The sequence below is a fragment of the Ambystoma mexicanum genome, chromosome 13, assembly GCF_040938575.1.
Source record: "Ambystoma mexicanum isolate Mex_15411 chromosome 13, UKY_AmexF1_1, whole genome shotgun sequence".
NCBI classification, from domain to species: domain Eukaryota; kingdom Metazoa; phylum Chordata; class Amphibia; order Caudata; family Ambystomatidae; genus Ambystoma; species Ambystoma mexicanum.
In genome coordinates this window covers 356,350,853-357,312,821 of record NC_090938.1, presented here as the reverse complement: position 1 = coordinate 357,312,821, position 961,969 = coordinate 356,350,853, and the positions used below count along the sequence as shown (strand labels likewise).

The 961,969-nt window shown below is 44.1% G+C and overlaps 846 non-coding genes across 846 annotated transcripts; 654 read left to right on the top strand and 192 right to left on the bottom strand.

Annotated features, from left to right (window-relative positions):
* Positions 1 to 55,191: 55,191 nt before the first annotated feature.
* On the bottom strand, positions 55,192 to 55,286 carry TRNAI-UAU (transfer RNA isoleucine (anticodon UAU)). The gene is made up of 2 exons: positions 55,249 to 55,286; positions 55,192 to 55,227 (listed from the first exon to the last, which is right to left on the bottom strand). It is a non-coding gene; the product is annotated as a tRNA-Ile (tRNA).
* Positions 55,287 to 56,308: 1,022 nt separating this feature from the next.
* On the top strand, positions 56,309 to 56,380 carry TRNAT-UGU (transfer RNA threonine (anticodon UGU)). The gene has a single exon. It is a non-coding gene; the product is annotated as a tRNA-Thr (tRNA).
* Positions 56,381 to 57,067: 687 nt separating this feature from the next.
* Positions 57,068 to 57,149, top strand: TRNAS-GCU (transfer RNA serine (anticodon GCU)). The gene has a single exon. It is a non-coding gene; the product is annotated as a tRNA-Ser (tRNA).
* A 1,931-nt stretch (positions 57,150 to 59,080) lies between these two features.
* TRNAT-CGU (transfer RNA threonine (anticodon CGU)) lies at positions 59,081 to 59,152 on the top strand. Its single transcript has one exon. It is a non-coding gene; the product is annotated as a tRNA-Thr (tRNA).
* A 1,516-nt stretch (positions 59,153 to 60,668) lies between these two features.
* TRNAI-UAU (transfer RNA isoleucine (anticodon UAU)) lies at positions 60,669 to 60,763 on the bottom strand. Its single transcript has 2 exons — positions 60,726 to 60,763; positions 60,669 to 60,704 (listed from the first exon to the last, which is right to left on the bottom strand). It is a non-coding gene; the product is annotated as a tRNA-Ile (tRNA).
* Positions 60,764 to 61,243: 480 nt separating this feature from the next.
* TRNAS-GCU (transfer RNA serine (anticodon GCU)) lies at positions 61,244 to 61,320 on the top strand. Its single transcript has one exon. It is a non-coding gene; the product is annotated as a tRNA-Ser (tRNA).
* A 465-nt stretch (positions 61,321 to 61,785) lies between these two features.
* On the top strand, positions 61,786 to 61,857 carry TRNAT-UGU (transfer RNA threonine (anticodon UGU)). The gene has a single exon. It is a non-coding gene; the product is annotated as a tRNA-Thr (tRNA).
* A 687-nt stretch (positions 61,858 to 62,544) lies between these two features.
* TRNAS-GCU (transfer RNA serine (anticodon GCU)) lies at positions 62,545 to 62,626 on the top strand. Its single transcript has one exon. It is a non-coding gene; the product is annotated as a tRNA-Ser (tRNA).
* Positions 62,627 to 63,172: 546 nt separating this feature from the next.
* TRNAT-CGU (transfer RNA threonine (anticodon CGU)) lies at positions 63,173 to 63,244 on the top strand. The gene has a single exon. It is a non-coding gene; the product is annotated as a tRNA-Thr (tRNA).
* Positions 63,245 to 64,732: 1,488 nt separating this feature from the next.
* Positions 64,733 to 64,827, bottom strand: TRNAI-UAU (transfer RNA isoleucine (anticodon UAU)). Its single transcript has 2 exons — positions 64,790 to 64,827; positions 64,733 to 64,768 (listed from the first exon to the last, which is right to left on the bottom strand). It is a non-coding gene; the product is annotated as a tRNA-Ile (tRNA).
* A 480-nt stretch (positions 64,828 to 65,307) lies between these two features.
* On the top strand, positions 65,308 to 65,384 carry TRNAS-GCU (transfer RNA serine (anticodon GCU)). Its single transcript has one exon. It is a non-coding gene; the product is annotated as a tRNA-Ser (tRNA).
* A 465-nt stretch (positions 65,385 to 65,849) lies between these two features.
* Positions 65,850 to 65,921, top strand: TRNAT-UGU (transfer RNA threonine (anticodon UGU)). The gene has a single exon. It is a non-coding gene; the product is annotated as a tRNA-Thr (tRNA).
* Positions 65,922 to 66,608: 687 nt separating this feature from the next.
* Positions 66,609 to 66,690, top strand: TRNAS-GCU (transfer RNA serine (anticodon GCU)). Its single transcript has one exon. It is a non-coding gene; the product is annotated as a tRNA-Ser (tRNA).
* Positions 66,691 to 68,621: 1,931 nt separating this feature from the next.
* TRNAT-CGU (transfer RNA threonine (anticodon CGU)) lies at positions 68,622 to 68,693 on the top strand. The gene has a single exon. It is a non-coding gene; the product is annotated as a tRNA-Thr (tRNA).
* Positions 68,694 to 70,209: 1,516 nt separating this feature from the next.
* On the bottom strand, positions 70,210 to 70,304 carry TRNAI-UAU (transfer RNA isoleucine (anticodon UAU)). Its single transcript has 2 exons — positions 70,267 to 70,304; positions 70,210 to 70,245 (listed from the first exon to the last, which is right to left on the bottom strand). It is a non-coding gene; the product is annotated as a tRNA-Ile (tRNA).
* A 480-nt stretch (positions 70,305 to 70,784) lies between these two features.
* On the top strand, positions 70,785 to 70,861 carry TRNAS-GCU (transfer RNA serine (anticodon GCU)). The gene has a single exon. It is a non-coding gene; the product is annotated as a tRNA-Ser (tRNA).
* A 465-nt stretch (positions 70,862 to 71,326) lies between these two features.
* On the top strand, positions 71,327 to 71,398 carry TRNAT-UGU (transfer RNA threonine (anticodon UGU)). Its single transcript has one exon. It is a non-coding gene; the product is annotated as a tRNA-Thr (tRNA).
* A 687-nt stretch (positions 71,399 to 72,085) lies between these two features.
* On the top strand, positions 72,086 to 72,167 carry TRNAS-GCU (transfer RNA serine (anticodon GCU)). The gene has a single exon. It is a non-coding gene; the product is annotated as a tRNA-Ser (tRNA).
* A 546-nt stretch (positions 72,168 to 72,713) lies between these two features.
* Positions 72,714 to 72,785, top strand: TRNAT-CGU (transfer RNA threonine (anticodon CGU)). Its single transcript has one exon. It is a non-coding gene; the product is annotated as a tRNA-Thr (tRNA).
* Positions 72,786 to 74,273: 1,488 nt separating this feature from the next.
* On the bottom strand, positions 74,274 to 74,368 carry TRNAI-UAU (transfer RNA isoleucine (anticodon UAU)). The gene is made up of 2 exons: positions 74,331 to 74,368; positions 74,274 to 74,309 (listed from the first exon to the last, which is right to left on the bottom strand). It is a non-coding gene; the product is annotated as a tRNA-Ile (tRNA).
* A 480-nt stretch (positions 74,369 to 74,848) lies between these two features.
* Positions 74,849 to 74,925, top strand: TRNAS-GCU (transfer RNA serine (anticodon GCU)). Its single transcript has one exon. It is a non-coding gene; the product is annotated as a tRNA-Ser (tRNA).
* A 465-nt stretch (positions 74,926 to 75,390) lies between these two features.
* On the top strand, positions 75,391 to 75,462 carry TRNAT-UGU (transfer RNA threonine (anticodon UGU)). The gene has a single exon. It is a non-coding gene; the product is annotated as a tRNA-Thr (tRNA).
* Positions 75,463 to 76,691: 1,229 nt separating this feature from the next.
* TRNAT-UGU (transfer RNA threonine (anticodon UGU)) lies at positions 76,692 to 76,763 on the top strand. The gene has a single exon. It is a non-coding gene; the product is annotated as a tRNA-Thr (tRNA).
* Positions 76,764 to 77,450: 687 nt separating this feature from the next.
* TRNAS-GCU (transfer RNA serine (anticodon GCU)) lies at positions 77,451 to 77,532 on the top strand. Its single transcript has one exon. It is a non-coding gene; the product is annotated as a tRNA-Ser (tRNA).
* Positions 77,533 to 79,463: 1,931 nt separating this feature from the next.
* Positions 79,464 to 79,535, top strand: TRNAT-CGU (transfer RNA threonine (anticodon CGU)). The gene has a single exon. It is a non-coding gene; the product is annotated as a tRNA-Thr (tRNA).
* Positions 79,536 to 81,003: 1,468 nt separating this feature from the next.
* On the bottom strand, positions 81,004 to 81,098 carry TRNAI-UAU (transfer RNA isoleucine (anticodon UAU)). Its single transcript has 2 exons — positions 81,061 to 81,098; positions 81,004 to 81,039 (listed from the first exon to the last, which is right to left on the bottom strand). It is a non-coding gene; the product is annotated as a tRNA-Ile (tRNA).
* Positions 81,099 to 82,120: 1,022 nt separating this feature from the next.
* On the top strand, positions 82,121 to 82,192 carry TRNAT-UGU (transfer RNA threonine (anticodon UGU)). The gene has a single exon. It is a non-coding gene; the product is annotated as a tRNA-Thr (tRNA).
* A 687-nt stretch (positions 82,193 to 82,879) lies between these two features.
* TRNAS-GCU (transfer RNA serine (anticodon GCU)) lies at positions 82,880 to 82,961 on the top strand. The gene has a single exon. It is a non-coding gene; the product is annotated as a tRNA-Ser (tRNA).
* A 546-nt stretch (positions 82,962 to 83,507) lies between these two features.
* TRNAT-CGU (transfer RNA threonine (anticodon CGU)) lies at positions 83,508 to 83,579 on the top strand. Its single transcript has one exon. It is a non-coding gene; the product is annotated as a tRNA-Thr (tRNA).
* A 1,490-nt stretch (positions 83,580 to 85,069) lies between these two features.
* TRNAI-UAU (transfer RNA isoleucine (anticodon UAU)) lies at positions 85,070 to 85,164 on the bottom strand. Its single transcript has 2 exons — positions 85,127 to 85,164; positions 85,070 to 85,105 (listed from the first exon to the last, which is right to left on the bottom strand). It is a non-coding gene; the product is annotated as a tRNA-Ile (tRNA).
* A 1,022-nt stretch (positions 85,165 to 86,186) lies between these two features.
* On the top strand, positions 86,187 to 86,258 carry TRNAT-UGU (transfer RNA threonine (anticodon UGU)). Its single transcript has one exon. It is a non-coding gene; the product is annotated as a tRNA-Thr (tRNA).
* A 687-nt stretch (positions 86,259 to 86,945) lies between these two features.
* On the top strand, positions 86,946 to 87,027 carry TRNAS-GCU (transfer RNA serine (anticodon GCU)). The gene has a single exon. It is a non-coding gene; the product is annotated as a tRNA-Ser (tRNA).
* A 546-nt stretch (positions 87,028 to 87,573) lies between these two features.
* On the top strand, positions 87,574 to 87,645 carry TRNAT-CGU (transfer RNA threonine (anticodon CGU)). The gene has a single exon. It is a non-coding gene; the product is annotated as a tRNA-Thr (tRNA).
* A 1,490-nt stretch (positions 87,646 to 89,135) lies between these two features.
* Positions 89,136 to 89,230, bottom strand: TRNAI-UAU (transfer RNA isoleucine (anticodon UAU)). The gene is made up of 2 exons: positions 89,193 to 89,230; positions 89,136 to 89,171 (listed from the first exon to the last, which is right to left on the bottom strand). It is a non-coding gene; the product is annotated as a tRNA-Ile (tRNA).
* Positions 89,231 to 90,252: 1,022 nt separating this feature from the next.
* Positions 90,253 to 90,324, top strand: TRNAT-UGU (transfer RNA threonine (anticodon UGU)). Its single transcript has one exon. It is a non-coding gene; the product is annotated as a tRNA-Thr (tRNA).
* A 687-nt stretch (positions 90,325 to 91,011) lies between these two features.
* Positions 91,012 to 91,093, top strand: TRNAS-GCU (transfer RNA serine (anticodon GCU)). The gene has a single exon. It is a non-coding gene; the product is annotated as a tRNA-Ser (tRNA).
* Positions 91,094 to 91,639: 546 nt separating this feature from the next.
* On the top strand, positions 91,640 to 91,711 carry TRNAT-CGU (transfer RNA threonine (anticodon CGU)). Its single transcript has one exon. It is a non-coding gene; the product is annotated as a tRNA-Thr (tRNA).
* Positions 91,712 to 93,199: 1,488 nt separating this feature from the next.
* Positions 93,200 to 93,294, bottom strand: TRNAI-UAU (transfer RNA isoleucine (anticodon UAU)). Its single transcript has 2 exons — positions 93,257 to 93,294; positions 93,200 to 93,235 (listed from the first exon to the last, which is right to left on the bottom strand). It is a non-coding gene; the product is annotated as a tRNA-Ile (tRNA).
* A 480-nt stretch (positions 93,295 to 93,774) lies between these two features.
* TRNAS-GCU (transfer RNA serine (anticodon GCU)) lies at positions 93,775 to 93,851 on the top strand. The gene has a single exon. It is a non-coding gene; the product is annotated as a tRNA-Ser (tRNA).
* Positions 93,852 to 94,316: 465 nt separating this feature from the next.
* On the top strand, positions 94,317 to 94,388 carry TRNAT-UGU (transfer RNA threonine (anticodon UGU)). The gene has a single exon. It is a non-coding gene; the product is annotated as a tRNA-Thr (tRNA).
* A 688-nt stretch (positions 94,389 to 95,076) lies between these two features.
* On the top strand, positions 95,077 to 95,158 carry TRNAS-GCU (transfer RNA serine (anticodon GCU)). Its single transcript has one exon. It is a non-coding gene; the product is annotated as a tRNA-Ser (tRNA).
* Positions 95,159 to 95,704: 546 nt separating this feature from the next.
* On the top strand, positions 95,705 to 95,776 carry TRNAT-CGU (transfer RNA threonine (anticodon CGU)). Its single transcript has one exon. It is a non-coding gene; the product is annotated as a tRNA-Thr (tRNA).
* Positions 95,777 to 97,266: 1,490 nt separating this feature from the next.
* On the bottom strand, positions 97,267 to 97,361 carry TRNAI-UAU (transfer RNA isoleucine (anticodon UAU)). Its single transcript has 2 exons — positions 97,324 to 97,361; positions 97,267 to 97,302 (listed from the first exon to the last, which is right to left on the bottom strand). It is a non-coding gene; the product is annotated as a tRNA-Ile (tRNA).
* A 1,022-nt stretch (positions 97,362 to 98,383) lies between these two features.
* TRNAT-UGU (transfer RNA threonine (anticodon UGU)) lies at positions 98,384 to 98,455 on the top strand. The gene has a single exon. It is a non-coding gene; the product is annotated as a tRNA-Thr (tRNA).
* A 687-nt stretch (positions 98,456 to 99,142) lies between these two features.
* TRNAS-GCU (transfer RNA serine (anticodon GCU)) lies at positions 99,143 to 99,224 on the top strand. Its single transcript has one exon. It is a non-coding gene; the product is annotated as a tRNA-Ser (tRNA).
* A 546-nt stretch (positions 99,225 to 99,770) lies between these two features.
* Positions 99,771 to 99,842, top strand: TRNAT-CGU (transfer RNA threonine (anticodon CGU)). Its single transcript has one exon. It is a non-coding gene; the product is annotated as a tRNA-Thr (tRNA).
* A 1,488-nt stretch (positions 99,843 to 101,330) lies between these two features.
* Positions 101,331 to 101,425, bottom strand: TRNAI-UAU (transfer RNA isoleucine (anticodon UAU)). Its single transcript has 2 exons — positions 101,388 to 101,425; positions 101,331 to 101,366 (listed from the first exon to the last, which is right to left on the bottom strand). It is a non-coding gene; the product is annotated as a tRNA-Ile (tRNA).
* A 1,022-nt stretch (positions 101,426 to 102,447) lies between these two features.
* Positions 102,448 to 102,519, top strand: TRNAT-UGU (transfer RNA threonine (anticodon UGU)). The gene has a single exon. It is a non-coding gene; the product is annotated as a tRNA-Thr (tRNA).
* Positions 102,520 to 103,207: 688 nt separating this feature from the next.
* On the top strand, positions 103,208 to 103,289 carry TRNAS-GCU (transfer RNA serine (anticodon GCU)). The gene has a single exon. It is a non-coding gene; the product is annotated as a tRNA-Ser (tRNA).
* Positions 103,290 to 103,835: 546 nt separating this feature from the next.
* TRNAT-CGU (transfer RNA threonine (anticodon CGU)) lies at positions 103,836 to 103,907 on the top strand. Its single transcript has one exon. It is a non-coding gene; the product is annotated as a tRNA-Thr (tRNA).
* A 1,488-nt stretch (positions 103,908 to 105,395) lies between these two features.
* TRNAI-UAU (transfer RNA isoleucine (anticodon UAU)) lies at positions 105,396 to 105,490 on the bottom strand. Its single transcript has 2 exons — positions 105,453 to 105,490; positions 105,396 to 105,431 (listed from the first exon to the last, which is right to left on the bottom strand). It is a non-coding gene; the product is annotated as a tRNA-Ile (tRNA).
* Positions 105,491 to 105,970: 480 nt separating this feature from the next.
* On the top strand, positions 105,971 to 106,047 carry TRNAS-GCU (transfer RNA serine (anticodon GCU)). Its single transcript has one exon. It is a non-coding gene; the product is annotated as a tRNA-Ser (tRNA).
* A 465-nt stretch (positions 106,048 to 106,512) lies between these two features.
* TRNAT-UGU (transfer RNA threonine (anticodon UGU)) lies at positions 106,513 to 106,584 on the top strand. Its single transcript has one exon. It is a non-coding gene; the product is annotated as a tRNA-Thr (tRNA).
* A 687-nt stretch (positions 106,585 to 107,271) lies between these two features.
* On the top strand, positions 107,272 to 107,353 carry TRNAS-GCU (transfer RNA serine (anticodon GCU)). Its single transcript has one exon. It is a non-coding gene; the product is annotated as a tRNA-Ser (tRNA).
* Positions 107,354 to 107,899: 546 nt separating this feature from the next.
* Positions 107,900 to 107,971, top strand: TRNAT-CGU (transfer RNA threonine (anticodon CGU)). The gene has a single exon. It is a non-coding gene; the product is annotated as a tRNA-Thr (tRNA).
* Positions 107,972 to 109,459: 1,488 nt separating this feature from the next.
* TRNAI-UAU (transfer RNA isoleucine (anticodon UAU)) lies at positions 109,460 to 109,554 on the bottom strand. Its single transcript has 2 exons — positions 109,517 to 109,554; positions 109,460 to 109,495 (listed from the first exon to the last, which is right to left on the bottom strand). It is a non-coding gene; the product is annotated as a tRNA-Ile (tRNA).
* Positions 109,555 to 110,576: 1,022 nt separating this feature from the next.
* Positions 110,577 to 110,648, top strand: TRNAT-UGU (transfer RNA threonine (anticodon UGU)). Its single transcript has one exon. It is a non-coding gene; the product is annotated as a tRNA-Thr (tRNA).
* A 687-nt stretch (positions 110,649 to 111,335) lies between these two features.
* On the top strand, positions 111,336 to 111,417 carry TRNAS-GCU (transfer RNA serine (anticodon GCU)). Its single transcript has one exon. It is a non-coding gene; the product is annotated as a tRNA-Ser (tRNA).
* Positions 111,418 to 111,963: 546 nt separating this feature from the next.
* TRNAT-CGU (transfer RNA threonine (anticodon CGU)) lies at positions 111,964 to 112,035 on the top strand. The gene has a single exon. It is a non-coding gene; the product is annotated as a tRNA-Thr (tRNA).
* Positions 112,036 to 113,522: 1,487 nt separating this feature from the next.
* TRNAI-UAU (transfer RNA isoleucine (anticodon UAU)) lies at positions 113,523 to 113,617 on the bottom strand. The gene is made up of 2 exons: positions 113,580 to 113,617; positions 113,523 to 113,558 (listed from the first exon to the last, which is right to left on the bottom strand). It is a non-coding gene; the product is annotated as a tRNA-Ile (tRNA).
* Positions 113,618 to 114,639: 1,022 nt separating this feature from the next.
* On the top strand, positions 114,640 to 114,711 carry TRNAT-UGU (transfer RNA threonine (anticodon UGU)). Its single transcript has one exon. It is a non-coding gene; the product is annotated as a tRNA-Thr (tRNA).
* A 687-nt stretch (positions 114,712 to 115,398) lies between these two features.
* Positions 115,399 to 115,480, top strand: TRNAS-GCU (transfer RNA serine (anticodon GCU)). The gene has a single exon. It is a non-coding gene; the product is annotated as a tRNA-Ser (tRNA).
* A 546-nt stretch (positions 115,481 to 116,026) lies between these two features.
* TRNAT-CGU (transfer RNA threonine (anticodon CGU)) lies at positions 116,027 to 116,098 on the top strand. The gene has a single exon. It is a non-coding gene; the product is annotated as a tRNA-Thr (tRNA).
* Positions 116,099 to 117,586: 1,488 nt separating this feature from the next.
* On the bottom strand, positions 117,587 to 117,681 carry TRNAI-UAU (transfer RNA isoleucine (anticodon UAU)). The gene is made up of 2 exons: positions 117,644 to 117,681; positions 117,587 to 117,622 (listed from the first exon to the last, which is right to left on the bottom strand). It is a non-coding gene; the product is annotated as a tRNA-Ile (tRNA).
* Positions 117,682 to 118,161: 480 nt separating this feature from the next.
* Positions 118,162 to 118,238, top strand: TRNAS-GCU (transfer RNA serine (anticodon GCU)). The gene has a single exon. It is a non-coding gene; the product is annotated as a tRNA-Ser (tRNA).
* Positions 118,239 to 118,703: 465 nt separating this feature from the next.
* Positions 118,704 to 118,775, top strand: TRNAT-UGU (transfer RNA threonine (anticodon UGU)). The gene has a single exon. It is a non-coding gene; the product is annotated as a tRNA-Thr (tRNA).
* A 687-nt stretch (positions 118,776 to 119,462) lies between these two features.
* On the top strand, positions 119,463 to 119,544 carry TRNAS-GCU (transfer RNA serine (anticodon GCU)). The gene has a single exon. It is a non-coding gene; the product is annotated as a tRNA-Ser (tRNA).
* A 546-nt stretch (positions 119,545 to 120,090) lies between these two features.
* On the top strand, positions 120,091 to 120,162 carry TRNAT-CGU (transfer RNA threonine (anticodon CGU)). The gene has a single exon. It is a non-coding gene; the product is annotated as a tRNA-Thr (tRNA).
* Positions 120,163 to 121,650: 1,488 nt separating this feature from the next.
* TRNAI-UAU (transfer RNA isoleucine (anticodon UAU)) lies at positions 121,651 to 121,745 on the bottom strand. Its single transcript has 2 exons — positions 121,708 to 121,745; positions 121,651 to 121,686 (listed from the first exon to the last, which is right to left on the bottom strand). It is a non-coding gene; the product is annotated as a tRNA-Ile (tRNA).
* Positions 121,746 to 122,767: 1,022 nt separating this feature from the next.
* Positions 122,768 to 122,839, top strand: TRNAT-UGU (transfer RNA threonine (anticodon UGU)). Its single transcript has one exon. It is a non-coding gene; the product is annotated as a tRNA-Thr (tRNA).
* A 687-nt stretch (positions 122,840 to 123,526) lies between these two features.
* On the top strand, positions 123,527 to 123,608 carry TRNAS-GCU (transfer RNA serine (anticodon GCU)). Its single transcript has one exon. It is a non-coding gene; the product is annotated as a tRNA-Ser (tRNA).
* Positions 123,609 to 124,154: 546 nt separating this feature from the next.
* Positions 124,155 to 124,226, top strand: TRNAT-CGU (transfer RNA threonine (anticodon CGU)). The gene has a single exon. It is a non-coding gene; the product is annotated as a tRNA-Thr (tRNA).
* Positions 124,227 to 125,714: 1,488 nt separating this feature from the next.
* On the bottom strand, positions 125,715 to 125,809 carry TRNAI-UAU (transfer RNA isoleucine (anticodon UAU)). Its single transcript has 2 exons — positions 125,772 to 125,809; positions 125,715 to 125,750 (listed from the first exon to the last, which is right to left on the bottom strand). It is a non-coding gene; the product is annotated as a tRNA-Ile (tRNA).
* Positions 125,810 to 126,831: 1,022 nt separating this feature from the next.
* TRNAT-UGU (transfer RNA threonine (anticodon UGU)) lies at positions 126,832 to 126,903 on the top strand. The gene has a single exon. It is a non-coding gene; the product is annotated as a tRNA-Thr (tRNA).
* A 687-nt stretch (positions 126,904 to 127,590) lies between these two features.
* Positions 127,591 to 127,672, top strand: TRNAS-GCU (transfer RNA serine (anticodon GCU)). Its single transcript has one exon. It is a non-coding gene; the product is annotated as a tRNA-Ser (tRNA).
* Positions 127,673 to 128,218: 546 nt separating this feature from the next.
* TRNAT-CGU (transfer RNA threonine (anticodon CGU)) lies at positions 128,219 to 128,290 on the top strand. The gene has a single exon. It is a non-coding gene; the product is annotated as a tRNA-Thr (tRNA).
* Positions 128,291 to 129,778: 1,488 nt separating this feature from the next.
* Positions 129,779 to 129,873, bottom strand: TRNAI-UAU (transfer RNA isoleucine (anticodon UAU)). Its single transcript has 2 exons — positions 129,836 to 129,873; positions 129,779 to 129,814 (listed from the first exon to the last, which is right to left on the bottom strand). It is a non-coding gene; the product is annotated as a tRNA-Ile (tRNA).
* A 480-nt stretch (positions 129,874 to 130,353) lies between these two features.
* TRNAS-GCU (transfer RNA serine (anticodon GCU)) lies at positions 130,354 to 130,430 on the top strand. The gene has a single exon. It is a non-coding gene; the product is annotated as a tRNA-Ser (tRNA).
* Positions 130,431 to 130,895: 465 nt separating this feature from the next.
* Positions 130,896 to 130,967, top strand: TRNAT-UGU (transfer RNA threonine (anticodon UGU)). The gene has a single exon. It is a non-coding gene; the product is annotated as a tRNA-Thr (tRNA).
* A 687-nt stretch (positions 130,968 to 131,654) lies between these two features.
* TRNAS-GCU (transfer RNA serine (anticodon GCU)) lies at positions 131,655 to 131,736 on the top strand. Its single transcript has one exon. It is a non-coding gene; the product is annotated as a tRNA-Ser (tRNA).
* Positions 131,737 to 132,282: 546 nt separating this feature from the next.
* On the top strand, positions 132,283 to 132,354 carry TRNAT-CGU (transfer RNA threonine (anticodon CGU)). Its single transcript has one exon. It is a non-coding gene; the product is annotated as a tRNA-Thr (tRNA).
* Positions 132,355 to 133,842: 1,488 nt separating this feature from the next.
* Positions 133,843 to 133,937, bottom strand: TRNAI-UAU (transfer RNA isoleucine (anticodon UAU)). The gene is made up of 2 exons: positions 133,900 to 133,937; positions 133,843 to 133,878 (listed from the first exon to the last, which is right to left on the bottom strand). It is a non-coding gene; the product is annotated as a tRNA-Ile (tRNA).
* Positions 133,938 to 134,959: 1,022 nt separating this feature from the next.
* Positions 134,960 to 135,031, top strand: TRNAT-UGU (transfer RNA threonine (anticodon UGU)). The gene has a single exon. It is a non-coding gene; the product is annotated as a tRNA-Thr (tRNA).
* Positions 135,032 to 135,718: 687 nt separating this feature from the next.
* TRNAS-GCU (transfer RNA serine (anticodon GCU)) lies at positions 135,719 to 135,800 on the top strand. Its single transcript has one exon. It is a non-coding gene; the product is annotated as a tRNA-Ser (tRNA).
* Positions 135,801 to 136,346: 546 nt separating this feature from the next.
* Positions 136,347 to 136,418, top strand: TRNAT-CGU (transfer RNA threonine (anticodon CGU)). The gene has a single exon. It is a non-coding gene; the product is annotated as a tRNA-Thr (tRNA).
* Positions 136,419 to 137,906: 1,488 nt separating this feature from the next.
* Positions 137,907 to 138,001, bottom strand: TRNAI-UAU (transfer RNA isoleucine (anticodon UAU)). Its single transcript has 2 exons — positions 137,964 to 138,001; positions 137,907 to 137,942 (listed from the first exon to the last, which is right to left on the bottom strand). It is a non-coding gene; the product is annotated as a tRNA-Ile (tRNA).
* Positions 138,002 to 139,023: 1,022 nt separating this feature from the next.
* TRNAT-UGU (transfer RNA threonine (anticodon UGU)) lies at positions 139,024 to 139,095 on the top strand. Its single transcript has one exon. It is a non-coding gene; the product is annotated as a tRNA-Thr (tRNA).
* Positions 139,096 to 139,782: 687 nt separating this feature from the next.
* Positions 139,783 to 139,864, top strand: TRNAS-GCU (transfer RNA serine (anticodon GCU)). The gene has a single exon. It is a non-coding gene; the product is annotated as a tRNA-Ser (tRNA).
* A 546-nt stretch (positions 139,865 to 140,410) lies between these two features.
* Positions 140,411 to 140,482, top strand: TRNAT-CGU (transfer RNA threonine (anticodon CGU)). Its single transcript has one exon. It is a non-coding gene; the product is annotated as a tRNA-Thr (tRNA).
* Positions 140,483 to 141,970: 1,488 nt separating this feature from the next.
* Positions 141,971 to 142,065, bottom strand: TRNAI-UAU (transfer RNA isoleucine (anticodon UAU)). Its single transcript has 2 exons — positions 142,028 to 142,065; positions 141,971 to 142,006 (listed from the first exon to the last, which is right to left on the bottom strand). It is a non-coding gene; the product is annotated as a tRNA-Ile (tRNA).
* A 1,022-nt stretch (positions 142,066 to 143,087) lies between these two features.
* TRNAT-UGU (transfer RNA threonine (anticodon UGU)) lies at positions 143,088 to 143,159 on the top strand. The gene has a single exon. It is a non-coding gene; the product is annotated as a tRNA-Thr (tRNA).
* A 687-nt stretch (positions 143,160 to 143,846) lies between these two features.
* On the top strand, positions 143,847 to 143,928 carry TRNAS-GCU (transfer RNA serine (anticodon GCU)). The gene has a single exon. It is a non-coding gene; the product is annotated as a tRNA-Ser (tRNA).
* Positions 143,929 to 144,474: 546 nt separating this feature from the next.
* Positions 144,475 to 144,546, top strand: TRNAT-CGU (transfer RNA threonine (anticodon CGU)). Its single transcript has one exon. It is a non-coding gene; the product is annotated as a tRNA-Thr (tRNA).
* A 1,477-nt stretch (positions 144,547 to 146,023) lies between these two features.
* Positions 146,024 to 146,118, bottom strand: TRNAI-UAU (transfer RNA isoleucine (anticodon UAU)). The gene is made up of 2 exons: positions 146,081 to 146,118; positions 146,024 to 146,059 (listed from the first exon to the last, which is right to left on the bottom strand). It is a non-coding gene; the product is annotated as a tRNA-Ile (tRNA).
* A 1,022-nt stretch (positions 146,119 to 147,140) lies between these two features.
* TRNAT-UGU (transfer RNA threonine (anticodon UGU)) lies at positions 147,141 to 147,212 on the top strand. The gene has a single exon. It is a non-coding gene; the product is annotated as a tRNA-Thr (tRNA).
* A 687-nt stretch (positions 147,213 to 147,899) lies between these two features.
* Positions 147,900 to 147,981, top strand: TRNAS-GCU (transfer RNA serine (anticodon GCU)). Its single transcript has one exon. It is a non-coding gene; the product is annotated as a tRNA-Ser (tRNA).
* Positions 147,982 to 148,527: 546 nt separating this feature from the next.
* TRNAT-CGU (transfer RNA threonine (anticodon CGU)) lies at positions 148,528 to 148,599 on the top strand. The gene has a single exon. It is a non-coding gene; the product is annotated as a tRNA-Thr (tRNA).
* Positions 148,600 to 150,087: 1,488 nt separating this feature from the next.
* Positions 150,088 to 150,182, bottom strand: TRNAI-UAU (transfer RNA isoleucine (anticodon UAU)). The gene is made up of 2 exons: positions 150,145 to 150,182; positions 150,088 to 150,123 (listed from the first exon to the last, which is right to left on the bottom strand). It is a non-coding gene; the product is annotated as a tRNA-Ile (tRNA).
* Positions 150,183 to 151,204: 1,022 nt separating this feature from the next.
* TRNAT-UGU (transfer RNA threonine (anticodon UGU)) lies at positions 151,205 to 151,276 on the top strand. The gene has a single exon. It is a non-coding gene; the product is annotated as a tRNA-Thr (tRNA).
* A 687-nt stretch (positions 151,277 to 151,963) lies between these two features.
* Positions 151,964 to 152,045, top strand: TRNAS-GCU (transfer RNA serine (anticodon GCU)). Its single transcript has one exon. It is a non-coding gene; the product is annotated as a tRNA-Ser (tRNA).
* A 546-nt stretch (positions 152,046 to 152,591) lies between these two features.
* Positions 152,592 to 152,663, top strand: TRNAT-CGU (transfer RNA threonine (anticodon CGU)). Its single transcript has one exon. It is a non-coding gene; the product is annotated as a tRNA-Thr (tRNA).
* A 1,488-nt stretch (positions 152,664 to 154,151) lies between these two features.
* On the bottom strand, positions 154,152 to 154,244 carry TRNAI-UAU (transfer RNA isoleucine (anticodon UAU)). The gene is made up of 2 exons: positions 154,209 to 154,244; positions 154,152 to 154,187 (listed from the first exon to the last, which is right to left on the bottom strand). It is a non-coding gene; the product is annotated as a tRNA-Ile (tRNA).
* Positions 154,245 to 155,266: 1,022 nt separating this feature from the next.
* On the top strand, positions 155,267 to 155,338 carry TRNAT-UGU (transfer RNA threonine (anticodon UGU)). The gene has a single exon. It is a non-coding gene; the product is annotated as a tRNA-Thr (tRNA).
* A 688-nt stretch (positions 155,339 to 156,026) lies between these two features.
* On the top strand, positions 156,027 to 156,108 carry TRNAS-GCU (transfer RNA serine (anticodon GCU)). Its single transcript has one exon. It is a non-coding gene; the product is annotated as a tRNA-Ser (tRNA).
* A 546-nt stretch (positions 156,109 to 156,654) lies between these two features.
* On the top strand, positions 156,655 to 156,726 carry TRNAT-CGU (transfer RNA threonine (anticodon CGU)). Its single transcript has one exon. It is a non-coding gene; the product is annotated as a tRNA-Thr (tRNA).
* Positions 156,727 to 158,214: 1,488 nt separating this feature from the next.
* Positions 158,215 to 158,309, bottom strand: TRNAI-UAU (transfer RNA isoleucine (anticodon UAU)). Its single transcript has 2 exons — positions 158,272 to 158,309; positions 158,215 to 158,250 (listed from the first exon to the last, which is right to left on the bottom strand). It is a non-coding gene; the product is annotated as a tRNA-Ile (tRNA).
* Positions 158,310 to 158,789: 480 nt separating this feature from the next.
* TRNAS-GCU (transfer RNA serine (anticodon GCU)) lies at positions 158,790 to 158,866 on the top strand. The gene has a single exon. It is a non-coding gene; the product is annotated as a tRNA-Ser (tRNA).
* Positions 158,867 to 159,331: 465 nt separating this feature from the next.
* Positions 159,332 to 159,403, top strand: TRNAT-UGU (transfer RNA threonine (anticodon UGU)). Its single transcript has one exon. It is a non-coding gene; the product is annotated as a tRNA-Thr (tRNA).
* A 687-nt stretch (positions 159,404 to 160,090) lies between these two features.
* Positions 160,091 to 160,172, top strand: TRNAS-GCU (transfer RNA serine (anticodon GCU)). Its single transcript has one exon. It is a non-coding gene; the product is annotated as a tRNA-Ser (tRNA).
* A 546-nt stretch (positions 160,173 to 160,718) lies between these two features.
* Positions 160,719 to 160,790, top strand: TRNAT-CGU (transfer RNA threonine (anticodon CGU)). The gene has a single exon. It is a non-coding gene; the product is annotated as a tRNA-Thr (tRNA).
* A 1,488-nt stretch (positions 160,791 to 162,278) lies between these two features.
* On the bottom strand, positions 162,279 to 162,373 carry TRNAI-UAU (transfer RNA isoleucine (anticodon UAU)). Its single transcript has 2 exons — positions 162,336 to 162,373; positions 162,279 to 162,314 (listed from the first exon to the last, which is right to left on the bottom strand). It is a non-coding gene; the product is annotated as a tRNA-Ile (tRNA).
* Positions 162,374 to 163,395: 1,022 nt separating this feature from the next.
* Positions 163,396 to 163,467, top strand: TRNAT-UGU (transfer RNA threonine (anticodon UGU)). The gene has a single exon. It is a non-coding gene; the product is annotated as a tRNA-Thr (tRNA).
* A 687-nt stretch (positions 163,468 to 164,154) lies between these two features.
* Positions 164,155 to 164,236, top strand: TRNAS-GCU (transfer RNA serine (anticodon GCU)). Its single transcript has one exon. It is a non-coding gene; the product is annotated as a tRNA-Ser (tRNA).
* A 546-nt stretch (positions 164,237 to 164,782) lies between these two features.
* TRNAT-CGU (transfer RNA threonine (anticodon CGU)) lies at positions 164,783 to 164,854 on the top strand. Its single transcript has one exon. It is a non-coding gene; the product is annotated as a tRNA-Thr (tRNA).
* Positions 164,855 to 166,342: 1,488 nt separating this feature from the next.
* Positions 166,343 to 166,437, bottom strand: TRNAI-UAU (transfer RNA isoleucine (anticodon UAU)). Its single transcript has 2 exons — positions 166,400 to 166,437; positions 166,343 to 166,378 (listed from the first exon to the last, which is right to left on the bottom strand). It is a non-coding gene; the product is annotated as a tRNA-Ile (tRNA).
* Positions 166,438 to 167,459: 1,022 nt separating this feature from the next.
* Positions 167,460 to 167,531, top strand: TRNAT-UGU (transfer RNA threonine (anticodon UGU)). The gene has a single exon. It is a non-coding gene; the product is annotated as a tRNA-Thr (tRNA).
* Positions 167,532 to 168,218: 687 nt separating this feature from the next.
* Positions 168,219 to 168,300, top strand: TRNAS-GCU (transfer RNA serine (anticodon GCU)). The gene has a single exon. It is a non-coding gene; the product is annotated as a tRNA-Ser (tRNA).
* Positions 168,301 to 168,846: 546 nt separating this feature from the next.
* Positions 168,847 to 168,918, top strand: TRNAT-CGU (transfer RNA threonine (anticodon CGU)). Its single transcript has one exon. It is a non-coding gene; the product is annotated as a tRNA-Thr (tRNA).
* A 1,488-nt stretch (positions 168,919 to 170,406) lies between these two features.
* Positions 170,407 to 170,501, bottom strand: TRNAI-UAU (transfer RNA isoleucine (anticodon UAU)). The gene is made up of 2 exons: positions 170,464 to 170,501; positions 170,407 to 170,442 (listed from the first exon to the last, which is right to left on the bottom strand). It is a non-coding gene; the product is annotated as a tRNA-Ile (tRNA).
* Positions 170,502 to 170,981: 480 nt separating this feature from the next.
* Positions 170,982 to 171,058, top strand: TRNAS-GCU (transfer RNA serine (anticodon GCU)). The gene has a single exon. It is a non-coding gene; the product is annotated as a tRNA-Ser (tRNA).
* A 465-nt stretch (positions 171,059 to 171,523) lies between these two features.
* On the top strand, positions 171,524 to 171,595 carry TRNAT-UGU (transfer RNA threonine (anticodon UGU)). The gene has a single exon. It is a non-coding gene; the product is annotated as a tRNA-Thr (tRNA).
* Positions 171,596 to 172,156: 561 nt separating this feature from the next.
* On the top strand, positions 172,157 to 172,239 carry TRNAS-GCU (transfer RNA serine (anticodon GCU)). The gene has a single exon. It is a non-coding gene; the product is annotated as a tRNA-Ser (tRNA).
* Positions 172,240 to 172,803: 564 nt separating this feature from the next.
* TRNAT-CGU (transfer RNA threonine (anticodon CGU)) lies at positions 172,804 to 172,875 on the top strand. The gene has a single exon. It is a non-coding gene; the product is annotated as a tRNA-Thr (tRNA).
* A 1,488-nt stretch (positions 172,876 to 174,363) lies between these two features.
* TRNAI-UAU (transfer RNA isoleucine (anticodon UAU)) lies at positions 174,364 to 174,458 on the bottom strand. Its single transcript has 2 exons — positions 174,421 to 174,458; positions 174,364 to 174,399 (listed from the first exon to the last, which is right to left on the bottom strand). It is a non-coding gene; the product is annotated as a tRNA-Ile (tRNA).
* Positions 174,459 to 175,480: 1,022 nt separating this feature from the next.
* On the top strand, positions 175,481 to 175,552 carry TRNAT-UGU (transfer RNA threonine (anticodon UGU)). The gene has a single exon. It is a non-coding gene; the product is annotated as a tRNA-Thr (tRNA).
* Positions 175,553 to 176,239: 687 nt separating this feature from the next.
* Positions 176,240 to 176,321, top strand: TRNAS-GCU (transfer RNA serine (anticodon GCU)). Its single transcript has one exon. It is a non-coding gene; the product is annotated as a tRNA-Ser (tRNA).
* A 546-nt stretch (positions 176,322 to 176,867) lies between these two features.
* Positions 176,868 to 176,939, top strand: TRNAT-CGU (transfer RNA threonine (anticodon CGU)). Its single transcript has one exon. It is a non-coding gene; the product is annotated as a tRNA-Thr (tRNA).
* Positions 176,940 to 178,427: 1,488 nt separating this feature from the next.
* TRNAI-UAU (transfer RNA isoleucine (anticodon UAU)) lies at positions 178,428 to 178,522 on the bottom strand. The gene is made up of 2 exons: positions 178,485 to 178,522; positions 178,428 to 178,463 (listed from the first exon to the last, which is right to left on the bottom strand). It is a non-coding gene; the product is annotated as a tRNA-Ile (tRNA).
* A 1,022-nt stretch (positions 178,523 to 179,544) lies between these two features.
* Positions 179,545 to 179,616, top strand: TRNAT-UGU (transfer RNA threonine (anticodon UGU)). The gene has a single exon. It is a non-coding gene; the product is annotated as a tRNA-Thr (tRNA).
* A 687-nt stretch (positions 179,617 to 180,303) lies between these two features.
* Positions 180,304 to 180,385, top strand: TRNAS-GCU (transfer RNA serine (anticodon GCU)). The gene has a single exon. It is a non-coding gene; the product is annotated as a tRNA-Ser (tRNA).
* Positions 180,386 to 180,931: 546 nt separating this feature from the next.
* TRNAT-CGU (transfer RNA threonine (anticodon CGU)) lies at positions 180,932 to 181,003 on the top strand. Its single transcript has one exon. It is a non-coding gene; the product is annotated as a tRNA-Thr (tRNA).
* A 1,477-nt stretch (positions 181,004 to 182,480) lies between these two features.
* TRNAI-UAU (transfer RNA isoleucine (anticodon UAU)) lies at positions 182,481 to 182,575 on the bottom strand. Its single transcript has 2 exons — positions 182,538 to 182,575; positions 182,481 to 182,516 (listed from the first exon to the last, which is right to left on the bottom strand). It is a non-coding gene; the product is annotated as a tRNA-Ile (tRNA).
* Positions 182,576 to 183,597: 1,022 nt separating this feature from the next.
* Positions 183,598 to 183,669, top strand: TRNAT-UGU (transfer RNA threonine (anticodon UGU)). The gene has a single exon. It is a non-coding gene; the product is annotated as a tRNA-Thr (tRNA).
* A 687-nt stretch (positions 183,670 to 184,356) lies between these two features.
* On the top strand, positions 184,357 to 184,438 carry TRNAS-GCU (transfer RNA serine (anticodon GCU)). Its single transcript has one exon. It is a non-coding gene; the product is annotated as a tRNA-Ser (tRNA).
* Positions 184,439 to 184,984: 546 nt separating this feature from the next.
* TRNAT-CGU (transfer RNA threonine (anticodon CGU)) lies at positions 184,985 to 185,056 on the top strand. The gene has a single exon. It is a non-coding gene; the product is annotated as a tRNA-Thr (tRNA).
* A 1,488-nt stretch (positions 185,057 to 186,544) lies between these two features.
* TRNAI-UAU (transfer RNA isoleucine (anticodon UAU)) lies at positions 186,545 to 186,639 on the bottom strand. The gene is made up of 2 exons: positions 186,602 to 186,639; positions 186,545 to 186,580 (listed from the first exon to the last, which is right to left on the bottom strand). It is a non-coding gene; the product is annotated as a tRNA-Ile (tRNA).
* Positions 186,640 to 187,661: 1,022 nt separating this feature from the next.
* TRNAT-UGU (transfer RNA threonine (anticodon UGU)) lies at positions 187,662 to 187,733 on the top strand. The gene has a single exon. It is a non-coding gene; the product is annotated as a tRNA-Thr (tRNA).
* A 687-nt stretch (positions 187,734 to 188,420) lies between these two features.
* TRNAS-GCU (transfer RNA serine (anticodon GCU)) lies at positions 188,421 to 188,502 on the top strand. Its single transcript has one exon. It is a non-coding gene; the product is annotated as a tRNA-Ser (tRNA).
* Positions 188,503 to 189,048: 546 nt separating this feature from the next.
* TRNAT-CGU (transfer RNA threonine (anticodon CGU)) lies at positions 189,049 to 189,120 on the top strand. The gene has a single exon. It is a non-coding gene; the product is annotated as a tRNA-Thr (tRNA).
* A 1,488-nt stretch (positions 189,121 to 190,608) lies between these two features.
* TRNAI-UAU (transfer RNA isoleucine (anticodon UAU)) lies at positions 190,609 to 190,703 on the bottom strand. The gene is made up of 2 exons: positions 190,666 to 190,703; positions 190,609 to 190,644 (listed from the first exon to the last, which is right to left on the bottom strand). It is a non-coding gene; the product is annotated as a tRNA-Ile (tRNA).
* A 1,022-nt stretch (positions 190,704 to 191,725) lies between these two features.
* Positions 191,726 to 191,797, top strand: TRNAT-UGU (transfer RNA threonine (anticodon UGU)). Its single transcript has one exon. It is a non-coding gene; the product is annotated as a tRNA-Thr (tRNA).
* Positions 191,798 to 192,484: 687 nt separating this feature from the next.
* Positions 192,485 to 192,566, top strand: TRNAS-GCU (transfer RNA serine (anticodon GCU)). Its single transcript has one exon. It is a non-coding gene; the product is annotated as a tRNA-Ser (tRNA).
* A 546-nt stretch (positions 192,567 to 193,112) lies between these two features.
* On the top strand, positions 193,113 to 193,184 carry TRNAT-CGU (transfer RNA threonine (anticodon CGU)). The gene has a single exon. It is a non-coding gene; the product is annotated as a tRNA-Thr (tRNA).
* A 1,488-nt stretch (positions 193,185 to 194,672) lies between these two features.
* Positions 194,673 to 194,767, bottom strand: TRNAI-UAU (transfer RNA isoleucine (anticodon UAU)). The gene is made up of 2 exons: positions 194,730 to 194,767; positions 194,673 to 194,708 (listed from the first exon to the last, which is right to left on the bottom strand). It is a non-coding gene; the product is annotated as a tRNA-Ile (tRNA).
* A 1,022-nt stretch (positions 194,768 to 195,789) lies between these two features.
* TRNAT-UGU (transfer RNA threonine (anticodon UGU)) lies at positions 195,790 to 195,861 on the top strand. Its single transcript has one exon. It is a non-coding gene; the product is annotated as a tRNA-Thr (tRNA).
* A 687-nt stretch (positions 195,862 to 196,548) lies between these two features.
* TRNAS-GCU (transfer RNA serine (anticodon GCU)) lies at positions 196,549 to 196,630 on the top strand. Its single transcript has one exon. It is a non-coding gene; the product is annotated as a tRNA-Ser (tRNA).
* Positions 196,631 to 197,176: 546 nt separating this feature from the next.
* TRNAT-CGU (transfer RNA threonine (anticodon CGU)) lies at positions 197,177 to 197,248 on the top strand. Its single transcript has one exon. It is a non-coding gene; the product is annotated as a tRNA-Thr (tRNA).
* A 1,488-nt stretch (positions 197,249 to 198,736) lies between these two features.
* Positions 198,737 to 198,831, bottom strand: TRNAI-UAU (transfer RNA isoleucine (anticodon UAU)). Its single transcript has 2 exons — positions 198,794 to 198,831; positions 198,737 to 198,772 (listed from the first exon to the last, which is right to left on the bottom strand). It is a non-coding gene; the product is annotated as a tRNA-Ile (tRNA).
* A 1,022-nt stretch (positions 198,832 to 199,853) lies between these two features.
* On the top strand, positions 199,854 to 199,925 carry TRNAT-UGU (transfer RNA threonine (anticodon UGU)). Its single transcript has one exon. It is a non-coding gene; the product is annotated as a tRNA-Thr (tRNA).
* Positions 199,926 to 200,612: 687 nt separating this feature from the next.
* On the top strand, positions 200,613 to 200,694 carry TRNAS-GCU (transfer RNA serine (anticodon GCU)). The gene has a single exon. It is a non-coding gene; the product is annotated as a tRNA-Ser (tRNA).
* Positions 200,695 to 201,240: 546 nt separating this feature from the next.
* TRNAT-CGU (transfer RNA threonine (anticodon CGU)) lies at positions 201,241 to 201,312 on the top strand. Its single transcript has one exon. It is a non-coding gene; the product is annotated as a tRNA-Thr (tRNA).
* Positions 201,313 to 202,800: 1,488 nt separating this feature from the next.
* On the bottom strand, positions 202,801 to 202,895 carry TRNAI-UAU (transfer RNA isoleucine (anticodon UAU)). The gene is made up of 2 exons: positions 202,858 to 202,895; positions 202,801 to 202,836 (listed from the first exon to the last, which is right to left on the bottom strand). It is a non-coding gene; the product is annotated as a tRNA-Ile (tRNA).
* A 1,022-nt stretch (positions 202,896 to 203,917) lies between these two features.
* Positions 203,918 to 203,989, top strand: TRNAT-UGU (transfer RNA threonine (anticodon UGU)). Its single transcript has one exon. It is a non-coding gene; the product is annotated as a tRNA-Thr (tRNA).
* A 687-nt stretch (positions 203,990 to 204,676) lies between these two features.
* On the top strand, positions 204,677 to 204,758 carry TRNAS-GCU (transfer RNA serine (anticodon GCU)). The gene has a single exon. It is a non-coding gene; the product is annotated as a tRNA-Ser (tRNA).
* A 546-nt stretch (positions 204,759 to 205,304) lies between these two features.
* On the top strand, positions 205,305 to 205,376 carry TRNAT-CGU (transfer RNA threonine (anticodon CGU)). Its single transcript has one exon. It is a non-coding gene; the product is annotated as a tRNA-Thr (tRNA).
* Positions 205,377 to 206,864: 1,488 nt separating this feature from the next.
* TRNAI-UAU (transfer RNA isoleucine (anticodon UAU)) lies at positions 206,865 to 206,959 on the bottom strand. The gene is made up of 2 exons: positions 206,922 to 206,959; positions 206,865 to 206,900 (listed from the first exon to the last, which is right to left on the bottom strand). It is a non-coding gene; the product is annotated as a tRNA-Ile (tRNA).
* Positions 206,960 to 207,981: 1,022 nt separating this feature from the next.
* Positions 207,982 to 208,053, top strand: TRNAT-UGU (transfer RNA threonine (anticodon UGU)). Its single transcript has one exon. It is a non-coding gene; the product is annotated as a tRNA-Thr (tRNA).
* Positions 208,054 to 208,740: 687 nt separating this feature from the next.
* Positions 208,741 to 208,822, top strand: TRNAS-GCU (transfer RNA serine (anticodon GCU)). The gene has a single exon. It is a non-coding gene; the product is annotated as a tRNA-Ser (tRNA).
* Positions 208,823 to 209,368: 546 nt separating this feature from the next.
* TRNAT-CGU (transfer RNA threonine (anticodon CGU)) lies at positions 209,369 to 209,440 on the top strand. Its single transcript has one exon. It is a non-coding gene; the product is annotated as a tRNA-Thr (tRNA).
* Positions 209,441 to 210,928: 1,488 nt separating this feature from the next.
* Positions 210,929 to 211,023, bottom strand: TRNAI-UAU (transfer RNA isoleucine (anticodon UAU)). Its single transcript has 2 exons — positions 210,986 to 211,023; positions 210,929 to 210,964 (listed from the first exon to the last, which is right to left on the bottom strand). It is a non-coding gene; the product is annotated as a tRNA-Ile (tRNA).
* A 1,022-nt stretch (positions 211,024 to 212,045) lies between these two features.
* Positions 212,046 to 212,117, top strand: TRNAT-UGU (transfer RNA threonine (anticodon UGU)). Its single transcript has one exon. It is a non-coding gene; the product is annotated as a tRNA-Thr (tRNA).
* A 687-nt stretch (positions 212,118 to 212,804) lies between these two features.
* Positions 212,805 to 212,886, top strand: TRNAS-GCU (transfer RNA serine (anticodon GCU)). The gene has a single exon. It is a non-coding gene; the product is annotated as a tRNA-Ser (tRNA).
* Positions 212,887 to 213,432: 546 nt separating this feature from the next.
* Positions 213,433 to 213,504, top strand: TRNAT-CGU (transfer RNA threonine (anticodon CGU)). The gene has a single exon. It is a non-coding gene; the product is annotated as a tRNA-Thr (tRNA).
* A 1,488-nt stretch (positions 213,505 to 214,992) lies between these two features.
* TRNAI-UAU (transfer RNA isoleucine (anticodon UAU)) lies at positions 214,993 to 215,087 on the bottom strand. Its single transcript has 2 exons — positions 215,050 to 215,087; positions 214,993 to 215,028 (listed from the first exon to the last, which is right to left on the bottom strand). It is a non-coding gene; the product is annotated as a tRNA-Ile (tRNA).
* Positions 215,088 to 216,109: 1,022 nt separating this feature from the next.
* On the top strand, positions 216,110 to 216,181 carry TRNAT-UGU (transfer RNA threonine (anticodon UGU)). Its single transcript has one exon. It is a non-coding gene; the product is annotated as a tRNA-Thr (tRNA).
* A 687-nt stretch (positions 216,182 to 216,868) lies between these two features.
* TRNAS-GCU (transfer RNA serine (anticodon GCU)) lies at positions 216,869 to 216,950 on the top strand. Its single transcript has one exon. It is a non-coding gene; the product is annotated as a tRNA-Ser (tRNA).
* Positions 216,951 to 217,496: 546 nt separating this feature from the next.
* On the top strand, positions 217,497 to 217,568 carry TRNAT-CGU (transfer RNA threonine (anticodon CGU)). Its single transcript has one exon. It is a non-coding gene; the product is annotated as a tRNA-Thr (tRNA).
* Positions 217,569 to 219,056: 1,488 nt separating this feature from the next.
* On the bottom strand, positions 219,057 to 219,151 carry TRNAI-UAU (transfer RNA isoleucine (anticodon UAU)). Its single transcript has 2 exons — positions 219,114 to 219,151; positions 219,057 to 219,092 (listed from the first exon to the last, which is right to left on the bottom strand). It is a non-coding gene; the product is annotated as a tRNA-Ile (tRNA).
* A 1,022-nt stretch (positions 219,152 to 220,173) lies between these two features.
* On the top strand, positions 220,174 to 220,245 carry TRNAT-UGU (transfer RNA threonine (anticodon UGU)). The gene has a single exon. It is a non-coding gene; the product is annotated as a tRNA-Thr (tRNA).
* A 687-nt stretch (positions 220,246 to 220,932) lies between these two features.
* TRNAS-GCU (transfer RNA serine (anticodon GCU)) lies at positions 220,933 to 221,014 on the top strand. Its single transcript has one exon. It is a non-coding gene; the product is annotated as a tRNA-Ser (tRNA).
* Positions 221,015 to 221,560: 546 nt separating this feature from the next.
* Positions 221,561 to 221,632, top strand: TRNAT-CGU (transfer RNA threonine (anticodon CGU)). Its single transcript has one exon. It is a non-coding gene; the product is annotated as a tRNA-Thr (tRNA).
* Positions 221,633 to 223,120: 1,488 nt separating this feature from the next.
* Positions 223,121 to 223,215, bottom strand: TRNAI-UAU (transfer RNA isoleucine (anticodon UAU)). The gene is made up of 2 exons: positions 223,178 to 223,215; positions 223,121 to 223,156 (listed from the first exon to the last, which is right to left on the bottom strand). It is a non-coding gene; the product is annotated as a tRNA-Ile (tRNA).
* Positions 223,216 to 224,237: 1,022 nt separating this feature from the next.
* TRNAT-UGU (transfer RNA threonine (anticodon UGU)) lies at positions 224,238 to 224,309 on the top strand. Its single transcript has one exon. It is a non-coding gene; the product is annotated as a tRNA-Thr (tRNA).
* Positions 224,310 to 224,996: 687 nt separating this feature from the next.
* Positions 224,997 to 225,078, top strand: TRNAS-GCU (transfer RNA serine (anticodon GCU)). Its single transcript has one exon. It is a non-coding gene; the product is annotated as a tRNA-Ser (tRNA).
* Positions 225,079 to 225,624: 546 nt separating this feature from the next.
* TRNAT-CGU (transfer RNA threonine (anticodon CGU)) lies at positions 225,625 to 225,696 on the top strand. The gene has a single exon. It is a non-coding gene; the product is annotated as a tRNA-Thr (tRNA).
* Positions 225,697 to 227,184: 1,488 nt separating this feature from the next.
* On the bottom strand, positions 227,185 to 227,279 carry TRNAI-UAU (transfer RNA isoleucine (anticodon UAU)). The gene is made up of 2 exons: positions 227,242 to 227,279; positions 227,185 to 227,220 (listed from the first exon to the last, which is right to left on the bottom strand). It is a non-coding gene; the product is annotated as a tRNA-Ile (tRNA).
* Positions 227,280 to 228,301: 1,022 nt separating this feature from the next.
* Positions 228,302 to 228,373, top strand: TRNAT-UGU (transfer RNA threonine (anticodon UGU)). The gene has a single exon. It is a non-coding gene; the product is annotated as a tRNA-Thr (tRNA).
* Positions 228,374 to 229,060: 687 nt separating this feature from the next.
* Positions 229,061 to 229,142, top strand: TRNAS-GCU (transfer RNA serine (anticodon GCU)). The gene has a single exon. It is a non-coding gene; the product is annotated as a tRNA-Ser (tRNA).
* Positions 229,143 to 229,688: 546 nt separating this feature from the next.
* On the top strand, positions 229,689 to 229,760 carry TRNAT-CGU (transfer RNA threonine (anticodon CGU)). Its single transcript has one exon. It is a non-coding gene; the product is annotated as a tRNA-Thr (tRNA).
* Positions 229,761 to 231,250: 1,490 nt separating this feature from the next.
* TRNAI-UAU (transfer RNA isoleucine (anticodon UAU)) lies at positions 231,251 to 231,345 on the bottom strand. The gene is made up of 2 exons: positions 231,308 to 231,345; positions 231,251 to 231,286 (listed from the first exon to the last, which is right to left on the bottom strand). It is a non-coding gene; the product is annotated as a tRNA-Ile (tRNA).
* Positions 231,346 to 232,367: 1,022 nt separating this feature from the next.
* On the top strand, positions 232,368 to 232,439 carry TRNAT-UGU (transfer RNA threonine (anticodon UGU)). Its single transcript has one exon. It is a non-coding gene; the product is annotated as a tRNA-Thr (tRNA).
* Positions 232,440 to 233,126: 687 nt separating this feature from the next.
* Positions 233,127 to 233,208, top strand: TRNAS-GCU (transfer RNA serine (anticodon GCU)). Its single transcript has one exon. It is a non-coding gene; the product is annotated as a tRNA-Ser (tRNA).
* Positions 233,209 to 233,755: 547 nt separating this feature from the next.
* TRNAT-CGU (transfer RNA threonine (anticodon CGU)) lies at positions 233,756 to 233,827 on the top strand. Its single transcript has one exon. It is a non-coding gene; the product is annotated as a tRNA-Thr (tRNA).
* Positions 233,828 to 235,289: 1,462 nt separating this feature from the next.
* Positions 235,290 to 235,384, bottom strand: TRNAI-UAU (transfer RNA isoleucine (anticodon UAU)). Its single transcript has 2 exons — positions 235,347 to 235,384; positions 235,290 to 235,325 (listed from the first exon to the last, which is right to left on the bottom strand). It is a non-coding gene; the product is annotated as a tRNA-Ile (tRNA).
* A 1,021-nt stretch (positions 235,385 to 236,405) lies between these two features.
* On the top strand, positions 236,406 to 236,477 carry TRNAT-UGU (transfer RNA threonine (anticodon UGU)). Its single transcript has one exon. It is a non-coding gene; the product is annotated as a tRNA-Thr (tRNA).
* Positions 236,478 to 237,164: 687 nt separating this feature from the next.
* On the top strand, positions 237,165 to 237,246 carry TRNAS-GCU (transfer RNA serine (anticodon GCU)). The gene has a single exon. It is a non-coding gene; the product is annotated as a tRNA-Ser (tRNA).
* Positions 237,247 to 237,792: 546 nt separating this feature from the next.
* TRNAT-CGU (transfer RNA threonine (anticodon CGU)) lies at positions 237,793 to 237,864 on the top strand. Its single transcript has one exon. It is a non-coding gene; the product is annotated as a tRNA-Thr (tRNA).
* A 1,488-nt stretch (positions 237,865 to 239,352) lies between these two features.
* On the bottom strand, positions 239,353 to 239,447 carry TRNAI-UAU (transfer RNA isoleucine (anticodon UAU)). The gene is made up of 2 exons: positions 239,410 to 239,447; positions 239,353 to 239,388 (listed from the first exon to the last, which is right to left on the bottom strand). It is a non-coding gene; the product is annotated as a tRNA-Ile (tRNA).
* A 1,022-nt stretch (positions 239,448 to 240,469) lies between these two features.
* Positions 240,470 to 240,541, top strand: TRNAT-UGU (transfer RNA threonine (anticodon UGU)). Its single transcript has one exon. It is a non-coding gene; the product is annotated as a tRNA-Thr (tRNA).
* Positions 240,542 to 241,228: 687 nt separating this feature from the next.
* Positions 241,229 to 241,310, top strand: TRNAS-GCU (transfer RNA serine (anticodon GCU)). The gene has a single exon. It is a non-coding gene; the product is annotated as a tRNA-Ser (tRNA).
* A 546-nt stretch (positions 241,311 to 241,856) lies between these two features.
* TRNAT-CGU (transfer RNA threonine (anticodon CGU)) lies at positions 241,857 to 241,928 on the top strand. Its single transcript has one exon. It is a non-coding gene; the product is annotated as a tRNA-Thr (tRNA).
* A 1,488-nt stretch (positions 241,929 to 243,416) lies between these two features.
* On the bottom strand, positions 243,417 to 243,511 carry TRNAI-UAU (transfer RNA isoleucine (anticodon UAU)). The gene is made up of 2 exons: positions 243,474 to 243,511; positions 243,417 to 243,452 (listed from the first exon to the last, which is right to left on the bottom strand). It is a non-coding gene; the product is annotated as a tRNA-Ile (tRNA).
* Positions 243,512 to 244,533: 1,022 nt separating this feature from the next.
* On the top strand, positions 244,534 to 244,605 carry TRNAT-UGU (transfer RNA threonine (anticodon UGU)). Its single transcript has one exon. It is a non-coding gene; the product is annotated as a tRNA-Thr (tRNA).
* A 687-nt stretch (positions 244,606 to 245,292) lies between these two features.
* On the top strand, positions 245,293 to 245,374 carry TRNAS-GCU (transfer RNA serine (anticodon GCU)). The gene has a single exon. It is a non-coding gene; the product is annotated as a tRNA-Ser (tRNA).
* A 546-nt stretch (positions 245,375 to 245,920) lies between these two features.
* On the top strand, positions 245,921 to 245,992 carry TRNAT-CGU (transfer RNA threonine (anticodon CGU)). Its single transcript has one exon. It is a non-coding gene; the product is annotated as a tRNA-Thr (tRNA).
* Positions 245,993 to 247,480: 1,488 nt separating this feature from the next.
* Positions 247,481 to 247,575, bottom strand: TRNAI-UAU (transfer RNA isoleucine (anticodon UAU)). Its single transcript has 2 exons — positions 247,538 to 247,575; positions 247,481 to 247,516 (listed from the first exon to the last, which is right to left on the bottom strand). It is a non-coding gene; the product is annotated as a tRNA-Ile (tRNA).
* A 1,022-nt stretch (positions 247,576 to 248,597) lies between these two features.
* Positions 248,598 to 248,669, top strand: TRNAT-UGU (transfer RNA threonine (anticodon UGU)). Its single transcript has one exon. It is a non-coding gene; the product is annotated as a tRNA-Thr (tRNA).
* A 687-nt stretch (positions 248,670 to 249,356) lies between these two features.
* TRNAS-GCU (transfer RNA serine (anticodon GCU)) lies at positions 249,357 to 249,438 on the top strand. Its single transcript has one exon. It is a non-coding gene; the product is annotated as a tRNA-Ser (tRNA).
* Positions 249,439 to 249,984: 546 nt separating this feature from the next.
* On the top strand, positions 249,985 to 250,056 carry TRNAT-CGU (transfer RNA threonine (anticodon CGU)). Its single transcript has one exon. It is a non-coding gene; the product is annotated as a tRNA-Thr (tRNA).
* Positions 250,057 to 251,544: 1,488 nt separating this feature from the next.
* On the bottom strand, positions 251,545 to 251,639 carry TRNAI-UAU (transfer RNA isoleucine (anticodon UAU)). The gene is made up of 2 exons: positions 251,602 to 251,639; positions 251,545 to 251,580 (listed from the first exon to the last, which is right to left on the bottom strand). It is a non-coding gene; the product is annotated as a tRNA-Ile (tRNA).
* Positions 251,640 to 252,661: 1,022 nt separating this feature from the next.
* TRNAT-UGU (transfer RNA threonine (anticodon UGU)) lies at positions 252,662 to 252,733 on the top strand. The gene has a single exon. It is a non-coding gene; the product is annotated as a tRNA-Thr (tRNA).
* A 687-nt stretch (positions 252,734 to 253,420) lies between these two features.
* Positions 253,421 to 253,502, top strand: TRNAS-GCU (transfer RNA serine (anticodon GCU)). Its single transcript has one exon. It is a non-coding gene; the product is annotated as a tRNA-Ser (tRNA).
* Positions 253,503 to 254,048: 546 nt separating this feature from the next.
* TRNAT-CGU (transfer RNA threonine (anticodon CGU)) lies at positions 254,049 to 254,120 on the top strand. The gene has a single exon. It is a non-coding gene; the product is annotated as a tRNA-Thr (tRNA).
* A 1,488-nt stretch (positions 254,121 to 255,608) lies between these two features.
* TRNAI-UAU (transfer RNA isoleucine (anticodon UAU)) lies at positions 255,609 to 255,703 on the bottom strand. The gene is made up of 2 exons: positions 255,666 to 255,703; positions 255,609 to 255,644 (listed from the first exon to the last, which is right to left on the bottom strand). It is a non-coding gene; the product is annotated as a tRNA-Ile (tRNA).
* A 1,022-nt stretch (positions 255,704 to 256,725) lies between these two features.
* TRNAT-UGU (transfer RNA threonine (anticodon UGU)) lies at positions 256,726 to 256,797 on the top strand. Its single transcript has one exon. It is a non-coding gene; the product is annotated as a tRNA-Thr (tRNA).
* Positions 256,798 to 257,484: 687 nt separating this feature from the next.
* On the top strand, positions 257,485 to 257,566 carry TRNAS-GCU (transfer RNA serine (anticodon GCU)). Its single transcript has one exon. It is a non-coding gene; the product is annotated as a tRNA-Ser (tRNA).
* Positions 257,567 to 258,112: 546 nt separating this feature from the next.
* On the top strand, positions 258,113 to 258,184 carry TRNAT-CGU (transfer RNA threonine (anticodon CGU)). The gene has a single exon. It is a non-coding gene; the product is annotated as a tRNA-Thr (tRNA).
* Positions 258,185 to 259,672: 1,488 nt separating this feature from the next.
* On the bottom strand, positions 259,673 to 259,767 carry TRNAI-UAU (transfer RNA isoleucine (anticodon UAU)). The gene is made up of 2 exons: positions 259,730 to 259,767; positions 259,673 to 259,708 (listed from the first exon to the last, which is right to left on the bottom strand). It is a non-coding gene; the product is annotated as a tRNA-Ile (tRNA).
* A 1,022-nt stretch (positions 259,768 to 260,789) lies between these two features.
* Positions 260,790 to 260,861, top strand: TRNAT-UGU (transfer RNA threonine (anticodon UGU)). Its single transcript has one exon. It is a non-coding gene; the product is annotated as a tRNA-Thr (tRNA).
* A 687-nt stretch (positions 260,862 to 261,548) lies between these two features.
* TRNAS-GCU (transfer RNA serine (anticodon GCU)) lies at positions 261,549 to 261,630 on the top strand. The gene has a single exon. It is a non-coding gene; the product is annotated as a tRNA-Ser (tRNA).
* A 546-nt stretch (positions 261,631 to 262,176) lies between these two features.
* On the top strand, positions 262,177 to 262,248 carry TRNAT-CGU (transfer RNA threonine (anticodon CGU)). The gene has a single exon. It is a non-coding gene; the product is annotated as a tRNA-Thr (tRNA).
* Positions 262,249 to 263,736: 1,488 nt separating this feature from the next.
* TRNAI-UAU (transfer RNA isoleucine (anticodon UAU)) lies at positions 263,737 to 263,831 on the bottom strand. The gene is made up of 2 exons: positions 263,794 to 263,831; positions 263,737 to 263,772 (listed from the first exon to the last, which is right to left on the bottom strand). It is a non-coding gene; the product is annotated as a tRNA-Ile (tRNA).
* Positions 263,832 to 264,853: 1,022 nt separating this feature from the next.
* Positions 264,854 to 264,925, top strand: TRNAT-UGU (transfer RNA threonine (anticodon UGU)). The gene has a single exon. It is a non-coding gene; the product is annotated as a tRNA-Thr (tRNA).
* Positions 264,926 to 265,612: 687 nt separating this feature from the next.
* On the top strand, positions 265,613 to 265,694 carry TRNAS-GCU (transfer RNA serine (anticodon GCU)). The gene has a single exon. It is a non-coding gene; the product is annotated as a tRNA-Ser (tRNA).
* Positions 265,695 to 266,240: 546 nt separating this feature from the next.
* Positions 266,241 to 266,312, top strand: TRNAT-CGU (transfer RNA threonine (anticodon CGU)). Its single transcript has one exon. It is a non-coding gene; the product is annotated as a tRNA-Thr (tRNA).
* Positions 266,313 to 267,800: 1,488 nt separating this feature from the next.
* TRNAI-UAU (transfer RNA isoleucine (anticodon UAU)) lies at positions 267,801 to 267,895 on the bottom strand. Its single transcript has 2 exons — positions 267,858 to 267,895; positions 267,801 to 267,836 (listed from the first exon to the last, which is right to left on the bottom strand). It is a non-coding gene; the product is annotated as a tRNA-Ile (tRNA).
* Positions 267,896 to 268,917: 1,022 nt separating this feature from the next.
* On the top strand, positions 268,918 to 268,989 carry TRNAT-UGU (transfer RNA threonine (anticodon UGU)). The gene has a single exon. It is a non-coding gene; the product is annotated as a tRNA-Thr (tRNA).
* Positions 268,990 to 269,676: 687 nt separating this feature from the next.
* TRNAS-GCU (transfer RNA serine (anticodon GCU)) lies at positions 269,677 to 269,758 on the top strand. The gene has a single exon. It is a non-coding gene; the product is annotated as a tRNA-Ser (tRNA).
* A 546-nt stretch (positions 269,759 to 270,304) lies between these two features.
* Positions 270,305 to 270,376, top strand: TRNAT-CGU (transfer RNA threonine (anticodon CGU)). Its single transcript has one exon. It is a non-coding gene; the product is annotated as a tRNA-Thr (tRNA).
* Positions 270,377 to 271,864: 1,488 nt separating this feature from the next.
* TRNAI-UAU (transfer RNA isoleucine (anticodon UAU)) lies at positions 271,865 to 271,959 on the bottom strand. The gene is made up of 2 exons: positions 271,922 to 271,959; positions 271,865 to 271,900 (listed from the first exon to the last, which is right to left on the bottom strand). It is a non-coding gene; the product is annotated as a tRNA-Ile (tRNA).
* Positions 271,960 to 272,981: 1,022 nt separating this feature from the next.
* Positions 272,982 to 273,053, top strand: TRNAT-UGU (transfer RNA threonine (anticodon UGU)). The gene has a single exon. It is a non-coding gene; the product is annotated as a tRNA-Thr (tRNA).
* Positions 273,054 to 273,740: 687 nt separating this feature from the next.
* Positions 273,741 to 273,822, top strand: TRNAS-GCU (transfer RNA serine (anticodon GCU)). Its single transcript has one exon. It is a non-coding gene; the product is annotated as a tRNA-Ser (tRNA).
* A 546-nt stretch (positions 273,823 to 274,368) lies between these two features.
* On the top strand, positions 274,369 to 274,440 carry TRNAT-CGU (transfer RNA threonine (anticodon CGU)). Its single transcript has one exon. It is a non-coding gene; the product is annotated as a tRNA-Thr (tRNA).
* A 1,488-nt stretch (positions 274,441 to 275,928) lies between these two features.
* TRNAI-UAU (transfer RNA isoleucine (anticodon UAU)) lies at positions 275,929 to 276,023 on the bottom strand. The gene is made up of 2 exons: positions 275,986 to 276,023; positions 275,929 to 275,964 (listed from the first exon to the last, which is right to left on the bottom strand). It is a non-coding gene; the product is annotated as a tRNA-Ile (tRNA).
* Positions 276,024 to 277,045: 1,022 nt separating this feature from the next.
* TRNAT-UGU (transfer RNA threonine (anticodon UGU)) lies at positions 277,046 to 277,117 on the top strand. Its single transcript has one exon. It is a non-coding gene; the product is annotated as a tRNA-Thr (tRNA).
* A 687-nt stretch (positions 277,118 to 277,804) lies between these two features.
* TRNAS-GCU (transfer RNA serine (anticodon GCU)) lies at positions 277,805 to 277,885 on the top strand. Its single transcript has one exon. It is a non-coding gene; the product is annotated as a tRNA-Ser (tRNA).
* Positions 277,886 to 278,431: 546 nt separating this feature from the next.
* Positions 278,432 to 278,503, top strand: TRNAT-CGU (transfer RNA threonine (anticodon CGU)). The gene has a single exon. It is a non-coding gene; the product is annotated as a tRNA-Thr (tRNA).
* A 1,488-nt stretch (positions 278,504 to 279,991) lies between these two features.
* On the bottom strand, positions 279,992 to 280,086 carry TRNAI-UAU (transfer RNA isoleucine (anticodon UAU)). Its single transcript has 2 exons — positions 280,049 to 280,086; positions 279,992 to 280,027 (listed from the first exon to the last, which is right to left on the bottom strand). It is a non-coding gene; the product is annotated as a tRNA-Ile (tRNA).
* A 1,022-nt stretch (positions 280,087 to 281,108) lies between these two features.
* Positions 281,109 to 281,180, top strand: TRNAT-UGU (transfer RNA threonine (anticodon UGU)). The gene has a single exon. It is a non-coding gene; the product is annotated as a tRNA-Thr (tRNA).
* Positions 281,181 to 281,867: 687 nt separating this feature from the next.
* On the top strand, positions 281,868 to 281,949 carry TRNAS-GCU (transfer RNA serine (anticodon GCU)). The gene has a single exon. It is a non-coding gene; the product is annotated as a tRNA-Ser (tRNA).
* Positions 281,950 to 282,495: 546 nt separating this feature from the next.
* Positions 282,496 to 282,567, top strand: TRNAT-CGU (transfer RNA threonine (anticodon CGU)). Its single transcript has one exon. It is a non-coding gene; the product is annotated as a tRNA-Thr (tRNA).
* Positions 282,568 to 284,055: 1,488 nt separating this feature from the next.
* Positions 284,056 to 284,150, bottom strand: TRNAI-UAU (transfer RNA isoleucine (anticodon UAU)). Its single transcript has 2 exons — positions 284,113 to 284,150; positions 284,056 to 284,091 (listed from the first exon to the last, which is right to left on the bottom strand). It is a non-coding gene; the product is annotated as a tRNA-Ile (tRNA).
* Positions 284,151 to 285,172: 1,022 nt separating this feature from the next.
* TRNAT-UGU (transfer RNA threonine (anticodon UGU)) lies at positions 285,173 to 285,244 on the top strand. Its single transcript has one exon. It is a non-coding gene; the product is annotated as a tRNA-Thr (tRNA).
* Positions 285,245 to 285,931: 687 nt separating this feature from the next.
* On the top strand, positions 285,932 to 286,013 carry TRNAS-GCU (transfer RNA serine (anticodon GCU)). The gene has a single exon. It is a non-coding gene; the product is annotated as a tRNA-Ser (tRNA).
* Positions 286,014 to 286,559: 546 nt separating this feature from the next.
* TRNAT-CGU (transfer RNA threonine (anticodon CGU)) lies at positions 286,560 to 286,631 on the top strand. The gene has a single exon. It is a non-coding gene; the product is annotated as a tRNA-Thr (tRNA).
* Positions 286,632 to 288,119: 1,488 nt separating this feature from the next.
* Positions 288,120 to 288,214, bottom strand: TRNAI-UAU (transfer RNA isoleucine (anticodon UAU)). Its single transcript has 2 exons — positions 288,177 to 288,214; positions 288,120 to 288,155 (listed from the first exon to the last, which is right to left on the bottom strand). It is a non-coding gene; the product is annotated as a tRNA-Ile (tRNA).
* Positions 288,215 to 289,236: 1,022 nt separating this feature from the next.
* TRNAT-UGU (transfer RNA threonine (anticodon UGU)) lies at positions 289,237 to 289,308 on the top strand. The gene has a single exon. It is a non-coding gene; the product is annotated as a tRNA-Thr (tRNA).
* Positions 289,309 to 289,995: 687 nt separating this feature from the next.
* Positions 289,996 to 290,076, top strand: TRNAS-GCU (transfer RNA serine (anticodon GCU)). Its single transcript has one exon. It is a non-coding gene; the product is annotated as a tRNA-Ser (tRNA).
* Positions 290,077 to 290,622: 546 nt separating this feature from the next.
* TRNAT-CGU (transfer RNA threonine (anticodon CGU)) lies at positions 290,623 to 290,694 on the top strand. The gene has a single exon. It is a non-coding gene; the product is annotated as a tRNA-Thr (tRNA).
* Positions 290,695 to 292,182: 1,488 nt separating this feature from the next.
* On the bottom strand, positions 292,183 to 292,277 carry TRNAI-UAU (transfer RNA isoleucine (anticodon UAU)). The gene is made up of 2 exons: positions 292,240 to 292,277; positions 292,183 to 292,218 (listed from the first exon to the last, which is right to left on the bottom strand). It is a non-coding gene; the product is annotated as a tRNA-Ile (tRNA).
* A 1,022-nt stretch (positions 292,278 to 293,299) lies between these two features.
* TRNAT-UGU (transfer RNA threonine (anticodon UGU)) lies at positions 293,300 to 293,371 on the top strand. Its single transcript has one exon. It is a non-coding gene; the product is annotated as a tRNA-Thr (tRNA).
* Positions 293,372 to 294,058: 687 nt separating this feature from the next.
* Positions 294,059 to 294,139, top strand: TRNAS-GCU (transfer RNA serine (anticodon GCU)). The gene has a single exon. It is a non-coding gene; the product is annotated as a tRNA-Ser (tRNA).
* Positions 294,140 to 294,685: 546 nt separating this feature from the next.
* Positions 294,686 to 294,757, top strand: TRNAT-CGU (transfer RNA threonine (anticodon CGU)). The gene has a single exon. It is a non-coding gene; the product is annotated as a tRNA-Thr (tRNA).
* Positions 294,758 to 296,245: 1,488 nt separating this feature from the next.
* On the bottom strand, positions 296,246 to 296,340 carry TRNAI-UAU (transfer RNA isoleucine (anticodon UAU)). The gene is made up of 2 exons: positions 296,303 to 296,340; positions 296,246 to 296,281 (listed from the first exon to the last, which is right to left on the bottom strand). It is a non-coding gene; the product is annotated as a tRNA-Ile (tRNA).
* A 1,022-nt stretch (positions 296,341 to 297,362) lies between these two features.
* TRNAT-UGU (transfer RNA threonine (anticodon UGU)) lies at positions 297,363 to 297,434 on the top strand. Its single transcript has one exon. It is a non-coding gene; the product is annotated as a tRNA-Thr (tRNA).
* A 1,702-nt stretch (positions 297,435 to 299,136) lies between these two features.
* On the top strand, positions 299,137 to 299,208 carry TRNAT-UGU (transfer RNA threonine (anticodon UGU)). The gene has a single exon. It is a non-coding gene; the product is annotated as a tRNA-Thr (tRNA).
* Positions 299,209 to 299,895: 687 nt separating this feature from the next.
* TRNAS-GCU (transfer RNA serine (anticodon GCU)) lies at positions 299,896 to 299,977 on the top strand. Its single transcript has one exon. It is a non-coding gene; the product is annotated as a tRNA-Ser (tRNA).
* A 546-nt stretch (positions 299,978 to 300,523) lies between these two features.
* Positions 300,524 to 300,595, top strand: TRNAT-CGU (transfer RNA threonine (anticodon CGU)). The gene has a single exon. It is a non-coding gene; the product is annotated as a tRNA-Thr (tRNA).
* A 1,499-nt stretch (positions 300,596 to 302,094) lies between these two features.
* TRNAI-UAU (transfer RNA isoleucine (anticodon UAU)) lies at positions 302,095 to 302,189 on the bottom strand. The gene is made up of 2 exons: positions 302,152 to 302,189; positions 302,095 to 302,130 (listed from the first exon to the last, which is right to left on the bottom strand). It is a non-coding gene; the product is annotated as a tRNA-Ile (tRNA).
* Positions 302,190 to 302,669: 480 nt separating this feature from the next.
* TRNAS-GCU (transfer RNA serine (anticodon GCU)) lies at positions 302,670 to 302,746 on the top strand. The gene has a single exon. It is a non-coding gene; the product is annotated as a tRNA-Ser (tRNA).
* A 465-nt stretch (positions 302,747 to 303,211) lies between these two features.
* TRNAT-UGU (transfer RNA threonine (anticodon UGU)) lies at positions 303,212 to 303,283 on the top strand. The gene has a single exon. It is a non-coding gene; the product is annotated as a tRNA-Thr (tRNA).
* A 687-nt stretch (positions 303,284 to 303,970) lies between these two features.
* Positions 303,971 to 304,052, top strand: TRNAS-GCU (transfer RNA serine (anticodon GCU)). The gene has a single exon. It is a non-coding gene; the product is annotated as a tRNA-Ser (tRNA).
* A 546-nt stretch (positions 304,053 to 304,598) lies between these two features.
* Positions 304,599 to 304,670, top strand: TRNAT-CGU (transfer RNA threonine (anticodon CGU)). Its single transcript has one exon. It is a non-coding gene; the product is annotated as a tRNA-Thr (tRNA).
* A 1,389-nt stretch (positions 304,671 to 306,059) lies between these two features.
* Positions 306,060 to 306,141, top strand: TRNAS-GCU (transfer RNA serine (anticodon GCU)). The gene has a single exon. It is a non-coding gene; the product is annotated as a tRNA-Ser (tRNA).
* A 731-nt stretch (positions 306,142 to 306,872) lies between these two features.
* On the bottom strand, positions 306,873 to 306,967 carry TRNAI-UAU (transfer RNA isoleucine (anticodon UAU)). Its single transcript has 2 exons — positions 306,930 to 306,967; positions 306,873 to 306,908 (listed from the first exon to the last, which is right to left on the bottom strand). It is a non-coding gene; the product is annotated as a tRNA-Ile (tRNA).
* Positions 306,968 to 307,989: 1,022 nt separating this feature from the next.
* TRNAT-UGU (transfer RNA threonine (anticodon UGU)) lies at positions 307,990 to 308,061 on the top strand. Its single transcript has one exon. It is a non-coding gene; the product is annotated as a tRNA-Thr (tRNA).
* Positions 308,062 to 308,748: 687 nt separating this feature from the next.
* On the top strand, positions 308,749 to 308,830 carry TRNAS-GCU (transfer RNA serine (anticodon GCU)). Its single transcript has one exon. It is a non-coding gene; the product is annotated as a tRNA-Ser (tRNA).
* Positions 308,831 to 309,376: 546 nt separating this feature from the next.
* On the top strand, positions 309,377 to 309,448 carry TRNAT-CGU (transfer RNA threonine (anticodon CGU)). The gene has a single exon. It is a non-coding gene; the product is annotated as a tRNA-Thr (tRNA).
* Positions 309,449 to 310,837: 1,389 nt separating this feature from the next.
* On the top strand, positions 310,838 to 310,919 carry TRNAS-GCU (transfer RNA serine (anticodon GCU)). Its single transcript has one exon. It is a non-coding gene; the product is annotated as a tRNA-Ser (tRNA).
* Positions 310,920 to 311,650: 731 nt separating this feature from the next.
* Positions 311,651 to 311,745, bottom strand: TRNAI-UAU (transfer RNA isoleucine (anticodon UAU)). Its single transcript has 2 exons — positions 311,708 to 311,745; positions 311,651 to 311,686 (listed from the first exon to the last, which is right to left on the bottom strand). It is a non-coding gene; the product is annotated as a tRNA-Ile (tRNA).
* A 1,022-nt stretch (positions 311,746 to 312,767) lies between these two features.
* On the top strand, positions 312,768 to 312,839 carry TRNAT-UGU (transfer RNA threonine (anticodon UGU)). Its single transcript has one exon. It is a non-coding gene; the product is annotated as a tRNA-Thr (tRNA).
* Positions 312,840 to 313,526: 687 nt separating this feature from the next.
* Positions 313,527 to 313,608, top strand: TRNAS-GCU (transfer RNA serine (anticodon GCU)). Its single transcript has one exon. It is a non-coding gene; the product is annotated as a tRNA-Ser (tRNA).
* Positions 313,609 to 314,154: 546 nt separating this feature from the next.
* TRNAT-CGU (transfer RNA threonine (anticodon CGU)) lies at positions 314,155 to 314,226 on the top strand. The gene has a single exon. It is a non-coding gene; the product is annotated as a tRNA-Thr (tRNA).
* A 1,479-nt stretch (positions 314,227 to 315,705) lies between these two features.
* TRNAI-UAU (transfer RNA isoleucine (anticodon UAU)) lies at positions 315,706 to 315,800 on the bottom strand. Its single transcript has 2 exons — positions 315,763 to 315,800; positions 315,706 to 315,741 (listed from the first exon to the last, which is right to left on the bottom strand). It is a non-coding gene; the product is annotated as a tRNA-Ile (tRNA).
* A 1,022-nt stretch (positions 315,801 to 316,822) lies between these two features.
* TRNAT-UGU (transfer RNA threonine (anticodon UGU)) lies at positions 316,823 to 316,894 on the top strand. The gene has a single exon. It is a non-coding gene; the product is annotated as a tRNA-Thr (tRNA).
* A 687-nt stretch (positions 316,895 to 317,581) lies between these two features.
* On the top strand, positions 317,582 to 317,663 carry TRNAS-GCU (transfer RNA serine (anticodon GCU)). The gene has a single exon. It is a non-coding gene; the product is annotated as a tRNA-Ser (tRNA).
* Positions 317,664 to 318,209: 546 nt separating this feature from the next.
* TRNAT-CGU (transfer RNA threonine (anticodon CGU)) lies at positions 318,210 to 318,281 on the top strand. The gene has a single exon. It is a non-coding gene; the product is annotated as a tRNA-Thr (tRNA).
* Positions 318,282 to 319,760: 1,479 nt separating this feature from the next.
* TRNAI-UAU (transfer RNA isoleucine (anticodon UAU)) lies at positions 319,761 to 319,855 on the bottom strand. Its single transcript has 2 exons — positions 319,818 to 319,855; positions 319,761 to 319,796 (listed from the first exon to the last, which is right to left on the bottom strand). It is a non-coding gene; the product is annotated as a tRNA-Ile (tRNA).
* A 480-nt stretch (positions 319,856 to 320,335) lies between these two features.
* Positions 320,336 to 320,412, top strand: TRNAS-GCU (transfer RNA serine (anticodon GCU)). Its single transcript has one exon. It is a non-coding gene; the product is annotated as a tRNA-Ser (tRNA).
* Positions 320,413 to 320,877: 465 nt separating this feature from the next.
* Positions 320,878 to 320,949, top strand: TRNAT-UGU (transfer RNA threonine (anticodon UGU)). Its single transcript has one exon. It is a non-coding gene; the product is annotated as a tRNA-Thr (tRNA).
* A 687-nt stretch (positions 320,950 to 321,636) lies between these two features.
* On the top strand, positions 321,637 to 321,718 carry TRNAS-GCU (transfer RNA serine (anticodon GCU)). Its single transcript has one exon. It is a non-coding gene; the product is annotated as a tRNA-Ser (tRNA).
* Positions 321,719 to 322,264: 546 nt separating this feature from the next.
* TRNAT-CGU (transfer RNA threonine (anticodon CGU)) lies at positions 322,265 to 322,336 on the top strand. Its single transcript has one exon. It is a non-coding gene; the product is annotated as a tRNA-Thr (tRNA).
* Positions 322,337 to 323,815: 1,479 nt separating this feature from the next.
* Positions 323,816 to 323,910, bottom strand: TRNAI-UAU (transfer RNA isoleucine (anticodon UAU)). The gene is made up of 2 exons: positions 323,873 to 323,910; positions 323,816 to 323,851 (listed from the first exon to the last, which is right to left on the bottom strand). It is a non-coding gene; the product is annotated as a tRNA-Ile (tRNA).
* A 1,022-nt stretch (positions 323,911 to 324,932) lies between these two features.
* On the top strand, positions 324,933 to 325,004 carry TRNAT-UGU (transfer RNA threonine (anticodon UGU)). Its single transcript has one exon. It is a non-coding gene; the product is annotated as a tRNA-Thr (tRNA).
* Positions 325,005 to 325,691: 687 nt separating this feature from the next.
* Positions 325,692 to 325,773, top strand: TRNAS-GCU (transfer RNA serine (anticodon GCU)). The gene has a single exon. It is a non-coding gene; the product is annotated as a tRNA-Ser (tRNA).
* Positions 325,774 to 326,319: 546 nt separating this feature from the next.
* Positions 326,320 to 326,391, top strand: TRNAT-CGU (transfer RNA threonine (anticodon CGU)). The gene has a single exon. It is a non-coding gene; the product is annotated as a tRNA-Thr (tRNA).
* A 1,499-nt stretch (positions 326,392 to 327,890) lies between these two features.
* TRNAI-UAU (transfer RNA isoleucine (anticodon UAU)) lies at positions 327,891 to 327,985 on the bottom strand. The gene is made up of 2 exons: positions 327,948 to 327,985; positions 327,891 to 327,926 (listed from the first exon to the last, which is right to left on the bottom strand). It is a non-coding gene; the product is annotated as a tRNA-Ile (tRNA).
* A 1,022-nt stretch (positions 327,986 to 329,007) lies between these two features.
* TRNAT-UGU (transfer RNA threonine (anticodon UGU)) lies at positions 329,008 to 329,079 on the top strand. The gene has a single exon. It is a non-coding gene; the product is annotated as a tRNA-Thr (tRNA).
* A 687-nt stretch (positions 329,080 to 329,766) lies between these two features.
* Positions 329,767 to 329,848, top strand: TRNAS-GCU (transfer RNA serine (anticodon GCU)). Its single transcript has one exon. It is a non-coding gene; the product is annotated as a tRNA-Ser (tRNA).
* A 546-nt stretch (positions 329,849 to 330,394) lies between these two features.
* On the top strand, positions 330,395 to 330,466 carry TRNAT-CGU (transfer RNA threonine (anticodon CGU)). Its single transcript has one exon. It is a non-coding gene; the product is annotated as a tRNA-Thr (tRNA).
* Positions 330,467 to 331,965: 1,499 nt separating this feature from the next.
* On the bottom strand, positions 331,966 to 332,060 carry TRNAI-UAU (transfer RNA isoleucine (anticodon UAU)). The gene is made up of 2 exons: positions 332,023 to 332,060; positions 331,966 to 332,001 (listed from the first exon to the last, which is right to left on the bottom strand). It is a non-coding gene; the product is annotated as a tRNA-Ile (tRNA).
* Positions 332,061 to 333,082: 1,022 nt separating this feature from the next.
* On the top strand, positions 333,083 to 333,154 carry TRNAT-UGU (transfer RNA threonine (anticodon UGU)). The gene has a single exon. It is a non-coding gene; the product is annotated as a tRNA-Thr (tRNA).
* A 687-nt stretch (positions 333,155 to 333,841) lies between these two features.
* On the top strand, positions 333,842 to 333,923 carry TRNAS-GCU (transfer RNA serine (anticodon GCU)). Its single transcript has one exon. It is a non-coding gene; the product is annotated as a tRNA-Ser (tRNA).
* Positions 333,924 to 334,469: 546 nt separating this feature from the next.
* Positions 334,470 to 334,541, top strand: TRNAT-CGU (transfer RNA threonine (anticodon CGU)). Its single transcript has one exon. It is a non-coding gene; the product is annotated as a tRNA-Thr (tRNA).
* Positions 334,542 to 336,033: 1,492 nt separating this feature from the next.
* Positions 336,034 to 336,128, bottom strand: TRNAI-UAU (transfer RNA isoleucine (anticodon UAU)). The gene is made up of 2 exons: positions 336,091 to 336,128; positions 336,034 to 336,069 (listed from the first exon to the last, which is right to left on the bottom strand). It is a non-coding gene; the product is annotated as a tRNA-Ile (tRNA).
* Positions 336,129 to 337,150: 1,022 nt separating this feature from the next.
* Positions 337,151 to 337,222, top strand: TRNAT-UGU (transfer RNA threonine (anticodon UGU)). Its single transcript has one exon. It is a non-coding gene; the product is annotated as a tRNA-Thr (tRNA).
* Positions 337,223 to 337,909: 687 nt separating this feature from the next.
* Positions 337,910 to 337,991, top strand: TRNAS-GCU (transfer RNA serine (anticodon GCU)). The gene has a single exon. It is a non-coding gene; the product is annotated as a tRNA-Ser (tRNA).
* Positions 337,992 to 338,537: 546 nt separating this feature from the next.
* Positions 338,538 to 338,609, top strand: TRNAT-CGU (transfer RNA threonine (anticodon CGU)). The gene has a single exon. It is a non-coding gene; the product is annotated as a tRNA-Thr (tRNA).
* A 1,499-nt stretch (positions 338,610 to 340,108) lies between these two features.
* Positions 340,109 to 340,203, bottom strand: TRNAI-UAU (transfer RNA isoleucine (anticodon UAU)). Its single transcript has 2 exons — positions 340,166 to 340,203; positions 340,109 to 340,144 (listed from the first exon to the last, which is right to left on the bottom strand). It is a non-coding gene; the product is annotated as a tRNA-Ile (tRNA).
* Positions 340,204 to 341,225: 1,022 nt separating this feature from the next.
* TRNAT-UGU (transfer RNA threonine (anticodon UGU)) lies at positions 341,226 to 341,297 on the top strand. Its single transcript has one exon. It is a non-coding gene; the product is annotated as a tRNA-Thr (tRNA).
* Positions 341,298 to 341,984: 687 nt separating this feature from the next.
* On the top strand, positions 341,985 to 342,066 carry TRNAS-GCU (transfer RNA serine (anticodon GCU)). The gene has a single exon. It is a non-coding gene; the product is annotated as a tRNA-Ser (tRNA).
* A 546-nt stretch (positions 342,067 to 342,612) lies between these two features.
* On the top strand, positions 342,613 to 342,684 carry TRNAT-CGU (transfer RNA threonine (anticodon CGU)). The gene has a single exon. It is a non-coding gene; the product is annotated as a tRNA-Thr (tRNA).
* Positions 342,685 to 344,181: 1,497 nt separating this feature from the next.
* Positions 344,182 to 344,276, bottom strand: TRNAI-UAU (transfer RNA isoleucine (anticodon UAU)). The gene is made up of 2 exons: positions 344,239 to 344,276; positions 344,182 to 344,217 (listed from the first exon to the last, which is right to left on the bottom strand). It is a non-coding gene; the product is annotated as a tRNA-Ile (tRNA).
* Positions 344,277 to 345,298: 1,022 nt separating this feature from the next.
* TRNAT-UGU (transfer RNA threonine (anticodon UGU)) lies at positions 345,299 to 345,370 on the top strand. The gene has a single exon. It is a non-coding gene; the product is annotated as a tRNA-Thr (tRNA).
* Positions 345,371 to 346,057: 687 nt separating this feature from the next.
* On the top strand, positions 346,058 to 346,139 carry TRNAS-GCU (transfer RNA serine (anticodon GCU)). Its single transcript has one exon. It is a non-coding gene; the product is annotated as a tRNA-Ser (tRNA).
* Positions 346,140 to 346,685: 546 nt separating this feature from the next.
* Positions 346,686 to 346,757, top strand: TRNAT-CGU (transfer RNA threonine (anticodon CGU)). The gene has a single exon. It is a non-coding gene; the product is annotated as a tRNA-Thr (tRNA).
* A 1,490-nt stretch (positions 346,758 to 348,247) lies between these two features.
* On the bottom strand, positions 348,248 to 348,342 carry TRNAI-UAU (transfer RNA isoleucine (anticodon UAU)). Its single transcript has 2 exons — positions 348,305 to 348,342; positions 348,248 to 348,283 (listed from the first exon to the last, which is right to left on the bottom strand). It is a non-coding gene; the product is annotated as a tRNA-Ile (tRNA).
* Positions 348,343 to 349,359: 1,017 nt separating this feature from the next.
* On the top strand, positions 349,360 to 349,431 carry TRNAT-UGU (transfer RNA threonine (anticodon UGU)). Its single transcript has one exon. It is a non-coding gene; the product is annotated as a tRNA-Thr (tRNA).
* Positions 349,432 to 350,118: 687 nt separating this feature from the next.
* Positions 350,119 to 350,200, top strand: TRNAS-GCU (transfer RNA serine (anticodon GCU)). The gene has a single exon. It is a non-coding gene; the product is annotated as a tRNA-Ser (tRNA).
* Positions 350,201 to 350,746: 546 nt separating this feature from the next.
* Positions 350,747 to 350,818, top strand: TRNAT-CGU (transfer RNA threonine (anticodon CGU)). Its single transcript has one exon. It is a non-coding gene; the product is annotated as a tRNA-Thr (tRNA).
* A 1,488-nt stretch (positions 350,819 to 352,306) lies between these two features.
* Positions 352,307 to 352,401, bottom strand: TRNAI-UAU (transfer RNA isoleucine (anticodon UAU)). The gene is made up of 2 exons: positions 352,364 to 352,401; positions 352,307 to 352,342 (listed from the first exon to the last, which is right to left on the bottom strand). It is a non-coding gene; the product is annotated as a tRNA-Ile (tRNA).
* A 1,022-nt stretch (positions 352,402 to 353,423) lies between these two features.
* On the top strand, positions 353,424 to 353,495 carry TRNAT-UGU (transfer RNA threonine (anticodon UGU)). Its single transcript has one exon. It is a non-coding gene; the product is annotated as a tRNA-Thr (tRNA).
* Positions 353,496 to 354,182: 687 nt separating this feature from the next.
* Positions 354,183 to 354,264, top strand: TRNAS-GCU (transfer RNA serine (anticodon GCU)). Its single transcript has one exon. It is a non-coding gene; the product is annotated as a tRNA-Ser (tRNA).
* Positions 354,265 to 354,809: 545 nt separating this feature from the next.
* Positions 354,810 to 354,881, top strand: TRNAT-CGU (transfer RNA threonine (anticodon CGU)). Its single transcript has one exon. It is a non-coding gene; the product is annotated as a tRNA-Thr (tRNA).
* A 1,488-nt stretch (positions 354,882 to 356,369) lies between these two features.
* On the bottom strand, positions 356,370 to 356,464 carry TRNAI-UAU (transfer RNA isoleucine (anticodon UAU)). Its single transcript has 2 exons — positions 356,427 to 356,464; positions 356,370 to 356,405 (listed from the first exon to the last, which is right to left on the bottom strand). It is a non-coding gene; the product is annotated as a tRNA-Ile (tRNA).
* A 1,012-nt stretch (positions 356,465 to 357,476) lies between these two features.
* Positions 357,477 to 357,548, top strand: TRNAT-UGU (transfer RNA threonine (anticodon UGU)). Its single transcript has one exon. It is a non-coding gene; the product is annotated as a tRNA-Thr (tRNA).
* A 680-nt stretch (positions 357,549 to 358,228) lies between these two features.
* On the top strand, positions 358,229 to 358,310 carry TRNAS-GCU (transfer RNA serine (anticodon GCU)). The gene has a single exon. It is a non-coding gene; the product is annotated as a tRNA-Ser (tRNA).
* A 546-nt stretch (positions 358,311 to 358,856) lies between these two features.
* TRNAT-CGU (transfer RNA threonine (anticodon CGU)) lies at positions 358,857 to 358,928 on the top strand. Its single transcript has one exon. It is a non-coding gene; the product is annotated as a tRNA-Thr (tRNA).
* A 1,499-nt stretch (positions 358,929 to 360,427) lies between these two features.
* On the bottom strand, positions 360,428 to 360,522 carry TRNAI-UAU (transfer RNA isoleucine (anticodon UAU)). The gene is made up of 2 exons: positions 360,485 to 360,522; positions 360,428 to 360,463 (listed from the first exon to the last, which is right to left on the bottom strand). It is a non-coding gene; the product is annotated as a tRNA-Ile (tRNA).
* A 1,022-nt stretch (positions 360,523 to 361,544) lies between these two features.
* TRNAT-UGU (transfer RNA threonine (anticodon UGU)) lies at positions 361,545 to 361,616 on the top strand. Its single transcript has one exon. It is a non-coding gene; the product is annotated as a tRNA-Thr (tRNA).
* Positions 361,617 to 362,303: 687 nt separating this feature from the next.
* TRNAS-GCU (transfer RNA serine (anticodon GCU)) lies at positions 362,304 to 362,385 on the top strand. The gene has a single exon. It is a non-coding gene; the product is annotated as a tRNA-Ser (tRNA).
* A 546-nt stretch (positions 362,386 to 362,931) lies between these two features.
* Positions 362,932 to 363,003, top strand: TRNAT-CGU (transfer RNA threonine (anticodon CGU)). The gene has a single exon. It is a non-coding gene; the product is annotated as a tRNA-Thr (tRNA).
* A 1,499-nt stretch (positions 363,004 to 364,502) lies between these two features.
* TRNAI-UAU (transfer RNA isoleucine (anticodon UAU)) lies at positions 364,503 to 364,597 on the bottom strand. Its single transcript has 2 exons — positions 364,560 to 364,597; positions 364,503 to 364,538 (listed from the first exon to the last, which is right to left on the bottom strand). It is a non-coding gene; the product is annotated as a tRNA-Ile (tRNA).
* A 1,022-nt stretch (positions 364,598 to 365,619) lies between these two features.
* On the top strand, positions 365,620 to 365,691 carry TRNAT-UGU (transfer RNA threonine (anticodon UGU)). The gene has a single exon. It is a non-coding gene; the product is annotated as a tRNA-Thr (tRNA).
* A 677-nt stretch (positions 365,692 to 366,368) lies between these two features.
* On the top strand, positions 366,369 to 366,450 carry TRNAS-GCU (transfer RNA serine (anticodon GCU)). Its single transcript has one exon. It is a non-coding gene; the product is annotated as a tRNA-Ser (tRNA).
* Positions 366,451 to 366,996: 546 nt separating this feature from the next.
* TRNAT-CGU (transfer RNA threonine (anticodon CGU)) lies at positions 366,997 to 367,068 on the top strand. Its single transcript has one exon. It is a non-coding gene; the product is annotated as a tRNA-Thr (tRNA).
* A 1,499-nt stretch (positions 367,069 to 368,567) lies between these two features.
* On the bottom strand, positions 368,568 to 368,662 carry TRNAI-UAU (transfer RNA isoleucine (anticodon UAU)). The gene is made up of 2 exons: positions 368,625 to 368,662; positions 368,568 to 368,603 (listed from the first exon to the last, which is right to left on the bottom strand). It is a non-coding gene; the product is annotated as a tRNA-Ile (tRNA).
* A 1,023-nt stretch (positions 368,663 to 369,685) lies between these two features.
* Positions 369,686 to 369,757, top strand: TRNAT-UGU (transfer RNA threonine (anticodon UGU)). The gene has a single exon. It is a non-coding gene; the product is annotated as a tRNA-Thr (tRNA).
* Positions 369,758 to 370,444: 687 nt separating this feature from the next.
* TRNAS-GCU (transfer RNA serine (anticodon GCU)) lies at positions 370,445 to 370,526 on the top strand. The gene has a single exon. It is a non-coding gene; the product is annotated as a tRNA-Ser (tRNA).
* Positions 370,527 to 371,072: 546 nt separating this feature from the next.
* On the top strand, positions 371,073 to 371,144 carry TRNAT-CGU (transfer RNA threonine (anticodon CGU)). The gene has a single exon. It is a non-coding gene; the product is annotated as a tRNA-Thr (tRNA).
* Positions 371,145 to 372,643: 1,499 nt separating this feature from the next.
* Positions 372,644 to 372,738, bottom strand: TRNAI-UAU (transfer RNA isoleucine (anticodon UAU)). Its single transcript has 2 exons — positions 372,701 to 372,738; positions 372,644 to 372,679 (listed from the first exon to the last, which is right to left on the bottom strand). It is a non-coding gene; the product is annotated as a tRNA-Ile (tRNA).
* A 1,022-nt stretch (positions 372,739 to 373,760) lies between these two features.
* Positions 373,761 to 373,832, top strand: TRNAT-UGU (transfer RNA threonine (anticodon UGU)). Its single transcript has one exon. It is a non-coding gene; the product is annotated as a tRNA-Thr (tRNA).
* A 687-nt stretch (positions 373,833 to 374,519) lies between these two features.
* On the top strand, positions 374,520 to 374,601 carry TRNAS-ACU (transfer RNA serine (anticodon ACU)). Its single transcript has one exon. It is a non-coding gene; the product is annotated as a tRNA-Ser (tRNA).
* A 546-nt stretch (positions 374,602 to 375,147) lies between these two features.
* Positions 375,148 to 375,219, top strand: TRNAT-CGU (transfer RNA threonine (anticodon CGU)). Its single transcript has one exon. It is a non-coding gene; the product is annotated as a tRNA-Thr (tRNA).
* A 1,499-nt stretch (positions 375,220 to 376,718) lies between these two features.
* TRNAI-UAU (transfer RNA isoleucine (anticodon UAU)) lies at positions 376,719 to 376,813 on the bottom strand. The gene is made up of 2 exons: positions 376,776 to 376,813; positions 376,719 to 376,754 (listed from the first exon to the last, which is right to left on the bottom strand). It is a non-coding gene; the product is annotated as a tRNA-Ile (tRNA).
* Positions 376,814 to 377,293: 480 nt separating this feature from the next.
* On the top strand, positions 377,294 to 377,370 carry TRNAS-GCU (transfer RNA serine (anticodon GCU)). Its single transcript has one exon. It is a non-coding gene; the product is annotated as a tRNA-Ser (tRNA).
* A 465-nt stretch (positions 377,371 to 377,835) lies between these two features.
* TRNAT-UGU (transfer RNA threonine (anticodon UGU)) lies at positions 377,836 to 377,907 on the top strand. The gene has a single exon. It is a non-coding gene; the product is annotated as a tRNA-Thr (tRNA).
* A 687-nt stretch (positions 377,908 to 378,594) lies between these two features.
* On the top strand, positions 378,595 to 378,676 carry TRNAS-GCU (transfer RNA serine (anticodon GCU)). Its single transcript has one exon. It is a non-coding gene; the product is annotated as a tRNA-Ser (tRNA).
* Positions 378,677 to 379,222: 546 nt separating this feature from the next.
* TRNAT-CGU (transfer RNA threonine (anticodon CGU)) lies at positions 379,223 to 379,294 on the top strand. Its single transcript has one exon. It is a non-coding gene; the product is annotated as a tRNA-Thr (tRNA).
* A 1,484-nt stretch (positions 379,295 to 380,778) lies between these two features.
* On the bottom strand, positions 380,779 to 380,873 carry TRNAI-UAU (transfer RNA isoleucine (anticodon UAU)). Its single transcript has 2 exons — positions 380,836 to 380,873; positions 380,779 to 380,814 (listed from the first exon to the last, which is right to left on the bottom strand). It is a non-coding gene; the product is annotated as a tRNA-Ile (tRNA).
* Positions 380,874 to 381,895: 1,022 nt separating this feature from the next.
* Positions 381,896 to 381,967, top strand: TRNAT-UGU (transfer RNA threonine (anticodon UGU)). The gene has a single exon. It is a non-coding gene; the product is annotated as a tRNA-Thr (tRNA).
* Positions 381,968 to 382,654: 687 nt separating this feature from the next.
* On the top strand, positions 382,655 to 382,736 carry TRNAS-GCU (transfer RNA serine (anticodon GCU)). The gene has a single exon. It is a non-coding gene; the product is annotated as a tRNA-Ser (tRNA).
* Positions 382,737 to 383,282: 546 nt separating this feature from the next.
* On the top strand, positions 383,283 to 383,354 carry TRNAT-CGU (transfer RNA threonine (anticodon CGU)). Its single transcript has one exon. It is a non-coding gene; the product is annotated as a tRNA-Thr (tRNA).
* A 1,499-nt stretch (positions 383,355 to 384,853) lies between these two features.
* TRNAI-UAU (transfer RNA isoleucine (anticodon UAU)) lies at positions 384,854 to 384,948 on the bottom strand. Its single transcript has 2 exons — positions 384,911 to 384,948; positions 384,854 to 384,889 (listed from the first exon to the last, which is right to left on the bottom strand). It is a non-coding gene; the product is annotated as a tRNA-Ile (tRNA).
* A 480-nt stretch (positions 384,949 to 385,428) lies between these two features.
* On the top strand, positions 385,429 to 385,505 carry TRNAS-GCU (transfer RNA serine (anticodon GCU)). The gene has a single exon. It is a non-coding gene; the product is annotated as a tRNA-Ser (tRNA).
* A 465-nt stretch (positions 385,506 to 385,970) lies between these two features.
* On the top strand, positions 385,971 to 386,042 carry TRNAT-UGU (transfer RNA threonine (anticodon UGU)). Its single transcript has one exon. It is a non-coding gene; the product is annotated as a tRNA-Thr (tRNA).
* Positions 386,043 to 386,729: 687 nt separating this feature from the next.
* Positions 386,730 to 386,811, top strand: TRNAS-GCU (transfer RNA serine (anticodon GCU)). The gene has a single exon. It is a non-coding gene; the product is annotated as a tRNA-Ser (tRNA).
* Positions 386,812 to 387,357: 546 nt separating this feature from the next.
* TRNAT-CGU (transfer RNA threonine (anticodon CGU)) lies at positions 387,358 to 387,429 on the top strand. The gene has a single exon. It is a non-coding gene; the product is annotated as a tRNA-Thr (tRNA).
* Positions 387,430 to 388,932: 1,503 nt separating this feature from the next.
* TRNAI-UAU (transfer RNA isoleucine (anticodon UAU)) lies at positions 388,933 to 389,027 on the bottom strand. Its single transcript has 2 exons — positions 388,990 to 389,027; positions 388,933 to 388,968 (listed from the first exon to the last, which is right to left on the bottom strand). It is a non-coding gene; the product is annotated as a tRNA-Ile (tRNA).
* Positions 389,028 to 390,049: 1,022 nt separating this feature from the next.
* Positions 390,050 to 390,121, top strand: TRNAT-UGU (transfer RNA threonine (anticodon UGU)). Its single transcript has one exon. It is a non-coding gene; the product is annotated as a tRNA-Thr (tRNA).
* Positions 390,122 to 390,808: 687 nt separating this feature from the next.
* On the top strand, positions 390,809 to 390,890 carry TRNAS-GCU (transfer RNA serine (anticodon GCU)). Its single transcript has one exon. It is a non-coding gene; the product is annotated as a tRNA-Ser (tRNA).
* A 546-nt stretch (positions 390,891 to 391,436) lies between these two features.
* Positions 391,437 to 391,508, top strand: TRNAT-CGU (transfer RNA threonine (anticodon CGU)). The gene has a single exon. It is a non-coding gene; the product is annotated as a tRNA-Thr (tRNA).
* A 1,499-nt stretch (positions 391,509 to 393,007) lies between these two features.
* TRNAI-UAU (transfer RNA isoleucine (anticodon UAU)) lies at positions 393,008 to 393,102 on the bottom strand. The gene is made up of 2 exons: positions 393,065 to 393,102; positions 393,008 to 393,043 (listed from the first exon to the last, which is right to left on the bottom strand). It is a non-coding gene; the product is annotated as a tRNA-Ile (tRNA).
* A 480-nt stretch (positions 393,103 to 393,582) lies between these two features.
* On the top strand, positions 393,583 to 393,659 carry TRNAS-GCU (transfer RNA serine (anticodon GCU)). The gene has a single exon. It is a non-coding gene; the product is annotated as a tRNA-Ser (tRNA).
* Positions 393,660 to 394,124: 465 nt separating this feature from the next.
* Positions 394,125 to 394,196, top strand: TRNAT-UGU (transfer RNA threonine (anticodon UGU)). Its single transcript has one exon. It is a non-coding gene; the product is annotated as a tRNA-Thr (tRNA).
* Positions 394,197 to 394,883: 687 nt separating this feature from the next.
* On the top strand, positions 394,884 to 394,965 carry TRNAS-GCU (transfer RNA serine (anticodon GCU)). The gene has a single exon. It is a non-coding gene; the product is annotated as a tRNA-Ser (tRNA).
* Positions 394,966 to 395,511: 546 nt separating this feature from the next.
* Positions 395,512 to 395,583, top strand: TRNAT-CGU (transfer RNA threonine (anticodon CGU)). The gene has a single exon. It is a non-coding gene; the product is annotated as a tRNA-Thr (tRNA).
* Positions 395,584 to 397,071: 1,488 nt separating this feature from the next.
* Positions 397,072 to 397,166, bottom strand: TRNAI-UAU (transfer RNA isoleucine (anticodon UAU)). The gene is made up of 2 exons: positions 397,129 to 397,166; positions 397,072 to 397,107 (listed from the first exon to the last, which is right to left on the bottom strand). It is a non-coding gene; the product is annotated as a tRNA-Ile (tRNA).
* A 480-nt stretch (positions 397,167 to 397,646) lies between these two features.
* On the top strand, positions 397,647 to 397,723 carry TRNAS-GCU (transfer RNA serine (anticodon GCU)). The gene has a single exon. It is a non-coding gene; the product is annotated as a tRNA-Ser (tRNA).
* Positions 397,724 to 398,188: 465 nt separating this feature from the next.
* Positions 398,189 to 398,260, top strand: TRNAT-UGU (transfer RNA threonine (anticodon UGU)). Its single transcript has one exon. It is a non-coding gene; the product is annotated as a tRNA-Thr (tRNA).
* A 687-nt stretch (positions 398,261 to 398,947) lies between these two features.
* Positions 398,948 to 399,029, top strand: TRNAS-GCU (transfer RNA serine (anticodon GCU)). The gene has a single exon. It is a non-coding gene; the product is annotated as a tRNA-Ser (tRNA).
* A 546-nt stretch (positions 399,030 to 399,575) lies between these two features.
* TRNAT-CGU (transfer RNA threonine (anticodon CGU)) lies at positions 399,576 to 399,647 on the top strand. Its single transcript has one exon. It is a non-coding gene; the product is annotated as a tRNA-Thr (tRNA).
* Positions 399,648 to 401,135: 1,488 nt separating this feature from the next.
* TRNAI-UAU (transfer RNA isoleucine (anticodon UAU)) lies at positions 401,136 to 401,230 on the bottom strand. The gene is made up of 2 exons: positions 401,193 to 401,230; positions 401,136 to 401,171 (listed from the first exon to the last, which is right to left on the bottom strand). It is a non-coding gene; the product is annotated as a tRNA-Ile (tRNA).
* A 1,022-nt stretch (positions 401,231 to 402,252) lies between these two features.
* TRNAT-UGU (transfer RNA threonine (anticodon UGU)) lies at positions 402,253 to 402,324 on the top strand. Its single transcript has one exon. It is a non-coding gene; the product is annotated as a tRNA-Thr (tRNA).
* A 687-nt stretch (positions 402,325 to 403,011) lies between these two features.
* Positions 403,012 to 403,093, top strand: TRNAS-GCU (transfer RNA serine (anticodon GCU)). Its single transcript has one exon. It is a non-coding gene; the product is annotated as a tRNA-Ser (tRNA).
* A 546-nt stretch (positions 403,094 to 403,639) lies between these two features.
* On the top strand, positions 403,640 to 403,711 carry TRNAT-CGU (transfer RNA threonine (anticodon CGU)). The gene has a single exon. It is a non-coding gene; the product is annotated as a tRNA-Thr (tRNA).
* Positions 403,712 to 405,210: 1,499 nt separating this feature from the next.
* TRNAI-UAU (transfer RNA isoleucine (anticodon UAU)) lies at positions 405,211 to 405,305 on the bottom strand. The gene is made up of 2 exons: positions 405,268 to 405,305; positions 405,211 to 405,246 (listed from the first exon to the last, which is right to left on the bottom strand). It is a non-coding gene; the product is annotated as a tRNA-Ile (tRNA).
* A 1,022-nt stretch (positions 405,306 to 406,327) lies between these two features.
* On the top strand, positions 406,328 to 406,400 carry TRNAT-UGU (transfer RNA threonine (anticodon UGU)). Its single transcript has one exon. It is a non-coding gene; the product is annotated as a tRNA-Thr (tRNA).
* Positions 406,401 to 407,087: 687 nt separating this feature from the next.
* On the top strand, positions 407,088 to 407,169 carry TRNAS-GCU (transfer RNA serine (anticodon GCU)). Its single transcript has one exon. It is a non-coding gene; the product is annotated as a tRNA-Ser (tRNA).
* A 546-nt stretch (positions 407,170 to 407,715) lies between these two features.
* On the top strand, positions 407,716 to 407,787 carry TRNAT-CGU (transfer RNA threonine (anticodon CGU)). Its single transcript has one exon. It is a non-coding gene; the product is annotated as a tRNA-Thr (tRNA).
* Positions 407,788 to 409,275: 1,488 nt separating this feature from the next.
* Positions 409,276 to 409,370, bottom strand: TRNAI-UAU (transfer RNA isoleucine (anticodon UAU)). Its single transcript has 2 exons — positions 409,333 to 409,370; positions 409,276 to 409,311 (listed from the first exon to the last, which is right to left on the bottom strand). It is a non-coding gene; the product is annotated as a tRNA-Ile (tRNA).
* A 1,022-nt stretch (positions 409,371 to 410,392) lies between these two features.
* On the top strand, positions 410,393 to 410,464 carry TRNAT-UGU (transfer RNA threonine (anticodon UGU)). The gene has a single exon. It is a non-coding gene; the product is annotated as a tRNA-Thr (tRNA).
* A 687-nt stretch (positions 410,465 to 411,151) lies between these two features.
* On the top strand, positions 411,152 to 411,233 carry TRNAS-GCU (transfer RNA serine (anticodon GCU)). The gene has a single exon. It is a non-coding gene; the product is annotated as a tRNA-Ser (tRNA).
* A 546-nt stretch (positions 411,234 to 411,779) lies between these two features.
* On the top strand, positions 411,780 to 411,851 carry TRNAT-CGU (transfer RNA threonine (anticodon CGU)). The gene has a single exon. It is a non-coding gene; the product is annotated as a tRNA-Thr (tRNA).
* A 1,488-nt stretch (positions 411,852 to 413,339) lies between these two features.
* Positions 413,340 to 413,434, bottom strand: TRNAI-UAU (transfer RNA isoleucine (anticodon UAU)). The gene is made up of 2 exons: positions 413,397 to 413,434; positions 413,340 to 413,375 (listed from the first exon to the last, which is right to left on the bottom strand). It is a non-coding gene; the product is annotated as a tRNA-Ile (tRNA).
* Positions 413,435 to 414,456: 1,022 nt separating this feature from the next.
* Positions 414,457 to 414,528, top strand: TRNAT-UGU (transfer RNA threonine (anticodon UGU)). Its single transcript has one exon. It is a non-coding gene; the product is annotated as a tRNA-Thr (tRNA).
* A 687-nt stretch (positions 414,529 to 415,215) lies between these two features.
* Positions 415,216 to 415,297, top strand: TRNAS-GCU (transfer RNA serine (anticodon GCU)). The gene has a single exon. It is a non-coding gene; the product is annotated as a tRNA-Ser (tRNA).
* A 546-nt stretch (positions 415,298 to 415,843) lies between these two features.
* TRNAT-CGU (transfer RNA threonine (anticodon CGU)) lies at positions 415,844 to 415,916 on the top strand. The gene has a single exon. It is a non-coding gene; the product is annotated as a tRNA-Thr (tRNA).
* Positions 415,917 to 417,404: 1,488 nt separating this feature from the next.
* TRNAI-UAU (transfer RNA isoleucine (anticodon UAU)) lies at positions 417,405 to 417,499 on the bottom strand. The gene is made up of 2 exons: positions 417,462 to 417,499; positions 417,405 to 417,440 (listed from the first exon to the last, which is right to left on the bottom strand). It is a non-coding gene; the product is annotated as a tRNA-Ile (tRNA).
* A 1,022-nt stretch (positions 417,500 to 418,521) lies between these two features.
* TRNAT-UGU (transfer RNA threonine (anticodon UGU)) lies at positions 418,522 to 418,593 on the top strand. The gene has a single exon. It is a non-coding gene; the product is annotated as a tRNA-Thr (tRNA).
* A 687-nt stretch (positions 418,594 to 419,280) lies between these two features.
* TRNAS-GCU (transfer RNA serine (anticodon GCU)) lies at positions 419,281 to 419,362 on the top strand. Its single transcript has one exon. It is a non-coding gene; the product is annotated as a tRNA-Ser (tRNA).
* Positions 419,363 to 419,908: 546 nt separating this feature from the next.
* Positions 419,909 to 419,980, top strand: TRNAT-CGU (transfer RNA threonine (anticodon CGU)). The gene has a single exon. It is a non-coding gene; the product is annotated as a tRNA-Thr (tRNA).
* Positions 419,981 to 421,468: 1,488 nt separating this feature from the next.
* TRNAI-UAU (transfer RNA isoleucine (anticodon UAU)) lies at positions 421,469 to 421,563 on the bottom strand. The gene is made up of 2 exons: positions 421,526 to 421,563; positions 421,469 to 421,504 (listed from the first exon to the last, which is right to left on the bottom strand). It is a non-coding gene; the product is annotated as a tRNA-Ile (tRNA).
* A 1,012-nt stretch (positions 421,564 to 422,575) lies between these two features.
* TRNAT-UGU (transfer RNA threonine (anticodon UGU)) lies at positions 422,576 to 422,647 on the top strand. Its single transcript has one exon. It is a non-coding gene; the product is annotated as a tRNA-Thr (tRNA).
* A 687-nt stretch (positions 422,648 to 423,334) lies between these two features.
* Positions 423,335 to 423,416, top strand: TRNAS-GCU (transfer RNA serine (anticodon GCU)). The gene has a single exon. It is a non-coding gene; the product is annotated as a tRNA-Ser (tRNA).
* A 546-nt stretch (positions 423,417 to 423,962) lies between these two features.
* Positions 423,963 to 424,034, top strand: TRNAT-UGU (transfer RNA threonine (anticodon UGU)). The gene has a single exon. It is a non-coding gene; the product is annotated as a tRNA-Thr (tRNA).
* A 1,488-nt stretch (positions 424,035 to 425,522) lies between these two features.
* Positions 425,523 to 425,617, bottom strand: TRNAI-UAU (transfer RNA isoleucine (anticodon UAU)). Its single transcript has 2 exons — positions 425,580 to 425,617; positions 425,523 to 425,558 (listed from the first exon to the last, which is right to left on the bottom strand). It is a non-coding gene; the product is annotated as a tRNA-Ile (tRNA).
* A 1,022-nt stretch (positions 425,618 to 426,639) lies between these two features.
* TRNAT-UGU (transfer RNA threonine (anticodon UGU)) lies at positions 426,640 to 426,711 on the top strand. The gene has a single exon. It is a non-coding gene; the product is annotated as a tRNA-Thr (tRNA).
* Positions 426,712 to 427,398: 687 nt separating this feature from the next.
* On the top strand, positions 427,399 to 427,480 carry TRNAS-GCU (transfer RNA serine (anticodon GCU)). The gene has a single exon. It is a non-coding gene; the product is annotated as a tRNA-Ser (tRNA).
* Positions 427,481 to 428,026: 546 nt separating this feature from the next.
* Positions 428,027 to 428,098, top strand: TRNAT-CGU (transfer RNA threonine (anticodon CGU)). The gene has a single exon. It is a non-coding gene; the product is annotated as a tRNA-Thr (tRNA).
* Positions 428,099 to 429,586: 1,488 nt separating this feature from the next.
* TRNAI-UAU (transfer RNA isoleucine (anticodon UAU)) lies at positions 429,587 to 429,681 on the bottom strand. The gene is made up of 2 exons: positions 429,644 to 429,681; positions 429,587 to 429,622 (listed from the first exon to the last, which is right to left on the bottom strand). It is a non-coding gene; the product is annotated as a tRNA-Ile (tRNA).
* A 1,022-nt stretch (positions 429,682 to 430,703) lies between these two features.
* TRNAT-UGU (transfer RNA threonine (anticodon UGU)) lies at positions 430,704 to 430,775 on the top strand. Its single transcript has one exon. It is a non-coding gene; the product is annotated as a tRNA-Thr (tRNA).
* A 687-nt stretch (positions 430,776 to 431,462) lies between these two features.
* TRNAS-GCU (transfer RNA serine (anticodon GCU)) lies at positions 431,463 to 431,544 on the top strand. Its single transcript has one exon. It is a non-coding gene; the product is annotated as a tRNA-Ser (tRNA).
* A 546-nt stretch (positions 431,545 to 432,090) lies between these two features.
* TRNAT-CGU (transfer RNA threonine (anticodon CGU)) lies at positions 432,091 to 432,162 on the top strand. Its single transcript has one exon. It is a non-coding gene; the product is annotated as a tRNA-Thr (tRNA).
* A 1,488-nt stretch (positions 432,163 to 433,650) lies between these two features.
* Positions 433,651 to 433,745, bottom strand: TRNAI-UAU (transfer RNA isoleucine (anticodon UAU)). Its single transcript has 2 exons — positions 433,708 to 433,745; positions 433,651 to 433,686 (listed from the first exon to the last, which is right to left on the bottom strand). It is a non-coding gene; the product is annotated as a tRNA-Ile (tRNA).
* Positions 433,746 to 434,767: 1,022 nt separating this feature from the next.
* TRNAT-UGU (transfer RNA threonine (anticodon UGU)) lies at positions 434,768 to 434,839 on the top strand. Its single transcript has one exon. It is a non-coding gene; the product is annotated as a tRNA-Thr (tRNA).
* Positions 434,840 to 435,526: 687 nt separating this feature from the next.
* On the top strand, positions 435,527 to 435,608 carry TRNAS-GCU (transfer RNA serine (anticodon GCU)). Its single transcript has one exon. It is a non-coding gene; the product is annotated as a tRNA-Ser (tRNA).
* Positions 435,609 to 436,154: 546 nt separating this feature from the next.
* On the top strand, positions 436,155 to 436,226 carry TRNAT-CGU (transfer RNA threonine (anticodon CGU)). Its single transcript has one exon. It is a non-coding gene; the product is annotated as a tRNA-Thr (tRNA).
* A 1,488-nt stretch (positions 436,227 to 437,714) lies between these two features.
* On the bottom strand, positions 437,715 to 437,809 carry TRNAI-UAU (transfer RNA isoleucine (anticodon UAU)). The gene is made up of 2 exons: positions 437,772 to 437,809; positions 437,715 to 437,750 (listed from the first exon to the last, which is right to left on the bottom strand). It is a non-coding gene; the product is annotated as a tRNA-Ile (tRNA).
* Positions 437,810 to 438,830: 1,021 nt separating this feature from the next.
* On the top strand, positions 438,831 to 438,902 carry TRNAT-UGU (transfer RNA threonine (anticodon UGU)). Its single transcript has one exon. It is a non-coding gene; the product is annotated as a tRNA-Thr (tRNA).
* Positions 438,903 to 439,589: 687 nt separating this feature from the next.
* On the top strand, positions 439,590 to 439,671 carry TRNAS-GCU (transfer RNA serine (anticodon GCU)). The gene has a single exon. It is a non-coding gene; the product is annotated as a tRNA-Ser (tRNA).
* A 2,104-nt stretch (positions 439,672 to 441,775) lies between these two features.
* On the bottom strand, positions 441,776 to 441,870 carry TRNAI-UAU (transfer RNA isoleucine (anticodon UAU)). The gene is made up of 2 exons: positions 441,833 to 441,870; positions 441,776 to 441,811 (listed from the first exon to the last, which is right to left on the bottom strand). It is a non-coding gene; the product is annotated as a tRNA-Ile (tRNA).
* Positions 441,871 to 442,892: 1,022 nt separating this feature from the next.
* TRNAT-UGU (transfer RNA threonine (anticodon UGU)) lies at positions 442,893 to 442,964 on the top strand. The gene has a single exon. It is a non-coding gene; the product is annotated as a tRNA-Thr (tRNA).
* A 687-nt stretch (positions 442,965 to 443,651) lies between these two features.
* TRNAS-GCU (transfer RNA serine (anticodon GCU)) lies at positions 443,652 to 443,733 on the top strand. Its single transcript has one exon. It is a non-coding gene; the product is annotated as a tRNA-Ser (tRNA).
* A 2,100-nt stretch (positions 443,734 to 445,833) lies between these two features.
* Positions 445,834 to 445,928, bottom strand: TRNAI-UAU (transfer RNA isoleucine (anticodon UAU)). The gene is made up of 2 exons: positions 445,891 to 445,928; positions 445,834 to 445,869 (listed from the first exon to the last, which is right to left on the bottom strand). It is a non-coding gene; the product is annotated as a tRNA-Ile (tRNA).
* A 1,022-nt stretch (positions 445,929 to 446,950) lies between these two features.
* Positions 446,951 to 447,022, top strand: TRNAT-UGU (transfer RNA threonine (anticodon UGU)). The gene has a single exon. It is a non-coding gene; the product is annotated as a tRNA-Thr (tRNA).
* A 686-nt stretch (positions 447,023 to 447,708) lies between these two features.
* TRNAS-GCU (transfer RNA serine (anticodon GCU)) lies at positions 447,709 to 447,790 on the top strand. Its single transcript has one exon. It is a non-coding gene; the product is annotated as a tRNA-Ser (tRNA).
* A 2,104-nt stretch (positions 447,791 to 449,894) lies between these two features.
* On the bottom strand, positions 449,895 to 449,989 carry TRNAI-UAU (transfer RNA isoleucine (anticodon UAU)). Its single transcript has 2 exons — positions 449,952 to 449,989; positions 449,895 to 449,930 (listed from the first exon to the last, which is right to left on the bottom strand). It is a non-coding gene; the product is annotated as a tRNA-Ile (tRNA).
* Positions 449,990 to 451,011: 1,022 nt separating this feature from the next.
* TRNAT-UGU (transfer RNA threonine (anticodon UGU)) lies at positions 451,012 to 451,083 on the top strand. The gene has a single exon. It is a non-coding gene; the product is annotated as a tRNA-Thr (tRNA).
* Positions 451,084 to 451,770: 687 nt separating this feature from the next.
* Positions 451,771 to 451,852, top strand: TRNAS-GCU (transfer RNA serine (anticodon GCU)). Its single transcript has one exon. It is a non-coding gene; the product is annotated as a tRNA-Ser (tRNA).
* Positions 451,853 to 452,398: 546 nt separating this feature from the next.
* On the top strand, positions 452,399 to 452,470 carry TRNAT-CGU (transfer RNA threonine (anticodon CGU)). Its single transcript has one exon. It is a non-coding gene; the product is annotated as a tRNA-Thr (tRNA).
* A 1,487-nt stretch (positions 452,471 to 453,957) lies between these two features.
* On the bottom strand, positions 453,958 to 454,052 carry TRNAI-UAU (transfer RNA isoleucine (anticodon UAU)). Its single transcript has 2 exons — positions 454,015 to 454,052; positions 453,958 to 453,993 (listed from the first exon to the last, which is right to left on the bottom strand). It is a non-coding gene; the product is annotated as a tRNA-Ile (tRNA).
* A 1,022-nt stretch (positions 454,053 to 455,074) lies between these two features.
* On the top strand, positions 455,075 to 455,146 carry TRNAT-UGU (transfer RNA threonine (anticodon UGU)). The gene has a single exon. It is a non-coding gene; the product is annotated as a tRNA-Thr (tRNA).
* A 687-nt stretch (positions 455,147 to 455,833) lies between these two features.
* Positions 455,834 to 455,915, top strand: TRNAS-GCU (transfer RNA serine (anticodon GCU)). The gene has a single exon. It is a non-coding gene; the product is annotated as a tRNA-Ser (tRNA).
* A 2,087-nt stretch (positions 455,916 to 458,002) lies between these two features.
* TRNAI-UAU (transfer RNA isoleucine (anticodon UAU)) lies at positions 458,003 to 458,097 on the bottom strand. The gene is made up of 2 exons: positions 458,060 to 458,097; positions 458,003 to 458,038 (listed from the first exon to the last, which is right to left on the bottom strand). It is a non-coding gene; the product is annotated as a tRNA-Ile (tRNA).
* Positions 458,098 to 459,119: 1,022 nt separating this feature from the next.
* On the top strand, positions 459,120 to 459,191 carry TRNAT-UGU (transfer RNA threonine (anticodon UGU)). The gene has a single exon. It is a non-coding gene; the product is annotated as a tRNA-Thr (tRNA).
* Positions 459,192 to 459,878: 687 nt separating this feature from the next.
* TRNAS-GCU (transfer RNA serine (anticodon GCU)) lies at positions 459,879 to 459,960 on the top strand. The gene has a single exon. It is a non-coding gene; the product is annotated as a tRNA-Ser (tRNA).
* A 546-nt stretch (positions 459,961 to 460,506) lies between these two features.
* On the top strand, positions 460,507 to 460,578 carry TRNAT-CGU (transfer RNA threonine (anticodon CGU)). The gene has a single exon. It is a non-coding gene; the product is annotated as a tRNA-Thr (tRNA).
* A 1,487-nt stretch (positions 460,579 to 462,065) lies between these two features.
* TRNAI-UAU (transfer RNA isoleucine (anticodon UAU)) lies at positions 462,066 to 462,160 on the bottom strand. Its single transcript has 2 exons — positions 462,123 to 462,160; positions 462,066 to 462,101 (listed from the first exon to the last, which is right to left on the bottom strand). It is a non-coding gene; the product is annotated as a tRNA-Ile (tRNA).
* A 1,022-nt stretch (positions 462,161 to 463,182) lies between these two features.
* Positions 463,183 to 463,254, top strand: TRNAT-UGU (transfer RNA threonine (anticodon UGU)). The gene has a single exon. It is a non-coding gene; the product is annotated as a tRNA-Thr (tRNA).
* A 687-nt stretch (positions 463,255 to 463,941) lies between these two features.
* TRNAS-GCU (transfer RNA serine (anticodon GCU)) lies at positions 463,942 to 464,023 on the top strand. Its single transcript has one exon. It is a non-coding gene; the product is annotated as a tRNA-Ser (tRNA).
* A 546-nt stretch (positions 464,024 to 464,569) lies between these two features.
* On the top strand, positions 464,570 to 464,641 carry TRNAT-CGU (transfer RNA threonine (anticodon CGU)). The gene has a single exon. It is a non-coding gene; the product is annotated as a tRNA-Thr (tRNA).
* A 1,488-nt stretch (positions 464,642 to 466,129) lies between these two features.
* Positions 466,130 to 466,224, bottom strand: TRNAI-UAU (transfer RNA isoleucine (anticodon UAU)). The gene is made up of 2 exons: positions 466,187 to 466,224; positions 466,130 to 466,165 (listed from the first exon to the last, which is right to left on the bottom strand). It is a non-coding gene; the product is annotated as a tRNA-Ile (tRNA).
* Positions 466,225 to 467,246: 1,022 nt separating this feature from the next.
* On the top strand, positions 467,247 to 467,318 carry TRNAT-UGU (transfer RNA threonine (anticodon UGU)). The gene has a single exon. It is a non-coding gene; the product is annotated as a tRNA-Thr (tRNA).
* Positions 467,319 to 468,005: 687 nt separating this feature from the next.
* On the top strand, positions 468,006 to 468,087 carry TRNAS-GCU (transfer RNA serine (anticodon GCU)). The gene has a single exon. It is a non-coding gene; the product is annotated as a tRNA-Ser (tRNA).
* Positions 468,088 to 468,633: 546 nt separating this feature from the next.
* TRNAT-CGU (transfer RNA threonine (anticodon CGU)) lies at positions 468,634 to 468,705 on the top strand. Its single transcript has one exon. It is a non-coding gene; the product is annotated as a tRNA-Thr (tRNA).
* Positions 468,706 to 470,187: 1,482 nt separating this feature from the next.
* On the bottom strand, positions 470,188 to 470,282 carry TRNAI-UAU (transfer RNA isoleucine (anticodon UAU)). The gene is made up of 2 exons: positions 470,245 to 470,282; positions 470,188 to 470,223 (listed from the first exon to the last, which is right to left on the bottom strand). It is a non-coding gene; the product is annotated as a tRNA-Ile (tRNA).
* Positions 470,283 to 471,304: 1,022 nt separating this feature from the next.
* Positions 471,305 to 471,376, top strand: TRNAT-UGU (transfer RNA threonine (anticodon UGU)). Its single transcript has one exon. It is a non-coding gene; the product is annotated as a tRNA-Thr (tRNA).
* A 687-nt stretch (positions 471,377 to 472,063) lies between these two features.
* Positions 472,064 to 472,145, top strand: TRNAS-GCU (transfer RNA serine (anticodon GCU)). Its single transcript has one exon. It is a non-coding gene; the product is annotated as a tRNA-Ser (tRNA).
* Positions 472,146 to 472,691: 546 nt separating this feature from the next.
* On the top strand, positions 472,692 to 472,763 carry TRNAT-CGU (transfer RNA threonine (anticodon CGU)). Its single transcript has one exon. It is a non-coding gene; the product is annotated as a tRNA-Thr (tRNA).
* Positions 472,764 to 474,251: 1,488 nt separating this feature from the next.
* On the bottom strand, positions 474,252 to 474,346 carry TRNAI-UAU (transfer RNA isoleucine (anticodon UAU)). Its single transcript has 2 exons — positions 474,309 to 474,346; positions 474,252 to 474,287 (listed from the first exon to the last, which is right to left on the bottom strand). It is a non-coding gene; the product is annotated as a tRNA-Ile (tRNA).
* Positions 474,347 to 475,368: 1,022 nt separating this feature from the next.
* On the top strand, positions 475,369 to 475,440 carry TRNAT-UGU (transfer RNA threonine (anticodon UGU)). Its single transcript has one exon. It is a non-coding gene; the product is annotated as a tRNA-Thr (tRNA).
* Positions 475,441 to 482,649: 7,209 nt separating this feature from the next.
* On the top strand, positions 482,650 to 482,721 carry TRNAT-UGU (transfer RNA threonine (anticodon UGU)). Its single transcript has one exon. It is a non-coding gene; the product is annotated as a tRNA-Thr (tRNA).
* A 687-nt stretch (positions 482,722 to 483,408) lies between these two features.
* Positions 483,409 to 483,505, top strand: TRNAS-GCU (transfer RNA serine (anticodon GCU)). Its single transcript is given in 2 exon segments — positions 483,409 to 483,445; positions 483,461 to 483,505. It is a non-coding gene; the product is annotated as a tRNA-Ser (tRNA).
* Positions 483,506 to 484,048: 543 nt separating this feature from the next.
* Positions 484,049 to 484,123, top strand: TRNAT-CGU (transfer RNA threonine (anticodon CGU)). Its single transcript has one exon. It is a non-coding gene; the product is annotated as a tRNA-Thr (tRNA).
* Positions 484,124 to 485,611: 1,488 nt separating this feature from the next.
* TRNAI-UAU (transfer RNA isoleucine (anticodon UAU)) lies at positions 485,612 to 485,706 on the bottom strand. Its single transcript has 2 exons — positions 485,669 to 485,706; positions 485,612 to 485,647 (listed from the first exon to the last, which is right to left on the bottom strand). It is a non-coding gene; the product is annotated as a tRNA-Ile (tRNA).
* A 1,022-nt stretch (positions 485,707 to 486,728) lies between these two features.
* Positions 486,729 to 486,800, top strand: TRNAT-UGU (transfer RNA threonine (anticodon UGU)). The gene has a single exon. It is a non-coding gene; the product is annotated as a tRNA-Thr (tRNA).
* A 687-nt stretch (positions 486,801 to 487,487) lies between these two features.
* Positions 487,488 to 487,569, top strand: TRNAS-ACU (transfer RNA serine (anticodon ACU)). The gene has a single exon. It is a non-coding gene; the product is annotated as a tRNA-Ser (tRNA).
* A 546-nt stretch (positions 487,570 to 488,115) lies between these two features.
* On the top strand, positions 488,116 to 488,187 carry TRNAT-CGU (transfer RNA threonine (anticodon CGU)). Its single transcript has one exon. It is a non-coding gene; the product is annotated as a tRNA-Thr (tRNA).
* Positions 488,188 to 489,653: 1,466 nt separating this feature from the next.
* TRNAI-UAU (transfer RNA isoleucine (anticodon UAU)) lies at positions 489,654 to 489,748 on the bottom strand. The gene is made up of 2 exons: positions 489,711 to 489,748; positions 489,654 to 489,689 (listed from the first exon to the last, which is right to left on the bottom strand). It is a non-coding gene; the product is annotated as a tRNA-Ile (tRNA).
* Positions 489,749 to 490,770: 1,022 nt separating this feature from the next.
* TRNAT-UGU (transfer RNA threonine (anticodon UGU)) lies at positions 490,771 to 490,842 on the top strand. Its single transcript has one exon. It is a non-coding gene; the product is annotated as a tRNA-Thr (tRNA).
* A 687-nt stretch (positions 490,843 to 491,529) lies between these two features.
* Positions 491,530 to 491,610, top strand: TRNAS-ACU (transfer RNA serine (anticodon ACU)). Its single transcript has one exon. It is a non-coding gene; the product is annotated as a tRNA-Ser (tRNA).
* Positions 491,611 to 492,156: 546 nt separating this feature from the next.
* Positions 492,157 to 492,228, top strand: TRNAT-CGU (transfer RNA threonine (anticodon CGU)). Its single transcript has one exon. It is a non-coding gene; the product is annotated as a tRNA-Thr (tRNA).
* Positions 492,229 to 493,716: 1,488 nt separating this feature from the next.
* On the bottom strand, positions 493,717 to 493,811 carry TRNAI-UAU (transfer RNA isoleucine (anticodon UAU)). The gene is made up of 2 exons: positions 493,774 to 493,811; positions 493,717 to 493,752 (listed from the first exon to the last, which is right to left on the bottom strand). It is a non-coding gene; the product is annotated as a tRNA-Ile (tRNA).
* A 1,022-nt stretch (positions 493,812 to 494,833) lies between these two features.
* Positions 494,834 to 494,905, top strand: TRNAT-UGU (transfer RNA threonine (anticodon UGU)). The gene has a single exon. It is a non-coding gene; the product is annotated as a tRNA-Thr (tRNA).
* Positions 494,906 to 495,592: 687 nt separating this feature from the next.
* On the top strand, positions 495,593 to 495,674 carry TRNAS-ACU (transfer RNA serine (anticodon ACU)). Its single transcript has one exon. It is a non-coding gene; the product is annotated as a tRNA-Ser (tRNA).
* Positions 495,675 to 496,220: 546 nt separating this feature from the next.
* TRNAT-CGU (transfer RNA threonine (anticodon CGU)) lies at positions 496,221 to 496,292 on the top strand. The gene has a single exon. It is a non-coding gene; the product is annotated as a tRNA-Thr (tRNA).
* A 1,466-nt stretch (positions 496,293 to 497,758) lies between these two features.
* TRNAI-UAU (transfer RNA isoleucine (anticodon UAU)) lies at positions 497,759 to 497,853 on the bottom strand. Its single transcript has 2 exons — positions 497,816 to 497,853; positions 497,759 to 497,794 (listed from the first exon to the last, which is right to left on the bottom strand). It is a non-coding gene; the product is annotated as a tRNA-Ile (tRNA).
* A 1,022-nt stretch (positions 497,854 to 498,875) lies between these two features.
* Positions 498,876 to 498,947, top strand: TRNAT-UGU (transfer RNA threonine (anticodon UGU)). Its single transcript has one exon. It is a non-coding gene; the product is annotated as a tRNA-Thr (tRNA).
* A 687-nt stretch (positions 498,948 to 499,634) lies between these two features.
* On the top strand, positions 499,635 to 499,715 carry TRNAS-ACU (transfer RNA serine (anticodon ACU)). The gene has a single exon. It is a non-coding gene; the product is annotated as a tRNA-Ser (tRNA).
* A 546-nt stretch (positions 499,716 to 500,261) lies between these two features.
* On the top strand, positions 500,262 to 500,333 carry TRNAT-CGU (transfer RNA threonine (anticodon CGU)). The gene has a single exon. It is a non-coding gene; the product is annotated as a tRNA-Thr (tRNA).
* Positions 500,334 to 501,821: 1,488 nt separating this feature from the next.
* TRNAI-UAU (transfer RNA isoleucine (anticodon UAU)) lies at positions 501,822 to 501,916 on the bottom strand. The gene is made up of 2 exons: positions 501,879 to 501,916; positions 501,822 to 501,857 (listed from the first exon to the last, which is right to left on the bottom strand). It is a non-coding gene; the product is annotated as a tRNA-Ile (tRNA).
* A 1,773-nt stretch (positions 501,917 to 503,689) lies between these two features.
* Positions 503,690 to 503,771, top strand: TRNAS-GCU (transfer RNA serine (anticodon GCU)). The gene has a single exon. It is a non-coding gene; the product is annotated as a tRNA-Ser (tRNA).
* Positions 503,772 to 505,040: 1,269 nt separating this feature from the next.
* On the top strand, positions 505,041 to 505,122 carry TRNAS-ACU (transfer RNA serine (anticodon ACU)). Its single transcript has one exon. It is a non-coding gene; the product is annotated as a tRNA-Ser (tRNA).
* A 546-nt stretch (positions 505,123 to 505,668) lies between these two features.
* Positions 505,669 to 505,740, top strand: TRNAT-CGU (transfer RNA threonine (anticodon CGU)). Its single transcript has one exon. It is a non-coding gene; the product is annotated as a tRNA-Thr (tRNA).
* Positions 505,741 to 507,228: 1,488 nt separating this feature from the next.
* On the bottom strand, positions 507,229 to 507,323 carry TRNAI-UAU (transfer RNA isoleucine (anticodon UAU)). The gene is made up of 2 exons: positions 507,286 to 507,323; positions 507,229 to 507,264 (listed from the first exon to the last, which is right to left on the bottom strand). It is a non-coding gene; the product is annotated as a tRNA-Ile (tRNA).
* A 1,773-nt stretch (positions 507,324 to 509,096) lies between these two features.
* Positions 509,097 to 509,178, top strand: TRNAS-GCU (transfer RNA serine (anticodon GCU)). The gene has a single exon. It is a non-coding gene; the product is annotated as a tRNA-Ser (tRNA).
* Positions 509,179 to 510,450: 1,272 nt separating this feature from the next.
* On the top strand, positions 510,451 to 510,532 carry TRNAS-GCU (transfer RNA serine (anticodon GCU)). Its single transcript has one exon. It is a non-coding gene; the product is annotated as a tRNA-Ser (tRNA).
* A 546-nt stretch (positions 510,533 to 511,078) lies between these two features.
* Positions 511,079 to 511,150, top strand: TRNAT-CGU (transfer RNA threonine (anticodon CGU)). Its single transcript has one exon. It is a non-coding gene; the product is annotated as a tRNA-Thr (tRNA).
* A 1,488-nt stretch (positions 511,151 to 512,638) lies between these two features.
* Positions 512,639 to 512,733, bottom strand: TRNAI-UAU (transfer RNA isoleucine (anticodon UAU)). Its single transcript has 2 exons — positions 512,696 to 512,733; positions 512,639 to 512,674 (listed from the first exon to the last, which is right to left on the bottom strand). It is a non-coding gene; the product is annotated as a tRNA-Ile (tRNA).
* Positions 512,734 to 513,755: 1,022 nt separating this feature from the next.
* TRNAT-UGU (transfer RNA threonine (anticodon UGU)) lies at positions 513,756 to 513,827 on the top strand. The gene has a single exon. It is a non-coding gene; the product is annotated as a tRNA-Thr (tRNA).
* A 687-nt stretch (positions 513,828 to 514,514) lies between these two features.
* On the top strand, positions 514,515 to 514,596 carry TRNAS-GCU (transfer RNA serine (anticodon GCU)). The gene has a single exon. It is a non-coding gene; the product is annotated as a tRNA-Ser (tRNA).
* Positions 514,597 to 515,142: 546 nt separating this feature from the next.
* Positions 515,143 to 515,214, top strand: TRNAT-CGU (transfer RNA threonine (anticodon CGU)). The gene has a single exon. It is a non-coding gene; the product is annotated as a tRNA-Thr (tRNA).
* Positions 515,215 to 516,702: 1,488 nt separating this feature from the next.
* TRNAI-UAU (transfer RNA isoleucine (anticodon UAU)) lies at positions 516,703 to 516,797 on the bottom strand. The gene is made up of 2 exons: positions 516,760 to 516,797; positions 516,703 to 516,738 (listed from the first exon to the last, which is right to left on the bottom strand). It is a non-coding gene; the product is annotated as a tRNA-Ile (tRNA).
* Positions 516,798 to 517,819: 1,022 nt separating this feature from the next.
* On the top strand, positions 517,820 to 517,891 carry TRNAT-UGU (transfer RNA threonine (anticodon UGU)). The gene has a single exon. It is a non-coding gene; the product is annotated as a tRNA-Thr (tRNA).
* Positions 517,892 to 518,571: 680 nt separating this feature from the next.
* Positions 518,572 to 518,653, top strand: TRNAS-GCU (transfer RNA serine (anticodon GCU)). Its single transcript has one exon. It is a non-coding gene; the product is annotated as a tRNA-Ser (tRNA).
* A 546-nt stretch (positions 518,654 to 519,199) lies between these two features.
* TRNAT-CGU (transfer RNA threonine (anticodon CGU)) lies at positions 519,200 to 519,271 on the top strand. The gene has a single exon. It is a non-coding gene; the product is annotated as a tRNA-Thr (tRNA).
* A 1,490-nt stretch (positions 519,272 to 520,761) lies between these two features.
* On the bottom strand, positions 520,762 to 520,856 carry TRNAI-UAU (transfer RNA isoleucine (anticodon UAU)). The gene is made up of 2 exons: positions 520,819 to 520,856; positions 520,762 to 520,797 (listed from the first exon to the last, which is right to left on the bottom strand). It is a non-coding gene; the product is annotated as a tRNA-Ile (tRNA).
* A 480-nt stretch (positions 520,857 to 521,336) lies between these two features.
* Positions 521,337 to 521,413, top strand: TRNAS-GCU (transfer RNA serine (anticodon GCU)). Its single transcript has one exon. It is a non-coding gene; the product is annotated as a tRNA-Ser (tRNA).
* A 465-nt stretch (positions 521,414 to 521,878) lies between these two features.
* TRNAT-UGU (transfer RNA threonine (anticodon UGU)) lies at positions 521,879 to 521,950 on the top strand. Its single transcript has one exon. It is a non-coding gene; the product is annotated as a tRNA-Thr (tRNA).
* A 687-nt stretch (positions 521,951 to 522,637) lies between these two features.
* Positions 522,638 to 522,719, top strand: TRNAS-GCU (transfer RNA serine (anticodon GCU)). The gene has a single exon. It is a non-coding gene; the product is annotated as a tRNA-Ser (tRNA).
* A 546-nt stretch (positions 522,720 to 523,265) lies between these two features.
* Positions 523,266 to 523,337, top strand: TRNAT-CGU (transfer RNA threonine (anticodon CGU)). The gene has a single exon. It is a non-coding gene; the product is annotated as a tRNA-Thr (tRNA).
* Positions 523,338 to 524,825: 1,488 nt separating this feature from the next.
* Positions 524,826 to 524,920, bottom strand: TRNAI-UAU (transfer RNA isoleucine (anticodon UAU)). The gene is made up of 2 exons: positions 524,883 to 524,920; positions 524,826 to 524,861 (listed from the first exon to the last, which is right to left on the bottom strand). It is a non-coding gene; the product is annotated as a tRNA-Ile (tRNA).
* A 1,022-nt stretch (positions 524,921 to 525,942) lies between these two features.
* TRNAT-UGU (transfer RNA threonine (anticodon UGU)) lies at positions 525,943 to 526,014 on the top strand. Its single transcript has one exon. It is a non-coding gene; the product is annotated as a tRNA-Thr (tRNA).
* Positions 526,015 to 526,701: 687 nt separating this feature from the next.
* TRNAS-GCU (transfer RNA serine (anticodon GCU)) lies at positions 526,702 to 526,783 on the top strand. Its single transcript has one exon. It is a non-coding gene; the product is annotated as a tRNA-Ser (tRNA).
* Positions 526,784 to 527,329: 546 nt separating this feature from the next.
* Positions 527,330 to 527,401, top strand: TRNAT-CGU (transfer RNA threonine (anticodon CGU)). Its single transcript has one exon. It is a non-coding gene; the product is annotated as a tRNA-Thr (tRNA).
* A 1,490-nt stretch (positions 527,402 to 528,891) lies between these two features.
* TRNAI-UAU (transfer RNA isoleucine (anticodon UAU)) lies at positions 528,892 to 528,986 on the bottom strand. Its single transcript has 2 exons — positions 528,949 to 528,986; positions 528,892 to 528,927 (listed from the first exon to the last, which is right to left on the bottom strand). It is a non-coding gene; the product is annotated as a tRNA-Ile (tRNA).
* Positions 528,987 to 530,008: 1,022 nt separating this feature from the next.
* TRNAT-UGU (transfer RNA threonine (anticodon UGU)) lies at positions 530,009 to 530,080 on the top strand. Its single transcript has one exon. It is a non-coding gene; the product is annotated as a tRNA-Thr (tRNA).
* Positions 530,081 to 530,767: 687 nt separating this feature from the next.
* On the top strand, positions 530,768 to 530,848 carry TRNAS-GCU (transfer RNA serine (anticodon GCU)). Its single transcript has one exon. It is a non-coding gene; the product is annotated as a tRNA-Ser (tRNA).
* A 546-nt stretch (positions 530,849 to 531,394) lies between these two features.
* On the top strand, positions 531,395 to 531,466 carry TRNAT-CGU (transfer RNA threonine (anticodon CGU)). Its single transcript has one exon. It is a non-coding gene; the product is annotated as a tRNA-Thr (tRNA).
* A 1,490-nt stretch (positions 531,467 to 532,956) lies between these two features.
* TRNAI-UAU (transfer RNA isoleucine (anticodon UAU)) lies at positions 532,957 to 533,051 on the bottom strand. Its single transcript has 2 exons — positions 533,014 to 533,051; positions 532,957 to 532,992 (listed from the first exon to the last, which is right to left on the bottom strand). It is a non-coding gene; the product is annotated as a tRNA-Ile (tRNA).
* Positions 533,052 to 533,531: 480 nt separating this feature from the next.
* TRNAS-GCU (transfer RNA serine (anticodon GCU)) lies at positions 533,532 to 533,608 on the top strand. The gene has a single exon. It is a non-coding gene; the product is annotated as a tRNA-Ser (tRNA).
* A 465-nt stretch (positions 533,609 to 534,073) lies between these two features.
* TRNAT-UGU (transfer RNA threonine (anticodon UGU)) lies at positions 534,074 to 534,145 on the top strand. The gene has a single exon. It is a non-coding gene; the product is annotated as a tRNA-Thr (tRNA).
* A 687-nt stretch (positions 534,146 to 534,832) lies between these two features.
* On the top strand, positions 534,833 to 534,914 carry TRNAS-GCU (transfer RNA serine (anticodon GCU)). The gene has a single exon. It is a non-coding gene; the product is annotated as a tRNA-Ser (tRNA).
* A 546-nt stretch (positions 534,915 to 535,460) lies between these two features.
* On the top strand, positions 535,461 to 535,532 carry TRNAT-CGU (transfer RNA threonine (anticodon CGU)). The gene has a single exon. It is a non-coding gene; the product is annotated as a tRNA-Thr (tRNA).
* Positions 535,533 to 537,020: 1,488 nt separating this feature from the next.
* TRNAI-UAU (transfer RNA isoleucine (anticodon UAU)) lies at positions 537,021 to 537,115 on the bottom strand. The gene is made up of 2 exons: positions 537,078 to 537,115; positions 537,021 to 537,056 (listed from the first exon to the last, which is right to left on the bottom strand). It is a non-coding gene; the product is annotated as a tRNA-Ile (tRNA).
* A 480-nt stretch (positions 537,116 to 537,595) lies between these two features.
* On the top strand, positions 537,596 to 537,672 carry TRNAS-GCU (transfer RNA serine (anticodon GCU)). Its single transcript has one exon. It is a non-coding gene; the product is annotated as a tRNA-Ser (tRNA).
* A 465-nt stretch (positions 537,673 to 538,137) lies between these two features.
* Positions 538,138 to 538,209, top strand: TRNAT-UGU (transfer RNA threonine (anticodon UGU)). The gene has a single exon. It is a non-coding gene; the product is annotated as a tRNA-Thr (tRNA).
* A 687-nt stretch (positions 538,210 to 538,896) lies between these two features.
* On the top strand, positions 538,897 to 538,978 carry TRNAS-GCU (transfer RNA serine (anticodon GCU)). The gene has a single exon. It is a non-coding gene; the product is annotated as a tRNA-Ser (tRNA).
* A 546-nt stretch (positions 538,979 to 539,524) lies between these two features.
* On the top strand, positions 539,525 to 539,596 carry TRNAT-CGU (transfer RNA threonine (anticodon CGU)). Its single transcript has one exon. It is a non-coding gene; the product is annotated as a tRNA-Thr (tRNA).
* Positions 539,597 to 542,197: 2,601 nt separating this feature from the next.
* On the top strand, positions 542,198 to 542,269 carry TRNAT-UGU (transfer RNA threonine (anticodon UGU)). Its single transcript has one exon. It is a non-coding gene; the product is annotated as a tRNA-Thr (tRNA).
* A 1,304-nt stretch (positions 542,270 to 543,573) lies between these two features.
* On the top strand, positions 543,574 to 543,645 carry TRNAT-CGU (transfer RNA threonine (anticodon CGU)). The gene has a single exon. It is a non-coding gene; the product is annotated as a tRNA-Thr (tRNA).
* A 2,058-nt stretch (positions 543,646 to 545,703) lies between these two features.
* On the top strand, positions 545,704 to 545,780 carry TRNAS-GCU (transfer RNA serine (anticodon GCU)). The gene has a single exon. It is a non-coding gene; the product is annotated as a tRNA-Ser (tRNA).
* A 465-nt stretch (positions 545,781 to 546,245) lies between these two features.
* On the top strand, positions 546,246 to 546,317 carry TRNAT-UGU (transfer RNA threonine (anticodon UGU)). Its single transcript has one exon. It is a non-coding gene; the product is annotated as a tRNA-Thr (tRNA).
* Positions 546,318 to 547,004: 687 nt separating this feature from the next.
* TRNAS-GCU (transfer RNA serine (anticodon GCU)) lies at positions 547,005 to 547,086 on the top strand. Its single transcript has one exon. It is a non-coding gene; the product is annotated as a tRNA-Ser (tRNA).
* Positions 547,087 to 547,632: 546 nt separating this feature from the next.
* TRNAT-CGU (transfer RNA threonine (anticodon CGU)) lies at positions 547,633 to 547,704 on the top strand. The gene has a single exon. It is a non-coding gene; the product is annotated as a tRNA-Thr (tRNA).
* A 2,058-nt stretch (positions 547,705 to 549,762) lies between these two features.
* On the top strand, positions 549,763 to 549,839 carry TRNAS-GCU (transfer RNA serine (anticodon GCU)). Its single transcript has one exon. It is a non-coding gene; the product is annotated as a tRNA-Ser (tRNA).
* A 465-nt stretch (positions 549,840 to 550,304) lies between these two features.
* On the top strand, positions 550,305 to 550,376 carry TRNAT-UGU (transfer RNA threonine (anticodon UGU)). The gene has a single exon. It is a non-coding gene; the product is annotated as a tRNA-Thr (tRNA).
* Positions 550,377 to 551,063: 687 nt separating this feature from the next.
* On the top strand, positions 551,064 to 551,145 carry TRNAS-GCU (transfer RNA serine (anticodon GCU)). The gene has a single exon. It is a non-coding gene; the product is annotated as a tRNA-Ser (tRNA).
* A 546-nt stretch (positions 551,146 to 551,691) lies between these two features.
* Positions 551,692 to 551,763, top strand: TRNAT-CGU (transfer RNA threonine (anticodon CGU)). The gene has a single exon. It is a non-coding gene; the product is annotated as a tRNA-Thr (tRNA).
* Positions 551,764 to 554,363: 2,600 nt separating this feature from the next.
* On the top strand, positions 554,364 to 554,435 carry TRNAT-UGU (transfer RNA threonine (anticodon UGU)). The gene has a single exon. It is a non-coding gene; the product is annotated as a tRNA-Thr (tRNA).
* A 687-nt stretch (positions 554,436 to 555,122) lies between these two features.
* On the top strand, positions 555,123 to 555,204 carry TRNAS-GCU (transfer RNA serine (anticodon GCU)). Its single transcript has one exon. It is a non-coding gene; the product is annotated as a tRNA-Ser (tRNA).
* Positions 555,205 to 555,750: 546 nt separating this feature from the next.
* On the top strand, positions 555,751 to 555,823 carry TRNAT-CGU (transfer RNA threonine (anticodon CGU)). Its single transcript has one exon. It is a non-coding gene; the product is annotated as a tRNA-Thr (tRNA).
* Positions 555,824 to 557,312: 1,489 nt separating this feature from the next.
* On the bottom strand, positions 557,313 to 557,407 carry TRNAI-UAU (transfer RNA isoleucine (anticodon UAU)). Its single transcript has 2 exons — positions 557,370 to 557,407; positions 557,313 to 557,348 (listed from the first exon to the last, which is right to left on the bottom strand). It is a non-coding gene; the product is annotated as a tRNA-Ile (tRNA).
* Positions 557,408 to 558,429: 1,022 nt separating this feature from the next.
* TRNAT-UGU (transfer RNA threonine (anticodon UGU)) lies at positions 558,430 to 558,501 on the top strand. The gene has a single exon. It is a non-coding gene; the product is annotated as a tRNA-Thr (tRNA).
* Positions 558,502 to 559,188: 687 nt separating this feature from the next.
* On the top strand, positions 559,189 to 559,270 carry TRNAS-ACU (transfer RNA serine (anticodon ACU)). Its single transcript has one exon. It is a non-coding gene; the product is annotated as a tRNA-Ser (tRNA).
* Positions 559,271 to 559,816: 546 nt separating this feature from the next.
* Positions 559,817 to 559,888, top strand: TRNAT-CGU (transfer RNA threonine (anticodon CGU)). Its single transcript has one exon. It is a non-coding gene; the product is annotated as a tRNA-Thr (tRNA).
* Positions 559,889 to 561,370: 1,482 nt separating this feature from the next.
* TRNAI-UAU (transfer RNA isoleucine (anticodon UAU)) lies at positions 561,371 to 561,466 on the bottom strand. Its single transcript has 2 exons — positions 561,428 to 561,466; positions 561,371 to 561,406 (listed from the first exon to the last, which is right to left on the bottom strand). It is a non-coding gene; the product is annotated as a tRNA-Ile (tRNA).
* Positions 561,467 to 562,488: 1,022 nt separating this feature from the next.
* TRNAT-UGU (transfer RNA threonine (anticodon UGU)) lies at positions 562,489 to 562,560 on the top strand. Its single transcript has one exon. It is a non-coding gene; the product is annotated as a tRNA-Thr (tRNA).
* A 687-nt stretch (positions 562,561 to 563,247) lies between these two features.
* On the top strand, positions 563,248 to 563,329 carry TRNAS-GCU (transfer RNA serine (anticodon GCU)). The gene has a single exon. It is a non-coding gene; the product is annotated as a tRNA-Ser (tRNA).
* Positions 563,330 to 563,875: 546 nt separating this feature from the next.
* TRNAT-CGU (transfer RNA threonine (anticodon CGU)) lies at positions 563,876 to 563,947 on the top strand. The gene has a single exon. It is a non-coding gene; the product is annotated as a tRNA-Thr (tRNA).
* A 1,488-nt stretch (positions 563,948 to 565,435) lies between these two features.
* On the bottom strand, positions 565,436 to 565,530 carry TRNAI-UAU (transfer RNA isoleucine (anticodon UAU)). Its single transcript has 2 exons — positions 565,493 to 565,530; positions 565,436 to 565,471 (listed from the first exon to the last, which is right to left on the bottom strand). It is a non-coding gene; the product is annotated as a tRNA-Ile (tRNA).
* Positions 565,531 to 566,552: 1,022 nt separating this feature from the next.
* On the top strand, positions 566,553 to 566,624 carry TRNAT-UGU (transfer RNA threonine (anticodon UGU)). Its single transcript has one exon. It is a non-coding gene; the product is annotated as a tRNA-Thr (tRNA).
* A 687-nt stretch (positions 566,625 to 567,311) lies between these two features.
* On the top strand, positions 567,312 to 567,393 carry TRNAS-GCU (transfer RNA serine (anticodon GCU)). Its single transcript has one exon. It is a non-coding gene; the product is annotated as a tRNA-Ser (tRNA).
* A 546-nt stretch (positions 567,394 to 567,939) lies between these two features.
* TRNAT-CGU (transfer RNA threonine (anticodon CGU)) lies at positions 567,940 to 568,011 on the top strand. Its single transcript has one exon. It is a non-coding gene; the product is annotated as a tRNA-Thr (tRNA).
* Positions 568,012 to 569,497: 1,486 nt separating this feature from the next.
* Positions 569,498 to 569,592, bottom strand: TRNAI-UAU (transfer RNA isoleucine (anticodon UAU)). The gene is made up of 2 exons: positions 569,555 to 569,592; positions 569,498 to 569,533 (listed from the first exon to the last, which is right to left on the bottom strand). It is a non-coding gene; the product is annotated as a tRNA-Ile (tRNA).
* A 1,022-nt stretch (positions 569,593 to 570,614) lies between these two features.
* TRNAT-UGU (transfer RNA threonine (anticodon UGU)) lies at positions 570,615 to 570,686 on the top strand. Its single transcript has one exon. It is a non-coding gene; the product is annotated as a tRNA-Thr (tRNA).
* A 687-nt stretch (positions 570,687 to 571,373) lies between these two features.
* Positions 571,374 to 571,455, top strand: TRNAS-GCU (transfer RNA serine (anticodon GCU)). Its single transcript has one exon. It is a non-coding gene; the product is annotated as a tRNA-Ser (tRNA).
* Positions 571,456 to 572,001: 546 nt separating this feature from the next.
* TRNAT-UGU (transfer RNA threonine (anticodon UGU)) lies at positions 572,002 to 572,073 on the top strand. The gene has a single exon. It is a non-coding gene; the product is annotated as a tRNA-Thr (tRNA).
* Positions 572,074 to 573,557: 1,484 nt separating this feature from the next.
* TRNAI-UAU (transfer RNA isoleucine (anticodon UAU)) lies at positions 573,558 to 573,652 on the bottom strand. The gene is made up of 2 exons: positions 573,615 to 573,652; positions 573,558 to 573,593 (listed from the first exon to the last, which is right to left on the bottom strand). It is a non-coding gene; the product is annotated as a tRNA-Ile (tRNA).
* A 1,022-nt stretch (positions 573,653 to 574,674) lies between these two features.
* Positions 574,675 to 574,746, top strand: TRNAT-UGU (transfer RNA threonine (anticodon UGU)). Its single transcript has one exon. It is a non-coding gene; the product is annotated as a tRNA-Thr (tRNA).
* A 687-nt stretch (positions 574,747 to 575,433) lies between these two features.
* On the top strand, positions 575,434 to 575,515 carry TRNAS-GCU (transfer RNA serine (anticodon GCU)). The gene has a single exon. It is a non-coding gene; the product is annotated as a tRNA-Ser (tRNA).
* A 546-nt stretch (positions 575,516 to 576,061) lies between these two features.
* TRNAT-CGU (transfer RNA threonine (anticodon CGU)) lies at positions 576,062 to 576,133 on the top strand. The gene has a single exon. It is a non-coding gene; the product is annotated as a tRNA-Thr (tRNA).
* A 1,484-nt stretch (positions 576,134 to 577,617) lies between these two features.
* Positions 577,618 to 577,712, bottom strand: TRNAI-UAU (transfer RNA isoleucine (anticodon UAU)). Its single transcript has 2 exons — positions 577,675 to 577,712; positions 577,618 to 577,653 (listed from the first exon to the last, which is right to left on the bottom strand). It is a non-coding gene; the product is annotated as a tRNA-Ile (tRNA).
* Positions 577,713 to 578,735: 1,023 nt separating this feature from the next.
* TRNAT-UGU (transfer RNA threonine (anticodon UGU)) lies at positions 578,736 to 578,807 on the top strand. The gene has a single exon. It is a non-coding gene; the product is annotated as a tRNA-Thr (tRNA).
* A 687-nt stretch (positions 578,808 to 579,494) lies between these two features.
* Positions 579,495 to 579,576, top strand: TRNAS-GCU (transfer RNA serine (anticodon GCU)). Its single transcript has one exon. It is a non-coding gene; the product is annotated as a tRNA-Ser (tRNA).
* Positions 579,577 to 580,122: 546 nt separating this feature from the next.
* On the top strand, positions 580,123 to 580,194 carry TRNAT-CGU (transfer RNA threonine (anticodon CGU)). Its single transcript has one exon. It is a non-coding gene; the product is annotated as a tRNA-Thr (tRNA).
* Positions 580,195 to 581,682: 1,488 nt separating this feature from the next.
* Positions 581,683 to 581,777, bottom strand: TRNAI-UAU (transfer RNA isoleucine (anticodon UAU)). Its single transcript has 2 exons — positions 581,740 to 581,777; positions 581,683 to 581,718 (listed from the first exon to the last, which is right to left on the bottom strand). It is a non-coding gene; the product is annotated as a tRNA-Ile (tRNA).
* A 480-nt stretch (positions 581,778 to 582,257) lies between these two features.
* TRNAS-GCU (transfer RNA serine (anticodon GCU)) lies at positions 582,258 to 582,334 on the top strand. The gene has a single exon. It is a non-coding gene; the product is annotated as a tRNA-Ser (tRNA).
* Positions 582,335 to 582,799: 465 nt separating this feature from the next.
* On the top strand, positions 582,800 to 582,871 carry TRNAT-UGU (transfer RNA threonine (anticodon UGU)). Its single transcript has one exon. It is a non-coding gene; the product is annotated as a tRNA-Thr (tRNA).
* A 687-nt stretch (positions 582,872 to 583,558) lies between these two features.
* TRNAS-GCU (transfer RNA serine (anticodon GCU)) lies at positions 583,559 to 583,640 on the top strand. The gene has a single exon. It is a non-coding gene; the product is annotated as a tRNA-Ser (tRNA).
* A 546-nt stretch (positions 583,641 to 584,186) lies between these two features.
* Positions 584,187 to 584,258, top strand: TRNAT-CGU (transfer RNA threonine (anticodon CGU)). Its single transcript has one exon. It is a non-coding gene; the product is annotated as a tRNA-Thr (tRNA).
* Positions 584,259 to 585,746: 1,488 nt separating this feature from the next.
* TRNAI-UAU (transfer RNA isoleucine (anticodon UAU)) lies at positions 585,747 to 585,841 on the bottom strand. The gene is made up of 2 exons: positions 585,804 to 585,841; positions 585,747 to 585,782 (listed from the first exon to the last, which is right to left on the bottom strand). It is a non-coding gene; the product is annotated as a tRNA-Ile (tRNA).
* A 1,022-nt stretch (positions 585,842 to 586,863) lies between these two features.
* TRNAT-UGU (transfer RNA threonine (anticodon UGU)) lies at positions 586,864 to 586,935 on the top strand. Its single transcript has one exon. It is a non-coding gene; the product is annotated as a tRNA-Thr (tRNA).
* Positions 586,936 to 587,622: 687 nt separating this feature from the next.
* On the top strand, positions 587,623 to 587,704 carry TRNAS-GCU (transfer RNA serine (anticodon GCU)). Its single transcript has one exon. It is a non-coding gene; the product is annotated as a tRNA-Ser (tRNA).
* Positions 587,705 to 588,250: 546 nt separating this feature from the next.
* On the top strand, positions 588,251 to 588,322 carry TRNAT-CGU (transfer RNA threonine (anticodon CGU)). The gene has a single exon. It is a non-coding gene; the product is annotated as a tRNA-Thr (tRNA).
* Positions 588,323 to 589,788: 1,466 nt separating this feature from the next.
* On the bottom strand, positions 589,789 to 589,883 carry TRNAI-UAU (transfer RNA isoleucine (anticodon UAU)). Its single transcript has 2 exons — positions 589,846 to 589,883; positions 589,789 to 589,824 (listed from the first exon to the last, which is right to left on the bottom strand). It is a non-coding gene; the product is annotated as a tRNA-Ile (tRNA).
* A 1,021-nt stretch (positions 589,884 to 590,904) lies between these two features.
* TRNAT-UGU (transfer RNA threonine (anticodon UGU)) lies at positions 590,905 to 590,976 on the top strand. Its single transcript has one exon. It is a non-coding gene; the product is annotated as a tRNA-Thr (tRNA).
* A 687-nt stretch (positions 590,977 to 591,663) lies between these two features.
* Positions 591,664 to 591,745, top strand: TRNAS-GCU (transfer RNA serine (anticodon GCU)). The gene has a single exon. It is a non-coding gene; the product is annotated as a tRNA-Ser (tRNA).
* A 546-nt stretch (positions 591,746 to 592,291) lies between these two features.
* On the top strand, positions 592,292 to 592,363 carry TRNAT-CGU (transfer RNA threonine (anticodon CGU)). The gene has a single exon. It is a non-coding gene; the product is annotated as a tRNA-Thr (tRNA).
* Positions 592,364 to 593,853: 1,490 nt separating this feature from the next.
* TRNAI-UAU (transfer RNA isoleucine (anticodon UAU)) lies at positions 593,854 to 593,948 on the bottom strand. The gene is made up of 2 exons: positions 593,911 to 593,948; positions 593,854 to 593,889 (listed from the first exon to the last, which is right to left on the bottom strand). It is a non-coding gene; the product is annotated as a tRNA-Ile (tRNA).
* A 1,022-nt stretch (positions 593,949 to 594,970) lies between these two features.
* On the top strand, positions 594,971 to 595,042 carry TRNAT-UGU (transfer RNA threonine (anticodon UGU)). Its single transcript has one exon. It is a non-coding gene; the product is annotated as a tRNA-Thr (tRNA).
* A 686-nt stretch (positions 595,043 to 595,728) lies between these two features.
* TRNAS-GCU (transfer RNA serine (anticodon GCU)) lies at positions 595,729 to 595,810 on the top strand. The gene has a single exon. It is a non-coding gene; the product is annotated as a tRNA-Ser (tRNA).
* Positions 595,811 to 596,356: 546 nt separating this feature from the next.
* Positions 596,357 to 596,428, top strand: TRNAT-CGU (transfer RNA threonine (anticodon CGU)). Its single transcript has one exon. It is a non-coding gene; the product is annotated as a tRNA-Thr (tRNA).
* A 1,488-nt stretch (positions 596,429 to 597,916) lies between these two features.
* Positions 597,917 to 598,011, bottom strand: TRNAI-UAU (transfer RNA isoleucine (anticodon UAU)). Its single transcript has 2 exons — positions 597,974 to 598,011; positions 597,917 to 597,952 (listed from the first exon to the last, which is right to left on the bottom strand). It is a non-coding gene; the product is annotated as a tRNA-Ile (tRNA).
* Positions 598,012 to 599,033: 1,022 nt separating this feature from the next.
* Positions 599,034 to 599,105, top strand: TRNAT-UGU (transfer RNA threonine (anticodon UGU)). The gene has a single exon. It is a non-coding gene; the product is annotated as a tRNA-Thr (tRNA).
* Positions 599,106 to 599,792: 687 nt separating this feature from the next.
* Positions 599,793 to 599,874, top strand: TRNAS-GCU (transfer RNA serine (anticodon GCU)). Its single transcript has one exon. It is a non-coding gene; the product is annotated as a tRNA-Ser (tRNA).
* Positions 599,875 to 600,420: 546 nt separating this feature from the next.
* On the top strand, positions 600,421 to 600,492 carry TRNAT-CGU (transfer RNA threonine (anticodon CGU)). The gene has a single exon. It is a non-coding gene; the product is annotated as a tRNA-Thr (tRNA).
* A 1,488-nt stretch (positions 600,493 to 601,980) lies between these two features.
* TRNAI-UAU (transfer RNA isoleucine (anticodon UAU)) lies at positions 601,981 to 602,075 on the bottom strand. The gene is made up of 2 exons: positions 602,038 to 602,075; positions 601,981 to 602,016 (listed from the first exon to the last, which is right to left on the bottom strand). It is a non-coding gene; the product is annotated as a tRNA-Ile (tRNA).
* A 1,022-nt stretch (positions 602,076 to 603,097) lies between these two features.
* Positions 603,098 to 603,169, top strand: TRNAT-UGU (transfer RNA threonine (anticodon UGU)). The gene has a single exon. It is a non-coding gene; the product is annotated as a tRNA-Thr (tRNA).
* Positions 603,170 to 603,856: 687 nt separating this feature from the next.
* Positions 603,857 to 603,938, top strand: TRNAS-GCU (transfer RNA serine (anticodon GCU)). The gene has a single exon. It is a non-coding gene; the product is annotated as a tRNA-Ser (tRNA).
* A 546-nt stretch (positions 603,939 to 604,484) lies between these two features.
* Positions 604,485 to 604,556, top strand: TRNAT-CGU (transfer RNA threonine (anticodon CGU)). Its single transcript has one exon. It is a non-coding gene; the product is annotated as a tRNA-Thr (tRNA).
* A 1,466-nt stretch (positions 604,557 to 606,022) lies between these two features.
* On the bottom strand, positions 606,023 to 606,117 carry TRNAI-UAU (transfer RNA isoleucine (anticodon UAU)). The gene is made up of 2 exons: positions 606,080 to 606,117; positions 606,023 to 606,058 (listed from the first exon to the last, which is right to left on the bottom strand). It is a non-coding gene; the product is annotated as a tRNA-Ile (tRNA).
* Positions 606,118 to 607,138: 1,021 nt separating this feature from the next.
* On the top strand, positions 607,139 to 607,210 carry TRNAT-UGU (transfer RNA threonine (anticodon UGU)). The gene has a single exon. It is a non-coding gene; the product is annotated as a tRNA-Thr (tRNA).
* Positions 607,211 to 607,897: 687 nt separating this feature from the next.
* On the top strand, positions 607,898 to 607,979 carry TRNAS-GCU (transfer RNA serine (anticodon GCU)). Its single transcript has one exon. It is a non-coding gene; the product is annotated as a tRNA-Ser (tRNA).
* A 546-nt stretch (positions 607,980 to 608,525) lies between these two features.
* On the top strand, positions 608,526 to 608,597 carry TRNAT-CGU (transfer RNA threonine (anticodon CGU)). The gene has a single exon. It is a non-coding gene; the product is annotated as a tRNA-Thr (tRNA).
* Positions 608,598 to 610,087: 1,490 nt separating this feature from the next.
* TRNAI-UAU (transfer RNA isoleucine (anticodon UAU)) lies at positions 610,088 to 610,182 on the bottom strand. The gene is made up of 2 exons: positions 610,145 to 610,182; positions 610,088 to 610,123 (listed from the first exon to the last, which is right to left on the bottom strand). It is a non-coding gene; the product is annotated as a tRNA-Ile (tRNA).
* A 1,022-nt stretch (positions 610,183 to 611,204) lies between these two features.
* On the top strand, positions 611,205 to 611,276 carry TRNAT-UGU (transfer RNA threonine (anticodon UGU)). The gene has a single exon. It is a non-coding gene; the product is annotated as a tRNA-Thr (tRNA).
* Positions 611,277 to 611,962: 686 nt separating this feature from the next.
* On the top strand, positions 611,963 to 612,044 carry TRNAS-GCU (transfer RNA serine (anticodon GCU)). Its single transcript has one exon. It is a non-coding gene; the product is annotated as a tRNA-Ser (tRNA).
* Positions 612,045 to 612,590: 546 nt separating this feature from the next.
* Positions 612,591 to 612,662, top strand: TRNAT-CGU (transfer RNA threonine (anticodon CGU)). The gene has a single exon. It is a non-coding gene; the product is annotated as a tRNA-Thr (tRNA).
* Positions 612,663 to 614,150: 1,488 nt separating this feature from the next.
* TRNAI-UAU (transfer RNA isoleucine (anticodon UAU)) lies at positions 614,151 to 614,245 on the bottom strand. Its single transcript has 2 exons — positions 614,208 to 614,245; positions 614,151 to 614,186 (listed from the first exon to the last, which is right to left on the bottom strand). It is a non-coding gene; the product is annotated as a tRNA-Ile (tRNA).
* Positions 614,246 to 615,267: 1,022 nt separating this feature from the next.
* TRNAT-UGU (transfer RNA threonine (anticodon UGU)) lies at positions 615,268 to 615,339 on the top strand. Its single transcript has one exon. It is a non-coding gene; the product is annotated as a tRNA-Thr (tRNA).
* A 687-nt stretch (positions 615,340 to 616,026) lies between these two features.
* Positions 616,027 to 616,108, top strand: TRNAS-GCU (transfer RNA serine (anticodon GCU)). Its single transcript has one exon. It is a non-coding gene; the product is annotated as a tRNA-Ser (tRNA).
* A 546-nt stretch (positions 616,109 to 616,654) lies between these two features.
* Positions 616,655 to 616,726, top strand: TRNAT-CGU (transfer RNA threonine (anticodon CGU)). The gene has a single exon. It is a non-coding gene; the product is annotated as a tRNA-Thr (tRNA).
* Positions 616,727 to 618,214: 1,488 nt separating this feature from the next.
* Positions 618,215 to 618,309, bottom strand: TRNAI-UAU (transfer RNA isoleucine (anticodon UAU)). The gene is made up of 2 exons: positions 618,272 to 618,309; positions 618,215 to 618,250 (listed from the first exon to the last, which is right to left on the bottom strand). It is a non-coding gene; the product is annotated as a tRNA-Ile (tRNA).
* Positions 618,310 to 619,331: 1,022 nt separating this feature from the next.
* TRNAT-UGU (transfer RNA threonine (anticodon UGU)) lies at positions 619,332 to 619,403 on the top strand. Its single transcript has one exon. It is a non-coding gene; the product is annotated as a tRNA-Thr (tRNA).
* A 687-nt stretch (positions 619,404 to 620,090) lies between these two features.
* On the top strand, positions 620,091 to 620,172 carry TRNAS-GCU (transfer RNA serine (anticodon GCU)). The gene has a single exon. It is a non-coding gene; the product is annotated as a tRNA-Ser (tRNA).
* A 546-nt stretch (positions 620,173 to 620,718) lies between these two features.
* On the top strand, positions 620,719 to 620,790 carry TRNAT-CGU (transfer RNA threonine (anticodon CGU)). Its single transcript has one exon. It is a non-coding gene; the product is annotated as a tRNA-Thr (tRNA).
* A 1,488-nt stretch (positions 620,791 to 622,278) lies between these two features.
* Positions 622,279 to 622,373, bottom strand: TRNAI-UAU (transfer RNA isoleucine (anticodon UAU)). Its single transcript has 2 exons — positions 622,336 to 622,373; positions 622,279 to 622,314 (listed from the first exon to the last, which is right to left on the bottom strand). It is a non-coding gene; the product is annotated as a tRNA-Ile (tRNA).
* Positions 622,374 to 622,853: 480 nt separating this feature from the next.
* TRNAS-GCU (transfer RNA serine (anticodon GCU)) lies at positions 622,854 to 622,930 on the top strand. The gene has a single exon. It is a non-coding gene; the product is annotated as a tRNA-Ser (tRNA).
* Positions 622,931 to 623,395: 465 nt separating this feature from the next.
* On the top strand, positions 623,396 to 623,467 carry TRNAT-UGU (transfer RNA threonine (anticodon UGU)). The gene has a single exon. It is a non-coding gene; the product is annotated as a tRNA-Thr (tRNA).
* Positions 623,468 to 624,154: 687 nt separating this feature from the next.
* On the top strand, positions 624,155 to 624,236 carry TRNAS-GCU (transfer RNA serine (anticodon GCU)). The gene has a single exon. It is a non-coding gene; the product is annotated as a tRNA-Ser (tRNA).
* A 2,098-nt stretch (positions 624,237 to 626,334) lies between these two features.
* Positions 626,335 to 626,429, bottom strand: TRNAI-UAU (transfer RNA isoleucine (anticodon UAU)). Its single transcript has 2 exons — positions 626,392 to 626,429; positions 626,335 to 626,370 (listed from the first exon to the last, which is right to left on the bottom strand). It is a non-coding gene; the product is annotated as a tRNA-Ile (tRNA).
* Positions 626,430 to 627,451: 1,022 nt separating this feature from the next.
* Positions 627,452 to 627,523, top strand: TRNAT-UGU (transfer RNA threonine (anticodon UGU)). Its single transcript has one exon. It is a non-coding gene; the product is annotated as a tRNA-Thr (tRNA).
* A 687-nt stretch (positions 627,524 to 628,210) lies between these two features.
* Positions 628,211 to 628,292, top strand: TRNAS-GCU (transfer RNA serine (anticodon GCU)). Its single transcript has one exon. It is a non-coding gene; the product is annotated as a tRNA-Ser (tRNA).
* A 546-nt stretch (positions 628,293 to 628,838) lies between these two features.
* Positions 628,839 to 628,910, top strand: TRNAT-CGU (transfer RNA threonine (anticodon CGU)). The gene has a single exon. It is a non-coding gene; the product is annotated as a tRNA-Thr (tRNA).
* Positions 628,911 to 630,398: 1,488 nt separating this feature from the next.
* Positions 630,399 to 630,493, bottom strand: TRNAI-UAU (transfer RNA isoleucine (anticodon UAU)). The gene is made up of 2 exons: positions 630,456 to 630,493; positions 630,399 to 630,434 (listed from the first exon to the last, which is right to left on the bottom strand). It is a non-coding gene; the product is annotated as a tRNA-Ile (tRNA).
* A 480-nt stretch (positions 630,494 to 630,973) lies between these two features.
* On the top strand, positions 630,974 to 631,050 carry TRNAS-GCU (transfer RNA serine (anticodon GCU)). Its single transcript has one exon. It is a non-coding gene; the product is annotated as a tRNA-Ser (tRNA).
* A 465-nt stretch (positions 631,051 to 631,515) lies between these two features.
* Positions 631,516 to 631,587, top strand: TRNAT-UGU (transfer RNA threonine (anticodon UGU)). The gene has a single exon. It is a non-coding gene; the product is annotated as a tRNA-Thr (tRNA).
* A 687-nt stretch (positions 631,588 to 632,274) lies between these two features.
* On the top strand, positions 632,275 to 632,356 carry TRNAS-GCU (transfer RNA serine (anticodon GCU)). The gene has a single exon. It is a non-coding gene; the product is annotated as a tRNA-Ser (tRNA).
* Positions 632,357 to 632,902: 546 nt separating this feature from the next.
* Positions 632,903 to 632,974, top strand: TRNAT-CGU (transfer RNA threonine (anticodon CGU)). The gene has a single exon. It is a non-coding gene; the product is annotated as a tRNA-Thr (tRNA).
* Positions 632,975 to 634,462: 1,488 nt separating this feature from the next.
* TRNAI-UAU (transfer RNA isoleucine (anticodon UAU)) lies at positions 634,463 to 634,557 on the bottom strand. The gene is made up of 2 exons: positions 634,520 to 634,557; positions 634,463 to 634,498 (listed from the first exon to the last, which is right to left on the bottom strand). It is a non-coding gene; the product is annotated as a tRNA-Ile (tRNA).
* Positions 634,558 to 635,579: 1,022 nt separating this feature from the next.
* On the top strand, positions 635,580 to 635,651 carry TRNAT-UGU (transfer RNA threonine (anticodon UGU)). The gene has a single exon. It is a non-coding gene; the product is annotated as a tRNA-Thr (tRNA).
* A 687-nt stretch (positions 635,652 to 636,338) lies between these two features.
* TRNAS-GCU (transfer RNA serine (anticodon GCU)) lies at positions 636,339 to 636,420 on the top strand. The gene has a single exon. It is a non-coding gene; the product is annotated as a tRNA-Ser (tRNA).
* Positions 636,421 to 636,966: 546 nt separating this feature from the next.
* Positions 636,967 to 637,038, top strand: TRNAT-CGU (transfer RNA threonine (anticodon CGU)). Its single transcript has one exon. It is a non-coding gene; the product is annotated as a tRNA-Thr (tRNA).
* A 1,488-nt stretch (positions 637,039 to 638,526) lies between these two features.
* On the bottom strand, positions 638,527 to 638,621 carry TRNAI-UAU (transfer RNA isoleucine (anticodon UAU)). The gene is made up of 2 exons: positions 638,584 to 638,621; positions 638,527 to 638,562 (listed from the first exon to the last, which is right to left on the bottom strand). It is a non-coding gene; the product is annotated as a tRNA-Ile (tRNA).
* Positions 638,622 to 639,101: 480 nt separating this feature from the next.
* TRNAS-GCU (transfer RNA serine (anticodon GCU)) lies at positions 639,102 to 639,178 on the top strand. The gene has a single exon. It is a non-coding gene; the product is annotated as a tRNA-Ser (tRNA).
* Positions 639,179 to 639,643: 465 nt separating this feature from the next.
* TRNAT-UGU (transfer RNA threonine (anticodon UGU)) lies at positions 639,644 to 639,715 on the top strand. Its single transcript has one exon. It is a non-coding gene; the product is annotated as a tRNA-Thr (tRNA).
* Positions 639,716 to 640,402: 687 nt separating this feature from the next.
* On the top strand, positions 640,403 to 640,484 carry TRNAS-GCU (transfer RNA serine (anticodon GCU)). The gene has a single exon. It is a non-coding gene; the product is annotated as a tRNA-Ser (tRNA).
* A 2,098-nt stretch (positions 640,485 to 642,582) lies between these two features.
* On the bottom strand, positions 642,583 to 642,677 carry TRNAI-UAU (transfer RNA isoleucine (anticodon UAU)). Its single transcript has 2 exons — positions 642,640 to 642,677; positions 642,583 to 642,618 (listed from the first exon to the last, which is right to left on the bottom strand). It is a non-coding gene; the product is annotated as a tRNA-Ile (tRNA).
* Positions 642,678 to 643,157: 480 nt separating this feature from the next.
* Positions 643,158 to 643,234, top strand: TRNAS-GCU (transfer RNA serine (anticodon GCU)). The gene has a single exon. It is a non-coding gene; the product is annotated as a tRNA-Ser (tRNA).
* Positions 643,235 to 643,699: 465 nt separating this feature from the next.
* TRNAT-UGU (transfer RNA threonine (anticodon UGU)) lies at positions 643,700 to 643,771 on the top strand. The gene has a single exon. It is a non-coding gene; the product is annotated as a tRNA-Thr (tRNA).
* A 687-nt stretch (positions 643,772 to 644,458) lies between these two features.
* TRNAS-GCU (transfer RNA serine (anticodon GCU)) lies at positions 644,459 to 644,540 on the top strand. The gene has a single exon. It is a non-coding gene; the product is annotated as a tRNA-Ser (tRNA).
* A 546-nt stretch (positions 644,541 to 645,086) lies between these two features.
* On the top strand, positions 645,087 to 645,158 carry TRNAT-CGU (transfer RNA threonine (anticodon CGU)). The gene has a single exon. It is a non-coding gene; the product is annotated as a tRNA-Thr (tRNA).
* Positions 645,159 to 646,646: 1,488 nt separating this feature from the next.
* Positions 646,647 to 646,741, bottom strand: TRNAI-UAU (transfer RNA isoleucine (anticodon UAU)). Its single transcript has 2 exons — positions 646,704 to 646,741; positions 646,647 to 646,682 (listed from the first exon to the last, which is right to left on the bottom strand). It is a non-coding gene; the product is annotated as a tRNA-Ile (tRNA).
* A 480-nt stretch (positions 646,742 to 647,221) lies between these two features.
* TRNAS-GCU (transfer RNA serine (anticodon GCU)) lies at positions 647,222 to 647,298 on the top strand. Its single transcript has one exon. It is a non-coding gene; the product is annotated as a tRNA-Ser (tRNA).
* Positions 647,299 to 647,763: 465 nt separating this feature from the next.
* Positions 647,764 to 647,835, top strand: TRNAT-UGU (transfer RNA threonine (anticodon UGU)). The gene has a single exon. It is a non-coding gene; the product is annotated as a tRNA-Thr (tRNA).
* A 687-nt stretch (positions 647,836 to 648,522) lies between these two features.
* TRNAS-GCU (transfer RNA serine (anticodon GCU)) lies at positions 648,523 to 648,604 on the top strand. The gene has a single exon. It is a non-coding gene; the product is annotated as a tRNA-Ser (tRNA).
* A 2,098-nt stretch (positions 648,605 to 650,702) lies between these two features.
* Positions 650,703 to 650,797, bottom strand: TRNAI-UAU (transfer RNA isoleucine (anticodon UAU)). Its single transcript has 2 exons — positions 650,760 to 650,797; positions 650,703 to 650,738 (listed from the first exon to the last, which is right to left on the bottom strand). It is a non-coding gene; the product is annotated as a tRNA-Ile (tRNA).
* A 480-nt stretch (positions 650,798 to 651,277) lies between these two features.
* TRNAS-GCU (transfer RNA serine (anticodon GCU)) lies at positions 651,278 to 651,354 on the top strand. The gene has a single exon. It is a non-coding gene; the product is annotated as a tRNA-Ser (tRNA).
* A 465-nt stretch (positions 651,355 to 651,819) lies between these two features.
* Positions 651,820 to 651,891, top strand: TRNAT-UGU (transfer RNA threonine (anticodon UGU)). The gene has a single exon. It is a non-coding gene; the product is annotated as a tRNA-Thr (tRNA).
* Positions 651,892 to 652,578: 687 nt separating this feature from the next.
* TRNAS-GCU (transfer RNA serine (anticodon GCU)) lies at positions 652,579 to 652,660 on the top strand. Its single transcript has one exon. It is a non-coding gene; the product is annotated as a tRNA-Ser (tRNA).
* A 546-nt stretch (positions 652,661 to 653,206) lies between these two features.
* TRNAT-CGU (transfer RNA threonine (anticodon CGU)) lies at positions 653,207 to 653,278 on the top strand. Its single transcript has one exon. It is a non-coding gene; the product is annotated as a tRNA-Thr (tRNA).
* A 1,488-nt stretch (positions 653,279 to 654,766) lies between these two features.
* Positions 654,767 to 654,861, bottom strand: TRNAI-UAU (transfer RNA isoleucine (anticodon UAU)). Its single transcript has 2 exons — positions 654,824 to 654,861; positions 654,767 to 654,802 (listed from the first exon to the last, which is right to left on the bottom strand). It is a non-coding gene; the product is annotated as a tRNA-Ile (tRNA).
* Positions 654,862 to 655,883: 1,022 nt separating this feature from the next.
* TRNAT-UGU (transfer RNA threonine (anticodon UGU)) lies at positions 655,884 to 655,955 on the top strand. The gene has a single exon. It is a non-coding gene; the product is annotated as a tRNA-Thr (tRNA).
* A 687-nt stretch (positions 655,956 to 656,642) lies between these two features.
* Positions 656,643 to 656,724, top strand: TRNAS-GCU (transfer RNA serine (anticodon GCU)). Its single transcript has one exon. It is a non-coding gene; the product is annotated as a tRNA-Ser (tRNA).
* A 546-nt stretch (positions 656,725 to 657,270) lies between these two features.
* Positions 657,271 to 657,342, top strand: TRNAT-CGU (transfer RNA threonine (anticodon CGU)). The gene has a single exon. It is a non-coding gene; the product is annotated as a tRNA-Thr (tRNA).
* Positions 657,343 to 658,830: 1,488 nt separating this feature from the next.
* Positions 658,831 to 658,925, bottom strand: TRNAI-UAU (transfer RNA isoleucine (anticodon UAU)). Its single transcript has 2 exons — positions 658,888 to 658,925; positions 658,831 to 658,866 (listed from the first exon to the last, which is right to left on the bottom strand). It is a non-coding gene; the product is annotated as a tRNA-Ile (tRNA).
* Positions 658,926 to 660,695: 1,770 nt separating this feature from the next.
* On the top strand, positions 660,696 to 660,777 carry TRNAS-GCU (transfer RNA serine (anticodon GCU)). The gene has a single exon. It is a non-coding gene; the product is annotated as a tRNA-Ser (tRNA).
* Positions 660,778 to 661,323: 546 nt separating this feature from the next.
* Positions 661,324 to 661,395, top strand: TRNAT-CGU (transfer RNA threonine (anticodon CGU)). Its single transcript has one exon. It is a non-coding gene; the product is annotated as a tRNA-Thr (tRNA).
* A 1,488-nt stretch (positions 661,396 to 662,883) lies between these two features.
* On the bottom strand, positions 662,884 to 662,978 carry TRNAI-UAU (transfer RNA isoleucine (anticodon UAU)). Its single transcript has 2 exons — positions 662,941 to 662,978; positions 662,884 to 662,919 (listed from the first exon to the last, which is right to left on the bottom strand). It is a non-coding gene; the product is annotated as a tRNA-Ile (tRNA).
* A 1,022-nt stretch (positions 662,979 to 664,000) lies between these two features.
* TRNAT-UGU (transfer RNA threonine (anticodon UGU)) lies at positions 664,001 to 664,072 on the top strand. Its single transcript has one exon. It is a non-coding gene; the product is annotated as a tRNA-Thr (tRNA).
* Positions 664,073 to 664,759: 687 nt separating this feature from the next.
* Positions 664,760 to 664,841, top strand: TRNAS-GCU (transfer RNA serine (anticodon GCU)). Its single transcript has one exon. It is a non-coding gene; the product is annotated as a tRNA-Ser (tRNA).
* A 546-nt stretch (positions 664,842 to 665,387) lies between these two features.
* On the top strand, positions 665,388 to 665,459 carry TRNAT-CGU (transfer RNA threonine (anticodon CGU)). Its single transcript has one exon. It is a non-coding gene; the product is annotated as a tRNA-Thr (tRNA).
* Positions 665,460 to 666,947: 1,488 nt separating this feature from the next.
* Positions 666,948 to 667,042, bottom strand: TRNAI-UAU (transfer RNA isoleucine (anticodon UAU)). Its single transcript has 2 exons — positions 667,005 to 667,042; positions 666,948 to 666,983 (listed from the first exon to the last, which is right to left on the bottom strand). It is a non-coding gene; the product is annotated as a tRNA-Ile (tRNA).
* Positions 667,043 to 668,064: 1,022 nt separating this feature from the next.
* TRNAT-UGU (transfer RNA threonine (anticodon UGU)) lies at positions 668,065 to 668,136 on the top strand. The gene has a single exon. It is a non-coding gene; the product is annotated as a tRNA-Thr (tRNA).
* A 687-nt stretch (positions 668,137 to 668,823) lies between these two features.
* Positions 668,824 to 668,905, top strand: TRNAS-GCU (transfer RNA serine (anticodon GCU)). The gene has a single exon. It is a non-coding gene; the product is annotated as a tRNA-Ser (tRNA).
* Positions 668,906 to 669,451: 546 nt separating this feature from the next.
* TRNAT-CGU (transfer RNA threonine (anticodon CGU)) lies at positions 669,452 to 669,523 on the top strand. The gene has a single exon. It is a non-coding gene; the product is annotated as a tRNA-Thr (tRNA).
* A 1,488-nt stretch (positions 669,524 to 671,011) lies between these two features.
* On the bottom strand, positions 671,012 to 671,106 carry TRNAI-UAU (transfer RNA isoleucine (anticodon UAU)). Its single transcript has 2 exons — positions 671,069 to 671,106; positions 671,012 to 671,047 (listed from the first exon to the last, which is right to left on the bottom strand). It is a non-coding gene; the product is annotated as a tRNA-Ile (tRNA).
* A 1,022-nt stretch (positions 671,107 to 672,128) lies between these two features.
* On the top strand, positions 672,129 to 672,200 carry TRNAT-UGU (transfer RNA threonine (anticodon UGU)). Its single transcript has one exon. It is a non-coding gene; the product is annotated as a tRNA-Thr (tRNA).
* A 687-nt stretch (positions 672,201 to 672,887) lies between these two features.
* On the top strand, positions 672,888 to 672,969 carry TRNAS-GCU (transfer RNA serine (anticodon GCU)). Its single transcript has one exon. It is a non-coding gene; the product is annotated as a tRNA-Ser (tRNA).
* A 546-nt stretch (positions 672,970 to 673,515) lies between these two features.
* On the top strand, positions 673,516 to 673,587 carry TRNAT-CGU (transfer RNA threonine (anticodon CGU)). The gene has a single exon. It is a non-coding gene; the product is annotated as a tRNA-Thr (tRNA).
* Positions 673,588 to 675,075: 1,488 nt separating this feature from the next.
* Positions 675,076 to 675,170, bottom strand: TRNAI-UAU (transfer RNA isoleucine (anticodon UAU)). Its single transcript has 2 exons — positions 675,133 to 675,170; positions 675,076 to 675,111 (listed from the first exon to the last, which is right to left on the bottom strand). It is a non-coding gene; the product is annotated as a tRNA-Ile (tRNA).
* A 1,022-nt stretch (positions 675,171 to 676,192) lies between these two features.
* TRNAT-UGU (transfer RNA threonine (anticodon UGU)) lies at positions 676,193 to 676,264 on the top strand. The gene has a single exon. It is a non-coding gene; the product is annotated as a tRNA-Thr (tRNA).
* Positions 676,265 to 676,951: 687 nt separating this feature from the next.
* On the top strand, positions 676,952 to 677,032 carry TRNAS-GCU (transfer RNA serine (anticodon GCU)). The gene has a single exon. It is a non-coding gene; the product is annotated as a tRNA-Ser (tRNA).
* Positions 677,033 to 677,578: 546 nt separating this feature from the next.
* Positions 677,579 to 677,650, top strand: TRNAT-CGU (transfer RNA threonine (anticodon CGU)). Its single transcript has one exon. It is a non-coding gene; the product is annotated as a tRNA-Thr (tRNA).
* A 1,474-nt stretch (positions 677,651 to 679,124) lies between these two features.
* TRNAI-UAU (transfer RNA isoleucine (anticodon UAU)) lies at positions 679,125 to 679,219 on the bottom strand. The gene is made up of 2 exons: positions 679,182 to 679,219; positions 679,125 to 679,160 (listed from the first exon to the last, which is right to left on the bottom strand). It is a non-coding gene; the product is annotated as a tRNA-Ile (tRNA).
* A 480-nt stretch (positions 679,220 to 679,699) lies between these two features.
* Positions 679,700 to 679,776, top strand: TRNAS-GCU (transfer RNA serine (anticodon GCU)). The gene has a single exon. It is a non-coding gene; the product is annotated as a tRNA-Ser (tRNA).
* Positions 679,777 to 680,241: 465 nt separating this feature from the next.
* Positions 680,242 to 680,313, top strand: TRNAT-UGU (transfer RNA threonine (anticodon UGU)). The gene has a single exon. It is a non-coding gene; the product is annotated as a tRNA-Thr (tRNA).
* Positions 680,314 to 681,000: 687 nt separating this feature from the next.
* On the top strand, positions 681,001 to 681,081 carry TRNAS-GCU (transfer RNA serine (anticodon GCU)). Its single transcript has one exon. It is a non-coding gene; the product is annotated as a tRNA-Ser (tRNA).
* Positions 681,082 to 681,627: 546 nt separating this feature from the next.
* On the top strand, positions 681,628 to 681,699 carry TRNAT-CGU (transfer RNA threonine (anticodon CGU)). The gene has a single exon. It is a non-coding gene; the product is annotated as a tRNA-Thr (tRNA).
* A 1,485-nt stretch (positions 681,700 to 683,184) lies between these two features.
* On the bottom strand, positions 683,185 to 683,279 carry TRNAI-UAU (transfer RNA isoleucine (anticodon UAU)). Its single transcript has 2 exons — positions 683,242 to 683,279; positions 683,185 to 683,220 (listed from the first exon to the last, which is right to left on the bottom strand). It is a non-coding gene; the product is annotated as a tRNA-Ile (tRNA).
* A 1,022-nt stretch (positions 683,280 to 684,301) lies between these two features.
* TRNAT-UGU (transfer RNA threonine (anticodon UGU)) lies at positions 684,302 to 684,373 on the top strand. Its single transcript has one exon. It is a non-coding gene; the product is annotated as a tRNA-Thr (tRNA).
* Positions 684,374 to 685,060: 687 nt separating this feature from the next.
* Positions 685,061 to 685,142, top strand: TRNAS-GCU (transfer RNA serine (anticodon GCU)). The gene has a single exon. It is a non-coding gene; the product is annotated as a tRNA-Ser (tRNA).
* Positions 685,143 to 685,688: 546 nt separating this feature from the next.
* TRNAT-CGU (transfer RNA threonine (anticodon CGU)) lies at positions 685,689 to 685,760 on the top strand. Its single transcript has one exon. It is a non-coding gene; the product is annotated as a tRNA-Thr (tRNA).
* A 2,058-nt stretch (positions 685,761 to 687,818) lies between these two features.
* TRNAS-GCU (transfer RNA serine (anticodon GCU)) lies at positions 687,819 to 687,895 on the top strand. Its single transcript has one exon. It is a non-coding gene; the product is annotated as a tRNA-Ser (tRNA).
* A 465-nt stretch (positions 687,896 to 688,360) lies between these two features.
* On the top strand, positions 688,361 to 688,432 carry TRNAT-UGU (transfer RNA threonine (anticodon UGU)). The gene has a single exon. It is a non-coding gene; the product is annotated as a tRNA-Thr (tRNA).
* Positions 688,433 to 691,010: 2,578 nt separating this feature from the next.
* TRNAI-UAU (transfer RNA isoleucine (anticodon UAU)) lies at positions 691,011 to 691,105 on the bottom strand. Its single transcript has 2 exons — positions 691,068 to 691,105; positions 691,011 to 691,046 (listed from the first exon to the last, which is right to left on the bottom strand). It is a non-coding gene; the product is annotated as a tRNA-Ile (tRNA).
* Positions 691,106 to 692,126: 1,021 nt separating this feature from the next.
* On the top strand, positions 692,127 to 692,198 carry TRNAT-UGU (transfer RNA threonine (anticodon UGU)). The gene has a single exon. It is a non-coding gene; the product is annotated as a tRNA-Thr (tRNA).
* Positions 692,199 to 692,885: 687 nt separating this feature from the next.
* On the top strand, positions 692,886 to 692,967 carry TRNAS-GCU (transfer RNA serine (anticodon GCU)). Its single transcript has one exon. It is a non-coding gene; the product is annotated as a tRNA-Ser (tRNA).
* A 546-nt stretch (positions 692,968 to 693,513) lies between these two features.
* Positions 693,514 to 693,585, top strand: TRNAT-CGU (transfer RNA threonine (anticodon CGU)). Its single transcript has one exon. It is a non-coding gene; the product is annotated as a tRNA-Thr (tRNA).
* A 2,045-nt stretch (positions 693,586 to 695,630) lies between these two features.
* TRNAS-GCU (transfer RNA serine (anticodon GCU)) lies at positions 695,631 to 695,707 on the top strand. Its single transcript has one exon. It is a non-coding gene; the product is annotated as a tRNA-Ser (tRNA).
* A 465-nt stretch (positions 695,708 to 696,172) lies between these two features.
* TRNAT-UGU (transfer RNA threonine (anticodon UGU)) lies at positions 696,173 to 696,244 on the top strand. Its single transcript has one exon. It is a non-coding gene; the product is annotated as a tRNA-Thr (tRNA).
* A 688-nt stretch (positions 696,245 to 696,932) lies between these two features.
* TRNAS-GCU (transfer RNA serine (anticodon GCU)) lies at positions 696,933 to 697,014 on the top strand. Its single transcript has one exon. It is a non-coding gene; the product is annotated as a tRNA-Ser (tRNA).
* Positions 697,015 to 697,560: 546 nt separating this feature from the next.
* TRNAT-CGU (transfer RNA threonine (anticodon CGU)) lies at positions 697,561 to 697,632 on the top strand. Its single transcript has one exon. It is a non-coding gene; the product is annotated as a tRNA-Thr (tRNA).
* Positions 697,633 to 699,117: 1,485 nt separating this feature from the next.
* TRNAI-UAU (transfer RNA isoleucine (anticodon UAU)) lies at positions 699,118 to 699,212 on the bottom strand. The gene is made up of 2 exons: positions 699,175 to 699,212; positions 699,118 to 699,153 (listed from the first exon to the last, which is right to left on the bottom strand). It is a non-coding gene; the product is annotated as a tRNA-Ile (tRNA).
* Positions 699,213 to 700,234: 1,022 nt separating this feature from the next.
* Positions 700,235 to 700,306, top strand: TRNAT-UGU (transfer RNA threonine (anticodon UGU)). The gene has a single exon. It is a non-coding gene; the product is annotated as a tRNA-Thr (tRNA).
* Positions 700,307 to 700,993: 687 nt separating this feature from the next.
* TRNAS-GCU (transfer RNA serine (anticodon GCU)) lies at positions 700,994 to 701,075 on the top strand. The gene has a single exon. It is a non-coding gene; the product is annotated as a tRNA-Ser (tRNA).
* A 3,216-nt stretch (positions 701,076 to 704,291) lies between these two features.
* On the top strand, positions 704,292 to 704,363 carry TRNAT-UGU (transfer RNA threonine (anticodon UGU)). The gene has a single exon. It is a non-coding gene; the product is annotated as a tRNA-Thr (tRNA).
* Positions 704,364 to 705,050: 687 nt separating this feature from the next.
* On the top strand, positions 705,051 to 705,132 carry TRNAS-GCU (transfer RNA serine (anticodon GCU)). Its single transcript has one exon. It is a non-coding gene; the product is annotated as a tRNA-Ser (tRNA).
* A 546-nt stretch (positions 705,133 to 705,678) lies between these two features.
* TRNAT-CGU (transfer RNA threonine (anticodon CGU)) lies at positions 705,679 to 705,750 on the top strand. The gene has a single exon. It is a non-coding gene; the product is annotated as a tRNA-Thr (tRNA).
* A 1,488-nt stretch (positions 705,751 to 707,238) lies between these two features.
* On the bottom strand, positions 707,239 to 707,333 carry TRNAI-UAU (transfer RNA isoleucine (anticodon UAU)). Its single transcript has 2 exons — positions 707,296 to 707,333; positions 707,239 to 707,274 (listed from the first exon to the last, which is right to left on the bottom strand). It is a non-coding gene; the product is annotated as a tRNA-Ile (tRNA).
* Positions 707,334 to 708,346: 1,013 nt separating this feature from the next.
* On the top strand, positions 708,347 to 708,418 carry TRNAT-UGU (transfer RNA threonine (anticodon UGU)). Its single transcript has one exon. It is a non-coding gene; the product is annotated as a tRNA-Thr (tRNA).
* Positions 708,419 to 709,105: 687 nt separating this feature from the next.
* TRNAS-GCU (transfer RNA serine (anticodon GCU)) lies at positions 709,106 to 709,187 on the top strand. The gene has a single exon. It is a non-coding gene; the product is annotated as a tRNA-Ser (tRNA).
* A 547-nt stretch (positions 709,188 to 709,734) lies between these two features.
* Positions 709,735 to 709,806, top strand: TRNAT-UGU (transfer RNA threonine (anticodon UGU)). The gene has a single exon. It is a non-coding gene; the product is annotated as a tRNA-Thr (tRNA).
* Positions 709,807 to 711,298: 1,492 nt separating this feature from the next.
* Positions 711,299 to 711,393, bottom strand: TRNAI-UAU (transfer RNA isoleucine (anticodon UAU)). Its single transcript has 2 exons — positions 711,356 to 711,393; positions 711,299 to 711,334 (listed from the first exon to the last, which is right to left on the bottom strand). It is a non-coding gene; the product is annotated as a tRNA-Ile (tRNA).
* Positions 711,394 to 711,873: 480 nt separating this feature from the next.
* On the top strand, positions 711,874 to 711,950 carry TRNAS-GCU (transfer RNA serine (anticodon GCU)). Its single transcript has one exon. It is a non-coding gene; the product is annotated as a tRNA-Ser (tRNA).
* Positions 711,951 to 712,415: 465 nt separating this feature from the next.
* Positions 712,416 to 712,487, top strand: TRNAT-UGU (transfer RNA threonine (anticodon UGU)). Its single transcript has one exon. It is a non-coding gene; the product is annotated as a tRNA-Thr (tRNA).
* A 687-nt stretch (positions 712,488 to 713,174) lies between these two features.
* On the top strand, positions 713,175 to 713,256 carry TRNAS-GCU (transfer RNA serine (anticodon GCU)). Its single transcript has one exon. It is a non-coding gene; the product is annotated as a tRNA-Ser (tRNA).
* Positions 713,257 to 713,802: 546 nt separating this feature from the next.
* TRNAT-CGU (transfer RNA threonine (anticodon CGU)) lies at positions 713,803 to 713,874 on the top strand. Its single transcript has one exon. It is a non-coding gene; the product is annotated as a tRNA-Thr (tRNA).
* Positions 713,875 to 715,368: 1,494 nt separating this feature from the next.
* On the bottom strand, positions 715,369 to 715,463 carry TRNAI-UAU (transfer RNA isoleucine (anticodon UAU)). Its single transcript has 2 exons — positions 715,426 to 715,463; positions 715,369 to 715,404 (listed from the first exon to the last, which is right to left on the bottom strand). It is a non-coding gene; the product is annotated as a tRNA-Ile (tRNA).
* Positions 715,464 to 715,943: 480 nt separating this feature from the next.
* Positions 715,944 to 716,020, top strand: TRNAS-GCU (transfer RNA serine (anticodon GCU)). The gene has a single exon. It is a non-coding gene; the product is annotated as a tRNA-Ser (tRNA).
* A 465-nt stretch (positions 716,021 to 716,485) lies between these two features.
* TRNAT-UGU (transfer RNA threonine (anticodon UGU)) lies at positions 716,486 to 716,557 on the top strand. Its single transcript has one exon. It is a non-coding gene; the product is annotated as a tRNA-Thr (tRNA).
* A 674-nt stretch (positions 716,558 to 717,231) lies between these two features.
* TRNAS-GCU (transfer RNA serine (anticodon GCU)) lies at positions 717,232 to 717,313 on the top strand. Its single transcript has one exon. It is a non-coding gene; the product is annotated as a tRNA-Ser (tRNA).
* Positions 717,314 to 717,859: 546 nt separating this feature from the next.
* Positions 717,860 to 717,931, top strand: TRNAT-CGU (transfer RNA threonine (anticodon CGU)). Its single transcript has one exon. It is a non-coding gene; the product is annotated as a tRNA-Thr (tRNA).
* Positions 717,932 to 719,419: 1,488 nt separating this feature from the next.
* On the bottom strand, positions 719,420 to 719,514 carry TRNAI-UAU (transfer RNA isoleucine (anticodon UAU)). The gene is made up of 2 exons: positions 719,477 to 719,514; positions 719,420 to 719,455 (listed from the first exon to the last, which is right to left on the bottom strand). It is a non-coding gene; the product is annotated as a tRNA-Ile (tRNA).
* Positions 719,515 to 719,994: 480 nt separating this feature from the next.
* On the top strand, positions 719,995 to 720,071 carry TRNAS-GCU (transfer RNA serine (anticodon GCU)). The gene has a single exon. It is a non-coding gene; the product is annotated as a tRNA-Ser (tRNA).
* A 465-nt stretch (positions 720,072 to 720,536) lies between these two features.
* TRNAT-UGU (transfer RNA threonine (anticodon UGU)) lies at positions 720,537 to 720,608 on the top strand. The gene has a single exon. It is a non-coding gene; the product is annotated as a tRNA-Thr (tRNA).
* A 687-nt stretch (positions 720,609 to 721,295) lies between these two features.
* TRNAS-GCU (transfer RNA serine (anticodon GCU)) lies at positions 721,296 to 721,377 on the top strand. Its single transcript has one exon. It is a non-coding gene; the product is annotated as a tRNA-Ser (tRNA).
* Positions 721,378 to 721,923: 546 nt separating this feature from the next.
* Positions 721,924 to 721,995, top strand: TRNAT-UGU (transfer RNA threonine (anticodon UGU)). The gene has a single exon. It is a non-coding gene; the product is annotated as a tRNA-Thr (tRNA).
* A 1,492-nt stretch (positions 721,996 to 723,487) lies between these two features.
* On the bottom strand, positions 723,488 to 723,582 carry TRNAI-UAU (transfer RNA isoleucine (anticodon UAU)). Its single transcript has 2 exons — positions 723,545 to 723,582; positions 723,488 to 723,523 (listed from the first exon to the last, which is right to left on the bottom strand). It is a non-coding gene; the product is annotated as a tRNA-Ile (tRNA).
* Positions 723,583 to 724,594: 1,012 nt separating this feature from the next.
* On the top strand, positions 724,595 to 724,666 carry TRNAT-UGU (transfer RNA threonine (anticodon UGU)). The gene has a single exon. It is a non-coding gene; the product is annotated as a tRNA-Thr (tRNA).
* A 687-nt stretch (positions 724,667 to 725,353) lies between these two features.
* Positions 725,354 to 725,435, top strand: TRNAS-GCU (transfer RNA serine (anticodon GCU)). The gene has a single exon. It is a non-coding gene; the product is annotated as a tRNA-Ser (tRNA).
* Positions 725,436 to 725,982: 547 nt separating this feature from the next.
* Positions 725,983 to 726,054, top strand: TRNAT-UGU (transfer RNA threonine (anticodon UGU)). Its single transcript has one exon. It is a non-coding gene; the product is annotated as a tRNA-Thr (tRNA).
* A 1,492-nt stretch (positions 726,055 to 727,546) lies between these two features.
* On the bottom strand, positions 727,547 to 727,641 carry TRNAI-UAU (transfer RNA isoleucine (anticodon UAU)). The gene is made up of 2 exons: positions 727,604 to 727,641; positions 727,547 to 727,582 (listed from the first exon to the last, which is right to left on the bottom strand). It is a non-coding gene; the product is annotated as a tRNA-Ile (tRNA).
* A 480-nt stretch (positions 727,642 to 728,121) lies between these two features.
* Positions 728,122 to 728,198, top strand: TRNAS-GCU (transfer RNA serine (anticodon GCU)). Its single transcript has one exon. It is a non-coding gene; the product is annotated as a tRNA-Ser (tRNA).
* A 465-nt stretch (positions 728,199 to 728,663) lies between these two features.
* On the top strand, positions 728,664 to 728,735 carry TRNAT-UGU (transfer RNA threonine (anticodon UGU)). Its single transcript has one exon. It is a non-coding gene; the product is annotated as a tRNA-Thr (tRNA).
* Positions 728,736 to 729,422: 687 nt separating this feature from the next.
* TRNAS-GCU (transfer RNA serine (anticodon GCU)) lies at positions 729,423 to 729,504 on the top strand. Its single transcript has one exon. It is a non-coding gene; the product is annotated as a tRNA-Ser (tRNA).
* Positions 729,505 to 730,050: 546 nt separating this feature from the next.
* TRNAT-CGU (transfer RNA threonine (anticodon CGU)) lies at positions 730,051 to 730,122 on the top strand. Its single transcript has one exon. It is a non-coding gene; the product is annotated as a tRNA-Thr (tRNA).
* A 1,492-nt stretch (positions 730,123 to 731,614) lies between these two features.
* Positions 731,615 to 731,709, bottom strand: TRNAI-UAU (transfer RNA isoleucine (anticodon UAU)). The gene is made up of 2 exons: positions 731,672 to 731,709; positions 731,615 to 731,650 (listed from the first exon to the last, which is right to left on the bottom strand). It is a non-coding gene; the product is annotated as a tRNA-Ile (tRNA).
* A 480-nt stretch (positions 731,710 to 732,189) lies between these two features.
* Positions 732,190 to 732,266, top strand: TRNAS-GCU (transfer RNA serine (anticodon GCU)). The gene has a single exon. It is a non-coding gene; the product is annotated as a tRNA-Ser (tRNA).
* A 465-nt stretch (positions 732,267 to 732,731) lies between these two features.
* Positions 732,732 to 732,803, top strand: TRNAT-UGU (transfer RNA threonine (anticodon UGU)). Its single transcript has one exon. It is a non-coding gene; the product is annotated as a tRNA-Thr (tRNA).
* Positions 732,804 to 733,477: 674 nt separating this feature from the next.
* On the top strand, positions 733,478 to 733,559 carry TRNAS-GCU (transfer RNA serine (anticodon GCU)). The gene has a single exon. It is a non-coding gene; the product is annotated as a tRNA-Ser (tRNA).
* Positions 733,560 to 734,105: 546 nt separating this feature from the next.
* TRNAT-UGU (transfer RNA threonine (anticodon UGU)) lies at positions 734,106 to 734,177 on the top strand. Its single transcript has one exon. It is a non-coding gene; the product is annotated as a tRNA-Thr (tRNA).
* A 1,492-nt stretch (positions 734,178 to 735,669) lies between these two features.
* Positions 735,670 to 735,764, bottom strand: TRNAI-UAU (transfer RNA isoleucine (anticodon UAU)). Its single transcript has 2 exons — positions 735,727 to 735,764; positions 735,670 to 735,705 (listed from the first exon to the last, which is right to left on the bottom strand). It is a non-coding gene; the product is annotated as a tRNA-Ile (tRNA).
* Positions 735,765 to 736,244: 480 nt separating this feature from the next.
* Positions 736,245 to 736,321, top strand: TRNAS-GCU (transfer RNA serine (anticodon GCU)). Its single transcript has one exon. It is a non-coding gene; the product is annotated as a tRNA-Ser (tRNA).
* A 463-nt stretch (positions 736,322 to 736,784) lies between these two features.
* TRNAT-UGU (transfer RNA threonine (anticodon UGU)) lies at positions 736,785 to 736,856 on the top strand. The gene has a single exon. It is a non-coding gene; the product is annotated as a tRNA-Thr (tRNA).
* Positions 736,857 to 737,543: 687 nt separating this feature from the next.
* On the top strand, positions 737,544 to 737,625 carry TRNAS-GCU (transfer RNA serine (anticodon GCU)). Its single transcript has one exon. It is a non-coding gene; the product is annotated as a tRNA-Ser (tRNA).
* Positions 737,626 to 738,171: 546 nt separating this feature from the next.
* Positions 738,172 to 738,243, top strand: TRNAT-CGU (transfer RNA threonine (anticodon CGU)). Its single transcript has one exon. It is a non-coding gene; the product is annotated as a tRNA-Thr (tRNA).
* A 2,588-nt stretch (positions 738,244 to 740,831) lies between these two features.
* TRNAT-UGU (transfer RNA threonine (anticodon UGU)) lies at positions 740,832 to 740,903 on the top strand. Its single transcript has one exon. It is a non-coding gene; the product is annotated as a tRNA-Thr (tRNA).
* A 681-nt stretch (positions 740,904 to 741,584) lies between these two features.
* TRNAS-GCU (transfer RNA serine (anticodon GCU)) lies at positions 741,585 to 741,666 on the top strand. The gene has a single exon. It is a non-coding gene; the product is annotated as a tRNA-Ser (tRNA).
* Positions 741,667 to 742,212: 546 nt separating this feature from the next.
* TRNAT-CGU (transfer RNA threonine (anticodon CGU)) lies at positions 742,213 to 742,284 on the top strand. Its single transcript has one exon. It is a non-coding gene; the product is annotated as a tRNA-Thr (tRNA).
* Positions 742,285 to 743,776: 1,492 nt separating this feature from the next.
* Positions 743,777 to 743,871, bottom strand: TRNAI-UAU (transfer RNA isoleucine (anticodon UAU)). Its single transcript has 2 exons — positions 743,834 to 743,871; positions 743,777 to 743,812 (listed from the first exon to the last, which is right to left on the bottom strand). It is a non-coding gene; the product is annotated as a tRNA-Ile (tRNA).
* A 480-nt stretch (positions 743,872 to 744,351) lies between these two features.
* Positions 744,352 to 744,428, top strand: TRNAS-GCU (transfer RNA serine (anticodon GCU)). The gene has a single exon. It is a non-coding gene; the product is annotated as a tRNA-Ser (tRNA).
* Positions 744,429 to 744,893: 465 nt separating this feature from the next.
* On the top strand, positions 744,894 to 744,965 carry TRNAT-UGU (transfer RNA threonine (anticodon UGU)). Its single transcript has one exon. It is a non-coding gene; the product is annotated as a tRNA-Thr (tRNA).
* A 687-nt stretch (positions 744,966 to 745,652) lies between these two features.
* On the top strand, positions 745,653 to 745,734 carry TRNAS-GCU (transfer RNA serine (anticodon GCU)). The gene has a single exon. It is a non-coding gene; the product is annotated as a tRNA-Ser (tRNA).
* Positions 745,735 to 746,280: 546 nt separating this feature from the next.
* On the top strand, positions 746,281 to 746,352 carry TRNAT-CGU (transfer RNA threonine (anticodon CGU)). Its single transcript has one exon. It is a non-coding gene; the product is annotated as a tRNA-Thr (tRNA).
* A 1,490-nt stretch (positions 746,353 to 747,842) lies between these two features.
* On the bottom strand, positions 747,843 to 747,937 carry TRNAI-UAU (transfer RNA isoleucine (anticodon UAU)). Its single transcript has 2 exons — positions 747,900 to 747,937; positions 747,843 to 747,878 (listed from the first exon to the last, which is right to left on the bottom strand). It is a non-coding gene; the product is annotated as a tRNA-Ile (tRNA).
* A 480-nt stretch (positions 747,938 to 748,417) lies between these two features.
* Positions 748,418 to 748,494, top strand: TRNAS-GCU (transfer RNA serine (anticodon GCU)). The gene has a single exon. It is a non-coding gene; the product is annotated as a tRNA-Ser (tRNA).
* A 465-nt stretch (positions 748,495 to 748,959) lies between these two features.
* TRNAT-UGU (transfer RNA threonine (anticodon UGU)) lies at positions 748,960 to 749,031 on the top strand. The gene has a single exon. It is a non-coding gene; the product is annotated as a tRNA-Thr (tRNA).
* A 687-nt stretch (positions 749,032 to 749,718) lies between these two features.
* Positions 749,719 to 749,800, top strand: TRNAS-GCU (transfer RNA serine (anticodon GCU)). Its single transcript has one exon. It is a non-coding gene; the product is annotated as a tRNA-Ser (tRNA).
* Positions 749,801 to 750,347: 547 nt separating this feature from the next.
* Positions 750,348 to 750,419, top strand: TRNAT-CGU (transfer RNA threonine (anticodon CGU)). Its single transcript has one exon. It is a non-coding gene; the product is annotated as a tRNA-Thr (tRNA).
* Positions 750,420 to 751,907: 1,488 nt separating this feature from the next.
* On the bottom strand, positions 751,908 to 752,002 carry TRNAI-UAU (transfer RNA isoleucine (anticodon UAU)). Its single transcript has 2 exons — positions 751,965 to 752,002; positions 751,908 to 751,943 (listed from the first exon to the last, which is right to left on the bottom strand). It is a non-coding gene; the product is annotated as a tRNA-Ile (tRNA).
* Positions 752,003 to 752,482: 480 nt separating this feature from the next.
* TRNAS-GCU (transfer RNA serine (anticodon GCU)) lies at positions 752,483 to 752,559 on the top strand. The gene has a single exon. It is a non-coding gene; the product is annotated as a tRNA-Ser (tRNA).
* A 465-nt stretch (positions 752,560 to 753,024) lies between these two features.
* TRNAT-UGU (transfer RNA threonine (anticodon UGU)) lies at positions 753,025 to 753,096 on the top strand. Its single transcript has one exon. It is a non-coding gene; the product is annotated as a tRNA-Thr (tRNA).
* Positions 753,097 to 753,783: 687 nt separating this feature from the next.
* On the top strand, positions 753,784 to 753,865 carry TRNAS-GCU (transfer RNA serine (anticodon GCU)). The gene has a single exon. It is a non-coding gene; the product is annotated as a tRNA-Ser (tRNA).
* Positions 753,866 to 754,411: 546 nt separating this feature from the next.
* On the top strand, positions 754,412 to 754,483 carry TRNAT-CGU (transfer RNA threonine (anticodon CGU)). Its single transcript has one exon. It is a non-coding gene; the product is annotated as a tRNA-Thr (tRNA).
* Positions 754,484 to 755,969: 1,486 nt separating this feature from the next.
* On the bottom strand, positions 755,970 to 756,064 carry TRNAI-UAU (transfer RNA isoleucine (anticodon UAU)). The gene is made up of 2 exons: positions 756,027 to 756,064; positions 755,970 to 756,005 (listed from the first exon to the last, which is right to left on the bottom strand). It is a non-coding gene; the product is annotated as a tRNA-Ile (tRNA).
* Positions 756,065 to 756,544: 480 nt separating this feature from the next.
* TRNAS-GCU (transfer RNA serine (anticodon GCU)) lies at positions 756,545 to 756,621 on the top strand. Its single transcript has one exon. It is a non-coding gene; the product is annotated as a tRNA-Ser (tRNA).
* A 465-nt stretch (positions 756,622 to 757,086) lies between these two features.
* Positions 757,087 to 757,158, top strand: TRNAT-UGU (transfer RNA threonine (anticodon UGU)). The gene has a single exon. It is a non-coding gene; the product is annotated as a tRNA-Thr (tRNA).
* A 687-nt stretch (positions 757,159 to 757,845) lies between these two features.
* Positions 757,846 to 757,927, top strand: TRNAS-GCU (transfer RNA serine (anticodon GCU)). The gene has a single exon. It is a non-coding gene; the product is annotated as a tRNA-Ser (tRNA).
* Positions 757,928 to 758,473: 546 nt separating this feature from the next.
* TRNAT-CGU (transfer RNA threonine (anticodon CGU)) lies at positions 758,474 to 758,545 on the top strand. The gene has a single exon. It is a non-coding gene; the product is annotated as a tRNA-Thr (tRNA).
* Positions 758,546 to 760,030: 1,485 nt separating this feature from the next.
* On the bottom strand, positions 760,031 to 760,125 carry TRNAI-UAU (transfer RNA isoleucine (anticodon UAU)). Its single transcript has 2 exons — positions 760,088 to 760,125; positions 760,031 to 760,066 (listed from the first exon to the last, which is right to left on the bottom strand). It is a non-coding gene; the product is annotated as a tRNA-Ile (tRNA).
* A 480-nt stretch (positions 760,126 to 760,605) lies between these two features.
* On the top strand, positions 760,606 to 760,682 carry TRNAS-GCU (transfer RNA serine (anticodon GCU)). The gene has a single exon. It is a non-coding gene; the product is annotated as a tRNA-Ser (tRNA).
* Positions 760,683 to 761,147: 465 nt separating this feature from the next.
* Positions 761,148 to 761,219, top strand: TRNAT-UGU (transfer RNA threonine (anticodon UGU)). The gene has a single exon. It is a non-coding gene; the product is annotated as a tRNA-Thr (tRNA).
* Positions 761,220 to 761,906: 687 nt separating this feature from the next.
* TRNAS-GCU (transfer RNA serine (anticodon GCU)) lies at positions 761,907 to 761,988 on the top strand. Its single transcript has one exon. It is a non-coding gene; the product is annotated as a tRNA-Ser (tRNA).
* A 546-nt stretch (positions 761,989 to 762,534) lies between these two features.
* On the top strand, positions 762,535 to 762,606 carry TRNAT-CGU (transfer RNA threonine (anticodon CGU)). The gene has a single exon. It is a non-coding gene; the product is annotated as a tRNA-Thr (tRNA).
* A 1,486-nt stretch (positions 762,607 to 764,092) lies between these two features.
* On the bottom strand, positions 764,093 to 764,187 carry TRNAI-UAU (transfer RNA isoleucine (anticodon UAU)). Its single transcript has 2 exons — positions 764,150 to 764,187; positions 764,093 to 764,128 (listed from the first exon to the last, which is right to left on the bottom strand). It is a non-coding gene; the product is annotated as a tRNA-Ile (tRNA).
* Positions 764,188 to 764,667: 480 nt separating this feature from the next.
* TRNAS-GCU (transfer RNA serine (anticodon GCU)) lies at positions 764,668 to 764,744 on the top strand. The gene has a single exon. It is a non-coding gene; the product is annotated as a tRNA-Ser (tRNA).
* Positions 764,745 to 765,209: 465 nt separating this feature from the next.
* Positions 765,210 to 765,281, top strand: TRNAT-UGU (transfer RNA threonine (anticodon UGU)). The gene has a single exon. It is a non-coding gene; the product is annotated as a tRNA-Thr (tRNA).
* Positions 765,282 to 765,968: 687 nt separating this feature from the next.
* TRNAS-GCU (transfer RNA serine (anticodon GCU)) lies at positions 765,969 to 766,050 on the top strand. Its single transcript has one exon. It is a non-coding gene; the product is annotated as a tRNA-Ser (tRNA).
* Positions 766,051 to 766,596: 546 nt separating this feature from the next.
* Positions 766,597 to 766,668, top strand: TRNAT-CGU (transfer RNA threonine (anticodon CGU)). Its single transcript has one exon. It is a non-coding gene; the product is annotated as a tRNA-Thr (tRNA).
* Positions 766,669 to 768,162: 1,494 nt separating this feature from the next.
* Positions 768,163 to 768,257, bottom strand: TRNAI-UAU (transfer RNA isoleucine (anticodon UAU)). The gene is made up of 2 exons: positions 768,220 to 768,257; positions 768,163 to 768,198 (listed from the first exon to the last, which is right to left on the bottom strand). It is a non-coding gene; the product is annotated as a tRNA-Ile (tRNA).
* A 480-nt stretch (positions 768,258 to 768,737) lies between these two features.
* Positions 768,738 to 768,814, top strand: TRNAS-GCU (transfer RNA serine (anticodon GCU)). The gene has a single exon. It is a non-coding gene; the product is annotated as a tRNA-Ser (tRNA).
* A 465-nt stretch (positions 768,815 to 769,279) lies between these two features.
* On the top strand, positions 769,280 to 769,351 carry TRNAT-UGU (transfer RNA threonine (anticodon UGU)). Its single transcript has one exon. It is a non-coding gene; the product is annotated as a tRNA-Thr (tRNA).
* Positions 769,352 to 770,038: 687 nt separating this feature from the next.
* Positions 770,039 to 770,120, top strand: TRNAS-GCU (transfer RNA serine (anticodon GCU)). Its single transcript has one exon. It is a non-coding gene; the product is annotated as a tRNA-Ser (tRNA).
* Positions 770,121 to 770,666: 546 nt separating this feature from the next.
* On the top strand, positions 770,667 to 770,738 carry TRNAT-CGU (transfer RNA threonine (anticodon CGU)). The gene has a single exon. It is a non-coding gene; the product is annotated as a tRNA-Thr (tRNA).
* Positions 770,739 to 772,236: 1,498 nt separating this feature from the next.
* On the bottom strand, positions 772,237 to 772,331 carry TRNAI-UAU (transfer RNA isoleucine (anticodon UAU)). Its single transcript has 2 exons — positions 772,294 to 772,331; positions 772,237 to 772,272 (listed from the first exon to the last, which is right to left on the bottom strand). It is a non-coding gene; the product is annotated as a tRNA-Ile (tRNA).
* A 998-nt stretch (positions 772,332 to 773,329) lies between these two features.
* TRNAT-UGU (transfer RNA threonine (anticodon UGU)) lies at positions 773,330 to 773,401 on the top strand. Its single transcript has one exon. It is a non-coding gene; the product is annotated as a tRNA-Thr (tRNA).
* A 687-nt stretch (positions 773,402 to 774,088) lies between these two features.
* On the top strand, positions 774,089 to 774,170 carry TRNAS-GCU (transfer RNA serine (anticodon GCU)). Its single transcript has one exon. It is a non-coding gene; the product is annotated as a tRNA-Ser (tRNA).
* A 546-nt stretch (positions 774,171 to 774,716) lies between these two features.
* TRNAT-CGU (transfer RNA threonine (anticodon CGU)) lies at positions 774,717 to 774,788 on the top strand. Its single transcript has one exon. It is a non-coding gene; the product is annotated as a tRNA-Thr (tRNA).
* Positions 774,789 to 776,286: 1,498 nt separating this feature from the next.
* TRNAI-UAU (transfer RNA isoleucine (anticodon UAU)) lies at positions 776,287 to 776,381 on the bottom strand. Its single transcript has 2 exons — positions 776,344 to 776,381; positions 776,287 to 776,322 (listed from the first exon to the last, which is right to left on the bottom strand). It is a non-coding gene; the product is annotated as a tRNA-Ile (tRNA).
* Positions 776,382 to 776,861: 480 nt separating this feature from the next.
* Positions 776,862 to 776,938, top strand: TRNAS-GCU (transfer RNA serine (anticodon GCU)). The gene has a single exon. It is a non-coding gene; the product is annotated as a tRNA-Ser (tRNA).
* Positions 776,939 to 777,403: 465 nt separating this feature from the next.
* Positions 777,404 to 777,475, top strand: TRNAT-UGU (transfer RNA threonine (anticodon UGU)). The gene has a single exon. It is a non-coding gene; the product is annotated as a tRNA-Thr (tRNA).
* Positions 777,476 to 778,162: 687 nt separating this feature from the next.
* On the top strand, positions 778,163 to 778,244 carry TRNAS-GCU (transfer RNA serine (anticodon GCU)). Its single transcript has one exon. It is a non-coding gene; the product is annotated as a tRNA-Ser (tRNA).
* A 533-nt stretch (positions 778,245 to 778,777) lies between these two features.
* Positions 778,778 to 778,849, top strand: TRNAT-CGU (transfer RNA threonine (anticodon CGU)). The gene has a single exon. It is a non-coding gene; the product is annotated as a tRNA-Thr (tRNA).
* Positions 778,850 to 780,330: 1,481 nt separating this feature from the next.
* TRNAI-UAU (transfer RNA isoleucine (anticodon UAU)) lies at positions 780,331 to 780,425 on the bottom strand. Its single transcript has 2 exons — positions 780,388 to 780,425; positions 780,331 to 780,366 (listed from the first exon to the last, which is right to left on the bottom strand). It is a non-coding gene; the product is annotated as a tRNA-Ile (tRNA).
* Positions 780,426 to 780,906: 481 nt separating this feature from the next.
* On the top strand, positions 780,907 to 780,983 carry TRNAS-GCU (transfer RNA serine (anticodon GCU)). The gene has a single exon. It is a non-coding gene; the product is annotated as a tRNA-Ser (tRNA).
* A 465-nt stretch (positions 780,984 to 781,448) lies between these two features.
* Positions 781,449 to 781,520, top strand: TRNAT-UGU (transfer RNA threonine (anticodon UGU)). The gene has a single exon. It is a non-coding gene; the product is annotated as a tRNA-Thr (tRNA).
* Positions 781,521 to 782,207: 687 nt separating this feature from the next.
* On the top strand, positions 782,208 to 782,289 carry TRNAS-GCU (transfer RNA serine (anticodon GCU)). The gene has a single exon. It is a non-coding gene; the product is annotated as a tRNA-Ser (tRNA).
* A 546-nt stretch (positions 782,290 to 782,835) lies between these two features.
* Positions 782,836 to 782,907, top strand: TRNAT-CGU (transfer RNA threonine (anticodon CGU)). The gene has a single exon. It is a non-coding gene; the product is annotated as a tRNA-Thr (tRNA).
* Positions 782,908 to 784,399: 1,492 nt separating this feature from the next.
* TRNAI-UAU (transfer RNA isoleucine (anticodon UAU)) lies at positions 784,400 to 784,494 on the bottom strand. The gene is made up of 2 exons: positions 784,457 to 784,494; positions 784,400 to 784,435 (listed from the first exon to the last, which is right to left on the bottom strand). It is a non-coding gene; the product is annotated as a tRNA-Ile (tRNA).
* A 480-nt stretch (positions 784,495 to 784,974) lies between these two features.
* TRNAS-GCU (transfer RNA serine (anticodon GCU)) lies at positions 784,975 to 785,051 on the top strand. Its single transcript has one exon. It is a non-coding gene; the product is annotated as a tRNA-Ser (tRNA).
* A 465-nt stretch (positions 785,052 to 785,516) lies between these two features.
* TRNAT-UGU (transfer RNA threonine (anticodon UGU)) lies at positions 785,517 to 785,588 on the top strand. Its single transcript has one exon. It is a non-coding gene; the product is annotated as a tRNA-Thr (tRNA).
* A 687-nt stretch (positions 785,589 to 786,275) lies between these two features.
* TRNAS-GCU (transfer RNA serine (anticodon GCU)) lies at positions 786,276 to 786,357 on the top strand. Its single transcript has one exon. It is a non-coding gene; the product is annotated as a tRNA-Ser (tRNA).
* A 546-nt stretch (positions 786,358 to 786,903) lies between these two features.
* Positions 786,904 to 786,975, top strand: TRNAT-CGU (transfer RNA threonine (anticodon CGU)). Its single transcript has one exon. It is a non-coding gene; the product is annotated as a tRNA-Thr (tRNA).
* A 1,484-nt stretch (positions 786,976 to 788,459) lies between these two features.
* On the bottom strand, positions 788,460 to 788,554 carry TRNAI-UAU (transfer RNA isoleucine (anticodon UAU)). The gene is made up of 2 exons: positions 788,517 to 788,554; positions 788,460 to 788,495 (listed from the first exon to the last, which is right to left on the bottom strand). It is a non-coding gene; the product is annotated as a tRNA-Ile (tRNA).
* A 480-nt stretch (positions 788,555 to 789,034) lies between these two features.
* Positions 789,035 to 789,111, top strand: TRNAS-GCU (transfer RNA serine (anticodon GCU)). The gene has a single exon. It is a non-coding gene; the product is annotated as a tRNA-Ser (tRNA).
* Positions 789,112 to 789,576: 465 nt separating this feature from the next.
* On the top strand, positions 789,577 to 789,648 carry TRNAT-UGU (transfer RNA threonine (anticodon UGU)). The gene has a single exon. It is a non-coding gene; the product is annotated as a tRNA-Thr (tRNA).
* A 1,302-nt stretch (positions 789,649 to 790,950) lies between these two features.
* Positions 790,951 to 791,022, top strand: TRNAT-CGU (transfer RNA threonine (anticodon CGU)). Its single transcript has one exon. It is a non-coding gene; the product is annotated as a tRNA-Thr (tRNA).
* Positions 791,023 to 792,514: 1,492 nt separating this feature from the next.
* TRNAI-UAU (transfer RNA isoleucine (anticodon UAU)) lies at positions 792,515 to 792,609 on the bottom strand. Its single transcript has 2 exons — positions 792,572 to 792,609; positions 792,515 to 792,550 (listed from the first exon to the last, which is right to left on the bottom strand). It is a non-coding gene; the product is annotated as a tRNA-Ile (tRNA).
* Positions 792,610 to 793,089: 480 nt separating this feature from the next.
* On the top strand, positions 793,090 to 793,166 carry TRNAS-GCU (transfer RNA serine (anticodon GCU)). Its single transcript has one exon. It is a non-coding gene; the product is annotated as a tRNA-Ser (tRNA).
* A 465-nt stretch (positions 793,167 to 793,631) lies between these two features.
* Positions 793,632 to 793,703, top strand: TRNAT-UGU (transfer RNA threonine (anticodon UGU)). Its single transcript has one exon. It is a non-coding gene; the product is annotated as a tRNA-Thr (tRNA).
* A 687-nt stretch (positions 793,704 to 794,390) lies between these two features.
* TRNAS-GCU (transfer RNA serine (anticodon GCU)) lies at positions 794,391 to 794,472 on the top strand. Its single transcript has one exon. It is a non-coding gene; the product is annotated as a tRNA-Ser (tRNA).
* Positions 794,473 to 795,018: 546 nt separating this feature from the next.
* On the top strand, positions 795,019 to 795,090 carry TRNAT-CGU (transfer RNA threonine (anticodon CGU)). The gene has a single exon. It is a non-coding gene; the product is annotated as a tRNA-Thr (tRNA).
* A 1,478-nt stretch (positions 795,091 to 796,568) lies between these two features.
* Positions 796,569 to 796,663, bottom strand: TRNAI-UAU (transfer RNA isoleucine (anticodon UAU)). The gene is made up of 2 exons: positions 796,626 to 796,663; positions 796,569 to 796,604 (listed from the first exon to the last, which is right to left on the bottom strand). It is a non-coding gene; the product is annotated as a tRNA-Ile (tRNA).
* Positions 796,664 to 797,143: 480 nt separating this feature from the next.
* On the top strand, positions 797,144 to 797,220 carry TRNAS-GCU (transfer RNA serine (anticodon GCU)). The gene has a single exon. It is a non-coding gene; the product is annotated as a tRNA-Ser (tRNA).
* A 465-nt stretch (positions 797,221 to 797,685) lies between these two features.
* Positions 797,686 to 797,757, top strand: TRNAT-UGU (transfer RNA threonine (anticodon UGU)). The gene has a single exon. It is a non-coding gene; the product is annotated as a tRNA-Thr (tRNA).
* Positions 797,758 to 798,437: 680 nt separating this feature from the next.
* Positions 798,438 to 798,519, top strand: TRNAS-GCU (transfer RNA serine (anticodon GCU)). The gene has a single exon. It is a non-coding gene; the product is annotated as a tRNA-Ser (tRNA).
* Positions 798,520 to 799,065: 546 nt separating this feature from the next.
* Positions 799,066 to 799,137, top strand: TRNAT-CGU (transfer RNA threonine (anticodon CGU)). The gene has a single exon. It is a non-coding gene; the product is annotated as a tRNA-Thr (tRNA).
* Positions 799,138 to 800,623: 1,486 nt separating this feature from the next.
* On the bottom strand, positions 800,624 to 800,718 carry TRNAI-UAU (transfer RNA isoleucine (anticodon UAU)). Its single transcript has 2 exons — positions 800,681 to 800,718; positions 800,624 to 800,659 (listed from the first exon to the last, which is right to left on the bottom strand). It is a non-coding gene; the product is annotated as a tRNA-Ile (tRNA).
* Positions 800,719 to 801,198: 480 nt separating this feature from the next.
* Positions 801,199 to 801,275, top strand: TRNAS-GCU (transfer RNA serine (anticodon GCU)). The gene has a single exon. It is a non-coding gene; the product is annotated as a tRNA-Ser (tRNA).
* Positions 801,276 to 801,740: 465 nt separating this feature from the next.
* TRNAT-UGU (transfer RNA threonine (anticodon UGU)) lies at positions 801,741 to 801,812 on the top strand. The gene has a single exon. It is a non-coding gene; the product is annotated as a tRNA-Thr (tRNA).
* Positions 801,813 to 802,499: 687 nt separating this feature from the next.
* On the top strand, positions 802,500 to 802,581 carry TRNAS-GCU (transfer RNA serine (anticodon GCU)). The gene has a single exon. It is a non-coding gene; the product is annotated as a tRNA-Ser (tRNA).
* A 546-nt stretch (positions 802,582 to 803,127) lies between these two features.
* Positions 803,128 to 803,199, top strand: TRNAT-CGU (transfer RNA threonine (anticodon CGU)). Its single transcript has one exon. It is a non-coding gene; the product is annotated as a tRNA-Thr (tRNA).
* A 1,486-nt stretch (positions 803,200 to 804,685) lies between these two features.
* Positions 804,686 to 804,780, bottom strand: TRNAI-UAU (transfer RNA isoleucine (anticodon UAU)). The gene is made up of 2 exons: positions 804,743 to 804,780; positions 804,686 to 804,721 (listed from the first exon to the last, which is right to left on the bottom strand). It is a non-coding gene; the product is annotated as a tRNA-Ile (tRNA).
* A 480-nt stretch (positions 804,781 to 805,260) lies between these two features.
* TRNAS-GCU (transfer RNA serine (anticodon GCU)) lies at positions 805,261 to 805,337 on the top strand. Its single transcript has one exon. It is a non-coding gene; the product is annotated as a tRNA-Ser (tRNA).
* Positions 805,338 to 805,802: 465 nt separating this feature from the next.
* On the top strand, positions 805,803 to 805,874 carry TRNAT-UGU (transfer RNA threonine (anticodon UGU)). Its single transcript has one exon. It is a non-coding gene; the product is annotated as a tRNA-Thr (tRNA).
* A 687-nt stretch (positions 805,875 to 806,561) lies between these two features.
* On the top strand, positions 806,562 to 806,643 carry TRNAS-GCU (transfer RNA serine (anticodon GCU)). The gene has a single exon. It is a non-coding gene; the product is annotated as a tRNA-Ser (tRNA).
* A 546-nt stretch (positions 806,644 to 807,189) lies between these two features.
* TRNAT-CGU (transfer RNA threonine (anticodon CGU)) lies at positions 807,190 to 807,261 on the top strand. Its single transcript has one exon. It is a non-coding gene; the product is annotated as a tRNA-Thr (tRNA).
* Positions 807,262 to 808,747: 1,486 nt separating this feature from the next.
* Positions 808,748 to 808,842, bottom strand: TRNAI-UAU (transfer RNA isoleucine (anticodon UAU)). The gene is made up of 2 exons: positions 808,805 to 808,842; positions 808,748 to 808,783 (listed from the first exon to the last, which is right to left on the bottom strand). It is a non-coding gene; the product is annotated as a tRNA-Ile (tRNA).
* Positions 808,843 to 809,322: 480 nt separating this feature from the next.
* Positions 809,323 to 809,399, top strand: TRNAS-GCU (transfer RNA serine (anticodon GCU)). Its single transcript has one exon. It is a non-coding gene; the product is annotated as a tRNA-Ser (tRNA).
* Positions 809,400 to 809,864: 465 nt separating this feature from the next.
* Positions 809,865 to 809,936, top strand: TRNAT-UGU (transfer RNA threonine (anticodon UGU)). Its single transcript has one exon. It is a non-coding gene; the product is annotated as a tRNA-Thr (tRNA).
* A 687-nt stretch (positions 809,937 to 810,623) lies between these two features.
* Positions 810,624 to 810,705, top strand: TRNAS-GCU (transfer RNA serine (anticodon GCU)). The gene has a single exon. It is a non-coding gene; the product is annotated as a tRNA-Ser (tRNA).
* Positions 810,706 to 811,251: 546 nt separating this feature from the next.
* TRNAT-CGU (transfer RNA threonine (anticodon CGU)) lies at positions 811,252 to 811,323 on the top strand. Its single transcript has one exon. It is a non-coding gene; the product is annotated as a tRNA-Thr (tRNA).
* A 1,488-nt stretch (positions 811,324 to 812,811) lies between these two features.
* TRNAI-UAU (transfer RNA isoleucine (anticodon UAU)) lies at positions 812,812 to 812,906 on the bottom strand. The gene is made up of 2 exons: positions 812,869 to 812,906; positions 812,812 to 812,847 (listed from the first exon to the last, which is right to left on the bottom strand). It is a non-coding gene; the product is annotated as a tRNA-Ile (tRNA).
* Positions 812,907 to 813,386: 480 nt separating this feature from the next.
* Positions 813,387 to 813,463, top strand: TRNAS-GCU (transfer RNA serine (anticodon GCU)). The gene has a single exon. It is a non-coding gene; the product is annotated as a tRNA-Ser (tRNA).
* Positions 813,464 to 813,928: 465 nt separating this feature from the next.
* Positions 813,929 to 814,000, top strand: TRNAT-UGU (transfer RNA threonine (anticodon UGU)). The gene has a single exon. It is a non-coding gene; the product is annotated as a tRNA-Thr (tRNA).
* Positions 814,001 to 814,687: 687 nt separating this feature from the next.
* On the top strand, positions 814,688 to 814,769 carry TRNAS-GCU (transfer RNA serine (anticodon GCU)). Its single transcript has one exon. It is a non-coding gene; the product is annotated as a tRNA-Ser (tRNA).
* Positions 814,770 to 815,315: 546 nt separating this feature from the next.
* Positions 815,316 to 815,387, top strand: TRNAT-CGU (transfer RNA threonine (anticodon CGU)). The gene has a single exon. It is a non-coding gene; the product is annotated as a tRNA-Thr (tRNA).
* Positions 815,388 to 816,873: 1,486 nt separating this feature from the next.
* On the bottom strand, positions 816,874 to 816,968 carry TRNAI-UAU (transfer RNA isoleucine (anticodon UAU)). The gene is made up of 2 exons: positions 816,931 to 816,968; positions 816,874 to 816,909 (listed from the first exon to the last, which is right to left on the bottom strand). It is a non-coding gene; the product is annotated as a tRNA-Ile (tRNA).
* Positions 816,969 to 817,448: 480 nt separating this feature from the next.
* TRNAS-GCU (transfer RNA serine (anticodon GCU)) lies at positions 817,449 to 817,525 on the top strand. Its single transcript has one exon. It is a non-coding gene; the product is annotated as a tRNA-Ser (tRNA).
* Positions 817,526 to 817,990: 465 nt separating this feature from the next.
* Positions 817,991 to 818,062, top strand: TRNAT-UGU (transfer RNA threonine (anticodon UGU)). Its single transcript has one exon. It is a non-coding gene; the product is annotated as a tRNA-Thr (tRNA).
* A 687-nt stretch (positions 818,063 to 818,749) lies between these two features.
* On the top strand, positions 818,750 to 818,831 carry TRNAS-GCU (transfer RNA serine (anticodon GCU)). Its single transcript has one exon. It is a non-coding gene; the product is annotated as a tRNA-Ser (tRNA).
* A 546-nt stretch (positions 818,832 to 819,377) lies between these two features.
* TRNAT-CGU (transfer RNA threonine (anticodon CGU)) lies at positions 819,378 to 819,449 on the top strand. Its single transcript has one exon. It is a non-coding gene; the product is annotated as a tRNA-Thr (tRNA).
* A 1,486-nt stretch (positions 819,450 to 820,935) lies between these two features.
* Positions 820,936 to 821,030, bottom strand: TRNAI-UAU (transfer RNA isoleucine (anticodon UAU)). The gene is made up of 2 exons: positions 820,993 to 821,030; positions 820,936 to 820,971 (listed from the first exon to the last, which is right to left on the bottom strand). It is a non-coding gene; the product is annotated as a tRNA-Ile (tRNA).
* Positions 821,031 to 821,510: 480 nt separating this feature from the next.
* On the top strand, positions 821,511 to 821,587 carry TRNAS-GCU (transfer RNA serine (anticodon GCU)). Its single transcript has one exon. It is a non-coding gene; the product is annotated as a tRNA-Ser (tRNA).
* Positions 821,588 to 822,052: 465 nt separating this feature from the next.
* Positions 822,053 to 822,124, top strand: TRNAT-UGU (transfer RNA threonine (anticodon UGU)). Its single transcript has one exon. It is a non-coding gene; the product is annotated as a tRNA-Thr (tRNA).
* A 687-nt stretch (positions 822,125 to 822,811) lies between these two features.
* Positions 822,812 to 822,893, top strand: TRNAS-GCU (transfer RNA serine (anticodon GCU)). The gene has a single exon. It is a non-coding gene; the product is annotated as a tRNA-Ser (tRNA).
* Positions 822,894 to 823,439: 546 nt separating this feature from the next.
* TRNAT-CGU (transfer RNA threonine (anticodon CGU)) lies at positions 823,440 to 823,511 on the top strand. Its single transcript has one exon. It is a non-coding gene; the product is annotated as a tRNA-Thr (tRNA).
* A 1,486-nt stretch (positions 823,512 to 824,997) lies between these two features.
* TRNAI-UAU (transfer RNA isoleucine (anticodon UAU)) lies at positions 824,998 to 825,092 on the bottom strand. The gene is made up of 2 exons: positions 825,055 to 825,092; positions 824,998 to 825,033 (listed from the first exon to the last, which is right to left on the bottom strand). It is a non-coding gene; the product is annotated as a tRNA-Ile (tRNA).
* Positions 825,093 to 825,572: 480 nt separating this feature from the next.
* TRNAS-GCU (transfer RNA serine (anticodon GCU)) lies at positions 825,573 to 825,649 on the top strand. Its single transcript has one exon. It is a non-coding gene; the product is annotated as a tRNA-Ser (tRNA).
* Positions 825,650 to 826,114: 465 nt separating this feature from the next.
* On the top strand, positions 826,115 to 826,186 carry TRNAT-UGU (transfer RNA threonine (anticodon UGU)). Its single transcript has one exon. It is a non-coding gene; the product is annotated as a tRNA-Thr (tRNA).
* A 687-nt stretch (positions 826,187 to 826,873) lies between these two features.
* TRNAS-GCU (transfer RNA serine (anticodon GCU)) lies at positions 826,874 to 826,955 on the top strand. The gene has a single exon. It is a non-coding gene; the product is annotated as a tRNA-Ser (tRNA).
* Positions 826,956 to 827,501: 546 nt separating this feature from the next.
* Positions 827,502 to 827,573, top strand: TRNAT-CGU (transfer RNA threonine (anticodon CGU)). The gene has a single exon. It is a non-coding gene; the product is annotated as a tRNA-Thr (tRNA).
* A 1,486-nt stretch (positions 827,574 to 829,059) lies between these two features.
* TRNAI-UAU (transfer RNA isoleucine (anticodon UAU)) lies at positions 829,060 to 829,154 on the bottom strand. The gene is made up of 2 exons: positions 829,117 to 829,154; positions 829,060 to 829,095 (listed from the first exon to the last, which is right to left on the bottom strand). It is a non-coding gene; the product is annotated as a tRNA-Ile (tRNA).
* Positions 829,155 to 829,634: 480 nt separating this feature from the next.
* TRNAS-GCU (transfer RNA serine (anticodon GCU)) lies at positions 829,635 to 829,711 on the top strand. Its single transcript has one exon. It is a non-coding gene; the product is annotated as a tRNA-Ser (tRNA).
* A 465-nt stretch (positions 829,712 to 830,176) lies between these two features.
* TRNAT-UGU (transfer RNA threonine (anticodon UGU)) lies at positions 830,177 to 830,248 on the top strand. The gene has a single exon. It is a non-coding gene; the product is annotated as a tRNA-Thr (tRNA).
* Positions 830,249 to 830,935: 687 nt separating this feature from the next.
* On the top strand, positions 830,936 to 831,017 carry TRNAS-GCU (transfer RNA serine (anticodon GCU)). The gene has a single exon. It is a non-coding gene; the product is annotated as a tRNA-Ser (tRNA).
* Positions 831,018 to 831,563: 546 nt separating this feature from the next.
* Positions 831,564 to 831,635, top strand: TRNAT-CGU (transfer RNA threonine (anticodon CGU)). Its single transcript has one exon. It is a non-coding gene; the product is annotated as a tRNA-Thr (tRNA).
* A 1,486-nt stretch (positions 831,636 to 833,121) lies between these two features.
* Positions 833,122 to 833,216, bottom strand: TRNAI-UAU (transfer RNA isoleucine (anticodon UAU)). The gene is made up of 2 exons: positions 833,179 to 833,216; positions 833,122 to 833,157 (listed from the first exon to the last, which is right to left on the bottom strand). It is a non-coding gene; the product is annotated as a tRNA-Ile (tRNA).
* A 480-nt stretch (positions 833,217 to 833,696) lies between these two features.
* Positions 833,697 to 833,773, top strand: TRNAS-GCU (transfer RNA serine (anticodon GCU)). The gene has a single exon. It is a non-coding gene; the product is annotated as a tRNA-Ser (tRNA).
* Positions 833,774 to 834,238: 465 nt separating this feature from the next.
* On the top strand, positions 834,239 to 834,310 carry TRNAT-UGU (transfer RNA threonine (anticodon UGU)). Its single transcript has one exon. It is a non-coding gene; the product is annotated as a tRNA-Thr (tRNA).
* A 687-nt stretch (positions 834,311 to 834,997) lies between these two features.
* TRNAS-GCU (transfer RNA serine (anticodon GCU)) lies at positions 834,998 to 835,079 on the top strand. Its single transcript has one exon. It is a non-coding gene; the product is annotated as a tRNA-Ser (tRNA).
* Positions 835,080 to 835,625: 546 nt separating this feature from the next.
* TRNAT-CGU (transfer RNA threonine (anticodon CGU)) lies at positions 835,626 to 835,697 on the top strand. Its single transcript has one exon. It is a non-coding gene; the product is annotated as a tRNA-Thr (tRNA).
* A 1,486-nt stretch (positions 835,698 to 837,183) lies between these two features.
* Positions 837,184 to 837,278, bottom strand: TRNAI-UAU (transfer RNA isoleucine (anticodon UAU)). The gene is made up of 2 exons: positions 837,241 to 837,278; positions 837,184 to 837,219 (listed from the first exon to the last, which is right to left on the bottom strand). It is a non-coding gene; the product is annotated as a tRNA-Ile (tRNA).
* Positions 837,279 to 837,758: 480 nt separating this feature from the next.
* Positions 837,759 to 837,835, top strand: TRNAS-GCU (transfer RNA serine (anticodon GCU)). The gene has a single exon. It is a non-coding gene; the product is annotated as a tRNA-Ser (tRNA).
* A 465-nt stretch (positions 837,836 to 838,300) lies between these two features.
* Positions 838,301 to 838,372, top strand: TRNAT-UGU (transfer RNA threonine (anticodon UGU)). The gene has a single exon. It is a non-coding gene; the product is annotated as a tRNA-Thr (tRNA).
* A 687-nt stretch (positions 838,373 to 839,059) lies between these two features.
* Positions 839,060 to 839,141, top strand: TRNAS-GCU (transfer RNA serine (anticodon GCU)). Its single transcript has one exon. It is a non-coding gene; the product is annotated as a tRNA-Ser (tRNA).
* Positions 839,142 to 839,687: 546 nt separating this feature from the next.
* Positions 839,688 to 839,759, top strand: TRNAT-CGU (transfer RNA threonine (anticodon CGU)). The gene has a single exon. It is a non-coding gene; the product is annotated as a tRNA-Thr (tRNA).
* Positions 839,760 to 841,245: 1,486 nt separating this feature from the next.
* TRNAI-UAU (transfer RNA isoleucine (anticodon UAU)) lies at positions 841,246 to 841,340 on the bottom strand. Its single transcript has 2 exons — positions 841,303 to 841,340; positions 841,246 to 841,281 (listed from the first exon to the last, which is right to left on the bottom strand). It is a non-coding gene; the product is annotated as a tRNA-Ile (tRNA).
* A 480-nt stretch (positions 841,341 to 841,820) lies between these two features.
* On the top strand, positions 841,821 to 841,897 carry TRNAS-GCU (transfer RNA serine (anticodon GCU)). Its single transcript has one exon. It is a non-coding gene; the product is annotated as a tRNA-Ser (tRNA).
* A 465-nt stretch (positions 841,898 to 842,362) lies between these two features.
* On the top strand, positions 842,363 to 842,434 carry TRNAT-UGU (transfer RNA threonine (anticodon UGU)). Its single transcript has one exon. It is a non-coding gene; the product is annotated as a tRNA-Thr (tRNA).
* A 1,293-nt stretch (positions 842,435 to 843,727) lies between these two features.
* TRNAT-CGU (transfer RNA threonine (anticodon CGU)) lies at positions 843,728 to 843,799 on the top strand. The gene has a single exon. It is a non-coding gene; the product is annotated as a tRNA-Thr (tRNA).
* Positions 843,800 to 845,285: 1,486 nt separating this feature from the next.
* Positions 845,286 to 845,380, bottom strand: TRNAI-UAU (transfer RNA isoleucine (anticodon UAU)). The gene is made up of 2 exons: positions 845,343 to 845,380; positions 845,286 to 845,321 (listed from the first exon to the last, which is right to left on the bottom strand). It is a non-coding gene; the product is annotated as a tRNA-Ile (tRNA).
* A 480-nt stretch (positions 845,381 to 845,860) lies between these two features.
* TRNAS-GCU (transfer RNA serine (anticodon GCU)) lies at positions 845,861 to 845,937 on the top strand. The gene has a single exon. It is a non-coding gene; the product is annotated as a tRNA-Ser (tRNA).
* Positions 845,938 to 846,402: 465 nt separating this feature from the next.
* On the top strand, positions 846,403 to 846,474 carry TRNAT-UGU (transfer RNA threonine (anticodon UGU)). Its single transcript has one exon. It is a non-coding gene; the product is annotated as a tRNA-Thr (tRNA).
* A 1,293-nt stretch (positions 846,475 to 847,767) lies between these two features.
* Positions 847,768 to 847,839, top strand: TRNAT-CGU (transfer RNA threonine (anticodon CGU)). Its single transcript has one exon. It is a non-coding gene; the product is annotated as a tRNA-Thr (tRNA).
* Positions 847,840 to 849,325: 1,486 nt separating this feature from the next.
* On the bottom strand, positions 849,326 to 849,420 carry TRNAI-UAU (transfer RNA isoleucine (anticodon UAU)). Its single transcript has 2 exons — positions 849,383 to 849,420; positions 849,326 to 849,361 (listed from the first exon to the last, which is right to left on the bottom strand). It is a non-coding gene; the product is annotated as a tRNA-Ile (tRNA).
* A 480-nt stretch (positions 849,421 to 849,900) lies between these two features.
* TRNAS-GCU (transfer RNA serine (anticodon GCU)) lies at positions 849,901 to 849,977 on the top strand. The gene has a single exon. It is a non-coding gene; the product is annotated as a tRNA-Ser (tRNA).
* A 465-nt stretch (positions 849,978 to 850,442) lies between these two features.
* On the top strand, positions 850,443 to 850,514 carry TRNAT-UGU (transfer RNA threonine (anticodon UGU)). Its single transcript has one exon. It is a non-coding gene; the product is annotated as a tRNA-Thr (tRNA).
* A 687-nt stretch (positions 850,515 to 851,201) lies between these two features.
* Positions 851,202 to 851,283, top strand: TRNAS-GCU (transfer RNA serine (anticodon GCU)). Its single transcript has one exon. It is a non-coding gene; the product is annotated as a tRNA-Ser (tRNA).
* Positions 851,284 to 851,829: 546 nt separating this feature from the next.
* On the top strand, positions 851,830 to 851,901 carry TRNAT-CGU (transfer RNA threonine (anticodon CGU)). The gene has a single exon. It is a non-coding gene; the product is annotated as a tRNA-Thr (tRNA).
* A 1,496-nt stretch (positions 851,902 to 853,397) lies between these two features.
* Positions 853,398 to 853,492, bottom strand: TRNAI-UAU (transfer RNA isoleucine (anticodon UAU)). Its single transcript has 2 exons — positions 853,455 to 853,492; positions 853,398 to 853,433 (listed from the first exon to the last, which is right to left on the bottom strand). It is a non-coding gene; the product is annotated as a tRNA-Ile (tRNA).
* Positions 853,493 to 854,069: 577 nt separating this feature from the next.
* TRNAT-UGU (transfer RNA threonine (anticodon UGU)) lies at positions 854,070 to 854,141 on the top strand. The gene has a single exon. It is a non-coding gene; the product is annotated as a tRNA-Thr (tRNA).
* A 1,305-nt stretch (positions 854,142 to 855,446) lies between these two features.
* On the top strand, positions 855,447 to 855,518 carry TRNAT-CGU (transfer RNA threonine (anticodon CGU)). Its single transcript has one exon. It is a non-coding gene; the product is annotated as a tRNA-Thr (tRNA).
* Positions 855,519 to 858,424: 2,906 nt separating this feature from the next.
* Positions 858,425 to 858,519, bottom strand: TRNAI-UAU (transfer RNA isoleucine (anticodon UAU)). Its single transcript has 2 exons — positions 858,482 to 858,519; positions 858,425 to 858,460 (listed from the first exon to the last, which is right to left on the bottom strand). It is a non-coding gene; the product is annotated as a tRNA-Ile (tRNA).
* A 577-nt stretch (positions 858,520 to 859,096) lies between these two features.
* On the top strand, positions 859,097 to 859,168 carry TRNAT-UGU (transfer RNA threonine (anticodon UGU)). Its single transcript has one exon. It is a non-coding gene; the product is annotated as a tRNA-Thr (tRNA).
* Positions 859,169 to 860,473: 1,305 nt separating this feature from the next.
* On the top strand, positions 860,474 to 860,545 carry TRNAT-CGU (transfer RNA threonine (anticodon CGU)). Its single transcript has one exon. It is a non-coding gene; the product is annotated as a tRNA-Thr (tRNA).
* Positions 860,546 to 863,451: 2,906 nt separating this feature from the next.
* Positions 863,452 to 863,546, bottom strand: TRNAI-UAU (transfer RNA isoleucine (anticodon UAU)). The gene is made up of 2 exons: positions 863,509 to 863,546; positions 863,452 to 863,487 (listed from the first exon to the last, which is right to left on the bottom strand). It is a non-coding gene; the product is annotated as a tRNA-Ile (tRNA).
* A 480-nt stretch (positions 863,547 to 864,026) lies between these two features.
* TRNAS-GCU (transfer RNA serine (anticodon GCU)) lies at positions 864,027 to 864,103 on the top strand. Its single transcript has one exon. It is a non-coding gene; the product is annotated as a tRNA-Ser (tRNA).
* Positions 864,104 to 864,568: 465 nt separating this feature from the next.
* TRNAT-UGU (transfer RNA threonine (anticodon UGU)) lies at positions 864,569 to 864,640 on the top strand. The gene has a single exon. It is a non-coding gene; the product is annotated as a tRNA-Thr (tRNA).
* Positions 864,641 to 865,327: 687 nt separating this feature from the next.
* On the top strand, positions 865,328 to 865,409 carry TRNAS-GCU (transfer RNA serine (anticodon GCU)). Its single transcript has one exon. It is a non-coding gene; the product is annotated as a tRNA-Ser (tRNA).
* Positions 865,410 to 865,955: 546 nt separating this feature from the next.
* Positions 865,956 to 866,027, top strand: TRNAT-CGU (transfer RNA threonine (anticodon CGU)). The gene has a single exon. It is a non-coding gene; the product is annotated as a tRNA-Thr (tRNA).
* Positions 866,028 to 867,513: 1,486 nt separating this feature from the next.
* On the bottom strand, positions 867,514 to 867,608 carry TRNAI-UAU (transfer RNA isoleucine (anticodon UAU)). The gene is made up of 2 exons: positions 867,571 to 867,608; positions 867,514 to 867,549 (listed from the first exon to the last, which is right to left on the bottom strand). It is a non-coding gene; the product is annotated as a tRNA-Ile (tRNA).
* A 1,023-nt stretch (positions 867,609 to 868,631) lies between these two features.
* On the top strand, positions 868,632 to 868,703 carry TRNAT-UGU (transfer RNA threonine (anticodon UGU)). Its single transcript has one exon. It is a non-coding gene; the product is annotated as a tRNA-Thr (tRNA).
* Positions 868,704 to 869,390: 687 nt separating this feature from the next.
* On the top strand, positions 869,391 to 869,472 carry TRNAS-GCU (transfer RNA serine (anticodon GCU)). Its single transcript has one exon. It is a non-coding gene; the product is annotated as a tRNA-Ser (tRNA).
* A 546-nt stretch (positions 869,473 to 870,018) lies between these two features.
* TRNAT-CGU (transfer RNA threonine (anticodon CGU)) lies at positions 870,019 to 870,090 on the top strand. The gene has a single exon. It is a non-coding gene; the product is annotated as a tRNA-Thr (tRNA).
* Positions 870,091 to 871,576: 1,486 nt separating this feature from the next.
* Positions 871,577 to 871,671, bottom strand: TRNAI-UAU (transfer RNA isoleucine (anticodon UAU)). Its single transcript has 2 exons — positions 871,634 to 871,671; positions 871,577 to 871,612 (listed from the first exon to the last, which is right to left on the bottom strand). It is a non-coding gene; the product is annotated as a tRNA-Ile (tRNA).
* A 1,023-nt stretch (positions 871,672 to 872,694) lies between these two features.
* Positions 872,695 to 872,766, top strand: TRNAT-UGU (transfer RNA threonine (anticodon UGU)). Its single transcript has one exon. It is a non-coding gene; the product is annotated as a tRNA-Thr (tRNA).
* A 687-nt stretch (positions 872,767 to 873,453) lies between these two features.
* On the top strand, positions 873,454 to 873,535 carry TRNAS-GCU (transfer RNA serine (anticodon GCU)). The gene has a single exon. It is a non-coding gene; the product is annotated as a tRNA-Ser (tRNA).
* Positions 873,536 to 874,081: 546 nt separating this feature from the next.
* TRNAT-CGU (transfer RNA threonine (anticodon CGU)) lies at positions 874,082 to 874,153 on the top strand. Its single transcript has one exon. It is a non-coding gene; the product is annotated as a tRNA-Thr (tRNA).
* Positions 874,154 to 875,639: 1,486 nt separating this feature from the next.
* TRNAI-UAU (transfer RNA isoleucine (anticodon UAU)) lies at positions 875,640 to 875,734 on the bottom strand. Its single transcript has 2 exons — positions 875,697 to 875,734; positions 875,640 to 875,675 (listed from the first exon to the last, which is right to left on the bottom strand). It is a non-coding gene; the product is annotated as a tRNA-Ile (tRNA).
* A 1,023-nt stretch (positions 875,735 to 876,757) lies between these two features.
* Positions 876,758 to 876,829, top strand: TRNAT-UGU (transfer RNA threonine (anticodon UGU)). Its single transcript has one exon. It is a non-coding gene; the product is annotated as a tRNA-Thr (tRNA).
* A 687-nt stretch (positions 876,830 to 877,516) lies between these two features.
* TRNAS-GCU (transfer RNA serine (anticodon GCU)) lies at positions 877,517 to 877,598 on the top strand. Its single transcript has one exon. It is a non-coding gene; the product is annotated as a tRNA-Ser (tRNA).
* A 546-nt stretch (positions 877,599 to 878,144) lies between these two features.
* On the top strand, positions 878,145 to 878,216 carry TRNAT-CGU (transfer RNA threonine (anticodon CGU)). The gene has a single exon. It is a non-coding gene; the product is annotated as a tRNA-Thr (tRNA).
* A 1,486-nt stretch (positions 878,217 to 879,702) lies between these two features.
* TRNAI-UAU (transfer RNA isoleucine (anticodon UAU)) lies at positions 879,703 to 879,797 on the bottom strand. The gene is made up of 2 exons: positions 879,760 to 879,797; positions 879,703 to 879,738 (listed from the first exon to the last, which is right to left on the bottom strand). It is a non-coding gene; the product is annotated as a tRNA-Ile (tRNA).
* A 482-nt stretch (positions 879,798 to 880,279) lies between these two features.
* On the top strand, positions 880,280 to 880,356 carry TRNAS-GCU (transfer RNA serine (anticodon GCU)). Its single transcript has one exon. It is a non-coding gene; the product is annotated as a tRNA-Ser (tRNA).
* A 465-nt stretch (positions 880,357 to 880,821) lies between these two features.
* Positions 880,822 to 880,893, top strand: TRNAT-UGU (transfer RNA threonine (anticodon UGU)). Its single transcript has one exon. It is a non-coding gene; the product is annotated as a tRNA-Thr (tRNA).
* A 687-nt stretch (positions 880,894 to 881,580) lies between these two features.
* TRNAS-GCU (transfer RNA serine (anticodon GCU)) lies at positions 881,581 to 881,662 on the top strand. The gene has a single exon. It is a non-coding gene; the product is annotated as a tRNA-Ser (tRNA).
* Positions 881,663 to 882,208: 546 nt separating this feature from the next.
* On the top strand, positions 882,209 to 882,280 carry TRNAT-CGU (transfer RNA threonine (anticodon CGU)). Its single transcript has one exon. It is a non-coding gene; the product is annotated as a tRNA-Thr (tRNA).
* A 1,486-nt stretch (positions 882,281 to 883,766) lies between these two features.
* TRNAI-UAU (transfer RNA isoleucine (anticodon UAU)) lies at positions 883,767 to 883,861 on the bottom strand. The gene is made up of 2 exons: positions 883,824 to 883,861; positions 883,767 to 883,802 (listed from the first exon to the last, which is right to left on the bottom strand). It is a non-coding gene; the product is annotated as a tRNA-Ile (tRNA).
* Positions 883,862 to 884,341: 480 nt separating this feature from the next.
* TRNAS-GCU (transfer RNA serine (anticodon GCU)) lies at positions 884,342 to 884,418 on the top strand. Its single transcript has one exon. It is a non-coding gene; the product is annotated as a tRNA-Ser (tRNA).
* A 465-nt stretch (positions 884,419 to 884,883) lies between these two features.
* TRNAT-UGU (transfer RNA threonine (anticodon UGU)) lies at positions 884,884 to 884,955 on the top strand. Its single transcript has one exon. It is a non-coding gene; the product is annotated as a tRNA-Thr (tRNA).
* Positions 884,956 to 885,642: 687 nt separating this feature from the next.
* Positions 885,643 to 885,724, top strand: TRNAS-GCU (transfer RNA serine (anticodon GCU)). Its single transcript has one exon. It is a non-coding gene; the product is annotated as a tRNA-Ser (tRNA).
* A 546-nt stretch (positions 885,725 to 886,270) lies between these two features.
* TRNAM-CAU (transfer RNA methionine (anticodon CAU)) lies at positions 886,271 to 886,342 on the top strand. Its single transcript has one exon. It is a non-coding gene; the product is annotated as a tRNA-Met (tRNA).
* Positions 886,343 to 961,969: the final 75,627 nt, after the last annotated feature.

The following is a 961,969-nucleotide window of genomic DNA, read 5'->3' as shown; positions in this document are numbered from 1 at the left end:
GATTCGGCCTCAGCCTCGGAGGAGGAGCTGGTCGAGGTCTTAAGCCACGGCCTCGGCGTGGAAGAAGACCAGCCCGTCGGGATGGATCCCGACGCAGGTGACGACGACATCGTCGAGGGTACCGACGGGGCCCCTGATCGCCCGTCGGATTCCCCTCTGCCAGCGCCGCGAGACAACTCGGCGGCCATTTTGTTGGCTATACAGTCCTTATGCTCAGAGATAAGGACGAGACTACCGTTGCCGACGGAACCTCTCCCGTCGGGGGACCCAGAACCGGGACCTTCTCGTGTTCCCCCTACCAAGAAAAGAAGGATCCACCCTCCGCCTCCTTTTCAGCCGTCGCGCCCCTTCCAGCCCTCCTCCCCGTCCACCCGAGGGGATGATACGGGGACTGACACGGCAGCGACGGGTACGGACGACGAGGTATACGACGAGGATGTACCGTCGTCGCCTCCCACCAGGGCTTCTCCGCCCGACGAGATTGGATCGTTCCACTCCATGATCACCAGGGCATCCGAGCTTTTCCAACTCTGCCCTGAGGAGAAGAAGAAGGAAGGTTTCCTTTATCAGCGGCGCGAGGCCAAGAGGAAGACGGTCCTCGCAGTGCCTCTATTGGACGACATTTGGGATGAGGGCCTCACCCTCCTCAAGAACCCTTCCACGACGCCAGCTAGAAGAGACCGGTACGAGAAGAAGTACCGGGTCCCGGACACGGCCCCCCTGTGCCTCCGGGCGCAGCCTACCCCGGACTCCGTCGTCTCCGCGGCGGCCAGGAAAAAAGCGGGGGGGGTGCGGCCTCCACATCGACTTCCCCACCGGACGGCGAGGGAAAGAAATTGGACGCTATGGGACGCAGAGTCATCTCGTCTGCGGCGACGACGATTAAAGCGGCCAACGCCTTGGCTATCGTGGCCCGCTACGACAGGGAGCTCTGGTACAAACTGGCTCCCCTGCTGGGCTTCTTGCCGGACGACAAGAGGGCAGAGGCCCTGGACATCCTGCAGGAAGGTGAGGTGGCTTCGGACCACGCCATTACCGTTGCGACGGACATCGCCGACATTGGGTTCCGCCAGTTGGGCAACGGCGTTTGCCTTAGGCGGCGTGGATGGCTCAAGGCTACGGACTTCCGTCAAGACGTTCAGACCAGAGTCCTGGACATGCCCTTTGATGGGAACAACCTGTTTGGGAAAACAGAATACGATTCCCTTCAGGCCATTAAAGCGGACACCGAGACGGCCCGGGCCCTTGGAGTTCTGCAACGACGACGGACGCCCTTTCGGAGCAGCGGAGGCAAGGGCGCCTCCAAAAGTTCCGGCGGCGGTTTCTCCACCTACCGTCAAGCGGCCCGCTCGTCGGCTCAGGAGGCCTACAGAGGACGAGGCAAGTCTGGCGGACCCCGCCGTCGTCGCCAAGGAGGTCAAGGCGGCAAAGCCTCGTCGAAGCAGGATTGAACCGGCCGTGGGGTCGGGCCCCCACCGAAGCACCCCGGTGGGAGGCCGGCTGGCGAGCTTCGTCAGCGTGTGGGAGTCCATCTCCACCGACCGTTGGGTGCTGGACGCCTTGGCCCGGGGCCACGCGCTCGAGTTTCAAAGAAGGTGTCCGCGCGTCCCCCCCGTGGCCAGGAAAGAACTTCACGTCCCTCAACTTCTCCTGGAGGTAAAGGCGATGCTCAGGAAGGGCGCCATCGAACTCGTCCCAAAGAGGCTTCGGGGCTCCGGAGTGTACTCGAGATACTTCCTCGTGAAGAAGAAGACGGGGGGATGGCGCCCCATCCTGGACCTGCGACGTCTGAACAAGTTCATCAAGGCGCAAAAGTTCCGGATGGTCACCCTCCAGCACGTCCTGGGTCAGCTGGAGGAAGGAGACTTCCTGTCGTCGTTGGATTTGGAGGATGCCTACTTCCATATTCCCATCCTAAAGGGGCACCGAAAATTCCTCAGGTTTGTGGTCCAAGGGCGTCATTACCAGTTCAAAGCCCTCCCCTTCGGTCTACGGTCGGCACCCAGGGTGTTCACCAAGTGCCTCGCACCGGTGGCGGCGCAGCTGCGCCGCGAGGGGATCCACGTCTACCCCTACCTGGACGACTGGCTCATCCGAGCCAAGACGAGGGAGCTCGCCGTGGTTCACACGGCAAGGACCGTCCAACTTCTCACGGACCTGGGATTCTCCGTGAACTACGCCAAATCCCACCTGATACCCGCGCAAGACGCTCTGTTTCTGGGAGCGAGGCTCAACACAGTGTCCCTTCTGGCCTCCCCGTCGGAGGAGAGGACCAGGACCATCCTGGGCAAGGTGCAGCGGATGTTGGTGGCCGACGCGGCCAAGGTGAGGTCCATCAAGTCCCTCCTCGGAATGATGTCTTCCTGCATCTACCTCATTCCCATGTGCAGGCTCCGGATGCGCCCGTTGCAGGAGTTCCTGGACGCGCGCTGGATCCAAACGACAGGCAGTTTCGAGGAAAGGATCACACTCGACGAGAGTTTCCGACGAGCGATCCGGTGGTGGGGCACCCGCGCGCATCTGACGGCGGGCATGGACTTCCAGACCCCAGCCCACCAGGAGACAGTGACCACGGATGCCTCCCTGGAAGGGTGGGGAGCGTACACTGGAAATCTGCACGCAAGAGGCCTTTGGCTCCCGACGGAGAAATCCCTACATATCAACGTCCTGGAGCTCCGTGCAGTGTTTTGGGCCCTCAGGTCCTTTCTTCCGTCCCTCAAGGGCAAGGTGGTGAGGATCTTCACCGACAACACCACCACCATGTTTTACATCAGGAAACAGGGCGGAACCAGGTCCCCAGCACTGTCCAAGGAGGCGCAGGACCTGTGGCATTGGGCCGTCGCCCAAAGGATATTTCTGGTGCCGTTTCATCTGGCAGGGATAAAAAACACCATCGCCGACTCACTCAGCAGGGAGCTGCGCTCGTGCCACGAGTGGGAGCTACGGCAGGATCTAGTGGATCGCCTCTTCCGACGGTGGGGCACACCCCAGATCAACCTGTTCGCGACGGCGACGAACTCCAAGTGCCTGAGGTTCGCCAGCAGGTTTCCCCAGGCGAGGAGCATGGGCGATGCTTTCTCGTTCCCCTGGGAGGGCCTGTTCCTCTACGCGTTCCCTCCTTTGCCACTGCTAATCCGGCTCGTCAACCAGCTCAAGAGGTCACGGTGCAGGATGATCCTCGTCGCACCTGCGTGGCCGAGGCAGATATGGTTCCCGGACCTTCTGGACTTGTCAGCGTCCCCGCCAATCAAGCTGCCGGTGGACGCAGATCTACTCTCCAGGGAAGGAGGCGCCATCCTCCACCACGACCCGAAGTCGCTGAACTTGCAATACATCTGGAGTGTCCTAGGCACTTCTCCTGTGCCTGGGACAGGGTCTGTTTCCTCAGACCCTCGAGAGAACGGCACTCTCTCTGTCCCTTACAGAAGTCTGCCCGTGAGGGTCCCCCTTCAGCTAGCAAGCATTGAAGGTCGGGTGGTCCTTCGGGTTGAGTACCTCTCCCACAGGAAAGTCTTCTGGCTCGTCTCCCACTGGAGCCTGGATCCCAATGGGTGCTGTCGGAACAGCAGGAAGGAAGAGCTGCACCGCCAGGATTCCACAATGAACTCCTGTGCGGAAAACACGACAGAACACAGCATAAAAAGCAGTAAAGGACAAGGATACGGAGGCCATGTCCCTCCGATGCATTTCCAGCATCACAGAGGGAAGCCCTCGATGGGACCAGTGACAATGGCCTTGTGAGGACGGGGTATTCACAACTTTCATCTCTGTCCCCAGTATCCTTCCAACCCACTCAGTTTCCTGTGGCCCCTCACACCTCTATCTATTTCTGTAGAGTAGAGGATTCCATGCACAAAGATCATATTTGAATGAGGAAGAGGGAGGCTTAGCCACGAGGAGTGCATACCAGTACTGACAGGAAGAAGATCAGGCAAGAAGGCATAAGCCCACTGCGGAACCGACATACGCAGTACAGTCGCTAAAACTCACACCGGTCATAAAAAGGGAAGAAATACTGTGTACATTGTCAAGCCTGCCCTCGAGGAGCGAGGAACCAGACACTGCTTTCATGGCGAGAGACCGAGGGAAAGATAGCAAGATGCTGCCAGGAAGGGACAGATGTCTCCAGCAGTTCCGAGGAGAAGCAACTTGTCCGGAAACATGGAGAGAGGAAACTTGACCGGTGAAAGCAACATCAGAGAAAAAAGCACAGCCGAGGACGCTAGTGAGAGCGTGTCACTGCAAAGCCGTCGAGAGCAGATCACTGAACGCCAAAGCAGCACAGAAGCCACACTCCATTCCCAGGATGGACCAGAGACCGCAACAGCATTTCGCCATGGTAACAAAAGGGTCGGGCCGTCTGGTGGGACGTGAAGGCTACCCATAAGATAGAAAAGAACTTTGCAATACGCAAAGGTCAAGAAAAAAGGGATATACAAACAAGTGAGGAAACAAAAGCCAACTTTACAAAGTATCCTAAATTGAACAGTACCTGGCAGGAGAGTACACCAGGTCTGTTCAATGGGACATTGAGAAAAGCAGGGGTAATGAACCCACAAACGAATAACAAACAACTTGTAGAAATAAGAAGTGTTGTAAAGTAGCCTATGTGGGACAGTACCTGGCACGAGAGTACACCAAGTATGTTGAATTGGATATTGGGTGAAAAATGGAGAGAACCTCAAACATAACACAGCAGGGTCTGGGACCCATGTGAGGGCAGGTGACCTCTACAGAAGTGGAATCCTGGGGTCAAGGACCCATACAAGATCGAAGGAACGCACAGGCAAGGGCTTAGGGCCCCGAAAAAATTGAGTAGACCCTGAGGCAAACCAGGAGAACCTGGGGCGAAAGAAAGAAAGAAAGAAAGAAAGAAAGAAAGAAAGAAAGAAAGAAAGAAAGAAAGAAAGAAAGAAAGAAAGAAAGAAAGAAAGAAAGAAAGAAAGAAAGAAAGAAAGGTGCAAGAAGTTGTATCAAGGGGTCAGGTACCCACTAACAAAGGAAGAGACATTTTTTGGAACTCCAAGATATTTATTCAAGTCTGGCAGATAGTGCACCAGACTTAACGCAACAATCTTTGAGCTGGAGAAAGAAGAATACTAAGGGACTTACCTCCTTGAAACTTGGAAAATACGTTTTATTGATCAAAAGGGTCTAGAGTGAAGTCTGGCAGGATAATGAACCAAACTTCATACTCCATTTATGTATGGAGGAGAAGAATAAGAAGCAGAGACTCCCCCTTGAAACTTGGGAACTTTGTTTATACTCACTGTGTTTACTCATTAAGAATGGAAATCCAGAAAGTGAGAATCTCCCTCTGGATCATGAAGACACCCAGTTTTTCCTTAGTTAGTTGGCATAAGGGACAGAAATACGTTTTGACACAGGATGGTGGTCATCTTGCTTTTCACCACATCCTGAGTCCTTAATGTTTTGTTTGAGCCATGGCAACCCCTCATAGAACTGGGCAAGGTAGATTTTTCCTTTTTGTTTTATAATAAAAGTCTTTGCCAACAAGCAAGCCACCACTGTGTCAGACTCGTACTTCTGCTCCCTTACATTGGTGTGTCACGATGTGAAATTCCCACTGAAGATTTGTCATGGTGTGGATGCAGACCATGATGTGTGATGATGTTCAAGTTTACAAAGAGATATGTGATGTTATTAATATCCTCACAGTAATGATACATGATGTTTGTACATCACAGCAGGGATGGTTTTTAATGATATTGGAGTCTACGCAAGGATTTAGTGTGATGATACAGATTGACCTAAAGAATGCTATGGGCCCGATTCATGAATATTTGCCCAGCTCAAAATGAATTTGCACTGTGGAAAAGTGACTTTGCGCTTCCAACACAACCCCTGATTCATGGAACTGTGCAAAAATGACTAAGCGCTGACTTTGCCCAGCAAAAATACACTTTGCACAGTTGCATGAATCAGGGTTTGTGTCGGCAGTGCAAAGTCACTTTTCAGAAGTGCGCATTCACTTTGAACCAGGCAAATATTCCATGACTCGGGCCCTTCATTATTATACTGCAATCCTTACACGGTCTAAAATAATATTAAAGATGGCACAAGATTGATGTTCATTTGTGTTAACCATACCAAATGGATATTTTGTTATGATGTTTGGATCCCCAAAAGAGGTAGTATTTCATTATATTGAAGTTCCCAAACGAACGATATCTCAAAATGGATGTTGCTTGGTGATAGTAAAAGCATTAGTGGTTTCTAGTCACCTGGCCACGAGGGTCTCCTCCCCAGCAGGGAGAGCTTCCTAGTTCCTGGCATGCACAGTGGAGATGTGCTCAAAGGCGCCTCCATCTCTGCTGCAAAAGAAATAATGATTTCCTTTGTGGCTCGGGGCGGAGGAGCTCTGGGGCCAGGCAAATGGAAACCAGTGATGTTTTTACTGTCACCACATCCATGGGGCCTCCATCTCCTGCTGCAAAACAAATAGTTATGTATTTCCTTTGCAGTGCGAGCTGGAGGAGCGAGGGTGCCTCCATCTCGCGCCACAAAAGAAATCATTTCTTTCTGAAGTCCTAGATGCATGCACTTGAACATCAGAAAGAAGTGATTTCTTTCTGAAGTCCTGCTCTCCCCCCCAGAACATGGTGTGGCAAGGTCCCTCCCCCACAACATGGGAACTGCCGGGTCCCCCACTATGGCAATGACACCGCAGGTTAATAGGATTACATGTTAGGGGGCAAAGTAGTTCTGTGTTATGTGAAGGCATCATGAATTAAGAAACAGATAACTTTTCTAAAATCAATGTTTTGGGAGTAAGCTGCAGCGTAAGCTTCAGTTCTTGGCGTTGCATTCTGTGATGGTGTGCCCACTGGAGCAGTCTCCCTTCTGTGTTCGTTGGAAGAGGGTTTTGTTTTGTTTTTTTACAAATACTAACCCCTAGCGCATAGCCAGCGGAGTAAGCTGCAGTTTGTGGCTTAGTGGCTCAACACTGGGTCAAGTAACTGTGAGTTAGGGGGAGCAGCCTTGTTGTACTGGAAGTTGCTAATGTTATGCGCCATAATTGCCTGCTGCCTTCTTTGATCTCCTTGGTTTCACCCTTTGGATATGAACATTTATGATCTGCGGTCACGTTTGAGCCCCCGGCTGAAGCATTTCTCTGCTCTCTCTACTACTCGTGAGAGGATTCTACCTTCCAAAAAGGCCCTGGTTGTGACACAGCAATTGAAGCAGTTGTCTGTTTCCCCAGTGACAGCAGTGAGTGATTCACGCTCCATGCGGAACAACATGAGCGTGAGATCTTTGAGGTCAAAGAGGTCTTTGCTCCTGTTAGAGGCTGCCACGATAGTAAACAGCTTTGACCCGATAATTAAATCTCTGGCGTGGAGAGATTTGATGTTGGTGAGAGCTCCAGGTTAAGGGTTTTTGTGATGTGACACCGTTTCTCTAGGGATCTGATTGAGAATTTGTTGGAGGTGAGCTCAGGGGTGTAACAAGGGACGGATGGTTTGGTCTTAGCGTGGTTGATTTTTAAGGGGGCATGAGTGTCCAACGGCTTTATAGCAGAATTGTTGAATAATTCTAGGATGGCTCATGTATTCCCTGTGGTGGGGAAGTCTGCAGTTTCCTTCTAGCTTATTTTACCGGGAAGGTTTTAGAATGGGTGGTGCTAGGTGAGTGAGCATTTAGCCTGAACTTTGTGGGCCATAGTCGAATGAGTGATCGATTGTGGGATGTCAGCATTGTCAGATCAGTGAGATAGGGTCTGTGCAGGTTATGACAATGGATGATGTAAAGACCAAAGGTGTCATTACGAGGTTGAAGGTAAGTAACTGTCTTTACCGGCATGGAGCAAATATTGTGTCCATGTAGGTAAGAGCCGCTAATAGAGGGCTATTACGACTTTGCAGGCATGAGCTATGCGCCATGCCGGTAAAGACATTACTGGCATGCCGCTAAAGTCCCGAAAATGGACCTTAGCAGCATCATGTATAGCGCAGATTGCACTACCGGCATGAAGCAAGACGGCATTAGCGGTCACCACTAATAGCGGTGACCGCTATCAGCGGTGAAGCGGAACCGGAAGTAGCGTCATTGCACAGGAACAGGAAAGAGCACGGCGGCCATCTTTAAAAACTCAATCCATTGCCGTCCTCAGCAGCCAGGACCTGTAGTATACTGCTGTGTGGCAAAATCAATCCACAACAACAATACTATACCCAAAGCTGTGAAAAAGGATGTGTTTGCCCAGAGCCTCAAGAGGGAGGCTGTCATCAGAAAGAAGCAGATCTGGGCACTAGTGGCAGAAAAAGTCAGCGTGGTTGGCAACAACCCCCGCACAACTAAGGACTGCAGGAAGAGGTGGAATGACTTGCGCCTGCGAGGCTGCCACATCCTCTTGGCAAACAGGAGCCAGGCCATGGCAACTGGCAGAGCAGAAAGCTCTTCCATTAAGCTGTCCCGGTGGGTGGAGATATGTACAATCCTCATTGGCATGGAGGCCATTTAAGGCGTTGGTGATATGGAGTGTGGCGCAACATCATCGGCGGAAGTAGGTGAGTGTCCTAAGAAAACACTATGATGCATAGTCTGATGATAGTCCACCAATGTGTCTGTCTGAAGAGGTAAGCCATGCCCTAATACACACACATTCCAAGCCTACTTGTTGTCCGCAGTACAGACACATGCAGATGCCTGCAGCAAGACAATGCCATACCTTACACAAACCACACCAAGTTGTTAATGGCATAAGTCACAATGCATGCAGCCCACACAAATATGCATGTCACATAGCATACGTCTGCCCCAACATGAGTGACACCCATATAGCAAGCAACGTGATCATCCAAACTCCACTGCCTATTACCCTCTATTGTGTAGATGAGCTATTATACAAATGTATGCATGATGCTTCTCAAAACATCACTCATGCCGTCCCTCTCTTCAACCCACACAGGCTCAGATCATGACAGCGAGGCCCGGGACTAACCTCTACAGCCGACCACACCCCGTAAGAGGGCCTGGGATGAAGACAACAGGCCTTCCACCTCAAAAGCCCAAGACAAGCCTCAGCATGCACCGCAGAGGAAACCACCTCCGGATGCCATGGCACCGGTGCCGCCAAGGGCCGTTGACACTGAGTCCACAACTCCAGTCACACTGCCACAGGACACTGTAGAATCTGCACTCTCAGCAGAGAGCAGTTCTGTCGGGGAGGCAGCAACAGCACCCCTGGCTGAGGACGAGGCACAGGAACAGGTGTGGATGCCCCTGGAGGATGACTCCTCCGAATTGCCTGGCACACCAAGTCCGGCACCATTCCTGCAGCTCACATCCATAGACTCGACACATGCACCACCCAGGAACAGTATGGGGGGGGGAGTACAACCTGAGTCCCATAGGGGACCCAATAGAAATTGTGCATGATCCACAAGCACCCTCCACCTCCACAGGTGTACCAGCGGGGGTGCAGCGGCAGGAGGAGTTGACCTTCCTGGTGCGACAATTCGTAACTGACAATGCCCAAGCAAGACAGGAGTGGCGCAAAAACACCACCTCTCTGGGCACGATCATTGCCAGTAGCACAACTAGACAGTGCAAGGAGGTATCAGCCCTGTGGCGGTCCTCAGCCGCATTGCTGATGCATTGGAGGCTGAGCGTCCGGCACCCCAAGTGGAGCAGGCAGCCACCCCATCGTCCTCGAGCTCAACACAGACTATCCCACTACGCAGGTCAGCGTGCACCCTGCGCTGCCCGGAAATGCTGCCACCAGGTGCAGTGATTGGCAGGAAGTAGATGGGCCAGCCTGATGAAGGCAATAGACACTTGTTTAGATATGTGTGGGGGAGTTGTGGGGCGAGACGGAGGGGGGTGAGGGTGCGTTGGGGAGTTGTGGGGGGAGGTGGAGGGGGGTGAGGGTTGTGGGGGAGTTTTGGGGGGAGGGGGTGAGGGAGATGAGGGGTTAGTGCACTTTCATCTTCATTGTACATTTCAATACACCCGTTGTGTGAAAGAAAATTCTTGAGTGGACATTCCTTATTGCATATGTGACATTTATTCATATACAGTGCATAGTGTACATGTACTCCCACACCCAGTGCCCTCTGTCCAACTATCATGTCACCTTCTGCAGCCATGTGTGTCAGAAATATTGTGCAATTACTGACTGACGCACAACACATCCCTCCTGTGCATCGGCACCGGGATGATGTGCAGCCACATCTTCTTCATCCCCTTCATCATCACCAGGTGGTTGCAGTTCAATGTCAGCAGGCAGGGGCACGTTCCGTCGGATACACATATTGTGCAGCATGACACATGCCATGATGATCTTGGCCACCTTCTCATGCCTGTAGAGGAGTGCCCCACCCGACCGGCTAAGACAGCAAAACCGTGCCTTCAACAGCCCAAAGGTCTGCTCAATGACCACACGGGTGTGGGAATGATTGTAGTCCTCCTCGTGCCTGTTCTGTGGATTTCGGACAGGGGTGAGGAGCCACGGCTTCAAGGGATAGCCACTGTCACCTGCATGGGAGGCAAAAAAGGTATATGTCAGTCGATTCATGATGAACAGCTGTACTAGTCACACATGCCTGCAGATTATCGTTGGTCACATGCACATGTCCCTGGTTGTATGCACGCCATTTTTAGGCCCTCAATGTGTCCTGTGCCATGGACTAATGGTGTGGGTTGCATCTTCAAGATGATACACGGTGTGCACTGCTGTCATGTTTCTCATGCATTGTGTACGCATACAGCTGTGTTCGTGCCTAATTTGTGATGTGTTCTGTGGGATTTTCTGACTGGGAGCGTTGGCAGTAGGCTCTGCAATGTTAGGCATTCAGCGCTGATTTTTCCCATGGTGGCATGCTGCATTCCTGTGGTTGTGGTGGCCCTGTGACAGACAGTGGATTCCCTTGGTGGTTTTGTTCAATGCACTCCCATGGATGCTTGTCCTGTGTGGTGATTTGCTGGAGACAGCAACATAGTGCATATTCACTGCATGTTGCCAGATGGTGTTACGGAGTGTGAGGTCCGCTGATGAGTGGTGCTCGTGTTGTGGGATGTGGGGTGGTTTACTTTTTGACATGTTGTGATAGGTGTCAACCTTACTTCATTCCTATGGGATTTGGGTGTCATGTTCTGTTTGGGATGCTTTGGGGCACTGTGTTTATTGATGTGAACATCATGCTATCACATCAACATTGACACCATGGTGGTGTGTGCATCTCTCTCCCCATTTCAGTGCCATGTGCCTGTCATGCAACTTACCAAGCTGCCAGGCACGTCATCCAGCATGTAGCGTGGAGTTCCGCAGGACCATTGAGTCATGAGTTGATCCGGGAAATCGGGTACAACAATGTGTGATGATCTGGCTGGTGTCACATACCATCTGCACATTGATGGAGTGGTATTGCTTGTGGTTACGGTACACCACCTCCATGGCATGCGGAACCACCAACTCCATGTGGGTGCAGTCGAGGGCACCTATACAATTTGGCATGTCTGCCAGTGCATGGAAGCCAATTTTTGTATCAAAAATCTCCTGGGGAGTCCGTGGTAGGGATATGTAGTCCCTTGTGTGCTTGAGGAGGGCATCCAGCACTTGGTTCAGAATGCGAGAATATAAGGGTTGTGATATGCCATGCATGTGCCCCACTGTGTGCTGGTAGGTGCCTGTGGCAAGGAAGTGGAGCACCAACACTATCTTGAGTAGAGGGGGGATGGCGGGGCGTATTTCAACGAGGCTGACAATGTCGCCGTGTATCGTGTCCACGATAGTGGTGATGGTATCCCGGTCCAGACGGTACAGGGTGTGGATCTGCTCAGGGGTTAGGGTGAATGCACTGGCACTGATGCGAGGAATTGGTAGAAGAAATGTTGTTTCCGCAGAAATGCATTTTCATACATACAATACAATAGTCTCAAAAGCCTAATGCCACAACTGTATTTAATACACCATTACATGGGGACACCCAAGTTAGCCCCCTTGCACTAATATAAAGTCCAGTTAAATGAAGATGTTTTGAACTGGTTTCAGTCACTCACAAATGGTTGTTTCTACAGCTTTCAAATTGCTGCTATGAATGTCACCGGGAGGATATTTTAGAAGGTACATTCATTTTAAATCTGCCAAAAATCCCCCTGGGGTACTATGGGCTCCATAACTGGGGAATTATACTACCCTACCACCACATGTAATCCCATGGGAAACACAGGGGACCAAGTGGCACTAACAGTAAAAAGATCATGGTGGTAATTACGCAGATTTCCTTCCATCCTCAAACCTCTTTTCCTGGCTACACATCACCCCTTTTAGTCACTCCACATTACCCTTTCTCCCTTGCCACATCTCCTTTCCTTGCCCCTCATCACCCCTCCTTCAGTCATTCCACGCAGATTCAATGTTCAAAGCATATATTAAAGCCAAAGCAGTTGGCTTTGCCAATGCTTGTTTTTAGTTTGATTTGGACGTGCTTTCCTCTTCTTTCTACTCTTGTTGCCACTGCCACATAAAGTTAAGAAAACAACCTGCTTGAGACCTTCTGTGTCTGACAGATGCACTAATGCTAATAACACCACCTGACCAGAATGCAGCAATTTACAAACTGCTGTTCTGTACACACGGAACACAATTGTAAGACATGTTTTCAAGTGTAACTGCTCCAGCATTTTAGCTTTCTGTTTCACAGGCAGTGTAATTTACACTCAGCGCGTGCTGATCAGGAATATTATTTTAAGTAAAACCTTTAAATAATGAACAAGTAAATAAAAAAAAAAGGTTTCTAATGCTCATTTGAATATTGCAGTCCTATTGACTACTTGCCGGCCCTCATCACAGAGTATCTGTCCTGCAGCTCAGTCCCACACGTGCAGTTCAAGATCACAACACAGAACTTGCCCATTGACAGTAAAAAAAAAAACTGTCTTTGAATTAACTTTTTTCTGCCTGCAAACAGAGCCAATAATCGGCAATACTCCTACAAAACAAGTACACATATAATAAAACCAGCTCCAAGTTACGTTTTCATTTGTGAGAACTAGAGGGAAAGTTTAAATGTCAAGCTCCCTGTGATTTGAGTGGTTTTGGGGTTACAATAGGTGAATCCTGTAGCCGTGTAAAGTGCAAGGCTGAGTCATTCAGGCAGGGCCTTTGTCATTGAGAATCACTAATTGGCTGCATTGACACCTCGCCCTCTTTCCAGATGCATTACAATGCGCGTTCCATGGCAATGTGGAAGAGGCTGCCCAGCACACCAACAGAGGACTGGGGGAGGGGGCTGCTTTGCAGGAAGATTCCTGGCTCTTCATTTCAGTTTGAGTGAAAAAAAAGCAGTTTAATTTTAAAAAGTGAATGCCCGCCATATGTTGTACTCTCATGTGTGTGTATTTTCTTATACAAGCAAACTTTTAAACATTTGCATTTTATTTTTTAGAGTCTTCAAAAGTCGTTACAATTATTAAGTATTTGCTTCTTGACAAATGCTACTGCTGCCCCATAAGTGCAGGCATGGCAAATTAAAATATACATTTCACAAAGTGTTAGCACCTTCACAAGAAAGGAAATCTAATTTGTTAAGACGGGTTAGTGCTGTTTATTTTCTTATTTTCAGTTTTGCATGCCTATTATCTGGATGAAGGAGTAATGTCCTTGCAGCTGAATATGGCAAGCCCCTTGATTTGAAGCAACTCTAGATAATACAAGGGAATTAAGAGACACAGCGGAACTATCAACTGTGCGTTTGACACAGAGGTAAACCACTACTGATCAAGTAGGACACACTGGGCCTCATCGCGAGTTGGGCGGTATCCCGGTGGAATTACCGCCGGGATACCGTCGGGGCTAATAGTGTTATCGCAACCCCCACCCCGGTGTTATTAGCAGCACTGGATCACATGTTTGGCAGAACAGTAATTCCCCATTGGGCCCATTCAGTAAATTTCAGCGCAACTACCGTCGGCGGTATTACCACACTGTAATTGCGCTGAAAATAAGCACATTTACCCCCAGATGCAGGCAAACGCGTGGTTTGCCAGACCCTTAAATGTGACTGTAATAGCGTTACTGCCACATTTAAGGGTTACACGATGTGTACAGTTGGACCAAATTCATCGTCGGGCTCAGCTGCATATTATGGGACGTTGTAACTTTACCTCCAAAAAGCAAAACATATGCAGCGGGCCCATGATAAATCTGATAAATCCCCTTGGAGTCCTATGGACTCCTACAATGCAGATTAAAACTCCCTTCCTCCACTGCTGTGGTTGAGGCTGGGGGGTGCCAGTTGAGGGATAGGCATCCCATGAGCGAACCGCTAGGACGGTGGTAGCACAGATGCATGCAGACTCCTGAGTGCTGAATGCCCTACTCCGTCAGCAGATCCGTTGCACACACGACATTGAGGTCACTGGCCTGTGAGGTAGCCCCATTTGGAGAAAAATGTATTTTTCTTTTTGATTTCACTTTGCATTCATAAAAAAAATATTTCTGTAACAGAAATAATGTCTTTATGAAGGCAGAGTGACTACAAAAAGAAACTTTCTTTTTGAAGTCCGAGGGATCCCTCCACCCCATGCAATGGAAGACCCTAGGCTGGAGGCCTCCATGTCATGGGTTGGGGAAGCCCTATGACTTCAAAAAGAAACAGTGGGCCTCATTATGAGTTTGCCGGTCTGTAAACAATGGAACCAGTAAGCTTGCCGGTTCTGTTGTTTCTGGACCGGCAAACTAAGAGTTCTGCAAGCGGGTGCCTTTCAGCCCACCAGGTCTGACCTGGCGGTCAGAACGCACCGGCGCGCACAACTCGACGGATGCACCGGCACCATTCATGAATTGTGCGGTGCATCCGGCCTCCCCATTCAATTGAGTACAATGAGACTCGAATGGGAATGGGGAGTAATATTTTCCTGCACCTAGGAATGGGCAATTACTGGGTTCGCCGGGGCTGTAATGCACTGGTAAATGCCCATTCCCGAGCACCAGAAAATTCATGACCCCCGTGGCGGTATTTGCCGGCACGGATACCGCCAGGGTCATAATGACCCCCAGTATCTCTTTGAAGTCACTCTGCATTCATAAAGAAATTATTTCCGTTATGGTTCAGTCCTTAAAGGAAATCATTTCTTTATGAAGTCAATGTGACTTCAAAAAGAAACAATTTCTATTTGAAGTAATAGGGCTCCCCTTAACCCCATGACGGGTGCGTGTGTGAGTGTATGGTGAAAGCGTGCACACTTAAATGTTTAGGTGGCTGCCTGTGTGAGTGGATGGTGAAAGGGTGCACACTTAAATGTATAGATGGCTGGGTGTGCATGTGTGTATATGTAATGGTGTGTGTGCTTGTGTCCTGTGGTGCAACAAAACCTACATTTCGGCGGGGCTAACCCTTCAAATGTTGGGAGAGGCGCTAACTTCACGGGCGGTGGGGGAGGGCCGTATTTATTTGTGTGGGGGAATCCTATTTCTTCTTTATGCATTTTAATGGGACTATTCTAGTGCAGCTTCAATGTTACAAGCAGTTAACTCTCTCCTTTAAGGTTTAAAGTTCCCACTTATGGACTGCTGCGAGAATTGAGTGCTCAAATGTTCCCTCTCTACCCTTCCAATCACTCCCCTGGCATAAATGTACTAAACCCACATCACGATTTCAATTGGCTAAATAATTTGGCATTTGAATGCAGGTACTAACGTGAAATGATTTATGTTAGTAATTCCTAGGCTCTTGTTGACAGCAAAATCCAGGTGCCGTTTAACATCTTTGTCCTGTTCTGTCCGGCAACTGCTCTGAAGGTCAGCCAGGTCGAGTCAACATAGCCCAACATTTCGGGGGGGGAGGAGTGCTGAATCCCAGTCAACTCAATGGTGTTGCACCACTACTTGTGTTTAATGTCATGATTATCTATTAGTAATATTCGTTACTCCTAGCCCTATTCTTCCTCGTCCCACTATTTGTGTATGAGGCAGTCTGCCTCATACACAAGTGCTGGGATGAGGTAGAGGTACATGGAGGTAATGCCTCACTTAGCTACCTGTAATCTTCATTACTCCTAGTCCGACTCTTCCTCATCCCAGTAATTACCAAAGAGTGAAGGAGCCTCATATGTATGCCCTGGGACAAGGAAGAGGGACGTGGAGGTAATTCTGGGCCAAGGATCTGATTTTGGAGGTTGGGGAAGGGGTGGGAGGGAGAGGGAATGTTTGTGGGCGGGGCGGGATAGTGTGACATATCATAATGGTTGTCCATGTCCAGTCTAAGCAGGCATGATATGTGGTATTAGTGGCTAGAGAGGCATTTTGGTTCTGCCAGTGTCGGAATTCCTCAGTTTGGAATGACTTTTTTTTGTAACTGGGCATTTCTGATAAAGCAGTCCTGCTAGGTGTAATTACCTGGCTAGACTGGAATTTGGGTGCTGCCAGATAAGTCGTTTCTTACTCGGGCATTGTATATTTGTCTGGGCACCTGTGATAAAATGATAAGATACAAGTCATTAATAACGCCCCTGTACACAAGTGTTTCTAGGCGCGACAAGACACGGGAGGGAAGATAGAGGGAGGACAAGACAAACTATCTTACTCGGCCTTGTGTCATTCAGATTGAGCAGGTGTGAGATCGAGAAGTGAAAGGGGAAAGGAAGGGGGGAAGTGCAAGGGAGAGTGGAGGGAAAAACAGGGCAGTGCAGCTCTGGGTAGTGCAAGGAGAACAAGGGACTGTAGGGTTACAGTTACATCTCCTGAGTGCGTGTTAGGCCCAGAGGCAGTGCAGGGGTGACTGATCAAGAAACAGTCTGGACATAGTGAGACTCTGACGGTAGCCCAGCAACAAGTCGGTACAGCAGACAGGTAGGTCAGGTAGGCCAGGAGGGGAGAGAGAGAGAGAAAGCAGAGGAGAAGATGAACGTTTTGAGCTGCTTCCGGATCTTCACGTGGTTCAGCTCAAGTTTGATTGGGGCAGGGAGGCTTTTCCAGAGGGAAGCACCTGCATTGGAGAGAGATCTACCCCCACCCACTCTCTGCCTCAGGAAGTGTGTAACCCTGGATGTCCTGAGTTTTAGCAGAGCGGTGAGAGAACAGAGCCATACAGAGGGCCTGGGAGGGAACAGGAGCGGTAAAGACCGCAACAGGATTGACCAGTTACTTACAGATTTTAAAGAGTTTGGCCGTGTTGTTAGAGGCCACAGAGACACAGGCTTGAATGTGTTTTCTCTTCTTGATGAGTGTGATTGCTTCAACTGGCATTTTGGTGCAACCAGTCTAGGCATGTCTAAATGTGGCCTGGCATGCTTTACTATAATGTTATTACACTAGTCTACATTGTGCAGCCAGTTGGACATGTTTTCATTGTGGTTTGGCATTTTTAATAGCAAAGCATTAATGTTCCTGTGCACTGTTGGTGAGTTGCATGTATTGGATTGGTTTTACCCTACAAAACCATTGCAAACACTCTGGCTTTTTAGACAGTTATTCTCAGAAAGTGTGCTGTATATTGCATTAAAACACATTTGTATCTTTCTCCTAGTGTAGTATGTGGCATACCCCTTCAACAGCAGATTTGTGCGTATTGCGCAAGCGTGATAATCTAGGCAACCCAGAGTGTGTCGCGACCCGTGATTTGTTGCTGAGTTGGGGGAGTGGGCCCTCAGCATGGCTCAAAGGGGGGCCCCCACATTTTGTGTTACGCCACTGATTGAGGTGGCACACATAGCATGCATGGCACAGCAGGCCTACATTCACGGCAAGTATGCAATGGCCTGCAGGGTTTGAGGAACCCCTGGGGATAATGAGTGCCTAAATCCGAACAGTGTTCTACCCAATGGCCCATGAACCTGGGCTTAACAACTCTGCACTGACTTATGACTCTATCCTGCTGCACCCAGAGTTGCTGCATCACCATTGGAGACTGGAAAACAAAGAAGCTACAACAATGTCCAAGCCAGCTCGCAAAACAAAAGACACCAAACATACAGCCCTTTATATACATGCCTTTATGATTGCCTCAAAACAAATGCAAATCCAAGACAGACACACTGGGGATGAAGACGCTATAGAGGAAACCTCATCCACTGGAACCCCACTTACCTCTGACTTTCTGCTGCTGTCCTTAGAATCCTTGAAACAGGACATTAGAGAGACATTTGAACCCGAAATGGTGGTTCTACGGAAAGACATGCTGGAATCCATCGGAGAGCATAAGAGAGACCTAGATAGTCTAGTGGAGCGGGTGGACCAGAATGAGATAAGCATTGCCCAGCTCAAATCAGATCTGCCTTAAAGTGATTGAAAACTTTGCAGCCCTAAAAGAAACCAAAGCCCTACAACTGAAGTTATAGCCCATATAACTAACTAACCCCCAAGATTCCATTCCACAGCACCAGGTGCCCTTTCACCACCAACCCCAAAGTAACAAGTCCTGAAATGTTCAAAGAGGACAGCAATTGCATGTCTTTGAGCTATAATCATATGATTTTTATCGCGAGGTGCTGGGAGGGATACTTTATAGTTCAAAACGAGGGTGGAGACCTTGGAGCCGGATGGCGCAGAAGGGAGTGAGGGAAATGTGTGTGTCAATGTTAGAGTACCCCAGAACCTTCTGTGTGCCAGTCTTAAGGCCTGGCAGGTGCACAGTACAATGATAAAGTAGCATTGTGTTAGGAGCATAGTTAATTCATTCTTTGACCTTCATCAGTGAGAAGAACATGATCTCCACGGCAGCCACATTGTGGAAGACGGACGGACTGGGCTGAAACCAATGATCTGGCATCCCCTATGGGGCAGGCGGATCTTGTATAGATGCACACCAACCAGCCGCGCAGGTTTTTACTGTATGTATTTCATCACTATGACAATGTGTCTCTTCTTAAGACTCTGCTTGTACCCTCTCTTGGCAAAACGTTCTTAGCAGCAGAGTTCTATGTGTTGCTCGGATCTGGGTGTGAGATTAAAACTTGTTATCCTTACAAAATCTATTTGGGCCTTCCTTCCCTAGTATTCTCTCTGGTGTGAGCGGTCAAGGACTTACCTTCACATGGTTACCGTAAAGTCAAATAGTTAAAAGAGTGACTAAGATCATGTGGTCATTTGTTTATCTGGCCTTACTTATTCTTTTGCGCAAAAATAGAGGGGCGGAAACTAAATGTGGATTATATGCCTATTACTCAGATATTGTTACCATGGAGGTACATTTGCGAAGTATGAGTGGTGGTTTGGCAGATTTAGACCCAATCATAGAGTGCATTGGACTACATTGTTATGTTATGTTATTTTGCATTTGTATAGTGCCTTATGTACCATTGGTATGATCTCAAGGCACTGGTAGGTTGAACGTCCTCAGGAACCACAGTTCGAGTCAGTTGAGAGAGATAGAGTCGTAAAGTGCATGGGCGCACCAGGTATGTGTGCAGCTGGTGTGGTTGTTGCATGATAGCTGCTTCTTAACGGTAGGTGTGGAGCAGAGGAGATCAATTGAATGTGTTCAGTCTGGAGGGTGGACATTCAGACTGAGTTCTGGCTGCGTTAGGCCTGAGGAGACACCTAAGCTAGCCGGTGGGTGCTAGTTATCTGTTTTATAAGGATGATGGGTAGTTTGATGGGTAATGTTAGTATGAGAACAGCTTTACCGAATGTGTCATAGTACTGCTGTGTTCTAATTGAATGCTGGTGTATAGGAGAGAGTAAGCATAGTAGTGGGATATTGTGGTAATCAGTAAAGTGTATGCGACCAGGTACACTCAGTGAAAGTTGGGAATACCTAATAAATTCATTTCTATTACAGTGACACTATTAGTGCATACTTCGGAATTCAACTTTAACACAGTGACGCTATTGGGCACACTTCATCCGCTCGACGCACTTCATGCATTCCATCTGTTCCATGATCTCCCTCCGTTGTATGCACTCCAGCAGTTCTATCCGTAACATCTACTCCATCTGTTCTATCCGCTCCATCCGTTCTATCCACACCATTTGTTCTATGCGCTCCATCTGCGCCATGCATTCGATCAGTTCCATGGACTCCATCCATTCCATGGACTCATTTCTTTCATGTACTTTATCGAATGCAGTCATCTCTTCCATGTACTCCATCTGTTTCATGTACTCGGTCTGATTCATGTACTCTGTCTGTTCCATATACTCCATCTGTTCCATGCACTCAGTCTGTTTCATGTACTCGGTCTGATTCATGCATGGTCTGATTCATGCACTCCATCTGTTCCATATACTCCATCTGATCCATATACTCCATATGATCCATCCACCCGTTCCATCCACTTCATCTGTTTCACCCATTTCATCTGTTCCACCCACTTTATCCGTTCCACCCGCTTCATCCGTTCACCCGCTTCATCCGTTCCACCCACATCATCCATTCTATCAACATCATCCGTTCTATCAACCTCATCCCAACCACCCACATCATCCATTCCACCTGCTTCACCCATTCCATCCACTTCATCTGTTTCACCCATTTCTTCTGTTCCACCCACATCATCCATTCTATCAACATCATCCGTTCTATCAACATCATCCGTTCCACCCACATCATCCGTTCCACCCGTTTCATCCGTTCCATCCACTTCACCCGTTCCATCCACCTCATCCGTTCCACCCGCTTCATCTGTTCCACCCGCTTCGTCCATTCCACCCACTTCATCCGTTCTATCAACATCATCCGTTCCACCTGCTTCATCCGTTCCATCAGCTTCATCCGTTCCACCCACTACATCCGTTCCACCCACTACATCCGTTCCACCCACTTCATCCATTCCGCCCATTTCAACTGTTCTATTGGCGTCTTCCGTTCACACACTTCATCCCTTCCACACGCTTCGTCCTTTCCTCACAAGTCATCTGCTCCACGCGCTTCATCAACTCCACATGCTCCATCCGCTCCGCGCGCTCCACCCACTCCACACACTCTTCGTCCTTTCCATACACTTCATCCTTTTCGCACATGTCATCCTTTCCGCGCACGTCATGCTTTCCGCGCACGTCATCCTTTCCGCGCACGTCATCCGCTCCACACTCTTCATCCGCTCCGCGCACGTCATCCGCTCCACACTCTTCATCCGCTCCACACTCTTCATCCGCTCCACACTCTTCATCCGCTCCACACTCTTCATCCGCTCCACACTCTTCATCGGCTCCACAATCTTCATCGGCTCCACAATCTTCATCCGCTCTATACTTATCCTCCATTCTTTCTAAGTTCAACTACACCACTGATATGCTATAATGCAGTCTTTCTAACTACACCACAGGTATGCCATTGGGCAGACCTCCTAGATGCAATTATAGCACATATAAGCTATTAGGCAGACTATCTAGATGCAAATATACCACGGATATGTTATTAGGCAGACTTTCTAGATGCAATTGTACCACAGATATGCTATTAGGCAGACTTTCTAACTACACCATAGATATGCTAGTAGGAAGACTTTGTAAATACAGCACAGATGTGGTGTTAGGCAGACATTCAAGATGCAATTATACCTCAGATATGCTATTAGGCAGACTTTCTAAATGGAACTACACCACAGATATGCTATTAGGCAGACTTTCTAAATGTGACTACACCACAGATATGCTATTAGGCGCACTTTCTAGATGCAATCAGATATGCTATTAGGCAGACTTTCTAAATGGAACTACACCACAGATATGCTATTGGGCAGACTTTCTAAGTGTGACTACACCACAGATATGCTATTAGGCAGACTTTCTAGATGCAATTACACCACAGATATGCTATTAGGCAGACTTTCAAAGTGTGACTACACCACAGATATGCTATTAGACAGACTTTCAAAGTGTGACTACACCACAGATATGCTATTAGGCAGACTTTCTAGATGCAATTACACCACAGATATGCTATTAGGCAGACTTTCTAAATGTGACTACACCACAGATATGCTATTAGGCGCACTTTCTAGATGCAATTATACCACAGATATGCTATTGGGCAGACTTTTTAAGTGTGACTACACCACAGATATGCTATTAGGCAGACTTTCTAGATGCAATTACACCACAGATATGCTATTAGGCAGACTTTCTAAGTGTGACTACACCACAGATATGCTATTAGGCAGACTTTCTAGATGCAATTACACCACAGATATGCTATTAGGCAGACTTTCTAAGTGTGACTACACCACAGATATGCTATTAGGCAGACTTTCTAAATGTGACTACACCACAGATATGTTATTAGGCAGACTTGCTAGATGCAATTGTACCACAGATGGAAGAGATTGGACAAGTTTTAGAATTAGGGTTGAGTGGTAGGGTAGTATGGTGTGAAGTAATTGGGGTTTTGAAGTATTTACTGTGGGCGTTAATTTCAGGAAATGCAGGAAATATTGAAATGTGGAAAGTTTTCCTCCACATTATTACCAAACTCAATATGGTTGTGTGGTAAAAGAGGCAGTAATTCTGTTACTGCCACATCCTTACCACATAACCATGTATATGAGCCTCATTAGTTCGGCGGTGCGGTAATCATGTGGCAGGAATGCCTACAACCAAAAGTTTGGGAGTAAGGTGGAGGAAAAACCTCCAGAAATAAGCTGGGAGGTATTTCTTCCACCCAAAATCGACCAATTCAGCGGTATTACTGCCGGCAGAAATACCACTGTAATCCCCCATGGAGTCCTAGGGACTCCAAATAATGGGGACTAACACCGCCTACAACCACTTGTAATCCGGCAGTACTACCTCCGGACCAAGGGGTGGTAATGGTAATACAGTTTTGTGGTATCTCAGATAATGTAGCACTGAGATATAACCAAATTTCGATAATGGGGCCATATGTAGTACTATTTTCAGCTCTGAGGAAGAATGCAGCTATCATTTTGTGTTCCTCTTACCACAAAATCGGACCAATCCTATGGCGTTTAGCAAGAGTTTACAATGCGAAATGTCAAATAACGCAAATATCACTAAGCAATCCGTGCAGTTCTGTGAGTAAACAAGCGCATTAAAAAAATGTGGTCAAATAACATAACATGGGCAGATTACAATAGGTCTGTGAGAACTTTCTGATTCTGTTGAGAGAGCTGTCAGCTTTGTTGTATAAACCTATTTGCTGTCACTAACAGATGAATGCTCAAAGTTCACTTTCAAGATAAATCCATATTTTTTGGCTAGTAAATAGGTTTGCCGTATAACCCCACGGTCTGAGCAGTTGCGTTCACTGTGAAGTATTACCCTCACAACACCAACAGGCAAACATCATTTTCGTTTTCACTTTCTTTAAAATTACTTGTGTTGCAAAATGCAAAAACGCTTGTCAGCACAAAACAAGACTTCTTTTATGCTGGCAAACGTGTGTGTTTTTCCCTGTGTAATAGTAAAATACAGATGTGTTAGTGTGTCACCATTGCAAATAGTACATATACAGCATAATAATAAAAATACATCTTGGAAATGGTACATATTTTATACAACAAAATAATAATAATCATTAGTTAAAAAAATAATCCATCACGTCTTTTAATTTAATTCCAAAACTGTGCTCCGTGTTTGCTATTTCAAACTGAAACACTTTACTTGCTTAGTTTTAAAACAATAGTCTTTTGAAAGTGTTTGCTTGTAAGGAGTGAAACTATCTGGGCTTGGGCTGGCATTCCAGCCAGGTCACGGCTTTTGTTATTCACAGGCTGTTTGGCATGAGGTGTTTAACACCTGATCACTGCAAGAGCCGGGTTTCCCTAGTGATGTCGGTGGAGGAGGGAAAACGCAGGACTGAGCACTAGGAAGTTTAAAACATTCTGTTGTTCTCAAATACACATTTGTTACCTACTCCAAACACAAATGCAGACTTGGTCAATGTGTATACTTTCGATTTTTAAACCTGGTCTTCGTTCATCATAATGCAACAGAAAAGCATCTTTAAATTCGTTTTAACAGATGAAGCATAGATTGTATTACAGGGTTACATCAATGTGGGTCATTTTAAACCAGATTGCTGTGTATCTTCACCCATAACCTACTTCATGTTGTTTCATGTGATGTATTTAAATAATAATGTGTAAGGGGTTTGGACCCCGCCAGCCCTAAACTGATTCTTAATTAACAAAACAATATTTTAAGTGATTACATTTAAATAGCCCCGTTATTTCAGGTGCCCTTTCAATAATTTAATATAACATTATCTTGCAGAGCACAGCTTCTGTCATTTGGTCAGACTCTTGCTGCTAGTTTCTGTGAGGGATGCAGAGGTTCATGAGAGGAGAAGTAGAAGGGACCAAAGGGGACTCAAAGACAATGATGTCTAGAGCTACAATAGGTGACAAGCCCAAAGCTTCAAGTCCTGGCAGGGGCGATTTAGCCCTTTTGCCTGCATTGTGCAAACTTCATACTTTTCCAGCATGCATTATGGTATGGTATTCTTTATTTATATAGCGCATATACACAGGCAGTGTTTCAAAGAGCTCAAGGAGGGTGGCAACATGGAGAAAAAAAAACAGACGCTCAGAGCCCTGGAAATTCTGAGATAATAGTCTGCACAGGCAGAGTAAGTGCATAAAAAATACATTTAATAGTTTGGGAGACAGCAAATAGGCCTGACAGCGATTCTGCAGTTTTAACAGTGCAATTAAGGGGTGAAGACAGGGGAGACAGACAGATGACCTTCAGGCGCGGTGCATACGATCGCGCAAGTGCACAGAGGGTGACAGGGACGCAGAGGATCAAGTGAACCCGGTCGGTTGAGACTGGGGTAAGTGCAGAGAGCCACTCTCTTGGGTTAATTTACCAAATGCATTGAGTCTTGGTGGGGTGTAGGGCCCTGAGGCAAGTGTAAGAGAGGACTGGTAGGGGTGCCAGGGACCAGTGAGACTGGGGTACACCCGCTGGCCAGTCAGCATGCTGTAAGGAAGAGGAGGGAGGGAGGGAGAGAAAAAAACAGAACTGGATTAGCAGGGTAGAGGGAGAGAGAAGGAAGAGGAGAAGAGGAGATCCCGCTCAAGACGGAAGGTGGCAGATAGGCTATTCCAGAGGGAGGCACCTGCTGAGGATAAGGATCTCCCTCCAAATCTCTGCTTGGAGACTGGCTCACTCGCAGAAGGTTGGAGGTAGATGAGTGCAGGGCTCGTGAGGGACAGTATTTAGGTAGACAGAGTTGCAGGTAGGTAGGTGCCAGGCCCCAGAAAGCCTTGTGAACAATGCAAAGGATCTTGAATTTGATCCTTGCAGCCACAAGGAGCCATGAAGGGATTTCAGCAACAGAGATATGTGGTACCTGGGCTTGATGCCAAGGATAAGACTTGTGGTTGTGTTCTGGATGAGTTGCATAGGGTGCAGGGCAGAAGAAGGGAGGTTGAGGAAAAGGCTGTTGCAATAGTCCTGTCTGGAGAGAACCAGGGTTCTGGAGACAGTGAGCCTCTGGGGGAAAGTGGAAAAAGTTGAGTACCTATGAGTAGGTGAAGCTTATAGTTAGACTTTTTAGAGATGTCTGAATTGTGAGAGGAGAAGGAGACAGTGGAGTCAAAGGTGACCCCCAAGGTTTCTAGCTTCGCAGGTGGGTGCGCATGCAGGGCCAAGGGAGGCCGGCCAGAGTGACAGTGGGAAAGCGAGAGAAGGGGTCCCAATGCAAACGATCTCCGTCTTAGTGGCGTTAAGGCAGCGGTCTTTTGCAGCACACCAAGACTGAATATAGCGGACAGACAGATATGAGTGAGGAGGAGGAGGTGGCCGAGGGTAGCCTGTAAGATAGTTGCATGTCGTCCACGTAGCACTGCAAGTTACAGGTGCTGCCACCTTCTCCCCCCCCACCTCTGGCTGTCTCACATCCTGACATAGCCCTGTCTCTGCTCTACTCTTCAATTTCTGATATTCTTGATGCTCTTGCCCCTGTCATGAGGATCATTTTGAAGTCCAAAACCAATTGCAATTCCTGATATGACTCCGACCTAGCTACACTCAAACGCAAGTTTAGGGCAGTTGAGAGGAAATGGAGGGCTTCTTGTTCATCCTCGGACAAACTGGCCTGTCGCCTGCTCCAAAAGTAATACCAACTCTCTGTCCTCACCAAGAAGAGAGTCCACATTCAAGCCTGTGTCACTACGGCATCTAACAACTCGGCCAAACTCTTTAAAATCTGCAAGGAGCTGGCCAACCCTGCTGCAGTCTACCCCTCCTGTTACCTCCCAGGCTCTGTGCAATGTCCTTGACTTTCACTTTATCTCAAAAGCCCAGGACATCCTGTCCACCATCTCCTCCTCTCCTCTCTCTGCCTGTGCTTGCTGACCCTCCATCAGCCACCCCCCACCCTCCTCCTCGTCCTTTCATCTTTTCTCCCCTGATGAGGGCGCTAGACAAGTCCAATCTACGCAAGCCTCATCAAAACAGGATCATGCCTGTTCCTCTAAAACCATCAAGGACCACATAGACAATCTCACTCCGGCCCTTGCTTATTTTTGCAAGCACTCCTTTTCCTCAGGACTCTTGCCCTCCCCTCTGAAGCACTCCCTTGTGCACCCTCTTCTCAAGAAACCCACAGCAGATTCTTCTTGTCTGGCTATCACCCAATTTCCATTACTCCCTTTCTGAGCAAATTCCTGGAAAACCTGGCCATTTCTCAGCGTAACCTTCAGTCCGATTCTGTTGTCTGTCTCAATGACCACCAGTCTGATCTGCTCTAAAACCTTGACTCTAACATTCCCTCTGTCCTTATCCTACTCAAGTTCTCTTCTGCCTTTTGACACGGTCAACCATACCATCCTGCCCAACCGTCTCTGTGATAACCTGGGTATCACTGATCATGCTCTGGCCTGGCTGACCTCTTTCCTCTCTGATCAACCCTTCCAGGTCCAACTTGGGTCCTTCCTATCACCTATCTTCCCCAGGGTTCTAACCCCTCACCCTGGCTTTTCAACCAATACCTGGGTATTTCCGCCCACTGCATTGCCATTTTCTGCTAAAATTTCCACTGCTACGCTGATGACAATCAACTAATTTTCAGGCTGCCCTCAGCCACCTCCTCTCTCATCTCTGATTGCCTAACTGTCATTCAAGATTTGTGTACGCCAATGATCTTTATCTGAATAGCAGTAAAACGGAGATCCTCCTCATCGGCACACCTTCGCCATCCTTTCCCCTCACTCTCTGGCTGGTCTCCCTTGGCCCTCCTCCTACCCCCACCTGCGAGGCTAAGAACCTCTGGGTCTTCTTTGACTCCACACTTTCATTCTCCGCCCACATCTCTGATGTCTCTAAAAAGTCAAACTTCCTGCTGCACCTCGTCAGAGGTACTCTGCCTTTCCTCTCCTTCCCCCAGAAGCTCACAGTCCCCCAAGCTTTGGTTCTCTCTAGGTTGGACTATTGTAACAGCCTCTTTCTAAATCTACTTGCCTCTACTCTCCGCCCTCTGCAACTAATCCAGAACAGGACTGCGAGACTTGTCCTTGGCCTCAAGCCCTGGAATCATACCTCTCCAGCTCTGAAATCTCTCCATTGGCTCCCAGTGGATACAAGGATTAAATTCAAAACCCTCTGCATTGTACCCAAGGATTTCTGGGGCCTGGGTCCAAAATACCTTCAGCTATGCCTCCACAAATACCTCCTCCTCTACCTCTAACTCCCTCAGAGTCAGTCGTTTTTCAAAGAAACAAGCTGGGGTAGATCTCTGTCTTCGGCTGGGGCCTCCCTCTGGAACAGTCTCACTGCCACTCTAAAACTTGAGGAGAATCATCTCCGGTTCCGTAAGCACCTCAAGACCTTCCTCTTTGCTTGTGCCTTCTTTCCCCCTCTCCCCTGCCGATCTGTTCTCTCTTGGCACTGTGCACCTGGCCACCATCTGTCCTCTGGGCCCAGGTACCTGCTCACCCTGCCACCCTTCCGCACTGCATCCGGGCCACCCCTTGCACTGCAGTCTGTATCTGTACCCATACAGCTCCCCCCCTTTTTCTTCCTGCACTTATCAGACCTAGTCTGTCTGCTGCCTTAAGCCCAGCACTTGCCACTTGCTGGCTGCACTACCACTGTTTGTTGCCTTTATTATTCATTTATTTATTATTATTTATCTGTTTCTCCTTCCTCCGCTCTTTCCACATCTTCCCCCTTGCATGCACTTTTTCCCACCCCCTCTACCATGCACTTGCGCGTTCTCAATGTCACTGGGCCTAGTAAGATCATTGTTTTGTTCTCCCCTAATCTCCTCCTCTCCCTTGCCTTGTCGCACTCTGAAACACTTGTGTATGAGCGTGATAGAAATCAAATCTCAATTCAATTCAAAAGTGGCAATCAGACGTGCCAGGGCAGCTATATAGACGTTGAAGAACCAGGGGGATAGGTTAGGTCCCTGGGGAACACCACAGGTTGAGAAAGTGATAATCGCGTGAAAGGCTCAGAGTTCCACCTGGGATGGGCGGTCGGAGAGGAAGCAGGTTAACCACGCCAGAGCCTGATCTGTGATTCCTAGGGTGTCACGGAGACATGCAATCAGGATGTCGTGGTCAACTGTGTCGAAGGCACAGGAGAGGTCAAGGAGAATGAGGATAGAGGGGGTGTTAGTGTCAAGATTTGATAGCAGGTCTAGACAGGTGTTCAGAAGAGCAGTTTCCGTGCCTCTGGGTGCTCTAAAGCCAGATTGACACATATCTCCTTAGGCCTTGAACACCTCCATCATCACACATCATCTGTGTCGTAACCTTAACATCCCTATTATTTGCATTTGTATTAATTTGAAGAACAGAGATGTCAATTACGATCAGAAATCGCTTGCAATAACACATTTACAGATGGTGGAGGGATTTCCCCCAGGGGTGCCTGCTGTGAGAAACCTGAGGGTATTTTCCAAGCAGACCTTGAGATTCCCTTATTCAGGTGGCCAGGGAAGGGCTGGCGCTCTCAGATCACAACCCTGGAGGCGGACGAGCGAGGGAGGATCACCTGGTTTAGGGGAACCCGGGGTTATGCTCAGTGAAATGCCCCAGGTTAGATGTGGCATTGCATCAGGGAGGAGGACGAAGTCCTTATGGCCTTTATAGGCTATTCCATTTAAACCCCTTTTCCCACTGTCATTCTCCCTTATCAAAATCCAACGATTTTACATCTCCCAGTGTCCCAATTTTCCAGTTACCTACCCGATTATCCCAGTCATTCTTCTCGCCATCTCTTTGATTGTAATTTTCCAAACTCCCAGTCGACTGTGACAAAAAACTATAGTTCCCACAATCCCTCCTACTCATTTCACCCACCCTATAAAAACCCACCCTTCCAAACGCACCACAAACCCTAGGATGAGAAATATACTTTCGAAAGGATTTTGTCCTCCGACGAAATTTCTTATCTTAGATAATTCGTCTCCAGCTTGCCGGCCTCGGAAATTTTTTCTCTGTAGAGCGTGCTGCGCGTTGACGTCCGCCGAGTTGGTGTCCCTCGATAGCAACCGTGTCGGCGCCGACGTCACCATGCCCATAAATAGCCACGCTCGGTGTCCGTTGCTCAGTTCCATTTTTGCGCGCTTCATTGGGCCTCAGAATATCGTTGCTCAGTTCAGTCATATAAACCTCCTATATTTCCTCGATAAAACCAACTCGTACTCGATGGCTTCCTCATCCAAACCGACGACTCTGCGGTCCCGCTTCAAAAAATGTCGAGACTGCGGAAAGAAAATGTCGATAACGGATCCTCGCATGATCTGTTTGTGGTGCTTGGGAGTCGAGCACCATTGTTCGGAATGTGAGGACTGCATGTCCATGACGGCAAAAGCCTTGAAGGAGCGCAAGGGGAAGCTCGAGAGAGGTAAGTCAGTCAAAACCTCCTTGATTTCTTCGGCCGAGTCGAGGCATTCGTCTCCTCGCCGTCGAAAGCATTCCCATTCTAGGTCTCGAAGTAGCTCCCACCACTCGTCGAGATCTAGACACTCAAAAAAGAGACATCGAAGATCCCCTTCCTCGTCATCTTCTGTTTCCCCAGAAAGGGTCTCCTGCCCCACAAAACACAGCTCTCAGGCTGAGTGGGAGGAATTCAGGAAAAAGATGCTAAGCATCTTCGAGAAAGCGGCCTCGACCCCCTCGAAGACAGCTGAGGGTGATACCCTGGGTGGAAAACCCAAAAAATCGAAACGCCGCGAGTCGTTGCACCCGGCGAAAGAGTCCACCCGAGAGCGCCACGGGCCATCAGGAAGGCACCATCTTCGACGCCGTTGTCGAAAATCCCTTCGACTCATGGATCAGCGCCATCAACGCCGTTATCCAAGGGTTCTTCGACGCATCGGTCGATCGAATCGACGCCATCGTCGACGCCGACATCGACGCCGATAAAAGAAAAAACCACGGCTACTTCACAGCCAACGGTTATACCCAGAGCCTCCAGCACGACGCTGAGAACGTCGACGACATCCTCGAGCAGGATCCCGATCCTCTCGAGTTCCTCGAGGCCTCTTCCAGTTTTCTCAACGCCTTTCTCTGCGCTTTCGAAGCCTTTCACATCGGCGTCGACGACATCGACGTTTTCTCGGCCAATAATGACAAGTTTGGCTCCTTCTGCTTTATAAATGGGTTTTACACCATTTTCAAGGTCAGAGTACCCCATATTATCTTCAATCTATGAAGAAGGGGAGGATTCTGACCAAGAAAGACCCTTCGGGCTGCAGAGGACCACACAACCTGTTTCAGAGGATTTTACCTCTGAGGAAAGAAGGCTGAAAGACCTATAGGAATCCTTACATGAGGCAAGTGGATTGGACACTTCCCCAGAAGTGGAATTTGTCAAACCAGACCCAGGGGAACATGCTGAAACCCCCTATAGAACCCTGATGGCAAGAAATATTGAATTCATGGGTTGGTCTGCGCCTTCACCTGTTTTTCAACAGGATGACCTTACAGACATACTAGATAAAGGTCCACTAGAGGATCCTGTGGTCCCTTTCCATACAGCTTTACAAAGGAAAATTTCATCAAATTGGGAAACTCCTGAGGTTATCCCTGCAGTCAATAAAAAATTGTCAGCCAAGTATAGGGTAGCTGCGGCTGACCCTGAATATTTATCAAAACACCCGACTCCAGAGATCCTGGTGGTTCAAGCGGCAACTTCATCAAGCAGCAGATCCGCTTATACTACTGTTCCACAGGACAGGGATGACAAAAGGTACGATTCTATGGCAAAAAAAAGTCTTTTCTGCTTGTAATATGGCGTTGAAATCCATCAACGCCACTTGTATGCTCGCCAGGTTCAGTCACACACTGTGGGAGTGTGCTTCATCAGCGGCTGACTGCATACCGGAAGGAGATGAAAGGGAAGCCTTCCTTAACATCATTAAAGATGGCAAAGATGCCATATGCGAATCTCTTCAAACTGGCATCGATTCCGCTGACAGTATCAGCAGGGCCATGGCGGCAAGTACTACAATCCTCAGGCAGACGTGGTTATGAAAGTCTGGCTTTGCTCCAGATGTACAGGCCAGACTTTTGAATATGCCCTTTGACGGCTCTTCTTTATTCGGTAAAAAGGCTGATGACAGTCTGGAAAAGTTGCAAACATCTAAAGCAGCAGCAAAATCTTTAGGAGCTGCAATCTGCCAAACTCCTTTTTGCCCTTCAGGAACCTCTGGGAGAGGAAAGTCCTTTCGCTATTATTCCACATTCGGGAAAGGCACAGGACAGCCGGCTCAAAGAGGCCAAAGGAGATCCACCCGAGGTGGACGGGTCAAAAGTACTAAGGCCGCAGCAGCAGGTGCCTCTTTACCCTCGGCATCTGCATCAGCCGCCCCCAAACCACTCTGAGGTCTTTCCACACAAAACACCTGTAGGGGGCAGGTTAACTCACCATCTGACGGAATGGCAGGCTATTACGTCAGATGCTTGGGCATTGGAGACAGTTACCCAAGGTTACTGCCTACCCTTTCTACGCATCCCTCAGAGTCATCCACCGGAGCACAGATCTCTAAAAGTTCCAGATCCGCTCCTCCTGCAGGAAATTGTAGACCTGTTAGAGAAAGGTGCCATAGAACCGGTACCTGTTGCGGAGAGGAACAAGGGCTGGTACTCCCCCTACTTTCTCATACCGAAGAAGGACGGAGAACTGAGACCTATCTTGGACTTACGAGAATTGAACAAGTTCCTCAGGAAGGACAAGTTCAAGATGGTCTCTCAGATCCTTCAGGCCCTCCAGATCCAGGACTGGCTGGTATCTCTGGACCTCCAGGATGGTTATTTCCATGTGCCAATCCATCTCAAACACAGGAAATACCTGAGGTTCGCAATTGGCAGCTCTCATTATCAATTTCGAGTTCTGCCATTTGGGCTGACCTCCGCCCCGAGGGTCTTCACCAAGCTAATGTCGGTAGTGGCTGCAAGTCTAAGGAGGGAAGGGATCCACGTCTACCCCTACCTGGATGATTGGCTGATCAGAGCTGTATCTTCGGAACAAGCTCAGATCCAGCTAGATTATGTCTGCCACTTCCTTCACAAACTGGTCTTTTCCCTCAATTTAAAGAAGTCACAGATGATACCATCACAGAGACTCCAGTTCATCGGAGCGGTCCTGGACACTTCCCTGGGAAAAGCCTTGCCACCAGAGGTGAGGGCTCAAGATATTCTGCAGATGGTCAACAAGTTTCAAAATGCCCAACATCTCCCAGTCTTTGACTTTTTGAGATTGCTAGGCCTCATGGCATCCTGCATCTTCCTTGTGCCAGAGGCTCGCCTGAGAATGAGATCTCTCCAGTGGGAACTAAGAACCCACTGGTCACAATACTAAGGAAGAATGGCAGATCTCCTCCGGATTCCGGACAAGGTAGCCCACGACCTTCAATGGTGGGCCTATCCAGAGAACATCTTGAAAGGAGAACTGTTTTGGCAACCATGGCCGGAGATAACAGTAGTCACAGACGCCTCACTCACGGGGTGGGGAGCCCATGCCAATGACTTGACCATCAGCGGTCGTTGGTCTCCATCGGAGTCCAGACTACACATCAACCTGTTAGAGCTGAGAGCGATCAGACTAGCGATGAAAGCTTTCCTGCCATCAGTACAGGGGAGAAATGTCCTGATAATGACGGACAACACGGTGGCCATGCACTACCTCAACAAAAGAGGAGGCGTAGGGTCACTGCCACTGTGCAGAGAGGCAATGCAGCTCTGGTTTTGGGCAATTCAGGAAGGAATCTTTCTATCGGCAGTTCACCTAGCCGGAGAGAAGAACTGGACAGCGGACGCTCTGAGCAGGCAGAGCACAGTCTCCCACAAGTGGGAGCTAGCTCAGGAAGTCCTTCAAGAGATCTTCGCCCTTCCAACAGGAAGTGCGATCTGTTCTGTTCAAGGGAATTTCCCCCGAGAGGAGCTCTAGGGGACGCATTCGTAGTGGACTGGGAGTTTCCACTCCTTTACGCATTTCCACAAGTCCCTGTTATTCCTCAAATGATCAGGAGGTTGAGAAGATTCCGGAAAACCATGATCCTAATTGCCCCGGTCTGGGCCAGGAGGATGTGGTACCCGGACCTTCTGGATATGTCCTGTGCCCTCCAATCTGTCTTCCACTCAAAGAGAATCTTCTCTCGCAGAAGGGAGGTCAGGTTCTCCATCCAGACATGAGAACCCTCAACCTTCACGCTTGGCTTCTGTAAGGTTGAGGTACAAGGATTGGGACCTCCCTGATGACGTCATGGAGGTGTTGCTTTCGGCCAGAAGGCCAGCAACAAAGTCTTGATACCGCTGCCATTGGAACAAATTTTGCAGCTGGTGTAGAGAGAACAATATCGACCCTTTTTCATGCGGTTCACCAACAGTGTTATCGTTTCTACTCTACTTGGCAAACTCAATCTTCAAGCGCACTGCGGAGGAACCATTGTATTTCAAACTACCCTTAGAAATACAAGTTCTCAGGGGATTAACTAATGTCTATCCTCCAAGACCATTCCAAGTTCCCTTATGGGACTTAAATTTAGTCTTAATTTTCCTAATGGGTACTCCCTTCGAACCACTCCACTCTTGTTCACTGAGATTTCTCACTCTTGAAACTGTCCTATTAGTAGCACTAACATCTGCTAGGAGGGTTAGCGAATTACAAGCTCTATCTTGTAAACCCCTCCATACTATTTTCAATAAGGACAAAGTTGTCCTACAGGTGAAGCCTAATTTCCTCCCAAAGGTGGTTTCTGATTTTCACATCACTCAGAAAATTACCTTACCTTCGTTCTACGCTCCTCCCCATCCGGGGAAAGAGGAAGAAAGGCTACATAGGCTGGACCCAAGGTGAGCTCTAAGCTTTTACATCAGCAGACTGGCTAGGATTAGGCAAGCAGACCAACTGTTTGTAGGCTACTCAGATCACAAGTTGGGACTACCCATAACAAAACAGACCATTTCCAGGTGGATTATTTTGGCCATTCTGGAATGTTACAAACTGGCAGGGAAAGAACCCCCTCAGAATCTTAGGGCTCATTCAACCAGGGGTATCGCAGCCTCTTCGGTCCTCCAAAGAGGGGTACCGGTCCGAGACATATGTGCGGCTGCCAAATGGTCGTCCGCACATACATTCACAAGATTTTACAACCTGGATTCCTCCGCTAGTCAAGAGATCAGATTTGGGAAAGCTGTATTACATTCGGCCCATTCCTAAAAGGGATACATGACATTCTTACTTCCGCCTCCAATTACATGCCACTGCTATGGGAGTCTATCTAAGATAAGGAATACGTCGGAGGACACAAGCCCTTCCAAGAACAATTTACTTCTTACCTGGTAACGGTCTATCGATGGGATGTTCCTCCGACGTATTCCTTATCGCCCCTCCCTGCAGTAACAATTCCCTTGTGGTTGCAGCTCACGCTCCTTCAAGGTCAATAGCCAATTCATGCAAGACTTATCTTATGCTACAAAACGGAACTGAGCAACGGACGCCGCACGTGGCTATTTATGGGCATGGTGACGTCAGCGCCGATACGGTGGCTGTCGAGGGACACCAACTCGGCGGACGTCGACGCGCAGCGCCCTCTACAGAGAAAACATTTCTGAGGCCAGCAAGCTGGAGACGAATTATCTAAGATAAGGAATACGTCGGAGGAACATCCCATCGAAAGAACGTTACCAGGTAAGAAATAACTTGTTCTTCTGATGAAACTTTTCCCCATCCCGGTCAGCAGGATATTTAGAACCTCTACCACCCCTTTTCCAACATTAACACTTTCACATACCGTGAAAAACAACACTAACAGAACGATTTACCTGACATGTCCTAACACAAGGGTCAGGCAGAGTCAGGCAAATAATTACCCATACCTGACAACCCTTTCCTTTTCCCACATGGATAAAAGGCAGAGCACGAGAGCACACTATGACTAAGGCAAACCGCACGATGAGACAGCTATCCTAGTACGGCAATCCAAGAGGAGGAGAAAGGAAGCGAGAACCGAAGAAGCAACAAGGAGAAAAGCAACCTTGCCATTTCCAACGCAGACACGCAAAGTCTCTGTGAAAGGAATTGTAAGACTGCAAACAATAGCCAGCGTGTTTTGCAACAGATGTCAATGGTACACAAACCCCTCCTATACTAATAATCAGGACAGGGAGAGGCCCCTGCTACTGTTGTACCATCCTAGATTCCAGAGACAAGAAAAGCCAAGCGGTTCATCACAGCCTGTGAGTCGAAGGGAGAACCGATAAGAAACTGAACTGTGTTGAACGAAAGTTGCAAATGGCGAATTGAGGGGAAATCAAAGATCTGTTAACTCCTACTGGGAAAACCAGCTGCAGAGGGGTCCAGCACCACATAGGTGCTCACTCGAGAGACTCTGGTTAAATTCCCCACGGTTGAAACTGCCAATACCAGAAGGCCTTGGGAAAGTTGAAAGCCACAAGGAAGAGGTTAAAGTGGTCATGCAGGGGTCTAGCAAAATCCTCTGTACAGTCGAAAGTCTTTGACCGGCACGTAATTAGAAAGCTAAGGAAGATGAATCCGCATAGTGAGAAAGGAGAATGAACATTGTGTTGTCAAAATTGTTCTCCAGCATGGGGTCTGGCATGGATTCACATGCTCATGAATATTCCCCGTCGTCAGGCTGGGAATCCTCGGTAAAGAAAAATCAGTATCAGTTTCGTTTCTGATCTGTCTTTCGTAGTAGTAACCAATCACTGATCTCTGCGTCATACTGACCACAGCCAATGACTGCCATCTCCCTAAGCCCCACCTCTGGCAGCCATCTTCAGATTTTTACCGCACGTTCAAGTGTTGGGATCCTCGTGCTATTGCTCTCGAGCTTTAGTGCGTTTTTTCGCGCTTTTCATAGGAAAATTTCTCTTTTTTCGGTCAAAAGAGCCTCAAGCTCCACCGTTTCTTTATCCGATTAACGGGGACCCGTGTCGGATTCTTCTACGCCCCTCAAGGGTGAAGATTTCGTCGAGCCACGCTTTTGGAGGACTCCAGAAGTTTCTCAGGCCCATTTCGGACATGGCCCAGGAGAAGGGAAGCTCGACGCCCGGAAAGCTGTTCAGGGTCTGCCCTGGATGCCAGCTTCTTTAAGGAGGACGAACACTCCCTTTGCCTCTACTGCCTGCATGAGGACAAGACGCACGTGGACAAGGACTGTGCGTTTTGCGGCAATATGTCGGAGCGGACCATGAAGGACCGCCATCTGCGTCTCGCCAACTGGCTGGAAGGGAAGAGCCCGTCAGGCGAGAAAAAGAAGAAGAAGAAGTCCGAGCGGTCTTCTAAGACCTTTGAGGGCGCCCCAGCGATGGGGGCCCAACAGAAGGCCAAGCACCGCGAGTCCGCTGGCACCGGGAGCGCCGAACGGTCGGGCTCTACGGTTGCCAGGCAGGACGTATCCTCTATGGCGCCATCGACCATGAGCAAACGCTCTGGCTCGGGTAAGAGGAAGGCCGAGCACCCGGCGAAGCTCCTGGAGAGACCCCGGTCGAGCTCGAAGGCCCCATCGGAGGGGGAGCGAGGCGGTGACTCTCCCCCCAAGGAGAAGGCGGTGAGCGCACCTAAGGTGGTGAAAGCCTTGATCCACCCTGCCAAGGCCTCTATCGAGACAGTTGCAGCGGCCCTGGCTCAGCTTGTGGAGGCTACACCAGTGGAGGCGACCTCGGGGCCCAGAGTCTCCCTGCCACCGCTGAGGGAGTCCTCTTTCATGCCCATCGACAGGACCCCCGTGAAACCTCCGACGGAGACGAAAAAGGGGGGCAGGAGGTCGTCGTGGATTCGGCCTCAACCTCTGAAGAGGAGCTGATCGAAGTCTTAAGCCACAGCATTGGCGTGGAAGAAGACCAGCCCGTCGGGAGGGACCCCAACGTCGGAGACGACGATAACGTCGAGGGTGCCGACGAGGCTCCTGACCGCCCGTCGGAATCCCCTCAACCAGTGCCGCAAGACAAATCGGCGGCCATTTTGTTGGCTATACAGTCCTTATGCTCGGAGATAAGGACGAGATTGCCGTTACCACCAACGGAGGAACCGCTCCCAACGGGGGACCCGGAGCCAGGCCCTTCTGGGAGCCCTCCTCCTAAGAGAAGAAGGATTCATCCTCGACCTCCTTTTCAACCATCGTGCCCTGCTCAGCCCTCCTCCCCATCCACGACCCGTGGGGATGACACGGGGACGGACACGGCCGCGACGGGTACAGACGATGAGGTTTACGACGAGGATCTTCCATCGTCACCTCCTCCCCGGGCTTCCCTGCCCGACGAGATTGGATCGTTTCATGCCATGATCGCCAGGGCATCCAAGCTTTTCTAGCTCTGCCCGGAAGAAAAGAAGAAGGAAGGTTTCCTTTATCAACGGCGCGAGGCCAAGAGGAAGTACCTCTACTGGATGATATCTGGGGTGAGGGTCTCACCCTCCTCAAGAACCCATCCACAACGCCTGCGAGAAGGGATTGGTACGAGAAGAAGTACCGGGTCCCGGACGCGGCCCCCTTGTACCCCCAGGCACAGCCGACCCCGGACTCGGTCGTCTCCGTGGCGGCCAGGAAGAAAGCGGGGGGGGCTTCGGCCTCTACGTCAACCTCCCCCCGACAGCGAGGGAAAGAATTTGGACACAATGGGGCGCAGAGTCATTTCATCGGCAGCGACGACGATTAAGGCTGCCAACGCCTTGGCTATCGTAGCCCGCTACGACAGGGAGTTGTGGTAAAAAATCGCCCCCCTGCTGGACTTCCTGCGGAGGAAAGGACGAGAGCCATCTTGGGCAAGGTGCCGCGGATGCTGGTTGCGGACGCGGCCAGGGTGAGGTCCATCAAATCCCTCCTCGGAATGATGTCTTCTTGCATTTATCTCATCCCCCTGTGCAGGCTTCGGATGCGCCCGTTACAGGAGTTCCTGGACGCTCGCTGGATCCAGACGACGGGCAGCTTCGAGGACAGGATCACACTTGACGAGAGCTTCCGACGAGCGATCCGGTGGTGGGGCACCCGCGCGCATCTGACGGCGGGCATGGACTTCCAGACACCGGGCCTCCAGAAGACAGTGACCAGGGATGCCTCCCTGGAAGGGTGGGGAGCGCACACCGAAAATCTGCACGCGAGAGGCCTTTGGCTTCCGACGGAGAAGTCCCTCCATATCAACGTCCTGGAGCTCCGGGCAGTGTTTTGGGCCCTCAGGTCCTTTCTTCCGTCCCTCAAGGGCAAGGTGGTGAGGATCTTCACCGACAACACCACCACCATGTTCTACATCAGGAAGCAGGGCGGTACTAGATCCCCAGCCCTGTCCAAGGAGGCGCAGGATCTGTGGCATTGGGCCGTCACCCAAGGGATGTTTCTGGTGCTGTTTCATCTGGCAGGAATAAAAAACACCATCGCCGACTCGCTCAGCAGAGAGCTGCGCTCGTGCCACGAGTGGGAACTACGACAGGATCTAGTGGACCGCCTCTTCCGACGGTGGGGCACACCCCAGATCGATCTGTTCGCGATGGCGACAAACTCCAAGTGCCGGAGGTTCGCCAGCAGGTTTCCCCAGCCGAGGAGCATGGGTGATGCTTTCTCGTTCCCCTGGGAGGGCCTGTTTCTATACGCGTTCCCTCCATTGCCGTTGCTAATTCGGCTCATCAACCAGCTCAAGAGGTCACGGTGCAGGATGATCCTCGTCGCACCTGCGTGGCCGAGGCAGATATGGTTCCCGGACCTTCTGGACTTGTCAGCGTCCCCGTCAATCAAGCTGCCAGTGGACGTGGATCTTCTCTCCAGGGAAGGAGGCGGCATCCTCCATCACGACCCGAAGTCGCTGAACTTGCAGGCCTGGCTCCTGCAGCGTTAGAGTTTGGAGGTTACGACATACCGGCCGACTGCAGAGAGGTTCTTGCAAAGGCCAGGGCATCCTCAACTCTTAAATGCTATGGACACAAATGGAAGAGGTTCTCTGTCTGGTGCCACGCACAGAAGATTAACCCTCTACGGATTACGGCTCCTCAAGTACTGCCGTACCTACTGACGCTGGCTAAGGCTGGACTGGCGTACGCTTCCATCAAGATTCATCTTGCTGCGATCTCCCGATACACCAGAACCACGGGACGCACGTCTTTGTGGCCTCATCGTCTGGTGAAAGAATTCATGAAGGGACTGTTCAGATCGTTCCCGCCGGTGAAGGCTCCGGCCCCGGCGTGGGAGCTCAACGTGGTGCTGACCAAGCTCATGGGACCTCCGTTCGAGCCTCTGCACTCAGCTCCGTTGAAGTTCTTGTCGTGGAAAACAGCGTTTCTTGTGGCCATCACCTCCGCACGACGGGTGGGAGAGATCCAGGCCCTTTCCTGCAAACCCCCGTACTTGACTTTTCACGACACGAGGGTAGTGCTCAGGACGCACCCCTCCTTCATGCCCAAGGTGCCATCGGACTTCCACCTCAACGAACCCTTGGTGTTGCCTGTTTTCTTCCCGTCGCCTTCGTTGCCGGCTGCGAGGTCTTTGCACTCGCTGGACGTGGCTAGAGCGCTGAAGTTCTACGTGGACCGCACGAAGAGTTTTCGGAAGACGTCACAACTTTTTGTGAACTTTGGACCTGTCAATCAGGGGAAGGCTCTCTCGAAGGCTTCCATTTCCAGGTGGCTCTCCGGCTATATCATGTACTGTCATCGGTTGGCAAACCGACCGCTGCCCGGCCGTCCGAGAGCCCATTCCACCAGAGCGATCGCAGCTACCACAGCGTTCCTATCTGGTGTGCCCCTGCTGGACATCTGCAGGGCTGCTACGTGGAGGTCGACGCACACCTTCACGAAATTCTACTGCGTCGACCGGGATTCCAGGGAGGAGTCCAGGGTCAGCCAAGCAGTGCTGCCCAACCTGTTCGTCTAAGGTGAGCCTGGTGAGAAGGTAAGAGATGCTTAATGTTGAGTTGTTGTATTGCTTAATGTTGAGCCTGTTGCCACCTCCCGTGGTTGTGCATGTGTGTACTGCTATGTATTCTTTTATTCATGAGCATGTGAATCCATGCCAGACCCCATGTTGGAGAAGGAACAAGTTACTTACCTGTAACTGTTGTTCTCCAGCATGGGTCTGGCATGGATTCACATGCGAACCCTCCCGCCTACCCCTCTGCGGCTCTTCACTTGGTCATACTGCCACTTCACGTGCTACCAAATCTGAAGATGGCTGCCAGAGGCAGGGCTTAGGGAGATGGCAGTCATTGGCGGTGGTCAGTATGACGCAGAGATCAGTGATTGGTTACTACTACGAAAGACAGATCAGAAACGAAACTGATACTGATTTTTCTTTACCGAGGATTACCAGCCTGACAACGGGGAATATTCATGAGCATGTGAATCCATGCCAGACCCATGCTGGAGAACAACAGTTACAGGTAAGTAACTTGTTCCAACCTGACAAAGTGATGCCGACAGAAAGGGGCGAAACATGGGGCCCTAAAGAACATTGTGGTGACAAGCGTGAACCCAACGGAGGGATGTCTACAGTGGATTGTTTAAAAAGACATTAAGGCTTGTGAATGCAAAATGTGAAATTGTTTTGGACACCAAGCCGTAGTGAACCCGACAGAGGGAGCCAACTTTATAGAATGGTCTGAGTCCGGAAGAGGGGCATCTAGGGGTGAAAAGCCATCAGCCAACGACACGTGATTGTAGCAGATGTTATCTTTTTTTTAATGAAGCCATAATGAAACCAACGGAGGGAGGCTGACAATCGAGATGAGTCAATGCCCAGAAGAGGGAGACGCAGGGGTGAAGAACCATCACCTTAGTACAATCAGACAGGAACTTTTGTTTATTACTTTGAATCTATCAGACCTTCGGAAGCAAGAAACCTAACCACTGAAGGTCCCGATAGAGCTAGGAATCTTTGAGGATCTGAGCCTGGAAGAGGGGGTCTAGGGTTCAAAAGTCATCACCCAGCGTACATACGGAAAGGAACTTTTTGTTTATTATTTTGAACACAGCAGAACCTCGGAGGCAAGAGACTTTTTGTAGAAAAGAGACTTAACCAAAGAATGTCCTGATAGCTGAGAGCAGAACTGTCGTTCCATGCTGGGAAAGCTCGAGAGTGTGCTGTGCTCAGGAATCCCGCCTTGTCCCATGCTCAAAATGTCGAGATGGGAGACCCCAGGCTACCACACCCTGATTTATCATTTGTGAACACTTCTTTCTTTCTTCTCAATCCTGTCCCAAACTCTTTTTGTATTTAGTTGTAAGGATTGGCAATCGTTAGTATAGGCCCTTTTATTTGACAAGACGCCACTAGGACAGCCTTATTATTATTTGATGGTCGTAGCTTGCTCCCATCTTAGATTTAGGTTTAGATTAGGCGTTTTTCCAACCTCCCTATACAGTTTAATAAAGACCCCTGAACTGTGATTACGTGTGTCTGTCTTTACTGTTGCCACCACAAGTACCTTACCCTGCACAGTAGCACAAAGATATGGACAATAGGTGTGCCAGTTTATGAAGGTGTACAAAAGTGGAAGAAATACCAGTGACAAAACAAAACAAACAGAAACAAATATATATCAGAAAACACTTACAAGGGTAGCATTAACCTAAGGGGGAAAGCTCTTCAAACTAAAGAGTACTATATAACTCTTCAATATTACATTATTACGTGTCGCTGGAGGGAGTGGTGGGGTCACGTAGGGATAATGAGGGGCAGGGCAGGAGCAGCTTTCTCATTAGCCAGTAAGTTCAGTTTATGCCAAGCTTTGAAGAAATCCACAGTTGGGCTGGCTTTCATTGTTATGGGCAGCAGCTTCCAGTGGAGCAAGTAGGGAGAAAGAGTGGAAAAGAGAGGAGGAAAGGTGTTGCATGGGACAGTGAGTTTGAGTACAGAGGAGGACCAGAGGGAACAGGTTTGTGAGTAGCAGATATACAATTAGACAGATACAGAGGAGGACTACCATTGATAGCATTGTAGACAAGGAGAATGAACTTGAATAGGGAGTGGTTGTGCATGGAGAGCCACCAGCATATTGTCTGTAGGTAGAAGTGGATGAGGATATCGGTAGGATTTATTATATGTGGGTAGAAAAGTTGAGGACTTTGTCTGGAGGGTTGAAGGAATAGTACGGAAGGCTTAGGAGTAGGCTTGACCAGTAGTCAAGTTAGTAATAAAAGGAGAAATTTTACAAATGTTGAAGAGGTTAATATGAGCAGCAGAGGTAGTGGTGGTGATGAATTGTTGCATTTGGAGGTCGCTATCAAAGAGGACCCCCAAGGTTGCAAGCCTCATTCAAGAGAGAAAGAAGGAGATGCGGAAAGGGGAAGGTAGGGTTAGCAATGGAAGCCATGAGAGAACAAGTTACTTTCTTACCTGGTAACGTTCTTTCGAGGAGATGTTCCAAAGACGTATTCAACATCTGACAGGTAATCACCACAGCTGTGCTGCTTCGGAACATTTTAGGCTCCTGCGTCGATGACGTCGATGCGCTGTCCTCGAGGGCCTCCGTCGAGCCGACGTCACCGGATGTTATAAGTAGGACGCACGACGCACACAGCCTCAGTTGTAGTTTTTTCCCAGAACGTGTGGCACCAATCTTCTGCCAGTATGACTACAGAAAGCCTTGCGGAAACAGAAGCTGCAATCGCATAAGAAATTCTGTAGAGGGGCAGGCTGGGAGGGAACGATGTGGAATACGTCGTCGGAAAATCCCACCGAAAGAACGTTACCAGGTAAGAAAGTAACTTGTTCTTCGAAGGGATTGGTTCCTCTGATGTATTCCACATCTATGACAGACTCCCAAAGCAGGACCAACGTAAGGAGGTGGGAAAAGAATTTAGAATTTTAGAATGCCCAATTAAATTGCAGAATAGAGGACTGCCTTGCCAAAGGCCAAATCTTGCACATGGATATAATCCAGGGAGTAGTGTTTTACAAAAGTATGGACAGAGGCCCATGTGGCTGCTTCACAAATGTTATGAATGGGAACACCCCTCTGCAGGGCAGTAGAGGCAGCCACACCCCTAGTAGAATGGACCAGCAAGCCTACCGGAGGGTCCTTACCCACCAAGCAGTAACATTCAGAAATTGTCAAGATAATCCATCTAGACAAAGTCTGTTTAGTAACAGCTTGTCTCAAACGCCTTCCAGAGTATATTACAAAGAGCTGATCGTCCACTCTGACCCGGGACATGCGCGAGATGTAGAAACTTAAATCTCTCCTAGGATCCAACCTATGGAGCCTCCCCTCTTCCTTACCAGGATGCGGAGGAGGATAGAACGCCGGAAGAACAACCTTCTGGCTTAAATTAAATTCCGACACAACTTTCAGAAGAAAAGAAGGATGAACCCTAAGTACAACCCTGTCCTTATGGAACACCATGAAGGGTGGCTTAATGGAAAGTGCCTGCAACTCACTCACTCTGCGAGCGAAAGTGACCGCAACTAAAAAGACAGTTTTCAAGGTCAACAGTCTCAAAGGGCAAGAACGTAAAGGCTCAAACGGAGCTCCCATGAGGAATTTTAGAACCAGGTTCAAATCCCAACCGGGCACCTGGAAAGGTGACGGTGGAAACACATTAGTGAGCCCTTTGAGAAACTGGGAAATCAGAGGAATCTTAAAATAGGAACACTCCTCAGACGAGCACTTAAATATGGACAGCGCCTCAAGGTAACCCTTAATGGTACCCACTTGCAGGCACTTGTGGGCTAAAGAAAGCAAAAAAGACAGAACCACAGGAATGGCACATGAAAAAGGATCCACATTCTGAACCCTGCACCAGTCAGAGAACTTTCTCCAATGGCAACGGTACAGGGACTTTGTTGCTGGCGTTCTTGCGGAAAGCAACACCTCCATCACATCTTCAGGAAGGTCCCAATCCTTATACCTCAACCTTTCAGAAGCCAAGCATGAAGGTTGAGGGACTTGACCTCTGGATGGAGAACCTGACCCCCCTCCCATGAGAGCAGATCGTCTCGGTAGGGAAGACGGCGTGGAGGGCAGATGGACATGTCGAGAAGTTCCGGGTACAATGTTCTCCGGGCCCATGCCGGAGCAACGAGGATCATCCGGGAACCGAACCTCCGTAACCTCTGCATCACTTGCGGAATGACGGGGACTGGAGGAAACGCGTACAGCAGTGGGAAGGACCACTCCACTACAAACGCGTCTGCTAAGGCTCCTCTTGGAGGAAATTCCCTCAAGCAGAATCTTTCGCACTTCTGGTTGGTACTGGTGGCGAAGAAATCCACTTGTGGGGTCCCCCAAAGGGCAGAGATCTCCAGGAGAATCTCCTGAGCCAGTTCCCACTCAGAGACCGTGCTCTGCCTGCTCAGAGTGTCCACCACCACGTTTTCGTCTCCGGCCAGATGAACTGCCGAGATCGACATTTCCTGCTGGATGGCCCAGAACCAGAGCTGCATCGCCTCTCTGCACAGAGGTAGAGACCCTGCGCCCCCCTTTTTGTTGAGGTAGTGCATGGCCACTGTGTTGTCTGTCAGAATCAGGACAGTCTTCCCCCGTACAGAAGGCAGAAAAGCCTTCAGGGGTATGCCTGATGGCCCTCAGCTCAACAGATTGATATGGAGTCTGGACCCCGTGAGGGACGCATCCGTCACGATCGTTAACTCCAGCCAGGCTAGCCAAAATGGAGCCCACTTCATCAGATTGCCTTTGACGGCCCACCACAGAAGATCCTGGGCGACCGAGGGCGGCACCTGAAAGGGATCCGACATCCTGCCGGAGGACTGCGACCACTGGAGCTTGAGAGCCCATTGCAGAGATCTCATCCGCAACCTGGCCTATGGCACCGGAAGAATGCAGGATGCCATGAGGCCGAGCAACCTCAAGAACTCGAACGCCAGGAGACTCTGGGCAAGTTAAACTTATGCACCATCTGCAGAATGTGATGAGCCCTCCCCTGGGGAGGGAAACACTGCCCCAGGGATGTGTTGAGCACTGCTCCGATGTACTGGAGCCACTGGGTAGGTGTCAAGTGGGACTTCTTTAAGTTGAGGGAGAAGCCCAGCCTGTGAAGGGAGTGACAGGTGACTGACAGATGATCCAGGACTTGCTCGGGAGAGCGCGCCCTGATCAACCAATCGTCCAGGTAGGGGTAGACGTGAATCCCCCCTTTCCTGAGATACGCTGCCACCAGCACCATGAGCTTGGTGAAGACCCTCGGGGGGAGGTCAATCCGAACGGCAGGACCCGAAACTGAAAGTGCGAGTCGCCAACCGCGAACCTCAGGTACTTCGTGTGCTTGGGATGAATCGGCACATGAAAATAAGCATCCTTGAGGTCGAGAGACACCAACCAGTCCTGAAGTTGAAGGGCCTGGAGGACGTGAGAAAGAGTAACCATCTTGAACTTGTCCTTCCTGAGGAGCTTGTTCAAACCACGCAAGTCCATGATGGGCCTCAATCCCCTGTCTTTTTTCGGAATCAAAAAATATGGGGAATACCATCCCTTGTTTCTCTCCGCTACAGGCACCAGTTCTATGGCGCCTTTCTCCAGCAGGGATGAATTTCCTGCGCAAGGAGCGGATCCGGACACTTCAAAGAGATATTCCCTGGTGGATTGTCGTGAGGCCTCTGCCGGAAAGGAAGACAGTAGCCGTGGGCTATGATCTCCAGAACCCACACATCTGAAGTAATGGCATGCCACTCTACAAGATACTGCGCCAGCCTTCCCCCAACCGGCGAACCATGGGACCTGGCCTCATGACTGAGCTGAAGCGGCTGCGGCAGTGCCTGAGGGCAAAGAGGCAACTGCCCGAGCGGCCTTGGCACCTCGAGTACCCTGTTTTCCACCTCTGGCACTCCTATGGTGACTCCTTTGACTTGCAGCTCCCCTCGATCTACTAAAGGAAGAGTAGTATCGAAAGGAACATCACCTCCATTTCTGTCCCCTAGGACGAAAAGGCGGAGGTTGGTGAACTGCAACGCTCAACGACTTTGCTGCAGCTTTGGAGGTCTGAAACCTCTCAAGGCTCTCGTCAGCCTTGCTGCCAAAAAGATGTTCACCATCAAAGGGCATGTTGAGAAGCGGGCTTGTACGTCAGGAGCAAACCCCGACTTCCGCAACCACACAAATCTGCGCATTACGGTGCTCGCCGCCATGGACCGGCTGACACAATCTGCCACGTCCAGACCCGACTGAACTCATTCACACATGGCATCTTTGCCATCCTGAACGAGAGCAAGAAAACCATCCCGTTCCTCCCACTCGGGAATATGTTCAGCCGCCAAAGACACACAATTCCACAGAGTGTGAGTGAATCGTGCTAAGGCACACACAGAGTTGGCTGCCTGTAAAGCCATAGCCCCTGAAGAAAACACTTTCTTCACCCAGCCATTAAAACGCTTGTCGTCCCTATCAGGAGGGATGGTAGGGTACGACACCTGCTTTGCTGGGGCCTTAGCCTCCTGCACCACCAAACTCTCCGGAGTGGGGTGCGTAGTCAAGTAGCTGGGGTCGCTACTAGCTGGACTGTATTTCTTCGGCAAAGACTTGCTCACTGCCGGGAGACTCTCCGGAGCAGTCCAAGCCGCTGCCACCCTTCTCTGTAAAGCCAAATGAAAATGCAGCATCGGGTCAATGGATGGACCTTGGTCAAGGATATCCGTCAGGTCATCCTGCAGAAAATCCACTGGTGGCGCAGACCACCCGAAGTACTCCGTCACCCTCGACATGAGTCGCCTGTACAAAGATTCAGCATACGTACCAGGCTCAGGCCTGCCAAATTCAACCTCTGGGGCGGTATCAAGACCACTGGCATCAAAGACTGACGCAGGCCTTCCAACTGGCTATGACCAGATAACAGGTCATCAGGAACCTCCTCAGGAACCAAACCTTCCCCAGACCCTTCCTCCACCTCAGAAATATAATCCAGAGGCTGGAACAAATCCCTGGAAGAGGGCACAGAAAATGGCTCAAGTACAGGCCTTACCGACTTCTTCAGGGCCTTCCTCAGAGTTTCCACCGATGCACGGGTACCTCCGGTAAAGCATCCACAAATGGCGTGAAGGCCGTCGACGGATTCGGCGTCGATGTCAAGCGAGGCGCCGATGGCTTCGACACAGGCCTCGAGGATGGAGCCCCGAGCGTGTCCTTCGACGGCCCCGGCGCCGATGGTGTCAATGACTTCCTCGGAGGCGGAGTCTCGAGAGAGTCCCTCGACGGACATGGCGCCGATGGCGTTGACGTCTTCTTAGAAGACCTCATAGACTCAACCGGTCTCAAGGGCTTCGAGGACCGGGACCTGGAGCGGGCATGGCTAGAGCAATCTACCTTGTCCGATCGGAACCTCGAAGGCTCCCGATGATTGCCCGAGCCCGAAGGCGTGCGAGCAGTGGCCCTTGCACGTTCCCTGACGGCTTCTTTGGAAGGCGCGGATGGAACGGAGCCCTGCGACTGGAAAATCGCCATCATCTCCGTAAGAAATGCCTCCCATTCCACAGGAGAAGAATGCTTGTTGGGACAAGCAACCTGCCGACTCGGACGAGGACGGGGAAGGCGACCGTTGACAGTGCTTCTGCGAGTGCCTGGAAGAGGCAGAGGAATGGCAAGACCCACTGCGAGACCCATACCCCCTGGAGTTACACTGACGATGTGGAGAGTCGCCCCTCGAATCATTGGTCAAAAACCCAGCGGATTTTGACTTTCAGGGCTTGGACACCCTCCCGACAAAGCTTCTTCTTCCGCTCCCGCAAGGCCTCCGATGTTAACGACTGGCAATCGTCACAATCATCCGTAGCGTGGTCCTCACCGAGGCACCAGAGGCAGACGTCGTGCGGGTCTGTCAGCGACATCTTGGAACTCCAGTTCCGACACTTCTTGAAACCCGACCGCAGGACAGAAGAAGACGAAGACATGATATCCTCACAAACAAACAGGTTCAAAGAACCAAAAGAAGTACTCAGAAGAACCGAGGTGCACTGAGATCTCCAAAGCGAACACGTTCGCGGAAGAAACGGAACTGAGGCTACGGGGGTCGTGCGTCCTACTTATAACATCCTGTGACATCGGCTCGACGGAGGCCCTCGAGGACAGCGTATCGACGTCATCCACGCAGGACGCAGACGCCGAAGATTTTCCAAAGCAGCACAGCTGTGGTGATTACCTGTCATAGATGTGGAATACGTCGGAGGAACCAATCCCTTCGAAAGAGGATTTCCATTTTTGTGGAGTTCAGCATGAGGCAGCTGAGTGTGATCTAGTAATGAATTGCAGTGAGACAGTTGGTAATCCATTCCAAGATGGCTGGGGTGAAGTAGATACATGTTTTGAGTGTCGTCAGCAAAAAAGTGATGGTGAAAGGCAAAGGATGAAATAAGTTTTCCTTATACAAAGTTATAGAGGGTGAAGAGGAGAGGCCATCTACCATGTTTGTTGCTTTTTTACCATAATTTACAGTTTATACTAATGGAAACTTTGGCATCACAACAGTCACAAACCTTTACAGGAGCGTACCTAAAAGTACAGTTTCCCACATGGGTAGAGGCATAGTCCTCACAGACCATCCTTGTGGGTGCTTTAAAATCACCACAATACTAGACCCTGTGCCTCTTTACAAGTATGGCAGTGCAGTAAAATACAATGGGCCTCAGCACGAGTCCGCCGCATTTAAGGGTCCGCCAGATCATGGCTTTGGCGGATTTCCCCCCAGCTCTGAGCTGTGAGCTCTGAGCTGGGGGGAAATCTGCGGCAAAATTGCCGATTTTTGGTGCAATTACCGCCGGCAGGAAATCCGCCGGTGGTAATAGCGCGAATGTTCCCTATTGGGCCCAATGGGGAATGAGGAATTCCTGAATGGGCCCCATGGGGAATGGGCAATAACCCTTCCGCCAAACCCGTGATCCGGCGCTAATAGCGCCGGGGGGTTTGGCGGTAGGGCTATTAGCGTCGGCGGTAATACCGCCAGCGTTACCACCCAACTCGTGATGAGGCCCAATGTGTGTAACAGATCTACTACCAATTTTAACACACAGCCATTTATCGATTTTGGAGTTTAGTTGGAGGAAAAAAACTCCAGCATTTGACTGGCGGTTTTTCGTCCACAAAATGGAGAAGTTACCACCTGAAAAATGACGGTCCTTTGTTAATCCTCCATACTCGATTTTAGTTTAATAGGACAGAATAATGGGGATTTGCACCACCTCAGAATCTGTAAGATGTATCCCCAGGTCTGATGTGGTAGTGCTATTACAACAAAATGACAATACAGTAATTGGACAGAATTATCAAAGAGAATTCCATTCAACTCATAATCAAGCTTTTATCTTTGGAGACATTAAACTAGGGCTCAGCATTCACAATGCAATGTAGATGAAAGCACAACAATCAAACAATTGCTGTGGAGAAGCCATCTATTGGCTTGAGGAGATGTGGTCTACATGCTCATTTGGTGACTATTGATCACTGACACCTGACTTCTAATTTAGCTTCCTCAGTTTCCTGTCATCACACAACACCTTGCTGGGAGCAAATAAATCACCATTATGTCACAATTGGTCTATGCGATGTGTAACACAACCATCATCACACACTAACAATGAGGGAAAAATATAGCATTAAACATTTCCATCTTAGAAAAAAATGTTCACATCATCAACTACAGTCTCTGCAGGGGTTTTAACCCCAACATCACACAACATCTCTGTGGGGCCTTTAAAATCTTTATTGTGATGTTATTGGCCTTCATGCTCCCTTATTCATCTTACACTACAACCAACTAAAACTCCCCTCACAGTGGCATGGCCACTCAAACACCCATAAGGGAAAACACCCTAATCTGTTCTGTGATCTCCCATGTTGCATTGTCACACCTACCCATGTTCGTAAGATGAATCCCGTTAGTATTTCATGGAACACCACACCTGGGGCCCATGTATCAACACAAAACCTACATGTCCAACTCACTCGGTATCTCACCAGCTCACAGAAAGCAAAGCACGTACATCTACATCTGTACTAATCAACACTTCAGGATTTGCAGCTCACATTTGATCTGCTCCCACCAGTCCCTACCTTACCTCTATTGCAGAACATATCGCCAAAAAGCCACCAAAATTGTAGAAGTCATATCATATAAGATCCATTTATCAAACATTGTTACATACCATCTCTGACTCTAACATTGATAAACATCATCTCTGTGTGGACAGTAACATCATTATTATCCCACTTCACCTATGAAATTATCCCACTTCACCTGTGAAAACTTTAATAGTACCCTTATCAAACATCATCTCTGTGAGAACTTAAGCATCAATATAATCAAACGCCATCTCTGTGGGGTCTTCAATCTCATTTTTATCACACACCATCTCTGTAGGGACTTTAATACCATTATAAACACACCATTGCTGTGGGAACTTTAACATCACTATATTCAAACACAATCTCTTTGGGGTTCCGACACCATTTTTATCACACACCATGTCTAAGGGGAGTTTAACTGCATTATGATCACACACTATCTATGTGGGGACTTCATTGTCACCATTATCACACGCAATCTCTGTGAGGACCTTAAAGTCACGATAATTACACAGCATCTCTGAGGGCTTTTGAACATCATAATAATCGCATATCATCTCCTCAGGGACTTCAGCATCATTATCATACTCAATACATTAACTGAAAGGTGGTCTTCTATAGTGAACCTTTGGCATTTTGGTGGTTTTATTGCATGAGACTTTACTAGGTTAGTGGGGGATTCATATGCAAAACCCGACTCCTCAATGCCAGTATGGTTCTGTGTGGTTTGTGACAGTGGCACTTCGATTTCTCTCTTTTAAAAGGGGAGAGCCCAAAATCTATTAAATGACAGCGCTGTGATACCTGATTAGCCACTGCTTTGGGGGTGATTGAAATAAATAGAGATGAGAGCTTTGGCAAGGCTCCCTCAGGTTAATTTGGTATTAATAGGCATAAGGCTGCCATGTGTGTAGAGGAATACGTGTGTGTAGTGTACGATAGTAGGAGAAGGAGCGGTAAGTGATTTTTAATGGGGAAGGGGAGATGCTTAATGAGGACAACCATTGAGGAGTTCAATACTAGACTCAAATGTTCAGTTCAAGTTTTTGTTGACCTCTGTGTGACCTCTGGGTGGACTTTAAAAATATTCCTATTACACACCATCTCTGTGGGGAACTAAACATCATTGAAATTAGACACCATCTCTGCGGGGACTTTAGTGTTATCATAATCACATACCATCTCTGTGGGGACCTAAACATCATTGAAATTACACACCATCTCTGCGGGGACTTTAGGGTTAACATAATCACATACCATCTCTGTGGGGACCTAAACATCATTGAAATTACACACCATCTCTGTGGGGACTTTAGGGTTAACATAATCACATACCATCTCTGTGGGGACCTAAACATCATTGAAATTACACACCATCTCTGTGGGGACTTTAGGGTTAACATAATCACATACCATCTCTGTGGGAACCTAAACATCATTGAAATTACACAGCATCTCTATGGGGACTTTATCGTTATCATAATCACGTACCATATCTGTGGTAACCTTATTTTCTCTACCGTATACATATGTGTTTCATATTTTTTGCATTTTTCTGTATTTTGGTCGCAATTAAATGTACCACTTTGACATTTTCTACGGTAAAATGACTGGTTACCGCGACTAAGCCTACGTGTTTAACATCATCATAATTTCACACTAACATAATCACATACCATCTCTGTGGGGACCTAAAGATCACTGAAATTACACAACATCTCTGTGGGGATTTTAGCATTATCATAATCACATACCATATCTGTGTGGACGTTTTTTGTAATTGTATTTTGTATTTTATCTAGATTTATATAGCTGCTTATGGCGAAGCGCTTATTACACACTGTCTCTGTGGGGACTGGAGTGTAGTCATAATCACACACCATCTCTGTGGGGAACTTAACATCATTGTAATCACACACCATCTCCGTTGGGACCTTAACTTGATTACAAGCGCACACCATCTCTGTGGGGACTTTATCATGATTATCGTACCGATCTCTGTGGAGAATGTAACTTTTCCATAATCATACATGACCCCTATGGGAAAGTTAACTCCACTATTATTATACACATTCCAAAAGAAGAAAGCAACACCATTTCCATTCCACCATTTCTAAAGAGGATATATGAGTGAGCAGGGAAGATGATGTCTGTGAAAGAACGAAATCTGAATCTAAATTCATGATTCCTTTTTTGCCAGAGTGTGTGAGCCTGGGTCAATCAAGTCATCTCTTGTGTCACAGTTCTCTTTTTCTGGAACATTTTTAACGTTTATAATAGTCTTTAATGCCAGAGACCAAGTGCTTTTTTAAGTTTCAAATGCAAATTAACATCTTATGGGAAATGCAAAACCAACTGAATCCATCTGTTGTGATACCCATAATGCAGGCAGATACTCACATGTAGATATAAAATGGTATAATGTATACTTAGTACTATAAAGTGAGCATGTTTACATTTGCTTATGATGCCCTCCATCCCAAATGAGAATAATGAAGTAAGCCCCCACAAAGATGGTAACACACGTTAAAGTCCCCGCAAAGATGGTGCATAAATGTGAGAAAAAATAAGCATTTTTGCAAATATGAATTTCCTGTGTTATGAATTTTTTCTGAACATAATTCTGCTATTAGCCCATTTGTATAACATTGGGAAGGGTTAGCTCCCACAAGGTAGGTTTCCGCACATAGTCCTCACAAGGTAGGTAAAATGTGTGTGTGTGTAGCAGCTAATGCCCAAGCACTTAACATCCTCCTAATTACACACTGTCTCTGTGGGGACTTGAGTATAGTCCTTATCACACACCATCTCTATGGGGACCTTATCATCATTGTAATCACACACCATCTCTGTGGGGACTTTAGGGTTATCATAATCACTTACCATATCTGTGGGGACCATATTTGGTATTTGTATTTCTTGTATTATATTTAGATTTATAGAGCGGCTAATGCCCAAGTGCTTAACATCATCATAATTACACACCGTCTCTGTGGGGACTTGAGTATAGTCCTAATCACACACCATCTCTATGGGGACCTTATCATTATTGTAATCACACACCATCTCTGTGGGGACCTCAACATGATTGCAAGTACACACTCTCTCTGTGGGGACATTATCATGATTATCGCACCCGATCTCTGTGGAAAATGTAACTTTTCCATAATCAAACATGACCCCTATATGAAAGTTAACTCCACTATTATTATACACATTCCAAAAGAAGAAAGCAACACCATTTCCATTCCACCATTTCTAAAGAGCAGATATGAGTTAGCAGGGAAGATCATGTCTGTGAAAGAATTAAATTTAAATTTGAATTCTTTATTCCTTGTTGGCCACAGTGTGTCAGCCTGGGTCAATCAAGTCATCTCCTCTGTTGCAGTTTTCTTTTCGGAAACCTTTTGAGTGTTTATTATAGTGTTTAATGGCAGAAACTAAGTGCCTTTTTAAGTTTCACATGCACATTAAACATCTTATGGGAAATGCCAAACCATCAAAATCCATATGTTGTCATAGCTATAATGCTCACATGTAGAAATACAATTGTATAATGTATATGGAGTACTATAAAGTAAGCATTGTCCATTTGCTTATGGTGCAATCCATCCCAAATAGGAATAATAAAGTAAGTCCCCACAAGGATGGTAACACGCGTTCAAGTCCCCACAAAGATGGTACCGTACACGCGAGTAAAAAATAAGCATTTTTGCAAATATGAAGTTAGATCCTGTATTATGAATTTTTTCTGAACATAGTTCTGCTATTAGCCCATTTCTAGAACTTTGGGAAGGTTTAGTCCCCACAAGGTAGGTATCCACACATAGTCCCCACAAGGTAGGTAAAACGTGTATGTATGTGCCCGTGTGTGTAGGGGAAGGGGTCGGTAGATGTGTTCACGCAGAGCAAGTTGCATACATCGCCAACAGCCATTCTCTCCTGCTCCTGTGCATCCAGTTCGGAAGCGAACCCACCCAATTGTTCTATATGTCTGCTACCCTGACCGCATTCACACATCATTGGCTATTAGTATGCAGCTTGTGGGCGCTGTCAATGGGATATAAGCACCATTCCCCATGTCTGCAATAGCTAGACCAGATTCTGAGGTATGATGAGCAGGGGTCCAGGCACTTCGCCTGACGAACGCCTGACAAACGCCAGGCTTAGCCCTGCCGGGCCTAGCCCTGCGGGGCCTAGCCCTGAGGGGCCTAACTGGGCATGGCCCTGTGTAAGGTAGGGTGAGCAGGGGACCACTTGCAACTAACCTTCGGCACCAATCAGGCATGGAGAGGTCTGTGCAAATGCCCAGCCCTTTAGCAATCTCGATCTGCAAAACCTTCAACTCCTAATTCTCATGGCTCCCAGAAGCCCTAGCCCATATGCAAATGAGGCGAGTTCCTATCAGCATCCTTGTTCTGCTTGATTTTATCAAAGTGACTGCCTGATTAGTGAAAGGGTATTTATTCTCAGAGGTTTGCTTCAAAGGCGATAATGCAGTAAATAGACAACATTATTCTTTGTAAGTTGATATTGTCTCCTGGATCCTACTCCAGTAACCCTTTTTCTACCTTTACAAATGTCTTCCGTAAGTGGTGCTCAGCAGAAAATGGAGTATAATAACAGTTGACATTTTTTATTTTCTGTTCTATTTTCAAAAACCCTCCGTAGCTGTATTTAAAGCGCAAACACCCCATAAATAACTTGCAATGAGTATTCCATGTCTAAAAGGCAGAGGAGCTGTCATACAACATTAACTGACAATCAAGGAAACCTTGAGGTGAACCAAAAAATGTCCAGAACATTTATTGGTTCAATAATTCAGTTTTGAGGTGAATTAGTAAAAAGTTCCAAATTTGCTCCAGGTGAGGCTTGAACTCACAACCTCGGCATTGCTCACTGCATGTACTGCTGTATAAGTACCGCGCGCTAACCGATTGCGCCACTGGAGCTGCTGTGTTTTGGTTTTCGACATGAAACTACACCCACAAACACACACACAAGTGTACAAAAGCACCCACAAGCTCTGGCATTGTCTTTTTAGCTGACACCAAATTATGGGTGCCTTGTAGTGCCCATATTGTGCCACTGGAGCTTACCTTTTAGCCTGATATACACTTTGCCACTGATGTTCAGCCAATGGTGCAGTCAAATGTCCCTTCTACATTTTTGTCATGCTGCAGGCAGTGCCACTGGAGCCAGCATGATGCTCTTCCTCATATTCAACACGTGTCAATTGAAACACCTCCCAATGTCATCTTGGCGATGCCTATAAACACCCCAGGACTTTGATGAATTTTTCTCAACAGCAAGTGAGGCAGTTTTCCTGCAAACGGCTGGATGTACCTCAACAAGGAACGCATTGTGGTTCTATTTTGAAGATGTTTGTGTTATTACCTGTAAAGACTTGAATGCCTAACATAATCCCTGTAGACGAGGTGGCCGAGTGGTTAAGGCGATGGACTGCTAATCTACTGTACACGTGTGGTTTCGAATCCCACCTTTGTCGATTTTAACTTTTGAAATCTTTTTTAAACATCTGCATTGCTCTAAGCACCATTGCCATTGGCTTTCAAAGAACATACAGACACAAGTGAAAATATGCATGTTAGTTGATTAAGAAGGACACAAACAAGGTTGTCGTGTTACTGGCAGGAATGCAATCTGCTGTGCTTGACTACCCTTTGAGCCAGAATCCGGATAGAAATTTAAAAAAGCAAAGGTAATATCCATATTGTCTCTCTGCTGCCATGTACATGTTTTTTTCAACTTTCACGCATCACATCTCCTCATTAGTCACCCTAAAATGGCACGGAATACGCACAAATTAGCTGCTCCTCAAAAAATCGGCCAGAAAAAAACAGGTCAAATCACAATCATATACATACATTCTCACACACCCTTCAAATATGTCTACCCAGTAAACATCATGTTGTGTGCTCGTTGTGTTGCTGTTATGCGTCGTAACCAGAGGGGCTCTGTAGCTCAGTGGCAGAGCACTGGTCTTGTAAACCAGGGGTCGTGAGTTCGATCCTCATCAGGGCCTCCAAATGGTAATTTTCTTGAACATTGTTGAATAGGAACTGATATTGCACATTGTACCTGTGCAACCTTTTACCAATGGATTCGGGCCTATAACAAAGCCACAAGCGCAAGGTGTCTGAATAGTCTGTGGGGAAGGTCGGCTTTCTGGACCTAATTTCTTCAAGAAAAAGACCTTGATAATCTTGTGATGACAGATGCAGATGATCACGGTGAAGCCCTTACTCTATTGAACAGTACAGCGGTTCTGGGTTGCACGCCTTTCTCTATTTTCAGGGACGTTGATGTGGCAAAATTTAATTGGAAAAGGGTTATTGCCATCACTCACTATTTAAATTCAATGACATCACAGGAAGCAGCAGCATCTGAACTTTGATCTTGGCTGGAAACGTTGAATGATGCCAAACACTGGGAAACTGGAGCTTGCGTTATGCTGGTTTTACTACTAATGGTGTGCCATACGGAAGCTCAAGCACCTTCCTCTGGATTAGTGTTGTGAACCCTCCAGGAGCTCTTGTTATATTTTTCTGAACTTCAACTTGATGTGTTTATCTATCAATGGCCGGGTAAGGAAGAACGAGTCAACGATCTTGTTTCTATTATGACAAACATGATCTATTTTTCACTGACTTTGCACCACCATTGTTTTATATCTTCTTTAAGCATGGGATTCGAGCACCGTTCCCAAACAGACGAGGTGGCCGAGTGGTTAAGGCGATGGACTGCTAATCCATTGTGCTCTGCACGCGTGGGTTCGAATCCCACCTTCGTCGTATTTTTTCTTTATAGTCTGCATTTAAACATAGACCAAAGTCTTTCAACCTCCCTGTGAAAGACAGGAATGAGTACAGATATGGAAATAGAGATGTAAAAATAAGTTCATTGGTGCAGGCGGAGAATGAAATTAGTCAAAGACTTTCCTCGTAGGTTTCCATTCTTTACTATTATAGGAGCCAAAATCAGCGCAGTTAGTAAACTCCCAAGCTTACATCCCAAATTCTTTTTTCTTTTAGTTGTCTGCCTTTTACATGTTCATTTTGCCATCATTCTGACCTGCTATCTAAACTCATGAACCTGTTCAGCATCCTACTCAATACATACATACCCGTAAAAGTACATACTCAAACGCATACCGACAATGTATCACCAACATAAGCACACACGCTTTCGCAAATCAGATGTATGATGACGTACTGAACACATGCAGAGAGTTGCACCATCTACAGAGAACCTTTTATGACGGGATGCATCCTCATAATTGAAGTCTTCCACAGAAGGAGTGAAATAGAGTTCGAGAGGAAGGCCTAATGTTTTCATGCAAAGACTGACAAAAACCTTGCAATGTCGCATGTAGCTGCTTTGGTGAAAAGACTGTTCAAGTTCACAATGCAACGGAGGGGTGTTCCCCATCTCCATACAATCATCTCTTTGATAATGTAAACGTGCCAGGCGTGTTGAAAGACAAAGACAGACACAACCGCACATACCAGTTGAAGAAAGACAGCCAGCAAACACATTTGTATAGAGGTAAGCAAGCCTCAATTAGAGATGTGAGTCCCTCCGTTTCTGCGGGAGTCCACAAGTTTAATAAAAAATGAACACATATCTTTCATGTGAGGCTTGAACTCACAACCTCGGCATTGCTCACTGCATGTACTGCTGTATAAGTACCGCGCGCTAACCGATTGCGCCACTGGAGCTGCTGTGTTTTGGTTTTCGACATGAAACTACACCCACAAACACACACACAAGTGTACAAAAGCACCCACAAGCTCTGGCATTGTCTTTTTAGCTGACACCAAATTATGGGTGCCTTGTAGTGCCCATATTGTGCCACTGGAGCTTACCTTTTAGCCTGATATACACTTTGCCACTGATGTTCAGCCAATGGTGCAGTCAAATGTCCCTTCTACATTTTTGTCATGCTGCAGGCAGTGCCACTGGAGCCAGCATGATGCTCTTCCTCATATTCAACACGTGTCAATTGAAACACCTCCCAATGTCATCTTGGCGATGCCTATAAACACCCCAGGACTTTGATGAATTTTTCTCAACAGCAAGTGAGGCAGTTTTCCTGCAAACGGCTGGATGTACCTCAACAAGGAACGCATTGTGGTTCTATTTTGAAGATGTTTGGGTTCGAATCCCACCTTCGTCGTATTTTTTCTTTATAGTCTGCATTTAAACATAGACCAAAGTCTTTCAACCTCCCTGTGAAAGACAGGAATGAGTACAGATATGGAAATAGAGATGTAAAAATAAGTTCATTGGTGCAGGCGGAGAATGAAATTAGTCAAAGACTTTCCTCGTAGGTTTCCATTCTTTACTATTATAGGAGCCAAAATCAGCGCAGTTAGTAAACTCCCAAGCTTACATCCCAAATTCTTTTTTCTTTTAGTTGTCTGCCTTTTACATGTTCCTTTTGCCATCATTCTGACCTGCTATCTAAACTCATGAACCTGTTCAGCATCCTACTCAATACATACATACCCATAAAAGTACATACTCAAACGCATACCGACAATGTATCACCAACATAAGCACACACGCTTTCGCAAATCAGATGTATGATGACGTACTGAACACATGCAGAGATATACAGCCATTTTTACACAACCAGAAATTCATATACCTGGAGATCTACCTAGGTAAAAACCATGGTTTCTTTGCACTTTCTGTTGTTGGCTGTGAGCAAGCAGCAGGTGGCCTTGTAGCTCAGTGGCAGAGCACTGGTCTCGTAAACCAGGGGTCATGAGTTCAAACCTCATCAGGGCCTCGGGCGGATTATTTTCAAAAAGCATGGGGAAGAGAAGCCAGAGTTGCACCATCTACAGAGAACCTTTTATGACGGGATGCATCCTCATAATTGAAGTCTTCCACAGAAGGAGTGAAATAGAGTTCGAGAGGAAGGCCTAATGTTTTCAGGCAAAGACTGACAAAAACCTTGCAATGTCGCATGTAGCTGCTTTGGTGAAAAGACTGTTCAAGTTCACAATGCAACGGAGGGGTGTTCCCCATCTCCATACAATCATCTCTTTGATAATGTAAACGTGCCAGGCGTGTTGAAAGACAAAGACAGACACAACCGCACATACCAGTTGAAGAAAGACAGCCAGCAAACACATTTGTATAGAGGTAAGCAAGCCTCAATTAGAGATGTGAGTCCCTCCGTTTCTGCGGGAGTCCACAAGTTTAATAAAAAATGAACACATATCTTTCATGTTCTAATGATTACCAATCTTTCTGATTAGCTCTGCATAGCTCCAATGGCTATGTGTGTGTGTGTGTGTGTGTATGTGCCCGTGTGTGTAGGGGAAGGGGTCGGTAGATGTGTTCACGCAGAGCAAGTTGCATACATCGCCAACAGCCATTCTCTCCTGCTCCTGTGCATCCAGTTCGGAAGCAAACCCACCCAATTGTTCTATATGTCTGCTACCCTGACCGCATTCACACATCATTGGCTATTAGTATGCAGCTTGTGGGCGCTGTCAATGGGATATAAGCACCATTCCCCATGTCTGCAATAGCTAGACCAGATTCTGAGGTATGATGAGCAGGGGTCCAGGCACTTCGCCTGACGAACGCCTGACAAACGCCGGGCTTAGCCCTGCCGGGCCTAGCCCTGAGGGGCCTAGCCCTGAGGGGCCTAACTGGGCATGGCCCTGTGTAAGGTAGGGTGAGCAGGGGACCACTTGCAACTAACCTTCGGCACCAATCAGGCATGGAGAGGTCTGTGCAAATGCCCAGCCCTTTAGCAATCTCGATCTGCAAAACCTTCAACTCCTAATTCTCATGGCTCCCAGAAGCCCTAGCCCATATGCAAATGAGGCGAGTTCCTATCAGCATCCTTGTTCTGCTTGATTTTATCAAAGTGACTGCCTGATTAGTGAAAGGGTATTTATTCTCAGAGGTTTGCTTCAAAGGCGATAATGCAGTAAATAGACAACATTATTCTTTGTAAGTTGATATTGTCTCCTGGATCCTACTCCAGTAACCCTTTTTCTACCTTTACAAATGTCTTCCGTAAGTGGTGCTCAGCAGAAAATGGAGTATAATAACAGTTGACATTTTTTATTTTCTGTTCTATTTTCAAAAACCCTCCGTAGCTGTATTTAAAGCGCAAACACCCCATAAATAACTTGCAATGAGTATTCCATGTCTAAAAGGCAGAGGAGCTGTCATACAACATTAACTGACAATCAAGGAAACCTTGAGGTGAACCAAAAAATGTCCAGAACATTTATTGGTTCAATAATTCAGTTTTGAGGTGAATTAGTAAAAAGTTCCAAAGTTGCTCCAGGTGAGGCTTGAACTCACAACCTCGGCATTGCTCACTGCATGTACTGCTGTATAAGTACCGCGCGCTAACCGATTGCGCCACTGGAGCTGCTGTGTTTTGGTTTTCGACATGAAACTACACCCACAAACACACACACAAGTGTACAAAAGCACCCACAAGCTCTGGCATTGTCTTTTTAGCTGACACCAAATTATGGGTGCCTTGTAGTGCCCATATTGTGCCACTGGAGCTTACCTTTTAGCCTGATATACACTTTGCCACTGATGTTCAGCCAATGGTGCAGTCAAATGTCCCTTCTACATTTTTGTCATGCTGCAGGCAGTGCCACTGGAGCCAGCATGATGCTCTTCCTCATATTCAACACGTGTCAATTGAAACACCTCCCAATGTCATCTTGGCGATGCCTATAAACACCCCAGGACTTTGATGAATTTTTCTCAACAGCAAGTGAGGCAGTTTTCCTGCAAACGGCTGGATGTACCTCAACAAGGAACGCATTGTGGTTCTATTTTGAAGATGTTTGTGTTATTACCTGTAAAGACTTGAATGCCTAACATAATCCCTGTAGACGAGGTGGCCGAGTGGTTAAGGCGATGGACTGCTAATCTACTGTACACGCGTGGTTTCGAATCCCACCTTTGTCGATTTTAACTTTTGAAATCTTTTTTAAACATCTGCATTGCTCTAAGCACCATTGCCATTGGCTTTCAAAGAACATACAGACAAAAGTGAAAATATGCATGTTAGTTGATTAAGAAGGACACAAACAAGGTTGTCGTGTTACTGGCAGGAATGCAATCTGCTGTGCTTGACTACCCTTTGAGCCAGAATCCAGATAGAAATTTAAAAAAGCAAAGGTAATATCCATATTGTCTCTCTGCTGCCATGTACATGTTTTTTTCAACTTTCACGCATCACATCTCCTCATTAGTCACCCTAAAATTGCACGGAATACGCACAAATTAGCTGCTCCTCAAAAAATCGGCCAGAAAAAAACAGGTCAAATCACAATCATATACATACATTCTCACACACCCTTCAAATATGTCTACCCAGTAAACATCATGTTGTGTGCTCGTTGTGTTGCTGTTATGCGTCGTAACCTGAGGGGCTCTGTAGCTCAGTGGCAGAGCACTGGTCTTGTAAACCAGGGGTCGTGAGTTCGATCCTCATCAGGGCCTCCAAATGGTAATTTTCTTGAACATTGTTGAATAGGAAGTGATATTGCACATTGTACCTGTGCAACCTTTTACCAATGGATTCGGGCCTATAACAAAGCCACAAGCGCAAGGTGTCTGAATAGTCTGTGGGGAAGGTCGGCTTTCTGGACCTAATTTCTTCAAGAAAAAGACCTTGATAATCTTGTGATGACAGATGCAGATGATCACGGTGAAGCCCTTACTCTATTGAACAGTACAGCGGTTCTGGGTTGCACGCCTTTCTCTATTTTCAGGGACATTGATGTGGCAAAATTTAATTGGAAAAGGGTTATTGCCATCACTCACTATTTAAATTCAATGACATCACAGGAAGCAGCAGCATCTGAACTTTGATCTTGGCTGGAAACGTTGAATGATGCCAAACACTGGGAAACTGGAGCTTGCGTTATGCTGGTTTTACTACTAATGGTGTGCCATACGGAAGCTCAAGCACCTTCCTCTGGATTAGTGTTGTGAACCCTCCAGGAGCTCTTGTTATATTTTTCTGAACTTCAACTTGATGTGTTTATCTATCAATGGCCGGGTAAGGAAGAACGAGTCAACGATCTTGTTTCTATTATGACAAACATGATCTATTTTTCACTGACTTTGCACCACCATTGTTTTATCTCTTCTTTAAGCATGGGACTCGAGCACCGTTCCCAAACAGACGAGGTGGCCGAGTGGTTAAGGCGATGGACTGCTAATCCATTGTGCTCTGCACGCGTGGGTTCGAATCCCACCTTCGTCGTATTTTTTCTTTATAGTCTGCATTTAAACATAGACCAAAGTCTTTCAACCTCCCTGTGAAAGACAGGAATGAGTACAGATATGGAAATAGAGATGTAAAAATAAGTTCATTGGTGCAGGCGGAGAATGAAATTAGTCAAAGACTTTCCTCGTAGGTTTCCATTCTTTACTATTATAGGAGCCAAAATCAGCGCAGTTAGTAAACTCCCAAGCTTACATCCCAAATTCTTTTTTCTTTTAGTTGTCTGCCTTTTACATGTTCCTTTTGCCATCATTCTGACCTGCTATCTAAACTCATGAACCTGTTCAGCATTGTACTCAATACATACATACCCGTAAAAGTACATACTCAAACGCATACCGACAATGTATCACCAACATAAGCACACACGCTTTCGCAAATCAGATGTATGATGACGTACTGAACACATGCAGAGATATACAGCCATTTTTACACAACCAGAAATTCATATACCTGGAGATCTACCTAGGTAAAACCCATGGTTTCTTTGCACTTTCTGTTGTTGGCTGTGAGCAAGCAGCAGGTGGCCTTGTAGCTCAGTGGCAGAGCACTGGTCTCGTAAACCAGGGGTCATGAGTTCAAACCTCATCAGGGCCTCGGGCGGATTATTTTCAAAAAGCACGGGGAAGAGAAGCCAGAGTTGCACCATCTACAGAGAACCTTTTATGACGGGATGCATCCTCATAATTGAAGTCTTCCACAGAAGGAGTGAAATAGAGTTCGAGAGGAAGGCCTAATGTTTTCAGGCAAAGACTGACAAAAACCTTGCAATGTCGCATGTAGCTGCTTTGGTGAAAAGACTGTTCAAGTTCACAATGCAACGGAGGGGTGTTCCCCATCTCCATACAATCATCTCTTTGATAATGTAAACGTGCCAGGCGTGTTGAAAGACAAAGACAGACACAACCGCACATACCAGTTGAAGAAAGACAGCCAGCAAACACATTTGTATAGAGGTAAGCAAGCCTCAATTAGAGATGTGAGTCCCTCCGTTTCTGCGGGAGTCCACAAGTTTAATAAAAAATGAACACATATCTTTCATGTTCTAATGATTACCAATCTTTCTGATTAGCTCTGCATAGCTCCAATGGCTATGTGTGTGTGTGTGTGTGTATGTGCCCGTGTGTGTAGGGGAAGGGGTCGGTAGATGTGTTCACGCAGAGCAAGTTGCATACATCGCCAACAGCCATTCTCTCCTGTTCCTGTGCATCCAGTTCGGAAGCGAACCCACCCAATTGTTCTATATGTCTGCTACCCTGACCGCATTCACACATCATTGGCTATTAGTATGCAGCTTGTGGGCGCTGTCAATGGGATATAAGCACCATTCCCCATGTCTGCAATAGCTAGACCAGATTCTGAGGTATGATGAGCAGGGGTCCAGGCACTTCGCCTGACGAACGCCGGGCTTAGCCCTGCCGGGCCTAGCCCTGAGGGGCCTAACTGGGCATGGCCCTGTGTAAGGTAGGGTGAGCAGGGGACCACTTGCAACTAACCTTCGGCACCAATCAGGCATGGAGAGGTCTGTGCAAATGCCCAGCCCTTTAGCAATCTCGATCTGCAAAACCTTCAACTCCTAATTCTCATGGCTCCCAGAAGCCCTAGCCCATATGCAAATGAGGCGAGTTCCTATCAGCATCCTTGTTCTGCTTGATTTTATCAAAGTGACTGCCTGATTAGTGAAAGGGTATTTATTCTCAGAGGTTTGCTTCAAAGGCGATAATGCAGTAAATAGACAACATTATTCTTTGTAAGTTGATATTGTCTCCTGGATCCTACTCCAGTAACCCTTTTTCTACCTTTACAAATGTCTTCCGTAAGTGGTGCTCAGCAGAAAATGGAGTATAATAACAGTTGACATTTTTTATTTTCTGTTCTATTTTCAAAAACCCTCCGTAGCTGTATTTAAAGCGCAAACACCCCATAAATAACTTGCAATGAGTATTCCATGTCTAAAAGGCAGAGGAGCTGTCATACAACATTAACTGACAATCAAGGAAACCTTGAGGTGAACCAAAAAATGTCCAGAACATTTATTGGTTCAATAATTCAGTTTTGAGGTGAATTAGTAAAAAGTTCCAAAGTTGCTCCAGGTGAGGCTTGAACTCACAACCTCGGCATTGCTCACTGCATGTACTGCTGTATAAGTACCGCGCGCTAACCGATTGCGCCACTGGAGCTGCTGTGTTTTGGTTTTCGACATGAAACTACACCCACAAACACACACACAAGTGTACAAAAGCACCCACAAGCTCTGGCATTGTCTTTTTAGCTGACACCAAATTATGGGTGCCTTGTAGTGCCCATATTGTGCCACTGGAGCTTACCTTTTAGCCTGATATACACTTTGCCACTGATGTTCAGCCAATGGTGCAGTCAAATGTCCCTTCTACATTTTTGTCATGCTGCAGGCAGTGCCACTGGAGCCAGCATGATGCTCTTCCTCATATTCAACACGTGTCAATTGAAACACCTCCCAATGTCATCTTGGCGATGCCTATAAACACCCCAGGACTTTGATGAATTTTTCTCAACAGCAAGTGAGGCAGTTTTCCTGCAAACGGCTGGATGTACCTCAACAAGGAACGCATTGTGGTTCTATTTTGAAGATGTTTGTGTTATTACCTGTAAAGACTTGAATGCCTAACATAATCCCTGTAGACGAGGTGGCCGAGTGGTTAAGGCGATGGACTGCTAATCTACTGTACACGCGTGGTTTCGAATCCCACCTTTGTCGATTTTAACTTTTGAAATCTTTTTTAAACATCTGCATTGCTCTAAGCACCATTGCCATTGGCTTTCAAAGAACATACAGACACAAGTGAAAATATGCATGTTAGTTGATTAAGAAGGACACAAACAAGGTTGTCGTGTTACTGGCAGGAATGCAATCTGCTGTGCTTGACTACCCTTTGAGCCAGAATCCGGATAGAAATTTAAAAAAGCAAAGGTAATATCCATATTGTCTCTCTGCTGCCATGTACATGTTTTTTTCAACTTTCACGCATCACATCTCCTCATTAGTCACCCTAAAATTGCACGGAATACGCACAAATTAGCTGCTCCTCAAAAAATCGGCCAGAAAAAAACAGGTCAAATCACAATCATATACATACATTCTCACACACCCTTCAAATATGTCTACCCAGTAAACATCATGTTGTGTGCTCGTTGTGTTGCTGTTATGCGTCGTAACCAGAGGGGCTCTGTAGCTCAGTGGCAGAGCACTGGTCTTGTAAACCAGGGGTCGTGAGTTCGATCCTCATCAGGGCCTCCAAATGGTAATTTTCTTGAACATTGTTGAATAGGAACTGATATTGCACATTGTACCTGTGCAACCTTTTACCAATGGATTCGGGCCTATAACAAAGCCACAAGCGCAAGGTGTCTGAATAGTCTGTGGGGAAGGTCGGCTTTCTGGACCTAATTTCTTCAAGAAAAAGACCTTGATAATCTTGTGATGACAGATGCAGATGATCACGGTGAAGCCCTTACTCTATTGAACAGTACAGCGGTTCTGGGTTGCACGCCTTTCTCTATTTTCAGGGACGTTGATGTGGCAAAATTTAATTGGAAAAGGGTTATTGCCATCACTCACTATTTAAATTCAATGACATCACAGGAAGCAGCAGCATCTGAACTTTGATCTTGGCTGGAAACGTTGAATGATGCCAAACACTGGGAAACTGGAGCTTGCGTTATGCTGGTTTTACTACTAATGGTGTGCCATACGGAAGCTCAAGCACCTTCCTCTGGATTAGTGTTGTGAACCCTCCAGGAGCTCTTGTTATATTTTTCTGAACTTCAACTTGATGTGTTTATCTATCAATGGCCGGGTAAGGAAGAACGAGTCAACGATCTTGTTTCTATTATGACAAACATGATCTATTTTTCACTGACTTTGCACCACCATTGTTTTATATCTTCTTTAAGCATGGGATTCGAGCACCGTTCCCAAACAGACGAGGTGGCCGAGTGGTTAAGGCGATGGACTGCTAATCCATTGTGCTCTGCACGCGTGGGTTCGAATCCCACCTTCGTCGTATTTTTTCTTTATAGTCTGCATTTAAACATAGACCAAAGTCTTTCAACCTCCCTGTGAAAGACAGGAATGAGTACAGATATGGAAATAGAGATGTAAAAATAAGTTCATTGGTGCAGGCGGAGAATGAAATTAGTCAAAGACTTTCCTCGTAGGTTTCCATTCTTTACTATTATAGGAGCCAAAATCAGCGCAGTTAGTAAACTCCCAAGCTTACATCCCAAATTCTTTTTTCTTTTAGTTGTCTGCCTTTTACATGTTCATTTTGCCATCATTCTGACCTGCTATCTAAACTCATGAACCTGTTCAGCATCCTACTCAATACATACATACCCGTAAAAGTACATACTCAAACGCATACCGACAATGTATCACCAACATAAGCACACACGCTTTCGCAAATCAGATGTATGATGACGTACTGAACACATGCAGAGAGTTGCACCATCTACAGAGAACCTTTTATGACGGGATGCATCCTCATAATTGAAGTCTTCCACAGAAGGAGTGAAATAGAGTTCGAGAGGAAGGCCTAATGTTTTCAGGCAAAGACTGACAAAAACCTTGCAATGTCGCATGTAGCTGCTTTGGTGAAAAGACTGTTCAAGTTCACAATGCAACGGAGGGGTGTTCCCCATCTCCATACAATCATCTCTTTGATAATGTAAACGTGCCAGGCGTGTTGAAAGACAAAGACAGACACAACCGCACATACCAGTTGAAGAAAGACAGCCAGCAAACACATTTGTATAGAGGTAAGCAAGCCTCAATTAGAGATGTGAGTCCCTCCGTTTCTGCGGGAGTCCACAAGTTTAATAAAAAATGAACACATATCTTTCATGTGAGGCTTGAACTCACAACCTCAGCATTGCTCACTGCATGTACTGCTGTATAAGTACCGCGCGCTAACCGATTGCGCCACTGGAGCTGCTGTGTTTTGGTTTTCGACATGAAACTACACCCACAAACACACACACAAGTGTACAAAAGCACCCACAAGCTCTGGCATTGTCTTTTTAGCTGACACCAAATTATGGGTGCCTTGTAGTGCCCATATTGTGCCACTGGAGCTTACCTTTTAGCCTGATATACACTTTGCCACTGATGTTCAGCCAATGGTGCAGTCAAATGTCCCTTCTACATTTTTGTCATGCTGCAGGCAGTGCCACTGGAGCCAGCATGATGCTCTTCCTCATATTCAACACGTGTCAATTGAAACACCTCCCAATGTCATCTTGGCGATGCCTATAAACACCCCAGGACTTTGATGAATTTTTCTCAACAGCAAGTGAGGCAGTTTTCCTGCAAACGGCTGGATGTACCTCAACAAGGAACGCATTGTGGTTCTATTTTGAAGATGTTTGGGTTCGAATCCCACCTTCGTCGTATTTTTTCTTTATAGTCTGCATTTAAACATAGACCAAAGTCTTTCAACCTCCCTGTGAAAGACAGGAATGAGTACAGATATGGAAATAGAGATGTAAAAATAAGTTCATTGGTGCAGGCGGAGAATGAAATTAGTCAAAGACTTTCCTCGTAGGTTTCCATTCTTTACTATTATAGGAGCCAAAATCAGCGCAGTTAGTAAACTCCCAAGCTTACATCCCAAATTCTTTTTTCTTTTAGTTGTCTGCCTTTTACATGTTCCTTTTGCCATCATTCTGACCTGCTATCTAAACTCATGAACCTGTTCAGCATCCTACTCAATACATACATACCCATAAAAGTACATACTCAAACGCATACCGACAATGTATCACCAACATAAGCACACACGCTTTCGCAAATCAGATGTATGATGACGTACTGAACACATGCAGAGATATACAGCCATTTTTACACAACCAGAAATTCATATACCTGGAGATCTACCTAGGTAAAAACCATGGTTTCTTTGCACTTTCTGTTGTTGGCTGTGAGCAAGCAGCAGGTGGCCTTGTAGCTCAGTGGCAGAGCACTGGTCTCGTAAACCAGGGGTCATGAGTTCAAACCTCATCAGGGCCTCGGGCGGATTATTTTCAAAAAGCACGGGGAAGAGAAGCCAGAGTTGCACCATCTACAGAGAACCTTTTATGACGGGATGCATCCTCATAATTGAAGTCTTCCACAGAAGGAGTGAAATAGAGTTCGAGAGGAAGGCCTAATGTTTTCAGGCAAAGACTGACAAAAACCTTGCAATGTCGCATGTAGCTGCTTTGGTGAAAAGACTGTTCAAGTTCACAATGCAACGGAGGGGTGTTCCCCATCTCCATACAATCATCTCTTTGATAATGTAAACGTGCCAGGCGTGTTGAAAGACAAAGACAGACACAACCGCACATACCAGTTGAAGAAAGACAGCCAGCAAACACATTTGTATAGAGGTAAGCAAGCCTCAATTAGAGATGTGAGTCCCTCCGTTTCTGCGGGAGTCCACAAGTTTAATAAAAAATGAACACATATCTTTCATGTTCTAATGATTACCAATCTTTCTGATTAGCTCTGCATAGCTCCAATGGCTATGTGTGTGTGTGTGTGTGTGTATGTGCCCGTGTGTGTAGGGGAAGGGGTCGGTAGATGTGTTCACGCAGAGCAAGTTGCATACATCGCCAACAGCCATTCTCTCCTGCTCCTGTGCATCCAGTTCGGAAGCAAACCCACCCAATTGTTCTATATGTCTGCTACCCTGACCGCATTCACACATCATTGGCTATTAGTATGCAGCTTGTGGGCGCTGTCAATGGGATATAAGCACCATTCCCCATGTCTGCAATAGCTAGACCAGATTCTGAGGTATGATGAGCAGGGGTCCAGGCACTTCGCCTGACGAACGCCTGACAAACGCCGGGCTTAGCCCTGCCGGGCCTAGCCCTGCGGGGCCTAGCCCTGAGGGGCCTAACTGGGCATGGCCCTGTGTAAGGTAGGGTGAGCAGGGGACCACTTGCAACTAACCTTCGGCACCAATCAGGCATGGAGAGGTCTGTGCAAATGCCCAGCCCTTTAGCAATCTCGATCTGCAAAACCTTCAACTCCTAATTCTCATGGCTCCCAGAAGCCCTAGCCCATATGCAAATGAGGCGAGTTCCTATCAGCATCCTTGTTCTGCTTGATTTTATCAAAGTGACTGCCTGATTAGTGAAAGGGTATTTATTCTCAGAGGTTTGCTTCAAAGGCGATAATGCAGTAAATAGACAACATTATTCTTTGTAAGTTGATATTGTCTCCTGGATCCTACTCCAGTAACCCTTTTTCTACCTTTACAAATGTCTTCCGTAAGTGGTGCTCAGCAGAAAATGGAGTATAATAACAGTTGACATTTTTTATTTTCTGTTCTATTTTCAAAAACCCTCCGTAGCTGTATTTAAAGCGCAAACACCCCATAAATAACTTGCAATGAGTATTCCATGTCTAAAAGGCAGAGGAGCTGTCATACAACATTAACTGACAATCAAGGAAACCTTGAGGTGAACCAAAAAATGTCCAGAACATTTATTGGTTCAATAATTCAGTTTTGAGGTGAATTAGTAAAAAGTTCCAAAGTTGCTCCAGGTGAGGCTTGAACTCACAACCTCGGCATTGCTCACTGCATGTACTGCTGTATAAGTACCGCGCGCTAACCGATTGCGCCACTGGAGCTGCTGTGTTTTGGTTTTCGACATGAAACTACACCCACAAACACACACACAAGTGTACAAAAGCACCCACAAGCTCTGGCATTGTCTTTTTAGCTGACACCAAATTATGGGTGCCTTGTAGTGCCCATATTGTGCCACTGGAGCTTACCTTTTAGCCTGATATACACTTTGCCACTGATGTTCAGCCAATGGTGCAGTCAAATGTCCCTTCTACATTTTTGTCATGCTGCAGGCAGTGCCACTGGAGCCAGCATGATGCTCTTCCTCATATTCAACACGTGTCAATTGAAACACCTCCCAATGTCATCTTGGCGATGCCTATAAACACCCCAGGACTTTGATGAATTTTTCTCAACAGCAAGTGAGGCAGTTTTCCTGCAAACGGCTGGATGTACCTCAACAAGGAACGCATTGTGGTTCTATTTTGAAGATGTTTGTGTTATTACCTGTAAAGACTTGAATGCCTAACATAATCCCTGTAGACGAGGTGGCCGAGTGGTTAAGGCGATGGACTGCTAATCTACTGTACACGCGTGGTTTCGAATCCCACCTTTGTCGATTTTAACTTTTGAAATCTTTTTTAAACATCTGCATTGCTCTAAGCACCATTGCCATTGGCTTTCAAAGAACATACAGACAAAAGTGAAAATATGCATGTTAGTTGATTAAGAAGGACACAAACAAGGTTGTCGTGTTACTGGCAGGAATGCAATCTGCTGTGCTTGACTACCCTTTGAGCCAGAATCCAGATAGAAATTTAAAAAAGCAAAGGTAATATCCATATTGTCTCTCTGCTGCCATGTACATGTTTTTTTCAACTTTCACGCATCACATCTCCTCATTAGTCACCCTAAAATTGCACGGAATACGCACAAATTAGCTGCTCCTCAAAAAATCAGCCAGAAAAAAACAGGTCAAATCACAATCATATACATACATTCTCACACACCCTTCAAATATGTCTACCCAGTAAACATCATGTTGTGTGCTCGTTGTGTTGCTGTTATGCTTCGTAACCTGAGGGGCTCTGTAGCTCAGTGGCAGAGCACTGGTCTTGTAAACCAGGGGTCGTGAGTTCGATCCTCATCAGGGCCTCCAAATGGTAATTTTCTTGAACATTGTTGAATAGGAACTGATATTGCACATTGTACCTGTGCAACCTTTTACCAATGGATTCGGGCCTATAACAAAGCCACAAGCGCAAGGTGTCTGAATAGTCTGTGGGGAAGGTCGGCTTTCTGGACCTAATTTCTTCAAGAAAAAGACCTTGATAATCTTGTGATGACAGATGCAGATGATCACGGTGAAGCCCTTACTCTATTGAACAGTACAGCGGTTCTGGGTTGCACGCCTTTCTCTATTTTCAGGGACGTTGATGTGGCAAAATTTAATTGGAAAAGGGTTATTGCCATCACTCACTATTTAAATTCAATGACATCACAGGAAGCAGCAGCATCTGAACTTTGATCTTGGCTGGAAACGTTGAATGATGCCAAACACTGGGAAACTGGAGCTTGCGTTATGCTGGTTTTACTACTAATGGTGTGCCATACGGAAGCTCAAGCACCTTCCTCTGGATTAGTGTTGTGAACCCTCCAGGAGCTCTTGTTATATTTTTCTGAACTTCAACTTGATGTGTTTATCTATCAATGGCCGGGTAAGGAAGAACGAGTCAACGATCTTGTTTCTATTATGACAAACATGATCTATTTTTCACTGACTTTGCACCACCATTGTTTTATCTCTTCTTTAAGCATGGGACTCGAGCACCGTTCCCAAACAGACCAGGTGGCCGAGTGGTTAAGGCGATGGACTGCTAATCCATTGTGCTCTGCACGCGTGGGTTCGAATCCCACCTTTGTCGTATTTTTTCTTTATAGTCTGCATTTAAACATAGACCAAAGTCTTTCAACCTCCCTGTGAAAGACAGGAATGAGTACAGATATGGAAATAGAGATGTAAAAATAAGTTCATTGGTGCAGGCGGAGAATGAAATTAGTCAAAGACTTTCCTCGTAGGTTTCCATTCTTTACTATTATAGGAGCCAAAATCAGCGCAGTTAGTAAACTCCCAAGCTTACATCCCAAATTCTTTTTTCTTTTAGTTGTCTGCCTTTTACATGTTCCTTTTGCCATCATTCTGACCTGCTATCTAAACTCATGAACCTGTTCAGCATTGTACTCAATACATACATACCCGTAAAAGTACATACTCAAACGCATACCGACAATGTATCACCAACATAAGCACACACGCTTTCGCAAATCAGATGTATGATGACGTACTGAACACATGCAGAGATATACAGCCATTTTTACACAACCAGTAATTCATATACCTGGAGATCTACCTAGGTAAAACCCATGGTTTCTTTGCACTTTCTGTTGTTGGCTGTGAGCAAGCAGCAGGTGGCCTTGTAGCTCAGTGGCAGAGCACTGGTCTCGTAAACCAGGGGTCATGAGTTCAAACCTCATCAGGGCCTCGGGCGGATTATTTTCAAAAAGCACGGGGAAGAGAAGCCAGAGTTGCACCATCTACAGAGAACCTTTTATGACGGGATGCATCCTCATAATTGAAGTCTTCCACAGAAGGAGTGAAATAGAGTTCGAGAGGAAGGCCTAATGTTTTCAGGCAAAGACTGACAAAAACCTTGCAATGTCGCATGTAGCTGCTTTGGTGAAAAGACTGTTCAAGTTCACAATGCAACGGAGGGGTGTTCCCCATCTCCATACAATCATCTCTTTGATAATGTAAACGTGCCAGGCGTGTTGAAAGACAAAGACAGACACAACCGCACATACCAGTTGAAGAAAGACAGCCAGCAAACACATTTGTATAGAGGTAAGCAAGCCTCAATTAGAGATGTGAGTCCCTCCGTTTCTGCGGGAGTCCACAAGTTTAATAAAAAATGAACACATATCTTTCATGTTCTAATGATTACCAATCTTTCTGATTAGCTCTGCATAGCTCCAATGGCTATGTGTGTGTGTGTGTGTGTATGTGCCCGTGTGTGTAGGGGAAGGGGTCGGTAGATGTGTTCACGCAGAGCAAGTTGCATACATCGCCAACAGCCATTCTCTCCTGCTCCTGTGCATCCAGTTCGGAAGCGAACCCACCCAATTGTTCTATATGTCTGCTACCCTGACCGCATTCACACATCATTGGCTATTAGTATGCAGCTTGTGGGCGCTGTCAATGGGATATAAGCACCATTCCCCATGTCTGCAATAGCTAGACCAGATTCTGAGGTATGATGAGCAGGGGTCCAGGCACTTCGCCTGACGAACGCCGGGCTTAGCCCTGCCGGGCCTAGCCCTGAGGGGCCTAACTGGGCATGGCCCTGTGTAAGGTAGGGTGAGCAGGGGACCACTTGCAACTAACCTTCGGCACCAATCAGGCATGGAGAGGTCTGTGCAAATGCCCAGCCCTTTAGCAATCTCGATCTGCAAAACCTTCAACTCCTAATTCTCATGGCTCCCAGAAGCCCTAGCCCATATGCAAATGAGGCGAGTTCCTATCAGCATCCTTGTTCTGCTTGATTTTATCAAAGTGACTGCCTGATTAGTGAAAGGGTATTTATTCTCAGAGGTTTGCTTCAAAGGCGATAATGCAGTAAATAGACAACATTATTCTTTGTAAGTTGATATTGTCTCCTGGATCCTACTCCAGTAACCCTTTTTCTACCTTTACAAATGTCTTCCGTAAGTGGTGCTCAGCAGAAAATGGAGTATAATAACAGTTGACATTTTTTATTTTCTGTTCTATTTTCAAAAACCCTCCGTAGCTGTATTTAAAGCGCAAACACCCCATAAATAACTTGCAATGAGTATTCCATGTCTAAAAGGCAGAGGAGCTGTCATACAACATTAACTGACAATCAAGGAAACCTTGAGGTGAACCAAAAAATGTCCAGAACATTTATTGGTTCAATAATTCAGTTTTGAGGTGAATTAGTAAAAAGTTCCAAAGTTGCTCCAGGTGAGGCTTGAACTCACAACCTCGGCATTGCTCACTGCATGTACTGCTGTATAAGTACCGCGCGCTAACCGATTGCGCCACTGGAGCTGCTGTGTTTTGGTTTTCGACATGAAACTACACCCACAAACACACACACAAGTGTACAAAAGCACCCACAAGCTCTGGCATTGTCTTTTTAGCTGACACCAAATTATGGGTGCCTTGTAGTGCCCATATTGTGCCACTGGAGCTTACCTTTTAGCCTGATATACACTTTGCCACTGATGTTCAGCCAATGGTGCAGTCAAATGTCCCTTCTACATTTTTGTCATGCTGCAGGCAGTGCCACTGGAGCCAGCATGATGCTCTTCCTCATATTCAACACGTGTCAATTGAAACACCTCCCAATGTCATCTTGGCGATGCCTATAAACACCCCAGGACTTTGATGAATTTTTCTCAACAGCAAGTGAGGCAGTTTTCCTGCAAACGGCTGGATGTACCTCAACAAGGAACGCATTGTGGTTCTATTTTGAAGATGTTTGTGTTATTACCTGTAAAGACTTGAATGCCTAACATAATCCCTGTAGACGAGGTGGCCGAGTGGTTAAGGCGATAGACTGCTAATCTACTGTACACGCGTGGTTTCGAATCCCACCTTTGTCGATTTTAACTTTTGAAATCTTTTTTAAACATCTGCATTGCTCTAAGCACCATTGCCATTGGCTTTCAAAGAACATACAGACAAAAGTGAAAATATGCATGTTAGTTGATTAAGAAGGACACAAACAAGGTTGTCGTGTTACTGGCAGGAATGCAATCTGCTGTGCTTGACTACCCTTTGAGCCAGAATCCGGATAGAAATTTAAAAAAGCAAAGGTAATATCCATATTGTCTCTCTGCTGCCATGTACATGTTTTTTTCAACTTTCACGCATCACATCTCCTCATTAGTCACCCTAAAATAGCACGGAATACGCACAAATTAGCTGCTCCTCAAAAAATCGGCCAGAAAAAAACAGGTCAAATCACAATCATATACATACATTCTCACACACCCTTCAAATATGTCTACCCAGTAAACATCATGTTGTGTGCTCGTTGTGTTGCTGTTATGCGTCGTAACCTGAGGGGCTCTGTAGCTCAGTGGCAGAGCACTGGTCTTGTAAACCAGGGGTCGTGAGTTCGATCCTCATCAGGGCCTCCAAATGGTAATTTTCTTGAACATTGTTGAATAGGAACTGATATTGCACATTGTACCTGTGCAACCTTTTACCAATGGATTCGGGCCTATAACAAAGCCACAAGCGCAAGGTGTCTGAATAGTCTGTGGGGAAGGTCGGCTTTCTGGACCTAATTTCTTCAAGAAAAAGACCTTGATAATCTTGTGATGACAGATGCAGATGATCACGGTGAAGCCCTTACTCTATTGAACAGTACAGCGGTTCTGGGTTGCACGCCTTTCTCTATTTTCAGGGACGTTGATGTGGCAAAATTTAATTGGAAAAGGGTTATTGCCATCACTCACTATTTAAATTCAATGACATCACAGGAAGCAGCAGCATCTGAACTTTGATCTTGGCTGGAAACGTTGAATGATGCCAAACACTGGGAAACTGGAGCTTGCGTTATGCTGGTTTTACTACTAATGGTGTGCCATACGGAAGCTCAAGCACCTTCCTCTGGATTAGTGTTGTGAACCCTCCAGGAGCTCTTGTTATATTTTTCTGAACTTCAACTTGATGTGTTTATCTATCAATGGCCGGGTAAGGAAGAACGAGTCAACGATCTTGTTTCTATTATGACAAACATGATCTATTTTTCACTGACTTTGCACCACCATTGTTTTATCTCTTCTTTAAGCATGGGACTCGAGCACCGTTCCCAAACAGACGAGGTGGCCGAGTGGTTAAGGCGATGGACTGCTAATCTACTGTACACGCGTGATTTCGAATCCCACCTTTGTCGATTTTAACTTTTGAAATCTTTTTTAAACATCTGCATTGCTCTAAGCACCATTGCCATTGGCTTTCAAAGAACATACAGACACAAGTGAAAATATGCATGTTAGTTGATTAAGAAGGACACAAACAAGGTTGTCGTGTTACTGGCAGGAATGCAATCTGCTGTGCTTGACTACCCTTTGAGCCAGAATCCGGATAGAAATTTAAAAAAGCAAAGGTAATATCCATATTGTCTCTCTGCTGCCATGTACATGTTTTTTTCAACTTTCACGCATCACATCTCCTCATTAGTCACCCTAAAATTGCACGGAATACGCACAAATTAGCTGCTCCTCAAAAAATCGGCCAGAAAAAAACAGGTCAAATCACAATCATATACATACATTCTCACACACCCTTCAAATATGTCTACCCAGTAAACATCATGTTGTGTGCTCGTTGTGTTGCTGTTATGCGTCGTAACCAGAGGGGCTCTGTAGCTCAGTGGCAGAGCACTGGTCTTGTAAACCAGGGGTCGTGAGTTCGATCCTCATCAGGGCCTCCAAATGGTAATTTTCTTGAACATTGTTGAATAGGAACTGATATTGCACATTGTACCTGTGCAACCTTTTACCAATGGATTCGGGCCTATAACAAAGCCACAAGCGCAAGGTGTCTGAATAGTCTGTGGGGAAGGTCGGCTTTCTGGACCTAATTTCTTCAAGAAAAAGACCTTGATAATCTTGTGATGACAGATGCAGATGATCACGGTGAAGCCCTTACTCTATTGAACAGTACAGCGGTTCTGGGTTGCACGCCTTTCTCTATTTTCAGGGACGTTGATGTGGCAAAATTTAATTGGAAAAGGGTTATTGCCATCACTCACTATTTAAATTCAATGACATCACAGGAAGCAGCAGCATCTGAACTTTGATCTTGGCTGGAAACGTTGAATGATGCCAAACACTGGGAAACTGGAGCTTGCGTTATGCTGGTTTTACTACTAATGGTGTGCCATACGGAAGCTCAAGCACCTTCCTCTGGATTAGTGTTGTGAACCCTCCAGGAGCTCTTGTTATATTTTTCTGAACTTCAACTTGATGTGTTTATCTATCAATGGCCGGGTAAGGAAGAACGAGTCAACGATCTTGTTTCTATTATGACAAACATGATCTATTTTTCACTGACTTTGCACCACCATTGTTTTATCTCTTCTTTAAGCATGGGATTCGAGCACCGTTCCCAAACAGACGAGGTGGCCGAGTGGTTAAGGCGATGGACTGCTAATCCATTGTGCTCTGCACGCGTGGGTTCGAATCCCACCTTCGTCGTATTTTTTCTTTATAGTCTGCATTTAAACATAGACCAAAGTCTTTCAACCTCCCTGTGAAAGACAGGAATGAGTACAGATATGGAAATAGAGATGTAAAAATAAGTTCATTGGTGCAGGCGGAGAATGAAATTAGTCAAAGACTTTCCTCGTAGGTTTCCATTCTTTACTATTATAGGAGCCAAAATCAGCGCAGTTAGTAAACTCCCAAGCTTACATCCCAAATTCTTTTTTCTTTTAGTTGTCTGCCTTTTACATGTTCATTTTGCCATCATTCTGACCTGCTATCTAAACTCATGAACCTGTTCAGCATCCTACTCAATACATACATACCCGTAAAAGTACATACTCAAACGCATACCGACAATGTATCACCAACATAAGCACACACGCTTTCGCAAATCAGATGTATGATGACGTACTGAACACATGCAGAGAGTTGCACCATCTACAGAGAACCTTTTATGACGGGATGCATCCTCATAATTGAAGTCTTCCACAGAAGGAGTGAAATAGAGTTCGAGAGGAAGGCCTAATGTTTTCAGGCAAAGACTGACAAAAACCTTGCAATGTCGCATGTAGCTGCTTTGGTGAAAAGACTGTTCAAGTTCACAATGCAACGGAGGGGTGTTCCCCATCTCCATACAATCATCTCTTTGATAATGTAAACGTGCCAGGCGTGTTGAAAGACAAAGACAGACACAACCGCACATACCAGTTGAAGAAAGACAGCCAGCAAACACATTTGTATAGAGGTAAGCAAGCCTCAATTAGAGATGTGAGTCCCTCCGTTTCTGCGGGAGTCCACAAGTTTAATAAAAAATGAACACATATCTTTCATGTGAGGCTTGAACTCACAACCTCGGCATTGCTCACTGCATGTACTGCTGTATAAGTACCGCGCGCTAACCGATTGCGCCACTGGAGCTGCTGTGTTTTGGTTTTCGACATGAAACTACACCCACAAACACACACACAAGTGTACAAAAGCACCCACAAGCTCTGGCATTGTCTTTTTAGCTGACACCAAATTATGGGTGCCTTGTAGTGCCCATATTGTGCCACTGGAGCTTACCTTTTAGCCTGATATACACTTTGCCACTGATGTTCAGCCAATGGTGCAGTCAAATGTCCCTTCTACATTTTTGTCATGCTGCAGGCAGTGCCACTGGAGCCAGCATGATGCTCTTCCTCATATTCAACACGTGTCAATTGAAACACCTCCCAATGTCATCTTGGCGATGCCTATAAACACCCCAGGACTTTGATGAATTTTTCTCAACAGCAAGTGAGGCAGTTTTCCTGCAAACGGCTGGATGTACCTCAACAAGGAACGCATTGTGGTTCTATTTTGAAGATGTTTGGGTTCGAATCCCACCTTCGTCGTATTTTTTCTTTATAGTCTGCATTTAAACATAGACCAAAGTCTTTCAACCTCCCTGTGAAAGACAGGAATGAGTACAGATATGGAAATAGAGATGTAAAAATAAGTTCATTGGTGCAGGCGGAGAATGAAATTAGTCAAAGACTTTCCTCGTAGGTTTCCATTCTTTACTATTATAGGAGCCAAAATCAGCGCAGTTAGTAAACTCCCAAGCTTACATCCCAAATTCTTTTTTCTTTTAGTTGTCTGCCTTTTACATGTTCCTTTTGCCATCATTCTGACCTGCTATCTAAACTCATGAACCTGTTCAGCATCCTACTCAATACATACATACCCATAAAAGTACATACTCAAACGCATACCGACAATGTATCACCAACATAAGCACACACGCTTTCGCAAATCAGATGTATGATGACGTACTGAACACATGCAGAGATATACAGCCATTTTTACACAACCAGAAATTCATATACCTGGAGATCTACCTAGGTAAAAAACATGGTTTCTTTGCACTTTCTGTTGTTGGCTGTGAGCAAGCAGCAGGTGGCCTTGTAGCTCAGTGGCAGAGCACTGGTCTCGTAAACCAGGGGTCATGAGTTCAAACCTCATCAGGGCCTCGGGCGGATTATTTTCAAAAAGCACGGGGAAGAGAAGCCAGAGTTGCACCATCTACAGAGAACCTTTTATGACGGGATGCATCCTCATAATTGAAGTCTTCCACAGAAGGAGTGAAATAGAGTTCGAGAGGAAGGCCTAATGTTTTCAGGCAAAGACTGACAAAAACCTTGCAATGTCGCATGTAGCTGCTTTGGTGAAAAGACTGTTCAAGTTCACAATGCAACGGAGGGGTGTTCCCCATCTCCATACAATCATCTCTTTGATAATGTAAACGTGCCAGGCGTGTTGAAAGACAAAGACAGACACAACCGCACATACCAGTTGAAGAAAGACAGCCAGCAAACACATTTGTATAGAGGTAAGCAAGCCTCAATTAGAGATGTGAGTCCCTCCGTTTCTGCGGGAGTCCACAAGTTTAATAAAAAATGAACACATATCTTTCATGTTCTAATGATTACCAATCTTTCTGATTAGCTCTGCATAGCTCCAATGGCTATGTGCCCGTGTGTGTAGGGGAAGGGGTCGGTAGATGTGTTCACGCAGAGCAAGTTGCATACATCGCCAACAGCCATTCTCTCCTGCTCCTGTGCATCCAGTTCGGAAGCGAACCCACCCAATTGTTCTATATGTCTGCTACCCTGACCGCATTCACACATCATTGGCTATTAGTATGCAGCTTGTGGGCGCTGTCAATGGGATATAAGCACCATTCCCCATGTCTGCAATAGCTAGACCAGATTCTGAGGTATAATGAGCAGGGGTCCAGGCACTTCGCCTGACAAACGCCGGGCTTAGCCCTGCCGGGCCTAGCCCTGAGGGGCCTAACTGGGCATGGCCCTGTGTAAGGTAGGGTGAGCAGGGGACCACTTGCAACTAACCTTCGGCACCAATCAGGCATGGAGAGGTCTGTGCAAATGCCCAGCCCTTTAGCAATCTCGATCTGCAAAACCTTCAACTCCTAATTCTCATGGCTCCCAGAAGCCCTAGCCCATATGCAAATGAGGCGAGTTCCTATCAGCATCCTTGTTCTGCTTGATTTTATCAAAGTGACTGCCTGATTAGTGGAAGGGTATTTATTCTCAGAGGTTTGCTTCAAAGGCGATAATGCAGTAAATAGACAACATTATTCTTTGTAAGTTGATATTGTCTCCTGGATCCTACTCCAGTAACCCTTTTTCTACCTTTACAAATGTCTTCCGTAAGTGGTGCTCAGCAGAAAATGGAGTATAATAACAGTTGACATTTTTTATTTTCTGTTCTATTTTCAAAAACCCTCCGTAGCTGTATTTAAAGCGCAAACACCCCATAAATAACTTGCAATGAGTATTCCATGTCTAAAAGGCAGAGGAGCTGTCATACAACATTAACTGACAATCAAGGAAACCTTGAGGTGAACCAAAAAATGTCCAGAACATTTATTGGTTCAATAATTCAGTTTTGAGGTGAATTAGTAAAAAGTTCCAAAGTTGCTCCAGGTGAGGCTTGAACTCACAACCTCGGCATTGCTCACTGCATGTACTGCTGTATAAGTACCGCGCGCTAACCGATTGCGCCACTGGAGCTGCTGTGTTTTGGTTTTCGACATGAAACTACACCCACAAACACACACACAAGTGTACAAAAGCACCCACAAGCTCTGGCATTGTCTTTTTAGCTGACACCAAATTATGGGTGCCTTGTAGTGCCCATATTGTGCCACTGGAGCTTACCTTTTAGCCTGATATACACTTTGCCACTGATGTTCAGCCAATGGTGCAGTCAAATGTCCCTTCTACATTTTTGTCATGCTGCAGGCAGTGCCACTGGAGCCAGCATGATGCTCTTCCTCATATTCAACACGTGTCAATTGAAACACCTCCCAATGTCATCTTGGCGATGCCTATAAACACCCCAGGACTTTGATGAATTTTTCTCAACAGCAAGTGAGGCAGTTTTCCTGCAAACGGCTGGATGTACCTCAACAAGGAACGCATTGTGGTTCTATTTTGAAGATGTTTGTGTTATTACCTGTAAAGACTTGAATGCCTAACATAATCCCTGTAGACGAGGTGGCCGAGTGGTTAAGGCGATGGACTGCTAATCTACTGTACACGCGTGGTTTCGAATTCCACCTTTGTCGATTTTAACTTTTGAAATCTTTTTTAAACATCTGCATTGCTCTAAGCACCATTGCCATTGGCTTTCAAAGAACATACAGACAAAAGTGAAAATATGCATGTTAGTTGATTAAGAAGGACACAAACAAGGTTGTCGTGTTACTGGCAGGAATGCAATCTGCTGTGCTTGACTACCCTTTGAGCCAGAATCCGGATAGAAATTTAAAAAAGCAAAGGTAATATCCATATTGTCTCTCTGCTGCCATGTACATGTTTTTTTCAACTTTCACGCATCGCATCTCCTCATTAGTCACCCTAAAATTGCACGGAATACGCACAAATTAGCTGCTCCTCAAAAAATCGGCCAGAAAAAAACAGGTCAAATCACAATCATATACATACATTCTCACACACCCTTCAAATATGTCTACCCAGTAAACATCATGTTGTGTGCTCGTTGTGTTGCTGTTATGCGTCGTAACCTGAGGGGCTCTGTAGCTCAGTGGCAGAGCACTGGTCTTGTAAACCAGGGGTCGTGAGTTCGATCCTCATCAGGGCCTCCAAATGGTAATTTTCTTGAACATTGTTGAATAGGAACTGATATTGCACATTGTACCTGTGCAACCTTTTACCAATGGATTCGGGCCTATAACAAAGCCACAAGCGCAAGGTGTCTGAATAGTCTGTGGGGAAGGTCGGCTTTCTGGACCTAATTTCTTCAAGAAAAAGACCTTGATAATCTTGTGATGACAGATGCAGATGATCACGGTGAAGCCCTTACTCTATTGAACAGTACAGCGGTTCTGGGTTGCACGCCTTTCTCTATTTTCAGGGACGTTGATGTGGCAAAATTTAATTGGAAAAGGGTTATTGCCATCACTCACTATTTAAATTCAATGACATCACAGGAAGCAGCAGCATCTGAACTTTGATCTTGGCTGGAAACGTTGAATGATGCCAAACACTGGGAAACTGGAGCTTGCGTTATGCTGGTTTTACTACTAATGGTGTGCCATACGGAAGCTCAAGCACCTTCCTCTGGATTAGTGTTGTGAACCCTCCAGGAGCTCTTGTTATATTTTTCTGAACTTCAACTTGATGTGTTTATCTATCAATGGCCGGGTAAGGAAGAACGAGTCAACGATCTTGTTTCTACTATGACAAACATGATCTATTTTTCACTGACTTTGCACCACCATTGTTTTATCTCTTCTTTAAGCATGGGACTCGAGCACCCTTCCCAAACAGACGAGGTGGCCGAGTGGTTAAGGCGATGGACTGCTAATCCATTGTGCTCTGCACGCGTGGGTTCGAATCCCACCTTCGTCGTATTTTTTCTTTATAGTCTGCATTTAAACATAGACCAAAGTCTTTCAACCTCCCTGTGAAAGACAGGAATGAGTACAGATATGGAAATAGAGATGTAAAAATAAGTTCATTGGTGCAGGCGGAGAATGAAATTAGTCAAAGACTTTCCTCGTAGGTTTCCATTCTTTACTATTATAGGAGCCAAAATCAGCGCAGTTAGTAAACTCCCAAGCTTACATCCCAAATTCTTTTTTCTTTTAGTTGTCTGCCTTTTACATGTTCCTTTTGCCATCATTCTGACCTGCTATCTAAACTCATGAACCTGTTCAGCATCCTACTCAATACATACATACCCGTAAAAGTACATACTCAAACGCATACCGACAATGTATCACCAACATAAGCACACACGCTTTCGCAAATCAGATGTATGATGACGTACTGAACACATGCAGAGACATACAGCCATTTTTACACAACCAGAAATTCATATACCTGGAGATCTACCTAGGTAAAACCCATGGTTTCTTTGCACTTTCTGTTGTTGGCTGTGAGCAAGCAGCAGGTGGCCTTGTAGCTCAGTGGCAGAGCACTGGTCTCGTAAACCAGGGGTCATGAGTTCAAACCTCATCAGGGCCTCGGGCGGATTATTTTCAAAAAGCACGGGGAAGAGAAGCCAGAGTTGCACCATCTACAGAGAACCTTTTATGACGGGATGCATCCTCATAATTGAAGTCTTCCACAGAAGGAGTGAAATAGAGTTCGAGAGGAAGGCCTAATGTTTTCAGGCAAAGACTGACAAAAACCTTGCAATGTCGCATGTAGCTGCTTTGGTGAAAAGACTGTTCAAGTTCACAATGCAACGGAGGGGTGTTCCCCATCTCCATACAATCATCTCTTTGATAATGTAAACGTGCCAGGCGTGTTGAAAGACAAAGACAGACACAACCGCACATACCAGTTGAAGAAAGACAGCCAGCAAACACATTTGTATAGAGGTAAGCAAGCCTCAATTAGAGATGTGAGTCCCTCCGTTTCTGCGGGAGTCCACAAGTTTAATAAAAAATGAACACATATCTTTCATGTTCTAATGATTACCAATCTTTCTGATTAGCTCTGCATAGCTCCAATGGCTATGTGTGTGTGTGTGTGTGTGTATGTGCCCGTGTGTGTAGGGGAAGGGGTCGGTAGATGTGTTCACGCAGAGCAAGTTGCATACATCGCCAACAGCCATTCTCTCCTGCTCCTGTGCATCCAGTTCGGAAGCGAACCCACCCAATTGTTCTATATGTCTGCTACCCTGACCGCATTCACACATCATTGGCTATTAGTATGCAGCTTGTGGGCGCTGTCAATGGGATATAAGCACCATTCCCCATGTCTGCAATAGCTAGACCAGATTCTGAGGTATGATGAGCAGGGGTCCAGGCACTTCGCCTGACGAACGCCGGGCTTAGCCCTGCCGGGCCTAGCCCTGAGGGGCCTAACTGGGCATGGCCCTGTGTAAGGTAGGGTGAGCAGGGGACCACTTGCAACTAACCTTCGGCACCAATCAGGCATGGAGAGGTCTGTGCAAATGCCCAGCCCTTTAGCAATCTCGATCTGCAAAACCTTCAACTCCTAATTCTCATGGCTCCCAGAAGCCCTAGCCCATATGCAAATGAGGCGAGTTCCTATCAGCATCCTTGTTCTGCTTGATTTTATCAAAGTGACTGCCTGATTAGTGAAAGGGTATTTATTCTCAGAGGTTTGCTTCAAAGGCGATAATGCAGTAAATAGACAACATTATTCTTTGTAAGTTGATATTGTCTCCTGGATCCTACTCCAGTAACCCTTTTTCTACCTTTACAAATGTCTTCCGTAAGTGGTGCTCAGCAGAAAATGGAGTATAATAACAGTTGACATTTTTTATTTTCTGTTCTATTTTCAAAAACCCTCCGTAGCTGTATTTAAAGCGCAAACACCCCATAAATAACTTGCAATGAGTATTCCATGTCTAAAAGGCAGAGGAGCTGTCATACAACATTAACTGACAATCAAGGAAACCTTGAGGTGAACCAAAAAATGTCCAGAACATTTATTGGTTCAATAATTCAGTTTTGAGGTGAATTAGTAAAAAGTTCCAAAGTTGCTCCAGGTGAGGCTTGAACTCACAACCTCGGCATTGCTCACTGCATGTACTGCTGTATAAGTACCGCGCGCTAACCGATTGCGCCACTGGAGCTGCTGTGTTTTGGTTTTCGACATGAAACTACACCCACAAACACACACACAAGTGTACAAAAGCACCCACAAGCTCTGGCATTGTCTTTTTAGCTGACACCAAATTATGGGTGCCTTGTAGTGCCCATATTGTGCCACTGGAGCTTACCTTTTAGCCTGATATACACTTTGCCACTGATGTTCAGCCAATGGTGCAGTCAAATGTCCCTTCTACATTTTTGTCATGCTGCAGGCAGTGCCACTGGAGCCAGCATGATGCTCTTCCTCATATTCAACACGTGTCAATTGAAACACCTCCCAATGTCATCTTGGCGATGCCTATAAACACCCCAGGACTTTGATGAATTTTTCTCAACAGCAAGTGAGGCAGTTTTCCTGCAAACGGCTGGATGTACCTCAACAAGCAGCGCATTGTGGTTCTATTTTGAAGATGTTTGTGTTATTACCTGTAAAGACTTGAATGCCTAACATAATCCCTGTAGACGAGGTGGCCGAGTGGTTAAGGCGATGGACTGCTAATCTGCTGTACACGCGTGGTTTCGAATCCCACCTTTGTCGATTTTAACTTTTGAAATCTTTTTTAAACATCTGCATTGCTCTAAGCACCATTGCCATTGGCTTTCAAAGAACATACAGACAAAAGTGAAAATATGCATGTTAGTTGATTAAGAAGGACACAAACAAGGTTGTCGTGTTACTGGCAGGAATGCAATCTGCTGTGCTTGACTACCCTTTGAGCCAGAATCCGGATAGAAATTTAAAAAAGCAAAGGTAATATCCATATTGTCTCTCTGCTGCCATGTACATGTTTTTTTCAACTTTCACGCATCACATCTCCTCATTAGTCACCCTAAAATTGCACGGAATACGCACAAATTAGCTGCTCCTCAAAAAATCGGCCAGAAAAAAACAGGTCAAATCACAATCATATACATACATTCTCACACACCCTTCAAATATGTCTACCCAGTAAACATCATGTTGTGTGCTCGTTGTGTTGCTGTTATGCGTCGTAACCTGAGGGGCTCTGTAGCTCAGTGGCAGAGCACTGGTCTTGTAAACCAGGAGTCGTGAGTTCGATCCTCATCAGGGCCTCCAAATGGTAATTTTCTTGAACATTGTTGAATAGGAACTGATATTGCACATTGTACCTGTGCAACCTTTTACCAATGGATTCGGGCCTATAACAAAGCCACAAGCGCAAGGTGTCTGAATAGTCTGTGGGGAAGGTCGGCTTTCTGGACCTAATTTCTTCAAGAAAAAGACCTTGATAATTTTGTGATGACAGATGCAGATGATCACGGTGAAGCCCTTACTCTATTGAACAGTACAGCGGTTCTGGGTTGCACGCCTTTCTCTATTTTCAGGGACGTTGATGTGGCAAAATTTAATTGGAAAAGGGTTATTGCCATCACTCACTATTTAAATTCAATGACATCACAGGAAGCAGCAGCATCTGAACTTTGATCTTGGCTGGAAACGTTGAATGATGCCAAACACTGGGAAACTGGAGCTTGCGTTATGCTGGTTTTACTACTAATGGTGTGCCATATGGAAGCTCAAGCACCTTCCTCTGGATTAGTGTTGTGAACCCTCCAGGAGCTCTTGTTATATTTTTCTGAACTTCAACTTGATGTGTTTATCTATCAATGGCCGGGTAAGGAAGAACGAGTCAACGATCTTGTTTCTATTATGACAAACATGATCTATTTTTCACTGACTTTGCACCACCATTGTTTTATCTCTTCTTTAAGCATGGGATTCGAGCACCGTTCCCAAACAGACGAGGTGGCCGAGTGGTTAAGGCGATGGACTGCTAATCCATTGTGCTCTGCACGCGTGGGTTCGAATCCCACCTTCGTCGTATTTTTTCTTTATAGTCTGCATTTAAACATAGACCAAAGTCTTTCAACCTCCCTGTGAAAGACAGGAATGAGTACAGATATGGAAATAGAGATGTAAAAATAAGTTCATTGGTGCAGGCGGAGAATGAAATTAGTCAAAGACTTTCCTCGTAGGTTTCCATTCTTTACTATTATAGGAGCCAAAATCAGCGCAGTTAGTAAACTCCCAAGCTTACATCCCAAATTCTTTTTTCTTTTAGTTGTCTGCCTTTTACATGTTCCTTTTGCCATCATTCTGACCTGCTATCTAAACTCATGAACCTGTTCAGCATCCTACTCAATACATACATACCCGTAAAAGTACATACTCAAACGCATACCGACAATGTATCACCAACATAAGCACACACGCTTTCGCAAATCAGATGTATGATGACGTACTGAACACATGCAGAGATATACAGCCATTTTTACACAACCAGAAATTCATATACCTGGAGATCTACCTAGGTAAAACCCATGGTTTCTTTGCACTTTCTGTTGTTGGCTGTGAGCAAGCAGCAGGTGGCCTTGTAGCTCAGTGGCAGAGCACTGGTCTCGTAAACCAGGGGTCATGAGTTCAAACCTCATCAGGGCCTCGGGCGGATTATTTTCAAAAAGCACGGGGAAGAGAAGCCAGAGTTGCACCATCTACAGAGAACCTTTTATGACGGGATGCATCCTCATAATTGAAGTCTTCCACAGAAGGAGTGAAATAGAGTTCGAGAGGAAGGCCTAATGTTTTCAGGCAAAGACTGACAAAAACCTTGCAATGTCGCATGTAGCTGCTTTGGTGAAAAGACTGTTCAAGTTCACAATGCAACGGAGGGGTGTTCCCCATCTCCATACAATCATCTCTTTGATAATGTAAACGTGCCAGGCGTGTTGAAAGACAAAGACAGACACAACCGCACATACCAGTTGAAGAAAGACAGCCAGCAAACACATTTGTATAGAGGTAAGCAAGCCTCAATTAGAGATGTGAGTCCCTCCGTTTCTGCGGGAGTCCACAAGTTTAATAAAAAATGAACACATATCTTTCATGTTCTAATGATTACCAATCTTTCTGATTAGCTCTGCATAGCTCCAATGGCTATGTGTGTGTGTGTGTGTGTGTATGTGCCCGTGTGTGTAGGGGAAGGGGTCGGTAGATGTGTTCACGCAGAGCAAGTTGCATACATCGCCAACAGCCATTCTCTCCTGCTCCTGTGCATCCAGTTCGGAAGCGAACCCACCCAATTGTTCTATATGTCTGCTACCCTGACCGCATTCACACATAATTGGCTATTAGTATGCAGCTTGTGGGCGCTGTCAATGGGATATAAGCACCATTCCCCATGTCTGCAATAGCTAGACCAGATTCTGAGGTATGATGAGCAGGGGTCCAGGCACTTCGCCTGACGAACGCCGGGCTTAGCCCTGCCGGGCCTAGCCCTGAGGGGCCTAACTGGGCATGGCCCTGTGTAAGGTAGGGTGAGCAGGGGACCACTTGCAACTAACCTTCGGCACCAATCAGGCATGGAGAGGTCTGTGCAAATGCCCAGCCCTTTAGCAATCTCGATCTGCAAAACCTTCAACTCCTAATTCTCATGGCTCCCAGAAGCCCTAGCCCATATGCAAATGAGGCGAGTTCCTATCAGCATCCTTGTTCTGCTTGATTTTATCAAAGTGACTGCCTGATTAGTGAAAGGGTATTTATTCTCAGAGGTTTGCTTCAAAGGCGATAATGCAGTAAATAGACAACATTATTCTTTGTAAGTTGATATTGTCTCCTGGATCCTACTCCAGTAACCCTTTTTCTACCTTTACAAATGTCTTCCGTAAGTGGTGCTCAGCAGAAAATGGAGTATAATAACAGTTGACATTTTTTATTTTCTGTTCTATTTTCAAAAACCCTCCGTAGCTGTATTTAAAGCGCAAACACCCCATAAATAACTTGCAATGAGTATTCCATGTCTAAAAGGCAGAGGAGCTGTCATACAACATTAACTGACAATCAAGGAAACCTTGAGGTGAACCAAAAAATGTCCAGAACATTTATTGGTTCAATAATTCAGTTTTGAGGTGAATTAGTAAAAAGTTCCAAAGTTGCTCCAGGTGAGGCTTGAACTCACAACCTCGGCATTGCTCACTGCATGTACTGCTGTATAAGTACCGCGCGCTAACCGATTGCGCCACTGGAGCTGCTGTGTTTTGGTTTTCGACATGAAACTACACCCACAAACACACACACAAGTGTACAAAAGCACCCACAAGCTCTGGCATTGTCTTTTTAGCTGACACCAAATTATGGGTGCCTTGTAGTGCCCATATTGTGCCACTGGAGCTTACCTTTTAGCCTGATATACACTTTGCCACTGATGTTCAGCCAATGGTGCAGTCAAATGTCCCTTCTACATTTTTGTCATGCTGCAGGCAGTGCCACTGGAGCCAGCATGATGCTCTTCCTCATATTCAACACGTGTCAATTGAAACACCTCCCAATGTCATCTTGGCGATGCCTATAAACACCCCAGGACTTTGATGAATTTTTCTCAACAGCAAGTGAGGCAGTTTTCCTGCAAACGGCTGGATGTACCTCAACAAGCAGCGCATTGTGGTTCTATTTTGAAGATGTTTGTGTTATTACCTGTAAAGACTTGAATGCCTAACATAATCCCTGTAGACGAGGTGGCCGAGTGGTTAAGGCGATGGACTGCTAATCTGCTGTACACGCGTGGTTTCGAATCCCACCTTTGTCGATTTTAACTTTTGAAATCTTTTTTAAACATCTGCATTGCTCTAAGCACCATTGCCATTGGCTTTCAAAGAACATACAGACAAAAGTGAAAATATGCATGTTAGTTGATTAAGAAGGACACAAACAAGGTTGTCGTGTTACTGGCAGGAATGCAATCTGCTGTGCTTGACTACCCTTTGAGCCAGAATCCGGATAGAAATTTAAAAAAGCAAAGGTAATATCCATATTGTCTCTCTGCTGCCATGTACATGTTTTTTTCAACTTTCACGCATCACATCTCCTCATTAGTCACCCTAAAATTGCACGGAATACGCACAAATTAGCTGCTCCTCAAAAAATCGGCCAGAAAAAAACAGGTCAAATCACAATCATATACATACATTCTCACACACCCTTCAAATATGTCTACCCAGTAAACATCATGTTGTGTGCTCGTTGTGTTGCTGTTATGCGTCGTAACCTGAGGGGCTCTGTAGCTCAGTGGCAGAGCACTGGTCTTGTAAACCAGGAGTCGTGAGTTCGATCCTCATCAGGGCCTCCAAATGGTAATTTTCTTGAACATTGTTGAATAGGAACTGATATTGCACATTGTACCTGTGCAACCTTTTACCAATGGATTCGGGCCTATAACAAAGCCACAAGCGCAAGGTGTCTGAATAGTCTGTGGGGAAGGTCGGCTTTCTGGACCTAATTTCTTCAAGAAAAAGACCTTGATAATTTTGTGATGACAGATGCAGATGATCACGGTGAAGCCCTTACTCTATTGAACAGTACAGCGGTTCTGGGTTGCACGCCTTTCTCTATTTTCAGGGACGTTGATGTGGCAAAATTTAATTGGAAAAGGGTTATTGCCATCACTCACTATTTAAATTCAATGACATCACAGGAAGCAGCAGCATCTGAACTTTGATCTTGGCTGGAAACGTTGAATGATGCCAAACACTGGGAAACTGGAGCTTGCGTTATGCTGGTTTTACTACTAATGGTGTGCCATATGGAAGCTCAAGCACCTTCCTCTGGATTAGTGTTGTGAACCCTCCAGGAGCTCTTGTTATATTTTTCTGAACTTCAACTTGATGTGTTTATCTATCAATGGCCGGGTAAGGAAGAACGAGTCAACGATCTTGTTTCTATTATGACAAACATGATCTATTTTTCACTGACTTTGCACCACCATTGTTTTATCTCTTCTTTAAGCATGGGATTCGAGCACCGTTCCCAAACAGACGAGGTGGCCGAGTGGTTAAGGCGATGGACTGCTAATCCATTGTGCTCTGCACGCGTGGGTTCGAATCCCACCTTCGTCGTATTTTTTCTTTATAGTCTGCATTTAAACATAGACCAAAGTCTTTCAACCTCCCTGTGAAAGACAGGAATGAGTACAGATATGGAAATAGAGATGTAAAAATAAGTTCATTGGTGCAGGCGGAGAATGAAATTAGTCAAAGACTTTCCTCGTAGGTTTCCATTCTTTACTATTATAGGAGCCAAAATCAGCGCAGTTAGTAAACTCCCAAGCTTACATCCCAAATTCTTTTTTCTTTTAGTTGTCTGCCTTTTACATGTTCCTTTTGCCATCATTCTGACCTGCTATCTAAACTCATGAACTTGTTCAGCATCCTACTCAATACATACATACCCGTAAAAGTACATACTCAAACGCATACCGACAATGTATCACCAACATAAGCACACACGCTTTCGCAAATCAGATGTATGATGACGTACTGAACACATGCAGAGATATACAGCCATTTTTACACAACCAGAAATTCATATACCTGGAGATCTACCTAGGTAAAACCCATGGTTTCTTTGCACTTTCTGTTGTTGGCTGTGAGCAAGCAGCAGGTGGCCTTGTAGCTCAGTGGCAGAGCACTGGTCTCGTAAACCAGGGGTCATGAGTTCAAACCTCATCAGGGCCTCGGGCGGATTATTTTCAAAAAGCACGGGGAAGAGAAGCCAGAGTTGCACCATCTACAGAGAACCTTTTATGACGGGATGCATCCTCATAATTGAAGTCTTCCACAGAAGGAGTGAAATAGAGTTCGAGAGGAAGGCCTAATGTTTTCAGGCAAAGACTGACAAAAACCTTGCAATGTCGCATGTAGCTGCTTTGGTGAAAAGACTGTTCAAGTTCACAATGCAACGGAGGGGTGTTCCCCATCTCCATACAATCATCTCTTTGATAATGTAAACGTGCCAGGCGTGTTGAAAGACAAAGACAGACACAACCGCACATACCAGTTGAAGAAAGACAGCCAGCAAACACATTTGTATAGAGGTAAGCAAGCCTCAATTAGAGATGTGAGTCCCTCCGTTTCTGCGGGAGTCCACAAGTTTAATAAAAAATGAACACATATCTTTCATGTTCTAATGATTACCAATCTTTCTGATTAGCTCTGCATAGCTCCAATGGCTATGTGTGTGTGTGTGTGTGTATGTGCCCGTGTGTGTAGGGGAAGGGGTCGGTAGATGTGTTCACGCAGAGCAAGTTGCATACATCGCCAACAGCCATTCTCTCCTGCTCCTGTGCATCCAGTTCGGAAGCGAACCCACCCAATTGTTCTATATGTCTGCTACCCTGACCGCATTCACACATCATTGGCTATTAGTATGCAGCTTGTGGGCGCTGTCAATGGGATATAAGCACCATTCCCCATGTCTGCAATAGCTAGACCAGATTCTGAGGTATGATGAGCAGGGGTCCAGGCACTTCGCCTGACAAACGCCGGGCTTAGCCCTGCCGGGCCTAGCCCTGAGGGGCCTAACTGGGCATGGCCCTGTGTAAGGTAGGGTGAGCAGGGGACCACTTGCAACTAACCTTCGGCACCAATCAGGCATGGAGAGGTCTGTGCAAATGCCCAGCCCTTTAGCAATCTCGATCTGCAAAACCTTCAACTCCTAATTCTCATGGCTCCCAGAAGCCCTAGCCCATATGCAAATGAGGCGAGTTCCTATCAGCATCCTTGTTCTGCTTGATTTTATCAAAGTGACTGCCTGATTAGTGAAAGGGTATTTATTCTCAGAGGTTTGCTTCAAAGGCGATAATGCAGTAAATAGACAACATTATTCTTTGTAAGTTGATATTGTCTCCTGGATCCTACTCCAGTAACCCTTTTTCTACCTTTACAAATGTCTTCCGTAAGTGGTGCTCAGCAGAAAATGGAGTATAATAACAGTTGACATTTTTTATTTTCTGTTCTATTTTCAAAAACCCTCCGTAGCTGTATTTAAAGCGCAAACACCCCATAAATAACTTGCAATGAGTATTCCATGTCTAAAAGGCAGAGGAGCTGTCATACAACATTAACTGACAATCAAGGAAACCTTGAGGTGAACCAAAAAATGTCCAGAACATTTATTGGTTCAATAATTCAGTTTTGAGGTGAATTAGTAAAAAGTTCCAAAGTTGCTCCAGGTGAGGCTTGAACTCACAACCTCGGCATTGCTCACTGCATGTACTGCTGTATAAGTACCGCGCGCTAACCGATTGCGCCACTGGAGCTGCTGTGTTTTGGTTTTCAACATGAAACTACACCCACAAACACACACACAAGTGTACAAAAGCACCCACAAGCTCTGGCATTGTCTTTTTAGCTGACACCAAATTATGGGTGCCTTGTAGTGCCCATATTGTGCCACTGGAGCTTACCTTTTAGCCTGATATACACTTTGCCACTGATGTTCAGCCAATGGTGCAGTCAAATGTCCCTTCTACATTTTTGTCATGCTGCAGGCAGTGCCACTGGAGCCAGCATGATGCTCTTCCTCATATTCAACACGTGTCAATTGAAACACCTCCCAATGTCATCTTGGCGATGCCTATAAACACCCCAGGACTTTGATGAATTTTTCTCAACAGCAAGTGAGGCAGTTTTCCTGCAAACGGCTGGATGTACCTCAACAAGGAACGCATTGTGGTTCTATTTTGAAGATGTTTGTGTTATTACCTGTAAAGACTTGAATGCCTAACATAATCCCTGTAGACGAGGTGGCCGAGTGGTTAAGGCGATGGACTGCTAATCTACTGTACACGCGTGGTTTCGAATCCCACCTTTGTCGATTTTAACTTTTGAAATCTTTTTTAAACATCTGCATTGCTCTAAGCACCATTGCCATTGGCTTTCAAAGAACATACAGACAAAAGTGAAAATATGCATGTTAGTTGATTAAGAAGGACACAAACAAGGTTGTCGTGTTACTGGCAGGAATGCAATCTGCTGTGCTTGACTACCCTTTGAGCCAGAATCCGGATAGAAATTTAAAAAAGCAAAGGTAATATCCATATTGTCTCTCTGCTGCCATGTACATGTTTTTTTCAACTTTCACGCATCACATCTCCTCATTAGTCACCCTAAAATTGCACGGAATACGCACAAATTAGCTGCTCCTCAAAAAATCGGCCAGAAAAAAACAGGTCAAATCACAATCATATACATACATTCTCACACACCCTTCAAATATGTCTACCCAGTAAACATCATGTTGTGTGCTCGTTGTGTTGCTGTTATGCGTCGTAACCTGAGGGGCTCTGTGGCTCAGTGGCAGAGCACTGGTCTTGTAAACCAGGGGTCGTGAGTTCGATCCTCATTAGGGCCTCCAAATGGTAATTTTCTTGAACATTGTTGAACAGGAACTGATATTGCACATTGTACCTGTGCAACCTTTTACCAATGGATTCGGGCCTATAACAAAGCCACAAGCGCAAGGTGTCTGAATAGTCTGTGGGGAAGGTCGGCTTCCTGGACCTAATTTCTTCAAGAAAAAGACCTTGATAATCTTGTGATGACAGATGCAGATGATCACGGTGAAGCCCTTACTCTATTGAACAGTACAGCGGTTCTGGGTTGCACGCCTTTCTCTATTTTCAGGGACGTTGATGTGGCAAAATTTAATTGGAAAAGGGTTATTGCCATCACTCACTATTTAAATTCAATGACATCACAGGAAGCAGCAGCATCTGAACTTTGATCTTGGCTGGAAACGTTGAATGATGCCAAACACTGGGAAACTGGAGCTTGCGTTATGCTGGTTTTACTACTAATGGTGTGCCATACGGAAGCTCAAGCACCTTCCTCTGGATTAGTGTTGTGAACCCTCCAGGAGCTCTTGTTATATTTTTCTGAACTTCAACTTGATGTGTTTATCTATCAATGGCCGGGTAAGGAAGAACGAGTCAACGATCTTGTTTCTACTATGACAAACATGATCTATTTTTTCACTGACTTTGCACCACCATTGTTTTATCTCTTCTTTAAGCATGGGACTCGAGCACCGTTCCCAAACAGACGAGGTGGCCGAGTGGTTAAGGCGATGGACTGCTAATCCATTGTGCTCTGCACGCGTGGGTTCGAATCCCACCTTCGTCGTATTTTTTCTTTATAGTCTGCATTTAAACATAGACCAAAGTCTTTCAACCTCCCTGTGAAAGACAGGAATGAGTACAGATATGGAAATAGAGATGTAAAAATAAGTTCATTGGTGCAGGCGGAGAATGAAATTAGTCAAAGACTTTCCTCGTAGGTTTCCATTCTTTACTATTATAGGAGCCAAAATCAGCGCAGTTAGTAAACTCCCAAGCTTACATCCCAAATTCTTTTTTCTTTTAGTTGTCTGCCTTTTACATGTTCCTTTTGCCATCATTCTGACCTGCTATCTAAACTCATGAACCTGTTCAGCATCCTACTCAATACATACATACCCGTAAAAGTACATACTCAAACGCATACCGACAATGTATCACCAACATAAGCACACACGCTTTCGCAAATCAGATGTATGATGACGTACTGAACACATGCAGAGATATACAGCCATTTTTACACAACCAGAAATTCATATACCTGGAGATCTACCTAGGTAAAACCCATGGTTTCTTTGCACTTTCTGTTGTTGGCTGTGAGCAAGCAGCAGGTGGCCTTGTAGCTCAGTGGCAGAGCACTGGTCTCGTAAACCAGGGGTCATGAGTTCAAACCTCATCAGGGCCTCGGGCGGATTATTTTCAAAAAGCACGGGGAAGAGAAGCCAGAGTTGCACCATCTACAGAGAACCTTTTATGACGGGATGCATCCTCATAATTGAAGTCTTCCACAGAAGGAGTGAAATAGAGTTCGAGAGGAAGGCCTAATGTTTTCAGGCAAAGACTGACAAAAACCTTGCAATGTCGCATGTAGCTGCTTTGGTGAAAAGACTGTTCAAGTTCACAATGCAACGGAGGGGTGTTCCCCATCTCCATACAATCATCTCTTTGATAATGTAAACGTGCCAGGCGTGTTGAAAGACAAAGACAGACACAACCGCACATACCAGTTGAAGAAAGACAGCCAGCAAACACATTTGTATAGAGGTAAGCAAGCCTCAATTAGAGATGTGAGTCCCTCCGTTTCTGCGGGAGTCCACAAGTTTAATAAAAAATGAACACATATCTTTCATGTTCTAATGATTACCAATCTTTCTGATTAGCTCTGCATAGCTCCAATGGCTATGTGTGTGTGTGTGTGTGTGTATGTGCCCGTGTGTGTAGGGGAAGGGGTCGGTAGATGTGTTCACGCAGAGCAAGTTGCATACATCGCCAACAGCCATTCTCTCCTGCTCCTGTGCATCCAGTTCGGAAGCGAACCCACCCAATTGTTCTATATGTCTGCTACCCTGACCGCATTCACACATAATTGGCTATTAGTATGCAGCTTGTGGGCGCTGTCAATGGGATATAAGCACCATTCCCCATGTCTGCAATAGCTAGACCAGATTCTGAGGTATGATGAGCAGGGGTCCAGGCACTTCGCCTGACGAACGCCGGGCTTAGCCCTGCCGGGCCTAGCCCTGAGGGGCCTAACTGGGCATGGCCCTGTGTAAGGTAGGGTGAGCAGGGGACCACTTGCAACTAACCTTCGGCACCAATCAGGCATGGAGAGGTCTGTGCAAATGCCCAGCCCTTTAGCAATCTCGATCTGCAAAACCTTCAACTCCTAATTCTCATGGCTCCCAGAAGCCCTAGCCCATATGCAAATGAGGCGAGTTCCTATCAGCATCCTTGTTCTGCTTGATTTTATCAAAGTGACTGCCTGATTAGTGAAAGGGTATTTATTCTCAGAGGTTTGCTTCAAAGGCGATAATGCAGTAAATAGACAACATTATTCTTTGTAAGTTGATATTGTCTCCTGGATCCTACTCCAGTAACCCTTTTTCTACCTTTACAAATGTCTTCCGTAAGTGGTGCTCAGCAGAAAATGGAGTATAATAACAGTTGACATTTTTTATTTTCTGTTCTATTTTCAAAAACCCTCCGTAGCTGTATTTAAAGCGCAAACACCCCATAAATAAGTTGCAATGAGTATTCCATGTCTAAAAGGCAGAGGAGCTGTCATACAACATTAACTGACAATCAAGGAAACCTTGAGGTGAACCAAAAAATGTCCAGAACATTTATTGGTTCAATAATTCAGTTTTGAGGTGAATTAGTAAAAAGTTCCAAAGTTGCTCCAGGTGAGGCTTGAACTCACAACCTCGGCATTGCTCACTGCATGTACTGCTGTATAAGTGCCGCGCGCTAACCGATTGCGCCACTGGAGCTGCTGTGTTTTGGTTTTCGACATGAAACTACACCCACAAACACACACACAAGTGTACAAAAGCACCCACAAGCTCTGGCATTGTCTTTTTAGCTGACACCAAATTATGGGTGCCTTGTAGTGCCCATATTGTGCCACTGGAGCTTACCTTTTAGCCTGATATACACTTTGCCACTGATGTTCAGCCAATGGTGCAGTCAAATGTCCCTTCTACATTTTTGTCATGCTGCAGGCAGTGCCACTGGAGCCAGCATGATGCTCTTCCTCATATTCAACACGTGTCAATTGAAACACCTCCCAATGTCATCTTGGCGATGCCTATAAACACCCCAGGACTTTGATGAATTTTTCTCAACAGCAAGTGAGGCAGTTTTCCTGCAAACGGCTGGATGTACCTCAACAAGCAGCGCATTGTGGTTCTATTTTGAAGATGTTTGTGTTATTACCTGTAAAGACTTGAATGCCTAACATAATCCCTGTAGACGAGGTGGCCGAGTGGTTAAGGCGATGGAATGCTAATCTGCTGTACACGCGTGGTTTCGAATCCCACCTTTGTCGATTTTAACTTTTGAAATCTTTTTTAAACATCTGCATTGCTCTAAGCACCATTGCCATTGGCTTTCAAAGAACATACAGACAAAAGTGAAAATATGCATGTTAGTTGATTAAGAAGGACACAAACAAGGTTGTCGTGTTACTGGCAGGAATGCAATCTGCTGTGCTTGACTACCCTTTGAGCCAGAATCCGGATAGAAATTTAAAAAAGCAAAGGTAATATCCATATTGTCTCTCTGCTGCCATGTACATGTTTTTTTCAACTTTCACGCATCACATCTCCTCATTAGTCACCCTAAAATTGCACGGAATACGCACAAATTAGCTGCTCCTCAAAAAATCGGCCAGAAAAAAACAGGTCAAATCACAATCATATACATACATTCTCACACACCCTTCAAATATGTCTACCCAGTAAACATCATGTTGTGTGCTCGTTGTGTTGCTGTTATGCGTCGTAACCTGAGGGGCTCTGTAGCTCAGTGGCAGAGCACTGGTCTTGTAAACCAGGAGTTGTGAGTTCGATCCTCATCAGGGCCTCCAAATGGTAATTTTCTTGAACATTGTTGAATAGGAACTGATATTGCACATTGTACCTGTGCAACCTTTTACCAATGGATTCGGGCCTATAACAAAGCCACAAGCGCAAGGTGTCTGAATAGTCTGTGGGGAAGGTCGGCTTTCTGGACCTAATTTCTTCAAGAAAAAGACCTTGATAATTTTGTGATGACAGATGCAGATGATCACGGTGAAGCCCTTACTCTATTGAACAGTACAGCGGTTCTGGGTTGCACGCCTTTCTCTATTTTCAGGGACGTTGATGTGGCAAAATTTAATTGGAAAAGGGTTATTGCCATCACTCACTATTTAAATTCAATGACATCACAGGAAGCAGCAGCATCTGAACTTTGATCTTGGCTGGAAACGTTGAATGATGCCAAACACTGGGAAACTGGAGCTTGCGTTATGCTGGTTTTACTACTAATGGTGTGCCATACGGAAGCTCAAGCACCTTCCTCTGGATTAGTGTTGTGAACCCTCCAGGAGCTCTTGTTATATTTTTCTGAACTTCAACTTGATGTGTTTATCTATCAATGGCCGGGTAAGGAAGAACGAGTCAACGATCTTGTTTCTATTATGACAAACATGATCTATTTTTCACTGACTTTGCACCACCATTGTTTTATCTCTTCTTTAAGCATGGGATTCGAGCACCGTTCCCAAACAGACGAGGTGGCCGAGTGGTTAAGGCGATGGACTGCTAATCCATTGTGCTCTGCACGCGTGGGTTCGAATCCCACCTTCGTCGTATTTTTTCTTTATAGTCTGCATTTAAACATAGACCAAAGTCTTTCAACCTCCCTGTGAAAGACAGGAATGAGTACAGATATGGAAATAGAGATGTAAAAATAAGTTCATTGGTGCAGGCGGAGAATGAAATTAGTCAAAGACTTTCCTCGTAGGTTTCCATTCTTTACTATTATAGGAGCCAAAATCAGCGCAGTTAGTAAACTCCCAAGCTTACATCCCAAATTCTTTTTTCTTTTAGTTGTCTGCCTTTTACATGTTCCTTTTGCCATCATTCTGACCTGCTATCTAAACTCATGAACCTGTTCAGCATCCTACTCAATACATACATACCCGTAAAAGTACATACTCAAACGCATACCGACAATGTATCACCAACATAAGCACACACGCTTTCGCAAATCAGATGTATGATGACGTACTGAACACATGCAGAGATATACAGCCATTTTTACACAACCAGAAATTCATATACCTGGAGATCTACCTAGGTAAAACCCATGGTTTCTTTGCACTTTCTGTTGTTGGCTGTGAGCAAGCAGCAGGTGGCCTTGTAGCTCAGTGGCAGAGCACTGGTCTCGTAAACCAGGGGTCATGAGTTCAAACCTCATCAGGGCCTCGGGCGGATTATTTTCAAAAAGCACGGGGAAGAGAAGCCAGAGTTGCACCATCTACAGAGAACCTTTTATGACGGGATGCATCCTCATAATTGAAGTCTTCCACAGAAGGAGTGAAATAGAGTTCGAGAGGAAGGCCTAATGTTTTCAGGCAAAGACTGACAAAAACCTTGCAATGTCGCATGTAGCTGCTTTGGTGAAAAGACTGTTCAAGTTCACAATGCAACGGAGGGGTGTTCCCCATCTCCATACAATCATCTCTTTGATAATGTAAACGTGCCAGGCGTGTTGAAAGACAAAGACAGACACAACCGCACATACCAGTTGAAGAAAGACAGCCAGCAAACACATTTGTATAGAGGTAAGCAAGCCTCAATTAGAGATGTGAGTCCCTCCGTTTCTGCGGGAGTCCACAAGTTTAATAAAAAATGAACACATATCTTTCATGTTCTAATGATTACCAATCTTTCTGATTAGCTCTGCATAGCTCCAATGGCTATGTGTGTGTGTGTGTGTGTATGTGCCCGTGTGTGTAGGGGAAGGGGTCGGTAGATGTGTTCACGCAGAGCAAGTTGCATACATCGCCAACAGCCATTCTCTCCTGCTCCTGTGCATCCAGTTCGGAAGCGAACCCACCCAATTGTTCTATATGTCTGCTACCCTGACCGCATTCACACATCATTGGCTATTAGTATGCAGCTTGTGGGCGCTGTCAATGGGATATAAGCACCATTCCCCATGTCTGCAATAGCTAGACCAGATTCTGAGGTATGATGAGCAGGGGTCCAGGCACTTCGCCTGACAAACGCCGGGCTTAGCCCTGCCGGGCCTAGCCCTGAGGGGCCTAACTGGGCATGGCCCTGTGTAAGGTAGGGTGAGCAGGGGACCACTTGCAACTAACCTTCGGCACCAATCAGGCATGGAGAGGTCTGTGCAAATGCCCAGCCCTTTAGCAATCTCGATCTGCAAAACCTTCAACTCCTAATTCTCATGGCTCCCAGAAGCCCTAGCCCATATGCAAATGAGGCGAGTTCCTATCAGCATCCTTGTTCTGCTTGATTTTATCAAAGTGACTGCCTGATTAGTGAAAGGGTATTTATTCTCAGAGGTTTGCTTCAAAGGCGATAATGCAGTAAATAGACAACATTATTCTTTGTAAGTTGATATTGTCTCCTGGATCCTACTCCAGTAACCCTTTTTCTACCTTTACAAATGTCTTCCGTAAGTGGTGCTCAGCAGAAAATGGAGTATAATAACAGTTGACATTTTTTATTTTCTGTTCTATTTTCAAAAACCCTCCGTAGCTGTATTTAAAGCGCAAACACCCCATAAATAACTTGCAATGAGTATTCCATGTCTAAAAGGCAGAGGAGCTGTCATACAACATTAACTGACAATCAAGGAAACCTTGAGGTGAACCAAAAAATGTCCAGAACATTTATTGGTTCAATAATTCAGTTTTGAGGTGAATTAGTAAAAAGTTCCAAAGTTGCTCCAGGTGAGGCTTGAACTCACAACCTCGGCATTGCTCACTGCATGTACTGCTGTATAAGTACCGCGCGCTAACCGATTGCGCCACTGGAGCTGCTGTGTTCTGGTTTTCAACATGAAACTACACCCACAAACACACACACAAGTGTACAAAAGCACCCACAAGCTCTGGCATTGTCTTTTTAGCTGACACCAAATTATGGGTGCCTTGTAGTGCCCATATTGTGCCACTGGAGCTTACCTTTTAGCCTGATATACACTTTGCCACTGATGTTCAGCCAATGGTGCAGTCAAATGTCCCTTCTACATTTTTGTCATGCTGCAGGCAGTGCCACTGGAGCCAGCATGATGCTCTTCCTCATATTCAACACGTGTCAATTGAAACACCTCCCAATGTCATCTTGGCGATGCCTATAAACACCCCAGGACTTTGATGAATTTTTCTCAACAGCAAGTGAGGCAGTTTTCCTGCAAACGGCTGGATGTACCTCAACAAGGAACGCATTGTGGTTCTATTTTGAAGATGTTTGTGTTATTACCTGTAAAGACTTGAATGCCTAACATAATCCCTGTAGACGAGGTGGCCGAGTGGTTAAGGCGATGGACTGCTAATCTACTGTACACGTGTGGTTTCGAATCCCACCTTTGTCGATTTTAACTTTTGAAATCTTTTTTAAACATCTGCATTGCTCTAAGCACCATTGCCATTGGCTTTCAAAGAACATACAGACAAAAGTGAAAATATGCATGTTAGTTGATTAAGAAGGACACAAACAAGGTTGTCGTGTTACTGGCAGGAATGCAATCTGCTGTGCTTGACTACCCTTTGAGCCAGAATCCGGATAGAAATTTAAAAAAGCAAAGGTAATATCCATATTGTCTCTCTGCTGCCATGTACATGTTTTTTTCAACTTTCACGCATCACATCTCCTCATTAGTCACCCTAAAATTGCACGGAATACGCACAAATTAGCTGCTCCTCAAAAAATCGGCCAGAAAAAAACAGGTCAAATCACAATCATATACATACATTCTCACACACCCTTCAAATATGTCTACCCAGTAAACATCATGTTGTGTGCTCGTTGTGTTGCTGTTATGCGTCGTAACCTGAGGGGCTCTGTAGCTCAGTGGCAGAGCACTGGTCTTGTAAACCAGGGGTCCTGAGTTCGATCCTCATTAGGGCCTCCAAATGGTAATTTTCTTGAACATTGTTGAACAGGAACTGATATTGCACATTGTACCTGTGCAACCTTTTACCAATGGATTCGGGCCTATAACAAAGCCACAAGCGCAAGGTGTCTGAATAGTCTGTGGGGAAGGTCGGCTTTCTGGACCTAATTTCTTCAAGAAAAAGACCTTGATAATCTTGTGATGACAGATGCAGATGATCACGGTGAAGCCCTTACTCTATTGAACAGTACAGCGGTTCTGGGTTGCACGCCTTTCTCTATTTTCAGGGACGTTGATGTGGCAAAATTTAATTGGAAAAGGGTTATTGCCATCACTCACTATTTAAATTCAATGACATCACAGGAAGCAGCAGCATCTGAACTTTGATCTTGGCTGGAAACGTTGAATGATGCCAAACACTGGGAAACTGGAGCTTGCGTTATGCTGGTTTTACTACTAATGGTGTGCCATACGGAAGCTCAAGCACCTTCCTCTGGATTAGTGTTGTGAACCCTCCAGGAGCTCTTGTTATATTTTTCTGAACTTCAACTTGATGTGTTTATCTATCAATGGCCGGGTAAGGAAGAACGAGTCAACGATCTTGTTTCTACTATGACAAACATGATCTATTTTTTCACTGACTTTGCACCACCATTGTTTTATCTCTTCTTTAAGCATGGGACTCGAGCACCGTTCCCAAACAGACGAGGTGGCCGAGTGGTTAAGGCAATGGACTGCTAATCCATTGTGCTCTGCACGCGTGGGTTCGAATCCCACCTTCGTCGTATTTTTTCTTTATAGTCTGCATTTAAACATAGACCAAAGTCTTTCAACCTCCCTGTGAAAGACAGGAATGAGTACAGATATGGAAATAGAGATGTAAAAATAAGTTCATTGGTGCAGGCGGAGAATGAAATTAGTCAAAGACTTTCCTCGTAGGTTTCCATTCTTTACTATTATAGGAGCCAAAATCAGCGCAGTTAGTAAACTCCCAAGCTTACATCCCAAATTCTTTTTTCTTTTAGTTGTCTGCCTTTTACATGTTCCTTTTGCCATCATTCTGACCTGCTATCTAAACTCATGAACCTGTTCAGCATCCTACTCAATACATACATACCCGTAAAAGTACATACTCAAACGCATACCGACAATGTATCACCAACATAAGCACACACGCTTTCGCAAATCAGATGTATGATGACGTACTGAACACATGCAGAGATATACAGCCATTTTTACACAACCAGAAATTCATATACCTGGAGATCTACCTAGGTAAAACCCATGGTTTCTTTGCACTTTCTGTTGTTGGCTGTGAGCAAGCAGCAGGTGGCCTTGTAGCTCAGTGGCAGAGCACTGGTCTCGTAAACCAGGGGTCATGAGTTCAAACCTCATCAGGTCCTCGGGCGGATTATTTTCAAAAAGCACGGGGAAGAGAAGCCAGAGTTGCACCATCTACAGAGAACCTTTTATGACGGGATGCATCCTCATAATTGAAGTCTTCCACAGAAGGAGTGAAATAGAGTTCGAGAGGAAGGCCTAATGTTTTCAGGCAAAGACTGACAAAAACCTTGCAATGTCGCATGTAGCTGCTTTGGTGAAAAGACTGTTCAAGTTCACAATGCAACGGAGGGGTGTTCCCCATCTCCATACAATCATCTCTTTGATAATGTAAACGTGCCAGGCGTGTTGAAAGACAAAGACAGACACAACCGCACATACCAGTTGAAGAAAGACAGCCAGCAAACACATTTGTATAGAGGTAAGCAAGCCTCAATTAGAGATGTGAGTCCCTCCGTTTCTGCGGGAGTCCACAAGTTTAATAAAAAATGAACACATATCTTTCATGTTCTAATGATTACCAATCTTTCTGATTAGCTCTGCATAGCTCCAATGGCTATGTGTGTGTGTGTGTGTGTATGTGCCCGTGTGTGTAGGGGAAGGGGTCGGTAGATGTGTTCACGCAGAGCAAGTTGCATACATCGCCAACAGCCATTCTCTCCTGCTCCTGTGCATCCAGTTCGGAAGCGAACCCACCCAATTGTTCTATATGTCTGCTACCCTGACCGCATTCACACATCATTGGCTATTAGTATGCAGCTTGTGGGCGCTGTCAATGGGATATAAGCACCATTCCCCATGTCTGCAATAGCTAGACCAGATTCTGAGGTATGATGAGCAGGGGTCCAGGCACTTCGCCTGACGAACGCCGGGCTTAGCCCTGCCGGGCCTAGCCCTGAGGGGCCTAACTGGGCATGGCCCTGTGTAAGGTAGGGTGAGCAGGGGACCACTTGCAACTAACCTTCGGCACCAATCAGGCATGGAGAGGTCTGTGCAAATGCCCAGCCCTTTAGCAATCTCGATCTGCAAAACCTTCAACTCCTAATTCTCATGGCTCCCAGAAGCCCTAGCCCATATGCAAATGAGGCGAGTTCCTATCAGCATCCTTGTTCTGCTTGATTTTATCAAAGTGACTGCCTGATTAGTGAAAGGGTATTTATTCTCAGAGGTTTGCTTCAAAGGCGATAATGCAGTAAATAGACAACATTATTCTTTGTAAGTTGATATTGTCTCCTGGATCCTACTCCAGTAACCCTTTTTCTACCTTTACAAATGTCTTCCGTAAGTGGTGCTCAGCAGAAAATGGAGTATAATAACAGTTGACATTTTTTATTTTCTGTTCTATTTTCAAAAACCCTCCGTAGCTGTATTTAAAGCGCAAACACCCCATAAATAACTTGCAATGAGTATTCCATGTCTAAAAGGCAGAGGAGCTGTCATACAACATTAACTGACAATCAAGGAAACCTTGAGGTGAACCAAAAAATGTCCAGAACATTTATTGGTTCAATAATTCAGTTTTGAGGTGAATTAGTAAAAAGTTCCAAAGTTGCTCCAGGTGAGGCTTGAACTCACAACCTCGGCATTGCTCACTGCATGTACTGCTGTATAAGTACCGCGCGCTAACCGATTGCGCCACTGGAGCTGCTGTGTTTTGGTTTTCAACATGAAACTACACCCACAAACACACACACAAGTGTACAAAAGCACCCACAAGCTCTGGCATTGTCTTTTTAGCTGACACCAAATTATGGGTGCCTTGTAGTGCCCATATTGTGCCACTGGAGCTTACCTTTTAGCCTGATATACACTTTGCCACTGATGTTCAGCCAATGGTGCAGTCAAATGTCCCTTCTACATTTTTGTCATGCTGCAGGCAGTGCCACTGGAGCCAGCATGATGCTCTTCCTCATATTCAACACGTGTCAATTGAAACACCTCCCAATGTCATCTTGGCGATGCCTATAAACACCCCAGGACTTTGATGAATTTTTCTCAACAGCAAGTGAGGCAGTTTTCCTGCAAACGGCTGGATGTACCTCAACAAGGAACGCATTGTGGTTCTATTTTGAAGATGTTTGTGTTATTACCTGTAAAGACTTGAATGCCTAACATAATCCCTGTAGACGAGGTGGCCGAGTGGTTAAGGCGATGGACTGCTAATCTACTGTACACGCGTGGTTTCGAATCCCACCTTTGTCGATTTTAACTTTTGAAATCTTTTTTAAACATCTGCATTGCTCTAAGCACCATTGCCATTGGCTTTCAAAGAACATACAGACAAAAGTGAAAATATGCATGTTAGTTGATTAAGAAGGACACAAACAAGGTTGTCGTGTTACTGGCAGGAATGCAATCTGCTGTGCTTGACTACCCTTTGAGCCAGAATCCGGATAGAAATTTAAAAAAGCAAAGGTAATATCCATATTGTCTCTCTGCTGCCATGTACATGTTTTTTTCAACTTTCACGCATCACATCTCCTCATTAGTCACCCTAAAATTGCACGGAATACGCACAAATTAGCTGCTCCTCAAAAAATCGGCCAGAAAAAAACAGGTCAAATCACAATCATATACATACATTCTCACACACCCTTCAAATATGTCTACCCAGTAAACATCATGTTGTGTGCTCGTTGTGTTGCTGTTATGCGTCGTAACCTGAGGGGCTCTGTAGCTCAGTGGCAGAGCACTGGTCTTGTAAACCAGGGGTCGTGAGTTCGATCCTCATCAGGGCCTCCAAATGGTAATTTTCTTGAACATTGTTGAATAGGAACTGATATTGCACATTGTACCTGTGCAACCTTTTACCAATGGATTCGGGCCTATAACAAAGCCACAAGCGCAAGGTGTCTGAATAGTCTGTGGGGAAGGTCGGCTTTCTGGACCTAATTTCTTCAAGAAAAAGACCTTGATAATCTTGTGATGACAGATGCAGATTATCACGGTGAAGCCCTTACTCTATTGAACAGTACAGCGGTTCTGGGTTGCACGCCTTTCTCTATTTTCAGGGACGTTGATGTGGCAAAATTTAATTGGAAAAGGGTTATTGCCATCACTCACTATTTAAATTCAATGACATCACAGGAAGCAGCAGCATCTGAACTTTGATCTTGGCTGGAAACGTTGAATGATGCCAAACACTGGGAAACTGGAGCTTGCGTTATGCTGGTTTTACTACTAATGGTGTGCCATACGGAAGCTCAAGCACCTTCCTCTGGATTAGTGTTGTGAACCCTCCAGGAGCTCTTGTTATATTTTTCTGAACTTCAACTTGATGTGTTTATCTATCAATGGCCGGGTAAGGAAGAACGAGTCAACGATCTTGTTTCTACTATGACAAACATGATCTATTTTTCACTGACTTTGCACCACCATTGTTTTATCTCTTCTTTAAGCATGGGACTCGAGCACCGTTCCCAAACAGACGAGGTGGCCGAGTGGTTAAGGCGATGGACTGCTAATCCATTGTGCTCTGCACGCGTGGGTTCGAATCCCACCTTCGTCGTATTTTTTCTTTATAGTCTGCATTTAAACATAGACCAAAGTCTTTCAACCTCCCTGTGAAAGACAGGAATGAGTACAGATATGGAAATAGAGATGTAAAAATAAGTTCATTGGTGCAGGCGGAGAATGAAATTAGTCAAAGACTTTCCTCGTAGGTTTCCATTCTTTACTATTATAGGAGCCAAAATCAGCGCAGTTAGTAAACTCCCAAGCTTACATCCCAAATTCTTTTTTCTTTTAGTTGTCTGCCTTTTACATGTTCCTTTTGCCATCATTCTGACCTGCTATCTAAACTCATGAACCTGTTCAGCATCCTACTCAATACATACATACCCGTAAAAGTACATACTCAAACGCATACCGACAATGTATCACCAACATAAGCACACACGCTTTCGCAAATCAGATGTATGATGACGTACTGAACACATGCAGAGATATACAGCCATTTTTACACAACCAGAAATTCATATACCTGGAGATCTACCTAGGTAAAACCCATGGTTTCTTTGCACTTTCTGTTGTTGGCTGTGAGCAAGCAGCAGGTGGCCTTGTAGCTCAGTGGCAGAGCACTGGTCTCGTAAACCAGGGGTCATGAGTTCAAACCTCATCAGGGCCTCGGGCGGATTATTTTCAAAAAGCACGGGGAAGAGAAGCCAGAGTTGCACCATCTACAGAGAACCTTTTATGACGGGATGCATCCTCATAATTGAAGTCTTCCACAGAAGGAGTGAAATAGAGTTCGAGAGGAAGGCCTAATGTTTTCAGGCAAAGGCTGACAAAAACCTTGCAATGTCGCATGTAGCTGCTTTGGTGAAAAGACTGTTCAAGTTCACAATGCAACGGAGGGGTGTTCCCCATCTCCATACAATCATCTCTTTGATAATGTAAACGTGCCAGGCGTGTTGAAAGACAAAGACAGACACAACCGCACATACCAGTTGAAGAAAGACAGCCAGCAAATACATTTGTATAGAGGTAAGCAAGCCTCAATTAGAGATGTGAGTCCCTCCGTTTCTGCGGGAGTCCACAAGTTTAATAAAAAATGAACACATATCTTTCATGTTCTAATGATTACCAATCTTTCTGATTAGCTCTGCATAGCTCCAATGGCTATGTGTGTGTGTGTGTGTGTATGTGCCCGTGTGTGTAGGGGAAGGGGTCGGTAGATGTGTTCACGCAGAGCAAGTTGCATACATCGCCAACAGCCATTCTCTCCTGCTCCTGTGCATCCAGTTCGGAAGCGAACCCACCCAATTGTTCTATATGTCTGCTACCCTGACCGCATTCACACATCATTGGCTATTAGTATGCAGCTTGTGGGCGCTGTCAATGGGATATAAGCACCATTCCCCATGTCTGCAATAGCTAGACCAGATTCTGAGGTATGATGAGCAGGGGTCCAGGCACTTCGCCTGACGAACGCCGGGCTTAGCCCTGCCGGGCCTAGCCCTGAGGGGCCTAACTGGGCATGGCCCTGTGTAAGGTAGGGTGAGCAGGGGACCACTTGCAACTAACCTTCGGCACCAATCAGGCATGGAGAGGTCTGTGCAAATGCCCAGCCCTTTAGCAATCTCGATCTGCAAAACCTTCAACTCCTAATTCTCATGGCTCCCAGAAGCCCTAGCCCATATGCAAATGAGGCGAGTTCCTATCAGCATCCTTGTTCTGCTTGATTTTATCAAAGTGACTGCCTGATTAGTGAAAGGGTATTTATTCTCAGAGGTTTGCTTCAAAGGCGATAATGCAGTAAATAGACAACATTATTCTTTGTAAGTTGATATTGTCTCCTGGATCCTACTCCAGTAACCCTTTTTCTACCTTTACAAATGTCTTCCGTAAGTGGTGCTCAGCAGAAAATGGAGTATAATAACAGTTGACATTTTTTATTTTCTGTTCTATTTTCAAAAACCCTCCGTAGCTGTATTTAAAGCGCAAACACCCCATAAATAACTTGCAATGAGTATTCCATGTCTAAAAGGCAGAGGAGCTGTCATACAACATTAACTGACAATCAAGGAAACCTTGAGGTGAACCAAAAAATGTCCAGAACATTTATTGGTTCAATAATTCAGTTTTGAGGTGAATTAGTAAAAAGTTCCAAAGTTGCTCCAGGTGAGGCTTGAACTCACAACCTCGGCATTGCTCACTGCATGTACTGCTGTATAAGTACCGCGCGCTAACCGATTGCGCCACTGGAGCTGCTGTGTTTTGGTTTTCGACATGAAACTACACCCACAAACACACACACAAGTGTACAAAAGCACCCACAAGCTCTGGCATTGTCTTTTTAGCTGACACCAAATTATGGGTGCCTTGTAGTGCCCATATTGTGCCACTGGAGCTTACCTTTTAGCCTGATATACACTTTGCCACTGATGTTCAGCCAATGGTGCAGTCAAATGTCCCTTCTACATTTTTGTCATGCTGCAGGCAGTGCCACTGGAGCCAGCATGATGCTCTTCCTCATATTCAACACGTGTCAATTGAAACACCTCCCAATGTCATCTTGGCGATGCCTATAAACACCCCAGGACTTTGATGAATTTTTCTCAACAGCAAGTGAGGCAGTTTTCCTGCAAACGGCTGGATGTACCTCAACAAGCAGCGCATTGTGGTTCTATTTTGAAGATGTTTGTGTTATTACCTGTAAAGACTTGAATGCCTAACATAATCCCTGTAGACGAGGTGGCCGAGTGGTTAAGGCGATGGACTGCTAATCTGCTGTACACGCGTGGTTTCGAATCCCACCTTTGTCGATTTTAACTTTTGAAATCTTTTTTAAACATCTGCATTGCTCTAAGCACCATTGCCATTGGCTTTCAAAGAACATACAGACAAAAGTGAAAATATGCATGTTAGTTGATTAAGAAGGACACAAACAAGGTTGTCGTGTTACTGGCAGGAATGCAATCTGCTGTGCTTGACTACCCTTTGAGCCAGAATCCGGATAGAAATTTAAAAAAGCAAAGGTAATATCCATATTGTCTCTCTGCTGCCATGTACATGTTTTTTTCAACTTTCACGCATCACATCTCCTCATTAGTCACCCTAAAATTGCACGGAATACGCACAAATTAGCTGCTCCTCAAAAAATCGGCCAGAAAAAAACAGGTCAAATCACAATCATATACATACATTCTCACACACCCTTCAAATATGTCTACCCAGTAAACATCATGTTGTGTGCTCGTTGTGTTGCTGTTATGCGTCGTAACCTGAGGGGCTCTGTAGCTCAGTGGCAGAGCACTGGTCTTGTAAACCAGGGGTCGTGAGTTCGATCCTCATCAGGGCCTCCAAATGGTAATTTTCTTGAACATTGTTGAATAGGAACTGATATTGCACATTGTACCTGTGCAACCTTTTACCAATGGATTCGGGCCTATAACAAAGCCACAAGCGCAAGGTGTCTGAATAGTCTGTGGGGAAGGTCGGCTTTCTGGACCTAATTTCTTCAAGAAAAAGACCTTGATAATTTTGTGATGACAGATGCAGATGATCACGGTGAAGCCCTTACTCTATTGAACAGTACAGCGGTTCTGGGTTGCACGCCTTTCTCTATTTTCAGGGACGTTGATGTGGCAAAATTTAATTGGAAAAGGGTTATTGCCATCACTCACTATTTAAATTCAATGACATCACAGGAAGCAGCAGCATCTGAACTTTGATCTTGGCTGGAAACGTTGAATGATGCCAAACACTGGGAAACTGGAGCTTGCGTTATGCTGGTTTTACTACTAATGGTGTGCCATACGGAAGCTCAAGCACCTTCCTCTGGATTAGTGTTGTGAACCCTCCAGGAGCTCTTGTTATATTTTTCTGAACTTCAACTTGATGTGTTTATCTATCAATGGCCGGGTAAGGAAGAACGAGTCAACGATCTTGTTTCTATTATGACAAACATGATCTATTTTTCACTGACTTTGCACCACCATTGTTTTATCTCTTCTTTAAGCATGGGATTCGAGCACCGTTCCCAAACAGACGAGGTGGCCGAGTGGTTAAGGCGATGGACTGCTAATCCATTGTGCTCTGCACGCGTGGGTTCGAATCCCACCTTCGTCGTATTTTTTCTTTATAGTTTGCATTTAAACATAGACCAAAGTCTTTCAACCTCCCTGTGAAAGACAGGAATGAGTACAGATATGGAAATAGAGATGTAAAAATAAGTTCATTGGTGCAGGCGGAGAATGAAATTAGTCAAAGACTTTCCTCGTAGGTTTCCATTCTTTACTATTATAGGAGCCAAAATCAGCGCAGTTAGTAAACTCCCAAGCTTACATCCCAAATTCTTTTTTCTTTTAGTTGTCTGCCTTTTACATGTTCCTTTTGCCATCATTCTGACCTGCTATCTAAACTCATGAACCTGTTCAGCATCCTACTCAATACATACATACCCGTAAAAGTACATACTCAAACGCATACCGACAATGTATCACCAACATAAGCACACACGCTTTCGCAAATCAGATGTATGATGACGTACTGAACACATGCAGAGATATACAGCCATTTTTACACAACCAGAAATTCATATACCTGGAGATCTACCTAGGTAAAAACCATGGTTTCTTTGCACTTTCTGTTGTTGGCTGTGAGCAAGCAGCAGGTGGCCTTGTAGCTCAGTGGCAGAGCACTGGTCTCGTAAACCAGGGGTCATGAGTTCAAACCTCATCAGGGCCTCGGGCGGATTATTTTCAAAAAGCACGGGGAAGAGAAGCCAGAGTTGCACCATCTACAGAGAACCTTTTATGACGGGATGCATCCTCATAATTGAAGTCTTCCACAGAAGGAGTGAAATAGAGTTCGAGAGGAAGGCCTAATGTTTTCAGGCAAAGACTGACAAAAACCTTGCAATGTCGCATGTAGCTGCTTTGGTGAAAAGACTGTTCAAGTTCACAATGCAACGGAGGGGTGTTCCCCATCTCCATACAATCATCTCTTTGATAATGTAAACGTGCCAGGCGTGTTGAAAGACAAAGACAGACACAACCGCACATACCAGTTGAAGAAAGACAGCCAGCAAACACATTTGTATAGAGGTAAGCAAGCCTCAATTAGAGATGTGAGTCCCTCCGTTTCTGCGGGAGTCCACAAGTTTAATAAAAAATGAACACATATCTTTCATGTTCTAATGATTACCAATCTTTCTGATTAGCTCTGCATAGCTCCAATGGCTATGTGTGTGTGTGTGTGTGTATGTGCCCGTGTGTGTAGGGGAAGGGGTCGGTAGATGTGTTCACGCAGAGCAAGTTGCATACATCGCCAACAGCCATTCTCTCCTGCTCCTGTGCATCCAGTTCGGAAGCGAACCCACCCAATTGTTCTATATGTCTGCTACCCTGACCGCATTCACACATCATTGGCTATTAGTATGCAGCTTGTGGGCGCTGTCAATGGGATATAAGCACCATCCCCATGTCTGCAATAGCTAGACCAGATTCTGAGGTATGATGAGCAGAGGTCCAGGCACTTCGCCTGACGAACGCCGGGCTTAGCCCTGCCGGGCCTAGCCCTGAGGGGCCTAACTGGGCATGGCCCTGTGTAAGGTAGGGTGAGCAGGGGACCACTTGCAACTAACCTTCGGCACCAATCAGGCATGGAGAGGTCTGTGCAAATGCCCAGCCCTTTAGCAATCTCGATCTGCAAAACCTTCAACTCCTAATTCTCATGGCTCCCAGAAGCCCTAGCCCATATGCAAATGAGGCGAGTTCCTATCAGCATCCTTGTTCTGCTTGATTTTATCAAAGTGACTGCCTGATTAGTGAAAGGGTATTTATTCTCAGAGGTTTGCTTCAAAGGCGATAATGCAGTAAATAGACAACATTATTCTTTGTAAGTTGATATTGTCTCCTGGATCCTACTCCAGTAACCCTTTTTCTACCTTTACAAATGTCTTCCGTAAGTGGTGCTCAGCAGAAAATGGAGTATAATAACAGTTGACATTTTTTATTTTCTGTTCTATTTTCAAAAACCCTCCGTAGCTGTATTTAAAGCGCAAACACCCCATAAATAACTTGCAATGAGTATTCCATGTCTAAAAGGCAGAGGAGCTGTCATACAACATTAACTGACAATCAAGGAAACCTTGAGGTGAACCAAAAAATGTCCAGAACATTTATTGGTTCAATAATTCAGTTTTGAGGTGAATTAGTAAAAAGTTCCAAAGTTGCTCCAGGTGAGGCTTGAACTCACAACCTCGGCATTGCTCACTGCATGTACTGCTGTATAAGTACCGCGCGCTAACCGATTGCGCCACTGGAGCTGCTGTGTTTTGGTTTTCGACATGAAACTACACCCACAAACACACACACAAGTGTACAAAAGCACCCACAAGCTCTGGCATTGTCTTTTTAGCTGACACCAAATTATGGGTGCCTTGTAGTGCCCATATTGTGCCACTGGAGCTTACCTTTTAGCCTGATATACACTTTGCCACTGATGTTCAGCCAATGGTGCAGTCAAATGTCCCTTCTACATTTTTGTCATGCTGCAGGCAGTGCCACTGGAGCCAGCATGATGCTCTTCCTCATATTCAACACGTGTCAATTGAAACACCTCCCAATGTCATCTTGGCGATGCCTATAAACACCCCAGGACTTTGATGAATTTTTCTCAACAGCAAGTGAGGCAGTTTTCCTGCAAACGGCTGGATGTACCTCAACAAGCAGCGCATTGTGGTTCTATTTTGAAGATGTTTGTGTTATTACCTGTAAAGACTTGAATGCCTAACATAATCCCTGTAGACGAGGTGGCCGAGTGGTTAAGGCGATGGACTGCTAATCTGCTGTACACGCGTGGTTTCGAATCCCACCTTTGTCGATTTTAACTTTTGAAATCTTTTTTAAACATCTGCATTGCTCTAAGCACCATTGCCATTGGCTTTCAAAGAACATACAGACAAAAGTGAAAATATGCATGTTAGTTGATTAAGAAGGACACAAACAAGGTTGTCGTGTTACTGGCAGGAATGCAATCTGCTGTGCTTGACTACCCTTTGAGCCAGAATCCGGATAGAAATTTAAAAAAGCAAAGGTAATATCCATATTGTCTCTCTGCTGCCATGTACATGTTTTTTTCAACTTTCACGCATCACATCTCCTCATTAGTCACCCTAAAATTGCACGGAATACGCACAAATTAGCTGCTCCTCAAAAAATCGGCCAGAAAAAAACAGGTCAAATCACAATCATATACATACATTCTCACACACCCTTCAAATATGTCTACCCAGTAAACATCATGTTGTGTGCTCGTTGTGTTGCTGTTATGCGTCGTAACCTGAGGGGCTCTGTAGCTCAGTGGCAGAGCACTGGTCTTGTAAACCAGGGGTCGTGAGTTCGATCCTCATCAGGGCCTCCAAATGGTAATTTTCTTGAACATTGTTGAATAGGAACTGATATTGCACATTGTACCTGTGCAACCTTTTACCAATGGATTCGGGCCTATAACAAAGCCACAAGCGCAAGGTGTCTGAATAGTCTGTGGGGAAGGTCGGCTTTCTGGACCTAATTTCTTCAAGAAAAAGACCTTGATAATTTTGTGATGACAGATGCAGATGATCACGGTGAAGCCCTTACTCTATTGAACAGTACAGCGGTTCTGGGTTGCACGCCTTTCTCTATTTTCAGGGACGTTGATGTGGCAAAATTTAATTGGAAAAGGGTTATTGCCATCACTCACTATTTAAATTCAATGACATCACAGGAAGCAGCAGCATCTGAACTTTGATCTTGGCTGGAAACGTTGAATGATGCCAAACACTGGGAAACTGGAGCTTGCGTTATGCTGGTTTTACTACTAATGGTGTGCCATACGGAAGCTCAAGCACCTTCCTCTGGATTAGTGTTGTGAACCCTCCAGGAGCTCTTGTTATATTTTTCTGAACTTCAACTTGATGTGTTTATCTATCAATGGCCGGGTAAGGAAGAACGAGTCAACGATCTTGTTTCTATTATGACAAACATGATCTATTTTTCACTGACTTTGCACCACCATTGTTTTATCTCTTCTTTAAGCATGGGATTCGAGCACCGTTCCCAAACAGACGAGGTGGCCGAGTGGTTAAGGCGATGGACTGCTAATCCATTGTGCTCTGCACGCGTGGGTTCGAATCCCACCTTCGTCGTATTTTTTCTTTATAGTCTGCATTTAAACATAGACCAAAGTCTTTCAACCTCCCTGTGAAAGACAGGAATGAGTACAGATATGGAAATAGAGATGTAAAAATAAGTTCATTGGTGCAGTCGGAGAATGAAATTAGTCAAAGACTTTCCTCGTAGGTTTCCATTCTTTACTATTATAGGAGCCAAAATCAGCGCAGTTAGTAAACTCCCAAGCTTACATCCCAAATTCTTTTTTCTTTTAGTTGTCTGCCTTTTACATGTTCCTTTTGCCATCATTCTGACCTGCTATCTAAACTCATGAACCTGTTCAGCATCCTACTCAATACATACATACCCGTAAAAGTACATACTCAAACGCATACCGACAATGTATCACCAACATAAGCACACACGCTTTCGCAAATCAGATGTATGATGACGTACTGAACACATGCAGAGATATACAGCCATTTTTACACAACCAGAAATTCATATACCTGGAGATCTACCTAGGTAAAAACCATGGTTTCTTTGCACTTTCTGTTGTTGGCTGTGAGCAAGCAGCAGGTGGCCTTGTAGCTCAGTGGCAGAGCACTGGTCTCGTAAACCAGGGGTCATGAGTTCAAACCTCATCAGGGCCTCGGGCGGATTATTTTCAAAAAGCACGGGGAAGAGAAGCCAGAGTTGCACCATCTACAGAGAACCTTTTATGACGGGATGCATCCTCATAATTGAAGTCTTCCACAGAAGGAGTGAAATAGAGTTCGAGAGGAAGGCCTAATGTTTTCAGGCAAAGACTGACAAAAACCTTGCAATGTCGCATGTAGCTGCTTTGGTGAAAAGACTGTTCAAGTTCACAATGCAACGGAGGGGTGTTCCCCATCTCCATACAATCATCTCTTTGATAATGTAAACGTGCCAGGCGTGTTGAAAGACAAAGACAGACACAACCGCACATACCAGTTGAAGAAAGACAGCCAGCAAACACATTTGTATAGAGGTAAGCAAGCCTCAATTAGAGATGTGAGTCCCTCCGTTTCTGCGGGAGTCCACAAGTTTAATAAAAAATGAACACATATCTTTCATGTTCTAATGATTACCAATCTTTCTGATTAGCTCTGCATAGCTCCAATGGCTATGTGTGTGTGTGTGTGTGTATGTGCCCGTGTGTGTAGGGGAAGGGGTCGGTAGATGTGTTCACGCAGAGCAAGTTGCATACATCGCCAACAGCCATTCTCTCCTGCTCCTGTGCATCCAGTTCGGAAGCGAACCCACCCAATTGTTCTATATGTCTGCTACCCTGACCGCATTCACACATCATTGGCTATTAGTATGCAGCTTGTGGGCGCTGTCAATGGGATATAAGCACCATTCCCCATGTCTGCAATAGCTAGACCAGATTCTGAGGTATGATGAGCAGGGGTCCAGGCATTTCGCCTGACAAACGCCGGGCTTAGCCCTGCCGGGCCTAGCCCTGAGGGGCCTAACTGGGCATGGCCCTGTGTAAGGTAGGGTGAGCAGGGGACCACTTGCAACTAACCTTCGGCACCAATCAGGCATGGAGAGGTCTGTGCAAATGCCCAGCCCTTTAGCAATCTCGATCTGCAAAACCTTCAACTCCTAATTCTCATGGCTCCCAGAAGCCCTAGCCCATATGCAAATGAGGCGAGTTCCTATCAGCATCCTTGTTCTGCTTGATTTTATCAAAGTGACTGCCTGATTAGTGAAAGGGTATTTATTCTCAGAGGTTTGCTTCAAAGGCGATAATGCAGTAAATAGACAACATTATTCTTTGTAAGTTGATATTGTCTCCTGGATCCTACTCCAGTAACCCTTTTTCTACCTTTACAAATGTCTTCCGTAAGTGGTGCTCAGCAGAAAATGGAGTATAATAACAGTTGACATTTTTTATTTTCTGTTCTATTTTCAAAAACCCTCCGTAGCTGTATTTAAAGCGCAAACACCCCATAAATAACTTGCAATGAGTATTCCATGTCTAAAAGGCAGAGGAGCTGTCATACAACATTAACTGACAATCAAGGAAACCTTGAGGTGAACCAAAAAATGTCCAGAACATTTATTGGTTCAATAATTCAGTTTTGAGGTGAATTAGTAAAAAGTTCCAAAGTTGCTCCAGGTGAGGCTTGAACTCACAACCTCGGCATTGCTCACTGCATGTACTGCTGTATAAGTACCGCGCGCTAACCGATTGCGCCACTGGAGCTGCTGTGTTTTGGTTTTCAACATGAAACTACACCCACAAACACACACACAAGTGTACAAAAGCACCCACAAGCTCTGGCATTGTCTTTTTAGCTGACACCAAATTATGGGTGCCTTGTAGTGCCCATATTGTGCCACTGGAGCTTACCTTTTAGCCTGATATACACTTTGCCACTGATGTTCAGCCAATGGTGCAGTCAAATGTCCCTTCTACATTTTTGTCATGCTGCAGGCAGTGCCACTGGAGCCAGCATGATGCTCTTCCTCATATTCAACACGTGTCAATTGAAACACCTCCCAATGTCATCTTGGCGATGCCTATAAACACCCCAGGACTTTGATGAATTTTTCTCAACAGCAAGTGAGGCAGTTTTCCTGCAAACGGCTGGATGTACCTCAACAAGGAACGCATTGTGGTTCTATTTTGAAGATGTTTGTGTTATTACCTGTAAAGACTTGAATGCCTAACATAATCCCTGTAGACGAGGTGGCCGAGTGGTTAAGGCGATGGACTGCTAATCTACTGTACACGCGTGGTTTCGAATCCCACCTTTGTCGATTTTAACTTTTGAAATCTTTTTTAAACATCTGCATTGCTCTAAGCACCATTGCCATTGGCTTTCAAAGAACATACAGACAAAAGTGAAAATATGCATGTTAGTTGATTAAGAAGGACACAAACAAGGTTGTCGTGTTACTGGCAGGAATGCAATCTGCTGTGCTTGACTACCCTTTGAGCCAGAATCCGGATAGAAATTTAAAAAAGCAAAGGTAATATCCATATTGTCTCTCTGCTGCCATGTACATGTTTTTTTCAACTTTCACGCATCACATCTCCTCATTAGTCACCCTAAAATTGCACGGAATACGCACAAATTAGCTGCTCCTCAAAAAATCGGCCAGAAAAAAACAGGTCAAATCACAATCATATACATACATTCTCACACACCCTTCAAATATGTCTACCCAGTAAACATCATGTTGTGTGCTCGTTGTGTTGCTGTTATGCGTCGTAACCTGAGGGGCTCTGTAGCTCAGTGGCAGAGCACTGGTCTTGTAAACCAGGGGTCGTGAGTTCGATCCTCATCAGGGCCTCCAAATGGTAATTTTCTTGAACATTGTTGAATAGGAACTGATATTGCACATTGTACCTGTGCAACCTTTTACCAATGGATTCGGGCCTATAACAAAGCCACAAGCGCAAGGTGTCTGAATAGTCTGTGGGGAAGGTCGGCTTTCTGGACCTAATTTCTTCAAGAAAAAGACCTTGATAATCTTGTGATGACAGATGCAGATTATCACGGTGAAGCCCTTACTCTATTGAACAGTACAGCGGTTCTGGGTTGCACGCCTTTCTCTATTTTCAGGGACGTTGATGTGGCAAAATTTAATTGGAAAAGGGTTATTGCCATCACTCACTATTTAAATTCAATGACATCACAGGAAGCAGCAGCATCTGAACTTTGATCTTGGCTGGAAACGTTGAATGATGCCAAACACTGGGAAACTGGAGCTTGCGTTATGCTGGTTTTACTACTAATGGTGTGCCATACGGAAGCTCAAGCACCTTCCTCTGGATTAGTGTTGTGAACCCTCCAGGAGCTCTTGTTATATTTTTCTGAACTTCAACTTGATGTGTTTATCTATCAATGGCCGGGTAAGGAAGAACGAGTCAACGATCTTGTTTCTACTATGACAAACATGATCTATTTTTCACTGACTTTGCACCACCATTGTTTTATCTCTTCTTTAAGCATGGGACTCGAGCACCGTTCCCAAACAGACGAGGTGGCCGAGTGGTTAAGGCGATGGACTGCTAATCCATTGTGCTCTGCACGCGTGGGTTCGAATCCCACCTTCGTCGTATTTTTTCTTTATAGTCTGCATTTAAACATAGACCAAAGTCTTTCAACCTCCCTGTGAAAGACAGGAATGAGTACAGATATGGAAATAGAGATGTAAAAATAAGTTCATTGGTGCAGGCGGAGAATGAAATTAGTCAAAGACTTTCCTCGTAGGTTTCCATTCTTTACTATTATAGGAGCCAAAATCAGCGCAGTTAGTAAACTCCCAAGCTTACATCCCAAATTCTTTTTTCTTTTAGTTGTCTGCCTTTTACATGTTCCTTTTGCCATCATTCTGACCTGCTATCTAAACTCATGAACCTGTTCAGCATCCTACTCAATACATACATACCCGTAAAAGTACATACTCAAACGCATACCGACAATGTATCACCAACATAAGCACACACGCTTTCGCAAATCAGATGTATGATGACGTACTGAACACATGCAGAGATATACAGCCATTTTTACACAACCAGAAATTCATATACCTGGAGATCTACCTAGGTAAAACCCATGGTTTCTTTGCACTTTCTGTTGTTGGCTGTGAGCAAGCAGCAGGTGGCCTTGTAGCTCAGTGGCAGAGCACTGGTCTCGTAAACCAGGGGTCATGAGTTCAAACCTCATCAGGGCCTCGGGCGGATTATTTTCAAAAAGCACGGGGAAGAGAAGCCAGAGTTGCACCATCTACAGAGAACCTTTTATGACGGGATGCATCCTCATAATTGAAGTCTTCCACAGAAGGAGTGAAATAGAGTTCGAGAGGAAGGCCTAATGTTTTCAGGCAAAGGCTGACAAAAACCTTGCAATGTCGCATGTAGCTGCTTTGGTGAAAAGACTGTTCAAGTTCACAATGCAACGGAGGGGTGTTCCCCATCTCCATACAATCATCTCTTTGATAATGTAAACGTGCCAGGCGTGTTGAAAGACAAAGACAGACACAACCGCACATACCAGTTGAAGAAAGACAGCCAGCAAATACATTTGTATAGAGGTAAGCAAGCCTCAATTAGAGATGTGAGTCCCTCCGTTTCTGCGGGAGTCCACAAGTTTAATAAAAAATGAACACATATCTTTCATGTTCTAATGATTACCAATCTTTCTGATTAGCTCTGCATAGCTCCAATGGCTATGTGTGTGTGTGTGTGTGTATGTGCCCGTGTGTGTAGGGGAAGGGGTCGGTAGATGTGTTCACGCAGAGCAAGTTGCATACATCGCCAACAGCCATTCTCTCCTGCTCCTGTGCATCCAGTTCGGAAGCGAACCCACCCAATTGTTCTATATGTCTGCTACCCTGACCGCATTCACACATCATTGGCTATTAGTATGCAGCTTGTGGGCGCTGTCAATGGGATATAAGCACCATTCCCCATGTCTGCAATAGCTAGACCAGATTCTGAGGTATGATGAGCAGGGGTCCAGGCACTTCGCCTGACGAACGCCGGGCTTAGCCCTGCCGGGCCTAGCCCTGAGGGGCCTAACTGGGCATGGCCCTGTGTAAGGTAGGGTGAGCAGGGGACCACTTGCAACTAACCTTCGGCACCAATCAGGCATGGAGAGGTCTGTGCAAATGCCCAGCCCTTTAGCAATCTCGATCTGCAAAACCTTCAACTCCTAATTCTCATGGCTCCCAGAAGCCCTAGCCCATATGCAAATGAGGCGAGTTCCTATCAGCATCCTTGTTCTGCTTGATTTTATCAAAGTGACTGCCTGATTAGTGAAAGGGTATTTATTCTCAGAGGTTTGCTTCAAAGGCGATAATGCAGTAAATAGACAACATTATTCTTTGTAAGTTGATATTGTCTCCTGGATCCTACTCCAGTAACCCTTTTTCTACCTTTACAAATGTCTTCCGTAAGTGGTGCTCAGCAGAAAATGGAGTATAATAACAGTTGACATTTTTTATTTTCTGTTCTATTTTCAAAAACCCTCCGTAGCTGTATTTAAAGCGCAAACACCCCATAAATAACTTGCAATGAGTATTCCATGTCTAAAAGGCAGAGGAGCTGTCATACAACATTAACTGACAATCAAGGAAACCTTGAGGTGAACCAAAAAATGTCCAGAACATTTATTGGTTCAATAATTCAGTTTTGAGGTGAATTAGTAAAAAGTTCCAAAGTTGCTCCAGGTGAGGCTTGAACTCACAACCTCGGCATTGCTCACTGCATGTACTGCTGTATAAGTACCGCGCGCTAACCGATTGCGCCACTGGAGCTGCTGTGTTTTGGTTTTCGACATGAAACTACACCCACAAACACACACACAAGTGTACAAAAGCACCCACAAGCTCTGGCATTGTCTTTTTAGCTGACACCAAATTATGGGTGCCTTGTAGTGCCCATATTGTGCCACTGGAGCTTACCTTTTAGCCTGATATACACTTTGCCACTGATGTTCAGCCAATGGTGCAGTCACATGTCCCTTCTACATTTTTGTCATGCTGCAGGCAGTGCCACTGGAGCCAGCATGATGCTCTTCCTCATATTCAACACGTGTCAATTGAAACACCTCCCAATGTCATCTTGGCGATGCCTATAAACACCCCAGGACTTTGATGAATTTTTCTCAACAGCAAGTGAGGCAGTTTTCCTGCAAACGGCTGGATGTACCTCAACAAGCAGCGCATTGTGGTTCTATTTTGAAGATGTTTGTGTTATTACCTGTAAAGACTTGAATGCCTAACATAATCCCTGTAGACGAGGTGGCCGAGTGGTTAAGGCGATGGACTGCTAATCTGCTGTACACGCGTGGTTTCGAATCCCACCTTTGTCGATTTTAACTTTTGAAATCTTTTTTAAACATCTGCATTGCTCTAAGCACCATTGCCATTGGCTTTCAAAGAACATACAGACAAAAGTGAAAATATGCATGTTAGTTGATTAAGAAGGACACAAACAAGGTTGTCGTGTTACTGGCAGGAATGCAATCTGCTGTGCTTGACTACCCTTTGAGCCAGAATCCGGATAGAAATTTAAAAAAGCAAAGGTAATATCCATATTGTCTCTCTGCTGCCATGTACATGTTTTTTTCAACTTTCACGCATCACATCTCCTCATTAGTCACCCTAAAATTGCACGGAATACGCACAAATTAGCTGCTCCTCAAAAAATCGGCCAGAAAAAAACAGGTCAAATCACAATCATATACATACATTCTCACACACCCTTCAAATATGTCTACCCAGTAAACATCATGTTGTGTGCTCGTTGTGTTGCTGTTATGCGTCGTAACCTGAGGGGCTCTGTAGCTCAGTGGCAGAGCACTGGTCTTGTAAACCAGGGGTCGTGAGTTCGATCCTCATCAGGGCCTCCAAATGGTAATTTTCTTGAACATTGTTGAATAGGAACTGATATTGCACATTGTACCTGTGCAACCTTTTACCAATGGATTCGGGCCTATAACAAAGCCACAAGCGCAAGGTGTCTGAATAGTCTGTGGGGAAGGTCGGCTTTCTGGACCTAATTTCTTCAAGAAAAAGACCTTGATAATTTTGTGATGACAGATGCAGATGATCACGGTGAAGCCCTTACTCTATTGAACAGTACAGCGGTTCTGGGTTGCACGCCTTTCTCTATTTTCAGGGACGTTGATGTGGCAAAATTTAATTGGAAAAGGGTTATTGCCATCACTCACTATTTAAATTCAATGACATCACAGGAAGCAGCAGCATCTGAACTTTGATCTTGGCTGGAAACGTTGAATGATGCCAAACACTGGGAAACTGGAGCTTGCGTTATGCTGGTTTTACTACTAATGGTGTGCCATACGGAAGCTCAAGCACCTTCCTCTGGATTAGTGTTGTGAACCCTCCAGGAGCTCTTGTTATATTTTTCTGAACTTCAACTTGATGTGTTTATCTATCAATGGCCGGGTAAGGAAGAACGAGTCAACGATCTTGTTTCTATTATGACAAACATGATCTATTTTTCACTGACTTTGCACCACCATTGTTTTATCTCTTCTTTAAGCATGGGATTCGAGCACCGTTCCCAAACAGACGAGGTGGCCGAGTGGTTAAGGCGATGGACTGCTAATCCATTGTGCTCTGCACGCGTGGGTTCGAATCCCACCTTCGTCGTATTTTTTCTTTATAGTTTGCATTTAAACATAGACCAAAGTCTTTCAACCTCCCTGTGAAAGACAGGAATGAGTACAGATATGGAAATAGAGATGTAAAAATAAGTTCATTGGTGCAGGCGGAGAATGAAATTAGTCAAAGACTTTCCTCGTAGGTTTCCATTCTTTACTATTATAGGAGCCAAAATCAGCGCAGTTAGTAAACTCCCAAGCTTACATCCCAAATTCTTTTTTCTTTTAGTTGTCTGCCTTTTACATGTTCCTTTTGCCATCATTCTGACCTGCTATCTAAACTCATGAACCTGTTCAGCATCCTACTCAATACATACATACCCGTAAAAGTACATACTCAAACGCATACCGACAATGTATCACCAACATAAGCACACACGCTTTCGCAAATCAGATGTATGATGACGTACTGAACACATGCAGAGATATACAGCCATTTTTACACAACCAGAAATTCATATACCTGGAGATCTACCTAGGTAAAAACCATGGTTTCTTTGCACTTTCTGTTGTTGGCTGTGAGCAAGCAGCAGGTGGCCTTGTAGCTCAGTGGCAGAGCACTGGTCTCGTAAACCAGGGGTCATGAGTTCAAACCTCATCAGGGCCTCGGGCGGATTATTTTCAAAAAGCACGGGGAAGAGAAGCCAGAGTTGCACCATCTACAGAGAACCTTTTATGACGGGATGCATCCTCATAATTGAAGTCTTCCACAGAAGGAGTGAAATAGAGTTCGAGAGGAAGGCCTAATGTTTTCAGGCAAAGACTGACAAAAACCTTGCAATGTCGCATGTAGCTGCTTTGGTGAAAAGACTGTTCAAGTTCACAATGCAACGGAGGGGTGTTCCCCATCTCCATACAATCATCTCTTTGATAATGTAAACGTGCCAGGCGTGTTGAAAGACAAAGACAGACACAACCGCACATACCAGTTGAAGAAAGACAGCCAGCAAACACATTTGTATAGAGGTAAGCAAGCCTCAATTAGAGATGTGAGTCCCTCCGTTTCTGCGGGAGTCCACAAGTTTAATAAAAAATGAACACATATCTTTCATGTTCTAATGATTACCAATCTTTCTGATTAGCTCTGCATAGCTCCAATGGCTATGTGTGTGTGTGTGTGTGTATGTGCCCGTGTGTGTAGGGGAAGGGGTCGGTAGATGTGTTCACGCAGAGCAAGTTGCATACATCGCCAACAGCCATTCTCTCCTGCTCCTGTGCATCCAGTTCGGAAGCGAACCCACCCAATTGTTCTATATGTCTGCTACCCTGACCGCATTCACACATCATTGGCTATTAGTATGCAGCTTGTGGGCGCTGTCAATGGGATATAAGCACCATTCCCCATGTCTGCAATAGCTAGACCAGATTCTGAGGTATGATGAGCAGAGGTCCAGGCACTTCGCCTGACGAACGCCGGGCTTAGCCCTGCCGGGCCTAGCCCTGAGGGGCCTAACTGGGCATGGCCCTGTGTAAGGTAGGGTGAGCAGGGGACCACTTGCAACTAACCTTCGGCACCAATCAGGCATGGAGAGGTCTGTGCAAATGCCCAGCCCTTTAGCAATCTCGATCTGCAAAACCTTCAACTCCTAATTCTCATGGCTCCCAGAAGCCCTAGCCCATATGCAAATGAGGCGAGTTCCTATCAGCATCCTTGTTCTGCTTGATTTTATCAAAGTGACTGCCTGATTAGTGAAAGGGTATTTATTCTCAGAGGTTTGCTTCAAAGGCGATAATGCAGTAAATAGACAACATTATTCTTTGTAAGTTGATATTGTCTCCTGGATCCTACTCCAGTAACCCTTTTTCTACCTTTACAAATGTCTTCCGTAAGTGGTGCTCAGCAGAAAATGGAGTATAATAACAGTTGACATTTTTTATTTTCTGTTCTATTTTCAAAAACCCTCCGTAGCTGTATTTAAAGCGCAAACACCCCATAAATAACTTGCAATGAGTATTCCATGTCTAAAAGGCAGAGGAGCTGTCATACAACATTAACTGACAATCAAGGAAACCTTGAGGTGAACCAAAAAATGTCCAGAACATTTATTGGTTCAATAATTCAGTTTTGAGGTGAATTAGTAAAAAGTTCCAAAGTTGCTCCAGGTGAGGCTTGAACTCACAACCTCGGCATTGCTCACTGCATGTACTGCTGTATAAGTACCGCGCGCTAACCGATTGCGCCACTGGAGCTGCTGTGTTTTGGTTTTCGACATGAAACTACACCCACAAACACACACACAAGTGTACAAAAGCACCCACAAGCTCTGGCATTGTCTTTTTAGCTGACACCAAATTATGGGTGCCTTGTAGTGCCCATATTGTGCCACTGGAGCTTACCTTTTAGCCTGATATACACTTTGCCACTGATGTTCAGCCAATGGTGCAGTCAAATGTCCCTTCTACATTTTTGTCATGCTGCAGGCAGTGCCACTGGAGCCAGCATGATGCTCTTCCTCATATTCAACACGTGTCAATTGAAACACCTCCCAATGTCATCTTGGCGATGCCTATAAACACCCCAGGACTTTGATGAATTTTTCTCAACAGCAAGTGAGGCAGTTTTCCTGCAAACGGCTGGATGTACCTCAACAAGCAGCGCATTGTGGTTCTATTTTGAAGATGTTTGTGTTATTACCTGTAAAGACTTGAATGCCTAACATAATCCCTGTAGACGAGGTGGCCGAGTGGTTAAGGCGATGGACTGCTAATCTGCTGTACACGCGTGGTTTCGAATCCCACCTTTGTCGATTTTAACTTTTGAAATCTTTTTTAAACATCTGCATTGCTCTAAGCACCATTGCCATTGGCTTTCAAAGAACATACAGACAAAAGTGAAAATATGCATGTTAGTTGATTAAGAAGGACACAAACAAGGTTGTCGTGTTACTGGCAGGAATGCAATCTGCTGTGCTTGACTACCCTTTGAGCCAGAATCCGGATAGAAATTTAAAAAAGCAAAGGTAATATCCATATTGTCTCTCTGCTGCCATGTACATGTTTTTTTCAACTTTCACGCATCACATCTCCTCATTAGTCACCCTAAAATTGCACGGAATACGCACAAATTAGCTGCTCCTCAAAAAATCGGCCAGAAAAAAACAGGTCAAATCACAATCATATACATACATTCTCACACACCCTTCAAATATGTCTACCCAGTAAACATCATGTTGTGTGCTCGTTGTGTTGCTGTTATGCGTCGTAACCTGAGGGGCTCTGTAGCTCAGTGGCAGAGCACTGGTCTTGTAAACCAGGGGTCGTGAGTTCGATCCTCATCAGGGCCTCCAAATGGTAATTTTCTTGAACATTGTTGAATAGGAACTGATATTGCACATTGTACCTGTGCAACCTTTTACCAATGGATTCGGGCCTATAACAAAGCCACAAGCGCAAGGTGTCTGAATAGTCTGTGGGGAAGGTCGGCTTTCTGGACCTAATTTCTTCAAGAAAAAGACCTTGATAATTTTGTGATGACAGATGCAGATGATCACGGTGAAGCCCTTACTCTATTGAACAGTACAGCGGTTCTGGGTTGCACGCCTTTCTCTATTTTCAGGGACGTTGATGTGGCAAAATTTAATTGGAAAAGGGTTATTGCCATCACTCACTATTTAAATTCAATGACATCACAGGAAGCAGCAGCATCTGAACTTTGATCTTGGCTGGAAACGTTGAATGATGCCAAACACTGGGAAACTGGAGCTTGCGTTATGCTGGTTTTACTACTAATGGTGTGCCATACGGAAGCTCAAGCACCTTCCTCTGGATTAGTGTTGTGAACCCTCCAGGAGCTCTTGTTATATTTTTCTGAACTTCAACTTGATGTGTTTATCTATCAATGGCCGGGTAAGGAAGAACGAGTCAACGATCTTGTTTCTATTATGACAAACATGATCTATTTTTCACTGACTTTGCACCACCATTGTTTTATCTCTTCTTTAAGCATGGGATTCGAGCACCGTTCCCAAACAGACGAGGTGGCCGAGTGGTTAAGGCGATGGACTGCTAATCCATTGTGCTCTGCACGCGTGGGTTCGAATCCCACCTTCGTCGTATTTTTTCTTTATAGTCTGCATTTAAACATAGACCAAAGTCTTTCAACCTCCCTGTGAAAGACAGGAATGAGTACAGATATGGAAATAGAGATGTAAAAATAAGTTCATTGGTGCAGTCGGAGAATGAAATTAGTCAAAGACTTTCCTCGTAGGTTTCCATTCTTTACTATTATAGGAGCCAAAATCAGCGCAGTTAGTAAACTCCCAAGCTTACATCCCAAATTCTTTTTTCTTTTAGTTGTCTGCCTTTTACATGTTCCTTTTGCCATCATTCTGACCTGCTATCTAAACTCATGAACCTGTTCAGCATCCTACTCAATACATACATACCCGTAAAAGTACATACTCAAACGCATACCGACAATGTATCACCAACATAAGCACACACGCTTTCGCAAATCAGATGTATGATGACGTACTGAACACATGCAGAGATATACAGCCATTTTTACACAACCAGAAATTCATATACCTGGAGATCTACCTAGGTAAAAACCATGGTTTCTTTGCACTTTCTGTTGTTGGCTGTGAGCAAGCAGCAGGTGGCCTTGTAGCTCAGTGGCAGAGCACTGGTCTCGTAAACCAGGGGTCATGAGTTCAAACCTCATCAGGGCCTCGGGCGGATTATTTTCAAAAAGCACGGGGAAGAGAAGCCAGAGTTGCACCATCTACAGAGAACCTTTTATGACGGGATGCATCCTCATAATTGAAGTCTTCCACAGAAGGAGTGAAATAGAGTTCGAGAGGAAGGCCTAATGTTTTCAGGCAAAGACTGACAAAAACCTTGCAATGTCGCATGTAGCTGCTTTGGTGAAAAGACTGTTCAAGTTCACAATGCAACGGAGGGGTGTTCCCCATCTCCATACAATCATCTCTTTGATAATGTAAACGTGCCAGGCGTGTTGAAAGACAAAGACAGACACAACCGCACATACCAGTTGAAGAAAGACAGCCAGCAAACACATTTGTATAGAGGTAAGCAAGCCTCAATTAGAGATGTGAGTCCCTCCGTTTCTGCGGGAGTCCACAAGTTTAATAAAAAATGAACACATATCTTTCATGTTCTAATGATTACCAATCTTTCTGATTAGCTCTGCATAGCTCCAATGGCTATGTGTGTGTGTGTGTGTGTATGTGCCCGTGTGTGTAGGGGAAGGGGTCGGTAGATGTGTTCACGCAGAGCAAGTTGCATACATCGCCAACAGCCATTCTCTCCTGCTCCTGTGCATCCAGTTCGGAAGCGAACCCACCCAATTGTTCTATATGTCTGCTACCCTGACCGCATTCACACATCATTGGCTATTAGTATGCAGCTTGTGGGCGCTGTCAATGGGATATAAGCACCATTCCCCATGTCTGCAATAGCTAGACCAGATTCTGAGGTATGATGAGCAGGGGTCCAGGCATTTCGCCTGACAAACGCCGGGCTTAGCCCTGCCGGGCCTAGCCCTGAGGGGCCTAACTGGGCATGGCCCTGTGTAAGGTAGGGTGAGCAGGGGACCACTTGCAACTAACCTTCGGCACCAATCAGGCATGGAGAGGTCTGTGCAAATGCCCAGCCCTTTAGCAATCTCGATCTGCAAAACCTTCAACTCCTAATTCTCATGGCTCCCAGAAGCCCTAGCCCATATGCAAATGAGGCGAGTTCCTATCAGCATCCTTGTTCTGCTTGATTTTATCAAAGTGACTGCCTGATTAGTGAAAGGGTATTTATTCTCAGAGGTTTGCTTCAAAGGCGATAATGCAGTAAATAGACAACATTATTCTTTGTAAGTTGATATTGTCTCCTGGATCCTACTCCAGTAACCCTTTTTCTACCTTTACAAATGTCTTCCGTAAGTGGTGCTCAGCAGAAAATGGAGTATAATAACAGTTGACATTTTTTATTTTCTGTTCTATTTTCAAAAACCCTCCGTAGCTGTATTTAAAGCGCAAACACCCCATAAATAACTTGCAATGAGTATTCCATGTCTAAAAGGCAGAGGAGCTGTCATACAACATTAACTGACAATCAAGGAAACCTTGAGGTGAACCAAAAAATGTCCAGAACATTTATTGGTTCAATAATTCAGTTTTGAGGTGAATTAGTAAAAAGTTCCAAAGTTGCTCCAGGTGAGGCTTGAACTCACAACCTCGGCATTGCTCACTGCATGTACTGCTGTATAAGTACCGCGCGCTAACCGATTGCGCCACTGGAGCTGCTGTGTTTTGGTTTTCAACATGAAACTACACCCACAAACACACACACAAGTGTACAAAAGCACCCACAAGCTCTGGCATTGTCTTTTTAGCTGACACCAAATTATGGGTGCCTTGTAGTGCCCATATTGTGCCACTGGAGCTTACCTTTTAGCCTGATATACACTTTGCCACTGATGTTCAGCCAATGGTGCAGTCAAATGTCCCTTCTACATTTTTGTCATGCTGCAGGCAGTGCCACTGGAGCCAGCATGATGCTCTTCCTCATATTCAACACGTGTCAATTGAAACACCTCCCAATGTCATCTTGGCGATGCCTATAAACACCCCAGGACTTTGATGAATTTTTCTCAACAGCAAGTGAGGCAGTTTTCCTGCAAACGGCTGGATGTACCTCAACAAGGAACGCATTGTGGTTCTATTTTGAAGATGTTTGTGTTATTACCTGTAAAGACTTGAATGCCTAACATAATCCCTGTAGACGAGGTGGCCGAGTGGTTAAGGCGATGGACTGCTAATCTACTGTACACGCGTGGTTTCGAATCCCACCTTTGTCGATTTTAACTTTTGAAATCTTTTTTAAACATCTGCATTGCTCTAAGCACCATTGCCATTGGCTTTCAAAGAACATACAGACAAAAGTGAAAATATGCATGTTAGTTGATTAAGAAGGACACAAACAAGGTTGTCGTGTTACTGGCAGGAATGCAATCTGCTGTGCTTGACTACCCTTTGAGCCAGAATCCGGATAGAAATTTAAAAAAGCAAAGGTAATATCCATATTGTCTCTCTGCTGCCATGTACATGTTTTTTTCAACTTTCACGCATCACATCTCCTCATTAGTCACCCTAAAATTGCACGGAATACGCACAAATTAGCTGCTCCTCAAAAAATCGGCCAGAAAAAAACAGGTCAAATCACAATCATATACATACATTCTCACACACCCTTCAAATATGTCTACCCAGTAAACATCATGTTGTGTGCTCGTTGTGTTGCTGTTATGCGTCGTAACCTGAGGGGCTCTGTAGCTCAGTGGCAGAGCACTGGTCTTGTAAACCAGGGGTCGTGAGTTCGATCCTCATCAGGGCCTCCAAATGGTAATTTTCTTGAACATTGTTGAATAGGAACTGATATTGCACATTGTACCTGTGCAACCTTTTACCAATGGATTCGGGCCTATAACAAAGCCACAAGCGCAAGGTGTCTGAATAGTCTGTGGGGAAGGTCGGCTTTCTGGACCTAATTTCTTCAAGAAAAAGACCTTGATAATCTTGTGATGACAGATGCAGATTATCACGGTGAAGCCCTTACTCTATTGAACAGTACAGCGGTTCTGGGTTGCACGCCTTTCTCTATTTTCAGGGACGTTGATGTGGCAAAATTTAATTGGAAAAGGGTTATTGCCATCACTCACTATTTAAATTCAATGACATCACAGGAAGCAGCAGCATCTGAACTTTGATCTTGGCTGGAAACGTTGAATGATGCCAAACACTGGGAAACTGGAGCTTGCGTTATGCTGGTTTTACTACTAATGGTGTGCCATACGGAAGCTCAAGCACCTTCCTCTGGATTAGTGTTGTGAACCCTCCAGGAGCTCTTGTTATATTTTTCTGAACTTCAACTTGATGTGTTTATCTATCAATGGCCGGGTAAGGAAGAACGAGTCAACGATCTTGTTTCTACTATGACAAACATGATCTATTTTTCACTGACTTTGCACCACCATTGTTTTATCTCTTCTTTAAGCATGGGACTCGAGCACCGTTCCCAAACAGACGAGGTGGCCGAGTGGTTAAGGCGATGGACTGCTAATCCATTGTGCTCTGCACGCGTGGGTTCGAATCCCACCTTCGTCGTATTTTTTCTTTATAGTCTGCATTTAAACATAGACCAAAGTCTTTCAACCTCCCTGTGAAAGACAGGAATGAGTACAGATATGGAAATAGAGATGTAAAAATAAGTTCATTGGTGCAGGCGGAGAATGAAATTAGTCAAAGACTTTCCTCGTAGGTTTCCATTCTTTACTATTATAGGAGCCAAAATCAGCGCAGTTAGTAAACTCCCAAGCTTACATCCCAAATTCTTTTTTCTTTTAGTTGTCTGCCTTTTACATGTTCCTTTTGCCATCATTCTGACCTGCTATCTAAACTCATGAACCTGTTCAGCATCCTACTCAATACATACATACCCGTAAAAGTACATACTCAAACGCATACCGACAATGTATCACCAACATAAGCACACACGCTTTCGCAAATCAGATGTATGATGACGTACTGAACACATGCAGAGATATACAGCCATTTTTACACAACCAGAAATTCATATACCTGGAGATCTACCTAGGTAAAACCCATGGTTTCTTTGCACTTTCTGTTGTTGGCTGTGAGCAAGCAGCAGGTGGCCTTGTAGCTCAGTGGCAGAGCACTGGTCTCGTAAACCAGGGGTCATGAGTTCAAACCTCATCAGGGCCTCGGGCGGATTATTTTCAAAAAGCACGGGGAAGAGAAGCCAGAGTTGCACCATCTACAGAGAACCTTTTATGACGGGATGCATCCTCATAATTGAAGTCTTCCACAGAAGGAGTGAAATAGAGTTCGAGAGGAAGGCCTAATGTTTTCAGGCAAAGGCTGACAAAAACCTTGCAATGTCGCATGTAGCTGCTTTGGTGAAAAGACTGTTCAAGTTCACAATGCAACGGAGGGGTGTTCCCCATCTCCATACAATCATCTCTTTGATAATGTAAACGTGCCAGGCGTGTTGAAAGACAAAGACAGACACAACCGCACATACCAGTTGAAGAAAGACAGCCAGCAAACACATTTGTATAGAGGTAAGCAAGCCTCAATTAGAGATGTGAGTCCCTCCGTTTCTGCGGGAGTCCACAAGTTTAATAAAAAATGAACACATATCTTTCATGTTCTAATGATTACCAATCTTTCTGATTAGCTCTGCATAGCTCCAATGGCTATGTGTGTGTGTGTGTGTGTATGTGCCCGTGTGTGTAGGGGAAGGGGTCGGTAGATGTGTTCACGCAGAGCAAGTTGCATACATCGCCAACAGCCATTCTCTCCTGCTCCTGTGCATCCAGTTCGGAAGCGAACCCACCCAATTGTTCTATATGTCTGCTACCCTGACCGCATTCACACATCATTGGCTATTAGTATGCAGCTTGTGGGCGCTGTCAATGGGATATAAGCACCATTCCCCATGTCTGCAATAGCTAGACCAGATTCTGAGGTATGATGAGCAGGGGTCCAGGCACTTCGCCTGACGAACGCCGGGCTTAGCCCTGCCGGGCCTAGCCCTGAGGGGCCTAACTGGGCATGGCCCTGTGTAAGGTAGGGTGAGCAGGGGACCACTTGCAACTAACCTTCGGCACCAATCAGGCATGGAGAGGTCTGTGCAAATGCCCAGCCCTTTAGCAATCTCGATCTGCAAAACCTTCAACTCCTAATTCTCATGGCTCCCAGAAGCCCTAGCCCATATGCAAATGAGGCGAGTTCCTATCAGCATCCTTGTTCTGCTTGATTTTATCAAAGTGACTGCCTGATTAGTGAAAGGGTATTTATTCTCAGAGGTTTGCTTCAAAGGCGATAATGCAGTAAATAGACAACATTATTCTTTGTAAGTTGATATTGTCTCCTGGATCCTACTCCAGTAACCCTTTTTCTACCTTTACAAATGTCTTCCGTAAGTGGTGCTCAGCAGAAAATGGAGTATAATAACAGTTGACATTTTTTATTTTCTGTTCTATTTTCAAAAACCCTCCGTAGCTGTATTTAAAGCGCAAACACCCCATAAATAACTTGCAATGAGTATTCCATGTCTAAAAGGCAGAGGAGCTGTCATACAACATTAACTGACAATCAAGGAAACCTTGAGGTGAACCAAAAAATGTCCAGAACATTTATTGGTTCAATAATTCCGTTTTGAGGTGAATTAGTAAAAAGTTCCAAAGTTGCTCCAGGTGAGGCTTGAACTCACAACCTCGGCATTGCTCACTGCATGTACTGCTGTATAAGTACCGCGCGCTAACCGATTGCGCCACTGGAGCTGCTGTGTTTTGGTTTTCGACATGAAACTACACCCACAAACACACACACAAGTGTACAAAAGCACCCACAAGCTCTGGCATTGTCTTTTTAGCTGACACCAAATTATGGGTGCCTTGTAGTGCCCATATTGTGCCACTGGAGCTTACCTTTTAGCCTGATATACACTTTGCCACTGATGTTCAGCCAATGGTGCAGTCAAATGTCCCTTCTACATTTTTGTCATGCTGCAGGCAGTGCCACTGGAGCCAGCATGATGCTCTTCCTCATATTCAACACGTGTCAATTGAAACACCTCCCAATGTCATCTTGGCGATGCCTATAAACACCCCAGGACTTTGATGAATTTTTCTCAACAGCAAGTGAGGCAGTTTTCCTGCAAACGGCTGGATGTACCTCAACAAGCAGCGCATTGTGGTTCTATTTTGAAGATGTTTGTGTTATTACCTGTAAAGACTTGAATGCCTAACATAATCCCTGTAGACGAGGTGGCCGAGTGGTTAAGGCGATGGACTGCTAATCTGCTGTACACGCGTGGTTTCGAATCCCACCTTTGTCGATTTTAACTTTTGAAATCTTTTTTAAACATCTGCATTGCTCTAAGCACCATTGCCATTGGCTTTCAAAGAACATACAGACAAAAGTGAAAATATGCATGTTAGTTGATTAAGAAGGACACAAACAAGGTTGTCGTGTTACTGGCAGGAATGCAATCTGCTGTGCTTGACTACCCTTTGAGCCAGAATCCGGATAGAAATTTAAAAAAGCAAAGGTAATATCCATATTGTCTCTCTGCTGCCATGTACATGTTTTTTTCAACTTTCACGCATCACATCTCCTCATTAGTCACCCTAAAATTGCACGGAATACGCACAAATTAGCTGCTCCTCAAAAAATCGGCCAGAAAAAAACAGGTCAAATCACAATCATATACATACATTCTCACACACCCTTCAAATATGTCTACCCAGTAAACATCATGTTGTGTGCTCGTTGTGTTGCTGTTATGCGTCGTAACCTGAGGGGCTCTGTAGCTCAGTGGCAGAGCACTGGTCTTGTAAACCAGGGGTCGTGAGTTCGATCCTCATCAGGGCCTCCAAATGGTAATTTTCTTGAACATTGTTGAATAGGAACTGATATTGCACATTGTACCTGTGCAACCTTTTACCAATGGATTCGGGCCTATAACAAAGCCACAAGCGCAAGGTGTCTGAATAGTCTGTGGGGAAGGTCGGCTTTCTGGACCTAATTTCTTCAAGAAAAAGACCTTGATAATTTTGTGATGACAGATGCAGATGATCACGGTGAAGCCCTTACTCTATTGAACAGTACAGCGGTTCTGGGTTGCACGCCTTTCTCTATTTTCAGGGACGTTGATGTGGCAAAATTTAATTGGAAAAGGGTTATTGCCATCACTCACTATTTAAATTCAATGACATCAAAGGAAGCAGCAGCATCTGAACTTTGATCTTGGCTGGAAACGTTGAATGATGCCAAACACTGGGAAACTGGAGCTTGCGTTATGCTGGTTTTACTACTAATGGTGTGCCATACGGAAGCTCAAGCACCTTCCTCTGGATTAGTGTTGTGAACCCTCCAGGAGCTCTAGTTATATTTTTCTGAACTTCAACTTGATGTGTTTATCTATCAATGGCCGGGTAAGGAAGAACGAGTCAACGATCTTGTTTCTATTATGACAAACATGATCTATTTTTCACTGACTTTGCACCACCATTGTTTTATCTCTTCTTTAAGCATGGGATTCGAGCACCGTTCCCAAACAGACGAGGTGGCCGAGTGGTTAAGGCGATGGACTGCTAATCCATTGTGCTCTGCACGCGTGGGTTCGAATCCCACCTTCGTCGTATTTTTTCTTTATAGTCTGCATTTAAACATAGACCAAAGTCTTTCAACCTCCCTGTGAAAGACAGGAATGAGTACAGATATGGAAATAGAGATGTAAAAATAAGTTCATTGGTGCAGGCGGAGAATGAAATTAGTCAAAGACTTTCCTCGTAGGTTTCCATTCTTTACTATTATAGGAGCCAAAATCAGCGCAGTTAGTAAACTCCCAAGCTTACATCCCAAATTCTTTTTTCTTTTAGTTGTCTGCCTTTTACATGTTCCTTTTGCCATCATTCTGACCTGCTATCTAAACTCATGAACCTGTTCAGCATCCTACTCAATACATACATACCCGTAAAAGTACATACTCAAACGCATACCGACAATGTATCACCAACATAAGCACACACGCTTTCGCAAATCAGATGTATGATGACGTACTGAACACATGCAGAGATATACAGCCATTTTTACACAACCAGAAATTCATATACCTGGAGATCTACCTAGGTAAAAACCATGGTTTCTTTGCACTTTCTGTTGTTGGCTGTGAGCAAGCAGCAGGTGGCCTTGTAGCTCAGTGGCAGAGCACTGGTCTCGTAAACCAGGGGTCATGAGTTCAAACCTCATCAGGGCCTCGGGCGGATTATTTTCAAAAAGCACGGGGAAGAGAAGCCAGAGTTGCACCATCTACAGAGAACCTTTTATGACGGGATGCATCCTCATAATTGAAGTCTTCCACAGAAGGAGTGAAATAGAGTTCGAGAGGAAGGCCTAATGTTTTCAGGCAAAGACTGACAAAAACCTTGCAATGTCGCATGTAGCTGCTTTGGTGAAAAGACTGTTCAAGTTCACAATGCAACGGAGGGGTGTTCCCCATCTCCATACAATCATCTCTTTGATAATGTAAACGTGCCAGGCGTGTTGAAAGACAAAGACAGACACAACCGCACATACCAGTTGAAGAAAGACAGCCAGCAAACACATTTGTATAGAGGTAAGCAAGCCTCAATTAGAGATGTGAGTCCCTCCGTTTCTGCGGGAGTCCACAAGTTTAATAAAAAATGAACACATATCTTTCATGTTCTAATGATTACCAATCTTTCTGATTAGCTCTGCATAGCTCCAATGGCTATGTGTGTGTGTGTGTGTGTATGTGCCCGTGTGTGTAGGGGAAGGGGTCGGTAGATGTGTTCACGCAGAGCAAGTTGCATACATCGCCAACAGCCATTCTCTCCTGCTCCTGTGCATCCAGTTCGGAAGCGAACCCACCCAATTGTTCTATATGTCTGCTACCCTGACCGCATTCACACATCATTGGCTATTAGTATGCAGCTTGTGGGCGCTGTCAATGGGATATAAGCACCATTCCCCATGTCTGCAATAGCTAGACCAGATTCTGAGGTATGATGAGCAGGGGTCCAGGCACTTCGCCTGACGAACGCCGGGCTTAGCCCTGCCGGGCCTAGCCCTGAGGGGCCTAACTGGGCATGGCCCTGTGTAAGGTAGGGTGAGCAGGGGACCACTTGCAACTAACCTTCGGCACCAATCAGGCATGGAGAGGTCTGTGCAAATGCCCAGCCCTTTAGCAATCTCGATCTGCAAAACCTTCAACTCCTAATTCTCATGGCTCCCAGAAGCCCTAGCCCATATGCAAATGAGGCGAGTTCCTATCAGCATCCTTGTTCTGCTTGATTTTATCAAAGTGACTGCCTGATTAGTGAAAGGGTATTTATTCTCAGAGGTTTGCTTCAAAGGCGATAATGCAGTAAATAGACAACATTATTCTTTGTAAGTTGATATTGTCTCCTGGATCCTACTCCAGTAACCCTTTTTCTACCTTTACAAATGTCTTCCGTAAGTGGTGCTCAGCAGAAAATGGAGTATAATAACAGTTGACATTTTTTATTTTCTGTTCTATTTTCAAAAACCCTCCGTAGCTGTATTTAAAGCGCAAACACCCCATAAATAACTTGCAATGAGTATTCCATGTCTAAAAGGCAGAGGAGCTGTCATACAACATTAACTGACAATCAAGGAAACCTTGAGGTGAACCAAAAAATGTCCAGAACATTTATTGGTTCAATAATTCAGTTTTGAGGTGAATTAGTAAAAAGTTCCAAAGTTGCTCCAGGTGAGGCTTGAACTCACAACCTCGGCATTGCTCACTGCATGTACTGCTGTATAAGTACCGCGCGCTAACCGATTGCGCCACTGGAGCTGCTGTGTTTTGGTTTTCGACATGAAACTACACCCACAAACACACACACAAGTGTACAAAAGCACCCACAAGCTCTGGCATTGTCTTTTTAGCTGACACCAAATTATGGGTGCCTTGTAGTGCCCATATTGTGCCACTGGAGCTTACCTTTTAGCCTGATATACACTTTGCCACTGATGTTCAGCCAATGGTGCAGTCAAATGTCCCTTCTACATTTTTGTCATGCTGCAGGCAGTGCCACTGGAGCCAGCATGATGCTCTTCCTCATATTCAACACGTGTCAATTGAAACACCTCCCAATGTCATCTTGGCGATGCCTATAAACACCCCAGGACTTTGATGAATTTTTCTCAACAGCAAGTGAGGCAGTTTTCCTGCAAACGGCTGGATGTACCTCAACAAGCAGCGCATTGTGGTTCTATTTTGAAGATGTTTGTGTTATTACCTGTAAAGACTTGAATGCCTAACATAATCCCTGTAGACGAGGTGGCCGAGTGGTTAAGGCGATGGACTGCTAATCTGCTGTACACGCGTGGTTTCGAATCCCACCTTTGTCGATTTTAACTTTTGAAATCTTTTTTAAACATCTGCATTGCTCTAAGCACCATTGCCATTGGCTTTCAAAGAACATACAGACAAAAGTGAAAATATGCATGTTAGTTGATTAAGAAGGACACAAACAAGGTTGTCGTGTTACTGGCAGGAATGCAATCTGCTGTGCTTGACTACCCTTTGAGCCAGAATCCGGATAGAAATTTAAAAAAGCAAAGGTAATATCCATATTGTCTCTCTGCTGCCATGTACATGTTTTTTTCAACTTTCACGCATCACATCTCCTCATTAGTCACCCTAAAATTGCACGGAATACGCACAAATTAGCTGCTCCTCAAAAAATCGGCCAGAAAAAAACAGGTCAAATCACAATCATATACATACATTCTCACACACCCTTCAAATATGTCTACCCAGTAAACATCATGTTGTGTGCTCGTTGTGTTGCTGTTATGCGTCGTAACCTGAGGGGCTCTGTAGCTCAGTGGCAGAGCACTGGTCTTGTAAACCAGGGGTCGTGAGTTCGATCCTCATCAGGGCCTCCAAATGGTAATTTTCTTGAACATTGTTGAATAGGAACTGATATTGCACATTGTACCTGTGCAACCTTTTACCAATGGATTCGGGCCTATAACAAAGCCACAAGCGCAAGGTGTCTGAATAGTCTGTGGGGAAGGTCGGCTTTCTGGACCTAATTTCTTCAAGAAAAAGACCTTGATAATTTTGTGATGACAGATGCAGATGATCACGGTGAAGCCCTTACTCTATTGAACAGTACAGCGGTTCTGGGTTGCACGCCTTTCTCTATTTTCAGGGACGTTGATGTGGCAAAATTTAATTGGAAAAGGGTTATTGCCATCACTCACTATTTAAATTCAATGACATCACAGGAAGCAGCAGCATCTGAACTTTGATCTTGGCTGGAAACGTTGAATGATGCCAAACACTGGGAAACTGGAGCTTGCGTTATGCTGGTTTTACTACTAATGGTGTGCCATACGGAAGCTCAAGCACCTTCCTCTGGATTAGTGTTGTGAACCCTCCAGGAGCTCTTGTTATATTTTTCTGAACTTCAACTTGATGTGTTTATCTATCAATGGCCGGGTAAGGAAGAACGAGTCAACGATCTTGTTTCTATTATGACAAACATGATCTATTTTTCACTGACTTTGCACCACCATTGTTTTATCTCTTCTTTAAGCATGGGATTCGAGCACCGTTCCCAAACAGACGAGGTGGCCGAGTGGTTAAGGCGATGGACTGCTAATCCATTGTGCTCTGCACGCGTGGGTTCGAATCCCACCTTCGTCGTATTTTTTCTTTATAGTCTGCATTTAAACATAGACCAAAGTCTTTCAACCTCCCTGTGAAAGACAGGAATGAGTACAGATATGGAAATAGAGATGTAAAAATAAGTTCATTGGTGCAGGCGGAGAATGAAATTAGTCAAAGACTTTCCTCGTAGGTTTCCATTCTTTACTATTATAGGAGCCAAAATCAGCGCAGTTAGTAAACTCCCAAGCTTACATCCCAAATTCTTTTTTCTTTTAGTTGTCTGCCTTTTACATGTTCCTTTTGCCATCATTCTGACCTGCTATCTAAACTCATGAACCTGTTCAGCATCCTACTCAATACATACATACCCGTAAAAGTACATACTCAAACGCATACCGACAATGTATCACCAACATAAGCACACACGCTTTCGCAAATCAGATGTATGATGACGTACTGAACACATGCAGAGATATACAGCCATTTTTACACAACCAGAAATTCATATACCTGGAGATCTACCTAGGTAAAAACCATGGTTTCTTTGCACTTTCTGTTGTTGGCTGTGAGCAAGCAGCAGGTGGCCTTGTAGCTCAGTGGCAGAGCACTGGTCTCGTAAACCAGGGGTCATGAGTTCAAACCTCATCAGGGCCTCGGGCGGATTATTTTCAAAAAGCACGGGGAAGAGAAGCCAGAGTTGCACCATCTACAGAGAACCTTTTATGACGGGATGCATCCTCATAATTGAAGTCTTCCACAGAAGGAGTGAAATAGAGTTCGAGAGGAAGGCCTAATGTTTTCAGGCAAAGACTGACAAAAACCTTGCAATGTCGCATGTAGCTGCTTTGGTGAAAAGACTGTTCAAGTTCACAATGCAACGGAGGGGTGTTCCCCATCTCCATACAATCATCTCTTTGATAATGTAAACGTGCCAGGCGTGTTGAAAGACAAAGACAGACACAACCGCACATACCAGTTGAAGAAAGACAGCCAGCAAACACATTTGTATAGAGGTAAGCAAGCCTCAATTAGAGATGTGAGTCCCTCCGTTTCTGCGGGAGTCCACAAGTTTAATAAAAAATGAACACATATCTTTCATGTTCTAATGATTACCAATCTTTCTGATTAGCTCTGCATAGCTCCAATGGCTATGTGTGTGTGTGTGTGTGTATGTGCCCGTGTGTGTAGGGGAAGGGGTCGGTAGATGTGTTCACGCAGAGCAAGTTGCATACATCGCCAACAGCCATTCTCTCCTGCTCCTGTGCATCCAGTTCGGAAGCGAACCCACCCAATTGTTCTATATGTCTGCTACCCTGACCGCATTCACACATCATTGGCTATTAGTATGCAGCTTGTGGGCGCTGTCAATGGGATATAAGCACCATTCCCCATGTCTGCAATAGCTAGACCAGATTCTGAGGTATGATGAGCAGGGGTCCAGGCATTTCGCCTGACAAACGCCGGGCTTAGCCCTGCCGGGCCTAGCCCTGAGGGGCCTAACTGGGCATGGCCCTGTGTAAGGTAGGGTGAGCAGGGGACCACTTGCAACTAACCTTCGGCACCAATCAGGCATGGAGAGGTCTGTGCAAATGCCCAGCCCTTTAGCAATCTCGATCTGCAAAACCTTCAACTCCTAATTCTCATGGCTCCCAGAAGCCCTAGCCCATATGCAAATGAGGCGAGTTCCTATCAGCATCCTTGTTCTGCTTGATTTTATCAAAGTGACTGCCTGATTAGTGAAAGGGTATTTATTCTCAGAGGTTTGCTTCAAAGGCGATAATGCAGTAAATAGACAACATTATTCTTTGTAAGTTGATATTGTCTCCTGGATCCTACTCCAGTAACCCTTTTTCTACCTTTACAAATGTCTTCCGTAAGTGGTGCTCAGCAGAAAATGGAGTATAATAACAGTTGACATTTTTTATTTTCTGTTCTATTTTCAAAAACCCTCCGTAGCTGTATTTAAAGCGCAAACACCCCATAAATAACTTGCAATGAGTATTCCATGTCTAAAAGGCAGAGGAGCTGTCATACAACATTAACTGACAATCAAGGAAACCTTGAGGTGAACCAAAAAATGTCCAGAACATTTATTGGTTCAATAATTCAGTTTTGAGGTGAATTAGTAAAAAGTTCCAAAGTTGCTCCAGGTGAGGCTTGAACTCACAACCTCGGCATTGCTCACTGCATGTACTGCTGTATAAGTACCGCGCGCTAACCGATTGCGCCACTGGAGCTGCTGTGTTTTGGTTTTCAACATGAAACTACACCCACAAACACACACACAAGTGTACAAAAGCACCCACAAGCTCTGGCATTGTCTTTTTAGCTGACACCAAATTATGGGTGCCTTGTAGTGCCCATATTGTGCCACTGGAGCTTACCTTTTAGCCTGATATACACTTTGCCACTGATGTTCAGCCAATGGTGCAGTCAAATGTCCCTTCTACATTTTTGTCATGCTGCAGGCAGTGCCACTGGAGCCAGCATGATGCTCTTCCTCATATTCAACACGTGTCAATTGAAACACCTCCCAATGTCATCTTGGCGATGCCTATAAACACCCCAGGACTTTGATGAATTTTTCTCAACAGCAAGTGAGGCAGTTTTCCTGCAAACGGCTGGATGTACCTCAACAAGGAACGCATTGTGGTTCTATTTTGAAGATGTTTGTGTTATTACCTGTAAAGACTTGAATGCCTAACATAATCCCTGTAGACGAGGTGGCCGAGTGGTTAAGGCGATGGACTGCTAATCTACTGTACACGTGTGGTTTCGAATCCCACCTTTGTCGATTTTAACTTTTGAAATCTTTTTTAAACATCTGCATTGCTCTAAGCACCATTGCCATTGGCTTTCAAAGAACATACAGACAAAAGTGAAAATATGCATGTTAGTTGATTAAGAAGGACACAAACAAGGTTGTCGTGTTACTGGCAGGAATGCAATCTGCTGTGCTTGACTACCCTTTGAGCCAGAATCCGGATAGAAATTTAAAAAAGCAAAGGTAATATCCATATTGTCTCTCTGCTGCCATGTACATGTTTTTTTCAACTTTCACGCATCACATCTCCTCATTAGTCACCCTAAAATTGCACGGAATACGCACAAATTAGCTGCTCCTCAAAAAATCGGCCAGAAAAAAACAGGTCAAATCACAATCATATACATACATTCTCACACACCCTTCAAATATGTCTACCCAGTAAACATCATGTTGTGTGCTCGTTGTGTTGCTGTTATGCGTCGTAACCTGAGGGGCTCTGTAGCTCAGTGGCAGAGCACTGGTCTTGTAAACCAGGGGTCGTGAGTTCGATCCTCATCAGGGCCTCCAAATGGTAATTTTCTTGAACATTGTTGAATAGGAACTGATATTGCACATTGTACCTGTGCAACCTTTTACCAATGGATTCGGGCCTATAACAAAGCCACAAGCGCAAGGTGTCTGAATAGTCTGTGGGGAAGGTCGGCTTTCTGGACCTAATTTCTTCAAGAAAAAGACCTTGATAATCTTGTGATGACAGATGCAGATGATCACGGTGAAGCCCTTACTCTATTGAACAGTACAGCGGTTCTGGGTTGCACGCCTTTCTCTATTTTCAGGGACGTTGATGTGGCAAAATTTAATTGGAAAAGGGTTATTGCCATCACTCACTATTTAAATTCAATGACATCACAGGAAGCAGCAGCATCTGAACTTTGATCTTGGCTGGAAACGTTGAATGATGCCAAACACTGGGAAACTGGAGCTTGCGTTATGCTGGTTTTACTACTAATGGTGTGCCATACGGAAGCTCAAGCACCTTCCTCTGGATTAGTGTTGTGAACCCTCCAGGAGCTCTTGTTATATTTTTCTGAACTTCAACTTGATGTGTTTATCTATCAATGGCCGGGTAAGGAAGAACGAGTCAACGATCTTGTTTCTACTATGACAAACATGATCTATTTTTCACTGACTTTGCACCACCATTGTTTTATCTCTTCTTTAAGCATGGGACTCGAGCACCGTTCCCAAACAGACGAGGTGGCCGAGTGGTTAAGGCGATGGACTGCTAATCCATTGTGCTCTGCACGCGTGGGTTCGAATCCCACCTTCGTCGTATTTTTTCTTTATAGTCTGCATTTAAACATAGACCAAAGTCTTTCAACCTCCCTGTGAAAGACAGGAATGAGTACAGATATGGAAATAGAGATGTAAAAATAAGTTCATTGGTGCAGGCGGAGAATGAAATTAGTCAAAGACTTTCCTCGTAGGTTTCCATTCTTTACTATTATAGGAGCCAAAATCAGCGCAGTTAGTAAACTCCCAAGCTTACATCCCAAATTCTTTTTTCTTTTAGTTGTCTGCCTTTTACATGTTCCTTTTGCCATCATTCTGACCTGCTATCTAAACTCATGAACCTGTTCAGCATCCTACTCAATACATACATACCCGTAAAAGTACATACTCAAACGCATACCGACAATGTATCACCAACATAAGCACACACGCTTTCGCAAATCAGATGTATGATGACGTACTGAACACATGCAGAGATATACAGCCATTTTTACACAACCAGAAATTCATATACCTGGAGATCTACCTAGGTAAAACCCATGGTTTCTTTGCACTTTCTGTTGTTGGCTGTGAGCAAGCAGCAGGTGGCCTTGTAGCTCAGTGGCAGAGCACTGGTCTCGTAAACCAGGGGTCATGAGTTCAAACCTCATCAGGGCCTCGGGCGGATTATTTTCAAAAAGCACGGGGAAGAGAAGCCAGAGTTGCACCATCTACAGAGAACCTTTTATGACGGGATGCATCCTCATAATTGAAGTCTTCCACAGAAGGAGTGAAATAGAGTTCGAGAGGAAGGCCTAATGTTTTCAGGCAAAGACTGACAAAAACCTTGCAATGTCGCATGTAGCTGCTTTGGTGAAAAGACTGTTCAAGTTCACAATGCAACGGAGGGGTGTTCCCCATCTCCATACAATCATCTCTTTGATAATGTAAACGTGCCAGGCGTGTTGAAAGACAAAGACAGACACAACCGCACATACCAGTTGAAGAAAGACAGCCAGCAAACACATTTGTATAGAGGTATGCAAGCCTCAATTAGAGATGTGAGTCCCTCCGTTTCTGCGGGAGTCCACAAGTTTAATAAAAAATGAACACATATCTTTCATGTTCTAATGATTACCAATCTTTCTGATAGCTCCAATGGCTATGTGTGTGTGTGTGTGTGTATGTGCCCGTGTGTGTAGGGGAAGGGGTCGGTAGATGTGTTCACGCAGAGCAAGTTGCATACATCGCCAACAGCCATTCTCTCCTGCTCCTGTGCATCCAGTTCGGAAGCGAACCCACCCAATTGTTCTATATGTCTGCTACCCTGACCGCATTCACACATCATTGGCTATTAGTATGCAGCTTGTGGGCGCTGTCAATGGGATATAAGCACCATTCCCCATGTCTGCAATAGCTAGACCAGATTCTGAGGTATGATGAGCAGGGGTCCAGGCACTTCGCCTGACGAACGCCGGGCTTAGCCCTGCCGGGCCTAGCCCTGAGGGGCCTAACTGGGCATGGCCCTGTGTAAGGTAGGGTGAGCAGGGGACCACTTGCAACTAACCTTCGGCACCAATCAGGCATGGAGAGGTCTGTGCAAATGCCCAGCCCTTTAGCAATCTCGATCTGCAAAACCTTCAACTCCTAATTCTCATGGCTCCCAGAAGCCCTAGCCCATATGCAAATGAGGCGAGTTCCTATCAGCATCCTTGTTCTGCTTGATTTTATCAAAGTGACTGCCTGATTAGTGAAAGGGTATTTATTCTCAGAGGTTTGCTTCAAAGGCGATAATGCAGTAAATAGACAACATTATTCTTTGTAAATTGATATTGTCTCCTGGATCCTACTCCAGTAACCCTTTTTCTACCTTTACAAATGTCTTCCGTAAGTGGTGCTCAGCAGAAAATGGAGTATAATAACAGTTGACATTTTTTATTTTCTGTTCTATTTTCAAAAACCCTCCGTAGCTGTATTTAAAGCGCAAACACCCCATAAATAACTTGCAATGAGTATTCCATGTCTAAAAGGCAGAGGAGCTGTCATACAACATTAACTGACAATCAAGGAAACCTTGAGGTGAACCAAAAAATGTCCAGAACATTTATTGGTTCAATAATTCAGTTTTGAGGTGAATTAGTAAAAAGTTCCAAAGTTGCTCCAGGTGAGGCTTGAACTCACAACCTCGGCATTGCTCACTGCATGTACTGCTGTATAAGTACCGCGCGCTAACCGATTGCGCCACTGGAGCTGCTGTGTTTTGGTTTTCGACATGAAACTACACCCACAAACACACACACAAGTGTACAAAAGCACCCACAAGCTCTGGCATTGTCTTTTTAGCTGACACCAAATTATGGGTGCCTTGTAGTGCCCATATTGTGCCACTGGAGCTTACCTTTTAGCCTGATATACACTTTGCCACTGATGTTCAGCCAATGGTGCAGTCAAATGTCCCTTCTACATTTTTGTCATGCTGCAGGCAGTGCCACTGGAGCCAGCATGATGCTCTTCCTCATATTCAACACGTGTCAATTGAAACACCTCCCAATGTCATCTTGGCGATGCCTATAAACACCCCAGGACTTTGATGAATTTTTCTCAACAGCAAGTGAGGCAGTTTTCCTGCAAACGGCTGGATGTACCTCAACAAGGAACGCATTGTGGTTCTATTTTGAAGATGTTTGTGTTATTACCTGTAAAGACTTGAATGCCTAACATAATCCCTGTAGACGAGGTGGCCGAGTGGTTAAGGCGATGGACTGCTAATCTGCTGTACACGCGTGGTTTCGAATCCCACCTTTGTCGATTTTAACTTTTGAAATCTTTTTTAAACATCTGCATTGCTCTAAGCACCATTGCCATTGGCTTTCAAAGAACATACAGACAAAAGTGAAAATATGCATGTTAGTTGATTAAGAAGGACACAAACAAGGTTGTCGTGTTACTGGCAGGAATGCAATCTGCTGTGCTTGACTACCCTTTGAGCCAGAATCCGGATAGAAATTTAAAAAAGCAAAGGTAATATCCATATTGTCTCTCTGCTGCCATGTACATGTTTTTTTCAACTTTCACGCATCACATCTCCTCATTAGTCACCCTAAAATTGCACGGAATACGCACAAATTAGCTGCTCCTCAAAAAATCGGCCAGAAAAAAACAGGTCAAATCACAATCATATACATACATTCTCACACACCCTTCAAATATGTCTACCCAGTAAACATCATGTTGTGTGCTCGTTGTGTTGCTGTTATGCGTCGTAACCTGAGGGGCTCTGTAGCTCAGTGGCAGAGCACTGGTCTTGTAAACCAGGGGTCGTGAGTTCGATCCTCATCAGGGCCTCCAAATGGTAATTTTCTTGAACATTGTTGAATAGGAACTGATATTGCACATTGTACCTGTGCAACCTTTTACCAATGGATTCGGGCCTATAACAAAGCCACAAGCGCAAGGTGTCTGAATAGTCTGTGGGGAAGGTCGGCTTTCTGGACCTAATTTCTTCAAGAAAAAGACCTTGATAATTTTGTGATGACAGATGCAGATGATCACGGTGAAGCCCTTACTCTATTGAACAGTACAGCGGTTCTGGGTTGCACGCCTTTCTCTATTTTCAGGGACGTTGATGTGGCAAAATTTAATTGGAAAAGGGTTATTGCCATCACTCACTATTTAAATTCAATGACATCACAGGAAGCAGCAGCATCTGAACTTTGATCTTGGCTGGAAACGTTGAATGATGCCAAACACTGGGAAACTGGAGCTTGCGTTATGCTGGTTTTACTACTAATGGTGTGCCATACGGAAGCTCAAGCACCTTCCTCTGGATTAGTGTTGTGAACCCTCCAGGAGCTCTTGTTATATTTTTCTGAACTTCAACTTGATGTGTTTATCTATCAATGGCCGGGTAAGGAAGAACGAGTCAACGATCTTGTTTCTATTATGACAAACATGATCTATTTTTCACTGACTTTGCACCACCATTGTTTTATCTCTTCTTTAAGCATGGGATTCGAGCACCGTTCCCAAACAGACGAGGTGGCCGAGTGGTTAAGGCGATGGACTGCTAATCCATTGTGCTCTGCACGCGTGGGTTCGAATCCCACCTTCGTCGTATTTTTTCTTTATAGTCTGCATTTAAACATAGACCAAAGTCTTTCAACCTCCCTGTGAAAGACAGGAATGAGTACAGATATGGAAATAGAGATGTAAAAATAAGTTCATTGGTGCAGGCGGAGAATGAAATTAGTCAAAGACTTTCCTCGTAGGTTTCCATTCTTTACTATTATAGGAGCCAAAATCAGCGCAGTTAGTAAACTCCCAAGCTTACATCCCAAATTCTTTTTTCTTTTAGTTGTCTGCCTTTTACATGTTCCTTTTGCCATCATTCTGACCTGCTATCTAAACTCATGAACCTGTTCAGCATCCTACTCAATACATACATACCCGTAAAAGTACATACTCAAACGCATACCGACAATGTATCACCAACATAAGCACACACGCTTTCGCAAATCAGATGTATGATGACGTACTGAACACATGCAGAGATATACAGCCATTTTTACACAACCAGAAATTCATATACCTGGAGATCTACCTAGGTAAAAACCATGGTTTCTTTGCACTTTCTGTTGTTGGCTGTGAGCAAGCAGCAGGTGTCCTTGTAGCTCAGTGGCAGAGCACTGGTCTCGTAAACCAGGGGTCATGAGTTCAAACCTCATCAGGGCCTCGGGCGGATTATTTTCAAAAAGCACGGGGAAGAGAAGCCAGAGTTGCACCATCTACAGAGAACCTTTTATGACGGGATGCATCCTCATAATTGAAGTCTTCCACAGAAGGAGTGAAATAGAGTTCGAGAGGAAGGCCTAATGTTTTCAGGCAAAGACTGACAAAAACCTTGCAATGTCGCATGTAGCTGCTTTGGTGAAAAGACTGTTCAAGTTCACAATGCAACGGAGGGGTGTTCCCCATCTCCATACAATCATCTCTTTGATAATGTAAACGTGCCAGGCGTGTTGAAAGACAAAGACAGACACAACCGCACATACCAGTTGAAGAAAGACAGCCAGCAAACACATTTGTATAGAGGTAAGCAAGCCTCAATTAGAGATGTGAGTCCCTCCGTTTCTGCGGGAGTCCACAAGTTTAATAAAAAATGAACACATATCTTTCATGTTCTAATGATTACCAATCTTTCTGATTAGCTCTGCATAGCTCCAATGGCTATGTGTGTGTGTGTGTGTGTATGTGCCCGTGTGTGTAGGGGAAGGGGTCGGTAGATGTGTTCACGCAGAGCAAGTTGCATACATCGCCAACAGCCATTCTCTCCTGCTCCTGTGCATCCAGTTCGGAAGCGAACCCACCCAATTGTTCTATATGTCTGCTACCCTGACCGCATTCACACATCATTGGCTATTAGTATGCAGCTTGTGGGCGCTGTCAATGGGATATAAGCACCATTCCCCATGTCTGCAATAGCTAGACCAGATTCTGAGGTATGATGAGCAGGGGTCCAGGCACTTCGCCTGACGAACGCCGGGCTTAGCCCTGCCGGGCCTAGCCCTGAGGGGCCTAACTGGGCATGGCCCTGTGTAAGGTAGGGTGAGCAGGGGACCACTTGCAACTAACCTTTGGCACCAATCAGGCATGGAGAGGTCTGTGCAAATGCCCAGCCCTTTAGCAATCTCGATCTGCAAAACCTTCAACTCCTAATTCTCATGGCTCCCAGAAGCCCTAGCCCATATGCAAATGAGGCGAGTTCCTATCAGCATCCTTGTTCTGCTTGATTTTATCAAAGTGACTGCCTGATTAGTGAAAGGGTATTTATTCTCAGAGGTTTGCTTCAAAGGCGATAATGCAGTAAATAGACAACATTATTCTTTGTAAGTTGATATTGTCTCCTGGATCCTACTCCAGTAACCCTTTTTCTACCTTTACAAATGTCTTCCGTAAGTGGTGCTCAGCAGAAAATGGAGTATAATAACAGTTGACATTTTTTATTTTCTGTTCTATTTTCAAAAACCCTCCGTAGCTGTATTTAAAGCGCAAACACCCCATAAATAACTTGCAATGAGTATTCCATGTCTAAAAGGCAGAGGAGCTGTCATACAACATTAACTGACAATCAAGGAAACCTTGAGGTGAACCAAAAAATGTCCAGAACATTTATTGGTTCAATAATTCAGTTTTGAGGTGAATTAGTAAAAAGTTCCAAAGTTGCTCCAGGTGAGGCTTGAACTCACAACCTCGGCATTGCTCACTGCATGTACTGCTGTATAAGTACCGCGCGCTAACCGATTGCGCCACTGGAGCTGCTGTGTTTTGGTTTTCGACATGAAACTACACCCACAAACACACACACAAGTGTACAAAAGCACCCACAAGCTCTGGCATTGTCTTTTTAGCTGACACCAAATTATGGGTGCCTTGTAGTGCCCATATTGTGCCACTGGAGCTTACCTTTTAGCCTGATATACACTTTGCCACTGATGTTCAGCCAATGGTGCAGTCAAATGTCCCTTCTACATTTTTGTCATGCTGCAGGCAGTGCCACTGGAGCCAGCATGATGCTCTTCCTCATATTCAACACGTGTCAATTGAAACACCTCCCAATGTCATCTTGGCGATGCCTATAAACACCCCAGGACTTTGATGAATTTTTCTCAACAGCAAGTGAGGCAGTTTTCCTGCAAACGGCTGGATGTACCTCAACAAGGAACGCATTGTGGTTCTATTTTGAAGATGTTTGTGTTATTACCTGTAAAGACTTGAATGCCTAACATAATCCCTGTAGACGAGGTGGCCGAGTGGTTAAGGCGATGGACTGCTAATCTGCTGTACACGCGTGGTTTCGAATCCCACCTTTGTCGATTTTAACTTTTGAAATCTTTTTTAAACATCTGCATTGCTCTAAGCACCATTGCCATTGGCTTTCAAAGAACATACAGACAAAAGTGAAAATATGCATGTTAGTTGATTAAGAAGGACACAAACAAGGTTGTCGTGTTACTGGCAGGAATGCAATCTGCTGTGCTTGACTACCCTTTGAGCCAGAATCCGGATAGAAATTTAAAAAAGCAAAGGTAATATCCATATTGTCTCTCTGCTGCCATGTACATGTTTTTTTCAACTTTCACGCATCACATCTCCTCATTAGTCACCCTAAAATTGCACGGAATACGCACAAATTAGCTGCTCCTCAAAAAATCGGCCAGAAAAAAACAGGTCAAATCACAATCATATACATACATTCTCACACACCCTTCAAATATGTCTACCCAGTAAACATCATGTTGTGTGCTCGTTGTGTTGCTGTTATGCGTCGTAACCTGAGGGGCTCTGTAGCTCAGTGGCAGAGCACTGGTCTTGTAAACCAGGGGTCGTGAGTTCGATCCTCATCAGGGCCTCCAAATGGTAATTTTCTTGAACATTGTTGAATAGGAACTGATATTGCACATTGTACCTGTGCAACCTTTTACCAATGGATTCGGGCCTATAACAAAGCCACAAGCGCAAGGTGTCTGAATAGTCTGTGGGGAAGGTCGGCTTTCTGGACCTAATTTCTTCAAGAAAAAGACCTTGATAATTTTGTGATGACAGATGCAGATGATCACGGTGAAGCCCTTACTCTATTGAACAGTACAGCGGTTCTGGGTTGCACGCCTTTCTCTATTTTCAGGGACGTTGATGTGGCAAAATTTAATTGGAAAAGGGTTATTGCCATCACTCACTATTTAAATTCAATGACATCACAGGAAGCAGCAGCATCTGAACTTTGATCTTGGCTGGAAACGTTGAATGATGCCAAACACTGGGAAACTGGAGCTTGCGTTATGCTGGTTTTACTACTAATGGTGTGCCATACGGAAGCTCAAGCACCTTCCTCTGGATTAGTGTTGTGAACCCTCCAGGAGCTCTAGTTATATTTTTCTGAACTTCAACTTGATGTGTTTATCTATCAATGGCCGGGTAAGGAAGAACGAGTCAACGATCTTGTTTCTATTATGACAAACATGATCTATTTTTCACTGACTTTGCACCACCATTGTTTTATCTCTTCTTTAAGCATGGGATTCGAGCACCGTTCCCAAACAGACGAGGTGGCCGAGTGGTTAAGGCGATGGACTGCTAATCCATTGTGCTCTGCACGCGTGGGTTCGAATCCCACCTTTGTCGTATTTTTTCTTTATAGTCTGCATTTAAACATAGACCAAAGTCTTTCAACCTCCCTGTGAAAGACAGGAATGAGTACAGATATGGAAATAGAGATGTAAAAATAAGTTCATTGGTGCAGGCGGAGAATGAAATTAGTCAAAGACTTTCCTCGTAGGTTTCCATTCTTTACTATTATAGGAGCCAAAATCAGCGCAGTTAGTAAACTCCCAAGCTTACATCCCAAATTCTTTTTTCTTTTAGTTGTCTGCCTTTTACATGTTCCTTTTGCCATCATTCTGACCTGCTATCTAAACTCATGAACCTGTTCAGCATCCTACTCAATACATACATACCCGTAAAAGTACATACTCAAACGCATACCGACAATGTATCACCAACATAAGCACACACGCTTTCGCAAATCAGATGTATGATGACGTACTGAACACATGCAGAGATATACAGCCATTTTTACACAACCAGAAATTCATATACCTGGAGATCTACCTAGGTAAAAACCATGGTTTCTTTGCACTTTCTGTTGTTGGCTGTGAGCAAGCAGCAGGTGGCCTTGTAGCTCAGTGGCAGAGCACTGGTCTCGTAAACCAGGGGTCATGAGTTCAAACCTCATCAGGGCCTTGGGCGGATTATTTTCAAAAAGCACGGGGAAGAGAAGCCAGAGTTGCACCATCTACAGAGAACCTTTTATGACGGGATGCATCCTCATAATTGAAGTCTTCCACAGAAGGAGTGAAATAGAGTTCGAGAGGAAGGCCTAATGTTTTCAGGCAAAGACTGACAAAAACCTTGCAATGTCGCATGTAGCTGCTTTGGTGAAAAGACTGTTCAAGTTCACAATGCAACGGAGGGGTGTTCCCCATCTCCATACAATCATCTCTTTGATAATGTAAACGTGCCAGGCGTGTTGAAAGACAAAGACAGACACAACCGCACATACCAGTTGAAGAAAGACAGCCAGCAAACACATTTGTATAGAGGTAAGCAAGCCTCAATTAGAGATGTGAGTCCCTCCGTTTCTGCGGGAGTCCACAAGTTTAATAAAAAATGAACACATATCTTTCATGTTCTAATGATTACCAATCTTTCTGATTAGCTCTGCATAGCTCCAATGGCTATGTGTGTGTGTGTGTGTGTATGTGCCCGTGTGTGTAGGGGAAGGGGTCGGTAGATGTGTTCACGCAGAGCAAGTTGCATACATCGCCAACAGCCATTCTCTCCTGCTCCTGTGCATCCAGTTCGGAAGCGAACCCACCCAATTGTTCTATATGTCTGCTACCCTGACCGCATTCACACATCATTGGCTATTAGTATGCAGCTTGTGGGCGCTGTCAATGGGATATAAGCACCATTCCCCATGTCTGCAATAGCTAGACCAGATTCTGAGGTATGATGAGCAGGGGTCCAGGCACTTCGCCTGACGAACGCCGGGCTTAGCCCTGCCGGGCCTAGCCCTGAGGGGCCTAACTGGGCATGGCCCTGTGTAAGGTAGGGTGAGCAGGGGACCACTTGCAACTAACCTTCGGCACCAATCAGGCATGGAGAGGTCTGTGCAAATGCCCAGCCCTTTAGCAATCTCGATCTGCAAAACCTTCAACTCCTAATTCTCATGGCTCCCAGAAGCCCTAGCCCATATGCAAATGAGGCGAGTTCCTATCAGCATCCTTGTTCTGCTTGATTTTATCAAAGTGACTGCCTGATTAGTGAAAGGGTATTTATTCTCAGAGGTTTGCTTCAAAGGCGATAATGCAGTAAATAGACAACATTATTCTTTGTAAGTTGATATTGTCTCCTGGATCCTACTCCAGTAACCCTTTTTCTACCTTTACAAATGTCTTCCGTAAGTGGTGCTCAGCAGAAAATGGAGTATAATAACAGTTGACATTTTTTATTTTCTGTTCTATTTTCAAAAACCCTCCGTAGCTGTATTTAAAGCGCAAACACCCCATAAATAACTTGCAATGAGTATTCCATGTCTAAAAGGCAGAGGAGCTGTCATACAACATTAACTGACAATCAAGGAAACCTTGAGGTGAACCAAAAAATGTCCAGAACATTTATTGGTTCAATAATTCAGTTTTGAGGTGAATTAGTAAAAAGTTCCAAAGTTGCTCCAGGTGAGGCTTGAACTCACAACCTCGGCATTGCTCACTGCATGTACTGCTGTATAAGTACCGCGCTAACCGATTGCGCCACTGGAGCTGCTGTGTTTTGGTTTTCGACATGAAACTACACCCACAAACACACACACAAGTGTACAAAAGCACCCACAAGCTCTGGCATTGTCTTTTTAGCTGACACCAAATTATGGGTGCCTTGTAGTGCCCATATTGTGCCACTGGAGCTTACCTTTTAGCCTGATATACACTTTGCCACTGATGTTCAGCCAATGGTGCAGTCAAATGTCCCTTCTACATTTTTGTCATGCTGCAGGCAGTGCCACTGGAGCCAGCATGATGCTCTTCCTCATATTCAACACGTGTCAATTGAAACACCTCCCAATGTCATCTTGGCGATGCCTATAAACACCCCAGGACTTTGATGAATTTTTCTCAACAGCAAGTGAGGCAGTTTTCCTGCAAACGGCTGGATGTACCTCAACAAGGAACGCATTGTGGTTCTATTTTGAAGATGTTTGTGTTATTACCTGTAAAGACTTGAATGCCTAACATAATCCCTGTAGACGAGGTGGCCGAGTGGTTAAGGCGATGGACTGCTAATCTGCTGTACACGCGTGGTTTCGAATCCCACCTTTGTCGATTTTAACTTTTGAAATCTTTTTTAAACATCTGCATTGCTCTAAGCACCATTGCCATTGGCTTTCAAAGAACATACAGACAAAAGTGAAAATATGCATGTTAGTTGATTAAGAAGGACACAAACAAGGTTGTCGTGTTACTGGCAGGAATGCAATCTGCTGTGCTTGACTACCCTTTGAGCCAGAATCCGGATAGAAATTTAAAAAAGCAAAGGTAATATCCATATTGTCTCTCTGCTGCCATGTACATGTTTTTTTCAACTTTCACGCATCACATCTCCTCATTAGTCACCCTAAAATTGCACGGAATACGCACAAATTAGCTGCTCCTCAAAAAATCGGCCAGAAAAAAACAGGTCAAATCACAATCATATACATACATTCTCACACACCCTTCAAATATGTCTACCCAGTAAACATCATGTTGTGTGCTCGTTGTGTTGCTGTTATGCGTCGTAACCTGAGGGGCTCTGTAGCTCAGTGGCAGAGCACTGGTCTTGTAAACCAGGGGTCCTGAGTTCGATCCTCATTAGGGCCTCCAAATGGTAATTTTCTTGAACATTGTTGAACAGGAACTGATATTGCACATTGTACCTGTGCAACCTTTTACCAATGGATTCGGGCCTATAACAAAGCCACAAGCGCAAGGTGTCTGAATAGTCTGTGGGGAAGGTCGGCTTTCTGGACCTAATTTCTTCAAGAAAAAGACCTTGATAATCTTGTGATGACAGATGCAGATGATCACGGTGAAGCCCTTACTCTATTGAACAGTACAGCGGTTCTGGGTTGCACGCCTTTCTCTATTTTCAGGGACGTTGATGTGGCAAAATTTAATTGGAAAAGGGTTATTGCCATCACTCACTATTTAAATTCAATGACATCACAGGAAGCAGCAGCATCTGAACTTTGATCTTGGCTGGAAACGTTGAATGATGCCAAACACTGGGAAACTGGAGCTTGCGTTATGCTGGTTTTACTACTAATGGTGTGCCATACGGAAGCTCAAGCACCTTCCTCTGGATTAGTGTTGTGAACCCTCCAGGAGCTCTTGTTATATTTTTCTGAACTTCAACTTGATGTGTTTATCTATCAATGGCCGGGTAAGGAAGAACGAGTCAACGATCTTGTTTCTACTATGACAAACATGATCTATTTTTTCACTGACTTTGCACCACCATTGTTTTATCTCTTCTTTAAGCATGGGACTCGAGCACCGTTCCCAAACAGACGAGGTGGCCGAGTGGTTAAGGCAATGGACTGCTAATTCATTGTGCTCTGCAAGCGTGGGTTCGAATCCCACCTTCGTCGTATTTTTTCTTTATAGTCTGCATTTAAACATAGACCAAAGTCTTTCAACCTCCCTGTGAAAGACAGGAATGAGTACAGATATGGAAATAGAGATGTAAAAATAAGTTCATTGGTGCAGGCGGAGAATGAAATTAGTCAAAGACTTTCCTCGTAGGTTTCCATTCTTTACTATTATAGGAGCCAAAATCAGCGCAGTTAGTAAACTCCCAAGCTTACATCCCAAATTCTTTTTTCTTTTAGTTGTCTGCCTTTTACATGTTCCTTTTGCCATCATTCTGACCTGCTATCTAAACTCATGAACCTGTTCAGCATCCTACTCAATACATACATACCCGTAAAAGTACATACTCAAACGCATACCGACAATGTATCACCAACATAAGCACACACGCTTTCGCAAATCAGATGTATGATGACGTACTGAACACATGCAGAGATATACAGCCATTTTTACACAACCAGAAATTCATATACCTGGAGATCTACCTAGGTAAAACCCATGGTTTCTTTGCACTTTCTGTTGTTGGCTGTGAGCAAGCAGCAGGTGGCCTTGTAGCTCAGTGGCAGAGCACTGGTCTCGTAAACCAGGGGTCATGAGTTCAAACCTCATCAGGTCCTCGGGCGGATTATTTTCAAAAAGCACGGGGAAGAGAAGCCAGAGTTGCACCATCTACAGAGAACCTTTTATGACGGGATGCATCCTCATAATTGAAGTCTTCCACAGAAGGAGTGAAATAGAGTTCGAGAGGAAGGCCTAATGTTTTCAGGCAAAGACTGACAAAAACCTTGCAATGTCGCATGTAGCTGCTTTGGTGAAAAGACTGTTCAAGTTCACAATGCAACGGAGGGGTGTTCCCCATCTCCATACAATCATCTCTTTGATAATGTAAACGTGCCAGGCGTGTTGAAAGACAAAGACAGACACAACCGCACATACCAGTTGAAGAAAGACAGCCAGCAAACACATTTGTATAGAGGTAAGCAAGCCTCAATTAGAGATGTGAGTCCCTCCGTTTCTGCGGGAGTCCACAAGTTTAATAAAAAATGAACACATATCTTTCATGTTCTAATGATTACCAATCTTTCTGATTAGCTCTGCATAGCTCCAATGGCTATGTGTGTGTGTGTGTGTGTATGTGCCCGTGTGTGTAGGGGAAGGGGTCGGTAGATGTGTTCACGCAGAGCAAGTTGCATACATCGCCAACAGCCATTCTCTCCTGCTCCTGTGCATCCAGTTCGGAAGCGAACCCACCCAATTGTTCTATATGTCTGCTACCCTGACCGCATTCACACATCATTGGCTATTAGTATGCAGCTTGTGGGCGCTGTCAATGGGATATAAGCACCATTCCCCATGTCTGCAATAGCTAGACCAGATTCTGAGGTATGATGAGCAGGGGTCCAGGCACTTCGCCTGACGAACGCCGGGCTTAGCCCTGCCGGGCCTAGCCCTGAGGGGCCTAACTGGGCATGGCCCTGTGTAAGGTAGGGTGAGCAGGGGACCACTTGCAACTAACCTTCGGCACCAATCAGGCATGGAGAGGTCTGTGCAAATGCCCAGCCCTTTAGCAATCTCGATCTGCAAAACCTTCAACTCCTAATTCTCATGGCTCCCAGAAGCCCTAGCCCATATGCAAATGAGGCGAGTTCCTATCAGCATCCTTGTTCTGCTTGATTTTATCAAAGTGACTGCCTGATTAGTGAAAGGGTATTTATTCTCAGAGGTTTGCTTCAAAGGCGATAATGCAGTAAATAGACAACATTATTCTTTGTAAGTTGATATTGTCTCCTGGATCCTACTCCAGTAACCCTTTTTCTACCTTTACAAATGTCTTCCGTAAGTGGTGCTCAGCAGAAAATGGAGTATAATAACAGTTGACATTTTTTATTTTCTGTTCTATTTTCAAAAACCCTCCGTAGCTGTATTTAAAGCGCAAACACCCCATAAATAACTTGCAATGAGTATTCCATGTCTAAAAGGCAGAGGAGCTGTCATACAACATTAACTGACAATCAAGGAAACCTTGAGGTGAACCAAAAAATGTCCAGAACATTTATTGGTTCAATAATTCAGTTTTGAGGTGAATTAGTAAAAAGTTCCAAAGTTGCTCCAGGTGAGGCTTGAACTCACAACCTCGGCATTGCTCACTGCATGTACTGCTGTATAAGTACCGCGCGCTAACCGATTGCGCCACTGGAGCTGCTGTGTTTTGGTTTTCAACATGAAACTACACCCACAAACACACACACAAGTGTACAAAAGCACCCACAAGCTCTGGCATTGTCTTTTTAGCTGACACCAAATTATGGGTGCCTTGTAGTGCCCATATTGTGCCACTGGAGCTTACCTTTTAGCCTGATATACACTTTGCCACTGATGTTCAGCCAATGGTGCAGTCAAATGTCCCTTCTACATTTTTGTCATGCTGCAGGCAGTGCCACTGGAGCCAGCATGATGCTCTTCCTCATATTCAACACGTGTCAATTGAAACACCTCCCAATGTCATCTTGGCGATGCCTATAAACACCCCAGGACTTTGATGAATTTTTCTCAACAGCAAGTGAGGCAGTTTTCCTGCAAACGGCTGGATGTACCTCAACAAGGAACGCATTGTGGTTCTATTTTGAAGATGTTTGTGTTATTACCTGTAAAGACTTGAATGCCTAACATAATCCCTGTAGACGAGGTGGCCGAGTGGTTAAGGCGATGGACTGCTAATCTACTGTACACGCGTGGTTTCGAATCCCACCTTTGTCGATTTTAACTTTTGAAATCTTTTTTAAACATCTGCATTGCTCTAAGCACCATTGCCATTGGCTTTCAAAGAACATACAGACAAAAGTGAAAATATGCATGTTAGTTGATTAAGAAGGACACAAACAAGGTTGTCGTGTTACTGGCAGGAATGCAATCTGCTGTGCTTGACTACCCTTTGAGCCAGAATCCGGATAGAAATTTAAAAAAGCAAAGGTAATATCCATATTGTCTCTCTGCTGCCATGTACATGTTTTTTTCAACTTTCACGCATCACATCTCCTCATTAGTCACCCTAAAATTGCACGGAATACGCACAAATTAGCTGCTCCTCAAAAAATCGGCCAGAAAAAAACAGGTCAAATCACAATCATATACATACATTCTCACACACCCTTCAAATATGTCTACCCAGTAAACATCATGTTGTGTGCTCGTTGTGTTGCTGTTATGCGTCGTAACCTGAGGGGCTCTGTAGCTCAGTGGCAGAGCACTGGTCTTGTAAACCAGGGGTCGTGAGTTCGATCCTCATCAGGGCCTCCAAATGGTAATTTTCTTGAACATTGTTGAATAGGAACTGATATTGCACATTGTACCTGTGCAACCTTTTACCAATGGATTCGGGCCTATAACAAAGCCACAAGCGCAAGGTGTCTGAATAGTCTGTGGGGAAGGTCGGCTTTCTGGACCTAATTTCTTCAAGAAAAAGACCTTGATAATCTTGTGATGACAGATGCAGATTATCACGGTGAAGCCCTTACTCTATTGAACAGTACAGCGGTTCTGGGTTGCACGCCTTTCTCTATTTTCAGGGACGTTGATGTGGCAAAATTTAATTGGAAAAGGGTTATTGCCATCACTCACTATTTAAATTCAATGACATCACAGGAAGCAGCAGCATCTGAACTTTGATCTTGGCTGGAAACGTTGAATGATGCCAAACACTGGGAAACTGGAGCTTGCGTTATGCTGGTTTTACTACTAATGGTGTGCCATACGGAAGCTCAAGCACCTTCCTCTGGATTAGTGTTGTGAACCCTCCAGGAGCTCTTGTTATATTTTTCTGAACTTCAACTTGATGTGTTTATCTATCAATGGCCGGGTAAGGAAGAACGAGTCAACGATCTTGTTTCTACTATGACAAACATGATCTATTTTTCACTGACTTTGCACCACCATTGTTTTATCTCTTCTTTAAGCATGGGACTCGAGCACCGTTCCCAAACAGACGAGGTGGCCGAGTGGTTAAGGCGATGGACTGCTAATCCATTGTGCTCTGCACGCGTGGGTTCGAATCCCACCTTCGTCGTATTTTTTCTTTATAGTCTGCATTTAAACATAGACCAAAGTCTTTCAACCTCCCTGTGAAAGACAGGAATGAGTACAGATATGGAAATAGAGATGTAAAAATAAGTTCATTGGTGCAGGCGGAGAATGAAATTAGTCAAAGACTTTCCTCGTAGGTTTCCATTCTTTACTATTATAGGAGCCAAAATCAGCGCAGTTAGTAAACTCCCAAGCTTACATCCCAAATTCTTTTTTCTTTTAGTTGTCTGCCTTTTACATGTTCCTTTTGCCATCATTCTGACCTGCTATCTAAACTCATGAACCTGTTCAGCATCCTACTCAATACATACATACCCGTAAAAGTACATACTCAAACGCATACCGACAATGTATCACCAACATAAGCACACACGCTTTCGCAAATCAGATGTATGATGACGTACTGAACACATGCAGAGATATACAGCCATTTTTACACAACCAGAAATTCATATACCTGGAGATCTACCTAGGTAAAACCCATGGTTTCTTTGCACTTTCTGTTGTTGGCTGTGAGCAAGCAGCAGGTGGCCTTGTAGCTCAGTGGCAGAGCACTGGTCTCGTAAACCAGGGGTCATGAGTTCAAACCTCATCAGGGCCTCGGGCGGATTATTTTCAAAAAGCACGGGGAAGAGAAGCCAGAGTTGCACCATCTACAGAGAACCTTTTATGACGGGATGCATCCTCATAATTGAAGTCTTCCACAGAAGGAGTGAAATAGAGTTCGAGAGGAAGGCCTAATGTTTTCAGGCAAAGGCTGACAAAAACCTTGCTATGTCGCATGTAGCTGCTTTGGTGAAAAGACTGTTCAAGTTCACAATGCAACGGAGGGGTGTTCCCCATCTCCATACAATCATCTCTTTGATAATGTAAACGTGCCAGGCGTGTTGAAAGACAAAGACAGACACAACCGCACATACCAGTTGAAGAAAGACAGCCAGCAAATACATTTGTATAGAGGTAAGCAAGCCTCAATTAGAGATGTGAGTCCCTCCGTTTCTGCGGGAGTCCACAAGTTTAATAAAAAATGAACACATATCTTTCATGTTCTAATGATTACCAATCTTTCTGATTAGCTCTGCATAGCTCCAATGGCTATGTGTGTGTGTGTGTGTGTATGTGCCCGTGTGTGTAGGGGAAGGGGTCGGTAGATGTGTTCACGCAGAGCAAGTTGCATACATCGCCAACAGCCATTCTCTCCTGCTCCTGTGCATCCAGTTCGGAAGCGAACCCACCCAATTGTTCTATATGTCTGCTACCCTGACCGCATTCACACATCATTGGCTATTAGTATGCAGCTTGTGGGCGCTGTCAATGGGATATAAGCACCATTCCCCATGTCTGCAATAGCTAGACCAGATTCTGAGGTATGATGAGCAGGGGTCCAGGCACTTCGCCTGACGAACGCCGGGCTTAGCCCTGCCGGGCCTAGCCCTGAGGGGCCTAACTGGGCATGGCCCTGTGTAAGGTAGGGTGAGCAGGGGACCACTTGCAACTAACCTTCGGCACCAATCAGGCATGGAGAGGTCTGTGCAAATGCCCAGCCCTTTAGCAATCTCGATCTGCAAAACCTTCAACTCCTAATTCTCATGGCTCCCAGAAGCCCTAGCCCATATGCAAATGAGGCGAGTTCCTATCAGCATCCTTGTTCTGCTTGATTTTATCAAAGTGACTGCCTGATTAGTGAAAGGGTATTTATTCTCAGAGGTTTGCTTCAAAGGCGATAATGCAGTAAATAGACAACATTATTCTTTGTAAGTTGATATTGTCTCCTGGATCCTACTCCAGTAACCCTTTTTCTACCTTTACAAATGTCTTCCGTAAGTGGTGCTCAGCAGAAAATGGAGTATAATAACAGTTGACATTTTTTATTTTCTGTTCTATTTTCAAAAACCCTCCGTAGCTGTATTTAAAGCGCAAACACCCCATAAATAACTTGCAATGAGTATTCCATGTCTAAAAGGCAGAGGAGCTGTCATACAACATTAACTGACAATCAAGGAAACCTTGAGGTGAACCAAAAAATGTCCAGAACATTTATTGGTTCAATAATTCAGTTTTGAGGTGAATTAGTAAAAAGTTCCAAAGTTGCTCCAGGTGAGGCTTGAACTCACAACCTCGGCATTGCTCACTGCATGTACTGCTGTATAAGTACCGCGCGCTAACCGATTGCGCCACTGGAGCTGCTGTGTTTTGGTTTTCGACATGAAACTACACCCACAAACACACACACAAGTGTACAAAAGCACCCACAAGCTCTGGCATTGTCTTTTTAGCTGACACCAAATTATGGGTGCCTTGTAGTGCCCATATTGTGCCACTGGAGCTTACCTTTTAGCCTGATATACACTTTGCCACTGATGTTCAGCCAATGGTGCAGTCAAATGTCCCTTCTACATTTTTGTCATGCTGCAGGCAGTGCCACTGGAGCCAGCATGATGCTCTTCCTCATATTCAACACGTGTCAATTGAAACACCTCCCAATGTCATCTTGGCGATGCCTATAAACACCCCAGGACTTTGATGAATTTTTCTCAACAGCAAGTGAGGCAGTTTTCCTGCAAACGGCTGGATGTACCTCAACAAGCAGCGCATTGTGGTTCTATTTTGAAGATGTTTGTGTTATTACCTGTAAAGACTTGAATGCCTAACATAATCCCTGTAGACGAGGTGGCCGAGTGGTTAAGGCGATGGACTGCTAATCTGCTGTACACGCGTGGTTTCGAATCCCACCTTTGTCGATTTTAACTTTTGAAATCTTTTTTAAACATCTGCATTGCTCTAAGCACCATTGCCATTGGCTTTCAAAGAACATACAGACAAAAGTGAAAATATGCATGTTAGTTGATTAAGAAGGACACAAACAAGGTTGTCGTGTTACTGGCAGGAATGCAATCTGCTGTGCTTGACTACCCTTTGAGCCAGAATCCGGATAGAAATTTAAAAAAGCAAAGGTAATATCCATATTGTCTCTCTGCTGCCATGTACATGTTTTTTTCAACTTTCACGCATCACATCTCCTCATTAGTCACCCTAAAATTGCACGGAATACGCACAAATTAGCTGCTCCTCAAAAAATCGGCCAGAAAAAAACAGGTCAAATCACAATCATATACATACATTCTCACACACCCTTCAAATATGTCTACCCAGTAAACATCATGTTGTGTGCTCGTTGTGTTGCTGTTATGCGTCGTAACCTGAGGGGCTCTGTAGCTCAGTGGCAGAGCACTGGTCTTGTAAACCAGGGGTCGTGAGTTCGATCCTCATCAGGGCCTCCAAATGGTAATTTTCTTGAACATTGTTGAATAGGAACTGATATTGCACATTGTACCTGTGCAACCTTTTACCAATGGATTCGGGCCTATAACAAAGCCACAAGCGCAAGGTGTCTGAATAGTCTGTGGGGAAGGTCGGCTTTCTGGACCTAATTTCTTCAAGAAAAAGACCTTGATAATTTTGTGATGACAGATGCAGATGATCACGGTGAAGCCCTTACTCTATTGAACAGTACAGCGGTTCTGGGTTGCACGCCTTTCTCTATTTTCAGGGACGTTGATGTGGCAAAATTTAATTGGAAAAGGGTTATTGCCATCACTCACTATTTAAATTCAATGACATCACAGGAAGCAGCAGCATCTGAACTTTGATCTTGGCTGGAAACGTTGAATGATGCCAAACACTGGGAAACTGGAGCTTGCGTTATGCTGGTTTTACTACTAATGGTGTGCCATACGGAAGCTCAAGCACCTTCCTCTGGATTAGTGTTGTGAACCCTCCAGGAGCTCTTGTTATATTTTTCTGAACTTCAACTTGATGTGTTTATCTATCAATGGCCGGGTAAGGAAGAACGAGTCAACGATCTTGTTTCTATTATGACAAACATGATCTATTTTTCACTGACTTTGCACCACCATTGTTTTATCTCTTCTTTAAGCATGGGATTCGAGCACCGTTCCCAAACAGACGAGGTGGCCGAGTGGTTAAGGCGATGGACTGCTAATCCATTGTGCTCTGCACGCGTGGGTTCGAATCCCACCTTCGTCGTATTTTTTCTTTATAGTTTGCATTTAAACATAGACCAAAGTCTTTCAACCTCCCTGTGAAAGACAGGAATGAGTACAGATATGGAAATAGAGATGTAAAAATAAGTTCATTGGTGCAGGCGGAGAATGAAATTAGTCAAAGACTTTCCTCGTAGGTTTCCATTCTTTACTATTATAGGAGCCAAAATCAGCGCAGTTAGTAAACTCCCAAGCTTACATCCCAAATTCTTTTTTCTTTTAGTTGTCTGCCTTTTACATGTTCCTTTTGCCATCATTCTGACCTGCTATCTAAACTCATGAACCTGTTCAGCATCCTACTCAATACATACATACCCGTAAAAGTACATACTCAAACGCATACCGACAATGTATCACCAACATAAGCACACACGCTTTCGCAAATCAGATGTATGATGACGTACTGAACACATGCAGAGATATACAGCCATTTTTACACAACCAGAAATTCATATACCTGGAGATCTACCTAGGTAAAAACCATGGTTTCTTTGCACTTTCTGTTGTTGGCTGTGAGCAAGCAGCAGGTGGCCTTGTAGCTCAGTGGCAGAGCACTGGTCTCGTAAACCAGGGGTCATGAGTTCAAACCTCATCAGGGCCTCGGGCGGATTATTTTCAAAAAGCACGGGGAAGAGAAGCCAGAGTTGCACCATCTACAGAGAACCTTTTATGACGGGATGCATCCTCATAATTGAAGTCTTCCACAGAAGGAGTGAAATAGAGTTCGAGAGGAAGGCCTAATGTTTTCAGGCAAAGACTGACAAAAACCTTGCAATGTCGCATGTAGCTGCTTTGGTGAAAAGACTGTTCAAGTTCACAATGCAACGGAGGGGTGTTCCCCATCTCCATACAATCATCTCTTTGATAATGTAAACGTGCCAGGCGTGTTGAAAGACAAAGACAGACACAACCGCACATACCAGTTGAAGAAAGACAGCCAGCAAACACATTTGTATAGAGGTAAGCAAGCCTCAATTAGAGATGTGAGTCCCTCCGTTTCTGCGGGAGTCCACAAGTTTAATAAAAAATGAACACATATCTTTCATGTTCTAATGATTACCAATCTTTCTGATTAGCTCTGCATAGCTCCAATGGCTATGTGTGTGTGTGTGTGTGTATGTGCCCGTGTGTGTAGGGGAAGGGGTCGGTAGATGTGTTCACGCAGAGCAAGTTGCATACATCGCCAACAGCCATTCTCTCCTGCTCCTGTGCATCCAGTTCGGAAGCGAACCCACCCAATTGTTCTATATGTCTGCTACCCTGACCGCATTCACACATCATTGGCTATTAGTATGCAGCTTGTGGGCGCTGTCAATGGGATATAAGCACCATTCCCCATGTCTGCAATAGCTAGACCAGATTCTGAGGTATGATGAGCAGAGGTCCAGGCACTTCGCCTGACGAACGCCGGGCTTAGCCCTGCCGGGCCTAGCCCTGAGGGGCCTAACTGGGCATGGCCCTGTGTAAGGTAGGGTGAGCAGGGGACCACTTGCAACTAACCTTCGGCACCAATCAGGCATGGAGAGGTCTGTGCAAATGCCCAGCCCTTTAGCAATCTCGATCTGCAAAACCTTCAACTCCTAATTCTCATGGCTCCCAGAAGCCCTAGCCCATATGCAAATGAGGCGAGTTCCTATCAGCATCCTTGTTCTGCTTGATTTTATCAAAGTGACTGCCTGATTAGTGAAAGGGTATTTATTCTCAGAGGTTTGCTTCAAAGGCGATAATGCAGTAAATAGACAACATTATTCTTTGTAAGTTGATATTGTCTCCTGGATCCTACTCCAGTAACCCTTTTTCTACCTTTACAAATGTCTTCCGTAAGTGGTGCTCAGCAGAAAATGGAGTATAATAACAGTTGACATTTTTTATTTTCTGTTCTATTTTCAAAAACCCTCCGTAGCTGTATTTAAAGCGCAAACACCCCATAAATAACTTGCAATGAGTATTCCATGTCTAAAAGGCAGAGGAGCTGTCATACAACATTAACTGACAATCAAGGAAACCTTGAGGTGAACCAAAAAATGTCCAGAACATTTATTGGTTCAATAATTCAGTTTTGAGGTGAATTAGTAAAAAGTTCCAAAGTTGCTCCAGGTGAGGCTTGAACTCACAACCTCGGCATTGCTCACTGCATGTACTGCTGTATAAGTACCGCGCGCTAACCGATTGCGCCACTGGAGCTGCTGTGTTTTGGTTTTCGACATGAAACTACACCCACAAACACACACACAAGTGTACAAAAGCACCCACAAGCTCTGGCATTGTCTTTTTAGCTGACACCAAATTATGGGTGCCTTGTAGTGCCCATATTGTGCCACTGGAGCTTACCTTTTAGCCTGATATACACTTTGCCACTGATGTTCAGCCAATGGTGCAGTCAAATGTCCCTTCTACATTTTTGTCATGCTGCAGGCAGTGCCACTGGAGCCAGCATGATGCTCTTCCTCATATTCAACACGTGTCAATTGAAACACCTCCCAATGTCATCTTGGCGATGCCTATAAACACCCCAGGACTTTGATGAATTTTTCTCAACAGCAAGTGAGGCAGTTTTCCTGCAAACGGCTGGATGTACCTCAACAAGCAGCGCATTGTGGTTCTATTTTGAAGATGTTTGTGTTATTACCTGTAAAGACTTGAATGCCTAACATAATCCCTGTAGACGAGGTGGCCGAGTGGTTAAGGCGATGGACTGCTAATCTGCTGTACACGCGTGGTTTCGAATCCCACCTTTGTCGATTTTAACTTTTGAAATCTTTTTTAAACATCTGCATTGCTCTAAGCACCATTGCCATTGGCTTTCAAAGAACATACAGACAAAAGTGAAAATATGCATGTTAGTTGATTAAGAAGGACACAAACAAGGTTGTCGTGTTACTGGCAGGAATGCAATCTGCTGTGCTTGACTACCCTTTGAGCCAGAATCCGGATAGAAATTTAAAAAAGCAAAGGTAATATCCATATTGTCTCTCTGCTGCCATGTACATGTTTTTTTCAACTTTCACGCATCACATCTCCTCATTAGTCACCCTAAAATTGCACGGAATACGCACAAATTAGCTGCTCCTCAAAAAATCGGCCAGAAAAAAACAGGTCAAATCACAATCATATACATACATTCTCACACACCCTTCAAATATGTCTACCCAGTAAACATCATGTTGTGTGCTCGTTGTGTTGCTGTTATGCGTCGTAACCTGAGGGGCTCTGTAGCTCAGTGGCAGAGCACTGGTCTTGTAAACCAGGGGTCGTGAGTTCGATCCTCATCAGGGCCTCCAAATGGTAATTTTCTTGAACATTGTTGAATAGGAACTGATATTGCACATTGTACCTGTGCAACCTTTTACCAATGGATTCGGGCCTATAACAAAGCCACAAGCGCAAGGTGTCTGAATAGTCTGTGGGGAAGGTCGGCTTTCTGGACCTAATTTCTTCAAGAAAAAGACCTTGATAATTTTGTGATGACAGATGCAGATGATCACGGTGAAGCCCTTACTCTATTGAACAGTACAGCGGTTCTGGGTTGCACGCCTTTCTCTATTTTCAGGGACGTTGATGTGGCAAAATTTAATTGGAAAAGGGTTATTGCCATCACTCACTATTTAAATTCAATGACATCACAGGAAGCAGCAGCATCTGAACTTTGATCTTGGCTGGAAACGTTGAATGATGCCAAACACTGGGAAACTGGAGCTTGCGTTATGCTGGTTTTACTACTAATGGTGTGCCATACGGAAGCTCAAGCACCTTCCTCTGGATTAGTGTTGTGAACCCTCCAGGAGCTCTTGTTATATTTTTCTGAACTTCAACTTGATGTGTTTATCTATCAATGGCCGGGTAAGGAAGAACGAGTCAACGATCTTGTTTCTATTATGACAAACATGATCTATTTTTCACTGACTTTGCACCACCATTGTTTTATCTCTTCTTTAAGCATGGGATTCGAGCACCGTTCCCAAACAGACGAGGTGGCCGAGTGGTTAAGGCGATGGACTGCTAATCCATTGTGCTCTGCACGCGTGGGTTCGAATCCCACCTTCGTCGTATTTTTTCTTTATAGTCTGCATTTAAACATAGACCAAAGTCTTTCAACCTCCCTGTGAAAGACAGGAATGAGTACAGATATGGAAATAGAGATGTAAAAATAAGTTCATTGGTGCAGTCGGAGAATGAAATTAGTCAAAGACTTTCCTCGTAGGTTTCCATTCTTTACTATTATAGGAGCCAAAATCAGCGCAGTTAGTAAACTCCCAAGCTTACATCCCAAATTCTTTTTTCTTTTAGTTGTCTGCCTTTTACATGTTCCTTTTGCCATCATTCTGACCTGCTATCTAAACTCATGAACCTGTTCAGCATCCTACTCAATACATACATACCCGTAAAAGTACATACTCAAACGCATACCGACAATGTATCACCAACATAAGCACACACGCTTTCGCAAATCAGATGTATGATGACGTACTGAACACATGCAGAGATATACAGCCATTTTTACACAACCAGAAATTCATATACCTGGAGATCTACCTAGGTAAAAACCATGGTTTCTTTGCACTTTCTGTTGTTGGCTGTGAGCAAGCAGCAGGTGGCCTTGTAGCTCAGTGGCAGAGCACTGGTCTCGTAAACCAGGGGTCATGAGTTCAAACCTCATCAGGGCCTCGGGCGGATTATTTTCAAAAAGCACGGGGAAGAGAAGCCAGAGTTGCACCATCTACAGAGAACCTTTTATGACGGGATGCATCCTCATAATTGAAGTCTTCCACAGAAGGAGTGAAATAGAGTTCGAGAGGAAGGCCTAATGTTTTCAGGCAAAGACTGACAAAAACCTTGCAATGTCGCATGTAGCTGCTTTGGTGAAAAGACTGTTCAAGTTCACAATGCAACGGAGGGGTGTTCCCCATCTCCATACAATCATCTCTTTGATAATGTAAACGTGCCAGGCGTGTTGAAAGACAAAGACAGACACAACCGCACATACCAGTTGAAGAAAGACAGCCAGCAAACACATTTGTATAGAGGTAAGCAAGCCTCAATTAGAGATGTGAGTCCCTCCGTTTCTGCGGGAGTCCACAAGTTTAATAAAAAATGAACACATATCTTTCATGTTCTAATGATTACCAATCTTTCTGATTAGCTCTGCATAGCTCCAATGGCTATGTGTGTGTGTGTGTGTGTATGTGCCCGTGTGTGTAGGGGAAGGGGTCGGTAGATGTGTTCACGCAGAGCAAGTTGCATACATCGCCAACAGCCATTCTCTCCTGCTCCTGTGCATCCAGTTCGGAAGCGAACCCACCCAATTGTTCTATATGTCTGCTACCCTGACCGCATTCACACATCATTGGCTATTAGTATGCAGCTTGTGGGCGCTGTCAATGGGATATAAGCACCATTCCCCATGTCTGCAATAGCTAGACCAGATTCTGAGGTATGATGAGCAGGGGTCCAGGCATTTCGCCTGACAAACGCCGGGCTTAGCCCTGCCGGGCCTAGCCCTGAGGGGCCTAACTGGGCATGGCCCTGTGTAAGGTAGGGTGAGCAGGGGACCACTTGCAACTAACCTTCGGCACCAATCAGGCATGGAGAGGTCTGTGCAAATGCCCAGCCCTTTAGCAATCTCGATCTGCAAAACCTTCAACTCCTAATTCTCATGGCTCCCAGAAGCCCTAGCCCATATGCAAATGAGGCGAGTTCCTATCAGCATCCTTGTTCTGCTTGATTTTATCAAAGTGACTGCCTGATTAGTGAAAGGGTATTTATTCTCAGAGGTTTGCTTCAAAGGCGATAATGCAGTAAATAGACAACATTATTCTTTGTAAGTTGATATTGTCTCCTGGATCCTACTCCAGTAACCCTTTTTCTACCTTTACAAATGTCTTCCGTAAGTGGTGCTCAGCAGAAAATGGAGTATAATAACAGTTGACATTTTTTATTTTCTGTTCTATTTTCAAAAACCCTCCGTAGCTGTATTTAAAGCGCAAACACCCCATAAATAACTTGCAATGAGTATTCCATGTCTAAAAGGCAGAGGAGCTGTCATACAACATTAACTGACAATCAAGGAAACCTTGAGGTGAACCAAAAAATGTCCAGAACATTTATTGGTTCAATAATTCAGTTTTGAGGTGAATTAGTAAAAAGTTCCAAAGTTGCTCCAGGTGAGGCTTGAACTCACAACCTCGGCATTGCTCACTGCATGTACTGCTGTATAAGTACCGCGCGCTAACCGATTGCGCCACTGGAGCTGCTGTGTTTTGGTTTTCAACATGAAACTACACCCACAAACACACACACAAGTGTACAAAAGCACCCACAAGCTCTGGCATTGTCTTTTTAGCTGACACCAAATTATGGGTGCCTTGTAGTGCCCATATTGTGCCACTGGAGCTTACCTTTTAGCCTGATATACACTTTGCCACTGATGTTCAGCCAATGGTGCAGTCAAATGTCCCTTCTACATTTTTGTCATGCTGCAGGCAGTGCCACTGGAGCCAGCATGATGCTCTTCCTCATATTCAACACGTGTCAATTGAAACACCTCCCAATGTCATCTTGGCGATGCCTATAAACACCCCAGGACTTTGATGAATTTTTCTCAACAGCAAGTGAGGCAGTTTTCCTGCAAACGGCTGGATGTACCTCAACAAGGAACGCATTGTGGTTCTATTTTGAAGATGTTTGTGTTATTACCTGTAAAGACTTGAATGCCTAACATAATCCCTGTAGACGAGGTGGCCGAGTGGTTAAGGCGATGGACTGCTAATCTACTGTACACGCGTGGTTTCGAATCCCACCTTTGTCGATTTTAACTTTTGAAATCTTTTTTAAACATCTGCATTGCTCTAAGCACCATTGCCATTGGCTTTCAAAGAACATACAGACAAAAGTGAAAATATGCATGTTAGTTGATTAAGAAGGACACAAACAAGGTTGTCGTGTTACTGGCAGGAATGCAATCTGCTGTGCTTGACTACCCTTTGAGCCAGAATCCGGATAGAAATTTAAAAAAGCAAAGGTAATATCCATATTGTCTCTCTGCTGCCATGTACATGTTTTTTTCAACTTTCACGCATCACATCTCCTCATTAGTCACCCTAAAATTGCACGGAATACGCACAAATTAGCTGCTCCTCAAAAAATCGGCCAGAAAAAAACAGGTCAAATCACAATCATATACATACATTCTCACACACCCTTCAAATATGTCTACCCAGTAAACATCATGTTGTGTGCTCGTTGTGTTGCTGTTATGCGTCGTAACCTGAGGGGCTCTGTAGCTCAGTGGCAGAGCACTGGTCTTGTAAACCAGGGGTCGTGAGTTCGATCCTCATCAGGGCCTCCAAATGGTAATTTTCTTGAACATTGTTGAATAGGAACTGATATTGCACATTGTACCTGTGCAACCTTTTACCAATGGATTCGGGCCTATAACAAAGCCACAAGCGCAAGGTGTCTGAATAGTCTGTGGGGAAGGTCGGCTTTCTGGACCTAATTTCTTCAAGAAAAAGACCTTGATAATCTTGTGATGACAGATGCAGATTATCACGGTGAAGCCCTTACTCTATTGAACAGTACAGCGGTTCTGGGTTGCACGCCTTTCTCTATTTTCAGGGACGTTGATGTGGCAAAATTTAATTGGAAAAGGGTTATTGCCATCACTCACTATTTAAATTCAATGACATCACAGGAAGCAGCAGCATCTGAACTTTGATCTTGGCTGGAAACGTTGAATGATGCCAAACACTGGGAAACTGGAGCTTGCGTTATGCTGGTTTTACTACTAATGGTGTGCCATACGGAAGCTCAAGCACCTTCCTCTGGATTAGTGTTGTGAACCCTCCAGGAGCTCTTGTTATATTTTTCTGAACTTCAACTTGATGTGTTTATCTATCAATGGCCGGGTAAGGAAGGCCGAGTGGTTAAGGCGATGGACTGCTAATCCATTGTGCTCTGCACGCGTGGGTTCGAATCCCACCTTCGTCGTATTTTTTCTTTATAGTCTGCATTTAAACATAGACCAAAGTCTTTCAACCTCCCTGTGAAAGACAGGAAAGACAGGAATGACAGGAATGAGTACAGATATGGAAATAGAGATGTAAAAATAAGTTCATTGGTGCAGGCGGAGAATGAAATTAGTCAAAGACTTTCCTCGTAGGTTTCCATTCTTTACTATTATAGGAGCCAAAATCAGCGCAGTTAGTAAACTCCCAAGCTTACATCCCAAATTCTTTTTTCTTTTAGTTGTCTGCCTTTTACATGTTCCTTTTGCCATCATTCTGACCTGCTATCTAAACTCATGAACCTGTTCAGCATCCTACTCAATACATACATACCCGTAAAAGTACATACTCAAACGCATACCGACAATGTATCACCAACATAAGCACACACGCTTTCGCAAATCAGATGTATGATGACGTACTGAACACATGCAGAGATATACAGCCATTTTTACACAACCAGAAATTCATATACCTGGAGATCTACCTAGGTAAAAACCATGGTTTCTTTGCACTTTCTGTTGTTGGCTGTGAGCAAGCAGCAGGTGGCCTTGTAGCTCAGTGGCAGAGCACTGGTCTCGTAAACCAGGGGTCATGAGTTCAAACCTCATCAGGGCCTCGGGCGGATTATTTTCAAAAAGCACGGGGAAGAGAAGCCAGAGTTGCACCATCTACAGAGAACCTTTTATGACGGGATGCATCCTCATAATTGAAGTCTTCCACAGAAGGAGTGAAATAGAGTTCGAGAGGAAGGCCTAATGTTTTCAGGCAAAGACTGACAAAAACCTTGCAATGTCGCATGTAGCTGCTTTGGTGAAAAGACTGTTCAAGTTCACAATGCAACGGAGGGGTGTTCCCCATCTCCATACAATCATCTCTTTGATAATGTAAACGTGCCAGGCGTGTTGAAAGACAAAGACAGACACAACCGCACATACCAGTTGAAGAAAGACAGCCAGCAAACACATTTGTATAGAGGTAAGCAAGCCTCAATTAGAGATGTGAGTCCCTCCGTTTCTGCGGGAGTCCACAAGTTTAATAAAAAATGAACACATATCTTTCATGTTCTAATGATTACCAATCTTTCTGATTAGCTCTGCATAGCTCCAATGGCTATGTGTGTGTGTGTGTGTGTATGTGCCCGTGTGTGTAGGGGAAGGGGTCGGTAGATGTGTTCACGCAGAGCAAGTTGCATACATCGCCAACAGCCATTCTCTCCTGCTCCTGTGCATCCAGTTCGGAAGCGAACCCACCCAATTGTTCTATATGTCTGCTACCCTGACCGCATTCACACATCATTGGCTATTAGTATGCAGCTTGTGGGCGCTGTCAATGGGATATAAGCACCATTCCCCATGTCTGCAATAGCTAGACCAGATTCTGAGGTATGATGAGCAGGGGTCCAGGCACTTCGCCTGACGAACGCCGGGCTTAGCCCTGCCGGGCCTAGCCCTGAGGGGCCTAACTGGGCATGGCCCTGTGTAAGGTAGGGTGAGCAGGGGACCACTTGCAACTAACCTTCGGCACCAATCAGGCATGGAGAGGTCTGTGCAAATGCCCAGCCCTTTAGCAATCTCGATCTGCAAAACCTTCAACTCCTAATTCTCATGGCTCCCAGAAGCCCTAGCCCATATGCAAATGAGGCGAGTTCCTATCAGCATCCTTGTTCTGCTTGATTTTATCAAAGTGACTGCCTGATTAGTGAAAGGGTATTTATTCTCAGAGGTTTGCTTCAAAGGCGATAATGCAGTAAATAGACAACATTATTCTTTGTAAGTTGATATTGTCTCCTGGATCCTACTCCAGTAACCCTTTTTCTACCTTTACAAATGTCTTCCGTAAGTGGTGCTCAGCAGAAAATGGAGTATAATAACAGTTGACATTTTTTATTTTCTGTTCTATTTTCAAAAACCCTCCGTAGCTGTATTTAAAGCGCAAACACCCCATAAATAACTTGCAATGAGTATTCCATGTCTAAAAGGCAGAGGAGCTGTCATACAACATTAACTGACAATCAAGGAAACCTTGAGGTGAACCAAAAAATGTCCAGAACATTTATTGGTTCAATAATTCAGTTTTGAGGTGAATTAGTAAAAAGTTCCAAAGTTGCTCCAGGTGAGGCTTGAACTCACAACCTCGGCATTGCTCACTGCATGTACTGCTGTATAAGTACCGCGCGCTAACCGATTGCGCCACTGGAGCTGCTGTGTTTTGGTTTTCGACATGAAACTACACCCACAAACACACACACAAGTGTACAAAAGCACCCACAAGCTCTGGCATTGTCTTTTTAGCTGACACCAAATTATGGGTGCCTTGTAGTGCCCATATTGTGCCACTGGAGCTTACCTTTTAGCCTGATATACACTTTGCCACTGATGTTCAGCCAATGGTGCAGTCAAATGTCCCTTCTACATTTTTGTCATGCTGCAGGCAGTGCCACTGGAGCCAGCATGATGCTCTTCCTCATATTCAACACGTGTCAATTGAAACACCTCCCAATGTCATCTTGGCGATGCCTATAAACACCCCAGGACTTTGATGAATTTTTCTCAACAGCAAGTGAGGCAGTTTTCCTGCAAACGGCTGGATGTACCTCAACAAGCAGCGCATTGTGGTTCTATTTTGAAGATGTTTGTGTTATTACCTGTAAAGACTTGAATGCCTAACATAATCCCTGTAGACGAGGTGGCCGAGTGGTTAAGGCGATGGACTGCTAATCTGCTGTACACACGTGGTTTCGAATCCCACCTTTGTCGATTTTAACTTTTGAAATCTTTTTTAAACATCTGCATTGCTCTAAGCACCATTGCCATTGGCTTTCAAAGAACATACAGACAAAAGTGAAAATATGCATGTTAGTTGATTAAGAAGGACACAAACAAGGTTGTCGTGTTACTGGCAGGAATGCAATCTGCTGTGCTTGACTACCCTTTGAGCCAGAATCCGGATAGAAATTTAAAAAAGCAAAGGTAATATCCATATTGTCTCTCTGCTGCCATGTACATGTTTTTTTCAACTTTCACGCATCACATCTCCTCATTAGTCACCCTAAAATTGCACGGAATACGCACAAATTAGCTGCTCCTCAAAAAATCGGCCAGAAAAAAACAGGTCAAATCACAATCATATACATACATTCTCACACACCCTTCAAATATGTCTACCCAGTAAACATCATGTTGTGTGCTCGTTGTGTTGCTGTTATGCGTCGTAACCTGAGGGGCTCTGTAGCTCAGTGGCAGAGCACTGGTCTTGTAAACCAGGGGTCGTGAGTTCGATCCTCATCAGGGACTCCAAATGGTAATTTTCTTGAACATTGTTGAATAGGAACTGATATTGCACATTGTACCTGTGCAACCTTTTACCAATGGATTCGGGCCTATAACAAAGCCACAAGCGCAAGGTGTCTGAATAGTCTGTGGGGAAGGTCGGCTTTCTGGACCTAATTTCTTCAAGAAAAAGACCTTGATAATTTTGTGATGACAGATGCAGATGATCACGGTGAAGCCCTTACTCTATTGAACAGTACAGCGGTTCTGGGTTGCACGCCTTTCTCTATTTTCAGGGACGTTGATGTGGCAAAATTTAATTGGAAAAGGGTTATTGCCATCACTCACTATTTAAATTCAATGACATCACAGGAAGCAGCAGCATCTGAACTTTGATCTTGGCTGGAAACGTTGAATGATGCCAAACACTGGGAAACTGGAGCTTGCGTTATGCTGGTTTTACTACTAATGGTGTGCCATACGGAAGCTCAAGCACCTTCCTCTGGATTAGTGTTGTGAACCCTCCAGGAGCTCTTGTTATATTTTTCTGAACTTCAACTTGATGTGTTTATCTATCAATGGCCGGGTAAGGAAGAACGAGTCAACGATCTTGTTTCTATTATGACAAACATGATCTATTTTTCACTGACTTTGCACCACCATTGTTTTATCTCTTCTTTAAGCATGGGATTCGAGCACCGTTCCCAAACAGACGAGGTGGCCGAGTGGTTAAGGCGATGGACTGCTAATCCATTGTGCTCTGCACGCGTGGGTTCGAATCCCACCTTCGTCGTATTTTTTCTTTATAGTCTGCATTTAAACATAGACCAAAGTCTTTCAACCTCCCTGTGAAAGACAGGAATGAGTACAGATATGGAAATAGAGATGTAAAAATAAGTTCATTGGTGCAGGCGGAGAATGAAATTAGTCAAAGACTTTCCTCGTAGGTTTCCATTCTTTACTATTATAGGAGCCAAAATCAGCGCAGTTAGTAAACTCCCAAGCTTACATCCCAAATTCTTTTTTCTTTTAGTTGTCTGCCTTTTACATGTTCCTTTTGCCATCATTCTGACCTGCTATCTAAACTCATGAACCTGTTCAGCATCCTACTCAATACATACATACCCGTAAAAGTACATACTCAAACGCATACCGACAATGTATCACCAACATAAGCACACACGCTTTCGCAAATCAGATGTATGATGACGTACTGAACACATGCAGAGATATACAGCCATTTTTACACAACCAGAAATTCATATACCTGGAGATCTACCTAGGTAAAAACCATGGTTTCTTTGCACTTTCTGTTGTTGGCTGTGAGCAAGCAGCAGGTGGCCTTGTAGCTCAGTGGCAGAGCACTGGTCTCGTAAACCAGGGGTCATGAGTTCAAACCTCATCAGGGCCTCGGGCGGATTATTTTCAAAAAGCACGGGGAAGAGAAGCCAGAGTTGCACCATCTACAGAGAACCTTTTATGACGGGATGCATCCTCATAATTGAAGTCTTCCACAGAAGGAGTGAAATAGAGTTCGAGAGGAAGGCCTAATGTTTTCAGGCAAAGACTGACAAAAACCTTGCAATGTCGCATGTAGCTGCTTTGGTGAAAAGACTGTTCAAGTTCACAATGCAACGGAGGGGTGTTCCCCATCTCCATACAATCATCTCTTTGATAATGTAAACGTGCCAGGCGTGTTGAAAGACAAAGACAGACACAACCGCACATACCAGTTGAAGAAAGACAGCCAGCAAACACATTTGTATAGAGGTAAGCAAGCCTCAATTAGAGATGTGAGTCCCTCCGTTTCTGCGGGAGTCCACAAGTTTAATAAAAAATGAACACATATCTTTCATGTTCTAATGATTACCAATCTTTCTGATTAGCTCTGCATAGCTCCAATGGCTATGTGTGTGTGTGTGTGTGTATGTGCCCGTGTGTGTAGGGGAAGGGGTCGGTAGATGTGTTCACGCAGAGCAAGTTGCATACATCGCCAACAGCCATTCTCTCCTGCTCCTGTGCATCCAGTTCGGAAGCGAACCCACCCAATTGTTCTATATGTCTGCTACCCTGACCGCATTCACACATCATTGGCTATTAGTATGCAGCTTGTGGGCGCTGTCAATGGGATATAAGCACCATTCCCCATGTCTGCAATAGCTAGACCAGATTCTGAGGTATGATGAGCAGGGGTCCAGGCATTTCGCCTGACAAACGCCGGGCTTAGCCCTGCCGGGCCTAGCCCTGAGGGGCCTAACTGGGCATGGCCCTGTGTAAGGTAGGGTGAGCAGGGGACCACTTGCAACTAACCTTCGGCACCAATCAGGCATGGAGAGGTCTGTGCAAATGCCCAGCCCTTTAGCAATCTCGATCTGCAAAACCTTCAACTCCTAATTCTCATGGCTCCCAGAAGCCCTAGCTCATATGCAAATGAGGCGAGTTCCTATCAGCATCCTTGTTCTGCTTGATTTTATCAAAGTGACTGCCTGATTAGTGAAAGGGTATTTATTCTCAGAGGTTTGCTTCAAAGGCGATAATGCAGTAAATAGACAACATTATTCTTTGTAAGTTGATATTGTCTCCTGGATCCTACTCCAGTAACCCTTTTTCTACCTTTACAAATGTCTTCCGTAAGTGGTGCTCAGCAGAAAATGGAGTATAATAACAGTTGACATTTTTTATTTTCTGTTCTATTTTCAAAAACCCTCCGTAGCTGTATTTAAAGCGCAAACACCCCATAAATAACTTGCAATGAGTATTCCATGTCTAAAAGGCAGAGGAGCTGTCATACAACATTAACTGACAATCAAGGAAACCTTGAGGTGAACCAAAAAATGTCCAGAACATTTATTGGTTCAATAATTCAGTTTTGAGGTGAATTAGTAAAAAGTTCCAAAGTTGCTCCAGGTGAGGCTTGAACTCACAACCTCGGCATTGCTCACTGCATGTACTGCTGTATAAGTACCGCGCGCTAACCGATTGCGCCACTGGAGCTGCTGTGTTTTGGTTTTCAACATGAAACTACACCCACAAACACACACACAAGTGTACAAAAGCACCCACAAGCTCTGGCATTGTCTTTTTAGCTGACACCAAATTATGGGTGCCTTGTAGTGCCCATATTGTGCCACTGGAGCTTACCTTTTAGCCTGATATACACTTTGCCACTGATGTTCAGCCAATGGTGCAGTCAAATGTCCCTTCTACATTTTTGTCATGCTGCAGGCAGTGCCACTGGAGCCAGCATGATGCTCTTCCTCATATTCAACACGTGTCAATTGAAACACCTCCCAATGTCATCTTGGCGATGCCTATAAACACCCCAGGACTTTGATGAATTTTTCTCAACAGCAAGTGAGGCAGTTTTCCTGCAAACGGCTGGATGTACCTCAACAAGGAACGCATTGTGGTTCTATTTTGAAGATGTTTGTGTTATTACCTGTAAAGACTTGAATGCCTAACATAATCCCTGTAGACGAGGTGGCCGAGTGGTTAAGGCGATGGACTGCTAATCTACTGTACACGTGTGGTTTCGAATCCCACCTTTGTCGATTTTAACTTTTGAAATCTTTTTTAAACATCTGCATTGCTCTAAGCACCATTGCCATTGGCTTTCAAAGAACATACAGACAAAAGTGAAAATATGCATGTTAGTTGATTAAGAAGGACACAAACAAGGTTGTCGTGTTACTGGCAGGAATGCAATCTGCTGTGCTTGACTACCCTTTGAGCCAGAATCCGGATAGAAATTTAAAAAAGCAAAGGTAATATCCATATTGTCTCTCTGCTGCCATGTACATGTTTTTTTCAACTTTCACGCATCACATCTCCTCATTAGTCACCCTAAAATTGCACGGAATACGCACAAATTAGCTGCTCCTCAAAAAATCGGCCAGAAAAAAACAGGTCAAATCACAATCATATACATACATTCTCACACACCCTTCAAATATGTCTACCCAGTAAACATCATGTTGTGTGCTCGTTGTGTTGCTGTTATGCGTTGTAACCTGAGGGGCTCTGTAGCTCAGTGGCAGAGCACTGGTCTTGTAAACCAGGGGTCGTGAGTTCGATCCTCATCAGGGCCTCCAAATGGTAATTTTCTTGAACATTGTTGAATAGGAACTGATATTGCACATTGTACCTGTGCAACCTTTTACCAATGGATTCGGGCCTATAACAAAGCCACAAGCGCAAGGTGTCTGAATAGTCTGTGGGGAAGGTCGGCTTTCTGGACCTAATTTCTTCAAGAAAAAGACCTTGATAATCTTGTGATGACAGATGCAGATGATCACGGTGAAGCCCTTACTCTATTGAACAGTACAGCGGTTCTGGGTTGCACGCCTTTCTCTATTTTCAGGGACGTTGATGTGGCAAAATTTAATTGGAAAAGGGTTATTGCCATCACTCACTATTTAAATTCAATGACATCACAGGAAGCAGCAGCATCTGAACTTTGATCTTGGCTGGAAACGTTGAATGATGCCAAACACTGGGAAACTGGAGCTTGCGTTATGCTGGTTTTACTACTAATGGTGTGCCATACGGAAGCTCAAGCACCTTCCTCTGGATTAGTGTTGTGAACCCTCCAGGAGCTCTTGTTATATTTTTCTGAACTTCAACTTGATGTGTTTATCTATCAATGGCCGGGTAAGGAAGAACGAGTCAACGATCTTGTTTCTACTATGACAAACATGATCTATTTTTCACTGACTTTGCACCACCATTGTTTTATCTCTTCTTTAAGCATGGGACTCGAGCACCGTTCCCAAACAGACGAGGTGGCCGAGTGGTTAAGGCGATGGACTGCTAATCCATTGTGCTCTGCACGCGTGGGTTCGAATCCCACCTTCGTCGTATTTTTTCTTTATAGTCTGCATTTAAACATAGACCAAAGTCTTTCAACCTCCCTGTGAAAGACAGGAATGAGTACAGATATGGAAATAGAGATGTAAAAATAAGTTCATTGGTGCAGGCGGAGAATGAAATTAGTCAAAGACTTTCCTCGTAGGTTTCCATTCTTTACTATTATAGGAGCCAAAATCAGCGCAGTTAGTAAACTCCCAAGCTTACATCCCAAATTCTTTTTTCTTTTAGTTGTCTGCCTTTTACATGTTCCTTTTGCCATCATTCTGACCTGCTATCTAAACTCATGAACCTGTTCAGCATCCTACTCAATACATACATACCCGTAAAAGTACATACTCAAACGCATACCGACAATGTATCACCAACATAAGCACACACGCTTTCGCAAATCAGATGTATGATGACGTACTGAACACATGCAGAGATATACAGCCATTTTTACACAACCAGAAATTCATATACCTGGAGATCTACCTAGGTAAAACCCATGGTTTCTTTGCACTTTCTGTTGTTGGCTGTGAGCAAGCAGCAGGTGGCCTTGTAGCTCAGTGGCAGAGCACTGGTCTCGTAAACCAGGGGTCATGAGTTCAAACCTCATCAGGGCCTCGGGCGGATTATTTTCAAAAAGCACGGGGAAGAGAAGCCAGAGTTGCACCATCTACAGAGAACCTTTTATGACGGGATGCATCCTCATAATTGAAGTCTTCCACAGAAGGAGTGAAATAGAGTTCGAGAGGAAGGCCTAATGTTTTCAGGCAAAGACTGACAAAAACCTTGCAATGTCGCATGTAGCTGCTTTGGTGAAAAGACTGTTCAAGTTCACAATGCAACGGAGGGGTGTTCCCCATCTCCATACAATCATCTCTTTGATAATGTAAACGTGCCAGGCGTGTTGAAAGACAAAGACAGACACAACCGCACATACCAGTTGAAGAAAGACAGCCAGCAAACACATTTGTATAGAGGTAAGCAAGCCTCAATTAGAGATGTGAGTCCCTCCGTTTCTGCGGGAGTCCACAAGTTTAATAAAAAATGAACACATATCTTTCATGTTCTAATGATTACCAATCTTTCTGATAGCTCCAATGGCTATGTGTGTGTGTGTGTGTGTATGTGCCCGTGTGTGTAGGGGAAGGGGTCGGTAGATGTGTTCACGCAGAGCAAGTTGCATACATCGCCAACAGCCATTCTCTCCTGCTCCTGTGCATCCAGTTCGGAAGCGAACCCACCCAATTGTTCTATATGTCTGCTACCCTGACCGCATTCACACATCATTGGCTATTAGTATGCAGCTTGTGGGCGCTGTCAATGGGATATAAGCACCATTCCCCATGTCTGCAATAGCTAGACCAGATTCTGAGGTATGATGAGCAGGGGTCCAGGCACTTCGCCTGACGAACGCCGGGCTTAGCCCTGCCGGGCCTAGCCCTGAGGGGCCTAACTGGGCATGGCCCTGTGTAAGGTAGGGTGAGCAGGGGACCACTTGCAACTAACCTTCGGCACCAATCAGGCATGGAGAGGTCTGTGCAAATGCCCAGCCCTTTAGCAATCTCGATCTGCAAAACCTTCAACTCCTAATTCTCATGGCTCCCAGAAGCCCTAGCCCATATGCAAATGAGGCGAGTTCCTATCAGCATCCTTGTTCTGCTTGATTTTATCAAAGTGACTGCCTGATTAGTGAAAGGGTATTTATTCTCAGAGGTTTGCTTCAAAGGCGATAATGCAGTAAATAGACAACATTATTCTTTGTAAATTGATATTGTCTCCTGGATCCTACTCCAGTAACCCTTTTTCTACCTTTACAAATGTCTTCCGTAAGTGGTGCTCAGCAGAAAATGGAGTATAATAACAGTTGACATTTTTTATTTTCTGTTCTATTTTCAAAAACCCTCCGTAGCTGTATTTAAAGCGCAAACACCCCATAAATAACTTGCAATGAGTATTCCATGTCTAAAAGGCAGAGGAGCTGTCATACAACATTAACTGACAATCAAGGAAACCTTGAGGTGAACCAAAAAATGTCCAGAACATTTATTGGTTCAATAATTCAGTTTTGAGGTGAATTAGTAAAAAGTTCCAAAGTTGCTCCAGGTGAGGCTTGAACTCACAACCTCGGCATTGCTCACTGCATGTACTGCTGTATAAGTACCGCGCGCTAACCGATTGCGCCACTGGAGCTGCTGTGTTTTGGTTTTCGACATGAAACTACACCCACAAACACACACACAAGTGTACAAAAGCACCCACAAGCTCTGGCATTGTCTTTTTAGCTGACACCAAATTATGGGTGCCTTGTAGTGCCCATATTGTGCCACTGGAGCTTACCTTTTAGCCTGATATACACTTTGCCACTGATGTTCAGCCAATGGTGCAGTCAAATGTCCCTTCTACATTTTTGTCATGCTGCAGGCAGTGCCACTGGAGCCAGCATGATGCTCTTCCTCATATTCAACACGTGTCAATTGAAACACCTCCCAATGTCATCTTGGCGATGCCTATAAACACCCCAGGACTTTGATGAATTTTTCTCAACAGCAAGTGAGGCAGTTTTCCTGCAAACGGCTGGATGTACCTCAACAAGGAACGCATTGTGGTTCTATTTTGAAGATGTTTGTGTTATTACCTGTAAAGACTTGAATGCCTAACATAATCCCTGTAGACGAGGTGGCCGAGTGGTTAAGGCGATGGACTGCTAATCTGCTGTACACGCGTGGTTTCGAATCCCACCTTTGTCGATTTTAACTTTTGAAATCTTTTTTAAACATCTGCATTGCTCTAAGCACCATTGCCATTGGCTTTCAAAGAACATACAGACAAAAGTGAAAATATGCATGTTAGTTGATTAAGAAGGACACAAACAAGGTTGTCGTGTTACTGGCAGGAATGCAATCTGCTGTGCTTGACTACCCTTTGAGCCAGAATCCGGATAGAAATTTAAAAAAGCAAAGGTAATATCCATATTGTCTCTCTGCTGCCATGTACATGTTTTTTTCAACTTTCACGCATCACATCTCCTCATTAGTCACCCTAAAATTGCACGGAATACGCACAAATTAGCTGCTCCTCAAAAAATCGGCCAGAAAAAAACAGGTCAAATCACAATCATATACATACATTCTCACACACCCTTCAAATATGTCTACCCAGTAAACATCATGTTGTGTGCTCGTTGTGTTGCTGTTATGCGTCGTAACCTGAGGGGCTCTGTAGCTCAGTGGCAGAGCACTGGTCTTGTAAACCAGGGGTCGTGAGTTCGATCCTCATCAGGGCCTCCAAATGGTAATTTTCTTGAACATTGTTGAATAGGAACTGATATTGCACATTGTACCTGTGCAACCTTTTACCAATGGATTCGGGCCTATAACAAAGCCACAAGCGCAAGGTGTCTGAATAGTCTGTGGGGAAGGTCGGCTTTCTGGACCTAATTTCTTCAAGAAAAAGACCTTGATAATTTTGTGATGACAGATGCAGATGATCACGGTGAAGCCCTTACTCTATTGAACAGTACAGCGGTTCTGGGTTGCACGCCTTTCTCTATTTTCAGGGACGTTGATGTGGCAAAATTTAATTGGAAAAGGGTTATTGCCATCACTCACTATTTAAATTCAATGACATCACAGGAAGCAGCAGCATCTGAACTTTGATCTTGGCTGGAAACGTTGAATGATGCCAAACACTGGGAAACTGGAGCTTGCGTTATGCTGGTTTTACTACTAATGGTGTGCCATACGGAAGCTCAAGCACCTTCCTCTGGATTAGTGTTGTGAACCCTCCAGGAGCTCTTGTTATATTTTTCTGAACTTCAACTTGATGTGTTTATCTATCAATGGCCGGGTAAGGAAGAACGAGTCAACGATCTTGTTTCTATTATGACAAACATGATCTATTTTTCACTGACTTTGCACCACCATTGTTTTATCTCTTCTTTAAGCATGGGATTCGAGCACCGTTCCCAAACAGACGAGGTGGCCGAGTGGTTAAGGCGATGGACTGCTAATCCATTGTGCTCTGCACGCGTGGGTTCGAATCCCACCTTCGTCGTATTTTTTCTTTATAGTCTGCATTTAAACATAGACCAAAGTCTTTCAACCTCCCTGTGAAAGACAGGAATGAGTACAGATATGGAAATAGAGATGTAAAAATAAGTTCATTGGTGCAGGCGGAGAATGAAATTAGTCAAAGACTTTCCTCGTAGGTTTCCATTCTTTACTATTATAGGAGCCAAAATCAGCGCAGTTAGTAAACTCCCAAGCTTACATCCCAAATTCTTTTTTCTTTTAGTTGTCTGCCTTTTACATGTTCCTTTTGCCATCATTCTGACCTGCTATCTAAACTCATGAACCTGTTCAGCATCCTACTCAATACATACATACCCGTAAAAGTACATACTCAAACGCATACCGACAATGTATCACCAACATAAGCACACACGCTTTCGCAAATCAGATGTATGATGACGTACTGAACACATGCAGAGATATACAGCCATTTTTACACAACCAGAAATTCATATACCTGGAGATCTACCTAGGTAAAAACCATGGTTTCTTTGCACTTTCTGTTGTTGGCTGTGAGCAAGCAGCAGGTGTCCTTGTAGCTCAGTGGCAGAGCACTGGTCTCGTAAACCAGGGGTCATGAGTTCAAACCTCATCAGGGCCTCGGGCGGATTATTTTCAAAAAGCACGGGGAAGAGAAGCCAGAGTTGCACCATCTACAGAGAACCTTTTATGACGGGATGCATCCTCATAATTGAAGTCTTCCACAGAAGGAGTGAAATAGAGTTCGAGAGGAAGGCCTAATGTTTTCAGGCAAAGACTGACAAAAACCTTGCAATGTCGCATGTAGCTGCTTTGGTGAAAAGACTGTTCAAGTTCACAATGCAACGGAGGGGTGTTCCCCATCTCCATACAATCATCTCTTTGATAATGTAAACGTGCCAGGCGTGTTGAAAGACAAAGACAGACACAACCGCACATACCAGTTGAAGAAAGACAGCCAGCAAACACATTTGTATAGAGGTAAGCAAGCCTCAATTAGAGATGTGAGTCCCTCCGTTTCTGCGGGAGTCCACAAGTTTAATAAAAAATGAACACATATCTTTCATGTTCTAATGATTACCAATCTTTCTGATTAGCTCTGCATAGCTCCAATGGCTATGTGTGTGTGTGTGTGTGTATGTGCCCGTGTGTGTAGGGGAAGGGGTCGGTAGATGTGTTCACGCAGAGCAAGTTGCATACATCGCCAACAGCCATTCTCTCCTGCTCCTGTGCATCCAGTTCGGAAGCGAACCCACCCAATTGTTCTATATGTCTGCTACCCTGACCGCATTCACACATCATTGGCTATTAGTATGCAGCTTGTGGGCGCTGTCAATGGGATATAAGCACCATTCCCCATGTCTGCAATAGCTAGACCAGATTCTGAGGTATGATGAGCAGGGGTCCAGGCACTTCGCCTGACGAACGCCGGGCTTAGCCCTGCCGGGCCTAGCCCTGAGGGGCCTAACTGGGCATGGCCCTGTGTAAGGTAGGGTGAGCAGGGGACCACTTGCAACTAACCTTTGGCACCAATCAGGCATGGAGAGGTCTGTGCAAATGCCCAGCCCTTTAGCAATCTCGATCTGCAAAACCTTCAACTCCTAATTCTCATGGCTCCCAGAAGCCCTAGCCCATATGCAAATGAGGCGAGTTCCTATCAGCATCCTTGTTCTGCTTGATTTTATCAAAGTGACTGCCTGATTAGTGAAAGGGTATTTATTCTCAGAGGTTTGCTTCAAAGGCGATAATGCAGTAAATAGACAACATTATTCTTTGTAAGTTGATATTGTCTCCTGGATCCTACTCCAGTAACCCTTTTTCTACCTTTACAAATGTCTTCCGTAAGTGGTGCTCAGCAGAAAATGGAGTATAATAACAGTTGACATTTTTTATTTTCTGTTCTATTTTCAAAAACCCTCCGTAGCTGTATTTAAAGCGCAAACACCCCATAAATAACTTGCAATGAGTATTCCATGTCTAAAAGGCAGAGGAGCTGTCATACAACATTAACTGACAATCAAGGAAACCTTGAGGTGAACCAAAAAATGTCCAGAACATTTATTGGTTCAATAATTCAGTTTTGAGGTGAATTAGTAAAAAGTTCCAAAGTTGCTCCAGGTGAGGCTTGAACTCACAACCTCGGCATTGCTCACTGCATGTACTGCTGTATAAGTACCGCGCGCTAACCGATTGCGCCACTGGAGCTGCTGTGTTTTGGTTTTCGACATGAAACTACACCCACAAACACACACACAAGTGTACAAAAGCACCCACAAGCTCTGGCATTGTCTTTTTAGCTGACACCAAATTATGGGTGCCTTGTAGTGCCCATATTGTGCCACTGGAGCTTACCTTTTAGCCTGATATACACTTTGCCACTGATGTTCAGCCAATGGTGCAGTCAAATGTCCCTTCTACATTTTTGTCATGCTGCAGGCAGTGCCACTGGAGCCAGCATGATGCTCTTCCTCATATTCAACACGTGTCAATTGAAACACCTCCCAATGTCATCTTGGCGATGCCTATAAACACCCCAGGACTTTGATGAATTTTTCTCAACAGCAAGTGAGGCAGTTTTCCTGCAAACGGCTGGATGTACCTCAACAAGGAACGCATTGTGGTTCTATTTTGAAGATGTTTGTGTTATTACCTGTAAAGACTTGAATGCCTAACATAATCCCTGTAGACGAGGTGGCCGAGTGGTTAAGGCGATGGACTGCTAATCTGCTGTACACGCGTGGTTTCGAATCCCACCTTTGTCGATTTTAACTTTTGAAATCTTTTTTAAACATCTGCATTGCTCTAAGCACCATTGCCATTGGCTTTCAAAGAACATACAGACAAAAGTGAAAATATGCATGTTAGTTGATTAAGAAGGACACAAACAAGGTTGTCGTGTTACTGGCAGGAATGCAATCTGCTGTGCTTGACTACCCTTTGAGCCAGAATCCGGATAGAAATTTAAAAAAGCAAAGGTAATATCCATATTGTCTCTCTGCTGCCATGTACATGTTTTTTTCAACTTTCACGCATCACATCTCCTCATTAGTCACCCTAAAATTGCACGGAATACGCACAAATTAGCTGCTCCTCAAAAAATCGGCCAGAAAAAAACAGGTCAAATCACAATCATATACATACATTCTCACACACCCTTCAAATATGTCTACCCAGTAAACATCATGTTGTGTGCTCGTTGTGTTGCTGTTATGCGTCGTAACCTGAGGGGCTCTGTAGCTCAGTGGCAGAGCACTGGTCTTGTAAACCAGGGGTCGTGAGTTCGATCCTCATCAGGGCCTCCAAATGGTAATTTTCTTGAACATTGTTGAATAGGAACTGATATTGCACATTGTACCTGTGCAACCTTTTACCAATGGATTCGGGCCTATAACAAAGCCACAAGCGCAAGGTGTCTGAATAGTCTGTGGGGAAGGTCGGCTTTCTGGACCTAATTTCTTCAAGAAAAAGACCTTGATAATTTTGTGATGACAGATGCAGATGATCACGGTGAAGCCCTTACTCTATTGAACAGTACAGCGGTTCTGGGTTGCACGCCTTTCTCTATTTTCAGGGACGTTGATGTGGCAAAATTTAATTGGAAAAGGGTTATTGCCATCACTCACTATTTAAATTCAATGACATCACAGGAAGCAGCAGCATCTGAACTTTGATCTTGGCTGGAAACGTTGAATGATGCCAAACACTGGGAAACTGGAGCTTGCGTTATGCTGGTTTTACTACTAATGGTGTGCCATACGGAAGCTCAAGCACCTTCCTCTGGATTAGTGTTGTGAACCCTCCAGGAGCTCTAGTTATATTTTTCTGAACTTCAACTTGATGTGTTTATCTATCAATGGCCGGGTAAGGAAGAACGAGTCAACGATCTTGTTTCTATTATGACAAACATGATCTATTTTTCACTGACTTTGCACCACCATTGTTTTATCTCTTCTTTAAGCATGGGATTCGAGCACCGTTCCCAAACAGACGAGGTGGCCGAGTGGTTAAGGCGATGGACTGCTAATCCATTGTGCTCTGCACGCGTGGGTTCGAATCCCACCTTCGTCGTATTTTTTCTTTATAGTCTGCATTTAAACATAGACCAAAGTCTTTCAACCTCCCTGTGAAAGACAGGAATGAGTACAGATATGGAAATAGAGATGTAAAAATAAGTTCATTGGTGCAGGCGGAGAATGAAATTAGTCAAAGACTTTCCTCGTAGGTTTCCATTCTTTACTATTATAGGAGCCAAAATCAGCGCAGTTAGTAAACTCCCAAGCTTACATCCCAAATTCTTTTTTCTTTTAGTTGTCTGCCTTTTACATGTTCCTTTTGCCATCATTCTGACCTGCTATCTAAACTCATGAACCTGTTCAGCATCCTACTCAATACATACATACCCGTAAAAGTACATACTCAAACGCATACCGACAATGTATCACCAACATAAGCACACACGCTTTCGCAAATCAGATGTATGATGACGTACTGAACACATGCAGAGATATACAGCCATTTTTACACAACCAGAAATTCATATACCTGGAGATCTACCTAGGTAAAAACCATGGTTTCTTTGCACTTTCTGTTGTTGGCTGTGAGCAAGCAGCAGGTGGCCTTGTAGCTCAGTGGCAGAGCACTGGTCTCGTAAACCAGGGGTCATGAGTTCAAACCTCATCAGGGCCTTGGGCGGATTATTTTCAAAAAGCACGGGGAAGAGAAGCCAGAGTTGCACCATCTACAGAGAACCTTTTATGACGGGATGCATCCTCATAATTGAAGTCTTCCACAGAAGGAGTGAAATAGAGTTCGAGAGGAAGGCCTAATGTTTTCAGGCAAAGACTGACAAAAACCTTGCAATGTCGCATGTAGCTGCTTTGGTGAAAAGACTGTTCAAGTTCACAATGCAACGGAGGGGTGTTCCCCATCTCCATACAATCATCTCTTTGATAATGTAAACGTGCCAGGCGTGTTGAAAGACAAAGACAGACACAACCGCACATACCAGTTGAAGAAAGACAGCCAGCAAACACATTTGTATAGAGGTAAGCAAGCCTCAATTAGAGATGTGAGTCCCTCCGTTTCTGCGGGAGTCCACAAGTTTAATAAAAAATGAACACATATCTTTCATGTTCTAATGATTACCAATCTTTCTGATTAGCTCTGCATAGCTCCAATGGCTATGTGTGTGTGTGTGTGTGTATGTGCCCGTGTGTGTAGGGGAAGGGGTCGGTAGATGTGTTCACGCAGAGCAAGTTGCATACATCGCCAACAGCCATTCTCTCCTGCTCCTGTGCATCCAGTTCGGAAGCGAACCCACCCAATTGTTCTATATGTCTGCTACCCTGACCGCATTCACACATCATTGGCTATTAGTATGCAGCTTGTGGGCGCTGTCAATGGGATATAAGCACCATTCCCCATGTCTGCAATAGCTAGACCAGATTCTGAGGTATGATGAGCAGGGGTCCAGGCACTTCGCCTGACGAACGCCGGGCTTAGCCCTGCCGGGCCTAGCCCTGAGGGGCCTAACTGGGCATGGCCCTGTGTAAGGTAGGATGAGCAGGGGACCACTTGCAACTAACCTTCGGCACCAATCAGGCATGGAGAGGTCTGTGCAAATGCCCAGCCCTTTAGCAATCTCGATCTGCAAAACCTTCAACTCCTAATTCTCATGGCTCCCAGAAGCCCTAGCCCATATGCAAATGAGGCGAGTTCCTATCAGCATCCTTGTTCTGCTTGATTTTATCAAAGTGACTGCCTGATTAGTGAAAGGGTATTTATTCTCAGAGGTTTGCTTCAAAGGCGATAATGCAGTAAATAGACAACATTATTCTTTGTAAGTTGATATTGTCTCCTGGATCCTACTCCAGTAACCCTTTTTCTACCTTTACAAATGTCTTCCGTAAGTGGTGCTCAGCAGAAAATGGAGTATAATAACAGTTGACATTTTTTATTTTCTGTTCTATTTTCAAAAACCCTCCGTAGCTGTATTTAAAGCGCAAACACCCCATAAATAACTTGCAATGAGTATTCCATGTCTAAAAGGCAGAGGAGCTGTCATACAACATTAACTGACAATCAAGGAAACCTTGAGGTGAACCAAAAAATGTCCAGAACATTTATTGGTTCAATAATTCAGTTTTGAGGTGAATTAGTAAAAAGTTCCAAAGTTGCTCCAGGTGAGGCTTGAACTCACAACCTCGGCATTGCTCACTGCATGTACTGCTGTATAAGTACCGCGCGCTAACCGATTGCGCCACTGGAGCTGCTGTGTTTTGGTTTTCGACATGAAACTACACCCACAAACACACACACAAGTGTACAAAAGCACCCACAAGCTCTGGCATTGTCTTTTTAGCTGACACCAAATTATGGGTGCCTTGTAGTGCCCATATTGTGCCACTGGAGCTTACCTTTTAGCCTGATATACACTTTGCCACTGATGTTCAGCCAATGGTGCAGTCAAATGTCCCTTCTACATTTTTGTCATGCTGCAGGCAGTGCCACTGGAGCCAGCATGATGCTCTTCCTCATATTCAACACGTGTCAATTGAAACACCTCCCAATGTCATCTTGGCGATGCCTATAAACACCCCAGGACTTTGATGAATTTTTCTCAACAGCAAGTGAGGCAGTTTTCCTGCAAACGGCTGGATGTACCTCAACAAGGAACGCATTGTGGTTCTATTTTGAAGATGTTTGTGTTATTACCTGTAAAGACTTGAATGCCTAACATAATCCCTGTAGACGAGGTGGCCGAGTGGTTAAGGCGATGGACTGCTAATCTGCTGTACACGCGTGGTTTCGAATCCCACCTTTGTCGATTTTAACTTTTGAAATCTTTTTTAAACATCTGCATTGCTCTAAGCACCATTGCCATTGGCTTTCAAAGAACATACAGACAAAAGTGAAAATATGCATGTTAGTTGATTAAGAAGGACACAAACAAGGTTGTCGTGTTACTGGCAGGAATGCAATCTGCTGTGCTTGACTACCCTTTGAGCCAGAATCCGGATAGAAATTTAAAAAAGCAAAGGTAATATCCATATTGTCTCTCTGCTGCCATGTACATGTTTTTTTCAACTTTCACGCATCACATCTCCTCATTAGTCACCCTAAAATTGCACGGAATACGCACAAATTAGCTGCTCCTCAAAAAATCGGCCAGAAAAAAACAGGTCAAATCACAATCATATACATACATTCTCACACACCCTTCAAATATGTCTACCCAGTAAACATCATGTTGTGTGCTCGTTGTGTTGCTGTTATGCGTCGTAACCTGAGGGGCTCTGTAGCTCAGTGGCAGAGCACTGGTCTTGTAAACCAGGGGTCGTGAGTTCGATCCTCATCAGGGCCTCCAAATGGTAATTTTCTTGAACATTGTTGAATAGGAACTGATATTGCACATTGTACCTGTGCAACCTTTTACCAATGGATTCGGGCCTATAACAAAGCCACAAGCGCAAGGTGTCTGAATAGTCTGTGGGGAAGGTCGGCTTTCTGGACCTAATTTCTTCAAGAAAAAGACCTTGATAATTTTGTGATGACAGATGCAGATGATCACGGTGAAGCCCTTACTCTATTGAACAGTACAGCGGTTCTGGGTTGCACGCCTTTCTCTATTTTCAGGGACGTTGATGTGGCAAAATTTAATTGGAAAAGGGTTATTGCCATCACTCACTATTTAAATTCAATGACATCACAGGAAGCAGCAGCATCTGAACTTTGATCTTGGCTGGAAACGTTGAATGATGCCAAACACTGGGAAACTGGAGCTTGCGTTATGCTGGTTTTACTACTAATGGTGTGCCATACGGAAGCTCAAGCACCTTCCTCTGGATTAGTGTTGTGAACCCTCCAGGAGCTCTAGTTATATTTTTCTGAACTTCAACTTGATGTGTTTATCTATCAATGGCCGGGTAAGGAAGAACGAGTCAACGATCTTGTTTCTATTATGACAAACATGATCTATTTTTCACTGACTTTGCACCACCATTGTTTTATCTCTTCTTTAAGCATGGGATTCGAGCACCGTTCCCAAACAGACGAGGTGGCCGAGTGGTTAAGGCGATGGACTGCTAATCCATTGTGCTCTGCACGCGTGGGTTCGAATCCCACCTTCGTCGTATTTTTTCTTTATAGTCTGCATTTAAACATAGACCAAAGTCTTTCAACCTCCCTGTGAAAGACAGGAATGAGTACAGATATGGAAATAGAGATGTAAAAATAAGTTCATTGGTGCAGGCGGAGAATGAAATTAGTCAAAGACTTTCCTCGTAGGTTTCCATTCTTTACTATTATAGGAGCCAAAATCAGCGCAGTTAGTAAACTCCCAAGCTTACATCCCAAATTCTTTTTTCTTTTAGTTGTCTGCCTTTTACATGTTCCTTTTGCCATCATTCTGACCTGCTATCTAAACTCATGAACCTGTTCAGCATCCTACTCAATACATACATACCCGTAAAAGTACATACTCAAACGCATACCGACAATGTATCACCAACATAAGCACACACGCTTTCGCAAATCAGATGTATGATGACGTACTGAACACATGCAGAGATATACAGCCATTTTTACACAACCAGAAATTCATATACCTGGAGATCTACCTAGGTAAAAACCATGGTTTCTTTGCACTTTCTGTTGTTGGCTGTGAGCAAGCAGCAGGTGGCCTTGTAGCTCAGTGGCAGAGCACTGGTCTCGTAAACCAGGGGTCATGAGTTCAAACCTCATCAGGGCCTTGGGCGGATTATTTTCAAAAAGCACGGGGAAGAGAAGCCAGAGTTGCACCATCTACAGAGAACCTTTTATGACGGGATGCATCCTCATAATTGAAGTCTTCCACAGAAGGAGTGAAATAGAGTTCGAGAGGAAGGCCTAATGTTTTCAGGCAAAGACTGACAAAAACCTTGCAATGTCGCATGTAGCTGCTTTGGTGAAAAGACTGTTCAAGTTCACAATGCAACGGAGGGGTGTTCCCCATCTCCATACAATCATCTCTTTGATAATGTAAACGTGCCAGGCGTGTTGAAAGACAAAGACAGACACAACCGCACATACCAGTTGAAGAAAGACAGCCAGCAAACACATTTGTATAGAGGTAAGCAAGCCTCAATTAGAGATGTGAGTCCCTCCGTTTCTGCGGGAGTCCACAAGTTTAATAAAAAATGAACACATATCTTTCATGTTCTAATGATTACCAATCTTTCTGATTAGCTCTGCATAGCTCCAATGGCTATGTGTGTGTGTGTGTGTGTATGTGCCCGTGTGTGTAGGGGAAGGGGTCGGTAGATGTGTTCACGCAGAGCAAGTTGCATACATCGCCAACAGCCATTCTCTCCTGCTCCTGTGCATCCAGTTCGGAAGCGAACCCACCCAATTGTTCTATATGTCTGCTACCCTGACCGCATTCACACATCATTGGCTATTAGTATGCAGCTTGTGGGCGCTGTCAATGGGATATAAGCACCATTCCCCATGTCTGCAATAGCTAGACCAGATTCTGAGGTATGATGAGCAGGGGTCCAGGCACTTCGCCTGACGAACGCCGGGCTTAGCCCTGCCGGGCCTAGCCCTGAGGGGCCTAACTGGGCATGGCCCTGTGTAAGGTAGGATGAGCAGGGGACCACTTGCAACTAACCTTCGGCACCAATCAGGCATGGAGAGGTCTGTGCAAATGCCCAGCCCTTTAGCAATCTCGATCTGCAAAACCTTCAACTCCTAATTCTCATGGCTCCCAGAAGCCCTAGCCCATATGCAAATGAGGCGAGTTCCTATCAGCATCCTTGTTCTGCTTGATTTTATCAAAGTGACTGCCTGATTAGTGAAAGGGTATTTATTCTCAGAGGTTTGCTTCAAAGGCGATAATGCAGTAAATAGACAACATTATTCTTTGTAAGTTGATATTGTCTCCTGGATCCTACTCCAGTAACCCTTTTTCTACCTTTACAAATGTCTTCCGTAAGTGGTGCTCAGCAGAAAATGGAGTATAATAACAGTTGACATTTTTTATTTTCTGTTCTATTTTCAAAAACCCTCCGTAGCTGTATTTAAAGCGCAAACACCCCATAAATAACTTGCAATGAGTATTCCATGTCTAAAAGGCAGAGGAGCTGTCATACAACATTAACTGACAATCAAGGAAACCTTGAGGTGAACCAAAAAATGTCCAGAACATTTATTGGTTCAATAATTCAGTTTTGAGGTGAATTAGTAAAAAGTTCCAAAGTTGCTCCAGGTGAGGCTTGAACTCACAACCTCGGCATTGCTCACTGCATGTACTGCTGTATAAGTACCGCGCGCTAACCGATTGCGCCACTGGAGCTGCTGTGTTTTGGTTTTCGACATGAAACTACACCCACAAACACACACACAAGTGTACAAAAGCACCCACAAGCTCTGGCATTGTCTTTTTAGCTGACACCAAATTATGGGTGCCTTGTAGTGCCCATATTGTGCCACTGGAGCTTACCTTTTAGCCTGATATACACTTTGCCACTGATGTTCAGCCAATGGTGCAGTCAAATGTCCCTTCTACATTTTTGTCATGCTGCAGGCAGTGCCACTGGAGCCAGCATGATGCTCTTCCTCATATTCAACACGTGTCAATTGAAACACCTCCCAATGTCATCTTGGCGATGCCTATAAACACCCCAGGACTTTGATGAATTTTTCTCAACAGCAAGTGAGGCAGTTTTCCTGCAAACGGCTGGATGTACCTCAACAAGGAACGCATTGTGGTTCTATTTTGAAGATGTTTGTGTTATTACCTGTAAAGACTTGAATGCCTAACATAATCCCTGTAGACGAGGTGGCCGAGTGGTTAAGGCGATGGACTGCTAATCTGCTGTACACGCGTGGTTTCGAATCCCACCTTTGTCGATTTTAACTTTTGAAATCTTTTTTAAACATCTGCATTGCTCTAAGCACCATTGCCATTGGCTTTCAAAGAACATACAGACAAAAGTGAAAATATGCATGTTAGTTGATTAAGAAGGACACAAACAAGGTTGTCGTGTTACTGGCAGGAATGCAATCTGCTGTGCTTGACTACCCTTTGAGCCAGAATCCGGATAGAAATTTAAAAAAGCAAAGGTAATATCCATATTGTCTCTCTGCTGCCATGTACATGTTTTTTTCAACTTTCACGCATCACATCTCCTCATTAGTCACCCTAAAATTGCACGGAATACGCACAAATTAGCTGCTCCTCAAAAAATCGGCCAGAAAAAAACAGGTCAAATCACAATCATATACATACATTCTCACACACCCTTCAAATATGTCTACCCAGTAAACATCATGTTGTGTGCTCGTTGTGTTGCTGTTATGCGTCGTAACCTGAGGGGCTCTGTAGCTCAGTGGCAGAGCACTGGTCTTGTAAACCAGGGGTCGTGAGTTCGATCCTCATCAGGGCCTCCAAATGGTAATTTTCTTGAACATTGTTGAATAGGAACTGATATTGCACATTGTACCTGTGCAACCTTTTACCAATGGATTCGGGCCTATAACAAAGCCACAAGCGCAAGGTGTCTGAATAGTCTGTGGGGAAGGTCGGCTTTCTGGACCTAATTTCTTCAAGAAAAAGACCTTGATAATTTTGTGATGACAGATGCAGATGATCACGGTGAAGCCCTTACTCTATTGAACAGTACAGCGGTTCTGGGTTGCACGCCTTTCTCTATTTTCAGGGACGTTGATGTGGCAAAATTTAATTGGAAAAGGGTTATTGCCATCACTCACTATTTAAATTCAATGACATCACAGGAAGCAGCAGCATCTGAACTTTGATCTTGGCTGGAAACGTTGAATGATGCCAAACACTGGGAAACTGGAGCTTGCGTTATGCTGGTTTTACTACTAATGGTGTGCCATACGGAAGCTCAAGCACCTTCCTCTGGATTAGTGTTGTGAACCCTCCAGGAGCTCTAGTTATATTTTTCTGAACTTCAACTTGATGTGTTTATCTATCAATGGCCGGGTAAGGAAGAACGAGTCAACGATCTTGTTTCTATTATGACAAACATGATCTATTTTTCACTGACTTTGCACCACCATTGTTTTATCTCTTCTTTAAGCATGGGATTCGAGCACCGTTCCCAAACAGACGAGGTGGCCGAGTGGTTAAGGCGATGGACTGCTAATCCATTGTGCTCTGCACGCGTGGGTTCGAATCCCACCTTCGTCGTATTTTTTCTTTATAGTCTGCATTTAAACATAGACCAAAGTCTTTCAACCTCCCTGTGAAAGACAGGAATGAGTACAGATATGGAAATAGAGATGTAAAAATAAGTTCATTGGTGCAGGCGGAGAATGAAATTAGTCAAAGACTTTCCTCGTAGGTTTCCATTCTTTACTATTATAGGAGCCAAAATCAGCGCAGTTAGTAAACTCCCAAGCTTACATCCCAAATTCTTTTTTCTTTTAGTTGTCTGCCTTTTACATGTTCCTTTTGCCATCATTCTGACCTGCTATCTAAACTCATGAACCTGTTCAGCATCCTACTCAATACATACATACCCGTAAAAGTACATACTCAAACGCATACCGACAATGTATCACCAACATAAGCACACACGCTTTCGCAAATCAGATGTATGATGACGTACTGAACACATGCAGAGATATACAGCCATTTTTACACAACCAGAAATTCATATACCTGGAGATCTACCTAGGTAAAAACCATGGTTTCTTTGCACTTTCTGTTGTTGGCTGTGAGCAAGCAGCAGGTGGCCTTGTAGCTCAGTGGCAGAGCACTGGTCTCGTAAACCAGGGGTCATGAGTTCAAACCTCATCAGGGCCTTGGGCGGATTATTTTCAAAAAGCACGGGGAAGAGAAGCCAGAGTTGCACCATCTACAGAGAACCTTTTATGACGGGATGCATCCTCATAATTGAAGTCTTCCACAGAAGGAGTGAAATAGAGTTCGAGAGGAAGGCCTAATGTTTTCAGGCAAAGACTGACAAAAACCTTGCAATGTCGCATGTAGCTGCTTTGGTGAAAAGACTGTTCAAGTTCACAATGCAACGGAGGGGTGTTCCCCATCTCCATACAATCATCTCTTTGATAATGTAAACGTGCCAGGCGTGTTGAAAGACAAAGACAGACACAACCGCACATACCAGTTGAAGAAAGACAGCCAGCAAACACATTTGTATAGAGGTAAGCAAGCCTCAATTAGAGATGTGAGTCCCTCCGTTTCTGCGGGAGTCCACAAGTTTAATAAAAAATGAACACATATCTTTCATGTTCTAATGATTACCAATCTTTCTGATTAGCTCTGCATAGCTCCAATGGCTATGTGTGTGTGTGTGTGTGTATGTGCCCGTGTGTGTAGGGGAAGGGGTCGGTAGATGTGTTCACGCAGAGCAAGTTGCATACATCGCCAACAGCCATTCTCTCCTGCTCCTGTGCATCCAGTTCGGAAGCGAACCCACCCAATTGTTCTATATGTCTGCTACCCTGACCGCATTCACACATCATTGGCTATTAGTATGCAGCTTGTGGGCGCTGTCAATGGGATATAAGCACCATTCCCCATGTCTGCAATAGCTAGACCAGATTCTGAGGTATGATGAGCAGGGGTCCAGGCACTTCGCCTGACGAACGCCGGGCTTAGCCCTGCCGGGCCTAGCCCTGAGGGGCCTAACTGGGCATGGCCCTGTGTAAGGTAGGATGAGCAGGGGACCACTTGCAACTAACCTTCGGCACCAATCAGGCATGGAGAGGTCTGTGCAAATGCCCAGCCCTTTAGCAATCTCGATCTGCAAAACCTTCAACTCCTAATTCTCATGGCTCCCAGAAGCCCTAGCCCATATGCAAATGAGGCGAGTTCCTATCAGCATCCTTGTTCTGCTTGATTTTATCAAAGTGACTGCCTGATTAGTGAAAGGGTATTTATTCTCAGAGGTTTGCTTCAAAGGCGATAATGCAGTAAATAGACAACATTATTCTTTGTAAGTTGATATTGTCTCCTGGATCCTACTCCAGTAACCCTTTTTCTACCTTTACAAATGTCTTCCGTAAGTGGTGCTCAGCAGAAAATGGAGTATAATAACAGTTGACATTTTTTATTTTCTGTTCTATTTTCAAAAACCCTCCGTAGCTGTATTTAAAGCGCAAACACCCCATAAATAACTTGCAATGAGTATTCCATGTCTAAAAGGCAGAGGAGCTGTCATACAACATTAACTGACAATCAAGGAAACCTTGAGGTGAACCAAAAAATGTCCAGAACATTTATTGGTTCAATAATTCAGTTTTGAGGTGAATTAGTAAAAAGTTCCAAAGTTGCTCCAGGTGAGGCTTGAACTCACAACCTCGGCATTGCTCACTGCATGTACTGCTGTATAAGTACCGCGCGCTAACCGATTGCGCCACTGGAGCTGCTGTGTTTTGGTTTTCGACATGAAACTACACCCACAAACACACACACAAGTGTACAAAAGCACCCACAAGCTCTGGCATTGTCTTTTTAGCTGACACCAAATTATGGGTGCCTTGTAGTGCCCATATTGTGCCACTGGAGCTTACCTTTTAGCCTGATATACACTTTGCCACTGATGTTCAGCCAATGGTGCAGTCAAATGTCCCTTCTACATTTTTGTCATGCTGCAGGCAGTGCCACTGGAGCCAGCATGATGCTCTTCCTCATATTCAACACGTGTCAATTGAAACACCTCCCAATGTCATCTTGGCGATGCCTATAAACACCCCAGGACTTTGATGAATTTTTCTCAACAGCAAGTGAGGCAGTTTTCCTGCAAACGGCTGTATGTACCTCAACAAGGAACGCATTGTGGTTCTATTTTGAAGATGTTTGTGTTATTACCTGTAAAGACTTGAATGCCTAACATAATCCCTGTAGACGAGGTGGCCGAGTGGTTAAGGCGATGGACTGCTAATCTGCTGTACACGCGTGGTTTCGAATCCCACCTTTGTCGATTTTAACTTTTGAAATCTTTTTTAAACATCTGCATTGCTCTAAGCACCATTGCCATTGGCTTTCAAAGAACATACAGACAAAAGTGAAAATATGCATGTTAGTTGATTAAGAAGGACACAAACAAGGTTGTCGTGTTACTGGCAGGAATGCAATCTGCTGTGCTTGACTACCCTTTGAGCCAGAATCCGGATAGAAATTTAAAAAAGCAAAGGTAATATCCATATTGTCTCTCTGCTGCCATGTACATGTTTTTTTCAACTTTCACGCATCACATCTCCTCATTAGTCACCCTAAAATTGCACGGAATACGCACAAATTAGCTGCTCCTCAAAAAATCGGCCAGAAAAAAACAGGTCAAATCACAATCATATACATACATTCTCACACACCCTTCAAATATGTCTACCCAGTAAACATCATGTTGTGTGCTCGTTGTGTTGCTGTTATGCGTCGTAACCTGAGGGGCTCTGTAGCTCAGTGGCAGAGCACTGGTCTTGTAAACCAGGGGTCGTGAGTTCGATCCTCATCAGGGCCTCCAAATGGTAATTTTCTTGAACATTGTTGAATAGGAACTGATATTGCACATTGTACCTGTGCAACCTTTTACCAATGGATTCGGGCCTATAACAAAGCCACAAGCGCAAGGTGTCTGAATAGTCTGTGGGGAAGGTCGGCTTTCTGGACCTAATTTCTTCAAGAAAAAGACCTTGATAATTTTGTGATGACAGATGCAGATGATCACGGTGAAGCCCTTACTCTATTGAACAGTACAGCGGTTCTGGGTTGCACGCCTTTCTCTATTTTCAGGGACGTTGATGTGGCAAAATTTAATTGGAAAAGGGTTATTGCCATCACTCACTATTTAAATTCAATGACATCACAGGAAGCAGCAGCATCTGAACTTTGATCTTGGCTGGAAACGTTGAATGATGCCAAACACTGGGAAACTGGAGCTTGCGTTATGCTGGTTTTACTACTAATGGTGTGCCATACGGAAGCTCAAGCACCTTCCTCTGGATTAGTGTTGTGAACCCTCCAGGAGCTCTTGTTATATTTTTCTGAACTTCAACTTGATGTGTTTATCTATCAATGGCCGGGTAAGGAAGAACGAGTCAACGATCTTGTTTCTATTATGACAAACATGATCTATTTTTCACTGACTTTGCACCACCATTGTTTTATCTCTTCTTTAAGCATGGGATTCGAGCACCGTTCCCAAACAGACGAGGTGGCCGAGTGGTTAAGGCGATGGACTGCTAATCCATTGTGCTCTGCACGCGTGGGTTCGAATCCCACCTTCGTCGTATTTTTTCTTTATAGTCTGCATTTAAACATAGACCAAAGTCTTTCAACCTCCCTGTGAAAGACAGGAATGAGTACAGATATGGAAATAGAGATGTAAAAATAAGTTCATTGGTGCAGGCGGAGAATGAAATTAGTCAAAGACTTTCCTCGTAGGTTTCCATTCTTTACTATTATAGGAGCCAAAATCAGCGCAGTTAGTAAACTCCCAAGCTTACATCCCAAATTCTTTTTTCTTTTAGTTGTCTGCCTTTTACATGTTCCTTTTGCCATCATTCTGACCTGCTATCTAAACTCATGAACCTGTTCAGCATCCTACTCAATACATACATACCCGTAAAAGTACATACTCAAACGCATACCGACAATGTATCACCAACATAAGCACACACGCTTTCGCAAATCAGATGTATGATGACGTACTGAACACATGCAGAGATATACAGCCATTTTTACACAACCAGAAATTCATATACCTGGAGATCTACCTAGGTAAAAACCATGGTTTCTTTGCACTTTCTGTTGTTGGCTGTGAGCAAGCAGCAGGTGGCCTTGTAGCTCAGTGGCAGAACACTGGTCTCGTAAACCAGGGGTCATGAGTTCAAACCTCATCAGGGCCTCGGGCGGATTATTTTCAAAAAGCACGGGGAAGAGAAGCCAGAGTTGCACCATCTACAGAGAACCTTTTATGACGGGATGCATCCTCATAATTGAAGTCTTCCACAGAAGGAGTGAAATAGAGTTCGAGAGGAAGGCCTAATGTTTTCAGGCAAAGACTGACAAAAACCTTGCAATGTCGCATGTAGCTGCTTTGGTGAAAAGACTGTTCAAGTTCACAATGCAACGGAGGGGTGTTCCCCATCTCCATACAATCATCTCTTTGATAATGTAAACGTGCCAGGCGTGTTGAAAGACAAAGACAGACACAACCGCACATACCAGTTGAAGAAAGACAGCCAGCAAACACATTTGTATAGAGGTAAGCAAGCCTCAATTAGAGATGTGAGTCCCTCCGTTTCTGCGGGAGTCCACAAGTTTAATAAAAAATGAACACATATCTTTCATGTTCTAATGATTACCAATCTTTCTGATTAGCTCTGCATAGCTCCAATGGCTATGTGTGTGTGTGTGTGTGTATGTGCCCGTGTGTGTAGGGGAAGGGGTCGGTAGATGTGTTCACGCAGAGCAAGTTGCATACATCGCCAACAGCCATTCTCTCCTGCTCCTGTGCATCCAGTTCGGAAGCGAACCCACCCAATTGTTCTATATGTCTGCTACCCTGACCGCATTCACACATCATTGGCTATTAGTATGCAGCTTGTGGGCGCTGTCAATGGGATATAAGCACCATTCCCCATGTCTGCAATAGCTAGACCAGATTCTGAGGTATGATGAGCAGGGGTCCAGGCACTTCGCCTGACGAACGCCGGGCTTAGCCCTGCCGGGCCTAGCCCTGAGGGGCCTAACTGGGCATGGCCTTGTGTAAGGTAGGGTGAGCAGGGGACCACTTGCAACTAACCTTCGGCACCAATCAGGCATGGAGAGGTCTGTGCAAATGCCCAGCCCTTTAGCAATCTCGATCTGCAAAACCTTCAACTCCTAATTCTCATGGCTCCCAGAAGCCCTAGCCCATATGCAAATGAGGCTAATTCCTATCAGCATCCTTGTTCTGCTTGATTTTATCAAAGTGACTGCCTGATTAGTGAAAGGGTATTTATTCTCAGAGGTTTGCTTCAAAGGCGATAATGCAGTAAATAGACAACATTATTCTTTGTAAGTTGATATTGTCTCCTGGATCCTACTCCAGTAACCCTTTTTCTACCTTTACAAATGTCTTCCGTAAGTGGTGCTCAGCAGAAAATGGAGTATAATAACAGTTGACATTTTTTATTTTCTGTTCTATTTTCAAAAACCCTCCGTAGCTGTATTTAAAGCGCAAACACCCCATAAATAACTTGCAATGAGTATTCCATGTCTAAAAGGCAGAGGAGCTGTCATACAACATTAACTGACAATCAAGGAAACCTTGAGGTGAACCAAAAAATGTCCAGAACATTTATTGGTTCAATAATTCAGTTTTGAGGTGAATTAGTAAAAAGTTCCAAAGTTGCTCCAGGTGAGGCTTGAACTCACAACCTCGGCATTGCTCACTGCATGTACTGCTGTATAAGTACCGCGCGCTAACCGATTGCGCCACTGGAGCTGCTGTGTTTTGGTTTTCGACATGAAACTACACCCACAAACACACACACAAGTGTACAAAAGCACCCACAAGCTCTGGCATTGTCTTTTTAGCTGACACCAAATTATGGGTGCCTTGTAGTGCCCATATTGTGCCACTGGAGCTTACCTTTTAGCCTGATATACACTTTGCCACTGATGTTCAGCCAATGGTGCAGTCAAATGTCCCTTCTACATTTTTGTCATGCTGCAGGCAGTGCCACTGGAGCCAGCATGATGCTCTTCCTCATATTCAACACGTGTCAATTGAAACACCTCCCAATGTCATCTTGGCGATGCCTATAAACACCCCAGGACTTTGATGAATTTTTCTCAACAGCAAGTGAGGCAGTTTTCCTGCAAACGGCTGGATGTACCTCAACAAGGAACGCATTGTGGTTCTATTTTGAAGATGTTTGTGTTATTACCTGTAAAGACTTGAATGCCTAACATAATCCCTGTAGACGAGGTGGCCGAGTGGTTAAGGCGATGGACTGCTAATCTGCTGTACACGCGTGGTTTCGAATCCCACCTTTGTCGATTTTAACTTTTGAAATCTTTTTTAAACATCTGCATTGCTCTAAGCACCATTGCCATTGGCTTTCAAAGAACATACAGACAAAAGTGAAAATATGCATGTTAGTTGATTAAGAAGGACACAAACAAGGTTGTCGTGTTACTGGCAGGAATGCAATCTGCTGTGCTTGACTACCCTTTGAGCCAGAATCCGGATAGAAATTTAAAAAAGCAAAGGTAATATCCATATTGTCTCTCTGCTGCCATGTACATGTTTTTTTCAACTTTCACGCATCACATCTCCTCATTAGTCACCCTAAAATTGCACGGAATACGCACAAATTAGCTGCTCCTCAAAAAATCGGCCAGAAAAAAACAGGTCAAATCACAATCATATACATACATTCTCACACACCCTTCAAATATGTCTACCCAGTAAACATCATGTTGTGTGCTCGTTGTGTTGCTGTTATGCGTCGTAACCTGAGGGGCTCTGTAGCTCAGTGGCAGAGCACTGGTCTTGTAAACCAGGGGTCGTGAGTTCGATCCTCATCAGGGCCTCCAAATGGTAATTTTCTTGAACATTGTTGAATAGGAACTGATATTGCACATTGTACCTGTGCAACCTTTTACCAATGGATTCGGGCCTATAACAAAGCCACAAGCGCAAGGTGTCTGAATAGTCTGTGGGGAAGGTCGGCTTTCTGGACCTAATTTCTTCAAGAAAAAGACCTTGATAATTTTGTGATGACAGATGCAGATGATCACGGTGAAGCCCTTACTCTATTGAACAGTACAGCGGTTCTGGGTTGCACGCCTTTCTCTATTTTCAGGGACGTTGATGTGGCAAAATTTAATTGGAAAAGGGTTATTGCCATCACTCACTATTTAAATTCAATGACATCACAGGAAGCAGCAGCATCTGAACTTTGATCTTGGCTGGAAACGTTGAATGATGCCAAACACTGGGAAACTGGAGCTTGCGTTATGCTGGTTTTACTACTAATGGTGTGCCATACGGAAGCTCAAGCACCTTCCTCTGGATTAGTGTTGTGAACCCTCCAGGAGCTCTTGTTATATTTTTCTGAACTTCAACTTGATGTGTTTATCTATCAATGGCCGGGTAAGGAAGAACGAGTCAACGATCTTGTTTCTATTATGACAAACATGATCTATTTTTCACTGACTTTGCACCACCATTGTTTTATCTCTTCTTTAAGCATGGGATTCGAGCACCGTTCCCAAACAGACGAGGTGGCCGAGTGGTTAAGGCGATGGACTGCTAATCCATTGTGCTCTGCACGCGTGGGTTCGAATCCCACCTTCGTCGTATTTTTTCTTTATAGTCTGCATTTAAACATAGACCAAAGTCTTTCAACCTCCCTGTGAAAGACAGGAATGAGTACAGATATGGAAATAGAGATGTAAAAATAAGTTCATTGGTGCAGGCGGAGAATGAAATTAGTCAAAGACTTTCCTCGTAGGTTTCCATTCTTTACTATTATAGGAGCCAAAATCAGCGCAGTTAGTAAACTCCCAAGCTTACATCCCAAATTCTTTTTTCTTTTAGTTGTCTGCCTTTTACATGTTCCTTTTGCCATCATTCTGACCTGCTATCTAAACTCATGAACCTGTTCAGCATCCTACTCAATACATACATACCCGTAAAAGTACATACTCAAACGCATACCGACAATGTATCACCAACATAAGCACACACGCTTTCGCAAATCAGATGTATGATGACGTACTGAACACATGCAGAGATATACAGCCATTTTTACACAACCAGAAATTCATATACCTGGAGATCTACCTAGGTAAAAACCATGGTTTCTTTGCACTTTCTGTTGTTGGCTGTGAGCAAGCAGCAGGTGGCCTTGTAGCTCAGTGGCAGAGCACTGGTCTCGTAAACCATGGGTCATGAGTTCAAACCTCATCAGGGCCTCGGGCGGATTATTTTCAAAAAGCACGGGGAAGAGAAGCCAGAGTTGCACCATCTACAGAGAACCTTTTATGACGGGATGCATCCTCATAATTGAAGTCTTCCACAGAAGGAGTGAAATAGAGTTCGAGAGGAAGGCCTAATGTTTTCAGGCAAAGACTGACAAAAACCTTGCAATGTCGCATGTAGCTGCTTTGGTGAAAAGACTGTTCAAGTTCACAATGCAACGGAGGGGTGTTCCCCATCTCCATACAATCATCTCTTTGATAATGTAAACGTGCCAGGCGTGTTGAAAGACAAAGACAGACACAACCGCACATACCAGTTGAAGAAAGACAGCCAGCAAACACATTTGTATAGAGGTAAGCAAGCCTCAATTAGAGATGTGAGTCCCTCCGTTTCTGCGGGAGTCCACAAGTTTAATAAAAAATGAACACATATCTTTCATGTTCTAATGATTACCAATCTTTCTGATTAGCTCTGCATAGCTCCAATGGCTATGTGTGTGTGTGTGTGTGTGTGTGCCCGTGTGTGTAGGGGAAGGGGTCGGTAGATGTGTTCACGCAGAGCAAGTTGCATACATCGCCAACAGCCATTCTCTCCTGCTCCTGTGCATCCAGTTCGGAAGCGAACCCACCCAATTGTTCTATATGTCTGCTACCCTGACCGCATTCACACATCATTGGCTATTAGTATGCAGCTTGTGGGCGCTGTCAATGGGATATAAGCACCATTCCCCATGTCTGCAATAGCTAGACCAGATTCTGAGGTATGATGAGCAGGGGTCCAGGCACTTCGCCTGACGAACGCCGGGCTTAGCCCTGCCGGGCCTAGCCCTGAGGGGCCTAACTGGGCATGGCCCTGTGTAAGGTAGGGTGAGCAGGGGACCACTTGCAACTAACCTTCGGCACCAATCAGGCATGGAGAGGTCTGTGCAAATGCCCAGCCCTTTAGCAATCTCGATCTGCAAAACCTTCAACTCCTAATTCTCATGGCTCCCAGAAGCCCTAGCCCATATGCAAATGAGGCGAGTTCCTATCAGCATCCTTGTTCTGCTTGATTTTATCAAAGTGACTGCCTGATTAGTGAAAGGGTATTTATTCTCAGAGGTTTGCTTCAAAGGCGATAATGCAGTAAATAGACAACATTATTCTTTGTAAGTTGATATTGTCTCCTGGATCCTACTCCAGTAACCCTTTTTCTACCTTTACAAATGTCTTCCGTAAGTGGTGCTCAGCAGAAAATGGAGTATAATAACAGTTGACATTTTTTATTTTCTGTTCTATTTTCAAAAACCCTCCGTAGCTGTATTTAAAGCGCAAACACCCCATAAATAACTTGCAATGAGTATTCCATGTCTAAAAGGCAGAGGAGCTGTCATACAACATTAACTGACAATCAAGGAAACCTTGAGGTGAACCAAAAAATGTCCAGAACATTTATTGGTTCAATAATTCAGTTTTGAGGTGAATTAGTAAAAAGTTCCAAAGTTGCTCCAGGTGAGGCTTGAACTCACAACCTCGGCATTGCTCACTGCATGTACTGCTGTATAAGTACCGCGCGCTAACCGATTGCGCCACTGGAGCTGCTGTGTTTTGGTTTTCGACATGAAACTACACCCACAAACACACACACAAGTGTACAAAAGCACCCACAAGCTCTGGCATTGTCTTTTTAGCTGACACCAAATTATGGGTGCCTTGTAGTGCCCATATTGTGCCACTGGAGCTTACCTTTTAGCCTGATATACACTTTGCCACTGATGTTCAGCCAATGGTGCAGTCAAATGTCCCTTCTACATTTTTGTCATGCTGCAGGCAGTGCCACTGGAGCCAGCATGATGCTCTTCCTCATATTCAACACGTGTCAATTGAAACACCTCCCAATGTCATCTTGGCGATGCCTATAAACACCCCAGGACTTTGATGAATTTTTCTCAACAGCAAGTGAGGCAGTTTTCCTGCAAACGGCTGGATGTACCTCAACAAGGAACGCATTGTGGTTCTATTTTGAAGATGTTTGTGTTATTACCTGTAAAGACTTGAATGCCTAACATAATCCCTGTAGACGAGGTGGCCGAGTGGTTAAGGCGATGGACTGCTAATCTGCTGTACACGCGTGGTTTCGAATCCCACCTTTGTCGATTTTAACTTTTGAAATCTTTTTTAAACATCTGCATTGCTCTAAGCACCATTGCCATTGGCTTTCAAAGAACATACAGACAAAAGTGAAAATATGCATGTTAGTTGATTAAGAAGGACACAAACAAGGTTGTCGTGTTACTGGCAGGAATGCAATCTGCTGTGCTTGACTACCCTTTGAGCCAGAATCCGGATAGAAATTTAAAAAAGCAAAGGTAATATCCATATTGTCTCTCTGCTGCCATGTACATGTTTTTTTCAACTTTCACGCATCACATCTCCTCATTAGTCACCCTAAAATTGCACGGAATACGCACAAATTAGCTGCTCCTCAAAAAATCGGCCAGAAAAAAACAGGTCAAATCACAATCATATACATACATTCTCACACACCCTTCAAATATGTCTACCCAGTAAACATCATGTTGTGTGCTCGTTGTGTTGCTGTTATGCGTCGTAACCTGAGGGGCTCTGTAGCTCAGTGGCAGAGCACTGGTCTTGTAAACCAGGGGTCGTGAGTTCGATCCTCATCAGGGCCTCCAAATGGTAATTTTCTTGAACATTGTTGAATAGGAACTGATATTGCACATTGTACCTGTGCAACCTTTTACCAATGGATTCGGGCCTATAACAAAGCCACAAGCGCAAGGTGTCTGAATAGTCTGTGGGGAAGGTCGGCTTTCTGGACCTAATTTCTTCAAGAAAAAGACCTTGATAATTTTGTGATGACAGATGCAGATGATCACGGTGAAGCCCTTACTCTATTGAACAGTACAGCGGTTCTGGGTTGCACGCCTTTCTCTATTTTCAGGGACGTTGATGTGGCAAAATTTAATTGGAAAAGGGTTATTGCCATCACTCACTATTTAAATTCAATGACATCACAGGAAGCAGCAGCATCTGAACTTTGATCTTGGCTGGAAACGTTGAATGATGCCAAACACTGGGAAACTGGAGCTTGCGTTATGCTGGTTTTACTACTAATGGTGTGCCATACGGAAGCTCAAGCACCTTCCTCTGGATTAGTGTTGTGAACCCTCCAGGAGCTCTTGTTATATTTTTCTGAACTTCAACTTGATGTGTTTATCTATCAATGGCCGGGTAAGGAAGAACGAGTCAACGATCTTGTTTCTATTATGACAAACATGATCTATTTTTCACTGACTTTGCACCACCATTGTTTTATCTCTTCTTTAAGCATGGGATTCGAGCACCGTTCCCAAACAGACGAGGTGGCCGAGTGGTTAAGGCGATGGACTGCTAATCCATTGTGCTCTGCACGCGTGGGTTCGAATCCCACCTTCGTCGTATTTTTTCTTTATAGTCTGCATTTAAACATAGACCAAAGTCTTTCAACCTCCCTGTGAAAGACAGGAATGAGTACAGATATGGAAATAGAGATGTAAAAATAAGTTCATTGGTGCAGGCGGAGAATGAAATTAGTCAAAGACTTTCCTCGTAGGTTTCCATTCTTTACTATTATAGGAGCCAAAATCAGCGCAGTTAGTAAACTCCCAAGCTTACATCCCAAATTCTTTTTTCTTTTAGTTGTCTGCCTTTTACATGTTCCTTTTGCCATCATTCTGACCTGCTATCTAAACTCATGAACCTGTTCAGCATCCTACTCAATACATACATACCCGTAAAAGTACATACTCAAACGCATACCGACAATGTATCACCAACATAAGCACACACGCTTTCGCAAATCAGATGTATGATGACGTACTGAACACATGCAGAGATATACAGCCATTTTTACACAACCAGAAATTCATATACCTGGAGATCTACCTAGGTAAAAACCATGGTTTCTTTGCACTTTCTGTTGTTGGCTGTGAGCAAGCAGCAGGTGTCCTTGTAGCTCAGTGGCAGAGCACTGGTCTCGTAAACCAGGGGTCATGAGTTCAAACCTCATCAGGGCCTCGGGCGGATTATTTTCAAAAAGCACGGGGAAGAGAAGCCAGAGTTGCACCATCTACAGAGAACCTTTTATGACGGGATGCATCCTCATAATTGAAGTCTTCCACAGAAGGAGTGAAATAGAGTTCGAGAGGAAGGCCTAATGTTTTCAGGCAAAGACTGACAAAAACCTTGCAATGTCGCATGTAGCTGCTTTGGTGAAAAGACTGTTCAAGTTCACAATGCAACGGAGGGGTGTTCCCCATCTCCATACAATCATCTCTTTGATAATGTAAACGTGCCAGGCGTGTTGAAAGACAAAGACAGACACAACCGCACATACCAGTTGAAGAAAGACAGCCAGCAAACACATTTGTATAGAGGTAAGCAAGCCTCAATTAGAGATGTGAGTCCCTCCGTTTCTGCGGGAGTCCACAAGTTTAATAAAAAATGAACACATATCTTTCATGTTCTAATGATTACCAATCTTTCTGATTAGCTCTGCATAGCTCCAATGGCTATGTGTGTGTGTGTGTGTGTATGTGCCCGTGTGTGTAGGGGAAGGGGTCGGTAGATGTGTTCACGCAGAGCAAGTTGCATACATCGCCAACAGCCATTCTCTCCTGCTCCTGTGCATCCAGTTCGGAAGCGAACCCACCCAATTGTTCTATATGTCTGCTACCCTGACCGCATTCACACATCATTGGCTATTAGTATGCAGCTTGTGGGCGCTGTCAATGGGATATAAGCACCATTCCCCATGTCTGCAATAGCTAGACCAGATTCTGAGGTATGATGAGCAGGGGTCCAGGCACTTCGCCTGACGAACGCCGGGCTTAGCCCTGCCGGGCCTAGCCCTGAGGGGCCTAACTGGGCATGGCCCTGTGTAAGGTAGGGTGAGCAGGGGACCACTTGCAACTAACCTTCGGCACCAATCAGGCATGGAGAGGTCTGTGCAAATGCCCAGCCCTTTAGCAATCTCGATCTGCAAAACCTTCAACTCCTAATTCTCATGGCTCCCAGAAGCCCTAGCCCATATGCAAATGAGGCGAGTTCCTATCAGCATCCTTGTTCTGCTTGATTTTATCAAAGTGACTGCCTGATTAGTGAAAGGGTATTTATTCTCAGAGGTTTGCTTCAAAGGCGATAATGCAGTAAATAGACAACATTATTCTTTGTAAGTTGATATTGTCTCCTGGATCCTACTCCAGTAACCCTTTTTCTACCTTTACAAATGTCTTCCGTAAGTGGTGCTCAGCAGAAAATGGAGTATAATAACAGTTGACATTTTTTATTTTCTGTTCTATTTTCAAAAACCCTCCGTAGCTGTATTTAAAGCGCAAACACCCCATAAATAACTTGCAATGAGTATTCCATGTCTAAAAGGCAGAGGAGCTGTCATCCAACATTAACTGACAATCAAGGAAACCTTGAGGTGAACCAAAAAATGTCCAGAACATTTATTGGTTCAATAATTCAGTTTTGAGGTGAATTAGTAAAAAGTTCCAAAGTTGCTCCAGGTGAGGCTTGAACTCACAACCTCGGCATTGCTCACTGCATGTACTGCTGTATAAGTACCGCGCGCTAACCGATTGCGCCACTGGAGCTGCTGTGTTTTGGTTTTCGACATGAAACTACACCCACAAACACACACACAAGTGTACAAAAGCACCCACAAGCTCTGGCATTGTCTTTTTAGCTGACACCAAATTATGGGTGCCTTGTAGTGCCCATATTGTGCCACTGGAGCTTACCTTTTAGCCTGATATACACTTTGCCACTGATGTTCAGCCAATGGTGCAGTCAAATGTCCCTTCTACATTTTTGTCATGCTGCAGGCAGTGCCACTGGAGCCAGCATGATGCTCTTCCTCATATTCAACACGTGTCAATTGAAACACCTCCCAATGTCATCTTGGCGATGCCTATAAACACCCCAGGACTTTGATGAATTTTTCTCAACAGCAAGTGAGGCAGTTTTCCTGCAAACGGCTGGATGTACCTCAACAAGGAACGCATTGTGGTTCTATTTTGAAGATGTTTGTGTTATTACCTGTAAAGACTTGAATGCCTAACATAATCCCTGTAGACGAGGTGGCCGAGTGGTTAAGGCGATGGACTGCTAATCTGCTGTACACGCGTGGTTTCGAATCCCACCTTTGTCGATTTTAACTTTTGAAATCTTTTTTAAACATCTGCATTGCTCTAAGCACCATTGCCATTGGCTTTCAAAGAACATACAGACAAAAGTGAAAATATGCATGTTAGTTGATTAAGAAGGACACAAACAAGGTTGTCGTGTTACTGGCAGGAATGCAATCTGCTGTGCTTGACTACCCTTTGAGCCAGAATCCGGATAGAAATTTAAAAAAGCAAAGGTAATATCCATATTGTCTCTCTGCTGCCATGTACATGTTTTTTTCAACTTTCACGCATCACATCTCCTCATTAGTCACCCTAAAATTGCACGGAATACGCACAAATTAGCTGCTCCTCAAAAAATCGGCCAGAAAAAAACAGGTCAAATCACAATCATATACATACATTCTCACACACCCTTCAAATATGTCTACCCAGTAAACATCATGTTGTGTGCTCGTTGTGTTGCTGTTATGCGTCGTAACCTGAGGGGCTCTGTAGCTCAGTGGCAGAGCACTGGTCTTGTAAACCAGGGGTCGTGAGTTCGATCCTCATCAGGGCCTCCAAATGGTAATTTTCTTGAACATTGTTGAATAGGAACTGATATTGCACATTGTACCTGTGCAACCTTTTACCAATGGATTCGGGCCTATAACAAAGCCACAAGCGCAAGGTGTCTGAATAGTCTGTGGGGAAGGTCGGCTTTCTGGACCTAATTTCTTCAAGAAAAAGACCTTGATAATTTTGTGATGACAGATGCAGATGATCACGGTGAAGCCCTTACTCTATTGAACAGTACAGCGGTTCTGGGTTGCACGCCTTTCTCTATTTTCAGGGACGTTGATGTGGCAAAATTTAATTGGAAAAGGGTTATTGCCATCACTCACTATTTAAATTCAATGACATCACAGGAAGCAGCAGCATCTGAACTTTGATCTTGGCTGGAAACGTTGAATGATGCCAAACACTGGGAAACTGGAGCTTGCGTTATGCTGGTTTTACTACTAATGGTGTGCCATACGGAAGCTCAAGCACCTTCCTCTGGATTAGTGTTGTGAACCCTCCAGGAGCTCTAGTTATATTTTTCTGAACTTCAACTTGATGTGTTTATCTATCAATGGCCGGGTAAGGAAGAACGAGTCAACGATCTTGTTTCTATTATGACAAACATGATCTATTTTTCACTGACTTTGCACCACCATTGTTTTATCTCTTCTTTAAGCATGGGATTCGAGCACCGTTCCCAAACAGACGAGGTGGCCGAGTGGTTAAGGCGATGGACTGCTAATCCATTGTGCTCTGCACGCGTGGGTTCGAATCCCACCTTCGTCGTATTTTTTCTTTATAGTCTGCATTTAAACATAGACCAAAGTCTTTCAACCTCCCTGTGAAAGACAGGAATGAGTACAGATATGGAAATAGAGATGTAAAAATAAGTTCATTGGTGCAGGCGGAGAATGAAATTAGTCAAAGACTTTCCTCGTAGGTTTCCATTCTTTACTATTATAGGAGCCAAAATCAGCGCAGTTAGTAAACTCCCAAGCTTACATCCCAAATTCTTTTTTCTTTTAGTTGTCTGCCTTTTACATGTTCCTTTTGCCATCATTCTGACCTGCTATCTAAACTCATGAACCTGTTCAGCATCCTACTCAATACATACATACCCGTAAAAGTACATACTCAAACGCATACCGACAATGTATCACCAACATAAGCACACACGCTTTCGCAAATCAGATGTATGATGACGTACTGAACACATGCAGAGATATACAGCCATTTTTACACAACCAGAAATTCATATACCTGGAGATCTACCTAGGTAAAAACCATGGTTTCTTTGCACTTTCTGTTGTTGGCTGTGAGCAAGCAGCAGGTGGCCTTGTAGCTCAGTGGCAGAGCACTGGTCTCGTAAACCAGGGGTCATGAGTTCAAACCTCATCAGGGCCTTGGGCGGATTATTTTCAAAAAGCACGGGGAAGAGAAGCCAGAGTTGCACCATCTACAGAGAACCTTTTATGACGGGATGCATCCTCATAATTGAAGTCTTCCACAGAAGGAGTGAAATAGAGTTCGAGAGGAAGGCCTAATGTTTTCAGGCAAAGACTGACAAAAACCTTGCAATGTCGCATGTAGCTGCTTTGGTGAAAAGACTGTTCAAGTTCACAATGCAACGGAGGGGTGTTCCCCATCTCCATACAATCATCTCTTTGATAATGTAAACGTGCCAGGCGTGTTGAAAGACAAAGACAGACACAACCGCACATACCAGTTGAAGAAAGACAGCCAGCAAACACATTTGTATAGAGGTAAGCAAGCCTCAATTAGAGATGTGAGTCCCTCCGTTTATGCGGGAGTCCACAAGTTTAATAAAAAATGAACACATATCTTTCATGTTCTAATGATTACCAATCTTTCTGATTAGCTCTGCATAGCTCCAATGGCTATGTGTGTGTGTGTGTGTGTATGTGCCCGTGTGTGTAGGGGAAGGGGTCGGTAGATGTGTTCACGCAGAGCAAGTTGCATACATCGCCAACAGCCATTCTCTCCTGCTCCTGTGCATCCAGTTCGGAAGCGAACCCACCCAATTGTTCTATATGTCTGCTACCCTGACCGCATTCACACATCATTGGCTATTAGTATGCAGCTTGTGGGCGCTGTCAATGGGATATAAGCACCATTCCCCATGTCTGCAATAGCTAGACCAGATTCTGAGGTATGATGAGCAGGGGTCCAGGCACTTCGCCTGACGAACGCCGGGCTTAGCCCTGCCGGGCCTAGCCCTGAGGGGCCTAACTGGGCATGGCCCTGTGTAAGGTAGGGTGAGCAGGGGACCACTTGCAACTAACCTTCGGCACCAATCAGGCATGGAGAGGTCTGTGCAAATGCCCAGCCCTTTAGCAATCTCGATCTGCAAAACCTTCAACTCCTAATTCTCATGGCTCCCAGAAGCCCTAGCCCATATGCAAATGAGGCGAGTTCCTATCAGCATCCTTGTTCTGCTTGATTTTATCAAAGTGACTGCCTGATTAGTGAAAGGGTATTTATTCTCAGAGGTTTGCTTCAAAGGCGATAATGCAGTAAATAGACAACATTATTCTTTGTAAGTTGATATTGTCTCCTGGATCCTACTCCAGTAACCCTTTTTCTACCTTTACAAATGTCTTCCGTAAGTGGTGCTCAGCAGAAAATGGAGTATAATAACAGTTGACATTTTTTATTTTCTGTTCTATTTTCAAAAACCCTCCGTAGCTGTATTTAAAGCGCAAACACCCCATAAATAACTTGCAATGAGTATTCCATGTCTAAAAGGCAGAGGAGCTGTCATACAACATTAACTGACAATCAAGGAAACCTTGAGGTGAACCAAAAAATGTCCAGAACATTTATTGGTTCAATAATTCAGTTTTGAGGTGAATTAGTAAAAAGTTCCAAAGTTGCTCCAGGTGAGGCTTGAACTCACAACCTCGGCATTGCTCACTGCATGTACTGCTGTATAAGTACCGCGCGCTAACCGATTGCGCCACTGGAGCTGCTGTGTTTTGGTTTTCGACATGAAACTACACCCACAAACACACACACAAGTGTACAAAAGCACCCACAAGCTCTGGCATTGTCTTTTTAGCTGACACCAAATTATGGGTGCCTTGTAGTGCCCATATTGTGCCACTGGAGCTTACCTTTTAGCCTGATATACACTTTGCCACTGATGTTCAGCCAATGGTGCAGTCAAATGTCCCTTCTACATTTTTGTCATGCTGCAGGCAGTGCCACTGGAGCCAGCATGATGCTCTTCCTCATATTCAACACGTGTCAATTGAAACACCTCCCAATGTCATCTTGGCGATGCCTATAAACACCCCAGGACTTTGATGAATTTTTCTCAACAGCAAGTGAGGCAGTTTTCCTGCAAACGGCTGGATGTACCTCAACAAGGAACGCATTGTGGTTCTATTTTGAAGATGTTTGTGTTATTACCTGTAAAGACTTGAATGCCTAACATAATCCCTGTAGACGAGGTGGCCGAGTGGTTAAGGCGATGGACTGCTAATCTGCTGTACACGCGTGGTTTCGAATCCCACCTTTGTCGATTTTAACTTTTGAAATCTTTTTTAAACATCTGCATTGCTCTAAGCACCATTGCCATTGGCTTTCAAAGAACATACAGACAAAAGTGAAAATATGCATGTTAGTTGATTAAGAAGGACACAAACAAGGTTGTCGTGTTACTGGCAGGAATGCAATCTGCTGTGCTTGACTACCCTTTGAGCCAGAATCCGGATAGAAATTTAAAAAAGCAAAGGTAATATCCATATTGTCTCTCTGCTGCCATGTACATGTTTTTTTCAACTTTCACGCATCACATCTCCTCATTAGTCACCCTAAAATTGCACGGAATACGCACAAATTAGCTGCTCCTCAAAAAATCGGCCAGAAAAAAACAGGTCAAATCACAATCATATACATACATTCTCACACACCCTTCAAATATGTCTACCCAGTAAACATCATGTTGTGTGCTCGTTGTGTTGCTGTTATGCGTCGTAACCTGAGGGGCTCTGTAGCTCAGTGGCAGAGCACTGGTCTTGTAAACCAGGGGTCGTGAGTTCGATCCTCATCAGGGCCTCCAAATGGTAATTTTCTTGAACATTGTTGAATAGGAACTGATATTGCACATTGTACCTGTGCAACCTTTTACCAATGGATTCGGGCCTATAACAAAGCCACAAGCGCAAGGTGTCTGAATAGTCTGTGGGGAAGGTCGGCTTTCTGGACCTAATTTCTTCAAGAAAAAGACCTTGATAATTTTGTGATGACAGATGCAGATGATCACGGTGAAGCCCTTACTCTATTGAACAGTACAGCGGTTCTGGGTTGCACGCCTTTCTCTATTTTCAGGGACGTTGATGTGGCAAAATTTAATTGGAAAAGGGTTATTGCCATCACTCACTATTTAAATTCAATGACACCACAGGAAGCAGCAGCATCTGAACTTTGATCTTGGCTGGAAACGTTGAATGATGCCAAACACTGGGAAACTGGAGCTTGCGTTATGCTGGTTTTACTACTAATGGTGTGCCATACGGAAGCTCAAGCACCTTCCTCTGGATTAGTGTTGTGAACCCTCCAGGAGCTCTTGTTATATTTTTCTGAACTTCAACTTGATGTGTTTATCTATCAATGGCCGGGTAAGGAAGAACGAGTCAACGATCTTGTTTCTTTTATGACAAACATGATCTATTTTTCACTGACTTTGCACCACCATTGTTTTATCTCTTCTTTAAGCATGGGATTCGAGCACCGTTCCCAAACAGACGAGGTGGCCGAGTGGTTAAGGCGATGGACTGCTAATCCATTGTGCTCTGCACGCGTGGGTTCGAATCCCACCTTCGTCGTATTTTTTCTTTATAGTCTGCATTTAAACATAGACCAAAGTCTTTCAACCTCCCTGTGAAAGACAGGAATGAGTACAGATATGGAAATAGAGATGTAAAAATAAGTTCATTGGTGCAGGCGGAGAATGAAATTAGTCAAAGACTTTCCTCGTAGGTTTCCATTCTTTACTATTATAGGAGCCAAAATCAGCGCAGTTAGTAAACTCCCAAGCTTACATCCCAAATTCTTTTTTCTTTTAGTTGTCTGCCTTTTACATGTTCCTTTTGCCATCATTCTGACCTGCTATCTAAACTCATGAACCTGTTCAGCATCCTACTCAATACATACATACCCGTAAAAGTACATACTCAAACGCATACCGACAATGTATCACCAACATAAGCACACACGCTTTCGCAAATCAGATGTATGATGACGTACTGAACACATGCAGAGATATACAGCCATTTTTACACAACCAGAAATTCATATACCTGGAGATCTACCTAGGTAAAAACCATGGTTTCTTTGCACTTTCTGTTGTTGGCTGTGAGCAAGCAGCAGGTGTCCTTGTAGCTCAGTGGCAGAGCACTGGTCTCGTAAACCAGGGGTCATGAGTTCAAACCTCATCAGGGCCTCGGGCGGATTATTTTCAAAAAGCACGGGGAAGAGAAGCCAGAGTTGCACCATCTACAGAGAGCCTTTTATGACGGGATGCATCCTCATAATTGAAGTCTTCCACAGAAGGAGTGAAATAGAGTTCGAGAGGAAGGCCTAATGTTTTCAGGCAAAGACTGACAAAAACCTTGCAATGTCGCATGTAGCTGCTTTGGTGAAAAGACTGTTCAAGTTCACAATGCAACGGAGGGGTGTTCCCCATCTCCATACAATCATCTCTTTGATAATGTAAACGTGCCAGGCGTGTTGAAAGACAAAGACAGACACAACCGCACATACCAGTTGAAGAAAGACAGCCAGCAAACACATTTGTATAGAGGTAAGCAAGCCTCAATTAGAGATGTGAGTCCCTCCGTTTCTGCGGGAGTCCACAAGTTTAATAAAAAATGAACACATATCTTTCATGTTCTAATGATTACCAATCTTTCTGATTAGCTCTGCATAGCTCCAATGGCTATGTGTGTGTGTGTGTGTGTATGTGCCCGTGTGTGTAGGGGAAGGGGTCGGTAGATGTGTTCACGCAGAGCAAGTTGCATACATCGCCAACAGCCATTCTCTCCTGCTCCTGTGCATCCAGTTCGGAAGCGAACCCACCCAATTGTTCTATATGTCTGCTACCCTGACCGCATTCACACATCATTGGCTATTAGTATGCAGCTTGTGGGCGCTGTCAATGGGATATAAGCACCATTCCCCATGTCTGCAATAGCTAGACCAGATTCTGAGGTATGATGAGCAGGGGTCCAGGCACTTCGCCTGACGAACGCCGGGCTTAGCCCTGCCGGGCCTAGCCCTGAGGGGCCTAACTGGGCATGGCCCTGTGTAAGGTAGGGTGAGCAGGGGACCACTTGCAACTAACCTTCGGCACCAATCAGGCATGGAGAGGTCTGTGCAAATGCCCAGCCCTTTAGCAATCTCGATCTGCAAAACCTTCAACTCCTAATTCTCATGGCTCCCAGAAGCCCTAGCCCATATGCAAATGAGGCTAATTCCTATCAGCATCCTTGTTCTGCTTGATTTTATCAAAGTGACTGCCTGATTAGTGAAAGGGTATTTATTCTCAGAGGTTTGCTTCAAAGGCGATAATGCAGTAAATAGACAACATTATTCTTTGTAAGTTGATATTGTCTCCTGGATCCTACTCCAGTAACCCTTTTTCTACCTTTACAAATGTCTTCCGTAAGTGGTGCTCAGCAGAAAATGGAGTATAATAACAGTTGACATTTTTTATTTTCTGTTCTATTTTCAAAAACCCTCCGTAGCTGTATTTAAAGCGCAAACACCCCATAAATAACTTGCAATGAGTATTCCATGTCTAAAAGGCAGAGGAGCTGTCATACAACATTAACTGACAATCAAGGAAACCTTGAGGTGAACCAAAAAATGTCCAGAACATTTATTGGTTCAATAATTCAGTTTTGAGGTGAATTAGTAAAAAGTTCCAAAGTTGCTCCAGGTGAGGCTTGAACTCACAACCTCGGCATTGCTCACTGCATGTACTGCTGTATAAGTACCGCGCGCTAACCGATTGCGCCACTGGAGCTGCTGTGTTTTGGTTTTCGACATGAAACTACACCCACAAACACACACACAAGTGTACAAAAGCACCCACAAGCTCTGGCATTGTCTTTTTAGCTGACACCAAATTATGGGTGCCTTGTAGTGCCCATATTGTGCCACTGGAGCTTACCTTTTAGCCTGATATACACTTTGCCACTGATGTTCAGCCAATGGTGCAGTCAAATGTCCCTTCTACATTTTTGTCATGCTGCAGGCAGTGCCACTGGAGCCAGCATGATGCTCTTCCTCATATTCAACACGTGTCAATTGAAACACCTCCCAATGTCATCTTGGCGATGCCTATAAACACCCCAGGACTTTGATGAATTTTTCTCAACAGCAAGTGAGGCAGTTTTCCTGCAAACGGCTGGATGTACCTCAACAAGGAACGCATTGTGGTTCTATTTTGAAGATGTTTGTGTTATTACCTGTAAAGACTTGAATGCCTAACATAATCCCTGTAGACGAGGTGGCCGAGTGGTTAAGGCGATGGACTGCTAATCTGCTGTACACGCGTGGTTTCGAATCCCACCTTTGTCGATTTTAACTTTTGAAATCTTTTTTAAACATCTGCATTGCTCTAAGCACCATTGCCATTGGCTTTCAAAGAACATACAGACAAAAGTGAAAATATGCATGTTAGTTGATTAAGAAGGACACAAACAAGGTTGTCGTGTTACTGGCAGGAATGCAATCTGCTGTGCTTGACTACCCTTTGAGCCAGAATCCGGATAGAAATTTAAAAAAGCAAAGGTAATATCCATATTGTCTCTCTGCTGCCATGTACATGTTTTTTTCAACTTTCACGCATCACATCTCCTCATTAGTCACCCTAAAATTGCACGGAATACGCACAAATTAGCTGCTCCTCAAAAAATCGGCCAGAAAAAAACAGGTCAAATCACAATCATATACATACATTCTCACACACCCTTCAAATATGTCTACCCAGTAAACATCATGTTGTGTGCTCGTTGTGTTGCTGTTATGCGTCGTAACCTGAGGGGCTCTGTAGCTCAGTGGCAGAGCACTGGTCTTGTAAACCAGGGGTCGTGAGTTCGATCCTCATCAGGGCCTCCAAATGGTAATTTTCTTGAACATTGTTGAATAGGAACTGATATTGCACATTGTACCTGTGCAACCTTTTACCAATGGATTCGGGCCTATAACAAAGCCACAAGCGCAAGGTGTCTGAATAGTCTGTGGGGAAGGTCGGCTTTCTGGACCTAATTTCTTCAAGAAAAAGACCTTGATAATTTTGTGATGACAGATGCAGATGATCACGGTGAAGCCCTTACTCTATTGAACAGTACAGCGGTTCTGGGTTGCACGCCTTTCTCTATTTTCAGGGACGTTGATGTGGCAAAATTTAATTGGAAAAGGGTTATTGCCATCACTCACTATTTAAATTCAATGACATCACAGGAAGCAGCAGCATCTGAACTTTGATCTTGGCTGGAAACGTTGAATGATGCCAAACACTGGGAAACTGGAGCTTGCGTTATGCTGGTTTTACTACTAATGGTGTGCCATACGGAAGCTCAAGCACCTTCCTCTGGATTAGTGTTGTGAACCCTCCAGGAGCTCTTGTTATATTTTTCTGAACTTCAACTTGATGTGTTTATCTATCAATGGCCGGGTAAGGAAGAACGAGTCAACGATCTTGTTTCTATTATGACAAACATGATCTATTTTTCACTGACTTTGCACCACCATTGTTTTATCTCTTCTTTAAGCATGGGATTCGAGCACCGTTCCCAAACAGACGAGGTGGCCGAGTGGTTAAGGCGATGGACTGCTAATCCATTGTGCTCTGCACGCGTGGGTTCGAATCCCACCTTCGTCGTATTTTTTCTTTATAGTCTGCATTTAAACATAGACCAAAGTCTTTCAACCTCCCTTTGAAAGACAGGAATGAGTACAGATATGGAAATAGAGATGTAAAAATAAGTTCATTGGTGCAGGCGGAGAATGAAATTAGTCAAAGACTTTCCTCGTAGGTTTCCATTCTTTACTATTATAGGAGCCAAAATCAGCGCAGTTAGTAAACTCCCAAGCTTACATCCCAAATTCTTTTTTCTTTTAGTTGTCTGCCTTTTACATGTTCCTTTTGCCATCATTCTGACCTGCTATCTAAACTCATGAACCTGTTCAGCATCCTACTCAATACATACATACCCGTAAAAGTACATACTCAAACGCATACCGACAATGTATCACCAACATAAGCACACACGCTTTCGCAAATCAGATGTATGATGACGTACTGAACACATGCAGAGATATACAGCCATTTTTACACAACCAGAAATTCATATACCTGGAGATCTACCTAGGTAAAAACCATGGTTTCTTTGCACTTTCTGTTGTTGGCTGTGAGCAAGCAGCAGGTGGCCTTGTAGCTCAGTGGCAGAGCACTGGTCTCGTAAACCATGGGTCATGAGTTCAAACCTCATCAGGGCCTCGGGCGGATTATTTTCAAAAAGCACGGGGAAGAGAAGCCAGAGTTGCACCATCTACAGAGAACCTTTTATGACGGGATGCATCCTCATAATTGAAGTCTTCCACAGAAGGAGTGAAATAGAGTTCGAGAGGAAGGCCTAATGTTTTCAGGCAAAGACTGACAAAAACCTTGCAATGTCGCATGTAGCTGCTTTGGTGAAAAGACTGTTCAAGTTCACAATGCAACGGAGGGGTGTTCCCCATCTCCATACAATCATCTCTTTGATAATGTAAACGTGCCAGGCGTGTTGAAAGACAAAGACAGACACAACCGCACATACCAGTTGAAGAAAGACAGCCAGCAAACACATTTGTATAGAGGTAAGCAAGCCTCAATTAGAGATGTGAGTCCCTCCGTTTCTGCGGGAGTCCACAAGTTTAATAAAAAATGAACACATATCTTTCATGTTCTAATGATTACCAATCTTTCTGATTAGCTCTGCATAGCTCCAATGGCTATGTGTGTGTGTGTGTGTGTGTGTGCCCGTGTGTGTAGGGGAAGGGGTCGGTAGATGTGTTCACGCAGAGCAAGTTGCATACATCGCCAACAGCCATTCTCTCCTGCTCCTGTGCATCCAGTTCGGAAGCGAACCCACCCAATTGTTCTATATGTCTGCTACCCTGACCGCATTCACACATCATTGGCTATTAGTATGCAGCTTGTGGGCGCTGTCAATGGGATATAAGCACCATTCCCCATGTCTGCAATAGCTAGACCAGATTCTGAGGTATGATGAGCAGGGGTCCAGGCACTTCGCCTGACGAACGCCGGGCTTAGCCCTGCCGGGCCTAGCCCTGAGGGGCCTAACTGGGCATGGCCCTGTGTAAGGTAGGGTGAGCAGGGGACCACTTGCAACTAACCTTCGGCACCAATCAGGCATGGAGAGGTCTGTGCAAATGCCCAGCCCTTTAGCAATCTCGATCTGCAAAACCTTCAACTCCTAATTCTCATGGCTCCCAGAAGCCCTAGCCCATATGCAAATGAGGCGAGTTCCTATCAGCATCCTTGTTCTGCTTGATTTTATCAAAGTGACTGCCTGATTAGTGAAAGGGTATTTATTCTCAGAGGTTTGCTTCAAAGGCGATAATGCAGTAAATAGACAACATTATTCTTTGTAAGTTGATATTGTCTCCTGGATCCTACTCCAGTAACCCTTTTTCTACCTTTACAAATGTCTTCCGTAAGTGGTGCTCAGCAGAAAATGGAGTATAATAACAGTTGACATTTTTTATTTTCTGTTCTATTTTCAAAAACCCTCCGTAGCTGTATTTAAAGCGCAAACACCCCATAAATAACTTGCAATGAGTATTCCATGTCTAAAAGGCAGAGGAGCTGTCATACAACATTAACTGACAATCAAGGAAACCTTGAGGTGAACCAAAAAATGTCCAGAACATTTATTGGTTCAATAATTCAGTTTTGAGGTGAATTAGTAAAAAGTTCCAAAGTTGCTCCAGGTGAGGCTTGAACTCACAACCTCGGCATTGCTCACTGCATGTACTGCTGTATAAGTACCGCGCGCTAACCGATTGCGCCACTGGAGCTGCTGTGTTTTGGTTTTCGACATGAAACTACACCCACAAACACACACACAAGTGTACAAAAGCACCCACAAGCTCTGGCATTGTCTTTTTAGCTGACACCAAATTATGGGTGCCTTGTAGTGCCCATATTGTGCCACTGGAGCTTACCTTTTAGCCTGATATACACTTTGCCACTGATGTTCAGCCAATGGTGCAGTCAAATGTCCCTTCTACATTTTTGTCATGCTGCAGGCAGTGCCACTGGAGCCAGCATGATGCTCTTCCTCATATTCAACACGTGTCAATTGAAACACCTCCCAATGTCATCTTGGCGATGCCTATAAACACCCCAGGACTTTGATGAATTTTTCTCAACAGCAAGTGAGGCAGTTTTCCTGCAAACGGCTGGATGTACCTCAACAAGGAACGCATTGTGGTTCTATTTTGAAGATGTTTGTGTTATTACCTGTAAAGACTTGAATGCCTAACCTAATCCCTGTAGACGAGGTGGCCGAGTGGTTAAGGCGATGGACTGCTAATCTGCTGTACACGCGTGGTTTCGAATCCCACCTTTGTCGATTTTAACTTTTGAAATCTTTTTTAAACATCTGCATTGCTCTAAGCACCATTGCCATTGGCTTTCAAAGAACATACAGACAAAAGTGAAAATATGCATGTTAGTTGATTAAGAAGGACACAAACAAGGTTGTCGTGTTACTGGCAGGAATGCAATCTGCTGTGCTTGACTACCCTTTGAGCCAGAATCCGGATAGAAATTTAAAAAAGCAAAGGTAATATCCATATTGTCTCTCTGCTGCCATGTACATGTTTTTTTCAACTTTCACGCATCACATCTCCTCATTAGTCACCCTAAAATTGCACGGAATACGCACAAATTAGCTGCTCCTCAAAAAATCGGCCAGAAAAAAACAGGTCAAATCACAATCATATACATACATTCTCACACACCCTTCAAATATGTCTACCCAGTAAACATCATGTTGTGTGCTCGTTGTGTTGCTGTTATGCGTCGTAACCTGAGGGGCTCTGTAGCTCAGTGGCAGAGCACTGGTCTTGTAAACCAGGGGTCGTGAGTTCGATCCTCATCAGGGCCTCCAAATGGTAATTTTCTTGAACATTGTTGAATAGGAACTGATATTGCACATTGTACCTGTGCAACCTTTTACCAATGGATTCGGGCCTATAACAAAGCCACAAGCGCAAGGTGTCTGAATAGTCTGTGGGGAAGGTCGGCTTTCTGGACCTAATTTCTTCAAGAAAAAGACCTTGATAATTTTGTGATGACAGATGCAGATGATCACGGTGAAGCCCTTACTCTATTGAACAGTACAGCGGTTCTGGGTTGCACGCCTTTCTCTATTTTCAGGGACGTTGATGTGGCAAAATTTAATTGGAAAAGGGTTATTGCCATCACTCACTATTTAAATTCAATGACATCACAGGAAGCAGCAGCATCTGAACTTTGATCTTGGCTGGAAACGTTGAATGATGCCAAACACTGGGAAACTGGAGCTTGCGTTATGCTGGTTTTACTACTAATGGTGTGCCATACGGAAGCTCAAGCACCTTCCTCTGGATTAGTGTTGTGAACCCTCCAGGAGCTCTTGTTATATTTTTCTGAACTTCAACTTGATGTGTTTATCTATCAATGGCCGGGTAAGGAAGAACGAGTCAACGATCTTGTTTCTATTATGACAAACATGATCTATTTTTCACTGACTTTGCACCACCATTGTTTTATCTCTTCTTTAAGCATGGGATTCGAGCACCGTTCCCAAACAGACGAGGTGGCCGAGTGGTTAAGGCGATGGACTGCTAATCCATTGTGCTCTGCACGCGTGGGTTCGAATCCCACCTTCGTCGTATTTTTTCTTTATAGTCTGCATTTAAACATAGACCAAAGTCTTTCAACCTCCCTTTGAAAGACAGGAATGAGTACAGATATGGAAATAGAGATGTAAAAATAAGTTCATTGGTGCAGGCGGAGAATGAAATTAGTCAAAGACCTTCCTCGTAGGTTTCCATTCTTTACTATTATAGGAGCCAAAATCAGCGCAGTTAGTAAACTCCCAAGCTTACATCCCAAATTCTTTTTTCTTTTAGTTGTCTGCCTTTTACATGTTCCTTTTGCCATCATTCTGACCTGCTATCTAAACTCATGAACCTGTTCAGCATCCTACTCAATACATACATACCCGTAAAAGTACATACTCAAACGCATACCGACAATGTATCACCAACATAAGCACACACGCTTTCGCAAATCAGATGTATGATGACGTACTGAACACATGCAGAGATATACAGCCATTTTTACACAACCAGAAATTCATATACCTGGAGATCTACCTAGGTAAAAACCATGGTTTCTTTGCACTTTCTGTTGTTGGCTGTGAGCAAGCAGCAGGTGGCCTTGTAGCTCAGTGGCAGAGCACTGGTCTCGTAAACCATGGGTCATGAGTTCAAACCTCATCAGGGCCTCGGGCGGATTATTTTCAAAAAGCACGGGGAAGAGAAGCCAGAGTTGCACCATCTACAGAGAACCTTTTATGACGGGATGCATCCTCATAATTGAAGTCTTCCACAGAAGGAGTGAAATAGAGTTCGAGAGGAAGGCCTAATGTTTTCAGGCAAAGACTGACAAAAACCTTGCAATGTCGCATGTAGCTGCTTTGGTGAAAAGACTGTTCAAGTTCACAATGCAACGGAGGGGTGTTCCCCATCTCCATACAATCATCTCTTTGATAATGTAAACGTGCCAGGCGTGTTGAAAGACAAAGACAGACACAACCGCACATACCAGTTGAAGAAAGACAGCCAGCAAACACATTTGTATAGAGGTAAGCAAGCCTCAATTAGAGATGTGAGTCCCTCCGTTTCTGCGGGAGTCCACAAGTTTAATAAAAAATGAACACATATCTTTCATGTTCTAATGATTACCAATCTTTCTGATTAGCTCTGCATAGCTCCAATGGCTATGTGTGTGTGTGTGTGTGTGTGTGCCCGTGTGTGTAGGGGAAGGGGTCGGTAGATGTGTTCACGCAGAGCAAGTTGCATACATCGCCAACAGCCATTCTCTCCTGCTCCTGTGCATCCAGTTCGGAAGCGAACCCACCCAATTGTTCTATATGTCTGCTACCCTGACCGCATTCACACATCATTGGCTATTAGTATGCAGCTTGTGGGCGCTGTCAATGGGATATAAGCACCATTCCCCATGTCTGCAATAGCTAGACCAGATTCTGAGGTATGATGAGCAGGGGTCCAGGCACTTCGCCTGACGAACGCCGGGCTTAGCCCTGCCGGGCCTAGCCCTGAGGGGCCTAACTGGGCATGGCCCTGTGTAAGGTAGGGTGAGCAGGGGACCACTTGCAACTAACCTTCGGCACCAATCAGGCATGGAGAGGTCTGTGCAAATGCCCAGCCCTTTAGCAATCTCGATCTGCAAAACCTTCAACTCCTAATTCTCATGGCTCCCAGAAGCCCTAGCCCATATGCAAATGAGGCGAGTTCCTATCAGCATCCTTGTTCTGCTTGATTTTATCAAAGTGACTGCCTGATTAGTGAAAGGGTATTTATTCTCAGAGGTTTGCTTCAAAGGCGATAATGCAGTAAATAGACAACATTATTCTTTGTAAGTTGATATTGTCTCCTGGATCCTACTCCAGTAACCCTTTTTCTACCTTTACAAATGTCTTCCGTAAGTGGTGCTCAGCAGAAAATGGAGTATAATAACAGTTGACATTTTTTATTTTCTGTTCTATTTTCAAAAACCCTCCGTAGCTGTATTTAAAGCGCAAACACCCCATAAATAACTTGCAATGAGTATTCCATGTCTAAAAGGCAGAGGAGCTGTCATACAACATTAACTGACAATCAAGGAAACCTTGAGGTGAACCAAAAAATGTCCAGAACATTTATTGGTTCAATAATTCAGTTTTGAGGTGAATTAGTAAAAAGTTCCAAAGTTGCTCCAGGTGAGGCTTGAACTCACAACCTCGGCATTGCTCACTGCATGTACTGCTGTATAAGTACCGCGCGCTAACCGATTGCGCCACTGGAGCTGCTGTGTTTTGGTTTTCGACATGAAACTACACCCACAAACACACACACAAGTGTACAAAAGCACCCACAAGCTCTGGCATTGTCTTTTTAGCTGACACCAAATTATGGGTGCCTTGTAGTGCCCATATTGTGCCACTGGAGCTTACCTTTTAGCCTGATATACACTTTGCCACTGATGTTCAGCCAATGGTGCAGTCAAATGTCCCTTCTACATTTTTGTCATGCTGCAGGCAGTGCCACTGGAGCCAGCATGATGCTCTTCCTCATATTCAACACGTGTCAATTGAAACACCTCCCAATGTCATCTTGGCGATGCCTATAAACACCCCAGGACTTTGATGAATTTTTCTCAACAGCAAGTGAGGCAGTTTTCCTGCAAACGGCTGGATGTACCTCAACAAGGAACGCATTGTGGTTCTATTTTGAAGATGTTTGTGTTATTACCTGTAAAGACTTGAATGCCTAACCTAATCCCTGTAGACGAGGTGGCCGAGTGGTTAAGGCGATGGACTGCTAATCTGCTGTACACGCGTGGTTTCGAATCCCACCTTTGTCGATTTTAACTTTTGAAATCTTTTTTAAACATCTGCATTGCTCTAAGCACCATTGCCATTGGCTTTCAAAGAACATACAGACAAAAGTGAAAATATGCATGTTAGTTGATTAAGAAGGACACAAACAAGGTTGTCGTGTTACTGGCAGGAATGCAATCTGCTGTGCTTGACTACCCTTTGAGCCAGAATCCGGATAGAAATTTAAAAAAGCAAAGGTAATATCCATATTGTCTCTCTGCTGCCATGTACATGTTTTTTTCAACTTTCACGCATCACATCTCCTCATTAGTCACCCTAAAATTGCACGGAATACGCACAAATTAGCTGCTCCTCAAAAAATCGGCCAGAAAAAAACAGGTCAAATCACAATCATATACATACATTCTCACACACCCTTCAAATATGTCTACCCAGTAAACATCATGTTGTGTGCTCGTTGTGTTGCTGTTATGCGTCGTAACCTGAGGGGCTCTGTAGCTCAGTGGCAGAGCACTGGTCTTGTAAACCAGGGGTCGTGAGTTCGATCCTCATCAGGGCCTCCAAATGGTAATTTTCTTGAACATTGTTGAATAGGAACTGATATTGCACATTGTACCTGTGCAACCTTTTACCAATGGATTCGGGCCTATAACAAAGCCACAAGCGCAAGGTGTCTGAATAGTCTGTGGGGAAGGTCGGCTTTCTGGACCTAATTTCTTCAAGAAAAAGACCTTGATAATTTTGTGATGACAGATGCAGATGATCACGGTGAAGCCCTTACTCTATTGAACAGTACAGCGGTTCTGGGTTGCACGCCTTTCTCTATTTTCAGGGACGTTGATGTGGCAAAATTTAATTGGAAAAGGGTTATTGCCATCACTCACTATTTAAATTCAATGACATCACAGGAAGCAGCAGCATCTGAACTTTGATCTTGGCTGGAAACGTTGAATGATGCCAAACACTGGGAAACTGGAGCTTGCGTTATGCTGGTTTTACTACTAATGGTGTGCCATACGGAAGCTCAAGCACCTTCCTCTGGATTAGTGTTGTGAACCCTCCAGGAGCTCTAGTTATATTTTTCTGAACTTCAACTTGATGTGTTTATCTATCAATGGCCGGGTAAGGAAGAACGAGTCAACGATCTTGTTTCTATTATGACAAACATGATCTATTTTTCACTGACTTTGCACCACCATTGTTTTATCTCTTCTTTAAGCATGGGATTCGAGCACCGTTCCCAAACAGACGAGGTGGCCGAGTGGTTAAGGCGATGGACTGCTAATCCATTGTGCTCTGCACGCGTGGGTTCGAATCCCACCTTCGTCGTATTTTTTCTTTATAGTCTGCATTTAAACATAGACCAAAGTCTTTCAACCTCCCTGTGAAAGACAGGAATGAGTACAGATATGGAAATAGAGATGTAAAAATAAGTTCATTGGTGCAGGCGGAGAATGAAATTAGTCAAAGACTTTCCTCGTAGGTTTCCATTCTTTACTATTATAGGAGCCAAAATCAGCGCAGTTAGTAAACTCCCAAGCTTACATCCCAAATTCTTTTTTCTTTTAGTTGTCTGCCTTTTACATGTTCCTTTTGCCATCATTCTGACCTGCTATCTAAACTCATGAACCTGTTCAGCATCCTACTCAATACATACATACCCGTAAAAGTACATACTCAAACGCATACCGACAATGTATCACCAACATAAGCACACACGCTTTCGCAAATCAGATGTATGATGACGTACTGAACACATGCAGAGATATACAGCCATTTTTACACAACCAGAAATTCATATACCTGGAGATCTACCTAGGTAAAAACCATGGTTTCTTTGCACTTTCTGTTGTTGGCTGTGAGCAAGCAGCAGGTGGCCTTGTAGCTCAGTGGCAGAGCACTGGTCTCGTAAACCAGGGGTCATGAGTTCAAACCTCATCAGGGCCTTGGGCGGATTATTTTCAAAAAGCACGGGGAAGAGAAGCCAGAGTTGCACCATCTACAGAGAACCTTTTATGACGGGATGCATCCTCATAATTGAAGTCTTCCACAGAAGGAGTGAAATAGAGTTCGAGAGGAAGGCCTAATGTTTTCAGGCAAAGACTGACAAAAACCTTGCAATGTCGCATGTAGCTGCTTTGGTGAAAAGACTGTTCAAGTTCACAATGCAACGGAGGGGTGTTCCCCATCTCCATACAATCATCTCTTTGATAATGTAAACGTGCCAGGCGTGTTGAAAGACAAAGACAGACACAACCGCACATACCAGTTGAAGAAAGACAGCCAGCAAACACATTTGTATAGAGGTAAGCAAGCCTCAATTAGAGATGTGAGTCCCTCCGTTTCTGCGGGAGTCCACAAGTTTAATAAAAAATGAACACATATCTTTCATGTTCTAATGATTACCAATCTTTCTGATTAGCTCTGCATAGCTCCAATGGCTATGTGTGTGTGTGTGTGTGTGTATGTGCCCGTGTGTGTAGGGGAAGGGGTCGGTAGATGTGTTCACGCAGAGCAAGTTGCATACATCGCCAACAGCCATTCTCTCCTGCTCCTGTGCATCCAGTTCGGAAGCGAACCCACCCAATTGTTCTATATGTCTGCTACCCTGACCGCATTCACACATCATTGGCTATTAGTATGCAGCTTGTGGGCGCTGTCAATGGGATATAAGCACCATTCCCCATGTCTGCAATAGCTAGACCAGATTCTGAGGTATGATGAGCAGGGGTCCAGGCACTTCGCCTGACGAACGCCGGGCTTAGCCCTGCCGGGCCTAGCCCTGAGGGGCCTAACTGGGCATGGCCCTGTGTAAGGTAGGGTGAGCAGGGGACCACTTGCAACTAACCTTCGGCACCAATCAGGCATGGAGAGGTCTGTGCAAATGCCCAGCCCTTTAGCAATCTCGATCTGCAAAACCTTCAACTCCTAATTCTCATGGCTCCCAGAAGCCCTAGCCCATATGCAAATGAGGCGAGTTCCTATCAGCATCCTTGTTCTGCTTGATTTTATCAAAGTGACTGCCTGATTAGTGAAAGGGTATTTATTCTCAGAGGTTTGCTTCAAAGGCGATAATGCAGTAAATAGACAACATTATTCTTTGTAAGTTGATATTGTCTCCTGGATCCTACTCCAGTAACCCTTTTTCTACCTTTACAAATGTCTTCCGTAAGTGGTGCTCAGCAGAAAATGGAGTATAATAACAGTTGACATTTTTTATTTTCTGTTCTATTTTCAAAAACCCTCCGTAGCTGTATTTAAAGCGCAAACACCCCATAAATAACTTGCAATGAGTATTCCATGTCTAAAAGGCAGAGGAGCTGTCATACAACATTAACTGACAATCAAGGAAACCTTGAGGTGAACCAAAAAATGTCCAGAACATTTATTGGTTCAATAATTCAGTTTTGAGGTGAATTAGTAAAAAGTTCCAAAGTTGCTCCAGGTGAGGCTTGAACTCACAACCTCGGCATTGCTCACTGCATGTACTGCTGTATAAGTACCGCGCGCTAACCGATTGCGCCACTGGAGCTGCTGTGTTTTGGTTTTCGACATGAAACTACACCCACAAACACACACACAAGTGTACAAAAGCACCCACAAGCTCTGGCATTGTCTTTTTAGCTGACACCAAATTATGGGTGCCTTGTAGTGCCCATATTGTGCCACTGGAGCTTACCTTTTAGCCTGATATACACTTTGCCACTGATGTTCAGCCAATGGTGCAGTCAAATGTCCCTTCTACATTTTTGTCATGCTGCAGGCAGTGCCACTGGAGCCAGCATGATGCTCTTCCTCATATTCAACACGTGTCAATTGAAACACCTCCCAATGTCATCTTGGCGATGCCTATAAACACCCCAGGACTTTGATGAATTTTTCTCAACAGCAAGTGAGGCAGTTTTCCTGCAAACGGCTGGATGTACCTCAACAAGGAACGCATTGTGGTTCTATTTTGAAGATGTTTGTGTTATTACCTGTAAAGACTTGAATGCCTAACATAATCCCTGTAGACGAGGTGGCCGAGTGGTTAAGGCGATGGACTGCTAATCTGCTGTACACGCGTGGTTTCGAATCCCACCTTTGTCGATTTTAACTTTTGAAATCTTTTTTAAACATCTGCATTGCTCTAAGCACCATTGCCATTGGCTTTCAAAGAACATACAGACAAAAGTGAAAATATGCATGTTAGTTGATTAAGAAGGACACAAACAAGGTTGTCGTGTTACTGGCAGGAATGCAATCTGCTGTGCTTGACTACCCTTTGAGCCAGAATCCGGATAGAAATTTAAAAAAGCAAAGGTAATATCCATATTGTCTCTCTGCTGCCATGTACATGTTTTTTTCAACTTTCACGCATCACATCTCCTCATTAGTCACCCTAAAATTGCACGGAATACGCACAAATTAGCTGCTCCTCAAAAAATCGGCCAGAAAAAAACAGGTCAAATCACAATCATATACATACATTCTCACACACCCTTCAAATATGTCTACCCAGTAAACATCATGTTGTGTGCTCGTTGTGTTGCTGTTATGCGTCGTAACCTGAGGGGCTCTGTAGCTCAGTGGCAGAGCACTGGTCTTGTAAACCAGGGGTCGTGAGTTCGATCCTCATCAGGGCCTCCAAATGGTAATTTTCTTGAACATTGTTGAATAGGAACTGATATTGCACATTGTACCTGTGCAACCTTTTACCAATGGATTCGGGCCTATAACAAAGCCACAAGCGCAAGGTGTCTGAATAGTCTGTGGGGAAGGTCGGCTTTCTGGACCTAATTTCTTCAAGAAAAAGACCTTGATAATTTTGTGATGACAGATGCAGATGATCACGGTGAAGCCCTTACTCTATTGAACAGTACAGCGGTTCTGGGTTGCACGCCTTTCTCTATTTTCAGGGACGTTGATGTGGCAAAATTTAATTGGAAAAGGGTTATTGCCATCACTCACTATTTAAATTCAATGACATCACAGGAAGCAGCAGCATCTGAACTTTGATCTTGGCTGGAAACGTTGAATGATGCCAAACACTGGGAAACTGGAGCTTGCGTTATGCTGGTTTTACTACTAATGGTGTGCCATACGGAAGCTCAAGCACCTTCCTCTGGATTAGTGTTGTGAACCCTCCAGGAGCTCTTGTTATATTTTTCTGAACTTCAACTTGATGTGTTTATCTATCAATGGCCGGGTAAGGAAGAACGAGTCAACGATCTTGTTTCTATTATGACAAACATGATCTATTTTTCACTGACTTTGCACCACCATTGTTTTATCTCTTCTTTAAGCATGGGATTCGAGCACCGTTCCCAAACAGACGAGGTGGCCGAGTGGTTAAGGCGATGGACTGCTAATCCATTGTGCTCTGCACGCGTGGGTTCGAATCCCACCTTCGTCGTATTTTTTTCTTTATAGTCTGCATTTAAACATAGACCAAAGTCTTTCAACCTCCCTGTGAAAGACAGGAATGAGTACAGATATGGAAATAGAGATGTAAAAATAAGTTCATTGGTGCAGGCGGAGAATGAAATTAGTCAAAGACTTTCCTCGTAGGTTTCCATTCTTTACTATTATAGGAGCCAAAATCAGCGCAGTTAGTAAACTCCCAAGCTTACATCCCAAATTCTTTTTTCTTTTAGTTGTCTGCCTTTTACATGTTCCTTTTGCCATCATTCTGACCTGCTATCTAAACTCATGAACCTGTTCAGCATCCTACTCAATACATACATACCCGTAAAAGTACATACTCAAACGCATACCGACAATGTATCACCAACATAAGCACACACGCTTTCGCAAATCAGATGTATGATGACGTACTGAACACATGCAGAGATATACAGCCATTTTTACACAACCAGAAATTCATATACCTGGAGATCTACCTAGGTAAAAACCATGGTTTCTTTGCACTTTCTGTTGTTGGCTGTGAGCAAGCAGCAGGTGGCCTTGTAGCTCAGTGGCAGAACACTGGTCTCGTAAACCAGGGGTCATGAGTTCAAACCTCATCAGGGCCTCGGGCGGATTATTTTCAAAAAGCACGGGGAAGAGAAGCCAGAGTTGCACCATCTACAGAGAACCTTTTATGACGGGATGCATCCTCATAATTGAAGTCTTCCACAGAAGGAGTGAAATAGAGTTCGAGAGGAAGGCCTAATGTTTTCAGGCAAAGACTGACAAAAACCTTGCAATGTCGCATGTAGCTGCTTTGGTGAAAAGACTGTTCAAGTTCACAATGCAACGGAGGGGGGTTCCCCATCTCCATACAATCATCTCTTTGATAATGTAAACGTGCCAGGCGTGTTGAAAGACAAAGACAGACACAACCGCACATACCAGTTGAAGAAAGACAGCCAGCAAACACATTTGTATAGAGGTAAGCAAGCCTCAATTAGAGATGTGAGTCCCTCCGTTTCTGCGGGAGTCCACAAGTTTAATAAAAAATGAACACATATCTTTCATGTTCTAATGATTACCAATCTTTCTGATTAGCTCTGCATAGCTCCAATGGCTATGTGTGTGTAGGGGAAGGGGTCGGTAGATGTGTTCACGCAGAGCAAGTTGCATACATCGCCAACAGCCATTCTCTCCTGCTCCTGTGCATCCAGTTCGGAAGCGAACCCACCCAATTGTTCTATATGTCTGCTACCCTGACCGCATTCACACATCATTGGCTATTAGTATGCAGCTTGTGGGCGCTGTCAATGGGATATAAGCACCATTCCCCATGTCTGCAATAGCTAGACCAGATTCTGAGGTATGATGAGCAGGGGTCCAGGCACTTCGCCTGACGAACGCCGGGCTTAGCCCTGCCGGGCCTAGCCCTGAGGGGCCTAACTGGGCATGGCCCTGTGTAAGGTAGGGTGAGCAGGGGACCACTTGCAACTAACCTTCGGCACCAATCAGGCATGGAGAGGTCTGTGCAAATGCCCAGCCCTTTAGCAATCTCGATCTGCAAAACCTTCAACTCCTAATTCTCATGGCTCCCAGAAGCCCTAGCCCATATGCAAATGAGGCTAATTCCTATCAGCATCCTTGTTCTGCTTGATTTTATCAAAGTGACTGCCTGATTAGTGAAAGGGTATTTATTCTCAGAGGTTTGCTTCAAAGGCGATAATGCAGTAAATAGACAACATTATTCTTTGTAAGTTGATATTGTCTCCTGGATCCTACTCCAGTAAACCTTTTTCTACCTTTACAAATGTCTTCCGTAAGTGGTGCTCAGCAGAAAATGGAGTATAATAACAGTTGACATTTTTTATTTTCTGTTCTATTTTCAAAAACCCTCCGTAGCTGTATTTAAAGCGCAAACACCCCATAAATAACTTGCAATGAGTATTCCATGTCTAAAAGGCAGAGGAGCTGTCATACAACATTAACTGACAATCAAGGAAACCTTGAGGTGAACCAAAAAATGTCCAGAACATTTATTGGTTCAATAATTCAGTTTTGAGGTGAATTAGTAAAAAGTTCCAAAGTTGCTCCAGGTGAGGCTTGAACTCACAACCTCGGCATTGCTCACTGCATGTACTGCTGTATAAGTACCGCGCGCTAACCGATTGCGCCACTGGAGCTGCTGTGTTTTGGTTTTCGACATGAAACTACACCCACAAACACACACACAAGTGTACAAAAGCACCCACAAGCTCTGGCATTGTCTTTTTAGCTGACACCAAATTATGGGTGCCTTGTAGTGCCCATATTGTGCCACTGGAGCTTACCTTTTAGCCTGATATACACTTTGCCACTGATGTTCAGCCAATGGTGCAGTCAAATGTCCCTTCTACATTTTTGTCATGCTGCAGGCAGTGCCACTGGAGCCAGCATGATGCTCTTCCTCATATTCAACACGTGTCAATTGAAACACCTCCCAATGTCATCTTGGCGATGCCTATAAACACCCCAGGACTTTGATGAATTTTTCTCAACAGCAAGTGAGGCAGTTTTCCTGCAAACGGCTGGATGTACCTCAACAAGGAACGCATTGTGGTTCTATTTTGAAGATGTTTGTGTTATTACCTGTAAAGACTTGAATGCCTAACATAATCCCTGTAGACGAGGTGGCCGAGTGGTTAAGGCGATGGACTGCTAATCTGCTGTACACGCGTGGTTTCGAATCCCACCTTTGTCGATTTTAACTTTTGAAATCTTTTTTAAACATCTGCATTGCTCTAAGCACCATTGCCATTGGCTTTCAAAGAACATACAGACAAAAGTGAAAATATGCATGTTAGTTGATTAAGAAGGACACAAACAAGGTTGTCGTGTTACTGGCAGGAATGCAATCTGCTGTGCTTGACTACCCTTTGAGCCAGAATCCGGATAGAAATTTAAAAAAGCAAAGGTAATATCCATATTGTCTCTCTGCTGCCATGTACATGTTTTTTCAACTTTCACGCATCACATCTCCTCATTAGTCACCCTAAAATTGCACGGAATACGCACAAATTAGCTGCTCCTCAAAAAATCGGCCAGAAAAAAACAGGTCAAATCACAATCATATACATACATTCTCACACACCCTTCAAATATGTCTACCCAGTAAACATCATGTTGTGTGCTCGTTGTGTTGCTGTTATGCGTCGTAACCTGAGGGGCTCTGTAGCTCAGTGGCAGAGCACTGGTCTTGTAAACCAGGGGTCGTGAGTTCGATCCTCATCAGGGCCTCCAAATGGTAATTTTCTTGAACATTGTTGAATAGGAACTGATATTGCACATTGTACCTGTGCAACCTTTTACCAATGGATTCGGGCCTATAACAAAGCCACAAGCGCAAGGTGTCTGAATAGTCTGTGGGGAAGGTCGGCTTTCTGGACCTAATTTCTTCAAGAAAAAGACCTTGATAATTTTGTGATGACAGATGCAGATGATCACGGTGAAGCCCTTACTCTATTGAACAGTACAGCGGTTCTGGGTTGCACGCCTTTCTCTATTTTCAGGGACGTTGATGTGGCAAAATTTAATTGGAAAAGGGTTATTGCCATCACTCACTATTTAAATTCAATGACATCACAGGAAGCAGCAGCATCTGAACTTTGATCTTGGCTGGAAACGTTGAATGATGCCAAACACTGGGAAACTGGAGCTTGCGTTATGCTGGTTTTACTACTAATGGTGTGCCATACGGAAGCTCAAGCACCTTCCTCTGGATTAGTGTTGTGAACCCTCCAGGAGCTCTTGTTATATTTTTCTGAACTTCAACTTGATGTGTTTATCTATCAATGGCCGGGTAAGGAAGAACGAGTCAACGATCTTGTTTCTATTATGACAAACATGATCTATTTTTCACTGACTTTGCACCACCATTGTTTTATCTCTTCTTTAAGCATGGGATTCGAGCACCGTTCCCAAACAGACGAGGTGGCCGAGTGGTTAAGGGGATGGACTGCTAATCCATTGTGCTCTGCACGCGTGGGTTCGAATCCCACCTTCGTCGTATTTTTTCTTTATAGTCTGCATTTAAACATAGACCAAAGTCTTTCAACCTCCCTGTGAAAGACAGGAATGAGTACAGATATGGAAATAGAGATGTAAAAATAAGTTCATTGGTGCAGGCGGAGAATGAAATTAGTCAAAGACTTTCCTCGTAGGTTTCCATTCTTTACTATTATAGGAGCCAAAATCAGCGCAGTTAGTAAACTCCCAAGCTTACATCCCAAATTCTTTTTTCTTTTAGTTGTCTGCCTTTTACATGTTCCTTTTGCCATCATTCTGACCTGCTATCTAAACTCATGAACCTGTTCAGCATCCTACTCAATACATACATACCCGTAAAAGTACATACTCAAACGCATACCGACAATGTATCACCAACATAAGCACACACGCTTTCGCAAATCAGATGTATGATGACGTACTGAACACATGCAGAGATATACAGCCATTTTTACACAACCAGAAATTCATATACCTGGAGATCTACCTAGGTAAAAACCATGGTTTCTTTGCACTTTCTGTTGTTGGCTGTGAGCAAGCAGCAGGTGGCCTTGTAGCTCAGTGGCAGAGCACTGGTCTCGTAAACCATGGGTCATGAGTTCAAACCTCATCAGGGCCTCGGGCGGATTATTTTCAAAAAGCACGGGGAAGAGAAGCCAGAGTTGCACCATCTACAGAGAACCTTTTATGACGGGATGCATCCTCATAATTGAAGTCTTCCACAGAAGGAGTGAAATAGAGTTCGAGAGGAAGGCCTAATGTTTTCAGGCAAAGACTGACAAAAACCTTGCAATGTCGCATGTAGCTGCTTTGGTGAAAAGACTGTTCAAGTTCACAATGCAACGGAGGGGTGTTCCCCATCTCCATACAATCATCTCTTTGATAATGTAAACGTGCCAGGCGTGTTGAAAGACAAAGACAGACACAACCGCACATACCAGTTGAAGAAAGACAGCCAGCAAACACATTTGTATAGAGGTAAGCAAGCCTCAATTAGAGATGTGAGTCCCTCCGTTTCTGCGGGAGTCCACAAGTTTAATAAAAAATGAACACATATCTTTCATGTTCTAATGATTACCAATCTTTCTGATTAGCTCTGCATAGCTCCAATGGCTATGTGTGTGTGTGTGTGTGTGTGTGCCCGTGTGTGTAGGGGAAGGGGTCGGTAGATGTGTTCACGCAGAGCAAGTTGCATACATCGCCAACAGCCATTCTCTCCTGCTCCTGTGCATCCAGTTCGGAAGCGAACCCACCCAATTGTTCTATATGTCTGCTACCCTGACCGCATTCACACATCATTGGCTATTAGTATGCAGCTTGTGGGCGCTGTCAATGGGATATAAGCACCATTCCCCATGTCTGCAATAGCTAGACCAGATTCTGAGGTATGATGAGCAGGGGTCCAGGCACTTCGCCTGACGAACGCCGGGCTTAGCCCTGCCGGGCCTAGCCCTGAGGGGCCTAACTGGGCATGGCCTTGTGTAAGGTAGGGTGAGCAGGGGACCACTTGCAACTAACCTTCGGCACCAATCAGGCATGGAGAGGTCTGTGCAAATGCCCAGCCCTTTAGCAATCTCGATCTGCAAAACCTTCAACTCCTAATTCTCATGGCTCCCAGAAGCCCTAGCCCATATGCAAATGAGGCGAGTTCCTATCAGCATCCTTGTTCTGCTTGATTTTATCAAAGTGACTGCCTGATTAGTGAAAGGGTATTTATTCTCAGAGGTTTGCTTCAAAGGCGATAATGCAGTAAATAGACAACATTATTCTTTGTAAGTTGATATTGTCTCCTGGATCCTACTCCAGTAACCCTTTTTCTACCTTTACAAATGTCTTCCGTAAGTGGTGCTCAGCAGAAAATGGAGTATAATAACAGTTGACATTTTTTATTTTCTGTTCTATTTTCAAAAACCCTCCATAGCTGTATTTAAAGCGCAAACACCCCATAAATAACTTGCAATGAGTATTCCATGTCTAAAAGGCAGAGGAGCTGTCATACAACATTAACTGACAATCAAGGAAACCTTGAGGTGAACCAAAAAATGTCCAGAACATTTATTGGTTCAATAATTCAGTTTTGAGGTGAATTAGTAAAAAGTTCCAAAGTTGCTCCAGGTGAGGCTTGAACTCACAACCTCGGCATTGCTCACTGCATGTACTGCTGTATAAGTACCGCGCGCTAACCGATTGCGCCACTGGAGCTGCTGTGTTTTGGTTTTCGACATGAAACTACACCCACAAACACACACACAAGTGTACAAAAGCACCCACAAGCTCTGGCATTGTCTTTTTAGCTGACACCAAATTATGGGTGCCTTGTAGTGCCCATATTGTGCCACTGGAGCTTACCTTTTAGCCTGATATACACGTTGCCACTGATGTTCAGCCAATGGTGCAGTCAAATGTCCCTTCTACATTTTTGTCATGCTGCAGGCAGTGCCACTGGAGCCAGCATGATGCTCTTCCTCATATTCAACATGTGTCAATTGAAACACCTCCCAATGTCATCTTGGCGATGCCTATAAACACCCCAGGACTTTGATGAATTTTTCTCAACAGCAAGTGAGGCAGTTTTCCTGCAAACGGCTGGATGTACCTCAACAAGGAACGCATTGTGGTTCTATTTTGAAGATGTTTGTGTTATTACCTGTAAAGACTTGAATGCCTAACATAATCCCTGTAGACGAGGTGGCCGAGTGGTTAAGGCGATGGACTGCTAATCTGCTGTACACGCGTGGTTTCGAATCCCACCTTTGTCGATTTTAACTTTTGAAATCTTTTTTAAACATCTGCATTGCTCTAAGCACCATTGCCATTGGCTTTCAAAGAACATACAGACAAAAGTGAAAATATGCATGTTAGTTGATTAAGAAGGACACAAACAAGGTTGTCGTGTTACTGGCAGGAATGCAATCTGCTGTGCTTGACTACCCTTTGAGCCAGAATCCGGATAGAAATTTAAAAAAGCAAAGGTAATATCCATATTGTCTCTCTGCTGCCATGTACATGTTTTTTTCAACTTTCACGCATCACATCTCCTCATTAGTCACCCTAAAATTGCACGGAATACGCACAAATTAGCTGCTCCTCAAAAAATCGGCCAGAAAAAAACAGGTCAAATCACAATCATATACATACATTCTCACACACCCTTCAAATATGTCTACCCAGTAAACATCATGTTGTGTGCTCGTTGTGTTGCTGTTATGCGTCGTAACCTGAGGGGCTCTGTAGCTCAGTGGCAGAGCACTGGTCTTGTAAACCAGGGGTCGTGAGTTCGATCCTCATCAGGGCCTCCAAATGGTAATTTTCTTGAACATTGTTGAATAGGAACTGATATTGCACATTGTACCTGTGCAACCTTTTACCAATGGATTCGGGCCTATAACAAAGCCACAAGCGCAAGGTGTCTGAATAGTCTGTGGGGAAGGTCGGCTTTCTGGACCTAATTTCTTCAAGAAAAAGACCTTGATAATTTTGTGATGACAGATGCAGATGATCACGGTGAAGCCCTTACTCTATTGAACAGTACAGCGGTTCTGGGTTGCACGCCTTTCTCTATTTTCAGGGACGTTGATGTGGCAAAATTTAATTGGAAAAGGGTTATTGCCATCACTCACTATTTAAATTCAATGACATCACAGGAAGCAGCAGCATCTGAACTTTGATCTTGGCTGGAAACGTTGAATGATGCCAAACACTGGGAAACTGGAGCTTGCGTTATGCTGGTTTTACTACTAATGGTGTGCCATACGGAAGCTCAAGCACCTTCCTCTGGATTAGTGTTGTGAACCCTCCAGGAGCTCTAGTTATATTTTTCTGAACTTCAACTTGATGTGTTTATCTATCAATGGCCGGGTAAGGAAGAACGAGTCAACGATCTTGTTTCTATTATGACAAACATGATCTATTTTTCACTGACTTTGCACCACCATTGTTTTATCTCTTCTTTAAGCATGGGATTCGAGCACCGTTCCCAAACAGACGAGGTGGCCGAGTGGTTAAGGCGATGGACTGCTAATCCATTGTGCTCTGCACGCGTGGGTTCGAATCCCACCTTCGTCGTATTTTTTCTTTATAGTCTGCATTTAAACATAGACCAAAGTCTTTCAACCTCCCTGTGAAAGACAGGAATGAGTACAGATATGGAAATAGAGATGTAAAAATAAGTTCATTGGTGCAGGCGGAGAATGAAATTAGTCAAAGACTTTCCTCGTAGGTTTCCATTCTTTACTATTATAGGAGCCAAAATCAGCGCAGTTAGTAAACTCCCAAGCTTACATCCCAAATTCTTTTTTCTTTTAGTTGTCTGCCTTTTACATGTTCCTTTTGCCATCATTCTGACCTGCTATCTAAACTCATGAACCTGTTCAGCATCCTACTCAATACATACATACCCGTAAAAGTACATACTCAAACGCATACCGACAATGTATCACCAACATAAGCACACACGCTTTCGCAAATCAGATGTATGATGACGTACTGAACACATGCAGAGATATACAGCCATTTTTACACAACCAGAAATTCATATACCTGGAGATCTACCTAGGTAAAAACCATGGTTTCTTTGCACTTTCTGTTGTTGGCTGTGAGCAAGCAGCAGGTGTCCTTGTAGCTCAGTGGCAGAGCACTGGTCTCGTAAACCAGGGGTCATGAGTTCAAACCTCATCAGGGCCTCGGGCGGATTATTTTCAAAAAGCACGGGGAAGAGAAGCCAGAGTTGCACCATCTACAGAGAACCTTTTATGACGGGATGCATCCTCATAATTGAAGTCTTCCACAGAAGGAGTGAAATAGAGTTCGAGAGGAAGGCCTAATGTTTTCAGGCAAAGACTGACAAAAACCTTGCAATGTCGCATGTAGCTGCTTTGGTGAAAAGACTGTTCAAGTTCACAATGCAACGGAGGGGTGTTCCCCATCTCCATACAATCATCTCTTTGATAATGTAAACGTGCCAGGCGTGTTGAAAGACAAAGACAGACACAACCGCACATACCAGTTGAAGAAAGACAGCCAGCAAACACATTTGTATAGAGGTAAGCAAGCCTCAATTAGAGATGTGAGTCCCTCCGTTTCTGCGGGAGTCCACAAGTTTAATAAAAAATGAACACATATCTTTCATGTTCTAATGATTACCAATCTTTCTGATTAGCTCTGCATAGCTCCAATGGCTATGTGTGTGTGTGTGTGTGTATGTGCCCGTGTGTGTAGGGGAAGGGGTCGGTAGATGTGTTCACGCAGAGCAAGTTGCATACATCGCCAACAGCCATTCTCTCCTGCTCCTGTGCATCCAGTTCGGAAGCGAACCCACCCAATTGTTCTATATGTCTGCTACCCTGACCGCATTCACACATCATTGGCTATTAGTATGCAGCTTGTGGGCGCTGTCAATGGGATATAAGCACCATTCCCCATGTCTGCAATAGCTAGACCAGATTCTGAGGTATGATGAGCAGGGGTCCAGGCACTTCGCCTGACGAACGCCGGGCTTAGCCCTGCCGGGCCTAGCCCTGAGGGGCCTAACTGGGCATGGCCCTGTGTAAGGTAGGGTGAGCAGGGGACCACTTGCAACTAACCTTCGGCACCAATCAGGCATGGAGAGGTCTGTGCAAATGCCCAGCCCTTTAGCAATCTCGATCTGCAAAACCTTCAACTCCTAATTCTCATGGCTCCCAGAAGCCCTAGCCCATATGCAAATGAGGCGAGTTCCTATCAGCATCCTTGTTCTGCTTGATTTTATCAAAGTGACTGCCTGATTAGTGAAAGGGTATTTATTCTCAGAGGTTTGCTTCAAAGGCGATAATGCAGTAAATAGACAACATTATTCTTTGTAAGTTGATATTGTCTCCTGGATCCTACTCCAGTAACCCTTTTTCTACCTTTACAAATGTCTTCCGTAAGTGGTGCTCAGCAGAAAATGGAGTATAATAACAGTTGACATTTTTTATTTTCTGTTCTATTTTCAAAAACCCTCCGTAGCTGTATTTAAAGCGCAAACACCCCATAAATAACTTGCAATGAGTATTCCATGTCTAAAAGGCAGAGGAGCTGTCATACAACATTAACTGACAATCAAGGAAACCTTGAGGTGAACCAAAAAATGTCCAGAACATTTATTGGTTCAATAATTCAGTTTTGAGGTGAATTAGTAAAAAGTTCCAAAGTTGCTCCAGGTGAGGCTTGAACTCACAACCTCGGCATTGCTCACTGCATGTACTGCTGTATAAGTACCGCGCGCTAACCGATTGCGCCACTGGAGCTGCTGTGTTTTGGTTTTCGACATGAAACTACACCCACAAACACACACACAAGTGTACAAAAGCACCCACAAGCTCTGGCATTGTCTTTTTAGCTGACACCAAATTATGGGTGCCTTGTAGTGCCCATATTGTGCCACTGGAGCTTACCTTTTAGCCTGATATACACTTTGCCACTGATGTTCAGCCAATGGTGCAGTCAAATGTCCCTTCTACATTTTTGTCATGCTGCAGGCAGTGCCACTGGAGCCAGCATGATGCTCTTCCTCATATTCAACACGTGTCAATTGAAACACCTCCCAATGTCATCTTGGCGATGCCTATAAACACCCCAGGACTTTGATGAATTTTTCTCAACAGCAAGTGAGGCAGTTTTCCTGCAAACGGCTGGATGTACCTCAACAAGGAACGCATTGTGGTTCTATTTTGAAGATGTTTGTGTTATTACCTGTAAAGACTTGAATGCCTAACATAATCCCTGTAGACGAGGTGGCCGAGTGGTTAAGGCGATGGACTGCTAATCTGCTGTACACGCGTGGTTTCGAATCCCACCTTTGTCGATTTTAACTTTTGAAATCTTTTTTAAACATCTGCATTGCTCTAAGCACCATTGCCATTGGCTTTCAAAGAACATACAGACAAAAGTGAAAATATGCATGTTAGTTGATTAAGAAGGACACAAACAAGGTTGTCGTGTTACTGGCAGGAATGCAATCTGCTGTGCTTGACTACCCTTTGAGCCAGAATCCGGATAGAAATTTAAAAAAGCAAAGGTAATATCCATATTGTCTCTCTGCTGCCATGTACATGTTTTTTTCAACTTTCACGCATCACATCTCCTCATTAGTCACCCTAAAATTGCACGGAATACGCACAAATTAGCTGCTCCTCAAAAAATCGGCCAGAAAAAAACAGGTCAAATCACAATCATATACATACATTCTCACACACCCTTCAAATATGTCTACCCAGTAAACATCATGTTGTGTGCTCGTTGTGTTGCTGTTATGCATAGTAACCTGAGGGGCTCTGTAGCTCAGTGGCAGAGCACTGGTCTTGTAAACCAGGGGTCGTGAGTTCGATCCTCATCAGGGCCTCCAAATGGTAATTTTCTTGAACATTGTTGAATAGGAACTGATATTGCACATTGTACCTGTGCAACCTTTTACCAATGGATTCGGGCCTATAACAAAGCCACAAGCGCAAGGTGTCTGAATAGTCTGTGGGGAAGGTCGGCTTTCTGGACCTAATTTCTTCAAGAAAAAGACCTTGATAATTTTGTGATGACAGATGCAGATGATCACGGTGAAGCCCTTACTCTATTGAACAGTACAGCGGTTCTGGGTTGCACGCCTTTCTCTATTTTCAGGGACGTTGATGTGGCAAAATTTAATTGGAAAAGGGTTATTGCCATCACTCACTATTTAAATTCAATGACATCACAGGAAGCAGCAGCATCTGAACTTTGATCTTGGCTGGAAACGTTGAATGATGCCAAACACTGGGAAACTGGAGCTTGCGTTATGCTGGTTTTACTACTAATGGTGTGCCATACGGAAGCTCAAGCACCTTCCTCTGGATTAGTGTTGTGAACCCTCCAGGAGCTCTAGTTATATTTTTCTGAACTTCAACTTGATGTGTTTATCTATCAATGGCCGGGTAAGGAAGAACGAGTCAACGATCTTGTTTCTATTATGACAAACATGATCTATTTTTCACTGACTTTGCACCACCATTGTTTTATCTCTTCTTTAAGCATGGGATTCGAGCACCGCTCCCAAACAGACGAGGTGGCCGAGTGGTTAAGGCGATGGACTGCTAATCCATTGTGCTCTGCACGCGTGGGTTCGAATCCCACCTTCGTCGTATTTTTTCTTTATAGTCTGCATTTAAACATAGACCAAAGTCTTTCAACCTCCCTGTGAAAGACAGGAATGAGTACAGATATGGAAATAGAGATGTAAAAATAAGTTCATTGGTGCAGGCGGAGAATGAAATTAGTCAAAGACTTTCCTCGTAGGTTTCCATTCTTTACTATTATAGGAGCCAAAATCAGCGCAGTTAGTAAACTCCCAAGCTTACATCCCAAATTCTTTTTTCTTTTAGTTGTCTGCCTTTTACATGTTCCTTTTGCCATCATTCTGACCTGCTATCTAAACTCATGAACCTGTTCAGCATCCTACTCAATACATACATACCCGTAAAAGTACATACTCAAACGCATACCGACAATGTATCACCAACATAAGCACACACGCTTTCGCAAATCAGATGTATGATGACGTACTGAACACATGCAGAGATATACAGCCATTTTTACACAACCAGAAATTCATATACCTGGAGATCTACCTAGGTAAAAACCATGGTTTCTTTGCACTTTCTGTTGTTGGCTGTGAGCAAGCAGCAGGTGGCCTTGTAGCTCAGTGGCAGAGCACTGGTCTCGTAAACCAGGGGTCATGAGTTCAAACCTCATCAGGGCCTTGGGCGGATTATTTTCAAAAAGCACGGGGAAGAGAAGCCAGAGTTGCACCATCTACAGAGAACCTTTTATGACGGGATGCATCCTCATAATTGAAGTCTTCCACAGAAGGAGTGAAATAGAGTTCGAGAGGAAGGCCTAATGTTTTCAGGCAAAGACTGACAAAAACCTTGCAATGTCGCATGTAGCTGCTTTGGTGAAAAGACTGTTCAAGTTCACAATGCAACGGAGGGGTGTTCCCCATCTCCATACAATCATCTCTTTGATAATGTAAACGTGCCAGGCGTGTTGAAAGACAAAGACAGACACAACCGCACATACCAGTTGAAGAAAGACAGCCAGCAAACACATTTGTATAGAGGTAAGCAAGCCTCAATTAGAGATGTGAGTCCCTCCGTTTCTGCGGGAGTCCACAAGTTTAATAAAAAATGAACACATATCTTTCATGTTCTAATGATTACCAATCTTTCTGATTAGCTCTGCATAGCTCCAATGGCTATGTGTGTGTGTGTGTGTGTATGTGCCCGTGTGTGTAGGGGAAGGGGTCGGTAGATGTGTTCACGCAGAGCAAGTTGCATACATCGCCAACAGCCATTCTCTCCTGCTCCTGTGCATCCAGTTCGGAAGCGAACCCACCCAATTGTTCTATATGTCTGCTACCCTGACCGCATTCACACATCATTGGCTATTAGTATGCAGCTTGTGGGCGCTGTCAATGGGATATAAGCACCATTCCCCATGTCTGCAATAGCTAGACCAGATTCTGAGGTATGATGAGCAGGGGTCCAGGCACTTCGCCTGACGAACGCCGGGCTTAGCCCTGCCGGGCCTAGCCCTGAGGGGCCTAACTGGGCATGGCCCTGTGTAAGGTAGGGTGAGCAGGGGACCACTTGCAACTAACCTTCGGCACCAATCAGGCATGGAGAGGTCTGTGCAAATGCCCAGCCCTTTAGCAATCTCGATCTGCAAAACCTTCAACTCCTAATTCTCATGGCTCCCAGAAGCCCTAGCCCATATGCAAATGAGGCGAGTTCCTATCAGCATCCTTGTTCTGCTTGATTTTATCAAAGTGACTGCCTGATTAGTGAAAGGGTATTTATTCTCAGAGGTTTGCTTCAAAGGCGATAATGCAGTAAATAGACAACATTATTCTTTGTAAGTTGATATTGTCTCCTGGATCCTACTCCAGTAACCCTTTTTCTACCTTTACAAATGTCTTCCGTAAGTGGTGCTCAGCAGAAAATGGAGTATAATAACAGTTGACATTTTTTATTTTCTGTTCTATTTTCAAAAACCCTCCGTAGCTGTATTTAAAGCGCAAACACCCCATAAATAACTTGCAATGAGTATTCCATGTCTAAAAGGCAGAGGAGCTGTCATACAACATTAACTGACAATCAAGGAAACCTTGAGGTGAACCAAAAAATGTCCAGAACATTTATTGGTTCAATAATTCAGTTTTGAGGTGAATTAGTAAAAAGTTCCAAAGTTGCTCCAGGTGAGGCTTGAACTCACAACCTCAGCATTGCTCACTGCATGTACTGCTGTATAAGTACCGCGCGCTAACCGATTGCGCCACTGGAGCTGCTGTGTTTTGGTTTTCGACATGAAACTACACCCACAAACACACACACAGGTGTACAAAAGCACCCACAAGCTCTGGCATTGTCTTTTTAGCTGACACCAAATTATGGGTGCCTTGTAGTGCCCATATTGTGCCACTGGAGCTTACCTTTTAGCCTGATATACACTTTGCCACTGATGTTCAGCCAATGGTGCAGTCAAATGTCCCTTCTACATTTTTGTCATGCTGCAGGCAGTGCCACTGGAGCCAGCATGATGCTCTTCCTCATATTCAACACGTGTCAATTGAAACACCTCCCAATGTCATCTTGGCGATGCCTATAAACACCCCAGGACTTTGATGAATTTTTCTCAACAGCAAGTGAGGCAGTTTTCCTGCAAACGGCTGGATGTACCTCAACAAGGAACGCATTGTGGTTCTATTTTGAAGATGTTTGTGTTATTACCTGTAAAGACTTGAATGCCTAACATAATCCCTGTAGACGAGGTGGCCGAGTGGTTAAGGCGATGGACTGCTAATCTGCTGTACACGCGTGGTTTCGAATCCCACCTTTGTCGATTTTAACTTTTGAAATCTTTTTTAAACATCTGCATTGCTCTAAGCACCATTGCCATTGGCTTTCAAAGAACATACAGACAAAAGTGAAAATATGCATGTTAGTTGATTAAGAAGGACACAAACAAGGTTGTCGTGTTACTGGCAGGAATGCAATCTGCTGTGCTTGACTACCCTTTGAGCCAGAATCCGGATAGAAATTTAAAAAAGCAAAGGTAATATCCATATTGTCTCTCTGCTGCCATGTACATGTTTTTTTCAACTTTCACGCATCACATCTCCTCATTAGTCACCCTAAAATTGCACGGAATACGCACAAATTAGCTGCTCCTCAAAAAATCGGCCAGAAAAAAACAGGTCAAATCACAATCATATACATACATTCTCACACACCCTTCAAATATGTCTACCCAGTAAACATCATGTTGTGTGCTCGTTGTGTTGCTGTTATGCGTCGTAACCTGAGGGGCTCTGTAGCTCAGTGGCAGAGCACTGGTCTTGTAAACCAGGGGTCGTGAGTTCGATCCTCATCAGGGCCTCCAAATGGTAATTTTCTTGAACATTGTTGAATAGGAACTGATATTGCACATTGTACCTGTGCAACCTTTTACCAATGGATTCGGGCCTATAACAAAGCCACAAGCGCAAGGTGTCTGAATAGTCTGTGGGGAAGGTCGGCTTTCTGGACCTAATTTCTTCAAGAAAAAGACCTTGATAATTTTGTGATGACAGATGCAGATGATCACGGTGAAGCCCTTACTCTATTGAACAGTACAGCGGTTCTGGGTTGCACGCCTTTCTCTATTTTCAGGGACGTTGATGTGGCAAAATTTAATTGGAAAAGGGTTATTGCCATCACTCACTATTTAAATTCAATGACATCACAGGAAGCAGCAGCATCTGAACTTTGATCTTGGCTGGAAACGTTGAATGATGCCAAACACTGGGAAACTGGAGCTTGCGTTATGCTGGTTTTACTACTAATGGTGTGCCATACGGAAGCTCAAGCACCTTCCTCTGGATTAGTGTTGTGAACCCTCCAGGAGCTCTTGTTATATTTTTCTGAACTTCAACTTGATGTGTTTATCTATCAATGGCCGGGTAAGGAAGAACGAGTCAACGATCTTGTTTCTATTATGACAAACATGATCTATTTTTCACTGACTTTGCACCACCATTGTTTTATCTCTTCTTTAAGCATGGGATTCGAGCACCGTTCCCAAACAGACGAGGTGGCCGAGTGGTTAAGGCGATGGACTGCTAATCCATTGTGCTCTGCACGCGTGGGTTCGAATCCCACCTTCGTCGTATTTTTTCTTTATAGTCTGCATTTAAACATAGACCAAAGTCTTTCAACCTCCCTGTGAAAGACAGGAATGAGTACAGATATGGAAATAGAGATGTAAAAATAAGTTCATTGGTGCAGGCGGAGAATGAAATTAGTCAAAGACTTTCCTCGTAGGTTTCCATTCTTTACTATTATAGGAGCCAAAATCAGCGCAGTTAGTAAACTCCCAAGCTTACATCCCAAATTCTTTTTTCTTTTAGTTGTCTGCCTTTTACATGTTCCTTTTGCCATCATTCTGACCTGCTATCTAAACTCATGAACCTGTTCAGCATCCTACTCAATACATACATACCCGTAAAAGTACATACTCAAACGCATACCGACAATGTATCACCAACATAAGCACACACGCTTTCGCAAATCAGATGTATGATGACGTACTGAACACATGCAGAGATATACAGCCATTTTTACACAACCAGAAATTCATATACCTGGAGATCTACCTAGGTAAAAACCATGGTTTCTTTGCACTTTCTGTTGTTGGCTGTGAGCAAGCAGCAGGTGGCCTTGTAGCTCAGTGGCAGAACACTGGTCTCGTAAACCAGGGGTCATGAGTTCAAACCTCATCAGGGCCTCGGGCGGATTATTTTCAAAAAGCACGGGGAAGAGAAGCCAGAGTTGCACCATCTACAGAGAACCTTTTATGACGGGATGCATCCTCATAATTGAAGTCTTCCACAGAAGGAGTGAAATAGAGTTCGAGAGGAAGGCCTAATGTTTTCAGGCAAAGACTGACAAAAACCTTGCAATGTCGCATGTAGCTGCTTTGGTGAAAAGACTGTTCAAGTTCACAATGCAACGGAGGGGTGTTCCCCATCTCCATACAATCATCTCTTTGATAATGTAAACGTGCCAGGCGTATTGAAAGACAAAGACAGACACAACCGCACATACCAGTTGAAGAAAGACAGCCAGCAAACACATTTGTATAGAGGTAAGCAAGCCTCAATTAGAGATGTGAGTCCCTCCGTTTCTGCGGGAGTCCACAAGTTTAATAAAAAATGAACACATATCTTTCATGTTCTAATGATTACCAATCTTTCTGATTAGCTCTGCATAGCTCCAATGGCTATGTGTGTGTGTGTGTGTGTATGTGCCCGTGTGTGTAGGGGAAGGGGTCGGTAGATGTGTTCACGCAGAGCAAGTTGCATACATCGCCAACAGCCATTCTCTCCTGCTCCTGTGCATCCAGTTCGGAAGCGAACCCACCCAATTGTTCTATATGTCTGCTACCCTGACCGCATTCACACATCATTGGCTATTAGTATGCAGCTTGTGGGCGCTGTCAATGGGATATAAGCACCATTCCCCATGTCTGCAATAGCTAGACCAGATTCTGAGGTATGATGAGCAGGGGTCCAGGCACTTCGCCTGACGAACGCCGGGCTTAGCCCTGCCGGGCCTAGCCCTGAGGGGCCTAACTGGGCATGGCCCTGTGTAAGGTAGGGTGAGCAGGGGACCACTTGCAACTAACCTTCGGCACCAATCAGGCATGGAGAGGTCTGTGCAAATGCCCAGCCCTTTAGCAATCTCGATCTGCAAAACCTTCAACTCCTAATTCTCATGGCTCCCAGAAGCCCTAGCCCATATGCAAATGAGGCGAGTTCCTATCAGCATCCTTGTTCTGCTTGATTTTATCAAAGTGACTGCCTGATTAGTGAAAGGGTATTTATTCTCAGAGGTTTGCTTCAAAGGCGATAATGCAGTAAATAGACAACATTATTCTTTGTAAGTTGATATTGTCTCCTGGATCCTACTCCAGTAACCCTTTTTCTACCTTTACAAATGTCTTCCGTAAGTGGTGCTCAGCAGAAAATGGAGTATAATAACAGTTGACATTTTTTATTTTCTGTTCTATTTTCAAAAACCCTCCGTAGCTGTATTTAAAGCGCAAACACCCCATAAATAACTTGCAATGAGTATTCCATGTCTAAAAGGCAGAGGAGCTGTCATACAACATTAACTGACAATCAAGGAAACCTTGAGGTGAACCAAAAAATGTCCAGAACATTTATTGGTTCAATAATTCAGTTTTGAGGTGAATTAGTAAAAAGTTCCAAAGTTGCTCCAGGTGAGGCTTGAACTCACAACCTCGGCATTGCTCACTGCATGTACTGCTGTATAAGTACCGCGCGCTAACCGATTGCGCCACTGGAGCTGCTGTGTTTTGGTTTTCGACATGAAACTACACCCACAAACACACACACAAGTGTACAAAAGCACCCACAAGCTCTGGCATTGTCTTTTTAGCTGACACCAAATTATGGGTGCCTTGTAGTGCCCATATTGTGCCACTGGAGCTTACCTTTTAGCCTGATATACACTTTGCCACTGATGTTCAGCCAATGGTGCAGTCAAATGTCCCTTCTACATTTTTGTCATGCTGCAGGCAGTGCCACTGGAGCCAGCATGATGCTCTTCCTCATATTCAACACGTGTCAATTGAAACACCTCCCAATGTCATCTTGGCGATGCCTATAAACACCCCAGGACTTTGATGAATTTTTCTCAACAGCAAGTGAGGCAGTTTTCCTGCAAACGGCTGGATGTACCTCAACAAGGAACGCATTGTGGTTCTATTTTGAAGATGTTTGTGTTATTACCTGTAAAGACTTGAATGCCTAACATAATCCCTGTAGACGAGGTGGCCGAGTGGTTAAGGCGATGGACTGCTAATTTGCTGTACACGCGTGGTTTCGAATCCCACCTTTGTCGATTTTAACTTTTGAAATCTTTTTTAAACATCTGCATTGCTCTAAGCACCATTGCCATTGGCTTTCAAAGAACATACAGACAAAAGTGAAAATATGCATGTTAGTTGATTAAGAAGGACACAAACAAGGTTGTCGTGTTACTGGCAGGAATGCAATCTGCTGTGCTTGACTACCCTTTGAGCCAGAATCCGGATAGAAATTTAAAAAAGCAAAGGTAATATCCATATTGTCTCTCTGCTGCCATGTACATGTTTTTTTCAACTTTCACGCATCACATCTCCTCATTAGTCACCCTAAAATTGCACGGAATACGCACAAATTAGCTGCTCCTCAAAAAATCGGCCAGAAAAAAACAGGTCAAATCACAATCATATACATACATTCTCACACACCCTTCAAATATGTCTACCCAGTAAACATCATGTTGTGTGCTCGTTGTGTTGCTGTTATGCGTCGTAACCTGAGGGGCTCTGTAGCTCAGTGGCAGAGCACTGGTCTTGTAAACCAGGGGTCGTGAGTTCGATCCTCATCAGGGCCTCCAAATGGTAATTTTCTTGAACATTGTTGAATAGGAACTGATATTGCACATTGTACCTGTGCAACCTTTTACCAATGGATTCGGGCCTATAACAAAGCCACAAGCGCAAGGTGTCTGAATAGTCTGTGGGGAAGGTCGGCTTTCTGGACCTAATTTCTTCAAGAAAAAGACCTTGATAATTTTGTGATGACAGATGCAGATGATCACGGTGAAGCCCTTACTCTATTGAACAGTACAGCGGTTCTGGGTTGCACGCCTTTCTCTATTTTCAGGGACGTTGATGTGGCAAAATTTAATTGGAAAAGGGTTATTGCCATCACTCACTATTTAAATTCAATGACATCACAGGAAGCAGCAGCATCTGAACTTTGATCTTGGCTGGAAACGTTGAATGATGCCAAACACTGGGAAACTGGAGCTTGCGTTATGCTGGTTTTACTACTAATGGTGTGCCATACGGAAGCTCAAGCACCTTCCTCTGGATTAGTGTTGTGAACCCTCCAGGAGCTTTTGTTATATTTTTCTGAACTTCAACTTGATGTGTTTATCTATCAATGGCCGGGTAAGGAAGAACGAGTCAACGATCTTGTTTCTATTATGACAAACATGATCTATTTTTCACTGACTTTGCACCACCATTGTTTTATCTCTTCTTTAAGCATGGGATTCGAGCACCGTTCCCAAACAGACGAGGTGGCCGAGTGGTTAAGGCGATGGACTGCTAATCCATTGTGCTCTGCACGCGTGGGTTCGAATCCCACCTTCGTCGTATTTTTTCTTTATAGTCTGCATTTAAACATAGACCAAAGTCTTTCAACCTCCCTGTGAAAGACAGGAATGAGTACAGATATGGAAATAGAGATGTAAAAATAAGTTCATTGGTGCAGGCGGAGAATGAAATTAGTCAAAGACTTTCCTCGTAGGTTTCCATTCTTTACTATTATAGGAGCCAAAATCAGCGCAGTTAGTAAACTCCCAAGCTTACATCCCAAATTCTTTTTTCTTTTAGTTGTCTGCCTTTTACATGTTCCTTTTGCCATCATTCTGACCTGCTATCTAAACTCATGAACCTGTTCAGCATCCTACTCAATACATACATACCCGTAAAAGTACATACTCAAACGCATACCGACAATGTATCACCAACATAAGCACACACGCTTTCGCAAATCAGATGTATGATGACGTACTGAACACATGCAGAGATATACAGCCATTTTTACACAACCAGAAATTCATATACCTGGAGATCTACCTAGGTAAAAACCATGGTTTCTTTGCACTTTCTGTTGTTGGCTGTGAGCAAGCAGCAGGTGGCCTTGTAGCTCAGTGGCAGAACACTGGTCTCGTAAACCAGGGGTCATGAGTTCAAACCTCATCAGGGCCTCGGGCGGATTATTTTCAAAAAGCACGGGGAAGAGAAGCCAGAGTTGCACCATCTACAGAGAACCTTTTATGACGGGATGCATCCTCATAATTGAAGTCTTCCACAGAAGGAGTGAAATAGAGTTCGAGAGGAAGGCCTAATGTTTTCAGGCAAAGACTGACAAAAACCTTGCAATGTCGCATGTAGCTGCTTTGGTGAAAAGACTGTTCAAGTTCACAATGCAACGGAGGGGTGTTCCCCATCTCCATACAATCATCTCTTTGATAATGTAAACGTGCCAGGCGTGTTGAAAGACAAAGACAGACACAACCGCACATACCAGTTGAAGAAAGACAGCCAGCAAACACATTTGTATAGAGGTAAGCAAGCCTCAATTAGAGATGTGAGTCCCTCCGTTTCTGCGGGAGTCCACAAGTTTAATAAAAAATGAACACATATCTTTCATGTTCTAATGATTACCAATCTTTCTGATTAGCTCTGCATAGCTCCAATGGCTATGTGTGTGTGTGTGTGTGTATGTGCCCGTGTGTGTAGGGGAAGGGGTCGGTAGATGTGTTCACGCAGAGCAAGTTGCATACATCGCCAACAGCCATTCTCTCCTGCTCCTGTGCATCCAGTTCGGAAGCGAACCCACCCAATTGTTCTATATGTCTGCTACCCTGACCGCATTCACACATCATTGGCTATTAGTATGCAGCTTGTGGGCGCTGTCAATGGGATATAAGCACCATTCCCCATGTCTGCAATAGCTAGACCAGATTCTGAGGTATGATGAGCAGGGGTCCAGGCACTTCGCCTGACGAACGCCGGGCTTAGCCCTGCCGGGCCTAGCCCTGAGGGGCCTAACTGGGCATGGCCCTGTGTAAGGTAGGGTGAGCAGGGGACCACTTGCAACTAACCTTCGGCACCAATCAGGCATGGAGAGGTCTGTGCAAATGCCCAGCCCTTTAGCAATCTCGATCTGCAAAACCTTCAACTCCTAATTCTCATGGCTCCCAGAAGCCCTAGCCCATATGCAAATGAGGCTAATTCCTATCAGCATCCTTGTTCTGCTTGATTTTATCAAAGTGACTGCCTGATTAGTGAAAGGGTATTTATTCTCAGAGGTTTGCTTCAAAGGCGATAATGCAGTAAATAGACAACATTATTCTTTGTAAGTTGATATTGTCTCCTGGATCCTACTCCAGTAACCCTTTTTCTACCTTTACAAATGTCTTCCGTAAGTGGTGCTCAGCAGAAAATGGAGTATAATAACAGTTGACATTTTTTATTTTCTGTTCTATTTTCAAAAACCCTCCGTAGCTGTATTTAAAGCGCAAACACCCCATAAATAACTTGCAATGAGTATTCCATGTCTAAAAGGCAGAGGAGCTGTCATACAACATTAACTGACAATCAAGGAAACCTTGAGGTGAACCAAAAAATGTCCAGAACATTTATTGGTTCAATAATTCAGTTTTGAGGTGAATTAGTAAAAAGTTCCAAAGTTGCTCCAGGTGAGGCTTGAACTCACAACCTCGGCATTGCTCACTGCATGTACTGCTGTATAAGTACCGCGCGCTAACCGATTGCGCCACTGGAGCTGCTGTGTTTTGGTTTTCGACATGAAACTACACCCACAAACACACACACAAGTGTACAAAAGCACCCACAAGCTCTGGCATTGTCTTTTTAGCTGACACCAAATTATGGGTGCCTTGTAGTGCCCATATTGTGCCACTGGAGCTTACCTTTTAGCCTGATATACACTTTGCCACTGATGTTCAGCCAATGGTGCAGTCAAATGTCCCTTCTACATTTTTGTCATGCTGCAGGCAGTGCCACTGGAGCCAGCATGATGCTCTTCCTCATATTCAACACGTGTCAATTGAAACACCTCCCAATGTCATCTTGGCGATGCCTATAAACACCCCAGGACTTTGATGAATTTTTCTCAACAGCAAGTGAGGCAGTTTTCCTGCAAACGGCTGGATGTACCTCAACAAGGAACGCATTGTGGTTCTATTTTGAAGATGTTTGTGTTATTACCTGTAAAGACTTGAATGCCTAACATAATCCCTGTAGACGAGGTGGCCGAGTGGTTAAGGCGATGGACTGCTAATCTGCTGTACACGCGTGGTTTCGAATCCCACCTTTGTCGATTTTAACTTTTGAAATCTTTTTTAAACATCTGCATTGCTCTAAGCACCATTGCCATTGGCTTTCAAAGAACATACAGACAAAAGTGAAAATATGCATGTTAGTTGATTAAGAAGGACACAAACAAGGTTGTCGTGTTACTGGCAGGAATGCAATCTGCTGTGCTTGACTACCCTTTGAGCCAGAATCCGGATAGAAATTTAAAAAAGCAAAGGTAATATCCATATTGTCTCTCTGCTGCCATGTACATGTTTTTTTCAACTTTCACGCATCACATCTCCTCATTAGTCACCCTAAAATTGCACGGAATACGCACAAATTAGCTGCTCCTCAAAAAATCGGCCAGAAAAAAACAGGTCAAATCACAATCATATACATACATTCTCACACACCCTTCAAATATGTCTACCCAGTAAACATCATGTTGTGTGCTCGTTGTGTTGCTGTTATGCGTCGTAACCTGAGGGGCTCTGTAGCTCAGTGGCAGAGCACTGGTTTTGTAAACCAGGGGTCGTGAGTTCGATCCTCATCAGGGCCTCCAAATGGTAATTTTCTTGAACATTGTTGAATAGGAACTGATATTGCACATTGTACCTGTGCAACCTTTTACCAATGGATTCGGGCCTATAACAAAGCCACAAGCGCAAGGTGTCTGAATAGTCTGTGGGGAAGGTCGGCTTTCTGGACCTAATTTCTTCAAGAAAAAGACCTTGATAATTTTGTGATGACAGATGCAGATGATCACGGTGAAGCCCTTACTCTATTGAACAGTACAGCGGTTCTGGGTTGCACGCCTTTCTCTATTTTCAGGGACGTTGATGTGGCAAAATTTAATTGGAAAAGGGTTATTGCCATCACTCACTATTTAAATTCAATGACATCACAGGAAGCAGCAGCATCTGAACTTTGATCTTGGCTGGAAACGTTGAATGATGCCAAACACTGGGAAACTGGAGCTTGCGTTATGCTGGTTTTACTACTAATGGTGTGCCATACGGAAGCTCAAGCACCTTCCTCTGGATTAGTGTTGTGAACCCTCCAGGAGCTCTTGTTATATTTTTCTGAACTTCAACTTGATGTGTTTATCTATCAATGGCCGGGTAAGGAAGAACGAGTCAACGATCTTGTTTCTATTATGACAAACATGATCTATTTTTCACTGACTTTGCACCACCATTGTTTTATCTCTTCTTTAAGCATGGGATTCGAGCACCGTTCCCAAACAGACGAGGTGGCCGAGTGGTTAAGGCGATGGACTGCTAATCCATTGTGCTCTGCACGCGTGGGTTCGAATCCCACCTTCGTCGTATTTTTTCTTTATAGTCTGCATTTAAACATAGACCAAAGTCTTTCAACCTCCCTGTGAAAGACAGGAATGAGTACAGATATGGAAATAGAGATGTAAAAATAAGTTCATTGGTGCAGGCGGAGAATGAAATTAGTCAAAGACTTTCCTCGTAGGTTTCCATTCTTTACTATTATAGGAGCCAAAATCAGCGCAGTTAGTAAACTCCCAAGCTTACATCCCAAATTCTTTTTTCTTTTAGTTGTCTGCCTTTTACATGTTCCTTTTGCCATCATTCTGACCTGCTATCTAAACTCATGAACCTGTTCAGCATCCTACTCAATACATACATACCCGTAAAAGTACATACTCAAACGCATACCGACAATGTATCACCAACATAAGCACACACGCTTTCGCAAATCAGATGTATGATGACGTACTGAACACATGCAGAGATATACAGCCATTTTTACACAACCAGAAATTCATATACCTGGAGATCTACCTAGGTAAAAACCATGGTTTCTTTGCACTTTCTGTTGTTGGCTGTGAGCAAGCAGCAGGTGGCCTTGTAGCTCAGTGGCAGAGCACTGGTCTCGTAAACCATGGGTCATGAGTTCAAACCTCATCAGGGCCTCGGGCGGATTATTTTCAAAAAGCACGGGGAAGAGAAGCCAGAGTTGCACCATCTACAGAGAACCTTTTATGACGGGATGCATCCTCATAATTGAAGTCTTCCACAGAAGGAGTGAAATAGAGTTCGAGAGGAAGGCCTAATGTTTTCAGGCAAAGACTGACAAAAACCTTGCAATGTCGCATGTAGCTGCTTTGGTGAAAAGACTGTTCAAGTTCACAATGCAACGGAGGGGTGTTCCCCATCTCCATACAATCATCTCTTTGATAATGTAAACGTGCCAGGCGTGTTGAAAGACAAAGACAGACACAACCGCACATACCAGTTGAAGAAAGACAGCCAGCAAACACATTTGTATAGAGGTAAGCAAGCCTCAATTAGAGATGTGAGTCCCTCCGTTTCTGCGGGAGTCCACAAGTTTAATAAAAAATGAACACATATCTTTCATGTTCTAATGATTACCAATCTTTCTGATTAGCTCTGCATAGCTCCAATGGCTATGTGTGTGTGTGTGTGTGTGTGTGCCCGTGTGTGTAGGGGAAGGGGTCGGTAGATGTGTTCACGCAGAGCAAGTTGCATACATCGCCAACAGCCATTCTCTCCTGCTCCTGTGCATCCAGTTCGGAAGCGAACCCACCCAATTGTTCTATATGTCTGCTACCCTGACCGCATTCACACATCATTGGCTATTAGTATGCAGCTTGTGGGCGCTGTCAATGGGATATAAGCACCATTCCCCATGTCTGCAATAGCTAGACCAGATTCTGAGGTATGATGAGCAGGGGTCCAGGCACTTCGCCTGACGAACGCCGGGCTTAGCCCTGCCGGGCCTAGCCCTGAGGGGCCTAACTGGGCATGGCCCTGTGTAAGGTAGGGTGAGCAGGGGACTACTTGCAACTAACCTTCGGCACCAATCAGGCATGGAGAGGTCTGTGCAAATGCCCAGCCCTTTAGCAATCTCGATCTGCAAAACCTTCAACTCCTAATTCTCATGGCTCCCAGAAGCCCTAGCCCATATGCAAATGAGGCGAGTTCCTATCAGCATCCTTGTTCTGCTTGATTTTATCAAAGTGACTGCCTGATTAGTGAAAGGGTATTTATTCTCAGAGGTTTGCTTCAAAGGCGATAATGCAGTAAATAGACAACATTATTCTTTGTAAGTTGATATTGTCTCCTGGATCCTACTCCAGTAACCCTTTTTCTACCTTTACAAATGTCTTCCGTAAGTGGTGCTCAGCAGAAAATGGAGTATAATAACAGTTGACATTTTTTATTTTCTGTTCTATTTTCAAAAACCCTCCGTAGCTGTATTTAAAGCGCAAACACCCCATAAATAACTTGCAATGAGTATTCCATGTCTAAAAGGCAGAGGAGCTGTCATACAACATTAACTGACAATCAAGGAAACCTTGAGGTGAACCAAAAAATGTCCAGAACATTTATTGGTTCAATAATTCAGTTTTGAGGTGAATTAGTAAAAAGTTCCAAAGTTGCTCCAGGTGAGGCTTGAACTCACAACCTCGGCATTGCTCACTGCATGTACTGCTGTATAAGTACCGCGCGCTAACCGATTGCGCCACTGGAGCTGCTGTGTTTTGGTTTTCGACATGAAACTACACCCACAAACACACACACAAGTGTACAAAAGCACCCACAAGCTCTGGCATTGTCTTTTTAGCTGACACCAAATTATGGGTGCCTTGTAGTGCCCATATTGTGCCACTGGAGCTTACCTTTTAGCCTGATATACACTTTGCCACTGATGTTCAGCCAATGGTGCAGTCAAATGTCCCTTCTACATTTTTGTCATGCTGCAGGCAGTGCCACTGGAGCCAGCATGATGCTCTTCCTCATATTCAACACGTGTCAATTGAAACACCTCCCAATGTCATCTTGGCGATGCCTATAAACACCCCAGGACTTTGATGAATTTTTCTCAACAGCAAGTGAGGCAGTTTTCCTGCAAACGGCTGGATGTACCTCAACAAGGAACGCATTGTGGTTCTATTTTGAAGATGTTTGTGTTATTACCTGTAAAGACTTGAATGCCTAACATAATCCCTGTAGACGAGGTGGCCGAGTGGTTAAGGCGATGGACTGCTAATCTGCTGTACACGCGTGGTTTCGAATCCCACCTTTGTCGATTTTAACTTTTGAAATCTTTTTTAAACATCTGCATTGCTCTAAGCACCATTGCCATTGGCTTTCAAAGAACATACAGACAAAAGTGAAAATATGCATGTTAGTTGATTAAGAAGGACACAAACAAGGTTGTCGTGTTACTGGCAGGAATGCAATCTGCTGTGCTTGACTACCCTTTGAGCCAGAATCCGGATAGAAATTTAAAAAAGCAAAGGTAATATCCATATTGTCTCTCTGCTGCCATGTACATGTTTTTTTCAACTTTCACGCATCACATCTCCTCATTAGTCACCCTAAAATTGCACGGAATACGCACAAATTAGCTGCTCCTCAAAAAATCGGCCAGAAAAAAACAGGTCAAATCACAATCATATACATACATTCTCACACACCCTTCAAATATGTCTACCCAGTAAACATCATGTTGTGTGCTCGTTGTGTTGCTGTTATGCGTCGTAACCTGAGGGGCTCTGTAGCTCAGTGGCAGAGCACTGGTCTTGTAAACCAGGGGTCGTGAGTTCGATCCTCATCAGGGCCTCCAAATGGTAATTTTCTTGAACATTGTTGAATAGGAACTGATATTGCACATTGTACCTGTGCAACCTTTTACCAATGGATTCGGGCCTATAACAAAGCCACAAGCGCAAGGTGTCTGAATAGTCTGTGGGGAAGGTCGGCTTTCTGGACCTAATTTCTTCAAGAAAAAGACCTTGATAATTTTGTGATGACAGATGCAGATGATCACGGTGAAGCCCTTACTCTATTGAACAGTACAGCGGTTCTGGGTTGCACGCCTTTCTCTATTTTCAGGGACGTTGATGTGGCAAAATTTAATTGGAAAAGGGTTATTGCCATCACTCACTATTTAAATTCAATGACATCACAGGAAGCAGCAGCATCTGAACTTTGATCTTGGCTGGAAACGTTGAATGATGCCAAACACTGGGAAACTGGAGCTTGCGTTATGCTGGTTTTACTACTAATGGTGTGCCATACGGAAGCTCAAGCACCTTCCTCTGGATTAGTGTTGTGAACCCTCCAGGAGCTCTAGTTATATTTTTCTGAACTTCAACTTGATGTGTTTATCTATCAATGGCCGGGTAAGGAAGAACGAGTCAACGATCTTGTTTCTATTATGACAAACATGATCTATTTTTCACTGACTTTGCACCACCATTGTTTTATCTCTTCTTTAAGCATGGGATTCGAGCACTGTCCCCAAACAGACGAGGTGGCCGAGTGGTTAAGGCGATGGACTGCTAATCCATTGTGCTCTGCACGCGTGGGTTCGAATCCCACCTTCGTCGTATTTTTTCTTTATAGTCTGCATTTAAACATAGACCAAAGTCTTTCAACCTCCCTGTGAAAGACAGGAATGAGTACAGATATGGAAATAGAGATGTAAAAATAAGTTCATTGGTGCAGGCGGAGAATGAAATTAGTCAAAGACTTTCCTCGTAGGTTTCCATTCTTTACTATTATAGGAGCCAAAATCAGCGCAGTTAGTAAACTCCCAAGCTTACATCCCAAATTCTTTTTTCTTTTAGTTGTCTGCCTTTTACATGTTCCTTTTGCCATCATTCTGACCTGCTATCTAAACTCATGAACCTGTTCAGCATCCTACTCAATACATACATACCCGTAAAAGTACATACTCAAACGCATACCGACAATGTATCACCAACATAAGCACACACGCTTTCGCAAATCAGATGTATGATGACGTACTGAACACATGCAGAGATATACAGCCATTTTTACACAACCAGAAATTCATATACCTGGAGATCTACCTAGGTAAAAACCATGGTTTCTTTGCACTTTCTGTTGTTGGCTGTGAGCAAGCAGCAGGTGGCCTTGTAGCTCAGTGGCAGAGCACTGGTCTCGTAAACCAGGGGTCATGAGTTCAAACCTCATCAGGGCCTCGGGCGGATTATTTTCAAAAAGCACGGGGAAGAGAAGCCAGAGTTGCACCATCTACAGAGAACCTTTTATGACGGGATGCATCCTCATAATTGAAGTCTTCCACAGAAGGAGTGAAATAGAGTTCGAGAGGAAGGCCTAATGTTTTCAGGCAAAGACTGACAAAAACCTTGCAATGTCGCATGTAGCTGCTTTGGTGAAAAGACTGTTCAAGTTCACAATGCAACGGAGGGGTGTTCCCCATCTCCATACAATCATCTCTTTGATAATGTAAACGTGCCAGGCGTGTTGAAAGACAAAGACAGACACAACCGCACATACCAGTTGAAGAAAGACAGCCAGCAAACACATTTGTATAGAGGTAAGCAAGCCTCAATTAGAGATGTGAGTCCCTCCGTTTCTGCGGGAGTCCACAAGTTTAATAAAAAATGAACACATATCTTTCATGTTCTAATGATTACCAATCTTTCTGATTAGCTCTGCATAGCTCCAATGGCTATGTGTGTGTGTGTGTGTGTATGTGCCCGTGTGTGTAGGGGAAGGGGTCGGTAGATGTGTTCACGCAGAGCAAGTTGCATACATCGCCAACAGCCATTCTCTCCTGCTCCTGTGCATCCAGTTCGGAAGCGAACCCACCCAATTGTTCTATATGTCTGCTACCCTGACCGCATTCACACATCATTGGCTATTAGTATGCAGCTTGTGGGCGCTGTCAATGGGATATAAGCACCATTCCCCATGTCTGCAATAGCTAGACCAGATTCTGAGGTATGATGAGCAGGGGTCCAGGCACTTCGCCTGACGAACGCCGGGCTTAGCCCTGCCGGGCCTAGCCCTGAGGGGCCTAACTGGGCATGGCCCTGTGTAAGGTAGGGTGAGCAGGGGACCACTTGCAACTAACCTTCGGCACCAATCAGGCATGGAGAGGTCTGTGCAAATGCCCAGCCCTTTAGCAATCTCGATCTGCAAAACCTTCAACTCCTAATTCTCATGGCTCCCAGAAGCCCTAGCCCATATGCAAATGAGGCGAGTTCCTATCAGCATCCTTGTTCTGCTTGATTTTATCAAAGTGACTGCCTGATTAGTGAAAGGGTATTTATTCTCAGAGGTTTGCTTCAAAGGCGATAATGCAGTAAATAGACAACATTATTCTTTGTAAGTTGATATTGTCTCCTGGATCCTACTCCAGTAACCCTTTTTCTACCTTTACAAATGTCTTCCGTAAGTGGTGCTCAGCAGAAAATGGAGTATAATAACAGTTGACATTTTTTATTTTCTGTTCTATTTTCAAAAACCCTCCGTAGCTGTATTTAAAGCGCAAACACCCCATAAATAACTTGCAATGAGTATTCCATGTCTAAAAGGCAGAGGAGCTGTCATACAACATTAACTGACAATCAAGGAAACCTTGAGGTGAACCAAAAAATGTCCAGAACATTTATTGGTTCAATAATTCAGTTTTGAGGTGAATTAGTAAAAAGTTCCAAAGTTGCTCCAGGTGAGGCTTGAACTCACAACCTCGGCATTGCTCACTGCATGTACTGCTGTATAAGTACCGCGCGCTAACCGATTGCGCCACTGGAGCTGCTGTGTTTTGGTTTTCGACATGAAACTACACCCACAAACACACACACAAGTGTACAAAAGCACCCACAAGCTCTGGCATTGTCTTTTTAGCTGACACCAAATTATGGGTGCCTTGTAGTGCCCATATTGTGCCACTGGAGCTTACCTTTTAGCCTGATATACACTTTGCCACTGATGTTCAGCCAATGGTGCAGTCAAATGTCCCTTCTACATTTTTGTCATGCTGCAGGCAGTGCCACTGGAGCCAGCATGATGCTCTTCCTCATATTCAACACGTGTCAATTGAAACACCTCCCAATGTCATCTTGGCGATGCCTATAAACACCCCAGGACTTTGATGAATTTTTCTCAACAGCAAGTGAGGCAGTTTTCCTGCAAACGGCTGGATGTACCTCAACAAGGAACGCATTGTGGTTCTATTTTGAAGATGTTTGTGTTATTACCTGTAAAGACTTGAATGCCTAACATAATCCCTGTAGACGAGGTGGCCGAGTGGTTAAGGCGATGGACTGCTAATCTGCTGTACACGCGTGGTTTCGAATCCCACCTTTGTCGATTTTAACTTTTGAAATCTTTTTTAAACATCTGCATTGCTCTAAGCACCATTGCCATTGGCTTTCAAAGAACATACAGACAAAAGTGAAAATATGCATGTTAGTTGATTAAGAAGGACACAAACAAGGTTGTCGTGTTACTGGCAGGAATGCAATCTGCTGTGCTTGACTACCCTTTGAGCCAGAATCCGGATAGAAATTTAAAAAAGCAAAGGTAATATCCATATTGTCTCTCTGCTGCCATGTACATGTTTTTTTCAACTTTCACGCATCACATCTCCTCATTAGTCACCCTAAAATTGCACGGAATACGCACAAATTAGCTGCTCCTCAAAAAATCGGCCAGAAAAAAACAGGTCAAATCACAATCATATACATACATTCTCACACACCCTTCAAATATGTCTACCCAGTAAACATCATGTTGTGTGCTCGTTGTGTTGCTGTTATGCGTCGTAACCTGAGGGGCTCTGTAGCTCAGTGGCAGAGCACTGGTCTTGTAAACCAGGGGTCGTGAGTTCGATCCTCATCAGGGCCTCCAAATGGTAATTTTCTTGAACATTGTTGAATAGGAACTGATATTGCACATTGTACCTGTGCAACCTTTTACCAATGGATTCGGGCCTATAACAAAGCCACAAGCGCAAGGTGTCTGAATAGTCTGTGGGGAAGGTCGGCTTTCTGGACCTAATTTCTTCAAGAAAAAGACCTTGATAATTTTGTGATGACAGATGCAGATGATCACGGTGAAGCCCTTACTCTATTGAACAGTACAGCGGTTCTGGGTTGCACGCCTTTCTCTATTTTCAGGGACGTTGATGTGGCAAAATTTAATTGGAAAAGGGTTATTGCCATCACTCACTATTTAAATTCAATGACATCACAGGAAGCAGCAGCATCTGAACTTTGATCTTGGCTGGAAACGTTGAATGATGCCAAACACTGGGAAACTGGAGCTTGCGTTATGCTGGTTTTACTACTAATGGTGTGCCATACGGAAGCTCAAGCACCTTCCTCTGGATTAGTGTTGTGAACCCTCCAGGAGCTCTTGTTATATTTTTCTGAACTTCAACTTGATGTGTTTATCTATCAATGGCCGGGTAAGGAAGAACGAGTCAACGATCTTGTTTCTATTATGACAAACATGATCTATTTTTCACTGACTTTGCACCACCATTGTTTTATCTCTTCTTTAAGCATGGGATTCGAGCACCGTTCCCAAACAGACGAGGTGGCCGAGTGGTTAAGGCGATGGACTGCTAATCCATTGTGCTCTGCACGCGTGGGTTCGAATCCCACCTTCGTCGTATTTTTTCTTTATAGTCTGCATTTAAACATAGACCAAAGTCTTTCAACCTCCCTGTGAAAGACAGGAATGAGTACAGATATGGAAATAGAGATGTAAAAATAAGTTCATTGGTGCAGGCGGAGAATGAAATTAGTCAAAGACTTTCCTCGTAGGTTTCCATTCTTTACTATTATAGGAGCCAAAATCAGCGCAGTTAGTAAACTCCCAAGCTTACATCCCAAATTCTTTTTTCTTTTAGTTGTCTGCCTTTTACATGTTCCTTTTGCCATCATTCTGACCTGCTATCTAAACTCATGAACCTGTTCAGCATCCTACTCAATACATACATACCCGTAAAAGTACATACTCAAACGCATACCGACAATGTATCACCAACATAAGCACACACGCTTTCGCAAATCAGATGTATGATGACGTACTGAACACATGCAGAGATATACAGCCATTTTTACACAACCAGAAATTCATATACCTGGAGATCTACCTAGGTAAAAACCATGGTTTCTTTGCACTTTCTGTTGTTGGCTGTGAGCAAGCAGCAGGTGGCCTTGTAGCTCAGTGGCAGAGCACTGGTCTCGTAAACCAGGGGTCATGAGTTCAAACCTCATCAGGGCCTTGGGCGGATTATTTTCAAAAAGCACGGGGAAGAGAAGCCAGAGTTGCACCATCTACAGAGAACCTTTTATGACGGGATGCATCCTCATAATTGAAGTCTTCCACAGAAGGAGTGAAATAGAGTTCGAGAGGAAGGCCTAATGTTTTCAGGCAAAGACTGACAAAAACCTTGCAATGTCGCATGTAGCTGCTTTGGTGAAAAGACTGTTCAAGTTCACAATGCAACGGAGGGGTGTTCCCCATCTCCATACAATCATCTCTTTGATAATGTAAACGTGCCAGGCGTGTTGAAAGACAAAGACAGACACAACCGCACATACCAGTTGAAGAAAGACAGCCAGCAAACACATTTGTATAGAGGTAAGCAAGCCTCAATTAGAGATGTGAGTCCCTCCGTTTCTGCGGGAGTCCACAAGTTTAATAAAAAATGAACACATATCTTTCATGTTCTAATGATTACCAATCTTTCTGATTAGCTCTGCATAGCTCCAATGGCTATGTGTGTGTGTGTGTGTGTATGTGCCCGTGTGTGTAGGGGAAGGGGTCGGTAGATGTGTTCACGCAGAGCAAGTTGCATACATCGCCAACAGCCATTCTCTCCTGCTCCTGTGCATCCAGTTCGGAAGCGAACCCACCCAATTGTTCTATATGTCTGCTACCCTGACCGCATTCACACATCATTGGCTATTAGTATGCAGCTTGTGGGCGCTGTCAATGGGATATAAGCACCATTCCCCATGTCTGCAATAGCTAGACCAGATTCTGAGGTATGATGAGCAGGGGTCCAGGCACTTCGCCTGACGAACGCCGGGCTTAGCCCTGCCGGGCCTAGCCCTGAGGGGCCTAACTGGGCATGGCCCTGTGTAAGGTAGGGTGAGCAGGGGACCACTTGCAACTAACCTTCGGCACCAATCAGGCATGGAGAGGTCTGTGCAAATGCCCAGCCCTTTAGCAATCTCGATCTGCAAAACCTTCAACTCCTAATTCTCATGGCTCCCAGAAGCCCTAGCCCATATGCAAATGAGGCGAGTTCCTATCAGCATCCTTGTTCTGCTTGATTTTATCAAAGTGACTGCCTGATTAGTGAAAGGGTATTTATTCTCAGAGGTTTGCTTCAAAGGCGATAATGCAGTAAATAGACAACATTATTCTTTGTAAGTTGATATTGTCTCCTGGATCCTACTCCAGTAACCCTTTTTCTACCTTTACAAATGTCTTCCGTAAGTGGTGCTCAGCAGAAAATGGAGTATAATAACAGTTGACATTTTTTATTTTCTGTTCTATTTTCAAAAACCCTCCGTAGCTGTATTTAAAGCGCAAACACCCCATAAATAACTTGCAATGAGTATTCCATGTCTAAAAGGCAGAGGAGCTGTCATACAACATTAACTGACAATCAAGGAAACCTTGAGGTGAACCAAAAAATGTCCAGAACATTTATTGGTTCAATAATTCAGTTTTGAGGTGAATTAGTAAAAAGTTCCAAAGTTGCTCCAGGTGAGGCTTGAACTCACAACCTCGGCATTGCTCACTGCATGTACTGCTGTATAAGTACCGCGCGCTAACCGATTGCGCCACTGGAGCTGCTGTGTTTTGGTTTTCGACATGAAACTACACCCACAAACACACACACAAGTGTACAAAAGCACCCACAAGCTCTGGCATTGTCTTTTTAGCTGACACCAAATTATGGGTGCCTTGTAGTGCCCATATTGTGCCACTGGAGCTTACCTTTTAGCCTGATATACACTTTGCCACTGATGTTCAGCCAATGGTGCAGTCAAATGTCCCTTCTACATTTTTGTCATGCTGCAGGCAGTGCCACTGGAGCCAGCATGATGCTCTTCCTCATATTCAACACGTGTCAATTGAAACACCTCCCAATGTCATCTTGGCGATGCCTATAAACACCCCAGGACTTTGATGAATTTTTCTCAACAGCAAGTGAGGCAGTTTTCCTGCAAACGGCTGGATGTACCTCAACAAGGAACGCATTGTGGTTCTATTTTGAAGATGTTTGTGTTATTACCTGTAAAGACTTGAATGCCTAACATAATCCCTGTAGACGAGGTGGCCGAGTGGTTAAGGCGATGAACTGCTAATCTGCTGTACACGCGTGGTTTCGAATCCCACCTTTGTCGATTTTAACTTTTGAAATCTTTTTTAAACATCTGCATTGCTCTAAGCACCATTGCCATTGGCTTTCAAAGAACATACAGACAAAAGTGAAAATATGCATGTTAGTTGATTAAGAAGGACACAAACAAGGTTGTCGTGTTACTGGCAGGAATGCAATCTGCTGTGCTTGACTACCCTTTGAGCCAGAATCCGGATAGAAATTTAAAAAAGCAAAGGTAATATCCATATTGTCTCTCTGCTGCCATGTACATGTTTTTTTCAACTTTCACGCATCACATCTCCTCATTAGTCACCCTAAAATTGCACGGAATACGCACAAATTAGCTGCTCCTCAAAAAATCGGCCAGAAAAAAACAGGTCAAATCACAATCATATACATACATTCTCACACACCCTTCAAATATGTCTACCCAGTAAACATCATGTTGTGTGCTCGTTGTGTTGCTGTTATGCGTCGTAACCTGAGGGGCTCTGTAGCTCAGTGGCAGAGCACTGGTCTTGTAAACCGGGGGTCGTGAGTTCGATCCTCATCAGGGCCTCCAAATGGTAATTTTCTTGAACATTGTTGAATAGGAACTGATATTGCACATTGTACCTGTGCAACCTTTTACCAATGGATTCGGGCCTATAACAAAGCCACAAGCGCAAGGTGTCTGAATAGTCTGTGGGGAAGGTCGGCTTTCTGGACCTAATTTCTTCAAGAAAAAGACCTTGATAATTTTGTGATGACAGATGCAGATGATCACGGTGAAGCCCTTACTCTATTGAACAGTACAGCGGTTCTGGGTTGCACGCCTTTCTCTATTTTCAGGGACGTTGATGTGGCAAAATTTAATTGGAAAAGGGTTATTGCCATCACTCACTATTTAAATTCAATGACATCACAGGAAGCAGCAGCATCTGAACTTTGATCTTGGCTGGAAACGTTGAATGATGCCAAACACTGGGAAACTGGAGCTTGCGTTATGCTGGTTTTACTACTAATGGTGTGCCATACGGAAGCTCAAGCACCTTCCTCTGGATTAGTGTTGTGAACCCTCCAGGAGCTCTTGTTATATTTTTCTGAACTTCAACTTGATGTGTTTATCTATCAATGGCCGGGTAAGGAAGAACGAGTCAACGATCTTGTTTCTATTATGACAAACATGATCTATTTTTCACTGACTTTGCACCACCATTGTTTTATCTCTTCTTTAAGCATGGGATTCGAGCACCGTTCCCAAACAGACGAGGTGGCCGAGTGGTTAAGGCGATGGACTGCTAATCCATTGTGCTCTGCACGCGTGGGTTCGAATCCCACCTTCGTCGTATTTTTTCTTTATAGTCTGCATTTAAACATAGACCAAAGTCTTTCAACCTCCCTGTGAAAGACAGGAATGAGTACAGATATGGAAATAGAGATGTAAAAATAAGTTCATTGGTGCAGGCGGAGAATGAAATTAGTCAAAGACTTTCCTCGTAGGTTTCCATTCTTTACTATTATAGGAGCCAAAATCAGCGCAGTTAGTAAACTCCCAAGCTTACATCCCAAATTCTTTTTTCTTTTAGTTGTCTGCCTTTTACATGTTCCTTTTGCCATCATTCTGACCTGCTATCTAAACTCATGAACCTGTTCAGCATCCTACTCAATACATACATACCCGTAAAAGTACATACTCAAACGCATACCGACAATGTATCACCAACATAAGCACACACGCTTTCGCAAATCAGATGTATGATGACGTACTGAACACATGCAGAGATATACAGCCATTTTTACACAACCAGAAATTCATATACCTGGAGATCTACCTAGGTAAAAACCATGGTTTCTTTGCACTTTCTGTTGTTGGCTGTGAGCAAGCAGCAGGTGGCCTTGTAGCTCAGTGGCAGAGCACTGGTCTCGTAAACCAGGGGTCATGAGTTCAAACCTCATCAGGGCCTTGGGCGGATTATTTTCAAAAAGCACGGGGAAGAGAAGCCAGAGTTGCACCATCTACAGAGAACCTTTTATGACGGGATGCATCCTCATAATTGAAGTCTTCCACAGAAGGAGTGAAATAGAGTTCGAGAGGAAGGCCTAATGTTTTCAGGCAAAGACTGACAAAAACCTTGCAATGTCGCATGTAGCTGCTTTGGTGAAAAGACTGTTCAAGTTCACAATGCAACGGAGGGGTGTTCCCCATCTCCATACAATCATCTCTTTGATAATGTAAACGTGCCAGGCGTGTTGAAAGACAAAGACAGACACAACCGCACATACCAGTTGAAGAAAGACAGCCAGCAAACACATTTGTATAGAGGTAAGCAAGCCTCAATTAGAGATGTGAGTCCCTCCGTTTCTGCGGGAGTCCACAAGTTTAATAAAAAATGAACACATATCTTTCATGTTCTAATGATTACCAATCTTTCTGATTAGCTCTGCATAGCTCCAATGGCTATGTGTGTGTGTGTGTGTGTATGTGCCCGTGTGTGTAGGGGAAGGGGTCGGTAGATGTGTTCACGCAGAGCAAGTTGCATACATCGCCAACAGCCATTCTCTCCTGCTCCTGTGCATCCAGTTCGGAAGCGAACCCACCCAATTGTTCTATATGTCTGCTACCCTGACCGCATTCACACATCATTGGCTATTAGTATGCAGCTTGTGGGCGCTGTCAATGGGATATAAGCACCATTCCCCATGTCTGCAATAGCTAGACCAGATTCTGAGGTATGATGAGCAGGGGTCCAGGCACTTCGCCTGACGAACGCCGGGCTTAGCCCTGCCGGGCCTAGCCCTGAGGGGCCTTACTGGGCATGGCCCTGTGTAAGGTAGGGTGAGCAGGGGACCACTTGCAACTAACCTTCGGCACCAATCAGGCATGGAGAGGTCTGTGCAAATGCCCAGCCCTTTAGCAATCTCGATCTGCAAAACCTTCAACTCCTAATTCTCATGGCTCCCAGAAGCCCTAGCCCATATGCAAATGAGGCGAGTTCCTATCAGCATCCTTGTTCTGCTTGATTTTATCAAAGTGACTGCCTGATTAGTGAAAGGGTATTTATTCTCAGAGGTTTGCTTCAAAGGCGATAATGCAGTAAATAGACAACATTATTCTTTGTAAGTTGATATTGTCTCCTGGATCCTACTCCAGTAACCCTTTTTCTACCTTTACAAATGTCTTCCGTAAGTGGTGCTCAGCAGAAAATGGAGTATAATAACAGTTGACATTTTTTATTTTCTGTTCTATTTTCAAAAACCCTCCGTAGCTGTATTTAAAGCGCAAACACCCCATAAATAACTTGCAATGAGTATTCCATGTCTAAAAGGCAGAGGAGCTGTCATACAACATTAACTGACAATCAAGGAAACCTTGAGGTGAACCAAAAAATGTCCAGAACATTTATTGGTTCAATAATTCAGTTTTGAGGTGAATTAGTAAAAAGTTCCAAAGTTGCTCCAGGTGAGGCTTGAACTCACAACCTCGGCATTGCTCACTGCATGTACTGCTGTATAAGTACCACGCGCTAACCGATTGCGCCACTGGAGCTGCTGTGTTTTGGTTTTCGACATGAAACTACACCCACAAACACACACACAAGTGTACAAAAGCACCCACAAGCTCTGGCATTGTCTTTTTAGCTGACACCAAATTATGGGTGCCTTGTAGTGCCCATATTGTGCCACTGGAGCTTACCTTTTAGCCTGATATACACTTTGCCACTGATGTTCAGCCAATGGTGCAGTCAAATGTCCCTTCTACATTTTTGTCATGCTGCAGGCAGTGCCACTGGAGCCAGCATGATGCTCTTCCTCATATTCAACACGTGTCAATTGAAACACCTCCCAATGTCATCTTGGCGATGCCTATAAACACCCCAGGACTTTGATGAATTTTTCTCAACAGCAAGTGAGGCAGTTTTCCTGCAAACGGCTGGATGTACCTCAACAAGGAACGCATTGTGGTTCTATTTTGAAGATGTTTGTGTTATTACCTGTAAAGACTTGAATGCCTAACATAATCCCTGTAGACGAGGTGGCCGAGTGGTTAAGGCGATGGACTGCTAATCTGCTGTACACGCGTGGTTTCGAATCCCACCTTTGTCGATTTTAACTTTTGAAATCTTTTTTAAACATCTGCATTGCTCTAAGCACCATTGCCATTGGCTTTCAAAGAACATACAGACAAAAGTGAAAATATGCATGTTAGTTGATTAAGAAGGACACAAACAAGGTTGTCGTGTTACTGGCAGGAATGCAATCTGCTGTGCTTGACTACCCTTTGAGCCAGAATCCGGATAGAAATTTAAAAAAGCAAAGGTAATATCCATATTGTCTCTCTGCTGCCATGTACATGTTTTTTTCAACTTTCACGCATCACATCTCCTCATTAGTCACCCTAAAATTGCACGGAATACGCACAAATTAGCTGCTCCTCAAAAAATCGGCCAGAAAAAAACAGGTCAAATCACAATCATATACATACATTCACACACACCCTTCAAATATGTCTACCCAGTAAACATCATGTTGTGTGCTCGTTGTGTTGCTGTTATGCGTCGTAACCTGAGGGGCTCTGTAGCTCAGTGGCAGAGCACTGGTCTTGTAAACCAGGGGTCGTGAGTTCGATCCTCATCAGGGCCTCCAAATGGTAATTTTCTTGAACATTGTTGAATAGGAACTGATATTGCACATTGTACCTGTGCAACCTTTTACCAATGGATTCGGGCCTATAACAAAGCCACAAGCGCAAGGTGTCTGAATAGTCTGTGGGGAAGGTCGGCTTTCTGGACCTAATTTCTTCAAGAAAAAGACCTTGATAATTTTGTGATGACAGATGCAGATGATCACGGTGAAGCCCTTACTCTATTGAACAGTACAGCGGTTCTGGGTTGCACGCCTTTCTCTATTTTCAGGGACGTTGATGTGGCAAAATTTAATTGGAAAAGGGTTATTGCCATCACTCACTATTTAAATTCAATGACATCACAGGAAGCAGCAGCATCTGAACTTTGATCTTGGCTGGAAACGTTGAATGATGCCAAACACTGGGAAACTGGAGCTTGCGTTATGCTGGTTTTACTACTAATGGTGTGCCATACGGAAGCTCAAGCACCTTCCTCTGGATTAGTGTTGTGAACCCTCCAGGAGCTCTAGTTATATTTTTCTGAACTTCAACTTGATGTGTTTATCTATCAATGGCCGGGTAAGGAAGAACGAGTCAACGATCTTGTTTCTATTATGACAAACATGATCTATTTTTCACTGACTTTGCACCACCATTGTTTTATCTCTTCTTTAAGCATGGGATTCGAGCACCGTTTCCAAACAGACGAGGTGGCCGAGTGGTTAAGGCGATGGACTGCTAATCCATTGTGCTCTGCACGCGTGGGTTCGAATCCCACCTTCGTCGTATTTTTTCTTTATAGTCTGCATTTAAACATAGACCAAAGTCTTTCAACCTCCCTGTGAAAGACAGGAATGAGTACAGATATGGAAATAGAGATGTAAAAATAAGTTCATTGGTGCAGGCGGAGAATGAAATTAGTCAAAGACTTTCCTCGTAGGTTTCCATTCTTTACTATTATAGGAGCCAAAATCAGCGCAGTTAGTAAACTCCCAAGCTTACATCCCAAATTCTTTTTTCTTTTAGTTGTCTGCCTTTTACATGTTCCTTTTGCCATCATTCTGACCTGCTATCTAAACTCATGAACCTGTTCAGCATCCTACTCAATACATACATACCCGTAAAAGTACATACTCAAACGCATACCGACAATGTATCACCAACATAAGCACACACGCTTTCGCAAATCAGATGTATGATGACGTACTGAACACATGCAGAGATATACAGCCATTTTTACACAACCAGAAATTCATATACCTGGAGATCTACCTAGGTAAAAACCATGGTTTCTTTGCACTTTCTGTTGTTGGCTGTGAGCAAGCAGCAGGTGTCCTTGTAGCTCAGTGGCAGAGCACTGGTCTCGTAAACCAGGGGTCATGAGTTCAAACCTCATCAGGGCCTTGGGCGGATTATTTTCAAAAAGCACGGGGAAGAGAAGCCAGAGTTGCACCATCTACAGAGAACCTTTTATGACGGGATGCATCCTCATAATTGAAGTCTTCCACAGAAGGAGTGAAATAGAGTTCGAGAGGAAGGCCTAATGTTTTCAGGCAAAGACTGACAAAAACCTTGCAATGTCGCATGTAGCTGCTTTGGTGAAAAGACTGTTCAAGTTCACAATGCAACGGAGGGGTGTTCCCCATCTCCATACAATCATCTCTTTGATAATGTAAACGTGCCAGGCGTGTTGAAAGACAAAGACAGACACAACCGCACATACCAGTTGAAGAAAGACAGCCAGCAAACACATTTGTATAGAGGTAAGCAAGCCTCAATTAGAGATGTGAGTCCCTCCGTTTCTGCGGGAGTCCACAAGTTTAATAAAAAATGAACACATATCTTTCATGTTCTAATGATTACCAATCTTTCTGATTAGCTCTGCATAGCTCCAATGGCTATGTGTGTGTGTGTGTGTGTATGTGCCCGTGTGTGTAGGGGAAGGGGTCGGTAGATGTGTTCACGCAGAGCAAGTTGCATACATCGCCAACAGCCATTCTCTCCTGCTCCTGTGCATCCAGTTCGGAAGCAAACCCACCCAATTGTTCTATATGTCTGCTACCCTGACCGCATTCACACATCATTGGCTATTAGTATGCAGCTTGTGGGCGCTGTCAATGGGATATAAGCACCATTCCCCATGTCTGCAATAGCTAGACCAGATTCTGAGGTATGATGAGCAGGGGTCCAGGCACTTCGCCTGACGAACGCCGGGCTTAGCCCTGCCGGGCCTAGCCCTGAGGGGCCTAACTGGGCATGGCCCTGTGTAAGGTAGGGTGAGCAGGGGACCACTTGCAACTAACCTTCGGCACCAATCAGGCATGGAGAGGTCTGTGCAAATGCCCAGCCCTTTAGCAATCTCGATCTGCAAAACCTTCAACTCCTAATTCTCATGGCTCCCAGAAGCCCTAGCCCATATGCAAATGAGGCGAGTTCCTATCAGCATCCTTGTTCTGCTTGATTTTATCAAAGTGACTGCCTGATTAGTGAAAGGGTATTTATTCTCAGAGGTTTGCTTCAAAGGCGATAATGCAGTAAATAGACAACATTATTCTTTGTAAGTTCATATTGTCTCCTGGATCCTACTCCAGTAACCCTTTTTCTACCTTTACAAATGTCTTCCGTAAGTGGTGCTCAGCAGAAAATGGAGTATAATAACAGTTGACATTTTTTATTTTCTGTTCTATTTTCTAAAACCCTCCGTAGCTGTATTTAAAGCGCAAACACCCCATAAATAACTTGCAATGAGTATTCCATGTCTAAAAGGCAGAGGAGCTGTCATACAACATTAACTGACAATCAAGGAAACCTTGAGGTGAACCAAAAAATGTCCAGAACATTTATTGGTTCAATAATTCAGTTTTGAGGTGAATTAGTAAAAAGTTCCAAAGTTGCTCCAGGTGAGGCTTGAACTCACAACCTCGGCATTGCTCACTGCATGTACTGCTGTATAAGTACCGCGCGCTAACCGATTGCGCCACTGGAGCTGCTGTGTTTTGGTTTTCGACATGAAACTACACCCACAAACACACACACAAGTGTACAAAAGCACCCACAAGCTCTGGCATTGTCTTTTTAGCTGACACCAAATTATGGGTGCCTTGTAGTGCCCATATTGTGCCACTGGAGCTTACCTTTTAGCCTGATATACACTTTGCCACTGATGTTCAGCCAATGGTGCAGTCAAATGTCCCTTCTACATTTTTGTCATGCTGCAGGCAGTGCCACTGGAGCCAGCATGATGCTCTTCCTCATATTCAACACGTGTCAATTGAAACACCTCCCAATGTCATCTTGGCGATGCCTATAAACACCCCAGGACTTTGATGAATTTTTCTCAACAGCAAGTGAGGCAGTTTTCCTGCAAACGGCTGGATGTACCTCAACAAGGAACGCATTGTGGTTCTATTTTGAAGATGTTTGTGTTATTACCTGTAAAGACTTGAATGCCTAACATAATCCCTGTAGACGAGGTGGCCGAGTGGTTAAGGCGATGGACTGCTAATCTGCTGTACACGCGTGGTTTCGAATCCCACCTTTGTCGATTTTAACTTTTGAAATCTTTTTTAAACATCTGCATTGCTCTAAGCACCATTGCCATTGGCTTTCAAAGAACATACAGACAAAAGTGAAAATATGCATGTTAGTTGATTAAGAAGGACACAAACAAGGTTGTCGTGTTACTGGCAGGAATGCAATCTGCTGTGCTTGACTACCCTTTGAGCCAGAATCCGGATAGAAATTTAAAAAAGCAAAGGTAATATCCATATTGTCTCTCTGCTGCCATGTACATGTTTTTTTCAACTTTCACGCATCACATCTCCTCATTAGTCACCCTAAAATTGCACGGAATACGCACAAATTAGCTGCTCCTCAAAAAATCGGCCAGAAAAAAACAGGTCAAATCACAATCATATACATACATTCTCACACACCCTTCAAATATGTCTACCCAGTAAACATCATGTTGTGTGCTCGTTGTGTTGCTGTTATGCGTCGTAACCTGAGGGGCTCTGTAGCTCAGTGGCAGAGCACTGGTCTTGTAAACCAGGGGTCGTGAGTTCGATCCTCATCAGGGCCTCCAAATGGTAATTTTCTTGAACATTGTTGAATAGGAACTGATATTGCACATTGTACCTGTGCAACCTTTTACCAATGGATTCGGGCCTATAACAAAGCCACAAGCGCAAGGTGTCTGAATAGTCTGTGGGGAAGGTCGGCTTTCTGGACCTAATTTCTTCAAGAAAAAGACCTTGATAATTTTGTGATGACAGATGCAGATGATCACGGTGAAGCCCTTACTCTATTGAACAGTACAGCGGTTCTGGGTTGCACGCCTTTCTCTATTTTCAGGGACGTTGATGTGGCAAAATTTAATTGGAAAAGGGTTATTGCCATCACTCACTATTTAAATTCAATGACATCACAGGAAGCAGCAGCATCTGAACTTTGATCTTGGCTGGAAACGTTGAATGATGCCAAACACTGGGAAACTGGAGCTTGCGTTATGCTGGTTTTACTACTAATGGTGTGCCATACGGAAGCTCAAGCACCTTCCTCTGGATTAGTGTTGTGAACCCTCCAGGAGCTCTTGTTATATTTTTCTGAACTTCAACTTGATGTGTTTATCTATCAATGGCCGGGTAAGGAAGAACGAGTCAACGATCTTGTTTCTATTATGACAAACATGATCTATTTTTCACTGACTTTGCACCACCATTGTTTTATCTCTTCTTTAAGCATGGGATTCGAGCACCGTTCCCAAACAGACGAGGTGGCGAGTGGTTAAGGCGATGGACTGCTAATCCATTGTGCTCTGCACGCGTGGGTTCGAATCCCACCTTCGTCGTATTTTTTCTTTATAGTCTGCATTTAAACATAGACCAAAGTCTTTCAACCTCCCTGTGAAAGACAGGAATGAGTACAGATATGGAAATAGAGATGTAAAAATAAGTTCATTGGTGCAGGCGGAGAATGAAATTAGTCAAAGACTTTCCTCGTAGGTTTCCATTCTTTACTATTATAGGAGCCAAAATCAGCGCAGTTAGTAAACTCCCAAGCTTACATCCCAAATTCTTTTTTCTTTTAGTTGTCTGCCTTTTACATGTTCCTTTTGCCATCATTCTGACCTGCTATCTAAACTCATGAACCTGTTCAGCATCCTACTCAATACATACATACCCGTAAAAGTACATACTCAAACGCATACCGACAATGTATCACCAACATAAGCACACACGCTTTCGCAAATCAGATGTATGATGACGTACTGAACACATGCAGAGATATACAGCCATTTTTACACAACCAGAAATTCATATACCTGGAGATCTACCTAGGTAAAAACCATGGTTTCTTTGCACTTTCTGTTGTTGGCTGTGAGCAAGCAGCAGGTGGCCTTGTAGCTCAGTGGCAGAACACTGGTCTCGTAAACCAGGGGTCATGAGTTCAAACCTCATCAGGGCCTCGGGCGGATTATTTTCAAAAAGCACGGGGAAGAGAAGCCAGAGTTGCACCATCTACAGAGAACCTTTTATGACGGGATGCATCCTCATAATTGAAGTCTTCCACAGAAGGAGTGAAATAGAGTTCGAGAGGAAGGCCTAATGTTTTCAGGCAAAGACTGACAAAAACCTTGCAATGTCGCATGTAGCTGCTTTGGTGAAAAGACTGTTCAAGTTCACAATGCAACGGAGGGGTGTTCCCCATCTCCATACAATCATCTCTTTGATAATGTAAACGTGCCAGGCGTGTTGAAAGACAAAGACAGACACAACCGCACATACCAGTTGAAGAAAGACAGCCAGCAAACACATTTGTATAGAGGTAAGCAAGCCTCAATTAGAGATGTGAGTCCCTCCGTTTCTGCGGGAGTCCACAAGTTTAATAAAAAATGAACACATATCTTTCATGTTCTAATGATTACCAATCTTTCTGATTAGCTCTGCATAGCTCCAATGGCTATGTGTGTGTGTGTGTGTGTATGTGCCCGTGTGTGTAGGGGAAGGGGTCGGTAGATGTGTTCACGCAGAGCAAGTTGCATACATCGCCAACAGCCATTCTCTCCTGCTCCTGTGCATCCAGTTCGGAAGCGAACCCACCCAATTGTTCTATATGTCTGCTACCCTGACCGCATTCACACATCATTGGCTATTAGTATGCAGCTTGTGGGCGCTGTCAATGGGATATAAGCACCATTCCCCATGTCTGCAATAGCTAGACCAGATTCTGAGGTATGATGAGCAGGGGTCCAGGCACTTCGCCTGACGAACGCCGGGCTTAGCCCTGCCGGGCCTAGCCCTGAGGGGCCTAACTGGGCATGGCCCTGTGTAAGGTAGGGTGAGCAGGGGACCACTTGCAACTAACCTTCGGCACCAATCAGGCATGGAGAGGTCTGTGCAAATGCCCAGCCCTTTAGCAATCTCGATCTGCAAAACCTTCAACTCCTAATTCTCATGGCTCCCAGAAGCCCTAGCCCATATGCAAATGAGGCGAGTTCCTATCAGCATCCTTGTTCTGCTTGATTTTATCAAAGTGACTGCCTGATTAGTGAAAGGGTATTTATTCTCAGAGGTTTGCTTCAAAGGCGATAATGCAGTAAATAGACAACATTATTCTTTGTAAGTTGATATTGTCTCCTGGATCCTACTCCAGTAACCCTTTTTCTACCTTTACAAATGTCTTCCGTAAGTGGTGCTCAGCAGAAAATGGAGTATAATAACAGTTGACATTTTTTATTTTCTGTTCTATTTTCAAAAACCCTCCGTAGCTGTATTTAAAGCGCAAACACCCCATAAATAACTTGCAATGAGTATTCCATGTCTAAAAGGCAGAGGAGCTGTCATACAACATTAACTGACAATCAAGGAAACCTTGAGGTGAACCAAAAAATGTCCAGAACATTTATTGGTTCAATAATTCAGTTTTGAGGTGAATTAGTAAAAAGTTCCAAAGTTGCTCCAGGTGAGGCTTGAACTCACAACCTCGGCATTGCTCACTGCATGTACTGCTGTATAAGTACCGCGCGCTAACCGATTGCGCCACTGGAGCTGCTGTGTTTTGGTTTTCGACATGAAACTACACCCACAAACACACACACAAGTGTACAAAAGCACCCACAAGCTCTGGCATTGTCTTTTTAGCTGACACCAAATTATGGGTGCCTTGTAGTGCCCATATTGTGCCACTGGAGCTTACCTTTTAGCCTGATATACACTTTGCCACTGATGTTCAGCCAATGGTGCAGTCAAATGTCCCTTCTACATTTTTGTCATGCTGCAGGCAGTGCCACTGGAGCCAGCATGATGCTCTTCCTCATATTCAACACGTGTCAATTGAAACACCTCCCAATGTCATCTTGGCGATGCCTATAAACACCCCAGGACTTTGATGAATTTTTCTCAACAGCAAGTGAGGCAGTTTTCCTGCAAACGGCTGGATGTACCTCAACAAGGAACGCATTGTGGTTCTATTTTGAAGATGTTTGTGTTATTACCTGTAAAGACTTGAATGCCTAACATAATCCCTGTAGACGAGGTGGCCGAGTGGTTAAGGCGATGAACTGCTAATCTGCTGTACACGCGTGGTTTCGAATCCCACCTTTGTCGATTTTAACTTTTGAAATCTTTTTTAAACATCTGCATTGCTCTAAGCACCATTGCCATTGGCTTTCAAAGAACATACAGACAAAAGTGAAAATATGCATGTTAGTTGATTAAGAAGGACACAAACAAGGTTGTCGTGTTACTGGCAGGAATGCAATCTGCTGTGCTTGACTACCCTTTGAGCCAGAATCCGGATAGAAATTTAAAAAAGCAAAGGTAATATCCATATTGTCTCTCTGCTGCCATGTACATGTTTTTTTCAACTTTCACGCATCACATCTCCTCATTAGTCACCCTAAAATTGCACGGAATACGCACAAATTAGCTGCTCCTCAAAAAATCGGCCAGAAAAAAACAGGTCAAATCACAATCATATACATACATTCTCACACACCCTTCAAATATGTCTACCCAGTAAACATCATGTTGTGTGCTCGTTGTGTTGCTGTTATGCGTCGTAACCTGAGGGGCTCTGTAGCTCAGTGGCAGAGCACTGGTCTTGTAAACCAGGGGTCGTGAGTTCGATCCTCATCAGGGCCTCCAAATGGTAATTTTCTTGAACATTGTTGAATAGGAACTGATATTGCACATTGTACCTGTGCAACCTTTTACCAATGGATTCGGGCCTATAACAAAGCCACAAGCGCAAGGTGTCTGAATAGTCTGTGGGGAAGGTCGGCTTTCTGGACCTAATTTCTTCAAGAAAAAGACCTTGATAATTTTGTGATGACAGATGCAGATGATCACGGTGAAGCCCTTACTCTATTGAACAGTACAGCGGTTCTGGGTTGCACGCCTTTCTCTATTTTCAGGGACGTTGATGTGGCAAAATTTAATTGGAAAAGGGTTATTGCCATCACTCACTATTTAAATTCAATGACATCACAGGAAGCAGCAGCATCTGAACTTTGATCTTGGCTGGAAACGTTGAATGATGCCAAACACTGGGAAACTGGAGCTTGCGTTATGCTGGTTTTACTACTAATGGTGTGCCATACGGAAGCTCAAGCACCTTCCTCTGGATTAGTGTTGTGAACCCTCCAGGAGCTCTTGTTATATTTTTCTGAACTTCAACTTGATGTGTTTATCTATCAATGGCCGGGTAAGGAAGAACGAGTCAACGATCTTGTTTCTATTATGACAAACATGATCTATTTTTCACTGACTTTGCACCACCATTGTTTTATCTCTTCTTTAAGCATGGGATTCGAGCACCGTTCCCAAACAGACGAGGTGGCCGAGTGGTTAAGGCGATGGACTGCTAATCCATTGTGCTCTGCACGCGTGGGTTCGAATCCCACCTTCGTCGTATTTTTTCTTTATAGTCTGCATTTAAACATAGACCAAAGTCTTTCAACCTCCCTGTGAAAGACAGGAATGAGTACAGATATGGAAATAGAGATGTAAAAATAAGTTCATTGGTGCAGGCGGAGAATGAAATTAGTCAAAGACTTTCCTCGTAGGTTTCCATTCTTTACTATTATAGGAGCCAAAATCAGCGCAGTTAGTAAACTCCCAAGCTTACATCCCAAATTCTTTTTTCTTTTAGTTGTCTGCCTTTTACATGTTCCTTTTGCCATCATTCTGACCTGCTATCTAAACTCATGAACCTGTTCAGCATCCTACTCAATACATACATACCCGTAAAAGTACATACTCAAACGCATACCGACAATGTATCACCAACATAAGCACACACGCTTTCGCAAATCAGATGTATGATGACGTACTGAACACATGCAGAGATATACAGCCATTTTTACACAACCAGAAATTCATATACCTGGAGATCTACCTAGGTAAAAACCATGGTTTCTTTGCACTTTCTGTTGTTGGCTGTGAGCAAGCAGCAGGTGGCCTTGTAGCTCAGTGGCAGAGCACTGGTCTCGTAAACCAGGGGTCATGAGTTCAAACCTCATCAGGGCCTTGGGCGGATTATTTTCAAAAAGCACGGGGAAGAGAAGCCAGAGTTGCACCATCTACAGAGAACCTTTTATGACGGGATGCATCCTCATAATTGAAGTCTTCCACAGAAGGAGTGAAATAGAGTTCGAGAGGAAGGCCTAATGTTTTCAGGCAAAGACTGACAAAAACCTTGCAATGTCGCATGTAGCTGCTTTGGTGAAAAGACTGTTCAAGTTCACAATGCAACGGAGGGGTGTTCCCCATCTCCATACAATCATCTCTTTGATAATGTAAACGTGCCAGGCGTGTTGAAAGACAAAGACAGACACAACCGCACATACCAGTTGAAGAAAGACAGCCAGCAAACACATTTGTATAGAGGTAAGCAAGCCTCAATTAGAGATGTGAGTCCCTCCGTTTCTGCGGGAGTCCACAAGTTTAATAAAAAATGAACACATATCTTTCATGTTCTAATGATTACCAATCTTTCTGATTAGCTCTGCATAGCTCCAATGGCTATGTGTGTGTGTGTGTGTGTATGTGCCCGTGTGTGTAGGGGAAGGGGTCGGTAGATGTGTTCACGCAGAGCAAGTTGCATACATCGCCAACAGCCATTCTCTCCTGCTCCTGTGCATCCAGTTCGGAAGCGAACCCACCCAATTGTTCTATATGTCTGCTACCCTGACCGCATTCACACATCATTGGCTATTAGTATGCAGCTTGTGGGCGCTGTCAATGGGATATAAGCACCATTCCCCATGTCTGCAATAGCTAGACCAGATTCTGAGGTATGATGAGCAGGGGTCCAGGCACTTCGCCTGACGAACGCCGGGCTTAGCCCTGCCGGGCCTAGCCCTGAGGGGCCTAACTGGGCATGGCCCTGTGTAAGGTAGGGTGAGCAGGGGACCACTTGCAACTAACCTTCGGCACCAATCAGGCATGGAGAGGTCTGTGCAAATGCCCAGCCCTTTAGCAATCTCGATCTGCAAAACCTTCAACTCCTAATTCTCATGGCTCCCAGAAGCCCTAGCCCATATGCAAATGAGGCGAGTTCCTATCAGCATCCTTGTTCTGCTTGATTTTATCAAAGTGACTGCCTGATTAGTGAAAGGGTATTTATTCTCAGAGGTTTGCTTCAAAGGCGATAATGCAGTAAATAGACAACATTATTCTTTGTAAGTTGATATTGTCTCCTGGATCCTACTCCAGTAACCCTTTTTCTACCTTTACAAATGTCTTCCGTAAGTGGTGCTCAGCAGAAAATGGAGTATAATAACAGTTGACATTTTTTATTTTCTGTTCTATTTTCAAAAACCCTCCGTAGCTGTATTTAAAGCGCAAACACCCCATAAATAACTTGCAATGAGTATTCCATGTCTAAAAGGCAGAGGAGCTGTCATACAACATTAACTGACAATCAAGGAAACCTTGAGGTGAACCAAAAAATGTCCAGAACATTTATTGGTTCAATAATTCAGTTTTGAGGTGAATTAGTAAAAAGTTCCAAAGTTGCTCCAGGTGAGGCTTGAACTCACAACCTCGGCATTGCTCACTGCATGTACTGCTGTATAAGTACCGCGCGCTAACCGATTGCGCCACTGGAGCTGCTGTGTTTTGGTTTTCGACATGAAACTACACCCACAAACACACACACAAGTGTACAAAAGCACCCACAAGCTCTGGCATTGTCTTTTTAGCTGACACCAAATTATGGGTGCCTTGTAGTGCCCATATTGTGCCACTGGAGCTTACCTTTTAGCCTGATATACACTTTGCCACTGATGTTCAGCCAATGGTGCAGTCAAATGTCCCTTCTACATTTTTGTCATGCTGCAGGCAGTGCCACTGGAGCCAGCATGATGCTCTTCCTCATATTCAACACGTGTCAATTGAAACACCTCCCAATGTCATCTTGGCGATGCCTATAAACACCCCAGGACTTTGATGAATTTTTCTCAACAGCAAGTGAGGCAGTTTTCCTGCAAACGGCTGGATGTACCTCAACAAGGAACGCATTGTGGTTCTATTTTGAAGATGTTTGTGTTATTACCTGTAAAGACTTGAATGCCTAACATAATCCCTGTAGACGAGGTGGCCGAGTGGTTAAGGCGATGGACTGCTAATCTGCTGTACACGCGTGGTTTCGAATCCCACCTTTGTCGATTTTAACTTTTGAAATCTTTTTTAAACATCTGCATTGCTCTAAGCACCATTGCCATTGGCTTTCAAAGAACATACAGACAAAAGTGAAAATATGCATGTTAGTTGATTAAGAAGGACACAAACAAGGTTGTCGTGTTACTGGCAGGAATGCAATCTGCTGTGCTTGACTACCCTTTGAGCCAGAATCCGGATAGAAATTTAAAAAAGCAAAGGTAATATCCATATTGTCTCTCTGCTGCCATGTACATGTTTTTTTCAACTTTCACGCATCACATCTCCTCATTAGTCACCCTAAAATTGCACGGAATACGCACAAATTAGCTGCTCCTCAAAAAATCGGCCAGAAAAAAACAGGTCAAATCACAATCATATACATACATTCACACACACCCTTCAAATATGTCTACCCAGTAAACATCATGTTGTGTGCTCGTTGTGTTGCTGTTATGCGTCGTAACCTGAGGGGCTCTGTAGCTCAGTGGCAGAGCACTGGTCTTGTAAACCAGGGGTCGTGAGTTCGATCCTCATCAGGGCCTCCAAATGGTAATTTTCTTGAACATTGTTGAATAGGAACTGATATTGCACATTGTACCTGTGCAACCTTTTACCAATGGATTCGGGCCTATAACAAAGCCACAAGCGCAAGGTGTCTGAATAGTCTGTGGGGAAGGTCGGCTTTCTGGACCTAATTTCTTCAAGAAAAAGACCTTGATAATTTTGTGATGACAGATGCAGATGATCACGGTGAAGCCCTTACTCTATTGAACAGTACAGCGGTTCTGGGTTGCACGCCTTTCTCTATTTTCAGGGACGTTGATGTGGCAAAATTTAATTGGAAAAGGGTTATTGCCATCACTCACTATTTAAATTCAATGACATCACAGGAAGCAGCAGCATCTGAACTTTGATCTTGGCTGGAAACGTTGAATGATGCCAAACACTGGGAAACTGGAGCTTGCGTTATGCTGGTTTTACTACTAATGGTGTGCCATACGGAAGCTCAAGCACCTTCCTCTGGATTAGTGTTGTGAACCCTCCAGGAGCTCTAGTTATATTTTTCTGAACTTCAACTTGATGTGTTTATCTATCAATGGCCGGGTAAGGAAGAACGAGTCAACGATCTTGTTTCTATTATGACAAACATGATCTATTTTTCACTGACTTTGCACCACCATTGTTTTATCTCTTCTTTAAGCATGGGATTCGAGCACCGTTTCCAAACAGACGAGGTGGCCGAGTGGTTAAGGCGATGGACTGCTAATCCATTGTGCTCTGCACGCGTGGGTTCGAATCCCACCTTCGTCGTATTTTTTCTTTATAGTCTGCATTTAAACATAGACCAAAGTCTTTCAACCTCCCTGTGAAAGACAGGAATGAGTACAGATATGGAAATAGAGATGTAAAAATAAGTTCATTGGTGCAGGCGGAGAATGAAATTAGTCAAAGACTTTCCTCGTAGGTTTCCATTCTTTACTATTATAGGAGCCAAAATCAGCGCAGTTAGTAAACTCCCAAGCTTACATCCCAAATTCTTTTTTCTTTTAGTTGTCTGCCTTTTACATGTTCCTTTTGCCATCATTCTGACCTGCTATCTAAACTCATGAACCTGTTCAGCATCCTACTCAATACATACATACCCGTAAAAGTACATACTCAAACGCATACCGACAATGTATCACCAACATAAGCACACACGCTTTCGCAAATCAGATGTATGATGACGTACTGAACACATGCAGAGATATACAGCCATTTTTACACAACCAGAAATTCATATACCTGGAGATCTACCTAGGTAAAAACCATGGTTTCTTTGCACTTTCTGTTGTTGGCTGTGAGCAAGCAGCAGGTGTCCTTGTAGCTCAGTGGCAGAGCACTGGTCTCGTAAACCAGGGGTCATGAGTTCAAACCTCATCAGGGCCTTGGGCGGATTATTTTCAAAAAGCACGGGGAAGAGAAGCCAGAGTTGCACCATCTACAGAGAACCTTTTATGACGGGATGCATCCTCATAATTGAAGTCTTCCACAGAAGGAGTGAAATAGAGTTCGAGAGGAAGGCCTAATGTTTTCAGGCAAAGACTGACAAAAACCTTGCAATGTCGCATGTAGCTGCTTTGGTGAAAAGACTGTTCAAGTTCACAATGCAACGGAGGGGTGTTCCCCATCTCCATACAATCATCTCTTTGATAATGTAAACGTGCCAGGCGTGTTGAAAGACAAAGACAGACACAACCGCACATACCAGTTGAAGAAAGACAGCCAGCAAACACATTTGTATAGAGGTAAGCAAGCCTCAATTAGAGATGTGAGTCCCTCCGTTTCTGCGGGAGTCCACAAGTTTAATAAAAAATGAACACATATCTTTCATGTTCTAATGATTACCAATCTTTCTGATTAGCTCTGCATAGCTCCAATGGCTATGTGTGTGTGTGTGTGTGTATGTGCCCGTGTGTGTAGGGGAAGGGGTCGGTAGATGTGTTCACGCAGAGCAAGTTGCATACATCGCCAACAGCCATTCTCTCCTGCTCCTGTGCATCCAGTTCGGAAGCAAACCCACCCAATTGTTCTATATGTCTGCTACCCTGACCGCATTCACACATCATTGGCTATTAGTATGCAGCTTGTGGGCGCTGTCAATGGGATATAAGCACCATTCCCCATGTCTGCAATAGCTAGACCAGATTCTGAGGTATGATGAGCAGGGGTCCAGGCACTTCGCCTGACGAACGCCGGGCTTAGCCCTGCCGGGCCTAGCCCTGAGGGGCCTAACTGGGCATGGCCCTGTGTAAGGTAGGGTGAGCAGGGGACCACTTGCAACTAACCTTCGGCACCAATCAGGCATGGAGAGGTCTGTGCAAATGCCCAGCCCTTTAGCAATCTCGATCTGCAAAACCTTCAACTCCTAATTCTCATGGCTCCCAGAAGCCCTAGCCCATATGCAAATGAGGCGAGTTCCTATCAGCATCCTTGTTCTGCTTGATTTTATCAAAGTGACTGCCTGATTAGTGAAAGGGTATTTATTCTCAGAGGTTTGCTTCAAAGGCGATAATGCAGTAAATAGACAACATTATTCTTTGTAAGTTCATATTGTCTCCTGGATCCTACTCCAGTAACCCTTTTTCTACCTTTACAAATGTCTTCCGTAAGTGGTGCTCAGCAGAAAATGGAGTATAATAACAGTTGACATTTTTTATTTTCTGTTCTATTTTCTAAAACCCTCCGTAGCTGTATTTAAAGCGCAAACACCCCATAAATAACTTGCAATGAGTATTCCATGTCTAAAAGGCAGAGGAGCTGTCATACAACATTAACTGACAATCAAGGAAACCTTGAGGTGAACCAAAAAATGTCCAGAACATTTATTGGTTCAATAATTCAGTTTTGAGGTGAATTAGTAAAAAGTTCCAAAGTTGCTCCAGGTGAGGCTTGAACTCACAACCTCGGCATTGCTCACTGCATGTACTGCTGTATAAGTACCGCGCGCTAACCGATTGCGCCACTGGAGCTGCTGTGTTTTGGTTTTCGACATGAAACTACACCCACAAACACACACACAAGTGTACAAAAGCACCCACAAGCTCTGGCATTGTCTTTTTAGCTGACACCAAATTATGGGTGCCTTGTAGTGCCCATATTGTGCCACTGGAGCTTACCTTTTAGCCTGATATACACTTTGCCACTGATGTTCAGCCAATGGTGCAGTCAAATGTCCCTTCTACATTTTTGTCATGCTGCAGGCAGTGCCACTGGAGCCAGCATGATGCTCTTCCTCATATTCAACACGTGTCAATTGAAACACCTCCCAATGTCATCTTGGCGATGCCTATAAACACCCCAGGACTTTGATGAATTTTTCTCAACAGCAAGTGAGGCAGTTTTCCTGCAAACGGCTGGATGTACCTCAACAAGGAACGCATTGTGGTTCTATTTTGAAGATGTTTGTGTTATTACCTGTAAAGACTTGAATGCCTAACATAATCCCTGTAGACGAGGTGGCCGAGTGGTTAAGGCGATGGACTGCTAATCTGCTGTACACGCGTGGTTTCGAATCCCACCTTTGTCGATTTTAACTTTTGAAATCTTTTTTAAACATCTGCATTGCTCTAAGCACCATTGCCATTGGCTTTCAAAGAACATACAGACAAAAGTGAAAATATGCATGTTAGTTGATTAAGAAGGACACAAACAAGGTTGTCGTGTTACTGGCAGGAATGCAATCTGCTGTGCTTGACTACCCTTTGAGCCAGAATCCGGATAGAAATTTAAAAAAGCAAAGGTAATATCCATATTGTCTCTCTGCTGCCATGTACATGTTTTTTTCAACTTTCACGCATCACATCTCCTCATTAGTCACCCTAAAATTGCACGGAATACGCACAAATTAGCTGCTCCTCAAAAAATCGGCCAGAAAAAAACAGGTCAAATCACAATCATATACATACATTCTCACACACCCTTCAAATATGTCTACCCAGTAAACATCATGTTGTGTGCTCGTTGTGTTGCTGTTATGCGTCGTAACCTGAGGGGCTCTGTAGCTCAGTGGCAGAGCACTGGTCTTGTAAACCAGGGGTCGTGAGTTCGATCCTCATCAGGGCCTCCAAATGGTAATTTTCTTGAACATTGTTGAATAGGAACTGATATTGCACATTGTACCTGTGCAACCTTTTACCAATGGATTCGGGCCTATAACAAAGCCACAAGCGCAAGGTGTCTGAATAGTCTGTGGGGAAGGTCGGCTTTCTGGACCTAATTTCTTCAAGAAAAAGACCTTGATAATTTTGTGATGACAGATGCAGATGATCACGGTGAAGCCCTTACTCTATTGAACAGTACAGCGGTTCTGGGTTGCACGCCTTTCTCTATTTTCAGGGACGTTGATGTGGCAAAATTTAATTGGAAAAGGGTTATTGCCATCACTCACTATTTAAATTCAATGACATCACAGGAAGCAGCAGCATCTGAACTTTGATCTTGGCTGGAAACGTTGAATGATGCCAAACACTGGGAAACTGGAGCTTGCGTTATGCTGGTTTTACTACTAATGGTGTGCCATACGGAAGCTCAAGCACCTTCCTCTGGATTAGTGTTGTGAACCCTTCAGGAGCTCTTGTTATATTTTTCTGAACTTCAACTTGATGTGTTTATCTATCAATGGCCGGGTAAGGAAGAACGAGTCAACGATCTTGTTTCTATTATGACAAACATGATCTATTTTTCACTGACTTTGCACCACCATTGTTTTATCTCTTCTTTAAGCATGGGATTCGAGCACCGTTCCCAAACAGACGAGGTGGCGAGTGGTTAAGGCGATGGACTGCTAATCCATTGTGCTCTGCACGCGTGGGTTCGAATCCCACCTTCGTCGTATTTTTTCTTTATAGTCTGCATTTAAACATAGACCAAAGTCTTTCAACCTCCCTGTGAAAGACAGGAATGAGTACAGATATGGAAATAGAGATGTAAAAATAAGTTCATTGGTGCAGGCGGAGAATGAAATTAGTCAAAGACTTTCCTCGTAGGTTTCCATTCTTTACTATTATAGGAGCCAAAATCAGCGCAGTTAGTAAACTCCCAAGCTTACATCCCAAATTCTTTTTTCTTTTAGTTGTCTGCCTTTTACATGTTCCTTTTGCCATCATTCTGACCTGCTATCTAAACTCATGAACCTGTTCAGCATCCTACTCAATACATACATACCCGTAAAAGTACATACTCAAACGCATACCGACAATGTATCACCAACATAAGCACACACGCTTTCGCAAATCAGATGTATGATGACGTACTGAACACATGCAGAGATATACAGCCATTTTTACACAACCAGAAATTCATATACCTGGAGATCTACCTAGGTAAAAACCATGGTTTCTTTGCACTTTCTGTTGTTGGCTGTGAGCAAGCAGCAGGTGGCCTTGTAGCTCAGTGGCAGAACACTGGTCTCGTAAACCAGGGGTCATGAGTTCAAACCTCATCAGGGCCTCGGGCGGATTATTTTCAAAAAGCACGGGGAAGAGAAGCCAGAGTTGCACCATCTACAGAGAACCTTTTATGACGGGATGCATCCTCATAATTGAAGTCTTCCACAGAAGGAGTGAAATAGAGTTCGAGAGGAAGGCCTAATGTTTTCAGGCAAAGACTGACAAAAACCTTGCAATGTCGCATGTAGCTGCTTTGGTGAAAAGACTGTTCAAGTTCACAATGCAACGGAGGGGTGTTCCCCATCTCCATACAATCATCTCTTTGATAATGTAAACGTGCCAGGCGTGTTGAAAGACAAAGACAGACACAACCGCACATACCAGTTGAAGAAAGACAGCCAGCAAACACATTTGTATAGAGGTAAGCAAGCCTCAATTAGAGATGTGAGTCCCTCCGTTTCTGCGGGAGTCCACAAGTTTAATAAAAAATGAACACATATCTTTCATGTTCTAATGATTACCAATCTTTCTGATTAGCTCTGCATAGCTCCAATGGCTATGTGTGTGTGTGTGTGTGTATGTGCCCGTGTGTGTAGGGGAAGGGGTCGGTAGATGTGTTCACGCAGAGCAAGTTGCATACATCGCCAACAGCCATTCTCTCCTGCTCCTGTGCATCCAGTTCGGAAGCGAACCCACCCAATTGTTCTATATGTCTGCTACCCTGACCGCATTCACACATCATTGGCTATTAGTATGCAGCTTGTGGGCGCTGTCAATGGGATATAAGCACCATTCCCCATGTCTGCAATAGCTAGACCAGATTCTGAGGTATGATGAGCAGGGGTCCAGGCACTTCGCCTGACAAACGCCGGGCTTAGCCCTGCCGGGCCTAGCCCTGAGGGGCCTAACTGGGCATGGCCCTGTGTAAGGTAGGGTGAGCAGGGGACCACTTGCAACTAACCTTCGGCACCAATCAGGCATGGAGAGGTCTGTGCAAATGCCCAGCCCTTTAGCAATCTCGATCTGCAAAACCTTCAACTCCTAATTCTCATGGCTCCCAGAAGCCCTAGCCCATATGCAAATGAGGCGAGTTCCTATCAGCATCCTTGTTCTGCTTGATTTTATCAAAGTGACTGCCTGATTAGTGAAAGGGTATTTATTCTCAGAGGTTTGCTTCAAAGGCGATAATGCAGTAAATAGACAACATTATTCTTTGTAAGTTCATATTGTCTCCTGGATCCTACTCCAGTAACCCTTTTTCTACCTTTACAAATGTCTTCCGTAAGTGGTGCTCAGCAGAAAATGGAGTATAATAACAGTTGACATTTTTTATTTTCTGTTCTATTTTCTAAAACCCTCCGTAGCTGTATTTAAAGCGCAAACACCCCATAAATAACTTGCAATGAGTATTCCATGTCTAAAAGGCAGAGGAGCTGTCATACAACATTAACTGACAATCAAGGAAACCTTGAGGTGAACCAAAAAATGTCCAGAACATTTATTGGTTCAATAATTCAGTTTTGAGGTGAATTAGTAAAAAGTTCCAAAGTTGCTCCAGGTGAGGCTTGAACTCACAACCTCGGCATTGCTCACTGCATGTACTGCTGTATAAGTACCGCGCGCTAACCGATTGCGCCACTGGAGCTGCTGTGTTTTGGTTTTCGACATGAAACTACACCCACAAACACACACACAAGTGTACAAAAGCACCCACAAGCTCTGGCATTGTCTTTTTAGCTGACACCAAATTATGGGTGCCTTGTAGTGCCCATATTGTGCCACTGGAGCTTACCTTTTAGCCTGATATACACTTTGCCACTGATGTTCAGCCAATGGTGCAGTCAAATGTCCCTTCTACATTTTTGTCATGCTGCAGGCAGTGCCACTGGAGCCAGCATGATGCTCTTCCTCATATTCAACACGTGTCAATTGAAACACCTCCCAATGTCATCTTGGCGATGCCTATAAACACCCCAGGACTTTGATGAATTTTTCTCAACAGCAAGTGAGGCAGTTTTCCTGCAAACGGCTGGATGTACCTCAACAAGGAACGCATTGTGGTTCTATTTTGAAGATGTTTGTGTTATTACCTGTAAAGACTTGAATGCCTAACATAATCCCTGTAGACGAGGTGGCCGAGTGGTTAAGGCGATGGACTGCTAATCTGCTGTACACGCGTGGTTTCGAATCCCACCTTTGTCGATTTTAACTTTTGAAATCTTTTTTAAACATCTGCATTGCTCTAAGCACCATTGCCATTGGCTTTCAAAGAACATACAGACAAAAGTGAAAATATGCATGTTAGTTGATTAAGAAGGACACAAACAAGGTTGTCGTGTTACTGGCAGGAATGCAATCTGCTGTGCTTGACTACCCTTTGAGCCAGAATCCGGATAGAAATTTAAAAAAGCAAAGGTAATATCCATATTGTCTCTCTGCTGCCATGTACATGTTTTTTTCAACTTTCACGCATCACATCTCCTCATTAGTCACCCTAAAATTGCACGGAATACGCACAAATTAGCTGCTCCTCAAAAAATCGGCCAGAAAAAAACAGGTCAAATCACAATCATATACATACATTCTCACACACCCTTCAAATATGTCTACCCAGTAAACATCATGTTGTGTGCTCGTTGTGTTGCTGTTATGCGTCGTAACCTGAGGGGCTCTGTAGCTCAGTGGCAGAGCACTGGTCTTGTAAACCAGGGGTCGTGAGTTCGATCCTCATCAGGGCCTCCAAATGGTAATTTTCTTGAACATTGTTGAATAGGAACTGATATTGCACATTGTACCTGTGCAACCTTTTACCAATGGATTCGGGCCTATAACAAAGCCACAAGCGCAAGGTGTCTGAATAGTCTGTGGGGAAGGTCGGCTTTCTGGACCTAATTTCTTCAAGAAAAAGACCTTGATAATTTTGTGATGACAGATGCAGATGATCACGGTGAAGCCCTTACTCTATTGAACAGTACAGCGGTTCTGGGTTGCACGCCTTTCTCTATTTTCAGGGACGTTGATGTGGCAAAATTTAATTGGAAAAGGGTTATTGCCATCACTCACTATTTAAATTCAATGACATCACAGGAAGCAGCAGCATCTGAACTTTGATCTTGGCTGGAAACGTTGAATGATGCCAAACACTGGGAAACTGGAGCTTGCGTTATGCTGGTTTTACTACTAATGGTGTGCCATACGGAAGCTCAAGCACCTTCCTCTGGATTAGTGTTGTGAACCCTTCAGGAGCTCTTGTTATATTTTTCTGAACTTCAACTTGATGTGTTTATCTATCAATGGCCGGGTAAGGAAGAACGAGTCAACGATCTTGTTTCTATTATGACAAACATGATCTATTTTTCACTGACTTTGCACCACCATTGTTTTATCTCTTCTTTAAGCATGGGATTCGAGCACCGTTCCCAAACAGACGAGGTGGCGAGTGGTTAAGGCGATGGACTGCTAATCCATTGTGCTCTGCACGCGTGGGTTCGAATCCCACCTTCGTCGTATTTTTTCTTTATAGTCTGCATTTAAACATAGACCAAAGTCTTTCAACCTCCCTGTGAAAGACAGGAATGAGTACAGATATGGAAATAGAGATGTAAAAATAAGTTCATTGGTGCAGGCGGAGAATGAAATTAGTCAAAGACTTTCCTCGTAGGTTTCCATTCTTTACTATTATAGGAGCCAAAATCAGCGCAGTTAGTAAACTCCCAAGCTTACATCCCAAATTCTTTTTTCTTTTAGTTGTCTGCCTTTTACATGTTCCTTTTGCCATCATTCTGACCTGCTATCTAAACTCATGAACCTGTTCAGCATCCTACTCAATACATACATACCCGTAAAAGTACATACTCAAACGCATACCGACAATGTATCACCAACATAAGCACACACGCTTTCGCAAATCAGATGTATGATGACGTACTGAACACATGCAGAGATATACAGCCATTTTTACACAACCAGAAATTCATATACCTGGAGATCTACCTAGGTAAAAACCATGGTTTCTTTGCACTTTCTGTTGTTGGCTGTGAGCAAGCAGCAGGTGGCCTTGTAGCTCAGTGGCAGAACACTGGTCTCGTAAACCAGGGGTCATGAGTTCAAACCTCATCAGGGCCTCGGGCGGATTATTTTCAAAAAGCACGGGGAAGAGAAGCCAGAGTTGCACCATCTACAGAGAACCTTTTATGACGGGATGCATCCTCATAATTGAAGTCTTCCACAGAAGGAGTGAAATAGAGTTCGAGAGGAAGGCCTAATGTTTTCAGGCAAAGACTGACAAAAACCTTGCAATGTCGCATGTAGCTGCTTTGGTGAAAAGACTGTTCAAGTTCACAATGCAACGGAGGGGTGTTCCCCATCTCCATACAATCATCTCTTTGATAATGTAAACGTGCCAGGCGTGTTGAAAGACAAAGACAGACACAACCGCACATACCAGTTGAAGAAAGACAGCCAGCAAACACATTTGTATAGAGGTAAGCAAGCCTCAATTAGAGATGTGAGTCCCTCCGTTTCTGCGGGAGTCCACAAGTTTAATAAAAAATGAACACATATCTTTCATGTTCTAATGATTACCAATCTTTCTGATTAGCTCTGCATAGCTCCAATGGCTATGTGTGTGTGTGTGTGTGTATGTGCCCGTGTGTGTAGGGGAAGGGGTCGGTAGATGTGTTCACGCAGAGCAAGTTGCATACATCGCCAACAGCCATTCTCTCCTGCTCCTGTGCATCCAGTTCGGAAGCGAACCCACCCAATTGTTCTATATGTCTGCTACCCTGACCGCATTCACACATCATTGGCTATTAGTATGCAGCTTGTGGGCGCTGTCAATGGGATATAAGCACCATTCCCCATGTCTGCAATAGCTAGACCAGATTCTGAGGTATGATGAGCAGGGGTCCAGGCACTTCGCCTGACAAACGCCGGGCTTAGCCCTGCCGGGCCTAGCCCTGAGGGGCCTAACTGGGCATGGCCCTGTGTAAGGTAGGGTGAGCAGGGGACCACTTGCAACTAACCTTCGGCACCAATCAGGCATGGAGAGGTCTGTGCAAATGCCCAGCCCTTTAGCAATCTCGATCTGCAAAACCTTCAACTCCTAATTCTCATGGCTCCCAGAAGCCCTAGCCCATATGCAAATGAGGCGAGTTCCTATCAGCATCCTTGTTCTGCTTGATTTTATCAAAGTGACTGCCTGATTAGTGAAAGGGTATTTATTCTCAGAGGTTTGCTTCAAAGGCGATAATGCAGTAAATAGACAACATTATTCTTTGTAAGTTGATATTGTCTCCTGGATCCTACTCCAGTAACCCTTTTTCTACCTTTACAAATGTCTTCCGTAAGTGGTGCTCAGCAGAAAATGGAGTATAATAACAGTTGACATTTTTTATTTTCTGTTCTATTTTCAAAAACCCTCCGTAGCTGTATTTAAAGCGCAAACACCCCATAAATAACTTGCAATGAGTATTCCATGTCTAAAAGGCAGAGGAGCTGTCATACAACATTAACTGACAATCAAGGAAACCTTGAGGTGAACCAAAAAATGTCCAGAACATTTATTGGTTCAATAATTCAGTTTTGAGGTGAATTAGTAAAAAGTTCCAAAGTTGCTCCAGGTGAGGCTTGAACTCACAACCTCGGCATTGCTCACTGCATGTACTGCTGTATAAGTACCGCGCGCTAACCGATTGCGCCACTGGAGCTGCTGTGTTTTGGTTTTCGACATGAAACTACACCCACAAACACACACACAAGTGTACAAAAGCACCCACAAGCTCTGGCATTGTCTTTTTAGCTGACACCAAATTATGGGTGCCTTGTAGTGCCCATATTGTGCCACTGGAGCTTACCTTTTAGCCTGATATACACTTTGCCACTGATGTTCAGCCAATGGTGCAGTCAAATGTCCCTTCTACATTTTTGTCATGCTGCAGGCAGTGCCACTGGAGCCAGCATGATGCTCTTCCTCATATTCAACACGTGTCAATTGAAACACCTCCCAATGTCATCTTGGCGATGCCTATAAACACCCCAGGACTTTGATGAATTTTTCTCAACAGCAAGTGAGGCAGTTTTCCTGCAAACGGCTGGATGTACCTCAACAAGGAACGCATTGTGGTTCTATTTTGAAGATGTTTGTGTTGTTACCTGTAAAGACTTGAATGCCTAACATAATCCCTGTAGACGAGGTGGCCGAGTGGTTAAGGCGATGGACTGCTAATCTGCTGTACACGCGTGGTTTCGAATCCCACCTTTGTCGATTTTAACTTTTGAAATCTTTTTTAAACATCTGCATTGCTCTAAGCACCATTGCCATTGGCTTTCAAAGAACATACAGACAAAAGTGAAAATATGCATGTTAGTTGATTAAGAAGGACACAAACAAGGTTGTCGTGTTACTGGCAGGAATGCAATCTGCTGTGCTTGACTACCCTTTGAGCCAGAATCCGGATAGAAATTTAAAAAAGCAAAGGTAATATCCATATTGTCTCTCTGCTGCCATGTACATGTTTTTTTCAACTTTCACGCATCACATCTCCTCATTAGTCACCCTAAAATTGCACGGAATACGCACAAATTAGCTGCTCCTCAAAAAATCGGCCAGAAAAAAACAGGTCAAATCACAATCATATACATACATTCTCACACACCCTTCAAATATGTCTACCCAGTAAACATCATGTTGTGTGCTCGTTGTGTTGCTGTTATGCGTCGTAACCTGAGGGGCTCTGTAGCTCAGTGGCAGAGCACTGGTCTTGTAAACCAGGGGTCGTGAGTTCGATCCTCATCAGGGCCTCCAAATGGTAATTTTCTTGAACATTGTTGAATAGGAACTGATATTGTACCTGTGCAACCTTTTACCAATGGATTCGGGCCTATAACAAAGCCACAAGCGCAAGGTGTCTGAATAGTCTGTGGGGAAGGTCGGCTTTCTGGACCTAATTTCTTCAAGAAAAAGACCTTGATAATCTTGTGATGACAGATGCAGATGATCACGGTGAAGCCCTTACTCTATTGAACAGTACAGCGGTTCTGGGTTGCACGCCTTTCTCTATTTTCAGGGACGTTGATGTGGCAAAATTTAATTGGAAAAGGGTTATTGCCATCACTCACTATTTAAATTCAATGACATCACAGGAAGCAGCAGCATCTGAACTTTGATTTTTTATTTTCTGTTCTATTTTCAAAAACCCTCCGTAGCTGTATTTAAAGCGCAAACACCCCATAAATAACTTGCAATGAGTATTCCATGTCTAAAAGGCAGAGGAGCTGTCATACAACATTAACTGACAATCAAGGAAACCTTGAGGTGAACCAAAAAATGTCCAGAACATTTATTGGTTAAATAATTCAGTTTTGAGGTGAATTAGTAAAAAGTTCCAAAGTTGCTCCAGGTGAGGCTTGAACTCACAACCTCGGCATTGCTCACTGCATGTACTGCTGTATAAGTACCGCACGCTATTGCGCCACTGGAGCTGCTGTGTTTTGGTTTTCGACATGAAACTACACCCACAAACACACACACAAGTGTACAAAAGCACCCACAAGCTCTGGCATTGTCTTTTTAGCTGACACCAAATTATGGGTGCCTTGTAGTGCCCATATTGTGCCACTGGAGCTTACCTTTTAGCCTGATATACACTTTGCCACTGATGTTCAGCCAATGGTGCAGTCAAATGTCCCTTCTACATTTTTGTCATGCTGCAGGCAGTGCCACTGGAGCCAGCATGATGCTCTTCCTCATATTCAACACGTGTCAATTGAAACACCTCCCAATGTCATCTTGGCGATGCCTATAAACACCCCAGGACTTTGATGAATTTTTCTCAACAGCAAGTGAGGCAGTTTTCCTGCAAACGGCTGGATGTACCTCAACAAGGAACGCATTGTGGTTCTATTTTGAAGATGTTTGTGTTATTACCTGTAAAGACTTGAATGCCTAACATAGTCCCTGTAGACGAGGTGGCCGAGTGGTTAAGGCGATGGACTGCTAATCTGCTGTACACGCGTGGTTTCGAATCCCACCTTTGTCGATTTTAACTTTTGAAATCTTTTTTAAACATCTGCATTGCTCTAAGCACCATTGCCATTGGCTTTCAAAGAACATACAGACAAAAGTGAAAATATGCATGTTAGTTGATTAAGAAGGACACAAACAAGGTTGTCGTGTTACTGGCAGGAATGCAATCTGCTGTGCTTGACTACCCTTTGAGCCAGAATCCGGATAGAAATTTAAAAAAGCAAAGGTAATATCCATATTGTCTCTCTGCTGCCATGTACATGTTTTTTTCAACTTTCACGCATCACATCTCCTCATTAGTCACCCTAAAATTGCACGGAATACGCACAAATTAGCTGCTCCTCAAAAAATCGGCCAGAAAAAAACAGGTCAAATCACAATCATATACATACATTCTCACACACCCTTCAAATATGTCTACCCAGTAAACATCATGTTGTGTGCTCGTTGTGTTGCTGTTATGTGTCGTAACCTGAGGGGCTCTGTAGCTCAGTGGCAGAGCACTGGTCTTGTAAACCAGGGGTCGTGAGTTCGATCCTCATCAGGGCCTCCAAATGGTAATTTTCTTGAACATTGTTGAATAGGAACTGATATTGCACATTGTACCTGTGCAACCTTTTACCAATGGATTCGGGCCTATAACAAAGCCACAAGCGCAAGGTGTCTGAATAGTCTGTGGGGAAGGTCGGCTTTCTGGACCTAATTTCTTCAAGAAAAAGACCTTGATAATCTTGTGATGACAGATGCAGATGATCACGGTGAAGCCCTTACTCTATTGAACAGTACAGCGGTTCTGGGTTGCACGCCTTTCTCTATTTTCAGGGACGTTGATGTGGCAAAATTTTATTGGAAAAGGGTTATTGCCATCACTCACTATTTAAATTCAATGACATCACAGGAAGCAGCAGCATCTGAACTTTGATCTTGGCTGGAAACGTTGAATGATGCCAAACACTGGGAAACTGGAGCTTGCGTTATGCTGGTTTTACTACTAATGGTGTGCCATACGGAAGCTCAAGCACCTTCCACTGGATTAGTGTTGTGAACCCTCCAGGAGCTCTTGTTATATTTTTCTGAACTTCAACTTGATGTGTTTATCTATCAATGGCCGGGTAAGGAAGAACGAGTCAACGATCTTGTTTCTATTATGACAAACGTGATCTATTTTTCACTGACTTTGCACCACCATTGTTTTATCTCTTCTTTAAGCATGGGACTCGAGCACTGTTCCCAAACAGACGAGGTGGCCGAGTGGTTAAGGCGATGGACTGCTAATCCATTGTGCTCTGCACGCGTGGGTTCGAATCCCACCTTCGTCGTATTTTTTCTTTATAGTCTGCATTTAAACATAGACCAAAGTCTTTCAACCTCCCTGTGAAAGACAGGAATGAGTACAGATATGGAAATAGAGATGTAAAAATAAGTTCATTGGTGCAGGCGGAGAATGAAATTAGTCAAAGACTTTCCTCGTAGGTTTCCATTCTTTACTATTATAGGAGCCAAAATCAGCGCAGTTAGTAAACTCCCAAGCTTACATCCCAAATTCTTTTTTCTTTTAGTTGTCTGCCTTTTACATGTTCCTTTTGCCATCATTCTGACCTGCTATCTAAACTCATGAACCTGTTCAGCATCCTACTCAATACATACATACCCGTAAAAGTACATACTCAAACGCATACCGACAATGTATCACCAACATAAGCACACACGCTTTCGCAAATCCGATGTATGATGACGTACTGAACACATGCAGAGATATACAGCCATTTTTACACAACCAGAAATTCATATACCTGGAGATCTACCTAGGTAAAACCCATGGTTTCTTTGCACTTTCTGTTGTTGGCTGTGAGCAAGCAGCAGGTGGCCTTGTAGCTCAGTGGCAGAGCACTGGTCTCGTAAACCAGGGGTCATGAGTTCAAACCTCATCAGGGCCTCGGGCGGATTATTTTCAAAAAGCACGGGGAAGAGAAGCCAGAGTTGCACCATCTACAGAGAACCTTTTATGACGGGATGCATCCTCATAATTGAAGTCTTCCACAGAAGGAGTGAAATAGAGTTCGAGAGGAAGGCCTAATGTTTTCAGGCAAAGACTGACAAAAACCTTGCAATGTCGCATGTAGCTGCTTTGGTGAAAAGACTGTTCAAGTTCACAATGCAACGGAGGGGTGTTCCCCATCTCCATACAATCATCTCTTTGATAATGTAAACGTGCCAGGCGTGTTGAAAGACAAAGACAGACACAACCGCACATACCAGTTGAAGAAAGACAGCCAGCAAACACATTTGTATAGAGGTAAGCAAGCCTCAATTAGAGATGTGAGTCCCTCCGTTTCTGCGGGAGTCCACAAGTTTATTAAAAAATGAACACATATCTTTCATGTTCTAATGATTACCAATCTTTCTGATTAGCTCTGCATAGCTCCAATGGCTATGTGTGTGTGTGTGTGTGTATGTGCCCGTGTGTGTAGGGGAAGGGGTCGGTAGATGTGTTCACGCAGAGCAAGTTGCATACATCGCCAACAGCCATTCTCTCCTGCTCCTGTGCATCCAGTTCGGAAGCGAACCCACCCAATTGTTCTATATGTCTGCTACCCTGACCGCATTCACACATCATTGGCTATTAGTATGCAGCTTGTGGGCGCTGTCAATGGGATATAAGCACCATTCCCCATGTCTGCAATAGCTAGACCAGATTCTGAGGTATGATGAGCAGGGGTCCAGGCACTTCGCCTGACGAACGCCTGACAAACGCTGGGCTTAGCCCTGCCGGGCCTAGCCCTGAGGGGCCTAACTGGGCATGGCCCTGTGTAAGGTAGGGTGAGCAGGGGACCACTTGCAACTAACCTTCGGCACCAATCAGGCATGGAGAGGTCTGTGCAAATGCCCAGCCCTTTAGCAATCTCGATCTGCAAAACCTTCAACTCCTAATTCTCATGGCTCCCAGAAGCCCTAGCCCATATGCAAATGAGGCGAGTTCCTATCAGCATCCTTGTTCTGCTTGATTTTATCAAAGTGACTGCCTGATTAGTGAAAGGGTATTTATTCTCAGAGGTTTGCTTCAAAGGCGATAATGCAGTAAATAGACAACATTATTCTTTGTAAGTTGATATTGTCTCCTGGATCCTACTCCAGTAACCCTTTTTCTACCTTTACAAATGTCTTCCGTAAGTGGTGCTCAGCAGAAAATGGAGTATAATAACAGTTGACATTTTTTATTTTCTGTTCTATTTTCAAAAACCCTCCGTAGCTGTATTTAAAGCGCAAACACCCCATAAATAACTTGCAATGAGTATTCCATGTCTAAAAGGCAGAGGAGCTGTCATACAACATTAACTGACAATCAAGGAAACCTTGAGGTGAACCAAAAAATGTCCAGAACATTTATTGGTTCAATAATTCAGTTTTGAGGTGAATTAGTAAAAAGTTCCAAAGTTGCTCCAGGTGAGGCTTGAACTCACAACCTCGGCATTGCTCACTGCATGTACTGCTGTATAAGTACCGCGCGCTAACCGATTGCGCCACTGGAGCTGCTGTGTTTTGGTTTTCGACATGAAACTACACCCACAAACACACACACAAGTGTACAAAAGCACCCACAAGCTCTGGCATTGTCTTTTTAGCTGACACCAAATTATGGGTGCCTTGTAGTGCCCATATTGTGCCACTGGAGCTTACCTTTTAGCCTGATATACACTTTGCCACTGATGTTCAGCCAATGGTGCAGTCAAATGTCCCTTCTACATTTTTGTCATGCTGCAGGCAGTGCCACTGGAGCCAGCATGATGCTCTTCCTCATATTCAACACGTGTCAATTGAAACACCTCCCAATGTCATCTTGGCGATGCCTATAAACACCCCAGGACTTTGATGAATTTTTCTCAACAGCAAGTGAGGCAGTTTTCCTGCAAACGGCTGGATGTACCTCAACAAGGAACGCATTGTGGTTCTATTTTGAAGATGTTTGTGTTATTACCTGTAAAGACTTGAATGCCTAACATAATCCCTGTAGACGAGGTGGCCGAGTGGTTAAGGCGATGGACTGCTAATCTGCTGTACACGCGTGGTTTCGAATCCCACCTTCGTCGATTTTAACTTTTGAAATCTTTTTTAAACATCTGCATTGCTCTAAGCACCATTGCCATTGGCTTTCAAAGAACATACAGACAAAAGTGAAAATATGCATGTTAGTTGATTAAGAAGGACACAAACAAGGTTGTCGTGTTACTGGCAGGAATGCAATCTGCTGTGCTTGACTACCCTTTGAGCCAGAATCCGGATAGAAATTTAAAAAAGCAAAGGTAATATCCATATTGTCTCTCTGCTGCCATGTACATGTTTTTTTCAACTTTCACGCATCACATCTCCTCATTAGTCACCCTAAAATTGCACGGAATACGCACAAATTAGCTGCTCCTCAAAAAATCGGCCAGAAAAAAACAGGTCAAATCACAATCATATACATACATTCTCACACACCCTTCAAATATGTCTACCCAGTAAACATCATGTTGTGTGCTCGTTGTGTTGCTGTTATGCGTCGTAACCTGAGGGGCTCTGTAGCTCAGTGGCAGAGCACTGGTCTTGTAAACCAGGGGTCGTGAGTTCGATCCTCATCAGGGCCTCCAAATGGTAATTTTCTTGAACATTGTTGAATAGGAACTGATATTGCACATTGTACCTGTGCAACCTTTTACCAATGGATTCGGGCCTATAACAAAGCCACAAGCGCAAGGTGTCTGAATAGTCTGTGGGGAAGGTCGGCTTTCTGGACCTAATTTCTTCAAGAAAAAGACCTTGATAATCTTGTGATGACAGATGCAGATGATCACGGTGAAGCCCTTACTCTATTGAACAGTACAGCGGTTCTGGGTTGCACGCCTTTCTCTATTTTCAGGGACGTTGATGTGGCAAAATTTAATTGGAAAAGGGTTATTGCCATCACTCACTATTTAAATTCAATGACATCACAGGAAGCAGCAGCATCTGAACTTTGATCTTGGCTGGAAACGTTGAATGATGCCAAACACTGGGAAACTGGAGCTTGCGTTATGCTGGTTTTACTACTAATGGTGTGCCATACGGAAGCTCAAGCACCTTCCTCTGGATTAGTGTTGTGAACCCTCCAGGAGCTCTTGTTATATTTTTCTGAACTTCAACTTGATGTGTTTATCTATCAATGGCCGGGTAAGGAAGAACGAGTCAACGATCTTGTTTCTATTATGACAAACATGATCTATTTTTCACTGACTTTGCACCACCATTGTTTTATCTCTTCTTTAAGCATGGGACTCGAGCACCGTTCCCAAACAGACGAGGTGGCCGAGTGGTTAAGGCGATGGACTGCTAATCCATTGTGCTCTGCACGCGTGGGTTCGAATCCCACCTTCTTCGTATTTTTTCTTTATAGTCTGCATTTAAACATAGACCAAAGTCTTTCAACCTCCCTGTGAAAGACAGGAATGAGTACAGATATGGAAATAGAGATGTAAAAATAAGTTCATTGGTGCAGGCGGAGAATGAAATTAGTCAAAGACTTTCCTCGTAGGTTTCCATTCTTTACTATTATAGGAGCCAAAATCAGCGCAGTTAGTAAACTCCCAAGCTTACATCCCAAATTCTTTTTTCTTTTAGTTGTCTGCCTTTTACATGTTCCTTTTGCCATCATTCTGACCTGCTATCTAAACTCATGAACCTGTTCAGCATCCTACTCAATACATACATACCCGTAAAAGTACATACTCAAACGCATACCGACAATGTATCACCAACATAAGCACACACGCTTTCGCAAATCAGATGTATGATTACGTACTGAACACATGCAGAGATATACAGCCATTTTTACACAACCAGAAATTCATATACCTGGAGATCTACCTAGGTAAAACCCATGGTTTCTTTGCACTTTCTGTTGTTGGCTGTGAGCAAGCAGCAGGTGGCCTTGTAGCTCAGTGGCAGAGCACTGGTCTCGTAAACCAGGGGTCATGAGTTCAAACCTCATCAGGGCCTCGGGCGGATTATTTTCAAAAAGCACGGGGAAGAGAAGCCAGAGTTGCACCATCTACAGAGAACCTTTTATGACGGGATGCATCCTCATAATTGAAGTCTTCCACAGAAGGAGTGAAATAGAGTTCGAGAGGAAGGCCTAATGTTTTCAGGCAAAGACTGACAAAAACCTTGCAATGTCGCATGTAGCTGCTTTGGTGAAAAGACTGTTCAAGTTCACAATGCAACGGAGGGGTGTTCCCCATCTCCATACAATCATCTCTTTGATAATGTAAACGTGCCAGGCGTGTTGAAAGACAAAGACAGACACAACCGCACATACCAGTTGAAGAAAGACAGCCAGCAAACACATTTGTATAGAGGTAAGCAAGCCTCAATTAGAGATGTGAGTCCCTCCGTTTCTGCGGGAGTCCACAAGTTTATTAAAAAATGAACACATATCTTTCATGTTCTAATGATTACCAATCTTTCTGATTAGCTCTGCATAGCTCCAATGGCTATGTGTGTGTGTGTGTGTGTATGTGCCCGTGTGTGTAGGGGAAGGGGTCGGTAGATGTGTTCACGCAGAGCAAGTTGCATACATCGCCAACAGCCATTCTCTCCTGCTCCTGTGCATCCAGTTCGGAAGCGAACCCACCCAATTGTTCTATATGTCTGCTACCCTGACCGCATTCACACATCATTGGCTATTAGTATGCAGCTTGTGGGCGCTGTCAATGGGATATAAGCACCATTCCCCATGTCTGCAATAGCTAGACCAGATTCTGAGGTATGATGAGCAGGGGTCCAGGCACTTCGCCTGACGAACGCCTGACAAACGCCGGGCTTAGCCCTGCCGGGCCTAGCCCTGAGGGGCCTAACTGGGCATGGCCCTGTGTAAGGTAGGGTGAGCAGGGGACCACTTGCAACTAACCTTCGGCACCAATCAGGCATGGAGAGGTCTGTGCAAATGCCCAGCCCTTTAGCAATCTCGATCTGCAAAACCTTCAACTCCTAATTCTCATGGCTCCCAGAAGCCCTAGCCCATATGCAAATGAGGCGAGTTCCTATCAGCATCCTTGTTCTGCTTGATTTTATCAAAGTGACTGCCTGATTAGTGAAAGGGTATTTATTCTCAGAGGTTTGCTTCAAAGGCGATAATGCAGTAAATAGACAACATTATTCTTTGTAAGTTGATATTGTCTCCTGGATCCTACTCCAGTAACCCTTTTTCTACCTTTACAAATGTCTGAGCTTCAACTTGATGTGTTTATCTATCAATGGCCGGGTAAGGAAGAACGAGTCAACGATCTTGTTTCTATTATGACAAACATGATCTATTTTTCACTGACTTTGCACCACCATTGTTTTATCTCTTCTTTAAGCATGGGACTCGAGCACCGTTCCCAAACAGACGAGGTGGCCGAGTGGTTAAGGCGATGGACTGCTAATCCATTGTGCTCTGCACGCGTGGGTTCGAATCCCACCTTCGTCGTATTTTTTCTTTATAGTCTGCATTTAAACATAGACCAAAGTCTTTCAACCTCCCTGTGAAAGACAGGAATGAGTACAGATATGGAAATAGAGATGTAAAAATAAGTTCATTGGTGCAGGCGGAGAATGAAATTAGTCAAAGACTTTCCTCGTAGGTTTCCATTCTTTACTATTATAGGAGCCAAAATCAGCGCAGTTAGTAAACTCCCAAGCTTACATCCCAAATTCTTTTTTTCTTTTAGTTGTCTGCCTTTTACATGTTCCTTTTGCCATCATTCTGACCTGCTATCTAAACTCATGAACCTGTTCAGCATCCTACTCAATACATACATACCCGTAAAAGTACATACTCAAACGCATACCGACAATGTATCACCAACATAAGCACACACGCTTTCGCAAATCAGATGTATGATGACGTACTGAACACATGCAGAGATATACAGCCATACAAATGTCTTCCGTAAGTGGTGCTCAGCAGAAAATGGAGTATAATAACAGTTGACATTTTTTATTTTCTGTTCTATTTTCAAAAACCCTCCGTAGCTGTATTTAAAGCGCAAACACCCCATAAATAACTTGCAATGAGTATTCCATGTCTAAAAGGCAGAGGAGCTGTCATACAACATTAACTGACAATCAAGGAAACCTTGAGGTGAACCAAAAAATGTCCAGAACATTTATTGGTTCAATAATTCAGTTTTGAGGTGAATTAGTAAAAAGTTCCAAAGTTGCTCCAGGTGAGGCTTGAACTCACAACCTCGGCATTGCTCACTGCATGTACTGCTGTATAAGTACCGCGCGCTAACCGATTGCGCCACTGGAGCTGCTGTGTTTTGGTTTTCGACATGAAACTACACCCACAAACACACACACAAGTGTACAAAAGCACCCACAAGCTCTGGCATTGTCTTTTTAGCTGACACCAAATTATGGGTGCCTTGTAGTGCCCATATTGTGCCACTGGAGCTTACCTTTTAGCCTGATATACACTTTGCCACTGATGTTCAGCCAATGGTGCAGTCAAATGTCCCTTCTACATTTTTGTCATGCTGCAGGCAGTGCCACTGGAGCCAGCATGATGCTCTTCCTCATATTCAACACGTGTCAATTGAAACACCTCCCAATGTCATCTTGGCGATGCCTATAAACACCCCAGGACTTTGATGAATTTTTCTCAACAGCAAGTGAGGCAGTTTTCCTGCAAACGGCTGGATGTACCTCAACAAGGAACGCATTGTGGTTCTATTTTGAAGATGTTTGTGTTATTACCTGTAAAGACTTGAATGCCTAACATAATCCCTGTAGACGAGGTGGCCGAGTGGTTAAGGCGATGGACTGCTAATCTGCTGTACACGCGTGGTTTCGAATCCCACCTTTGTCGATTTTAACTTTTGAAATCTTTTTTAAACATCTGCATTGCTCTAAGCACCATTGCCATTGGCTTTCAAAGAACATACAGACAAAAGTGAAAATATGCATGTTAGTTGATTAAGAAGGACACAAACAAGGTTGTCGTGTTACTGGCAGGAATGCAATCTGCTGTGCTTGACTACCCTTTGAGCCAGAATCCGGATAGAAATTTAAAAAAGCAAAGGTAATATCCATATTGTCTCTCTGCTGCCATGTACATGTTTTTTTCAACTTTCACGCATCACATCTCCTCATTAGTCACCCTAAAATTGCACGGAATACGCACAAATTAGCTGCTCCTCAAAAAATCGGCCAGAAAAAAACAGGTCAAATCACAATCATATACATACATTCTCACACACCCTTCAAATATGTCTACCCAGTAAACATCATGTTGTGTGCTCGTTGTGTTGCTGTTATGTGTCGTAACCTGAGGGGCTCTGTAGCTCAGTGGCAGAGCACTGGTCTTGTAAACCAGGGGTCGTGAGTTCGATCCTCATCAGGGCCTCCAAATGGTAATTTTCTTGAACATTGTTGAATAGGAACTGATATTGCACATTGTACCTGTGCAACCTTTTACCAATGGATTCGGGCCTATAACAAAGCCACAAGCGCAAGGTGTCTGAATAGTCTGTGGGGAAGGTCGGCTTTCTGGACCTAATTTCTTCAAGAAAAAGACCTTGATAATCTTGTGATGACAGATGCAGATGATCACGGTGAAGCCCTTACTCTATTGAACAGTACAGCGGTTCTGGGTTGCACGCCTTTCTCTATTTTCAGGGACGTTGATGTGGCAAAATTTAATTGGAAAAGGGTTATTGCCATCACTCACTATTTAAATTCAATGACATCACAGGAAGCAGCAGCATCTGAACTTTGATCTTGGCTGGAAACGTTGAATGATGCCAAACACTGGGAAACTGGAGCTTGCGTTATGCTGGTTTTACTACTAATGGTGTGCCATACGGAAGCTCAAGCACCTTCCTCTGGATTAGTGTTGTGAACCCTCCAGGAGCTCTTGTTATATTTTTCTGAACTTCAACTTGATGTGTTTATCTATCAATGGCCGGGTAAGGAAGAACGAGTCAACGATCTTGTTTCTATTATGACAAACATGATCTATTTTTCACTGACTTTGCACCACCATTGTTTTATCTCTTCTTTAAGCATGGGACTCGAGCACCGTTCCCAAACAGACGAGGTGGCCGAGTGGTTAAGGCGATGGACTGCTAATCCATTGTGCTCTGCACGCGTGGGTTCGAATCCCACCTTCATCGTATTTTTTCTTTATAGTCTGCATTTAAACATAGACCAAAGTCTTTCAACCTCCCTGTGAAAGACAGGAATGAGTACAGATATGGAAATAGAGATGTAAAAATAAGTTCATTGGTGCAGGCGGAGAATGAAATTAGTCAAAGACTTTCCTCGTAGGTTTCCATTCTTTACTATTATAGGAGCCAAAATCAGCGCAGTTAGTAAACTCCCAAGCTTACATCCCAAATTCTTTTTTCTTTTAGTTGTCTGCCTTTTACATGTTCCTTTTGCCATCATTCTGACCTGCTATCTAAACTCATGAACCTGTTCAGCATCCTACTCAATACATACATACCCGTAAAAGTACATACTCAAACGCATACCGACAATGTATCACCAACATAAGCACACACGCTTTCGCAAATCAGATGTATGATTACGTACTGAACACATGCAGAGATATACAGCCATTTTTACACAACCAGAAATTCATATACCTGGAGATCTACCTAGGTAAAACCCATGGTTTCTTTGCACTTTCTGTTGTTGGCTGTGAGCAAGCAGCAGGTGGCCTTGTAGCTCAGTGGCAGAGCACTGGTCTCGTAAACCAGGGGTCATGAGTTCAAACCTCATCAGGGCCTCGGGCGGATTATTTTCAAAAAGCACGGGGAAGAGAAGCCAGAGTTGCACCATCTACAGAGAACCTTTTATGACGGGATGCATCCTCATAATTGAAGTCTTCCACAGAAGGAGTGAAATAGAGTTCGAGAGGAAGGCCTAATGTTTTCAGGCAAAGACTGACAAAAACCTTGCAATGTCGCATGTAGCTGCTTTGGTGAAAAGACTGTTCAAGTTCACAATGCAACGGAGGGGTGTTCCCCATCTCCATACAATCATCTCTTTGATAATGTAAACGTGCCAGGCGTGTTGAAAGACAAAGACAGACACAACCGCACATACCAGTTGAAGAAAGACAGCCAGCAAACACATTTGTATAGAGGTAAGCAAGCCTCAATTAGAGATGTGAGTCCCTCCGTTTCTGCGGGAGTCCACAAGTTTATTAAAAAATGAACACATATCTTTCATGTTCTAATGATTACCAATCTTTCTGATTAGCTCTGCATAGCTCCAATGGCTATGTGTGTGTGTGTGTGTGTATGTGCCCGTGTGTGTAGGGGAAGGGGTCGGTAGATGTGTTCACGCAGAGCAAGTTGCATACATCGCCAACAGCCATTCTCTCCTGCTCCTGTGCATCCAGTTCGGAAGCGAACCCACCCAATTGTTCTATATGTCTGCTACCCTGACCGCATTCACACATCATTGGCTATTAGTATGCAGCTTGTGGGCGCTGTCAATGGGATATAAGCACCATTCCCCATGTCTGCAATAGCTAGACCAGATTCTGAGGTATGATGAGCAGGGGTCCAGGCACTTCGCCTGACGAACGCCTGACAAACGCCGGGCTTAGCCCTGCCGGGCCTAGCCCTGAGGGGCCTAACTGGGCATGGCCCTGTGTAAGGTAGGGTGAGCAGGGGACCACTTGCAACTAACCTTCGGCACCAATCAGGCATGGAGAGGTCTGTGCAAATGCCCAGCCCTTTAGCAATCTCGATCTGCAAAACCTTCAACTCCTAATTCTCATGGCTCCCAGAAGCCCTAGCCCATATGCAAATGAGGCGAGTTCCTATCAGCATCCTTGTTCTGCTTGATTTTATCAAAGTGACTGCCTGATTAGTGAAAGGGTATTTATTCTCAGAGGTTTGCTTCAAAGGCGATAATGCAGTAAATAGACAACATTATTCTTTGTAAGTTGATATTGTCTCCTGGATCCTACTCCAGTAACCCTTTTTCTACCTTTACAAATGTCTGAGCTTCAACTTGATGTGTTTATCTATCAATGGCCGGGTAAGGAAGAACGAGTCAACGATCTTGTTTCTATTATGACAAACATGATCTATTTTTCACTGACTTTGCACCACCATTGTTTTATCTCTTCTTTAAGCATGGGACTCGAGCACCGTTCCCAAACAGACGAGGTGGCCGAGTGGTTAAGGCGATGGACTGCTAATCCATTGTGCTCTGCACGCGTGGGTTCGAATCCCACCTTCGTCGTATTTTTTCTTTATAGTCTGCATTTAAACATAGACCAAAGTCTTTCAACCTCCCTGTGAAAGACAGGAATGAGTACAGATATGGAAATAGAGATGTAAAAATAAGTTCATTGGTGCAGGCGGAGAATGAAATTAGTCAAAGACTTTCCTCGTAGGTTTCCATTCTTTACTATTATAGGAGCCAAAATCAGCGCAGTTAGTAAACTCCCAAGCTTACATCCCAAATTCTTTTTTTCTTTTAGTTGTCTGCCTTTTACATGTTCCTTTTGCCATCATTCTGACCTGCTATCTAAACTCATGAACCTGTTCAGCATCCTACTCAATACATACATACCCGTAAAAGTACATACTCAAACGCATACCGACAATGTATCACCAACATAAGCACACACGCTTTCGCAAATCAGATGTATGATGACGTACTGAACACATGCAGAGATATACAGCCATACAAATGTCTTCCGTAAGTGGTGCTCAGCAGAAAATGGAGTATAATAACAGTTGACATTTTTTATTTTCTGTTCTATTTTCAAAAACCCTCCGTAGCTGTATTTAAAGCGCAAACACCCCATAAATAACTTGCAATGAGTATTCCATGTCTAAAAGGCAGAGGAGCTGTCATACAACATTAACTGACAATCAAGGAAACCTTGAGGTGAACCAAAAAATGTCCAGAACATTTATTGGTTCAATAATTCAGTTTTGAGGTGAATTAGTAAAAAGTTCCAAAGTTGCTCCAGGTGAGGCTTGAACTCACAACCTCGGCATTGCTCACTGCATGTACTGCTGTATAAGTACCGCGCGCTAACCGATTGCGCCACTGGAGCTGCTGTGTTTTGGTTTTCGACATGAAACTACACCCACAAACACACACACAAGTGTACAAAAGCACCCACAAGCTCTGGCATTGTCTTTTTAGCTGACACCAAATTATGGGTGCCTTGTAGTGCCCATATTGTGCCACTGGAGCTTACCTTTTAGCCTGATATACACTTTGCCACTGATGTTCAGCCAATGGTGCAGTCAAATGTCCCTTCTACATTTTTGTCATGCTGCAGGCAGTGCCACTGGAGCCAGCATGATGCTCTTCCTCATATTCAACACGTGTCAATTGAAACACCTCCCAATGTCATCTTGGCGATGCCTATAAACACCCCAGGACTTTGATGAATTTTTCTCAACAGCAAGTGAGGCAGTTTTCCTGCAAACGGCTGGATGTACCTCAACAAGGAACGCATTGTGGTTCTATTTTGAAGATGTTTGTGTTATTACCTGTAAAGACTTGAATGCCTAACATAATCCCTGTAGACGAGGTGGCCGAGTGGTTAAGGCGATGGACTGCTAATCTGCTGTACACGCGTGGTTTCGAATCCCACCTTTGTCGATTTTAACTTTTGAAATCTTTTTTAAACATCTGCATTGCTCTAAGCACCATTGCCATTGGCTTTCAAAGAACATACAGACAAAAGTGAAAATATGCATGTTAGTTGATTAAGAAGGACACAAACAAGGTTGTCGTGTTACTGGCAGGAATGCAATCTGCTGTGCTTGACTACCCTTTGAGCCAGAATCCGGATAGAAATTTAAAAAAGCAAAGGTAATATCCATATTGTCTCTCTGCTGCCATGTACATGTTTTTTTCAACTTTCACGCATCACATCTCCTCATTAGTCACCCTAAAATTGCACGGAATACGCACAAATTAGCTGCTCCTCAAAAAATCGGCCAGAAAAAAACAGGTCAAATCACAATCATATACATACATTCTCACACACCCTTCAAATATGTCTACCCAGTAAACATCATGTTGTGTGCTCGTTGTGTTGCTGTTATGTGTCGTAACCTGAGGGGCTCTGTAGCTCAGTGGCAGAGCACTGGTCTTGTAAACCAGGGGTCGTGAGTTCGATCCTCATCAGGGCCTCCAAATGGTAATTTTCTTGAACATTGTTGAATAGGAACTGATATTGCACATTGTACCTGTGCAACCTTTTACCAATGGATTCGGGCCTATAACAAAGCCACAAGCGCAAGGTGTCTGAATAGTCTGTGGGGAAGGTCGGCTTTCTGGACCTAATTTCTTCAAGAAAAAGACCTTGATAATCTTGTGATGACAGATGCAGATGATCACGGTGAAGCCCTTACTCTATTGAACAGTACAGCGGTTCTGGGTTGCACGCCTTTCTCTATTTTCAGGGACGTTGATGTGGCAAAATTTAATTGGAAAAGGGTTATTGCCATCACTCACTATTTAAATTCAATGACATCACAGGAAGCAGCAGCATCTGAACTTTGATCTTGGCTGGAAACGTTGAATGATGCCAAACACTGGGAAACTGGAGCTTGCGTTATGCTGGTTTTACTACTAATGGTGTGCCATACGGAAGCTCAAGCACCTTCCTCTGGATTAGTGTTGTGAACCCTCCAGGAGCTCTTGTTATATTTTTCTGAACTTCAACTTGATGTGTTTATCTATCAATGGCCGGGTAAGGAAGAACGAGTCAACGATCTTGTTTCTATTATGACAAACATGATCTATTTTTCACTGACTTTGCACCACCATTGTTTTATCTCTTCTTTAAGCATGGGACTCGAGCACCGTTCCCAAACAGACGAGGTGGCCGAGTGGTTAAGGCGATGGACTGCTAATCCATTGTGCTCTGCACGCGTGGGTTCGAATCCCACCTTCATCGTATTTTTTCTTTATAGTCTGCATTTAAACATAGACCAAAGTCTTTCAACCTCCCTGTGAAAGACAGGAATGAGTACAGATATGGAAATAGAGATGTAAAAATAAGTTCATTGGTGCAGGCGGAGAATGAAATTAGTCAAAGACTTTCCTCGTAGGTTTCCATTCTTTACTATTATAGGAGCCAAAATCAGCGCAGTTAGTAAACTCCCAAGCTTACATCCCAAATTCTTTTTTCTTTTAGTTGTCTGCCTTTTACATGTTCCTTTTGTCATCATTCTGACCTGCTATCTAAACTCATGAACCTGTTCAGCATCCTACTCAATACATACATACCCGTAAAAGTACATACTCAAACGCATACCGACAATGTATCACCAACATAAGCACACACGCTTTCGCAAATCAGATGTATGATGACGTACTGAACACATGCAGAGATATACAGCCATTTTTACACAACCAGAAATTCATATACCTGGAGATCTACCTAGGTAAAACCCATGGTTTCTTTGCACTTTCTGTTGTTGGCTGTGAGCAAGCAGCAGGTGGCCTTGTAGCTCAGTGGCAGAGCACTGGTCTCGTAAACCAGGGGTCATGAGTTCAAACCTCATCAGGGCCTCGGGAGGGGAAGAGAAGCCAGAGTTGCACCATCTACAGAGAACCTTTTATGACGGGATGCATCCTCATAATTGAAGTCTTCCACAGAAGGAGTGAAATAGAGTTCGAGAGGAAGGCCTAATGTTTTCAGGCAAAGACTGACAAAAACCTTGCAATGTCGCATGTAGCTGCTTTGGTGAAAAGACTGTTCAAGTACACAATGCAACGGAGGGGTGTTCCCCATCTCCATACAATCATCTCTTTGATAATGTAAACGTGCCAGGCGTGTTGAAAGACAAAGACAGACACAACCGCACATACCAGTTGAAGAAAGACAGCCAGCAAACACATTTGTATAGAGGTAAGCAAGCCTCAATTAGAGATGTGAGTCCCTCCGTTTCTGCGGGAGTCCACAAGTTTAATAAAAAATGAACACATATCTTTCATGTTCTAATGATTACCAATCTTTCTGATTAGCTCTGCATAGCTCCAATGGCTATGTGTGTGTGTGTGTGTGTATGTGCCCGTGTGTGTAGGGGAAGGGGTCGGTAGATGTGTTCACGCAGAGCAAGTTGCATACATCGCCAACAGCCATTCTCTCCTGCTCCTGTGCATCCAGTTCGGAAGCGAACCCACCCAATTGTTCTATATGTCTGCTACCCTGACCGCATTCACACATCATTGGCTATTAGTATGCAGCTTGTGTGCGCTGTCAATGGGATATAAGCACCATTCCCCATGTCTGCAATAGCTAGACCAGATTCTGAGGTATGATGAGCAGGGGTCCAGGCACTTCGCCTGACGAACGCCTGACAAACGCTGGGCTTAGCCCTGCCGGGCCTAGCCCTGAGGGGCCTAACTGGGCATGGCCCTGTGTAAGGTAGGGTGAGCAGGGGACCACTTGCAACTAACCTTCGGCACCAATCAGGCATGGAGAGGTATGTGCAAATGCCCAGCCCTTTAGCAATCTCGATCTGCAAAACCTTCAACTCCTAATTCTCATGGCTCCCAGAAGCCCTAGCCCATATGCAAATGAGGCGAGTTCCTATCAGCATCCTTGTTCTGCTTGATTTTATCAAAGTGACTGCCTGATTAGTGAAAGGGTATTTATTCTCAGAGGTTTGCTTCAAAGGCGATAATGCAGTAAATAGACAACATTATTCTTTGTAAGTTGATATTGTCTCCTGGATCCTACTCCAGTAACCCTTCTTCTACCTTTACAAATGTCTTCCGTAAGTGGTGCTCAGCAGAAAATGGAGTATAATAACAGTTGACATTTTTTATTTTCTGTTCTATTTTCAAAAACCCTCCGTAGCTGTATTTAAAGCGCAAACACCCCATAAATAACTTGCAATGAGTATTCCATGTCTAAAAGGCAGAGGAGCTGTCATACAACATTAACTGACAATCAAGGAAACCTTGAGGTGAACCAAAAAATGTCCAGAACATTTATTGGTTCAATAATTCAGTTTTGAGGTGAATTAGTAAAAAGTTCCAAAGTTGCTCCAGGTGAGGCTTGAACTCACAACCTCGGCATTGCTCACTGCATGTACTGCTGTATAAGTACCGCGCGCTAACCGATTGCGCCACTGGAGCTGCTGTGTTTTGGTTTTCGACATGAAACTACACCCACAAACACACACACAAGTGTACAAAAGCACCCACAAGCTCTGGCATTGTCTTTTTAGCTGACACCAAATTATGGGTGCCTTGTAGTGCCCATATTGTGCCACTGGAGCTTACCTTTTAGCCTGATATACACTTTGCCACTGATGTTCAGCCAATGGTGCAGTCAAATGTCCCTTCTACATTTTTGTCATGCTGCAGGCAGTGCCACTGGAGCCAGCATGATGCTCTTCCTCATATTCAACACGTGTCAATTGAAACACCTCCCAATGTCATCTTGGCGATGCCTATAAACACCCCAGGACTTTGATGAATTTTTCTCAACAGCAAGTGAGGCAGTTTTCCTGCAAACGGCTGGATGTACCTCAACAAGGAACGCATTGTGGTTCTATTTTGAAGATGTTTGTGTTATTACCTGTAAAGACTTGAATGCCTAACATAATCCCTGTAGACGAGGTGGCCGAGTGGTTAAGGCGATGGACTGCTAATCTGCTGTACACGCGTGGTTTCGAATCCCACCTTTGTCGATTTTAACTTTTGAAATCTTTTTTAAACATCTGCATTGCTCTAAGCACCATTGCCATTGGCTTTCAAAGAACATACAGACAAAAGTGAAAATATGCATGTTAGTTGATTAAGAAGGACACAAACAAGGTTGTCGTGTTACTGGCAGGAATGCAATCTGCTGTGCTTGACTACCCTTTGAGCCAGAATCCGGATAGAAATTTAAAAAAGCAAAGGTAATATCCATATTGTCTCTCTGCTGCCATGTACATGTTTTTTTCAACTTTCACGCATCACATCTCCTCATTAGTCACCCTAAAATTGCACGGAATACGCACAAATTAGCTGCTCCTCAAAAAATCGGCCAGAAAAAAACAGGTCAAATCACAATCATATACATACATTCTCACACACCCTTCAAATATGTCTACCCAGTAAACATCATGTTGTGTGCTCGTTGTGTTGCTGTTATGCGTCGTAACCCGAGGGGCTCTGTAGCTCAGTGGCAGAGCACTGGTCTTGTAAACCAGGGGTCGTGAGTTCGATCCTCATCAGGGCCTCCAAATGGTAATTTTCTTGAACATTGTTGAATAGGAACTGATATTGCACATTGTACCTGTGCAACCTTTTACCAATGGATTCGGGCCTATAACAAAGCCACAAGCGCAAGGTGTCTGAATAGTCTGTGGGGAAGGTCGGCTTTCTGGACCTAATTTCTTCAAGAAAAAGACCTTGATAATCTTGTGATGACAGATGCAGATGATCACGGTGAAGCCCTTACTCTATTGAACAGTACAGCGGTTCTGGGTTGCACGCCTTTCTCTATTTTCAGGGACGTTGATGTGGCAAAATTTAATTGGAAAAGGGTTATTGCCATCACTCACTATTTAAATTCAATGACATCACAGGAAGCAGCAGCATCTGAACTTTGATCTTGGCTGGAAACGTTGAATGATGCCAAACACTGGGAAACTGGAGCTTGCGTTATGCTGGTTTTACTACTAATGGTGTGCCATACGGAAGCTCAAGCACCTTCCTCTGGATTAGTGTTGTGAACCCTCCAGGAGCTCTTGTTATATTTTTCTGAACTTCAACTTGATGTGTTTATCTATCAATGGCCGGGTAAGGAAGAACGAGTCAACGATCTTGTTTCTATTATGACAAACATGATCTATTTTTCACTGACTTTGCACCACCATTGTTTTATCTCTTCTTTAAGCATGGGACTCGAGCACCGTTCCCAAACAGACGAGGTGGCCGAGTGGTTAAGGCAATGGACTGCTAATCCATTGTGCTCTGCACGCGTGGGTTCGAATCCCACCTTCGTCGTATTTTTTCTTTATAGTCTGCATTTAAACATAGACCAAAGTCTTTCAACCTCCCTGTGAAAGACAGGAATGAGTACAGATATGGAAATAGAGATGTAAAAATAAGTTCATTGGTGCAGGCGGAGAATGAAATTAGTCAAAGACTTTCCTCGTAGGTTTCCATTCTTTACTATTATAGGAGCCAAAATCAGCGCAGTTAGTAAACTCCCAAGCTTACATCCCAAATTCTTTTTTCTTTTAGTTGTCTGCCTTTTACATGTTCATTTTGCCATCATTCTGACCTGCTATCTAAACTCATGAACCTGTTCAGCATCCTACTCAATACATACATACCCGTAAAAGTACATACTCAAACGCATACCGACAATGTATCACCAACATAAGCACACACGCTTTCGCAAATCAGATGTATGATGACGTACTGAACACATGCAGAGATATACAGCCATTTTTACACAACCAGAAATTCATATACCTGGAGATCTACCTAGGTAAAACCCATGGTTTCTTTGCACTTTCTGTTGTTGGCTGTGAGCAAGCAGCAGGTGGCCTTGTAGCTCAGTGGCAGAGCACTGGTCTCGTAAACCAGGGGTCATGAGTTCAAACCTCATCAGGGCCTCGGGCGGGGAAGAGAAGCCAGAGTTGCACCATCTACAGAGAACCTTTTATGACGGGATGCATCCTCATAATTGAAGTCTTCCACAGAAGGAGTGAAATAGAGTTCGAGAGGAAGGCCTAATGTTTTCAGGCAAAGACTGACAAAAACCTTGCAATGTCGCATGTAGCTGCTTTGGTGAAAAGACTGTTCAAGTACACAATGCAACGGAGGGGTGTTCCCCATCTCCATACAATCATCTCTTTGATAATGTAAACGTGCCAGGCGTGTTGAAAGACAAAGACAGACACAACCGCACATACCAGTTGAAGAAAGACAGCCAGCAAACACATTTGTATAGAGGTAAGCAAGCCTCAATTAGAGATGTGAGTCCCTCCGTTTCTGCGGGAGTCCACAAGTTTAATAAAAAATGAACACATATCTTTCATGTTCTAATGATTACCAATCTTTCTGATTAGCTCTGCATAGCTCCAATGGCTATGTGTGTGTGTGTGTGTGTATGTGCCCGTGTGTGTAGGGGAAGGGGTCGGTAGATGTGTTCACGCAGAGCAAGTTGCATACATCGCCAACAGCCATTCTCTCCTGCTCCTGTGCATCCAGTTCGGAAGCGAACCCACCCAATTGTTCTATATGTCTGCTACCCTGACCGCATTCACACATCATTGGCTATTAGTATGCAGCTTGTGTGCGCTGTCAATGGGATATAAGCACCATTCCCCATGTCTGCAATAGCTAGACCAGATTCTGAGGTATGATGAGCAGGGGTCCAGGCACTTCGCCTGACGAACGCCTGACAAACGCTGGGCTTAGCCCTGCCGGGCCTAGCCCTGAGGGGCCTAACTGGGCATGGCCCTGTGTAAGGTAGGGTGAGCAGGGGACCACTTGCAACTAACCTTCGGCACCAATCAGGCATGGAGAGGTATGTGCAAATGCCCAGCCCTTTAGCAATCTCGATCTGCAAAACCTTCAACTCCTAATTCTCATGGCTCCCAGAAGCCCTAGCCCATATGCAAATGAGGCGAGTTCCTATCAGCATCCTTGTTCTGCTTGATTTTATCAAAGTGACTGCCTGATTAGTGAAAGGGTATTTATTCTCAGAGGTTTGCTTCAAAGGCGATAATGCAGTAAATAGACAACATTATTCTTTGTAAGTTGATATTGTCTCCTGGATCCTACTCCAGTAACCCTTTTTCTACCTTTACAAATGTCTTCCGTAAGTGGTGCTCAGCAGAAAATGGAGTATAATAACAGTTGACATTTTTTATTTTCTGTTCTATTTTCAAAAACCCTCCGTAGCTGTATTTAAAGCGCAAACACCCCATAAATAACTTGCAATGAGTATTCCATGTCTAAAAGGCAGAGGAGCTGTCATACAACATTAACTGACAATCAAGGAAACCTTGAGGTGAACCAAAAAATGTCCAGAACATTTATTGGTTCAATAATTCAGTTTTGAGGTGAATTAGTAAAAAGTTCCAAAGTTGCTCCAGGTGAGGCTTGAACTCACAACCTCGGCATTGCTCACTGCATGTACTGCTGTATAAGTACCGCGCGCTAACCGATTGCGCCACTGGAGCTGCTGTGTTTTGGTTTTCGACATGAAACTACACCCACAAACACACACACAAGTGTACAAAAGCACCCACAAGCTCTGGCATTGTCTTTTTAGCTGACACCAAATTATGGGTGCCTTGTAGTGCCCATATTGTGCCACTGGAGCTTACCTTTTAGCCTGATATACACTTTGTCACTGATGTTCAGCCAATGGTGCAGTCAAATGTCCCTTCTACATTTTTGTCATGCTGCAGGCAGTGCCACTGGAGCCAGCATGATGCTCTTCCTCATATTCAACACGTGTCAATTGAAACACCTCCCAATGTCATCTTGGCGATGCCTATAAACACCCCAGGACTTTGATGAATTTTTCTCAACAGCAAGTGAGGCAGTTTTCCTGCAAACGGCTGGATGTACCTCAACAAGGAACGCATTGTGGTTCTATTTTGAAGATGTTTGTGTTATTACCTGTAAAGACTTGAATGCCTAACATAATCCCTGTAGACGAGGTGGCCGAGTGGTTAAGGCGATGGACTGCTAATCTACTGTACACGCGTGGTTTCGAATCCCACCTTTGTCGATTTTAACTTTTGAAATCTTTTTTAAACATCTGCATTGCTCTAAGCACCATTGCCATTGGCTTTCAAAGAACATACAGACAAAAGTGAAAATATGCATGTTAGTTGATTAAGAAGGACACAAACAAGGTTGTCGTGTTACTGGCAGGAATGCAATCTGCTGTGCTTGACTACCCTTTGAGCCAGAATCCGGATAGAAATTTAAAAAAGCAAAGGTAATATCCATATTGTCTCTCTGCTGCCATGTACATGTTTTTTTCAACTTTCACGCATCACATCTCCTCATTAGTCACCCTAAAATTGCACGGAATACGCACAAATTAGCTGCTCCTCAAAAAATCGGCCAGAAAAAAACAGGTCAAATCACAATCATATACATACATTCTCACACACCCTTCAAATATGTCTACCCAGTAAACATCATGTTGTGTGCTCGTTGTGTTGCTGTTATGCGTCGTAACCTGAGGGGCTCTGTAGCTCAGTGGCAGAGCACTGGTCTTGTAAACCAGGGGTCGTTAGTTCGATCCTCATCAGGGCCTCCAAATGGTAATTTTCTTGAACATTGTTGAATAGGAACTGATATTGCACATTGTACCTGTGCAACCTTTTACCAATGGATTCGGGCCTATAACAAAGCCACAAGCGCAAGGTGTCTGAATAGTCTGTGGGGAAGGTCGGCTTTCTGGACCTAATTTCTTCAAGAAAAAGACCTTGATAATCTTGTGATGACAGATGCAGATGATCACGGTGAAGCCCTTACTCTATTGAACAGTACAGCGGTTCTGGGTTGCACGCCTTTCTCTATTTTCAGGGACGTTGATGTGGCAAAATTTAATTGGAAAAGGGTTATTGCCATCACTCACTATTTAAATTCAATGACATCACAGGAAGCAGCAGCATCTGAACTTTGATCTTGGCTGGAAACGTTGAATGATGCCAAACACTGGGAAACTGGAGCTTGCGTTATGCTGGTTTTACTACTAATGGTGTGCCATACGGAAGCTCAAGCACCTTCCTCTGGATTAGTGTTGTGAACCCTCCAGGAGCTCTTGTTATATTTTTCTGAACTTCAACTTGATGTGTTTATCTATCAATGGCCGGGTAAGGAAGAACGAGTCAACGATCTTGTTTCTATTATGACAAACATGATCTATTTTTCACTGACTTTGCACCACCATTGTTTTATCTCTTCTTTAAGCATGGGTTTCGAGCACCGTTCCCAAACAGACGAGGTGGCCGAGTGGTTAAGGCGATGGACTGCTAATCCATTGTGCTCTGCACGCGTGGGTTCGAATCCCACCTTCGTCGTATTTTTTCTTTATAGTCTGCATTTAAACATAGACCAAAGTCTTTCAACCTCCCTGTGAAAGACAGGAATGAGTACAGATATGGAAATAGAGATGTAAAAATAAGTTCATTGGTGCAGGCGGAGAATGAAATTAGTCAAAGACTTTCCTCGTAGGTTTCCATTCTTTACTATTATAGGAGCCAAAATCAGCGCAGTTAGTAAACTCCCAAGCTTACATCCCAAATTCTTTTTTCTTTTAGTTGTCTGCCTTTTACATGTTCATTTTGCCATCATTCTGACCTGCTATCTAAACTCATGAACCTGTTCAGCATCCTACTCAATACATACATACCCGTAAAAGTACATACTCAAACGCATACCGACAATGTATCACCAACATAAGCACACACGCTTTCGCAAATCAGATGTATGATGACGTACTGAACACATGCAGAGATATACAGCCATTTTTACACAACCAGAAATTCATATACCTGGAGATCTACCTAGGTAAAACCCATGGTTTCTTTGCACTTTCTGTTGTTGGCTGTGAGCAAGCAGCAGGTGGCCTTGTAGCTCAGTGGCAGAGCACTGGTCTCGTAAACCAGGGGTCATGAGTTCAAACCTCATCAGGGCCTCGGGCGGGGAAGAGAAGCCAGAGTTGCACCATCTACAGAGAACCTTTTATGACGGGATGCATCCTCATAATTGAAGTCTTCCACAGAAGGAGTGAAATAGAGTTCGAGAGGAAGGCCTAATGTTTTCAGGCAAAGACTGACAAAAACCTTGCAATGTCGCATGTAGCTGCTTTGGTGAAAAGACTGTTCAAGTACACAATGCAACGGAGGGGTGTTCCCCATCTCCATACAATCATCTCTTTGATAATGTAAACGTGCCAGGCGTGTTGAAAGACAAAGACAGACACAACCGCACATACCAGTTGAAGAAAGACAGCCAGCAAACACATTTGTATAGAGGTAAGCAAGCCTCAATTAGAGATGTGAGTCCCTCCGTTTCTGCGGGAGTCCACAAGTTTAATAAAAAATGAACACATATCTTTCATGTTCTAATGATTACCAATCTTTCTGATTAGCTCTGCATAGCTCCAATGGCTATGTGTGTGTGTGTGTGTGTATGTGCCCGTGTGTGTAGGGGAAGGGGTCGGTAGATGTGTTCACGCAGAGCAAGTTGCATACATCGCCAACAGCCATTCTCTCCTGCTCCTGTGCATCCAGTTCGGAAGCGAACCCACCCAATTGTTCTATATGTCTGCTACCCTGACCGCATTCACACATCATTGGCTATTAGTATGCAGCTTGTGTGCGCTGTCAATGGGATATAAGCACCATTCCCCATGTCTGCAATAGCTAGACCAGATTCTGAGGTATGATGAGCAGGGGTCCAGGCACTTCGCCTGACGAACGCCTGACAAACGCTGGGCTTAGCCCTGCCGGGCCTAGCCCTGAGGGGCCTAACTGGGCATGGCCCTGTGTAAGGTTGGGTGAGCAGGGGACCACTTGCAACTAACCTTCGGCACCAATCAGGCATGGAGAGGTATGTGCAAATGCCCAGCCCTTTAGCAATCTCGATCTGCAAAACCTTCAACTCCTAATTCTCATGGCTCCCAGAAGCCCTAGCCCATATGCAAATGAGGCGAGTTCCTATCAGCATCCTTGTTCTGCTTGATTTTATCAAAGTGACTGCCTGATTAGTGAAAGGGTATTTATTCTCAGAGGTTTGCTTCAAAGGCGATAATGCAGTAAATAGACAACATTATTCTTTGTAAGTTGATATTGTCTCCTGGATCCTACTCCAGTAACCCTTTTTCTACCTTTACAAATGTCTTCCGTAAGTGGTGCTCAGCAGAAAATGGAGTATAATAACAGTTGACATTTTTTATTTTCTGTTCTATTTTCAAAAACCCTCCGTAGCTGTATTTAAAGCGCAAACACCCCATAAATAACTTGCAATGAGTATTCCATGTCTAAAAGGCAGAGGAGCTGTCATACAACATTAACTGACAATCAAGGAAACCTTGAGGTGAACCAAAAAATGTCCAGAACATTTATTGGTTCAATAATTCAGTTTTGAGGTGAATTAGTAAAAAGTTCCAAAGTTGATCCAGGTGAGGCTTGAACTCACAACCTCGGCATTGCTCACTGCATGTACTGCTGTATAAGTACCGCGCGCTAACCGATTGCGCCACTGGAGCTGCTGTGTTTTGGTTTTCGACATGAAACTACACCCACAAACACACACACAAGTGTACAAAAGCACCCACAAGCTCTGGCATTGTCTTTTTAACTGACACCAAATTATGGGTGCCTTGTAGTGCCCATATTGTGCCACTGGAGCTTACCTTTTAGCCTGATATACACTTTGCCACTGATGTTCAGCCAATGGTGCAGTCAAATGTCCCTTCTACATTTTTGTCATGCTGCAGGCAGTGCCACTGGAGCCAGCATGATGCTCTTCCTCATATTCAACACGTGTCAATTGAAACACCTCCCAATGTCATCTTGGCGATGCCTATAAACACCCCAGGACTTTGATGAATTTTTCTCAACAGCAAGTGAGGCAGTTTTCCTGCAAACGGCTGGATGTACCTCAACAAGGAACGCATTGTGGTTCTATTTTGAAGATGTTTGTGTTATTACCTGTAAAGACTTGAATGCCTAACATAATCCCTGTAGACGAGGTGGCTGAGTGGTTAAGGCGATGGACTGCTAATCTGCTGTACACGCGTGGTTTCGAATCCCACCTTTGTCGATTTTAACTTTTGAAATCTTTTTTAAACATCTGCATTGCTCTAAGCACCATTGCCATTGGCTTTCAAAGAACATACAGACAAAAGTGAAAATATGCATGTTAGTTGATTAAGAAGGACACAAACAAGGTTGTCGTGTTACTGGCAGGAATGCAATCTGCTGTGCTTGACTACCCTTTGAGCCAGAATCCGGATAGAAATTTAAAAAAGCAAAGGTAATATCCATATTGTCTCTCTGCTGCCATGTACATGTTTTTTTCAACTTTCACGCATCACATCTCCTCATTAGTCACCCTAAAATTGCACGGAATACGCACAAATTAGCTGCTCCTCAAAAAATCGGCCAGAAAAAAACAGGTCAAATCACAATCATATACATACATTCTCACACACCCTTCAAATATGTCTACCCAGTAAACATCATGTTGTGTGCTCGTTGTGTTGCTGTTATGCGTCGTAACCTGAGGGGCTCTGTAGCTCAGTGGCAGAGCACTGGTCTTGTAAACCAGGGGTCGTGAGTTCGATCCTCATCAGGGCCTCCAAATGGTAATTTTCTTGAACATTGTTGAATAGGAACTGATATTGCACATTGTACCTGTGCAACCTTTTACCAATGGATTCGGGCCTATAACAAAGCCACAAGCGCAAGGTGTCTGAATAGTCTGTGGGGAAGGTCGGCTTTCTGGACCTAATTTCTTCAAGAAAAAGACCTTGATAATCTTGTGATGACAGATGCAGATGATCACGGTGAAGCCCTTACTCTATTGAACAGTACAGCGGTTCTGGGTTGCACGCCTTTCTCTATTTTCAGGGACGTTGATGTGGCAAAATTTTATTGGAAAAGGGTTATTGCCATCACTCACTATTTAAATTCAATGACATCACAGGAAGCAGCAGCATCTGAACTTTGATCTTGGCTGGAAACGTTGAATGATGCCAAACACTGGGAAACTGGAGCTTGCGTTATGCTGGTTTTACTACTAATGGTGTGCCATACGGAAGCTCAAGCACCTTCCTCTGGATTAGTGTTGTGAACCCTCCAGGAGCTCTTGTTATATTTTTCTGAACTTCAACTTGATGTGTTTATCTATCAATGGCCGGGTAAGGAAGAACGAGTCAACGATCTTGTTTCTATTATGACAAACATGATCTATTTTTCACTGACTTTGCACCACCATTGTTTTATCTCTTCTTTAAGCATGGGACTCGAGCACCGTTCCCAAACAGACGAGGTGGCCGAGTGGTTAAGGCGATGGACTGCTAATCCATTGTGCTCTGCACGCGTGGGTTCGAATCCCACCTTCGTCGTATTTTTTCTTTATAGTCTGCATTTAAACATAGACCAAAGTCTTTCAACCTCCCTGTGAAAGACAGGAATGAGTACAGATATGGAAATAGAGATGTAAAAATAAGTTCATTGGTGCAGGCGGAGAATGAAATTAGTCAAAGACTTTCCTCGTAGGTTTCCATTCTTTACTATTATAGGAGCCAAAATCAGCGCAGTTAGTAAACTCCCAAGCTTACATCCCAAATTCTTTTTTCTTTTAGTTGTCTGCCTTTTACATGTTCCTTTTGCCATCATTCTGACCTGCTATCTAAACTCATGAACCTGTTCAGCATCCTACTCAATACATACATACCCGTAAAAGTACATACTCAAACGCATACCGACAATGTATCACCAACATAAGCACACACGCTTTCGCAAATCAGATGTATGATGACGTACTGAACACATGCAGAGATATACAGCCATTTTTACACAACCAGAAATTCATATACCTGGAGATCTACCTAGGTAAAACCCATGGTTTCTTTGCACTTTCTGTTGCTGGCTGTGAGCAAGCAGCAGGTGGCCTTGTAGCTCAGTGGCAGAGCACTGGTCTCGTAAACCAGGGGTCATGAGTTCAAACCTCATCAGGGCCTCGGGCGGATTATTTTCAAAAAGCACGGGGAAGAGAAGCCAGAGTTGCACCATCTACAGAGAACCTTTTATGACGGGATGCATCCTCATAATTGAAGTCTTCCACAGAAGGAGTGAAATAGAGTTCGAGAGGAAGGCCTAATGTTTTCAGGCAAAGACTGACAAAAACCTTGCAATGTCGCATGTAGCTGCTTTGGTGAAAAGACTGTTCAAGTACACAATGCAACGGAGGGGTGTTCCCCATCTCCATACAATCATCTCTTTGATAATGTAAACGTGCCAGGCGTGTTGAAAGACAAAGACAGACACAACCGCACATACCAGTTGAAGAAAGACAGCCAGCAAACACATTTGTATAGAGGTAAGCAAGCCTCAATTAGAGATGTGAGTCCCTCCGTTTCTGCGGGAGTCCACAAGTTTAATAAAAAATGAACACATATCTTTCATGTTCTAATGATTACCAATCTTTCTGATTAGCTCTGCATAGCTCCAATGGCTATGTGTGTGTGTGTGTGTGTATGTGCCCGTGTGTGTAGGGGAAGGGGTCGGTAGATGTGTTCACGCAGAGCAAGTTGCATACATCGCCAACAGCCATTCTCTCCTGCTCCTGTGCATCCAGTTCGGAAGTGAACCCACCCAATTGTTCTATATGTCTGCTACCCTGACCGCATTCACACATCATTGGCTATTAGTATGCAGCTTGTGGGCGCTGTCAATGGGATATAAGCACCATTCCCCATGTCTGCAATAGCTAGACCAGATTCTGAGGTATGATGAGCAGGGGTCCAGGCACTTCGCCTGACGAACGCCTGACAAACGCTGGGCTTAGCCCTGCCGGGCCTAGCCCTGAGGGGCCTAACTGGGCATGGCCCTGTGTAAGGTAGGGTGAGCAGGGGACCACTTGCAACTAACCTTCGGCACCAATCAGGCATGGAGAGGTCTGTGCAAATGCCCAGCCCTTTAGCAATCTCGATCTGCAAAACCTTCAACTCCTAATTCTCATGGCTCCCAGAAGCCCTAGCCCATATGCAAATGAGGCGAGTTCCTATCAGCATCCTTGTTCTGCTTGATTTTATCAAAGTGACTGCCTGATTAGTGAAAGGGTATTTATTCTCAGAGGTTTGCTTCAAAGGCGATAATGCAGTAAATAGACAACATTATTCTTTGTAAGTTGATATTGTCTCCTGGATCCTACTCCAGTAACCCTTTTTCTACCTTTACAAATGTCTTCCGTAAGTGGTGCTCAGCAGAAAATGGAGTATAATAACAGTTGACATTTTTTATTTTCTGTTCTATTTTCAAAAACCCTCCGTAGCTGTATTTAAAGCGCAAACACCCCATAAATAACTTGCAATGAGTATTCCATGTCTAAAAGGCAGAGGAGCTGTCATACAACATTAACTGACAATCAAGGAAACCTTGAGGTGAACCAAAAAATGTCCAGAACATTTATTGGTTCAATAATTCAGTTTTGAGGTGAATTAGTAAAAAGTTCCAAAGTTGCTCCAGGTGAGGCTTGAACTCACAACCTCGGCATTGCTCACTGCATGTACTGCTGTATAAGTACCGCGCGCTAACCGATTGCGCCACTGGAGCTGCTGTGTTTTGGTTTTCGACATGAAACTACACCCACAAACACACACACAAGTGTACAAAAGCACCCACAAGCTCTGGCATTGTCTTTTTAGCTGACACCAAATTATGGGTGCCTTGTAGTGCCCATATTGTGCCACTGGAGCTTACCTTTTAGCCTGATATACACTTTGCCACTGATGTTCAGCCAATGGTGCAGTCAAATGTCCCTTCTACATTTTTGTCATGCTGCAGGCAGTGCCACTGGAGCCAGCATGATGCTCTTCCTCATATTCAACACGTGTCAATTGAAACACCTCCCAATGTCATCTTGGCGATGCCTATAAACACCCCAGGACTTTGATGAATTTTTCTCAACAGCAAGTGAGGCAGTTTTCCTGCAAACGGCTGGATGTACCTCAACAAGGAACGCATTGTGGTTCTATTTTGAAGATGTTTGTGTTATTACCTGTAAAGACTTGAATGCCTAACATAATCCCTGTAGACGAGGTGGCCGAGTGGTTAAGGCGATGGACTGCTAATCTGCTGTACACGCGTGGTTTCGAATCCCACCTTTGTCGATTTTAACTTTTGAAATCTTTTTTAAACATCTGCATTGCTCTAAGCACCATTGCCATTGGCTTTCAAAGAACATACAGACAAAAGTGAAAATATGCATGTTAGTTGATTAAGAAGGACACAAACAAGGTTGTCGTGTTACTGGCAGGAATGCAATCTGCTGTGCTTGACTACCCTTTGAGCCAGAATCCGGATAGAAATTTAAAAAAGCAAAGGTAATATCCATATTGTCTCTCTGCTGCCATGTACATGTTTTTTTCAACTTTCACGCATCACATCTCCTCATTAGTCACCCTAAAATTGCACGGAATACGCACAAATTAGCTGCTCCTCAAAAAATCGGCCAGAAAAAAACAGGTCAAATCACAATCATATACATACATTCTCACACACCCTTCAAATATGTCTACCCAGTAAACATCATGTTGTGTGCTCGTTGTGTTGCTGTTATGCGTCGTAACCTGAGGGGCTCTGTAGCTCAGTGGCAGAGCACTGGTCTTGTAAACCAGGGGTCGTGAGTTCGATCCTCATCAGGGCCTCCAAATGGTAATTTTCTTGAACATTGTTGAATAGGAACTGATATTGCACATTGTACCTGTGCAACCTTTTACCAATGGATTCGGGCCTATAACAAAGCCACAAGCGCAAGGTGTCTGAATAGTCTGTGGGGAAGGTCGGCTTTCTGGACCTAATTTCTTCAAGAAAAAGACCTTGATAATCTTGTGATGACAGATGCAGATGATCACGGTGAAGCCCTTACTCTATTGAACAGTACAGCGGTTCTGGGTTGCACGCCTTTCTCTATTTTCAGGGACGTTGATGTGGCAAAATTTAATTGGAAAAGGGTTATTGCCATCACTCACTATTTAAATTCAATGACATCACAGGAAGCAGCAGCATCTGAACTTTGATCTTGGCTGGAAACGTTGAATGATGCCAAACACTGGGAAACTGGAGCTTGCGTTATGCTGGTTTTACTACTAATGGTGTGCCATACGGAAGCTCAAGCACCTTCCTCTGGATTAGTGTTGTGAACCCTCCAGGAGCTCTTGTTATATTTTTCTGAACTTCAACTTGATGTGTTTATCTATCAATGGCCGGGTAAGGAAGAACGAGTCAACGATCTTGTTTCTATTATGACAAACATGATCTATTTTTCACTGACTTTGCACCACCATTGTTTTATCTCTTCTTTAAGCATGGGACTCGAGCACCGTTCCCAAACAGACGAGGTGGCCGAGTGGTTAAGGCGATGGACTGCTAATCCATTGTGCTCTGCACGCGTTGGTTCGAATCCCACCTTCGTCGTATTTTTTCTTTATAGTCTGCATTTAAACATAGACCAAAGTCTTTCAACCTCCCTGTGAAAGACAGGAATGAGTACAGATATGGAAATAGAGATGTAAAAATAAGTTCATTGGTGCAGGCGGAGAATGAAATTAGTCAAAGACTTTCCTCGTAGGTTTCCATTCTTTACTATTATAGGAGCCAAAATCAGCGCAGTTAGTAAACTCCCAAGCTTACATCCCAAATTCTTTTTTCTTTTAGTTGTCTGCCTTTTACATGTTCCTTTTGCCATCATTCTGACCTGCTATCTAAACTCATGAACCTGTTCAGCATCCTACTCAATACATACATACCCGTAAAAGTACATACTCAAACGCATACCGACAATGTATCACCAACATAAGCACACACGCTTTCGCAAATCAGATGTATGATGACGTACTGAACACATGCAGAGATATACAGCCATTTTTACACAACCAGAAATTCATATACCTGGAGATCTACCTAGGTAAAACCCATGGTTTCTTTGCACTTTCTGTTGCTGGCTGTGAGCAAGCAGCAGGTGGCCTTGTAGCTCAGTGGCAGAGCACTGGTCTCGTAAACCAGGGGTCATGAGTTCAAACCTCATCAGGGCCTCGGGCGGATTATTTTCAAAAAGCACGGGGAAGAGAAGCCAGAGTTGCACCATCTACAGAGAACCTTTTATGACGGGATGCATCCTCATAATTGAAGTCTTCCACAGAAGGAGTGAAATAGAGTTCGAGAGGAAGGCCTAATGTTTTCAGGCAAAGACTGACAAAAACCTTGCAATGTCGCATGTAGCTGCTTTGGTGAAAAGACTGTTCAAGTACACAATGCAACGGAGGGGTGTTCCCCATCTCCATACAATCATCTCTTTGATAATGTAAACGTGCCAGGCGTGTTGAAAGACAAAGACAGACACAACCGCACATACCAGTTGAAGAAAGACAGCCAGCAAACACATTTGTATAGAGGTAAGCAAGCCTCAATTAGAGATGTGAGTCCCTCCGTTTCTGCGGGAGTCCACAAGTTTAATAAAAAATGAACACATATCTTTCATGTTCTAATGATTACCAATCTTTCTGATTAGCTCTGCATAGCTCCAATGGCTATGTGTGTGTGTGTGTGTGTATGTGCCCGTGTGTGTAGGGGAAGGGGTCGGTAGATGTGTTCACGCAGAGCAAGTTGCATACATCGCCAACAGCCATTCTCTCCTGCTCCTGTGCATCCAGTTCGGAAGTGAACCCACCCAATTGTTCTATATGTCTGCTACCCTGACCGCATTCACACATCATTGGCTATTAGTATGCAGCTTGTGGGCGCTGTCAATGGGATATAAGCACCATTCCCCATGTCTGCAATAGCTAGACCAGATTCTGAGGTATGATGAGCAGGGGTCCAGGCACTTCGCCTGACGAACGCCTGACAAACGCTGGGCTTAGCCCTGCCGGGCCTAGCCCTGAGGGGCCTAACTGGGCATGGCCCTGTGTAAGGTAGGGTGAGCAGGGGACCACTTGCAACTAACCTTCGGCACCAATCAGGCATGGAGAGGTCTGTGCAAATGCCCAGCCCTTTAGCAATCTCGATCTGCAAAACCTTCAACTCCTAATTCTCATGGCTCCCAGAAGCCCTAGCCCATATGCAAATGAGGCGAGTTCCTATCAGCATCCTTGTTCTGCTTGATTTTATCAAAGTGACTGCCTGATTAGTGAAAGGGTATTTATTCTCAGAGGTTTGCTTCAAAGGCGATAATGCAGTAAATAGACAACATTATTCTTTGTAAGTTGATATTGTCTCCTGGATCCTACTCCAGTAACCCTTTTTCTACCTTTACAAATGTCTTCCGTAAGTGGTGCTCAGCAGAAAATGGAGTATAATAACAGTTGACATTTTTTATTTTCTGTTCTATTTTCAAAAACCCTCCGTAGCTGTATTTAAAGCGCAAACACCCCATAAATAACTTGCAATGAGTATTCCATGTCTAAAAGGCAGAGGAGCTGTCATACAACATTAACTGACAATCAAGGAAACCTTGAGGTGAACCAAAAAATGTCCAGAACATTTATTGGTTCAATAATTCAGTTTTGAGGTGAATTAGTAAAAAGTTCCAAAGTTGCTCCAGGTGAGGCTTGAACTCACAACCTCGGCATTGCTCACTGCATGTACTGCTGTATAAGTACCGCGCGCTAACCGATTGCGCCACTGGAGCTGCTGTGTTTTGGTTTTCGACATGAAACTACACCCACAAACACACACACAAGTGTACAAAAGCACCCACAAGCTCTGGCATTGTCTTTTTAGCTGACACCAAATTATGGGTGCCTTGTAGTGCCCATATTGTGCCACTGGAGCTTACCTTTTAGCCTGATATACACTTTGCCACTGATGTTCAGCCAATGGTGCAGTCAAATGTCCCTTCTACATTTTTGTCATGCTGCAGGCAGTGCCACTGGAGCCAGCATGATGCTCTTCCTCATATTCAACACGTGTCAATTGAAACACCTCCCAATGTCATCTTGGCGATGCCTATAAACACCCCAGGACTTTGATGAATTTTTCTCAACAGCAAGTGAGGCAGTTTTCCTGCAAACGGCTGGATGTACCTCAACAAGGAACGCATTGTGGTTCTATTTTGAAGATGTTTGTGTTATTACCTGTAAAGACTTGAATGCCTAACATAATCCCTGTAGACGAGGTGGCCGAGTGGTTAAGGCGATGGACTGCTAATCTGCTGTACACGCGTGGTTTCGAATCCCACCTTTGTCGATTTTAACTTTTGAAATCTTTTTTAAACATCTGCATTGCTCTAAGCACCATTGCCATTGGCTTTCAAAGAACATACAGACAAAAGTGAAAATATGCATGTTAGTTGATTAAGAAGGACACAAACAAGGTTGTCGTGTTACTGGCAGGAATGCAATCTGCTGTGCTTGACTACCCTTTGAGCCAGAATCCGGATAGAAATTTAAAAAAGCAAAGGTAATATCCATATTGTCTCTCTGCTGCCATGTACATGTTTTTTTCAACTTTCACGCATCACATCTCCTCATTAGTCACCCTAAAATTGCACGGAATACGCACAAATTAGCTGCTCCTCAAAAAATCGGCCAGAAAAAAACAGGTCAAATCACAATCATATACATACATTCTCACACACCCTTCAAATATGTCTACCCAGTAAACATCATGTTGTGTGCTCGTTGTGTTGCTGTTATGCGTCGTAACCTGAGGGGCTCTGTAGCTCAGTGGCAGAGCACTGGTCTTGTAAACCAGGGGTCGTGAGTTCGATCCTCATCAGGGCCTCCAAATGGTAATTTTCTTGAACATTGTTGAATAGGAACTGATATTGCACATTGTACCTGTGCAACCTTTTACCAATGGATTCGGGCCTATAACAAAGCCACAAGCGCAAGGTGTCTGAATAGTCTGTGGGGAAGGTCGGCTTTCTGGACCTAATTTCTTCAAGAAAAAGACCTTGATAATCTTGTGATGACAGATGCAGATGATCACGGTGAAGCCCTTACTCTATTGAACAGTACAGCGGTTCTGGGTTGCACGCCTTTCTCTATTTTCAGGGACGTTGATGTGGCAAAATTTAATTGGAAAAGGGTTATTGCCATCACTCACTATTTAAATTCAATGACATCACAGGAAGCAGCAGCATCTGAACTTTGATCTTGGCTGGAAACGTTGAATGATGCCAAACACTGGGAAACTGGAGCTTGCGTTATGCTGGTTTTACTACTAATGGTGTGCCATACGGAAGCTCAAGCACCTTCCTCTGGATTAGTGTTGTGAACCCTCCAGGAGCTCTTGTTATATTTTTCTGAACTTCAACTTGATGTGTTTATCTATCAATGGCCGGGTAAGGAAGAACGAGTCAACGATCTTGTTTCTATTATGACAAACATGATCTATTTTTCACTGACTTTGCACCACCATTGTTTTATCTCTTCTTTAAGCATGGGACTCGAGCACCGTTCCCAAACAGACGAGGTGGCCGAGTGGTTAAGGCGATGGACTGCTAATCCATTGTGCTCTGCACGCGTTGGTTCGAATCCCACCTTCGTCGTATTTTTTCTTTATAGTCTGCATTTAAACATAGACCAAAGTCTTTCAACCTCCCTGTGAAAGACAGGAATGAGTACAGATATGGAAATAGAGATGTAAAAATAAGTTCATTGGTGCAGGCGGAGAATGAAATTAGTCAAAGACTTTCCTCGTAGGTTTCCATTCTTTACTATTATAGGAGCCAAAATCAGCGCAGTTAGTAAACTCCCAAGCTTACATCCCAAATTCTTTTTTCTTTTAGTTGTCTGCCTTTTACATGTTCCTTTTGCCATCATTCTGACCTGCTATCTAAACTCATGAACCTGTTCAGCATCCTACTCAATACATACATACCCGTAAAAGTACATACTCAAACGCATACCGACAATGTATCACCAACATAAGCACACACGCTTTCGCAAATCAGATGTATGATGACGTACTGAACACATGCAGAGATATACAGCCATTTTTACACAACCAGAAATTCATATACCTGGAGATCTACCTAGGTAAAACCCATGGTTTCTTTGCACTTTCTGTTGCTGGCTGTGAGCAAGCAGCAGGTGGCCTTGTAGCTCAGTGGCAGAGCACTGGTCTCGTAAACCAGGGGTCATGAGTTCAAACCTCATCAGGGCCTCGGGCGGATTATTTTCAAAAAGCACGGGGAAGAGAAGCCAGAGTTGCACCATCTACAGAGAACCTTTTATGACGGGATGCATCCTCATAATTGAAGTCTTCCACAGAAGGAGTGAAATAGAGTTCGAGAGGAAGGCCTAATGTTTTCAGGCAAAGACTGACAAAAACCTTGCAATGTCGCATGTAGCTGCTTTGGTGAAAAGACTGTTCAAGTACACAATGCAACGGAGGGGTGTTCCCCATCTCCATACAATCATCTCTTTGATAATGTAAACGTGCCAGGCGTGTTGAAAGACAAAGACAGACACAACCGCACATACCAGTTGAAGAAAGACAGCCAGCAAACACATTTGTATAGAGGTAAGCAAGCCTCAATTAGAGATGTGAGTCCCTCCGTTTCTGCGGGAGTCCACAAGTTTAATAAAAAATGAACACATATCTTTCATGTTCTAATGATTACCAATCTTTCTGATTAGCTCTGCATAGCTCCAATGGCTATGTGTGTGTGTGTGTGTGTATGTGCCCGTGTGTGTAGGGGAAGGGGTCGGTAGATGTGTTCACGCAGAGCAAGTTGCATACATCGCCAACAGCCATTCTCTCCTGCTCCTGTGCATCCAGTTCGGAAGTGAACCCACCCAATTGTTCTATATGTCTGCTACCCTGACCGCATTCACACATCATTGGCTATTAGTATGCAGCTTGTGGGCGCTGTCAATGGGATCCATTCCCCATGTCTGCAATAGCTAGACCAGATTCTGAGGTATGATGAGCAGGGGTCCAGGCACTTCGCCTGACGAACGCCTGACAAACGCTGGGCTTAGCCCTGCCGGGCCTAGCCCTGAGGGGCCTAACTGGGCATGGCCCTGTGTAAGGTAGGGTGAGCAGGGGACCACTTGCAACTAACCTTCGGCACCAATCAGGCATGGAGAGGTCTGTGCAAATGCCCAGCCCTTTAGCAATCTCGATCTGCAAAACCTTCAACTCCTAATTCTCATGGCTCCCAGAAGCCCTAGCCCATATGCAAATGAGGCGAGTTCCTATCAGCATCCTTGTTCTGCTTGATTTTATCAAAGTGACTGCCTGATTAGTGAAAGGGTATTTATTCTCAGAGGTTTGCTTCAAAGGCGATAATGCAGTAAATAGACAACATTATTCTTTGTAAGTTGATATTGTCTCCTGGATCCTACTCCAGTAACCCTTTTTCTACCTTTACAAATGTCTTCCGTAAGTGGTGCTCAGCAGAAAATGGAGTATAATAACAGTTGACATTTTTTATTTTCTGTTCTATTTTCAAAAACCCTCCGTAGCTGTATTTAAAGCGCAAACACCCCATAAATAACTTGCAATGAGTATTCCATGTCTAAAAGGCAGAGGAGCTGTCATACAACATTAACTGACAATCAAGGAAACCTTGAGGTGAACCAAAAAATGTCCAGAACATTTATTGGTTCAATAATTCAGTTTTGAGGTGAATTAGTAAAAAGTTCCAAAGTTGCTCCAGGTGAGGCTTGAACTCACAACCTCGGCATTGCTCACTGCATGTACTGCTGTATAAGTACCGCGCGCTAACCGATTGCGCCACTGGAGCTGCTGTGTTTTGGTTTTCGACATGAAACTACACCCACAAACACACACACAAGTGTACAAAAGCACCCACAAGCTCTGGCATTGTCTTTTTAGCTGACACCAAATTATGGGTGCCTTGTAGTGCCCATATTGTGCCACTGGAGCTTACCTTTTAGCCTGATATACACTTTGCCACTGATGTTCAGCCAATGGTGCAGTCAAATGTCCCTTCTACATTTTTGTCATGCTGCAGGCAGTGCCACTGGAGCCAGCATGATGCTCTTCCTCATATTCAACACGTGTCAATTGAAACACCTCCCAATGTCATCTTGGCGATGCCTATAAACACCCCAGGACTTTGATGAATTTTTCTCAACAGCAAGTGAGGCAGTTTTCCTGCAAACGGCTGGATGTACCTCAACAAGGAACGCATTGTGGTTCTATTTTGAAGATGTTTGTGTTATTACCTGTAAAGACTTGAATGCCTAACATAATCCCTGTAGACGAGGTGGCCGAGTGGTTAAGGCGATGGACTGCTAATCTGCTGTACACGCGTGGTTTCGAATCCCACCTTTGTCGATTTTAACTTTTGAAATCTTTTTTAAACATCTGCATTGCTCTAAGCACCATTGCCATTGGCTTTCAAAGAACATACAGACAAAAGTGAAAATATGCATGTTAGTTGATTAAGAAGGACACAAACAAGGTTGTCGTGTTACTGGCAGGAATGCAATCTGCTGTGCTTGACTACCCTTTGAGCCAGAATCCGGATAGAAATTTAAAAAAGCAAAGGTAATATCCATATTGTCTCTCTGCTGCCATGTACATGTTTTTTTCAACTTTCACGCATCACATCTCCTCATTAGTCACCCTAAAATTGCACGGAATACGCACAAATTAGCTGCTCCTCAAAAAATCGGCCAGAAAAAAACAGGTCAAATCACAATCATATACATACATTCTCACACACCCTTCAAATATGTCTACCCAGTAAACATCATGTTGTGTGCTCGTTGTGTTGCTGTTATGCGTCGTAACCTGAGGGGCTCTGTAGCTCAGTGGCAGAGCACTGGTCTTGTAAACCAGGGGTCGTGAGTTCGATCCTCATCAGGGCCTCCAAATGGTAATTTTCTTGAACATTGTTGAATAGGAACTGATATTGCACATTGTACCTGTGCAACCTTTTACCAATGGATTCGGGCCTATAACAAAGCCACAAGCGCAAGGTGTCTGAATAGTCTGTGGGGAAGGTCGGCTTTCTGGACCTAATTTCTTCAAGAAAAAGACCTTGATAATCTTGTGATGACAGATGCAGATGATCACGGTGAAGCCCTTACTCTATTGAACAGTACAGCGGTTCTGGGTTGCACGCCTTTCTCTATTTTCAGGGACGTTGATGTGGCAAAATTTAATTGGAAAAGGGTTATTGCCATCACTCACTATTTAAATTCAATGACATCACAGGAAGCAGCAGCATCTGAACTTTGATCTTGGCTGGAAACGTTGAATGATGCCAAACACTGGGAAACTGGAGCTTGCGTTATGCTGGTTTTACTACTAATGGTGTGCCATACGGAAGCTCAAGCACCTTCCTCTGGATTAGTGTTGTGAACCCTCCAGGAGCTCTTGTTATATTTTTCTGAACTTCAACTTGATGTGTTTATCTATCAATGGCCGGGTAAGGAAGAACGAGTCAACGATCTTGTTTCTATTATGACAAACATGATCTATTTTTCACTGACTTTGCACCACCATTGTTTTATCTCTTCTTTAAGCATGGGACTCGAGCACCGTTCCCAAACAGACAAGGTGGCCGAGTGGTTAAGGCGATGGACTGCTAATCCATTGTGCTCTGCACGCGTTGGTTCGAATCCCACCTTCGTTGTATTTTTTCTTTATAGTCTGCATTTAAACATAGACCAAAGTCTTTCAACCTCCCTGTGAAAGACAGGAATGAGTACAGATATGGAAATAGAGATGTAAAAATAAGTTCATTGGTGCAGGCGGAGAATGAAATTAGTCAAAGACTTTCCTCGTAGGTTTCCATTCTTTACTATTATAGGAGCCAAAATCAGCGCAGTTAGTAAACTCCCAAGCTTACATCCCAAATTCTTTTTTCTTTTAGTTGTCTGCCTTTTACATGTTCCTTTTGCCATCATTCTGACCTGCTATCTAAACTCATGAACCTGTTCAGCATCCTACTCAATACATACATACCCGTAAAAGTACATACTCAAACGCATACCGACAATGTATCACCAACATAAGCACACACGCTTTCGCAAATCAGATGTATGATGACGTACTGAACACATGCAGAGATATACAGCCATTTTTACACAACCAGAAATTCATATACCTGGAGATCTACCTAGGTAAAACCCATGGTTTCTTTGCACTTTCTGTTGCTGGCTGTGAGCAAGCAGCAGGTGGCCTTGTAGCTCAGTGGCAGAGCACTGGTCTCGTAAACCAGGGGTCATGAGTTCAAACCTCATCAGGGCCTCGGGCGGATTATTTTCAAAAAGCACGGGGAAGAGAAGCCAGAGTTGCACCATCTACAGAGAACCTTTTATGACGGGATGCATCCTCATAATTGAAGTCTTCCACAGAAGGAGTGAAATAGAGTTCGAGAGGAAGGCCTAATGTTTTCAGGCAAAGACTGACAAAAACCTTGCAATGTCGCATGTAGCTGCTTTGGTGAAAAGACTGTTCAAGTACACAATGCAACGGAGGGGTGTTCCCCATCTCCATACAATCATCTCTTTGATAATGTAAACGTGCCAGGCGTGTTGAAAGACAAAGACAGACACAACCGCACATACCAGTTGAAGAAAGACAGCCAGCAAACACATTTGTATAGAGGTAAGCAAGCCTCAATTAGAGATGTGAGTCCCTCCGTTTCTGCGGGAGTCCACAAGTTTAATAAAAAATGAACACATATCTTTCATGTTCTAATGATTACCAATCTTTCTGATTAGCTCTGCATAGCTCCAATGGCTATGTGTGTGTGTGTGTGTGTATGTGCCCGTGTGTGTAGGGGAAGGGGTCGGTAGATGTGTTCACGCAGAGCAAGTTGCATACATCGCCAACAGCCATTCTCTCCTGCTCCTGTGCATCCAGTTCGGAAGTGAACCCACCCAATTGTTCTATATGTCTGCTACCCTGACCGCATTCACACATCATTGGCTATTAGTATGCAGCTTGTGGGCGCTGTCAATGGGATATAAGCACCATTCCCCATGTCTGCAATAGCTAGACCAGATTCTGAGGTATGATGAGCAGGGGTCCAGGCACTTCGCCTGACGAACGCCTGACAAACGCTGGGCTTAGCCCTGCCGGGCCTAGCCCTGAGGGGCCTAACTGGGCATGGCCCTGTGTAAGGTAGGGTGAGCAGGGGACCACTTGCAACTAACCTTCGGCACCAATCAGGCATGGAGAGGTCTGTGCAAATGCCCAGCCCTTTAGCAATCTCGATCTGCAAAACCTTCAACTCCTAATTCTCATGGCTCCCAGAAGCCCTAGCCCATATGCAAATGAGGCGAGTTCCTATCAGCATCCTTGTTCTGCTTGATTTTATCAAAGTGACTGCCTGATTAGTGAAAGGGTATTTATTCTCAGAGGTTTGCTTCAAAGGCGATAATGCAGTAAATAGACAACATTATTCTTTGTAAGTTGATATTGTCTCCTGGATCCTACTCCAGTAACCCTTTTTCTACCTTTACAAATGTCTTCCGTAAGTGGTGCTCAGCAGAAAATGGAGTATAATAACAGTTGACATTTTTTATTTTCTGTTCTATTTTCAAAAACCCTCCGTAGCTGTATTTAAAGCGCAAACACCCCATAAATAACTTGCAATGAGTATTCCATGTCTAAAAGGCAGAGGAGCTGTCATACAACATTAACTGACAATCAAGGAAACCTTGAGGTGAACCAAAAAATGTCCAGAACATTTATTGGTTCAATAATTCAGTTTTGAGGTGAATTAGTAAAAAGTTCCAAAGTTGCTCCAGGTGAGGCTTGAACTCACAACCTCGGCATTGCTCACTGCATGTACTGCTGTATAAGTACCGCGCGCTAACCGATTGCGCCACTGGAGCTGCTGTGTTTTGGTTTTCGACATGAAACTACACCCACAAACACACACACAAGTGTACAAAAGCACCCACAAGCTGTGGCATTGTCTTTTTAGCTGACACCAAATTATGGGTGCCTTGTAGTGCCCATATTGTGCCACTGGAGCTTACCTTTTAGCCTGATATACACTTTGCCACTGATGTTCAGCCAATGGTGCAGTCAAATGTCCCTTCTACATTTTTGTCATGCTGCAGGCAGTGCCACTGGAGCCAGCATGATGCTCTTCCTCATATTCAACACGTGTCAATTGAAACACCTCCCAATGTCATCTTGGCGATGCCTATAAACACCCCAGGACTTTGATGAATTTTTCTCAACAGCAAGTGAGGCAGTTTTCCTGCAAACGGCTGGATGTACCTCAACAAGGAACGCATTGTGGTTCTATTTTGAAGATGTTTGTGTTATTACCTGTAAAGACTTGAATGCCTAACATAATCCCTGTAGACGAGGTGGCCGAGTGGTTAAGGCGATGGACTGCTAATCTGCTGTACACGCGTGGTTTCGAATCCCACCTTTGTCGATTTTAACTTTTGAAATCTTTTTTAAACATCTGCATTGCTCTAAGCACCATTGCCATTGGCTTTCAAAGAACATACAGACAAAAGTGAAAATATGCATGTTAGTTGATTAAGAAGGACACAAACAAGGTTGTCGTGTTACTGGCAGGAATGCAATCTGCTGTGCTTGACTACCCTTTGAGCCAGAATCCGGATAGAAATTTAAAAAAGCAAAGGTAATATCCATATTGTCTCTCTGCTGCCATGTACATGTTTTTTTCAACTTTCACGCATCACATCTCCTCATTAGTCACCCTAAAATTGCACGGAATACGCACAAATTAGCTGCTCCTCAAAAAATCGGCCAGAAAAAAACAGGTCAAATCACAATCATATACATACATTCTCACACACCCTTCAAATATGTCTACCCAGTAAACATCATGTTGTGTGCTCGTTGTGTTGCTGTTATGCGTCGTAACCTGAGGGGCTCTGTAGCTCAGTGGCAGAGCACTGGTCTTGTAAACCAGGGGTCGTGAGTTCGATCCTCATCAGGGCCTCCAAATGGTAATTTTCTTGAACATTGTTGAATAGGAACTGATATTGCACATTGTACCTGTGCAACCTTTTACCAATGGATTCGGGCCTATAACAAAGCCACAAGCGCAAGGTGTCTGAATAGTCTGTGGGGAAGGTCGGCTTTCTGGACCTAATTTCTTCAAGAAAAAGACCTTGATAATCTTGTGATGACAGATGCAGATGATCACGGTGAAGCCCTTACTCTATTGAACAGTACAGCGGTTCTGGGTTGCACGCCTTTCTCTATTTTCAGGGACGTTGATGTGGCAAAATTTAATTGGAAAAGGGTTATTGCCATCACTCACTATTTAAATTCAATGACATCACAGGAAGCAGCAGCATCTGAACTTTGATCTTGGCTGGAAACGTTGAATGATGCCAAACACTGGGAAACTGGAGCTTGCGTTATGCTGGTTTTACTACTAATGGTGTGCCATACGGAAGCTCAAGCACCTTCCTCTGGATTAGTGTTGTGAACCCTCCAGGAGCTCTTGTTATATTTTTCTGAACTTCAACTTGATGTGTTTATCTATCAATGGCCGGGTAAGGAAGAACGAGTCAACGATCTTGTTTCTATTATGACAAACATGATCTATTTTTCACTGACTTTGCACCACCATTGTTTTATCTCTTCTTTAAGCATGGGACTCGAGCACCGTTCCCAAACAGACGAGGTGGCCGAGTGGTTAAGGCGATGGACTGCTAATCCATTGTGCTCTGCACGCGTGGGTTCGAATCCCACCTTCGTTGTATTTTTTCTTTATAGTCTGCATTTAAACATAGACCAAAGTCTTTCAACCTCCCTGTGAAAGACAGGAATGAGTACAGATATGGAAATAGAGATGTAAAAATAAGTTCATTGGTGCAGGCGGAGAATGAAATTAGTCAAAGACTTTCCTCGTAGGTTTCCATTCTTTACTATTATAGGAGCCAAAATCAGCGCAGTTAGTAAACTCCCAAGCTTACATCCCAAATTCTTTTTTCTTTTAGTTGTCTGCCTTTTACATGTTCCTTTTGCCATCATTCTGACCTGCTATCTAAACTCATGAACCTGTTCAGCATCCTACTCAATACATACATACCCGTAAAAGTACATACTCAAACGCATACCGACAATGTATCACCAACATAAGCACACACGCTTTCGCAAATCAGATGTATGATGACGTACTGAACACATGCAGAGATATACAGCCATTTTTACACAACCAGAAATTCATATACCTGGAGATCTACCTAGGTAAAACCCATGGTTTCTTTGCACTTTCTGTTGTTGGCTGTGAGCAAGCAGCAGGTGGCCTTGTAGCTCAGTGGCAGAGCACTGGTCTCGTAAACCAGGGGTCATGAGTTCAAACCTCATCAGGGCCTCGGGCGGATTATTTTCAAAAAGCACGGGGAAGAGAAGAGAGAAGCCAGAGTTGCACCATCTACAGAGAACCTTTTATGACGGGATGCATCCTCATAATTGAAGTCTTCCACAGAAGGAGTGAAATAGAGTTCGAGAGGAAGGCCTAATGTTTTCAGGCAAAGACTGACAAAAACCTTGCAATGTCGCATGTAGCTGCTTTGGTGAAAAGACTGTTCAAGTTCACAATGCAACGGAGGGGTGTTCCCCATCTCCATACAATCATCTCTTTGATAATGTAAACGTGCCAGGCGTGTTGAAAGACAAAGACAGACACAACCGCACATACCAGTTGAAGAAAGACAGCCAGCAAACACATTTGTATAGAGGTAAGCAAGCCTCAATTAGAGATGTGAGTCCCTCCGTTTCTGCGGGAGTCCACAAGTTTATTAAAAAATGAACACATATCTTTCATGTTCTAATGATTACCAATCTTTCTGATTAGCTCTGCATAGCTCCAATGGCTATGTGTGTGTGTGTGTGTGTGTAAGTGCCCGTGTGTGTAGGGGAAGGGGTCGGTAGATGTGTTCACGCAGAGCAAGTTGCATACATCGCCAACAGCCATTCTCTCCTGCTCCTGTGCATCCAGTTCGGAAGCGAACCCACCCAATTGTTCTATATGTCTGCTACCCTGACCGCATTCACACATCATTGGCTATTAGTATGCAGCTTGTGGGCGCTGTCAATGGGATATAAGCACCATTCCCCATGTCTGCAATAGCTAGACCAGATTCTGAGGTATGATGAGCAGGGGTCCAGGCACTTCGCCTGACGAACGCCGGGCTTAGCCCTGCCGGGCCTAGCCCTGAGGGGCCTAACTGGGCATGGCCCTGTGTAAGGTAGGGTGAGCAGGGGACCACTTGCAACTAACCTTCGGCACCAATCAGGCATGGAGAGGTCTGTGCAAATGCCCAGCCCTTTAGCAATCTCGATCTGCAAAACCTTCAACTCCTAATTCTCATGGCTCCCAGAAGCCCTAGCCCATATGCAAATGAGGCGAGTTCCTATCAGCATCCTTGTTCTGCTTGATTTTATCAAAGTGACTGCCTGATTAGTGAAAGGGTATTTATTCTCAGAGGTTTGCTTCAAAGGCGATAATGCAGTAAATAGACAACATTATTCTTTGTAAGTTGATATTGTCTCCTGGATCCTACTCCAGTAACCCTTTTTCTACCTTTACAAATGTCTTCCGTAAGTGGTGCTCAGCAGAAAATGGAGTATAATAACAGTTGACATTTTTTATTTTCTGTTCTATTTTCAAAAACCCTCCGTAGCTGTATTTAAAGCGCAAACACCCCATAAATAACTTGCAATGAGTATTCCATGTCTAAAAGGCAGAGGAGCTGTCATACAACATTAACTGACAATCAAGGAAACCTTGAGGTGAACCAAAAAATGTCCAGAACATTTATTGGTTCAATAATTCAGTTTTGAGGTGAATTAGTAAAAAGTTCCAAAGTTGCTCCAGGTGAGGCTTGAACTCACAACCTCGGCATTGCTCACTGAATGTACTGCTGTATAAGTACCGCGCGCTAACCGATTGCGCCACTGGAGCTGCTGTGTTTTGGTTTTCGACATGAAACTACACCCACAAACACACACACAAGTGTACAAAAGCACCCACAAGCTCTGGCATTGTCTTTTTAGCTGACACCAAATTATGGGTGCCTTGTAGTGCCCATATTGTGCCACTGGAGCTTACCTTTTAGCCTGATATACACTTTGCCACTGATGTTCAGCCAATGGTGCAGTCAAATGTCCCTTCTACATTTTTGTCATGCTGCAGGCAGTGCCACTGGAGCCAGCATGATGCTCTTCCTCATATTCAACACGTGTCAATTGAAACACCTCCCAATGTCATCTTGGCGATGCCTATAAACACCCCAGGACTTTGATGAATTTTTCTCAACAGCAAGTGAGGCAGTTTTCCTGCAAACGGCTGGATGTACCTCAACAAGGAACGCATTGTGGTTCTATTTTGAAGATGTTTGTGTTATTACCTGTAAAGACTTGAATGCCTAACATAATCCCTGTAGACGAGGTGGCCGAGTGGTTAAGGCGATGGACTGCTAATCTGCTATACACGCGTGGTTTCGAATCCCACCTTTGTCGATTTTAACTTTTGAAATCTTTTTTAAACATCTGCATTGCTCTAAGCACCATTGCCATTGGCTTTCAAAGAACATACAGACAAAAGTGAAAATATGCATGTTAGTTGATTAAGAAGGACACAAACAAGGTTGTCGTGTTACTGGCAGGAATGCAATCTGCTGTGCTTGACTACCCTTTGAGCCAGAATCCGGATAGAAATTTAAAAAAGCAAAGGTAATATCCATATTGTCTCTCTGCTGCCATGTACATGTTTTTTTCAACTTTCACGCATCACATCTCCTCATTAGTCACCCTAAAATTGCACGGAATACGCACAAATTAGCTGCTCCTCAAAAAATCGGCCAGAAAAAAACAGGTCAAATCACAATCATATACATACATTCTCACACACCCTTCAAATATGTCTACCCAGTAAACATCATGTTGTGTGCTCGTTGTGTTGCTGTTATGCGTCGTAACCTGAGGGGCTCTGTAGCTCAGTGGCAGAGCACTGGTCTTGTAAACCAGGGGTCGTGAGTTCGATCCTCATCAGGGCCTCCAAATGGTAATTTTCTTGAACATTGTTGAATAGGAACTGATATTGCACATTGTACCTGTGCAACCTTTTACCAATGGATTCGGGCCTATAACAAAGCCACAAGCGCAAGGTGTCTGAATAGTCTGTGGGGAAGGTCGGCTTTCTGGACCTAATTTCTTCAAGAAAAAGACCTTGATAATCTTGTGATGACAGATGCAGATGATCACGGTGAAGCCCTTACTCTATTGAACAGTACAGCGGTTCTGGGTTGCACGCCTTTCTCTATTTTCAGGGACGTTGATGTGGCAAAATTTAATTGGAAAAGGGTTATTGCCATCACTCACTATTTAAATTCAATGACATCACAGGAAGCAGCAGCATCTGAACTTTGATCTTGGCTGGAAACGTTGAATGATGCCAAACACTGGGAAACTGGAGCTTGCGTTATGCTGGTTTTACTACTAATGGTGTGCCATACGGAAGCTCAAGCACCTTCCTCTGGATTAGTGTTGTGAACCCTCCAGGAGCTCTTGTTATATTTTTCTGAACTTCAACTTGATGTGTTTATCTATCAATGGCCGGGTAAGGAAGAACGAGTCAACGATCTTGTTTCTATTATGACAAACATGATCTATTTTTCACTGACTTTGCACCACCATTGTTTTATCTATTCTTTAAGCATGGGACTCGAGCACCGTTCCCAAACAGACGAGGTGGCCGAGTGGTTAAGGCGATGGACTGCTAATCCATTGTGCTCTGCACGCGTGGGTTCGAATCCCACCTTCGTCGTATTTTTTCTTTATAGTCTGCATTTAAACATAGACCAAAGTCTTTCAACCTCCCTGTGAAAGACAGGAATGAGTACAGATATGGAAATAGAGATGTAAAAATAAGTTCATTGGTGCAGGCGGAGAATGAAATTAGTCAAAGACTTTCCTCGTAGGTTTCCATTCTTTACTATTATAGGAGCCAAAATCAGCGCAGTTAGTAAACTCCCAAGCTTACATCCCAAATTCTTTTTTCTTTTAGTTGTCTGCCTTTTACATGTTCCTTTTGCCATCATTCTGACCTGCTATCTAAACTCATGAACCTGTTCAGCATCCTACTCAATACATACATACCCGTAAAAGTACATACTCAAACGCATACCGACAATGTATCACCAACATAAGCACACACGCTTTCGCAAATCAGATGTATGATGACGTACTGAACACATGCAGAGATATACAGCCATTTTTACACAACCAGAAATTCATATACCTGGAGATCTACCTAGGTAAAACCCATGGTTTCTTTGCACTTTCTGTTGTTGGCTGTGAGCAAGCAGCAGGTGGCCTTGTAGCTCAGTGGCAGAGCACTGGTCTCGTAAACCAGGGGTCATGAGTTCAAACCTCATCAGGGCCTCGGGCGGATTATTTTCAAAAAGCACGGGGAAGAGAAGCCAGAGTTGCACCATCTACAGAGAACCTTTTATGACGGGATGCATCCTCATAATTGAAGTCTTCCACAGAAGGAGTGAAATAGAGTTCGAGAGGAAGGCCTAATGTTTTCAGGCAAAGACTGACAAAAACCTTGCAATGTCGCATGTAGCTGCTTTGGTGAAAAGACTGTTCAAGTTCACAATGCAACGGAGGGGTGTTCCCCATCTCCATACAATCATCTCTTTGATAATGTAAACGTGCCAGGCGTGTTGAAAGACAAAGACAGACACAACCGCACATACCAGTTGAAGAAAGACAGCCAGCAAACACATTTGTATAGAGGTAAGCAAGCCTCAATTAGAGATGTGAGTCCCTCCGTTTCTGCGGGAGTCCACAAGTTTATTAAAAAATGAACACATATCTTTCATGTTCTAATGATTACCAATCTTTCTGATTAGCTCTGCATAGCTCCAATGGCTATGTGTGTGTGTGTGTGTGTGTATGTGCCCGTGTGTGTAGGGGAAGGGGTCGGTAGATGTGTTCACGCAGAGCAAGTTGCATACATCGCCAACAGCCATTCTCTCCTGCTCCTGTGCATCCAGTTCGGAAGCGAACCCACCCAATTGTTCTATATGTCTGCTACCCTGACCGCATTCACACATCATTGGCTATTAGTATGCAGCTTGTGGGCGCTGTCAATGGGATATAAGCACCATTCCCCATGTCTGCAATAGCTAGACCAGATTCTGAGGTATGATGAGCAGGGGTCCAGGCACTTCGCCTGACGAACGCCGGGCTTAGCCCTGCCGGGCCTAGCCCTGAGGGGCCTAACTGGGCATGGCCCTGTGTAAGGTAGGGTGAGCAGGGGACCACTTGCAACTAACCTTCGGCACCAATCAGGCATGGAGAGGTCTGTGCAAATGCCCAGCCCTTTAGCAATCTCGATCTGCAAAACCTTCAACTCCTAATTCTCATGGCTCCCAGAAGCCCTAGCCCATATGCAAATGAGGCGAGTTCCTATCAGCATCCTTGTTCTGCTTGATTTTATCAAAGTGACTGCCTGGTTAGTGAAAGGGTATTTATTCTCAGAGGTTTGCTTCAAAGGCGATAATGCAGTAAATAGACAACATTATTCTTTGTAAGTTGATATTGTCTCCTGGATCCTACTCCAGTAACCCTTTTTCTACCTTTACAAATGTCTTCCGTAAGTGGTGCTCAGCAGAAAATGGAGTATAATAACAGTTGACATTTTTTATTTTCTGTTCTATTTTCAAAAACCCTCCGTAGCTGTATTTAAAGCGCAAACACCCCATAAATAACTTGCAATGAGTATTCCATGTCTAAAAGGCAGAGGAGCTGTCATACAACATTAACTGACAATCAAGGAAACCTTGAGGTGAACCAAAAAATGTCCAGAACATTTATTGGTTCAATAATTCAGTTTTGAGGTGAATTAGTAAAAAGTTCCAAAGTTGCTCCAGGTGAGGCTTGAACTCACAACCTCGGCATTGCTCACTGCATGTACTGCTGTATAAGTACCGCGCGCTAACCGATTGCGCCACTGGAGCTGCTGTGTTTTGGTTTTCGACATGAAACTACACCCACAAACACACACACAAGTGTACAAAAGCACCCACAAGCTCTGGCATTGTCTTTTTAGCTGACACCAAATTATGGGTGCCTTGTAGTGCCCATATTGTGCCACTGGAGCTTACCTTTTAGCCTGATATACACTTTGCCACTGATGTTCAGCCAATGGTGCAGTCAAATGTCCCTTCTACATTTTTGTCATGCTGCAGGCAGTGCCACTGGAGCCAGCATGATGCTCTTCCTCATATTCAACACGTGTCAATTGAAACACCTCCCAATGTCATCTTGGCGATGCCTGTAAACACCCCAGGACTTTGATGAATTTTTCTCAACAGCAAGTGAGGCAGTTTTCCTGCAAACGGCTGGATGTACCTCAACAAGGAACGCATTGTGGTTCTATTTTGAAGATGTTTGTGTTATTACCTGTAAAGACTTGAATGCCTAACATAATCCCTGTAGATGAGGTGGTCGAGTGGTTAAGGCGATGGACTGCTAATCTGCTGTACACGCGTGGTTTCGAATCCCACCTTTGTCGATTTTAACTTTTGAAATCTTTTTTAAACATCTGCATTGCTCTAAGCACCATTGCCATTGGCTTTCAAAGAACATACAGACAAAAGTGAAAATATGCATGTTAGTTGATTAAGAAGGACACAAACAAGGTTGTCGTGTTACTGGCAGGAATGCAATCTGCTGTGCTTGACTACCCTTTGAGCCAGAATCCGGATAGAAATTTAAAAAAGCAAAGGTAATATCCATATTGTCTCTCTGCTGCCATGTACATGTTTTTTTCAACTTTCACGCATCACATCTCCTCATTAGTCACCCTAAAATTGCACGGAATACGCACAAATTAGCTGCTCCTCAAAAAATCGGCCAGAAAAAAACAGGTCAAATCACAATCATATACATACATTCTCACACACCCTTCAAATATGTCTACCCAGTAAACATCATGTTGTGTGCTCGTTGTGTTGCTGTTATGTATCCTGAGGGGCTCTGTAGCTCAGTGGCAGAGCACTGGTCTTGTAAACCAGGGGTCGTGAGTTCGATCCTCATCAGGGCCTCCAAATGGTAATTTTCTTGAACATTGTTGAATAGGAACTGATATTGCACATTGTACCTGTGCAACCTTTTACCAATGGATTCGGGCCTATAACAAAGCCACAAGCGCAAGGTGTCTGAATAGTCTGTGGGGAAGGTCGGCTTTCTGGACCTAATTTCTTCAAGAAAAAGACCTTGATAATCTTGTGATGACAGATGCAGATGATCACGGTGAAGCCCTTACTCTATTGAACAGTACAGCGGTTCTGGGTTGCACGCCTTTCTCTATTTTCAGGGACGTTGATGTGGCAAAATTTAATTGGAAAAGGGTTATTGCCATCACTCACTATTTAAATTCAATGACATCACAGGAAGCAGCAGCATCTGAACTTTGATCTTGGCTGGAAACGTTGAATGATGCCAAACACTGGGAAACTGGAGCTTGCGTTATGCTGGTTTTACTACTAATGGTGTGCCATACGGAAGCTCAAGCACCTTCCTCTGGATTAGTGTTGTGAACCCTCCAGGAGCTCTTGTTATATTTTTCTGAACTTCAACTTGATGTGTTTATCTATCAATGGCCGGGTAAGGAAGAACGAGTCAACGATCTTGTTTCTATTATGACAAACATGATCTATTTTTCACTGACTTTGCACCACCATTGTTTTATCTCTTCTTTAAGCATGGGACTCGAACACCGTTCCCAAACAGACGAGGTGGCCGAGTGGTTAAGGCGATGGACTGCTAATCCATTGTGCTCTGCACGCGTGGGTTCGAATCCCACCTTCGTCGTATTTTTTCTTTATAGTCTGCATTTAAACATAGACCAAAGTCTTTCAACCTCCCTGTGAAAGACAGGAATGAGTACAGATATGGAAATAGAGATGTAAAAATAAGTTCATTGGTGCAGGCGGAGAATGAAATTAGTCAAAGACTTTCCTCGTAGGTTTCCATTCTTTACTATTATAGGAGCCAAAATCAGCGCAGTTAGTAAACTCCCAAGCTTACATCCCAAATTCTTTTTTCTTTTAGTTGTCTGCCTTTTACATGTTCCTTTTGCCATCATTCTGACCTGCTATCTAAACTCATGAACCTGTTCAGCATCCTACTCAATACATACATACCCGTAAAAGTACATACTCAAACGCATACCGACAATGTATCACCAACATAAGCACACACGCTTTCGCAAATCAGATGTATGATGACGTACTGAACACATGCAGAGATATACAGCCATTTTTACACAACCAGAAATTCATATACCTGGAGATCTACCTAGGTAAAACCCATGGTTTCTTTGCACTTTCTGTTGTTGGCTGTGAGCAAGCAGCAGGTGGCCTTGTAGCTCAGTGGCAGAGCACTGGTCTCGTAAACCAGGGGTCATGAGTTCAAACCTCATCAGGGCCTCGGGCGGATTATTTTCAAAAAGCACGGGGAAGAGAAGCCAGAGTTGCACCATCTACAGAGAACCTTTTATGACGGGATGCATCCTCATAATTGAAGTCTTCCACAGAAGGAGTGAAATAGAGTTCGAGAGGAAGGCCTAATGTTTTCAGGCAAAGACTGACAAAAACCTTGCAATGTCGCATGTAGCTGCTTTGGTGAAAAGACTGTTCAAGTTCACAATGCAACGGAGGGGTGTTCCCCATCTCCATACAATCATCTCTTTGATAATGTAAACGTGCCAGGCGTGTTGAAAGACAAAGACAGACACAACCGCACATACCAGTTGAAGAAAGACAGCCAGCAAACACATTTGTATAGAGGTAAGCAAGCCTCAATTAGAGATGTGAGTCCCTCCGTTTCTGCGGGAGTCCACAAGTTTAATAAAAAATGAACACATATCTTTCATGTTCTAATGATTACCAATCTTTCTGATTAGCTCTGCATAGCTCCAATGGCTATGTGTGTGTGTGTGTGTGTATGTGCCCGTGTGTGTAGGGGAAGGGGTCGGTAGATGTGTTCACGCAGAGCAAGTTGCATACATCGCCAACAGCCATTCTCTCCTGCTCCTGTGCATCCAGTTCGGAAGCGAACCCACCCAATTGTTCTATATGTCTGCTACCCTGACCGCATTCACACATCATTGGCTATTAGTATGCAGCTTGTGGGCGCTGTCAATGGGATATAAGCACCATTCCCCATGTCTGCAATAGCTAGACCAGATTCTGAGGTATGATGAGCAGGGGTCCAGGCACTTCGCCTGACGAACGCCGGGCTTAGCCCTGCCGGGCCTAGCCCTGAGGGGCCTAACTGGGCATGGCCCTGTGTAAGGTAGGGTGAGCAGGGGACCACTTGCAACTAACCTTCGGCACCAATCAGGCATGGAGAGGTCTGTGCAAATGCCCAGCCCTTTAGCAATCTCGATCTGCAAAACCTTCAACTCCTAATTCTCATGGCTCCCAGAAGCCCTAGCCCATATGCAAATGAGGCGAGTTCCTATCAGCATCCTTGTTCTGCTTGATTTTATCAAAGTGACTGCCTGATTAGTGAAAGGGTATTTATTCTCAGAGGTTTGCTTCAAAGGCGATAATGCAGTAAATAGACAACATTATTCTTTGTAAGTTGATATTGTCTCCTGGATCCTACTCCAGTAACCCTTTTTCTACCTTTACAAATGTCTTCCGTAAGTGGTGCTCAGCAGAAAATGGAGTATAATAACAGTTGACATTTTTTATTTTCTGTTCTATTTTCAAAAACCCTCCGTAGCTGTATTTAAAGCGCAAACACCCCATAAATAACTTGCAATGAGTATTCCATGTCTAAAAGGCAGAGGAGCTGTCATACAACATTAACTGACAATCAAGGAAACCTTGAGGTGAACCAAAAAATGTCCAGAACATTTATTGGTTCAATAATTCAGTTTTGAGGTGAATTAGTAAAAAGTTCCAAAGTTGCTCCAGGTGAGGCTTGAACTCACAACCTCGGCATTGCTCACTGCATGTACTGCTGTATAAGTACCGCGCGCTAACCGATTGCGCCACTGGAGCTGCTGTGTTTTGGTTTTCGACATGAAACTACACCCACAAACACACACACAAGTGTACAAAAGCACCCACAAGCTCTGGCATTGTCTTTTTAGCTGACACCAAATTATGGGTGCCTTGTAGTGCCCATATTGTGCCACTGGAGCTTACCTTTTAGCCTGATATACACTTTGCCACTGATGTTCAGCCAATGGTGCAGTCAAATGTCCCTTCTACATTTTTGTCATGCTGCAGGCAGTGCCACTGGAGCCAGCATGATGCTCTTCCTCATATTCAACACGTGTCAATTGAAACACCTCCCAATGTCATCTTGGCGATGCCTATAAACACCCCAGGACTTTGATGAATTTTTCTCAACAGCAAGTGAGGCAGTTTTCCTGCAAACGGCTGGATGTACCTCAACAAGGAACGCATTGTGGTTCTATTTTGAAGATGTTTGTGTTATTACCTGTAAAGACTTGAATGCCTAACATAATCCCTGTAGACGAGGTGGCCGAGTGGTTAAGGCGATGGACTGCTAATCTGCTGTACACGCGTGGTTTTGAATCCCACCTTTGTCGATTTTAACTTTTGAAATCTTTTTTAAACATCTGCATTGCTCTAAGCACCATTGCCATTGGCTTTCAAAGAACATACAGACAAAAGTGAAAATATGCATGTTAGTTGATTAAGAAGGACACAAACAAGGTTGTCGTGTTACTGGCAGGAATGCAATCTGCTGTGCTTGACTACCCTTTGAGCCAGAATCCGGATAGAAATTTAAAAAAGCAAAGGTAATATCCATATTGTCTCTCTGCTGCCATGTACATGTTTTTTTCAACTTTCACGCATCACATCTCCTCATTAGTCACCCTAAAATTGCACGGAATACGCACAAATTAGCTGCTCCTCAAAAAATCGGCCAGAAAAAAACAGGTCAAATCACAATCATATACATACATTCTCACACACCCTTCAAATATGTCTACCCAGTAAACATCATGTTGTGTGCTCGTTGTGTTGCTGTTATGCGTCGTAACCTGAGGGGCTCTGTAGCTCAGTGGCAGAGCACTGGTCTTGTAAACCAGGGGTCGTGAGTTCGATCCTCATCAGGGCCTCCAAATGGTAATTTTCTTGAACATTGTTGAATAGGAACTGATATTGCACATTGTACCTGTGCAACCTTTTACCAATGGATTCGGGCCTATAACAAAGCCACAAGCGCAAGGTGTCTGAATAGTCTGTGGGGAAGGTCGGCTTTCTGGACCTAATTTCTTCAAGAAAAAGACCTTGATAATCTTGTGATGACAGATGCAGATGATCACGGTGAAGCCCTTACTCTATTGAACAGTACAGCGGTTCTGGGTTGCACGCCTTTCTCTATTTTCAGGGACGTTGATGTGGCAAAATTTAATTGGAAAAGGGTTATTGCCATCACTCACTATTTAAATTCAATGACATCACAGGAAGCAGCAGCATCTGAACTTTGATCTTGGCTGGAAACGTTGAATGATGCCAAACACTGGGAAACTGGAGCTTGCGTTATGCTGGTTTTACTACTAATGGTGTGCCATACGGAAGCTCAAGCACCTTCCTCTGGATTAGTGTTGTGAACCCTCCAGGAGCTCTTGTTATATTTTTCTGAACTTCAACTTGATGTGTTTATCTATCAATGGCCGGGTAAGGAAGAACGAGTCAACGATCTTGTTTCTATTATGACAAACATGATCTATTTTTCACTGACTTTGCACCACCATTGTTTTATCTCTTCTTTGAGCATGGGACTCGAGCACCGTTCCCAAGCAGACGAGGTGGCCGAGTGGTTAAGGCGATGGACTGCTAATCCATTGTGCTCTGCACGCGTGGGTTCGAATCCCACCTTCGTCGTATTTTTTCTTTATAGTCTGCATTTAAACATAGACCAAAGTCTTTCAACCTCCCTGTGAAAGACAGGAATGAGTACAGATATGGAAATAGAGATGTAAAAATAAGTTCATTGGTGCAGGCGGAGAATGAAATTAGTCAAAGACTTTCCTCGTAGGTTTCCATTCTTTACTATTATAGGAGCCAAAATCAGCACAGTTAGTAAACTCCCAAGCTTACATCCCAAATTCTTTTTTCTTTTAGTTGTCTGCCTTTTACATGTTCCTTTTGCCATCATTCTGACCTGCTATCTAAACTCATGAACCTTTCAGCATCCTACTCAATACATACATACCCGTAAAAGTACATACTCAAACGCATACCGACAATGTATCACCAACATAAGCACACACGCTTTCGCAAATCAGATGTATGATGACGTACTGAACACATGCAGAGATATACAGCCATTTTTACACAACCAGAAATTCATATACCTGGAGATCTACCTAGGTAAAACCCATGGTTTCTTTGCACTTTCTGTTGTTGGCTGTGAGCAAGCAGCAGGTGGCCTTGTAGCTCAGTGGCAGAGCACTGGTCTCGTAAACCAGGGGTCATGAGTTCAAACCTCATCAGGGCCTCGGGCGGATTATTTTCAAAAAGCACGGGGAAGAGAAGCCAGAGTTGCACCATCTACAGAGAACCTTTTATGACGGGATGCATCCTCATAATTGAAGTCTTCCACAGAAGGAGTGAAATAGAGTTCGAGAGGAAGGCCTAATGTTTTCAGGCAAAGACTGACAAAAACCTTGCAATGTCGCATGTAGCTGCTTTGGTGAAAAGACTGTTCAAGTTCACAATGCAACGGAGGGGTGTTCCCCATCTCCATACAATCATCTCTTTGATAATGTAAACGTGCCAGGCGTGTTGAAAGACAAAGACAGACACAACCGCACATACCAGTTGAAGAAAGACAGCCAGCAAACACATTTGTATAGAGGTAAGCAAGCCTCAATTAGAGATGTGAGTCCCTCCGTTTCTGCGGGAGTCCACAAGTTTAATAAAAAATGAACACATATCTTTCATGTTCTAATGATTACCAATCTTTCTGATTAGCTCTGCATAGCTCCAATGGCTATGTGTGTGTGTGTGTGTGTATGTGCCCGTGTGTGTAGGGGAAGGGGTCGGTAGATGTGTTCACGCAGAGCAAGTTGCATACATCGCCAACAGCCATTCTCTCCTGCTCCTGTGCATCCAGTTCGGAAGCGAACCCACCCAATTGTTCTATATGTCTGCTACCCTGACCGCATTCACACATCATTGGCTATTAGTATGCAGCTTGTGGGCGCTGTCAATGGGATATAAGCACCATTCCCCATGTCTGCAATAGCTAGACCAGATTCTGAGGTATGATGAGCAGGGGTCCAGGCACTTCGCCTGACGAACGCCGGGCTTAGCCCTGCCGGGCCTAGCCCTGAGGGGCCTAACTGGGCATGGCCCTGTGTAAGGTAGGGTGAGCAGGGGACCACTTGCAACTAACCTTCGGCACCAATCAGGCATGGAGAGGTCTGTGCAAATGCCCAGCCCTTTAGCAATCTCGATCTGCAAAACCTTCAACTCCTAATTCTCATGGCTCCCAGAAGCCCTAGCCCATATGCAAATGAGGCGAGTTCCTATCAGCATCCTTGTTCTGCTTGATTTTATCAAAGTGACTGCCTGATTAGTGAAAGGGTATTTATTCTCAGAGGTTTGCTTCAAAGGCGATAATGCAGTAAATAGACAACATTATTCTTTGTAAGTTGATATTGTCTCCTGGATCCTACTCCAGTAACCCTTTTTCTACCTTTACAAATGTCTTCCGTAAGTGGTGCTCAGCAGAAAATGGAGTATAATAACAGTTGACATTTTTTATTTTCTGTTCTATTTTCAAAAACCCTCCGTAGCTGTATTTAAAGCGCAAACACCCCATAAATAACTTGCAATGAGTATTCCATGTCTAAAAGGCAGAGGAGCTGTCATACAACATTAACTGACAATCAAGGAAACCTTGAGGTGAACCAAAAAATGTCCAGAACATTTATTGGTTCAATAATTCAGTTTTGAGGTGAATTAGTAAAAAGTTCCAAAGTTGCTCCAGGTGAGGCTTGAACTCACAACCTCGGTATTGCTCACTGCATGTACTGCTGTATAAGTACCGCGCGCTAACCGATTGCGCCACTGGAGCTGCTGTGTTTTGGTTTTCGACATGAAACTACACCCACAAACACACACACAAGTGTACAAAAGCACCCACAAGCTCTGGCATTGTCTTTTTAGCTGACACCAAATTATGGGTGCCTTGTAGTGCCCATATTGTGCCACTGGAGCTTACCTTTTAGCCTGATATACACTTTGCCACTGATGTTCAGCCAATGGTGCAGTCAAATGTCTCTTCTACATTTTTGTCATGCTGCAGGCAGTGCCACTGGAGCCAGCATGATGCTCTTCCTCATATTCAACACGTGTCAATTGAAACACCTCCCAATGTCATCTTGGCGATGCCTATAAACACCCCAGGACTTTGATGAATTTTTCTCAACAGCAAGTGAGGCAGTTTTCCTGCAAACGGCTGGATGTACCTCAACAAGGAACGCATTGTGGTTCTATTTTGAAGATGTTTGTGTTATTACCTGTAAAGACTTGAATGCCTAACATAATCCCTGTAGACGAGGTGGCCGAGTGGTTAAGGCGATGGACTGCTAATCTGCTGTACACGCGTGGTTTCGAATCCCACCTTTGTCGATTTTAACTTTTGAAAACATCTGCATTGCTCTAAGCACCATTGCCATTGGCTTTCAAAGAACATACAGACAAAAGTGAAAATATGCATGTTAGTTGATTAAGAAGGACACAAACAAGGTTGTCGTGTTACTGGCAGGAATGCAATCTGCTGTGCTTGACTACCCTTTGAGCCAGAATCCGGATAGAAATTTAAAAAAGCAAAGGTAATATCCATATTGTCTCTCTGCTGCCATGTACATGTTTTTTTCAACTTTCACGCATCACATCTCCTCATTAGTCACCCTAAAATTGCACGGAATACGCACAAATTAGCTGCTCCTCAAAAAATCGGCCAGAAAAAAACAGGTCAAATCACAATCATATACATACATTCTCACACACCCTTCAAATATGTCTACCCAGTAAACATCATGTTGTGTGCTCGTTGTGTTGCTGTTATGCGTCGTAACCTGAGGGGCTCTGTAGCTCAGTGGCAGAGCACTGGTCTTGTAAACCAGGGGTCGTGAGTTCGATCCTCATCAGGGCCTCCAAATGGTAATTTTCTTGAACATTGTTGAATAGGAACTGATATTGTACCTGTGCAACCTTTTACCAATGGATTCGGGCCTATAACAAAGCCACAAGCGCAAGGTGTCTGAATAGTCTGTGGGGAAGGTCGGCTTTCTGGACCTAATTTCTTCAAGAAAAAGACCTTGATAATCTTGTGATGACAGATGCAGATGATCACGGTGAAGCCCTTACTCTATTGAACAGTACAGCGGTTCTGGGTTGCACGCCTTTCTCTATTTTCAGGGACGTTGATGTGGCAAAATTTAATTGGAAAAGGGTTATTGCCATCACTCACTATTTAAATTCAATGACATCACAGGAAGCAGCAGCATCTGAACTTTGATCTTGGCTGGAAACGTTGAATGATGCCAAACACTGGGAAACTGGAGCTTGCGTTATGCTGGTTTTACTGCTAATGGTGTGCCATACGGAAGCTCAAGCACCTTCCTCTGGATTAGTGTTGTGAACCCTCCAGGAGCTCTTGTTATATTTTTCTGAACTTCAACTTGATGTGTTTATCTATCAATGGCCGGGTAAGGAAGAACGAGTCAACGATCTTGTTTCTATTATGACAAACATGATCTATTTTTCACTGACTTTGCACCACCATTGTTTTATCTCTTCTTTAAGCATGGGATTCGAGCACCGTTCCCAAACAGACAAGGTGGCCGAGTGGTTAAGGCGATGGACTGCTAATCCATTGTGCTCTGCACGCGTGGGTTCGAATCCCACCTTCGTCGTATTTTTTCTTTATAGTCTGCATTTAAACATAGACCAAAGTCTTTCAACCTCCCTGTGAAAGACAGGAATGAGTACAGATATGGAAATAGAGATGTAAAAATAAGTTCATTGGTGCAGGCGGAGAATGAAATTAGTCAAAGACTTTCCTCGTAGGTTTCCATTCTTTACTATTATAGGAGCCAAAATCAGCGCAGTTAGTAAACTCCCAAGCTTACATCCCAAATTCTTTTTTCTTTTAGTTGTCTGCCTTTTACATGTTCATTTTGCCATCATTCTGACCTGCTATCTAAACTCATGAACCTGTTCAGCATCCTACTCAATACATACATACCCGTAAAAGTACATACCCAAACGCATACCGACAATGTATCACCAACATAAGCACACACGCTTTCGCAAATCAGATGTATGATGACGTACTGAACACATGCAGAGATATACAGCCATTTTTACACAACCAGAAATTCATATACCTGGAGATCTACCTAGGTAAAACCCATGGTTTCTTTGCACTTTCTGTTGTTGGCTGTGAGCAAGCAGCAGGTGGCCTTGTAGCTCAGTGGCAGAGCACTGGTCTCGTAAACCAGGGGTCATGAGTTCAAACCTCATCAGGGCCTCGGGCGGATTATTTTCAAAAAGCACGGGTAAGAGAAGCCAGAGTTGCACCATCTACAGAGAACCTTTTATGACGGGATGCATCCTCATAATTGAAGTCTTCCACAGAAGGAGTGAAATAGAGTTCGAGAGGAAGGCCTAATGTTTTCAGGCAAAGACTGACAAAAACCTTGCAATGTCGCATGTAGCTGCTTTGGTGAAAAGACTGTTCAAGTACACAATGCAACGGAGGGGTGTTCCCCATCTCCATACAATCATCTCTTTGATAATGTAAACGTGCCAGGCGTGTTGAAAGACAAAGACAGACACAACCGCACATACCAGTTGAAGAAAGACAGCCAGCAAACACATTTGTATAGAGGTAAGCAAGCCTCAATTAGAGATGTGAGTCCCTCCGTTTCTGCGGGAGTCCACAAGTTTAATAAAAAATGAACACATATCTTTCATGTTCTAATGATTACCAATCTTTCTGATTAGCTCTGCATAGCTCCAATGGCTATGTGTGTGTGTGTGTGTGTATGTGCCCGTGTGTGTAGGGGAAGGGGTTGGTAGATGTGTTCACGCAGAGCAAGTTGCATACATCGCCAACAGCCATTCTCTCCTGCTCCTGTGCATCCAGTTCGGAAGCGAACCCACCCAATTGTTCTATATGTCTGCTACCCTGACCGCATTCACACATCATTGGCTATTAGTATGCAGCTTGTGGGCGCTGTCAATGGGATATAAGCACCATTCCCCATGTCTGCAATAGCTAGACCAGATTCTGAGGTATGATGAGCAGGGGTCCAGGCACTTCGCCTGACGAACGCCTGACAAACGCTGGGCTTAGCCCTGCCGGGCCTAGCCCTGAGGGGCCTAACTGGGCATGGCCCTGTGTAAGGTAGGGTGAGCAGGGGACCACTTGCAACTAACCTTCGGCACCAATCAGGCATGGAGAGGTCTGTGCAAATGCCCAGCCCTTTAGCAATCTCGATCTGCAAAACCTTCAACTCCTAATTCTCATGGCTCCCAGAAGCCCTAGCCCATATGCAAATGAGGCGAGTTCCTATCAGCATCCTTGTTCTGCTTGATTTTATCAAAGTGACTGCCTGATTAGTGAAAGGGTATTTATTCTCAGAGGTTTGCTTCAAAGGCGATAATGCAGTAAATAGACAACATTATTCTTTGTAAGTTGATATTGTCTCCTGGATCCTACTCCAGTAACCCTTTTTCTACCTTTACAAATGTCTTCCGTAAGTGGTGCTCAGCAGAAAATGGAGTATAATAACAGTTGACATTTTTTATTTTCTGTTCTATTTTCAAAAACCCTCCGTAGCTGTATTTAAAGCGCAAACACCCCATAAATAACTTGCAATGAGTATTCCATGTCTAAAAGGCAGAGGAGCTGTCATACAACATTAACTGACAATCAGGGAAACCTTGAGGTGAACCAAAAAATGTCCAGAACATTTATTGGTTCAATAATTCAGTTTTGAGGTGAATTAGTAAAAAGTTCCAAAGTTGCTCCAGGTGAGGCTTGAACTCACAACCTCGGCATTGCTCACTGCATGTACTGCTGTATAAGTACCGCGCGCTAACCGATTGCGCCACTGGAGCTGCTGTGTTTTGGTTTTCGACATGAAACTACACCCACAAACACACACACAAGTGTACAAAAGCATCCACAAGCTCTGGCATTGTCTTTTTAGCTGACACCAAATTATGGGTGCCTTGTAGTGCCCATATTGTGCCACTGGAGCTTACCTTTTAGCCTGATATACACTTTGCCACTGATGTTCAGCCAATGGTGCAGTCAAATGTCCCTTCTACATTTTTGTCATGCTGCAGGCAGTGCCACTGGAGCCAGCATGATGCTCTTCCTCATATTCAACACGTGTCAATTGAAACACCTCCCAATGTCATCTTGGCGATGCCTATAAACACCCCAGGACTTTGATGAATTTTTCTCAACAGCAAGTGAGGCAGTTTTCCTGCAAACGGCTGGATGTACCTCAACAAGGAACGCATTGTGGTTCTATTTTGAAGATGTTTGTGTTATTACCTGTAAAGACTTGAATGCCTAACATAATCCCTGTAGACGAGGTGGCCGAGTGGTTAAGGCGATGGACTGCTAATCTGCTGTACACGCGTGGTTTCGAATCCCACCTTTGTCGATTTTAACTTTTGAAATCTTTTTTAAACATCTGCATTGCTCTAAGCACCATTGCCATTGGCTTTCAAAGAACATACAGACAAAAGTGAAAATATGCATGTTAGTTGATTAAGAAGGACACAAACAAGGTTGTCGTGTTACTGGCAGGAATGCAATCTGCTGTGCTTGACTACCCTTTGAGCCAGAATCCGGATAGAAATTTAAAAAAGCAAAGGTAATATCCATATTGTCTCTCTGCTGCCATGTACATGTTTTTTTCAACTTTCACGCATCACATCTCCTCATTAGTCACCCTAAAATTGCACGGAATACGCACAAATTAGCTGCTCCTCAAAAAATCGGCCAGAAAAAAACAGGTCAAATCACAATCATATACATACATTCTCACACACCCTTCAAATATGTCTACCCAGTAAACATCATGTTGTGTGCTCGTTGTGTTGCTGTTATGCGTCGTAACCTGAGGGGCTCTGTAGCTCAGTGGCAGAGCACTGGTCTTGTAAACCAGGGGTCGTGAGTTCGATCCTCATCAGGGCCTCCAAATGGTAATTTTCTTGAACATTGTTGAATAGGAACTGATATTGCACATTGTACCTGTGCAACCTTTTACCAATGGATTCGGGCCTATAACAAAGCCACAAGCGCAAGGTGTCTGAATAGTCTGTGGGGAAGGTCGGCTTTCTGGACCTAATTTCTTCAAGAAAAAGACCTTGATAATCTTGTGATGACAGATGCAGATGATCACGGTGAAGCCCTTACTCTATTGAACAGTACAGCGGTTCTGGGTTGCACGCCTTTCTCTATTTTCAGGGACGTTGATGTGGCAAAATTTAATTGGAAAAGGGTTATTGCCATCACTCACTATTTAAATTCAATGACATCACAGGAAGCAGCAGCATCTGAACTTTGATCTTGGCTGGAAACGTTGAATGATGCCAAACACTGGGAAACTGGAGCTTGCGTTATGCTGGTTTTACTACTAATGGTGTGCCATACGGAAGCTCAAGCACCTTCCTCTGGATTAGTGTTGTGAACCCTCCAGGAGCTCTTGTTATATTTTTCTGAACTTCAACTTGATGTGTTTATCTATCAATGGCCGGGTAAGGAAGAACGAGTCAACGATCTTGTTTCTATTATGACAAACATGATCTATTTTTCACTGACTTTGCACCACCATTGTTTTATCTCTTCTTTAAGCATGGGACTCGAGCACCGTTCCCAAACAGACGAGGTGGCCGAGTGGTTAAGGCGATGGACTGCTAATCCATTGTGCTCTGCACGCGTAGGTTCGAATCCCACCTTCGTCGTATTTTTTCTTTATAGTCTGCATTTAAACATAGACCAAAGTCTTTCAACCTCCCTGTGAAAGACAGGAATGAGTACAGATATGGAAATAGAGATGTAAAAATAAGTTCATTGGTGCAGGCGGAGAATGAAATTAGTCAAAGACTTTCCTCGTAGGTTTCCATTCTTTACTATTATAGGAGCCAAAATCAGCGCAGTTAGTAAACTCCCAAGCTTACATCCCAAATTCTTTTTTCTTTTAGTTGTCTGCCTTTTACATGTTCATTTTGCCATCATTCTGACCTGCTATCTAAACTCATGAACCTGTTCAGCATCCTACTCAATACATACATACCCGTAAAAGTACATACTCAAACGCATACCGACAATGTATCACCAACATAAGCACACACGCTTTCGCAAATCAGATGTATGATGACGTACTGAACACATGCAGAGATATACAGCCATTTTTACACAACCAGAAATTCATATACCTGGAGATCTACCTAGGTCAAACCCATGGTTTCTTTGCACTTTCTGTTGTTGGCTGTGAGCAAGCAGCAGGTGGCCTTGTAGCTCAGTGGCAGAGCACTGGTCTCGTAAACCAGGGGTCATGAGTTCAAACCTCATCAGGGCCTCGGGCGGATTATTTTCAAAAAGCACGGGGAAGAGAAGCCAGAGTTGCACCATCTACAGAGAACCTTTTATGACGGGATGCATCCTCATAATTGAAGTCTTCCACAGAAGGAGTGAAATAGAGTTCGAGAGGAAGGCCTAATGTTTTCAGGCAAAGACTGACAAAAACCTTGCAATGTCGCATGTAGCTGCTTTGGTGAAAAGACTGTTCAAGTACACAATGCAACGGAGGGGTGTTCCCCATCTCCATACAATCATCTCTTTGATAATGTAAACGTGCCAGGCGTGTTGAAAGACAAAGACAGACACAACCGCACATACCAGTTGAAGAAAGACAGCCAGCAAACACATTTGTATAGAGGTAAGCAAGCCTCAATTAGAGATGTGAGTCCCTCCGTTTCTGCGGGAGTCCACAAGTTTAATAAAAAATGAACACATATCTTTCATGTTCTAATGATTACCAATCTTTCTGATTAGCTCTGCATAGCTCCAATGGCTATGTGTGTGTGTGTGTGTGTATGTGCCCGTGTGTGTAGGGGAAGGGGTCGGTAGATGTGTTCATGCAGAGCAAGTTGCATACATCGCCAACAGCCATTCTCTCCTGCTCCTGTGCATCCAGTTCGGAAGCGAACCCACCCAATTGTTCTATATGTCTGCTACCCTGACCGCATTCACACATCATTGGCTATTAGTATGCAGCTTGTGGGCGCTGTCAATGGGATATAAGCACCATTCCCCATGTCTGCAATAGCTAGACCAGATTCTGAGGTATGATGAGCAGGGGTCCAGGCACTTCGCCTGACGAACGCCTGACAAACGCTGGGCTTAGCCCTGCCGGGCCTAGCCCTGAGGGGCCTAACTGGGCATGGCCCTGTGTAAGGTAGGGTGAGCAGGGGACCACTTGCAACTAACCTTCGGCACCAATCAGGCATGGAGAGGTCTGTGCAAATGCCCAGCCCTTTAGCAATCTCGATCTGCAAAACCTTCAACTCCTAATTCTCATGGCTCCCAGAAGCCCTAGCCCATATGCAAATGAGGCGAGTTCCTATCAGCATCCTTGTTCTGCTTGATTTTATCAAAGTGACTGCCTGATTAGTGAAAGGGTATTTATTCTCAGAGGTTTGCTTCAAAGGCGATAATGCAGTAAATAGACAACATTATTCTTTGTAAGTTGATATTGTCTCCTGGATCCTACTCCAGTAACCCTTTTTCTACCTTTACAAATGTCTTCCGTAAGTGGTGCTCAGCAGAAAATGGAGTATAATAACAGTTGACATTTTTTATTTTCTGTTCTATTTTCAAAAACCCTCCGTAGCTGTATTTAAAGCGCAAACACCCCATAAATAACTTGCAATGAGTATTCCATGTCTAAAAGGCAGAGGAGCTGTCATACAACATTAACTGACAATCAAGGAAACCTTGAGGTGAACCAAAAAATGTCCAGAACATTTATTGGTTCAATAATTCAGTTTTGAGGTGAATTAGTAAAAAGTTCCAAAGTTGCTCCAGGTGAGGCTTGAACTCACAACCTCGGCATTGCTCACTGCATGTACTGCTGTATAAGTACCGCGCGCTAACCGATTGCGCCACTGGAGCTGCTGTGTTTTGGTTTTCGACATGAAACTACACCCACAAACACACACACAAGTGTACAAAAGCACCCACAAGCTCTGGCATTGTCTTTTTAGCTGACACCAAATTATGGGTGCCTTGTAATGCCCATATTGTGCCACTGGAGCTTACCTTTTAGCCTGATATACACTTTGCCATTGATGTTCAGCCAATGGTGCAGTCAAATGTCCCTTCTACATTTTTGTCATGCTGCAGGCAGTGCCACTGGAGCCAGCATGATGCTCTTCCTCATATTCAACACGTGTCAATTGAAACACCTCCCAATGTCATCTTGGCGATGCCTATAAACACCCCAGGACTTTGATGAATTTTTCTCAACAGCAAGTGAGGCAGTTTTCCTGCAAACGGCTGGATGTACCTCAACAAGGAACGCATTGTGGTTCTATTTTGAAGATGTTTGTGTTATTACCTGTAAAGACTTGAATGCCTAACATAATCCCTGTAGACGAGGTGGCCGAGTGGTTAAGGCGATGGACTGCTAATCTGCTGTACACGCGTGGTTTCGAATCCCACCTTTGTCGATTTTAACTTTTGAAATCTTTTTTAAACATCTGCATTGCTCTAAGCACCATTGCCATTGGCTTTCAAAGAACATACAGACAAAAGTGAAAATATGCATGTTAGTTGATTAAGAAGGACACAAACAAGGTTGTCGTGTTACTGGCAGGAATGCAATCTGCTGTGCTTGACTACCCTTTGAGCCAGAATCCGGATAGAAATTTAAAAAAGCAAAGGTAATATCCATATTGTCTCTCTGCTGCCATGTACATGTTTTTTTCAACTTTCACGCATCACATCTCCTCATTAGTCACCCTAAAATTGCACGGAATACGCACAAATTAGCTGCTCCTCAAAAAATCGGCCAGAAAAAAACAGGTCAAATCACAATCATATACATACATTCTCACACACCCTTCAAATATGTCTACCCAGTAAACATCATGTTGTGTGCTCGTTGTGTTGCTGTTATGCGTCGTAACCTGAGGGGCTCTGTAGCTCAGTGGCAGAGCACTGGTCTTGTAAACCAGGGGTCGTGAGTTCGATCCTCATCAGGGCCTCCAAATGGTAATTTTGTTGAATAGGAACTGATATTGCACATTGTACCTGTGCAACCTTTTACCAATGGATTCGGGCCTATAACAAAGCCACAAGCGCAAGGTGTCTGAATAGTCTGTGGGGAAGGTCGGCTTTCTGGACCTAATTTCTTCAAGAAAAAGACCTTGATAATCTTGTGATGACAGATGCAGATGATCACGGTGAAGCCCTTACTCTATTGAACAGTACAGCGGTTCTGGGTTGCACGCCTTTCTCTATTTTCAGGGACGTTGATGTGGCAAAATTTAATTGGAAAAGGGTTATTGCCATCACTCATTATTTAAATTCAATGACATCACAGGAAGCAGCAGCATCTGAACTTTGATCTTGGCTGGAAACGTTGAATGATGCCAAACACTGGGAAACTGGAGCTTGCGTTATGCTGGTTTTACTACTAATGGTGTGCCATACGGAAGCTCAAGCACCTTCCTCTGGATTAGTGTTGTGAACCCTCCAGGAGCTCTTGTTATATTTTTCTGAACTTCAACTTGATGTGTTTATCTATCAATGGCCGGGTAAGGAAGAACGAGTCAACGATCTTGTTTCTATTATGACAAACATGATCTATTTTTCACTGACTTTGCACCACCATTGTTTTATCTCTTCTTTAAGCATGGGACTCGAGCACCGTTCCCAAACAGACGAGGTGGCCGAGTGGTTAAGGCGATGGACTGCTAATCCATTGTGCTCTGCACGCGTGGGTTCGAATCCCACCTTCGTCGTATTTTTTCTTTATAGTCTGCATTTAAACATAGACCAAAGTCTTTCAACCTCCCTGTGAAAGACAGGAATGAGTACAGATATGGAAATAGAGATGTAAAAATAAGTTCATTGGTGCAGGCGGAGAATGAAATTAGTCAAAGACTTTCCTCGTAGGTTTCCATTCTTTACTATTATAGGAGCCAAAATCAGCGCAGTTAGTAAACTCCCAAGCTTACATCCCAAATTCTTTTTTCTTTTAGTTGTCTGCCTTTTACATGTTCATTTTGCCATCATTCTGACCTGCTATCTAAACTCATGAACCTGTTCAGCATCCTACTCAATACATACATACCCGTAAAAGTACATACCCAAACGCATACCGACAATGTATCACCAACATAAGCACACACGCTTTCGCAAATCAGATGTATGATGACGTACTGAACACATGCAGAGATATACAGCCATTTTTACACAACCAGAAATTCATATACCTGGAGATCTACCTAGGTAAAACCCATGGTTTCTTTGCACTTTCTGTTGTTGGCTGTGAGCAAGCAGCAGGTGGCCTTGTAGCTCAGTGGCAGAGCACTGGTCTCGTAAACCAGGGGTCATGAGTTCAAACCTCATCAGGGCCTCGGGCGGATTATTTTCAAAAAGCACGGGGAAGAGAAGCCAGAGTTGCACCATCTACAGAGAACCTTTTATGACGGGATGCATCCTCATAATTGAAGTCTTCCACAGAAGGAGTGAAATAGAGTTCGAGAGGAAGGCCTAATGTTTTCAGGCAAAGACTGACAAAAACCTTGCAATGTCGCATGTAGCTGCTTTGGTGAAAAGACTGTTCAAGTACACAATGCAACGGAGGGGTGTTCCCCATCTCCATACAATCATCTCTTTGATAATGTAAACGTGCCAGGCGTGTTGAAAGACAAAGACAGACACAACCGCACATACCAGTTGAAGAAAGACAGCCAGCAAACACATTTGTATAGAGGTAAGCAAGCCTCAATTAGAGATGTGAGTCCCTCCGTTTCTGCGGGAGTCCACAAGTTTAATAAAAAATGAACACATATCTTTCATGTTCTAATGATTACCAATCTTTCTGATTAGCTCTGCATAGCTCCAATGGCTATGTGTGTGTGTGTGTGTGTATGTGCCCGTGTGTGTAGGGGAAGGGGTCGGTAGATGTGTTCACGCAGAGCAAGTTGCATACATCGCCAACAGCCATTCTCTCCTGCTCCTGTGCATCCAGTTCGGAAGCGAACCCACCCAATTGTTCTATATGTCTGCTACCCTGACCGCATTCACACATCATTGGCTATTAGTATGCAGCTTGTGGGCGCTGTCAATGGGATATAAGCACCATTCCCCATGTCTGCAATAGCTAGACCAGATTCTGAGGTATGATGAGCAGGGGTCCAGGCACTTCGCCTGACGAACGCCTGACAAACGCTGGGCTTAGCCCTGCCGGGCCTAGCCCTGAGGGGCCTAACTGGGCATGGCCCTGTGTAAGGTAGGGTGAGCAGGGGACCACTTGCAACTAACCTTCGGCACCAATCAGGCATGGAGAGGTCTGTGCAAATGCCCAGCCCTTTAGCAATCTCGATCTGCAAAACCTTCAACTCCTAATTCTCATGGCTCCCAGAAGCCATAGCCCATATGCAAATGAGGCGAGTTCCTATCAGCATCCTTGTTCTGCTTGATTTTATCAAAGTGACTGCCTGATTAGTGAAAGGGTATTTATTCTCAGAGGTTTGCTTCAAAGGCGATAATGCAGTAAATAGACAACATTATTCTTTGTAAGTTGATATTGTCTCCTGGATCCTACTCCAGTAACCCTTTTTCTACCTTTACAAATGTCTTCCGTAAGTGGTGCTCAGCAGAAAATGGAGTATAATAACAGTTGACATTTTTTATTTTCTGTTCTATTTTCAAAAACCCTCCGTAGCTGTATTTAAAGCGCAAACACCCCATAAATAACTTGCAATGAGTATTCCATGTCTAAAAGGCAGAGGAGCTGTCATACAACATTAACTGACAATCAAGGAAACCTTGAGGTGAACCAAAAAATGTCCAGAACATTTATTGGTTCAATAATTCAGTTTTGAGGTGAATTAGTAAAAAGTTCCAAAGTTGCTCCAGGTGAGGCTTGAACTCACAACCTCGGCATTGCTCACTGCATGTACTGCTGTATAAGTACCGCGCGCTAACCGATTGCGCCACTGGAGCTGCTGTGTTTTGGTTTTCGACATGAAACTACACCCACAAACACACACACAAGTGTACAAAAGCACCCACAAGCTCTGGCATTGTCTTTTTAGCTGACACCAAATTATGGGTGCCTTGTAGTGCCCATATTGTGCCACTGGAGCTTACCTTTTAGCCTGATATACACTTTGCCATTGATGTTCAGCCAATGGTGCAGTCAAATGTCCCTTCTACATTTTTGTCATGCTGCAGGCAGTGCCACTGGAGCCAGCATGATGCTCTTCCTCATATTCAACACGTGTCAATTGAAACACCTCCCAATGTCATCTTGGCGATGCCTATAAACACCCCAGGACTTTGATGAATTTTTCTCAACAGCAAGTGAGGCAGTTTTCCTGCAAACGGCTGGATGTACCTCAACAAGGAACGCATTGTGGTTCTATTTTGAAGATGTTTGTGTTATTACCTGTAAAGACTTGAATGCCTAACATAATCCCTGTAGACGAGGTGGCCGAGTGGTTAAGGCGATGGACTGCTAATCTGCTGTACACGCGTGGTTTCGAATCCCACCTTTGTCGATTTTAACTTTTGAAATCTTTTTTAAACATCTGCATTGCTCTAAGCACCATTGCCATTGGCTTTCAAAGAACATACAGACAAAAGTGAAAATATGCATGTTAGTTGATTAAGAAGGACACAAACAAGGTTGTCGTGTTACTGGCAGGAATGCAATCTGCTGTGCTTGACTACCCTTTGAGCCAGAATCCGGATAGAAATTTAAAAAAAGCAAAGGTAATATCCATATTGTCTCTCTGCTGCCATGTACATGTTTTTTTCAACTTTCACGCATCACATCTCCTCATTAGTCACCCTAAAATTGCACGGAATACGCACAAATTAGCTGCTCCTCAAAAAATCGGCCAGAAAAAAACAGGTCAAATCACAATCATATACATACATTCTCACACACCCTTCAAATATGTCTACCCAGTAAACATCATGTTGTGTGCTCGTTGTGTTGCTGTTATGCGTCGTAACCTGAGGGGCTCTGTAGCTCAGTGGCAGAGCACTGGTCTTGTAAACCAGGGGTCGTGAGTTCGATCCTCATCAGGGCCTCCAAATGGTAATTTTCTTGAACATTGTTGAATAGGAACTGATATTGCACATTGTACCTGTGCAACCTTTTACCAATGGATTCGGGCCTATAACAAAGCCACAAGCGCAAGGTGTCTGAATAGTCTGTGGGGAAGGTCGGCTTTCTGGACCTAATTTCTTCAAGAAAAAGACCTTGATAATCTTGTGATGACAGATGCAGATGATCACGGTGAAGCCCTTACTCTATTGAACAGTACAGCGGTTCTGGGTTGCACGCCTTTCTCTATTTTCAGGGACGTTGATGTGGCAAAATTTAATTGGAAAAGGGTTATTGCCATCACTCACTATTTAAATTCAATGACATCACAGGAAGCAGCAGCATCTGAACTTTGATCTTGGCTGGAAACGTTGAATGATGCCAAACACTGGGAAACTGGAGCTTGCGTTATGCTGGTTTTACTACTAATGGTGTGCCATACGGAAGCTCAAGCACCTTCCTCTGGATTAGTGTTGTGAACCCTCCAGGAGCTCTTGTTATATTTTTCTGAACTTCAACTTGATGTGTTTATCTATCAATCGCCGGGTAAGGAAGAACGAGTCAACGATCTTGTTTCTATTATGACAAACATGATCTATTTTTCACTGACTTTGCACCACCATTGTTTTATCTCTTCTTTAAGCATGGGACTCGAGCACCGTTCCCAAACAGACGAGGTGGCTGAGTGGTTAAGGCGATGGACTGCTAATCCATTGTGCTCTGCACGCGTGGGTTCGAATCCCACCTTCGTCGTATTTTTTCTTTATAGTCTGCATTTAAACATAGACCAACGTCTTTCAACCTCCCTGTGAAAGACAGGAATGAGTACAGATATGGAAATAGAGATGTAAAAATAAGTTCATTGGTGCAGGCGGAGAATGAAATTAGTCAAAGACTTTCCTCGTAGGTTTCCATTCTTTACTATTATAGGAGCCAAAATCAGCGCAGTTAGTAAACTCCCAAGCTTACATCCCAAATTCTTTTTTCTTTTAGTTGTCTGCCTTTTACATGTTCATTTTGCCATCATTCTGACCTGCTATCTAAACTCATGAACCTGTTCAGCATCCTACTCAATACATACATACCCGTAAAAGTACATACCCAAACGCATACCGACAATGTATCACCAACATAAGCACACACGCTTTCGCAAATCAGATGTATGATGACGTACTGAACACATGCAGAGATATACAGCCATTTTTACACAACCAGAAATTCATATACCTGGAGATCTACCTAGGTAAAACCCATGGTTTCTTTGCACTTTCTGTTGTTGGCTGTGAGCAAGCAGCAGGTGGCCTTGTAGCTCAGTGGCAGAGCACTGGTCTCGTAAACCAGGGGTCATGAGTTCAAACCTCATCAGGGCCTCGGGCGGATTATTTTCAAAAAGCACGGGGAAGAGAAGCCAGAGTTGCACCATCTACAGAGAACCTTTTATGACGGGATGCATCCTCATAATTGAAGTCTTCCACAGAAGGAGTGAAATAGAGTTCGAGAGGAAGGCCTAATGTTTTCAGGCAAAGACTGACAAAAACCTTGCAATGTCGCATGTAGCTGCTTTGGTGAAAAGACTGTTCAAGTACACAATGCAACGGAGGGGTGTTCCCCATCTCCATACAATCATCTCTTTGATAATGTAAACGTGCCAGGCGTGTTGAAAGACAAAGACAGACACAACCGCACATACCAGTTGAAGAAAGACAGCCAGCAAACACATTTGTATAGAGGTAAGCAAGCCTCAATTAGAGATGTGAGTCCCTCCGTTTCTGCGGGAGTCCACAAGTTTAATAAAAAATGAACACATATCTTTCATGTTCTAATGATTACCAATCTTTCTGATTAGCTCTGCATAGCTCCAATGGCTATGTGTGTGTGTGTGTGTGTATGTGCCCGTGTGTGTAGGGGAAGGGGTCGGTAGATGTGTTCACGCAGAGCAAGTTGCATACATCGCCAACAGCCATTCTCTCCTGCTCCTGTGCATCCAGTTCGGAAGCGAACCCACCCAATTGTTCTATATGTCTGCTACCCTGACCGCATTCACACATCATTGGCTATTAGTATGCAGCTTGTGGGCGCTGTCAATGGGATATAAGCACCATTCCCCATGTCTGCAATAGCTAGACCAGATTCTGAGGTATGATGAGCAGGGGTCCAGGCACTTCGCCTGACGAACGCCTGACAAACGCTGGGCTTAGCCCTGCCGGGCCTAGCCCTGAGGGGCCTAACTGGGCATGGCCCTGTGTAAGGTAGGGTGAGCAGGGGACCACTTGCAACTAACCTTCGGCACCAATCAGGCATGGAGAGGTCTGTGCAAATGCCCAGCCCTTTAGCAATCTCGATCTGCAAAACCTTCAACTCCTAATTCTCATGGCTCCCAGAAGCCCTAGCCCATATGCAAATGAGGCGAGTTCCTATCAGCATCCTTGTTCTGCTTGATTTTATCAAAGTGACTGCCTGATTAGTGAAAGGGTATTTATTCTCAGAGGTTTGCTTCAAAGGCGATAATGCAGTAAATAGACAACATTATTCTTTGTAAGTTGATATTGTCTCCTGGATCCTACTCCAGTAACCCTTTTTCTACCTTTACAAATGTCTTCCGTAAGTGGTGCTCAGCAGAAAATGGAGTATAATAACAGTTGACATTTTTTATTTTCTGTTCTATTTTCAAAAACCCTCCGTAGCTGTATTTAAAGCGCAAACACCCCATAAATAACTTGCAATGAGTATTCCATGTCTAAAAGGCAGAGGAGCTGTCATACAACATTAACTGACAATCAAGGAAACCTTGAGGTGAACCAAAAAATGTCCAGAACATTTATTGGTTCAATAATTCAGTTTTGAGGTGAATTAGTAAAAAGTTCCAAAGTTGCTCCAGGTGAGGCTTGAACTCACAACCTCGGCATTGCTCACTGCATGTACTGCTGTATAAGTACCGCGCGATAACCGATTGCGCCACTGGAGCTGCTGTGTTTTGGTTTTCGACATGAAACTACACCCACAAACACACACACAAGTGTACAAAAGCATCCACAAGCTCTGGCATTGTCTTTTTAGCTGACACCAAATTATGGGTGCCTTGTAGTGCCCATATTGTGCCACTGGAGCTTACCTTTTAGCCTGATATACACTTTGCCACTGATGTTCAGCCAATGGTGCAGTCAAATGTCCCTTCTACATTTTTGTCATGCTGCAGGCAGTGCCACTGGAGCCAGCATGATGCTCTTCCTCATATTCAACACGTGTCAATTGAAACACCTCCCAATGTCATCTTGGCGATGCCTATAAACACCCCAGGACTTTGATGAATTTTTCTCAACAGCAAGTGAGGCAGTTTTCCTGCAAACGGCTGGATGTACCTCAACAAGGAACGCATTGTGGTTCTATTTTGAAGATGTTTGTGTTATTACCTGTAAAGACTTGAATGCCTAACATAATCCCTGTAGACGAGGTGGCCGAGTGGTTAAGGCGATGGACTGCTAATCTGCTGTACACGCGTGGTTTCGAATCCCACCTTTGTCGATTTTAACTTTTGAAATCTTTTTTAAACATCTGCATTGCTCTAAGCACCATTGCCATTGGCTTTCAAAGAACATACAGACAAAAGTGAAAATATGCATGTTAGTTGATTAAGAAGGACACAAACAAGGTTGTCGTGTTACTGGCAGGAATGCAATCTGCTGTGCTTGACTACCCTTTGAGCCAGAATCCGGATAGAAATTTAAAAAAGCAAAGGTAATATCCATATTGTCTCTCTGCTGCCATGTACATGTTTTTTTCAACTTTCACGCATCACATCTCCTCATTAGTCACCCTAAAATTGCACGGAATACGCACAAATTAGCTGCTCCTCAAAAAATCGGCCAGAAAAAAACAGGTCAAATCACAATCATATACATACATTCTCACACACCCTTCAAATATGTCTACCCAGTAAACATCATGTTGTGTGCTCGTTGTGTTGCTGTTATGCGTCGTAACCTGAGGGGCTCTGTAGCTCAGTGGCAGAGCACTGGTCTTGTAAACCAGGGGTCGTGAGTTCGATCCTCATCAGGGCCTCCAAATGGTAATTTTCTTGAACATTGTTGAATAGGAACTGATATTGCACATTGTACCTGTGCAACCTTTTACCAATGGATTCGGGCCTATAACAAAGCCACAAGCGCAAGGTGTCTGAATAGTCTGTGGGGAAGGTCGGCTTTCTGGACCTAATTTCTTCAAGAAAAAGACCTTGATAATCTTGTGATGACAGATGCAGATGATCACGGTGAAGCCCTTACTCTATTGAACAGTACAGCGGTTCTGGGTTGCACGCCTTTCTCTATTTTCAGGGACGTTGATGTGGCAAAATTTAATTGGAAAAGGGTTATTGCCATCACTCACTATTTAAATTCAATGACATCACAGGAAGCAGCAGCATCTGAACTTTGATCTTGGCTGGAAACGTTGAATGATGCCAAACACTGGGAAACTGGAGCTTGCGTTATGCTGGTTTTACTACTAATGGTGTGCCACACGGAAGCTCAAGCACCTTCCTCTGGATTAGTGTTGTGAACCCTCCAGGAGCTCTTGTTATATTTTTCTGAACTTCAACTTGATGTGTTTATCTATCAATGGCCGGGTAAGGAAGAACGAGTCAACGATCTTGTTTCTATTATGACAAACATGATCTATTTTTCACTGACTTTGCACCACCATTGTTTTATCTCTTCTTTAAGCATGGGACTCGAGCACCGTTCCCAAACAGACGAGGTGGCCGAGTGGTTAAGGCGATGGACTACTAATCCATTGTGCTCTGCACGCGTAGGTTCGAATCCCACCTTCGTCGTATTTTTTCTTTATAGTCTGCATTTAAACATAGACCAAAGTCTTTCAACCTCCCTGTGAAAGACAGGAATGAGTACAGATATGGAAATAGAGATGTAAAAATAAGTTCATTGGTGCAGGCGGAGAATGAAATTAGTCAAAGACTTTCCTCGTAGGTTTCCATTCTTTACTATTATAGGAGCCAAAATCAGCGCAGTTAGTAAACTCCCAAGCTTACATCCCAAATTCTTTTTTCTTTTAGTTGTCTGCCTTTTACATGTTCATTTTGCCATCATTCTGACCTGCTATCTAAACTCATGAACCTGTTCAGCATCCTACTCAATACATACATACCCGTAAAAGTACATACTCAAACGCATACCGACAATGTATCACCAACATAAGCACACACGCTTTCGCAAATCAGATGTATGATGACGTACTGAACACATGCAGAGATATACAGCCATTTTTACACAACCAGAAATTCATATACCTGGAGATCTACCTAGGTCAAACCCATGGTTTCTTTGCACTTTCTGTTGTTGGCTGTGAGCAAGCAGCAGGTGGCCTTGTAGCTCAGTGGCAGAGCACTGGTCTCGTAAACCAGGGGTCATGAGTTCAAACCTCATCAGGGCCTCGGGCGGATTATTTTCAAAAAGCACGGGGAAGAGAAGCCAGAGTTGCACCATCTACAGAGAACCTTTTATGACGGGATGCATCCTCATAATTGAAGTCTTCCACAGAAGGAGTGAAATAGAGTTCGAGAGGAAGGCCTAATGTTTTCAGGCAAAGACTGACAAAAACCTTGCAATGTCGCATGTAGCTGCTTTGGTGAAAAGACTGTTCAAGTACACAATGCAACGGAGGGGTGTTCCCCATCTCCATACAATCATCTCTTTGATAATGTAAACGTGCCAGGCGTGTTGAAAGACAAAGACAGACACAACCGCACATACCAGTTGAAGAAAGACAGCCAGCAAACACATTTGTATAGAGGTAAGCAAGCCTCAATTAGAGATGTGAGTCCCTCCGTTTCTGCGGGAGTCCACAAGTTTAATAAAAAATGAACACATATCTTTCATGTTCTAATGATTACCAATCTTTCTGATTAGCTCTGCATAGCTCCAATGGCTATGTGTGTGTGTGTGTGTGTATGTGCCCGTGTGTGTAGGGGAAGGGGTCGGTAGATGTGTTCATGCAGAGCAAGTTGCATACATCGCCAACAGCCATTCTCTCCTGCTCCTGTGCATCCAGTTCGGAAGCGAACCCACCCAATTGTTCTATATGTCTGCTACCCTGACCGCATTCACACATCATTGGCTATTAGTTTTCAGCTTGTGGGCGCTGTCAATGGGATATAAGCACCATTCCCCATGTCTGCAATAGCTAGACCAGATTCTGAGGTATGATGAGCAGGGGTCCAGGCACTTCGCCTGACGAACGCCTGACAAACGCTGGGCTTAGCCCTGCCGGGCCTAGCCCTGAGGGGCCTAACTGGGCATGGCCCTGTGTAAGGTAGGGTGAGCAGGGGACCACTTGCAACTAACCTTCGGCACCAATCAGGCATGGAGAGGTCTGTGCAAATGCCCAGCCCTTTAGCAATCTCGATCTGCAAAACCTTCAACTCCTAATTCTCATGGCTCCCAGAAGCCCTAGCCCATATGCAAATGAGGCGAGTTCCTATCAGCATCCTTGTTCTGCTTGATTTTATCAAAGTGACTGCCTGATTAGTGAAAGGGTATTTATTCTCAGAGGTTTGCTTCAAAGGCGATAATGCAGTAAATAGACAACATTATTCTTTGTAAGTTGATATTGTCTCCTGGATCCTACTCCAGTAACCCTTTTTCTACCTTTACAAATGTCTTCCGTAAGTGGTGCTCAGCAGAAAATGGAGTATAATAACAGTTGACATTTTTTATTTTCTGTTCTATTTTCAAAAACCCTCCGTAGCTGTATTTAAAGCGCAAACACCCCATAAATAACTTGCAATGAGTATTCCATGTCTAAAAGGCAGAGGAGCTGTCATACAACATTAACTGACAATCAAGGAAACCTTGAGGTGAACCAAAAAATGTCCAGAACATTTATTGGTTCAATAATTCAGTTTTGAGGTGAATTAGTAAAAAGTTCCAAAGTTGCTCCAGGTGAGGCTTGAACTCACAACCTCGGCATTGCTCACTGCATGTACTGCTGTATAAGTACCGCGCGCTAACCGATTGCGCCACTGGAGCTGCTGTGTTTTGGTTTTCGACATGAAACTACACCCACAAACACACACACAAGTGTACAAAAGCACCCACAAGCTCTGGCATTGTCTTTTTAGCTGACACCAAATTATGGGTGCCTTGTAGTGCCCATATTGTGCCACTGGAGCTTACCTTTTAGCCTGATATACACTTTGCCATTGATGTTCAGCCAATGGTGCAGTCAAATGTCCCTTCTACATTTTTGTCATGCTGCAGGCAGTGCCACTGGAGCCAGCATGATGCTCTTCCTCATATTCAACACGTGTCAATTGAAACACCTCCCAATGTCATCTTGGCGATGCCTATAAACACCCCAGGACTTTGATGAATTTTTCTCAACAGCAAGTGAGGCAGTTTTCCTGCAAACGGCTGGATGTACCTCAACAAGGAACGCATTGTGGTTCTATTTTGAAGATGTTTGTGTTATTACCTGTAAAGACTTGAATGCCTAACATAATCCCTGTAGACGAGGTGGCCGAGTGGTTAAGGCGATGGACTGCTAATCCGCTGTACACGCGTGGTTTCGAATCCCACCTTTGTCGATTTTAACTTTTGAAATCTTTTTTAAACATCTGCATTGCTCTAAGCACCATTGCCATTGGCTTTCAAAGAACATACAGACAAAAGTGAAAATATGCATGTTAGTTGATTAAGAAGGACACAAACAAGGTTGTCGTGTTACTGGCAGGAATGCAATCTGCTGTGCTTGACTACCCTTTGAGCCAGAATCCGGATAGAAATTTAAAAAAGCAAAGGTAATATCCATATTGTCTCTCTGCTGCCATGTACATGTTTTTTTCAACTTTCACGCATCACATCTCCTCATTAGTCACCCTAAAATTGCACGGAATACGCACAAATTAGCTGCTCCTCAAAAAATCGGCCAGAAAAAAACAGGTCAAATCACAATCATATACATACATTCTCACACACCCTTCAAATATGTCTACCCAGTAAACATCATGTTGTGTGCTCGTTGTGTTGCTGTTATGCGTGGTAACCTGAGGGGCTCTGTAGCTCAGTGGCAGAGCACTGGTCTTGTAAACCAGGGGTCGTGAGTTCGATCCTCATCAGGGCCTCCAAATGGTAATTTTCTTGAACATTGTTGAATAGGAACTGATATTGCACATTGTACCTGTGCAACCTTTTACCAATGGATTCGGGCCTATAACAAAGCCACAAGCGCAAGGTGTCTGAATAGTCTGTGGGGAAGGTCGGCTTTCTGGACCTAATTTCTTCAAGAAAAAGACCTTGATAATCTTGTGATGACAGATGCAGATGATCACGGTGAAGCCCTTACTCTATTGAACAGTACAGCGGTTCTGGGTTGCACGCCTTTCTCTATTTTCAGGGACGTTGATGTGGCAAAATTTAATTGGAAAAGGGTTATTGCCATCACTCACTATTTAAATTCAATGACATCACAGGAAGCAGCAGCATCTGAACTTTGATCTTGGCTGGAAACGTTGAATGATGCCAAACACTGGGAAACTGGAGCTTGCGTTATGCTGGTTTTACTACTAATGGTGTGCCATACGGAAGCTCAAGCACCTTCCTCTGGATTAGTGTTGTGAACCCTCCAGGAGCTCTTGTTATATTTTTCTGAACTTCAACTTGATGTGTTTATCTATCAATGGCCGGGTAAGGAAGAACGAGTCAACGATCTTGTTTCTATTATGACAAACATGATCTATTTTTCACTGACTTTGCACCACCATTGTTTTATCTCTTCTTTAAGCATGGGACTCGAGCACCGTTCCCAAACAGACGAGGTGGCCGAGTGGTTAAGGCGATGGACTGCTAATCCATTGTGCTCTGCACGCGTGGGTTCGAATCCCACCTTCGTCGTATTTTTTCTTTATAGTCTGCATTTAAACATAGACCAAAGTCTTTCAACCTCCCTGTGAAAGACAGGAATGAGTACAGATATGGAAATAGAGATGTAAAAATAAGTTCATTGGTGCAGGCGGAGAATGAAATTAGTCAAAGACTTTCCTCGTAGGTTTCCATTCTTTACTATTATAGGAGCCAAAATCAGCGCAGTTAGTAAACTCCCAAGCTTACATCCCAAATTCTTTTTTCTTTTAGTTGTCTGCCTTTTACATGTTCCTTTTGCCATCATTCTGACCTGCTATCTAAACTCATGAACCTGTTCAGCATCCTACTCAATACATACATACCCGTAAAAGTACATACTCAAACGCATACCGACAATGTATCACCAACATAAGCACACACGCTTTCGCAAATCAGATGTATGATGACGTACTGAACACATGCAGAGATATACAGCCATTTTTACACAACCAGAAATTCATATACCTGGAGATCTACCTAGGTAAAACCCATGGTTTCTTTGCACTTTCTGTTGTTGGCTGTGAGCAAGCAGCAGGTGGCCTTGTAGCTCAGTGGCAGAGCACTGGTCTCGTAAACCAGGGGTCATGAGTTCAAACCTCATCAGGGCCTCGGGCGGATTATTTTCAAAAAGCACGGGGAAGAGAAGCCAGAGTTGCACCATCTACAAAGAACCTTTTATGACGGGATGCATCCTCATAATTGAAGTCTTCCACAGAAGGAGTGAAATAGAGTTCGAGAGGAAGGCCTAATGTTTTCAGGCAAAGACTGACAAAAACCTTGCAATGTCGCATGTAGCTGCTTTGGTGAAAAGACTGTTCAAGTTCACAATGCAACGGAGGGGTGTTCCCCATCTCCATACAATCATCTCTTTGATAATGTAAACGTGCCAGGCGTGTTGAAAGACAAAGACAGACACAACCGCACATACCAGTTGAAGAAAGACAGCCAGCAAACACATTTGTATAGAGGTAAGCAAGCCTCAATTAGAGATGTGAGTCCCTCCGTTTCTGCGGGAGTCCACAAGTTTAATAAAAAATGAACACATATCTTTCATGTTCTAATGATTACCAATCTTTCTGATTAGCTCTGCATAGCTCCAATGGCTATGTGTGTGTGTGTGTATGTGCCCGTGTGTGTAGGGGAAGGGGTCGGTAGATGTGTTCACGCAGAGCAAGTTGCATACATCGCCAACAGCCATTCTCTCCTGCTCCTGTGCATCCAGTTCGGAAGCGAACCCACCCAATTGTTCTATATGTCTGCTACCCTGACCGCATTCACACATCATTGGCTATTAGTATGCAGCTTGTGGGCGCTGTCAATGGGATATAAGCACCATTCCCCATGTCTGCAATAGCTAGACCAGATTCTGAGGTATGATGAGCAGGGGTCCAGGCACTTCGCCTGACGAACGCCGGGCTTAGCCCTGCTGGGCCTGGCCCTGAGGGGCCTAACTGGGCATGGCCCTGTGTAAGGTAGGGTGAGCAGGGGACCACTTGCAACTAACCTTCGGCACCAATCAGGCATGGAGAGGTCTGTGCAAATGCCCAGCCCTTTAGCAATCTCGATCTGCAAAACCTTCAACTCCTAATTCTCATGGCTCCCAGAAGCCCTAGCCCATATGCAAATGAGGCGAGTTCCTATCAGCATCCTTGTTCTGCTTGATTTTATCAAAGTGACTGCCTGATTAGTGAAAGGGTATTTATTCTCAGAGGTTTGCTTCAAAGGCGATAATGCAGTAAATAGACAACATTATTCTTTGTAAGTTGATATTGTCTCCTGGATCCTACTCCAGTAACCCTTTTTCTACCTTTACAAATGTCTTCCGTAAGTGGTGCTCAGCAGAAAATGGAGTATAATAACAGTTGACATTTTTTATTTTCTGTTCTATTTTCAAAAACCCTCCGTAGCTGTATTTAAAGCGCAAACACCCCATAAATAACTTGCAATGAGTATTCCATGTCTAAAAGGCAGAGGAGCTGTCATACAACATTAACTGACAATCAAGGAAACCTTGAGGTGAACCAAAAAATGTCCAGAACATTTATTGGTTCAATAATTCAGTTTTGAGGTGAATTAGTAAAAAGTTCCAAAGTTGCTCCAGGTGAGGCTTGAACTCACAACCTCGGCATTGCTCACTGCATGTACTGCTGTATAAGTACCGCGCGCTAACCGATTGCGCCACTGGAGCTGCTGTGTTTTGGTTTTCGACATGAAACTACACCCACAAACACACACACAAGTGTACAAAAGCATCCACAAGCTCTGGCATTGTCTTTTTAGCTGACACCAAATTATGGGTGCCTTGTAGTGCCCATATTGTGCCACTGGAGCTTACCTTTTAGCCTGATATACACTTTGCCACTGATGTTCAGCCAATGGTGCAGTCAAATGTCCCTTCTACATTTTTGTCATGCTGCAGGCAGTGCCACTGGAGCCAGCATGATGCTCTTCCTCATATTCAACACGTGTCAATTGAAACACCTCCCAATGTCATCTTGGCGATGCCTATAAACACCCCAGGACTTTGATGAATTTTTCTCAACAGCAAGTGAGGCAGTTTTCCTGCAAACGGCTGGATGTACCTCAACAAGGAACGCATTGTGGTTCTATTTTGAAGATGTTTGTGTTATTACCTGTAAAGACTTGAATGCCTAACATAATCCCTGTAGACGAGGTGGCCGAGTGGTTAAGGCGATGGACTGCTAATCTGCTGTACACGCGTGGTTTCGAATCCCACCTTTGTCGATTTTAACTTTTGAAATCTTTTTTAAACATCTGCATTGCTCTAAGCACCATTGCCATTGGCTTTCAAAGAACATACAGACAAAAGTGAAAATATGCATGTTAGTTGATTAAGAAGGACACAAACAAGGTTGTCGTGTTACTGGCAGGAATGCAATCTGCTGTGCTTGACTACCCTTTGAGCCAGAATCCGGATAGAAATTTAAAAAAGCAAAGGTAATATCCATATTGTCTCTCTGCTGCCATGTACATGTTTTTTTCAACTTTCACGCATCACATCTCCTCATTAGTCACCCTAAAATTGCACGGAATACGCACAAATTAGCTGCTCCTCAAAAAATCGGCCAGAAAAAAACAGGTCAAATCACAATCATATACATACATTCTCACACACCCTTCAAATATGTCTACCCAGTAAACATCATGTTGTGTGCTCGTTGTGTTGCTGTTATGCGTCGTAACCTGAGGGGCTCTGTAGCTCAGTGGCAGAGCACTGGTCTTGTAAACCAGGGGTCGTGAGTTCGATCCTCATCAGGGCCTCCAAATGGTAATTTTCTTGAACATTGTTGAATAGGAACTGATATTGCACATTGTACCTGTGCAACCTTTTACCAATGGATTCGGGCCTATAACAAAGCCACAAGCGCAAGGTGTCTGAATAGTCTGTGGGGAAGGTCGGCTTTCTGGACCTAATTTCTTCAAGAAAAAGACCTTGATAATCTTGTGATGACAGATGCAGATGATCACGGTGAAGCCCTTACTCTATTGAACAGTACAGCGGTTCTGGGTTGCACGCCTTTCTCTATTTTCAGGGACGTTGATGTGGCAAAATTTAATTGGAAAAGGGTTATTGCCATCACTCACTATTTAAATTCAATGACATCACAGGAAGCAGCAGCATCTGAACTTTGATCTTGGCTGGAAACGTTGAATGATGCCAAACACTGGGAAACTGGAGCTTGCGTTATGCTGGTTTTACTACTAATGGTGTGCCATACGGAAGCTCAAGCACCTTCCTCTGGATTAGTGTTGTGAACCCTCCAGGAGCTCTTGTTATATTTTTCTGAACTTCAACTTGATGTGTTTATCTATCAATGGCCGGGTAAGGAAGAACGAGTCAACGATCTTGTTTCTATTATGACAAACATGATCTATTTTTCACTGACTTTGCACCACCATTGTTTTATCTCTTCTTTAAGCATGGGACTCGAGCACCGTTCCCAAACAGACGAGGTGGCCGAGTGGTTAAGGCGATGGACTGCTAATCCATTGTGCTCTGCACGCGTAGGTTCGAATCCCACCTTCGTCGTATTTTTTCTTTATAGTCTGCATTTAAACATAGACCAAAGTCTTTCAACCTCCCTGTGAAAGACAGGAATGAGTACAGATATGGAAATAGAGATGTAAAAATAAGTTCATTGGTGCAGGCGGAGAATGAAATTAGTCAAAGACTTTCCTCGTAGGTTTCCATTCTTTACTATTATAGGAGCCAAAATCAGCGCAGTTAGTAAACTCCCAAGCTTACATCCCAAATTCTTTTTTCTTTTAGTTGTCTGCCTTTTACATGTTCATTTTGCCATCATTCTGACCTGCTATCTAAACTCATGAACCTGTTCAGCATCCTACTCAATACATACATACCCGTAAAAGTACATACTCAAACGCATACCGACAATGTATCACCAACATAAGCACACACGCTTTCGCAAATCAGATGTATGATGACGTACTGAACACATGCAGAGATATACAGCCATTTTTACACAACCAGAAATTCATATACCTGGAGCTCTACCTAGGTCAAACCCATGGTTTCTTTGCACTTTCTGTTGTTGGCTGTGAGCAAGCAGCAGGTGGCCTTGTAGCTCAGTGGCAGAGCACTGGTCTCGTAAACCAGGGGTCATGAGTTCAAACCTCATCAGGGCCTCGGGCGGATTATTTTCAAAAAGCACGGGGAAGAGAAGCCAGAGTTGCACCATCTACAGAGAACCTTTTATGACGGGATGCATCCTCATAATTGAAGTCTTCCACAGAAGGAGTGAAATAGAGTTCGAGAGGAAGGCCTAATGTTTTCAGGCAAAGACTGACAAAAACCTTGCAATGTCGCATGTAGCTGCTTTGGTGAAAAGACTGTTCAAGTACACAATGCAACGGAGGGGTGTTCCCCATCTCCATACAATCATCTCTTTGATAATGTAAACGTGCCAGGCGTGTTGAAAGACAAAGACAGACACAACCGCACATACCAGTTGAAGAAAGACAGCCAGCAAACACATTTGTATAGAGGTAAGCAAGCCTCAATTAGAGATGTGAGTCCCTCCGTTTCTGCGGGAGTCCACAAGTTTAATAAAAAATGAACACATATCTTTCATGTTCTAATGATTACCAATCTTTCTGATTAGCTCTGCATAGCTCCAATGGCTATGTGTGTGTGTGTGTGTGTATGTGCCCGTGTGTGTAGGGGAAGGGGTCGGTAGATGTGTTCATGCAGAGCAAGTTGCATACATCGCCAACAGCCATTCTCTCCTGCTCCTGTGCATCCAGTTCGGAAGCGAACCCACCCAATTGTTCTATATGTCTGCTACCCTGACCGCATTCACACATCATTGGCTATTAGTTTTCAGCTTGTGGGCGCTGTCAATGGGATATAAGCACCATTCCCCATGTCTGCAATAGCTAGACCAGATTCTGAGGTATGATGAGCAGGGGTCCAGGCACTTCGCCTGACGAACGCCTGACAAACGCTGGGCTTAGCCCTGCCGGGCCTAGCCCTGAGGGGCCTAACTGGGCATGGCCCTGTGTAAGGTAGGGTGAGCAGGGGACCACTTGCAACTAACCTTCGGCACCAATCAGGCATGGAGAGGTCTGTGCAAATGCCCAGCCCTTTAGCAATCTCGATCTGCAAAACCTTCAACTCCTAATTCTCATGGCTCCCAGAAGCCCTAGCCCATATGCAAATGAGGCGAGTTCCTATCAGCATCCTTGTTCTGCTTGATTTTATCAAAGTGACTGCCTGATTAGTGAAAGGGTATTTATTCTCAGAGGTTTGCTTCAAAGGCGATAATGCAGTAAATAGACAACATTATTCTTTGTAAGTTGATATTGTCTCCTGGATCCTACTCCAGTAACCCTTTTTCTACCTTTACAAATGTCTTCCGTAAGTGGTGCTCAGCAGAAAATGGAGTATAATAACAGTTGACATTTTTTATTTTCTGTTCTATTTTCAAAAACCCTCCGTAGCTGTATTTAAAGCGCAAACACCCCATAAATAACTTGCAATGAGTATTCCATGTCTAAAAGGCAGAGGAGCTGTCATACAACATTAACTGACAATCAAGGAAACCTTGAGGTGAACCAAAAAATGTCCAGAACATTTATTGGTTCAATAATTCAGTTTTGAGGTGAATTAGTAAAAAGTTCCAAAGTTGCTCCAGGTGAGGCTTGAACTCACAACCTCGGCATTGCTCACTGCATGTACTGCTGTATAAGTACCGCGCGCTAACCGATTGCGCCACTGGAGCTGCTGTGTTTTGGTTTTCGACATGAAACTACACCCACAAACACACACACAAGTGTACAAAAGCACCCACAAGCTCTGGCATTGTCTTTTTAGCTGACACCAAATTATGGGTGCCTTGTAGTGCCCATATTGTGCCACTGGAGCTTACCTTTTAGCCTGATATACACTTTGCCATTGATGTTCAGCCAATGGTGCAGTCAAATGTCCCTTCTACATTTTTGTCATGCTGCAGGCAGTGCCACTGGAGCCAGCATGATGCTCTTCCTCATATTCAACACGTGTCAATTGAAACACCTCCCAATGTCATCTTGGCGATGCCTATAAACACCCCAGGACTTTGATGAATTTTTCTCAACAGCAAGTGAGGCAGTTTTCCTGCAAACGGCTGGATGTACCTCAACAAGGAACGCATTGTGGTTCTATTTTGAAGATGTTTGTGTTATTACCTGTAAAGACTTGAATGCCTAACATAATCCCTGTAGACGAGGTGGCCGAGTGGTTAAGGCGATGGACTGCTAATCCGCTGTACACGCGTGGTTTCGAATCCCACCTTTGTCGATTTTAACTTTTGAAATCTTTTTTAAACATCTGCATTGCTCTAAGCACCATTGCCATTGGCTTTCAAAGAACATACAGACAAAAGTGAAAATATGCATGTTAGTTGATTAAGAAGGACACAAACAAGGTTGTCGTGTTACTGGCAGGAATGCAATCTGCTGTGCTTGACTACCCTTTGAGCCAGAATCCGGATAGAAATTTAAAAAAGCAAAGGTAATATCCATATTGTCTCTCTGCTGCCATGTACATGTTTTTTTCAACTTTCACGCATCACATCTCCTCATTAGTCACCCTAAAATTGCACGGAATACGCACAAATTAGCTGCTCCTCAAAAAATCGGCCAGAAAAAAACAGGTCAAATCACAATCATATACATACATTCTCACACACCCTTCAAATATGTCTACCCAGTAAACATCATGTTGTGTGCTCGTTGTGTTGCTGTTATGCGTGGTAACCTGAGGGGCTCTGTAGCTCAGTGGCAGAGCACTGGTCTTGTAAACCAGGGGTCGTGAGTTCGATCCTCATCAGGGCCTCCAAATGGTAATTTTCTTGAACATTGTTGAATAGGAACTGATATTGCACATTGTACCTGTGCAACCTTTTACCAATGGATTCGGGCCTATAACAAAGCCACAAGCGCAAGGTGTCTGAATAGTCTGTGGGGAAGGTCGGCTTTCTGGACCTAATTTCTTCAAGAAAAAGACCTTGATAATCTTGTGATGACAGATGCAGATGATCACGGTGAAGCCCTTACTCTATTGAACAGTACAGCGGTTCTGGGTTGCACGCCTTTCTCTATTTTCAGGGACGTTGATGTGGCAAAATTTAATTGGAAAAGGGTTATTGCCATCACTCACTATTTAAATTCAATGACATCACAGGAAGCAGCAGCATCTGAACTTTGATCTTGGCTGGAAACGTTGAATGATGCCAAACACTGGGAAACTGGAGCTTGCGTTATGCTGGTTTTACTACTAATGGTGTGCCATACGGAAGCTCAAGCACCTTCCTCTGGATTAGTGTTGTGAACCCTCCAGGAGCTCTTGTTATATTTTTCTGAACTTCAACTTGATGTGTTTATCTATCAATGGCCGGGTAAGGAAGAACGAGTCAACGATCTTGTTTCTATTATGACAAACATGATCTATTTTTCACTGACTTTGCACCACCATTGTTTTATCTCTTCTTTAAGCATGGGACTCGAGCACCGTTCCCAAACAGACGAGGTGGCCGAGTGGTTAAGGCGATGGACTGCTAATCCATTGTGCTCTGCACGCGTGGGTTCGAATCCCACCTTCGTCGTATTTTTTCTTTATAGTCTGCATTTAAACATAGACCAAAGTCTTTCAACCTCCCTGTGAAAGACAGGAATGAGTACAGATATGGAAATAGAGATGTAAAAATAAGTTCATTGGTGCAGGCGGAGAATGAAATTAGTCAAAGACTTTCCTCGTAGGTTTCCATTCTTTACTATTATAGGAGCCAAAATCAGCGCAGTTAGTAAACTCCCAAGCTTACATCCCAAATTCTTTTTTCTTTTAGTTGTCTGCCTTTTACATGTTCCTTTTGCCATCATTCTGACCTGCTATCTAAACTCATGAACCTGTTCAGCATCCTACTCAATACATACATACCCGTAAAAGTACATACTCAAACGCATACCGACAATGTATCACCAACATAAGCACACACGCTTTCGCAAATCAGATGTATGATGACGTACTGAACACATGCAGAGATATACAGCCATTTTTACACAACCAGAAATTCATATACCTGGAGATCTACCTAGGTAAAACCCATGGTTTCTTTGCACTTTCTGTTGTTGGCTGTGAGCAAGCAGCAGGTGGCCTTGTAGCTCAGTGGCAGAGCACTGGTCTCGTAAACCAGGGGTCATGAGTTCAAACCTCATCAGGGCCTCGGGCGGATTATTTTCAAAAAGCACGGGGAAGAGAAGCCAGAGTTGCACCATCTACAAAGAACCTTTTATGACGGGATGCATCCTCATAATTGAAGTCTTCCACAGAAGGAGTGAAATAGAGTTCGAGAGGAAGGCCTAATGTTTTCAGGCAAAGACTGACAAAAACCTTGCAATGTCGCATGTAGCTGCTTTGGTGAAAAGACTGTTCAAGTTCACAATGCAACGGAGGGGTGTTCCCCATCTCCATACAATCATCTCTTTGATAATGTAAACGTGCCAGGCGTGTTGAAAGACAAAGACAGACACAACCGCACATACCAGTTGAAGAAAGACAGCCAGCAAACACATTTGTATAGAGGTAAGCAAGCCTCAATTAGAGATGTGAGTCCCTCCGTTTCTGCGGGAGTCCACAAGTTTAATAAAAAATGAACACATATCTTTCATGTTCTAATGATTACCAATCTTTCTGATTAGCTCTGCATAGCTCCAATGGCTATGTGTGTGTGTGTGTGTGTGTGTATGTGCCCGTGTGTGTAGGGGAAGGGGTCGGTAGATGTGTTCACGCAGAGCAAGTTGCATACATCGCCAACAGCCATTCTCTCCTGCTCCTGTGCATCCAGTTCGGAAGCGAACCCACCCAATTGTTCTATATGTCTGCTACCCTGACCGCATTCACACATCATTGGCTATTAGTATGCAGCTTGTGGGCGCTGTCAATGGGATATAAGCACCATTCCCCATGTCTGCAATAGCTAGACCAGATTCTGAGGTATGATGAGCAGGGGTCCAGGCACTTCGCCTGACGAACGCCTGACAAACGCTGGGCTTAGCCCTGCCGGGCCTAGCCCTGAGGGGCCTAACTGGGCATGGCCCTGTGTAAGGTAGGGTGAGCAGGGGACCACTTGCAACTAACCTTCGGCACCAATCAGGCATGGAGAGGTCTGTGCAAATGCCCAGCCCTTTAGCAATCTCGATCTGCAAAACCTTCAACTCCTAATTCTCATGGCTCCCAGAAGCCCTAGCCCATATGCAAATGAGGCGAGTTCCTATCAGCATCCTTGTTCTGCTTGATTTTATCAAAGTGACTGCCTGATTAGTGAAAGGGTATTTATTCTCAGAGGTTTGCTTCAAAGGCGATAATGCAGTAAATAGACAACATTATTCTTTGTAAGTTGATATTGTCTCCTGGATCCTACTCCAGTAACCCTTTTTCTACCTTTACAAATGTCTTCCGTAAGTGGTGCTCAGCAGAAAATGGAGTATAATAACAGTTGACATTTTTTATTTTCTGTTCTATTTTCAAAAACCCTCCGTAGCTGTATTTAAAGCGCAAACACCCCATAAATAACTTGCAATGAGTATTCCATGTCTAAAAGGCAGAGGAGCTGTCATACAACATTAACTGACAATCAAGGAAACCTTGAGGTGAACCAAAAAATGTCCAGAACATTTATTGGTTCAATAATTCAGTTTTGAGGTGAATTAGTAAAAAGTTCCAAAGTTGCTCCAGGTGAGGCTTGAACTCACAACCTCGGCATTGCTCACTGCATGTACTGCTGTATAAGTACCGCGCGCTAACCGATTGCGCCACTGGAGCTGCTGTGTTTTGGTTTTCGACATGAAACTACACCCACAAACACACACACAAGTGTACAAAAGCATCCACAAGCTCTGGCATTGTCTTTTTAGCTGACACCAAATTATGGGTGCCTTGTAGTGCCCATATTGTGCCACTGGAGCTTACCTTTTAGCCTGATATACACTTTGCCACTGATGTTCAGCCAATGGTGCAGTCAAATGTCCCTTCTACATTTTTGTCATGCTGCAGGCAGTGCCACTGGAGCCAGCATGATGCTCTTCCTCATATTCAACACGTGTCAATTGAAACACCTCCCAATGTCATCTTGGCGATGCCTATAAACACCCCAGGACTTTGATGAATTTTTCTCAACAGCAAGTGAGGCAGTTTTCCTGCAAACGGCTGGATGTACCTCAACAAGGAACGCATTGTGGTTCTATTTTGAAGATGTTTGTGTTATTACCTGTAAAGACTTGAATGCCTAACATAATCCCTGTAGACGAGGTGGCCGAGTGGTTAAGGCGATGGACTGCTAATCTGCTGTACACGCGTGGTTTCGAATCCCACCTTTGTCGATTTTAACTTTTGAAATCTTTTTTAAACATCTGCATTGCTCTAAGCACCATTGCCATTGGCTTTCAAAGAACATACAGACAAAAGTGAAAATATGCATGTTAGTTGATTAAGAAGGACACAAACAAGGTTGTCGTGTTACTGGCAGGAATGCAATCTGCTGTGCTTGACTACCCTTTGAGCCAGAATCCGGATAGAAATTTAAAAAAGCAAAGGTAATATCCATATTGTCTCTCTGCTGCCATGTACATGTTTTTTTCAACTTTCACGCATCACATCTCCTCATTAGTCACCCTAAAATTGCACGGAATACGCACAAATTAGCTGCTCCTCAAAAAATCGGCCAGAAAAAAACAGGTCAAATCACAATCATATACATACATTCTCACACACCCTTCAAATATGTCTACCCAGTAAACATCATGTTGTGTGCTCGTTGTGTTGCTGTTATGCGTCGTAACCTGAGGGGCTCTGTAGCTCAGTGGCAGAGCACTGGTCTTGTAAACCAGGGGTCGTGAGTTCGATCCTCATCAGGGCCTCCAAATGGTAATTTTCTTGAACATTGTTGAATAGGAACTGATATTGCACATTGTACCTGTGCAACCTTTTACCAATGGATTCGGGCCTATAACAAAGCCACAAGCGCAAGGTGTCTGAATAGTCTGTGGGGAAGGTCGGCTTTCTGGACCTAATTTCTTCAAGAAAAAGACCTTGATAATCTTGTGATGACAGATGCAGATGATCACGGTGAAGCCCTTACTCTATTGAACAGTACAGCGGTTCTGGGTTGCACGCCTTTCTCTATTTTCAGGGACGTTGATGTGGCAAAATTTAATTGGAAAAGGGTTATTGCCATCACTCACTATTTAAATTCAATGACATCACAGGAAGCAGCAGCATCTGAACTTTGATCTTGGCTGGAAACGTTGAATGATGCCAAACACTGGGAAACTGGAGCTTGCGTTATGCTGGTTTTACTACTAATGGTGTGCCATACGGAAGCTCAAGCACCTTCCTCTGGATTAGTGTTGTGAACCCTCCAGGAGCTCTTGTTATATTTTTCTGAACTTCAACTTGATGTGTTTATCTATCAATGGCCGGGTAAGGAAGAACGAGTCAACGATCTTGTTTCTATTATGACAAACATGATCTATTTTTCACTGACTTTGCACCACCATTGTTTTATCTCTTCTTTAAGCATGGGACTCGAGCACCGTTCCCAAACAGACGAGGTGGCCGAGTGGTTAAGGCGATGGACTGCTAATCCATTGTGCTCTGCACGCGTAGGTTCGAATCCCACCTTCGTCGTATTTTTTCTTTATAGTCTGCATTTAAACATAGACCAAAGTCTTTCAACCTCCCTGTGAAAGACAGGAATGAGTACAGATATGGAAATAGAGATGTAAAAATAAGTTCATTGGTGCAGGCGGAGAATGAAATTAGTCAAAGACTTTCCTCGTAGGTTTCCATTCTTTACTATTATAGGAGCCAAAATCAGCGCAGTTAGTAAACTCCCAAGCTTACATCCCAAATTCTTTTTTCTTTTAGTTGTCTGCCTTTTACATGTTCATTTTGCCATCATTCTGACCTGCTATCTAAACTCATGAACCTGTTCAGCATCCTACTCAATACATACATACCCGTAAAAGTACATACTCAAACGCATACCGACAATGTATCACCAACATAAGCACACACGCTTTCGCAAATCAGATGTATGATGACGTACTGAACACATGCAGAGATATACAGCCATTTTTACACAACCAGAAATTCATATACCTGGAGATCTACCTAGGTCAAACCCATGGTTTCTTTGCACTTTCTGTTGTTGGCTGTGAGCAAGCAGCAGGTGGCCTTGTAGCTCAGTGGCAGAGCACTGGTCTCGTAAACCAGGGGTCATGAGTTCAAACCTCATCAGGGCCTCGGGCGGATTATTTTCAAAAAGCACGGGGAAGAGAAGCCAGAGTTGCACCATCTACAGAGAACCTTTTATGACGGGATGCATCCTCATAATTGAAGTCTTCCACAGAAGGAGTGAAATAGAGTTCGAGAGGAAGGCCTAATGTTTTCAGGCAAAGACTGACAAAAACCTTGCAATGTCGCATGTAGCTGCTTTGGTGAAAAGACTGTTCAAGTACACAATGCAACGGAGGGGTGTTCCCCATCTCCATACAATCATCTCTTTGATAATGTAAACGTGCCAGGCGTGTTGAAAGACAAAGACAGACACAACCGCACATACCAGTTGAAGAAAGACAGCCAGCAAACACATTTGTATAGAGGTAAGCAAGCCTCAATTAGAGATGTGAGTCCCTCCGTTTCTGCGGGAGTCCACAAGTTTAATAAAAAATGAACACATATCTTTCATGTTCTAATGATTACCAATCTTTCTGATTAGCTCTGCATAGCTCCAATGGCTATGTGTGTGTGTGTGTGTGTATGTGCCCGTGTGTGTAGGGGAAGGGGTCGGTAGATGTGTTCATGCAGAGCAAGTTGCATACATCGCCAACAGCCATTCTCTCCTGCTCCTGTGCATCCAGTTCGGAAGCGAACCCACCCAATTGTTCTATATGTCTGCTACCCTGACCGCATTCACACATCATTGGCTATTAGTTTTCAGCTTGTGGGCGCTGTCAATGGGATATAAGCACCATTCCCCATGTCTGCAATAGCTAGACCAGATTCTGAGGTATGATGAGCAGGGGTCCAGGCACTTCGCCTGACGAACGCCTGACAAACGCTGGGCTTAGCCCTGCCGGGCCTAGCCCTGAGGGGCCTAACTGGGCATGGCCCTGTGTAAGGTAGGGTGAGCAGGGGACCACTTGCAACTAACCTTCGGCACCAATCAGGCATGGAGAGGTCTGTGCAAATGCCCAGCCCTTTAGCAATCTCGATCTGCAAAACCTTCAACTCCTAATTCTCATGGCTCCCAGAAGCCCTAGCCCATATGCAAATGAGGCGAGTTCCTATCAGCATCCTTGTTCTGCTTGATTTTATCAAAGTGACTGCCTGATTAGTGAAAGGGTATTTATTCTCAGAGGTTTGCTTCAAAGGCGATAATGCAGTAAATAGACAACATTATTCTTTGTAAGTTGATATTGTCTCCTGGATCCTACTCCAGTAACCCTTTTTCTACCTTTACAAATGTCTTCCGTAAGTGGTGCTCAGCAGAAAATGGAGTATAATAACAGTTGACATTTTTTATTTTCTGTTCTATTTTCAAAAACCCTCCGTAGCTGTATTTAAAGCGCAAACACCCCATAAATAACTTGCAATGAGTATTCCATGTCTAAAAGGCAGAGGAGCTGTCATACAACATTAACTGACAATCAAGGAAACCTTGAGGTGAACCAAAAAATGTCCAGAACATTTATTGGTTCAATAATTCAGTTTTGAGGTGAATTAGTAAAAAGTTCCAAAGTTGCTCCAGGTGAGGCTTGAACTCACAACCTCGGCATTGCTCACTGCATGTACTGCTGTATAAGTACCGCGCGCTAACCGATTGCGCCACTGGAGCTGCTGTGTTTTGGTTTTCGACATGAAACTACACCCACAAACACACACACAAGTGTACAAAAGCACCCACAAGCTCTGGCATTGTCTTTTTAGCTGACACCAAATTATGGGTGCCTTGTAGTGCCCATATTGTGCCACTGGAGCTTACCTTTTAGCCTGATATACACTTTGCCATTGATGTTCAGCCAATGGTGCAGTCAAATGTCCCTTCTACATTTTTGTCATGCTGCAGGCAGTGCCACTGGAGCCAGCATGATGCTCTTCCTCATATTCAACACGTGTCAATTGAAACACCTCCCAATGTCATCTTGGCGATGCCTATAAACACCCCAGGACTTTGATGAATTTTTCTCAACAGCAAGTGAGGCAGTTTTCCTGCAAATGGCTGGATGTACCTCAACAAGGAACGCATTGTGGTTCTATTTTGAAGATGTTTGTGTTATTACCTGTAAAGACTTGAATGCCTAACATAATCCCTGTAGACGAGGTGGCCGAGTGGTTAAGGCGATGGACTGCTAATCCGCTGTACACGCGTGGTTTCGAATCCCACCTTTGTCGATTTTAACTTTTGAAATCTTTTTTAAACATCTGCATTGCTCTAAGCACCATTGCCATTGGCTTTCAAAGAACATACAGACAAAAGTGAAAATATGCATGTTAGTTGATTAAGAAGGACACAAACAAGGTTGTCGTGTTACTGGCAGGAATGCAATCTGCTGTGCTTGACTACCCTTTGAGCCAGAATCCGGATAGAAATTTAAAAAAGCAAAGGTAATATCCATATTGTCTCTCTGCTGCCATGTACATGTTTTTTTCAACTTTCACGCATCACATCTCCTCATTAGTCACCCTAAAATTGCACGGAATACGCACAAATTAGCTGCTCCTCAAAAAATCGGCCAGAAAAAAACAGGTCAAATCACAATCATATACATACATTCTCACACACCCTTCAAATATGTCTACCCAGTAAACATCATGTTGTGTGCTCGTTGTGTTGCTGTTATGCGTGGTAACCTGAGGGGCTCTGTAGCTCAGTGGCAGAGCACTGGTCTTGTAAACCAGGGGTCGTGAGTTCGATCCTCATCAGGGCCTCCAAATGGTAATTTTCTTGAACATTGTTGAATAGGAACTGATATTGCACATTGTACCTGTGCAACCTTTTACCAATGGATTCGGGCCTATAACAAAGCCACAAGCGCAAGGTGTCTGAATAGTCTGTGGGGAAGGTCGGCTTTCTGGACCTAATTTCTTCAAGAAAAAGACCTTGATAATCTTGTGATGACAGATGCAGATGATCACGGTGAAGCCCTTACTCTATTGAACAGTACAGCGGTTCTGGGTTGCACGCCTTTCTCTATTTTCAGGGACGTTGATGTGGCAAAATTTAATTGGAAAAGGGTTATTGCCATCACTCACTATTTAAATTCAATGACATCACAGGAAGCAGCAGCATCTGAACTTTGATCTTGGCTGGAAACGTTGAATGATGCCAAACACTGGGAAACTGGAGCTTGCGTTATGCTGGTTTTACTACTAATGGTGTGCCATACGGAAGCTCAAGCACCTTCCTCTGGATTAGTGTTGTGAACCCTCCAGGAGCTCTTGTTATATTTTTCTGAACTTCAACTTGATGTGTTTATCTATCAATGGCCGGGTAAGGAAGAACGAGTCAACGATCTTGTTTCTATTATGACAAACATGATCTATTTTTCACTGACTTTGCACCACCATTGTTTTATCTCTTCTTTAAGCATGGGACTCGAGCACCGTTCCCAAACAGACGAGGTGGCCGAGTGGTTAAGGCGATGGACTGCTAATCCATTGTGCTCTGCACGCGTGGGTTCGAATCCCACCTTCGTCGTATTTTTTCTTTATAGTCTGCATTTAAACATAGACCAAAGTCTTTCAACCTCCCTGTGAAAGACAGGAATGAGTACAGATATGGAAATAGAGATGTAAAAATAAGTTCATTGGTGCAGGCGGAGAATGAAATTAGTCAAAGACTTTCCTCGTAGGTTTCCATTCTTTACTATTATAGGAGCCAAAATCAGCGCAGTTAGTAAACTCCCAAGCTTACATCCCAAATTCTTTTTTCTTTTAGTTGTCTGCCTTTTACATGTTCCTTTTGCCATCATTCTGACCTGCTATCTAAACTCATGAACCTGTTCAGCATCCTACTCAATACATACATACCCGTAAAAGTACATACTCAAACGCATACCGACAATGTATCACCAACATAAGCACACACGCTTTCGCAAATCAGATGTATGATGACGTACTGAACACATGCAGAGATATACAGCCATTTTTACACAACCAGAAATTCATATACCTGGAGATCTACCTAGGTAAAACCCATGGTTTCTTTGCACTTTCTGTTTTTGGCTGTGAGCAAGCAGCAGGTGGCCTTGTAGCTCAGTGGCAGAGCACTGGTCTCGTAAACCAGGGGTCATGAGTTCAAACCTCATCAGGGCCTCGGGCGGATTATTTTCAAAAAGCACGGGGAAGAGAAGCCAGAGTTGCACCATCTACAAAGAACCTTTTATGACGGGATGCATCCTCATAATTGAAGTCTTCCACAGAAGGAGTGAAATAGAGTTCGAGAGGAAGGCCTAATGTTTTCAGGCAAAGACTGACAAAAACCTTGCAATGTCGCATGTAGCTGCTTTGGTGAAAAGACTGTTCAAGTTCACAATGCAACGGAGGGGTGTTCCCCATCTCCATACAATCATCTCTTTGATAATGTAAACGTGCCAGGCGTGTTGAAAGACAAAGACAGACACAACCGCACATACCAGTTGAAGAAAGACAGCCAGCAAACACATTTGTATAGAGGTAAGCAAGCCTCAATTAGAGATGTGAGTCCCTCCGTTTCTGCGGGAGTCCACAAGTTTAATAAAAAATGAACACATATCTTTCATGTTCTAATGATTACCAATCTTTCTGATTAGCTCTGCATAGCTCCAATGGCTATGTGTGTGTGTGTGTGTGTATGTGCCCGTGTGTGTAGGGGAAGGGGTCGGTAGATGTGTTCACGCAGAGCAAGTTGCATACATCGCCAACAGCCATTCTCTCCTGCTCCTGTGCATCCAGTTCGGAAGCGAACCCACCCAATTGTTCTATATGTCTGCTACCCTGACCGCATTCACACATCATTGGCTATTAGTATGCAGCTTGTGGGCGCTGTCAATGGGATATAAGCACCATTCCCCATGTCTGCAATAGCTAGACCAGATTCTGAGGTATGATGAGCAGGGGTCCAGGCACTTCGCCTGACGAACGCCGGGCTTAGCCCTGCCGGGCCTAGCCCTGAGGGGCCTAACTGGGCATGGCCCTGTGTAAGGTAGGGTGAGCAGGGGACCACTTGCAACTAACCTTCGGCACCAATCAGGCATGGAGAGGTCTGTGCAAATGCCCAGCCCTTTAGCAATCTCGATCTGCAAAACCTTCAACTCCTAATTCTCATGGCTCCCAGAAGCCCTAGCCCATATGCAAATGAGGCGAGTTCCTATCAGCATCCTTGTTCTGCTTGATTTTATCAAAGTGACTGCCTGATTAGTGAAAGGGTATTTATTCTCAGAGGTTTGCTTCAAAGGCGATAATGCAGTAAATAGACAACATTATTCTTTGTAAGTTGATATTGTCTCCTGGATCCTACTCCAGTAACCCTTTTTCTACCTTTACAAATGTCTTCCGTAAGTGGTGCTCAGCAGAAAATGGAGTATAATAACAGTTGACATTTTTTATTTTCTGTTCTATTTTCAAAAACCCTCCGTAGCTGTATTTAAAGCGCAAACACCCCATAAATAACTTGCAATGAGTATTCCATGTCTAAAAGGCAGAGGAGCTGTCATACAACATTAACTGACAATCAAGGAAACCTTGAGGTGAACCAAAAAATGTCCAGAACATTTATTGGTTCAATAATTCAGTTTTGAGGTGAATTAGTAAAAAGTTCCAAAGTTGCTCCAGGTGAGGCTTGAACTCACAACCTCGGCATTGCTCACTGCATGTACTGCTGTATAAGTACCGCGCGCTAACCGATTGCGCCACTGGAGCTGCTGTGTTTTGGTTTTCGACATGAAACTACACCCACAAACACACACACAAGTGTACAAAAGCACCCACAAGCTGTGGCATTGTCTTTTTAGCTGACACCAAATTATGGGTGCCTTGTAGTGCCCATATTGTGCCACTGGAGCTTACCTTTTAGCCTGATATACACTTTGCCACTGATGTTCAGCCAATGGTGCAGTCAAATGTCCCTTCTACATTTTTGTCATGCTGCAGGCAGTGCCACTGGAGCCAGCATGATGCTCTTCCTCATATTCAACACGTGTCAATTGAAACACCTCCCAATGTCATCTTGGCGATGCCTATAAACACCCCAGGACTTTGATGAATTTTTCTCAACAGCAAGTGAGGCAGTTTTCCTGCAAACGGCTGGATGTACCTCAACAAGGAACGCATTGTGGTTCTATTTTGAAGATGTTTGTGTTATTACCTGTAAAGACTTGAATGCCTAACATAATCCCTGTAGACGAGGTGGCCGAGTGGTTAAGGCGATGGACTGCTAATCCGCTGTACACGCGTGGTTTCGAATCCCACCTTTGTCGATTTTAACTTTTGAAATCTTTTTTAAACATCTGCATTGCTCTAAGCACCATTGCCATTGGCTTTCAAAGAACATACAGACAAAAGTGAAAATATGCATGTTAGTTGATTAAGAAGGACACAAACAAGGTTGTCGTGTTACTGGCAGGAATGCAATCTGCTGTGCTTGACTACCCTTTGAGCCAGAATCCGGATAGAAATTTAAAAAAGCAAAGGTAATATCCATATTGTCTCTCTGCTGCCATGTACATGTTTTTTTCAACTTTCACGCATCACATCTCCTCATTAGTCACCCTAAAATTGCACGGAATACGCACAAATTAGCTGCTCCTCAAAAAATCGGCCAGAAAAAAACAGGTCAAATCACAATCATATACATACATTCTCACACACCCTTCAAATATGTCTACCCAGTAAACATCATGTTGTGTGCTCGTTGTGTTGCTGTTATGCGTGGTAACCTGAGGGGCTCTGTAGCTCAGTGGCAGAGCACTGGTCTTGTAAACCAGGGGTCGTGAGTTCGATCCTCATCAGGGCCTCCAAATGGTAATTTTCTTGAACATTGTTGAATAGGAACTGATATTGCACATTGTACCTGTGCAACCTTTTACCAATGGATTCGGGCCTATAACAAAGCCACAAGCGCAAGGTGTCTGAATAGTCTGTGGGGAAGGTCGGCTTTCTGGACCTAATTTCTTCAAGAAAAAGACCTTGATAATCTTGTGATGACAGATGCAGATGATCACGGTGAAGCCCTTACTCTATTGAACAGTACAGCGGTTCTGGGTTGCACGCCTTTCTCTATTTTCAGGGACGTTGATGTGGCAAAATTTAATTGGAAAAGGGTTATTGCCATCACTCACTATTTAAATTCAATGACATCACAGGAAGCAGCAGCATCTGAACTTTGATCTTGGCTGGAAACGTTGAATGATGCCAAACACTGGGAAACTGGAGCTTGCGTTATGCTGGTTTTACTACTAATGGTGTGCCATACGGAAGCTCAAGCACCTTCCTCTGGATTAGTGTTGTGAACCCTCCAGGAGCTCTTGTTATATTTTTCTGAACTTCAACTTGATGTGTTTATCTATCAATGGCCGGGTAAGGAAGAACGAGTCAACGATCTTGTTTCTATTATGACAAACATGATCTATTTTTCACTGACTTTGCACCACCATTGTTTTATCTCTTCTTTAAGCATGGGACTCGAGCACCGTTCCCAAACAGACGAGGTGGCCGAGTGGTTAAGGCGATGGACTGCTAATCCATTGTGCTCTGCACGCGTGGGTTCGAATCCCACCTTCGTCGTATTTTTTCTTTATAGTCTGCATTTAAACATAGACCAAAGTCTTTCAACCTCCCTGTGAAAGACAGGAATGAGTACAGATATGGAAATAGAGATGTAAAAATAAGTTCATTGGTGCAGGCGGAGAATGAAATTAGTCAAAGACTTTCCTCGTAGGTTTCCATTCTTTACTATTATAGGAGCCAAAATCAGCGCAGTTAGTAAACTCCCAAGCTTACATCCCAAATTCTTTTTTCTTTTAGTTGTCTGCCTTTTACATGTTCCTTTTGCCATCATTCTGACCTGCTATCTAAACTCATGAACCTGTTCAGCATCCTACTCAATACATACATACCCGTAAAAGTACATACTCAAACGCATACCGACAATGTATCACCAACATAAGCACACACGCTTTCGCAAATCAGATGTATGATGACGTACTGAACACATGCAGAGATATACAGCCATTTTTACACAACCAGAAATTCATATACCTGGAGATCTACCTAGGTAAAACCCATGGTTTCTTTGCACTTTCTGTTGTTGGCTGTGAGCAAGCAGCAGGTGGCCTTGTAGCTCAGTGGCAGAGCACTGGTCTCGTAAACCAGGGGTCATGAGTTCAAACCTCATCAGGGCCTCGGGCGGATTATTTTCAAAAAGCACGGGGAAGAGAAGCCAGAGTTGCACCATCTACAGAGAACCTTTTATGACGGGATGCATCCTCATAATTGAAGTCTTCCACAGAAGGAGTGAAATAGAGTTCGAGAGGAAGGCCTAATGTTTTCAGGCAAAGACTGACAAAAACCTTGCAATGTCGCATGTAGCTGCTTTGGTGAAAAGACTGTTCAAGTTCACAATGCAACGGAGGGGTGTTCCCCATCTCCATACAATCATCTCTTTGATAATGTAAACGTGCCAGGCGTGTTGAAAGACAAAGACAGACACAACCGCACATACCAGTTGAAGAAAGACAGCCAGCAAACACATTTGTATAGAGGTAAGCAAGCCTCAATTAGAGATGTGAGTCCCTCCGTTTCTGCGGGAGTCCACAAGTTTAATAAAAAATGAACACATATCTTTCATGTTCTAATGATTACCAATCTTTCTGATTAGCTCTGCATAGCTCCAATGGCTATGTGTGTGTGTGTGTGTGTATGTGCCCGTGTGTGTAGGGGAAGGGGTCGGTAGATGTGTTCACGCAGAGCAAGATGCATACATCGCCAACAGCCATTCTCTCCTGCTCCTGTGCCTCCAGTTCGGAAGCGAACCCACCCAATTGTTCTATATGTCTGCTACCCTGACCGCATTCACACATCATTGGCTATTAGTATGCAGCTTGTGGGCGCTGTCAATGGGATATAAGCACCATTCCCCATGTCTGCAATAGCTAGACCAGATTCTGAGGTATGATGAGCAGGGGTCCAGGCACTTCGCCTGACGAACGCCGGGCTTAGCCCTGCCGGGCCTAGCCCTGAGGGGCCTAACTGGGCATGGCCCTGTGTAAGGTAGGGTGAGCAGGGGACCACTTGCAACTAACCTTCGGCACCAATCAGGCATGGAGAGGTCTGTGCAAATGCCCAGCCCTTTAGCAATCTCGATCTGCAAAACCTTCAACTCCTAATTCTCATGGCTCCCAGAAGCCCTAGCCCATATGCAAATGAGGCGAGTTCCTATCAGCATCCTTGTTCTGCTTGATTTTATCAAAGTGACTGCCTGATTAGTGAAAGGGTATTTATTCTCAGAGGTTTGCTTCAAAGGCGATAATGCAGTAAATAGACAACATTATTCTTTGTAAGTTGATATTGTCTCCTGGATCCTACTCCAGTAACCCTTTTTCTACCTTTACAAATGTCTTCCGTAAGTGGTGCTCAGCAGAAAATGGAGTATAATAACAGTTGACATTTTTTATTTTCTGTTCTATTTTCAAAAACCCTCCGTAGCTGTATTTAAAGCGCAAACACCCCATAAATAACTTGCAATGAGTATTCCATGTCTAAAAGGCAGAGGAGCTGTCATACAACATTAACTGACAATCAAGGAAACCTTGAGGTGAACCAAAAAATGTCCAGAACATTTATTGGTTCAATAATTCAGTTTTGAGGTGAATTAGTAAAAAGTTCCAAAGTTGCTCCAGGTGAGGCTTGAACTCACAACCTCGGCATTGCTCACTGCATGTACTGCTGTATAAGTACCGCGCGCTAACCGATTGCGCCACTGGAGCTGCTGTGTTTTGGTTTTCGACATGAAACTACACCCACAAACACACACACAAGTGTACAAAAGCATCCACAAGCTCTGGCATTGTCTTTTTAGCTGACACCAAATTATGGGTGCCTTGTAGTGCCCATATTGTGCCACTGGAGCTTACCTTTTAGCCTGATATATACTTTGCCACTGATGTTCAGCCAATGGTGCAGTCAAATGTCCCTTCTACATTTTTGTCATGCTGCAGGCAGTGCCACTGGAGCCAGCATGATGCTCTTCCTCATATTCAACACGTGTCAATTGAAACACCTCCCAATGTCATCTTGGCGATGCCTATAAACACCCCAGGACTTTGATGAATTTTTCTCAACAGCAAGTGAGGCAGTTTTCCTGCAAACGGCTGGATGTACCTCAACAAGGAACGCATTGTGGTTCTATTTTGAAGATGTTTGTGTTATTACCTGTAAAGACTTGAATGCCTAACATAATCCCTGTAGACGAGGTGGCCGAGTGGTTAAGGCGATGGACTGCTAATCTGCTGTACACGCGTGGTTTCGAATCCCACCTTTGTCGATTTTAACTTTTGAAATCTTTTTTAAACATCTGCATTGCTCTAAGCACCATTGCCATTGGCTTTCAAAGAACATACAGACAAAAGTGAAAATATGCATGTTAGTTGATTAAGAAGGACACAAACAAGGTTGTCGTGTTACTGGCAGGAATGCAATCTGCTGTGCTTGACTACCCTTTGAGCCAGAATCCGGATAGAAATTTAAAAAAGCAAAGGTAATATCCATATTGTCTCTCTGCTGCCATGTACATGTTTTTTTCAACTTTCACGCATCACATCTCCTCATTAGTCACCCTAAAATTGCACGGAATACGCACAAATTAGCTGCTCCTCAAAAAATCGGCCAGAAAAAAACAGGTCAAATCACAATCATATACATACATTCTCACACACCCTTCAAATATGTCTACCCAGTAAACATCATGTTGTGTGCTCGTTGTGTTGCTGTTATGCGTCGTAACCTGAGGGGCTCTGTAGCTCAGTGGCAGAGCACTGGTCTTGTAAACCAGGGGTCGTGAGTTCGATCCTCATCAGGGCCTCCAAATGGTAATTTTCTTGAACATTGTTGAATAGGAACTGATATTGCACATTGTACCTGTGCAACCTTTTACCAATGGATTCGGGCCTATAACAAAGCCACAAGCGCAAGGTGTCTGAATAGTCTGTGGGGAAGGTCGGCTTTCTGGACCTAATTTCTTCAAGAAAAAGACCTTGATAATCTTGTGATGACAGATGCAGATGATCACGGTGAAGCCCTTACTCTATTGAACAGTACAGCGGTTCTGGGTTGCACGCCTTTCTCTATTTTCAGGGACGTTGATGTGGCAAAATTTAATTGGAAAAGGGTTATTGCCATCACTCACTATTTAAATTCAATGACATCACAGGAAGCAGCAGCATCTGAACTTTGATCTTGGCTGGAAACGTTGAATGATGCCAAACACTGGGAAACTGGAGCTTGCGTTATGCTGGTTTTACTACTAATGGTGTGCCATACGGAAGCTCAAGCACCTTCCTCTGGATTAGTGTTGTGAACCCTCCAGGAGCTCTTGTTATATTTTTCTGAACTTCAACTTGATGTGTTTATCTATCAATGGCCGGGTAAGGAAGAACGAGTCAACGATCTTGTTTCTATTATGACAAACATGATCTATTTTTCACTGACTTTGCACCACCATTGTTTTATCTCTTCTTTAAGCATGGGACTCGAGCACCGTTCCCAAACAGACGAGGTGGCCGAGTGGTTAAGGCGATGGACTGCTAATCCATTGTGCTCTGCACGCGTAGGTTCGAATCCCACCTTCGTCGTATTTTTTCTTTATAGTCTGCATTTAAACATAGACCAAAGTCTTTCAACCTCCCTGTGAAAGACAGGAATGAGTACAGATATGGAAATAGAGATGTAAAAATAAGTTCATTGGTGCAGGCGGAGAATGAAATTAGTCAAAGACTTTCCTCGTAGGTTTCCATTCTTTACTATTATAGGAGCCAAAATCAGCGCAGTTAGTAAACTCCCAAGCTTACATCCCAAATTCTTTTTTCTTTTAGTTGTCTGCCTTTTACATGTTCATTTTGCCATCATTCTGACCTGCTATCTAAACTCATGAACCTGTTCAGCATCCTACTCAATACATACATACCCGTAAAAGTACATACTCAAACGCATACCGACAATGTATCACCAACATAAGCACACACGCTTTCGCAAATCAGATGTATGATGACGTACTGAACACATGCAGAGATATACAGCCATTTTTACACAACCAGAAATTCATATACCTGGAGATCTACCTAGGTCAAACCCATGGTTTCTTTGCACTTTCTGTTGTTGGCTGTGAGCAAGCAGCAGGTGGCCTTGTAGCTCAGTGGCAGAGCACTGGTCTCGTAAACCAGGGGTCATGAGTTCAAACCTCATCAGGGCCTCGGGCGGATTATTTTCAAAAAGCACGGGGAAGAGAAGCCAGAGTTGCACCATCTACAGAGAACCTTTTATGACGGGATGCATCCTCATAATTGAAGTCTTCCACAGAAGGAGTGAAATAGAGTTCGAGAGGAAGGCCTAATGTTTTCAGGCAAAGACTGACAAAAACCTTGCAATGTCGCATGTAGCTGCTTTGGTGAAAAGACTGTTCAAGTACACAATGCAACGGAGGGGTGTTCCCCATCTCCATACAATCATCTCTTTGATAATGTAAACGTGCCAGGCGTGTTGAAAGACAAAGACAGACACAACCGCACATACCAGTTGAAGAAAGACAGCCAGCAAACACATTTGTATAGAGGTAAGCAAGCCTCAATTAGAGATGTGAGTCCCTCCGTTTCTGCGGGAGTCCACAAGTTTAATAAAAAATGAACACATATCTTTCATGTTCTAATGATTACCAATCTTTCTGATTAGCTCTGCATAGCTCCAATGGCTATGTGTGTGTGTGTGTGTGTATGTGCCCGTGTGTGTAGGGGAAGGGGTCGGTAGATGTGTTCATGCAGAGCAAGTTGCATACATCGCCAACAGCCATTCTCTCCTGCTCCTGTGCATCCAGTTCGGAAGCGAACCCACCCAATTGTTCTATATGTCTGCTACCCTGACCGCATTCACACATCATTGGCTATTAGTATGCAGCTTGTGGGCGCTGTCAATGGGATATAAGCACCATTCCCCATGTCTGCAATAGCTAGACCAGATTCTGAGGTATGATGAGCAGGGGTCCAGGCACTTCGCCTGACGAACGCCTGACAAACGCTGGGCTTAGCCCTGCCGGGCCTAGCCCTGAGGGGCCTAACTGGGCATGGCCCTGTGTAAGGTAGGGTGAGCAGGGGACCACTTGCAACTAACCTTCGGCACCAATCAGGCATGGAGAGGTCTGTGCAAATGCCCAGCCCTTTAGCAATCTCGATCTGCAAAACCTTCAACTCCTAATTCTCATGGCTCCCAGAAGCCCTAGCCCATATGCAAATGAGGCGAGTTCCTATCAGCATCCTTGTTCTGCTTGATTTTATCAAAGTGACTGCCTGATTAGTGAAAGGGTATTTATTCTCAGAGGTTTGCTTCAAAGGCGATAATGCAGTAAATAGACAACATTATTCTTTGTAAGTTGATATTGTCTCCTGGATCCTACTCCAGTAACCCTTTTTCTACCTTTACAAATGTCTTCCGTAAGTGGTGCTCAGCAGAAAATGGAGTATAATAACAGTTGACATTTTTTATTTTCTGTTCTATTTTCAAAAACCCTCCGTAGCTGTATTTAAAGCGCAAACACCCCATAAATAACTTGCAATGAGTATTCCATGTCTAAAAGGCAGAGGAGCTGTCATACAACATTAACTGACAATCAAGGAAACCTTGAGGTGAACCAAAAAATGTCCAGAACATTTATTGGTTCAATAATTCAGTTTTGAGGTGAATTAGTAAAAAGTTCCAAAGTTGCTCCAGGTGAGGCTTGAACTCACAACCTCGGCATTGCTCACTGCATGTACTGCTGTATAAGTACCGCGCGCTAACCGATTGCGCCACTGGAGCTGCTGTGTTTTGGTTTTCGACATGAAACTACACCCACAAACACACACACAAGTGTACAAAAGCACCCACAAGCTCTGGCATTGTCTTTTTAGCTGACACCAAATTATGGGTGCCTTGTAGTGCCCATATTGTGCCACTGGAGCTTACCTTTTAGCCTGATATACACTTTGCCATTGATGTTCAGCCAATGGTGCAGTCAAATGTCCCTTCTACATTTTTGTCATGCTGCAGGCAGTGCCACTGGAGCCAGCATGATGCTCTTCCTCATATTCAACACGTGTCAATTGAAACACCTCCCAATGTCATCTTGGCGATGCCTATAAACACCCCAGGACTTTGATGAATTTTTCTCAACAGCAAGTGAGGCAGTTTTCCTGCAAACGGCTGGATGTACCTCAACAAGGAACGCATTGTGGTTCTATTTTGAAGATGTTTGTGTTATTACCTGTAAAGACTTGAATGCCTAACATAATCCCTGTAGACGAGGTGGCCGAGTGGTTAAGGCGATGGACTGCTAATCTGCTGTACACGCGTGGTTTCGAATCCCACCTTTGTCGATTTTAACTTTTGAAATCTTTTTTAAACATCTGCATTGCTCTAAGCACCATTGCCATTGGCTTTCAAAGAACATACAGACAAAAGTGAAAATATGCATGTTAGTTGATTAAGAAGGACACAAACAAGGTTGTCGTGTTACTGGCAGGAATGCAATCTGCTGTGCTTGACTACCCTTTGAGCCAGAATCCGGATAGAAATTTAAAAAAGCAAAGGTAATATCCATATTGTCTCTCTGCTGCCATGTACATGTTTTTTTCAACTTTCACGCATCACATCTCCTCATTAGTCACCCTAAAATTGCACGGAATACGCACAAATTAGCTGCTCCTCAAAAAATCGGCCAGAAAAAAACAGGTCAAATCACAATCATATACATACATTCTCACACACCCTTCAAATATGTCTACCCAGTAAACATCATGTTGTGTGCTCGTTGTGTTGCTGTTATGCGTCGTAACCTGAGGGGCTCTGTAGCTCAGTGGCAGAGCACTGGTCTTGTAAACCAGGGGTCGGGTAGTTCGATCCTCATCAGGGCCTCCAAATGGTAATTTTCTTGAACATTGTTGAATAGGAACTGATATTGCACATTGTACCTGTGCAACCTTTTACCAATGGATTCGGGCCTATAACAAAGCCACAAGCGCAAGGTGTCTGAATAGTCTGTGGGGAAGGTCGGCTTTCTGGACCTAATTTCTTCAAGAAAAAGACCTTGATAATCTTGTGATGACAGATGCAGATGATCACGGTGAAGCCTTTACTCTATTGAACAGTACAGCGGTTCTGGGTTGCACGCCTTTCTCTATTTTCAGGGACGTTGATGTGGCAAAATTTAATTGGAAAAGGGTTATTGCCATCACTCACTATTTAAATTCAATGACATCACAGGAAGCAGCAGCATCTGAACTTTGATCTTGGCTGGAAACGTTGAATGATGCCAAACACTGGGAAACTGGAGCTTGCGTTATGCTGGTTTTACTACTAATGGTGTGCCATACGGAAGCTCAAGCACCTTCCTCTGGATTAGTGTTGTGAACCCTCCAGGAGCTCTTGTTATATTTTTCTGAACTTCAACTTGATGTGTTTATCTATCAATGGCCGGGTAAGGAAGAACGAGTCAACGATCTTGTTTCTATTATGACAAACATGATCTATTTTTCACTGACTTTGCACCACCATTGTTTTATCTCTTCTTTAAGCATGGGACTCGAGCACCGTTCCCAAACAGACGAGGTGGCCGAGTGGTTAAGGCGATGGACTGCTAATCCATTGTGCTCTGCACGCGTGGGTTCGAATCCCACCTTCGTTGTATTTTTTCTTTATAGTCTGCATTTAAACATAGACCAAAGTCTTTCAACCTCCCTGTGAAAGACAGGAATGAGTACAGATATGGAAATAGAGATGTAAAAATAAGTTCATTGGTGCAGGCGGAGAATGAAATTAGTCAAAGACTTTCCTCGTAGGTTTCCATTCTTTACTATTATAGGAGCCAAAATCAGCGCAGTTAGTAAACTCCCAAGCTTACATCCCAAATTCTTTTTTCTTTTAGTTGTCTGCCTTTTACATGTTCCTTTTGCCATCATTCTGACCTGCTATCTAAACTCATGAACCTGTTCAGCATCCTACTCAATACATACATACCCGTAAAAGTACATACTCAAACGCATACCGACAATGTATCACCAACATAAGCACACACGCTTTCGCAAATCAGATGTATGATGACGTACTGAACACATGCAGAGATATACAGCCATTTTTACACAACCAGAAATTCATATACCTGGAGATCTACCTAGGTAAAACCCATGGTTTCTTTGCACTTTCTGTTGTTGGCTGTGAGCAAGCAGCAGGTGGCCTTGTAGCTCAGTGGCAGAGCACTGGTCTCGTAAACCAGGGGTCATGAGTTCAAACCTCATCAGGGCCTCGGGCGGATTATTTTCAAAAAGCACGGGGAAGAGAAGCCAGAGTTGCACCATCTACAGAGAACCTTTTATGACGGGATGCATCCTCATAATTGAAGTCTTCCACAGAAGGAGTGAAATAGAGTTCGAGAGGAAGGCCTAATGTTTTCAGGCAAAGACTGACAAAAACCTTGCAATGTCGCATGTAGCTGCTTTGGTGAAAAGACTGTTCAAGTTCACAATGCAACGGAGCGGTGTTCCCCATCTCCATACAATCATCTCTTTGATAATGTAAACGTGCCAGGCGTGTTGAAAGACAAAGACAGACACAACCGCACATACCAGTTGAAGAAAGACAGCCAGCAAACACATTTGTATAGAGGTAAGCAAGCCTCAATTAGAGATGTGAGTCCCTCCGTTTCTGCGGGAGTCCACAAGTTTAATAAAAAATGAACACATATCTTTCATGTTCTAATGATTACCAATCTTTCTGATTAGCTCTGCATAGCTCCAATGGCTATGTGTGTGTGTGTGTGTGTATGTGCCCGTGTGTGTAGGGGAAGGGGTCGGTAGATGTGTTCACGCAGAGCAAGTTGCATACATCGCCAACAGCCATTCTCTCCTGCTCCTGTGCATCCAGTTCGGAAGCGAACCCACCCAATTGTTCTATATGTCTGCTACCCTGACCGCATTCACACATCATTGGCTATTAGTATGCAGCTTGTGGGCGCTGTCAATGGGATATAAGCACCATTCCCCATGTCTGCAATAGCTAGACCAGATTCTGAGGTATGATGAGCAGGGGTCCAGGCACTTCGCCTGACGAACGCCGGGCTTAGCCCTGCCGGGCCTAGCCCTGAGGGGCCTAACTGGGCATGGCCCTGTGTAAGGTAGGGTGAGCAGGGGACCACTTGCAACTAACCTTCGGCACCAATCAGGCATGGAGAGGTCTGTGCAAATGCCCAGCCCTTTAGCAATCTCGATCTGCAAAACCTTCAACTCCTAATTCTCATGGCTCCCAGAAGCCCTAGCCCATATGCAAATGAGGCGAGTTCCTATCAGCATCCTTGTTCTGCTTGATTTTATCAAAGTGACTGCCTGATTAGTGAAAGGGTATTTATTCTCAGAGGTTTGCTTCAAAGGCGATAATGCAGTAAATAGACAACATTATTCTTTGTAAGTTGATATTGTCTCCTGGATCCTACTCCAGTAACCCTTTTTCTACCTTTACAAATGTCTTCCGTAAGTGGTGCTCAGCAGAAAATGGAGTATAATAACAGTTGACATTTTTTATTTTCTGTTCTATTTTCAAAAACCCTCCGTAGCTGTATTTAAAGCGCAAACACCCCATAAATAACTTGCAATGAGTATTCCATGTCTAAAAGGCAGAGGAGCTGTCATACAACATTAACTGACAATCAAGGAAACCTTGAGGTGAACCAAAAAATGTCCAGAACATTTATTGGTTCAATAATTCAGTTTTGAGGTGAATTAGTAAAAAGTTCCAAAGTTGCTCCAGGTGAGGCTTGAACTCACAACCTCGGCATTGCTCACTGCATGTACTGCTGTATAAGTACCGCGCGCTAACCGATTGCGCCACTGGAGCTGCTGTGTTTTGGTTTTCGACATGAAACTACACCCACAAACACACACACAAGTGTACAAAAGCACCCACAAGCTGTGGCATTGTCTTTTTAGCTGACACCAAATTATGGGTGCCTTGTAGTGCCCATATTGTGCCACTGGAGCTTACCTTTTAGCCTGATATACACTTTGCCACTGATGTTCAGCCAATGGTGCAGTCAAATGTCCCTTCTACATTTTTGTCATGCTGCAGGCAGTGCCACTGGAGCCAGCATGATGCTCTTCCTCATATTCAACACGTGTCAATTGAAACACCTCCCAATGTCATCTTGGCGATGCCTATAAACACCCCAGGACTTTGATGAATTTTTCTCAACAGCAAGTGAGGCAGTTTTCCTGCAAACGGCTGGATGTACCTCAACAAGGAACGCATTGTGGTTCTATTTTGAAGATGTTTGTGTTATTACCTGTAAAGACTTGAATGCCTAACATAATCCCTGTAGACGAGGTGGCCGAGTGGTTAAGGCGATGGACTGCTAATCTGCTGTACACGCGTGGTTTCGAATCCCACCTTTGTCGATTTTAACTTTTGAAATCTTTTTTAAACATCTGCATTGCTCTAAGCACCATTGCCATTGGCTTTCAAAGAACATACAGACAAAAGTGAAAATATGCATGTTAGTTGATTAAGAAGGACACAAACAAGGTTGTCGTGTTACTGGCAGGAATGCAATCTGCTGTGCTTGACTACCCTTTGAGCCAGAATCCGGATAGAAATTTAAAAAAGCAAAGGTAATATCCATATTGTCTCTCTGCTGCCATGTACATGTTTTTTTCAACTTTCACGCATCACATCTCCTCATTAGTCACCCTAAAATTGCACGGAATACGCACAAATTAGCTGCTCCTCAAAAAATCGGCCAGAAAAAAACAGGTCAAATCACAATCATATACATACATTCTCACACACCCTTCAAATATGTCTACCCAGTAAACATCATGTTGTGTGCTCGTTGTGTTGCTGTTATGCGTGGTAACCTGAGGGGCTCTGTAGCTCAGTGGCAGAGCACTGGTCTTGTAAACCAGGGGTCGTGAGTTCGATCCTCATCAGGGCCTCCAAATGGTAATTTTCTTGAACATTGTTGAATAGGAACTGATATTGCACATTGTACCTGTGCAACCTTTTACCAATGGATTCGGGCCTATAACAAAGCCACAAGCGCAAGGTGTCTGAATAGTCTGTGGGGAAGGTCGGCTTTCTGGACCTAATTTCTTCAAGAAAAAGACCTTGATAATCTTGTGATGACAGATGCAGATGATCACGGTGAAGCCCTTACTCTATTGAACAGTACAGCGGTTCTGGGTTGCACGCCTTTCTCTATTTTCAGGGACGTTGATGTGGCAAAATTTAATTGGAAAAGGGTTATTGCCATCACTCACTATTTAAATTCAATGACATCACAGGAAGCAGCAGCATCTGAACTTTGATCTTGGCTGGAAACGTTGAATGATGCCAAACACTGGGAAACTGGAGCTTGCGTTATGCTGGTTTTACTACTAATGGTGTGCCATACGGAAGCTCAAGCACCTTCCTCTGGATTAGTGTTGTGAACCCTCCAGGAGCTCTTGTTATATTTTTCTGAACTTCAACTTGATGTGTTTATCTATCAATGGCCGGGTAAGGAAGAACGAGTCAACGATCTTGTTTCTATTATGACAAACATGATCTATTTTTCACTGACTTTGCACCACCATTGTTTTATCTCTTCTTTAAGCATGGGACTCGAGCACCGTTCCCAAACAGACGAGGTGGCCGAGTGGTTAAGGCGATGGACTGCTAATCCATTGTGCTCTGCACGCGTGGGTTCGAATCCCACCTTCGTCGTATTTTTTCTTTATAGTCTGCATTTAAACATAGACCAAAGTCTTTCAACCTCCCTGTGAAAGACAGGAATGAGTACAGATATGGAAATAGAGATGTAAAAATAAGTTCATTGGTGCAGGCGGAGAATGAAATTAGTCAAAGACTTTCCTCGTAGGTTTCCATTCTTTACTATTATAGGAGCCAAAATCAGCGCAGTTAGTAAACTCCCAAGCTTACATCCCAAATTCTTTTTTCTTTTAGTTGTCTGCCTTTTACATGTTCCTTTTGCCATCATTCTGACCTGCTATCTAAACTCATGAACCTGTTCAGCATCCTACTCAATACATACATACCCGTAAAAGTACATACTCAAACGCATACCGACAATGTATCACCAACATAAGCACACACGCTTTCGCAAATCAGATGTATGATGACGTACTGAACACATGCAGAGATATACAGCCATTTTTACACAACCAGAAATTCATATACCTGGAGATCTACCTAGGTAAAACCCATGGTTTCTTCGCACTTTCTGTTGTTGGCTGTGAGCAAGCAGCAGGTGGCCTTGTAGCTCAGTGGCAGAGCACTGGTCTCGTAAACCAGGGGTCATGAGTTCAAACCTCATCAGGGCCTCGGGCGGATTATTTTCAAAAAGCACGGGGAAGAGAAGCCAGAGTTGCACCATCTACAGAGAACCTTTTATGACGGGATGCATCCTCATAATTGAAGTCTTCCACAGAAGGAGTGAAATAGAGTTCGAGAGGAAGGCCTAATGTTTTCAGGCAAAGACTGACAAAAACCTTGCAATGTCGCATGTAGCTGCTTTGGTGAAAAGACTGTTCAAGTTCACAATGCAACGGAGGGGTGTTCCCCATCTCCATACAATCATCTCTTTGATAATGTAAACGTGCCAGGCGTGTTGAAAGACAAAGACAGACACAACCGCACATACCAGTTGAAGAAAGACAGCCAGCAAACACATTTGTATAGAGGTAAGCAAGCCTCAATTAGAGATGTGAGTCCCTCCGTTTCTGCGGGAGTCCACAAGTTTAATAAAAAATGAACACATATCTTTCATGTTCTAATGATTACCAATCTTTCTGATTAGCTCTGCATAGCTCCAATGGCTATGTGTGTGTGTGTGTGTGTATGTGCCCGTGTGTGTAGGGGAAGGGGTCGGTAGATGTGTTCACGCAGAGCAAGTTGCATACATCGCCAACAGCCATTCTCTCCTGCTCCTGTGCATCCAGTTCGGAAGCGAACCCACCCAATTGTTCTATATGTCTGCTACCCTGACCGCATTCACACATCATTGGCTATTAGTATGCAGCTTGTGGGCGCTGTCAATGGGATATAAGCACCATTCCCCATGTCTGCAATAGCTAGACCAGATTCTGAGGTATGATGAGCAGGGGTCCAGGCACTTCGCCTGACGAACGCCGGGCTTAGCCCTGCCGGGCCTAGCCCTGAGGGGCCTAACTGGGCATGGCCCTGTGTAAGGTAGGGTGAGCAGGGGACCACTTGCAACTAACCTTCGGCACCAATCAGGCATGGAGAGGTCTGTGCAAATGCCCAGCCCTTTAGCAATCTCGATCTGCAAAACCTTCAACTCCTAATTCTCATGGCTCCCAGAAGCCCTAGCCCATATGCAAATGAGGCGAGTTCCTATCAGCATCCTTGTTCTGCTTGATTTTATCAAAGTGACTGCCTGATTAGTGAAAGGGTATTTATTCTCAGAGGTTTGCTTCAAAGGCGATAATGCAGTAAATAGACAACATTATTCTTTGTAAGTTGATATTGTCTCCTGGATCCTACTCCAGTAACCCTTTTTCTACCTTTACAAATGTCTTCCGTAAGTGGTGCTCAGCAGAAAATGGAGTATAATAACAGTTGACATTTTTTATTTTCTGTTCTATTTTCAAAAACCCTCCGTAGCTGTATTTAAAGCGCAAACACCCCATAAATAACTTGCAATGAGTATTCCATGTCTAAAAGGCAGAGGAGCTGTCATACAACATTAACTGACAATCAAGGAAACCTTGAGGTGAACCAAAAAATGTCCAGAACATTTATTGGTTCAATAATTCAGTTTTGAGGTGAATTAGTAAAAAGTTCCAAAGTTGCTCCAGGTGAGGCTTGAACTCACAACCTCGGCATTGCTCACTGCATGTACTGCTGTATAAGTACCGCGCGCTAACCGATTGCGCCACTGGAGCTGCTGTGTTTTGGTTTTCGACATGAAACTACACCCACAAACACACACACAAGTGTACAAAAGCACCCACAAGCTCTGGCATTGTCTTTTTAGCTGACACCAAATTATGGGTGCCTTGTAGTGCCCATATTGTGCCACTGGAGCTTACCTTTTAGCCTGATATACACTTTGCCACTGATGTTCAGCCAATGGTGCAGTCAAATGTCCCTTCTACATTTTTGTCATGCTGCAGGCAGTGCCACTGGAGCCAGCATGATGCTCTTCCTCATATTCAACACGTGTCAATTGAAACACCTCCCAATGTCATCTTGGCGATGCCTATAAACACCCCAGGACTTTGATGAATTTTTCTCAACAGCAAGTGAGGCAGTTTTCCTGCAAACGGCTGGATGTACCTCAACAAGCAGCGCATTGTGGTTCTATTTTGAAGATGTTTGTGTTATTACCTGTAAAGACTTGAATGCCTAACATAATCCCTGTAGACGAGGTGGCCGAGTGGTTAAGGCGATGGACTGCTAATCTGCTGTACACGCGTGGTTTCGAATCCCACCTTTGTCGATTTTAACTTTTGAAATCTTTTTTAAACATCTGCATTGCTCTAAGCACCATTGCCATTGGCTTTCAAAGAACATACAGACAAAAGTGAAAATATGCATGTTAGTTGATTAAGAAGGACACAAACAAGGTTGTCGTGTTACTGGCAGGAATGCAATCTGCTGTGCTTGACTACCCTTTGAGCCAGAATCCGGATAGAAATTTAAAAAAGCAAAGGTAATATCCATATTGTCTCTCTGCTGCCATGTACATGTTTTTTTCAACTTTCACGCATCACATCTCCTCATTAGTCACCCTAAAATTGCACGGAATACGCACAAATTAGCTGCTCCTCAAAAAATCGGCCAGAAAAAAACAGGTCAAATCACAATCATATACATACATTCTCACACACCCTTCAAATATGTCTACCCAGTAAACATCATGTTGTGTGCTCGTTGTGTTGCTGTTATGCGTCGTAACCTGAGGGGCTCTGTAGCTCAGTGGCAGAGCACTGGTCTTGTAAACCAGGGGTCGTGAGTTCGATCCTCATCAGGGCCTCCAAATGGTAATTTTCTTGAACATTGTTGAATAGGAACTGATATTGCACATTGTACCTGTGCAACCTTTTACCAATGGATTCGGGCCTATAACAAAGCCACAAGCGCAAGGTGTCTGAATAGTCTGTGGGGAAGGTCGGCTTTCTGGACCTAATTTCTTCAAGAAAAAGACCTTGATAATCTTGTGATGACAGATGCAGATGATCACGGTGAAGCCCTTACTCTATTGAACAGTACAGCGGTTCTGGGTTGCACGCCTTTCTCTATTTTCAGGGACGTTGATGTGGCAAAATTTAATTGGAAAAGGGTTATTGCCATCACTCACTATTTAAATTCAATGACATCACAGGAAGCAGCAGCATCTGAACTTTGATCTTGGCTGGAAACGTTGAATGATGCCAAACACTGGGAAACTGGAGCTTGCGTTATGCTGGTTTTACTACTAATGGTGTGCCATACGGAAGCTCAAGCACCTTCCTCTGGATTAGTGTTGTGAACCCTCCAGGAGCTCTTGTTATATTTTTCTGAACTTCAACTTGATGTGTTTATCTATCAATGGCCGGGTAAGGAAGAACGAGTCAACGATCTTGTTTCTATTATGACAAACATGATCTATTTTTCACTGACTTTGCACCACCATTGTTTTATCTCTTCTTTAAGCATGGGACTCGAGCACCGTTCCCAAACAGACGAGGTGGCCGAGTGGTTAAGGCGATGGACTGCTAATCCATTGTGCTCTGCACGCGTGGGTTCGAATCCCACCTTCGTCGTATTTTTTCTTTATAGTCTGCATTTAAACATAGACCAAAGTCTTTCAACCTCCCTGTGAAAGACAGGAATGAGTACAGATATGGAAATAGAGATGTAAAAATAAGTTCATTGGTGCAGGCGGAGAATGAAATTAGTCAAAGACTTTCCTCGTAGGTTTCCATTCTTTACTATTATAGGAGCCAAAATCAGCGCAGTTAGTAAACTCCCAAGCTTACATCCCAAATTCTTTTTTCTTTTAGTTGTCTGCCTTTTACATGTTCCTTTTGCCATCATTCTGACCTGCTATCTAAACTCATGAACCTGTTCAGCATCCTACTCAATACATACATACCCGTAAAAGTACATACTCAAACGCATACCGACAATGTATCACCAACATAAGCACACACGCTTTCGCAAATCAGATGTATGATGACGTACTGAACACATGCAGAGATATACAGCCATTTTTACACAACCAGAAATTCATATACCTGGAGATCTACCTAGGTAAAACCCATGGTTTCTTTGCACTTTCTGTTGTTGGCTGTGAGCAAGCAGCAGGTGGCCTTGTAGCTCAGTGGCAGAGCACTGGTCTCGTAAACCAGGGGGTCATGAGTTCAAACCTCATCAGGGCCTCGGGCGGATTATTTTCAAAAAGCACGGGGAAGAGAAGCCAGAGTTGCACCATCTACAGAGAACCTTTTATGACGGGATGCATCCTCATAATTGAAGTCTTCCACAGAAGGAGTGAAATAGAGTTCGAGAGGAAGGCCTAATGTTTTCAGGCAAAGACTGACAAAAACCTTGCAATGTCGCATGTAGCTGCTTTGGTGAAAAGACTGTTCAAGTTCACAATGCAACGGAGGGGTGTTCCCCATCTCCATACAATCATCTCTTTGATAATGTAAACGTGCCAGGCGTGTTGAAAGACAAAGACAGACACAACCGCACATACCAGTTGAAGAAAGACAGCCAGCAAACACATTTGTATAGAGGTAAGCAAGCCTCAATTAGAGATGTGAGTCCCTCCGTTTCTGCGGGAGTCCACAAGTTTAATAAAAAATGAACACATATCTTTCATGTTCTAATGATTACCAATCTTTCTGATTAGCTCTGCATAGCTCCAATGGCTATGTGTGTGTGTGTGTGTGTATGTGCCCGTGTGTGTAGGGGAAGGGGTCGGTAGATGTGTTCACGCAGAGCAAGTTGCATACATCGCCAACAGCCATTCTCTCCTGCTCCTGTGCCTCCAGTTCGGAAGCGAACCCACCCAATTGTTCTATATGTCTGCTACCCTGACCGCATTCACACATCATTGGCTATTAGTATGCAGCTTGTGGGCGCTGTCAATGGGATATAAGCACCATTCCCCATGTCTGCAATAGCTAGACCAGATTCTGAGGTATGATGAGCAGGGGTCCAGGCACTTCGCCTGACGAACGCCGGGCTTAGCCCTGCCGGGCCTAGCCCTGAGGGGCCTAACTGGGCATGGCCCTGTGTAAGGTAGGGTGAGCAGGGGACCACTTGCAACTAACCTTCGGCACCAATCAGGCATGGAGAGGTCTGTGCAAATGCCCAGCCCTTTAGCAATCTCGATCTGCAAAACCTTCAACTCCTAATTCTCATGGCTCCCAGAAGCCCTAGCCCATATGCAAATGAGGCGAGTTCCTATCAGCATCCTTGTTCTGCTTGATTTTATCAAAGTGACTGCCTGATTAGTGAAAGGGTATTTATTCTCAGAGGTTTGCTTCAAAGGCGATAATGCAGTAAATAGACAACATTATTCTTTGTAAGTTGATATTGTCTCCTGGATCCTACTCCAGTAACCCTTTTTCTACCTTTACAAATGTCTTCCGTAAGTGGTGCTCAGCAGAAAATGGAGTATAATAACAGTTGACATTTTTTATTTTCTGTTCTATTTTCAAAAACCCTCCGTAGCTGTATTTAAAGCGCAAACACCCCATAAATAACTTGCAATGAGTATTCCATGTCTAAAAGGCAGAGGAGCTGTCATACAACATTAACTGACAATCAAGGAAACCTTGAGGTGAACCAAAAAATGTCCAGAACATTTATTGGTTCAATAATTCAGTTTTGAGGTGAATTAGTAAAAAGTTCCAAAGTTGCTCCAGGTGAGGCTTGAACTCACAACCTCGGCATTGCTCACTGCATGTACTGCTGTATAAGTACCGCGCGCTAACCGTTCGCGCCACTGGAGCTGCTGTGTTTTGGTTTTCGACATGAAACTACACCCACAAACACACACACAAGTGTACAAAAGCACCCACAAGCTCTGGCATTGTCTTTTTAGCTGACACCAAATTATGGGTGCCTTGTAGTGCCCATATTGTGCCACTGGAGCTTACCTTTTAGCCTGATATACACTTTGCCACTGATGTTCAGCCAATGGTGCAGTCAAATGTCCCTTCTACATTTTTGTCATGCTGCAGGCAGTGCCACTGGAGCCAGCATGATGCTCTTCCTCATATTCAACACGTGTCAATTGAAACACCTCCCAATGTCATCTTGGCGATGCCTATAAACACCCCAGGACTTTGATGAATTTTTCTCAACAGCAAGTGAGGCAGTTTTCCTGCAAACGGCTGGATGTACCTCAACAAGCAGCGCATTGTGGTTCTATTTTGAAGATGTTTGTGTTATTACCTGTAAAGACTTGAATGCCTAACATAATCCCTGTAGACGAGGTGGCTGAGTGGTTAAGGCGATGGACTGCTAATCTGCTGTACACGCGTGGTTTCGAATCCCACCTTTGTCGATTTTAACTTTTGAAATCTTTTTTAAACATCTGCATTGCTCTAAGCACCATTGCCATTGGCTTTCAAAGAACATACAGACAAAAGTGAAAATATGCATGTTAGTTGATTAAGAAGGACACAAACAAGGTTGTCGTGTTACTGGCAGGAATGCAATCTGCTGTGCTTGACTACCCTTTGAGCCAGAATCCGGATAGAAATTTAAAAAAGCAAAGGTAATATCCATATTGTCTCTCTGCTGCCATGTACATGTTTTTTTCAACTTTCACGCATCACATCTCCTCATTAGTCACCCTAAAATTGCACGGAATACGCACAAATTAGCTGCTCCTCAAAAAATCGGCCAGAAAAAAACAGGTCAAATCACAATCATATACATACATTCTCACACACCCTTCAAATATGTCTACCCAGTAAACATCATGTTGTGTGCTCGTTGTGTTGCTGTTATGCGTCGTAACCTGAGGGGCTCTGTAGCTCAGTGGCAGAGCACTGGTCTTGTAAACCAGGGGTCGTGAGTTCGATCCTCATCAGGGCCTCCAAATGGTAATTTTCTTGAACATTGTTGAATAGGAACTGATATTGCACATTGTACCTGTGCAACCTTTTACCAATGGATTCGGGCCTATAACAAAGCCACAAGCGCAAGGTGTCTGAATAGTCTGTGGGGAAGGTCGGCTTTCTGGACCTAATTTCTTCAAGAAAAAGACCTTGATAATCTTGGGATGACAGATGCAGATGATCACGGTGAAGCCCTTACTCTATTGAACAGTACAGCGGTTCTGGGTTGCACGCCTTTCTCTATTTTCAGGGACGTTGATGTGGCAAAATTTAATTGGAAAAGGGTTATTGCCATCACTCACTATTTAAATTCAATGACATCACAGGAAGCAGCAGCATCTGAACTTTGATCTTGGCTGGAAACGTTGAATGATGCCAAACACTGGGAAACTGGAGCTTGCGTTATGCTGGTTTTACTACTAATGGTGTGCCATACGGAAGCTCAAGCACCTTCCTCTGGATTAGTGTTGTGAACCCTCCAGGAGCTCTTGTTATATTTTTCTGAACTTCAACTTGATGTGTTTATCTATCAATGGCCGGGTAAGGAAGAACGAGTCAACGATCTTGTTTCTATTATGACAAACATGATCTATTTTTCACTGACTTTGCACCACCATTGTTTTATCTCTTCTTTAAGCATGGGACTCGAGCACCGTTCCCAAACAGACGAGGTGGCCGAGTGGTTAAGGCGATGGACTGCTAATCCATTGTGCTCTGCACGCGTGGGTTCGAATCCCACCTTCGTCGTATTTTTTCTTTATAGTCTGCATTTAAACATAGACCAAAGTCTTTCAACCTCCCTGTGAAAGACAGGAATGAGTACAGATATGGAAATAGAGATGTAAAAATAAGTTCATTGGTGCAGGCGGAGAATGAAATTAGTCAAAGACTTTCCTCGTAGGTTTCCATTCTTTACTATTATAGGAGCCAAAATCAGCGCAGTTAGTAAACTCCCAAGCTTACATCCCAAATTCTTTTTTCTTTTAGTTGTCTGCCTTTTACATGTTCCTTTTGCCATCATTCTGACCTGCTATCTAAACTCATGAACCTGTTCAGCATCCTACTCAATACATACATACCCGTAAAAGTACATACTCAAACGCATACCGACAATGTATCACCAACATAAGCACACACGCTTTCGCAAATCAGATGTATGATGACGTACTGAACACATGCAGAGATATACAGCCATTTTTACACAACCAGAAATTCATATACCTGGAGATCTACCTAGGTAAAACCCATGGTTTCTTTGCACTTTCTGTTGTTGGCTGTGAGCAAGCAGCAGGTGGCCTTGTAGCTCAGTGGCAGAGCACTGGTCTCGTAAACCAGGGGTCATGAGTTCAAACCTCATCAGGGCCTCGGGCGGATTATTTTCAAAAAGCACGGGGAAGAGAAGCCAGAGTTGCACCATCTACAGAGAACCTTTTATGACGGGATGCATCCTCATAATTGAAGTCTTCCACAGAAGGAGTGAAATAGAGTTCGAGAGGAAGGCCTAATGTTTTCAGGCAAAGACTGACAAAAACCTTGCAATGTCGCATGTAGCTGCTTTGGTGAAAAGACTGTTCAAGTTCACAATGCAACGGAGGGGTGTTCCCCATCTCCATACAATCATCTCTTTGATAATGTAAACGTGCCAGGCGTGTTGAAAGACAAAGACAGACACAACCGCACATACCAGTTGAAGAAAGACAGCCAGCAAACACATTTGTATAGAGGTAAGCAAGCCTCAATTAGAGATGTGAGTCCCTCCGTTTCTGCGGGAGTCCACAAGTTTAATAAAAAATGAACACATATCTTTCATGTTCTAATGATTACCAATCTTTCTGATTAGCTCTGCATAGCTCCAATGGCTATGTGTGTGTGTGTGTGTGTATGTGCCCGTGTGTGTAGGGGAAGGGGTCGGTAGATGTGTTCACGCAGAGCAAGTTGCATACATCGCCAACAGCCATTCTCTCCTGCTCCTGTGCCTCCAGTTCGGAAGCGAACCCACCCAATTGTTCTATATGTCTGCTACCCTGACCGCATTCACACATCATTGGCTATTAGTATGCAGCTTGTGGGCGCTGTCAATGGGATATAAGCACCATTCCCCATGTCTGCAATAGCTAGACCAGATTCTGAGGTATGATGAGCAGGGGTCCAGGCACTTCGCCTGACGAACGCCGGGCTTAGCCCTGCCGGGCCTAGCCCTGAGGGGCCTAACTGGGCATGGCCCTGTGTAAGGTAGGGTGAGCAGGGGACCACTTGCAACTAACCTTCGGCACCAATCAGGCATGGAGAGGTCTGTGCAAATGCCCAGCCCTTTAGCAATCTCGATCTGCAAAACCTTCAACTCCTAATTCTCATGGCTCCCAGAAGCCCTAGCCCATATGCAAATGAGGCGAGTTCCTATCAGCATCCTTGTTCTGCTTGATTTTATCAAAGTGACTGCCTGATTAGTGAAAGGGTATTTATTCTCAGAGGTTTGCTTCAAAGGCGATAATGCAGTAAATAGACAACATTATTCTTTGTAAGTTGATATTGTCTCCTGGATCCTACTCCAGTAACCCTTTTTCTACCTTTACAAATGTCTTCCGTAAGTGGTGCTCAGCAGAAAATGGAGTATAATAACAGTTGACATTTTTTATTTTCTGTTCTATTTTCAAAAACCCTCCGTAGCTGTATTTAAAGCGCAAACACCCCATAAATAACTTGCAATGAGTATTCCATGTCTAAAAGGCAGAGGAGCTGTCATACAACATTAACTGACAATCAAGGAAACCTTGAGGTGAACCAAAAAATGTCCAGAACATTTATTGGTTCAATAATTCAGTTTTGAGGTGAATTAGTAAAAAGTTCCAAAGTTGCTCCAGGTGAGGCTTGAACTCACAACCTCGGCATTGCTCACTGCATGTACTGCTGTATAAGTACCGCGCGCTAACCGATTGCGCCACTGGAGCTGCTGTGTTTTGGTTTTCGACATGAAACTACACCCACAAACACACACACAAGTGTACAAAAGCACCCACAAGCTCTGGCATTGTCTTTTTAGCTGACACCAAATTATGGGTGCCTTGTAGTGCCCATATTGTGCCACTGGAGCTTACCTTTTAGCCTGATATACACTTTGCCACTGATGTTCAGCCAATGGTGCAGTCAAATGTCCCTTCTACATTTTTGTCATGCTGCAGGCAGTGCCACTGGAGCCAGCATGATGCTCTTCCTCATATTCAACACGTGTCAATTGAAACACCTCCCAATGTCATCTTGGCGATGCCTATAAACACCCCAGGACTTTGATGAATTTTTCTCAACAGCAAGTGAGGCAGTTTTCCTGCAAACGGCTGGATGTACCTCAACAAGGAACGCATTGTGGTTCTATTTTGAAGATGTTTGTGTTATTACCTGTAAAGACTTGAATGCCTAACATAATCCCTGTAGACGAGGTGGCCGAGTGGTTAAGGCGATGGACTGCTAATCTGCTGTACACGCGTGGTTTCGAATCCCACCTTTGTCGATTTTAACTTTTGAAAACATCTGCATTGCTCTAAGCACCATTGCCATTGGCTTTCAAAGAACATACAGACAAAAGTGAAAATATGCATGTTAGTTGATTAAGAAGGACACAAACAAGGTTGTCGTGTTACTGGCAGGAATGCAATCTGCTGTGCTTGACTACCCTTTGAGCCAGAATCCGGATAGAAATTTAAAAAAGCAAAGGTAATATCCATATTGTCTCTCTGCTGCCATGTACATGTTTTTTTCAACTTTCACGCATCACATCTCCTCATTAGTCACCCTAAAATTGCACGGAATACGCACAAATTAGCTGCTCCTCAAAAAATCGGCCAGAAAAAAACAGGTCAAATCACAATCATATACATACATTCTCACACACCCTTCAAATATGTCTACCCAGTAAACATCATGTTGTGTGCTCGTTGTGTTGCTGTTATGCATGGTAACCTGAGGGGCTCTGTAGCTCAGTGGCAGAGCACTGGTCTTGTAAACCAGGGGTCGTGAGTTCGATCCTCATCAGGGCCTCCAAATGGTAATTTTCTTGAACATTGTTGAATAGGAACTGATATTGCACATTGTACCTGTGCAACCTTTTACCAATGGATTCGGGCCTATAACAAAGCCACAAGCGCAAGGTGTCTGAATAGTCTGTGGGGAAGGTCGGCTTTCTGGACCTAATTTCTTCAAGAAAAAGACCTTGATAATCTTGTGATGACAGATGCAGATGATCACGGTGAAGCCCTTACTCTATTGAACAGTACAGCGGTTCTGGGTTGCACGCCTTTCTCTATTTTCAGGGACGTTGATGTGGCAAAATTTAATTGGAAAAGGGTTATTGCCATCACTCACTATTTAAATTCAATGACATCACAGGAAGCAGCAGCATCTGAACTTTGATCTTGGCTGGAAACGTTGAATGATGCCAAACACTGGGAAACTGGAGCTTGCGTTATGCTGGTTTTACTACTAATGGTGTGCCATACGGAAGCTCAAGCACCTTCCTCTGGATTAGTGTTGTGAACCCTCCAGGAGCTCTTGTTATATTTTTCTGAACTTCAACTTGATGTGTTTATCTATCAATGGCCGGGTAAGGAAGAACGAGTCAACGATCTTGTTTCTATTATGACAAACATGATCTATTTTTCACTGACTTTGCACCACCATTGTTTTATCTCTTCTTTAAGCATGGGACTCGAGCACCGTTCCCAAACAGACGAGGTGGCCGAGTGGTTAAGGCGATGGACTGCTAATCCATTGTGCTCTGCACGCGTGGGTTCGAATCCCACCTTCGTCGTATTTTTTCTTTATAGTCTGCATTTAAACATAGACCAAAGTCTTTCAACCTCCCTGTGAAAGACAGGAATGAGTACAGATATGGAAATAGAGATGTAAAAATAAGTTCATTGGTGCAGGCGGAGAATGAAATTAGTCAAAGACTTTCCTCGTAGGTTTCCATTCTTTACTATTATAGGAGCCAAAATCAGCGCAGTTAGTAAACTCCCAAGCTTACATCCCAAATTCTTTTTTCTTTTAGTTGTCTGCCTTTTACATGTTCCTTTTGCCATCATTCTGACCTGCTATCTAAACTCATGAACCTGTTCAGCATCCTACTCAATACATACATACCCGTAAAAGTACATACTCAAACGCATACCGACAATGTATCACCAACATAAGCACACACGCTTTCGCAAATCAGATGTATGATGACGTACTGAACACATGCAGAGATATACAGCCATTTTTACACAACCAGAAATTCATATACCTGGAGATCTACCTAGGTAAAACCCATGGTTTCTTTGCACTTTCTGTTGTTGGCTGTGAGCAAGCAGCAGGTGGCCTTGTAGCTCAGTGGCAGAGCACTGGTCTTGTAAACCAGGGGTCATGAGTTCAAACCTCATCAGGGCCTCGGGCGGATTATTTTCAAAAAGCACGGGGAAGAGAAGCCAGAGTTGCACCATCTACAGAGAACCTTTTATGACGGGATGCATCCTCATAATTGAAGTCTTCCACAGAAGGAGTGAAATAGAGTTCGAGAGGAAGGCCTAATGTTTTCAGGCAAAGACTGACAAAAACCTTGCAATGTCGCATGTAGCTGCTTTGGTGAAAAGACTGTTCAAGTTCACAATGCAACGGAGGGGTGTTCCCCATCTCCATACAATCATCTCTTTGATAATGTAAACGTGCCAGGCGTGTTGAAAGACAAAGACAGACACAACCGCACATACCAGTTGAAGAAAGACAGCCAGCAAACACATTTGTATAGAGGTAAGCAAGCCTCAATTAGAGATGTGAGTCCCTCCGTTTCTGCGGGAGTCCACAAGTTTAATAAAAAATGAACACATATCTTTCATGTTCTAATGATTACCAATCTTTCTGATTAGCTCTGCATAGCTCCAATGGCTATGTGTGTGTGTGTGTGTGTATGTGCCCGTGTGTGTAGGGGAAGGGGTCGGTAGATGTGTTCACGCAGAGCAAGTTGCATACATCGCCAACAGCCATTCTCTCCTGCTCCTGTGCATCCAGTTCGGAAGCGAACCCAACCAATTGTTCTATATGTCTGCTACCCTGACCGCATTCACACATCATTGGCTATTAGTATGCAGCTTGTGGGCGCTGTCAATGGGATATAAGCACCATTCCCCATGTCTGCAATAGCTAGACCAGATTCTGAGGTATGATGAGCAGGGGTCCAGGCACTTCGCCTGACGAACGCCGGGCTTAGCCCTGCCGGGCCTAGCCCTGAGGGGCCTAACTGGGCATGGCCCTGTGTAAGGTAGGGTGAGCAGGGGACCACTTGCAACTAACCTTCGGCACCAATCAGGCATGGAGAGGTCTGTGCAAATGCCCAGCCCTTTAGCAATCTCGATCTGCAAAACCTTCAACTCCTAATTCTCATGGCTCCCAGAAGCCCTAGCCCATATGCAAATGAGGCGAGTTCCTATCAGCATCCTTGTTCTGCTTGATTTTATCAAAGTGACTGCCTGATTAGTGAAAGGGTATTTATTCTCAGAGGTTTGCTTCAAAGGCGATAATGCAGTAAATAGACAACATTATTCTTTGTAAGTTGATATTGTCTCCTGGATCCTACTCCAGTAACCCTTTTTCTACCTTTACAAATGTCTTCCGTAAGTGGTGCTCAGCAGAAAATGGAGTATAATAACAGTTGACATTTTTTATTTTCTGTTCTATTTTCAAAAACCCTCCGTAGCTGTATTTAAAGCGCAAACACCCCATAAATAACTTGCAATGAGTATTCCATGTCTAAAAGGCAGAGGAGCTGTCATACAACATTAACTGACAATCAAGGAAACCTTGAGGTGAACCAAAAAATGTCCAGAACATTTATTGGTTCAATAATTCAGTTTTGAGGTGAATTAGTAAAAAGTTCCAAAGTTGCTCCAGGTGAGGCTTGAACTCACAACCTCGGCATTGCTCACTGCATGTACTGCTGTATAAGTACCGCGCGCTAACCGATTGCGCCACTGGAGCTGCTGTGTTTTGGTTTTCGACATGAAACTACACCCACAAACACACACACAAGTGTACAAAAGCACCCACAAGCTCTGGCATTGTCTTTTTAGCTGACACCAAATTATGGGTGCCTTGTAGTGCCCATATTGTGCCACTGGAGCTTACCTTTTAGCCTGATATACACTTTGCCACTGATGTTCAGCCAATGGTGCAGTCAAATGTCCCTTCTACATTTTTGTCATGCTGCAGGCAGTGCCACTGGAGCCAGCATGATGCTCTTCCTCATATTCAACACGTGTCAATTGAAACACCTCCCAATGTCATCTTGGCGATGCCTATAAACACCCCAGGACTTTGATGAATTTTTCTCAACAGCAAGTGAGGCAGTTTTCCTGCAAACGGCTGGATGTACCTCAACAAGCAGCGCATTGTGGTTCTATTTTGAAGATGTTTGTGTTATTACCTGTAAAGACTTGAATGCCTAACATAATCCCTGTAGACGAGGTGGCCGAGTGGTTAAGGCGATGGACTGCTAATCTGCTGTACACGCGTGGTATCGAATCCCACCTTTGTCGATTTTAACTTTTGAAATCTTTTTTAAACATCTGCATTGCTCTAAGCACCATTGCCATTGGCTTTCAAAGAACATACAGACAAAAGTGAAAATATGCATGTTAGTTGATTAAGAAGGACACAAACAAGGTTGTCGTGTTACTGGCAGGAATGCAATCTGCTGTGCTTGACTACCCTTTGAGCCAGAATCCGGATAGAAATTTAAAAAAGCAAAGGTAATATCCATATTGTCTCTCTGCTGCCATGTACATGTTTTTTTCAACTTTCACGCATCACATCTCCTCATTAGTCACCCTAAAATTGCACGGAATACGCACAAATTAGCTGCTCCTCAAAAAATCGGCCAGAAAAAAACAGGTCAAATCACAATCATATACATACATTCTCACACACCCTTCAAATATGTCTACCCAGTAAACATCATGTTGTGTGCTCGTTGTGTTGCTGTTATGCGTCATAACCTGAGGGGCTCTGTAGCTCAGTGGCAGAGCACTGGTCTTGTAAACCAGGGGTCGTGAGTTCGATCCTCATCAGGGCCTCCAAATGGTAATTTTCTTGAACATTGTTGAATAGGAACTGATATTGCACATTGTACCTGTGCAACCTTTTACCAATGGATTCGGGCCTATAACAAAGCCACAAGCGCAAGGTGTCTGAATAGTCTGTGGGGAAGGTCGGCTTTCTGGACCTAATTTCTTCAAGAAAAAGACCTTGATAATCTTGTGATGACAGATGCAGATGATCACGGTGAAGCCCTTACTCTATTGAACAGTACAGCGGTTCTGGGTTGCACGCCTTTCTCTATTTTCAGGGACGTTGATGTGGCAAAATTTAATTGGAAAAGGGTTATTGCCATCACTCACTATTTAAATTCAATGACATCACAGGAAGCAGCAGCATCTGAACTTTGATCTTGGCTGGAAACGTTGAATGATGCCAAACACTGGGAAACTGGAGCTTGCGTTATGCTGGTTTTACTACTAATGGTGTGCCATACGGAAGCTCAAGCACCTTCCTCTGGATTAGTGTTGTGAACCCTCCAGGAGCTCTTGTTATATTTTTCTGAACTTCAACTTGATGTGTTTATCTATCAATGGCCGGGTAAGGAAGAACGAGTCAACGATCTTGTTTCTATTATGACAAACATGATCTATTTTTCACTGACTTTGCACCACCATTGTTTTATCTCTTCTTTAAGCATGGGACTCGAGCACCGTTCCCAAACAGACGAGGTGGCCGAGTGGTTAAGGCGATGGACTGCTAATCCATTGTGCTCTGCACGCGTGGGTTCGAATCCCACCTTCGTCGTATTTTTTCTTTATAGTCTGCATTTAAACATAGACCAAAGTCTTTCAACCTCCCTGTGAAAGACAGGAATGAGTACAGATATGGAAATAGAGATGTAAAAATAAGTTCATTGGTGCAGGCGGAGAATGAAATTAGTCAAAGACTTTCCTCGTAGGTTTCCATTCTTTACTATTATAGGAGCCAAAATCAGCGCAGTTAGTAAACTCCCAAGCTTACATCCCAAATTCTTTTTTCTTTTAGTTGTCTGCCTTTTACATGTTCCTTTTGCCATCATTCTGACCTGCTATCTAAACTCATGAACCTGTTCAGCATCCTACTCAATACATACATACCCGTAAAAGTACATACTCAAATGCATACCGACAATGTATCACCAACATAAGCACACACGCTTTCGCAAATCAGATGTATGATGACGTACTGAACACATGCAGAGATATACAGCCATTTTTACACAACCAGAAATTCATATACCTGGAGATCTACCTAGGTAAAACCCATGGTTTCTTTGCACTTTCTGTTGTTGGCTGTGAGCAAGCAGCAGGTGGCCTTGTAGCTCAGTGGCAGAGCACTGGTCTCGTAAACCAGGGGTCATGAGTTCAAACCTCATCAGGGCCTCGGGCGGATTATTTTCAAAAAGCACGGGGAAGAGAAGCCAGAGTTGCACCATCTACAGAGAACCTTTTATGACGGGATGCATCCTCATAATTGAAGTCTTCCACAGAAGGAGTGAAATAGAGTTCGAGAGGAAGGCCTAATGTTTTCAGGCAAAGACTGACAAAAACCTTGCAATGTCGCATGTAGCTGCTTTGGTGAAAAGACTGTTCAAGTTCACAATGCAACGGAGGGGTGTTCCCCATCTCCATACAATCATCTCTTTGATAATGTAAACGTGCCAGGCGTGTTGAAAGACAAAGACAGACACAACCGCACATACCAGTTGAAGAAAGACAGCCAGCAAACACATTTGTATAGAGGTAAGCAAGCCTCAATTAGAGATGTGAGTCCCTCCGTTTCTGCGGGAGTCCACAAGTTTAATAAAAAATGAACACATATCTTTCATGTTCTAATGATTACCAATCTTTCTGATTAGCTCTGCATAGCTCCAATGGCTATGTGTGTGTGTGTGTGTGTATGTGCCCGTGTGTGTAGGGGAAGGGGTCGGTAGATGTGTTCACGCAGAGCAAGTTGCATACATCGCCAACAGCCATTCTCTCCTGCTCCTGTGCATCCAGTTCGGAAGCGAACCCACCCAATTGTTCTATATGTCTGCTACCCTGACCGCATTCACACATCATTGGCTATTAGTATGCAGCTTGTGGGCGCTGTCAATGGGATATAAGCACCATTCCCCATGTCTGCAATAGCTAGACCAGATTCTGAGGTATGATGAGCAGGGGTCCAGGCACTTCGCCTGACGAACGCCGGGCTTAGCCCTGCCGGGCCTAGCCCTGAGGGGCCTAACTGGGCATGGCCCTGTGTAAGGTAGGGTGAGCAGGGGACCACTTGCAACTAACCTTCGGCACCAATCAGGCATGGAGAGGTCTGTGCAAATGCCCAGCCCTTTAGCAATCTCGATCTGCAAAACCTTCAACTCCTAATTCTCATGGCTCCCAGAAGCCCTAGCCCATATGCAAATGAGGCGAGTTCCTATCAGCATCCTTGTTCTGCTTGATTTTATCAAAGTGACTGCCTGATTAGTGAAAGGGTATTTATTCTCAGAGGTTTGCTTCAAAGGCGATAATGCAGTAAATAGACAACATTATTCTTTGTAAATTGATATTGTCTCCTGGATCCTACTCCAGTAACCCTTTTTCTACCTTTACAAATGTCTTCCGTAAGTGGTGCTCAGCAGAAAATGGAGTATAATAACAGTTGACATTTTTTATTTTCTGTTCTATTTTCAAAAACCCTCCGTAGCTGTATTTAAAGCGCAAACACCCCATAAATAACTTGCAATGAGTATTCCATGTCTAAAAGGCAGAGGAGCTGTCATACAACATTAACTGACAATCAAGGAAACCTTGAGGTGAACCAAAAAATGTCCAGAACATTTATTGGTTCAATAATTCAGTTTTGAGGTGAATTAGTAAAAAGTTCCAAAGTTGCTCCAGGTGAGGCTTGAACTCACAACCTCGGCATTGCTCACTGCATGTACTGCTGTATAAGTACCGCGCGCTAACCGATTGCGCCACTGGAGCTGCTGTGTTTTGGTTTTCGACATGAAACTACACCCACAAACACACACACAAGTGTACAAAAGCACCCACAAGCTCTGGCATTGTCTTTTTAGCTGACACCAAATTATGGGTGCCTTGTAGTGCCCATATTGTGCCACTGGAGCTTACCTTTTAGCCTGATATACACTTTGCCACTGATGTTCAGCCAATGGTGCAGTCAAATGTCCCTTCTACATTTTTGTCATGCTGCAGGCAGTGCCACTGGAGCCAGCATGATGCTCTTCCTCATATTCAACACGTGTCAATTGAAACACCTCCCAATGTCATCTTGGCGATGCCTATAAACACCCCAGGACTTTGATGAATTTTTCTCAACAGCAAGTGAGGCAGTTTTCCTGCAAACGGCTGGATGTACCTCAACAAGGAACGCATTGTGGTTCTATTTTGAAGATGTTTGTGTTATTACCTGTAAAGACTTGAATGCCTAACATAATCCCTGTAGACGAGGTGGCCGAGTGGTTAAGGCGATGGACTGCTAATCTGCTGTACACGCGTGGTTTCGAATCCCACCTTTGTCGATTTTAACTTTTGAAATCTTTTTTAAACATCTGCATTGCTCTAAGCACCATTGCCATTGGCTTTCAAAGAACATACAGACAAAAGTGAAAATATGCATGTTAGTTGATTAAGAAGGACACAAACAAGGTTGTCGTGTTACTGGCAGGAATGCAATCTGCTGTGCTTGACTACCCTTTGAGCCAGAATCCGGATAGAAATTTAAAAAAGCAAAGGTAATATCCATATTGTCTCTCTGCTGCCATGTACATGTTTTTTTCAACTTTCACGCATCACATCTCCTCATTAGTCACCCTAAAATTGCACGGAATACGCACAAATTAGCTGCTCCTCAAAAAATCGGCCAGAAAAAAACAGGTCAAATCACAATCATATACATACATTCTCACACACCCTTCAAATATGTCTACCCAGTAAACATCATGTTGTGTGCTCGTTGTGTTGCTGTTATGCGTCGTAACCTGAGGGGCTCTGTAGCTCAGTGGCAGAGCACTGGTCTTGTAAACCAGGGGTCGTGAGTTCGATCCTCATCAGGGCCTCCAAATGGTAATTTTCTTGAACATTGTTGAATAGGAACTGATATTGCACATTGTACCTGTGCAACCTTTTACCAATGGATTCGGGCCTATAACAAAGCCACAAGCGCAAGGTGTCTGAATAGTCTGTGGGGAAGGTCGGCTTTCTGGACCTAATTTCTTCAAGAAAAAGACCTTGATAATCTTGTGATGACAGATGCAGATGATCACGGTGAAGCCCTTACTCTATTGAACAGTACAGCGGTTCTGGGTTGCACGCCTTTCTCTATTTTCAGGGACGTTGATGTGGCAAAATTTAATTGGAAAAGGGTTATTGCCATCACTCACTATTTAAATTCAATGACATCACAGGAAGCAGCAGCATCTGAACTTTGATCTTGGCTGGAAACGTTGAATGATGCCAAACACTGGGAAACTGGAGCTTGCGTTATGCTGGTTTTACTACTAATGGTGTGCCATACGGAAGCTCAAGCACCTTCCTCTGGATTAGTGTTGTGAACCCTCCAGGAGCTCTTGTTATATTTTTCTGAACTTCAACTTGATGTGTTTATCTATCAATGGCCGGGTAAGGAAGAACGAGTCAACGATCTTGTTTCTATTATGACAAACATGATCTATTTTTCACTGACTTTGCACCACCATTGTTTTATCTCTTCTTTAAGCATGGGACTCGAGCACCGTTCCCAAACAGACGAGGTGGCCGAGTGGTTAAGGCGATGGACTGCTAATCCATTGTGCTCTGCACGCGTGGGTTCGAATCCCACCTTCGTCGTATTTTTTCTTTATAGTCTGCATTTAAACATAGACCAAAGTCTTTCAACCTCCCTGTGAAAGACAGGAATGAGTACAGATATGGAAATAGAGATGTAAAAATAAGTTCATTGGTGCAGGCGGAGAATGAAATTAGTCAAAGACTTTCCTCGTAGGTTTCCATTCTTTACTATTATAGGAACCAAAATCAGCGCAGTTAGTAAACTCCCAAGCTTACATCCCAAATTCTTTTTTCTTTTAGTTGTCTGCCTTTTACATGTTCCTTTTGCCATCATTCTGACCTGCTATCTAAACTCATGAACCTGTTCAGCATCCTACTCAATACATACATACCCGTAAAAGTACATACTCAAACGCATACCGACAATGTATCACCAACATAAGCACACACGCTTTCGCAAATCAGATGTATGATGACGTACTGAACACATGCAGAGATATACAGCCATTTTTACACAACCAGAAATTCATATACCTGGAGATCTACCTAGGTAAAACCCATGGTTTCTTTGCACTTTCTGTTGTTGGCTGTGAGCAAGCAGCAGGTGGCCTTGTAGCTCAGTGGCAGAGCACTGGTCTCGTAAACCAGGGGTCATGAGTTCAAACCTCATCAGGGCCTCGGGCGGATTATTTTCAAAAAGCACGGGGAAGAGAAGCCAGAGTTGCACCATCTACAGAGAACCTTTTATGACGGGATGCATCCTCATAATTGAAGTCTTCCACAGAAGGAGTGAAATAGAGTTCGAGAGGAAGGCCTAATGTTTTCAGGCAAAGACTGACAAAAACCTTGCAATGTCGCATGTAGCTGCTTTGGTGAAAAGACTGTTCAAGTTCACAATGCAACGGAGGGGTGTTCCCCATCTCCATACAATCATCTCTTTGATAATGTAAACGTGCCAGGCGTGTTGAAAGACAAAGACAGACACAACCGCACATACCAGTTGAAGAAAGACAGCCAGCAAACACATTTGTATAGAGGTAAGCAAGCCTCAATTAGAGATGTGAGTCCCTCCGTTTCTGCGGGAGTCCACAAGTTTAATAAAAAATGAACACATATCTTTCATGTTCTAATGATTACCAATCTTTCTGATTAGCTCTGCATAGCTCCAATGGCTATGTGTGTGTGTGTGTGTGTATGTGCCCGTGTGTGTAGGGGAAGGGGTCGGTAGATGTGTTCACGCAGAGCAAGTTGCATACATCGCCAACAGCCATTCTCTCCTGCTCCTGTGCATCCAGTTCGGAAGCGAACCCACCCAATTGTTCTATATGTCTGCTACCCTGACCGGATTCACACATCATTGGCTATTAGTATGCAGCTTGTGGGCGCTGTCAATGGGATATAAGCACCATTCCCCATGTCTGCAATAGCTAGACCAGATTCTGAGGTATGATGAGCAGGGGTCCAGGCACTTCGCCTGACGAACGCCGGGCTTAGCCCTGCCGGGCCTAGCCCTGAGGGGCCTAACTGGGCATGGCCCTGTGTAAGGTAGGGTGAGCAGGGGACCACTTGCAACTAACCTTCGGCACCAATCAGGCATGGAGAGGTCTGTGCAAATGCCCAGCCCTTTAGCAATCTCGATCTGCAAAACCTTCAACTCCTAATTCTCATGGCTCCCAGAAGCCCTAGCCCATATGCAAATGAGGCGAGTTCCTATCAGCATCCTTGTTCTGCTTGATTTTATCAAAGTGACTGCCTGATTAGTGAAAGGGTATTTATTCTCAGAGGTTTGCTTCAAAGGCGATAATGCAGTAAATAGACAACATTATTCTTTGTAAGTTGATATTGTCTCCTGGATCCTACTCCAGTAACCCTTTTTCTACCTTTACAAATGTCTTCCGTAAGTGGTGCTCAGCAGAAAATGGAGTATAATAACAGTTGACATTTTTTATTTTCTGTTCTATTTTCAAAAACCCTCCGTAGCTGTATTTAAAGCGCAAACACCCCATAAATAACTTGCAATGAGTATTCCATGTCTAAAAGGCAGAGGAGCTGTCATACAACATTAACTGACAATCAAGGAAACCTTGAGGTGAACCAAAAAATGTCCAGAACATTTATTGGTTCAATAATTCAGTTTTGAGGTGAATTAGTAAAAAGTTCCAAAGTTGCTCCAGGTGAGGCTTGAACTCACAACCTCGGCATTGCTCACTGCATGTACTGCTGTATAAGTACCGCGCGCTAACCGATTGCGCCACTGGAGCTGCTGTGTTTTGGTTTTCGACATGAAACTACACCCACAAACACACACACAAGTGTACAAAAGCACCCACAAGCTCTGGCATTGTCTTTTTAGCTGACACCAAATTATGGGTGCCTTGTAGTGCCCATATTGTGCCACTGGAGCTTACCTTTTAGCCTGATATACACTTTGCCACTGATGTTCAGCCAATGGTGCAGTCAAATGTCCCTTCTACATTTTTGTCATGCTGCAGGCAGTGCCACTGGAGCCAGCATGATGCTCTTCCTCATATTCAACACGTGTCAATTGAAACACCTCCCAATGTCATCTTGGCGATGCCTATAAACACCCCAGGACTTTGATGAATTTTTCTCAACAGCAAGTGAGGCAGTTTTCCTGCAAACGGCTGGATGTACCTCAACAAGGAACGCATTGTGGTTCTATTTTGAAGATGTTTGTGTTATTACCTGTAAAGACTTGAATGCCTAACATAATCCCTGTAGACGAGGTGGCCGAGTGGTTAAGGCGATGGACTGCTAATCTGCTGTACACGCGTGGTTTCGAATCCCACCTTTGTCGATTTTAACTTTTGAAATCTTTTTTAAACATCTGCATTGCTCTAAGCACCATTGCCATTGGCTTTCAAAGAACATACAGACAAAAGTGAAAATATGCATGTTAGTTGATTAAGAAGGACACAAACAAGGTTGTCGTGTTACTGGCAGGAATGCAATCTGCTGTGCTTGACTACCCTTTGAGCCAGAATCCGGATAGAAATTTAAAAAAGCAAAGGTAATATCCATATTGTCTCTCTGCTGCCATGTACATGTTTTTTTCAACTTTCACGCATCACATCTCCTCATTAGTCACCCTAAAATTGCACGGAATACGCACAAATTAGCTGCTCCTCAAAAAATCGGCCAGAAAAAAACAGGTCAAATCACAATCATATACATACATTCTCACACACCCTTCAAATATGTCTACCCAGTAAACATCATGTTGTGTGCTCGTTGTGTTGCTGTTATGCGTCGTAACCTGAGGGGCTCTGTAGCTCAGTGGCAGAGCACTGGTCTTGTAAACCAGGGGTCGTGAGTTCGATCCTCATCAGGGCCTCCAAATGGTAATTTTCTTGAACATTGTTGAATAGGAACTGATATTGCACATTGTACCTGTGCAACCTTTTACCAATGGATTCGGGCCTATAACAAAGCCACAAGCGCAAGGTGTCTGAATAGTCTGTGGGGAAGGTCGGCTTTCTGGACCTAATTTCTTCAAGAAAAAGACCTTGATAATCTTGTGATGACAGATGCAGATGATCACGGTGAAGCCCTTACTCTATTGAACAGTACAGCGGTTCTGGGTTGCACGCCTTTCTCTATTTTCAGGGACGTTGATGTGGCAAAATTTAATTGGAAAAGGGTTATTGCCATCACTCACTATTTAAATTCAATGACATCACAGGAAGCAGCAGCATCTGAACTTTGATCTTGGCTGGAAACGTTGAATGATGCCAAACACTGGGAAACTGGAGCTTGCGTTATGCTGGTTTTACTACTAATGGTGTGCCATACGGAAGCTCAAGCACCTTCCTCTGGATTAGTGTTGTGAACCCTCCAGGAGCTCTTGTTATATTTTTCTGAACTTCAACTTGATGTGTTTATCTATCAATGGCCGGGTAAGGAAGAACGAGTCAACGATCTTGTTTCTATTATGACAAACATGATCTATTTTTCACTGACTTTGCACCACCATTGTTTTATCTCTTCTTTAAGCATGGGACTCGAGCACCGTTCCCAAACAGACGAGGTGGCCGAGTGGTTAAGGCGATGGACTGCTAATCCATTGTGCTCTGCACGCGTGGGTTCGAATCCCACCTTCGTCGTATTTTTTCTTTATAGTCTGCATTTAAACATAGACCAAAGTCTTTCAACCTCCCTGTGAAAGACAGGAATGAGTACAGATATGGAAATAGAGATGTAAAAATAAGTTCATTGGTGCAGGCGGAGAATGAAATTAGTCAAAGACTTTCCTCGTAGGTTTCCATTCTTTACTATTATAGGAGCCAAAATCAGCGCAGTTAGTAAACTCCCAAGCTTACATCCCAAATTCTTTTTTCTTTTAGTTGTCTGCCTTTTACATGTTCCTTTTGCCATCATTCTGACCTGCTATCTAAACTCATGAACCTGTTCAGCATCCTACTCAATACATACATACCCGTAAAAGTACATACTCAAACGCATACCGACAATGTATCACCAACATAAGCACACACGCTTTCGCAAATCAGATGTATGATGACGTACTGAACACATGCAGAGATATACAGCCATTTTTACACAACCAGAAATTCATATACCTGGAGATCTACCTAGGTAAAACCCATGGTTTCTTTGCACTTTCTGTTGTTGGCTGTGAGCAAGCAGCAGGTGGCCTTGTAGCTCAGTGGCAGAGCACTGGTCTCGTAAACCAGGGGTCATGAGTTCAAACCTCATCAGGGCCTCGGGCGGATTATTTTCAAAAAGCACGGGGAAGAGAAGCCAGAGTTGCACCATCTACAGAGAACCTTTTATGACGGGATGCATCCTCATAATTGAAGTCTTCCACAGAAGGAGTGAAATAGAGTTCGAGAGGAAGGCCTAATGTTTTCAGGCAAAGACTGACAAAAACCTTGCAATGTCGCATGTAGCTGCTTTGGTGAAAAGACTGTTCAAGTTCACAATGCAACGGAGGGGTGTTCCCCATCTCCATACAATCATCTCTTTGATAATGTAAACGTGCCAGGCGTGTTGAAAGACAAAGACAGACACAACCGCACATACCAGTTGAAGAAAGACAGCCAGCAAACACATTTGTATAGAGGTAAGCAAGCCTCAATTAGAGATGTGAGTCCCTCCGTTTCTGCGGGAGTCCACAAGTTTAATAAAAAATGAACACATATCTTTCATGTTCTAATGATTACCAATCTTTCTGATTAGCTCTGCATAGCTCCAATGGCTATGTGTGTGTGTGTGTCTGTATGTGCCCGTGTGTGTTGGGGAAGGGGTCGGTAGATGTGTTCACGCAGAGCAAGTTGCATACATCGCCAACAGCCATTCTCTCCTGCTCCTGTGCATCCAGTTCGGAAGCGAACCCACCCAATTGTTCTATATGTCTGCTACCCTGACCGCATTCACACATCATTGGCTATTAGTATGCAGCTTGTGGGCGCTGTCAATGGGATATAAGCACCATTCCCCATGTCTGCAATAGCTAGACCAGATTCTGAGGTATGATGAGCAGGGGTCCAGGCACTTCGCCTGACGAACGCCGGGCTTAGCCCTGCCGGGCCTAGCCCTGAGGGGCCTAACTGGGCATGGCCCTGTGTAAGGTAGGGTGAGCAGGGGACCACTTGCAACTAACCTTCGGCACCAATCAGGCATGGAGAGGTCTGTGCAAATGCCCAGCCCTTTAGCAATCTCGATCTGCAAAACCTTCAACTCCTAATTCTCATGGCTCCCAGAAGCCCTAGCCCATATGCAAATGAGGCGAGTTCCTATCAGCATCCTTGTTCTGCTTGATTTTATCAAAGTGACTGCCTGATTAGTGAAAGGGTATTTATTCTCAGAGGTTTGCTTCAAAGGCGATAATGCAGTAAATAGACAACATTATTCTTTGTAAGTTGATATTGTCTCCTGGATCCTACTCCAGTAACCCTTTTTCTACCTTTATAAATGTCTTCCGTAAGTGGTGCTCAGCAGAAAATGGAGTATAATAACAGTTGACATTTTTTATTTTCTGTTCTATTTTCAAAAACCCTCCGTAGCTGTATTTAAAGCGCAAACACCCCATAAATAACTTGCAATGAGTATTCCATGTCTAAAAGGCAGAGGAGCTGTCATACAACATTAACTGACAATCAAGGAAACCTTGAGGTGAACCAAAAAATGTCCAGAACATTTATTGGTTCAATAATTCAGTTTTGAGGTGAATTAGTAAAAAGTTCCAAAGTTGCTCCAGGTGAGGCTTGAACTCACAACCTCGGCATTGCTCACTGCATGTACTGCTGTATAAGTACCGCGCGCTAACCGATTGCGCCACTGGAGCTGCTGTGTTTTGGTTTTCGACATGAAACTACACCCACAAACACACACACAAGTGTACAAAAGCACCCACAAGCTCTGGCATTGTCTTTTTAGCTGACACCAAATTATGGGTGCCTTGTAGTGCCCATATTGTGCCACTGGAGCTTACCTTTTAGCCTGATATACACTTTGCCACTGATGTTCAGCCAATGGTGCAGTCAAATGTCCCTTCTACATTTTTGTCATGCTGCAGGCAGTGCCACTGGAGCCAGCATGATGCATTCCTCATATTCAACACGTGTCAATTGAAACACCTCCCAATGTCATCTTGGCGATGCCTATAAACACCCCAGGACTTTGATGAATTTTTCTCAACAGCAAGTGAGGCAGTTTTCCTGCAAACGGCTGGATGTACCTCAACAAGGAACGCATTGTGGTTCTATTTTGAAGATGTTTGTGTTATTACCTGTAAAGACTTGAATGCCTAACATAATCCCTGTAGACGAGGTGGCCGAGTGGTTAAGGCGATGGACTGCTAATCTGCTGTACACGCGTGGTTTCGAATCCCACCTTTGTCGATTTTAACTTTTGAAATCTTTTTTAAACATCTGCATTGCTCTAAGCACCATTGCCATTGGCTTTCAAAGAACATACAGACAAAAGTGAAAATATGCATGTTAGTTGATTAAGAAGGACACAAACAAGGTTGTCGTGTTACTGGCAGGAATGCAATCTGCTGTGCTTGACTACCCTTTGAGCCAGAATCCGGATAGAAATTTAAAAAAGCAAAGGTAATATCCATATTGTCTCTCTGCTGCCATGTACATGTTTTTTTCAACTTTCACGCATCACATCTCCTCATTAGTCACCCTAAAATTGCGCGGAATACGCACAAATTAGCTGCTCCTCAAAAAATCGGCCAGAAAAAAACAGGTCAAATCACAATCATATACATAGATTCTCACACACCCTTCAAATATGTCTACCCAGTAAACATCATGTTGTGTGCTCGTTCTGTTGCTGTTATGCGTCATAACCTGAGAGGCTCTGTAGCTCAGTGGCAGAGCACTGGTCTTGTAAACCAGGGGTCGTGAGTTCGATCCTCATCAGGGCCTCCAAATGGTAATTTTCTTAAACATTGTTGAATAGGAACTGATATTGCACATTGTACCTGTGCAACCTTTTACCAATGGATTCGGGCCTATAACAAAGCCACAAGCGCAAGGTGTCTGAATAGTCTGTGGGGAAGGTCGGCTTTCTGGACCTAATTTCTTCAAGAAAAAGAGCTTGATAATCTTGTGATGACAGATGCAGATGATCACGGTGAAGCCCTTACTCTATTGAACAGTACAGCGGTTCTGGGTTGCACGGCTTTCTCTATTTTCAGGGACGTTGATGTGTCAAAATTTAATTGGAAAAGGGTTATTGCCATCACTCACTATTTAAATTCAATGACATCACAGGAAGCAGCAGCATCTGAACTTTGATCTTGGCTGGAAACGTTGAATGATGCCAAACACTGGGAAACTGGAGCTTGCGTTATGCTGGTTTTACTACTAATGGTGTGCCATACGGAAGCTCAAGCACCTTCCTCTGGATTAGTGTTGTGAACCCTCCAGGAGCTCTTGTTATATTTTTCTGAACTTCAACTTGATGTGTTTATCTATCAATGGCCGGGTAAGGAAGAACGAGTCAACGATCTTGTTTCTACTATGACAAACATGATCTATTTTTCACTGACTTTGCACCACCATTGTTTTATCTCTTCTTTAAGCATGGGACTCGAGCACCGTTCCCAAACAGACGAGGTGGCCGAGTGGTTAAGGCGATGGACTGCTAATCCATTGTGCTCTGCACGCGTGGGTTCGAATCCCACCTTCGTCGTTTTTTTTCTTTATAGTCTGCATTTAAACATAGACCAAAGTCTTTCAACCTCCCTGTGAAAGACAGGAATGAGTACAGATATGGAAATAGAGATGTAAAAATAAGTTCATTGGTGCAGGCGGAGAATGAAATTAGTCAAAGACTTTCCTCGTAGGTTTCCATTCTTTACTATTATAGGAGCCAAAATCAGCGCAGTTAGTAAATTCCCAAGCTTACATCCCAAATTCTTTTTTCTTTTAGTTGTCTGCCTTTTACATGTTCCTTTTGCCATCATTCTGACCTGCTATCTAAACTCATGAACCTGTTCAGCATCCTACTCAATACATACATACCCGTAAAAGTACATACTCAAACGCATACCGACAATGTATCACCAACATAAGCACACACGCTTTCGCAAATCAGAAGTATGATGACGTACTGAACACATGCAGAGATATGCAGCCATTTTTACACAACCAGAAATTCATATACCTGGAGATCTACCTAGGTAAAACCCATGGTTTCGTCGCACTTTCTGTTGTTGGCTGTGAGCAAGCAGCAGGTGGCCTTGTAGCTCAGTGGCAGAGCACTGGTCGTAAACCAGGGGTCATGAGTTCAAACCTCATCAGGGCCTCGGGCGGATTATTTTCAAAAAGCACGGGGAAGAGAAGCCAGAGTTGCACCATCTACAGAGAACCTTTTATGACGGGATGCATCCTCATAATTGAAGTCTTCCACAGAAGGAGTGAAATAGAGTTCGAGAGGAAGGCCTAATGTTTTCAGGCAAAGACTGACAAAAACCTTGCAATGTCGCATGTAGCTGCTTTGGTGAAAAGACTGTTCAAGTTCACAATGCAACGGAGGGGTGTTCCCCATCTCCATACAATCATCTCTTTGATAATGTAAACGTGCCAGGCGTGTTGAAAGACAAAGACAGACACAACCGCACATACCAGTTGAAGAAAGACAGCCAGCAAACACATTTGTATAGAGGTAAGCAAGCCTCAATAAGAGATGTGAGTCCCTCCGTTTCTGCGGGAGTCCACAAGTTTAATAAAAAATGAACACATATCTTTCATGTTCTAATGATTACCAATCTTTCTGATTAGCTCTGCATAGCTCCAATGGCTATGTGTGTGTGTGTGTGTGTATGTGCCCGTGTGTGTAGGGGAAGGGGTCGGTAGATGTGTTCACGCAGAGCAAGTTGCATACATCGCCAACAGCCATTCTCTCCTGCTCCTGTGCATCCAGTTCGGAAGCGAACCCACCCAATTGTTCTATATGTCTGCTAGCCTGACCGCATTCACACATCATTGGCTATTAGTATGCAGCTTGTGGGCGCTGTCAATGGGATATAAGCACCATTCCCCATGTCTGCAATAGCTAGACCAGATTCTGAGGTATGATGAGCAGGGGTCCAGGCACTTCGCCTGACGAACGCCGGGCTTAGCCCTGCCGGGCCTAGCCCTGAGGGGCCTAACTGGGCATGGCCCTGTGTAAGGTAGGGTGAGCAGGGGACCACTTGCAACTAACCTTCGGCACCAATCAGGCATGGAGAGGTCTGTGCAAATGCCCAGCCCTTTAGCAATCTCGATCTGCAAAACCTTCAACTCCTAATTCTCATGGCTCCCAGAAGCCCTAGCCCATATGCAAATGAGGCGAGTTCCTATCAGCATCCTTGTTCTGCTTGATTTTATCAAAGTGACTGCCTGATTAGTGAAAGGGTATTTATTCTCAGAGGTTTGCTTCAAAGGCGATAATGCAGTAAATAGACAACATTATTCTTTGTAAGTTGATATTGTCTCCTGGATCCTACTCCAGTAACACTTTTTCTACCTTTACAAATGTCTTCCGTAAGTGGTGCTCAGCAGAAAATGGAGTATAATAACAGTTGACATTTTTTATTTTCTGTTCTATTTTCAAAAACCCTCCGTAGCTGTATTTAAAGCGCAAACACCCCATAAATAACTTGCAATGAGTATTCCATGTCTAAAAGGCAGAGGAGCTGTCATACAACATTAACTGACAATCAAGGAAACCTTGAGGTGAACCAAAAAATGTCCAGAACATTTATTGGTTCAATAATTCAGTTTTGAGGTGAATTAGTAAAAAGTTCCAAAGTTGCTCCAGGTGAGGCTTGAACTCACAACCTCGGCATTGCTCACTGCATGTACTGCTGTATAAGTACCGCACGCTAACCGATTGCGCCACTGGAGCTGCTGTGTTTTGGTTTTCGACATGAAACTACACCCACAAACACACACACAAGTGTACAAAAGCACCCACAAGCTCTGGCATTGCCTTTTTAGCTGACACCAAATTATGGGTGCCTTGTAGTGCCCATATTGTGCCACTGGAGCTTACCTTTTAGCCTGATATACACTTTGCCACTGATGTTCAGCCAATGGTGCAGTCAAATGTCCCTTCTACATTTTTGTCATGCTGCAGGCAGTGCCACTGGAGCCAGCATGATGCTCTTCCTCATATTCAACACGTGTCAATTGAAACACCTCCCAATGTCATCTTGGCGATGCCTATAAACACCCCAGGACTTTGATGAATTTTTCTCAACAGCAAGTGAGGCAGTTTTCCTGCAAACGGCTGGATGTACCTCAACAAGGAACGCATTGTGGTTCTATTTTGAAGATGTTTGTGTTATTACCTGTAAAGACTTGAATGCCTAACATAATCCCTGTAGACGAGGTGGCCGAGTGGTTAAGGCGATGGACTGCTAATCTGCTGTACACGCGTGGTTTCGAATCCCACCTTTGTCGATTTTAACTTTTGAAATCTTTTTTAAACATCTGCATTGCTCTAAGCACCATTGCCATTGGCTTTCAAAGAACATACAGACAAAAGTGAAAATATGCATGTTAGTTGATTAAGAAGGACACAAACAAGGTTGTCGTGTTACTGGCAGGAATGCAATCTGCTGTGCTTGACTACCCTTTGAGCCAGAATCCGGATAGAAATTTAAAAAAGCAAAGGTAATATCCATATCGTCTCTCTGCTGCCATGTACATGTTTTTTTCAACTTTCACGCATCACATCTCCTCATTAGTCACCCTAAAATTGCGCGGAATACGCACAAATTAGCTGCTCCTCAAAAAATCGGCCAGAAAAAAACAGATCAAATCACAATCATATACATACATTCTCACACACCCTTCAAATATGTCTACCCAGTAAACATCATGTTGTGTGCTCGTTGTGTTGCTGTTATGCGTCATAACCTGAGGGGCTCTGTAGCTCAGTGGCAGAGCACTGGTCTTGTAAACCAGGGGTCGTGAGTTCGATCCTCATCAGGGCCTCCAAATGGTAATTTTCTTGAACATTGTTGAATAGGAACTGATATTGCACATTGTACCTGTGCAACCTTTTACCAATGGATTCGGGCCTATAACAAAGCCACAAGCGCAAGGTGTCTGAATAGTCTGTGGGGAAGGTCGGCTTTCTGGACCTAATTTCTTCAAGAAAAAGACCTTGATAATCTTGTGATGACAGATGCAGATGATCACGGTGAAGCCCTTACTCTATTGAACAGTACAGCGGTTCTGGGTTGCACGCCTTTCTCTATTTTCAGGGACGTTGATGTGGCAAAATTTAATTGGAAAAGGGTTATTGCCATCACTCACTATTTAAATTCAATGACATCACAGGAAGCAGCAGCATCTGAACTTTGATCTTGGCTGGAAACGTTGAATGATGCCAAACACTGGGAAACTGGAGCTTGCGTTATGCTGGTTTTACTACTAATGGTGTGCCATACGGAAGCTCAAGCACCTTCCTCTGGATTAGTGTTGTGAACCCTCCAGGAGCTCTTGTTATATTTTTCTGAACTTCAACTTGATGTGTTTATCTATCAATGGCCGGGTAAGGAAGAACGAGTCAACGATCTTGTTTCTACTATGACAAACATGATCTATTTTTCACTGACTTTGCACCACCATTGTTTTATCTCTTCTTTAAGCATGGGACTCGAGCACCGTTCCCAAACAGACGAGGTGGCCGAGTGGTTAAGGCGATGGACTGCTAATCCATTGTGCTCTGCATGCGTGGGTTCGAATCCCACCTTCGTCGTATTTTTTCTTTATAGTCTGCATTTAAACATAGACCAAAGTCTTTCAACCTCCCTGTGAAAGACAGGAATGAGTACAGATATGGAAATAGATATGTAAAAATAAGTTCATTGGTGCAGGCGGAGAATGAAATTAGTCAAAGACTTTCCTCGTAGGTTTCCATTCTTTACTATTATAGGAGCCAAAATCAGCGCAGTTAGTAAATTCCCAAGCTTACATCCCAAATTCTTTTTTCTTTTAGTTGTCTGCCTTTTACATGTTCCTTTTGCCATCATTCTGACCTGCTATCTAAACTCATGAACCTGTTCAGCATCCTACTCAATACATACATACCCGTAAAAGTACATACTCAAACGCATACCGACAATGTATCACCAACATAAGCACACACGCTTTCGCAAATCAGATGTATGATGACGTACTGAACACATGCAGAGATATACAGCCATTTTTACACAACCAGAAATTCATATACCTGGAGATCTACCTAGGTAAAACCCATGGTTTCTTTGCACTTTCTGTTGTTGGCTGTGAGCAAGCAGCCGGTGGCCTTGTAGCTCAGTGGCAGAGCACTGGTCGTAAACCAGGGGTCATGAGTTCAAACCTCATCAGGGCCTCGGGCGGATTATTTTCAAAAAGCACGGGGAAGAGAAGCCAGAGTTGCACCATCTACAGAGAACCTTTTATGACGGGATGCATCCTCATAATTGAAGTCTTCCACAGAAGGAGTGAAATAGAGTTCGAGAGGAAGGCCTAATGTTTTCAGGCAAAGACTGACAAAAACCTTGCAATGTCGCATGTAGCTGCTTTGGTGAAAAGACTGTTCAAGTTCACAATGCAACGGAGGGGTGTTCCCCATCTCCATACAATCATCTCTTTGATAATGTAAACGTGCCAGGCGTGTTGAAAGACAAAGACAGACACAACCGCACATACCAGTTGAAGAAAGACAGCCAGCAAACACATTTGTATAGAGGTAAGCAAGCCTCAATTAGAGATGTGAGTCCCTCCGTTTCTGCGGGAGTCCACAAGTTTAATAAAAAATGAACACATATCTTTCATGTTCTAATGATTACCAATCTTTCTGATTAGCTCTGCATAGCTCCAATGGCTATGTGTGTGTGTGTGTATGTGCCCGTGTGTGTAGGGGAAGGGGTCGGTAGATGTGTTCACGCAGAGCAAGTTGCATACATCGCCAACAGCCATTCTTTCCTGCTCCTGTGCATCCAGTTCGGAAGCGAACCCACCCAATTGTTCTATATGTCTGCTACCCTGACCGCATTCACACATCATTGGCTATTAGTATGCAGCTTGTGGGCGCTGTCAATGGGATATAAGCACCATTCCCCATGTCTGCAATAGCTAGACCAGATTCTGAGGTATGATGAGCAGGGGTCCAGGCACTTCGCCTGACGAACGCCGGGCTTAGCCCTGCCGGGCCTAGCCCTGAGGGGCCTAACTGGCCATGGCCCTGTGTAAGGTAGGGTGAGCAGGGGACCACTTGCAACTAACCTTCGGCACCAATCAGGCATTGAGAGGTCTGTGCAAATGCCCAGCCCTTTAGCAATCTCGATCTGCAAAACCTTCAACTCCTAATTCTCATGGCTCCCAGAAGCCCTAGCCCATATGCAAATGAGGCGAGTTCCTATCAGCATCCTTGTTCTGCTTGATTTTATCAAAGTGACTGCCTGATTAGTGAAAGGGTATTTATTCTCAGAGGTTTGCTTCAAAGGCGATAATGCAGTAAATAGACAACATTATTCTTTGTAAGTTGATATTGTCTCCTGGATCCTACTCCAGTAACCCTTTTTCTACCTTTACAAATGTCTTCCGTAAGTGGTGCTCAGCAGAAAATGGAGTATAATAACAGTTGACATTTTTTATTTTCTGTTCTATTTTCAAAAACCCTCCGTAGCTGTATTTAAAGCGCAAACACCCCATAAATAACTTGCAATGAGTATTCCATGTCTAAAAGGCAGAGGAGCTGTCATACAACATTAACTGACAATCAAGGAAACCTTGAGGTGAACCAAAAAATGTCCAGAACATTTATTGGTTCAATAATTCAGTTTTGAGGTGAATTAGTAAAAAGTTCCAAAGTTGCTCCAGGTGAGGCTTGAACTCACAACCTCGGCATTGCTCACTGCATGTACTGCTGTATAAGTACCGCGCGCTAACCGATTGCGCCACTGGAGCTGCTGTGTTTTGGTTTTCGACATGAAACTACACCCACAAACACACACACAAGTGTACAAAAGCACCCACAAGCTCTGGCATTGTCTTTTTAGCTGACACCAAATTATGGGTGCCTTGTAGTGCCCATATTGTGCCACTGGAGCTTACCTTTTAGCCTGATATACACTTTGCCACTGATGTTCAGCCAATGGTGCAGTCAAATGTCCCTTCTACATTTTTGTCATGCTGCAGGCAGTGCCACTGGAGCCAGCATGATGCTCTTCCTCATATTCAACACGTGTCAATTGAAACACCTCCCAATGTCATCTTGGCGATGCCTATAAACACCCCAGGACTTTGATGAATTTTTCTCAACAGCAAGTGAGGCAGTTTTCCTGCAAACGGCTGGATGTACCTCAACAAGGAACGCATTGTGGTTCTATTTTGAAGATGTTTGTGTTATTACCTGTAAAGACTTGAATGCCTAACATAATCCCTGTAGACGAGGTGGCCGAGTGGTTAAGGCGATGGACTGCTAATCTGCTGTACACGCGTGGTTTCGAATCCCACCTTTGTCGATTTTAACTTTTGAAATCTTTTTTAAACATCTGCATTGCTCTAAGCACCATTGCCATTGGCTTTCAAAGAACATACAGACAAAAGTGAAAATATGCATGTTAGTTGATTAAGAAGGACACAAACAAGGTTGTCGTGTTACTGGCAGGAATGCAATCTGCTGTGCTTGACTACCCTTTGAGCCAGAATCCGGATAGAAATTTAAAAAAGCAAAGGTAATATCCATATTGTCTCTCTGCTGCCATGTACATGTTTTTTTCAACTTTCACGCATCACATCTCCTCATTAGTCACCCTAAAATTGCGCGGAATACGCACAAATTAGCTGCTCCTCAAAAAATCGGCCAGAAAAAAACAGGTCAAATCACAATCATATACATACATTCTCACACACCCTTCAAATATGTCTACCCAGTAAACATCATGTTGTGTGCTCGTTGTGTTGCTGTTATGCGTCATAACCTGAGGGGCTCTGTAGCTCAGTGGCAGAGCACTGGTCTTGTAAACCAGGGGTCGTGAGTTCGATCCTCATCAGGGCCTCCAAATGGTAATTTTCTTGAACATTGTTGAATAGGAACTGATATTGCACATTGTACCTGTGCAACCTTTTACCAATGGATTCGGGCCTATAACAAAGCCACAAGCGCAAGGTGTCTGAATAGTCTGTGGGGAAGGTCGGCTTTCTGGACCTAATTTCTTCAAGAAAAAGACCTTGATAATCTTGTGATGACAGATGCAGATGATCACGGTGAAGCCCTTACTCTATTGAACATTACAGCGGTTCTGGGTTGCACGCCTTTCTCTATTTTCAGGGACGTTGATGTGGCAAAATTTAATTGGAAAAGGGTTATTGCCATCACTCACTATTTAAATTCAATGACATCACAGGAAGCAGCAGCATCTGAACTTTGATCTTGGCTGGAAACGTTGAATGATGCCAAACACTGGGAAACTGGAGCTTGCGTTATGCTGGTTTTACTACTAATGGTGTGCCATACGGAAGCTCAAGCACCTTCCTCTGGATTAGTGTTGTGAACCCTCCAGGAGCTCTTGTTATATTTTTCTGAACTTCAACTTGATGTGTTTATCTATCAATGGCCGGGTAAGGAAGAACGAGTCAACGATCTTGTTTCTACTATGACAAACATGATCTATTTTTCACTGACTTTGCACCACCATTGTTTTATCTCTTCTTTAAGCATGGGACTCGAGACCGTTCCCAAACAGACGAGGTGGCCGAGTGGTTAAGGCGATGGACTGCTAATCCATTGTGCTCTGCAAGCGTGGGTTCGAATCCCACCTTCGTTGTATTTTTTCTTTATAGTCTGCATTTAAACATAGACCAAAGTCTTTCAACCTCCCTGTGAAAGACAGGAATGAGTACAGATATGGAAATAGAGATGTAAAAATAAGTTCATTGGTGCAGGCGGAGAATGAAATTAGTCAAAGACTTTCCTCGTAGGTTTCCATTCTTTACTATTATAGGAGCCAAAATCAGCGCAGTTAGTAAATTCCCAAGCTTACATCCCAAATTCTTTTTTCTTTTAGTTGTCTGCCTTTTACATGTTCCTTTTGCCATCATTCTGACCTGCTATCTAAACTCATGAACCTGTTCAGCATCCTACTCAATACATACATACCCGTAAAAGTACATACTCAAACGCATACCGACAATGTATCACCAACATAAGCACACACGCTTTCGCAAATCAGATGTATGATGACGTACTGAACACATGCAGAGATATACAGCCATTTTTACACAACCAGAAATTCATATACCTGGAGATCTACCTAGGTAAAACCCATGGTTTCTTCGCACTTTCTGTTGTTGGCTGTGAGCAAGCAGCAGGTGGCCTTGTAGCTCAGTGGCAGAGCACTGGTCGTAAACCAGGGGTCATGAGTTCAAACCTCATCAGGGCCTCGGGCGGATTATTTTCAAAAAGCACGGGGAAGAGAAGCCAGAGTTGCACCATCTACAGAGAACCTTTTATGACGGGATGCATCCTCATAATTGAAGTCTTCCACAGAAGGAGTGAAATAGAGTTCGAGAGGAAGGCCTAATGTTTTCAGGCAAAGACTGACAAAAACCTTGCAATGTCGCATGTAGCTGCTTTGGTGAAAAGACTGTTCAAGTTCACAATGCAACGGAGGGGTGTTCCCCATCTCCATACAATCATCTCTTTGATAATGTAAACGTGCCAGGCGTGTTGAAAGACAAAGACAGACACAACCGCACATACCAGTTGAAGAAAGACAGCCAGCAAACACATTTGTATAGAGGTAAGCAAGCCTCAATTAGAGATGTGAGTCCCTCCGTTTCTGCGGGAGTCCACAAGTTTAATAAAAAATGAACACATATCTTTCATGTTCTAATGATTACCAATCTTTCTGATTAGCTCTGCATAGCTCCAATGGCTATGTGTGTGTGTGTGTGTGTATGTGCCCGTGTGTGTAGGGGAAGGTGTCGGTAGATGTGTTCACGCAGAGCAAGTTGCATACATCGCCAACAGCCATTCTCTCCTGCTCCTGTGCATCCAGTTCGGAAGCGAACCCACCCAATTGTTCTATATGTCTGCTACCCTGACCGCATTCACACATCATTGGCTATTAGTATGCAGCTTGTGGGCGCTGTCAATGGGATATAAGCACCATTCCCCATGTCTGCAATAGCTAGACCAGATTCTGAGGTATGATGAGCAGGGGTCCAGGCACTTCGCCTGACGAACGCCGGGCTTAGCCCTGCCGGGCCTAGCCCTGAGGGGCCTAACTGGGCATGGCCCTGTGTAAGGTAGGGTGAGCAGGGGACCACATGCAACTAACCTTCGGCACCAATCAGGCATGGAGAGGTCTGTGCAAATGCCCAGCCCTTTAGCAATCTCGATCTGCAAAACCTTCAACTCCTAATTCTCATGGCTCCCAGAAGCCCTAGCCCATATGCAAATGAGGCGAGTTCCTATCAGCATCCTTGTTCTGCTTGATTTTATCAAAGTGACTGCCTGATTAGTGAAAGGGTATTTATTCTCAGAGGTTTGCTTCAAAGGCGATAATGCAGTAAATAGACAACATTATTCTTTGTAAGTTGATATTGTCTCCTGGATCCTACTCCAGTAACCCTTTTTCTACCTTTACAAATGTCTTCCGTAAGTGGTGCTCAGCAGAAAATGGAGTATAATAACAGTTGACATTTTTTATTTTCTGTTCTATTTTCAAAAACCCTCCGTAGCTGTATTTAAAGCGCAAACACCCCATAAATAACTTGCAATGAGTATTCCATGTCTAAAAGGCAGAGGAGCTGTCATACAACATTAACTGACAATCAAGGAAACCTTGAGGTGAACCAAAAAATGTCCAGAACATTTATTGGTTCAATAATTCAGTTTTGAGGTGAATTAGTAAAAAGTTCCAAAGTTGCTCCAGGTGAGGCTTGAACTCACAACCTCGGCATTGCTCACTGCATGTACTGCTGTATAAGTACTGCACGCTAACCGATTGCGCCACTGGAGCTGCTGTGTTTTGGTTTTCGACATGAAACTACACCCACAAACACACACACAAGTGTACAAAAGCACCCACAAGCTCTGGCATTGTCTTTTTAGCTGACACCAAATTATGGGTGCCTTGTAGTGCCCATATTGTGCCACTGGAGCTTACCTTTTAGCCTGATATACACTTTGCCACTGATGTTCAGCCAATGGTGCAGTCAAATGTCCCTTCTACATTTTTGTCATGCTGCAGGCAGTGCCACTGGAGCCAGCATGATGCTCTTCCTCATATTCAACACGTGTCAATTGAAACACCTCCCAATGTCATCTTGGCGATGCCTATAAACACCCCAGGACTTTGATGAATTTTTCTCAACAGCAAGTGAGGCAGTTTTCCTGCAAACGGCTGGATGTACCTCAACAAGGAACGCATTGTGGTTCTATTTTGAAGATGTTTGTGTTATTACCTGTAAAGACTTGAATGCCTAACATAATCCCTGAAGACGAGGTGGCCGAGTGGTTAAGGCGATGGACTGCTAATCTGCTGTACACGCGTGGTTTCGAATCCCACCTTTGTCGATTTTAACTTTTGAAATCTTTTTTAAACATCTGCATTGCTCTAAGCACCATTGCCATTGGCTTTCAAAGAACATACAGACAAAAGTGAAAATATGCATGTTAGTTGATTAAGAAGGACACAAACAAGGTTGTCGTGTTACTGGCAGGAATGCAATCTGCTGTGCTTGACTACCCTTTGAGCCAGAATCCGGATAGAAATTTAAAAAAGCAAAGGTAATATCCATATTGTCTCTCTGCTGCCATGTACATGTTTTTTTCAACTTTCACGCATCACATCTCCTCATTAGTCACCCTAAAATTGCGCGGAATACGCACATATTAGCTGCTCCTCAAAAAATCGGCCAGAAAAAAACAGGTCAAATCACAATCATATACATACATTCTCACACACCCTTCAAATATGTCTACCCAGGAAACATCATGTTGTGTGCTCGTTGTGTTGCTGTTATGCGTCATAACCTGAGGGGCTCTGTAGCTCAGTGGCAGAGCACTGGTCTTGTAAACCAGGGGTCGTGAGTTCGATCCTCATCAGGGCCTCCAAATGGTAATTTTCTTGAACATTGTTGAATATGAACTGATTTTGCACATTGTACCTGTGCAACCTTTTACCAATGGATTCGGGCCTATAACAAAGCCACAAGCGCAAGGTGTCTGAATAGTCTGTGGGGAAGGTCGGCTTTCTGGACCTAATTTCTTCAAGAAAAAGACCTTGATAATCTTGTGATGACAGATGCAGATGATCACGGTGAAGCCCTTACTCTATTGAACAGTACAGCGGTTCTGGGTTGCACGCCTTTCTCTATTTTCAGGGACGTTGATGTGGCAAAATTTAATTGGAAAAGGGTTATTGCCATCACTCACTATTTAAATTCAATGACATCACAGGAAGCAGCAGCATCTGAACTTTGATCTTGGCTGGAAACGTTGAATGATGCCAAACACTGGGAAACTGGAGCTTGCGTTATGCTGGTTTTACTACTAATGGTGTGCCATACGGAAGCTCAAGCACCTTCCTCTGGATTAGTGTTGTGAACCCTCCAGGAGCTCTTGTTATATTTTTCTGAACTTCAACTTGATGTGTTTATCTATCAATGGCTGGGTAAGGAAGAACGAGTCAACGATCTTGTTTCTACTATGACAAACATGATCTATTTTTCACTGACTTTGCACCACCATTGTTTTATCTCTTCTTTAAGCATGGGACTCGAGCACCGTTCCCAAACAGACGAGGTGGGCGAGTGGTTAAGGGGATGGACTGCTAATCCATTGTGCTCTGCACGCGTGGGTTCGAATCCCACCTTCGTTGTATTTTTTCTTTATAGTCTGCATTTAAACATAGACCAAAGTCTTTCAACCTCCCTGTGAAAGACAGGAATGAGTACAGATATGGAAATAGAGATGTAAAAATAAGTTCATTGGTGCAGGCGGAGAATGAAATTAGTCAAAGACTTTCCTCGTAGGTTTCCATTCTTTACTATTATAGGAGCCAAAATCAGCGCAGTTAGTAAATTCCCAAGCTTACATCCCAAATTCTTTTTTCTTTTAGTTGTCTGCCTTTTACATGTTCCTTTTGCCATCATTCTGACCTGCTATCTAAACTCATGAACCTGTTCAGCATCCTACTCAATACATACATACCCGTAAAAGTACATACTCAAACGCATACCGACAATGTATCACCAACATAAGCACACACGCTTTCGCAAATCAGATGTATGATGACGTACTGAACACATGCAGAGATATACAGCCATTTTTATACAACCAGAAATTCATATACCTGGAGATCTACCTAGGTAAAACCCATGGTTTGTTTGCACTTTCTGTTGTTGGCTGTGAGCAAGCAGCAGGTGGCCTTGTAGCTCAGTGGCAGAGCACTGGTCTCGTAAACCAGGGGTCATGAGTTCAAACCTCATCAGGGCCTCGGGCGGTTTATTTTCAAAAAGCACGGGGAAGAGAAGCCAGAGTTGCACCATCTACAGAGAACCTTTTATGACGGGATGCATCCTCATAATTGAAGTCTTCCACAGAAGGAGTGAAATAGAGTTCGAGAGGAAGGCCTAATGTTTTCAGGCAAAGACTGACAAAAACCTTGCAATGTCGCATGTAGCTGCTTTGGTGAAAAGACTGTTCAAGTTCACAATGCAACGGAGGGGTGTTCCCCATCTCCATACAATCATCTCTTTGATAATGTAAACGTGCCAGGCGTGTTGAAAGACAAAGACAGACACAACGCACATACCAGTTGAAGAAAGACAGCCAGCAAACACATTTGTATAGAGGTAAGCAAGCCTCAATTAGAGATGTGAGTCCCTCCGTTTCTGCGGGAGTCCACAAGTTTAATAAAAAATGAACACATATCTTTCATGTTCTAATGATTACCAATCTTTCTGATTAGCTCTGCATAGCTCCAATGGCTATGTGTGTGTGTGTGTGTGTATGTGCCCGTGTGTGTAGGGGAAGGGGTCGGTAGATGTGTTCACGCAGAGCAAGTTGCATACATCGCCAACAGCCATTCTCTCCTGCTCCTGTGCATCCAGTTCGGAAGCGAACCCACCCAATTGTTCTATATGTCTCCTACCCTGACCGCATTCACACATCATTGGCTATTAGTAGGCAGCTTGTGGGCGCTGTCAATGGGATATAAGCACCATTCCCCATGTCTGCAATAGCTAGACCAGATTCTGAGGTATGATGAGCAGGGGTCCAGGCACTTCGTCTGACGAACGCCGGGCTTAGCCCTGCCGGGCCTAGCCCTGAGGGGCCTAACTGGGCATGGCCCTGTGTAAGGTAGGGTGAGCAGGGGACCACTTGCAACTAACCTTCGGCACCAATCAGGCATGGAGAGGTCTGTGCAAATGCCCAGCCCTTTAGCAATCTCGATCTGCAAAACCTTCAACTCCTAATTCTCATGGCTCCCAGAAGCCCTAGCCCATATGCAAATGAGGCGAGTTCCTATCAGCATCCTTGTTCTGCTTGATTTTATCAAAGTGACTGCCTGATTAGTGAAAGGGTATTTATTCTCAGAGGTTTGCTTCAAAGGCGATAATGCAGTAAATAGACAACATTATTCTTTGTAAGTTGATATTGTCTCCTGGATCCTACTCCATTAACCCTTTTTCTACCTTTACAAATGTCTTCCGTAAGTGGTGCTCAGCAGAAAATGGAGTATAATAACAGTTGACATTTTTTATTTTCTGTTCTATTTTCAAAAACCCTCTGTAGCTGTATTTAAAGCGCAAACACCCCATAAATAACTTGCAATGAGTATTCCATGTCTAAAAGGCAGAGGAGCTGTCATACAACATTAACTGACAATCAAGGAAACCTTGAGGTGAACCAAAAAATGTCCAGAACATTTATTGGTTCAATAATTCAGTTTTGAGGTGAATTAGTAGAAAGTTCCAAAGTTGCTCCAGGTGAGGCTTGAACTCACAACCTCGGCATTGCTCACTGCATGTACTGCTGTATAAGTACCGCGCGCTAACCGATTGCGCCACTGGAGCTGCTGTGTTTTGGTTTTCGACATGAAACTACACCCACAAACACACACACAAGTGTACAAAAGCACCCACAAGCTCTGGCATTGTCTTTTTAGCTGACACCAAATTATGGGTGCCTTGTAGTGCCCATATTGTGCCACTGGAGCTTACCTTTTAGCCTGATATACACTTTGCCACTGATGTTCAGCCAATGGTGCAGTCAAATGTCCCTTCTACATTTTTGTCATGCTGCAGGCAGTGCCACTGGAGCCAGCATGATGCTCTTCCTCATATTCAACACGTGTCAATTGAAACACCTCCCAATGTCATCTTGGCGATGCCTATAAACACCCCAGGACTTTGATGAATTTTTCTCAACAGCAAGTGAGGCAGTTTTCCTGCAAACGGCTGGATGTACCTCAACAAGGAACGCATTGTGGTTCTATTTTGAAGATGTTTGTGTTATTACCTGTAAAGACTTGAATGCCTAACATAATCCCTGTAGACGAGGTGGCCGAGTGGTTAAGGCGATGGACTGCTAATCTGCTGTACACGCGTGGTTTCGAATCCCACCTTTGTCGATTTTAACTTTTGAAATCTTTTTTAAACATCTGCATTGCTCTAAGCACCATTGCCATTGGCTTTCAAAGAACATACAGACAAAAGTGAAAATATGCATGTTAGTTGATTAAGAAGGACACAAACAAGGTTGTCGTGTTACTGGCAGGAATGCAATCTGCTGTGCTTGACTACCCTTTGAGCCAGAATCCGGATAGAAATTTAAAAAAGCAAAGGTAATATCCATATTGTCTCTCTGCTGCCATGTACATGTTTTTTTCAACTTTCACGCATCACATCTCCTCATTAGTCACCCTAAAATTGCACGGAATACGCACAAATTAGCTGCTCCTCAAAAAATCGGCCAGAAAAAAACAGGTCAAATCACAATCATATACATACATTCTCACACACCCTTCAAATATGTCTACCCAGTAAACATCATGTTGTGTGCTCGTTGTGTTGCTGTTATGCGTCATAACCTGAGGGGCTCTGTAGCTCAGTGGCAGAGCACTGGTCTTGTAAACCAGGGGTCGTGAGTTCGATCCTCATCAGGGCCTCCAAATGGTAATTTTCTTGAACATTGTTGAATAGGAACTGATATTGCACATTGTACCTGTGCAACCTTTTACCAATGGATTCGGGCCTATAACAAAGCCACAAGCGCAAGGTGTCTGAATAGTCTGTGGGGAAGGTCGGCTTTCTGGACCTAATTTCTTCAAGAAAAAGACCTTGATAATCTTGTGATGACAGATGCAGATGATCACGGTGAAGCCCTTACTCTATTGAACAGTACAGCGGTTCTGGGTTGCACGCCTTTCTCTATTTTCAGGGACGTTGATGTGGCAAAATTTAATTGGAAAAGGGTTATTGCCATCACTCACTATTTAAATTCAATGACATCACAGGAAGCAGCAGCATCTGAACTTTGATCTTGGCTGGAAACGTTGAATGATGCCAAACACTGGGAAACTGGAGCTTGCGTTATGCTGGTTTTACTACTAATGGTGTGCCATAGGGAAGCTCAAGCACCTTCCTCTGGATTAGTGTTGTGAACCCTCCAGGAGCTCTTGTTATATTTTTCTGAACTTCAACTTGATGTGTTTATCTATCAATGGCCGGGTAAGGAAGAACGAGTCAACGATCTTGTTTCTACTATGACAAACATGATCTATTTTTCACTGACTTTGCACCACCATTGTTTTATCTCTTCTTTAAGCATGGGACTCGAGCACCGTTCCCAAACAGACGTGGTGGCCGAGTGGTTAAGGCGATGGACTGCTAATCCATTGTGCTCTGCACGCGTGGGTTCGAATCCCACCTTCGTCGTATTTTTTCTTTATAGTCTGCATTTAAACATAGACCAAAGTCTTTCAACCTCCCTGTGAAAGACAGGAATGAGTACAGATATGGAAATAGAGATGTAAAAATAAGTTCATTGGTGCAGGCGGAGAATGAAATTAGTCAAAGACTTTCCTCGTAGGTTTCCATTCTTTACTATTATAGGAGCCAAAATCAGCGCAGTTAGTAAATTCCCAAGCTTACATCCCAAATTCTTTTTTCTTTTAGTTGTCTGCCTTTTACATGTTCCTTTTGCCATCATTCTGACCTGCTATCTAAACTCATGAACCTGTTCAGCATCCTACTCAATACATACATACCCGTAAAAGTACATACTCAAACGCATACCGACAATGTATCACCAACATAAGCACACACGCTTTCGCAAATCAGATGTATGATGACGTACTGAACACATGCAGAGATATACAGCCATTTTTACACAACCAGAAATTCATATACCTGGAGATCTACCTAGGTAAAACCCATGATTTCTTTGCACTTTCTGTTGTTGGCTGTGAGCAAGCAGCAGGTGGCCTTGTAGCTCAGTGGCAGAGCACTGGTCGTAAACCAGGGGTCATGAGTTCAAACCTCATCAGGGCCTCGGGCGGATTATTTTCAAAAAGCACGGGGAAGAGAAGCCAGAGTTGCACCATCTACAGAGAACCTTTTATGACGGGATGCATCCTCATAATTGAAGTCTTCCACAGAAGGAGTGAAATAGAGTTCGAGAGGAAGGCCTAATGTTTTCAGGCAAAGACTGACAAAAACCTTGCAATGTCGCATGTAGCTGCTTTGGTGAAAAGACTGTTCAAGTTCACAATGCAACGGAGGGGTGTTCCCCATCTCCATACAATCATCTCTTTGATATTGTAAACGTGCCAGGCGTGTTGAAAGACAAAGACAGACACAACCGCACATACCAGTTGAAGAAAGACAGCCAGCAAACACATTTGTATAGAGGTAAGCAAGCCTCAATTAGAGATGTGAGTCCCTCTGTTTCTGCAGGAGTCCACAAGTTTAATAAAAAATGAACACATATCTTTCATGTTCTAATGATTACCAATCTTTCTGATTAGCTCTGCATAGCTCCAATGGCTATGTGTGTGTGTGTGTGTATGTGCCCGTGTGTGTAGGGGAAGGTGTCGGTAGATGTGTTCACGCAGAGCAAGTTGCATACATCGCCAACAGCCATTCTCTCCTGCTCCTGTGCATCCAGTTCGGAAGCGAACCCACCCAATTGTTCTATATGTCTGCTACCCTGACCGCATTCACACATCATTGGCTATTAGTATGCAGCTTGTGGGCGCTGTCAATGGGATATAAGCACCATTCCCCATGTCTGCAATAGCTAGACCAGATTCTGAGGTATGATGAGCAGGGGTCCAGGCACTTCGCCTGACGAACGCCGGGCCTAGCCCTGAGGGGCCTAACTGGGCATGGCCCTGTGTAAGGTAGGGTGAGCAGGGGACCACATGCAACTAACCTTCGGCACCAATCAGGCATGGAGAGGTCTGTGCAAATGCCCAGCCCTTTAGCAATCTCGATCTGCAAAACCTTCAACTCCTAATTCTCATGGCTCCCAGAAGCCCTAGCCCATATGCAAATGAGGCGAGTTCCTATCAGCATCCTTGTTCTGCTTGATTTTATCAAAGTGACTGCCTGATTAGTGAAAGGGTATTTATTCTCAGAGGTTTGCTTCAAAGGCGATAATGCAGTAAATAGACAACATTATTCTTTGTAAGTTGATATTGTCTCCTGGATCCTACTCCAGTAACCCTTTTTCTACCTTTACAAATGTCTTCCGTAAGTGGTGCTCAGCAGAAAATGGAGTATAATAACAGTTGACATTTTTTATTTTCTGTTCTATTTTCAAAAACCCTCCGTAGCTGTATTTAAAGCGCAAACACCCCATAAATAACTTGCAATGAGTATTCCATGTCTAAAAGGCAGAGGAGCTGTCATACAACATTAACTGACAATCAAGGAAACCTTGAGGTGAACCAAAAAATGTCCAGAACATTTATTGGTTCAATAATTCAGTTTTGAGGTGAATTAGTAAAAAGTTCCAAAGTTGCTCCAGGTGAGGCTTGAACTCACAACCTCGGCATTGCTCACTGCATGTACTGCTGTATAAGTACTGCACGCTAACCGATTGCGCCACTGGAGCTGCTGTGTTTTGGTTTTCGACATGAAACTACACCCACAAACACACACACAAGTGTACAAAAGCACCCACAAGCTCTGGCATTGTCTTTTTAGCTGACACCAAATTATGGGTGCCTTGTAGTGCCCATATTGTGCCACTGGAGCTTACCTTTTAGCCTGATATACACTTTGCCACTGATGTTCAGCCAATGGTGCAGTCAAATGTCCCTTCTACATTTTTGTCATGCTGCAGGCAGTGCCACTGGAGCCAGCATGATGCTCTTCCTCATATTCAACACGTGTCAATTGAAACACCTCCCAATGTCATCTTGGCGATGCCTATAAACACCCCAGGACTTTGATGAATTTTTCTCAACAGCAAGTGAGGCAGTTTTCCTGCAAACGGCTGGATGTACCTCAACAAGGAACGCATTGTGGTTCTATTTTGAAGATGTTTGTGTTATTACCTGTAAAGACTTGAATGCCTAACATAATCCGTGAAGATGAGGTGGCCGAGTGGTTAAGGCGATGGACTGCTAATCTGCTGTACACGCGTGGTTTCGAATCCCACCTTTGTCGATTTTAACTTTTGAAATCTTTTTTAAACATCTGCATTGCTCTAAGCACCATTGCCATTGGCTTTCAAAGAACATACAGACAAAAGTGAAAATATGCATGTTAGTTGATTAAGAAGGACACAAACAAGGTTGTCGTGTTACTGGCAGGAATGCAATCTGCTGTGCTTGACTACCCTTTGAGCCAGAATCCGGATAGAAATTTAAAAAAGCAAAGGTAATATCCATATTGTCTCTCTGCTGCCATGTACATGTTTTTTTCAACTTTCACGCATCACATCTCCTCATTAGTCACCCTAAAATTGCGCGGAATACGCACATATTAGCTGCTCCTCAAAAAATCGGCCAGAAAAAAACAGGTCAAATCACAATCATATACATACATTCTCACACACCCTTCAAATATGTCTACCCAGGAAACATCATGTTGTGTGCTCGTTGTGTTGCTGTTATGCGTCATAACCTGAGGGGCTCTGTAGCTCAGTGGCAGAGCACTGGTCTTGTAAACCAGGGGTCGTGAGTTCGATCCTCATCAGGGCCTCCAAATGGTAATTTTCTTGAACATTGTTGAATATGAACTGATTTTGCACATTGTACCTGTGCAACCTTTTACCAATGGATTCGGGCCTATAACAAAGCCACAAGCGCAAGGTGTCTGAATAGTCTGTGGGGAAGGTCGGCTTTCTGGACCTAATTTCTTCAAGAAAAAGACCTTGATAATCTTGTGATGACAGATGCAGATGATCACGGTGAAGCCCTTACTCTATTGAACAGTACAGCGGTTCTGGGTTGCACGCCTTTCTCTATTTTCAGGGACGTTGATGTGGCAAAATTTAATTGGAAAAGGGTTATTGCCATCACTCACTATTTAAATTCAATGACATCACAGGAAGCAGCAGCATCTGAACTTTGATCTTGGCTGGAAACGTTGAATGATGCCAAACACTGGGAAACTGGAGCTTGCGTTATGCTGGTTTTACTACTAATGGTGTGCCATACGGAAGCTCAAGCACCTTCCTCTGGATTAGTGTTGTGAACCCTCCAGGAGCTCTTGTTATATTTTTCTGAACTTCAACTTGATGTGTTTATCTATCAATGGCTGGGTAAGGAAGAACGAGTCAACGATCTTGTTTCTACTATGACAAACATGATCTATTTTTCACTGACTTTGCACCACCATTGTTTTATCTCTTCTTTAAGCATGGGACTCGAGCACCGTTCCCAAACAGACGAGGTGGGCGAGTGGTTAAGGGGATGGACTGCTAATCCATTGTGCTCTGCACGCGTGGGTTCGAATCCCACCTTCGTTGTATTTTTTCTTTATAGTCTGCATTTAAACATAGACCAAAGTCTTTCAACCTCCCTGTGAAAGACAGGAATGAGTACAGATATGGAAATAGAGATGTAAAAATAAGTTCATTGGTGCAGGCGGAGAATGAAATTAGTCAAAGACTTTCCTCGTAGGTTTCCATTCTTTACTATTATAGGAGCCAAAATCAGCGCAGTTAGTAAATTCCCAAGCTTACATCCCAAATTCTTTTTTCTTTTAGTTGTCTGCCTTTTACATGTTCCTTTTGCCATCATTCTGACCTGCTATCTAAACTCATGAACCTGTTCAGCATCCTACTCAATACATACATACCCGTAAAAGTACATACTCAAACGCATACCGACAATGTATCACCAACATAAGCACACACGCTTTCGCAAATCAGATGTATGATGACGTACTGAACACATGCAGAGATATACAGCCATTTTTACACAACCAGAAATTCATATACCTGGAGATCTACCTAGGTAAAACCCATGGTTTGTTTGCACTTTCTGTTGTTGGCTGTGAGCAAGCAGCAGGTGGCCTTGTAGCTCAGTGGCAGAGCACTGGTCTCGTAAACCAGGGGTCATGAGTTCAAACCTCATCAGGGCCTCGGGCGGTTTATTTTCAAAAAGCACGGGGAAGAGAAGCCAGAGTTGCACCATCTACAGCGAACCTTTTATGACGGGATGCATCCTCATAATTGAAGTCTTCCACAGAAGGAGTGAAATAGAGTTCGAGAGGAAGGCCTAATGTTTTCAGGCAAAGACTGACAAAAACCTTGCAATGTCGCATGTAGCTGCTTTGGTGAAAAGACTGTTCAAGTTCACAATGCAACGGAGGGGTGTTCCCCATCTCCATACAATCATCTCTTTGATAATGTAAACGTGCCAGGCGTGTTGAAAGACAAAGACAGACACAACGCACATACCAGTTGAAGAAAGACAGCCAGCAAACACATTTGTATAGAGGTAAGCAAGCCTCAATTAGAGATGTGAGTCCCTCCGTTTCTGCGGGAGTCCACAAGTTTAATAAAAAATGAACACATATCTTTCATGTTCTAATGATTACCAATCTTTCTGATTAGCTCTGCATAGCTCCAATGGCTATGTGTGTGTGTGTGTGTGTATGTGCCCGTGTGTGTAGGGGAAGGGGTCGGTAGATGTGTTCACGCAGAGCAAGTTGCATACATCGCCAACAGCCATTCTCTCCTGCTCCTGTGCATCCAGTTCGGAAGCGAACCCACCCAATTGTTCTATATGTCTGCTACCCTGACCGCATTCACACATCATTGGCTATTAGTAGGCAGCTTGTGGGCGCTGTCAATGGGATATAAGCACCATTCCCCATGTCTGCAATAGCTAGACCAGATTCTGAGGTATGATGAGCAGGGGTCCAGGCACTTCGCCTGACGAACGCCGGGCTTAGCCCTGCCGGGCCTAGCCCTGAGGGGCCTAACTGGGCATGGCCCTGTGTAAGGTAGGGTGAGCAGGGGACCACTTGCAACTAACCTTCGGCACCAATCAGGCATGGAGAGGTCTGTGCAAATGCCCAGCCCTTTAGCAATCTCGATCTGCAAAACCTTCAACTCCTAATTCTCATGGCTCCCAGAAGCCCTAGCCCATATGCAAATGAGGCGAGTTCCTATCAGCATCCTTGTTCTGCTTGATTTTATCAAAGTGACTGCCTGATTAGTGAAAGGGTATTTATTCTCAGAGGTTTGCTTCAAAGGCGATAATGCAGTAAATAGACAACATTATTCTTTGTAAGTTGATATTGTCTCCTGGATCCTACTCCATTAACCCTTTTTCTACCTTTACAAATGTCTTCCGTAAGTGGTGCTCAGCAGAAAATGGAGTATAATAACAGTTGACATTTTTTATTTTCTGTTCTATTTTCAAAAACCCTCTGTAGCTGTATTTAAAGCGCAAACACCCCATAAATAACTTGCAATGAGTATTCCATGTCTAAAAGGCAGAGGAGCTGTCATACAACATTAACTGACAATCAAGGAAACCTTGAGGTGAACCAAAAAATGTCCAGAACATTTATTGGTTCAATAATTCAGTTTTGAGGTGAATTAGTAGAAAGTTCCAAAGTTGCTCCAGGTGAGGCTTGAACTCACAACCTCGGCATTGCTCACTGCATGTACTGCTGTATAAGTACCGCGCGCTAACCGATTGCGCCACTGGAGCTGCTGTGTTTTGGTTTTCGACATGAAACTACACCCACAAACACACACACAAGTGTACAAAAGCACCCACAAGCTCTGGCATTGTCTTTTTAGCTGACACCAAATTATGGGTGCCTTGTAGTGCCCATATTGTGCCACTGGAGCTTACCTTTTAGCCTGATATACACTTTGCCACTGATGTTCAGCCAATGGTGCAGTCAAATGTCCCTTCTACATTTTTGTCATGCTGCAGGCAGTGCCACTGGAGCCAGCATGATGCTCTTCCTCATATTCAACACGTGTCAATTGAAACACCTCCCAATGTCATCTTGGCGATGCCTATAAACACCCCAGGACTTTGATGAATTTTTCTCAACAGCAAGTGAGGCAGTTTTCCTGCAAACGGCTGGATGTACCTCAACAAGGAACGCATTGTGGTTCTATTTTGAAGATGTTTGTGTTATTACCTGTAAAGACTTGAATGCCTAACATAATCCCTGTAGACGAGGTGGCCGAGTGGTTAAGGCGATGGACTGCTAATCTGCTGTACACGCGTGGTTTCGAATCCCACCTTTGTCGATTTTAACTTTTGAAATCTTTTTTAAACATCTGCATTGCTCTAAGCACCATTGCCATTGGCTTTCAAAGAACATACAGACAAAAGTGAAAATATGCATGTTAGTTGATTAAGAAGGACACAAACAAGGTTGTCGTGTTACTGGCAGGAATGCAATCTGCTGTGCTTGACTACCCTTTGAGCCAGAATCCGGATAGAAATTTAAAAAAGCAAAGGTAATATCCATATTGTCTCTCTGCTGCCATGTACATGTTTTTTTCAACTTTCACGCATCACATCTCCTCATTAGTCACCCTAAAATTGCACGGAATACGCACAAATTAGCTGCTCCTCAAAAAATCGGCCAGAAAAAAACAGGTCAAATCACAATCATATACATACATTCTCACACACCCTTCAAATATGTCTACCCAGTAAACATCATGTTGTGTGCTCGTTGTGTTGCTGTTATGCGTCATAACCTGAGGGGCTCTGTAGCTCAGTGGCAGAGCACTGGTCTTGTAAACCAGGGGTCGTGAGTTCGATCCTCATCAGGGCCTCCAAATGGTAATTTTCTTGAACATTGTTGAATAGGAACTGATATTGCACATTGTACCTGTGCAACCTTTTACCAATGGATTCGGGCCTATAACAAAGCCACAAGCGCAAGGTGTCTGAATAGTCTGTGGGGAAGGTCGGCTTTCTGGACCTAATTTCTTCAAGAAAAAGACCTTGATAATCTTGTGATGACAGATGCAGATGATCACGGTGAAGCCCTTACTCTATTGAACAGTACAGCGGTTCTGGGTTGCACGCCTTTCTCTATTTTCAGGGACGTTGATGTGGCAAAATTTAATTGGAAAAGGGTTATTGCCATCACTCACTATTTAAATTCAATGACATCACAGGAAGCAGCAGCATCTGAACTTTGATCTTGGCTGGAAACGTTGAATGATGCCAAACACTGGGAAACTGGAGCTTGCGTTATGCTGGTTTTACTACTAATGGTGTGCCATAGGGAAGCTCAAGCACCTTCCTCTGGATTAGTGTTGTGAACCCTCCAGGAGCTCTTGTTATATTTTTCTGAACTTCAACTTGATGTGTTTATCTATCAATGGCCGGGTAAGGAAGAACGAGTCAACGATCTTGTTTCTACTATGACAAACATGATCTATTTTTCACTGACTTTGCACCACCATTGTTTTATCTCTTCTTTAAGCATGGGACTCGAGCACCGTTCCCAAACAGACGTGGTGGCCGAGTGGTTAAGGCGATGGACTGCTAATCCATTGTGCTCTGCACGCGTGGGTTCGAATCCCACCTTCGTCGTATTTTTTCTTTATAGTCTGCATTTAAACATAGACCAAAGTCTTTCAACCTCCCTGTGAAAGACAGGAATGAGTACAGATATGGAAATAGAGATGTAAAAATAAGTTCATTGGTGCAGGCGGAGAATGAAATTAGTCAAAGACTTTCCTCGTAGGTTTCCATTCTTTACTATTATAGGAGCCAAAATCAGCGCAGTTAGTAAATTCCCAAGCTTACATCCCAAATTCTTTTTTCTTTTAGTTGTCTGCCTTTTACATGTTCCTTTTGCCATCATTCTGACCTGCTATCTAAACTCATGAACCTGTTCAGCATCCTACTCAATACATACATACCCGTAAAAGTACATACTCAAACGCATACCGACAATGTATCACCAACATAAGCACACACGCTTTCGCAAATCAGATGTATGATGACGTACTGAACACATGCAGAGATATACAGCCATTTTTACACAACCAGAAATTCATATACCTGGAGATCTACCTAGGTAAAACCTATGGTTTCTTTGCACTTTCTGTTGTTGGCTGTGAGCAAGCAGCAGGTCGCCTTGTAGCTCAGTGGCAGAGCACTGGTCTCGTAAACCAGGGGTCATGAGTTCAAACCTCATCAGGGCCTCGGGCGGATTATTTTCAAAAAGCACGGGGAAGAGAAGCCAGAGTTGCACCATCTACAGAGAACCTTTTATGACGGGATGCATCCTCATAATTGAAGTCTTCCACAGAAGGAGTGAAATAGAGTTCGAGAGGAAGGCCTAATCTTTTCAGGCAAAGACTGACAAAAACCTTGCAATGTCGCATGTAGCTGCTTTGGTGAAAAGACTGTTCAAGTTCACAATGCAACGGAGGGGTGTTCCCCATCTCCATACAATCATCTCTTTGATAATGTAAACGTGCCAGGCGTGTTGAAAGACAAAGACAGACACAACCGCACATACCAGTTGAAGAAAGACAGCCAGCAAACACATTTGTATAGAGGTAAGCAAGCCTCAATTAGAGATGTGAGTCCCTCCGTTTCTGCGGGAGTCCACAAGTTTAATAAAAAATGAACACATATCTTTCATGTTCTAATGATTACCAATCTTTCTGATTAGCTCTGCATAGCTCCAATGGCTATGTGTGTGTGTGTGTGTGTATGTGCCCGTGTGTGTAGGGGAAGGGGTCGGTAGATGTGTTCACGCAGAGCAAGTTGCATACATCGCCAACAGCCATTCTCTCCTGCTCCTGTGCATCCAGTTCGGAAGCGAACCCACCCAATTGTTCTATATGTCTGCTACCCTGACCGCATTCACACATCATTGGCTATTAGTAGGCAGCTTGTGGGCGCTGTCAATGGGATATAAGCACCATTCGCCATGTCTGCAATAGCTAGACCAGATTCTGAGGTATGATGAGCAGGGGTCCAGGCACTTCGCCTGACGAACGCCGGGCTTAGTCCTGCCGGGCCTAGCCCTGAGGGGCCTAACTGGGCATGGCCCTGTGTAAGGTAGGGTGAGCAGGGGACCACTTGCAACTAACCTTCGGCACCAATCAGGCATGGAGAGGTCTGTGCAAATGCCCAGCCCTTTAGCAATCTCGATCTGCAAAACCTTCAACTCCTAATTCTCATGGCTCCCAGAAGCCCTAGCCCATATGCAAATGAGGCGAGTTCCTATCAGCATCCTTGTTCTGCTTGATTTTATCAAAGTGACTGCCTGATTAGTGAAAGGGTATTTATTCTCAGAGGTTTGCTTCAAAGGCGATAATGCAGTAAATAGACAACATTATTCTTTGTAAGTTGATATTGTCTCCTGGATCCTACTCCATTAACCCTTTTTCTACCTTTACAAATGTCTTCCGTAAGTGGTGCTCAGCAGAAAATGGAGTATAATAACAGTTGACATTTTTTATTTTCTGTTCTATTTTCAAAAACCCTCTGTAGCTGTATTTAAAGCGCAAACACCCCATAAATAACTTGCAATGAGTATTCCATGTCTAAAAGGCAGAGGAGCTGTCATACAACATTAACTGACAATCAAGGAAACCTTGAGGTGAACCAAAAAATGTCCAGAACATTTATTGGTTCAATAATTCAGTTTTGAGGTGAATTAGTAGAAAGTTCCAAAGTTGCTCCAGGTGAGGCTTGAACTCACAACCTCGGCATTGCTCACTGCATGTACTGCTGTATAAGTACCGCGCGCTAACCGATTGCGCCACTGGAGCTGCTGTGTTTTGGTTTTCGACATGAAACTACACCCACAAACACACACACAAGTGTACAAAAGCACCCACAAGCTCTGGCATTGTCTTTTTAGCTGACACCAAATTATGGGTGCCTTGTAGTGCCCATATTGTGCCACTGGAGCTTACCTTTTAGCCTGATATACACTTTGCCACTGATGTTCAGCCAATGGTGCAGTCAAATGTCCCTTCTACATTTTTGTCATGCTGCAGGCAGTGCCACTGGAGCCAGCATGATGCTCTTCCTCATATTCAACACGTGTCAATTGAAACACCTCCCAATGTCATCTTGGCGATGCCTATAAACACCCCAGGACTTTGATGAATTTTTCTCAACAGCAAGTGAGGCAGTTTTCCTGCAAACGGCTGGATGTACCTCAACAAGGAACGCATTGTGGTTCTATTTTGAAGATGTTTGTGTTATTACCTGTAAAGACTTGAATGCCTAACATAATCCCTGTAGACGAGGTGGCCGAGTGGTTAAGGCGATGGACTGCTAATCTGCTGTACACGCGTGGTTTCGAATCCCACCTTTGTCGATTTTAACTTTTGAAATCTTTTTTAAACATCTGCATTGCTCTAAGCACCATTGCCATTGGCTTTCAAAGAACATACAGACAAAAGTGAAAATATGCATGTTAGTTGATTAAGAAGGACACAAACAAGGTTGTCGTGTTACTGGCAGGAATGCAATCTGCTGTGCTTGACTACCCTTTGAGCCAGAATCCGGATAGAAATTTAAAAAAGCAAAGGTAATATCCATATTGTCTCTCTGCTGCCATGTACATGTTTTTTTCAACTTTCACGCATCACATCTCCTCATTAGTCACCCTAAAATTGCACGGAATACGCACAAATTAGCTGCTCCTCAAAAAATCGGCCAGAAAAAAACAGGTCAAATCACAATCATATACATACATTCTCACACACCCTTCAAATATGTCTACCCAGTAAACATCATGTTGTGTGCTCGTTGTGTTGCTGTTATGCGTCATAACCTGAGGGGCTCTGTAGCTCAGTGGCAGAGCACTGGTCTTGTAAACCAGGGGTCGTGAGTTCGATCCTCATCAGGGCCTCCAAATGGTAATTTTCTTGAACATTGTTGAATAGGAACTGATATTGCACATTGTACCTGTGCAACCTTTTACCAATGGATTCGGGCCTATAACAAAGCCACAAGCGCAAGGTGTCTGAATAGTCTGTGGGGAAGGTCGGCTTTCTGGACCTAATTTCTTCAAGAAAAAGACCTTGATAATCTTGTGATGACAGATGCAGATGATCACGGTGAAGCCCTTACTCTATTGAACAGTACAGCGGTTCTGGGTTGCACGCCTTTCTCTATTTTCAGGGACGTTGATGTGGCAAAATTTAATTGGAAAAGGGTTATTGCCATCACTCACTATTTAAATTCAATGACATCACAGGAAGCAGCAGCATCTGAACTTTGATCTTGGCTGGAAACGTTGAATGATGCCAAACACTGGGAAACTGGAGCTTGCGTTATGCTGGTTTTACTACTAATGGTGTGCCATAGGGAAGCTCAAGCACCTTCCTCTGGATTAGTGTTGTGAACCCTCCAGGAGCTCTTGTTATATTTTTCTGAACTTCAACTTGATGTGTTTATCTATCAATGGCCGGGTAAGGAAGAACGAGTCAACGATCTTGTTTCTACTATGACAAACATGATCTATTTTTCACTGACTTTGCACCACCATTGTTTTATCTCTTCTTTAAGCATGGGACTCGAGCACCGTTCCCAAACAGACGTGGTGGCCGAGTGGTTAAGGCGATGGACTGCTAATCCATTGTGCTCTGCACGCGTGGGTTCGAATCCCACCTTCGTCGTATTTTTTCTTTATAGTCTGCATTTAAACATAGACCAAAGTCTTTCAACCTCCCTGTGAAAGACAGGAATGAGTACAGATATGGAAATAGAGATGTAAAAATAAGTTCATTGGTGCAGGCGGAGAATGAAATTAGTCAAAGACTTTCCTCGTAGGTTTCCATTCTTTACTATTATAGGAGCCAAAATCAGCGCAGTTAGTAAATTCCCAAGCTTACATCCCAAATTCTTTTTTCTTTTAGTTGTCTGCCTTTTACATGTTCCTTTTGCCATCATTCTGACCTGCTATCTAAACTCATGAACCTGTTCAGCATCCTACTCAATACATACATACCCGTAAAAGTACATACTCAAACGCATACCGACAATGTATCACCAACATAAGCACACACGCTTTCGCAAATCAGATGTATGATGACGTACTGAACACATGCAGAGATATACAGCCATTTTTACACAACCAGAAATTCATATACCTGGAGATCTACCTAGGTAAAACCTATGGTTTCTTTGCACTTTCTGTTGTTGGCTGTGAGCAAGCAGCAGGTCGCCTTGTAGCTCAGTGGCAGAGCACTGGTCTCGTAAACCAGGGGTCATGAGTTCAAACCTCATCAGGGCCTCGGGCGGATTATTTTCAAAAAGCACGGGGAAGAGAAGCCAGAGTTGCACCATCTACAGAGAACCTTTTATGACGGGATGCATCCTCATAATTGAAGTCTTCCACAGAAGGAGTGAAATAGAGTTCGAGAGGAAGGCCTAATCTTTTCAGGCAAAGACTGACAAAAACCTTGCAATGTCGCATGTAGCTGCTTTGGTGAAAAGACTGTTCAAGTTCACAATGCAACGGAGGGGTGTTCCCCATCTCCATACAATCATCTCTTTGATAATGTAAACGTGCCAGGCGTGTTGAAAGACAAAGACAGACACAACCGCACATACCAGTTGAAGAAAGACAGCCAGCAAACACATTTGTATAGAGGTAAGCAAGCCTCAATTAGAGATGTGAGTCCCTCCGTTTCTGCGGGAGTCCACAAGTTTAATAAAAAATGAACACATATCTTTCATGTTCTAATGATTACCAATCTTTCTGGTTAGCTCTGCATAGCTCCAATGGCTATGTGTGTGTGTGTATGTGCCCGTGTGTGTAGGGGAAGGGGTCGGTAGATGTGTTCACGCAGAGCAAGTTGCATACATCGCCAACAGCCATTCTCTCCTGCTCCTGTGCATCCAGTTCGGAAGCGAACCCACCCAATTGTTCTATATGTCTGCTACCCTGACCGCATTCACACATCATTGGCTATTAGTATGCAGCTTGTGGGCGCTGTCAATGGGATATAAGCACCATTCCCCATGTCTGCAATAGCTAGACCAGATTCTGAGGTATGATGAGCAGGGGTCCAGGCACTTCGCCTGACGAACGCCGGGCTTAGCCCTGCCGGGCCTAGCCCTGAGGGGCCTAACTGGGCATGGCCCTGTGTAAGGTAGGGTGAGCAGGGGACCACTTGCAACTAACCTTCGGCACCAATCAGGCATGGAGAGGTCTGTGCAAATGCCCAGCCCTTTAGCAATCTCGATCTGCAAAACCTTCAACTCCTAATTCTCATGGCTCCCAGAAGCCCTAGCCCATATGCAAATGAGGCGAGTTCCTATCAGCATCCTTGTTCTGCTTGATTTTATCAAAGTGACTGCCTGATTAGTGAAAGGGTATTTATTCTCAGAGGTTTGCTTCAAAGGCGATAATGCAGTAAATAGACAACATTATTCTTTGTAAGTTGATATTGTCTCCTGGATCCTACTCCAGTAACCCTTTTTCTACCTTTACAAATGTCTTCCGTAAGTGGTGCTCAACAGAAAATGGAGTATAATAACAGTTGACATTTTTTATTTTCTGTTCTATTTTCAAAAACCCTCCGTAGCTGTATTTAAAGCGCAAACACCCCATAAATAACTTGCAATGAGTATTCCATGTCTAAAAGGCAGAGGAGCTGTCATACAACATTAACTGACAATCAAGGAAACCTTGAGGTGAACCAAAAAATGTCCAGAACATTTATTGGTTCAATAATTCAGTTTTGAGGTGAATTAGTAAAAAGTTCCAAAGTTGCTCCAGGTGAGGCTTGAACTCACAACCTCGGCATTGCTCACCGCATGTACTGCTGTATAAGTACCGCGCGCTAACCGATTGCGCCACTGGAGCTGCTGTGTTTTGGTTTTCGACATGAAACTACACCCACAAACACACACACAAGTGTACAAAAGCACCCACAAGCTCTGGCATTGTCTTTTTAGCTGACACCAAATTATGGGTGCCTTGTAGTGCCCATATTGTGCCACTGGAGCTTACCTTTTAGCCTGATATACACTTTGCCACTGATGTTCAGCCAATGGTGCAGTCAAATGTCCCTTCTACATTTTTGTCATGCTGCAGGCAGTGCCACTGGAGCCAGCATGATGCTCTTCCTCATATTCAACACGTGTCAATTGAAACACCTCCCAATGTCATCTTGGCGATGCCTATAAACACCCCAGGACTTTGATGAATTTTTCTCAACAGCAAGTGAGGCAGTTTTCCTGCAAACGGCTGGATGTACCTCAACAAGGAACGCATTGTGGTTCTATTTTGAAGATGTTTGTGTTATTACCTGTAAAGACTTGAATGCCTAACATAATCCCTGTAGACGAGGTGGCCGAGTGGTTAAGGCGATGGACTGCTAATCTGCTGTACACGCGTGGTTTCGAATCCCACCTTTGTCGATTTTAACTTTTGAAATCTTTTTTAAACATCTGCATTGCTCTAAGCACCATTGCCATTGGCTTTCAAAGAACATACAGACAAAAGTGAAAATATGCATGTTAGTTGATTAAGAAGGACACAAACAAGGTTGTCGTGTTACTGGCAGGAATGCAATCTGCTGTGCTTGACTACCCTTTGAGCCAGAATCCGGATAGAAATTTAAAAAAGCAAAGGTAATATCCATATTGTCTCTCTGCTGCCATGAACATGTTTTTTTCAACTTTCACGCATCACATCTCCTCATTAGTCACCCTAAAATTGCACGGAATACGCACAAATTAGCTGCTCCTCAAAAAATCGGCCAGAAAAAAACAGGTCAAATCACAATCATATACATACATTCTCACACACCCTTCAAATATGTCTACCCAGTAAACATCATGTTGTGTGCTCGTTGTGTTGCTGTTATGCGTCATAACCTGAGGGGCTCTGTAGCTCAGTGGCAGAGCACTGGTCTTGTAAACCAGGGGTCGTGAGTTCGATCCTCATCAGGGCCTCCAAATGGTAATTTTCTTGAACATTGTTGAATAGGAACTGATATTGCACATTGTACCTGCGCAACCTTTTACCAATGGATTCGGGCCTATAACAAAGCCACAAGCGCAAGGTGTCTGAATAGTCTGTGGGGAAGGTCGGCTTTCTGGACCTAATTTCTTCAAGAAAAAGACCTTGATAATCTTGTGATGACAGATGCAGATGATCACGGTGAAGCCCTTACTCTATTGAACAGTACAGCGGTTCTGGGTTGCACGCCTTTCTCTATTTTCAGGGACGTTGATGTGGCAAAATTTAATTGGAAAAGGGTTATTGCCATCACTCACTATTTAAATTCAATGACATCACAGGAAGCAGCAGCATCTGAACTTTGATCTTGGCTGGAAACGTTGAATGATGCCAAACACTGGGAAACTGGAGCTTGCGTTATGCTGGTTTTACTACTAATGGTGTGCCATAGGGAAGCTCAAGCACCTTCCTCTGGATTAGTGTTGTGAACCCTCCAGGAGCTCTTGTTATATTTTTCTGAACTTCAACTTGATGTGTTTATCTATCAATGGCCGGGTAAGGAAGAACGAGTCAACGATCTTGTTTCTACTATGACAAACATGATCTATTTTTCACTGACTTTGCACCACCATTGTTTTATCTCTTCTTTAAGCATGGGACTCGAGCACCGTTCCCAAACAGACGAGGTGGCCGAGTGGTTAAGGCGATGGACTGCTAATCCATTGTGCTCTGCACGCGTGGGTTCGAATCCCACCTTCGTCGTATTTTTTCTTTATAGTCTGCATTTAAACATAGACCAAAGTCTTTCAACCTCCCTGTGAAAGACAGGAATGAGTACAGATATGGAAATAGAGATGTAAAAATAAGTTCATTGGTGCAGGCGGAGAATGAAATTAGTCAAAGACTTTCCTCGTAGGTTTCCATTCTTTACTATTATAGGAGCCAAAATCAGCGCAGTTAGTAAATTCCCAAGCTTACATCCCAAATTCTTTTTTCTTTTAGTTGTCTGCCTTTTACATGTTCCTTTTGCCATCATTCTGACCTGCTATCTAAACTCATGAACCTGTTCAGCATCCTACTCAATACATACATACCCGTAAAAGTACATACTCAAACGCATACCGACAATGTATCACCAACATAAGCACACACGCTTTCGCAAATCAGATGTATGATGACGTACTGAACACATGCAGAGATATACAGCCATTTTTACACAACCAGAAATTCATATACCTGGAGATCTACCTAGGTAAAACCCATGGTTTCTTTGCACTTTCTGTTGTTGGCTGTGAGCAAGCAGCAGGTCGCCTTGTAGCTCAGTGGCAGAGCACTGGTCTCGTAAACCAGGGGTCATGAGTTCAAACCTCATCAGGGCCTCGGGCGGATTATTTTCAAAAAGCACGGGGAAGAGAAGCCAGAGTTGCACCATCTACAGAGAACCTTTTATGACGGGATGCATCCTCATAATTGAAGTCTTCCACAGAAGGAGTGAAATAGAGTTCGAGAGGAAGGCCTAATCTTTTCAGGCAAAGACTGACAAAAACCTTGCAATGTCGCATGTAGCTGCTTTGGTGAAAAGACTGTTCAAGTTCACAATGCAACGGAGGGGTGTTCCCCATCTCCATACAATCATCTCTTTGATAATGTAAACGTGCCAGGCGTGTTGAAAGACAAAGACAGACACAACCGCACATACCAGTTGAAGAAAGACAGCCAGCAAACACATTTGTATAGAGGTAAGCAAGCCTCAATTAGAGATGTGAGTCCCTCCGTTTCTGCGGGAGTCCACAAGTTTAATAAAAAATGAACACATATCTTTCATGTTCTAATGATTACCAATCTTTCTGGTTAGCTCTGCATAGCTCCAATGGCTATGTGTGTGTGTGTGTGTGTATGTGCCCGTGTGTGTAGGGGAAGGGGTCGGTAGATGTGTTCACGCAGAGCAAGTTGCATACATCGCCAACAGCCATTCTCTCCTGCTCCTGTGCATCCAGTTCGGAAGCGAACCCACCCAATTGTTCTATATGTCTGCTACCCTGACCGCATTCACACATCATTGGCTATTAGTATGCAGCTTGTGGGCGCTGTCAATGGGATATAAGCACCATTCCCCATGTCTGCAATAGCTAGACCAGATTCTGAGGTATGATGAGCAGGGGTCCAGGCACTTCGCCTGACGAACGCCGGGCTTAGCCCTGCCGGGCCTAGCCCTGAGGGGCCTAACTGGGCATGGCCCTGTGTAAGGTAGGGTGAGCAGGGGACCACTTGCAACTAACCTTCGGCACCAATCAGGCATGGAGAGGTCTGTGCAAATGCCCAGCCCTTTAGCAATCTCGATCTGCAAAACCTTCAACTCCTAATTCTCATGGCTCCCAGAAGCCCTAGCCCATATGCAAATGAGGCGAGTTCCTATCAGCATCCTTGTTCTGCTTGATTTTATCAAAGTGACTGCCTGATTAGTGAAAGGGTATTTATTCTCAGAGGTTTGCTTCAAAGGGGATAATGCAGTAAATAGACAACATTATTCTTTGTAAGTTGATATTGTCTCCTGGATCCTACTCCAGTAACCCTTTTTCTACCTTTACAAATGTCTTCCGTAAGTGGTGCTCAGCAGAAAATGGAGTATAATAACAGTTGACATTTTTTATTTTCTGTTCTATTTTCAAAAACCCTCCGTAGCTGTATTTAAAGCGCAAACACCCCATAAATAACTTGCAATGAGTATTCCATGTCTAAAAGGCAGAGGAGCTGTCATACAACATTAACTGACAATCAAGGAAACCTTGAGGTGAACCAAAAAATGTCCAGAACATTTATTGGTTCAATAATTCAGTTTTGAGGTGAATTAGTAAAAAGTTCCAAAGTTGCTCCAGGTGAGGCTTGAACTCACAACCTCGGCATTGCTCACTTCATGTACTGCTGTATAAGTACCGCGCGCTAACCGATTGCGCCACTGGAGCTGCTGTGTTTTGGTTTTCGACATGAAACTACACCCACAAACACACACACAAGTGTACAAAAGCACCCACAAGCTCTGGCATTGTCTTTTTAGCTGACACCAAATTATGGGTGCCTTGTAGTGCCCATATTGTGCCACTGGAGCTTACCTTTTAGCCTGATATACACTTTGCCACTGATGTTCAGCCAATGGTGCAGTCAAATGTCCCTTCTACATTTTTGTCATGCTGCAGGCAGTGCCACTGGAGCCAGCATGATGCTCTTCCTCATATTCAACACGTGTCAATTGAAACACCTCCCAATGTCATCTTGGCGATGCCTATAAACACCCCAGGACTTTGATGAATTTTTCTCAACAGCAAGTGAGGCAGTTTTCCTGCAAACGGCTGGATGTACCTCAACAAGGAACGCATTGTGGTTCTATTTTGAAGATGTTTGTGTTATTACCTGTAAAGACTTGAATGCCTAACATAATCCCTGTAGACGAGGTGGCCGAGTGGTTAAGGCGATGGACTGCTAATCTGCTGTAAACGCGTGGTTTCGAATCCCACCTTTGTCGATTTTAACTTTTGAAATCTTTTTTAAACATCTGCATTGCTCTAAGCACCATTGCCATTGGCTTTCAAAGAACATACAGACAAAAGTGAAAATATGCATGTTAGTTGATTAAGAAGGACACAAACAAGGTTGTCGTGTTACTGGCAGGAATGCAATCTGCTGTGCTTGACTACCCTTTGAGCCAGAATCCGGATAGAAATTTAAAAAAGCAAAGGTAATATCCATATTGTCTCTCTGCTGCCATGTACATGTTTTTTTCAACTTTCACGCATCACATCTCCTCATTAGTCACCCTAAAATTGCACGGAATACGCACAAATTAGCTGCTCCTCAAAAAATCGGCCAGAAAAAAACAGGTCAAATCACAATCATATACATACATTCTCACACACCCTTCAAATATGTCTACCCAGTAAACATCATGTTGTGTGCTCGTTGTGTTGCTGTTATGCGTCATAACCTGAGGGGCTCTGTAGCTCAGTGGCAGAGCACTGGTCTTGTAAACCAGGGGTCGTGAGTTCGATCCTCATCAGGGCCTCCAAATGGTAATTTTCTTGAACATTGTTGAATAGGAACTGATATTGCACATTGTACCTGTGCAACCTTTTACCAATGGATTCGGGCCTATAACAAAGCCACAAGCGCAAGGTGTCTGAATAGTCTGTGGGGAAGGTCGGCTTTCTGGACCTAATTTCTTCAAGAAAAAGACCTTGATAATCTTGTGATGACAGATGCAGATGATCACGGTGAAGCCCTTACTCTATTGAACAGTACAGCGGTTCTGGGTTGCACGCCTTTCTCTATTTTATGTGATAAAAATGGAGCAGTTTCTACATCAAGGACACTAGATGGCTCAGGCTCTGTTAATACAAGGCAGAAGGACCATATGAAGGGTTAATTGAGTCGATCTGATTCAATGGACTAAGTGACAGGTCATTGGGCCAATCACGGAGTGGCTTTGGTGAAAAGGAAGCTGTATGACAACGATTGTTTTTTTCTTTTTTTTGTTGTTGTTGCCAGGAGACAGAGGAGGAGGATTTGAAGGGCGACGGTTTGAACTGGGCTTATTAAGTTATATGAGAAGCTGAAAAGAGTTGTGCCGTTGCACAGAGTTAACTGCAAGTTGTGGATATTAATAGCCTAGGCGATCGTTTGAAATCGCTATTTCGTTACTTCATCATACGTGCGAGAGAGGTGGAGGAGAAGGGGAGTACGCACAAGAAAAACCGAAGAGCTGATCGCCCGTAAGAGTGGCCGCGCTACGCAGAGCAGCTGACAAATCATCAAGAAAGCCGAGGAGAGGAGTTTCCGTCATCGGAAACTGCCGAGTGGAACAGCTGATCCATCCCGAGAAGTGCCGGAAGAAGGTGACGAGATCAACGAGGGCCGCGGAGTCGAGCAGCTGGTACCTCGACGGGAGAGCCAAGGGGAGGAGTGTCGATCCACGAAGGCCGTGCTGAGACCAAGAGGGAGAAGAGAGAAAACCGAGGGAGAAAGAGGTGAATCCGAGCGGAGTCACACCGGAGCAAACAGCTATATCCGGTAAGAGAGAGAGAGCAGAGGGATATTAAAATGCTCCGAGTCGTAATGAGGGGGGAGCCGAAAGCTCGTATTGAATAGCCAAGAAGCTATATAGAGGAACACTGGGGAGACCTTCCGACCAGAGGATACGAAAGTATATGTTGGGGAGTTAATGAAAATATCGGGACAGATTGAGGGATATATGAGGATATGGGCTGTACTCTCTGTAAGACTTTAAGCAAGATGAAGGCATGAAAGGCTAAAGACTATATTTTCTCACCCGCCGCTCAAGACAGACACTCCTACTTCAAGTAAAGAGAAAGAGCAATTACCAAGTCTATGAGATTCATTGAAAAGGAGTTGAAAAGGAACATGTGATAGGGAAAAGGCCCAAACAATTCTATAATCCTCAAAGAAGGGGAGAAACGAAGATGACCAAAGACTTACCTGATCTATATTGACCCGCTGATTTGGAAGACCTCTGTTCTCTCAAGGAGACAATCTCCGGAGCCCACCTGTATCCTTTTGTTTATGTTGTGGATTTATAAGAATAAAAGTTATCTTGGGAACAAGTTAATAGTCAGTCTACGTCTAACGGTGTTTCTTACATCTATTGTACACAAACATCACAATTTGGTGTCAGAAGTGGGATAGGTAGTCGAACACCATGGAGGAACTCATTAAAACGTTAAGTGAGGGGCAACAATTACTTCAACAGGCGCTACAGTTACAGAACCAACAAGCCCAAGCCGATAGGCAAGCATTTCAACAGGCCATACAACTACAACAAGCTCAATTAATGGAGGCGACCACCGTACGACGACATTCCCAGGTTCCAGCATCAGTCTTACAAAAGTATGCCGTGGGGGAGGACCCCGCTCACTTCTTTGTTAACTTCGAGAGAGTGGCTAGGAACGCTCAATGGCCAAATGATAGTTGGTGCCACTACATAGCACCCCTTATGACAGGTGAGATGCAGAGTGCTTACCAAGCAGCGAATCCAACTGGCGAAACACCTTATACCGATATGAAACGAGTAGTACTGGAACGCTTGGGACATGATGAGGAAGCATATAGGATAAAATTTAGAGAGATTAAGCTACAAGCCGAAGAGACACCGAGGCAGCTGTTTTATAGAGTTAAAGAGTTAGGAGAGAAATGGTTGCAGTCTAACTCCAGTACTGCTCATGAGATGTCAGAAAAAATCGTGATGGAACAGTTTGTGGAAGCCCTACCCTTACCCATGCAACGTTGGGTCCGCCAACATCACCGTCCCAGCCTGGTTGAGGCAGTTAACATCGCTTCAGCCTATCAAAAGGCTGGCCAGGGCAGGACCATGTCGTATGCGGTAAACAGCAAGCCAACCTCAACACCCAGTTGGAATAACCCTTCTCTCAGAGCCGCCAATGCTACAAGATGGCCGAACTCGATGTTACGCAAGCCGGAGTGGGAGGCTCCTAGAGGGAGACCAACGAGTGAGAGTCCTGTAGGCATCAGACCTCCTCCTATGGTACCAAAAGGCATACAATGCTTTGACTGTGGGGAGTGGGGTCACTTGGCAAGATTGTGTCCCAAAAGAGCTAAAGCTGAACCTATGGACGTGGGAAACATGGAGGTACCCAGAGAAGGAGAATATCAAGAAGTAACAGCAACCCCAAAATCATCATATTCGTATATCTGCGAAGCCGAAGTTGATGGGAAGCCTACAAGGGCCATGGTGGATACCGGCAGTTTACAAACAGTAGTAAGTACAGAACTGGTGGGGAATACGGGGGACCCGAATACACTAATTCCCATTCGTTGTGTCCATGGTGATGTCAAACCTTACCCTACCAGAGAGATTAGTGTAAAAGTGGCCGGAGAACAGATGGAGGTAAGGGCCGCCCTCATGCCAGTATTACCAGAGCCTCTGCTGATTGGGTCCGATGTTCCTAATTTTTCACGGATCATAAGAAAGATAGAAGAGAGTTGGTTAGGAAATGCCCCTTTCGCCCATGAGGCAATTGCAGAGCCACCTACAAAAGAAAGGAAAGTGAAATCTGAGTTAAGAAAGTTAAAGAAAACTTGGGCCGAGAAAAATGTTTGCCCAATTGCTGTTGACTGGAAAATTGATGAAGCGGGAGATACTTTCAGAATGGCACAAGAAATAGATCCGCTATTAGGAAATGCTAGGGCTGCAGTTCACTCAGTGGTATCGGGAAATGGCCCCACTTTTGTTCAAGAAAAAGGATTATACTATCGAATTAGTAAGGATGCCACTGGAGCAGTTCTGAAACAGTTATTAGTCCCCAAGAAATATTATCAAACCGTGTTGGAAGTGGCCCATCTGCAACTTGGTGAAGGTCATTTAGGGACGGAGAAGACCACACAGAAGATCCTTGCTAGGTTTTATTGGCCAGGGCTATATGCTCAAGTGGCTCGTTTTTGCCAAGCCTGTCCCGAGTGTCAGAAGAAAAATAAGGCCAATGTGAGAAAAGCCCCATTGCAGCCGATGCCAATCGTGTTGGAACCTTTTCAACGGATTGGCTTAGATATTGTGGGCCCCTTGGAACCATCATCCAGAGGTCATAAATACATTTTGGTGATTGTCGACTATGCTACAAGGTATCCAGAGGCTTTCCCACTTAGGTCTACTAGTACCCAAAGTATATGTGATGCCTTGATACCATTTATCAGCCGAGTGGGGATCCCGAAGGAGATGGTTACAGACCAAGGATCCAACTTTATGTCATCAGTGATGGAACAAGTGTGTAAGATCCTACAAATGAAGCATTTAAAAACCGCTGTATATCATCCTCAAACTGACGGCCTTGTAGAGAGGTACAATCAAACCATAAAACAAATGTTACGGAAAACAGGAGAACCGGGAGGAAAGAATTGGGACAGGTTGTTACCATGGATACTTCTTACCTTAAGGAATACCCCACAGTCATCAACCGGGTTTTCACCCTTCGAACTTCTGTTTGGAAGATCGGTAAGAACGCTACTCGATGTTTTGAGAGAAAACTGGGAAGAGGAGCCGAGTCAAGAAATCTCCCTCACTGAATATGCACACCAACTTAAAGAGAGGGTAGAAAAGTTACAGACCATTGCCAAAGAAAACCTGTTACAAGCACAAACCAAACAGGAATATTATTATAATCGCAACACTCAACTGAGATCATTTAACAAAGGAGATAAAGTGTTGGTCTTACTCCCAACAACCGAGAACAAAATGCTAGCCGCCTGGAGAGGTCCGTATGAGATTGAAGAGGTCCTAGGTCCACTGACTTACAAGGTGAGACAAAATGACAGGAGATTTCCAACACAGACCTATCATGTGAATCTACTGAAGAAATGGGTAGAACCCATAGCGACGGTGGCAGTGATCAATACAAAGGAGGTATCCTTCGAGCCTTTTCCTCAGTTAAAAGAAGATCTAGGACTAGAGGCGTTAAACGTAAATCAAGACCTATCTGAGTTACAGAAGAAAGAACTTCTGGAGTTGGTAACGAGGTTTGCCAATACGTTTTCCTCTTTACCGGGGAGAACGAACCTGGTGTGCCATCGGATTGTAACTCAACCAGGAGAAGTAGTAAGGATTAGACCCTATAGAATTCCAGAGACAAAACTCCAATCTATCAACAAGGAGATTAAAGAAATGCTGGAAATTGGCGTAATAGAACCTTCTCATAGCGACTGGTCATCACCCGTAGTAATGGTACCGAAGACTGATGGTACTGTTCGTTTTTGCATGGACTTTAGGAAATTGAATGAGATTTCCAAGTTCGACGCCTATCCTATGCCACGGATAGAAGATTTACTAGACAAACTAGGTAAAGCTAAATTTCTAACAACTATAGATTTGACAAAAGGATACTGGCAAATACCGTTACTCCCGGAGGACAAAGAAAAAACGGCTTTTGCTACGCCAGCGGGATTGTTCCAATTTACAGTCTTACCTTTTGGGTTACATGGGGCACCCGCAACATTTCAAAGGCTCATGAATTCAATCCTTAGAGGACATGAAGGATATGTAGGAGCATATCTTGATGATATTATTGTCTTCAGTCAGACTTGGAAAGAGCATTTAACCCATTTGGAAAAGGTACTCCGTCTATTACAAGAATCTGGCTTACGCATAAATCCAAAGAAAACTTTCATGGCTAATTTCTATACTAGATATTTAGGATATTTTGTAGGACAAGGGATGATTAAACCACAAGAAGACAAGTTGAAAGCCATAAAAGACTTACAATTCCCTACAAACCTACGACAAGTACGAGCCTTTCTTGGTTTTATTGGGTACTATAGAAGGTTCATCCCCCATTTTTCAACAATAGCAACACCTCTGACAGATCTGTTAAAAAACTCGTCCAGCACGAAAAAGGGCTGGTATACAACAGAGACAATGAATGCATTCAATAACTTGAAGAATGCTTTATCGGAAAAAGCTGTTTTAAAATGTCCAGATTTCTCAGCGCCGTTCTTCCTACACACAGATGCCTCGGGAACGGGCCTTGGAGCGGTGTTATTCCAAGGGCAAGAGGAATCAGAAAGACCAGTACTTTTCATAAGCACAAAACTCTTACCGCATGAACTACACTATGCTACGATTGAAAAGGAATGTCTTGCAGTGAAATGGGCCATAGAGACATTACGATACTACTTATTAGGGAGAGAATTTACCCTGGTGACAGATCATGCACCTCTTATATGGTTGGCCCGTAACAAAGATACTAATCCCCGAGTACTTAGATGGTTTTTATCACTACAACCTTTTACGTTCAAAACAGTTCATCGACCAGGGAAATTAATGACCCAAGCAGATTTCCTATCCCGGAATAATTCCCTTACCGAGCGTAAGGGACTAGAGGGGAGGGTATGTGATAAAAATGGAGCAGTTTCTACATCAAGGACACTAGATGGCTCAGGCTCTGTTAATACAAGGCAGAAGGACCATATGAAGGGTTAATTGAGTCGATCTGATTCAATGGACTAAGTGACAGGTCATTGGGCCAATCACGGAGTGGCTTTGGTGAAAAGGAAGCTGTATGACAACGATTGTTTTTTCTTTTTTTTGTTGTTGTTGCCAGGAGACAGAGGAGGAGGATTTGAAGGGCGACGGTTTGAACTGGGCTTATTAAGTTATATGAGAAGCTGAAAAGAGTTGTGCCGTTGCACAGAGTTAACTGCAAGTTGTGGATATTAATAGCCTAGGCGATCGTTTGAAATCGCTATTTCGTTACTTCATCATACGTGCGAGAGAGGTGGAGGAGAAGGGGAGTACGCACAAGAAAAACCGAAGAGCTGATCGCCCGTAAGAGTGGCCGCGCTACGCCGAGCAGCTGACAAATCATCAAGAAAGCCGAGGAGAGGAGTTTCCGTCATCGGAAACTGCCGAGTGGAACAGCTGATCCATCCCGAGAAGTGCCGGAAGAAGGTGACGAGATCAACGAGGGCCGCGGAGTCGAGCAGCTGGTACCTCGACGGGAGAGCCAAGGGGAGGAGTGTCGATCCACGAAGGCCGTGCTGAGACCAAGAGGGAGAAGAGAGAAAACCGAGGGAGAAAGAGGTGAATCCGAGCGGAGTCACACCGGAGCAAACAGCTATATCCGGTAAGAGAGAGAGAGCAGAGGGATATTAAAATGCTCCGAGCCGTAATGAGGGGGGAGCCGAAAGCTCGTATTGAATAGCCAAGAAGCTATATAGAGGAACACTGGGGAGACCTTCCGACCAGAGGATACGAAAGTATATGTTGGGGAGTTAATGAAAATATCGGGACAGATTGAGGGATATATGAGGATATGGGCTGTACTCTCTGTAAGACTTTAAGCAAGATGAAGGCATGAAAGGCTAAAGACTATATTTTCTCACCCGCAGCTCAAGACAGACACTCCTACTTCAAGTAAAGAGAAAGAGCAATTACCAAGTCTATGAGATTCATTGAAAAGGAGTTGAAAAGGAACATGTGATAGGGAAAAGGCCCAAACAATTCTATAATCCTCAAAGAAGGGGAGAAACGAAGATGACCAAAGACTTACCTGATCTATATTGACCCGCTGATTTGGAAGACCTCTGTTCTCTCAAGGAGACAATCTCCGGAGCCCACCTGTATCCTTTTGTTTATGTTGTGGATTTATAAGAATAAAAGTTATCTTGGGAACAAGTTAATAGTCAGTCTACGTCTAACGGTGTTTCTTACATCTATTGTACACAAACATCACATATGCGTCATAACCTGAGGGGCTCTGTAGCTCAGTGGCAGAGCACTGGTCTTGTAAACCAGGGGTCGTGAGTTCGATCCTCATCAGGGCCTCCAAATGGTAATTTTCTTGAACATTGTTGAATAGGAACTGATATTGCACATTGTACCTGTGCAACCTTTTACCAATGGATTCGGGCCTATAACAAAGCCACAAGCGCAAGGTGTCTGAATAGTCTGTGGGGAAGGTCGGCTTTCTGGACCTAATTTCTTCAAGAAAAAGACCTTGATAATCTTGTGATGACAGATGCAGATGATCACGGTGAAGCCCTTACTCTATTGAACAGTACAGCGGTTCTGGGTTGCACGCCTTTCTCTATTTTCAGGGACGTTGATGTGGCAAAATTTAATTGGAAAAGGGTTATTGCCATCACTCACTATTTAAATTCAATGACATCACAGGAAGCAGCAGCATCTGAACTTTGATCTTGGCTGGAAACGTTGAATGATGCCAAACACTGGGAAACTGGAGCTTGCGTTATGCTGGTTTTACTACTAATGGTGTGCCATACGGAAGCTCAAGCACCTTCCTCTGGATTAGTGTTGTGAACCCTCCAGGAGCTCTTGTTATATTTTTCTGAACTTCAACTTGATGTGTTTATCTATCAATGGCCGGGTAAGGAAGAACGAGTCAACGATCTTGTTTCTACTATGACAAACATGATCTATTTTTCACTGACTTTGCACCACCATTGTTTTATCTCTTCTTTAAGCATGGGACTCGAGCACTGTTCCCAAACAGACGAGGTGGCCGAGTGGTTAAGGCGATGGACTGCTAATCCATGGACTGCTAATCCATTGTGCTCTGCACGCGTGGGTTCGAATCCTACCTTCGTCGTATTTTTTCTTTATAGTCTGCATTTAAACATAGACCAAAGTCTTTCAACCTCCCTGTGAAAGACAGGAATGAGTACAGATATGGAAATAGAGATGTAAAAATAAGTTCATTGGTGCAGGCGGAGAATGAAATTAGTCAAAGACTTTCCTCGTAGGTTTCCATTCTTTACTATTATAGGAGCCAAAATCAGCGCAGTTAGTAAATTCCCAAGCTTACATCCCAAATTCTTTTTTCTTTTAGTTGTCTGCCTTTTACATGTTCCTTTTGCCATCATTCTGACCTGCTATCTAAACTCATGAACCTGTTCAGCATCCTACTCAATACATACATACCCGTAAAAGTACATACTCAAACGCATACCGACAATGTATCACCAACATAAGCACACACGCTTTCGCAAATCAGATGTATGATGACGTACTGAACACATGCAGAGATATACAGCCATTTTTACACAACCAGAAATTCATATACCTGGAGATCTACCTAGGTAAAACCCATGGTTTCTTTGCACTTTCTGTTGTTGGCTGTGAGCAAGCAGCAGGTCTCCTTGTAGCTCAGTGGCAGAGCACTGGTCTCGTAAACCAGGGGTCATGAGTTCAAACCTCATCAGGGCCTCGGGCGGATTATTTTCAAAAAGCACGGGGAAGAGAAGCCAGAGTTGCACCATCTACAGAGAACCTTTTATGACGGGATGCATCCTCATAATTGAAGTCTTCCACAGAAGGAGTGAAATAGAGTTCGAGAGGAAGGCCTAATCTTTTCAGGCAAAGACTGACAAAAACCTTGCAATGTCGCATGTAGCTGCTTTGGTGAAAAGACTGTTCAAGTTCACAATGCAACAGAGGGGTCTTCCCCATCTCCATACAATCATCTCTTTGATAATGTAAACGTGCCAGGCGTGTTGAAAGACAAAGACAGACACAACCGCACATACCAGTTGAAGAAAGACAGCCAGCAAACACATTTGTATAGAGGTAAGCAAGCCTCAATTAGAGATGTGAGTCCCTCCGTTTCTGCGGGAGTCCACAAGTTTAATAAAAAATGAACACATATCTTTCATGTTCTAATGATTACCAATCTTTCTGGTTAGCTCTGCATAGCTCCAATGGCTATGTGTGTGTGTGTGTGTGTATGTGCCCGTGTGTGTAGGGGAAGGGGTCGGTAGATGTGTTCACGCAGAGCAAGTTGCATACATCGCCAACAGCCATTCTCTCCTGCTCCTGTGCATCCAGTTCGGAAGCGAACCCACCCAATTGTTCTATATGTCTGCTACCCTGACCGCATTCACACATCATTGGCTATTAGTATGCAGCTTGTGGGCGCTGTCAATGGGATATAAGCACCATTCCCCATGTCTGCAATAGCTAGACCAGATTCTGAGGTATGATGAGCAGGGGTCCAGGCACTTCGCCTGACGAACGCCGGGCTTAGCCCTGCCGGGCCTAGCCCTGAGGGGCCTAACTGGGCATGGCCCTGTGTAAGGTAGGGTGAGCAGGGGACCACTTGCAACTAACCTTCGGCACCAATCAGGCATGGAGAGGTCTGTGCAAATGCCCAGCCCTTTAGCAATCTCGATCTGCAAAACCTTCAACTCCTAATTCTCATGGCTCCCAGAAGCCCTAGCCCATATGCAAATGAGGCGAGTTCCTATCAGCATCCTTGTTCTGCTTGATTTTATCAAAGTGACTGCCTGATTAGTGAAAGGGTATTTATTCTCAGAGGTTTGCTTCAAAGGCGATAATGCAGTAAATAGACAACATTATTCTTTGTAAGTTGATATTGTCTCCTGGATCCTACTCCAGTAACCCTTTTTCTACCTTTACAAATGTCTTCCGTAAGTGGTGCTCAGCAGAAAATGGAGTATAATAACAGTTGACATTTTTTATTTTCTGTTCTATTTTCAAAAACCCTCCGTAGCTGTATTTAAAGCGCAAACACCCCATAAATAACTTGCAATGAGTATTCCATGTCTAAAAGGCAGAGGAGCTGTCATACAACATTAACTGACAATCAAGGAAACCTTGAGGTGAACCAAAAAATGTCCAGAACATTTATTGGTTCAATAATTCAGTTTTGAGGTGAATTAGTAAAAAGTTCCAAAGTTGCTCCAGGTGAGGCTTGAACTCACAACCTCGGCATTGCTCACTGCATGTACTGCTGTATAAGTACCGCGCACTAACCGATTGCGCCACTGGAGCGGCTGTGTTTTGGTTTTCGACATGAAACTACACCCACAAACACACACACAAGTGTACAAAAGCACCCACAAGCTCTGGCATTGTCTTTTTAGCTGACACCAAATTATGGGTGCCTTGTAGTGCCCATATTGTGCCACTGGAGCTTACCTTTTAGCCTGATATACACTTTGCCACTGATGTTCAGCCAATGGTGCAGTCAAATGTCCCTTCTACATTTTTGTCATGCTGCAGGCAGTGCCACTGGAGCCAGCATGATGCTCTTCCTCATATTCAACACGTGTCAATTGAAACACCTCCCAATGTCATCTTGGCGATGCCTATAAACACCCCAGGACTTTGATGAATTTTTCTCAACAGCAAGTGAGGCAGTTTTCCTGCAAACGGCTGGATGTACCTCAACAAGGAACGCATTGTGGTTCTATTTTGAAGATGTTTGTGTTATTACCTGTAAAGACTTGAATGCCTAACATAATCCCTGTAGACGAGGTGGCCGAGTGGTTAAGGCGATGGACTGCTAATCTGCTGTACACGCGTGGTTTCGAATCCCACCTTTGTCGATTTTAACTTTTGAAATCTTTTTTAAACATCTGCATTGCTCTAAGCACCATTGCCATTGGCTTTCAAAGAACATATAGACAAAAGTGAAAATATGCATGTTAGTTGATTAAGAAGGACACAAACAAGGTTGTCGTGTTACTGGCAGGAATGCAATCTGCTGTGCTTGACTACCCTTTGAGCCAGAATCCGGATAGAAATTTAAAAAAGCAAAGGTAATATCCATATTGTCTCTCTGCTGCCATGTACATGTTTTTTTCAACTTTCACGCATCACATCTCCTCATTAGTCACCCTAAAATTGCGCGGAATACGCACAAATTAGCTGCTCCTCAAAAAATCGGCCAGAAAAAAACAGGTCAAATCACAATCATATACATACATTCTCACACACCCTTCAAATATGTCTACCCAGTAAACATCATGTTGTGTGCTCGTTGTGTTGCTGTTATGCGTCATAACCTGAGGGGCTCTGTAGCTCAGTGGCAGAGCACTGGTCTTGTAAACCAGGGGTCATGAGTTCGATCCTCATCAGGGCCTCCAAATGGTAATTTTCTTGAACATTGTTGAATAGGAACTGATATTGCACATTGTACCTGTGCAACCTTTTACCAATGGATTCGGGCCTATAACAAAGCCACAAGCGCAAGGTGTCTGAATAGTCTGTGGGGAAGGTCGGCTTTCTGGACCTAATTTCTTCAAGAAAAAGACCTTGATAATCTTGTGATGACAGATGCAGATGATCACGGTGAAGCCCTTACTCTATTGAACAGTACAGCGGTTCTGGGTTGCACGCCTTTCTCTATTTTCAGGGACGTTGATGTGGCAAAATTTAATTGGAAAAGGGTTATTGCCATCACTCACTATTTAAATTCAATGACATCACAGGAAGCAGCAGCATCTGAACTTTGATCTTGGCTGGAAACGTTGAATGATGCCAAACACTGGGAAACTGGAGCTTGCGTTATGCTGGTTTTACTACTAATGGTGTGCCATACGGAAGCTCAAGCACCTTCCTCTGGATTAGTGTTGTGAACCCTCCAGGAGCTCTTGTTATATTTTTCTGAACTTCAACTTGATGTGTTTATCTATCAATGGCCGGGTAAGGAAGAACGAGTCAACGATCTTGTTTCTACTATGACAAACATGATCTATTTTTCACTGACTTTGCACCACCATTGTTTTATCTCTTCTTTAAGCATGGGACTCGAGCACCGTTCCCAAACAGACGAGTTGGCCGAGTGGTTAAGGCGATGGACTACTAATCCATTGTGCTCTGCACGCGTGGGTTCGAATCCCACCTTTGTCGTATTTTTTCTTTATAGTCTGCATTTAAACATAGACCAAAGTCTTTCAACCTCCCTGTGAAAGACAGGAATGAGTACAGATATGGAAATAGAGATGTAAAAATAAGTTCATTGGTGCAGGCGGAGAATGAAATTAGTCAAAGACTTTCCTCGTAGGTTTCCATTCTTTACTATTATAGGAGCCAAAATCAGCACAGTTAGTAAATTCCCAAGCTTACATCCCAAATTCTTTTTTCTTTTAGTTGTCTGCCTTTTACATGTTCCTTTTGCCATCATTCTGACCTGCTATCTAAACTCATGAACCTGTTCAGCATCCTACTCAATACATACATACCCGTAAAAGTACATACTCAAACGCATACCGACAATGTATCACCAACATAAGCACACACGCTTTCGCAAATCAGATGTATGATGACGTACTGAACACATGCAGAGATATACAGCCATTTTTACACAACCAGAAATTCATATACCTGGAGATCTACCTAGGTAAAACCCATGGTTTCTTTGCACTTTCTGTTGTTGGCTGTGAGCAAGCAGCAGGTGGCCTTGTAGCTCAGTGGCAGAGCACTGGTCTCGTAAACCAGGGGTCATGAGTTCAAACCTCATCAGGGCCTCGGGCGGATTATTTTCAAAAAGCACGGGGAAGAGAAGCCAGAGTTGCACCATCTACAGAGAACCTTTTATGACGGGATGCATCCTCATAATTGAAGTCTTCCACAGAAGGAGTGAAATAGAGTTCGAGAGGAAGGCCTAATGTTTTCAGGCAAAGACTGACAAAAACCTTGCAATGTCGCATGTAGCTGCTTTGGTGAAAAGACTGTTCAAGTTCACAATGCAACGGAGGGGTGTTCCCCATCTCCATACAATCATCTCTTTGATAATGTAAACGTGCCAGGCGTGTTGAAAGACAAAGACAGACACAACCGCACATACCAGTTGAAGAAAGACAGCCAGCAAACACATTTGTATAGAGGTAAGCAAGCCTCAATTAGAGATGTGAGTCCCTCCGTTTCTGCGGGAGTCCACAAGTTTAATAAAAAATGAACACATATCTTTCATGTTCTAATGATTACCAATCTTTCTGATTAGCTCTGCATAGCTCCAATGGCTATGTGTGTGTGTGTGTGTGTATGTGCGTGTAGGGGAAGGGGTCGGTAGATGTGTTCACGCAGAGCAAGTTGCATACATCGCCAACAGCCATTCTCTCCTGCTCCTGTGCATCCAGTTCGGAAGCGAACCCACCCAATTGTTCTATATGTCTGCTACCCTGACCGCATTCACACATCATTGGCTATTAGTATGCAGCTTGTGGGCGCTGTCAATGGGATATAAGCACCATTACCCATGTCTGCAATAGCTAGACCAGATTCTGAGGTATGATGAGCAGGGGTCCAGGCACTTCGCCTGACGAACGCCGGGCCTAGCCCTGAGGGGCCTAACTGGGCATGGCCCTGTGTAAGGTAGGGTGAGCAGGGGACCACTTGCAACTAACCTTCGGCACCAATCAGGCATGGAGAGGTCTGTGCAAATGCCCAGCCCTTTAGCAATCTCGATCTGCAAAACCTTCAACTCCTAATTCTCATGGCTCCCAGAAGCCCTAGCCCATATGCAAATGAGGCGAGTTCTATCAGCATCCTTGTTCTGCTTGATTTTATCAAAGTGACTGCCTGATTAGTGAAAGGGTATTTATTCTCAGAGGTTTGCTTCAAAGGCGATAATGCAGTAAATAGACAACATTATTCTTTGTAAGTTGATATTGTCTCCTGGATCCTACTCCAGTAACCCTTTTTCTACCTTTACAAATGTCTTCCGTAAGTGGTGCTCAGCAGAAAATGGAGTATAATAACAGTTGACATTTTTTATTTTCTGTTCTATTTTCAAAAACCCTCCGTAGCTGTATTTAAAGCGCAAACACCCCATAAATAACTTGCAATGAGTATTCCATGTCTAAAAGGCAGAGGAGCTGTCATACAACATTAACTGACAATCAAGGAAACCTTGAGGTGAACCAAAAAATGTCCAGAACATTTATTGGTTCAATAATTCAGTTTTGAGGTGAATTAGTAAAAAGTTCCAAAGTTGCTCCAGGTGAGGCTTGAACTCACAACCTCGGCATTGCTCACTGCATGTACTGCTGTATAAGTACCGCGCGCTAACCGATTGCGCCACTGGAGCTGCTGTGTTTTGGTTTTCGACATGAAACTACACCCACAAACACACACACAAGTGTACAAAAGCACCCACAAGCTCTGGCATTGTCTTTTTAGCTGACACCAAATTATGGGTGCCTTGTAGTGCCCATATTGTGCCACTGGAGCTTACCTTTTAGCCTGATATACACTTTGCCACTGATGTTCAGCCAATGGTGCAGTCAAATGTCCCTTCTACATTTTTGTCATGCTGCAGGCAGTGCCACTGGAGCCAGCATGATGCTCTTCCTCATATTCAACACGTGTCAATTGAAACACCTCCCAATGTCATCTTGGCGATGCCTATAAACACCCCAGGACTTTGATGAATTTTTCTCAACAGCAAGTGAGGCAGTTTTCCTGCAAACGGCTGGATGTACCTCAACAAGGAACGCATTGTGGTTCTATTTTGAAGATGTTTGTGTTATTACCTGTAAAGACTTGAATGCCTAACATAATCCCTGTAGACGAGATGGCCGAGTGGTTAAGGCGATGGACTGCTAATCTGCTGTACACGCGTGGTTTCGAATCCCACCTTTGTCGATTTTAACTTTTGAAATCTTTTTTAAACATCTGCATTGCTCTAAGCACCATTGCCATTGGCTTTCAAAGAACATACAGACAAAAGTGAAAATATGCATGTTAGTTGATTAAGAAGGACACAAACAAGGTTGTCGTGTTACTGGCAGGAATGCAATTTGCTGTGCTTGACTACCCTTTGAGCCAGAATCCGGATAGAAATTTAAAAAAGCAAAGGTAATATCCATATTGTCTCTCTGCTGCCATGTACATGTTTTTTTCAACTTTCACGCATCACATCTCCTCATTAGTCACCCTAAAATTGCGCGGAATACGCACAAATTAGCTGCTCCTCAAAAAATCGGCCAGAAAAAAACAGGTCAAATCACAATCATATACATAGATTCTCACACACCCTTCAAATATGTCTACCCAGTAAACATCATGTTGTGTGCTCGTTGTGTTGCTGTTATGCGTCATAACCTGAGGGGCTCTGTAGCTCAGTGGCAGAGCACTGGTCTTGTAAACCAGGGGTCGTGAGTTTGATCCTCATCAGGGCCTCCAAATGGTAATTTTCTTGAACATTGTTGAATAGGAACTGATATTGCACATTGTACCTGTGCAACCTTTTACCAATGGATTCGGGCCTATAACAAAGCCACAAGCGCAAGGTGTCTGAATAGTCTGTGGGGAAGGTCGGCTTTCTGGACCTAATTTCTTCAAGAAAAAGACCTTGATAATCTTGTGATGACAGATGCAGATGATCACGGTGAAGCCCTTACTCTATTGAACAGTACAGCGGTTCTGGGTTGCACGCCTTTCTCTATTTTCAGGGACGTTGATGTGGCAAAATTTAATTGGAAAAGGGTTATTGCCATCACTCACTATTTAAATTCAATGACATCACAGGAAGCAGCAGCATCTGAACTTTGATCTTGGCTGGAAACGTTGAATGATGCCAAACACTGGGAAACTGGAGCTTGCGTTATGCTGGTTTTACTACTAATGGTGTGCCATACGGAAGCTCAAGCACCTTCCTCTGGATTAGTGTTGTGAACCCTCCAGGAGCTCTTGTTATATTTTTCTGAACTTCAACTTGATGTGTTTATCTATCAATGGCCGGGTAAGGAAGAACGAGTCAACGATCTTGTTTCTACTATGACAAACATGATCTATTTTTCACTGACTTTGCACCACCATTGTTTTATCTCTTCTTTAAGCATGGGACTCGAGCACCGTTCCCAAACAGACGAGGTGGCCGAGTGGTTAAGGCATGGACTACTAATCCATTGTGCTCTGCACACGTGGGTTCGAATCCCACCCTCGTTGTATTCTTTCTTTATAGTCTGCATTTAAACATAGACCAAAGTCTTTCAACCTCCCTGTGAAAGACAGGAATGAGTACAGATATGGAAATAGAGATGTAAAAATAAGTTCATTGGTGCAGGCGGAGAATGAAATTAGTCAAAGACTTTCCTCGTAGGTTTCCATTCTTTACTATTATAGGAGCCAAAATCAGCGCAGTTAGTAAATTCCCAAGCTTACATCCCAAATTCTTTTTTCTTTTAGTTGTCTGCCTTTTACATGTTCCTTTTGCCATCATTCTGACCTGCTATCTAAACTCATGAACCTGTTCAGCATCCTACTCAATACATACATACCCGTAAAAGTACATACTCAAACGCATACCGACAATGTATCACCAACATAAGCACACACGCTTTCGCAAATCAGATGTATGATGACGTACTGAACACATGCAGAGATATACAGCCATTTTTACACAACCAGAAATTCATATACCTGGAGATCTACCTAGGTAAAACCCATGGTTTCTTTGCACTTTCTGTTGTTGGCTGTGAGCAAGCAGCAGGTGGCCTTGTAGCTCAGTGGCAGAGCACTGGTCTCGTAAACCAGGGGTCATGAGTTCAAACCTCATCAGGGCCTCGGGCGGATTATTTTCAAAAAGCACGGGGAAGAGAAGCCAGAGTTGCACCATCTACAGAGAACCTTTTATGACGGGATGCATCCTCATAATTGAAGTCTTCCACAGAAGGAGTGAAATAGAGTTTGAGAGGAAGGCCTAATGTTTTCAGGCAAAGACTGACAAAAACCTTGCAATGTCGCATGTAGCTGCTTTGGTGAAAAGACTGTTCAAGTTCACAATGCAACGGAGGGGTGTTCCCCATCTCCATACAATCATCTCTTTGATAATGTAAACGTGCCAGGCGTGTTGAAAGACAAAGACAGACACAACCGCACATACCAGTTGAAGAAAGACAGCCAGCAAACACATTTGTATAGAGGTAAGCAAGCCTCAATTAGAGATGTGAGTCCCTCCGTTTCTGCGGGAGTCCACAAGTTTAATAAAAAATGAACACATATCTTTCATGTTCTAATGATTACCAATCTTTCTGATTAGCTCTGCATAGCTCCAATGGCTATGTGTGTGTGTGTGTGTGTATGTGCCCGTGTGTGTAGGGGAAGGGGTCGGTAGATGTGTTCACGCAGAGCAAGTTGCATACATCGCCAACAGCCATTCTCTCCTGCTCCTGTGCATCCAGTTCGGAAGCGAACCCACCCAATTGTTCTATATGTCTGCTACCCTGACCGCATTCACACATCATTGGCTATTAGTATGCAGCTTGTGGGCGCTGTCAATGGGATATAAGCACCATTCCCCATGTCTGCAATAGCTAGACCAGATTCTGAGGTATGATGAGCAGGGGTCCAGGCACTTCGCCTGACGAACGCCGGGCTTAGCCCTGCCGGGCCTAGCCCTGAGGGGCCTAACTGGGCATGGCCCTGTGTAAGGTAGGGTGAGCAGGGGACCACTTGCAACTAACCTTCGGCACCAATCAGGCATGGAGAGGTCTGTGCAAATGCCCAGCCCTTTAGCAATCTCGATCTGCAAAACCTTCAACTCCTAATTCTCATGGCTCCCAGAAGCCCTAGCCCATATGCAAATGAGGCGAGTTCCTATCAGCATCCTTGTTCTGCTTGATTTTATCAAAGTGACTGCCTGATTAGTGAAAGGGTATTTATTCTCAGAGGTTTGCTTCAAAGGCGATAATGCAGTAAATAGACAACATTATTCTTTGTAAGTTGATATTGTCTCCTGGATCCTACTCCAGTAACCCTTTTTCTACCTTTACAAATGTCTTCCGTAAGTGGTGCTCAGCAGAAAATGGAGTATAATAACAGTTGACATTTTTTATTTTCTGTTCTATTTTCAAAAACCCTCCGTAGCTGTATTTAAAGCGCAAACACCCCATAAATAACTTGCAATGAGTATTCCATGTCTAAAAGGCAGAGGAGCTGTCATACAACATTAACTGACAATCAAGGAAACCTTGAGGTGAACCAAAAAATGTCCAGAACATTTATTGGTTCAATAATTCAGTTTTGAGGTGAATTAGTAAAAAGTTCCAAAGTTGCTCCAGGTGAGGCTTGAACTCACAACCTCGGCATTGCTCACTGCATGTACTGCTGTATAAGTACCGCGCACTAACCGATTGCGCCACTGGAGCGGCTGTGTTTTGGTTTTCGACATGAAACTACACCCACAAACACACACACAAGTGTACAAAAGCACCCACAAGCTCTGGCATTGTCTTTTTAGCTGACACCAAATTATGGGTGCCTTGTAGTGCCCATATTGTGCCACTGGAGCTTACCTTTTAGCCTGATATACACTTTGCCACTGATGTTCAGCCAATGGTGCAGTCAAATGTCCCTTCTACATTTTTGTCATGCTGCAGGCAGTGCCACTGGAGCCAGCATGATGCTCTTCCTCATATTCAACACGTGTCAATTGAAACACCTCCCAATGTCATCTTGGCGATGCCTATAAACACCCCAGGACTTTGATGAATTTTTCTCAACAGCAAGTGAGGCAGTTTTCCTGCAAACGGCTGGATGTACCTCAACAAGGAACGCATTGTGGTTCTATTTTGAAGATGTTTGTGTTATTACCTGTAAAGACTTGAATGCCTAACATAATCCCTGTAGACGAGGTGGCCGAGTGGTTAAGGCGATGGACTGCTAATCTGCTGTACACGCGTGGTTTCGAATCCCACCTTTGTCGATTTTAACTTTTGAAATCTTTTTTAAACATCTGCATTGCTCTAAGCACCATTGCCATTGGCTTTCAAAGAACATACAGACAAAAGTGAAAATATGCATGTTAGTTGATTAAGAAGGACACAAACAAGGTTGTCGTGTTACTGGCAGGAATGCAATCTGCTGTGCTTGACTACCCTTTGAGCCAGAATCCGGATAGAAATTTAAAAAAGCAAAGGTAATATCCATATTGTCTCTCTGCTGCCATGTACATGTTTTTTTCAACTTTCACGCATCACATCTCCTCATTAGTCACCCTAAAATTGCGTGGAATACGCACAAATTAGCTGCTCCTCAAAAAATCGGCCAGAAAAAAACAGGTCAAATCACAATCATATACATACATTCTCACACACCCTTCAAATATGTCTACCCAGTAAACATCATGTTGTGTGCTCGTTGTGTTGCTGTTATGCGTCATAACCTGAGGGGCTCTGTAGCTCAGTGGCAGAGCACTGGTCTTGTAAACCAGGGGTCATGAGTTCGATCCTCATCAGGGCCTCCAAATGGTAATTTTCTTGAACATTGTTGAATAGGAACTGATATTGCACATTGTACCTGTGCAACCTTTTACCAATGGATTCGGGCCTATAACAAAGCCACAAGCGCAAGGTGTCTGAATAGTCTGTGGGGAAGGTCGGCTTTCTGGACCTAATTTCTTCAAGAAAAAGACCTTGATAATCTTGTGATGACAGATGCAGATGATCACGGTGAAGCCCTTACTCTATTGAACAGTACAGCGGTTCTGGGTTGCACGCCTTTCTCTATTTTCAGGGACGTTGATGTGGCAAAATTTAATTGGAAAAGGGTTATTGCCATCACTCACTATTTAAATTCAATGACATCACAGGAAGCAGCAGCATCTGAACTTTGATCTTGGCTGGAAACGTTGAATGATGCCAAACACTGGGAAACTGGAGCTTGCGTTATGCTGGTTTTACTACTAATGGTGTGCCATACGGAAGCTCAAGCACCTTCCTCTGGATTAGTGTTGTGAACCCTCCAGGAGCTCTTGTTATATTTTTCTGAACTTCAACTTGATGTGTTTATCTATCAATGGCCGGGTAAGGAAGAACGAGTCAACGATCTTGTTTCTACTATGACAAACATGATCTATTTTTCACTGACTTTGCACCACCATTGTTTTATCTCTTCTTTAAGCATGGGACTCGAGCACCGTTCCCAAACAGACGAGTTGGCCGAGTGGTTAAGGCGATGGACTACTAATCCATTGTGCTCTGCACGCGTGGGTTCGAATCCCACCTTTGTCGTATTTTTTCTTTATAGTCTGCATTTAAACATAGACCAAAGTCTTTCAACCTCCCTGTGAAAGACAGGAATGAGTACAGATATGGAAATAGAGATGTAAAAATAAGTTCATTGGTGCAGGCGGAGAATGAAATTAGTCAAAGACTTTCCTCGTAGGTTTCCATTCTTTACTATTATAGGAGCCAAAATCAGCACAGTTAGTAAATTCCCAAGCTTACATCCCAAATTCTTTTTTCTTTTAGTTGTCTGCCTTTTACATGTTCCTTTTGCCATCATTCTGACCTGCTATCTAAACTCATGAACCTGTTCAGCATCCTACTCAATACATACATACCCGTAAAAGTACATACTCAAACGCATACCGACAATGTATCACCAACATAAGCACACACGCTTTCGCAAATCAGATGTATGATGACGTACTGAACACATGCAGAGATATACAGCCATTTTTACACAACCAGAAATTCATATACCTGGAGATCTACCTAGGTAAAACCCATGGTTTCTTTGCACTTTCTGTTGTTGGCTGTGAGCAAGCAGCAGGTGGCCTTGTAGCTCAGTGGCAGAGCACTGGTCTCGTAAACCAGGGGTCATGAGTTCAAACCTCATCAGGGCCTCGGGCGGATTATTTTCAAAAAGCACGGGGAAGAGAAGCCAGAGTTGCACCATCTACAGAGAACCTTTTATGACGGGATGCATCCTCATAATTGAAGTCTTCCACAGAAGGAGTGAAATAGAGTTCGAGAGGAAGGCCTAATGTTTTCAGGCAAAGACTGACAAAAACCTTGCAATGTCGCATGTAGCTGCTTTGGTGAAAAGACTGTTCAAGTTCACAATGCAACGGAGGGGTGTTCCCCATCTCCATACAATCATCTCTTTGATAATGTAAACGTGCCAGGCGTGTTGAAAGACAAAGACAGACACAACCGCACATACCAGTTGAAGAAAGACAGCCAGCAAACACATTTGTATAGAGGTAAGCAAGCCTCAATTAGAGATGTGAGTCCCTCCGTTTCTGCGGGAGTCCACAAGTTTAATAAAAAATGAACACATATCTTTCATGTTCTAATGATTACCAATCTTTCTGATTAGCTCTGCATAGCTCCAATGGCTATGTGTGTGTGTGTGTGTGTATGTGCGTGTAGGGGAAGGGGTCGGTAGATGTGTTCACGCAGAGCAAGTTGCATACATCGCCAACAGCCATTCTCTCCTGCTCCTGTGCATCCAGTTCGGAAGCGAACCCACCCAATTGTTCTATATGTCTGCTACCCTGACCGCATTCACACATCATTGGCTATTAGTATGCAGCTTGTGGGCGCTGTCAATGGGATATAAGCACCATTACCCATGTCTGCAATAGCTAGACCAGATTCTGAGGTATGATGAGCAGGGGTCCAGGCACTTCGCCTGACGAACGCCGGGCCTAGCCCTGAGGGGCCTAACTGGGCATGGCCCTGTGTAAGGTAGGGTGAGCAGGGGACCACTTGCAACTAACCTTCGGCACCAATCAGGCATGGAGAGGTCTGTGCAAATGCCCAGCCCTTTAGCAATCTCGATCTGCAAAACCTTCAACTCCTAATTCTCATGGCTCCCAGAAGCCCTAGCCCATATGCAAATGAGGCGAGTTCTATCAGCATCCTTGTTCTGCTTGATTTTATCAAAGTGACTGCCTGATTAGTGAAAGGGTATTTATTCTCAGAGGTTTGCTTCAAAGGCGATAATGCAGTAAATAGACAACATTATTCTTTGTAAGTTGATATTGTCTCCTGGATCCTACTCCAGTAACCCTTTTTCTACCTTTACAAATGTCTTCCGTAAGTGGTGCTCAGCAGAAAATGGAGTATAATAACAGTTGACATTTTTTATTTTCTGTTCTATTTTCAAAAACCCTCCGTAGCTGTATTTAAAGCGCAAACACCCCATAAATAACTTGCAATGAGTATTCCATGTCTAAAAGGCAGAGGAGCTGTCATACAACATTAACTGACAATCAAGGAAACCTTGAGGTGAACCAAAAAATGTCCAGAACATTTATTGGTTCAATAATTCAGTTTTGAGGTGAATTAGTAAAAAGTTCCAAAGTTGCTCCAGGTGAGGCTTGAACTCACAACCTCGGCATTGCTCACTGCATGTACTGCTGTATAAGTACCGCGCGCTAACCGATTGCGCCACTGGAGCTGCTGTGTTTTGGTTTTCGACATGAAACTACACCCACAAACACACACACAAGTGTACAAAAGCACCCACAAGCTCTGGCATTGTCTTTTTAGCTGACACCAAATTATGGGTGCCTTGTAGTGCCCATATTGTGCCACTGGAGCTTACCTTTTAGCCTGATATACACTTTGCCACTGATGTTCAGCCAATGGTGCAGTCAAATGTCCCTTCTACATTTTTGTCATGCTGCAGGCAGTGCCACTGGAGCCAGCATGATGCTCTTCCTCATATTCAACACGTGTCAATTGAAACACCTCCCAATGTCATCTTGGCGATGCCTATAAACACCCCAGGACTTTGATGAATTTTTCTCAACAGCAAGTGAGGCAGTTTTCCTGCAAACGGCTGGATGTACCTCAACAAGGAACGCATTGTGGTTCTATTTTGAAGATGTTTGTGTTATTACCTGTAAAGACTTGAATGCCTAACATAATCCCTGTAGACGAGATGGCCGAGTGGTTAAGGCGATGGACTGCTAATCTGCTGTACACGCGTGGTTTCGAATCCCACCTTTGTCGATTTTAACTTTTGAAATCTTTTTTAAACATCTGCATTGCTCTAAGCACCATTGCCATTGGCTTTCAAAGAACATACAGACAAAAGTGAAAATATGCATGTTAGTTGATTAAGAAGGACACAAACAAGGTTGTCGTGTTACTGGCAGGAATGCAATTTGCTGTGCTTGACTACCCTTTGAGCCAGAATCCGGATAGAAATTTAAAAAAGCAAAGGTAATATCCATATTGTCTCTCTGCTGCCATGTACATGTTTTTTTCAACTTTCACGCATCACATCTCCTCATTAGTCACCCTAAAATTGCGCGGAATACGCACAAATTAGCTGCTCCTCAAAAAATCGGCCAGAAAAAAACAGGTCAAATCACAATCATATACATAGATTCTCACACACCCTTCAAATATGTCTACCCAGTAAACATCATGTTGTGTGCTCGTTGTGTTGCTGTTATGCGTCATAACCTGAGGGGCTCTGTAGCTCAGTGGCAGAGCACTGGTCTTGTAAACCAGGGGTCGTGAGTTCGATCCTCATCAGGGCCTCCAAATGGTAATTTTCTTGAACATTGTTGAATAGGAACTGATATTGCACATTGTACCTGTGCAACCTTTTACCAATGGATTCGGGCCTATAACAAAGCCACAAGCGCAAGGTGTCTGAATAGTCTGTGGGGAAGGTCGGCTTTCTGGACCTAATTTCTTCAAGAAAAAGACCTTGATAATCTTGTGATGACAGATGCAGATGATCACGGTGAAGCCCTTACTCTATTGAACAGTACAGCGGTTCTGGGTTGCACGCCTTTCTCTATTTTCAGGGACGTTGATGTGGCAAAATTTAATTGGAAAAGGGTTATTGCCATCACTCACTATTTAAATTCAATGACATCACAGGAAGCAGCAGCATCTGAACTTTGATCTTGGCTGGAAACGTTGAATGATGCCAAACACTGGGAAACTGGAGCTTGCGTTATGCTGGTTTTACTACTAATGGTGTGCCATACGGAAGCTCAAGCACCTTCCTCTGGATTAGTGTTGTGAACCCTCCAGGAGCTCTTGTTATATTTTTCTGAACTTCAACTTGATGTGTTTATCTATCAATGGCCGGGTAAGGAAGAACGAGTCAACGATCTTGTTTCTACTATGACAAACATGATCTATTTTTCACTGACTTTGCACCACCATTGTTTTATCTCTTCTTTAAGCATGGGACTCGAGCACCGTTCCCAAACAGACGAGGTGGCCGAGTGGTTAAGGCATGGACTACTAATCCATTGTGCTCTGCACACGTGGGTTCGAATCCCACCCTCGTTGTATTCTTTCTTTATAGTCTGCATTTAAACATAGACCAAAGTCTTTCAACCTCCCTGTGAAAGACAGGAATGAGTACAGATATGGAAATAGAGATGTAAAAATAAGTTCATTGGTGCAGGCGGAGAATGAAATTAGTCAAAGACTTTCCTCGTAGGTTTCCATTCTTTACTATTATAGGAGCCAAAATCAGCGCAGTTAGTAAATTCCCAAGCTTACATCCCAAATTCTTTTTTCTTTTAGTTGTCTGCCTTTTACATGTTCCTTTTGCCATCATTCTGACCTGCTATCTAAACTCATGAACCTGTTCAGCATCCTACTCAATACATACATACCCGTAAAAGTACATACTCAAACGCATACCGACAATGTATCACCAACATAAGCACACACGCTTTCGCAAATCAGATGTATGATGACGTACTGAACACATGCAGAGATATACAGCCATTTTTACACAACCAGAAATTCATATACCTGGAGATCTACCTAGGTAAAACCCATGGTTTCTTTGCACTTTCTGTTGTTGGCTGTGAGCAAGCAGCAGGTGGCCTTGTAGCTCAGTGGCAGAGCACTGGTCTCGTAAACCAGGGGTCATGAGTTCAAACCTCATCAGGGCCTCGGGCGGATTATTTTCAAAAAGCACGGGGAAGAGAAGCCAGAGTTGCACCATCTACAGAGAACCTTTTATGACGGGATGCATCCTCATAATTGAAGTCTTCCACAGAAGGAGTGAAATAGAGTTCGAGAGGAAGGCCTAATGTTTTCAGGCAAAGACTGACAAAAACCTTGCAATGTCGCATGTAGCTGCTTTGGTGAAAAGACTGTTCAAGTTCACAATGCAACGGAGGGGTGTTCCCCATCTCCATACAATCATCTCTTTGATAATGTAAACGTGCCAGGCGTGTTGAAAGACAAAGACAGACACAACCGCACATACCAGTTGAAGAAAGACAGCCAGCAAACACATTTGTATAGAGGTAAGCAAGCCTCAATTAGAGATGTGAGTCCCTCCGTTTCTGCGGGAGTCCACAAGTTTAATAAAAAATGAACACATATCTTTCATGTTCTAATGATTACCAATCTTTCTGATTAGCTCTGCATAGCTCCAATGGCTATGTGTGTGTGTGTGTGTGTATGTGCCCGTGTGTGTAGGGGAAGGGGTCGGTAGATGTGTTCACGCAGAGCAAGTTGCATACATCGCCAACAGCCATTCTCTCCTGCTCCTGTGCATCCAGTTCGGAAGCGAACCCACCCAATTGTTCTATATGTCTGCTACCCTGACCGCATTCACACATCATTGGCTATTAGTATGCAGCTTGTGGGCGCTGTCAATGGGATATAAGCACCATTCCCCATGTCTGCAATAGCTAGACCAGATTCTGAGGTATGATGAGCAGGGGTCCAGGCACTTCGCCTGACAAACGCCGGGCTTAGCCCTGCCGGGCCTAGCCCTGAGGGGCCTAACTGGGCATGGCCCTGTGTAAGGTAGGGTGAGCAGGGGACCACTTGCAACTAACCTTCGGCACCAATCAGGCATGGAGAGGTCTGTGCAAATGCCCAGCCCTTTAGCAATCTCGATCTGCAAAACCTTCAACTCCTAATTCTCATGGCTCCCAGAAGCCCTAGCCCATATGCAAATGAGGCGAGTTCCTATCAGCATCCTTGTTCTGCTTGATTTTATCAAAGTGACTGCCTGATTAGTGAAAGGGTATTTATTCTCAGAGGTTTGCTTCAAAGGCGATAATGCAGTAAATAGACAACATTATTCTTTGTAAGTTGATATTGTCTCCTGGATCCTACTCCAGTAACCCTTTTTCTACCTTTACAAATGTCTTCCGTAAGTGGTGCTCAGCAGAAAATGGAGTATAATAACAGTTGACATTTTTTATTTTCTGTTCTATTTTCAAAAACCCTCCGTAGCTGTATTTAAAGCGCAAACACCCCATAAATAACTTGCAATGAGTATTCCATGTCTAAAAGGCAGAGGAGCTGTCATACAACATTAACTGACAATCAAGGAAACCTTGAGGTGAACCAAAAAATGTCCAGAACATTTATTGGTTCAATAATTCAGTTTTGAGGTGAATTAGTAAAAAGTTCCAAAGTTGCTCCAGGTGAGGCTTGAACTCACAACCTCGGCATTGCTCACTGCATGTACTGCTGTATAAGTACCGCGCGCTAACCGATTGCGCCACTGGAGCTGCTGTGTTTTGGTTTTCGACATGAAACTACACCCACAAACACACACACAAGTGTACAAAAGCACCCACAAGCTCTGGCATTGTCTTTTTAGCTGACACCAAATTATGGGTGCCTTGTAGTGCCCATATTGTGCCACTGGAGCTTACCTTTTAGCCTGATATACACTTTGCCACTGATGTTCAGCCAATGGTGCAGTCAAATGTCCCTTCTACATTTTTGTCATGCTGCAGGCAGTGCCACTGGAGCCAGCATGATGCTCTTCCTCATATTCAACACGTGTCAATTGAAACACCTCCCAATGTCATCTTGGCGATGCCTATAAACACCCCAGGACTTTGATGAATTTTTCTCAACAGCAAGTGAGGCAGTTTTCCTGCAAACGGCTGGATGTACCTCAACAAGGAACGCATTGTGGTTCTATTTTGAAGATGTTTGTGTTATTACCTGTAAAGACTTGAATGCCTAACATAATCTCTGTAGACGAGGTGGCCGAGTGGTTAAGGCGATGGACTGCTAATCTGCTGTACACGCGTGGTTTCGAATCCCACCTTTGTCGATTTTAACTTTTGAAATCTTTTTTAAACATCTGCATTGCTCTAAGCACCATTGCCATTGGCTTTCAAAGAACATACAGACAAAAGTGAAAATATGCATGTTAGTTGATTAAGAAGGACACAAACAAGGTTGTCGTGTTACTGGCAGGAATGCAATCTGCTGTGCTTGACTACCCTTTGAGCCAGAATCCGGATAGAAATTTAAAAAAGCAAAGGTAATATCCATATTGTCTCTCTGCTGCCATGTACATGTTTTTTTCAACTTTCACGCATCACATCTCCTCATTAGTCACCCTAAAATTGCGCGGAATACGCACAAATTAGCTGCTCCTCAAAAAATCGGCCAGAAAAAAACAGGTCAAATCACAATCATATACATACATTCTCACACACCCTTCAAATATGTCTACCCAGTAAACATCATGTTGTGTGCTCGTTGTGTTGCTGTTATGCGTCATAACCTGAGGGGCTCTGTAGCTCAGTGGCAGACACTGGTCTTGTAAACCAGGGGTCGTGAGTTCGATCCTCATCAGGGCCTCCAAATGGTAATTTTCTTGAACATTGTTGAATAGGAACTGATATTGTACCTGTGCAACCTTTTACCAATGGATTCGGGCCTATAACAAAGCCACAAGCGCAAGGTGTCTGAATAGTCTGTGGGGAAGGTCGGCTTTCTGGACCTAATTTCTTCAAGAAAAAGACCTTGATAATCTTGTGATGACAGATGCAGATGATCACGGTGAAGCCCTTACTCTATTGAACAGTACAGCGGTTCTGGGTTGCACGCCTTTCTCTATTTTCAGGGACGTTGATGTGGCAAAATTTAATTGGAAAAGGGTTATTGCCATCACTCACTATTTAAATTCAATGACATCACAGGAAGCAGCAGCATCTGAACTTTGATCTTGGCTGGAAACGTTGAATGATGCCAAACACTGGGAAACTGGAGCTTGCGTTATGCTGGTTTTACTACTAATGGTGTGCCATACGGAAGCTCAAGCACCTTCCTCTGGATTAGTGTTGTGAACCCTCCAGGAGCTCTTGTTATATTTTTCTGAACTTCAACTTGATGTGTTTATCTATCAATGGCCGGGTAAGGAAGAACGAGTCAACGATCTTGTTTCTACTATGACAAACATGATCTATTTTTCACTGACTTTGCACCACCATTGTTTTATCTCTTCTTTAAGCATGGGACTCGAGCACCGTTCCCAAACAGACGAGGTGGCCGAGTGGTTAAGGCGATGGACTGCTAATCCATTGTGCTCTGCACGCGTGGGTTCGAATCCCACCTTCGTCGTATTTTTTCTTTATAGTCTGCATTTAAACATAGACCAAAGTCTTTCAACCTCCCTGTGAAAGACAGGAATGAGTACAGATAAACATCTGCATTGCTCTAAGCACCATTGCCATTGGCTTTCAAAGAACATACAGACAAAAGTGAAAATATGCATGTTAGTTGATTAAGAAGGACACAAACAAGGTTGTCGTGTTACTGGCAGGAATGCAATCTGCTGTGCTTGACTACCCTTTGAGCCAGAATCCGGATAGAAATTTAAAAAAGCAAAGGTAATATCCATATTGTCTCTCTGCTGCCATGTACATGTTTTTTTCAACTTTCACGCATCACATCTCCTCATTAGTCACCCTAAAATTGCGCGGAATACGCACAAATTAGCTGCTCCTCAAAAAATCGGCCAGAAAAAAACAGGTCAAATCACAATCATATACATACATTCTCACACACCCTTCAAATATGTCTACCCAGTAAACATGTTGTGTGCTCGTTGTGTTGCTGTTATGCGTCATAACCTGAGGGGCTCTGTAGCTCAGTGGCAGACACTGGTCTTGTAAACCAGGGGTCGTGAGTTCGATCCTCATCAGGGCCTCCAATTGGTAATTTTCTTGAACATTGTTGAATAGGAACTGATATTGTACCTGTGCAACCTTTTACCAATGGATTCGGGCCTATAACAAAGCCACAAGCGCAAGGTGTCTGAATAGTCTGTGGGGAAGGTCGGCTTTCTGGACCTAATTTCTTCAAGAAAAAGACCTTGATAATCTTGTGATGACAGATGCAGATGATCACGGTGAAGCCCTTACTCTATTGAACAGTACAGCGGTTCTGGGTTGCACGCCTTTCTCTATTTTCAGGGACGTTGATGTGGCAAAATTTAATTGGAAAAGGGTTATTGCCATCACTCACTATTTAAATTCAATGACATCACAGGAAGCAGCAGCATCTGAACTTTGATCTTGGCTGGAAACGTTGAATGATGCCAAACACTGGGAAACTGGAGCTTGCGTTATGCTGGTTTTACTACTAATGGTGTGCCATACGGAAGCTCAAGCACCTTCCTCTGGATTAGTGTTGTGAACCCTCCAGGAGCTCTTGTTATATTTTTCTGAACTTCAACTTGATGTGTTTATCTATCAATGGCCGGGTAAGGAAGAACGAGTCAACGATCTTGTTTCTACTATGACAAACATGATCTATTTTTCACTGACTTTGCACCACCATTGTTTTATCTCTTCTTTAAGCATGGGACTCGAGCACCGTTCCCAAACAGACGAGTTGGCCGAGTGGTTAAGGCGATGGACTACTAATCCATTGTGCTCTGCACGCGTGGGTTCGAATCCCACCTTTGTCGTATTTTTTCTTTATAGTCTGCATTTAAACATAGACCAAAGTCTTTCAACCTCCCTGTGAAAGACAGGAATGAGTACAGATATGGAAATAGAGATGTAAAAATAAGTTCATTGGTGCAGGCGGAGAATGAAATTAGTCAAAGACTTTCCTCGTAGGTTTCCATTCTTTACTATTATAGGAGCCAAAATCAGCACAGTTAGTAAATTCCCAAGCTTACATCCCAAATTCTTTTTTCTTTTAGTTGTCTGCCTTTTACATGTTCCTTTTGCCATCATTCTGACCTGCTATCTAAACTCATGAACCTGTTCAGCATCCTACTCAATACATACATACCCGTAAAAGTACATACTCAAACGCATACCGACAATGTATCACCAACATAAGCACACACGCTTTCGCAAATCAGATGTATGATGACGTACTGAACACATGCAGAGATATACAGCCATTTTTACACAACCAGAAATTCATATACCTGGAGATCTACTTAGGTAAAACCCATGGTTTCTTTGCACTTTCTGTTGTTGGCTGTGAGCAAGCAGCAGGTGGCCTTGTAGCTCAGTGGCAGAGCACTGGTCTCGTAAACCAGGGGTCATGAGTTCAAACCTCATCAGGGCCTCGGGCGGATTATTTTCAAAAAGCACGGGGAAGAGAAGCCAGAGTTGCACCATCTACAGAGAACCTTTTATGACGGGATGCATCCTCATAATTGAAGTCTTCCACAGAAGGAGTGAAATAGAGTTCGAGAGGAAGGCCTAATGTTTTCAGGCAAAGACTGACAAAAACCTTGCAATGTCGCATGTAGCTGCTTTGGTGAAAAGACTGTTCAAGTTCACAATGCAACGGAGGGGTGTTCCCCATCTCCATACAATCATCTCTTTGATAATGTAAACGTGCCAGGCGTGTTGAAAGACAAAGACAGACACAACCGCACATACCAGTTGAAGAAAGACAGCCAGCAAACACATTTGTATAGAGGTAAGCAAGCCTCAATTAGAGATGTGAGTCCCTCCGTTTCTGCGGGAGTCCACAAGTTTAATAAAAAATGAACACATATCTTTCATGTTCTAATGATTACCAATCTTTCTGATTAGCTCTGCATAGCTCCAATGGCTATGTGTGTGTGTGTGTGTGTATGTGCCCGTGTGTGTAGGGGAAGGGGTCGGTAGATGTGTTCACGCAGAGCAAGTTGCATACATCGCCAACAGTCATTCTCTCCTGCTCCTGTGCATCCAGTTCGGAAGCGAACCCACCCAATTGTTCTATATGTCTGCTACCCTGACCGCATTCACACATCATTGGCTATTAGTATGCAGCTTGTGGGCGCTGTCAATGGGATATAAGCACCATTCCCCATGTCTGCAATAGCTAGACCAGATTCTGAGGTATGATGAGCAGGGGTCCAGGCACTTCGCCTGACAAACGCCGGGCTTAGCCCTGCCGGGCCTAGCCCTGAGGGGCCTAACTGGGCATGGCCCTGTGTAAGGTAGGGTGAGCAGGGGACCACTTGCAACTAACCTTCGGCACCAATCAGGCATGGAGAGGTCTGTGCAAATGCCCAGCCCTTTAGCAATCTCGATCTGCAAAACCTTCAACTCCTAATTCTCATGGCTCCCAGAAGCCCTAGCCCATATGCAAATGAGGCGAGTTCCTATCAGCATCCTTGTTCTGCTTGATTTTATCAAAGTGACTGCCTGATTAGTGAAAGGGTATTTATTCTCAGAGGTTTGCTTCAAAGGCGATAATGCAGTAAATAGACAACATTATTCTTTGTAAGTTGATATTGTCTCCTGGATCCTACTCCAGTAACCCTTTTTCTACCTTTACAAATGTCTTCCGTAAGTGGTGCTCAGCAGAAAATGGAGTATAATAACAGTTGACATTTTTTATTTTCTGTTCTTTTTTCAAAAACCCTCCGTAGCTGTATTTAAAGCGCAAACACCCCATAAATAACTTGCAATGAGTATTCCATGTCTAAAAGGCAGAGGAGCTGTCATACAACATTAACTGACAATCAAGGAAACCTTGAGGTGAACCAAAAAATGTCCAGAACATTTATTGGTTCAATAATTCAGTTTTGAGGTGAATTAGTAAAAAGTTCCAAAGTTGCTCCAGGTGAGGCTTGAACTCACAACCTCGGCATTGCTCACTGCATGTACTGCTGTATAAGTACCGCGCGCTAACCGATTGCGCCACTGGAGCTGCTGTGTTTTGGTTTTCGACATGAAACTACACCCACAAACACACACACAAGTGTACAAAAGCACCCACAAGCTCTGGCATTGTCTTTTTAGCTGACACCAAATTATGGGTGCCTTGTAGTGCCCATATTGTGCCACTGGAGCTTACCTTTTAGCCTGATATACACTTTGCCACTGATGTTCAGCCAATGGTGCAGTCAAATGTCCCTTCTACATTTTTGTCATGCTGCAGGCAGTGCCACTGGAGCCAGCATGATGCTCTTCCTCATATTCAACACGTGTCAATTGAAACACCTCCCAATGTCATCTTGGCGATGCCTATAAACACCCCAGGACTTTGATGAATTTTTCTCAACAGCAAGTGAGGCAGTTTTCCTGCAAACGGCTGGATGTACCTCAACAAGGAACGCATTGTGGTTCTATTTTGAAGATGTTTGTGTTATTACCTGTAAAGACTTGAATGCCTAACATAATCTCTGTAGACGAGGTGGCCGAGTGGTTAAGGCGATGGACTGCTAATCTGCTGTACACGCGTGGTTTCGAATCCCACCTTTGTCGATTTTAACTTTTGAAATCTTTTTTAAACATCTGCATTGCTCTAAGCACCATTGCCATTGGCTTTCAAAGAACATACAGACAAAAGTGAAAATATGCATGTTAGTTGATTAAGAAGGACACAAACAAGGTTGTCGTGTTACTGGCAGGAATGCAATCTGCTGTGCTTGACTACCCTTTGAGCCAGAATCCGGATAGAAATTTAAAAAAGCAAAGGTAATATCCATATTGTCTCTCTGCTGCCATGTACATGTTTTTTTCAACTTTCACGCATCACATCTCCTCATTAGTCACCCTAAAATTGCGCGGAATACGCACAAATTAGCTGCTCCTCAAAAAATCGGCCAGAAAAAAACAGGTCAAATCACAATCATATACATACATTCTCACACACCCTTCAAATATGTCTACCCAGTAAACATCATGTTGTGTGCTCGTTGTGTTGCTGTTATGCGTCATAACCTGAGGGGCTCTGTAGCTCAGTGGCAGACACTGGTCTTGTAAACCAGGGGTCGTGAGTTCGATCCTCATCAGGGCCTCCAAATGGTAATTTTCTTGAACATTGTTGAATAGGAACTGATATTGTACCTGTGCAACCTTTTACCAATGGATTCGGGCCTATAACAAAGCCACAAGCGCAAGGTGTCTGAATAGTCTGTGGGGAAGGTCGGCTTTCTGGACCTAATTTCTTCAAGAAAAAGACCTTGATAATCTTGTGATGACAGATGCAGATGATCACGGTGAAGCCCTTACTCTATTGAACAGTACAGCGGTTCTGGGTTGCACGCCTTTCTCTATTTTCAGAGACGTTGATGTGGCAAAATTTAATTGGAAAAGGGTTATTGCCATCACTCACTATTTAAATTCAATGACATCACAGGAAGCAGCAGCATCTGAACTTTGATCTTGGCTGGAAACGTTGAATGATGCCAAACACTGGGAAACTGGAGCTTGCGTTATGCTGGTTTTACTACTAATGGTGTGCCATACGGAAGCTCAAGCACCTTCCTCTGGATTAGTGTTGTGAACCCTCCAGGAGCTCTTGTTATATTTTTCTGAACTTCAACTTGATGTGTTTATCTATCAATGGCCGGGTAAGGAAGAACGAGTCAACGATCTTGTTTCTACTATGACAAACATGATCTATTTTTCACTGACTTTGCACCACCATTGTTTTATCTCTTCTTTAAGCATGGGACTCGAGCACCGTTTCCAAACAGACGAGGTGGCCGAGTGGTTAAGGCGATGGACTGCTAATCCATTGTGCTCTGCACGCGTGGCTTCGAATCCCACCTTCGTCGTATTTTTTCTTTATAGTCTGCATTTAAACATAGACCAAAGTCTTTCAACCTCCCTGTGAAAGACAGGAATGAGTACAGATAAACATCTGCATTGCTCTAAGCACCATTGCCATTGGCTTTCAAAGAACATACAGACAAAAGTGAAAATATGCATGTTAGTTGATTAAGAAGGACACAAACAAGGTTGTCGTGTTACTGGCAGGAATGCAATCTGCTGTGCTTGACTACCCTTTGAGCCAGAATCCGGATAGAAATTTAAAAAAGCAAAGGTAATATCCATATTGTCTCTCTGCTGCCATGTACATGTTTTTTTCAACTTTCACGCATCACATCTCCTCATTAGTCACCCTAAAATTGCGCGGAATACGCACAAATTAGCTGCTCCTCAAAAAATCGGCCAGAAAAAAACAGGTCAAATCACAATCATATACATACATTCTCACACACCCTTCAAATATGTCTACCCAGTAAACATCATGTTGTGTGCTCGTTGTGTTGCTGTTATGCGTCATAACCTGAGGGGCTCTGTAGCTCAGTGGCAGACACTGGTCTTGTAAACCAGGGGTCGTGAGTTCGATCCTCATCAGGGCCTCCAATTGGTAATTTTCTTGAACATTGTTGAATAGGAACTGATATTGTACCTGTGCAACCTTTTACCAATGGATTCGGGCCTATAACAAAGCCACAAGCGCAAGGTGTCTGAATAGTCTGTGGGGAAGGTCGGCTTTCTGGACCTAATTTCTTCAAGAAAAAGACCTTGATAATCTTGTGATGACAGATGCAGATGATCACGGTGAAGCCCTTACTCTATTGAACAGTACAGCGGTTCTGGGTTGCACGCCTTTCTCTATTTTCAGGGACGTTGATGTGGCAAAATTTAATTGGAAAAGGGTTATTGCCATCACTCACTATTTAAATTCAATGACATCACAGGAAGCAGCAGCATCTGAACTTTGATCTTGGCTGGAAACGTTGAATGATGCCAAACACTGGGAAACTGGAGCTTGCGTTATGCTGGTTTTACTACTAATGGTGTGCCATACGGAAGCTCAAGCACCTTCCTCTGGATTAGTGTTGTGAACCCTCCAGGAGCTCTTGTTATATTTTTCTGAACTTCAACTTGATGTGTTTATCTATCAATGGCCGGGTAAGGAAGAACGAGTCAACGATCTTGTTTCTACTATGACAAACATGATCTATTTTTCACTGACTTTGCACCACCATTGTTTTATCTCTTCTTTAAGCATGGGACTCGAGCACCGTTCCCAAACAGACGAGGTGGCCGAGTGGTTAAGGCGATGGACTGCTAATCCATTGTGCTCTGCACGCGTGGGTTCGAATCCCACCTTCGTCGTATTTTTTCTTTATAGTCTGCATTTAAACATAGACCAAAGTCTTTCAACCTCCCTGTGAAAGACAGGAATGAGTACAGATATGGAAATAGAGATGTAAAAATAAGTTCATTGGTGCAGGCGGAGAATGAAATTAGTCAAAGACTTTCCTCGTAGGTTTCCATTCTTTACTATTATAGGAGCCAAAATCAGCGCAGTTAGTAAATTCCCAAGCTTACATCCCAAATTCTTTTTTCTTTTAGTTGTCTGCCTTTTACATGTTCCTTTTGCCATCATTCTGACCTGCTATCTAAACTCATGAACCTGTTCAGCATCCTACTCAATACATACATACCCGTAAAAGTACATACTCAAACGCATACCGACAATGTATCACCAACATAAGCACACACGCTTTCGCAAATCAGATGTATGATGACGTACTGAACACATGCAGAGATATACAGCCATTTTTACACAACCAGAAATTCATATACCTGGAGATCTACCTAGGTAAAACCCATGGTTTCTTTGCACTTTCTGTTGTTGGCTGTGAGCAAGCAGCAGGTGGCCTTGTAGCTCAGTGGCAGAGCACTGGTCTCGTAAACCAGGGGTCATGAGTTCAAACCTCATCAGGGCCTCGGGCGGATTATTTTCAAAAAGCACAGGGAAGAGAAGCCAGAGTTGCACCATCTACAGAGAACCTTTTATGACGGGATGCATCCTCATAATTGAAGTCTTCCACAGAAGGAGTGAAATAGAGTTCGAGAGGAAGGCCTAATGTTTTCAGGCAAAGACTGACAAAAACCTTGCAATGTTGCATGTAGCTGCTTTGGTGAAAAGACTGTTCAAGTTCACAATGCAACGGAGGGGTGTTCCCCATCTCCATACAATCATCTCTTTGATAATGTAAACGTGCCAGGCGTGTTGAAAGACAAAGACAGACACAACCGCACATACCAGTTGAAGAAAGACAGCCAGCAAACACATTTGTATAGAGGTAAGCAAGCCTCAATTAGAGATGTGAGTCCCTCCGTTTCTGCGGGAGTCCACAAGTTTAATAAAAAATGAACACATATCTTTCATGTTCTAATGATTACCAATCTTTCTGATTAGCTCTGCATAGCTCCAATGGCTATGTGTGTGTGTGTGTGTGTATGTGCCCGTGTGTGTAGGGGAAGGGGTCGGTAGATGTGTTCACGCAGAGCAAGTTGCATACATCGCCAACAGCCATTCTCTCCTGCTCCTGTGCATCCAGTTCGGAAGCGAACCCACCCAATTGTTCTATATGTCTGCTACCCTGACCGCATTCACACATCATTGGCTATTAGTATGCAGCTTGTGGGCGCTGTCAATGGGATATAAGCAGCATTCCCCATGTCTGCAATAGCTAGACCAGATTCTGAGGTATGATGAGCAGGGGTCCAGGCACTTCGCCTGACAAACGCCGGGCTTAGCCCTGCCGGGCCTAGCCCTGAGGGGCCTAACTGGGCATGGCCCTGTGTAAGGTAGGGTGAGCAGGGGACCACTTGCAACTAACCTTCGGCACCAATCAGGCATGGAGAGGTCTGTGCAAATGCCCAGCCCTTTAGCAATCTCGATCTGCAAAACCTTCAACTCCTAATTCTCATGGCTCCCAGAAGCCCTAGCCCATATGCAAATGAGGCGAGTTCCTATCAGCATCCTTGTTCTGCTTGATTTTATCAAAGTGACTGCCTGATTAGTGAAAGGGTATTTATTCTCAGAGGTTTGCTTCAAAGGCGATAATGCAGTAAATAGACAACATTATTCTTTGTAAGTTGATATTGTCTCCTGGATCCTACTCCAGTAACCCTTTTTCTACCTTTACAAATGTCTTCCGTAAGTGGTGCTCAGCAGAAAATGGAGTATAATAACAGTTGACATTTTTTATTTTCTGTTCTATTTTCAAAAACCCTCCGTAGCTGTATTTAAAGCGCAAACACCCCATAAATAACTTGCAATGAGTATTCCATGTCTAAAAGGCAGAGGAGCTGTCATACAACATTAACTGACAATCAAGGAAACCTTGAGGTGAACCAAAAAATGTCCAGAACATTTATTGGTTCAATAATTCAGTTTTGAGGTGAATTAGTAAAAAGTTCCAAAGTTGCTCCAGGTGAGGCTTGAACTCACAACCTCGGCATTGCTCACTGCATGTACTGCTGTATAAGTACCGCGCGCTAACCGATTGCGCCACTGGAGCTGCTGTGTTTTGGTTTTCGACATGAAACTACACCCACAAACACACACACAAGTGTACAAAAGCACCCACAAGCTCTGGCATTGTCTTTTTAGCTGACACCAAATTATGGGTGCCTTGTAGTGCCCATATTGTGCCACTGGAGCTTACCTTTTAGCCTGATATACACTTTGCCACTGATGTTCAGCCAATGGTGCAGTCAAATGTCCCTTCTACATTTTTGTCATGCTGCAGGCAGTGCCACTGGAGCCAGCATGATGCTCTTCCTCATATTCAACACGTGTCAATTGAAACACCTCCCAATGTCATCTTGGCGATGCCTATAAACACCCCAGGACTTTGATGAATTTTTCTCAACAGCAAGTGAGGCAGTTTTCCTGCAAACGGCTGGATGTACCTCAACAAGGAACGCATTGTGGTTCTATTTTGAAGATGTTTGTGTTATTACCTGTAAAGACTTGAATGCCTAACATAATCCCTGTAGACGAGGTGGCCGAGTGGTTAAGGCGATGGACTGCTAATCTGCTGTACACGCGTGGTTTCGAATCCCACCTTTGTCGATTTTAACTTTTGAAATCTTTTTTAAACATCTGCATTGCTCTAAGCACCATTGCCATTGGCTTTCAAAGAACATACAGACAAAAGTGAAAATATGCATGTTAGTTGATTAAGAAGGACACAAACAAGGTTGTCGTGTTACTGGCAGGAATGCAATCTGCTGTGCTTGACTACCCTTTGAGCCAGAATCCGGATAGAAATTTAAAAAAGCAAAGGTAATATCCATATTGTCTCTCTGCTGCCATGTACATTTTTTTTTCAACTTTCACGCATCACATCTCCTCATTAGTCACCCTAAAATTGCGCGGAATACGCACAAATTAGCTGCTCCTCAAAAAATCGGCCAGAAAAAAACAGGTCAAATCACAATCATATACATACATTCTCACACACCCTTCAAATATGTCTACCCAGTAAACATCATGTTGTGTGCTCGTTGTGTTGCTGTTATGCATCATAACCTGAGGGGCTCTGTAGCTCAGTGGCAGAGCACTGGTCTTGTAAACCAGGGGTCGTGAGTTCTATCCTCATCAGGGCCTCCAAATGGTAATTTTCTTGAACATTGTTGAATAGGAACTGATATTGCACATTGTACCTGTGCAACCTTTTACCAATGGATTCGGGCCTATAACAAAGCCACAAGCGCAAGGTGTCTGAATAGTCTGTGGGGAAGGTCGGCTTTCTGGACCTAATTTCTTCAAGAAAAAGACCTTGATAATCTTGTGATGACAGATGCAGATGATCACGGTGAAGCCCTTACTCTATTGAAAAGTACAGCGGTTCTGGGTTGCACGCCTTTCTCTATTTTCAGGGACGTTGATGTGGCAAAATTTAATTGGAAAAGGGTTATTGCCATCACTCACTATTTAAATTCAATGACATCACAGGAAGCAGCAGCATCTGAACTTTGATCTTGGCTGGAAACGTTGAATGATGCCAAACACTGGGAAACTGGAGCTTGCGTTATGCTGGTTTTACTACTAATGGTGTGCCATACGGAAGCTCAAGCACCTTCCTCTGGATTAGTGTTGTGAACCCTCCAGGAGCTCTTGTTATATTTTTCTGAACTTCAACTTGATGTGTTTATCTATCAATGGCCGGGTAAGGAAGAACGAGTCAACGATCTTGTTTCTACTATGACAAACATGATCTATTTTTCACTGACTTTGCACCACTATTGTTTTATCTCTTCTTTAAGCATGGGACTCGAGCACCGTTCCCAAACAGACGAGGTGGCCGAGTGGTTAAGGCGATGGACTGCTAATCCATTGTGCTCTGCACGCGTGGGTTCGAATCCCACCTTCGTCGTATTTTTTCTTTATAGTCTGCATTTAAACATAGACCAAAGTCTTTCAACCTCCCTGTGAAAGACAGGAATGAGTACAGATATGGAAATAGAGATGTAAAAATAAGTTCATTGGTGCAGGCGGAGAATGAAATTAGTCAAAGACTTTCCTCGTAGGTTTCCATTCTTTACTATTATAGGAGCCAAAATCAGCGCAGTTAGTAAATTCCCAAGCTTACATCCCAAATTCTTTTTTCTTTTAGTTGTCTGCCTTTTACATGTTCCTTTTGCCATCATTCTGACCTGCTATCTAAACTCATGAACCTGTTCAGCATCCTACTCAATACATACATACCCGTAAAAGTACATACTCAAACGCATACCGACAATGTATCACCAACATAAGCACACACGCTTTCGCAAATCAGATGTATGATGACGTACTGAACACATGCAGAGATATACAGCCATTTTTACACAACCAGAAATTCATATACCTGGAGATCTACCTAGGTAAAACCCATGGTTTCTTTGCACTTTCTGTTGTTGGCTGTGAGCAAGCAGCAGGTGGCCTTGTAGCTCAGTGGCAGAGCACTGGTCTCGTAAACCAGGGGTCATGAGTTCAAACCTCATCAGGGCCTCGGGCGGATTATTTTCAAAAAGCACGGGGAAGAGAAGCCAGAGTTGCACCATCTACAGAGAACCTTTTATGACGGGATGCATCCTCATAATTGAAGTCTTCCACAGAAGGAGTGAAATAGAGTTCGAGAGGAAGGCCTAATGTTTTCAGGCAAAGACTGACAAAAACCTTGCAATGTCGCATGTAGCTGCTTTGGTGAAAAGACTGTTCAAGTTCACAATGCAACGGAGGGGTGTTCCCCATCTCCATACAATCATCTCTTTGATAATGTAAACGTGCCAGGCGTGTTGAAAGACAAAGACAGACACAACCGCACATACCAGTTGAAGAAAGACAGCCAGCAAACACATTTGTATAGAGGTAAGCAAGCCTCAATTAGAGATGTGAGTCCCTCCGTTTCTGCGGGAGTCCACAAGTTTAATAAAAAATGAACACATATCTTTCATGTTCTAATGATTACCAATCTTTCTGATTAGCTCTGCATAGCTCCAATGGCTATGTGTGTGTGTGTGTGTGTATGTGCCCGTGTGTGTAGGGGAAGGGGTCGGTAGATGTGTTCACGCAGAGCAAGTTGCATACATCGCCAACAGCCATTCTCTCCTGCTCCTGTGCATCCAGTTCGGAAGCGAACCCACCCAATTGTTCTATATGTCTGCTACCCTGACCGCATTCACACATCATTGGCTATTAGTATGCAGCTTGTGGGCGCTGTCAATGGGATATAAGCACCATTCCCCATGTCTGCAATAGCTAGACCAGATTCTGAGGTATGATGAGCAGGGGTCCAGGCACTTCGCCTGACAAACGCCGGGCTTAGCCCTGCCGGGCCTAGCCCTGAGGGGCCTAACTGGGCATGGCCCTGTGTAAGGTAGGGTGAGCAGGGGACCACTTGCAACTAACCTTCGGCACCAATCAGGCATGGAGAGGTCTGTGCAAATGCCCAGCCCTTTAGCAATCTCGATCTGCAAAACCTTCAACTCCTAATTCTCATGGCTCCCAGAAGCCCTAGCCCATATGCAAATGAGGCGAGTTCCTATCAGCATCCTTGTTCTGCTTGATTTTATCAAAGTGACTGCCTGATTAGTGAAAGGGTATTTATTCTCAGAGGTTTGCTTCAAAGGCGATAATGCAGTAAATAGACAACATTATTCTTTGTAAGTTGATATTGTCTCCTGGATCCTACTCCAGTAACCCTTTTTCTACCTTTACAAATGTCTTCCGTAAGTGGTGCTCAGCAGAAAATGGAGTATAATAACAGTTGACATTTTTTATTTTCTGTTCTATTTTCAAAAACCCTCCGTAGCTGTATTTAAAGCGCAAACACCCCATAAATAACTTGCAATGAGTATTCCATGTCTAAAAGGCAGAGGAGCTGTCATACAACATTAACTGACAATCAAGGAAACCTTGAGGTGAACCAAAAAATGTCCAGAACATTTATTGGTTCAATAATTCAGTTTTGAGGTGAATTAGTAAAAAGTTCCAAAGTTGCTCCAGGTGAGGCTTGAACTCACAACCTCGGCATTGCTCACTGCATGTACTGCTGTATAAGTACCGCGCGCTAACCGATTGCGCCACTGGAGCTGCTGTGTTTTGGTTTTCGACATGAAACTACACCCACAAACACACACACAAGTGTACAAAAGCACCCACAAGCTCTGGCATTGTCTTTTTAGCTGACACCAAATTATGGGTGCCTTGTAGTGCCCATATTGTGCCACTGGAGCTTACCTTTTAGCCTGATATACACTTTGCCACTGATGTTCAGCCAATGGTGCAGTCAAATGTCCCTTCTACATTTTTGTCATGCTGCAGGCAGTGCCACTGGAGCCAGCATGATGCTCTTCCTCATATTCAACACGTGTCAATTGAAACACCTCCCAATGTCATCTTGGCGATGCCTATAAACACCCCAGGACTTTGATGAATTTTTCTCAACAGCAAGTGAGGCAGTTTTCCTGCAAACGGCTGGATGTACCTCAACAAGGAACGCATTGTGGTTCTATTTTGAAGATGTTTGTGTTATTACCTGTAAAGACTTGAATGCCTAACATAATCCCTGTAGACGACGTGGCCGAGTGGTTAAGGCGATGGACTGCTAATCTGCTGTACACGCGTGGTTTCGAATCCCACCTTTGTCGATTTTAACTTTTGAAATCTTTTTTAAACATCTGCATTGCTCTAAGCACCATTGCCATTGGCTTTCAAAGAACATACAGACAAAAGTGAAAATATGCATGTTAGTTGATTTAGAAGGACACAAACAAGGTTGTCGTGTTACTGGCAGGAATGCAATCTGCTGTGCTTGACTACCCTTTGAGCCAGAATCCGGATAGAAATTTAAAAAAGCAAAGGTAATATCCATATTGTCTCTCTGCTGCCATGTACATGTTTTTTTCAACTTTCACGCATCACATCTCCTCATTAGTCACCCTAAAATTGCGCGGAATACGCACAAATTAGCTGCTCCTCAAAAAATCGGCCAGAAAAAAACAGGTCAAATCACAATCATATACATACATTCTCACACACCCTTCAAATATGTCTACCCAGTAAACATCATGTTGTGTGCTCGTTGTGTTGCTGTTATGCGTCATAACCTGAGGGGCTCTGTAGCTCAGTGGCAGAGCACTGGTCTTGTAAACCAGGGGTCGTGAGTTCGATCCTCATCAGGGCCTCCAAATGGTAATTTTCTTGAACATTGTTGAATAGGAACTGATATTGTACCTGTGCAACCTTTTACCAATGGATTCGGGCCTATAACAAAGCCACAAGCGCAAGGTGTCTGAATAGTCTGTGGGGAAGGTCGGCTTTCTGGACCTAATTTCTTCAAGAAAAAGACCTTGATAATCTTGTGATGACAGATGCAGATGATCACGGTGAAGCCCTTACTCTATTGAACAGTACAGCGGTTCTGGGTTGCACGCCTTTCTCTATTTTCAGGGACGTTGATGTGGCAAAATTTAATTGGAAAAGGGTTATTGCCATCACTCACTATTTAAATTCAATGACATCACAGGAAGCAGCAGCATCTGAACTTTGATCTTGGCTGGAAACGTTGAATGATGCCAAACACTGGGAAACTGGAGCTTGCGTTATGCTGGTTTTACTACTAATGGTGTGCCATACGGAAGCTCAAGCACCTTCCTCTGGATTAGTGTTGTGAACCCTCCAGGAGCTCTTGTTATATTTTTCTGAACTTCAACTTGATGTGTTTATCTATCAATGGCCGGGTAAGGAAGAACGAGTCAACGATCTTGTTTCTACTATGACAAACATGATCTATTTTTCACTGACTTTGCACCACCATTGTTTTATCTCTTCTTTAAGCATGGGACTCGAGCACCGTTCCCAAACAGACGAGGTGGCCGAGTGGTTAAGGCGATGGACTGCTAATCCATTGTGCTCTGCACGCGTGGGTTCGAATCCCACCTTCGTCGTATTTTTTCTTTATAGTCTGCATTTAAACATAGACCAAAGTCTTTCAACCTCCCTGTGAAAGACAGGAATGAGTACAGATATGGAAATAGAGATGTAAAAATTAGTTCATTGGTGCAGGCGGAGAATGAAATTAGTCAAAGACTTTCCACGTAGGTTTCCATTCTTTACTATTATAGGAGCCAAAATCAGCGCAGTTAGTAAATTCCCAAGCTTACATCCCAAATTCTTTTTTCTTTTAGTTGTCTGCCTTTTACATGTTCCTTTTGCCATCATTCTGACCTGCTATCTAAACTCATGAACCTGTTCAGCATCCTACTCAATACATACATACCCGTAAAAGTACATACTCAAACGCATACCGACAATGTATCACCAACATAAGCACACACGCTTTCGCAAATCAGATGTATGATGACGTACTGAACACATGCAGAGATATACAGCCATTTTTACACAACCAGAAATTCATATACCTGGAGATCTACCTAGGTAAAACCCATGGTTTCTTTGCACTTTCTGTTGTTGGCTGTGAGCAAGCAGCAGGTGGCCTTGTAGCTCAGTGGCAGAGCACTGGTCTCGTAAACCAGGGGTCATGAGTTCAAACCTCATCAGGGCCTCGGGCGGATTATTTTCAAAAAGCACGGGGAAGAGAAGCCAGAGTTGCACCATCTACAGAGAACCTTTTATGACGGGATGCATCCTCATAATTGAAGTCTTCCACAGAAGGAGTGAAATAGAGTTCGAGAGGAAGGCCTAATGTTTTCAGGCAAAGACTGACAAAAACCTTGCAATGTCGCATGTAGCTGCTTTGGTGAAAAGACTGTTCAAGTTCACAATGCAACGGAGGGGTGTTCCCCATCTCCATACAATCATCTCTTTGATAATGTAAACGTGCCAGGCGTGTTGAAAGACAAAGACAAACACAACCGCACATACCAGTTGAAGAAAGACAGCCAGCAAACACATTTGTATAGAGGTAAGCAAGCCTCAATTAGAGATGTGAGTCCCTCCGTTTCTGCGGGAGTCCACAAGTTTAATAAAAAATGAACACATATCTTTCATGTTCTAATGATTACCAATCTTTCTTATTAGCTCTGCATAGCTCCAATGGCTATGTGTGTGTGTGTGTGTGTGTATGTGCCCGTGTGTGTAGGGGAAGGGGTCGGTAGATGTGTTCACGCAGAGCAAGTTGCATACATCGCCAACAGCCATTCTCTCCTGCTCCTGTGCATCCAGTTCGGAAGCGAACCCACCCAATTGTTCTATATGTCTGCTACCCTGACCGCATTCACACATCATTGGCTATTAGTATGCAGCTTGTGGGCGCTGTCAATGGGATATAAGCACCATTCCCCATGTCTGCAATAGCTAGACCAGATTCTGAGGTATGATGAGCAGGGGTCCAGGCACTTCGCCTGACAAACGCCGGGCTTAGCCCTGCCGGGCCTAGCCCTGAGGGGCCTAACTGGGCATGGCCCTGTGTAAGGTAGGGTGAGCAGGGGACCACTTGCAACTAACCTTCGGCACCAATCAGGCATGGAGAGGTCTGTGCAAATGCCCAGCCCTTTAGCAATCTCGATCTGCAAAACCTTCAACTCCTAATTCTCATGGCTCCCAGAAGCCCTAGCCCATATGCAAATGAGGCGAGTTCCTATCAGCATCCTTGTTCTGCTTGATTTTATCAAAGTGACTGCCTGATTAGTGAAAGGGTATTTATTCTCAGAGGTTTGCTTCAAAGGCGATAATGCAGTAAATAGACAACATTATTCTTTGTAAGTTGATATTGTCTCCTGGATCCTACTCCAGTAACCCTTTTTCTACCTTTACAAATGTCTTCCGTAAGTGGTGCTCAGCAGTAAATGGAGTATAATAACAGTTGATATTTTTTATTTTCTGTTCTATTTTCAAAAACCCTCCGTAGCTGTATTTAAAGCGCAAACACCCCATAAATAACTTGCAATGAGTATTCCATGTCTAAAAGGCCGAGGAGCTGTCATACAACATTAACTGACAATCAAGGAAACCTTGAGGTGAACCAAAAAATGTCGAGAACATTTATTGGTTCAATAATTCAGTTTTGAGGTGAATTAGTAAAAAGTTCCAAAGTTGCTCCAGGTGAGGCTTGAACTCACAACCTCGGCATTGCTCACTGCATGTACTGCTGTATAAGTACCGCGCGCTAACCGATTGCGCCACTGGAGCTGCTGTGTTTTGGTTTTCGACATGAAACAACACCCACAAACACACACACAAGTGTACAAAAGCACCCACAAGCTCTGGCATTGTCTTTTTAGCTGACACCAAATTATGGGTGCCTTGTAGTGCCCATATTGTGCCACTGGAGCTTACCTTTTAGCCTGATATACACTTTGCCACTGATGTTCAGCCAATGGTGCAGTCAAATGTCCCTTCTACATTTTTGTCATGCTGCAGGCAGTGCCACTGGAGCCAGCATGATGCTCTTCCTCATATTCAACACGTGTCAATTGAAACACCTCCCAATGTCATCTTGGCGATGCCTATAAACACCCCAGGACTTTGATGAATTTTTCTCAACAGCAAGTGAGGCAGTTTTCCTGCAAACGGCTGGATGTACCTCAACAAGGAACGCATTGTGGTTCTATTTTGAAGATGTTTGTGTTATTACCTGTAAAGACTTGAATGCCTAACATAATCCCTGTAGACGAGGTGGCCGAGTGGTTAAGGCGATGGACTGCTAATCTGCTGTACACGCGTGGTTTCGAATCCCACCTTCGTCGATTTTAACTTTTGAAATCTTTTTTAAACATCTGCATTGCTCTAAGCACCATTGCCATTGGCTTTCAAAGAACATACAGACAAAAGTGAAAATATGCATGTTAGTTGATTAAGAAGGACACAAACAAGGTTGTCGTGTTACTGGCAGGAATGCAATCTGCTGTGCTTGACTACCCTTTGAGCCAGAATCCGGATAGAAATTTAAAAAAGCAAAGGTAATATCCATATTGTCTCTCTGCTGCCATGTACATGTTTTTTTCAACTTTCACGCATCACATCTCCTCATTAGTCACCCTAAAATTGCGCGGAATACGCACAAATTAGCTGCTCCTCAAAAAATCGGCCAGAAAAAAACAGGTCAAATCACAATCATATACATACATTCTCACACACCCTTCAAATATGTCTACCCAGTAAACATCATGTTGTGTGCTCGTTGTGTTGCTGTTATGCGTGGTAACCTGAGGGGCTCTGTAGCTCAGTGGCAGAGCACTGGTCTTGTAAACCAGGGGTCGTGAGTTCGATCCTCATCAGGGCCTCCAAATGGTAATTTTCTTGAACATTGTTGAATAGGAACTGATATTGCACATTGTACCTGTGCAACCTTTTACCAATGGATTCGGGCCTATAACAAAGCCACAAGCGCAAGGTGTCTGAATAGTCTGTGGGGAAGGTCGGCTTTCTGGACCTAATTTCTTCAAGAAAAAGACCTTGATAATCTTGTGGTGACAGATGCAGATGATCACGGTGAAGCCCTTACTCTATTGAACAGTACAGCGGTTCTGGGTTGCACGCCTTTCTCTATTTTCAGGGACGTTGATGTGGCAAAATTTAATTGGAAAAGGGTTATTGCCATCACTCACTATTTAAATTCAATGACATCACAGGAAGCAGCAGCATCTGAACTTTGATCTTGGCTGGAAACGTTGAATGATGCCAAACACTGGGAAACTGGAGCTTGCGTTATGCTGGTTTTACTACTAATGGTGTGCCATACGGAAGCTCAAGCACCTTCCTCTGGATTAGTGTTGTGAACCCTCCAGGAGCTCTTGTTATATTTTTCTGAACTTCAACTTGATGTGTTTATCTATCAATGGCCGGGTAAGGAAGAACGAGTCAACGATCTTGTTTCTACTATGACAAACATGATCTATTTTTCACTGACTTTGCACCACCATTGTTTTATCTCTTCTTTAAGCATGGGACTCGAGCACCGTTCCCAAACAGACGAGGTGGCCGAGTGGTTAAGGCGATGGACTGCTAATCCATTGTGCTCTGCACGCGTGGGTTCGAATCCCACCTTCGTCGTATTTTTTCTTTATAGTCTGCATTTAAACATAGACCAAAGTCTTTCAACCTCCCTGTGAAAGACAGGAATGAGTACAGATATGGAAATAGAGATGTAAAAATAAGTTCATTGGTGCAGGCGGAGAATGAAATTAGTCAAAGACTTTCCTCGTAGGTTTCCATTCTTTACTATTATAGGAGCCAAAATCAGCGCAGTTAGTAAATTCCCAAGCTTACATCCCAAATTCTTTTTTCTTTTAGTTGTCTGCCTTTTACATGTTCCTTTTGCCATCATTCTGACCTGCTATCTAAACTCATGAACCTGTTCAGCATCCTACTCAATACATACATACCCGTAAAAGTACATACTCAAACGCATACCGACAATGTATCACCAACATAAGCACACACGCTTTCGCAAATCAGATGTATGATGACGTACTGAACACATGCAGAGATATACAGCCATTTTTACACAACCAGAAATTCATATACCTGGAGATCTACCTAGGTAAAACCCATGGTTTCTTTGCACTTTCTGTTGTTGGCTGTGAGCAAGCAGCAGGTGGCCTTGTAGCTCAGTGGCAGAGCACTGGTCTCGTAAACCAGGGGTCATGAGTTCAAACCTCATCAGGGCCTCGGGCGGATTATTTTCAAAAAGCACGGGGAAGAGAAGCCAGAGTTGCACCATCTACAGAGAACCTTTTATGACGGGATGCATCCTCATAATTGAAGTCTTCCACAGAAGGAGTGAAATAGAGTTCGAGAGGAAGGCCTAATGTTTTCAGGCAAAGACTGACAAAAACCTTGCAATGTCGCATGTAGCTGCTTTGGTGAAAAGACTGTTCAAGTTCACAATGCAACGGAGGGGTGTTCCCCATCTCCATACAATCATCTCTTTGATAATGTAAACGTGCCAGGCGTGTTGAAAGACAAAGACAGACACAACCGCACATACCAGTTGAAGAAAGACAGCCAGCAAACACATTTGTATAGAGGTAAGCAAGCCTCAATTAGAGATGTGAGTCCCTCCGTTTCTGCGGGAGTCCACAAGTTTAATAAAAAATGAACACATATCTTTCATGTTCTAATGATTACCAATCTTTCTGATTAGCTCTGCATAGCTCCAATGGCTATGTGTGTGTGTGTGTGTGTATGTGCCCGTGTGTGTAGGGGAAGGGGTCGGTAGATGTGTTCACGCAGAGCAAGTTGCATACATCGCCAACAGCCATTCTCTCCTGCTCCTGTGCATCCAGTTCGGAAGCGAACCCACCCAATTGTTCTATATGTCTGCTACCCTGACCGCATTCACACATCATTGGCTATTAGTATGCAGCTTGTGGGCGCTGTCAATGGGATATAAGCACCATTCCCCATGTCTGCAATAGCTAGACCAGATTCTGAGGTATGATGAGCAGGGGTCCAGGCACTTCGCCTGACAAACGCCGGGCTTAGCCCTGCCGGGCCTAGCCCTGAGGGGCCTAACTGGGCATGGCCCTGTGTAAGGTAGGGTGAGCAGGGGACCACTTGCAACTAACCTTCGGCACCAATCAGGCATGGAGAGGTCTGTGCAAATGCCCAGCCCTTTAGCAATCTCGATCTGCAAAACCTTCAACTCCTAATTCTCATGGCTCCCAGAAGCCCTAGCCCATATGCAAATGAGGCGAGTTCCTATCAGCATCCTTGTTCTGCTTGATTTTATCAAAGTGACTGCCTGATTAGTGAAAGGGTATTTATTCTCAGAGGTTTGCTTCAAAGGCGATAATGCAGTAAATAGACAACATTATTCTTTGTAAGTTGATATTGTCTCCTGGATCCTACTCCAGTAACCCTTTTTCTACCTTTACAAATGTCTTCCGTAAGTGGTGCTCAGCAGAAAATGGAGTATAATAACAGTTGACATTTTTTATTTTCTGTTCTATTTTCAAAAACCCTCCGTAGCTGTATTTAAAGCGCAAACACCCCATAAATAACTTGCAATGAGTATTCCATGTCTAAAAGGCAGAGGAGCTGTCATACAACATTAACTGACAATCAAGGAAACCTTGAGGTGAACCAAAAAATGTCCAGAACATTTATTGGTTCAATAATTCAGTTTTGAGGTGAATTAGTAAAAAGTTCCAAAGTTGCTCCAGGTGAGGCTTGAACTCACAACCTCGGCATTGCTCACTGCATGTACTGCTGTATAAGTACCGCGCGCTAACCGATTGCGCCACTGGAGCTGCTGTGTTTTGGTTTTCGACATGAAACTACACCCACAAACACACACACAAGTGTACAAAAGCACCCACAAGCTCTGGCATTGTCTTTTTAGCTGACACCAAATTATGGGTGCCTTGTAGTGCCCATATTGTGCCACTGGAGTTTACCTTTTAGCCTGATATACACTTTGCCACTGATGTTCAGCCAATGGTGCAGTCAAATGTCCCTTCTACATTTTTGTCATGCTGCAGGCAGTGCCACTGGAGCCAGCATGATGCTCTTCCTCATATTCAACACGTGTCAATTGAAACACCTCCCAATGTCATCTTGGCGATGCCTATAAACACCCCAGGACTTTGATGAATTTTTCTCAACAGCAAGTGAGGCAGTTTTCCTGCAAACGGCTGGATGTATCTCAACAAGGAACGCATTGTGGTTCTATTTTGAAGATGTTTGTGTTATTACCTGTAAAGACTTGAATGCCTAACATAATCCCTGTAGACGACGTGGCCGAGTGGTTAAGGCGATGGACTGCTAATCTGCTGTACACGCGTGGTTTCGAATCCCACCTTTGTCGATTTTAACTTTTGAAATCTTTTTTAAACATCTGCATTGCTCTAAGCACCATTGCCATTGGCTTTCAAAGAACATACAGACAAAAGTGAAAATATGCATGTTAGTTGATTAAGAAGGACACAAACAAGGTTGTCGTGTTACTGGCAGGAAAGCAATCTGCTGTGCTTGACTACCCTTTGAGCCAGAATCCGGATAGAAATTTAAAAAAGCAAAGGTAATATCCATATTGTCTCTCTGCTGCCATGTACATGTTTTTTTCAACTTTCACGCATCACATCTCCTCATTAGTCACCCTAAAATTGCGCGGAATACGCACAAATTAGCTGCTCCTCAAAAAATCGGCCAGAAAAAAACAGGTCAAATCACAATCATATACATACATTCTCACACACCCTTCAAATATGTCTACCCAGTAAACATCATGTTGTGTGCTCGTTGTGTTGCTGTTATGCGTCATAACCTGAGGGGCTCTGTAGCTCAGTGGCAGAGCACTGGTCTTGTAAACCAGGGGTCGTGAGTTCGATCCTCATCAGGGCCTCCAAATGGTAATTTTCTTGAACATTGTTGAATAGGAACTGATATTGCACATTGTACCTGTGCAACCTTTTACCAATGGATTCGGGCCTATAACAAAGCCACAAGCGCAAGGTGTCTGAATAGTCTGTGGGGAAGGTCGGCTTTCTGGACCTAATTTCTTCAAGAAAAAGACCTTGATAATCTTGTGATGACAGATGCAGATGATCACGGTGAAGCCCTTACTCTATTGAACAGTACAGCGGTTCTGGGTTGCACGCCTTTCTCTATTTTCAGGGATGTTGATGTGGCAAAATTTAATTGGAAAAGGGTTATTGCCATCACTCACTATTTAAATTCAATGACATCACAGGAAGCAGCAGCATCTGAACTTTGATCTTGGCTGGAAACGTTGAATGATGCCAAACACTGGGAAACTGGAGCTTGCGTTATGCTGGTTTTACTACTAATGGTGTGCCATACGGAAGCTCAAGCACCTTCCTCTGGATTAGTGTTGTGAACCCTCCAGGAGCTCTTGTTATATTTTTCTGAACTTCAACTTGATGTGTTTATCTATCAATGGCCGGGTAAGGAAGAACGAGTCAACGATCTTGTTTCTACTATGACAAACATGATCTATTTTTCACTGACTTTGCACCACCATTGTTTTATCTCTTCTTTAAGCATGGGACTCGAGCACCGTTCCCAAACAGACGAGGTGGCCGAGTGGTTAAGGCGATGGACTGCTAATCCATTGTGCTCTGCACGCGTGGGTTCGAATCCCACCTTCGTCGTATTTTTTCTTTATAGTCTGCATTTAAACATAGACCAAAGTCTTTCAACCTCCCTGTGAAAGACAGGAATGAGTACAGATATGGAAATAGAGATGTAAAAATAAGTTCATTGTTGCAGGCGGAGAATGAAATTAGTCAAAGACTTTCCTCGTAGGTTTCCATTCTTTACTATTATAGGAGCCAAAATCAGCGCAGTTAGTAAATTCCCAAGCTTACATCCCAAATTCTTTTTTCTTTTAGTTGTCTGCCTTTTACATGTTCCTTTTGCCATCATTCTGACCTGCTATCTAAACTCATGAACCTGTTCAGCATCCTACTCAATACATACATACCCGTAAAAGTACATACTCAAACGCATACCGACAATGTATCACCAACATAAGCACACACGCTTTCGCAAATCAGATGTATGATGACGTACTGAACACATGCAGAGATATACAGCCATTTTTACACAACCAGAAATTCATATACCTGGAGATCTACCTAGGTAAAACCCATGGTTTCTTTGCACTTTCTGTTGTTGGCTGTGAGCAAGCAGCAGGTGGCCTTGTAGCTCAGTGGCAGAGCACTGGTCTCGTAAACCAGGGGTCATGAGTTCAAACCTCATCAGGGCCTCGGGCGGATTATTTTCAAAAAGCACGGGGAAGAGAAGCCAGAGTTGCACCATCTACAGAGAACCTTTTATGACGGGATGCATCCTCATAATTGAAGTCTTCCACAGAAGGAGTGAAATAGAGTTCGAGAGGAAGGCCTAATGTTTTCAGGCAAAGACTGACAAAAACCTTGCAATGTCGCATGTAGCTGCTTTGGTGAAAAGACTGTTCAAGTTCACAATGCAACGGAGGGGTGTTCCCCATCTCCATACAATCATCTCTTTGATAATGTAAACGTGCCAGGCGTGTTGAAAGACAAAGACAGACACAACCGCACATACCAGTTGAAGAAAGACAGCCAGCAAACACATTTGTATAGAGGTAAGCAAGCCTCAATTAGAGATGTGAGTCCCTCCGTTTCTGCGGGAGTCCACAAGTTTAATAAAAAATGAACACATATCTTTCATGTTCTAATGATTACCAATCTTTCTGATTAGCTCTGCATAGCTCCAATGGCTATGTGTGTGTGTGTGTGTGTGTATGTGCCCGTGTGTGTAGGGGAAGGGGTCGGTAGATGTGTTCACGCAGAGCAAGTTGCATACATCGCCAACAGCCATTCTCTCCTGCTCCTGTGCATCCAGTTCGGAAGCGAACCCACCCAATTGTTCTATATGTCTGCTACCCTGACCGCATTCACACATCATTGGCTATTAGTATGCAGCTTGTGGGCGCTGTCAATGGGATATAAGCACCATTCCCCATGTCTGCAATAGCTAGACCAGATTCTGAGGTATGATGAGCAGGGGTCCAGGCACTTCGCCTGACAAACGCCGGGCTTAGCCCTGCCGGGCCTAGCCCTGAGGGGCCTAACTGGGCATGGCCCTGTGTAAGGTAGGGTGAGCAGGGGACCACTTGCAACTAACCTTCGGCACCAATCAGGCATGGAGAGGTCTGTGCAAATGCCCAGCCCTTTAGCAATCTCGATCTGCAAAACCTTCAACTCCTAATTCTCATGGCTCCCAGAAGCCCTAGCCCATATGCAAATGAGGCGAGTTCCTATCAGCATCCTTGTTCTGCTTGATTTTATCAAAGTGACTGCCTGATTAGTGAAAGGGTATTTATTCTCAGAGGTTTGCTTCAAAGGCGATAATGCAGTAAATAGACAACATTATTCTTTGTAAGTTGATATTGTCTCCTGGATCCTACTCCAGTAACCCTTTTTCTACCTTTACAAATGTCTTCCGTAAGTGGTGCTCAGCAGAAAATGGAGTATAATAACAGTTGACATTTTTTATTTTCTGTTCTATTTTCAAAAACCCTCCGTAGCTGTATTTAAAGCGCAAACACCCCATAAATAACTTGCAATGAGTATTCCATGTCTAAAAGGCAGAGGAGCTGTCATACAACATTAACTGACAATCAAGGAAACCTTGAGGTGAACCAAAAAATGTCCAGAACATTTATTGGTTCAATAATTCAGTTTTGAGGTGAATTAGTAAAAAGTTCCAAAGTTGCTCCAGGTGAGGCTTGAACTCACAACCTCGGCATTGCTCATTGCATGTACTGCTGTATAAGTACCGCGCGCTAACCGATTGCGCCACTGGAGCTGCTGTGTTTTGGTTTTCGACATGAAACTACACCCACAAACACACACACAAGTGTACAAAAGCACCCACAAGCTCTGGCATTGTCTTTTTAGCTGACACCAAATTATGGGTGCCTTGTAGTGCCCATATTGTGCCACTGGAGTTTACCTTTTAGCCTGATATACACTTTGCCACTGATGTTCAGCCAATGGTGCAGTCAAATGTCCCTTCTACATTTTTGTCATGCTGCAGGCAGTGCCACTGGAGCCAGCATGATGCTCTTCCTCATATTCAACACGTGTCAATTGAAACACCTCCCAATGTCATCTTGGCGATGCCTATAAACACCCCAGGACTTTGATGAATTTTTCTCAACAGCAAGTGAGGCAGTTTTCCTGCAAACGGCTGGATGTACCTCAACAAGGAACGCATTGTGGTTCTATTTTGAAGATGTTTGTGTTATTACCTGTAAAGACTTGAATGCCTAACATAATCCCTGTAGACGACGTGGCCGAGTGGTTAAGGCGATGGACTGCTAATCTGCTGTACACGCGTGGTTTCGAATCCCACCTTTGTCGATTTTAACTTTTGAAATCTTTTTTAAACATCTGCATTGCTCTAAGCACCATTGCCATTGGCTTTCAAAGAACATACAGACAAAAGTGAAAATATGCATGTTAGTTGATTAAGAAGGACACAAACAAGGTTGTCGTGTTACTGGCAGGAAAGCAATCTGCTGTGCTTGACTACCCTTTGAGCCAGAATCCGGATAGAAATTTAAAAAAGCAAAGGTAATATCCATATTGTCTCTCTGCTGCCATGTACATGTTTTTTTCAACTTTCACGCATCACATCTCCTCATTAGTCACCCTAAAATTGCGCGGAATACGCACAAATTAGCTGCTCCTCAAAAAATCGGCCAGAAAAAAACAGGTCAAATCACAATCATATACATACATTCTCACACACCCTTCAAATATGTCTACCCAGTAAACATCATGTTGTGTGCTCGTTGTGTTGCTGTTATGCGTCATAACCTGAGGGGCTCTGTAGCTCAGTGGCAGAGCACTGGTCTTGTAAACCAGGGGTCGTGAGTTCGATCCTCATCAGGGCCTCCAAATGGTAATTTTCTTGAACATTGTTGAATAGGAACTGATATTGCACATTGTACCTGTGCAACCTTTTACCAATGGATTCGGCCCTATAACAAAGCCACAAGCGCAAGGTGTCTGAATAGTCTGTGGGGAAGGTCGGCTTTCTGGACCTAATTTCTTCAAGAAAAAGACCTTGATAATCTTGTGATGACAGATGCAGATGATCACGGTGAAGCCCTTACTCTATTGAACAGTACAGCGGTTCTGGGTTGCACGCCTTTCTCTATTTTCAGGGATGTTGATGTGGCAAAATTTAATTGGAAAAGGGTTATTGCCATCACTCACTATTTAAATTCAATGACATCACAGGAAGCAGCAGCATCTGAACTTTGATCTTGGCTGGAAACGTTGAATGATGCCAAACACTGGGAAACTGGAGCTTGCGTTATGCTGGTTTTACTACTAATGGTGTGCCATACGGAAGCTCAAGCACCTTCCTCTGGATTAGTGTTGTGAACCCTCCAGGAGCTCTTGTTATATTTTTCTGAACTTCAACTTGATGTGTTTATCTATCAATGGCCGGGTAAGGAAGAACGAGTCAACGATCTTGTTTCTACTATGACAAACATGATCTATTTTTCACTGACTTTGCACCACCATTGTTTTATCTCTTCTTTAAGCATGGGACTCGAGCACCGTTCCCAAACAGACGAGGTGGCCGAGTGGTTAAGGCATGGACTGCTAATCCATTGTGCTCTGCACGCGTGGGTTCGAATCCCATCTTCGTCGTATTTTTTCTTTATAGTCTGCATTTAAACATAGACCAAAGTCTTTCAACCTCCCTGTGAAAGACAGGAATGAGTACAGATATGGAAATAGAGATGTAAAAATAAGTTCATTGGTGCAGGCGGAGAATGAAATTAGTCAAAGACTTTCCTCGTAGGTTTCCATTCTTTACTATTATAGGAGCCAAAATCAGCGCAGTTAGTAAATTCCCAAGCTTACATCCCAAATTCTTTTTTCTTTTAGTTGTCTGCCTTTTACATGTTCCTTTTGCCATCATTCTGACCTGCTATCTAAACTCATGAACCTGTTCAGCATCCTACTCAATACATACATACCCGTAAAAGTACATACTCAAACGCATACCGACAATGTATCACCAACATAAGCACACACGCTTTCGCAAATCAGATGTATGATGACGTACTGAACACATGCAGAGATATACAGCCATTTTTACACAACCAGAAATTCATATACCTGGAGATCTACCTAGGTAAAACCCATGGTTTCTTTGCACTTTCTGTTGTTGGCTGTGAGCAAGCAGCAGGTGGCCTTGTAGCTCAGTGGCAGAGCACTGGTCTCGTAAACCAGGGGTCATGAGTTCAAACCTCATCAGGGCCTCGGGCGGATTATTTTCAAAAAGCACGGGGAAGAGAAGCCAGAGTTGCACCATCTACAGAGAACCTTTTATGACGGGATGCATCCTCATAATTGAAGTCTTCCACAGAAGGAGTGAAATAGAGTTCGAGAGGAAGGCCTAATGTTTTCAGGCAAAGACTGACAAAAACCTTGCAATGTCGCATGTAGCTGCTTTGGTGAAAAGACTGTTCAAGTTCACAATGCAACGGAGGGGTGTTCCCCATCTCCATACAATCATCTCTTTGATAATGTAAACGTGCCAGGCGTGTTGAAAGACAAAGACAGACACAACCGCACATACCAGTTGAAGAAAGACAGCCAGCAAACACATTTGTATAGAGGTAAGCAAGCCTCAATTAGAGATGTGAGTCCCTCCGTTTCTGCGGGAGTCCACAAGTTTAATAAAAAATGAACACATATCTTTCATGTTCTAATGATTACCAATCTTTCTGATTAGCTCTGCATAGCTCCAATGGCTATGTGTGTGTGTGTGTGTGTGTATGTGCCCGTGTGTGTAGGGGAAGGGGTCGGTAGATGTGTTCACGCAGAGCAAGTTGCATACATCGCCAACAGCCATTCTCTCCTGCTCCTGTGCATCCAGTTCGGAAGCGAACCCACCCAATTGTTCTATATGTCTGCTACCCTGACCGCATTCACACATCATTGGCTATTAGTATGCAGCTTGTGGGCGCTGTCAATGGGATATAAGCACCATTCCCCATGTCTGCAATAGCTAGACCAGATTCTGAGGTATGATGAGCAGGGGTCCAGGCACTTCGCCTGACAAACGCCGGGCTTAGCCCTGCCGGGCCTAGCCCTGAGGGGCCTAACTGGGCATGGCCCTGTGTAAGGTAGGGTGAGCAGGGGACCACTTGCAACTAACCTTCGGCACCAATCAGGCATGGAGAGGTCTGTGCAAATGCCCAGCCCTTTAGCAATCTCGATCTGCAAAACCTTCAACTCCTAATTCTCATGGCTCCCAGAAGCCCTAGCCCATATGCAAATGAGGCGAGTTCCTATCAGCATCCTTGTTCTGCTTGATTTTATCAAAGTGACTGCCTGATTAGTGAAAGGGTATTTATTCTCAGAGGTTTGCTTCAAAGGCGATAATGCAGTAAATAGACAACATTATTCTTTGTAAGTTGATATTGTCTCCTGGATCCTACTCCAGTAACCCTTTTTCTACCTTTACAAATGTCTTCCGTAAGTGGTGCTCAGCAGTAAATGGAGTATAATAACAGTTGATATTTTTTATTTTCTGTTCTATTTTCAAAAACCCTCCGTAGCTGTATTTAAAGCGCAAACACCCCATAAATAACTTGCAATGAGTATTCCATGTCTAAAAGGCCGAGGAGCTGTCATACAACATTAACTGACAATCAAGGAAACCTTGAGGTGAACCAAAAAATGTCGAGAACATTTATTGGTTCAATAATTCAGTTTTGAGGTGAATTAGTAAAAAGTTCCAAAGTTGCTCCAGGTGAGGCTTGAACTCACAACCTCGGCATTGCTCACTGCATGTACTGCTGTATAAGTACCGCGCGCTAACCGATTGCGCCACTGGAGCTGCTGTGTTTTGGTTTTCGACATGAAACAACACCCACAAACACACACACAAGTGTACAAAAGCACCCACAAGCTCTGGCATTGTCTTTTTAGCTGACACCAAATTATGGGTGCCTTGTAGTGCCCATATTGTGCCACTGGAGCTTACCTTTTAGCCTGATATACACTTTGCCACTGATGTTCAGCCAATGGTGCAGTCAAATGTCCCTTCTACATTTTTGTCATGCTGCAGGCAGTGCCACTGGAGCCAGCATGATGCTCTTCCTCATATTCAACACGTGTCAATTGAAACACCTCCCAATGTCATCTTGGCGATGCCTATAAACACCCCAGGACTTTGATGAATTTTTCTCAACAGCAAGTGAGGCAGTTTTCCTGCAAACGGCTGGATGTACCTCAACAAGGAATGCATTGTGGTTCTATTTTGAAGATGTTTGTGTTATTACCTGTAAAGACTTGAATGCCTAACATAATCCCTGTAGACGAGGTGGCCGAGTGGTTAAGGCGATGGACTGCTAATCTGCTGTACACGCGTGGTTTCGAATCCCACCTTCGTCGATTTTAACTTTTGAAATCTTTTTTAAACATCTGCATTGCTCTAAGCACCATTGCCATTGGCTTTCAAAGAACATACAGACAAAAGTGAAAATATGCATGTTAGTTGATTAAGAAGGACACAAACAAGGTTGTCGTGTTACTGGCAGGAATGCAATCTGCTGTGCTTGACTACCCTTTGAGCCAGAATCCGGATAGAAATTTAAAAAAGCAAAGGTAATATCCATATTGTCTCTCTGCTGCCATGTACATGTTTTTTTCAACTTTCACGCATCACATCTCCTCATTAGTCACCCTAAAATTGCGCGGAATACGCACAAATTAGCTGCTCCTCAAAAAATCGGCCAGAAAAAAACAGGTCAAATCACAATCATATACATACATTCTCACACACCCTTCAAATATGTCTACCCAGTAAACATCATGTTGTGTGCTCGTTGTGTTGCTGTTATGCGTGGTAACCTGAGGGGCTCTGTAGCTCAGTGGCATAGCACTGGTCTTGTAAACCAGGGGTCGTGAGTTCGATCCTCATCAGGGCCTCCAAATGGTAATTTTCTTGAACATTGTTGAATAGGAACTGATATTGCACATTGTACCTGTGCAACCTTTTACCAATGGATTCGGGCCTATAACAAAGCCACAAGCGCAAGGTGTCTGAATAGTCTGTGGGGAAGGTCGGCTTTCTGGACCTAATTTCTTCAAGAAAAAGACCTTGATAATCTTGTGATGACAGATGCAGATGATCACGGTGAAGCCCTTACTCTATTGAACAGTACAGCGGTTCTGGGTTGCACGCCTTTCTCTATTTTCAGGGACGTTGATGTGGCAAAATTTAATTGGAAAAGGGTTATTGCCATCACTCACTATTTAAATTCAATGACATCACAGGAAGCAGCAGCATCTGAACTTTGATCTTGGCTGGAAACGTTGAATGATGCCAAACACTGGGAAACTGGAGCTTGCGTTATGCTGGTTTTACTACTAATGGTGTGCCATACGGAAGCTCAAGCACCTTCCTCTGGATTAGTGTTGTGAACCCTCCAGGAGCTCTTGTTATATTTTTCTGAACTTCAACTTGATGTGTTTATCTATCAATGGCCGGGTAAGGAAGAACGAGTCAACGATCTTGTTTCTACTATGACAAACATGATCTATTTTTCACTGACTTTGCACCACCATTGTTTTATCTCTTCTTTAAGCATGGGACTCGAGCACCGTTCCCAAGCAGACGAGGTGGCCGAGTGGTTAAGGCGATGGACTGCTAATCCATTGTGCTCTGCACGCGTGGGTTCGAATCCCACCTTCGTCGTATTTTTTCTTTATAGTCTGCATTTAAACATAGACCAAAGTCTTTCAACCTCCCTGTGAAAGACAGGAATGAGTACAGATATGGAAATAGAGATGTAAAAATAAGTTCATTGGTGCAGGCGGAGAATGAAATTAGTCAAAGACTTTCCTCGTAGGTTTCCATTCTTTACTATTATAGGAGCCAAAATCAGCGCAGTTAGTAAATTCCCAAGCTTACATCCCAAATTCTTTTTTCTTTTAGTTGTCTGCCTTTTACATGTTCCTTTTGCCATCATTCTGACCTGCTATCTAAACTCATGAACCTGTTCAGCATCCTACTCAATACATACATACCCGTAAAAGTACATACTCAAACAGATACCGACAATGTATCACCAACATAAGCACACACGCTTTCGCAAATCAGATGTATGATGACGTACTGAACACATGCAGAGATATACAGCCATTTTTACACAACCAGAAATTCATATACCTGGAGATCTACCTAGGTAAAACCCATGGTTTCTTTGCACTTTCTGTTGTTGGCTGTGAGCAAGCAGCAGGTGGCCTTGTAGCTCAGTGGCAGAGCACTGGTCTCGTAAACCAGGGGTCATGAGTTCAAACCTCATCAGGGCCTCGGGCGGATTATTTTCAAAAAGCACGGGGAAGAGAAGCCAGAGTTGCACCATCTACAGAGAACCTTTTATGACGGGATGCATCCTCATAATTGAAGTCTTCCACAGAAGGAGTGAAATTGAGTTCGAGAGGAAGGCCTAATGTTTTCAGGCAAAGACTGACAAAAACCTTGCAATGTCGCATGTAGCTGCTTTGGTGAAAAGACTGTTCAAGTTCACAATGCAACGGAGGGGTGTTCCCCATCTCCATACAATCATCTCTTTGATAATGTAAACGTGCCAGGCGTGTTGAAAGACAAAGACAGACACAACCGCACATACCAGTTGAAGAAAGACAGCCAGCAAACACATTTGTATAGAGGTAAGCAAGCCTCAATTAGAGATGTGAGTCCCTCCGTTTCTGCGGGAGTCCACAAGTTTAATAAAAAATGAACACATATCTTTCATGTTCTAATGATTACCAATCTTTCTGATTAGCTCTGCATAGCTCCAATGGCTATGTGTGTGTGTGTGTGTGTATGTGCCCGTGTGTGTAGGGGAAGGGGTCGGTAGATGTGTTCACGCAGAGCAAGTTGCATACATCGCCAACAGCCATTCTCTCCTGCTCCTGTGCATCCAGTTCGGAAGCGAACCCACCCAATTGTTCTATATGTCTGCTACCCTGACCGCATTCACACATCATTGGCTATTAGTATGCAGCTTGTGGGCGCTGTCAATGGGATATAAGCACCATTCCCCATGTCTGCAATAGCTAGACCAGATTCTGAGGTATGATGAGCAGGGGTCCAGGCACTTCGCCTGACAAACGCCGGGCTTAGCCCTGCCGGGCCTAGCCCTGAGGGGCCTAACTGGGCATGGCCCTGTGTAAGGTAGGGTGAGCAGGGGACCACTTGCAACTAACCTTCGGCACCAATCAGGCATGGAGAGGTCTGTGCAAATGCCCAGCCCTTTAGCAATCTCGATCTGCAAAACCTTCAACTCCTAATTCTCATGGCTCCCAGAAGCCCTAGCCCATATGCAAATGAGGCGAGTTCCTATCAGCATCCTTGTTCTGCTTGATTTTATCAAAGTGACTGCCTGATTAGTGAAAGGGTATTTATTCTCAGAGGTTTGCTTCAAAGGCGATAATGCAGTAAATAGACAACATTATTCTTTGTAAGTTGATATTGTCTCCTGGATCCTACTCCAGTAACCCTTTTTCTACCTTTACAAATGTCTTCCGTAAGTGGTGCTCAGCAGAAAATGGAGTATAATAACAGTTGACATTTTTTATTTTCTGTTCTATTTTCAAAAACCCTCCGTAGCTGTATTTAAAGCGCAAACACCCCATAAATAACTTGCAATGAGTATTCCATGTCTAAAAGGCAGAGGAGCTGTCATACAACATTAACTGACAATCAAGGAAACCTTGAGGTGAACCAAAAAATGTCCAGAACATTTATTGGTTCAATAATTCAGTTTTGAGGTGAATTAGTAAAAAGTTCCAAAGTTGCTCCAGGTGAGGCTTGAACTCACAACCTCGGCATTGCTCACTGCATGTACTGCTGTATAAGTACCGCGCGCTAACCGATTGCGCCACTGGAGCTGCTGTGTTTTGGTTTTCGACATGAAACTACACCCACAAACACACACACAAGTGTACAAAAGCACCCACAAGCTCTGGCATTGTCTTTTTAGCTGACACCAAATTGTGGGTGCCTTGTAGTGCCCATATTGTGCCACTGGAGCTTACCTTTTAGCCTGATATACACTTTGCCACTGATGTTCAGCCAATGGTGCAGTCAAATGTCCCTTCTACATTTTTGTCATGCTGCAGGCAGTGCCACTGGAGCCAGCATGATGCTCTTCCTCATATTCAACACGTGTCAATTGAAACACCTCCCAATGTCATCTTGGCGATGCCTATAAACACCCCAGGACTTTGATGAATTTTTCTCAACAGCAAGTGAGGCAGTTTTCCTGCAAACGGCTGGATGTACCTCAACAAGGAACGCATTGTGGTTCTATTTTGAAGATGTTTGTGTTATTACCTGTAAAGACTTGAATGCCTAACATAATCCCTGTAGACGAGGTGGCCGAGTGGTTAAGGCGATGGACTGCTAATCTGCTGTACACGCGTGGTTTCGAATCCCACCTTCGTCGATTTTAACTTTTGAAATCTTTTTTAAACATCTGCATTGCTCTAAGCACCATTGCCATTGGCTTTCAAAGAACATACAGACAAAAGTGAAAATATGCATGTTAGTTGATTAAGAAGGACACAAACAAGGTTGTCGTGTTACTGGCAGGAATCCAATCTGCTGTGCTTGACTACCCTTTGAGCCAGAATCCGGATAGAAATTTAAAAAAGCAAAGGTAATATCCATATTGTCTCTCTGCTGCCATGTACATGTTTTTTTCAACTTTCACGCATCACATCTCCTCATTAGTCACCCTAAAATTGCGCGGAATACGCACAAATTAGCTGCTCCTCAAAAAATCGGCCAGAAAAAAACAGGTCAAATCACAATCATATACATACATTCTCACACACCCTTCAAATATGTCTACCCAGTAAACATCATGTTGTGTGCTCGTTGTGTTGCTGTTATGCGTGGTAACCTGAGGGGCTCTGTAGCTCAGTGGCAGAGCACTGGTCTTGTAAACCAGGGGTCTTGAGTTCGATCCTCATCAGGGCCTCCAAATGGTAATTTTCTTGAACATTGTTGAATAGGAACTGATATTGCACATTGTACCTGTGCAACCTTTTACCAATGGATTCAGGCCTATAACAAAGCCACAAGCGCAAGGTGTCTGAATAGTCTGTGGGGAAGGTCGGCTTTCTGGACCTAATTTCTTCAAGAAAAAGACCTTGATAATCTTGTGATGACAGATGCAGATGATCACGGTGAAGCCCTTACTCTATTGAACAGTACAGCGGTTCTGGGTTGCACGCCTTTCTCTATTTTCAGGGACGTTGATGTGGCAAAATTTAATTGGAAAAGGGTTATTGCCATCACTCACTATTTAAATTCAATGACATCACAGGAAGCAGCAGCATCTGAACTTTGATCTTGGCTGGAAACGTTGAATGATGCCAAACACTGGGAAACTGGAGCTTGCGTTATGCTGGTTTTACTACTAATGGTGTGCCATACGGAAGCTCAAGCACCTTCCTCTGGATTAGTGTTGTGAACCCTCCAGGAGCTCTTGTTATATTTTTCTGAACTTCAACTTGATGTGTTTATCTATCAATGGCCGGGTAAGGAAGAACGAGTCAACGATCTTGTTTCTACTATGACAAACATGATCTATTTTTCACTGACTTTGCACCACCATTGTTTTATCTCTTCTTTAAGCATGGGACTCGAGCACCGTTCCCAAACAGACGAGGTGGCCGAGTGGTTAAGGCGATGGACTGCTAATCCATTGTGCTCTGCACGCGTGGGTTCGAATCCCACCTTCGTCGTATTTTTTCTTTATAGTCTGCATTTAAACATAGACCAAAGTCTTTCAACCTCCCTGTGAAAGACAGGAATGAGTACAGATATGGAAATAGAGATGTAAAAATAAGTTCATTGGTGCAGGCGGAGAATGAAATTAGTCAAAGACTTTCCTCGTAGGTTTCCATTCTTTACTATTATAGGAGCCAAAATCAGCGCAGTTAGTAAATTCCCAAGCTTACATCCCAAATTCTTTTTTCTTTTAGTTGTCTGCCTTTTACATGTTCCTTTTGCCATCATTCTGACCTGCTATCTAAACTCATGAACCTGTTCAGCATCCTACTCAATACATACATACCCGTAAAAGTACATACTCAAACGGATACCGACAATGTATCACCAACATAAGCACACACGCTTTCGCAAATCAGATGTATGATGACGTACTGAACACATGCAGAGATATACAGCCATTTTTACACAACCAGAAATTCATATACCTGGAGATCTACCTAGGTAAAACCCATGGTTTCTTTGCACTTTCTGTTGTTGGCTGTGAGCAAGCAGCAGGTGGCCTTGTAGCTCAGTGGCAGAGCACTGGTCTCGTAAACCAGGGGTCATGAGTTCAAACCTCATCAGGGCCTCGGGCGGATTATTTTCAAAAAGCACGGGGAAGAGAAGCCAGAGTTGCACCATCTACAGAGAACCTTTTATGACGGGATGCATCCTCATAATTGAAGTCTTCCACAGAAGGAGTGAAATAGAGTTCGAGAGGAAGGCCTAATGTTTTCAGGCAAAGACTGACAAAAACCTTGCAATGTCGCATGTAGCTGCTTTGGTGAAAAGACTGTTCAAGTTCACAATGCAACGGAGGGGTGTTCCCCATCTCCATACAATCATCTCTTTGATAATGTAAACGTGCCAGGCGTGTTGAAAGACAAAGACAGACACAACCGCACATACCAGTTGAAGAAAGACAGCCAGCAAACACATTTGTATAGAGGTAAGCAAGCCTCAATTAGAGATGTGAGTCCCTCCGTTTCTGCGGGAGTCCACAAGTTTAATAAAAAATGAACACATATCTTTCATGTTCTAATGATTACCAATCTTTCTGATTAGCTCTGCATAGCTCCAATGGCTATGTGTGTGTGTGTGTGTGTATGTGCCCGTGTGTGTAGGGGAAGGGGTCGGTAGATGTGTTCACGCAGAGCAAGTTGCATACATCGCCAACAGCCATTCTCTCCTGCTCCTGTGCATCCAGTTCGGAAGCGAACCCACCCAATTGTTCTATATGTCTGCTACCCTGACCGCATTCACACATCATTGGCTATTAGTATGCAGCTTGTGGGCGCTGTCAATGGGATATAAGCACCATTCCCCATGTCTGCAATAGCTAGACCAGATTCTGAGGTATGATGAGCAGGGGTCCAGGCACTTCGCCTGACGAACGCCGGGCTTAGCCCTGCCGGGCCTAGCCCTGAGGGGCCTAACTGGGCATGGCCCTGTGTAAGGTAGGGTGAGCAGGGGACCACTTGCAACTAACCTTCGGCACCAATCAGGCATGGAGAGGTCTGTGCAAATGCCCAGCCCTTTAGCAATCTCGATCTGCAAAACCTTCAACTCCTAATTCTCATGGCTCCCAGAAGCCCTAGCCCATATGCAAATGAGGCGAGTTCCTATCAGCATCCTTGTTCTGCTTGATTTTATCAAAGTGACTGCCTGATTAGTGAAAGGGTATTTATTCTCAGAGGTTTGCTTCAAAGGCGATAATGCAGTAAATAGACAACATTATTCTTTGTAAGTTGATATTGTCTCCTGGATCCTACTCCAGTAACCCTTTTTCTACCTTTACAAATGTCTTCCGTAAGTGGTGCTCAGCAGAAAATGGAGTATAATAACAGTTGACATTTTTTATTTTCTGTTCTATTTTCAAAAACCCTCCGTAGCTGTATTTAAAGCGCAAACACCCCATAAATAACTTGCAATGAGTATTCCATGTCTAAAAGGCAGAGGAGCTGTCATACAACATTAACTGACAATCAAGGAAACCTTGAGGTGAACCAAAAAATGTCCAGAACATTTATTGGTTCAATAATTCAGTTTTGAGGTGAATTAGTAAAAAGTTCCAAAGTTGCTCCAGGTGAGGCTTGAACTCACAACCTCGGCATTGCTCACTGCATGTACTGCTGTATAAGTACCGCGCGCTAATTGCGCCACTGGAGCTGCTGTGTTTTGGTTTTCGACATGAAACTACACCCACAAACACACACACAAGTGTACAAAAGCACCCACAAGCTCTGGCATTGTCTTTTTAGCTGACACCAAATTATGGGTGCCTTGTAGTGCCCATATTGTGCCACTGGAGCTTACCTTTTAGCCTGATATACACTTTGCCACTGATGTTCAGCCAATGGTGCAGTCAAATGTCCCTTCTACATTTTTGTCATGCTGCAGGCAGTGCCACTGGAGCCAGCATGATGCTCTTCCTCATATTCAAAACGTGTCAATTGAAACACCTCCCAATGTCATCTTGGCGATGCCTATAAACACCCCAGGACTTTGATGAATTTTTCTCAACAGCAAGTGAGGCAGTTTTCCTGCAAACGGCTGGATGTACCTCAACAAGGAACGCATTGTGGTTCTATTTTGAAGATGTTTGTGTTATTACCTGTAAAGACTTGAATGCCTAACATAATCCCTGTAGACGAGGTGGCCGAGTGGTTAAGGCGATGGACTGCTAATCTGCTGTACACGCGTGGTTTCGAATCCCACCTTGGTCGATTTTAACTTTTGAAATCTTTTTTAAACATCTGCATTGCTCTAAGCACCATTGCCATTGGCTTTCAAAGAACATACAGACAAAAGTGAAAATATGCATGTTAGTTGATTAAGAAGGACACAAACAAGGTTGTCGTGTTACTGGCAGGAATGCAATCTGCTGTGCTTGACTACCCTTTGAGCCAGAATCCGGATAGAAATTTAAAAAAGCAAAGGTAATATCCATATTGTCTCTCTGCTGCCATGTACATGTTTTTTTCAACTTTCACGCATCACATCTCCTCATTAGTCACCCTAAAATTGCGCGGAATACGCACAAATTAGCTGCTCCTCAAAAAATCGGCCAGAAAAAAACAGGTCAAATCACAATCATATACATACATTCTCACACACCCTTCAAATATGTCTACCCAGTAAACATCATGTTGTGTGCTCGTTGTGTTGCTGTTATGCGTGGTAACCTGAGGGGCTCTGTAGCTCAGTGGCAGAGCACTGGTCTTGTAAACCAGGGGTCGTGAGTTCGATCCTCATCAGGGCCTCCAAATGGTAATTTTCTTGAACATTGTTGAATAGGAACTGATATTGCACATTGTACCTGTGCAACCTTTTACCAATGGATTCGGGCCTATAACAAAGCCACAAGCGCAAGGTGTCTGAATAGTCTGTGGGGAAGGTCGGCTTTCTGGACCTAATTTCTTCAAGAAAAAGACCTTGATAATCTTGTGATGACAGATGCAGATGATCACGGTGAAGCCCTTACTCTATTGAACAGTACAGCGGTTCTGGGTTGCACGCCTTTCTCTATTTTCAGGGACGTTGATGTGGCAAAATTTAATTGGAAAAGGGTTATTGCCATCACTCACTATTTAAATTCAATGACATCACAGGAAGCAGCAGCATCTGAACTTTGATCTTGGCTGGAAACGTTGAATGATGCCAAACACTGGGAAACTGGAGCTTGCGTTATGCTGGTTTTACTACTAATGGTGTGCCATACGGAAGCTCAAGCACCTTCCTCTGGATTAGTGTTGTGAACCCTCCAGGAGCTCTTGTTATATTTTTCTGAACTTCAACTTGATGTGTTTATCTATCAATGGCCGGGTAAGGAAGAACGAGTCAACGATCTTGTTTCTACTATGACAAACATGATCTATTTTTCACTGACTTTGCACCACCATTGTTTTATCTCTTCTTTAAGCATGGGACTCGAGCACCGTTCCCAAACAGACGAGGTGGCCGAGTGGTTAAGGCGATGGACTGCGCTCTGCACGCGTGGGTTCGAATCCCACCTTCGTCGTATTTTTTCTTTATAGTCTGCATTTAAACATAGACCAAAGTCTTTCAACCTCCCTGTGAAAGACAGGAATGAGTACAGATATGGAAATAGAGATGTAAAAATAAGTTCATTGGTGCAGGCGGAGAATGAAATTAGTCAAAGACTTTCCTCGTAGGTTTCCATTCTTTACTATTATAGGAGCCAAAATCAGCGCAGTTAGTAAATTCCCAAGCTTACATCCCAAATTCTTTTTTCTTTTAGTTGTCTGCCTTTTACATGTTCCTTTTGCCATCATTCTGACCTGCTATCTAAACTCATGAACCTGTTCAGCATCCTACTCAATACATACATACCCGTAAAAGTACATACTCAAACGCATACCGACAATGTATCACCAACATAAGCACACACGCTTTCGCAAATCAGATGTATGATGACGTACTGAACACATGCAGAGATATACAGCCATTTTTACACAACCAGAAATTCATATACCTGGAGATCTACCTAGGTAAAACCCATGGTTTCTTTGCACTTTCTGTTGTTGGCTGTGAGCAAGCAGCAGGTGGCCTTGTAGCTCAGTGGCAGAGCACTGGTCTCGTAAACCAGGGGTCATGAGTTCAAACCTCATCAGGGCCTCGGGCGGATTATTTTCAAAAAGCACGGGGAAGAGAAGCCAGAGTTGCACCATCTACAGAGAACCTTTTATGACGGGATGCATCCTCATAATTGAAGTCTTCCACAGAAGGAGTGAAATAGAGTTCGAGAGGAAGGCCTAATGTTTTCAGGCAAAGACTGACAAAAACCTTGCAATGTCGCATGTAGCTGCTTTGGTGAAAAGACTGTTCAAGTTCACAATGCAACGGAGGGGTGTTCCCCATCTCCATACAATCATCTCTTTGATAATGTAAACGTGCCAGGCGTGTTGAAAGACAAAGACAGACACAACCGCACATACCAGTTGAAGAAAGACAGCCAGCAAACACATTTGTATAGAGGTAAGCAAGCCTCAATTAGAGATGTGAGTCCCTCCGTTTCTGCGGGAGTCCACAAGTTTAATAAAAAATGAACACATATCTTTCATGTTCTAATGATTACCAATCTTTCTGATTAGCTCTGCATAGCTCCAATGGCTATGTGTGTGTGTGTGTGTGTATGTGCCCGTGTGTTAGGGGAAGGGGTCGGTAGATGTGTTCACGCAGAGCAAGTTGCATACATCGCCAACAGCCATTCTTTCCTGCTCCTGTGCATCCAGTTCGGAAGCGAACCCACCCAATTGTTCTATATGTCTGCTACCCTGACCGCATTCACACATCATTGGCTATTAGTATGCAGCTTGTGGGCGCTGTCAATGGGATATAAGCACCATTCCCCATGTCTGCAATAGCTAGACCAGATTCTGAGGTATGATGAGCAGGGGTCCAGGCACTTCGCCTGACAAACGCCGGGCTTAGCCCTGCCGGGCCTAGCCCTGAGGGGCCTAACTGGGCATGGCCCTGTGTAAGGTAGGGTGAGCAGGGGACCACTTGCAACTAACCTTCGGCACCAATCAGGCATGGAGAGGTCTGTGCAAATGCCCAGCCCTTTAGCAATCTCGATCTGCAAAACCTTCAACTCCTAATTCTCATGGCTCCCAGAAGCCCTAGCCCATATGCAAATGAGGCGAGTTCCTATCAGCATCCTTGTTCTGCTTGATTTTATCAAAGTGACTGCCTGATTAGTGAAAGGGTATTTATTCTCAGAGGTTTGCTTCAAAGGCGATAATGCAGTAAATAGACAACATTATTCTTTGTAAGTTGATATTGTCTCCTGGATCCTACTCCAGTAACCCTTTTTCTACCTTTACAAATGTCTTCCGTAAGTGGTGCTCAACAGAAAATGGAGTATAATAACAGTTGACATTTTTTATTTTCTGTTCTATTTTCAAAAACCCTCCGTAGCTGTATTTAAAGCGCAAACACCCCATAAATAACTTGCAATGAGTATTCCATGTCTAAAAGGCAGAGGAGCTGTCATACAACATTAACTGACAATCAAGGAAACCTTGAGGTGAACCAAAAAATGTCCAGAACATTTATTGGTTCAATAATTCAGTTTTGAGGTGAATTAGTAAAAAGTTCCAAAGTTGCTCCAGGTGAGGCTTGAACTCACAACCTCGGCATTGCTCACTGCATGTACTGCTGTATAAGTACCGCGCGCTAATTGCGCCACTGGAGCTGCTGTGTTTTGGTTTTCGACATGAAACTACACCCACAAACACACACACAAGTGTACAAAAGCACCCACAAGCTCTGGCATTGTCTTTTTAGCTGACACCAAATTATGGGTGCCTTGTAGTGCCCATATTGTGCCACTGGAGCTTACCTTTTAGCCTGATATACACTTTGCCACTGATGTTCAGCCAATGGTGCAGTCAAATGTCCCTTCTACATTTTTGTCATGCTGCAGGCAGTGCCACTGGAGCCAGCATGATGCTCTTCCTCATATTCAAAACGTGTCAATTGAAACACCTCCCAATGTCATCTTGGCGATGCCTATAAACACCCCAGGACTTTGATGAATTTTTCTCAACAGCAAGTGAGGCAGTTTTCCTGCAAACGGCTGGATGTACCTCAACAAGGAACGCATTGTGGTTCTATTTTGAAGATGTTTGTGTTATTACCTGTAAAGACTTGAATGCCTAACATAATCCCTGTAGACGAGGTGGCCGAGTGGTTAAGGCGATGGACTGCTAATCTGCTGTACACGCGTGGTTTCGAATCCCACCTTCGTCGATTTTAACTTTTGAAATCTTTTTTAAACATCTGCATTGCTCTAAGCACCATTGCCATTGGCTTTCAAAGAACATACAGACAAAAGTGAAAATATGCATGTTAGTTGATTAAGAAGGACACAAACAAGGTTGTCGTGTTACTGGCAGGAATGCAATCTGCTGTGCTTGACTACCCTTTGAGCCAGAATCCGGATAGAAATTTAAAAAAGCAAAGGTAATATCCATATTGTCTCTCTGCTGCCATGTACATGTTTTTTTCAACTTTCACGCATCACATCTCCTCATTAGTCACCCTAAAATTGCGCGGAATACGCACAAATTAGCTGCTCCTCAAAAAATCGGCCAGAAAAAAACAGGTCAAATCACAATCATATACATACATTCTCACACACCCTTCAAATATGTCTACCCAGTAAACATCATGTTGTGTGCTCGTTGTGTTGCTGTTATGCGTGGTAACCTGAGGGGCTCTGTAGCTCAGTGGCAGAGCACTGGTCTTGTAAACCAGGGGTCGTGAGTTCGATCCTCATCAGGGCCTCCAAATGGTAATTTTCTTGAACATTGTTGAATAGGAACTGATATTGCACATTGTACCTGTGCAACCTTTTACCAATGGATTCGGGCCTATAACAAAGCCACAAGCGCAAGGTGTCTGAATAGTCTGTGGGGAAGGTCGGCTTTCTGGGCCTAATTTCTTCAAGAAAAAGACCTTGATAATCTTGTGATGACAGATGCAGATGATCACGGTGAAGCCCTTACTCTATTGAACAGTACAGCGGTTCTGGGTTGCACGCCTTTCTCTATTTTCAGGGACGTTGATGTGGCAAAATTTAATTGGAAAAGGGTTATTGCCATCACTCACTATTTAAATTCAATGACATCACACGAAGCAGCAGCATCTGAACTTTGATCTTGGCTGGAAACGTTGAATGATGCCAAACACTGGGAAACTGGAGCTTGCGTTATGCTGGTTTTACTACTAATGGTGTGCCATACGGAAGCTCAAGCACCTTCCTCTGGATTAGTGTTGTGAACCCTCCAGGAGCTCTTGTTATATTTTTCTGAACTTCAACTTGATGTGTTTATCTATCAATGGCCGGGTAAGGAAGAACGAGTCAACGATCTTGTTTCTACTATGACAAACATGATCTATTTTTCACTGACTTTGCACCACCATTGTTTTATCTCTTCTTTAAGCATGGGACTCGAGCACCGTTCCCAAACAGACGAGGTGGCCGAGTGGTTAAGGCGATGGACTGCTAATCCATTGTGCTCTGCACGCGTGGGTTCGAATCCCACCTTCGTCGTATTTTTTCTTTATAGTCTGCATTTAAACATAGACCAAAGTCTTTCAACCTCCCTGTGAAAGACAGGAATGAGTACAGATATGGAAATAGAGATGTAAAAATAAGTTCATTGGTGCAGGCGGAGAATGAAATTAGTCAAAGACTTTCCTCGTAGGTTTCCATTCTTTACTATTATAGGAGCCAAAATCAGCGCAGTTAGTAAATTCCCAAGCTTACATCCCAAATTCTTTTTTCTTTTAGTTGTCTGCCTTTTACATGTTCCTTTTGCCATCATTCTGACCTGCTATCTAAACTCATGAACCTGTTCAGCATCCTACTCAATACATACATACCCGTAAAAGTACATACTCAAACGCATACCGACAATGTATCACCAACATAAGCACACACGCTTTCGCAAATCAGATGTATGATGACGCACTGAACACATGCAGAGATATACAGCCATTTTTACACAACCAGAAATTCATATACCTGGAGATCTACCTAGGTAAAACCCATGGTTTCTTTGCACTTTCTGTTGTTGGCTGTGAGCAAGCAGCAGGTGGCCTTGTAGCTCAGTGGCAGAGCACTGGTCTCGTAAACCAGGGGTCATGAGTTCAAACCTCATCAGGGCCTCGGGCGGATTATTTTCAAAAAGCACGGGGAAGAGAAGCCAGAGTTGCACCATCTACAGAGAACCTTTTATGACGGGATGCATCCTCATAATTGAAGTCTTCCACAGAAGGAGTGAAATAGAGTTCGAGAGGAAGGCCTAATGTTTTCAGGCAAAGACTGACAAAAACCTTGCAATGTCGCATGTAGCTGCTTTGGTGAAAAGACTGTTCAAGTTCACAATGCAACGGAGGGGTGTTCCCCATCTCCATACAATCATCTCTTTGATAATGTAAACGTGCCAGGCGTGTTGAAAGACAAAGACAGACACAACCGCACATACCAGTTGAAGAAAGACAGCCAGCAAACACATTTGTATAGAGGTAAGCAAGCCTCAATTAGAGATGTGAGTCCCTCCGTTTCTGCGGGAGTCCACAAGTTTAATAAAAAATGAACACATATCTTTCATGTTCTAATGATTACCAATCTTTCTGATTAGCTCTGCATAGCTCCAATGGCTATGTGTGTGTGTGTGTGTGTATGTGCCCGTGTGTGTAGGGGAAGGGGTCGGTAGATGTGTTCACGCAGAGCAAGTTGCATACATCGCCAACAGCCATTCTCTCCTGCTCCTGTGCATCCAGTTCGGAAGCGAACCCACCCAATTGTTCTATATGTCTGCTACCCTGACCGCATTCACACATCATTGGCTATTAGTATGCAGCTTGTGGGCGCTGTCAATGGGATATAAGCACCATTCCCCATGTCTGCAATAGCTAGACCAGATTCTGAGGTATGATGAGCAGGGGTCCAGGCACTTCGCCTGACAAACGCTGGCTTAGCCCTGCCGGGCCTAGCCCTGAGGGGCCTAACTGGGCATGGCCCTGTGTAAGGTAGGGTGAGCAGGGGACCACTTGCAACTAACCTTCGGCACCAATCAGGCATGGAGAGGTCTGTGCAAATGCCCAGCCCTTTAGCAATCTCGATCTGCAAAACCTTCAACTCCTAATTCTCATGGCTCCCAGAAGCCCTAGCCCATATGCAAATGAGGCGAGTTCCTATCAGCATCCTTGTTCTGCTTGATTTTATCAAAGTGACTGCCTGATTAGTGAAAGGGTATTTATTCTCAGAGGTTTGCTTCAAAGGCGATAATGCAGTAAATAGACAACATTATTCTTTGTAAGTTGATATTGTCTCCTGGATCCTACTCCAGTAACCCTTTTTCTACCTTTACAAATGTCTTCCGTAAGTGGTGCTCAGCAGAAAATGGAGTATAATAACAGTTGACATTTTTTATTTTCTGTTCTATTTTCAAAAACCCTCCGTAGCTGTATTTAAAGCGCAAACACCCCATAAATAACTTGCAATGAGTATTCCATGTCTAAAAGGCAGAGGAGCTGTCATACAACATTAACTGACAATCAAGGAAACCTTGAGGTGAACCAAAAAATGTCCAGAACATTTATTGGTTCAATAATTCAGTTTTGAGGTGAATTAGTAAAAAGTTCCAAAGTTGCTCCAGGTGAGGCTTGAACTCGCAACCTCGGCATTGCTCACTGCATGTACTGCTGTATAAGTACCGCGCGCTAATTGCGCCACTGGAGCTGCTGTGTTTTGGTTTTCGACATGAAACTACACCCACAAACACACACACAAGTGTACAAAAGCACCCACAAGCTCTGGCATTGTCTTTTTAGCTGACACCAAATTATGGGTGCCTTGTAGTGCCCATATTGTGCCACTGGAGCTTACCTTTTAGCCTGATATACACTTTGCCACTGATGTTCAGCCAATGGTGCAGTCAAATGTCCCTTCTACATTTTTGTCATGCTGCAGGCAGTGCCACTGGAGCCAGCATGATGCTCTTCCTCATATTCAACACGTGTCAATTGAAACACCTCCCAATGTCATCTTGGCGATGCCTATAAACACCCCAGGACTTTGATGAATTTTTCTCAACAGCAAGTGAGGCAGTTTTCCTGCAAACGGCTGGATGTACCTCAACAAGGAACGCATTGTGGTTCTATTTTGAAGATGTTTGTGTTATTACCTGTAAAGACTTGAATGCCTAACATAATCCCTGTAGACGAGGTGGCCGAGTGGTTAAGGCGATGGACTGCTAATCTGCTGTACACGCGTGGTTTCGAATCCCACCTTCGTCGATTTTAACTTTTGAAATCTTTTTTAAACATCTGCATTGCTCTAAGCACCATTGCCATTGGCTTTCAAAGAACATACAGACAAAAGTGAAAATATGCATGTTAGTTGATTAAGAAGGACACAAACAAGGTTGTCGTGTTACTGGCAGGAATGCAATCTGCTGTGCTTGACTACCCTTTGAGCCAGAATCCGGATAGAAATTTAAAAAAGCAAAGGTAATATCCATATTGTCTCTCTGCTGACATGTACATGTTTTTTTCAACTTTCACGCATCACATCTCCTCATTAGTCACCCTAAAATTGCGCGGAATACGCACAAATTAGCTGCTCCTCAAAAAATCGGCCAGAAAAAAACAGGTCAAATCACAATCATATACATACATTCTCACACACCCTTCAAATATGTCTACCCAGTAAACATCATGTTGTGTGCTCGTTGTGTTGCTGTTATGCGTGGTAACCTGAGGGGCTCTGTAGCTCAGTGGCAGAGCACTGGTCTTGTAAACTAGGGGTCGTGAGTTCGATCCTCATCAGGGCCTCCAAATGGTAATTTTCTTGAACATTGTTGAATAGGAACTGATATTGCACATTGTACCTGTGCAACCTTTTACCAATGGATTCGGGCCTATAACAAAGCCACAAGCGCAAGGTGTCTGAATAGTCTGTGGGGAAGGTCGGCTTTCTGGACCTAATTTCTTCAAGAAAAAGACCTTGATAATCTTGTGATGACAGATGCAGATGATCACGGTGAAGCCCTTACTCTATTGAACAGTACAGCGGTTCTGGGTTGCACGCCTTTCTCTATTTTCAGGGACGTTGATGTGGCAAAATTTAATTGGAAAAGGGTTATTGCCATCACTCACTATTTAAATTCAATGACATCACAGGAAGCAGCAGCATCTGAACTTTGATCTTGGCTGGAAACGTTGAATGATGCCAAACACTGGGAAACTGGAGCTTGCGTTATGCTGGTTTTACTACTAATGGTGTGCCATACGGAAGCTCAAGCACCTTCCTCTGGATTAGTGTTGTGAACCCTCCAGGAGCTCTTGTTATATTTTTCTGAACTTCAACTTGATGTGTTTATCTATCAATGGCCGGGTAAGGAAGAACGAGTCAACGATCTTGTTTCTACTATGACAAACATGATCTATTTTTCACTGACTTTGCACCACCATTGTTTTATCTCTTCTTTAAGCATGGGACTCGAGCACCGTTCCCAAACAGACGAGGTGGCCGAGTGGTTAAGGCGATGGACTGCTAATCCATTGTGCTCTGCACGCGTGGGTTCGAATCCCACCTTCGTCGTATTTTTTCTTTATAGTCTGCATTTAAACATAGACCAAAGTCTTTCAACCTCCCTGTGAAAGACAGGAATGAGTACAGATATGGAAATAGAGATGTAAAAATAAGTTCATTGGTGCAGGCGGAGAATGAAATTAGTCAAAGACTTTCCTCGTAGGTTTCCATTCTTTACTATTATAGGAGCCAAAATCAGCGCAGTTAGTAAATTCCCAAGCTTACATCCCAAATTCTTTTTTCTTTTAGTTGTCTGCCTTTTACATGTTCCTTTTGCCATCATTCTGACCTGCTATCTAAACTCATGAACCTGTTCAGCATCCTACTCAATACATACATACCCGTAAAAGTACATACTCAAACGCATACCGACAATGTATCACCAACATAAGCACACACGCTTTCGCAAATCAGATGTATGATGACGTACTGAACACATGCAGAGATATACAGCCATTTTTACACAACCAGAAATTCATATACCTGGAGATCTACCTAGATAAAACCCATGGTTTCTTTGCACTTTCTGTTGTTGGCTGTGAGCAAGCAGCAGGTGGCCTTGTAGCTCAGTGGCAGAGCACTGGTCTCGTAAACCAGGGGTCATGAGTTCAAACCTCATCAGGGCCTCGGGCGGATTATTTTCAAAAAGCACGGGGAAGAGAAGCCAGAGTTGCACCATCTACAGAGAACCTTTTATGACGGGATGCATCCTCATAATTGAAGTCTTCCACAGAAGGAGTGAAATAGAGTTCGAGAGGAAGGCCTAATGTTTTCAGGCAAAGACTGACAAAAACCTTGCAATGTCGCATGTAGCTGCTTTGGTGAAAAGACTGTTCAAGTTCACAATGCAACGAAGGGGTGTTCCCCATCTCCATACAATCATCTCTTTGATAATGTAAACGTGCCAGGCGTGTTGAAAGACAAAGACAGACACAACCGCACATACCAGTTGAAGAAAGACAGCCAGCAAACACATTTGTATAGAGGTAAGCAAGCCTCAATTAGAGATGTGAGTCCCTCCGTTTCTGCGGGAGTCCACAAGTTTAATAAAAAATGAACACATATCTTTCATGTTCTAATGATTACCAATCTTTCTGATTAGCTCTGCATAGCTCCAATGGCTATGTGTGTGTGTGTGTGTGTATGTGCCCGTGTGTGTAGGGGAAGGGGTCGGTAGATGTGTTCACGCAGAGCAAGTTGCATACATCGCCAACAGCCATTCTCTCCTGCTCCTGTGCATCCAGTTCGGAAGCGAACCCACCCAATTGTTCTATATGTCTGCTACCCTGACCGTATTCACACATCATTGGCTATTAGTATGCAGCTTGTGGGCGCTGTCAATGGGATATAAGCACCATTCCCCATGTCTGCAATAGCTAGACCAGATTCTGAGGTATGATGAGCAGGGGTCCAGGCACTTCGCCTGACAAACGCTGGCTTAGCCCTGCCGGGCCTAGCCCTGAGGGGCCTAACTGGGCATGGCCCTGTGTAAGGTAGGGTGAGCAGGGGACCACTTGCAACTAACCTTCGGCACCAATCAGGCATGGAGAGGTCTGTGCAAATGCCCAGCCCTTTAGCAATCTCGATCTGCAAAACCTTCAACTCCTAATTCTCATGGCTCCCAGAAGCCCTAGCCCATATGCAAATGAGGCGAGTTCCTATCAGCATCCTTGTTCTGCTTGATTTTATCAAAGTGACTGCCTGATTAGTGAAAGGGTATTTATTCTCAGAGGTTTGCTTCAAAGGCGATAATGCAGTAAATAGACAACATTATTCTTTGTAAGTTGATATTGTCTCCTGGATCCTACTCCAGTAACCCTTTTTCTACCTTTACAAATGTCTTCCGTAAGTGGTGCTCAGCAGAAAATGGAGTATAATAACAGTTGACATTTTTTATTTTCTGTTCTATTTTCAAAAACCCTCCGTAGCTGTATTTAAAGCGCAAACACCCCATAAATAACTTGCAATGAGTATTCCATGTCTAAAAGGCAGAGGAGCTGTCATACAACATTAACTGACAATCAAGGAAACCTTGAGGTGAACCAAAAAATGTCCAGAACATTTATTGGTTCAATAATTCAGTTTTGAGGTGAATTAGTAAAAAGTTCCAAAGTTGCTCCAGGTGAGGCTTGAACTCACAACCTCAGCATTGCTCACTGCATGTACTGCTGTATAAGTACCGCGCGCTAATTGCGCCACTGGAGCTGCTGTGTTTTGGTTTTCGACATGAAACTACACCCACAAACACACACACAAGTGTACAAAAGCACCCACAAGCTCTGGCATTGTCTTTTTAGCTGACACCAAATTATGGGTGCCTTGTAGTGCCCATATTGTGCCACTGGAGCTTACCTTTTAGCCTGATATACACTTTGCCACTGATGTTCAGCCAATGGTGCAGTCAAATGTCCCTTCTACATTTTTGTCATGCTGCAGGCAGTGCCACTGGAGCCAGCATGATGCTCTTCCTCATATTCAACACGTGTCAATTGAAACACCTCCCAATGTCATCTTGGCGATGCCTATAAACACCCCAGGACTTTGATGAATTTTTCTCAACAGCAAGTGAGGCAGTTTTCCTGCAAACGGCTGGATGTACCTCAACAAGGAACGCATTGTGGTTCTATTTTGAAGATGTTTGTGTTATTACCTGTAAAGACTTGAATGCCTAACATAATCCCTGTAGACGAGGTGGCCGAGTGGTTAAGGCGATGGACTGCTAATCTGCTGTACACGCGTGGTTTCGAATCCCACCTTTGTCGATTTTAACTTTTGAAATCTTTTTTAAACATCTGCATTGCTCTAAGCACCATTGCCATTGGCTTTCAAAGAACATACAGACAAAAGTGAAAATATGCATGTTAGTTGATTAAGAAGGACACAAACAAGGTTGTCGTGTTACTGGCAGGAATGCAATCTGCTGTGCTTGACTACCCTTTGAGCCAGAATCCGGATAGAAATTTAAAAAAGCAAAGGTAATATCCATATTGTCTCTCTGCTGCCATGTACATGTTTTTTTCAACTTTCACGCATCACATCTCCTCATTAGTCACCCTAAAATTGCGCGGAATACGCACAAATTAGCTGCTCCTCAAAAAATCGGCCAGAAAAAAACAGGTCAAATCACAATCATATACATACATTCTCACACACCCTTCAAATATGTCTACCCAGTAAACATCATGTTGTGTGCTCGTTGTGTTGCTGTTATGCGTCATAACCTGAGGGGCTCTGTAGCTCAGTGGCAGAGCACTGGTCTTGTAAACCAGGGGTCGTGAGTTCGATCCTCATCAGGGCCTCCAAATGGTAATTTTCTTGAACATTGTTGAATAGGAACTGATATTGCACATTGTACCTGTGCAACCTTTTACCAATGGATTCGGGCCTATAACAAAGCCACAAGCGCAAGGTGTCTGAATAGTCTGTGGGGAAGGTCGGCTTTCTGGACCTAATTTCTTCAAGAAAAAGACCTTGATAATCTTGTGATGACAGATGCAGATGATCACGGTGAAGCCCTTACTCTATTGAACAGAACAGCGGTTCTGGGTTGCACGCCTTTCTCTATTTTCAGGGACGTTGATGTGGCAAAATTTAATTGGAAAAGGGTTATTGCCATCACTCACTATTTAAATTCAATGACATCACAGGAAGCAGCAGCAACTGAACTTTGATCTTGGCTGGAAACGTTGAATGATGCCAAACACTGGGAAACTGGAGCTTGCGTTATGCTGGTTTTACTACTAATGGTGTGCCATACGGAAGCTCAAGCACCTTCCTCTGGATTAGTGTTGTGAACCCTCCAGGAGCTCTTGTTATATTTTTCTGAACTTCAACTTGATGTGTTTATCTATCAATGGCCGGGTAAGGAAGAACGAGTCAACGATCTTGTTTCTACTATGACAAACATGATCTATTTTTCACTGACTTTGCACCACCATTGTTTTATCTCTTCTTTAAGCATGGGACTCGAGCACAGTTCCCAAACAGACGAGGTGGCCGAGTGGTTAAGGCGATGGACTGCTAATCCATTGTGCTCTGCACGCGTGGGTTCGAATCCCACCTTCGTCGTATTTTTTCTTTATAGTCTGCATTTAAACATAGACCAAAGTCTTTCAACCTCCCTGTGAAAGACAGGAATGAGTACAGATATGGAAATAGAGATGTAAAAATAAGTTCATTGGTGCAGGCGGAGAATGAAATTAGTCAAAGACTTTCCTCGTAGGTTTCCATTCTTTACTATTATAGGAGCCAAAATCAGCGCAGTTAGTAAATTCCCAAGCTTACATCCCAAATTCTTTTTTCTTTTAGTTGTCTGCCTTTTACATGTTCCTTTTGCCATCATTCTGACCTGCTATCTAAACTCATGAACCTGTTCAGCATCCTACTCAATACATACATACCCGTAAAAGTACATACTCAAACGCATACCGACAATGTATCACCAACATAAGCACACACGCTTTCGCAAATCAGATGTATGATGACGTACTGAACACATGCAGAGATATACAGCCATTTTTACACAACCAGAAATTCATATACTTGGAGATCTACCTAGGTAAAACCCATGGTTTCTTTGCACTTTCTGTTGTTGGCTGTGAGCAAGCGGCAGGTGGCCTTGTAGCTCAGTGGCAGAGCACTGGTCTCGTAAACCCGGGGTTCATGAGTTCAAACCTCATCAGGGCCTCGGGCGGATTATTTTCAAAAAGCACGGGGAAGAGAAGCCAGAGTTGCACCATCTACAGAGAACCTTTTATGACGGGATGCATCCTCATAATTGAAGTCTTCCACAGAAGGAGTGAAATAGAGTTCGAGAGGAAGGCCTAATGTTTTCAGGCAAAGACTGACAAAAACCTTGCAATGTCGCATGTAGCTGCTTTGGTGAAAAGACTGTTCAAGTTCACAATGCAACGGAGGGGTGTTCCCCATCTCCATACAATCATCTCTTTGATAATGTAAACGTGCCAGGCGTGTTGAAAGACAAAGACAGACACAACCGCACATACCAGTTGAAGAAAGACAGCCAGCAAACACATTTGTATAGAGGTAAGCAAGCCTCAATTAGAGATGTGAGTCCCTCCGTTTCTGCGGGAGTCCACAAGTTTAATAAAAAATGAACACATATCTTTCATGTTCTAATGATTACCAATCTTTCTGATTAGCTCTGCATAGCTCCAATGGCTATGTGTGTGTGTGTGTGTGTATGTGCCCGTGTGTGTAGGGGAAGGGGTCGGTAGATGTGTTCACGCAGAGCAAGTTGCATACATCGCCAACAGCCATTCTCTCCTGCTCCTGTGCATCCAGTTCGGAAGCGAACCCACCCAATTGTTCTATATGTCTGCTACCCTGACCGCATTCACACATCATTGGCTATTAGTATGCAGCTTGTGGGCGCTGTCAATGGGATATAAGCACCATTCCCCATGTCTGCAATAGCTAGACCAGATTCTGAGGTATGATGAGCAGGGGTCCAGGCACTTCGCCTGACAAACGCCGGGCTTAGCCCTGCCGGGCCTAGCCCTGAGGGGCCTAACTGGGCATGGCCCTGTGTAAGGTAGGGTGAGCAGGGGACCACTTGCAACTAACCTTCGGCACCAATCAGGCATGGAGAGGTCTGTGCAAATGCCCAGCCCTTTAGCAATCTCGATCTGCAAAACCTTCAACTCCTAATTCTCATGGCTCCCAGAAGCCCTAGCCCATATGCAAATGAGGCGAGTTCCTATCAGCATCCTTGTTCTGCTTGATTTTATCAAAGTGACTGCCTGATTAGTGAAAAGGGTATTTATTCTCAGAGGTTTGCTTCAAAGGCGATAATGCAGTAAATAGACAACATTATTCTTTGTAAGTTGATATTGTCTCCTGGATCCTACTCCAGTAACCCTTTTTCTACCTTTACAAATGTCTTCCGTAAGTGGTGCTCAGCAGAAAATGGAGTATAATAACAGTTGACATTTTTTATTTTCTGTTCTATTTTCAAAAACCCTCCGTAGCTGTATTTAAAGCGCAAACACCCCATAAATAACTTGCAATGAGTATTCCATGTCTAAAACGCAGAGGAGCTGTCATACAACATTAACTGACAATCAAGGAAACCTTGAGGTGAACCAAAAAATGTCCAGAACATTTATTGGTTCAATAATTCAGTTTTGAGGTGAATTAGTAAAAAGTTCCAAAGATGCTCCAGGTGAGGCTTGAACTCACAACCTCGGCATTGCTCACTGCATGTACTGCTGTATAAGTACCGCGCGCTAACCGATTGCGCCACTGGAGCTGCTGTGTTCTGGTTTTCGACATGAAACTACACCCACAAACACACACACAAGTGTACAAAAGCACCCACAAGCTCTGGCATTGTCTTTTTAGCTGACACCAAATTATGGGTGCCTTGTAGTGCCCATATTGTGCCACTGGAGCTTACCTTTTAGCCTGATATACACTTTGCCACTGATGTTCAGCCAATGGTGCAGTCAAATGTCCCTTCTACATTTTTGTCATGCTGCAGGCAGTGCCACTGGAGCCAGCATGATGCTCTTCCTCATATTCAACACGTGTCAATTGAAACACCTCCCAATGTCATCTTGGCGATGCCTATAAACACCCCAGGACTTTGATGAATTTTTCTCAACAGCAAGTGAGGCAGTTTTCCTGCAAACGGCTGGATGTACCTCAACAAGGAACGCATTGTGGTTCTATTTTGAAGATGTTTGTGTTATTACCTGTAAAGACTTGAATGCCTAACATAATCCCTGTAGACGAGGTGGCCGAGTGGTTAAGGCGATGGACTGCCAATCTGCTGTACACGCGTGGTTTCGAATCCCACCTTTGTCGATTTTAACTTTTGAAATCTTTTTTAAACATCTGCATTGCTCTAAGCACCATTGCCATTGGCTTTCAAAGAACATACAGACAAAAGTGAAAATATGCATGTTAGTTGATTAAGAAGGACACAAACAAGGTTGTCGTGTTACTGGCAGGAATGCAATCTGCTGTGCTTGACTACCCTTTGAGCCAGAATCCGGATAGAAATTTAAAAAAGCAAAGGTAATATCCATATTGTCTCTCTGCTGCCATGTACATGTTTTTTTCAACTTTCACGCATCACATCTCCTCATTAGTCACCCTAAAATTGCGCGGAATACGCACAAATTAGCTGCTCCTCAAAAAATCGGCCTGAAAAAAACAGGTCAAATCACAATCATATACATACATTCTCACACACCCTTCAAATATGTCTACCCAGTAAACATCATGTTGTGTGCTCGTTGTGTTGCTGTTATGCGTCATAACCTGAGGGGCTCTGTAGCTCAGTGGCAGAGCACTGGTCTTGTAAACCAGGGGTCGTGAGTTCGATCCTCATCAGGGCCTCCAAATGGTAATTTTCTTGAACATTGTTGAATAGGAACTGATATTGCACATTGTACCTGTGCAACCTTTTACCAATGGATTCGGGCCTATAACAAAGCCACAAGCGCAAGGTGTCTGAATAGTCTGTGGGGAAGGTCGGCTTTCTGGACCTAATTTCTTCAAGAAAAAGACCTTGATAATCTTGTGATGACAGATGCAGATGATCACGGTGAAGCCCTTACTCTATTGAACAGTACAGCGGTTCTGGGTTGCACGCCTTTCTCTATTTTCAGGGACGTTGATGTGGCAAAATTTAATTGGAAAAGGGTTATTGCCATCACTCACTATTTAAATTCAATGACATCACAGGAAGCAGCAGCAACTGAACTTTGATCTTGGCTGGAAACGTTGAATGATGCCAAACACTGGGAAACTGGAGCTTGCGTTATGCTGGTTTTACTACTAATGGTGTGCCATACGGAAGCTCAAGCACCTTCCTCTGGATTAGTGTTGTGAACCCTCCAGGAGCTCTTGTTATATTTTTCTGAACTTCAACTTGATGTGTTTTTCTATCAATGGCCGGGTAAGGAAGAACGAGTCAACGATCTTGTTTCTACTATGACAAACATGATCTATTTTTCACTGACTTTGCACCACCATTGTTTTATCTCTTCTTTAAGCATGGGACTCGAGCACCATTCCCAAACAGACGAGGTGGCCGAGTGGTTAAGGCGATGGACTACTAATCCATTGTGCTCTGCACGCGTGGGTTCGAATCCCACCTTCGTCGTATTTTTTCTTTATAGTCTGCATTTAAACATAGACCAAAGTCTTTCAACCTCCCTGTGAAAGACAGGAATGAGTACAGATATGGAAATAGAGATGTAAAAATAAGTTCATTGGTGCAGGCGGAGAATGAAATTAGTCAAAGACTTTCCTCGTAGGTTTCCATTCTTTACTATTATAGGAGCCAAAATCAGCGCAGTTAGTAAATTCCCAAGCTTACATCCCAAATTCTTTTTTCTTTTAGTTGTCTGCCTTTTACATGTTCCTTTTGCCATCATTCTGACCTGCTATCTAAACTCATGAACCTGTTCAGCATCCTACTCAATACATACATACCCGTAAAAGTACATACTCAAACGCATACCGACAATGTATCACCAACATAAGCACACACGCTTTCGCAAATCAGATGTATGATGACGTACTGAACACATGCAGAGATATACAGCCATTTTTACACAACCAGAAATTCATATACCTGGAGATCTACCTAGGTAAAACCCATGGTTTCTTTGCACTTTCTGTTGTTGGCTGTGAGCAAGCGGCAGGTGGCCTTGTAGCTCAGTGGCAGAGCACTGGTCTCGTAAACCAGGGGTCATGAGTTCAAACCTCATCAGGGCCTCGGGCGGATTATTTTCAAAAAGCACGGGGAAGAGAAGCCAGAGTTGCACCATCTACAGAGAACCTTTTATGACGGGATGCATCCTCATAATTGAAGTCTTCCACAGAAGGAGTGAAATAGAGTTCGAGAGGAAGGCCTAATGTTTTCAGGCAAAGACTGACAAAAACCTTGCAATGTCGCATGTAGCTGCTTTGGTGAAAAGACTGTTCAAGTTCACAATGCAACGGAGGGGTGTTCCCCATCTCCATACAATCATCTCTTTGATAATGTAAACGTGCCAGGCGTGTTGAAAGACAAAGACAGACACAACCGCACATACCAGTTGAAGAAAGACAGCCAGCAAACACATTTGTATAGAGGTAAGCAAGCCTCAATTAGAGATGTGAGTCCCTCCGTTTCTGCGGGAGTCCACAAGTTTAATAAAAAATGAACACATATCTTTCATGTTCTAATGATTCCCAATCTTTCTGATTAGCTCTGCATAGCTCCAATGGCTATGTGTGTGTGTGTATGTGCCCGTGTGTGTAGGGGAAGGGGTCGGTAGATGTGTTCACGCAGAGCAAGTTGCATACATCGCCAACAGCCATTCTCTCCTGCTCCTGTGCATCCAGTTCGGAAGCGAACCCACCCAATTGTTCTATATGTCTGCTACCCTGACCGCATTCACACATCATTGGCTATTAGTATGCAGCTTGTGGGCGCTGTCAATGGGATATAAGCACCATTCCCCATGTCTGCAATAGCTAGACCAGATTCTGAGGTATGATGAGCAGGGGTCCAGGCACTTCGCCTGACAAACGCCGGGCTTAGCCCTGCCGGGCCTAGCCCTGAGGGGCCTAACTGGGCATGGCCCTGTGTAAGGTAGGGTGAGCAGGGGACCACTTGCAACTAACCTTCGGCACCAATCAGGCATGGAGAGGTCTGTTCAAATGCCCAGCCCTTTAGCAATCTCGATCTGCAAAACCTTCAACTCCTAATTCTCATGGCTCCCAGAAGCCCTAGCCCATATGCAAATGAGGCGAGTTCCTATCAGCATCCTTGTTCTGCTTGATTTTATCAAAGTGACTGCCTGATTAGTGAAAGGGTATTTATTCTCAGAGGTTTGCTTCAAAGGCGATAATGCAGTAAATAGACAACATTATTCTTTGTAAGTTGATATTGTCTCCTGGATCCTACTCCAGTAACCCTTTTTCTACCTTTACAAATGTCTTCCGTAAGTGGTGCTCAGCAGAAAATGGAGTATAATAACAGTTGACATTTTTTATTTTCTGTTCTATTTTCAAAAACCCTCCGTAGCTGTATTTAAAGCGCAAACACCCCATAAATAACTTGCAATGAGTATTCCATGTCTAAAAGGCAGAGGAGCTGTCATACAACATTAACTGACAATCAAGGAAACCTTTAGGTGAACCAAAAAATGGCCAGAACATTTATTGGTTCAATAATTCAGTTTTGAGGTGAATTAGTAAAAAGTTCCAAAGATGCTCCAGGTGAGGCTTGAACTCACAACCTCGGCATTGCTCACTGCATGTACTGCTGTATAAGTACCGCACCGCTAACCGATTGCGCCACTGGAGCTGCTGTGTTTTGGTTTTCGACATGAAACTACACCCACAAACACACACACAAGTGTACAAAAGCACCCACAAGCTCTGGCATTGTCTTTTTAGCTGACACCAAATTATGGGTGCCTTGTAGTGCCCATATTGTGCCACTGGAGCTTACCTTTTAGCCTGATATACACTTTGCCACTGATGTTCAGCCAATGGTGCAGTCAAATGTCCCTTCTACATTTTTGTCATGCTGCAGGCAGTGCCACTGGAGCCAGAATGATGCTCTTCCTCATATTCAACACGTGTCAATTGAAACACCTCCCAATGTCATCTTGGCGATGCCTATAAACACCCCAGGACTTTGATGAATTTTTCTCAACAGCAAGTGAGGCAGTTTTCCTGCAAACGGCTGGATGTACCTCAACAAGGAACGCATTGTGGTTCTATTTTGAAGATGTTTGTGTTATTACCTGTAAAGACTTGAATGCCCAACATAATCCCTGTAGACGAGGTGGCCGAGTGGTTAAGGCGATGGACTGCTAATCTGCTGTACACGCGTGGTTTCGAATCCCACCTTTGTCGATTTTAACTTTTGAAATCTTTTTTAAACATCTGCATTGCTCTAAGCACCATTGCCATTGGCTTTCAAAGAACATACAGACAAAAGTGAAAATATGCATGTTAGTTGATTAAGAAGGACACAAACAAGGTTGTCGTGTTACTGGCAGGAATGCAATCTGCTGTGCTTGACTACCCTTTGAGCCAGAATCCGGATAGAAATTTAAAAAAGCAAAGGTAATATCCATATTGTCTCTCTGCTGCCATGTACATGTTTTTTTCAACTTTCACGCATCACATCTCCTCATTAGTCACCCTAAAATTGCGCGGAATACGCACAAATTAGCTGCTCCTCAAAAAATCGGCCTGAAAAAAACAGGTCAAATCACAATCATATACATACATTCTCACACACCCTTCAAATATGTCTACCCAGTAAACATCATGTTGTGTGCTCGTTGTGTTGCTGTTATGCGTCATAACCTGAGGGGCTCTGTAGCTCAGTGGCAGAGCACTGGTCTTGTAAACCAGGGGTCGTGAGTTCGATCCTCATCAGGGCCTCCAAATGGTAATTTTCTTGAACATTGTTGAATAGGAACTGATATTGCACATTGTACCTGTGCAACCTTTTACCAATGGATTCGGGCCTATAACAAAGCCACAAGCGCAAGGTGTCTGAATAGTCTGTGGGGAAGGTCGGCTTTCTGGACCTAATTTCTTCAAGAAAAAGACCTTGATAATCTTGTGATGACAGATGCAGATGATCACGGTGAAGCCCTTACTCTATTGAACAGTACAGCGGTTCTGGGTTGCACGCCTTTCTCTATTTTCAGGGACGTTGATGTGGCAAAATTTAATTGGAAAAGGGTTATTGCCATCACTCACTATTTAAATTCAATGACATCACAGGAAGCAGCAGCATCTGAACTTTGATCTTGGCTGGAAACGTTGAATGATGCCAAACACTGGGAAACTGGAGCTTGCGTTATGCTGGTTTTACTACTAATGGTGTGCCATACGGAAGCTCAAGCACCTTCCTCTGGATTAGTGTTGTGAACCCTCCAGGAGCTCTTGTTATATTTTTCTGAACTTCAACTTGATGTGTTTATCTATCAATGGCCGGGTAAGGAAGAACGAGTCAACGATCTTGTTTCTACTATGACAAACATGATCTATTTTTCACTGACTTTGCACCACCATTGTTTTATCTCTTCTTTAAGCATGGGACTCGAGCACCGTTCCCAAACAGACGAGGTGGCCGAGTGGTTAAGGCGATGGACTGCTAATCCATTGTGCTCTGCACGCGTGGGTTCGAATCCCACCTTCGTCGTATTTTTTCTTTATAGTCTGCATTTAAACATAGACCAAAGTCTTTCAACCTCCCTGTGAAAGACAGGAATGAGTACAGATATGGAAATAGAGATGTAAAAATAAGTTCATTGGTGCAGGCGGAGAATGAAATTAGTCAAAGACTTTCCTCGTAGGTTTCCATTCTTTACTATTATAGGAGCCAAAATCAGCGCAGTTAGTAAATTCCCAAGCTTACATCCCAAATTCTTTTTTCTTTTAGTTGTCTGCCTTTTACATGTTCCTTTTGCCATCATTCTGACCTGCTATCTAAACTCATGAACCTGTTCAGCATCCTACTCAATACATACATACCCGTAAAAGTACATACTCAAACGCATACCGACAATGTATCACCAACATAAGCACACACGCTTTCGCAAATCAGATGTATGATGACGTACTGAACACATGCAGAGATATACAGCCATTTTTACACAACCAGAAATTCATATACCTGGAGATCTACCTAGGTAAAACCCATGGTTTCTTTGCACTTTCTGTTGTTGGCTGTGAGCAAGCAGCAGGTGGCCTTGTAGCTCAGTGGCAGAGCACTGGTCTCGTAAACCAGGGGTCATGAGTTCAAACCTCATCAGGGCCTCGGGCGGATTATTTTCAAAAAGCACGGGGAAGAGAAGCCAGAGTTGCACCATCTACAGAGAACCTTTTATGACGGGATGCATCCTCATAATTGAAGTCTTCCACAGAAGGAGTGAAATAGAGTTCGAGAGGAAGGCCTAATGTTTTCAGGCAAAGACTGACAAAAACCTTGCAATGTCGCATGTAGCTGCTTTGGTGAAAAGACTGTTCAAGTTCACAATGCAACGGAGGGGTGTTCCCCATCTCCATACAATCATCTCTTTGATAATGTAAACGTGCCAGGCGTGTTGAAAGACAAAGACAGACACAACCGCACATACCAGTTGAAGAAAGACAGCCAGCAAACACATTTGTATAGAGGTAAGCAAGCCTCAATTAGAGATGTGAGTCCCTCCGTTTCTGCGGGAGTCCACAAGTTTAATAAAAAATGAACACATATCTTTCATGTTCTAATGATTACCAATCTTTCTGATTAGCTCTGCATAGCTCCAATGGCTATGTGTGTGTGTGTGTGTGTATGTGCCCGTGTGTGTAGGGGAAGGGGTCGGTAGATGTGTTCACGCAGAGCAAGTTGCATACATCGCCAACAGCCATTCTCTCCTGCTCCTGTGCATCCAGTTCGGAAGCGAACCCACCCAATTGTTCTATATGTCTGCTACCCTGACTGCATTCACACATCATTGGCTATTAGTATGCAGCTTGTGGGCGCTGTCAATGGGATATAAGCACCATTCCCCATGTCTGCAATAGCTAGACCAGATTCTGAGGTATGATGAGCAGGGGTCCAGGCACTTCGCCTGACGAACGCCGGGCTTAGCCCTGCCGTACCTAGCCCTGAGGGGCCTAACTGGGCATGGCCCTGTGTAAGGTAGGGTGAGCAGGGGACCACTTGCAACTAACCTTCGGCACCAATCAGGCATGGAGAGGCCTGTGCAAATGCCCAGCCCTTTAGCAATCTCGATCTGCAAAACCTTCAACTCCTAATTCTCATGGCTCCCAGAAGCCCTAGCCCATATGCAAATGAGGCGAGTTCCTATCAGCATCCTTGTTCTGCTTGATTTTATCAAAGTGACTGCCTGATTAGTGAAAGGGTATTTATTCTCAGAGGTTTGCTTCAAAGGCGATAATGCAGTAAATAGACAACATTATTCTTTGTAAGTTGATATTGTCTCCTGGATCCTACTCCAGTAACCCTTTTTCTACCTTTACAAATGTCTTCCGTAAGTGGTGCTCAGCAGAAAATGGAGTATAATAACAGTTGACATTTTTTATTTTCTGTTCTATTTTCAAAAACCCTCCGTAGCTGTATTTAAAGCGCAAACACCCTATAAATAACTTGCAATGAGTATTCCATGTCTAAAAGGCAGAGGAGCTGTCATACAACATTAACTGACAATCAAGGAAACCTTGAGGTGAACCAAAAAATGTCCAGAACATTTATTGGTTCAATAATTCAGTTTTGAGGTGAATTAGTAAAAAGTTCCAAAGTTGCTCCAGGTGAGGCTTGAACTCACAACCTCGGCATTGCTCACTGCATGTACTGCTGTATAAGTACCGCGCGCTAACCGATTGCGCCACTGGAGCTGCTGTGTTTTGGTTTTCGACATGAAACTACACCCACAAACACACACACAAGTGTACAAAAGCACCCACAAGCTCTGGCATTGTCTTTTTAGCTGACACCAAATTATGGGTGCCTTGTAGTGCCCATATTGTGCCACTGGAGCTTACCTTTTAGCCTGATATACACTTTGCCACTGATGTTCAGCCAATGGTGCAGTCAAATGTCCCTTCTACATTTTTGTCATGCTGCAGGCAGTGCCACTGGAGCCAGCATGATGCTCTTCCTCATATTCAACACGTGTCAATTGAAACACCTCCCAATGTCATCTTGGCGATGCCTATAAACACCCCAGGACTTTGATGAATTTTTCTCAACAGCAAGTGAGGCAGTTTTCCTGCAAACGGCTGGATGTACCTCAACAAGGAACGCATTGTGGTTCTATTTTGAAGATGTTTGTGTTATTACCTGTAAAGACTTGAATGCCTAACATAATCCCTGTAGACGAGGTGGCCGAGTGGTTAAGGCGATGGACTGCTAATCTGCTGTACACGCGTGGTTTCGAATCCCACCTTTGTCGATTTTAACTTTTGAAATCTTTTTTAAACATCTGCATTGCTCTAAGCACCATTGCCATTGGCTTTCAAAGAACATACAGACAAAAGTGAAAATATGCATGTTAGTTGATTAAGAAGGACACAAACAAGGTTGTCGTGTTACTGGCAGGAATGCAATCTGCTGTGCTTGACTACCCTTTGAGCCAGAATCCGGATAGAAATTTAAAAAAGCAAAGGTAATATCCATATTGTCTCTCTGCTGCCATGTACATGTTTTTTTCAACTTTCACGCATCACATCTCCTCATTAGTCACCCTAAAATTGCGCGGAATACGCACAAATTAGCTGCTCCTCAAAAAATCGGCCTGAAAAAAACAGGTCAAATCACAATCATATACATACATTCTCACACACCCTTCAAATATGTCTACCCAGTAAACATCATGTTGTGTGCTCGTTGTTTTGCTGTTATGCGTCATGACCTGAGGGGCTCTGTAGCTCAGTGGCAGAGCACTGGTCTTGTAAACCAGGGGTCGTGAGTTTGATCCTCATCAGGGCCTCCAAATGGTAATTTTCTTGAACATTGTTGAATAGGAACTGATATTGCACATTGTACCTGTGCAACCTTTTACCAATGGATTCGGGCCTATAACAAAGCCACAAGCGCAAGGTGTCTGAATAGTCTGTGGGGAAGGTCGGCTTTCTGGACCTAATTTCTTCAAGAAAAACACCTTGATAATCTTGTGATGACAGATGCAGATGATCACGGTGAAGCCCTTACTCTATTGAACAGTACAGCGGTTCTGGGTTGCACGCCTTTCTCTATTTTCAGGGACGTTGATGTGGCAAAATTTAATTGGAAAAGGGTTATTGCCATCACTCACTATTTAAATTCAATGACATCACAGGAAGCAGCAGCATCTGAACTTTGATCTTGGCTGGAAACGTTGAATGATGCCAAACACTGGGAAACTGGAGCTTGCGTTATGCTGGTTTTACTACTAATGGTGTGCCATACGGAAGCTCAAGCACCTTCCTCTGGATTAGTGTTGTGAACCCTCCAGGAGCTCTTGTTATATTTTTCTGAACTTCAACTTGATGTGTTTATCTATCAATGGCCGGGTAAGGAAGAACGAGTCAACGATCTTGTTTCTACTATGACAAACATGATCTATTTTTCACTGACTTTGCACCACCATTGTTGTATCTCTTCTTTAAGCATGGGACTCGAGCACCGTTCCCAAACAGACGAGGTGGCCGAGTGGTTAAGGCGATGGACTGCTAATCCATTGTGCTCTGCACGCGTGGGTTCGAATCCCACCTTCGTCGTATTTTTTCTTTATAGTCTGCATTTAAACATAGACCAAAGTCTTTCAACCTCCCTGTGAAAGACAGGAATGAGTACAGATATGGAAATAGAGATGTAAAAATAAGTTCATTGGTGCAGGCGGAGAATGAAATTAGTCAAAGACTTTCCTCGTAGGTTTCCATTCTTTACTATTATAGGAGCCAAAATCAGCGCAGTTAGTAAATTCCCAAGCTTACATCCCAAATTCTTTTTTCTTTTAGTTGTCTGCCTTTTACATGTTCCTTTTGCCATCATTCTGACCTGCTATCTAAACTCATGAACCTGTTCAGCATCCTACTCAATACATACATACCCGTAAAAGTACATACTCAAACGCATACCGACAATGTATCACCAACATAAGCACACACGCTTTCGCAAATCAGATGTATGATGACGTACTGAACACATGCAGAGATATACAGCCATTTTTACACAACCAGAAATTCATATACCTGGAGATCTACCTAGGTAAAACCCATGGTTTCTTTGCACTTTCTGTTGTTGGCTGTGAGCAAGCAGCAGGTGGCCTTGTAGCTCAGTGGCAGAGCACTGGTCTCGTAAACCAGGGGTCATGAGTTCAAACCTCATCAGGGCCTCGGGCGGATTATTTTCAAAAAGCACGGGGAAGAGAAGCCAGAGTTGCACCATCTACAGAGAACCTTTTATGACGGGATGCATCCTCATAATTGAAGTCTTCCACAGAAGGAGTGAAATAGAGTTCGAGAGGAAGGCCTAATGTTTTCAGGCAAAGACTGACAAAAACCTTGCAATGTCGCATGTAGCTACTTTGGTGAAAAGACTGTTCAAGTTCACAATGCAACGGAGGGGTGTTCCCCATCTCCATACAATCATCTCTTTGATAATGTAAACGTGCCAGGCGTGTTGAAAGACAAAGACAGACACAACCGCACATACCAGTTGAAGAAAGACAGCCAGCAAACACATTTGTATAGAGGTAAGCAAGCCTCAATTAGAGATGTGAGTCCCTCCGTTTCTGCGGGAGTCCACAAGTTTAATAAAAAATGAACACATATCTTTCATGTTCTAATGATTACCAATCTTTCTGATTAGCTCTGCATAGCTCCAATGGCTATGTGTGTGTGTGTGTGTATGTGCCCGTGTGTGTAGGGGAAGGGGTCGGTAGATGTGTTCACGCAGAGCAAGTTGCATACATCGCCAACAGCCATTCTCTCCTGCTCCTGTGCATCCAGTTCGGAAGCGAACCCACCCAATTGTTCTATATGTCTGCTACCCTGACCGCATTCACACATCATTGGCTATTAGTATGCAGCTTGTGGGCGCTGTCAATGGGATATAAGCACCATTCCCCATGTCTGCAATAGCTAGACCAGATTCTGAGGTATGATGAGCAGGGGTCCAGGCACTTCGCCTGACGAACGCCGGGCTTAGCCCTGCCGTACCTAGCCCTGAGGGGCCTAACTGGGCATGGCCCTGTGTAAGGTAGGGTGAGCAGGGGACCACTTGCAACTAACCTTCGGCACCAATCAGGCATGGAGAGGTCTGTGCAAATGCCCAGCCCTTTAGCAATCTCGATCTGCAAAACCTTCAACTCCTAATTCTCATGGCTCCCAGAAGCCCTAGCCCATATGCAAATGAGGCGAGTTCCTATCAGCATCCTTGTTCTGCTTGATTTTATCAAAGTGACTGCCTGATTAGTGAAAGGGTATTTATTCTCAGAGGTTTGCTTCAAAGGCGATAATGCAGTAAATAGACAACATTATTCTTTGTAAGTTGATATTGTCTCCTGGATCCTACTCCAGTAACCCTTTTTCTACCTTTACAAATGTCTTCCGTAAGTGGTGCTCAGCAGAAAATGGAGTATAATAACAGTTGACATTTTTTATTTTCTGTTCTATTTTCAAAAACCCTCCGTAGCTGTATTTAAAGCGCAAACACCCCATAAATAACTTGCAATGAGTATTCCATGTCTAAAAGGCAGAGGAGCTGTCATACAACATTAACTGACAATCAAGGAAACCTTGAGGTGAACCAAAAAATGTCCAGAACATTTATTGGTTCAATAATTCAGTTTTGAGGTGAATTAGTAAAAAGTTCCAAAGTTGCTCCAGGTGAGGCTTGAACTCACAACCTCGGCATTGCTCGCTGCATGTACTGCTGTATAAGTACCGCGCGCTAACCAATTGCGCCACTGGAGCGGCTGTGTTTTGGTTTTCGACATGAAACTACACCCACAAACACACACACAAGTGTACAAAAGCACCCACAAGCTCTGGCATTGTCTTTTTAGCTGACACCAAATTATGGGTGCCTTGTAGTGCCCATATTGTGCCACTGGAGCTTACCTTTTAGCCTGATATACACTTTGCCACTGATGTTCAGCCAATGGTGCAGTCAAATGTCCCTTCTACATTTTTGTCATGCTGCAGGCAGTGCCACTGGAGCCAGCATGATGCTCTTCCTCATATTCAACACGTGTCAATTGAAACACCTCCCAATGTCATCTTGGCGATGCCTATAAACACCCCAGGACTTTGATGAATTTTTCTCAACAGCAAGTGAGGCAGTTTTCCTGCAAACGGCTGGATGTACCTCAACAAGGAACGCATTGTGGTTCTATTTTGAAGATGTTTGTGTTATCACCTGTAAAGACTTGAATGCCTAACATAATCCCTGTAGACGAGGTGGCCGAGTGGTTAAGGCGATGGACTGCTAATCTGCTGTACACGCGTGGTTTCGAATCCCACCTTTGTCGATTTTAACTTTTGAAATCTTTTTTAAACATCTGCATTGCTCTAAGCACCATTGCCATTGGCTTTCAAAGAACATACAGACAAAAGTGAAAATATGCATGTTAGTTGATTAAGAAGGACACAAACAAGGTTGTCGTGTTACTGGCAGGAATGCAATCTGCTGTGCTTGACTACCCTTTGAGCCAGAATCCGGATAGAAATTTAAAAAAGCAAAGGTAATATCCATATTGTCTCTCTGCTGCCATGTACATGTTTTTTTCAACTTTCACGCATCACATCTCCTCATTAGTCACCCTAAAATTGCGCGGAATACGCACAAATTAGCTGCTCCTCAAAAAATCGGCCAGAAAAAAACAGGTCAAATCACAATCATATACATACATTCTCACACACCCTTCAAATATGTCTACCCAGTAAACATCATGTTGTGTGCTCGTTGTGTTGCTGTTATGCGTCATAACCTGAGGGGCTCTGTAGCTCAGTGGCAGAGCACTGGTCTTGTAAACCAGGGGTAGTGAGTTCGATCCTCATCAGGGCCTCCAAATGGTAATTTTCTTGAACATTGTTGAATAGGAACTGATATTGCACATTGTACCTGTGCAACCTTTTACCAATGGATTCGGGCCTATAACAAAGCCACAAGCGCAAGGTGTCTGAATAGTCTGTGGGGAAGGTCGGCTTTCTGGACCTAATTTCTTCAAGAAAAAGACCTTGATAATCTTGTGATGACAGATGCAGATGATCACGGTTAAGCCCTTACTCTATTGAACAGTACAGCGGTTCTGGGTTGCACGCCTTTCTCTATTTTCAGGGACGTTGATGTGGCAAAATTTAATTGGAAAAGGGTTATTGCCATCACTCACTATTTAAATTCAATGACATCACAGGAAGCAGCAGCATCTGAACTTTGATCTTGGCTGGAAACGTCGAATGATGCCAAACACTGGGAAACTGGAGCTTGCGTTATGCTGGTTTTACTACTAATGGTGTGCCATACGGAAGCTCAAGCACCTTCCTCTGGATTAGTGTTGTGAACCCTTCAGGAGCTCTTGTTATGTTTTTCTGAACTTCAACTTGATGTGTTTATCTATCAATGGCCGGGTAAGGAAGAACGAGTCAACGATCTTGTTTCTACTATGACAAACATGATCTATTTTTCACTGACTTTGCACCACCATTGTTTTATCTCTTCTTTAAGCATGGGACTCGAGCACTGTTCCCAAACAGACGAGGTGGCCGAGTGGTTAAGGCGATGGACTGCTAATCCATTGTGCTCTGCACGCGTGGGTTCGAATCCCACCTTCGTCGTATTTTTTCTTTATAGTCTGCATTTAAACATAGACCAAAGTCTTTCAACCTCCCTGTGAAAGACAGGAATGAGTACAGATATGGAAATAGAGATGTAAAAATAAGTTCATTGGTGCAGGCGGAGAATGAAATTAGTCAAAGACTTTCCTCGTAGGTTTCCATTCTTTACTATTATAGGAGCCAAAATCAGCGCAGTTAGTAAATTCCCAAGCTTACATCCCAAATTCTTTTTTCTTTTAGTTGTCTGCCTTTTACATGTTCCTTTTGCCATCATTCTGACCTGCTATCTAAACTCATGAACCTGTTCAGCATCCTACTCAATACATACATACCCGTAAAAGTACATACTCAAACGCATACCGACAATGTATCACCAACATAAGCACACACGCTTTCGCAAATCAGATGTATGATGACGTACTGAACACATGCAGAGATATACAGCCATTTTTACACAACCAGAAATTCATATACCTGGAGATCTACCTAGGTAAAACCCATGGTTTCTTTGCACTTTCTGTTGTTGGCTGTGAGCAAGCAGCAGGTGGCCTTGTAGCTCAGTGGCAGAGCACTGGTCTTGTAAACCAGGGGTCATGAGTTCAAACCTCATCAGGGCCTCGGGCGGATTATTTTCAAAAAGCACGGGGAAGAGAAGCCAGAGTTGCACCATCTACAGAGAACCTTTTATGACGGGATGCATCCTCATAATTGAAGTCTTCCACAGAAGGAGTGAAATAGAGTTCGAGAGGAAGGCCTAATGTTTTCAGGCAAAGACTGACAAAAACCTTGCAATGTCGCATGTAGCTGCTTTGGTGAAAAGACTGTTCAAGTTCACAATGCAACGGAGGGGTGTTCCCCATCTCCATACAATCATCTCTTTGATAATGTAAACGTGCCAGGCGTGTTGAAAGACAAAGACAGACACAACCGCACATACCAGTTGAAGAAAGACAGCCAGCAAACACATTTGTATAGAGGTAAGCAAGCCTCAATTAGAGATGTGAGTCCCTCTGTTTCTGCGGGAGTCCACAAGTTTAATAAAAAATGAACACATATCTTTCATGTTCTAATGATTACCAATCTTTCTGATTAGCTCTGCATAGCTCCAATGGCTATGTGTGTGTGTGTGTATGTGCCCGTGTGTGTAGGGGAAGGGGTCGGTAGATGTGTTCACGCAGAGCAAGTTGCATACATCGCCAACAGCCATTCTCTCCTGCTCCTGTGCATCCAGTTCGGAAGCGAACCCACCCAATTGTTCTATATGTCTGCTACCCTGACCGCATTCACACATCATTGGCTATTAGTATGCAGCTTGTGGGCGCTGTCAATGGGATATAAGCACCATTCCCCATGTCTGCAATAGCTAGACCAGATTCTGAGGTATGATGATCAGGGGTCCAGGCACTTCGCCTGACGAACGCCGGGCTTAGCCCTGCCGGGCCTAGCCCTGAGGGGCCTAACTGGGCATGGCCCTGTGTAAGGTAGGGTGAGCAGGGGACCACTTGCAACTAACCTTCGGCACCAATCAGGCATGGAGAGGTCTGTGCAAATGCCCAGCCCTTTAGCAATCTCGATCTGCAAAACCTTCAACTCCTAATTCTCATGGCTCCCAGAAGCCCTAGCCCATATGCAAATGAGGCGAGTTCCTATCAGCATCCTTGTTCTGCTTGATTTTATCAAAGTGACTGCCTGATTAGTGAAAGGGTATTTATTCTCAGAGGTTTGCTTCAAAGGCGATAATGCAGTAAATAGACAACATTATTCTTTGTAAGTTGATATTGTCTCCTGGATCCTACTCCAGTAACCCTTTTTCTACCTTTACAAATGTCTTCCGTAAGTGGTGCTCAGCAGAAAATGGAGTATAATAACAGTTGACATTTTTTATTTTCTGTTCTATTTTCAAAAACCCTCCGTAGCTGTATTTAAAGCGCAAACACCCCATAAATAACTTGCAATGAGTATTCCATGTCTAAAAGGCAGAGGAGCTGTCATACAACATTAACTGACAATCAAGGAAACCTTGAGGTGAACCAAAAAATGTCCAGAACATTTATTGGTTCAATAATTCAGTTTTGAGGTGAATTAGTAAAAAGTTCCAAAGTTGCTCCAGGTGAGGCTTGAACTCACAACCTCGGCATTGCTCACTGCATGTACTGCTGTATAAGTACCGCGCGCTAACCGATTGCGCCACTGGAGCTGCTGTGTTTTGGTTTTCGACATGAAACTACACCCACAAACACACACACAAGTGTACAAAAGCACCCACAAGCTCTGGCATTGTATTTTTAGCTGACACCAAATTATGGGTGCCTTGTAGTGCCCATATTGTGCCACTGGAGCTTACCTTTTAGCCTGATATACACTTTGCCACTGATGTTCAGCCAATGGTGCAGTCAAATGTCCCTTCTACATTTTTGTCATGCTGCAGGCAGTGCCACTGGAGCCAGCATGATGCTCTTCCTTATATTCAACACGTGTCAATTGAAACACCTCCCAATGTCATCTTGGCGATGCCTATAAACACCCCAGGACTTTGATGAATTTTTCTCAACAGCAAGTGAGGCAGTTTTCCTGCAAACGGCTGGATGTACCTCAACAAGGAACGCATTGTGGTTCTATTTTGAAGATGTTTGTGTTATTACCTGTAAAGACTTGAATGCCTAACATAATCCCCGTAGACGAGGTGGCCGAGTGGTTAAGGCGATGGACTGCTAATCTGCTGTACACGCGTGGTTTCGAATCCCACCTTTGTCGATTTTAGCTTTTGAAATCTTTTTTAAACATCTGCATTGCTCTAAGCACCATTGCCATTGGCTTTCAAAGAACATACAGACAAAAGTGAAAATATTCATGTTAGTTGATTAAGAAGGACACAAACAAGGTTGTCGTGTTACTGGCAGGAATGCAATCTGCTGTGCTTGACTACCCTTTGAGCCAGAATCCGGATAGAAATTTAAAAAAGCAAAGGTAATATCCATATTGTCTCTCTGCTGCCATGTACATGTTTTTTTCAACTTTCACGCATCACATCTCCTCATTAGTCACCCTAAAATTGCGCGGAATACGCACAAATTAGCTGCTCCTCAAAAAATCGGCCAGAAAAAAACAGGTCAAATCACAATCATATACATACATTCTCACACACCCTTCAAATATGTCTACCCAGTAAACATCATGTTGTGTGCTCGTTGTGTTGCTGTTATGCGTCATAACCTGAGGGGCTCTGTAGCTCAGTGGCAGAGCACTGGTCTTGTAAACCAGGGGTCGTGAGTTCGATCCTCATCAGGGCCTCCAAATGGTAATTTTCTTGAACATTGTTGAATAGGAACTGATATTGCACATTGTACCTGTGCAACCTTTTACCAATGGATTCGGGCCTATAACAAAGCCACAAGCGCAAGGTGTCTGAATAGTCTGTGGGGAAGGTCGGCTTTCTGGACCTAATTTCTTCAAGAAAAAGACCTTGATAATCTTGTGATGACAGATGCAGATGATCACGGTGAAGCCCTTACTCTATTGAACAGTACAGCGGTTCTGGGTTGCACGCCTTTCTCTATTTTCAGGGACGTTGATGTGGCAAAATTTAATTGGAAAAGGATTATTGCCATCACTCACTATTTAAATTCAATGACATCACAGGAAGCAGCAGCATCTGAACTTTGATCTTGGCTGGAAACATCGAATGATGCCAAACACTGGGAAACTGGAGCTTGCGTTATGCTGGTTTTACTACTAATGGTGTGCCATACGGAAGCTCAAGCACCTTCCTCTGGATTAGTGTTGTGAACCCTCCAGGAGCTCTTGTTATATTTTTCTGAACTTCAACTTGATGTGTTTATCTATCAATGGCCGGGTAAGGAAGAACGAGTCAACGATCTTGTTTCTACTATGACAAACATGATCTATTTTTCACTGACTTTGCACCACCATTGTTTTATCTCTTCTTTAAGCATGGGACTCGAGCACCGTTCCCAAACAGACGAGGTGGCCGAGTGGTTAAGGGGATGGACTGCTAATCCATTGTGCTCTGCACGCGTGGGTTCGAATCCCACCTTCGTCGTATTTTTTCTTTATAGTCTGCATTTAAACATAGACCAAAGTCTTTCAACCTCCCTGTGAAAGACAGGAATGAGTACAGATATGGAAATAGAGATGTAAAAATAAGTTCATTGGTGCAGGCGGAGAATGAAATTAGTCAAAGACTTTCCTCGTAGGTTTCCATTCTTTACTATTATAGGAGCCAAAATCAGCGCAGTTAGTAAATTCCCAAGCTTACATCCCAAATTCTTTTTTCTTTTAGTTGTCTGCCTTTTACATGTTCCTTTTGCCATCATTCTGACCTGCTATCTAAACTCATGAACCTGTTCAGCATCCTACTCAATACATACATACCCGTAAAAGTACATACTCAAACGCATACCGACAATGTATCACCAACATAAGCACACACGCTTTCGCAAATCAGATGTATGATGACGTACTGAACACATGCAGAGATATACAGCCATTTTTACACAACCAGAAATTCATATACCTGGAGATCTACCTAGGTAAAACCCATGGTTTCTTTGCACTTTCTGTTGTTGGCTGTGAGCAAGCAGCAGGTGGCCTTGTAGCTCAGTGGCAGAGCACTGGTCTCGTAAACCAGGGGTCATGAGTTCAAACCTCATCAGGGCCTCGGGCGGATTATTTTCAAAAAGCACGGGGAAGAGAAGCCAGAGTTGCACCATCTACAGAGAACCTTTTATGACGGGATGCATCCTCATAATTGAAGTCTTCCACAGAAGGAGTGAAATAGAGTTCGAGAGGAAGGCCTAACGTTTTCAGGCAAAGACTGACAAAAACCTTGCAATGTCGCATGTAGCTGCTTTGGTGAAAAGACTGTTCAAGTTCACAATGCAACGGAGGGGTGTTCCCCATCTCCATACAATCATCTCTTTGATAATGTAAACGTGCCAGGCGTGTTGAAAGACAAAGACAGACACAACCGCACATACCAGTTGAAGAAAGACAGCCAGCAAACACATTTGTATAGAGGTAAGCAAGCCTCAATTAGAGATGTGAGTCCCTCTGTTTCTGCGGGAGTCCACAAGTTTAATAAAAAATGAACACATATCTTTCATGTTCTAATGATTACCAATCTTTCTGATTAGCTCTGCATAGCTCCAATGGCTATGTGTGTGTGTGTGTATGTGCCCGTGTGTGTAGGGGAAGGGGTCGGTAGATGTGTTCACGCAGAGCAAGTTGCATACATCGCCAACAGCCATTCTCTCCTGCTCCTGTGCATCCAGTTCGGAAGCGAACCCACCCAATTGTTCTATATGTCTGCTACCCTGACCGCATTCACACATCATTGGCTATTAGTATGCAGCTTGTGGGCGCTGTCAATGGGATATAAGCACCATTCCCCATGTCTGCAATAGCTAGACCAGATTCTGAGGTATGATGATCAGGGGTACAGGCACTTCGCCTGACGAACGCCGGGCTTAGCCCTGCCGGGCCTAGCCCTGAGGGGCCTAACTGGGCATGGCCCTGTGTAAGGTAGGGTGAGCAGGGGACCACTTGCAACTAACCTTCGGCACCAATCAGGCATGGAGAGGTCTGTGCAAATGCCCAGCCCTTTAGCAATCTCGATCTGCAAAACCTTCAACTCCTAATTCTCATGGCTCCCAGAAGCCCTAGCCCATATGCAAATGAGGCGAGTTCCTATCAGCATCCTTGTTCTGCTTGATTTTATCAAAGTGACTGCCTGATTAGTGAAAGGGTATTTATTCTCAGAGGTTTGCTTCAAAGGCGATAATGCAGTAAATAGACAACATTATTCTTTGTAAGTTGATATTGTCTCCTGGATCCTACTCCAGTAACCCTTTTTCTACCTTTACAAATGTCTTCCGTAAGTGGTGCTCAGCAGAAAATGGAGTATAATAACAGTTGACATTTTTTATTTTCTGTTCTATTTTCAAAAACCCTCCGTAGCTGTATTTAAAGCGCAAACACCCCATAAATAACTTGCAATGAGTATTCCATGTCTAAAAGGCAGAGGAGCTGTCATACAACATTAACTGACAATCAAGGAAACCTTGAGGTGAACCAAAAAATGTCCAGAACATTTATTGGTTCAATAATTCAGTTTTGAGGTGAATTAGTAAAAAGTTCCAAAGTTGCTCCAGGTGAGGCTTGAACTCACAACCTCGGCATTGCTCACTGCATGTACTGCTGTATAAGTACCGCGCGCTAACCGATTGCGCCACTGGAGCTGCTGTGTTTTGGTTTTCGACATGAAACTACACCCACAAACACACACACAAGTGTACAAAAGCACCCACAAGCTCTGTCATTGTCTTTTTAGCTGACACCAAATTATGGGTGCCTTGTAGTGCCCATATTGTTCCACTGGAGCTTACCTTTTAGCCTGATATACACTTTGCCACTGATGTTCAGCCAATGGTGCAGTCAAATGTCCCTTCTAAATTTTTGTCATGCTGCAGGCAGTGCCACTGGAGCCAGCATGATGCTCTTCCTCATATTCAACACGTGTCAATTGAAACACCTCCCAATGTCATCTTGGCGATGCCTATAAACACCCCAGGACTTTGATGAATTTTTCTCAACAGCAAGTGAGGCAGTTTTCCTGCAAACGGCTGGATGTACCTCAACAAGGAACGCATTGTGGTTCTATTTTGAAGATGTTTGTGTTATTACCTGTAAAGACTTGAATGCCTAACATAATCCCTGTAGACGAGGTGGCCGAGTGGTTAAGGCGATGGACTGCTAATCTGCTGTACACGCGTGGTTTCGAATCCCACCTTTGTCGATTTTAACTTTTGAAATCTTTTTTAAACATCTGCATTGCTCTAAGCACCATTGCCATTGGCTTTCAAAGAACATACAGACAAAAGTGAAAATATGCATGTTAGTTGATTAAGAAGGACACAAACAAGGTTGTCGTGTTACTGGCAGGAATGCAATCTGCTGTGCTTGACTACCCTTTGAGCCAGAATCCGGATAGAAATTTAAAAAAGCAAAGGTAATATCCATATTGTCTCTCTGCTGCCATGTACATGTTTTTTTCAACTTTCACGCATCACATCTCCTCATTAGTCACCCTAAAATTGCGCGGAATACGCACAAATTAGCTGCTCCTCAAAAAATCGGCCAGAAAAAAAACAGGTCAAATCACAATCATATACATACATTCTCACACACCCTTCAAATATGTCTACCCAGTAAACATCATGTTGTGTGCTCGTTGTGTTGCTGTTATGCGTGGTAACCTGAGGGGCTCTGTAGCTCAGTGGCAGAGCACTGGTCTTGTAAACCAGGGGTCGTGAGTTCGATCCTCATCAGAGCCTCCAAATGGTAATTTTCTTGAACATTGTTGAATAGGAACTGATATTGCACATTGTACCTGTGCAACCTTTTACCAATGGATTCGGGCCTATAACAAAGCCACAAGCGCAAGGTGTCTGAATAGTCTGTGGGGAAGGTCGGCTTTCTGGACCTAATTTCTTCAAGAAAAAGACCTTGATAATCTTGTGATGACAGATGCAGATGATCACGGTGAAGCCCTTACTCTATTGAACAGTACAGCGGTTCTGGGTTGCACGCCTTTCTCTATTTTCAGGGACGTTGATGTGGCAAAATTTAATTGGAAAAGGGTTATTGCCATCACTCACTATTTAAATTCAATGACATCACAGGAAGCAGCAGCATCTGAACTTTGATCTTGGCTGGAAACGTTGAATGATGCCAAACACTGGGAAACTGGAGCTTGCGTTATGCTGGTTTTACTACTAATGGTGTGCCATACGGAAGCTCAAGCACCTTCCTCTGGATTAGTGTTGTGAACCCTCCAGGAGCTCTTGTTATATTTTTCTGAACTTCAACTTGATGTGTTTATCTATCAATGGCCGGGTAAGGAAGAACGAGTCAACGATCTTGTTTCTACTATGACAAACATGATCTATTTTTCACTGACTTTGCACCACCATTGTTTTATCTCTTCTTTAAGCATGGGACTCGAGCACCGTTCCCAAACAGACGAGGTGGCCGAGTGGTTAAGGCGATGGACTGCTAATCCATTGTGCTCTGCACGCGTGGGTTAGAATCCCACCTTCGTCGTATTTTTTCTTTATAGTCTGCATTTAAACATAGACCAAAGTCTTTCAACCTCCCTGTGAAAGACAGGAATGAGTACAGATATGGAAATAGAGATGTAAAAATAAGTTCATTGGTGCAGGCGGAGAATGAAATTAGTCAAAGACTTTCCTCGTAGGTTTCCATTCTTTACTATTATAGGAGCCAAAATCAGCGCAGTTAGTAAATTCCCAAGCTTACATCCCAAATTCTTTTTTCTTTTAGTTGTCTGCCTTTTACATGTTCCTTTTGCCATCATTCTGACCTGCTATCTAAACTCATGAACCTGTTCAGCATCCTACTCAATACATACATACCCGTAAAAGTACATACTCAAACGCATACCGACAATGTATCACCAACATAAGCACACACGCTTTCGCAAATCAGATGTATGATGACGTACTGAACACATGCAGAGATATACAGCCATTTTTACACAACCAGAAATTCATATACCTGGAGATCTACCTAGGTAAAACCCATGGTTTCTTTGCACTTTCTGTTGTTGGCTGTGAGCAAGCAGCAGGTGGCCTTGTAGCTCAGTGGCAGAGCACTGGTCTCGTAAACCAGGGGTCATGAGTTCAAACCTCATCAGGGCCTCGGGCGGATTATTTTCAAAAAGCACGGGGAAGAGAAGCCAGAGTTGCACCATCTACAGAGAACCTTTTATGACGGGATGCATCCTCATAATTGAAGTCTTCCACAGAAGGAGTGAAATAGAGTTCGAGAGGAAGGCCTAATGTTTTCAGGCAAAGACTGACAAAAACCTTGCAATGTCGCATGTAGCTGCTTTGGTGAAAAGACTGTTCAAGTTCACAATGCAACGGAGGGGTGTTCCCCATCTCCATACAATCATCTCTTTGATAATGTAAACGTGCCAGGCGTGTTGAAAGACAAAGACAGACACAACCGCACATACCAGTTGAAGAAAGACAGCCAGCAAACACATTTGTATAGAGGTAAGCAAGCCTCAATTAGAGATGTGAGTCCCTCCGTTTCTGCGGGAGTCCACAAGTTTAATAAAAAATGAACACATATCTTTCATGTTCTAATGATTACCAATCTTTCTGATTAGCTCTGCATAGCTCCAATGGCTATGTGTGTGTGTGTGTGTGTATGTGCCCGTGTGTGTAGGGGAAGGGGTCGGTAGATGTGTTCACGCAGAGCAAGTTGCATACATCGCCAACAGCCATTCTCTCCTGCTCCTGTGCATCCAGTTCGGAAGCGAACCCACCCAATTGTTCTATATGTCTGCTACCCTGACCGCATTCACACATCATTGGCTATTAGTATGCAGCTTGTGGGCGCTGTCAATGGGATATAAGCACCATTCCCCATGTCTGCAATAGCTAGACCAGATTCTGAGGTATGATGAGCAGGGGTCCAGGCACTTCGCCTGACGAACGCCGGGCTTAGCCCTGCCGTACCTAGCCCTGAGGGGCCTAACTGGGCATGGCCCTGTGTAAGGTAGGGTGAGCAGGGGACCACTTGCAACTAACCTTCGGCACCAATCAGGCATGGAGAGGTCTGTGCAAATGCCCAGCCCTTTAGCAATCTCGATCTGCAAAACCTTCAACTCCTAATTCTCATGGCTCCCAGAAGCCCTAGCCCATATGCAAATGAGGCGAGTTCCTATCAGCATCCTTGTTCTGCTTGATTTTATCAAAGTGACTGCCTGATTAGTGAAAGGGTATTTATTCTCAGAGGTTTGCTTCAAAGGCGATAATGCAGTAAATAGACAACATTATTCTTTGTAAGTTGATATTGTCTCCTGGATCCTACTCCAGTAACCCTTTTTCTACCTTTACAAATGTCTTCCGTAAGTGGTGCTCAGCAGAAAATGGAGTATAATAACAGTTGACATTTTTTATTTTCTGTTCTATTTTCAAAAACCCTCCGTAGCTGTATTTAAAGCGCAAACACCCCATAAATAACTTGCAATGAGTATTCCATGTCTAAAAGGCAGAGGAGCTGTCATACAACATTAACTGACAATCAAGGAAACCTTGAGGTGAACCAAAAAATGTCCAGAACATTTATTGGTTCAATAATTCAGTTTTGAGGTGAATTAGTAAAAAGTTCCAAAGTTGCTCCAGGTGAGGCTTGAACTCACAACCTCGGCATTGCTCACTGCATGTACTGCTGTATAAGTACCGCGCGCTAACCGATTGCGCCACTGGAGCGGCTGTGTTTTGGTTTTCGACATGAAACTACACCCACAAACACACACACAAGTGTACAAAAGCACCCACAAGCTCTGGCATTGTCTTTTTAGCTGACACCAAATTATGGGTGCCTTGTAGTGCCCATATTGTGCCACTGGAGCTTACCTTTTAGCCTGATATACACTTTGCCACTGATGTTCAGCCAATGGTGCAGTCAAATGTCCCTTCTACATTTTTGTCATGCTGCAGGCAGTGCCACTGGAGCCAGCATGATGCTCTTCCTCATATTCAACACGTGTCAATTGAAACACCTCCCAATGTCATCTTGGCGATGCCTATAAACACCCCAGGACTTTGATGAATTTTTCTCAACAGCAAGTGAGGCAGTTTTCCTGCAAACGGCTGGATGTACCTCAACAAGGAACGCATTGTGGTTCTATTTTGAAGATGTTTGTGTTATTACCTGTAAAGACTTGAATGCCTAACATAATCCCTGTAGACGAGGTGGCCGAGTGGTTAAGGCGATGGACTGCTAATCTGCTGTACACGCGTGGTTTCGAATCCCACCTTCGTCGATTTTAACTTTTGAAATCTTTTTTAAACATCTGCATTGCTCTAAGCACCATTGCCATTGGCTTTCAAAGAACATACAGACAAAAGTGAAAATATGCATGTTAGTTGATTAAGAAGGACACAAACAAGGTTGTCGTGTTACTGGCAGGAATGCAATCTGCTGTGCTTGACTACCCTTTGAGCCAGAATCCGGATAGAAATTTAAAAAAGCAAAGGTAATATCCATATTGTCTCTCTGCTGCCATGTACATGTTTTTTTCAACTTTCACGCATCACATCTCCTCATTAGTCACCCTAAAATTGCGCGGAATACGCACAAATTAGCTGCTCCTCAAAAAATCGGCCAGAAAAAAACAGGTCAAATCACAATCATATACATACATTCTCACACACCCTTCAAATATGTCTACCCAGTAAACATCATGTTGTGTGCTCGTTGTGTTGCTGTTATGCGTGGTAACCTGAGGGGCTCTGTAGCTCAGTGGCAGAGCACTGGTCTTGTAAACCAGGGGTCGTGAGTTCGATCCTCATCAGGGCCTCCAAATGGTAATTTTCTTGAACATTGTTGAATAGGAACTGATATTGCACATTGTACCTGTGCAACCTTTTACCAATGGATTCGGGCCTATAACAAAGCCACAAGCGCAAGTTGTCTGAATAGTCTGTGGGGAAGGTCGGCTTTCTGGACCTAATTTCTTCAAGAAAAAGACCTTGATAATCTTGTGATGACAGATGCAGATGATCACGGTGAAGCCCTTACTCTATTGAACAGTACAGCGGTTCTGGGTTGCACGCCTTTCTCTATTTTCAGGGACGTTGATGTGGCAAAATTTAATTGGAAAAGGGTTATTGCCATCACTCACTATTTAAATTCAATGACATCACAGGAAGCAGCAGCATCTGAACTTTGATCTTGGCTGGAAACGTTGAATGATGCCAAACACTGGGAAACTGGAGCTTGCGTTATGCTGGTTTTACTACTAATGGTGTGCCATACGGAAGCTCAAGCACCTTCCTCTGGATTAGTGTTGTGAACCCTCCAGGAGCTCTTGTTATATTTTTCTGAACTTCAACTTGATGTGTTTATCTATCAATGGCCGGGTAAGGAAGAACGAGTCAACGATCTTGTTTCTACTATGACAAACATGATCTATTTTTCACTGACTTTGCACCACCATTGTTTTATCTCTTCTTTAAGCATGGGACTCGAGCACCATTCCCAAACAGACGAGGTGGCCGAGTGGTTAAGGCGATGGACTGCTAATCCATTGTGCTCTGCACGCGTGGGTTCGAATCCCACCTTCGTCGTATTTTTTCTTTATAGTCTGCATTTAAACATAGACCAAAGTCTTTCAACCTCCCTGTGAAAGACAGGAATGAGTACAGATATGGAAATAGAGATGTAAAAATAAGTTCATTGGTGCAGGCGGAGAATGAAATTAGTCAAAGACTTTCCTCGTAGGTTTCCATTCTTTACTATTATAGGAGCCAAAATCAGCGCAGTTAGTAAATTCCCAAGCTTACATCCCAAATTCTTTTTTCTTTTAGTTGTCTGCCTTTTACATGTTCCTTTTGCCATCATTCTGACCTGCTATCTAAACTCATGAACCTGTTCAGCATCCTACTCAATACATACATACCCGTAAAAGTACATACTCAAACGCATACCGACAATGTATCACCAACATAAGCACACACGCTTTCGCAAATCAGATGTATGATGACGTACTGAACACATGCAGAGATATACAGCCATTTTTACACAACCAGAAATTCATATACCTGGAGATCTACCTAGGTAAAACCCATGGTTTCTTTGCACTTTCTGTTGTTGGCTGTGAGCAAGCAGCAGGTGGCCTTGTAGCTCAGTGGCAGAGCACTGGTCTCGTAAACCAGGGGTCATGAGTTCAAACCTCATCAGGGCCTCGGGCGGATTATTTTCAAAAAGCACGGGGAAGAGAAGCCAGAGTTGCACCATCTACAGAGAACCTTTTATGACGGGATGCATCCTCATAATTGAAGTCTTCCACAGAAGGAGTGAAATAGAGTTCGAGAGGAAGGCCTAATGTTTTCAGGCAAAGACTGACAAAAACCTTGCAATGTCGCATGTAGCTGCTTTGGTGAAAAGACTGTTCAAGTTCACAATGCAACGAAGGGGTGTTCCCCATCTCCATGCAATCATCTCTTTGATAATGTAAACGTGCCAGGCGTGTTGAAAGACAAAGACAGACACAACCGCACATACCAGTTGAAGAAAGACAGCCAGCAAACACATTTGTATAGAGGTAAGCAAGCCTCAATTAGAGATGTGAGTCCCTCCGTTTCTGCGGGAGTCCACAAGTTTAATAAAAAATGAACACATATCTTTCATGTTCTAATGATTACCAATCTTTCTGATTAGCTCTGCATAGCTCCAATGGCTATGTGTGTGTGTGTGTGTGTATGTGCCCGTGTGTGTAGGGGAAGGGGTCGGTAGATGTGTTCACGCAGAGCAAGTTGCATACATCGCCAACAGCCATTCTCTCCTGCTCCTGTGCATCCAGTTCGGAAGCGAACCCACCCAATTGTTCTATATGTCTGCTACCCTGACCGCATTCACACATCATTGGCTATTAGTATGCAGCTTGTGGGCGCTGTCAATGGGATATAAGCACCATTCCCCATGTCTGCAATAGCTAGACCAGATTCTGAGGTATGATGAGCAGGGGTCCAGGCACTTCGCCTGACAAACGCCGGGCTTAGCCCTGCCGGGCCTAGCCCTGAGGGGCCTAACTGGGCATGGCCCTGTGTAAGGTAGGGTGAGCAGGGGACCACTTGCAACTAACCTTCGGCACCAATCAGGCATGGAGAGGTCTGTGCAAATGCCCAGCCCTTTAGCAATCTCGATCTGCAAAACCTTCAACTCCTAATTCTCATGGCTCCCAGAAGCCCTAGCCCATATGCAAATGAGGCGAGTTCCTATCAGCATCCTTGTTCTGCTTGATTTTATCAAAGTGACTGCCTGATTAGTGAAAGGGTATTTATTCTCAGAGGTTTGCTTCAAAGGCGATAATGCAGTAAATAGACAACATTATTCTTTGTAAGTTGATATTGTCTCCTGGATCCTACTCCAGTAACCCTTTTTCTACCTTTACAAATGTCTTCCGTAAGTGGTGCTCAGCAGAAAATGGAGTATAATAACAGTTGACATTTTTTATTTTCTGTTCTATTTTCAAAAACCCTCCGTAGCTGTATTTAAAGCGCAAACACCCCATAAATAACTTGCAATGAGTATTCCATGTCTAAAAGGCAGAGGAGCTGTCATACAACATTAACTGACAATCAAGGAAACCTTGAGGTGAACCAAAAAATGTCCAGAACATTTATTGGTTCAATAATTCAGTTTTGAGGTGAATTAGTAAAAAGTTCCAAAGTTGCTCCAGGTGAGGCTTGAACTCACAACCTCGGCATTGCTCACTGCATGTACTGCTGTATAAGTACCGAGCGCTAACCGATTGCGCCACTGGAGCTGCTGTGTTTTGGTTTTCGACATGAAACTACACCCACAAACACACACACAAGTGTACAAAAGCACCCACAAGCTCTGGCATTGTCTTTTTAGCTGACACCAAATTATGGGTGCCTTGTAGTGCCCATATTGTGCCACTGGAGCTTACCTTTTAGCCTGATATACACTTTGCCACTGATGTTCAGCCAATGGTGCAGTCAAATGTCCCTTCTACATTTTTGTCATGCTGCAGGCAGTGCCACTGGAGCCAGCATGATGCTCTTCCTCATATTCAACACGTGTCAATTGAAACACCTCCCAATGTCATCTTGGCGATGCCTATAAACACCCCAGGACTTTGATGAATTTTTCTCAACAGCAAGTGAGGCAGTTTTCCTGCAAACGGCTGGATGTACCTCAACAAGGAACGCATTGTGGTTCTATTTTGAAGATGTTTGTGTTATCACCTGTAAAGACTTGAATGCCTAACATAATCCCTGTAGACGAGGTGGCCGAGTGGTTAAGGCGATGGACTGCTAATCTGCTGTACACGCGTGGTTTCGAATCCCACCTTTGTCGATTTTAACTTTTGAAATCTTTTTTAAACATCTGCATTGCTCTAAGCACCATTGCCATTGGCTTTCAAAGAACATACAGACAAAAGTGAAAATATGCATGTTAGTTGATTAAGAAGGACACAAACAAGGTTGTCGTGTTACTGGCAGGAATGCAATCTGCTGTGCTTGACTACCCTTTGAGCCAGAATCCGGATAGAAATTTAAAAAAGCAAAGGTAATATCCATATTGTCTCTCTGCTGCCATGTACATGTTTTTTTCAACTTTCACGCATCACATCTCCTCATTAGTCACCCTAAAATTGCGCGGAATACGCACAAATTAGCTGCTCCTCAAAAAATCGGCCAGAAAAAAACAGGTCAAATCACAATCATATACATACATTCTCACACACCCTTCAAATATGTCTACCCAGTAAACATCATGTTGTGTGCTCGTTGTGTTGCTGTTATGCGTCATAACCTGAGGGGCTCTGTAGCTCAGTGGCAGAGCACTGGTCTTGTAAACCAGGGGTCGTGAGTTCGATCCTTATCAGGGCCTCCAAATGGTAATTTTCTTGAACATTGTTGAATAGGAACTGATATTGCACATTGTACCTGTGCAACCTTTTACCAATGGATTCGGGCCTATAACAAAGCCACAAGCGCAAGGTGTCTGAATAGTCTGTGGGGAAGGTCGGCTTTCTGGACCTAATTTCTTCAAGAAAAAGACCTTGATAATCTTGTGATGACAGATGCAGATGATCACGGTGAAGCCTTTACTCTATTGAACAGTACAGCGGTTCTGGGTTGCACGCCTTTCTCTATTTTCAGGGACGTTGATGTGGCAAAATTTAATTGGAAAAGGGTTATTGCCATCACTCACTATTTAAATTCAATGACATCACAGGAAGCAGCAGCATCTGAACTTTGATCTTGGCTGGAAACGTTGAATGATGCCAAACACTGGGAAACTGGAGCTTGCGTTATGCTGGTTTTACTACTAATGGTGTGCCATACGGAAGCTCAAGCACCTTCCTCTGGATTAGTGTTGTGAACCCTCCAGGAGCTCTTGTTATATTTTTCTGAACTTCAACTTGATGTGTTTATCTATCAATGGCCGGGTAAGGAAGAACGAGTCAACGATCTTGTTTCTACTATGACAAACATGATCTATTTTTCACTGACTTTGCACCACCATTGTTTTATCTCTTCTTTAAGCATGGGACTCGAGCACCGTTCCCAAACAGACGAGGTGGCCGAGTGGTTAAGGCGATGGACTGCTAATCCATTGTGCTCTGCACGCGTGGGTTCGAATCCCACCTTCGTCGTATTTTTTCTTTATAGTCTGCATTTAAACATAGACCAAAGTCTTTCAACCTCCCTGTGAAAGACAGGAATGAGTACAGATATGGAAATAGAGATGTAAAAATAAGTTCATTGGTGCAGGCGGAGAATGAAATTAGTCAAAGACTTTCCTCGTAGGTTTCCATTCTTTACTATTATAGGAGCCAAAATCAGCGCAGTTAGTAAATTCCCAAGCTTACATCCCAAATTCTTTTTTCTTTTAGTTGTCTGCCTTTTACATGTTCCTTTTGCCATCATTCTGACCTGCTATCTAAACTCATGAACCTGTTCAGCATCCTACTCAATACATACATACCCGTAAAAGTACATACTCAAACGCATACCGACAATGTATCACCAACATAAGCACACACGCTTTCGCAAATCAGATGTATGATGACGTACTGAACACATGCAGAGATATACAGCCATTTTTACACAACCAGAAATTCATATACCTGGAGATCTACCTAGGTAAAACCCATGGTTTCTTTGCACTTTCTGTTGTTGGCTGTAAGCAAGCAGCAGGTGGCCTTGTAGCTCAGTGGCAGAGCACTGGTCTCGTAAACCAGGGGTCATGAGTTCAAACCTCATCAGGGCCTCGGCGGATTATTTTCAAAAAGCACGGGGAAGAGAAGCCAGAGTTGCACCATCTACAGAGAACCTTTTATGACGGGATGCATCCTCATAATTGAAGTCTTCCACAGAAGGAGTGAAATAGAGTTCGAGAGGAAGGCCTAATGTTTTCAGGCAAAGACTGACAAAAACCTTGCAATGTCGCATGTAGCTGCTTTGGTGAAAAGACTGTTCAAGTTCACAATGCAACGGAGGGGTGTTCCCCATCTCCATACAATCATCTCTTTGATAATGTAAACGTGCCAGGCGTGTTGAAAGACAAAGACAGACACAACCGCACATACCAGTTGAAGAAAGACAGCCAGCAAACACATTTGTATAGAGGTAAGCAAGCCTCAATTAGAGATGTGAGTCCCTCCGTTTCTGCGGGAGTCCACAAGTTTAATAAAAAATGAACACATATCTTTCATGTTCTAATGATTACCAATCTTTCTGATTAGCTCTGCATAGCTCCAATGGCTATGTGTGTGTGTGTGTGTGTATGTGCCCGTGTGTGTAGGGGAAGGGGTCGGTAGATGTGTTCACGCAGAGCAAGTTGCATACATCGCCAACAGCCATTCTCTCCTGCTCCTGTGCATCCAGTTCGGAAGCGAACCCACCCAATTGTTCTATATGTCTGCTACCCTGACCGCATTCACACATCATTGGCTATTAGTATGCAGCTTGTGGGCGCTGTCAATGGGATATAAGCACCATTCCCCATGTCTGCAATAGCTAGACCAGATTCTGAGGTATGATGAGCAGGGGTCCAGGCACTTCGCCTGCCGGGCCTAGCCCTGAGGGGCCTAACTGGGCATGGCCCTGTGTAAGGTAGGGTGAGCAGGGGACCACTTGCAACTAACCTTCGGCACCAATCAGGCATGGAGAGGTCTGTGCAAATGCCCAGCCCTTTAGCAATCTCGATCTGCAAAACCTTCAACTCCTAATTCTCATGGCTCCCAGAAGCCCTAGCCCATATGCAAATGAGGCGAGTTCCTATCAGCATCCTTGTTCTGCTTGATTTTATCAAAGTGACTGCCTGATTAGTGAAAGGGTATTTATTCTCAGAGGTTTGCTTCAAAGGCGATAATGCAGTAAATAGACAACATTATTCTTTGTAAGTTGATATTGTCTCCTGGATCCTACTCCAGTAACCCTTTTTCTACCTTTACAAATGTCTTCCGTAAGTGGTGCTCAGCAGAAAATGGAGTTTAATAACAGTTGACATTTTTTATTTTCTGTTCTATTTTCAAAAACCCTCCGTAGCTGTATTTAAAGCGCAAACACCCCATAAATAACTTGCAATGAGTATTCCATGTCTAAAAGGCAGAGGAGCTGTCATACAACATTAACTGACAATCAAGGAAACCTTGAGGTGAACCAATAAAATGTCCAGAACATTTATTGGTTCAATAATTCAGTTTTGAGGTGAATTAGTAAAAAGTTCCAAAGTTGCTCCAGGTGAGGCTTGAACTCACAACCTCGGCATTGCTCACTGCATGTACTGCTGTATAAGTACCGCGCGCTAACCGATTGCGCCACTGGAACTGCGGATTTTTTTTGGTTTTCGACATGAAACTACACCCACAAACACACACACAAGTGTACAAAAGCACCCACAAGCTCTGGCATTGTCTTTTTAGCTGACACCAAATTATGGGTGCCTTGTAGTGCCCATATTGTGCCACTGGAGCTTACCTTTTAGCCTGATATACACTTTGCCACTGATGTTCAGCCAATGGTGCAGTCAAATGTCCCTTCTACATTTTTGTCATGCTGCAGGCAGTGCCACTGGAGCCAGCATGATGCTCTTCCTCATATTCAACACGTGTCAATTGAAACACCTCCCAATGTCATCTTGGCGATGCCTATAAACACCCCAGGACTTTGATGAATTTTTCTCAACAGCAAGTGAGGCAGTTTTCCTGCAAACGGCTGGATGTACCTCAACAAGGAACGCATTGTGGTTCTATTTTGAAGATGTTTGTGTTATTACCTGTAAAGACTTGAATGCCTAACATAATCCCTGTAGACGAGGTGGCCGAGTGGTTAAGGCAATGGACTGCTAATCTGCTGTACACGCGTGGTTTCGAATCCCACCTTTGTCGATTTTAGCTTTTGAAATCTTTTTTAAACATCTGCATTGCTCTAAGCACCATTGCCATTGGCTTTCAAAGAACATACAGACAAAAGTGAAAATATGCATGTTAGTTGATTAAGAAGGACACAAGGTTGTCGTGTTACTGGCAGGAATGCAATCTGCTGTGCTTGACTACCCTTTGAGCCAGAATCCGGATAGAAATTTAAAAAAGCAAAGGTAATATCCATATTGTCTCTCTGCTGCCATGTACATGTTTTTTTCAACTTTCACGCATCACATCTCCTCATTAGTCACCCTAAAATTGCGCGGAATACGCACAAATTAGCTGCTCCTCAAAAAATCGGCCAGAAAAAAACAGGTCAAATCACAATCATATACATACATTCTCACACACCCTTCAAATATGTCTACCCAGTAAACATCATGTTGTGTGCTCGTTGTGTTGCTGTTATGCGTCATGACCTGAGGGGCTCTGTAGCTCAGTGGCAGAGCACTGGTTTTGTAAACCAGGGGTCGTGAGTTCGATCCTCATCAGAGCCTCCAAATGGTAATTTTCTTGAACATTGTTGAATAGGAACTGATATTGCACATTGTACCTGTGCAACCTTTTACCAATGGATTCGGGCCTATAACAAAGCCACAAGCGCAAGGTGTCTGAATAGTCTGTGGGGAAGGTCGGCTTTCTGGACCTAATTTCTTCAAGAAAAAGACCTTGATAATCTTGTGATGACAGATGCAGATGATCACGGTGAAGCCCTTACTCTATTGAACAGTACAGCGGTTCTGGGTTGCACGCCTTTCTCTATTTTCAGGGACGTTGATGTGGCAAAATTTAATTGGAAAAGGGTTATTGCCATCACTCACTATTTAAATTCAATGACATCACAGGAAGCAGCAGCATCTGAACTTTGATCTTGGCTGGAAACGTTGAATGATGCCAAACACTGGGAAACTGGAGCTTGCGTTATGCTGGTTTTACTACTAATGGTGTGCCATACGGAAGCTCAAGCACCTTCCTCTGGATTAGTGTTGTGAACCCTCCAGGAGCTCTTGTTATATTTTTCTGAACTTCAACTTGATGTGTTTATCTATCAATGGCCGGGTAAGGAAGAACGAGTCAACGATCTTGTTTCTACTATGACAAACATGATCTATTTTTCACTGACTTTGCACCACCATTGTTTTATCTCTTCTTTAAGCATGGGACTCGAGCACCGTTCCCAAACAGACGAGGTGGCCGAGTGGTTAAGGCGATGGACTGCTAATCCATTGTGCTCTGCACGCGTGGGTTCGAATCCCACCTTCGTCGTATTTTTTCTTTATAGTCTGCATTTAAACATAGACCAAAGTCTTTCAACCTCCCTGTGAAAGACAGGAATGAGTACAGATATGGAAATAGAGATGTAAAAATAAGTTCATTGGTGCAGGCGGAGAATGAAATTAGTCAAAGACTTTCCTCGTAGGTTTCCATTCTTTACTATTATAGGAGCCAAAATCAGCGCAGTTAGTAAATTCCCAAGCTTACATCCCAAATTCTTTTTTCTTTTAGTTGTCTGCCTTTTACATGTTCCTTTTGCCATCATTCTGACCTGCTATCTAAACTCATGAACCTGTTCAGCATCCTACTCAATACATACATACCCGTAAAAGTACATACTCAAACGCATACCGACAATGTATCACCAACATAAGCACACACGCTTTCGCAAATCAGATGTATGATGACGTACTGAACACATGCAGAGATATACAGCCATTTTTACACAACCAGAAATTCATATACCTGGAGATCTACCTAGGTAAAACCCATGGTTTCTTTGCACTTTCTGTTGTTGGCTGTGAGCAAACAGCAGGTGGCCTTGTAGCTCAGTGGCAGAGCACTGGTCTCGTAAACCAGGAGTCATGAGTTCAAACCTCATCAGGGCCTCGGGCGGATTATTTTCAAAAAGCACGGGGAAGAGAAGCCAGAGTTGCACCATCTACAGAGAACCTTTTATGACGGGATGCATCCTCATAATTGAAGTCTTCCACAGAAGGAGTGAAATAGAGTTCGAGAGGAAGGCCTAATGTTTTCAGGCAAAGACTGACAAAAACCTTGCAATGTCGCATGTAGCTGCTTTGGTGAAAAGACTGTTCAAGTTCACAATGCAACGGAGGGGTGTTCCCCATCTCCATACAATCATCTCTTTGATAATGTAAACGTGCCAGGCGTGTTGAAAGACAAAGACAGACACAACCGCACATACCAGTTGAAGAAAGACAGCCAGCAAACACATTTGTATAGAGGTAAGCAAGCCTCAATTAGAGATGTGAGTCCCTCCGTTTCTGCGGGAGTCCACAAGTTTAGTAAAAAATGAACACATATCTTTCATGTTCTAATGATTACCAATCTTTCTGATTAGCTCTGCATAGCTCCAATGGCTATGTGTGTGTGTGTGTGTGTGTATGTGCCCGTGTGTGTAGGGGAAGGGGTCGGTAGATGTGTTCACGCAGAGCAAGTTGCATACATCGCCAACAGCCATTCTCTCCTGCTCCTGTGCATCCAGTTTGGAAGCGAACCCACCCAATTGTTCTATATGTCTGCTACCCTGACCGCATTCACACATCATTGGCTATTAGTATGCAGCTTGTGGGCGCTGTCAATGGGATATAAGCACCATTCCCCATGTCTGCAATAGCTAGACCAGATTCTGAGGTATGATGAGCAGGGGTCCAGGCACTTCGCCTGACGAACGCCGGGCTTAGCCCTGCCGTACCTAGCCCTGAGGGGCCTAACTGGGCATGGCCCTGTGTAAGGTAGGGTGAGCAGGGGACCACTTGCAACTAACCTTCGGCACCAATCAGGCATGGAGAGGTCTGTGCAAATGCCCAGCCCTTTAGCAATCTCGATCTGCAAAACCTTCAACTCCTAATTCTCATGGCTCCCAGAAGCCCTAGCCCATATGCAAATGAGGCGAGTTCCTATCAGCATCCTTGTTCTGCTTGATTTTATCAAAGTGACTGCCTGATTAGTGAAAGGGTATTTATTCTCAGAGGTTTGCTTCAAAGGCGATAATGCAGTAAATAGACAACATTATTCTTTGTAAGTTGATATTGTCTCCTGGATCCTACTCCAGTAACCCTTTTTCTACCTTTACAAATGTCTTCCGTAAGTGGTGCTCAGCAGAAAATGGAGTATAATAACAGTTGACATTTTTTATTTTCTGTTCTATTTTCAAAAACCCTCCGTAGCTGTATTTAAAGCGCAAACACCCCATAAATAACTTGCAATGAGTATTCCATGTCTAAAAGGCAGAGGAGCTGTCATACAACATTAACTGACAATCAAGGAAACCTTGAGGTGAACCAAAAAATGTCCAGAACATTTATTGGTTCAATAATTCAGTTTTGAGGTGAATTAGTAAAAAGTTCCAAAGTTGCTCCAGGTGAGGCTTGAACTCACAACCTCGGCATTGCTCACTGCATGTACTGCTGTATAAGTACCGCGCGCTAACCGATTGCGCCACTGGAGCTGCTGTGTTTTGGTTTTCAACATGAAACTACACCCACAAACACACACACAAGTGTACAAAAGCACCCACAAGCTCTGGCATTGTCTTTTTAGCTGACACCAAATTATGGGTGCCTTGTAGTGCCCATATTGTGCCACTGGAGCTTACCTTTTAGCCTGATATACACTTTGCCACTGATGTTCAGCCAATGGTGCAGTCAAATGTCCCTTCTACATTTTTGTCATGCTGCAGGCAGTGCCACTGGAGCCAGCATGATGCTCTTCCTCATATTCAACACGTGTCAATTGAAACACCTCCCAATGTCATCTTGGCGATGCCTATAAACACCCCAGGACTTTGATGAATTTTTCTCAACAGCAAGTGAGGCAGTTTTCCTGCAAACGGCTGGATGTACCTCAACAAGGAACGCATTGTGGTTCTATTTTGAAGATGTTTGTGTTATTACCTGTAAAGACTTGAATGCCTAACATAATCCCTGTAGACGAGGTGGCCGAGTGGTTAAGGCGATGGACTGCTAATCTGCTGTACACGCGTGGTTTCGAATCCCACCTTTGTCGATTTTAACTTTTGAAATCTTTTTTAAACATCTGCATTGCTCTAAGCACCATTGCCATTGGCTTTCAAAGAACATACAGACAAAAGTGAAAATATGCATGTTAGTTGATTAAGAAGGACACAAACAAGGTTGTCGTGTTACTGGCAGGAATGCAATCTGCTGTGCTTGACTACCCTTTGAGCCAGAATCCGGATAGAAATTTAAAAAAGCAAAGGTAATATCCATATTGTCTCTCTGCTGCCATGTACATGTTTTTTTCAACTTTCACGCATCACATCTCCTCATTAGTCCCCCTAAAATTGCGCGGAATACGCACAAATTAGCTGCTCCTCAAAAAATCGGCCAGAAAAAAACAGGTCAAATCACAATCATATACATACATTCTCACACACCCTTCAAATATGTCTACCCAGTAAACATCATGTTGTGTGCTCGTTGTGTTGCTGTTATGCGTCATAACCTGAGGGGCTCTGTAGCTCAGTGGCAGAGCACTGGTCTTGTAAACCAGGGGTCCTGAGTTAGATCCTCATCAGGGCCTCCAAATGGTAATTTTCTTGAACATTGTTGAATAGGAACTGATATTGCACATTGTACCTGTGCAACCTTTACCAATGGATTCGGGCCTATAACAAAGCCACAAGCGCAAGGTGTCTGAATAGTCTGTGGGGAAGGTCGGCTTTCTGGACCTAATTTCTTCAAGAAAAAGACCTTGATAATCTTGTGATGACAGATGCAGATGATCACGGTGAAGCCCTTACTCTATTGAACAGTACAACGGTTCTGGGTTGCACGCCTTTCTCTATTTTCAGGGACGTTGATGTGGCAAAATTTAATTGGAAAAGGGTTATTGCCATCACTCACTATTTAAATTCAATGACATTACAGGAAGCAGCAGCATCTGAACTTTGATCTTGGCTGGAAACGTTGAATGATGCCAAACACTGGGAAACTGGAGCTTGCGTTATGCTGGTTTTACTACTAATGGTGTGCCATACGGAAGCTCAAGCACCTTCCTCTGGATTAGTGTTGTGAACCCTCCAGGAGCTCTTGTTATATTTTTCTGAACTTCAACTTGATGTGTTTATCTATCAATGGCCGGGTAAGGAAGAACGAGTCAACGATCTTGTTTCTACTATGACAAACATGATCTATTTTCCACTGACTTTGCACCACCATTGTTTTATCTCTTCTTTAAGCATGGGACTCGAGCACCGTTTGCAAACAGACGAGGTGGCCGAGTGGTTAAGGAGATGGACTGCTAATCCATTGTGCTCTGCACGCGTGGGTTCGAATCCCACCTTCGTCGTATTTTTTCTTTATAGTCTGCATTTAAACATAGACCAAAGTCTTTCAACCTCCCTGTGAAAGACAGGAATGAGTACAGATATGGAAATAGAGATGTAAAAATAAGTTCATTGGTGCAGGCGGAGAATGAAATTAGTCAAAGACTTTCCTCGTAGGTTTCCATTCTTTACTATTATAGGAGCCAAAATCAGCGCAGTTAGTAAATTCCCAAGCTTACATCCCAAATTCTTTTTTCTTTTAGTTGTCTGCCTTTTACATGTTCCTTTTGCCATCATTCTGACCTGCTATCTAAACTCATGAACCTGTTCAGCATCCTACTCAATACATACATACCCGTAAAAGTACATACTCAAACGCATACCGACAATGTATCACCAACATAAGCACACACGCTTTCGCAAATCAGATGTATGATGACGTACTGAACACATGCAGAGATATACAGCCATTTTTACACAACCAGAAATTCATATACCTGGAGATCTACCTAGGTAAAACCCATGGTTTCTTTGCACTTTCTGTTGTTGGCTGTGAGCAAGCAGCAGGTGGCCTTGTAGCTCAGTGGCAGAGCACTGGTCTCGTAAACCAGGGGTCATGAGTTCAAACCTCATCAGGGCCTCGGGCGGATTATTTTCAAAAAGCACGGGGAAGAGAAGCCAGAGTTGCACCATCTACAGAGAACCTTTTATGACGGGATGCATCCTCATAATTGAAGTCTTCCACAGAAGGAGTGAAATAGAGTTCGAGAGGAAGGCCTAATGTTTTCAGGCAAAGACTGACAAAAACCTTGCAATGTCGCATGTAGCTGCTTTGGTGAAAAGACTGTTCAAGTTCACAATGCAACGAAGGGGTGTTCCCCATCTCCATGCAATCATCTCTTTGATAATGTAAACGTGCCAGGCGTGTTGAAAGACAAAGACAGACACAACCGCACATACCAGTTGAAGAAAGACAGCCAGCAAACACATTTGTATAGAGGTAAGCAAGCCTCAATTAGAGATGTGAGTCCCTCCGTTTCTGCGGGAGTCCACAAGTTTAATAAAAAATGAACACATATCTTTCATGTTCTAATGATTACCAATCTTTCTGATTAGCTCTGCATAGCTCCAATGGCTATGTGTGTGTGTGTGTGTGTATGTGCCCGTGTGTGTAGGGGAAGGGGTCGGTAGATGTGTTCACGCAGAGCAAGTTGCATACATCGCCAACAGCCATTCTCTCCTGCTCCTGTGCATCCAGTTCGGAAGCGAACCCACCCAATTGTTCTATATGTCTGCTACCCTGACCGCATTCACACATCATTGGCTATTAGTATGCAGCTTGTGGGCGCTGTCAATGGGATATAAGCACCATTCCCCATGTCTGCAATAGCTAGACCAGATTCTGAGGTATGATGAGCAGGGGTCCAGGCACTTCGCCTGACAAACGCCGGGCTTAGCCCTGCTGGGCCTAGCCCTGAGGGGCCTAACTGGGCATGGCCCTGTGTAAGGTAGGGTGAGCAGGGGACCACTTGCAACTAACCTTTGGCACCAATCAGGCATGGAGAGGTCTGTGCAAATGCCCAGCCCTTTAGCAATCTCGATCTGCAAAACCTTCAACTCCTAATTCTCATGGCTCCCAGAAGCCCTAGCCCATATGCAAATGAGGCGAGTTCCTATCAGCATCCTTGTTCTGCTTGATTTTATCAAAGTGACTGCCTGATTAGTGAAAGGGTATTTATTCTCAGAGGTTTGCTTCAAAGGCGATAATGCAGTAAATAGACAACATTATTCTTTGTAAGTTGATATTGTCTCCTGGATCCTACTCCAGTAACCCTTTTTCTACCTTTACAAATGTCTTCCGTAAGTGGTGCTCAGCAGAAAATGGAGTATAATAACAGTTGACATTTTTTATTTTCTGTTCTATTTTCAAAAACCCTCCGTAGCTGTATTTAAAGCGCAAACACCCCATAAATAACTTGCAATGAGTATTCCATGTCTAAAAGGCAGAGGAGCTGTCATACAACATTAACTGACAATCAAGGAAACCTTGAGGTGAACCAAAAAATGTCCAGAACATTTATTGGTTCAATAATTCAGTTTTGAGGTGAATTAGTAAAAAGTTCCAAAGTTGCTCCAGGTGAGGCTTGAACTCACAACCTCGGCATTGCTCACTGCATGTACTGCTGTATAAGTACCGGGCGCTAACCGATTGCGCCACTGGAGCTGCTGTGTTTTGGTTTTCGACATGAAACTACACCCACAAACACACACACAAGTGTACAAAAGCACCCACAAGCTCTGGCATTGTCTTTTTAGCTGACACCAAATTATGGGTGCCTTGTAGTGCCCATATTGTGCCACTGGAGCTTACCTTTTAGCCTGATATACACTTTGCCACTGATGTTCAGCCAATGGTGCAGTCAAATGTCCCTTCTACATTTTTGTCATGCTGCAGGCAGTGCCACTGGAACCAGCATGATGCTCTTCCTCATATTCAACACGTGTCAATTGAAACACCTCCCAATGTCATCTTGGCGATGCCTATAAACACCCCAGGACTTTGATGAATTTTTCTCAACAGCAAGTGAGGCAGTTTTCCTGCAAACGGCTGGATGTACCTCAACAAGGAACGCATTGTGGTTCTATTTTGAAGATGTTTGTGTTATTACCTGTAAAGACTTGAATGCCTAACATAATCCCTGTAGACGAGGTGGCCGAGTGGTTAAGGCGATGGACTGCTAATCTGCTGTACACGCGTGGTTTCGAATCCCACCTTTGTCGATTTTAACTTTTGAAATCTTTTTTAAACATCTGCATTGCTCTAAGCACCATTGCCATTGGCTTTCAAAGAACATACAGACAAAAGTGAAAATATGCATGTTAGTTGATTAAGAAGGACACAAACAAGGTTGTCGTGTTACTGGCAGGAATGCAATCTGCTGTGCTTGACTACCCTTTGAGCCAGAATCCGGATAGAAATTTAAAAAAGCAAAGGTAATATCCATATTGTCTCTCTGCTGCCATGTACATGTTTTTTTCAACTTTCACGCATCACATCTCCTCATTAGTCACCCTAAAATTGCGCGGAATACGCACAAATTAGCTGCTCCTCAAAAAATCGGCCAGAAAAAAACAGGTCAAATCACAATCATATACATACATTCTCACACACCCTTCAAATATGTCTACCCAGTAAACATCATGTTGTGTGCTCGTTGTGTTGCTGTTATGCGTCATAACCTGAGGGGCTCTGTAGCTCAGTGGCAAAGCACTGGTCTTGTAAACCAGAGGTCCTGAGTTCGATCCTCATCAGGGCCTCCAAATGGTAATTTTCTTGAACATTGTTGAATAGGAACTGATATTGCACATTGTACCTGTGCAACCTTTTACCAATGGATTCGGGCCTATAACAAAGCCACAAGCGCAAGGTGTCTGAATAGTCTGTGGGGAAGGTCGGCTTTCTGGACCTAATTTCTTCAAGAAAAAGACCTTGATAATCTTGTGATGACAGATGCAGATGATCACGGTGAAGCCCTTACTCTATTGAACAGTACAACGGTTCTGGGTTGCACGCCTTTCTCTATTTTCAGGGACGTTGATGTGGCAAAATTTAATTGGAAAAGGGTTATTGCCATCACTCACTATTTAAATTCAATGACATCACAGGAAGCAGCAGCATCTGAACTTTGATCTTGGCTGGAAACGTTGAATGATGCCAAACACTGGGAAACTGGAGCTTGCGTTATGCTGGTTTTACTACTAATGGTGTGCCATACGGAAGCTCAAGCACCTTCCTCTGGATTAGTGTTGTGAACCCTCCAGGAGCTCTTGTTATATTTTTCTGAACTTCAACTTGATGTGTTTATCTATCAATGGCCGGGTAAGGAAGAACGAGTCAACGATCTTGTTTCTACTATGACAAACATGATCTATTTTTCACTGACTTTGCACCACCATTGTTTTATCTCTTCTTTAAGCATGGGACTCGAGCACCGTTCGCAAACAGACGAGGTGGCCGAGTGGTTAAGGCGATGGACTGCTAATCCATTGTGCTCTGCACGCGTGGGTTCGAATCCCACCTTCGTCGTATTTTTTCTTTATAGTCTGCATTTAAACATAGACCAAAGTCTTTCAACCTCCCTGTGAAAGACAGGAATGAGTACAGATATGGAAATAGAGATGTAAAAATAAGTTCATTGGTGCAGGCGGAGAATGAAATTAGTCAAAGACTTTCCTCGTAGGTTTCCATTCTTTACTATTATAGGAGCCAAAATCAGCGCAGTTAGTAAATTCCCAAGCTTACATCCCAAATTCTTTTTTCTTTTAGTTGTCTGCCTTTTACATGTTCCTTTTGCCATCATTCTGACCTGCTATCTAAACTCATGAACCTGTTCAGCATCCTACTCAATACATACATACCCGTAAAAGTACATACTCAAACGCATACCGACAATGTATCACCAACATAAGCACACACGCTTTCGCAAATCAGATGTATGATGACGTACTGAACACATGCAGAGATATACAGCCATTTTTACACAACCAGAAATTCATATACCTGGAGATCTACCTAGGTAAAACCCATGGTTTCTTTGCACTTTCTGTTGTTGGCTGTGAGCAAGCAGCAGGTGGCCTTGTAGCTCAGTGGCAGAGCACTGGTCTCGTAAACCAGGGGTCATGAGTTCAAACCTCATCAGGGCCTCGGGCGGATTATTTTCAAAAAGCACGGGGAAGAGAAGCCAGAGTTGCACCATCTACAGAGAACCTTTTATGACGGGATGCATCCTCATAATTGAAGTCTTCCACAGAAGGAGTGAAATAGAGTTCGAGAGGAAGGCCTAATGTTTTCAGGCAAAGACTGACAAAAACCTTGCAATGTCGCATGTAGCTGCTTTGGTGAAAAGACTGTTCAAGTTCACAATGCAACGGAGGGGTGTTCCCCATCTCCATACAATCATCTCTTTGATAATGTAAACGTGCCAGGCGTGTTGAAAGACAAAGACAGACACAACCGCACATACCAGTTGAAGAAAGACAGCCAGCAAACACATTTGTATAGAGGTAAGCAAGCCTCAATTAGAGATGTGAGTCCCTCCGTTTCTGCGGGAGTCCACAAGTTTAATAAAAAATGAACACATATCTTTCATGTTCTAATGATTACCAATCTTTCTGATTAGCTCTGCATAGCTCCAATGGCTATGTGTGTGTGTGTGTGTGTATGTGCCCGTGTGTGTAGGGGAAGGGGTCGGTAGATGTGTTCACGCAGAGCAAGTTGCATACATCGCCAACAGCCATTCTCTCCTGCTCCTGTGCATCCAGTTCGGAAGCGAACCCACCCAATTGTTCTATATGTCTGCTACCCTGACCGCATTCACACATCATTGGCTATTAGTATGCAGCTTGTGGGCGCTGTCAATGGGATATAAGCACCATTCCCCATGTCTGCAATAGCTAGACCAGATTCTGAGGTATGATGAGCAGGGGTCCAGGCACTTCGCCTGACAAACGCCGGGCTTAGCCCTGCCGGGCCTAGCCCTGAGGGGCCTAACTGGGCATGGCCCTGTGTAAGGTAGGGTGAGCAGGGGACCACTTGCAACTAACCTTCGGCACCAATCAGGCATGGAGAGGTCTGTGCAAATGCCCAGCCCTTTAGCAATCTCGATCTGCAAAACCTTCAACTCCTAATTCTCATGGCTCCCAGAAGCCCTAGCCCATATGCAAATGAGGCGAGTTCCTATCAGCATCCTTGTTCTGCTTGATTTTATCAAAGTGACTGCCTGATTAGTGAAAGGGTATTTATTCTCAGAGGTTTGCTTCAAAGGCGATAATGCAGTAAATAGACAACATAATTCTTTGTAAGTTGATATTGTCTCCTGGATCCTACTCCAGTAACCCTTTTTCTACCTTTACAAATGTCTTCCGTAAGTGGTGCTCAGCAGAAAATGGAGTATAATAACAGTTGACATTTTTTATTTTCTGTTCTATTTTCAAAAACCCTCCGTAGCTGTATTTAAAGCGCAAACACCCCATAAATAACTTGCAATGAGTATTCCATGTCTAAAAGGCAGAGGAGCTGTCATACAACATTAACTGACAATCAAGGAAACCTTGAGGTGAACCAAAAAATGTCCAGAACATTTATTGGTTCAATAATTCAGTTTTGAGGTGAATTAGTAAAAAGTTCCAAAGTTGCTCCAGGTGAGGCTTGAACTCACAACCTCGGCATTGCTCACTGCATGTACTGCTGTATAAGTACCGAGCGCTAACCGATTGCGCCACTGGAGCTGCTGTGTTTTGGTTTTCGACATGAAACTACACCCACAAACACACACACAAGTGTACAAAAGCACCCACAAGCTCTGGCATTGTCTTTTTAGCTGACACCAAATTATGGGTGCCTTGTAGTGCCCATATTGTGCCACTGGAGCTTACCTTTTAGCCTGATATACACTTTGCCACTGATGTTCAGCCAATGGTGCAGTCAAATGTCCCTTCTACATTTTTGTCATGCTGCAGGCAGTGCCACTGGAGCCAGCATGATGCTCTTCCTCATATTCAACACGTGTCAATTGAAACACCTCCCAATGTCATCTTGGCGATGCCTATAAACACCCCAGGACTTTGATGAATTTTTCTCAACAGCAAGTGAGGCAGTTTTCCTGCAAACGGCTGGATGTACCTCAACAAGGAACGCATTGTGGTTCTATTTTGAAGATGTTTGTGTTATCACCTGTAAAGACTTGAATGCCTAACATAATCCCTGTAGACGAGGTGGCCGAGTGGTTAAGGCGATGGACTGCTAATCTGCTGTACACGCGTGGTTTCGAATCCCACCTTTGTCGATTTTAACTTTTGAAATCTTTTTTAAACATCTGCATTGCTCTAAGCACCATTGCCATTGGCTTTCAAAGAACATACAGACAAAAGTGAAAATATGCATGTTAGTTGATTAAGAAGGACACAAACAAGGTTGTCGTGTTACTGGCAGGAATGCAATCTGCTGTGCTTGACTACCCTTTGAGCCAGAATCCGGATAGAAATTTAAAAAAGCAAAGGTAATATCCATATTGTCTCTCTGCTGCCATGTACATGTTTTTTTCAACTTTCACGCATCACATCTCCTCATTAGTCACCCTAAAATTGCGCGGAATACGCACAAATTAGCTGCTCCTCAAAAAATCGGCCAGAAAAAAACAGGTCAAATCACAATCATATACATACATTCTCACACACCCTTCAAATATGTCTACCCAGTAAACATCATGTTGTGTGCTCGTTGTGTTGCTGTTATGCGTCATAACCTGAGGGGCTCTGTAGCTCAGTGGCAGAGCACTGGTCTTGTAAACCAGGGGTCGTGAGTTCGATCCTTATCAGGGCCTCCAAATGGTAATTTTCTTGAACATTGTTGAATAGGAACTGATATTGCACATTGTACCTGTGCAACCTTTTACCAATGGATTCGGGCCTATAACAAAGCCACAAGAGCAAGGTGTCTGAATAGTCTGTGGGGAAGGTCGGCTTTCTGGACCTAATTTCTTCAAGAAAAAGACCTTGATAATCTTGTGATGACAGATGCAGATGATCACGGTGAAGCCTTTACTCTATTGAACAGTACAGCGGTTCTGGGTTGCACGCCTTTCTCTATTTTCAGGGACGTTGATGTGGCAAAATTTAATTGGAAAAGGGTTATTGCCATCACTCACTATTTAAATTCAATGACATCACAGGAAGCAGCAGCATCTGAACTTTGATCTTGGCTGGAAACGTTGAATGATGCCAAACACTGGGAAACTGGAGCTTGCGTTATGCTGGTTTTACTACTAATGGTGTGCCATACGGAAGCTCAAGCACCTTCCTCTGGATTAGTGTTGTGAACCCTCCAGGAGCTCTTGTTATATTTTTCTGAACTTCAACTTGATGTGTTTATCTATCAATGGCCGGGTAAGGAAGAACGAGTCAACGATCTTGTTTCTACTATGACAAACATGATCTATTTTTCACTGACTTTGCACCACCATTGTTTTATCTCTTCTTTAAGCATGGGACTCGAGCACCGTTCCCAAACAGACGAGGTGGCCGAGTGGTTAAGGCGATGGACTGCTAATCCATTGTGCTCTGCACGCGTGGGTTCGAATCCCACCTTCGTCGTATTTTTTCTTTATAGTCTGCATTTAAACATAGACCAAAGTCTTTCAACCTCCCTGTGAAAGACAGGAATGAGTACAGATATGGAAATAGAGATGTAAAAATAAGTTCATTGGTGCAGGCGGAGAATGAAATTAGTCAAAGACTTTCCTCGTAGGTTTCCATTCTTTACTATTATAGGAGCCAAAATCAGCGCAGTTAGTAAATTCCCAAGCTTACATCCCAAATTCTTTTTTCTTTTAGTTGTCTGCCTTTTACATGTTCCTTTTGCCATCATTCTGACCTGCTATCTAAACTCATGAACCTGTTCAGCATCCTACTCAATACATACATACCCGTAAAAGTACATACTCAAACGCATACCGACAATGTATCACCAACATAAGCACACACGCTTTCGCAAATCAGATGTATGATGACGTACTGAACACATGCAGAGATATACAGCCATTTTTACACAACCAGAAATTCATATACCTGGAGATCTACCTAGGTAAAACCCATGGTTTCTTTGCACTTTCTGTTGTTGGCTGTAAGCAAGCAGCAGGTGGCCTTGTAGCTCAGTGGCAGAGCACTGGTCTCGTAAACCAGGGGTCATGAGTTCAAACCTCATCAGGGCCTCGGCGGATTATTTTCAAAAAGCACGGGGAAGAGAAGCCAGAGTTGCACCATCTACAGAGAACCTTTTATGACGGGATGCATCCTCATAATTGAAGTCTTCCACAGAAGGAGTGAAATAGAGTTCGAGAGGAAGGCCTAATGTTTTCAGGCAAAGACTGACAAAAACCTTGCAATGTCGCATGTAGCTGCTTTGGTGAAAAGACTGTTCAAGTTCACAATGCAACGGAGGGGTGTTCCCCATCTCCATACAATCATCTCTTTGATAATGTAAACGTGCCAGGCGTGTTGAAAGACAAAGACAGACACAACCGCACATACCAGTTGAAGAAAGACAGCCAGCAAACACATTTGTATAGAGGTAAGCAAGCCTCAATTAGAGATGTGAGTCCCTCCGTTTCTGCGGGAGTCCACAAGTTTAATAAAAAATGAACACATATCTTTCATGTTCTAATGATTACCAATCTTTCTGATTAGCTCTGCATAGCTCCAATGGCTATGTGTGTGTGTGTGTGTGTATGTGCCCGTGTGTGTAGGGGAAGGGGTCGGTAGATGTGTTCACGCAGAGCAAGTTGCATACATCGCCAACAGCCATTCTCTCCTGCTCCTGTGCATCCAGTTCGGAAGCGAACCCACCCAATTGTTCTATATGTCTGCTACCCTGACCGCATTCACACATCATTGGCTATTAGTATGCAGCTTGTGGGCGCTGTCAATGGGATATAAGCACCATTCCCCATGTCTGCAATAGCTAGACCAGATTCTGAGGTATGATGAGCAGGGGTCCAGGCACTTCGCCTGCCGGGCCTAGCCCTGAGGGGCCTAACTGGGCATGGCCCTGTGTAAGGTAGGGTGAGCAGGGGACCACTTGCAACTAACCTTCGGCACCAATCAGGCATGGAGAGGTCTGTGCAAATGCCCAGCCCTTTAGCAATCTCGATCTGCAAAACCTTCAACTCCTAATTCTCATGGCTCCCAGAAGCCCTAGCCCATATGCAAATGAGGCGAGTTCCTATCAGCATCCTTGTTCTGCTTGATTTTATCAAAGTGACTGCCTGATTAGTGAAAGGGTATTTATTCTCAGAGGTTTGCTTCAAAGGCGATAATGCAGTAAATAGACAACATTATTCTTTGTAAGTTGATATTGTCTCCTGGATCCTACTCCAGTAACCCTTTTTCTACCTTTACAAATGTCTTCCGTAAGTGGTGCTCAGCAGAAAATGGAGTTTAATAACAGTTGACATTTTTTATTTTCTGTTCTATTTTCAAAAACCCTCCGTAGCTGTATTTAAAGCGCAAACACCCCATAAATAACTTGCAATGAGTATTCCATGTCTAAAAGGCAGAGGAGCTGTCATACAACATTAACTGACAATCAAGGAAACCTTGAGGTGAACCAATAAAATGTCCAGAACATTTATTGGTTCAATAATTCAGTTTTGAGGTGAATTAGTAAAAAGTTCCAAAGTTGCTCCAGGTGAGGCTTGAACTCACAACCTCGGCATTGCTCACTGCATGTACTGCTGTATAAGTACCGCGCGCTAACCGATTGCGCCACTGGAACTGCGGATTTTTTTTGGTTTTCGACATGAAACTACACCCACAAACACACACACAAGTGTACAAAAGCACCCACAAGCTCTGGCATTGTCTTTTTAGCTGACACCAAATTATGGGTGCCTTGTAGTGCCCATATTGTGCCACTGGAGCTTACCTTTTAGCCTGATATACACTTTGCCACTGATGTTCAGCCAATGGTGCAGTCAAATGTCCCTTCTACATTTTTGTCATGCTGCAGGCAGTGCCACTGGAGCCAGCATGATGCTCTTCCTCATATTCAACACGTGTCAATTGAAACACCTCCCAATGTCATCTTGGCGATGCCTATAAACACCCCAGGACTTTGATGAATTTTTCTCAACAGCAAGTGAGGCAGTTTTCCTGCAAACGGCTGGATGTACCTCAACAAGGAACGCATTGTGGTTCTATTTTGAAGATGTTTGTGTTATTACCTGTAAAGACTTGAATGCCTAACATAATCCCTGTAGACGAGGTGGCCGAGTGGTTAAGGCAATGGACTGCTAATCTGCTGTACACGCGTGGTTTCGAATCCCACCTTTGTCGATTTTAGCTTTTGAAATCTTTTTTAAACATCTGCATTGCTCTAAGCACCATTGCCATTGGCTTTCAAAGAACATACAGACAAAAGTGAAAATATGCATGTTAGTTGATTAAGAAGGACACAAGGTTGTCGTGTTACTGGCAGGAATGCAATCTGCTGTGCTTGACTACCCTTTGAGCCAGAATCCGGATAGAAATTTAAAAAAGCAAAGGTAATATCCATATTGTCTCTCTGCTGCCATGTACATGTTTTTTTCAACTTTCACGCATCACATCTCCTCATTAGTCACCCTAAAATTGCGCGGAATACGCACAAATTAGCTGCTCCTCAAAAAATCGGCCAGAAAAAAACAGGTCAAATCACAATCATATACATACATTCTCACACACCCTTCAAATATGTCTACCCAGTAAACATCATGTTGTGTGCTCGTTGTGTTGCTGTTATGCGTCATGACCTGAGGGGCTCTGTAGCTCAGTGGCAGAGCACTGGTTTTGTAAACCAGGGGTCGTGAGTTCGATCCTCATCAGAGCCTCCAAATGGTAATTTTCTTGAACATTGTTGAATAGGAACTGATATTGCACATTGTACCTGTGCAACCTTTTACCAATGGATTCGGGCCTATAACAAAGCCACAAGCGCAAGGTGTCTGAATAGTCTGTGGGGAAGGTCGGCTTTCTGGACCTAATTTCTTCAAGAAAAAGACCTTGATAATCTTGTGATGACAGATGCAGATGATCACGGTGAAGCCCTTACTCTATTGAACAGTACAGCGGTTCTGGGTTGCACGCCTTTCTCTATTTTCAGGGACGTTGATGTGGCAAAATTTAATTGGAAAAGGGTTATTGCCATCACTCACTATTTAAATTCAATGACATCACAGGAAGCAGCAGCATCTGAACTTTGATCTTGGCTGGAAACGTTGAATGATGCCAAACACTGGGAAACTGGAGCTTGCGTTATGCTGGTTTTACTACTAATGGTGTGCCATACGGAAGCTCAAGCACCTTCCTCTGGATTAGTGTTGTGAACCCTCCAGGAGCTCTTGTTATATTTTTCTGAACTTCAACTTGATGTGTTTATCTATCAATGGCCGGGTAAGGAAGAACGAGTCAACGATCTTGTTTCTACTATGACAAACATGATCTATTTTTCACTGACTTTGCACCACCATTGTTTTATCTCTTCTTTAAGCATGGGACTCGAGCACCGTTCCCAAACAGACGAGGTGGCCGAGTGGTTAAGGCGATGGACTGCTAATCCATTGTGCTCTGCACGCGTGGGTTCGAATCCCACCTTCGTCGTATTTTTTCTTTATAGTCTGCATTTAAACATAGACCAAAGTCTTTCAACCTCCCTGTGAAAGACAGGAATGAGTACAGATATGGAAATAGAGATGTAAAAATAAGTTCATTGGTGCAGGCGGAGAATGAAATTAGTCAAAGACTTTCCTCGTAGGTTTCCATTCTTTACTATTATAGGAGCCAAAATCAGCGCAGTTAGTAAATTCCCAAGCTTACATCCCAAATTCTTTTTTCTTTTAGTTGTCTGCCTTTTACATGTTCCTTTTGCCATCATTCTGACCTGCTATCTAAACTCATGAACCTGTTCAGCATCCTACTCAATACATACATACCCGTAAAAGTACATACTCAAACGCATACCGACAATGTATCACCAACATAAGCACACACGCTTTCGCAAATCAGATGTATGATGACGTACTGAACACATGCAGAGATATACAGCCATTTTTACACAACCAGAAATTCATATACCTGGAGATCTACCTAGGTAAAACCCATGGTTTCTTTGCACTTTCTGTTGTTGGCTGTGAGCAAACAGCAGGTGGCCTTGTAGCTCAGTGGCAGAGCACTGGTCTCGTAAACCAGGAGTCATGAGTTCAAACCTCATCAGGGCCTCGGGCGGATTATTTTCAAAAAGCACGGGGAAGAGAAGCCAGAGTTGCACCATCTACAGAGAACCTTTTATGACGGGATGCATCCTCATAATTGAAGTCTTCCACAGAAGGAGTGAAATAGAGTTCGAGAGGAAGGCCTAATGTTTTCAGGCAAAGACTGACAAAAACCTTGCAATGTCGCATGTAGCTGCTTTGGTGAAAAGACTGTTCAAGTTCACAATGCAACGGAGGGGTGTTCCCCATCTCCATACAATCATCTCTTTGATAATGTAAACGTGCCAGGCGTGTTGAAAGACAAAGACAGACACAACCGCACATACCAGTTGAAGAAAGACAGCCAGCAAACACATTTGTATAGAGGTAAGCAAGCCTCAATTAGAGATGTGAGTCCCTCCGTTTCTGCGGGAGTCCACAAGTTTAGTAAAAAATGAACACATATCTTTCATGTTCTAATGATTACCAATCTTTCTGATTAGCTCTGCATAGCTCCAATGGCTATGTGTGTGTGTGTGTGTGTGTATGTGCCCGTGTGTGTAGGGGAAGGGGTCGGTAGATGTGTTCACGCAGAGCAAGTTGCATACATCGCCAACAGCCATTCTCTCCTGCTCCTGTGCATCCAGTTTGGAAGCGAACCCACCCAATTGTTCTATATGTCTGCTACCCTGACCGCATTCACACATCATTGGCTATTAGTATGCAGCTTGTGGGCGCTGTCAATGGGATATAAGCACCATTCCCCATGTCTGCAATAGCTAGACCAGATTCTGAGGTATGATGAGCAGGGGTCCAGGCACTTCGCCTGACGAACGCCGGGCTTAGCCCTGCCGTACCTAGCCCTGAGGGGCCTAACTGGGCATGGCCCTGTGTAAGGTAGGGTGAGCAGGGGACCACTTGCAACTAACCTTCGGCACCAATCAGGCATGGAGAGGTCTGTGCAAATGCCCAGCCCTTTAGCAATCTCGATCTGCAAAACCTTCAACTCCTAATTCTCATGGCTCCCAGAAGCCCTAGCCCATATGCAAATGAGGCGAGTTCCTATCAGCATCCTTGTTCTGCTTGATTTTATCAAAGTGACTGCCTGATTAGTGAAAGGGTATTTATTCTCAGAGGTTTGCTTCAAAGGCGATAATGCAGTAAATAGACAACATTATTCTTTGTAAGTTGATATTGTCTCCTGGATCCTACTCCAGTAACCCTTTTTCTACCTTTACAAATGTCTTCCGTAAGTGGTGCTCAGCAGAAAATGGAGTATAATAACAGTTGACATTTTTTATTTTCTGTTCTATTTTCAAAAACCCTCCGTAGCTGTATTTAAAGCGCAAACACCCCATAAATAACTTGCAATGAGTATTCCATGTCTAAAAGGCAGAGGAGCTGTCATACAACATTAACTGACAATCAAGGAAACCTTGAGGTGAACCAAAAAATGTCCAGAACATTTATTGGTTCAATAATTCAGTTTTGAGGTGAATTAGTAAAAAGTTCCAAAGTTGCTCCAGGTGAGGCTTGAACTCACAACCTCGGCATTGCTCACTGCATGTACTGCTGTATAAGTACCGCGCGCTAACCGATTGCGCCACTGGAGCTGCTGTGTTTTGGTTTTCGACATGAAACTACACCCACAAACACACACACAAGTGTACAAAAGCACCCACAAGCTCTGGCATTGTCTTTTTAGCTGACACCAAATTATGGGTGCCTTGTAGTGCCCATATTGTGCCACTGGAGCTTACCTTTTAGCCTGATATACACTTTGCCACTGATGTTCAGCCAATGGTGCAGTCAAATGTCCCTTCTACATTTTTGTCATGCTGCAGGCAGTGCCACTGGAGCCAGCATGATGCTCTTCCTCATATTCAACACGTGTCAATTGAAACACCTCCCAATGTCATCTTGGCGATGCCTATAAACACCCCAGGACTTTGATGAATTTTTCTCAACAGCAAGTGAGGCAGTTTTCCTGCAAACGGCTGGATGTACCTCAACAAGGAACGCATTGTGGTTCTATTTTGAAGATGTTTGTGTTATTACCTGTAAAGACTTGAATGCCTAACATAATCCCTGTAGACGAGGTGGCCGAGTGGTTAAGGCGATGGACTGCTAATCTGCTGTACACGCGTGGTTTCGAATCCCACCTTTGTCGATTTTAACTTTTGAAATCTTTTTTAAACATCTGCATTGCTCTAAGCACCATTGCCATTGGCTTTCAAAGAACATACAGACAAAAGTGAAAATATGCATGTTAGTTGATTAAGAAGGACACAAACAAGGTTGTCGTGTTACTGGCAGGAATGCAATCTGCTGTGCTTGACTACCCTTTGAGCCAGAATCCGGATAGAAATTTAAAAAAGCAAAGGTAATATCCATATTGTCTCTCTGCTGCCATGTACATGTTTTTTTCAACTTTCACGCATCACATCTCCTCATTAGTCCCCCTAAAATTGCGCGGAATACGCACAAATTAGCTGCTCCTCAAAAAATCGGCCAGAAAAAAACAGGTCAAATCACAATCATATACATACATTCTCACACACCCTTCAAATATGTCTACCCAGTAAACATCATGTTGTGTGCTCGTTGTGTTGCTGTTATGCGTCATAACCTGAGGGGCTCTGTAGCTCAGTGGCAGAGCACTGGTCTTGTAAACCAGGGGTCCTGAGTTAGATCCTCATCAGGGCCTCCAAATGGTAATTTTCTTGAACATTGTTGAATAGGAACTGATATTGCACATTGTACCTGTGCAACCTTTACCAATGGATTCGGGCCTATAACAAAGCCACAAGCGCAAGGTGTCTGAATAGTCTGTGGGGAAGGTCGGCTTTCTGGACCTAATTTCTTCAAGAAAAAGACCTTGATAATCTTGTGATGACAGATGCAGATGATCACGGTGAAGCCCTTACTCTATTGAACAGTACAACGGTTCTGGGTTGCACGCCTTTCTCTATTTTCAGGGACGTTGATGTGGCAAAATTTAATTGGAAAAGGGTTATTGCCATCACTCACTATTTAAATTCAATGACATTACAGGAAGCAGCAGCATCTGAACTTTGATCTTGGCTGGAAACGTTGAATGATGCCAAACACTGGGAAACTGGAGCTTGCGTTATGCTGGTTTTACTACTAATGGTGTGCCATACGGAAGCTCAAGCACCTTCCTCTGGATTAGTGTTGTGAACCCTCCAGGAGCTCTTGTTATATTTTTCTGAACTTCAACTTGATGTGTTTATCTATCAATGGCCGGGTAAGGAAGAACGAGTCAACGATCTTGTTTCTACTATGACAAACATGATCTATTTTCCACTGACTTTGCACCACCATTGTTTTATCTCTTCTTTAAGCATGGGACTCGAGCACCGTTTGCAAACAGACGAGGTGGCCGAGTGGTTAAGGAGATGGACTGCTAATCCATTGTGCTCTGCACGCGTGGGTTCGAATCCCACCTTCGTCGTATTTTTTCTTTATAGTCTGCATTTAAACATAGACCAAAGTCTTTCAACCTCCCTGTGAAAGACAGGAATGAGTACAGATATGGAAATAGAGATGTAAAAATAAGTTCATTGGTGCAGGCGGAGAATGAAATTAGTCAAAGACTTTCCTCGTAGGTTTCCATTCTTTACTATTATAGGAGCCAAAATCAGCGCAGTTAGTAAATTCCCAAGCTTACATCCCAAATTCTTTTTTCTTTTAGTTGTCTGCCTTTTACATGTTCCTTTTGCCATCATTCTGACCTGCTATCTAAACTCATGAACCTGTTCAGCATCCTACTCAATACATACATACCCGTAAAAGTACATACTCAAACGCATACCGACAATGTATCACCAACATAAGCACACACGCTTTCGCAAATCAGATGTATGATGACGTACTGAACACATGCAGAGATATACAGCCATTTTTACACAACCAGAAATTCATATACCTGGAGATCTACCTAGGTAAAACCCATGGTTTCTTTGCACTTTCTGTTGTTGGCTGTGAGCAAGCAGCAGGTGGCCTTGTAGCTCAGTGGCAGAGCACTGGTCTCGTAAACCAGGGGTCATGAGTTCAAACCTCATCAGGGCCTCGGGCGGATTATTTTCAAAAAGCACGGGGAAGAGAAGCCAGAGTTGCACCATCTACAGAGAACCTTTTATGACGGGATGCATCCTCATAATTGAAGTCTTCCACAGAAGGAGTGAAATAGAGTTCGAGAGGAAGGCCTAATGTTTTCAGGCAAAGACTGACAAAAACCTTGCAATGTCGCATGTAGCTGCTTTGGTGAAAAGACTGTTCAAGTTCACAATGCAACGAAGGGGTGTTCCCCATCTCCATGCAATCATCTCTTTGATAATGTAAACGTGCCAGGCGTGTTGAAAGACAAAGACAGACACAACCGCACATACCAGTTGAAGAAAGACAGCCAGCAAACACATTTGTATAGAGGTAAGCAAGCCTCAATTAGAGATGTGAGTCCCTCCGTTTCTGCGGGAGTCCACAAGTTTAATAAAAAATGAACACATATCTTTCATGTTCTAATGATTACCAATCTTTCTGATTAGCTCTGCATAGCTCCAATGGCTATGTGTGTGTGTGTGTGTGTATGTGCCCGTGTGTGTAGGGGAAGGGGTCGGTAGATGTGTTCACGCAGAGCAAGTTGCATACATCGCCAACAGCCATTCTCTCCTGCTCCTGTGCATCCAGTTCGGAAGCGAACCCACCCAATTGTTCTATATGTCTGCTACCCTGACCGCATTCACACATCATTGGCTATTAGTATGCAGCTTGTGGGCGCTGTCAATGGGATATAAGCACCATTCCCCATGTCTGCAATAGCTAGACCAGATTCTGAGGTATGATGAGCAGGGGTCCAGGCACTTCGCCTGACAAACGCCGGGCTTAGCCCTGCTGGGCCTAGCCCTGAGGGGCCTAACTGGGCATGGCCCTGTGTAAGGTAGGGTGAGCAGGGGACCACTTGCAACTAACCTTTGGCACCAATCAGGCATGGAGAGGTCTGTGCAAATGCCCAGCCCTTTAGCAATCTCGATCTGCAAAACCTTCAACTCCTAATTCTCATGGCTCCCAGAAGCCCTAGCCCATATGCAAATGAGGCGAGTTCCTATCAGCATCCTTGTTCTGCTTGATTTTATCAAAGTGACTGCCTGATTAGTGAAAGGGTATTTATTCTCAGAGGTTTGCTTCAAAGGCGATAATGCAGTAAATAGACAACATTATTCTTTGTAAGTTGATATTGTCTCCTGGATCCTACTCCAGTAACCCTTTTTCTACCTTTACAAATGTCTTCCGTAAGTGGTGCTCAGCAGAAAATGGAGTATAATAACAGTTGACATTTTTTATTTTCTGTTCTATTTTCAAAAACCCTCCGTAGCTGTATTTAAAGCGCAAACACCCCATAAATAACTTGCAATGAGTATTCCATGTCTAAAAGGCAGAGGAGCTGTCATACAACATTAACTGACAATCAAGGAAACCTTGAGGTGAACCAAAAAATGTCCAGAACATTTATTGGTTCAATAATTCAGTTTTGAGGTGAATTAGTAAAAAGTTCCAAAGTTGCTCCAGGTGAGGCTTGAACTCACAACCTCGGCATTGCTCACTGCATGTACTGCTGTATAAGTACCGGGCGCTAACCGATTGCGCCACTGGAGCTGCTGTGTTTTGGTTTTCGACATGAAACTACACCCACAAACACACACACAAGTGTACAAAAGCACCCACAAGCTCTGGCATTGTCTTTTTAGCTGACACCAAATTATGGGTGCCTTGTAGTGCCCATATTGTGCCACTGGAGCTTACCTTTTAGCCTGATATACACTTTGCCACTGATGTTCAGCCAATGGTGCAGTCAAATGTCCCTTCTACATTTTTGTCATGCTGCAGGCAGTGCCACTGGAACCAGCATGATGCTCTTCCTCATATTCAACACGTGTCAATTGAAACACCTCCCAATGTCATCTTGGCGATGCCTATAAACACCCCAGGACTTTGATGAATTTTTCTCAACAGCAAGTGAGGCAGTTTTCCTGCAAACGGCTGGATGTACCTCAACAAGGAACGCATTGTGGTTCTATTTTGAAGATGTTTGTGTTATTACCTGTAAAGACTTGAATGCCTAACATAATCCCTGTAGACGAGGTGGCCGAGTGGTTAAGGCGATGGACTGCTAATCTGCTGTACACGCGTGGTTTCGAATCCCACCTTTGTCGATTTTAACTTTTGAAATCTTTTTTAAACATCTGCATTGCTCTAAGCACCATTGCCATTGGCTTTCAAAGAACATACAGACAAAAGTGAAAATATGCATGTTAGTTGATTAAGAAGGACACAAACAAGGTTGTCGTGTTACTGGCAGGAATGCAATCTGCTGTGCTTGACTACCCTTTGAGCCAGAATCCGGATAGAAATTTAAAAAAGCAAAGGTAATATCCATATTGTCTCTCTGCTGCCATGTACATGTTTTTTTCAACTTTCACGCATCACATCTCCTCATTAGTCACCCTAAAATTGCGCGGAATACGCACAAATTAGCTGCTCCTCAAAAAATCGGCCAGAAAAAAACAGGTCAAATCACAATCATATACATACATTCTCACACACCCTTCAAATATGTCTACCCAGTAAACATCATGTTGTGTGCTCGTTGTGTTGCTGTTATGCGTCATAACCTGAGGGGCTCTGTAGCTCAGTGGCAAAGCACTGGTCTTGTAAACCAGAGGTCCTGAGTTCGATCCTCATCAGGGCCTCCAAATGGTAATTTTCTTGAACATTGTTGAATAGGAACTGATATTGCACATTGTACCTGTGCAACCTTTTACCAATGGATTCGGGCCTATAACAAAGCCACAAGCGCAAGGTGTCTGAATAGTCTGTGGGGAAGGTCGGCTTTCTGGACCTAATTTCTTCAAGAAAAAGACCTTGATAATCTTGTGATGACAGATGCAGATGATCACGGTGAAGCCCTTACTCTATTGAACAGTACAACGGTTCTGGGTTGCACGCCTTTCTCTATTTTCAGGGACGTTGATGTGGCAAAATTTAATTGGAAAAGGGTTATTGCCATCACTCACTATTTAAATTCAATGACATCACAGGAAGCAGCAGCATCTGAACTTTGATCTTGGCTGGAAACGTTGAATGATGCCAAACACTGGGAAACTGGAGCTTGCGTTATGCTGGTTTTACTACTAATGGTGTGCCATACGGAAGCTCAAGCACCTTCCTCTGGATTAGTGTTGTGAACCCTCCAGGAGCTCTTGTTATATTTTTCTGAACTTCAACTTGATGTGTTTATCTATCAATGGCCGGGTAAGGAAGAACGAGTCAACGATCTTGTTTCTACTATGACAAACATGATCTATTTTTCACTGACTTTGCACCACCATTGTTTTATCTCTTCTTTAAGCATGGGACTCGAGCACCGTTCGCAAACAGACGAGGTGGCCGAGTGGTTAAGGCGATGGACTGCTAATCCATTGTGCTCTGCACGCGTGGGTTCGAATCCCACCTTCGTCGTATTTTTTCTTTATAGTCTGCATTTAAACATAGACCAAAGTCTTTCAACCTCCCTGTGAAAGACAGGAATGAGTACAGATATGGAAATAGAGATGTAAAAATAAGTTCATTGGTGCAGGCGGAGAATGAAATTAGTCAAAGACTTTCCTCGTAGGTTTCCATTCTTTACTATTATAGGAGCCAAAATCAGCGCAGTTAGTAAATTCCCAAGCTTACATCCCAAATTCTTTTTTCTTTTAGTTGTCTGCCTTTTACATGTTCCTTTTGCCATCATTCTGACCTGCTATCTAAACTCATGAACCTGTTCAGCATCCTACTCAATACATACATACCCGTAAAAGTACATACTCAAACGCATACCGACAATGTATCACCAACATAAGCACACACGCTTTCGCAAATCAGATGTATGATGACGTACTGAACACATGCAGAGATATACAGCCATTTTTACACAACCAGAAATTCATATACCTGGAGATCTACCTAGGTAAAACCCATGGTTTCTTTGCACTTTCTGTTGTTGGCTGTGAGCAAGCAGCAGGTGGCCTTGTAGCTCAGTGGCAGAGCACTGGTCTCGTAAACCAGGGGTCATGAGTTCAAACCTCATCAGGGCCTCGGGCGGATTATTTTCAAAAAGCACGGGGAAGAGAAGCCAGAGTTGCACCATCTACAGAGAACCTTTTATGACGGGATGCATCCTCATAATTGAAGTCTTCCACAGAAGGAGTGAAATAGAGTTCGAGAGGAAGGCCTAATGTTTTCAGGCAAAGACTGACAAAAACCTTGCAATGTCGCATGTAGCTGCTTTGGTGAAAAGACTGTTCAAGTTCACAATGCAACGGAGGGGTGTTCCCCATCTCCATACAATCATCTCTTTGATAATGTAAACGTGCCAGGCGTGTTGAAAGACAAAGACAGACACAACCGCACATACCAGTTGAAGAAAGACAGCCAGCAAACACATTTGTATAGAGGTAAGCAAGCCTCAATTAGAGATGTGAGTCCCTCCGTTTCTGCGGGAGTCCACAAGTTTAATAAAAAATGAACACATATCTTTCATGTTCTAATGATTACCAATCTTTCTGATTAGCTCTGCATAGCTCCAATGGCTATGTGTGTGTGTGTGTGTGTATGTGCCCGTGTGTGTAGGGGAAGGGGTCGGTAGATGTGTTCACGCAGAGCAAGTTGCATACATCGCCAACAGCCATTCTCTCCTGCTCCTGTGCATCCAGTTCGGAAGCGAACCCACCCAATTGTTCTATATGTCTGCTACCCTGACCGCATTCACACATCATTGGCTATTAGTATGCAGCTTGTGGGCGCTGTCAATGGGATATAAGCACCATTCCCCATGTCTGCAATAGCTAGACCAGATTCTGAGGTATGATGAGCAGGGGTCCAGGCACTTCGCCTGACAAACGCCGGGCTTAGCCCTGCCGGGCCTAGCCCTGAGGGGCCTAACTGGGCATGGCCCTGTGTAAGGTAGGGTGAGCAGGGGACCACTTGCAACTAACCTTCGGCACCAATCAGGCATGGAGAGGTCTGTGCAAATGCCCAGCCCTTTAGCAATCTCGATCTGCAAAACCTTCAACTCCTAATTCTCATGGCTCCCAGAAGCCCTAGCCCATATGCAAATGAGGCGAGTTCCTATCAGCATCCTTGTTCTGCTTGATTTTATCAAAGTGACTGCCTGATTAGTGAAAGGGTATTTATTCTCAGAGGTTTGCTTCAAAGGCGATAATGCAGTAAATAGACAACATAATTCTTTGTAAGTTGATATTGTCTCCTGGATCCTACTCCAGTAACCCTTTTTCTACCTTTACAAATGTCTTCCGTAAGTGGTGCTCAGCAGAAAATGGAGTATAATAACAGTTGACATTTTTTATTTTCTGTTCTATTTTCAAAAACCCTCCGTAGCTGTATTTAAAGCGCAAACACCCCATAAATAACTTGCAATGAGTATTCCATGTCTAAAAGGCAGAGGAGCTGTCATACAACATTAACTGACAATCAAGGAAACCTTGAGGTGAACCAAAAAATGTCCAGAACATTTATTGGTTCAATAATTCAGTTTTGAGGTGAATTAGTAAAAAGTTCCAAAGTTGCTCCAGGTGAGGCTTGAACTCACAACCTCGGCATTGCTCACTGCATGTACTGCTGTATAAGTACCGTGCGCTAACCGATTGCGCCACTGGAGCTGCTGTGTTTTGGTTTTCAACATGAAACTACACCCACAAACACACACACAAGTGTACAAAAGCACCCACAAGCTCTGGCATTGTCTTTTTAGCTGACACCAAATTATGGGTGCCTTGTAGTGCCCATATTGTGCCACTGGAGCTTACCTTTTAGCCTGATATACACTTTGCCACTGATGTTCAGCCAATGGTGCAGTCAAATGTCCCTTCTACATTTTTGTCATGCTGCAGGCAGTGCCACTGGAGCCAGCATGATGCTCTTCCTCATATTCAACACGTGTCAATTGAAACACCTCCCAATGTCATCTTGGCGATGCCTATAAACACCCCAGGACTTTGATGAATTTTTCTCAACAGCAAGTGAGGCAGTTTTCCTGCAAACGGCTGGATGTACCTCAACAAGGAACGCATTGTGGTTCTATTTTGAAGATGTTTGTGTTATTACCTGTAAAGACTTGAATGCCTAACATAATCCCTGTAGACGAGGTGGCCGAGTGGTTAAGGCGATGGACTGCTAATCTGCTGCACACGCGTGGTTTCGAATCCCACCTTCGTTGATTTTAACTTTTGAAATCTTTTTTAAACATCTGCATTGTTCTAAGCACCATTGCCATTGGCTTTCAAAGAACATACAGACAAAAGTGAAAATATGCATGTTAGTTGATTAAGAAGGACACAAACAAGGTTGTCGTGTTACTGGCAGGAATGCAATCTGCTGTGCTTGACTACCCTTTGAGCCAGAATCCGGATAGAAATTTAAAAAAGCAAAGGTAATATCCATATTGTCTCTCTGCTGCCATGTACATGTTTTTTTCAACTTTCACGCATCACATCTCCTCATTAGTCACCCTAAAATTGCGCGGAATACGCACAAATTAGCTGCTCCTCAAAAAATCGGCCAGAAAAAAACAGGTCAAATCACAATCATATACATACATTCTCACACACCCTTCAAATATGTCTACCCAGTAAACATCATGTTGTGTGCTCGTTGTGTTGCTGTTATGCGTGGTAACCTGAGGGGCTCTGTAGCTCAGTGGCAGAGCACTGGTCTTGTAAACCAGGGGTCGTGAGTTCGATCCTCATCAGGGCCTCCAAATGCTAATTTTCTTGAACATTGTTGAATAGGAACTGATATTGCACATTGTACCTGTGCAACCTTTTACCAATGGATTCGGGCCTATAACAAAGCCACAAGCGCAAGGTGTCTGAATAGTCTGTGGGGAAGGTCGGCTTTCTGGACCTAATTTCTTCAAGAAAAAGACCTTGATAATCTTGTGATGACAGATGCAGATGATCACGGTGAAGCCCTTACTCTATTGAACAGTACAGCGGTTCTGGGTTGCACGCCTTTCTCTATTTTCAGGGACGTTGATGTGGCAAAATTTAATTGGAAAAGGGTTATTGCCATCACTCACTATTTAAATTCAATGACATCACAGGAAGCAGCAGCATCTGAACTTTGATCTTGGCTGGAAACGTTGAATGATGCCAAACACTGGGAAACTGGAGCTTGCGTTATGCTGGTTTTACTACTAATGGTGTGCCATACGGAAGCTCAAGCACCTTCCTCTGGATTAGTGTTGTGAACCCTCCAGAAGCTCTTGTTATATTTTTCTGAACTTCAACTTGATGTGTTTATCTATCAATGGCCGGGTAAGGAAGAACGAGTCAACGATCTTGTTTCTACTATGACAAACATGATCTATTTTTCACTGACTTTGCACCACCATTGTTTTATCTCTTCTTTAAGCATGGGACTCGAGCACCGTTCCCAAACAGTCGAGGTGGCCGAGTGGTTAAGGCGATGGACTGCTAATCCATTGTGCTCTGCACGTGTGGGTTCGAATCCCACCTTCGTCGTATTTTTTCTTTATAGTCTGCATTTAAACATAGACCAAAGTCTTTCAACCTCCCTGTGAAAGACAGGAATGAGTACAGATATGGAAATAGAGATGTAAAAATAAGTTCATTGGTGCAGGCGGAGAATGAAATTAGTCAAAGACTTTCCTCGTAGGTTTCCATTCTTTACTATTATAGGAGCCAAAATCAGCGCAGTTAGTAAATTCCCAAGCTTACATCCCAAATTCTTTTTTCTTTTAGTTGTCTGCCTTTTACATGTTCCTTTTGCCATCATTCTGACCTGCTATCTAAACTCATGAACCTGTTCAGCATCCTACTCAATACATACATACCCGTAAAAGTACATACTCAAACGCATACCGACAATGTATCACCAACATAAGCACACACGCTTTCGCAAATCAGATGTATGATGACGTACTGAACACATGCAGAGATATACAGCCATTTTTACACAACCAGAAATTCATATACCTGGAGATCTACCTAGGTAAAACCCATGGTTTCTTTGCACTTTCTGTTGTTGGCTGTGAGCAAGCAGCAGGTGGCCTTGTAGCTCAGTGGCAGAGCACTGGTCTCGTAAACCAGGGGTCATGAGTTCAAACCTCATCAGGGCCTCGGGCGGATTATTTTCAAAAAGCACGGGGAAGAGAAGCCAGAGTTGCACCATCTACAGAGAACCTTTTATGACGGGATGCATCCTCATAATTGAAGTCTTCCACAGAAGGAGTGAAATAGAGTTCGAGAGGAAGGCCTAATGTTTTCAGGCAAAGACTGACAAAAACCTTGCAATGTCGCATGTAGCTGCTTTGGTGAAAAGACTGTTCAAGTTCACAATGCAACGGAGGGGTGTTCCCCATCTCCATACAATCATCTCTTTGATAATGTAAACGTGCCAGGCGTGTTGAAAGACAAAGACAGACACAACCGCACATACCAGTTGAAGAAAGACAGCCAGCAAACACATTTGTATAGAGGTAAGCAAGCCTCAATTAGAGATGTGAGTCCCTCCGTTTCTGCGGGAGTCCACAAGTTTAATAAAAAATGAACACATATCTTTCATGTTCTAATGATTACCAATCTTTCTGATTAGCTCTGCATAGCTCCAATGGCTATGTGTGTGTGTGTGTGTGTATGTGCCCGTGTGTGTAGGGGAAGGGGTCGGTAGATGTGTTCACGCAGAGCAAGTTGCATACATCGCCAACAGCCATTCTCTCCTGCTCCTGTGCATCCAGTTCGGAAGCGAACCCACCCAATTGTTCTATATGTCTGCTACCCTGACCGCATTCACACATCATTGGCTATTAGTATGCAGCTTGTGGGCGCTGTCAATGAGATATAAGCACCATTCCCCATGTCTGCAATAGCTAGACCAGATTCTGAGGTATGATGAGCAGGGGTCCAGGCACTTCGCCTGACAAACGCCGGGCTTAGCCCTGCCAGGCCTAGCCCTGAGGGGCCTAACTGGGCATGGCCCTGTGTAAGGTAGGGTGAGCAGGGGACCACTTGCAACTAACCTTCGGCACCAATCAGGCATGGAGAGGTCTGTGCAAATGCCCAGCCCTTTAGCAATCTCGATCTGCAAAACCTTCAACTCCTAATTCTCATGGCTCCCAGAAGCCCTAGCCCATATGCAAATGAGGCGAGTTCCTATCAGCATCCTTGTTCTGCTTGATTTTATCAAAGTGACTGCCTGATTAGTGAAAGGGTATTTATTCTCAGAGGTTTGCTTCAAAGGCGATAATGCAGTAAATAGACAACATAATTCTTTGTAAGTTGATATTGTCTCCTGGATCCTACTCCAGTAACCCTTTTTCTACCTTTACAAATGTCTTCCGTAAGTGGTGCTCAGCAGAAAATGGAGTATAATAACAGTTGACATTTTTTATTTTCTGTTCTATTTTCAAAAACCCTCCGTAGCTGTATTTAAAGCGCAAACACCCCATAAATAACTTGCAATGAGTATTCCATGTCTAAAAGGCAGAGGAGCTGCCATACAACATTAACTGACAATCAAGGAAACCTTGAGGTGAACCAAAAAATGTCCAGAACATTTATTGGTTCAATAATTCAGTTTTGAGGTGAATTAGTAAAAAGTTCCAAAGTTGCTCCAGGTGAGGCTTGAACTCACAACCTCGGCATTGCTCACTGCATGTACTGCTGTATAAGTACAGCACGCTAACCGATTGCGCCACTGGAGCTGCTGTGTTTTGGTTTTCGACATGAAACTACACCCACAAACACACACACAAGTGTACAAAAGCACCCACAAGCTCTGGCATTGTCTTTTTAGCTGACACCAAATTATGGGTGCCTTGTAGTGCCCATATTGTGCCACTGGAGCTTACCTTTTAGCCTGATATACACTTTGCCACTGATGTTCAGCCAATGGTGCAGTCAAATGTCCCTTCTACATTTTTGTCATGCTGCAGGCAGTGCCACTGGAGCCAGCATGATGCTCTTCCTCATATTCAACACGTGTCAATTGAAACACCTCCCAATGTCATCTTGGCGATGCCTATAAACACCCCAGGACTTTGATGAATTTTTCTCAACAGCAAGTGAGGCAGTTTTCCTGCAAACGGCTGGATGTACCTCAACAAGGAACGCATTGTGGTTCTATTTTGAAGATGTTTGTGTTATTACCTGTAAAGACTTGAATGCCTAACATAATCCCTGTAGACGAGGTGGCCGAGTGGTTAAGGCGATGGACTGCTAATCTGCTGTACACGCGTGGTTTCGAATCCCACCTTCGTCGATTTTAACTTTTGAAATCTTTTTTAAACATCTGCATTGCTCTAAGCACCATTGCCATTGGCTTTCAAAGAACATACAGACAAAAGTGAAAATATGCATGTTAGTTGATTAAGAAGGACACACACAAGGTTGTCGTGTTACTGGCAGGAATGCAATCTGCTGTGCTTGACTACCCTTTGAGCCAGAATCCGGATAGAAATTTAAAAAAGCAAAGGTAATATCCATATTGTCTCTCTGCTGCCATGTACATGTTTTTTTCAACTTTCACGCATCACATCTCCTCATTAGTCACCCTAAAATTGCGCGGAATACGCACAAATTAGCTGCTCCTCAAAAAATCGGCCAGAAAAAAACAGGTCAAATCACAATCATATACATACATTCTCACACACCCTTCAAATATGTCTACCCAGTAAACATCATGTTGTGTGCTCGTTGTGTTGCTGTTATGCGTCATAACCTGAGGGGCTCTGTAGCTCAGTGGCAGAGCACTGGTCTTGTGAACCAGGGGTCGTGAGTTCGATCCTCATCAGGGCCTCCAAATGGTAATTTTCTTGAACATTGTTGAATAGGAACTGATATTGCACATTGTACCTGTGCAACCTTTTACCAATGGATTCGGGCCTATAACAAAGCCACAAGCGCAAGGTGTCTGAATAGTCTGTGGGGAAGGTCGGCTTTCTGGACCTAATTTCTTCAAGAAAAAGACCTTGATAATCTTGTGATGACAGATGCAGATGATCACGGTGAAGCCCTTACTCTATTGAACAGTACAGCGGTTCTGGGTTGCACGCCTTTCTCTATTTTCAGGGACGTTGATGTGGCAAAATTTAATTGGAAAAGGGTTATTGCCATCACTCACTATTTAAATTCAATGACATCACAGGAAGCAGCAGCATCTGAACTTTGATCTTGGCTGGAAACGTTGAATGATGCCAAACACTGGGAAACTGGAGCTTGCGTTATGCTGGTTTTACTACTAATGGTGTGCCATACGGAAGCTCAAGCACCTTCCTCTGGATTAGTGTTGTGAACCCTCCAGGAGCTCTTGTTATATTTTTCTGAACTTCAACTTGATGTGTTTATCTATCAATGGCCGGGTAAGGAAGAACGAGTCAACGATCTTGTTTCTACTATGACAAACATGATCTATTTTTCACTGACTTTGCACCACCATTGTTTTATCTCTTCTTTAAGCATGGGACTCGAGCACCGTTCCCAAACAGACGAGGTGGCCGAGTGGTTAAGGCGATGGACTGCTAATCCATTGTGCTCTGCATGCGTGGGTTCGAATCCCACCTTCGTCGTATTCTTTCTTTATAGTCTGCATTTAAACATAGACCAAAGTCTTTCAACCTCCCTGTGAAAGACAGGAATGAGTACAGATATGGAAATAGAGATGTAAAAATAAGTTCATTGGTGCAGGCGGAGAATGAAATTAGTCAAAGACTTTCCTCGTAGGTTTCCATTCTTTACTATTATAGGAGCCAAAATCAGCGCAGTTAGTAAATTCCCAAGCTTACATCCCAAATTCTTTTTTCTTTTAGTTGTCTGCCTTTTACATGTTCCTTTTGCCATCATTCTGACCTGCTATCTAAACTCATGAACCTGTTCAGCATCCTACTCAATACATACATACCCGTAAAAGTACATACTCAAACGCATACCGACAATGTATCACCAACATAAGCACACACGCTTTCGCAAATCAGATGTATGATGACGTACTGAACACATGCAGAGATATACAGCCATTTTTACACAACCAGAAATTCATATACCTGGAGATCTACCTAGGTAAAACCCATGGTTTCTTTGCACTTTCTGTTGTTGGCTGTGAGCAAGCAGCAGGTGGCCTTGTAGCTCAGTGGCAGAGCACTGGTCTCGTAAACCAGGGGTCATGAGTTCAGGGCCTCGGGCGGATTATTTTCAAAAAGCACAGGGAAGAGAAGCCAGAGTTGCACCATCTACAGAGAACCTTTTATGACGGGATGCATCCTCATAATTGAAGTCTTCCACAGAAGGAGTGAAATAGAGTTCGAGAGGAAGGCCTAATGTTTTCAGGCAAAGACTGACAAAAACCTTGCAATGTCGCATGTAGCTGCTTTGGTGAAAAGACTGTTCAAGTTCACAATGCAACGAAGGGGTGTTCCCCATCTCCATACAATCATCTCTTTGATAATGTAAACGTGCCAGGCGTGTTGAAAGACAAAGACAGACACAACCGCACATACCAGTTGAAGAAAGACAGCCAGCAAACACATTTGTATAGAGGTAAGCAAGCCTCAATTAGAGATGTGAGTCCCTCCGTTTCTGCGGGAGTCCACAAGTTTAATAAAAAATGAACACATATCTTTCATGTTCTAATGATTACCAATCTTTCTGATTAGCTCTGCATAGCTCCAATGGCTATGTGTGTGTGTGTGTGTGTGTATGTGCCCGTGTGTGTAGGGGAAGGGGTCGGTAGATGTGTTCACGCAGAGCAAGTTGCATACATCGCCAACAGCCATTCTCTCCTGCTCCTGTGCATCCAGTTCGGAAGCGAACCCACCCAATTGTTCTATATGTCTGCTACCCTGACCGCATTCACACATCATTGGCTATTAGTATGCAGCTTGTGGGCGCTGTCAATGGGATATAAGCACCATTCCCCATGTCTGCAATAGCTAGACCAGATTCTGAGGTATGATGAGCAGGGGTCCAGGCACTTCGCCTGACAAACGCCGGGCTTAGCCCTGCCGGGCCTAGCCCTGAGGGGCCTAACTGGGCATGGCCCTGTGTAAGGTAGGGTGAGCAGGGGACCACTTGCAACTAACCTTCGGCACCAATCAGGCATGGAGAGGTCTGTGCAAATGCCCAGCCCTTTAGCAATCTCGATCTGCAAAACCTTCAACTCCTAATTCTCATGGCTCCCAGAAGCCCTAGCCCATATGCAAATGAGGCGAGTTCCTATCAGCATCCTTGTTCTGCTTGATTTTATCAAAGTGACTGCCTGATTAGTGAAAGGGTATTTATTCTCAGAGGTTTGCTTCAAAGGCGATAATGCAGTAAATAGACAACATTATTCTTTGTAAGTTGATATTGTCTCCTGGATCCTACTCCAGTAACCCTTTTTCTACCTTTACAAATGTCTTCCGTAAGTGGTGCTCAGCAGAAAATGGAGTATAATAACAGTTGACATTTTTTATTTTCTGTTCTATTTTCAAAAACCCTCCGTAGCTGTATTTAAAGCGCAAACACCCCATAAATAACTTGCAATGAGTATTCCATGTCTAAAAGGCAGAGGAGCTGTCATACAACATTAAGTGACAATCAAGGAAACCTTGAGGTGAACCAAAAAATGTCCAGAACATTTATTGGTTCAATAATTCAGTTTTGAGGTGAATTAGTAAAAAGTTCCAAAGTTGCTCCAGGTGAGGCTTGAACTCACAACCTCGGTATTGCTCACTGCATGTACTGCTGAATAAGTACCGCGCGCTAACCGATTGCGCCACTGGAGCTGCTGTGTTTTGGTTTTCGACATGAAACTACACCCACAAACACACACACAAGTGTACAAAAGCACCCACAAGCTCTGGCATTGTCTTTTTAGCTGACACCAAATTATGGGTGCCTTGTAGTGCCCATATTGTGCCACTGGAGCTTACCTTTTAGCCTGATATACACTTTGCCACTGATGTTCAGCCAATGGTGCAGTCAAATGTCCCTTCTACATTTTTGTCATGCTGCAGGCAGTGCCACTGGAGCCAGCATGATGCTCTTCCTCATATTCAACACGTGTCAATTGAAACACCTCCCAATGTCATCTTGGCGATGCCTATAAACACCCCAGGACTTCGATGAATTTTTCTCAACAGCGAGTGAGGCAGTTTTCCTGCAAACGGCTGGATGTACCTCAACAAGGAACGCATTGTGGTTCTATTTTGAAGATGTTTGTGTTATTACCTGTAAAGACTTGAATGCCTAACATAATCCCTGTAGACGAGGTGGCCGAGTGGTTAAGGCGATGGACTGCTAATCTGCTGCACACGCGTGGTTTCGAATCCCACCTTCGTTGATTTTAACTTTTGAAATCTTTTTTAAACATCTGCATTGCTCTAAGCACCATTGCCATTGGCTTTCAAAGAACATACAGACAAAAGTGAAAATATGCATGTTAGTTGATTAAGAAGGACACAAACAAGGTTGTCGTGTTACTGGCAGGAATGCAATCTGCTGTGCTTGACTACCCTTTGAGCCAGAATCCGGATAGAAATTTAAAAAAGCAAAGGTAATATCCATATTGTCTCTCTGCTGCCATGTACATGTTTTTTTCAACTTTCACGCATCACATCTCCTCATTAGTCACCCTAAAATTGCGCGGAATACGCACAAATTAGCTGCTCCTCAAAAAATCGGCCAGAAAAAAACAGGTCAAATCACAATCATATACATACATTCTCACACACCCTTCAAATATGTCTACCCAGTAAACATCATGTTGTGTGCTCGTTGTGTTGCTGTTATGCGTGGTAACCTGAGGGGCTCTGTAGCTCAGTGGCAGAGCACTGGTCTTGTAAACCAGGGGTCGTGAGTTCGATCCTCATCAGGGCCTCCAAATGCTAATTTTCTTGAACATTGTTGAATAGGAACTGATATTGCACATTGTACCTGTGCAACCTTTTACCAATGGATTCGGGCCTATAACAAAGCCACAAGCGCAAGGTGTCTGAATAGTCTGTGGGGAAGGTCGGCTTTCTGGACCTAATTTCTTCAAGAAAAAGACCTTGATAATCTTGTGATGACAGATGCAGATGATCACGGTGAAGCCCTTACTCTATTGAACAGTACAGCGGTTCTGGGTTGCACGCCTTTCTCTATTTTCAGGGACGTTGATGTGGCAAAATTTAATTGGAAAAGGGTTATTGCCATCACTCACTATTTAAATTCAATGACATCACAGGAAGCAGCAGCATCTGAACTTTGATCTTGGCTGGAAACGTTGAATGATGCCAAACACTGGGAAACTGGAGCTTGCGTTATGCTGGTTTTACTACTAATGGTGTGCCATACGGAAGCTCAAGCACCTTCCTCTGGATTAGTGTTGTGAACCCTCCAGGAGCTCTTGTTATATTTTTCTGAACTTCAACTTGATGTGTTTATCTATCAATGGCCGGGTAAGGAAGAACGAGTCAACGATCTTGTTTCTACTATGACAAACATGATCTATTTTTCACTGACTTTGCACCACCATTGTTTTATCTCTTCTTTAAGCATGGGACTCGAGCACCGTTCCCAAACAGACGAGGTGGCCGAGTGGTTAAGGCGATGGACTGCTAATCCATTGTGCTCTGCATGCGTGGGTTCGAATCCCACCTTCGTCGTATTCTTTCTTTATAGTCTGCATTTAAACATAGACCAAAGTCTTTCAACCTCCCTGTGAAAGACAGGAATGAGTACAGATATGGAAATAGAGATGTAAAAATAAGTTCATTGGTGCAGGCGGAGAATGAAATTAGTCAAAGACTTTCCTCGTAGGTTTCCATTCTTTACTATTATAGGAGCCAAAATCAGCGCAGTTAGTAAATTCCCAAGCTTACATCCCAAATTCTTTTTTCTTTTAGTTGTCTGCCTTTTACATGTTCCTTTTGCCATCATTCTGACCTGCTATCTAAACTCATGAACCTGTTCAGCATCCTACTCAATACATACATACCCGTAAAAGTACATACTCAAACGCATACCGACAATGTATCACCAACATAAGCACACACGCTTTCGCAAATCAGATGTATGATGACGTACTGAACACATGCAGAGATATACAGCCATTTTTACACAACCAGAAATTCATATACCTGGAGATCTACCTAGGTAAAACCCATGGTTTCTTTGCACTTTCTGTTGTTGGCTGTGAGCAAGCAGCAGGTGGCCTTGTAGCTCAGTGGCAGAGCACTGGTCTCGTAAACCAGGGGTCATGAGTTCAAACCTCATCAGGGCCTCGGGCGGATTATTTTCAAAAAGCACGGGGAAGAGAAGCCAGAGTTGCACCATCTACAGAGAACCTTTTATGACGGGATGCATCCTCATAATTGAAGTCTTCCACAGAAGGAGTGAAATAGAGTTCGAGAGGAAGGCCTAATGTTTTCAGGCAAAGACTGACAAAAACCTTGCAATGTCGCATGTAGCTGCTTTGGTGAAAAGACTGTTCAAGTTCACAATGCAACGGAGGGGTGTTCCCCATCTCCATACAATCATCTCTTTGATAATGTAAACGTGCCAGGCGTGTTGAAAGACAAAGACAGACACAACCGCACATACCAGTTGAAGAAAGACAGCCAGCAAACACATTTGTATAGAGGTAAGCAAGCCTCAATTAGAGATGTGAGTCCCTCCGTTTCTGCGGGAGTCCACAAGTTTAATAAAAAATGAACACATATCTTTCATGTTCTAATGATTACCAATCTTTCTGATTAGCTCTGCATAGCTCCAATGGCTATGTGTGTGTGTGTGTGTGTATGTGCCCGTGTGTGTAGGGGAAGGGGTCGGTAGATGTGTTCACGCAGAGCAATTTGCATACATCGCCAACAGCCATTCTCTCCTGCTCCTGTGCATCCAGTTCGGAAGCGAACCCACCCAATTGTTCTATATGTCTGCTACCCTGACCGCATTCACACATCATTGGCTATTAGTATGCAGCTTGTGGGCGCTGTCAATGGGATATAAGCACCATTCCCCATGTCTGCAATAGCTAGACCAGATTCTGAGGTATGATGAGCAGGGGTCCAGGCACTTCGCCTGACAAACGCCGGGCTTAGCCCTGCCAGGCCTAGCCCTGAGGGGCCTAACTGGGCATGGCCCTGTGTAAGGTAGGGTGAGCAGGGGACCACTTGCAACTAACCTTCGGCACCAATCAGGCATGGAGAGGTCTGTGCAAATGCCCAGCCCTTTAGCAATCTCGATCTGCAAAACCTTCAACTCCTAATTCTCATGGCTCCCAGAAGCCCTAGCCCATATGCAAATGAGGCGAGTTCCTATCAGCATCCTTGTTCTGCTTGATTTTATCAAAGTGACTGCCTGATTAGTGAAAGGGTATTTATTCTCAGAGGTTTGCTTCAAAGGCGATAATGCAGTAAATAGACAACATAATTCTTTGTAAGTTGATATTGTCTCCTGGATCCTACTCCAGTAACCCTTTTTCTACCTTTACAAATGTCTTCCGTAAGTGGTGCTCAGCAGAAAATGGAGTATAATAACAGTTGACATTTTTTATTTTCTGTTCTATTTTCAAAAACCCTCCGTAGCTGTATTTAAAGCGCAAACACCCCATAAATAACTTGCAATGAGTATTCCATGTCTAAAAGGCAGAGGAGCTGCCATACAACATTAACTGACAATCAAGGAAACCTTGAGGTGAACCAAAAAATGTCCAGAACATTTATTGGTTCAATAATTCAGTTTTGAGGTGAATTAGTAAAAAGTTCCAAAGTTGCTCCAGGTGAGGCTTGAACTCACAACCTCGGCATTGCTCACTGCATGTACTGCTGTATAAGTACAGCGCGCTAACCGATTGCGCCACTGGAGCTGCTGTGTTTTGGTTTTCGACATGAAACTACACCCACAAACACACACACAAGTGTACAAAAGCACCCACAAGCTCTGGCATTGTCTTTTTAGCTGACACCAAATTATGGGTGCCTTGTAGTGCCCATATTGTGCCACTGGAGCTTACCTTTTAGCCTGATATACACTTTGCCACTGATGTTCAGCCAATGGTGCAGTCAAATGTCCCTTCTACATTTTTGTCATGCTGCAGGCAGTGCCACTGGAGCCAGCATGATGCTCTTCCTCATATTCAACACGTGTCAATTGAAACACCTCCCAATGTCATCTTGGCGATGCCTATAAACACCCCAGGACTTTGATGAATTTTTCTCAACAGCAAGTGAGGCAGTTTTCCTGCAAACGGCTGGATGTACCTCAACAAGGAACGCATTGTGGTTCTATTTTGAAGATGTTTGTGTTATTACCTGTAAAGACTTGAATGCCTAACATAATCCCTGTAGACGAGGTGGCCGAGTGGTTAAGGCGATGGACTGCTAATCTGCTGTACACGCGTGGTTTCGAATCCCACCTTCGTCGATTTTAACTTTTGAAATCTTTTTTAAACATCTGCATTGCTCTAAGCACCATTGCCATTGGCTTTCAAAGAACATACAGACAAAAGTGAAAATATGCATGTTAGTTGATTAAGAAGGACACACACAAGGTTGTCGTGTTACTGGCAGGAATGCAATCTGCTGTGCTTGACTACCCTTTGAGCCAGAATCCGGATAGAAATTTAAAAAAGCAAAGGTAATATCCATATTGTCTCTCTGCTGCCATGTACATGTTTTTTTCAACTTTCACGCATCACATCTCCTCATTAGTCACCCTAAAATTGCGCGGAATACGCACAAATTAGCTGCTCCTCAAAAAATCGGCCAGAAAAAAACAGGTCAAATCACAATCATATACATACATTCTCACACACCCTTCAAATATGTCTACCCAGTAAACATCATGTTGTGTGCTCGTTGTGTTGCTGTTATGCGTCATAACCTGAGGGGCTCTGTAGCTCAGTGGCAGAGCACTGGTCTTGTGAACCAGGGGTCGTGAGTTCGATCCTCATCAGGGCCTCCAAATGGTAATTTTCTTGAACATTGTTGAATAGGAACTGATATTGCACATTGTACCTGTGCAACCTTTTACCAATGGATTCGGGCCTATAACAAAGCCACAAGCGCAAGGTGTCTGAATAGTCTGTGGGGAAGGTCGGCTTTCTGGACCTAATTTCTTCAAGAAAAAGACCTTGATAATCTTGTGATGACAGATGCAGATGATCACGGTGAAGCCCTTACTCTATTGAACAGTACAGCGGTTCTGGGTTGCACGCCTTTCTCTATTTTCAGGGACGTTGATGTGGCAAAATTTAATTGGAAAAGGGTTATTGCCATCACTCACTATTTAAATTCAATGACATCACAGGAAGCAGCAGCATCTGAACTTTGATCTTGGCTGGAAACGTTGAATGATGCCAAACACTGGGAAACTGGAGCTTGCGTTATGCTGGTTTTACTACTAATGGTGTGCCATACGGAAGCTCAAGCACCTTCCTCTGGATTAGTGTTGTGAACCCTCCAGGAGCTCTTGTTATATTTTTCTGAACTTCAACTTGATGTGTTTATCTATCAATGGCCGGGTAAGGAAGAACGAGTCAACGATCTTGTTTCTACTATGACAAACATGATCTATTTTTCACTGACTTTGCACCACCATTGTTTTATCTCTTCTTTAAGCATGGGACTCGAGCACCGTTCGCAAACAGACGAGGTGGCCGAGTGGTTAAGGCGATGGACTGCTAATCCATTGTGCTCTGCACGCGTGGGTTCGAGTCCCACCTTCGTCGTATTTTTTCTTTATAGTCTGCATTTAAACATAGACCAAAGTCTTTCAACCTCCCTGTGAAAGACAGGAATGAGTACAGATATGGAAATAGAGATGTAAAAATAAGTTCATTGGTGCAGGCGGAGAATGAAATTAGTCAAAGACTTTCCTCGTAGGTTTCCATTCTTTACTATTATAGGAGCCAAAATCAGCGCAGTTAGTAAATTCCCAAGCTTACATCCCAAATTCTTTTTTCTTTTAGTTGTCTGCCTTTTACATGTTCCTTTTGCCATCATTCTGACCTGCTATCTAAACTCATGAACCTGTTCAGCATCCTACTCAATACATACATACCCGTAAAAGTACATACTCAAACGCATACCGACAATGTATCACCAACATAAGCACACACGCTTTCGCAAATCAGATGTATGATGACGTACTGAACACATGCAGAGATATACAGCCATTTTTACACAACCAGAAATTCATATACCTGGAGATCTACCTAGGTAAAACCCATGGTTTCTTTGCACTTTCTGTTGTTGGCTGTGAGCAAGCAGCAGGTGGCCTTGTAGCTCAGTGGCAGAGCACTGGTCTCGTAAACCAGGGGTCATGAGTTCAAACCTCATCAGGGCCTCGGGCGGATTATTTTCAAAAAGCACGGGGAAGAGAAGCCAGAGTTGCACCATCTACAGAGAACCTTTTATGACGGGATGCATCCTCATAATTGAAGTCTTCCACAGAAGGAGTGAAATAGAGTTCGAGAGGAAGGCCTAATGTTTTCAGGCAAAGACTGACAAAAACCTTGCAATGTCGCATGTAGCTGCTTTGGTGAAAAGACTGTTCAAGTTCACAATGCAACGGAGGGGTGTTCCCCATCTCCATACAATCATCTCTTTGATAATGTAAACGTGCCAGGCGTGTTGAAAGACAAAGACAGACACAACCGCACATACCAGTTGAAGAAAGACAGCCAGCAAACACATTTGTATAGAGGTAAGCAAGCCTCAATTAGAGATGTGAGTCCCTCCGTTTCTGCGGGAGTCCACAAGTTTAATAAAAAATGAACACATATCTTTCATGTTCTAATGATTACCAATCTTTCTGATTAGCTCTGCATAGCTCCAATGGCTATGTGTGTGTGTGTGTGTGTATGTGCCCGTGTGTGTAGGGGAAGGGGTCGGTAGATGTGTTCACGCAGAGCAAGTTGCATACATCGCCAACAGCCATTCTCTCCTGCTCCTGTGCATCCAGTTCGGAAGCGAACCCACCCAATTGTTCTATATGTCTGCTACCCTGACCGCATTCACACATCATTGGCTATTAGTATGCAGCTTGTGGGCGCTGTCAATGGGATATAAGCACCATTCCCCATGTCTGCAATAGCTAGACCAGATTCTGAGGTATGATGAGCAGGGGTCCAGGCACTTCGCCTGACAAACGCCGGGCTTAGCCCTGCCGGGCCTAGCCCTGAGGGGCCTAACTGGGCATGGCCCTGTGTAAGGTAGGGTGAGCAGGGGACCACTTGCAACTAACCTTCGGCACCAATCAGGCATGGAGAGGTCTGTGCAAATGCCCAGCCCTTTAGCAATCTCGATCTGCAAAACCTTCAACTCCTAATTCTCATGGCTCCCAGAAGCCCTAGCCCATATGCAAATGAGGCGAGTTCCTATCAGCATCCTTGTTCTGCTTGATTTTATCAAAGTGACTGCCTGATTAGTGAAAGGGTATTTATTCTCAGAGGTTTGCTTCAAAGGCGATAATGCAGTAAATAGACAACATAATTCTTTGTAAGTTGATATTGTCTCCTGGATCCTACTCCAGTAACCCTTTTTCTACCTTTACAAATGTCTTCCGTAAGTGGTGCTCAGCAGAAAATGGAGTATAATAACAGTTGACATTTTTTATTTTCTGTTCTATTTTCAAAAACCCTCCGTAGCTGTATTTAAAGCGCAAACACCCCATAAATAACTTGCAATGAGTATTCCATGTCTAAAATGCAGAGGAGCTGCCATACAACATTAACTGACAATCAAGGAAACCTTGAGGTGAACCAAAAAATGTCCAGAACATTTATTGGTTCAATAATTCAGTTTTGAGGTGAATTAGTAAAAAGTTCCAAAGTTGCTCCAGGTGAGGCTTGAACTCACAACCTCGGCATTGCTCACTGCATGTACTGCTGTATAAGTACAGCGCGCTAACCGATTGCGCCACTGGAGCTGCTGTGTTTTGGTTTTCGACATGAAACTACACCCACAAACACACACACAAGTGTACAAAAGCACCCACAAGCTCTGGCATTGTCTTTTTAGCTGACACCAAATTATGGGTGCCTTGTAGTGCCCATATTGTGCCACTGGAGCTTACCTTTTAGCCTGATATACACTTTGCCACTGATGTTCAGCCAATGGTGCAGTCAAATGTCCCTTCTACATTTTTGTCATGCTGCAGGCAGTGCCACTGGAGCCAGCATGATGCTCTTCCTCATATTCAACACGTGTCAATTGAAACACCTCCCAATGTCATCTTGGCGATGCCTATAAACACCCCAGGACTTTGATGAATTTTTCTCAACAGCAAGTGAGGCAGTTTTCCTGCAAACGGCTGGATGTACCTCAACAAGGAACGCATTGTGGTTCTATTTTGAAGATGTTTGTGTTATTACCTGTAAAGACTTGAATGCCTAACATAATCCCTGTAGACGAGGTGGCCGAGTGGTTAAGGCGATGGACTGCTAATCTGCTGCACACGCGTGGTTTCGAATCCCACCTTCGTTGATTTTAACTTTTGAAATCTTTTTTAAACATCTGCATTGCTCTAAGCACCATTGCCATTGGCTTTCAAAGAACATACAGACAAAAGTGAAAATATGCATGTTAGTTGATTAAGAAGGACACAAACAAGGTTGTCGTGTTACTGGCAGGAATGCAATCTGCTGTGCTTGACTACCCTTTGAGCCAGAATCCGGATAGAAATTTAAAAAAGCAAAGGTAATATCCATATTGTCTCTCTGCTGCCATGTACATGTTTTTTTCAACTTTCACGCATCACATCTCCTCATTAGTCACCCTAAAATTGCGCGGAATACGCACAAATTAGCTGCTCCTCAAAAAATCGGCCAGAAAAAAACAGGTCAAATCACAATCATATACATACATTCTCACACACCCTTCAAATATGTCTACCCAGTAAACATCATGTTGTGTGCTCGTTGTGTTGCTGTTATGCGTGGTAACCTGAAGGGCTCTGTAGCTCAGTGGCAGAGCACTGGTCTTGTAAACCAGGGGTCGTGAGTTCGATCCTCATCAGGGCCTCCAAATGCTAATTTTCTTGAACATTGTTGAATAGGAACTGATATTGCACATTGTACCTGTGCAACCTTTTACCAATGGATTCGGGCCTATAACAAAGCCACAAGCGCAAGGTGTCTGAATAGTCTGTGGGGAAGGTCGGCTTTCTGGACCTAATTTCTTCAAGAAAAAGACCTTGATAATCTTGTGATGACAGATGCAGATGATCACGGTGAAGCCCTTACTCTATTGAACAGTACAGCGGTTCTGGGTTGCACGCCTTTCTCTATTTTCAGGGACGTTGATGTGGCAAAATTTAATTGGAAAAGGGTTATTGCCATCACTCACTATTTAAATTCAATGACATCACAGGAAGCAGCAGCATCTGAACTTTGATCTTGGCTGGAAACGTTGAATGATGCCAAACACTGGGAAACTGGAGCTTGCGTTATGCTGGTTTTACTACTAATGGTGTGCCATACGGAAGCTCAAGCACCTTCCTCTGGATTAGTGTTGTGAACCCTCCAGGAGCTCTTGTTATATTTTTCTGAACTTCAACTTGATGTGTTTATCTATCAATGGCCGGGTAAGGAAGAACGAGTCAACGATCTTGTTTCTACTATGACAAACATGATCTATTTTTCACTGACTTTGCACCACCATTGTTTTATCTCTTCTTTAAGCATGGGACTCGAGCACCGTTCCCAAACAGACGAGGTGGCCGAGTGGTTAAGGCGATGGACTGCTAATCCATTGTGCTCTGCATGCGTGGGTTCGAATCCCACCTTCGTCGTATTCTTTCTTTATAGTCTGCATTTAAACATAGACCAAAGTCTTTCAACCTCCCTATGAAAGACAGGAATGAGTACAGATATGGAAATAGAGATGTAAAAATAAGTTCATTGGTGCAGGCGGAGAATGAAATTAGTCAAAGACTTTCCTCGTAGGTTTCCATTCTTTACTATTATAGGAGCCAAAATCAGCGCAGTTAGTAAATTCCCAAGCTTACATCCCAAATTCTTTTTTCTTTTAGTTGTCTGCCTTTTACATGTTCCTTTTGCCATCATTCTGACCTGCTATCTAAACTCATGAACCTGTTCAGCATCCTACTCAATACATACATACCCGTAAAAGTACATACTCAAACGCATACCGACAATGTATCACCAACATAAGCACACACGCTTTCGCAAATCAGATGTATGATGACGTACTGAACACATGCAGAGATATACAGCCATTTTTACACAACCAGAAATTCATATACCTGGAGATCTACCTAGGTAAAACCCATGGTTTCTTTGCACTTTCTGTTGTTGGCTGTGAGCAAGCAGCAGGTGGCCTTGTAGCTCAGTGGCAGAGCACTGGTCTCGTAAACCAGGGGTCATGAGTTCAAACCTCATCAGGGCCTCGGGCGGATTATTTTCAAAAAGCACGGGGAAGAGAAGCCAGAGTTGCACCATCTACAGAGAACCTTTTATGACGGGATGCATCCTCATAATTGAAGTCTTCCACAGAAGGAGTGAAATAGAGTTCGAGAGGAAGGCCTAATGTTTTCAGGCAAAGACTGACAAAAACCTTGCAATGTCGCATGTAGCTGCTTTGGTGAAAAGACTGTTCAAGTTCACAATGCAACGGAGGGGTGTTCCCCATCTCCATACAATCATCTCTTTGATAATGTAAACGTGCCAGGCGTGTTGAAAGACAAAGACAGACACAACCGCACATACCAGTTGAAGAAAGACAGCCAGCAAACACATTTGTATAGAGGTAAGCAAGCCTCAATTAGAGATGTGAGTCCCTCCGTTTCTGCGGGAGTCCACAAGTTTAATAAAAAATGAACACATATCTTTCATGTTCTAATGATTACCAATCTTTCTGATTAGCTCTGCATAGCTCCAATGGCTATGTGTGTGTGTGTGTGTGTATGTGCCCGTGTGTGTAGGGGAAGGGGTCGGTAGATGTGTTCACGCAGAGCAAGTTGCATACATCGCCAACAGCCATTCTCTCCTGCTCCTGTGCATCCAGTTCGGAAGCGAACCCACCCAATTGTTCTATATGTCTGCTACCCTGACCGCATTCACACATCATTGGCTATTAGTATGCAGCTTGTGGGTGCTGTCAATGGGATATAAGCACCATTCCCCATGTCTGCAATAGCTAGACCAGATTCTGAGGTATGATGAGCAGGGGTCCAGGCACTTCGCCTGACAAACGCCGGGCTTAGCCCTGCCGGGCCTAGCCCTGAGGGGCCTAACTGGGCATGGCCCTGTGTAAGGTAGGGTGAGCAGGGGACCACTTGCAACTAACCTTCGGCACCAATCAGGCATGGAGAGGTCTGTGCAAATGCCCAGCCCTTTAGCAATCTCGATCTGCAAAACCTTCAACTCCTAATTCTCATGGCTCCCAGAAGCCCTAGCCCATATGCAAATGAGGCGAGTTCCTATCAGCATCCTTGTTCTGCTTGATTTTATCAAAGTGACTGCCTGATTAGTGAAAGGGTATTTATTCTCAGAGGTTTGCTTCAAAGGCGATAATGCAGTAAATAGACAACATAATTCTTTGTAAGTTGATATTGTCTCCTGGATCCTACTCCAGTAACCCTTTTTCTACCTTTACAAATGTCTTCCGTAAGTGGTGCTCAGCAGAAAATGGAGTATAATAACAGTTGACATTTTTTATTTTCTGTTCTATTTTCAAAAACCCTCCGTAGCTGTATTTAAAGCGCAAACACCCCATAAATAACTTGCAATGAGTATTCCATGTCTAAAAGGCAGAGGAGCTGCCATACAACATTAACTGACAATCAAGGAAACCTTGAGGTGAACCAAAAAATGTCCAGAACATTTATTGGTTCAATAATTCAGTTTTGAGGTGAATTAGTAAAAAGTTCCAAAGTTGCTCCAGGTGAGGCTTGAACTCACAACCTCGGCATTGCTCACTGCATGTACTGCTGTATAAGTACAGCGCGCTAACCGATTGCGCCACTGGAGCTGCTGTGTTTTGGTTTTCGACATGAAACTACACCCACAAACACACACACAAGTGTACAAAAGCACCCACAAGCTCTGGCATTGTCTTTTTAGCTGACACCAAATTATGGGTGCCTTGTAGTGCCCATATTGTGCCACTGGAGCTTACCTTTTAGCCTGATATACACTTTGCCACTGATGTTCAGCCAATGGTGCAGTCAAATGTCCCTTCTACATTTTTGTCATGCTGCAGGCAGTGCCACTGGAGCCAGCATGATGCTCTTCCTCATATTCAACACGTGTCAATTGAAACACCTCCCAATGTCATCTTGGCGATGCCTATAAACACCCCAGGACTTTGATGAATTTTTCTCAACAGCAAGTGAGGCAGTTTTCCTGCAAACGGCTGGATGTACCTCAACAAGGAACGCATTGTGGTTCTATTTTGAAGATGTTTGTGTTATTACCTGTAAAGACTTGAATGCCTAACATAATCCCTGTAGACGAGGTGGCCGAGTGGTTAAGGCGATGGACTGCTAATCTGCTGTACACGCGTGGTTTCGAATCCCACCTTCGTCGATTTTAACTTTTGAAATCTTTTTTAAACATCTGCATTGCTCTAAGCACCATTGCCATTGGCTTTCAAAGAACATACAGACAAAAGTGAAAATATGCATGTTAGTTGATTAAGAAGGACACACACAAGGTTGTCGTGTTACTGGCAGGAATGCAATCTGCTGTGCTTGACTACCCTTTGAGCCAGAATCCGGATAGAAATTTAAAAAAGCAAAGGTAATATCCATATTGTCTCTCTGCTGCCATGTACATGTTTTTTTCAACTTTCACGCATCACATCTCCTCATTAGTCACCCTAAAATTGCGCGGAATACGCACAAATTAGCTGCTCCTCAAAAAATCGGCCAGAAAAAAACAGGTCAAATCACAATCATATACATACATTCTCACACACCCTTCAAATATGTCTACCCAGTAAACATCATGTTGTGTGCTCGTTGTGTTGCTGTTATGCGTCGTAACCTGAGGGGCTCTGTAGCTCAGTGGCAGAGCACTGGTCTTGTAAACCAGGGGTCGTGAGTTCGATCCTCATCAGGGCCTCCAAATGGTAATTTTCTTGAACATTGTTGAATAGGAACTGATATTGCACATTGTACCTGTGCAACCTTTTACCAATGGATTCGGGCCTATAACAAAGCCACAAGCGCAAGGTGTCTGAATAGTCTGTGGGGAAGGTCGGCTTTCTGGACCTAATTTCTTCAAGAAAAAGACCTTGATAATTTTGTGATGACAGATGCAGATGATCACGGTGAAGCCCTTACTCTATTGAACAGTACAGCGGTTCTGGGTTGCACGCCTTTCTCTATTTTCAGGGACGTTGATGTGGCAAAATTTAATTGGAAAAGGGTTATTGCCATCACTCACTATTTAAATTCAATGACATCACAGGAAGCAGCAGCATCTGAACTTTGATCTTGGCTGGAAACGTTGAATGATGCCAAACACTGGGAAACTGGAGCTTGCGTTATGCTGGTTTTACTACTAATGGTGTGCCATACGGAAGCTCAAGCACCTTCCTCTGGATTAGTGTTGTGAACCCTCCAGGAGCTCTTGTTATATTTTTCTGAACTTCAACTTGATGTGTTTATCTATCAATGGCCGGGTAAGGAAGAACGAGTCAACGATCTTGTTTCTACTATGACAAACATGATCTATTTTTCACTGACTTTGCACCACCATTGTTTTATCTCTTCTTTAAGCATGGGACTCGAGCACCGTTCCCAAACAGACGAGGTGGCCGAGTGGTTAAGGCGATGGACTGCTAATCCATTGTGCTCTGCATGCGTGGGTTCGAATCCCACCTTCGTCGTATTCTTTCTTTATAGTCTGCATTTAAACATAGACCAAAGTCTTTCAACCTCCCTGTGAAAGACAGGAATGAGTACAGATATGGAAATAGAGATGTAAAAATAAGTTCATTGGTGCAGGCGGAGAATGAAATTAGTCAAAGACTTTCCTCGTAGGTTTCCATTCTTTACTATTATAGGAGCCAAAATCAGCGCAGTTAGTAAATTCCCAAGCTTACATCCCAAATTCTTTTTTCTTTTAGTTGTCTGCCTTTTACATGTTCCTTTTGCCATCATTCTGACCTGCTATCTAAACTCATGAACCTGTTCAGCATCCTACTCAATACATACATACCCGTAAAAGTACATACTCAAACGCATACCGACAATGTATCACCAACATAAGCACACACGCTTTCGCAAATCAGATGTATGATGACGTACTGAACACATGCAGAGATATACAGCCATTTTTACACAACCAGAAATTCATATACCTGGAGATCTACCTAGGTAAAACCCATGGTTTCTTTGCACTTTCTGTTGTTGGCTGTGAGCAAGCAGCAGGTGGCCTTGTAGCTCAGTGGCAGAGCACTGGTCTCGTAAACCAGGGGTCATGAGTTCAGGGCCTCGGGCGGATTATTTTCAAAAAGCACAGGGAAGAGAAGCCAGAGTTGCACCATCTACAGAGAACCTTTTATGACGGGATGCATCCTCATAATTGAAGTCTTCCACAGAAGGAGTGAAATAGAGTTCGAGAGGAAGGCCTAATGTTTTCAGGCAAAGACTGACAAAAACCTTGCAATGTCGCATGTAGCTGCTTTGGTGAAAAGACTGTTCAAGTTCACAATGCAACGAAGGGGTGTTCCCCATCTCCATACAATCATCTCTTTGATAATGTAAACGTGCCAGGCGTGTTGAAAGACAAAGACAGACACAACCGCACAGACCAGTTGAAGAAAGACAGCCAGCAAACACATTTGTATAGAGGTAAGCAAGCCTCAATTAGAGATGTGAGTCCCTCCGTTTCTGCGGGAGTCCACAAGTTTAATAAAAAATGAACACATATCTTTCATGTTCTAATGATTACCAATCTTTCTGATTAGCTCTGCATAGCTCCAATGGCTATGTGTGTGTGTGTGTGTGTGTATGTGCCCGTGTGTGTAGGGGAAGGGGTCGGTAGATGTGTTCACGCAGAGCAAGTTGCATACATCGCCAACAGCCATTCTCTCCTGCTCCTGTGCATCCAGTTCGGAAGCGAACCCACCCAATTGTTCTATATGTCTGCTACCCTGACCGCATTCACACATCATTGGCTATTAGTATGCAGCTTGTGGGCGCTGTCAATGGGATATAAGCACCATTCCCCATGTCTGCAATAGCTAGACCAGATTCTGAGGTATGATGAGCAGGGGTCCAGGCACTTCGCCTGACAAACGCCGGGCTTAGCCCTGCCGGGCCTAGCCCTGAGGGGCCTAACTGGGCATGGCCCTGTGTAAGGTAGGGTGAGCAGGGGACCACTTGCAACTAACCTTCGGCACCAATCAGGCATGGAGAGGTCTGTGCAAATGCCCAGCCCTTTAGCAATCTCGATCTGCAAAACCTTCAACTCCTAATTCTCATGGCTCCCAGAAGCCCTAGCCCATATGCAAATGAGGCGAGTTCCTATCAGCATCCTTGTTCTGCTTGATTTTATCAAAGTGACTGCCTGATTAGTGAAAGGGTATTTATTCTCAGAGGTTTGCTTCAAAGGCGATAATGCAGTAAATAGACAACATTATTCTTTGTAAGTTGATATTGTCTCCTGGATCCTACTCCAGTAACCCTTTTTCTACCTTTACAAATGTCTTCCGTAAGTGGTGCTCAGCAGAAAATGGAGTATAATAACAGTTGACATTTTTTATTTTCTGTTCTATTTTCAAAAACCCTCCGTAGCTGTATTTAAAGCGCAAACACCCCATAAATAACTTGCAATGAGTATTCCATGTCTAAAAGGCAGAGGAGCTGTCATACAACATTAAGTGACAATCAAGGAAACCTTGAGGTGAACCAAAAAATGTCCAGAACATTTATTGGTTCAATAATTCAGTTTTGAGGTGAATTAGTAAAAAGTTCCAAAGTTGCTCCAGGTGAGGCTTGAACTCACAACCTCGGTATTGCTCACTGCATGTACTGCTGAATAAGTACCGCGCGCTAACCGATTGCGCCACTGGAGCTGCTGTGTTTTGGTTTTCGACATGAAACTACACCCACAAACACACACACAAGTGTACAAAAGCACCCACAAGCTCTGGCATTGTCTTTTTAGCTGACACCAAATTATGGGTGCCTTGTAGTGCCCATATTGTGCCACTGGAGCTTAACTTTTAGCCTGATATACACTTTGCCACTGATGTTCAGCCAATGGTGCAGTCAAATGTCCCTTCTACATTTTTGTCATGCTGCAGGCAGTGCCACTGGAGCCAGCATGATGCTCTTCCTCATATTCAACACGTGTCAATTGAAACACCTCCCAATGTCATCTTGGCGATGCCTATAAACACCCCAGGACTTTGATGAATTTTTCTCAACAGCAAGTGAGGCGGTTTTCCTGCAAACGGCTGGATGTACCTCAACAAGGAACGCATTGTGGTTCTATTTTGAAGATGTTTGTGTTATTACCTGTAAAGACTTGAATGCCTAAGATAATCCCTGTAGACGAGGTGGCCGAGTGGTTAAGGCGATGGACTGCTAATCTGCTGTACACGCGTGGTTTCGAATCCCACCTTCGTCGATTTTAACTTTTGAAATCTTTTTTAAACATCTGCATTGCTCTAAGCACCATTGCCATTGGCTTTCAAAGAACATACAGACAAAAGTGAAAATATGCATGTTAGTTGATTAAGAAGGACACAAACAAGGTTGTCGTGTTACTGGCAGGAATGCAATCTGCTGTGCTTGACTACCCTTTGAGCCAGAATCCGGATAGAAATTTAAAAAAGCAAAGGTAATATCCATATTGTCTCTCTGCTGCCATGTACATGTTTTTTTCAACTTTCACGCATCACATCTCCTCATTAGTCACCCTAAAATTGCGCGGAATACGCACAAATTAGCTGCTCCTCAAAAAATCGGCCAGAAAAAAACAGGTCAAATCACAATCATATACATACATTCTCACACACCCTTCAAATATGTCTACCCAGTAAACATCATGTTGTGTGCTCGTTGTGTTGCTGTTATGCATGGTAACCTGACGGGCTCTGTAGCTCAGTGGCAGAGCACTGGTCTTGTAAACCAGGGGTCGTGAGTTCTATCCTCATCAGGGCCTCCAAATGGTAATTTTCTTGAACATTGTTGAATAGGAACTGATATTGCACATTGTACCTGTGCAACCTTTTACCAATGGATTCGGGCCTATAACAAAGCCACAAGCGCAAGGTGTCTGAATAGTCTGTGGGGAAGGTCGGCTTTCTGGACCTAATTTCTTCAAGAAAAAGACCTTGATAATCTTGTGATGAAAGATGCAGATGATCACGGTGAAGCCCTTACTCTATTGAACAGTACAACGGTTCTGGGTTGCACGCCTTTCTCTATTTTCAGGGACGTTGATGTGGCAAAATTTAATTGGAAAAGGGTTATTGCCATCACTCACTATTTAAATTCAATGACATCACAGGAAGCAGCAGCATCTGAACTTTGATCTTGGCTGGAAACGTTGAATGATGCCAAACACTGGGAAACTGGAGCTTGCGTTATGCTGGTTTTACTACTAATGGTGTGCCATACGGAAGCTCAAGCACCTTCCTCTGGATTAGTGTTGTGAACCCTCCAGGAGCTCTTGTTATATTTTTCTGAACTTCAACTTGATGTGTTTATCTATCAATGGCCGGGTAAGGAAGAACGAGTCAACGATCTTGTTTCTACTATGACAAAAATGATCTATTTTTCACTGACTTTGCACCACCATTGTTTTATCTCTTCTTTAAGCATGGGACTCGAGCACCGTTCGCAAACAGACGAGGTGGCCGAGTGGTTAAGGCGATGGACTGCTAATCCATTGTGCTCTGCACGCGTGGGTTCGAATCCCACCTTCGTCGTATTTTTTCTTTATAGTCTGCATTTAAACATAGACCAAAGTCTTTCAACCTCCCTGTGAAAGACAGGAATGAGTACAGATATGGAAATAGAGATGTAAAAATAAGTTCATTGGTGCAGGCGGAGAATGAAATTAGTCAAAGACTTTCCTCGTAGGTTTCCATTCTTTACTATTATAGGAGCCAAAATCAGCGCAGTTAGTAAATTCCCAAGCTTACATCCCAAATTCTTTTTTCTTTTAGTTGTCTGCCTTTTACATGTTCCTTTTGCCATCATTCTGACCTGCTATCTAAACTCATGAACCTGTTCAGCATCCTACTCAATACATACATACCCGTAAAAGTACATACTCAAACGCATACCGACAATGTATCACCAACATAAGCACACACGCTTTCGCAAATCAGATGTATGATGACGTACTGAACACATGCAGAGATATACAGCCATTTTTACACAACCAGAAATTCATATACCTGGAGATCTACCTAGGTAAAACCCATGGTTTCTTTGCACTTTCTGTTGTTGGCTGTGAGCAAGCAGCAGGTGGCCTTGTAGCTCAGTGGCAGAGCACTGGTCTCGTAAACCAGGGGTCATGAGTTCAAACCTCATCAGGGCCTCGGGCGGATTATTTTCAAAAAGCACGGGGAAGAGAAGCCAGAGTTGCACCATCTACAGAGAACCTTTTATGACGGGATGCATCCTCATAATTGAAGTCTTCCACAGAAGGAGTGAAATAGAGTTCGAGAGGAAGGCCTAATGTTTTCAGGCAAAGACTGACAAAAACCTTGCAATGTCGCATGTAGCTGCTTTGGTGAAAAGACTGTTCAAGTTCACAATGCAACGGAGGGGTGTTCCCCATCTCCATACAATCATCTCTTTGATAATGTAAACGTGCCAGGCGTGTTGAAAGACAAAGACAGACACAACCGCACATACCAGTTGAAGAAAGACAGCCAGCAAACACATTTGTATAGAGGTAAGCAAGCCTCAATTAGAGATGTGAGTCCCTCCGTTTCTGCGGGAGTCCACAAGTTTAATAAAAAATGAACACATATCTTTCATGTTCTAATGATTACCAATCTTTCTGATTAGCTCTGCATAGCTCCAATGGCTATGTGTGTGTGTGTGTGTGTATGTGCCCGTGTGTGTAGGGGAAGGGGTCGGTAGATGTGTTCACGCAGAGCAAGTTGCATACATCGCCAACAGCCATTCTCTCCTGCTCCTGTGCATCCAGTTCGGAAGCGAACCCACCCAATTGTTCTATATGTCTGCTACCCTGACCGCATTCACACATCATTGGCTATTAGTATGCAGCTTGTGGGCGCTGTCAATGGGATATAAGCACCATTCCCCATGTCTGCAATAGCTAGACCAGATTCTGAGGTATGATGAGCAGGGGTCCAGGCACTTCGCCTGACAAACGCCGGGCTTAGCCCTGCCGGGCCTAGCCCTGAGGGGCCTAACTGGGCATGGCCCTGTGTAAGGTAGGGTGAGCAGGGGACCACTTGCAACTAACCTTCGGCACCAATCAGGCATGGAGAGGTCTGTGCAAATGCCCAGCCCTTTAGCAATCTCGATCTGCAAAACCTTCAACTCCTAATTCTCATGGCTCCCAGAAGCCCTAGCCCATATGCAAATGAGGCGAGTTCCTATCAGCATCCTTGTTCTGCTTGATTTTATCAAAGTGACTGCCTGATTAGTGAAAGGGTATTTATTCTCAGAGGTTTGCTTCAAAGGCGATAATGCAGTAAATAGACAACATAATTCTTTGTAAGTTGATATTGTCTCCTGGATCCTACTCCAGTAACCCTTTTTCTACCTTTACAAATGTCTTCCGTAAGTGGTGCTCAGCAGAAAATGGAGTATAATAACAGTTGACATTTTTTATTTTCTGTTCTATTTTCAAAAACCCTCCGTAGCTGTATTTAAAGCGCAAACACCCCATAAATAACTTGCAATGAGTATTCCATGTCTAAAAGGCAGAGGAGCTGCCATACAACATTAACTGACAATCAAGGAAACCTTGAGGTGAACCAAAAAATGTCCAGAACATTTATTGGTTCAATAATTCAGTTTTGAGGTGAATTAGTAAAAAGTTCCAAAGTTGCTCCAGGTGAGGCTTGAACTCACAACCTCGGCATTGCTCACTGCATGTACTGCTGTATAAGTACAGCGCGCTAACCGATTGCGCCACTGGAGCTGCTGTGTTTTGGTTTTCGACATGAAACTACACCCACAAACACACACACAAGTGTACAAAAGCACCCACAAGCTCTGGCATTGTCTTTTTAGCTGACACCAAATTATGGGTGCCTTGTAGTGCCCATATTGTGCCACTGGAGCTTACCTTTTAGCCTGATATACACTTTGCCACTGATGTTCAGCCAATGGTGCAGTCAAATGTCCCTTCTACATTTTTGTCATGCTGCAGGCAGTGCCACTGGAGCCAGCATGATGCTCTTCCTCATATTCAACACGTGTCAATTGAAACACCTCCCAATGTCATCTTGGCGATGCCTATAAACACCCCAGGACTTTGATGAATTTTTCTCAACAGCAAGTGAGGCAGTTTTCCTGCAAACGGCTGGATGTACCTCAACAAGGAACGCATTGTGGTTCTATTTTGAAGATGTTTGTGTTATTACCTGTAAAGACTTGAATGCCTAACATAATCCCTGTAGACGAGGTGGCCGAGTGGTTAAGGCGATGGACTGCTAATCTGCTGTACACGCGTGGTTTCGAATCCCACCTTCGTCGATTTTAACTTTTGAAATCTTTTTTAAATATCTGCATTGCTATAAGCACCATTGCCATTGGCTTTCAAAGAACATACAGACAAAAGTGAAAATATGCATGTTAGTTGATTAAGAAGGACACACACAAGGTTGTCGTGTTACTGGCAGGAATGCAATCTGCTGTGCTTGACTACCCTTTGAGCCAGAATCCGGATAGAAATTTAAAAAAGCAAAGGTAATATCCATATTGTCTCTCTGCTGCCATGTACATGTTTTTTTCAACTTTCACGCATCACATCTCCTCATTAGTCACCCTAAAATTGCGCGGAATACGCACAAATTAGCTGCTCCTCAAAAAATCGGCCAGAAAAAAACAGGTCAAATCACAATCATATACATACATTCTCACACACCCTTCAAATATGTCTACCCAGTAAACATCATGTTGTGTGCTCGTTGTGTTGCTGTTATGCGTCGTAACCTGAGGGGCTCTGTAGCTCAGTGGCAGAGCACTGGTCTTGTAAACCAGGGGTCGTGAGTTCGATCCTCATCAGGGCCTCCAAATGGTAATTTTCTTGAACATTGTTGAATAGGAACTGATATTGCACATTGTACCTGTGCAACCTTTTACCAATGGATTCGGGCCTATAACAAAGCCACAAGCGCAAGGTGTCTGAATAGTCTGTGGGGAAGGTCGGCTTTCTGGACCTAATTTCTTCAAGAAAAAGACCTTGATAATTTTGTGATGACAGATGCAGATGATCACGGTGAAGCCCTTACTCTATTGAACAGTACAGCGGTTCTGGGTTGCACGCCTTTCTCTATTTTCAGGGACGTTGATGTGGCAAAATTTAATTGGAAAAGGGTTATTGCCATCACTCACTATTTAAATTCAATGACATCACAGGAAGCAGCAGCATCTGAACTTTGATCTTGGCTGGAAACGTTGAATGATGCCAAACACTGGGAAACTGGAGCTTGCGTTATGCTGGTTTTACTACTAATGGTGTGCCATACGGAAGCTCAAGCACCTTCCTCTGGATTAGTGTTGTGAACCCTCCAGGAGCTCTTGTTATATTTTTCTGAACTTCAACTTGATGTGTTTATCTATCAATGGCCGGGTAAGGAAGAACGAGTCAACGATCTTGTTTCTACTATGACAAACATGATCTATTTTTCACTGACTTTGCACCACCATTGTTTTATCTCTTCTTTAAGCATGGGACTCGAGCACCGTTCCCAAACAGACGAGGTGGCCGAGTGGTTAAGGCGATGGACTGCTAATCCATTGTGCTCTGCATGCGTGGGTTCGAATCCCACCTTCGTCGTATTCTTTCTTTATAGTCTGCATTTAAACATAGACCAAAGTCTTTCAACCTCCCTGTGAAAGACAGGAATGAGTACAGATATGGAAATAGAGATGTAAAAATAAGTTCATTGGTGCAGGCGGAGAATGAAATTAGTCAAAGACTTTCCTCGTAGGTTTCCATTCTTTACTATTATAGGAGCCAAAATCAGCGCAGTTAGTAAATTCCCAAGCTTACATCCCAAATTCTTTTTTCTTTTAGTTGTCTGCCTTTTACATGTTCCTTTTGCCATCATTCTGACCTGCTATCTAAACTCATGAACCTGTTCAGCATCCTACTCAATACATACATACCCGTAAAAGTACATACTCAAACGCATACCGACAATGTATCACCAACATAAGCACACACGCTTTCGCAAATCAGATGTATGATGACGTACTGAACACATGCAGAGATATACAGCCATTTTTACACAACCAGAAATTCATATACCTGGAGATCTACCTAGGTAAAACCCATGGTTTCTTTGCACTTTCTGTTGTTGGCTGTGAGCAAGCAGCAGGTGGCCTTGTAGCTCAGTGGCAGAGCACTGGTCTCGTAAACCAGGGGTCATGAGTTCAGGGCCTCGGGCGGATTATTTTCAAAAAGCACAGGGAAGAGAAGCCAGAGTTGCACCATCTACAGAGAACCTTTTATGACGGGATGCATCCTCATAATTGAAGTCTTCCACAGAAGGAGTGAAATAGAGTTCGAGAGGAAGGCCTAATGTTTTCAGGCAAAGACTGACAAAAACCTTGCAATGTCGCATGTAGCTGCTTTGGTGAAAAGACTGTTCAAGTTCACAATGCAACGAAGGGGTGTTCCCCATCTCCATACAATCATCTCTTTGATAATGTAAACGTGCCAGGCGTGTTGAAAGACAAAGACAGACACAACCGCACAGACCAGTTGAAGAAAGACAGCCAGCAAACACATTTGTATAGAGGTAAGCAAGCCTCAATTAGAGATGTGAGTCCCTCCGTTTCTGCGGGAGTCCACAAGTTTAATAAAAAATGAACACATATCTTTCATGTTCTAATGATTACCAATCTTTCTGATTAGCTCTGCATAGCTCCAATGGCTATGTGTGTGTGTGTGTGTGTGTATGTGCCCGTGTGTGTAGGGGAAGGGGTCGGTAGATGTGTTCACGCAGAGCAAGTTGCATACATCGCCAACAGCCATTCTCTCCTGCTCCTGTGCATCCAGTTCGGAAGCGAACCCACCCAATTGTTCTATATGTCTGCTACCCTGACCGCATTCACACATCATTGGCTATTAGTATGCAGCTTGTGGGCGCTGTCAATGGGATATAAGCACCATTCCCCATGTCTGCAATAGCTAGACCAGATTCTGAGGTATGATGAGCAGGGGTCCAGGCACTTTGCCTGACAAACGCCGGGCTTAGCCCTGCCGGGCCTAGCCCTGAGGGGCCTAACTGGGCATGGCCCTGTGTAAGGTAGGGTGAGCAGGGGACCACTTGCAACTAACCTTCGGCACCAATCAGGCATGGAGAGGTCTGTGCAAATGCCCAGCCCTTTAGCAATCTCGATCTGCAAAACCTTCAACTCCTAATTCTCATGGCTCCCAGAAGCCCTAGCCCATATGCAAATGAGGCGAGTTCCTATCAGCATCCTTGTTCTGCTTGATTTTATCAAAGTGACTGCCTGATTAGTGAAAGGGTATTTATTCTCAGAGGTTTGCTTCAAAGGCGATAATGCAGTAAATAGACAACATTATTCTTTGTAAGTTGATATTGTCTCCTGGATCCTACTCCAGTAACCCTTTTTCTACCTTTACAAATGTCTTCCGTAAGTGGTGCTCAGCAGAAAATGGAGTATAATAACAGTTGACATTTTTTATTTTCTGTTCTATTTTCAAAAACCCTCCGTAGCTGTATTTAAAGCGCAAACACCCCATAAATAACTTGCAATGAGTATTCCATGTCTAAAAGGCAGAGGAGCTGTCATACAACATTAAGTGACAATCAAGGAAACCTTGAGGTGAACCAAAAAATGTCCAGAACATTTATTGGTTCAATAATTCAGTTTTGAGGTGAATTAGTAAAAAGTTCCAAAGTTGCTCCAGGTGAGGCTTGAACTCACAACCTCGGTATTGCTCACTGCATGTACTGCTGAATAAGTACCGCGCGCTAACCGATTGCGCCACTGGAGCTGCTGTGTTTTGGTTTTCGACATGAAACTACACCCACAAACACACACACAAGTGTACAAAAGCACCCACAAGCTCTGGCATTGTCTTTTTAGCTGACACCAAATTATGGGTGCCTTGTAGTGCCCATATTGTGCCACTGGAGCTTAACTTTTAGCCTGATATACACTTTGCCACTGATGTTCAGCCAATGGTGCAGTCAAATGTCCCTTCTACATTTTTGTCATGCTGCAGGCAGTGCCACTGGAGCCAGCATGATGCTCTTCCTCATATTCAACACGTGTCAATTGAAACACCTCCCAATGTCATCTTGGCGATGCCTATAAACACCCCAGGACTTTGATGAATTTTTCTCAACAGCAAGTGAGGCGGTTTTCCTGCAAACGGCTGGATGTACCTCAACAAGGAACGCATTGTGGTTCTATTTTGAAGATGTTTGTGTTATTACCTGTAAAGACTTGAATGCCTAAGATAATCCCTGTAGACGAGGTGGCCGAGTGGTTAAGGCGATGGACTGCTAATCTGCTGTACACGCGTGGTTTCGAATCCCACCTTCGTCGATTTTAACTTTTGAAATCTTTTTTAAACATCTGCATTGCTCTAAGCACCATTGCCATTGGCTTTCAAAGAACATACAGACAAAAGTGAAAATATGCATGTTAGTTGATTAAGAAGGACACAAACAAGGTTGTCGTGTTACTGGCAGGAATGCAATCTGCTGTGCTTGACTACCCTTTGAGCCAGAATCCGGATAGAAATTTAAAAAAGCAAAGGTAATATCCATATTGTCTCTCTGCTGCCATGTACATGTTTTTTTCAACTTTCACGCATCACATCTCCTCATTAGTCACCCTAAAATTGCGCGGAATACGCACAAATTAGCTGCTCCTCAAAAAATCGGCCAGAAAAAAACAGGTCAAATCACAATCATATACATACATTCTCACACACCCTTCAAATATGTCTACCCAGTAAACATCATGTTGTGTGCTCGTTGTGTTGCTGTTATGCATGGTAACCTGACGGGCTCTGTAGCTCAGTGGCAGAGCACTGGTCTTGTAAACCAGGGGTCGTGAGTTCTATCCTCATCAGGGCCTCCAAATGGTAATTTTCTTGAACATTGTTGAATAGGAACTGATATTGCACATTGTACCTGTGCAACCTTTTACCAATGGATTCGGGCCTATAACAAAGCCACAAGCGCAAGGTGTCTGAATAGTCTGTGGGGAAGGTCGGCTTTCTGGACCTAATTTCTTCAAGAAAAAGACCTTGATAATCTTGTGATGAAAGATGCAGATGATCACGGTGAAGCCCTTACTCTATTGAACAGTACAACGGTTCTGGGTTGCACGCCTTTCTCTATTTTCAGGGACGTTGATGTGGCAAAATTTAATTGGAAAAGGGTTATTGCCATCACTCACTATTTAAATTCAATGACATCACAGGAAGCAGCAGCATCTGAACTTTGATCTTGGCTGGAAACGTTGAATGATGCCAAACACTGGGAAACTGGAGCTTGCGTTATGCTGGTTTTACTACTAATGGTGTGCCATACGGAAGCTCAAGCACCTTCCTCTGGATTAGTGTTGTGAACCCTCCAGGAGCTCTTGTTATATTTTTCTGAACTTCAACTTGATGTGTTTATCTATCAATGGCCGGGTAAGGAAGAACGAGTCAACGATCTTGTTTCTACTATGACAAACATGATCTATTTTTCACTGACTTTGCACCACCATTGTTTTATCTCTTCTTTAAGCATGGGACTCGAGCACCGTTCGCAAACAGACGAGGTGGCCGAGTGGTTAAGGCGATGGACTGCTAATCCATTGTGCTCTGCACGCGTGGGTTCGAATCCCACCTTCGTCGTATTTTTTCTTTATAGTCTGCATTTAAACATAGACCAAAGTCTTTCAACCTCCCTGTGAAAGACAGGAATGAGTACAGATATGGAAATAGAGATGTAAAAATAAGTTCATTGGTGCAGGCGGAGAATGAAATTAGTCAAAGACTTTCCTCGTAGGTTTCCATTCTTTACTATTATAGGAGCCAAAATCAGCGCAGTTAGTAAATTCCCAAGCTTACATCCCAAATTCTTTTTTCTTTTAGTTGTCTGCCTTTTACATGTTCCTTTTGCCATCATTCTGACCTGCTATCTAAACTCATGAACCTGTTCAGCATCCTACTCAATACATACATACCCGTAAAAGTACATACTCAAACGCATACCGACAATGTATCACCAACATAAGCACACACGCTTTCGCAAATCAGATGTATGATGACGTACTGAACACATGCAGAGATATACAGCCATTTTTACACAACCAGAAATTCATATACCTGGAGATCTACCTAGGTAAAACCCATGGTTTCTTTGCACTTTCTGTTGTTGGCTGTGAGCAAGCAGCAGGTGGCCTTGTAGCTCAGTGGCAGAGCACTGGTCTCGTAAACCAGGGGTCATGAGTTCAAACCTCATCAGGGCCTCGGGCGGATTATTTTCAAAAAGCACGGGGAAGAGAAGCCAGAGTTGCACCATCTACAGAGAACCTTTTATGACGGGATGCATCCTCATAATTGAAGTCTTCCACAGAAGGAGTGAAATAGAGTTCGAGAGGAAGGCCTAATGTTTTCAGGCAAAGACTGACAAAAACCTTGCAATGTCGCATGTAGCTGCTTTGGTGAAAAGACTGTTCAAGTTCACAATGCAACGGAGGGGTGTTCCCCATCTCCATACAATCATCTCTTTGATAATGTAAACGTGCCAGGCGTGTTGAAAGACAAAGACAGACACAACCGCACATACCAGTTGAAGAAAGACAGCCAGCAAACACATTTGTATAGAGGTAAGCAAGCCTCAATTAGAGATGTGAGTCCCTCCGTTTCTGCGGGAGTCCACAAGTTTAATAAAAAATGAACACATATCTTTCATGTTCTAATGATTACCAATCTTTCTGATTAGCTCTGCATAGCTCCAATGGCTATGTGTGTGTGTGTGTGTGTATGTGCCCGTGTGTGTAGGGGAAGGGGTCGGTAGATGTGTTCACGCAGAGCAAGTTGCATACATCGCCAACAGCCATTCTCTCCTGCTCCTGTGCATCCAGTTCGGAAGCGAACCCACCCAATTGTTCTATATGTCTGCTACCCTGACCGCATTCACACATCATTGGCTATTAGTATGCAGCTTGTGGGCGCTGTCAATGGGATATAAGCACCATTCCCCATGTCTGCAATAGCTAGACCAGATTCTGAGGTATGATGAGCAGGGGTCCAGGCACTTCGCCTGACAAACGCCGGGCTTAGCCCTGCCGGGCCTAGCCCTGAGGGGCCTAACTGGGCATGGCCCTGTGTAAGGTAGGGTGAGCAGGGGACCACTTGCAACTAACCTTCGGCACCAATCAGGCATGGAGAGGTCTGTGCAAATGCCCAGCCCTTTAGCAATCTCGATCTGCAAAACCTTCAACTCCTAATTCTCATGGCTCCCAGAAGCCCTAGCCCATATGCAAATGAGGCGAGTTCCTATCAGCATCCTTGTTCTGCTTGATTTTATCAAAGTGACTGCCTGATTAGTGAAAGGGTATTTATTCTCAGAGGTTTGCTTCAAAGGCGATAATGCAGTAAATAGACAACATTATTCTTTGTAAGTTGATATTGTCTCCTGGATCCTACTCCAGTAACCCTTTTTCTACCTTTACAAATGTCTTCCGTAAGTGGTGCTCAGCAGAAAATGGAGTATAATAACAGTTGACATTTTTTATTTTCTGTTCTATTTTCAAAAACCCTCCGTAGCTGTATTTAAAGCGCAAACACCCCATAAATAACTTGCAATGAGTATTCCATGTCTAAAAGGCAGAGGAGCTGTCATACAACATTAACTGACAATCAAGGAAACCTTGAGGTGAACCAAAAAATGTCCAGAACATTTATTGGTTGAATAATTCAGTTTTGAGGTGAATTAGTAAAAAGTCCCAAAGTTGCTCCAGGTGAGGCTTGGACTCACAACCTCGGCATTGCTCACTGCATGTACTGCTGTATAAGTACCACGCGCTAACCGATTGCGCCACTGGAGCGGCTGTGTTTTGGTTTTCGACATGAAACTACACCCACAAACACACACACAAGTGTACAAAAGCACCCACAAGCTCTGGCATTGTCTTTTTAGCTGACACCAAATTATGGGTGCCTTGTAGTGCCCATATTGTGCCACTGGAGCTTACCTTTTAGCCTGATATACACTTTGCCACTGATGTTCAGCCAATGGTGCAGTCAAATGTCCCTTCTACATTTTTGTCATGCTGCAGGCAGTGCCACTGGAGCCAGCATGATGCTCTTCCTCATATTCAACACGTGTCAATTGAAACACCTCCCAATGTCATCTTGGCGATGCCTATAAACACCCCAGGACTTTGATGAATTTTTCTCAACAGCAAGTGAGGCAGTTTTCCTGCAAACGGCTGGATGTACCTCAACAAGGAACGCATTGTGGTTCTATTTTGAAGATGTTTGTGTTATTACCTGTAAAGACTTGAATGCCTAACATAATCCCTGTAGACGAGGTGGCCGAGTGGTTAAGGCGATGGACTGCTAATCTGCTGTACACGCGTGGTTTCGAATCCCACCTTTGTCGATTTTAGCTTTTGAAATCTTTTTTAAACATCTGCATTGCTCTAAGCACCATTGCCATTGGCTTTCAAAGAACATACAGACAAAAGTGAAAATATGCATGTTAGTTGATTAAGAAGGACACAAACAAGGTTGTCGTGTTACTGGCAGGAATGCAATCTGCTGTGCTTGACTACCCTTTGAGCCAGAATCCGGATAGAAATTTAAAAAAGCAAAGGTAATATCCATATTGTCTCTCTGCTGCCATGTACATGTTTTTTTCAACTTTCACGCATCACATCTCCTCATTAGTCACCCTAAAATTGCGCGGAATACGCACAAATTAGCTGCTCCTCAAAAAATCGGCCAGAAAAAAACAGGTCAAATCACAATCATATACATACATTCTCACACACCCTTCAAATATGTCTACCCAGTAAACATCATGTTGTGTGCTCGTTGTGTTGCTGTTATGCGTCATAACCTGAGGGGCACTGTAGCTCAGTGGCAGAGCACTGGTCTTGTAAACCAGGGGTCGTGAGTTCGATCCTCATCAGGGCCTCCAAATGGTAATTTTCTTGAACATTGTTGAATAGGAACTGATATTGCACATTGTACCTGTGCAACCTTTTACCAATGGATTCGGGCCTAAAACAAAGCCACAAGCGCAAGGTGTCTGAATAGTCTGTGGGGAAGGTCGGCTTTCTGGACCTAATTTCTTCAAGAAAAAGACCTTGATAATCTTGTGATGACAGATGCAGATGATCACGGTGAAGCCCTTACTCTATTGAACAGTACAGCGGTTCTGGGTTGCACGCCTTTCTCTATTTTCAGGGACGTTGATGTGGCAAAATTTAATTGGAAAAGGGTTATTGCCATCACTCACTATTTAAATTCAATGACATCACAGGAAGCAGCAGCATCTGAACTTTGATCTTGGCTGGAAACGTTGAATGATGCCAAACACTGGGAAACTGGAGCTTGCGTTATGCTGGTTTTACTACTAATGGTGTGCCATACGGAAGCTCAAGCACCTTCCTCTGGATTAGTGTTGTGAACCCTCCAGGAGCTCTTGTTATATTTTTCTGAACTTCAACTTGATGTGTTTATCTATCAATGGCCGGGTAAGGAAGAACGAGTCAACGATCTTGTTTCTACTATGACAAACATGATCTATTTTTCACTGACTTTGCACCACCATTGTTTTATCTCTTCTTTAAGCATGGGACTCGAGCACCGTTCCCAAACAGACGAGGTGGCCGAGTGGTTAAGGCGATGGACTGCTAATCCATTGTGCTCTGCACGCGTGGGTTCGAATCCCACCTTCGTCGTATTTTTTCTTTATAGTCTGCATTTAAACATAGATCAAAGTCTTTCAACCTCCCTGTGAAAGACAGGAATGAGTACAGATATGGAAATATAGATGTAAAAATAAGTTCATTGGTGCAGGCGGAGAATGAAATTAGTCAAAGACTTTCCTCGTAGGTTTCCATTCTTTACTATTATAGGAGCCAAAATCAGCGCAGTTAGTAAATTCCCAAGCTTACATCCCAAATTCTTTTTTCTTTTAGTTGTCTGCCTTTTACATGTTCCTTTTGCCATCATTCTGACCTGCTATCTAAACTCATGAACCTGTTCAGCATCCTACTCAATACATACATACCCGTAAAAGTACATACTCAAACGCATACCGACAATGTATCACCAACATAAGCACACACGCTTTCGCAAATCAGATGTATGATGACGTACTGAACACATGCAGAGATATACAGCCATTTTTACACAACCAGAAATTCATATACCTGGAGATCTACCTAGGTAAAACCCATGGTTTCTTTGCACTTTCTGTTGTTGGCTGTGAGCAAGCAGCAGGTGGCCTTGTAGCTCAGTGGCAGAGCACTGGTCTCGTAAACCAGGGGTCATGAGTTCAAACCTCATCAGGGCCTCGGGCGGATTATTTTCAAAAAGCACGGGCAAGAGAAGCCAGAGTTGCACCATCTACAGAGAACCTTTTATGACAGGATGCATCCTCATAATTGAAGTCTTCCACAGAAGGAGTGAAATAGAGTTCGAGAGGAAGGCCTAATGTTTTCAGGCAAAGACTGACAAAAACCTTGCAATGTCGCATGTAGCTGCTTTGGTGAAAAGACTGTTCAAGTTCACAATGCAACGGAGGGGTGTTCCCCATCTCCATACAATCATCTCTTTGATAATGTAAACGTGCCAGGCGTGTTGAAAGACAAAGACAGACACAACCGCACATACCAGTTGAAGAAAGACAGCCAACAAACACATTTGTATAGAGGTAAGCAAGCCTCAATTAGAGATGTGAGTCCCTCCGTTTCTGCGGGAGTCCACAAGTTTAATAAAAAATGAACACATATCTTTCATGTTCTAATGATTACCAATCTTTCTGATTAGCTCTGCATAGCTCCAATGGCTATGTGTGTGTGTGTGTGTGTATGTGCCCGTGTGTATAGGGGAAGGGGTCGGTAGATGTGTTCACGCAGAGCAAGTTGCATACATCGCCAACAGCCATTCTCTCCTGCTCCTGTGCATCCAGTTCGGAAGCGAACCCACCCAATTGTTCTATATGTCTGCTACCCTGACCGCATTCACACATCATTGGCTATTAGTATGCAGCTTGTGGGCGCTGTCAATGGGATATAAGCACCATTCCCCATGTCTGCAATAGCTAGACCAGATTCTGAGGTATGATGAGCAGGGGTCCAGGCACTTCGCCTGACGAACGCCGGGCTTAGCCCTGCCGGGCCTAGCCCTGAGGGGCCTAACTGGGCATGGCCCTGTGTAAGGTAGGGTGAGCAGGGGACCACTTGCAACTAACCTTCGGCACCAATCAGGCATGGAGAGGTCTGTGCAAATGCCCAGCCCTTTAGCAATCTCGATCTGCAAAACCTTCAACTCCTAATTCTCATGGCTCCCAGAAGCCCTAGCCCATATGCAAATGAGGCGAGTTCCTATCAGCATCCTTGTTCTGCTTGATTTTATCAAAGTGACTGCCTGATTAGTGAAAGGGTATTTATTCTCAGAGGTTTGCTTCAAAGGCGATAATGCAGTAAATAGACAACATTATTCTTTGTAAGTTGATATTGTCTCCTGGATCCTACTCCAGTAACCCTTTTTCTACCTTTACAAATGTCTTCCGTAAGTGGTGCTCAGCAGAAAATGGAGTATAATAACAGTTGACATTTTTTATTTTCTGTTCTATTTTCAAAAACCCTCCGTAGCTGTATTTAAAGCGCAAACACCCCATAAATAACTTGCAATGAGTATTCCATGTCTAAAAGGCAGAGGAGCTGTCATACAACATTAACTGACAATCAAGGAAACCTTGAGGTGAACCAAAAATTGTCCAGAACATTTATTGGTTCAATAATTCAGTTTTGAGGTGAATTAGTAAAAAGTTCCAAAGTTGCTCCAGGTGAGGCTTGAACTCACAACCTCAGCATTGCTCACTGCATGTACTGCTGTATAAGTACCGCGCGCTAACCGATTGCGCCACTGGAGCTGCTGTGTTTTGGTTTTCGACATGAAACTACACCCACAAACACACACACAAGTGTACAAAAGCACCCACAAGCTCTGCCATTGTCTTTTTAGCTGACACCAAATTATGGGTGCCTTGTAGTGCCCATATTGTGCCACTGGAGCTTACCTTTTAGCCTGATATACACTTTGCCACTGATGTTCAGCCAATGGTGCAGTCAAATGTCCCTTCTACATTTTTGTCATGCTGCAGGCAGTGCCACTGGAGCCAGCATGATGCTCTTCCTCATATTCAACACGTGTCAATTGAAACACCTCCCAATGTCATCTTGGCGATGCCTATAAACACCCCGGGACTTTGATGAATTTTTCTCAACAGCAAGTGAGGCAGTTTTCCTGCAAACGGCTGGATGTACCTCAACAAGGAACGCATTGTGGTTCTATTTTGAAGATGTTTGTGTTATTACCTGTAAAGACTTGAATGCCTAAAATAATCCCTGTAGACGAGGTGGCCGAGTGGTTAAGGCATGGACTGCTAATCTGCTATACACGCGTGGTTTCGAATCCCACCTTTGTCGATTTTAACTTTTGAAATCTTTTTTAAACATCTGCATTGCTCTAAGCACCATTGCCATTGGCTTTCAAAGAACATACAGACAAAAGTGAAAATATGCATGTTAGTTGATTAAGAAGGACACAAACAAGGTTGTCGTGTTACTGGCAGGGATGCAATCTGCTGTGCTTGACTACCCTTTGAGCCAGAATCCGGATAGAAATTTAAAAAAGCAAAGGTAATATCCATATTGTCTCTCTGCTGCCATGTACATGTTTTTTTCAACTTTCACGCATCACATCTCCTCATTAGTCACCCTAAAATTGCGCGGAATACGCACAAATTAGCTGCTCCTCAAAAAATCGGCCAGAAAAAAACAGGTCAAATCACAATCATATACATACATTCTCACACACCCTTCAAATATGTCTACCCAGTAAACATCATGTTGTGTGCTCGTTGTGTTGCTGTTATGGGTCATAACCGGTAGCTCAGTGGCAGAGCACTGGTCTTGTAAACCAGGGGTCGTGAGTTCGATCCTCATCAAGGCCTCCAAATGGTAATTTTCTTGAACATTGTTGAATAGGAACTGATATTGCACATTGCACCTGTGCAACCTTTTACCAATGGATTCGGGCCTATAACAAAGCCACAAGCGCAAGGTGTCTGAATAGTCTGTGGGGAAGGTCGGCTTTCTGGACCTAATTTCTTCAAGAAAAAGACCTTGATAATCTTGTGATGACAGATGCAGATGATCACGGTGAAGCCCTTACTCTATTGAACAGTACAGCGGTTCTGGGTTGCACGCCTTTCTCTATTTTCAGGGACGTTGATGTGGCAAAATTTAATTGGAAAAGGGTTATTGCCATCACTCACTATTTAAATTCAATGACATCACAGGAAGCAGCAGCATCTGAACTTTGATCTTGGCTGGAAACGTTGAATGATGCCAAACACTGGGAAACTGGAGCTTGCGTTATGCTGGTTTTACTACTAATGGTGTGCCATACGGAAGCTCAAGCACCTTCCTCTGGATTAGTGTTGTGAACCCTCCAGGAGCTCTTGTTATATTTTTCTGAACTTCAACTTGATGTGTTTATCTATCAATGGCCGGGTAAGGAAGAACGAGTCAACGATCTTGTTTCTACTATGACAAACATGATCTATTTTTCACTGACTTTGCACCACCATTGTTTTATCTCTTCTTTAAGAATGGGACTCGAGCACCGTTCCCAAACAGACGAGGTGGCCGAGTGGTTAAGGCGATGGACTGCTAATCCATTGTGCTCTGCACGCGTGGGTTCGAATCCCACCTTCGTCGTATTTTTTCTTTATAGTCTGCATTTAAACATAGACCAAAGTCTTTCAACCTCCCTGTGAAAGACAGGAATGAGTACAGATATGGAAATAGAGATGTAAAAATAAGTTCATTGGTGCAGGCGGAGAATGAAATTAGTCAAAGACTTTCCTCGTAGGTTTCCATTCTTTACTATTATAGGAGCCAAAATCAGCGCAGTTAGTAAACTCCCAAACTTACATCCCAAATTCTTTTTTCTTTTAGTTGTCTGCCTTTTACATGTTCCTTTTGCCATCATTCTGACCTGCTATCTAAACTCATGAACCTGTTCAGCATCCTACTCAATACATACATACCCGTAAAAGTACATACTCAAACGCATACCGACAATGTATCACCAACATAAGCACACACGCTTTCGCAAATCAGATGTATGATGACGTACTGAACACATGCAGAGATATACAGCCATTTTTACACAACCAGAAATTCATATACCTGGAGATCTACCTAGGTGAAACCCATGGTTTCTTTGCACTTTCTGTTGTTGGCTGTGAGCAAGCAGCAGGTGGCCTTGTAGCTCAGTGGCAGAGCACTGGTCTCGTAAACCAGGGGTCATGAGTTCAAACCTCATCAGGGCCTCGGGCGGATTATTTTCAAAAAGCACGGGGAAGAGAAGCCAGAGTTGCACCATCTACAGAGAACCTTTTATGACGGGATGCATCCTCATAATTGAAGTCTTCCACAGAAGGAGTGAAATAGAGTTCGAGAGGAAGGCCTAATGTTTTCAGGCAAAGACTGACAAAAACCTTGCAATGTCGCATGTAGCTGCTTTGGTGAAAAGACTGTTCAAGTTCACAATGCAACGGAGGGGTGTTCCCCATCTCCATACAATCATCTCTTTGATAATGTAAACGTGCCAGGCGTGTTGAAAGACAAAGACAGACACAACCGCACATACCAGTTGAAGAAAGACAGCCAGCAAACACATTTGTATAGAGGTAAGCAAGCCTCAATTAGAGATGTGAGTCCCTCCGTTTCTGCGGGAGTCCACAAGTTTAATAAAAAATGAACACATATCTTTCATGTTCTAATGATTACCAATCTTTCTGATTAGCTCTGCATAGCTCCAATGGCTATGTGTGTGTGTGTGTGTGTATGTGCCCGTGTGTGTAGGGGAAGGGGTCGGTAGATGTGTTCACGCAGAGCAAGTTGCATACATCGCCAACAGCCATTCTCTCCTGCTCCTGTGCATCCAGTTCGGAAGCGAACCCACCCAATTGTTCTATATGTCTGCTACCCTGACCGCATTCACACATCATTGGCTATTAGTATGCAGCTTGTGGGCGCTGTCAATGGGATATAAGCACCATTCCCCATGTCTGCAATAGCTAGACCAGATTCTGAGGTATGATGAGCAGGGGTCCAGGCACTTCGCCTGACGAACGCCGGGCTTAGCCCTGCCGGGCCTAGCCCTGAGGGGCCTAACTGGGCATGGCCCTGTGTAAGGTAGGGTGAGCAGGGGACCACTTGCAACTAACCTTCGGCACCAATCAGGCATGGAGAGGTCTGTGCAAATGCCCAGCCCTTTAGCAATCTCGATCTGCAAAACCTTCAACTCCTAATTCTCATGGCTCCCAGAAGCCCTAGCCCATATGCAAATGAGGCGAGTTCCTATCAGCATCCTTGTTCTGCTTGATTTTATCAAAGTGACTGCCTGATTAGTGAAAGGGTATTTATTCTCAGAGGTTTGCTTCAAAGGCGATAATGCAGTAAATAGACAACATTATTCTTTGTAAGTTGATATTGTCTCCTGGATCCTACTCCAGTAACCCTTTTTCTACCTTTACAAATGTCTTCCGTAAGTGGTGCTCAGCAGAAAATGGAGTATAATAACAGTTGACATTTTTTATTTTCTGTTCTATTTTCAAAAACCCTCCGTAGCTGTATTTAAAGCGCAAACACCCCATAAATAACTTGCAATGAGTATTCCATGTCTAAAAGGCAGAGGAGCTGTCATACAACATTAACTGACAATCAAGGAAACCTTGAGGTGAACCAAAAAATGTCCAGAACATTTATTGGTTCAATAATTCAGTTTTGAGGTGAATTAGTAAAATGTTCCAAAGTTGCTCCAGGTGAGGCTTGAACTCACAACCTCGGCATTGCTCACTGCATGTACTGCTGTATAAGTACCGAGCGCTAACCGATTGCGCCACTGGAGCTGCTGTGTTTTGGTTTTCGACATGAAACTACACCCACAAACACACACACAAGTGTACAAAAGCACCCACAAGCTCTGGCATTGTCTTTTTAGCTGACACCAAATTATGGGTGCCTTGTAGTGCCCATATTGTGCCACTGGAGCTTACCTTTTAGCCTGATATACACTTTGCCACTGATGTTCAGCCAATGGTGCAGTCAAATGTCCCTTCTACATTTTTGTCATGCTGCAGGCAGTGCCACTGGAGCCAGCATGATGCTCTTCCTCATATTCAACACGTGTCAATTGAAACACCTCCCAATGTCATCTTGGCGATGCCTATAAACACCCCAGGACTTTGATGAATTTTTCTCAACAGCAAGTGAGGCAGTTTTCCTGCAAACGGCTGGATGTACCTCAACAAGGAACGCATTGTGGTTCTATTTTGAAGATGTTTGTGTTATCACCTGTAAAGACTTGAATGCCTAACATAATCCCTGTAGACGAGGTGGCCGAGTGGTTAAGGCGATGGACTGCTAATCTGCTGTACACGCGTGGTTTCGAATCCCACCTTTGTCGATTTTAACTTTTGAAATCTTTTTTAAACATCTGCATTGCTCTAAGCACCATTGCCATTGGCTTTCAAAGAACATACAGACAAAAGTGAAAATATGCATGTTAGTTGATTAAGAAGGACACAAACAAGGTTGTCGTGTTACTGGCAGGAATGCAATCTGCTGTGCTTGACTACCCTTTGAGCCAGAATCCGGATAGAAATTTAAAAAAGCAAAGGTAATATCCATATTGTCTCTCTGCTGCCATGTACATGTTTTTTTCAACTTTCACGCATCACATCTCCTCATTAGTCACCCTAAAATTGCGCGGAATACGCACAAATTAGCTGCTCCTCAAAAAATCGGCCAGAAAAAAACAGGTCAAATCACAATCATATACATACATTCTCACACACCCTTCAAATATGTCTACCCAGTAAACATCATGTTGTGTGCTCGTTGTGTTGGTGTTATGCGTCATAACCTGACGGGCTCTGTAGCTCAGTGGCAGAGCACTGGTCTTGTAAACCAGGGGTCGTGAGTTCGATCCTCATCAGGGCCTCCAAATGGTAATTTTCTTGAACATTGTTGAATAGGAACTGATATTGCACATTGTACCTGTGCAGCCTTTTACCAATGGATTCGGGCCTATAACAAAGCCACAAGCGCAAGGTGTCTGAATAGTCTGTGGGGAAGGTCGGCTTTCTGGACCTAATTTCTTCAAGAAAAAGACCTTGATAATCTTGTGATGACAGATGCAGATGATCACGGTGAAGCCCTTACTCTATTGAACAGTACAGCGGTTCTGGGTTGCACGCCTTTCTCTATTTTCAGGGACGTTGATGTGGCAAAATTTAATTGGAAAAGGGTTATTGCCATCACTCACTATTTAAATTCAATGACATCACAGGAAGCAGCAGCATCTGAACTTTGATCTTGGCTGGAAACGTTGAATGCTGCCAAACACTGGGAAACTGGAGCTTGCGTTATGCTGGTTTTACTACTAATGGTGTGCCATACGGAAGCTCAAGCACCTTCCTCTGGATTAGTGTTGTGAACCCTCCAGGAGCTCTTGTTATATTTTTCTGAACTTCAACTTGATGTGTTTATCTATCAATGGCCGGGTAAGGAAGAACGAGTCAACGATCTTGTTTCTACTATGACAAACATGATCTATTTTTCACTGACTTTGCACCACCATTGTTTTATCTCTTCTTTAAGCATGGGACTCGAGCACCGTTCCCAAACAGACGAGGTGGCCGAGTGGTTAAGGCGATGGACTGCTAATCCATTGTGCTCTGCACGCGTGGGTTCGAATCCCACCTTCGTCGTATTTTTTCTTTATAGTCTGCATTTAAACATAGACCAAAGTCTTTCAACCTCCCTGTGAAAGACAGGAATGAGTACAGATATGGAAATAGAGATGTAAAAATAAGTTCATTGGTGCAGGCGGAGAATGAAATTAGTCAAAGACTTTCCTCGTAGGTTTCCATTCTTTACTATTATAGGAGCCAAAATCAGCGCAGTTAGTAAATTCCCAAGCTTACATCCCAAATTCTTTTTTCTTTTAGTTGTCTGCCTTTTACATGTTCCTTTTGCCATCATTCTGACCTGCTATCTAAACTCATGAACCTGTTCAGCATCCTACTCAATACATACATACCCGTAAAAGTACATACTCAAACGCATACCGACAATGTATCACCAACATAAGCACACACGCTTTTGCAAATCAGATGTATGATGACGTACTGAACACATGCAGAGATATACAGCCATTTTTACACAACCAGAAATTCATATACCTGGAGATCTACCTAGGTAAAACCCATGGTTTCTTTGCACTTTCTGTTGTTGGCTGTGAGCAAGCAGCAGGTGGCCTTGTAGCTCAGTGGCAGAGCACTGGTCTCGTAAACCAGGGGTCATGAGTTCAAACCTCATCAGGGCCTCGGGAGGATTATTTTCAAAAAGCACGGGGAAGAGAAGCCAGAGTTGCACCATCTACAGAGAACCTTTTATGACGGGATGCATCCTCATAATTGAAGTCTTCCACAGAAGGAGTGAAATAGAGTTCGAGAGGAAGGCCTAATGTTTTCAGGCAAAGACTGACAAAAACCTTGCAATGTCGCATGTAGCTGCTTTGGTGAAAAGACTGTTCAAGTTCACAATGCAACGGAGGGGTGTTCCCCATCTCCATACAATCATCTCTTTGATAATGTAAACGTGCCAGGCGTGTTGAAAGACAAAGACAGACACAACCGCACATACCAGTTGAAGAAAGACAGCCAGCAAACACATTTGTATAGAGGTAAGCAAGCCTCAATTAGAGATGTGAGTCCCTCCGTTTCTGCGGGAGTCCACAAGTTTAATAAAAAATGAACACATATCTTTCATGTTCTAATGATTACCAATCTTTCTGATTAGCTCTGCATAGCTCCAATGGCTATGTGTGTGTGTGTGTGTGTATGTGCCCGTGTGTGTAGGGGAAGGGGTCGGTAGATGTGTTCACGCAGAGCAAGTTGCATACATCGCCAACAGCCATTCTCTCCTGCTCCTGTGCATCCAGTTCGGAAGCGAACCCACCCAATTGTTCTATATGTCTGCTACCCTGACCGCATTCACACATCATTGGCTATTAGTATGCAGCTTGTGGGCGCTGTCAATGGGATATAAGCACCATTCCCCATGTCTGCAATAGCTAGACCAGATTCTGAGGTATGATGAGCAGGGGTCCAGGCACTTCGCCTGACAAACGCCGGGCTTAGCCCTGCCGGGCCTAGCCCTGAGGGGCCTAACTGGGCATGGCCCTGTGTAAGGTAGGGTGAGCAGGGGACCACTTGCAACTAACCTTCGGCACCAATCAGGCATGGAGAGGTCTGTGCAAATGCCCAGCCCTTTAGCAATCTCGATCTGCAAAACCTTCAACTCCTAATTCTCATGGCTCCCAGAAGCCCTAGCCCATATGCAAATGAGGCGAGTTCCTATCAGCATCCTTGTTCTGCTTGATTTTATCAAAGTGACTGCCTGATTAGTGAAAGGGTATTTATTCTCAGAGGTTTGCTTCAAAGGCGATAATGCAGTAAATAGACAACATTATTCTTTGTAAGTTGATATTGTCTCCTGGATCCTACTCCAGTTACCCTTTTTCTACCTTTACAAATGTCTTCCGTAAGTGGTGCTCAGCAGAAAATGGAGTATAATAACAGTTGACATTTTTTATTTTCTGTTCTATTTTCAAAAACCCTCCCTAGCTGTATTTAAAGCGCAAACGCCCCATAAATAACTTGCAATGAGTATTCCATGTCTAAAAGGCAGAGGAGCTGTCATACAACATTAACTGACAATCAAGGAAACCTTGAGGTGAACCAAAAAATGTCCAGAACATTTATTGGTTCAATAATTCAGTTTTGAGGTGAATTAGTAAAAAGTTCCAAAGTTGCTCCAGGTGAGGCTTGAACTCACAACCTCGGCATTGCTCACTGCATGTACTGCTGTATAAGTACCGCGCGCTAACCGATTGCGCCACTGGAGCTGCTGTGTTTTGGTTTTCGACATGAAACTACACCCACAAACACACACACAAGTGTACAAAAGCACCCACAAGCTCTGGCATTGTCTTTTTAGCTGACACCAAATTATGGGTGCCTTGTAGTGCCCATATTGTGCCACTGGAGCTTACCTTTTAGCCTGATATACACTTTGCCACTGATGTTCAGCCAATGGTGCAGTCAAATGTCCCTTCTACATTTTTGTCATGCTGCAGGCAGTGCCACTGGAGCCAGCATGATGCTCTTCCTCATATTCAACACGTGTCAATTGAAACACCTCCCAATGTCATCTTGGCGATGCCTATAAACACCCCAGGACTTTGATGAATTTTTCTCAACAGCAAGTGAGGCAGTTTTCCTGCAAACGGCTGGATGTACCTCAACAAGGAACGCATTGTGGTTCTATTTTGAAGATGTTTGTGTTATTACCTGTAAAGACTTGAATGCCTAACATAATCCCTGTAGACGAGGTGGCCGAGTGGTTAAGGCGATGGACTGCTAATCTGCTGTACACGCGTGGTTTCGAATCCCACCTTTGTCGATTTTAACTTTTGAAATCTTTTTTAAACATCTGCATTGCTCTAAGCACCATTGCCATTGGCTTTCAAAGAACATACAGACAAAAGTGAAAATATGCATGTTAGTTGATTAAGAAGGACACAAACAAGGTTGTCGTGTTACTGGCAGGGATGCAATCTGCTGTGCTTGACTACCCTTTGAGCCAGAATCCGGATAGAAATTTAAAAAAGCAAAGGTAATATCCATATTGTCTCTCTGCTGCCATGTACATGTTTTTTTCAACTTTCACGCATCACATCTCCTCATTAGTCACCCTAAAATTGCGCGGAATACGCACAAATTAGCTGCTCCTCAAAAAATCGGCCAGAAAAAAACAGGTCAAATCACAATCATATACATACATTCTCACACACCCTTCAAATATGTCTACCCAGTAAACATCATGTTGTGTGCTCGTTGTGTTGCTGTTATGCGTCATAACCTGAGGGGCTCTGTAGCTCAGTGGCAGAGCACTGGTCTTGTAAACCAGGGGTCGTGAGTTCGATCCTCATCAGGGCCTCCAAATGGTAATTTTCTTGAACATTGTTGAATAGGAACTGATATTGCACATTGTACCTGTGCAGCCTTTTACCAATGGATTCGGGCCTATAACAAAGCCACAAGCGCAAGGTGTCTGAATAGTCTGTGGGGAAGGTCGGCTTTCTGGACCTAATTTCTTCAAGAAAAAGACCTTGATAATCTTGTGATGACAGATGCAGATGATCACGGTGAAGCCCTTACTCTATTGAACAGTACAGCGGTTCTGGGTTGCACGCCTTTCTCTATTTTCAGGGACGTTGATGTGGCAAAATTTAATTGGAAAAGGGTTATTGCCATCACTCACTATTTAAATTCAATGACATCACAGGAAGCAGCAGCATCTGAACTTTGATCTTGGCTGGAAACGTTGAATGATGCCAAACACTGGGAAACTGGAGCTTGCGTTATGCTGGTTTTACTACTAATGGTGTGCCATACGGAAGCTCAAGCACCTTCCTCTGGATTAGTGTTGTGAACCCTCCAGGAGCTCTTGTTATATTTTTCTGAACTTCAACTTGATGTGTTTATCTATCAATGGCCGGGTAAGGAAGAACGAGTCAACGATCTTGTTTCTACTATGACAAACATGATCTATTTTTCACTGACTTTGCACCACCATTGTTTTATCTCTTCTTTAAGCATGGGACTCGAGCACCGTTCCCAAACAGACGAGGTGGCCGAGTGGTTAAGGCGATGGACTGCTAATCCATTGTGCTCTGCACGCGTGGGTTCGAATCCCACCTTCGTCGTATTTTTTCTTTATAGTCTGCATTTAAACATAGACCAAAGTCTTTCAACCTCCCTGTGAAAGACAGGAATGAGTACAGATATGGAAATAGAGATGTAAAAATAAGTTCATTGGTGCAGGCGGAGAATGAAATTAGTCAAAGACTTTCCTCGTAGGTTTCCATTCTTTACTATTATAGGAGCCAAAATCAGCGCAGTTAGTAAATTCCCAAGCTTACATCCCAAATTCTTTTTTCTTTTAGTTGTCTGCCTTTTACATGTTCCTTTTGCCATCATTCTGACCTGCTATCTAAACTCATGAACCTGTTCAGCATCCTACTCAATACATACATACCCGTAAAAGTACATACTCAAACGCATACCGACAATGTATCACCAACATAAGCACACACGCTTTCGCAAATCAGATGTATGATGACGTACTGAACACATGCAGAGATATACAGCCATTTTTACACAACCAGAAATTCATATACCTGGAGATCTACCTAGGTGAAACCCATGGTTTCTTTGCACTTTCTGTTGTTGGCTGTGAGCAAGCAGCAGGTGGCCTTGTAGCTCAGTGGCAGAGCACTGGTCTCGTAAACCAGGGGTCATGAGTTCAAACCTCATCAGGGCCTCGGGCGGATTATTTTCAAAAAGCACGGGGAAGAGAAGCCAGAGTTGCACCATCTACAGAGAACCTTTTATGACGGGATGCATCCTCATAATTGAAGTCTTCCACAGAAGGAGTGAAATAGAGTTCGAGAGGAAGGCCTAATGTTTTCAGGCAAAGACTGACAAAAACCTTGCAATGTCGCATGTAGCTGCTTTGGTGAAAAGACTGTTCAAGTTCACAATGCAACGGAGGGGTGTTCCCCATCTCCATACAATCATCTCTTTGATAATGTAAACGTGCCAGGCGTGTTGAAAGACAAAGACAGACACAACCGCACATACCAGTTGAAGAAAGACAGCCAGCAAACACATTTGTATAGAGGTAAGCAAGCCTCAATTAGAGATGTGAGTCCCTCCGTTTCTGCGGGAGTCCACAAGTTTAATAAAAAATGAACACATATCTTTCATGTTCTAATGATTACCAATCTTTCTGATTAGCTCTGCATAGCTCCAATGGCTATGTGTGTGTGTGTGTGTGTATGTGCCCGTGTGTGTAGGGGAAGGGGTCGGTAGATGTGTTCACGCAGAGCAAGTTGCATACATCGCCAACAGCCATTCTCTCCTGCTCCTGTGCATCCAGTTCGGAAGCGAACCCACCCAATTGTTCTATATGTCTGCTACCCTGACCGCATTCACACATCATTGGCTATTAGTATGCAGCTTGTGGGCGCTGTCAATGGGATATAAGCACCATTCCCCATGTCTGCAATAGCTAGACCAGATTCTGAGGTATGATGAGCAGGGGTCCAGGCACTTCGCCTGACGAACGCCGGGCTTAGCCCTGCCGGGCCTAGCCCTGAGGGGCCTAACTGGGCATGGCCCTGTGTAAGGTAGGGTGAGCAGGGGACCACTTGCAACTAACCTTCGGCACCAATCAGGCATGGAGAGGTCTGTGCAAATGCCCAGCCCTTTAGCAATCTCGATCTGCAAAACCTTCAACTCCTAATTCTCATGGCTCCCAGAAGCCCTAGCCCATATGCAAATGAGGCGAGTTCCTATCAGCATCCTTGTTCTGCTTGATTTTATCAAAGTGACTGCCTGATTAGTGAAAGGGTATTTATTCTCAGAGGTTTGCTTCAAAGGCGATAATGCAGTAAATAGACAACATTATTCTTTGTAAGTTGATATTGTCTCCTGGATCCTACTCCAGTAACCCTTTTTCTACCTTTACAAATGTCTTCCGTAAGTGGTGCTCAGCAGAAAATGGAGTATAATAACAGTTGACATTTTTTATTTTCTGTTCTATTTTCAAAAACCCTCCGTAGCTGTATTTAAAGCGCAAACACCCCATAAATAACTTGCAATGAGTATTCCATGTCTAAAAGGCAGAGGAGCTGTCATACAACATTAACTGACAATCAAGGAAACCTTGAGGTGAACCAAAAAATGTCCAGAACATTTATTGGTTCAATAATTCAGTTTTGAGGTGAATTAGTAAAAAGTTCCAAAGTTGCTCCAGGTGAGGCTTGAACTCACAACCTCGGCATTGCTCACTGCATGTACTGCTGTATAAGTACCGCACGCTAACCGATTGCGCCACTGGAGCTGCTGTGTTTTGGTTTTCGACATGAAACTACACCCACAAACACACACACAAGTGTACAAAAGCACCCAGAAGCTCTGGCATTGTCTTTTTAGCTGACACCAAATTATGGGTGCCTTGTAGTGCCCATATTGTGCCACTGGAGCTTACCTTTTAGCCTGATATACACTTTGCCACTGATGTTCAGCCAATGGTGCAGTCAAATGTCCCTTCTACATTTTTGTCATGCTGCAGGCAGTGCCACTGGAGCCAGCATGATGCTCTTCCTCATATTCAACACGTGTCAATTGAAACACCTCCCAATGTCATCTTGGCAATGCCTATAAACACCCCAGGACTTTGATGAATTTTTCTCAACAGCAAGTGAGGCAGTTTTCCTGCAAACGGCTGGATGTACCTCAACAAGGAACGCATTGTGGTTCTATTTTGAAGATGTTTGTGTTATTACCTATAAAGACTTGAATGCCTAACATAATCCCTGTAGACGAGGTGGCCGAGTGGTTAAGCCGATGGACTGCTAATCTGCTGTACACGCGTGGTTTCGAATCCCACCTTCGTCGATTTTAACTTTTGAAATCTTTTTTAAACATCTGCATTGCTCTAAGCACCATTGCCATTGGCTTTCAAAGAACATACAGACAAAAGTGAAAATATGCATGTTAGTTGATTAAGAAGGACACAAACAAGGTTGTCGTGTTACTGGCAGGAATGCAATCTGCTGTGCTTGACTACCCTTTGAGCCAGAATCCGGATAGAAATTTAAAAAAGCAAAGGTAATATCCATATTGTCTCTCTGCTGCCATGTACATGTTTTTTTCAACTTTCACGCATCACATCTCCTCATTAGTCACCCTAAAATTGCGCGGAATACGCACAAATTAGCTGCTCCTCAAAAAATCGGCCAGAAAAAAACAGGTCAAATCACAATCATATACATACATTCTCACACACCCTTCAAATATGTCTACCCAGTAAACATCATGTTGTGTGCTCGTTGTGTTGGTGTTATGCGTCATAACCTGAGGGGCTCTGTAGCTCAGTGGCAGAGCACTGGTCTTGTAAACCAGGGGTCGTGAGTTCGATCCTCATCAGGGCCTCCAAATGGTAATTTTCTTGAACATTGTTGAATAGGAACTGATATTGCACATTGTACCTGTGCAGCCTTTTACCAATGGATTCGGGCCTATAACAAAGCCACAAGCGCAAGGTGTCTGAATAGTCTGTGGGGAAGGTCGGCTTTCTGGACCTAATTTCTTCAAGAAAAAGACCTTGATAATCTTGTGATGACAGATGCAGATGATCACGGTGAAGCCCTTACTCTATTGAACAGTACAGCGGTTCTGGGTTGCACGCCTTTCTCTATTTTCAGGGACGTTGATGTGGCAAAATTTAATTGGAAAAGGGTTATTGCCATCACTCACTATTTAAATTCAATGACATCACAGGAAGCAGCAGCATCTGAACTTTGATCTTGGCTGGAAACGTTGAATGCTGCCAAACACTGGGAAACTGGAGCTTGCGTTATGCTGGTTTTACTACTAATGGTGTGCCATACGGAAGCTCAAGCACCTTCCTCTGGATTAGTGTTGTGAACCCTCCAGGAGCTCTTGTTATATTTTTCTGAACTTCAACTTGATGTGTTTATCTATCAATGGCCGGGTAAGGAAGAACGAGTCAACGATCTTGTTTCTACTATGACAAACATGATCTATTTTTCACTGACTTTGCACCACCATTGTTTTATCTCTTCTTTAAGCATGGGACTCGAGCACCGTTCCCAAACAGACGAGGTGGCCGAGTGGTTAAGGCGATGGACTGCTAATCCATTGTGCTCTGCACGCGTGGGTTCGAATCCCACCTTCGTCGTATTTTTTCTTTATAGTCTGCATTTAAACATAGACCAAAGTCTTTCAACCTCCCTGTGAAAGACAGGAATGAGTACAGATATGGAAATAGAGATGTAAAAATAAGTTCATTGGTGCAGGCGGAGAATGAAATTAGTCAAAGACTTTCCTCGTAGGTTTCCATTCTTTACTATTATAGGAGCCAAAATCAGCGCAGTTAGTAAATTCCCAAGCTTACATCCCAAATTCTTTTTTCTTTTAGTTGTCTGCCTTTTACATGTTCCTTTTGCCATCATTCTGACCTGCTATCTAAACTCATGAACCTGTTCAGCATCCTACTCAATACATACATACCCGTAAAAGTACATACTCAAACGCATACCGACAATGTATCACCAACATAAGCACACACGCTTTTGCAAATCAGATGTATGATGACGTACTGAACACATGCAGAGATATACAGCCATTTTTACACAACCAGAAATTCATATACCTGGAGATCTACCTAGGTAAAACCCATGGTTTCTTTGCACTTTCTGTTGTTGGCTGTGAGCAAGCAGCAGGTGGCCTTGTAGCTCAGTGGCAGAGCACTGGTCTCGTAAACCAGGGGTCATGAGTTCAAACCTCATCAGGGCCTCGGGAGGATTATTTTCAAAAAGCACGGGGAAGAGAAGCCAGAGTTGCACCATCTACAGAGAACCTTTTATGACGGGATGCATCCTCATAATTGAAGTCTTCCACAGAAGGAGTGAAATAGAGTTCGAGAGGAAGGCCTAATGTTTTCAGGCAAAGACTGACAAAAACCTTGCAATGTCGCATGTAGCTGCTTTGGTGAAAAGACTGTTCAAGTTCACAATGCAACGGAGGGGTGTTCCCCATCTCCATACAATCATCTCTTTGATAATGTAAACGTGCCAGGCGTGTTGAAAGACAAAGACAGACACAACCGCACATACCAGTTGAAGAAAGACAGCCAGCAAACACATTTGTATAGAGGTAAGCAAGCCTCAATTAGAGATGTGAGTCCCTCCGTTTCTGCGGGAGTCCACAAGTTTAATAAAAAATGAACACATATCTTTCATGTTCTAATGATTACCAATCTTTCTGATTAGCTCTGCATAGCTCCAATGGCTATGTGTGTGTGTGTGTGTGTATGTGCCCGTGTGTGTAGGGGAAGGGGTCGGTAGATGTGTTCACGCAGAGCAAGTTGCATACATCGCCAACAGCCATTCTCTCCTGCTCCTGTGCATCCAGTTCGGAAGCGAACCCACCCAATTGTTCTATATGTCTGCTACCCTGACCGCATTCACACATCATTGGCTATTAGTATGCAGCTTGTGGGCGCTGTCAATGGGATATAAGCACCATTCCCCATGTCTGCAATAGCTAGACCAGATTCTGAGGTATGATGAGCAGGGGTCCAGGCACTTCGCCTGACAAACGCCGGGCTTAGCCCTGCCGGGCCTAGCCCTGAGGGGCCTAACTGGGCATGGCCCTGTGTAAGGTAGGGTGAGCAGGGGACCACTTGCAACTAACCTTCGGCACCAATCAGGCATGGAGAGGTCTGTGCAAATGCCCAGCCCTTTAGCAATCTCGATCTGCAAAACCTTCAACTCCTAATTCTCATGGCTCCCAGAAGCCCTAGCCCATATGCAAATGAGGCGAGTTCCTATCAGCATCTTTGTTCTGCTTGATTTTATCAAAGTGACTGCCTGATTAGTGAAAGGGTATTTATTCTCAGAGGTTTGCTTCAAAGGCGATAATGCAGTAAATAGACAACATTATTCTTTGTAAGTTGATATTGTCTCCTGGATCCTACTCCAGTTACCCTTTTTCTACCTTTACAAATGTCTTCCGTAAGTGGTGCTCAGCAGAAAATGGAGTATAATAACAGTTGACATTTTTTATTTTCTGTTCTATTTTCAAAAACCCTCCGTAGCTGTATTTAAAGCGCAAACGCCCCATAAATAACTTGCAATGAGTATTCCATGTCTAAAAGGCAGAGGAGCTGTCATACAACATTAACTGACAATCAAGGAAACCTTGAGGTGAACCAAAAAATGTCCAGAACATTTATTGGTTCAATAATTCAGTTTTGAGGTGAATTAGTAAAAAGTTCCAAAGTTGCTCCAGGTGAGGCTTGAACTCACAACCTCGGCATTGCTCACTGCATGTACTGCTGTATAAGTACCGCGCGCTAACCGATTGCGCCACTGGAGCTGCTGTGTTTTGGTTTTCGACATGAAACTACACCCACAAACACACACACAAGTGTACAAAAGCACCCACAAGCTCTGGCATTGTCTTTTTAGCTGACACCAAATTATGGGTGCCTTGTAGTGCCCATATTGTGCCACTGGAGCTTACCTTTTAGCCTGATATACACTTTGCCACTGATGTTCAGCCAATGGTGCAGTCAAATGTCCCTTCTAAATTTTTGTCATGCTGCAGGCAGTGCCACTGGAGCCAGCATGATGCTCTTCCTCATATTCAACACGTGTCAATTGAAACACCTCCCAATGTCATCTTGGCGATGCCTATAAACACCCCAGGACTTTGATGAATTTTTCTCAACAGCAAGTGAGGCAGTTTTCCTGCAAACGGCTGGATGTACCTCAACAAGGAACGCATTGTGGTTCTATTTTGAAGATGTTTGTGTTATTACCTGTAAAGACTTGAATGCCTAACATAATCCCTGTAGACGAGGTGGCCGAGTGGTTAAGGCGATGGACTGCTAATCTGCTGTACACGCGTGGTTTCGAATCCCACCTTTGTCGATTTTAACTTTTGAAATCTTTTTTAAACATCTGCATTGCTCTAAGCACCATTGCCATTGGCTTTCAAAGAACATACAGACAAAAGTGAAAATATGCATGTTAGTTGATTAAGAAGGACACAAACAAGGTTGTCGTGTTACTGGCAGGGATGCAATCTGCTGTGCTTGACTACCCTTTGAGCCAGAATCCGGATAGAAATTTAAAAAAGCAAAGGTAATATCCATATTGTCTCTCTGCTGCCATGTACATGTTTTTTTCAACTTTCACGCATCACATCTCCTCATTAGTCACCCTAAAATTGCGCGGAATACGCACAAATTAGCTGCTCCTCAAAAAATCAGCCAGAAAAAAACAGGTCAAATCACAATCATATACATACATTCTCACACACCCTTCAAATATGTCTACCCAGTAAACATCATGTTGTGTGCTCGTTGTGTTGCTGTTATGCGTCATAACCTGAGGGGCTCTGTAGCTCAGTGGCAGAGCACTGGTCTTGTAAACCAGGGGTCGTGAGTTCGATCCTCATCAGGGCCTCCAAATGGTAATTTTCTTGAACATTGTTGAATAGGAACTGATATTGCACATTGTACCTGTGCAGCCTTTTACCAATGGATTCGGGCCTATAACAAAGCCACAAGCGCAAGGTGTCTGAATAGTCTGTGGGGAAGGTCGGCTTTCTGGACCTAATTTCTTCAAGAAAAAGACCTTGATAATCTTGTGATGACAGATGCAGATGATCACGGTGAAGCCCTTACTCTATTGAACAGTACAGCGGTTCTGGGTTGCACGCCTTTCTCTATTTTCAGGGACGTTGATGTGGCAAAATTTAATTGGAAAAGGGTTATTGCCATCACTCACTATTTAAATTCAATGACATCACAGGAAGCAGCAGCATCTGAACTTTGATCTTGGCTGGAAACGTTGAATGATGCCAAACACTGGGAAACTGGAGCTTGCGTTATGCTGGTTTTACTACTAATGGTGTGCCATACGGAAGCTCAAGCACCTTCCTCTGGATTAGTGTTGTGAACCCTCCAGGAGCTCTTGTTATATTTTTCTGAACTTCAACTTGATGTGTTTATCTATCAATGGCCGGGTAAGGAAGAACGAGTCAACGATCTTGTTTCTACTATGACAAACATGATCTATTTTTCACTGACTTTGCACCACCATTGTTTTATCTCTTCTTTAAGCATGGGACTCGAGCACCGTTCCCAAACAGACGAGGTGGCCGAGTGGTTAAGGCGATGGACTGCTAATCCATTGTGCTCTGCATGCTGGGTTCGAATCCCACCTTCGTCGTATTTTTTCTTTATAGTCTGCATTTAAACATAGACCAAAGTCTTTCAACCTCCCTGTGAAAGACAGGAATGAGTACAGATATGGAAATAGAGATGTAAAAATAAGTTCATTGGTGCAGGCGGAGAATGAAATTAGTCAAAGACTTTCCTCGTAGGTTTCCATTCTTTACTATTATAGGAGCCAAAATCAGCGCAGTTAGTAAATTCCCAAGCTTACATCCCAAATTCTTTTTTCTTTTAGTTGTCTGCCTTTTACATGTTCCTTTTGCCATCATTCTGACCTGCTATCTAAACTCATGAACCTGTTCAGCATCCTACTCAATACATACATACCCGTAAAAGTACATACTCAAACGCATACCGACAATGTATCACCAACATAAGCACACACGCTTTCGCAAATCAGATGTATGATGACGTACTAAACACATGCAGAGATATACAGCCATTTTTACACAACCAGAAATTCATATACCTGGAGATCTACCTAGGTAAAACCCATGGTTTCTTTGCACTTTCTGTTGTTGGCTGTGAGCAAGCAGCAGGTGGCCTTGTAGCTCAGTGGCAGAGCACTGGTCTCGTAAACCAGGGGTCATGAGTTCAAACCTCATCAGGGCCTCGGGTGGATTATTTTCAAAAAGCACGGGGAAGAGAAGCCAGAGTTGCACCATCTACAGAGAACCTTTTATGACGGGATGCATCCTCATAATTGAAGTCTTCCACAGAAGGAGTGAAATAGAGTTCGAGAGGAAGGCCTAATGTTTTCAGGCAAAGACTGACAAAAACCTTGCAATGTCTGCTTTGGTGAAAAGACTGTTCAAGTTCACAATGCAACGGAGGGGTGTTCCCCATCTCCATACAATCATCTCTTTGATAATGTAAACGTGCCAGGCGTGTTGAAAGACAAAGACAGACACAACCGCACATACCAGTTGAAGAAAGACAGCCAGCAAACACATTTGTATAGAGGTAAGCAAGCCTCAATTAGAGATGTGAGTCCCTCCGTTTCTGCGGGAGTCCACAAGTTTAATAAAAAATGAACACATATCTTTCATGTTCTAATGATTACCAATCTTTCTGATTAGCTCTGCATAGCTCCAATGGCTATGTGTGTGTGTGTGTATGTGCCCGTGTGTGTAGGGGAAGGGGTCGGTAGATGTGTTCACGCAGAGCAAGTTGCATACATCGCCAACAGCCATTCTCTCCTGCTCCTGTGCATCCAGTTCGGAAGCGAACCCACCCAATTGTTCTATATGTCTGCTACCCTGACCGCATTCACACATCATTGGCTATTAGTATGCAGCTTGTGGGCGCTGTCAATGGGATATAAGCACCATTCCCCATGTCTGCAATAGCTAGACCAGATTCTGAGGTATGATGAGCAGGGGTCCAGGCACTTAGCCTGACAAACGCCGGGCTTAGCCCTGCCGGCCTAGCCCTGAGGGGCCTAACTGGGCATGGCCCTGTGTAAGGTAGGGTGAGCAGGGGACCACTTGCAACTAACCTTCGGCACCAATCAGGCATGGAGAGGTCTGTGCAAATGCCCAGCCCTTTAGCAATCTCGATCTGCAAAACCTTCAACTCCTAATTCTCATGGCTCCCAGAAGCCCTAGCCCATATGCAAATGAGGCGAGTTCCTATCAGCATCCTTGTTCTGCTTGATTTTATCAAAGTGACTGCCTGATTAGTGAAAGGGTATTTATTCTCAGAGGTTTGCTTCAAAGGCGATAATGCAGTAAATAGACAACATTATTCTTTGTAAGTTGATATTGTCTCCTGGATCCTACTCCAGTAACCCTTTTTCTACCTTTACAAATGTCTTCCGTAAGTGGTGCTCAGCAGAAAATGGAGTATAATAACAGTTGACATTTTTTATTTTCTGTTCTATTTTCAAAAACCCTCCGTAGCTGTATTTAAAGCGCAAACACCCCATAAATAACTTGCAATGAGTATTCCATGTCTAAAAGGCAGAGGAGCTGTCATACAACATTAACTGACAATCAAGGAAACCTTGAGGTGAACCAAAAAATGTCCAGAACATTTATTGGTTCAATAATTCAGTTTTGAGGTGAATTAATAAAAAGTTCCAAAGTTGCTCCAGGTGAGGCTTGAACTCACAACCTCGGCATTGCTCACTGCATGTACTGCTGTATAAGTACCGCGCGCTAACCGATTGCGCCACTGGAGCTGTTGTGTTTTGGTTTTCGACATGAAACTACACCCACAAACACACACACAAGTGTACAAAAGCACCCACAAGCTCTGGCATTGTCTTTTTAGCTGACACCAAATTATGGGTGCCTTGTAGTGCCCATATTGTGCCACTGGAGCTTACCTTTTAGCCTGATATACACTTTGCCACTGATGTTCAGCCAGTGGTGCAGTCAAATGTCCCTTCTAAATTTTTGTCATGCTGCAGGCAGTGCCACTGGAGCCAGCATGATGCTCTTCCTCATATTCAACACGTGTCAATTGAAACACCTCCCAATGTCATCTTGGCGATGCCTATAAACACCCCAGGACTTTGATGAATTTTTCTCAACAGCAAGTGAGGCAGTTTTCCTGCAAACGGCTGGATGTACCTCAACAAGGAATGCATTGTGGTTCTATTTTGAAGATGTTTGTGTTATTACCTGTAAAGACTTGAATGCCTAACATAATCCCTGTAGACGAGGTGGCCGAGTGGTTAAGGCGATGGACTGCTAATCTGCTGTACACGCGTGGTTTCGAATCCCACCTTCGTCGATTTTAACTTTTGAAATCTTTTTTAAACATCTGCATTGCTCTAAGCACCATTGCCATTGGCTTTCAAAGAACATACAGACAAAAGTGAAAATATGCATGTTAGTTGATTAAGAAGGACACAAACAAGGTTGTCGTGTTACTGGCAGGAATGCAATCTGCTGTGCTTGACTACCCTTTGAGCCAGAATCCGGATAGAAATTTAAAAAAGCAAAGGTAATATCCATATTGTCTCTCTGCTGCCATGTACATGTTTTTTTCAACTTTCACGCATCACATCTCCTCATTAGTCACCCTAAAATTGCGCGGAATACGCACAAATTAGCTGCTCGTCAAAAAATCGGCCAGAAAAAAACAGGTCAAATCACAATCATATACATACATTCTCACACACCCTTCAAATATGTCTACCCAGTAAACATCATGTTGTGTGCTCTTTGTGTTGCTGTTATGCGTGGTAACCTGAGGGGCTCTGTAGCTCAGTGGCAGAGCACTGGTCTTGTAAACCAGGGGTCGTGAGTTCGATCCTCATCAGGGCCCCCAAATGGTCATTTTCTTGAACATTGTTGAATAGGAACTGATATTGCACATTGTACCTGTGCAACCTTTTACCAATGGATTCGGGCCTATAACAAAGCCACAAGCACAAGGTGTCTGAATAGTCTGTGGGGAAGGTCGGCTTTCTGGACCTAATTTCTTCAAGAAAAAGACCTTGATAATCTTGTGATGACAGATGCAGATGATCACGGTGAAGCCCTTACTCTATTGAACAGTACAGCGGTTCTGGGTTGCACGCCTTTCTCTATTTTCAGGGACGTTGATGTGGCAAAATTTAATTGGAAAAGGGTTATTGCCATCACTCACTATTTAAATTCAATGACATCACAGGAAGCAGCAGCATCTGAACTTTGATCTTGGCTGGAAACGTTGAATGATGCCAAACACTGGGAAACTGGAGCTTGCTTTATGCTGGTTTTACTACTAATGGTGTGCCATACGGAAGCTCAAGCACCTTCCTCTGGATTAGTGTTGTGAACCCTCCAGGAGCTCTTGTTATATTTTTCTGAACTTCAACTTGATGTGTTTATCTATCAATGGCCGGGTAAGGAAGAACGAGTCAACGATCTTGTTTCTACTATGACAAACATGATCTATTTTTCACTGACTTTGCACCACCATTGTTTTATCTCTTCTTTAAGCATGGGACTCGAGCACCGTTCCCAAACAGACGAGGTGGCCAGTGGTTAAGGCGATGGACTGCTAATCCATTGTGCTCTGCACGCGTGGGTTCGAATCCCACCTTCGTCGTATTTTTTCTTTATAGTCTGCATTTAAACATAGACCAAAGTCTTTCAACCTCCCTGTGAAAGACAGGAATGAGTACAGATATGGAAATAGAGATGTAAAAATAAGTTCATTGGTGCAGGCGGAGAATGAAATTAGTCAAAGACTTTCCTCGTAGGTTTCCATTCTTTACTATTATAGGAGCCAAAATCAGCGCAGTTAGTAAATTCCCAAGCTTACATCCCAAATTCTTTTTTCTTTTAGTTGTCTGCCTTTTACATGTTCCTTTTGCCATCATTCTGACCTGCTATCTAAACTCATGCACCTGTTCAGCATCCTACTCAATACATACATACCCGTAAAAGTACATACTCAAACGCATACCGACAATGTATCACCAACATAAGCACACACGCTTTCGCAAATCAGATGTATGATGACGTACTGAACACATGCAGAGATATACAGCCATTTTTACACAACCAGAAATTCATATACCTGGAGATCTACCTAGGTAAAACCCATGGTTTCTTTGCACTTTCTGTTGTTGGCTGTGAGCAAGCAGCAGGTGGCCTTGTAGCTCAGTGGCAGAGCACTGGTCTCGTAAACCAGGGGTCATGAGTTCAAACCTCATCAGGGCCTCGGGTGGATTATTTTCAAAAAGCACGGGGAAGAGAAGCCAGAGTTGCACCATCTACAGAGAACCTTTTATGACGGGATGCATCCTCATAATTGAAGTCTTCCACAGAAGGAGTGAAATAGAGTTCGAGAGGAAGGCCTAATGTTTTCAGGCAAAGACTGACAAAAACCTTGCAATGTCGCATGTAGCTGCTTTGGTGAAAAGACTGTTCAAGTTCACAATGCAACGGAGGGGTGTTCCCCATCTCCATACAATCATCTCTTTGATAATGTAAACGTGCCAGGCGTGTTGAAAGACAAAGACAGACACAACCGCACATACCAGTTGAAGAAAGACAGCCAGCAAACACATTTGTATAGAGGTAAGCAAGCCTCAATTAGAGATGTGAGTCCCTCCGTTTCTGCGGGAGTCCACAAGTTTAATAAAAAATGAACACATATCTTTCATGTTCTAATGATTACCAATCTTTCTGATTAGCTCTGCATAGCTCCAATGGCTATGTGTGTGTGTGTGTGTATGTGCCCGTGTGTGTAGGGGAAGGGGTCGGTAGATGTGTTCACGCAGAGCAAGTTGCATACATCGCCAACAGCCATTCTCTCCTGCTCCTGTGCATCCAGTTCGGAAGCGAACCCACCCAATTGTTCTATATGTCTGCTACCCTGACCGCATTCAAACATCATTGGCTATTAGTATGCAGCTTGTGGGCGCTGTCAATGGGATATAAGCACCATTCCCCATGTCTGCAATAGCTAGACCAGATTCTGAGGTATGATGAGCAGGGGTCCAGGCACTTAGCCTGACAAACGCCGGGCTTAGCCCTGCCGGCCTAGCCCTGAGGGGCCTAACTGGGCATGGCCCTGTGTAAGGTAGGGTGAGCAGGGGACCACTTGCAACTAACCTTGGGCACCAATCAGGCATGGAGAGGTCTGTGCAAATGCCCAGCCCTTTAGCAATCTCGATCTGCAAAACCTTCAACTCCTAATTCTCATGGCTCCCAGAAGCCCTAGCCCATATGCAAATGAGGCGAGTTCCTATCAGCATCCTTGTTCTGCTTGATTTTATCAAAGTGACTGCCTGATTAGTGAAAGGGTATTTATTCTCAGAGGTTTGCTTCAAAGGCGATAATGCAGTAAATAGACAACATTATTCTTTGTAAGTTGATATTGTCTCCTGGATCCTACTCCAGTAACCCTTTTTCTACCTTTACAAATGTCTTCCGTAAGTGGTGCTCAGCAGAAAATGGAGTATAATAACAGTTGACATTTTTTATTTTCTGTTCTATTTTCAAAAACCCTCCGTAGCTGTATTTAAAGCGCAAACACCCCATAAATAACTTGCAATGAGTATTCCATGTCTAAAAGGCAGAGGAGCTGTCATACAACATTAACTGACAATCAAGGAAACCTTGAGGTGAACCAAAAAATGTCCAGAACATTTATTGGTTCAATAATTCAGTTTTGAGGTGAATTAATAAAAAGTTCCAAAGTTGCTCCAGGTGAGGCTTGAACTCACAACCTCGGCATTGCTCACTGCATGTACTGCTGTATAAGTACCGCGCGCTAACCGATTGCGCCACTGGAGCTGTTGTGTTTTGGTTTTCGACATGAAACTACACCCACAAACACACACACAAGTGTACAAAAGCACCCACAAGCTCTGGCATTGTCTTTTTAGCTGACACCAAATTATGGGTGCCTTGTAGTGCCCATATTGTGCCACTGGAGCTTACCTTTTAGCCTGATATACACTTTGCCACTGATGTTCAGCCAATGGTGCAGTCAAATGTCCCTTCTAAATTTTTGTCATGCTGCAGGCAGTGCCACTGGAGCCAGCATGATGCTCTTCCTCATATTCAACACGTGTCAATTGAAACACCTCCCAATGTCATCTTGGCGATGCCTATAAACACCCCAGGACTTTGATGAATTTTTCTCAACAGCAAGTGAGGCAGTTTTCCTGCAAACGGCTGGATGTACCTCAACAAGGAACGCATTGTGGTTCTATTTTGAAGATGTTTGTGTTATTACCTGTAAAGACTTGAATGCCTAACATAATCCCTGTAGACGAGGTGGCCGAGTGGTTAAGGCGATGGACTGCTAATCTGCTGTACACGCGTGGTTTCGAATCCCACCTTCGTTGATTTTAACTTTTGAAATCTTTTTTAAACATCTGCATTGCTCTAAGCACCATTGCCATTGGCTTTCAAAGAACATACAGACAAAAGTGAAAATATGCATGTTAGTTGATTAAGAAGGACACAAACAAGGTTGTCGTGTTACTGGCAGGAATGCAATCTGCTGTGCTTGACTACCCTTTGAGCCAGAATCCGGATAGAAATTTAAAAAAGCAAAGGTAATATCCATATTGTCTCTCTGCTGCCATGTACATGTTTTTTTCAACTTTCACGCATCACATCTCCTCATTAGTCACCCTAAAATTGCGCGGAATACGCACAAATTAGCTGCTCCTCAAAAAATCGGCCAGAAAAAAACAGGTCAAATCACAATCATATACATACATTCTCACACACCCTTCAAATATGTCTACCCAGTAAACATCATGTTGTGTGCTCGTTGTGTTGCTGTTATGCGTGGTAACCTGAGGGGCTCTGTAGCTCAGTGGCAGAGCACTGGTCTTGTAAACCTGGGGTCGTGAGTTCGATCCTCATCAGGGCCTCCAAATGGTAATTTTCTTGAACATTGTTGAATAGGAACTGATATTGCACATTGTACCTGTGCAACCTTTTACCAATGGATTCGGGCCTATAACAAAGCCACAAGCACAAGGTGTCTGAATAGTCTGTGGGGAAGGTCGGCTTTCTGGACCTAATTTCTTCAAGAAAAAGACCTTGATAATCTTGTGATGACAGATGCAGATGATCACGGTGAAGCCCTTACTCTATTGAACAGTACAGCGGTTCTGGGTTGCACGCCTTTCTCTATTTTCAGGGACGTTGATGTGGCAAAATTTAATTGGAAAAGGGTTATTGCCATCACTCACTTTTTAAATTCAATGACATCACAGGAAGCAGCAGCATCTGAACTTTGATCTTGGCTGGAAACGTTGAATGATGCCAAACACTGGGAAACTGGAGCTTGCGTTATGCTGGTTTTACTACTAATGGTGTGCCATACGGAAGCTCAAGCACCTTCCTCTGGATTAGTGTTGTGAACCCTCCAGGAGCTCTTGTTATATTTTTCTGAACTTCAACTTGATGTGTTTATCTATCAATGGCCGGGTAAGGAAGAACGAGTCAACGATCTTGTTTCTACTATGACAAACATGATCTATTTTTCACTGACTTTGCACCACCATTGTTTTATCTCTTCTTTAAGCATGGGACTCGAGCACCGTTCCCAAACAGACGAGGTGGCCGAGTGGTTAAGGCGATTGGCTGCTAATCCATTGTGCTCTGCAAGCGTGGGTTCGAATCCCACCTTTGTCGTATTTTTTCTTTATAGTCTGCATTTAAACATAGACCAAAGTCTTTCAACCTCCCTGTGAAAGACAGGAATGAGTACAGATATGGAAATAGAGATGTAAAAATAAGTTCATTGGTGCAGGCGGAGAATGAAATTAGTCAAAGACTTTCCTCGTAGGTTTCCATTCTTTACTATTATAGGAGCCAAAATCAGCACAGTTAGTAAATTCCCAAGCTTACATCCCAAATTCTTTTTTCTTTTAGTTGTCTGCCTTTTACATGTTCCTTTTGCCATCATTCTGACCTGCTATCTAAACTCATGAACCTGTTCAGCATCCTACTCAATACATACATACCCGTAAAAGTACATACTCAAACGCATACCGACAATGTATCACCAACATAAGCACACACGCTTTCGCAAATCAGATGTATGATGACGTACTGAACACATGCAGAAATATACAGCCATTTTTACACAACCAGAAATTCATATACCTGGAGATCTACCTAGGTAAAACCCATGGTTTCTTTGCACTTTCTGTTGTTGGCTGTGAGGAAGCAGCAGGTGGCCTTGTAGCTCAGTGGCAGAGCACTGGTCTCGTAAACCAGGGGTCATGAGTTCAAACCTCATCAGGGCCTCGGGCGGATTATTTTCAAAAAGCACGGGGAAGAGAAGCCAGAGTTGCACCATCTACAGAGAACCTTTTATGACGGGATGCATCCTCATAATTGAAGTCTTCCACAGAAGGAGTGAAATAGAGTTCGAGAGGAAGGCCTAATGTTTTCAGGCAAAGACTGACAAAAACCTTGCAATGTCGCATGTAGCTGCTTTGGTGAAAAGACTGTTCAAGTTCACAATGCAACGGAGGGGTGTTCCCCATCTCCATACAATCATCTCTTTGATAATGTAAACGTGCCAGGCGTGTTGAAAGACAAAGACAGACACAACCGCACATACCAGTTGAAGAAAGACAGCCAGCAAACACATTTGTATAGAGGTAAGCAAGCCTCAATTAGAGATGTGAGTCCCTCCGTTTCTGCGGGAGTCCACAAGTTTAATAAAAAATGAACACATATCTTTCATGTTCTAATGATTACCAATCTTTCTGATTAGCTCTGCATAGCTCCAATGGCTATGTGTGTGTGTGTGTGTATGTGCCCGTGTGTGTAGGGGAAGGGGTCGGTAGATGTGTTCACGCAGAGCAAGTTGCATACATCGCCAACAGCCATTCTCTCCTGCTCCTGTGCATCCAGTTCGGAAGCGAACCCACCCAATTGTTCTATATGTCTGCTACCCTGACCGCATTCACACATCATTGGCTATTAGTATGCAGCTTGTGGGCGCTGTCAATGGGATATAAGCACCATTCCCCATGTCTGCAATAGCTAGACCAGATTCTGAGGTATGATGAGCAGGGGTCCAGGCACTTCGCCTGACGAACACCTGACAAACGCCGGGCTTAGCCCTGCCGGGGCCTAACTGGGCATGGCCCTGTGTAAGGTAGGGTGAGCAGGGGACCACTTGCAACTAACCTTCGGCACCAATCAGGCATGGAGAGGTCTGTGCAAATGCCCAGCCCTTTAGCAATCTCGATCTGCAAAACCTTCAACTCCTAATTCTCATGGCTCCCAGAAGCCCTAGCCCATATGCAAATGAGGCGAGTTCCTATCAGCATCCTTGTTCTGCTTGATTTTATCAAAGTGACTGCCTGATTAGTGAAAGGGTATTTATTCTCAGAGGTTTGCTTCAAAGGCGATAATGCAGTAAATAGACAACATTATTCTTTGTAAGTTGATATTGTCTCCTGGATCCTACTCCAGTAACCCTTTTTCTACCTTTACAAATGTCTTCCGTAGGTGGTGCTCAGCAGAAAATGGAGTATAATAACAGTTGACATTTTTTATTTTCTGTTCTATTTTCAAAAACCCTCCGTAGCTGTATTTAAAGTGCAAACACCCCATAAATAACTTGCAATGAGTGTTCCATGTCTAAAAGGCAGAGGAGCTGTCATACAACATTAACTGACAATCAAGGAAACCTTGAGGTGAACCAAAAAATGTCCAGAACATTTATTGGTTCAATAATTCAGTTTTGAGGTGAATTAGTAAAAAGTTCCAAAGTTGCTCCAGGTGAGGCTTGAACTCACAACCTCAGCATTGCTCACTGCATGTACTGCTGTATAAGTACCTCTCGCTAACCGATTGCGCCACTGGAGCTGCTGTGTTTTGGTTTTCGACATGAAACTACACCCACAAACACACACACAAGTGTACAAAAGCACCCACAAGCTCTGGCATTGTCTTTTTAGCTGACACCAAATTATGGGTGCCTTGTAGTGCCCATATTGTGCCACTGGAGCTTACCTTTTAGCCTGATATACACTTTGCCACTGATGTTCAGCCAATGATGCAGTCAAATGTCCCTTCTACATTTTTGTCATGCTGCAGGCAGTGCCACTGGAGCCAGCATGATGCTCTTCCTCATATTCAACACGTGTCAATTGAAACACCTCCCAATGTCATCTTGGCGATGCCTATAAACACCCCAGGACTTTGATGAATTTTTCTCAACAGCAAGTGAGGCAGTTTTCCTGCAAACGGCTGGATGTACCTCAACAAGGAACGCATTGTGGTTCTATTTTGAAGATGTTTGTGTTATTACCTGTAAAGACTTGAATGCCTAACATAATCCCTGTAGACGAGGTGGCCGAGTGGTTAAGGCGATGGATTGCTAATCTGCTGTACACGCGTGGTTTCGAATCCCACCTTCGTCAATTTTAACTTTTGAAATCTTTTTTAAACATCTGCATTGCTCTAAGCACCATTGCCATTGGCTTTCAAAGAACATACAGACAAAAGTGAAAATATGCATGTTAGTTGATTAAGAAGGACACAAACAAGGTTGTCGTGTTACTGGCAGGAATGCAATCTGCTGTGCTTGACTACCCTTTGAGCCAGAATCCGGATAGAAATTTAAAAAAGCAAAGGTAATATCCATATTGTCTCTCTGCTGCCATGTACATGTTTTTTTCAACTTTCATGCATCACATCTCCTCATTAGTCACCCTAAAATTGCGCGGAATACGCACAAATTAGCTGCTCCTCAAAAAATCGGCCAGAAAAAAACAGCTCAAATCACAATCATATACATACATTCTCACACACCCTTCAAATATGTCTACCCAGTAAACATCATGTTGTGTGCTCGTTGTGTTGCTGTTATGCGTGGTAACCTGAGGGGCTCTGTAGCTCAGTGGCAGAGCACTGGTCTTGTAAACCAGGGGTCGTGAGTTCGATCCTCATCAGGGCCTCCAAATGGTAATTTTCTTGAACATTGTTGAATAGGAACTGATATTGCACATTGTACCTGTGCAACCTTTTACCAATGGATTCGGGCCTATAACAAAGCCACAAGCGCAAGGTGTCTGAATAGTCTGTGGGGAAGGTCGGCTTTCTGGACCTAATTTCTTCAAGAAAAAGACCTTGATAATCTTGTGATGACAGATGCAGATGATCACGGTGAAGCCCTTACTCTATTGAACAGTACAGCGGTTCTGGGTTGCACGCCTTTCTCTATTTTCAGGGACGTTGATGTGGCAAAATTTAATTGGAAAAGGGTTATTGCCATCACTCACTATTTAAATTCAATGACATCACAGGAAGCAGCAGCATCTGAACTTTGATCTTGGCTGGAAACGTTGAATGATGCCAAACACTGGGAAACTGGAGCTTGCGTTATGCTGGTTTTACTACTAATGGTGTGCCATACGGAAGCTCAAGCACCTTCCTCTGGATTAGTGTTGTGAACCCTCCAGGAGCTCTTGTTATATTTTTCTGAACTTCAACTTGATGTGTTTATCTATCAATGGCCGGGTAAGGAAGAACGAGTCAACGATCTTGTTTCTACTATGACAAACATGATCTATTTTTCACTGACTTTGCACCACCATTGTTTTATCTCTTCTATAGTCTGCATTTAAACATAGACCAAAGTCTTTCAACCTCCCTGTGAAAGACAGGAATGAGTACAGATATGGAAATAGAGATGTAAAAATAAGTTCATTGGTGCAGGCGGAGAATGAAATTAGTCAAAGACTTTCCTCGTAGGTTTCCATTCTTTACTATTATAGGAGCCAAAATCAGTGCAGTTAGTAAATTCCCAAGCTTACATCCCAAATTCTTTTTTCTTTTAGTTGTCTGCCTTTTACATGTTCCTTTTGCCATCATTCTGACCTGCTATCTAAACTCATGAACCTGTTCAGCATCCTACTCAATACATACATACCCGTAAAAGTACATACTCAAACGCATACCGACAATGTATCACCAACATAAGCACACACGCTTTCGCTTTCGCTTCTGGTCTCGTAAACCAGGTGTCATGAGTTCAAACCTCATCAGGGCCTCGGGCGGATTATTTTCAAAAAGCACGGGGAAGAGAAGCCAGAGTTGCACCATCTACAGAGAACCTTTTATGACGGGATGCATCCTCATAATTGAAGTCTTCCACAGAAGGAGTGAAATAGAGTTCGAGAGGAAGGCCTAATGTTTTCAGGCAAAGACTGACAAAAACCTTGCAATGTCGCATGTAGCTGCTTTGGTGAAAAGACTGTTCAAGTTCACAATGCAACGGAGGGGTGTTCCCCATCTCCATACAATCATCTCTTTGATAATGTAAACGTGCCAGGCGTGTTGAAAGACAAAGACAGACACAACCGCACATACCAGTTGAAGAAAGACAGCCAGCAAACACATTTGTATAGAGGTAAGCAAGCCTCAATTAGAGATGTGAGTCCCTCCGTTTCTGCGGGAGTCCACAAGTTTAATAAAAAATGTACACATATCTTTCATGTTCTAATGATTACCAATCTTTCTGATTAGCTCTGCATAGCTCCAATGGCTATGTGTGTGTGTGTGTGTATGTGCCCGTGTGTGTAGGGGAAGGGGTCGGTAGATGTGTTCACGCAGAGCAAGTTGCATACATCGCCAACAGCCATTCTCTCCTGCTCCTGTGCATCCAGTTCGGAAGCGAACCCACCCAATTGTTCTATATGTCTGCTACCCTGACCGCATTCACACATCATTGGCTATTAGTATGCAGCTTGTGGGCGCTGTCAATGGGATATAAGCACCATTCCCCATGTCTGCAATAGCTAGACCAGATTCTGAGGTATGATGAGCAGAGGTCCAGGCACTTCGCCTGACGAACGCCTGACAAACGCCGGGCTTAGCCCTGCCGGGGCCTAACTGGGCATAGCCCTGTGTAAGGTAGGGTGAGCAGGGGACCACTTGCAACTAACCTTCGGCACCAATCAGGCATGGAGAGGTCTGTGCAAATGCCCAGCCCTTTAGCAATCTCGATCTGCAAAACCTTCAACTCCTAATTCTCATGGCTCCCAGAAGCCCTAGCCCATATGCAAATGAGGCGAGTTCCTATCAGCATCCTTGTTCTGCTTGATTTTATCAAAGTGACTGCCTGATTAGTGAAAGGGTATTTATTCTCAGAGGTTTGCTTCAAAGGCGATAATGCAGTAAATAGACAACATTATTCTTTGTAAGTTGATATTGTCTCCTGGATCCTACTCCAGTAACCCTTTTTCTACCTTTACAAATGTCTTCCGTAAGTGGTGCTCAGCAGAAAATGGAGTATAATAACAGTTGACATTTTTTATTTTCTGTTCTATTTTCAAAAACCCTCCGTAGCTGTATTTAAAGCGCAAACACCCCATAAATAACTTGCAATGAGTATTCCATGTCTAAAAGGCAGAGGAGCTGTCATACAACATTAACTGACAATCAAGGAAACCTTGAGGTGAACCAAAAAATGTCCAGAACATTTATTGGTTCAATAATTCAGTTTTGAGGTGAATTAGTAAAAAGTTCCAAAGTTGCTCCAGGTGAGGCTTGAACTCACAACCTCGGCATTGCTCACTGCATGTACTGCTGTATAAGTACCGCGCGCTAACCGATTGCGCTACTGGAGCTGCTGTGTTTTGGTTTTCGACATGAAACTACACCCACAAACACACACACAAGTGTACAAAAGCACCCACAAGCTCTGGCATTGTCTTTTTAGCTGACACCAAATTATGGGTGCCTTGTAGTGCCCATATTGTGCCACTGGAGCTTACCTTTTAGCCTGATATACACTTTGCCACTGATGTTCAGCCAATGGTGCAGTCAAATGTCCCTTCTACATTTTTGTCATGCTGCAGGCAGTGCCACTGGAGCCAGCATGATGCTCTTCCTCATATTCAACACGTGTCAATTGAAACACCTCCCAATGTCATCTTGGCGATGCCTATAAACACCCCAGGACTTTGATGAATTTTTCTCAACAGCAAGTGAGGCAGTTTTCCTGCAAACGGCTGGATGTACCTCAACAAGGAACGCATTGTGGTTCTATTTTGAAGATGTTTGTGTTATTACCTGTAAAGACTTGAATGCCTAACATAATCCCTGTAGACGAGGTGCCGAGTGGTTAAGGCGATGGACTGCTAATCTGCTGTACACGCGTGGTTTCGAATCCCACCTTCGTCGATTTTAACTTTTGAAATCTTTTTTAAACATCTGCATTGCTCTAAGCACCATTGCCAGTGGCTTTCAAAGAACATACAGACAAAAGTGAAAATATGCATGTTAGTTGATTAAGAAGGACACAAACAAGGTTGTCGTGTTACTGGCAGGAATGCAATCTGCTGTGCTTGACTACCCTTTGAGCCAGAATCCGGATAGAAATTTAAAAAAGCAAAGGTAATATCCATATTGTCTCTCTGCTGCCATGTACATGTTTTTTTCAACTTTCACGCATCACATCTCCTCATTAGTCACCCTAAAATTGCACGGAATACGCACAAATTAGCTGCTCCTCAAAAAATCGGCCAGAAAAAAACAGGTCAAATCACAATCATATACATACATTCTCACACACCCTTCAAATATGTCTACCCAGTAAACATCATGTTGTGTGCTCGTTGTGTTGCTGTTATGCGTGGTAACCTGAGGGGCTCTGTAGCTCAGTGGCAGAGCACTGGTCTTGTAAACCAGGGGTCGTGAGTTCGACCCTCATCAGGGCCTCCAAATGGTAATTTTCTTGAACATTGCTGAATAGGAACTGATATTGCACATTGTACCTGTGCAACCTTTTACCAATGGATTCGGGCCTATAACAAAGCCACAAGCGCAAGGTGTCTGAATAGTCTGTGGGGAAGGTCGGCTTTCTGGACCTAATTTCTTCAAGAAAAAGACCTTGATAATCTTGTGATGACAGATGCAGATGATCACGGTGAAGCCCTTACTCTATTGAACAGTACAGCGGTTCTGGGTTGCACGCCTTTCTCTATTTTCAGGGACGTTGATGTGGCAAAATTTAATTGGAAAAGGGTTATTGCCATCACTCACTATTTAAATTCAATGACATCACAGGAAGCAGCAGCATCTGAACTTTGATCTTGGCTGGAAACGTTGAATGATGCCAAACACTGGGAAACTGGAGCTTGCGTTATGCTGGTTTTACTACTAATGGGTTGCCATACGGAAGCTCAAGCACCTTCCTCTGGATTAGTGTTGTGAACCCTCCAGGAGCTCTTGTTATATTTTTCTGAACTTCAACTTGATGTGTTTATCTATCAATGGCCGGGTAAGGAAGAACAAGTCAACGATCTTGTTTCTACTATGACAAACATGATCTATTTTTCACTGACTTTGCACCACCATTGTTTTATCTCTTCTTTAAGCATGGGACTCGAGCACCGTTCCCAAACAGACGAGGTGGCCGAGTGGTTAAGGCGATGGACTGCTAATCCATTGTGCTCTGCACGCATGGGTTCGAATCCCACCTTCGTTGTATTTTTTCTTTATAGTCTGCATTTAAACATAGACCAAAGTCTTTCAACCTCCCTGTGAAAGACAGGAATGAGTACAGATATGGAAATAGAGATGTAAAAATAAGTTCATTGGTGCAGGCGGAGAATGAAATTAGTCAAAGACTTTCCTCGTAGGTTTCCATTCTTTACTATTATAGGAGCCAAAATCAGCGCAGTTAGTAAATTCCCAAGCTTACATCCCAAATTCTTTTTTCTTTTAGTTGTCTGCCTTTTACATGTTCCTTTTTCCATCATTCTGACCTGCTATCTAAACTCATGAACCTGTTCAGCATCCTACTCAATACATACATACCCGTAAAAGTACATACTCAAACGCATACCGACAATGTATCACCAACATAAGCACACACGCTTTCGCAAATCAGATGTATGATGACGTACTGAACACATGCAGAGATATACAGCCATTTTTACACAACCAGAAATTCATATACCTGGAGATCTACCTAGGTAAAACCCATGGTTTCTTTGCACTTTCTGTTGTTGGCTGTGAGCAAGCAGCAGGTGGCCTTGTAGCTCAGTGGCAGAGCACTGGTCTCGTAAACCAGGGGTCATGAGTTCAAACCTCATCAGGGCCTCGGGCGGATTATTTTCAAAAAGCACGGGGAAGAGAAGCCAGAGTTGCACCATCTACAGAGAACCTTTTATGACGGGATGCATCCTCATAATTGAAGTCTTCCACAGAAGGAGTGAAATAGAGTTCGAGAGGAAGGCCTAATGTTTTCAGGCAAAGACTGACAAAAACCTTGCAATGTCGCATGTAGCTGCTTTGGTGAAAAGACTGTTCAAGTTCACAATGCAACGGAGGGGTGTTCCCCATCTCCATACAATCATCTCTTTGATAATGTAAACGTGCCAGGCGTGTTGAAAGACAAAGACAGACACAACCGCACATACCAGTTGAAGAAAGACAGCCAGCAAACACATTTGTATAGAGGTAAGCAAGCCTCAATTAGAGATGTGAGTCCCTCCGTTTCTGCGGGAGTCCACAAGTTTAATAAAAAATGAACACATATCTTTCATGTTCTAATGATTACCAATCTTTCTGATTAGCTCTGCATAGCTCCAATGGCTATGTGTGTGTGTGTGTGTATGTGCCCCTGTGTGTAGGGGAAGGGGTCGGTAGATGTGTTCACGCAGAGCAAGTTGCATACATCGCCAACAGCCATTCTCTCCTGCTCCTGTGCATCCAGTTCGGAAGCGAACCCACCCAATTGTTCTATATGTCTGCTACCCTGACCGCATTCACACATCATTGGCTATTAGTATGCAGCTTGTGGGCGCTGTCAATGGGATATAAGCACCATTCCCCATGTCTGCAATAGCTAGACCAGATTCTGAGGTATGATGAGCAGGGGTCCAGGCACTTCGCCTGACGAACGCCTGACAAACGCCGGGCTTAGCCCTGCCGGGGCCTAACTGGGCATGGCCCTGTGTAAGGTAGGGTGAGCAGGGGACCACTTGCAACTAACCTTCGGCACCAATCAGGCATGGAGAGGTCTGTGCAAATGCCCTTTAGCAATCTCGATCTGCAAAACCTTCAACTCCTAATTCTCATGGCTCCCAGAAGCCCTAGCCCATATGCAAATGAGGCGAGTTCCTATCAGCATCCTTGTTCTGCTTGATTTTATCAAAGTGACTGCCTGATTAGTGAAAGGGTATTTATTCTCAGAGGTTTGCTTCAAAGGCGATAATGCAGTAAATAGACAACATTATTCTTTGTAAGTTGATATTGTCTCCTGGATCCTACTCCAGTAACCCTTTTTCTACCTTTACAAATGTCTTCCGTAAGTGGTGCTCAGCAGAAAATGGAGTATAATAACAGTTGACATTTTTTATTTTCTGTTCTATTTTCAAAAACCCTCCGTAGCTGTATTTAAAGCGCAAACACCCCATAAATAACTTGCAATGAGTATTCCATGTCTAAAAGGCAGAGGAGCTGTCATACAACATTAACTGACAATCAAGGAAACCTTGAGGTGAACCAAAAAATGTCCAGAACATTTATTGGTTCAATAATTCAGTTTTGAGGTGAATTAGTAAAAAGTTCCAAAGTTGCTCCAGGTGAGGCTTGAACTCACAACCTCGGCATTGCTCACTGCATGTACTGCTGTATAAGTACCGCCGATTGCGCCACTGGAGCTGCTGTGTTTTGGTTTTCGACATGAAACTACACCCACAAACACACACACAAGTGTACAAAAGCACCCACAAGCTCTGGCATTGTCTTTTTAGCTGACACCAAATTATGGGTGCCTTGTAGTGCCCATATTGTGCCACTGGAGCTTACCTTTTAGCCTGATATACACTTTGCCACTGATGTTCAGCCAATGGTGCAGTCAAATGTCCCTTCTACATTTTTGTCATGCTGCAGGCAGTGCCACTGGAGCCAGCATGATGCTCTTCCTCATATTCAACACGTGTCAATTGAAACACCTCCCAATGTCATCTTGGCGATGCCTATAAACACCCCAGGACTTTGATGAATTTTTCTCAACAGCAAGTGAGGCAGTTTTCCTGCAAACGGCTGGATGTACCTCAACAAGGAACGCATTGTGGTTCTATTTTGAAGATGTTTGTGTTATTACCTGTAAAGACTTGAATGCCTAACATAATCCCTGTAGACGAGGTGGCCGAGTGGTTAAGGCGATGGACTGCTAATCTGCTGTACACGCGTGGTTTCGAATCCCACCTTCGTCGATTTTAACTTTTGAAATCTTTTTTAAACATCTGCATTGCTCTAAGCACCATTGCCATTGGCTTTCAAAGAACATACAGACAAAAGTGAAAATATGCATGTTAGTTGATTAAGAAGGACACAAACAAGGTTGTCGTGTTACTGGCAGGAATGCAATCTGCTGTGCTTGACTACCCTTTGAGCCAGAATCCGGATAGAAATTTAAAAAAGCAAAGGTAATATCCATATTGTCTCTCTGCTGCCATGTACATGTTTTTTTCAACTTTCACGCATCACATCTCCTCATTAGTCACCCTAAAATTGCGCGGAATACGCACAAATTAGCTGCTCCTCAAAAAATCGGCCAGAAAAAAACAGGTCAAATCACAATCATATACATACATTCTCACACACCCTTCAAATATGTCTACCCAGTAAACATCATGTTGTGTGCTCGTTGTGTTGCTGTTATGCGTGGTAACCTGAGGGGCTCTGTAGCTCAGTGGCAGAGCACTGGTCTTGTAAACCAGGGGTCGTGAGTTTGATCCTCATTAGGGCCTCCAAATGGTAATTTTCTTGAACATTGTTGAATAGAGAACTGATATTGCACATTGTACCTGTGCAACCTTTTACCAATGGATTCGGGCCTATAACAAAGCCACAAGCGCAAGGTGTCTGAATAGTCTGTGGGGAAGGTCGGCTTTCTGGACCTAATTTCTTCAAGAAAAAGACCTTGATAATCTTGTGATGACAGATGCAGATGATCACGGTGAAGCCCTTACTCTATTGAACAGTACAGCGGTTCTGGGTTGCACGCCTTTCTCTATTTTCAGGGACATTGATGTGGCAAAATTTAATTGGAAAAGGGTTATTGCCATCACTCACTATTTAAATTCAATGACATCACAGGAAGCAGCAGCATCTGAACTTTGATCTTGGCTGGAAACGTTGAATGATGCCAAACACTGGGAAACTGGAGCTTGCGTTATGCTGGTTTTACTACTAATGGTGTGCCATACGGAAGCTCAAGCACCTTCCTCTGGATTAGTGTTGTGAACCCTCCAGGAGCTCTTGTTATATTTTTCTGAACTTCAACTTGATGTGTTTATCTATCAATGGCCGGGTAAGGAAGAACGAGTCAACGATCTTGTTTCTACTATGACAAACATGATCTATTTTTCACTGACTTTGCACCACCATTGTTTTATCTCTTCTTTAAGCATGGGACTCGAGCACCGTTCCCAAACAGACGAGGTGGCCGAGTGGTTAAGGCGATGGACTGCTAATCCATTGTGCTCTGCACGCGTGGGTTCGAATCCCACCTTCGTCGTATTTTTTCTTTATAGTCTGCATTTAAACATAGACCAAAGTCTTTCAACCTCCCTGTGAAAGACAGGAATGAGTACAGATATGGAAATAGAGATGTAAAAATAAGTTCATTGGTGCAGGCGGAGAATGAAATTAGTCAAAGACTTTCCTCGTAGGTTTCCATTCTTTACTATTATAGGAGCCAAAATCAGCGCAGTTAGTAAATTCCCAAGCTTACATCCCAAATTCTTTTTTCTTTTAGTTGTCTGCCTTTTACATGTTCCTTTTGCCATCATTCTGACCTGCTATCTAAACTCATGAACCTGTTCAGCATCCTACTCAATACATACATACCCGTAAAAGTACATACTCAAACGCATACCGACAATGTATCACCAACATAAGCACACACGCTTTCGCAAATCAGATGTATGATGACGTACTGAACACATGCAGAGATATACAGCCATTTTTACACAACCAGAAATTCATATACCTGGAGATCTACCTAGGTAAAACCCATGGTTTCTTTGCACTTTCTGTTGTTGGCTGTGAGCAAGCAGCAGGTGGCCTTGTAGCTCAGTGGCAGAGCACTGGTCTCGTAAACCAGGGGTCATGAGTTCAAACCTCATCAGGGCCTCGGGCGGATTATTTTCAAAAAGCACGGGGAAGAGAAGCCAGAGTTGCACCATCTACAGAGAACCTTTTATGACGGGATGCATCCTCATAATTGAAGTCTTCCACAGAAGGAGTGAAATAGAGTTCGAGAGGAAGGCCTAATGTTTTCAGGCAAAGACTGACAAAAACCTTGCAATGTCGCATGTAGCTGCTTTGGTGAAAAGACTGTTCAAGTTCACAATGCAACGGAGGGGTGTTCCCCATCTCCATACAATCATCTCTTTGATAATGTAAACGTGCCAGGCGTGTTGAAAGACAAAGACAGACACAACCGCACATACCAGTTGAGGAAAGACAGCCAGCAAACACATTTGTATAGAGGTAAGCAAGCCTCAATTAGAGATGTGAGTCCCTCCGTTTCTGCGGGAGTCCACAAGTTTAATAAAAAATGAACACATATCTTTCATGTTCTAATGATTACCAATCTTTCTGATTAGCTCTGCATAGCTCCAATGGCTATGTGTGTGTGTGTGTGTGTATGTGCCCGTGTGTGTAGGGGAAGGGGTCGGTAGATGTGTTCACGCAGAGCAAGTTGCATACATCGCCAACAGCCATTCTCTCCTGCTCCTGTGCATCCAGTTCGGAAGCGAACCCACCCAATTGTTCTATATGTCTGCTACCCTGACCGCATTCACACATCATTGGCTATTAGTATGCAGCTTGTGGGCGCTGTCAATGGGATATAAGCACCATTCCTCATGTCTGCAATAGCTAGACCAGATTCTGAGGTATGATGAGCAGGGGTCCAGGCACTTCGCCTGACGAACGCCTGACAAACGCCGGGCTTAGCCCTGCCGGGGCCTAACTGGGCATGGCCCTGTGTAAGGTAGGGTGAGCAGGGGACCACTTGCAACTAACCTTCGGCACCAATCAGGCATGGAGAGGTCTGTGCAAATGCCCAGCCCTTTAGCAATCTCGATCTGCAAAACCTTCAACTCCTAATTCTCATGGCTCCCAGAAGCCCTAGCCCATATGCAAATGAGGCGAGTTCCTATCAGCATCCTTGTTCTGCTTGATTTTATCAAAGTGACTGCCTGATTAGTGAAAGGGTATTTATTCTCAGAGGTTTGCTTCAAAGGCGATAATGCAGTAAATAGACAACATTATTCTTTGTAAGTTGATATTGTCTCCTGGATCCTACTCCAGTAACCCTTTTTCTACCTTTACAAATGTCTTCCGTAAGTGGTGCTCAGCAGAAAATGGAGTATAATAACAGTTGACATTTTTTATTTTCTGTTCTATTTTCAAAAACCCTCCGTAGCTGTATTTAAAGCGCAAACACCCCATAAATAACTTGCAATGAGTATTCCATGTCTAAAAGGCAGAGGAGCTGTCATACAACAATAACTGACAATCAAGGAAACCTTGAGGTGAACCAAAAAATGTCCAGAACATTTATTGGTTCAATAATTCAGTTTTGAGGTGAATTAGTAAAAAGTTCCAAAGTTGCTCCAGGTGAGGCTTGAACTCACAACCTCGGCATTGCTCACTGCATGTACTGCTGTATAAGTACCGCGCGCTAACCGATTGCGCCACTGGAGCTGCTGTGTTTTGGTTTTCGACATGAAACTACACCCACAAACACACACACAAGTGTACAAAAGCACCCACAAGCTCTGGCATTGTCTTTTTAGCTGACACCAAATTATGGGTGCCTTGTAGTGCCCATATTGTGCCACTGGAGCTTACCTTTTAGCCTGATATACACTTTGCCACTGATGTTCAGCCAATGGTGCAGTCAAATGTCCCTTCTACATTTTTGTCATGCTGCAGGCAGTGCCACTGGAGCCAGCATGATGCTCTTCCTCATATTCAACACGTGTCAATTGAAACACCTCCCAATGTCATCTTGGCGATGCCTATAAACACCCCAGGACTTTGATGAATTTTTCTCAACAGCAAGTGAGGCAGTTTTCCTGCAAACGGCTGGATGTACCTCAACAAGGAACGCATTGTGGTTCTATTTTGAAGATGTTTGTGTTATTACCTGTAAAGACTTGAATGCCTAACATAATCCCTGTAGACGAGGTGGCCGAGTGGTTAAGGCGAAGGACTGCTAATCTGCTGTACACGTGTGGTTTCGAATCCCACCTTTGTCGATTTTAACTTTTGAAATCTTTTTTAAACATCTGCATTGCTCTAAGCACCATTGCCATTGGCTTTCAAAGAACATACAGACAAAAGTGAAAATATGCATGTTAGTTGATTAAGAAGGACACAAACAAGGTTGTCGTGTTACTGGCAGGAATGCAATCTGCTGTGCTTGACTACCCTTTGAGCCAGAATCCGGATAGAAATTTAAAAAAGCAAAGGTAATATCCATATTGTCTCTCTGCTGCCATGTACATGTTTTTTTCAACTTTCACGCATCACATCTCCTCATTAGTCACCCTAAAATTGCGCGGAATACGCACAAATTAGCTGCTCCTCAGAAAATCGGCCAGAAAAAAACAGGTCAAATCACAATCATATACATACATTCTCACACACCCTTCAAATATGTCTACCCAGTAAACATCATGTTGTGTGCTCGTTGTGTTGCTGTTATGCGTGGAAACCTGAGGGGCTCTGTAGCTCAGTGGCAGAGCACTGGTCTTGTAAACCAGGGGTCGTGAGTTCGATCCTCATCAGGGCCTCCAAATGGTAATTTTCTTGAACATTGTTGAATAGGAACTGATATTGCACATTGTACCTGTGCAACCTTTTACCAATGGATTCGGGCCTATAACAAAGCCACAAGCGCAAGGTGTCTGAATAGTCTGTGGGGAAGGTCGGCTTTCTGGACCTAATTTCTTCAAGAAAAAGACCTTGATAATCTTGTGATGACAGATGCAGATGATCACGGTGAAGCCCTTACTCTATTGAACAGTACAGCGGTTCTGGGTTGCACGCCTTTCTCTATTTTCAGGGACGTTGATGTGGCAAAATTTAATTGGAAAAGGGTTATTGCCATCACTCACTATTTAAATTCAATGACATCACAGGAAGCAGCAGCATCTGAACTTTGATCTTGGCTGGAAACGTTGAATGATGCCAAACACTGGGAAACTGGAGCTTGCGTTATGCTGGTTTTACTACTAATGGTGTGCCATACGGAAGCTCAAGCACCTTCCTCTGGATTAGTGTTGTGAACCCTCCAGGAGCTCTTGTTATATTTTTCTGAACTTCAACTTGATGTGTTTATCTATCAATGGCCGGGTAAGGAAGAACGAGTCAACGATCTTGTTTCTACTATGACAAACATGATCTATTTTTCACTGACTTTGCACCACCATTGTTTTATCTCTTCTTTAAGCATGGGACTCGAGCACCGTTCCCAAACAGACGAGGTGGCCGAGTGGTTAAGGCGATGGACTGCTAATCCATTGTGCTCTGCACGCGTGGGTTCGAATCCCACCTTTGTCGTATTTTTTCTTTATAGTCTGCATTTAAACATAGACCAAAGTCTTTCAACCTCCCTGTGAAAGACAGGAATGAGTACAGATATGGAAATAGAGATGTAAAAATAAGTTCATTGGTGCAGGCGGAGAATGAAATTAGTCAAAGACTTTCCTCGTAGGTTTCCATTCTTTACTATTATAGGAGCCAAAATCAGCGCAGTTAGTAAATTCCCAAGCTTACATCCCAAATTCTTTTTTCTTTTAGTTGTCTGCCTTTTACATGTTCCTTTTGCCATCATTCTGACCTGCTATCTAAACTCATGAACCTGTTCAGCATCCTACTCAATACATACATACCCGTAAAAGTACATACTCAAACGCATACCGACAATGTATCACCAACATAAGCACACACGCTTTCGCAAATCAGATGTATGATGACGTACTGAACACATGCAGAGATATACAGCCATTTTTACACAACCAGAAATTCATATACCTGGAGATCTACCTAGGTAAAACCCATGGTTTCTTTGCACTTTCTGTTGTTGGCTGTGAGCAAGCAGCAGGTGGCCTTGTAGCTCAGTGGCAGAGCATTGGTCTGTAAACCAGGGGTCATGAGTTCAAACCTCATCAGGGCCTCGGGCGGATTATTTTCAAAAAGCACGGGAAGAGAAGCCAGAGTTGCACCATCTACAGAGAACCTTTTATGACGGGATGCATCCTCATAATTGAAGTCTTCCACAGAAGGAGTGAAATAGAGTTCGAGAGGAAGGCCTAATGTTTTCAGGCAAAGACTGACTAAAACCTTGCAATGTCGCATGTAGCTGCTTTGGTGAAAAGACTGTTCAAGTTCACAATGCAACGGAGGGGTGTTCCCCATCTCCATACAATCATCTCTTTGATAATGTAAACGTGCCAGGCGTGTTGAAAGACAAAGACAGACACAACCGCACATACCAGTTGAAGAAAGACAGCCAGCAAACACATTTGTATAGAGGTAAGCAAGCCTCAATTAGAGATGTGAGTCCCTCCGTTTCTGCGGGAGTCCACAAGTTTAATAAAAAATGAACACATATCTTTCATGTTCTAATGATTACCAATCTTTCTGATTAGCTCTGCATAGCTCCAATGGCTATGTGTGTGTGTGTGTGTATGTGCCCGTGTGTGTAGGGGAAGGGGTCGGTAGATGTGTTCACGCAGAGCAAGTTGCATACATCGCCAACAGCCATTCTCTCCTGCTCCTGTGCATCCAGTTCGGAAGCGAACCCACCCAATTGTTCTATATGTCTGCTACCCTGACCGCATTCACACATCATTGGCTATTAGTATGCAGCTTGTGGGCGCTGTCAATGGGATATAAGCACCATTCCCCATGTCTGCAATAGCTAGACCAGATTCTGAGGTATGATGAGCAGGGGTCCAGGCACTTCGCCTGACGAACGCCTGACAAACGCCGGGCTTAGCCCTGCCGGGGCCTAACTGGGCATGGCCCTGTGTAAGGTAGGGTGAGCAGGGGACCACTTGCAACTAACCTTCGGCACCAATCAGGCATGGAGAGGTCTGTGCAAATGCCCAGCCCTTTAGCAATCTCGATCTGCAAAACCTTCAACTCCTAATTCTCATGGCTCCCAGAAGCCCTAGCCCATATGCAAATGAGGCGAGTTCCTATCAGCATCCTTGTTCTGCTTGATTTTATCAAAGTGACTGCCTGATTAGTGAAAGGGTATTTATTCTCAGAGGTTTGCTTCAAAGGCGATAATGCAGTAAATAGACAACATTATTCTTTGTAAGTTGATATTGTCTCCTGGATCCTACTCCAGTAACCCTTTTTCTACCTTTACAAATGTCTTCCGTAAGTGGTGCTCAGCAGAAAATGGAGTATAATAACAGTTGACATTTTTTATTTTCTGTTCTATTTTCAAAAACCCTCCGTAGCTGTATTTAAAGCGCAAACACCCCATAAATAACTTGCAATGAGTATTCCATGTCTAAAAGGCAGAGGAGCTGTCATACAACATTAACTGACAATCAAGAAAACCTTGAGGTGAACCAAAAAATGTCCAGAACATTTATTGGTTCAATAATTCAGTTTTGAGGTGAATTAGTAAAAAGTTCCAAAGTTGCTCCAGGTGAGGCTTGAACTCACAACTTCGGCATTGCTCACTGCATGTACTGCTGTATGAGTACCGCGTGCTAACCGATTGCGCCACTGGAGCTGCTGTGTTTTGGTTTTCGACATGAAACTACACCCACAAACACACACACAAGTGTACAAAAGCACCCACAAGCTCTGGCATTGTCTTTTTAGCTGACACCAAATTATGGGTGCCTTGTAGTGCCCATATTGTGCCACTGGAGCTTACCTTTTAGCCTGATATACACTTTGCCACTGATGTTCAGCCAATGGTGCAGTCAAATGTCCCTTCTACATTTTTGTCATGCTGCAGGCAGTGCCACTGGAGCCAGCATGATGCTCTTCCTCATATTCAACACGTGTCAATTGAAACACCTCCCAATGTCATCTTGGCGATGCCTATAAACACCCCAGGACTTTGATGAATTTTTCTCAACAGCAAGTGAGGCAGTTTTCCTGCAAACGGCTGGATGTACCTCAACAAGGAACGCATTGTGGTTCTATTTTGAAGATGTTTGTGTTATTACCTGTAAAGACTTGAATGCCTAACATAATCCCTGTAGACGAGGTGGCCGAGTGGTTAAGGCGATGGACTGCTAATCTGCTGTACACGCGTGGTTTCGAATCCCACCTTTGTCGATTTTAACTTTTGAAATCTTTTTTAAACATCTGCATTGCTCTAAGCACCATTGCCATTGGCTTTCAAAGAACATACAGACAAAAGTGAAAATATGCATGTTAGTTGATTAAGAAGGACACAAACAAGGTTGTCGTGTTACTGGCAGGAATGCAATCTGCTGTGCTTGACTACCCTTTGAGCCAGAATCCGGATAGAAATTTAAAAAAGCAAAGGTAATATCCATATTGTCTCTCTGCTGCCATGTACATGTTTTTTTCAACTTTCACGCATCACATCTCCTCATTAGTCACCCTAAAATTGCGCGGAATACGCACAAATTAGCTGCTCCTCAAAAAATCGGCCAGAAAAAAACAGGTCAAATCACAATCATATACATACATTCTCACACACCCTTCAAATATGTCTACCCAGTAAACATCATGTTGTGTGCTCGTTGTGTTGCTGTTATGCGTCATAACCTGAGGGGCTCTGTAGCTCAGTGGCAGAGCACTGGTCTTGTAAACCAGGGGTCGTGAGTTCGATCCTCATCAGGGCCTCCAAATGGTAATTTTCTTGAACATTGTTGAATAGGAACTGATATTGCACATTGTACCTGTGCAACCTTTTACCAATGGATTCGGGCCTATAACAAAGCCACAAGCGCAAGGTGTCTGAATAGTCTGTGGGGAAGGTCGGCTTTCTGGACCTAATTTCTTCAAGAAAAAGACCTTGATAATCTTGTGATGACAGATGCAGATGATCACGGTGAAGCCCTTACTCTATTGAACAGTACAGCGGTTCTGGGTTGCACGCCTTTCTCTATTTTCAGGGACGTTGATGTGGCAAAATTTAATTGGAAAAGGGTTATTGCCATCACTCACTATTTAAATTCAATGACATCACAGGAAGCAGCAGCATCTGAACTTTGATCTTGGCTGGAAACGTTGAATGATGCCAAACACTGGGAAACTGGAGCTTGCGTTATGCTGGTTTTACTACTAATGGTGTGCCATACGGAAGCTCAAGCACCTTCCTCTGGATTAGTGTTGTGAACCCTCCAGGAGCTCTTGTTATATTTTTCTGAACTTCAACTTGATGTGTTTATCTATCAATGGCCGGGTAAGGAAGAACGAGTCAACGATCTTGTTTCTACTATGACAAACATGATCTATTTTTCACTGACTTTGCACCACCATTGTTTTATCTCTTCTTTAAGCATGGGACTCGAGCACCGTTCCCAAAAAGACGAGGTGGCCGAGTGGTTAAGGCGATGGACTGCTAATCCATTGTGCTCTGCACGCGTGGGTTCGAATCCCACCTTCGTCGTATTTTTTCTTTATAGTCTGCATTTAAACATAGACCAAAGTCTTTCAACCTCCCTGTGAAAGACAGGAATGAGTACAGATATGGAAATAGAGATGTAAAAATAAGTTCATTGGTGCAGGCGGAGAATGAAATTAGTCAAAGACTTTCCTCGTAGGTTTCCATTCTTTACTATTATAGGAGCCAAAATCAGCGCAGTTAGTAAATTCCCAAGCTTACATCCCAAATTCTTTTTTCTTTTAGTTGTCTGCCTTTTACATGTTCCTTTTGCCATCATTCTGACCTGCTATCTAAACTCATGAACCTGTTCAGCATCCTACTCAATACATACATACCCGTAAAAGTACATACTCAAACGCATACCGACAATGTATCACCAACATAAGCACACACGCTTTCGCAAATCAGATGTATGATGACGTACTGAACACATGCAGAGATATACAGCCATTTTTACACAACCAGAAATTCATATACCTGGAGATCTACCTAGGTAAAACCCATGGTTTCTTTGCACTTTCTGTTGTTGGCTGTGAGCAAGCAGCAGGTGGCCTTGTAGCTCAGTGGCAGAGCACTGGTCTCGTAAACCAGGGGTCATGAGTTCAAACCTCATCAGGGCCTCGGGCGGATTATTTTCAAAAAGCACGGGGAAGAGAAGCCAGAGTTGCACCATCTACAGAGAACCTTTTATGACGGGATGCATCCTCATAATTGAAGTCTTCCACAGAAGGAGTGAAATAGAGTTCGAGAGGAAGGCCTAATGTTTTCAGGCAAAGACTGACAAAAACCTTGCAATGTCGCATGTAGCTGCTTTGGTGAAAAGACTGTTCAAGTTCACAATGCAACGGAGGGGTGTTCCCCATCTCCATACAATCATCTCTTTGATAATGTAAACGTGCCAGGCGTGTTGAAAGACAAAGACAGACACAACCGCACATACCAGTTGAAGAAAGACAGCCAGCAAACACATTTGTATAGAGGTAAGCAAGCCTCAATTAGAGATGTGAGTCCCTCCGTTTCTGCGGGAGTCCACAAGTTTAATAAAAAATGAACACATATCTTTCATGTTCTAATGATTACCAATCTTTCTGATTAGCTCTGCATAGCTCCAATGGCTATGTGTGTGTGTGTGTGTGTATGTGCCCGTGTGTGTAGGGGAAGGGGTCGGTAGATGTGTTCACGCAGAGCAAGTTGCATACATCGCCAACAGCCATTCTCTCCTGCTCCTGTGCATCCAGTTCGGAAGCGAACCCACCCAATTGTTCTATATGTCTGCTACCCTGACCGCATTCACACATCATTGGCTATTAGTATGCAGCTTGTGGGCGCTGTCAATGGGATATAAGCACCATTCCCCATGTCTGCAATAGCTAGACCAGATTCTGAGGTATGATGAGCAGGGGTCCAGGCACTTCGCCTGACGAACGCCGGGCTTAGCCCTGCCGTGCCTAGCCCTGAGGGGCCTAACTGGGCATGGCCCTGTGTAAGGTAGGGTGAGCAGGGGACCACTTGCAACTAACCTTCGGCACCAATCAGGCATGGAGAGGTCTGTGCAAATGCCCAGCCCTTTAGCAATCTCGATCTGCAAAACCTTCAACTCCTAATTCTCATGGCTCCCAGAAGCCCTAGCCCATATGCAAATGAGGCGAGTTCCTATCAGCATCCTTGTTCTGCTTGATTTTATCAAAGTGACTGCCTGATTAGTGAAAGGGTATTTATTCTCAGAGGTTTGCTTCAAAGGCGATAATGCAGTAAATAGACAACATTATTCTTTGTAAGTTGATATTGTCTCCTGGATCCTACTCCAGTAACCCTTTTTCTACCTTTACAAATGTCTTCCGTAAGTGGTGCTCAGCAGAAAATGGAGTATAATAACAGTTGACATTTTTTATTTTCTGTTCTATTTTCAAAAACCCTCCGTAGCTGTATTTAAAGCGCAAACACCCCATAAATAACTTGCAATGAGTATTCCATGTCTAAAAGGCAGAGGAGCTGTCATACAACATTAACTGACAAACAAGGAAACCTTGAGGTGAACCAAAAAATGTCCAGAACATTTATTGGTTCAATAATTCAGTTTTGAGGTGAATTAGTAAAAAGTTCCAAAGTTGCTCCAGGTGAGGCTTGAACTCACAACCTCGGCATTGCTCACTGCATGTACTGCTGTATAAGTACCGCGCGCTACCCGATTGCGCCACTGGAGCTGCTGTGTTTTGGTTTTCGACATGAAACTACACCCACAAACACACACACAAGTGTACAAAAGCACCCACAAGCTCTGGCATTGTCTTTTTAGCTGACACCAAATTATGGGTGCCTTGTAGTGCCCATATTGTGCCACTGGAGCTTACCTTTTAGCCTGATATACACTTTGCCACTGATGTTCAGCCAATGGTGCAGTCAAATGTCCCTTCTACATTTTTGTCATGCTGCAGGCAGTGCCACTGGAGCCAGCATGATGCTCTTCCTCATATTCAACACGTGTCAATTGAAACACCTCCCAATGTCATCTTGGCGATGCCTATAAACACCCCAGGACTTTGATGAATTTTTCTCAACAGCAAGTGAGGCAGTTTTCCTGCAAACGGCTGGATGTACCTCAACAAGGAACGCATTGTGGTTCTATTTTGAAGATGTTTGTGTTATTACCTGTAAAGACTTGAATGCCTAACATAATCCCTGTAGACGAGGTGGCCGAGTGGTTAAGGCGATGGACTGCTAATCTGCGTGGTTTCGAATCCCACCTTTGTCGATTTTAACTTTTGAAATCTTTTTTAAACATCTGCATTGCTCTAAGCACCATTGCCATTGGCTTTCAAAGAACATACAGACAAAAGTGAAAATATGCATGTTAGTTGATTAAGAAGGACACAAACAAGGTTGTCGTGTTACTGGCAGGAATGCAATCTGCTGTGCTTGACTACCCTTTGAGCCAGAATCCGGATAGAAATTTAAAAAAGCAAAGGTAATATCCATATTGTCTCTCTGCTGCCATGTACATGTTTTTTTCAACTTTCACGCATCACATCTCCTCATTAGTCACCCTAAAATTGCGCGGAATACGCACAAATTAGCTGCTCCTCAAAAAATCGGCCAGAAAAAAACAGGTCAAATCACAATCATATACATACATTCTCACACACCCTTCAAATATGTCTACCCAGTAAACATCATGTTGTGTGCTCGTTGTGTTGCTGTTATGCGTCATAACCTGAGGGGCTCTGTAGCTCAGTGGCAGAGCACTGGTCTTGTAAACCAGGGGTCGTGAGTTCGATCCTCATCAGGGCCTCCAAATGGTAATTTTCTTGAACATTGTTGAATAGGAACTGATATTGCACATTGTACCTGTGCAACCTTTTACCAATGGATTCGGGCCTATAACAAAGCCACAAGCGCAAGGTGTCTGAATAGTCTGTGGGGAAGGTCGGCTTTCTGGACCTAATTTCTTCAAGAAAAAGACCTTGATAATCTTGTGATGACAGATGCAGATGATCACGGTGAAGCCCTTACTCTATTGAACAGTACAGCGGTTCTGGGTTGCACGCCTTTCTCTATTTTCAGGGACGTTGATGTGGCAAAATTTAATTGGAAAAGGGTTATTGCCATCACTCACTATTTAAATTCAATGACATCACAGGAAGCAGCAGCATCTGAACTTTGATCTTGGCTGGAAACGTTGAATGATGCCAAACACTGGGAAACTGGAGCTTGCGTTATGCTGGTTTTACTACTAATGGTGTGCCATACGGAAGCTCAAGCACCTTCCTCTGGATTAGTGTTGTGAACCCTCTAGGAGCTCTTGTTATATTTTTCTGAACTTCAACTTGATGTGTTTATCTATCAATGGCCGGGTAAGGAAGAACGAGTCAACGATCTTGTTTCTACTATGACAAACATGATCTATTTTTCACTGACTTTGCACCACCATTGTTTTATCTCTTCTTTAAGCATGGGACTCGAGCACCGTTCCCAAACAGACGAGGTGGCCGAGTGGTTAAGGCGATGGACTGCTAATCCATTGTGCTCTGCACGCGTGGGTTCGAATCCCACCTTCTTCGTATTTTTTCTTTATAGTCTGCATTTAAACATAGACCAAAGTCTTTCAACCTCCCTGTGAAAGACAGGAATGAGTACAGATATGGAAATAGAGATGTAAAAATAAGTTCATTGGTGCAGGCGGAGAATGAAATTAGTCAAAGACTTTCCTCGTAGGTTTCCATTCTTTACTATTATAGGAGCCAAAATCAGCGCAGTTAGTAAATTCCCAAGCTTACATCCCAAATTCTTTTTTCTTTTAGTTGTCTGCCTTTTACATGTTCCTTTTGCCATCATTCTGACCTGCTATCTAAACTCATGAACCTGTTCAGCATCCTACTCAATACATACATACCCGTAAAAGTACATACTCAAACGCATACCGACAATGTATCACCAACATAAGCACACACGCTTTCGCAAATCAGATGTATGATGACGTACTGAACACATGCAGAGATATACAGCCATTTTTACACAACCAGAAATTCATATACCTGGAGATCTACCTAGGTAAAACCCATGGTTTCTTTGCACTTTCTGTTGTTGGCTGTGAGCAAAACAGCAGGTGGCCTTGTAGCTCAGTGGCAGAGCACTGGTCTTGTAAACCAGGGGTCATGAGTTCAAACCTCATCAGGGCCTCGGGCGGATTATTTTCAAAAAGCACGGGGAAGAGAAGCCAGAGTTGCACCATCTACAGAGAACCTTTTATGACGGGATGCATCCTCATAATTGAAGTCTTCCACAGAAGGAGTGAAATAGAGTTCGAGAGGAAGGCCTAATGTTTTCAGGCAAAGACTGACAAAAACCTTGCAATGTCGCATGTAGCTGCTTTGGTGAAAAGACTGTTCAAGTTCACAATGCAACGGAAGGGTGTTCCCCATCTCCATACAATCATCTCTTTGATAATGTAAACGTGCCAGGCGTGTTGAAAGACAAAGACAGACACAACCGCACATACCAGTTGAAGAAAGACAGCCAGCAAACACATTTGTATAGAGGTAAGCAAGCCTCAATTAGAGATGTGAGTCCCTCCGTTTCTGCGGGAGTCCACAAGTTTAATAAAAAATGAACACATATCTTTCATGTTCTAATGATTACCAATCTTTCTGATTAGCTCTGCATAGCTCCAATGGCTATGTGTGTGTGTGTGTGTATGTGCCCGTGTGTGTAGGGGAAGGGGTCGGTAGATGTGTTCACGCAGAGCAAGTTGCATACATCGCCAACAGCCATTCTCTCCTGCTCCTGTGCATCCAGTTCGGAAGCGAACCAACCCAATTGTTCTATATGTCTGCTACCCTGACCGCATTCACACATCATTGGCTATTAGTATGCAGCTTGTGGGCGCTGTCAATGGGATATAAGCACCATTCCCCATGTCTGCAATATCTAGACCAGATTCTGAGGTATGATGAGCAGGGGTCCAGGCACTTCCACTTCCCCTGACGAACGCCGGGCTTAGCCCTGCCGTGCCTAGCCCTGAGGGGCCTAACTGGGCATGGCCCTGTGTAAGGTAGGGTGAGCAGGGGACCACTTGCAACTAACCTTCGGCACCAATCAGGCATGGAGAGGTCTGTGCAAATGCCCAGCCCTTTAGCAATCTCGATCTGCAAAACCTTCAACTCCTAATTCTCATGGCTCCCAGAAGCCCTAGCCCATATGCAAATGAGGCGAGTTCCTATCAGCATCCTTGTTCTGCTTGATTTTATCAAAGTGACTGCCTGATTAGTGAAAGGGTATTTATTCTCAGAGGTTTGCTTCAAAGGCGATAATGCAGTAAATAGACAACATTATTCTTTGTAAGTTGATATTGTCTCCTGGATCCTACTCCAGTAACCCTTTTTCTACCTTTACAAATGTCTTCCGTAAGTGGTGCTCAGCAGAAAATGGAGTATAATAACAGTTGACATTTTTTATTTTCTGTTCTATTTTCAAAAACCCTCCGTAGCTGTATTTAAAGCGCAAACACCCCATAAATAACTTGCAATGAGTATTCCATGTCTAAAAGGCAGAGGAGCTGTCATACAACATTAACTGACAATCAAGGAAACCTTGAGGTGAACCAAAAAATGTCCAGAACATTTATTGGTTCAATAATTCAGTTTTGAGGTGAATTAGTAAAAAGTTCCAAAGTTGCTCCAGGTGAGGCTTGAACTCACAACCTCGGCATTGCTCACTGCATGTACTGCTGTATAAGTACCGCGCGCTAACCGATTGCGCCACTGGAGCTGCTGTGTTTTGGTTTTCGACATGAAACTACACCCACAAACACACACACAAGTGTACAAAAGCACCCACAAGCTCTGGCATTGTCTTTTTAGCTGACACCAAATTATGGGTGCCTTGTAGTGCCCATATTGTGCCACTGGAGCTTACCTTTTAGCCTGATATACACTTTGCCACTGATGTTCAGCCAATGGTGCAGTCAAATGTCCCTTCTACATTTTTGTCATGCTGCAGGCAGTGCCACTGGAGCCAGCATGATGCTCTTCCTCATATTCAACACGTGTCAATTGAAACACCTCCCAATGTCATCTTGGCGATGCCTATAAACACCCCAGGACTTTGATGAATTTTTCTCAACAGCAAGTGAGGCAGTTTTCCTGCAAACGGCTGGATGTACCTCAACAAGGAACGCATTGTGGTTCTATTTTGAAGATGTTTGTGTTATTACCTGTAAAGACTTGAATGCCTAACATAATCCCTGTAGACGAGGTGGCCGAGTGGTTAAGGCGATGGACTGCTAATCTGCTGTACACGCGTGGGTTCGAATCCCACCTTCGTTGATTTTAACTTTTGAAATCTTTTTTAAACATCTGCATTGCTCTAAGCACCATTGCCATTGGCTTTCAAAGAACATACAGACAAAAGTGAAAATATGCATGTTAGTTGATTAAGAAGGACACAAACAAGGTTGTCGTGTTACTGGCAGGAATGCAATCTGCTGTGCTTGACTACCCTTTGAGCCAGAATCCGGATAGAAATTTAAAAAAGCAAAGGTAATATCCATATTGTCTCTCTGCTGCCATGTACATGTTTTTTTCAACTTTCACGCATCACATCTCCTCATTAGTCACCCTAAAATTGCGCGGAATACGCACAAATTAGCTGCTCCTGAAAAAATCGGCCAGAAAAAAACAGGTCAAATCACAATCATATACATACATTCTCACACACCCTTCAAATATGTCTACCCAGTAAACATCATGTTGTGTGCTCGTTGTGTTGCTGTTATGCGTCATAACCTCAGGGGCTCTGTAGCACAGTGGCAAAGCACTGGTCTTGTAAACCAGGGGTCGTGAGTTCGATCCTCATCAGGGCCTCCAAATGGTAGTTTTCTTGAACATTGTTGAATAGGAACTGATATTGCACATTGTACCTGTGCAACCTTTTACCAATGGATTCGGGCCTATAACAAAGCCACAAGCGCAAGGTGTCTTAATAGTCTGTGGGGAAGGTCGGCTTTCTGGACCTAATTTCTTCAAGAAAAAGACCTTGATAATCTTGTGATGACAGATGCAGATGATCACGGTGAAGCCCTTACTCTATTGAACAGTACAGCGGTTCTGGGTTGCACGCCTTTCTCTATTTTCAGGGACGTTGATGTGGCAAAATTTAATTGGAAAAGGGTTATTGCCATCACTCACTATTTAAATTCAATGACATCACAGGAAGCAGCAGCATCTGAACTTTGATCTTGGCTGGAAACGTTGAATGATGCCAAACACTGGGAAACTGGAGCTTGCGTTATGCTGGTTTTACTACTAATGGTGTGCCATACGGAAGCTCAAGCACCTTCCTCTGGATTAGTGTTGTGAACCCTCCAGGAGCTCTTGTTATAGTTTTCTGAACTTCAACTTGATGTGTTTATCTATCAATGGCCGGGTAAGGAAGAACGAGTCAACGATCTTGTTTCTACTATGACAAACATGATCTATTTTTCACTGACTTTGCACCACCATTGTTTTATCTCTTCTTTAAGCATGGGACTCGAGCACCGTTTCCAAACAGACGAGGTGGCCGAGTGGTTAAGGCGATGGACTGCTAATCCATTGTGCTCTGCACGCGTGGGTTCGAATCCCACCTTCGTCGTATTTTTTCTTTATAGTCTGCATTTAAACATAGACCAAAGTCTTTCAACCTCCCTGTGAAAGACAGGAATGAGTACAGATATGGAAATAGAGATGTAAAAATAAGTTCATTGGTGCAGGCGGAGAATGAAATTAGTCAAAGACTTTCCTCGTAGGTTTCCATTCTTTACTATTATAGGAGCCAAAATCAGCGCAGTTAGTAAATTCCCAAGCTTACATCCCAAATTCTTTTTTCTTTTAGTTGTCTGCCTTTTACATGTTCCTTTTGCCATCATTCTGACCTGCTATCTAAACTCATGAACCTGTTCAGCATCCTACTCAATACATACATACCCGTAAAAGTACATACTCAAACGCATACCGACAATGTATCACCAACATAAGCACACACGCTTTCGCAAATCAGATGTATGATGACGTACTGAACACATGCAGAGATATACAGCCATTTTTACACAACCAGAAATTCATATACCTGGAGATCTACCTAGGTAAAACCCATGGTTTCTTTGCACTTTCTGTTGTTGGCTGTGAGCAAGCAGCAGGTGGCCTTGTAGCTCAGTGGCAGAGCACTGGTCTCGTAAACCAGGGGTCATGAGTTCAAACCTCATCAGGGCCTCGGGCGGATTATTTTCAAAAAGCACGGGGAAGAGAAGCCAGAGTTGCACCATCTACAGAGAACCTTTTATGACGGGATGCATCCTCATAATTGAAGTCTTCCACAGAAGGAGTGAAATAGAGTTCGAGAGGAAGGCCTAATGTTTTCAGGCAAAGACTGACAAAAACCTTGCAATGTCGCATGTAGCTGCTTTGGTGAAAAGACTGTTCAAGTTCACAATGCAACGGAGGGGTGTTCCCCATCTCCATACAATCATCTCTTTGATAATGTAAACGTGCCAGGCGTGTTGAAAGACAAAGACAGACACAACCGCACATACCAGTTGAAGAAAGACAGCCAGCAAACACATTTGTATAGAGGTAAGCAAGCCTCAATTAGAGATGTGAGTCCCTCCGTTTCTGCGGGAGTCCACAAGTTTAATAAAAAATGAACACATATCTTTCATGTTCTAATGATTACCAATCTTTCTGATTAGCTCTGCATAGCTCCAATGGCTATGTGTGTGTGTGTGTGTGTATGTGCCCGTGTGTGTAGGGGAAGGGGTCGGTAGATGTGTTCACGCAGAGCAAGTTGCATACATCGCCAACAGCCATTCTCTCCTGCTCCTGTGCATCCAGTTCGGAAGCGAACCCACCCAATTGTTCTATATGTCTGCTACCCTGACCGCATTCACACATCATTGGCTATTAGTATGCAGCTTGTGGGCGCTGTCAATGGGATATAAGCACCATTCCCCATGTCTGCAATAGCTAGACCAGATTCTGAGGTATGATGAGCAGGGGTCCAGGCACTTCCACTTCGCCTGACAAACGCCGGGCTTAGCCCTGCCAGGCCTAGCCCTGAGGGGCCTAACTGGGCATGGCCCTGTGTAAGGTAGGGTGAGCAGGGGACCACTTGCAACTGACCTTCGGCACCAATCAGGCATGGAGAGGTCTGTGCAAATGCCCAGCCCTTTAGCAATCTCGATCTGCAAAACCTTCAACTCCTAATTCTCATGGCTCCCAGAAGCCCTAGCCCATATGCAAATGAGGCGAGTTCCTATCAGCATCCTTGTTCTGCTTGATTTTATCAAAGTGACTGCCTGATTAGTGAAAGGGTATTTATTCTCAGAGGTTTGCTTCAAAGGCGATAATGCAGTAAATAGACAACATTATTCTTTGTAAGTTGATATTGTCTCCTGGATCCTACTCCAGTAACCCTTTTTCTACCTTTACAAATGTCTTCCGTAAGTGGTGCTCAGCAGAAAATGGAGTATAATAACAGTTGACATTTTTTATTTTCTGTTCTATTTAAAAAAAACCTCCGTAGCTGTATTTAAAGCGCAAACACCCCATAAATAACTTGCAATGAGTATTCCATGTCTAAAAGGCAGAGGAGCTGTCATACAACATTAACTGACAATCAAGGAAACCTTGAGGTGAACCAAAAAATGTCCAGAACATTTATTGGTTCAATAATTCAGTTTTGAGGTGAATTAGTAAAAAGTTCCAAAGTTGCTCCAGGTGAGGCTTGAACTCAGAACCTCGGCATTGCTCACTGCATGTACTGCTGTATAAGTACCACGCGCTAACCGATTGCGCCACTGGAGCTGCTGTGTTTTGGTTTTCGACATGAAACTACACCCACAAACACACACACAAGGGTACAAAAGCACCCACAAGCTCTGGCATTGTCTTTTTAGCTGACACCAAATTATGGGTGCCTTGTAGTGCCCATATTGTGCCACTGGAGCTTACCTTTTAGCCTGATATACACTTTGCCACTGATGTTCAGCCAATGGTGCAGTCAAATGTCCCTTCTACATTTTTGTCATGCTGCAGGCAGTGCCACTGGAGCCAGCATGATGCTCTTCCTCATATTCAACACGTGTCAATTGAAACACCTCCCAATGTCATCTTGGCGATGCCTATAAACACCCCAGGACTTTGATGAATTTTTCTCAACAGCAAGTGAGGCAGTTTTCCTGCAAACGGCTGGATGTACCTCAACAAGGAACGCATTGTGGTTCTATTTTGAAGATGTTTGTGTTATTACCTGTAAAGACTTGAATGCCTAACATAATCCCTGTAGACGAGGTGGCCGAGTGGTTAAGGCGATGGACTGCTAATCTGCTGTACACGCGTGGGTTCGAATCCCACCTTCGTCGATTTTAACTTTTGAAATCTTTTTTAAACATCTGCATTGCTCTAAGCACCATTGCCATTGGCTTTCAAAGAACATACAGACAAAAGTGAAAATATGCATGTTAGTTGATTAAGAAGGACACAAACAAGGTTGTCGTGTTACTGGCAGGAATGCAATCTGCTCTGCTTGACTACCCTTTGAGCCAGAATCCGGATAGAAATTTAAAAAAGCAAAGGTAATATCCATATTGTCTCTCTGCTGCCATGTACATGTTTTTTTCAACTTTCACGCATCACATCTCCTCATTAGTCACCCTAAAATTGCGCGGAATACGCACAAATTAGCTGCTCCTCAAAAAATCGCCCAGAAAAAAACAGGTCAAATCACAATCATATACATACATTCTCACACACCCTTCAAATATGTCTACCCAGTAAACATCATGTTGTGTGCTCGTTGTGTTGCTGTTATGCGTTATCACCTGAGGGGCTCTGTAGCTCAGTGGCAGAGCACTGGTCTTGTAAACCAGGGGTCGTGAGTTCGATCCTCATCAGGGCCTCCAAATGGTAATTTTCTTGAACATTGTTGAATAGGAACTGATATTGTACCTGTGCAACCTTTTACCAATGGATTCGGGCCTATAACAAAGCCACAAGCGCAAGGTGTCTGAATAGTCTGTGGGGAAGGTCGGCTTTCTGGACCTAATTTCTTCAAGAAAAAGACCTTGATAATCTTGTGATGACAGATGATCACGGTGAAGCCCTTACTCTATTGAACAGTACAGCGGTTCTGGGTTGCACGCCTTTCTCTATTTTCAGGGACGTTGATGTGGCAAAATTTAATTGGAAAAGGGTTATTGCCATCACTCACTATTTAAATTCAATGACATCGCAGGAAGCAGCAGCATCTGAACTTTGATCTTGGCTGGAAACGTTGAATGATGCCAAACACTGGGAAACTGGAGCTTGCGTTATGCTGGTTTTACTACTAATGGTGTGCCATACGGAAGCTCAAGCACCTTCCTCTGGATTAGTGTTGTGAACCCTCCAGGAGCTCTTGTTATATTTTTCTGAACTTCAACTTGATGTGTTTATCTATCAATGGCCGGGTAAGGAAGAACGAGTCAACGATCTTGTTTCTACTATGACAAACATGATCTATTTTTCACTGACTTTGCACCACCATTGTTTTATCTCTTCTTTAAGCATGGGACTCGAGCACCGTTCCCAAACAGACGAGGTGGCCGAGTGGTTAAGGCGATGGACTGCTAATCCATTGTGCTCTGCACGCGTGGGTTTGAATCCCACCTTCGTCGTATTTTTTCTTTATAGTCTGCATTTAAACATAGACCAAAGTCTTTCAACCTCCCTGTGAAAGACAGGAATGAGTACAGATATGGAAATAGAGATGTAAAAATAAGTTCATTGGTGCAGGCGGAGAATGAAATTAGTCAAAGACTTTCCTCGTAGGTTTCCATTCTTTACTATTATAGGAGCCAAAATCAGCGCAGTTAGTAAATTCCCAAGCTTACATCCCAAATTCTTTTTTCTTTTAGTTGTCTGCCTTTTACATGTTCCTTTTGCCATCATTCTGACCTGCTATCTAAACTCATGAACCTGTTCAGCATCCTACTCAATACATACATACCCGTAAAAGTACATACTCAAACGCATACCGACAATGTATCACCAACATAAGCACACACGCTTTCGCAAATCAGATGTATGATGACGTACTGAACACATGCAGAGATATACAGCCATTTTTACACAACCAGAAATTCATATACCTGGAGATCTACCTAGGTAAAACCCATGGTTTCTTTGCACTTTCTGTTGTTGGCTGTGAGCAAGCAGCAGGTGGCCTTGTAGCTCAGTGGCAGAGCACTGGTCTCGTAAACCAGGGGTCATGAGTCCAAACCTCATCAGTGCCTCGTGCGGATTATTTTCAAAAAGCACGGGGAAGAGAAGCCAGAGTTGCACCATCTACAGAGAACCTTTTATGACGGGATGCATCCTCATAATTGAAGTCTTCCACAGAAGGAGTGAAATAGAGTTCGAGAGGAAGGCCTAATGTTTTCAGGCAAAGACTGACAAAAACCTTGCAATGTCGCATGTAGCTGCTTTGGTGAAAAGACTGTTCAAGTTCACAATGCAACGGAGGGGTGTTCCCCATCTCCATACAATCATCTCTTTGATAATGTAAACGTGCCAGGCGTGTTGAAAGACAAAGACAGACACAACCGCACATACCAGTTGAAGAAAGACAGCCAGCAAACACATTTGTATAGAGGTAAGCAAGCCTCAATTAGAGATGTGAGTCCCTCCGTTTCTGCGGGAGTCCACAAGTTTAATAAAAAATGAACACATATCTTTCATGTTCTAATGATTACCAATCTTTCTGATTAGCTCTGCATAGCTCCAATGGCTATGTGTGTGTGTGTGTGTGTATGTGCCCGTGTGTGTAGGGGAAGGGGTCGGTAGATGTGTTCACGCAGAGCAAGTTGCATACATCGCCAACAGCCATTCTCTCCTGCTCCTGTGCATCCAGTTCGGAAGCGAACCCACCCAATTGTTCTATATGTCTGCTACCCTGACCGCATTCACACATCATTGGCTATTAGTATGCAGCTTGTGGGCGCTGTCAATGGGATATAAGCACCATTCCCCATGTCTGCAATAGCTAGACCAGATTCTGAGGTATGATGAGCAGGGGTCCAGGCACTTCGCCTGACAAACGCCGGGCTTAGCCCTGCCGGGCCTAGCCCTGAGGGGCCTAACTGGGCATGGCCCTGTGTAAGGTAGGGTGAGCAGGGGACCACTTGCAACTAACCTTCGGCACCAATCAGGCATGGAGAGGTCTGTGCAAATGCCCAGCCCTTTAGCAATCTCGATCTGCAAAACCTTCAACTCCTAATTCTCATGGCTCCCAGAAGCCCTAGCCCATATGCAAATGAGGCGAGTTCCTATCAGCATCCTTGTTCTGCTTGATTTTATCAAAGTGACTGCCTGATTAGTGAAAGGGTATTTATTCTCAGAGGTTTGCTTCAAAGGCGATAATGCAGTAAATAGACAACATTATTCTTTGTAAGTTGATATTGTCTCCTGGATCCTACTCCAGTAACCCTTTTTCTACCTTTACAAATGTCTTCCGTAAGTGGTGCTCAGCAGAAAATGGAGTATAATAACAGTTGACATTTTTTATTTTCTGTTCTATTTTCAAAAACCCTCCGTAGCTGTATTTAAAGCGCAAACACCCCATAAATAACTTGCAATGAGTATTCCATGTCTAAAAGGCAGAGGAGCTGTCATACAACATTAACTGACAATCAAGGAAACCTTGAGGTCAACCAAAAAATGTCCAGAACATTTATTGGTTCAATAATTCAGTTTTGAGGTGAATTAGTAAATAGTTCCAAAGTTGCTCCAGGTGAGGCTTGAACTCACAACCTCGGCATTGCTCACTGCATGTACTGCTGTATAAGTACCGCGCGCTAACCGATTGCGCCACTGGAGCTGCTGTGTTTTGGTTTTCGACATGAAACTACACCCACAAACACACACACAAGTGTACAAAAGCACCCACAAGCTCTGGCATTGTCTTTTTAGCTGACACCAAATTATGGGTGCCTTGTAGTGCCCATATTGTGCCACTGGAGCTTACCTTTTAGCCTGATATACACTTTGCCACTGATGTTCAGCCAATGGTGCAGTCAAATGTCCCTTCTACATTTTTGTCATGCTGCAGGCAGTGCCACTGGAGCCAGCATGATGCTCTTCCTCATATTCAACACGTGTCAATTGAAACACCTCCCAATGTCATCTTGGCGATGCCTATAAACACCCCAGGACTTTGATGAATTTTTCTCAACAGCAAGTGAGGCAGTTTTCCTGCAAACGGCTGGATGTACCTCAACAAGGAACGCATTGTGGTTCTATTTTGAAGATGTTTGTGTTATTACCTGTAAAGACTTGAATGCCTAACATAGTCCCTGTAGACGAGGTGGCCGAGTGGTTAAGGCGATGGACTGCTAATCTGCTGTACACGCGTGGTTTCGAATCCCACCTTCGTCGATTTTAACTTTTGAAATCTTTTTTAAACATCTGCATTACTCTAAGCACCATTGCCATTGGCTTTCAAAGAACATATAGACAAAAGTGAAAATATGCATGTTAGTTGATTAAGAAGGACACAAACAAGGTTGTCGTGTTACTGGCAGGAATGCAATCTGCTGTGCTTGACTACCCTTTGAGCCAGAATCCGGATAGAAATTTAAAAAAGCAAAGGTAATATCCATATTGTCTCTCTGCTGCCATGTACATGTTTTTTTCAACTTTCACGCATCACATCTCCTCATTAGTCACCCTAAAATTGCGCGGAATACGCACAAATTAGCTGCTCCTCAAAAAATCGCCCAGAAAAAAACAGGTCAAATCACAATCATATACATACATTCTCACACACCCTTCAAATATGTCTACCCAGTAAACATCATGTTGTGTGCTCGTTGTGTTGCTGTTATGCGTCCTAACCTGAGGGGCTCTGTAGCTCAGTGGCAGAGCACTGGTCTTGTAAACCAGGGGTCGTGAGTTCGATCCTCATCAGGGCCTCCAAATGGTAATTTTCTTGAACATTGTTGAATAGGAACTGATATTGCACATTGTACCTGTGCAACCTTTTACCAATGGATTCGAGCCTATAACAAAGCCACAAGCGCAAGGTGTCTGAATAGTCTGTGGGGAAGGTCGGCTTTCTGGACCTAATTTCTTCAAGAAAAAGACCTTGATAATCTTGTGATGACAGATGCAGATGATCACGGTGAAGCCCTTACTCTATTGAACAGTACAGCGGTTCTGGGTTGCACGCCTTTCTCTATTTTCAGGGACGTTGATGTGGCAAAATTTAATTGGAAAAGGGTTATTGCCATCACTCACTATTTAAATTCAATGACATCACAGGAAGCAGCAGCATCTGAACTTTGATCTTGGCTGGAAACGTTGAATGATGCCAAACACTGGGAAACTGGAGCTTGCGTTATGCTGGTTTTACTACTAATGATGTGCCATACGGAAGCTCAAGCACCTTCCTCTGGATTAGTGTTGTGAACCCTCCAGGAGCTCTTGTTATATTTTTCTGAACTTCAACTTGATGTGTTTATCTATCAATGGCCGGGTAAGGAAGAACGAGTCAACGATCTTGTTTCTACTATGACAAACATGATCTATTTTTCACTGACTTTGCACCACCATTGTTTTATCTCTTCTTTAAGCATGGGACTCGAGCACCGTTCCCAAACAGACGAGGTGGCCCAGTGGTTAAGGCGATGGACTGCTAATCCGTTGTGCTCTGCACGCGTGGTTTCGAATCCCACCTTCGTCGTATTTTTTCTTTATAGTCTGCATTTAAACATAGACCAAAGTCTTTCAACCTCCCTGTGAAAGACAGGAATGAGTACAGATATGGAAATAGAGATGTAAAAATAAGTTCATTGGTGCAGGCGGAGAATGAAATTAGTCAAAGACTTTCCTCGTAGGTTTCCATTCTTTACTATTATAGGAGCCAAAATCAGCGCAGTTAGTAAATTCCCAAGCTTACATCCCAAATTCTTTTTTCTTTTAGTTGTCTGCCTTTTACTTGTTCCTTTTGCCATCATTCTGACCTGCTATCTAAACTCATGAACCTGTTCAGCATCCTACTCAATACATACATACCCGTAAAAGTACATACTCAAACGCATACCGACAATGTATCACCAACATAAGCACACACGCTTTCGCAAATCAGATGTATGATGACGTACTGAACACATGCAGAGATATACAGCCATTTTTACACAACCAGAAATTCATATACCTGGAGATCTACCTAGGTAAAACCCATGGTTTCTTTGCACTTTCTGTTGTTGGCTGTGAGCAAACAGCAGGTGGCCTTGTAGCTCAGTGGCAGAGCACTGGTCTTGTAAACCAGGGGTCATGAGTTCAAACCTCATCAGGGCCTCGGGCGGATTATTTTCAAAAAGCACGGGGAAGAGAAGCCAGAGTTGCACCATCTACAGAGAACCTTTTATGACGGGATGCATCCTCATAATTGAAGTCTTCCACAGAAGGAGTGAAATAGAGTTCGAGAGGAAGGCCTAATGTTTTCAGGCAAAGACTGACAAAAACCTTGCAATGTCGCATGTAGCTGCTTTGGTGAAAAGACTGTTCAAGTTCACAGTGCAACGGAGGGGTGTTCCCCATCTCCATACAATCATCTCTTTGATAATGTAAACGTGCCAGGCGTGTTGAAAGACAAAGACAGACACAACCGCACATACCAGTTGAAGAAAGACAGCCAGCAAACACATTTGTATAGAGGTAAGCAAGCCCCAATTAGAGATGTGAGTCCCTCCGTTTCTGCGGGAGTCCACAAGTTTAATAAAAAATGAACACATATCTTTCATGTTCTAATGATTACCAATCTTTCTGATTAGCTCTGCATAGCTCCAATGGCTATGTGTGTGTGTGTGTGTATGTGCCCGTGTGTGTAGGGGAAGGGGTCGGTAGATGTGTTCACGCAGAGCAAGTTGCATACATCGCCAACAGCCATTCTCTCCTGCTCCTGTGCATCCAGTTCGGAAGCGAACCCACCCAATTGTTCTATATGTCTGCTACCCTGACCGCATTCACACATCATTGGCTATTAGTATGCAGCTTGTGGGCGCTGTCAATGGGATATAAGCACCATTCCCCATGTCTGCAATATCTAGACCAGATTCTGAGGTATGATGAGCAGGGGTCCAGGCACTTCCACTTCCCCTGACAAACGCCGGGCTTAGCCCTGCCGGGCCTAGCCCTGAGGGGCCTAACTGGGCATGGCCCTGTGTAAGGTAGGGTGAGCAGGGGACCACTTGCAACTAACCTTCGGCACCAATCAGGCATGGAGAGGTCTGTGCAAATGCCCAGCCCTTTAGCAATCTCGATCTGCAAAACCTTCAACTCCTAATTCTCATGGCTCCCAGAAGCCCTAGCCCATATGCAAATGAGGCGAGTTCCTATCAGCATCCTTGTTCTGCTTGATTTTATCAAAGTGACTGCCTGATTAGTGAAAGGGTATTTATTCTCAGAGGTTTGCTTCAAAGGCGATAATGCAGTAAATAGACAACATTATTCTTTGTAAGTTGATATTGTCTCCTGGATCCTACTCCAGTAACCCTTTTTCTACCTTTACAAATGTCTTCCGTAAGTGGTGCTCAGCAGAAAATGGAGTATAATAACAGTTGACATTTTTTATTTTCTGTTCTATTTTCAAAAACCCTCCGTAGCTGTATTTAAAGCGCAAACACCCCATAAATAACTTGCAATGAGTATTCCATGTCTAAAACGCAGAGGAGCTGTCATACAACATTAACTGACAATCAAGGAAACCTTGAGGTGAACCAAAAAATGTCCAGAACATTTATTGGTTCAATAATTCAGTTTTGAGGTGAATTAGTAAATAGTTCCAAAGTTGCTCCAGGTGAGGCTTGAACTCACAACCTCGGCATTGCTCACTGCATGTACTGCTGTATAAGTACCGCGCGCTAACCGATTGCGCCACTGGAGCTGCTGTGTTTTGGTTTTCGACATGAAACTACACCCACAAACACACACACAAGTGTACAAAAGCACCCACAAGCTCTGGCATTGTCTTTTTAGCTGACACCAAATTATGGGTGCCTTGTAGTGCCCATATTGTGCCACTGGAGCTTACCTTTTAGCCTGATATACACTTTGCCACTGATGTTCAGCCAATGGTGCAGTCAAATGTCCCTTCTACATTTTTGTCATGCTGCAGGCAGTGCCACTGGAGCCAGCATGATGCTCTTCCTCATATTCAACACGTGTCAATTGAAACACCTCCCAATGTCATCTTGGCGATGCCTATAAACACCCCAGGACTTTGATGAATTTTTCTCAACAGCAAGTGAGGCAGTTTTCCTGCAAACGGCTGGATGTACCTCAACAAGGAACGCATTGTGGTTCTATTTTGAAGATGTTTGTGTTATTACCTGTAAAGACTTGAATGCCTAACATAATCCCTGTAGACGAGGTGGCCGAGTGGTTAAGGCGATGGACTGCTAATCTGCTGTACACGCGTCCCACCTTCGTCGATTTTAACTTTTGAAATCTTTTTTAAACATCTGCATTGCTCTAAGCACCATTGCCAATGGCTTTCAAAGAACATACAGACAAAAGTGAAAATATGCATGTTAGTTGATTAAGAAGGACACAAACAAGGTTGTCGTGTTACTGGCAGGAATGCAATCTGCTGTGCTTGACTACCCTTTGAGCCAGAATCCGGATAGAAATTTAAAAAAGCAAAGGTAATATCCATATTGTCTCTCTGCTGCCATGTACATGTTTTTTTCAACTTTCACGCATCACATCTCCTCATTAGTCACCCTAAAATTGCGCGGAATACGCACAAATTAGCTGCTCCTCAAAAAATCGCCCAGAAAAAAACAGGTCAAATCACAATCATATACATACATTCTCACACACCCTTCAAATATGTCTACCCAGTAAACATCATGTTGTGTGCTCGTTGTGTTGCTGTTATGCGTCATAACCTGAGGGGCTCTGTAGCTCAGTGGCAGAGCACTGGTCTTGTAAACCAGGGGTCGTGAGTTCGATCCTCATCAGGGCCTCCAAATGGTAATTTTCTTGAACATTGTTGAATAGGAACTGATATTGCACATTGTACCTGTGCAACCTTTTACCAATGGATTCGGGCCTATAACAAAGCCACAAGCGCAAGGTGTCTGAATAGTCTGTGGGGAAGGTCGGCTTTCTGGACCTAATTTCTTCAAGAAAAAGACCTTGATAATCTTGTGATGACAGATGCAGATGATCACGGTGAAGCCCTTACTCTATTGAACAGTACAGCGGTTCTGGGTTGCACGCCTTTCTCTATTTTCAGGGACGTTGATGTGGCAAAATTTAATTGGAAAAGGGTTATTGCCATCACTCACTATTTAAATTCAATGACATCACAGGAAGCAGCAGCATCTGAACTTTGATCTTGGCTGGAAACGTTGAATGATGCCAAACACTGGGAAACTGGAGCTTGCGTTATGCTGGTTTTACTACTAATGGTGTGCCATACGGAAGCTCAAGCACCTTCCTCTGGATTAGTGTTGTGAACCCTCTAGGAGCTCTTGTTATATTTTTCTGAACTTCAACTTGATGTGTTTATCTATCAATGGCCGGGTAAGGAAGAACGAGTCAACGATCTTGTTTCTACTATGACAAACATGATCTATTTTTCACTGACTTTGCACCACCATTGTTTTATCTCTTCTTTAAGCATGGGACTCGAGCACCGTTCCCAAACAGACGAGGTGGCCGAGTGGTTAAGGCGATGGACTGCTAATCCATTGTGCTCTGCACGCGTGGGTTCGAATCCCACCTTCTTCGTATTTTTTCTTTATAGTCTGCATTTAAACATAGACCAAAGTCTTTCAACCTCCCTGTGAAAGACAGGAATGAGTACAGATATGGAAATAGAGATGTAAAAATAAGTTCATTGGTGCAGGCGGAGAATGAAATTAGTCAAAGACTTTCCTCGTAGGTTTCCATTCTTTACTATTATAGGAGCCAAAATCAGCGCAGTTAGTAAATTCCCAAGCTTACATCCCAAATTCTTTTTTCTTTTAGTTGTCTGCCTTTTACATGTTCCTTTTGCCATCATTCTGACCTGCTATCTAAACTCATGAACCTGTTCAGCATCCTACTCAATACATACATACCCGTAAAAGTACATACTCAAACGCATACCGACAATGTATCACCAACATAAGCACACACGCTTTCGCAAATCAGATGTATGATGACGTACTGAACACATGCAGAGATATACAGCCATTTTTACACAACCAGAAATTCATATACCTGGAGATCTACCTAGGTAAAACCCATGGTTTCTTTGCACTTTCTGTTGTTGGCTGTGAGCAAAACAGCAGGTGGCCTTGTAGCTCAGTGGCAGAGCACTGGTCTTGTAAACCAGGGGTCATGAGTTCAAACCTCATCAGGGCCTCGGGCGGATTATTTTCAAAAAGCACGGGGAAGAGAAGCCAGAGTTGCACCATCTACAGAGAACCTTTTATGACGGGATGCATCCTCATAATTGAAGTCTTCCACAGAAGGAGTGAAATAGAGTTCGAGAGGAAGGCCTAATGTTTTCAGGCAAAGACTGACAAAAACCTTGCAATGTCGCATGTAGCTGCTTTGGTGAAAAGACTGTTCAAGTTCACAATGCAACGGAGGGGTGTTCCCCATCTCCATACAATCATCTCTTTGATAATGTAAACGTGCCAGGCGTGTTGAAAGACAAAGACAGACACAACCGCACATACCAGTTGAAGAAAGACAGCCAGCAAACACATTTGTATAGAGGTAAGCAAGCCTCAATTAGAGATGTGAGTCCCTCCGTTTCTGCGGGAGTCCACAAGTTTAATAAAAAATGAACACATATCTTTCATGTTCTAATGATTACCAATCTTTCTGATTAGCTCTGCATAGCTCCAATGGCTATGTGTGTGTGTGTGTGTATGTGCCCGTGTGTGTAGGGGAAGGGGTCGGTAGATGTGTTCACGCAGAGCAAGTTGCATACATCGCCAACAGCCATTCTCTCCTGCTCCTGTGCATCCAGTTTGGAAGCGAACCCACCCAATTGTTCTATATGTCTGCTACCCTGACCGCATTCACACATCATTGGCTATTAGTATGCAGCTTGTGGGCGCTGTCAATGGGATATAAGCACCATTCCCCATGTCTGCAATATCTAGACCAGATTCTGAGGTATGATGAGCAGGGGTCCAGGCACTTCCACTTCCCCTGACAAACGCCGGGCTTAGCCCTGCCGGGCCTAGCCCTGAGGGGCCTAACTGGGCATGGCCCTGTGTAAGGTAGGGTGAGCAGGGGACCACTTGCAACTAACCTTCGGCACCAATCAGGCATGGAGAGGTCTGTGCAAATGCCCAGCCCTTTAGCAATCTCGATCTGCAAAACCTTCAACTCCTAATTCTCATGGCTCCCAGAAGCCCTAGCCCATATGCAAATGAGGTGAGTTCCTATCAGCATCCTTGTTCTGCTTGATTTTATCAAAGTGACTGCCTGATTAGTGAAAGGGTATTTATTCTCAGAGGTTTGCTTCAAAGGCGATAATGCAGTAAATAGACAACATTATTCTTTGTAAGTTGATATTGTCTCCTGGATCCTACTCCAGTAACCCTTTTTCTACCTTTACAAATGTCTTCCGTAAGTGGTGCTCAGCAGAAAATGGAGTATAATAACAGTTGACATTTTTTATTTTCTGTTCTATTTTCAAAAACCTTCCGTAGCTGTATTTAAAGCGCAAACACCCCATAAATAACTTGCAATGAGTATTCCATGTCTAAAAGGCAGAGGAGCTGTCATACAACATTAACTGACAATCAAGGAAACCTTGAGGTGAACCAAAAAATGTCCGGAACATTTATTGGTTCAATAATTCAGTTTTGAGGTGAATTAGTAAATAGTTCCAAAGTTGCTCCAGGTGAGGCTTGAACTCACAACCTCGGCATTGCTCACTGCATGTACTGCTGTATAAGTACCGCGCGCTAACCGATTGCGCCACTGGAGCTGCTGTGTTTTGGTTTTCGACATGAAACTACACCCACAAACACACACACAAGTGTACAAAAGCACCCACAAGCTCTGGCATTGTCTTTTTAGCTGACACCAAATTATGGGTGCCTTGTAGTGCCCATATTGTGCCACTGGAGCTTACCTTTTAGCCTGATATACACTTTGCCACTGATGTTCAGCCAATGGTGCAGTCAAATGTCCCTTCTACATTTTTGTCATGCTGCAGGCAGTGCCACTGGAGCCAGCATGATGCTCTTCCTCATATTCAACACGTGTCAATTGAAACACCTCCCAATGTCATCTTGGCGATGCCTATAAACACCCCAGGACTTTGATGAATTTTTCTCAACAGCAAGTGAGGCAGTTTTCCTGCAAACGGCTGGATGTACCTCAACAAGGAACGCATTGTGGTTCTATTTTGAAGATGTTTGTGTTATTACCTGTAAAGACTTGAATGCCTAACATAATCCCTGTAGACGAGGTGGCTGAGTGGTTAAGGCGATGGACTGCTAATCTGCTGTACACGCGTGGGTTTGAATCCCACCTTCGTCGATTTTAACTTTTGAAATCTTTTTTAAACATCTGCATTGCTCTAAGCACCATTGCCATTGGCTTTCAAAGAACATACAGACAAAAGTGAAAATATGCATGTTAGTTGATTAAGAAGGACACAAACAAGGTTGTCGTGTTACTGGCAGGAATGCAATCTGCTGTGCTTGACTACCCTTTGAGCCAGAATCCGGATAGAAATTTAAAAAAGCAAAGGTAATATCCATATTGTCTCTCTGCTGCCATGTACATGTTTTTTTCAACTTTCACGCATCACATCTCCTCATTAGTCACCCTAAAATTGCGCGGAATACGCACAAATTAGCTGCTCCTCAAAAAATCGGCCAGAAAAAAACAGGTCAAATCACAATCATATACATACATTCTCACACACCCTTCAAATATGTCTACCCAGTAAACATCATGTTGTGTGCTCGTTGTGTTGCTGTTATGCGTCATAACCTGAGGGGCTCTGTAGCTCAGTGGCAGAGCACTGGTCTTGTAAACCAGGGGTCGTGAGTTCGATCCTCATCAGGGCCTCCAAATGGTAGTTTTCTTGAACATTGTTGAATAGGAACTGATATTGCACATTGTACCTGTGCAACCTTTTACCAATGGATTCGGGCCTATAACAAAGCCACAAGCGCAAGGTGTCTGAATAGTCTGTGGGGAAGGTCGGCTTTCTGGACCTAATTTCTTCAAGAAAAAGACCTTGATAATCTTGTGATGACAGATGCAGATGATCACGGTGAAGCCCTTACTCTATTGAACAGTACAGCGGTTCTGGGTTGCACGCCTTTCTCTATTTTCAGGGACGTTGATGTGGCAAAATTTAATTGGAAAAGGGTTATTGCCATCACTCACTATTTAAATTCAATGACATCACAGGAAGCAGCAGCATCTGAACTTTGATCTTGGCTGGAAACGTTGAATGATGCCAAACACTGGGAAACTGGAGCTTGCGTTATGCTGGTTTTACTACTAATGGTGTGCCATACGGAAGCTCAAGCACCTTCCTCTGGATTAGTGTTGTGAACCCTCCAGGAGCTCTTGTTATATTTTTCTGAACTTCAACTTGATGTGTTTATCTATCAATGGCCGGGTAAGGAAGAACGAGTCAACGATCTTGTTTCTACTATGACAAACATGATCTATTTTTCACTGACTTTGCACCACCATTGTTTTGTCTCTTCTTTAAGCATGGGACTCGAGCACCGTTCCCAAACAGACGAGGTGGCCGAGTGGTTAAGGCGATGGACTGCTAATCCATTGTGCTCTGCACGCGTGGGTTCGAATCCCACCTTCGTCGTATTTTTTCTTTATAGTCTGCATTTAAACATAGACCAAAGTCTTTCAACCTCCCTGTGAAAGACAGGAATGAGTACAGATATGGAAATAGAGATGTAAAAATAAGTTCATTGGTGCAGGCGGAGAATGAAATTAGTCAAAGACTTTCCTCGTAGGTTTCCATTCTTTACTATTATAGGAGCCAAAATCAGCGCAGTTAGTAAATTCCCAAGCTTACATCCCAAATTCTTTTTTCTTTTAGTTGTCTGCCTTTTACATGTTCCTTTTGCCATCATTCTGACCTGCTATCTAAACTCATGAACCTGTTCAGCATCCTACTCAATACATACATACCCGTAAAAGTACATACTCAAACGCATACCGACAATGTATCACCAACATAAGCACACACGCTTTCGCAAATCAGATGTATGATGACGTACTGAACACATGCAGAGATATACAGCCATTTTTACACAACCAGAAATTCATATACCTGGAGATCTACCTAGGTAAAACCCATGGTTTCTTTGCACTTTCTGTTGTTGGCTGTGAGCAAGCAGCAGGTGGCCTTGTAGCTCAGTGGCAGAGCACTGGTCTCGTAAACCAGGGGTCATGAGTTCAAACATCATCAGGGCCTCGGGCGGATTATTTTCAAAAAGCACGGGGAAGAGAAGCCAGAGTTGCACCATCTACAGAGAACCTTTTATGACGGGATGCATCCTCATAATTGAAGTCTTCCACAGAAGGAGTGAAATAGAGTTCGAGAGGAAGGCCTAATGTTTTCAGGCAAAGACTGACAAAAACCTTGCAATGTCGCATGTAGCTGCTTTGGTGAAAAGACTGTTCAAGTTCACAATGCAACGGAGGGGTGTTCCCCATCTCCATACAATCATCTCTTTGATAATGTAAACGTGCCAGGCGTGTTGAAAGACAAAGACAGACACAACCGCACATACCAGTTGAAGAAAGACAGCCAGCAAACACATTTGTATAGAGGTAAGCAAGCCTCAATTAGAGATGTGAGTCCCTCCGTTTCTGCGGGAGTCCACAAGTTTAATAAAAAATGAACACATATCTTTCATGTTCTAATGATTACCAATCTTTCTGATTAGCTCTGCATAGCTCCAATGGCTATGTGTGTGTGTGTGTGTATGTGCCCGTGTGTGTAGGGGAAGGGGTCGGTAGATGTGTTCACGCAGAGCAAGTTGCATACATCGCCAACAGCCATTCTCTCCTGCTCCTGTGCATCCAGTTCGGAAGCGAACCCACCCAATTGTTCTATATGTCTGCTACCCTGACCGCATTCACACATCATTGGCTATTAGTATGCAGCTTGTGGGCGCTGTCAATGGGATATAAGCACCATTCCCCATGTCTGCAATAGCTAGACCAGATTCTGAGGTATGATGAGCAGGGGTCCAGGCACTTCCACTTCGCCTGACAAACGCCGGGCTTAGCCCTGCCAGGCCTAGCCCTGAGGGGCCTAACTGGGCATGGCCCTGTGTAAGGTAGGGTGAGCAGGGGACCACTTGCAACTGACCTTCGGCACCAATCAGGCATGGAGAGGTCTGTGCAAATGCCCAGCCCTTTAGCAATCTCGATCTGCAAAACCTTCAACTCCTAATTCTCATGGCTCCCAGAAGCCCTAGCCCATATGCAAATGAGGCGAGTTCCTATCAGCATCCTTGTTCTGCTTGATTTTATCAAAGTGACTGCCTGATTAGTGAAAGGGTATTTATTCTCAGAGGTTTGCTTCAAAGGCGATAATGCAGTAAATAGACAACATTATTCTTTGTAAGTTGATATTGTCTCCTGGATCCTACTCCAGTAACCCTTTTTCTACCTTTACAAATGTCTTCCGTAAGTGGTGCTCAGCAGAAAATGGAGTATAATAACAGTTGACATTTTTTATTTTCTGTTCTATTTAAAAAAAACCTCCGTAGCTGTATTTAAAGCGCAAACACCCCATAAATAACTTGCAATGAGTATTCCATGTCTAAAAGGCAGAGGAGCTGTCATACAACATTAACTGACAATCAAGGAAACCTTGAGGTGAACCAAAAAATGTCCAGAACATTTATTGGTTCAATAATTCAGTTTTGAGGTGAATTAGTAAAAAGTTCCAAAGTTGCTCCAGGTGAGGCTTGAACTCAGAACCTCGGCATTGCTCACTGCATGTACTGCTGTATAAGTACCACGCGCTAACCGATTGCGCCACTGGAGCTGCTGTGTTTTGGTTTTCGACATGAAACTACACCCACAAACACACACACAAGTGTACAAAAGCACCCACAAGCTCTGGCATTGTCTTTTTAGCTGACACCAAATTATGGGTGCCTTGTAGTGCCCATATTGTGCCACTGGAGCTTACCTTTTAGCCTGATATACACTTTGCCACTGATGTTCAGCCAATGGTGCAGTCAAATGTCCCTTCTACATTTTTGTCATGCTGCAGGCAGTGCCACTGGAGCCAGCATGATGCTCTTCCTCATATTCAACACGTGTCAATTGAAACACCTCCCAATGTCATCTTGGCGATGCCTATAAACACCCCAGGACTTTGATGAATTTTTCTCAACAGCAAGTGAGGCAGTTTTCCTGCAAACGGCTGGATGTACCTCAACAAGGAACGCATTGTGGTTCTATTTTGAAGATGTTTGTGTTATTACCTGTAAAGACTTGAATGCCTAACATAATCCCTGTAGACGAGGTGGCCGAGTGGTTAAGGCGATGGACTGCTAATCTGCTGTACACGCGTGGGTTCGAATCCCACCTTCGTCGATTTTAACTTTTGAAATCTTTTTTAAACATCTGCATTGCTCTAAGCACCATTGCCATTGGCTTTCAAAGAACATACAGACAAAAGTGAAAATATGCATGTTAGTTGATTAAGAAGGACACAAACAAGGTTGTCGTGTTACTGGCAGGAATGCAATCTGCTCTGCTTGACTACCCTTTGAGCCAGAATCCGGATAGAAATTTAAAAAAGCAAAGGTAATATCCATATTGTCTCTCTGCTGCCATGTACATGTTTTTTTCAACTTTCACGCATCACATCTCCTCATTAGTCACCCTAAAATTGCGCGGAATACGCACAAATTAGCTGCTCCTCAAAAAATCGGCCAGAAAAAAACAGGTCAAATCACAATCATATACATACATTCTCACACACCCTTCAAATATGTCTACCCAGTAAACATCATGTTGTGTGCTCGTTGTGTTGCTGTTATGCGTTATCACCTGAGGGGCTCTGTAGCTCAGTGGCAGAGCACTGGTCTTGTAAACCAGGGGTCGTGAGTTCGATCCTCATCAGGGCCTCCAAATGGTAATTTTCTTGAACATTGTTGAATAGGAACTGATATTGTACCTGTGCAACCTTTTACCAATGGATTCGGGCCTATAACAAAGCCACAAGCGCAAGGTGTCTGAATAGTCTGTGGGGAAGGTCGGCTTTCTGGACCTAATTTCTTCAAGAAAAAGACCTTGATAATCTTGTGATGACAGATGATCACGGTGAAGCCCTTACTCTATTGAACAGTACAGCGGTTCTGGGTTGCACGCCTTTCTCTATTTTCAGGGACGTTGATGTGGCAAAATTTAATTGGAAAAGGGTTATTGCCATCACTCACTATTTAAATTCAATGACATCACAGGAAGCAGCAGCATCTGAACTTTGATCTTGGCTGGAAACGTTGAATGATGCCAAACACTGGGAAACTGGAGCTTGCGTTATGCTGGTTTTACTACTAATGGTGTGCCATACGGAAGCTCAAGCACCTTCCTCTGGATTAGTGTTGTGAACCCTCCAGGAGCTCTTGTTATATTTTTCTGAACTTCAACTTGATGTGTTTATCTATCAATGGCCGGGTAAGGAAGAACGAGTCAACGATCTTGTTTCTACTATGACAAACATGATCTATTTTTCACTGACTTTGCACCACCATTGTTTTATCTCTTCTTTAAGCATGGGACTCGAGCACCGTTCCCAAACAGACGAGGTGGCCGAGTGGTTAAGGCGATGGACTGCTAATCCATTGTGCTCTGCACGCGTGGGTTCGAATCCCACCTTCGTCGTATTTTTTCTTTATAGTCTGCATTTAAACATAGACCAAAGTCTTTCAACCTCCCTGTGAAAGACAGGAATGAGTACAGATATGGAAATAGAGATGTAAAAATAAGTTCATTGGTGCAGGCGGAGAATGAAATTAGTCAAAGACTTTCCTCGTAGGTTTCCATTCTTTACTACTATAGGAGCCAAAATCAGCGCAGTTAGTAAATTCCCAAGCTTACATCCCAAATTCTTTTTTCTTTTAGTTGTCTGCCTTTTACATGTTCCTTTTGCCATCATTCTGACCTGCTATCTAAACTCATGAACCTGTTCAGCATCCTACTCAATACATACATACCCGTAAAAGTACATACTCAAACGCATACCGACAATGTATCACCAACATAAGCACACACGCTTTCGCAAATCAGATGTATGATGACGTACTGAACACATGCAGAGATATACAGCCATTTTTACACAACCAGAAATTCATATACCTGGAGATCTACCTAGGTAAAACCCATGGTTTCTTTGCACTTTCTGTTGTTGGCTGTGAGCAAACAGCAGGTGGCCTTGTAGCTCAGTGGCAGAGCACTGGTCTTGTAAACCAGGGGTCATGAGTTCAAACCTCATCAGGGCCTCGGGCGGATTATTTTCAAAAAGCACGGGGAAGAGAAGCCAGAGTTGCACCATCTACAGAGAACCTTTTATGACGGGATGCATCCTCATAATTGAAGTCTTCCACAGAAGGAGTGAAATAGAGTTCGAGAGGAAGGCCTAATGTTTTCAGGCAAAGACTGACAAAAACCTTGCAATGTCGCATGTAGCTGCTTTGGTGAAAAGACTGTTCAAGTTCACAATGCAACGGAGGGGTGTTCCCCATCTCCATACAATCATCTCTTTGATAATGTAAACGTGCCAGGCGTGTTGAAAGACAAAGTCAGACACAACCGCACATACCAGTTGAAGAAAGACAGCCAGCAAACACATTTGTATAGAGGTAAGCAAGCCTCAATTAGAGATGTGAGTCCCTCCGTTTCTGCGGGAGTCCACAAGTTTAATAAAAAATGAACACATATCTTTCATGTTCTAATGATTACCAATCTTTCTGATTAGCTCTGCATAGCTCCAATGGCTATGTGTGTGTGTGTGTGTATGTGCCCGTGTGTGTAGGGGAAGGGGTCGGTAGATGTGTTCACGCAGAGCAAGTTGCATACATCGCCAACAGCCATTCTCTCCTGCTCCTGTGCATCCAGTTCGGAAGCGAACCCACCCAATTGTTCTATATGTCTGCTACCCTGACCGCATTCACACATCATTGGCTATTAGTATGCAGCTTGTGGGCGCTGTCAATGGGATATAAGCACCATTCCCCATGTCTGCAATATCTAGACCAGATTCTGAGGTATGATGAGCAGGGGTCCAGGCACTTCCACTTCCCCTGACAAACGCCGGGTTTAGCCCTGCCGGGCCTAGCCCTGAGGGGCCTAACTGGGCATGGCCCTGTGTAAGGTAGGGTGAGCAGGGGACCACTTGCAACTAACCTTCGGCACCAATCAGGCATGGAGAGGTCTGTGCAAATGCCCAGCCCTTTAGCAATCTCGATCTGCAAAACCTTCAACTCCTAATTCTCATGGCTCCCAGAAGCCCTAGCCCATATGCAAATGAGGCGAGTTCCTATCAGCATCCTTGTTCTGCTTGATTTTATCAAAGTGACTGCCTGATTAGTGAAAGGGTATTTATTCTCAGAGGTTTGCTTCAAAGGCGATAATGCAGTAAATAGACAACATTATTCTTTGTAAGTTGATATTGTCTCCTGGATCCTACTCCAGTAACCCTTTTTCTACCTTTACAAATGTCTTCCGTAAGTGGTGCTCAGCAGAAAATGGAGTATAATAACAGTTGACATTTTTTATTTTCTGTTCTATTTTCAAAAACCCTCCGTAGCTGTATTTAAAGCGCAAACACCCCATAAATAACTTGCAATGAGTATTCCATGTCTAAAAGGCAGAGGAGCTGTCATACAACATTAACTGACAATCAAGGAAACCTTGAGGTGAACCAAAAAATGTCCGGAACATTTATTGGTTCAATAATTCAGTTTTGAGGTGAATTAGTAAATAGTTCCAAAGTTGCTCCAGGTGAGGCTTGAACTCACAACCTCGGCATTGCTCACTGCATGTACTGCTGTATAAGTACCGCGTGCTAACCGATTGCGCCACTGGAGCTGCTGTGTTTTGGTTTTCGACATGAAACTACACCCACAAACACACACACAAGTGTACAAAAGCACCCACAAGCTCTGGCATTGTCTTTTTAGCTGACACCAAATTATGGGTGCCTTGTAGTGCCCATATTGTGCCACTGGAGCTTGCCTTTTAGCCTGATATACACTTTGCCACTGATGTTCAGCCAATGGTGCAGTCAAATGTCCCTTCTACATTTTTGTCATGCTGCAGGCAGTGCCACTGGAGCCAGCATGATGCTCTTCCTCATATTCAACACGTGTCAATTGAAACACCTCCCAATGTCATCTTGGCGATGCCTATAAACACCCCAGGACTTTGATGAATTTTTCTCAACAGCAAGTGAGGCAGTTTTCCTGCAAACGGCTGGATGTACCTCAACAAGGAACGCATTGTGGTTCTATTTTGAAGATGTTTGTGTTATTACCTGTAAAGACTTGAATGCCTAACATAATCCCTGTAGACGAGGTGGCCGAGTGGTTAAGGCGATGGACTGCTAATCTGCTGTACACGCGTGGGTTCGAATCCCACCTTCGTCGATTTTAACTTTTGAAATCTTTTTTAAACATCTGCATTGCTCTAAGCACCATTGCCATTGGCTTTCAAAGAACATACAGACAAAAGTGAAAATATGCATGTTAGTTGATTAAGAAGGACACAAACAAGGTTGTCGTGTTACTGGCAGGAATGCAATCTGCTGTGCTTGACTACCCTTTGAGCCAGAATCCGGATAGAAATTTAAAAAAGCAAAGGTAATATCCATATTGTCTCTCTGCTGCCATGTACATGTTTTTTTCAACTTTCACGCATCACATCTCCTCATTAGTCACCCTAAAATTGCGCGGAATACGCACAAATTAGCTGCTCCTCAAAAAATCGGCCAGAAAAAAACAGGTCAAATCACAATCATATACATACATTCTCACACACCCTTCAAATATGTCTACCCAGTAAACATCATGTTGTGTGCTCGTTGTGTTGCTGTTATGCGTGAACCTGAGGGGCTCTGTAGCTCAGTGGCAGAGCACTGGTCTTGTAAACCAGGGGTCGTGAGTTCGATCCTCATCAGGGCCTCCAAATGGTAATTTTCTTGAACATTGTTGAATAGGAACTGATATTGCACATTGTACCTGTGCAACCTTTTACCAATGGATTCGGGCCTATAACAAAGCCACAAGCGCAAGGTGTCTGAATAGTCTGTGGGGAAGGTCGGCTTTCTGGACCTAATTTCTTCAAGAAAAAGACCTTGATAATCTTGTGATGACAGATGCAGATGATCACGGTGAAGCCCTTACTCTATTGAACAGTACAGCGGTTCTGGGTTGCACGCCTTTCTCTATTTTCAGGGACGTTGATGTGGCAAAATTTAATTGGAAAAGGGTTATTGCCATCACTCACTATTTAAATTCAATGACATCACAGGAAGCAGCAGCATCTGAACTTTGATCTTGGCTGGAAACGTTGAATGATGCCAAACACTGGGAAACTGGAGCTTGCGTTATGCTGGTTTTACTACTAATGGTGTGCCATACGGAAGCTCAAGCACCTTCCTCTGGATTAGTGTTGTGAACCCTCCAGGAGCTCTTGTTATATTTTTCTGAACTTCAACTTGATGTGTTTATCTATCAATGGCCGGGTAAGGAAGAACGAGTCAACGATCTTGTTTCTACTATGACAAACATGATCTATTTTTCACTGACTTTGCACCACCATTGTTTTATCTCTTCTTTAAGCATGGGACTCGAGCACCGTTCCCAAACAGACGAGGTGGCCGAGTGGTTAAGGCGATGGACTGCTAATCCATTGTGCTCTGCACGCGTGGGTTCGAATCCCACCTTCGTCGTATTTTTTCTTTATAGTCTGCATTTAAACATAGACCAAAGTCTTTCAACCTCCCTGTGAAAGACAGGAATGAGTACAGATATGGAAATAGAGATGTAAAAATAAGTTCATTGGTGCAGGCGGAGAATGAAATTAGTCAAAGACTTTCCTCGTAGGTTTCCATTCTTTACTATTATAGGAGCCAAAATCAGCGCAGTTAGTAAATTCCCAAGCTTACATCCCAAATTCTTTTTTCTTTTAGTTGTCTGCCTTTTACATGTTCCTTTTGCCATCATTCTGACCTGCTATCTAAACTCATGAACCTGTTCAGCATCCTACTCAATACATAGATACCCGTAAAAGTACATACTCAAACGCATACCGACAATGTATCACCAACATAAGCACACACGCTTTCGCAAATCAGATGTATGATGACGTACTGAACACATGCAGAGATATACAGCCATTTTTACACAACCAGAAATTCATATACCTGGAGATCTACCTAGGTAAAACCCATGGTTTCTTTGCACTTTCTGTTGTTGGCTGTGAGCAAGCAGCAGGTGACCTTGTAGCTCAGTGGCAGAGCACTGGTCTCGTAAACCAGGGGTCATGAGTTCAAACCTCATCAGGGCCTCGGGCGGATTATTTTCAAAAAGCACGGGGAAGAGAAGCCAGAGTTGCACCATCTACAGAGAACCTTTTATGACGGGATGCATCCTCATAATTGAAGTCTTCCACAGAAGGAGTGAAATAGAGTTCGAGAGGAAGGCCTAATGTTTTCAGGCAAAGACTGACAAAAACCTTGCAATGTCGCATGTAGCTGCTTTGGTGAAAAGACTGTTCAAGTTCACAATGCAACGGAGGGGTGTTCCCCATCTCCATACAATCATCTCTTTGATAATGTAAACGTGCCAGGCGTGTTGAAAGACAAAGACAGACACAACCGCACATACCAGTTGAAGAAAGACAGCCAGCAAACACATTTGTATAGAGGTAAGCAAGCCTCAATTAGAGATGTGAGTCCCTCCGTTTCTGCGGGAGTCCACAAGTTTAATAAAAAATGAACACATATCTTTCATGTTCTAATGATTACCAATCTTTCTGATTAGCTCTGCATAGCTCCAATGGCTATGTGTGTGTGTGTGTGTATGTGCCCGTGTGTGTAGGGGAAGGGGTCGGTAGATGTGTTCACGCAGAGCAAGTTGCATACATCGCCAACAGCCATTCTCTCCTACTCCTGTGCATCCAGTTCGGAAGCGAACCCACCCAATTGTTCTATATGTCTGCTACCCTGACCGCATTCACACATCATTGGCTATTAGTATGCAGCTTGTGGGCGCTGTCAATGGGATATAAGCACAATTCCCCATGTCTGCAATAGCTAGACCAGATTCTGAGGTATGATGAGCAGGGGTCCAGGCACTTCCACTTCGCCTGACAAACGCCGGGCTTAGCCCTGCCGGGCCTAGCCCTGAGGGGCCTAACTGGGCATGGCCCTGTGTAAGGTAGGGTGAGCAGGGGACCACTTGCAACTGACCTTCGGCACCAATCAGGCATGGAGAGGTCTGTGCAAATGCCCAGCCCTTTAGCAATCTCGATCTGCAAAACCTTCAACTCCTAATTCTCATGGCTCCCAGAAGCCCTAGCCCATATGCAAATGAGGCGAGTTCCTATCAGCATCCTTGTTCTGCTTGATTTTATCAAAGTGACTGCCTGATTAGTGAAAGGGTATTTATTCTCAGAGGTTTGCTTCAAAGGCGATAATGCAGTAAATAGACAACATTATTCTTTGTAAGTTGATATTGTCTCCTGGATCCTACTCCAGTAACCCTTTTTCTACCTTTACAAATGTCTTCCGTAAGTGGTGCTCAGCAGAAAATGGAGTATAATAACAGTTGACATTTTTTATTTTCTGTTCTATTTTCAAAAACCCTCCGTAGCTGTATTTAAAGCGCAAACACCCCATAAATAACTTGCAATGAGTATTCCATGTCTAAAAGGCAGAGGAGCTGTCATACAACATTAACTGACAATCAAGGAAACCTTGAGGTGAACCAAAAAATGTCCAGAACATTTATTGGTTCAATAATTCAGTTTTGAGGTGAATTAGTAAAAAGTTCCAAAGTTGCTCCAGGTGAGGCTTGAACTCACAACCTCGGCATTGCTCACTGCATGTACTGCTGTATTGCGCCACTGGAGCTGCTGTGTTTTGGTTTTCGACATGAAACTACACCCACAAACACACACACAAGTGTACAAAAGCACCCACAAGCTCTGGCATTGTCTTTTTAGCTGACACCAAATTATGGGTGCCTTGCAGTGCCCATATTGTGCCACTGGAGCTTACCTTTTAGCCTGATATACACTTTGCCACTGATGTTCAGCCAATGGTGCAGTCAAATGTCCCTTCTACATTTTTGTCATGCTGCAGGCAGTGCCACTGGAGCCAGCATGATGCTCTTCCTCATATTCAACACGTGTCAATTGAAACACCTCCCAATGTCATCTTGGCGATGCCTATAAACACCCCAGGACTTTGATGAATTTTTCTCAACAGCAAGTGAGGCAGTTTTCCTGCAAACGGCTGGATGTACCTCAACAAGGAACGCATTGTGGTTCTATTTTGAAGATGTTTGTGTTATTACCTGTAAAGACTTGAATGCCTAACATAATCCCTGTAGACGAGGTGGCCGAGTGGTTAAGGAGATGGACTGCTAATCTGCTGTACACGCGTGGGTTCGAATCCCACCTTTGTCGATTTTAACTTTTGAAATCTTTTTTAAACATCTGCATTGCTCTAAGCACCATTGCCATTGGCTTTCAAAGAACATACAGACAAAAGTGAAAATATGCATGTTAGTTGATTAAGAAGGACACAAACAAGGTTGTCGTGTTACTGGCAGGAATGCAATCTGCTGTGCTTGACTACCCTTTGAGCCAGAATCCGGATAGAAATTTAAAAAAGCAAAGGTAATATCCATATTGTCTCTCTGCTGCCATGTACATGTTTTTTTCAACTTTCACGCATCACATCTCCTCATTAGTCACCCTAAAATTGCGCGGAATACGCACAAATTAGCTGCTCCTCAAAAAATCGCCCAGAAAAAAACAGGTCAAATCACAATCATATACATACATTCTCACACACCCTTCAAATATGTCTACCCAGTAAACATCATGTTGTGTGCTCGTTGTGTTGCTGTTATGCATTATCACCTGAGGGGCTCTGTAGCTCAGTGGCAGAGCACTGGTCTTGTAAACCAGGGGTCGTGAGTTCGATCCTCATCAGGGCCTCCAAATGGTAATTTTCTTGAACATTGTTGAATAGGAACTGATATTGCACATTGTACCTGTGCAACCTTTTACCAATGGATTCGGGCCTATAACAAAGCCACAAGCGCAAGGTGTCTGAATAGTCTGTGGGGAAGGTCGGCTTTCTGGACCTAATTTCTTCAAGAAAAAGACCTTGATAATCTTGTGATGACAGATGATCACGGTGAAGCCCTTACTCTATTGAACAGTACAGCGGTTCTGGGTTGCACGCCTTTCTCTATTTTCAGGGACGTTGATGTGGCAAAATTTAATTGGAAAAGGGTTATTGCCATCACTCACTATTTAAATTCAATGACATCACAGGAAGCAGCAGCATCTGAACTTTGATCTTGGCTGGAAACGTTGAATGATGCCAAACACTGGGAAACTGGAGCTTGCGTTATGCTGGTTTTACTACTAATGGTGTGCCATACGGAAGCTCAAGCACCTTCCTCTGGATTAGTGTTGTGAACCCTCCAGGAGCTCTTGTTATATTTTTCTGAACTTCAACTTGATGTGTTTATCTATCAATGGCCGGGTAAGGAAGAACGAGTCAACGATCTTGTTTCTACTATGACAAACATGATCTATTTTTCACTGACTTTGCACCACCATTGTTTTATCTCTTCTTTAAGCATGGGACTCGAGCACCGTTCCCAAACAGACGAGGTGGCCGAGTGGTTAAGGCGATGGACTGCTAATCCATTGTGCTCTGCATGCGTGGGTTCGAATCCCACCTTCGTCGTATTTTTTCTTTATAGTCTGCATTTAAACATAGACCAAAGTCTTTCAACCTCCCTGTGAAAGACAGGAATGAGTACAGATATGGAAATAGAGATGTAAAAATAAGTTCATTGGTGCAGGCGGAGAATGAAATTAGTCAAAGACTTTCCTCGTAGGTTTCCATTCTTTACTATTATAGGAGCCAAAATCAGCGCAGTTAGTAAATTCCCAAGCTTACATCCCAAATTCTTTTTTCTTTTAGTTGTCTGCCTTTTACATGTTCCTTTTGCCATCATTCTGACCTGCTATCTAAACTCATGAACCTGTTCAGCATCCTACTCAATACATACATACCCGTAAATGTACATACTCAAACGCATACCGACAATGTATCACCAACATAAGCACACACGCTTTCGCAAATCAGATGTATGATGACGTACTGAACACATGCAGAGATATACAGCCATTTTTACACAACCAGAAATTCATATACCTGGAGATCTACCTAGGTAAAACCCATGGTTTCTTTGCACTTTCTGTTGTTGGCTGTGAGCAAGCAGCAGGTGGCCTTGTAGCTCAGTGGCAGAGCACTGGTCTCGTAAACCAGGGGTCATGAGTTCAAACCTCATCAGGGCCTCGGGAGGATTATTTTCAAAAAGCACGGGGAAGAGAAGCCAGAGTTGCACCATCTACAGAGAACCTTTTATGACGGGATGCATCCTCATAATTGAAGTCTTCCACAGAAGGAGTGAAATAGAGTTCGAGAGGAAGGCCTAATGTTTTCAGGCAAAGAATCACAAAAACCTTGCAATGTCGCATGTAGCTGCTTTGGTGAAAAGACTGTTCAAGTTCACAATGCAACGGAGGGGTGTTCCCCATCTCCATACAATCATCTCTTTGATAATGTAAACGTGCCAGGCGTGTTGAAAGACAAAGACAGACACAACCGCACATACCAGTTGAAGAAAGACAGCCAGCAAACACATTTGTATAGAGGTAAGCAAGCCTCAATTAGAGATGTGAGTCCCTCCGTTTCTGCGGGAGTCCACAAGTTTAATAAAAAATGAACACATATCTTTCATGTTCTAATGATTACCAATCTTTCTGATTAGCTCTGCATAGCTCCAATGGCTATGTGTGTGTGTGTGTGTATGTGCCCGTGTGTGTAGGGGAAGGGGTCGGTAGATGTGTTCACGCAGAGCAAGTTGCATACATCGCCAACAGCCATTCTCTCCTGCTCCTGTGCATCCAGTTCGGAAGCGAACCCACCCAATTGTTCTATATGTCTGCTACCCTGACCGCATTCACACATCATTGGCTATTAGTATGCAGCTTGTGGGCGCTGTCAATGGGATATAAGCACCATTCCCCATGTCTGCAATAGCTAGACCAGATTCTGAGGTATGATGAGCAGGGGTCCAGGCACTTCCACTTCCCCTGACAAACGCCGGGCTTAGCCCTGCCGGGCCTAGTCCTGAGGGGCCTAACTGGGCATGGCCCTGTGTAAGGTAGGGTGAGCAGGGGACCACTTGCAACTAACCTTCGGCACCAATCAGGCATGGAGAGGTCTGTGCAAATGCCCAGCCCTTTAGCAATCTCGATCTGCAAAACCTTCAACTCCTAATTCTCATGGCTCCCAGAAGCCCTAGCCCATATGCAAATGAGGCGAGTTCCTATCAGCATCCTTGTTCTGCTTGATTTTATCAAAGTGACTGCCTGATTAGTGAAAGGGTATTTATTCTCAGAGGTTTGCTTCAAAGGCGATAATGCAGTAAATAGACAACATTATTCTTTGTAAGTTGATATTGTCTCCTGGATCCTACTCCAGTAACCCTTTTTCTACCTTTACAAATGTCTTCCGTAAGTGGTGCTCAGCAGAAAATGGAGTATAATAACAGTTGACATTTTTTATTTTCTGTTCTATTTTCAAAAACCCTCCGTAGCTGTATTTAAAGCGCAAACACCCCATAAATAACTTGCAATGAGTATTCCATGTCTAAAAGGCAGAGGAGCTGTCATACAACATTAACTGACAATCAAGGAAACCTTGAGGTGAACCAAAAAATGTCCAGAAAATTTATTGGTTCAATAATTCAGTTTTGAGGTGAATTAGTAAAAAGTTCCAAAGTTGCTCCAGGTGAGGCTTGAACTCACAACCTCGGCATTGCTCACTGCATGTACTGCTGTATAAGTACCGTGCGCTAACCGATTGCACCACTGGAGCTGCTGTGTTTTGGTTTTCGACATGAAACTACACCCACAAACACACACACAAGTGTACAAAAGCACCCACAAGCTCTGGCATTGTCTTTTTAGCTGACACCAAATTATGGCTGCCTTGTAGTGCCCATATTGTGCCACTGGAGCTTACCTTTTAGCCTGATATACACTTTGCCACTGATGTTCAGCCAATGGTGCAGTCAAATGTCCCTTCTACATTTTTGTCATGCTGCAGGCAGTGCCACTGGAGCCAGCATGATGCTCTTCCTCATATTCAACACGTGTCAATTGAAACACCTCCCAATGTCATCTTGGCGATGCCTATAAACACCCCAGGACTTTGATGAATTTTTCTCAACAGCAAGTGAGGCAGTTTTCCTGCAAACGGCTGGATGTACCTCAACAAGGAACGCATTGTGGTTCTATTTTGAAGATGTTTGTGTTATTACCTGTAAAGACTTGAATGCCTAACATAATCCCTGTAGACGAGGTGGCCGAGTGGTTAAGGCGATGGACTGCTAATCTGCTGTACACGCGTGGGTTCGAATCCCACCTTCGTCGATTTTAACTTTTGAAATCTTTTTTAAACATCTGCATTGCTCTAAGCACCATTGCCATTGGCTTTCAAAGAACATACAGACAAAAGTGAAAATATGCATGTTAGTTGATTAAGAAGGACACAAACAAGGTTGTCGTGTTACTGGCAGGAATGCAATCTGCTGTGCTTGACTACCCTTTGAGCCAGAATCCGGATAGAAATTTAAAAAAGCAAAGGTAATATCCATATTGTCTCTCTGCTGCAATGTACATGTTTTTTTCAACTTTCACGCATCACATCTCCTCATTAGTCACCCTAAAATTGCGCGGAATACGCACAAATTAGCTGCTCCTCAAAAAATCGGCCAGAAAAAAACAGGTCAAATCACAATCATATACATACATTCTCATACACCCTTCAAATATGTCTACCCAGTAAACATCATGTTGTGTGCTCGTTGTGTTGCTGTTATGCGTCATAACCTGAGGGGCTCTGTAGCTCAGTGGCAGAGCACTGGTCTTGTAAACCAGGGGTCGTGAGTTCGATCCTCATCAGGGCCTCCAAATGGTAATTTTCTTGAACATTGTTGAATAGGAACTGATATTGCACATTGTACCTGTGCAACCTTTTACCAATGGATTCGGGCCTATAACAAAGCCACAAGCGCAAGGTGTCTGAATAGTCTGTGGGGAAGGTCGGCTTTCTGGACCTAATTTCTTCAAGAAAAAGACCTTGATAATCTTGTGATGACAGATGCAGATGATCACGGTGAAGCCCTTACTCTATTGAACAGTACAGCGGTTCTGGGTTGCACGCCTTTCTCTATTTTCAGGGACGTTGATGTGGCAAAATTTAATTGGAAAAGGGTTATTGCCATCACTCACTATTTAAATTCAATGACATCACAGGAAGCAGCAGCATCTGAACTTTGATCTTGGCTGGAAACGTTGAATGATGCCAAACACTGGGAAACTGGAGCTTGCGTTATGCTGGTTTTACTACTAATGGTGTGCCATACGGAAGCTCAAGCACCTTCCTCTGGATTAGTGTTGTGAACCCTCCAGGAGCTCTTGTTATATTTTTCTGAACTTCAACTTGATGTGTTTATCTATCAATGGCCGGGTAAGGAAGAACGAGTCAACGATCTTGTTTCTACTATGACAAACATGATCTATTTTTCACTGACTTTGCACCACCATTGTTTTATCTCTTCTTTAAGCATGGGACTCGAGCACCGTTCCCAAACAGACGAGGTGGCCGAGTGGTTAAGGTGATGGACTGCTAATCCATTGTGCTCTGCACGCGTGGGTTCGAATCCCACCTTCGTCGTATTTTTTCTTTATAGTCTGCATTTAAACATAGACCAAAGTCTTTCAACCTCCCTGTGAAAGACAGGAATGAGTACAGATATGGAAATAGAGATGTAAAAATAAGTTCATTGGTGCAGGCGGAGAATGAAATTAGTCAAAGACTTTCCTCGTAGGTTTCCATTCTTTACTATTATAGGAGCCAAAATCAGCGCAGTTAGTAAATTCCCAAGCTTACATCCCGAATTCTTTTTTCTTTTAGTTGTCTGCCTTTTACATGTTCCTTTTGCCATCATTCTGACCTGCTATCTAAACTCATGAACCTGTTCAGCATCCTACTCAATACATACATACCCGTAAAAGTACATACTCAAACGCATACCGACAATGTATCACCAACATAAGCACACACGCTTTCGCAAATCAGATGTATGATGACGTACTGAACACATGCAGAGATATACAGCCATTTTTACACAACCAGAAATTCATATACCTGGAGATCTACCTAGGTAAAACCCATGGTTTCTTTGCACTTTCTGTTGTTGGCTGTGAGCAAGCAGCAGGTGGCCTTGTAGCTCAGTGGCAGAGCACTGGTCTCGTAAACCAGGGGTCATGAGTTCAAACCTCATCAGGGCCTTGGGCGGATTATTTTCAAAAAGCACGGGGAAGAGAAGCCAGAGTTGCACCATCTACAGAGAACCTTTTATGACGGGATGCATCCTCATAATTGAAGTCTTCCACAGAAGGAGTGAAATAGAGTTCGAGAGGAAGGCCTAATGTTTTCAGGCAAAGACTGACAAAAACCTTGCAATGTCGCATGTAGCTGCTTTGGTGAAAAGACTGTTCAAGTTCACAATGCAACGGAGGGGTGTTCCCCATCTCCATACAATCATCTCTTTGATAATGTAAACGTGCCAGGCGTGTTGAAAGACAAAGACAGACACAACCGCACATACCAGTTGAAGAAAGACAGCCAGCAAACACATTTGTATAGAGGTAAGCAAGCCTCAATTAGAGATGTGAGTCCCTCCGTTTCTGCGGGAGTCCACAAGTTTAATAAAAAATGAACACATATCTTTCATGTTCTAATGATTACCAATCTTTCTGATTAGCTCTGCATAGCTCCAATGGCTATGTGTGTGTGTGTGTGTGTGTATGTGCCCGTGTGTGTAGGGGAAGGGGTCGGTAGATGTGTTCACGCAGAGCAAGTTGCATACATCGCCAACAGCCATTCTCTCCTGCTCCTGTGCATCCAGTTCGGAAGCGAACCCACCCAATTGTTCTATATGTCTGCTACCCTGACCGCATTCACACATCATTGGCTATTAGTATGCAGCTTGTGGGCGCTGTCAATGGGATATAAGCACCATTCCCCATGTCTGCAATAGCTAGACCAGATTCTGAGGTATGAGGAGCAGGGGTCCAGGCACTTCGCCTGACAAACGCCGGGCTTAGCCCTGCCGGGCCTAGCCCTGAGGGGCCTAACTGGGCATGGCCCTGTGTAAGGTAGGGTGAGCAGGGGACCACTTGCAACTAACCTTCGGCACCAATCAGGCATGGAGAGGTCTGTGCAAATGCCCAGCCCTTTAGCAATCTCGATCTGCAAAACCTTCAACTCCTAATTCTCATGGCTCCCAGAAGCCCTAGCCCATATGCAAATGAGGCGAGTTCCTATCAGCATCCTTGTTCTGCTTGATTTTATCAAAGTGACTGCCTGATTAGTGAAAGGGTATTTATTCTCAGAGGTTTGCTTCAAAGGCGATAATGCAGTAAATAGACAACATTATTCTTTGTAAGTTGATATTGTCTCCTGGATCCTACTCCAGTAACCCTTTTTCTACCTTTACAAATGTCTTCCGTAAGTGGTGCTCAGCAGAAAATGGAGTATAATAACAGTTGACATTTTTTATTTTCTGTTCTATTTTCAAAAACCCTCCGTAGCTGTATTTAAAGCGCAAACACCCCATAAATAACTTGCAATGAGTATTCCATGTCTAAAAGGCAGAGGAGCTGTCATACAACATTAACTGACAATCAAGGAAACCTTGAGGTGAACCAAAAAATGTCCAGAACATTTATTGGTTCAATAATTCAGTTTTGAGGTGAATTAGTAAAAAGTTCCAAAGTTGCTCCAGGTGAGGCTTGAACTCACAACCTCGGCATTGCTCACTGCATGTACTGCTGTATAAGTACCGCGCGCTAACCGATTGCGCCACTGGAGCTGCTGTGTTTTGGTTTTCGACATGAAACTACACCCACAAACACACACACAAGTGTACAAAAGCACCCACAAGCTCTGGCATTGTCTTTTTAGCTGACACCAAATTATGGGTGCCTTGTAGTGCCCATATTGTGCCACTGGAGCTTACCTTTTAGCCTGATATACACTTTGCCACTGATGTTCAGCCAATGGTGCAGTCAAATGTCCCTTCTACATTTTTGTCATGCTGCAGGCAGTGCCACTGGAGCCAGCATGATGCTCTTCCTCATATTCAACACGTGTCAATTGAAACACCTCCCAATGTCATCTTGGCGATGCCTATAAACACCCCAGGACTTTGATGAATTTTTCTCAACAGCAAGTGAGGCAGTTTTCCTGCAAACGGCTGGATGTACCTCAACAAGGAACGCATTGTGGTTCTATTTTGAAGATGTTTGTGTTATTACCTGTAAAGACTTGAATGCCTAACATAATCCCTGTAGACGAGGTGGCCGAGTGGTTAAGGCGATGGACTGCTAATCTGCTGTACACGCGTGGGTTCGAATCCCACCTTCGTCGATTTTAACTTTTGAAATCTTTTTTAAACATCTGCATTGCTCTAAGCACCATTGCCATTGGCTTTCAAAGAACATACAGACAAAAGTGAAAATATGCATGTTAGTTGATTAAGAAGGACACAAACAAGGTTGTCGTGTTACTGGCAGGAATGCAATCTGCTGTGCTTGACTACCCTTTGAGCCAGAATCCGGATAGAAATTTAAAAAAGCAAAGGTAATATCCATATTGTCTCTCTGCTGCCATGTACATGTTTTTTTCAACTTTCACGCATCACATCTCCTCATTAGTCACCCTAAAATTGCGCGGAATACGCACAAATTAGCTGCTCCTCAAAAAATCGCCCAGAAAAAAACAGGTCAAATCACAATCATATACATACATTCTCACACACCCTTCAAATATGTCTACCCAGTAAACATCATGTTGTGTGCTCGTTGTGTTGCTGTTATGCATCAGAAACTGAGGGGCTCTGTAGCTCAGTGGCAGAGCACTGGTCTTGTAAACCAGGGGTCGTGAGTTCGATCCTCATCAGGGCCTCCAAATGGTAATTTTCTTGAACATTGTTGAATAGGAACTGATATTGCACATTGTACCTGTGCAACCTTTTACCAATGGATTCGGGCCTAAAACAAAGCCACAAGCGCAAGGTGTCTGAATAGTCTGTGGGGAAGGTCGGCTTTCTGGACCTAATTTCTTCAAGAAAAAGACCTTGATAATCTTGTGATGACAGATGCAGATGATCACGGTGAAGCCCTTACTCTATTGAACAGTACAGCGGTTCTGGGTTGCACGCCTTTCTCTATTTTCAGGGACGTTGATGTGGCAAAATTTAATTGGAAAAGGGTTATTGCCATCACTCACTATTTAAATTCAATGACATCACAGGAAGCAGCAGCATCTGAACTTTGATCTTGGCTGGAAACGTTGAATGATGCCAAACACTGGGAAACTGGAGCTTGCGTTATGCTGGTTTTACTACTAATGGTGTGCCATACGGAAGCTCAAGCACCTTCCTCTGGATTAGTGTTGTGAACCCTCCAGGAGCTCTTGTTATATTTTTCTGAACTTCAACTTGATGTGTTTATCTATCAATGGCCGGGTAAGGAAGAACGAGTCAACGATCTTGTTTCTACTATGACAAACATGATCTATTTTTCACTGACTTTGCACCACCATTGTTTTATCTCTTCTTTAAGCATGGGACTCGAGCACTGTTCCCAAACAGACGAGGTGGCCGAGTGGTTAAGGCGATGGACTGCTAATCCATTGTGCTCTGCACGCGTGGGTTCGAATCCCACCTTCGTCGTATTTTTTCTTTATAGTCTGCATTTAAACATAGACCAAAGTCTTTCAACCTCCCTGTGAAAGACAGGAATGAGTACAGATATGGAAATAGAGATGTAAAAATAAGTTCATTGGTGCAGGCGGAGAATGAAATTAGTCAAAGACTTTCCTCGTAGGTTTCTATTCTTTACTATTATAGGAGCCAAAATCAGCGCAGTTAGTAAATTCCCAAGCTTACATCCCAAATTCTTTTTTCTTTTAGTTGTCTGCCTTTTACATGTTCCTTTTTGCCATCATTCTGACCTGCTATCTAAACTCATGAACCTGTTCAGCATCCTACTCAATACATACATACCCGTAAAAGTACATACTCAAACGCATACCGACAATGTATCACCAACATAAGCACACACGCTTTCGCAAATTAGATGTATGATGACGTACTGAACACATGCAGAGATATACAGCCATTTTTACACAACCAGAAATTCATATACCTGGAGATCTACCTAGGTAAAACCCATGGTTTCTTTGCACTTTCTGTTGTTGGCTGTGAGCAAGCAGCAGGTGGCCTTGTAGCTCAGTGGCAGAGCACTGGTCTCGTAAACCAGGGGTCATGAGTTCAAACCTCATCAGGGCCTCGGGCGGATTACTTTCAAAAAGCACGGGGAAGAGAAGCCAGAGTTGCACCATCTACAGAGAACCTTTTATGACGGGATGCATCCTCATAATTGAAGTCTTCCACAGAAGGAGTGAAATAGAGTTCGAGAGGAAGGCCTAATGTTTTCAGGCAAAGACTGACAAAAACCTTGCAATGTCGCATGTAGCTGCTTTGGTGAAAAGACTGCTCAAGTTCACAATGCAACGGAGGGGTGTTCCCCATCTCCATACAATCATCTCTTTGATAATGTAAACGTGCCAGGCGTGTTGAAAGACAAAGACAGACACAACCGCACATACCAGTTGAAGAAAGACAGCCAGCAAACACATTTGTATAGAGGTAAGCAAGCCTCAATTAGAGATGTGAGTCCCTCCGTTTCTGCGGGAGTCCACAAGTTTAATAAAAAATGAACACATATCTTTCATGTTCTAATGATTACCAATCTTTCTGATTAGCTCTGCATAGCTCCAATGGCTATGTGTGTGTGTGTGTGTGTATGTGCCCGTGTGTGTAGGGGAAGGGGTCGGTAGATGTGTTCACGCAGAGCAAGTTGCATACATCGCCAACAGCCATTCTCTCCTGCTCCTGTGCATCCAGTTCGGAAGCGAACCCACCCAATTGTTCTATATGTCTGCTACCCTGACCGCATTCACACATCATTGGCTATTAGTATGCAGCTTGTGGGCGCTGTCAATGGGATATAAGCACCATTCCCCATGTCTGCAATAGCTAGACCAGATTCTGAGGTATGAGGAGCAGGGGTCCAGGCACTTCGCCTGACAAACGCCGGGCTTAGCCCTGCCGGGCCTAGCCCTGAGGGGCCTAACTGGGCATGGCCCTGTGTAAGGTAGGGTGAGCAGGGGACCACTTGCAACTAACCTTCGGCACCAATCAGGCATGGAGAGGTCTGTGCAAATGCCCAGCCCTTTAGCAATCTCGATCTGCAAAACCTTCAACTCCTAATTCTCATGGCTCCCAGAAGCCCTAGCCCATATGCAAATGAGGCGAGTTCCTATCAGCATCCTTGTTCTGCTTGATTTTATCAAAGTGACTGCCTGATTAGTGAAAGGGTATTTATTCTCAGAGGTTTGCTTCAAAGGCGATAATGCAGTAAATAGACAACATTATTCTTTGTAAGTTGATATTGTCTCCTGGATCCTACTCCAGTAACCCTTTTTCTACCTTTACAAATGTCTTCCGTAAGTGGTGCTCAGCAGAAAATGGAGTATAATAACAGTTGACATTTTTTATTTTCTGTTCTATTTTCAAAAACCCTCCGTAGCTGTATTTAAAGCGCAAACACCCCATAAATAACTTGCAATGAGTATTCCATGTCTAAAAGGCAGAGGAGCTGTCATACAACATTAACTGACAATCAAGGAAACCTTGAGGTGAACCAAAAAATGTCCAGAACATTTATTGGTTCAATAATTCAGTTTTGAGGTGAATTAGTAAAAAGTTCCAAAGTTGCTCCAGGTGAGGCTTGAACTCACAACCGCGGCATTGCTCACTGCATGTACTGCTTTATAAGTACCGCGCGCTAACCGATTGCGCCACTGGAGCTGCTGTGTTTTGGTTTTCGACATGAAACTACACCCACAAACACACACACAAGTGTACAAAAGCACCCACAAGCTCTGGCATTGTCTTTTTAGCTGACACCAAATTATGGGTGCCTTGTAGTGCCCATATTGTGCCACTGGAGCTTACCTTTTAGCCTGATATACACTTTGCCACTGATGTTCAGCCAATGGTGCAGTCAAATGTCCCTTCTACATTTTTGTCATGCTGCAGGCAGTGCCACTGGAGCCAGCATGATGCTCTTCCTCATATTCAACACGTGTCAATTGAAACACCTCCCAATGTCATCTTGGCGATGCCTATAAACACCCCAGGACTTTGATGAATTTTTCTCAACAGCAAGTGAGGCAGTTTTCCTGCAAACGGCTGGATGTACCTCAACAAGGAACGCATTGTGGTTCTATTTTGAAGATGTTTGTGTTATTACCTGTAAAGACTTGAATGCCTAACATAATCCCTGTAGACGAGGTGGCCGAGTGGTTAAGGCGATGGACTGCTAATCTGCTGTACACGCGTGGGTTCGAATCCCACCTTCGTCGATTTAAACTTTTGAAATCTTTTTTAAACATCTGCATTGCTCTAAGCACCATTGCCATTGGCTTTCAAAGAACATACAGACAAAAGTGAAAATATGCATGTTAGTTGATTAAGAAGGACACAAACAAGGTTGTCGTGTTACTGGCAGGAATGCAATCTGCTGTGCTTGACTACCCTTTGAGCCAGAATCCGGATAGAAATTTAAAAAAGCAAAGGTAATATCCATATTGTCTCTCTGCTGCCATGTACATGTTTTTTTCAACTTTCACGCATCACATCTCCTCATTAGTCACCCTAAAATTGCGCGGAATACGCACAAATTAGCTGCTCCTCAAAAAATCGCCCAGAAAAAAACAGGTCAAATCACAATCATATACATACATTCTCACACACCCTTCAAATATGTCTACCCAGTAAACATCATGTTGTGTGCTTGTTGTGTTGCTGTTATGCGCCATAACCTGAGGGGCTCTGTAGCTCAGTGGCAGAGCACTGGTCTTGTAAACCAGGGGTCGTGAGTTCGATCCTCATCAGGGCCTCCAAATGGTAATTTTCTTGAACATTGTTGAATAGGAACTGATATTGCACATTGTACCTGTGCAACCTTTTACCAATGGATTCGGGCCTATAACAAAGCCACAAGCGCAAGGTGTCTGAATAGTCTGTGGGGAAGGTCGGCTTTCTGGACCTAATTTCTTCAAGAAAAAGACCTTGATAATCTTGTGATGACAGATGCAGATGATCACGGTGAAGCCCTTACTCTATTGAACAGTACAGCGGTTCTGGGTTGCACGCCTTTCTCTATTTTCAGGGACGTTGATGTGGCAAAATTTAATTGGAAAAGGGTTATTGCCATCACTCACTATTTAAATTCAATGACATCACAGGAAGCAGCATCATCTGAACTTTGATCTTGGCTGGAAACGTTGAATGATGCCAAACACTGGGAAACTGGAGCTTGCGTTATGCTGGTTTTACTACTAATGGTGTGCCATACGGAAGCTCAAGCACCTTCCTCTGGATTAGTGTTGTGAACCCTCCAGGAGCTCTTGTTATATTTTTCTGAACTTCAACTTGATGTGTTTATCTATCAATGGCCGGGTAAGGAAGAACGAGTCAACGATCTTGTTTCTACTATGACAAACATGATCTATTTTTCACTGACTTTGCACCACCATTGTTTTATCTCTTCTTTAAGCATGGGACTCGAGCACCGTTCTCAAACAGACGAGGTGGCCGAGTGGTTAAGGTGATGGACTGCTAATCCATTGTGCTCTGCACGCGTGGGTTCGAATCCCACCTTCGTCGTATTTTTTCTTTATAGTCTGCATTTAAACATAGACCAAAGTCTTTCAACCTCCCTGTGAAAGACAGGAATGAGTACAGATATGGAAATAGAGATGTAAAAATAAGTTCATTGGTGCAGGCGGAGAATGAAATTAGTCAAAGACTTTCCTCGTAGGTTTCCATTCTTTACTATTATAGGAGCCAAAATCAGCGCAGTTAGTAAATTCCCAAGCTTACATCCCGAATTCTTTTTTCTTTTAGTTGTCTGCCTTTTACATGTTCCTTTTGCCATCATTCTGACCTGCTATCTAAACTCATGAACCTGTTCAGCATCCTACTCAATACATACATACCCGTAAAAGTACATACTCAAACGCATACCGACAATGTATCACCAACATAAGCACACACGCTTTCGCAAATCAGATGTATGATGACGTACTGAACACATGCAGAGATATACAGCCATTTTTACACAACCAGAAATTCATATACCTGGAGATCTACCTAGGTAAAACCCATGGTTTCTTTGCACTTTCTGTTGTTGGCTGTGAGCAAGCAGCAGGTGGCCTTGTAGCTCAGTGGCAGAGCACTGGTCTCGTAAACCAGGGGTCATGAGTTCAAACCTCATCAGGGCCTCGGGCGGATTATTTTCAAAAAGCACGGGGAAGAGAAGCCAGAGTTGCACCATCTACAGAGAACCTTTTATGACGGGATGCATCCTCATAATTGAAGTCTTCCACAAAAGGAGTGAAATAGAGTTCGAGAGGAAGGCCTAATGTTTTCAGGCAAAGACTGACAAAAACCTTGCAATGTCGCATGTAGCTGCTTTGGTGAAAAGACTGTTCAAGTTCACAATGCAACGGAGGGGTGTTCCCCATCTCCATACAATCATCTCTTTGATAATGTAAACGTGCCAGGCGTGTTGAAAGACAAAGACAGACACAACCGCACATACCAGTTGAAGAAAGACAGCCAGCAAACACATTTGTATAGAGGTAAGCAAGCCTCAATTAGAGATGTGAGTCCCTCCGTTTCTGCGGGAGTCCACAAGTTTAATAAAAAATGAACACATATCTTTCATGTTCTAATGATTACCAATCTTTCTGATTAGCTCTGCATAGCTCCAATGGCTATGTGTGTGTGTGTGCGTATGTGCCCGTGTGTGTAGGGGAAGGAGTCGGTAGATGTGTTCACGCAGAGCAAGTTGCGTACATCGCCAACAGCCATTCTCTCCTGCTCCTGTGCATCCAGTTCGGAAGCGAACCCACCCAATTGTTCTATATGTCTGCTACCCTGACCGCATTCACACATCATTGGCTATTAGTATGCAGCTTGTGGGCGCTGTCAATGGGATATAAGCACCATTCCCCATGTCTGCAATAGCTAGACCAGATTCTGAGGTATGAGGAGCAGGGGTCCAGGCACTTCGCCTGACAAACGCCGGGCTTAGCCCTGCCGGGCCTAGCCCTGAGGGGCCTAACTGGGCATGGCCCTGTGTAAGGTAGGGTGAGCAGGGGACCACTTGCAACTAACCTTCGGCACCAATCAGGCATGGAGAGGTCTGTGCAAATGCCCAGCCCTTTAGCAATCTCGATCTGCAAAACCTTCAACTCCTAATTCTCATGGCTCCCAGAAGCCCTAGCCCATATGCAAATGAGGCGAGTTCCTATCAGCATCCTTGTTCTGCTTGATTTTATCAAAGTGACTGCCTGATTAGTGAAAGGGTATTTATTCTCAGAGGTTTGCTTCAAAGGCGATAATGCAGTAAATAGACAACATTATTCTTTGTAAGTTGATATTGTCTCCTGGATCCTACTCCAGTAACCCTTTTTCTACCTTTACAAATGTCTTCCGTAAGTGGTGCTCAGCAGAAAATGGAGTATAATAACAGTTGACATTTTTTATTTTCTGTTCTATTTTCAAAAACCCTCCGTAGCTGTATTTAAAGCGCAAACACCCCATAAATAACTTGCAATGAGTATTCCATGTCTAAAAGGCAGAGGAGCTGTCATACAACATTAACTGACAATCAAGGAAACCTTGAGGTGAACCAAAAAATGTCCAGAACATTTATTGGTTCAATAATTCAGTTTTGAGGTGAATTAGTAAAAAGTTCCAAAGTTGCTCCAGGTGCGGCTTGAACTCACAACCTCGGCATTGCTCACTGCATGTACTGCTGTATAAGTACCGCGCGCTAACCGATTGCGCCACTGGAGCTGCTGTGTTTTGGTTTTCGACATGAAACTACACCCACAAACACACACACAAGTGTACAAAAGCACCCACAAGCTCTGGCATTGTCTTTTTAGCTGACACCAAATTATGGGTGCCTTGTAGTGCCCATATTGTGCCACTGGAGCTTACCTTTTAGCCTGATATACACTTTGCCACTGATGTTCAGCCAATGGTGCAGTCAAATGTCCCTTCTACATTTTTGTCATGCTGCAGGCAGTGCCACTGGAGCCAGCATGATGCTCTTCCTCATATTCAACACGTGTCAATTGAAACACCTCCCAATGTCATCTTGGCGATGCCTATAAACACCCCAGGACTTTGATGAATTTTTCTCAACAGCAAGTGAGGCAGTTTTCCTGCAAACGGCTGGATGTACCTCAACAAGGAACGCATTGTGGTTCTATTTTGAAGATGTTTGTGTTATTACCTGTAAAGACTTGAATTCCTAACATAATCCCTGTAGACGAGGTGGCCGAGTGGTTAAGGCGATGGACTGCTAATCTGCTGTACACGCGTGGGTTCGAATCCCACCTTCGTCGATTTTAACTTTTGAAATCTTTTTTAAACATCTGCATTGCTCTAAGCACCATTGCCATTGGCTTTCAAAGAACATACAGACAAAAGTGAAAATATGCATGTTAGTTGATTAAGAAGGACACAAACAAGGTTGTCGTGTTACTGGCAGGAATGCAATCTGCTGTGCTTGACTACCCTTTGAGCCAGAATCCGGATAGAAATTTAAAAAAGCAAAGGTAATATCCATATTGTCTCTCTGCTGCCATGTACATGTTTTTTTCAACTTTCACGCATCACATCTCCTCATTAGTCACCCTAAAATTGCGCGGAATACGCACAAATTAGCTGCTCCTCAAAAAATCGCCCAGAAAAAAACAGGTCAAATCACAATCATATACATACATTCTCACACACCCTTCAAATATGTCTACCCAGTAAACATCATGTTGTGTGCTCGTTGTGTTGCTGTTATGCGTCATAACCTGAGGGGCTCTGTGGCTCAGTGGCAGAGCACTGGTCTTGTAAACCAGGGGTCGTGAGTTCGATCCTCATCAGGGCCTCCAAATGATAATTTTCTTGAACATTGTTGAATAGGAACTGATATTGCACATTGTACCTGTGCAACCTTTTACCAATGGATTCGGGCCTATAACAAAGCCACAAGCGCAAGGTGTCTGAATAGTCTGTGGGGAAGGTCGGCTTTCTGGACCTAATTTCTTCAAGAAAAAGACCTTGATAATCTTGTGATGACAGATGCAGATGATCACGGTGAAGCCCTTACTCTATTGAACAGTACAGCGGTTCTGGGTTGCACGCCTTTCTCTATTTTCAGGGACGTTGATGTGGCAAAATTTAATTGGAAAAGGGTTATTGCCATCACTCACTATTTAAATTCAATGACATCACAGGAAGCAGCATCATCTGAACTTTGATCTTGGCTGGAAACGTTGAATGATGCCAAACACTGGGAAACTGGAGCTTGCGTTATGCTGGTTTTACTACTAATGGTGTGCCATACGGAAGCTCAAGCACCTTCCTCTGGATTAGTGTTGTGAAACCTCCAGGAGCTCTTGTTATATTTTTCTGAACTTCAACTTGATGTGTTTATCTATCAATGGCCGGGTAAGGAAGAACGAGTCAACGATCTTGTTTCTACTATGACAAACATGATCTATTTTTCACTGACTTTGCACCACCATTGTTTTATCTCTTCTTTAAGCATGGGACTCGAGCACCGTTCCCAAACAGACGAGGTGGCCGAGTGGTTAAGGTGATGGACTGCTAATCCATTGTGCTCTGCACGCGTGTGTTCGAATCCCACCTTCGTCGTATTTTTTCTTTATAGTCTGCATTTAAACATAGACCAAAGTCTTTCAACCTCCCTGTGAAAGACAGGAATGAGTACAGATATGGAAATAGAGATGTAAAAATAAGTTCATTGGTGCAGGCGGAGAATGAAATTAGTCAAAGACTTTCCTCGTAGGTTTCCATTCTTTACTATTATAGGAGCCAAAATCAGCGCAGTTAGTAAATTCCCAAGCTTACATCCCGAATTCTTTTTTCTTTTAGTTGTCTGCCTTTTACATGTTCCTTTTGCCATCATTCTGACCTGCTATCTAAACTCATGAACCTGTTCAGCATCCTACTCAATACATACATACCCGTAAAAGTACATACTCAAACGCATACCGACAATGTATCACCAACATAAGCACACACGCTTTCGCAAATCAGATGTATGATGACGTACTGAACACATGCAGAGATATACAGCCATTTTTACACAACCAGAAATTCATATACCTGGAGATCTACCTAGGTAAAACCCATGGTTTCTTTGCACTTTCTGTTGTTGGCTGTGAGCAAGCAGCAGGTGGCCTTGTAGCTCAGTGGCAGAGCACTGGTCTCGTAAACCAGGGGTCATGAGTTCAAACCTCATCAGGGCCTCGGGCGGATTATTTTCAAAAAGCACGGGGAAGAGAAGCCAGAGTTGCACCATCTACAGAGAACCTTTTATGACGGGATGCATCCTCATAATTGAAGTCTTCCACAGAAGGAGTGAAATAGAGTTCGAGAGGAAGGCCTAATGTTTTCAGGCAAAGACTGACAAAAACCTTGCAATGTCGCATGTAGCTGCTTTGGTGAAAAGACTGTTCAAGTTCACAATGCAACGGAGGGGTGTTCCCCATCTCCATACAATCATCTCTTTGATAATGTAAACGTGCCAGGCGTGTTGAAAGACAAAGACAGACACAACCGCACATACCAGTTGAAGAAAGACAGCCAGCAAACACATTTGTATAGAGGTAAGCAAGCCTCAATTAGAGATGTGAGTCCCTCCGTTTCTGCGGGAGTCCACAAGTTTAATAAAAAATGAACACATATCTTTCATGTTCTAATGATTACCAATCTTTCTGATTAGCTCTGCATAGCTCCAATGGCTATGTGTGTGTGTGTGCGTATGTGCCCGTGTGTGTAGGGGAAGGAGTCGGTAGATGTGTTCACGCAGAGCAAGTTGCGTACATCGCCAACAGCCATTCTCTCCTGCTCCTGTGCATCCAGTTCGGAAGCGAACCCACCCAATTGTTCTATATGTCTGCTACCCTGACCGCATTCACACATCATTGGCTATTAGTATGCAGCTTGTGGGCGCTGTCAATGGGATATAAGCACCATTCCCCATGTCTGCAATAGCTAGACCAGATTCTGAGGTATGAGGAGCAGGGGTCCAGGCACTTCGCCTGACAAACGCCGGGCTTAGCCCTGCCGGGCCTAGCCCTGAGGGGCCTAACTGGGCATGGCCCTGTGTAAGGTAGGGTGAGCAGGGGACCACTTGCAACTAACCTTCGGCACCAATCAGGCATGGAGAGGTCTGTGCAAATGCCCAGCCCTTTAGCAATCTCGATCTGCAAAACCTTCAACTCCTAATTCTCATGGCTCCCAGAAGCCCTAGCCCATATGCAAATGAGGCGAGTTCCTATCAGCATCCTTGTTCTGCTTGATTTTATCAAAGTGACTGCCTGATTAGTGAAAGGGTATTTATTCTCAGAGGTTTGCTTCAAAGGCGATAATGCAGTAAATAGACAACATTATTCTTTGTAAGTTGATATTGTCTCCTGGATCCTACTCCAGTAACCCTTTTTCTACCTTTACAAATGTCTTCCGTAAGTGGTGCTCAGCAGAAAATGGAGTATAATAACAGTTGACATTTTTTATTTTCTGTTCTATTTTCAAAAACCCTCCGTAGCTGTATTTAAAGCGCAAACACCCCATAAATAACTTGCAATGAGTATTCCATGTCTAAAAGGCAGAGGAGCTGTCATACAACATTAACTGACAACAAGGAAACCTTGAGGTGAACCAAAAAATGTCCAGAACATTTATTGGTTCAATAATTCAGTTTTGAGGTGAATTAGTAAAAAGTTCCAAAGTTGCTCCAGGTGCGGCTTGAACTCACAACCTCGGCATTGCTCACTGCATGTACTGCTGTATAAGTACCGCGCGCTAACCGATTGCGCCACTGGAGCTGCTGTGTTTTGGTTTTCGACATGAAACTACACCCACAAACACACACACAAGTGTACAAAAGCACCCACAAGCTCTGGCATTGTCTTTTTAGCTGACACCAAATTATGGGTGCCTTGTAGTGCCCATATTGTGCCACTGGAGCTTACCTTTTAGCCTGATATACACTTTGCCACTGATGTTCAGCCAATGGTGCAGTCAAATGTCCCTTCTACATTTTTGTCATGCTGCAGGCAGTGCCACTGGAGCCAGCATGATGCTCTTCCTCATATTCAACACGTGTCAATTGAAACACCTCCCAATGTCATCTTGGCGATGCCTATAAACACCCCAGGACTTTGATGAATTTTTCTCAACAGCAAGTGAGGCAGTTTTCCTGCAAACGGCTGGATGTACCTCAACAAGGAACGCATTGTGGTTCTATTTTGAAGATGTTTGTGTTATTACCTGTAAAGACTTGAATGCCTAACATAATCCCTGTAGACGAGGTGGCCGAGTGGTTAAGGCGATGGACTGCTAATCTGCTGTACACGCGTGGGTTCGAATCCCACCTTCGTCGATTTTAACTTTTGAAATCTTTTTTAAACATCTGCATTGCTCTAAGCACCATTGCCATTGGCTTTCAAAGAACATACAGACAAAAGTGAAAATATGCATGTTAGTTGATTAAGAAGGACACAAACAAGGTTGTCGTGTTACTGGCAGGAATGCAATCTGCTGTGCTTGACTACCCTTTGAGCCAGAATCCGGATGGAAATTTAAAAAAGCAAAGGTAATATCCATATTGTCTCTCTGCTGCCATGTACATGTTTTTTTCAACTTTCACGCATCACATCTCCTCATTAGTCACCCTAAAATTGCGCGGAATACGCACAAATTAGCTGCTCCTCAAAAAATCGCCCAGAAAAAAACAGGTCAAATCACAATCATATACATACATTCTCACACACCCTTCAAATATGTCTACCCAGTAAACATCATGTTGTGTGCTCGTTGTGTTGCTGTTATGCGTCATAACCTGAGGGGCTCTGTAGCTCAGTGGCAGAGCACTGGTCTTGTAAACCAGGGGTCGTGAGTTCGATCCTCATCAGGGCCTCCAAATGGTAATTTTCTTGAACATTGTTGAATAGGAACTGATATTGCACATTGTACCTGTGCAACCTTTTACCAATGGATTCGGGCCTATAACAAAGCCACAAGCGCAAGGTGTCTGAATAGTCTGTGGGGAAGGTCGGCTTTCTGGACCTAATTTCTTCAAGAAAAAGACCTTGATAATCTTGTGATGACAGATGCAGATGATCACGGTGAAGCCCTTACTCTATTGAACAGTACAGCGGTTCTGGGTTGCACGCCTTTCTCTATTTTCAGGGACGTTGATGTGGCAAAATTTAATTGGAAAAGGGTTATTGCCATCACTCACTATTTAAATTCAATGACATCACAGGAAGCAGCATCATCTGAACTTTGATCTTGGCTGGAAACGTTGAATGATGCCAAACACTGGGAAACTGGAGCTTGCGTTATGCTGGTTTTACTACTAATGGTGTGCCATACGGAAGCTCAAGCACCTTCCTCTGGATTAGTGTTGTGAAACCTCCAGGAGCTCTTGTTATATTTTTCTGAACTTCAACTTGATGTGTTTATCTATCAATGGCCGGGTAAGGAAGAACGAGTCAACGATCTTGTTTCTACTATGACAAACATGATCTATTTTTCACTGACTTTGCACCACCATTGTTTTATCTCTTCTTTAAGCATGGGACTCGAGCACCGTTCCCAAACAGACGAGGTGGCCGAGTGGTTAAGGTGATGGACTGCTAATCCATTGTGCTCGGCACGCGTGGGTTCGAATCCCACCTTCGTCGTATTTTTTCTTTATAGTCTGCATTTAAACATAGACCAAAGTCTTTCAACCTCCCTGTGAAAGACAGGAATGAGTACAGATATGGAAATAGAGATGTAAAAATAAGTTCATTGGTGCAGGCGGAGAATGAAATTAGTCAAAGACTTTCCTCGTAGGTTTCCATTCTTTACTATTATAGGAGCCAAAATCAGCGCAGTTAGTAAATTCCCAAGCTTACATCCCGAATTCTTTTTTCTTTTAGTTGTCTGCCTTTTACATGTTCCTTTTGCCATCATTCTGACCTGCTATCTAAACTCATGAACCTGTTCAGCATCCTACTCAATACATACATACCCGTAAAAGTACATACTCAAACGCATACCGACAATGTATCACCAACATAAGCACACACGCTTTCGCAAATCAGATGTATGATGACGTACTGAACACATGCAGAGATATACAGCCATTTTTACACAACCAGAAATTCATATACCTGGAGATCTACCTAGGTAAAACCCATGGTTTCTTTGCACTTTCTGTTGTTGGCTGTGAGCAAGCAGCAGGTGGCCTTGTAGCTCAGTGGCAGAGCACTGGTCTCGTAAACCAGGGGTCATGAGTTCAAACCTCATCAGGGCCTCGGGCGGATTATTTTCAAAAAGCACGGGGAAGAGAAGCCAGAGTTGCACCATCTACAGAGAACCTTTTATGACCGGATGCATCCTCATAATTGAAGTCTTCCACAGAAGGAGTGAAATAGAGTTCGAGAGGAAGGCCTAATGTTTTCAGGCAAAGACTGACAAAAACCTTGCAATGTCGCATGTAGCTGCTTTGGTGAAAAGACTGTTCAAGTTCACAATGCAACGGAGGGGTGTTCCCCATCTCCATACAATCATCTCTTTGATAATGTAAACGTGCCAGGCGTGTTGAAAGACAAAGACAGACACAACCGCACATACCAGTTGAAGAAAGACAGCCAGCAAACACATTTGTATAGAGGTAAGCAAGCCTCAATTAGAGATGTGAGTCCCTCCGTTTCTGCGGGAGTCCACAAGTTTAATAAAAAATGAACACATATCTTTCATGTTCTAATGATTACCAATCTTTCTGATTAGCTCTGCATAGCTCCAATGGCTATGTGTGTGTGTGTGCGTATGTGCCCGTGTGTGTAGGGGAAGGAGTCGGTAGATGTGTTCACGCAGAGCAAGTTGCGTACATCGCCAACAGCCATTCTCTCCTGCTCCTGTGCATCCAGTTCGGAAGCGAACCCACCCAATTGTTCTATATGTCTGCTACCCTGACCGCATTCACACATCATTGGCTATTAGTATGCAGCTTGTGGGCGCTGTCAATGGGATATAAGCACCATTCCCCATGTCTGCAATAGCTAGACCAGATTCTGAGGTATGAGGAGCAGGGGTCCAGGCACTTCGCCTGACAAACGCCGGGCTTAGCCCTGCCGGGCCTAGCCCTGAGGGGCCTAACTGGGCATGGCCCTGTGTAAGGTAGGGTGAGCAGGGGACCACTTGCAACTAACCTTCGGCACCAATCAGGCATGGAGAGGTCTGTGCAAATGCCCAGCCCTTTAGCAATCTCGATCTGCAAAACCTTCAACTCCTAATTCTCATGGCTCCCAGAAGCCCTAGCCCATATGCAAATGAGGCGAGTTCCTATCAGCATCCTTGTTCTGCTTGATTTTATCAAAGTGACTGCCTGATTAGTGAAAGGGTATTTATTCTCAGAGGTTTGCTTCAAAGGCGATAATGCAGTAAATAGACAACATTATTCTTTGTAAGTTGATATTGTCTCCTGGATCCTACTCCAGTAACCCTTTTTCTACCTTTACAAATGTCTTCCGTAAGTGGTGCTCAGCAGAAAATGGAGTATAATAACAGTTGACATTTTTTATTTTCTGTTCTATTTTCAAAAACCCTCCGTAGCTGTATTTAAAGCGCAAACACCCCATAAATAACTTGCAATGAGTATTCCATGTCTAAAAGGCAGAGGAGCTGTCATACAACATTAACTGACAATCAAGGAAACCTTGAGGTGAACCAAAAAATGTCCAGAACATTTATTGGTTCAATAATTCAGTTTTGAGGTGAATTAGTAAAAAGTTCCAAAGTTGCTCCAGGTGCGGCTTGAACTCACAACCTCGGCATTGCTCACTGCATGTACTGCTGTATAAGTACCGCGCGCTAACCGATTGCGCCACTGGAGCTGCTGTGTTTTGGTTTTCGACATGAAACTACACCCACAAACACACACACAAGTGTACAAAAGCACCCACAAGCTCTGGCATTGTCTTTTTAGCTGACACCAAATTATGGGTGCCTTGTAGTGCCCATATTGTGCCACTGGAGCTTACCTTTTAGCCTGATATACACATTGCCACTGATGTTCAGCCAATGGTGCAGTCAAATGTCCCTTCTACATTTTTGTCATGCTGCAGGCAGTGCCACTGGAGCCAGCATGATGCTCTTCCTCATATTCAACACGTGTCAATTGAAACACCTCCCAATGTCATCTTGGCGATGCCTATAAACACCCCATGACTTTGATGAATTTTTCTCAACAGCAAGTGAGGCAGTTTTCCTGCAAACGGCTGGATGTACCTCAACAAGGAACGCATTGTGGTTCTATTTTGAAGATGTTTGTGTTATTACCTGTAAAGACTTGAATGCCTAACATAATCCCTGTAGACGAGGTGGCCGAGTGGTTAAGGCGATGGACTGCTAATCTGCTGTACACGCGTGGGTTGGAATCCCACCTTCGTCGATTTTAACTTTTGAAATCTTTTTTAAACATCTGCATTGCTCTAAGCACCATTGCCATTGGCTTTCAAAGAACATACAGACAAAAGTGAAAATATGCATGTTAGTTGATTAAGAAGGACACAAACAAGGTTGTCGTGTTACTGGCAGGAATGCAATCTGCTGTGCTTGACTACTCTTTGAGCCAGAATCCGGATAGAAATTTAAAAAAGCAAAGGTAATATCCATATTGTCTCTCTGCTGCCATGTACATGTTTTTTTCAACTTTCACGCATCACATCTCCTCATTAGTCACCCTAAAATTGCACGGAATACGCACAAATTAGCTGCTCCTCAAAAAATCGGCCAGAAAAAAACAGGTCAAATCACAATCATATACATACATTCTCACACACCCTTCAAATATGTCTACCCAGTAAACATCATGTTGTGTGCTTGTTGTGTTGCTGTTATGCGTCATAACCTGAGGGGCTCTGTAGCTCAGTGGCAGAGCACTGGTCTTGTAAACCAGGGGTCGTGAGTTCGATCCTCATCAGGGCCTCCAAATGGTAATTTTCTTGAACATTGTTGAATAGGAACTGATATTGCACATTGTACCTGTGCAACCTTTTACCAATGGATTCGGGCCTATAACAAAGCCACAAGCGCAAGGTGTCTGAATAGTCTGTGGGGAAGGTCGGCTTTCTGGACCTAATTTCTTCAAGAAAAAGACCTTGATAATCTTGTGATGACAGATGCAGATGATCACGGTGAAGCCCTTACTCTATTGAACAGTACAGCGGTTCTGGGTTGCACGCCTTTCTCTATTTTCAGGGACGTTGATGTGGCAAAATTTAATTGGAAAAGGGTTATTGCCATCACTCACTATTTAAATTCAATGACATCACAGGAAGCAGCAGCATCTGAACTTTGATCTTGGCTGGAAACGTTGAATGATGCCAAACACTGGGAAACTGGAGCTTGCGTTATGCTGCTTTTACTACTAATGGTGTGCCATACGGAAGCTCAAGCACCTTCCTCTGGATTAGTGTTGTGAACCCTCCAGGAGCTCTTGTTATATTTTTCTGAACTTCAACTTGATGTGTTTATCTATCAATGGCCGGGTAAGGAAGAACGAGTCAACGATCTTGTTTCTACTATGACAAACATGATCTATTTTTCACTGACTTTGCACCACCATTGTTTTATCTCTTCTTTAAGCATGGGACTCGAGCACCGTTCCCAAACAGACGAGGTGGCCGAGTGGTTAAGGCGATGGACTGCTAATCCATTGTGCTCTGCACGCGTGGGTTCGAATCCCACCTTCGTCGTATTTTTTCTTTATAGTCTGCATTTAAACATAGACCAAAGTCTTTCAACCTCCCTGTGAAAGACAGGAATGAGTACAGATATGGAAATAGAGATGTAAAAATAAGTTCATTGGTGCAGGCGGAGAATGAAATTAGTCAAAGACTTTCCTCGTAGGTTTCCATTCTTTACTATTATAGGAGCCAAAATCAGCGCAGTTAGTAAATTCCCAAGCTTACATCCCAAATTCTTTTTTCTTTTAGTTGTCTGCCTTTTACATGTTCCTTTTGCCATCATTCTGACCTGCTATCTAAACTCATGAACCTGTTCAGCATCCTACTCAATACATACATACCCGTAAAAGTACATACTCAAACGCATACCGACAATGTATCACCAACATAAGCACACACGCTTTCGCAAATCAGATGTATGATGACGTACTGAACACATGCAGAGATATACAGCCATTTTTACACAACCAGAAATTCATATACCTGGAGATCTACCTAGGTAAAACCCATGGTTTCTTTGCACTTTCTGTTGTTGGCTGTGAGCAAGCAGCAGGTGGCCTTGTAGCTCAGTGGCAGAGCACTGGTCTCGTAAACCAGGGGTCATGAGTTCAAACCTCATCAGGGCCTCGGGCGGATTATTTTCAAAAAGCACGGGGAAGAGAAGCCAGAGTTGCACCATCTACAGAGAACCTTTTATGACGGGATGCATCCTCATAATTGAAGTCTTCCACAGAAGGAGTGAAATAGAGTTCGAGAGGAAGGCCTAATGTTTTCAGGCAAAGACTGACAAAAACCTTGCAATGTCGCATGTAGCTGCTTTGGTGAAAAGACTGTTCAAGTTCACAATGCAACGGAGGGGTGTTCCCCATCTCCATACAATCATCTCTTTGATAATGTAAACGTGCCAGGCGTGTTGAAAGACAAAGACAGACACAACCGCACATACCAGTTGAAGAAAGACAGCCAGCAAACACATTTGTATAGAGGTAAGCAAGCCTCAATTAGAGATGTGAGTCCCTCCGTTTCTGCGGGAGTCCACAAGTTTAATAAAAAATGAACACATATCTTTCATGTTCTAATGATTACCAATCTTTCTGATTAGCTCTGCATAGCTCCAATGGCTATGTGTGTGTGTGTGTGTGTATGTGCCCGTGTGTGTAGGGGAAGGGGTCGGTAGATGTGTTCACGCAGAGCAAGTTGCATACATCGCCAACAGCCATTCTCTCCTGCTCCTGTGCATCCAGTTCGGAAGCGAACCCACCCAATTGTTCTATATGTCTGCTACCCTGACCGCATTCACACATCATTGGCTATTAGTATGCAGCTTGTGGGCGCTGTCAATGGGATATAAGCACCATTCCCCATGTCTGCAATAGCTAGACCAGATTCTGAGGTATGATGAGCAGGGGTCCAGGCACTTCCACTTCCCCTGACAAACGCCGGGCTTAGCCCTGCCGGGCCTAGCCCTGAGGGGCCTAACTGGGCATGGCCCTGTGTAAGGTAGGGTGAGCAGGGGACCACTTGCAACTAACCTTCGGCACCAATCAGGCATGGAGAGGTCTGAGCAAATGCCCAGCCCTTTAGCAATCTCGATCTGCAAAACCTTCAACTCCTAATTCTCATGGCTCCCAGAAGCCCTAGCCCATATGCAAATGAGGCGAGTTCCTATCAGCATCCTTGTTCTGCTTGATTTTATCAAAGTGACTGCCTGATTAGTGAAAGGGTATTTATTCTCAGAGGTTTGCTTCAAAGGCGATAATGCAGTAAATAGACAACATTATTCTTTGTAAGTTGATATTGTCTCCTGGATCCTACTCCAGTAACCCTTTTTCTACCTTTACAAATGTCTTCCGTAAGTGGTGCTCAGCAGAAAATGGAGTATAATAACAGTTGACATTTTTTATTTTCTGTTCTATTTTCAAAAACCCTCCGTAGCTGTATTTAAAGCGCAAACACCCCATAAATAACTTGCAATGAGTATTCCATGTCTAAAAGGCAGAGGAGCTGTCATACAACATTAACTGACAATCAAGGAAACCTTGAGGTGAACCAAAAAATGTCCAGAACATTTATTGGTTCAATAATTCAGTTTTGAGGTGAATTAGTAAAAAGTTCCAAAGTTGCTCCAGGTGAGGCTTGAACTCACAACCTCGGCATTGCTCACTGCATGTACTGCTGTATAAGTACCGCGCGCTAACCGATTGCGCCACTGGAGCTGCTGTGTTTTGGTTTTCGACATGAAACTACACCCACAAACACACACACAAGTGTACAAAATCACCCACAAGCTCTGGCATTGTCTTTTTAGCTGACACCAAATTATGGGTGCCTTGTAGTGCCCATATTGTGCCACTGGAGCTTACCTTTTAGCCTGATATACACTTTGCCACTGATGTTCAGCCAATGGTGCAGTCAAATGTCCCTTCTACATTTTTGTCATGCTGCAGGCAATGCCACTGGAGCCAGCATGATGCTCTTCCTCATATTCAACACGTGTCAATTGAAACACCTCCCAATGTCATCTTGGCGATGCCTATAAACACCCCAGGACTTTGATGAATTTTTCTCAACAGCAAGTGAGGCAGTTTTCCTGCAAACGGCTGGATGTACCTCAACAAGGAACGCATTGTGGTTCTATTTTGAAGATGTTTGTGTTATTACCTGTAAAGACTTGAATGCCTAACATAATCACTGTAGACGAGGTGGCCGAGTGGTTAAGGCGATGGACTGCTAATCTGCTGTACACGCGTGGGTTCGAATCCCACCTTCGTCGATTTTAACTTTTGAAATCTTTTTTAAACATCTGCATTGCTCTAAGCACCATTGCCATTGGCTTTCAAAGAACATACAGACAAAAGTGAAAATATGCATGTTAGTTGATTAAGAAGGACACAAACAAGGTTGTAGTGTTACTGGCAGGAATGCAATCTGCTCTGCTTGACTACCCTTTGAGCCAGAATCCGGATAGAAATTTAAAAAAGCAAAGGTAATATCCATATTGTCTCTCTGCTGCCATGTACATGTTTTTTTCAACTTTCACGCATCACATCTCCTCATTAGTCACCCTAAAATTGCGCGGAATACGCACAAATAAGCTGCTCCTCAAAAAATCGCCCAGAAAAAAACAGGTCAAATCACAATCATATACATACATTCTCACACACCCTTCAAATATGTCTACCCAGTAAACATCATGTTGTGTGCTCATTGTGTTGCTGTTATGCGTCATAACCTGAGGGGCTCTGTAGTTCAGTGGCAGAGCACTGGTCTTGTAAACCAGCGGTCGTGAGTTCGATCCTCATCAGGGCCTCCAAATGGTAATTTTCTTGAACATTGTTGAATAGGAGCTGATATTGCACATTGTACCTGTGCAACCTTTTACCAATGGATTCGGGCCTATAACAAAGCCACAAGCGCAAGGTGTCTGAATAGTCTGTGGGGAAGGTCGGCTTTCTGGACCTAATTTCTTCAAGAAAAAGACCTTGATAATCTTGTGATGACAGATGAAGATGATCACGGTGAAGCCCTTACTCTATTGAACAGTACAGCGGTTCTGGGTTGCACGCCTTTCTCTATTTTCAGGGACGTTGATGTGGCAAAATTTAATTGGAAAAGGGTTATTGCCATCACTCACTATTTAAATTCAATGACATCACAGGAAGCAGCAGCATCTGAACTTTGATCTTGGCTGGAAACGTTGAATTATGCCAAACACTGGGAAACTGGAGCTTGCGTTATGCTGGTTTTACTACTAATGGTGTGCCATACGGAAGCTCAAGCACCTTCCTCTGGATTAGTGTTGTGAACCCTCCAGGAGCTCTTGTTATATTTTTCTGAACTTCAACTTGATGTGTTTATCTATCAATGGCCGGGTAAGGAAGAACGAGTCAACGATCTTGTTTCTACTATGACAAACATGATCTATTTTTCACTGACTTTGCACCACCATTGTTTTATCTCTTCTTTAAGCATGGGACTCGAGCACCGTTCCCAAACAGACGAGGTGGCCGAGTGGTTAAGGTGATGGACTGCTAATCCATTGTGCTCTGCACGCGTGGGTTCGAATCCCACCTTCGTCGTATTTTTTCTTTATAGTCTGCATTTAAACATAGACCAAAGTCTTTCAACCTCCCTGTGAAAGACAGGAATGAGTACAGATATGGAAATAGAGATGTAAAAATAAGTTCATTGGTGCAGGCGGAGAATGAAATTAGTCAAAGACTTTCCTCGTAGGTTTCCATTCTTTACTATTATAGGAGCCAAAATCAGCGCAGTTAGTAAATTCCCAAGCTTACATCCCAAATTCTTTTTTCTTTTAGTTGTCTGCCTTTTACATGTTCCTTTTGCCATCATTCTGACCTGCTATCTAAACTCATGAACCTGTTCAGCATCCTACTCAATACATACATACCCGTAAAAGTACATACTCAAACGCATACCGACAATGTATCACCAACATAAACACACACGCTTTCGCAAATCAGATGTATGATGACGTACTGAACACATGCAGAGATATACAGCCATTTTTACACAACCAGAAATTCATATACCTGGAGATCTACCTAGGTAAAACCCATGGTTTCTTTGCACTTTCTGTTGTTGGCTGTGAGCAAGCAGCAGGTGGCCTTGTAGCTCAGTGGCAGAGCACTGGTCTCGTAAACCAGCGGTCATGAGTTCAAACCTCATCAGGGCCTCGGGCGGGCGGATTATTTTCAAAAAGCACGGGGAAGAGAAGCCAGAGTTGCACCATCTACAGAGAACCTTTTATGACGGGATGCATCCTCATAATTGAAGTCTTCCACAGAAGGAGTGAAATAGAGTTCGAGAGGAAGGCCTAATGTTTTCAGGCAAAGACTGACAAAAACCTTGCAATGTCGCATGTAGCTGCTTTGGTGAAAAGACTGTTCAAGTTCACAATGCAACGGAGGGGTGTTCCCCATCTCCATACAATCATCTCTTTGATAATGTAAACGTGCCAGGCGTGTTGAAAGACAAAGACAGACACAACCGCACATACCAGTTGAAGAAAGACAGCCAGCAAACACATTTGTATAGAGGTAAGCAAGCCTCAATTAGAGATGTGAGTCCCTCCGTTTCTGCGGGAGTCCACAAGTTTAATAAAAAATGAACACATATCTTTCATGTTCTAATGATTACCAATCTTTCTGATTAGCTCTGCATAGCTCCAATGGCTATGTGTGTGTGTGTGTGTGTATGTGCCCGTGTGTGTAGGGGAAGGGGTCGGTAGATGTGTTCACGCAGAGCAAGTTGCATACATCACCAACAGCCATTCTCTCCTGCTCCTGTGCATCCAGTTCGGAAGTGAACCCACCCAATTGTTCTATATGTCTGCTACCCTGACCGCATTCACACATCATTGGCTATTAGTATGCAGCTTGTGGGCGCTGTCAATGGGATATAAGCACCATTCCCCATGTCTGCAATAGCTAGACCAGATTCTGAGGTATGATGAGCAGGGGTCCAGGCACTTCCACTTCCCCTGACAAACGCCGGGCTTAGCCCTGCCGGGCCTAGCCCTGAGGGGCCTAACTGGGCATGGCCCTGTGTAAGGTAGGGTGAGCAGGGGACCACTTGCAACTAACCTTCGGCACCAATCAGGCATGGAGAGGTCTGTGCAAATGCCCAGCCCTTTAGCAATCTCGATCTGCAAAACCTTCAACTCCTAATTCTCATGGCTCCCAGAAGCCCTAGCCCATATGCAAATGAGGCGAGTTCCTATCAGCATCCTTGTTCTGCTTGATTTTATCAAAGTGACTGCCTGATTAGTGAAAGGGTATTTATTCTCAGAGGTTTGCTTCAAAGGCGATAATGCAGTAAATAGACAACATTATTCTTTGTAAGTTGATATTGTCTCCTGGATCCTACTCCAGTAACCCTTTTTCTACCTTTACAAATGTCTTCCGTAAGTGGTGCTCAGCAGAAAATGGAGTATAATAACAGTTGACATTTTTTATTTTCTGTTCTATTTTCAAAAACCCTCCGTAGCTGTATTTAAAGCGCAAACACCCCATAAATAACTTGCAATGAGTATTCCATGTCTAAAAGGCAGAGGAGCTGTCATACAACATTAACTGACAATCAAGGAAACCTTGAGGTGAACCAAAAAATGTCCAGAACATTTATTGGTTCAATAATTCAGTTTTGAGGTGAATTAGTAAAAAGTTCCAAAGTTGCTCCAGGTGAGGCTTGAACTCACAACCTCGGCATTGCTCACTGCATGTACTGCTGTATAAGTACCGCGCGCTAACCGATTGCGCCACTGGAGCTGCTGTGTTTTGGTTTTCGACATGAAACTACACCCACAAACACACACACAAGTGTACAAAAGCACCCACAAGCTCTGGCATTGTCTTTTTAGCTGACACCAAATTATGGGTGCCTTGTAGTGCCCATATTGTGCCACTGGAGCTTACCTTTTAGCCTGATATACACTTTGCCACTGATGTTCAGCCAATGGTGCAGTCAAATGTCCCTTCTACATTTTTGTCATGCTGCAGGCAGTGCCACTGGAGCCAGCATGATGCTCTTCCTCATATTCAACACGTGTCAATTGAAACACCTCCCAATGTCATCTTGGCGATGCCTATAAACACCCCAGGACTTTGATGAATTTTTCTCAACAGCAAGTGAGGCAGTTTTCCTGCAAACGGCTGGATGTACCTCAACAAGGAACGCATTGTGGTTCTATTTTGAAGATGTTTGTGTTATTACCTGTAAAGACTTGAATGCCTAACATAATCACTGTAGACGAGGTGGCCGAGTGGTTAAGGCAGCGTGGGTTCGAATCCCACCTTCGTCGATTTTAACTTTTGAAATCTTTTTTAAACATCTGCATTGCTCTAAGCACCATTGCCATTGGCTTTCAAAGAACATACAGACAAAAGTGAAAATATGCATGTTACTTGATTAAGAAGGACACAAACAAGGTTGTAGTGTTACTGGCAGGAATGCAATCTGCTCTGCTTGACTACCCTTTGAGCCAGAATCCGGATAGAAATTTAAAAAAGCAAAGGTAATATCCATATTGTCTCTCTGCTGCCATGTACATGTTTTTTTCAACTTTCACGCATCACATCTCCTCATTAGTCACCCTAAAATTGCGCGGAATACGCACAAATAAGCTGCTCCTCAAAAAATCGCCCAGAAAAAAACAGGTCAAATCACAATCATATACATACATTCTCACACACCCTTCAAATATGTCTACCCAGTAAACATCATGTTGTGTGCTCGTTGTGTTGCTGTTATGCGTCATAACCTGAGGGGCTCTGTAGTTCAGTGGCAGAGCACTGGTCTTGTAAACCAGCGGTCGTGAGTTCGATCCTCATCAGGGCCTCCAAATGGTAATTTTCTTGAACATTGTTGAATAGGAGCTGATATTGCACATTGTACCTGTGCAACCTTTTACCAATGGATTCGGGCCTATAACAAAGCCACAAGCGCAAGGTGTCTGAATAGTCTGTGGGGAAGGTCGGCTTTCTGGACCTAATTTCTTCAAGAAAAAGACCTTGATAATCTTGTGATGACAGATGCAGATGATCACGGTGAAGCCCTTACTCTATTGAACAGTACAGCGGTTCTGGGTTGCACGCCTTTCTCTATTTTCAGGGACGTTGATGTGGCAAAATTTAATTGGAAAAGGGTTATTACCATCACTCACTATTTAAATTCAATGACATCACAGGAAGCAGCAGCATCTGAACTTTGATCTTGGCTGGAAACGTTGAATTATGCCAAACACTGGGAAACTGGAGCTTGCGTTATGCTGGTTTTACTACTAATGGTGTGCCATACGGAAGCTCAAGCACCTTCCTCTGGATTAGTGTTGTGAACCCTCCAGGAGCTCTTGTTATATTTTTCTGAACTTCAACTTGATGTGTTTATCTATCAATGGCCGGGTAAGGAAGAACGAGTCAACGATCTTGTTTCTACTATGACAAACATGATCTATTTTTCACTGACTTTGCACCACCATTGTTTTATCTCCTCTTTAAGCATGGGACTCGAGCACCGTTCCCAAGCAGACGAGGTGGCCGAGTGGTTAAGGTGATGGACTGCTAATCCATTGTGCTCTGCACGCGTGGGTTCGAATCCCACCTTCGTCGTATTTTTTCTTTATAGTCTGCATTTAAACATAGACCAAAGTCTTTCAACCTCCCTGTGAAAGACAGGAATGAGTACAGATATGGAAATAGAGATGTAAAAATAAGTTCATTGGTGCAGGCGGAGAATGAAATTAGTCAAAGACTTTCCTCGTAGGTTTCCATTCTTTACTATTATAGGAGCCAAAATCAGCGCAGTTAGTAAATTCCCAAGCTTACATCCCAAATTCTTTTTTCTTTTAGTTGTCTGCCTTTTACATGTTCCTTTTGCCATCATTCTGACCTGCTATCTAAACTCATGAACCTGTTCAGCATCCTACTCAATACATACATACCCGTAAAAGTACATACTCAAACGCATACCGACAATGTATCACCAACATAAGCACACACGCTTTCGCAAATCAGATGTATGATGACGTACTGAACACATGCAGAGATATACAGCCATTTTTACACAACCAGAAATTCATATACCTGGAGATCTACCTAGGTAAAACCCATGGTTTTTTTGCACTTTCTGTTGTTGGCTGTGAGCAAGCAGCAGGTGGCCTTGTAGCTCAGTGGCAGAGCACTGGTCTCGTAAACCAGGGGTCATGAGTTCAAACCTCATCAGGGCCTCGGGCGGGCGGATTATTTTCAAAAAGCACGGGGAAGAGAAGCCAGAGTTGCACCATCTACAGAGAACCTTTTATGACGGGATGCATCCTCATAATTGAAGTCTTCAACAGAAGGAGTGAAATAGAGTTCGAGAGGAAGGCCTAATGTTTTCAGGCAAAGACTGACAAAAACCTTGCAATGTCGTATGTAGCTGCTTTGGTGAAAAGACTGTTCAAGTTCACAATGCAACGGAGGGGTGTTCCCCATCTCCATACAATCATCTCTTTGATAATGTAAACGTGCCAGGCGTGTTGAAAGACAAAGACAGACACAACCGCACATACCAGTTGAAGAAAGACAGCCAGCAAACACATTTGTATAGAGGTAAGCAAGCCTCAATTAGAGATGTGAGTCCCTCCGTTTCTGCGGGAGTCCACAAGTTTAATAAAAAATGAACACATATCTTTCATGTTCTAATGATTACCAATCTTTCTGATTAGCTCTGCATAGCTCCAATGGCTATGTGTGTGTGTGTGTGTGTATGTGCCCGTGTGTGTAGGGGAAGGGGTCGGTAGATGTGTTCACGCAGAGCAAGTTGCATACATCGCCAACAGCCATTCTCTCCTGCTCCTGTGCATCCAGTTCGGAAGCGAACCCACCCAATTGTTCTATATGTCTGCTACCCTGACCGCATTCACACATCATTGGCTATTAGTATGCAGCTTGTGGGCGCTGTCAATGGGATATAAGCACCATTCCCCATGTCTGCAATAGCTAGACCAGATTCTGAGGTATGATGAGCAGGGGTCCAGGCACTTCCACTTCCCCTGACAAACGCCGGGCTTAGCCCTGCCGGGCCTAGCCCTGAGGGGCCTAACTGGGCATGGCCCTGTGTAAGGTAGGGTGAGCAGGGGACCACTTGCAACTAACCTTCGGCACCAATCAGGCATGGAGAGGTCTGTGCAAATGCCCAGCCCTTTAGCAATCTCGATCTGCAAAACCTTCAACTCCTAATTCTCATGGCTCCCAGAAGCCCTAGCCCATATGCAAATGAGGCGAGTTCCTATCAGCATCCTTGTTCTGCTTGATTTTATCAAAGTGACTGCCTGATTAGTGAAAGGGTATTTATTCTCAGAGGTTTGCTTCAAAGGCGATAATGCAGTAAATAGACAACATTATTCTTTGTAAGTTGATATTGTCTCCTGGATCCTACTCCAGTAACCCTTTTTCTACCTTTACAAATGTCTTCCGTAAGTGGTGCTCAGCAGAAAATGGAGTATAATAACAGTTGACATTTTTTATTTTCTGTTCTATTTTCAAAAACCCTCCGTAGCTGTATTTAAAGCGCAAACACCCCATAAATAACTTGCAATGAGTATTCCATGTCTAAAAGGCAGAGGAGCTGTCATACAACATTAACTGACAATCAAGGAAACCTTGAGGTGAACCAAAAAATGTCCAGAACATTTATTGGTTCAATAATTCAGTTTTGAGGTGAATTAGTAAAAAGTTCCAAAGTTGCTCTAGGTGAGGCTTGAACTCACAACCTCGGCATTGCTCACTGCATGTACTGCTGTATAAGTACCGCACGCTAACCGATTGCGCCACTGGAGCTGCTGTGTTTTGGTTTTCGACATGAAACTACACCCACAAACACACACACAAGTGTACAAAAGCACCCACAAGCTCTGGCATTGTCTTTTTAGCTGACACCAAATTATGGGTGCCTTGTAGTGCCCATATTGTGCCACTGGAGCTTACCTTTTAGCCTGATATACACTTTGCCACTGATGTTCAGCCAATGGTGCAGTCAAATGTCCCTTCTACATTTTTGTCAGGCTGCAGGCAGTGCCACTGGAGCCAGCATGATGCTCTTCCTCATATTCAACACGTGTCAATTGAAACACCTCCCAATGTCATCTTGGCGATGCCTATAAACACCCCAGGACTTTGATGAATTTTTCTCAACAGCAAGTGAGGCAGTTTTCCTGCAAACGGCTGTATGTACCTCAACAAGGAACGCATTGTGGTTCTATTTTGAAGATGTTTGTGTTATTACCTGTAAAGACTTGAATGCCTAACATAATCCCTGTAGACGAGGTGGCCGAGTGGTTAAGGTGATGGACTGCTAATCTGCTATACACGCGTGGGTTCGAATCCCACCTTCGTCGATTTTAACTTTTGAAATCTTTTTTAAACATCTGCATTGCTCTAAGCACCATTGCCATTGGCTTTCAAAGAACATACAGACAAAAGTGAAAATATGCATGTTAGTTGATTAAGAAGGACACAAACAAGGTTGTCGTGTTACTGGCAGGAATGCAATCTGCTGTGCTTGACTACCCTTTGAGCCAGAATCCGGATAGAAATTTTAAAAAGCAAAGGTAATATCCATATTGTCTCTCTGCTGCCATGTACATGTTTTTTTCAACTTTCACGCATCACATCTCCTCATTAGTCACCCTAAAATTGCGCGGAATACGCACAAATTAGCTGCTCCTCAAAAAATCGGCCAGAAAAAAACAGGTCAAATCACAATCATATACATACATTCTCACACACCCTTCAAATATGTCTACCCAGTAAACATCATGTTGTGTGCTCGTTGTGTTGCTGTTATGCGTCATAAACTGAGGGGCTCTGTAGCTCAGTGGCAGAGCACTGGTCTTGTAAACCAGGGGTCGTGAGTTCGATCCTCATCAGGGCCTCCAAATGGTAATTTTCTTGAACATTGTTGAATAGGAACTGATATTGCACATTGTACCTGTGCAACCTTTTACCAATGGATTCGGGCCTATAACAAAGCCACAAGCGCAAGGTGTCTGAATAGTCTGTGGGGAAGGTCGGCTTTCTGGACCTAATTTCTTCAAGAAAAAGACCTTGATAATCTTGTGATGACAGATGCAGATGATCACGGTGAAGCCCTTACTCTATTGAACAGTACAGCGGTTCTGGGTTGCACGCCTTTCTCTATTTTCAGGGACGTTGATGTGGCAAAATTTAATTGGAAAAGGGTTATTGCCATCACTCACTATTTAAATTCAATGACATCACAGGAAGCAGCAGCATCTGAACTTTGATCTTGGCTGGAAACGTTGAATGATGCCAAACACTGGGAAACTGGAGCTTGCGTTATGCTGGTTTTACTACTAATGGTGTGCCATACGGAAGCTCAAGCACCTTCCTCTGGATTAGTGTTGTGAACCCTCCAGGAGCTCTTGTTATATTTTTCTGAACTTCAACTTGATGTGTTTATCTATCAATGGCCGGGTAAGGAAGAACGAGTCAACGATCTTGTTTCTACTATGACAAACATGATCTATTTTTCACTGACTTTGCACCACCATTGTTTTATCTCTTCTTTAAGCATGGGACTCGAGCACCGTTCCCAAACAGACGAGGTGGCCGAGTGGTTAAGGCGATGGACTGCTAATCCATTGTGCTCTGCACGCGTGGGTTCGAATCCCACCTTCGTCGTATTTTTTCTTTATAGTCTGCATTTAAACATAGACCAAAGTCTTTCAACCTCCCTGTGAAAGACAGGAATGAGTACAGATATGGAAATAGAGATGTAAAAATAAGTTCATTGGTGCAGGCGGAGAATGAAATTAGTCAAAGACTTTCCTCGTAGGTTTCCATTCTTTACTATTATAGGAGCCAAAATCAGCGCAGTTAGTAAATTCCCAAGCTTACATCCCAAATTCTTTTTTCTTTTAGTTGTCTGCCTTTTGCCATCATTCTGACCTGCTATCTAAACTCATGAACCTGTTCAGCATCCTACTCAATACATACATACCCGTAAAAGTACATACTCAAACGCATACCGACAATGTATCACCAACATAAGCACACACGCTTTCGCAAATCAGATGTATGATGACGTACTGAACACATGCAGAGATATACAGCCATTTTTACACAACCAGAAATTCATATACCTGGAGATCTACCTAGGTAAAACCCATGGTTTCTTTGCACTTTCTGTTGTTGGCTGTGAGCAAGCAGCAGGTGGCCTTGTAGCTCAGTGGCAGAGCACTGGTCTCGTAAACCAGGGGTCATGAGTTCAAACCTCATCAGGGCCTCGGGCGGATTATTTTCAAAAAGGGAAGAGAAGCCAGAGTTGCACCATCTACAGAGAACCTTTTATGACGGGATGCATCCTCATAATTGAAGTCTTCCACAGAAGGAGTGAAATAGAGTTCGAGAGGAAGGCCTAATGTTTTCAGGCAAAGACTGACAAAAACCTTGCAATGTCGCATGTAGCTGCTTTGGTGAAAAGACTGTTCAAGTTCACAATGCAACGGAGGGGTGTTCCCCATCTCCATACAATCATCTCTTTGATAATGTAAACGTGCCAGGCGTGTTGAAAGACAAAGACAGATACAACCGCACATACCAGTTGAAGAAAGACAGCCAGCAAACACATTTGTATAGAGGTAAGCAAGCCTCAATTAGAGATGTGAGTCCCTCCGTTTCTGCGGGAGTCCACAAGTTTAATAAAAAATGAACACATATCTTTCATGTTCTAATGATTACCAATCTTTCTGATTAGCTCTGCATAGCTCCAATGGCTATGTGTGTGTGTGTGTGTATGTGCCCGTGTGTGTAGGGGAAGGGGTCGGTAGATGTGTTCACGCAGAGCAAGTTGCATACATCGCCAACAGCCATTCTCTCCTGCTCCTGTGCATCCAGTTCGGAAGCGAACCCACCCAATTGTTCTATATGTCTGCTACCCTGACCGCATTCACACATCATTGGCTATTAGTATGCAGCTTGTGGGCGCTGTCAATGGGATATAAGCACCATTCCCCATGTCTGCAATAGCTAGACCAGATTCTGAGGTATGAGGAGCAGGGGTCCAGGCACTTCGCCTGACAAAAGCCGGGCTTAGCCCTGCCGGGCCTAGCCCTGAGGGGCCTAACTGGGCATGGCCCTGTGTAAGGTAGGGTGAGCAGGGGACCACTTGCAACTAACCTTCGGCACCAATCAGACATGGAGAGGTCTGTGCAAATGCCCAGCCCTTTAGCAATCTCGATCTGCAAAACCTTCAACTCCTAATTCTCATGGCTCCCAGAAGCCCTAGCCCATATGCAAATGAGGCGAGTTCCTATCAGCATCCTTGTTCTGCTTGATTTTATCAAAGTGACTGCCTGATTAGTGAAAGGGTATTTATTCTCAGAGGTTTGCTTCAAAGGCGATAATGCAGTAAATAGACAACATTATTCTTTGTAAGTTGATATTGTCTCCTGGATCCTACTCCAGTAACCCTTTTTCTACCTTTACAAATGTCTTCCGTAAGTGGTGCTCAGCAGAAAATGGAGTATAATAACAGTTGACATTTTTTATTTTCTGTTCTATTTTCAAAAACCCTCCGTAGCTGTATTTAAAGCGCAAACACCCCATAAATAACTTGCAATGAGTATTCCATGTCTAAAAGGCAGAGGAGCTGTCATACAACATTAACTGACAATCAAGGAAACCTTGAGGTGAACCAAAAAATGTCCAGAACATTTATTGGTTCAATAATTCAGTTTTGAGGTGAATTAGTAAAAAGTTCCAAAGTTGCTCCAGGTGAGGCTTGAACTCACAACCTCGGCATTGCTCACTGCATGTACTGCTGTATAAGTACCGCGCGCTAACCGATTGCGCCACTGGAGCTGCTGTTGTTTTGGTTTTCGACATGAAACTACACCCACAAACACACACACAAGTGTACAAAAGCACCCACAAGCTCTGGCATTTTCTTTTTAGCTGACACCAAATTATGGGTGCCTTGTAGTGCCCATATTGTGCCACTGGAGCTTACCTTTTAGCCTGATATACACTTTGCCACTGATGTTCAGCCAATGGTGCAGTCAAATGTCCCTTCTACATTTTTGTCATGCTGCAGGCAGTGCCACTGGAGCCAGCATGATGCTCTTCCTCATATTCAACACGTGTCAATTGAAACACCTCCCAATGTCATCTTGGCGATGCCTATAAACACCCCAGGACTTTGATGAATTTTTCTCAACAGCAAGTGAGGCAGTTTTCCTGCAAACGGCTGGATGTACCTCAACAAGGAACGCATTGTGGTTCTATTTTGAAGATGTTTGTGTTATTACCTGTAAAGACTTGAATGCCTAACATAATCCCTGTAGACGAGGTGGCCGAGTGGTTAAGGCGATGGACTGCTAATCTGCTGTACACGCGTGGGTTCGAATCCCACCTTCGTCGATTTTAACTTTTGAAATCTTTTTTAAACATCTGCATTGCTCTAAGCACCATTGCCATTGGCTTTCAAAGAACATACAGACAAAAGTGAAAATATGCATGTTAGTTGATTAAGAAGGACACAAACAAGGTTGTCGTGTTACTGACAGGAATGCAATCTGCTGTGCTTGACTACCCTTTGAGCCAGAATCCGGATAGAAATTTAAAAAAGCAAAGGTAATATCCATATTGTCTCTCTGCTGCCATGTACATGTTTTTTTCAACTTTCACGCATCACATCTCCTCATTAGTCACCCTAAAATTGCGCGGAATACGCACAAATTAGCTGCTCCTCAAAAAATCGCCCAGAAAAAAACAGGTCAAATCACAATCATATACATACATTCTCACACACCCTTCAAATATGTCTACCCAGTAAACATCATGTTGTGTGCTCGTTGTGTTGCTGTTATGCGTCATAACCTGAGGGGCTCTGTAGCTCAGTGGCAGAGCACTGGTCTTGTAAACCAGGGGTCGTGAGTTTGATCCTCATCAGGGCCTCCAAATGGTAATTTTCTTGAACATTGTTGAATAGGAACTGATATTGCACATTGTACCTGTGCAACCTTTTACCAATGGATTCGGGCCTATAACAAAGCCACAAGCGCAAGGTGTCTGAATAGTCTGTGGGGAAGGTCGGCTTTCTGGACCTAATTTCTTCAAGAAAAAGACCTTGATAATCTTGTGATGACAGATGCAGATGATCACGGTGAAGCCCTTACTCTATTGAACAGTACAGCGGTTCTGGGTTGCACGCCTTTCTCTATTTTCAGGGACGTTGATGTGGCAAAATTTAATTGGAAAAGGGTTATTGCCATCACTCACTATTTAAATTCAATGACATCACAGGAAGCAGCAGCATCTGAACTTTGATCTTGGCTGGAAACGTTGAATTATGCCAAACACTGGGAAACTGGAGCTTGCGTTATGCTGGTTTTACTACTAATGGTGTGCCATACGGAAGCTCAAGCACCTTCCTCTGGATTAGTGTTGTGAACCCTCCAGGAGCTCTTGTTATATTTTTCTGAACTTCAACTTGATGTTTTTATCTATCAATGGCCGGGTAAGGAAGAACGAGTCAACGATCTTGTTTCTACTATGACAAACATGATCTATTTTTCACTGACTTTGCACCACCATTGTTTTATCTCTTCTTTAAGCATGGGACTCGAGCACCGTTCCCAAACAGACGAGGTGGCCGAGTGGTTAAGGCGATGGACTGCTAATCCATTGTGCTCTGCACGCGTGGGTTCGAATCCCACCTTCGTCGTATTTTTTCTTTATAGTCTGCATTTAAACATAGACCAAAGTCTTTCAACCTCCCTGTGAAAAACAGGAATGAGTACAGATATGGAAATAGAGATGTAAAAATAAGTTCATTGGTGCAGGCGGAGAATGAAATTAGTCAAAGACTTTCCTCGTAGGTTTCCATTCTTTACTATTATAGGAGCCAAAATCAGCGCAGTTAGTAAATTCCCAAGCTTACATCCCAAATTCTTTTTTTTTTTAGTTGTCTGCCTTTTACATGTTCCTTTTGCCATCATTCTGACCTGCTATCTAAACTCATGAACCTGTTCAGCATCCTACTCAATACATACATACCCGTAAAAGTACATACTCAAACGCATACCGACAATGTATCACCAACATAAGCACACACGCTTTCGCAAATCAGATGTATGATGACGTACTGAACACATGCAGAGATATACAGCCATTTTTACACAACCAGAAATTCATATACCTGGAGATCTACCTAGGTAAAACCCATGGTTTCTTTGCACTTTCTGTTGTTGGCTGTAAGCAAGCAGCAGGTGGCCTTGTAGCTCAGTGGCAGAGCACTGGTCTCGTAAACCAGGGGTCATGAGTTCAAGCCTCATCAGGGCCTCAGGCGGATTATTTTCAAAAAGCACGGGGAAGAGAAGCCAGAGTTGCACCATCTACAGAGAACCTTTTATGACGGGATGCATCCTCATAATTGAAGTCTTCCACAGAAGGAGTGAAATAGAGTTCGAGAGGAAGGCCTAATGTTTTCAGGCAAAGACTGACAAAAACCTTGCAATGTCGCATGTAGCTGCTTTGGTGAAAAGACTGTTCAAGTTCACAATGCAACGGAGGGGTGTTCCCCATCTCCATACAATCATCTCTTTGATAATGTAAACGTGCCAGGCGTGTTGAAAGACAAAGACAGACACAACCGCACATACCAGTTGAAGAAAGACAGCCAGCAAACACATTTGTATAGAGGTAAGCAAGCCTCAATTAGAGATGTGAGTCCCTCCGTTTCTGCGGGAGTCCACAAGTTTAATAAAAAATGAACACATATCTTTCATGTTCTAATGATTACCAATCTTTCTGATTAGCTCTGCATAGCTCCAATGGCTATGTGTGTGTGTGTGTGTATGTGCCCGTGTGTGTAGGGGAAGGGGTGGGTAGATGTGTTCACGCAGAGCAAGTTGCATACATCGCCAACAGCCATTCCCTCCTGCTCCTGTGCATCCAGTTCGGAAGCGAACCCACCCAATTGTTCTATATGTCTGCTACCCTGACCGCATTCACACATCATTGGCTATTAGTATGCAGCTTGTGGGCGCTGTCAATGGGATATAAGCACCATTCCCCATGTCTGCAATAGCTAGACCAGATTCTGAGGTATGATGAGCAGGGGTCCAGGCACTTCCACTTCCCCTGACAAACGCCGGGCTTAGCCCTGCCGGGCCTAGCCCTGAGGGGCCTAACTGGGCATGGCCCCGTGTAAGGTAGGGTGAGCAGGGGACCACTTGCAACTAACCTTCGGCACCAATCAGGCATGGAGAGGTCTGTGCAAATGCCCAGCCCTTTAGCAATCTCGATCTGCAAAACCTTCAACTCCTAATTCTCATGGCTCCCAGAAGCCCTAGCCCATATGCAAATGAGGCGAGTTCCTATCAGCATCCTTGTTCTGCTTGATTTTATCAAAGTGACTGCCTGATTAGTGAAAGGGTATTTATTCTCAGAGGTTTGCTTCAAAGGCGATAATGCAGTAAATAGACAACATTATTCTTTGTAAGTTGATATTGTCTCCTGGATCCTACTCCAGTAACCCTTTTTCTACCTTTACAAATGTCTTCCGTAAGTGGTGCTCAGCAGAAAATGGAGTATAATAACAGTTGACATTTTTTATTTTCTGTTCTATTTTCAAAAACCCTCCGTAGCTGTATTTAAAGCGCAAACACCCCATAAATAACTTGCAATGAGTATTCCATGTCTAAAAGGCAGAGGAGCTGTCATACAACATTAACTGACAATCAAGGAAACCTTGAGGTGAACCAAAAAATGTCCAGAACATGTATTGGTTCAATAATTCAGTTTTGAGGTGAATTAGTAAAAAGTTCCAAAGTTGCTCCAGGTGAGGCTTGAACTCACAACCTCGGCATTGCTCACTGCATGTACTGCTGTATAAGTACAGCGCGCTAACCGATTGCGCCACTGGAGCTGCTGTGTTTTGGTTTTCGACATGAAACTACACCCACAAACACACACACAAGTGTACAAAAGCACCCACAAGCTCTGGCATTGTCTTTTTAGCTGACAGCAAATTATGGGTGCCTTGTAGTGCCCATATTGTGCCACTGGAGCTTACCTTTTAGCCTGATATACACTTTGCCACTGATGTTCAGCCAATGGTGCAGTCAAATGTCCCTTCTACATTTTTGTCATGCTGCAGGCAGTGCCACTGGAGCCAGCATGATGCTCTTCCTCATATTCAACACGTGTCAATTGAAACACCTCCCAATGTCATCTTGGCGATGCCTATAAACACCCCAGGACTTTGATGAATTTTTCTCAACAGCAAGTGAGGCAGTTTTCCTGCAAACGGCTGGATGTACCTCAACAAGGAACGCATTGTGGTTCTATTTTGAAGATGTTTGTGTTATTACCTGTAAAGACTTGAATGCCTAACATAATCCCTGTAGACGAGGTGGCCGAGTGGTTAAGGCGATGGACTGCTAATCTGCTGTACACGCGTGGGTTCGAATCCCACCTTCGTCGATTTTAACTTTTGAAATCTTTTTTAAACATCTGCATTGCTCTAAGCACCATTGCCATTGGCTTTCAAAGAACATACAGACAAAAGTGAAAATATGCATGTTAGTTGATTAAGAAGGACACAAACAAGGTTGTCGTGTTACTGGCAGGAATGCAATCTGCTGTGCTTGACTACCCTTTGAGCCAGAATCCGGATAGAAATTTAAAAAAGCAAAGGTAATATCCATATTGTCTCTCTGCTGCCATGTACATGTTTTTTTCAACTTTCACGCATCACATCTCCTCATTAGTCACCCTAAAATTGTGCGGAATACGCACAAATTAGCTGCTCCTCAAAAAATCGGCCAGAAAAAAACAGGTCAAATCACAATCATATACATACATTCTCACACACCCTTCAAATATGTCTACCCAGTAAACATCATGTTGTGTGCTCGTTGTGTTGCTGTTATGCGTCATAACCTGAGGGGCTCTGTAGCTCAGTGGCAGAGCACTGGTCTTGTAAACCAGGGGTCGTGAGTTCGATCCTCATCAGGGCCTCCAAATGGTAATTTTCTTGAACATTGTTGAATAGGAAATGATATTGCACATTGTACCTGTGCAACCTTTTACCAATGGATTCGGGCCTATAACAAAGCCACAAGCGCAAGGTGTCTGAATAGTCTGTGGGGAAGGTCGGCTTTCTGGACCTAATTTCTTCAAGAAAAAGACCTTGATAATCTTGTGATGACAGATGCAGATGATCACGGTGAAGCCCTTACTCTATTGAACAGTACAGCGGTTCTGGGTTGCACGCCTTTCTCTATTTTCAGGGACGTTGATGTGGCAAAATTTAATTGGAAAAGGGTTATTGCCATCACTCACTATTTAAATTCAATGACATCACAGGAAGCAGCAGCATCTGAACTTTGATCTTGGCTGGAAACGTTGAATGATGCCAAACACTGGGAAACTGGAGCTTGCGTTATGCTGGTTTTACTACTAATGGTGTGCCATACGGAAGCTCAAGCACCTTCCTCTGGATTAGTGTTGTGAACCCTCCAGGAGCTCTTGTTATATTTTTCTGAACTTCAACTTGATGTGTTTATCTATCAATGGCCGGGTAAGGAAGAACGAGTCAACGATCTTGTTTCTACTATGACAAACATGATCTATTTTTCACTGACTTTGCACCACCATTGTTTTATCTCTTCTTTAAGCATGGGACTCGAGCACCGTTCCCAAACAGACGAGGTGGCCGAGTGGTTAAGGCGATGGACTGCTAATCCATTGTGCTCTGCACGCGTGGGTTCGAATCCCACCTTTGTCGTATTTTTTCTTTATAGTCTGCATTTAAACATAGACCAAAGTCTTTCAACCTCCCTGTGAAAGACAGGAATGAGTACAGATATGGAAATAGAGATGTAAAAATAAGTTCATTGGTGCAGGCGGAGAATGAAATTAGTCAAAGACTTTCCTCGTAGGTTTCCATTCTTTACTATTATAGGAGCCAAAATCAGCGCAGTTAGTAAATTCCCAAGCTTACATCCCAAATTCTTTTTTCTTTTAGTTGTCTGCCTTTTACATGTTCCTTTTGCCATCATTCTGACCTGCTATCTAAACTCATGAACCTGTTCAGCATCCTACTCAATACATACATACCCGTAAAAGTACATACTCAAACGCATACCGACAATGTATCACCAACATAAGCACACACGCTTTCGCAAATCAGATGTATGATGACGTACTGAACACATGCAGAGATATACAGCCATTTTTACACAACCAGAAATTCATATACCTGGAGATCTACCTAGGTAAAACCCGTGGTTTCTTTGCACTTTCTGTTGTTGGCTGTGAGCAAGCAGCAGGTGGCCTTGTAGCTCAGTGGCAGAGCACTGGTCTCGTAAACCAGGGGTCATGAGTTCAAACCTCATCAGGGCCTCGGGCGGATTATTTTCAAAAAGCACGGGGAAGAGAAGCCAGAGTTGCACCATCTACAGAGAACCTTTTATGACGGGATAAATCCTCATAATTGAAGTCTTCCACAGAAGGAGTGAAATAGAGTTCGAGAGGAAGGCCTAATGTTTTCAGGCAAAGACTGACAAAAACCTTGCAATGTCGCATCTAGCTGCTTTGGTGAAAAGACTGTTCAAGTTCACAATGCAACGGAGGGGTGTTCCCCATCTCCATACAATCATCTCTTTGATAATGTAAACGTGCCAGGCGTGTTGAAAGACAAAGACAGACACAACCGCACATACCAGTTGAAGAAAGACAGCCAGCAAACACATTTGTATAGAGGTAAGCAAGCCTCAATTAGAGATGTGAGTCCCTCCGTTTCTGCGGGAGTCCACAAGTTTAATAAAAAATGAACACATATCTTTCATGTTCTAATGATTACCAATCTTTCTGATTAGCTCTGCATAGCTCCAATGGCTATGTGTGTGTGTGTGTATGTGCCCGTGTGTGTAGGGGAAGGGGTCGGTAGATGTGTTCACGCAGAGCAAGTTGCATACATCGCCAACAGCCATTCTCTCCTGCTCCTGTGCATCCAGTTCGGAAGCGAACCCACCCAATTGTTCTATATGTCTGCTACCCTGACCGCATTCACACATCATTGGCTATTAGTATGCAGCTTGTGGGCGCTGTCAATGGGATATAAGCACCATTCCCCATGTCTGCAATAGCTAGACCAGATTCTGAGGTATGAGGAGCAGGGGTCCAGGCACTTCGCCTGACAAACGCCGGGCTTAGCCCTGCCGGGCCTAGCCCTGAGGGGCCTAACTGGGCATGGCCCTGTGTAAGGTAGGGTGAGCAGGGGACCACTTGCAACTAACCTTCGGCACCAATCAGGCATGGAGAGGTCTGTGCAAATGCCCAGCCCTTTAGCAATCTCGATCTGCAAAACCTTCAACTCCTAATTCTCATGGCTCCCAGAAGCCCTAGCCCATATGCAAATGAGGCGAGTTCCTATCAGCATCCTTGTTCTGCTTGATTTTATCAAAGTGACTGCCTGATTAGTGAAAGGGTATTTATTCTCAGAGGTTTGCTTCAAAGGCGATAATGCAGTAAATAGACAACATTAATCTTTGTAAGTTGATATTGTCTCCTGGATCCTACTCCAGTAACCCTTTTTCTACCTTTACAAATGTCTTCCGTAAGTGGTGCTCAGCAGAAAATGGAGTATAATAACAGTTGACATTTTTTATTTTCTGTTCTATTTTCAAAAACCCTCCGTAGCTGTATTTAAAGCGCAAACACCCCATAAATAACTTGCAATGAGTATTCCATGTCTAAAAGGCAGAGGAGCTGTCATACAACATTAACTGACAATCAAGGAAACCTTGAGGTGAACCAAAAAATGTCCAGAACATTTATTGGTTCAATAATTCAGTTTTGAGGTGAATTAGTAAAAATTTCCAAAGTTGCTCCAGGTGAGGCTTGAACTCACAACCTCGGCATTGCTCACTGCATGTACTGCTGTATAAGTACCGCGCGCTAACCGATTGCGCCACTGGAGCTGCTGTGTTTTGGTTTTCGACATGAAACTACACCCACAAACACACACACAAGTGTACAAAAGCACCCACAAGCTCTGGCATTGTCTTTTTAGCTGACACCAAATTATGGGTGCCTTGTAGTGCCCATATTGTGCCACTGGAGCTTACCTTTTAGCCTGATATACACTTTGCCACTGATGTTCAGCCAATGGTGCAGTCAAATGTCCCTTCTACATTTTTGTCATGCTGCAGGCAGTGCCACTGGAGCCAGCATGATGCTCTTCCTCATATTCAACACGTGTCAATTGAAACACCTCCCAATGTCATCTTGGCGATGCCTATAAACACCCCAGGACTTTGATGAATTTTTCTCAACAGCAAGTGAGGCAGTTTTCCTGCAAACGGCTGGATGTACCTCAACAAGGAACGCATTGTGGTTCTATTTTGAAGATGTTTGTGTTATTACCTGTAAAGACTTGAATGCCTAACATAATCCCTGTAGACGAGGTGGCCGAGTGGTTAAGGCGATGGACTGCTAATCTGCTGTACACGCGTGGGTTCGAATCCCACCTTCGTCGATTTTAACTTTTGAAATCTTTTTTAAACATCTGCATTGCTCTAAGCACCATTGCCATTGGCTTTCAAAGAACATACAGACAAAAGTGAAAATATGCATGTTAGTTGATTAAGAAGGACACAAACAAGGTTGTCGTGTTACTGGCAGGAATGCAATCTGCTGTGCTTGACTACCCTTTGAGCCAGAATCCGGATAGACATTTAAAAAAGCAAAGGTAATATCCATATTGTCTCTCTGCTGCCATGTACATGTTTTTTTCAACTTTCACGCATCACATCTCCTCATTAGTCACCCTAAAATTGCGCGGAATACGCACAAATTAGCTGCTCCTCAAAAAATCGGCCAGAAAAAAACAGGTCAAATCACAATCATATACATACATTCTCACACACCCTTCAAATATGTCTACCCAGTAAACATCATGTTGTGTGCTCGTTGTGTTGCTGTTATGCGTCATAACCTGAGGGGCTCTGTAGCTCAGTGGCAGAGCACTGGTCTTGTGAACCAGGGGTCGTGAGTTCGATCCTCATCAGGGCCTCCAAATGGTAATTTTCTTGAACATTGTTGAATAGGAACTGATATTGCACATTGTACCTGTGCAACCTTTTACCAATGGATTCGGGCCTATAACAAAGCCACAAGCGCAAGGTGTCTGAATAGTCTGTGGGGAAGGTCGGCTTTCTGGACCTAATTTCTTCAAGAAAAAGACCTTGATAATCTTGTGATGACAGATGCAGATGATCACGGTGAAGCCCTTACTCTATTGAACAGTACAGCGGTTCTGGGTTGCACGCCTTTCTCTATTTTCAGGGACGTTGATGTGGCAAAATTTAATTGGAAAAGGGTTATTGCCATCACTCACTATTTAAATTCAATGACATCACAGGAAGCAGCAGCATCTGAACTTTGATCTTGGCTGGAAACGTTGAATGATGCCAAACACTGGGAAACTGGAGCTTGCGTTATGCTGGTTTTACTACTAATGGTGTGCCATACGGAAGCTCAAGCACCTTCCTCTGGATTAGTGTTGTGAACCCTCCAGGAGCTCTTGTTATATTTTTCTGAACTTCAACTTGATGTGTTTATCTATCAATGGCCGGGTAACGAAGAACGAGTCAACAATCTTGTTTCTACTATGACAAACATGATCTATTTTTCACTGACTTTGCACCACCATTGTTTTATCTCTTCTTTAAGCATGGGACTCGAGCACCGTTCCCAAACAGACGAGGTGGCCGATGGACTGCTAATCCATTGTGCTCTGCACGCGTGGGTTCAAATCCCACCTTCGTCGTATTTTTTCTTTATAGTCTGCATTTAAACATAGACCAAAGTCTTTCAACCTCCCTGTGAAAGACAGGAATGAGTACAGATATGGAAATAGAGATGTAAAAATAAGTTCATTGGTGCAGGCGGAGAATGAAATTAGTCAAAGACTTTCCTCGTAGGTTTCCATTCTTTACTATTATAGGAGCCAAAATCAGCGCAGTTAGTAAATTCCCAAGCTTACATCCCAAATTCTTTTTTCTTTTAGTTGTCTGCCTTTTACATGTTCCTTTTGCCATCATTCTGACCTGCTATCTAAACTCATGAACCTGTTCAGCATCCTACTCAATACATACATACCCGTAAAAGTACATACTCAAACGCATACCGACAATGTATCACCAACATAAGCACACACGCTTTCGCAAATCAGATGTATGATGACGTACTGAACACATGCAGAGATATACAGCCATTTTTACACAACCAGAAATTCATATACCTGGAGATCTACCTAGGTAAAACCCATGGTTTCTTTGCACTTTCTGTTGTTGGCTGTAAGCAAGCAGCAGGTGGCCTTGTAGCTCAGTGGCAGAGCACTGGTCTCGTAAACCAGGGTTCATGAGTTCAAGCCTCATCAGGGCCTCAGGCGGATTATTTTCAATAAGCACGGGGAAGAGAAGCCAGAGTTGCACCATCTACAGAGAACCTTTTATGACGGGATGCATCCTCATAATTGAAGTCTTCCACAGAAGGAGTGAAATAGAGTTCGAGAGGAAGGCCTAATGTTTTCAGGCAAAGACTGACAAAAACCTTGCAATGTCGCATGTAGCTGCTTTGGTGAAAAGACTGTTCAAGTTCACAATGCAACGGAGGGGTGTTCCCCATCTCCATACAATCATCTCTTTGATAATGTAAACGTGCCAGGCGTGTTGAAAGACAAAGACAGACACAACCGCACATACCAGTTGAAGAAAGACAGCCAGCAAACACATTTGTATAGAGGTAAGCAAGCCTCAATTAGAGATGTGAGTCCCTCCGTTTCTGCGGGAGTCCACAAGTTTAATAAAAAATGAACACATATCTTTCATGTTCTAATGATTACCAATCTTTCTGATTAGCTCTGCATAGCTCCAATGGCTATGTGTGTGTGTGTGTGTATGTGCCCGTGTGTGTAGGGGAAGGGGTGGGTAGATGTGTTCACGCAGAGCAAGTTGCATACATCGCCAACAGCCATTCCCTCCTGCTCCTGTGCATCCAGTTCGGAAGCGAACCCACCCAATTGTTCTATATGTCTGCTACCCTGACCGCATTCACACATCATTGGCTATTAGTATGCAGCTTGTGGGCGCTGTCAATGGGATATAAGCACCATTCCCCATGTCTGCAATAGCTAGACCAGATTCTGAGGTATGATGAGCAGGGGTCCAGGCACTTCCACTTCCCCTGACAAACGCCGGGCTTAGCCCTGCCGGGCCTAGCCCTGAGGGGCCTAACTGGGCATGGCCCTGTGTAAGGTAGGGTGAGCAGGGGACCACTTGCAACTAACCTTCGGCACCAATCAGGCATGGAGAGGTCTGTGCAAATGCCCAGCCCTTTAGCAATCTCGATCTGCAAAACCTTCAACTCCTAATTCTCATGGCTCCCAGAAGCCCTAGCCCATATGCAAATGAGGCGAGTTCCTATCAGCATCCTTGTTCTGCTTGATTTTATCAAAGTGACTGCCTGATTAGTGAAAGGGTATTTATTCTCAGAGGTTTGCTTCAAAGGCGATAATGCAGTAAATAGACAACATTAATCTTTGTAAGTTGATATTGTCTCCTGGATCCTACTCCAGTAACCCTTTTTCTACCTTTACAAATGTCTTCCGTAAGTGGTGCTCAGCAGAAAATGGAGTATAATAACAGTTGACATTTTTTATTTTCTGTTCTATTTTCAAAAACCCTCCGTAGCTGTATTTAAAGCGCAAACACCCCATAAATAACTTGCAATGAGTATTCCATGTCTAAAAGGCAGAGGAGCTGTCATACAACATTAACTGACAATCAAGGAAACCTTGAGGTGAACCAAAAAATGTCCAGAACATTTATTGGTTCAATAATTCAGTTTTGAGGTGAATTAGTAAAAAGTTCCAAAGTTGCTCCAGGTGAGGCTTGAACTCACAACCTCGGCATTGCTCACTGCATGTACTGCTGTATAAGTACCGCGCGCTAACCGATTGCGCCACTGGAGCTGCTGTGTTTTGGTTTTCGACATGAAACTACACCCACAAACACACACACAAGTGTACAAAAGCACCCACAAGCTCTGGCATTGTCTTTTTAGCTGACACCAAATTATGGGTGCCTTGTAGTGCCCATATTGTGCCACTGGAGCTTACCTTTTAGCCTGATATACACTTTGCCACTGATGTTCAGCCAATGGTGCAGTCAAATGTCCCTTCTACATTTTTGTCATGCTGCAGGCAGTGCCACTGGAGCCAGCATGATGCTCTTCCTCATATTCAACACGTGTCAATTGAAACACTTCCCAATGTCATCTTGGCGATGCCTATAAACACCCCAGGACTTTGATGAATTTTTCTCAACAGCAAGTGAGGCAGTTTTCCTGCAAACGGCTGGATGTACCTCAACAAGGAACGCATTGTGGTTCTATTTTGAAGATGTTTGTGTTATTACCTGTAAAGACTTGAATGCCTAACATAATCCCTGTAGACGAGGTGGCCGAGTGGTTAAGGCGATGGACTGCTAATCTGCTGTACACGCGTGGGTTCGAATCCCACCTTCGTCGATTTTAACTTTTGAAATCTTTTTTAAACATCTGCATTGCTCTAAGCACCATTGCCATTGGCTTTCAAAGAACATACAGACAAAAGTGAAAATATGCATGTTAGTTGATTAAGAAGGACACAAACAAGGTTGTCGTGTTACTGGCAGGAATGCAATCTGCTGTGCTTGACTACCCTTTGAGCCAGAATCCGGATAGAAATTTAAAAAAGCAAAGGTAATATCCATATTGTCTCTCTGCTGCCATGTACATGTTTTTTTCAACTTTCACGCATCACATCTCCTCATTAGTCACCCTAAAATTGTGCGGAATACGCACAAATTAGCTGCTCCTCAAAAAATCGGCCAGAAAAAAACAGGTCAAATCACAATCATATACATACATTCTCACACACCCTTCAAATATGTCTACCCAGTAAACATCATGTTGTGTGCTCGTTGTGTTGCTGTTATGCGTCATAACCTGAGGGGCTCTGTAGCTCAGTGGCAGAGCACTGGTCTTGTAAATCAGGGGTCGTGAGTTCGATCCTCATCAGGGCCTCCAAATGGTAATTTTCTTGAACATTGTTGAATAGGAACTGATATTGCACATTGTACCTGTGCAACCTTTTACCAATGGATTCGGGCCTATAACAAAGCCACAAGCGCAAGGTGTCTGAATAGTCTGTGGGGAAGGTCGGCTTTCTGGACCTAATTTCTTCAAGAAAAAGACCTTGATAATCTTGTGATGACAGATGCAGATGATCACGGTGAAGCCCTTACTCTATTGAACAGTACAGCGGTTCTGGGTTGCACGCCTTTCTCTATTTTCAGGGACGTTGATGTGGCAAAATTTAATTGGAAAAGGGTTATTGCCATCACTCACTATTTAAATTCAATGACATCACAGGAAGCAGCAGCATCTGAACTTTGATCTTGGCTGGAAACGTTGAATGATGCCAAACACTGGGAAACTGGAGCTTGCGTTATGCTGGTTTTACTACTAATGGTGTGCCATACGGAAGCTCAAGCACCTTCCTCTGGATTAGTGTTGTGAACCCTCCAGGAGCTCTTGTTATATTTTTCTGAACTTCAACTTGATGTGTTTATCTATCAATGGCCGGGTAAGGAAGAACGAGTCAACGATCTTGTTTCTACTATGACAAACATGATCTATTTTTCACTGACTTTGCACCACCATTGTTTTATCTCTTCTTTAAGCATGGGACTCGAGCACCGTTCCCAAACAGACGAGGTGGCCGAGTGGTTAAGGCGATGGACTGCTAATCCATTGTGCTCTGCACGCGTGGGTTCGAATCCCACCTTTGTCGTATTTTTTCTTTATAGTCTGCATTTAAACATAGACCAAAGTCTTTCAACCTCCCTGTGAAAGACAGGAATGAGTACAGATATGGAAATAGAGATGTAAAAATAAGTTCATTGGTGCAGGCGGAGAATGAAATTAGTCAAAGACTTTCCTCGTAGGTTTCCATTCTTTACTATTATAGGAGCCAAAATCAGCGCAGTTAGTAAATTCCCAAGCTTACATCCCAAATTCTTTTTTCTTTTAGTTGTCTGCCTTTTACATGTTCCTTTTGCCATCATTCTGACCTGCTATCTAAACTCATGAACCTGTTCAGCATCCTACTCAATACATTCATACCCGTAAAAGTACATACTCAAACGCATACCGACAATGTATCACCAACATAAGCACACACGCTTTCGCAAATCAGATGTATGATGACGTACTGAACACATGCAGAGATATACAGCCATTTTTACACAACCAGAAATTCATATACCTGGAGATCTACCTAGGTAAAACCCATGGTTTCTTTGCACTTTCTGTTGTTGGCTGTGAGCAAGCAGCAGGTGGCCTTGTAGCTCAGTGGCAGAGCACTGGTCTCGTAAACCAGGGGTCATGAGTTCAAACCTCATCAGGGCCTTGGGCGGATTATTTTCAAAAAGCACGGGGAAGAGAAGCCAGAGTTGCACCATCTACAGAGAACCTTTTATGACGGGATAAATCCTCATAATTGAAGTCTTCCACAGAAGGAGTGAAATAGAGTTCGAGAGGAAGGCCTAATGTTTTCAGGCAAAGACTGACAAAAACCTTGCATGTAGCTGCTTTGGTGAAAAGACTGTTCAAGTTCACAATGCAACGGAGGGGTGTTCCCCATCTCCATACAATCATCTCTTTGATAATGTAAACGTGCCAGGCGTGTTGAAAGACAAAGACAGACACAACCGCACATACCAGTTGAAGAAAGACAGCCAGCAAACACATTTGTATAGAGGTAAGCAAGCCTCAATTAGAGATGTGAGTCCCTCCGTTTCTGCGGGAGTCCACAAGTTTAATAAAAAATGAACACATATCTTTCATGTTCTAATGATTACCAATCTTTCTGATTAGCTCTGCATAGCTCCAATGGCTATGTGTGTGTGTGTGTGTATGTGCCCGTGTGTGTAGGGGAAGGGGTCGGTAGATGTGTTCACGCAGAGCAAGTTGCATACATCGCCAACAGCCATTCTCTCCTGCTCCTGTGCATCCAGTTCGGAAGCGAACCCACCCAATTGTTCTATATGTCTGCTACCCTGACCGCATTCACACATCATTGGCTATTAGTATGCAGCTTGTGGGCGCTGTCAATGGGATATAAGCACCATTCCCTATGTCTGCAATAGCTAGACCAGATTCTGAGGTATGAGGAGCAGGGGTCCAGGCACTTCGCCTGACAAACGCCGGGCTTAGCCCTGCCGGGCCTAGCCCTGAGGGGCCTAACTGGGCATGGCCCTGTGTAAGGTAGGGTGAGCAGGGGACCACTTGCAACTAACCTTCGGCACCAATCAGGCATGGAGAGGTCTGTGCAAATGCCCAGCCCTTTAGCAATCTCGATCTGCAAAACCTTCAACTCCTAATTCTCATGGCTCCCAGAAGCCCTAGCCCATATGCAAATGAGGCGAGTTCCTATCAGCATCCTTGTTCTGCTTGATTTTATCAAAGTGACTGCCTGATTAGTGAAAGGGTATTTATTCTCAGAGGTTTGCTTCAAAGGCGATAATGCAGTAAATAGACAACATTAATCTTTGTAAGTTGATATTGTCTCCTGGATCCTACTCCAGTAACCCTTTTTCTACCTTTACAAATGTCTTCCGTAAGTGGTGCTCAGCAGAAAATGGAGTATAATAACAGTTGACATTTTTTATTTTCTGTTCTATTTTCAAAAACCCTCCGTAGCTGTATTTAAAGCGCAAACACCCCATAAATAACTTGCAATGAGTATTCCATGTCTAAAAGGCAGAGGAGCTGTCATACAACATTAACTGACAATCAAGGAAACCTTGAGGTGAACCAAAAAATGTCCAGAACATGTATTGGTTCAATAATTCAGTTTTGAGGTGAATTAGTAAAAAGTTCCAAAGTTGCTCCAGGTGAGGCTTGAACTCACAACCTCGGCATTGCTCACTGCATGTACTGCTGTATAAGTACCGCGCGCTAACCGATTGCGCCACTGGAGCTGCTGTGTTTTGGTTTTCGACATGAAACTACACCCACAAACACACACACAAGTGTACAAACGCACCCACAAGCTCTGGCATTGTCTTTTTAGCTGACACCAAATTATGGGTGCCTTGTAGTGCCCATATTGTGCCACTGGAGCTTACCTTTTAGCCTGATATACACTTTGCCACTGATGTTCAGCCAATGGTGCAGTCAAATGTCCCTTCTACATTTTTGTCATGCTGCAGGCAGTGCCACTGGAGCCAGCATGATGCTCTTCCTCATATTCAACACGTGTCAATTGAAACACCTCCCAATGTCATCTTGGCGATGCCTATAAACACCCCAGGACTTTGATGAATTTTTCTCAACAGCAAGTGAGGCAGTTTTCCTGCAAACGGCTGGATGTACCTCAACAAGGAACGCATTGTGGTTCTATTTTGAAGATGTTTGTGTTATTACCTGTAAAGACTTGAATGCCTAACATAATCCCTGTAGACGAGGTGGCCGAGTGGTTAAGGCGATGGACTGCTAATCTGCTGTACACGCGTGGGTTCGAATCCCACCTTCGTCGATTTTAACTTTTGAAATCTTTTTTAAACATCTGCATTGCTCTAAGCACCATTGCCATTGGCTTTCAAAGAACATACAGACAAAAGTGAAAATATGCATGTTAGTTGATTAAGAAGGACACAAACAAGGTTGTCGTGTTACTGGCAGGAATGCAATCTGCTGTGCTTGACTACCCTTTGAGCCAGAATCCGGATAGAAATTTAAAAAAGCAAAGGTAATATCCATATTGTCTCTCTGCTGCCATGTACATGTTTTTTTCAACTTTCACGCATCACATCTCCTCATTAGTCACCCTAAAATTGCGCGGAATACGCACAAATTAGCTGCTCCTCAAAAAATCGGCCAGAAAAAAACAGGTCAAATCACAATCATATACATACATTCTCACACACCCTTCAAATATGTCTACCCAGTAAACATCATGTTGTGTGCTCGTTGTGTTGCTGTTATGCGTCATAACCTGAGGGGCTCTGTAGCTCAGTGGCAGAGCACTGGTCTTGTAAACCAGGGGTCGTGAGTTCGATCCTCATCAGGGCCTCCAAATGGTAATTTTCTTGAACATTGTTGAATAGGAACTGATATTGTACCTGTGCAACCTTTTACCAATGGATTCGGGCCTATAACAAAGCCACAAGCGCAAGGTGTCTGAATAGTCTGTGGGGAAGGTCGGCTTTCTGGACCTAATTTCTTCAAGAAAAAGACCTTGATAATCTTGTGATGACAGATGCAGATGATCACGGTGAAGCCCTTACTCTATTGAACAGTACAGCGGTTCTGGGTTGCACGCCTTTCTCTATTTTCAGGGACGTTGATGTGGCAAAATTTAATTGGAAAAGGGTTATTGCCATCACTCACTATTTAAATTCAATGACATCACAGGAAGCAGCAGCATCTGAACTTTGATCTTGGCTGGAAACGTTGAATGATGCCAAACACTGGGAAACTGGAGCTTGCGTTATGCTGGTTTTACTACTAATGGTGTGCCATACGGAAGCTCAAGCACCTTCCTCTGGATTAGTGTTGTGAACCCTCCAGGAGCTCTTGTTATATTTTTCTGAACTTCAACTTGATGTGTTTATCTATCAATGGCCGGGTAAGGAAGAACGAGTCAACGATCTTGTTTCTACTATGACAAACATGATCTATTTTTCACTGACTTTGAACCACCATTGTTTTATCTCTTCTTTAAGCATGGGACTCGAGCACCGTTCCCAAACAGACGAGGTGGCTGAGTGGTTAAGGCGATGGACTGCTAATCCATTGTGCTCTGCACGCGTGGGTTCGAATCCCACCTTCGTCGTATTCTTTCTTTATAGTCTGCATTTAAACATAGACCAAAGTCTTTCAACCTCCCTGTGAAAGACAGGAATGAGTACAGATATGGAAATAGAGATGTAAAAATAAGTTCATTGGTGCAGGCGGAGAATGAAATTAGTCAAAGACTTTCCTCGTAGGTTTCCATTCTTTACTGTTATAGGAGCCAAAATCAGCGCAGTTAGTAAATTCCCAAGCTTACATCCCAAATTCTTTTTTCTTTTAGTTGTCTGCCTTTTACATGTTCCTTTTGCCATCATTCTGACCTGCTATCTAAACTCATGAACCTGTTCAGCATCCTACTCAATACATACATACCCATAAAAGTACATACTCAAACGCATACCGACAATGTATCACCAACATAAGCACACACGCTTTCGCAAATCAGATGTATGATGACGTACTGAACACATGCAGAGATATACAGCCATTTTTACACAACCAGAAATTCATATGCCTGGAGATCTACCTAGGTATAACCCATGGTTTCTTTGCACTTTCTGTTGTTGGCTGTGAGCAAGCAGCAGGTGGCCTTGTAGCTCAGAGGCAGAGCACTGGTCTCGTAAACCAGGGGTCATGAGTTCAAACCTCATCAGGGCCTCGGGCGGATTATTTTCAAAAAGCACGGGGAAGAGAAGCCAGAGTTGCACCATCTACAGAGAACCTTTTATGACGGGATGCATCCTCATAATTGAAGTCTTCCACAGAAGAAGTGAAATAGAGTTCGAGAGGAAGGCCTAATGTTTTCAGGCAAAGACTGACAAAAACCTTGCAATGTCGCATGTAGCTGCTTTGGTGAAAAGACTGTTCAAGTTCACAATGCAACGGAGGGGTGTTCCCCATCTCCATACAATCATCTCTTTGATAATGTAAACGTGCCAGGCGTGTTGAAAGACAAAGACAGACACAACCGCACATACCAGTTGAAGAAAGACAGCCAGCAAACACATTTGTATAGAGGTAAGCAAGCCTCAATTAGAGATGTGAGTCCCTCCGTTTCTGCGGGAGTCCACAAGTTTAATAAAAAATTAACACATATCTTTCATGTTCTAATGATTACCAATCTTTCTGATTAGCTCTGCATAGCTCCAATGGCTATGTGTGTGTGTGTGTGTATGTGCCCGTGTGTGTAGGGGAAGGGGTCGGTAGATGTGTTCACGCAGAGCAAGTTGCATACATCGCCAACAGCCATTCTCTCCTGCTCCTGTGCATCCAGTTCGGAAGCGAACCCACCCAATTGTTCTATATGTCTGCTACCCTGACCGCATTCACACATCATTGGCTATTAGTATGCAGCTTGTGGGCGCTGTCAATGGGATATAAGCACCATTCCCTATGTCTGCAATAGCTAGACCAGATTCTGAGGTATGAGGAGCAGGGGTCCAGGCACTTCGCCTGACAAACGCCGGGCTTAGCCCTGCCGGGCCTAGCCCTGAGGGGCCTAACTGGGCATGGCCCTGTGTAAGGTAGGGTGAGCAGGGGACCACTTGCAACTAACCTTCGGCACCAATCAGGCATGGAGAGGTCTGTGCAAATGCCCAGCCCTTTAGCAATCTCGATCTGCAAAACCTTCAACTCCTAATTCTCATGGCTCCCAGAAGCCCTAGCCCATATGCAAATGAGGCGAGTTCCTATCAGCATCCTTGTTCTGCTTGATTTTATCAAAGTGACTGCCTGATTAGTGAAAGGGTATTTATTCTCAGAGGTTTGCTTCAAAGGCGATAATGCAGTAAATAGACAACATAATTCTTTGTAAGTTGATATTGTCTCCTGGATCCTACTCCAGTAACCCTTTTTCTACCTTTACAAATGTCTTCCGTAAGTGGTGCTCAGCAGAAAATGGAGTATAATAACAGTTGACATTTTTTATTTTCTGTTCTATTTTCAAAAACCCTCCGTAGCTGTATTTAAAGCGCAAACACCCCATAAATAACTTGCAATGAGTATTCCATGTCTAAAAGGCAGAGGAGCTGTCATACAACATTAACTGACAATCAAGGAAACCTTGAGGTGAACCAAAAAATGTCCAGAACATTTATTGGTTCAATAATTCAGTTTTGAGGTGAATTAGTAAAAAGTTCCAAAGTTGCTCCAGGTGAGGCTTGAACTCACAACCTCGGCATTGCTCACTGCATGTACTGCTGTATAAGTACCGCGCGCTAACCGATTGCGCCACTGGAGCTGCTGTGTTTTGGTTTTCGACATGAAACTACACCCACAAACACACACACAAGTGTACAAAAGCACCCACAAGCTCTGGCATTGTCTTTTTAGCTGACACCAAATTATGGGTGCCTTGTAGTGCCCATATTGTGCCACTGGAGCTTACCTTTTAGCCTGATATACACTTTGCCACTGATGTTCAGCCAATGGTGCAGTCAAATGTCCCTTCTACATTTTTGTCATGCTGCAGGCAGTGCCACTGGAGCCAGCATGATGCTCTTCCTCATATTCAACACGTGTCAATTGAAACACCTCCCAATGTCATCTTGGCGATGCCTATAAACACCCCAGGACTTTGATGAATTTTTCTCAACAGCAAGTGAGGCAGTTTTCCTGCAAACGGCTGGATGTACCTCAACAAGGAACGCATTGTGGTTCTATTTTGAAGATGTTTGTGTTATTACCTGTAAAGACTTGAATGCCTAACATAATCCCTGTAGACGAGGTGGTCGAGTGGTTAAGGCGATGGACTGCTAATCTGCTGTACACGCGTGGGTTCGAATCCCACCTTCGTCGATTTTAACTTTTGAAATCTTTTTTAAACATCTGCATTGCTCTAAGCACCATTGCCATTGGCTTTCAAAGAACATACAGACAAAAGTGAAAATATGCATGTTAGTTGATTAAGAAGGACACAAACAAGGTTGTCGTGTTACTGGCAGGAATGCAATCTGCTGTGCTTGACTACCCTTTGAGCCAGAATCCGGATAGAAATTTAAAAAAGCAAAGGTAATATCCATATTGTCTCTCTGCTGCCATGTACATGTTTTTTTCAACTTTCACGCATCACATCTCCTCATTAGTCACCCTAAAATTGTGCGGAATACGCACAAATTAGCTGCTCCTCAAAAAATCGGCCAGAAAAAAACAGGTCAAATCACAATCATATACATACATTCTCACACACCCTTCAAATATGTCTACCCAGTAAACATCATGTTGTGTGCTCGTTGTGTTGCTGTTATGCGTCATAACCTGAGGGGCTCTGTAGCTCAGTGGCAGAGCACTGGTCTTGTAAACCAGGGGTCGTGAGTTCGATCCTCATCAGGGCCTCCAAATGGTAATTTTCTTGAACATTGTTGAATAGGAACTGATATTGCACATTGTACCTGTGCAACCTTTTACCAATGGATTCGGGCCTATAACAAAGCCACAAGCGCAAGGTGTCTGAATAGTCTGTGGGGAAGGTCGGCTTTCTGGACCTAATTTCTTCAAGAAAAAGACCTTGATAATCTTGTGATGACAGATGCAGATGATCACGGTGAAGCCCTTACTCTATTGAACAGTACAGCGGTTCTGGGTTGCACGCCTTTCTCTATTTTCAGGGACGTTGATGTGGCAAAATTTAATTGGAAAAGGGTTATTGCCATCACTCACCATTTAAATTCAATGACATCACAGGAAGCAGCAGCATCTGAACTTTGATCTTGGCTGGAAACGTTGAATGATGCCAAACACTGGGAAACTGGAGCTTGCGTTATGCTGGTTTTACTACTAATGGTGTGCCATACGGAAGCTCAAGCACCTTCCTCTGGATTAGTGTTGTGAACCCTCCAGGAGCTCTTGTTATATTTTTCTGAACTTCAACTTGATGTGTTTATCTATCAATGGCCGGGTAAGGAAGAACGAGTCAACGATCTTGTTTCTACTATGACAAACATGATCTATTTTTCACTGACTTTGCACCACCATTGTTTTATCTCTTCTTTAAGCATGGGACTCGAGCACCGTTCCCAAACAGACGAGGTGGCCGAGTGGTTAAGGCGATGGACTGCTAATCCATTGTGCTCTGCACGCGTGGGTTCGAATCCCACCTTCGTCGTATTCTTTCTTTATAGTCTGCATTTAAACATAGACCAAAGTCTTTCAACCTCCCTGTGAAAGACAGGAATGAGTACAGATATGGAAATAGAGATGTAAAAATAAGTTCATTGGTGCAGGCGGAGAATGAAATTAGTCAAAGACTTTCCTCGTAGGTTTCCATTCTTTACTATTATAGGAGCCAAAATCAGCGCAGTTAGTAAATTCCCAAGCTTACATCCCAAATTCTTTTTTCTTTTAGTTGTCTGCCTTTTACATGTTCCTTTTGCCATCATTCTGACCTGCTATCTAAACTCATGAACCTGTTCAGCATCCTACTCAATACATACATACCCGTAAAAGTACATACTCAAACGCATACCGACAATGTATCACCAACATAAGCACACACGCTTTCGCAAATCAGATGTATGATGACGTACTGAACACATGCAGAGATATACAGCCATTTTTACACAACCAGAAATTCATATGCCTGGAGATCTACCTAGGTATAACCCATGGTTTCTTTGCACTTTCTGTTGTTGGCTGTGAGCAAGCAGCAGGTGGCCTTGTAGCTCAGAGGCAGAGCACTGGTCTCGTAAACCAGGGGTCATGAGTTCAAACCTCATCAGGGCCTCGGGCGGATTATTTTCAAAAAGCACGGGGAAGAGAAGCCAGAGTTGCACCATCTACAGAGAACCTTTTATGACGGGATAAATCCACATAATTGAAGTCTTCCACAGAAGGAGTGAAATAGAGTTCGAGAGGAAGGCCTAATGTTTTCAGGCAAAGACTGACAAAAACCTTGCAATGTCGCATGTAGCTGCTTTGGTGAAAAGACTGTTCAAGTTCACAATGCAACGGAGGGGTGTTCCCCATCTCCATACAATCATCTCTTTGATAATGTAAACGTGCCAGGCGTGTTGAAAGACAAAGACAGACACAACCGCACATACCAGTTGAAGAAAGACAGCCAGCAAACACATTTGTATAGAGGTAAGCAAGCCTCAATTAGAGATGTGAGTCCCTCCGTTTCTGCGGGAGTCCACAAGTTTAATAAAAAATGAACACATATCTTTCATGTTCTAATGATTACCAATCTTTCTGATTAGCTCTGCATAGCTCCAATGGCTATGTGTGTGTGTGTGTGTATGTGCCCGTGTGTGTAGGGGAAGGGGTCGGTAGATGTGTTCACGCAGAGCAAGTTGCATACATCGCCAACAGCCATTCTCTCCTGCTCCTGTGCATCCAGTTCGGAAGCGAACCCACCCAATTGTTCTATATGTCTGCTACCCTGACCGCATTCACACATCATTGGCTATTAGTATGCAGCTTGTGGGCGCTGTCAATGGGATATAAGCACCATTTCCCATGTCTGCAATAGCTAGACCAGATTCTGAGGTATGAGGAGCAGGGGTCCAGGTACTTCGCCTGACAAACGCCGGGCTTAGCCCTGCCGGGCCTAGCCCTGAGGGGCCTAACTGGGCATGGCCCTGTGTAAGGTAGGGTGAGCAGGGGACCACTTGCAACTAACCTTCGGCACCAATCAGGCATGGAGAGGTCTGTGCAAATGCCCAGCCCTTTAGCAATCTCGATCTGCAAAACCTTCAACTCCTAATTCTCATGGCTCCCAGAAGCCCTAGCCCATATGCAAATGAGGCGAGTTCCTATCAGCATCCTTGTTCTGCTTGATTTTATCAAAGTGACTGCCTGATTAGTGAAAGGGTATTTATTCTCAGAGGTTTGCTTCAAAGGCGATAATGCAGTAAATAGACAACATTAATCTTTGTAAGTTGATATTGTCTCCTGGATCCTACTCCAGTAACCCTTTTTCTACCTTTACAAATGTCTTCCGTAAGTGGTGCTCAGCAGAAAATGGAGTATAATAACAGTTGACATTTTTTATTTTCTGTTCTATTTTCAAAAACCCTCCGTAGCTGTATTTAAAGCGCAAACACCCCATAAATAACTTGCAATGAGTATTCCATGTCTAAAAGGCAGAGGAGCTGTCATACAACATTAACTGACAATCAAGGAAACCTTGAGGTGAACCAAAAAATGTCCAGAACATTTATTGGTTCAATAATTCAGTTTTGAGGTGAATTAGTAAAAAGTTCCAAAGTTGCTCCAGGTGAGGCTTGAACTCACAACCTCGGCATTGCTCACTGCATGTACTGCTGTATAAGTACCGCGCGCTAACCGATTGCGCCACTGGAGCTGCTGTGTTTTGGTTTTCGACATGAAACTACACCCACAAACACACACACAAGTGTACAAAAGCACCCACAAGCTCTGGCATTGTCTTTTTAGCTGACACCAAATTATGGGTGCCTTGTAGTGCCCATATTGTGCCACTGGAGCTTACCTTTTAGCCTGATATACACTTTGCCACTGATGTTCAGCCAATGGTGCAGTCAAATGTCCCTTCTACATTTTTGTCATGCTGCAGGCAGTGCCACTGGAGCCAGCATGATGCTCTTCCTCATATTCAACACGTGTCAATTGAAACACCTCCCAATGTCATCTTGGCGATGCCTATAAACACCCCAGGACTTTGATGAATTTTTCTCAACAGCAAGTGAGGCAGTTTTCCTGCAAACGGCTGGATGTACCTCAACAAGGAACGCATTGTGGTTCTATTTTGAAGATGTTTGTGTTATTACCTGTAAAGACTTGAATGCCTAACATAATCCCTGTAGACGAGGTGGCCGAGTGGTTAAGGCGATGGACTGCTAATCTGCTGTACACGCGTGGGTTCGAATCCCACCTTCGTCGATTTTAACTTTTGAAATCTTTTTTAAACATCTGCATTGCTCTAAGCACCATTGCCATTGGCTTTCAAAGAACATACAGACAAAAGTGAAAATATGCATGTTAGTTGATTAAGAAGGACACAAACAAGGTTGTCGTGTTACTGGCAGGAATGCAATCTGCTGTGCTTGACTACCCTTTGAGCCAGAATCCGGATAGAAATTTAAAAAAGCAAAGGTAATATCCATATTGTCTCTCTGCTGCCATGTACATGTTTTTTTCAACTTTCACGCATCACATCTCCTCATTAGTCACCCTAAAATTGTGCGGAATACGCACAAATTAGCTGCTCCTCAAAAAATCGGCCAGAAAAAAAAAGGTCAAATCACAATCATATACATACATTCTCACACACCCTTCAAATATGTCTACCCAGTAAACATCATGTTGTGTGCTCGTTGTGTTGCTGTTATGCGTCATAACCTGAGGGGCTCTGTAGCTCAGTGGCAGAGCACTGGTCTTGTAAACCAGGGGTCGTGAGTTCGATCCTCATCAGGGCCTCCAAATGGTAATTTTCTTGAACATTGTTGAATAGGAACTGATATTGCACATTGTACCTGTGCAACCTTTTACCAATGGATTCGGGCCTATAACAAAGCCACAAGCGCAAGGTGTCTGAATAGTCTGTGGGGAAGGTCGGCTTTCTGGACCTAATTTCTTCAAGAAAAAGACCTTGATAATCTTGTGATGACAGATGCAGATGATCACGGTGAAGCCCTTACTCTATTGAACAGTACAGCGGTTCTGGGTTGCACGCCTTTCTCTATTTTCAGGGACGTTGATGTGGCAAAATTTAATTGGAAAAGGGTTATTGCCATCACTCACCATTTAAATTCAATGACATCACAGGAAGCAGCAGCATCTGAACTTTGATCTTGGCTGGAAACGTTGAATGATGCCAAACACTGGGAAACTGGAGCTTGCGTTATGCTGGTTTTACTACTAATGGTGTGCCATACGGAAGCTCAAGCACCTTCCTCTGGATTAGTGTTGTGAACCCTCCAGGAGCTCTTGTTATATTTTTCTGAACTTCAACTTGATGTGTTTATCTATCAATGGCCGGGTAAGGAAGAACGAGTCAACGATCTTGTTTCTACTATGACAAACATGATCTATTTTTCACTGACTTTGCACCACCATTGTTTTATCTCTTCTTTAAGCATGGGACTCGAGCACCGTTCCCAAACAGACGAGGTGGCCGAGTGGTTAAGGCGATGGACTGCTAATCCATTGTGCTCTGCACGCGTGGGTTCGAATCCCACCTTCGTCGTATTCTTTCTTTATAGTCTGCATTTAAACATAGACCAAAGTCTTTCAACCTCCCTGTGAAAGACAGGAATGAGTACAGATATGGAAATAGAGATGTAAAAATAAGTTCATTGGTGCAGGCGGAGAATGAAATTAGTCAAAGACTTTCCTCGTAGGTTTCCATTCTTTACTATTATAGGAGCCAAAATCAGCGCAGTTAGTAAATTCCCAAGCTTACATCCCAAATTCTTTTTTCTTTTAGTTGTCTGCCTTTTACATGTTCCTTTTGCCATCATTCTGACCTGCTATCTAAACTCATGAACCTGTTCAGCATCCTACTCAATACATACATACCCATAAAAGTACATACTCAAACGCATACCGACAATGTATCACCAACATAAGCACACACGCTTTCGCAAATCAGATGTATGATGACGTACTGAACACATGCAGAGATATACAGCCATTTTTACACAACCAGAAATTCATATGCCTGGAGATCTACCTAGGTATAACCCATGGTTTCTTTGCACTTTCTGTTGTTGGCTGTGAGCAAGCAGCAGGTGGCCTTGTAGCTCAGAGGCAGAGCACTGGTCTCGTAAACCAGGGGTCATGAGTTCAAACCTCATCAGGGCCTCGGGCGGATTATTTTCAAAAAGCACGGGGAAGAGAAGCCAGAGTTGCACCATCTACAGAGAACCTTTTATGACGGGATAAATCCTCATAATTGAAGTCTTCCACAGAAGGAGTGAAATAGAGTTCGAGAGGAAGGCCTAATGTTTTCAGGCAAAGACTGACAAAAACCTTGCAATGTCGCATGTAGCTGCTTTGGTGAAAAGACTGTTCAAGTTCACAATGCAACGGAGGGGTGTTCCCCATCTCCATACAATCATCTCTTTGATAATGTAAACGTGCCAGGCGTGTTGAAAGACAAAGACAGACACAACCGCACATACCAGTTGAAGAAAGACAGCCAGCAAACACATTTGTATAGAGGTAAGCAAGCCTCAATTAGAGATGTGAGTCCCTCCGTTTCTGCGGGAGTCCACAAGTTTAATAAAAAATTAACACATATCTTTCATGTTCTAATGATTACCAATCTTTCTGATTAGCTCTGCATAGCTCCAATGGCTATGTGTGTGTGTGTGTGTATGTGCCCGTGTGTGTAGGGGAAGGGGTCGGTAGATGTGTTCACGCAGAGCAAGTTGCATACATCGCCAACAGCCATTCTCTCCTGCTCCTGTGCATCCAGTTCGGAAGCGAACCCACCCAATTGTTCTATATGTCTGCTACCCTGACCGCATTCACACATCATTGGCTATTAGTATGCAGCTTGTGGGCGCTGTCAATGGGATATAAGCACCATTCCCTATGTCTGCAATAGCTAGACCAGATTCTGAGGTATGAGGAGCAGGGGTCCAGGCACTTCGCCTGACAAACGCCGGGCTTAGCCCTGCCGGGCCTAGCCCTGAGGGGCCTAACTGGGCATGGCCCTGTGTAAGGTAGGGTGAGCAGGGGACCACTTGCAACTAACCTTCGGCACCAATCAGGCATGGAGAGGTCTGTGCAAATGCCCAGCCCTTTAGCAATCTCGATCTGCAAAACCTTCAACTCCTAATTCTCATGGCTCCCAGAAGCCCTAGCCCATATGCAAATGAGGCGAGTTCCTATCAGCATCCTTGTTCTGCTTGATTTTATCAAAGTGACTGCCTGATTAGTGAAAGGGTATTTATTCTCAGAGGTTTGCTTCAAAGGCGATAATGCAGTAAATAGACAACATTAATCTTTGTAAGTTGATATTGTCTCCTGGATCCTACTCCAGTAACCCTTTTTCTACCTTTACAAATGTCTTCCGTAAGTGGTGCTCAGCAGAAAATGGAGTATAATAACAGTTGACATTTTTTATTTTCTGTTCTATTTTCAAAAACCCTCCGTAGCTGTATTTAAAGCGCAAACACCCCATAAATAACTTGCAATGAGTATTCCATGTCTAAAAGGCAGAGGAGCTGTCATACAACATTAACTGACAATCAAGGAAACCTTGAGGTGAACCAAAAAATGTCCAGAACATTTATTGGTTCAATAATTCAGTTTTGAGGTGAATTAGTAAAAAGTTCCAAAGTTGCTCCAGGTGAGGCTTGAACTCACAACCTCGGCATTGCTCACTGCATGTACTGCTGTATAAGTACCGCGCGCTAACCGATTGCGCCACTGGAGCTGCTGTGTTTTAGTTTTCGACATGAAACTACACCCACAAACACACACACAAGTGTACAAAAGCACCCACAAGCTCTGGCATTGTCTTTTTAGCTGACACCAAATTATGGGTGCCTTGTAGTGCCCATATTGTGCCACTGGAGCTTACCTTTTAGCCTGATATACACTTTGCCACTGATGTTCAGCCAATGGTGCAGTCAAATGTCCCTTCTACATTTTTGTCATGCTGCAGGCAGTGCCACTCGAGCCAGCATGATGCTCTTCCTCATATTCAACACGTGTCAATTGAAACACCTCCCAATGTCATCTTGGCGATGCCTATAAACACCCCAGGACTTTGATGAATTTTTCTCAACAGCAAGTGAGGCAGTTTTCCTGCAAACGGCTGGATGTACCTCAACAAGGAACGCATTGTGGTTCTATTTTGAAGATGTTTGTGTTATTACCTGTAAAGACTTGAATGCCTAACATAATCCCTGTAGACGAGGTGGCCGAGTGGTTAAGGCGATGGACTGCTAATCTGCTGTACACGCGTGGGTTCGAATCCCACCTTCGTCGATTTTAACTTTTGAAATCTTTTTTAAACATCTGCATTGCTCTAAGCACCATTGCCATTGGCTTTCAAAGAACATACAGACAAAAGTGAAAATATGCATGTTAGTTGATTAAGAAGGACACAAACAAGGTTGTCGTGTTACTGGCAGGAATGCAATCTGCTGTGCTTGACTACCCTTTGAGCCAGAATCCGGATAGAAATTTAAAAAAGCAAAGGTAATATCCATATTGTCTCTCTGCTGCCATGTACATGTTTTTTTCAACTTTCACGCATCACATCTCCTCATTAGTCACCCTAAAATTGTGCGGAATACGCACAAATTAGCTGCTCCTCAAAAAATCGGCCAGAAAAAAACAGGTCAAATCACAATCATATACATACATTCTCACACACCCTTCAAATATGTCTACCCAGTAAACATCATGTTGTGTGCTCGTTGTGTTGCTGTTATGCGTCATAACCTGAGGGGCTCTGTAGCTCAGTGGCAGAGCACTGGTCTTGTAAACCAGGGGTCGTGAGTTCGATCCTCATCAGGGCCTCCAAATGGTAATTTTCTTGAACATTGTTGAATAGGAACTGATATTGCACATTGTACCTGTGCAACCTTTTACCAATGGATTCGGGCCTATAACAAAGCCACAAGCGCAAGGTGTCTGAATAGTCTGTGGGGAAGGTCGGCTTTCTGGACCTAATTTCTTCAAGAAAAAGACCTTGATAATCTTGTGATGACAGATGCAGATGATCACGGTGAAGCCCTTACTCTATTGAACAGTACAGCGGTTCTGGGTTGCACGCCTTTCTCTATTTTCAGGGACGTTGATGTGGCAAAATTTAATTGGAAAAGGGTTATTGCCATCACTCACCATTTAAATTCAATGACATCACAGGAAGCAGCAGCATCTGAACTTTGATCTTGGCTGGAAACGTTGAATGATGCCAAACACTGGGAAACTGGAGCTTGCGTTATGCTGGTTTTACTACTAATGGTGTGCCATACGGAAGCTCAAGCACCTTCCTCTGGATTAGTGTTGTGAACCCTCCAGGAGCTCTTGTTATATTTTTCTGAACTTCAACTTGATGTGTTTATCTATCAATGGCCGGGTAAGGAAGAACGAGTCAACGATCTTGTTTCTACTATGACAAACATGATCTATTTTTCACTGACTTTGCACCACCATTGTTTTATCTCTTCTTTAAGCATGGGACTCGAGCACCGTTCCCAAACAGACGAGGTGGCCGAGTGGTTAAGGCGATGGACTGCTAATCCATTGTGCTCTGCACGCGTGGGTTCGAATCCCACCTTCGTCGTATTCTTTCTTTATAGTCTGCATTTAAACATAGACCAAAGTCTTTCAACCTCCCTGTGAAAGACAGGAATGAGTACAGATATGGAAATAGAGATGTAAAAATAAGTTCATTGGTGCAGGCGGAGAATGAAATTAGTCAAAGACTTTCCTCGTAGGTTTCCATTCTTTACTATTATAGGAGCCAAAATCAGCGCAGTTAGTAAATTCCCAAGCTTACATCCCAAATTCTTTTTTCTTTTAGTTGTCTGCCTTTTACATGTTCCTTTTGCCATCATTCTGACCTGCTATCTAAACTCATGAACCTGTTCAGCATCCTACTCAATACATACATACCCGTAAAAGTACATACTCAAACGCATACCGACAATGTATCACCAACATAAGCACACACGCTTTCGCAAATCAGATGTATGATGACGTACTGAACACATGCAGAGATATACAGCCATTTTTACACAACCAGAAATTCATATGCCTGGAGATCTACCTAGGTATAACCCATGGTTTCTTTGCACTTTCTGTTGTTGGCTGTGAGTAAGCAGCAGGTGGCCTTGTAGCTCAGAGGCAGAGCACTGGTCTCGTAAACCAGGGGTCATGAGTTCAAACCTCATCAGGGCCTCGGGCGGATTATTTTCAAAAAGCACGGGGAAGAGAAGCCAGAGTTGCACCATCTACAGAGAACCTTTTATGACGGGATAAATCCACATAATTGAAGTCTTCCACAGAAGGAGTGAAATAGAGTTCGAGAGGAAGGCCTAATGTTTTCAGGCAAAGACTGACAAAAACCTTGCAATGTCGCATGTAGCTGCTTTGGTGAAAAGACTGTTCAAGTTCACAATGCAACGGAGGGGTGTTCCCCATCTCCATACAATCATCTCTTTGATAATGTAAACGTGCCAGGCGTGTTGAAAGACAAAGACAGACACAACCGCACATACCAGTTGAAGAAAGACAGCCAGCAAACACACTTGTATAGAGGTAAGCAAGCCTCAATTAGAGATGTGAGTCCCTCCGTTTCTGCGGGAGTCCACAAGTTTAATAAAAAATGAACACATATCTTTCATGTTCTAATGATTACCAATCTTTCTGATTAGCTCTGCATAGCTCCAATGGCTATGTGTGTGTGTGTGTGTGTATGTGCCCGTGTGTGTAGGGGAAGGGGTCGGTAGATGTGTTCACGCAGAGCAAGTTGCATACATCGCCAACAGCCATTCTCTCCTGCTCCTGTGCATCCAGTTCGGAAGCGAACCCACCCAATTGTTCTATATGTCTGCTACCCTGACCGCATTCACACATCATTGGCTATTAGTATGCAGCTTGTGGGCGCTGTCAATGGGATATAAGCACCATTCCCCATGTCTGCAATAGCTAGACCAGATTCTGAGGTATGAGGAGCAGGGGTCCAGGCACTTCGCCTGACAAACGCCGGGCTTAGCCCTGCCGGGCCTAGCCCTGAGGGGCCTAACTGGGCATGGCCCTGTGTAAGGTAGGGTGAGCAGGGGACCACTTGCAACTAACCTTCGGCACCAATCAGGCATGGAGAGGTCTGTGCAAATGCCCAGCCCTTTAGCAATCTCGATCTGCAAAACCTTCAACTCCTAATTCTCATGGCTCCCAGAAGCCCTAGCCCATATGCAAATGAGGCGAGTTCCTATCAGCATCCTTGTTCTGCTTGATTTTATCAAAGTGACTGCCTGATTAGTGAAAGGGTATTTATTCTCAGAGGTTTGCTTCAAAGGCGATAATGCAGTAAATAGACAACATTAATCTTTGTAAGTTGATATTGTCTCCTGGATCCTACTCCAGTAACCCTTTTTCTACCTTTACAAATGTCTTCCGTAAGTGGTGCTCAGCAGAAAATGGAGTATAATAACAGTTGACATTTTTTATTTTCTGTTCTATTTTCAAAAACCCTCCGTAGCTGTATTTAAAGCGCAAACACCCCATAAATAACTTGCAATGAGTATTCCATGTCTAAAAGGCAGAGGAGCTGTCATACAACATTAACTGACAATCAAGGAAACCTTGAGGTGAACCAAAAAATGTCCAGAACATGTATTGGTTCAATAATTCAGTTTTGAGGTGAATTAGTAAAAAGTTCCAAAGTTGCTCCAGGTGAGGCTTGAACTCACAACCTCGGCATTGCTCACTGCATGTACTGCTGTATAAGTACCGCGCGCTAACCGATTGCGCCACTGGAGCTGCTGTGTTTTGGTTTTCGACATGAAACTACACCCACAAACACACACACAAGTGTACAAAAGCACCCACAAGCTCTGGCATTGTCTTTTTAGCTGACACCAAATTATGGGTGCCTTGTAGTGCCCATATTGTGCCACTGGAGCTTACCTTTTAGCCTGATATACACTTTGCCACTGATGTTCAGCCAATGGTGCAGTCAAATGTCCCTTCTACATTTTTGTCATGCTGCAGGCAGTGCCACTGGAGCCAGCATGATGCTCTTCCTCATATTCAACACGTGTCAATTGAAACACCTCCCAATGTCATCTTGGCGATGCCTATAAACACCCCAGGACTTTGATGAATTTTTCTCAACAGCAAGTGAGGCAGTTTTCCTGCAAACGGCTGGATGTACCTCAACAAGGAACGCATTGTGGTTCTATTTTGAAGATGTTTGTGTTATTACCTGTAAAGACTTGAATGCCTAACATAATCCCTGTAGACGAGGTGGCCGAGTGGTTAAGGCGATGGACTGCTAATCTGCTGTACACGCGTGGGTTCGAATCCCACCTTCGTCGATTTTAACTTTTGAAATCTTTTTTAAACATCTGCATTGCTCTAAGCACCATTGCCATTGGCTTTCAAAGAACATACAGACAAAAGTGAAAATATGCATGTTAGTTGATTAAGAAGGACACAAACAAGGTTGTCGTGTTACTGGCAGGAATGCAATCTGCTGTGCTTGACTACCCTTTGAGCCAGAATCCGGATAGAAATTTAAAAAAGCAAAGGTAATATCCATATTGTCTCTCTGCTGCCATGTACATGTTTTTTTCAACTTTCACGCATCACATCTCCTCATTAGTCACCCTAAAATTGCGCGGAATACGCACAAATTAGCTGCTCCTCAAAAAATCGGCCAGAAAAAAACAGGTCAAATCACAATCATATACATACATTCTCACACACCCTTCAAATATGTCTACCCAGTAAACATCATGTTGTGTGCTCGTTGTGTTGCTGTTATGCGTCATAACCTGAGGGGCTCTGTAGCTCAGTGGCAGAGCACTGGTCTTGTAAACCAGGGGTCGTGAGTTCGATCCTCATCAGGGCCTCCAAATGGTAATTTTCTTGAACATTGTTGAATAGGAACTGATATTGCACATTGTACCTGTGCAACCTTTTACCAATGGATTCGGGCCTATAACAAAGCCACAAGCGCAAGGTGTCTGAATAGTCTGTGGGGAAGGTCGGCTTTCTGGACCTAATTTCTTCAAGAAAAAGACCTTGATAATCTTGTGATGACAGATGCAGATGATCACGGTGAAGCCCTTACTCTATTGAACAGTACAGCGGTTCTGGGTTGCACGCCTTTCTCTATTTTCAGGGACGTTGATGTGGCAAAATTTAATTGGAAAAGGGTTATTGCCATCACTCACTATTTAAATTCAATGACATCACAGGAAGCAGCAGCATCTGAACTTTGATCTTGGCTGGAAACGTTGAATGATGCCAAACACTGGGAAACTGGAGCTTGCGTTATGCTGGTTTTACTACTAATGGTGTGCCATACGGAAGCTCAAGCACCTTCCTCTGGATTAGTGTTGTGAACCCTCCAGGAGCTCTTGTTATATTTTTCTGAACTTCAACTTGATGTGTTTATCTATCAATGGCCGGGTAAGGAAGAACGAGTCAACGATCTTGTTTCTACTATGACAAACATGATCTATTTTTCACTGACTTTGCACCACCATTGTTTTATCTCTTCTTTAAGCATGGGACTCGAGCACCGTTCCCAAACAGACGAGGTGGCCGAGTGGTTAAGGCGATGGACTGCTAATCCATTGTGCTCTGCACGCGTGGGTTCGAATCCCACCTTCGTCGTATTTTTTCTTTATAGTCTGCATTTAAACATAGACCAAAGTCTTTCAACCTCCCTGTGAAAGACAGGAATGAGTACAGATATGGAAATAGAGATGTAAAAATAAGTTCATTGGTGCAGGCGGAGAATGAAATTAGTCAAAGACTTTCCTCGTAGGTTTCCATTCTTTACTATTATAGGAGCCAAAATCAGCGCAGTTAGTAAATTCCCAAGCTTACATCCCAAATTCTTTTTTCTTTTAGTTGTCTGCCTTTTACATGTTCCTTTTGCCATCATTCTGACCTGCTATCTAAACTCATGAACCTGTTCAGCATCCTACTCAATACATACATACCCGTAAAAGTACATACTCAAACGCATACCGACAATGTATCACCAACATAAGCACACACGCTTTCGCAAATCAGATGTATGATGACGTACTGAACACATGCAGAGATATACAGCCATTTTTACACAACCAGAAATTCATATGCCTGGAGATCTACCTAGGTATAACCCATGGTTTCTTTGCACTTTCTGTTGTTGGCTGTGAGCAAGCAGCAGGTGGCCTTGTAGCTCAGAGGCAGAGCACTGGTCTCGTAAACCAGGGGTCATGAGTTCAAACCTCATCAGGGCCTCGGGCGGATTATTTTCAAAAAGCACGGGGAAGAGAAGCCAGAGTTGCACCATCTACAGAGAACCTTTTATGACGGGATAAATCCTCATAATTGAAGTCTTCCACAGAAGGAGTGAAATAGAGTTCGAGAGGAAGGCCTAATGTTTTCAGGCAAAGACTGACAAAAACCTTGCAATGTCGCATGTAGCTGCTTTGGTGAAAAGACTGTTCAAGTTCACAATGCAACGGAGGGGTGTTCCCCATCTCCATACAATCATCTCTTTGATAATGTAAACGTGCCAGGCGTGTTGAAAGACAAAGACAGACACAACCGCACATACCAGTTGAAGAAAGACAGCCAGCAAACACATTTGTATAGAGGTAAGCAAGCCTCAATTAGAGATGTGAGTCCCTCCGTTTCTGCGGGAGTCCACAAGTTTAATAAAAAATGAACACATATCTTTCATGTTCTAATGATTACCAATCTTTCTGATTAGCTCTGCATAGCTCCAATGGCTATGTGTGTGTGTGTGTGTATGTGCCCGTGTGTGTAGGGGAAGGGGTCGGTAGATGTGTTCACGCAGAGCAAGTTGCATACATCGCCAACAGCCATTCTCTCCTGCTCCTGTGCATCCAGTTCGGAAGCGAACCCACCCAATTGTTCTATATGTCTGCTACCCTGACCGCATTCACACATCATTGGCTATTAGTATGCAGCTTGTGGGCGCTGTCAATGGGATATAAGCACCATTCCCCATGTCTGCAATAGCTAGACCAGATTCTGAGGTATGAGGAGCAGGGGTCCAGGCACTTCGCCTGACAAACGCCGGGCTTAGCCCTGCCGGGCCTAGCCCTGAGGGGCCTAACTGGGCATGGCCCTGTGTAAGGTAGGGTGAGCAGGGGACCACTTGCAACTAACCTTCGGCACCAATCAGGCATGGAGAGGTCTGTGCAAATGCCCAGCCCTTTAGCAATCTCGATCTGCAAAACCTTCAACTCCTAATTCTCATGGCTCCCAGAAGCCCTAGCCCATATGCAAATGAGGCGAGTTCCTATCAGCATCCTTGTTCTGCTTGATTTTATCAAAGTGACTGCCTGATTAGTGAAAGGGTATTTATTCTCAGAGGTTTGCTTCAAAGGCGATAATGCAGTAAATAGACAACATTAATCTTTGTAAGTTGATATTGTCTCCTGGATCCTACTCCAGTAACCCTTTTTCTACCTTTACAAATGTCTTCCGTAAGTGGTGCTCAGCAGAAAATGGAGTATAATAACAGTTGACATTTTTTATTTTCTGTTCTATTTTCAAAAACCCTCCGTAGCTGTATTTAAAGCGCAAACACCCCATAAATAACTTGCAATGAGTATTCCATGTCTAAAAGGCAGAGGAGCTGTCATACAACATTAACTGACAATCAAGGAAACCTTGAGGTGAACCAAAAAATGTCCAGAACATGTATTGGTTCAATAATTCAGTTTTGAGGTGAATTAGTAAAAAGTTCCAAAGTTGCTCCAGGTGAGGCTTGAACTCACAACCTCGGCATTGCTCACTGCATGTACTGCTGTATAAGTACCGCGCGCTAACCGATTGCGCCACTGGAGCTGCTGTGTTTTGGTTTTCGACATGAAACTACACCCACAAACACACACACAAGTGTACAAAAGCACCCACAAGCTCTGGCATTGTCTTTTTAGCTGACACCAAATTATGGGTGCCTTGTAGTGCCCATATTGTGCCACTGGAGCTTACCTTTTAGCCTGATATACACTTTGCCACTGATGTTCAGCCAATGGTGCAGTCAAATGTCCCTTCTACATTTTTGTCATGCTGCAGGCAGTGCCACTGGAGCCAGCATGATGCTCTTCCTCATATTCAACACGTGTCAATTGAAACACCTCCCAATGTCATCTTGGCGATGCCTATAAACACCCCAGGACTTTGATGAATTTTTCTCAACAGCAAGTGAGGCAGTTTTCCTGCAAACGGCTGGATGTACCTCAACAAGGAACGCATTGTGGTTCTATTTTGAAGATGTTTGTGTTATTACCTGTAAAGACTTGAATGCCTAACATAATCCCTGTAGACGAGGTGGCCGAGTGGTTAAGGCGATGGACTGCTAATCTGCTGTACACGCGTGGGTTCGAATCCCACCTTCGTCGATTTTAACTTTTGAAATCTTTTTTAAACATCTGCATTGCTCTAAGCACCATTGCTATTGGCTTTCAAAGAACATACAGACAAAAGTGAAAATATGCATGTTAGTTGATTAAGAAGGACACAAACAAGGTTGTCGTGTTACTGGCAGGAATGCAATCTGCTGTGCTTGACTACCCTTTGAGCCAGAATCCGGATAGAAATTTAAAAAAGCAAAGGTAATATCCATATTGTCTCTCTGCTGCCATGTACATGTTTTTTTCAACTTTCACGCATCACATCTCCTCATTAGTCACCCTAAAATTGCGCGGAATACGCACAAATTAGCTGCTCCTCAAAAAATCGGCCAGAAAAAAACAGGTCAAATCACAATCATATACATACATTCTCACACACCCTTCAAATATGTCTACCCAGTAAACATCATGTTGTGTGCTCGTTGTGTTGCTGTTATGCGTCATAACCTGAGGGGCTCTGTAGCTCAGTGGCAGAGCACTGGTCTTGTAAACCAGGGGTCGTGAGTTCGATCCTCATCAGGGCCTCCAAATGGTAATTTTCTTGAACATTGTTGAATAGGAACTGATATTGCACATTGTACCTGTGCAACCTTTTACCAATGGATTCGGGCCTATAACAAAGCCACAAGCGCAAGGTGTCTGAATAGTCTGTGGGGAAGGTCGGCTTTCTGGACCTAATTTCTTCAAGAAAAAGACCTTGATAATCTTGTGATGACAGATGCAGATGATCACGGTGAAGCCCTTACTCTATTGAACAGTACAGCGGTTCTGGGTTGCACGCCTTTCTCTATTTTCAGGGACGTTGATGTGGCAAAATTTAATTGGAAAAGGGTTATTGCCATCACTCACTATTTAAATTCAATGACATCACAGGAAGCAGCAGCATCTGAACTTTGATCTTGGCTGGAAACGTTGAATGATGCCAAACACTGGGAAACTGGAGCTTGCGTTATGCTGGTTTTACTACTAATGGTGTGCCATACGGAAGCTCAAGCACCTTCCTCTGGATTAGTGTTGTGAACCCTCCAGGAGCTCTTGTTATATTTTTCTGAACTTCAACTTGATGTGTTTATCTATCAATGGCCGGGTAAGGAAGAACGAGTCAACGATCTTGTTTCTACTATGACAAACATGATCTATTTTTCACTGACTTTGCACCACCATTGTTTTATCTCTTCTTTAAGCATGGGACTCGAGCACCGTTCCCAAACAGACGAGGTGGCCGAGTGGTTAAGGCGATGGACTGCTAATCCATTGTGCTCTGCACGCGTGGGTTCGAATCCCACCTTCGTCGTATTTTTTCTTTATAGTCTGCATTTAAACATAGACCAAAGTCTTTCAACCTCCCTGTGAAAGACAGGAATGAGTACAGATATGGAAATAGAGATGTAAAAATAAGTTCATTGGTGCAGGCGGAGAATGAAATTAGTCAAAGACTTTCCTCGTAGGTTTCCATTCTTTACTATTATAGGAGCCAAAATCAGCGCAGTTAGTAAATTCCCAAGCTTACATCCCAAATTCTTTTTTCTTTTAGTTGTCTGCCTTTTACATGTTCCTTTTGCCATCATTCTGACCTGCTATCTAAACTCATGAACCTGTTCAGCATCCTACTCAATACATACATACCCGTAAAAGTACATACTCAAACGCATACCGACAATGTATCACCAACATAAGCACACACGCTTTCGCAAATCAGATGTATGATGACGTACTGAACACATGCAGAGATATACAGCCATTTTTACACAACCAGAAATTCATATGCCTGGAGATCTACCTAGGTATAACCCATGGTTTCTTTGCACTTTCTGTTGTTGGCTGTGAGCAAGCAGCAGGTGGCCTTGTAGCTCAGAGGCAGAGCACTGGTCTCGTAAACCAGGGGTCATGAGTTCAAACCTCATCAGGGCCTCGGGCGGATTATTTTCAAAAAGCACGGGGAAGAGAAGCCAGAGTTGCACCATCTACAGAGAACCTTTTATGACGGGATAAATCCTCATAATTGAAGTCTTCCACAGAAGGAGTGAAATAGAGTTCGAGAGGAAGGCCTAATGTTTTCAGGCAAAGACTGACAAAAACCTTGCAATGTCGCATGTAGCTGCTTTGGTGAAAAGACTGTTCAAGTTCACAATGCAACGGAGGGGTGTTCCCCATCTCCATACAATCATCTCTTTGATAATGTAAACGTGCCAGGCGTGTTGAAAGACAAAGACAGACACAACCGCACATACCAGTTGAAGAAAGACAGCCAGCAAACACATTTGTATAGAGGTAAGCAAGCCTCAATTAGAGATGTGAGTCCCTCCGTTTCTGCGGGAGTCCACAAGTTTAATAAAAAATGAACACATATCTTTCATGTTCTAATGATTACCAATCTTTCTGATTAGCTCTGCATAGCTCCAATGGCTATGTGTGTGTGTGTGTGTATGTGCCCGTGTGTGTAGGGGAAGGGGTCGGTAGATGTGTTCACGCAGAGCAAGTTGCATACATCGCCAACAGCCATTCTCTCCTGCTCCTGTGCATCCAGTTCGGAAGCGAACCCACCCAATTGTTCTATATGTCTGCTACCCTGACCGCATTCACACATCATTGGCTATTAGTATGCAGCTTGTGGGCGCTGTCAATGGGATATAAGCACCATTCCCCATGTCTGCAATAGCTAGACCAGATTCTGAGGTATGAGGAGCAGGGGTCCAGGCACTTCGCCTGACAAACGCCGGGCTTAGCCCTGCCGGGCCTAGCCCTGAGGGGCCTAACTGGGCATGGCCCTGTGTAAGGTAGGGTGAGCAGGGGACCACTTGCAACTAACCTTCGGCACCAATCAGGCATGGAGAGGTCTGTGCAAATGCCCAGCCCTTTAGCAATCTCGATCTGCAAAACCTTCAACTCCTAATTCTCATGGCTCCCAGAAGCCCTAGCCCATATGCAAATGAGGCGAGTTCCTATCAGCATCCTTGTTCTGCTTGATTTTATCAAAGTGACTGCCTGATTAGTGAAAGGGTATTTATTCTCAGAGGTTTGCTTCAAAGGCGATAATGCAGTAAATAGACAACATTAATCTTTGTAAGTTGATATTGTCTCCTGGATCCTACTCCAGTAACCCTTTTTCTACCTTTACAAATGTCTTCCGTAAGTGGTGCTCAGCAGAAAATGGAGTATAATAACAGTTGACATTTTTTATTTTCTGTTCTATTTTCAAAAACCCTCCGTAGCTGTATTTAAAGCGCAAACACCCCATAAATAACTTGCAATGAGTATTCCATGTCTAAAAGGCAGAGGAGCTGTCATACAACATTAACTGACAATCAAGGAAACCTTGAGGTGAACCAAAAAATGTCCAGAACATGTATTGGTTCAATAATTCAGTTTTGAGGTGAATTAGTAAAAAGTTCCAAAGTTGCTCCAGGTGAGGCTTGAACTCACAACCTCGGCATTGCTCACTGCATGTACTGCTGTATAAGTACCGCGCGCTAACCGATTGCGCCACTGGAGCTGCTGTGTTTTGGTTTTCGACATGAAACTACACCCACAAACACACACACAAGTGTACAAAAGCACCCACAAGCTCTGGCATTGTCTTTTTAGCTGACACCAAATTATGGGTGCCTTGTAGTGCCCATATTGTGCCACTGGAGCTTACCTTTTAGCCTGATATACACTTTGCCACTGATGTTCAGCCAATGGTGCAGTCAAATGTCCCTTCTACATTTTTGTCATGCTGCAGGCAGTGCCACTGGAGCCAGCATGATGCTCTTCCTCATATTCAACACGTGTCAATTGAAACACCTCCCAATGTCATCTTGGCGATGCCTATAAACACCCCAGGACTTTGATGAATTTTTCTCAACAGCAAGTGAGGCAGTTTTCCTGCAAACGGCTGGATGTACCTCAACAAGGAACGCATTGTGGTTCTATTTTGAAGATGTTTGTGTTATTACCTGTAAAGACTTGAATGCCTAACATAATCCCTGTAGACGAGGTGGCCGAGTGGTTAAGGCGATGGACTGCTAATCTGCTGTACACGCGTGGGTTCGAATCCCACCTTCGTCGATTTTAACTTTTGAAATCTTTTTTAAACATCTGCATTGCTCTAAGCACCATTGCTATTGGCTTTCAAAGAACATACAGACAAAAGTGAAAATATGCATGTTAGTTGATTAAGAAGGACACAAACAAGGTTGTCGTGTTACTGGCAGGAATGCAATCTGCTGTGCTTGACTACCCTTTGAGCCAGAATCCGGATAGAAATTTAAAAAAGCAAAGGTAATATCCATATTGTCTCTCTGCTGCCATGTACATGTTTTTTTCAACTTTCACGCATCACATCTCCTCATTAGTCACCCTAAAATTGCGCGGAATACGCACAAATTAGCTGCTCCTCAAAAAATCGGCCAGAAAAAAACAGGTCAAATCACAATCATATACATACATTCTCACACACCCTTCAAATATGTCTACCCAGTAAACATCATGTTGTGTGCTCGTTGTGTTGCTGTTATGCGTCATAACCTGAGGGGCTCTGTAGCTCAGTGGCAGAACACTGGTCTTGTAAACCAGGGGTCGTGAGTTCGATCCTCATCAGCGCCTCCAAATGGTAATTTTCTTGAACATTGTTGAATAGGAACTGATATTGCACATTGTACCTGTGCAACCTTTTACCAATGGATTCGGGCCTATAACAAAGCCACAAGCGCAAGGTGTCTGAATAGTCTGTGGGGAAGGTCGGCTTTCTGGACCTAATTTCTTCAAGAAAAAGACCTTGATAATCTTGTGATGACAGATGCAGATGATCACGGTGAAGCCCTTACTCTATTGAACAGTACAGCGGTTCTGGGTTGCACGCCTTTCTCTATTTTCAGGGACGTTGATGTGGCAAAATTTAATTGGAAAAGGGTTATTGCCATCACTCACTATTTAAATTCAATGACATCACAGGAAGCAGCAGCATCTGAACTTTGATCTTGGCTGGAAACGTTGAATGATGCCAAACACTGGGAAACTGGAGCTTGCGTTATGCTGGTTTTACTACTAATGGTGTGCCATACGGAAGCTCAAGCACCTTCCTCTGGATTAGTGTTGTGAACCCTCCAGGAGCTCTTGTTATATTTTTCTGAACTTCAACTTGATGTGTTTATCTATCAATGGCCGGGTAAGGAAGAACGAGTCAACGATCTTGTTTCTACTATGACAAACATGATCTATTTTTCACTGACTTTGCACCACCATTGTTTTATCTCTTCTTTAAGCATGGGACTCGAGCACCGTTCCCAAACAGACGAGGTGGCCGAGTGGTTAAGGCGATGGACTGCTAATCCATTGTGCTCTGCACGCGTGGGTTCGAATCCCACCTTCGTCGTATTTTTTCTTTATAGTCTGCATTTAAACATAGACCAAAGTCTTTCAACCTCCCTGTGAAAGACAGGAATGAGTACAGATATGGAAATAGAGATGTAAAAATAAGTTCATTGGTGCAGGCGGAGAATGAAATTAGTCAAAGACTTTCCTCGTAGGTTTCCATTCTTTACTATTATAGGAGCCAAAATCAGCGCAGTTAGTAAATTCCCAAGCTTACATCCCAAATTCTTTTTTCTTTTAGTTGTCTGCCTTTTACATGTTCCTTTTGCCATCATTCTGACCTGCTATCTAAACTCATGAACCTGTTCAGCATCCTACTCAATACATACATACCCGTAAAAGTACATACTCAAACGCATACCGACAATGTATCACCAACATAAGCACACACGCTTTTGCAAATCAGATGTATGATGACGTACTGAACACATGCAGAGATATACAGCCATTTTTACACAACCAGAAATTCATATGCCTGGAGATCTACCTAGGTATAACCCATGGTTTCTTTGCACTTTCTGTTGTTGGCTGTGAGCAAGCAGCAGGTGGCCTTGTAGCTCAGAGGCAGAGCACTGGTCTCGTAAACCAGGGGTCATGAGTTCAAACCTCATCAGGGCCTCGGGCGGATTATTTTCAAAAAGCACGGGGAAGAGAAGCCAGAGTTGCACCATCTACAGAGAACCTTTTATGACGGGATAAATCCTCATAATTGAAGTCTTCCACAGAAGGAGTGAAATAGAGTTCGAGAGGAAGGCCTAATGTTTTCAGGCAAAGACTGACAAAAACCTTGCAATGTCGCATGTAGCTGCTTTGGTGAAAAGACTGTTCAAGTTCACAATGCAACGGAGGGGTGTTCCCCATCTCCATACAATCATCTCTTTGATAATGTAAACGTGCCAGGCGTGTTGAAAGACAAAGACAGACACAACCGCACATACCAGTTGAAGAAAGACAGCCAGCAAACACATTTGTATAGAGGTAAGCAAGCCTCAATTAGAGATGTGAGTCCCTCCGTTTCTGCGGGAGTCCACAAGTTTAATAAAAAATGAACACATATCTTTCATGTTCTAATGATTACCAATCTTTCTGATTAGCTCTGCATAGCTCCAATGGCTATGTGTGTGTGTGTGTGTATGTGCCCGTGTGTGTAGGGGAAGGGGTCGGTAGATGTGTTCACGCAGAGCAAGTTGCATACATCGCCAACAGCCATTCTCTCCTGCTCCTGTGCATCCAGTTCGGAAGCGAACCCACCCAATTGTTCTATATGTCTGCTACCCTGACCGCATTCACACATCATTGGCTATTAGTATGCAGCTTGTGGGCGCTGTCAATGGGATATAAGCACCATTCCCCATGTCTGCAATAGCTAGACCAGATTCTGAGGTATGAGGAGCAGGGGTCCAGGCACTTCGCCTGACAAACGCCGGGCTTAGCCCTGCCGGGCCTAGCCCTGAGGGGCCTAACTGGGCATGGCCCTGTGTAAGGTAGGGTGAGCAGGGGACCACTTGCAACTAACCTTCGGCACCAATCAGGCATGGAGAGGTCTGTGCAAATGCCCAGCCCTTTAGCAATCTCGATCTGCAAAACCTTCAACTCCTAATTCTCATGGCTCCCAGAAGCCCTAGCCCATATGCAAATGAGGCGAGTTCCTATCAGCATCCTTGTTCTGCTTGATTTTATCAAAGTGACTGCCTGATTAGTGAAAGGGTATTTATTCTCAGAGGTTTGCTTCAAAGGCGATAATGCAGTAAATAGACAACATTAATCTTTGTAAGTTGATATTGTCTCCTGGATCCTACTCCAGTAACCCTTTTTCTACCTTTACAAATGTCTTCCGTAAGTGGTGCTCAGCAGAAAATGGAGTATAATAACAGTTGACATTTTTTATTTTCTGTTCTATTTTCAAAAACCCTCCGTAGCTGTATTTAAAGCGCAAACACCCCATAAATAACTTGCAATGAGTATTCCATGTCTAAAAGGCAGAGGAGCTGTCATACAACATTAACTGACAATCAAGGAAACCTTGAGGTGAACCAAAAAATGTCCAGAACATTTATTGGTTCAATAATTCAGTTTTGAGGTGAATTAGTAAAAAGTTCCAAAGTTGCTCCAGGTGAGGCTTGAACTCACAACCTCGGCATTGCTCACTGCATGTACTGCTGTATAAGTACCGCGCGCTAACCGATTGCGCCACTGGAGCTGCTGTGTTTTGGTTTTCGACATGAAACTACACCCACAAACACACACACAAGTGTACAAAAGCACCCACAAGCTCTGGCATTGTCTTTTTAGCTGACACCAAATTATGGGTGCCTTGTAGTGCCCATATTGTGCCACTGGAGCTTACCTTTTAGCCTGATATACACTTTGCCACTGATGTTCAGCCAATGGTGCAGTCAAATGTCCCTTCTACATTTTTGTCATGTTGCAGGCAGTGCCACTGGAGCCAGCATGATGCTCTTCCTCATATTCAACACGTGTCAATTGAAACACCTCCCAATGTCATCTTGGCGATGCCTATAAACACCCCAGGACTTTGATGAATTTTTCTCAACAGCAAGTGAGGCAGTTTTCCTGCAAACGGCTGGATGTACCTCAACAAGGAACGCATTGTGGTTCTATTTTGAAGATGTTTGTGTTATTACCTGTAAAGACTTGAATGCCTAACATAATCCCTGTAGACGAGGTGGCCGAGTGGTTAAGGCGATGGACTGCTAATCTGCTGTACACGCGTGGGTTCGAATCCCACCTTCGTCGATTTTAACTTTTGAAATCTTTTTTAAACATCTGCATTGCTCTAAGCACCATTGCCATTGGCTTTCAAAGAACATACAGACAAAAGTGAAAACATGCATGTTAGTTGATTAAGAAGGACACAAACAAGGTTGTCGTGTTACTGGCAGGAATGCAATCTGCTGTGCTTGACTACCCTTTGAGCCAGAATCCGGATAGAAATTTAAAAAAGCAAAGGTAATATCCATATTGTCTCTCTGCTGCCATGTACATGTTTTTTTCAACTTTCACGCATCACATCTCCTCATTAGTCACCCTAAAATTGTGCGGAATACGCACAAATTAGCTGCTCCTCAAAAAATCGGCCAGAAAAAAACAGGTCAAATCACAATCATATACATACATTCTCACACACCCTTCAAATATGTCTACCCAGTAAACATCATGTTGTGTGCTCGTTGTGTTGCTGTTATGCGTCATAACCTGAGGGGCTCTGTAGCTCAGTGGCAGAGCACTGGTCTTGTAAACCAGGGGTCGTGAGTTCGATCCTCATCAGGGCCTCCAAATGGTAATTTTCTTGAACATTGTTGAATAGGAACTGATATTGCACATTGTACCTGTGCAACCTTTTACCAATGGATTCGGGCCTATAACAAAGCCACAAGCGCAAGGTGTCTGAATAGTCTGTGGGGAAGGTCGGCTTTCTGGACCTAATTTCTTCAAGAAAAAGACCTTGATAATCTTGTGATGACAGATGCAGATGATCACGGTGAAGCCCTTACTCTATTGAACAGTACAGCGGTTCTGGGTTGCACGCCTTTCTCTATTTTCAGGGACGTTGATGTGGCAAAATTTAATTGGAAAAGGGTTATTGCCATCACTCACTATTTAAATTCAATGACATCACAGGAAGCAGCAGCATCTGAACTTTGATCTTGGCTGGAAACGTTGAATGATGCCAAACACTGGGAAACTGGAGCTTGCGTTATGCTGGTTTTACTACTAATGGTGTGCCATATTGAAGCTCAAGCACCTTCCTCTGGATTAGTGTTGTGAACCCTCCAGGAGCTCTTGTTATATTTTTCTGAACTTCAACTTGATGTGTTTATCTATCAATGGCCGGGTAAGGAAGAACGAGTCAACGATCTTGTTTCTACTATGACAAACATGATCTATTTTTCACTGACTTTGCACCACCATTGTTTTATCTCTTCTTTAAGCATGGGACTCGAGCACCGTTCCCAAACAGACGAGGTGGCCGAGTGGTTAAGGCGATGGACTGCTAATCCATTGTGCTCTGCACGCGTGGGTTCGAATCCCACCTTCGTCGTATTTTTTCTTTATAGTCTGCATTTAAACATAGACCAAAGTCTTTCAACCTCCCTGTGAAAGACAGGAATGAGTACAGATATGGAAATAGAGATGTAAAAATAAGTTCATTGGTGCAGGCGGAGAATGAAATTAGTCAAAGACTTTCCTCGTAGGTTTCCATTCTTTACTATTATAGGAGCCAAAATCAGCGCAGTTAGTAAATTCCCAAGCTTACATCCCAAATTCTTTTTTCTTTTAGTTGTCTGCCTTTTACATGTTCCTTTTGCCATCATTCTGACCTGCTATCTAAACTCATGAACCTGTTCAGCATCCTACTCAATACATACATACCCGTAAAAGTACATACTCAAACGCATACCGACAATGTATCACCAACATAAGCACACACGCTTTCGCAAATCAGATGTATGATGACGTACTGAACACATGCAGAGATATACAGCCATTTTTACACAACCAGAAATTCATATGCCTGGAGATCTACCTAGGTATAACCCATGGTTTCTTTGCACTTTCTGTTGTTGGCTGTGAGCAAGCAGCAGGTGGCCTTGTAGCTCAGAGGCAGAGCACTGGTCTCGTAAACCAGGGGTCATGAGTTCAAACCTCATCAGGGCCTCGGGCGGATTATTTTCAAAAAGCACGGGGAAGAGAAGCCAGAGTTGCACCATCTACAGAGAACCTTTTATGACGGGATAAATCCTCATAATTGAAGTCTTCCACAGAAGGAGTGAAATAGAGTTCGAGAGGAAGGCCTAATGTTTTCAGGCAAAGACTGACAAAAACCTTGCAATGTCGCATGTAGCTGCTTTGGTGAAAAGACTGTTCAAGTTCACAATGCAACGGAGGGGTGTTCCCCATCTCCATACAATCATCTCTTTGATAATGTAAACGTGCCAGGCGTGTTGAAAGACAAAGACAGACACAACCGCACATACCAGTTGAAGAAAGACAGCCAGCAAACACATTTGTATAGAGGTAAGCAAGCCTCAATTAGAGATGTGAGTCCCTCCGTTTCTGCGGGAGTCCACAAGTTTAATAAAAAATGAACACATATCTTTCATGTTCTAATGATTACCAATCTTTCTGATTAGCTCTGCATAGCTCCAATGGCTATGTGTGTGTGTGTGTGTATGTGCCCGTGTGTGTAGGGGAAGGGGTCGGTAGATGTGTTCACGCAGAGCAAGTTGCATACATCGCCAACAGCCATTCTCTCCTGCTCCTGTGCATCCAGTTCGGAAGCGAACCCACCCAATTGTTCTATATGTCTGCTACCCTGACCGCATTCACACATCATTGGCTATTAGTATGCAGCTTGTGGGCGCTGTCAATGGGATATAAGCACCATTCCCCATGTCTGCAATAGCTAGACCAGATTCTGAGGTATGAGGAGCAGGGGTCCAGGCACTTCGCCTGACAAACGCCGGGCTTAGCCCTGCCGGGCCTAGCCCTGAGGGGCCTAACTGGGCATGGCCCTGTGTAAGGTAGGGTGAGCAGGGGACCACTTGCAACTAACCTTCGGCACCAATCAGGCATGGAGAGGTCTGTGCAAATGCCCAGCCCTTTAGCAATCTCGATCTGCAAAACCTTCAACTCCTAATTCTCATGGCTCCCAGAAGCCCTAGCCCATATGCAAATGAGGCGAGTTCCTATCAGCATCCTTGTTCTGCTTGATTTTATCAAAGTGACTGCCTGATTAGTGAAAGGGTATTTATTCTCAGAGGTTTGCTTCAAAGGCGATAATGCAGTAAATAGACAACATTAATCTTTGTAAGTTGATATTGTCTCCTGGATCCTACTCCAGTAACCCTTTTTCTACCTTTACAAATGTCTTCCGTAAGTGGTGCTCAGCAGAAAATGGAGTATAATAACAGTTGACATTTTTTATTTTCTGTTCTATTTTCAAAAACCCTCCGTAGCTGTATTTAAAGCGCAAACACCCCATAAATAACTTGCAATGAGTATTCCATGTCTAAAAGGCAGAGGAGCTGTCATACAACATTAACTGACAATCAAGGAAACCTTGAGGTGAACCAAAAAATGTCCAGAACATGTATTGGTTCAATAATTCAGTTTTGAGGTGAATTAGTAAAAAGTTCCAAAGTTGCTCCAGGTGAGGCTTGAACTCACAACCTCGGCATTGCTCACTGCATGTACTGCTGTATAAGTACCGCGCGCTAACCGATTGCGCCACTGGAGCTGCTGTGTTTTGGTTTTCGACATGAAACTACACCCACAAACACACACACAAGTGTACAAAAGCACCCACAAGCTCTGGCATTGTCTTTTTAGCTGACACCAAATTATGGGTGCCTTGTAGTGCCCATATTGTGCCACTGGAGCTTACCTTTTAGCCTGATATACACTTTGCCACTGATGTTCAGCCAATGGTGCAGTCAAATGTCCCTTCTACATTTTTGTCATGCTGCAGGCAGTGCCACTGGAGCCAGCATGATGCTCTTCCTCATATTCAACACGTGTCAATTGAAACACCTCCCAATGTCATCTTGGCGATGCCTATAAACACCCCAGGACTTTGATGAATTTTTCTCAACAGCAAGTGAGGCAGTTTTCCTGCAAACGGCTGGATGTACCTCAACAAGGAACGCATTGTGGTTCTATTTTGAAGATGTTTGTGTTATTACCTGTAAAGACTTGAATGCCTAACATAATCCCTGTAGACGAGGTGGCCGAGTGGTTAAGGCGATGGACTGCTAATCTGCTGTACACGCGTGGGTTCGAATCCCACCTTCGTCGATTTTAACTTTTGAAATCTTTTTTAAACATCTGCATTGCTCTAAGCACCATTGCTATTGGCTTTCAAAGAACATACAGACAAAAGTGAAAATATGCATGTTAGTTGATTAAGAAGGACACAAACAAGGTTGTCGTGTTACTGGCAGGAATGCAATCTGCTGTGCTTGACTACCCTTTGAGCCAGAATCCGGATAGAAATTTAAAAAAGCAAAGGTAATATCCATATTGTCTCTCTGCTGCCATGTACATGTTTTTTTCAACTTTCACGCATCACATCTCCTCATTAGTCACCCTAAAATTGCGCGGAATACGCACAAATTAGCTGCTCCTCAAAAAATCGGCCAGAAAAAAACAGGTCAAATCACAATCATATACATACATTCTCACACACCCTTCAAATATGTCTACCCAGTAAACATCATGTTGTGTGCTCGTTGTGTTGCTGTTATGCGTCATAACCTGAGGGGCTCTGTAGCTCAGTGGCAGAACACTGGTCTTGTAAACCAGGGGTCGTGAGTTCGATCCTCATCAGCGCCTCCAAATGGTAATTTTCTTGAACATTGTTGAATAGGAACTGATATTGCACATTGTACCTGTGCAACCTTTTACCAATGGATTCGGGCCTATAACAAAGCCACAAGCGCAAGGTGTCTGAATAGTCTGTGGGGAAGGTCGGCTTTCTGGACCTAATTTCTTCAAGAAAAAGACCTTGATAATCTTGTGATGACAGATGCAGATGATCACGGTGAAGCCCTTACTCTATTGAACAGTACAGCGGTTCTGGGTTGCACGCCTTTCTCTATTTTCAGGGACGTTGATGTGGCAAAATTTAATTGGAAAAGGGTTATTGCCATCACTCACTATTTAAATTCAATGACATCACAGGAAGCAGCAGCATCTGAACTTTGATCTTGGCTGGAAACGTTGAATGATGCCAAACACTGGGAAACTGGAGCTTGCGTTATGCTGGTTTTACTACTAATGGTGTGCCATACGGAAGCTCAAGCACCTTCCTCTGGATTAGTGTTGTGAACCCTCCAGGAGCTCTTGTTATATTTTTCTGAACTTCAACTTGATGTGTTTATCTATCAATGGCCGGGTAAGGAAGAACGAGTCAACGATCTTGTTTCTACTATGACAAACATGATCTATTTTTCACTGACTTTGCACCACCATTGTTTTATCTCTTCTTTAAGCATGGGACTCGAGCACCGTTCCCAAACAGACGAGGTGGCCGAGTGGTTAAGGCGATGGACTGCTAATCCATTGTGCTCTGCACGCGTGGGTTCGAATCCCACCTTCGTCGTATTTTTTCTTTATAGTCTGCATTTAAACATAGACCAAAGTCTTTCAACCTCCCTGTGAAAGACAGGAATGAGTACAGATATGGAAATAGAGATGTAAAAATAAGTTCATTGGTGCAGGCGGAGAATGAAATTAGTCAAAGACTTTCCTCGTAGGTTTCCATTCTTTACTATTATAGGAGCCAAAATCAGCGCAGTTAGTAAATTCCCAAGCTTACATCCCAAATTCTTTTTTCTTTTAGTTGTCTGCCTTTTACATGTTCCTTTTGCCATCATTCTGACCTGCTATCTAAACTCATGAACCTGTTCAGCATCCTACTCAATACATACATACCCGTAAAAGTACATACTCAAACGCATACCGACAATGTATCACCAACATAAGCACACACGCTTTTGCAAATCAGATGTATGATGACGTACTGAACACATGCAGAGATATACAGCCATTTTTACACAACCAGAAATTCATATGCCTGGAGATCTACCTAGGTATAACCCATGGTTTCTTTGCACTTTCTGTTGTTGGCTGTGAGCAAGCAGCAGGTGGCCTTGTAGCTCAGAGGCAGAGCACTGGTCTCGTAAACCAGGGGTCATGAGTTCAAACCTCATCAGGGCCTCGGGCGGATTATTTTCAAAAAGCACGGGGAAGAGAAGCCAGAGTTGCACCATCTACAGAGAACCTTTTATGACGGGATAAATCCTCATAATTGAAGTCTTCCACAGAAGGAGTGAAATAGAGTTCGAGAGGAAGGCCTAATGTTTTCAGGCAAAGACTGACAAAAACCTTGCAATGTCGCATGTAGCTGCTTTGGTGAAAAGACTGTTCAAGTTCACAATGCAACGGAGGGGTGTTCCCCATCTCCATACAATCATCTCTTTGATAATGTAAACGTGCCAGGCGTGTTGAAAGACAAAGACAGACACAACCGCACATACCAGTTGAAGAAAGACAGCCAGCAAACACATTTGTATAGAGGTAAGCAAGCCTCAATTAGAGATGTGAGTCCCTCCGTTTCTGCGGGAGTCCACAAGTTTAATAAAAAATGAACACATATCTTTCATGTTCTAATGATTACCAATCTTTCTGATTAGCTCTGCATAGCTCCAATGGCTATGTGTGTGTGTGTGTGTATGTGCCCGTGTGTGTAGGGGAAGGGGTCGGTAGATGTGTTCACGCAGAGCAAGTTGCATACATCGCCAACAGCCATTCTCTCCTGCTCCTGTGCATCCAGTTCGGAAGCGAACCCACCCAATTGTTCTATATGTCTGCTACCCTGACCGCATTCACACATCATTGGCTATTAGTATGCAGCTTGTGGGCGCTGTCAATGGGATATAAGCACCATTCCCCATGTCTGCAATAGCTAGACCAGATTCTGAGGTATGAGGAGCAGGGGTCCAGGCACTTCGCCTGACAAACGCCGGGCTTAGCCCTGCCGGGCCTAGCCCTGAGGGGCCTAACTGGGCATGGCCCTGTGTAAGGTAGGGTGAGCAGGGGACCACTTGCAACTAACCTTCGGCACCAATCAGGCATGGAGAGGTCTGTGCAAATGCCCAGCCCTTTAGCAATCTCGATCTGCAAAACCTTCAACTCCTAATTCTCATGGCTCCCAGAAGCCCTAGCCCATATGCAAATGAGGCGAGTTCCTATCAGCATCCTTGTTCTGCTTGATTTTATCAAAGTGACTGCCTGATTAGTGAAAGGGTATTTATTCTCAGAGGTTTGCTTCAAAGGCGATAATGCAGTAAATAGACAACATTAATCTTTGTAAGTTGATATTGTCTCCTGGATCCTACTCCAGTAACCCTTTTTCTACCTTTACAAATGTCTTCCGTAAGTGGTGCTCAGCAGAAAATGGAGTATAATAACAGTTGACATTTTTTATTTTCTGTTCTATTTTCAAAAACCCTCCGTAGCTGTATTTAAAGCGCAAACACCCCATAAATAACTTGCAATGAGTATTCCATGTCTAAAAGGCAGAGGAGCTGTCATACAACATTAACTGACAATCAAGGAAACCTTGAGGTGAACCAAAAAATGTCCAGAACATTTATTGGTTCAATAATTCAGTTTTGAGGTGAATTAGTAAAAAGTTCCAAAGTTGCTCCAGGTGAGGCTTGAACTCACAACCTCGGCATTGCTCACTGCATGTACTGCTGTATAAGTACCGCGCGCTAACCGATTGCGCCACTGGAGCTGCTGTGTTTTGGTTTTCGACATGAAACTACACCCACAAACACACACACAAGTGTACAAAAGCACCCACAAGCTCTGGCATTGTCTTTTTAGCTGACACCAAATTATGGGTGCCTTGTAGTGCCCATATTGTGCCACTGGAGCTTACCTTTTAGCCTGATATACACTTTGCCACTGATGTTCAGCCAATGGTGCAGTCAAATGTCCCTTCTACATTTTTGTCATGTTGCAGGCAGTGCCACTGGAGCCAGCATGATGCTCTTCCTCATATTCAACACGTGTCAATTGAAACACCTCCCAATGTCATCTTGGCGATGCCTATAAACACCCCAGGACTTTGATGAATTTTTCTCAACAGCAAGTGAGGCAGTTTTCCTGCAAACGGCTGGATGTACCTCAACAAGGAACGCATTGTGGTTCTATTTTGAAGATGTTTGTGTTATTACCTGTAAAGACTTGAATGCCTAACATAATCCCTGTAGACGAGGTGGCCGAGTGGTTAAGGCGATGGACTGCTAATCTGCTGTACACGCGTGGGTTCGAATCCCACCTTCGTCGATTTTAACTTTTGAAATCTTTTTTAAACATCTGCATTGCTCTAAGCACCATTGCCATTGGCTTTCAAAGAACATACAGACAAAAGTGAAAACATGCATGTTAGTTGATTAAGAAGGACACAAACAAGGTTGTCGTGTTACTGGCAGGAATGCAATCTGCTGTGCTTGACTACCCTTTGAGCCAGAATCCGGATAGAAATTTAAAAAAGCAAAGGTAATATCCATATTGTCTCTCTGCTGCCATGTACATGTTTTTTTCAACTTTCACGCATCACATCTCCTCATTAGTCACCCTAAAATTGTGCGGAATACGCACAAATTAGCTGCTCCTCAAAAAATCGGCCAGAAAAAAACAGGTCAAATCACAATCATATACATACATTCTCACACACCCTTCAAATATGTCTACCCAGTAAACATCATGTTGTGTGCTCGTTGTGTTGCTGTTATGCGTCATAACCTGAGGGGCTCTGTAGCTCAGTGGCAGAGCACTGGTCTTGTAAACCAGGGGTCGTGAGTTCGATCCTCATCAGGGCCTCCAAATGGTAATTTTCTTGAACATTGTTGAATAGGAACTGATATTGCACATTGTACCTGTGCAACCTTTTACCAATGGATTCGGGCCTATAACAAAGCCACAAGCGCAAGGTGTCTGAATAGTCTGTGGGGAAGGTCGGCTTTCTGGACCTAATTTCTTCAAGAAAAAGACCTTGATAATCTTGTGATGACAGATGCAGATGATCACGGTGAAGCCCTTACTCTATTGAACAGTACAGCGGTTCTGGGTTGCACGCCTTTCTCTATTTTCAGGGACGTTGATGTGGCAAAATTTAATTGGAAAAGGGTTATTGCCATCACTCACTATTTAAATTCAATGACATCACAGGAAGCAGCAGCATCTGAACTTTGATCTTGGCTGGAAACGTTGAATGATGCCAAACACTGGGAAACTGGAGCTTGCGTTATGCTGGTTTTACTACTAATGGTGTGCCATACGGAAGCTCAAGCACCTTCCTCTGGATTAGTGTTGTGAACCCTCCAGGAGCTCTTGTTATATTTTTCTGAACTTCAACTTGATGTGTTTATCTATCAATGGCCGGGTAAGGAAGAACGAGTCAACGATCTTGTTTCTACTATGACAAACATGATCTATTTTTCACTGACTTTGCACCACCATTGTTTTATCTCTTCTTTAAGCATGGGACTCGAGCACCGTTCCCAAACAGACGAGGTGGCCGAGTGGTTAAGGCGATGAACTGCTAATCTATTGTGCTCTGCACGCGTGGGTTCGAATCCCACCTTCGTCGTATTCTTTCTTTATAGTCTGCATTTAAACATAGACCAAAGTCTTTCAACCTCCCTGTGAAAGACAGGAATGAGTACAGATATGGAAATAGAGATGTAAAAATAAGTTCATTGGTGCAGGCGGAGAATGAAATTAGTCAAAGACTTTGCTCGTAGGTTTCCATTCTTTACTATTATAGGAGCCAAAATCAGCGCAGTTAGTAAATTCCCAAGCTTACATCCCAAATTCTTTTTTCTTTTAGTTGTCTGCCTTTTACATGTTCCTTTTGCCATCATTCTGACCTGCTATCTAAACTCATGAACCTGTTCAGCATCCTACTCAATACATACATACCCATAAAAGTACATACTCAAACGCATACCGACAATGTATCACCAACATAAGCACACACGCTTTCGCAAATCAGATGTATGATGACGTACTGAACACATGCAGAGATATACAGCCATTTTTACACAACCAGAAATTCATATGCCTGGAGATCTACCTAGGTATAACCCATGGTTTCTTTGCACTTTCTGTTGTTGGCTGTGAGCAAGCAGCAGGTGGCCTTGTAGCTCAGAGGCAGAGCACTGGTCTCGTAAACCAGGGGTCATGAGTTCAAACCTCATCAGGGCCTCGGGCGGATTATTTTCAAAAAGCACGGGGAAGAGAAGCCAGAGTTGCACCATCTACAGAGAACCTTTTATGACGGGATAAATCCTCATAATTGAAGTCTTCCACAGAAGGAGTGAAATAGAGTTCGAGAGGAAGGCCTAATGTTTTCAGGCAAAGACTGACAAAAACCTTGCAATGTCGCATGTAGCTGCTTTGGTGAAAAGACTGTTCAAGTTCACAATGCAACGGAGGGGTGTTCCCCATCTCCATACAATCATCTCTTTGATAATGTAAACGTGCCAGGCGTGTTGAAAGACAAAGACAGACACAACCGCACATACCAGTTGAAGAAAGACAGCCAGCAAACACATTTGTATAGAGGTAAGCAAGCCTCAATTAGAGATGTGAGTCCCTCCGTTTCTGCGGGAGTCCACAAGTTTAATAAAAAATGAACACATATCTTTCATGTTCTAATGATTACCAATCTTTCTGATTAGCTCTGCATAGCTCCAATGGCTATGTGTGTGTGTGTGTGTATGTGCCCGTGTGTGTAGGGGAAGGGGTCGGTAGATGTGTTCACGCAGAGCAAGTTGCATACATCGCCAACAGCCATTCTCTCCTGCTCCTGTGCATCCAGTTCGGAAGCGAACCCACCCAATTGTTCTATATGTCTGCTACCCTGACCGCATTCACACATCATTGGCTATTAGTATGCAGCTTGTGGGCGCTGTCAATGGGATATAAGCACCATTCCCTATGTCTGCAATAGCTAGACCAGATTCTGAGGTATGAGGAGCAGGGGTCCAGGCACTTCGCCTGACAAACGCCGGGCTTAGCCCTGCCGGGCCTAGCCCTGAGGGGCCTAACTGGGCATGGCCCTGTGTAAGGTAGGGTGAGCAGGGGACCACTTGCAACTAACCTTCGGCACCAATCAGGCATGGAGAGGTCTGTGCAAATGCCCAGCCCTTTAGCAATCTCGATCTGCAAAACCTTCAACTCCTAATTCTCATGGCTCCCAGAAGCCCTAGCCCATATGCAAATGAGGCGAGTTCCTATCAGCATCCTTGTTCTGCTTGATTTTATCAAAGTGACTGCCTGATTAGTGAAAGGGTATTTATTCTCAGAGGTTTGCTTCAAAGGCGATAATGCAGTAAATAGACAACATTAATCTTTGTAAGTTGATATTGTCTCCTGGATCCTACTCCAGTAACCCTTTTTCTACCTTTACAAATGTCTTCCGTAAGTGGTGCTCAGCAGAAAATGGAGTATAATAACAGTTGACATTTTTTATTTTCTGTTCTATTTTCAAAAACCCTCCGTAGCTGTATTTAAAGCGCAAACACCCCATAAATAACTTGCAATGAGTATTCCATGTCTAAAAGGCAGAGGAGCTGTCATACAACATTAACTGACAATCAAGGAAACCTTGAGGTGAACCAAAAAATGTCCAGAACATTTATTGGTTCAATAATTCAGTTTTGAGGTGAATTAGTAAAAAGTTCCAAAGTTGCTCCAGGTGAGGCTTGAACTCACAACCTCGGCATTGCTCACTGCATGTACTGCTGTATAAGTACCGCGCGCTAACCGATTGCGCCACTGGAGCTGCTGTGTTTTGGTTTTCGACATGAAACTACACCCACAAACACACACACAAGTGTACAAAAGCACCCACAAGCTCTGGCATTGTCTTTTTAGCTGACACCAAATTATGGGTGCCTTGTAGTGCCCATATTGTGCCACTGGAGCTTACCTTTTAGCCTGATATACACTTTGCCACTGATGTTCAGCCAATGGTGCAGTCAAATGTCCCTTCTACATTTTTGTCATGCTGCAGGCAGTGCCACTGGAGCCAGCATGATGCTCTTCCTCATATTCAACACGTGTCAATTGAAACACCTCCCAATGTCATCTTGGCGATGCCTATAAACACCCCAGGACTTTGATGAATTTTTCTCAACAGCAAGTGAGGCAGTTTTCCTGCAAACGGCTGGATGTACCTCAACAAGGAACGCATTGTGGTTCTATTTTGAAGATGTTTGTGTTATTACCTGTAAAGACTTGAATGCCTAACATAATCCCTGTAGACGAGGTGGCCGAGTGGTTAAGGCGATGGACTGCTAATTTGCTGTACACGCGTGGGTTCGAATCCCACCTTCGTCGATTTTAACTTTTGAAATCTTTTTTAAACATCTGCATTGCTCTAAGCACCATTGCCATTGGCTTTCAAAGAACATACAGACAAAAGTGAAAATATGCATGTTAGTTGATTAAGAAGGACACAAACAAGGTTGTCGTGTTACTGGCAGGAATGCAATCTGCTGTGCTTGACTACCCTTTGAGCCAGAATCCGGATAGAAATTTAAAAAAGCAAAGGTAATATCCATATTGTCTCTCTGCTGCCATGTACATGTTTTTTTCAACTTTCACGCATCACATCTCCTCATTAGTCACCCTAAAATTGTGCGGAATACGCACAAATTAGCTGCTCCTCAAAAAATCGGCCAGAAAAAAACAGGTCAAATCACAATCATATACATACATTCTCACACACCCTTCAAATATGTCTACCTAGTAAACATCATGTTGTGTGCTCGTTGTGTTGCTGTTATGCGTCATAACCTGAGGGGCTCTGTAGCTCAGTGGCAGAGCACTGGTCTTGTAAACCAGGGGTCGTGAGTTCGATCCTCATCAGGGCCTCCAAATGGTAATTTTCTTGAACATTGTTGAATAGGAACTGATATTGCACATTGTACCTGTGCAACCTTTTACCAATGGATTCGGGCCTATAACAAAGCCACAAGCGCAAGGTGTCTGAATAGTCTGTGGGGAAGGTCGGCTTTCTGGACCTAATTTCTTCAAGAAAAAGACCTTGATAATCTTGTGATGACAGATGCAGATGATCACGGTGAAGCCCTTACTCTATTGAACAGTACAGCGGTTCTGGGTTGCACGCCTTTCTCTATTTTCAGGGACGTTGATGTGGCAAAATTTAATTGGAAAAGGGTTATTGCCATCACTCACTATTTAAATTCAATGACATCACAGGAAGCAGCAGCATCTGAACTTTGATCTTGGCTGGAAACGTTGAATGATGCCAAACACTGGGAAACTGGAGCTTGCGTTATGCTGGTTTTACTACTAATGGTGTGCCATACGGAAGCTCAAGCACCTTCCTCTGGATTAGTGTTGTGAACCCTCCAGGAGCTCTTGTTATATTTTTCTGAACTTCAACTTGATGTGTTTATCTATCAATGGCCGGGTAAGGAAGAACGAGTCAACGATCTTGTTTCTACTATGACAAACATGATCTATTTTTCACTGACTTTGCACCACCATTGTTTTATCTCTTCTTTAAGCATGGGACTCGAGCACCGTTCCCAAACAGACGAGGTGGCCGAGTGGTTAAGGCGATGGACTGCTAATCCATTGTGCTCTGCACGCGTGGGTTCGAATCCCACCTTCGTCGTATTCTTTCTTTATAGTCTGCATTTAAACATAGACCAAAGTCTTTCAACCTCCCTGTGAAAGACAGGAATGAGTACAGATATGGAAATAGAGATGTAAAAATAAGTTCATTGGTGCAGGCGGAGAATGAAATTAGTCAAAGACTTTCCTCGTAGGTTTCCATTCTTTACTATTATAGGAGCCAAAATCAGCGCAGTTAGTAAATTCCCAAGCTTACATCCCAAATTCTTTTTTCTTTTAGTTGTCTGCCTTTTACATGTTCCTTTTGCCATCATTCTGACCTGCTATCTAAACTCATGAACCTGTTCAGCATCCTACTCAATACATACATACCCATAAAAGTACATACTCAAACGCATACCGACAATGTATCACCAACATAAGCACACACGCTTTCGCAAATCAGATGTATGATGACGTACTGAACACATGCAGAGATATACAGCCATTTTTACACAACCAGAAATTCATATGCCTGGAGATCTACCTAGGTATAACCCATGGTTTCTTTGCACTTTCTGTTGTTGGCTGTGAGCAAGCAGCAGGTGGCCTTGTAGCTCAGAGGCAGAGCACTGGTCTCGTAAACCAGGGGTCATGAGTTCAAACCTCATCAGGGCCTCGGGCGGATTATTTTCAAAAAGCACGGGGAAGAGAAGCCAGAGTTGCACCATCTACAGAGAACCTTTTATGACGGGATAAATCCTCATAATTGAAGTCTTCCACAGAAGGAGTGAAATAGAGTTCGAGAGGAAGGCCTAATGTTTTCAGGCAAAGACTGACAAAAACCTTGCAATGTCGCATGTAGCTGCTTTGGTGAAAAGACTGTTCAAGTTCACAATGCAACGGAGGGGTGTTCCCCATCTCCATACAATCATCTCTTTGATAATGTAAACGTGCCAGGCGTGTTGAAAGACAAAGACAGACACAACCGCACATACCAGTTGAAGAAAGACAGCCAGCAAACACATTTGTATAGAGGTAAGCAAGCCTCAATTAGAGATGTGAGTCCCTCCGTTTCTGCGGGAGTCCACAAGTTTAATAAAAAATGAACACATATCTTTCATGTTCTAATGATTACCAATCTTTCTGATTAGCTCTGCATAGCTCCAATGGCTATGTGTGTGTGTGTGTGTATGTGCCCGTGTGTGTAGGGGAAGGGGTCGGTAGATGTGTTCACGCAGAGCAAGTTGCATACATCGCCAACAGCCATTCTCTCCTGCTCCTGTGCATCCAGTTCGGAAGCGAACCCACCCAATTGTTCTATATGTCTGCTACCCTGACCGCATTCACACATCATTGGCTATTAGTATGCAGCTTGTGGGCGCTGTCAATGGGATATAAGCACCATTCCCTATGTCTGCAATAGCTAGACCAGATTCTGAGGTATGAGGAGCAGGGGTCCAGGCACTTCGCCTGACAAACGCCGGGCTTAGCCCTGCCGGGCCTAGCCCTGAGGGGCCTAACTGGGCATGGCCCTGTGTAAGGTAGGGTGAGCAGGGGACCACTTGCAACTAACCTTCGGCACCAATCAGGCATGGAGAGGTCTGTGCAAATGCCCAGCCCTTTAGCAATCTCGATCTGCAAAACCTTCAACTCCTAATTCTCATGGCTCCCAGAAGCCCTAGCCCATATGCAAATGAGGCGAGTTCCTATCAGCATCCTTGTTCTGCTTGATTTTATCAAAGTGACTGCCTGATTAGTGAAAGGGTATTTATTCTCAGAGGTTTGCTTCAAAGGCGATAATGCAGTAAATAGACAACATTAATCTTTGTAAGTTGATATTGTCTCCTGGATCCTACTCCAGTAACCCTTTTTCTACCTTTACAAATGTCTTCCGTAAGTGGTGCTCAGCAGAAAATGGAGTATAATAACAGTTGACATTTTTTATTTTCTGTTCTATTTTCAAAAACCCTCCGTAGCTGTATTTAAAGCGCAAACACCCCATAAATAACTTGCAATGAGTATTCCATGTCTAAAAGGCAGAGGAGCTGTCATACAACATTAACTGACAATCAAGGAAACCTTGAGGTGAACCAAAAAATGTCCAGAACATGTATTGGTTCAATAATTCAGTTTTGAGGTGAATTAGTAAAAAGTTCCAAAGTTGCTCCAGGTGAGGCTTGAACTCACAACCTCGGCATTGCTCACTGCATGTACTGCTGTATAAGTACCGCGCGCTAACCGATTGCGCCACTGGAGCTGCTGTGTTTTGGTTTTCGACATGAAACTACACCCACAAACACACACACAAGTGTACAAAAGCACCCACAAGCTCTGGCATTGTCTTTTTAGCTGACACCAAATTATGGGTGCCTTGTAGTGCCCATATTGTGCCACTGGAGCTTACCTTTTAGCCTGATATACACTTTGCCACTGATGTTCAGCCAATGGTGCAGTCAAATGTCCCTTCTACATTTTTGTCATGCTGCAGGCAGTGCCACTGGAGCCAGCATGATGATCTTCCTCATATTCAACACGTGTCAATTGAAACACCTCCCAATGTCATCTTGGCGATGCCTATAAACACCCCAGGACTTTGATGAATTTTTCTCAACAGCAAGTGAGGCAGTTTTCCTGCAAACGGCTGGATGTACCTCAACAAGGAACGCATTGTGGTTCTATTTTGAAGATGTTTGTGTTATTACCTGTAAAGACTTGAATGCCTAACATAATCCCTGTAGACGAGGTGGCCGAGTGGTTAAGGCGATAGACTGCTAATCTGCTGTACACGCGTGGGTTCGAATCCCACCTTCGTCGATTTTAACTTTTGAAATCTTTTTTAAACATCTGCATTGCTCTAAGCACCATTGCCATTGGCTTTCAAAGAACATACAGACAAAAGTGAAAATATGCATGTTAGTTGATTAAGAAGGACACAAACAAGGTTGTCGTGTTACTGGCAGGAATGCAATCTGCTGTGCTTGACTACCCTTTGAGCCAGAATCCGGATGGAAATTTAAAAAAGCAAAGGTAATATCCATATTGTCTCTCTGCTGCCATGTACATGTTTTTTTCAACTTTCACGCATCACATCTCCTCATTAGTCACCCTAAAATTGCGCGGAATACGCACAAATTAGCTGCTCCTCAAAAAATCGGCCAGAAAAAAACAGGTCAAATCACAATCATATACATACATTCTCACACACCCTTCAAATATGTCTACCCAGTAAACATCATGTTGTGTGCTCGTTGTGTTGCTGTTATGCGTCATAACCTGAGGGGCTCTGTAGCTCAGTGGCAGAGCACTGGTCTTGTGAACCAGGGGTCGTGAGTTTGATCCTCATCAGGGCCTCCAAATGGTAATTTTCTTGAACATTGTTGAATAGGAACTGATATTGCACATTGTACCTGTGCAACCTTTTACCAATGGATTCGGGCCTATAACAAAGCCACAAGCGCAAGGTGTCTGAATAGTCTGTGGGGAAGGTCGGCTTTCTGGACCTAATTTCTTCAAGAAAAAGACCTTGATAATCTTGTGATGACAGATGCAGATGATCACGGTGAAGCCCTTACTCTATTGAACAGTACAGCGGTTCTGGGTTGCACGCCTTTCTCTATTTTCAGGGACGTTGATGTGGCAAAATTTAATTGGAAAAGGGTTATTGCCATCACTCACTATTTAAATTCAATGACATCACAGGAAGCAGCAGCATCTGAACTTTGATCTTGGCTGGAAACGTTGAATGATGCCAAACACTGGGAAACTGGAGCTTGCGTTATGCTGGTTTTACTACTAATGGTGTGCCATACGGAAGCTCAAGCACCTTCCTCTGGATTAGTGTTGTGAACCCTCCAGGAGCTCTTGTTATATTTTTCTGAACTTCAACTTGATGTGTTTATCTATCAATGGCCGGGTAAGGAAGAACGAGTCAACGATCTTGTTTCTACTATGACAAACATGATCTATTTTTCACTGACTTTGCACCACCATTGTTTTATCTCTTCTTTAAGCATGGGACTCGAGCACCGTTCCCAAACAGACGAGGTGGCCGAGTGGTTAAGGCGATGGACTGCTAATCCATTGTGCTCTGCACCGTCGTATTCTTTCTTTATAGTCTGCATTTAAACATAGACCAAAGTCTTTCAACCTCCCTGTGAAAGACAGGAATGAGTACAGATATGGAAATAGAGATGTAAAAATAAGTTCATTGGTGCAGGCGGAGAATGAAATTAGTCAAAGACTTTCCTCGTAGGTTTCCATTCTTTACTATTATAGGAGCCAAAATCAGCGCAGTTAGTAAATTCCCAAGCTTACATCCCAAATTCTTTTTTCTTTTAGTTGTCTGCCTTTTACATGTTCCTTTTGCCATCATTCTGACCTGCTATCTAAACTCATGAACCTGTTCAGCATCCTACTCAATACATACATACCCATAAAAGTACATACTCAAACGCATACCGACAATGTATCACCAACATAAGCACACACGCTTTCGCAAATCAGATGTATGATGACGTACTGAACACATGCAGAGATATACAGCCATTTTTACACAACCAGAAATTCATATGCCTGGAGATCTACCTAGGTATAACCCATGGTTTCTTTGCACTTTCTGTTGTTGGCTGTGAGCAAGCAGCAGGTGGCCTTGTAGCTCAGAGGCAGAGCACTGGTCTCGTAAACCAGGGGTCATGAGTTCAAACCTCATCAGGGCCTCGGGCGGATTATTTTCAAAAAGCACGGGGAAGAGAAGCCAGAGTTGCACCATCTACAGAGAACCTTTTATGACGGGATAAATCCTCATAATTGAAGTCTTCCACAGAAGGAGTGAAATAGAGTTCGAGAGGAAGGCCTAATGTTTTCAGGCAAAGACTGACAAAAACCTTGCAATGTCGCATGTAGCTGCTTTGGTGAAAAGACTGTTCAAGTTCACAATGCAACGGAGGGGTGTTCCCCATCTCCATACAATCATCTCTTTGATAATGTAAACGTGCCAGGCGTGTTGAAAGACAAAGACAGACACAACCGCACATACCAGTTGAAGAAAGACAGCCAGCAAACACATTTGTATAGAGGTAAGCAAGCCTCAATTAGAGATGTGAGTCCCTCCGTTTCTGCGGGAGTCCACAAGTTTAATAAAAAATGAACACATATCTTTCATGTTCTAATGATTACCAATCTTTCTGATTAGCTCTGCATAGCTCCAATGGCTATGTGTGTGTGTGTGTGTATGTGCCCGTGTGTGTAGGGGAAGGGGTCGGTAGATGTGTTCACGCAGAGCAAGTTGCATACATCGCCAACAGCCATTCTCTCCTGCTCCTGTGCATCCAGTTCGGAAGCGAACCCACCCAATTGTTCTATATGTCTGCTACCCTGACCGCATTCACACATCATTGGCTATTAGTATGCAGCTTGTGGGCGCTGTCAATGGGATATAAGCACCATTCCCTATGTCTGCAATAGCTAGACCAGATTCTGAGGTATGAGGAGCAGGGGTCCAGGCACTTCGCCTGACAAACGCCGGGCTTAGCCCTGCCGGGCCTAGCCCTGAGGGGCCTAACTGGGCATGGCCCTGTGTAAGGTAGGGTGAGCAGGGGACCACTTGCAACTAACCTTCGGCACCAATCAGGCATGGAGAGGTCTGTGCAAATGCCCAGCCCTTTAGCAATCTCGATCTGCAAAACCTTCAACTCCTAATTCTCATGGCTCCCAGAAGCCCTAGCCCATATGCAAATGAGGCGAGTTCCTATCAGCATCCTTGTTCTGCTTGATTTTATCAAAGTGACTGCCTGATTAGTGAAAGGGTATTTATTCTCAGAGGTTTGCTTCAAAGGCGATAATGCAGTAAATAGACAACATTAATCTTTGTAAGTTGATATTGTCTCCTGGATCCTACTCCAGTAACCCTTTTTCTACCTTTACAAATGTCTTCCGTAAGTGGTGCTCAGCAGAAAATGGAGTATAATAACAGTTGACATTTTTTATTTTCTGTTCTATTTTCAAAAACCCTCCGTAGCTGTATTTAAAGCGCAAACACCCCATAAATAACTTGCAATGAGTATTCCATGTCTAAAAGGCAGAGGAGCTGTCATACAACATTAACTGACAATCAAGGAAACCTTGAGGTGAACCAAAAAATGTCCAGAACATGTATTGGTTCAATAATTCAGTTTTGAGGTGAATTAGTAAAAAGTTCCAAAGTTGCTCCAGGTGAGGCTTGAACTCACAACCTCGGCATTGCTCACTGCATGTACTGCTGTATAAGTACCGCGCGCTAACCGATTGCGCCACTGGAGCTGCTGTGTTTTGGTTTTCGACATGAAACTACACCCACAAACACACACACAAGTGTACAAAAGCACCCACAAGCTCTGGCATTGTCTTTTTAGCTGACACCAAATTATGGGTGCCTTGTAGTGCCCATATTGTGCCACTGGAGCTTACCTTTTAGCCTGATATACACTTTGCCACTGATGTTCAGCCAATGGTGCAGTCAAATGTCCCTTCTACATTTTTGTCATGCTGCAGGCAGTGCCACTGGAGCCAGCATGATGATCTTCCTCATATTCAACACGTGTCAATTGAAACACCTCCCAATGTCATCTTGGCGATGCCTATAAACACCCCAGGACTTTGATGAATTTTTCTCAACAGCAAGTGAGGCAGTTTTCCTGCAAACGGCTGGATGTACCTCAACAAGGAACGCATTGTGGTTCTATTTTGAAGATGTTTGTGTTATTACCTGTAAAGACTTGAATGCCTAACATAATCCCTGTAGACGAGGTGGCCGAGTGGTTAAGGCGATAGACTGCTAATCTGCTGTACACGCGTGGGTTCGAATCCCACCTTCGTCGATTTTAACTTTTGAAATCTTTTTTAAACATCTGCATTGCTCTAAGCACCATTGCCATTGGCTTTCAAAGAACATACAGACAAAAGTGAAAATATGCATGTTAGTTGATTAAGAAGGACACAAACAAGGTTGTCGTGTTACTGGCAGGAATGCAATCTGCTGTGCTTGACTACCCTTTGAGCCAGAATCCGGATGGAAATTTAAAAAAGCAAAGGTAATATCCATATTGTCTCTCTGCTGCCATGTACATGTTTTTTTCAACTTTCACGCATCACATCTCCTCATTAGTCACCCTAAAATTGCGCGGAATACGCACAAATTAGCTGCTCCTCAAAAAATCGGCCAGAAAAAAACAGGTCAAATCACAATCATATACATACATTCTCACACACCCTTCAAATATGTCTACCCAGTAAACATCATGTTGTGTGCTCGTTGTGTTGCTGTTATGCGTCATAACCTGAGGGGCTCTGTAGCTCAGTGGCAGAGCACTGGTCTTGTGAACCAGGGGTCGTGAGTTTGATCCTCATCAGGGCCTCCAAATGGTAATTTTCTTGAACATTGTTGAATAGGAACTGATATTGCACATTGTACCTGTGCAACCTTTTACCAATGGATTCGGGCCTATAACAAAGCCACAAGCGCAAGGTGTCTGAATAGTCTGTGGGGAAGGTCGGCTTTCTGGACCTAATTTCTTCAAGAAAAAGACCTTGATAATCTTGTGATGACAGATGCAGATGATCACGGTGAAGCCCTTACTCTATTGAACAGTACAGCGGTTCTGGGTTGCACGCCTTTCTCTATTTTCAGGGACGTTGATGTGGCAAAATTTAATTGGAAAAGGGTTATTGCCATCACTCACTATTTAAATTCAATGACATCACAGGAAGCAGCAGCATCTGAACTTTGATCTTGGCTGGAAACGTTGAATGATGCCAAACACTGGGAAACTGGAGCTTGCGTTATGCTGGTTTTACTACTAATGGTGTGCCATACGGAAGCTCAAGCACCTTCCTCTGGATTAGTGTTGTGAACCCTCCAGGAGCTCTTGTTATATTTTTCTGAACTTCAACTTGATGTGTTTATCTATCAATGGCCGGGTAAGGAAGAACGAGTCAACGATCTTGTTTCTACTATGACAAACATGATCTATTTTTCACTGACTTTGCACCACCATTGTTTTATCTCTTCTTTAAGCATGGGACTCGAGCACCGTTCCCAAACAGACGAGGTGGCCGAGTGGTTAAGGCGATGGACTGCTAATCCATTGTGCTCTGCACCGTCGTATTCTTTCTTTATAGTCTGCATTTAAACATAGACCAAAGTCTTTCAACCTCCCTGTGAAAGACAGGAATGAGTACAGATATGGAAATAGAGATGTAAAAATAAGTTCATTGGTGCAGGCGGAGAATGAAATTAGTCAAAGACTTTGCTCGTAGGTTTCCATTCTTTACTATTATAGGAGCCAAAATCAGCGCAGTTAGTAAATTCCCAAGCTTACATCCCAAATTCTTTTTTCTTTTAGTTGTCTGCCTTTTACATGTTCCTTTTGCCATCATTCTGACCTGCTATCTAAACTCATGAACCTGTTCAGCATCCTACTCAATACATACATACCCATAAAAGTACATACTCAAACGCATACCGACAATGTATCACCAACATAAGCACACACGCTTTCGCAAATCAGATGTATGATGACGTACTGAACACATGCAGAGATATACAGCCATTTTTACACAACCAGAAATTCATATGCCTGGAGATCTACCTAGGTATAACCCATGGTTTCTTTGCACTTTCTGTTGTTGGCTGTGAGCAAGCAGCAGGTGGCCTTGTAGCTCAGAGGCAGAGCACTGGTCTCGTAAATCAGGGGTCATGAGTTCAAACCTCATCAGGGCCTCGGGCGGATTATTTTCAAAAAGCACGGGGAAGAGAAGCCAGAGTTGCACCATCTACAGAGAACCTTTTATGACGGGATAAATCCTCATAATTGAAGTCTTCCACAGAAGGAGTGAAATAGAGTTCGAGAGGAAGGCCTAATGTTTTCAGGCAAAGACTGACAAAAACCTTGCAATGTCGCATGTAGCTGCTTTGGTGAAAAGACTGTTCAAGTTCACAATGCAACGGAGGGGTGTTCCCCATCTCCATACAATCATCTCTTTGATAATGTAAACGTGCCAGGCGTGTTGAAAGACAAAGACAGACACAACCGCACATACCAGTTGAAGAAAGACAGCCAGCAAACACATTTGTATAGAGGTAAGCAAGCCTCAATTAGAGATGTGAGTCCCTCCGTTTCTGCGGGAGTCCACAAGTTTAATAAAAAATGAACACATATCTTTCATGTTCTAATGATTACCAATCTTTCTGATTAGCTCTGCATAGCTCCAATGGCTATGTGTGTGTGTGTGTGTATGTGCCCGTGTGTGTAGGGGAAGGGGTCGGTAGATGTGTTCACGCAGAGCAAGTTGCATACATCGCCAACAGCCATTCTCTCCTGCTCCTGTGCATCCAGTTCGGAAGCGAACCCACCCAATTGTTCTATATGTCTGCTACCCTGACCGCATTCACACATCATTGGCTATTAGTATGCAGCTTGTGGGCGCTGTCAATGGGATATAAGCACCATTCCCTATGTCTGCAATAGCTAGACCAGATTCTGAGGTATGAGGAGCAGGGGTCCAGGCACTTCGCCTGACAAACGCCGGGCTTAGCCCTGCCGGGCCTATCCCTGAGGGGCCTAACTGGGCATGGCCCTGTGTAAGGTAGGGTGAGCAGGGGACCACTTGCAACTAACCTTCGGCACCAATCAGGCATGGAGAGGTCTGTGCAAATGCCCAGCCCTTTAGCAATCTCGATCTGCAAAACCTTCAACTCCTAATTCTCATGGCTCCCAGAAGCCCTAGCCCATATGCAAATGAGGCGAGTTCCTATCAGCATCCTTGTTCTGCTTGATTTTATCAAAGTGACTGCCTGATTAGTGAAAGGGTATTTATTCTCAGAGGTTTGCTTCAAAGGCGATAATGCAGTAAATAGACAACATTAATCTTTGTAAGTTGATATTGTCTCCTGGATCCTACTCCAGTAACCCTTTTTCTACCTTTACAAATGTCTTCCGTAAGTGGTGCTCAGCAGAAAATGGAGTATAATAACAGTTGACATTTTTTATTTTCTGTTCTATTTTCAAAAACCCTCCGTAGCTGTATTTAAAGCGCAAACACCCCATAAATAACTTGCAATGAGTATTCCATGTCTAAAAGGCAGAGGAGCTGTCATACAACATTAACTGACAATCAAGGAAACCTTGAGGTGAACCAAAAAATGTCCAGAACATTTATTGGTTCAATAATTCAGTTTTGAGGTGAATTAGTAAAAAGTTCCAAAGTTGCTCCAGGTGAGGCTTGAACTCACAACCTCGGCATTGCTCACTGCATGTACTGCTGTATAAGTACCGCGCGCTAACCGATTGCGCCACTGGAGCTGCTGTGTTTTGGTTTTCGACATGAAACTACACCCACAAACACACACACAAGTGTACAAAAGCACCCACAAGCTCTGGCATTGTCTTTTTAGCTGACACCAAATTATGGGTGCCTTGTAGTGCCCATATTGTGCCACTGGAGCTTACCTTTTAGCCTGATATACACTTTGCCACTGATGTTCAGCCAATGGTGCAGTCAAATGTCCCTTCTACATTTTTGTCATGCTGCAGGCAGTGCCACTGGAGCCAGCATGATGCTCTTCCTCATATTCAACATGTGTCAATTGAAACACCTCCCAATGTCATCTTGGCGATGCCTATAAACACCCCAGGACTTTGATGAATTTTTCTCAACAGCAAGTGAGGCAGTTTTCCTGCAAACGGCTGGATGTACCTCAACAAGGAACGCATTGTGGTTCTATTTTGAAGATGTTTGTGTTATTACCTGTAAAGACTTGAATGCCTAACATAATCCCTGTAGACGAGGTGGCCGAGTGGTTAAGGCGATGGACTGCTAATCTGCTGTACACGCGTGGGTTCGAATCCCACCTTCGTCGATTTTAACTTTTGAAATCTTTTTTAAACATCTGCATTGCTCTAAGCACCATTGCCATTGGCTTTCAAAGAACATACAGACAAAAGTGAAAATATGCATGTTAGTTGATTAAGAAGGACACAAACAAGGTTGTCGTGTTACTGGCAGGAATGCAATCTGCTGTGCTTGACTACCCTTTGAGCCAGAATCCGGATAGAAATTTAAAAAAGCAAAGGTAATATCCATATTGTCTCTCTGCTGCCATGTACATGATTTTTTCAACTTTCACGCATCACATCTCCTCATTAGTCACCCTAAAATTGTGCGGAATACGCACAAATTAGCTGCTCCTCAAAAAATCGGCCAGAAAAAAACAGGTCAAATCACAATCATATACATACATTCTCACACACCCTTCAAATATGTCTACCCAGTAAACATCATGTTGTGTGCTCGTTGTGTTGCTGTTATGCATCATGACCTGAGGGGCTCTGTAGCTCAGTGGCAGAGCACTGGTCTTGTAAACCAGGGGTCGTGAGTTCGATCCTCATCAGGGCCTCCAAATGGTAATTTTCTTGAACATTGTTGAATAGGAACTGATATTGCACATTGTACCTGTGCAACCTTTTACCAATGGATTCGGGCCTATAACAAAGCCACAAGCGCAAGGTGTCTGAATAGTCTGTGGGGAAGGTCGGCTTTCTGGACCTAATTTCTTCAAGAAAAAGACCTTGATAATCTTGTGATGACAGATGCAGATGATCACGGTGAAGCCCTTACTCTATTGAACAGTACAGCGGTTCTGGGTTGCACGCCTTTCTCTATTTTCAGGGACGTTGATGTGGCAAAATTTAATTGGAAAAGGGTTATTGCCATCACTCACTATTTAAATTCAATGACATCACAGGAAGCAGCAGCATCTGAACTTTGATCTTGGCTGGAAACGTTGAATTATGCCAAACACTGGGAAACTGGAGCTTGCGTTATGCTTGTTTTACTACTAATGGTGTGCCATACGGAAGCTCAAGCACCTTCCTCTGGATTAGTGTTGTGAACCCTCCAGGAGCTCTTGTTATATTTTTCTGAACTTCAACTTGATGTGTTTATCTATCAATGGCCGGGTAAGGAATAACGAGTCAACGATCTTGTTTCTACTATGACAAACATGATCTATTTTTCACTGACTTTGCACCACCATTGTTTTATCTCTTCTTTAAGCATGGGACTCGAGCACCGTTCCCAAACAGACGAGGTGGCCGAGTGGTTAAGGCGATGGACTGCTAATCCATTGTGCTCTGCACGCGTGGGTTCGAATCCCACCTTCGTCGTATTTTTTCTTTATAGTCTGCATTTAAACATAGACCAAAGTCTTTCAACCTCCCTGTGAAAGACAGGAATGAGTACAGATATGGAAATAGAGATGTAAAAATAAGTTCATTGGTGCAGGCGGAGAATGAAATTAGTCAAAGACTTTCCTCGTAGGTTTCCATTCTTTACTATTATAGGAGCCAAAATCAGCGCAGTTAGTAAATTCCCAAGCTTACATCCCAAATTCTTTTTTCTTTTAGTTGTCTGCCTTTTACATGTTCCTTTTGCCATCATTCTGACCTGCTATCTAAACTCATGAACCTGTTCAGCATCCTACTCAATACATACATACCCGTAAAAGTACATACTCAAACGCATACCGACAATGTATCACCAACATAAGCACACACGCTTTCGCAAATCAGATGTATGATGACGTACTGAACACATGCAGAGATATACAGCCATTTTTACACAACCAGAAATTCATATACCTGGAGATCTACCTAGGTAAAACCCATGGTTTCTTTGCACTTTCTGTTGTTGGCTGTGAGCAAGCAGCAGGTGGCCTTGTAGCTCAGTGGCAGAGCACTGGTCTCGTAAACCAGGGGTCATGAGTTCAAACCTCATCAGGGCCTCGGGCGGGCGGATTATTTTCAAAAAGCACGGGGAAGAGAAGCCAGAGTTGCACCATCTACAGAGAACCTTTTATGAAGGGATGCATCCTCATAATTGAAGTCTTCCACAGAAGGAGTGAAATAGAGTTCGAGAGGAAGGCCTAATGTTTTCAGGCAAAGACTGACAAAAACCTTGCAATGTCGCATGTAGCTGCTTTGGTGAAAAGACTGTTCAAGTTCACAATGCAACGGAGGGGTGTTCCCCATCTCCATACAATCATCTCTTTGATAATGTAAACGTGCCAGTCGTGTTGAAAGACAAAGACAGACACAACCGCACATACCAGTTGAAGAAAGACAGCCAGCAAACACATTTGTATAGAGGTAAGCAAGCCTCAATTAGAGATGTGAGTCCCTCCATTTCTGCGGGAGTCCACAAGTTTAATAAAAAATGAACACATATCTTTCATGTTCTAATGATTACCAATCTTTCTGATTAGCTCTGCATAGCTCCAATGGCTATGTGTGTGTGTGTGTGTATGTGCCCGTGTGTGTAGGGGAAGGGGTCGGTAGATGTGTTCACGCAGAGCAAGTTGCATACATCGCCAACAGCCATTCTCTCCTGCTCCTGTGCATCCAGTTCGGAAGCGAACCCACCCAATTGTTCTATATGTCTGCTACCCTGACCGCATTCACACATCATTGGCTATTAGTATGCAGCTTGTGGGCGCTGTCAATGGGATATAAGCACCATTCCCCATGTCTGCAATAGCTAGACCAGATTCTGAGGTATGATGAGCAGGGGTCCAGGCACTTCCACTTCCCCTGACAAACGCCGGGCTTAGCCCTGCCGGGCCTAGCCCTGAGGGGCCTAACTGGGCATGGCCCTGTGTAAGGTAGGGTGAGCAGGGGACCACTTGCAACTAACCTTCGGCACCCTTCAGGCATGGAGAGGTCTGTGCAAATGCCCAGCCCTTTAGCAATCTCGATCTGCAAAACCTTCAACTCCTAATTCTCATGGCTCCCAGAAGCCCTAGCCCATATGCAAATGAGGCGAGTTCCTATCAGCATCCTTGTTCTGCTTGATTTTATCAAAGTGACTGCCTGATTAGTGAAAGGGTATTTATTCTCAGAGGTTTGCTTCAAAGGCGATAATGCAGTAAATAGACAACATTATTCTTTGTAAGTTGATATTGTCTCCTGGATCCTACTCCAGTAACCCTTTTTCTACCTTTACAAATGTCTTCCGTAAGTGGTGCTCAGCAGAAAATGGAGTATAATAACAGTTGACATTTTTTATTTTCTGTTCTATTTTCAAAAACCCTCCGTAGCTGTATTTAAAGCGCAAACACCCCATAAATAACTTGCAATGAGTATTCCATGTCTAAAAGGCAGAGGAGCTGTCATACAACATTAACTGACAATCAAGGAAACCTTGAGGTGAACCAAAAAATGTCCAGAACATTTATTGGTTCAATAATTCAGTTTTGAGGTGAATTAGTAAAAAGTTCCAAAGTTGCTCCAGGTGAGGCTTGAACTCACAACCTCGGCATTGCTCACTGCATGTACTGCTGTATAAGTACAGTGCGCTAACCGATTGCGCCACTGGAGCTGCTGTGTTTTGGTTTTCGACATGAAACTACACCCACAAACACACACACAAGTGTACAAAAGCACCCACAAGCTCTGGCATTGTCTTTTTAGCTGACACCAAATTATGGGTGCCTTGTAGTGCCCATATTGTGCCACTGGAGCTTACCTTTTAGCCTGATATACACTTTGCCACTGATGTTCAGCCAATGGTGCAGTCAAATGTCCCTTCTACATTTTTGTCATGCTGCAGGCAGTGCCACTGGAGCCAGCATGATGCTCTTCCTCATATTCAACACGTGTCAATTGAAACACCTCCCAATGTCATCTTGGCGATGCCTATAAACACCCCAGGACTTTGATGAATTTTTCTCAACAGCAAGTGAGGCAGTTTTCCTGCAAACGGCTGGATGTACCTCAACAAGGAACGCATTGTGGTTCTATTTTGAAGATGTTTGTGTTATTACCTGTAAAGACTTGAATGCCTAACATAATCCCTGTAGACGAGGTGGCCGAGTGGTTAAGGGGATGGACTGCTAATCTGCTGTACACGCGTGTTGTGTGCTCGTTGTGTTGCTGTTATGCATCATAACCTGAGGGGCTCTGTAGCTCAGTGGCAGAGCACTGGTCTTGTAAACCAGGGGTCGTGAGTTCGATCCTCATCAGGGCCTCCAAATGGTAATTTTCTTGAACATTGTTGAATAGGAACTGATATTGCACATTGTACCTGTGCAACCTTTTACCAATGGATTCGGGCCTATAACAAAGCCACAAGCGCAAGGTGTCTGAATAGTCTGTGGGGAAGGTCGGCTTTCTGGACCTAATTTCTTCAAGAAAAAGACCTTGATAATCTTGTGATGACAGATGCAGATGATCACGGTGAAGCCCTTACTCTATTGAACAGTACAGCGGTTCTGGGTTGCACGCCTTTCTCTATTTTCAGGGACGTTGATGTGGCAAAATTTAATTGGAAAAGGGTTATTGCCATCACTCACTATTTAAATTCAATGACATCACAGGAAGCAGCAGCATCTGAACTTTGATCTTGGCTGGAAACGTTGAATTATGCCAAACACTGGGAAACTGGAGCTTGCGTTATGCTGGTTTTACTACTAATGGTGTGCCATACGGAAGCTCAAGCACCTTCCTCTGGATTAGTGTTGTGAACCCTCCAGGAGCTCTTGTTATATTTTTCTGAACTTCAACTTGATGTGTTTATCTATCAATGGCCGGGTAAGGAAGAACGAGTCAACGATCTTGTTTCTACTATGACAAACATGATCTATTTTTCACTGACTTTGCACCACCATTGTTTTATCTCTTCTTTAAGCATGGGACTCGAGCACCGTTCCCAAACAGACGAGGTGGCCGAGTGGTTAAGGCGATGGACTGCTAATCCATTGTGCTCTGCACGCGTGCCACCTTCGTCGTATTTTTTCTTTATAGTCTGCATTTAAACATAGACCAAAGTCTTTCAACCTCCCTGTGAAAGACAGGAATGAGTACAGATATGGAAATAGAGATGTAAAAATAAGTTCATTGGTGCAGGCGGAGAATGAAATTAGTCAAAGACTTTCCTCGTAGGTTTCCATTCTTTACTATTATAGGAGCCAAAATCAGCGCAGTTAGTAAATTCCCAAGCTTACATCCCAAATTCTTTTTTCTTTTAGTTGTCTGCCTTTTACATGTTCCTTTTGCCATCATTCTGACCTGCTATCTAAACTCATGAACCTGTTCAGCATCCTACTCAATACATACATACCCGTAAAAGTACATACTCAAACGCATACCGACAATGTATCACCAACATAAGCACACACGCTTTCGCAAATCAGATGTATGATGACGTACTGAACACATGCAGAGATATACAGCCATTTTTACACAACCAGAAATTCATATACCTGGAGATCTACCTAGGTAAAACCCATGGTTTCTTTGCACTTTCTGTTGTTGGCTGTGAGCAAGCAGCAGGTGGCCTTGTAGCTCAGTGGCAGAGCACTGGTCTCGTAAACCAGAGGTCATGAGTTCAAACCACATCAGGGCCTCGGGCGGATTATTTTCAAAAAGCACGGGGAAGAGAAGCCAGAGTTGCACCATCTACAGAGAACCTTTTATGACGGGATGCATCCTCATAATTGAAGTCTTCCACAGAAGGAGTGAAATAGAGTTCGAGAGGAAGGCCTAATGTTTTCAGGCAAAGACTGACAAAAACCTTGCAATGTCGCATGTAGCTGCTTTGGTGAAAAGACTGTTCAAGTTCACAATGCAACGGAGGGGTGTTCCCCATCTCCATACAATCATCTCTTTGATAATGTAAACGTGCCAGGCGTGTTGAAAGACAAAGACAGACACAACCGCACATACCAGTTGAAGAAAGACAGCCAGCAAACACATTTGCATAGAGGTAAGCAAGCCTCAATTAGAGATGTGAGTCCCTCCGTTTCTGCGGGAGTCCACAAGTTTAATAAAAAATGAACACATATCTTTCATGTTCTAATGATTACCAATCTTTCTGATTAGCTCTGCATAGCTCCAATGGCTATGTGTGTGTGTGTGTATGTGCCCGTGTGTGTAGGGGAAGGGGTCGGTAGATGTGTTCACGCAGAGCAAGTTGCATACATCGCCAACAGCCATTCTCTCCTGCTCCTGTGCATCCAGTTCGGAAGCGAACCCACCCAATTGTTCTATATGTCTGCTACCCTGACCGCATTCACACATCATTGGCTATTAGTATGCAGCTTGTGGGCGCTGTCAATGGGATATAAGCACCATTCCCCATGTCTGCAATAGCTAGACCAGATTCTGAGGTATGATGAGCAGGGGTCCAGGCACTTCGCCTGACGAACGCCGTGCTTAGCCCTGCCGTACCTAGCCCTGAGGGGCCTAACTGGGCATGGCCCTGTGTAAGGTAGGGTGAGCAGGGGACCACTTGCAACTAACCTTCGGCACCAATCAGGCATGGAGAGGTCTGTGCAAATGCCCAGCCCTTTAGCAATCTCGATCTGCAAAACCTTCAACTCCTAATTCTCATGGCTCCCAGAAGCCCTAGCCCATATGCAAATGAGGCGAGTTCCTATCAGCATCCTTGTTCTGCTTGATTTTATCAAAGTGACTGCCTGATTAGTGAAAGGGTATTTATTCTCAGAGGTTTGCTTCAAAGGCGATAATGCAGTAAATAGACAACATTATTCTTTGTAAGTTGATATTGTATCCTGGATCCTACTCCAGTAACCCTTTTTCTACCTTTACAAATGTCTTCCGTAAGTGGTGCTCAGCAGAAAATGGAGTATAATAACAGTTGACATTTTTTATTTTCTGTTCTATTTTCAAAAACCCTCCATAGCTGTATTTAAAGCGCAAACACCCCATAAATAACTTGCAATGAGTATTCCATGTCTAAAAGGCAGAGGAGCTGTCATACAACATTAACTGACAATCAAGGAAACCTTGAGGTGAACCAAAAAATGTCCAGAACATTTATTGGTTCAATAATTCAGTTTTGAGGTGAATTAGTAAGAAGTTCCAAAGTTGCTCCAGGTGAGGCTTGAAATCACAACCTCTGCATTGCTCACTGCATGTACTGCTGTATAAGTACCGCGCGCTAACCGATTGCGCCACTGGAGCTGCTGTGTTTTGGTTTTCGACATGAAACTACACCCACAAACACACACACAAGTGTACAACGGAGGGGTGTTCCCCATCTCCATACAATCATCTCTTTGATAATGTAAACGTGCCAGGCGTGTTGAAAGACAAAGACAGACACAACCGCACATACCAGTTGAAGAAAGACAGCCAGCAAACACATTTGTATAGAGGTAAGCAAGCCTCAATTAGAGATGTGAGTCCCTCCGTTTCTGCGGGAGTCCACAAGTTTAATAAAAAATGAACACATATCATTCATGTTCTAATGATTGCCAATCTTTCTGATTAGCTCTGCATAGCTCCAATGGCTATGTGTGTGTGTGTGTGTATGTGCCCGTGTGTGTAGGGGAAGGGGTCGGTAGATGTGTTCACGCAGAGCAAGTTGCATACATCGCCAACAGCCATTCTCTCCTGCTCCTGTGCATCCAGTTCGGAAGCGAACCCACCCAATTGTTCTATATGTCTGCTACCCTGACCGCATTCACACATCATTGGCTATTAGTATGCAGCTTGTGGGCGCTGTCAATGGGATATAAGCACCATTCCCCATGTCTGCAATAGCTAGACCAGATTCTGAGGTATGATGAGCAGGGGTCCAGGCACTTCCACTTCGCCTGACAAACGCCGGGCTTAGCCCTGCCGGGCCTAGCCCTGAGGGGCCTAACTGGGCATGGCCCTGTGTAAGGTAGGGTGAGCAGGGGACCACTTGCAACTAACCTTCGGCACCAATCAGGCATGGAGAGGTCTGTGCAAATGCCCAGCCCTTTAGCAATCTCGATCTGCAAAACCTTCAACTCCTAATTCTCATGGCTCCCAGAACTCCTAGCCCATATGCAAATGAGGCGAGTTCCTATCAGCATCCTTGTTCTGCTTGATTTTATCAAAGTGACTGCCTGATTAGTGAAAGGGTATTTATTCTCAGAGGTTTGCTTCAAAGGCGATAATGCAGTAAATAGACAACATTATTCTTTGTAAGTTGATATTGTCTCCTGGATCCTACTCCAGTAACCCTTTTTCTACCTTTACAAATGTCTTCCGTAAGTGGTGCTCAGCAGAAAATGGAGTATAATAACAGTTGACATTTTTTATTTTCTGTTCTATTTTCAAAAACCCACCGTAGCTGTATTTAAAGCGCAAACACCCCATAAATAACTTGCAATGAGTATTCCATGTCTAAAAGGCAGAGGAGCTGTCATACAACATTAACTGACAATCAAGGAAACCTTGAGGTGAACCAAAAAATGTCCAGAACATTTATTGGTTCAATAATTCAGTTTTGAGGTGAATTAGTAAAAAGTTCCAAAGTTGCTCCAGGTGAGGCTTGAACTCACAACCTCGGCATTGCTCACTGCATGTACTGCTGTATAAGTACCGCGCGCTAACCGATTGCGCCACTGGAGCTGCTGTGTTTTGGTTTTCGACATGAAACTACACCCACAAACACACACACAAGTGTACAAAAGCACCCACAAGCTCTGGCATTGTCTTTTTAGCTGACACCAAATTATGGGTGCCTTGTAGTGCCCATATTGTGCCACTGGAGCTTACCTTTTAGCCTGATATACACTTTGCCACTGATGTTCAGCCAATGGTGCAGTCAAATGTCCCTTCTACATTTTTGTCATGCTGCAGGCAGTGCCACTGGAGCCAGCATGATGCTCTTCCTCATATTCAACACGTGTCAATTGAAACACCTCCCAATGTCATCTTGGCGATGCCTATAAACACCCCAGGACTTTGATGAATTTTTCTCAACAGCAAGTGAGGCAGTTTTCCTGCAAACGGCTGGATGTACCTCAACAAGGAACGCATTGTGGTTCTATTTTGAAGATGTTTGTGTTATTACCTGTAAAGACTTGAATGCCTAACATAATCCCTGTAGACGAGGTGGCCGAGTGGTTAAGGGGATGGACTGCTAATCTGCTGTACACGCGTGTTGTGTGCTCGTTGTGTTGCTGTTATGCATCATAACCTGAGGGGCTCTGTAGCTCAGTGGCAGAGCACTGGTCTTGTAAACCAGGGGTCGTGAGTTCGATCCTCATCAGGGCCTCCAAATGGTAATTTTCTTGAACATTGTTGAATAGGAACTGATATTGCACATTGTACCTGTGCAACCTTTTACCAATGGATTCGGGCCTATAACAAAGCCACAAGCGCAAGGTGTCTGAATAGTCTGTGGGGAAGGTCGGCTTTCTGGACCTAATTTCTTCAAGAAAAAGACCTTGATAATCTTGTGATGACAGATGCAGATGATCACGGTGAAGCCCTTACTCTATTGAACAGTACAGCGGTTCTGGGTTGCACGCCTTTCTCTATTTTCAGGGACGTTGATGTGGCAAAATTTAATTGTAAAAGGGTTATTGCCATCACTCACTATTTAAATTCAATGACATCACAGGAAGCAGCAGCATCTGAACTTTGATCTTGGCTGGAAACGTTGAATGATGCCAAACACTGGGAAACTGGAGCTTGCGTTATGCTGGTTTTACTACTAATGGTGTGCCATACGGAAGCTCAAGCACCTTCCTCTGGATTAGTGTTGTGAACCCTCCAGGAGCTCTTGTTATATTTTTCTGAACTTCAACTTGATGTGTTTATCTATCAATGGCCGGGTAAGGAAGAACGAGTCAACGATCTTGTTTCTACTATGACAAACATGATCTATTTTTCACTGACTTTGCACCACCATTGTTTTATCTCTTCTTTAAGCATGGGACTCGAGCACCGTTCCCAAACAGACGAGGTGGCCGAGTGGTTAAGGCGATGGACTGCTAATCCATTGTGCTCTGCACGCGTGCCACCTTCGTCGTATTTTTTCTTTATAGTCTGCATTTAAACATAGACCAAAGTCTTTCAACCTCCCTGTGAAAGACAGGAATGAGTACAGATATGGAAATAGAGATGTAAAAATAAGTTCATTGGTGCAGGCGGAGAATGAAATTAGTCAAAGACTTTCCTCGTAGGTTTCCATTCTTTACTATTATAGGAGCCAAAATCAGCGCAGTTAGTAAATTCCCAAGCTTACATCCCAAATTCTTTTTTCTTTTAGTTGTCTGCCTTTTACATGTTCCTTTTGCCATCATTCTGACCTGCTATCTAAACTCATGAACCTGTTCAGCATCCTACTCAATACATACATACCCGTAAAAGTAAATACTCAAACGCATACCGACAATGTATCACCAACATAAGCACACACGCTTTCGCAAATCAGATGTATGATGACGTACTGAACACATGCAGAGATATACAGCCATTTTTACACAACCAGAAATTCATATACCTGGAGATCTACCTAGGTAAAACCCATGGTTTCTTTGCACTTTCTGTTGTTGGCTGTGAGCAAGCAGCAGGTGGCCTTGTAGCTCAGTGGCAGAGCACTGGTCTCGTAAACCAGAGGTCATGAGTTCAAACCACATCAGGGCCTCGGGCGGATTATTTTCAAAAAGCACGGGGAAGAGAAGCCAGAGTTGCACCATCTACAGAGAACCTTTTATGACGGGATGCATCCTCATAATTGAAGTCTTCCACAGAAGGAGTGAAATAGAGTTCGAGAGGAAGGCCTAATGTTTTCAGGCAAAGACTGACAAAAACCTTGCAATGTCGCATGTAGCTGCTTTGGTGAAAAGACTGTTCAAGTTCACAATGCAACGGAGGGGTGTTCCCCATCTCCATACAATCATCTCTTTGATAATGTAAACGTGCCAGGCGTGTTGAAAGACAAAGACAGACACAACCGCACATACCAGTTGAAGAAAGACAGCCAGCAAACACATTTGCATAGAGGTAAGCAAGCCTCAATTAGAGATGTGAGTCCCTCCGTTTCTGCGGGAGTCCACAAGTTTAATAAAAAATGAACACATATCTTTCATGTTCTAATGATTACCAATCTTTCTGATTAGCTCTGCATAGCTCCAATGGCTATGTGTGTGTGTGTGTATGTGCCCGTGTGTGTAGGGGAAGGGGTCGGTAGATGTGTTCACGCAGAGCAAGTTGCATACATCGCCAACAGCCATTCTCTCCTGCTCCTGTGCATCCAGTTCGGAAGCGAACCCACCCAATTGTTCTATATGTCTGCTACCCTGACCGCATTCACACATCATTGGCTATTAGTATGCAGCTTGTGGGCGCTGTCAATGGGATATAAGCACCATTCCCCATGTCTGCAATAGCTAGACCAGATTCTGAGGTATGATGAGCAGGGGTCCAGGCACTTCGCCTGACGAACGCCGTGCTTAGCCCTGCCGTACCTAGCCCTGAGGGGCCTAACTGGGCATGGCCCTGTGTAAGGTAGGGTGAGCAGGGGACCACTTGCAACTAACCTTCGGCACCAATCAGGCATGGAGAGGTCTGTGCAAATGCCCAGCCCTTTAGCAATCTCGATCTGCAAAACCTTCAACTCCTAATTCTCATGGCTCCCAGAAGCCCTAGCCCATATGCAAATGAGGCGAGTTCCTATCAGCATCCTTGTTCTGCTTGATTTTATCAAAGTGACTGCCTGATTAGTGAAAGGGTATTTATTCTCAGAGGTTTGCTTCAAAGGCGATAATGCAGTAAATAGACAACATTATTCTTTGTAAGTTGATATTGTATCCTGGATCCTACTCCAGTAACCCTTTTTCTACCTTTACAAATGTCTTCCGTAAGTGGTGCTCAGCAGAAAATGGAGTATAATAACAGTTGACATTTTTTATTTTCTGTTCTATTTTCAAAAACCCTCCATAGCTGTATTTAAAGCGCAAACACCCCATAAATAACTTGCAATGAGTATTCCATGTCTAAAAGGCAGAGGAGCTGTCATACAACATTAACTGACAATCAAGGAAACCTTGAGGTGAACCAAAAAATGTCCAGAACATTTATTGGTTCAATAATTCAGTTTTGAGGTGAATTAGTAAGAAGTTCCAAAGTTGCTCCAGGTGAGGCTTGAAATCACAACCTCTGCATTGCTCACTGCATGTACTGCTGTATAAGTACCGCGCGCTAACCGATTGCGCCACTGGAGCTGCTGTGTTTTGGTTTTCGACATGAAACTACACCCACAAACACACACACAAGTGTACAACGGAGGGGTGTTCCCCATCTCCATACAATCATCTCTTTGATAATGTAAACGTGCCAGGCGTGTTGAAAGACAAAGACAGACACAACCGCACATACCAGTTGAAGAAAGACAGCCAGCAAACACATTTGTATAGAGGTAAGCAAGCCTCAATTAGAGATGTGAGTCCCTCCGTTTCTGCGGGAGTCCACAAGTTTAATAAAAAATGAACACATATCATTCATGTTCTAATGATTGCCAATCTTTCTGATTAGCTCTGCATAGCTCCAATGGCTATGTGTGTGTGTGTGTGTATGTGCCCGTGTGTGTAGGGGAAGGGGTCGGTAGATGTGTTCACGCAGAGCAAGTTGCATACATCGCCAACAGCCATTCTCTCCTGCTCCTGTGCATCCAGTTCGGAAGCGAACCCACCCAATTGTTCTATATGTCTGCTACCCTGACCGCATTCACACATCATTGGCTATTAGTATGCAGCTTGTGGGCGCTGTCAATGGGATATAAGCACCATTCCCCATGTCTGCAATAGCTAGACCAGATTCTGAGGTATGATGAGCAGGGGTCCAGGCACTTCCACTTCGCCTGACAAACGCCGGGCTTAGCCCTGCCGGGCCTAGCCCTGAGGGGCCTAACTGGGCATGGCCCTGTGTAAGGTAGGGTGAGCAGGGGACCACTTGCAACTAACCTTCGGCACCAATCAGGCATGGAGAGGTCTGTGCAAATGCCCAGCCCTTTAGCAATCTCGATCTGCAAAACCTTCAACTCCTAATTCTCATGGCTCCCAGAACTCCTAGCCCATATGCAAATGAGGCGAGTTCCTATCAGCATCCTTGTTCTGCTTGATTTTATCAAAGTGACTGCCTGATTAGTGAAAGGGTATTTATTCTCAGAGGTTTGCTTCAAAGGCGATAATGCAGTAAATAGACAACATTATTCTTTGTAAGTTGATATTGTCTCCTGGATCCTACTCCAGTAACCCTTTTTCTACCTTTACAAATGTCTTCCGTAAGTGGTGCTCAGCAGAAAATGGAGTATAATAACAGTTGACATTTTTTATTTTCTGTTCTATTTTCAAAAACCCACCGTAGCTGTATTTAAAGCGCAAACACCCCATAAATAACTTGCAATGAGTATTCCATGTCTAAAAGGCAGAGGAGCTGTCATACAACATTAACTGACAATCAAGGAAACCTTGAGGTGAACCAAAAAATGTCCAGAACATTTATTGGTTCAATAATTCAGTTTTGAGGTGAATTAGTAAAAAGTTCCAAAGTTGCTCCAGGTGAGGCTTGAACTCACAACCTCGGCATTGCTCACTGCATGTACTGCTGTATAAGTACCGCGCGCTAACCGATTGCGCCACTGGAGCTGCTGTGTTTTGGTTTTCGACATGAAACTACACCCACAAACACACACACAAGTGTACAAAAGCACCCACAAGCTCTGGCATTGTCTTTTTAGCTGACACCAAATTATGGGTGCCTTGTAGTGCCCATATTGTGCCACTGGAGCTTACCTTTTAGCCTGATATACACTTTGCCACTGATGTTCAGCCAATGGTGCAGTCAAATGTCCCTTCTACATTTTTGTCATGCTGCAGGCAGTGCCACTGGAGCCAGCATGATGCTCTTCCTCATATTCAACACGTGTCAATTGAAACACCTCCCAATGTCATCTTGGCGATGCCTATAAACACCCCAGGACTTTGATGAATTTTTCTCAACAGCAAGTGAGGCAGTTTTCCTGCAAACGGCTGGATGTACCTCAACAAGGAACGCATTGTGGTTCTATTTTGAAGATGTTTGTGTTATTACCTGTAAAGACTTGAATGCCTAACATGGTCCCTGTAGACGAGGTGGCCGAGTGGTTAAGGCGATGGACTGCTAATCTGCTGTACACGCGTGGGTTCGAATCCCACCTTCGTCGATTTTAACTTTTGAAATCTTTTTTAAACATCTGCATTGCTCTAAGCACCATTGCCATTGGCTTTCAAAGAACATACAGACAAAAGTGAAAATATGCATGTTAGTTGATTAAGAAGGACACAAACAAGGTTGTTGTGTTACTGGTAGGAATGCAATCTGCTGTGCTTGACTACCCTTTGAGCCAGAATCCGGATAGAAATTTAAAAAAGCAAAGGTAATATCCATATTGTCTCTCTGCTGCCATGTACATGTTTTTTTCAACTTTCACGCATCACATCTCCTCATTAGTCACCCTAAAATTGCGCGGAATACGCACAAATTAGCTGCTCCTCAAAAAATCGGCCAGAAAAAAACAGGTCAAATCACAATCATATACATACATTCTCACACACCCTTCAAATATGTCTACCCAGTAAACATCATGTTGTGTGCTCGTTGTGTTGCTGTTATGCGTCATAACCTGAGGGGCTCTGTAGCTCAGTGGCAGAGCACTGGTCTTGTAAACCAGGGGTCGTGAGTTCGATCCTCATCAGGGCCTCCAAATGGTAATTTTCTTGAACATTGTTGAATAGGAACTGATATTGCACATTGTACCTGTGCAACCTTTTACCAATGGATTCGGGCCTATAACAAAGCCACAAGCGCAAGGTGTCTGAATAGTCTGTGGGGAAGGTCGGCTTTCTGGACCTAATTTCTTCAAGAAAAAGACCTTGATAATCTTGTGATGACAGATGCAGATGATCACGGTGAAGCCCTTACTCTATTGAACTTTACAGCGGTTCTGGGTTGCACGCCTTTCTCTATTTTCAGGGACGTTGATGTGGCAAAATTTAATTGGAAAAGGGTTATTGCCATCACTCACTATTTAAATTCAATGACATCACAGGAAGCAGCAGCATCTGAACTTTGATCTTGGCTGGAAACGTTGAATGATGCCAAACACTGGGAAACTGGAGCTTGCGTTATGCTGGTTTTACTACTAATGGTGTGCCATAGGGAAGCTCAAGCACCTTCCTCTGGATTAGTGTTGTGAACCCTCCAGGAGCTCTTGTTATATTTTTCTGAACTTCAACTTGATGTGTTTATCTATCAATGGCCGGGTAAGGAAGAACGAGTCAACGATCTTGTTTCTACTATGACAAACATGATCTATTTTTCACTGACTTTGCACCACCATTGTTTTATCTCTTCTTTAAGCATGGGACTCGAGCACCGTTCCCAAACAGACGAGGTGGCCGAGTGGTTAAGGCGATGGACTGCTAATCCATTGTGCTCTGCACGCGTGGGTTTGATTCCCGCCTTCGTCGTATTTTTTCTTTATAGTCTGCATTTAAACATAGACCAAAGTCTTTCAACCTCCCTGTGAAAGACAGGAATGAGTACAGATATGGAAATAGAGATGTAAAAATAAGTTCATTGGTGCAGGCGGAGTATGAAATTAGTCAAAGACTTTCCTCGTAGTTTTCCATTCTTTACTATTATAGGAGCCAAAATCAGCGCAGTTAGTAAATTCCCAAGCTTACATCCCAAATTCTTTTTTCTTTTAATTGTCTGCCTTTTACATGTTCCTTTTGCCATCATTCTGACCTGCTATCTAAACTCATGAACCTGTTCAGCATCCTACTCAATACATACATACCCGTAAAAGTACATACTCAAACGCATACCGACAATGTATCACCAACATAAGCACACACGCTTTCGCAAATCAGATGTATGATGACGTACTGAACACATGCAGAGATATACAGCCATTTTTACACAACCAGAAATTCATATACCTGGAGATCTACCTAGGTAAAACCCATGGTTTCTTTGCACTTTCTGTTGTTGGCTGTGAGCAAGCAGCAGGTGGCCTTGTAGCTCAGTGGCAGAGCGCTGGTCTCGTAAACCAGGGGTCATGAGTTCAAACCTCATCAGGGCCTCGGGCGGATTGTTTTCAAAAAGCACGGGGAAGAGAAGCCAGAGTTGCACCATCTACAGAGAACCTTTTATGACGGGATGCATCCTCATAATTGAAGTCTTCCACAGAAGGAGTGAAATAGAGTTCGAGAGGAAGGCCTAATGTGTTCAGGCAAAGACTGACAAAAACCTTGCAATGTCGCATGTAGCTGCTTTGGTGAAAAGACTGTTCAAGTTCACAATGCAACGGAGGGGTGTTCCCCATCTCCATACAATCATCTCTTTGATAATGTAAACGTGCCAGGCGTGTTGAAAGACAAAGACAGACACAACCGCACATACCAGTTGAAGAAAGACAGCCAGCAAACACATTTGTATAGAGGTAAGCAAGCCTCAATTAGAGATGTGAGTCCCTCCGTTTCTGCGGGAGTCCACAAGTTTAATAAAAAATGAACACATATCTTTCATGTTCTAATGATTACCAATCTTTCTGATTAGCTCTGCATAGCTCCAATGGCCATGTGTGTGTGTGTGTGTATGTGCCCGTGTGTGTAGGGGAAGGGGTCGGTAGATGTGTTCACGCAGAGCAAGTTGCATACATCGCCAACAGCCATTCTCTCCTGCTCCTGTGCATCCAGTTCGGAAGCGAACCCACCCAATTGTTCTATATGTCTGCTACCCTGACCGCATTCACACATCATTGGCTATTAGTATGCAGCTTGTGGGCGCTGTCAATGGGATATAAGCACCATTCCCCATGTCTGCAATAGCTAGACCAGATTCTGAGGTATGATGAGCAGGGGTCCAGGCACTTCGCCTGACGAACGCCGGGCTTAGCCCTGCCGGGCCTAGCCCTGAGGGGCCTAACTGGGCATGGCCCTGTGTAAGGTAGGGTGAGCAGGGGACCACTTGCAACTAACCTTCGGCACCAATCAGGCATGGAGAGGTCTGTGCAAATGCCCAGCCCTTTAGCAATCTCGATCTGCAAAACCTTCAACTCCTAATTCTCATGGCTCCCAGAAGCCCTAGCCCATATGCAAATGAGGCGAGTTCCTATCAGCATCCTTGTTCTGCTTGATTTTATCAAAGTGACTGCCTGATTAGTGAAAGGGTATTTATTCTCAGAGGTTTGCTTCAAAGGCGATAATGCAGTAAATAGACAACATTATTCTTTGTAAGTTGATATTGTCTCCTGGATCCTACTCCAGTAACCCTTTTTCTACCTTTACAAATGTCTTCCGTAAGTGGTGCTCAGCAGAAAATGGAGTATATTAACAGTTGACATTTTTAATTTTCTGTTCTATTTTCAAAAACCCTCCGTAGCTGTATTTAAAGCGCAAACACCCCATAAATAACTTGCAATGAGTATTCCATGTCTAAAAGGCAGAGGAGCTGTCATACAACATTAACTGACAATCAAGGAAACCTTGAGGTGAACCAAAAAATGTCCAGAACATTTATTGGTTCAATAATTCAGTTTTGAGGTGAATTAGTAAAAAGTTCCAAAGTTGCTCCAGGTGAGGCTTGAACTCACAACCTCGGCATTGCTCACTGCATGTACTGCTGTATAAGTACCGCGCGCTAACCGATTGCGCCACTGGAGCTGCTGTGTTTTGGTTTTCGACATGAAACTACACCCACAAACACACACACACAAGTGTACAAAAGCACCCACAAGCTCTGGCATTGTCTTTTTAGCTGACACCAAATTATGGGTGCCTTGTAGTGCCCATATTGTGCCACTGGAGCTTACCTTTTAGCCTGATATACACTTTGCCACTGATGTTCAGCCAATGGTGCAGTCAAATGTCCCTTCTACATTTTTGTCATGCTGCAGGCAGTGCCACTGGAGCCAGCATGATGCTCTTCCTCATATTCAACACGTGTCAATTGAAACACCTCCCAATGTCATCTTGGCGATGCCTATAAACACCCCAGGACTTTGATGAATTTTTCTCAACAGCAAGTGAGGCAGTTTTCCTGCAAACGGCTGGACGTACCTCAACAAGGAACGCATTGTGGTTCTATTTTGAAGATGTTTGTGTTATTACCTGTAAAGACTTGAATGCCTAACATAATCCCTGTAGACGAGGTGGCCGAGTGGTTAAGGCATGGACTGCTAATCTGCTGTACACGCGTGGTTTCGAATCCCACCTTCGTCGATTTTAACTTTTGAAATCTTTTTTAAACATCTGCATTGCTCTAAGCACCATTGCCATTGGCTTTCAAAGAACATACAGACAAAAGTGAAAATATGCATGTTAGTTGATTAAGAAGGACACAAACAAGGTTGTCGTGTTACTGGTAGGAATGCAATCTGCTGTGCTTGACTACCCTTTGAGCCAGAATCCGGATAGAAATTTAAAAAAGCAAAGGTAATATCCATATTGTCTCTCTGCTGCCATGTACATGTTTTTTTCAACTTTCACGCATCACATCTCCTCATTAGTCACCCTAAAATTGCGCGGAATACGCACAAATTAGCTGCTCCTCAAAAAATCGGCCAGAAAAAAACAGGTCAAATCACAATCATATACATACATTCTCACACACCCTTCAAATATGTCTACCCAGTAAACATCATGTTGTGTGCTCGTTGTGTTGCTGTTATGCGTCATAACCTGAGGGGCTCTGTAGCTCAGTGGCAGAGCACTGGTCTTGTAAACCAGGGGTCGTGAGTTCGATCCTCATCAGGGCCTCCAAATGGTAATTTTCTTGAACATTGTTGAATAGGAACTGATATTGCACATTGTACCTGTGCAACCTTTTACCAATGGATTCGGGCCTATAACAAAGCCACAAGCGCAAGGTGTCTGAATAGTCTGTGGGGAAGGTCGGCTTTCTGGACCTAATTTCTTCAAGAAAAAGACCTTGATAATCTTGTGATGACAGATGCAGATGATCACGGTGAAGCCCTTACTCTATTGAACTTTACAGCGGTTCTGGGTTGCACGCCTTTCTCTATTTTCAGGGACGTTGATGTGGCAAAATTTAATTGGAAAAGGGTTATTGCCATCACTCACTATTTAAATTCAATGACATCACAGGAAGCAGCAGCATCTGAACTTTGATCTTGGCTGGAAACGTTGAATGATGCCAAACACTGGGAAACTGGAGCTTGCGTTATGCTGGTTTTACTACTAATGGTGTGCCATAGGGAAGCTCAAGCACCTTCCTCTGGATTAGTGTTGTGAACCCTCCAGGAGCTCTTGTTATATTTTTCTGAACTTCAACTTGATGTGTTTATCTATCAATGGCCGGGTAAGGAAGAACGAGTCAACGATCTTGTTTCTACTATGACAAACATGATCTATTTTTCACTGACTTTGCACCACCATTGTTTTATCTCTTCTTTAAGCATGGGACTCGAGCACCGTTCCCAAACAGACGAGGTGGCCGAGTGGTTAAGGCGATGGACTGCTAATCCATTGTGCTCTGCACGCGTGGGTTTGATTCCCGCCTTCGTCGTATTTTTTCTTTATAGTCTGCATTTAAACATAGACCAAAGTCTTTCAACCTCCCTGTGAAAGACAGGAATGAGTACAGATATGGAAATAGAGATGTAAAAATAAGTTCATTGGTGCAGGCGGAGTATGAAATTAGTCAAAGACTTTCCTCGTAGTTTTCCATTCTTTACTATTATAGGAGCCAAAATCAGCGCAGTTAGTAAATTCCCAAGCTTACATCCCAAATTCTTTTTTCTTTTAATTGTCTGCCTTTTACATGTTCCTTTTGCCATCATTCTGACCTGCTATCTAAACTCATGAACCTGTTCAGCATCCTACTCAATACATACATACCCGTAAAAGTACATACTCAAACGCATACCGACAATGTATCACCAACATAAGCACACACGCTTTCGCAAATCAGATGTATGATGACGTACTGAACACATGCAGAGATATACAGCCATTTTTACACAACCAGAAATTCATATACCTGGAGATCTACCTAGGTAAAACCCATGGTTTCTTTGCACTTTCTGTTGTTGGCTGTGAGCAAGCAGCAGGTGGCCTTGTAGCTCAGTGGCAGAGCGCTGGTCTCGTAAACCAGGGGTCATGAGTTCAAACCTCATCAGGGCCTCGGGCGGATTGTTTTCAAAAAGCACGGGGAAGAGAAGCCAGAGTTGCACCATCTACAGAGAACCTTTTATGACGGGATGCATCCTCATAATTGAAGTCTTCCACAGAAGGAGTGAAATAGAGTTCGAGAGGAAGGCCTAATGTGTTCAGGCAAAGACTGACAAAAACCTTGCAATGTCGCATGTAGCTGCTTTGGTGAAAAGACTGTTCAAGTTCACAATGCAACGGAGGGGTGTTCCCCATCTCCATACAATCATCTCTTTGATAATGTAAACGTGCCAGGCGTGTTGAAAGACAAAGACAGACACAACCGCACATACCAGTTGAAGAAAGACAGCCAGCAAACACATTTGTATAGAGGTAAGCAAGCCTCAATTAGAGATGTGAGTCCCTCCGTTTCTGCGGGAGTCCACAAGTTTAATAAAAAATGAACACATATCTTTCATGTTCTAATGATTACCAATCTTTCTGATTAGCTCTGCATAGCTCCAATGGCCATGTGTGTGTGTGTGTGTATGTGCCCGTGTGTGTAGGGGAAGGGGTCGGTAGATGTGTTCACGCAGAGCAAGTTGCATACATCGCCAACAGCCATTCTCTCCTGCTCCTGTGCATCCAGTTCGGAAGCGAACCCACCCAATTGTTCTATATGTCTGCTACCCTGACCGCATTCACACATCATTGGCTATTAGTATGCAGCTTGTGGGCGCTGTCAATGGGATATAAGCACCATTCCCCATGTCTGCAATAGCTAGACCAGATTCTGAGGTATGATGAGCAGGGGTCCAGGCACTTCGCCTGACGAACGCCGGGCTTAGCCCTGCCGGGCCTAGCCCTGAGGGGCCTAACTGGGCATGGCCCTGTGTAAGGTAGGGTGAGCAGGGGACCACTTGCAACTAACCTTCGGCACCAATCAGGCATGGAGAGGTCTGTGCAAATGCCCAGCCCTTTAGCAATCTCGATCTGCAAAACCTTCAACTCCTAATTCTCATGGCTCCCAGAAGCCCTAGCCCATATGCAAATGAGGCGAGTTCCTATCAGCATCCTTGTTCTGCTTGATTTTATCAAAGTGACTGCCTGATTAGTGAAAGGGTATTTATTCTCAGAGGTTTGCTTCAAAGGCGATAATGCAGTAAATAGACAACATTATTCTTTGTAAGTTGATATTGTCTCCTGGATCCTACTCCAGTAACCCTTTTTCTACCTTTACAAATGTCTTCCGTAAGTGGTGCTCAGCAGAAAATGGAGTATATTAACAGTTGACATTTTTAATTTTCTGTTCTATTTTCAAAAACCCTCCGTAGCTGTATTTAAAGCGCAAACACCCCATAAATAACTTGCAATGAGTATTCCATGTCTAAAAGGCAGAGGAGCTGTCATACAACATTAACTGACAATCAAGGAAACCTTGAGGTGAACCAAAAAATGTCCAGAACATTTATTGGTTCAATAATTCAGTTTTGAGGTGAATTAGTAAAAAGTTCCAAAGTTGCTCCAGGTGAGGCTTGAACTCACAACCTCGGCATTGCTCACTGCATGTACTGCTGTATAAGTACCGCGCGCTAACCGATTGCGCCACTGGAGCTGCTGTGTTTTGGTTTTCGACATGAAACTACACCCACAAACACACACACACAAGTGTACAAAAGCACCCACAAGCTCTGGCATTGTCTTTTTAGCTGACACCAAATTATGGGTGCCTTGTAGTGCCCATATTGTGCCACTGGAGCTTACCTTTTAGCCTGATATACACTTTGCCACTGATGTTCAGCCAATGGTGCAGTCAAATGTCCCTTCTACATTTTTGTCATGCTGCAGGCAGTGCCACTGGAGCCAGCATGATGCTCTTCCTCATATTCAACACGTGTCAATTGAAACACCTCCCAATGTCATCTTGGCGATGCCTATAAACACCCCAGGACTTTGATGAATTTTTCTCAACAGCAAGTGAGGCAGTTTTCCTGCAAACGGCTGGACGTACCTCAACAAGGAACGCATTGTGGTTCTATTTTGAAGATGTTTGTGTTATTACCTGTAAAGACTTGAATGCCTAACATAATCCCTGTAGACGAGGTGGCCGAGTGGTTAAGGCATGGACTGCTAATCTGCTGTACACGCGTGGTTTCGAATCCCACCTTCGTCGATTTTAACTTTTGAAATCTTTTTTAAACATCTGCATTGCTCTAAGCACCATTGCCATTGGCTTTCAAAGAACATACAGACAAAAGTGAAAATATGCATGTTAGTTGATTAAGAAGGACACAAACAAGGTTGTCGTGTTACTGGCAGGAATGCAATCTGCTGTGCTTGACTACCCTTTGAGCCAGAATCCGGATAGAAATTTAAAAAAGCAAAGGTAATAGCCATATTGTCTCTCTGCTGCCATGTACATGTTTTTTTCAACTTTCACGCATCACATCTCCTCATTAGTCACCCTAAAATTGCGCGGAATACGCACAAATTAGCTGCTCCTCAAAAAATCGCCCAGAAAAAAACAGGTCAAATCACAATCATATACATACATTCTCACACACCCTTCAAATATGTCTACCCAGTAAACATCATGTTGTGTGCTCGTTGTGTTGCTGTTATGCGTCATAACCTGAGGGGCTCTGTAGCTCAGTGGCAGAGCAATGGTCTTGTAAACCAGGGGTCGTGAGTTCGATCCTCATCAGGGCCTCCAAATGGTAATTTTCTTGAACATTGTTGAATAGGAACTGATATTGCACATTGTACCTGTGCAACCTTTTACCAATGGATTCGGGCCTATAACAAAGCCACAAGCGCAAGGTGTCTGAATAGTCTGTGGGGAAGGTCGGCTTTCTGGACCTAATTTCTTCAAGAAAAAGACCTTGATAATCTTGTGATGACAGATGCAGATGATCACGGTGAAGCCCTTACTCTATTGAACAGTACAGCGGTTCTGGGTTGCACGCCTTTCTCTATTTTCAGGGACGTTGATGTGGCAAAATTTAATTGGAAAAGGGTTATTGCCATCACTCACTATTTAAATTCAATGACATCACAGGAAGCAGCAGCATCTGAACTTTGATCTTGGCTGGAAACGTTGAATGATGCCAAACACTGGGAAACTGGAGCTTGCGTTATGCTGGTTTTACTACTAATGGTGTGCCATACGGAAGCTCAAGCACCTTCCTCTGGATTAGTGTTGTGAACCCTCCAGGAGCTCTTGTTATATTTTTCTGAACTTCAACTTGATGTGTTTATCTATCAATGGCCGGGTAAGGAAGAACGAGTCAACGATCTTGTTTCTACTATGACAAACATGATCTATTTTTCACTGACTTTGCACCACCATTGTTTTATCTCTTCTTTAAGCATGGGACTCGAGCACCGTTCCCAAACAGACGAGGTGGCCGAGTGGTTAAGGGGATGGACTGCTAATCCATTGTGCTCTGCACGCGTGGGTTCGAATCCCACCTTCGTAGTATTTTTTCTTTATAGTCTGCATTTAAACATAGACCAAAGTCTTTCAACCTCCCTGTGAAAGACAGGAATGAGTACAGATATGGAAATAGAGATGTAAAAATAAGTTCATTGGTGCAGGCGGAGAATGAAATTAGTCAAAGACTTTCCTCGTAGGTTTCCATTCTTTACTATTATAGGAGCCAAAATCAGCGCAGTTAGTAAATTCCCAAGCTTACATCCCGAATTCTTTTTTCTTTTAGTTGTCTGCCTTTTACATGTTCCTTTTGCCATCATTCTGACCTGCTATCTAAACTCATGAACCTGTTCAGCATCCTACTCAATACATACATACCCGTAAAAGTACATACTCAAACGCATACCGACAATGTATCACCAACATAAGCACACACGCTTTCGCAAATCAGATGTATGATGACGTACTGAACACATGCAGAGATATACAGCCATTTTTACACAACCAGAAATTCATATACCTGGAGATCTACCTAGGTAAAACCCATGGTTTCTTTGCACTTTCTGTTGTTGGCTGTGAGCAAGCAGCAGGTGGCCTTGTAGCTCAGTGGCAGAGCACTGGTCTCGTAAACCAGGGGTCATGAGTTCAAACCTCATCAGGGCCTCGGGCGGATTATTTTCAAAAAGCACGGGGAAGAGAAGCCAGAGTTGCACCATCTACAGAGAACCTTTTATGACGGGATGCATCCTCATAATTGAAGTCTTCCACAGAAGGAGTGAAATAGAGTTCGAGAGGAAGGCCTAATGTTTTCAGGCAAAGACTGACAAAAACCTTGCAATGTCGCATGTAGCTGCTTTGGTGAAAAGACTGTTCAAGTTCACAATGCAACGGAGGGGTGTTCCCCATCTCCATACAATCATCTCTTTGATAATGTAAACGTGCCAGGCGTGTTGAAAGACAAAGACAGACACAACCGCACATACCAGTTGAAGAAAGACAGCCAGCAAACACATTTGTATAGAGGTAAGCAAGCCTCAATTAGAGATGTGAGTCCCTCCGTTTCTGCGGGAGTCCACAAGTTTAATAAAAAATGAACACATATCTTTCATGTTCTAATGATTACCAATCTTTCTGATTAGCTCTGCATAGCTCCAATGGCTATGTGTGTGTGTGTGTGTATGTGCCCGTGTGTGTAGGGGAAGGGGTCGGTAGATGTGTTCACGCAGAGCAAGTTGCATACATCGCCAACAGCCATTCTCTCCTGCTCCTGTGCATCCAGTTCGGAAGCGAACCCACCCAATTGTTCTATATGTCTGCTACCCTGACCGCATTCACACATCATTGGCTATTAGTATGCAGCTTGTGGGCGCTGTCAATGGGATATAAGCACCATTCCCCATGTCTGCAATAGCTAGACCAGATTCTGAGGTATGATGAGCAGGGGTCCAGGCACTTCGCCTGACGAACGCCGGGCTTAGCCCTGCCGGGCCTAGCCCTGAGGGGCCTAACTGGGCATGGCCCTGTGTAAGGTAGGGTGAGCAGGGGACCACTTGCAACTAACCTTCGGCACCAATCAGGCATGGAGAGGTCTGTGCAAATGCCCAGCCCTTTAGCAATCTCGATCTGCAAAACCTTCAACTCCTAATTCTCATGGCTCCCAGAAGCCCTAGCCCATATGCAAATGAGGCGAGTTCCTATCAGCATCCTTGTTCTGCTTGATTTTATCAAAGTGACTGCCTGATTAGTGAAAGGGTATTTATTCTCAGAGGTTTGCTTCAAAGGCGATAATGCAGTAAATAGACAACATTATTCTTTGTAAGTTGATATTGTCTCCTGGATCCTACTCCAGTAACCCTTTTTCTACCTTTACAAATGTCTTCCGTAAGTGGTGCTCAGCAGAAAATGGAGTATATTAACAGTTGACATTTTTAATTTTCTGTTCTATTTTCAAAAACCCTCCGTAGCTGTATTTAAAGCGCAAACACCCCATAAATAACTTGCAATGAGTATTCCATGTCTAAAAGGCAGAGGAGCTGTCATACAACATTAACTGACAATCAAGGAAACCTTGAGGTGAACCAAAAAATGTCCAGAACATTTATTGGTTCAATAATTCAGTTTTGAGGTGAATTAGTAAAAAGTTCCAAAGTTGCTCCAGGTGAGGCTTGAACTCACAACCTCGGCATTGCTCACTGCATGTACTGCTGTATAAGTACCGCGCGCTAACCGATTGCGCCACTGGAGCTGCTGTGTTTTGGTTTTCGACATGAAACTACACCCACAAACACACACACACAAGTGTACAAAAGCATCCACAAGCTCTGGCATTGTCTTTTTAGCTGACACCAAATTATGGGTGCCTTGTAGTGCCCATATTGTGCCACTGGAGCTTACCTTTTAGCCTGATATACACTTTGCCACTGATGTTCAGCCAATGGTGCAGTCAAATGTCCCTTCTACATTTTTGTCATGCTGCAGGCAGTGCCACTGGAGCCAGCATGATGCTCTTCCTCATATTCAACACGTGTCAATTGAAACACCTCCCAATGTCATCTTGGCGATGCCTATAAACACCCCAGGACTTTGATGAATTTTTCTCAACAGCAAGTGAGGCAGTTTTCCTGCAAACGGCTGGACGTACCTCAACAAGGAACGCATTGTGGTTCTATTTTGAAGATGTTTGTGTTATTACCTGTAAAGACTTGAATGCCTAACATAATCCCTGTAGACGAGGTGGCCGAGTGGTTAAGGCATGGACTGCTAATCTGCTGTACACGCGTGGTTTCGAATCCCACCTTCGTCGATTTTAACTTTTGAAATCTTTTTTAAACATCTGCATTGCTCTAAGCACCATTGCCATTGGCTTTCAAAGAACATACAGACAAAAGTGAAAATATGCATGTTAGTTGATTAAGAAGGACACAAACAAGGTTGTCGTGTTACTGGCAGGAATGCAATCTGCTGTGCTTGACTACCCTTTGAGCCAGAATCCGGATAGAAATTTAAAAAAGCAAAGGTAATAGCCATATTGTCTCTCTGCTGCCATGTACATGTTTTTTTCAACTTTCACGCATCACATCTCCTCATTAGTCACCCTAAAATTGCGCGGAATACGCACAAATTAGCTGCTCCTCAAAAAATCGCCCAGAAAAAAACAGGTCAAATCACAATCATATACATACATTCTCACACACCCTTCAAATATGTCTACCCAGTAAACATCATGTTGTGTGCTCGTTGTGTTGCTGTTATGCGTCATAACCTGAGGGGCTCTGTAGCTCAGTGGCAGAGCAATGGTCTTGTAAACCAGGGGTCGTGAGTTCGATCCTCATCAGGGCCTCCAAATGGTAATTTTCTTGAACATTGTTGAATAGGAACTGATATTGCACATTGTACCTGTGCAACCTTTTACCAATGGATTCGGGCCTATAACAAAGCCACAAGCGCAAGGTGTCTGAATAGTCTGTGGGGAAGGTCGGCTTTCTGGACCTAATTTCTTCAAGAAAAAGACCTTGATAATCTTGTGATGACAGATGCAGATGATCACGGTGAAGCCCTTACTCTATTGAACAGTACAGCGGTTCTGGGTTGCACGCCTTTCTCTATTTTCAGGGACGTTGATGTGGCAAAATTTAATTGGAAAAGGGTTATTGCCATCACTCACTATTTAAATTCAATGACATCACAGGAAGCAGCAGCATCTGAACTTTGATCTTGGCTGGAAACGTTGAATGATGCCAAACACTGGGAAACTGGAGCTTGCGTTATGCTGGTTTTACTACTAATGGTGTGCCATACGGAAGCTCAAGCACCTTCCTCTGGATTAGTGTTGTGAACCCTCCAGGAGCTCTTGTTATATTTTTCTGAACTTCAACTTGATGTGTTTATCTATCAATGGCCGGGTAAGGAAGAACGAGTCAACGATCTTGTTTCTACTATGACAAACATGATCTATTTTTCACTGACTTTGCACCACCATTGTTTTATCTCTTCTTTAAGCATGGGACTCGAGCACCGTTCCCAAACAGACGAGGTGGCCGAGTGGTTAAGGCGATGGACTGCTAATCCATTGTGCTCTGCACGCGTGGGTTCGAATCCCACCTTCGTAGTATTTTTTCTTTATAGTCTGCATTTAAACATAGACCAAAGTCTTTCAACCTCCCTGTGAAAGACATGAATGAGTACAGATATGGAAATAGAGATGTAAAAATAAGTTCATTGGTGCAGGCGGAGAATGAAATTAGTCAAAGACTTTCCTCGTAGGTTTCCATTCTTTACTATTATAGGAGCCAAAATCAGCGCAGTTAGTAAATTCCCAAGCTTACATCCCAAATTCTTTTTTCTTTTAGTTGTCTGCCTTTTACATGTTCCTTTTGCCATCATTCTGACCTGCTATCTAAACTCATGAACCTGTTCAGCATCCTACTCAATACATACATACCCGTAAAAGTACATACTCAAACGCATACCGACAATGTATCACCAACATAAGCACACACGCTTTCGCAAATCAGATGTATGATGACGTACTGAACACATGCAGAGATATACAGCCATTTTTACACAACCAGAAATTCATATACCTGGAGATCTACCTAGGTAAAACCCATGGTTTCTTTGCACTTTCTGTTGTTGGCTGTGAGCAAGCAGCAGGTGGCCTTGTAGCTCAGTGGCAGAGCACTGGTCTCGTAAACCAGGGGTCATGAGTTCAAACCTCATCAGGGCCTCGGGCGGATTATTTTCAAAAAGCACGGGGAAGAGAAGCCAGAGTTGCACCATCTACAGAGAACCTTTTATGACGGGATGCATCCTCATAATTGAAGTCTTCCACAGAAGGAGTGAAATAGAGTTCGAGAGGAAGGCCTAATGTTTTCAGGCAAAGACTGACAAAAACCTTGCAATGTCGCATGTAGCTGCTTTGGTGAAAAGACTGTTCAAGTTCACAATGCAACGGAGGGGTGTTCCCCATCTCCATACAATCATCTCTTTGATAATGTAAACGTGCCAGGCGTGTTGAAAGACAAAGACAGACACAACCGCACATACCAGTTGAAGAAAGACAGCCAGCAAACACATTTGTATAGAGGTAAGCAAGCCTCAATTAGAGATGTGAGTCCCTCCGTTTCTGCGGGAGTCCACAAGTTTAATAAAAAATGAACACATATCTTTCATGTTCTAATGATTACCAATCTTTCTGATTAGCTCTGCATAGCTCCAATGGCTATGTGTGTGTGTGTGTGTATGTGCCCGTGTGTGTAGGGGAAGGGGTCGGTAGATGTGTTCACGCAGAGCAAGTTGCATACATCGCCAACAGCCATTCTCTCCTGCTCCTGTGCATCCAGTTCGGAAGCGAACCCACCCAATTGTTCTATATGTCTGCTACCCTGACCGCATTCACACATCATTGGCTATTAGTATGCAGCTTGTGGGCGCTGTCAATGGGATATAAGCACCATTCCCCATGTCTGCAATAGCTAGACCAGATTCTGAGGTATGATGAGCAGGGGTCCAGGCACTTCGCCTGACGAACGCCGGGCTTAGCCCTGCCGGGCCTAGCCCTGAGGGGCCTAACTGGGCATGGCCCTGTGTAAGGTAGGGTGAGCAGGGGACCACTTGCAACTAACCTTCGGCACCAATCAGGCATGGAGAGGTCTGTGCAAATGCCCAGCCCTTTAGCAATCTCGATCTGCAAAACCTTCAACTCCTAATTCTCATGGCTCCCAGAAGCCCTAGCCCATATGCAAATGAGGCGAGTTCCTATCAGCATCCTTGTTCTGCTTGATTTTATCAAAGTGACTGCCTGATTAGTGAAAGGGTATTTATTCTCAGAGGTTTGCTTCAAAGGCGATAATGCAGTAAATAGACAACATTATTCTTTGTAAGTTGATATTGTCTCCTGGATCCTACTCCAGTAACCCTTTTTCTACCTTTACAAATGTCTTCCGTAAGTGGTGCTCAGCAGAAAATGGAGTATATTAACAGTTGACATTTTTAATTTTCTGTTCTATTTTCAAAAACCCTCCGTAGCTGTATTTAAAGCGCAAACACCCCATAAATAACTTGCAATGAGCATTCCATGTCTAAAAGGCAGAGGAGCTGTCATACAACATTAACTGACAATAAAGGAAACCTTGAGGTGAACCAAAAAATGTCCAGAACATTTATTGGTTCAATAATTCAGTTTTGAGGTGAATTAGTAAAAAGTTCCAAAGTTGCTCCAGGTGAGGCTTGAACTCACAACCTCGGCATTGCTCACTGCATGTACTGCTGTATAAGTACCGCGCGCTAACCGATTGCGCCACTGGAGCTGCTGTGTTTTGGTTTTCGACATGAAACTACACCCACAAACACACACACACAAGTGTACAAAAGCACCCACAAGCTCTGGCATTGTCTTTTTAGCTGACACCAAATTATGGGTGCCTTGTAGTGCCCATATTGTGCCACTGGAGCTTACCTTTTAGCCTGATATACACTTTGCCACTGATGTTCAGCCAATGGTGCAGTCAAATGTCCCTTCTACATTTTTGTCATGCTGCAGGCAGTGCCACTGGAGCCAGCATGATGCTCTTCCTCATATTCAACACGTGTCAATTGAAACACCTCCCAATGTCATCTTGGCGATGCCTATAAACACCCCAGGACTTTGATGAATTTTTCTCAACAGCAAGTGAGGCAGTTTTCCTGCAAACGGCTGGACGTACCTCAACAAGGAACGCATTGTGGTTCTATTTTGAAGATGTTTGTGTTATTACCTGTAAAGACTTGAATGCCTAACATAATCCCTGTAGACGAGGTGGCCGAGTGGTTAAGGCGATGGACTGCTAATCTGCTGTACACGCGTGGTTTCGAATCCCACCTTCGTCGATTTTAACTTTTGAAATCTTTTTTAAACATCTGCATTGCTCTAAGCACCATTGCCATTGGCTTTCAAAGAACATACAGACAAAAGTGAAAATATGCATGTTAGTTGATTAAGAAGGACACAAACAAGGTTGTCGTGTTACTGGCAGGAATGCAATCTGCTGTGCTTGACTACCCTTTGAGCCAGAATCCGGATAGAAATTTAAAAAAGCAAAGGTAATAGCCATATTGTCTCTCTGCTGCCATGTACATGTTTTTTTCAACTTTCACGCATCACATCTCCTCATTAGTCACCCTAAAATTGCGCGGAATACGCACAAATTAGCTGCTCCTCAAAAAATCGCCCAGAAAAAAACAGGTCAAATCACAATCATATACATACATTCTCACACACCCTTCAAATATGTCTACCCAGTAAACATCATGTTGTGTGCTCGTTGTGTTGCTGTTATGCGTCATAACCTGAGGGGCTCTGTAGCTCAGTGGCAGAGCAATGGTCTTGTAAACCAGGGGTCGTGAGTTCGATCCTCATCAGGGCCTCCAAATGGTAATTTTCTTGAACATTGTTGAATAGGAACTGATATTGCACATTGTACCTGTGCAACCTTTTACCAATGGATTCGGGCCTATAACAAAGCCACAAGCGCAAGGTGTCTGAATAGTCTGTGGGGAAGGTCGGCTTTCTGGACCTAATTTCTTCAAGAAAAAGACCTTGATAATCTTGTGATGACAGATGCAGATGATCACGGTGAAGCCCTTACTCTATTGAACAGTACAGCGGTTCTGGGTTGCACGCCTTTCTCTATTTTCAGGGACGTTGATGTGGCAAAATTTAATTGGAAAAGGGTTATTGCCATCACTCACTATTTAAATTCAATGACATCACAGGAAGCAGCAGCATCTGAACTTTGATCTTGGCTGGAAACGTTGAATGATGCCAAACACTGGGAAACTGGAGCTTGCGTTATGCTGGTTTTACTACTAATGGTGTGCCATACGGAAGCTCAAGCACCTTCCTCTGGATTAGTGTTGTGAACCCTCCAGGAGCTCTTGTTATATTTTTCTGAACTTCAACTTGATGTGTTTATCTATCAATGGCCGGGTAAGGAAGAACGAGTCAACGATCTTGTTTCTACTATGACAAACATGATCTATTTTTCACTGACTTTGCACCACCATTGTTTTATCTCTTCTTTAAGCATGGGACTCGAGCACCGTTCCCAAACAGACGAGGTGGCCGAGTGGTTAAGGCGATGGACTGCTAATCCATTGTGCTCTGCACGCGTGGGTTCGAATCCCACCTTCGTAGTATTTTTTCTTTATAGTCTGCATTTAAACATAGACCAAAGTCTTTCAACCTCCCTGTGAAAGACAGGAATGAGTACAGATATGGAAATAGAGATGTAAAAATAAGTTCATTGGTGCAGGCGGAGAATGAAATTAGTCAAAGACTTTCCTCGTAGGTTTCCATTCTTTACTATTATAGGAGCCAAAATCAGCGCAGTTAGTAAATTCCCAAGCTTACATCCCAAATTCTTTTTTCTTTTAGTTGTCTGCCTTTTACATGTTCCTTTTGCCATCATTCTGACCTGCTATCTAAACTCATGAACCTGTTCAGCATCCTACTCAATACATACATACCCGTAAAAGTACATACTCAAACGCATACCGACAATGTATCACCAACATAAGCACACACGCTTTCGCAAATCAGATGTATGATGACGTACTGAACACATGCAGAGATATACAGCCATTTTTACACAACCAGAAATTCATATACCTGGAGATCTACCTAGGTAAAACCCATGGTTTCTTTGCACTTTCTGTTGTTGGCTGTGAGCAAGCAGCAGGTGGCCTTGTAGCTCAGTGGCAGAGCACTGGTCTCGTAAACCAGGGGTCATGAGTTCAAACCTCATCAGGGCCTCGGGCGGATTATTTTCAAAAAGCACGGGGAAGAGAAGCCAGAGTTGCACCATCTACAGAGAACCTTTTATGACGGGATGCATCCTCATAATTGAAGTCTTCCACAGAAGGAGTGAAATAGAGTTCGAGAGGAAGGCCTAATGTTTTCAGGCAAAGACTGACAAAAACCTTGCAATGTCGCATGTAGCTGCTTTGGTGAAAAGACTGTTCAAGTTCACAATGCAACGGAGGGGTGTTCCCCATCTCCATACAATCATCTCTTTGATAATGTAAACGTGCCAGGCGTGTTGAAAGACAAAGACAGACACAACCGCACATACCAGTTGAAGAAAGACAGCCAGCAAACACATTTGTATAGAGGTAAGCAAGCCTCAATTAGAGATGTGAGTCCCTCCGTTTCTGCGGGAGTCCACAAGTTTAATAAAAAATGAACACATATCTTTCATGTTCTAATGATTACCAATCTTTCTGATTAGCTCTGCATAGCTCCAATGGCTATGTGTGTGTGTGTGTGTATGTGCCCGTGTGTGTAGGGGAAGGGGTCGGTAGATGTGTTCACGCAGAGCAAGTTGCATACATCGCCAACAGCCATTCTCTCCTGCTCCTGTGCATCCAGTTCGGAAGCGAACCCACCCAATTGTTCTATATGTCTGCTACCCTGACCGCATTCACACATCATTGGCTATTAGTATGCAGCTTGTGGGCGCTGTCAATGGGATATAAGCACCATTCCCCATGTCTGCAATAGCTAGACCAGATTCTGAGGTATGATGAGCAGGGGTCCAGGCACTTCGCCTGACGAACGCCGGGCTTAGCCCTGCCGGGCCTAGCCCTGAGGGGCCTAACTGGGCATGGCCCTGTGTAAGGTAGGGTGAGCAGGGGACCACTTGCAACTAACCTTCGGCACCAATCAGGCATGGAGAGGTCTGTGCAAATGCCCAGCCCTTTAGCAATCTCGATCTGCAAAACCTTCAACTCCTAATTCTCATGGCTCCCAGAAGCCCTAGCCCATATGCAAATGAGGCGAGTTCCTATCAGCATCCTTGTTCTGCTTGATTTTATCAAAGTGACTGCCTGATTAGTGAAAGGGTATTTATTCTCAGAGGTTTGCTTCAAAGGCGATAATGCAGTAAATAGACAACATTATTCTTTGTAAGTTGATATTGTCTCCTGGATCCTACTCCAGTAACCCTTTTTCTACCTTTACAAATGTCTTCCGTAAGTGGTGCTCAGCAGAAAATGGAGTATAATAACAGTTGACATTTTTTATTTTCTGTTCTATTTTCAAAAACCCTCCGTAGCTGTATTTAAAGCGCAAACACCCCATAAATAACTTGCAATGAGTATTCCATGTCTAAAAGGCAGAGGAGCTGTCATACAACATTAACTGACAATCAAGGAAACCTTGAGGTGAACCAAAAAATGTCCAGAACATTTATTGGTTCAATAATTCAGTTTTGAGGTGAATTAGTAAAAAGTGCCAAAGTTGCTCCAGGTGAGGCTTGAACTCACAACCTCGGCATTGCTCACTGCATGTACTGCTGTATAAGTACCACGCGCTAACCGATTGCGCCACTGGAGCTGCTGTGTTTTGGTTTTCGACATGAAACTACACCCACAAACACACGCACAAGTGTACAAAAGCACCCACAAGCTCTGGCATTGTCTTTTTAGCTGACACCAAATTATGGGTGCCTTGTAGTGCCCATATTGTGCCACTGGAGCTTACCTTTTAGCCTGATATACACTTTGCCACTGATGTTCAGCCAATGGTGCAGTCAAATGTCCCTTCTACATTTTTGTCATGCTGCAGGCAGTGCCACTGGAGCCAGCATGATGCTCTTCCTCATATTCAACACGTGTCAATTGAAACACCTCCCAATGTCATCTTGGCGATGCCTATAAACACCCCAGGACTTTGATGAATTTTTCTCAACAGCAAGTGAGGCAGTTTTCCTGCAAACGGCTGGATGTACCTCAACAAGGAACGCATTGTGGTTCTATTTTGAAGATGTTTGTGTTATTACCTGTAAAGACTTGAATGCCTAACATAATCCCTGTAGACGAGGTGGCCGAGTGGTTAAGGCGATGGACTGCTAATCTGCTGTACACGCGTGGTTTCGAATCCCACCTTCGTCGATTTTAACTTTTGAAATCTTTTTTAAACATCTGCATTGCTCTAAGCACCATTGCCATTGGCTTTCAAAGAACATACAGACAAAAGTGAAAATATGCATGTTAGTTGATTAAGAAGGACACAAACAAGGTTGTCGTGTTACTGGCAGGAATGCAATCTGCTGTGCTTGACTACCCTTTGAGCCAGAATCCAGATAGAAATTTAAAAAAGCAAAGGTAATATCCATATTGTCTCTCTGCTGCCATGTACATGTTTTTTTCAACTTTCACGCATCACATCTCCTCATTAGTCACCCTAAAATTGCGCGGAATACGCACAAATTAGCTGCTCCTCAAAAAATCGGCCAGAAAAAAACAGGTCAAATCACAATCATATACATACATTCTCACACACCCTTCAAATATATCTACCCAGTAAACATCATGTTGTGTGCTCGTTGTGTTGCTGTTATGCGTCAGAACCTGAGGGGCTCTGTAGCTCAGTGGCAGAGCACTGGTCTTGTAAACCAGGGGTCGTGAGTTCGATCCTCATCAGGGCCTCCAAATGGTAATTTTCTTGAACATTGTTGAATAGGAACTGATATTGCACATTGTACCTGTGCAACCTTTTACCAATGGATTCGGGCCTATAACAAAGCCACAAGCGCAAGGTGTCTGAATAGTCTGTGGGGAAGGTCGGCTTTCTGGACCTAATTTCTTCAAGAAAAAGACCTTGATAATCTTGTGATGACAGATGCAGATGATCACGGTGAAGCCCTTACTCTATTGAACAGTACAGCGGTTCTGGGTTGCACGCCTTTCTCTATTTTCAGGGACGTTGATGTGGCAAAATTTAATTGGAAAAGGGTTATTGCCATCACTCACTATTTAAATTCAATGACATCACAGGAAGCAGCAGCATCTGAACTTTGATCTTGGCTGGAAACGTTGAATGATGCCAAACACTGGGAAACTGGAGCTTGCGTTATGCTGGTTTTACTACTAATGATGTGCCATACGGAAGCTCAAGCACCTTCCTCTGGATTAGTCTTGTGAACCCTCCAGGAGCTCTTGTTATATTTTTCTGAACTTCAACTTGATGTGTTTATCTATCAATGGCCGGGTAAGGAAGAACGAGTCAACGATCTTGTTTCTACTATGACAAACATGATCTATTTTTCACTGACTTTGCACCACCATTGTTTTATCTCTTCTTTAAGCATGGGACTCGAGCACCGTTCCCAAACAGACGAGGTGGCCGAGTGGTTAAGGCGATGGACTGCTAATCCATTGTGCTCTGCACGCGTGGGTTCGAATCCCACCTTCGTCGTATTTTTTCTTTATAGTCTGCATTTAAACATAGACCAAAGTCTTTCAACCTCCCTGTGAAAGACAGGAATGAGTACAGATATGGAAATAGAGATGTAAAAATAAGTTCATTGGTGCAGGCGGAGAATGAAATTAGTCAAAGACTTTCCTCGTAGGTTTCCATTCTTTACTATTATAGGAGCCAAAATCAGCGCAGTTAGTAAATTCCCAAGCTTACATCCCAAATTCTTTTTTCTTTTAGTTGTCTGCCTTTTACATGTTCCTTTTGCCATCATTCTGACCTGCTATCTAAACTCATGAACCTGTTCAGCATCCTACTCAGTACATACATACCCGTAAAAGTACATACTCAAACGCATACCGACAATGTATCACCAACATAAGCACACACGCTTTCGCAAATCAGATGTATGATGACGTACTGAACACATGCAGAGATATACAGCCATTTTTACACAACCAGAAATTCATATACCTGGAGATCTACCTAGGTAAAACCCATGGTTTCTTTGCACTTTCTGTTGTTGGCTGTGAGCAAGCAGCAGGTGGCCTTGTAGCTCAGTGGCAGAGCACTGGTCTCATAAACCAGGGGTCATGAGTTCAAACCTCATCAGGGCCTCGGGCGGATTATTTTCAAAAAGCACGGGGAAGAGAAGCCAGAGTTGCACCATCTACAGAGAACATTTTATGACGGGATGCATCCTCATCATTGAAGTCTTCCACAGAAGGAGTGAAATAGAGTTCGAGAGGAAGGCCTAATGTTTTCAGGCAAAGACTGACAAAAACCTTGCAATGTCGCATGTAGCTGCTTTGGTGAAAAGACTGTTCAAGTTCACAATGCAACGGAGGGGTGTTCCCCATCTCCATACAATCATCTCTTTGATAATGTAAACGTGCCAGGCGTGTTGAAAGACAAAGACAGACACAACCGCACATACCAGTTGAAGAAAGACAGCCAGCAAACACATTTGTATAGAGGTAAGCAAGCCTCAATTAGAGATGTGAGTCCCTCCGTTTCTGCGGGAGTCCACAAGTTTAATAAAAAATGAACACATATCTTTCATGTTCTAATGATTACCAATCTTTCTGATTAGCTCTGCATAGCTCCAATGGCTATGTGTGTGTGTGTGTGTGTATGTGCCCGTGTGTGTAGGGGAAGGGGTCGGTAGATGTGTTCACGCAGAGCAAGTTGCATACATCGCCAACAGCCATTCTCTCCTGCTCCTGTGCATCCAGTTCGGAAGCGAACCCACCCAATTGTTCTATATGTCTGCTACCCTGACCGCATTCACACATCATTGGCTATTAGTGTGCAGCTTGTGGGCGCTGTCAATGGGATATAAGCACCATTCCCCATGTCTGCAATAGCTAGACCAGATTCTGAGGTATGATGAGCAGGGGTCCAGGCACTTCGCCTGACGAACGCCGGGCTTAGCCCTGCCGGGCCTAGCCCTGAGGGGCCTAACTGGGCATGGCCCTGTGTAAGGTAGGGTGAGCAGGGGACCACTTGCAACTAACCTTCGGCACCAATCAGCACCATCTACAGAGAACATTTTATGACGGGATGCATCCTCATCATTGAAGTCTTCCACAGAAGGAGTGAAATAGAGTTCGAGAGGAAGGCCTAATGTTTTCAGGCAAAGACTGACAAAAACCTTGCAATGTCGCATGTAGCTGCTTTGGTGAAAAGACTGTTCAAGTTCACAATGCAACGGAGGGGTGTTCCCCATCTCCATACAATCATCTCTTTGATAATGTAAACGTGCCAGGCGTGTTGAAAGACAAAGACAGACACAACCGCACATACCAGTTGAAGAAAGACAGCCAGCAAACACATTTGTATAGAGGTAAGCAAGCCTCAATTAGAGATGTGAGTCCCTCCGTTTCTGCGGGAGTCCACAAGTTTAATAAAAAATGAACACATATCTTTCATGTTCTAATGATTACCAATCTTTCTGATTAGCTCTGCATAGCTCCAATGGCTATGTGTGTGTGTGTGTCTAGGGGAAGGGGTCGGTAGATGTGTTCACGCAGAGCAAGTTGCATACATCGCCAACAGCCATTCTCTCCTGCTCCTGTGCATCCAGTTCGGAAGCGAACCCACCCAATTGTTCTATATGTCTGCTACCCTGACCGCATTCACACATCATTGGCTATTAGTATGCAGCTTGTGGGCGCTGTCAATGGGATATAAGCACCATTCCCCATGTCTGCAATAGCTAGACCAGATTCTGAGGTATGATGAGCAGGGGTCCAGGCACTTCGCCTGACAAACGCCGGGCTTAGCCCTGCCGGGCCTAGCCCTGAGGGGCCTAACTGGGCATGGCCCTGTGTAAGGTAGGGTGAGCAGGGGACCACTTGCAACTAACCTTCGGCACCAATCAGGCATGGAGAGGTCTGTGCAAATGCCCAGCCCTTTAGCAATCTCGATCTGCAAAACCTTCAACTCCTAATTCTCATGGCTCCCAGAAGCCCTAGCCCATATGCAAATGAGGCGAGTTCCTATCAGCATCCTTGTTCTGCTTGATTTTATCAAAGTGACTGCCTGATTAGTGAAAGGGTATTTATTCTCAGAGGTTTGCTTCAAAGGCGATAATGCAGTAAATAGACAACATTATTCTTTGTAAGTTGATATTGTCTCCTGGATCCTACTCCAGTAACCCTTTTTCTACCTTTACAAATGTCTTCCGTAAGTGGTGCTCAGCAGAAAATGGAGTATAATAACAGTTGACATTTTTTATTTTCTGTTCTATTTTCAAAAACCCTCCGTAGCTGTATTTAAAGCGCAAACACCCCATAAATAACTTGCAATGAGTATTCCATGTCTAAAAGGCAGAGGAGCTGTCATACAACATTAACTGACAATCAAGGAAACCTTGAGGTGAACCAAAAAATGTCCAGAACATTTATTGGTTCAATAATTCAGTTTTGAGGTGAATTAGTAAAAAGTTCCAAAGTTGCTCCAGGTGAGGCTTGAACTCACAACCTCGGCATTGCTCACTGCATGTACTGCTGTATAAGTACCGCCGATTGCGCCACTGGAGCTGCTGTGTTTTGGTTTTCGACATGAAACTACACCCACAAACACACACACAAGTGTACAAAAGCACCCACAAGCTCTGGCATTGTCTTTTTAGCTGACACCAAATTATGGGTGCCTTGTAGTGCCCATATTGTGCCACTGGAGCTTACCTTTTAGCCTGATATACACTTTGCCACTGATGTTCAGCCAATGGTGCAGTCAAATGTCCCTTCTACATTTTTGTCATGCTGCAGGCAGTGCCACTGGAGCCAGCATGATGCTCTTCCTCATATTCAACACCTGTCAATTGAAACACCTCCCAATGTCATCTTGGCGATGCCTATAAACACCCCAGGACTTTGATGAATTTTTCTCAACAGCAAGTGAGGCAGTTTTCCTGCAAACGGCTGGATGTACCTCAACAAGGAACGCATTGTGGTCAGGGTCGGACTGGGACAAGAAATAGGCCCGGACAACAAAAAAAAAGTGGCCCACCACTCCCCTCAAAAAAGTGGCCCACCCCTTGCCTCAGAAAAAGTGACCCCTTTCGGGATACCAATGCCCCTATGCCCTCGAGAAAGACACTGTGGGGTGCTTCCGAACTGCACACAGTCAGCAACAAAGGCTAGCTATCATCCGGGGTCAGACTGGGCCATGCAATTGTCTCAGGCACCAAAGAAAAAGTGGCCCGCAGTTGCAAATGGCTTTTCATTCCTTTTGTGATACTGTTTGAATAGTACCCAGGCGGAGCTTTTTGATAAAGTGACATGCAAATTGTATATTTTAAAGAATATTTATTCAGCAAGCAACACTGGTCAAAACTACTAGTCGCAGTGTGAATTAACTCATCAAACTGGCCCACATGGGCCAATAAGGGTCCCACTTTGGCCAAAAAAACGGTCCCACACCAGCATTTTGTGTTTTTGGTTGGCCCTGGGCCTATTGTCCTACAGGCCAGTCCGAGGCTGCTCCCAGCTCAACTGACTTTTCAGTACTGACACTTTTTCCCTCATCTTTTCCCCCAGTTGCAACCCCTCCCCACAGAAAAAAAGTCATGTTTTACCATGGGCAGGGCCACAATCCATCTCTATCAAGGAAGCCTAAATGCTTTGAGAGCAATGTAGCAGCATGCAATACTCTTTACCTAACTATTCATGCCAATGAACAGGTACAGCCAGCTTCCAGAACGGATACAGTTACATTTCGCTCTTGCCCATATTGCCCAACAAATACAACCAGCTCTGATGCCCAAGGGGCCGTACAGCATAACTGGTACAGCCTGCTCCCAGCTATGGTAAAGCTAGCTCAAACACAATCGGCTCCTGATCATTCTCTGTGAACGTTGCTGCACCCATTTAGTAACAGGTAGAGGAGCAAATTCCCACATATGTCAGGCAATAGATAGCGCAAGGTAATGAAACAGGTATTTGTAAATCAAACCACATCTGGCATGGATGTCATGTAGGGGTTGCCAGGGCTCTGCCTGGTGACCCCTGAAGCCTCCCTTGCTACCCCTGTGGTCTCCCTTGCTACCCCTAATTTAAAATTGGGGCTCCTGGGCTGTGGTCAGCAGCATGTGGCTCTGTGTTTCTTAAGTGGCTAGTTTTCTGATAGCTATAGCCGGTAAGATAGCTCAGTGGGTTCAGCGCTCACTACTGCAATGTGCGTGTGCTCTGCAGGTTGCAGGTTCAGCTCCCAGAGAGGTCAGCCTTTTATCCTGCTGAGGTTGAGTGAGTACCAACACAGGTTGAGTGAGTTTGTAGGTATATTTGGTCTATATGAAGCTCTTACAAGTAAGTGCTATATAATAACACAACATTATCATTTGGCCTTGGACATCTGCTTGCATTCACAGTAATTTGGTAAATTGGCCCATATGCGCTGATATACTGGTATGGAAACACGCTGCACCTACTAAGGCACGTAGGTGGATAACACACACCAGCAGATACCCAAACCAAATGCACACATACAGCAGACAAAGATTTGACACACACACACACACACACACACACACACACACACAGGTGCCTCCATAATGCATCACAAACAAATACTCAGAACACTTACTCCGTCTCCGCACACCTACACCACGACATACCATCCACAACATAGATACACACGAAACACACACATACACATTACTCGCTTGATTGTTACACTAACAAAACACATGTTTGCATGTCGCATCTACATAAGCAAAGACCAACTCACAGACACATCCAAGATACACATTCTCTGCAGAGACATACACAGGCAGACACACACACACACACATATATACTGCGCCAACCAACCACATACAGACATGAGCAACATAAACTATATATTCACACATAATCACGCACAGTACATATGTGGTGCACCCAACACAATCATGAACGTCCAGTAACACACACGCGATACTTACTGCACGTCCACCACATATACCCTCTCAAACATATACAAGGTGAACTCGGGCAACCAGATGCACGAGACGCAACTAAACATACCCCCCAAACCGCAGCACACAGCTCCGAGCCTATCAACATTGTAATGAAGTCCTCATGCTTTTAAATATTGACACTATTTATTTGCACATTCCATTGAAATGCAGTTGAGATCAGATGGGGCATCATTTTTGTGTGGGGTGGCCGTGGAGGGGTCACAGGCGGGATATGGCCATTTTATAACTAAATATGAGTGTAAAACGCTGGCCCTGACTTGCAAAGGAAGGCGATTTCAAAGCTATGCATAGAATCACTCGCACGCACTTCCATCGCTCTAGGACGTCATTATGGGGGGTGCAGGTGTGTGCAATGTAAATGTTTATAAATGTGTACATTTGTCACAGTGACCCCAGACGATCACAACAGAACGAACAGAGGGCAGACGGCACACTGATGATAATAAGTAGGAAAGTCACCAAGGAAATGAGTGCCATAAAGTTGTTCCTTTATAGTTAAGAGTTTTGCCGGGACTGTCCCGTAATCGGATGCTCTGCTCTGTCCCCCTTTCTCAAGATTATTTTTTTCACTGCATTGTTCCTGGTTTTTGGTAGTAGGTCTTCTTAGCTGGCAGGCAGGAATGCCCAATCTCAAACAGTAGGAATGTGACATTTTACAAATTAAGATTGTGATTGTAATTATTTGTAAAGCGCTTAAACACAAGTGTAGTGCTTCAAAGCTGGTGGTAATTTGTCATAAAATAATTATAATATATGTTTATTCCACCAATAACACTTGAACCTCCTTCTGCTCCAACCACTATTGAAATGTAGTGCCTTGACAGCCACTTTCAAGCGCTATTCCTACTTTTATGTTAGTTGCCCTGTCCCGGTCTGTTACTTTTTAAATCTGGTCACCCTATTTATACTACCTATTATATGGAGAGAGAGAGAGAGAGAGAGATAGAGAGAGAGAGAGAGAGAGAGAGAGAGAGAGAGAGAAAAGGAGAGAGAGAGAGGGGGGGAGAGAGAAAAAAAGAGAGAGAGAGAGAGAGAGAGAGAGAGAGAGAGAATGTGACTTCATCAAGGAGATTTGATCGACTCCAAATCCATCTAATATTTTGTTCTTTTAAGCCATATTTCAGCAAATATATGCAGGTGGGACACCCCTGGAGCCCCACCTTGCCCCCACCTCAATTATTACCCTTAACACCCCTCCCCACATATGTTTACAGGCAGGTCACAGAGTCGTAAAAAAACGCACTCATTTTGAAATACCGCTGCGATGCTTTAACATTCGAATTTGGAAAAACCAAAAGGCGGTCCTAAGTCTCTATGTGCAGGTTAATGCCTTTTCTGGCTTACACATTTTCTGAATTTGACCTTTTGCAGTCAAGCAGAGAAGAAACGCGAAAAGCAGTACATTCTTGTAACGTAGTCCCCTCACTCTGACCAATCCATTATTACAGAAGGCGCGCCGCCCACATGTAATGCACACACGTGCCCTCTCCTACAAATGAGCCATTTGCCCTAAACATAACTGAAACCGTTCCCATCTGTAGACCACTGGGTTGCTTTTACCACCTAGACACATTTCACCTCCTCGCTCCGGAAACAGCTAAAATCCCGGCTCATCCAGACCCTGCGCTCTTGTTCATAGTAGCGCCTAATACTAGTTTTTGTGGTCTCTGCACCATCCAAGCACTTGTATGTGTACTGTACATCTTAAACAAATAAATGCGTGGGCTTTTCTAAAATAAAACAAAGTGAAGGGTAAAGGAGTGGGTCAAGTCATTGAGACAAATAGGATTTAGGAATGAAGTGGTGCGATTCTGGGCTTGGCCCCCCCCCTCCATTTGTTTCCTGTAAAGTGTGCTAGTAATGAATTCATTATGACTTGACCAGGTCATCTGCCCTGACAATATTCCATTCATGGATCCCAGCACTGCTGGTTTGTATGGCCAGTGTTCCACACTCCCTCTTTTCTGGAATTCGTATAGCCCCATACTTCACATGGCAGGCAGTACAGCAGGTGCCTAGTGTCACTGGCGTTAAAACAAAACAAAACAAAAATCAACCCAAAAAAAAACCACAGTGATGAATGAAGCGAAATGCTCAGGGAGCGGACCCGGCCATTTGCGGCCTAATCTGCGTGAAGGAATCGGATACTGTCGACGAATGATGCCCTGCTCAAGAGAGATGGGAGGCGAAACGTGGGTTATGTCACTTATGTGAGATTCTGGCAGGAAAGTGGGGGAAAAAACGCAGCCGACGCAAAATGGCCATGGTTTAAAGTTGACAGCTTTACTCAACACTGCCTGAAAGTATTTTTTTTTTGTTCTCATTTGAATTTCTGAAGATTTAATGCACTGCACAGCGGTACATGAGTTTTATGTACTCAGATGAAATACTTGTTTCCGTGAAATGACTGTGAAATGGATTGTTCAACTAATTCATACAGCTGGTAAGATAGCTCACTAGGTTGAGCTCTCGTTCGTGCAATCTGTTTGATTCACAGGTTCAAATCCCGGCAATGTCGACTCGGGCTTTCTTCCTGAGTAACATCTTCTATTGGGTAATATAAATGTATGTAACATTTGTTCTATGTAAAGCGCTTTGGGTAAAAGCGCTATGTAAATAAAAAAAGTTATTATAATGTACTTGTGTCTCAGGTAGGTTTGCCGTCAGGCCAGAGGTTAGCCGTTGTGCTTTGTTCTGTTCTAATGATTTACACATGGTTCTTTTTATGTCAAAGCAGGTAGAGAGAGTTTTTTTTTCTGGAAACTTCTAGAAGCTTTGTATATCTAAAATAAAGGACTTGGGGACAGATTGTAAAATGTAAACATGAATAGAGGGGGAATTTGCACCCAGTCTTAATAATTAGTACCCAGAACTGTTGAATCATTAGAACTCGCATTCCTCTACAGAACCCTGCAGCTCCCGTTCTGCAGCCTGTCAGGCTATTAAAAAGGGGGAAAAACATGTGCCAACCAGGCTTTGTCTCGGGAGGATAGCTCAGGGGCAACACGCTCACCTTGGAAGCAAGACGACACAGAGCAACACAAGTTCGATTCCCCCGGTTCGCGCTTAGAAACCTTCGGGTATTAAGAGCGTTATAAATAACCTATCATATCATATTAGGCTTGGCTCCACCCCAAAAAGGACGGGCCAGCTCAAACTGCAAGATCCCAGCCAAATTCAGTTAATAAGATTCAATGGATTTGGCTTCGACCAAATCTCCTGCCAGTAAACCTTTGGCTGGCTGCTCGGATTTGGGTGAAGTATTCCAAACAAAAAGTTTCTAATGCCCCTCCAAAACTGGAAAGATTGGGAAAGATCCATAAAAAAATGTTAAAGTAGTACCTGCAGTGATATTAATGATACATATGGTGATCCATTCTTGTATCACTTCACACAGCAGACCTGCATGCAGCCCCCCCCGCCCCACCCCAGGCACACTCACATGGCATGGCATGGCAGGGAAAGCCCCTGAAAAGACAGTCCACTCCTTACCTCAGTTGGCTGGCTGTTGGCTGGGCTGCCTGCTGCTGTCTGTGTGGCCGGCACTGGCACTGGACACTCCACTGTCTGCTGGCCGGCCGCCTCAGTGCTGCCTTGTGGTCCTCCTGTCCTGTGTGGGCTGTGGGCACTGGCACTGTCGTCGCTTGTCGGTCTCGAGAGTCGAGGAGGTCCACTGCAGACGGTGTGTGCTTCAGTGCTTGTGTTGTGGGGCACTGGGGCTCATATAGCAGCAGCCCAGCCTCTCCAGCAGCATAATGTATGAATGCATTTGGCGGCAAATTGGGCAGGCATTCGTCCACGGTGCTGGCAGCCCCGGGGCCCAGCCCAGCCCCCAGGCACACAAGTTGAAGACAGCTGCTAACTTGCTTTCAACTTTGCAAAGAAGTGTTACTTACTTCCTGCAGCAAAGTTGAAAGCAAGTGTGATATCAATGTGAAGTGTCAGTCACTGTGTTTACAGTGCCAGGCTCAGCGCCTCGGCCCCAGCTCAGCGGAGCCCGCAGGCAGGCTGCACCCCCCAGGGTCAGGAGGTCTCGGAGGGGGGAGGACGGAGGAGGGAGGCAGGTGTTACAATTGCTTTGGTCGGTGTACCGTGTTTGCAATTGCTAAGTTCAGCCTGCCTCCCTCCCACAGTACAGATTCACAACTGTCATTCTTCTCTCTGTGGGCTGTGGCCGCCGCAGCTGCAGGCCAGAGGCTCGTGAGCTGACGGCAGGCTCACTGGCCCCCTGCAGTGGCACTGGCGGGCGCCCAGCTGGCCCACCGACGCGACACCGGCCCGTGAATTATGCACATGCATCTGCATCTGCATGCATCATAAATTATGATGCATGCATGCAGATGCACATGCAATCATCAAAGCAAGGTAACATCTAGTGACTACTAGTGTTACCTTGCTATGATGATTGTGCAGAGCAGCCGGCGCCGCCGGCGCGTGGCACCCCCCCTCGCCCCTCCTGGCTGGCTCCCGCCTCCCGGCCCTGCTCCTCACTCACACCAGGGCACTGGCAGGCGAGGCGACTCACTCTCCACCCCCTCCCCCCCGGCCATCCCCATCTGACTTGGCCGCGCGCGGGCCGCGTCGCCGCGAATACTCACGGCTCGGCGCACTGTCTGCAGCGCACACATGCAAAAAAAAAAAAGACTTTTTTTTTTTTTTTTTTAAACCGGCCCAGAGGTGGCTGCCGGAAAACCGGCCCCAGGAGACCCCAAAGTCGTTCGGCCACGGGCCGAAAGACCGAAAGGGCCAGTCCGACCCTGAACGGCGACTTAAAGAGTATTACTCTAGCCGCAGGGACCATTATTGGAATGGCGGTTAATAACCGACATTTTTCCATTGATTTAGGGAATTAACTGTTAGGACCGATCCCCAAGGACTGTTTTGACAGTGACAGTGAGGACAATACAACACCAGACAGGATCTTCACCCGGCATGGGGGGAACTTCCTGGTGTACACTTCCTGCCCTTATGGCAAGGAAGATGTGACTTGTGACTTCAGAAGGGATGAGGTGATTTTCCAGGTCCATGAGGGCTGCCTTTCCCACTTGAAGCCTCCAGTCCAAATCAGCACTCTGACCAGGGACTTCTCCACCCAGCTGGAGGAGGCCGCTGAGATAGCCAAACCAGAAGTCTTTCCAGGCTTCAGGCAGATGGTGGAAGAGAGAGTCAACCTAGCTGATGCCTGTGTGACTCTGGAACAGAAGCAAAAGTTGAAACAAGTTTTCTTGGATTTCCAAGATCTCTTTGCGGTAGACTCATATGACTGTGGTCGCACCGACATCCACACAACAACAATTCCCACGGACCCTGGCATGACTCCAGTGTTTGTGAAGCAATATTGCTTGCCTCTCGCATCAATGGAGTCCCTTACTGAAATAATTAAGAACCTTGAGTCCCGGGGGATAATCCGTCCAGTACACAGCACCTTCAATAATCCGGTCCTGGGAATATTGAAGCCAAACGGCCAGTGGAGACTCTGCGCCGACCTTAGGGAGCTCAACAAACGGGTCCATACTTCCCGATGGCCTCTGCCCTACATTGACCAAGGGCTGGCCCAGATTCAGGGGTCACAGGTATTCACTGCAATAGACCTGACGAATGGATACTGGACCGTGCCCGTCAGTAGGGAGGACCAGTACAAACTGGCTTTTACCTTTGGGGGCCAGCAGTACACATGGACCCGAACTCCGTTCGGATACCTCAACTCCGGCAATTAATTCAACATTTACTACAGAAGGCCATGCCCGACCTGGGTGCGAGGGGTAACCTGGCTTATGTAGATGATGTCCTCATCAAAAATTCATCTGTGGAGGAACATATAGCGGAGATCCGTTATGTTCTGACACAGTTGAGGGTCTTGGGAGCAAAACTTTACTTTCAGAAAGCACAGTGGTGTAGAACCCGTGTTAATTTCTTGGGAGATTACTCCTCAGGGTCTCTGTGCCCAAGAAAAGAAAGTGGAAGCACTTCAGAAACTGAAGGATCCCACAACTCTGCGGGAACTAAGGAGCCTCATTGGACTGACTAATTACAGCAGAAAGTTCATTGAGGGCTATGCAGAGATCAACAGACCCCTGATTCATCTCTTGAAGGGGGGGGTCAAGTGGGAATGGGGTCCAGAACAATCCGAGGCAGTAAGACAACTCAAAAGAAGCCTCTCACAAGCGCCTTGCCTAGCTTACCCTGTCAGAAACAAGGAGTTCTTCCTGGAGACAGGGTTCTTTGATACGTGCTTGACGGCAGTATTATACCAAAAGCATGACAAGGTCAATAAAGTAATCTCCTATGGGAGCAAAACTTTATCCTCTGTGGAGGAAAAATTCAACGATTGTGAGAAGGCACTCCTGGCAACGGGGTGGGCATTGAAGAATTACCGCCCGTTCATCCAGGGGGTACACATCATAGTGGAGACTCCACACCAGCCTCTGCAATACCTCCAAAGTGACAGAATCCGGGCCGGAAATGTGAGTAATTCCCGAATTACTTCCTGGATTCTGTCAATGCAAGGCTTTCCTGTGGAGGTCAGATATGGCCAAAACAAGAAGAGTCCCCTCGCGCAAGGTCTGGCTGACTTGCATGATTGTGCCAGAGAAAACTGTCTCGAGGACGAAAGTCTAAAAATCAAGGACAACATGGAGGCATACCTTAATTCCCCACACAAAGTCTTTGAAGAGGACAAGTGTGAGGGGATGCCTACTGTCTATGTGGAAAAATGCTCTTACCCTGTTGACAACAACGGGGAAAAAGAACTGGTGGCCGGCGTAGGGAATGCATGGGTGAAGGATTCCCCAGAACCCTCCGCTGGGTACAAAATCGGTCCCCGAAGTAGTCAGGTGGCAGAATTGATGGCTGTGCATCAGGCCATCCTCACTGCTGTCCAACATCAACTCCACGAACTGGTCATAATCACAGATTCAGATTATGTACGGAACGGGTTTGTGGAGCACCTGATTAATTGGCAAACCAGAGGCATGTTATGTGCTAATAACAAACCCTTGAAACATGGGAAGTTAATCCAAAATATTGATGATCTGGTCACCTCGAACGGGATGACCATCTACTGGAAAAAGATCCAGGGTCAGGGAAATGACTTAGCTGATCAGCTGGCCAAAACCGGGGCCATCCAAGGGGATCTAATAGAGATTGAGTCCCTGTTGGGGGAAATCCAGGTCACTGCTATCACTAGGTCCCAGACAAATGCTCACAATGATCTTTCAACTGCACAATGGTGTAAGGAGACCCCAGATGCTAATTTGATTACGGCTCAAAAGGGGGATCCAATAATTGGTAAGTTTTACCAACACATTGACGACCCTGAGAACTTTCCCCTGACGGATACCGATTACATTGGGAAAGAGGACCTTAGAGTGTTGATGAAATGTCCAAAAATGTTCCGAATCCAAGACGGTTTGTTGGTAAGGAAATCCCAAGCTGGCCATGATCAGTGGGTGGTTCCTACCTCATTCCGAAGCCTGATGTTAAGTCACGCCCATGATGCAGCCACCGCCGGTCATAGGGGGTTTCATACAACACTTGAGATCTTAAGAGAGGTTGCTTACTGTCCACACATGGGGCAGGACCTCGACCAATACTTGAAGGGGTGTCTGGTGTGTGCACAATTTCAGCCATCATCGCTCACACCGTGCGCCTCTCCAAAAGAGGGGGATGACACTGCCATGGCCAGATTTGCAAATCGACTTCGTAGGCCCTGTGATTCGCTCGTCTAGGGGAAACAAGTACATGTTGACGGTCACATGCTTGTTTACCAAGTGGGTGGAATGTCTCCCGGCCCCAAACTGCAAGGCAGAAACAGCAGCTGCCCTGATGATTAACCACATCTTTTCCCGTTTTGGTCTACCTCAAAGGATTGAGTCAGACAGAGGTAGCAATTTCACCAGCGAGGTAATGACAAAGATGTGGGAGATACTGGGGGTCAAAAGGAAGCTACATATTGCTTACCGGCCAGCCTCTTCTGGTGCAGTGGAGAGATACAACAGAACCATTGTGAGCATATTAAAAAAGTGTTTGGCAGATTCTGGGCCAAGTTGGGATATCCGATTACCTCTGGTCCTAATGCCCATCAGATATACCCCTTCATCTGCAACCAAAATGTCACCATTTGAGTTGATGACTGGACGCAAGATGGTGCTTCCCCGGCATTTGCTCTACAGGACCCAAGAGCAGACGTTGATAATTGCCTCCACAACTCATGAGTATGTGGAGAATTTGAGGAAACACCTCCAACATGCTTTTGCCTATGCTCAGCGGAATCTAGAAAGATCAGCTGATAGTATGAAGACCCATTACGACCTGAAGACAACCAGGAAGGAATATAATGTGGGAGACCGGGTCTATCTATACAATTTCCAAAGGAACCAGGCAAAACAGCGAAAATGTTTGCCTACATGGAAGGGACCGTTTGAAATTATAGACAAGATCTCCGCAGTTGCATACAAGATCTGCATCCCCAAAGGTAGTTTGGTGGAAGGGGAAGACAAGTGGGTCCATATAAATCAGTTAAAGTGTTGCCATCCCAGGTACACCCTGCAGCAACTGGGGAGTCCTCTGCAATACCAGAGGGGGCCGCTCCAGAGTAAGTCAGTTCCAACTCTAAAATATCCCACATATCAAAAAGATAGTAACGTAATGCAATGTTCCCTGTTATATCTTGTTTTTAAAATAAGACTGCAAAATGTATCCTGATGTATAAAATGTATATGTTCGCCACACCATTATTAGTGGTGGAAAAATGTCTAGGAATGTGTATTGCCGCTTTGCTTTATCATCCTAGGAGAGATGAAACCATGGAGACTGACCAAGGAGGACGACCCGGGGACCGGGAGCAAAGATCCGAGGGGCCCGGGGTACCGCCCAATTTTCCCATCAGGACCGGCGAGGAGATCCGATCGATCCAACTGGATGGAGGAAAAGATGCTGAACTGTGCCATCTACAGAATTGAAAGAATATGATGCGGACATACCAGCGCGTGGATCAAAACATCCTTTGCACCCGACTCCCCCTAGACTCGAAATCAAAGTGCAGTCGGGCGGGGGGGCTTGTCATGGGTATTGACCCACGTTTGGACTACTATGCTGCAACATTTGGTGCTGTGGGCTTAGGAAATCCAAGATGGCGTAAAAGCCCACATTGCGCCAGAATCCAGGAAAACCGTGCAGTTTTAGTGCACACCAAAATTTTCCCCTGACCTGCCACCCACCAGTGCGAGCGTGATGGGCCAGGAGTGCCATGGGTGAAATGTGTGCCAAAGGAAAAACAGCAGTGCCTGTTAGCTCAGAAAGCGCTTTGAAATCACCTTTGTTTCTCTGAAATGCAAGCTAAAAATGCCTATTTTAAACATTGCAAGATATTCAAAAATCTCAATGAACACCAGCAGACATTTGGCAGAAGGTAGACATGTCTGCATACAAATTCTGGAAAGAGAAAGAGCCCAAAATAATGCTCATAATGAAACTGGCTGAGCTGTGGATGTCAGCAGCTGAAGTGAAATTGGACTTAAAGCCACTAAAATCGAAATGTTTAAAATAAATGAGTGGCCTACTTTTGAGTGTCACATAGTTTGCAACTGTTAAATGTCATAGTTTTGAACTTAGAATCAGCATTCTAGCTGCATGTGTAAAAATTGTAAGTTTGATTTGGATGAAGAAAAACCGGGAACAAAAGTGACATTTAGCTGACGCCTGGCTTAAAGAGAGTGAATTCTGCCCGGCAACTATCCCCGACAGGAGTTGAAACTTGCTCCGCCACTCTTCCCAGGCCTGGCTGCATTCTGCTGCCCCCACCAAAAGGAGATGACACCTCCCTGATTGGATTAGGGGAGGAGCAGCTGGGGACTGCAGGAAACTGAAAAATGAGCCTTCCTTGGCTCAGGCAAATGTTAAATTAGGGGGGTCGTAAGTGGCTTCCTCTTGAGAGAAACGGGGAGGGGCAGTGCCTCTGTGAGCAACTTGAGTTGGAGGAAGTGGACAAACCAGAAATTCCACCATGTGCTTTGGGAAACCACACCCCTCTGGGCCAGAGCAGAATTTTAAAAAGATGGATAATTCATAGTACGGACTTGTCAAAATTATATAATTAATATCATTATTCTTGTGATTTTTCTGTGCACATTTTAAGAGGTGTTAGAACTCTGTACCATGTTCTGAGGCAAAACGTCATGAATTATGGAGATTGCAGACATGGGGTTCACGCTAGAAAAATGAAAATTTACTGGAATATGTGTAGAGAGATGGTGTACATCTGTGTCATTTTTGGTAAAAATCCAATATTGGTAAACCAACCAAAAAGCGCAAAATGTTGTCATTTCTTAATCCAAGCTCCTAGAAACATCAGAGTTGGAACAGAAACTACCTTATGTGATATATGATGTGTATATGTAATGTCAACCACTTGTGTATCTGGGAAATGTGTTTAGTTATGAAAATTATTTTCTAAGGTAAAAGCAAAGGGGAGTGTTCTTTCTGTATGCCATAAAGATTACACCTGATGACTCACTGATCCCTTCTCAAATCAGGTCAAAGAGAAATCCTTGACCTATGAAATCATGAGTGGGGTGGGCAGAGAAAGTTAGCATCCACACCCATTTTCAAAAGACATAAAAAGAGCCACTGGAAGCCAGCCAGGGACATTCATTTTCCAACCTTCAACTGAATTCCTGCGCAGCACGCTGATGGAAAACTCCAGAATCCAGAACAGAACCAGTACCCAGAAAGCAGTGCTGTATCCAGAGAGACCAGACCAGATCGCTGTTAGCAGAACCAGAGACCCAGACCAGACCAGACCAGACCAGCAGAGCTGACCCAGATAGCTGTGACTTCAGAACCAACCGCCTGGAGTCCAGTCCCAACCTGACCAGACCCTGACGGCCTATTTCAAATTCATAGTGTGAGTACTTAGCCAGAACAGTGCAAACCCAATCTCTTAGCTTAAAATAATTTGATTCAAAACATTTGAACCTGTCCAGAACTGCATAATAGGAATCGTGTGTTCATTATCCGATTTTAAACCTGTAAAATTGTTATTTTGCCATTTTGAATCATTATTTTATTTCTGAAAAACCACCTTTATAAAATCGTCCGTATCTCTTGAACCGTTTGTGCTAGAAGCGAGATTTAACTTTTAAAGCTAAGGTTCTAGGCTTTCCAACGAACCCAGAACCGATTTTCTATTCATTATACTTATTCCGTAATAGCGCTCGACACACTCGGAAAAAGTGCCACGATTTGCGATTTGGCTCAAATTTCTTCACTTGTCAAAATAGCAGCTTCTTGCTTTCCTTTGCTGAAATTCGTTTGCAACCTGACAATCATTCATAGAGCATTGCTAAAGTGATCCAGAACTAATTTAAAGTAGCTATCGCCCACCCTGAATCTCTTATAGGGAATTAAAAACCATTTTTAGCATATGTTACTTCATTGCCACCACATTTAAAAGGATTTTGCCTGTGTTTTAAAATCATCCCTGTGATCTAAGCTTGCTAGGGGGGAACTGAACTACATTTGATTGTATTCCTGAGAACTGTGTGCTCTCCCTTCCATCTTCTATTGCATAGGGGGGAGTGAATTGCCACCAGGGGAAAAGCGAACATATTATCTCTTGTGAAACCCTACCAGTTATTTCTGTACTGCATTCTTTCCATCATTGTTTTTCCTTGAAACCATAAAAGCATTCTCAGTTACCTTTTCCTCCCTATACTAATACTTAAGTAATTAAATCAGTGTGCTAGTGTAACATCACCCAGTGTTGATCACTGTCATATTCTTAATTGTGATATCAAATATTAATTTATTATAAAATTGTAATATATATATATATATATATTGTTTAATTTTTCCAATAAATCTTTTAAATTGCAAAACAAACCTACTTCTTGGCTCAGTGAGGTCAGGGGGATTCTAAGAGAGGGGCGTTATACAAGGGTTCATCATCCAGATTATAACTTGTCATAAAAATATATAAATAAGGGCTTCCCTTGAGCAATCCCAGACGAGACACTGACTTAGTGGGATTGCTGAATTGAAGTCATTTAACAAAACGCGTTAAGGATAAAACAAAAATTCCCAAAAAGTGGGAAATAAATCAATGCTACCACCAGCTTATCCTTTTAGCACACCTAGAGTAACCAGAAATCCTCTGAGTGTTAGTCAAGGGCAAAACAAAAATGCTCCCCATTGTACTGAAGTGTAAGCTGCTGTGCACAGTGATAAAAAGTTACCACAAGTGATACAAAAGTAACCAAAATTAGTAACACCGTAACACTGCTAAGGGAAACAAGGTTTCCCAGTACTGACAGCATAAAGGACATGTCAGTTTCCCCATGGCATGTGAGAAAAAACCAGTGCAGTGAAGTTTAAAGCTTCACTGCACTGTGAAAAGTGCAGGTCATATTCAAAAGCAAAAGCATCAAGTTTGGGGGTTCCATAAAAATGGGAGTAAAGGTGCAGTAAAGAAAAATCTTTCCTAACACACGCCCTGCCCCAGACTAAAGGACAGGGGGAACTAACTAATCCACCCCTGGATGGGTCCTATGTTCCAGTCGGTTATCTCTTTGTACAGCCCATCAAAATTACTACATTTGTGATCTAGCCAATGGCCAATAGTGAAGTCCAAGACCTGCAGACTCATGAACCACCGGAGCCACTTTGGATTCTCTCCCTTAACTTCAATTAACCACTTCAAAGGCTTAAGGTGAGCATACACAGTGAAGTGAGTACCATGGAGTTAGGACCTCAACTTCCTAAGGCACCATATAATGGAAAAGCAACTCTTTTCCTCCTGGTGACCACTGAGTTCTCCACTCCTAAAAATTGGCAGCTGATTAGACAAATAGGATGTTCCTCACCTTTGTCATTAAGATGTGAATGTTTTCCAGCTATCCCAGTGTCATAGGCATCTGTCTGCACTATGAAAGGTTTCTTACAATCGGGTGCCCTTAACCCAGGTGCCTGACTTAGAGATTCCTTCTGGCCATTGAAGGCCTTCTCACACTCAGGGGTCCATAATAACTCTTTAGGTCCCCTGTGAGTAGTGAGGGCAGTCAGAGGGACAGCTAGAGGGACAGATATATTGCTATAGGCTGCCACTTTACTCCTGTATTTCCCAGAGAGGCCCAGAAAAGTCCTTGCTTGGGCATGGGTAGTGGGGTACCTCATTGACAAATGGTTTCATCTTGTCCCCACATAAACCAACGTCATGCTTGAGGAAGGCCAATGGCTCCTGTTCAATTTGACACTTGGTTGTCTCCCTGACCAAGTTGGCCTGATGAAGGTTGACTCTCTTGAGTCAGACCCAGTTCCTTTCAAGTGGGGGTTGAATCTGCCATGTCATCCAGACATGCAGTGCTGAGATCCATTTTCCCATTCAGAATAGGGGCTAAGCTCATTTGATTTGACAGGTGTCAGTTGCAGCCACCAATCCTGAAGTCCATACACTAAAGAAATGCACTGAAATGGCCGAAACTGCTGTCTCCTCCCCAGCATAGACTGCAAGGGATATGTTTCCATACCCTGCAGAGAGATCATTAGGGCAACTGTATTTTTCCAGTACAGAGCTGATCCACTAAGGTGTTAGCTTTTAGAGAAGAGTGTGTTCTGTCTTGGGAACAGAATACTGAGCTCTAGTGTCCATACAGAATCCAAAACTTGCTTTACCTGTGTATACCTGTCACGCTCACCTGGGTCTCTGCGGGAGCAATGGAGTCCTCCGGATTCTTCCTCTCGTAACCCCGGGACTGGGAAGTAGACCGGCCAAAAGAATGGGTTTTTAGAGGAGTACTGTAATTAGCCTTCCTAACCCTCCCTCCGCCCTCCTTGTGTCCCTGTGGAGTGTCCTTACTAGGGTGTAGTTCACCTTTTCGTTTAATGTGGCGCGCTCTCCATCCTGCATCTGCAGGGGCGCGGAAATCTGGGATTCAGGGCTAGTTGCTTCATTAGGTTCAGGCAGGTGTAGGTGCGAAACGCTCTCTTCAGGGTTTGCCCAGTTACAGCACTGGAATGTCCGTGAGTTCACTAAAGGGGCTAAAGTCCAGGAGCCCACAGGTAAGTCCAACTGTGGAAGGTAAGTTCAATAGAAACTTCAGAGGTTTGTGTGCAGGTTTCGCGGTGGTCGGTGGGTTGGAAAAAAGGCTGAGCGTTACAATGAGTTTGTTGCCTTTGCAGGTCTCAGAGTGGGCTGCAAGCTGGAAGCAGGTGCAGAGAGAAGAGTTCCGCTTAACTCACCTCAAAAGGTAGGTTTCTATGAGCGCGCGGGAGACTGAGGCTTATCTTGCATGCGCACGCTCACTTGAACTAACTTGTTTTCTTTTTTATTCCGTAGATCGGGTCTGGAGCGCAGAAGAGCTGAAGATCGGGTCCGGAGCGCAGAAGAACTGAAGATCGGGTCCAGAATGCAGGAGAACTGAAGATCGGGTCCGGAGCACTGAAGAAAACAGCTGACGGAAGATTTCTGGATTTCCGGGCAGTGGGAGAGCAAACAGGTAAGGTTGTTCCCTGCTGCAGAGCGACAGAAACAGGCAAGGATCCAGGCTGCGGTGAACGTGTGCTCAAGACTACAGAAAGCACACGAAGCATGGCTTATGTGAATGGTGTACATACTAATAGTCCCTCAGTGCATTTTTTGCTTGCCAGGCTTTCACCCATTTAGCCCCTACTTGTGTCCCAGGCTTTACCCCATGTGTTTGTGTCAGTGAGGTATGGGTCCCCATGCTAGTACCCATGGCTGTCCTCCCCCTCAAGGCCCCACTCGATGGTATTCTCCCTGGTCCAGGTTTGGTGGGGTTATTCCGATGGAATCTACGTAGTAACCGGGGGGCATGGATGTTCTGGCTGGGTTCCCATGACCTATCCTGTGGCCCATACCCTTTCCATTCTACAAGGTAGTACAGGGACCCTTTTGTTAGTTTAGAGTCCAGAATACTTTTGACTTCATATTCTGGTTCGTCACCTTCTACTACTATTGGAGTTGGGGGTGTTGTTACTCGTGTCTCCGGGTGCACCGGTTTTAGCAGTGAAACATGAAACACCGAATGTATATGCATGTATGGTAAAGTTAGTTTAATGGCGACTGGGAAGATTACGGCTTCAATTGTAAACGGGCCTAAGAATTTAGGTTTAAATTTCCTTGGGCCCTTAAGCGCTATATATTTTGATGCTAGCCACACTGAGTCTCCAACCCGATAGCTTGGGGCTTCCTCTTGGTGTTGATCAGCATACCTTTTCTGAGTTTCTTTGGTGACTTGTAAATGTGCCACTGCCTCCTTGATATATTCATGCAAGGTTTTGTCTGCAGGCATTTCAATTGTTTCCGGTGGATCGTATTTCGAAGTCTGTGGGTTCCGTCCATATAATGTATAGAATGGAGTCATTTGAGTAGAGGCATGTGTTGAGTTGTTGTATGCATATTCTGCTATCCATAAGATCTCCACCCAAAGATGGTTTGTTTGGTGTAGCAGACAGCGGAGGTATTACTCCAGAGTTTGGTTCGTACATTCAGTCTGCCCGTCGGTTTGTGGGTAGTGACTGGTGGATAAACGGATTTCTATTCCTGCTAAAGCACAGTATTTTTTCCAGAATTGTGATACAAACTGACTCCCTCTGTCAGATTACAGATGGGAACCCGTGTAATTTCACTATGTGGTCTAGGAAGTTCTGGGCTAAAACTGGGGCCGAAGGTATTCCCTTTAAAGGTATAAAGTGGGCCATTTTAGAAAAGAGATCAACTACCACCAGAATGGTGGTGTACCCGGAACAGGAAGGTAGATCCGTGACAAAATTCATTGGTACTGTATGCCAAGGAGCAGGAGGTAGAGTCAGGGGTTTTAGCAGACCACCTGGTCTTTGCCTTGATGCCTTATTCTGAGTGCATATTCTGCATGAGTTCACAAAATTCAGTGTGTCGATCTGCCAGGTTGGCCACCAATAGTGTCTTTTTACCTTGGCCAGCGTTTTAGCCCCTCCCGGGTGACCTTCCAGGGGTGAACTATGATAACTGGTAAGGATGTCTTCTCTAAGAGCACGTGTAGGTAGGTACAGGAATCCCTGGAAATAGGGGAGATCATCTTGTATGGAAAAGTGAGCTCCCTTTTGGTTCCAAGTCCTTAACTCATCAGCGGAAATGTTACTCTGCACGTCTTTCTTGAGCACATCCAGGGGTGAGAGAGTACTATCGCAAATGCCTAGGATCTTATCACTGTGGTTTATGTCCACTGGATCTGGGTTGTTGTAGGCCTCTTCTCCCTTGCCGATGCGGGATAATGCGTCTGCCTTGCCGTTCTTGACTCCTGGTCGATAAGTGATCACAAAGTCGTACTCTGTTAAGAATAATGTCCAGCGAAGCTGTCGTGATGATTGGGCCTTAGCTGAGCGTAGTATTGTAGGTTCTGATGGTCAGTTATGATTGTGATGATGTGCTTTGCGCCAAATAAATAGTGTCTCCACTCCTTGAGAGAGTCCTTGATTGCTAAGAGCTCTTTGTCTGTAATTGCGTTGTTAGGCAGAATCCTGTGCCGTGCCCTTAGGGACCACTACACACAATTAAGACTACAAGTGGTAATACAAGTTCACCTTTGGTACCAGACTGTACTACTATGTTAAAGTGGTAGCAGTAGCAGAGCAGCCAGGCTTATCTGAAGAGTATATGAGCAGTAGCAGAGATTACACAAAGGGACCACAATTACTTTGACTCAAGCAAACACTGACTCAAGGTTTCAGGTAAAAAAATAAGTACCTCTATTTTTAAACCATCTGTAAACCACAACACTTCTATTAATTCAAAAACCACATGTAAAATACACTACAAACAACCAATTCACTTGGAACAGTATAACTCAAGGTAAGTACCCTTTGTTTTAACGGACCGGTGCTGTGAAACAAAAGACGTTACGGGAATACATATGCGATCACTTTTTGACAGTAATGATAGTTCGGTCTTATGAAAGATACGCGTATCCGCGGAAAGAAATGTTACAGGGGCAAAAACACACTTAGCACCTGAGTTAACCAGAGAGAGTTGGGGGCAAAAATCATAGGCAATACTTTTGTCAAGGCAGACAGAATCAGAGAACACTCGCTGACAGAAATACAAAAGTCTATAGGCCGGAACCAGTGTCAAGTGGAACAGGGTTCCGGTTGTCGAGGATCACACAGTCCGACAGTTCAAGATTCAACATTGCCAGGAATACTTGGATATTGTCAACGGAGGAAGCAAAACTTATAAGAAGGAGGGAAGACCAGGGCAAGCCTTGGATGAGGAGAAAAGGGATTCATCCTAGTTCCTCGAAGCAGAACACAGTACCTTATTCAAGGAAGAAGCTGGTGCCACAGCAGTTGTTCCTGGTAGTTTCCTGCAGACCCACGGTTCCTAGTGCTTCGGTCGTGGAGACCACTACAGCAGTGTGCAGCGATTTCGACCACAAAGAGGATCCTCTGGCTGCGGAAGATTAGCTGGTTGATCCCACCAGGCTCAAGGGAAGAAGACTCCGGACTGGATCTTCTCTGGTCGTCGAAGGGTAGATAGCTCAGGACTGCAGCAGGGCTTCACGGGGACGGGGTAGTTAATGGCAACTTTACCCTTTTCTGGGGGACAGTAGTCAGACCCAGAAATGGAGTCGGTGGGAAGTCTAAAAGACAACCCTGTGTCACTGCACTGAAGGTGCTGTGTAACACACAAAAGAGTGGGGCTACTGAAGTGGTGTGCTCCAGAGTCCACAATCACAAAAACAGATGAGATACACATGGCAAAACACAGGTAAGAGTGGGGGAAAAGCTCACACTCTTACCAAGTGGAAAGAATAACTCCAGAAAACCAGCAAAGCTGCTGAGGGACTCACTAGGTAAGGGAAATTAGCCATTGAATGAGAATTCTCCCTAACACTCACCCCCCTGACCCACCCAGACTAAGGGACAGGAGGATTTAATCCACTCCTGGATGGTTCTCATACCTCTAGCCGGTTATAAACATCCTAGAGAGACCATCAGCATTTTGGTCGTGACTTACTGCTCTGTGCTCAAAGGAAAAATCAAAGCCTTGTAGGCAGATTGACCATGTGAGTAGTTTGGGGTTTTTCCCTTTCATTTGCATCAGCCATCTCAAGGGTTGGTGGTCAGTCTGAATGATGAAGGTAGATCCATACAAGTATGGTATAAACCTCTTCAGTGACCACACAATAGCAAAACATTCACATTCTATTGTAGCCCACCTTGTCTCAGGATCCTTTAACTTCCTGCTGATGAAACAAATGGGGTGTTCCCTACCTTTCTCTACCAGTTGACTAAGGACTGCAACTATACCTACATTAGAAGCATCAGTTTGTACAATGAAGGTTTGGTGGTAGTCAGGAGCTCTTAGGACTGGAGCTTGACAAAGGGCTTTCTTCAGACCTTCAAAGGCTTGATTGCACTCCTCATTCCACTTGACCTTTTTAGGAAATTTGGGAGAGAAGATGACATTCAAGGGAGAAGCTATGGTCCCATAGTTCTCTATGAAGTTCCTGTAATACCCAGTAAAACCTAAGAAGGCTCTCACTTGGGTTTGAGTAGTAGGGGTGGGCCAATTTTGTACAGCTTGTACTTTGCTAGGCAATGACCTTATTTCACCTCCTCCTACCTCATGTCCAAGGTAGACCACTGTGCTCTGACCAATTTGACATTTACTTGCCTTTATGGTCAGATGGGCCGTTCAAGAGCCTGCAAAACATACCCTAGGTGATCAATATGTTCTTCCCATGTAGGGCTGAACACTGCAATGCCATCCAAGTATTCCATGCAGAAGTCCTCCATCCCATTCACAACTTGATTGAGCATCCTCTGAAATGTAGCATGTGCATTCTTTAGTTCAAATGGCATTACCTTTAATTAATAGAGGCCAGCTGGGGTGGAGAATGCAGTTTTCTCCTTGGCATGGTCTGTCAGGGCTATTTGACAATAGCCTGACGTTAGGTCAAATGTGCTGAGGTACTTGGCTGCACCAAGTTTGTCCACCAGCTCATCTGTCCTAGGCAAAGGATGGGCATCAGTCTTTGTGACTGCATTTAGAGCTCTATAGTCCACGCAGAATCTCAACTCCTTGGATCCTGCCTTTGGTACAATCATAACTGGGCTAGACCATGGGCTAGTAGAGGGTTCTATAACCCTGAGATCAAGCATCTTGTTGACCTCAGTCTTTACATAGGTTCTTAAATTGTCTGACATTCTGTACCCCCTGCTTTTGACAGGCAAACAGTCACCAGTAAGTATATCATGCTGCCCCAAGGGGTCAAGCCTGGTGAAAGTGAGAACGGGGAGGCAAACTGATTTAACAGTAATTTGCACTCATCCTGCTGGTCAGATGTGAGACTGGAAGATAGATTGCCTCCTTCCACTTGCTCATCTAAAGGTAAGCCTCTGAGGAGGTCAGGCAGAGGTTCACTCTCCTCCTCCTCCTGAGCTGAAGCTAGAAGCAAAGCTTCTATGTCAGGTCTAGAGACATAAACCTTCAAATGGTTGGTGTGAAAGACTCTAGGAGCCTCCTTAGGATTGCCTAAGTCCACCAGATAGTTCACCTCTCCAAGTTTGCCAACAACTTTGAAGGGTCCTATCCATTTGTCCTGCAAGGCCCTCTGCCTTGTAAGTACCATAACTAGAACTAGCTGGTCTTGAGAAAACTCAACCATATTGGCCTTCTGGTCATGCCAATGCTTCACCAGAGCCTGACCAGCCTTCAAGTTATCACTTGCCTCTGCCATCATGTGTGACATTCTCCTCCGGAGACCTATCACATAGTCAGTCACTCTGACTGGCTTGGGGGAAGGAGCACTCTCCAACACCTCCTTAATCAGGGCCAATGGACCTCTGACTGGATGGCCATAAAGAAGTTTGAAGGGACTGTAAAACCTACTCCCTACTGAGGGACTTCTCTATATGCAAAGAGAAGGCATGGCAGTAGAAGGTCCCACTTTCTTTTAAGGGGTTCTTCTAAAACACCTATCATGCTCTTCATAGTTCTGTTAAACCTCTCCACCAACCCATTTGTTTGGGGATGGCAGGCAGTTGAGAATTTGTAGGTGACTCCAGAGGATTTCCACATGGCTTGCATGTAGTGGGACATAAAATTTGATAACCTGTCAGATATCAACTCCTTTGGAAAACCTACTCTGGTAAAGATACCAAGTAGGGCCTTAGCCACAGCCTGAGCCATAACAGTTCTCATAGGTATAGCTTCAGGATACCTAGTAGCATGGTCTACTACCACCAGGATGAACCTGTTTCCTGAAGATGTGGGAGGATCAAGGGGATCAACAATGTCAATCCCTACCCTCTCAAAAGGAAGTCCCACCACTGGGAGAGGCACCAAGGGTGGCATATTCTTGGCTCCACTCTTGCCAGAGGTTTGGCAAGTGTGGCAGCTACTGCAGAATGTGTCTACTTCTGAACCCATCTTAGGCCAGTAGAAGTAAAGGGAAAGCCTTTCCTTGGTCTTCTTAAAACTTAAGTGACCAGCCAAAGGTATCTCGTGGGCTAACTGCAGGAACTGGAGTCGGTTCACTAGAGGTACTACAAATCTTTTGCAGTCTGCAGGGGTTGACTCAGTCGGTTCACTGTAGAAGAGGCCATCTTCCCAGACCAGTGCAACCTATACTTTCCAGGCTCTTTCCCATCGAGCTGAGAAGCCGCATGTAGGCGAAGACCTTCAAGAGTACGACACTCTCTTTGTCCTCTGCTGAAGTCTGCTCTATTGGGTCCACCTTCTGCCAGTAAAGACTGCCGTTCAGGATGTTCAACAGGGTCAAGATCTCCAACCAGGGTAAGATCTTCTTCTAGATCTGATTCCTCATTATCTAGTTGAACCATACAGTGTTGAACCTCACACTTAGCCTCAGCAGGTGGAGGAGTCACAGATGTGACTTTGGACAGTCTTGGAGTGCTTGCTGGTTTCTTGCTGGTAGACTTAGGTTTCCCCTTTGTCTTTTCTTGTCCTGAAATAGCAGTACGTAAGTTCTGTGGACATGGGGTGATAGTTTCCTCTATCATGTCGCCAGGAGAGTCTCTCAAGGTTCTCTCCCTAGCATACCTTGTGAGCTCATGCTTCCTTTTGCTGGGACACCTGGGGGTACTAGACACAACTCCAAGAGTTTTAAGGTCATTACCCAACAGGACTCTTCCAGGTACGTCACACATTGCACACTTACAGGTATTCTGGCAGTCATGTCATTGCACTGGATGAGAACTGGTAACTGGGAAACCATTTGCACAGGGCCTCCTGCTAACTTGGTTAGGTGTTTGGGTGCCTTAGCAACATCTTCCACCTTGAAAAAACATTCATCAACCACAGTTATGCTGGCTCCAGTGTCTCTGATGGCAGGGGTTTCCGGTCCATTCACAAGTTCTGTTGTTCACAAAGACCGAAGGCCACTAAAGAAACACTAGCTGAGACTCTCATGGGCTCATCAGCTATTAACTGAAAGTTGCCACTGGCTATAGGTACTTCATCCACCTGGGAGAAGGCTAGGGAGACAGTGTGGACCCCCTGAAGGTTTACCCTTACATCTGGGATCCCCTTTCACATGGTCAGTAGACCCACAAGCAAAGCATTTTCCAAATGCTTTCTGGAATGGGGGTTTGTTCTGACCTCCATCTGGTTTGGGACCAGATGGCACACTAGCCCGATTTGGTTTCCCTTGTGGCTTACCCTGATTATGTTTGTGGCCCTCTTTTGGATTGGAATTATTGAAATTCTCTTTGTTGTCTTTCTTTGACTGCTTTCCCTCTTCCTTTTCCTGAGTTGCCCCAGAATCCTTGTGAGTAGCCCTGTTGGCAACCCACAGGTCAGCAGCCTTAGCTAACTTCTTAGGATCTATCTCCTTTGAATCAGCCAAGTGCTGTCTAAGCTCAGGAGAGCAGACATCAAAATAGACTCCAACATTACAAGATTCCTTAAACCTTCATAAGTGTTCATTGTGTATCCCTTAACCCAACCATCTAAGTTTTTCAAACATTTACACACCCAGGTAGCCCAAGGGGTACCATCATGTTTTTTCAGGGTTCTAAACCTCTTAAGATACTGGGAAGAAGTCTTCCCAAATCTAGCTATTAATGCTAGCTTCACACACTCATAATCATGTTTATCTTCCTCCGCCAACTCCATTACAGCATCACTTGCAATAGGGGGTAGCCTAGAGAAAAGCCAAGGAATCAGCTGATTCCCTGATATACCTTGAAATCCCATGATTGTACTCAAACATTGCTAACCAATCCAAAACATCAAGTTTAGTCTCATACATACCAATCATTTCCTTTGGCATGCGGGGTCTCTCAGGGCTGGAAGACCTAGAAGACTCTGGGAGAAAAGCATTTTCTACAGACTATTTCTTCATTTCTAGTTCATGATTCAGCTCCATTTCTCTGAGCCTTAATTCTTGATGTTTCATGGCAGTTTGCGCATCAATACGTTTCACTTCCAATTCAAGTCTCATTTTCTCAAGTGCAATAAACTCTGGGGTGAGTGCAGGACCTGGGGGTTCCCTGTGGACAGAGGTTGTGCTTTCTGAGCAGGTAAGGGAGTTGTAGGGTTTCCTAACAAGGACTCATCTACTTCTTCTAACTCAACACTCTCAGAATCAGAAACATCAGTATCCACATTTGCTGGAGGGGTAGGCCCTTCTGACCCATTCTCTAGACATTGTTTTCCCATTAACTTTGCAACCAGTTCAGATTGTTTTCCTTTACCAGAGAGATTCTTTTCTCTACACATTGTTCTCAGAACCTCAGCAGTATAGTTTAAGAGACCCTCTTCACTGTAGTTTTCCATATTTGAGATGATTCTTTAGTTAACAGAATTAGTGGTGTTTTAGCCTTGTGGTTAGTTGAACCCAAGCAACAGCAGCACTCTAAGTGTAATCACTCTACTTCCAAATCCCACTGCTGCCACCAGTGTTAAGCAGAATCCTGTGCAATGCCCTTAGGTACCACTACACACAATTAAGACTACAAGTGGTAATACAAGTTCACCTTTGGTACAAGCCTGTACTAGTGGTAGCAGTAACGGAGCAGCCAGGCTTATCTCAAGAATATATGAGCAGTAGCAGAGATTACACAAAGGGACCACAATTACTGTGACTCAAGCAAACACTGACTCAAGGTTTCAGGTAAAAAATATAAGTACATTTATTTTTAAACCGTTTGTAAAACACAACACTTCTATTAATTCAAAAACCACACGTAACATACACTACAAACAACCAATTCACTTGGTACAGTATAACTCAAGGTCAGTACCCTATGTTTTAATGGACCGGTGTTGTGAAACAAAAGATGTTACCGGGAATACATATGTAATCACTTTTTGACAGTAATGACAGTTCGGTCTTACGAAAGATACGCGTATCCGCGGAAAGAAATGTTACCGGGGCAAAAACACACTTAGCACCTAAGTTAACCAGAGAGAGTTGGGGGCAAAAATCATAGGCAATACTTTTGTCAAGGCAGACAGAATCAGAGAACACTCACTGACAGAAATACAAAAGTCAATAGGCCGGAGCCATTGTCAAGTGGAACCGGGTTCCTGTTGTCGAGGATCACACAATCCGAAAGTTCAAGATTCAATGTTGCCAGGAGTACTTGGATATTGTCAACAGAGGAAGCAAAAGTTATAAGAAGGAGGGAAGACAAGGGCAAGCCTTGGAGGAGGAGAAAAGGGATTCACCCTAGTTCCTCGAAGCAGAACACAGTACTTTATTCAAGGAAGAAGCTGGTGCCACAGCTGTTGTTCCTGGTAGTTTCCTGCAGACCCACGGTTTCTGGTGCTTCTGTCGTGGAGACGAGAACGAGGACGTCTGCAGGGGCCTGCACTACTCGGGGATGAAGCCAGTACAGCAGAAGCGATGGCGAATAAAAGGTGAGCTCCTTTAAAACAGGAGAGGCTCTTCAGATGGCTATCCAGACCACTACAGCAGTGTGCAGCGATTTTGACCACGAAGAGGATCCTCTGGCTGTGGAAGATGAGATGGTTGACCCCACCAGGCTCAAGGGAAGAAGACTCCGGACTGGATCTTCACTGGTCATCGAAGGGTAAATAACTCAGGACTGCAGCAGGGCTTCACCGGGACGGGGTAGTTGCAGCAGCCGTCTTCTCCGCTTCTCTTCAGTTCCTTGTAGTTCCAGTGGCGACTCTGACTTCCAGCCCAAGAGTCCTGCCTTTTATGCGAAAATCCCCCATTCACACAGCCTGGCTGCCAATCACGCAGCAGGGGGGTTGTCCAGCCTGGATAACCACCTCAGCCAATCATGGCAAAGTGCGGCTTGGGTTTCCTAGGATACCCTGTGCAGGGGGTGAATACACCCCTCCCTCACATTCAGCCTACCTAGACACCCAGGTGCCTAGAGGAGGGCTTCTTGGCAGAAGCCCGCCAAAAGACGGTGAACAAAGAAGGCAAACCTGATTTGCCGCGCAAAGTAAAACACAAGAAGGTCTTTAACAAAAATAAATGGCGAATAAACCCGACCGGAGTCAAAAGAAAGAGTATTTGGTCAAGCGGGTTTATGTTTGAGGCTAATGTAATAGCCTAAAACAACTCCACGTTTATATAGTATAATTGCGGTAGAAAAGTTAGGGTAGATACCACTGCCACCAGCCAAGTCTAAATGTCAAAAGAGCGGAACAATGCTCTAGGAGGTACAGATAAAAAGGCTGAAGGATTAACCCTTTCCAATACTCCATGTAAGATGGGGTGTAATGGATCTGTGGTTAAATGACTATGTAAAGTTAATGGCAACTTTACCCTTTTCTGGGGGACAGTAGTCAGCCCTAGAAATGGAGTCGGTGGGAAGTCTAAAAGACAACCCTGTGTCACTGCACTGAAGGTGCTGTGTAACACACAAAAGAGTGGGGCTACTGAAGTGGTGTGCTCCAGAGTCACTACTTTAAACAATAAAGAGAGATAAAGGGGTATGTACCACCAGCATACCCTTAAAATCAAGGGGTTCACCCTTAAAACTTTGCGACAATAGAACTGGTGCTAAATGTTGCTTCCCACTGGCCATAGACCCACTGGCCGTAAACCCTATTCTTGTCCTATACCCACTTTGGGCCCAAGACCAAACACTAGTGGACACAAATTTGTAGAAAAAATATATATATTTTATTTAATCAATTACACTAAAATTTTAAAAACACCTACGGTGTGGGCAATATACTCCTTAATAGTCCAACACCAAACATGTAAAACAAACAATTAATTCACAGAAACAAATGCAAAGGGTTAAAACCTCCACTTAATAAGCTCATAGATTCGGATTCTAAAGTTGTTTTAGATTTACAGTGTGATGTGCTGTGTTATTTCTCACATTCAACCATACCTTGCTACACACACCTCCAATTAGACTGATTTCATACACACTCGTATTCAGACATTTATCACAATCTCATTCGACACACGCAATTAGTGCCCAGAAATCGAGTCGGTGGGAAGTCTAAAAGACAACACTGTGTCACTGCACTGAAGGTGCTGTGTAACACACAAAAGAGTGGGGCTACTGAAGTGGTGCGTTCCAGAGTCCACAAGCACAAAAACAGATGTGATACACATGGCAAAACCAAGGTAAGCGTGGGGGAAAAGCTCACACTCTTACCAAGTGGAAAAAATAACTCCAGAAATCCAGCAAAGCTGCTGAGGGATCACTAGGTAAGGGAAATTAGCCATTGAATGAGAATTCTCCCTAACAATCGTAATTTAATTCCGCTGGAGAAAATGTCCTTGACCAGAATGCCACAGGATGTAAGTGGTCAGTTGTTTGATTCCGCTGAGATAGGACGGCCCCCATGGCTACACTGGACGCATCAGTTTCTACGAAGCATGGGAGATCAGGTTGTGGATGCTGTAACACGGGGGCTGAGCTGAACCTGGCTTTCAGTGCACAAAAGGCTTCTTCTGCAGCTGGTGTCCACTCAAACTTTTGGTGTTTGCGGAGGAGTGAGGTAATCGGGTGCACCAGGTGTGAAAAGTCGGGTATGAAGCGTCGATAAAAATTTGAAAAGCCTAAAAAGCCTTGTACCCCTTTTAGAAATGTGGGCAAAGGCCAAGTCAGTATGGCTTCTACCTTTCTGTTGTCCATCTTGACGCCTTGCGGAGACAGCACAAACCCAAGAGTTCGACCTCAGTGACATGGAACAAGCATTTTTTGAGCTTGGCGTAAAGGTGGTTTTCACGCAGTTTGCGGAGTACCGCTCGCACGTGTGTGATGTGTTCTTGCAGGTTGGACCAGTAGATGAGGATATCGTCGATATACACTACCGCACACACGTCGAGTAAGTCCCGTAAAACCTCATTCATGAAATGTTGAAACGCTGCTAGGGCATTACAAAGCCCGAATGGCATTACTTGGTATTCATATAAGCCGTATCTGGTGCGGAACGCGGTCTTCCATTCGTCACCCTTTTTTACGCACACTAGGTGATAGGCTCCTCAGAGATCTAGTTTCGTAAAGACTTGCGCTTGTCGTACCTGGTCTAACGGGACTGGAATTAATGGCAGCGGATACCTATTTTTGATGGTGACCTGGTTCAATGCCCGATAGTCAATACATGTGTGGAGATCACCCTCCTTTTTGGGGACGAAGAATAATGGTGACGCTGCAGGTGATTTTGAAGGATGGATGAATCCGTTTGCTAGATATTGGTCCAGGTACTCCCTTAAATGGGAGTTCTCTTCTTCGGTTAAGGCATAGATTCGGCTGCATGCTACTTGGGCCTTGGGTAGCAGTTCAATTTGGCAGTCATACAAACGGTGAGGTGGAAGAGTATTGGCTTGTTCTTTAGCAAACACGTCTTGAAATTCCTGGTATTCGGGTGGTAGGACTCCTATTATCCCTAGCGCCGGCACTGACTTGGGGGATGCGAGTAGCGGGCGTTCTGAGGATTGGGATTCTTCATAACAGCGTCTGCATTCCTTTGGGAAAACTAGTGTTCTTGCTCACCAGTCTATATGAGGGTTATGAGCCTCCAACCAGGGCATTCCGAGAAACCTGGAATTGTGGAGCTGTAATGAGATCGAAAGAGATCATTTCCTTATGACCATCTTGGCAGAGGAGTGTGACAACAGCAGTGCGATGAGTAACTGGCCCAGAAAGTAGTTGGGACCCATCTACCCCGGTCACATTTTTGGCTATTGCCTTCGAGCTAACTGATAACCCCATCCGGTCAGCAGTTTCTAAGTCCATGTAATTGCCTGCGACCCCACTGTCGATGAAAGCCTCAATTGCGTGCATCTTGGGCGAGTGTGGTGGATTTAAGATAACTGGAATAGCAAAGTGGGAGGTCTGAGGGGTCTTTACCATGCTCGACAAACCGACCTCTATTTCTGTCGGGCGTTGGAGTTTTCCGTCTCCTCCGTGCCTTTACTCCCATCCATGGCCCCTACTGTCTTCCGAGGTGGTTTTGCTGGGCAGTTGCGGAGGAAATGACCTGATTGACCACAGTACAGCCATAGCTGTTCTTGTCGCCTCCTGTCCCGCTCCGACTTAGTGAGAGGACCCCGTACTACGCCTAATTGCATAGGTTCAGGGTGTGCATCTGCTTAGGGCCGGGCTGACTCCTTGGGCTGTACATAGAATGTTCTGCTCTCGGAACGGGCACGGTCTGTTTTCCGGTTTTGTAGCCGATGATCGAGCTGGAGTGCTAGGTCGATGTACTCAGAACAACCATCCGGAGGGTTCACTGCCTGCGCAAGTACATCTTTTAGTTCCCCATGTAAACCCCTGTAAAACAAGTTAACTCGTTTTTCATCTGGCCAGTTTGTCTTGGCCACTAGCCAATTAAATGTGGCCACATAAGCCAGAAGATCCTGACTGCCCTGTCAGAGTGACAACAGCTCATCATCTAAGGCCTGTCCTTGCGTGCGACGAGCAAAGAGCTTCTCCAACTCCTGATGGAAACCGGCGTAATCACATAGTAAGGGTCGTCCCTACTTACTAATGGGACAGACCAGTCCACTGCTTGACCCCCTAGGTATGATAGCACAAAGGCCACCTTGGACTGGTCGTTGGGGAACAAGCCGAGTTTGCACAAAAAATGTAAACAGCTCCAAATTTTTTCGGGTCTCCCACGAATCGCTCCGGTGGTGCTAATGGGATGTTACCCGGGAGTACCACCTGTACAGGGGTTACGGATTGAGTCTGTGGGATTGACGATATAGCAGCTCTTCCGGGTAGTGGTGACCGTCCTGCCTGGGTTTGGAGTAGTTGCCGGGCTATCTCATCACTCTTCTCTCTGTTGACTATCAACTCGCGCCTCAGAGCATTTGTCTCCACGCGGGTTGCATGCACTTCTGCTCGCAACTCCCCCAGGAGCTGGGACAACTGATCTACTTCCGAAGTTTCCATTGCTAAGGCAGAGTGGTTTACGGTAGGCTTTGTGTTCTGTCACGCTCACCTGGGTCTCTGCAGGAACAATGGAGTCCTCCGGATTCTTCCTCTCGTAACCCCGGGACTGCGAAGTAGACCTGCCAAAAGAATGGATTTTCAGAGGGGTTCTGTAATTGGCTTTCCTAAACCTCCCTCCGCCCTCCTTGTGTCCCTGTGGAGTGTGTTCCCTTACTAGGATGTAGCTCACCTTTTCGTTTAATGTGGCGCGCTTTCAATCCTGCATCTGCAGGGGAGCGGAAGTCTGGGATTCAGGGCTAGTTGCTTCACTAGGTTCAGGCAGGTGTAGGTGCGAAACGCTCTCTTCATGGTTTGCCCAGTTACAGCACTGGAATATCTGTGAGTTCACTGAAGGGGCTAAAGTTCAGGAGCCCACAGGTAAGTCCAACTGTGGAAGGTAAGTTCAATAGAAACCAGTTACTTCACTGGTTTGCGTTGGGTTTCGAGGTGGGCAGTGGGTTGGAAAAAAGGCTGAGCGTTATAATGAGTTTGTTGTCTTTGCAGGTCTCAGAGCGGCTGCCAGCTGGAAGCCGGCGTGGCGAGAAGAATTCCGCTTGACTCACCTCAAGAGGTAAGTTTCTGTGGGCGCGCGGGAGACTGAGGGTTATTTTGCATGCGCGTGCTCACTTGAACTAACTTGTTTTCTTCTTTATTCCGTAGGTCGGGTCCGGAGCGCAGAAGAGCTGAAGATCGGGTCCGGAGTCAGAAGAACTGAAGATCAGGTCCGGAATGCAGGAGAATTGAAGATCGGGTCCGGAGCGCTGAGGAAAACAGCTGATGGACAATTTCTGGATTTCCGGGCGGTGGGAGACCAAACAGGTAAGGTTGTTCCCCGCTGCAGAGCAACGGAAACAGGCAAGGATCCAGGCTACGGTGAACGTGTGCTCAAGGCTACAGAAAGCACATGAAGCATGGACCAATTCTTGGGTGTGGCTTATGTAGACAGCCACACCCAAACACTGGAACGTGCCTCACAGTTCCTTACAGTTCCTGGATGCCCTACAGGCATCCATGTTGGGAGCACAGGAAGTGACTGAAAACAAGGCTTATGTGAATGGTGTACATACTAATAGTCACTCAGTGCATGTTTTGCTTGCCAGGCTTTCACACATCTAGCCCCAACTTGTGTCCCAGGCTTTACCCCATGTGTTTGTGTCACTGAGGTATGGGTCCCCATGCTAGTACCCATGACAATACCCCTCCAGATCCTCAGATATGGACTCTGGACAGCAAGACTTCTCAAACACTCTTTGTTCCAATACTGGGTGGATCTCACACCAACTGTCAATACTTTCTCTTGGTTCTGAGTAACTACAATACCCAAACCTGGTGGGTTCACTCACTCACAGAATACAGTCTGGTTTCCTCCAACCTGTTATAAGGGATGTCAGTGACAACAAGGGGGGAGGTTGCCTAAGCAAAATCTCCAGCTCACCCTGCTGATGTGGGATCAGGTGAGGAGACCCTAGGTCACCCTCCCTGAAGCCATTAGAAGGGCTACTTTGGCACAGGGCATGGAGACACACAGATTTCTCTGGCTCAATAAATAAGCAAGGCTCCAATTTTATCTCTCAAGATAGAATACTTCATACTATTCATAGGCAATATTAGGGTAACCTGGACAGGTCCACCAAGACATTTGAAATAGTTTACATTGCCAAGCTGTGAAACATGGCTAGGCCCAGACAACTGACAGGTGACCAGGGATTTACAAAGTAAGTTTGACAGGAGAAGGTCCCACCTTCTTCTCTGGGGCTCCCTGAGAGCTCCAATCAAACTCATGAGAGATCTGACAGATCTCACTCTACTCTCACACCATCATGTGGATGATAGCTCAATGACACTTTACAGGTCACTTCACCATCCCTCCACTGGGTCTGAACACTACTGAGCAGAGCAGAAGATCTACCTCTGGAATTCCAATCCGTAGGGTGTCAATTCCTGACTTGGCAGTTATTCCCTGTGGGTTGAAATGAGGGCATATGGGATTGGGCTCAGCAATCACTAATTGCAGACTATTGCCTGAGGTCTCAGAGTCAATGGGCTAATCAAATTAGGCCTTGTCTCTGGTAGCAATGAGTTCACTCCTAAAAGTGAACCCTGGAGTAACTGAATTCCTGTCTCGCCCCTGTCAACCTGGTGGTTTTCCTCTGGGACCCCCATCATGCGCCAGCAAAAATGTTTGTTAGACCACACAGGTTATATCCTTACACTAGGATGCATCACCAGGGGAATGTCACACAGCAACTATAGGAGGCAGAGCCTCACAACATGAGTAACCTCCAACCTCTCAAGGTTTTCTCTGGTGCGCTCCATAGGCCTAACCATGATGGTTTTCTCTTCTGTTGGCCCATACTTCTCTCTCTCCTGGGACTCTCCTCTACCTGTATACTAGCCAACTGATGAGGCCCATAGGATTCAAGGTTTTCTGTGGGTCCTTCTTCCAAACTAGGAATAGGGACACTTCCAACTACCTCAACATGTGTTGCAGGTAAGGCAGGTGGAATATTTTCCTTACCTCTGCCTCTGTTTCCGACTGCTCTGACCATGGGATTCCCCTTAGGCCTAGGCATTCTCTTAGGCTTGGCTAAGACAGCCTGATTTTGAGACAGTGCTTGAAGGGTCTGGTGAATGTCTATTAGGACCTAAGTCTTGAAGACTCATCTCACCCTGTACTCTTCTAGGAACCACTCCCCTTATATTGACAGAGTCCCTGACCATTTATCTATTCACAGCTTGAATGACAGGTGCTACTGGAACATTAAGAGAAGACATCCTCTGTGCACCATCTATTGACGTGTCTCCATGGAAATGCCAAAACGCCTTGTTCCTCAAAAAGTGTAAATAAACCCTTTCTTATTACACAACATTGGAGTTTCTTTTTCCTTAGTGTCAGTGTATTTCATTTCGAGCTTCCCTGATTTGTTTCTGCTCTGTCAGCTATCTGCCAAGTATGACACACTGACAACCAGTACTGATACTTCCTAAAATGAATTAACTCAGTAGTCGCTTTTTATTTCTTAAATTATACACAAAGGTCTTTACCAAAGCATATTAAAACATGTGTCCTTGCAAACTTTTCAAAATTGAGCCTGTTAATCTTGCCTTTTCAAAATGTGTTTTTGTAACATTGCTGTCGCTTGTCTTTCTTTAACCCTTTAAATGCCATGGGTATTTCCCCCCAGTGCCAGGGCCTTTTTTGGTGATTTCGGTATGTGGCCATTCAATGCCTTTGAACTTTTTTGTTACATGATATATCTCGGCCAAATTTGGCTCCTTTTTTTCCCACATGTAAGCGGTCGTAACGGCACCCATGAGTCCTAGGTTGCTGTAGGGGGGTGAGAGAAAATAAGCAAAAAGTGTGAACATTTTGGTTTTTTTTTTAAAAAATGCCAATAAAATGATGTACAAAGAACCCTGTTTTTTTTCCTTGTAAGAGCTAGGAATAAATGGTTTGCTGTGCTGAGTTCCCCAATTTCCTGGCTTTCAAGAACAGGTTGAGTGGAAACTAAAAAAAATATTTTGATGTGGTTATCAACTGTTTTGTGAGAGGTAGGCGATTTTGGCCATTTTTGCCAACTGGACATGCATGGATGGAATGGAAGAAAAGGGTAGGAAAGCCGAATTAGAAGACATAAAAGCATATATTTCTGAAAAGTATACAAAATTCCAAGTTTAGGAAGGGGTGATTTGTGTAGGTCAGGCAACAACTAGGTAGGGCAAAATGCCATAGATTGGGGGAAAAGCGGGAAAATGACAGAAAAAAAGGTATGTGTTGGACATGGCTGGCTTGGTACGGCAATGGCTTCTATGAATTTTGAGAAAAGCAATGCTCCGCTACATTCCCTCGACTCTTGCAGTTAGGAAAGCACACATTTTTTGTAGTGTTTTACAAACCAAGCAATACCACAAGCCAAACACTGAGCCATGGTACACAGGAGTTTTATGCTCACGGCCTGAACAGACGCACTTAGCATGTGTAAATCGGGAAAACCAATGTGGTGAGGAACATCAAGCATCCATTTTTTTGAAAGAGCACAGGCAGACCTTTTCAAGGGTAGGTGACTTGTGCAGGTTACAAAAGTGTATGGTGCCTAAAGCAGCGACTAAATGTAGGTCACATTTGGGAAATGAAAGGGTTGTGTGACAAAGGGCACCAGCAAATGGGTCAAAACGTTATGAAAACCACACAAACACAACAAATGTTATACCTTCCTGCGTTCCCACAGGTGTCCCGATGAAAATGGTAACTCACATGTGTGGGTGCACCTATCTGGGCACCAAGGGGAAAGCCTAAAACACAGGTAACCCCAAGTCTGTTTCGACACCTGAATTTGACACTTTCTCCAGACAAGCACAACATACAGATATGGGCCTCGGGTGTCCAAGCCACCAAGGAAAACAGGGAACCCCATGCATTTCCGAAAAGAGGACACTTGTGGGAATCCGCAGAGGCATGATTTGCGCAATTCGGCCCAGAATCTATTACCCAGACACCCCTGCAAAGTCTGAAATGTGGGAAAAAAACGCATTTTCCGCACATTTCACTGGGCGCACCCATCGAAACACGCTGCCAACAACACATGGCCTACCGTCCCGCATTCCCACAGGTGTCCCGATGAAAACGGTACATCACATGTGTGGGTGCACCTACCTGGGCGCCAAGGGGAAAACCTAAAACACAGGTAACCCCAAGTCTGTTTCGACACCTGAATTTGACACTTTCTCCAGACAAGCATAACATACAGATATGGGCCTCGGGTGTCCAAGCCACCAAGGAAAACAGGGAACCCCATGCATTTCCAAAAAGAGGAAACCCGTGGGAATCCGGAGAGGTATGATTTGCACAAATCGGCCTAGAATTTATTACCCAGACACCCCCGCAAAGTCCAAAATGTGGGGAAAAAAAAGGATTTTCTGCACATTTCACTCGGCGCACACATCGAAACACGCCGCCAACAACACATGGCCTACCGTCCCGCGTTCCCACAGGTGTCTCGATGAAACGATACCTCACATGTGTGGGTGCACCTATCTGGGCTCCAAGGGGAAAGCCTAAAACACAGGTAACCCCAAGTCTGTTTCGACACCTGAATTTGACACTTTCTCCAGACAAATACACCATACAGATATGGGCCTTGGGTGTCCAAGCCACCAAGGAAAACAGGGAACCCCATGCATTTCCGAAAAGAGGACACCCGTGGGAATCTTCAGAGGTATGATTTGCGCAAATGGGCCGAGAATGTCTTACCCAGACACCCCCGCAAAGTCTGAAATGTGGGGAAAAAAAGATGCAGCACACTTCACTCGGCGCACCCATCAAAACACACCGCCAACAACACATGGCCTACCGTCCCGCGTTCCCAGAGGTGTCCCGTTGAAAACAGTACCTCATATGTGTGGGTGCACCTACCTGGGCGCCAAGGGGAAAGCCTAAAACACAGGTAACCCCAAGTCTGTTTCGACACCTGAATTTGACACATTCTCCAGACAAGCACAACATACAGATATGGGCCTCGGGTGTCCAAGCCACCAAGGAAAACAGGGAACCCCATGCATTTCCGAAAAGAGGACACCCTTGGGAATCCGCAAAAGTATGATTTGTGCAAATGGACCCAGAATTTACTACCCAGACACCCCTGAAAAGTCCAAAATGTGGGGAAAAAAAAGCATTTTCCGCACATTTCACTCGGCGCACCCATCGAAAAACACCGCCAAAAACACATGGCCTACCATCCCGCGTTCCCACAGGTGTCCCAATGAAAACAGTACCTCACATGTGTGGGTGCACCTACCTGGGCGCCAAGGGGAAAGCCTAAAACACAGGTAATCCCAAGTCTGTTTCGACACCTGAATTTGACACTTTCTCCAGACAAGCACAACATACAGATATGGGCCTCGGGTGTCCAAGCCACCAAGGAAAACAGGGAACCCTATGCATTTCTGAATAGAGGACACCCGTGGGAATCCGCAGAGGTAGGATTTGTGCAAATGGGCCCAGAATGTATTACCCAGACACCCCCACAAAGTCTGAAATGTGGGGGAAAAAAACGCAATTTCCGCACATTTCACTCGGCGCACCCATCGAAACACGCCGCCAACAACTCATGGCCTACTGTCCCACGTTCCCACAGGTGTCCCGATGAAAACGGTACCTCACATGTTTGGGTGCACCTACCTGGGCGCCAAGGGGAAAGCCTAAAACACAGGTAACCCCAAGTCTGTTTCGACACCTGAATTTGACACTTTCTCCAGACAAGCACAACATACAGATATGGGCCTCAGATGTCCAAGCCACCAAGGAAAACAGGGAACTCCATGCATTTCCAAAAAGAGGATACCCGTGGGAATCCGCAGAGGTATGATTTGCGCAAATCGGCCCAGAATTTATTACCCAGAAGCCCCGGCAAAGTCCGAAATGTGCCGAAAAAACCCACATTTTTCACTTTGTCGGGGGTTCTGGGTAAAACATTCTGGTCCACTTTGCGCAAGTTGGACCTCTGTGGATTCCTACTGCTGCCCTCTTTTCAGAAATGCATGGGATTCCCAGTTTTCCTTGGTGGCTTGGACACATTATGCCCAAATCTGTAGGTTATTTCCCCAAACCCTTTTGTGGTTACCAGTGGGTTAGGCGTTTCCCTTTGCGGCTAGATTGGTGAACCCTCACATTTGAGGTACTGTTTTCGTTGGGACACCTGTGGGAACGCAGGAAGGTATGACATCTGCTGTTGGCGGCGTGTTTCGGTAGTTGAGCAGAGTGAAATGTCTGGAAATTGTGTTTTTTACCCCCAAATTTGGAATTTGCCAGAGGTTCTGGGTAGTAGATTCTGGGCGATTTGTGCAAGGCAGACCTCTGTGGATTCCCACGGGTGTCCTCTTTTGGGAAATGCATGGGGTTCCCTGTTTTCCTTGCTGTCTTCAACATCCTAGGCCCAAATCTGTAGGTTGCCCACATGAACAAAATGGGCTGCACCAAAAGGCCTGGTGTTACCAGCGGGTTACCCTTTTCCTTTTTCGCCCCCATTAGGTGCACCCACACATGTGAGGTACCGTTTTTTCCGGGATACCTGTGGGAACGCGAGAAGGTATGACATCTGTGGTTGGCGATGTGTTTCGGTGAGTGGACACAGCGAAATGTCTCTGAAATCGGCTGGAAATGAAGACAATTCTCAGACATTTTGCTCTGGCCACCCACCGAAACACACCGCCAACAACACATGGCCTACCTTCCCGCATCCCCACACGTCTCCCGATGAAAACGGTACCTCACATGTGTGGGTGCACCTACCGGGGGCGCAAAAGGAAAATGGTAACCCACTGGTAACCCAGAGCCTTTCGCCACTGCCCATTTTGTTCATGTGGGCAACCTACAGATTTGGGCCTAGGGTGTCGAAGCCAGCAAGAGAAACAGGGAACCCCATGCATTTCCCAAAAGAGGACACCCGTGGCAATCCACAGAGGTCTACCTTGCGCAAATTGCCCCAGTTTTTATTAGCCACAATCACCGACAAAGTGTGATATTTGGTGGGGAAAAAACACAATGTTCACTTTGTCTGGGGTTCTGGGTAATAAATTCTGGGCCGCTTCACGCAATTCAGACCTCTTTGCATTCCCACGGGTCCTCTTTTGGGAAATGCATGGGGTTCCCTGTTTTCCTTGCTGGATTTGACATCCTAGGCCCAAATCTGTAGGTTGCCTATATGAACAAATTGTGCTGTGGCGAAAGGCTTGGGGTTACCATTCCCCGTCCCTTTGGGGTGCCCCACAGACCCCCCTAAAATGCATTCCACCATTTTCCATTTTTTATTTGTTTCCTTGGCGCAGAGGGGCACATTGGTGTGCCAATCTGGCCCCGGGGTGCCCAAACCTTACTGCCCCATGTGATGCTGGAAATGCATCGGAGGGACAGGGCCTCTGTATCCTTGTCCTTTACTGTTTTTATCGTGTGTTCTGTCGTGTTTTCCATGCAGGAGTCCATGTGAGACTCCTGGCGGTGCAGCTCTCTCTCTTTTGGTTTGGTGAACGGACCGTTGGGATACCCTTATGGCACCCATGGGTGGGGGTGCAACCCTGTGCCCCTAGTGTATGTTTTTGGGCACCTGTGTGTGGCCCGCAGAGCAGGGTATGGGCTGGTGGCAGCTCCATGGTGAACTTGACAGGTGCACAGAGTATTCTCCATTTTGGGATACCCCGGCCCTGCCATTGGGATCCGTTGATTCCGGATGGAAAACAAAATGGCCCCTGCGACCTCTTGCTTTCTATTACCCATTACCTTGTTTTCCCAAAGTCCTGGGAAGCCCTGACTCTGTTCCCTCCCCCTGACTGGCTGTTGGATGGAATTGCCTGCATGTTGTGGGTACCTCCTGTGGGTGGGACCCGGTTGAATAGAGTGTTTGACGAATATGCATTCTGTGTTGTGGATGTCTAGTATCTGGTGGTTGACACAATGACTGAGACAGCCCTGCCCAAAACCGGTATGAATGCAGTTGGGAGTGTTGAATGGCTCTGTACTTGTCCCAATACACATAACTAGTTGTGAGTGTCTGGAGAGAAGTGAATGGCCTGAATACCTTGTGTGCCTGTTTGGCTGCCTGCCTGAATGCCCTTAGTCGTGATTGGATGCTTGAGGGTGACCCAGCGGAATGAATGGGAGATCAACAGTATATCTGGGGACCTCTCACTGCTAGGAATCGTGTTCAGAAGCTGAAGTCCACTACGACGAGTAACTGGAGTAACTGAAGCTTGACCTTGAAGCCCTGCTGGACGAGAAGAATTGCTGTTGCTCTCCTTCACAATCTGAAAGCTGCTGTGCCTCCAAGGACTGACCCAGAGAGGACCTGGTAAGGCGCCCTCTTCCCGAGCTACGAGGGACCATCGTGCACTAGCTGATCTTTGCCAAAGCTCCCTGGTAGTCAGACATTCGACAGGCTGCCGACCCGAGACGTGGACTGCCGCGGAATCTCAAAGAGAAGCACTCCGACTGTTGTCCGCCACTGTCGACGACCGCCATCGCCGACCGGAGCCGCCGTGCTCCCGTTTGCCTAAGAACTTCATTTGATCATCGGACGCTCTCGTCTGCATCGTCGCCCGCTTTATCCCGCTGGAGAAGGCCCGACCGTCGACGCGCCGAGGAGCATCCGCCGGTGGGTTTCCCACCACCTAAGGACCACAGAGACGCCGACGACTCGACGCCCTTGCTGGGCCACAGTTCTTCATCATCTCTTTGCGGTCCAGAACTATCGTCACCGAGGTGCCCCGCACGCCTCTTCCTTGCAGGATGCCAACGCTCTGTCGTCGACGAGCACCACTAGGAACAAAGCTGCCACTTCACTGCCGTAGTTCAACCTGTCCTCCGTCGGACGTTCGACGACCCGTGACTCCTGCCTTAAAGGGAGGGCACTCAAGAAGGGGCGTCGATTCCCCGACACCGAACGCCGAGTTCCTCGACACCTCTCGACGATCCGTGGCTCCTGCTTTAAAGGGAGTCACTCAAGAACGATCGGTCGACGCATCTTCGGAGAACTCTACTCCACCAAGTACATTGGGGGGGTAAAACCTTAATAGGAGGAAATAAGACTATTGAAAAATATATGGACTGGGCTTGTGCTATATATCTTTATTTACAGGTTGCCCAGGTGGGGGGATCTCCACACAGAACTGTGCCTAGCGGTAGGGGTCAGCATTCTGCCTATTGTTTCAACCATCTTACGTGCCTTCCTATCTCTATTGCTGGTGTCCTGGTTATTGATCTGTGTGACATTTTAACCGTACAGTTGATGCACTTTAATGAGATTCAATAACATTGGTGGTACCACTTTAGAATTGTATATATTTATCATGTTGATTTCCGAGTACAAAGTGCGTTATTGTGATCGTGTACATACCTTTGAATATTAATTATATAAAGACTGTGTTTTCAGTAATACAGTGTGTGGACATTCCTTTCTGGGGGTTCGGGGGCTACACTGTACTTTAAAACCAGCCCGCATCACCTCCCGAAAAGCTAGGCCTTGATTGCTCGACCATTGCTACCTTATAGAGAATCTTGGCTGGGGTCCTCTGTGCCTCTCCTCTACCATATAGAGAGCAGAAGTACAGACACCCCCTACCAGTCTTTACACTGGTGGCAGCGGTGGGATGCTTATGGTTTCAAGAATCAGTGTATAACCGTGCCACTTACAAAATATCTGCACTTTATTAAATTAAGGTTTGGTTGTGCACAAAATAACTGCTTTACAAGCAATGGAGTCTATTGCAAATGGTAAATTGACTAGGATGAGCTTAGAGGCTCTCCAGAGTGCTTGTGAAGCCAGGGAGTTAGGCTTTGTGGATAAGTCTAGAGCTGAGCTGATAGCTGCCTTGGTGGACTACCAGACCAATGGTGAAACTCTTGATGAGGGGGGGAATGCAACCAATGAGGACTCTGCCCCTGGGGTTTCTTCTGAATCTGTTTCTGGGAATGCCACCATTCCTGCTGCCTCTGTTCCGAACCCCAGCAATTCCTTGGAGCTTGAGTTATTAAGGAATATCGCAAGTTGGAAATAGATGCTGAGCTTAAGAAGGAGGAGTTGGCTCAACAAGTTGAACTCAAGAATAGGGATCTTGAACTCAAAGATAAGGACACTGAATGTCAGAGAATCCAGCTAGAGAAAGCTAGAGTGGAGACTTCAGCTAAACCCAGTGAGAGTGTCAGGTCCCCAGCAACTAAATTTATGAAAGATTTGGTTGGTGTGTTTGTGGAGGGTTCGGATATGCTCCAATGGATTGAAGCGTTTGAAATGGCTTGTGCAATTCATGATGTTGACAAAAGAGATTGGGCTAAGTGTTTGCTAAGCAGAGTGCCTCAGACTGGGTATGACTGTATTCTGAAGCTGAGTGTGGAAGAAAGGGGTCAGTATGAGTGTATGAAATCTGCTTTGATTGCCAAGTTTGGCAAGGCACCCACCCAATACCTTAAAAGGTTCAGGGATTTTAAGAAAAGAGAGAATGTGTCTTGGGTTGACTGGGTGAGTGCTTCACCGCAGCTGCGTCAGTATGTTCTCTGACCAGAACATTTTGGATCCCTTTAACCTGGCTAGGTTGGCTGACAAGTGGGTCTCCCACCGGGTGTCCCCTAAGGACTCCAGTGGGAAGGACAAGGACAAAGAAAAGGGGGCATCTCAGAAAGCTGAGGAGTCCCAAAAGCAGTCACAGCCGAATAAACCTAAACCCTCCTCTCTGAAGACCCAAAAATCTAGTGGGGATAAGTCATCTGTGGGTGGGAATAAGAGTAGTGGTCCACCTGCTGCAAAGCAGGCTCCCAGTGGTTCCAGTACCGTACCCCGCACTCCCGGCACTTGTTGGGACTGTGGGGCTCTGAATCACAAAAGGGGTGACTCCAAGTGTAACGGTAAGGCACTGGAGTACAGGCTGTCAGCCTGACCTACCCTTACCCCATGTCTGAGGTGGAGGCCACTGTCCTCCCCTCCCCTACAGGGATCACATTTGGTGCTCACGTAGAGATTTCCTTAGTGTCCCTCGAGGCATGGGAACAGTATGCAGAAGTACTGGCGACTATCCCACAGAACACCCGTAGATTTTTGAGAAGTGTCCTCCTGAATGGCCAGCCTTCTACTGGTTTGAGAGACAGTGGGGCACAGTGGTGGACAGGACCCTGCTCAAGCCAGAGGACTATGTAGGTGCTCCTCTGAGAACCACCAGGTTAGCTGGTGGGCCTCCCAAATTATCACCTGTAGCCCGAGTCACACTCGTAATTGGAGCCAAGACAGCAAAGCTTCCTGTCCTGGTTCAGGACAATGTCCCTGCTAACATTCTGTTAGGTAATGATCGAGTGGAGTTGGGATTGATCGCGGATGGTCTTCCCATGACTGCTGCTGCGGTCACCAGATCACAGGTGACACCGGGTCTGGCTGTGAGTCAGGTACCCGAGCTGAAGGCGCGGCCTAAGGCAAGACGAAGGAAAAGCAAGAAGGCCACCTCTGTGGAGGGAGCTCCTTCTCTTCCTGCTGTTCCTACAGCACCCATTGGGATCCATGCTCCGGACGGGCTGGGTCCACTGGTAAACCCCGTCTCAACTCCTGTGGGAGAAGAGCCAGAAGACTCTCCTGTGGGAGAGGTTCTCAACCCGGAGGATCATCCTGATCTTCAATGCTTGTTAGCTGAAGGGGTACCCTGCCAGGCAGACTTCTGTAAAGGACAGAGAGAGTGTTACTCTATCAAGGGTCTGAGGAAACAGGCCCTGTCCCAGGCACAAGGAGAAGTGCCTAGGACATTCCGGATTTATTGGGAGGGCAAGCACCTTGTTAGTGAGCCCACTAAGCCTGAACATGGTGCCCTCAAGAGGTTGGTGGTACCCCAGGTGTACAGGCCATTCCTACTGCAGTTGGCGCATGAGGTGCCCTTGGCTGGTCATCTTGGTACCAAGAAGACTAAGCAGAGGCTCTCTTCCCATTTCTACTGGCCTCGGATTGGGAGTAGAAGTGGAGTCCCACTGCAGGACCTGCCCAACTTGTCAGTTGTCTGGCAAGACTGGAGGCAGTGACATTGCTCCACTGCAGCCATTGCCAGTGGTTGGCACACCATTTGAGAGGGTGGGCATCGACATTGTCGGTCCCCTTGACTCTCCCACGTCAGGGGGACATTGGTTCATCCTGGTTTTGGTAGATCATTCCACCAGGTACCATGAGGCTATACCCCTTCGGACTGTTACTGCCAAGGTGGTTGCCAGGGCTCTCCTGGGCATTTTCACCCGTGTTGGATTCCCCAAGGAGGTTGTCTCTGACAGAGGATCCAACTTCATGTCTAGTTATATGAAAACCATGTGGAAAGAGTGCGGGGTAACCTACAAGTTCTCCACCTCTTACCACCCCCAGACCAATGGTCTGGTTGAGAGATTTAATAAAACTCTCAAGGGCATGCTAGGTGCTTTGGAAGAGCCCCTAAGGAGGAAATGGGATCTCCTCCTGCCATGCCTGCTGTTTGCTTACAGAGAGGTACCTCAAGAGGGTGTTGGTTTCAGCCCCTTTAAGTTACTCTTTGGACATCCTGTGAGGGGGCCCCTTGCCTTGATTATAGAAGGTTTGGAACCCCACCCCTCCCGGTCCCGCCAAGCAAGTGGGGGACTATGTGTTAGGCCTCAGACGGAGGATGACACAGATGATGGGTCAAGCAACAGCGAATCTCAACGCCAGCCAGCAATTGAACAAATACTGGCATGACCTTAAAGCATCGCAAGTGGATTGGACTCTGGGACAGGAGGTCCTCGTGATGGAGCCTACCAAGCCTCGGGCATTGGCAAATAAATGGACTGGACCCTTCATGATAATCTCCAAGATGGGCGAGGTCAATTATCTGGTTGACATGGGAATCCCAGGGGTAGCCCCTCAGGTATTCCATGTTAATAGGCTTAAGCCTTTCACAGGCGAGCCGAAGTCTCATGTCTCTTGCTGGCTTCAGAGCAAGAAGAGGATGAGAGTGAGCCCCTTCCTGATTTGCTGCATAGCAACCCTCAGGATGGCTCAGTGGAGGGAGTGCATCTCTCTCCAGATTTGACAACCGAGCAGCAGAGGGCCTGCAGGACTTTGCTCCAGCAGCATGCCTCTCTGTTTTCGCTGAGGCCAGGCCTTACACCGTGGTGTAAGCACGAGATTGGCACTGGTGACAGCGTGCCTGTCAAGAGCAGGAGCTACCGAATGTCAGATACGGTTAAGAACCACATCCAGGCTGAGGTCGCCAAGATGTTGGATCTGGGTGTTATTGAACCCTCAACCAGTCCCTGGTCCAGTCCCGTGGTCCTTGTCACCAAGGCAAGTTCCCAGGCAGGTACGAAGGATGGGAGGTTTTGTGTGGACTACCGAGGAGTCAATGCTGTCACCAAAACTGACGCGCACCCATTGCCCAGAGCTGATGAGCTCGTGGACACCATAGGTGCTGCCAAATTTGTGAGCACCTTTGACCTCACCTCAGGCTATTGGCAAATAGCTCTGACGGACCATGCCAAGGAAAAGACGGCGTTCTCAACACTAGAGGGACTCTACCAGTTTAGGGTCATGCCTTTTGGGTTGAAGAATGTTCCTGCCACCTTCCAGAGATTGGTCAATCATGCTCTCAGTGGGCTGTAAGCCTTTTGTGTGACTTATTTAGACGACATTGCCGTCTACAGTTCCACTTGGGAAGAGCACTTGACACATCTGGGTAGAGTGTTGCAGGCCTTGAAAAGGGCTAACCTCACTATCAAGGCCACCAAGTGCCAGATAGCTCAGGGGAAAGTCACGTATCTTGGTCATGAGGTAAGAGGGGGTCAAATCCAACCTCTCCCCAGTAAGGTACAGGATGTACAGGACTGGGTGTCTCCCACTACTCAAACCCAGGTGAGATCCTTTTTGGGCCTCACCGGGTATTATCGCAATTTCATGGCGGACTATGGAACCATAGCTGCCCCACTGACAGCTCTGACTTCACCCAAACAGCCTAGGAAGGTTAATTGGACTGAAGACTGTCAGAGGGCCTTTGATGGCTTGAAAGAAAGTCTGTGTACGGCACCCGTGTTGTGTGCACCTGACTACAGCCGACCCTTTATCGTCCAGACGGATGCCTGCAACACCGGAATTGGAGCTGTCTTGTCCCAGTTAGATGACAAAGGGAGAGAACATCCTATCATATTCATCAGTAGACAACTCAAGGGTAGAGAACTTAGGTGGGCTACTGTTGAAAAGGAATGTTTTAGTATAGTTTGGAGCCTTAGACGTTTTAGGCCCTACCTTACGGGGTCTACCTTCAAGGTGCAAACAGATCATAAGCTCCTGAAGTGGCTTATGCAGATGACGGTGAAAACCCGAAACTGCTCAGGTGGTCCATTAGCCTGCAAGGGTTAGACTTCACCATAGAGCACAGACCAGGGAAGAGTCACGATAATGCAGATGGCCTTCCCAATATGGCGCCGGGGTGCCCAAACCTTACTGCCCCACCCACTGGAAGGCCTGTCCCACCATTTTTGGGGGCCCTCTCCCTCCTCAAATGGGTGGCGGGGGCACCTCATGCAGGCCTCCCTGAGCCTCCTACAAGCGCCTGCGTGAGGTACACCCCCCTCCATTTGGGATGGGGGTGGAGAGGGCCCCAAAAATGGTGGGACAGGCCCCCCAGTGGGTGGGGCAGTAAGGTTTGGGCACCCCGGCGCCAGATTGGCCCACCAATGTCCACCTCTGCACCAAGGCAAGTTTTGTGAACAAAGAAAAAAATGAAAAAGGTACACTCCACTTTAGGGCGGGCTGGGGGGCAGTCTAAACCACCAGGTAATTTTCTAATGTAATGGGGGTGACCCTCCACACCAAATGCAGGGGGGGGCATCTCATTCAGCCCTCCCTGGGGGCAGATAAGAGGGGGGAATCTCATGCAGCCCTCCCTGGGGTCAGATGCCCCTTCCTAGGAGCCGATATCTGCCCCCAGGGAGGGCTACAAGGGGTGGCCCCATTTCCCCTTGGGGTGAAGGGGAGAGGGCCACCCCCCTTTTCTGCAAAATATATCCCTGGTGGCTAGTGGCCCCCCAATCCCACCCAACATTCCCTTTCGTTGTTTTCATTTTTTTTGTTTTGTTTTGCCCCCTTCCCTGGGGGCAGATGATCAGCCATCTGCCCCCAGGGGCAACCTAACCTGCAGGCCCCATCCTTTGGGGGGCCTGCACACTAATTCCTGGTGGCCCTCCCCCCACCCCCCAATTGGATGGGGGGGGCCACCTCATGTACTCCTGCCTGGGGGCATAAATCTGCCCCCAGGGAGGGCTACAAGGGGTGCCCCCAAATTTCCACTTGGTGTGAGAGGGGGGGGGGCACCACCATTTCATGGGGGCAAAAAAATCCCTGGCCCCCCAACCCCGTTCTATTTATTTTTTATTTTTTATTTTATTTGTGCACCTTTCCCTGGGGGAAGATGATCAGCCATCTGCCCCCAGGGTTGTGCACATATGTGCCCAATGATTTGGGGCCAGGGGGGAGAGGGGGCTGCTTCAAGCAGCAGCCCTCCTCCCTCCACGTCACAAACAAATCCATGGTGGTCCAGTGGGTTGCTGGTCACGGATCGAGCGCTCTGCGCTGATCCGTGACCAGCAATGCATCATATATGTGGTGTCCTTGGAAAGGGTAGAACCTCCCCTTTCCAAGAACACCACTTTTTCCTATATCCCTGGTGCCCTAGTGGGCCCCAGGGCCCCAAACCCCCTCCCACCTCCCCCCATCCCTCCATTTTTTTGCATTTTTCTTTTTTTTATTTTCACCCCTGGGGGCAGTGATCATCTGCCCCCAGGGATCTCCAGCGCTTTAGCCCCATGCTTTCGGGCCACGGGGTAAGGGGGCCGCTTACTTAGTAAACAACACTCCCTCCCCCCGTGTCACAAACGGATCTCTGAGCAGAAATGCCACACAATGGGTATTGTTGGAAAGGGGAGAATCTCCCCTTTCCAACGACACCCGCTTCAATCTCCGGCTTGAAATACAGCCGGAGATCGATGCGGAGAAAGAAGGGCTCTTACCTTCTTCCTTCACTGCAGCAGCCGAAAACGGCTGCTGCAGTCATTTTACTTTCAGTTTCACGGCAAAGTGCTTTACGCACGCCGATGTGAAACTGAAGGTAATCCAGCCCCCTGGCAGTGAGGGGGGACCTCCCCCTCACATAGCCCGGGGGTTGGCTTACTGTTTTGTGTGATCCATGCTTTGCAGGGATCACACAAAACAAGGTGCCAAAAAGGACAAGCTATTTCGTCCTTGACACTGCGTACGCAATTGCAATGACGAAATATCTCGTCCTAGGCACTTAAGGGGTTAACATTCAATATTAATGGGAAACCTCTTTTCTTTACTGTATACAAACAAAAAAGTTTTTATTTACCTCACTGTTGATTCTGTGCTTCTTCACTATTCAGGAACTATGGCAACAATTCAGCCATACCTTTACAAGCCTGAATATTCAGAAGAGGAAATCCTTGAAAGAGAAAAAAGTTGAGACGATGTGGAATCAGATGAAAGTCATGAGGATCAATTGCCAGAGCCTGAACCCAGTCGCAAGGAACTTGTTTCCACCTGGTGTACCTGCCATCGTTGTTAGCTTATGCCTACTCTGGTGGAGAACTGCTGTTGCAGAGAAAACTGTGACTGCTTGCCCTACATTGCCAAAGAAGACACACCACTGCTATGCGTTACTGAGCTGCATGACCCTGGGGCCGCCTACATTACAAGATCTGTGTTGCGAATGATGATGGTCCTTATGCACGAAATTCGAGCTACAGTTCGCTCTCATAATCCAAGTAACGAGAAAATTCAATCTATATATGTTGGTTGTTGGACAGCCAAGATGGCTAGCATAATATGTTGTTCCCCTACATTAACATAAATACGACGGATCACTGACGAAATAATTTTTCTGTAAATTGAATACATTATTCATTCTAATCTGAAACCAAAGTGTTACTCTTTAATGTTATCGTCAGAACAATTACATTTCTTTTTCTCCCAAACTGTTTTTGCTGGAATGTGCATTCATATTTCTAATTGATCCCTACTTGAAATTACAAATACTCTCAGTACTTTGCACGAAAAGGTACTTTTTACAGCATAACAATGCATTACATTTTGCAAGGTAGTGCAAGCAAAATTAATGCAATTATTGGGTTATTTACAGTAAACTATATCTGTTACAGAGGTTGTACAGGTTTGTTGCATATTGTGCGTTTACACAGTGGATTCATGGAAGACTGTGATTTTCCGTTAGACGAGTAATACCTCCCTGTGTGGTTAAAGCCATTTGTGATGAATTCCCCAGTGACCACGGACAATGCCGTGGATTTATACAGACAGTGCCTCGACCGCAGCAGTATAATTTGTAATGTCATTGCCATCCACTTTACCAGACTAAATAAAAAATGTAAAAAATTAGGTATTCTGAACAGTTGTTAGAAATGTTTTGTAAGTCCACAACACATCCACACATCTAAGAGTATTGTAAAAGATTGGTGTGCATTACACGCTCACTGGTCTATTACTCTCCCATCATACACATCCATCCCCCTCCGCTATCAATGGCAGTTCGCCCCTGCGGGCGTGCGCTCCCAAGAGAGCTGGGAGGATGAGAACTCTCAAGGTGCTGAATACCATGTACACCTGAAAGAGGTCTTTCACATGGGGCCATTGGCCACATGGACACCCCAGTCCTGGTTTCTCCAGACTCCCCTTTGACGATCCTGTGCCTGTAATCTACATATGTATGTGTCCTTTGACTATGTTCCAGGCCTATAATGCTCCCCTCATCCACATCCACCCCCCTCCGCTATCAATGGCAGTTTGCACCTGTGGGCGTGCGCTTGCAAGTGGGCTGGGAGGATGGGAACACTCAAGGTGCTGAATACCATGTACAACTGAAAGGGGTCTTTCACATGGGGACCGTTGTCCACAGGGTTCTTTCGTATGGGGACGCTTATTCACATGGCCACCCCAGACCCGGTGTTTCCAGACTCCCCTTTGAAGACCCAATCCCTGCAATCTACATATCTCTGTGTCCTTTGATTATGTTCCACGCCTTTTCCACACCCCTCATCTATATCTATCCCCCCTGCGCTACCAATTGCAGTTCGCACATGTGGGCGTTCGCACGCAAGGGGGCTGGCAGGATGGTAACGCTCAAGTGCTGAATACCATGTACACCTGAAAGTAGTCTTTCGCATGAGGACCATTGGCCACATGGCCACCCCAACCCCGGTGTCTACAGACTCTGCTTTGAAAACCCTGCCCCTGCAATCTACATATCTCTGTGTCCTTTGACTATGTTCCAGGCCTATTATGCTTCCCTCATCCACATCCATCCACCTCCTCTATCAATGGCAGTTTGCACCTGTGGGCGTGCCCTCGCCCGGGGCTGCACTGGCAGAATTGATAAGGTCAAACATTGTCATAGAGGTTAGGTGGGTGTGAACTAACGCATCAGACATTCACATACACACCCACTACTGTAAGCCTTCATAAACTCTTTGAAGGTTACCAAGAAAACATCTGTTAAAATGGACAATAGATATCGCCATCTCTCCACTTTTTACCTTGCTCGCTGAATCGGCTCATCTGTTCTTCTAAGAAGAGGATAATCAACTTTTAGTATAGTTTTCTGTAGTGCCAACATTCTCTGCTAGGCCACTTTGTGTTGCTTTATACTCTATGTACACCCTATTCTCATTTATTTTATTCAAAAAGTCTACACCATTATCAACTGTCCTATGCATTTATATCTCTGTAATTAGCACAAACCATTCCAGAGTATTGTTTCCAAATGTAATCTTTCGTAGTGCATGTTTTCAATGCATGTGTGCTTTAGGCACCAATTTTTATAAAGTCAATATTTCTTTTAATATCGAAGGAATGTAATGTTTGCTTTACTAACTGTGATATTTTTTAAATAGGAATATTTATTTATATTTCTTTAACAGATCATAAGGGAATTCCAACAATGCCTTCTTATATTGTTTTGGATTGCACTAATAACAGCCGGGTTAAAAGTCAGATTACAGTGCTGCATGTTTTTCCAAAGAATTTAAATTTAATAAGGAGATGGCTCTTGAACTGTGGATTTCAGTGTCAGAAATTGAAAGCAGAGCCAAGGAAGTCTTGGATGACTTGAGGTGCAATCGATTCCGCGTCTGCAGGATTCACTTCTCAGAAGATATGTACGAACAAACACAGTACACTAAGAAGCCTCGCACCAGACTCTGTCGCAAATTACTTTCCAATGCAGTTCCAACAAAATTTCAGCACACGATGACCCAGGTGAGTAGTGGACGCTTTTTAAATGTATTTTACCATATTCTAAATGTGCTTGTATACTAAGTGCAATAAATGACCTCTCAATATATTGAAATAGTCTTTGGACAGGCAATATAATTAAAGTTTTCAAGTTTTTGGGGAATAATTCCATTGATATTTTACTAAGCAAGTTTCCTTCATGACTGAACTCCACCACCTTCCACCCTGTTTGTGTCTCTCCTGTGGGGCATTGGGGCAATGTACACTGTGTTCTATCTTTTGTGCCTAGAAGCTAGAATGCAGGCAGAATACCTGACATTGTATATTGTCACTAGGTTACAGACAGCTTTTCCATTAGAAATGATCAACAAAAGTGATTGATACTGAAAATGATACATTTTGTGAGTTATTCAGGGTCAGATTTAGGCGTACTTTCAAACTCTCTTCGTCTATCGCTCTATTGCTGCTATTCTCTAATTTCTGTTCTTTCTTCATCTTTCTCTGTGCATTAAGGCCAGCTACAATTATTGTTGTGAGCAGCTAGAGGAAGTACTGGATCGCTGCGCTGATCTAGTGGTTTCTTTAGAAGTTTTTCCCTCTACCTGATTGACAGTTCCTGAAAGGGCGATGCTCTGTAACGCCCTGTGTTGTGAATATGTTCTGAGGGGCGGGGGGTGTTGGGAACCTGTTGGTCCTGGCGTAGGGTGTTTTTTTATTATTAGTATGGATATACCATTTTTCCATAAGCAAAGCCAACACGTGTTTTAACCAAAAGGGTCAAAACATCTTTCGAAAGATCACTGTGACTGCTCATCTGACACACAGAGGCCTCGCTGGCCTAACAGCTGCCCTCCCGCTCCCTTATACAGGATCACCCAACCCACATACTGACCACGCCTTGACAAAGACATTTTGGGTCGAAATACGTGTTGGCTTTGCTTATGGAAAAATTGTATATCCATACTAATAATAAAAACCACTATACACCAGATCTCAGTGGTATGAATCATTATTTTCATGCGCTCCACGCACAAGCTATATGAGTATCACCTCTACAAATCCAGGACCGACAGGGTTCCCAAAGAAACCCTCAGAACAGCTACAATTATTACCTCTTTTTAGTTTTGGCTACCAGATGACCCATCATAAATTGCCAACTGCTACGTGTACAAGATTAATGGTGGAGCAGAGTGTGTTACTAAGTACTGCATTGAAAACGTTCTATGCCCTGTATATATGTCCACATACTAAGTACTGCATAACACACACAGCACTGAATGCTAAGGAGTATAAGCTCCCTGATGAATGTGAGAGAGGTCTTGCCATTACATTACAGTAAAGAGGGTGGAGGCTTCCTGTGAAAGGTTGATCTGGCGAGGGGGCAGAAGCCCCCGCTTTGTACGGTTGATTCCATCTCAGGAGTGAAAATCTGCTAATCAGACTACCCTTTTGATAAACTCAATGCCAAAAGCACAGTGTACACCTCTGCCCTGTTGCATCAGTAGCCTGATCTACAGTGCCTGTTCTCCAGTGGCACGGAGCAGGTTCAGAGGCACAGGTGTCCATTTCACAGCTGCAGTGACAGCCAAGTCTCGACAGTGAAGGGACGGCATTTAAGATATGCACCTCTGCTCCAAAACCCCATAATTATAAATCTACTGTACTGGCTGTTTGTTAAACTTTAAATAGCCGTACCTGTGTTGGGGTATGGTGGATGGTGTTTCTCATCATTATTACAGCCATGCCAAATTGGTATCACACATGTGTCAGCCATTTTAGCTCATCTCAGCCATTGACGGATCGGGTGTATTTTCCCCAGCCAGGCTATCATTGCTGCCTGAGGTTGCAATGCCCTACCAGGCTGCATGGGCACATTCCACAGCACATCATTCCAATCCCTTGATAATATGAATGAAAACACCCCCGGTCCACATGCAGCAGTGTGTAACCTTTGGCTCCCCATATTTTTGGGCTGGAACTCCCATCATCCCATTCCAGCAATAGCCAATGGTGAAGGATCATGGCAGTCAAGTGACACAAGTTGCAGACTCAGTGTTAGGGAGAATTCTCATTCAATGGCTAATTTTTCTTACCTAGTGAGTCCCTCAGCAGCTTTGCTGGATTCTGGAGTTTATTTTTTTCACTTGGTAAGAGTGTGAGCTTTTCCCCCACTCTTACCCATGTTTTGCCATGTGTATTTCATCTGTTCTTGTGATTGTGGGCTCTGGAGTACACAACTTCAGTAGCCCCCTTCTTTTGTGTGTTACACAGCACCGTCAGTGCAGTGACACAGGGTTGTCTTTTAGACTTCCCACCGGCTGCATTTCTGGTGCTGACTACTGTCCCCCAGAAAAGGGTAAAGTTGCCATTAACTTTACTTAGTCATTTAACCACAGGTCCAGTAGACCCCATCTTACATGGAGTACTGGAAGGGGTTAATCCTTAGCCCTTTTTATCTGTACCTCCTAGAGCATTGTTTTGTTCTTTTAACATTTAGACTTGGCTGGTGGCAATGATATCTACCCTATCCTTTTCGACCGCGATTAGAAGCCCTCCTCTAGGTGCCTGGGTGTCTAGGTGGGCTGAATGTGAGGGAGGGGTGTAGTCACCCCTTGCACAGGGTATCCTAGGAAACCCAAGTCGCACTTTGCCATGATTGGTTTAGGTGGTTGTCCGGGCTGGACAACCCCCCTGCTGCGTGATTGACAGCCAGGCTGTGTGAATGGGGGATTTTCGCATAAAGGGCAGGACACTTGGGTTTGGAAGTCAGAGTCACCACTGGAACTACTAGGAACCGAAGAGAAGCAGAGAAGAAGCTGGCTGCTGCAACTATCCTGTCCCAGTGAAGCCCTGCTGCAGTCCTGAGCTATCTATCCTTCGACGACCAGAGAAGATCCAGTCCGGAGTCTTCTTCCCTTGAGCCTGGTGGAGATAACCAGCTCATCTTCCAGAGCCAGAGGATCCTCTTCTTGGTCGAAATCGCTGCACACTGCTGTAGTTATCCGGATAGCCACCTGAAGAGCCTCTCCTGTTTTTAAGGAGCGCACCTTTTGTTGACCGTCGCTGCTGACGGCCTAAGCCCTGTATTGTGCAGACCCCTCCAGATGTCCTCCTTCTTGCCGAAACTCCAGGAACAGTGGGTGTGCAGGAAACTACCAGGAACAACTGCCGTGGCACCAGCTTCTTCATTGAATAAGGTACTGTGTTCTGCTTGAGGAAATCGGGTGAATCCCTTTTTCTCCTCCTACAAGGCTTGTCCTTATCTTCCCTCCTTCTTATAACTTTTGCTTCCTCCATTGACAATATCTAAGTACTCCTGGCTACGTTGAATCGTGAACTGTCCGACTGTGTGATACTCGACAACAGGAACCCGGTTCCACTTGACACTGGCTCCGGCCTATTGACTCTTGAATTTCTGTCCATGAGTGTTCTCTGATTCTGTCTGCCTTGACAAAAGTATTGCCTATGATTTTTGCCCCCAAATCTCTCTGGGTAACTCAGGTGCTAAGTGTGTTTTTGCCCCGGTAACATTTTTTGCCGCGGATACGCGTTTCTTTAGTAAGACCGAACTGGCATTACTGTCAAAAAGTGATCGCATATGTATTCCCGGTAACGTCTTTTGTTTCATAACACCGGTCCGTTAAAACACAGGGTACTTACCTTGAAGTAATACCGTACAAAGTGGATTCGTTGGTTGTAGTGTATTTTACGTGTGTTTTTGAATTAATAGAAGTGTTGTGTTTATAACAAACGGTTTAAAAATAAATGCACTTATATTTTTTACCTGAAACCTTGAGTCAGTGTTTGCTTGAGTCACAGTAATTGTGGTCCCTTTGTGTAATCTCTGCTACTGCTCATATACTCTTGAGATAAGCCTGGCTCCTCCGCTACTGCTACCACTTTAACATAATAGTACAGGCTTGTACGAAAGGTAAAATTTGTATTACCAATTGTAATCTTAATTGTGTGTAGTGGTCCCTAAGGGCACTGCACCGGATTCTGCCTAACACTCTGCACCTAGACTGCAACATCCTCAGGATTTGGAGCAGTTTTCCTAAGTGATCATAGCCTGAGCAAGTTCCCAAATGTTTTCCCCTGTGAATGAGGTATGGTGCTGGGATGGTAGTTAGGTGCCTTGAGGTGTGACTGTGCGCTGTGCAAGAAGGTTTCCAATGTAACACAATATATATGAATGGATTACGTATTTTTGTGAAGTGTTGCAAGGTAGCACAATCTGAGCTCTATGGAGAACGGGAACAAGGATGACGTCCCTATTCCGGCGGGGGGCTCTGCTTGTAGCAGCCTCCAAGTGCAAAGCATGACTATGCATTAGGCTATTAACACTAAACACCTTAATGGCAGAGATGGTTGATGCTTTCTACGGAAGACAGGCTGAGGTGAGCGGGTTTTAGGCTTCTGACCAGTAGGATGGGAGATTGATGTTGTCATGGAAAGTGCTGGATGGGTTGGGATTCATGGGGTGGTTAGTCTTCTCCACAGGTGATGCAGAAGATGTGCACCTTCTGGCCTCCTTGGAGACATTGAGAGTCGGATGCGCATGTCAGGGGAGGAGAGAGTTCCGGAAGGATGATCCCTCCATGTGAAGGGATTTGCTACTGATCATTGGATGGCTACTCAGGAGGGTGGAGCCAATGTGATCTAAACATCCTGGATGGTGGCAGGGATGGAGGAGCATAGAGAGGTCACCTGGCGTCCCGCCAGGAAGGGCTCAGTCACGAAGGCACTGAGGGCCTTGCTACGTTGGGAGCCAATGAAGGGACTGTCAGGTGATGAAGTGATTTACAAGCCGGGGTGGACCACTGCATGGACCAGTGCAAGTGATTGTGGTACTCTTACGAGGTGTACATGGTAGCATGTGCTTGTTACTACATTTCTGTGGGGAGTGAATACGCAGCGGCCATGGAATATAAAGTGTGCTCAGCTGAGAGGCGGAGCCCAATGGCCAGTGGCTATTGGCATCTCTGAGACTGGTGATTGGTGCCCTGAGACGTCTGTTAGCTTTAAGGCAGCCTTTGCATGCTCATAGCAGTATGCAAAGCAGGGGAGAGCTGCTGCTAGTTAAAAAGATCTCTTTCCCACTCTTGGGAGCGATATCTCATCAGACAGCGTGCATAACCGACGAACCCCTTTCCCATTCTTCAGAGGGACATGTCACTGCCTTTGCAAATCTCCCTTCTGATCCTGGGATTGTCATGTAAGTTTACCTCCTGCCTGGGTGGCAGCGATTCGGTTCAGTGTCTTATGCTGACAGTAAAGTTACTGTGTTTGGTGTTTTGCAGGTGTCCGCTCACAGATAGTCCTGACCCAGTCCGGCTCAGAGGTGAAGAAGCCGGGGGAGTCTATGCAGCTAAAGTGCACAGTCACCGGTTTTAATGTTAACAGCTACTGGATGCACTGGGTCAGACAGGCTCCGGGGAAGGGACTGGAATGGGTGCTTCGTTTCAATTCCGCCAACAACCCTCCTCAGTACGCTTCAGAGGCTGTAAAAGGGCGAGTCACGGCTTCCACGGACAGCTCCAGTTTCAATCTGCAAATGAACAGCCTGAAAACAGAAGATACCGGAGTCTATTACTGTGCACGGGAGCCACAGAGCTACAAGGGAAGCGGACCTGAGTGCAAAAACTGACAGCTCTAGCAACAGGCCTACTGCTCCCTCTACTGCCAGCCAGAGGAACTGCAGGGAGAATTCTGCTGATGGCTCCAGGGACGGCTGGCACCACCGCTCCACTGAGAGTCCGATTTACCGAGGACAGTGATGGACCCAGAGGCACACCAAGGAGCGGTAGTATTGCTAGGTCTTAATGTGGTGGAGGAAAAACAATAATAGAATATTTTTAATTGCTTATTAAATATTTTTATATTTATATTATTTGTATTTTGTATGGAATATAACAGACAGTGCAAGCATGAAGCGATTGGATTTAGAGGTCAGCTTTTCGGAGAGGGATTGCAAGCTTATGAAATAACTGAACTGGAGTCGCTATGTTTATGTGCAGAATTGAAACTTGCGACCAGGAAAACACAGCAAAGCTGGAGACTGCACAGAGCTGCTTTCTCGGGTCTCTTCTGGAACCAGCCCATGCCATCAACAATGCACTGGTGGCGGAGGCCAAATGGGACATGACGATCATTTTGTAAAGCGCTGTATAATAGGGAGATGGGGGAACACCCGGATCATATCTATGTTGTTAAATTGACTCCTAATAGACTTCATGTGTGGTACAGCCATTGGCCGGAAGCACTAAATATAGGGGGAGAACAGCATTTGGCCCTAGTCCTTGATAAGAATAAAGAGCAGAGTTGGACAACTGATAAAACACGTGTGGCGCAGCCACGCTGGTAAACATCACTAGTGGAGTATTCACAAGTGGAGCAGCTCTTGTGAGACCGAGGCCTGTCTAGAGGATGAAACTCGTCAGATCTAAGGAGGTTTATGAATAGGTAAAGTTTACATCGCATTTTTCAAGTCGATAGAAAAGTTGATGAAACACTTGTGTATAAGTGCATAATAAATAATCAATCAATCAAAATGGAACAGCAGACAGAAGAAGAAGCAAAAGAGAAGTGTATCCCTGTATGGGCGTGGGGGGCTGGGAGAAATGGAGGTTTCTCTGAAAGCTTTAGTTTCCTATATTAGACATAGAGAGACTAATTCCGATAAAGCATCTCCCATTCATTGGTGCCAAAAATAGTTGCGCATAATTCACAAAGGGAATCAGAATGTGTGCATCCTACAAGTGCACACTGAGATGCCCTTTCTGATCCCCTTTGCACAAATCAGGGCGTGTGGTGTCTGTGCACTTTAAAGAGCCTCTCATACTCACAAATGGAATGCACTTTAAAATGTGCAGAAAATGAAGACATGCACGTATGCCTGTTCGAAGGAGACACAGGCGGATGTGCAATGCAAGACAGGGTCATTACTGTCCCTCCTCATGCAATTAAATGGTATTATACGCCCAACATTGCAAAATGTTCTCCCATCATGTAAGTGAGTCCCGGGAGCCTGTCATACATTTGTGTCAAGATCACACCCCAATACTAATGTATGTAAGGGGGCGTGGTCAGCATATCATTTGTGATGCAGCGCAACACACTGGAAACAGGCAAGTCTCCTCTGTGGATAAATTGACCTGCACATTTCCAAAAAGAGCATCTTCTGCATTAGTCTTAGATCCCCACATTTTTGTTAATTGAGTCCATCGAGTTCTGAAAAAGGTATCTAAAAGCAGTCCAGTACTGCAGCAGCTTGATACCTGCCTGTCACATGCCACCTGCGAGTACTCTCTCGCCTCAATCCCGGTCCACTCGTGCTGCTATCTCTCGCCGTTTCTTTGTGGAGCTTCTGGGGGAACTCAATCTTATTGTTTTGGTCTCCTGGAAGGACATGCACATGGCCTTCAGTCAGCCCTCTCCCAGAGGGGGCCTTGGTTTAGCCTCCTGCTCACCTATAGGCTCAGCTTTCTTCTCAGCCCGCGTCTCAGTGAACGGTCTGACGTGTTTCAAGGACAGGTGGTGGTGGGTTATATGGGAAATGCTGCCTTCCTTGACTGGGCACCTGTAACACTTTTCTTTCTTGATTGTAATTTCCTCCTTTAAAGGATACCTAAAACTTGAGGTAAAGCCCTGTCACACAAAGCCTTCTTTTTAGCAAAAACAACAGCATCTACGAAACATATTATTTTGTGAATTCCTTCAAATATCACCTCTGTCATCGGTTGCAAAACAGCCCAAGTGGAGGCCAACTTGTATAACATCTGTTTGAAAAGGATTTAGAGACAAGGGTGGTATTTCATGTCAATCGTCTAGATTTTCTACACAGTTAAATCTGATGATATGTGTTAGATACATCTAATGTTGTGACAAGTTGCCATCTGGTCAGGGTGTAGAACCCCATGATTTATTGATTTGTATTAAACTAAAAAATTGGTATGGGTAATTTGATCACAGGAATGGAAATCTGATAATCCGATCTCTATTTCATAAGCTCCATGCCAAAAGCATAGTGTACACCTGTGCCCTGCTGCATCAGTATCCTGATCTACAGCACCTGCTCGCCAGTGGCACAGAGCAGGCTCAGGGTTCACAGGTGCCCATTTCACAGCTGCTGTGACAGTCAACTCACTGCAGCGCAGGGGCTGCATTTAAGATATGCAGCCCTGTCCCAAAACTACATACCTATGAGAATGTTATCCTGGTGGCACAGTAAACTTTACATATAAGTCATACCTGATCCTGAAGTATTGTGGCTAGCATCTCTTATAATTATTCAAGCCACATCAATATGATATCACACATCTGTCAGCCATGTGGGCCCAGTTTAGCTGTGGAAGGGTTATGTGTATTCCTCCCAGCAAGACTGCAGGACTGTAGCCCTTGGAGTTGCGTCTTTTCTTACTTTGTGAGGGGTTGTAACACCCTCCCCAGAAAGACAGTATGCCACATGAAGCTGTCCTGGGAACCGGCATTTAAGCACACCCATTCACAAAAGGAGTAGCCTCATTCCAGGGTGCTGCATACCAAAAGAGCCTTTGATTCTATTGAGAAGTGAATGGCCCAAGTGGAGGCCAACGCTTATAACATCTGTTTGAAAAGGGATTCACAGACAATGGTGGTACTTCATATCAATCGTCTAGATTTGTAGTAAATGTAGACAGAGGTAGCTACTTAATGCTGGGGGAATGTTCCACCATCTTGTTTTACTCTGCCTCTATCTTTCCTTCCTGTCCCCTCCATTTCCTGTATCACAGAGCAGTCTGGTGTGCACCAATTGCCCGTCCAGCAGCTCCTCTGATTGGCCAGCTGGGGACTTCTTGAGGATCAATCACAGGAGCCGGCATGTGAACGCTGGCCCTCTCTAAGGCCCACACTAGGCCCTTCCTGGCCTGCTCCTTCCTTCTTCGTTTCACCCACAGCGATCCAGCATCAGCTGGTGGGTCCCCGCTCCATGCGGCCCATCTTTGTCCTGCCGTTACATGACCAGCACTACATCAGGGCAACCAGCTAAGCCCAGAAGAGGCGTAGGTGAATTTCAAAAAGAAAACAAAAGTGTTTATGTTTGTTTTTTTGCAAAACTTCAACAAACCTTATTTAAACTGTCCAGTTGGGCACTGATGTAAAACATATACGTTGGCTGTTTTGCCTTGCATTTTTGGGTGGCCCTGCCACACCAACACCGCCGTATGGCCCTGCCACACCAACACCGCTGTATTATCCCAGCTGGGCTTGTATTCCCTGCCAGGCCACCATCTTTAACAATGGCCGACAGCAGTTACATAAATGTGCACCAACAGCCCGGCCAGCAGCTCCTCTCATTGGCCGGCCGGGGACCTCTTGAGGACCAATCGCAGGAGCCGGTAGGCGAACGGCGGCCCCCGCAAAAGGCCCACTCTAAGGCCCCTGTCTGATCCTGTCCAGGCCTTGAGGGCTCGCAGGGGCCCATCCTCCTTGCACCCCTGCAGCAGCTCATGGAGCAGCCAGCAGGCATGCAGCCCGTTACCCCACAAACTTGGGCCTCTGGAACTTTGTGCACTCCTCAAGAATACCTGTGAGTCATGGCTGGACATTGATATTGCTTTTTCCACTAACCTAAACAGCTGTTGAACTAAGGTGTGCCTATGCCACTCTGCCTTCCTTGCCTTAATTAATCCTTCTTTCAATGCATTCTGTGCTGCTGCTGGATTTCAAATCCTTGTGTGTTTCTTAACATCTCTGCACCCCATTTTGCATTGCATTTTGTGCTTCTGGTGTAATTCGAATCCTGGTGTGTTTTCAACATCTCTGCACCCCATTTTGCACTGCATTCTGTGCCTCTGGCATAAATCGAATCCTGGTGTGTTTTTCAACATCTTTGCACCCCATTTTGCATTGCATTCTGTGCTTCGGGTGTAATTGGAATCCTGGTGTGTTTTTTAACATCTCTGCACCCCATTTTGCATTGCATTCTGTGCTTCTGGTTTAATTGGAATTCTGGTGTGTTTTTTAACATCTCTGCACCCCATTCTGCATTGCATCCTGTGCCTCTGGTGTAAATAGAATCCTGGTGTGTTTTTCAACATCTCTGCACCCCATTTTGCATTGCATCCTGTGCTTCTGGTGTAATTAGAATCCTGGTGTGTTTTTCAACATCTCTGCACCCCATTTTGCATTGCATTCTGTGCTTCTGGTGTAATTAGAATCCTGGTGTGTTTTTTAACATCTCTGCACCCCATTTTGCATTGCATTCTGTGCTTCTGGTTTAATTGGAATCCTGGTGTGTTTTTTAACATCTCTGCACCCCATTCTGCATTGCATTCTGCGCCTCTGGTGTAAATAGAATCCTGGTGTGTTTTTCAACATCTCTGCACCCCATTGTGCATTGCATTCTGTGCTTCTGGTGTAATTAGAATCCTGGTGTGTTTTTTAACATCTCTGAACCCCATTTTCAGTACTAAAGTGTTCCTATTGCATCTGTTTTATTTCTTCCTTTGTCTACTTGCCGCCTAGTGAGTTGCACTGTGCTGTGCAGCCCCTCCTCTATCTTCCTCATACACTCCACCACCCCTATGGCATGCACCATCTCCCCTATCTTTTCTAACTGATATACTATCACCTAGCCTCCCTCTCTCACAAAGTCTGGAAGTATTCTTGGCGGGCTTCTCATCATCCAGGTATTTCATTAATTTCTATCACAATGGCACTATCTTGGAAGAGGGTCCTCAACCCAACCTCCTCCTCTTTGACCAGCGCTTGCCATCCTTTGTCAACTTCCTTCCCACACCTGCTACTCCTTCCTCCACTCTCTCTGTCCCCCCTTCTCTGACTGGTGTACCACGCCCTGTACCCCTCCTTGGAAAACGTTAAAGGCAGTGACCTCTTGCATCTAGCCACGCTTAATGCTCGCTCTGCTATCAAACACTGCCGACATCTGCCTCCTCCTTCACCTTGATATTCTCACCCTTACAGAGACGTGGTTCAGTGCCAGCTCAGTCACTGCTTTTGACTTGCTTCTCCCTGATGGCTATAAGATCATCTCCATGACACGCCCTAACCGCACTGGTGGTGGGGTTGCCCTGATCTTCCCTGATTGTGTCCCTTCTTCCCTCATACCCACGGAGACTTACTCTTCCTTCGAGAGCCTGGTTTGCAAACTGGTCATCACTCCCACTTCCTCCCTGACCATTGCCACTATCTAGAGGCCACCTGGCTCTACCACCCTGCTCCTCTCTGAATGGTCTGATTTCTTCTACCTCTCTCCTCTCATCCACCTCTAAACTCCTTTTCCTGGGTGACTTCAATATCCACCTTAACTCCTCAATCACAGCATCCACTCTCTTCTGTGACCACTGTGCCTTGCTCTCCCTGTCCATTCTCCCCTCTGGTCCTACCCACTCAGCTGGACACACTCTCAATGCCATTATGTGGTGATCAGACCACAGACATGGCTATAGTTTGAGACAACGACCTGGAAGCTGAGGTCTGCAATCCAATCTAGGATACAACCTTTGTAATGTGTCGGGGTGCTGACACAGTGTAAAAATCCTAGATCACTAAGTTAGTTGGCTACTGATATGGATACAGAGTCAGAAGAGTCGTTGTATACTGGATTCAAGTCACCTAGGAGTATGGTTTTGGAAGCAGGCTTGATGTGTTCGGCCAAGGTGTGTAGGTGGTCCTCCTCGAATGTAGTTGCTGGCCCTGGGGGGCAATAGATGTTGTGGACAGTCATGGTGTCTGAGTCTGAGATGGTCATTTTGACTCAGAGCATATTGCAGTTATCATTAAGGTGGTGCTGAATACTCTAATAGTCCCTTGCTATTAGTGCAAATCCTCCACTTCCGGCGTTAAGCCTGTCACATTAGAAGATTGTAGAGCCTGAGGGGACAGCTATAGGAGGGCTGGGCCTGATGCTGCATGCAGCCAGGTTTCTGTGACAACTAGGATGTCAAGGTTCAGTAAAGGGATGATATCATTCATATCAACGGCGTGGGCAGGGAAAGATCTGGCATTGACCAGAGCACATTGTTGTGGTGGTATGCGAGAGTCCTGTTTTTTTTGTTAGAAGAGGCCTTGGTTCTGGTGTCCGGGGTTTGTGCCATCTGGTGGCTATTAGGGCAGGTAGTGGTAGCCTTTTGCCGGATAGAAAGGTTTGAGCTTTGCTGCTGGTAGTGTTCATTACTACTAATGGGCTTGTGGAAGCCAACGTTGGGTGTGGTGGTGGGCTTGGCTGCTATGTGGCCCCCATGGGTGCTTATCCTTTTTTACCAAGGTCTGGGGGTGTTGGCAGTGGGATCACCCAGGCGATCATTTCTCACTACTGTATGTCGAGGGTGTGTAACATAATAAGGGTAGTAGGTACGACTGTAGGCTTCATCATTGACAGTAGCCAGGTAGAGACGGGCAGGTGCTACGCCTTTGGTGTTAAGGCCTGGTGTGTTGCTGATGCACTGTTTGAGGCTGCCATTTCTTGCATTAGTAGCTGGGGGCTGAGAGGGGTAGGACAAGTGGTAGGGTCTCTTGCTGGAAAAAGTGTTTCCACTCGGTGCATTTTTGGCTAAAGCAGAGTAGTCACCAGTGGGGTGGGCTTTTATATGCTGTTTTTGGGCTTTCATCTTGGCACTGTGCAGTGGTTTGGTGGTAGTTTATGAGGCTGTGGGACCATGGAGGGGCATGTGTAGGATTATCTGCCGCCATCATAGTTGTAAGAGGTCTGAGGGTACATCACTGGGCAATGTGGGCGGGCCATGTGTAGAGTATGTGGTTCTAATGCGTTCTGTTTGCTATGTGGCAGCAGCTTTTGGGACTTCTCACGTTTGGGGGAAGGGGAGGCACTTTTAAGGGTGCCTGTTCAGCAGAAGGGAACAGTTTAAGCCGGGCAAGGCTTTTGGCAGTTGGAGAGCAGAACCGGTTGCAGATGATAGTAGTACAGGAACGGGCGTGCTGGTGGGAGGAAGGGGCAAGTTCTAGGAGTGGGGATAACTGATGTGCAGGTGAGGCACATCAATGTCGGTGCCAGTAGAGGGATGCTGATTGGCGCAGGAGCTGCAAAGGGGGTTCCATGAGCGGTGAAGCTCAGAGTTTTGTGTTTTGTGATGTCTGGGCATGTGACAGCTGCAGCGGCATCCACGGCATGATAGGGCAAGACAGGGGTTACTTGTAGGGACCTCCCTGCAGGAAATTCAGTTGAATCCATTTTTGGCCAATTGTAGCGTGGCAAAGGCAGGCATTTCATTGCCTGCAGGTCGGAATGCCTTGATGATATGATATGATATGATATGACATTTATAACGTGCCTATACACAAGTGTTTCCAGGCAGTCGGCCATTTCGGAGGGGTGCACTTCTTCTTTGTGCACAGGCCCAACGGGGCCTGCAGGGCATCTGGAGAACCCCCTGAGGCCATTTGCTCAATAGCTTCCACTTCCTGCTTCCTAATCATCACTTTTGAATCCAATTTGGCTTGACTTTAAAAATCATGATTCTGTTAGTCACCATACTAAACTCAGTATGGCTTATTTTTATAGTTTAACCTGCCACCAGAATGATAATTGCAAAATTGTGACATTTTACCTGAGATTATTTTTGAAAATTCGAAAAAGCTAGGGCATTTACACTCTTGTCAGGTGGCATTACTATAAATGGCACCCAGCCAAAAAGGTGGAAGCACCCTCTTATGATGTGGCACATTCTCCAGGTGAAGATATCTACTGAGGCCATCTGGATTGGAGTGCTCCAACACAGGCTCATGTTGGATGCCCATGTCCAATCCCTGTTGGGATATTACCGAATGCAACAATTTGGGATTCTCTCCATGCATGGCCAAATGCCACCTAAGGGGCATGTGGTCTGTTTGGGCTTTGAAGTGAGACAGAAATGTAGGGTTTCAGTTTGAACATGACCCAAGATTACCACAAATGCTTCCTTCTTAATTGTGGCGGAATTATGCTCTCACTTGGTCAAGGGCCTACTAAGGAAAGCACAAGATTGCTGAACTCCCCCGGAGTTAAGCTGCACTAACACTGCGCCATTTTCCAAAATCATAATTGTCTTTCTGAATGATGAATTTCTGCCTGTAATCTAGGGTCTTTAGTATTGGGGTCCTTCACAAACCATCTTTCAAGCTCTAGAAAGACTTTTGACAGGCAGACGTCCAGGAAACCTTCTCTGGCAACTTGTTAGATCCCACATCATTGAGGGGAAGGGCAAGATTGACATACCTCTTTATGAAAGTCTGGTAGTAACCGGTGATGCCGAAGAAGCTTCTCACATTTGTCTGAAGACAGCAATGTCACAGCAATGAGCCACAGATATGTTCTACAGCAGTTATTGTCTGACTCTGAGGATAGCTCACAGGAGCATATTACCCCTGAACAATGGACGCAAGAAAAGGCCAACATTTCCAAAGAGTTGAATATGTGTAACAACTTCTCTGCATTTTGTATATGGATGAATTTACTGGATAATTGTGTGGAGTAATATCACCCGTCTAATATGGATAAATCCTGCCAAACAGAATTTCTAATTCCTGCAGTGGTACAACAGTACTTGGATAAAGTGGATCACTGCTGTAAGACAAACTTTCAGTCTGAAAAAACGGACCACTACTTACAAACCATACAGAAAATATCTGATTGTTTGATTCTCGAAGTTACATCTCCTCCTATGGTAATGTCATCTTCTCCATCTCCTGAAGTAAGCAAGCGATCGCTGGCATTTAATACTTTACCTCCAGTTGATGCTGTGAAGGTTTGAACATATCCAGTCATTTCCAGAGGTCTGCGAGTTAGAAAGTTATTAATGCCAGAGCTTATGGACAAGACCATAAGAGATTTCATTATGGACCACAGGAACCTTATTATTTCCAACATTGAGAAGCCATGTGGGAAAGAGCCAAAAGAGGCCATACGGAATAAAGTATTGGCTTGGCTTTGCCAAAGAACTGGGCCAGGAGTGGTTAGACGCTCGGATTTGAAGATCCTATGTAGGCTTGAGATAGATGACTGGTGTGTCCAGGAGAATAGCGATCGTGTTTTGGTAGGATGTGGGACCAGTAATCTGCCATATTTTCTCAGTATCTGTCAATATTTGCCTAAAGGTTCCTCTAACTTAAGTCTCATAGCTGATTAGACTCATTATGAACATCTGTGATTTTGCTGTCCTTCATTGCTTGTTTGTTGTGCATTTCTTACGACTTACTTTGTGTGGGTAAATTGTTGCCTCATCATAGTGCTCTGATGCCTGCGGGCTACAAAATAAATAAAATAATGTCATCTAGATAGAAGTGCTGAAATCCTCTCACCCAGATAGGATTTGATTCACCATCCTATGAGAGGTGGCAGGGGCGCCTAATTGGCCACTTAGTTCATTGGCCCTAATTATGGGGTATGCATCTGTCTGGGTGACAGAATTGAGCACTCTGTAGTCCACACAAAAGCAGAAATGAGTCTTCCCCCTACTGCACTTTTTAAGTACCAGTACCACTCGGCTGGCCCATTGACCCTTGGAAGGTGCAATCACCACCAAGTCCAACATCTTGCATATCCCCTTTTTGATGGTGTCCTTTACTTTGTCAGACATCCAGTGAATTCTGCTCTTGAACGGTTTAATGTTTCCAGTACCAATATCATGGATGCAGCAATCAAGCTTCCTTGGAGTCAGAGAGAACAGACTTGTGAACCGGCCCAGCAGTTGCTAGCAGTCTTGCAATTGCTGCATAGTAATTTCTGGGGAAATCGGAACTCTTTCTGGAGACCCATCAGTGGACTGTGTGCAAAAAGTCTGAGACAGGATATGTCTTCTCATTCTCGTCGTAAGTCACCAGAGCCATCATTAAGTCATCCCGGCTGTAATGAGGTTTTAGCCGGCTGACACCAAAGACCCGGTGCATCTGTCCCGGGGCTTTGATATCAATGAGATACTTAACTTCACTGATCTTTTACAGCACCACGTAAGGCCCAGTCCACTTGTCATGAAGTGACAGCAAAGTCTCTGTGGTGCAGGGGCTGCATTTAAGATATGCACCTCTGTTCCAAAACCCCATGAATATGGGTCTAATATCCTGGCTGTATGTTAAACCTTAAAACTAAGTCATACCTGAGTTAGGCTATGGTGGATGGTATTTCTCATAATTATTACAGAAACACCAAATTGCTATCACACATGCATCAGCCATTGGAGCGCATCTCAGCCGTGGAAGGATTATGTGTATTCACCCCAGCCAGGCTATCGATGGTGCCTGAGGGTGTTATGCTTTACCAGGCTGCATGGACACATTCTACAGCACATCATTCCAATCCCTTGATAATATGAATGAAAACACACCCGGCCCACATGCAGGGGTCTGAAACCTTTGGCTCCCCATATTTATGGGCTAGAGCTCCCACCAGCGCTACCCAGCAATATACACTGGTTAGTGATCGTGGGAGTCATAGCCTAAAATATCTGGAGTTCCGCAAGTTGCAGACTCTGCACCTAGAATGCAACATCCTCAGGATTTTTAACAGTTTTCTTAAGTGATAATAACCTAATTACCCAATGATTTTGCCCTGTGAGTGAGGTATGATGCTGTGAGGGTAGTTAGGTGTCTTCAGGTGTGACTGTGCACTGTACAAGCAGGTTTCCAACGTAACACAATATATTAATTCATTAAGTGTTTTTGTGAAGCGCTGCATGCTGCATTGTAGCACAATCTGATCTCTATGGAGAATGGGAACAAGGATGACGTCCCTATTCCAGCAGCGGGCTCTGCGTGTAGCAGCCTCCACGTGCAAAAGATTACTTTGTATTAGGGTATTAAGGCATACACCTTAATCGCAGAAATGCCTCAGAAGAGAGGCTAATTTGGGGGGGTCTTAGGCCTCTGACCAGTAGGATGGGAGATTGATGTTGCCATGGAAAGGGCTGGATGGTTTGGGATTCATGGGGTGATTCATCTTCTCCACAGGTGATGCAGACGATGTGCGCCTTCAACCCTCCGTGGGAACTTTGAGAGTTGGATGCACATGTCAGGGGAGGAGAGAGTTCCAGAAGGATACCTCCTCCATGTGAAAGGATTTGCTACTGATCATTGGATGGTTGCTCAGGAGAGTGGAGCCAATGTGATCTAAACATCCTGGATGGTGTCAGAGCTGGAGGAGCTTGGAGAGGTCACCTGGCGTCGCAGCAGGAAGGGCTCAGTCAAGAAAGCACACAGCTTTGAACTGAGCGCCTTGCTATGTTGGGAGCCAATGAAGGGACTCTGAGGTCAGCGTGATGCAATCTTTTTGTCTCAGATGAAATATAGTCCTGGCAGGGTGCGTCCTGACACCTCGTCACTTTGATAATGTCTTGAACACGTGTCAGGTGTTGATGTGATTTACAAGTCGGGGTGTGACCACTGCATGGACCAGTGCAAGTGATTGTGGTAGTCTTCTGAGGTATACATGGTAGCATGTGCTTGTTACTACATTTCTGTCGGGGCGAATACGCAGTGGCCATGGAATATAAAGTGTGCCCAGCTGAGAGGCAGAGCCCAATGGCTATTGGCACGAGACTGGTGATTGGTGCCCTGAGACATCTGTTAGCTGTAGGGCAGCCTTTGCATACTCAAAGCAGTATGCAAAGCAGGGGAGAGCTGATGCTAGTTAAACAGATCTCTTTCCCACTCTTGGGAGCGATATCTCATTAGACAGCGTGCATAAGCGACGAACCCCTTTCCCATTCTTCAGAGGGACATGTCACTGCCTTTGCAAATCTCCCTTCTGATCCTTGGATTGTCATGTAAGTTTACCTCCTGCCTGGGTGGAAGCGATTCGGTTCAGTGTCTTATGCTGACAGTAAAGTTACTGTGTTTGGTGTTTTGCAGGTGTCGGCTCACAGATAGTCCTGACCCAGTCTGGCTCAGAGGTGAAGAAGCCGGGGGAGTCTGTGAAGCTAAAGTGCACAGGCACCGGTTTTGATGTTAACAGCCACTGGATGAGCTGGGTGAGGCAGGCTCCAGACAAGGGACTGGAATGGGTGGCTCGTTACCATCCTAGGGGAAGCCCTCCACAGGGCACTGCAGATGCTGTAAAAGGGCGAGTCACAACGTCCACGGACAGCTCCAGTTTCAATCTGCAAATGAACAGCCTGAAAACAGAAGATACCGGAGTCTATTACTGTGCACGGGACCCACAGAGCTACAAGAGAAGCGGACCTGAGTGCAAAAACTGACAGCTCTAGCAACATGGTCACTGCTTCCTCTACCGCCAGACAGAGGAACTGCAGGGAGAATTCTGCTGATTGCCAGTCAGCTGACACCATCTCTCTATACCGGGCAGCCAGCGCATTGATGGACACAGAGGCACACCAAGGAAAGGCTGTGTTGGGCAGAATTATATGCAGTACCCTTTGGGAACACCACACACAATTAAGACTACAAGTGACCGTACAAATTCACCTTTGCTACAAGCCTGTACTACACAGTAAAAGTGGTAGCAATGGCTGAGCAGCCAGACTTATCTCAAGAGCAAGTGAGCAGTATCAATAGTTACACAAAGGACAGCAATTACTATGATTCAAACAAACACTGACTCAAGGTTTCTGAATAAAAGAATATACATTTATTTACACATCAGTTGTATAACATTTAACTAATATAAATCAGTTTAAAAATCACACTCTTAATACACCACACACCACTCCCAATAGGTTCCAGACAAGTTAAGCTCACAAATGAAGTGGGAGAAAAATGGCACTCCAGAAATTTAAAAGGGAGAGAAAGACAAAGTTAGGCAGAAATTGAACAGAACCAACCGGTAAGTAAGCAGGGCAATCTAGAAAGAGGAACTACAGTGATGGAATAAAATCAAAAAGGCTTAGGGCCAAAGTCAATAGGACAAAAGTCTTTTGCTCAACATCACACAGATCAGGGTAGTTCGCGGTTAAGTCTTTACCAAGAATTCCGGACGAAGTTGGTCGGCAGAAAATGTAGTTTAAAGAGGAGAGAAGGACAAGCCTTCAGGTTGGAGAAAGATTTCACACACTTTCACCGTGGCTGAACAAAATGAGCAACAGGATTTGGACAGTACCTTTAAATGGAGAAGAAGCTGTAGCTGAGGCTGATGTTACTGGCAGTTCCTGCAGGCTCGTGGTTCCTGAAGCGACTGTCGGACTAACATGAAGTAGGAAGACTGGAGGGTCCTGCACTGTCCAGGGAAGAAACCAGCAGCAGAGCAAAGCAACGAAAACTAAAAGGTGCACTTCTTAAACCCAAGCAGGGTCCGACCTTCCTGGCTATTTGGCCCACTGTAGCTATGTACAGTGAATTCGACCAGAGGAGGGAGTCTTGGCTTGTAGTTTGGGCGAACTGGTTGGTCCCACCAGCCCAGGGGAAGAAGATTCCTGGAGGATCTTCTCTGTCGTTGGAGTTCGAGGATTCGGACCTGCAGCAGGGCTTCACCGGGCGGTTCAGTCGTGGTAGGGGTCCTCTTCTGTCAGCTCCTCGTCATTCTTTCGTTCCAGTGGCGACTTTGCCGTTCCATCCCCAGAGACCTGCTTTTTATGCAGTTCACCCCCATTCACACAGCCTGGCTGTCAATCACACAGCAGGGTGGCTGTCCCACCGGGACAGTCAACACAGCCAATCATTTCAGAGTGCGACATGGGTCTCCAAGGAGACCCTGTGCTGGGGGTCCTAAACCACTCCCTCACATCCTATGCCCCAGACATACAGGCGCCTAAGGAGGGCTTCTGCGTAGAAGCCCGCGAAAAGACGTTGAACAAAGGACTCAAACCTGGCTTGGCACACAGAGTAAAACACGAGAAAGACATTTTCAAAAAGAAATGGCAAATAAACCCAGCCAGAACCGAAATAAAACATATATGGTCTAGCGGGTTTAAGTTCGGGCTACCAAGATAGCCTAAAACAATACCAAGGTTATTTAAGATAACCGCGGTAGGAAAATTAGGGTAGTTACCACTGCCTCCAGCCAAGTCTTGATGAAAAGGGAGCAAAACAGTGCTCCAAGAGAAACAGACAAAAAGGGATAAGTATTAACCCTTTCCAGTAGTGTATGTAAAATATTTTGCACTGGGTCTGTGGATTTTAAAGAGACTAATAAAGTCAATGGCAACTTTACATGTTCTGGGAGACAGTAGTCAGTACAAGAAAATGGAGTCTGAGTTGGGAAGTCTAAAAGACAACCCTGTGTCACTGAACTGAAGGTGCTGTGTAACGCACAGTAAAAAGATGATGCCTGTGGAGTAGGTGAGGCTCCACAGTCTATGAACACAAACATGTTAAAAACACACAGCAAAACACATGTAAGAGTGGAAAAAGGCTCACACTCTTACCAGGTGAAAAAAGTAAATCCTAGAAATCCAGCAAAGCTGCTGAGGGACTCATTAGGTAAGGGAAATTAGCAATTCTGGAGAATTCTCCCTAACAGGCTGTACTACCAGGTCTTAATGTGGTGGACAGAAAACATTGTTTTACTATTTTGTAATTTCTCACTAATTACATTACATACGACAAACCGTGCAATCTTAAAGCAAATTAACTTAGAGCTGAACTGTTCGGAGAGGGATTGCACGTTTATGAAATGTTTGAACTTGAGTGCTTATATTTATGTACAGAATTGAAACTTGCCACCACGTAGACACAGCAAAGCTGGCGACTGCGCAGAGCTGCTTTCGCAAGTCTTTTCTAGAACCAGCCTACGCCATCATCAATGGACTGGGGGTGGAAGCAATGGTGGATTGAACTATAAGGAACTCTGGAGATGTCCCGGTAGACCACTACACTCTGGACCTCTTTTGGGTGATAGCCTATTTTATTCCAAATGTTCTCATGGACAAAGGGTGGGGCTTGCTGAACATGTATAATATGGGACCACTGGGAACATTATTTCCAGGTCATCTTTTGGTTCCCAGCCCACCCCTGGATATGATTTAGTTTTTCTCCTTCTTGTATGGTGTCTTACAACATGGCACATGTTGTAAAACACCATACAAGAGGCAGAAAACCCAAATTATATCTATGTTGTTAAATTGACTCCTAATTGACTTCATTTGTGGTACAGCCATTGACCGGACTCACTAAATATAGGGGGTGAACAGCATTTGGCCCTACGCGTTGATGGCAACAAAGAGCAGAGTTGGACAACTGATAAAGCACGTTTGGAGCCGCCACGCTGGTAAACATCACTAGTGGAGTATTCACAAGTGGAGCATCTCTTTTAGACTGAGGTCTGCCCCGAGGAAGTAACTCGTCAGATCTAAGGAGATTCATGACTAGCTAAAGATTAAATTTCATGTTTCTAGTTGATAGAAAATGGAACCAGCGAGCAGAAGAGGAAGCATGAGTGAAGCATGGCCCTGCATGAGTGCAGCGGGTTGCAGAAGCTGAGGTTGCTCTGAATAGTTTAGTCTCCTGTATTAGATGTAGACAGCCTAGCTCTTAAAAGCTTTCTCGGTACAAGCGGTGGGCGTCGGAAGCACGCCCCGTTCACTTGCGCCCATAAAAGTTGCGCATAATTCACAAAAGGGAATCCGAATGTGTGCATCCTACAAGCGCACACTGAGATGCCCTTCCTGATCCCTTTGCACAAATCAGGGCGTGTGGTGTCTGTGCATTTTAAAGAGCAGCACAAACCCACAAATGGAATGCACATTAAAATGTGCAGAAAATTAAGACATTCCCGCATGCCTGTTCCAAATAGGTGCAGGCAGATGTACAATGCAAGACAGGGTCATTTCTGCCCCACCTCAATCATTTTCTAAAAATGACATAAGGCGTGTTAGGGGCCCAACATTGTTAAATGATCTCCCATCATGTACGTGAGTCCCGGGAGCCTGTCATACATTTGTGTCAAGATCATACCCCAATACTGATACATGCAAGGGGGCGTGGCCAGCGTATTATTTGCGCTGCAGTACAGCCCACTGGAAACAGGCAAGTTTCCTCTGTGGATAAGGTGACCTGCGCTTTTCCAAAAAGAGCATCCTCTGCATTAGTCTTAGATCCCCACATTTTTGTTAATTGAGCCCATCGAGTTCTGAAAGAGGTATTGCAGTACAGAGCTGCAGCAGCCTGATACCTGCCTGTCACATGCCACCTGCCAGTACTCTCTCGCCTCAAGCCTGGTCCACTCATGCTGGGATATCTCGCCATTTCTTTGTGGAGCCCCTGGGGGAACTCATCTTATTGTTTTGCTCTCCTGGAAGGACATGCACATGGCCTTCAGTCAGTCATCTCCCAGAGGGGGCCTTGGTTTAGCCTCCTGCTCACCCATAGGCTCAGCTTTCTTCTCAGCCTCTGTCTCAGTGAATGGTCTGACGTGTTTCAAGGGCAGGTGGTGGTGGGTTATATGGGAAATGATGCATTCCTTGACTGGGCACCTGTCACTCTTTTCTTTCTTGATTGTAAGCCCCTCCTTTTCGGGATGCCTAGATCTTGAGCTAAAACCCTGATATATGATTCCTTGTTTAGATCAAAAACCAGAATGGCATCTTCGAAACATATTATGGTCTGAATTCCTTCAAATATCACCTGTGTCAACGGTTGTAAGACAGCACAAGTGGAGGCCAACTCGTACGACATCTGTTTGAAAAGGAATACACATACAAGGGTGACACTTCATGTCAA